Source organism: Bubalus kerabau, chromosome 3, assembly GCF_029407905.1.
Source record: "Bubalus kerabau isolate K-KA32 ecotype Philippines breed swamp buffalo chromosome 3, PCC_UOA_SB_1v2, whole genome shotgun sequence".
NCBI classification, from domain to species: Eukaryota; Metazoa; Chordata; class Mammalia; order Artiodactyla; family Bovidae; genus Bubalus; species Bubalus kerabau.
Genome location: NC_073626.1, coordinates 86,964,309 through 87,965,741, shown reverse-complemented (window position 1 = coordinate 87,965,741; position 1,001,433 = coordinate 86,964,309). Strand labels below are relative to the sequence as shown.

The 1,001,433-nt window shown below is 37.4% G+C and overlaps 6 protein-coding genes, 1 long non-coding RNA gene and 1 other non-coding gene across 10 annotated transcripts; 3 read left to right on the top strand and 5 right to left on the bottom strand.

Annotated features, from left to right (window-relative positions):
- Window positions 1-24,289: 24,289 nt before the first annotated feature.
- On the bottom strand, window positions 24,290-34,640 carry GCG (glucagon). Of its 2 annotated transcripts, XM_055574738.1 has the most exons (6): window positions 34,570-34,640; window positions 31,375-31,475; window positions 29,750-29,911; window positions 27,284-27,421; window positions 25,401-25,544; window positions 24,290-24,752 (listed from the first exon to the last, which is right to left on the bottom strand). In XM_055574738.1, exons 2-6 carry the CDS (start codon window positions 31,464-31,466, stop codon window positions 24,746-24,748), a joined length of 543 nt encoding a protein of 180 aa, XP_055430713.1. In that variant the 5' UTR covers window positions 31,467-31,475; window positions 34,570-34,640; the 3' UTR covers window positions 24,290-24,745. The 2 variants fall into 2 exon arrangements, with proteins under 2 accessions (XP_055430713.1, XP_055430714.1); XM_055574739.1 differs by lacking the exon at window positions 24,290-24,752 and having other exon boundaries at window positions 25,397-25,544.
- A 21,222-nt stretch (window positions 34,641-55,862) lies between these two features.
- Window positions 55,863-132,782, bottom strand: FAP (fibroblast activation protein alpha). The gene is made up of 27 exons (XM_055572415.1): window positions 132,720-132,782; window positions 131,309-131,490; window positions 130,893-130,977; window positions 114,392-114,490; window positions 113,123-113,217; window positions 112,128-112,202; window positions 109,679-109,731; window positions 105,904-105,976; window positions 105,087-105,207; window positions 104,006-104,160; window positions 101,817-101,920; window positions 99,870-100,005; window positions 95,515-95,559; window positions 89,228-89,332; window positions 89,059-89,129; window positions 86,288-86,341; window positions 85,416-85,540; window positions 80,580-80,627; window positions 74,664-74,762; window positions 74,136-74,205; window positions 73,200-73,394; window positions 67,517-67,571; window positions 59,829-59,928; window positions 58,588-58,652; window positions 58,045-58,117; window positions 57,711-57,784; window positions 55,863-56,263 (listed from the first exon to the last, which is right to left on the bottom strand). Exons 2-27 carry the CDS (start codon window positions 131,312-131,314, stop codon window positions 56,162-56,164), a joined length of 2,283 nt encoding a protein of 760 aa, XP_055428390.1. The 5' UTR covers window positions 131,315-131,490; window positions 132,720-132,782; the 3' UTR covers window positions 55,863-56,161.
- Window positions 132,783-163,029: 30,247 nt separating this feature from the next.
- Window positions 163,030-219,536, bottom strand: IFIH1 (interferon induced with helicase C domain 1). 2 transcript variants are annotated; one of them, XM_055572413.1, is made up of 16 exons: window positions 218,435-219,536; window positions 211,849-212,017; window positions 205,587-205,727; window positions 191,758-191,862; window positions 186,370-186,587; window positions 179,190-179,400; window positions 177,926-178,143; window positions 176,663-176,779; window positions 174,543-174,666; window positions 173,731-174,000; window positions 172,216-172,475; window positions 169,678-169,827; window positions 168,014-168,175; window positions 164,205-164,395; window positions 163,637-163,730; window positions 163,030-163,536 (listed from the first exon to the last, which is right to left on the bottom strand). In XM_055572413.1, the coding sequence occupies exons 1-16, from the start codon at window positions 218,888-218,890 to the stop codon at window positions 163,357-163,359; spliced, it is 3,066 nt and encodes a 1,021-aa protein (XP_055428388.1). In that variant the 5' UTR covers window positions 218,891-219,536; the 3' UTR covers window positions 163,030-163,356. The 2 variants fall into 2 exon arrangements, with proteins under 2 accessions (XP_055428388.1, XP_055428389.1); XM_055572414.1 differs by lacking the exon at window positions 191,758-191,862.
- Window positions 219,189-219,990, top strand: LOC129646374 (uncharacterized). Its single transcript, XR_008711895.1, has 3 exons — window positions 219,189-219,311; window positions 219,427-219,733; window positions 219,838-219,990. It is a non-coding gene; the product is annotated as an uncharacterized LOC129646374 (long non-coding RNA).
- Window positions 219,991-243,593: 23,603 nt separating this feature from the next.
- GCA (grancalcin) lies at window positions 243,594-261,906 on the top strand. The gene is made up of 8 exons (XM_055572412.1): window positions 243,594-243,772; window positions 247,913-248,029; window positions 250,542-250,611; window positions 255,727-255,770; window positions 256,053-256,200; window positions 259,234-259,347; window positions 259,690-259,748; window positions 260,402-261,906. Exons 1-8 carry the CDS (start codon window positions 243,746-243,748, stop codon window positions 260,426-260,428), a joined length of 606 nt encoding a protein of 201 aa, XP_055428387.1. The 5' UTR covers window positions 243,594-243,745; the 3' UTR covers window positions 260,429-261,906.
- LOC129648056 (U6 spliceosomal RNA) lies at window positions 251,932-252,043 on the bottom strand. The gene has a single exon (XR_008712658.1). It is a non-coding gene; the product is annotated as a U6 spliceosomal RNA (small nuclear RNA).
- A 10,229-nt stretch (window positions 261,907-272,135) lies between the features above and the next one.
- On the bottom strand, window positions 272,136-798,525 carry KCNH7 (potassium voltage-gated channel subfamily H member 7). Its single transcript, XM_055572409.1, has 16 exons — window positions 798,450-798,525; window positions 796,570-796,800; window positions 429,875-430,030; window positions 412,805-413,233; window positions 407,582-407,602; window positions 397,708-397,922; window positions 349,377-349,802; window positions 331,981-332,380; window positions 324,600-324,799; window positions 305,305-305,557; window positions 302,180-302,385; window positions 299,862-299,958; window positions 289,568-289,819; window positions 283,554-283,722; window positions 275,823-276,015; window positions 272,136-272,957 (listed from the first exon to the last, which is right to left on the bottom strand). The coding sequence occupies exons 1-16, from the start codon at window positions 798,523-798,525 to the stop codon at window positions 272,688-272,690; spliced, it is 3,594 nt and encodes a 1,197-aa protein (XP_055428384.1). The 3' UTR covers window positions 272,136-272,687.
- On the top strand, window positions 518,065-518,655 carry LOC129646371 (dynein light chain 1, cytoplasmic-like). Its single transcript, XM_055572410.1, has one exon. The coding sequence runs from the start codon at window positions 518,128-518,130 to the stop codon at window positions 518,389-518,391; it is 264 nt and encodes an 87-aa protein (XP_055428385.1). The 5' UTR covers window positions 518,065-518,127; the 3' UTR covers window positions 518,392-518,655.
- Window positions 798,526-1,001,433: the final 202,908 nt, after the last annotated feature.

Genomic DNA, 1,001,433 nt, shown 5'->3' with positions numbered 1-1,001,433 from the left:
AAACAGTAGCTATTGGCCAGAAACTAGGTTATTTAAAGTTGAGACTGTGGAGAGTTTGCAGTTATTCAAGGGTATATTCATTGGAATGAGTAGCCAGGGTGAAGGGGAGGGCAACATCAATGAAAGAAGGGAAAGCTAGGAACTGAGAGGGCAGGCATGGAAAACATCACTTTTATGATAATGAACTCATCAAGAAGTATAAGAGGAGTAGAATTAAAAACAGTGAATCTTAAACTATCTCCCAAGAGGAATAAGGAGTAACCACATAGTGGTGAGAGCAGTGGTGGATTTAGGGGTAGGAGATGACGTCAACAAACCCAGTCACCTCTGGAGTGACACACAGGTCTAGCTTAAAAATAGTCCCATTGTCGTTCCATGTAATCACGTGGACAATGAGGGACCAGATTTTCTGTTAGTGTTTTTACTCTCATCATCATTATTTTTCAGTTTCAGCTGAGTACCTGAGTATTATAACAGAGAGAGGAAAGAATTTGATGATTGTTTTAATCCAACTATGTAATGAATTTCAAAGTATAGACTGGGGTGGGGAGGGGGGCCCTGGAATTCCTCCAGAACTTTATCAAGTCATAACTTTATGCTTAAGGATACTAAGAAATCACTAGCCATTTTTCCTTTTTGTCTTGTGACTCTACAGTGGAGTTTTCCAGAGGCTGTGTGATATATGAGAGCACAACAGATTGAGTTCAGAAGCAGACATGAGAATCCAGCTGGTTTATATTAAGCTAGAAATGAAATAAATTTCAAAACATGGAAAATGACAACATTTTGGTAACTATATTTTTGTTGTTTTGGAAAATAAAGGATTTTTCCCCCTATAAAAATTTGTTATTTATGTTAACTTGCAATGAGTTTAGTTCAAAAATTTTATTTATTTATTTAAAAGTTCACCCTTTTGTTAAGTAAATTTGCTGATTGTCTATTGTATAATACATGTTGAAGATTCTGAGATAATTAGTTTTCTGTTGTTGTTATTGCTTAAAAATATTTATTTATTTGTTAGGCTGCTTTGGGTCTTAGTTGCAGCAAGATCTCTTGCATCATGTGAAATCTTTTGTTGGGGCATGTGGACTTCTATCTAGCTGGGGCATGTAGGCTTCTTTTCTCACCGCATGTGGGATCTTAATTTCCCCACCAGGGATCAAACCTGTGTTCCCTGATTGGAAGGTGTTTTCTTAACCACTGGACCACCAGGGATATGCTGATTCTGAGATATCTTGTACAGAGCATTGGATGATAGAGAAAACAGACACAGAAGCAAAACTCAAAGTTATAATGCCATGATAATATGGTCTCTCTGTAGGTATAACTATATTTCCCATTTTCTGTTCCTTTTTTGCAGAATGCTCCTAACCTCCCATCTTCTCATGGCTGGTTCCTTATTATCTGGGGTCTTAGGGAACATATCCTCTCTTCAGGAAGACTTTGCTTCATTCTATCAGGTAAATTATTTGATGTATCCTACAGCCAGGATGCTCCATACACACATCTGAGACACTAACCAACTATGCCAAACATCATAGGGAATCGGTGATTTGTGATTCTCTTACACAAGCTCATTTTGCTGGACGTGCTCCATCTCTCCCGTGAGGAAGTAAGTGGCCATTTGGGGAACCCCAGGTGTCAAGGAACTGTAGATGCCTCAGGAAGCTGAGGACGGTCCCAAACCCACAGCCAGCAAGAAACAGTTCTGCCAACACCCCAGGTGAGATGGGAAACATATCCTTCCCCAGCAGAACTTCAGATGAGGCTAAAGTCTCAGTCACAATCTTTTTTTGTTCAAATTTCTTGTGGTGTAATTAACAAATAAAATTGTAAGTCTACAATGTGGATATCTGATACATGTACACATCGTAAAAGGATTCCCTCATCAAGTTATCATATCCATAAATTCACGTTTACCTTTTTTGGTGAGAATATTTAAATTATGCAATCACAGTGTTATCAACTATATTCACCAAGTTATACATTAGATTCTCAGATCTTATTCATCTTTTATTCATTTTATAACTGAAACTTTGTGCCATTTTACCAGTCTCTCCTTATTCTGGTCACACCCCAGCCCACGCAACCACTTCTCTACTTTCTGTTCCTATGACTTTGTGCTTTTTAAAAATTCCGCATATAAGTGATAACATGAAGTATTTGTCTTTCTGTGTCTGGTTTATTTCACGTAATGTCCTCCAGGTTCATACATGTCACAAACCACAAGATACACACACACACGCACACACACATTTTCTTGATTAATTCATCCCTTGACAGACATTTAAATGTGTCCATATCTTGGCTATTGCAACTAATGCTTCAGTGAACTTGGGAGTACATATATCTTTTTGAGATATGGTTTTGTTTACTTTGGATATATATCCAGAAGTGGAATTTTCTTTTGTCACATGGTATTTCTATTTTTCTTTTTTTTGAGGGAACTTTATAGCATTTTCCATTGTAGTTTGTATTCCTACCAAGAGTGTAAAAATATTTCCTTTTCTTCACAACCTTGACAACATTTGTGATTTCTATTTAATAAAAGTCATCCTAACAGGTGTGAGGTGACAGCTCATTGTGGTTTTGATTTGCATTTCCCTGATGATTAGTGATATTGAACACCTCTCCATGCAGCCTGTTGGCCATTGGTGTGTCTTCTTTGGAAAAATACCTATTAAGGTCCTTTGCCCATTTTTATATTGGATTATTTGGTTTGTTTTGTGATCGAGTTGTATGAGTTCCAATCTACTTTGGATATTAGCCCCTTATTGGATATGTAATTTGCAAGTAATTTCCTTTTGTTGGTGGTTTGCCTTGCTGAGCAAAAACATTGTAGTTTGATGCAGCTTCACTTGTTATTTTTGCTTTTAGTGTCAAACCCAAAAAATTATGATTAGGACCAATGTCAAGAAGCTTGCCTTCTGTATTTTCTTACAGGAATTTCACTGTTTCAGATCTTACATTCAAGTCTTCCGTCCATTTTGAATTGGGATTTGTGCATGGTCCAAGACAGGGATCCAGTTTCACTCTTTCACATGTGACAATTCAGCTTTGTCAACATCATTTATTGCAGAGGCTGTTCTTTATCCACTGTATGCTTTTGGCTCCTTGGTGAAAAATTAATTGAACATATATGTATGTGTTTATTTCTGGGCTCGGTATTCTGTTCCGTATTGATTTATGTGTCTGTTTCTGTTTCAGCACCATACTCTTTTCATTACTATAAATTTGTAATGTAACTTAAAATTAGGAATGTGATGTGTCCAGCTTTATTCTTCTTTCTCAAGATTGCCTTAGCTATTTGAGGTCTTCTGTGACTCCATAGAAATTTTAGAATTGCTTTTTTAATTTCTGTGAAAAATGCCATTGTCATTTTTATAGGGCTTACACTGAATCTGTAGATCACATTGTATCATATAGACATTTTAACTTTATCAATTCTTCCAGTCTATGAACACAGAATTTCTTTCAATTTATTTGTTTTCTTCAACTTTGTTCATGAACATCTTAAAGTTATAGAACTTTTACCTCCTTGTTAAATTATTCTTAAGTATTTTACTCTTTTTCATGCTATAGTAAATGAGATTGTTTATTAATTTTATTTCTGTTGTTTGTTGTTAGTGTATAGAAATGCAGCTGACTTTGTATATTTAGTTTCATGTCATGCAATTTTACTAAACTTGTTTTTCTCATTCTAATATTTTTGGTTAAGTCTTTAGGATTTTCTATATGCAGTATTATGTCATCTGCAAATAGAGATGCTTTTAGTTTTCTTTTCAGTTTGAATGACTTCAATTTTTTTTTCCTGAATAACTGCCTTGATCATTATCTCCAATACTATGTTGAATAAAAGTGGTAAGAGTATGCATCCTCTGGCGACAATCGCCACCAGCCCCTAGATGTATGTTACATTAGAAGCCTAACCTTCAAGCAGCAACTTTCAAAGTCTGCAGATGGACCCCTTTTACAAAAAGACTGGGAAATGGGCGTTTTTTCCTTGCTCCTTATGTGCTGACCCCTGGGGAGGTAGCTGCAGTGAGTGAGTGCCTGTTCCTTAAGAACTCTTTGTTAGCTGTAGTCTCAAGCATCCAAGAACACAAGCCTCATTGGCTTTCAGAGCTAAGTTTTGGGAGGCCCATCTCTCAAGTGAGAGTCTGAAAAGTTGGAGCACTAGGTGTGGGGTCCAAACTCTTCACTCTTCAGAGAGAAGTTGAGAGTTGAGTGTTCCCTCAGGATTGTATGCCCTGTACCAAGGGTGAGGTTTTTTGGCAAGAGTTTGTCTCAGCATTTCCCACCCAATCCAATGTAGGTATTTTCTAATTCACTCAGTGTGTGGGGCTTTTGAATTTCGTTCAGAGATGATTTCTCTGTGTGCAGCTATACATTCTTTGTGTTCATGGGAGGAGGGGCATCCAGGAGCCCCCAGTGTCATCATCTTGGTCAACCTCCTCCTTATTTTTTTATTTAAATAAATTAAAATAAATATATAGAAATTTGTTTCAATTTTGAATATGTTAAATATTGATAAATATAATCTAAAAAAATCTCTTTGGCATAGTCAATAATTTTTAAAAATATAAAGAGGCCTTGAGACCAGAAAGTTTGAGACCCATCGATTTCTACTGCTTACTGGAAGGTGAAGACCTGCTCTCAGAGATTGATTGAAAGGTCGGACCTGTGCAAAAGAAATTGAAGTGGAGGGACTTTCTGGAGACAGTGACCTACAACTTGAGATTATGTCTCTAAGGGGATGGCAGGGAAACATATGGGAAAAAATCAACAGAAAGCAACTTTTTGAGCTATGGGAAACTTCCTGACTTTGAATAACACAAGAGTATTTTTACTAAAAACTGGTCAATAAATCAATCTGTATATAGATAGAAAAGAAAACGATATACCTTTGAAATCTCCATGAAATCTATTTGCTTTAAAGATTTAGAAGGTTTCTTTTTCTGATTATGAAATCAATACATGTTCACTATAGGAAGTACAGAAAAGTCTGGAAAGTGTTAATAAAATATGAATTAGTTGCAATTCTACCTCCTAGATGGGATGAGTTAGCATAGATTCTATTTCCTTCTGTCTCTATTTTTAAATTGTTGTATGTATAATTTCACATCTACTATATTTACTTAACCTTTTATTATGAGCATTTTCTCATTTGACAATCATTTGAAATCACTGTATGTGGTAGAGCAAAGTATTCCATTGAGATTATACAGTAATTTACTTAGCCCATCTGCTACAGTTGGACATGAGGAGTTATTTTTCTCCTTTTAAAAAGAATATTTGAATGTGTCCCTCTCTATTTAATCATTTATTCTGTACATATACACACACACTCACGCATATGCCAAGAATTCTGCGTATGTTCTTATCTGCATCTCTGGTTCAGAAGCATTTATTACATGTAAAGGAATAAATACTGCAAGGATGTAACCTCCTCAAAAATTAGCCTATACAATTATTGTCAAATTATTGTCAATTCCAATAAAAATGCTAGTAAATTTTTTAAGGGAATGAAATCATTCCAAATTTCATGTGGATAAATTAATGGATTAAAAAGATTTTGAAGTTGAAGACACAGTTGAGGAGTAATGATGGTGATAAAAGATGTTAAAATGCATTGTAAAACTAAAGTAATTAAAACAGCATGGTGTTGTAATAAGAATTGACAGAGGAAATAATAAAATTGCCTGGAAACGTGTAGCATATATAGAAATTTAGTATATGATTAAAGATAGTATTACAAATAAATAGTGACATTAATGAACGCTCAATAAATGATGCAATAATTCGATTAACTCTTTGAAAAACAACAGGCAAAAACAAAAGCAAATCCTTTTTCTAAAAAGCTAGTTTGAGATCAAATTAGAAGGAAAGATGTATGATGCCATCTAGTGGTGAAATAGGTAACTGCATATATATTGCTTAATGTAACATCTATTGATAGAAATTGAAAACAAATGGAAACATGAGGGAGGTAAATTAATAAAAAGGCTTATAGTTCATACTTCACAAATTTAAGGAAAGTTTTGTCAGTGCTGATAAGATGATTTTAACTGTTTCAGAGGCTATTATAAATGGTAGCCTATATAGTGATCATAAGCTAATTTGTAAGAAATTACAGTTGCAGACATTCATGAACAAGCATGCCAACCTGTCATACTTTTTTTTAGTAACACGATGAAACAAAAGAACAATTTGAGTAAAAGCATGCTGGTTAGAAATTCACATATGAGAGTAGAACCTGCCAGTAGTTATATCTTTGAATATGAACACATTCCCAGAAACCTGTTCTCTGGGTTGTGGAGCTTGATGGAGGTTCCAAGCTTGCTCTGGGCTTGTGGCTTGTGTGGCTATGTAGTTCCTGGAGCTCTGGGCTTGTGGCTTGTGTGGCTATGTAGTTCCTGGAATTAATGGAGGCTTCAGCTCTCCTCATGGACCCTAGATACAAGCTCCACCTTGTATGCAAGGACATGTATGAAACCAAGTCCACATTGGCTGTGCCTCCAGGCTTTCCATTACTCCATCTAAGTTGTAGCAAAGCAACTCGGATAAATCTGCCATGCAGCACTTACATATCTAGGAGCAAGCCCTCCTTCGACATCCAAGTGGCTGAAGCGCAGCTGCCTCATTGTCATGCAACTCTGCTCCCTGTCACAGTTCTGTGGTCAAGAGGTGAGCTCCTAGATTAAAGATGAGCCTGGCAGTCCCCTCCATTGACAAGTAGGATTTATACTAGAAAGAACTGGCTAAGTTTGAAAGCTTACAATTTAGGAGACTTTGGTGACCATTAACAGAACTGGAGGAACAGAAAGCATTTGGAAGGGACAAAGCTCCAAGAAGCAACAATAGGAGATGAATGAAGTACCACGTTGCTCCCACACCAGGCTCTGTGGCTCCCAGTGCACTCAGCTTGGACGTTCAGTTCCTACCTGGACTCCTTATATTCTCAATATTCTTCTGAGAAACTCTTCCTTTTGCTAAAACAGATGTCAGTGTTTTCCTGTCCTTGGATTCAAAGCTGTACCATAATATATCTTTTGAAAGGACAAATCTGATCTATACCTTTGAATGGCAGCTCATTACTTTTATGTAAAAGTCCCAATTCTTTAGCATGGTTATGAGAGTTCTCATGATCTCTCAAGCTTCATTGCTGACTTTATCTTACTGTCTCCTTCCTCCCATTCACTTTCAACCTTCCCTTTACCCTCCAAGCCCCAGCCATATGCTAAGACACTCAATTCCCATACCATGGCACTGCCAGCCTCCCAGCCAGGCTGTTCCCTTTCCATGAAATATGTTTCCACCACCTTCTTCCCTAGTAACTCCCATTCATCCTTCAGATCCCAGCTTAGGCTTCATTTTCTCTAGAAATCCTCTTGCATGCTAAGTTGATTCACTTGTGTACGACTCTTTGCAATCCCTTGGACTGTAGTATGCCAGGCTTTTCTGTCCATGGGATTCTCCAAGCAAGAATACTGGAGTGGGTTACTGTGCCCTTCTCCAGGGGATCTTCCTGACTCATGGATCAAACCTGTGTCTCCTGCAATACCTGCATTGCAGGCAGATTCTTCACCGCTGAGCCACTGGAGAAGTGCAGAAATCCTCTTCAGTTCAGTTCAGTTCAATCGCTCAGTTGTGTCTAACTCTTTTTGACCCCATGAACTGCAGCACACCAAGCCTCCCTGTCCATCACCAACTCCCAGAGTTTACTCAAACTCATGTCCATTGAGTTGGTGATGCCATCCAACCATCTCATTCTAAGGGACCTAAGGGTCTCTTCAAATTGGGTTGGTTACTCCTTTGAAGTTAGCACCATGTTCCTAACCCCATTATAGCTTTTATCCCTCTTCAGCAAAATGGGCTGTTTATTTGTTTCTCCCAGAAGACTCAAAGCTCCATGAGGGGAGTCTGCCTCACTGTTGCATTCTAATATTTTGTACATAACCTAGAATGCAGTCAGCACTCAGATATTTGTTGAATGAACAAATAAACATACACAGAGAACTGTATCTGTTACTCAAGTGACAAACACTGAGGTCCAAGTGAGTCACAAGTCTTTTCAGAGCAAAGTGTCCAATTGGTCCAACTTCTGCTCAGATGGGGGTCTGTGAATCTTTCCTAACATTTTTAAGAGCTATTGCCTCAGATTTTAAAACCAGACAAATACTTCTAACATATGCAATTTTCTCTTATGCTAAGTGAAAGCTAAATGCACATGAATCAATATAAAGATTATCTGTATTTTGTGGACATGGGTGGTCCAGACACCCATGAGGAGATAAATAAATGTTTGAGGTGGGTCCTTCAATGATTTTTAAAACCGATGCCAATTTGGCAAGCTTGACCGGGCCCTACCAGTACGAGGAACCATGATTTTGGTATGATGTTGGGGAATTCGTGGCTTCCATCTGCTGGTTATCTCACAAAATGTGGAGCTGAGAAAAATCACATACTGATTAAATCATAGAATCCCACACTTGGAAGGGACTTCATGAGATGATCTGGGCCCGCCTCCTGAAGGTCAATGCATAAATCATCTTGTGCAGATGGCTGTTTATACTATTTTTAAAGCTCTTTAAGGATGGAGATTACACAGCTTCCCTTGGTAGTCTGATCTTCATGGTCAAGAACTTCCTTTTTTAAAAGCCTAGCTTCTCATTGCAGTTTGGCCCATTTCCTTTTTCTCAGTTCTCTGTGAGTATGGAGAATACACGATCAACCTTTTCTGTTAATTATCTCTGGCTGACACTCCTACTTTCCCAATTAATTATTAAGATGTATGCTGTACCTCCCCCCTCCCCCTTCAAGCTACAACGGTTGAAATTCACTTATTTTTCAGAAGACATTTTCCCCCCTCTATATATGATGATTTTTGTAATTAAGAATTTTTCTCCTTGGAGTCTATTCTATACTTCGCTATATGAAACTGGTAATGGCATTTCTTCCTAAGTCCAAATCAGCTGTAAATAAACAGCATAGTTTTCTTCTTATCTTACCCCAGTGTCATATTTGCTGTTTAAATTACAGCATTTCCTTTCTGTTTCTGGCACATATTATGTTTCACAATAAATCCCAAGCCTTTTACTGTCAAACTGCTATTTTCTATATGTCATATCTGTGTAATCTGTCTTGGGTCTTGCTGTAGACTGATGAATGGCCCCCTCAAAATGTCACATCCCAATCCCCAGAACCAGTGACTATATTACCTTACACGGAAAAGGGGACTTTGCAGATGATATTGAATTAAAGATCTTGAAAAGCAGAAGTTATCTGGATTATCTAGGTGGACCCAATGTAATCAAGGAGATCCAACCAGTCCATCCTAAAGGAGATCAGTCCTGGGTGTTCATTGGAAGGACTGATGTTGAAGCTGAAACTCCAATACTTTGGCCACCTGATGCGAAGAGCTGACTCATTTGAAAAGACCCTGATGCTGGGAAAGATTGGTGGCAGGAGGAGAAAGGGACGACAGAGGATGAAATGATTAGATGGCATCACCAACTCAATGGACATGAGTTTGGGTAAACTCTAGGAGTTGGTGATGGACAGGGAGGCATGGCGTGCTGCGGTTCATGGGGTCGTAAAGAGTCAGACACGATGGAGCGACTGAACTCAACTGAATGTAGTCACAAGTGTGCTTACAAAAAGGAGATGAGAGATTAAGGTTCAGCAGCAAAAGAGATATGATGACAAGAGTAGAGATTAGAGAGAGGCACTTGGAAGATGGAGAAAGAGGCAGGAATGCAGAGGAATGCAGACAGTCAATTTGCAAGTAATTGGAAGAAGGAGGGAACCAAAATTTCCCCAGGGCCACTGGAAGAAGTGTGGTTCTGCCAATACTTTGGGCTTCTGATCTGTAGAAGTGTAAGATAATAAATTCGTGTTGTAATAAGCCACGAAATTTGTGGCAATTTGTGATAGCAGGAATAAGAAACTAACACAGCTTTATTTACATATCTGTGCTTGTCTTGAAATTCATGATTTTATTTAATAGACCAGTTTTGGACTTATTAAGGTTGTTTAGTATTATGTTCTCACCATCCAAAGCCACAACAATACCAGTGGGTATTTACTAGACTATTGATAACCTTAACTTCTTATCAACTGTTTTGAAATAATTTAAGTAATAGAAGAGTCCATCCTAAAGGAAATCAGTCTTGAATATTCATTGGAAGGACTGATGCTGAAGATGAAACTCCAATACTTTGGCCATCTGATGCTACGAATTGACTCATTGGAAAAGACCCTGATGCTGGGAAAGATTGAAGGCAGGAGGAGAAGGGGACGACAGAGGATGAGATTGTTGAATGGCATCACCAACACGATGGATGTGAGTTTAAGTAAGCTCCAGGAGTTGGTGACTCCAGTACTCTTGCCTGGAGAATCCCAGGGATGGGGGAGCCTGGTGGGCTTCCATCTATGGGGTCGCACAGAGTCGGACACGACTGAAGCGACTTAGCAGCAGCAGCAGCAGGAGTTGATGATGGACAGGGAAGCCTGGTGTGCTGCAGTCCATGGGGTTGCAGAGAGTCGGCCATGACTGAGTGACTGAACTGAACTGAACTGAACTATGTGCAGGGGGCAGCACCATGAGCTTGGAATGTGCTATCTCAGTTAAGTGCCAAGACTTAAGCACGAAGTAGGGGTTATTATACCATTTTATTCACCGGCAGAGCTGTCATGCAAGTCCCAGTCTGCCTGATTTTTAAGCTCATCTCCTTTCAACTTGACCTGCCACTGCTCTCTGTTCTATTTCTCTCACTGGGATATAAAAATGTTAAGAATGTGAAGCACATGAATTTTCCAGGAAGATGTGTTAGTCTAAATGTAACTTTTTTTGGAAAAAAAAAAAAAAAACAAACAACGAAAAGTTAGTTTCCTAGAAATGCCACACATTTGTTCCAGATGTCAGATAGAAATGATTTCAAACAGCAAAATGCAATGATAATTGTTGGAAAAGTGAGAGATCATTCAAAAACATTAGGGGGAAAGTGAGAACTCTGCCTTGGCAAGAATTTGTGATTTCCTAGGGGAAACAGCATTTCTAAACAGCAAAACTTTAGAATTAGTTTCCAGAAAATTTATTGTTTAAACTTATGTTCTGCCCTGTGAAGGTAAGCCTCTGAACTCATGTTGTTTGTTCTTCAGTCATTTTTTGGTTACCTGTAAAAGTTGACCAGTTAGGTTAGGAAGGGTGCTATTTTATCTCTGTGTCTGCTTCCTTCTCCCACTTCTCTCTGTTTAAAAGAGAAGAGAGTGCAACTACCTTTGAATACCAACCTTTCCCAATTCTACTTTCCATGTGGTCTGCACAGGCTGGGAGGGAGGAGATACAAATTTGTTCTAAAGTCATTGCATCTTAACAAGCCAACCAACAAATATTTAGTCAACAAATGACTCAATGGACATGAGTTTGCGCAAACTCTGGGGAATAGTGAAGGACAAGGAATCCTAGCATGCTGTAGTCCATGGGGTCACAAAGAGTCAAACACGACTTAGCAACTGAACAACAGCAACCATTCCTTGGTTCTACTAATTAGTCGTCTCCTTCCTCCTTTTACCATCTGAACAATTAGTAAATTTTCTCTGTTCTCTGGGGCTTCCCAGGTGACTCAGTGGTAAAAGAATCTGCCTGCCCATGCAGGGGACACAAGAGACGCTGGTTCGATCTCTGGTGGAAGTTTCCTTGGAGGAGGAAATGGAAACCAACTCCAGTATTCTTGCCTAAAGTATCTCATGGACAGAAGAGCCCAGGGGGCTACATTCACAGGATTCCAAAGAGTCAAATACAACTGAGTAACTAAGAATGCATGTATGTTCCATTCTGCATAAAACATTATACAAAGATAGCATAATCAAGCATTTCCTCATTATCCCCCTCCCACCCCTTGATGATGAGCCAGTGAACATTTACCAACACATTACTGTTCAACTCAGAAGTGGCAATTTCGGGTGTGGAGGTATTGCTGAAAGTGGGGGGAGGGAATAATGGGGGAGCAAGGTCTCTCATAGATGCCTCAGGAGGGAAGAAAGGCTGTAATCTATTAATAGGACACTGAGCAGGAACACAGTACCCAGAAGTTCCTGACCTTGGGCTCCAAGCAGGTCAAGCTCGAGATGTTTTGAGGAAGTGCCTTATTTCATGATTAACGTGATTTCAAATACATTGTTTGGCTTGACATTGCTAACTTAAAACACACAAAGTGAGAGTTGAAAGTTAAGTTTTATTTGGGGCAAAATGAAGGCTACAGCTTGTTAGACAGCATTTCAGAGAGTTCTAAGAAAACTTCTCCAAAGAGATAGGGAGGAGGTTTAGTCTATGAGTGATTTTGTTGAAGGGGGAACACAAGCAATCAAGCACACATTTTTGCAGAACGTTTCTGCTAGTCATGAGGAGCAGATGTCACCATGAAGGAATTTAGTGTTTTTCTAGATATGAAGAGATGTAAGAATTGGGCTTATAAAATCAGCTCCTGAAAAATCCTGTCTGAAGACCTGTTCTGCCAGCTTTTCGCAGAGCACAGAGTGCCTCATTTCTGCGCTCCACCCTGAGCTCCTTTCAAGGGGGTGTTGAGGGTCAAAAGCTGTAGCAGCACATGATTTAATCCTTGTAGGAGCAGATGGCAAGTGCCAAATCGTGGTTGACAACATTGAGGTGAAAATGTCTAGTGCAGCCAGGCAGTTGGTGGGGAACTTGGGTTTTGCAAATGTTCTGATAGAGGCATGGTTCTTGAGGCAAGCAGATAGATATTTCAGAAAACATCTATGTCTTTTGAGCTGACAGCGCATGTTCAGTCGCTTGAGTCGTGTCTGTCTCTTTGTGATCCTATGGACTATTGTCCGCCAGGCTCCTCTGTCCATGGGATTCTCCAGGCAAGAATGCTGGAGTGTGTTGCTGTACCTTTCTCCGGGGGATTTTCCCCACCCAGGGATCAAACCCGCATCTCCTGACGCTCCTGCATCATAAGCAGATTCTTTACCACTGAGCCACTGGGGAAGCCTATCTGATCTGAGCTGACCAACTGGAGCCGTTTTTGCAACTCATCCTCCAGGCTGATAGTCACCACAGCCATCTCCCACCTGGCAGGGAGGATACAAGAAGGGGGGCATCCAAATGTCTAGTGGAGTTGAGATGTGTTGGCTGAGGTGCTGGCATCTCCAATAGCAAGCTCCTGGGCTGGGGCTATGTCCTCTGAGTCTCTGGGGTCTTGGGGATGGTGGTGGCCAGTTCCAGGGAAGGTGACCTCCCTGGGGAGAGACTCATGGACTGGCTGGCTGGTGTCATGTTCCGAGTGTGTATGCTAGAGGCCTGTCTCAGAGTGAAATCACAAGTGCAGGATCTAATGCTAGTTGAGCACATCTCAGTGAGCTCTGTAGGATCATCACGGGCACCTTGCAAAGGAGAGTGTGATATCTGTGACTCAGCTCTGTGGAGAGTTCCTCCGTAATGCGTAACTTCTGGGCACACTGATGGGTTAATTGTAGGAACGTTTTGTGAATGGCAACTTCACAATCCAGAGAGTGTCCCACTGAGATTATATATATAGTAGGATCATTAGGTGGAGAAGGCAATGGCACCCCACTCCAGTACTCTTGCCTGGAGAATCCCATGGGTGGAGGAGCCTGGTAGGCTGCAGTCCATGGGGTCGCTAAGGGTCGGACAGGACTGAGCGACTTCACTTTCACTTTTCACTTTCATGCATTGGAGAAGGAAATGGCAACCCACTCCAGTGTTTTTGCCTGGAGAATCCCAGGGGCAGGGGAGCCTGGTGGGCTGCCGTCTCTGGGGTCGCACAGAGTCGGACACGACTGAAGTGACTTAGCAGCAGCGGCAGCAGCAGGATCATTAGGACACAAACCTGCCAGCCAGATGGGTCTCGTTTGATTACACTGGGAGGCCATTCTGCCTGGGATGTAATCTGAGGCATGGTATAAGGAGGGAATGGGCTTCCCAGGTGGCTCAGTGGTAAAGAATCTGCCTGCCAATCCAGGAGATATGGGTTCAATCCCTGGGTGGGGAAGATCCCCTGGAGAAGGAAATGGCAACCTGCTCCAGTATTCTTGCCTGAGAAATCCCATAGATAAAAGAGCCTGCTGCTGCTGCTGCTGCTAAGTCGCTTCAGTTGTGTCCGACTCTGTGCGACCCCATAGACGGCAGCCCACCAGGCTTCCAGTCCCTGGGATTCTCCAGGCAAGAACACTGGAGTGGGTTGCCATTTCCTTCTCCAGTGCATGAAAGTGAAAAGTGAAAGTGAAGTCTCTCAGTCGTATCCGACTCTTAGTGGCCCAATGGACTGCAACCCACCAGGCTCCTCCGTCCATGGGATTCTCCAGGCAAGAGTACTGGAGTGGGGTGCCATCGCCTTCTCCGAAAGAGCCTAGTGGACTACAGTCTGTGGGATCACAAAAGAGTTGGACACCACTAAATGACTGAACAGCAACAATAAGGATGGAATAGCTCCTTATGTATCACTTCCATTGGCGCCATTCAATGTAGAGGGAGGTGAGCTCTGGGTCAGAATCGACACCTGGTAGCTCACTGGCTGAAACTCTTCTCACAGGGCTTGATGCTCAGCCACCCTCCCTGCATCTGTTTTCCTGGCTGATTTCCACAGGTCTCAGGGGTCTACTGCAGAAGGCAATGGCACCCCACTCAATACTTTTGCCTAGAAAATCCCATGGACGGAGGAGCCTGGTAGGCTGCAGTCCATTGGGTCGCTAGAGTCGGACACGACTGAGCGACTTCACTTTCACTTTTCACTTTCATGCACTGGAGAAGGAAATGGCAACCCACTCCAGTGTTCTTGCCTGGAGAATCCCAGGGACGGGAAGCCTGGTGGGCTGCCGTCTCTGGGGTCGCACAGAGTCAGACACGACTGAGGCGACTTAGCAGCAGTAGCAGCAGCAGTTTGCTGGTGCCTCCTTCAGGGCAGCAGTCTCAGTTCAGTTCAGTTCAGTCGCTCAGTCATGTCCGACTCTTTTCGACCCCATGAATCGCAGCACGCCAGGCCCCCCATCCATCACCAACTCCCGGAGTTTACCCAAACTCATGTCCATCAAGTCAGTGATGCCATCCAGCCATCTCATCCTCTGTCGTCCCCTTCTCCTCCTGCCCCCAATCCCTCCCAGCATCAGAGTCTTTTCCAATGAGTCAACTCTTCGCATGAGGTGGCCAAAGTATTGGAGTTTCAGCTTTAGCATCATTCCTTTCAAAGAAATCCCAGGGCTGATCTCCTTCAGAATGGACTGGTTGGATCTCCTTGCAGTCCAAGGGACTCTCAAGAGTCTTCTCCAACACCACAGTTCAAAAGCATCAATTCTTAGGCTCTCAGCCTTTCTCACAGTCCAACTCTCACATCCATACATGACCACAGGAAAAACCATAGCCTTGACTAGACGGACCTTTGTTGGCCAAGTAATGTCTCTGCTTTTGAATATGCTATCTAGGTTGGTCATAACTTTCCTTCCAAGAAGTAAGTGTCTTTTAATTTCATGGCTGCAGTCACCATCTGCAGTGATTTTGGAGCCCAGAAAAATAAAGTCTGACACTGTTTCCACTGTTTCCCCATCTATTTCCCATGAAGTGATGGGACTGGATGCCATGATCTTCGTTTTCTGAATGTTGAGCTTTAAGCCAACTTTTTCACTCTCCACTTTCACTTTCATCAAGAGGCTTTTGAGTTCCTCCTCACTTTCTGCCATAAGGGTGGTGTCATCTACATATCTGAGGTTATTGATACTTCTCCCAGCAATCTTGATTCCAGCTTGTGCTTCTTCCAGTCCAGCGTTTCTCATGATGTATTCTGCATATAAATTAAATAAGCAGGGTGACAATATACAGCCTTGATGTACTCCTCTTCCTATTTGGAACCAGTCTCTTGTTCCATGTCCAGTTCTAACTGTTGCTTCCTGACCTGCATACGGGTTTCTCAAGAGGCAGGTCGGATGATCTGGTATTCCCATCTCTTTCAGAATTTTCCACAGTTTATTGTGATCCACACAGTCAAAGGCTTTGGCATAGTCAATGAAGCAGAAATAGATGTTTCCTGGAACTCTCTTGCTTTTTCCATGATCCAGCAGATGTTGGCAATTTGATCTCTGGTTCCTCTGCCTTTTCTAAAACCAGCTTGAACATCAGGAAGTTCACGGTTCACATATTGCTGAAGCCTGGCTTGGAGAATTTTGAGCATTACTTTACTAGTGTGTGAGATGAGTGCAATTGTGTGGTAGTTTGAGTGTTCTTTGGCATTGCCTTTCTTTGGGATTGGAATGAAAACTGACCTTTTCCAGGCCTGTGGCCACTGCTGAGTTTTCCAAATTTGCTGGCATATTGAGTGCAGCACTTTCACAGCATCTAGATACCATCAAAGATGGAGTTGCTTTGGCCTAGCAGGTTGTTTCCTCAACCCCCAAGATGCCTTAGTAACCTGGATTCCTGGGTTCCAATGTGGATTTCACTTCCTAATGTGACTGGCATCTGGCCCCATTGCTTCATGGGAAAAAATGGGGAAACAGTGGAAACAGTGTCAGACTTTATTTTTCTGGGCTCCAAAATCACTGCAGATGGTGACTGCAGCCATGAAATTAAAAGACACTTACTTCTTGGAAGGAAAGTTATGACCAACCTAGATAGCATATTCAAAAGCAGAGACATTACTTTGCCAACAAAGGTCTGTCTAGTCAAGGCTATGGTTTTTCCAGCGGTCATGTATGGTTGTGAGAGCTGGACTGTGAAGAAAGCTGAGTGCTGAAGATGTGATGCTTTTGAACTGTGGTGTTGGAGAAGACTCTTGAGAGTCCCTTGGACTGCAAGGAGATCCAACCAGTCCATCCTAAAGGAGATCAGTCGTGGGTGTTCTTTGAAAGGACTGATGCTAAAGCTGAAACTCCAATACTTTGGCCACCTCATGCGAAGAGTTGACTCATTGGAAAAGACCCTGATGCTGGGAGGGATTAGGGCAGGAGAAGAAGGGGACGGCAGAGGATGAGATGGCTGGATGGCATCACTGACTTGATGGACATGAGTTTGGGTAAACTCCGGGAGTTGGTGATGGATGGGGGGCCTGGGGTGCGATTCATGGGGTCACAAAGAGTCAGACACGACTGAGCGACTGAACTGAACTGAACTGAACTGAACTGAATGTGACTGACACTCACAAGGCAGAGGGCCTGTGTCCCTCTCTCTGAGATCCACACAGTTTTCCGCTAGTGGCTTCTGGAGCTATAATTTCCACTTCTTATAAGATTTTTGATGAATTTTGTTTAATTAATCAGCTTTTATAACCTGAATAGTGAGGTAGAGTCAGTGACCTGTGCTTGGTGGCTTGTACTGGGCCATCGTGTGGGCCAATGATAGCTGTATAATCATGATTTCTAAGCAATTTCGTTCCCTTAGTTTTTCTGTAATTACAGAGTCATACTGCACAATCCACCCTCAGTAGGGTTGCCAGTATGTGGAAGATGGCGAGATTATGGCAAAGTCAAAATGTTAAGGGGAACATTTATCTGTGATTGGACATGAGTGACATCCTCTCTAAGATGAAGGAAGTGAATGTTCCCTGGAGATACCATCGGGGAAGTCTTTGGAGAAGACTGTCAGTGATATGAGGGATTTAGAGACCAGGAGTGACTGACTGACTGGCCAGGAATTAAGCAGTATTAGAACTTGGGGTAAAATATTTGTCCTTTAGGGAGATCATTTATTGTTTAAAAGCTTGAGGAACATGTCTCTGGGTAAGCCACCTGTCTATAAGTCTGGCCACTTGAGATCAGTAAGGTGGAAATTCCGTAAGATTCCACATTCTGGATGGATGTTAGCTAGATGTAGGATATGACTGAACAGCTTGGGAAGCAAAATGGTACCTTGATTTGACTCTACAATGTCTGGTAGGCCAAAGAGAATGAGCCCACCCCTGCTGAAGAGGGAGATTACATGACGGGAAGCAGTGTTTCTGGAGGGAGAAGCCAGTGGGAATCTAGTGAAATTACCCACCAGAATGGTTTCGTACCTTCTAGTTCCAGAAGAGGGCAGTGGCCCTGTGATAAAAATCTCTTGCCAAAGCAGTAAGGTCTGTCCCCCCAGGGCATGTGTCCCCACCTGGGAGCCTTCCAGTTTTGTTTGGGAGCAAAGGGGGCACTTATCTGCTACCATTTTGGCTAGAAGCAGGGTGAGGAAGATGCTGTGCCTGTTTGCCCCGAGTCACTCCCCAAAGGCCTGATATGATGTGAGCTAACTCTACTAGTGGGTGTGTTGTCTCTGGAGGAATAGTTGTTTCTGGGGCTGTGTCTGATGCTCTGAGATGTAGTGCATGGGGACTTGGAACAAGTGTGCAATTTGGATAAAGCGTCTGCAATGTTGTTACGATATTATAGTATCTTTTTGGTGTTAGTGTGTATGTGTGTGTGTGCATGTGTGTGTGTGTGTGTGCAGAGGCATGTTAAGTGACCAACATCAACGTATGTGACCTGGTTATCTCTAAATGGAGGCATCCCAGAGAGGCTTTCCCCGAATCATGAAACAACCCTTTTGCCATTGTCCAGTCCAGGCTTGGAGTCTACTGACAATAGCCCAGGAGTCAATAAAGATGCATTCCCTTAAAGAGTCTCTCTCCTAGCAGTCTCAAAATTATTACATAAGGATTCAGAGCAGGACTCCCCAACATGTGCTACTTTAGCATGTGGGTTATTTTGAGCTACAGGCAATAGAGACCCTTAAAGGGAAACTATTGTCCCTTCCTTAACTACCTAGACGAATTTAAATTGGAGATTTTCTCCAGTAAAAGAATTATTACCAAGAATCTCTCACGTATGTGGGAGTCTCCGACCCTCTTATATATGTGGGGTTCCTGAATGTATGGAATGACATTTGATTTTCTGTTAATCCTGTTAATTTAATTGTGGTGTGCTACACTTTGCCACCCCATGCAGCCCACCAGGCTCCTCTGACCATTGGATTTCCCAGGCAAGAATACTGGAGTGGGTTGCCATTTTCTTCTCCAGGGCATCTTCCTGACCTGAAGATCAAACCTGCATCTCTTACATTGGCAGGTGGATCATTTACCACTCAACCATGTGGAAAGCCCCTAGATCTGGGAAGTCAGGAGAACTTAGAAGGGTACAGGATAGCATTTTTCCTCCCCAACAATTACACTAATACTTCTGGAAACAAACCTATGTTTATGAATTGAAAATTTTTTCTTTATTCAGTGGCTGTACAGTTCCATTTTCTGGGTGTATCTTGATTCATTCAAAGGGTATTTTGTGGGTATTCAGGTTGTTTTTAATTTTTTACAATGAATAATTAGTAATAACAAAGAATAACCTTGTATAGGTAGATTTTTATTCTAAGTATGTATCATTAGGATAAATTTCTGGAACTGGGGCTGCTGAAGAAAAGCGTAAATGCCTAAGCATTTTTGCATATATTGTCAAATACTCCTGCAGAAGGGGTAATAATATTTGTATGTTCATATCAGAGAAGGCAATGGCACCTCACTCCAGTACTCTTGCCTGGAAAATCCCATGGACGGAGGAGCCTGGTGGGCTGCAGTCCATGGGGTCGCTAAGAGTTGGACACGACTGAGTGACTTCACTTTCATTCTTCACTTTCATGCATTGGAGAAGGAAATGGCAGCCCACTCCAGTGTTCTTGCCTGGAGAATCCAGGGACAGAGGAGCCTGGTGGCCTGCTGTCTATGGGGTCGCACAGAGTCAGACACGACTGAAGCAACTTAGCAGCAGCATGCAGTGTTTGGAAGGTTCTATGTACCCACATCCTTGTTAACAGAGTGTATTGTTAAGCTTTCAAATTAGAAATAATTTCTCAGTACAGTTTTATTCACATAGATTTTTGCACTTTTAAATTTATTTATCAAGGCATAATTTATGCACACATGCACAGATCTTGAGTGCACATTTTGCTGATATCTGATAAATGTTCACATCCCTGTAACCCCCGTGTTAATCATGAAATAGAGCATTTCCATCATTCTAGGAAGCTCTCCAGTGTCCATTCTACTCAGAACTCCACACTTCCCTCCCCAGAAGCACCTACTGAGCTATTCTACCATCATTGCTTAGTTTGTGCTGTTCTTAAGCTTCATAAAATAGAATCAAGCAGTATGGTCTATTTTGTATCTGGATAATTTTGTATAACATATCATTTGCGAGGTTTATTCATATTGTTGCTAGCATTATAATAATTTATCCTTTTATTGCTGTGTAATATTTTATTGGATGAACATGCCAGTTTCTCTGTCCATTCTTCTGTTTATGGACATTTGGATTTCCAATATTTTGGCTATTATGAAAGTTACTAGAACAACCTTGTTCAAATCATACACACACACACATATTTTTCAGTGGCTGTGCAGTTTGTCCATTTGTTGAAGCAACTTGATTCATTCAACCAGTAACCTATGGATGGATGAGTATTTAGGTTGTTTATAAAAATCTGTTTCTTTAGGTAATATATATAACATGCATATATTAACATTATAACAAATTGCCAATTTTCCCATGTGACCATCTCATTTTTACTATTGCTCAGAATGTATGAGACTTCCAGTGCCACATCTTTGCCACCATTTAGGCAGCTGGCTTTCTCAAATTTGTTATAAACGGGTAATGCAGTAAGTGAAAGTGGTAGTCGCTCAATCGTGTCCAACTCTTTGAAACCCCATGGACTAAAGCCCACCAGGTTCCTCTGTCCATGGAATGAATTCTCCAGGCAAGTATACTGGAGTGGGTTGCCATTTCCTTCTCCAGGGGATCTTCTTGACTCAGGGATTGAACCCAGGTCTCCTGCATTGCAGGCAGATTTTTCATTGTCTGAGCCACCAGGGAAGCCCAACACTTTAATTCTATATTATTATATTTTTATATGCAACCTGTGTGGAGATAAATGATAATTTTTTTCTTTTCAGATCTCTTAATATGGTATATTACATTAATTGGTTTTCTAATATGGAACCACCCTGGATAATTTTGGAATAAACTAAATTCAAGCATCAGATCAGATCAGTCGCTCAGTCGTGTCTGACTCTTTGTGACCCTGTGAATCGCAGCACGCCAGGCCTCCCTGTCCATCACCAACTCCTGGAGTTCACTCAGACTCACGTCCATCGAGTCAGTGATGCCATCCAGCCATCTCATCCTCTGTCTTCCCCTTCTCCTCCTGCCCCCAACCCCTCCCAGCATCAGAGTCTTTTCCAATGAGTCAACTCTTTGCATGAGGCGGCCAAAGTACTGGAGTTTCAGCTTTAGCATCATTCCTTCCAAAGAAATCCCAGGGCTGAACTCCTTTAGAATGGACTGGTTGGATCTCCTTGCAGTCCAAGGGACTCTCAAGAGTCTTCTCCAGCACCACAGTTCAAAAGCATCAATTCTTCAGTGCTCAGCTTTCTTTACAGTCCAACTCTCAGATCCATACATGACCACAGGAAAAACCATAGCCTTGTGTATTATTTTTTAATGTATTTTTAATTGGAGGATAATTCCGTTACAATATTGTATTGGTTGCTGTATAGCAACTTCCAACTAGCTATCTAATATTTTTAATATGCTGTTGAATTCTATTTTCTGGGATTTTTAGGATTTTTAAATCAGCCTCATATGTGAAATTAGCTTATCATTTTCTGTTTTTTTTTCTTCTATCTTTATCAAGTTTAGTTATCAATTTTATGTTCTCTTTATAAAAAAACTTTGAAAATTCTTTTTTCTTCTTTTCTCCCCTTAGCCTCTGGAATAAGTTATGAAGTATTGTGACTACCAGCTTCTTTGGAAGTTTGATAAAAATTCCATGCAAAACCATCTGGACCTGGTGACTTTTTATGAGATGGTTCTTTGATTTCTTTTTCCATTTCTTCTATGAAATTGGTTTATTTAAGCTCTTGTATCTGTACTAGTGTCAATTTTTACAAATTGCACTTTCTTTTCAATTTTATCTATCTTTTCTAGGCTTTCAAATATATTTTATGTTAATATATCATAGACATTCTCAACAGTCTAACATATGTTTCAATTTCATCTGTTTCGATGGTTGTTTCCCAATTCATTTTTATATATTGCTGTTTTCTCTTACTCCTTATTTGTTTGTACTGTAGTATTTCTTTTATATATTGCTAGATTTGATTCATTAATGTTTTGTATAGAATTTTTTTTACCTATGTCCATGAGTCAGATTGATCTGTTGTGTTCCATTTCTATAAAATCTTTGTCAGATTTTTCATCAAGGTTATACTCGTCTTATAAAGTGACCTGGAAATATTTTTTATTTGCTCCTTATTTTGAAGAACTTAGGTAATATTGGTGTTTTTCTTCCTTAAATGTTTAGAAGAATTCACCTGTTAAACCATCTGGGCCTGGGGTTCTTTTCTGGAAAAGTTTTTAAAATAACAGATTCAATTTCCATAACAGAGGACAATTAAGATTTTCTTCCTATTTATGTCTATTTAAGTAAAATTTTTCAAAGGAATTTGTTCTTTTTATCCAGTTTTCAAATTTACCAGGCATATAATTTTTATGTACCATATACTTATTATTCTTTTATTGTTTGAGAGCTCTTTAGAGAGGCCCACTTTCAGATATTTGTAATTTTTCCTCCTTTTTTTTCCTCGCCTAGTCTTGCTGGGGGTTTCTTAATTTTATTAATCTAGTCAAATAACTAAGTTTGGCTTTGCTAATTTTTAGTGCCAAATTTTATCCATTTTATTATTTTCTCCTATATTTTTAAAAATAATTCTTTTACATTTTGAAATTTGCTGTCCTTTTTTCCTTCAACTTTTTGAGGTTAAAAACTGAGGCTATTGAGTTTCAAATTTTATTCTTTCCTAACAAATACATTTAAAGCTATGTTTTATTCCTAAATACTGTTTTAGTTATAGCTATCATTTGTATTTATTGTGTTTTCATTATAATAGAATACAAAAGTATATTTTTTATTTCTTTTACGATGTCTTTGATCCATGGTTTATTTAGAAGTGATTGCCCAGTTTCAAGTAGTTGTAAATTTTTAAGCTCTCTTTTGTTTTTGATTTCTAGCTTAATTTCATTATAGTCTGAATGATTCCAAACTTAGAAATTCATACAATTTTTGTATAACTAAGGTTTTCTTTGTGGCCAACTATGTGGTCAATTTTTGTGACTTTTCCATTGCATTTTGGAGAATGTGTATCCTCTTTCATCAGAATTTATAGTTCAGTTTAGGCCTATGAGATCTATCTTATTGATTATGCTATTTAGGTCTCTGTTGCTTTCCTGACTCTATCCTGTGTTAAGGGAAAAGAGTTTAGATTTCCTTTTATCAGTTTATCTCTATTGCTTTTTGAATCTCATGTAGTTTCTGCTTTATGAAAGTGGTTGGTGTGTTATTGGGTGCATAAATATTAACAGCTGTTATAGGTCTTCATTATGATTCAGAACACTTGGCATTTTAAAGTGTCCTTCTTTTCCTTAGTAATTTTTTGCTTGAGTTTTAACTTTTGGTGTAAAGAGTGCAACCCTATCAGATTGACAAGTTGTTCACCATAAGTATACACAATGTTATCTGATTATTATATCTATGTAATACAAGAGAGAAAGAGAGATGGCAATGTTGTCTGTATACAGCAAAAAAATACCCCTAACATGGCAATGAGCACCAGACTGGCCCAAAATACTGGACATTGCAGGACAGGGAGATGAAGGTACAAGGTATGATAGACAAGCTTAAATGTCTGCAGGCGCCAGGCAAATAAGATACAAAAATAAACTGGGCCGGGGAAAGTGGCTACTTATGCATATTACCTGAATGTAAATGTGTAACATACACAGATGTGTGTGTGGGGTGTGTGTGTGTGTGGTGTGTGTGTGTGTGGTATGTGTGTGTGTGCAGTGTGTGTGTGTGTGATGTGTGTGTGTGTGCGGTGTGTGTGGGTGTGTGGGGTGTGTGTGTGTGGTGTGTGTGTGTGTAGGGGGCACAATAGTGAGTTGAAAATCATGTGACTTTTCAGAAGGAGGCAACTGGTACTCATCTTTAGAAGAGATTTGATTTGTGGGTCTAATATTGCCTGATGATCTAATTTTTCAAGAAACATGAGAAATCAACATTTTGATATAAAATACCTTGGTTTTTTTGATGTTGGCTGAAAGCATTAAAGTACTGTGCAGCAATTTAAAACATGAAGCCATATCTGTGCATCGGATTTGGCTTATGGCTTACCAACTTAGGAAGCAGGAGTATTTGGAAAGAGTGGGACCATAAAGAAGAGAGAATACAGGCATTGATGAAGAAGCTTGAAATTTTTATTTAGTTTATCTTTTATATACTGAAAGTTGAGCATTTTTATGACAAAAGTTTCAAGAAGAAAATTCTCTTTCCCATTTCACAACTGTGGCTACCAGTCCTTCCCCTTATCTTATTATAATGCAAATATGTTGTGATTGGAGTAATTTATATATACAAATTATATCACAGAGAAATAATTTCATTGCTAAGCAGGTTAGCAGAAGAAAAGAAAGAGAATTCTGAATTAACATATTTTAAAGCTGATATTTTAGCAGTATTTTGACAATGGTGTATTCAATTTATAATCGTTTGGTTATACAATATTAAAAGGAAATTTATTTATTTGCATGCAAGCAATATGGCTTTAGAATACAGCTGTTAAATTTACAGAACTTAAAATTTCAAACATCCCACATGGCTGGCAGGTGATATTGTGAAGATGATCTTGAGTAATGAATGACACACTTACTTCCTAGAAATTAAAAAAAAAAGAGAGAGACAATTATTTAACATAGTATAATACATAGATGATACAGTTAACTTAGCCAGAAAATGTTTCAATGATTTATTTTGATAAAGGCTGTTCATCTTCTCATTTTATACATCCGTTTGTGTTTTGAACTCTTCAAATATTTACCTTCACAGATGGCTTATCCTAACTTGTCCCCAGCAAGAAATATAAAGTGTATAGATAATTATAAAAAGTAATTACAACCAACCTATTACATGCCTGTTAATCTTGGCATTTAAATTTTACTGCTATACTTATTGCATTAAGTATTTAAATATCATATATACTGGTATTTTACTTTGTGCTATAATTTCAACATACACAGCAATTTGCGATATTATTAATATATGACCAGCTTAACATCTCCATACCTGTATCCCTAATGACTTGCCCCTTACCAACATTCAGGAAAAGTGTTTGGAATCAGTGAGTGAAATGATAAAATTGTAATGATCAAAAACAAATATAATATACTCTTGAATGATTCATAATTTTCATTGTATACCAACAAAGTAAAGACTCTCTCCTTCATGTAGGAACAACCTATAGCAGTATGATAATATTTATGAAAGTTTTGATGGTTTCAGGGATGAACTAACATACAATCACCTGTCAGTAATTTTCGTCTGAAGCAACCAGTTTATAAAGTCTCGGGTGGCAAGACTATCGAGAACGGTGTTCATCTCATCAGAGAAAGAGCCATCAGCGTGTCTGCGGCGGAGTTCTTCAACGATGTTGACTTCTTCTGGGAAACTGAGAAATGGGGGGGTAAAATCAGCACTTGGTTAAACGTTTCAAAGAAATGCTTATTGGTTGCCTGTCACTGGTAACCTGTGTAAGGGTCACTGAGAAAACCATATGTTTCTATTTACAGAGAGCTTACCACAAAAAGCCTCATAACTTGAATGTCAGAAAGGGAATTAGGTAGACAAGTGCAGAGCCAGGACCTGAAACAAAGCCCTTTTCTGTGTTCCAGCTGCTTCGAAGATTTTAGTGTATTGTCAACATAGAACTTATTATTGAAACTATTGATTTGTCTGTATTCAGAAAATGGAGACGGAAATGGCACCCCACTCCAGTACTCTTGCCTGGAAAATCCCATGGACGGAGGAGCCTGGTGGGCTGCAGTCCATGGTGTTGCAAAGAGTCGGACAGGACTGTGCGACTTCACTTTACCTTTTCACTTTCATGCATTGGAGAAGGAAATGGCAACCCACTCCAGTGTTCTTGCCTGGAGAATCCCAGGGACGGGGGAGCCTGGTGGGCTGCAGTCTCTGGGGTCGCACAGAGTCGGACACGACTGAGGCGACTTAGCAGCAGCAACAGCAGCAGCAGCATATTCAGAAAAATAGAGTATATCCTATAAAACTAATGATGATCAAAACAGCCTTGCCAAGTACAGTCTTAAGGGATTAAACCTTAGTCTATATTAGATATTTTCTCTGACTGGTTTGTTTAACAGAATTTTTGGTATCTCTTTAAAACACTATAAAATAATCTTGTGTGACTATTTTTGCATTGATTTTATAAATTTTATTGCTGCTGTTTTAAAAATCAGTGACAATACTAGTTCCTTTTTGTCTTGAGAGCTCCTTAAAATCTCAATACACTTATTGAAAATCTCACTAAAGACATCCCTGATGGTCCAGTGGTTAATACTCTGTGTTTCCAACTTCAGGGAGCCTGGGTTGATCCATGGCTGGGAAACCCACACGCCATAAGGTACGGCCAAAAAAAAAAAGAAAACAACTAAAGAAAAAATAAAGTGGAACATGAATTTCTTGATTTTCATAATTCAAAGTCAATCAAAATGGTCACAAGAAAATGAGATGGTCTGTTTGGTCTGTGGGTCTGTTTGGCTGTGGTAAGATCCAAGGAAGTACCTAAAGGTCTTAGGTACTTAGGCTCATTTTCAACTGTAATAATTTAATGATTATCTCTATGGTAGTCTCAAAAAAATGGATACATCATTAAATAGACGAATGTTTGCACATATCTTTGTTTTGAATGCCATTTCATTAAACATCTTTAGTTCCTGTCTGCATCACATTTTTACCTGAATACTTACTAACACATAAACTATGTACATATTTAAAATGAAACTAAGTTTTCAGCATTATTTCTTCTCTTCCTTTATCCCTAGTTTTCCTGGACAGTCCTAGTCTAAGCATATTTTCCTGGCGTAATTATCAGAAGCACTCTGTTTATCCTCAAAAGTATCCTGGACTGGCAAATTAATACCTAATTTTAACACAACTAATAATGGGGGATAAATAGTAACCTGTGTGACACTATCATTAACACTTGCTCTCAAAGATAAAATAGATGAGACTTTTGTAAACTCTCTCCCACCAACAGGAGTTATTTCCTTACTTTGTGAGACTATATTAATGGCTTCATAATGCAGATCCATTTATGGATAACTGTAATCTAAGTTTTCAGCATCAAGCAAAAAAAAAAAAAAAAAATTAAATAAGAATGTACAGACTTACTCTCGCCTTCCTCGGCCTTTCACCAGCCAAGCAATGAATTCCTTGGCAGCTTGGCCTTCCAAATAAGAACTTACATCACTGGTAAAGGTCCCTTCAGCATGTCTCTCAAATTCATCATGACGTTTGGCAATGTTATTCCTGAAAGAAATGTGAAAGTTAAATTGAAGATCTGTCTCTTTAGCAATATGGTTCTCACCTATAAGCAATGGCAGCTTCGGGTTCTGGATTCTGTGTGGAGGGGGCTTAGAGGGAGATTGGGGAGATGAGGGTGTGTAGGAGACTCATCAGAAAGCTGCATTAATTATTGGGAGTGAAGGTTGATGGGGGCAATCTAATGACAATTAAGGGAGGCTAAGCTCCCTCACTCCACCCAGTGACCCATTTTCACCTCTTCCGCTTGTCTGTGTCATTAATTCTTAACACTGCCCTTACTTCAGTCCAAAAGTGTGAGGGCTATCTACTGTGCCATGCCACTCGCAAACAAAGCAGCAGCTTGTCATATGTACATATAGGGTCGTGTGTGTGTGTGCTCAGTTGCTCACTTTGTGATCCCATGGACTGTAGCCTGCCGGGCTCCACTGTCCATGGAATTTTCCAGGCGGGAATACTGGAGTGGGTTTCTATTTCCTACTCCAACACATGGGGTCAGAGTTAGTTTACTGAATCAAAGGAAAGCAAAGGAGCGTCACAAAATGTGATTGAAAGGACCACAGGATAATGAATTAAAGGAAATGTATGATGGGCTAGCAGTGAGGAAAGCTAAGAAAATGACCTTACATCACCCTCACATGTGTACAGAATGCCCCATGGAAGGGGTTGACCAGAAAGATGGTCAGTTGCTCCATCATATATAAGCCCTGGAAGGTTTCATCTTAAACACAACAGAAACCACCTAGGAGCTAAGATTATTTTACATTCATTCGCCAAATTGTGGCATTGTCTCTCTAGAAATGAAGACAGTTTGCATTTTTTCAAATTTGTAGTTTCTCCTGTTTCACCAATGCATGCTCAGTAGCTCAGTAATGTCCGACTCTTTGTGACTCCGTGGACTGTAACCCGCCAGGGTCCTCTGTCCATGGAATTTTCCAGGCAAGAATACTAGAGTGGGTCGCCATTTCCTCCTCCAGGGGATCTGCCTGACTCAGGGACCGATCCTGCATCTCTTATGTCTCCTGCATTTATAGGCGGATTCAATACCACTGAGCCACCTGGGAAGCCCCGTCTGTAATCCTTAGCAAGAACTTCTAGTGTCTTCTTTGACCATGATCACTGTCTTTCCTGTATTCTCCACTTTACGAATTTTTGGTCAACAACCCTCTCTAATTCTTCTTTCTGGTTTTTCTCTCTCTACCCTTCTCCATTCTATCCGGACAAATATATTCCCTTTTCCTGATTTTTAGATTCCTTCAGCTACTTTGCATGCATAACTCCCTCCCTTTGTGGGCCACCCTCCAAAGAAATTGTGAAATTCCACCATCCCTGTGAAACCCTTGTGGCTGATTTCCTCCAGTAGCCTCATGCAGCAAAACCCCCAACACTGTCAAAGAAATTCAACATTAAAATGTATGCCTTACGATAGGCTTGTGTTCCTATGTGCCTTCTCTCTTTATGCTGTGCTGCTAGGCTGTAATTTTAATGCGTATCTTGGATTGTATTCTACAAGAAAAAGACTGCATCTGTTTCCATTTCTTACCGTGATGAACTTGGCTAGAGGATGCTTTGAATGTGATCATAGTCATGAGTTTGAACCCTACAAGAGAATGTTGAATTTACTCTTGTCTTTTGGTCAGGAATTAGATTCCTAACCTTGCAGTTTCACAAAAGTCAGCTTTCATTTTAAAGTAAAATGGGAAACAGAGTAAATACTGCTAAGACCAAAGTTGGGAAAATTATTTAAAGTCTATGTCCCATTTGAGGGTAGGTAATGAAGGCAATGGCAACCCACTCCAGCACTCTTGCCTGGAAAATCCCACGGATGGAGGAGCTTGGTGGGCTGCAGTCCATGGGGTCGCTAAGAGTCGGACACGACTGAACAACTTCACTTTCACTTTTCACTTTTATGCATTGGAGAAGGAAATGGCAACCCAGTCCAGTATTCTTGCCTGGAGAATCCCAGGGATGGTGGAGCCTGGTGGGCTGCCGTCTATGGGGTCGCACAGAGTCAGACACAACTGAAGCGACTTAGCAGCAAGAGTTTTGAAGGGGTGATGGGTGGGACATGCAAAGGCATAATACGGAGGTTAACACCACCAAGCTTAAAAAACCTGTGGCGGATTCATTTTGATATTTGGCAAAACTAATACAATTATGTAAAGTTTAAAAATAAAATAAAATTTAAAAAAACAAAAAACAAATGAGTTTATGGGCATTATTTGATATGTATAACTTAAGAAAGTCAGGAAGAATTTTAGACATATTTAAGTAATACATTTGAGTGTACATTTCCGATCAGGTTCAAATTCTTACTTGTTTCTCTTGGTATTCATCAACCACTGCACAAAATCCTGGGCACGCCTGGAGTCCAGGTACTTGCTGTAGTCACTGGTGAATGTGCCCTGCGAGTGGCGCTTGTCTTCATTGATCTGATCTGGATCGCCGAGCGGGTCAGTCTGGGGAGCTGGGAATGAACTGTGAAGAACAGGGATTGGTGCAACTACATCTCTCCTTAACAGTAGATTCACTTGAGAAGCAGCTTCTCTACAAAATATAGAACCACATGAAGCTGGAAGGCAGGTTCCCCCAGCATTTTAGTTGGCAGTTCAGAAAGACCTTAATTTGCCATGGGATTCCCATGGTTTTACCAGAGTTGAATATACTCTGATTTGGAACTCTAGCAACTGATTTTTCAACTGGCTTCTCTTTTTCTGAAATAGGATTAAATAAATCTTTTTTCAACAAATTCATCTACTCATTATGTTAATAATGCCAGAAGAGAGCAACACGCCTTGAATATTTTAAAAGGGTGAAGCGTCCCAAATCATTTTTGTTTGGGCAGCAGATTTATAGTCCAAATTCTGTTTTGCATATATTACTATAAAAAAGGAGCTCCATCACCTGGTTATGTGGCAGCTAATGGAAAGACAATTAAAAGTCCAGAGAAAGAAAAGAAAAAGCGCACTTGCTAATTTGAAACTATGTAGTGGGTAGTCCACATGCCAATAATCAACAGTTGGTTGGCATGGCTATGTGGGGAAATATTCAATATGATTAAGACTCAAAATAGAAATGAGATACTATTTTTACCTGTCAAATTAGCAAGGATTAAATACCGGGGAGGATATTGTGAGAGGAGTATTTCTATAATGCCAGTGGGAATGTGCATGTGTATTAGTTTTCTGGAAAGCAAATTGGCAAGATATTATAAAAAATTTAAACTCATTCAAATCCTTTGACATAATTATTTTACCACTAGAAATAAATCCTCAGAAAATAGTAAGAAATGTAGGAAAAATGTTATTGGCAGGCTTTTTGTAGGAAAATTTGAAGAACTCTTAAGTATTCAAAAGAGGAGGGGTAGCTAAATAAATATTGTACATTTATAGGATGAAATAGTATGTAGTCATTAAATATCATACTTTTAATAGATCTTTGTAATGTTATCAAAATAATCTAACAATACAATGCTAAGATAAAAAATACAATACAAAGCTGTAAATGATCTGGGATGTATTTATATACAGTACATGCATATTGTCTATCATGAATGTGCATGTAAAATTTCTTTACTAATTTTACAATTAGTAGGAAACAATGTTATTTTTTAAAATAAAAAGAAAAAGTTGGTGTGAATAATTAAAATGATCTACCATGAATGGTAGAGTAATGAATGGACAGACAGGATCAGCCAAAGATTTTGAAGAGCTATAATTTCCCATGTATCATATTTTTCAACATTCCTCACTCCTTTGGTTATGAAATAACATACTCTTATCTATACTTCAGAAAAGCCTTTATCACAATGATACTTTAAACGTTTGAAAATGGTTCAGGACATTTATTCCAAATTACTGAGACCTATTTACTAGTCACACTTATCTTGGGCTGTATTATAAGCATAGTGCTATGTTAGTTCAAATCTAAAGATTTAATACCTGGATTTCTCCTCTGTGTTCTGAAGGGGACGTTGCCAGCTGCCTTGGACCAGCATTACAAACAATCCAGCCACAAAGTAAAGGCTTTTCATTTTTGCTGCCTGTTGAAACACAGAGTCAGGGGAGACATAAAGACACTCAACCATATTAAAAGTGTCAGGTGAATTAGTTCAGTTTTGACTAAGTAAATATTGAGAGTAGAAAGAAAAAACTAGTCATCAATTTTATTCTGATTATATTTGTAGTTTAATTTAAAATATTATATTTTTCTTGCAGTTTTTTTTTTTTTGGTGGCTAAAAAGAATACAAAAGATGTGTAGCACTATGAAACTTCTTCATTAGTGTAGGACTCTTCTGTTAATAATTGGAAGGCTCATTTCCAGACTTGAAATTAAAAATGTCCATGATAAACATTGAAAATACCCACTGTAGATGATATGCTACATATGGTTAGTTTGAATGGCACCTTATCCATGATCCCACCCTCTTCACTATCAGTCTGGCTTTCAATTAATAGTCCTTCACTTCCAAGCGTTTACATTATACTGCATTTCAACCATCTTAAAGCAGCCTCAGGCTACAACTTGGCATACCAGCTGTCGGTTCAGATGTATTATTCATTTATATTTTAAATAGTGCAACTTGGTCTAGACTTTGTAATTATAAAGCGGCCAACAGATTTGAGGTATTTTAGGGTGCTTTGACCTGTTCTGAATTAAAGGAAAAAAATCATTTTAAAGACAAGCAATTTGCAACAAGAACTAATGCTTCTGGCAACTTGAACAATCACAACTAAGAAACTAAGAGATTACTGTCATAAAGAAAATTAATGCTTGCTTCTGAAGTCTTGAAAGTCCCCAGGTTGTTTTATAATTGGACTGAGTCCAGGATGTGTCATTCACTGCTAGTGACACCCTAGACCATGTTGCAAGATACCTTGCATCATAAGCAGATGCCCCGTGAGGCCACAGGATGCCAAGGACATGATGATGTACTGTGGATGGTGGGGTGGAACCAGCATAAGTGTGGGGTGGAATGACCCCACAGGACAAGCACCTCTATTTTCTGAATGAAAACCTCAAATCCAGCGTTTCTTGTAAACCTCTCTGCTTCTTTCAAGTCAACCATATTTACTTTGAGAAGTGGGGATTTCAATCCAAGTTTGATTATGCTTATTTGTTAAAAATTTGACTGAGTATTTTTAGCAAATGGCATTTGGTTTGAAATGAGTATTTTACAAATATTATCATTTTAAACTATCAACCTTGTCTTTAACATCTTAGCCATACTTCCTATCTTTCTTTGGCACTAAAACATGAAGACTGGAAATACCTGCAGTGGTATTTTTTTTTTCCCTTTGAAATATTGCCTTTTAGACTAAGTGATCAATTAGATAAAGCAACACAATAGGCATTACATGTTCACCCTTTATTCACCAATATTCAATTACTAATTTGGTGTGTTTTTGTGCTTCAGTTTATACAGTTGGAAAACTTGGGAAACCTTGCCAAATATATAGGCAGGGTCTTTGATTGCAAGTTTCAATTATACATTCATAAAATTCAGAAACATAAAAAATTAAAGCAAACACTCCTCTTTAGGATTACATCATTGTTGGAAAGTCAACTGAAAACTATAATTGCTTTCATGTAATGTCCCTAAAGGTTTTGCAATATCTTCTATTAGGATATGGATATGGCAGATATGGAACATATAGTTTCTGGGAGAGCTGGTATAAGAAACAACCATAGAGAAGTCAGTGTTTGAAGTCCTCCCCAGGCAGTAGAATATTTCTATTTAAATAAATAACTGATTTTTGAAACTTTATTTATTCATTGTGTAAAAGTCAACAGAATTGTGAAATATTTAAGAATAAGGATTTTTGAATACTGCTACTTGAGAAAGCAAACATTTGCATCATTTTGGTATCAATATCTTATTCAGTGAGGAGAGACTTTCCAATTACTCTCCCACCCCCGCTTTAGCCTACAGAGAGAGTCTGCACTTTAATAAAACCTATACATTTCCACTCAAATTTAAAAGGAGATGTGGTACCAATCATATTTCCTAAATATGAAGTCTTTTGCAAAGATTAATCTTTGATCTAGGCAAGGTGACATATATTATATAGTATATCCCTAAGTATACTGGGGCCACAGGCCAAATAAATTCTTTTAAAACTGGCTAGGTAATTTCTTCTCATAGGTATTAATTAGTATGTGTGAAAGAAAACATACCACATGGAACTTCCCTGGTGGTCCAGTGGTTAAGACACCTTGCTCCCAATACAGGGGCCACAGGTTTGATCCCTGGTCGGGAAACTAAGATCCTGAATTTGATGGGGAGGTGTGAAAACCAACAAACGCAAAAAAACACGATGAAATCATTTTCTCCCCTGAAGATCTTTGTAAAATTGTTCCTTGTCCTTAAGAGCTTAAATAGGTACTTTAGACCATCTGATTTTTTTTCTTAAGGTATTTACTAAAATTTCATTTTGTAATGTAGACATTTTAGATAGTTTATTTATTACTATTGGTCCCCAAAACATAGTAATTATTAATCTGTGCTTTTACTCAGCTCCATCCACAGAATTCCCAAAAACTGATGACATTTCTTTTCTGCCCTGAATACGCTATGTCTTATCTACAAAGAGCTGATTTCATGGACTTTGATTTTTTGATAGCCTTATCAGAAATTTGAATATTTGAATGATGATGTTTTTGCTTTTCTGGAAAACCATACATTTTCATTGGTAAGGATCAATTACTATTATAACCTCTCTAATGGGCACATTTCTGCTGTTTAAAAGGCGCCTTCTGTTCAAAATGGTATACACATTTATCGAATCCGAAGAAAAATATTTGTTTTTCAAAATGTCACCACTGGTTTTAAAATGCAATTTTCATTAGTTAAATTTTGTAATAAGTGCCTTGATTTGAATCTTTGTTTTTCTTTCTATCTTATATCTTTTCATTGAATTATTTCTTTGACTCGCTTTGAGGCTTTATTATGTTAAAGTTTATTTAAATGCATTTTACATCACTTTTTCATTTCAATTCTGCCCCGCGTAGTATAATAACAAAGTATAAGTTGAAAAAACCGCACTTTAATTCATAATACTTTGCCCCCTTATGAACACTTAACTGTACCCTAAACAGAATGTACAGTCTTACAATCACTCAATATTAATCTTACCTTCTGACACCAGGAGGAACAGAGCAGGTGAAGAGAGAGTGAGCCCTCGTTTGGGTGTGCAGTGTCCTGAGCTCTGTAGTTGTGCACCAAAGCTCACTGCCTTTATATACTCTCCAGTGGTGTTTAGCCTTGCAGATATTACGCTGACAATATAAATTTTTCATCTGTGAATAATGGGTTTTTGTTACAAACGATTTCACTCGCCCACTCACTTTGCTCATCTGCATAATAAGCTTATATTGGGTGGGAACTCAGAGACCAGGAAACTTTTTATTTACTCTTGCTTTTTTTTTTTTTTTGGCTGAGAATGGAAAGGGAAGTTTGGAAATTCACCTTCACTCTTGATCGGGAATGAAAATCACTTAAGTACTCTGATGTGAATTTTTATGTTGCAGACGAAAGAATGTGAAATTATATAGTCCATGGCCAACCTCTTTGAGCATAGCCTTATTTGAGGGTCTTATAAGCCCTTCTTTGCTATTTAGTGATAATGAATTTATCTTAATAGAAAAACCAATTCATTCTTTCATCTACCCAAATAATAAATCACTCACTCAAAACATTAGGGATCTTCTCATCAACACTATGTGAAATTAATTTGTATTATTTTGGTGAGGAATTTTAAAGAATATCAATTAAGACTTTTCAATTAAGAATTGCAATTAAGACTGTTGTTTAAAATGGGATTCAGGAAGAAAAGATAAAGCAAAGTGAGGATTAAACATCCAAGATGGGTGATGCTAATAAGACAAGGTCTAATATTTCTTTTTTATTCCAATGCATATTTAAAGGCTAACTCTATCGATAAGAGAGCTGGACATTAATTTTCAAAAGAATGAGTTACTATGTATATGTCATATTACTGAGCTTTGTGATCTGCCACTTAAGACTTCAATGATCTATGGGATTTAGCAGATATGAGTCTGATCACCTTAGAGGAATGGGAAAATGGGAAATCATCTGGACAGACAGCATGAGACAGTGTTAGTGTAATTAGATTTTAGTCTGGCTGCTATCAATAAGCTGTGTGGCTTCAGTCAAGTCACATACTCTGTTTATGCCTCAGCTTCCTGTTCAGAAATGAGAGTGTTGATTAAATGAATCTTCTAAACTAAAAATTTGCTTTCATTCAACAAAAGCCTTGCAACCTTTGCTAACTAGATTCCAACACTTTAATATAATCAACTGCATGATGAAACTTGCACAGGAGTAAATTAGAGACAACTATAGAAATATTCCCAATGAACTTAAACAGTTCCCTTTGTGGATTGGACCCACTGTTGGATGTAGAGCTATTTAAACACCGTAAGAGATCAGTTCTCTGTGAAATTAGGTAACCTCAGGAAGCGGTATTCGTGCTGGTAATTGCTGGTGGTATATCATTAATCTTAGCTTTGCTATTAGAAGCGTGGTCCAAGCACCCCAGTATAACCTGGGAGTTTACCAAAAATGCAGACTCTGAGGCCCAAGTCCAGACTTACCGAGTAAGTTGCATTTTACCAAGCTTCGTAGGCGATTCATGTGCATGTTAAAGTTTGAGAAGCACAACTGTATAAAATACCTATCTCATTTTCTTCACCTTCTCCCTGTGCTTGCTGGTGTTTTGACCTGAGGACTCCTTTCACCAGCAGAGGGGGTGAAAGAGCAGAGAACTGTGGCTCACCTCAGGGCCGACTGGATTATCACTAATACAGACTGTAATGACTGGAAAGTGTGGATTAGTTTGACATAGGAGCAAATTGTTCTTCCCTCTGGCCTCAATCCTCATGAGTATATCGGCTATATTTCTCTTGAATTGCTTGACATTCAGTTTTATTTTTTTCCATTTGCCTCTTTGAATGGAGGTTTCTTGCCCTCTTTCTGTCTCTGTCAGTCCGTCTGTCTCTCTTTCCTTTGCAGATGCTATTTGTTTGTGGGAGCAGCCCTAAGAAGGGGGCCCTGTGATGCTGTACGTAAGGGTCTTAACATGGCATCTGGCATCTCAGTAAATTCCCTCTTCCGATAGCTCACCACAAAACTCCTTTTTAGCCCTCCACTCTACTTGCTTTCTATTATTTCAGAAATAACTATCCTCACTTCTTTCAGGAAATTTCCTCTAGTGTCATCTATCTCCAGCCCAACAAGACTAACTCTTGGGGGTCCCAATACCATTAATGGCAAGCATTCTGAGAGTATAGAAGCACTGAGTCCCACTGAATAAAGCACCGTGCTCCTCCCCTGGAAGGGGAGCTCAGGCTCCCTCATGGACATTGTATTGTCAGAAATTAAGACGAACATCAAGTGCCACTTGGACTAGGGGATCTTCTTCCAATGACTGTCCCAATATCAACCTTCACTTGGTATTCAGTTCCTATCATTGCAGTTATTCAGGCAGGAAAATTGCTGACCCTATATTTATGTAACTAGTATTAAACAGCTTGTCTGGGAGCAGGAAAGTCCTGGGAGATGTCATCTAGAGTTCTCCCATCAGGCTGTGTGGGGAGTACCTGGGTATGGCCACAGGATAGCTACAACATGCCTTCCTGAAACATCCTTTAACTTGATGTAAGTCATTTAAAATATGAGTATTATATGGAGCAGTGTGCAAAAACATACATCAAGTTTTCAGGTAAAGTGAATGTCTACTCAAAGATCTCTTATTTTCTTTATGATGTTTAAGGTTCTCAGCCTGGGCCATTGCGTGGAGCCACACACTTGGCTTAATGTTCTACTCATACCAATTTGAAATTCTTAGTAATTTTTGAACAAAGACTCCACATTTTTGTTTTCCAGTTGATGCCACAAATTAAGTAGCAAATTCCTCTTAGGATCTCACGTCACAAAATCACAGGGTTCAGGGGTTTTGCATGTTTAGTTTCATCAGTTGCCCATGAAACTTGGGTTGAAATGTTTGCCAGTGGCAAAGATCCAGGTTCACAGTGCACTCCGGTGGCAAGCGGATGGACCAGGGGAATGCTCATGCATTGCTGATGGGAGTAAAACACGTCACAATATGTTTGAGGCACTATTTGGCAATAGTAAACAAAAGTACAAATACCTATCACCCTTCAGCCCAGTAAAGCTGAAGCACCATTCTGGAAATTTATCCCATCTATATGTAATGACGTAGGTACAAAGCTTTTTTTTTTTTTTTTGCCACATGATAGAAGAATGATTTATTAGAATAAATTCCATGACAAATCATATAAAATAACCAATTTTTGAAAGACATCCATAAGACCACCTGAGGACAAATGCACAGAGGTGCCTCCAAGAATCCAGACAAATAAGTTACCAACCCCCCAAGGTGAAGGCTGAAGGGGAGAGGAACATGAATTTGTGAATAAAAAAGTTGTACAGTGATCACCATGGGGGGCGGGGGACAGGTGGTGGTGAGGTGAATGGACTGGTCACTGCTTGTTTCCAGGGGACAGCTGTGTGGGGCATACGGGAGGGGGCACGAGGACTAGCACCTTCTCCATGTGGACACAGCAGACTCGCGGGTGGGGCAGGGCATAGGCCCCACTGACACACACACAAGCGTTGGGGAGGGGCACAGCGCCTGGGCCTTGGGCTCATCCGTTAGAGGTGGACACAGAGACACGGCACCACCCACCAGTGGCCTCTGGCCCAACCTTGGTGACCCCATGCTCAGCAGTCAGTCCCTTCTCTCAATCAACATTCGTGCAGATGCCCGGTGGGGTGGGGGCACCCCCACCCCAAGATGGTCTAGGTGGGGCATCCTTACCCCCATCTGCCACAGCCAGTGGGCTCTTTGGCTTAGAGGCTCCAGAAATATCAGGCCCCTGAGGAGGGAGGGGGCTATGCTCTGCTCCCTGGCTCTTTCTCAGCTGAGAGAATCCTGAGAAATGAAACTGTTCCTGGGGGGCTGTCCCCACCCCCAACCTCCCCCCCCAAGACTGGGGCACAGAAGCCTGAAGTGCACCCAATTAGTGCCCACAGAGACCAGAGGACTGGGAAGGGTGCGCTGTCCAGGGAGCTTCTGAAAGCCCAGGTTTTGGCCACTTTGGTCAACTGCTCACAGGTGCAGGGCCTGCATCCCTCCCTGGACGTGCCTGGGGTGGAGTTGTGCCTGGGCTCACCGTGAGCACAGACGTGTGCCTGGCACGTGTCTGTGTGCATGGTCGCCTGGCCATACGCTCAATGAGTTTGGCAGTTGTGTTGCCACCAAAGGCTTGGAGAGGTGGCAAACATCTGCCCCAAACATCTCCACGGGTTGCACTCCTGCCCAGGTCACTGGACTCTGCCCAGCCCAGCCCGACCTCTGCCAACCTCAAGTCCTGGGGCATCACGAGGTGTCCCCCAACCCTCGGCTCTGTGTTTCGCACTGAAAGACTGCACCGCCTAGTCCCTCTTCCCCAACTTGGTCTGGGCCAGCACAGAGGCAGCAAGCACGTGTCCCCCCAGCCACGAGGGAGAGCGGGGCCCTTCCAGGCCCAGGGAGCCGCTGCAATGGCACAAAGTACTCTTTCTTTGAAGCTAAATACAAAATTTCAGTGATGGAGGGGCATCGACATGCTGGCTCTTGGCTTCGGCCACAACAGGAGCTGGGCTGGCAGGCCAGCGGGGTGGGGGTGGGGGGCATACAGTGTTCCTTATTGCAGCATATGTATAGTAGAAACAGGTTGGAAGTACTATAAGGGGCCATCAATAGAGCAGTTTCTAGAAAAAGAAAGAGGAAGCCATTTATTATTGATGATTAGTCAATATGGAAAGACTCTAAGATATGTTGTTAGGTAAAAATAGGACAGTTTATGGATATATAGTAGGTTACCTTTTTGTGTGGGTTAGAAGACAGAAAGGGACAAATAGATATTTATTTACTCATCACTGTGATTTTAAAAATTGGAAGGATGCACAAGAAATTAATAAAAGTGCTTACCTGTAGGAGGCAGTGTGGAGCAGTGGGCTAGACAAGACCAGAGTACAAATAATACTTCTAAATACTGATTTTCCCACTTTAGGAAAAGGTTAAGCTTTAGAGCTAAATGTACAGCTATGCTTTGACCTAGTAATCCTACTTCTAAGTGTTTTACCCAAAAGAAATGAAAAAATATATCCACAAAAAGACTTGTACAAAAATATTCACAACAGCTTTATTTAAAACTGTTAGAAGCTGGAAAGAACCAAATTATTTATCAACAAGAGGAAAAATGAGCAAATTGTGGTACAGAATTCATAACATGAAATTCTACTGAACAATAACTGATATTGTTTGCAATATGGATGAATTTCATAGATATGCTGCTAAGTCACTTCAGTCTTGTCCAACTCTGTGCGACCCCAGGGATGGCAGCCCACCAGGCTCCCCCGTCCCTGGGATTCTCCAGGCAAGAACACTGGAGTGCATTGCCATTTCCTTCTCCAGTGCATGAAAGTGAAAAGTCAAAGTGAAGTTGCTCAGTCGTGTCTGACCCTCAGCCACCCCATGGACTGCAGCCTACGAGGCTCCTCTGTCCATGGGAGTTTCCAGGCAAGAGTACTGGAGTGGGGTGCCATTGCCTTCTCCGTCATAGATATGATGCCAAATGAAAGAAGCTAGACTCAAAACACTACATACAGTATGAATCCATTCATAGAAGTTCAGAAGCAAAACTAAAGTTAAATAAAATGCAGAATTATGGTTTTCTCTCAGAAGAGGAGAATCATCTGGGGGTAACTTTCTGGGGAGGTGGAAGTATTCCATGTTGTGAAAGGCCAATGCTTTACCAAGAATGCCCAGTTGTCAAAATAGTACAGCCAAGAGTTGTGATTTCAATTTATGAAAATTCTATCTAAGAAAAAGAATGGTAAAATTAAAAAGGAGCATGATATGTGGGTGGAGAGCATGGCAGAATATCGATAATTTTTGAAATTGATGAGTTATTACTGTGAAGTTTTATTATGTAATTGTATTTATACATGATCGGAATTTCCAAGCTAAAAAGTTAAATCAAAACTACAAAAAAATAAGTGTGGAGGGGTGGGCCATTAGCACCAGTTACTCTGGGCTTCCCAGATGGCTCAGTGGGTAAAGAATTCCTTTGCAATGCAGGAGACACAGGAGATGCCGACTGGATCCCTGGATCAGGAAGATCCCCTAGAGGAGGAAATGGAAACCTACTCCAGTATTCTAGCCTGGAAAATCCTATGGACAGAGAAGCCTGGTGGGCTGCAATCTATGGGATCACAAAGAGTTGGACGTGACTGAGCACAGCACAGCAGCAGCAATCAGTTACTCTGGAAGTAAAAGAGTTTGACCCTTCATGATCAAACATGAGCTGGGTAAAGAAAGTGAAGTTCAGGGACTCATGGCGGCCTCAAACTTGAAGGTAAAAAGGTAGCACAGGCCCAGGTCTTGGTAACAGAAAAACCACTGCAATGAAGGCAGGACGTGAGAACCACCATTCAGAGGTAATGGAATAGTGACCCCAGCTCCTTCTCCACCATTTTTAAGGCCTGTCTTGAGAGTATGCCTCTGCCCTGTCACGAAAGGCTTAATAGTGACTGCTAACACTTTCCCGATGAGAAAAATTTTGGTTTGAGGTCCATTTTGGTTTCTCAGAGGTGATCCTCTCAATATGCATGCAGACTCCATAAGAAGGATCTTCTGAAAATAGTCTGTGAGCCTGCAAAAAAATCACTCCCCCTTACCCCCCAAAATTGTCTATAGCATGTGAAAGGAAACTTTACATTAACTCAGATTTTTTTTTTTAACTTTGAAGAAAAAAATGTAGCCATTTAACAAGCCTTTGAAACTTTTGCAATTAAGTATATAGCACATAATGATCAGATGCCTTTCAAGTCTCCTGAGTGTCTTGATAAGTTCAGGGGTCCAGGGGCAATAAAAGAAGAACACTGCAGTGTGTGTTAGGGGGGTGTTGTTGGCAAAGGATGTGAGACATATTGTTACTGAGAGATATTTAAGAAACAGTCGGTGACCCATTCATCTGGAGTGATTCTGTGGAATCCTGCTGGGTGGGGGAAAATTCTATAATATTATCAGCAGACAGTTCCTCGATATCCGCCCCCAACCATCCCACTACAACCCCAAGGTTCTGAGACCTACAGCCTAGCTGTTCCTGTTCCAACAGCCTAGCTCACAAGTTGGAGAGGACCAAGCAACATCATGGTTTTGCATACGTTGATTTTATCTTTCGTTAGATCCTGGGTATAATGAGATGTTTAAAATTGTTCTAAGTTTCAGTTGTTATTTTTATTCATAAAGGGAACAAGAAAGAGAAAAACAAAATCACACTGATACAAAATAATCATATCTCATAATTTATATCAGAATATATATTTATATGTATAAATACATATATATCATTGAATACATGTGTTATGCTTCTATTTTTTGCATATTGTAGCTATAAAAAACAAACCATATGTCATTACATTTATCCAACCTCTTGCTCATCTGGAAAGACTTTTTTCCCTCAAGCTTCTAAGAGTGTTTAATGTGAACCAATTAAAACATTGCAATTTTTCAAAGGCTTCTGTAAAAGGAAGTAACTTCAGTCATTAAAATATTTAAAATTTGAAATCTCTATACTAAAAAATGCATAAAATGCAAAATGGAGTTATAAACACTTTTTCTTATTCATGATGTCTTGTAATCATTCTTGCCCCCTGCCTGAAATTTGCTCAGTGCTGGTGCTGCCGACTCATATTTTATCAGATATATTGTAAAGATATGCCCAGTTTTGTTTTTTTTTTTGGTGATATTGAAATGATATAATCATAGACTGAAGGCTAATTTATAAAGTCCTCTAAGCTATTTTCTTATTTTTAAGTAGAATTTTTATCTAATTTAGAAGAATTCATTGTTTCACTATTTTACTCTTCAAACATACAGAATTAATTTCTACAATTTCATTTTGTAATAAATCACCCCCCAGATTTATCTTTGCTCTCATAAACAATTCTATGGCCTCAGTACTGTGTTCTCATCCTAACTCTTTCTGGCTGAAAAGTAAATTGTTTCTTTGTTGCCATATTGTCAGAGGAAAGGAAGTAAACACTGATTTCTCACTTTCATTTTAATTAAAGATTTTTTAATCTTTATAGAGCACATCAGAGCATTAACTGTGAACCCCTTCCTAATGTTTTATAAAGATAGATTCTCCCTTGCTGCTGCTGCTGCTAAGTCACTTCAGTCGTGTCCGACTCTGTGTGACCCCATAGACGGCAGCCCACCAGGCTCCCCCGTCCCTGGGATTCTCCAGGCAAGAACACTGGAGTGGGTTGCCATTTCCTTCTCCAATGCATGAAAGTGAAAAGTGAAAGTGAAGTCACTCAGTTGTGTCCGACCCTCAGTGACCCCATGGACTGCAGTCTGCCAGGCTTCTCCGTCCATGGGATTTTCCAGGCAGGAGTACTGGAGTGGGGTGCCATTGATTCTCCATTACTTTCTCATAAATCTAGTCCATGGTCACCAGCATCCTCTTTCATAAACATTGATCAGCTAACTCTAGGAGTCAAAGTCTGGATCTTATACCTTTTTCTCCACCTCTTTCTCTCAACACTAGGCAAAATACATTGAAAAAAGGTGACTCGCTGAGTATCTTAACTTTTGCTTTGATTTATTAAGCACCAATTTGATTTAATGTCTTTCTGGGCAATTATCCTGCATAAATGTATCCTTTAGGATAGTTGACATTAATGAAAACAATCATGTATAAATTATGATTTCAGGGCAATGTTTGATTTCATACCTGGATGAAAGTGTAATAGGCATTCATTTCGTTGGGTACCAGCCACCTGATTAGGTGATTGCTTTTTTTTTTTTTTCATTTTCACTCGAAATTCATATATAGGCTTAATTTTAGACAACAAATTTAGAAAATAATGATAATTTGAAAATATTTCTATTGTTTAAGGACAGATTGTTTTTAATATTTTAGAGATGAGGAGCAAGTCCTCTAAGATAATAGAGATAGCTACCATGTATGAATGTCTACTAAAAGCAAAAATCTCTGAATATATCACTGTCTAATCCTCATAATACACAATAAGTTCAATATTTTTGCCTCTATATTACAAATACTGATTCAGGGGCTTAGAATAGGCAACCAAGTTGGTTAAAGCCACTTGCTATGAATCCAGATCATACGGCCTTTCTAGAGGAAGACTCTGCAAAGCAGTGGTGGGAGTCCAGGCGGGATCTCCTAACCCCCTCAGAATCTGCCTTGGCTTCTGTCTGAATCCGTTTACAACCACCAGATGGCCAAGACAGCAAGAGGTCTAAAAAATAAACAATTGGCAATTCCAGATATTTTATAGTTTAGCTTTTATTTTAAAACTGTATGATTCACTGCTGCTGCTGCTGCTAAGTCGCTTTAGTCGTGTCCGACCCTGTGTGACCCCATAGACGGCAGCCCACCAGGCTCCCTGATTCACTAGTTTTGGTTTATTCACTGTGTTGTATAACCATTGCCACTGTCTGCTTCCAGAACATTTTCACTACTCTCAAAATAATCCCTGTACCCTTAGCAGTTGTTCCCCATTGCCCCTTTCCAAGCCCTTGACAACCACTCATCTACTTTCTCTCTGTATATTTGCCTATTCTGTGAACATCTCATATAAATAGAATCACTCAGGACGTGGACTTTTGCATCTGATTTCTTTTACTTAGCATAGTATTTTCAAAGTTCATCCATGCTGCAGCATGTATCAGTATATCATTGCTTTTTATGGTTGCATAATATTCCATTATGTGTTTATAACACTTTTTGTTTAACTATTCATCAATTGATGAACACTTGGGTTGTTTCCACTTTTGAGCTATTATGAATAATGCTGCTATAAATATTTGAGTGCAAGTTTTTGTTTGGTTCTGTTTTTAATTCTCTCAGGCAAAGTAGAATTCTAGAATTCTAAAGAAGAAGTCTAGAAGTAGAATTGATGGGTTATGTTTAACTTACTGAGAGACTGCCAAATTGCTTTCCAAAGTGACTGTGGAGGTTCATTTTTTAAGAATCAGTTCCATGAGTTTTGGAGATGTCACCCAACTGACTTTTCACCCTTTTCAACAGCTACAGATTTCACGTTCTGCTGAAGAAGCTGGAACACTGAAAGAGCATAGGATTGAGAGCAGAGTATGGAAATGGGACAGGTCTTGGCAAACAGAGCTTGTTCTTATAGTTTTCTGTAGATTGATGTGAAAACAGAATGGGAGGAGCAAAGTAGGAGGCAGCTTGAGGTTGGCTATTTGAAAAAGTCATTTTGGAAGAACTGCTATGCTCAGTGCAGTTGAGCAGGAAGTTGGAAGAACAGAATTTAAGATGCAGAGAAGCGAATATCTGGTATTTGGAAAGCCTAAGTGTTTTGAATGCTCATAAGGTGTAAGGTATGACTGAAGGGAGTGAATTCTATGGGTTCCTCTCTTCTGTGTCCAGAGGTATGGAAGTGTGAATGACAACCAGTTAAATAAGTATAATAAATTTTAAGTTTTTAAATTGAGATTAGGAATATTCCTTTTATCAGCAAAGAGGATGAATCAAAAGAAATACTTATAAAGTATCCAAGAGCCTAATTTCCTGAAATATACTCTTCTCTTAGATGAAAAACTTGAGTCTATTGATTCTAGAAAGGATGTCATAATTATTACGTTACTTCTGCTGAAAATCTTTATAAATGGAGTTTCTTAAACTAGATTTTTAAATCATTTATTGAAATTAAATTGTATGACAAAATCAAACTGTTTAAAGTGAACGATTCAGTGGCATTTAGTACATTCACAATGTTGTGCAACCACCAACTCCACCTAGTACCAAAACATTTCAATCACTCCAAGAGAAAATACGCCTTATTCATTAAGCAGTTTCTTCTCATCCTCAGGCAACTATTAATTTGCATTCTGTCTTGTGGACTTACCTATTCTGAATACTTCATAAAAATGGAATCATACAGTAGCCTTTTGTGTCTGGGCTTCTTTCACGTAGCTTGTTTTCGAGGTTCATTCACATTATAGCATGTATCAGTGCTTCATTTCTTTCTATTGCTGAATAATATTCATTATGTGTATATAGAACAATTCATTTGTCTGTTCATCTATTGATGGATGTTTGGGCTGTTTCCATCCTTTGACTATCGTGAATCAGTGCTGCTAAGAATATGCCTATATAAGTATTTGTTTGAGAACCTGTTTTCAATTCTTTTGACTATACATCTAGAAGTGGAATTGCTGGGTTGTACAGTAATTCTATGTTTAACTTTTAGGAGAGCTACTAAACTGTTTTTCACAGCAGCTGAACCATTTTACATTCCTGCCAGCGATATATTAGGGTATTCATATCTTTGCTGACACTTCTCTTCTTTAATAGCCAACTTGGTAAGTATTAAGTGGTATCTCATTGTGGTTTTGATCTACATTTCCCTAAAGACTAAGGATATGGAACTTTTTTTTCATGTGCTTGTTGATCATTTGCATAACTTCTTTGGAAAAATGTCTATTCATTTTTCAAAATTTCAAAAAATTTCATATTTGATATTTGAATATGAATATTTTTCATATTCAAAAAAGTCCTTTGCTCATTTTTAAATTGTGTTGTTGAACTGAAAGTGTTCCTTATATATTCTAGATACTGAACCTTAAAAATACAGATATGTGTGTATATACATATACATATGTGCATATGTATATTTAAATATGTACATTATACTTATAAACATATAAACAAACTATGTATATGATATATGAAGTTCTTTTTTAAAAATGAATAAAATTTCAATGAAAAGATTATGCATTTCAATAAATTATACATATTAACAGTTGCAGACATAGTTTCCATGACTTTACTTATTTTCTGGGAGCTATGACACAGGAATATGTGAATATTGAATATCTAAGATATAAGGTTTACCACACATCTTTAACACTTTGATGATAAATTACTAATACTTGTTAAGAGGAAACACTATGCAAAAGATTCTATGTCAAGGAAATGATACTAGGGTAGCAGGTTTCACTAGGCACAGCTTTTTCACCAAAGATTAAGTAAACAATGTTTTATGGCTCCTGATACTGTAACTTGAGAAAGTAAATAACAAAAGTACTCCGGATATGTTGAAGGTGCTTTGGCAACCTGGAGACCCATGTGATATATATTTTTTTAAAACACACTGAGAGCCACTAACTAAAAACAAAAGAGAGAGAGAAAATGCTTATTTTCATGGAACTTTGAAGTTTCCACATTTTTTTTTTCTAAAAACCTAATCTGAAGGAATAAAACCTCAGGTTTAGACTTCCATTGTTTATTTTTGGAGCCTCTGCTTTGGCAGCCTGAGTACTGTTGGCAAGATACACCCGATTCCAATTTGGGGCCCATTCTTGTGTGGTCTCTTAGGAGCTTCCCCCTTGTTCTGTCCCCTTCTGCGGCTCCATGGCCATAGCGTGGGAGCTGGTAGGAGGACAGGTGTGGGAAGATACAAAGCAGGGGTAATGGCAGAGAGAAGACATCCAGAAGAAATACTGATGAGTGGAGGGGAGGTGATGGGGAGATTGGAATGCTAACGACATTTTGAGTCCAGTCACGAATTGGATTTACATATTGGATGGCTTTCCTCTACATACACAAAATTTTGCTGGGGACAGAAACAAGATGGAAACACTGTAGAAATCATCGAATTATAGACAGGGGCACCATACTCCATTTTCCAAGCCACCCTACCAATGTTTATTTAAGCAGTCACTTAATGGCTACTCCATTAACTGTACTTAAATTCTAACAGTGACTGAGGGCCTGCCACTAGGGTTGTCTTTATTGATAATCTATATCGAACATTGATTGATGGCAGTAATATTTAACAAAGCTACCTGAAAAGGCATTCCGCTTGCTCCTCTGGAATACCTGATAAATGGCACTGTCCTTGTTCCATGGAGTTGTAGGAAGACCATGGTCCAGCAGATTTGAATTTAGGAATATTCAGTGGACTCTGTAATTTGATTTAATTTTCCTAATAAGAAATACACATATTTTAATTTTTTAAATTTAAAATTATAACTTTACAGTTCAGAGAATTAAGTGGAATAATGTATATGGAGTACTTGATATGTAATTGACATTCAAAAATAGGCAATTAAATTATTACTTTAAATAGAAATTAATACCCATAGACCAAATCTGGCACACAGATGAATTTTCTTTACTCATAAATTAGTTATCAAGGGTTCAAAATTGAGAGAGAGTTTACACTTAACAGTTCAGTTTTCTGGCTTCTCTTGACAAAAATCAAGTTGGGAAATAATAGGCCCATATTGTCACTAGCAACAGTTTGAGTCAGTATTGGTTATCCTTTTAGAAGCACATACCAGCTTGTTTGAGTCCCATCCTTAGGTTACTGAGACCCTGCTGACCCCCTCTTTGGTTTGCTTCATTTATTCTGATTGCCTAGCTGACCTCAGCAGTTGGTTGAGATGCAGAACTGTACTCCAAGGCATCTGTTGCACTTGTCCAATACAAGATTCTCAACTATCAATTTAATTCATATAAAATCAATCTCACTAAGGAAGATGGTGAGTGGTGATGGCAATTCCTTTGTGAATATTACCATATTGTTGTTGCTGTTGCTCAGTTGCTAAGTCATGTCTGACTATTTGTGACCCCATGGACTGTAGCATGCTGGCTCCTCTATCCTTCACTATCTCCCAAAGTTTGCTCAAATTCCTGTCCCCTGAGTCAGTGATGCTACCTTACCATCCTCTGCTGCCCCCTTCTCCTGCCTTCAATCTTTCCCAGCATCAGGGTCTTTTCCAGTGGGTCAGCTCTTCGCATCAGGTGGCCAAACTCTTGGAGCTTCAGCTTCAGCATGAGTCCTTCCAATGAATATTCAGAGTGATTTCCTTTAGGATTAACTGGTTTCATCTCCTTGTAGTCCAAGGGACTCTCAAGAGTGTTCTCCAGCACCACAATTTGAAAGCATCAATTCTTCAGTGCTCAGACTTCTTTATGGTCCAACTCTCACATCCATACATGACTACTGGAAAAACTTTGACTCTACAGACCTTTGTCCATGAAATGGTGTCTCTGCTTTTTTAACACACTCTCTAGGTTTGTCATAGCTTTCCTTCCAAGGAGTAAGTGTCCTTTAATTTCATGACTTCAGTCACTGTCCACAGAGATTTTGGAACCCAAGAAAATAAAATCTGTCACTGATTCCACTTTTCCATTTGCATGAAGTGATGAGACTAGATGCCATGATCTTAGTTTTTGAATGTTGAGTTTTAAGTCAACTTTCACTCTTCTTTTTCACCCTCATCAAGAGGCTCTTTAGTTCTGCCATTATACTGTATTAGCACCAATCAAAGTGCCATGTTGGGTCATTGACTTCACTTTCATCATCCAAGTCAGGCAGAACACTTCAATCTCAGTGTTTCTAGGGGATATGAGATTTTTCATCAAAAAAAAAAAAAAAAAAAAGAAAAAAAAAAAAAGGACATCCCTAGCAGTCAAGTGGTTAAGATTCTATTCTTCCAGTGCTGGGGACATGTGTTCAATCCCTGTTTGGGGAACTGAGATCCCATGTGCCATGTGGCCAAAAATAATAAAGCATCATTATCTCACCCCATCTCTACAAATACAGCCTGAAAAGAGATCATGAGAGATCTATATTGAGAGGAAACAAAAATCCTAAATGTAACTACTTTAATCCCAGAAGGTGATAGGATCCAGGGGAGGGAAGAGTGAATTAAAACACAAGATTGACCCCAGTTGTCCAATTTATGGGTCTCAGTTTTAGGAATATGATTTAGCACTTAGCAATTACCTTGTACCATCACCTAATGGAATACAGACTAATTCTTAGGACTTACAAACCATGGCTTTAGCCCAGTAACTGTGGTACACAGAGAGAAATGAAACTCAGGAAAAGAAGGAGCTTGTCCAAATCATAAGAATTAGAATTCAGTTGTCTTGATTCTGTTTGGTAGCTTTGCAGATATACAAGGCCATACTCTGCTGTATCGAAAGGACCCTAGAAAGTTCAATTCACCCATGTTGAATGATCAACTAGAAAAATATGATCTTTAATTTACAGCTTTTGAAAGACATATTTGTTTGGCTTATTTTTGATAACTCCATGTTTATAATTTGAATTTAAAAGAACCAACCAGTCAAACGTTCTGGGCTTGAACTTATGATTTATCTGATCAGGAGAAAGAAACAGTGTAAAACATGCTTGTTTTATAATGTGAAAGAAACCACTAGTATTTAAAATATATTTATTAAGTAAAATATATTCTTAAAAATACTTTAATAAAAGTGAAAGATGCTAAAATAATCGATAGCATTCCAGAGACTTCTATGACTTTTTTCAGTCTGAGCATTTTGTGCTAAACTTGGTCTGTGGTGTCATCTAGGGGCAGTGAGAGTTGGAGGTAGGACAGTGCACTGGGCTGGTTTCTATTTCCTAAGCCAATTAATGTTTGTTCCAAAGGCCAGCTCTTTAGATCTCTGGCTAAGATTCATGTCCTCCCTAACTGCATTCTCCTGACTGTGAATCACCTGCAACTCAGGGATTTTTTTTTTTTTTTCCTTCACTTTGAAGGGGAAAAGACAAGTTTCTATTACACGCTTATTTCCAGAAAGGGTGAGATCTGTTTCCACTGTGAGATCACACATAAGGATTCTAGTTTCATAGGCCTTTCTATCTGCAAAATGTGGAAATACGTTCAGCAATGGTTTATCAAGATCCTTCCACCTTATTCCAAAGGCTATCAAGTTCCCGGGTGCAGAGAGGTGAAAAGACAGATCAGGTCACTGCTAACAGAGAGCTTATATTTGAGTAGGAGAACCAGGTTCCAAACATATATCTATATAAATTTCTGATGGTTATGTGCGTGATCAAGCCAACAAAGTTAGATATTGTGATTGGAAGTCTGGCTGTGGAAGAAGAAACTTTAAATCCAGTGACTGTTGAATCCAGAGAAGTTCTCTCTAAGGTTGTGATACTTGGCCTGAGACTTAGATGGCAAGGACACAGCCAAATGAAAAATGCAAGAAATCCACATTCGAGGCCCTGAAACAGGAATGAGTTTGGACTGCATAAAAGAAAGGAGACTTAGTGTGTGGCGTTTGGAGGGCAGCAGGTGAGGACAGAACCAGAATGGAAGGAATGGTGTGGTGCTTTGTGGCTGTGTGTGAAGCTGGCTGAGGGAACTGTCCGCATCCTTCAAGCACACTTTTCCTTGGTGGTCTGCTTTCCCCAAAGGTGTTTTCATTACTACTGTCAAATATTGACAATATTACTATTGTCAAATGATTCATTAGGGTCGATGAGTTTCCCCATCATACTGGTTTTTTTTAAAGGGCCGTATCGATTCAGAAAAAGACAGAAATTCATTTTTAACTGATGAATGATTCTGATATTTATACTAAACTCACTACTACTGGGAAGAAATTATTGGTTTCTGATTAAACTATTAATTTATTGAGAATTAATTTACTGAAGAAGCCAACTAAAAAGTGGTTTACTTTACGTATCTAGGCAGACTCCTACCAAATACTCACTATATGCCAGACACTATGAACTGTATCAATAGCAACTAAATTAAATCTCCAAAATGCCGTGGGGTAGGAAGTATTATTATCCCCCATTTCACGTGTAAGGAAGAGGAAGCAGAAAGAATGTGTGAAAGCTGACCACAGTTAGGCAGCTAGTATGTGGCTGAACTGGGATTCAAATCAGGTAATCTAACTTTAGTATTTGTGCCCTAATCTGTTACAGTCAATTACCTCTAAAATAAGTTACAATGAACATATTATCTTTAGAAGAATTGGCATGTGAGCCAATTCATTTGAAAGGAAGGCAATATTGCAAAGTGAGCAGCATTGTCTCCTGTTGGTATAAAAAGCACTTGCATATAGTAAAACATTGTCCCTTAAAGCTGGAAATTCAGCAAAATGTCAGTGTGATAAAAGCAAATTTTTTGACCTATATAAATTTTCTATTATGTTTTTTATCAGAAAGGATGTTTCCATAACAAATTGAATCATGAGTGAATAGATAGTAGCTTTTTAGCAAAGAAGTAACTTTTATATCTTTTTACATATTTCATTAAGACATTTCTTTCAACAATTTGCTTTCTATAACATAAAAAAAAAATGCCTAACCTTATTAATTCATGGTTAGCAAAGATGCTCCTGTCTTTGCTGGTCTATAAACAGTAATTATGAAAGAAGGACGATGAACTGTCAAGCGATGGTGGCATTATCTTGGTTTGATTACCCCTCCCTCTTATGCACATAATATGGACTCTATAACCACAGAGCAAAAGATGTAATGCCGCACCAAAGAATATTTGTAAATCATGGTATCTCAGCTGGTAAAGAATCTACCTGCAAAGCAGGAGATCCCGATTCGATTCCTGGGTTCGGAAGATCTCCTGGAGAAGGGATAATTTACCCACTCCAGAAATTGGGCTTCCCTGGTGGCTCAGACGGTAAAGAATCCACCTGCAGTGAGGAAGATCTGGGTTCGATCCCTGGGTTGGAAAGATCCCCTGGAGGAGGGCATGGCAACCCACTCCACTATTCTTGCCTGGAGAATCCCCAAGGACAGAGGAGCCTGGCAGGCCTCCAGTCCATGGGGTTGCAAAGAGTCAAACACGAGTGAGTAACTTTCACTTCACTCACATATTGTCAGGCCATTTTTCAAGTGGGTGGAGAAAGTAATGGAGTATTAATTAGAGGCCAATAGAATGAAATCATACTGCTCTAGCTTGCCAACGATATTACCTGTGTGTCAAAAAGAAGTGTCTGTGACCAGCATGCTAGTATTGCATGCCAATAATCTGAGCAGGTGGTCAGTAGAGACTTCCACTAGGAGCCAGATCTATTCCCCTGTGAATAGCTTGGTAAGGTCCAGGCACTAATTCCTCCCTGAATTAAAAATTATTTCACTTCAGATTGCCAGGATACCTGTTCCTAAAACCAAGGAAGTGTTTTAGCAGTTCTTTCACAAGGTGGGAATGACTGCCTGTGTTCAGAATTTTTTAATCTGTCTTATTAGATAAACTCAAAGTATCTACTTTGCGGAATACATTTAAAATATCTGTTAGGTGCCATCTTTCTTCTTTACAAACAGGATAATTGAAAGCATTGTTTTCGTAGAATCTTCTCAGAAGACCACATAATCACCATTTAAATTAGCCTTACTTCATTTCACATTTGCTTATTTTACTGTTAAGTTTCCCAGAACTGTATTTTTTTTTTTTTACAATTAGAACATCTGAATTTTAATTACATTACCATCAAGAAGCTCATTAAAGTCACTTAATTGGCAACATTTCAAAGAAAACCTTAGCTGGGTTTAATGTATTTTAAAGAGTTACTGTCAAAGTATAATTTCACCATTACAAACAGCTTGGCAACAACATTTGCATAAAGATCTGTCAGTTTCTGAAAAATGCTCAAATGTTGGGAAAATCAGATTCGTTAAGTTGCCTTCACTGAAAAAGTCTAGAAATTGAGAACTTGTCACAAAAACTCATCTTTGTAACCCCTGCAGGACACAGAATACTGTCGTGCATAACATAGGTACTCAAAAAATGTTTATTGAAGGAAATAAATCATACATGTCATACTTTGAAGAAGATCTGAAAAAAAAATTAAGCCTCAATAAAGGTTCCCTCATTTGTATCAAATTTAGTAAGATACCCATTTTCTTATTGCTTCTTTCTCATTCATGCTAACAACTATACGATGGTCACTCAGAATTTTGAAACCTTTTGAAAGACCTCTAAGGCCAGCATGGCAGGATTAAAATTTGAGATTATTTTGAAATGGCATCTTTTTTTTTTATGGTTTTCCTCTAACACATACAAGAATCCCACCCCCAGAGTCCTGATCTCATTTAAACTTGCAATGTAGTTACATTCATTTCTTATCTTTACAGACTTTAAGCTCTGCCTAAAGATATGCATTGGAGAAGGAAATGGCAACCCACTCCAGTGTTCTTGCCTGGAGAATCTCAGGGACAGGGGAGCCTGGTGGGCTGCCGTCTATGGGGTCGCACAGAGTTGGACACGACTGAAGTGACTTAGTATAGCATAGCATAAAGATAGGCATACTGTTTAACATACCTATCTTTTTTTGGGAGAAGGTCACCTATAGTACCTAAATCAGGGACTTGCAATTGCATTTGTTGAATGAATGCAGGAAAATCTCGAGTTTGCAATGTATGAAAGATTATTATACCCTGTAGGGTGAATTAATATGGTGGGACATCCTCCTTCCCAAATCCCATATGCAAGAATAAAGTGTGGCAAAGGATTGTTGTTATTCTGATTCACTTCCTGCAAATAGAAATGATAAGATGTTTAATTATCCCTTTTAGTTTGGTATTTTCTACTAAAATCTTTGTACTTTATGTACCTCTTATTTTCCAAGCCAAAAGAAAAATCTGGTAAATCTGTACAAAATGTGAAGGTTAAAAAAAAAAAATTACAAAATAACCTTGTCACTCTCACTGCTTCCTTGTTCTGCTCTACGTCCTCAAAGCCTTGCATAGTGTCAGGTATATAGACAAACTGGACAGATGTTTTTTGAATGGATAGATAAGTACATAAACACACACAGTCCCAAGGAGCTGCTGCATAATTCTGCCTGAGGAGTTAGGGAAGGTTGCATTAACAGTGATGTGGAAAGCCTGAGTCTCCCATGAACAGAGTTGAGTTGGTCAATCATTCACCAGTTGGCGAGCCTATGCAATATGCTATGTTCCAAGATATGGTCTGTGAAGATTCCTCTAGGACAGTACCACTGAATAGCACTTTCTGTGATGATGACAATGTTCTACATCGAATATCCACAATATTATTTCACAGACCATGGAGAATCCTTAGAGATTTCTACTTGGAGAAAATGGCAATCTGTCTTATAGAAGTTACCTCTACAGTAGTGGGAGCCAAGGCTTGAGACTGGATATGACTTTTTGCACATTGATATTAAATGTCAGCTTCACACATTTCACAAAGACAGAAAATAAGTGAAGGTAACAAGACTTCCTTATTATTTGTAATTGCCCTGGTATCTCCTTTGATAGAGTGTCAGGCAATGACTGTTGGCTAGTCTTCATTTCCTACTTGTAGAGAGCAAATGGGGAGTAAATTATGCAGAAATGTCTTGGGTTTGCCTTGCAGACTGCTCCCTGTGGAAGAAAAGACGTCAGCAATGGCTTCCCTCTGACCCTCAGAGCATCAGCTGTTGCGTAGATGTGCAGAGGGGCTATGGTCAGTCCTGAATCTGTAGGGGTGTTGCCCAGGCCCCCTGACATCCACAACGTGCCCTTCCTGACAGGTGAGGTGGGACTCTGTGACCTGAATGGGAGCATGATTTCAGAAAGTCATAGGAGAAAGAGTTCTGGACTAAGAAAGATCAGAAAACTCTAGAAGATGCTATGGTATATGACCTTTGAGGCCCCTTGGAGCTGTAAGTTTCCACGCCTCTTATGGTTATATAGCCTGACAGAGGTTGAGGGTCTCCTCTCTACCACTGGGCAGGATCAAGCCAAGGGTGGGGAGAAATCATCCAGGGTAATCCAATGCTGGGAACCATGCCAATGAAAAGTCCCCTCAGCGGTGGCTTTGTGGATACTTTTGACATTCATATAAGAGATATCTCATGGTGACCTGGTGTGGACCTTTTTAATTCTATGGTCATCACAGAGATGGCACACTAGCTGTGTTTCTAATTGACAGGGACAGTTACTGGCAGAGCGTTGCCTTTGGGATTGCAGGCGTTATGGTACTTCTGGTATTTTTTTCTTTTTCAAATAAACTTATAGAACAAAAACCCCAGAATAATCTCATAGACGTAACATTTTCCTTCTCTAGCTATTGATGTCCATTTTGTTTAATTTTTTGATTTATTTAGTTTGGTGTGGCGTAGCAATCTGAAAACAGTTACCATTACTCATTCTAAAAAGGAATCTAAAATAGGAACATTTCCAAATTTGAAGCATTTCTTAAAAGGAGCCTGGATTCAACATTCTGACTTTATCTTTATCAAATGCTTTTGACAATAAGAAATCTCCTGGGAGAAATTTAATAAACATTTCTTGGAGGGACAGCACAGAGAGCAAACGTCAGGGTGCCTCTACAAAATGTATTGCCAACCTGGTTTCTGAACAATGCTTTCGCACACTCTGAGCTATTTTTTTCCAGCATTTGGAATTCTGTTTACAAAAATCCCAAACTGCTTCTAGATTCTTCCCCTCCATGACCACCCTATTATTCAAGCATTTGCCTAACACAAGCATTTCTTTCTCTGATAGAAACTGGAACCTGAAAGGAAGGAACACAGAGAAAATAATAGCATTTTAACTTCTGATTTTATTCTTTTCCCCGCAAATGAACAAGGTAACAAAACACTGTTTGTGTCCAAAGCAAAAGGCAGGGCCTCCTTTTCTCTTCTTTCACAGAGTGCCAGAATATGTAAACAATATTTAGGTTGAACTTCTGAGTCCTCTGAATCTTCTGTCAGCCTTCAGAACGACATTCGTGTGTTTGTTTATATCAACATTTAACAGCATAAAGAGTGAAACAAGTAAACGGTCTGAGGCATTTATAGGAAGTGTTCAGATTGTGATACAGTCTTGTATCTGTATTGTTTTAGTCTGACAAAGAAAAACACTGCTTTAGGAAGTGGGTCATGTGGGTGTATAAGTGCTTCGTAGATAGGCCAGATAGGCCATGGTTCTGGTCCGAGTACCACTGAAACACAAAGGGAAGAAACTTATTTTATTCCTGCAACCCCACAGTGCATCTGGCTTTGACTTTTTGTGCTCTCAGAACCTGGTAATTTTTCTAATATTACCATTGAAATACCTAAGAATACTTGCATAAATAAAATAATTTACATGTATACATGAAGAACAAGAAGATTTAAAGCCCTTTTACTAACTTTCACCATTGTTTCATATTTTTTAAACCTATATGTGAGATCGCATTGGGGTGGTTGAGGTCTCACAGCAGCCAGCACCCTGGGATTCCGAGCCTGGGTTCCAGAACTGGGGTGCTGGGTTGGTTACTTTGAATTTCCAGAGCTTGGTTTCCTCATGTGAAAAATGAGGGGGTTGGATTTCACTTCCTCTAAGGCGCCTTCTAGCTAAAAAATTCCATGAGGCTTTTAGCCTCTGAATCTAATTCCTCTCTATTGTAGAAAATCCGTAATATGTATAACCATAAACATCCTTCATAGGAGTTAAAAATAGTATTATTAAAAAAAAAAAACCAGGGCGATGGTATTATGGATTTAAATTTTATTGCTGGAGAGATGCCAGTAAGGTGATTTTCACTGAATAAAGTTGGCTAGTGGTTATTGATGTAATACTATATTCTTATGAGTTGAATGCACTTTAGGAGTCACAGTTTAAAAAATGGTAAAGGGGATAAAAAAAGACCAGAAAAGTCTCACCTCACCCTCTGTAAATTATTTTAAGGAGCCAAATTTCTGAAAGAAGGAGGGTTTCCTTTTCTAGGTTCTTGTGCAACATAAGCAAGTGAGGGAAAAGTGGAGAAGGGGGATGGAACCATCAAGGATTGTCTCTCTCGACTTGGGTTTTGCCTTATTTTCCTCTCTGTCTCCATTTCCCACTCCTCAAGCAACTGGATTTCACAGCTAGCTCATTCATTCATTCAGTCAGTGAAAATATGAGCTTCTGTGGTGGGCCAAGCACATGTCAGACATAGAAAACACAGAGATAGAAGGATTCTCTAGCTCTGAGTGGAACCGCATGATTTCTGGGAGCCTCTGAGGTCTCTGACAGCCTTCTGTGATGGCTTCTTACTGAATACACAGAATCTTCTGGCTGCTTTGAGGTTTTACAGGGATTTGAAGCACGAAGCTGCAGTCAGTATGTAGGACCATAGAACTGTTGGATGTTTGAGCTAGAGGAGCCTCTAATCTTGTGGATGCCTTTATTTAATATATGACTCAACTGGGGTCAGCAAAGGTGGCGTGGTTTGCCTAGTGTCCCTCAGGGAGTTCATGGAAGATCCAAGAGTCATTTCCTAATGTTCTGCCTACTCTATTGAATAGCCTTCTTGTCAGGTTTTAGCAAAAAAAAAAAAAAAAAAAAAAAAGGAGAAGAAGAAGAAGAGTCCTCCTTTTAGCTTAGGGGTCTAAGGCCATCAACCTGAATAAAATGAAATTATGTACCATTGCCTGGAAATCCACTTGTGCATTAACCAGAGCTTTAGCAATCTGCGCTGAGTTTTGAAAGTGCACATTATCTGCAACAAAGAGAGAGAGTTAAAGTGCTGTTAAATACCAGAAAGCAGAGTGACAATGTACTGCCTGGAAATGAACACCAACAATTATCTAGTCATGCAGTTGACATTGTCAGCAGTGAGTAATCACACTCACTTATGGAAATGTCCCTGACTCTTAGGTACTGACCCTGAGCACAGGCATAGGAGGATGCTTAATGTTTCTTAAACAAAGTGATGCTGGCTCAGTATTTTTATGTGTAAGAGTCTTGCTTAAACCTCACCATCTGCTGTTCCGTGGATGAGAAGATAGTCTACATTTCTGAAATATTCTGCTCTTGCCATCACAGTTGAATTCTGGAAAAGGGGAAAAATTAACATTTTAGTTGCTGCAAGTTCTAATAGAAAACTAGCTAAATCATTGTGCAATGGACTTAGCACCAATACTGAAATTATGTATTGCTTTGGTTGATAAATATTTAAGAGTCAGAGCAACACATTTTCATCATCATTTGCATTACTTCCATCTGATTCTTAGTTTGAAAAACTGAAAGTTTATGTGTCATATGTTACATATGAGTGAGACCTTAGGCATAAACGATGCCCGCTCAAGCTGTGTAGGGGTTGGGGGTGGGGAGGAGGATGAGGAAAGAAAAAGTAGAATCCAAAGGGAGTTAATTCCTTCTAGTAAGGTGTTTTACAGCTGACAAAAGATCATCATATTTGCTTGTGGACCCAGCAGCAGTGTAAACTCTGAATGACTGCTTTCCAATTATTTAGCACATATGAAATAAATTAATGAGCTAAATAAAACAGAAAATGCTTACTTTATAGTGCTTGAGATTATCATCCTTTGTTGGGAGGCCCATGAATCGCTCTGTGTAGATAGATGCTGTAAAATATGTAAGAGCATGAGGTTTGCATGTGATAACTCAGGCTGGATAGTGAATGTATTAGTCTCTCAGTCATGTCTGATTTCTTGCATCCCTGCTAGGTTCCTGTCAATGGAATTCTCCTGGCAAGAATACTGGAGTGGGTAGCCATTCCCTACTCCAGGGGATCCTCCCAATATAGGGATTGAAACTCTGATCTCCTCCATTGCAGGTAGATTCTTTACTGTCTGAGCCAGCTCCTCAGTCTCCCAGGGGGAGCTGCTGAGGAAAGGTCTTGCTTTCCTTTCTGTAATGCTCCACCCTAGTCATTTGCTCTGCTAGTTGTCTCAACAAGCCTGGAGAAGAGATGCCCGAGAAGACTGTGGAAACAGGAGCACCTAACAATAGAAAGGACAGCTCTTCAGTTTTTTCACTTCTGCCCAAAGTTCTTTGATGGGGGAAATGTTGAGCTAGGAATGACCTCATTACATTTTAAAAGAAATCACAAATGCAGCCACCTCTAGTACTCTCACTGGTCTCTTAATTCGGGATAGAAATATGTCCCCCAACTCCTCACCCCCCAACACACTTTTTTCCTCTGAATAAAGATTCCCAAGTCACAATTGCCTCATTTTCACCTCAACACAGGGAAGAGGCTCTAATGAAAGCTAATTTTTGTATGTTTATTATAATTAATTCCAAATAGTCATCCTGCGTTGATGTTAATCATAAAAATAGGCACACATGAAAGGTATACGTCTCGAACAAATGTTTTGTTTCTGTGACTTCTGGAGTAATGTATCAGGCAGCTGCAAACTATTGTGTGGTGGTGAATTACTTGGCTTGGCTTGATTTTCCCTAAGAACTGCTTAAAAGCCAGTTTGGCTGCACCTGTGTGTCTGCAAAAAACAGAGTTAGCTCTGATTTTTAAAGATTTGGTTTATCAGGGGGCACAAGGTTTCTAGGAGAGAATAACATTCATTGGGTTTTGGAAGAGTCCTTTTTCGTCTTAAGATTTCTTTGATTGTTGCAACATGATTATAATGAATCATATAAACAACCTCATTTATAGATTATATTTTTCCCAGTGATGCTGGGGTGAATTTTACTGCATAATTTGTTTTCCTAGCAACCTTAAATATAGAGTAATTATGTGTTAAATGTTTTTGCAGCAACATTTATGAATGTTTCCATACCGTAATATTCCCAGCTGGAGACCGGAGCCACAGCTATCCCACATTTGAAAAGACCAGTTCCTGAAGCAAGGGCCAGCGATGAAACATAACCTCCATAGGACTGTAGAGACATTGTTAGGAGTCAGTCCCAGATTCACTCTCCTAAACTCTCCAACATATTTGTATAATGATTCTACTCACAATAGTGCTGATGGGAGCTGGGGAATATGGATTGGATAGATTAAATGTCTATCTTGCACTCTTGGCAGCAAGTTCCAACAATTTCATCCTAGTCAATTACAAATACTTGGTGTGCTGATCAGATTATGGAGGGGACAGTTTAAGAGATAGATACAACTGCAATTTTTCTGCAAAAATTTCTTTGCCCATGCCTCTATGTTTTTCCACCAGGACCTTGCTGTGGCAAAAGCAGAATTTTACTCTTAAAAAGTGCACACAAAAAATGATCATTTCCAAATGTAAAAGCAAGATACATTCCACAATGTACAACAGTAATGTGAGGCAAAACTTATATCTGTTATTTACTTAATTTGTTTTCAAAAGAGAACATCAAGGGAACGACACAAGAACCTTTTGTGTAGTTTAAGAGAAGGAGATCCAACCAGTCCATTCTGAAGGAGATCAGCCCTGGGGTTTCTTTGGAAGGAATGATGCTAAAGCTGAAACTCCAGTACTTTGGCCACCTCATGCGAAGAGTTGACTCATTGGAAAAGACTCTGATGCTGGGAGGGATTGAGGGCAGGAGGAGAAGGGGACGACAGAGGATGAGATGGCTGGATGGCATCACTGACTCGATGGATGTGAGTCTGAGTGAACTCTGGGAGTTGGTGATGGACAGGGAGGCCTGGTGTGCTGGGATTCATGGGGTCGCAAAGAGTCAGACATGACTGAGCAACTGAACTGAACTGAACTGAACTGAAGAGATGGCCAGAGTTTGTATACACATATTCTGTTTTGAGGATTTCTGGCATAGCAGCTCAAAGGAGGAAAAGCCATTGGTGCCTTAACAAATCTTACTTGCCGCTACTACCTCAACTTAATGAGAACACAAACACAAAAGGAGATACAAATTGCAGAGTCTGAAGCAGGTTTAGCACTCATCACTTTTCTTTACCAAGAAATCAGTAGGTGATTCAGAAATGTGACTCTGATAACAGAAGGAGATGTGTGTCTGTGTCACTTGGAAATTTGAACCTTTTCCTGAAAATGAAGAAATGAACAGAGAACTTCATAATAAAGCTGCATCTTCCCCCAGAAGGCAAATTTTGTCTACCTGTTGGGAGAGAGATGCTTCCTCTGGGCACATGGATTAAGCAGTGTCCTGGTCAAAACCCACCCTACCCCCCACCAATGTCTGTGCTAGATTAGGATGTGATTATTCTTGCCCCAACACAGGACATCCCTACAAATCAAAAGAGGACAATATGGCTCTCTAACTAAGGGTGTGCCCTGTTATTACCACAAGCTTCTGGGAATGATCTGCCCTCAGGTCAGGAGAGATCATATCATCTTTTGTCACAGAAAAGTCAGTCTTAAGAGAGGGTGGGAGTGAGAGCCCTACAGAGCGAGGGAGAGACAGCAGACAGGGGTGAAATCAGTCAGCAGGTCAGTGGCCGGGGTCTAGTCTTGATCCATGAAATACATGGTCCGCAGGGATCAGCTAAACCCTCTTGCTGAATTCAATTGTTAGAAAAAGAATGCTCTAACTAGTTTACAGTTTTATGTTTCCATCTCCAGGGAATCTTACTGAGGACCCTTGGCTACAAAACACAGACTAAAAGAGGCAGCTCCAATTATACCATGGCCTCCTTTCATTATACTTGGAGGAGAACTAAAACGTATTTTAATAGAGGAAAAATATATTTTAAAAACAGAAGGAAAATGTGGGTTTTAAAATCATTTTGATAAGTGAAAATTCTCATCAGGATCAAACTTTTACTTATAAAAATAATCTGTTTGGTTTAGTAGGTTAGCAACAACTATTACTGAAATGAAAGATTTCTTCTTTGTTCTTAATTTTAGATTTAAATGCATGTAGAGTAAGCCTGAGTCCTTTAGAAATTTGATTGTTTACAGTTTTATTGGAAAAGTATGTTCACTGCAAATTATAATACTGGGTTCTGCTTTTCCTCTTATATGCCCCATAACACAAAATAGCACAGAATGATATTTGAAATTAGAGCATTTGCATATAGTAAAAAGGGTTTTAAACATCTCTGTCCCAAATCCTAGAAATTATAAAAATATTAATCTGTATTTGTTCACTGATTAGATAAGAGTGTGATATCTGAACAAAATTGTCACCTTTTCGATATGAACACATTGTCTCCAGAAATTTGTAAAAGCAAAAGTGGTATAGCAGCAGCACAACAAAAGAAGGTGTACTTTAAATTCTCAGGCAGCTTAGAAAAGCTGTTTCTATTGTAGAAATAAAGAGAGGGAAAAAAAAAAAACACCCGAGTTGACTTTTTTCTGTTCTCCCATGGGTGGGGCTCCAAGGCAGAGTGGGTGGATGCAGTAAGAAAAGAACCCACGGAGCAGATTGGCCATGAGAATTCTAGAATTTTGTCCTTTGCACTTAGATGCCTTGCCATTTTGTTTAAATGGAGGATATCTTTAAAAACTTTCTTAGAAGGGCACAGAATTTTGAGGGATTTATGGAATAGTATTCTGATGGGAGCTATAAATCGGACTGGACTATTTTGCCTACAGGCAATAATAATAACTGGTTAACATTTGTAGGGCTAAGGTCATTGCAAAAGTCTTTGTGGTCCTACAGGCTCTGTCTCCTTTCTCCCCCATCCTACTTCCCTTTGCTCACTGGTTCTCTTAATGTTCTTTGAACTCTCCAAGCATGATCTAGCCCCAGGACTTCTGCAAATGCCACCACCCCCTGCTTGGAATTTTCTTGTCTCCAAAATTGGCATGGCTTACTTCTTTCCTTTTTCAAGTCTTAACTCAAATAAATAAATAAATAAATGTCTCACCTGTCCTTCTAATCTAAAACTGCATCAACCTGGTATGATGCTCCTTACTCCTTTCTTGTTTTGCCTTTCTCCATTGCATCAATCATTATTTAACATTCTATCTGTGCTATTTATTTTTCTTGCTTATTGCCTTGCTCCCCAACCATTCCCAACTTGATAAAGGTAGAGATTTTTGTCCATCTTGTTAATGAATGTCCCCCCTAGCACTGATGATGCAATCTGAAACACATTGGGAATAGAATCAATATTTGTTTAATATATGACTTTCCTATTAACTCATCTAACTCTCACAGTGATTTGGTGGGGAAATTATTATTGCATTTCATGATGAGGAAACTGAGGCTCAGAATAAATTTAGAGTAAGCGGTGGAGCTGAGACTCAACCGCAGGACATCTGACAACAAGCCACTTCCTCTATATCCCTACATTAGAGCAACCTTGTTGGGAAGTTTTAAGTTCAGAGTCTAATATAGTCTCATTAGAGGTGCATTTGCCCTACTTTTACATCGTTGATCACACATAGCAATTCAAATTGCTTATAATTAGTCACTGGAAGAGAAAGGAACTAAGATTAAATCACGAACTAATGCTTATTCAACACCACCTGGCTAGGTCTATATTAACAAAGCAAAGCCCATAAATGAGGTTGTTATTCTAATAATTTAGCAAAACCCCTGCTGCTCTTCAATTGTCAGAATAATTGCTTTAATTTTTCTTCATATAAATCAAGGTTTTTCAACCTTGGAACCATTGACATTGGGGGCTGGATAGTTCTTTTCTGTTGGAGGCTGTCCTGGGCACTGTGGGATATTTGACAGCATCTCTGGCCTCTTCTCATTAGATGCTAGCAGTGCTCCCCCAGCTCTGACAACCCAGTGTCTCCAGACGTTGCCAATGTCCCCTGAGTGGCAAAATTGCCAGGTCAGAACCACTGTCGTAACAGACACTTTCTAAGCATAGGGCTGAGTACATAGCACATACCTATTAAGTAGCTAAAATCCAGGCTACTAGAATTTTGTTTGTGCGCCAGAAAAATGAAAAGGTACAATGAAAATGTCTTCTCTCCCCTTCTTAATCTGGATAATGGAGGGAAATGTATGATTTGTAACTTACTGACCAACTGGCCAAAGAAAAAATTGTATAGTTAGCTTTAGTGTATTTCTCAGTTTAGAAAGGTATCTAATACTTTGTGGAAACAGATGTTTACAGAACACAGTAATAGATAAACAAACCCAAATGGTCATTCTCAACATCTTTGTCTTTCCCTTCTCCAATTTCCCATAGATGTCTGCTTATTATATTATAAAAGAGCACACAAAACTATGACCTATTTTTGCCCCTTTCTTCACTGCATAAATTCAGGCCCTTGGTATTTGTTGCCAATATTACATCCCTCCTAGTCTTTTGAACCACTCCCTCTCCCAACATCAGGCCATTCTTCATTCTGCAGCCAAGAGTATCTTTCTAAGACTCCAGTTTCACTCCCTATTGACTTCAAGACCACATCTCAAAGAGGTATCCATGGAATCAAATACTTTTTGGTAATACTATATTAACAAAAATTAACAGATTTCTTTACTGTTCTTCGTGGAACCTATATGCACTATTATATAGACTTCATAATTTACCAAATTATTAGACCAGAGAACGTTTGCCCCCAAATTTCATGGTACGACACATTGGAGGAATGTTAACTCACAGGATTAAATTCAGCTTAAACAGCCTCATAGATATGTGAGATGGCCAATACTGTGCTAAGCATTTGAGAAACAAAGTTGAAAAACAAAATCCGTTCCATTGATGAGCTTACATTCTCATGAGAGAAAACAATGCACAAATCAGATAAAATGGTAATTCCTATAAGAGCAGTAATAAGGAGCTATTGGAGCATACAAAGGTCATATCTGAGTTGGGTCTTAAAAGAATAAGTAGAAATTTTGCATTTTGGAGAGAGGAAGACATGGGGCATGGAAGAAGAGGATGGCCACTGAGGTGCATGGAACAGGCGTGATTGACTCATGGGAGCAAGGAGGCACAGACAAATCAAATTATTCATAAAGTCTGGGGAAAAGTAGAGGGAGATGAGACTGAGAAAGTAGGTTGCAATCAGATTGCCAAGGGCCTTGCATGCAAGTAAATGTGTTTGGGCCCTAGGCTGAAGTAAGCAGGTAGCCCTAGAATATGTATGAGCAATATAAACGAAAAAGCAACATGGAAGAGTTGTGTTTTAGAACAAAAATTTCATCAGCAACATTGGAGCTTACAAAATTAAGCAAGGAGGCTAGTTAAGGTACAACTGCAAGATTTAAACCTGTACCTCCCAGCCTATGGTCCATGCAAGTGGACTTTCATACCCCACTCTGGAGTACAGAATCAGATGCCCTGGTGTGAGGACCCTGGGAACTGCTTTAACACGTTCTCCAGGTGATGCTTATATAAGCTAAGGTTTGAGAAGCTCTGGTTTAAATTACATATAAAGAAACTTGAACTAAAATAATGTCAGTGAGGATGATGAGAATAGACTCAGATATTTGGAGGCAGAATTGACAGAATTCACTGATCAATAGAATATTGGAGTCAGGGATCTGGAGAAGTTGAAATCATCTCTAGAGTTATGAATTTGGGTGACTTGGTATACACTGTGCATGCTCAGTGGCTTCAGTCGTATCTGATTCTTTGCAACCCTACGGACTGTAACCCACCAGGCCACTCTGCCCATGGGATTCCCCAGGCTAGAATACTGTAGTGGGCCGCCATGTCCCCTTCCAGGGGATCTTCTCAAACCTGTGTTTCCTGCACAGGTATATAGGCAGTATATAGGCAGATTCTTTACCACTGAGCCATCTGGGAAGCTCAGGTATGTGGTAAGGTCCTTATTAAAGATGAAGATTTGTTTTAAAGTAGACTATTATCTGTTTAGGGCTTCCCTGGTGGCTCAGCAATAAAGAATACACTTACCAATGCGGGAGATGCGGGTTCAACCCTGGGGTTGGGAATATCCCCTGGAGAAGGAAATAGCAACCACTCCAATATTCTTGCTTGGAAAATCCCATGGAGAGAGGAGCCTGGCAGGTTATGGTCCAAGGGGCAGCAAAAGAGTCGGACATGACTTAGAGACTGAACAACACCAACGTAGTATGTTTAACTTCAGCAAGTTAAGCTTGAGACCTCGGTAAGACATTTGGGAAACATGATCAGCGGGCATTTGAAATGTGGCGCTCAGAAGAGAGAGGTGGGGGCTAGTGGCAGGCATCTGGCAACTGGCCTCGTCTTTGAAACCATGTGGATTTCCCCAAGAAAGTGAAGAACAATGAGAATCAAGACCAGATCCAGAAAAACACCAACATTTAAAGGATGAATAGAGTATAATGATCACAGAAACAGGAAACTAAGAAGAGAAACATGTTACAGAGTCATGGATAAAGCCCACTCTCCTTCATGTGATGAATGAGTTTCTTAAATCATCTACATATGTGGTTCTCTACCAAAGTACTTCAACCTAGAATGTTCTAGAAATGAAATTAAAAGTTCACTTTATGGTTATTTCAAAGCCTGAAGTAAAAGCAAAGCGAAACTCTGAAAGAAATGTTCATGATTATATGTAAGTGTTCAGTTCAAAATGTGAATCTTTCAAGAATTTACTTTAGGAAATTTTATAAAAATGGATGGTAAGAAAAGTCGTATCTGAAATGTTTCACTATAAAATATTTCATTTATTTCCACCCATTTGAATTCCATTCTGTTTTGATACTTAACACTTGATAGTTTTAAGAAGGACCAAATGGCTCGAAGTAAAAACTTTTTATAAATTCATAACAGCTCTTCATCTGGTCACTGAGCTGAGAGGAATCCTGCAGATTCCCTTCAATATTGGGTTTCATTCCCTCCATCTTGTGCAGGCCGCTCTCAGAAAACAGCCAAGAAAAACAACCCAAGCACAAATGGCTGCAAATTGACTTGCAAATGTACAAATTCAGACCAAAACGTGAAACAGGAAATCTTTGAAGGGTGATTACCATAATTTATAATAGGCGATTCTAAACTCTTTCTCATAGTTCTCTGAACTTTCCAGTGACTTTATTGCCCAAGCCTGGTAAATGTCGCCACTTTTCTCAGTATGTATTTAGAAAACCAGTATAGTTTCTCAAACTTGAGAAATGATCTCCACGACTTATAACTAGTAATAATTATTTCTTTCCAGTTAGCAGAAATTAACATTAGTTCAGGGAAAAATTTTGATTACAAAAATAAGAATCAAATAGCCAAGATACGACTAAGATAGACTGGGTCCTAAGGTATTTATACTTTGAAATTTCCTGTAATTTTCAACTTTATCTTAGCTTTTCATTAAAATGAAATGATGAGGTATAAAAGAAATATGTTAACTCTAAAAAAACAAAGGGAATAAACTTCTGATAAATATGATTCAGTTTTACATACTCTAATAGCAGAAATTAAGTGAAAGAGTATCAACTATGAGTTAATTTTCTGTACAAGGGAGAAACAAAATGATTTTTAAAAAAGGAACAAACACTTAAAGCCACCACTTTGAAGCCCAGATTATCCAAATTGACTGTTTCCATTGACAGATCAAATTATGTTGCAACATTAACATTTCATGAGAAATCTTATAAGCGAACACTTTAGAAAATGATGATTGCTGAACCAAATAACAGGCATAAAACATATAAAACAACTCACCCAGCCCCATATGGCTATTCTTTTTTCATCAATGAAACCCATTTCTATGAATTTTCTAAAGTAAAAGAAACAAATTTTTAGAATTTTAAGTGTGTACACATGACATTTACTTCATTACACAAGCATATTTAATCCAAAGATTTAATAGAAACGCTACATTTTCTTTGTTTAAACACATGCATAATAAGGTTGCATTTACAAATAATTAAAATAATATTATCGTGTTTTCTGCAAAGGATAAAAGGAGCTGTTAAACTCTCTGGTACATCTATTGAGTAGTACTCTCATGGCTGTAAGGCCTCCTACCCTAATTGTCCTGGTGTTACTTGGGGCTCAGATGAAGAAGCTCATAGTCAGCAAATGAATATTGATCGAAAGGGGAACTAATTTTTTAATGCACTGAAGAAGTAAATGGTTAGTTCAGGTTCTCAGACTACAGCTACCTGTTTTTGAGTTTGATATTAAACATAGTTAAATTATTTATAAGTAAAAAAGACAGACAGACAGGCTCATAGTAACATCGGAAGAAATAGTATTTTGAGTGGAACCAAATTTCCAAATCTTCAAGTTTTGGGAAAAAAAAAAAAAAGGTTTTGTTGTTCCTGTTTTAAATTTTATTAATTTCTTATGATTTTGTTTGCTTACGTGTTAATGTGAAATAATATCAATCTAAAATGGGACTGAAAAATAAAAATGAAAAATCACACACAAGTGCCCTCAGGACTGCAAGAGACTGATTTCCATATATGCCTGATGTACAGAAAACTGATATTACTGAAATTTTCTTAAATGATAGGGAGTTGGCCTCATATCAACCTTGGAAAGTTTTGCTTATGGTTTCCAGAGACCAGAACAAGAAATGACCCAAGTCAGGTTAGTTCCTCAAAATACATTGAATTGAGCTTTGTATGATGGGACTAGTTTTATCTGCCCAGGTAGTAGTCAAAGTTGGTCTCTGTTTGTTTTTGATTTTAACAGACTCTCACTGAACTCTTCCCTCCTTATATTCCCTGCCTATAATACAGCCTATCCCAAACCCTCAATGAACTGGCCTATAGCTTGCTAAAATAGTTTGTGAGTCTAGAACTGCAATTCCTCTGCTATACCTGAATAAACTCATTTTTAAACAATTTTGAGTTTGCCTCATTTTAACCTTTTATTTAAGTTGACATGCATTATAATTGGAGAAGGGCAGGGCAACCCACTCTAATATTCTTGCCTGGAGCATCCTATGGACAGAGGAGCCTGGCAGGCTACAGTCCACAGGGTAGCAAAGAGTTGGACACGACTGAAGCCTTAGTACACACACACACATTATAATCTCTGTCTCATTTTTGGTCACATCCATCCTTGGAAAAATGTCTATCCCTCTCTCATATCATATTTAGACACCCTCTGTTTATCATGGTTTGGACAACTATATATATCTTTTAGAATATGAACATGATTCATTCAAGCTCCATCACAAAAGACCCTCCATTTGAAATCAAGTTTGAAGACAAATCTCTCCTTAGGAGCAAAGGGCCATGCTTAATGGTGACCTTCAGAAAGTCCTGGGAAACTCTCAGAAATCTAAGTGAATTGCTGCTACAAAGCAAGAGTGTTTTGGGCTAATTTACTCCATACTTACCTGAAGGCTGGTGTTCGAGAGCCATTGTGATTTATTTAGGGAGTGTTTTGATAGAAGAAACTCTCAAAGAAACAGAAGCAGTGGAAGAAAAAAGCATAGTGAATGAGCCATTACAGAGGCCTGGATGGGACAGTGAAGGAAAAGAAGGGGATGAGACCAAAGTGACACTCATGACCAGAAAAACTCTTTTTTTTTTTTTTTTGGTTGCCTTAAGTGACGTTAATGTCCTTCCTCATTCTTCTCTGGAACTTGAATGGAGTGATTTGCGTTAGTTGAATAATGGAATTTCTTAAAGGGATTTCACAGCAACCATTTTGCTCGTTGCATGGATTCAAAATGCACGTTTCTGCTGCACAGAGGAGTTGGGCAGATGCCCGGGACAAACAGATGGGAAGAAGCCCCGTCAGTCACAGCTTACTCGACACTAATTCTGAAGGACACTGAGGCGTCTTCAGGGGAGAAATGCAGTAGCAAACGGAGAGTTGCTACCTGTGTGGATGCTTGTTCACAGTAGGTAGAGAAAACGGGCTGTCAACTGTGGTATTTTGGCAATTTGCCCACAAACTTCAAAAGCCAAATGGAAGAAAAGAAGGTTCACTTTCTTTGTCAAAAAACACACACACACACACAAAAAACCAAACAAAGCAATCTTGCTGCTAGTGCTTGAAGCCAGTTCGAAGCCATAAAATCAATCATGATTTTATGATCTCCCAGAAGCTAGCAATCATATTGCCTTGCATCTGGGGTAAAAGCAAATAACAGGTGATACATGGGAACAGGAAATTCTTAACAGCTCCCTTCCTAGGTTTATTCCAAAAGGATGACATTTACAGGAAATGATAGTGCAATAGTTAACATGGAAATGAAACATTAACACTTAATGTGGCAAGACTAGGTTAAAGGTTAGCTAGATAATCTGAGCACTTTGAGACCAACCAGGCTTTATAAAATTTACCTCCAAAATTCTGAAGAGCTTTCAGGAGGGTTATCAGAAATACTGCCAATAATGTAGTTAAATCAACAAAATGTTAATAACAGGGGAAAAAGCATGTTTTTCTAATTTTGGAGATTGGTCTGGACTTTACAAATTTTCTCTCTTAAAAATAACCGTAGGCTAAAGATCAGTTTGAAACCCTATTGATTGATTATTATTCTATTTTGGAAATGTTTTTATTGGTATCATGTATAACAGTATATTGTTTCTCATATAATTCTTATCACTATCCCTGAAGTTATATAAAGTTTCAAAATAGTGGGAAAGTCTAAAGTGCCGAACTTACCCCAAATGAGCAGATTTGACCCTATAACTACTGAAGCTTTAAGGGACTCACATGTGTACCACTTGCAAAGGAGACTGAAGAACATAGGTCTCAGTTTTACTTAAGCTTTGACCTCAAATGCATTTCCTTTGGGGCATTCAAAATTTGTGCAGCTTAGGGCTTTTTTTTCCCCCTGCTTTGCTTCGTTGAATTTATTTCTCAACCTTGACTAGTATTTTCAAATATGTACATATGATTTTTTTGCTATGTAAAAAATTTAGCCTGATTGCATTTCCTAAGAGATTCAAGGAAACAAATTTCATTTTCTTTTTTTTTTTTTTGCAGGAAGAGGTAATTTGAGGACCATGGACAGAGAAGCCTGGTGGACTATGGTCCATGGGGTTGCAGAATCAGACACAGTTTAGTGACTGAAAGACAGCAACAAGAGTTGGAGGGCTACCATAGAGGGATTACAATCCCAAGTCTTCAGGTCAGACATTCAGGGTCTGATTCCTAAAATATTTCTCTGGAAAATATGTGATTGAATTCTTTCCAGAATTATCACTATGAATCTATTCTCTAGCTTTTGTCTTCTCAAAACATCAGGCTTCAAGGCCTCCCTTATACTTTTGCAGAATAGTGGCTTCAAGCAAGGTGAAGGCCAGTTGGCATCTCCATTGCTGTAGACGCAGTTTGCATGGGCCACACAGACACCCCTGTTCACTGAGGTAAATACAGAAAGTTCCATGTGGTTTATTCTCTCTTCAGAAACTGTAAGTGCACTGAAAGTTGAGATTGTGAATTGCATGATTTTATACAGAGTATTGTAATTGCATATACTACTTCACCTGCTCTTGAATGGCTGAGTCAATGAGTGAACATATGTCTGATCTACAGTACAAAAACTGTCTTCAGGTTCCATCCAAAAATGGCTCAGAGGAGGTAAAGGTAGACAGTTACAGCCTCTGGTCCAATCTTCATTTCAGTTCTAAGCGTCATTTATGTTATTGTGAAAAATCAATAGAATTTGTGGCTTCCTGTTCTATGTGTTGAACAGAAATAACAATTTATGTTAAGGTCAATGCATGGATATCAGGTTTAAATTTTCAATTCATCCAAAGAAAAACATTAAGAAGTTATCTATTCTAGCTCTTCCGTTTCTTGAGGTATTCCTCTTAAATTTGAATGCCACATTTTTGGAGATAAATAAATGCACAAACATATAATGATGTATGATGGTAATGATTGTTTTCAGTCAACACCAAACAAATCACTTTTTAGCTCTACCAACTTTGGAAAGTTGAATTGTAAACCGCAGTTTACAGCTCTGTCCTTTGATATTGTCCCACGATTACATGTCCCTGGTATTTTATTGCATGGTTTAATACAAACAAGTGTGACATACAGCCAAAAAAGGATGAAGTCTATAGTGCTGATAGCTGAATTAGTATTTGTAAGGCGTACCATAGTCTTATACGAGACGTTGTATCTTGGGATTCTTCTTTGAATTACCTTTCCTATGACTCTCTGTCACCCAGAAGTATCTCTCCAAAAAGTTGAAATAGTGGAAAGGCCAAAAATCTGGGTGAGTAGGAAAGACAGAGCCTCCTAGAAGTTAAGTGTGAATAATGCCTACAGATTGTGTAACATTATTTAATAATTTACTTATTTATTTGTTAGATTTTATCCAAATAGACTTTGCTTTTAATTGAATGTTTTTTTTGTGTGTGTGTAATTAGTGTCCACAGAATGAAAGTTTAAAAGCATATGATTACTTTTCTATTTTGAAAAAATACCACTTGTGAGTCTAAACTCTTCTGCTTCGATTAGAGACAAAAAATACAGAAAAGTGTTGTCTGGGCCTGGCTCCTAGTTGTTAAATACAGTCTGTGTTATGTGTGCTACACTGAAATCAATAACCATTAGTGATATTAAGATGATAAAAGAAACATACTAATTAATTTTCTAAATTGCTCTTTCTGTGAAGCATTGTTTGACCTTTAGCTGTCATGCATGCACGTATATCCATCACTAAGAGTGCAATCAGACTGTTAGTTTTTACATTTACAAGCTACTATTCTCTAATGTCACCTACTCATACCATAATAACAGAAACCTGACAGCTATAAGAAATATCCAGAAGAATCCTGCACAGTGCTTCCAAATTAGGAACAATTTTGGTGACTCTTTTCTTTTTGTTTCCGGAAGAAATGATTGAGCCATAAATTGTGGTTGAGAATGTAATTGGGAAGAAGTCAGATTATAAATCTATATTTCCTCTAAATGTTTTCATAATGTAATTTCCATTACATAAAATAATTTTTTTTGGTCAAGTGAAAGTAGGAAAACACTTTCTTGCTAATATGATAGTTTAATTACAAATGAATGTCTGATATCTGTAAGTACATAGTGCCGATGAAATCTTGAGCCATTTATGAAATTATGAGGTAGAACACAAGGCTTGAGCACCCAGATGTTTGGTTTTCTACAGATCATTCCTAGAGTTATACAAATTTTTCTGTTAATTGTGAGCCATGTTAATGAAAGGCTATTAATGACTAAACCATGGAAAGAGAGTATTTATCATCTTTCACTACGAATTATTTTTCTACTCTTTTCCATGAATAATTTTTTTCTCATATTGGGTAAAAATATCCCTTGATGATTAATGATAGCTTTAGATGATGTTAGGAAAACAGACAAAAAGAATTAAGGCATTAAGGATGGAGAAACTCAGAAGTTATTGCATAACTTTGGCTGACATCAGTTTCTGTTTGAATGAGAAGGCGCTCACCTGACAGCTGTGATCTGGTCCTCAACTTCATAAACACCCAGCTTTCGATACACTGCATACAGGAGTTTGTCACCTTGGAAAGCTGTTCCTCGACCATCCACCAAGGCAATGACTATCCCTTCCTTACTTGCAAGATAAGATATCCAACTAATAGCGAATATAGATCTTACACTCTGACTGCAGGGACCACCATACCTAAAGGGAAAAAAGAAAGAGAATCTCTGATGTTTTTGTGAAACTCAACTTCCCATGGGGGCCAAGAATTGCCTTTAGTATTTCCCGGTACATTCGTATGATAAAATTTCAATAACAGCGGCATTAGAACTGGCTCAGAATCAAGAGAGGACCAGGCTTTTCCCAGAGGTTTGCTACAAGGAAGTTGTTCTGGGACACAGCCCCTCCTATTCCCCAAAACGGATACATCTAGGGTTGGCATTTCAAGGAATATGTGTGGGTTTTTCGTCATTTCTGCCACCTGCCACTTGCTAAAAGCAGGCATAAGATATACTAAAAAAAATGCATGGTGTTTTAAGCAAATTGTGTGTAGGTCAGCACTGATTTGGGGTGTGATTCCACAAAATGTATTCCATTCCCTTATTTCATTTCTAACTCAATTACATAAGATGTGAAGATGATTTACAATATTTTTTTGGCTGCAATTTCTCTATCTCAAAGGTATTCTGACACATTAGGCAATTTGCCACACAAAGGAAATTCAAAACAGCAAATGCAAGCAAGTCCATCTAAAAATCTCAAAACTTTCTCAAGCTATTTTAAATAGCCATATTTTATTTACTCTGATTAGTTGGGGAATATATAAAACAGCATCAATAGGAACTGTTACTGAGGAGAATGGTTCATTCTATCCCACAAATGTGTATTTAATACAGCATGCTTTCAATAAATAGTTTTTAAACCAAAGAAAATATTACATACACTTGAATTAGCAAGGGATACTTCTTTGATTTGTCAAACTGAGGAGGAAGAATCATCTTGTACCACAATGCTTGAAAAACAAAAACAGAGAAAAATCTTCATTCCACTATACTCAGCATTATATATTTTCTTTAATAATAATATATAATATAAAATCAACTTATAATTAGTAAATTGTGAAGAATCAAGACTATGTTTTTCTTGATTTTTATTATGTATTTTGTCTAATTTACAAGTTATTAGAAATATCAAACTATTGTTTTTCTAGAAGCACGCATTCTAAAATTAAAATTAGATAAACTTTTAAAAAATCAGTGTTGAAATGGAGCTATAGAAAAAATATCAACACTATTCACGAACATATGAAAGATATTTCATAAAACCTTATTGCTACAGTAAGATTTTTAAATTAAGATCCTGTAATATTATAGGGTTGTACCATAATATTTACCCTACAATTTTGTTTTTAAAATGCAAGATAAGTGCTCAGCTTCATATTTATTCATGAGAAGTTTTTAAAGATCTTACTAATATCATCCACTTTAAGTTTCTTAATTTCTTCTTTGGGCAGCTGAATATTTTTCAAAGCATTTTCCAATTCCTTGTTTTCTTCCAGGATTTTAATTTCTTAAAAAAAAAAAGTTCATTTTAATTAATAGAAATTCTATAAAAAATTTCTTTCTTAAAATGTCTTTGAATTTACTCTGCATGAAACTGAAATGGTATATGGATTGCTTAAGGATTTTCATATTGACAAGCAGATTTTTAATACAGGCTTTAAAGCAGGATGACCTTGTAAAAGACCTCAATCATTGTCTCCTAAACTGACCCTGATGGCATCAAAACACATTTTGAGCAGAATCACAGAAGTAACAATGCTTATTCAGCCACATTTTCCTGTGTTCAACCTTTTTTTTTAATAAGTACCCTGAGTAGGTAGCATTTTGAAAAAAATATTCACTAAAACAAAAGTGGTAGAAATAAAATCTATATTGCTGATACTTCATATTTAAAGCAATTAAGTATATAACTTTAAAGTTTGTTTTAAAATCTTCAATGCACAAGATCAAATATTAAGTCTGTGATTTTTTTCATATCTGTTTCTTTCTTAAACTCTTCCTGCTGTACTTGCTTAATATAGGATATTCTTTTTTTTTTTTTTGTAATTAAATTACTGTGCATTCAATTCCTTCAAATCCTTTCTTTCAAGGTAGTTATATATCTTAGGAGGACAACCATATATACACACTATGATCTTTGTCTTTCATCATAAAGTGTCTGTCACTCAGTCATGTCTGACTCTTTGTGATCCCATGGATTGTAGCACTCCAGGCTCCTCTGTCCATGGAATTCTCCAGGCAAGAATACTAGAGTGGAGTGACATTTCCTTCTCCAAGGGTTCTTCCCAACCCAGGGAGTGAACCTGGTTCTCCTGCATTGCAGGCAGATTCTTTACCATCTGAACCAACCCGAGACTCCTAAAGAGAACTCTCAAAGGGGGAACCTGGAAAAGATCTCCTAAAAAACTGCTGTTTAACTGAACAAATCCATTGATCTCCTGAGAAAAGTTAGGTTTTTGAATAATAAGTGACGTTTGTAGCTTTATTTTTAAAAAGAGGGTCTGGATGACTTCTGAGATACAGCAGGCCTGTGGACTCCTTGTTTTTGTGCTTTTTTAAAAAAGTGGTCCTTGAAGATGGGGAGCTGGGGGAGTACTTGTAACTACACTAAGTTTGCCAAACCACTTCTCTTTTAACTCTCAGTTTTCATGTACTCATGGCATTTTGCTCCAACGTGTTACATTTAATCTTAGAACAAGGATAGATGTTTTGGTATGAGTTGTATAAGATAAATAATACATTTCATTTTAACTTTGGATAATCCATCAGGAAAGAGATAGTTGTGGCAATTTAAAAGTTAAAACTAAAAAAGGGAATAGCAGGAGATGGGGAGAGATAAATTAGGAGGTTGGGATTTACAAATATGTACTACTGTGTATAAATAGATAAACAACAAGGACCTAGTGTATAGCACAGGGAGCTATCAATACATTCAGTATCTTGTAACACCCTATAATGGAAAGGAATATGAAAGAGAATATATATATATATATATATATATATATATATATATATATATATGGACTTCCCTGGTGACTCAGAAGGTAAAGAATCTGCCTGCAATGCAGGAGACCTAAATTTGATCCCTGGGTCGGGAAGCTCCCTGGAGAAGGGAATGGGCCCCTACTCCTGTATTCTTGCCTGGAAAATTCCATGAACAGAGAACACTGGCGGGCTACAGTCCTTGGGGTCACAAAGACTCAGACAGAACTGAGCGAATTTCACTTTCACTCTAAGGACTTTCCAGGTGGTGCTAGGGGTAAAGAATGCTCCTGCCAATGCAGGAGATGTAAAAAGTGTGGGTTTGATCCTTGGGTTGGGAGGAGAAAATGGCAACCCACTCCAGTACTCTTGCCCAGAGAATCCCATGCACAGAGGAACCTGGCCGGCTACAATCCATGAGGTCGAACAGAGTTGGGCACAACGGAAGTGACTTAGCTTGCATACATAACTGAATCACTTTGCTATATACCTGAAATTAACACAGCATTGTAGATGAACTATATTTCAATTAAAAACTCAAAACTAAAAAAATGAGTTAAATGAATACTCAGTTCTAAGTACAATGGAGCCAGTCCTTCATTCTCTGTGTGCGGGTTCTGATTGTGGAACTGTCAAGGATAAAGGGAATCTATGTGGAGCAAGCACACAGAGTGGCTGTAATATTTACTTAGACCATGTTTATCATTTTGCCAACAGAGGCTGGAAGTCTGAGACAATACACGGATGTTGCCTGATTGGGTTGACCTTGATTCCTTCTCTAGTCTGTTCCCAGTTAAGGACTTACTGAAATGACAAGTTGAATAGAAAAGATTATTAATGCTTCTACAGTCCAGAGTTGCATCTTTATGGATAGTAGATGAGCAATTTTCCTACCTCATGGAGCAAAATAGAATTTCATAGGGCTGTAAAGAGAGGGAGGGGTTGCAATTGGACTTCTCTATGTGGCTTTGCATTGGAAGTATATAATACGGCAAGGATTGCTACAGCCCAGACTACACCTGTTACCTTCTTTTACTCATCATTGTATACTCGATGCCCAGCAGCTCAGTACCAAGTACATGATATGTGGTTGTGTTCTCCGTATGTTTGGAGACTCTTCATTATGATGAAATCAAGGTGTAAGAATGATAAATCACATCTGATTTATTTGTTAAAATCATATTAACTATGATATATTATTCATTGATTAAATTATGTGAAGAATCTTCAGGAAACCTGATAAATAAGGCTATTCAATCAGCTGAGCAATTTTAATGAAAATCTGCTGTGTCTGAAGTTCCTAAGCCTCAAATGGGTCCTCCATGTCAAGTGTCAACTCTTCTATGTTTTTATAGCATCTGGGTCAAGTGCTATCTGTTATTGTCCAATGACTTTACTTCACTTTGCAGAGAAAATATAGCCATTGCACTGTTTTCTACAAACTGTGGCAGGTGGATTCTTTACCAACTCAACTATCAGGAAAGCCCTATTTTCTGCAAACTTTCATAGAATTACATCAAAAATTTCCTCACTGTCTCTCATCACAAGGCCAGAGATTAATTTCCTCACCTGTCTCTGGACTCCACTTTACCCAGAGTGGAGGGACATCCACTCCTTTATGTCTTCAACCATGGTCTCCACATTTCTTCCATCAGCATTCAACCATTCTCAAATGTTTATCAGTTTTCAAAAGCTAATTTAAACCTCTATCAATCTCTTCCAGGATTATTCACCTCTTTCCTCCACTCATCAGTCAGACCTATTGAAAATAGTCTCTTTTTATTTACTTACCTCCTATGCAAACCTAAATTTACTTCAATCTTGCTTCTACCTCCACTGCTCCACTGAAACTGTTCTGACTAAGCTAATGCTCATCCTTACTTTGTTAAGCTCATTGATTTAAGGCAGATCTTGTTTCACTCTGAACTGCTTGACACAGTTGAGCACTCCTTTTTCTTGAGACCCTCTTCTCCCCTCCATGCCATGAGTCCATACTCTCAAGGGTGTCCTTCTCCTTCTCTCCACCCTCAGTCTCCTTTACAGGTTCATTTTCTCCTTGATTTCTCATGTTGGTGTTCTGCACAATTTTCCTCTAGTCTCATTATTTACTACCCTTGCCCACTCTCACTTTCCCCACTCTGTTCTCTCATCCATTTCCACAAAGTAACCATGTATTCCATAAATGAATAACTTCCTGATAATTATCTTCAACTCAAACTAATCCTCCAATATCCAGATCCAAAAGTATGTCACTCCAGAACAGCTCCTCTTGGACACATGTCTTCAGTACCTCAAACTCAATATTCAAAACAAAATTCATCACCTCTCCAAAAACGTTCTCTCCACTGTGGGTCCCATCTTTCAATAAAAAGCATCAGTGTGAATCCATTTGACCAAGTTAGACATCCAAACAGCATCAACCTCTCCCTTATATTTATCAGTCTTAAGATTGACGTAGTCATCATTAGGAAACATTTCTTAACCCCCTATTCCAGAGGAGGAGCCCTGCTAATATGCTCTCATGAATCTCTACTTTCCCTATCTTAATACTTTAATCCCACTGTGTTGAAACTGTCTGTTTACACTTTTGCATTCCCCACTGACCTGTAATCTCCTGAGAACAGGACCATCTCTAATGCAATATCTGTTCACTTTTAGAATGTATTTTCTAGCAAAGTGCTTGGTTTAATGTAATAGGCGCTTAATAAAAATGTATTGAATGAAAATGTTTGGCACCAAATGCAAAGAGAAACTACAAATATATAGAAGACATAGCATCTGCTCTGAAAAGCTACTCCAAAACTTATCTGGTAATTGATTAAAAATACAGATTCCCTAGCCCAATATAAGACTTATTAAACTGGAATTTTGGAGGCCGGCCTGAGAACCTGTATTTATAATAAACCTCTCTGGAGAATTTCATCATGGGGCAAGTTTGCAGAACTGTACTATAAAAGAATTTTCATTGGTTTTGAGAGTTAAAAACATGTAAATACATATAACATATATAGACACATGAACATTGTACCTATTTTGTAAGTACTGAATGAGGTGATAAAGTTTTGTAAGCAGTACAAAAATTGGTATCTAGCAGGACTATGAGAAGAATAGTAAGAAAGTGGAAATTCGTTAAAAAAGAGAAGCTGACCTTTATTTTGCAGTCATGCAATTATTTTCCCCAGATTCAAATGGCTAAAAGTTATCAAGATTATTTTATGCAAATCAGAGATTGTGTTCTCTTTTGAGAACAAATGAGAATTACACATTTATGGTGATTTCCATTAAAACAAAGACTTAGAAATTTGAAACTAGTCTTGCTTTAAAATTTCTCACTGAAGGTTGAAATGAGCCAAACTCAGAAGTACAATCTGTTATTCTTTAAAGTATTTCATTATTAGACACAAGGTTAAAAAAAAAACAACAAAACCCCCCAAAACTTCAAAACGAAACTAAATTCGCAGTTTCATTATTTCAATGCTTGTCCTGTCCTGAGCTCCTGAATGGACTCTGATTTCCCTCATTGCCTTATTTTCACCTGTGCGTAGGCCATTGAGCTGGCAGCCAAACTAATTCCAAAGCAGTCAGTCTCCTGACTTGTCACCAAAGCTGTCCAAGGACAATCACAGGCTTGAGTGCTGAAGTCCCTTTTCGCCCTTAGATTCCATCAACTTCAACCCCACAACGTTTCATAGTAAATCAAAAGGTAACAGAGAACCGCAGGAAGAGTCTCAGGGCAATTATACACTTGTATATCTCCGTCGAGAGTAAAAATGGTCATCTTTGAGCTGTGAACTATTTTTGAACCAATATCACGAATACAGGATGGAGGAGATCTGCCTTGATAGCAGTTGCAAATGGAAAGAGCCTCCAAATTTCAGGGCTCTCATACGTGGCAACAGTGTGATGTAGCTGTTAAAACAAAAAAGCTAGCATGATAGTCACCCTCTGCTTCGAACTGGAGTTATATCCGGAACTCATCTCCAGTTCGGGATGTTAAAAAAAAACAAAAAAACAGGCCTTCTTATTTGGGAGGGAGAGTGTACTAAAAATCTTCAGCTTCCTTTCAATTTTAAGCTTCTGTGTTTTTATAAGGGTGATTGGCGAAGACAGGATTAATTCATTTTATATAACTCATCTGCTTTATGCCAGGTTCTTACTGCAAATAATAATTAACTTTCATCTGATCAGGTTTGACAAAGAATAGGTTGATCAATATAATCATAAGCTATGCAATAAGCTATATGTCACTGTTCTCCTTGCTGGTGTGGGGAAGCTGTCTTGCTTCCTCTAGTGTCGCAAGAGTCCAGGATTTCTTGAGACCACAGCATGTGGGAGACAGTACCTTGGTCGGTGCGGCCATCATGAAGGGTGGAAATGGGGAGGCCTGGGCCTGTGCAGAGGATGAAACAAAAGCATGGCTTAGTTTTCAAATAACATTTAGCTTTCAGTAAGAAATGCTGGTCGTATTTATGATTGCTGTCAAGCTCAATTACCTCTTTTAATTATGCAACTTTTTTTTTTTCTCCCATAAAGAAGTAAACATCCCCTTTTAAGTTACATTCAAACAATACATGAGACCAGAGCCCAGTCAAGAACAGACATAGGAGAATAGTTGCCTGTATATATTTCCAAGAGTGATCCTAAATAGTCAGTATCTAATTACACAAATGGGAAGCAGCAGTGATAAATGGCCTTCTGGGAAGATATGCTGTATGGGCCAGTTTTAGCTATGTCTTTAACTTCACCAACACTCAGATTATATTTTCAATTTTGCTTCCTGGTTCAATGTTCAGTTTATTTTGGTGGGTAGAACTCAGCAACTTTTTTTTCTTTCACTTAATTGTTATAAAAGTTAGTCGCACAGTTGTGTCCGACTCTTCCCAGTACCACGGACTGCAGTCTGTCCAGCTTCTCCATCCATGGAATTCTCCAGGCAAGAGTAGTACTGGAATGGGTTGCCATTCCCTTCTCCAAGGGATCTTCCTGACCTGGGGATTGAACCCGGGTCTCCTGCATTTCAGGCAGATTCTTTACCAGCTGATTCACTAGGAAAGCCCCCTTAATTGCTATAGGCAGAAATTAATTTATATAGAAAATATTTCCTGTTCAAAATGCTGTGACAGGACACATTCCCTACGAGACAGACCTAGAAGGAGGTCTGTTTTGTGCACCAAAAGTTCGTCTGGGGTGCTGTATTAGGATCCCAGCTGTGGGGGGAGAGAAAAAAAGGGGGGCTACTGAGGGAAAGTGGGGCAGGATGCAGTCACAACAGAGACCTCAGCCAACCTCACTGGGAGCTCTGGAGCTGGCTGGCCTTCGGAGTTGTCTTGAATGGAGCCAACTAGTTTATCTCCCAGAATGGAGTGATTCTTGATTTTGGCCTGAGAGACGAGCGATCTCTGGCTTGGGTGCAGCAGGCCCAGCTGTAAGCTTTTAGCCACCAGCTCTTTCAGCAGCTGGAGAAATGACGACTCAGTCCTGAAGGTAGGACGTCTGAGTGGCAAACCAGTGTCCACCATATATTTCAACATGGAATTCAGGTTCTCTGTGCAGAAATTGGCCCTCTTTCTTTTTTTTTTTTTTTTTTTTTTGATCTTAATTCCCCAACCAGGGATCTTATTTTTCTCTCCTGCAGTGCAGTGGAATCATGGAGTCCCAGTCACTGGACTGCCAGGGAAGTCCAAAAATTGGTCATTTTAACAATATCTGTAAATATTTAAAAAAACTATTACTTACTTGAACTATAGAATAAATAATACCTGGAAATATGTTTGTAAAGTTATTAGAAACCCTGGATGTGAGTAGTTCCTTCTTCTGCCTTGTATCTGACATCTTTCGGCCTACAGAGAAGATGCTTTTGACTTGCTTCTCAGTGTGCTATAAGTGTTAAAAGTGGCAGGCCCCACGGGTGAAGCCAGAGGCTGTCAGGTTACACCCATATTTGTATGAGTAATTGTGATTCTGGGGTCTTAGTCCCATTTTCCAATTAACCTTTATAGGCAGTTAACCTTTCCAGTTAACCTTTATATTTTGATTTCCTGCCTGACTCCTCAATCTGACCTGAGAGCGAGGAGAAAGGATATCATTTATTAGGCTCCCTCAAAAATCAGCAATACTTACTGTGTGGAGTCTCAATTTTATAGAATTTAATTTCACAGATTTTCATTTTGATTAGATTTTCTTCAACATTATTAAAATGTACAAATACACATTGTAATTTTTGTTAGCATGTAAGGTCATGTATGGATGTGAGAGTTGGACTGTGAAGAAGGCTGAGCACTGAAGAATTGATGCCTTTGAACTGTGGTGTTGGAGAAGACTCTTGAGAGTCCCTTGGACTGCAAGGAGATCCAACCAGTCCATTCTGAAGGAGATCAGCCCTGGGATTTCTTTGGAAGGAATGATGCTAAAGCTGAAACTGCAATACTTTGGCCACCTCATGCAAAGAGTTGACTCATTGGAAAAGACTCTGGTGCTGGGAGGGATTGGGGGCAGGAGGAGAAGGGGACGACAGAGGATGAGATGGCTGGATGGCATCACTGACTTGATGGACGTGAGTTTGAGTGAACTCCAGGAGATGGCGATGGACAGGGAGGCCTGGAGTGCTGCGATTCATGGGGTCGCAAGGAGTCGGACACGGCTGAACGACTGAACTGAACTAAACTGAAGGCAATGAGACATGAATCTGAATTTCTAAACTTTAGTCAAACAGCACCCACCTTATGGGATGTTCATAGGTGTGCAGTTCCAGTAGGGATAACTAGCATACATCTTTTGTCCAAACTCTGAGACAAACTAATGACTGACTGCCCTTGACACAAGTGGCCTGAGGGTGTGGTCCTAGTGGCAGAAGTATTCTTTGCCCTGCTTTTGTTCCATCAGCATCATCAATATGATTTTACCTACTTCAATCCTATTATCTGGGATTTACTCACCATCTCTCTCAGAGAGTTTGAAGTTACATAATGAAGCTTTACTCTTAGTCCTAAAGGGGAAGATTTCAAGGTTTTTCCTATGATGGTGCAGTGACTCATTTTACTGGAGCTTCAAAAACACCAGACGATGTGATGCTTCCCACACAGTATATTTTTTGCTAAATGGGAAATTACCATACTGCCGAGGAAGAGTGAGTGTGGAAAAGTCAGGCGATTCAAGTTCCAGAAAGGAGTCTTTCACCAACTTTTGATGAGAGATTAGTATTTGATTTCTTACTCTTCAGGGGGTACTTAGGCTCAACCAGATCTTAGGAAGACACTAAGAAGTGGTATAGTGCTTTCAAAAAGCATTAAAGCACTGTACAAATGCAGAATACATAAAATATAAATGGGTTTGTATGAGTAGGGTCATTGATGTCTTTATCAGTAAATATATCAGCATAAAGGGCTTCCCTGGTGGCTCAGAAATAAAGAATCTGTCTGTCAATGCAGGAGATGCAGGTTTGATCCCTGGGTCTGGAAGATCCCCTGGAGAAGGAATTGGCAACCCACTCTAGTATTCTTGTCTGGGAAAACCCATGGACAGAGGAGCCTGGTGTGCTGTAGTCCATGGGTTGCAAGAGATAGACACAACTTAGCCACTGAACAACAGCAACAACAAATATCAGCATAAAAATGAGGCTTGGGGTAGGCTTTGCAAAAGGCAGCAATGTTTTGATCTCCCCTAATTACCTAAGTTCATTCCACAAACATTCTACGTCTACCATGCACTAACCATTCTTTTTTGGCCTTATGAATATAAAGATGAAAAGAAGTTTATTCTGCCTCCAGGAGAGAAAATAGACAACCAGATGATTCAGGACAGTTATTTCAATGATACCCTGTGCCTGGCATGCAAGCTTCAATATATGCTGCACGAATACGTAGTTTGGGATAAAAAAATGTTGCACATAAATTGAGAGGGACATTTAATGTACCTTGAAATGCTGTAACCACAATCAGCACATATGGTCATGAACAACAATCTTTTGACTTTACAGAGATGCCACAGACCAAACCTTTTGTGAAAGTGTTGTATTAAAGTGGTATCTTGTGCCATCTTGAAGGGAGCATTTGAATTAAAATGCTTACTCATTTTCACATAGTCAAAAGAGCTAGGGTGAGGTTCTGGGCCCAGGTGCTTGGACTGAAGAAGTGGCGTGTCAGGGTAACCTTTCTTTTGGCAAGTAAAGGAAACCTCAGGGTCCTCTACACTGAGCAGGGATTGAAATCAGTCAGAGATTCTGTTTATATTCTGAGCTGCCCACCCGAATACCGGCAGTTGACACCAGAAACAAGAATGGCATATGTTTTGTAATAACTCCCTTTTGTTTTCTGTCCAACCTCAACTTGCAGGGAAACTCAGGGATTAATAGTGGTGGGGGAAGGGGTGTCAGAACAGAGAATGGAGGGGTAGATATGTTTCAGATCAGTTTTCCAAAATCCCCATAATGACTAGCAAGGACCTAACATATCTCAATAATTTACTGGTTGCCTAACCCAACTTTGCTATGCGTTCAAGATACAGATGAAAGGTTATGTATAAAATAAAATTATCTGGATAGAAATTATTTGTTAAATGGACATGTAACCTAAACAACCAAGAAACATCTAGTATATTTTATGAGCTTTTTTTTTAATACTTGAATGAATTACTTTTCATGTTTCTCAAATTCAGAAAGGATATACTAGGTGACAAAACCTTATTTTCCATACCCATGGAAGCTATAGTTCAAAGAATTGCTGGCCTCCAAGACAAAGAGCTCAGATTTCTTTCCCTGGCTATAGGAGATTGTCATTTCTCCAAGCAAATGGGGCTGAAGTCCAGGAACCATTTTATCAGAGGATGCTTCTTTTTATGATATTGCTCTCACAATACAACGTCATGGTGCTGTGGTACATGGTGGGTACGAGGTTGGGATTTACAGCCAAGGAACTCTTACTCCCATCTGGCTCTGATGCTTACCAGCAGTGTGGACCTTTTACAAAAGGTCTGTTTCCTCAACTGCAAAAAATGGAGATAATAATACCTTCCTATCCTCCTTACATTTTTTTCCCGTAAGCATTAGATAAGATAAGGCAGATAAGGTCCTCACATATAACAGGTGCTCAATAACCTGTAGCTAAGGATTGATCAGATAATGGTGACAAGAACAAGGAAAGAGGCAGAGGAGGGTAGAGCGTGTGTTAGGTCCGTTACCTACCATAGCAGACGAGTGTGTAGTACTTGGCATAGTCGCTGAAACTTGCTGTGTAATATTGGCACCTTTTTTTCCTTAGATGGCAAGTAATGCACTTCTTGCTTGGAGAATGGCTTCCAATGCTAATTCTGGAGGGAAATGAAAATAAAACTAAAAGCTGAAATTTTGAGATTGTATTTATCAAAATGTACTACTCTGTGCAAAATGACTGATTTACATATTAACATCAAGCTCACTATTTTTCTGTTGCCAATATCATTTAAAGTAAAGGGAGAATCACAGTATTTTGATTCATCTGATCTTCAATCCCTCTTTGCCTGAATAGGCACAGACGTTGAGGGAGAAGCCCTCAGCGGTTTTCTGGCGGTGGGAGAAATATCTAGCACCTCAAATGGGAGCGAGGTAGTCACTTCTCATAGCTATCAATCTCTTACTTTACAAAGTGGTTGAGAATGCACAGTTCTTTCATGTCCCATGTACCATCTCTCTCCCATCTGCTCAAAGCAAGTCATGTTAAAAGAAATCACACATTACAGGAATAAACACAATGCATGGTATACAGTAGTAACTTGATGAATGTGTGTTACATGAATTTTCTCAATTACCTCTAAATTTAGTTGAAATGTTTAATGCCATGTTTATATCAGCATTAAAATTTCTTAATTTTTCTTTTTGAAAACGTTTGGTTAGCTAGTATGTTAGGGCATATATTTTTATAGTGATGTAGTATACACATTCTCTGAATATTTTAATTCATAAATTAATTTTATTACATTTAAGCTTTTTAAAAATATTTTACACATTCTGAGGACTCTGATAGATTTTTATTCAAATTTCAATATATAAGAATATTAGAATGAATTGACATAAATTACCTATAGATATTTCTTCTTCCAGGGTAGCCTTCAAATTCATTGCTAGAATAAAACCTGAAAATACATTCAGAAGTTACCAGATAATTATTGATGGCTAAATGGTGATAGAATTGTTAATATAATACTAATATAGTAAACAATATAGTCTGACTTTAATGGAATGAAGCAATTAATTGGCGCTTATGTACACAAATTGCTGCTGTTCATACTTCTGAATTTTATGTACATACTCTGACTTATACATATATAAAATATATTTACACAAATATATTTATTAATTATAGGAGAAATATTAAATTATGTTGAGTACTCTTTTTTGGTTAAGCTAGGATGTTTGATTAATATCACCTCTTTCCTTTCCATAATTAAGTTTACTGATTTCTTTGTGCTATACTATTTAATTTTGTCTATGATTTTGAATATGTTTAGTACTCTTGCCTGGAAAATCCCATGGACGGAGGAGCCTGGTGGGCTGCAGTCCATGGGGTCGCTAAGAGTCGGACACGACTGAGCGACTTCACTTTCACTTTTCACTTTCATGCATTAGGGAAGGAAATGGCAACCCACTCCAGTGTTCTTGCCTGGAGAATCCCAGGGACAGGGGAGCCTGGTGGGCTGCCGTCTATGGGGTCGCACAGAATCGGACACGACTGAAGCAACATAGCAGCAGCAGCAGAATTTATTTTACAGAAGCACTGACAGCAGATCACTTTTTTATAAATCAGGAAACTCATCTACCCAAGGATACCACACAAAGGGGCATGCTAATTTACCCAGAAGCAAAACAAGTCACAAGAGAGCATGCTTGTTATGTAAGTATCTCGGTCCCAGTTCTAATCTGTCTTAAGAAAGTGGGAAATCCAATTTAATGCGCATGATTTTCTCCTCTGTGAGTTCATCTGAATATAACAAAATAAGTGACATTTAATTTTTGGGAAGAGCACAATAAAGTGTTAAAAGTTTTAGGTTTGGTTTCTTATTTTTAATTCTCAGAACTTTTCATTCACCCAAGTACTTGTATATCCTCACTGAAATAACGACTTTGTTATTCCCAGTAAAAGGCACCAGTGTGCGCGTTCATTGTGTCTGAATCTTTGGGACTCCATGGACTGTAGCCACCAGGCTCTCTGTCCATGGGATTTTCTAGGTGAGAATACGGAAGTGGGTTGCCATTTCCTCTTCCAGGGGATTTTCCAGCCCATGGATAGAACTTGTGTCTTCTGCATTGGCAAGTGGATTCTTTAGCACTGAGTCATCTGGGAAAACCCCCAGTAAGAGGAAAATGCAACAGAATACACCTGATTCCTACTATTAACTTTACCTTCTAAACCAGCATCCTGCTAAATGTCTTACTGACTTCATAGGACTCCAAACATCACTATACTCGCTTTTCCCACATCATCTCAAAGTACCTATGAATAAACTACTCAGATTTTTCCAAACTGCCTCCTACAGTTTTTTTGTTATGTCAAAGGTTTCACAATTGTCTTTGTCTCTAACACTTAGAACAGAGTCCACATTCCCTCTTTCCCTTCCCTTTTCCCTCACAGCCACTGACTTACCTTTTCAGCCTCTGTCTCTCTTCACTGTCTGTCTACCCTTCCTTTCATTCATTTAACTATTTTGTGCCAGGCACTATCCCATGTTCCAAAGATTTTAAAAAAATGGAGACACAGTTTTCTCTCGGAGTCTGCATTTCATTGCCACTATTCTAGTTCAGGCTTCTGTCCCCTCAGGCCTAGATTATGACCATACCAGGGTCTTCCTGCCTTCAGTTTTCCCCTACCTCCTAAATATATTATTCCTGAAATCTCCCATTAGGTTTTATCTTGTCACTCATCTTACACGGGCAGTTTTAATGGCTGCTCCATGTAATGGCTAAACTCCTTTGCTGACAGTTCAAAGAATTCCATGGATTGGCAACAGGTTTCTAAAAAATTTTATCCAGTGAAGCTGGATTAATTATCTTCCTCTTTTGCTCTTAGAATTCAAGCTAACGGCAGGGAAGTTACAAGAGAGTGCCCTAGATTTGGACTTTATTAGAAGTAAAGGGGGAAAAAAAACTACACATTCTTGATTAGAGATGTTTGATCAAAAATGCTTATTTTAAGATGGTCTATTTAGATAGTACACAGGATGGACTGAAAAGAAAAGACCTAGAAGAAATAAGCCCCATGTTGAGGTTAATAATAAGAATCTTAGATTTAATATACTTTAGGTTTAAATCCTAGTTCTACCACTAACTATGTAGCCTTGCCCAAGTTAATTAAATTTCCAAGTATCAGCTTTCTCATCTGTAAAACTGGGATTATCATTTCTACTTTATATTATGTGGTACACAGCAATCACTTAAATAATAGCTATTACAGATAATAATCTCAAACGTATACAACAATGAATCACTGCAAGAATGTTTCTTATCAAGGAGCTGCCCTCTGGACTTCTGAACCTAGCTTATTGCTTCAAGTGCTAGAGGGAAAATTTGTCTTTAGGACCAGTTACTATTTTAAAACTTTTATACTTTTAATGTAATTATATACCAACAATCAGAAGAGAAATAACCACCTACTAAATGTTCTTTCCAAAAAAGGAAATTGTGTTGACTAATTATTAAAGAATGTGTAATTTAATGAAACCACAGCTGTCTGAACTACACTTTAGAATAAGTAACAAAAATGCTCTTAACTGAAAGCAATGGTGCTATAGATTTCATCCATCCATCAGTGCCAATTAAAACCTGAATGGTGCATCAAGCTTCATGCAATACTTACAGTGAATCCTGTGTTACTCTGAATATATTTATGGCCTCCCACTTGCCACTTGTAATTTGAATAGCATTTTCCTATAAAAAGACAAACATTATGTTGTGTGAAGCTGAGCGTTATTTGAGCAACCTCAAGTGAATGATCTTTCAGGAGATAAATCTTGGAAGGAACATACCACAGTGTCTTTGATATAGTGAATATGTTTGTAGCCATCCTTGTCGCTAAATATTTTGTAGTATGAAATGGTATCATGGCTGAACACTGGTGTTGAAACAAAGAACTGAAAGAAATGAACAGAGGTTATGTTCAGGAGACAAACCAAACTAAAATGATTGATTTTTTAAAAGCCATGTGTAGTTACAAGTATCGGGACCACAAAGTCTTGCCTCCCTTTCCTTCCCGCACTCACACCCTAGATTCCTTCCTTTCAAATGGACAGCTTTTCTCGTGCTTCTAACAGGCACTTATACATTCCAACTACTGCTTAATTGCTACTACATATCCTTGGGTTTATATTGCTTAGTTTGAATTTCTGTATTCTGAGATTACGTGGTTTGACATAGTTAAAAAAAATTCACAAATGAATGTTGATGTTTAACCAAGTCAAACTTCAAAATGTTATATTTGACCAAAATGTGACTCTTCTGAATGCTGATAGCCTCTTTTAATTCTTGATTTGTTTGATATCAAGCACCTAATACTGATGATGCAATAAAGACATTTTAAAGATTAAAATATCACAAACTGCTAGTCACAGCTTTTAATGGCAGAAAGGGACTTCTGGACTTGAGAGAAAAATGTAACCAATAACAAGACAATGAAAGGTGTACTCCTTGAGCTTAGGGAACAGACCAAATCTCACTGTTCACCTCTGACCTCTTCCCAGGGCCCATGCTCATCACCTGTAGGGAACTGCTGAAGAACCTAAGGAGTTTCTGCCACAGGTCTAGTGTGTTCTGAACAGAGCAAGCTACAACTCAGCATCCTGAAAGGTACAGATAATTAAAGTCCTGTAAATGTCCTGACATCAGATTTTAGCTAGTAGTTTCTCCCATTAGAAAAAGAGACTCATTGTACATTTGCTGGTTTCCTTTCTTATCCTGGTCATTGGGTGGAGGAAGGATGGTAACGTGGTAAAGGGGCTCCATGAGGAAAGAGCTATTCTACATCATACAGAGTGGATATTCCCGCAAGTTATTCCAAACTAGATTTCTTAGCATGAGTGCTTCCACATGACAGTGTTAAAGCATTCAGATCCTTTACAATTGTCCAAGCAACAACAATCAAAAGACTACCAGTAGTTTCAGCTACCAACACCTAATTTGCTGACGCTCATCTTGCCGGGACACACTTTACAGCAAAATAACAAGGGAAGTAGTTGTAGGTATTTTTAATGATGATCCTATATGTAATCTGACATAATGTTTTTTAATAAAAGTCATGATTATGATTGAATGATATTAAAATGTAACTTTTTGATGTGGTATCTGTGGGGTCTAACTAGTGTCCCCCAAATGCTTTTCCACCTAACCCAGAAGATAACTGTTATGGATTGAATGTTTCTGTTCCCCCAAATTCATATATTGAAACTCAACCCCTATTAAGATGGTATTTGGTATCAAGAGGTGGGGGCCTTGGGAGGTAATTAGGATTCGATGAGGTCATAAGGGTACAGCTCCCACGAATGGGATTAGCCCATTTCCGAGAATTACCGGAGAGTGTCCTCCGCCTGCTCTGCTCTCCACCATGGGGGATACAACAAGAAGTTGACAGAAGAGAGCTCTCACCAGAACCTGACGATGCTGGCATCCTCACCTCAGACTTCTAGCCTCTGAAACTGTGAGAAATGACTTTCTGTTGTTTATAAGCCACTCAGTGTAGGATACATTGTTATAACAGCTCAAACAGAGTAGGATAATGACCTATTTGAAAATAGCATTTTCACAGGTGTAATCAAGGTTAAGAACTGAGATGCGATCATAGTGGATCCAAGTTGGCCCTAGAGCCAGTGATTGGTGTCCTCATCAGAAGAGATGAGGGTGCAAAGAGACCCAGGGGAGTAGGTCATGTGACGATGAAAGCAGGGGTGGGAGCTGGTGGAGCTCCAGCCAAGAAAGGCCAAGGATTGCCAGGAGACCAGAAGCTGGAAGAAGTGAGAAAGGATTCTTCCCTGGAGACATCTAACTATGGCCCCACCAACCCCTTGACTTTGGACTTCTAGCCTCCAGAATGATGAAAGAATGAATTTTTGTTGTTTTAAGCCAAGTTTGTGTAATTTTTTACAGATACCCTAGGAAACTAATATGGTGTCCTTATCTCTTTGGCATAAAATTGATGTTTTTAATAAAATAAAAAATGGAATAATGAGAAACTTCTGTCTCCTTACATGAGACACTAATCATAAGACCAGTTCTGGGAGGATTCTGGGTATTGACTCAGTGAAATTGAAAGCCATGAGGCCCCTGAATAGGAAATTCTGATTTGCAATTTTGTGGAAGGAATTTCATTAGTAGTGGCCTGAAAAATCATTCTTTCATTTTAGAACGAGGCTTCACCCTCTCAGCCAAGTGATTCCTTGTTAGTAAATACTTTACAGTGTCTCCCTCTCCCCATCAAGATGAAAGATGAAAATTGGCTCCACATTTTCTCAACCACTGTAATGGAACTGGGGTCACAAATACGATAAGGTACCTTAGTGAAAAAAATACTCACTTTACATCTGCAGAGAGTTAAGGAACTCTAAAAATGGCTTAGTTCCAGATTAAAATAGAAAATTTCATTTTCATTGAAAACAGAAAGTAAGAGGGCAGAACATTATGTTTCAAGATAGTAGAATCAGGCAAACAGGAAGAATATTTTTGTTAGGCAAAGACTGTTATCTTCTCTCCTTTAATTGCACACATCCAAGACAGATGCTTTAGATGAACAGGTAACTTGGGTGAGGTAAAGAGAGTGTAAAATATTTCCGCATTCACTCTGCCAGAGTGAGATCCATAATGCATCCTGAGTTAAGTGCTCTGGCAGCAAGTCACGCCTGGGCCCTAGATAACCACATGTCACTAGGTGGTCCTCAGTTTAACAAGACATCCTCACAGCTCCCTTTATCATGCTTAGATGTGCTGATAAACTCCTCATCTCTACTTACAAAGTCATTTAAAATATTTTTCTTGGAAGGTAAGATGATTTAACACCAGTTAATTTTTTGCCACAGATGGTAAATAACCTGCTTATGGAAGGCTGATGCCTAAACTGAGTCCATATTTAGTCAAAGGCACAGACTTTCAAGCATCGAGTAGAGCATCCATTTATCTAAGCCATAGGATTTCACCAACCACTTAAATGTGATGTGGTGTATGGCTTAATTATTTTTAAATGATTTAAATGTGGCTTTGCATTCTAAGCATTATGTATTTAGTATCTGTTCTTCACATTTTAATGATTAAATACTATTAATAGAGTCTTTGATTAAATCTTCCTTTTTTGTCTGCTCTCTACAGGACAAAAAAAAAAAAATTTGAAGTGAATTTGTTGTTATTTTTCTGATAAAATAGCAAAGAAGAAATTAGAACATTCCCCCCCAAGACACAATATCTCATGCAGAAGAAAAGGAAGTGACATTAAGAACTTCCTTATAGTTCTCAAGGAAGTACTTGCTAGTTCTCTGCCTGAATTAATAGGTTAACTGTCATTTAGTCTCTTTTCTAGTTCATAGGTGATCTCTGAAGGCCTTTTTCATTTTAAACCTCTTTGACAAATACTAAAGGAAAAACTGGTCTAAAAGTGCTCTTTAAAGTTATATTAATATGACTAGCCTATACACTTTATCTAAAACCCTCATAAATATTATTTGAACAGATGTCTGAAAAACAATATTTCTGGGTTACTTTTAGGTAATTTTATTAAGCCACTGGTTTGATTAGGGGTCAAAGGAAGCTATGCAGCACATTATGATATATGAGTTATGACTATACAAAGTCATGACTCCAAAAAGCTTGTCAGGGCTTATAAAATCTAATGAATGGCCCCCTTGAAAATAGCTGCCTTGGGGAAGTGTGAACTTACTCTTGAAAATTCACTTCAAAAAATTTTCCACAATTCTTCTAATATTCAGAAAGTTAATGACTATTGGATACATTTGGAGAAATTGAGATTAGTACACAGGAAAACTAATTTTTTCCATTAGAATTCTAAAACTATAGACACTATAATGATCTAGTGTAAAATCATATTTTACACTAGATACATATTTCATTTATTCACTAGATTTATTTTGGCATGATTTTTGATTTAATGTAGAGACCTCATTCTCCCTCAAAGGGCATGTATGTGCTTCCACTGAGGGTATTTAAAACAATGTTCTAAAACTTTAGAAGTCAATTCATTCATTCATTCAGCTGTTGTTTGCTGGGATTACAAGACTGATGCTATACAGACTATGAAAATTTACAAGATAAAATTGTCCTCAACCTGCTTATAAACAGATTTCAAAAGATGTGTTTTAAAGCATTTCAGAGTGTTCCGAATGGTGCCAGTATTTTCAGAATAAAGGTGTATGGATTCCTAAGATCATGTCTTTGATAAGATTGCTGGTATCATGGTTTATCTATTTGTAAAATCACATCATTCATATTACTTTATAGAAACTCTAGCTATATCATTATCATGGAGAACACAACTAAAGATATTTGCAAGTATTCTTTCTTCTCTCATTCTTTACAGGAAATCTCTATAATGACAGTGAACTTATAAATTAAAATTTTCCCTTTTCTCAAGTTTTCAAATGCTGATCTAAGAATTATCTTTCTGGAAGGCAAGCTTCTGGTTGACCTAGAATCCAAAAAATTTAGAAAATCCTGTTCTTTCACTGACTTCTTCCTTTTTTCCTGTTACTTATACAATGTTAAAGAGTGAAATAAAATAGGATTTTCTTTTTCTTTTTTTTTTCTGAATTACACACTTATCCTTGTTACCTTGTTACGTGGTGCTAGTGGTAAAGAATCTGCCTGCCAATGCAGAAGACATAAGAGATGCTGATTTTATCCCTGGGTTGGAAGGATCCCCTGGAGGAGGGCAGGGCAACCCACTCCAGTATTCTTGCCTGGAAAATTCCATGGGTAGAGGAGCCTGATGGGCTACAGTCCATAGGGTCAAAAAGAGTTGGACATAACTGAAGTGACTTAGCCTGCACCCATGTACACTTATTTACATAAAAAAATAAAGTAATAACTATTCTCTAGTTAGGGGCTTCCCTGGTGGCATAGACAGTAAGAATCTGCCTGCAATATGGGAGACTGGGGTTCAATCCCTGGGTCAGGAGGATCCCCTGGAGAAGGAAATGACTATCCACTCCAGTATTCTTGCCTGGAGAAGACCATGGACAGAGGAACCTGGTGGGCTACAGTCCATGGGAATGCAAAGAGTTGGATAAGACTGAGCGACTAACACAACAAAATTCTCTTAATGAATAAAACTGAAGTACCTTTAACTGAAGATAGAAAGTAAATATATGTAAGCTAAAATTGCTGGATCTAGGAAAGTATACAAAAAATAATTTTCAATACCTGAAGATGTTTACTTCACTCTCCATCTTAATTTAAATTTTTATAAGACTTAACGTCTCAGAATTTACCTCTGAATTCTTTATTGTCCCTTGTCTTGGGTTAATGTGTTAAACTATATGAGTTTCTTTTTTCTTTGCATGTGTCCAAATCTCAGAAGTAGTCTTTCTTTTTTTTACCCAAATGTTAGTTGAATTCAATGCCATATTTGTGATAAATGGTAGCATCCATATAATATTCATTTATTATTTGTCTTATTTTGTGTTCTTCATATAAGATATAAGATACAATTGATGTTTTCCTAAAACACAATTTAGTTTTACACAAAAATCCTTAAAAATCACTGAATAAATCTATCCAAAATAATCCAGATATATATGATTACAAATTGTAACAAAACACACACTTCCCTAACTGATACCACTTTACTTAAAAACTAGAATAAATATGGGTATGTATGAAATTAATCTACTCACTTATTTATATAAAATATAATGAGAGGTAGGGTTGTCTCTAAACCAAGGATACCAAATGTAATTATTTTCCCTGGATTCAAATGGCTAAAAGTTATCAAGATTATTTTAAGTAAATCAGGGACTGTGTTCCCTTTTGAAAAATGATATTTATTACCTTTTTAAAGAAGCAATATTAATTATAGATATCAGAGAGTTGGTTGAAAAAGTTAAGAAATGAACATGAGGTATATGATTCATTCTCAATAGAATTCTAAATATATAGACATTAAAATTGTCTGGCACAAAATTGCTGAAGGGATCACTACCTTTGTGTCTTTTACCTTGTTATTTTTCTATAAAATCAAGTAGTGCCAGTTTGCATACATTTCAAATAGTCCTTTAATAGCTGAGAATTTAATTAAAAGATAAGGAAAAGATAGCAATCATACTCCACCAGCCCATCCAGTTCTGCTTTCTTCTATATGCTCCTGGGTCTAAGAGGAGAGAAAAAAAAAAAAAAAAAAAAAAAAAAAAAAAGATCAAATGAAACATAGTATTAAGAGGACAGTTTTTTACTCTGGACAGTTGAACAAGTTAAGCTGGCTGGTCAGAGTGTACTACTGTTAGTCAACCAACTACACACTTGAGTTGAAGATGACTAAATTCAAAATCTTATGCAACATCACTATTGCATACATACGGATGATCTGAGGGCTGTATCTTATTGCAAATCATTCATAATTCTGGTTAAATTTTCCACAAGTCAGTGACTGGAATTATAACAATATCCATGGAGACCTACCACAAACCAAACTGTTGTCATTTAGGTAAAAAGGCATTTCCCAGTGGAATTTAGGTTAATTTTTTTTTCTTTCCTCAATCTTATAAAGTATCTATAAATCTTAAAATTTGCATTGAATCTTATTTTTGGTATATACTTGACTGAAGCCATGAAATTAAAAGACGCTTACTCCTTGGAAGGAAAGTTATGACCAACCTAGATAGCATATTCAAAAGCAGAGGCATTACTTTGCCAACAAAGGTCCATCTAGTCAAGGCTATGGTTTTTCCAGTGGTCATGTATAGATGTGAGAGTTGGACTGTGAAGAAGGCTGAGCGCTGAAGAATTGATGCTTTTGAACTGTGGTGTTGGAGAAGGCTCTTAAGAGTTCCTTGGACTGCAAGGAGATCCAACCAGTCCATTCTGAAGGAGATCAGCCCTGGGATTTCTTTGGAAGAAATGATGCTAAAGCTGAAACTCCAGTACTTTGGCCACCTCATGCGAAGAGTTGACTCATTGGAAAAGACTCTGACGCTGGGAGGGGTTGGGGGCAGGAGGAGAAGGGGACAACAGAGGATGAGATGGCTGGATGGCATCACTGACTCGATGGACGTGAGTCTCAGTGAACTCCGGGAGTTGGTGATGGACAGAGAGGTCTGGCGTGCTGTGATTCATGGGATCGCAAAGAGTCAGACATGACTGAGTGACTGAACTGAACTGAAGTGAACTGAGGATAGTACAACAAATTTATTGAACAAATACTTAATAAGCCTAAAAATGAATAGAATTTTATAAACAGTTAAATGAAAAGTATTCTAGATGGAATAAATAGCATAGAGATGAGGCTAGTTTAGAAAACCACAGGTGGCTCAGTATGGCTGAGTGGGGGCTGACTGTGGGAAAGAATTAGAAGATGAGGGAGAATGTAGGGGCATCAGCAAAATCTTGGAGAAAATTTTATGCCACAATTAGGAAATTTGGATTTCTCCAGTGGATAATAAATCCTTTGAAAGTTTTCAAAATCACAATTTGAAAAATATAATTGTGAACATGATAAGAGAAGAGATGAGAAGTGGGTAACATAGTGGGAGGCTTCCCTGGTGGCTCAGCAGTAAAAAATCTGCCTGCAATGCAGGAGATGTAGATTTGATCTCTGGGTTAGTAAGATGCCCTGGAGAAAGAAATGGCAACCCGCTCCAGTATTCTTGCCTGGAGAATTCCATGGACAGATGAGCCTGGCGGGTTACAGTCTTTGGGGGGTCACAAAAAAAGTCAGCCATGACTTAGCGACTAAATAACGACATTATAATGTTTGGAAAAAAGATGCTGAAGACCAAAATCTGGGTAGTGGTAGTGAGGGTGGAGTAGAGCAGATGTAGCCAGAGATACATAAAAGTTCAAATCCTCAGAATGAATTTGTGGGTCAAGTGGTAATTGAAACTTTCTTGTATTAGATAAAAATCACCTAGGAGAGTAACAGAGTGTTGGAATAGAGACTTAAGATAATTAGCAATCATTTACTTCCTAGTTTTCCTAGAACTTCAGGTAGGCTACATTTCCCAGGCCCCCATCCACTTGGATGTGGTCATGTGTAAGTTCTAACCCATAGCTTTTGAGCAAAAGTAACTCGTGCTACTTCTATGTCTAACCTATAAAACCCTTTCATACATATCCTCCATTCTTTTTTCACTCCCTAGCTGGATGTTGATGACCAGCTTTGAATAACCTTGGAATATCCTTAGAAGTTACTGGATGAAGACAGAAATGTTATCAACCTGGATTCCTGAATGACTCTGTGGAGCAGAGCACCCATTTCCTCACCCACTTACCTGGCCTCACTATTAGATGGTTACATGAATGTGCAAACCTTTTGTATTAACCTGCTGAACTTTTGGAGGGGTTAAATGCATTAACTTGGAGAATAATAAGATTTCTAGAAAAGTCAGAAGAGGAAGAGCTAGAAAGAAACAGTAAACTAGAAAGAGAAACATGAGAGAGTGTATTGTCATAAAAAGCAAAGGAATAATAAGTTTTGAAAGCATAGTTTGGATTTTCTCTTATAGGGATAGGACAGTGTTTCAGAAAAAATAAGATAAGACTTAATAGACTGAAGTGTTTTATTCATCATTTATAGCTATTAAGATAAAATTAATTTTAATTCTCTTGCAGAGAATAATACGATGAAGGATGTTCCTCCCTCAAACTACAAATTTATTAATACAGTTATATTGCAAGTAATTATTGCCAGTTTCCTTTGCTTATTTTGGGTATGACTCCCAATATGAATAAAGTGTTGCCAAGTCTCTTAACCTTAAATGTTGTTTGTTTTCAAAACTAAACACACACACACATCAGTCATAAGTATGGTTACTGGAAAATTCAACTCTGTTCTTAAATCTAAAAAATATGTTCCATGTACTTACCAGACTATTTCGAAACTGCAGTTGTTTTGAAATTTTAAGGTTATTCAAACCTGGTATTCTAAACTTAATCACTGATTTTGGCCATAAAACTAAAGTTTATATTCCAGGGAATTCCACATCTCATTGAATGAGCATCTTATATGTTCTGTCAGTTTGGATTAAGTTGTCTCAGATTTGATAAATTAGAAATTCAAATTCCAAAGCAATTATAGTTTTAAATGCTTAGTTTTAAGAGCTAAAAATTTTATCTAAATGACCAATCTTATAAACTAATATAATTAAATCAATAATTCCTAGTATTGAGATTCAATGACGATATTAACAATATATTCACCCAATTGTTTCTATTTACCTAGAAAAATTAAATTTATTCTATCTTTTCTTTTTGCCTATGATACTGCATTAATGCCAAAAATCTTCCTGCTTTGTATATCAAAACATAAATAAGATAAAAATAAGCTTCTAGCATATTCCATCAAAATTAGTCAAGCTTCTTACAGACACAGTAGTGATTTAAAAATATTTTTAGCCTGAGTAATGTTGACTATTATAGTCCTGATATATTTCCAAACAGATTCATATGACTTTTTTCTTGCAAAACATAATGTCCTAATTTCTAGATGGAATTTAGTGTTTTACTTTGATTGCTCTGTGCTTTTTTTCTTACTTTATAAAATAGGTTTATTCTATATTTGGTTTAATGAAACATTTCTTCATAATTAGATGTCTCATGAAATGTACCCATCAAATTTCCTATTTAAAGAAAACATTTTGTGTTTCTTAGTCTCTAATATGAGTACTTAAGAACAGGCCTATTTTGAAGCTTTCCGATTGGAGAAGTAGCTTTCTGACTCATTAATTCAACAGATTATGTTTGGATTTGAGCAATAAAAACAATTAAAACTCAACAATAAATCTGTGCCTAGTTTTTTTTCCCTAAAATTAGCACAGTATTGAGCACTCTGCAAAGATAACAGGCTAGCAGGATAATTAAATCTGTTTCATATCATTCTCAGTTACCTACTTTTGATTTTCAAATAGAAGTGTTTGGCTTTCCTTTGATAATATTTGTTTACTTTGGAATTCTTATCTTTCAATTTTGACATTGAATAGAACATTTGCAAATGCAAACATCACCGTTTGCATTTTTCTCTAATTCTTTTGAATAGAACACTTGCAAATGCAAACATCACCGTTTGCATTTTTCTCTAATTCTTTTGAATAGAACACATCTACTTCTTTAATGGACCCATCTTTTATTTTTATCATCATTATTTTGCTTTTTTGGACTGACAATTTTATAATCTCAAAAGGATGGACTTCCATCCTAATTCAAAACCAGATACCTGATTTTCCCAGTATGGCATTATCATTTAATCTTTTTCTCTATTCAGTTTCAATACAAAGTCATTCAAGAAAACAAAAGGTATCTTACTGGTTTAATAAAAATAACGAACCTTCAAATAGTGTTTTTTGCAAAGCAATCAGGAGTTGAATGCAGTAATTCTGCTTTATAATATAAAATATTAGCTATAGATAAGTCCCCACTCTTGTACTTTTATCTTCAGAAATACACCTCTGTGGTTTTAATGCAACATACCTTTGGACAGTTCCATGTCTGCCAGTCTTCCCTGAAATCACATGTAGACAAGACTGAAACATTTTGGATTCTTTTTAGCCACTGCAAACATATTCGATCATCAGTAACCCATGTGAGCCAACTGAAATAATAATCACTGCAAACAAATCAAAACAGAAAGTCACAACTATAAATCAATATCACATTCAAATAATTTCTTAATTTGTGTTTTCTAAAGGACATATTTTATTATTCTGAAACACTTAAGCCACAGGTAAGGAAGGCAAAATATTCTTTTAAACATTAAAAATTTAAATACACCTGCTAAGTTTTAGAGAACATACAAGAGTTCACTGATCTAATAGAATGATTTTATAATTGAATTTTCTCTCCAGTTGGGATTTTAATATCTTAGGAAAAAAATTAAGACACAAGGCCAAAGTTATTGGCCAACCTACAGGACAAAAAGCATTAAATTGCCTATTTTTCCATAGCTGAACTCAAGTTTTCACTTTTTAACTAATTAAAAGAGAGCTAAGTGGATAAAAGACCACCTTTCTTTCCAGGCAGCTTTGTGTTGGAAGCTAAGTTTTAGCTACAGGTCAGGGGTTGAAATTTGGGTTAGTATAATAATCAGAGATAGTGTATGCAAAGTAACTCAAACAGTGCTTGGCACAAAGTGGATGTTGGTGAAAGGAAGCAATGATTACCTGGCTCTGAGGGTGAACGTGTAGAGAACAACAATGTAAATAAACCACAAAAAGTTGGACCTTGTTGTAAAAGGAATCACAGAGCTACAAGGGATCTCTAGTTCAGAGTCTGGCTTTATCTCCTACTAGTTATACTACCTTGACTAACATATCTGTGCCTCTGTTTCTATATAATATGGGAATAATAACATTACCAGTATGAAAGGTTGCTGTAAAGATTTACTAAGAATGCTTAAATTGCTTACAAACTATACATACAACATAGTGAGTGCTCAAAAAATGTTAGATATTATTACATTGTTAGTATATTACAGATGCACAAATGATGCTTTCTTTCGTCCTGCTTGCCTCTGGAGGAGAATGATGCATAAAAAAATCAGATATATTTAGTCCAGTTTTCATCAACCAGATTAGGGTGGGGAATAATGGATAATTGAAAAAAAAAAAAAAAGAATGTTTGATTATCCGAGAGTGGATTCACCTTGGCAAAGTCCGGCAGAGGCCTCTGATGAGGTGTTTTTTTTCCTATTAATCAATCATCTGGCCCTGGCTGACCTTCCTCCTGAGGCAGGAGAAGAGGAGTCAAGCCTTGTTCTGAGAGAATATGGGAAGGAGTAAGGATGCCAGCCAGACAGGGCTTATGGACCCCTCCCTGTTTTCCATGTCAACCAGAATGACCAGGATCAATCAGACAAGATCTCAATGGGTACCATGCTGGTACCTTTCACAGAAATGAAAATGCTTCTGTCCAGGTCTGCCTGCAGTTCATCCACAAACAGATAATGCTACAACCGGGTCACTTCAAATAGACTGCATCCTAGTGAAAAACACTAATATTTGGAGGGGGTTGGCTTATCTTCTCCTGTTTGCCATGCACATATAATAAGCATGATCCACAAATGCTGGGAAAAAGTAGGCCAGACTTGAAGGAAGCCAGGCAGAGAGCATGCATAAATTTTACTATCTCCTTGTTTGTCCCTAGCTTACACTCACATATCCAAGGGAAGCAGCACTTAGACTGAGTACTCTGGTCATCTTTATATGTATGTAAAGGGTTAGTATGTTCACATCAGTTTAGAAAACTTATTTGTGAATTTTAATTTTGCTATGTGTTTAGTTTGGCATGCTAATTTATTTATTTATTTTTATTGTAGCATAGTCATTGCAAACTTGCTAGAAAAGAAATGTAAACCCTGATGAAGAAATTTCAGTGCTAAAATTCAGTTTAAAAGGTGGGGAGCATCAGAGATGAATTTACCTTGAGGCTATCATTGCTGGTACTGGCACTTCTCTGGGACCTATATGCTCAGGGTAAGTGGCATCAATGATAAAGATCCTAACAACAGGATTCTTAGCTCCAGCCTGTGAAGAAAGTGGAGATAGATAAACTCACAAAATTCTAATTATCACCAACATTTTAAAGACACTTTTGGAATTTAGGCGTATTTTTATAAGCTAGTAATTGTTAGGTATATTACTGTTGAAAACATTCTAACGTTTACAAATTTCATTGCAGTGTAATTACAAATATTGTGCAACCAGAGTGAAAATACATACTCTTAGTGATTAATGGGAGCTTTAATTCATAGGGAAAACTATTAGGGATTTAAAAGTGTAGTTCCATAATCGATATTCTCTTTTCTGACTTTTAAGACAGATAGTTTGCACTATTATTATTGTTATTAGGATAATTGTAATAATTTCTCCATGTGCCAAGGGGAGTGCAGAGGGAGCTTGATTTGGGGAGTGTAAAGAATAAATAATGAAAAATACTTTTTGCTTTTACCCTGTAATTTAATCTAGGACAATTACCAAACAGTCTAGTAGCTGCTTAAATTATTACTGCTTTCAATGCCCCCAAATTAGGAAAATTCCACCCCAAAATAAAATGTCTTGTGGTTTACACTGTTCTTGCTTTGTGCTTTTTGCCTTAGCATATGCCCTAGGTTTACATGGCAGTGTAGTTCATGTTCACGAATCTTCTTAGAGTTCTGTTATTTTACCACAGAAAAAGAGAACCTTAAAATTGTCAAATAATTTAAATCCACAAAAATTAGGCATATAGGCCATATATATAGTTGCCTCACTTCTCAGTCCAGTGTCAGATGTTCAGCAGCTTCAGCTTCAAAGAAACAGGAGAATTGGGGTCCTGACTTCTCTGTCAGTGTGAGTTGCTCCTGACTTCTGGGTTTCTTCATCTCTTCCTGCTCCATACAACCTTCTAAAGATCCAAGTTCTTTTCCATCTTTTGGGTTCCAAGGATCATACCTCTCACTTCCAAATACCCCCAGCTTTCAGACTTAATACACAATCTTTGAAGTATCTTCTACCTAAACAGACACCCTCCCCCATACTCATTTCCTTTTCTCATATGATTTTTAATATAAATTTTAGACTATCTGGAATTTCTATTTCTCTCACTATGGCCACTTTGACTTGCTTCAGAATCCACTTCTGTCTATGCATGTCCTTCCCGTCTTTGTCAATATAGGGACCTCTATAACAGGGTTCCCTTTGGCAAGGAAAAACAATAGTGACTTAAGAACAAAGAATTACCTTCTAAAATCACTTCTACTCCTCATGCCAGAGGAGAATTTGTGATTTGATCTTTCAGATTTCCTTTCTAAATTAACTCAGATTATGACATTTCTCCACTGTGACATGGCCATTCTGGTGGAATTTATTTTCATGAGGCCTCTTATTTTCAGGAGGCCTCTCTTGAGAGGTGGGACTGCATGTGAAGTACATAAGCTAAGAATTTTAGAATGTTTATGTAAGAAACATTGGTTCACAGCATGTCTAATTCCCTCAAAGAAGAACCTAGGCTTATAAACTTAAACTACCATGCTGCTGCTGCTAAGTTGCTTAGTCATGTCCAACTCTATGCGACCCCATAGATGGCAGCCCACCAGGCTCCCCTGTCCCTGGGATCCTCCAGGCAAGAATACTGGACTGGGTTGCCATTTCCTTCTCCAATGCATGAAAGGGAAAAGGGAAAGTGAAGTCGCTATAAATGTCCAGAAAAGACCATAACTCCTACTTGCTTTGACCTGACAGGAACATCACATTCAACGTCTTAATTTCCCATTCTAGTTTGCATTTAGATCAGAATTCAGAAGGAATTGCAAAACAGAACTTTACCCTGAATTTGGAGCATGAAGTAAGAAAAAAATTAAAATTAAGTTAAGCTTGTTTTTCCTCCATGATCTAGACCATATGTTTTTCAAAGACTGCAATGGATTTTGCAAAGACTACTTCATCCAGCACAACCAGATGTCCAAAGCAACAGATGTCCACATAAATAATAGAGCACAGTACAATGTTTGCCTTACAATGCACAAGGATAAGAAGCTCTCCAAACTTGTTGATCCCACCTCTATTCACGGTATTGGTTGCTCATTTTGACAGCAGGGAAATGGAAGCATCTGCTAAAAGTATTCCACATACCTTTGGGTATGGAATATTTATTGTTCTAGGATATTGTTCATCACCATAATAGGAATAGGCAATAACTGGTATCTCTGTGTCATTAAATTCTGCATACGCCAAAAATTTTCCATTAGGAGACCACCAGAGAGCATATTTTGTAGCAAGCATTTCCTCTGAAAAATAAATACTAGCATATTATTATTAGTTACTGAGACAGCTTACTCAAAATAATTGTAAATACTTCAAAATACATTGTATATAGCCATTTATTAACTGAAATAATTTATTTAATGTGGATGTGATATATATCATGCTTTGGTTATCAAAAGATGAATAATCTGGGTATAGAGGAATAGTGTAAACTTATACCCTATATCAAACATCAATTAGTGTACTGGGGAATTGACATTAATCAGGAATGTATTTTTTAAAATAAAATCTCAACAATAATTAATTTTCCCGTTGGGGGGAGCTTCTTTACAGTCATCTAAAGTAGCCAAGACAAGGAAAACCATACTTATACTACAGAGCAACATAAATTTGAAAGTTAACTTTCTGTTCTAGGAATATTTAAAAAAAAACAGTTAATTTAGTTATATATAGATATATATATATATATATATATATATATTTTTTTTTTTTTTAACAAAGGCAAGGACTAGAAGACCTTTTAAAGTCCAATTAAGTCCTGGATCCTACATGAGCTAAGAAAGAGGACAAAATTCACGACAGCATTGAGAACTAAGAAAATTTTCCTGCACAATAATATAGACAGCTCTTTAGTTTTGGATAAAAGGTTTATTTTGCAAGAAAAGATAAACCTGAGAAAATATACTCACACTGCTTCTAAGGACCATATACTTCTTAGAATATAAATTATTACTACTGCTTTATAATGCTCATGAAAATAAATTCCACCAGTCTGATAACAAGATTTCGTTCTTTCAGAATGTGCACGTCCTGTTCATAACCTGATAACAGCTTTCAGAAATGCCACCCTCATCACAGCAACATACCACTCATCTAAATGTTACTAAATGCGTGTGATTATTTTCAATTAAAAGCCTAACCACAGCAGAAGAAAAAGAATACGACGTACCTTCGTAAACCCAGTCTGGGATTCCATTAAATATTTTATTTTCTTTTCCATTATATGTTATTTGAAAAGGTGGGTCTTCTGGTCTTTGTTTCAGATAGATATTGTTTTGATAGACATATGCCTACAAGTGGTGGTAAGTTAGTTAATAAGGAGAAATTTCATAAGAAACACAATAAAGTTTGCATATTTGTGTTAATTATTCACCTAATACTTTTAAAAAGAGTGATAATCCAGATATGAAAAGACTTGCAACTAAGATACCATTTTAACAGGTCAAAAAATACCAACCAACTCACATTAACATTATGATTTTTAACATATAAAAGTTATGATTTTAAAGTCTATATATTAAATAAAGAACAATGTCTGCTATTATATTAGTTGCTTTTATTAAGTAAATAAATAATTGTGTATATTAACAGAAAGTCAAATAAATCTCTGAATATTAATAGCTAGCCAGATCTAATCTTTATTTAGAGTCCTTAAATAAGAGCTTGGACAAAATTTCATGTTGTCTGAAGCTAGTCTGGGAAACTTGTGAAAACCATATTTTTCCTGAGCTTTCTGGCACAACGCATTCTGGCTGAGTATGAGGATAAAGTTTTTGACTGCGATATTTAAAGAAGTCTATCCATGAGCTTGAGATTTTGCGGAATTCTCAGATGGGTTTCAATTTATCTAAACTCTTCCCATTTTTAACCACTTAAAATAGTCATAAATGTATTTTTTTTCAGGCAGGGAAATTTAACAAAGGCCAAAATCAAATGGCTCCTCTTTTATTTAAATGATTAAACACTTCTATAATTTAAACACTTACTAATTTACTCCCAACAGGCGACCAGCATAAATACTGAATTGGACGAGGAAGCTCATTTCTTCTTATAAACTCCCTAGAAGAAAAGAAAGAAAGAAAAAAAAACAAACAAATGAATTTTGCTGTTCAGTGCAAATAATAGGTATAAAAAGAAAAAAAAAATAATGCATCATCATCTATGCTTCTGCAAACGTAATAGAAAGAATGTGATATAACATGAGACAGAAGACATGGGGCGGTAGTTGTAGTTCTTCATTAGTTCACAGGTCATTTAATGTCTCTGGATCTCAGTTTTCTGACCTTTTATACTGAGGTGAATGGATTAAATGTTTATAGACTAAGTGGAAATACCTCTAGAAACTATCTAATTGAATCTCCCTAGTCTTGTGAAAATAAACTTAAGATTAGAGAAATGATAGGACTTTTAAAAAATAATATTGCTAGTTCTTGGCAGACCCATCATTAAACTCAAGTCTCTTAACCCTCAGAACTGTAAAATTTGTACACACAAGGCTGAAATGGTCGCTAAAGAGACTTCCAGCTCTGAAATTCTATAATTGTGCTAAAGTTTAATATGTACTCTTCCACATTTTCATTCACAACCCCCATCCCTGTGAATGCATATGCATTTCAAATTTTTGAAAATAAGATGCCATTTGACAATCTCCCCAGGGATCTGACTTGAAATCAGAAAAGGAAAGGAACATCTGATCTCAAGCTAAACTGAAAAACAGATCATATACTGGGCAGTATGCCTTAAGCTTGAAAGTCCTCCACCCATGGGGAAATTTCAAATATGCATGCTTGTGTGCTAAGTCGCTTTAGTCATGTCCGACTCTTTGTGACCCTATGGACTGTAGCCTGCCAGCCTCCATCTGTCCATGGGATTCTCCAGGCAAGAATACTGGAGTGAGTTTCCATGCTGTCCTTCAGGGGATATTCTCAACCCAAGGATCAAACCCACATCTCTTACGTCTCCTGCATTGGCAGGCGTGTTCTTTCCCACTAGTGCCCCCTGGGAAGCCCAATTTCAAATATACTATTGGCCCAAAATCTCACTTTGATGCTTTAAGTCATCCTGCAAATACTCAATTGACTGACTTGCACCATGGAGACTTTGTAGTTCTTCAGCAAGAATATGTTCAGACTTTTATAAGTGTTAGAGTCATAGGATGTCTTGTTTAAATTTTGACTATTATCTTCTTGAAATGAATAGTTTCATCAAGAATGCTTGTGTGGAGATGCAAAACAAGACCTACCTCCAAGGTATAATGTGGGGCATATGAAGGAAGACTCCTTGTCTGCCCCCTCCAAAAACATCTCTCCAACCTGACATAGGCTTGCTGTTTCTATTTTTCCCATCATTTTAAAGTTTGGACACTTGTGAACACTTCTAACACATGTTACCTTGATTTAACTTATTACATCACAAAGTATGCTGCGGCCTAGCAAACAATGAGGGAACACGGCACTGGACAGATCAACTTTGACTGTAGAAAAAGTGATTGCCACAGAGGAAGAATGTTGGTGTTGCAGTGGGGATCCTGATCGTAGAAGGCATTTTGTAAGCACCAGGCCACTAGAATGTTCGGAACAGATCAACATAGGAGGGCAGAGGAAAAAGAATGTCTCAGGAGAGAAGACATTTGCCCCCATTTACCGCTCTGTCTCAAATCAGTGTCCATGTTACCTTGACATCGTAACATTGCTTTAGGTTTCCATATCCCATGGAATCATCTATGCAATCATGCAGACAAGCTGAAAATCTCAGCCCACCGTCTCTTCACGGCTGGCAAGCCACCACAGCGGCCACTGTCTGTTTTACAGTATGAGAGAAAACGGAGCACGGTTCTTTACAAAGGCTTTCATCTCTTCAGTTACCCTTCCCTTGCTTGAAACCAGAACGATCCTCATCTTCTCTAAGGTAGATTTTTTAAATACAATTTTCAGAGGCACATAGAAGACTTGGAATGAATGATATTCAGTCTTGCCTTGCATTTCAACAAATTTGTCATTCTTCACTCCTTAAATTATGGTGTATTTACCTGACCAAAAAACAATCTGACGTTGTGCAGGAAAACAAAACAGTGGTTTGATTAAGTTCACTGCACAAAAGCTAAATATTTAAAATGCTTCTAGGCCATGAAGTTTATAGAAACCATGATTAAAATACTAGTATTGTCATCTTCTTTTGGAATGTTATTTAATTTGGTGAACCTCCACAGAACTTTAAAATGATTAAAAGAAAAACAAGGAAATGATTAAAGCCTTGAGAAATGCTACTGAAAGAGTAAGGTTTCCATTTCACTAGTCTAAAGATTTTGATAATAGGGTTACCACCTCAAACTCATTTGTGTCTCCCTGTCATATGTCTGTCTGTGCTTGTGCTCACTTGCGTCTGATCCTTTTCCACCCTTTGAACTGTAGCCCACCAGGCTCCTCTGCCCATGGGATTTTCCAGGTAAGAATACTGGAGTGGGTTGCATTTCCTTACCCAGGGGATCTTCCCTACCCAGGGGCTGACTCCTCTGTCTCCTGCATTGCAGGCAGATTCTTCACCCAGTGAGCCATTGGGGAAGCCCACGTAAGGGTTGCTCAATAAACACTTCTTGACTTCGGTAACAATGTGGATACAGAGGAAAAGACTCAAGAGTGTATTGGATGGATTTAGAGTCTACATTATATAGCAGATCCTATTTCTTAATTTGACAGTTCAAGAAGATCAGAATCATTCTTTTCTGAAAGAAGTAGAAAGAATTTAGAAGAAGTAGAAAGTTGTCTTTAAATTTTTGTGCTTTTACTGGACAAAAGGGGAAATAGACTGTAAGATTTTTAATGCCTTTTCAAGCCATATAATTATTTTCCCTTTTATATAACAGCAAATAGGATATCACATTAAGATGAGTAACTAAACCAATTCATTGCCCATATTTAGAGTGATTTTTCGTAAGTGCAAATCTGATCATGTCATTTCCCATTTAAAACCATTCAGTGATTCCCTATCGTCATCAGGATGAGAACTAAACTCTTCTTAATGGTTTCCTTATTATTATTTACTGCATGATTTCTGGCCTCAATTCCTTCCCAACCTTACACCGCCTCCTATTAGTAAGCATGCCCTCCTCCAATTTCAACTCAACTGACCTACTTTGAATTTCCTGAACACTCTGTGCTCTCCCTTTCTTTTTAGGTCTTTCATGTTGTTGCTTCTGTCAGAAATTCTCTCCCTCAGTCCTTTGCCTACCTACTCATTCTTTTAATTTTTTTTAAGCTGTAAATATTTCAAAAAATTAAACACAGAGATATAGAAAATAATATAATAGATGATAATTTACTCATCTAAATTAAAAATATTAACATTTTGCATTTAAAAACAATTAGCATAATATTAATTAAATTTAGATTAAATGCTACATTTCCCTCCCTTCTGCTTCCTTCCATTGAAGGAGCCCCTCTCCCCATGTATCATTCCCATGCATTTTTGGTACTTTTATAGATATGTTTACTTTCATAAACTAGAAATTTATAATTAGGTGTTCAAAAGTAGGAAAAACAAAACTATGTTTTGTATAAAAATGTAAGATATCAGTCAAATAAAAACAGGTGAATATTCCAAGGAAGTATTTCTTTGAATTTCTTAAGTTGCATAGGTATATGTTTATTATAAAGACGTAAGAAACTAAGATTAGAAATAAGATAACACAGTCAATCTCAAATTAGAGTCTGGAGGCTCTATATGAGATTGAAGTTGTGTTAATAAAAAGACATGACATTTTACCCGTTTGTAAGGTCGTAGATGTGATATGTTGCTGTGTAAGAGTATCTCCAAAGCTGTCAGGAAGAAAAGAGGCAAAGACAAATTATGATTCACAAGAGGCTCAGGTCAATAAGGTAGAATCATAGATCACTCAGTTCAAGGTTCAGAATTATAAAAACTGTTTTCACAAAGCACTAGGAAAGAGATGTTTCAATTCCAAATGAGTGTCATTTAAAGAGTTTTACTGTAGACTTCTGTGCTGTTCATCCAAATTCCAGAACTAATTTCAGCAGTGATTCAACCCTTACTCCATAAAAAGTATATCCAAAGACATTTCTTAATATAAAAAGCTTTTCTCTAACACGCTGTATTCTAAATTTGTTCCCTTTCTACTTAACCTTGATTGAAGTAAAATCACTACAATTTCCAAGTCCTGTAAGGATTACCCTGTACCTGAGTAATAATTATAATATCCCATAAAACTGGGTAAAGCTAATTTTATCCATCATATAGTTTCTTATAAAATGCTTGCTTTTTTTGAGCATAGTTTTTTTTTTTTTAAATAATAGATATTGAAAAAATAAATAAGAGATATACAGCTTGTAATTCCTCCAGGAAAAAAAGAAAACTGCTCTTTTTTTCATTGTTTATCTGTACTGTTCAGTTCAGTTTCTCAGTCGTGTCTGACCCCATGGACTGCAGGCCACCAGGCCTCCCTGGCTACCACCAACTCCCAGAGTTTACTCAAACTCATGTCCATTGAGTCAGTGATGCCAGCCAACCAACTTATCCTCTGTCGTCCTCTTCTCCCGCCACCTTCAATCTTTCCCAGCATCAGTGTCCTTTCAAATGAGTCAGTTCTTCATATCATGTGGCCAAAGTATTGGAGTTTCAGCTTCAGCATCAGTACTTCCTATGAATATTCAGGACTGATTTCCTTTAGGAATGACTGGTTGGATCTCCTTGTAGTCCAAGGGTCTCTCAAAAGTCTTCTCCAACACCACAGTTCAAAAGCATCAATTCTTCAGCACTCAGCTTTCTTTACAGTTCAACTCTCACATCCATACATGATGACTGGAAGAACCATAGCTTTGACTAGATGGACCTTTGTTGGCGAAATAATGTCTCTGCTTTTTAATATGCTATCTAGATTGGTCATAACTTTTCTTCCAAGGAGCAAGTATCTTTTAATTTCATAGCTGCAATCACCATCTGCAGTGATTTTGGAGTCCACAAAAATAAAGTCTGTCACTGTTTCCATTGTTTCCCCATCTATTTGCCATGAAGTGATGGGACTAGATGCCATGATCTTAGTTTTCTGAATGTTGAGTTTTAAGCCAACTTTTTCATTCTCATCTTTCACTTTCATCAAGAGGCTTTTTAGTTTTTTGCCTCCTGCCATAAGGGTCATATCATATGCATATCTGAGGTTATTGATATTTCTCCTGGCAATCTTGATTCCAGCTTGTGCTTCTTCCAGCCCAGCATTTCTCATGATGTACTCTGCATGTAAGTTAAATAAGCAGGGTGACAATATACAGCCTGGACGTACTCCTTTTCCTATTTGGAACCAGTCTGTTGTTCCATGTCCAGTTCTAACTGTTGCTTCCTGACATGCATCTGTACTGTAGTTAAGTGAACAAATCAAGTATTATTTTGGGTTTTATTTCTTAAAGGGTTTTCAACCTTTTGGCAAAGAAACTCCAGCATGTTGAGACATGTCTTTCTGAAGATTGCAGGTGACCAAGTCCTGGTCCACTGGAAAATAATCAGCTGTCAGAACAATGGGGGAGGGGCAAGCTTGACTTTTCATTCTCTGCATTGAGGGAGTTTTGCATCTCAACTAAATTTGAAAAATGGCAGTTAAAACAAAAGGTTCTTGATATCAAAGTAATTATTAGAAGTTGAATTTGAAATAAATTCTTTTGCCAGTAAAAGTATGTAGAAAAAAATAAGTTGATTATCTTCCCTCCACAACCTCATCCAGGAAGGGGAAATTAAGTAAGGCTAAACAGTCCAGCTATGGATACTGCTACACTACACAAGGCTTTCAAAGACACAGATTAAACTGTGGTCTAACCACTGACTGTATATTATTGTGCTTGAGCAAGTGAGTTAAATAAGATACACTGTGATAGTTCCATTTTCAATAATAATAAATATTTAAAAGGTTAAAATAAGTGAGAATTGACTAATGATGCCAAATAACATGTTTATGATGAATATCAGTGCCCCCAAAATAAATTTTTCCCTCAGGATGAAAGTAATTTTTAATACTTGATGATAGCCAGACAAGAATGCCAAATTCTGAATTACTTGTATGTTACTGTTATGCTTTGGGGATTCAACTAGAATTGCATTAATTTCTCAAATATTTAGAGGTAAAGAGATTTTTGTTTCCTCTTTTAGAGACCAGTCTGTGGGTTAATAGGAGATGTAATCAGACAAATCCAAATTAAATTGCCAATACCTTTGAATAATCACTTTCTAGGTATGCAAATTGCCGATCAGGTGATAAACCATAATTTGAAGCATTCACACTTTTCTGAAATTATGAAGAAATTGATTAGAATACAGAAAAAATAACAGAGCCATATACATTTATAGTTCTAAGAGAATATTATATCATTGATATACTCCCACATATACATTAAAAGTAATTTTTTAAAAGTTTAGGTAATACCTACCATATACAAAGAAATTTACTACACTTTAAGGGATGACGGTATGATAAATAAGATACACTTTGTGATTTTAAGAGGCTTATAATATTAAACTTGTAAATAAATAACATTATAATTTAGACAGTTTTATAAGAGAGAGGTAAATACAACACTACAAAAATTTTGAGGAAGAAGTGATTAAATGCAAATGAGAGGATCATGTGTTGCCCAGAGAAGGAGAAATATCAGCCAAGCTTGACTAAAAGATTACTAGGCTATTGAGGGTAGAGAAAGTAGGAGGTCCGAGAGCCTAGGACAGAAGAATGTGTGCGTATGTACCATAGGACTAGTCACTGAGCTCTCTTACTGAGCACTGTTCTAAGCACTTTCAAATGTCCCTTTATCTAATTCTTATACTAACCCAAAGTGGTATTATTATTCCTACTCTACAGAAGAAGAATCTGAGGCACAATGAGGATGCTAGAATGTGGAACCCCAAGGACCCATAACTAGTAAATGAGAGTGAGGATCTGAACTCAATTTGCCTGGCCAGAAGAACTGAGTTTGTACCTCTTATTTCATGGGATACTAGTTCTACAGAGGAAGAAAAATGCTAGTAATTGAGGAGGCAAGGATAGTAACCTAGTGTGACTAGCAGAGAGAATTGGAGGATAACTATGGTGGGAGACAGCTGAGAAGGCAAGTTGGGTCCAGATCAGGTGCTCCGAGTTTGAACTCTGTTCCTTGGTCAGTGAAGAGCTGGCAGAGATTTTTGAGGAGGAAGATGATGGTGGATACATACCATGGTGGTATTACTCAAAATGGTATATGATTCTCCTGTTTCAATATTATAAAATACTACATTATTATCTGTAGATTGATGAAGATATTCTTGTCCTTTAAACAAGAAGGAAAACAAAACTTGAAACGATCTCCCTTAGCAAGAAATATATTTATAACAAAGAAACACCTCTCTTATTTTATAGACAGACTATTTTTTTTCCTCTCTGTCCAGTACACATTGCTTTGTCAAATTTAAAATAAGTTAAAAAAAAAAAAACCAATAAGTTGATGGTGGAAGACAGGAAAGGATGCTTTCCTATACTTTATACAAAAATGCTGTATTTGCCAGCGAAGCCTTATTTTACCAGTTCAGGGTGATTAGGAATAAACTTGGATTTTCTCTGCATTAGTTAGTTCAGTCGCTCAGTCGTGTCCAACTCTTTGTGACCCCATGAATTGCAGCACACCAGGCCTCCCTGTCCATCACCAACTCCCGGAGTTCACCCAAACCCATGTCCATCAAGTCAGTGATGCCATCCAGCCATCTCATCCTCTGTCGTCCCCTTCTCCTCCTGCACCCAATCCCTCCCTCCCAGCATCAGAGTCTTTCTCAATGAGTCATTATAAGGAGAATAAACTAGTTAAAATGGCATGTTTCTTTTGCAAATATATATATACACACACACACACACATTCCATTTAGGCTGTTTTTGACTTAGTTTCAAACCTATTTATATGCATGTTATTTTCTAAAGAGAAAACAAAAATATTCAATTTTTAGTGGCATTTTGGATATAAATTATAATATACGCAATTAGTTTCTTTTACCATTTGTTTGATTGGATTCATTTAACAACACGCTATTTTGAAAAACTATATGCAAATATCAATTTTATGGCCCTTAAAGGATTTGTCTTCAGGGTAGGATTTGTTCATTTCTTAGATTATCTAGATTAACAGTGGAATTTCTCTTTGTAAAATTCTCATGACCTCTTTTAAATAGGTGCTTATTTCCCATTCTGAAAAGCTATAGCCTATGCTCAGCTTATTCTAACAATGCATTCTCAGATTTTACTGTTCTGCTAAAGCTACTATTGGCATCATTATTATTGAGCAAATCCTGTCTAAGTAGTTCTGTCAAAAATGCTTTGGTGGCCACTTGACTTATCTAAATAATTGCTCTTTTAATCCATTTCAACTAAGGTGGCTTATGTTACAATAGAGATGTGCTGGCACTAAAAACACTAAAACCACACATTTAAAAAAATGTAAAACATAATTCACTTACCTGAAATCCAATTTGGAAAAAATGTTTTATAAGAAAATGTCCCATTTAAAATATCCTTCAGAGTGAGTGCTCGTGTTGTACTCTCTTCAGAGTTGTGAACTTTGGGGAAGGAGGAAACATATCATTACTTAAAAGAAGATTAATAACTCAGATATCTCTCAGATATCATATAAAGAAAAGATCTGCCATTGCTAAACCCTTGTTTTTTGTGTGTTTGCTCAGATGCTCCATCGTGTCCTACTCTTTGTGACCCTATGGATTGTAGCCCACTAGGCTGCTCTGTCCATGGGATTCTCCTGACAAGAATACTGTAGTAGGTTGCCATTTCTTCCTTCAGGGGATCTTCCTGACCCAGGGATTGAACCCACATCTCATGTCTCCTGCACTGGCAGGCAGATTCTTTACCACCAGAACCATTAACTCTTGTCCTAATGACTACGAGTATTATTTCCTTTTTTTTATAGAGAGGCTAATGAGGCTTAGAGAAGTAGTTTGATTGCCTGAAATGAACACGTTGTGGGAAAAACTTGAGAAGTGTGAAGGAGACCACGCTGAGCATCAGAGATATTATTCTTCAGGCAGTGAAGAACTTTCAGAGGTTTTTAAGAAGGAAGATGAGATGAGGCTCCAACAACTCTAGGTCTTTCAAAACTGAGATTGCAGACCACGCATGCTTAGTTGCTTCAGTCATGTCCGACTCTGGAGACGCCATGAACTGTAGCCCACCAGGCTTCTCTGTCATGGGGTTCTCAAAGCAAGAATACTGGGTACAGTTGCATTTCCTCCTCCATGGGATCTTCCCAACCCAGGGATCGGCTCCACATCTCCTGCAGCTCCTGCACTGCAGGTGGATTTTTTACCACTGAGCCACAGGGGAAGCCCATGCACATTTGACTAAAAACTCAGTCTTTTAAGCAGTTCTTTGTAGTTCCTCACACATGCTTGACTTAGATTTCTATTGACATAAATGATGTATTTTAGCATCCCAATTGGTCAGGTGACATCAGCCAGAATCCTTACCTTCAGACATCTCAAGAGAGACATTAATGAATGCAGATAATTTCTTATCCTGGCTAGGGATTTTTATAAAGACAAAGTGGACCAGAAGAAAAGAAAACCACATCATCTATACAATTGACCTTGGAAATTCCAAGAGTAGAGGTTTTCCATGTAAAAACTAACCTAAAGTAGTTCGCAAACCACAAGCAAAACTCAGGTGTATTTGAACCCTCCAAGACAATGATATGTTTCAAATGTGATTTCCATTCTCAGACCAAATTCATTGTAGAGCCTGGCAACGGTCTGCTACTCCAGAAACTATGGTGACCAACTTCCAATCCTTCTTCACATCCATATTCCTGTCCTCCATTTCTCCTACCTTACCCCTTCTCCAGACGATCACTTATAGAACCAAAACATAGGAAAGTGTCCTACACCCTGGATAGGATATACAAATCTGGTATTTGCTCATGTAAAAATAAAACTGTCAAAGATGAGCTTTAACTTTATCTTCCTGCTAAAATCTTCCACAACTTTCCAAGACTCTCAAGATAAAGAACAAAACCATTAGTCTGGACGATAGGCCCTAGCTGATCTGGGATGATCTATCTCTCCAGCCCTTTCTTGCCCTTCTCTCACTTCTTCTCGATTCCAAACATGCTGTACTTTCTGTTCCTCAAATATTTACTTCTTTCTCTAGAGCCATTGCACCTCTTTTCACCCTCTCCCTTCTCTCCTTATAACTTATTTTCAGCCCTTTGTGCTTAATAAGAGCCACTTCCTCTAGCAAGCCCTTCCTGACCCCCTGGTTTAGGTCTGGTTCCCTTGTTATACAGTACCATACCTCAGGTTCCCCTTTCAAAGGACATTTGTCTTGGTTTGTTATCTTGTATGCATTTGAGTGATTATTTTATTCACATTTCATTACCTCCCACTGTATTCTCAAAAGAGTCATGTAAGGCCGGGGACCATGTCTAGTTTTGATCACCACCATATCCCTAGGGTCTAGAACATAATAGGCATTTAATAAATACTTGATGAATGAATGAATACATGAAATGAAGGATTGATGGGTGGATGGATGAGATTTGTGCCCTCTTCTTTACAGAATGTTTCTACTACCAATTTCCTATACTGAGTAAGACAATCTCTGGCATCACAGCTTGCTCACCTATAATGTAAAGGACTGGACTAGAAAATGTTGATAATACCTTCCAGGTCTACCACTTTAAATTTTGGAATTTGAGAAAAAATATGCTCTATTAACTATACAATAACATAAGTAAACTGCCATATGATAAGGTCCAAGGGACCACCTGGATAATAGCATTTTCGGAGGTTTTAACTGATTCACACTGAAGTAAGTATGCTCCAACTTTTTATTAGGACCATGAGTTATCTTAATTTACTAAACAGTATCCTGGTAGCTAGAAGAACATGAGTGACTGATGAACCCCTTTGCAACCAGACACTAAATACTTAATAAATGAAATTAGATTATTCTAATAATCACATTTGTACAGGTACTTTGCATCCTAAGTAAAGTTCTACATGCTATACAATTATTTGTAATGAAAGTGCTTCTAATTAATTAAATGATCTTGTACAAAATTCATACCACTGATTTGGTAATTCCCATTCAATGAATAAAATACCATTTTACTACAATGGCATAAGTATAATTGCTAAGTATTTTAATTTGATTTTATTTAACTTTCAAGAGTAAATTGCAATCTGTTTCTAAATAGTCAAGGGAAAATTCTAGTACTATTTAAAGTGGAAATTATTTTCTTTTGAGATATATTTAATTTGTGTCTTTACAATACTGAACTTACAGATGAACAAAATTTACCTTAGTGAATCCCTGTACTATGAATACCAAGAAAACTTAGGTAACTGCTTTTTAAAAACTTTTTTAGTTATTAATTCAATAAATCAATATAATCTTGGTGACATATTTTTTGTCTAGCATGAATAATGCTTTGATTATGGCTAATGACTTATATAATAGATTTTCCTGTTTAAGTATCCTTGAATATAATTTTCCTTACTTGCAATTATGTTTAATTGAGAAGTTCTTAGCTATAATTAGTCTTCATTTTTATATAAGGTTAAATTAAGTGAGCTAATTCAAGTGAAACATTTAACTCTATGCTTGGCAGTCAACAAATGTTAGCTTTTGTTATTGTCATAGCTCATCATATTCTTGAAATAAATATTTTTGATCTGTGTTTTCCAAACTAATTTGGCCACTGAGATTTTAAAAAATATCTACTAAAATCACAGTGAGGAGGGCATGACAATTCACTCCAGTATTCTTGCCTGGAGAATTCCCATGGACAGAGGAGCCCAGTGGGCTACATACAGTCCATGGGGTTGCAAAGAATTGAATGCAACTGAGTAAGCACAAACACACGAAATCACAATATAGTGTTGCGGTCCTTTAATGGACCGGAACCTGGTGGTCTGGAGTCGCTGATAAGAAAGCAAAAGAGAGAAAGAGGCTAATATTCCCTGGGTTACGCAGAGAACCAATAAAGCCCTAGGACAGGGCTTGTACCGCTCATGGAGGCACAGGGCGTCCTCTCGAAGAGGTCTTGAAAGCCCGGGCAGGAAAGTGAGCTCAGCAGGTTTCTGCACTCCAGAGAATTAGCCAGAGGGAGAGAGAGAAAGAACGACATGGGGTCTCTAGTGGAACAAGGGTATTTTATTAGCAGAAATGCAGGCTTATATATCTTTAGTAAAATGATTACTCAGCCATTACAAAGGATGAAAATGGATAGTCTAATACACACAAGGTTGCTGACACTGAAAAGAGTCATTGAAGGGAGCCACTGAGAGGAATCCAGGCAGGTGCCCTTTCCCATGATCTCAGTCCTGAGAACTGCATCCAGCTCTACTTGTTCCTGGAATAGGAACTGATAAGGAACAGAGAATCCTTGAGAAATGGCACACAAAGGAAAAAAAGTGCAACATATTGGATTCTTTAAAGTTGAACATCCCCTGACAATATAGGAAATGTAGTTTCAGATTAAGCTATTAGTATATAAAGGTTAATTTTTATTCTAATGTAATGGAATTCATCAGTTATACTTGGAACATCTTGGTCATCCTAGGGCTCCATAACTGAAATAGTCCAATCATGATCATAAGTACAGTTAGTACTGATATCACACATATGGATAAATAAAATTTATTAAAAAACAAGAATTTCAAATTATTTTAAAATTCCTACTCATTTTCCTTTAACATTAACAATCATGCTGATTCTTATCAGATTTCTCAAGAAAATTTCAAGGATTAGTTATTTACTCTTTGTAACCTCTAATTTAGATTATCCAGTAAAGTTATGTGAGAGTAAGGGTATATGTCATATTACTTCTCAGCCAGCCATTTATTTTAAATGGGTGCATAGTAGCTATGCAACTGTGGTGTTGGAGAAGACTCTTCAGAGTCCCAAGGAGATCCAATCAGTCATTCCTAAAGGAAATCAGTCCTGAATATTCACTGGAAGGACTGATGCTGAAGCTGAAACTCCAATACTTTGGCCATCTGATGTGAAGAACTGACTTATTGGAAAAGAGCCTGATGCTGGGAAAGATTGAAGGTGGGAGGAGAAGGGGATGACAGAGGATGAGATGGTTGGATGGCATCACTGACTCGATGGACATGAGTTTGAGTAAGCTCCGGGAGTTGGTGATGGACAGGGAAGCCTGGCATGCTGCAGTCCATGGGGTCACAAAGAGTCAGACACGACTGAGGCGACTGAACTGAACTGATAGTAGCTATAAATGCTAATGATCTAGAGAACTTAACATATGTCACATTGACTCAATATCTGTGAAACAATTTAAATATGCATTAATTATACTGCTAATTATCATAATGATAATAAGCTTCACCAGCACCCAGGAAGAGATAAGGTGTTATACTGAACACATCAAGAGGAGCCAGCTGGATTTATCTGGAAATAGGGTTTGTGGAAATAGGGGAAATAGAGCTTTGGGATAGGTGATTACTCCTAACATTGCATGGGGTGTAACCAGGGGTCAAAAGGTGTCAGCCTGTCCTGGAGTCGGGCTGATTCTACTGAATCAGATGGGGGAAGATTTACATTAGGCATTCTTTTCTTTCTGCTTAAAATGACCACATGTTCATAATAGAATAGAGTAATGTACCTGCTCTAAGATGATGGATTAGATCACATATTAAGAGTTATAAAACATGTACTTAGAATTTCCAATCTAATCTCTGGTTCTTTGTACCAGCTAGGACCATGTTTGGCATATAGTCGAAGAATAATAAATATTTGTTGAATGAAAAAATAAATCAAATGTACAGATTTTATTTTAGGTGTTGTTTTTTTTTTTTTAACTAATCCTCCCCCAAAGATACACCTGCCCTTACTTTTTACCATCCTGTCCATGTTGTAAATTTCATATATAAACTCTTCTACCTGGACATCATTTTAAAATATATCAAATTTTGTCCTTGGAGTTAGCTGGAACACTTGTTTGAAAAACAGATTCCTAGTTCTTATCTCAAATCTACTGATTCAGAATTGGGGATAAAGCCCTGATTCTCATTTTTGTTCAAGCCCCACTGGTGAGTCTTCTTCAAAGAATCCAAATTTAGTGATTTCACTGAATCTACTTAGTTCAGTGTTCTCCTGTACCTATCAGTTGAATTTCTCACAGCCTATGAACTCCTGGTAGGTGGACAGGTCTGGCCTGCATAGCAATTTACATCTCACGGACAGACTCCCCACAGCTAATGTTGATTATGGCTTTCAAGGAATGTTCAAAGTCTCTTGTAATGTTTATGTCTCTATTCAGTCCTCTTGCTCATCGCCAGATGGATTCTTCTTTAGGTACATTCCCTCTGCTGACTTCTATGGAATAGAGAAAGGGCAAGGGGACTGATCCTGCTGCCATAGCTTATGTTTAAACAAGATAACAGGGAAAGCAATGATAGGGGAAGGAGCCATTGTTTTCTAGTGTTTTGAATATGTGTGTGTGTGTGTGTTTGTACATGTAAATCAGTATAAAATGCATCACTATGGCATCAATCACACCAAACAAGTTCTAGCCACCTAAAAAATTGAATGTGTGGATTTTCATTACTTTTTCTAAATAATGTTTTAATATTGAATTATAATCTCTTGATTATTTTGAAAGTTTAGTTTTGCCATCTGAAATTTTTAAACTCAAAGTAGTTGAGCAGAATATAAATGAATTCTGAGAGCGTATCATTCTTCCACTGGTAACTGACACTCACTTAACACTTACTTCCTGATAGTGCCCTTAGAGTCAATTTGGCTCATCTTTACAATTACTCATACACTGCTTAAACACTCTAATTAACAATAATTATTTGCATTTTCAACTTAGTAAAACAAAGATAGAAATTATTTCAATTACGAATCCAAAAAATTACAATTCACAGAAATAATTCACAAGTAATGATTCACTATTCTCCTAATTCTTTCTTAAAATTTTGTATTTATTCTTTATTAGGATTCTGTTTTTGTCATTTAATTTTCTAGTCTTGAAAAACTGACAATAACTGTCAGAGCAGAGACATCAGATGTCAGTTCTAATATTCATCATAAACTAAATGAGAAAACATGGTTTATTATAGTGGGCTCATAAATGGCTGGTAGATCTTTTTGTTCTCACTTTCATACTGATTTTGAAACTGATGTTTATGAGGCCATCTCAGCGGAGTGACATGGACTTCCAAGCACACCGCATCTGTCTCTCTGCTTGCTCTACAATGATGCTGTCCTCAGTAGGCAGTATGTCCAGCCATCGCATCAGGTCATGTTTATTTCTGGAGTGAGCACCACAGGAGTAAATGCTGGAAATAAAAGGGTGGGGAACAAACTATTTAAAATCAATATTATATTTGGGCAAAGGCTGACTATTTTGAAGAAATGGGACTGTGGTAGCTTTAGACCAGTAACAAAAAGTGTTATACTAAGTTCTATGTAGGGGGCACTCTACATGTATAGTCCCATGAAATGCTCACAGAAACTCTCTGATATATAAGTACTATTATCAACACCATTTTGAAGATTAGGAAATGGAAACCAGAGAGTTAAAATAACTTGCTAATATATAACAGAGCTGGGGTTTAAATCCAGCTCCATCTGATTTTAGAGACTGGGTGCTTTACCACTGCCTTTTGATTTAAAGTGAATGCACACTGTAATAGAACAACAACAAAACAAACACAAAAATCAAACAACACACAAGGGGAGGTAGGATAATTATACCTCAAAATGAACATTAAGAGAAAATGAGACAATTTGATCTCCATCAAATATTAGCAAAGAGATTGCTATAAAGCTTTTAATGTCTCACTGAAGAATGTACTAGCTCTTGGTTTTGAAAAAATATTGCAAGGTTCTCTCTGTAGATAACACTAAACAATATAAGTTATTCAAAGGAATTGTCAGGTTTTTAAAAGTTCATTCTGTGTATTATGTTATTGTTGTGCTATGTTAAATGGGGCTTCCTACTCCCCCATCTCTAGAGCAGTAAGGGGCTTCCCAAGTGGCTCAGTGGTAAAGAATCCACCTACCAATGCAGGAGATATAAGAGAGCGGGTCCAATCCCTGGGTCAGGAACATCCCCTGGAGAAGGGCATGGCAACCCACTCTAATATCCTTGCGTAGAAAATCCCATGGTCAGAGGAACCTGGCAGGCCACAGTGTATGGGGTCACAGAGTTGGACACAACTGAAGTGACTGAGAACATATGCATGCACCATGTTCTTATGCTTTATGTTGACCATACCCTGTGATCTTTACTACTTTGCGTGCGTGCTAAGTCACCTCAGTTGTGGGAGACTCTGCAATGCTATGGACTGTAGCTCACCAGGCTCTTCTCTCTGCGGGATTCTCTGGGCATAAGTACTGAAGTGGGTTGCCATGCCATCCTAAAGGGGCTCTTCCCAACCCAGGAATTGAACCTTCATCTCTTAAGTCTCCTCCATTGGCAGGTGAGTTCTTTATCACTAGCACCACATGGTATTAAATGACAAATGTTTTGGTGACCCTGAAGATGAAAGTAAACCCGGTCTATATTTGAAGGCCCACTTGGTCTCCTTTGCCATCTCATCTTCCTCTAATCTCTGTTTTAAATTGTGATGTAACTTTTATTGAATTTACTTGGATTTCTTCTTTGAATCCTAGATGATATTTCCACTTGTGTATTTCACAAGCACTTCAAAATCAGTATGTCTAAAGCTCAGAAACACAGGAATTCCATCCTGCTGCTCCAGATTTCTCCAAGTCAATGGCACTATCATCCACTTCGTTGTTCAATTCAAATACCCGTGATTTATCTTTGCCTTCCGTCTTTGCTTACTGCCGTTGTGTAGCACCCAGGTCTGACAATTCTATGTCCAAAATCTCTCTCTACCCTCTCTATTTCTCCTACAACCTCCAAGGCCAAGCTATGTCTCACTAGGTAGGCTGTAATGGATATCTGTTTGCTACACCTGCAATTTCATTTCTAGGATTTCACTGTGGGTTTTTTTGTTTTTTGTTTTTTTGGCCACATCTCTTGGCACCCAAGATCTTAATTCCCTGGGATCAAACCCAGGCCCCTTGCAGTGAAAGCCCACATTCTTAACCACTGGATCACTAGGGAAATCCCTTCATTGTGAATTTGAATTACATTTTTCTAATGACTAATGATGTTGAGTCTCTTCATAAGCTTATTGCTTACTTTCCAGTAGTTGTGTATGGACCTGAGAGTAGGACCATAAGGGAGGTTGAGCACTGAAGAATTGATGATTTTGAACTGTGATGCTAGAGAAGACTCTGGAGAGTCCCTTGGACAGCAAGGAGATCAAACCAGTCAATTGTAAAGGAAATCAATGGGAAGGACTGATGCTGAAGCTGAAGCTCCAATACTTTGGCCACCCGATGGGAAGAGCCAACTCATTGGAAGAGACCCTGATGCTGGAAAAGAAAGAGGGCAGGGGAAGAAGAGGGTGACAGGGAATGAGATAGTTGGATGGCTCACTGACTCAATGAACATGAGTTTGAACAAACTCTAGGAGATAGGGAAGCCTGGCATGCTGAGTCCATAGGGTCACAAAGAGACACGGCTTAGTGACTCAGCAACAAGCACAATATCTTCTTTAGGGGATATGTCTGTCCTTTGGCTTCCCGGAAGCTGTGGGCTTCCCTAATGACTCAGTGAGTAAAGAATCTGCCTGTAGTGCAGGCAGATTCAGTCTTCCATTTCAAGATAGCTATTCTCGATCCCTTGTATTTCCATGTGAATTTTGGAATCACCTTATAAATTTCTGCAGAAAGTATGATCTGGGATTTGGATAGGGGTCATATTTAGTTTGCAGACATATTTAGAGACTATTGCCTTCTTTAAAATGCTGTTTTGTGATCTATAAATATAGGATTTATTTTCATTTATTTATATCTTTTTGTATTGTTTATTGCTAATGTATAGGAAAACAATTGATTTATATATATTAATCTTGTGTTTTGCAAATTTACTCAACTTGCTTGTTAGTTCCATTATTTTTTAGTGAATTCCTTAGGATTTTCCATAAACAAGATCATGTCATCTCTAAATATAGTTTTGCTTCTTCCTTCCTAATCTGGATACTTTTTCTTTCTTTCTTTATCTAATTGCCCTGGATACAACTGCCAAAAAGTGAAAGAGAAAGTCTCTCAGTCACGTCCAACTCTTTGCGACCTCGTGGACTATACAGCCCATGGAATTCTCCAGGCCAAAGTACTGGAATGGGTAGCCTTTTCCTTCTCCAGGGGATCTTCCCAACCCAGGGATCAAAACCAGGTCTCCCACATCGCAAGTGGATTCTTTACCAGCTGAGCCACAAGGGAAGCCCATACAACTGTCAATAAGACATTTAATAGAAATAAGGACTAACATGCTATCTTATTCTTGATCTTAGGGAAAGAGCACTGACTTTCACCAGTGTGATATTAACCCTGATTTGTGTGTGTGTGTGTGTGGATGCCCTTTATCAGATAGAGGAAATTCCTCCTATTTCCAGTCTGCTGAGTGTTTTTATAATGAAAGGGGGCTGTATTTTGTTAAATCCTTTTTCTGTATCTATTGAAATCACCATATTTTTTTTGGTCTCTTTTTCTATTAATCTAACTCATTATAGTAATTGATTTTTGGATGTTAAACCTTATATTCTTGGGATAAATCTCACTTGATCTTGGTGAATAATCCTTTTTATACATTACTGGATTTGGCTTGCTAGTAGTATGATGAGGGTCTTTCCATTTATATTCATAATAGATATTGGTCTGTAACTACTATTGGTCTGTAACTTCTTTACTTGTAACATAAAGGAGTATGGTTTTGGTATCATAGCATCTGGCCTTAAAGATGAATTGATAAGTGTTCTATTTTATAGTTTGAAAGAGTTTGTGAAGGGTTGGTAATAATTCTTAAAATGTTCTCTAGAGTTTACCAGTGAAGTCAACTGGGCTTGGGGTTTTCTTTGTGGGAAGTTTTAAAATCATTAAAACAATTTTCTCAGTTGTTATAGTTCTATTCAGGTTTTCTGTTTACTCTTGAGTGAATTGTGGTAGTTTTTATCTTTACAGGAATTTGTTCTTTTCATCTAAGTTGTCTGATTTTTTTTTGATATACAGTCTTTCTAACCTGTTCCTTTAAGGAATACTATCTCATCAGTTTTTCTACCAAGTATAAAAACCATAATCTGTTGGAGAAAATTTTAATTTAGATATAAAGCAACTGTATTTGTTTATTATTCACAGGGATAAAGGTTAATAAGGATTGTAAGCTATTCAATTTTTACTACATAATTTTTGTTAATTCACAAGGATACTGAAATAAAAAGTAAGTTCTTTGCTTTACATAAAATAAGCAATAAGTAAATAAAAGACTCATTAATATTGATTATCCTATGGAAATATTATTTTAATTTACCCTAGCATGTTCCTAGATTTTAAGGCTCAGTTTGACTGCCTCTTGTTAAAAAAAACCTTTAGCCTTGATTTCATATTCCCAGTTAGAGCTTTAGAACCTGATTTTTCAAGGTGTATGTATGACTGTAAATTCTTGTGTAGTTGTAACACAATTCACTTTGGAAATCAGAGACAGGTAAACTCCTCTGCAATATGGGAATCATCCGAAAACTTGGATTGTTTTCAGATTATTTAGAATTTGACAAAACTCAAAAAGAATTTGCCAAGATTCATCCTCTGTGACTTTAAAATCCAAGAGCAAAGTAGAGAAATATAATCTGCAAGGCTGATATTTATACTCAACTAAAAACTCTTTTAGGTCCATGAACTTTCTGAATCTTTTCTTCAGCCCTTTAGACGTCCCCATATTTCCTCCTAAAGAACAGTGAATATTCTGTTTCACAGTTCTGAATGTTGATACTGGGAACATTTTAAGCCTTAAAAACAAATTCACATCTCCTTTGATGATAATTTGGTCTCACATATATCTTACTTTACAAAAATAGGTTGTTGAGATTATAGTACTAGTAATAGTTACAATAATAGTAATAAGAACAATGGATTTCTGCTGAAAATATAGGCATTCTAAGTGATACTTGTCTTTATAAAATATTGATCCACATTCTGTCTAAATCATCTGTGAATTCAGATTACCCTCTGAAATAATTATATAAGGTTATTACTTACCTAAGTAAGCAATCACTATAAATTTTATAAATGTGTATGTATACTCATAAGTCTATATGCATATATATATTTTTTTTCCTGTGTTCATCGGTTACATAATTTTGGCCGCACAGGTTGAACTTCCCAGATACTTGCCTATGTCAGAGACTTTGTGTCTGCATTTCCCTCTGCAGTGAGGATCTAGCCTGCAGTTTGCATCCTTCCTGTCCTTTAGGTCTTGGCTCAAATATCATCTCAGAGAGGCCTTCCCTAGCCACTTTTGTTATGAACTGAATTTTGTCCTCTCAAAATACATAAATTGAAACTCCAATCCTCAATGGAACTGTATTTGGAAATAGGTGCTTTAACAAAGTAATTATGATTATTCAAGAACACACAGCGGAGCCCTAATCTGATGAAGCTAGTGGTGTCCTTACTGAAAGAGGAAGAGATACCAGGAATGCACATGCACAGAGAAAAAGTCATGTGAGGACAAAGCTTAAGGCATCCATCTACAAGCCAAGGAGAGAAGCCCCCAGAAAAACTAAACTCAGTTACACCTTGATCTGAGACTTCAGTCTCCAGAACTGTGAGAATAGCAATTTCTGTTATTTAAGCCACCCAGGCTTTATTTTGTTTTTTATTATTATCACCCAGGTGATATTTTGTTATGGCAACCCTGGATGTCTAACACAGCCCCACTCCAGATGTCTTCTGTAGCACTTTTACAAATTTTAAATATTCTATTAATTCACTATTTACTTGTTTATTGTCAGACTGTCCTTTTGTAAGGCCAGAGAATTTTCATTCATGCCTTATACCTGTGCCTGGTATCTGGAAGTTACTCAATAAATAACTGTTGAACAAATAACCAAAGTATCCAAAAGCCACAGTGGACTAGGCATTGTGGATAATGGATAACTATGGGATGCTAATCTCTGTTTTTTTTATTCAGTAGATGGTTATTTTTAATCACAAGAGGAACACTATAACTTCTTCGGCTCACGAGTTAAAAATCCAACTGTTTATAGAAGTCAAGTAGATGTTGTAAGTGAATATGTTACTTTATGCAAATAAAACTGAAGGTTTTTCTCCATTTTCTATTTTATATTGGGGTACATAGCAAACTGGAGAATGCATTGCCACCCTAAGGACAACACCTGCTTCTGAGTCAACTATTCCCATGGGCCCAATGTTGTCAGATCTAATATTTAAAAAGAAGTAAAAAAAAAAATCTACATTTTTATGTGAAATCTTATGATTTAAAAAAATTGACAACTAATGCAAATTTGTATAAAATACTGCAGGCCAAAATGAACAATAAAAAAATAATAAAAGGAAAAGTATGCAGAAGTCGACGAGAGGCCTTCAAGGAGATCTGAAGCTATGCTAGCTAAAGGTGGTGCTCCTTTCACTGCAGGCACTGGAGGCCCTGCCCAGAAGAACCCGACTTCTCCACACTATATAATCTCTCTTTTCTTTATCCCTCACTGAGCCTTATTCTCTACTCCCACCCACCTCAGCTTCCTTTTCCTTTCTTCTTCATTTCTTCTCTCCTGCTTTTGCCTTACAGCTGCTAATATCCTTGCTTTGCAACCAAAGTTCCTGAAAAAATTCGTTTCTGATCCAAAGAGGTGGAGGATAGGAACACGGGTGCTACTCAGGGATAACTACTCCCTACTCTCAGCCTTAAGAAGAGCATCATTGAGGGGAAAAAAAAATACATCACACAGAGGGAGCTGTCATCTTTGTGTACTAGGATGGAGAACACAATGAAATGCTTGCTACCATTTATTAAGCTGCCACAAAATGTTAGCAATTTTAGAAAAAAAAATAGTTAATGTTTATTGAATGTTTGCTCATGTAGTGAACTCTATACTCAAATGAAATCAAGAAAAGTGCAGATAGCTCCCCTAAGTCCTTTCACAAATGTTCAGGAATTCAGAAACTGTAAATCATGAAGCAAGGCCATATAGAATTTAGTTGCAAAATTCTGGAGCCTCTGTTACTTTCCAATTCTAGTTTTTGCTTGTCTGGCTTTTATTTGGTCACTTCTGCATATCTCTTAAACCAAAAAGTCTTGTGTTTGTCCTCAAGGTTGGCAAAAATGAGGGAAAGATGAGAAGCTTAGTTTCTACTCTTGGTGTGGTTGTATCGTCACATAGGATGAGGAATGATGCTTGGGAAGAAGAACCTCAAGAGAAAAAATAGAGAAGGAGAAAAGAAAGGGAATTGGTTGGAGGGGAGTAGGCTGAGGCCAATGAGGACAGCTTGGGTCTAAGGTATGGGAACTCACACCTGTTTCCCACTGGGTAAAAATAAAAAATGGGAAAATTAGGAAGTCCCAAAATAGTTATCTGTTATTTTTATTATTATGTGAGTGAGCTAAATGGATCTTTCTCATTTTACCACCCCATTGTCCTATTTGTTCCTAAAATCCTGCCTAATTCTCCCAAAGCTCTTTTAATTTTCAGACTGATGTTCCTGGGACCTACCCTCTCCTTGGAAAAACCCTTCCTCTTCTTATTCCCCTGGTGGCTCAGACGGTAAAGCATCTGCCTGCAATGCGGGAGACCCAGATTCGATTCCTGGGTCGGGAAGATTCCCTGGAGAAGGAAATGGCAATTCTACTCCAGCACTCTTGCCTGGAAAATCCCATGGACGCAGGAGCCTGAAAGGCTACAGTCCATGGGGTCACAAAGAGTCGGACACGACTGAGTGACTTCACTTTCACTTTCACTTCTTATTTCACTTAGACCTAGTGATTTAAGTGACCCAGTGGTCTAAGTGAATGCCTGATCCCATATTGGTGGTAATGACTGAGCATCCATACTGCATTCTTATTCATGCTTTCAGACGAAAGTTTAAATGCAGTACCCTTATTTCCCCAACTAGCACAATGATGGGCAGAGGTGAAACTCAATTAACTGATTGGGACTAACTAGTGGGACTTCATCTGTTAATATATAACAATGATGAAGCTGAAGCTCCAACACTTTGGCCACCTGATGCAAAGAGCTGACTCATTGGAAAAGACCCTGATGTTGGGAAAGATTGAAGGCAGGAAAAGGGGATGACATTGGATGACATAGTTGGATGGCATCACTGGCTCAATGGACATGAGTTTGAGCAAGCTCCAGAAGATGGTGAAGAATAGGGAAACCTGGCATGCTGCAGTCCATGGGGTCGCAAGGAGCTGGACATGACTGAGCAACTAAACAACAACAAACGAACGAGTGTTTTGTAAGTGGGTCTTTAAGTTTCTCAAAATGTTCTCACTTTCATATACTATAACTGTCATATATTTCTTACTGGAAATAATGACTCAAATTCCAAAATGCAAATGCAACTCACCCTTGCCTCTAGACATGGAGGCAGGTTCACCATAAAATCCACATACTTTTCCTTGACTTTTTTTTAGGCCACCCTGAGCAGCATGCGGGATCTTAGTCCCCCTAAAATCCACATACTTGTGTTCCCCACACATTTGTTTCTGATGAAGCAAATTGTCCATTTCAAGTATTGGGGAGTTTCCTTTCAAAATTAGGTGTTATTTTTGCATGTATTAGCATTCAAGGAATCAATAGGATAGAACCTAATCCACTGCGTGACCACTGCTGCTTTGAGGAAAATATGGCCCCAAAATGAGGTGAGACACTGGTCTGAAAACAATTTTAACTTGACAAAGTACAAAAAATACAGACTCACACAATCTATTTCAATTAACAGCCTCAGAATAATCTTGTGCTCACAGAGAGGAATGAGTATTGAAGATCTACACTGAAGACATATTGCCTTTATCTTATTGGTTAACCTCCTCATTTTGTAATTCTGTGAAAATCTCATGAGCATTCTTAATTTTTCAAAGTATTTTCCTATATTTCAATTTTAAAGCAATAAATAATTCAGAACTCATACTTTCTTCAGCTAAAGGCTTGCCACTGTTCTTCCATTATTGTCAGTTAGCTTTGAACCAGAGGTATTTCCCACTTCAGCTATCATAAGCTATCACAAGCTATCATAAGCTTTTAATGTTGGTGCAAACATTTTTCCTTTCCCTAGACTCCAAAGCTAGACATGTTATTATTGTACATTTTTCCTGTTTTAGATCGTAAGCTTCTTTACATAGTTTCATAAAAACCTATGTCCCTGATATCACAGAAAGGTTTATAAACAAAGTCTTAATTTAAATCCAAACTAGCCCCAGTCTCCTGAATTTCATCAAAGTGAGATCAATGTTATCTAAGCCTGTTTAAAAAGGATCCATTTAAAAACTAAACATAATGCTTGCTTAATAATATTTAGTCTTCTAATTTGATTTTCTTGGCTTTTGCATCTAGAAAAACAATTTCACTTTTTCTATGCAGCTATTCCTGAGATCTCTATTCTTGACTGCCTCCCTAAATTTTTGGAAAGACTCATAATAAAAATTTCCATAGATTCTGTTTTAACTTTTCCATTCTTACTCATCTTTACTTTCCATGAGGCAATCCAATAATGAAAAGCAATGTTAGTTAAAAATACTGTCTCTAAAGGCCTGTCAAAGCTTGGAATTTAGCATGTATTTTGGAGAGACGTCGGGGTGTTACAGAAGAGTGCTCGGGTTTTTCTATTGCAGAAGTAATACTGGAAATCTCTTGCTACTTATGCCTTCAATTCCTCAGTGATTCTGGTTGCTCAACAACATACCTGGGAGCTTATATGTCTTCTTAGAAATAACAGAGTTACTTTGGAAAATAAGCACTTAGGAAATGTTCAATCTCTTGTCACCATGCACTACTGCTTTTTCCAAACTGTTCTAGGCAGACTGAGCAAAATAGAGAAAATTCTTACCTCTTGAAGGACGTAAGACAATACACATCACCAATAAAGCAAGCACAGCAGAGGTGGCAACTCCAAATACAATTTTTAACCATGTCTACATAAAATAAAGAAAATTAGACATATGAATGGTTTCTGCTAAGTAGTAGAAATGGCAAGATTTTGTTTACACCTAAATCCACTTTCTCCCTCCCCATAAAGCTTTTGATTGTCTTCCACTGATCTGGCTATAATTGCTGGAATTCTTCCAGCTCTGCAAGGAGAAATGTTTCCACAGTATATTTAGAACGATTCCCCTATCCTAACCCACTCCAGGAAGTACATACTTATGTATAAATCCTCACCTTCTAAACAATAGAAAACTCTTGATTGTGCTCAACTCAGCCAGCCCCCATCATTTAGCAGTATCTGAGGCTACATATACTAACCTTCATTTTTCCAGATGTTTTTGAAAGTTAGCTAATTCTGACTTCAGAGCGTGGGTCACCAGATCTGTGAAAACCGTTGAAAGAAGCAGGTCTGTCTTCGTAGTTGGAAGTCGAAGCTAGGGCAAGTTTTTTTTTTTTCTTTCCACGGACTTTCGAAAACCGTGCCAAATTTCAAAAGATTTCTGTAAAATTAGAAACAGATTTTGGGGGCGTTCTTGGCCTTGAAATGAACTGTGAGTGGCTCAAGGGAGGTTTTATAGCCTTCTTATCCTTGTAAATTCTACACCAACATCTGCTTACGTTGACATACAGAGGTTTTTTAAAATATTTTTTTTAACAAGTTTAGGTTTATGTTTCATTTTCTTCTAGAAATCACTTATGAATCATATTGGAAAGTCATGGGGTTTTGGATAACCTTTCTATTTGCAACCAAAGGAAGAATTTAAAATATAACTTTAAGGTGTGTATAATACACATATATCTAACTTTTAGCAGAGGAAGAAGATTAAAGCCACATAAGATTTTGTAAGACAGACTCCATGTTACTGCAATTTTTCTTTCTCTGGGAGATTATGAGGTACTGCAGACAGAAATGTTTTTCTTTCAGCACAATTTCTTTGTCCATATAGCACCATATGCACTTTCAGTAAATACAGAAGTTTAAAAATTCAACTGTCTAAACCCACGACTGCTTTACTTTAAAGAATTAAAATGCCATCTGGTGAAATTTAGTATGGGTTAGGTGTATATGCACAGGCCAGAAAGATGGAAAGATCAGTAAGAATAATTTACCAGCAGACCTTTGAAAGAATGAACATGGCTTTGCAAAAGTGATATTTTTGCTTCCCTCTCAGAATATATTCTGAGAGAGAACAGTTAGTAATTATAAAGCCTTTAAAATAAATAAAAAGCATTTGAAAAAAGAAGTAAGTCATATGTACAATTTCATTTTGGCTAAATTTGCATAAATCCCAAGCAATCGGTCAACCTGACATCATCTGACATCAGTCTGAATTAACACACACACACGTCCACATGCACACACACATACCAGTTTAATAGCGTATGTTGGCTGGTTCAGTATAACTCCTTTGGATAGATTCTGTTGTTCCTCATAAATACAGTTGTTAACCTACTGTGTGTTTTTTCCCCCAGTCATGGGTCTCAACCTGACTAAAACAAACTTCATGGTGAACTTTCATGGATTTTTCATGAACAGTAATGAGGAAATGTTTCTGAAATCTTTTGCTGTTTGCTTTAGTCAACCGGTCTGACTACCATGGAAGGTTTTCTCCAGCAAAGCGCAGGACAGTGGCTTGTGAACTTCCTTTCAGACATTCTCCAGACATCCCTCCCTGAATTCCAGCCTTATGAAAATTCTGTTGAGGAAAATGAGTCATGAAGCACTTACTGGCAGCGAGATGTAGCCACCCCAGGTTGGAGAGGCGGCCCTCCCTCCTTTGCAGTTGATGGGGCCAGCTCTTTGCAAACTGGAGCAATCATTGAGATAAACATCCAAGTTGTGCTATATACATGTAGGCATCTCCGTGTGCTTGTGAAATCCTCAAATCCAAAATAAAAGCCACCAGCCAGGTTCCAAATGAACTGCTGCTACCATGTGGGTCCTCTCACATGTATTGCCTTCTTTGGAAAGTTCACACAGCGCATTCTCAGAAGTTCTGTTCCAGCTGCCAAGGCTCCAAAGTCTCCAAGTGCTTTTTAGTGAGTTATTTCCACGACTTTACATCCTGAAGAAGAACTGACTGTAGTAAATGATTAGGGCATAATTAAAATGGTTACTCTTGGCTTTAGCAATTAAAAATGCACTGACATGTGACTTGCCTGGGTACCACTTAGGATTGCAGTTAAGTGTGGGTGTCTATAAGAAACTCATTTGACAGAATCTAAGAAGAAATCTGGGTGCTTTAAGAAGAAAAAGTTTTGATTGAAACTTTTAGTGAGAAGGGAAAATATGAGGCTAAAACATGTTTCTTTAATTTTGTTTGTTTTTTCCTTGGATGGTTGGGTAATTCAAACTGCAAATTTTGGACGATTCTGACTGGTTTGAAAGGTTTCAAGAAAAATGAGACTGACTACAGAAATAAAGGGGAGTTAGGGATACATTGCTTATAACAAAACTACACATATCCATCCCTTTGAGATAATGTGTAAGTGTTCTAATTTTCTAACAAGTACTCCCACAAAAATAACTTACATTCTTTTAATATTATAGCCTCTTTACTGACTTTTTCTCCTTTTAGAGTCAAAATGCAAATGCTTATGCTAACATTTTTTAAACATTAAAGAAACTCAATATAGCCTTATTTTATGTAGTTAGTTAACATCCAGTTAACATTTTTTGGGGAAAATAATTATGAATAGGCCAGGGGGTGGAAATAATTATGAATAAGCTATGATCTGTGTCTTCAGGAAACTTACATTCTTCTACAAGCCTGGCAACTGTGTGTGTGTGTGTGTGTGTGTGTGTGTGTGTGAACGCTTAGTCATGTCTGACTCTTTATTACCCCCTGGACTATATAGCCCATCAGGCTCCTTTGTCTATAGAGTTTTCCAGGCAATAAGACTGGAGTGGGTTGCCATTTCCTCCTCCAAGGGAATCTTCTGAACCCAGAGATTGAACCTGTGTTTCTTGCCTCTCCTGCATTGGTAAGTGTATTCTTTACCACTCCACCACCTGGCAAGAGAGTCCTTACATATTTGTTTCTTTTCCTTTCCTGGAGCCCTTGCTGAAGCTGGCTTTGTGTTTAGTAGAAGAAAGTGCCCAAGAGCTCCCTGGTGGGTTTGTTGATTGCTACATGGACCCAGGAGGAGAGACAGAAAGTCAACATGGCACATGTTTGTGATCCTTAATTCAAGTCTAAGTCTTATTTTTATTGAGACGGAGACTTTCCTCATTTAGCAATTCTGGACCTATTCATTGCTGATAAAATGGAAAGTATGACTTTGGCCTATAAACAATTAAGTGTAAGTATTAGGATACTAGAGACTAAAGTGAGCTTTTTCCAGAGATGGAACTTACACGTTTTAATTTAAAATATGACTGCATTTTAGTAAGCCCACTGAATAAGTTAACTATAACATAAATCCTTAGCTTGCTATTTAGTAGCAATAGAACTATTTAGTAATAGCTACTGTGTCTGCCAAAAATGATTTTGATTTAGATGTTTTCCCAGAAAACACATTCAGCTGTATATTCCTTGAGTACGAAGGTTAAGACAATGTTGAAAGCATAAATAAGGATTTTGTCTTTCTAATTTGGGGTAGGGAGATAAAGAAAGATGCTTTCATTAATCAAAAGCTAAAACATATTATTAAGGTTGGGCAATAACTCTAAAATAAAAGCTTGCTCCCAAGAAGGCCATGCCTGTCCATTTGTCTTCTCACATTCAGTAAAAATTTCCTGCCAACTGTTTTGTACAAAGTGCATTAATACATTTCCTTTAACTCATACAAAACCCATTTTAATGATTAGGAAATGGAGTCCTGAAAAATTAGGTAACTTGCCCAAGATTCCAGCAGGAAACATTGTTACTATGGTATACTGAGTCTTTGTGATAAGTCTTGAAGTTGATTCCAAAGCTTATTTATTTTTTTTAATTTTTAAAAATATATTGATTCCAAAGTAATAAACATTTTTAAAAATTAAAAAAATAATAAGTTAAAATTTTAATTAATATCTTACTGAGTTTTCTGTTGAAAGGCATCCAAGTGTGATGGTAGAATAATTAGAGGTAAAATACGTGTAGTCCTCACATCTTCAGAGAACACTGTTACACATGACTCCAAAGATCTCCGTCTTACTCTATAGGGTCTGCGTCCAAAATATCAGCTTGGTTAGAGTTTTATTAGAATTGAGGTCTAGTAATCAGAGCAATAGTTACAGAATGCCTAGGATCAGAAGGTATCCCTCCAGGGACCTGTTTAAATTAAGGGATTCATCAGAATATCCATCATCAAAGATATGAGATCTAAGCTAAGAAGAGCTAATATCGTCAAAGCTTGGGGCAACTGTCACATAAGTATAGATGTGGAAGATGTGATGTAACAGCATCAATGACAAATGATACAGCTTAAATTACTTTTGAATCTGATCTATTTTCTAAAACTCCAGTTGTTACATGAGGGAGAATATGAAGCAACATGCCTCCTGGTTTGTAATTGATACCTACTTTCTTAATAAATATTATAATTAGATGCCAGTGTTTATTATCCTCTAATAATTAGGGCAAGGTCTCCTTGGTGGCCCAGAAAGTTCACAATAAAGTCGGATTAGGAAATAAACAGTAGAGAAACAACCTATTTCTTTGGGTGTTTAGATGCAGGTTAAAAATGCAAATATTACATTTTTCTAGAAGTAATAAATCAGTAGGCTTGATTATATTAAATAGTTTAAATTGAGTGTGTGTTTTATACACTTTGATAAAACTTACTAGACTGCAATTTCACTAGTATTTTTACAGTAGAGAATATTACTATTAATAGGTAATGCTTACTGAATACATATTAATCCTGACATTTTTCTAAGCACTTTATTTGTACTTTCTCATTCCACCTTCAGAACATTGGTACCATTATGTTCTTCATTTGAAACACAAGGGCATGGATGCAAAGAAAATTTAAGTAACTCCCTCAAAGTTACATAGCTTATGATTATGTGTTCATGAGCTATGTGGGTGGTAGAGACACCACATGAATCCAAACAGTCTTAAGTCTTATCCTATAACACAATTTGATTGGTCCATGTTTAAGTTTCTGCTAGGAGGGTGTGTATATATATATATATATATATATATATATATATATATAGTGATTGGGGTGTGTAATCAAGACTGGATCTAGGAAAAGGTGAAACAGAAGGAAGAAATTAGATGGTCTAATAAGCTGGATATCTTGATGAGACCAGTGATAGAATAGGACATAAAGAAGTTGTTATCAAAAATGAGCAGGTTTCAGTTTAAGATTTCAGTGCAAGGTGCTGACAAAGGTGTGGGTGTGGATACAGAAGTAGGTGGCTACGGTAGAGGAAAGAGGTGAAGGTATCTATACCATAGTTACCAAAACAATGAGAAGTGAGGGAATCATTTGGGATATATATGGGAGCTTAATTGATTCCATATTATGGCAATAATTGAGGAGGGGGAAGAAATACATTGAGTAACATTCTAAACTATTTATAAAAGAACTACAGAGATTCTCAGGTCACTTCATTTCAGGTCAGGTCAAAATGGTAGAATGAACATATACATCAATTTCTTTGCTTTCTAAAACACCCTTAAACTGATTGGAAAAGGAAGAAAAGGATAAGACATGTAACAGTGAAGAGATGGAGAGAGCATGGGATAGCAGAGCAGAAATAGCAACTGCCTGGGACACACCTAGAATGGGACTTACATGGATGGTTCCAGAATTGAAATGACATTTACCACTGAGGGTAGGAGGGAGAACTGGCACTGGGAAAAAAGGAAGGCTGGAAAAGGAAATGGTAGCCCACTCCAGTATTCTTGCCTGGAGAATCCCAGGGATGGGGGAGCCTGGTGGGCTGCCGTCTGTGGGGTCGCATGGAGTTGGACACGACTGAAGCGACTTAGCAGCAGCAGCAGCAGCAGCAGTTAGATATGCATGTATGGATTCTTCACCTCTGGATGCAAAACAATCTGCAGCTGAGCATTTATTTCAGGCAGGAAGTGAAGAGGAACTAAAAAGCCTCTTGATGAAAGTTAAAGTGGAGCGTGAAAAAGTTGGCTTAAAGCTCAACATTCAGAAAACGAAGATCATGGCATCTGGTCCCATCACTTCATGGGAAATAGATGGGGAAACAGTGGAAACAGTGTCAGACTTTATTTTTTTGTGCTCCAAAATCACTGCAGATGGTGACTGCAGCCATGAAATTAAAAGACGCTTACTCCTTGGGAAAAAGTTATGACCAACCTAGATAGCATATTGAAAAGCAGAGATATTACTTTGCCAACAAAGGTCCGTCTAGTCAAGGCTATGGTTTTTCCAGTGGTCATGTATGGATGTGAGAGTTGGACTGTGAAGAAAGCTGAGCGCCAAAGAATTGATGCTTTTGAACTGTGGTGTTGGAGAAGACTCTTGAGAGTCCCTTGGACTGCAAGGAGATCCAACCAGTCCATTCTGAAGGAGATCAGCCCTGGGATTTCTTTGGAAGGAATGATGCTAAAGCTGAAACTCCAGTACTTTGGCCACCTCATGCGAAGAGTTGACTCATTGGAAAAGACTCTGTGTGACTTCACTTTCACTTTTCACTTTCATGCATTGGAGAAGGAAATGGTAACCCACTCCAGTGTTCTTGCCTGGAGAATCCCAGGGACAGGGGAGCCTGGTGGGCTGCTGTCTATGGGGTCGCACAGAGTTGGACACGACTGAAGCGACTTAGCAGCAGCAGCAGCAGCAGTAGCTGGGAGGGAATGGGGGCAGGAGGAGAAGGGGACGACGGAGGATGAGATGTCTGGATGGCATCACTGACTTGATGGACGTGAGTCTGAGTGAACTCCGGGAGTTGGTGATGGACAGGAAGGCCTGGCGTGCTGTGATTCATGGGGTCGCAAAGAGTTGGACACAACTGAGCGACTGAAGTGAACTGAACTGAAAAAAATAAAAGATTTAAGAGATATTAAACTATTTGTGGGGACTGTGAGAGGAACTTGCTGGGAGTCAGTGCAACAGAGTAAATTCAGTTCTTCAATTCAATGGATTCCTGACCACTTATCCTTAAACAAAACCCACCAGCCAATAAGCCCCACCTGCATACCAAGGTCTCTCTGATCTTCCCTCATTCTTATATCTATTATGAAAACCAAGAATAAGTAGAGAAGAATAATATTTTTTTTTTTAAAAAGAAGACTCAAAATCTTAAAATGTTAAAGAAAATGTAAAGGACACTAAGAAAAAGAAGTAAGGAAAAAAAAAAAAACTCAAGAAAAATCTGGAAAAATGACCACAAAGATAATTATGAGATCAGAAGACAACAATTTAAGCTTGAATTCAGTAATCCCTCTTCTGGTTCATGTCCAAAGAAGTGAAGACAGGATATCAAACAGGTATCTTCATTCCCATGTGCATTGCAACACTATTCACAATAGCCAAGATATAGAAACAACCTAAGTGTCACATCAACAGATGAATGGATAAGGAATTATGGGTATACATATACAATGGGCTTCCCTGGCAGCTCCGAGGGTAAAGAATCTGCCTGCAATGCAGGAGAACTGGGTTCAGTTCCTGGGTTTCAAAGATCCCCTGGAGGAGGGCGTGGCAACTCACTCAAGTATTCTTGGCTGGAGAATCCCCATGGACAGAGGAGCCTGGCAGGCTACTATCCATGGGGGACTGAAAAGAGTTGGATATGACTGAGTGCCTGCTGCTGCTGCTGCTAAGTCGCTTCAGTCGTGTCCAACTCTGTGCGACCCCATAGACGGCAGCCCACCAGGCTCCCCCGTCCCTGGGATTCTCCAGGCAAGAACACTGGACTGGGTTGCCATTTCCTTCTCCAATGCGTGAAAGTGAAAAGTGAAAGTGACATCGCTCAGTCGTGTCCGACTCCTCGAGACCCCATGGACTGCAGCCCACCAGGCTCCTCCGTTCATGGGATTTTCCAGGCAAGAGTACTGGAGTGGGGTGCCATTGCCTTACTAAGCACACAACATATACAGTGGAATATTATTCATCCATGAGAAATCAGGGATCCTGACACTTACTGTTAACAACGTGGATGGATCTGAGGGGCGTTATGCAAAGTGAAATAACCCAATAAAGAAAGACATATATGTTGTGTTTTCATTTATATATGAAATCTTTTTTTAAAAAAAAGTCAGACTCAGAAATAGAGTAGAAAAGTGGTTGCTGGGGGAAACAGGGAGAGCTTGGTAAAGGAAACAAACTTTCAGCTATAAGCTGAATAAGATTGAAGTGACATTTGTGCTTCCCATCTTTTGTTCCTCTTTCAGAACATTTATTCTGCAGCACAATAGGGAAAAGTGGATAAATGGTAAAACAAAACAAAGCAGTTTACTCAGGCAAATTCACAAGTGATAAAAATATGAACATGATGCTAAATTTGCTAGAAATCAAAGAAATGCCAAATAACATAACCAAATGGATATTTTTTATTTATTGTATTTGAGTCTGACTCTTTGCAACCCCATGGACTGTAGCCTGCCCGGCTCTTCTATCCATGGGATTCTCCAGGCAAGAAAACTGGAGTGGGTTGCCATTTCCTTCTCCAGGACATTGAATTCAATCCAGGGATTGAACCTGAGTCTCCTACATTGACAGGCGGATTCTTTTCCACTAGTGTCACCTGGGAACCATTTATTGGATTCAGTTCAGTTCAGTCACTCAGTCGTGTCTACCTTTTGCAACCCCATGAATCACAGCATGCCAGGCCTCCCTGTCTATCACCAACTCCCGGAGTTCACTCAAACTCACATCCATCGAGTCGGTGATGCTATCCAGCCATCTCATCCTCTGTCGTCCCCTTCTCCTCCTGCCCCCAATCCCTCCCAGCATCAGAGTCTTTTCCAATGAGTCAGCTCTTCGCATGAGGTGGCCAAAGTATTGGAGTTTCAGCTTCAGCATCACTTGTTCCAATGAACACCCAGGACTGATCTCCTTTAGGATGGACTGGTTGGATCTCCTTATAGTCCAAGAGACCCTCAGGAGTCTTCTCCAACACCACTGTTCAAAAACATCAATTCTTTGGCGCTCAGCTTTCTTCACAGTCCAACTCTCACATCCATACATGACTACTGGAAAAACCATAGCCTTGACTAGACAGACCTTTGTTGGCAAAGTAATATCTTTTCCATATGTTATCTAGGTTGATCATAACTTTCTTTCCAAGCAGTAAGTGTCTTTTAATTTCATGGCTGCAATCACCTTCTGCAGTGATTTTGGAGCCCCAAAAAATAAAGTCTGACACTGTTTCCGCTGTTTCCTCATCTATTTCCCATGAAGTGATGGGACCAGATGCCATGATCTTTGTTTTCTGAATGTTGAGCTTTAAGCCAACATTTTCAGTCTCCTCTTTCACTTTCTTCAACAGGCTTTTTAGTTCCTCTTCACTTTCTGCCATAAGGGTGGTGTAATCTGCATATCTGAGGTTATTGATATTTCTCCCGGCAATCTTGATTCCAGCTTGTGCTTCTTCCAGCCCAGAGTTTCTCATGATGTACTCTGCATAGAAATTAAATAAGCAGGGTGACAATATACAGCCTTCATGCACTCCTTTTCCTATTTGGACCAGTCTGTTGTTCCATGTCCAGTTCTAACTGTTGCTTCCCAACCTGCATATAGGTTTCTCAAGATGCAGGTCAGGTGGTCTGGTATTCCCATCTCTTTCAGAAGTTTCCACAGTTTATTGTGATCCACACAGTCAAAGGCTTTGGCATAGTCAATAAAGCAGAAATAGCAGAGATTAAAAAATGGTAGCAAGGTCACTGAGAAATGCACTCTCACGATCAGCTGCTGGCAGAGAAAAATACCACTACAGACTTTCTGGAGGGCAGTCTAGGAACAAACACCAAAATTATACATTTCCTCTGGGATAGCAATTCTACCCCTGGGAGTATATTTTAAGAATGACGTCAGATAAAATGCAAATACAGGAGTATTGCTGAATCTCACTTTACAATATCTAGAAACTGAAAAGCATCTAAAAGCCCATCTAGAGGGAATTGGACATATCCATTATGGAACATATAAAAGTGAATGTTGTAGGTCTAAATATGTTGACATGAAAAATATCCACAATCAATTGCTCAGTTTCTATGGTATGGTTTTTTTGTGTGTGTGTGAAAAGGAGAGAGAAAATGTTCATGTAGGGATATATGTAGTAGAAACTCTGGAAATACATGTGTCAGAGCACTGGTTACGAAGTGGGAGCATGGAAGACATACTTTTCCTTAGAAGCAGAAAAAAGGGAATGCATATCTATAACATATTTACAAACAACAAAACCTACTAAATCAATCTGCTTTTTCTTATCACCATACCCAGCAGTTCTAAACAATTTTAGTAATAAAATTCTTCTTTCTCCTAAAGCAGATCATCTCACTCTCATCATATCCCACTCTTGTTGTGCCATTCCATCAAAAGTTAAAAAGTGGGGACTTCCTTGGTGGTCCAGTGGTTACGATTCAGAGCTTCCACTGCAGAGGGCACAGGTTCAATCCTGGGTTGGGCAACTAAGATTGCTCAGGCTGCACAGTGCAGCCAAAAAAAAAAAAATTTTTTTTTCAAAAAGTCGTATCCCAGTGAGAAAATAAAGTTACATCAGAGGGCCAACTGGTCAAGAAAATTGTGTGAAAGTGTATGTCTTTGCAAGAACAAAAAATATATCCTGTGTGTTTACTATGCAAAGTCTATGACGTCAAGTTTAAGACCCTATCATCCTTGTTCTGGTCTATATCTATACTCTCTCTACTTTTCTACCCTACCTCATCACTGACAATTCAGCCCCTGGTCTATTTGGGAGACCTTCTGTCTACACACCTGCCAGTCCATGCCACAGACACAGACTTTCCCTTTCATGAATATAGGTTTTTTCTTGAGTCTTATTCCCATGACAAATTTGAATTTCAAAAGAGAAGAGATAATTATGCTGTGCTTTAATATAATGAATATCTTAATGGCAGTGAACACAGGCAGCTTGGCTGACAGGGAAATCACATAATTTCTTTAGGAAGTATATTTTAAAACAGGAGAGGAACTGGGAGACAAAACAGGACTTTGGGGAGCACATCTTATGCCACATCATCTATGAACCTACCAACTGCTACTATGAGTAAGGCCAGGTCTCATAGGTTTTCAAGAGATAAATCATATGCTATTATTAAAAAAAAAAACAACAAAAAACACAAACTGGCCTAGACCTGAAGTTTATGTAGTCTTAAACCTTTATTTTTTTTTCTCATTTCTAATAGATAGCATCAGGAAAGATTTATAATAGAAAGTAAAATTTCTGGATGAGAAAATAGGAAAGACATTGCCAACATGAGCTCAAGTTTTTGCTCATGTCACCTTGTCAATGAGGCCGAATCACTCATTTAAAATTGATTTCTCCTAGCCTCCAGTTTTTCTTAGTTACTCTTCTTTTTTTTTCCACAGATTTTACCACTTCCCAATATCATGAAATATGTGGTATGTATGTATATATTATTTTTATTGCTATTCCCCTTGATCTTATATTTTATCCCTAATTTTGGCTTGTTTCACTCATGTAGCCAAAGGACATAGAAACAGTGTTCGGTGGATAGTAAGTGCTGAATAAATATTTCTATATGAATGAATGAATGAAGAATATAGAAGATCAGGAGCTCACCAGCTCTCACTGTGGGCCCGAGATAGATACCTTTCAAGGGGAAAACCTCTGCATGTGATCAGTAAAGAGCCAACTGGAACCTTTCTTCTTCCAGCTAGACTCTGCAATCTTCACAGCCCATAAGTGTTCTCCCTGTGGTCACCTAATTTTACTTAAATGAGGTCTGTTTATTAATCCTGTTTATTAATTTTTTTACACCAGGAACTTTTAGTTTAAAATACATACATATAACACACTAATTGTAAAGAACCTATTTGTCAATTCAGGAAACATAGATATGTGGGTTTGATCCCTGGGTGGGGAAGATTCCCTGGAAGAGGGCATGGCAACCCACTCCAGGTTTCTTGTTTGGGGAATCCCACAGACAGAGCCTGGTGGGCTATAGTCCATAGGATCACAAAGAGTCAGACACAGTGAGGCAATTTAGCACCCACACACAATTTCATGGGTGTCAAAAATTATCCTCAGTTATAAGAGCCATCATTAGATTAACATCTAGAGATCTAGAAAAAAATCTTTGTGGGGTTCATGGGCCAGATTTATGAGACTTTTTTGATGTATTATTGATTTACAATATTATACATTTCAGGTGATTCACTGTCTAAAATTAAAGTATCCCCTACAGTGACAACTAGCCACGTGTATCGATCGAGTCCTTGAATGGTCAAGTTCAAATTGAGATGTACTAGAAATGTAAAATACAGACAACGTTTTGGAAACTTAATAGGAAAAAAAGTATTGTGAAGTATCTTATTATAATTTTATCTTGGTAACATCAATATAGTATTTTTGCTACATTGAATTTAAAAAGTTATTATGCGGTCTGCAGTCCATGGGGTCGCAGAGTCGGACACAAATGAGGGACTGAACTGAACTGAAAATTAATCTCATCTGCTTATTGGCAACACTAGTTCAGTTCAGTTATGTTCAGCTGCTCAGTCGTGTCCGACTCTTTGCTACCCCATGAATCGCAGCACACCAGGCCTCCCTGTCCATCACCAACTCCCGGAGTTCACCCAAACCCATGTCCATTGAGTTGGTGATGCCATCCAGCCATCTCATTCTCTGTCGTTCCCTTCTCCTCCTGCCCCCAATCCCTCCCAGCATCAGAGTCTTTTCCAATGAGTCAACTCTTCGCATGAGGTGGCCAAAGTATTGGAGTTTCAGCTTCAGCATCACTTGTTCCAATGAACACCCAGGACTGATCTCCTTTAGGATGGACTGGTTGGATCTCCTTGCAGTCCAAGGGACTCTCAAGAGTCTTCTCCAACACCACAGTTCAAAGGCATCAATTCTTTGGCACTCAGTATTGACAAATTTTACATTGATTGTGTGCTTTATGGGTATTGGACAGAGCTGGTCTAGAAAAATCTTAAAGTCTAACAAAGATGTCGTGATCTCAAGCCATATCCTCAGAGAGAGCAGCACTTGAAAGGGCTGCAGAATAAAGAGTATAGAACAATTTCCTCCACATTATCAGAAATTCATTTCCCTGGCCTCAGCAAAATGGGAGGTTCCCCAAAGCACCTTATTTAGCTTTTAAGAGACCAAGATAGCACATGGGTCATATAGCCAGTGTACCCCCATTGGTAGAGTGGGAATGGACGGAGGAAGTAACCAAGATGCATTGTGCTATCCTCCATGGTAACCAGAGCCTTAGGGAAACAAAAAGTTTGCTTTATTCACAAATCAAGAGATTCTGACTCATTTCAAACCTTTTCCTCAGGACAAAGGAATTGTATCCACCACAGCTCCATGATCCGTGTGGGTGGACCAGGGAACAGCTGGAGCCCAGTGAGCAAGTTCCTGGATGCAATGAAACAATTACTCCATATGCCAGGAACATGACCACACGTGGCACTAGATGATAACCAAACAGAATTATGAGTCACACTGAGAACAAAAATAAGGTAATGTAAAGAAATGACTTGTATTTCTTTCTGTTGGTCCTTTTGTATTTCTTTGCTGGTTGCCATCAGTTCGATGCCAGCCATGTTTTCCTCAGCTCGTGATGCTATTTCAGCATCATCTAGGACCAGTCATTTCTCTCACTCTCACTTCCAAAGATCAAGTCCAGATTTTCATCACCTCCGCCCAAATGACTGCAACCAGCTCCTTCCTTAATCTTTTTCCTTCCGGTTTTTATTTCTTCAGTATGATTTAGCTTAACTCCCTGTAGATCATCTTGTCTAAAACATGTTACTCCACTGCTCAAAAAACTAGAATGACTTCATTTGTACTGGTTACCCAGTCAAGCCCAGACTCAGTCTAACTTCACAATAGATGTGCAAAACACATTCATTTTTCTTCCCCCTTCTTCCTCATTACCTCCATTTAGAATGTATGTCCTTCTCCTTCCCTTTTAAAATTATTTTAAAGAACTATGAACATCTATTCTACACAAGGCATTATTCAAATTCCTTATTACTCTAATTCAGAAGCTTTTCTCAATCCCTGACTTTTCAGAAGTCTAGAATACCTATAGATTGTATACCACCCAGTTGTATACCTATATCTTTTCTGACAATTTTGTACCTATAGTCACTGAACTCTCAACCAATTCGTTAACTCCCTAAGGTCAGAGATTACACCTTATATTAATACGTCAAGTCAGGAAAAGAAATTAATATTTATTGAATGCCTGCTTAGTGTCAGTCACTGTAAAATATGTTCACCGTTTGTTATCCAGAATTTCTCTGTCTCCACTTTTCTTTGTGTATGTGCTCTCCCTTCATTGTTTCCATATTTCCCTGCCAGACCACCCTGATGTCTGATGCCAAATAACACCAACTCAAGTATGTAATAAGCAGATTTACTGGTGTTTTGGGACAATGATAGTTGAATTTCCATTGGTAATTTCAACTCAGGCTGCAGCCTCATGCCTTGCCTCTGGGATTCCCTCTCTCTTCAATTTTTTTCCCCCTTCCTCTCCAGCTCCTACTAAACTGATTCTGTTTAATGCAAAACATTTAAACTATTTCTTTGACTCATTACCAGTGCCCTAAGAAAGTCTCATCTTCAAAAATAAGCAAATATATTAGCAAGGGTTCTACAAAAGTAGTTTTCTCTTGCTCTCTCTCTCTGAGAGTTATTCTGGTGAGTTTCAAGTATTTAAAAATATGTTATACACACATTTTCTCATTATATCCTCTCCACAACTCATTTCATGGTCTTTCATGTAAGATAGAGATTTGCAGTTCAGTTATTGGTATTATAAAGTGGATAGTTTAGATTCAGAAAATGAAATTATCTAGTTATAAAATGCATTCTGTCCTGTTTCTAAATTTTTGGTTAGAGACTTTTTGGTTTCTAAATTTTTGGTTAGATGCATTTGAGTAATTCCAATGTGAAATCCAATGCTTAAACTTAAGAGAACATAACCGGATGTTTGAAAATGATAACTTCTTATGAACTATTTCCAATATTCCTTTACATATTGTTGTGTGAATCTGAGTTCAGTCTGCTGGGAGAAAAACCACAGAGTAATTTGAACTTACAAATTTTAATATAGATAATGACTTACTACAATGGGTTTGAAGTAACAGAGAATTAGCTAAGAAGAAGTATAAAGAATCTTAAAGAATGTAGAAATAGTAGACCAAACCAGTCAGTCTGAAAGGAAATCAACCCTGAAGATTTATTGGAAAGACTGATGCTGGAGCTAAAATTCCAATATTTTGGCCTCCTGATGTGAAGAACTAACTCATTGGAAAAGACCCTGATGCTGGGAAAGATTGAAGGCAGGAGGAGAAGGGGGTGACAGAGGATGAGATGGTTGGATGGCATCACTGACTCAATGGACATGAGTTTGAGCAAACTCTGGGAGGTAATGAAGCATAGGGAAGCCTGGCATGTTGCAGTCCATGGGGTCGCAGAGTCAGACATGACTTAGCAACTGAACAACAGAGACATACGAAACAGATGCTTCTCTTGTGGTTGAGATAGAGCACCCAAGGTTGATTCAGACTTTATTGGAGAGGGCAACTGTAGGTTTTGGAAAGCAAGGAAGTTGCCATGGTGCCATCAGAACTTACCAGTAGTCTACCTGTTGGAGCTTGCTGGAATTGTGCTCTCTGGGGACCAGGGAAAGCTGTTCAAGGGGGCGTGTCTTTGGAGGTCCTCTAAACAAAACTGCCTGGGAATATGCAGTTGCTGGCCATGGAGTACTGCTGGCTGCCATGCAACACACTGATACTGGAGAAAGTCACAGGTTCTGCAGGAACTGGACACTGGAGAAACTACTCAGATTGCAGAAGCCTGTCGTATAAGCACACCAGAACCAGGAAATAAACCCTTTCTTCCTGTACTGCCTCTCCAGCATTCTCTCCAGGCAAACTTTAATGTCACGGCAGCACGCAAATCAAAAATATTCAAAGGACCCAGACCTATCTTTAGGGTGCAGATATAAAGATTGAATTTGGAGATAAAAGGCAATAAATTGATAATTGTCACTGTTACTTTCAGATATCCCAGGGACTAAAAATACTAATATGAATATTCACAAAAATTTCCAACCTCCCAATTCATACTTCCAAGGTGGAATAACCAATTGTGGTTCAGGCATCCATCAAGCCTAGGATAATAAAGAGAGGAAAAGAAATTAAGAGGAAAAAAAAATCCATGTTGATTTACATTAAAAGGAAGAGACTGGGAGAAGGAATAGGTGAGATAAAAAGTAATACAGGATGATTTAGGGAGATAATTTTGAGGAGTTTTGGAAAGAGGAAAAGAGGTTGTGAAGCAGTTCTGATATATAATGTATAATTCTTAGGGAAACACCAAGTTTAAAAGGTTTGAAGGTATTTTTATAATATTCAGTTTCCATTTGGATTTTTTGGGGGTGCCAGAAAAATATTAAATTAATTTTTAATTAGTCTGGATATTGATGTTAGGTTTCTGGTAATATAACTTCATGCTAAGGGAAGCTACAAACAGAACCAGCTTTGTGTTACACTGACCATAACATTTTAAAGTTTTCAAATTCATCAAATTTTTACACATCCAGATTTTTTCCTCTTACATACCAGAAAATAAATAAAAGGGAACTTAGTCTAATATCCTGCACATAATTATTTATTAAATTATTATTTCTACATTAATTATTTTCAATTCAGTTAACTGAATGACCATCTTCTTCTTGGTTTCTAATTATTTATTTTGCCTTCATCAAAGCATGTTTGAAAATCCCTTCTATTTAATGTCTCTATGTCCCTCCTTAAATTCTAAACCCAGCTCAGCAGATAGCCTGGTGATTGATGTCAGAGAATATTTCCATCAACCTCCTCCTTCTGTGCTAAGCTGTATCTTTCATGCTCCTTTACTCTAAGCTGTATCTTTTATTCATATTTACTTTTTCCTGATTCAGAAGCAGCTGCATCTCTCCTGCTGCCAACCTTTGTCTTTCCTGGGCTCTTGGTTTCATCCTCTTCCTTCTTCCTAGGCTTTTGTTTCAACAATTACACTCTCATTTATCCCTCTTGAGTCTTGAATCTCTCCTTGTTTTTTGACTCTTACTCCTTGTCCTGTAAACAGGCTTGAAACTTTAGATTCCCTTTCAAAATGTTCTTCCCATCTCTTTCCCTCTTTTTGCATTTTTTTTTAACAATTCCTATTCAGAGATCATCTATTCTCATTACATCCATTTTTTCACCTCTGCAAATTCTCTCTCTGTTGAAGAGCATTTATTAGGTTCACTTGTTATAGGTTAGTTTTCCTTCAGCCAAACACATAATTAAGTCAAATTGAGCACTCATCACAAAGCATTTTAAAGAACATTTTTACTGCATCCCAATCACTGGATATTGTAAACAAAGATGTATGTGGCATTAACTATCCATCCCTTCATCCACCATCATAGTCCCAGAGCACGTTATGATTGGGCATTCTTTTCCTCAGAATGATTATGAGGTTATGATTATGACCTTACCTGGGCCAGAAGATGACTCTGCTGGTCCACTTGCTAAGACCTTTGTCTAGAAGAATGCTGGAAAAGTAGGACTGCGTCTCTAGGCATCTTTTGAACAGGATGGATATGATCAGAACACGGGCATCTTACAATTCTTCTCTTGTATATAACTCCATTCAGAGAAGTCCTGACCTCTCCCCATAACCGCTATACCAACAGTTGGCATCCTCTTAAATCAATTCAGTTCCATTTCACACTTTTACAGAGGCACTCAATCTTTTGAAACAATTCAGCTATTTTACAATTACTTCGATAAAGTGTAACATTTTAAAATTAAATACTATGTTATCTGTAAAAACTCTCTCAAACTTATTATACATTTTAAGGCAAAAATATATATATTTTTTCTGAACAGAACAACTTTTTCTTTGCTAATGAGAGGTTATCTAACCATACTTGATGGTAAAATTCTCTTTCCTAAATTGTTACGTGTTCTCCTTTTTTCTTATGTCTGCCCTGCACACCCTCCCTGGGGTAGGATAATCCGCAAAAAGACTTTGAAAAACCTCCTGGACACTCCACAGTTCAGTGAAACCTGTTGGAAGTAATCTCTCGTTTATGGCATTGATCACTGTGTTTCATATATTATTGATATTTATGATATGGCTAATTTATGAATTTGTGAATGTGGCAAGTAAATCTTAAAAGCAAAATTCTTAAGTTACTCATTATGGAGTAAAAAATTCTCTCTACTGGGTAAAAGATCCTTATTTTACTCACTGTTTTCTGTGCGTAAAATATAATACCTTACAAACAGTAGGCTCTTTAGTTGCTTTTTTCTTTCTGCCATTAGAATGGTATCATCAGCATATCTGAAGTTTTAGATTCCAGCTTCTGATTCATCCAGCCAGGCATTTGCATAATGAACTTTCAGTTTGGTTAGTTCAGTCTCAATTGTGTCTGACTCTTTGCGACCCGCTGGACTGCAGCATGCCAGGCTTCCCTCTCCATCACCAACTCCTGGAGCTTATTCAAACTCACGTCCATCTAGTCAGTGATGCCATCCAACCATCTCATCTTCTGTTGTCCCCTTCTCCTTCCACCTTTAATCAGTCCCAGCATCAGGGACTTCTCCAATGAGTCAGTTCATCACATCAGGTGGCCAAAGTATTGGAGTTTCAGCTTCAGCATCAGTCCTTCCAATGAATATTCAGGACTGATTTCCTTTAGGATGGACTGGTTGGATCTCCTTGCAGTCCAAGGGACTCTCAAGAGTCTTCTCCAACACCACAGTTCAAAAGCATCAATTCTTCAGCACTCAAATTTCTTTATAGTCCAACTCTCACATTCATTCATGACTACTGGAAAAAAACGTAGCTTTAACTAGATGGACCTTTGTTGGAAAAGTAATGCCTCTGCTTTTTAATATATGTCTAGCTTGGTCATAGTTTTTCTTCCAAGGAGCAAGCATCTTTTAATTTCATGGCTGCTGTCACCATCTGCAGTGATTTTGGAGTCCCCCAAAATAAAGTCTTTCACTGTTTCCATTGTTTCCCCACCTGTGTGCCATGAAGTGATGGGACTGGATGCCATGATCTTAGTTTGCTGATTGTTGAGTTTTAAGCCAACTTTTTCACTCTCCTCTTTCACTTTCAAGAGGCTCTTTAGTTCTTCTTCCCTTTCAGTCATAAAGGTGGTATCATCAGCATATCTGAGGTTATTGATATTTCTCCCAGCAATCTTGATTCCAGCCTATGCTTTATCCAGCCTGGCATTTCACATGATGTACTCTGTAATATAAGTTTAATAAGCAGGGTGACAATATACAGCCTTGACGTACTCCTTTCCTGATTTGGAACCAGTCTGTTGTTCCATGTCCAGTTCTAACTGTTGCTTCTTGATCTACATACAAATTTCTCAGGAGGCAGGTCAGGTGGTCTAGTATTCCCATGTCTTTAAGAATTTCCCACAGTTTGTTGTGATCCACACAGTCAAAGGCTTTGGTGTAGTCAGTAAAGCAGAAGTAGATGTTTTTCTGGAACTCTCTTGCTTTTTTGATGATCCAGCAGATGTTGGCAATTTGATCTCTTTTTCTCCTGCCTCTTCTAAATCCACCTAACATCTGGAAATTCACAATTCATGTACTGTTAAAGCCCGGCTTGGAGAATTTTGAGAATTACTTTACTAGCGTGTGAGATGAGTGCAATTGTGTGGTAGTTTGAGCATTCTTTGGCATTGCCTTTCTTTGGGATTGGAATGAAAACTGACTTTTTCCAGTCCTGTGGCCACTGCTGAGTTTTCCAAATTTGCTGGCATATTGAGTGCAGCACTTTTACAGCATCATCTTTCAGGATTTGAAATAGCTCAACTGGAATTCCATCACCTCCACTAGTTTTGTTCTTAGTGATGCTTCGTAAGGTCCACTTGACTTCACATGCCAGGATGTCTGGCTCTAGGTGGGTGATCACACCATCACAGTTATCTGGGTCATGTAGATCTTTTTTGTATAGCTCTTCTGTGTATTCTTGCCACTTCTTCTTAATATCTTCTTGCTTCTGTTAGGTCCATACCATTTCTGTCATTTATTGTGCTCATCTTTGCATGAAATGTTCCCTTGGTATCTCTAATTTTCTTGAAGAGATCTGTAGTCATTCCCATTCTATTTCTTTGCATTGATCACTGAGGAAGGCTTTCTAATCTCTCCTTGCTCTTCTTTGGAACTTTGCATTTAAATGGGTATGTCTTTCCTTTTAGGGCTTCCCTGGTGGCTCAGATGGTAAAGCATCTGCCTGCAATGCGGGAGACCCAGGGTCAATTCCTGGGTTGGGAAGATCCCCTGGAGAAGGAAATGGCAATCCACTCCAGCACTCTTGCCTGGAAAATCCCATGACAGAGGAGCCTGATTGGCTACAGTCCATGGGGTCGCAAAGAGTCAGACATGACTGAGTGACTTCATTTCACTTCACTTAGCTTCTCTTCTTAGCTATATGTAAGGCCTCCTCAGACAACCATTTTGCCTTTTTGCATTCCTTTTTTGGGGGATGGGCTTGATCACTGCCTCTTATACAATGTCACAAACTTCTGTCCATAGTTCATCAGGGACTCTGTCTATCAGATCTAATCCCTTTAATCTATTTGTTACTTCCATTGTAAAATCATAAGGGATTTGATTTCAAACATACCTGAAAGGTATAATGGTTTTCCCTACTTTCTTCAATTTCAGTCTGAATTTGGCAATAAGGAGTTCATGATCTGAGGCACAGTCGGCTCTCAGTCTTGTTTTTGCTGACTGTATAGAGCTTCTCCATCTTTGGCTGCAAAGAATATAATCAATCTGATTTTGGTATTGACCATCTGGTGATGTCCATGTGTAGAGTCTTCTCCTGTGTTGTTGGAAGAGGGTGTTTCCTATGACCAGTGTATTCTCTTGGCAAAACTCTGTTAACCTTTGCCCTGCTTTGTTTTATACTCCAAGGCCAAACTTGCCTATTACTCCAGGTATCTCTTGACTTCCTACTTTTGCATTCCAGTCCCTTCCAATGAAAAGGGCATCTTTTGAGGGTGTTCTATAAGGTCTTACAGGTCTTCATAGAACCGTTCAACTTCAGCTTCTTCTGCATTACTGGTCAGGGCACAGACTTGGATTACTGTGGTATTGAATGGTTTGCCTTGGAAATGAACAGAGATCATTCTGTCGTCTTTGAGAATGCATCCAAATACTGCATTTCAGACTCTTTTGTTGACTATGAGGGCTACTCCATTTCTTCTAAGGGATTCTTGCTCACAGTAGTAGATATGATGGTCATCTGAGTTAAATTCATCCATCCCAGTCCATTTTAGTTCACTGATTCCTAAAATGTTGATGTTCACTCTTACCATCTCCTGTTTGACCACTTCCAATTTGCCTTGATTCATGGACCTAACATTCCAGTTTCCTATGCAATATTGCTCTTTACAGCATGGGACTTTACTTCCATCACCAGTCACATCCACAGCTGGTTGTTGTTTTTGCTTTGGCTTCCTTTCTGTTCTTTGTGGAGTTATTTCTCCACTGATCTGCTGTAGCATATTGGGTACCTACCAACCTGGGGAGTTCATCTTTCAGTGTCCTATCTTTTTGCCTTTTCATGGGGTTCTCAAGGCAAGAATACTGAGGTAGTTTGCCATTTCCTTCTCCAGTGGACCACATTTTGTCTGAACTCTCTACCATGACCCGTCCATTTTGGATGGCCCAAATGGCATGCCCTACATGGCATGGCTCATGATGTACTTTGCATATAAGTTAAATAAGCAAGGTGACAACATATAGCCTTGATATACTCTTTTCCCTATTTGGAACCAGTCAGCTGTTTCATGTCTGGTTCTAACTGTTGCTTCTTGACCCACATAGAGGTTTCTCAGGAGACAGGTAAGGTGGTCTGGTACTATAATCTTGTTAAGAATTTCCCACATTATTGTTTGTGGCCCATACAATCAAAGGCTTTACTGTAGTCAATGAAAGAAAAGTAAGTGTTTTTCTGGAATTCCTTTGCTTTATCCACGATCCAATGAGTGTTGGCAATTTGATCTCTAGTTCCTCTGCCTCTTCTAAACCCAGTTTGTACATCTGGAAGTTCTTGGTTCACATACTGCTTATGCCTAACTTGAAGGATTTTGAGCCTAACCTTGCTAGCATGTGAAATAAATGCAATTGTACAGTAGTTTGAACATCCATTAGCATTGCCTTTCTTTGGAGCTGGAATGAAAACTTATTTTTTCCAGTCCTGTGGCTACTGCTGAGTTTTCTAAACTTGCTGTGTATTGAGTGCAGCACTTTCACAGCATCATCTTTTAGAATTTTAAATAATTCAACTGGAATTCCATCAGGTCCATTAGCTTTGTTCATAATGTTTCTTCCTAAGGCCCACTTGACTTGATACTCCAAGATGTCCAGTTCTAGGTGAGTGCTTACACCATAAGGGTTATCTGGTCATTTAGACCTTTCTTGTGTCATTCTTCTGTATTATCACCAACTTTTCTTCATCTCTTCTGCTTCTGTTAAGTCCTTACCATCTCTGTCCTTTATCATGTCCATTCTTGCATGAAATGTTCCCTTGATATCTCCAATTTTCTTGAAGATATCTCTAGTCTTTTTCATTCTATTGTTTTCCTCTATTTCTTTGCCATGCTCATTTGCAAAGGCCTTAATCTCATCTTGCTATTCTCTGGAACTCTGCAATCAATTGGATATATCTTTCCCTTGCTCCCTTGCCTTTCATTTCTCTTCTTCCCTTAGCTATTTGTAAAGGCTCCTCAGACAACCACTTTGCTTTCTTGCATTTCTTTTTCTTTGGGATGTTTTTGGTCACTGCTTCCTGTACAAAGTTACAAAGCTCCATCCATAGTTCTTCAGTCACTCTGTCTACCAGATCTAAAACCCTGAATCTATTCATCACCTCCACTGTATAATCATATGGGATTTGATTTAGGTCATAACTGAATGGCCTACTGGTTTTCCCTACTTTTTCAGGGAACTAGAGAGCCTGTTAATGAGGGTGAAAGAGGAGAGTGAAAAAGCTGGCTTGAAGCTAAAAAACAAAACAAAACAAAACAAAAAAACAGAGATCATGGCATCTATTTCTACCACTTAATGGCAAACAGAAGGGGGAAAGTGGAAGCAGTGACAGATTTCACTTTCTTGGGCTCCAAAATTACTGTGGACGGTGACTGCACCCATGAAATTCAAAGACACTTGCTCCTGGAAAGGAAAACTATGACAAACCTAAACAACATATTAAAAAGCAGAGACATCACTTTGTTAACAAAGGTCTGTATAGTCAAAGCTGCGGTTTTTCTAGTGGTCATGCACAGATGTGAGAGTTGGGCCATATAGAAGGCTGAGGGCCAAAGAACTGATATTTTTGAACTGTGGTGCTGGAGAAGACTCTTGAGAGTCCCTTGGACTGCAGGGAGATCAAATCAGTCCTAAAGGAAATTAACCCAGAAAATTCATTGGAAGGACTGATGCTGAAGCTGAAACTTTAATACTTTGGCTACCTGATGCAAAGAACTGACTCATTGATGCTGGAAAAGACTGAAGGCAAAAAGAGAAGAGAGCAACAAAGGATGAGATAGTTAGATAGCATCACTGACTCAATGGACATAAATTTGAGCAAAATCTGGGAGATACTGGAGGATAGATGAGCCTGGAGTGCTGCATTCCATGGGGTCACAAAGAGTAGGACATAACTTAGCAACTAAACAACAAAACAAATAGTAGGACTTAAAAGTATTTGATTAGTAGATAAAAACAATAATTGGCCATTTATTAAAACTACACATATCTCTTGGTAAATTCATTTTTCCTTTTTCATTTCTTTGTCTATGTGTTTTAGTGTGGGTGTCTTTTTATCTTCTTTGCTTCTGTCTCTGTTGTTTCATTCATTTAGTTTCTACTCCATTTTTACCTTCATTTTCTCTTCTTTTTACTCTCCTGCTTGTAACACACCATTTTCCTTGGAATGAAACATTATTTTTGTTTTTTGCAGTTATTTGAGTTCTATGTTTTATCTCTAAACAAGTGATAGAATAAAATACTAAACTAAGTTGTTTATTACAAAATTTGGAGAATCTTAAAAGAGCTTTCCCCAAGATGTTAGTGGTTTTCAAAACAAGAAAAACCATTTAGTCTAATTAAATACAAGAAACATCAGTGTTTTAGAGAAAGATTTGGGATTCATTTGTCAAATGTAATAAATGTTTTGAAAGTCACATGAAGTTGCAGTTTTGAACTTGACAGGTTATTTAGGCATGAATTGTACAAAGTCAAGTCATGATATTATAAATCTGGATCAAATGCTAAGGAAAAAAGTAAATTTAGTAGCAGAAACCTCAGTATGGTACTGAATTGATATGAATCTCAGGTGGGCAACACTAATTCAGATGTTCAGGTCATTTTAGTGTTACACAAATCCTTATAGCTTATTGAATTAAAATCATTTTCATGCTCATTAAGAGATTCAGAATAAAAGAACTAACCATCCAACAGTCCATTGATCCTGTGTATGTAAAATAAAATACAAGTGCTCATTAAAAACAGCAAAAGGCAGAGTTTGAAGGATATATTTAAGTTGAAAAAAGGCTCATATTTGGTTCATTATTAGTTTATATATATAACTGAGTCAAACATTTAAATTTCTTTAATATGTGTCTTAATGTCCAGTTTTGAAATTAGGTGCAAAACCTAATATATTTCATTAAGTATATTCAAGTTAAATAGTAGTTTAAATATATTCTAACAACTGCATAATTAAATATTACTTCCTATGAACAGTCTGTTCCTCTTCTCACCTAGAATGTAGCCTTTAATTTGGATTTTAAATTATAAACTAATAGAGTTCAGCACTATCTGATGTCATCCTCAAGATGCTTATGGAATGACTAATTTCCTATATAGAGAGACTTGGTAATACTCTGTGTAGAAAATATCTAAAAATTATAAAGAATATCTGAAATGCTTTCCATATATATTTTATATTTTATAATTTATGACCTGAAAAAAATGTTTAGAGAACCACTCCCTCAAAAAAAAAAAAATTACAATTTGTGCTACACAAAAATTACTGTTCATATGCTACAACAAAAATCCTTCTCTCACTTGCTCTCATTTTTTCATACAATTGCTGGCCTGCTCAGTATCAAATTATATTATTATTTTTAAATGTATGTTCAGTTTTAAAGGTCATTTTCCATTTACTGTTATTACAAAATATTGGCTAATATTCCTGTGCTGTGCAATATATCCTTGAGCTTATCTTAACCAAAAGTTGGTACCTTCCACTCCCCAACCTGTATATACTGCTCCCCTGTCCCCACTGCTGATAAACCCTAGTTTGTTCTCTACAGCATGAGTCTGATTCTTTTTTGTTATACGCATTTGTTTGTTGTATTTTTTATATTCCACATAAAAGCGATATTATACGGTATATGGCATCCTCTGGTCTGACTTATTTTACTTAGTATAACGTCCTCTAAGTCCATCCATGTTGCTGCAAATGACAATATTTCATTCTTTTTTATGGTTGAATAGTATTCTATTATGTGTGAGTATACATACATACACATATATATATGTATGTATATATGTATAGTGTGTTTATATATTAGGTTGCTTCCATTATTATAGTCTTCTTGAAGACGAAGACAGGCTCTAATTGTAGTTGTTATCTATATGCTGCTGCTGCTAAGTCGCTTCAGTCGTGTCTGACTCTGTGCGACCCCATAGACGGCAGCCCACCAGGCTCCCCCATCCCTGGGATTCTCCAGGCAAGAACACTGGAGTGGGTTGCCATTTCCTTCTCCAATGCATGAAAGTGAAAAGTGAAAGTGAAGTCACTCAGTTGTGTCCGACCCTCAGCGACCCCATGGACTGCAGCCTTCCAGGCTCCTCTGTCCATGGATTTTCCAGGCAAGAGTACTGGAGTGGGGTGGCATTGCCTTCTCCTATCTATATGCTAGACCTACTTAACTCATATAGTCACTTAAAAAAGTGTTGATTTTTATATTTTTCTATCTTTGTGATTGATACCTATCTTTGTGTTCCATCTATAGAAGATTTGGCCATTAAATCCTTCCTCAAACTACACTGAAGAGCATATTCATAGCAATCATGTTTCATTACAACTAATACTTGTTGTTTAGTTACTACGTCCTGTCCAACTCTTTTGTGATCCCATAGACTGTGTCCTGCCAGTCTCCTCTGTCCGTGGGATTTTCCAGGGAGGAATACTGGATTGAGTTGCCATTTCCTTATCCAGGGGATCGTCCCAACCCAGGGATCAAACCAGCATCTCCTGCATTAGCAGGTGGATTCTTTACCACTGAGCCCCTTACTTCTTGAGAAAAGCCCTCTAGATAAATATTGAATGTTTATAATAATCATAATCAAACATAGGTCTCAAATTTACTCATTATGCTATATCCACAGCTGTGCTTCTACCACTGCTTCTGCTTTTCCGAAAACTCTTAGTAATATATTCTATACATATATTATTTGGAAATATATACATATATATTTGGAAATTATAGAAGAAACTGTTAGGTAGGTAGAATAGGAAAAAGGAGTCCAAAATGGCGGTGGCTAAAAGACAAGCAAGGGAAAAGCCTGCTAAAACAGAACAAAAGAAGGTCCGAGGACCAGAGTGAGGACCTCAGGTAAAACAAAAAACACTCCTGGCTGGCCCAATTTACATAGGACAGGCCCAGGGAGAGATAAACATATAAAAAGAGGAGCCAAAGCTAGCACTTGCTCTCGCTCTCGCTCTCTCTCGCTCTCTCTCTCTCTCCCCCCTCCAGCCCGTGCGCTGGGGCACTCTTCTCCTCGTGTCTTTGGATTGACGTGCCCTCACGCTTCGAAGATGGATTTTCCTGCTATCTTCTAAATAAAATAGAGCTGTAAGACTGAGCTGTAACACTGATTTGTCTAAGAGCTATAACACGGTCCATTCGAGACCTAAGAGCTATAACACGGTCTATCCAAGACCCGAGAGCTGTGACACGCCAAGGGGGCTTTAATGTCCGTCACTCCAAATCTTTGTTGTGACGAGACAAAGAGCCGAGGAACATACACTCGTGTGACAAAACCAAATGCATTTAGCATTTAATAGGAATGTTTTATGCAATATCCAAATTCTCCTGACAGTTCCTCAGGATTGGTATTAATTTCCTATAGTCTCAGATATTAAGTGACTTGCTCAAGTCCCAAAGCTAGTGAGGATCCACACCCAAGTTTGTCTCACTCCGTTCTCCCCTAATAAAAACAAAGATGTAAAATTGTATGTCTAGTAGAACTAATTAAGGATAAATTCATAAACAGCAAACTACAAACTTACCGTCACTTCAAATTAACTTCCTAACTCTTAGAAGAAAACAAAATAATTTTCTTGTTTTTTCTTTGTTGCTATGACTCATGTAATTGTTTACCAGATTTTGGAAGTGAGCACTTTGTTATGCTCAGGGTGCATGAACGTTACTTTCCCTGGGTGTGCTCTCCATTCTAATTTTGAAAACGTGAATTGTGCTAAATACTGGGAAGTGACACACAGATTTTGTCTTCAAAAAATGTGAAGGATGTCTGCTGAAGAGATGGCAAGGAAGGGATTCTGCCTGCCTGCCTGCTAAGTCGCTTCAGTTGTGTCTGACTCTTTGGGATCCCATAGACTATAGCTTGCCAGGCTCCTCTGTCCATGGGATTTTCCAGGCAAAGACACTGGAGCTTGTTGCCATTTCCACCTCCAGAAGGGCTTCTACTTTTGTGCAAAGGCATCAGGGTGAAAAAGGATCAGGGTGACTAGAAAATTCTGTAGCAAGAACATTTTGTAGAATATATCATTAATACCCAATAAACAATTTACTTTTGGGCTGAACATTGCTAATTTTCTCACTTCCTCTTGTCCTTTTCTATTAGCACATAAACATGTTCAGGACTCTTACATCTTAAAAACAACAACAACAATGAAAAACACTGAATCCTCTTTGCCTTTAGGTTCAAACATTTGAAAACAATGTCAGAAGCCTTCCTTTCCCTAAGGCACAACACTCTGATATAGAGACTATTAAATTACAGAGAGGAAAATATTCACCTCTCTTATACCATTTTTTCATTTTCAACAATTGCTTGTGACATGCACTAATCATCCTGTGGAAAACCATTTCTCACCCCTTTATGTGTTCTCTCAATGCCTTACACTCAATGCCATACAAAAAATACCTGTATAAACCATAAGTTACTCTATCTTAATTTCATGGGATTTCACTGAAATGATCTCAAACCTTTGGTAGTAAGCCTTTACATTTCTTATCCCCAAGGTTGGCCAATGATCTATTGGCTTGGAAATGCTGGTTGTTCTAAAATTTCCAGACCCTTTCAGACCTTTCAACCCTGCCTTGAGACGCATGACTCCAGCCTGTGAACCTGTTTAGTGAGACCTCTGAAATGCCCTTCAGCAAACAGGAGCTACCTTCAAAAGTGTAATGTATGCAGTAGATAATTAGCCCACAGTTGTTAAAGTGTTAATCACTCAGTTGTATTTCACTCTTTGCGATCCTATGGACTATATAGCCCACCAGGCTCCTCTGTCCATGGAATTCTCCAGGCAAGAATACTGGAGTGGGTTGTCATTTCTTTCTCCATGGTATCTTCCCAACTCAGGGGTCTAAATCTGGGTCTTCTACATTGCAGGCAGATTCTTCATCATCTGAGCTACCAAGGAAGCCCTAGTCCATGGTTGGTAATAGCACAAATCACTAAACAAGGTCTCCATATGAGAGCAGCCAGGGAGCCAGAAGCATGAACAATGAGAATGCTAGAGTTCTAAGGAAACTTTGATACCACTTAATCCAACCTCTGATTTTTCAATAAAGCAAATATAAGCTCTGTGAAATGAGGTTGCTCAGTTACCCAAGTAATTAAAGACTATATGGGGACTGAAACTCAGGCATCTGACATGATATCTACCTGTCATGAGGATATTCTGCAAATGACCTTAAAATATTAAACTGTTCATTAACAATCAAAGTGTTACAATGATTACAATGGTTTTTGAATGCATCAGAATTTGAGCTCAGATAGAGTGCATATTAAGTTTTATGTTACTTGAAACATGTATTTTAAAACTTTGCAGTAAAAATAATATATCTTTATTGAAAACATACTGGAAAACATTGATGAAAAAACCTAGTATTTGCTGATACTTCATAAACATTCTACATATGTTGTGGTAGTATGTTTAGCTATTCTATGCATTTGATTTCTTGTATAATTTCCAAAATATTCTAAAAGGCAGCAATACTTGAAATAGAGTCAGATGGAGTTTTAAAAATATCTTGAGAAAGTCATAGCCTTCTTTTGTCCTCTTGTATTCTGAAGAGCTCTGATTGGTTAATATTCATATTTGCTCAGGTCTTAATCAAAAGATTCAAAGATATTGTTAGATTGAATTTAATTAATCAAAAAACCACAGAATTTACTTTTTACTCCCTCCAACATTTTGTTTGTCCTTAGTCATAGGAGGTAACTTTCTGTGAAGCAGACCATCTGTGAGACTGGGTAAGTGTGGGTTAAAATGGTCTGTTGTGGTTCTGTCTCGATCATGTGGTTCTTCCATGACAAAAGAGGCTACTTTTCTACTGGGAGAATGTTCTGTTGTGCTGAGCCCTGTGTCTCTCTGCAAACTACCACATTTAGTTCTGGAACACTGAAAATGTCCCGGACACAGAGAGGTTACTCTTCTATTAGGACTAGGGAGTGGTGCAGGTAAACACTTTCTATTTATTTTCTAATGACATCCAGCACCTGTAGCCTGTTGGACACTATGTGAACCCTGGACATCTCCACTGACACAGGTAATCTCGTATGTATTAATAACTAGTCTGGATTTAACCTCTGTTCTTTCAAGGTAATTACTGAGCATAGTGTTATGTTCATGAAGGGAAAGCTGTGGAACTAAGCCTTAACCTACTTGATGTCTTCTTCTTAATAATACTGTTAGGTAGTTAGAAAAGGAAAAAGGAGTCCAGGATGGAGGAGGCTAAAAGACAAGGAAGAGAAAAGTCTGCTAAAATAGAACAAAGGAAGGTCCAAGGACTGGAGTGAGGACCTCAGGTGGAACAAACAGCATTCCTGGCTAGCCCAATTTACATAGAGCAGACCCAGGGGGAGGAAAAAACATATAAAAAGAGGAGCCGAAGGGCGGGGGGTCTCTCTGTCTCCCATGCATGCTCCTTCTTTCTCTCTCTCTTCTCTTTACATCTTTTGGGTCGGCATGCCCTCACACCTCAAGGATGTATTTTCCTTTGTTTTCTAAATAAAACTGATCTGTCCAAGAACTATAACACGGACTGTCTGAGAGCTGTGACGTGCTGAGGGCCTTAACGTCCGTCGCTTCAAATCTTTGTTGTGATGAGACAGAACTGAGGAGATTACACTCCCCTGACAATACCTTGCCTTTCTTTTTTTTTTTTTTTTTTTTTACTTTTCAACATTTTTATTATTGATTTTAATCCATGCAAAGCGGCAATAAAAACAAAGCCATCTAGATTTGAAAAATAGCATTGAAATATCTCTACTCTAAGGTAACATGAACATCTATTTTAAAAATCCAATGGAATATACAAAAATCCACTAGAATATATAATTTTAGAATACTTGCAGGATACAAGATTATATGCAAAATTAATTGCATATACTAGCAATGTTCAATTAGGAATTTAAAACAATATTATTTATAATGCATCAAATATGTGAAATACTTGAGCATAAAATATGACAAAAAATGTTACAATGGCCAGATTTTAAAAATTACAAAACATTGAGATTGGGATTGTATTTGAGGAGACTTAACAGATCAATTTGAATAAAAAGGACATTTTAACAATAGCATGTCTTCTAAACCATGAATGCAGTATATATCTCCATTTACTACTTTGGTTTTGTCAATGTTTTGTAATACCTTGCCTTTCATGGTACTTCATATTTTTCAAAATACTTTCATACATACATATATATTGCTGTTGTTGTTCAGCTGCTCAGTTGTGTCTGACTCTTTGCTGCCCCATGGACTGCAGCACACCAGGCTTCCCTGTCCTTCACTATCTCCCAGAGTTTGTTTAAACTCATGCCAAACACATATATTACTTAGTCATAAACACTGGGGAAGGGATGTGGGAAGCAGAATTCTAAGACGGCTTCCAAAATCTCTGCCAGTGGTATATATTCCCTGAAAATTTCCCCTACCTTGAATATGGGTAGGGTTTGTGAATATGATGGGATTACAGTTAAAATTCCCATGACTATAGTTAGACTGTCTTAGCACACTTGAGAGAGTCTCCTGCTGGCCATGAAGAAGCAAGTAGCTGTGAAAGGCCCCATGAGCAGGCCACATGATAAGGGTGACTCTTGGGGCTTAGAGTGACTCCCAGTAGACAGCTAACAAGAAAATAGCAATCCCATTCTTCAGTTGCAAGGAAATGACACCCAACAACCTGAAAAGATTGGAAGTGATTCTTCTTCCAGGGTATCCAGGTGAAAACATCACCTGACACCTTGACTTTCAGACTTCTGAGATGCTGAGCAGCCTCTGGGCTACAGAACATGTGCAATAATAAATGGGTGTTGTTTTAAGCCACTTGTTGTTTAGTTGCTGTCATGTCCTACAGTTTTGTGACCCATGGACTGAAGCCTGTCAGGCTCCTCTATTCATGGAATTTTCCAAGCAAGAACACTGGAGTGGGTTACCATTTCCTTTTGCAGGGGATCTTCCTAACCCAGGGATCAAACCCCCGTCTCCTGCATTGGCAGGCAGATTCTTTACCCCTGAGCCACCAGGGAAGCCCTATGAAGCAATAGAAAGCTAATAAAAGCAAAAGCAGATAGTACTATTACCATTTCACCAAAAAGGAGACTGGTTCAGAAAGATGAACTGATTTGCTTAATTTTATTCTGAAATTTAGTGACAGGACTGAGATTAGTACCTTAGATCCTTATTTATACTCAAACATCCTTCCCACGGCAATATACTGCTCCACACTAAAGGGTTTTGCTGGAAGGTTTTTATTTTTGACCTCTGCCCACCAACAAGGTAGAAATTGAAAGCATAATATACTGTCTTCTTTCATATAGCTCAATACAGAGTAAAGCATTGACTTTTATTAATGTTCACGTAAGTTCTGTAGTATGATGAAAACAATAAAAATCATGTAAATGTCAAGTTGATAATATTTTTAAAAGAAATCTTGAATCAAATGTCAGTCCTCATCACTAAACAAACAATATTCCGAATAGTTAAGATCAGGAAATGTGATTGGTAATTCTACCCACTTTTTGTATTGTTTCTTTGGTAAATTATTTTGGAAAACCACTACAAAATTCTTTATTTTGAGACAAGGCAAATCTAAGCCTTTGTGCACCATCATCGTTCCCCAAGCCTGGAAAACAAAAGAGAGAGGGAGAGGAAAGATTAAATGCACATTCAATTAAGAATTCCTTTTGGCCAAAGTAAAATTAAGCCCATAGCAATTTACTTACTTGGCCACATTTATTGCAGATTATCTCGCCATTTGTTTGATAATCAACACACATTGTTTGCAGTGCTTTGTTTCCTCTCACCAAGTACAGTTTCCTAAAATTATCAAGGAGTCAGAATCATCCCTGAGAATTCATATAGGACCAGGACACAGCCCATGGCACACACTCCTGGGCTTGCCAGTCATCCACATGCACGCACCGTTCTGTCTTCGTCCCTTCGGCCAAATCACTGGGCACACACCTCTCACGGTATGTTGCTTTTTATGGCTTCCTTCATGTCTGTTGATTATTTTAACTAGACTTAAGATGCTCAAGAATTTGAAAATAAATATGAGCATTCACAAACTGATCTGGTTTGGATGAAATGGCTTTGGGTCTTACACTTCTCCTTTCCTGCCCGTATATATTTGAAAAATGGACACTTGAAATAAGGTTCATAATTTGGGGACTAAGAAGGGGAAGTTCTGGAAAAATAATGAATCTCATGTGCACTATTTTGTTAGACGATACAAACTGCTTTATCCCTTATAAAGAAACTTAAAGACTTTAAGTCTTCTCTTGGACTTACTTGAACTCTGGTGTCATATTGACGTGGTGCATCTTCTCAATTACATGGATATCTTCTCCAGAGCAGGCTGGCACACCACAGTTTTTACACAGAAAATTTATTAATGATGGCTTGTCCTTGAACTGCTTTGCAATACTTCTCTTGGTTTTCATTTTCTTTTCCATTATACTTTGCATCTGTAATTCCAAAATCTGCAAAAGAATGTTCAATGTGATTTTTTTTTCATAGTTTCAATGAAGTAAGTTGCCTGGAATTCAGAGATCTTAGATAGTTATGAAAATATACAGTTGACTTATAGTCTAAAAATAAAAGTGATGAGGTGATGGCCCCCAAAGAGTTTAGTATAGAATCTTCTCCTACAATCATGGAAATGTGGAATCCTTAAGTGTGCAAAACATACTCCATTCCATTTTTTAAAATGCTCTGCTGCTGCTGCTGCTGCTAAGTCGCTTCAGTCATGTCTGACTCTGGGCAACCCCATAGACGGCTCCTCTGTCCCTGGGATTCTCCAGGCAGGAATACTGGAGTGGGTTGCCATTTCCCTCTCCAATGCATGGAAGTGAAAAGTGAAAGTGAAGTCACTCAGTCGTGCCCGACTCTTAGCGACCCCGTGGACTGCAGCCTACCAGGCTCCTCCGTCCATGGGACTCTCCAGGCAAGAGCTCTACTGTGAGAAAATGTTTGGCAATATTTAATAAAGACAAAGGAAACAAAGACAAAAACAAAGAAACTCCTTCTAATCCGCATCTCCATAGGTTTTAACTTTATCTCATAAAATAAGTCTACTCTTTCTTCCACATGAAGTCTCTTTAAAGAACTAAACATTCTTACTTCATCACCCTTAGTCATTTCTTATCCATGAGAAGCCTCCAGTTTCTTTCATTTCTCTTCATATACTGTAACTTCCAGACTTGTCACTATTTTATCTCCTCTATACATTTGTGACAGAAAATACTAGTTTCCCACCTAGGTTCCATTCTTTGTAGTAACAGAACTATAATTTTATTCTGAGTGGAAATACACCACTAAATAACTACATTTACGAGTCAGTGGCCTTTAAGACATAAGTCTATAAGATGTTGAACGAAATTTCCAGAAAGGATCTTTAAGTATCAGGTAGCTGGCACGGGCACTGTTGCCTTTTCCATCTTTCTCCTCCTTCCTTCTTAGAGTGAACATGCAGCAGTTGAAATTCTAAAAGCTTTGACCTTGAGAATGGAAGTCATATAGTAAAAAGGCAGAGAAGAGAAAGGAATTTTGGCATCCTGATGACATCATGGAGCTATTGTGTATGTCTAGATTACCCACAGTCTTTATATGAGAGAATAAAATCTTTAAATTTTTATATTCCCAATTCTGCAGCTAATGGAGAAACTTATTCATAACAGAAATAATGTAGTTTATGAGAGATATAAAACTTGAGATAGAGACTGGCCAGTTCTCATACCTATACAACTTCACAGTAGACAATTCTAGTTTTTAAATAATTTACCTCCAAACTAAACCTCTCAAAGATGACAAATTGATATTAAGTTGTGGAGGAAGCCATTGTTTTCCTTAAAATCAAAGGGAAGTTTTCAGGAAAAGTAAACTATCGGTGCTAATGAACAAAACTGAATATCCCAGTTCTCTGGCTCTCACCTCTGTTTTAGACCCTGACTCAAGGCAGCCAGAGTTAGCACAGAAAAGAGAACAAAACTTGCAAGTGAACCTGTGGGCTATAATACGAGTTAATCAGATAAGCATGAAGACAAATTTCCTATGTAAATTATAACAATATAATGAATTGAAGTATTCTGTTCTTTAAAAGTTTAATTAGGCTGTTCTTGCAGGATATTTACAGTTCAGCGAGCTGGTGAAAAGATGATTTGGCATAGGAACAGATACATATGGGCAATTAAGAAATAACTATGAATGCAACAGAAAGAAAAAGCAAACAAAACCAAGGTCAGTGTTTGGATATGTAACCAGGACACCAGAAACCAAAAGAATAACTCTAAGCTAGTAAAGGATATGAAACAATTAGAAGGGCCAGAAAAGAAAAGAAATCATGACAAATATATGGGAGGCACAGCTATAATCAGTCTGCGTGCGTGCTCAGTCGTGCCCAACTCTGCAACATCATGGACTGCAGTGTAGCATGCTAGTCTCCTCCATGGAATTTTTCAGGCAAGAATACTAGAGTGGGGTGCCATTTCCTTTTCCAATAATAATCAGTCTAATTACAACTAAAATGTAATGTGGCAAAGGTTGTTGGGTCAAGGCCAGGGACAATGTTTAGTATCTTCAACTTACTCCTAGAAGTCTGATTTGATTGAAGAAGCTTGGGGTTATGTATAAACTCAGTATATAACATGGAAAATAGACCTCCCCTTATATGTCAACTCAAACTGTCCATTAGTGGTTGCCCCAGTGTTATGTTGAGAAGGATTCTTAAATCAGTAGAAAGAAGTGTTTTGACCTGGTGGCCATGTGTGATGGGGTTTTGAACAGAGTAGCGGTGACATGTACCTCATGTCATTGCCATCCCTACTCTGGGTTTGTCTACCTGGAGCAGTTTTAAGAGAGTAGGTCTCTTAGCCAAAGGAGACCTAAAAAAGATAGTCCATGGGGCCCCCAAAGAAACTGTGTCTTTTCTAGAGATTATCTGGAAAAGTGTGACTCATAAACTCCAGAGATGGTTCTAGAGTTTATACAAAACACTGGTCTTGAAACATCAATCTTTGAAAAACATCCCACGTGATTTATTCATTTAGTACTTTAAATGTAAAGTGCTAACTTTCCAGTGGTATTATATGGCTATAAATGTTTGATTTGACACCACAAAATGTTTGGTTTGCCTTATATTTAAAGGGGTTTTAAAATATAAATTCGTGTAGAAACCTGGCCAGGAAACCTTGGAGTTGGTTATAGCAATGCACACCAATTTGAAAGCATCCCTTCCGTGAAACTCTATTTAGGGTAGAGCCAATTCCAATGTTAAGAAACTAACATTCACACCCATATGCAAGGGTGTGAATTTTCTTCTAAATGGATTGTTTGCTATTATAGTAGTTACAGTCTTTAATTCAGTGGTATGGGGGATTTCCTGAAATATTGTAGAAATACATTCTTCCTTTGCTGCATTCCTCTCACAACTCAAATGATTCTATGTTAGTAAACTGAGATGCAGCAAGATGGTATATGATCTATTTTCTTAACACTCAGGGCTAGCCTCAATGTCTTTCCCTCTTAGAGAGGCCTTTCCCAAACACCTAACCTAAAGTGCCCAATTAGATGTTTGTTTCACATTGTCTTGATCTAATGCTTCAGCTCTCCTCTCCATACATGTATTACTTGCTTTATTTCTCTTTATTTCTCCTCCTCAAATCTCACCATGTACTTGCTCAAATACAAGTTTCATGCAGGAGGGATCTACCTGCGGCTACTTTCACTGTTTTTACAACGTTGCCTAACACGCAGTAGGCACTTCACAAATATTTCTAAAATGAAAAAATTGTGCCTGTACAGATTAGATGGGACCAAAATGACCAGGTTGAATTGAATAACTGAGTTGCACTAGACTTTCTGGATCAAGGAAAATCTAAATTTATATTATCAAACTTTATAGAACCGTTTTCTGATGATTTCTGCCCACCACAGATCTTGAGTCTTTGTATGTGAATCTGGTCTCCGAACAGTGCTTCAAACTGGAACTTATAATTCAGCACAATTTCTGTCTAGAGGCTTAACCACAAAGAGATATCATGGCAACCACAGGCAGCCATTTAAACGTGAAAACTAAATTCAGAGTTGGCCCAAAACAATACCTTATGAGCATACTCCTCTGGTTTCATATTTTGAACACGGTCTATAGCTTTATACATCATTTTCTCTCGGAAATCATTAACTGTCTCACGTTCAACAACCCCTGAGCCGCTTTGGGCAACGAGGACATAGGTGCTCTCATCAGCTCTGGCTCGACCACGGGCCTGAGAACAGAAAGAAATCAAGTCAATAAAGGGCTGTGCTTTGCTGCAAATGCTCCTGCTTTTGTTCTGGAATGATATTCACTGCTCAGTATCCCATCATCAAAAGATTCTTCTATTCTCAGTAAAGTCAGTTATTATCCATTTTCTTAATAAGTTGGCTATTTGGAACTCAAAATGCACTTCAGTGAAAAACAATGTTGTAGAATGATGATGGTTAGGTTCCCACATGCATGGGTGCATGCATACTATGTCACTGCAGTCGTGTCCAAGTTTTTGGGACCCCATGAACTGTAGCCTGCCAGGCTCCTCTGTCCACGGGATCCTCCAGGCAAGAATACTAGAGAGGGTTGCCATACCCTTCTCCAAGGAATCTTCCCAATCTAGGAATCGAAACTGTGTCTCTTATTATCTCCTGCATTGGCAGGTGAGTTCTTTACCACTGAGCCACCACGGAAGCCCACACCAGCCCTCAAAAGCCTCAACAACACAAGGCCATCCTGTGCTGCCCTTCTTTTCTCCAAGTACCCTTCTCAAACCCTGCAAACCATCATCAGTGATTTGGGCTGGGGGAGCCCAATTGCCCCCCTTCCCGGTAGGGAGGACAAATGGGGAGAAGGGCCTCTCTGACTTTGACACCAGAGCTGAGGTGAGTGCTGTTACATTTCTAGCATCTACCTTCAATGTTCCAAGAAAACACACTCAATGTGGTGGTACATTTCTATGCTGTGCTGTGCTTAGTCATTCAGTCGTGTCTGACTCTTTGTGATCCCATGGACTGTAGCCTTCCAGTGTCCTCTGTCCATGGGGATTCTCCAGGCAAGAATACTGGAGTGGGTTTCCATGCCCTTCTCCAGTGGTCTTCCTAACCAAGGGGTCGAACCCAGGTCTCCTGCATTGCAGGTGGATTTTTTACCCAGCTGAGCTACCAGGGAAGCCCAATACAGTCCTTCACTTTTGTATAAAGAGTTAATACTAAGGCACATTTTGAGTAACAAAAAATGTTATGGCCTTGGCCAGGAACCTCACCATAAACGCTATCACCCTCGTGAAAAATTCATTCTGAGTAGCGAGGCATTGAATAACACATCAACTCCTGAAATCCAAGTATTTCTTAATTTGGTGGCTTTCTGATTATCTGGTTGATTTCTCTTTTTGTAGGAAAAACAGATAAATTTTTTAAACTGTGTGTGCTGTTCTACTAAAAGAAATCAAAACACACAAAAACGGGCTTCCCTTGTGGCTCAGCTGGTAAAAAATCTACCTGCAATGCGGGAGACCTGGGTTGGATCCCTGAATTGGAAGATCCTTGGAGATGGGAAAGGCTACCCACTCCAGTATTCTGGCCTGGATAATTCCATGGACTGTAGAGTCCATGGGGTCGCAAAGAGACGGACACAAGTGAGCAACTTTCACTTTCTATTTCGTGTGTGCTGTTTTACTAAAAGAAAACAAAACAAGAGCACAAAATAAGAAATTAACATATTTGAGGTATCTGAATGTACCTGGACCATGGCTATTTCATTTGTGACGAGACCATAACGGATAACGATATTACATTCTTTAATATCCAGACCTTCTTCTGCCACTGTGGTAGCGATAAGCAGATTTATTTTTCCCGTGCGAAATTTACTAATGACTTCTTTTTGTTCATTCTGTAGAAACATTTTAGTAAATTAAATGTTGTAATGCTAAACACATTAAAATCTTCTAATTAGGAAAAGAAATACTAAATTGCAACTGGTCAGTGTAAATGAAAGGATTAGATCATACACGGATTTGCTGCCATCTGTTTTTGGCATTGAACAAAGACATGATGGTGAGGCAACATTTGATTTCCAATCTGGGATTACCGCACAATAACAAAAATATTTCCATCCTTCAGTCTGGAGGTGGGAAGGCCATCATTTGTGCCAAGGAAACAAACTGATGGGTGACTTAGGCGGAAGAAAGGAGGAGATGCTCTCAGCTGAGAAGAGGATACAGCAATGAGAAACTAAAATAGGCTTTGCTTTTTACTACATTAACTTCAGAATCTTCAACAGTCAGAGAATAAGATGCAGTGACACTTTTAAAGACAGTCAAATTTTGAGTCAGAGAAAAAATACACACTGTATTTTGCATTTGGTCACTTTAAGAGTCATTCAAGCAAAGAAACATGAAGTATTCCTGGCAGAACCTGAAAGCATTGGTTGCCTCCAGGGAGAGGAGCTGGGAGACTGAAGGACACTGGTGTGCCCTGTACCTTATTAATTGTTAAAGAGGTAAATATATTATCTGTTCAAAAGGATGATATCAATAAAAATGAAAGAATAGGTTATTAAAAACATAATTAAAACATTATGTTTAAATTTTTAAAAATCTGAATTTTGAAAGTTAACATAGGTAAAGGAATCAAATATTCCCTTTGCTCTTGCATAGGAGGAACTGGTGAGCATAATCCTAGCTTGATGTAGCCAGTGGAGTTTTATTTTCATAACTATTCTTATCAAAGCTGTTGATCCAGTAGCCTTTGGTGTATGTTTACCTATCTTTTGCCTCCATACATTAAACAAAAATACACCTGTTAGACAGACTGTATGTTCTCCTATTCCCATCCAATTCTTTTCAGAGGCAAGAAGACATATGTCTTTCTTTTTGACTTCTAACTGCTGGAGAATCCTGCAGAAAGATCCCTCTCGAGTCTTCTCTGATAATTTTTCCTTCTTCCACTCATGCCCACTATTGATACAAACTTGACAGATCCTTGGATTTTAGATGTTTTTGCCTTCATTCAAAGGAGTAACTTTAATATTGAGAATTTCAGACTCAGTGTCAGACCCCCACATCATATTACATAGATGCCTAACTCCTCTTCCAATGAGTAAGTCCAAGTCAGTCTACAGGTGAGGATGTGGGGAGTGAGGAAGGGGGTGTGTTCTGTATTTTGGCATTCAGCTACCTAGTCAAAACTGGATAAGCAAAAAGTAGCTTGAATGCATACTTGCCATTTGTAACCCATCTCTTTCCAAAGACGAGCCAAGGCCGCATAAAATCAAAGTCTTAACACTAAAGCTAATAGAATAAAAACTAAAAAATGGGATCAAAAGTGAAAAAGTATAGGTGTATCACTTGTAGGGATTAAAACAGAAGCTGAGAGAATGAACTTCAGTTTTGCTATAAGTTTCCTGGCAGCTAGGGCAAAGAGGAAAACATATCAAGTAAAGCAGCTCTCATCATAAAGAAGGATGTAAACTCCTTACCTAAAGAAAACAGTGCTTTCTTTGGCATAAACTTTAGAGGCAACTCCAGTATAAGTAGAGAGTATACCAAGAGTTTTGGTGCACAATTTGAAGAACAACTTCTTTTCAATAAATGTTAAAACAAATTCAGTTTGTTCCAATGGACCAAATGATGATGACCATAATAATTAAAGTGTCCCTTTGTCCAGAAAAACTCAGGACCAATAGGACTTCAGAAGACATTTTATACTAACAAGCCATTTCTGTTTCACCCGTATTTATAATCTCTATAAGTGTCTTTTTTTCCTTCTTCCAAGTGTTTTTTATTGTTCACATAAGTAGTATAATAAATTAAAAGCAAAACAAAACAAAACTCGAAAAGAAAATCTCTCATGGTCCCAAATCTCTATCACATCAAATGTCTTAATTTTCCCAAGTTCCCTTAAAGATCTCATCCTATGCAAACATATTTTACAAGTTCTAATTATAATGCACACATTTTTGTGGAAATTTGATTTTTCCATTTGATATTATATTGTGACTGTTTTCCCATTTTGTTACTAAGTTTAAGTGTTAAGCATTTTTGCAAAAGAAACCCAATATAGAAAGTTCCTCCAAGAACATAGAGAAAGTGATTCCTAGAACAAAGTTTAGCCTCTCAAATGCCACAGACTGATGGCTATTAAACTCATATTTTCTTTCAAGAACAATTGTTTCATTCTATTAAAGTATTTGTGGGTTGATGAGAAGATTGATGAAAAAAGACTACAGGTGGAAAGAAATGACAGCATAAGAACAAAAAATCTGAAAGGATGTTTTCACCTGTGTCATGGGCTTAAACTCGCTGCTGTGTCCAGCGCCAATAAGATGGTGGGCTTTGACTCCTACTTCTGAAAATTTTTCATTTTCAATAATCCACTGGGAAAGGGCATATGCACTCTGTCGTGTTTTTGTGAAAATTATTCCTCGTGCTGATCCTTCAGTCCTTGAATATTGTTCCATTATGGTGTTTCTCAATTTGATGAGCTTTTCATTTTCATGTTCTGGGTTTTGGGCTAGTTTTTTCAACTTTTTCTTATTTCCTTTAAGAAAGAATTCATTTATTTCCTTTTTTAACTCAAGTATACTCAATTTACAATGTTCTGTCAGTTTCAGATATACAGAAAAGTATACAGAAATATATATACATTTTTTAATATTCTTTTCCATTACGGCTTATTCAAAAATATTGAACACAGTTCCCTGGGCTATACAGTAGGACCTTGCTGTTTATCTGTTTTATATATATTGATTATAGTTTGTATCTGCTAATCCCAAACTCTTAATTTATCCCTCTCCCTCTGCCTTTCCCCTTTGGTAACCATAAGTTTCCTATCTATGTCTGTGAGTCTGTTTATGTTTTATAAGTAAGTTTGTATCATATTTGACTTTCCACATATAAGTGATATCAGATAATTATTTGTCTTTCTCTGAATGGCTTACTTCATTTAGTATGATAATCTCCAGGTTCACCCATGTAGCTACAAATGGCATTATTTCATTCTTCTTTTATAGCTGAGTAGTAACTTCCATTGTCTGTGTACATGTATAGCTACGGATAGAGATGATATAAATATAGATATAGATGTATAGCATCTTTATTATCCATTCATCTATTGATGTACATTTGGGTTGCATCCATGTCTTGGCTATTGTGAATAATGCTGCTATAAGCATTTGGATGCGTGCATCTTTCCAAATTAGAGTGCTCTCTGGATATATGCCCAGGAATAGGATTGCTGGATCATACAGTAACTCTGTTTTTAGTTTTTTAAGGAGCCTCCATACTGTTCTCAACAGTGGCTCCACAAATTTACATTTCCATCAGCAGTGCAGGAGGGCTCATTTTTCTCCACACTCTCTCTAGCACTTGCTATTTGTAGATGACCATTCTGACTGTGTGAGGTGACATCTTATTACTGTTTTGATTTGCAAGAAATAATTATCTTAAATTCATAAAATATGTGAATAACTAACTGGAAGACTTCATATAAAGAAGTACTAAGAAGTTCAACTATAGTTAATCTTGTGCCGTATCTAATAATCAGGCTAGTTTTTAAAATAAATTTATTGTGCTCAACTTAATAATAAAACCAGATGACCAAATGATAAATTAAGATAATACAGCTCATCGCTAGTTAACCCCATCAATTAGAAATAGCTCCAATATGAATGGAGTTTCTTATTTCAAAATGAGAGATTTTAAGAGAACTTTTTGGAGAGTTCTTAAGAAGCAGTGGGTTCATGCCAAAGAGATAAATGCATGAGACCATGCAAAAATGTTACACTGATTCTTACCCAAAAATAGAGATATGAGAAAGTCATCTGTCTCGTGCAGCTTCAAAGGTGCTTTTCTATCACCCGCATCATCATCACCATTGTCACCGCTCTCATCACTGTCATCTCCTAGGAGGACCGCAAACTTCTTCTCTTTCTCGTCATTGTAGAAAGTTTCAAGGTGATTATATGCATCAATCATACGGATTGTATCATTAATTTGTAGGGCCTCATTGTACTTCCTCAGATGTTCTGCACAAACACGATCTTTGCGATTTCCTTCTTTTGCAGCTATGAAAAATATGTTATGTACAATGAAATAATAATAGAACACTCCCCCAAGTGTGCTGTGGACTTGAATATGTTAATATGTTTATGATACTGACTTGAAAATAGGCTTCACTTTGGTTTCGAAATGAGCAAATTAAGGCTCAAAATGTGCCATGAGCACAAAAAGGGGGCAAGTTTTCTGACTCCTAGACTGGCTACTTCTATTCTGCATCAGCAAAAAAAAAACCACTTGATTCATGCTGACTCTGAGGAATAGCATGAAAAACACATTAGTTAAGTTTGCATGTGGAAACAGAGATGCTAATATTTATCTTAATACTTTAAATATATAATAAGTGAAAGACTCTGGAGATTAAGAGAAAATGGATGAATTGGTGCCTCTTTCCTTAGATAAGGAGTCAGGACTTTTTATCCTTGTCCTACTTAGAACACAGAAATTCCATTTGCTAATATATTTGCTTTCAGTTTGCTTGGGAACATGTGACCTGGAATCTTGGTATAAACATTGGATAAAGCAAATGTTATGTTAAAACCCAAATTACCTTTTTTTTCCATTTGAATGAGCCATTGTTCATAGGGTTGAGTTCCAAAATCTGACATTGGATTAATTTGGCAAAATGTTTGAATCTTTGTCATTATTTCTAGCAGCTTATCTTTAAATGGATCCTAAAAATAAATGATACACTTATTCTTACATGTTTATATTATTGAATTAATAACATTATATTTATTAAAATAATTTATATGTTATAATAAATTTGATTCAGACTCATTGTCTAGACAAAGTAACAAGTTACTCTGATCACCTCTTTATACATTCATTTTTTTTTTTTCAGTTTCTATTTTACCTCCACCCTCAAGCCACACCACACCAACACCAGGTATCTGTGCTGGAATTTCCCATTTAAAAGTTAAAAAATAAAATTAATGAATGTTATACATCTTAAATGCTAATAACTATTTTAAAAATACATATTAATATCCTAATTATTTAAAAAGCCTGAACTTAGTTTAAAAAAAAACATTCCTTGGTGAAGAACTGGTTTCAATATTATTTGTACCAAAATAAAATTTTAAAAGGCAGAGTTTTGAGAAAAGCCAGATATAGAAGAATACATACTATGGGGATTTCATTTTTTATTTTTGGCCACACTGCTTAGCATGTGGGACCTCAGTTCCCTCACTAGGGATCAAACCCACGCTTCCTGCACTAGAAGGATGGAGTCTTAACCACTGGACTGCAAGGGAAGTCCCTTGATCTGGATTTTGGTTATACAAGTGTTTTCAGTTTATGAAGATTCAGAAATCTGCACATTTATGAACTTGAACCTTTCTGTATGTGTATTATATAAATACTTCAATTAAAAAGTATGTGAAGTGAAAGTCACTCAGTCATGTCTATCTCTTTTTGACCCCATGGACTATACAGTCCATGGAATTCTCCAGGCCAAAACACTGGGGTGGGTAGCCGATCCCTTCTCCAGGGAATTCTCCCAACCCAGAGAGTAAACCCAGGTCTCCAGCACTGCAGGTGGATTCTTTACCAGTTAAGCCACCAGGGAAACCCAGTAAAAAGTATACCCAAAGTTAATTAAGTTGGAGGAACCTGAAGGAGGGCATGGCAACCCATGCCAGTATTCTTGCCTGGAGAATTCCATGGACAGAGGAGCCTGGTAGGCTATAGTCCATGGGGTCGCAAAGAGTCGGACACAACTGAACGACTAAGCACAGCATAAGTTAATTAAGTTAAAAGATAAGGTAGCAAATTCTTTGAGGATGCTGAGGATTAGTTTTAATGATTATGATTAGAAACATGCATTTAAAATTATTGAATAAAACTGAATGGAAAAAGTGAAGAAAAATCAAGTTCAGTCAAATATGCTAGTTTAGCTGGAACAGACAGTTCTATTTTTCAAAATTTCCAGAAAAGAATGACCTATGGAGATCAGTTGCTAACATTAGTTTGGTGCCTATATCTCAAACACAATATTATCTATTATGCATATTTCATAACTCAACATCCTTATGAGGTAGATTTGCAAAGATTACACTTACTATCAAGGACACACAGCTAAAATTTATGGTGCTTTTTATAGTTTACAAAACAAAGTACTGACATAATGTTCTAGTCACAATGTTCAAACTGACTCAGGTTGATTTTTATAATAAGATATTCATAACAAAAACACTTTAATATTTAAAGTAAATGTTTCACTTCTTTACTGTAAGTATTTTCCTAAGAAACCAAATATGTCAATTAGGTGGGATACCTGTTATCATTGCCAACTGAAATCTGGTAGTCAAAAATGGCTCTGTTCAATGTTGGGAAAATCAATTCAGAAAAGTAAAACGAATAAAAGAAACTATGGTAATCTCTCTAGTTTAGCTTTACAACCTTCCCCACGCTTACCCTTTCTCTCCCACCACAACTGATACTTAGTAAACAAAGTACTAAGCTACTCTTTATACAAACTAGAAAACTAAAAGATTAAGAATTCACAGCAGTGTTTTGCTGCCTAATATCAATAAAAAAGAATAAAACAAACTTTTCTGCAAAAATTTAAAATAATATTATTCAGAGTGTCAGTGTAAGATAATCTTTGCATCTTTCAGTTGAATATAGTATCATCAATCAAATAAATATAAAAATTTAAGCACATACTTTTTTGGTATCATCCGCAATTACAAACTTTTTGCATGGCTCCTTTATTTGCTCTTTAAGTAGATTAATATTTTGTTTCACGGTTTTAATGGTAACTGCATCAAGATTGGCACATATCTGAAAAAGAGACACTTCAATATTCAAATACTATTCCTTTTCAATTGATTCAATGTAGAGTTTTTTCTTGTGTGAGAAATATGTAGCATGATTTGCTAAATGCAGTATTTTAGTATTGCTTCACTGTGGGTCCAACCAGTAACATTCATCCTGATAGAGTAAAAACAGAACAATAAAGTTGGTAGAAAATTCCAGAAAAAGTATTTATTTTCATTTCTTAAATTCCATTTTTCCAGATGGAAAAAGTAACATGGAGAGAGTACAGAAAATTGCAGAGATGCAAAGAGAATGTTTATAAGCTAACCGTATTACACAAGGCATTTATGGGTCACCTTGACATCCATGGATCATATTACCACTTTAGTCTACACATAAAAGAGGACAGTACAAAGATAGGAGCAGACAAAGCCCATGTACTTGGATTTCGATTGGAGATAGTCCTTAATTCTAGTAATAAATAATATGTTGGAAAAATAATTGTGCTTTTATCTACTCTATATGCTTTTTACCAACTTCAACTTAAAAATAAGGGACTTAAAATGCAAATACAATGCCTTTGTGTCAACATCTTATGTGAATTACTCTGAATTCTTTCAGTGCTTGAGATCAACAATAGAACTATCTGTGTTGTTACCATTTTGGGGCAGCGGACAAGAAATATGTTTTTAATTAAGATTCTCATATCTCCATTTCCCATTTAATTTGAATTACCTGGAACCTGAGTATCACACAGAAAAACAACAACAAAAAGGCACAGAACAAAACATGCAATTTTGAAATGCATACAGTATGTATGAAAATTAGGAACTTTCACAGTTTATGCATACTTCTATGAATAGATCATTAAGTTTGACAATTAGGGATAGATATTTAAAGGCAGGTATTTAATTTGTCCCAATTTTTCACTAAGTTTGCTCTCCATAATTTTTTTGATATTGTTCTCTGTCACAGTAATTACTAAGGCACTTACTGCTTTGAACAAGACTGAGTCTATTCACTTCAAAGCGTATAGATTTCTTTTAACTCATGAGCATGGAATACCATCCTTCATGCATTCCACAGCACTTGGACTTAATCTTAACCGAGAAGCACTGGCATTTGCTCTAACTTTGGTTTTTTGACTCATGCATAAAGTTAATGACTTACTTTTAAAATGTGTTCTTCTGCTTTGGCTTGCTTTTTGGCTCCTCCAACACCTGGTGAGGCTGTTAGTCCCACTATCTGAGGTAAGGGAATCACTGGTTTGTTTTCTTTCTTAAGTTTATTGTTTTTCAACTTCTGTTTCAAATAACGCCTCATGATGTTGTTATAGACCGCTTCTTTGTTGGTGTGATGGCATTCATCAATAATGATGAGAGAAAAGTCTTAAAAGGAAATTAAAATGGTTTATTTGTCCATATTGGCAAAATATAGTGAAAAAGTACCTTTAAGTTAGTAAACTTAGCAGCCAAGTATCTCTCACTTTTAAAGGGAAATGTACGTATCCTAGCCACCTGTATATACAGATGTTTGTGCATATTAATCATGAAACTATCCCTGTTATTATCCCCATTTAATAGGTGAGTCTCAGAAAATTTATAGATCTAAAAAGTGTTATGGGATGGATCAAATCCTGACTTACTCCCCAAAACTCTTAGAATTACATTTTTGTTCTTTAATAAAATATTTAAAGTTGGTGAATTTTATCTTCATTCTATCAAATGAAAAACATTATTTAAAAAGGAATAATTTTACCTTATTTCAACACTGCATTTAATTATTATGATTTTATATAGTTCCTTCCCCACCTTGCTCCTACCTTTTCTTCCCATCCCCCACAAAATAGAAAGGACTGTATTTATTCTACAGAGAAGAGGGCATATCTAACAGGATCCACTAAAACTTAAAAAGAACTTGTTGGTACTTAGAAATACTGAGTAAATTGGAAGTCCAGTAACTGTTTGATTTAATAATGATATACTGATGCAGAATAAAGTGATCTAATTAAAAACTTATCCCACTTTTTGTTTGCTTCCCCAAGGAAGAATGTTTTTAATGAAAAGCAATGGAAGACAATCTAAATCAAAATTATGGAGTGGGAGAGTGGGGTTAGCAGATGTAAGCTTTTATATGTAGAATGGATAAACAACAAGGTTATAGAAGAGAGTTATATTCAATATCCTATGATAAACAATAATGGAGATGAATATTAAAAAATAATGTATATATGTATAAATGAATCATTTTGCGATACAGGAGAAATCAATACAACATTGTAAATCAACTACACTTCAATTAAAAATTGATAAAACATAAAAATAATAAACATTTAAATATTTAATCAATCTTTAAAAACTTATTTAACTAATATAGTCCCTGTTACTACTATCAATATTAGTACTATTTTACAAAAATAAACATTTCAACCAACCTGACAACTCTATACCATCATCTTCACCTTCTTCTGAGTTTAAAAGGGAGTTTTCAAGGATTTGAGCTGTACTGATAATAACATCATGAGACTTGACAACTTCTGGAAATGTTATTTTCAATTGGGTATCACCACTTAATCTAGTAACATGATACCATTTCTTCAAAAATGGTTTGAACTCTTTGCGGAAGAGCTGTTCAACTAACGGTACCTTTAAAAATGCCAAAGTTAAAAAGAAAGAGAAAACATTGTCAAACAAAAAGAGTATTAATCAAAGGCTTACTATGTGCCAAGCATTAACAGAAATGTTTGCATTATACGTTAATTAGATGTAACAGCCTATCCATCATTTCATTCATCCACACGTCAATAAGCATTTACTCAATGTCTTTTCATTAGGTGTAGACATTGTGTCTGGAACACAAAGATGTTTAAGGTATAGCTGACAACTCTCAGGAACTCTTTCTAGCCGAGCACATGGATCAAGACTCAAGAAAAGAAAACAAATGATCACAACACAATGTGATAATTCTTCCATGGAAACAAAGAAAGTGACAGCAAAATGGTAGAAGCAACTTCCATTTTGGAAGGGTTTAGAAAAAATTTTTATCTTGTAAACCGTGGGTTAGTGAAGAGATAAACTGAAATTAAGCCTGAATAAGAAACAAAATTTGAATTTTTAAAACAAAGTCAAGCTATAAAGGGCTATGAACACCAAGAGTATTTTAAATTCAATATAACAGTTCACAGGACCCTTATGGGCTGTAGAGTTGTTGGGGGATCAAGCCAGAGGCAACCTGCCTAAGGAATTGGAGGATGCAGAAAACCAAAGGTAAAAGGTAAGATATTGTCTAGGAGAACAGGTGGAGTTGAAGGGATGGACTGCTAGACCAGCTTTGGTGGCTGAAAAAGAACAAAATAGCAAGTTCCTTAAAAAAATAAAAATTGAGTTACTAATGATTCAACAATCCTACTCCTGGGCATATGTCCAGAAAAGATGAAAACCCTAATTTGAAAAGATACATGAATCTCAGTGTTCATAGCAGCACAATTTACAATAGACAAGACACTGAAGCAACCTAAATGTCCATCAACATATGAATGCATAAAAAAGATGTTTTATATATATATATATATGTATATACATATAATAGAATATTACTCAGCCACAAAAAGAATGCAATAATGCCACATGAGACAACATGGATGGACATAGAGTTTATCTTACTAAGTGAACTAAGTCAAAAAGAAAAAGAAAAATATCATATAACTTATACATGTAATCTCTCCTTGGAAGAAAAACTATGACAAAACTTGACAGCATATTAAAAAGCAGAAACATCACTTTCCTGAGAGAGGTCCATTTAGTCAAAGCTATGCTTTTTCCAGTAGTCATGTACAGTTGTGAGAGTAGGACCATAAATAAGGTTGAGCGCTGAAGAACTGATGCTTTCAAATTGTGATGCTGGAGAAGATTCTTGAGAGTCTGTTAGATTGCAAGGAGACCAAATCAGTCAATCCTAAAGGAAACCAACCCTGGATATTCATTGGAAGGACTGATGATGAAGCTGAAGTTCCAATACTTTGGCCACCTGATATAAAGACTCATTGAAAAAGACCTTGATGCTGGGAAAGACTGAGGGCAGGAGGAGAAGGGGGCAACAGAGGATGAGATGATTAGACAGCATCACTGACTCAATGGACATGAGTTTGAACAAACTCCAGAATATAGTGGAGGACAGAGGAGCATGGCATTGAGGTTGGACATGACTTAGTGACTGAACAACAATATATGTGTAAACTAAAAAAAATATAAATGAACTAAATGTAATCTAAAATACAAATGAACTTACAAAGTAGAAACAGACTCACAGACACAGAAAACAAACTTATGGGAGTTCCCAGGTGACCTAACGATTAGGATTCTGGCTTTTACTGCCCTGGCCCGGGTTCAATCCCTTGTCTGAGAAGTGAGACCTGCAAGTCTGGTACTGTTTTCCCCTGTACCTAGTGCTGAATTGGAGGAGTGCTGTCAGTTCTTCAGTCCTGCATTCACAATGCCCAAGGAGGTCATTACTCTGCATTCTACCTTACTTTACATTTAGAAATGTCCAGCCTCGGTAACAGCTGAACCTGGTCAAAGTGTTAAGGTTTTGTTGCTCAGTAGAGAAAGCAATGGCAACCCACTCCAGTACTCATGCCTGGAATATCCCATGGACTGAGGTGCCTGGTAGGCTACAGTCCCTGGAGTCCCGAAGAGTCGGATGCGACTGGGCAACTTCACTTTCACTTTTCACTTTCATGCACTGGAGAAGGAAATTGCAACCCACTCCAGTATTCTGGCCTGGAGAATCCCAGGGATGGAGGAGCCTGGTGGGCTGCCATCTATGGGGTCGCACAGAGTCGGACACGACTGATGCGACTTAGCAGCAGCAGCAGCAGAGAACAAAGGAGTTGAGCCTTTGTATGTTGTAGTGACCCCTGAAGGTGACTGAGTTGACACCTCAAGGCTCTCACATCACCAGTCATTTAGAATAGCTCCCTTACCAGGGAAAGGAATAACCGCGCCCCTGTTGTTGTTTAGTTGCTAAGTTGTATCCATCTCTTAGCAAACTCACGGACTGTGGCTCTCCAGGCCCCTCTGTCCATGGGGTTTCCCAGGCAAGAATACTGGAGTGAATTGCCATTTCCTTCTCCAAGAGATCTTTCTGAATCAGGCCATCTTGAAGGTTATATCCTAGGAGAAGCTGTATAGTGGAAGCTCAGGAATGTACAGTGTGGCAAATAAAGTTGGCAGAAAGAGTTTCAAGGGCAAACATCAATGAATGAACATTACACTTCTGCTCATGCAATTATCTGATAATGTGATCAGTGGTTATCTTATAGTGGTCTGTAAAGTATGTGCTATTCATTTTTAAAATTTTGACATGAACTCTGTTTATGTGAAAAATAAGGGCTGGCTGACCCTCTTAGCTGGAAAGAACCAAGGAAGAACACTTCTTTGTTTTATTATTTAGTAGAAATGATGAGGGCTTCTAAGAGTGAATGTAGCAGGGGAAAGGGGGCTAAATGGAGCCCATGAATTCCAAGGAAACAAAGTGAATAACTAACAAAGTTTGGTAAGTGAAAGAATATAACACAGGGTTGAAAGAGAAAATTTCACTTAGTTGTTTTTCTCCCTCCAAAGTGAGATCTCCTGTCTGTCTTTCACAAAATCAACTGAGAGATTGGGAGAACACAGACTCCCAAGCCCCACTCAAGAACTACTGAATCTAGACACTGACCATATTTAGGATACAGTCTTGAAGCCTGCACTTTATGAAGCTTCCAATATGACATTTACGTTTTTTCAAAAATTTTTTAAAAGAGAACCACAGCTCTTCTTTTTCTTCCATAAAGTCATTTCTGATTCAGTTTTATAGGACTATTCTTTTCATTCTACTTATACAAGACAGAGGAAATAATCTAAGAAGGAAGTCAGCAAAAGAGATTCTGAGGAAGTAAAAGAAGATTAAATGCAGTGGAGACTGCATGCTCCAGAGGAGAGAAAGTGAGCTCTGAAAACAAATACTCCAGTTACTTGCTTATTGTATGACCTTGGACAAGTCACTTAATCATCTCTATCTCCAATTAACAAAGTCAGGAAAAACCAACCTGTGATGGAAGTGTTATGAAAAATAAATGAAATAGAGGCTGACATAGTGCCAGTACTCAGAAAACTTCCCTGGTATTTCACCATCTTTTTATTCTAGTAGTAGAGAATGGTAGAAGAGAGGACCAGTTCCCTTCAGAAGAAAAGGGTTCAAGTCTCAGCTCTGCTGCAGATGACTCCTGACAGGCCAATTAAAGCCCAAAGCCTCGGTTTCCTGATTGCTAAAATGGTGATATTTATGGTTACTAAAAAGAAGAGCTGTGTGATTTCAATGAGAGGATGCGAAGTGCAACACAATAGTCATTATTATATTAATACACAGCTCTCATTTCCTAGACCATAGATTCCTTGAGGGCAGGCTCTGCATTTGATTTGTCTTTAAATACTTTCATGCTGCTGAATCATTTAAGAATCTCCATACGATGGAATAGAGAAGGAAATGGCAACCCACTCCAGTATTCTTGCCGGGGAAATCCCATGGACAGAGAGCCTGGTAGGCTACAGTCCAAGGGGTTGCAAGAGTCAGGCATGACGTAGAGACTAAGCCACCACCACCATGGTCTGGAGTGGCATAGAAACCTGAGGTTCTGCCCATAAAGGATGGGCTGAGATATTCCAAAGAAGCAGGATATTTTGGTCTACAGAATAAAAAGACGTTGTCACAGGAGATGGCAGGTGTTGGAAATCCTGAGACTCACTTTGGGTGGCATTGACTTCCTCCTGAAGGACACAAAGAGAGCCAGATGCAAGCCTGACATGGCTAATTGGGAGGTGTGTGGTCCTCTTGGAGCCTTTTCCTGAGATGTGACAGAGTGCCTGCCAAGACTAATCAAACCCAAATGCTACCCACTTCTGCTGAATCATATGGGGCTGTATTATAGCATCTAGGAACCTGGGATTTCTCTCTCATGATGTTGAAGTCCTAGATAGGAAATAGAAAGTCTGGGAACACAGGTGGTGTTTTCATTTCTCCCTGCATCTGAAGGCGATAACTTTGGAAAGGATAGAGAAAGGGAGACAAAAGTAAATGGTATTAGGAAACAGGATTTCTCCTTTCTAGATCAAGAGTTATAATATTAATGCCTTGCCATTGGGCCAAATACAGAAAGCAGGTTATGTTGACTTACTGGGTCAGAGATTATCTGATTCAATTAAAAGAATTAAATTACTTTAGAATTCAAAGCAATGGGATAATAAATTAACGATTATTAGGGAAGATCTTGTGGAGAGATGTCCAGTAATTCCTAGGGAAAAACAAGAGGGAAGCAGATCAGAAATTGGACCCATGGCCTTACATGTCTACAGAGCAATGGATATGAATAATTAATGAGGATAATTTCACATTTAAACATGGATGCACATGTGAATTCATAAGTATCACCTTGATCCAACGGGATGAAAGATTCACAGCCAGAATACAGCATTGAGAGGATGAGGAGTTATACAAAAAGGAAGGTGCATGAGATACACACAAAAATATGAGACTTGAAAAGATCAATCAAGATTAATAATATGAAAAACATAAATGTAAACCTAAGTATTTGCACATAGGCTCAAAATTAACCTCCAAAAATAACTTGAGAGGTCTAGTTTAACAGATCTTCAAATGAAAATAAGCTGAGACGTCTCAGGTTATGGAAAACTTCAGATGAGTCTGTGGGTGCCAGCGTTGGTGACAAAAGGCAAACCCGGGCATGGATCACACGTTACATCTCATCTTTCCTGTATTCTGTACTGACTGTATCTACAGTATTTTGTCCAACCCTAAACACTGTGTTTTAACAGGGTCTTATTAAGAACATATAAGAGAACTGGAAGGATTTATCACAGGAAACTAAAAGAAAAATCCCTCTGGAGTCATATGATGCTTGATGTCTTTTCTTTGTGAAGGGCTATCATAAGGCAGAAAAATTAGGATCTAGCTCACTCTGTATATTACAGAGGAAAGAATGCTAAGCAATGAGTGTGGATTACAAAGAAACAGATTTTGATGAATACAGGTATGTCTTTCTAACAGTGTCAGTTGCTCAAAGAATGGATTGAGCTTTTTTGTTAGAAGCAGGACCTTCTTGATATTAGAAGTTACTCAGCAGAGGTGAGAGAACCACTTGGCAATAAATGAAAACCAGATCTTACAGGCTTCTTTCAACTCTAGTAGTCTGTGATGCTGGATAAAGGAAGTAAAGGAAGCTGATGAATCAAAAGTAACTTCTAGGTTTTGAGGTTACATGCTTTGGAGGAGGTAATATAATCAACAGAGAGACAGACAAGGGAAAGAGAGATCTTTGGGAGAATAAATGAAGGGAATGAGCTTGAGGAAATGGAAGAATGTTCAGATGGTATCAACAGCATCAGTTTAAGTCATTTCAAATCCAATTAATTTTGTTCTTTTCTCTGGACCTGGCACTTAAGACCTTATTCATTGGTTAAGGAATTGCAATTTATTAGTTGTTAAGGTGAGGAGGAAGGAAGGGAAGAAGGAACTAATATTCACTGAGTCACTCTTAGACTTTAAATAGATTATCTCAGTTAAACTTCCAACCTTGTATAGGATAGTATTATTTTACTCACTTTACAGATGAGGAAATTAAAGTGAGAGAAGTTCACGACTGAAGCGACTTAGCACACACACACTCATGCATGGTGGCTAAAGAGACTCTAGAACACAGTGTTTAAGCCTAGAGTCCAGTCATATTTTGAGGTCATTTATGTCCATATGCAATGATAAGTTAGTACTAGTTCACCACAAAGAAAATCTGGGTAAACACATTCTTTATACATCAGTATAAATTAGAGACATTATTAAAAACAGAGACATTACTCTGCCTACAAAGGTCTGTATAGTCAAAGCTACGGTTTTTCCAGTAGTCATGTACAGATGTGAGAGCTGGACAATAAAAACGGCTGAATGCCAAGGAACTGATACATTTGAATTGTGGTGTTAGAGAAGACTCTTGAGAGTCCCTTGGACAGCAAGGAGATCAAACCAGTCAATCCTAAAGGAAATCAACACCGAATATTCATTGGAAGGACTACTGTTGAAGCTGAAGCTCCAATACTTTGGCCACTTGATGCAAAGAGCTGCCTCATTGGAAAAGATCTTGATGCTGGGAAAGATAGAAAGCAGGAGGAGGAGGGGATGATAGAGGACGAGATGGCATCATCGACTCAATGGACATGAGTTTGAGCCAGCTCCAGAAGTTGGTGATGAACAGGGAAGCCTGGTGTCCTGCAGTCCATGGGGTCGCAAAGAATCAGACATGACTGAGCAACTGAACAACAATACATTGGTTACAGCTTTTTGATTTAATGTTCTGGTTTCATAGGAAAAAAAAAATCTACTTTAATGGCTAATAATTTAGATATTAGAGAGAACTGAAAAAGCAAAGATTTAAAATAAATTACTCATTTTGACATTTTTCCTAATTAAATCTGTGTGATCCATTGTTACGAACATCACTATACAAATGCTTCAGAAAAAAATAATATGAAAATAGAGCATGTTCTATTTATGTGCTGTATGAATACCTTATTGACGAGAACCATAACTTTTCCAGGTTCAGATGCTTTTTTCTTGTCCAAGTGATCCTTGGCAATGTAAACGGCCACTCTGGTTTTCCCACTCCCTGTAGGGAGGCATATAATGATGTTCTTCCCCTCCAGGGCAGGCTGGGCCACTTCCAGCTGGTAAGGCCTGAGATTCAGCTCTGGCTCGGGGGATGCTCTTTGAGCCACATTCTCATCATCTGAAGGAGGTTACAAGGAAGAAAATTAAGGAAACAGACAACAAAATAACTAAGGCTGGAAAAGACTCTGATGCTGGGAGGGATTGGGGGCAGGAGGAAAAGGGGACGACAGAGGATTACATGGCTGGAAGGCATCTCCGACTCGATGGATTTGAGTTTGAGTGAACTCCGGGAGTTGGTGATGGACAGGGAGGCCTGGTGTGCTGCGATTCATGGGGTCACAAAGAGTCAGACATGACTGAGCGACTGAACTGAACTGAACTGAACTGAGGAAGCCTGAAATGGAACATGGGCCCCTTGCAGCTTAAATCTCCTTTCATATGGGGTCCAAACCAATCCATTTTATGTACCAAATGGGTGTCAGCTCACTGTGTTTGCAGGACACAGCCCAAGCACTCTGGAAGTGGCCTAGGGCATGGGAATGGAGAGGGAAGGGATTAATAGGATGGAGGATTAGGAGGTGGCAACACAGAGAAGTCTTTTCAGAGAGTGGGCAAAGCCAAGTGGAAATGACTGTGGTGCAGGCTTGGCAGTTGATGATTCTTAATGCCTCAGACTTGCCATTTCTTTGTGGAACCATTCTACCCCACCCAGTTCTCTTTCACCAACAAATCAAGAGGGACAGGGAAAGTAGGACTCCTTTTTCTATATTCCCCCTCACTTTTTATTGCGAAGAAATATTAAAGTTGATGCTGCTTTCCTTCATGTGAAAAACTTTACCTGACAAACCAAACACCAAAAAGCATATCTATCTGTCTATCTTCTGTCTGTAGATCATCTGTCTCAAATACCTAAAAATGGTTCCCCCAATCCAATTGTTGCCATTTAAGCAACCAGATTAAACAGAAGCTGTATTTAGGGAAAAGGTGCTAGCCTTTTTCATGCTAGCCTTCAATCTCTAAGTGTGCAGTGAAAGATGAAAGACAATTTTGTTGGTTCATAACTGGATTGTGACTAATTTTGCTATTTAGCTTTGAATGTGATTTTTATCACTTTCTTATAGGCATGTCTCCACATATTCATGTTTTCCTGAAACTCAAAGCACAATACATTAAAAATATTTTCAGCTAGAGTAGATCTCTACATTTAAAATACTGATAAAATACATGCTAACATACATTAATTTTATAAACATTAGAATAAAATCATTATAATATGTCTTGGTTTAAATATACATTTTTTAGAAGTGACCGAGTTTATCTATATTCAGTTCAGTTCAGTCGCTCAGTCGTGTCCGACTCTTTAGTCAGGGGGAAAGATCTAAAAATGTATAACTTATCATGTGGAATGCAGTAAAATAAATATTGTATCAATTTAAAAGCCCATCTTTTGCTTTATGTAATCACAAGAAAAAAAAATGAAATGACAGCACTTATCAGTATTTCATTACACATGAAGTAAGCATTCTGTCTCTTATCAATGAATGCAATAAAATTAAACTAACAGAATCCCATTAACTTCAAAAAAAGTTGCTGATTGTTCCATTTCAGCAACTGGATGATACTGTTTAACCGGGTTTTAACTTGCTGTGATAGCACTATCTGAATAGGTAGGAAAATTCACACCAAATACCACTTAGTCCAAGTCATCTACTAACCTGGCAGGAAATTTGCCTTCTGTATGGATGAGTAAACATATATGCAATACATTTACGTTATCATTGGCTCATCTGCTGATTCATTTATTAGGATTGTCAGGAAGAACTCATTCAAGATCACCAGCTTTTAAAAACACACATTGACAAGTTTTCTTTCCATTGTCTTTGAACTCTGTAGCAATTATAATAACCCATCCTCTATTATATTTACATAAGATTCAAGTTGACTTCAGAATATCATTGTGCTGTGCTCAGTTGTGTCTCACTCTGCGACCCCATGGACTATAGACTGCCAGGCTCCTCTGTCCATGGAATTTTCTAGGCAGAAATACTGTAGTGGGTTGTCACTTCCTACTCCAGATGATCTTCCTGACCAAGGGATTTAAACCATGTCTCTTGTGTCTTCTGCGCTGGCAGAGGGGGTTCTTTACCACTAGCTCCACCTGGGAAGCCCAGATAGCTCAATATCATCCATATTTTTTTGAGTCAATTCTAGGAAACTTGATTGGTAGCCTCAAGTTTAAAAGAGAGGCACAGAGTGAATATGGAAAAAATCAGAGTTGGATTCATTGTGAGGATAGCATCCAAAGAAAAAGAGCTGGGTGAGTGCTAAATATTCAGCCTGATTCTTGCCTTATCACATCCTCTGACACAGGAATGAAAGAATATATCCACATACGCAATGAAAAGAGAATTTTCTCTTCTCTGTCACCAGAAGGAGAGAATTGGGCTGGTGTCAGGGAGCCAGGAGCCAATTTCCTTTATAAAAAAAAAAATGTTTGGGTTTTGTTTGTTTGTTGTTTGCTTCTTTTTGGCTCTCTTTGAAAAAGCAAAATTAATTAAATGCAATAATAAAAATGGTATTTAAAATATGCACAGGCTTTGAATAATATTGTGCCCATCCTCTACAACAAGTATTTATCAAAGACCTTAAAATTATACTATACCATACAAATGGTCAAAAAATGAAATCAAATAAGGCTTAAATAATAACATTCTATTGAAACTGCACCATGTGGCAAATTTCATTCTCACATTGATTTTTGACAGCTGAGTTATTCTTGGAGAGAAAAGGTCTGTCACTGCATGTGTTTGAAAATGACAAAGTATTCCTTTACCTATAGTACGTAACCTCAGAAAAATATACCATTCCAGCTGGACAAATATTAATAGATATTACCTCAAAATAGGAAGGAAACACTTTCTACATATCAGGCCAATGTACATTGCCAAAAACATTGCCACTTTGCAAGAAGCAGTATATCCCTCTGAGACTGAGGAACAGAAAAACAAAAAAGCCTCTCACGGTATAATTAAAATATTTAAACGTCAAAAGTACCACTAATTATGCTTTACTATGGCATAATAATACTATGAAGGAATATAATGTCACATCCATGATTCTTATGCCTCATAATGTAACCTCTAAACGTGGACAAAGGGCGTGTGGAATAGGGTCCCTTTGATGTCAACTTCAGAAATTAAACATAATCCCAAACACTGCAATGCTTTCAGTGAGTCAGTGCATGTTTAACAATTTGCAGTTTACATAAATCTATATTAAACTGATTTGTATGTCAACTTATAGCACGCACATGAAAGAAAGGAATTTCATAACTTTATGATTTCAGAATTTTGCTATCCACTATGCAATCTTATACCCTCTAGTCTTTATTCCTAAGCACTAACCATCCAGAACTTCACTGAGTTGCCCTTTAAAAATGTGTGTCTTCAAATGTATTTGCCTTTGGAAATGTATTTGCTTTTTAAAAGTAGGTTGCATTCAGATTTATCACGCCTTTCATGCCATATTGAAGACTGAAAATCAGTAAATAGTTGCATTTGCTAACAGTGCTAAACAGACAAAATGCCCTGCACACAGAGGATATCTATTAGATAGTAATTAAATGAATGAATATTGTTGAAAAGCCCTTACTCAGGCAAACAAAAATTAGGAGAAGGTCCAGAAGCTTAAAGCAATCATAAAGATGTTAAATATTAGCTAGAGTGTATTTTGAGTTCTAGTATCAATACCATTTAATAAAAATGTTAATTATTAAATTTAACAGTTGTATAACAAGCACAGAAAAAACAAATAAAAGCCACAGAAATATGCACATGCCAAGAACTTAATATTAACACTGACTAAATTGAACAGAAAATTAATTAACCCTTTTTAATTAACATTAAAGTTATGACTGACATTTGGTGAATTGAGTTTCCTCAAATCAACTTGTTCTAAGTTATTTGGGGGTTATTAAGAGACAAGAGCATTTAAATAAAAGAGGTGGTAGTTTCCCTTGGGAAAGCTTTAGGGCAGATGGCCATCTTTATGTAAACTGTTTTGCCCTTTTAGGCCTATTGTAGATGTAAATTTCTATAATCCTTCAGACAATGCAGGGTAATCTGAAGTACACAATATTTCCTAAGTGTTTTCTGTAACTCAGTCACAGAACAAATGAAGAATAGTTTCTTAATTTGCCATTTTGCTGCTGCTTCTTTGCTGACCATATTGCAAAACACTGATTTTTGTTTGCACTAATTTGTTCATTTTACTTATAAAATATTTCAAACACACAAATATTAGAAAGACATGCAAGGGCCCATCACCCATTCTTAATGTGAACATTTCACCTCAGTAGTAATAATGGAAATGCACATTCAAAGGACAGAAAGAAGAGATAAGAAATGGATCAGACTGACCAAAGTCAGGGAGTCTGACAACAGGAAGTCTTGCTAAAGTGTGGAGATTGGGAAGAGGCCCTCCTATTTACTGTATGTGTGTGTGCTCAGTTGCTAAATTGTGTCCGACTCTTTGTGACTCTATGGACTGTAAGCCTTACGGGCTCCTCTGTCCATGGGATTTTCCAGGCAAGGATACAGGAATAGGTTTCCATTTCCTTCTCCAGGAGATATTCCTGACCCAGGGATTGAACCTACATCTCTTGGTTGGCAGGCGGACTCTTTACCTCTGCACTACCTGGGAAGCGGGTGGGATATTAAACTGATACAAAGAACAATTTGGGAAATATCTAGTAAATTTCTCATTTAGTGATGAAAATATTTTGCAAACTCAACTAAAGGGATGTTTATAAATATTTAAATTCTTTTAACTATATGTGTATATTATAAAGCTTAAGAGGGACTCATTAAATGCCATTAACTATAGTCATACTCACCTCATATATATTACTTTTATTTATAATGTATTTTAATTTTTTAAAATGTAGGGGTTGGAAATAAATGTATAAAATTGAGTATATAATTTAAAAGCAGTCAAATTAATTGAAACAGATCACATAAATAAAACAGATTACATGGTTCTATGGAATGTGGCATATGCCAGACCAAAAAGCTATGTACTGGATCAAAATTAGAGACCTTGAGTCTAAGACTTGTAAGTTGTACTTTTCAAGAAAGTGAATGGCAAAGTTCCAAAACTATTTCAACTGTAGAAAAGAATTGCTTTAATTGCATAAATACATTAGGGAGGGTATGAACAGCCCCCATGCGTTCCACTATATGGTGTCTTATTTCACACTTTTTAAGGTTTACACAACAGTTAGGCAGTACCTGAATCACTTCCCATGGTGCCTGAATCACTGCCCATGTTGCTGTTATGTCCAAGACTTTCATCTAAGCAGCTGACACTTCCTTCTGCCAAACTTGTGTCTGATTCTGCAAAGGAAAACATTTTAAAATATTTTAAAAATATTTCTGAGAATAAACGTATTTTAACTGCACACCTCTACAGCACACAGTACATACAGTTCAATGCAAGTGGAGAAGGTGCATCCAGACAATCACGAATAAAAGGTAAGAGTTTCTGGCAAGCGATGTTTAAAAACTCCACTATGAATGAGCAGCTGTCGGGGACTGAATCAAATACATGTATTTACCTACTTAAAGTACCGTACATCCAATATGAGGGCTCATGCAAATTTTTAAGGAGTTACAACTTTTGTTGTCCCCCTTTGTGTGAATTTTGTCCAGAAAAATATCTGAGCCTGATATTATCACTTAAACATAAGTACTATGTAGAAACCATTGAGTCATCTGCATGTAAAATGGTAGAGAATTAATGTTATAGAACAATTAATGAATTAGTGAAGAACATGGTTCTACTGATAAGTTATGAAAACAGCAACTCAGTGATACACATAACTAAAATCTCACAAAGAATTTATTCAGACTATCAGGCAAGCCTGACATTGCAGGGGCACTAGAAGCTTACATGAGGTTGGAAATTATTTTTTTCTTTCTTATAATTAAACTAAGCTTCCATCAAGAATGACAGTTAATAGAAGTGGCAAGGGCACATTTCATTTATTAATCCTGATTTTTTTCTTTTGTTCTTTTCAATACTCAGCATCAATTCCTTTTGAAAAACCTTCCTTCCCACAACGGAAGGCTTCCCTTCTTACAGTTCATTTCCAAGGATTTATGCAATCCCATCCGCAAGGATCAGAACTATTGCTAAACTGGTAAAAATAAATGAAAGATGGTTACAGATGTTGGTTTTGGAATTAAAAGACTTGTGAAATTTGCTGTTGGCAATGCTATGAGCCTAACTTCCTTCCCCTTGTTTAAAATTGGGCTAGTAGAGGTACAAGATATTATATATAAAATAAGCTACAAGAATATATTGTAGAACACAAGAAATATAGTCAATATTTTATAATAGCTATAAATGGACTAAAACCTTTAAAAATTGTGCACACCTGTAACCTATATAAGGTTGGTGGCCATAGTGGTAAAGAAACTGCATACCAATGCAGGAGATGCAGGTTCTATCCTTGGGTCAGGAAGATCCCCTGGAGGAGGGCATGACAACCCACTCCAGTTTTCTTGCCTGGAGAATCCCCATGAGCAGAGGAGCCTGGTGGGCTACAGACCAAGGGTTGCAAAGAGGCGGACACGACTGAAGCGACTTAGCACACGTGCACACATGTAACCTACATAAATACTGCACATCAACTATACTTCAATAAAATAAAAAATAAAATGGAGCCAGCACAATTTACTTCACAGTATTTGACAACCATGTAGTAATGTTACGTACAACAAGTTCTTTGCATATACTTGTTGGTGATTGAAAAATGAAATCAAATTCAAGTAGTTGGTGGACTACTAAGGCAAGAGTGTCATTTAAAAATATTTGGGGAATTCCCTGGTGGTCCAGTGGGTAGGACTCAGCACTTTCACTGCCAGGGCCTGGGATTCAATCCCTAGTCAGGGAACTATCAAGCCAGGCAGTGTGGCCTAAAATGAATAAATAAGTAATAAAAAATAAACCATCTTTAAAATTAATATTTCATAATATGTATACTTGTGAGATTATTATTTTATGCTAGAGTTCTCACAGGCACTAAATAAATTATATTAAAATAAGATTATGCTAAGTAAGGGCTTCCCAGGTGGTGCTTGTGGTAAAGAACCTGCCTGCAAATGCAGGAGACACAAGAGATACGGGTTTGATCCCCTCATGCAGGTCAGGAAGATCCCCTGGTGGAAGGCATGGCAACCCACTCCAGTATTCTTGCCCGGAGAATCCAATGGACAGAGGAGCCTGGTGGGCTACAGTTCATAGCATCGCAAAGAGTCAGACAAGACTGAACATGAACGCACCATGAAGCTAAGTAAAACCAGTCTGAATGTCAACATACTTAAACTGGAATTAGAAACGGGTGATAAAGAGACACAGTATGTTATCAATAAAACATGTCTAAACATGGACAATATATAACTCCTTAAAACTACAGTATCTGCTTTTTCTTCAACTGGTTATTTTTTTAAGTCTGGTGTGTTGAAGTATCATTTCCATACTGTAAAAATCACTCTTTTCAGGTGGATAAGTTGGATGAGTTTAACCTCAAAATTTGTCCTCAAACCCCTTCATTGTCACTTCCCTCCTGCTGTCCCCTAGCAATCACTGATTCAGTTTCTGTCTCTAGAGTTTTGTCTTTTTCAGAATGTCATATTGACGAATTGAGGTAATATGTAGCCTTTATGCTTGGCTTCATTAATTTAGAATAAGACCTTCAAGATGCATTCACGTTGTTATTTATATCAGTAATTTGTTCCTTTTTATTGCCGACTACTATTCCATTGAACATCTGTGAAATGTGGCTGTGGCATCTCCCTTCCAACTTGGATAAGCCTACTTAGCTGGGGAAACGTAATGGAATTACAGCCAATATAAATTAAATACATGAGATAGCTTTCTTAAAAGTTAAAAGAAAGCAGATAAGAAATTTATAAAAAAAAATTCTCAATGGACTTGCATACTGTTTAAGTATATTAGCACAACACAAATATACTCATGTGAAAATACTGTGCTTATCAGTTGTCATAGATTAGCTCTGAAACTCAGATTTGAGGAATCCCTTATGATCACACGGGAAAACCTGTATATCTCACTGAGAGATTTTAAATATGGCACTTTGCAATTCCCAGAGGTATGCCTTGTTAGGAGCTCAGAGGCGAGTGTGGGATAGAACTGTCAAGTAGAAGAGCGTTTTGGGCAGATGTACTGATGAAAGAGAATATGAGTTGTAAGGAAAAGGCAAGGTGTAAAATGAGGTGGGGAAAATGTCATTGCAAGGATAATTCTAGATCTAGAAAGATAAATCAAGATTTTTAAGGCAAAAAAAGTGAATTTTGACATGCATTTTACTTGTTTTAAATGTGGTATAGAGAACTGAAGACAATGCCAAAAACACTGAAAAATACTAACAAATAACTGAACTGACTGATTATCTAAAATGAAACACTGTATCTTTAAGTTTTTCACTGAATATAACCCAGATGAAAATTATACTTGATTTTCATTTCATTTTCTAATCACTAGCAGTTAAACCATTATCTTAAACATACTCCATATATATGTATAGTCAGGATTTTCCCCAAGCTTTCTTCTAGCATATATAAGGTTTGAGAGAGCTGCTTAATGCAGCGTGCATGAATAATATATGACTATTAAAGAAAAATACTACCAAAATAGGATATTATTAATTAAGTTTATTATCTGGATTATTTTGGTTTCGTAAACAAATCCACAATGTGTCAGAGGACACTGAGCTCAGTGCTTACACAGATGTAAATGATATTTTAAGCTCTCAGCATCCTTTGTGGTAGATACCTATTAACACCTCAGTTTCATAGGTGAGAAACCAAGTCTCAGAGAGGGTAAATGATATATCCATATCACACAGCTAGAATGGAACAGAGCTGGGAATCCCATTTTCTGAATCCAAGTCTAATATTTCAGCGTTTTTTTGCCCAATGCTAAGCATGCCGATGATCTGTTAAAAGCTTTGTAAACAAGTGAACAATACTATATCCACAGAGTTAACTGGAATGATTTTTTTTTTAAGCATATAAACATTTGCATTATAATGTCAGTTTTTCTAACAATCTTGAAGTAGCTTATCTTGCCAGGGAAAAAAGTTAGAGATTATTTTATTTTGCTAACTAACATTTCTGATTTCATCCACAAATTTTCATTTACTTTACTTTTAAACATCCACACTTTTTTCTTAAATTTTATATAGGAGTACAGTTGATTAAACATCTATACTAAGTTCTAAATATTCTCTGCACACAAATAAAAGAGGAACATTTCTATCCTTCTTGGATAAAATTAATTGTGGTAATTCTGCTAGACATCATTATTAAAATGAAAGTGAACACAGAGAGGTCTATATCTTTGTCATTTTAAGGCTATATAAATCTCCAGTTTTCCAACACAAAAATAATTTTGTTTCCTCAGCAGCAATTTCTTATGCAATTGATATATTTTTTCTTTCATAGAAACAAAAGTACTAAAGGAAATAACCCTAATAATTAAAGAAAATATTTTGTTTCTTGATAACATTGAGAATGCTTTCTCCAGAGATTTTCTTCATGCATTTACCTAAAAAAATCATGTAACACACACACACGCACACCAAAAAGTCAGATCAAAAAAGTGTTATATGATGAAAAAATCAAACCAACCTATTGAATTTATAAACCAAGAGTTCCTGTAGTTGATTATATAGGATTATCATGAGTCATTCTTTGTACTTTTCACAGTATCAATCTGGATTTATGTCCTAATGACTAAAGTCATGTGTCTATGATTTTAAAATAGCTCAGATAAATAGTCAGTTGGAGACTGGGCGTTCCCATGAAAATGTGCTGTGGAGTCAAACAAATCAGTCTCCAGATCTGAGCTCGGCCACTGCTAACAAGTGACTTATCCTTTTTACCTTTTTAAAATATAGACAGCAATTTCTACTTTCTCTTTTATTATGAGAATGATTCTGTTAGATCAAATAAATAAATCTTTAAGAGAAAGAAATCTTAAATTCTCATGGAGTGGCTGTTTACATGAGCTTTGAATATTAGAGGTAGACTATATAACAAGTTTAATTAACTTATAGATAGGTGTCATTTCCTTTAGGAAAAATATCAAAGGTAGGTATGAAATGGATTAGAATATGCTGGTAATTTCTGTTTAAAGAAAAGCAGTTATTCCTGTGAAACTGCTGAAATGAAGAAAAACAATATTTATTCTGTTAAAAGACAGGATTTTCGATAATAATTTTGTAAACAACACGATAAAGAACAGCTTTTCCTATAATAATAGTGTCTAAGACCAGTCTATAAAACATGGGAGGAAAAAAAAAAAAAAAACTGCCTCATTTTACAATCACATCTTGAATAGTTTACTAATAAGGCAGAAATACTAACCTGAATCTGAGAAATTATATATTTAATATCCTATGGAACTTTAAATACTTTAAAATATTTTTAAACCATTTGGAAGCCAAAAAAAAATTTTTTTTTTTTTAATTTCAAATGAAGAAAACCCTCCTCCTTGAAGGCCTTTTCAGATCTATTTCAATGTAAAGTTTGCCCTCTGCTGGAAAAATGCTATATTAACAATGAGTTGATAAATATATTGTTATTCAGCCTAAGAACTGAGCTTCATTAGGTAAAACACCAATTGGTGCTTACTTCCATCCCTACCAGGTGGTGTTCCTCCTAATTTGAGCTTAAGATGCATTTATAACTTCATAGAAGATTCTTTCTTTCTTACCCCTTGCCTCAGCCTTTCCTTCTCTTTGCTGGAAAGTGGTTTTTGCATCACATTAGGAAGGGGGCCAGAGCCTCAGCGCTACTGAGAAAGGGCACCAGCAAAACCAATGGTTCTCCTGGGAGGCAGTGTTTATAAAGTATGCAAATAGTCTGATTTCACTTGCCAGGTAATGGTATATCTATTCTAGTTCTGACCTCTTGATGCACATTAGCTTTACTTCTTCAACTATCCCCTCCTTCCCTCTAGTTGCATAATCCCCAAAGTCTGGAACAGCAAAGATCATCCCAAGCTTCAAACACATGTGTATGTATGTGCGCTCACACAGGACTCAGGCTCGCTACAAGTGTGCTTACTGTCATACTACTAATAATACCAATCTCCTTTTCTTTTGAAATAACTATCTTTTCTGAAAGGAGATAGATGACTTTTATTTTCAGCTCTATGTATATGGATTTGTGCGTGCGTGTGCGCGCACACACACACACGCTTACATTTTGGTCTGTCAGATTCTGCTCTCTGTGCCAGGGAACATGTGTTCCCGCAGAATGGAGAGAAGCCACCTCCACCCACCTTGCATATTCTCTCCTGGATCCAAGCTTCTAGGAAATGAGTTCCCCAAAGGAAAAAAAAAAATAAAATCTCCTAGAGCCACAGGCCCACATGGCTATCCACCGAGCGCCTCTGCTCCTGTTTATAGAATTCACTCTGCTGAAGTGTTTCAGCCAGAATTAAATTAGAATTGTGTATATTGATGTTGGCTTAAATTGTGTCATCTATGCCCTTTAGCCTTTGGACTTGAGTCTTAAAGAGAAAGACAGTGATTCAAGTACAGGGTTGTAGGGATAGTCATACCCACTAGAGTGACCCATTCATTCACTGCTTGTCAGTAACAGGTAAAAAGTCTGAGAGCAGAGTCCGTTATGAGTGATAAGCATGATGACCACATGGGAAGTAAGTCTTGGCAATGCAGAGTGTAGGAATGCATGCAAGATAGATGGGAAGTGGAAATCTCTTTGGTTGGTAGGTACCCTTCAGGAAAAGCTATTCAAGTTATGTGGATCTGAGGAAAGTATGCAGAGAGGTGCATTTAAAGGTATCCTGGTAGGGACTTTCCTGGAGGTCCAGTGGTTAAGATGTTGCCTTCTAATGCAGAGGGTGAGGGTTTGATCCCTGGTTGGGGAGCTAAGATTCCACCTGCCTCGTGGTCAAAAAAACCAAAAACATAAAACATAAGCAATACTGTAAAAAATTCAATAAAGACTTTAAAGATGGTCCACATCAAAAAATAAATTCTTTAAAATGATAAATAAAGGCAAATCCTGGTAAATATTCAGTAGTAGCTTTTGGGGAGGAAAAAAAAAGTGACAATTTAATAGTGTTTGCCACATTGATTTGACGACTTGATTTGTAAGTTCTATTTGATCTAATTTAATAAGACAAAGATCTACTTCAAAAATAAAATAAAAGTGCTTGCCAACATTGATGGTGTTCATATTCCCCACCATGACTGATTTCAAGCTACCAGCATGATGTCACCCAGTGGAGCTGGGAAGAGATTTACACGCTGGGCTCCTGCAAGCCAGAAGGAACCTGTTCCAGCACCCTGATGGATAAATCTCTGTAATGAAACACTCTCCTACAAACACCATCTGAAATCATCACACATGGTTTGGGCTAATATTCCATAATTGTCCGAATGATAAACATTTAAGAGGGTTTTTGTGTTTTTTTTGCCTCAGGACAAGTCTTTGTAAAAATCATAGTTAAAGAAACCTGCTAACTTTCATTGATCCTAGAAATCTTACCTCCCACCCGCTCCTTCATAAATGCTCCTCTGGAATCCAACTGTTTCCCTACCCACATTTTTCACAGTATTTTGCTATGTTTATTATTAATACAACTGAATTTTCCTATGTTTAATGTGTGGGAGCATGCTCAGCCACTCGGTCGTGGCCAACTCTCTGCAACCCCATGGACTGTATTACCCACTGGACTCCTCTGCCCATGTGTTAATTATACCTGGATAAATTTTTATAAACTTTATTTTTTAGCAGCCTTAGGTTTCTAGCAAAATTGAGTAGAAGGTAGAGAGATTATGTATAACCTCCTCCATTATGAATACCCCCTAAAGCACATTTTGAACCTTCTTTATACCTGCACTTTCGCTTATGCTATCCATACAACGGAAAGTGTCAGCTGCCACTTCTGTTTACAAATCCAACACAGGACCTTCAAAGTGCCGATGAACTGCCTTCCAATCCTCCTCTGTGGTAAGTCTTCCCAGGCCTCTCCTCTAATGTATTCTCTTTTCCTAGAAACAAATTTCTGTCTGTGTTTAGGGGCACAAAACTTGTTTTCTTGAACTGGATTATAAACTCTCTGAGGGTGAGGACAGTACCCTAGCACTTGGCCAGAACTTATTCTCAGCTTCTAGTCCTATTCAAATAGAGAAGATAATGTCTAATGATCAAATTAAAATCACATTTGTTGAAACTCTGCTGAAAAAACTTTAAGCTTGTAGCCATATAAAAATCATGAAAATAAATCCAACTCATATTAGCTGCACAGCAGAGAGGTTTTTTCCCCATCAAAATACTGATATTCTCACTCCTGAGATATGAACAGTAATCCTCCTAGAACTATTATGCAATTGGGGGTCGTATAACTAAACCTAGATGTCTCTCAGTGGGTTTCAAACAAAATACAATCCTAGATTTTCTTTTAACAAACACAAAACAGCAGTTGTAACAAACTCTCTCTCTCTTTCTCAAGTCAAAATAATATTTGCCTCTTGGATTTCTGTACTAGTATTTCTAGTTCCCAATAATTAATATAACTAAATTTAGAAGAGATAGAGATGTAAAGGAGAGCTATCTAAATTCAGAGCAATCCTATAATAGTATGGGTGATCTCTCACAGTATTATCGAAGACTGCTGTATCAATTATCTTTCCCACTAAGCTCTCAAGTGCTATGTGGTATGTATTTCTAGAGATTCTAAAAATCTCGAAATTTCTAGAGGTTAGTACTAAAGAACATTATTCTGGTCCGCAAGTGCAAGGATAAATTTTGTGGCATTTTTACAGAGATTACTATAGACCAAGTCTAAGATTGGACTTTGGTCTATAAAAAGGCAAAACAAAACAACAACAAAAAGAATGCTCTAACAGATTGGGCCAGAAAGAAGGAGGCTGTTTTATAAAGGTCAATTTTTAAACCCCTCCTACAGAACATGATCTATGCAAAATATATCCACAATATATTCCAAAGCATAATGTCACCGGATAAACCTAAGGAGTGGAACATATGGGGGAATATGAAAAAGAAGGTATTAAAGTCTGAAAACAAGCAGGTTGGTAAGCTCATTAGCTGGGGTGGAATTTTAAAATCTTCACGTGAACGAATATATAAATCAAAATATACACATGCACTCACAGTCATGCGCACTGTGTATTCACACATGGCACACTCATCCTGTTACATTATAATCGTCCACCCGGGAACAGTGACATTCTACTCTCTTTATAAATGTCAAAGCGCCCTCTGCTGTCCAATCTGTGGAATTTGCATTTTCTAGTTTCGTAACAGGGAAATCCAGCGAAGAATGGAAAAGAAGTTTGGGGGATTATCTGCGGAACTCTGCGTAAATTTAAGTTCATCCCAAACACAATAAATTTTATTATTTAGTTTTAAATCTCATTTGCTTTGTTTTTATCTAATTATAGGGCACTAATTTGTAAAATAGTGTATTAAAAAAGTCAACTTTTAAATAAGTAAAATAACCACTTATTTGTTTTAACAAAGTTAACAGAAGAAATTGAAAATGATTGCATAAGCAATTTTACCATAAGCCTATAAATTTAACATATACCAGATAACTGTATATTTTCTATAGTTCAATTATTTTTAATAGAAGAAAATGAATGTGGGCTTTGTGTCCCTCTGATATTTTCTAGGGACATGTGGTCCAGAGAAACATCAAAGTTTTCCAATAGTTTCTTGTTAGAAAATGACCAGTGACTACAGAAAGCAGAACTATTACATCCAGCATGAAAATTCTATGAATAGTCTGAGAACTATTCAAATATCCTTTAGAAATTATTATATTAGTGTGGGAAAAAACAGATTATTGCATTAGTGTGGGTCTATCTTAATTATTAACCACTTTTTAAATGGAAGCAGTTGAAAGGAGAAAGGAAGAAGAAATGCCAACCCCCAAGGCAGAGGCATGACGAAAATGACTGTCCAGGACTGCCCACTAGGGAATTCTGATCTATCACCCCCAGGTTGAAGGAGAGCTGTGATTAAAATTAGTTTCACGGTGGGCCACTGTTACTAACGCTAGTGTGTCTTACCTGACAGGAGTGTTAAGGAGTAAAAAAGGTTAAAAACAATATATAAAGAATCTTTGCCTTAAAACTATAAATATTTATCATTTGTATCCACAAAGACTATTGGTCACTGAAAAAAAAATACTTTAAAATTGATTTGGAAATAAAACTTAGAGAAGTCTACTTTAAAATTAGAAATAATTCAAGCCACATTTTTTCTTTTTGCTTATGAAATTTCATATTTATAGAATGTGTGTAGCTTAAGTAATAAGTTCTTTCAATGCTACCTTGGTAACTGTACTTGGACTCTTAACCTGCTGTACTGAAATTCAAGCTAAAGATTATACATTATCAATATCAGTAAGATGCACAAAATTATGTAAATTAGTATTATTGAATATTTTCAATATTGAATACTTTCATATTTATCCTGATTGTTAAGCTTGCCAAAAATAACAATGTAGGCAAAATCCTTCTACAGTTAATTTTGCAACAAAAACTTCCATCAAAAGAATTCCAATAACTTCTTTGGGGGTAATGGTTCTTTAAAAGCCATATACATCAGTAATTCTTAGTTCTGAAGAACAACAACAAAAGAAACAAATAACTGGGAGGATCTACATCTATCAGGAGCAGTGTCAAGGCCTGAAGCAAAAGGCATTACACTTTTGTAGATCGGTTGCCAGAATGGATTGGATGAACCTGTTCCCAAGTCCACACGAGAAGTTCAGACAGCACAAGAACCTCACAGCCTAGTAGCTGTTGAAGTCTTGAACAGGATGGAGTCCTCAGATTATGGTACAGTTTGTTGACATGTCCTCAGACTAGTACACATCTTAGCAGCCTGTACTTTTCTTCCACAGCACTTGGTGCAGTGACAGACTACTGCTTGGCTGACATGCCCATCATGGAAAGCTCCACTGGGGCAGAAGCCACTTCTATTTTGTCCCATCACAATATTTACAGTGCTGAACTGAACAGTGCGTGCCTGGCACACAAGAGGAGTTTAATAAAGATTTATTAAAAGGAAGAAGTGAAAGAAAGGGAGGGAGGGGACCCCAAGAAGGAAAACAAACCCTTTCCTGTCTCTCAAGACCATTATTGTAAAATCCAGATTTTTTCACATGATGCAAATTTATGTTTTATATTAAATAGTAAGAAACAGATTTTTTTTTTAAGGCTACACCATGCATGGCTGTGGAATCCTTGTTCCCTGACTAGGGATTGAACTCACGCCCCACTGAAGTGGACTCTTGGAGTCCTAACCACTGGATCATCAGGGAAGTCCCAGAAAACAGATTAAAAAAAAAAGTTTTGCATTTAATTTTGTCCTTGCTGAGACTCTGAATGTTCCACAGATACTGCAGGCTGACAAGATGCATTAGGCTGGCAAGTTGATGAAAACCCTTCATTTGAGATGAAGCTCGACTACCAGGCTCAGTCCTGGGTTTAATTCTTTCTAGTGTGAATTTAGAAAATAGCCAGTAACCCACAGAGATGTCGGGTAGCCTAACAAGGAAGTTTATTAAAACGTGAAAAATCCACATTCAGGTAGTAATTTTGGCATTCCTATACAACCATGATTTCTGAAAGAAAGCACAGCTGCTGAAATGGAAAAAAAAAAAAAAAAAAAAAAGATCCTCTAGAATTCAGGTTTGCTATTCTGTACATTAAATTGTGGTCCAAGACCAGCTGTAGCAGCATCACCTGGGAACAAGTGAATAGGACAGAATCTCAGGCTCCACACAGAACCTATGAATCAAAGTCTGCATTTCAATAAGACCCCCTCCTCCAGGTGACTCATAAGCACATTAATGCTTCAGAAGTATCCCACTAAAAAAACCCAACACCTTAAATAAACAAGGCTAAATTGCAGGCAAGCTATAAAAGACCTTGGTACTATTTATGACAAAGGATTGCTACCCTATATATTTAGCTAATTCACCTAAACCAGCAAGAAGAATATAAATGCCCTAAAAGAAAAATAGGCAACAACAACAAAAAGAATGAACTTGTAAATATGTTTTTCATTGGAAATTAAAAACTCAAATTCAGGTAGTAACAGAGCAAATTGGTTAAGTTTAAAAACAGCATTGCCCACTCATGTACAAGAGCCTTCAAGACAGTAAGTATTCCCCTATATTGTTTGGTACAATTTCCTGGAGTAAAATATGGCATTAAATATCAAGTGCCTTGAAACTGTAGAAATCATTTGATCCAGAAATTTCAATTATGTAATATGTCTTTAAGAATTAAACTGGGTGGGGAGACAGATGAATTGAGAGCTTGGGGTTAGCAGACACAAATTATTACATAGAGAATGGATGAACAAGGCCCCACTGTACAGCACAAAGAAATATAGTCAATACCCTATAATAAACAAACCATAAGGGAAAGAATATGAAAAAGAATATATATAACTGAATTACTTTGCTGTAAGCAGATATTGAGACAACACTGTAAATCAATTATACTTCAATACAGTAAATTTTAAAAAATAAAACAAATTTAAAAAGAATTAAACTGAGATATAAATACAAAAAGACTTATTGCAGCATTAACTCATGATGTAGAAATTTGGAAACATCCTAAATATTCAAAAGGTGGTTAATTAACTAAAAAGCATCCAACAGATGGAATTGTTATTCAATTGTTAAAAACCGTGCTGTAGAAGAATATTTAATAAATACAGGAGAAATGCCATTGTATATAGACATCCAGGTATGTAAAAAAATGAGAAGAACAAATACCCAAATATGAAGAGTAATGTATTTTATTGGGAAAGGGGGAGTGTTTTTTTCCTTTGTTTTCTGTTTTCCAAATTTCCTACAACGCAGCCATATTACTTTTTCTGAGGTGAAAACAGCGTATTTTGCAGTAGTGTGATAGCGTCAGCTTATACGGGCCCACAGGAACAACTGTTAAATTTTCTGGAATTTTGTGGAATTTTATTAATGTTAAGCACAAGCATCTTTACAAATTAAATGATATGGACTTACTAAATAAATTATATTAAAACAAAGGTAATGAATACTTAAAACTCATCATTTTCTAATCATTTTTGTAGATTTTACAATCATCAGCGAAGCTGAGGCTATATAAGTCTATCGTCTCCATGTAATAAATGGCAAATAATGTACTGCACATCTATTCCCAACTCAGTGTTCAGTGACATCATGTGGACGCTTGAAAATAGCCATGGTAAAAGTATTTCCACCATGAAGATGGCATATCCTAACCATCAAGGCTTTTTCTTTTCCCTACAGGGCCACTTGGTAAGCATTTACTAGTATACCACAGACTTCCAGCAACTATTTCTAGTGAAAAATGAATGTGGCCATTTGGGGTGGCAGAGGGGAAGGAGAGAAGGCTTCTCCTATTATGAGAAAATTAGGGAGGGGAAATGGTTAAATTTATTTCATTTTTCCAAGCCTGTTTCATATCAAAAGAGGTGGATATGGTGGTATCTAGTACCCACACCAATTAGTTACTGAAATTCAAGCAAACTCCTGTTTAGCACCCATTCATCTTCCTTTCTACAACCTTGGTTTTGGTTTCTACAATCCGGCCTAACCTTTCTGTGACACCCTAATCTGTAAAAAAGGGAAAAGGTAATACCTTCATTTAATTCTCGGAACTTTGGGTGAGTCAAACTGATTCATGTATTTGAAAGTACTTTGAAAATCATGGGATGTACTTATGATACTTATGATAAGAACCATGAACATGTTTATAAAATAAAATTAGAACTGAGTATGTTCATATTTATAACATATTAATATTGCATTAGCTTTAAAAGATTTTTAGCCACAAAGAGCAATAATTTTCATTTAATATCCTCCAGAAATATTATCTGAATACAAATACAAAACCCCAAAGCCCAAATTTCCTCCCTCTGTTTAATAGATCCTAATGTTATCAATGCAACAATTGATTTTTCCGGAAGTAGTTAATTAGTGCAGTAAAGTATGTGTGTGCGCCAAGTACCTGAAACTATAGAAGAATCTGCAAAAGACGATTCCAGTGAACTATTCTCTATGTCCAAGACCTCCAGATTTGGTTGATCTGTGGCCAAAAGGAGTGGCTCTTTGACTTCGAGACCATCTTCTTGTGATAAATTCTCAGACTCTGTGAACAAAAGTATCAGAAAGTAAACAATAGTGCCATACAAGCTTTTATACAGTATACGTAACTGTCATTGGTGTTTTGAAAACAAATAGGGGTTCCTAATAGAGATTAACCTGAATATACTTACATACTTTGAAATTCTAAACAGAATGCAGATTGCAATGAAATGCAAGGTTTTATACAATATAAAGAGCTGCTATTTTTATTTTGAAAACCAAGTGGGGTCTCTAGTAGAGATATGCCTACATACACTTCAATGGTTTGACATTTTGAAAGGTTTGAAACATGTTTTTACATTCTGACACAGTATTTTTATTTTTAATATGAACACAGTGAGTAATTCTTTTGTGATGATTAAATTTTATCTAAAAAGCCAATATAATATTAAGTATTATGCTAATCGTAAGTGCGATGATTTCCTATCTGACCATCACCTTTAGGAAGTAAGCCACTTATTTCAGTGATACAAAGTCACACATAAGACTGCATTAGTGAAAATGCAAATTTGGTGGTAGTTTTTCTTTAACTTGTGATCTTGCCATTTTTTTCTCTCACTGTGCATTCTACATGAGATGTACATATGCTTTAATGTCAGCCTACATTCATGTATTTTGAATTTCTGGAGATTTTTTAGAAATTTAATAAAATATTCTGATCATTCTTTTCTCTTTCCCTCTATTTCTTTCATCTGGCCTTTTTTCCCTTCAACCAACAAGCACTGAGTGTTTTCTTAAATCCTTTTGTGGGTTATGAAGAAAAACAAGAGTTTTGCCCTTCTGAAGTACAATCTGTCAGAGACTGATGCCATAAAGAACATTTCCTAAAGTATCATTTTTGATTAACCTATCTTAAAGAATAAGGAGAAAATACGTGCTGTGTATGGAGAATTTCCTGAAGACAACTGTTCTGACTTTGGAGTTTGTCTTTAGACAAGATGATTTGATAATATTCATAGGTATATATTATACATATTTGGGGTTTATTGCCGGGAGCCAGCGAGAGACATTCCACTCGTGACAAAGGTCATGAGGAAGGAGGCTCGGCATACGCAAAGGCGGGATGGAGCCTCAGGAGTCCCCCTGGATATTCTCGAGCATCTACCCCCCAAAAACCAGAGTCTGCCTACTTTATTGCTTTGTGCTCTCACCTCTGACTTTACTGGGGGCTGTCCCCCACCACCATCTCGCTCTCTCTGTCAAAGAGTTAACTTACAGCTCCAATTAATAAAGTTCCTGGGCAATTAGTAGTGTTTAAATCCAAAGGCCTCAGATGGCTCTCTAACTTGCCTGACAAGTTTACCCAGACTCCTACAGCTATGCATACGATTGTTTACAGTCTCCCAGCCTCGAGAGGCACAGGAAGCTTAAGATATTCAAATAGCTTAGAGCCTCTCAGAGAGTTAGAAACTGTCAGGATAAAACTAGTAAAAGATTTCATTGATAGCCAATGCTTGCTGCCAAGTTTCCACATCCCCTGAATTGTATCCTTGAATGTGTATTAATTAATATAGTTGGTATGTAGAAAAAATAAGTAGTGGCCTTGGTGCTAGCAACTTTAGACCCTTAAGGTAATAAATTCTTTCCTTTGTTGTAAACCCATTACACATCCGCCCTATAGGAATGCAATTTTATCTTCGGAAGATGGTGCAAACCTTAAAATAATTACCCTTAGAGAAAATAAGTCTTTGTTGATAAGTCTTTGTCAAGAGTCATAAAATGTTAATAGGCCTTCTGGCCAGAAGATGATGTAAATCACCTAAACCATTTGTATATGATAAATTTGCAGGAAAGAAACCCTGGTTTTTGATAAGGATCAAAGACTGCTGACTTTGCATCCCCTATTATCCTCTATGTGTAACTTAGGGTATAAAAGCCCCTGTTGAAAATAAAGCTACGGGCCTTGCTCACCAAAGCTTGGTCTCCCCATGTCATTCTTCCCCTCAATTTTCAGCTGAGTCTCCATCTGGAGCGTGGATATCCTCTGCAACCATTTATTTGCCTGGGCTTCTAAGACCCACTGGAGAAGGTGTCTAAGGTGGGGCACCTTCTGCTATTCGAGAGGGCGCCTGCGGCCTCCATGGTCAGAGCTAACCTGGTGTCACAGGTTATATTGATCTTCCGCGTAAACCAAGCTACTCAGCCTCTTTTCTCCACTGAATTTTCCTACTGAGCTATCCTCATTCTATTACTCTTTATATCTTTGATAAATATGTAAATAGTCGCCAACGCTGTCTCCCCTTCGAATACCCTGGATCAGCCGGGGCTGGACCTTGGCAGTTTATAATAATAATAGGCAATTTATTTTGTGCTTTACTAATGTTAAATCATTTAATCCTAAAAATAATCCCGATGGTAAGTAATATTATTATCCCCATTTCACAGAGGAGTAATTTGAGGCATAGAATGGGCAGGTACCTAGTGAAAGTCACACATCCAGAGACATGAAGGAGCCAGGATTCAGTAAGTGTCAGGCTCCAGAGCCCAGTCTCCTGTATTAATTGGTGCAGGCCAGCTTGACAAAGCACCGTAGACCAAGTGGCTAAAGTAAAAAAAAGTATTTTATCATATTTCTAGAAATTCGAAGTCTATGGTCAATATGCCAGATTTGGTCTCTGATGAGAGTTTATTTCTGAGATTGCTGAGTGTGACCTCTTCACGGTGTCCTCACATGGACAGAGACTTCATTTTTCTTCTTCTTCTAAGGCCTTGGGCCCACCAGACTGGGGCCTGCTCTGATGATCTCATTTAACCTTGGTTACCTCCTAAAGACATACCTCTAGGTACAGTCACAGAGGTGGTTGGGGCTTCAACCTCTGAATTCATGGGTTGAGGAGGGCACGATTCTGCCCACAGCAGCTCCTACCAAGTGAATAATCACAGCTAACTTTGTTCTGGGCATCAAGACTGGCTAAAAAATGATTAGACTCTCCTAATAAGATGTACAGATCAGCAAACAATATTTAAATTCCTGAACCCCTGATTGGATTTTCTGAGGACATGAGAAGTGAGCCCTACTTGTTTGTAATGAGTTTTTCAGGAGTACCCTGACTGCTGGTAGGGGTAGTGAGAATGTAAGAATACTGAATCCCAGATGGAGATTGTAACCTCTATCCAACTTTTGAAAGAAGCATAGAGGACTTCCCTGGTTAAGTGGTTAAGAACCCGCCTGCTAATGCAGGGGACATGGATTTGATCTCTGGGTCAGAAAGATCCCCTGGAGAAGGAACTGGCAGCTCACTCCAGTATTCTTGCCTGGAAAACCCAATGGAAAGAGGAGCCTGGCAAGCTACAGTCCATGAGGTCAAAAAGAGTCAGACACATAGCGACTGAGCAAGAGCCAGGAAGATTCCATGTGCTTCTGGGCCATCAAGCCTGCACAGTGCAACTACTGAGCCCAGGAGCCCTGGAGCCCGTGCTCTGCAAAAAAAGAAGCCACTGCAATGAGAAGCCCGCACTATACGCAACTAGAGAAAGTCCAGGCACAGCAACAAAGACCCAGTGCAGCCAAAAATAAATTCATTAATTTAAAAACTTAAAAAAAAAAAAACTCAGAAACCCTAACCCTGCTCCCTGCCTTTTAAGAGCTCACATATCTAGGGCAACATCTATCATCATCCACTTTGGTTGAAAGAAGGAAAGCCCCAAATTTAAGAGGATCCTGTCAGGACACCGGGGAGGGTGAAAAGAATGAAAGACAATTAATTACTGCCATGTTTTTTTTTCTTTTCAGAAGGACCTTTATTCTTTTTATAAAGTGCTTGACCTTCGCCAGCCAATGTAAGTCCACAGGTAGGAGGAATTTAGATAAACTAGTGCCTAAGCCATTCTGAAATAGACACTTAAAGACAGTCACAGTCATGGCATATAATAAGGAAAGTAAAGAGGAAGTTTTGTGAATATTAGATAGATGTATGTGATAGGTGCGTTATTACACAGCTATTACACATGTATTCTTCACCTAGGATTGCTATGTTCAAAGAATTAGAATTTGAAAAATCGAATTCGACTTCTAAAAAGGCACCAAAATATCTTAGAAAGAAATATGTTGTATATAACTTGTTGCTCTGCCCCAACAACCACCCCCAGAAAAAAAGAAAGCAATGTGGCCAGACATACTGTCTGTGTCACAAGAGTTGGAAGATACTTTTGAGCCAATCTTCTAGCCTTTTTCCTAAACTAGTACACAGCTGTAAGATGGGTAGTTACCCTCTACTTTAGAGGATGGATGTAACAAGGTCTTTTGTGATCTGCAAGGCTGCTCTTTCAAATATCCCTTGATACATGGAGACCAAAATTTCCCAGGAAACAAAAAAATCAAGACTGTAGCCATTTCAGAGTTCAAGTCTAGAATGTCGTCATGGATGGAAATGGTCCCATGTGGTTTTGAAAGGGAACTCATAATAAGGTGTGATCTGTACTGGAGTCTGGCTCATCCTTGAGGGATAAGGGAGACACTTGGCCCCATCATTGTTTGTAAATTTGACCTGAAGTTTCTTTAGAAGTAGCAGATTGGCATTAGAGTTATGCTATAGAAATAATAGCTGGGCCATAATAAATAAATGCAAAAAAACCAAACAACTCTAATCTTGATATTGCAAGCAAGTAGTATCATTCAGCTCCCTCCAGAGTACTAAAGCAAAGTCAAGATGCTTCCTATTGGGAGGGAATTTTCCTTATACAATTAAACTTTGCTGTGGAAATAGAAAAAAATGATAGTAGGAACCGAGGAAACTGCTAGTGGACAAATCATGGAATTACTCCTGGCTTTTGAAAGCTGGATTGACCATCTTTGGCTGAATGAATCCCCTCAAATCCCTAAATGATTTCAGAGAGAAGGGGGAGCCTCTTGAGCTTTTCACTTTGTGGCCATTTCAAACTTATGACACCACACAGCATTTGTTTTGGGGTGAAACAAAAAGACCTTCCACAAACATGGAAGGCACTTTACTTCCCATGGTTCACTTACACACAAGTTTATTAACATCAATTTTGTAATTCTTTAGGGCTTTTTAATATCACATAGTAAAAATATTTGTCTATATATACACATAAATATGCAAACACTATTATATATATAGACACACACTATACATATATATATATATACACACAGATATATATGTTCATATATATAGTGTGTATTTCTAACTACTGAGCAAAATTAAGCTATTTCATAAATAATACAACATAAAATCATAATATACTCTTTGGTCTAATGATTTGGTAATTATCTGTTTTTTCTTTTGTATAAGTAACTTAGAAAACTGTTTCTTATTCCATTAGAAAGTATGGTTTATGGAAACAGGGACTGCGTATGTCTCATTTAAGTCCATATCCCCAGCACCTGGAACAGTATCTGGTATATTGTTGGTACTCGTTACACATTGATTGAATGCCTGACTGAATAAAAGAAGTAAAGTAAGCTTGAAATGATTACAATCCATTTAAATTATATCTAATTGTGTATAAATTATAACAACTATATATTGGTAACCATTCATTGCCAATTAAATTTTAATTTGTCTTTCATTTGATACTTCTTTAAAACATAGGATACATACTCTGTAAAGAAAAATAAGGTGGCTATTAATACTATATTTACAAATAACATATGTGAAAGAGCTATGCTATTTGTATTATTATAATTGAACACTTTCAAAAACTCAAAGAAAATAATATTGTGATACATTAGCAATTACAGACTTTGTATCAAATGTTTAATAAATTCCTCAAAGTATTATATAAATGTCCTGAAGACTTTGCAGCATTATTGTAATAACCACTAAAATATTTTCTTCCAATTTATTTGTCTAAGCAATGTTAAAATGATCTTGATAAAAATCTCAGACAATCCCTTTGTTTCCAAAATAAGATGGAAAATGGAAAACATGTTGGATCAGGAGTCAGTGGCCAATATTCTAGCCCAGCTTGTTTAGTGTTATGGTCTTTGGGAGGTTCATCTTTTCCCAGGCAGAAATTTCTTCATTTGTAAGGAGAAGAAAACAGATCTGAAATTCAGATTCTAAATATCCTTTTCTTTGGGCACCGTATCTATAGGTTTCATTAAACTCTCAATCACGAGGTAAAACACACGAAGCTGTCCTTTGCAGAATTAGCAATACCTGTATTGCCTTCACAGCAATCGGTGCCTGTTAACTCCCGGGCAAGCTCATCATTTCCCGTCTGCCTCAGAATAGTCAGAAATGTAGAAAACCAGTTTTCTTTCTGCACAATCCTTTTCAGTAGCTCTCTTACCCCTGCTTCATTTCCATTATTTTCTGCAGCAGAAACCTGTTTTAAGAGAAAAGTAGAATTAAAGAAGTCAAACATTTTAATGAATAAATTTAAACAGAAACTAGCCTTTAGAAAAATTGAACCATATGTATAAAGGTTCATATTAAAAGAAAACACCATTAAAGAAAAAATCAATGCCACTTGCAGAAATTCTGGATTCTAGAGGGAGGAGATTCGCTGGGCCAATCCCCTTTTAAATGTCCACCCTTTTTTAAAGCTTTTGAGATATTCAAACCTGACACAGGAAACAAATGTTTTACCTCTATCATTCTGAATAAGGGGTGCAAAAGAAGGTGTCTTTAATCTCTACCTACATTATGTATGTCTATTTGCATCAATTTCCTTTTGTGTATATAGGGTTTGCTATTTCTTTTTAACTCATGGAGTCTATAAATAGGAAATCAAACATTTGTTATCCAACCTCTCTTTCTTGACTCTTACCATTATGGAGTAAGTAAGTACTATCACAGCTTTATATTCTTTAATATTTGTGCTATTTATCATTACTATATATATTTTTTTAATTTGTGTTTACTTAATACTATAAGAAATGTATTTCTATATATCTTTTTTATAAATAGGGAAGAATTATTTGTATATTCATTCATTCCTATCTTAAGCCTTCATTTAATTTCTTTTACAGATTAATCTAGCAAATCTTTTAAAATGTGAATCATTTGTGTAATCATTATTACAATGAACCCCCCAACTCTTAATATAGAGCCAAACATTTGGAGAAACGACCACATTTAGACCAGAACGAAATTAAGCAGAACACAATCAGCTTGCTATGCCATTAGGCAAACCACTTCACCTCTCCAGACTTCAGTTTCTATATGTGTAAAATTAAGCAATGGAAATGAAATTTCAGGGTTTGTCTGTCCTAGCTGCAGATTAGAATCACCTGAGAACTTTAGAAAATACTGATGTCTGAGATCTGCCCCCAGAGATGCTCATTTGTCCATGTTGGGAAACCAGAAATTTTTTTCAAAAGCATCTCTTTCAAAAGCTCATTCTAGCCAGCAGCTTAGGTAAGAAATACTGACTTACATACTCTCAAAGGTCCTTCTCAACATTTGTCCATCTTCTAGTATAATATCAACCTTTCAACTAGATTGTTTCCTACAAATTTGCATATCTTCTAGTCCTATAAACATTCCCATAATCATCTAATATCAGGAATTTGCATTTTTGGAACAATGCTTGGTATAAATTCAGTGTTAATTATTATTATGGATAACCGGGAAAATCATCTATCTTTATAAATGTTTCACCAGCAGGCACTACTTAGAACAAGATTATACTGCATATTTCTACCCAATGGATATGTTCATTTCATTAGTTAATAGTTAATTATAAAGGTTTTGCATATATCAACCCAATAACTCTGAAGAAGATACTGACATTAACCCATTTTACAGATCAGAAATCCAGGGCTCAGAGAAGTCCAATTACCTCCCTAACACCATAATGCTAGTAAATGGCAGAGGTAGAATCTGATCCCAGGCAATTGGCTTCAGAAGTTGAATGCTGCCTTCCTGAACTCTATAGCTGGTAATTGCCTCTAATTTTAAGTTCATTTTTTGACAAGAAGTGGTTAAAATGACAATAAAGTTTAAGCAATTTCTCCCTCACAGCATTTCTAAGCAGATTCTCGCTCATTTCCTATTTTTCTCTAATTTCATTAACTTTCTAATGGAAATTCTTTGCCTTCTCTGGTGTTTGTAACATTTTTATTATTATCTACTAATTTAAGCAGTAGTCACTAAAGATCCTAAATAAGACTGGTTTGAGCACCTTCTTTTAACTCAACTATTTCCATTTTTAATTATTTCAGCCTTTAATCAGCTTTGAACTCATTCCACAGAAGTAATCAGGAAGCATTTTTCTAAAAGGAACAAGGGAAGCACTGTAATAAATACTTATATTTTAAAAAGCTAATATATTATATCCACTAAATTTTCTTTGACTATTAATTAGTTATTTCTTTGAGTATACAATGATTTGCATTTGTCAAGCTTGCTTTGTCCTTACTCAGTTCAGGAATTTGAGAAATATTTTGCCACTATTTCCTACAAGTATTTTTATTATTTGAATGTGGAACTACATATAATACCTGTGCAAGTTTAGCAGCATCATCAAGGTTCTGAATTTTTAAGAAATCTTCCTAGTTTGGATGCTAGAAAGTATATCAATTTCCTTTAAAGCAACCATAAATTTTTTTAAATTAATCTGTTCTCTTAAAACATAGGAAAAATATAAGATCCCAGTACATACACTTGATTATTAAAATTCTTGGGAAGTGAATATTTAGACTTGAGACGGAAACAGGACAATGATTCCCACTCACATTTCTTCCCCATTTAATGTATTCTCGTGATTATGAAGTTAAAAATGTCTATGGATACATTATTAACTAATATATGGAGTGTAAAATAAATATGAATTTGTGGGTAATACAGTTCAGTGATTTCATATTCTGAATTCTTTGATCTAGTTATTTCTACCATACATTAATAGAGAAACCAAAGATATTTCTTTTAAACAGTGGATAGCCAACACAGTTGTAAAGTTCAATAAAAATGGTTTTTCTCCCTCAGAATAACCTCAGATATCTATTTAAAAGTAATGGTGACTTTTTAACATAGCAGAACTAACCCTCAGTACCAGTAAATCAGGAAGCAAACTCACGTTAAAAACAAAGAATTTTAAAGAACAAGTTCTCTCCAAAAGTTAATGTCTTCCTGAATGAATAAGCATTGTCGCACAGACATAACTAATTTCTTATTAGTACTTTTTATTGCTAAAAAAAATCTTATCCATCCTAATTTAGGTGGCAATACAATGAGCTGGAAGGAGACTGACCCCAATACTCAACTTAATGTAAATAGAACTGGGGGGTTTCTAGCTGGACTGGTGATGCTATCTCTGATTCTTTGTATAAATGAAAGGTGTATAAAGTCTTCCAGGACTATAGATGTTTAATGCTTTGAACTGGACGGTGCTGAAATATGCAGCTTACCTAAGCTGTTAAGACACTATGGAAATGTTTATATGAGTTCATGGATGTCTAAGTCATGGATGTACTAAGATGTCACTTAGCAGCCTAAATAGAAGCAGGTCAGTACAGGGGCACCCCTTTACTGTTAAGGATCATTCTATCATAATGTTCTGTAAAGTCATTCTTGTATTTATTAATGAGTCTCCAGCATTTACAATAGTGCCTTACATATACTAGACATTTTTTTACCTATTTGTTAGAAGAATGAACACAGATCAACACTGCATCATAAACTCCATGAAAGCACAGGCAGTATCTGTATTATTCTCCATTCTTTTCAGCACTATCTTGGTGTCTGGTGCAACATGCCACTCCATATTTTCAAATGCAATGAATGAATAATTAATCAATTAAATCAATTTCTTTGGGTATCTGCTGGTCACAAAACTAAATCTAGGATCACTTTTAGAAGCACTTGTGTAAGAGGGACAGGGATTAGGTGGTAGAGGTGGAAATCCTAAACTAAAATACAGACCAAGTAGAAAATGTCAACTGGAAAACAGGAAAGAACAAAAATAAAATATTTTGGGAATTCCCTGGTGGTCCAGTGGTTAGGACTCAGACTCTCACTTCTGGGGTTCTGGGTTCAATCCTTGGTTAGCAAACTAAGATTCCACAAGTCATGTGGTAAAGCAAAAAAATTAATTAATTAATTATTTTTAGAAGTCCTAATTTCTTAGTTAAATGCTATTTTAAGATGTCAGAAAAGCAAACTTGTAGATCTTATATTCATTATTCAACCATTCCTCCTCCCCTCCCCTCTGATGCCTGGCAAAGCAATTCATTACACCAAGCATTTTAATTTTTTATTCTGGACAACTTCTTGGAAATTAATCCAATCAATCAATACTTATTAAGCACCAATATCATACTTAATTCTAACTAGGTCCTGGTTTCATTCTTAGATGAAAAACAGTTTCTTCCTCAACTCACAGTTTAATCCATGGAATTTAGGAGGCAGATCTCAATTTCAACATAAGGCATTTACCTTAGTTCTTGAAACTTTAAATTCACAAGGAAATCAAACAAATAATAGAAGTCATCATCATATCAAAACAGCTCTTTCTTATTAATAAAGCTTTTTCATAAACAATGTTTCTCACTCATGTTCACTAAAACACTGTGAATGAGAGAGGAAATTATTATTATATCCATTTTCATAGTACATTTAGGATCAGGAAACTTAAATAATTTGGCCCAAAGGAATAGAGATGGTAAGAAACAGAGATGTCAAAATCCAGGTCTTGCCATTCCAAATTCCCATGCTTTCCTCACCACACTTTTCTGTAATAAGATAAACATTCCTCAAGGAACCCATATCAACATGCTATGGATTCTTCTAAACCTAGTGTTTCCTTCCCATCGTCCGCCATTGCTTCCTTTTGAGACAGATGGTATCTTTAAGAATGATGTGCCAGGATCTCACACAGACACTACTGCTCCTTAGAAAGCCTCCATATATTGCTCCTCCATTCTCCCTTATGAGAGAGAAATGGGCTTGCTTTGGCCTTAACTGCTACCAGTACACAAATGTCCTTTTACTGTATATCTTCTTTGTGTCAAATCCCTTGCATTCCTGCTAGCTGCCTCCAAGCTTGCCAGAATCAAGAACTTGGATAAAATCTAGCTGGCGGAAATTCAATCCAGGCAAGACAAAAGTGATGCTGATAGGCAGACGTATTTAGAGTAAATAAGGAGAAGTGCTGTTTCACTGGCAATCGGGACATCATACCCACCAAACATAAACAGCTTTGTGGTGTTACTGGACTCTGTTGCTTCTGGACTTCCTAACAGCTACTGTGGCTGGAAATGCCATCTTCCATCTCCAGCTGGCTTGAAGGCTGCATACTGTCTTCCAAATTAAGATTCTGCCACAGTGATGTACACATTTGTCATATCCAGCTGGACTACTATAATGCGTTCTAGCTGGTTCTCAATACACAAAACTACATAAACCTTACTGACAACAGTGTAAAGTTATTTACTTGTTGGGAAAACCAGTCATCAAAATTAGATACACACTTAGGTCTTTGGACAGGCCCTATGGCTGTCAAGTTGACAAAGGAGCATTAGCTTTAGTCACTAAAGATCAAGTCACATCATAGGCTGATAGGAGTCCCGTGCCCAGAACTTTGTAATGAGGATACAATTGATAAACTAAAAAGAAAGAAAGAAAGAAAATGTCAAAAATCACAGCATGTTAGACTTTGACCCCCCAAAATGGGTTTATTTGCCTACATGCCTTTCAAAATAAAACTTTCACTGTACACTCTAAGTCAGATTCGAATAGGACAGAGTTTCTATATGCCACAGTACTTCCTTATTCACTGAAAAATAATGAACAATAAAACGCTAAGTGTAATCCCCTATAAAATTCTTCCTGTCAAAATGGCACCTAAAAAATCCATTATTTTTCTATTACAATGGAAAATTACTACCGGCTACATATTTTTTCAATTAATTATCTCCAATTTTTGATTCCCAAAGAATGCTGAAACTTTGATTAAAGAAAAAAAGAGAGAGAGAGAGAGTGTGTGTGTGTGTGTGTGTGTGTGTGTATGTACTATGTAATTTCCCCATTTGGACCAAAATTAAATGACATAGTGCATAATATAGGCCAGAGATTGGAAAACTTTTTGTTTAAAGCCCAGATAATGAATATTTTAGGATTTGTGGGCTATATGACTCTATGTTCAAATGCTCTTAATGCGCAGAAGCAATCACAGCATGTAAATGAATGAGCATAGTTGTTTCCAATAAAACTTTCTTTATGAACTGAAAATTTTAAAATTTAAACATCATTCTTGGCTTTCGGGTTGGTTTAGCATGGGTCATGGTTTGCTGATCCCCGTTCTATGCAACTACATATAATATGACATAAAATTTAACACCATCAGAAACTAAATCCCTAGCTCTACCACTGTCTTCCTGGTAGACCTTGGGCAGGTTATTTAAACTGCCTCAGTCTACTCATCTGTAAAATGGCACAGTTAATAACACTAGATTACTAACTAATAACTCAATAGATTATTGTGAGCATGAACTCCGATAACAGGTTTTGCAAATGAATCTAATTGCACAGTAAGTGTTTAATAAATGCTGTCTATTAGCATACATTATTTTTCTAGAGTTCTTTCTTCTGTAGCTCATTTCCATTAAAGAATTAGAAGAAATAGCTGTTTTGTGTTTAAATTTGCAAAATTATATTTTTAAAAGCCTAGACAGTCTCAAAGAAGGAGGGAACCAAATTTACCCAAAGATGTCAAAAAACATTTGGAATGGGGCAAATGGAGGAACAACCCCAAGTAGCAATATCTGCCTTTAAGTCCAACTCCATTTGAACTGACACCTACCCGATTTCTGTCTTCAATTGTCAACAGTTTCTCCTCCACACATTTATCCAAGACATCTGCAACCAGAAGCTTGTCCACCAGTGTGGGCTGAAGAAGGTTCAGCAGTTGGAGACATTCATCGTGAGCGTTCTCAAACGATGGAGAAGGCAAGTCCGTAAGCTCTGGGTTCACGTAGCGGGCGGCTAAGGGGTTGCCTGCTTGCCGGAGGGCCTCTACGAACATCCTAGCCCAGCCGAGCGGCCAGTTCCCCCTCTCCAAGGTGTCCAGAAGCAGATCAGCTGCCTGAATGTCCCCAGTGGTGGCGGCCGTCCTCTGAATATGCTCTTTCACTTCTGGAGATAGAAAAGTCAGGTAGTCCAATACTGGTTCCACCTGGATGTACCTTTTCACTCTGGCCCTGAAACACGAGATGAGATAGCAGAAATTCTTGTCTGCGAAACTCCCGTCCGACGACATCTTTCTTCCTCAGAGGTGGGAAAAGACTCTCCCAGGTAGATGGAAAAGTTGTTCTCAACTCAGCGGATAATAGGTATCTTCGCTGCTGCTTCGGAGCCGCGGGGCCTGTAGCAACGCGCTGACGACGGGGTTTGCCTGCAGGACCCCTAGACGGGCGCGCGGGGGCGCGGTGGCACCCGGGCAGGTGGGCAGGTGCGCAGGACACGGCGGCGGCGGCGGGCGCTCGCGTGAGCCGGGGGCCAGGGCGCCGGCTCTGCTCACTCGGGTGGGAGTTTCGAGTCCAGCCTTCCGCCAGGCAGTTATATAGTTTGCCTGACTTCGGTTTCTGTTTCGATTCTCTTCTTCAGGACTTTCCACACGTAATCCGCTGGGCCGGGAGTGTCTGTTTGGTTGGGGAGGAGCCACCTTTTGGTCGGTTCTGGTAAGGACAGTCCTTCGGCCCTGTGGGAAACAGAAACGGAAAGCGAATTCTCTCTTCCACGGAGTAAGACAGCAGCGCTTCAGCAATGCCAGCGGGTATTTTGTCTACTTTGCAGGGCTCGGAAAGAAAATTCAGACTTCCCTCCCCGCGGCTGTCTCGCACCACCCCTTGTCTGCTAAGACCTGGAGGGCGTGCAAGCGTGACTGGGGACTTCCCAGCCCAGAGGTGAAGAGAGACTGCCACAGACCCTGATGTCAACAGGAAGTTATTAGGCTTGACTGGCGAAAGCAGGCAGCTCCCAGCCCCGCCCGAGTGTGAGATTACAGGGGCAGGCAGAGAGATGACACTAAGAAGACGTCTTTTCGGAGATATGTAGCCCCCCAGGGTGAAGTGAGCTCTTTCCAGGATAAACCTGCCCTCCTGTGGGTCCCCAAGAAGTAACTCTTTCCTCTGGGAATTTGTGGGTGGGTATGAAAAAGAGCAAGTAATGATAAACAGTTAATCAACTTGATTACTTCACGCCTAGATTGTACTGTTTATTTGGCTTTGACCAAGGCCTGGTGACAGACGCGGAAGGACTTGAACTACCAACTCAGCTTAGGAGGAAGCTAAGACTGAAGGTTTTCTATCTCCCAGTATGTAAGTTCCCCATATTCTTTAATATACAACGTTCCTTTAATAAAACAAACAAAATCCCCAACAACTTATTTTTGATGTAGCTGCCATTCTTTTCTTGGATTCAATACAGCAAGTTTTGGCTGAAGCAGCCAGGAACTTAATTAGCAACTAATGTACCAACTTGTAGTAAACATCAACATTTGTCTATGTCATGAGGGAAAAAAAAAAGACACCCACACTGAAAAATGGCAGCTTTGGTTCAGTACAGAAGCCACATAAATGTGAGTCCTTCGGGTTGCTACTCACTCTGGCGTTCTGCAGCCCTGGGTGACTATGGGTGGTAGTTTATCTGCTTCATAATGAGAACCTCATGGTCCAGAATTATATGGAGGTGGAAGGGGTCATTTAGGCTACTGAAAAAATATACTTAGGCAAAGCAATCAGTTGGTGGGCTTCCCAGGTGGTGCAGTGGTAAAGAATCCACCTGCCAATGCAGGAGATGCAAGAGACTGGGTGGGGAAGATCCCTGGGTCGGGAAGATCCCCTGTAGAAGGAAATGGCAACCCACTCTGGGATTCTTACCTGGAGAATCCTGTGGACATGGGTTAACAATGCACATTCAGTGAAGTTTGGATAGGTCAGAGAAGTTTGGTGGTGTTTTGTTCTGGGTAGGAGAAATACAGAATCTTTGTTTACCTGAGGCATAGAAAATACCCAATTCAAAACGTTATAGCTGTTTTCTTACTTTATTTACTAACTACATTATGTACCTAGTAATAGATTTTTCCTCCCCAGGAATTGTAATATGCTTAAAGAAAAGACATATTTACACAGGACCACTACAGTACTCTGCACATATGTAGGCCATTGCTGATTTTCCACCTGAATGGGAATTTTATTTGCCTTGACTCTGCTGCTGCTAAGTCACTTCAGTCGTGTCCGACCCTGTGTGACCCCATAGACGGCAGCCACCAGGCTCCCCCATCCCCGGGATTCTCCAGGCAAGAACACTGGAGTGGGTTGCCATTTCCTTCTCCAATGCATGAAAGTGAAAAGCGAAAGTGAAGTCGCTCAGTCGTGTCGGACCCCCAGCGACCCCATGGACTGCAGCCCACCAGGCTCCTCCATCCATGGGATTTTCCAGTCAAGAACACCAGAGTGGTGACTCTAGCAACTGGCTTAATGTCAAAATACATAGTGAAAGTTGCTGAAGTGAAGTAGAATGTTGAGCTTGCAAGTGAGCCTGGTTTATGCTTTTCTTTACTGTCTCTTCATAAAATAATTCCATATCTTTAGTTACTTTGGGAAGTTTATCTTGTAGGTAGAAGATAAACACATTATATGCTTAGTTATGTGTATACAAAATTATCTGTTAGGACTGTTAAGGCCCGCCTCCTCCTCCCCCTTTCGTTGCTTGCAGGTAGTATTCAGTATTTCAAAGCAAAAACAAACAAACAAACCAAAAAACATTGTGTCCCATTGTACTCATCTTTAGTCCTTTAGTTTCAAACATTGGGGAATAAAAAGAGATTATTGATTAAATATAGAGAAATAATGTCATTTTCTTAATACCACGAAATTGCTGTCCTGGTGAAAGATGATCAAAAGTGGAGGTGTTTGGTATTTAGATTATGGCATTCATTCATTCAATCACTTAAAAAAAATAATTATTCAGAACCTACTCTGTGACCAGTGCTGCCCTAGAGTCAGTTTATAAAACTTAATAATGTTCCTATTTTTATGGATGTCGCATTCTAATGGGAGGAGGAAGATGGGAAATAAATAATAACCAGAAAATATACAGTGTGCATGAGGACTTTAGTAACATCTAAATAATAATGCACATGGCAGTTTCACGGGTGCTTTTCCATATAGATGCCCTCTCCTGACCCTCACCGTTAGCATCACATAATACCCATCAATAACAATACATATTTACTCTCAGGGAAGAGTTGCCTTGCTGAATGAAGATTGAGTGATGAGAACTGATTTTGAGGGAAAATAGAAAGAAACCACTATTTTTAGGATTGGGCCATTGCTGAAGGAAAGAAGTTGGGGTACAAGGAATCTAATCTCTCAAAGTGTATCCTTTTTCTTCTGTATTTTTACTGCATAGTTTGATTTATTTTCTCCCTTTTGTTTTAATAGAGATTTTCTATGTCAAGTTTCTTCAAATAATTTTGTTTATCATCCTCCTCATTGCTTCTAAATGTAAGTTTCTGTTTCCTTTCTCCTTTGAGGTAGGAAATCATACTGACCTATATCTTTTCCTTTTTTCTTGAGCTGCCCTTTCTTTTTAAACGCAAAAGAAATATTTCCATCTCTATCAGTTTTAAAAGTCATCTTTTAGCATTCTGTTTTTTAAATAGTCACTGAGGAAGATACTAGATAACAGGTTCTTGCTGTTAACCACCTTACCATTTGAGTTTTCTTCTATTAAGAAGTAAGAAAAGTCAAAACTGCCATGTCTTCAACAAACTAGAACTACAATTTAATGGCCATACATGGCAGTCATGCCTTTTCCAGAGAAAATGACAATAATTTAATTTGATGAGGAAATAGTTCTAGAATTGTCATTCTGTTTTTTTCACTTGTTTACTAAATTGTATCAGGAAAGATCCTACTCTGTATAATTTAAAGTTAGATGCCCTTCCACTGGCAGAATAGGGTTGTGATTATGCTTAGAGATTGTGAGCTCAGGAGATCAGGATTTACATCTCAGCACTGCCTCTTACGGAGAAGGCAATGGCACCCCACTCTAGTACTCTTTCCTGGAGAGTCCCGTGGACGGAGGAGCCTGGTGGGCTGCAGTCCATGGGGTCGCTAAGGGTCGGACACGACTGAGTGACTTCACTTTCACTTTTCACTTTCATGCATTGGAGAAGGAAATGGCAACCCACTCCAGTGTTCTTGCCTGGAGAATCCCAGGGATGGGGGAGCCTGGTGGGCTGCTGTCTATGGGGTCGCACAGAGTCGGACACGACTGAAGCGACTTAGCAGCAGCAGCAGCAACTGCCTCTTAATTGCTGTGTCATCTCAGGAAAATAACCTCAAATTTCTCAGCTGTAAAATGAGAATAATGATGATATCTGTACTATGTTAAAAGGTTGTTGTAAGCACTTAGCCCTAATCCTGGCATGTTACACATACCCTATACTTGACTGCCAGCAATTTTTTTGGACAAATAATAAGTAAGAGATAGTGCTAGCACTCAAATAATACACAAGTTATAGAGGAAATAACTTAGTTATACGTATAAACATTATATAATAACTGGCCATCTAACTGAGTTTTTACACAGTATCCCTTTCTGCAAGAAGCAGAAGCTGATAGGTTGATACAGCAGAAAAGTTTGAAAGGATACTGTTTGTATTTCAAAAATATAAATAAGTCGAAAATAGAAAAAAAAAAAACTAAGTTTACCAGGTCATGATAACCATTTCCCAATTATTCTCAAAAATTCAGTTTTAAAGTTATAGTTTTAAGTGTGCACTTTAGAAAGCTTTTCAACACAAATATTTGGGCAAAAGTATCAGGTGTCAGAGATACATTTTCCAAACATCCATTTTTTCTAAATCCTTCCTCCATAGCTTAAGTCCTTTTAAAATTTTACTTGCATATTTACACATCTTTAAAACAACACCTTTGCCTCAAAGGCATAGATTGACTGGGCTTCTTTTATTTTACAATAAATGTTCAAGAGCAAGCTACAGTCAAATGTTGGTAGAGTGCCTTGTCTTTTCCTTGAAATCCTGGTTGGCATGTAGCTGATGGGCATTGTGGGGTTAGCAGTCTCAGCCTGGGTCCATTCTGATTGAAGAGTGGCTGTTTTAATTGCTTACTACCCATGCCATACAGCTAGTTAAATATTTTTATTTCTCTTCTGCTCTTATACAGCTGACAAAGTCTTCAAGTAGGGACAGAGACATGAGTTAGTGCTTAAAATGAATTATTGAAATCACATATTGAGATAAATCCAACCAGACTTCTGAATTGCTAAATAAGAGAGTTACACTAAGATTTAAAAAATAAAGCATTGTCAATTACAAATTATTTTTATTATTAATGCACTAGATTATATCAATTACTTTTAAAAATCTTGTTTCATCTTTATCTCATCCCTTATTTTTAAGTTTTTGTTTGTATTTTATGGTATGTCATAATTGTACATGTAAAGAAAATGTATATTTATGTATATATTAGGGGGTTCATGTTCAAAGATTTTAGCTGATAGAAATCAAGAATAAAGTACTTGACCTCAGCTCTAGAGAGCCTTCTAAGGGCTAGTTCAGTTCAGTTACTCAGTTGTGTCCGATTCTTTGCAACCTCATGGACTACAGCACACCAGGCTTCCCTGTCCATCACCAACTCCTGGAGCTTACTCAAACTCATGTCCATCGAGTCGGTGATGACATGTCCATCGAGTCAGTGATGCCATCCAACCATCTCATCCTCTGTCGTCCCCTTCTCCTCCTGCCTTCAATCTTTCCCAGTATCGGGGTTTTTTCTAGTGAGTCAGTTCTTCACATCAGGTGGCCAAAGTATTGAAGTCTCAGCTTCAGCATCAGTCCTTCCAATGAACACTCAGGACTGATTTCTTTTAGGATGGACTGGTTGGATCTCTTTGCAGTCCAAGGGACTCTCAAGAGTCTTCTCCAACACCACAGGTCAAAAGCATCAATTCTTCTGCACTCAGCTTTCTTTATAGTCAAACTCTCACATCCATACATGACTACTGGAAAAACCATAGCTTTGATTATATGGACCTTTGTTGGCAAAGTAATGTCTCTGCTTTTTAATATTCTGCCTAGATTAGTCATAATTTTTCTTCCAAGGAGCAAGCATTTTTTTAATTTTATGGCTGCAATCACCATCTGCAATGATTTTGGAGCCCCCCAAAATAATGTTCCCATTGTTTCCCCATCTGTTTGCCATGAAATGATGGGACCGGACTCCATGATCTTAGTTTTCTGAATGTTGAGTTTTAAGCCAACTTCTTCACTCTTCTCTTTCCCCTTCATCAAGAGACTCTTTAGTTCTTCTCTGCTTTCTGCCATAAGGGTGGTGTTATCTGCCTATCTCAGGTTCTTGATATTTCTCCTGGCAGTCTTGATTCCAGCTTGTGCTTCATCCAGCCCAGCATTTCTCATGATGTACTCTGCATATAAGTTAAATAAGCAGGGTGACAATATCCAACCTTGACGTACTCCTTTCCCGATTTGGAAGCAGTCTGTTGTTCCATGTCCAGTTCTAACTCTTGCTTCTTGACCTGCATTCTCAGGAGTCAGGTAAGGTGGCATTCCCATTTCTTTAAGAATTTTCCACTGTTTGTTGTGATCCACACAGTCAAAGGCTTTGGCATAGTCAATAAAGGGCTAGAGACTGTGATACATTTGAAGAGGAGTATTAACAAGAATGAAGGTGTGGAGGTGAAATGGGAGAGGGCTCCAGGAGGAAAGTGGAATGCGGCTTTTAGATTTTGGAAGTCGAACTTTCAAATTACTTGTGCTATTATTGCTTTGTGACAAATGTCAGTATATTAACACATGGAACCTGAATATATTTCAGAGCCTATTGCCAGACATGTGCTGTCCAGATGATTTGTTCCTGAATTGAATATTTTAACAACATTAATTTTTATTTAAAAATAGTTTATATTCGCTGTAGAAATTTCAGGGGGAAAATCACATCATATTGAAGACTATTATATGAATTACTTATCATTCCATCACCAAGAGATAGGCATTATTAATATATTTCCTACCATTTTTTATTGCATAAATGTATGTGTAAATGCATATGTGTGCACATGTATATACACACTCAACATCTGTTCATTAGAGGGTGAACTGAGATGGTCTTGCCTAGAAGGAAGAGATCTTCAAGAAAGAGATCACCATAGGTAGATCGTATTGACATTCCAAAGGGAGAATCTGTGAGAGATTCCTGATGGCAGAAATGGCCAGAATATGACAAGTTCATTCCTGTGTTTCATTTGCTGTACTGACCTTAAGTAGTCCCAGGTCTGGGCTTCTCTTGTGGCTCAGATGGTAAAGAATCCAGCTGCAATGCGGGAGACCTGGATTTGATCCCGGGGTTAGGAAGATACCCTGGAGGAGGGCATGGCAACCCACTCTAGTATTCTTGCCTGGAGAATCCCCATGGACAGGGGAGCCTGGAGGGCTACAGACCCAGATCTTCCATGAAAGTCTGCCTATACAGGTCTTCCACATGTAATAGGTTTATATTGTGTTGCTGTGGTTAATTAAGGAGAGGTAGTGGCTCCGTCGAAAAAGGCAATGGCACCCCACTCCAGTACTCTTGCCTGGAAAATCCCATGGACGGAGGAGCCTGGAAGACTGCAGTCCACGGGGTTGCTACAAGTCGGACACGACTGAGCGACTTCACTTTCACTTTATAGTTTCATGCATTGGAGGAGGAAATGGCAACCCACTCCAGTTTCTTGCCTGGAGAACCCCAGGGACGGGGGAGCCTGGTGGGCTGCCGTCTATGGGGTCGCACAGAGTCGGACATGACTGAAGCGACTTAGCAGCAGCAGCAGCAGTGGCCCCATGTGGTGGAGCAGAGCTACATAAAGTGTACCTGCAGAAAGTGAGAGACGGAGATAGATTGAGAATTCTATGCAGAGGAGATGATGAGAGCATAAGCCCTATAGAATTTATCAAATATTTTATGAACTGTGCCAGACTTCACCATGCTCTGCTGGATAGGAGGGCCATTTCAGTAGGCATGCTTCCAGCTGCGAGGTAAAGATGATGCTGAGTAAATGTGACCCAGCAACAGGGAATTGACTTTTCACACTTAACAGGAAGAGCCAATAATTCATTGAGGTTAGAAGTCTGGGGTGTGCCCTATAATTTTCTTTTCTTCTCTTTCATGGTTGCAAAATGACTGCTACAGGTCCCCACATCATTTCTTCCTACAACTCCAGTTCAAAGCAGGTTGTAACAAGATGAAACATAGAGTTTCTCCCACTTGCGTTTTCTCAATAGTGAAGAGAAAAATGCCCCACGAGTTTCATGCAGAATTTTTTTTATATATCTCATTGGCTAAAACTTGGCTGTGTCCACCTCCCCTAAAATAAAGTGATACCTGCTCAAAACACTTAAAAATTCTGATTTTTAAGGCATTGTTTTTTTATAGGAGCTCAAGCCATTTTATTTCAAAAATAACCCAAGGCTGGCTAGAAAAATTTGTCTTTTAGATGCTTTCCTTATCCAAGCACACACATTGCCCTCCCAGAGAATCCCCAATAGGAAGTACCAGAGCAGCCACTCAGTTCCTTGTTGTGTGGCAAAGTGAGCTAGAAAGTTGCTCTCAAGCCTCCCTGTCTCACAGGCAGACATATATACAATTATCTATTGCATCAGAATCTCCACGATTGGAGCTTTATTGTCAGTTATTTCTCCTTTCAATTCCACTTGTGATACTAGTCTCCGCCAGACTTGAGAACTAAGGATTAGGGCCTCTACTAGCATAGCACCAATGGAAAGTAGAATGAGGTCTCATCGTCCGCTATAAAGTCACATTTAATTCACGAATACTGAACCACTGCCCCTGGGGAAGTATAGAATTAGGTTCCTGAGGTCATAATATTTCTAAAATCAATTAATGCATAACCTTGTTTTCTGTGTGTTTCTCTTTAAAGACCCCTTATTTAATATATGTTGTTAATTCAGTAACAGTATACTCAGGGTCAACAATACTGTAACTCATACCTGAATAAAGCATATCTAACACATATTTCTCTTTGAGGCACATCACAGCCTTCCAGTGCTTGGGTATGCCAGATAACACTTCAGGACTATGCTTGGGGTCATTTCAAACAGTGAAATCACCAACAAAAAGTGCAAAACGATGAAACATTAATGCTGAACATGTATTGAAAAGGACGCTGGTTTGTAAGGTGAAAACTGAAACAAGAAGCAGAGTATCCCTTTTTTAAGCCTCAGCTGGGAAAATTAAATTTTATAATATTTTAAATAGAATAGTTCCTGAATACACCTACAAGAATTTAGTTTTTCTCCTCTGAATTCCTAATGAGAACAGATGTGTCCGAGTCCTGCATTTGTGTGTCTATTTGCACATTTGTGTTGAGGATATAAAGATCCAACAGTTCCAGGCGGCTTGCATGGTCTTTCCCACCCTTCAGAACTGGTACACAATCCTAGAACTTAATCAGAGGGTTCCATTTCATTGATTCTTTCTCCCTCAAATGCAGTAAAAATCACAAGACAGATATATTGTACTATGTGAGAGATTTTTAAAATTTTAATGAAAGAGTAGTCCAAATTATTTTGTTACTACAAATGATCTATTTAAAATACTTAAAGAATTTATGATTTTAATAGAGTAATGTTAATAAGGATGCAAACATGGACTATGAGTGTTAACTAATTTTCTACATCTCAGAAATGTTTTGTTTTTCAGGAATAGACTGTTTACATGCACAGTAATGTGCTGTGTGTCATTAATTAGGAATTAAAAATAGCATTTTCATTTAGTATTTGTAAAACACCACAGTGAACTGTAGAAAAAACCTAAACTTCCTCACAGAATGAAATTCTGAAAGCTGACCCAGGGTCTTAGGTGGGGCCAAACGCTGCCTTTGGCCTATTAAGTTCCCTGGAACCTCAATGACCCAGCTTCTCCTATGTGGAGCCAACAGACTCAAAGCAGCACCAAATCCTAGACATTCAGCTGTAGTCATACCATTCACTTCCCTTGCTTCCTTCCTTAGGCTCTTCTGTACAGCGACTGGCTGCTATGGTGATGCCTCTGCCGCCACCTTGTGGGAACTTTACAATCAAATCTTAATTGCATCACAACTGATTTGGCTGGTATCAAGTAAAAAAAACTATCCTTTGCCATTCATTTTTGTGATACTGTATAGGAAGAAAAATAAAATTTCAGAAAGAATAACATACTGCACCATACCCAAAAAGCAGACTCATCTAGTAACAAAATGTTTAGTCTTATTTATGTCATATTCATTGATTTTTATGTAATGCAACTATATCTGGAATACAAAGTCATAAGTGGTAGAGAACATCACCAGATAATTTTTATTATATTCCATTATACGAAATATGAAATATGTCATCCCAGGAAACTTTCCTGTTAAGTAAATCAAAGGTAGAAACTTATTAGCACATGATACTATTTGACTTTTTTAACAACATGAGTTTGAAGTGGTATCACCTTATGCTTTTAATTTGCATGCTTCCAAATTTGAAATAAAATTTTGTATCAAATATTTTTTAAAGACATTGTTTCTATACTATTCCTTTTCCTTGAAAATGCCATTTTTATGGAAGAAATGTGAGCTTTTTGTCCAATACTTAATTACGTGAGTTAAAATATGTAAACAGCATTTTTTCTTCCATTAGAATGGAGAAAGCAATGGCAGCCCACTCCAGTACTCTCGCCTGGAAAATCCCATGGACAGAGGAGCCTGGTAGGCTGCAGTCCACGGGGTCACTAAGAGTCAGACACGACTGGGTGACTTTACTTTCACTTTTCACCTTCATGCATTGGAGAAGGAAATGGCAACCCACTCCAGTGTTCTTGCCTGGAGAATCCCAGGGACGGGGGAGCCTGGTGGGCTGCCGTCTATGGGGTCACACAGAGTCGGACATGACTGAAGTGACTTAGTAGCAGCAGCTACAATTATAGATTTTTTGCCAGATAAAAGAAAAGGGAAATTATCTATATTTCCCAATGGGAAGATAATTTAGTATAAAGTATTATATTTTATAAAAACAGAAAACAGTAAAAGGACTAATTTTTCTAGTAGAGAATTTCACTATTCTGCAAAAGTAGACTGAGATTCATAGAAGTTGTATTATTCTGCCGTGTCACACAGCCAGTAAATGAACTTGGAGTCATTGATCCGTCTGAAATATTTACTGCACAGTTCCTTCAAGAGTTAAAACAGATGATAATGAGTAGAACCTATTGTTTTTAAATGTAGGTTTTATTGTTATTCCAATAGGATGAGGACAGCAGATCAGGAGGTGATGGCCAAGTTGGTTACAGTTTCTAATAGGAGGGGCACACCAGACCATGCATAGGGAAGCACCAGGGTCAGTCAGGAGGTATAAAGAGCCAAGGAAAAGGATGATTGGAGCCTGCATTTTGGTTTCCATGGGAAAGGCCAGGCAAGGCAGGGTAAGCAGGGTTAGAATTGGCTAGTTTGAATAATTTCAGCAGGCTCTGGGTCATTGAGGCTATTTCTTCCAGTCGCCTCGTATCTGGCCCCAGGGAGATTAGTGCAGAGGATTCTGCCTCTTGACAAGACAGATCCAGAGAGAGGTGGTAGTTCAGAGTTTAGGCCCTAGATTACCTAGTTTGCCTACAAAAGACCATGTTGAGTCTTTTGCTGTCTTTAATAATTGGTTAGCCCCTGGGAAGGGCTTCCCTGGCATCTCAGTGGTGAAGAATCTGCCTGCAATGCAGGAGTGCAAGTTCAGTCCCTGGGTTGGGGAGATCCCCTGGAGAAGGAGGTGGCACCCCACTCAAGTATTCTTGCCTAGAGAATCCCATGGACAGAGGAGCCTGGCAGGATCCAGTCTGTCCATATGACCACAAAGAGTCAGATATGACTGAGTGATTAAACACATATACACAATTCCCTTTGGTAGGTTCTGGGCTTCCTTAATAGCTCAGTGGTAATGAATCCACCTGCGATGCAGGAGACACAGGGTCGATCCCTGGGTCAGGGAGATCCCCTGGAGAAGGAAATGGCAACCCTGTCCAGTATTCTTGCCTGGGAAATCTCATGGACAGAGGAGCCTGGTTGGCTACAGCTCGTGGGGTCACAAAAGAGTCAGATCGACTTAGTGACTAAACAAATCCTGGGAGGGGCAGTTAGTCTGGCCCCAGATCCCAGAACTTCAAATATTTAGAAAATAAGAAAATGTAGTTAGTGTATCAATTAACATACTCTCTTGAAATCAGAATGTGTATGTGAATGAATGAAATCAGTGGAGTTAATAAAGGGAAATTGTCCTAATTCTGTTATAGGTATTAATTTGTTATCTGCATGATGTGGTTAGCGAATAGTGTTCTACATGAACATTTCTCAACTATCAATCAGAAGGAAATAGCAATATTGATGTAAATATCAACTATCTGGGGGGGCTTCCGTGGTGGTCCAGTGGTTTAGAATCTGCCTTGCAATGAAGGGATGTGGGTTTGATCCCTGGTCAGGGGACTAAGCTCCCAGATGCCTTGGAGCAACTAAGTCTGCACGCCACAACTAGAAAGTTCATGCACCACAGAAGATCCTGAGTCCGGCAACTAAGACCTGATGCAGCCAAATGAATAGACACATTAAAAAATTAAAAAAAAATATGAACTACTTTTTTCATCCTTGAATAACTATGATAAAGTCATAATAAGCTTGAAGATACATGTTTGCTTAGTTAATACTTGAGGTTGAGATTATAACCATTTAATTTTCAAATTTATACTGAAAAAGCTCTATCTTAGGCACATGCTTTTCTAATAGAAATCAGTTTTTTATTTCCTTTTAAACAGTTTTTATGTGTATATTTATTTAAAATAATATATGAAAAACATTTTATACAGGAATGTTAACTTAAATATTCATGTTGATGTATGGCAAAACCAATACAATATTGTAAAGTAATTAGCCTCCAATTAAAATAAATAAATTTAAATTAAAAAAATAAATATTTGATCTTTCTTGCCTACATACCTAAATATATGCTATATCCCCACTCACCCCTTTTTGGTATACTTTCTCTTGATTTAATTATGTTTGCTGATATCACTAACTACCATTTTAACAATTATGAGCCAACTGTGGCCTAAAGATTCTGTTGCTAGGTTACATCCTCCTCTCTCCTCCCCCTTCCTCTTTCTTCTGAGCTGGTTGCCATAGTGCCTCTTGTAATGGGTGGATCAAGTCTGTAATGGAATCATGGTGGCTGAATAAAAACCTAGGTTTTCTTTCATTCTCCGTCTCATCTCCATAGCCTAATTGCTCAGTCAAGCATTTGGTTTTAACGAAAGAGAAATTCTCTATTCAATGTAATCTTTCTATAAATACTAACTTTAAGCAATTTATCTGGATTTTTGCATTACAGAAAAATTACATAAATTGAGTCTCTAATTGAAGAGCTGTTAAATTTTGGCAGGATTATAAATGTACATTATGGAATTTGTTTCTCTTCACCATTTTTTATCTTTTCCACTTGCCTCTGAAGATTCATGCTCCACCCTCCCCTATACCCCTATACCCCTATACCCTGGGAGGCTGTTGTGTCTCTAAACTCCCTTTTTCTTTGGCTTTTGATGGAGATCGGTCATTGGAATTTCTGAAAGGAGATTGGAGACAGGGAAGAGAGATAGGGAACTCCCTTCTATCCAGCGTATCTTACATACCTCCACTGAAGGTCATGTCAGGTGGCCCTCTCCACACAGTGGCTCTTTCCAGGTTTCAGGAGCTGTCTCCTTGCCTTGCACCCACAGCCTAAATGTGGTAATTGATTCTCACTGTTGCTTGCACTGAGAAGCTGTATCATCCCTTATTGGTGTCTCTTAACTATGCCAACACCTTTGTAAATAGTGACTTTATTATAATCCCTCAATTACTGTTTGAGTATGCCATCTGCATTTTTAATAAATAAATGTACCAACAACTAGAGGGCTTCCCTAGTTGGCTCAGCTGGTAAAGAATCCTCCTGCCAATGCAAGAGAGGCAAAAGACATGGGTTTGATCCTTGGATAGGGAAGATCCCCTGGAGAAGGAAATGACAACCAGCTCTAGTATTCTTGCCTGGAAAACTCCATGGACAGAGGAGCCTGACATTCTACAGTCCATGGGGTCGCAAAGAGTCAGACACAACTGAGCACTCATGCACGGCAACAAATGAGTTTTATGGGTAGAGGCCAGAAAACAAAGCAACAGTTTGAGATAGACTAAGTTGAGCAGATCTTGGATGGTGCATTAATTGAGTTTCTTATACCCACTCTGGTGATGGTTTTTGCACCATCACTGATCATGGATCCTCATCTGTGTTAGTATATGTCATAATTCCTATCCTCTGGGATCTTACAAGGGGTGTACTAAACTTTTTCTTTTACTTAATTTCTAATTTGGGAGAACTCATTAAAGTGCTTTATAGCTTAATTCTTAGCTTTTAAACAACTTAGAAAGCTTAAGCCGGGAACTTCATTCATTTATTCAAAACTACAGGAGCACTTTGGGTTATCATTTTCCAAATATGAAAATCAATTAGGTAATGTTTTGTTTTAAAAATATTTTGCAACTGTTTTTTGATCTGTGCCTACATTCACCATGCGCCTTATTACTATCTTAGTTTCCTCTTAAAATATATTGAATAACTGGTGCTATTTATTTCACAAGGTTGTTGTGAATGTCAAATATAATATTCTTCAAAATAGCTGTGAAAAGTATCATGTGCTATATAAATACATAGATCGTAGAGGAATTCCCTGGTGGCCAGTACTTAGGACTCTGCACTTTCACTGTTGAGGGCCCAGTTCAATTGGTTCAATCTCTGATCTGGGAACTATGATCTCAGAAGCTGCACAGTGTGACCAGATTCATAAATATATAAACAACAAACATTTATGGAAAACAAGATTCTAATTTTTTCATGCATTCTTATTACCAGGTCTTATTTCTACCAGCAATCTTATCTTCACACATGCATGTGTGGAAATGAGATGATCTCAGCTTTTAGGCAGTCCGTGATCTATTTAAGAATTGGATCACTTTTATGGTTTTGATCAAATTATTTTAGGTTTTGGTAACTCAAACTCACACACTATATGTTACTGACTGAAGGGATAAGCACCAACCAAAAGTATCAATCAATGATATTTCATTTCTATCTTTCTAGAAAGTCAGTGTTGTGAGTGTATGATCTCATGTCAATATGGGGTCTGATATTCACAAGCATGAAACCCGTATTTAAAATTTAAGACAGGATTTCCCTGGTGGTCGGTTATTAAGAATCTGCCTTTCAGTAAAGGGGATTGGGGGTGGGGTTCCACCCCTTGTCGGGGAACCAAGATCCCCCTTGTGGTGGAGCAACTAAGCCCATGAGCCACAACTAAGTTTGCATGCCACAACCAGAGAGTCTGTGTCACAATGACAGATCCCGCGTGACACAGTGAAGATTCTGTGTGCCGCAACTAAGACCCAATGCAACCAAATAAACAAACAAACAAACATGTAAAAATAAAATGTAAGACAGGTGTTTTTCCAATATTACCTGAATCACAGGTAACTTCACCAAGGCTATTCATTATAGTGTTGGTGCTTTTATTGAGCATTAGTGGTAGACACACATTGTGATTAACATTACACATAGCATTTCTAAAGAAGCTTGTGTTGAATCCAGATTGCTTAATAGAGCTTTAGCAATCCAAGTATATTTATTGCTATATATATATATATATATATATATATATTCAGAAGCTACCATTCTTCACCTTTCTGAAAAGCCCTGATGACACTTTTCATATATGTATTACTGTTTATTAAATTGCTTTAGAGTTTGTGCTTCTGCCAATAGAGTACTTAACATAACCAGAATCAGAAACAGACAACTGTGTTCTTGAAAGCCTAGCTGAACAAGGTCAATTTGTCAAGTGGCTGGTTTCAATAATAAATGGTAAATAATATTCAGGTTTTTCTTACTTAGGAAGCTTATAGCTCTCTGTCCTCCCTAGTGGGAAGAACCCTTAGGTACTTGCTGAAAGAAACTGAACCTTTGGACTTTTAATGAAATTATTACCAGATGACTTCACTTTGTACTGTCATATTTTTATACCTTGTGAAATTAACACATATAGAGCCTTCATTATTTCATGTTGAAAACACAATGAATAATTTCTGGACAAAGTATGATAATTATTGCATGTCTATCAATTAAAGCAATGGCATGAAATCTATGTGAATATATTTTAGCATATAATAAATAAATTCTAGGGTGGAACCAAGGTGACAACACAGCAGACACTTATGACTGTGTCTCCTCTTCCTCACCTTTTAGATTGATATATGTTATAGATAACTATGGTCCCTTAAAATTCATTTATTGAAGCCTAACAATGTGACGGTATTTGGAGATACGTCACTGAATGGTAATAAGGTTTAGATGAGTTTATGAAGGTGTGCCCCTCAGAGTGGATTTGTAGTACCCTTATAAGAAACACCAGAGAATTCACTTCTCTGTCTCCCTCTGGCTAAAGGCCATGTGTGGAAACAGTGAGAAGGCAGCAATATGCAGCTCAAGGTGTCTCACCAATCCTCTGGCACCTTGATCTTGAGCTTTCAGTCTGTAGAACTGGGAGAAATAAATTCCCATTGTTTAAGCAGTCCTGTCTATGATATTTTTGTTAAGGCAGCACGAGCTGTCCAAGACATTGGGTGTGCATAATTTCTCAAATTATGTGGATTTAAAGGTTGCCAGAAGGCAACGGCGGAGAAGGCAATGGCACCCCACTCCAGTACTCTTGCTTGTAAAATCCCATGGACGGAGGAGCCTGTTAGGCTGCAATCCATGGGGTTGCTAAGAGTCGGACACGACTGAACGACTTCACTTTCACTTTTCACTTTCATGCATTGGAGAAGGAAATGGCAACCCACTCCAGTGTTCTTGCATGGAGAATCCCAGGGATGGGGCAGCCTGGTGGGCTGTCGTCTATGGGGTCACACAGAGTTGGACACGACCGAAGTGACTTAGCATAGCATAGCATAGCATAGAATCACTTTGCATTTATAATAAGCCTTACCTTTAATTCACTAGGTCTTAATCTGTTTCTATCATTCATTAATTCTATGGAAAACAATGTCAAAGAAGCATTAATTTCTTGGACCCTCTCACTTTCATTGCCAATAGGAATGATTTCCATTTTAAGGCCATTTTTGGAGGAATATCTCTTACAGAATTCTTCACTACTTCTTAACAGTTGCAATGTATCAGGTGTGAAATAGAAAGGTTCAGTAAGGAGCAAATGCTGGGTAGTTGGTAGGCACTGTTCCCTCCAACCAGCCTCTTAGATCAACAACCTACTTAACATTGTTACTTAGTCTCCTAGGGGTCTCAGATCTAACATATTCAATATTGATTTTTGATTTGGCCATCCCAAACACTTCTTCCTCCAGTTGCCACCATTGGCAATGATACACAAAACTGGACACTAGTTAAAGTAGTAGCGGTTGGTCATAGACTATTAATAATAGGGAAATTATAGGGAAAAGAATCTGATGTGAATTGAACTCAACTTTGATTTGTAGATAGGTGACTGTGTGTTTTAAAGGGAGGATGAGGGAATAAGGGGTGGGGGTAAGTGAGGGCCTTCTAGAATCTGGAAAGCAAGAAAAAATTACAAAGAGCAGGAAGAGGGGTCTAGCCCAAGAGAAATCCTTCAGGGTTTGCCAAGTGGCACTTCTCAGAGTAGGCTCCTCCCCTCTCTCAGAGACTGGGAGATGGGACCCTATCTTCAGGTGCTGGCTGGAACAAGCCAGCCAGCAAAAATGAATTCTTTTGGAAGCTTTGAGTCTTCTCATACGGGCACTTTAAGGGGACTAGGGTCATTCTAGGGATACAGCCTTGAGCTGTTAGAAACCAAGTTAGTTTTTGTTCAAGTTTGTGTGGGCCAGGGTTAAGAAGATTGCTCAGAAGTACCTGGCTAGAGTTTGGCCAAGGAGAGAAACTTTGTCACCAAGCCAATAATGGTCAAATCCAAAGCATCAGTAAATCAAGAAGGCTATACCTTAAAAATTGAAAATTATCTGACCACTTCTTACCATCTCAACTGCTGCTCCATGGTAAGTCACCATTATCTCTAAATTACCAACAGATTGCTGATAGATCTCCTTGCTTCTCTACTAATCCACTTCAGTCTATTGTCAGCATAGCTGAAAGAGTGATGCTTTAAAATATGTTACATCATGTCCAGCTAAGGCTCCAAACCCTTAAGTGGCAGTTATCTCACCCAGAGGATGAAAGAATGTGCTTGCAAAGGTATGTAAAGTCCTGCTGTGATCTTCCCCAATGTTCCTGCTCTGTAACCATTCTATGACTCACCTCTGGTTCAATCCACACCAGACTGACTGGGCTCCTTACTTTGCTTTAAGCAGGTAATCAGATTTCTGGATTATAGCTCTAGTTCTGCTTGGAATATACTGCCTACAGAGAATTTCATGTCTAACTTGCTCATGTCCTTTAATCCTTTGCACAAACATCCTTTGCTTTACAAGGCTACTTTGGGCACCCCATTCTATACTGCCACCTACTTAGTCACTTCCCTACCCCACCTCTGTTTTCATGTTCCTTTTGTTCCACAGCATTTATCATCTCTAACATATCTAGTCAAGGCTATGGTTTCTCCTGTGGTCATGCATGGATGTGAGAGTTGGACTGTGAAGAAAGCTGAGTGCCAAAGAATTGATGCTTTTGAACTGTGGTGTTGAAGAAGACTCTTGAGAGTCCCTTGGACTGCAAGGAGATCCAACCAGTCCATCCTAAAGGAGATCAGTCCTGGGTGTTCATTGGAAGGACTGATGCTGAAGCTGAAACTCCAATATTTTAGCCACCTCATGCAAAGAGTTGACTCATTGGAAAAAACCCTGATGCTGGGAGGGATTGGGGACAGGAGGAGAAGGGGGCGACAGAGAATGAGATGTCTGGATGGCATCACTGACTCGATGGACATGAGTTTGGGTGAACTCCGGGAGTTGGTGATGGACAGAGAGGCCTGGCGTGCTGCGATTCATGGGGTCACAAAGAGTCAGACATGACTGAGCGACTGAACTGAACTGACCACACTATATATTAATTTACTTATTCATTATCATTAGTTATTATTTCTTATTCTTCCTGCTAGAATAGAAGCTCCACAAGGGCAAAGACATCCTCCCCACTTCCACTGATGTATATTTTTTCCATCTAAACTTGTACTACAATATAGATGTTAAATAAGCATTTATTGACTAAAATGAATTAGGCTATCTATGTGAAATTTCTTAGTGCTATAAAATAAGCTCCATTCATGCTGTTTTTCATTAGCTGGTATATCTTAGTATTTGGTGTATAAATGATTCCTGAGAGGGACAGATTCTGGCTCTGAAGTTTGCTGAGGAACAGTAAATATTTACTGTCTCTACTTTCCTATGTTTTCCATCTGTGAAGAGGGGGATAAAGAAAAAAATCACTTAGAGGGAAAAAGAAAGTGAGATGGGCACAGATAGGAAAGGGAACCATCGTTATTTCACTGTTTATATTGTAGTAAAGGTACTGGTTAATTGAATATCTAAACTCACCCTGAGGCCAAAGACCACCAAGATTTGGAAGAAATACTACAAGTAGACATGGTCATGAAAACTTTACACTTGTCAGAAGGCATGTACTTCCTGTGTAAGAGAACAAATTTTAGGCTCATCTTAGTCAAAACCATGAATTTTCTTGTTTATTTCTCTAGTTACTGGTGTGCCATTTTTTTCTGCTCTTTAAGACCTCTTCACTTATGGTGTACATAATTTTTGTTCTATTTTAAAATATTATGTGGGTAGAGAGAGAGTAAATGGGCTCTCTCCTCTAAAGCAAGACCAGAGAGTCTGGTGTGGATTGAGCCAAAGGTGAGTCATAGAGTGGTTACAGAGCAGCGGCACTGGGGAAGATCACATCAGGACTTTACAGGCCATAGCAAGCATATTCTTTCATCCTCTGGGTGAGATAAGGGCCACTTATGGGATTGGAGCCTTAGCTGGACATGATGTAACTTATTTTTCTAAAGCGTTGCTCTTTCAGCTGTGATGTCAATAGACTGAAGTGGGTTAGTGGAGAAGCAAGAAGATCTATCAGCGAAATACAAAATTCTGTATTTTAAAATACAAAACAAACAAATGTATTGTTTAAGAAACCATATTCTGCAGCTAAACTTCCTGGGTTCTAACCTCAGCTTTGCTATGCTAACACTGCGTTATAGATAAGTGATATTCAACTCTCCACCTTACTTTTTACATTTATAAAATAATAATTATCTATACCTGATGGAGTTCTTTAGAGGAATAACACTTCACAAAACAGTGCCCGTTACATACTATTTATCATTGTTGTTCTTTAGTCGCTAAGTCGTGTCTGGCTCTTTGTGATCCTATGGACTGTAGCCCGCCAGGCTTCTCTGTCCACGGCAAGGAAACTGGTGTGGGTAGCCATCCCCTCCCCCAGGGGATCTTTTGGATCCAACCATTGTCTCCTGCATTGGCAGGGATATTCTTTGCCACTGAGCCACCAGAAGAGTCCATTTACTCTAGAAGCTATTTTTTATGAAATAATGGAGTAATTTATGAAAAAACATGTACAATTTAAAATGGTTTTTATACATTCTATTTTCACAAAATGATATTGTTCATACCATATTCAGTGAATCATGGAGCAAATTGTCATTACTGTTACTATTGAGCTGCAGTATGAAGGCCTGCAAGCCTGTGCTTAACCAGACTTAAGTCCAAAGAAATGTCTTTGATGTCTGCAACAGAGACATCAAAGGTTTAAGGGATGGGAGAACTTGCACGTCTGACACGATATCCTTGAGAAATACCCTACCATGCTTCGGGGACTGCGGGCAGGACACTGGGCAGTCTTTGCTCCAGGGGCCGGGAGTTACCAATTATAGGGGGAATTGACATCAAGTTGATTTACTGGTGGTTACCAGGGGAACCAGCAGAAGGCATGCCCCTCACTGCCCCTTTTGATAAGCTATCATTGTGGTTAAAGTAACAGTTATTAGCCAAGGCCTGGGGCAAGTATGTGGGAAGGTCAGCCAGGTGAGCAGGGTGTAGGTGAAGCAGGCACTCACTGGTCAAGCAGGGGTTATACAGAGAGGAAGAAAACAGCCATCTTGGGTTGCTGTATCACACAATTACTTTTAAAAAATTCTCCTATTGATTCATTTGAAATTTCAGTTCCTACACTGGAAAATTTATTTTATGAAATAATGGGTTTAGAGAGAGATACAGTAGACTATAGTGTTGAGAATCTTCTCTGCATCTCAAATGATAGTGTAAGGGTGGTAAAATAATTTTCCGTTTACCCTTCTGAGTTTTAGGCAGAGACCCCCATAATAAAAAACAGATGAGCAAGTGAAGAAAATCCCAGAGGTTTACTAACACATATACTCATGTGTATGTTGTTATGTGTGTGTGTGTGCTCAGTTGTTTCCAACTTGTTGCTGAGAGTCATTTCCAACTCTCAGATCCCACAGACTGTAGCCCACCAGGCTCCTCTGTCCAGGGGATTTCCCAGGCAAGAATACTGAACTGGGTTCTCATGTCCTTCTCCAGGGAATCTTCTTGACCCAGGGATCAAACCTGCATCTCCTGCAGGTCTCCTACACTGCAGGCAGATTCTTTACTGCTGAGCCACCAGGGAAGATGGCATGGGAGATAATCAGAGAAAATGAGTAATTCTCAGAGGTGGCTTAGAATTTTGGCTTAAATGCCATCTTCAGCTAAAGAGAAAAGGAAGGTATGAGTAAACTACCTGTGGGGTAGTTACCAGGAAAAGAAGGATAAACAAGCATAAGATTTGTTATATAGATTTAAGTCCCTGCCTTCGTTATGGCAAGGGTCCACACTTGTCTCAGAGTACTCATCTCTGTCCTTCCCCGTAGACAGTGGAGGAGTGTCACTTTGGTCCTGCTTTTAGACAAATGGAGAATAGAGAACTTTTCTTGTATCTGCTTCTTCTCGATTGCCTTCCGAATAATCCTTATGCCAAAGTGGCATATTTTGGGGTGGGATATTCTGCTACCCTTCAGTACGAGTTTCCCTGGGTAGTTCTTTCTCTAAGAAAGAAACACACTACCTAGAACTTCAAAGGGTCTGATATCTTTTCCTATTTACCAGCTAAGAAGTAGCCTGCCACAAATTGACAGAAGTTGACAGAAGAACAGAAGAGGTTTCTCTGTCAGAGACAAAGGACTCTTATTCACAGCACAATAGGCTGTGGATTCCTCAGCCTGGAGGAATTCTCATGAATTCCTTTTGTTCCCAAGTTCCACTGAGTGAAATGAAGCTGCTAGATGGGTAATATAGAAGCAATGGGTTTGAATCACCATGGAGGAACTCTAAGTTTAGGAAAATCCTGTGAGCATACACAAGCAAACTTTTCCCTGGAAGGAGAGTTTCTCTTCGCTATCCTGCAGCCAAGCTTCTCTCTGCCCTTGAAGAAAATAGTATCTCTATCTTGAAATTATGGGTTTCCTAGGTGGCAATAGTGGTAAAGAGTTTGCCTGCCAATGCAGGAGACATAAGAAATGTGGGTCGAGAAGATCCCCTGGAGAAGGGCATGGCAACCCACTCCAGTATTCTTGCCTGGAGAATCCCATGGACAGAGGAGCCTGGAGGGCTATAGTCAGACATGACTGAAGTGACTTAGCACATCTTGAAATTATATATGTAGAAATGCAAGGGGCCCATGGAGTGTTGACACAAATGCAATGCATTGATAAGGCTAGTACAATGAAAAGAAGATGCACAAAAATTCTGACCAGAGATTTAGACTAAAATTGTAAATGTAAAACACGTGGTCCTTTCTGAGCATTTCTTTGAATATGTACTTAATCAATTAGAATAAAACTTTGCAATGATTTTGATAGGGACAGAATGGACAAAGTAAGTGTTTACATAGTGAATCATACTAGGGGACTGTAAATAGAAAAATACCGGAGACCCCTGTAAATTAAGAGGGTTGCTTAACCACAAAACCAAGCAGGCTTGCTTAACAACAAAACCATGCAACAGGATGGAATGGGACATGCCCCCAAACAATAAAGCAAATGGTGGTATGAGATGCACATCCTGCCCTGTGAGCTCAGTAAATTTGTGATCCCTAGGACATGCTCTCTGCATACATAAAAAACAATTTGTGGACCTAGTTTGATCACACAGGGACAAGATAGCGACCCTGTTCAACCTGGAAGAGGAACTAATGATGGAAGCATGACATCTCCTCAAGAAAGACAAAGAAGGTCTTTTCCCCCTCTCCACTCTTCCTTTGATTATGAAACTGTAGCCCATGAAATTCTTGGGGCACGACATTTCTCACCCACCCTCTTGTAAGTCTCACAGGTGTCCTATTCTAATAAATCACTTCTTATTTATCTCTTTGCTTTGGCTGAATTCTTCTCTGCACTGAGCCATAAAAGACAATGATACCAGAGCTCTTTGCAGCCCCCTTGAAATGATATCAATTGGTTTCAATTTGTTTTGCTTTGTAATGTTTTATCACTTGATGCTTTAATGAGTCAAATGTTGTTTCCTCTTATCAAAAGGTTTTTACCATCCCCCTTTATCTATTTATGCCAATTTAACCTCATTGGCCAAAGTATTTCTTATTGTCTTAGCGGAACCAAGGCACACTTTCTCAAGGGTGCTTTGTACCTTAGCAATCTTCCTTTCTGTCTCTTTCTGGGAAAATTAGGTTTTACAATGTTGAACAAGTTCCTCCTCTGTACGATAGCTGAACAAGTTCCTCCTCTGTAGTTACTCAGCTTTGCAAGGTTAATTTCCCCTGCCAATAGGTAACACTTTTTTCCCACATCTTTACTTATTTATTTTTTTACGTCCTTATTTTTAAGAAACATTTTAGCAGTTGTCTTATTCTTCAGAGGTAACTCAAAATAATATCATGGTCTTTTTTTTTTGTTTCTAAACTAAATTTACAGCCATCCTTCCCATGTGCGCTTCCCTTTTACAAGCTGGAGCTGCAAAATCCACTTGAGCTCCAGAGAAAAGCAGAACTGTTCAATGACTATTACTTAATAAATCAAAGTAATTAAGCATTTAACTTTTCACTGAGTGATTAAAAAACAAGCTACTCCTTTCAATGGATATTATGAGGAGGCACAACTCAAAGTGAAGAGTTTGCCCAAATGTTGAGTCATCTATTGGGTTACTAGATAATATATAGAATGCCTTGTATATTATCAGCGAATAAACAGCAAATCATTTTTTAGTACAAGTGTATGCCTCATTCGACGTTTGGGACATACTCATATTTTTTTAAAATTCATTGTTTATTTTAAAATAAAATTTAACTGAACATCCTGTATTTTTATTTGCTAAATCTGGCAACTCTTGTCACCATTTATCTACCAAACAAGCTATAATAACCTTTTTGTAAAATCTGGTGTCAAGAGCGTTTTAGCTTAGACGCACTACCTTTGGAGTAGAAGTCAGTTTCATAATTTTGGTGCTACGGAAAAAGAGATGTAAGTAACTCTGCAAGTTTTGAAATTCATAGATATATATTTCGTAGTCCATCTTTTAAAAAGTGGACGAACAGGTAAAAAGAAGCCATGGGCGGGCTGGTCTGGGATTTCTAAGGTGAAAAGAAACCAGCCTTGAGAGCCTTTCCAAACAGCGTGGAAGTTAACTGCAGCAAAGGTATCTTTGCAGTTTAGGAAGCCTAGAGCGCGAGACCTAAGCTAGTCAATAGGGGCGGAGTAGGAAAAGGCTGGGCGCGTGAAGCCAATCAGAGACGAGATGGGTGGGACTAGACATGGGGAAGGGGCGGGCCTAGGCCGGATAGGCTGCGAAGGGCAGGTCTCAGCCAATCCGAACCGAGTAGGGTGGGTTTGGACTCAGAAAAGGTTGGTCTCGAGGACTTGAAAGGCGCTGCAAGTGCGCCTCTCACCCTCACCTGCCCCTGCACCTGCACCTAGAGCTCCGCTCCTCTCACAGCCGGGCGGTCGCCGACTCTACGGCTGACGCTCGCAGGATTGTTATGGCCTACCCGGGATACGGAGGAGGGGTGAGTCCTGGCCGGTTCGGCGCGGCCTCCACCCCGGGATGTGAGGCCCCTGCGGGCGGTGGCCGTGTTCACCCTCTTTCGGTCCTTGCTTACTTCTGCTTCTGGTACTCGGCTGCGCCAGGACTTTGCGCAGTGTAGGAAGCCGGGGCTGGGGCCAAGCGGAAAGCCGCAGGGGTTCTGGTGCCTGATGGCCCCTTAGGCGAATCCTTATGGAACCATGGGTATGGAGTGTTTTTAGAAATTTCTTTCTTAAGATAGAGGAACAAAACATCCTTCTTGTTCCCAGTATCTTTTTTGGTCCACCCTCCCTTCAGCTCTCCTCCCCCGCCCCGCTTCCTCAGTTTTGCTAGACATCCCTTCCCTGAATTGTTTTGACCATTTCTTTTCAGTTCTTTATGTTGCTTATGAGTAAATTAAGATATGCTAAATGCCTTCTAATGTTTATTACTCTACCAAGGGCAGTCTTTTCTAAACTTTGGGGGGCTGGGTTGTGGGGGATAAGATTATGCTTTCTTACCTAATTGTCCTGCATCACCTTTGGGAGTTGGGAGTTGTAGTATCGACATGGTAACAGCATATACAACAAAATGTATACGTATTTTTGAGGTAGTATTACAGTGTGGTCAGAATTTTCAAGCATAAGGATATATGTTAAGCATAGAAAACTTGTACGGATGAGCTATTCATGGAAGAAATAGAATGAAGAATAAGTTCCAAGAGTAAAAGAAAAAGGGTAAACTTTCTAAGGGCTTCTCTGTTAGCTCAGTTGGTAAAGAATCCACCTGCAATGCAGGCAACCCCGGTTTGATTCCTGGGTTGGGAAGATCCTCTGGAGAAGGGCTAGGGTACCTATTCCAGTATTCTTGGGCTTCCCAGGTGGCTCAGCTGGTAAAGAATCCGCCTGTTAATGCAGGAGGCTTGGGTTCTATCCTTGGGTTGGGAAGATCCCCTGGAGAAGGGAAAGGCTACCCACTGTAGTATTCTGGCTTAGAGAATTCCATGGACTATGTAGTCCATGGGGTCGCAAAGAGTCGGATATGACTGAGGGACTTTCATTTTCACTTTCAATCATTTATAAATAAATGTTCCAGAAAAGCCTTTTCATCTCTCTTAAAAAAAAAAAAAAAAAAAAAAAGGGTAGGAGCAAGTATCAGATCATTATACTATTTAGATAGCAAAGGATACTTACCAAAGAGTGATGTAAAACTTTATTTAAGATGCTACAGTAGAGGGTCTAGGTTCACTAAGGCTCAGCAGTAAAGAATCCACTTGCCAGTGCAGGAGACATAGGTTCAATCCCTGGTATGGGAAGATCCCCTGGAACAGGAAATGGCAACCCACTCCAGTATTCTTGTGGGGACATCCCAAGGATAGGGGAGCCTGGCTGGCTACCATTTATGGGGTCTCAAAAGTCGGACACAACTTAGCGACTAAACAACAACAATATGCTTATACTTGGTTTGGCCTCTCAGAAAAAAATTTTTTTTTCTGTTTTTCTTCCTTCTGTGAACCTTAAGGAGGTGAGGGTCTCCAGTAAGCCTTAAATTCTTGGATATGCCCCAGGCCCTGATTGCCCTCCATGTCCTTGGAGGCCTTAGAACCAAAAGTCTAGGTGTTTGTTATTGCCTCAGAACAAAAAAGTTGCTTTGGGAATTTTGCTAATCCTTTTACTTCTGGATCAAGACTTGTCCCCCAGTACTGGCCTGAAACTTTCCCCCGATCAGTGAGGTAACTCAAAAAATAGTATTTTATGCAGTTTTTAAATTTAAGGTTGATCTTTATATCATAGTTACCCGTATTAGAAATAGGATTTTTTTCCTTCAGTATATTTTTGTAATTTGTAGAACTTAAATACTTTTTAGAGGGTCCATTTTATTTACCTTTTCAAATGTGTTGGTAAAAAGGTGTTCATAAGCATTTGTTTATATATATATATATCGGAGAAGGCGATGGCACCCCACTCCAGTACTCTTGCCTGGAAAATCCCATGGACGGAGGAGCCTGGTAGGCTGCAGTCCATGGGGTCACGAAGAGTTGGACACGACTGAGCGACTTCACTTTCACTTTTCACTTTCATGCATTGGAGAAGGAAATGGCAACCCACTCCAGTGTTCTTGCCTGGAGAATCTCAGGGATGAGGGAGCCTGGTGGGCTGCCGTCTATGGGGTCGCACAGAGTCGGACACGGCTGAAGCGACTTAGCAGCAGTATATATATATATATATATATATATATTTTTTTTTTTTTTTTTTTTTTAAATTCTCTTTGTGGTTATATTCTCTCTCTTTTTTTTTTTTTTTTTCTGGAAACTGGCCTGTCCATCTTTTCAAAGAAGTAACTTTTATTTTTATTTATTTATTTTAAAAGATTTTATTTATTTATTTGACTGTGCTGGATCTTCATTACCGCCTGTGGGCTTTCTCTAGTTGCAGCAATCAGGGGCTTCTCTCTAGTTGCACTATGTGGGCTTCTCATTGTAGTGGCCTCTCTTGCTGTGAGCATGGGCTCAGGAGCTTCGGCTCAGTAGTTTTGGCTTGGTCTTAGTAGCCCTGTGGCGTGTCAGGTCTTCCCAGACCAGGGATTGAACCCATGTCCCCTGCTTTAACAGGTAGATTCTTAACCACTGGCAGGCTGCCGTCTATGGGGTCACACAGAGTCGGACACAACTGAAGCGACTTAGCATAGCAGCAGCAGCAGCAGGGGAGTCCCAAAGAAGTAATTCTTAAACAGTCACTTTTTAAAAAATTCATTATATTATTTTAACATTTTTTGTTTTCTTTCTTGTACTTTATTGCTTTCTAATCTAGTTTTTGGTTGCATCCCTGAGCACATCTCCTGGTGTTCCCATAGGTCATTCCTTTTTGCCTTTACCGTATCCCAAGCTGCAGATTTTCAAACTGCTACAAAAGGCTCCTTTTTTCCCCCTCCCCCCAACCAGTACTTAGAATTCTTTTCTCTTTTTGCTTTCCATCAATCTCTGCTCATTCTTCAAAGATAGTCAAGATATTTCTTCATTCTCCAGACTCATTAAAAACACTGAAAAAAATGCCTCTCTGGACTTTCCCGGTGGCTCAGTGGTAAAGAATTCACCTGCAATGCAGGAGATGTGAGTTCAATCCCTGGGTCAGGAAGATCCCCTGAAGGAGCAAATAGTAACCCACTCCAGTGTTCTTGCTGAGAAAATTCCATGGACAGACGAGCCTGGCAGGCTACAGTCCATGGGGTCGCAGTGAGTCACACATGACAGAGCAACAAGCACGCAAAATGCCTCTCAAAGATATAAAAGAATGCATACAAAGTTCCAGAGTAAAAAGAAAACAATTACCAGAGCCAAAGCAGGAAACAAACAGTATGTAGTCTCTGAGGTCAGACTACCTATATTTGAATCACGGTTTACCTGGTACTGGCCATTTAACTTTAACTAATCCAGGAAACTGCTTGAAGTTTTATGTCCTCAACTGAAAAAAGGACATAGTACTTTCATACCTCACTGACTTGTTGGGAAATCACATGGTAGTGAGAAAGTAGTTAGAACAGTACTTAAGATATAACAAGCTCTCAATAAATATTAGCTAGTATTATTGTTGGTATTGTTGTTGTTCTTATTTTGAAGAGGACCATGGTTTGAATTACCACCTATTATTGTCTTCATTGGTGTCTTGCTTTTTAAAACAATACATGTTTTTTGGTGGCTGTTTCAGGATGTTTCAGCCCTATGCACTTTCCCATGATTTGGTCATGGACACAGTTTCATTGTATTTACTATGTATTCTTCTATGTATGTATCTTTAGGTTTACTACTTTTTCATTTTACTATAGGTGAAATTTTCTTATATTTTTTAACTTTTTGCTTCCGTGATGATGATCAACACTTTTTTAAAGTACGCCTCATTCTTAGAGGCTAGAGACTTCTTTTTTAAGACTTTAAAGAACATTGGATAATATTTGTTAATGAGATGAATTAAGTAACGCAGGGCAACTAACAGTTTGTAGCTAACAGCTTTTGTGATAATTTGGGAAGTTTCAGTAACTCAATTTTTACTTTTCAACGGACTTCTCATAAATATGTTCTTTTAAACCAAATTTGGTGTATAATGGGTAATATTTATATTAATAACCTCCTCCCTTTTCACTCTTTTAGTTTGGAAATTTTGGCAATCCATTGGGACAGCCAGGATACCCTGGACACCCAGCTTATCCAGGCAGTATTTCAACAGGAGACCCCATGTGGAAATGCTTCCTTGCTATTGCTGGCCAGGTAAAATGCTAAATATATAGCACAAATATCAGTTTAAAAAAATTATTGCAATCTAAAACAAATGTCAAGCTCTTTTATTTACTGTATCATTTAAAATATATATGAAATTTGTATTTTAAGCTTATCTAGTTTTTTTCCTGAGATCAGAAATTAGGGTGGTCATAATTATCTTATTAAAAAGTCTGTTAGTTTGGTGTCTAACATGTTAGGAGAAACCAGGGTGATGCATGGAGACTAAGCCAGATACGATCTGGGAAGAAGTGATATATATGTAAATCTTCTTGAGGAAGCTGGGGCAGAGTATCGCAGAGACTTGTACATTGTGGATGTTTCTGGGAGAGCCTTGATGGTAAAGCAGATCAGGAAAAGGTAAAGGAAATGGGGTGGAATGAAGGTGCAAATACCAAACTAATGAGCAGAGACAGAGATTCACTCTTGAGTCTTAGACACAGACCATGTCTCTTTCCTTTTACAGGAGTCAAGATTTATTGAGTGGTTAGAATTTCAGAGAAGTTTGATAACATTTTCCATTCATTGTTCATTCATTTAAATGTTCACTAGATCCCATATGTCTTTCTAGAAATATATATACACAGAGTTATTATATGTTGCAAACACTTTGTTTTGGCTACCCAAATTTGATTCAAAACGTCCTTTTCCTTTTTCATATGTATTAGAGGCTGGAAAACCCTAATCCTGTCTCAAACACCTTTGTGTAAAGGTAGCCATGTGCCATAATACTGGCCATTGAGATGTAGGTGCAGTTTCTTTAGGATGCTTTCCTTTTCCAAATGAGGAAAGCTTAACTGAAACTAGTGTTAGTCCTTTTTCCTCCTTCTGGAAAGGCGACTACTTGCCTGGAAAGGGGACTTGAAGTATGGAGGTGCTGTAGCCATCTTGTGATTTGAAGGCCAGAAGCTTGAGATAAAGGCCTGTGGATGAGGGATTTGGAAATATGAAAGGAGATTGATGGCCTCGTTAAGTCGCCAGAGTCTAGATCTGCCTAGCTCCAATAAGCATTTATTTCTTTAAGCCCCTTTGATAATATTTTCTATTATTTGCAGCTAAATGCAATCCTGTTACCTTATACCACTTTTATCTGCAAGGAGCTCTTAAGTAGTATAATACTGGAAAAAAGTATGTAATCTATAGCTGACTATATAATAAACTCATTTTATAAAACTACAACTTAAAATATAAGAACCAGACATGTATATTTAGAGACCTTTATTTGACTTACAGACTATTTCATTGTAACAGTTGTCAACAATGATCTGCTATGATTATACTATTTGACACTTTCATTAAATTTTTGTTCTACCAAATACTTGGGTTTATTTCCCCAAAATAAGCAGATTAAAATGCAATAAATAAACTGGTATATACTTAAATATCTTAAAAATTTAAGACCATCAGGTAAATCTAACAGGCTTCATAGACCAAAACAGGGTCAATATCAAGAGAGACAAATGAGGTGAATGGTGCAAACACAGGTTCAGAGCCTTTATTTAAAAACTGGATATTTTTTCACAGATTTTTTTGCATTAATTTTGTTTTTTTTAAATATTGCATTAAAACATAATTTAATGTAACTACTGAGTTTTTTTAAACTTTTTCAAATTTAAAAGTTAGTCTCTCACTTGCCTGATAATATTTATAATACTCCTTAGAAGTGTTTATAATGCTCCTTAGACGTGTTTATAATACTTCTTAGCATTAGTTTGTAAAAGTTTTGTTTGTTTTTTGGATTCTTATAAATTACATGCTTTAAATTTGCTTCCTTCATCCTTTCCCAGAGCTGTTGTTTTGAATTCAAGACCATGTATGAGATGCTTCCAAGTAAATTATTATACTCTTTAATTTTTTAGAAAAGAGGATGCAGTACTGAAACATAATGAAAGTATTCAACCTGTTTCACTTTGATTGTGATTTCTTATTTGTGATAAAAGGTTTTTTCCCCATAAGAATGGCAAAGAATATTTGGACAAAACTCAGAAGAATAGCACCAAAATGTAGGGGGACTCTCGAGCTGAGAGTAAAGATGTGAAGGAAAATGATATTTTCTCTTCCCAGTTAAAGATTCAGTATCCTTTAGAAATAAGCTCCCCTCAAAAGAAGCATGAAAGAAAAATTTTGAGACTTCTCTGAACACATTTTAGGCATTTTTCTAAATTTTTATAGTAGAAGTATAATGATTCTCACAAGATTTTACATTGCATTATTATAGGACAGAGTGATTATGCTGTTTTTCAGAAGTAGAGAATATAAATCATATGTGAAGTGCCTGCATAATTTAATATAATAAAATTTGATTGTGAAAAAGTATTCATGTTGTGTGATGTTCTCAATGTGTCTTTGTCATCAGTAATTATCTCTATAATTTTATAGTTGATAATAGAGTAATATTTTGAAGACTGCATATTTATTCATTGGCCTCGAACAGCTAGTTAGCACTTTAGTATGCTTTTATATAACTTCTTTTATTAATCAGGTTATAATTATTTTTTAACAGGATGGTGAAGTGGATGCTGAAGAACTTCAGAAGTGTTTAACACAGTCTGGAATTAGTGGAACTTATTCTCGTGAGATCTTTTTTTTTTTTTCCTTCCGTTGAAATTGCAGTAGGAAATTCACTTTCTAACTAACTTTTTGTTTCCATACTTGAAATATTTTTTAAAACTTTTTTATCACATACATTCACACACATAACGCAGAGTCAAATAATGCTACAAATCTTGTTAAGTAAATACTGTTTAGTGTGCATTCCCCCTCCCCGACGTTAACCACTCTTAGGAAAAATCTCTTTCAACTTCTTTCAGCTAATTCTTTTGAAATGTGCCTCCATATCTCAAATAGCATGCTTTTATTGCTGCTGATTTTCAGTTTTGATGATGATCAGTGATTGTGTCCTGCTGTGGACAATGAGGCTGTAACCCTTTCAGGCGTGTCCCTGCCCTGTGCACGGGAGCCCTTCCCTTCCCCTCCATCCCCTATAGCTGTTAAGTACTTTGCATTAGGTCAGTAATCAGCATTTGCTTTATTGTTACTGTCTAAATGCTCTTCCTGAGTCTTAGAATAATGTATGCTTTTTTCCTATAACTGCTTTTTCTGAAATTAATCCCCATCCTGGAGCTTTCTGTTGGCCTCGTTTTCTGTGTGTAGCTGTCATAATGCGCTCATCTGGAGCTCTTTCCTCTCTCTCTCGAGTTGCATCTCCCCTTCATCCCATCGCTTGTTCTCATCTTAAATTTGATCAAATGCATTGTTAATTAGCTTCCTAATAAAAGTACATGGGAAACAAATCTTTTGAGACTTTCTGTGAAAATGCTTTCATTGTGTCCTCAGAATGAAGTGACTAGCCAGGTATAGAACTCCAGATTACAAAACATTTTGACTTAAGAGTTTTAAGGTCCATCGTTTCCAGCTTCCATTATTGTTTGATCTTTTTGTTTTCTGCCTGTATGTCATTTGGTTTTAGTGTGTAGAGGCTTGTGAGACCTTCTCTTTGCCCTTGGTCTGAAATGTCACAGTTGCTGTTCCTTGGTATGTGGGGGATACAGAGGGAGTTTCCAGTTGAGACTCATTTGCTTTCATTCAGAGCAGTTTTCTTCAGTGACCTTTTCTCCATTTTATCTTTGTGGAATGCCTGCCATTTGGATTGGGTAATTTTTCTTTTTCTCCCCTGCCGCTTGGTTTCTTCTACTTCTGGGGAAATCCTGGGTGGCTTAGTGATAAAGAATCTTCCAGCAATGCAGGAGACACAGGTTTGATCCCTGGGTCAGGAAGATCTCCTGGAGAAGGAAATGACAACCCACTCTAGTATTCTTGCCTGGAAAATCCCATGAACAGAGGAACCTGGTGGGCTACAGAGTGTACACAACAACCTCAACTTTCCTTTTTTTTTTTTTTTTTAACACTTCAGGAACTTGAGTGTCATCCTTGTGTAAAGGCCGTGCTAATTGTCTCTGTATTGTTCCAGTTTTAGTATATGTTCTCCCGAAGTTATATTGAGGCTCTCATTTCTCCTATCATGTTTTTAAAATCCAAAAGCAGTTGTTCTTTTTTTCATGAATGTGACGTCTTTCCTTATCTCTCTGATTTTTAATTTTTTTCCAGTTTTTTTTCCTCCTACATAACCTACTTCTTCAATGTTTTTTCCCCAGTTTGTTCATTTGACTGTCTTTCATGTTAGCTGCCTTTCTCAGATGTCTGATGATGCTTGGTTGCTCATATTTAACTAAAATACTGGTTAGAAGCCCTGAGAGTTGGGCTGGGTGTTGACTCCAGACTTCAGAGCCTGGTGGTTCAGCTGGGCAGTTTGTTCTGCAACACTGGGCGTCAGGATCTTTAGGGATTTCTTTTGGGGCTGATTGTCCAGTTGATCTGCTCTCTGGAGCCAAGGAGGGAGGACTCAGCAGGGTTTCAGTCTTTCGTAAATTGTCACTTTATTGCCTTGTTTTAATAGACAGTTCTGTCTTCAACAGTGCCTGGTTTCCTGCAGTGCATAGAACCCTCCGGAAAATAAAATCCCAGATGTCTGCTGGCTTGGGAGTAGACAGGGCAGCCATCCATGCGGCTGAAGCAAGAAGATTTGGGCTTCAAAGGCGCCTTAAATAGGCATTCAACCAGTCCTTCTGTTTTTGTCTCTACATTCACATCCACTTTCAGAAGTACTGCCAATTTGCAAAAGTTTGGGGTCTCCTCCAGGATAATGAGGCTGCTTCTCAGCTTTTCTTACTGCAGGATCAGGAAGCCACTTTCCCAGATGGAGTTTGGCAACTTATGTCCACCTTCTTTTCAACTTGCAAAGTTTTGTTCCTTGGTTTCCTCTCTTATTCTCTAAAGGATTACAAATTGTAAAAATTCAGTTTAATTCTGTCCATTCTAATGTGGTGTGGGGAGAGAGTGAAAATCTGTCAACTCTCCTAAAACTTCTCTTCTTCTATTCTTTGTCAAGGTTATTTACTTTTACATTTACTTGGCTCTATTTTGAAACTGATTGAAGAGCTGGTTATTTGATGACTGAATTTTTGTCATCTATTATCATCTATTCAAATTCTTCCACTTAAAGAATGTGTGCTATGTTAACTTTAAGGCAAAATAGATCTAATTTACTGGACAAAATGATGGAATGCCATTCCAGAGATTTCTCCCTGTCCCTGCCTGAGAAGTTTTTGTATGAAAGAGCATTGGTCTCCAATCCTCTGTCTTCCACCTGTTAGCTCTGTGAACTTGGGAAACTTTATCTTTCTGGGCCACAGTTGCTTTATTTGTAAAACTGAGACTATTATAGGTTAGGCATGTTTATGTTACATCACAAAACATACACTACTGGTTCATAGTAACTGCTTATTCAGTGTCAATTGAATTACCAGTCTGAAAATACCGTAACCATCTATTCTACAATTGATACCATGTGAAACATTAAAGAAAGTTTTTTTTTTTAATGTGTGGATTATTTTATAATTTTCTTTAATGGGTCTAAAATTTAGCTGAAATAGTTTTTTTCTTTATAAAAATTTCAAAATATTTTATCAAATAGCATAAATAATTTTAAGCATTTTTGCTTATTCATTTGTTTATCTTAAGGAGCTACTAGTAAGAACTTTGTAAACTTCACTGAACTGTACTGACATAATATCTCCTTCATCAGGACTATGTATAATAAGTCTTGAGATAAATCAGCATGCTAATGGAATGTAATGATAAGGAGTAGAAAAAATTAAATTTTGCCTCAGTTCAGTTCAGTTCAGTTGCTCAGTCGTGTCCGACTCTTTGCGACCCCATGAATTGCAGCACGCCAGGCCTCCCTGTCCATCAATAACTCCCAGAGTTCACTCAGACTCACATCCATCGAGTCAGTGATGCCATCCAGCCATCTCATCCTCTGTTGTCCCCTTCTCCTTCCGCCCCCAATCCCTCCCAGCATCAGAGTCTTTTCCAATGAGTCAACTCTTCGCATGAGGTGGCCAAAGTACTGGAGTTTCAGCTTTAGCATCATTCCTTCCAAAGAAATCCCAGGGCTGATCTCCTTCAGAATGGACTGGTTGGATCTCCTTGCAGTCCAAGGGACTCTCAAGAGTCTTCTCCAACACCACAGTTCAAAAGCATCAATTCTTTGGCGCTCAGCCTTCTTCACAGTCCAACTCTCACATCCATACATGACCACAGGAAAAACCATAGCCTTGACTAGACAGAACTTTGTTGCAAAGTAATGTCTCTGCTTTTCAATATGCCATCTAGGTTGGTCATAACTTTCCTTCCAAGGAGTAAGCGTCTTTTAATTTCATGGCTGCAGTCACCATCTGCAGTAATTTTGGAGCCCAGAAAAATAAAGTCTGACACTGTGTCCACTGTTTCCCCATCTATTTTCCATGAAGTGATGGGACTGGATGCCATGATCTTCGTTTTCTGAATGTTGAGCTTCAAGCCAACTTTTTCACTCTCCTCTTTCACTTTCATCAAGAGGCTTTTTAGTTCCTCTTCACTTTCTGCCATAAGGGTGGTGTCATCTGCATATCTGAGGTTATTGATATTTCTTGATTTCTTGATGGCAATCTTGATTCCAGCTTGTGCTTCTTCCAGCCCAGCGTTTCTCATGATGTACTCTGCATATAAGTTAAATAAGCAGGGTGACAATATACAGCCTTGATGTACTCCTTTTCCTATTTGGAACCAGTCTGTTGTTCCATGTCCAGTTCTAACTGTTGCTTCCTGACCTGCATACAGATTTCTCAAGAGGCAGGTCAGGTGGCCTGGTATTCCCTTTCTGAAAATCTCTTTCAGAATTTTCCAGTTATTGTGATCCAAATTTTGCCTAGTATGTCCTCATTTATAGTTCTTTAAATATGGAAGTGTTAATATTTCTGATTTAAAATAGCCAACTATCTTATTATCTATATTTCTTCTTCCTTTATTTCCCCCTTCCCCAAGAAAAAGCAGTTCCTTTCAGTTCTGAAGCTCATCCCTTTCTTACTTGGTTGAGTGCAGTAAACTTCCAAATGATTTACCTACATCCAGATTCATCATACTTTACTCTCTATGTAGTCTTTCTTTGTCAACTACTGTTTTTGAAATGGAAATTTTAGAATTGCCCCTATGTTCCTTAAAATCCTTTGTTGTTGATTAGTTACTAAGTCGTGTCCAAATCTTTGCGACCCCATGTGCTGTAGCCCGCCAGGCTCCTCTGTTCATGGGATTCCCCAGGCAAGAATACTGGAGTGGATTGCCATTTCCTTCTCCAATCCTCTAGTAACCTCCTTTGGTCTAAACCTTTAGGGTGGCGTTCAAAATGCATGATCTGGTCCTCATCTGAAGTCATTATATGCCTCTCATTCCCATATGCCCTAAACTTTAACCAAATCTCTAACACTTTCAAGTTTTGTGATCTCAATATGTGAGAACTACTTAAGCCGACTTGGCATTTGTGTTAGGAAGACTAAAGCCCTCTTTTCCCCTTGTTTAGTTTTCAGTATTTTATAATTGCTTATTTAATTACTCAAATCCCTTTAGTAGATATATGAAGGTAGTAATTTTTGTTTTTTTTTTCTTTCACTATGCATGCCTAACAGTTTGTTCATTGAGTGATGGATAGTTTTGGCAGTCAGTTGGTAAATGTTTTGTTTTAAAAACAGAAATTGTTGTAATTTTACATAAATAGGGCAGAATTTAATTCAGATAATAAATATGTTTTACAGCCTTCAGTTTGGAAACCTGCAGAATTATGATTGCCATGTTGGATGTATCCTTGACTAAAAACAAAAAATACTAGAATATAGAAAAATTACCCTTAAGGCAGTTGTTAGGTATAAATGATCATAGTAAACTAGAGTGTTTAAAAATACTTTGTAACATCCTATTTGAATTCCATTCTTTTCCATTTTTACACAAATCTATTTATATGTGAAATTGGCTAACTCTTGCAGAAGTGAGCTTAAAATTTTTTAATCACTTATTTGGAATTTTGAGTCCAGGTTAAATTCTCTTTGGTATCAGAATTTATTTTCGTTAATAAAACTATCAGAGAGATTACTCAGGAAAAATGGGATTTAATGAATTCAAAGAACTTTGGGCAGCTCTTAACTCCTGGAAGCAAAACTTCATAACTGTTGATAAAGACGGAAGTGGCTCAGTAGAGCATCATGAACTGAATCAAGCCATTGCTGCTATGGGTAAGCATATTAAAATTCTTTAAATAAATCCAGGTCGTCTTTGTTCTTTGATCAGATGAATCTTAGTTGTTTAAACTTGCTAAGTAATAAAAGGGTATATTATTTCAGCAGCTATTGTCCAGTTTGATTTCAAGGTTATAGATACATTCTGATTAAATATCTTTAACAAAACCATTTTATTTGTGAGCTTTTCAAAGAATAATCTTTCATGCCTTCTGGTTGATAAAACAGTTTCTGAATTTCCTATGTTCAGTTCAGTCACTCAGTCATGTCCGACTCTTTGCGACCCCATGAATTGCAGCACGCCAGGCTTCCCTGTCCATCACCAACTCCCGGAGTTCACTCAAACTCATGTCCATTGAGTCGGTGATGCCATCCAGCCATCTCATCCTCTGTTGTCCCCTTCTCCTCCTGCCCCCAATCCCTCCCAGCATCAGAGTCTTTTCCAATGAGTCAACTCTTCACATGAGGTGGCCAAAGTATTGGAGTTTCAGCTTTAGCATCAGTCCTTCCAAAGAACACCCAGGACTGATCTTTAGAATGGACTGGTTGGATCTCCTTACAGTCCAAGAGACTCTCAAGAATCTTCTCCAACACCACAGTTCAAAAGCATCAATTCTTCGGTGCTCAGCTTTCTTCATAGTCCAAGTCTCACATCCATACATGACCACAGTAAAACAATAGCCTTGACTAGACGGACGTTTGTTGGCAAAGTAATGTCTCTGCTTTTCAATATGCTATCTAGGTTGGTCAAAACTTTCCTTCCAAGGAGTAAGCGTCTTTTAATTTCATGTTGAATATACTTAAATTTAATTGTTCATACTCATCATTTATATTGTAAAATTTTGTAACTTGGTAAGATCTCTAATTTGATGGCAAAAGCTTATCTCAGTAACAGGTCTCCATACATAGTCTAGTTTTTCATCTTCTTTATGTAGTATAGAACACACAGTAGACACCAAAAAAAAAAAAAACAAAAACCCTCAAAATGAGAAATCTACATTTTAGAGTATCTCAAAAGACTGTAACTTTATTTTTATCATATCTCTGATAAGCTAAAGTTCTCAGTGTGTTTTCTTTAAAAAAATGATAATATGAATTGTGTGTAACTTGCTTGGGGCTTCCCTCATAGCTCAGTTGGTAAAGAATCTGCCTGCAATGCAGGAGACCCCAGCGCAATACCAGGAAGATCCTCTGGAGAACGGATAGGCTACCCACTCCAGTATTCTTGGGCTTTCCTTGTGGCTCAACTGGTAAATAATCCGCCTGCAATGTGGGAGACCTGGGTTTGATCCATGAGTTAGGAAGATTCCCCTGGAGAAGGGAAGGGCTACCCACTCTAGTATTCTGGCCTGGAGAATTCCATGGACTACATACAGTCCATTTAACTTGCTTATAGTAACATAGTTTTAAGTAGTTTTCTTAATTGTATTTATGCTTGTGATTTTATTTATATTCATTTCTAAATAAAATGCTTTTGTAACAAAACTAACTTTTGAAAGATTGTACTTTTCAGAAATCTGAACAAGTGTAAATTATTTCAAATTTCAGTTTAAAGTCAAAACCATGATTTTGTTTTATAAATAGACATTTTAATTGTCATTTTAGGGATAGTCCTGTCCATATAAACTTGTATAGTTTAATTATAGAGTCTTAATTCCTAATGAATTAAACTTGGTTCTTAATTCTGCACAATGTTGGAAAATTAATATAACCATTTGAAAAAAGAAAACCGCCAAAGAATTCACATAGGCAGTTGAATATAAGTAACAAAGAGGCATTCTGTATTATTCAAATTTTAGGTCTTCAGATATATTTTAAAATATTCTTTCTTTTTTTTGCTGAGAATGCTATGGAAAATCTTGTGAATTTTATCAGTCCCATATCCACCCGGATCATAACTCTCTAAAGCTTAGAGTTTATTTTTATATAATAACATTTGCTTGCATGTTTGACTTCTATTAATTTATACCTTTCCTTTCAGTTACTTTTAGCAAGTTTCCTGGATTGTGTTTCATTATAGCTATTTGTAGAATTATCTTCTGTTGCATTTATTTTCATTATTTTTCCCTTTGCCTGGATGAATGTCTTTTGTCTACATCTAATCCAGTAATATACAAAGACAACATTTCTAGGCCAGCATTCTTCACAGTAAAATATACACACCTCATTAAATACATAGGACCATCACTAGTGGGGGGCAACAAGTGAAATAATTTATATTTCTAATTACTTTTATTCCATTCTTTTAAATTTTATTTTTTATATATTTTAAAATGTAAATCATCAAATAGTAATACTTGTATAGAATTTAAGACTAAATAATATACATGTAATGGGAGTAAATGATCCAAAACTTTTTACTCAAAGTATACATTCAAAAACTTTTGGAGTCCACTGGGCTAGACAGCAAAGAACCAAAGAAAGAGTAAAAAGACTGGTTAAGATGAAAAGTCGATGAAGAAACAGAATAAGGGTTATAGGCCAAAATGGAATAACATTTCCCTATTTCTTCCCCCTGTAAGTAACCATGTTGATTCTCAAATTTTCTTTGACTGTAAGACAATGCAGTCAATGGGAAATACAGGTTTGAATGATATCAAAGATCACTAATAATCTTTGCTTTGATGTTTTTGAAGAACTGTAAAATTACAGGGTTTAAAAATCGATGAATTAAAAAACCTGTGACTACATTAGACATTATTTCAAAATGAAAATATATTTTACAAGCACAAAAAGATAATTGTTTTCTTTTTCCTAGCTTTGACTTTTTATAGAGCTGGAATTGTGAAATCTATGTACCACTTTTGCTATTAGTAATGAAACCTTTCCTGATCAATTTCTTCTTCTTCTTTTTTTTTTTCCTGATCTATTTCAATAGGAATGTGTTTTGTTTCTGAAATATATTTTTATGTAATGAATTCTGAAAGTTAATTTGTTTTATAACTTTATTTACATGAATACATTGTTGGTTAATGGTGTTCTTATGATGTGTAGTTTTAGAAGTTTTAATCTAGCCATCCCTTTTTCTAGGTTATAGGTTGAGTCCTCAAACAGTAACTACCATTGTCAAACGTTACAGCAAGAATGGCCGAATCTTCTTTGATGATTATGTTGCTTGCTGTGTGAAGCTTCGAGCATTGACAGGTATGGACCATTTATGGGCACAGTATTATGGGACTTTTTTCCCCAAATGATGTCCCTCATTTCCTTCAGCAAAGTGATAGTATTATGTGTCTTCCCCTCTTTATTCACTGTTAAATCTTATCAGAGTTCTAATGCTTTAAAACTTTAGGAATATAAATAGTGAAAAAATGTTATAGCTCAGTTTTGGAAAATTTTCTTCATATCTCAGTGGCCTGGGACATTAAAAAAAAAATCACAAGATTTACTAGAGTATAAAATTATTCCTTTTGTAATACCTGGGGGCACCAGTTATTTAAAAGTAGATTTTAAACTGTAACACAGAAAATAACTTCTTGTTTAAAGATTTCTTTAGGAGAAGAGACCACTTGCAACAAGGGGTTGTGAGTTTCGTATATGACGATGTGAGTATCCTGTATCACACTTTTGATGTTTATACTGTGTTCTATGTGTGTTCATAGTGATCAGAAAATGTAAATGATCTCTGATTTCAGTAGTGGAGATAATATATTTTAAAAACCATATTCTTTTTCTATATTTTTCAGCATAACTCAAATATAAAATTCAGTAGTGGTACAAGTAACCAATTTGACTTGATATTAAACATAAAAATACTTTAAAATTTTATGACAGTGATTTTGGCAGTTTATGTTCCAAATCATTTTTAAGGGCAAATTTATAAAGAAGTATTTCACTTGTGGTGATCTTTCTTCTGAAAGAGATAGGAAATGTTCATCTATGATAGGTAATGGAACTATTCCTTTCTCATTTCAATTGTTGCTATTAGGCTGAGTCCATTTTTTTTTTTTTTTAATTGAAGCTACAGGAAAGGTTATATTTCGCATGTTCTTAAGTGTTTCAGGGTTTTGTTTTATTTGTGTTATGTGGAAATTATGAGGTCAACTTTATCCTACTAGTATAATACTGGTTTGAGTTATAAGCCTTAGTAAAAATTTCTCCTCTTGAGAAAATGCTTCTGTGGAATATAATTAGAGACAAAACATTAAAGACAAAAACCATGTTGTTGTTACCAAATGATGATTTTGCCTGTTATTAGTTTTTGCAGGGCACAATGGCAGTTTGAATGTCTAGAATTTGAAAGCTGAAGAAATACTGTGAGTTTCTCTGCTTAGAAGAAATGAACTGGACTCCTTAGAATTAAAGCTTCTAAGGCTTTTCCATATTCCATATATTGAATCTCTTCTCTGAGTTTTTACTTTAGCTCACAGTGTAAAGCAATAAAAGAGATGTTTTTGTATTTGGAATATTATTGCTTTTAGTAAAGTTATAACTTTAGAGATATCTGCATAATCAACATAGGTGTATAATTAAGTGATATAAATACCTCTTAGCTTTAATTTTGATTCTTAATTACAAGATAGATTATATATTTTAAAAAGATAGATTATATAAGAAGCTAAATGATGCAAGCCTAGATAAAACTAATTTATACTTACCTGAAGATTACAAATTATATTTTGAAAATTTGTTTGTAGTTGTTGGTATTTGAAGGTGAGCCAGAAAGGGAAGCCTAGATTTTGTGCAGTCTTTATAGTAGGGGTTTTTTTATTTGCTCACATAATCAGAAAACAGAAACTTGCGACTCTTTGCCTGTGAAGAAGAAAATTGTAGTTCCTAAAATTTTATCCTGAATCACATTAGGTGGACCATAAATTAATCTATGGTGAAATAAAACTACAGGAGGCATTGTTTTTCCTTTTTAAAGTTTTTTGCAGTATATGTTTTTCTTCAGTGTGTTTTATTGTCTTCTGTGGAACAAAATTCTTAATGAACATAACTTCTTTCTCTGTATAGATAACCTAAAATGGCATCTTTGTTTAAATTTAGGTTTTCTGCAAATGACATGTTTTTAATGAAATCTCAATATTTAAGTTTGTTATTTTAAACTACATTGTTTATACATATTGCCATTAGCTGTTTATAAAATTTTTAAAAAATCAAGTAATCTACCTCTTTGTTTAAATGTTTAGAAATTATACGTTTGACTTTCTTGACAGCATTAGTCTGTGATTTTGACATTAGTAAACCCATAAGTCTTTCTCAGTAAGTGTGATGTGGGTCCTGAGCATGGTAGACAGCATTTCATTTTTTACTATGAAAATTGAAAGTGCAGTCACCAGGTTCTTAGCATTTTAAGATTACTGATATAAGTTGCTGTAGTTAATCAGTCCCTTGGCAAACACGCCTCAGTCTTTCTAAATGAAGAGTTAGTAAACCACATACTTTTATTACATTTTAACTGAATATCTTCTAGCTTAAAGGTGAATACAAATTAACATAATTTTAATATGGCTTGTGATTGAATTAATAATATAGTTTTTCATATAAGTTTCATAAAAATGGAGGATGAATGGTAGTATCTTAAAAAAAACTTTTATGAAGATACAGAATTGTAAATCAACTTTCATTTTAAAAAAACTTGGAAAGGAAGTAATGTATACTCTTGTTGATATTGGTAATTTTATATAATTAGCTGTCAAATTCATTTGGTTAGATTTATAAAAATGTGTGAATGAATAAATCATGTAATTTTGTCCTCTGGCTGTTAGTTTTTTTCATGAACATATATTTGATAATGTGAGAGCATGTTAACTGAAGCATAAAAGATACAGAATTCTAATTAACACTGTTGTAGGAAAGAGATCATATAAACACACTGTGTATCATTCATGTTGAATTAGGGTGATACCGTGACTCAGCAGCATGGAATCTTAACACACACTTTGTACTGCTGCTGCTGCTAAGTCACTTCAGTCGTGTCCGACTCTGTGCGACCCCATAGACAGCAACGCACCAGGCTCCCCCATCCCTGGGATTCTCCAGGCAAGAACACTAGAGTGGGTTGCTATTTCCTTCTCCAGTGTGTAAAAGTGAAAGTGAAGTCGCTCAGTCGTGTCCAACTCTTCATGACCCCATGGACTGCAGCCCACCAGGCTCCTCCGTCCATGGGATTTTCCAGGCAAGAGTGCTGGAGTGGGGTGCCATCGCCTTCTCCAACACTGTGTACAGTTGGTTGAGTTATTGTACTGTTCTGAGGTCAGTTATAATTTTCCTTATTTGGACGCTCATAGTGGAAGTAAAACTTTTAAAATGGTATGACATGAGTCATATAAGTTTTGTCAAATGACACTTTGCCTTAGAACTTTTACACGCTTATCTTAACTCATCCTTTACCAAAGGTGTTCCTATGACTTTTGGTCATAGAAGGTCTGAAGAAGTTCCCAGGACCAAGCGTATTTGGGAAAGCCTCATCTTCCTCAGGAAGCTTAATAAAACGTAAGGTACAGAAAATCTCAATTTTATTTGACTCAGTTTTTTCTGAATTTTTTTAACCTCAGAACCCTTCCTCTTAGCAAAACTGATGTTCTATGCCAGTCCAGCCTGGTTGTCAGACAGTTGTTTTGCACTTCACATTAGATAATCTTTTTTTTTAATCCATAGAATTTTATTTAGCCTCTTTTCAAATTTTCTTATACTAATGAGGAGAACATAAATCTAGAAATAAGATTTGCAAAATCATCACTTTCCTGTAAAATTCCCAGATTAACATTATTTCAAACACTGGTGTCATTTTGGTCTTCAGGACAATTACATATTTTTCTAGTGCTTGGTTTTCTAATCTGTACACATTAGGAAATCTTATATAAACATTAGCCATAGAGAACACATTACCAGGATTTTTCTGCTAAAATGCAATTCATATTTTTAATGCTTTTAAAATAATGTAAACAGAATCTATTACTAAGGTAAAAATTAAATCATTTTATAATGAACATGAATGTGAATGTGGTGTGGTAGTTTGTACTAATTAACTCATGCCCCAGTTTTCTTATGATGATGAAAATTATTAAATCATGTACACTCTTAATGTCTAAGTGCTTTTATTTATACAATAAACATGTTTCCATGTCATTTTTAGAATTTTTTTAATAAACATTCAAATAGCTTGCTGTAAAGTTTTGCATCATACAAAATCTGTAACATATATATTAAGAGATACTTCAGTTCAAGTAACAGTGCAGTAATTCACCTATGCTTAAAAGACTGCCAAATGATTAAGTGTCAGGTATTGCACTTCTATTTTGAGTGGCAGTTTACACATTTTAAATTACATCAGGGGGTAATCAATACTATTGGAATCTTAATTTGGTCCACTTTCAAGTGTAATTTCAAGGACTGTGCTCATTTGATCTATCAAGCATGCATTCAGAAGCAAAATATAATAGAAAAATGTCAAGAGATATGTTTATTTCCAGAGAAGGCATTTACCCTGGAAGAGAGTAAAATTTATTAATGTAGATAAAATCTGCATAATTGAAAATATAAATTGTGATGATTTAAGTAAAATATATAAATCAAGGTCACTGTTATGGCATTACAAAACTGAACAAACAAATACTATATGTCAGAAGTGTGCTTTTCTTTGTCCTTTTATGTTTGACAGACATAAATGATATGTTTTTTTTTATAGCAGTTTTCTGGGAAATTAATAGGAGTAAATTTGTTAGAATCTGGTAAATTAAATCTAGTGAGTAAAATTCAATACATTTTTCAGGTTAGTATATTCTTCTTTTCTCTTAAACTTTAAAATGCAACCATGGGTGTTTTATTACTTTGAAACATATTACAATATCACATTTTTGTTGGTCACAAATCATTTTCAAAGCAAATTGAGCATTTTAAAATAAATGCATAATGCTAAGGTATCATCTAAGAGTGTCTTGATTTCATAATACTAGATGATACAAAGAAAAATATTTAGATTTGTGTTATAGTGATGAATACAGGCAGGGCTTTTAAATGAATACTGTTTAAATAATTTATAGTCTAGAATAAGGTCATAAAATTACATATGTCTTTATTGAATTCAAATTGCCCTGTAACGTGGAGTTCTGAGCACAAAAGTACTTTGCATAAAACTGGGAAAGTTAAGAAAAATTTCTCTGTCTCATTATCAGATTATTATTTGAATCCTGGGAAACTTGCGCTTTTGTTTTTTTGCCACGTCTACTTATTTTTAAAAGCATAGTAAAGAAAAGAACCTTATATTACTTAACATTCCTTTTACCCATGTAGCTTGGTGATAAGTAGCTTTGTGTATTACTTTTTGAGCATTCAAATTTCAGATGTGCTATATCTGAATACATAGTAAGTAGACATTGGCGGCAATTCTACATTGCTGTGATGTGCTCTGCTGTGAGGGGAGCAGTAGGCTCCTTGCCTGTGTGCTACTTAGGTCTTTAGGTGTGCCCCTTCTGCAATGTCAGAGATGGTGGCAGTTTGGAAATCTTACAGGGAGTGAGAAGAATTGGTCTAGCTCATATTTAATAGCTATATTCAGAGACAAGTATGCCAGGAATCAGTACCCCTTCTTCTGATACAGTGTATGTGTACGTGTCTATGTGTGTGCCCTTGCATGAAGGGGGAGACAGAACCTTTTCCCATAAGCATGAAGACACAAATATGTACTTTAGAGATACAGGTATTTGCATTTTAGTTGACTGTATTTAATCACATTTTATATTGTTATGATTACTGAAATTGCAAAGGATAACCTGAACATTGCTAGTATGGATAGTGTAGAAACATACTAATTAAAGATCCATATTCTTTTGAAAATTATAGGCCACTTTTAAAAGACTTTAGGGTTAACTGAACTTGAGAATATGTATTTAATTTCCCAAAGCTATCTAAATGCATTGCTACTGCTAAGTCACTTCAGTCGTGTCCGACTCTGTGCGACCCCATAGACGGCAGCCCACTGGGCTCCCCCGTCCCTGGGATTCTCCAGGCAATCTAAATGCATTACCCCTACATTTATCTTAAGGCAAGAGAATCTTTTAAAAAATATTTTGTTTTTTCATACTTTGATTCTTATTTTTTAATCAGCTTCACTTCTAGATAGTACAGTGCTTTCTGCTACTCTGTATTTGGTTTGGCTTTTTATTTATCAAATAGGGCAATGTTCTCTTGGTTTTTTAAACCTTAAAAGTGAATAGTGGGTAATTTCAACCCTAAACAGACCAAATAGCCCTTAGCTAAGAACATGCCATGTTATGATCAATCAGTTTTATTTAAAAGTTTTCTTTAAAGAGAGTTTGATTTTTAAAAAAATAATAGATAAATGATTCCAGGGGAAGAATTAAAAATGTATGAAGCATAGGCAAATGAAAATCATATCCCAGTATTTTCATTCTAGATGAAAAATATGTATCAAGCATACATTATAAAAAAATTTATCTCATGTAAATGAAAGCCTATTTAGTCATCGGAAATTTTAAATAAACAGTGTTTTAGTAAATTACTGTTGTGTTCTTGAGAGGCAAAAAGTGAAGGGTTGTCATTTGTTTATTTTGAAATTTAATGCTTTTTACCACTCAGTCTAGCTTACTAGTGCCCCAGTGGAGCTCAGTAAAACTGTAGCACTGTTAACAATTATGTGATTTTGTGAAATATATCAGCACCACCATGCCTGTATCTATCTCTGTATCTAGTAAAATGTTGGAAAGAGTTGGCTTCCCTAATAAAAGTATCCTAAGTAGCTAATGAGATTTACTTTCTTTTTCCCCAAAATAATATCTTTTACAAATTCTTGAATTTTCATGTATAAATAGATCAGAAATTATATGCTTCATTCTTAAATTATGTATATATACTATATTTTCAATACAACTTGTACACTTTTAGCTACCAAAATTTTGCAATCATTTTTACATGAAATTTACAGTTTTCCTATTTACAGTTATTTGTGGATGGTTATTGCAAAACTAGTTGTGCAAGTAGATTACATTGTCAATATCACATACCAATCTGAAGAAAATATTTGCTAAAAAATAAATATTTCTGCACAGAGTATTTCAAAAGCATCATGATTTCATGCTACATTATGTGCATAAAGACTAGGAAATATACGTGTTTTGGTAGATTGTTTCATTATGTTTAAAGCATTCCAAGGTACTTACTACTTAACTGATGTGAGCAAGATTCTTTGTATCAGATGACTGACATTTTCCAGTAATTACACACATTACTTTTGAAATGTATTATTTAACCAGCAAACACTCTTGTATACATATTCCTATCAAAATCATAGAACATAAATTTCAGCTAAAAATAGGTAATTTGCCTTTAAAGTTGGCAGGTTCCCAGATTAAAAACTAGGGATTCCCCAATATTTTTATCTATTTCCTTAGTATTTGTTAGGAGAGTACCATATTATTTCAATGCTATTGTAATTATAGGGCCATTTTGATGAAACTATGTAAAGCAGTTAATTATAAGATTACAGATCTTTGAATTGTACTCCTGAATAACACAAAAATGATGGAATTATGTGGGATTTTCTCAAATACTCAAACAATATATTGTCAGTATTTAAAAATACAGGTTAAATGCTAGCAGTTGTAATTATTTGATTATTTTCAACTCAAAAACAGCATTAAAATACAGACAATGGAAGTACAAAGAATACAGATTAAGCATATAGTGCTTTAAAACCACAGTTGTGCTAAATTATTTTTTGTCTCTTAAAACATAAATTAAGTCACAGATATTATGACTGCAATTCAGGAATTCATCTGGGTTTTCATATTAAAATTAGCTTTTCATGAGTAACCATATTACTATTGCCACTTCTCAAAATAAAAATATTTTGTTGGAAGCATTTCTGTAGTAATTCTTGGTATTCTCATTTGAAAGTTGAGTGATGATTAGTAGAACAATGAAATTGGTTAATTGTTCTTAACATTGCATTTCTATAGACGTGTTATTCTAGTCATAGTAATAATATGTTACTTTTAAATAACTTGTCATCTCTCTCAACCCCCAGTTAGTAGTTTATATAAATAAGTCATAATAATTTATTTTTCATGCTGTCAATTATTAAGAATTTATATGGGCCAGAAGCTTAGGGTTGTGACCAGTTTTAAAAAAAGGAATAAAGGATCTTGACATAAAAAAAAAAGAATTCATGTCTTCCTGTGGATTTTCTTTTCTATATTGCATATTCTTACAGTGTATCATTTGTATCACAAAAGCATGTAATGAATTGTTCTAAGCTTGGGCATTGATCAGTCACAATACCTAATACTTTATAAAGCATTTAAAACGGCTACCCTTTTAGTTTTTAAAAGGTTGAAATCATTTCATAATAAGTTAATGAGAACCACAAGAAAACAACTTTAAAGGAGAACACGCAAGTAAGAGGGACAAGGGGAAGCTATCGCATATCTAGAAAACAATTGCAATGTAGATATATTAATAATTTTATGGATCTTGGACAAAAGTGATATTGGACAAGTATTGGGGTACGCATGCACGCACTGAGGTGTTATGGCAGAGGAAGCTTCCTAATGCTGGCTTTCTCCTTTTCTGAGCAGATGGATCTTTGCGAGTTGCATGAGAATCACCCTAGAACTGGAAGGTTTTTAGAAGACATAAGCAGTGCTGCGGCACTGGTACCCTAATACCACCATCTTTGTGATGATGCATTAAGTCTTATAGTTTTATTGTACCTTGCGTTTTACAAAGCACTTCCACAAATATATTTCAGAGACTCCTTAACACCCCTTTGAGATACCTAAGATGTTATCTCATTTTTATAGTTTTGGATTCTGGAGCTCACTGAGAGTTTGCCTTGACAGTGAGTAGAGGAGGTAGGACTTGAGTTGAGATTTACCACACTGAGTCTCTAGCCATCACTACTATTCCACACTAGAGTTTAGCAGGCTCGTTCTGTACAATGTATCTGTGCCATGAGGGAGTGGGCCTTGATGTCTGAAAAGAACCGTTAAGACCGTGAACTTCTATTTTCTGAAAAAACATACATTTTTTCAAAATTGTATTTTGAAAATTATTTTAAAATAACCATTAGGGAATTATATGATGGATCAAAAGAGGGTTCATTAGGGAGCCAGTCTTCATGAAATATATAAGAGTTGTACTGAATTCAACAGACCATTTTTGCACACTTGGCATTTAACATCCATTTAAAGTAGATATGTTTGTAACCATGAGATTCATACTCTCACAATTATTACTGTAAATAGTATCATTTTAAAGCTATAAACCTAACAGTGCAAACTACAATTAGGAGAGAGAAAACAATAGCTACACTTGGCATTTTTCTGAAACAAAAGCTTTAGTCTTGGTTCCAGCCATTTAGTTGGAGACGTTGCACATTGTGCAAAAGCTAAATTGTGGAAAATTGCTTATTTTCCTGATTGCTTTTAATGTTATGTTCCTGGATGAGAGCCAAAGAATCTAGCATTTCTGAGCACCTACTATGTGCCAGGCACTCTCCTACCTGTTATCTTATTTCCTCCTCAGGTGTTTTCAGGGCAGGTACCATTATCTCTGGAGAAAGACTCAGAAGGGTTAATTAATTTGCTTAGGGTCACACAGCTATTAATGAAAGAACCTGTGCTGAGACCCAAGTTGGTCTAACTGCAGAGCACTACATGAGTGAGTCTCAAAGTTTTCATGTGCATCAGGATCATATGGAGGAGGGCTTGTTATAACAGGGCTACTGGCCTCACTTCCCACCAAAGTTTCTGATTTAATAGAATGGGTGGGGTCCAAGAATAGGCATTCCTAACAGGTTCCCAGGTGGTTGGAGCTAGTCCTGCTAATTCAAGGGCCACCCCCGATGACATCATCTTGTCTTCTAGGTGCCTCTTTGAACTCAATAGACACATTGGTTGTACAGCAAAAAATATTATTTGAAATCTAGTAACATTTAAAATTTTTGTAATTTATAAGAATTTTGATTTACAATTAGAAATCTACTTAAACAACTGCTCTACTTTGAGTTTTTAACCACGGATAAGCATTTGACAAACTCCAATTCACTTTTAGTAACTAGTTCTACCAGATTTCTTTTTTGACCATAAAAAGCATTCAGAAAAAATATACTATTGTTAATAATTCCTATTTTAGATAGGCATTTTGGGTGATCAATTTTATCCTTAGATAACATATGATAGGATTTTACAATAACATTTGGATAAGGACCTTGTTCTTTTAGGCATTTAGAACCATTGTTAATGATCAACCTCCAGAAGGACCCTGAGAGCAGCAGTCATATACACATTAAGAAAGAAAGAAAAGAAAGTGAAGTCGTTCAGTTGTGTCTGACTCTTTGTGACCCTGTGGACTGTAGCCTCCCAGGCTCCTCAGTCCATGGAAATTTTCCAGGCAAGAGTACTAGAGTGGGTTGCCATTTCCTTCTCCAGGGGATCTTCCCGACCCAGGGATTGAACCCAGATCTCCCGCATTGCAGGCAGATGCTTTACCATCTGAGCCACCAGGGAAGCCCTATACACGTTTAACCTGACAGCAAATGCTATTCTGCCCTAACTTAGTTTCCTTATCTTCTTACTGGAAGAGTCAGTAAGGTCATCAGAGTTAGCTCTGATGACCAACCTATTATAATGGACTTAAGAAGCTATGCTGTCCCAAATGTAACCCTTCCTTCCAGATATGTTGAATGAGTGGTTATTTTAAAACCCTGCAAGAACATGCCTTCTGCATTTTTCATTCCTGGTTTTCTTCTCAACTAATTAAGAATGTGGGACTCCCCTACAGGGTAAACTGGTAAGTCTTTCAAATTGATGCTCAGCAATTAATAACATCTAACCCAGATAAATTTTAGATTAAGATGCTATTTTATGTAGACCTGGAGACCAGGTAATATTATTTTTAGGTGGAAGCCAAAAGGTGTTATGTTAATGCTTCTAATCACCTAGGAGGAGAGCAGTTGCTATACTGCCATTATTGGCTACAGTAGTTAACCTGGCTCTCAGCAGGATCCCACGATGGAGGGATCAGACTGTGACTGGGGAAAGGGACAGTGACTTTAGGGATTAGATATTTGGCTAGGACAAGAGGATGAGTTTTGTAAATTAAGACAACTGCTTTGGTTTAATTCAGTGTTAAGTCTTCTGATAGTTAAGTCTATACTTGACTCACCATATCTTTATATTGCTTGGGCTAAAAAGCTAATATCCTGTAGGAACGGACCTTCCTAATCCTGTCCCACCCTCTGAGACTTGGATTTTAATATCAAGAAATTCTTTTATGTTGAGGAGTTACAGAGAAAAAAATGTTCATGTTATACTAGAATTTAAACAAGCTGGATGCTTGCACACCACTTCCCATCTTCCTATTCCTTCATGATGAGTTTTTATAAAGAAGTATAGAAGCTTTATGTGGGAGGCTGAATTTTATGTATGTCATACCAAATGTTGAAGCTGAAGCATTCACTAATCAATCAGATCTGAATTCCTCACCTGCCAGGTATTCTCTACAAATGAACATTCTCTGTTGAATTCTTTCTGAACTTCCCTGGAGCTTGGACTGACAATCCTTCTGAAATATGTTGCAGCTGCAAAAATCTGCCTACATACAGAAACAAAATCCCTAAGTTGTCCACTGAATCAGTTAGCCATTTCTCTTTCTCCTCTGCTAGACACCCATAAAAGTTTGTTGAGTGAGGAAAGGAAATCATCAGTTAGCCCCTAAATTTCTATCTGCATAACACCCAACAATTTGGAAAGCTGGCTAAAATTATTATACTTTTATTGAATTGACTGATCTGTGTACACTGTCATGTGTATTTGATGGCTTATGTTTTTATTTTCAAAAATTAAGCAGGGATAAAACATGCCTATGCCTACAGATTGCCTTCCACACAGATTATCAATTTATGTGACCATTAAACAATATATAGGGAACAATTTAAGGTCACTTTAATTATATTTTAAATAGTGCGAAGTTTTTGTAAATTTAAATAAGTTGCTTGTATTTGAAACTAATATACTAGCCAAAGGTAAAAGTAAGTCAATAGATTATATTTCTATCATAGAGGGACATAAATAAATCCATTTAATAATATACACAGATACAGTATTTCTTTAAAAATATATATGTGTAAAACAGTAAAAGATGAAGAAACTTTCAAAAGTTTTGAAATTTTGTTCAGAAGAAAAGTGTACAATGAACCAGTCCATAATAAATTTAAAGTTGCATTCAAATCAATTGAAAAATAAAACGTCTTAACTAGAATTTGGCTAATCAGAATCTTAAATTAACTTGCGACTTATCTGTATGCTGATTTTACGAGAGACGTATGTCACCACTCTCCCAAAATAATCTAACAGTTGAATATATTAAAATATATTCCATCATATATTCTGATATTTTGAATCAATATATATTCAGCCCAATTCACATATAATAGATTTTCAGTTACTCTTTGATTAGTAGATGTGTCTGAACAACCAAATAAAATTGAACATTTTTTTCTGCTGGTTTGTCCATTTTCTTTATAGATAGGTAAATGCATACTGTTTTTCTATAGCTGGAATTAGAAAGTCACAGAACAACATACCCTTAATGGAAGCTACTTTTGCCACATAAATCCACTAAAATTGCAGTTTTTGGAAAGAAAACAATGTGTGCTAATTTGATCAAAAGTCTTACTGATCAAATTCAGTATTGCCCTAAAATGTGAGTCAGAAGAAAGCTGTGGATATTAGTTTGTGTCTGTAGCACTTCAGCAGTTCTTAAGATGACTCCCTTCCAACACCACCCACCAATAAAAAAGAAAATAAAAATTAGAGAAACTTGTTTCTAAGCACTTAAGGAAATGTGCCAATGGAAAATATTTTAGGGAGTTTGTGAATACAGTTGGAGAAAGAATTTTAAATAGAAAGGCCTTTTTGTCCTCATTAAAGCTGGCTTATATTCATGTATTTGGAAATGGTTTCTTATACTGTCAGAAATTTATAACTCTAAAACTGTATTTTTTTTCAGTGTGCTAGAATGAATGTAATTATCTATAAACACCTCAATCCAGAAGGATATCTGTTCTCAAAAGTGACCAGGTTCCCTTTCGCCCCCTTGAACTTCCATGAGTTGAGGATCATCTGAGTTGCATCCATGAACAATTTTATCCTCTGCTTTCCTGCTTGGAAGGCATTTTCATAGCAAAGTACTGGTTTAGTAAAAGCAATAAATAGGAGTCTCCATGCAAGAGAAATTGGAGTTTCCTAACATGCACATGATTCAAAAAATAAAAATAAAAGTAAGGTGCCTTGAGATGCTGGCAGTTTTAACATTTGGAACAGAAGAGTTCAAACATATATTTACATCCTAACTGCTCAATTTTACCTTACAAGCGTCAATTTAGGAAAATATACAGTACTTTTGCATATAATGGTACCTTGTGAGCCCCTGAGTCAAGTAGAGAGGATTTAAATACAAAAAGGAAAACAGCCATTAAAAGCACTTACATTGTATGTGGAATAAACAGTACAAAATGATTATTTCCCCGGAAGACCAGGATCAGAAACATGCCTATGAAGACCCAAGACTCCTACAGTGCTTAGGGATGAATCTGTCAAAGAGGGATGCCTAATTGGATGAAGGCAAGTTTTCCTTTGCCTTGGGGGGTGAAGCTCTAAAGAGACATCACTGTCTTGTTTTAAAAGTGAAGTCAAGTTGTCTTCCGAAGCGGTGTTCAGATGCACTCCACTTGAGAGGGATTCTTTGGATTTAAGTTTAGACTTTTCAAGGTCTAGAAATTCAGGACACTGATGAAAGAAAAGAGAAGAAAACATATTTTTATAATTCATTTGGACATATTTCTAAATGACACCATGAAATCTAAACATGCTTACTTCTCCCATAAATCTGTATTTGATTAGTGGTCTTAACCAATCTTTCCCTCTCAAAGGTGGGTCAAGACATTGGAGGTCAGACGTCAGTTTAGATAATCTTACCCAGCCATTCCAAGATCTTTAATTTTACTCTGAAGCCACATCAGATTATTATTATTATTTTAAACAATATTTCACACTGAGTTTTCCAGATGAGTTTTAACTCAAAATTCCCAATGTAACTAGGATCAGAAAGGTGGGTCATTTGGTGAGTACATTTGGAAAACACAGAGAAAGAAAAAGGAAGGAAAATCAACCATCCCTTGGCAGAAAATGTCATGTAAACCCACTGAAAACAAAAAACAAGGTGCATGATTTCACATGTTTCCCAGTCATTCAAAACCAGTTAGAGACAAATCAATGTCTACCTTCATACTTTAGAGAGATTGCATTATTTTCCTTCAGGCACATTACTCTGTGCTATTAAAATAGTTTCATTCCCCAGAGCATTTTCCACTCAATCCCCAAACTTCTAAAAAAGTTTTTGCAAGATTGTTCTGTAAATTCTTATTTAAATCGCTGTTCTTAAGTCCAGTTTGGCCACAGTATTTAAGTGATTAAGAAAGATTCCCAAAATGGAATTCCAAAGGAATTACACTTTTCACATTAACAAAATCAGAGGGCTTCCTCACAGGTCTTCAGAGGGAAAATAAAGGACACTAACATTTCTCCTACCATCATCAAGGTGAGAAAGTTTTAGAGCGCCTTAGTGATGGGTGGGCACAGATGTGATTATTATCTGATTACTCTTGGTCTCAGGTCTTGTCTGGCCAGCTGCTAGTTCTTGCCCCTTCCTTCCCCAGATCCTGTTCAAGAGTGTCTCTAGAGCAAATTACAAACCTTTATCTAAATGTTTTTTGGACCCAGGGGTAGTCTTTAGTTTTCAATGATCTACCATTTATAAACTTAAGTAGATTATTAACTCTTGAAAGAAGCTTTTTCTTAAAAACAAACAAACAAACAAAAAAACTAGTGTTTTAAGATCACTCTTCTAGGTCCATCGTTCTCAAGCTGTAAATGAGCAAAAGAATTGGGGAGAAGGGGTGGGATTGAGGGAAGCTTGTTTTTTTTTTTTTTAATTTTATTTTATGTTTTAACTTTACAATATTGTATTGGTTTTGCCATATATCAAAATGAATCCGCCACAGGTATACATGTGTTCCCCATCCTGAACCCTCCTCCCTCCTCCCTCCCCATACCAAAGACAGAAATATAGATCAATGGAACAAAATAGAAAGCCCAGAGATAAATCCACACACATATGGACACCTTACCTTTGACAAAGGAGGCAAGAATATACAATGGATTAAAGACAATCTCTTTAACAAGTGGTGCTGGGAAAACTGATCAACCACTTGTAAAAGAATGAAACTAGAACACTTTCTAACACTATACACAAAAATAAACTCAAAATGGATTAAAGATCTAATCGTAAGACCAGAAACTTTAAAACTCCTAGAGGAGAACATAGGTAAAACACTCTCCGACATATATCACAGCAGGATCCTCTATGACCCACCTCCCAGAATATTAGAAATAAAAGCAAAAATAAACAAATGGGACCTAATTAAACTTAAAAGCTTCTGCACAACAAAGGAAACTATAAGCAAGGTGAAAAGACAGCCTTCAGAATGGGAGAAAATAATAGCAAATGAAGCAACTGACAAACAACTAATCTCAAAAATATACAAGCAACTCCTACAGCTCAATTCCAGAAAAATAAATGACCTAATCAAAAAATGGGCCAAAGAACTAAATAGACATTTCTCCAAAGACATACAGATGGCTAACAAACACATGAAAAGATGCTCAATATCACTCATTATCAGAAAAATGCAAATCAAAACCTCAATGAGGTACCATTTCACGCCAGTCAGAATGGCTGCAATCCAAAAGTATACAAGCAGTAAATGCTGGAGAGGTGTGGAGAAAAGGGAACCCTCTTACACTGTTGGTGGGAATGCAAACTAGTACAGCCACTATGGAGAACAGCGTGGAGATTCCTTAAAAAACTGTAAATAGAACTGCCTTATGATCCAGCAATCCCACTGCTGGGCATACACACTGAGGAAACCAGAAGGGAAAGAGACACGTGTACCCCAATGTTCATCGCAGCACTGTTTATAATAGCCAGGACATGGAAGCAACCTAGATGTCCATCAGCAGATGAATGGATAAGAAAGCTGTGGTACATATACACAATGGAGTATTACTCAGCCATTAAAAAGAATACATTTGAATCAGTTCTAATGAGGTGGATGAAACTGGAGCCTATTATACAGAGTGAAGTAAGCCAGAAGGAAAAACACCAATATAGTATACTAACGCATATATATGGAATTTAGAAAGATGGTAACAATAACCCTGTATACGAGACAGCAAAAGAGACACTGATGTATAGAACAGTCTTTTGGACTCTGTGGGAGAGGGAGAGGGTGGGAAGATTTGGGAGAATGGCATTGAAACATGTATAATACCATATATGAAACGAGTCTCCAGTCCAGGTTCGATGCACGATACTGGATGCTTGGGGCTGGTGCACTGGGACGACCCAGAGGGATAGTATGGGGAAGCTTGTTTAAAACAGAGATTACAGGGCTCGTTGCAAGATGTTCTAATTGAGTAGAGACAGAGATGGAAATGAGAGCGTGCATTTTTCTACAGCAGCCCAGGTTATTAGATTCTGATTTAGGTGGTCCCTGGAAACACCCCTCGAGAGAGGCTCTTGTCTATACTCACCTGTGAGGAAGGACTGAAAGTTCGATCCGTCTTGATGGATGCGACCGGATGCCTGGTCCTCATCAGGCGGATGGTGGGTCTCTGATACTCTCCTCCTGCAGTGACCATACTATAGGCTGGTGGCACCACAGTGGTTTGTTTCTGCAGCAGCTGTAAGATGGTCTGGATGTCTGCAGTCATTTGGGATTCAAGTCTGCAGGACAGACAGAAATGGGGGAAGACCGTCCTAAAATAGTTCAGGATTGCAAAACATTTGAAAAAAAAAACTGCAGCAGCACCACCACACAGAATTGTGGCCTTGCTTTAAACAAGAAGGACAGGAGAGGGAGCACGGAGACGCTTGCTTGCTATATCTCACTAATGGCTCTGATAATGATCACTGCTCCTGTTCCTTTAATAAGATCTTAACAGAAAAACAGAATGCAAAGACTACATTTTCACAGTGTACATTGTATTACATTACAGTTAAGCTTTATTGATTTCAAAATGGAAAAAAACACATTGAGAATCTATTTTTAATCAGTCATTCTCTTTACTTTTAAGTCAGGTTTTGGTCAGTTTCTCATGAATATTTTATTTACTCTTTAAAAAAGAGATATTATACCACATTTCTTTCATAATGGCAACAATTGGATAATTTATTATGTGTTTCAAATTTATATTATCAATATGTTATGTTACCACTCTCCTATTCACATCAAGTATTGTATATTATTCATTACATTCTTTCCTTAATGTTAAGTACTGTCAAATGCTAAATTCCTTTCCCATCTATAGTTCAAGGGCCTTTGGTATTTAGAAACAGACCAAATATAAAAGTTCACTTGCTTCTATAGCCCATCTGGCTTGCAAAATACCAGCCTGATCATTTTTTCCCCAAAGTTCACAAGTAGCCAAATGGCCTGTTAATTTCATTCTCATTTTAAATTAAAATTCAAGAGAAAAAACAACAGAATACAATGGATCTGATTCCTCTCCTTTGCATGTGTTAACAGTATTAAAAAAGAATTTTGTGGATATAAAACAGAAAATTTAGACCATATGCCTCTTGAGATAACTTTTAAGTCTTTACTTGTTTGTGCTTACTATTCTGTTTCAATGGAAAATGCAAGAAAAAGGTAAATTTTACCAAAAATGTTAAAAGCATAGACTAATTTTGCCCAGTTATATACATGCTATATTTGTGAAGTTCAAAATGGAGAGAACTTAACCTTTGATTTGCGAGAGAACAGAATAAACCGGGACAACATGAAAAAAGATCATTCTTCTTCTAGTTTTTAATATTGACACTAGAAATTTTCCTTCTGAGAATCATGGTAACCTGTAAATTATTTGTACAGGTTTTCTATATTTGGTATATTTGGTATGTATAGCCATGTAGCTTAATGTTTTCTAAACAAATAGCTATAAATTATACGTGACTGTGCCTTACGGGTGTCAAAACCACACACCAAAAATTTGAATTATCAACTAGTTTATTATCTACTTGTTACCCATTGTTCTGATCTAATATTTTTATGGTGCTAACTAAACAGGGAAGACTCATTATTTTATTAAGCATCAATACTTTCTTTCATGCTTCAAAGTATGGCACAAATTTATCTGCACACCCAAATCTTACCTTATTCAGAATTAATTTCTCTCTCCTCTGAGTCCCCAGAGAGAATTCCATATTCATTGTAAATATTTCTGTATGAATTTATCCTATCAGGAACAGCATTTAACATTTAGGGAGTAGCTTACCCATTACATGTAGAAGGATTTGGGGGTGGACAGTGGAATAATAAAAACTTCATCAACAAATGAGATTAAAGACCCAACAGAGAGTCACACATTATGATAATGATTTTGATTCCTTACAAAACCTTTGTCAAACAGCAATCATCTTCAAGAAACAGAATCTCTATATCACAGATTCTGTCTGAGAAGGGAAAACTGATTGGAAGTTTGTCTTCAGTAAGAGCAGCATGCGGCCAGTTAGTGGGACTCCTGAACAGAAGACCATCACCTGCAGGTGGGGCAGCTTTTGCAGGGTGAGAACGAGACTGTCTGTGCCAACATGACTTAGCTGAGACTGTAGACCACCTTTATCAACATAACTTAGTTGCTTGTTTCAGGAAAACTTTGCCTGAGAAAAATAAGTCTAAGGGAATAAATAACTTTACTCCCTCAGGAAAATTCTACAGATTAACTCACTGGAGACAGCAAACTGATCTTGAGAGCAAATAACTTGCTTAATCAAACTTTATGTATCGATACTTGCTTTAAGATCCTCATGTCACTGTGTCCATCAATCCTGGACTATCATCTTATGAATTTAGCCCAAATCCCTCAGTTTTTCAACCTGAAAGGCCCAAACTCCAAAGTCATATAAATACTCCACTTTTTACTTTCCTTTCTGAGATAATACTTAAGACTCTTTCTAGGTCAAGGTCTTCCTGCAGTGATTATGAATACTTAGTTTAGTTGTATTAACGATAGTCTGATATTTTGCAATGGATTGAATAAACATTCAATGTTTATTATGTTTATGTTGAAATGCTAATGGTGAAATCCTAACCACAATGTGATGGTAGTAAGAGGTATGGCCTTTGGGATGTAATTAAGTCATAAAGGTAGATCCTTCATGAATGGTATTAGTGCCTCATAAGCCAGAGCCCCAAAGAGCTCCCTTCCTCCTATCATGTGAGGACACAGTGAGAAGAGAGCCATCTATGAACCAGGAAACGGGCTCTCATTAGATACGGAATCTCCCAGCACTTCCATCTTGGACTCGCCAGTCTCCAGAACTGAGAAATATCTGTTGTTTATAAACCACCCAGCCTATTGTATTTTTGTTTCAGCAGCCCCCAAAGACTAAAACATTCAAGAAGAAGAATTTTAGTAAAGAATTTTTCCATTATGCATAGGTTGTATTTTCATGTTTATGATTAGGATCTATCAGTTTAATTGGAATGGACTCTTCTGATGACACTCAATAATCTGTTCTACTCTGGAAGAATTAGAGAGAATTTTGAAAAATTCTAGCTTGGTCTTTAAAACAGAAAAACTCAATTTTATAACTTTTTCTTTTGCCAGTGAAGGGTAGCAGCAGATGCCACCCCAAAATAAGCCACTTTGGCATATTGATTCTTTTGAGCTGTAGGCACTTGGAGAGCAGCAAGTGTGGGGAGAGGCTTTCTCTGAACTTTTCTTATCTGCCTAAAGGCAGATATTCCAGAATGAACTCAATTGTCATAAATCCCTTCCCTGGGAGTTTCAACAACCAGGGAAGATTGAACTTTGTTACAGAAGAGGCATCACACCAAGACAAACTTTTCCACAAACTATCATACCTCCCACGTATTCTTTCAAGGGATCATTCATCTATCTTAAAAATCATTTACTCTCCTCTAAGGGACCTACATCCTCCAGCCCCTTTCCCTATAAAGATGGTATTTAATCCTGAATTCTAAGGCACCTCAGGGAGTAACTCATTTTCCTCTGAGGATCTCCCATGTGTACATGAGGTATACATGTTAATGCATTTACGTTCTTTTTTTTTTCTTGTTAATCTTTTATTATAGGGGGTCTCAGCCAGAAACTCAGAAAGGTAGAGGGAAATTTATTTTTCTTCCTCTACATCAGCATAGCTAAACAGCTGGGTAAAATGAATGTTTTCATTCACATATTATCAAAGGCTCACAGTGTACCAGGATCAGTGTTCTGCAAGGGATGGTCAGCACTGAAACTTTTATATCCTCTTGGGCGTCCCTATACAAAGTGTGGTCAGATTTGGGAGCTTGTTAGAATGTGGATTCTAGACCTAGACTTAGAATCTACATTTTAACAAGATCCCCAGGTGATTCGAAAGCACATTAAAGTTTGAGAAGCATGGCTTTGGGATCAAGCGTTAGTGATTTTCCCTAAATATGTATATCTGTAGGCATAATATATAAGTATGTAAGAACATTTCTTATGTAAACCTTTAACCCCATATAGAGTTTAATTGGCCATTAAAGCAAAAAGCAGCCACAGCCAGGATGACTCAAGATAGACTATTTATATTTGTTTTTATTGCACTGTGTACTTAATATGTGTATTTGGATGAAACAAATGGGGTAGAAATTTACAGTTCTACTACATTTGAACAGAATGCTGAAGCTAAACAGAGCAGATCCAACTTAAAAAAGTATACCAGGATTCTCATCCTGCAAAGCTGAAGTTTAAATCAAGCTGCCTTCTTCGAACTTATGCCTTCTACCGTGGAGGAAACAGGTTCTTGGAGATGTCTGTGCAGTAAAAATGTAATTTATTGGATTTTAAATCCAAAGAGGTTGAATCAGACAATAAAATGTTTTTGAGAGCTAGCTAGAATTTAGTACAAGAAAGTAAATATGTTCAAAAACATACAGGTGCTGCTGCTGCTGCTGCTGCTAAGTCGCTTCAGTCGTGTCCAACTCTGTGTAACCCCCATAGACGGTAGCCCACCAGGCTCCCTGTCCCTGGGATTCTCCAGGCAAGAACACTGGAGTGGGTTGCCATTTCCCTCTCCAATGCATGAAAGGGAAAAGTGAAAGTGAAGTCGCTCAGTCGTGTCCGACTCCTAGCGACCCCATGGACTGCAGCCCACCAGGCTCCTCTGTCCATGGGATTTTCCAGGCAAGAGTACTGGAGTGGGGTGCCATCACCTTCTCCGATACAGGTGCTAGGACATGTCAAAAAGATTTAGTTGCAGTTTGGCTGTGAAAAAAAGTATTGTATAAAAGTAATTTTAAAACTAACATAATAAAATAATAACAGCTATCAGTATTAACAGTGTGTTGGTTGTTCAGTCATGCCTGACTTTTTGAGACCCCGTGGACTGCAGCACACCAGGCTCCTTTGTCCATGGGATTTTCCAGGCAAGGATACTGGAATGGTTTGCCATTTTCTTCTCCAGGGGATCTTCCTGACCCAGGGATTGAACCTGGGTCCTGCAGGCAGTTCTTAGCCAACTGAAATACCAGGGAAGCCCATTAGTATTAGTATTAATAGTAATACTATTAATCGTGGTTGCAAACCAAATGGGAACTAGGTGTACATGCCCTTAAAATTTATACTGTCAGTTCCAGCACACATTAAAGGCAAGTTTTTTCAGTGATCTTTGATTTACACCAGCAGCAATGATTGGCATCCATGACAAAGCAACAAGGGAAAATTAAAATCTCAGATTTCACCTTCAATAAAGATCCAAATTAGGTAACATAGAAATATATGAAGAGTAGAAGAATATACTCAAACAAGTATCAATAACAGAAATGAAGTTAAGTTCATTGTTAATTATGTTTGGCCTAACCAAAAACTCTTTCTGTTTTGTAGCATATATATTCTCCACATATATTACATTAGTCTTCACAATAATATTGCAGGTCAGAAGAGGCTGAAAAAGGAAACTGAGGCTGGAGAAATTTAAATGACCTAGTAATCCTTTTAGTAGTTAAAGTAAGCGAGCTATAACTTTAGGCTGAACAATTGTTAAGTGCTGTGCAAGTACTGTGCTGAAGAAATCACTGTCCCTGTCATTCACCCATTCATTCAGTCATTTTTTTTTTTTCATTTACTCCAGGAATTGAATGCGTACTGCATGGTGGCGCAGTGGTAAAGAATCTGCCCGCAATGCAGAAGATGAAAGAGATGTGGGTTCTATCTCTGGATTAGGAAGATCCCTTGAAATAGAAAATGGCAATCAGCTCCAGTATTCTTGCCTGGAAAATTCCATGGAAAGAGGAGCCTGGTGGGCTACAATCCATAGGGTTGCAAAGAGCTGGACACGATTGAGCTACTGAGCCACATACACACACACACACACACACACACATCCCCAAACACACAAAGAAATATGCAGGAATAGAGGAAGGTCAAGTTCAGAAATCACACTTTCATCTATCAGTTCTGTGTGTACAGTATGTATTTTGATATATATTATGGATAAAAGATCAATGTAGCTTGGTATAAATAGAAGAGAGAGATAGGAAATGTAGTAATTAACTAAATATGCTTCTCTGAGCAATAAAAAGTATAATCATGTCAAGTTCTTATACCTTAAATAGGAATTACTGAATCTAAGTAAGTGATCATCTGTTTTAATTTTCTCATATATGTTTCAATTTTACAAGACTGATATTTGACACTTGAGAATGGGATATAGATCTCAGTTTTTAACTTTCAAAGTTTGGTTAAATTGCATGAAAAAATACAAAAAATATAATTAGTTCATTCAGTATTGTCATACTTTTCTTTGAAATTAAGGCATACAAGTTTATTTAAATTTACAAATTAGTTGGTTTTCTAATTCCTTTTGTCTATTTTAATTGCTAATTCATCTTTCATGGTAATGTATATTTGTGTAGACACACATTTTTATGTTTACTGTATTATTTGACACTGCTTAATTCTGGCATAAAGATTTAAAAAAAAAAACAATAAAACAATAAGCAACATCAACAAAACACAAGAAAAAGTAAGCATAGTAGCTAGTTCATGCGTATAAACAAAACACACAGAATGTGGTAAGTATAGATAATGAGTAAGCAAGTAGTTTGTTAGACATGGGCAGACTTCATAAGATGCATTAAATAAAAACAGCATGCTAGTAACCTGCAAAACGTTCCAAAGATAGAATAGAAATATGATGTAACAAACCAGAGTATGGCTTATACTGTGGCCACGTGTACTTGACCTTACATCTCAGTGATGGAGTAAGTGTGTGTCATTGGTGTTGGGCAGTTTTTAATCTGTGGACCTTTTTTGTGGAAATCTCGATTCTCATCCTCAGAACCACACCATCAGCAGGGAAGGCTGATGAGATATATATATAAATGTCATGTAAATCAGGATTCAGGTTGTGCAATTCTTTTACCAGGATTGTACGTATTGGAAATGTGTTAATTACCCCATCTGGCTCTCCTCATCACTCACTGCATGTTTTAAGTTGATTTAGTAAATCCTGTGATTTGAGCATCTTAGTTTAATCCATGCAGTTTTTCGTGTGTGACTATTGGAACACCTTGCCCAGTGGTGTCCTGGAAAATACCTTGAATCAAGGTCACTTTCCACATGTAACACAACTAAGACAGTATCATACATCTATTTTTCTTAAATATGATTGATCAGTTTAATTTTAAGGAACTCACGTAGATTTGGGTTAAGGGGTTCTCTCCTTTCTAAAACCAAAATTTATTCTTTAACTTAAAAGGTCATAGATCAAAGATGGAAAGAAAATGGAGAGGATCTGGACTTCAACTCAATCACATTTTTGACAAGTTGGCTGAAAAAATAAATGTTTAAATGATTTTGTCAATATTAAAACAAATGCCATAACACATAACTAAGTTACCAGGAACCACCACAAAGTGTAAAAGGAGGATTGAAAGAAGAAGGGTGTTAGTCAACAAACTAAATATGAATTATTTGGGGGGATTAAAAAAAGGAAGTTTCTTAGGCAAGCAATGCTGATGAGATACTGATTTTATGACAAGTAAAGAAAAAAATAGGATTCATGCTGCCAAAAGTGTGAAGTGTTCTAAATAAATGCTCCTTGCAAGACATTAATAATTCTGTCAACTTCTAGTCTTATTTTAAATGAGAAAGTGTATAAGGAAAGTATATATGAGATCTATGGCAGGATGAATTTGCTATTTACAAACTGTAAAGCCAGACCCCACTAAGGGCTTGGATTATGTTATTCCTTTGCCTGGCGATTGCTTATACCTGTTAAGCTGTTCCTGAAGCAAATCTAATCTTTGCTCCACTTCTCCATAGGTGAGGTCGCTTTCAGTTTCAGAGACTCCCCAGGCAGCTCGCTGAAGTGCTGAGGGACTAGACTCATCAGCCTGAGTTCCAGCATTTTCTCTTTCCCAGCTTCTTGTGTCAGTGATATCTGTGAGAAACAGCAAAATGGATGTCAGCTTCTTTGGGTGCCCATTTATAGCTACAGAGACATCCACAATACAAGCAGGAAGGGATCTTGAAATTTAACTGGAAGACAGAACCACAGTGGCTCAGGGACCCGTCGAGCAACTACAACCAGTAGGTAGCTGACTCCCATCCACGATGATCCTGACTGCCGCCTCCCCCACCTATTTCCACACAGCTGGTTATGAGTCTTCAGTACAATTTCCCCTTCTATTTTGTGCTAAGGGGAAACATGGGTGGCCAACCCTAAACTCTAGTAAGAGAACAAAGGCTTTGAGCTTTTACATTTGGGGAGAAACAGCACCATATGCATGTACTGGTTCACCTCAGATTGAAGATTTTAGGGCTCTTTCCCACAGAATAATTTGCACACTTCATGATTCAGAGTGGGTTCGAGAAGAGAGAGCCATGGGGAAGTGATGATCTTCAGAAGGATTCCCTTAGACCAACTAAACTCAAAGTAGACCCAAAGAACGATGAGCCATTAAAGATGGGAAGAGGCCTAAAGTCTCTGTCCTAATGTCCCATGACATTCTTTCATGTTTTTATGTTTTCCTGTAGCTCCTTCTGCACTGTCCTTTAATTTATGCACATTAAATTTCAATATTTTTTCTTGGGGCTCTTTTATTTAAAATATTTTTATGTTACTATACTTTAAAACATATCACTTATCTGTTCAAGCCCACTTTTCAGATGGTCTGCGTGTCTGTTATGTGCCAGACACTTTGCTAATTGTAGAGGAGTTAGAGATGAAGAAGACATAGGCCCTGCCCTTGAGGAATTCAGTCTAAAAAGGTTTTAATCATTTTTCTTACAGAGGTTCATTTTCTGAACCTCATTTAATTTACTGTTTCTCTAACAATCTGTATTTGCAAGTTGTCAATATCTGAGGGCAAATATTATATCTTATTTTCCCTCTCATTTCTGTAATATACTTTTGATGACTTCTGCTATGCTTTCTTACCCTCTGCATTTCATGTATCTAAGAAGTACTTAAAACAATTGAAAGTTTGGGAAATAAAACCCATGAAAAAATACTAGTTGGGGCTTCCCTGGTGGCTCAGCAGGTAAAGAACACACATGCAATGCAGGAGACACATGAGAAGCTGATCCAATCTCTGGGTCAGGAAGAGCATTAGGAGAAGGAAATGGCAACCCACTCCAGTATGCTTGCCTAGAAAATCTCATGGACAGAGGAGGCTGGAAGCCTATAGTCCATAGGGTCTCAAAGAGTTGGACATGACTGAGCACATCGCGCACCAATCCAGTACTGGTGAAGTTGGGAGTTTATTTCAGAGAGAAAGAAGGAGTATATTTTCCTCACTCAGAGGACTGGTAGCAGAAAAAGACTGACTTCATTTTCACATGGAAATAGACTTAAATAACAAAAAGTGATTTTGCTTTGATAGAATTACTTTTGTTTTTTCTTTTGGACAAGTATTTATCTGACAAAAGTTATGTAAAGTTATGGAATTTATATCTCTGGCTATTTTAAAAATTGGATAGAAAGTAACCCATTTGGGGAGAATTAGCTATGATTCTAGAAACAAGGAACAGGATTTGTAGGGTTTCTTGAAATCCCTTCCTTTCCTACAGTTTCTTCAAAAGTAGCCCCTATCCACAGGTAGCAGACACAATTTCTCTACCTTTTCTTCATGGTTTTTCTATCACTATACTTTTATCTTTGAATGCATAGAAATCTCTAATGAGGTGCCAACAATTTCTGCTTCACTTGGGTAAGGCTCTAACAAAGGGATTAGCACATCCAAAGATGGTATTAGGGTTCCCTGTACTATTGAAATGGTTAACAGACCTCAGAGGAAATTAAAGCCTTCTTTATTCTATGGAAGGGGCTTCCTTAGTAGCTCAGTTGATAAAGAATCTGCCTGCAATGCAGGAGACCTGGGCTCGATCCCTGGGTCAGGAAGATCCCCTGGAGGAGGAAATGGCAACCCACTCCATTACTCTTGCCTGGAGAATTCCATGGAGAGAGGAGCCTGGTGGGCTCCCAGAGTTGGATACAACTGGTGTTTTGTTTTCTAAAGTGACAATATGTAATTTCCTATGAAATTGAACATCAAAAATGTTATGGCTGAACTTTTAAGTAATACTTCAGCAGATTTTCACTGAAAAGTATGACTTCTTATTCACATACATGTGACTTTAAAATGCAAAACAATACTATAATGTTTTAGTACACTAGGTCTTCACTTTTGGAGAAGTAATGCCAAACAAATAGAACACTCATATAAATGGCTGGATGATGCCAGTGTTTCCCCTGTCTAGCCTTTTGCTAGACAATAAAACAAAAACAATAAAACTGACAGGATGGAAGTTACATATTATACTCAGAAGTTTTGTTCTGAGAAAGCTTACAGTATTTCCACTTATGCCTAATAGCTCTCTCATTCTCAAATCATATATAAGATATTGATTTTTAAATAACAGTGGTGAATTACGTGCAATAAATTATGTAGGATTTTATTTTTTCTTCAGTGCTCAAGCAAAAAACTGATAATCTCTTAGCAAAAAAGAATACTCGTAAACTATTGGGTAAAGTCTTCCTTGATTATAATTTACTCTTTTATTAAAATCTGGATATGTGTGATTAGCTTGTTTAACAGCAATATGAAAAAAAAAAAAAAGAGTTCAAAGGGGAGATCCTGCTTAGTGGTCTTAATCAAAATGAACATCCTTTTAGATACTTTCTAAATATAGCTCAGAAAGAATCTGCACTCGGTTGCCTTGGAAAATGTTGCTATAGTTGCAAGACACATTTCTGGAAATGGATGAATAGAAAGTAAACTTTCATTTGGTTCTGGGTACACAATTTTCCTAGAGTCAACTTTTGACCTCAATCTAAGCAGGATCAGAGTGCATTTAGTTTGATTTTTTTCTTTTCGGTTCTGTCTAAAGGTGCTTCTCTGTTGGATTCAGCATGACAAATGCTAGAAATGTAAGTGGCATTTCCTATTGACGATAAAATTAAAATCTCTGGGGGTTTAGTAGTTTGAATCACAACAGTTACAGTTACACCCTACACATTATTCAAATTCTTGAAAATCGCACAGTATTTCACCTTAAAAAATTATTAGGGAAAGAAATTTGCATTGAATAAAGTTTTAGAATTCTCCACTGGCTAGTCATGTTAATTATCTAGGTTAACCATGTGTCACACTGATTGACTCTGCTGCTGCTACTGCTGCTAAGTCACTTCAGTCGTGTCCGACTCTGTGTGACCCCATAGACGGCAGCCCACCAGGCTCCCCCGTCCTTGGATTCTCCAGGCAAGAACACTGGAGTGGGTTGCCATTTCCTTCTCCAATGCATGAAAGTGAAAAGTGAAAGTGAAGTTGCTCAGTCATGTCCGACTCCTCGCGACCCCATGGACTGCAGCCTACCAGGCTCCTCCACCCATGGGATTCTCCAGGCAAGAGTACTGGAGTGGGGTGCCATCGCCTTCTCCGGATTGACTCTATGCAGCATCAATTATGCCTATTCAATTGACATGAATATTTAACTATGAGTTTTAAAGGCAACTGTTTATTTGAACAGAGATTTCATTATACGTTTTTGAAAATTAAAATTTGTAGATGTTAACTTAGATTTTATAGAATACTATCTTTTATTGTGCATGTAAAATAGCTAATTAAAAATAATTGGAAGAAGTGGCAAGGAAAAACATAAGATGAAGGGCATGAGAATTCATTGTCAGTGAGAGTCATCATCAAGTTGAATAAAATCCCCCAAATATATCTTTAATAACTTGTCACTTGAGAGTTTAAAACTCAAGAGGAAAACAACAAAAAGTATTTTGAAAAAAATCAGGCCCACTCAATTATACTCTTTTGAAGACAGTAGGATGCTTCAGCAAGTTCTTCAGAACTCCTGACTTCCATGATGCAACCTTGTATTATTTTTAGCACTTCCCAGAATCCGTTTTCATAAATAACTAAAATGGGACATTTAGTAATCACATCTAATATTCCATTCTTCCATTGTGATAAATGAGGTACTATTTTCATTCACTTCATCAAGATTTTAGATTGTCCAGAGAACATTTGCATATATTCTGAGCCTACTTCCACTTGGGGTCATGGCAAAAGCTGATTTGGTAAAATAGGGAAAGTAACTCTGGACAAATGTAAAGCCTAAACATCCTAGGTTCAATAAAACTTTTGTTATCAGATACAGTCACTTTGAAAAATGGTGACAATGATAAGTAATATTTACTTACCCTGTACCATAATTTTGTATCCTGCCAGTTCAAGAACACCCTATTTTGCCCTCATTTTTGTTATAGTTTCTTTATTTTTTTTTTGTTATACTCTCTTCATCTCTACATTTTTATCTGTCTAGGAATATATTCAAAGATTAAAGTGTTAGAAAGTAAAAACTGTGAGAAAATACTGAACAGAGTTGGGGATTTTATTTCAGGGGAAGGAATGGTGCTAAAACTGAAACTCCAGTACTTTGGCCACCTCATGCGAAGAGTTGACTCATTGGAAAAGACTCTGATGCTGGGAGGGATTGGGGGCAGGAGGAGAAGGGGACGACAGAGGATGAGATGGCTGGATGGCATCACGGACTTGATGGACGTGAGTCTGAGTGAACTCCGGGAGTTGGTGATGGACAGGGAGGCCTGGCGTGCTGCGATTCATGGGGTCGCAAAGAGTCGGACACGACTGAACGACTAAACTGAACTGAACTGAATTTATGCAATTATCTTGTTTGATAATCACAACAGACTAGTTGGTTAGAACATATTATTCCTATTTTGAAGATGTTCAAACTGAGTCTTAGTAGGGTCTGTCAAGACATGTAGAGAGCATATCATAGACTTGGACCTGGAACCCAGGCAATCTGCCCATGGCTGTTCTTACATATTCTTAGTGAGATAATAAGATCTGTAGATCTAGCTCCTGTTATGCTAAGCTAATTGTTCTTTCATGTAGTAGTCCTCAAGTTTTCCTGAGTTTTCCATCCTTTAGCATCAAATCTGGATATATTTATTAAATGCAGTTACACAGTTCATGCATATTGTCTAAAACATAGCCCATATATTTGGGTATCCTTAATAAACAAATGTGTTCCAATGAGTTGAATCAAAAGCATATTTTATTTAGGGTCATTTATCCCCATTTTCTCATAATTCACAGTAAACTGAAGTTCTTTTTTAGTATTTATTGTATTTTGATTGAATTGGCCTTTCATGCTATAAAAACAGGTTTGGGGGTGGGAATGGATACAGAGGGATTTCCTAGTGGCTCAGATGGTAAAGAATCTGCCTACAGTGCAGGAGACCCAGGTTCAATCTCTGGGTCAGGAAGATGCCTTGGAGAAGGGAATGGCTACCCAATCCAGTATTCTTGCCTGGAGAATTCCATGGACAGGGGAGCCTGACAGGCTACAATCCACGGGGTCACAGAGTTGGACATGACTGGGCGACTAACGCTTTCATTTTCATGGACACAGAAAATACATATAAGAATCAATGGGTTAGAATTCTTCAAATACTCATTGGTCCCTCTCCCATGGAATCACTACAAAAGACATTCCTAGAATGTTCTATGTGGCACTGTGTTAGGCCTGACTGACCACACAGAACCTCTTATGCTATAATTGGGAATAATGACCACTATCCCAGAATCTTGCAGACACTTGGTAGATGATCTAAGATTTGATCTTTGCAAATACATCATGAAATTGAAGATTCGATTAACATGTGCATGGCTTTTCATTTGTACAAAGTCAGCATTTTGTGATTAGTACTGACATGAGACAAACTGATTCCTGAGAAACTTAGTTACCTTTGCAAGAGTGACTTCTTTTATCTATGTGAATTCTTCCTGAGGTGGGCACTGTTTCTTCAAGATCAAGTCCAGTTGCTTTCCCTATTCCTGGAGGAGAATCAGCAAGTCCTGAGAAGAGAGGCTTTTGTTCATCATCAATGGAGGAGATGAAAGATGAAGATCTGCTTTTTTTCTCTTCAAAGTGCTTTTTGGAACTCTGGTAATGTCTTATTGTATCTACAGAGTCTTCAGGGTCATTTGTAGTGCTTCCTTTGCCAAAATCTATCAAAGAAAAGTTATTTTATAGAAGATAATCAAATACGAGACTCGACACATTCTACACTGTCTAACTACATAAACTAGCTTTTTCATAGTGTGTTTTTGAATAACTTTAACATAGAATTTTTTTTAATTTCCAGAAATGTTGTTCTTTATTTTTTTATCCTACTGAAAATGTAGCTATTTAAGAAGATTTTTTAAATCTTAACTCACAGGACATTAGATTAATTTCATGAAATACATTATTCATTTCAAAATAAAAGAATACCTGTGACAGTAATCACATTTATATCTCATAAAAAAAACTATAGGGTAATTTAAACCTTATTTATATACACTCAACAGTCATTTGTATTCTTAAAATCTGGTGTACTATCTCTTAAGGAAATGAAACAGTGAAGAAAAACGTGTCCCAATTCTAAAATATCACCACCATGCAGCTTATGGCTCGTTTATTTTAACCTTCATGCCCTCTCATGTGGTGGTCATCTACTCATTGTGAAGGTCAAATCCAGAAGCCCTCTTATGGTAAAGGCTGGCAGGCTGACTTTCAGCCTTAGTTCAATCTGTATAATGGCCTTGACATACCATGCGGTTTGGTTGTGCAGCATATTGAAAATAATATAAAACTAGAGTCGGACACGACTGAGCGACTTCACTCATTAATTAAGGTAGGTTTACCTAATTACATTAAAGCCAGTAGTGCACATTGACTGTTTTATACTAAAATGTCAGGATAATTTCAGCCCTGAACATTGTGTTAGAACATATTTCAGCAGGAAAAACTCTAAGACAAACCTCGGAACTTGTTTCCATTAGTGTCCTGGGGAGACAGTATAATTCTCCATCTGGTTACCACTAATAACTAACCAACATACTCCAGAAGGTATATCATTTTCTAGAGAAATGTTTAAGACAGTGTCTCCATCTACTCTCTGCCTGATTATACTTACTTTGTTATTTATAGAAGGCCAAATGAAATGATTTAAGGCCACTCCAGAGAAACTTCCAACTGTTTTTTAAAATTCCCATATGGCACAAAATTAAACAGAGATCTTTTTCTTTTCTTTTTAAAAAATCATAATTTAAAATTTGAGAAGCCAGAAAGCAGCCCAAGGTACAAATGGATGAAGTGCAAAAACCAGCTTCATGTGACACGGTTATTAAGGAGTTAGTTGTTTACATCCTGCCAATTTACAGTTAAATGCAATGAAAGCAGATTGCTTAATTTATTTTCTTTACGATTTCTCACTTGCACAGTGATTTCATCATTACTGAGAAGACTACAGACTTTTCTAATCTCAAGCTCTGTAGACGTCTTGATTATTCAGTGTCCCTTATATTTGTCTTCGGAGCTCAACCACTAATCTAGTTGGTTGTAAATTCGTCTTCTTACACAAGCCGTCTATCCCCAGTGTCACTGACACAGCCCTCCTTCATTCTTGTCATCTCCTCCTGTTTTCTTTGATTTTAACTTCTTCCCACCTGAAAATTTGATCATTTCTCCCACTTTATGAACATACCATTTCATTCTTCAAAACATAATAGTTTCCAACTTTATGCAAGTAAATGTTAAAAACAGAAAATGCTTCATTTCTCTAAATTATCCTCATACCTGCTTAGTGGATTGGGTCAATTTGTTGCTTCTAGGTAATCTTTGTGCAGTTTGGGCACCAGGAGGATTGAATCAGCAAAGCCTTCTCATTTTCCCTGAAATGCTCTTCTTTTAAACACTTTCATGGAATCTTTTCCAGCAGAATCAAATGCAAACTAAATTATCATTTAATTCATAATTCTAATCTAAGTAAGGATAATAGCATTACAAGGTGGACACTTGTAATCAATGCACATCACAAGTTATTAAATCACATGGTGTTTTCAGCTTGGGCAGTCTTAGGAGTCCTCTGTTGATTTGTAAATCCTCATACATAGTAAAATGTTCTGTCCTGCCAACCACATGGGCCTTGGTCTTAGTTTACTAACTTATGGTTTGATTTTGGATGTTTAGGTAAAAATTCATCAGTTAACATATACTGCTGATTTCAACTTGGGATGTGTTTACAATGTGGTGAATGGGGAATTATTATTTAATTCTCGTGAAATGGAGCAAATTGTTCTATATACACGATATCTAAATCCTTTACCAAAAATCTCCAGTAAAAGCAGGAACATGAAAGAAGAAGAAAAAGTTTTATATTCTTGATTTTTTTCAAGTATATAGGGGAAATTACTCCATATTTATTTCTGTGTTCTTTGCAACTGAATCATTAGCCAGATGCTTTTTGGAACTCAGGCCGCATGAACAATTTCTCTGACACAGACCAACTGCAACAACATTTTTCTATTCCATACTAGATAAAACAAAGCTTCAAGTTTGATCATTTAAAATGACAGCTGAAATGACAATCTATTTGTGGATTAACAATGGAAACCGCTCAGTCTTAGGCTGGAGGTTGGCTAATGGAATACATGAAACTGGACTGAAAGGCATTATAATTAGCCTCCAGTTACCTCTAGATTTTTATGGCATATTCCATTTCTGCCTTTTTCTAGTTAAACTGGCTTTTTTTTTTTTTTTTTTGGCATGGGGGCAGGGCACTCCTGGTAGCATGTGGAAATCTCAGTTCCCCAACTAGGGATATGCCCTCCAGCAGTGGAAGCATGGAGTGTTAACCACTGGATATCCATAGAAGTCCCTAAACTGGATTACTTAATAGACATTAAATAGCATTAGGTGCTATTTTTTCTTAATATTATTCTTAGTGCTATTTTATTATTATTATTTCTTAAAAGTTGCTTTCTTGAATGCTATGTAGAAATAGTATTCTGAATAGCAATCAGAAGAAGTTTTTTTACATTTTCCCCTTTGCTAGAAATGAGATTGTATAATCATTCCTGTTCCAATCATTGTACAAAGGAAAAAGCTGGCCTGTTTAATTAAGCTTGGAATTTTTCTAACTTAGATGACCGAAAACTCTAAAAAAACCCCCTAAAAACCTTGTTTCTATATGTTGACAGTCTATCTCCCCTGCTCCCCTCTTTCTGACAGGATACAATTCTAAAACATTTATGAATTGTCTTGTGGGTGTCTCTCTGAGTCTGGATGGGTTGAAGAGCGTAGAGTGAATGTCTTGATGGAGAGGTTGACCCATCCATCTTAAGAATGATTATAGAAAATTTTTACATTTCAAACAATCTGGGAACAAATGTCTGTGTGCTCTCCATCATTTATGGAGTTTTTCTCTCAACTTATTTATCATTTTTATTTGTCAGACCTAACAGCTGGGCCCAACTTTATGTAAAAGAGAGGCATTTAATGTGCTCTCTCATCATTTAAGATTTCCAACTGGTAACAATTTTGAGATAAGTTGAGCATTTTCCAGTCAAGTGCATTAAGAATTTTATTGCATTGGAACACTGGAATCTAAAATAAATGTCTTCATTTGATTTCAAGTACTTTAGTTCCTCACTAGCATTAAAGAAAGTTGAAAACAAATTAGCATCACTTTTCTACATAAACACAGATAAAAATCTATCTTAAAAATATAAATAAAGATATATTTATATATTACTGAAATGGATAACAAAAACTAATCATTCTTTATTATTGAAGAAGATGTTCCTAAGAGGTGCCAGATTATAACAGCAATATTGTTAAAGGATTAACTTCATAAAATTAGAATTTGACCCATTCCTATTTTGTAAAAATAAGTTTAACAATGTATATATTTATTCTTAACTTCAATAACTTTCATAGAAGTTATTTTGGAGAAGCACTTGCTAGACTTTACTGAGTTTTGTATGACAATGTGAAATCACTAAAATAATATTAGAAAAAGATAATGTTTATTGCTATTCTTTGAAACATAGGTATATGAGTTAAAGACCTATTTCCATTCTTATTTTCTGGAACATTAGATTTTTTCAGTTGAATATATATAGAATTGAATAAAAAACACATGAATGGGAAAGTAAGAAAATTGCTCTTAGAATATATATATCTCGTAAAATGGGTTCTTTTTTAATGATGTGTGACAACCATCTAAATTTAATGCAAAGAGGATGTTGAACATTTAACACAGTTCAATTTTCTTTTTGTGGGGTGGGCTATTAATTGATGCTCTCATTGAATTAGTGTCTCTCAAAGGGTAACTGATTCCTTAAATTAGTGTTTAATAGCTACTTTGATATTGCATTTTCTGTTCATAGAAAAAGCTAAGCAGAATATTCCAAATATTCAGTCACAAAAGAGCTATCAGTAAAAATATATATATGTTTGTGTGTATGTATCTCATGGGCCATTATACATGCTATTGTTGTAAAATTTATGAGTATTATAAAATATACACAATATAACATTTTATTTTGTTATTATTTTTTGGCCACACCATGCAGCAACATAAAATTCCTGAAAATTTCACAACATAAAATTTTAAAAGAAATATTCTCATATTCAATAGACTATATTGGCACACTCTGAAGTAAGTACAATCCGACTCTGAAGAGTACTTGGACTATTTTCAACATGTTCTAAATGGTTATAGCTCATTTATTTCTGTTCTGTCCATCTTTTCAACGTTTGTGATCACTAAGGAAGTCATTGAAGATACACTTTTATTCTTCACAGTCTGTAACAGTAACGTTCTGCTTTCAGCTCAGAAACTGTAACACCTCCCCCTACAATAACCACAGTCAAGTTGGGAAGGTCCTGGGTACCTCTACGTCAGAACTTTGCGAAGGAAAGAGAATTTCTTGAAAATATCCTCAAAAAACAAACAAACAAACAAACCAAAAAAACAAAGTGTCCTCAAATTTGGACTTGAACTGGCAATTCTTTCTATTCAAGAACCGAGTTTATTTCCTCAGAAGTGCACGGCCTATGAGGACAAACCACTTTCACCCACAAATGTATTTTAGGAGAGAAGAGGTCCAGTATGTTAAGCTTCTATTTAGTTCAAATCAACCTTCAAAGTTTCTATATACATCTTTTCATTTTTGATATTTCTTTTTGAATGTAAACCCCTTAGCACCACACGGTAGACACGGTGGAAGGGAGGTCTAAGTGGGAACTGAAACCTGAAGAGTCCCGGTGTTTTTCTGGGTAGGTTGTGAGCAGTAATTGTAAGATTCAATGTGTCTGTCGCCAATGGGCAGCCCCCTGCTCTTCCCTCTGGTTCTTGATGCCTCTGCTGATTAATGCACAGTCATCAGCACTCTTGGATATATCCACTCAAGGTGTGGTTTCAACTGAGCAGTAAACTAACTCTAAAGTGATCAGTACATTTCATGGGCAGCTTTTAATTTATGTAACCTTCATATCATTTGGGATCAATTATCTTCTGAATGTTCTTTATTCTTTATACTTGCTTATATGCATTTTTCCCCCTCCCAGATATTGATTCTATATCAAGAAGTACAGAACGGATGGCCCCTTTAGATCTTTAGATTGGGGTGATTGGGACTAAATTGGTTTCAGCAAATTTTAAACTTCCCTATAGCACCATGAAGTCCTGAAGACTGGAATAGGCTCTCAGGCTCTGGATGGTGGTTGGGTCGCTAAGTCCTGTATGACTCTTGCTACCCCGTGTACTGCAAGGCTCCCCCATGTAGCCTGCAAGGCTCCTCTGTTCATTGGATTTTCCAGGCAAGAATACTGGAGTGGGTTGCCATTTCCTTCTCCAGGGGATCTTCCTGACCCAGGCATTGAACCTGGGTCTTCTGCATTGCAGGCAGATGCTTTACGAACTGAGCTGCAGTTTAGACTGGAGTTAATTGTGTTTTTATATTGACTTACTGTTATACCAGTAAACTTCAAAAAGTTATAGGCAGGCAAATGCCTTATCATCAACATTTTATATAAAACGGGTCTTAGAGACTAAGCCTGAGATTAAAGGAAAAGTCTTCAGAATCAATAGAAATGTCTAGTAGCATTAGCACAATATAAATTGTGACGTGCTTTTAGGGCCTTATCTGGAGATAAAAACGTTAGATTATTTAGCTTGAGAATGAGGAAACTAAACAAGATTGAAAGGAGATTTAATAAATCTTCAACTGTATGGGTGACATTATTATATAGACAGTATTGTTAAGCAGTATTTTATTTTTAGTGAGATCAAAACATGAGATTAACTTCAGGATAAGGGATTTAGATTAAGTCGATAGAACAGCTTGGCTGTTGTGGTTCTAGTTTTAGAAAAAGTCACCAGGAGAATAATTAAGGACATTGCAGAAATAAATTATCACCTAGCTATGAGTGGTTTATTGTTCTGCAATCAGCCAGAGGATTCAACAATTAGCCCAATTCAACAGATATTTATTCACCATGCTTTGCTAAAGGAGTCTACTATTTGATAGAGAAAACACAAATATACCAATAACCACTGCACAGGGCATATTTTAAAAATAAAGATCTTCCTTGAGTTACTATGGGGTTACAGTACAATAAACCCACTGTAAGTTGAAAATCATAAGTTGAAAAAAACATTTAATCTACTGAACATGATAGCTTAGCCTAGTCTAAACATGCTCAGAACATTTACATTATGCTATGTTAGGCAAACTTATTTAACAAAAGCCTATTCTACAATAAATTGTTGAGTATCTCATGTAATTTATTGAATACTGCATTGAAAGTAAAAAACAAATGGTTGTAAGTATATGGGCTGTTTCCCTTGTGATCATGTGGTTGACTGAGAGCTGCCACTGTCCAGCATCACAAGAAATTACATTATGGGATATCACTAGCTGGGAAAAGATCAAAATTCAAAATTTGAAATATAGTTTCTACTAAATGTGTATTGTTTTGCACTACTATAAAGTCACAAAATCACAAGTTAAACCATCATAAGTCAAGAACCATCTGTATAACAAGATAACAAGAGGGAAGTGTCTTAGGAATTCATAAAAAAAGAAAACCTGTTATTTTTGAGAAAATCAAGAAGAGTTCACATTGATTATCACTGAAGTTTAACCTTGAAAAAAAGTAATTTAATTGATTAAAAAGTGGTGTGGTATAGTTTTGTTTGTATGTGTGCACATATGTGTGTTTGAGGCCAGGGAGGCAAATTCTGACTAAGGAAAGGATATAATAAAAAACACAAAAGTGATGTACATGGAAGAAAGGGCAGCTGAGTTCACTTGGAATATAGAGTAAGTTAAAGCTCAGAGATGAGCTCCCCTTGGGAGAGAATTCAGAGGAAAGAGGACAAAGAAAACAACTTTCATTAAAAAGGCAAAATGAGGAAAAGAATCACATGGAAGATGCTCAAATGCTAGTTCATTAATTCATTCATTCTTTCAACAAATATTTGTTGAACACCTGCTGAGGCAAGCACTGAAGCTTCAGGTGACCAAATATTTCCCATGATGTTTATGCTCTACAGGCAGACATCACTGATTAAATAATATGGAAGTGCAATTGGAATAAATGTTGCAAAAGAGAGGAGCTGGTAAAGGAAGGATGGTATGAGATAAGACTGAAAAGGTTGGCATAGACTCACCCTGTGAAGAATTTAGGGAACGAGATGTCCTTAGAGGACTTTAAATATATAGCTGGCATAAACCAAACTGGATTTAGAAAAAGAAATTACCAGTGGTCCAGTGTGAACAATAGATGAAACAGGAGCAAGTTGGCAAGGTGAGTTGAAATATGTTTCACTGACCCAGAGTTGTGGTTATGAAGATGGAGAAGAGTGAACCAAAAAAGACAGTCTGAAGAGTAAATGGCTGTGTTGGAGGTACTAATAACAAGACTTGTTGCCAAGGCTGATGGAGAGGTTGAGAGAAAATTGGTTCCTAGAGAGAATATCCAGTCTGTGCAATGAGTTGAATGGTGGTGCCATTTAGAGACATGGCAACTGATGGAGACAGAGGTTTCCATGGAAACTAATGATTTCAATTTAAGAAGTATCAAGTTGGAGTTGCTGTTGCAATTTCATGTAGATGGTTTAATAGGCATTTGGATATAGGAGGCTGAAGTTCAGATGTCCTGGTATGTGCGTGCTAAGTCGTTTCAGTCGTGTCCGACTCTGTGCGACCCCATAGATGGCAGCCCACCAGGCTCCCCCATCCCTGGGATTCTCCAGGCAAGAACACTGAAGTGGGTTGCTATTTCCTTCTCCAGTGCATGAAAGTGAAAAGTGAAAGGGAAGTCATCAGTTGTGTCTGACTCCTAGCGACCCCATGGACTGCAGCCCACCAGGCTCCTCCGTCCATCGGATTCTCCAGGCAAGAGTACTGGAGTGGGGTGCCATTGCTCAGTTGTGTCTGACTCTATGCAACCCTATGCACTGCAGCCTGCCAGGCTCCTCTGTCCATAGGATTCTCCAGACAAGAATACTGGAATGGGTTGTCATGTCCTCTTCCAGGGTATCTTCCCGACCCAGGGATTGAACATGCATCTTTTATGTCTACCTGCATTGGCAAGTGGATTCTTTACCACTAGTGCCACCAGGGAAGTCCCTAGATATTCTGGTATTAAGATGACACACCCTTATGGCAGAAAATGAAGAGGAACTAAAAAGCTTCTTGATGAAGGTGAAAGAGGAGAGTGAAAAAGTTGGCTTAAAACTCAACATTCAGAAAACGAAGATCATGGCATCTGGTCCTATCACTTCATGGGAAATAGATGGGGAAACAGTGGAAACAGTGTCAGACTTTATTTTTTGGGGCTCCAAAATCACTGCAGATGGTGACTGCAGCCATGAAATTAAAAGACGCTTACTCCTTGGAAGAAAATTTATGACCAACCTAGATAGCGTATTCAAAAGCAGAGACATTACTTTGCCAAAAAAGGTCCGTCTAGTCAAAGCTATGGTTTTTCCAGTGGTCATGTATGGATGTGAGAGTTGGACTATAAAGAAAGTTGAGCACAGAAGAATTGATGCTTTTGAACTGTGGTGTTGGAGAAGACTCTTGAGAGTCCCTTGGACTGCAAGGAGATCCAACCAGTCCATTCTGAAGGAGATCAGCCCTGGGATTTCTTTGGAAGGAATGATGCTGAAGCTGAAACTCCAGTACTTTGGCTACCTCATGGGAAGAGTTGACTCATTGGAAAGGACTGATGCTGGGAGGGATTTGGGGCAGGAGGAGAAGGGGAGGACAGAGGATGAGACGGCTGGATGGCATCACTGACTCGATGGACATGAGTCTGAGTGAACTCCAAGAGTTGTGATGGACAGGGAGGCCTGGCGTGCTGCGATTCATGGGGTCGCAAAGAGTTGGACAGGACTGAGTGACTGAACTGAACTGATGTACTTCTCCGGAGCTTCTGCGGTAGCTCAGACGGTAAAGAATCTGCCTGCGATGCAGGAGGCCCGGGTTTGATCCCTGGGTCAGGAAGATCTCCTGAAGAAGGGAATAGCTTCCCACTCCAATATTCTTGTCTGGTGAATCCCATGGATAGAGGAGCCTGGTGGGCTACAGTCCATGAAGTCATGAAGAGTCGGACATAACTGAATGACCTAACACTTTTGCACTTTCACTTTCATGCACATCTCCTACGTGAAAATAGAATAGGGCTTCCTAGGTGGCACTAGTGGTAAAGAACCTGCCTGCCAATGCAGGAGACAGTGCAAGAGATGTGGGTTCGATCCCTGGGTTGGGAAGGAGGAGGGTTTGACCCCTGGAGGAGGGCATGGCAATCCATTCCAGTATTTTTGTCTGGAGAATCCCAAGGACAGAGCAACCTACAGTCCATAGGATCGCAAAGAGGTAGACACAACTGAATCGACCTAGCACACACATGTATGCAAAAAATATAATTAAACTATGGGTATAAATGAAATTACTTAGGGGAAGAATATGATATAAAATAAGAAGAGAAGAAAAGGGCCTAGGATCGGGTCTTGAGAAACACTGTTGAGAGTTATCAATCAGAAACCACATCATTAACTACTGAAAAAAGCAAAGGATTTGCCTTCTTAAAATCTGAATTAATTAATTACCCTTGACAGAAGAAGTACAATGAGCATGTAAATAAGCAGGACTAATATTCACATGCTCCACATTTGAACTTTAGAAAAGAATGAATTACCTTTGTCTTCTTCACTATCAAATGACAATCTCCTTCGCAGTTTACAGTGGTCTGCTTCAGAATCATTCACGGACTGTGATCGTAGTAAGAGATCAGCCTTTGTTAATGGAACGTGAAGATAAAGTGGAAGATTATTCAGTTTGAACACAGTGTATCATCAGTAAGCTCTACTATTTCATATCATTTCAACCACTAAGACTTAATTAATAGATTGCAGGCAAATAACTACAACACTTTGCTTAATGATTGTCTCTAAATTATAAAATAGACTGAGAATAATTCTAGTAGTTTAACCAGGGAAATCATAGTTGTAGAAGTTATTTATCAGAAATGTTTGGGGATGATGTCAATACTTACAGACAACATATATTCCTTCCTGTGTAATATATTTTATGTAACTTGGAAAAGTTAAAATAAAAATAGCAATAATTTTAAAAATTGAAAAATCTGTATCATTGCAGAAAAAATTGTGTAGACTAATTATAATTAGCTATGATGTTTAAATTACATGGTAAAGATTGCAAGGTTAAATTTCACAATAAATACAAGGTTGAATTCAATAAACACTATGCTCTGAACCCTATTTTGTTCTCCATTCTTCCTTCCTCTCTTGTAAACAAAACTGGAGGTTTCCAAATAAATAAAACAAATGGAAACTTCTGTTTTGTTTATTTGGTTGCTGCCTAAAATTTTTACAAAGAAGTTATCTGAGGTAGATGCTTGTTTTTTGAAGCAAAATAAAAATGAGGTCAGTGATATTAAACTGCAACTTGATAAAATTCTGAATTAAAATCATTATAAAAAGCATATGCTCTTGGTAACTTGAACCTCTTACCACCTGATTTTTCAACTTTCAGCATTTTGTAAAGTAATTATCTGAGCTGGTGCTTTGGGTTATCAAATAGTACTCTGGTGACCTTAAATTTTTTAAGTCTCTTCTCTCACAGTATCCTGGGAATGACTATAACTCCAGGGAAAATGAAATCTACTGTGTTTTACCTAACTATTGACTTGAGAATCTTACTTTCCAGAGACTTTATTAGTTAACATTAAAATATACTTGCAAGTGTCAAAACATTTGGTTTCTGGCAAAAAATGTATTTAGAGTTGGAGTTAGGATTATGAATTTGGTGGGGATGGGGAAGAGATAGAGAATAACCTAGTAATAAATCGTGGGCTGCAACATAAAATCTATTCTTAGAATACTTGTGGGTGATAAGGACACACTTTCCTCATGGAGGAGGGTGAGTGAGGGCCTTAAAGGCTAAGCCCTCAAAATTGATCCTATGTTAAATCACTTGTAACATTATTTAAGATACTATTTCTACTAGAGTATATGTTATTCATTCTGCATCAATAATTTTGACTTAGGTATGCTGCTGCTACTGCTAAGTCGCTTCAGTCATGTCTGACTCTGTGCGACCCCACAGACGGCAGCCCACGAGGCTCCCCCGTCCCTGGGATTCTCCAGGCAAGAACACTGGAGTGGGTTGCCATTTCCTTCTCCAATGCATGAAAGTGAAAAGTGAAAGTGAAGTCGCTCAGTCGTGTCCGACTCTTAGCAACCCCATGGACTACAGCCCACCAGGCCCTCGGTCCATGGGATTTTCCAGGCAAGAGTACTAGAGTGGGGTGCCATTGCCTTCTCCGTGACTTAGGTATAGGCCTGATTAATTTATACTTCTACAATTTAGAAATTGTGTTAAATATGTACTTAAACTTTAAGAATTTAACTTCTTCATGATTATTGAAAAGATACTGCTAACCAATATACAGTGTAAATAGTATCTGAGAACACATGTATACCTGTGGTGGATTCATTTTGATATTTGGCAAAACTAATACAATTATGTAAAGTTTAAAAATAAAATAAAATTAAAAAACAACAACAACAAAAAAATAAATAAAATAAAATAAAAGGAAAAAAAAACAAAAAACAAAATAGTATCTGAGAGAATATTTTAACCTCTGTATAAGATAAACTCTTTTTAGGTGATTTTCAATAGCCTAGAATCACCCATTTATAACAAATAACTGTCACATTCAATATAAAAAAAGGCTATTATAGATCAAGTATAGCTCCTTAAAGTTCCTAAAAGGTCAAATTGAACTACTAAAGTTATTCAACATACTTGAGGGCAATTAGACCTAATTCCTTCTTTATAATTGAGAAATTCTAATATTAAGTTGGCTTTTCCTTTCAAATATTCACAATTGTTTAACTGTTTACACTATTTCACTTGATCTTTCAGAGGTCCTTGGGCAATCAAAGGATACAATAAAACGTCAGAGTCCGAAAATGATCAGATAACATATACCTTCGCACTCTCATGCCTCAGGTTGAAAGTCAACTCTAGATTTGTGAGAAAGTGATCGGAAAACTCAGGATACATGTCCAAAACCTCTAGCAAATCTTCTCTCTGAATCTTATGCAAGTCACAGTATGTGAGTGCTCTTACATCTGCGTTAGACTTTCCAGGTTTGGCATAAAGATGGACCATTTCTCCAAATATATCATTTTTTCCTAAAAGATCAAAAAGGAGAAAAAAAAAAAAGAAATAAATCTGAACTTAATGTTTTACTTCTAAAATTTGAAGGGGACCACTGACCTATCCCCGAACCAAACATCTCACATGTGAGAGCTGACAGCCAACACACACTTGGGCAGCACAATCCTAGAGCCACGTACTGAGCCGCAGTCGTATTCGTTTGCTGATCAGAATTTTACCTTTGAGAGCCCTGGTCCTGGTATAATCCCCATTATTTCCAGTTTTGATTCTTTGGCTAAGCTTCTGGAATGCAGCAAACATGGCTTTGGTCTGCTATGTTTTTGGCAAGAGTCTAGTGTGGTCTAATTCTGTCCCTCTAGGAATAAGGGAAAGGCTGCGGTGATTCACAAACTTTCTATCTCAGAATGGTCTCGGGAGGTGATGCCAAGCATGGGTTTATGGTAGATCTCTTTTAACTTAGAGGACTAGGGGTACAATTTGAATATACCCGGTTTCCTTCGGTAACTACTTTTGGAACTGCCCTTAATAATACATCTAGTTATATTTTCTCAACAAATACAGTCATGTTTTTAAACTGTATGACCTTTATTCCAAAGGTGTGTCCTTCCTGCTTTTTTGCCAAGCCTGGGGTTATTTCAGTGTCTGGTTTCTGATGGGCCCTTCCCATCCCGTCTGCCTAGCCACGTGTCACTTCTTTCCTAGGTCTCCTTCAACTATGAGGATGATAAAGACAGTAACAACAAATGCTTATTGAAGACTAAGTAGGCGTCAGGCTCTGCATCAAATGCTTAGGTGCATTATCTCACTTGATCCCCAAAATAACCTAATGAAAAAATTACTAATTATTATCCAAATGTTATGAAAATGAAAGAGGATTAAAGAGTGTAAACAGATTAAGTCAAGGTCACCTTCTTAGTTGGGTGAAATAAAGGTAGAGAGAGAGCAGCCATAACTACATCCCATTAATTCTGACTCCAGTTAAAATCTTTGCACACTTGATATATCTCATCTCTTCCCATTATTTTCCCTGAATGTCACGGCCACTTAGATCTTTCTTCAGAAAGCCAAGATACTTAAAAATTGTACCTATGAAATACATGCGCATTAACTACTGATGGAGTATTGATTATGTAACTTTTACAGGGAGTAGATGGCAGTGTAAAATGTACCTTCTTACATATATACATATATCCTAAAGCTACTTTTCAGATTTAGAAAAATCTTAGTGGATCTGTTACTTATCTTTCTGCTAAACAAGTTCATATATACTCAACTATGGAAACTACCAAAGACTTTTAAACAATAAAATTCGAGGTAAAAGAAAAACTCTGTGATGTTCTTATTTTAAATGTGAATGTAATGGGGAGAAATCAGATGCAATATCTTTATAAGAAAAATTGATGTTGGAGAGAATATTTTAACTTTCATTTAAATAAATACTTAGCTTTTAAAAAAATTGAATGAGGAATCATAATTTCTGAGACTTTTAAGTGAAGATTTACATGGAAATGGAGACAGGAAAGGAGAATCTCTTGAAATTCTTTATAGTTTTGATACGTTAGTACAGATATTATCAGAGAAAAGCCCTGAACTAAATTCAGCATGAGCTTTGTATTTGTATTTTACATGATTGTAAGTGAGCAAAGAGTAAGCCAGTCACCATGTACAGCTTAACTACATTCTAAAATTACTATTTTATAAAGCAAGACAGCTTGTTACCTTCCTGTAGAAGTTAAGGCTGGCTGATTTGAAGATCAGGAATGCAGCGATGCATGCTTCTTCCCTGGCAACAGACTAGAACTGTCAAGGCCAAATCAAGTGAAAATCTCACTTTACTCTGTAGCTGCTAAGTAATTTAAAATATATTTTTATTCTTGGTCTGCTTATTGGATTATAAACCAAATTGTACCTCTGATCAAGTTTGAAAAAATGTTTTTAAAATATCTCATCATAATATAATTATCAAGATACATAAATCTCTCAAACATCTTCATTCATGTATTGGGTTCTGTGTTATGCCCACGGGTTCTATACAATAGTGAAGAAAACAGCCCATATCCTCATCCTTTGGATGTTAATATCAAGAGTCAAGTAAAAGGAAATCATTGAATTATGTACTTTTTATTTAAATAGAACCAGGTTTAATCCATGGGGAAAAAATGAGTGCACATGTTCCCAAACATTGGGAGTGGGTGTTCCCAGGGAGACAGAGCCTTAAACTTACTGGCTAGGGGATAGGAGAGAACAAAAACTGATCTCATTTCTCTCTGCTCCCTCATGCTTTCCCATTGTTCTAATATTCCAAAGAAATCCTACCAGTTCACGCTGGCTAAATTTATTTTTGAAGAGGCAGATTGGAGAGATGGACTTTCTTTTGCACCCAAACCAGTTTAACTTATGAATTTTTATCTCCTCAACACCTTGATCCCTGTGTGTTGTTTATAGCGCTATATTACTGATAACCTAGGTAAGGACTCATATAATTCTGTCTGATGGGACACAGTAGTGAAGTGTACAGCAAATAGATGGATTCATCAACATACAAACCCAGTTCATGACAGGCATTGGCACATGCTAGCAAGTATGCTTACTACATATACATTTTATTTAAGGTGATAAGGACTCAGCATGAATCCACGATCCTATAACACGGAAAGGAAAATGCCATTTTCATATATTTGGCCTCAAAGGCTTAAGTGGCTGCCAAGAATGGAAGCATTTACACACCAGAGAACAAGTGAGAGAGTCAAGAAAATGTATTTTCTGCAAGGTTAATTTGATTTGAATTGAATTTTAAGTAAAGCTTTAAAATTATTCATCAATCTTAAATAGTACTCATAAATAAATGGAAAGTCCTGTTTTCTGTCATTTTAAACCATGCACAACTCTGGCTAAAAGCTGAATTTGTGACTATCCAGTTTTAAAACACTCACCCAGAATAGCTACCACAATGTCATCTTTGAGGATTTCAATGGAGCCTCTGGATAAGAAATAAAGCGCAGTGAGGACATCCCCACAGTGAACCAGAGTGTCTCCTGGAGGTGCATGGGTGGTCTTGAACTTCATTGCCAAAGCTCTAAGGCAACCTTTACTTGCCCCCCGAAAGGCTTTGCAGTTTTGCAGCAAAGTCTGGTTGAGATGTAGACAAATGTCAGCTTGTAAACATTCTGGGAAACCCTTTAGGACCTGAAGAAAAAAAGAGAAAGAGTTTCATACTACCAGCACACAGAGGATCTCCACCTGAAATAAAGCACACTTCTTGTTCACAGCACTTCAGGTGTAGTAATTGCCACACAGGAGTTCTTACAATGCTTCTACTTCACCTGACTTGATGCACATTTGGTTTGCTAAACATGTCAGAATTTGAACTCAAATACGTGTTCTCTGAATTAACTGCAGGCATTCAGACTCAACACAAATGCTGTCTCATTAAAATATAGTGCCTACAACATTTCACGCTGCTTCTCATTGCCTGCATTATGTTATGTAGCACCATAGTGTGCACAGGGATAATGCAATGTGACAATTAATAAGACATAGTTAATGAAAGGTGGTACAACTAGAAAGACAACCTTCTGAAGGAATCTCAAGCCAATTTGGACTGCTATCTCTGGTATACATCTCAGTTATAATTAATATAAATAATGATCCTGAAATAGCCATGGTATTCGTAAATGTCATATACCAGAGAGGGCTCTTAGCCAACAATACTTTGAGTATTTACATTTCATAAGCACATTATTTTATACTAAATATTTTGATAAGTACTGAAAATAGAGACAGGAAAGGAGAACAGCAGAAGTACTTTAAAAGTGTAGTTCAGTTTTCAGAAATGGAAATTGTGCCAGAATTTATGATGCATATATAAAGCTTCTAACAGCTCTACTGTCTTGACAACCTATTCAGTGACTAAATAAAAATTTGTAAAAAAGATTAAACAATAACTTGTGACAAGTGCTACTCACTTTAAACTGAATAAAATTTTATGTTATTCAAAAAAAAAAAAATGTCCCATATACAATGAGTCAAAGGTACTCAACTCTTGTGTCTCTGTATGTTTCTTAGCTATTTTGGGTGGCATATAGAGATTTTAATTCTCAGGTTGACTTTCCTCTGTCAGTAAAAATAAATTCATTTAAATTTTCTTTGGAGTAGGGGGAGGAGGCATTATAAGTGCTTGATAATGTAATTTTAGGATTTCTGACCTTTTTGGGTCAATCTTGTTATTGCTGTCCACTATAGCTAAATGTAATAATAAATTATTTGTGTATGTAATTCTAATACATGTGCCCATAGAAGAACTTCAAATTAAATCATATTTTAGTGAACTTATATATACGAAAGCAGCCACAAGGATCCTGCATCTGCAGGACTCCTGTGTGATGCGATTGGTCAGACTGGCTGTGACATGATTCAAAGGAATCATTGAAAGACCTGAAACACTACAGCCACTGTTTCCCATCTTGCTTCCTTCATCGTAGAGTCACTCACAGAAATAGCTCAGGAGTGTTTTAGAAGAAAAGCCACATACTATGTTTCTGGTCATGAATTTGCCACAGGTTGATGCTTGTGCAAGTCACTTTATCCATCTGTGTTTCTTTGACAGAGAATAAGAGCCTTTGCAATACTCAAATTTGTTGTAAGTTACCAATATATTGTGTGCCAATTGCAAGACACTGCTTACCCAGCTCCACACAGCTGCATAAACACAGACTTTTATCCTGAAGTTTCTGTAGGACCTAGCTCAGGCCCAAAGAATGAGCTCTCTCTCTCCCCTTAACTGTAACCTTCAGGCTTCACCTCCATGACTGGACTCCTGTCTTATTTCCTACTTAGACCAGAGGTCTCTCCAGAATGACAACTCTGTCCATTTCTGCCTTTGGGGTTGGAGATCTTTTTCCTACTCGTTATTGGGATTATAAGCACCACAGCTCCTCTCATGGAAGTAGTCCTCTAGTTTGCTGATCCTTCTGCCAGTCTAAACTAATCACATTGGCTTTGGCAAGTGATGTTAGACTAAAGATAAGCAGGTTTGGATACTGTCTTCTGCTCTGGAGTTCCTACAGACTCCAGTTCACTGGTGTCTTTGCACATGATTTACGTTTCCTGGCTGAAGCCCACTGTTGTGATCCCAGCATAACTCTCAGGTATCCTTATACAAATAAAAACATAAGGAACATTATTCCAAGAAACAAATTGGATATGTCTATTTTTCTCTTATGATTTATCTATAATATGGTACAAAAAGGCATTTTATATTTCACAAAAATTGTGGAGATACTGGGCTTCCCCTGTGGCTTAGTGGTGAAGAATCTGCCTGCAATGCAGGAGACTCTGGAGATGTGGGTTTAATCCCTGGGTCAGGGAGATTCCCTGGAGAAGGAAATGGCAACCGACTCCAGTATTCTTGCCTGGGGAATCCCATAGACAGAGGTGTCTGGGAGGCTACAGTCCATGGGTTGCAGAGTCGGACACAACTGAAGCCACTGACCGCCACCAGCGGAGATACTGCTAACATCATAGTAGTCAGAACGAGGACGTTGAACTTACAGCTGCTAGCTTTGTATTTTTCCTGAGGTTTCTAAGGTATGTTTTCTGAGTATAACCTGGTTATAGAATAAGAAATTGTGCATGCACGCATGTGTCTGTATTTATGTGTTCGTGTGTGTGTGTGTGTGTGTGTGTATGTGTATGCATGCTTTGAGCTAGAGATGCAGATGAGAACGAGATAGGGGTTATACACTTACTGGGTGTGATATGAGCTATGGAGTCAGATAGGCATAAGTTGAAGTTTTAGTTCCATCCCTTAGTAGCTGTGACTTTTATCAAGTCAATTAACTTTTCTTGAGATTCATTTTCCTTTACTGTAAAAATAATATCTACCTCACAGGGTTGTGCCCACAATTAAATGTGATAATGAGTGTAAATCATCCCGTGCATTGTAGACATTCAATAGAAAGTTTACTTCTGGCTTTTCCTGTGGGTTTTTTTCACACATATTTATTGTTCCTAAAGAGAAATTGTTACATTCTCTTTGCTAGAAATTGAGAGATACAGTGCCCAATGTATTTTTGTTGGTCTCACTTGGTGACTAAGAAATTCACCACTAAATTTTGTGTTCCATTGCCTCAAGAGAGTTTTGATTATTTTTCCTTTCATCTCTCTAACTTTTCTTTCCTCTTTATGACTTGTGTTAAATATTTTGGCTTGTAATTTTGCACTCAGGTTTTCACTGTGAGTTGTCTTAAATCCTTTTTGAAAGTAGTCAGTTACTAAATCAATTTAGAAAGATGTTTTTGGAATTCCAGTGTTCTTGGAGTCACCCATGAAGCCTTAAGGGCACTTGGGAAAGTTTTTCAGTATCTTTCTCTTATCAAGTGTCTTTCTCACGTGTTGTTAGCTCCTAACACTAATCCTACTAGAAGTGACAATCACTGGAGAAAATAACTCTAGTAGGAGGTACCATGGGGCTTCCCTGGCGGCTCAGCGGCCTAAAGAATCCACCTGCCAATGCAGGAGATGCAGGAGACAGAGATTTGTTTGATACCTGGATTGGGAAGGTTGCCTGAAGGAGGAAATGGCAACCCACTCAGGTATTGTTGCCTGGAAAATCCTGGGGCCAAAGGAACCTGGTGGGCTACAGTTCATGGCTACAGTCCATCACAAAAAAATTGGCCATGACTTAGTGACTAAACAACAACAAAAGAGCTACTATAGAATTCTGTGGAGAGGCCTTTGTTTGTATGTAGTGGGGGTAAGATTTGCAGATCTTGGCATGAAGGGCTTGTTTAGATTAAGGAATTCTCCTATGATGTTAGCCCTTAACTGACTTTCTTAATTTTCTTAAGTCAATTACATAGAATTCAGTAGAAGTTAAGATTTATTCATTGAATCTCTTCCTAGCCCAGAGATTTGGAAGTCCTAAGTAAGTTGGCAGCATTGGAATCTGGGTTATACCTAAGTAAAGGGATTTTACAATGAGAGTTATAACAGAGGGAGCTGTATTGAAACAGAGATAGAGGCACATTGAAAGGGTGGGAAGAAAGGGTAGGGTTTAAGTGGATATTTATCCAAGGCACCCCTTTCATTGGTCCCAGCCATGTTGCCTTTCTTGCTTCCAACTGATTTCCTTTTCTGGTCAGGTGGTTCCTCGGCTAAACTACCTGACTTGGAACTTCCTCATTTAGCATTCGAATAGTGGCATTTTATTGAGCTTGAGCAGATAAAAGCCTTAGCATTTTATTTAGTCTTTAGCCTGGCTAAAAGAGAATCTGTTTCAAATACATAAGTACAAACCGGGACACAGGTTGGTTTAATGATTATTGCAGTCATGCTGCTACACTGTACACGAGCTTCTTGTTTGTCAGGCTCTGGAGCTGCTATGAGGGTACACAGCATCTTTTGCTGTGCAGATGGAGCCATTGTTTTACTGAGTTGGCCTGATGTCAGACTAAGGCCATTGCTCGGTTTCATGGCCTGCAGCTTGGAAAAGCAGTCTTCATTCTTTTAACAAATATTTATTAAGTATCTACTGTATACCAGGCACTATACTAGGCATGAGAGCATAACAATGAATAAAACATTCTTAAAATATCCCTGGTCCTCAAGCCTCTAATTCTCTGATTAGAAAAAAAAAATATATATATATATATATATATATAAGGTTACTTAGAATTTCCCACATTTTCATGCCAAATTAGACTTTTATAATGCAAGTTTACAATACTAATGGCTGTTCAAAGGAACTATCAAGGTAATAGCTAATTTAAGGTGAGTAAAAAGTTCCAGAACATTTTTTTTCAAGGCTGATAAAAATTCCATATCTTAATTATGATATAAAGTCACTTGAATATTTTATAAATGCAAAATTAACTTCCTTTTACTTGAATGTAGGTAGATAAAATTCTATGAAACTCTCAAATTATATAAGACAAATGAGACATTTGTTCTTTAAAGTGAGTAAGAAGTGCTTTCTGTGACTGTTAAATCAATCCCATAACTTAGTACTAGAGAAATCAAATTTTAGGGACATTCAAACAAAACCATCCAACAACCACAAAACAAGATAGAAGTATTAAATCAAAGTCAGACTGAGGAAATGACAAATGGAGACAGCAAAAATGGAAATAACTATTCCATATTAACCATCTATCAAACTCTATTATTCCTTCCTCAGATTTAAGGTACAAGATTCAGTGTTTGCTGTTTCTTAGCTTGCATTACAAAACACTCTTTTTTTGTGGTGTGTATACTGTCTTAAGTTCTGTTGGAAGAATGTCAACAATTGAGTTTTTACCAAAAAATAAACAAAACCAAAACTCTCCTTCCATAGTGTTTTGAACTCTTGTATTTTATTAAAAAAAAAATTATCTAATAGAGGTCCCCTATTTAGATAGCATTGAAAAGCTGACCTATGCTGTAATAAATGGCTTTTGGTTTGTTTCACTTAGCAGGGCTTCAGAGAGGGCCATTCCTAAAGGCAGCCTGCAGAGGGCACATGGAGAAAGACAGTCTGAATGTGGCAAATGGTTCCCCTAAACAGCAAATTAATCATGGAAACAACTTTGGTAACTGTGATAACTAACAGTAGGAAATTTCCTTGGGTCCTTAAATATACTTAAATCTTGACAAACTAGTATTAATCAAAACATAAATTAACACTCACTAATTAAACATTAAAACTCAAGTATGATTATCAAATAAATTATGCACGAAATAAAACAAATCTTAAATCTCTGCCCTAAATCACAGCCTTAATATTTTATAGCTTTTTAAAAATTCTAATATAATTATTACATACTATGTGGACATTCTAGATTTGATAACATCTTTAAAAGATACTAAACCTCACTTTTCACTGTTTCTAGAAGATAATGTTGTTCCTTAATGGATTTCGTAATTTTGAGGTCATCCCAGATTATATTATTTCTATGATTATGGTTTATCATTAAGGAATAGGGAGAATACATCTTTCATCTTTCCTTGGTGATTACATGTTTATCCACTGATCAAGTCAGGTACATTCTTTTAGTAGTTTTAAACATACAAATATATACAGTCTTAGTCTGAAATCTCAAACTGCTTTTTCATCTACCTGCTTATTTTACTTTCATGTGGCTAATGAGAAGAAATAATTGTTTTAATGCATAGCACTATCACATGTGGCAAGATTGCTGGCAAAGCAGGGTATTGTAGAATCCATGACTAAGGGCTTTTATAAGTCTTGCGAAAATTAACTGATTTTCTGCATGCAACTTTTCAACATATATCATATGGTTACATCATTTAGGCAAAAAACATGAGCAGATCAAAATGCTGCTGCACATAGACATGGAAAACAGTGTCATAAATCCTGAACCAATTGTGCTACAAGTAAATTTTCTCTGAAAAATGAAAACAGAGTCTTCCCTCCTGCATCTTTCCCTTGTCCCTTCCTTGTCCTGCAGTTCCCGTCCCCGGTTAACAGCTTAATTATGATATGTTCCTTTGCTTTCAGAAGGACACTAAAACTTTAACCTGATCCCAGTTAAGTCAGGGCCTAGGATGAGCTGCAGTGTGAGGGATGATGTGTAGGCAGAGGGGATTTACTGCTTTTACATACATATTCTTGCTACTCCGACTCTGGAGCCCTTCTGCTAAATCAGCAAAGGCCTGACTTAAGAGGGTACACTAGGATTTTTGAAATAAGGTCTCGGGGGAAACCCTGGAACTCACTAAAGTTTCTAAAAGGCAACAGAAGGGATCTGCATCCTGAAAAGCAATCTCAGGACCTTCCCCTCAACCTCCCAATTATTTGAGAGAGGGAGTGAAGGAAGGGATGAAGGAATACCTCATAAATACTTTTTTACAAATGGACTGATTTTATATGAGCTGAGCTTGCCTAAAAATTAAGGAAAAGGGAGGTGCAGTATGCCATGTAATGAAAAAGTGATTTAAGTACCACTTCACATTTGATATACCATTTTGAACTTGAATCTAGTTTTATGTTTCAGAAAATTTTCTCATGTGTAATATGTTACAATCATGTTTTGATTTATCAGCTTTATATAAGGAATATAGAAGGGTGATTTCCCCATTTTTTCACACGAAAACTAAAGAATAAGTGTATTAAGGGTTTCCCTGGTGGTTTCGTGGTAAAGAATTCACCTGCCAATGCAGGAGATGCAGGTTCAGTCCCTGGATTGGGAAGATCCCGTGGAGAGGAAATGGCAACCCACCCCAGTATTCTTGTCTAGGAAATCCCAGTGACCGAGGAGCCTGGCCGGCTACAGTCCATGGGGTCAAAAAGAGTCGAACATAACTAAGTGCGTAAACAACAACAAAAAAGTGCATTAAGGGATTTTCTTTGTGGAAGAATTAAGACTCTAAACTTAGTCCAGGATTCCTTCAACCCTTGTGACTTGCCATAGCTGTTCATCAGAGTGGATTTCTAAAGTTGCTACTAGTATGGTGAAGTACAAATGTTTTCCATTCATTCATCAGTTTTATCGATAAGCAACAAAGAATAGCAATGTGGCATAAATGCTATTTTCTTTTTGTACTCGTTAGGGTATTTGTTTCCCAGAAAGATTAAAACTAGACAACAATTCAGTTGTTTTCTAGGGAAAGTGATGGCTCTATTGGCAATTTTATAACTTTTTTCAAAATAGCAGAAGCTCTCAAAATAGCAGAAGTTCTCTTCCTCCATCTAGTAGATTCCCCTTCTGTAAAATGCGTTTAGTCTTGTTACCCAGCACTCCAAATGTTCCATATTGTTGTGTCCTCGTACATTCCTACTTCTACAAATTGAGTTTCAAACCAGCTGTGTAAGTTCCGAAACATATGTACGTCAGCTGCGCTTGTTCGTGAAATCACATAATTCAATTGTATTGCACATAAAAGAATGAAGTAAGTATGACTAAAGAAAGAGAGCAGGGTTCCCCCATCTTCATGAAAATAAAACGACATGTTTTGGAAAAACTTTATGAAAGTGAGTCATTGCAAACAAATGCAGTCATAGATTGGTTTTGTATTAGGTGTGGGTACTTAAACATTTATAAAAGTGGAAATGTTATATAGTCCATTAACTCTAGAAAAAGTAATTAAAAAGTGACTAAAAATCAGAAGCACATGAAAATTAAGAACCATGCTCTATGATAACCTTTGGATCAAAAAATACATAATTTAGAATGCAGTAGAAAAATTCATATCAAAATCCGTGGAACCACAGAAAAATTTACATTGAAAGGAAAATATTTGTCTTAATGTCTTAGTTATTTCAGAAAGAAAGACTCAAAAAAACTTAAAACAAATGGTAAAAATAATAGAACAAAACAAAGAAATAAAAAAGAAGGTAATGAAGGCAAATGCTGAAAATGAAAAAATAGTAGCAATAATAAATTAATCCAAAGGCTAGTTCCTTGAAAAAAAATACAGTGAAATAAGTGAATCTTTCAAAGGCCTGCTAAAGGAAGAAAAAAAGAACAAAAATATGCAGATTTACCAATGATAAGGCAGAGGTAGCTACAGATATGGAAAAGACTAAATAAATGAGTTAAAAGAGAATCTTTGAAGCAGTTTTGCAACAACTTGGAAAGCCTAGATGTAATGGATGAATTTTTCCCAAAATATGAATTATCAATATTGACCAAGAAAGAAATAGAATAAATAATTACCATAGTAGAGACTGAATGGTGGTTAAAGAACTACTATTAAAACCACCACGACCACATAGTTTAACAGATGTTTTCTTTCTAACATTTAAAACGCTTGTAACTATAGAACAATACCATTATAAAATAGATGCATAGTTATGAATAATTTAGTGGCTAATACAATCAACAAAATATCAAAAATATCTGTGACCAAGTAGGATTTATTTCAGAAATGCAAGGATTTTTTTTAACTATTAGTTTTAATGGTAAAGTTATTTTCAAAAAGTCAGCTACTGCTATTCAAAACTGTTTTGGAGAATATAGTGAATTCATATGGAAAATAAATAGTAGTTTTTAAAAAGAGAATGGATGTATCTCTTTTTGTTGCTGATATGATACTTAGAACATCCAAGAGTAAATCCTCAAGGACCTCTCCTCCCGCCCAAAGAAAGCCAACCCAAATCAGACTAAAATAAACTAAAGGAAAAGTCCAATAAGAGTGAGGCAGATAGGGAATTCCCTGACAGTCCAGTGGTTGGGACTCTGCACCTTCACTTCCCTGGGGGTGGGGGTTCAATCTCTGGTCAGGGAACTAAGATCCTGCAAATCGTGTGGTAAGGCAAAAAGAACAAATGAAAAAACAATGAGATAATATGTTAATGTGGCTAGAAGGAAGATAAATACCAGGTAAAAATGGAAATGTATAATGTATTTCATTTGGTTGACTAAGATATATAAATTTAAGAATGACTTTAATAACAAAGGTAAGAATTTCTAAGAGCATTAGAAAAATCTTACTGAAAGAGACATACTTTTTTTAGGCTCTACATCAGTGGCTCGAAATCCTGGATACATGTTAGAATGGACATAAAAATACTGATGCTCTGACATAGCTATAAGCAATTCTGGTTTAACTGTTGCACGGTAGGTCTGAAGCACTAACATTTATATATTCAGATGATTTTAATGTGCAGCAAGGAACTTAATATTGAAATTTAAAAGTCATGTAAAAATTAATATAAAATTCATAGAATGGAAAGGGTTAGCAACAGGTATTTGATTCATTCTCTCTCCTTCCTGAGTAATACCTGGAAAGAAAAGTGACTAGATAATGACAAAGATTAATGACCTGCTCTTCACAAGCACACTAAAAGTGTGGGGCAGCTCTTATCTATGGAGTGGCATTTACCTGTGGCAGGGTGTGTCTAGTTTAAATTGCTTACAGTAAACAAATATTTCATTGATTTATAGGACATTACTTTTTAGAAAATGTCTTGTAAGCTATGTAACTTCCAGACTCTAAAATGTGTATGTCTGATGACCAAAAGAGCTTCTGTCTGCTTAAGTGTTATGTTATCACACACATGGTTTAGGGTCCTCCTATGTTAAAACTGATTTAACTTTTATGCAGGATATTTCAAGCGAAATGCTTGGCTGGATGAATCATAAGCTGGAATCAAGATGGCTGGGAGAAATAGCAACAACCTCAGGTATGCAGATGATACCACTCTAATGGCAGAAAGTGAAAAGGAACTAAAGAGCCTCTTCATGAGGATGAAAGAAAAGAGTGAAAAAGCTGGCTTGAAACTCAACATTCAAAAAACTAAGATCATGGCATCTGGTCCCATCACTTCGTGGCAAATAGAAGGGGAAAAAGTGGAAACAATGACAGATTTTATTTTCTTGGATTCCAAAATCACTGAGGGCTGTGACTTCAGCCATGAACTTAGGATGCCTGCTTCTTGGAAGAAAAGTTATGACAAACCTAGATTAAAAAGCAGAGACACCACTTTGATCAGTAGAGATCAAAGATCAGTAGAGTCAAAGCTATGATTTTTCTAGTAGTCATGTATGGATGTGAGAGTTGGATGAGCGAGGCTGAGCACCAAAGAATTGATGCTTTCAAATTGTGGTGCTGGAGAAGACTCTTGAGTGTCCCTTGGATAGCAAGGAGATCAAACCAATCAACCCTGAAGGAAATCAACCCTGAATATTCATTGGAAGGATTGTTGCTGAAGCTGAAGCTCCAATAGTTTGGCCACCTGATGCTATGAGCTGACTCATTGGAAGAGACCCTGATGCTGGGAAAGGTAGAGGGCAAAACAAGAAGGGGGTAGCAGAGGATGAGATGGTTAACTAACATCATTGACTCAATGGACATGAATTTGAGCAAACTGTGTGAGATAGTGGAAGGCAGAAGAACCTAGCGTGCTATAGTCCATGTGGTTGCAAAGAATCGGACATGACTTAGTGACTGAACAACAATGTTAAAACTTAGAACACATACTAGAAGAAGGATCTACATGACTTGATTTGCCTTATGATTACATATATTCTTGAGTAAACTTTGATATTGGTTACAAGTTCTGATTTTTGTGTGCCAGAAATAACAATCGGATCTCTGGGTTATCTCAAAAGCCCAAATGGAATTTGTCATAATTGAATTAAGATAGTCATATATTTTGTATGGAATAATAAATACTCTCAGATGTCCCCCAAAATAAGAAAAGCAAGATTAGTAAAAGTTGACTTGCCTTGTCAGATACCAAAGTATGATATAAAGCTATTAAGGATAAATCAGAATTTATATTGCCATGTGTGTCGTCGCTCAGTCGTGTCCGACTCTTTGTGACCCCGTGGACTGTAGCCTATGAGGCTACTCCGTCCATGGGATTTTCCAGGCAAAAGTACTGGAGTGGGGTGCCATTTCCTTCTGCAGGGGATCTTCCTGACCCAGGGATGGAACCCAGGTCTCCTGCATTGCAGGCAGACGGTTTACCCTCTAAGCCACCAGGGAATAGAGCCAATATGGGAGTAAAGGTATATGTGCTGAGTTGCATCTGACTCTTTGAGACCCCATGAACTATAGCCTGCCAGGCTCCTCTGTCCATGGGATTCTCTGTGCAAGAAAGCTGGAGTGGGTAGCTATTTCCTTCTCCAGGGAATCTTCCCCACCCAGGGATTGAACCTGGGTTGCCTGCACTGCAGGAGGATTCTTTACCATCAGAGTCATCAGGGAATATATATTCCAATTATACCTAATAATTTAATGTATAAATCAAGTGGTATTTAAAACCAAAAGAAAAAGTCCTATCTCCCATCCATGTGAAGAAAATTTATAAAACTACATTTCAAACAGATTCAGAATTTTCTTCCTGAATCATATAACAAAGCTCAAAGCCTAGGAAACTACTTGTGTAATCCACAGGTTTAGTGGGACCTTTGTGAAACAGGACAGGATCTCTGAAGTATACAGGAAAAGTTGACTAATTGGATGATACTAAAAAACAAAAAAATTAAAATCCAGACAATATCCTAAACAAACTCAGCATATTGGAAAGAGACTAGGAATAAATTGCAATCTAGATGAAAGATAGAGCATCGATGTCTATAAATTACAAAGAATTCTTTAAAAATGACAAGGAAAGGGTAACCAAGATCTATACAAAAATGTTGTGAGTAAGTAATTCATAGGAGTGACATCTCAATTAACCATTCCTGCTTTATTAAATAAAGCATTCTGAATTCGGTTCTGGTGTTGCCTACTCCAGCACAGCTCATACATAAGGCAGATAAAATTAGAATTAGAATCTGGGCCAATGTTCCCATCTTAGAAAACACGACTAAGGCCCTGTTTTCTTAGTGTCCACACTGACTCCCAGATAAAACTAGGTAATGGCTAGATGTGAACCTCTATGATTCAAGTACAATAATTACACTTGTGTGGACTGAGTCTTTGGTTTTCCCTCCCACTACGGTGGGTGTTTCTAACTACTGACATGTTTCAGTTCTGTGTGAATTGTAGAGCATTCTGAGTTAAGAAGATGGCCAGGAGAGTGAGGAAAATGATTTAGCATGGCTCCAGAAGTGTTAAAATGCACTATACAAGGTACTGGACCCAAAGTGAGGGAGATTCTTACCAGAGGGTTGCTAAACTGAGTGTAGAGTTCTTGGGGTAGCACACCGGACTAACAGCAGCCCAAGATGCAAACTAAAAGATTCTTTTGGAGTATCTGGCCTGAAAGAGGCATGATTATATATGTTTTTTTCCATTCACACTCATCTCCATGGATAGTAATATGTCTAAACCATGAAGAATAATTAAATGTAATTTTCCTGAATCTGCTGCCTTAAGGCTATATGGTCAATTGGCTAAGATGAACTACTTGTGCTAATTTTTGCCTTTAAAAAATGATTTTAAAATATTTGGTTTAGTGGGTAGAAATTTACATATCCATTTTCAATATAAATTCTCAAGCTATTGGTAATGTCTCGGGAAATTCTTTAACTAAATACTAGACTCTTATATTGGGATAAATTGTGGATGGTTTGATTCCATTAAGTTTGATAAGTGCCAAGTTCCTTTAATATTTGAATTTAATGGACCTAAATTCATGTTTCCAAAGAATATTTTAAAAGTGAACATTGATGTCTTTATTTTCCATTATTGGCTCACCTGTACTGATTATAATTGATCCTAAACTGAATTGAGCTTGAATTATTCCTGTGTTCCAAAGAAAGCATCTAGGCACATAGATCACTCTTCAGCATAAGAGACTGCACTTGAATCCTGTTTGAATAGTACCATAAATTTTCAAAGTTGAAAAACAACTTGAAACATCATTTCCACCTTCCTACTACCATAGGAAGAACGTTAACAAACAGAGAAACTGAAGCATAGAAGTGTGTTTATTGCCTCAGTGTGGTATTTCTGCAATGACTATTTTTCATGTGTAATGCCACAGACCAAGCTGTCATTATTTCTCTTGACTCAGGAATGGCTCAGGATCAGATCCCACTATTGAACTTGATTTGTTTAAAGCAGTTTGGTGCTCGATGTAAACAAGTCTTTCTTAATAATGGTTGGAGACCAGCCTGAAGTGACCGCCATCATTTGTGAACCATGATTTAACATATACCATTTGTAATCTGAAAATACCAGATGCTTGTCTTAAGCTTGATATTGTTCATGTCGGGGGCTCCAGATGGTATAATTATTGTGCTCTGTGGCCTTTTGAGACTTTAGGATAAAGAGCCTGGAGGAAAAATAGGAAGGACATGTGACTTGCCCTCTCTTAAACACCTGAGGTTCAGGTGCTAAATACAGTTGTCAAGTATGTGTGTTAATAGTAGATTTCTTGCAAGTAGAAAATTTCACACATCCAGTTTCTGCTGATCCAGGCAATTCCTGTCAACTAATCAGCATGATGATGAAAATATCTTTTCAGGTTCATTGTAAACAGCCATTACTTTAATTCCACTCTTAAACAGCAACTATTTCTTTACAGAAAACTAAAAGATGTCACCAATCCTCAGGGTCATTATCATTTAAATGCAGTTTTGTTTTTTTTTTTTGCCAATCCCCATGCTCCCTTTTTAAATATGTGGATTTACACTTTTCTATCTAAGTGTAGAGAAGGAGCATATGTCTTTCATATTAGGAGACATTTGTAATGCTTTCTGTACCTTGATTGCTAATTTTGAACTGATGCTTTTTTGTTAAACTATTACTGATCAAATAAAAAATCAACCTAAATTGTAGGCTCAACTGTGCAAGAATTGTATAATGCTGCTTATGTCTTTAAACATGAGTGTTTTTATTTTCTGAAGACTTCTTGGTAACTGGGTCCCTGCCCATTGGATGGTTAGTCAGGCTTGAAAGGCATCATATTTGTAGTCATTTTACTGTAGCCTTATAATGAACTAGTCCAAGGTTTTTCACTGACTATATCAACTTTGGTATATAAAGTATCATTAGAAAAAAGTAAAGGGTAATAAAAATATTACGGTAGAGACAAGATATGCTATTTTATAAACTTTGCTTTATATCCTATGTGGCTTAATGTCACAAGGATTATTTTATCTGAGTTGCTGAATTAGACATCAAAAGAGCTCAAAATTACGTTTCACTACGGCTATTAAAATAGGACATTACTGGAGTATATTTGAAAGTGACAGTCTGGCACAGATGAAGTTATTTAAATAAACATAGGGAATGGGTGCAACAGCAGTTTTGATGGAATGCAGTTAGATTGTAGATGCAGGTTAGTGTTAGTAGTTGCTAGTTAAATAGATGGTAGTTAGTAGTAGCAGCAGGCAGTTAGTAGTAGTAGTCTATAGTCAGAGTTATCAGATAACAGGAGCAGGAAAAGAGTCATGGAAAGAAATGAAATTAGATTTTCATTAAAATGTCCTTAGAAATCACATCAGCCCCAAGAAGTAGGAATTTCTATTAAACAGTATGTCATTCTTCATTATTTTCTTTTCTATTTTCATCGGCTTTGCTCATTTGGTCCATTAGAAGTGTATGTTTTGTCACTCCAGAGTCCCATTCTGGGGCTTCCCAGGTGGCTTAGTGGTAAAGAATCTGCCTGGCAAGAGTCCCACTGTGATTCTAAGCAATTTCAGCCCACTAGGTTGATTCTTGATTGAAATCTCTAAATACTCTCCCTTATTCAACTCTTCTCTGACCCTATACCTTCTTCTTTCTGAGGAATTAGTCTCTGCTTGACCAAAGGGGCTGGACCATGTGGTACGTATGAGCGCCACTGAGTCACCTTCTTTATTCCTCAAAACCAAAGCCTCCATCATTTTTCTTTCTTCTCCTACCTCTCTTTAAGGAAACTTTGTCTATCTGGCTGCTAAAGAATTTATTCTTCTTTTTTAGGTTCTTATTTCAACTCCTTTCTATATCTGTTTCTCAAATTTTTCTGCATCAACACCCCAGACTAAAATACTCAACTGTTCTCCCTTCTTCTTAAAATAAATTAAATGAAGTTGTTTTTAGATTATCTGCCTTAATTCTGCCTTGGATGTCTCAAAACAGGGCCTCTATTCCTGTCCTTGTCTTTACCTGAAATGGTCTCCTTGGTTTCTCTGCCATCCACACTTCTACCATTCACTTACTTCAGTGGTTTTTGAATAATACTCAACACAGAAACAACTGTTCTACAAAGGAGACTCAGAGGGAGCAAAAGAGTGTGCGACAGATAGGTTAGACTCTACATCCTCAAGCAGAAAAACTCCTATAATAATTGCTTCACAGATTTAGCAAGGGCAGTTCTGGTGCTTTAGAACTATTTGAAAATGACATGTTTAATGAAATTACAGACAGGTTAAGTGACTTGTCCAAGATTAGTGGCATATTGATAGCTAGTACTTGGGTCTTCTGAATTTTTATTCTATATATATATTTTCTATTATTCAGGCATTATTAGAGGGCCATTTTTAAAAAGGCTTTTCTTCCATGCAAATATATTTTTAAATTATGGAGTGGTTTCTGTCATTAGTGATTTATTTCTCTCCATCCAGAATGATGGACAGATCATAGTTATTGGTGTCCTTATTCATTCAAGCCATGTTCCTCCATGTGCATGGCTTGATTCTACAATGACATGGAAGGTGATTTTCAGTTTCTGGCAGTGTTGTAACTAAAATCAATGTTAGATAATGTCTGAAAGTTTCAGATGGGTTATAAGACAGCTTTGATGTTTTTGGGGAAATCCATTGAGGAACCTTCAGTCCTAATCTGAAAAAGTATTGCAGAAAGAAAAGTATTTTCCAAGCTTGACCTATGGACATTTCTGAGCTAATTTTTACTAATTCTAAACCTGACATAATTTGCAAAAGGACATCTTCCTTTCACTCGCTTCATTATTCTGACTGCTTTCCTTTTGCAATCTGAATCATTTGGCTCAACTGAGAGGAAGCCCATAAATATTCCCAGAATGCTTTGGGTTCTGGAACATTCTGGCAATAGATGTTCCACTAAAAGCAAAAATACAGGGAATACGGAATATGGCTCCATGTTTTAGGTAAATTCTTTGTGACATTTTGTGATCTATCAAGCAATCAAATGTTTGGGGCTATGAAAAAGAATTTTCAGTCAATTAATAGAGTATGAATAAACATCTTGTACTTCATCTGGACATGGTTAAACAGCAAAAATGGCCTGAAATGTTTCATGATAAATTATATTTAAGGTTATACTTAAATGAAATAACATGGAATGCTGATGTAAAATACAACAGTTTGATGTATTTTTATGTATCACAGTACATAAAGTTAAGTCGCATTAAATTGTTATTAAATCACAATTAGTTAACAATAAAACTAATAAGACAGGGATTTAACAATGTGGTGTTAGAGGTAAAAAAAAAAAAAAGATTTTTTTTTTTAACCTCTCAGTAGTCTACGAGTAGGGTTGCTTTTTTCTAATCAACTTTCTTTAGCACATTGTGCTTAATTAGCAAGCATCTTCCATTTGCTGAGTTTTCAGAGTTATGTTGCACTTAGATCTTTTACTCACATTGCAGTCACAAGATGAGAAATGTAGACACTGTGTACAAACAAGAAGTTCGTGCAAAGTCAAGCTCTCAAAACCACATGCAAGACTCAGTGGCACATGGTTTAGAGCTCACACAACTCCTGGATCATGTAATACAGGCATGCAGATGAGAGGAAAGAAAAGCACCTACATCATGAAAATAGAGGATGATGAAAGAGAATGACATTTTCTTTATGACAATTATCTAATGCAAACCGTATACCCATAACCTTTACCAGAGTGGAGGAAGGGGCAGATAAATGACTTTTTGTGGGTGGGTTTGGGGGGAAACTCTATATAAATATTATTAGAGGTCAAGTTGTTGTTCAAGTTAAGAATTTCTATTCTGTACTTGGCCTCTTCCAGGTTATCTTCCCCAGTTTCTTGCTTTGTATTTCCTCTGCTACACCATGCAAAAAAGATCAGAACTAACATTGGAAATCATTTAACAAGCTCTAAACCTGACAGATCACAAGGGTGTTCTCCACAATTTACACGAGAATTAAATTGGATATAAATACCTCCTGTTCTTACCGGTGGGTGTTGTGATTCCATGTATTAAGGTGTGAAGCAGACAGGAAAGAGATAAATCTTTCATAAGTACATTGTAAATAGGCAAGTGGTATATAAACCAAATTCATAGGTAATAGAGTCAAACAATGAAAGGTAAATAGTTTTTACAAAATAGACTTTATCACAAAAAAAAAATGGTCACAAAACTAGAGTAATATGGAGAGGGGAAGTAAAATAAATAAATGTTTAACTATTGTTATTGAAATAATCTGGCAGAATGGAACAACAAAATTGAGTGACATGTGTTTTGATTAAAGATTCTTGACACTGCTTCAGCCAACCCAGCATTAGAGAATCCCCTGTAGTATCTGAATGTTGATATCTTCATTAAACAATAATATGAATGGAAATAAACAAAAGTGACCAATTTGTAGGTACTTTCTTAAGAGATTAAAGTGTTATCCTGGTGAGATCAACTTTGCAAATGAATTTTCACAAGTAAATACGGGATAATTAGAAATAACTCATGGAATTCAGTTATGGTTTTGTATGAAATGTGCTGATTGATTAGTTCCTCAAATTAAAAATTTTATAATGGCATGCCATTACTTCTCAATCAAATAAATCATGCACAGCTATGGTAAACTTATCATATGTAAATATATATTTCAAACTGGGCAGTATTTGCAATGCTTTCTGTACCTTCACTGCTAATTTTGAACCTTTATTTTTTTGTTAGGCTATTGCTAATGAAATAAAAAAACGTCAATCTCAATTGAATAAGTTGTATGAAAAAGTTGTATCATACTGTTGCTGTCACTAACTTTGAAAGATTTCATTTTCTAAAGAACTCGTAGAAACAAGATCCTTGCCCAGTGGACGAATAGCTAGATGGGAGGGTATCATAATTCGAATCATTTTTTAATAGATCTTTGACACGCTATTGAATTTGTATTTATCATATAATTTATCTTTAGTAATCAATCTCTATAGCCAAATAGCTAGGTCAAAAAGATATATGTAATTTTCCTAATAATTAAAGTAGCTCTTTAGGTCAATTAATTTTATTAGTTGTATTGATTTTTAAGCATTAATAGAGGAGGGAAGGTTATGAAAAGTTGATGTTGAATTTGTTTAAGAGTTATGAAGGAATACATATTTCCCCCTTGAAAGGAAAGATGCATTAAACCAGATACAGTAAAAGGGCACATATGTAATTGATTAAAATATAGAAAAATTGTCCTTAACAGAAACATGAAACTTCCTATTATAAAATGGTTATGGTATACCTAAGTTCCTTAACCTCTCCCACAGATCCTTAAAATGTCATCTTTTTTAAAAAAATTTCTGTTTGGAGGCATTATAGTTATTACTGTTTACTGGTAATATCTTATTGTTTACTGGTAATATCTCAATGCACATGGATCCATTTATTTTGCGGGCTCTGGCAGCTAGGCCATGTGGGAAAGCCCAAGTCCTAACTTAGCAATGCTCTCTCTGACCAGAAGTGGGCGCTCTACTACACACAGTTATATCAGTTTGCATCATGTTATGCCTTTGCCACACAGTATAACTAGATATAGCACCATGCAATGCCATGAGTTGAGAATGAAAGACTATCTCCAGGGGAGAAAATAAACATCCGAGAAAGGAAAACAAAAGCAAGGGGTTCAAAGCTGGTGAGACTGTTTTTTTTCATTTTGGCTGTAGCTATAATGCCTGAGGGGCTCCAGTTTTGGAAAACAGTAATACATACCATGTTCATGTCAATGCCGTTGGTGTAAGTCCATGCGTGCTGGAAATATTCTTCAAGCCGTTGCCTCAGAGGGTTGGGGATTTGGTGAAAGCGAATGAACTCTTTTACTCGCAGCATCTGCATGTGGTACCTGGCAGTTCCCGAGTATAGTCTTTGGATAATTGCAGATACATTCCCAAAAATGCTTGCATACATTAATGCTGGATTGGATAAAAAACAAAGTTATGGGGGAAAGACTGCATTTGGGGATATTATATCTTGTCAGAATCTCAAAATGCAGATTTTTTTTTCTTTTAATCTCAATCCAATTTGTGAGGGTTTATCACTGGCCCGTGGGGAATAAAGTAGTTAAGTCAATACTGTTGTAAAGTTTATAATTTTCATGGTAAATCTGGAGAGTAAAAATACCCGAATTCATCATGGATTCGATATTAAAGTAAATACTCAGACTGTTTACAATATCAACCTGTAACCAATGTAGACTATTGACTAGAGATAAAACATGTTTAGACTCAACATTTTATTTGTAATGTAATAAGAAGGTATGTCATGGGGTTACCACAGATCTGTATTCTGGAAGTGGAGTAAAAGTTTTTAAATTGTGACAACTCTACCTTGTAATATTAAAAATTTACTGTAAAATTTAAGGATTTGCTAAGGAATAATATTTTTTGAATTATTTACTCATTTATTTGGCTGTGCCAGGTCTTCGTTGTGGTATGTGAGATCTTTGTGGCCTGTGGGATCTAGTTCTCTGAACAGTGATCAAACCCAGGTCCCCTGCATTGGGAATCTGGAGTCTTAGCCACTGGACCATCAGGGGAGTCCCCATAAATTGTTTCAAGGAAATCACAGTTTCCTTAGAGTGCTTCTTCATATGTAATTTTTAATCTATTAAAATTTGTTTTTCTACTTTCTATATGAGAAATATATCTTTGGCTTAGACTATGAGAAAACAGTTTTATTTTTGCAGAGAAAAATAGAATGACGTCTTTGTTCTTTCACCTATGGGAAGAAAAAAACCTAACATTCATTATTTAGAATGCCATTTCTAAAGCTTCCTGGGCAAAATATTTATAATTTAACATAAGCTCTTTAAATATCTTGTCTTTCTTTTTATATCTGTGTTTAGTTTCTAATAATCCTAAAAAAAATTCTATATTCTATACAGAAAGTCACATGATGACAATGGCCTACATCTTGCTTTGGGCATATGTCAGACACTTAGAGCGGAGGTAATGGAACTGTAATGTATCAAGCAGGTGGGGGGAAAGGAAAAAAAAAGCAAAACCAACAATCAACAATTCCTCGAAGTATGTGTTCAACAATATTCACCCAACATATTTTTTTTCCACAACACATTTTACAAACCATTGCCTATATAAACCACTTGATCATATTTAAGGTAAATTTTGGCCAGATTCAGTGTGTGTTTTAAAATGATTTATCTTCTTGGTCATTTGCTTTCTTTTCCATCTTATTTCTGTCTCTTGGTTAGCATGGTCCTTGTTTGCCATAGATGTCCCAAGTAAGAGAATGTCCCAGACAAATGGGTGGTGCTTTCTCTATGTAAAGGGAAAACTATTGGGGAAATCTATAGGAAGGCTGCATTGGGGTTTGTGAAAACAGTAAGTCTCATTAACATAGAAAACCTGTTTAGGCTGTATCTTCCATAGGCGTGAAAAAGAAAAAAAAAGAAAAAAACTTGGGCATAATTTGAGTAAATGAACAGTTAAGAAGGGAGCTAGCAATACGTGCCTGAAATGGATTACCACGATTCAAAGAGATTTATGTGAAAAATATATTTTACTCTGCCTAACTTTAGTGTTGGAAATATTTATGCTTGCTGATAAGTGTCCAAAGTATCTATCATGTTCTCAGGAAATGGTTTGGTACAGATTTTCATTTGATTTAATTAGAGGGCCCATAATCAATGCTAGTTATTTTACTTAAACCACATAATTATGCAAAGAAGAGTCAGGGAAAACATTCTTATTTTGTTTTTAATGAATACTGTGTTTTTATCTCCATACTGCCATAAAAATGAACCAAACATTAGTTTGATCATAAACAGGTATTTCTACTCATTGATAGGACAGCAAAATCTAGATCATAAGTACACAGTTGAATACATGAATAGCATATATTTCTCTAAGGAAATTCTATGCTAATGACTTTCTAAATTATAATAAAGGCATACATTTTTTCCCCATATTTTTAGGAAGCAAATGGAGCTAAAGGTGGTAAGCAAGAGAAAATCATAAAATGATTCTAATTTGTATACATTATTTAGCTGCTGCTGCTGCTGCTAAGTCGCTTCAGTCGTGTCCGACTCTGTGCAACCCCATAGACAGCAGCCCACCAGGCTCCCCGGTCCCTGGGATTCTCCAGGCAAGAACACTGAAGTGGGTTGCCATTTCCTTCTCCAATTATTTAGCTAATGCCCATCAACTGGCATAAAATATGAATCAAAAGCAAGCTGGCAGACCATACAATCATTTCTCTCAACTCACTATTTTGTTTACCCTTCCTTAACAGAAAATTCTTCTTTCACCAAAATGATTTGCTTCACCTCGAGGTACTATACAAATAAAACAGGTATAATTTAAAACTTCAGCACGCCACACTCAAAATCTGAGACGCTCACCAAACTAATGATTTTAGAAAGTGAAAGTGATGTTGCTCAGTCATGTCTGACTCTTTGGGCTCCCATGAACTGTAACCTGCCAGGCTCCTCCGTCCATGGGATTTTCCAGGCAAGAATACAGGAGTGGGTTGCCATTTCCTTCTCCAGAGGATCTTGCCAACCCAGGGATCGAACCTGGGTCTCCCACATTGCAGGCAGACTCTTCACCATCTGAGCCTACCAGGGAATCCCAATGAATGTAGTGTCATTGGGTAATAGCTGAAACATACTGATAAAAGAAATAAAAATGCTTTTCTACCTAGTACGCAAATTTAAAAAGATAAATTTTGATGATGTATAATTTAGGTACAACAAAATGAATCTGTTTTAAATGTACAGCTCAGTTAGTTGACAAGCATACACACCCCTGTTAACACAATCAAGATTATAGACCATTTTCATCATCCCAGAAGATTCCACTGTGTCCCTTGGCTGCTTGCCCACTGTTTTCTAGGCTAACTCTAGACAATCACTGAGCTCCTTTATGTCATTACAGATTAGTTTGCATTTCCTAGAGTTTCATATAAATAGAATCATAATGAACATATTCATCTATGTCTGACTTCTTTTTCAGTCATACGAATTTTGAAATTCTGTTTTGTATGTGTCAACAATTTGTTCTTTTTTTTTATCATGAGTAGATTTGCATCACATGGTTCTACCAAGTTCATTTATCTCTTGTTGATAAAATCTCACCGTTTCTAGTTTTTGGCTATTATGAATAAAACTGTTAGGAACATTTGTGTACAAGTCTTTGTGTGGGTATACATTTTCATTTCCCTTTGAAAGAATTAGAAATAGAATTGCTGATCTGTGCAGTATGTTTGGACCTCCCTGGTGGCTTAGTGGTAAAGAATCTGCCTGCCAATGCAGTAGACCAGGGTTTGATCCCTGGGTGGGGAAGATCCCCAGGAGAAGGTAATGGCAACCCACTCCAGTATTCTTGCCTGGGAAATCCCATGGACAGAGAAGCCTGGGGAGATACAGTCACTGGGTTGCAAGGAGCTGGACATGGCTTAGCCACTGAGCGCACATGCTGCTGGTTATGTTTAAGGAACTGCCAAGCTAGTTCCCAATTTGGGGTGACTTTACATTCTCACCAGCAATATTTGAGAATACCAGCTGTTCTACAACTTTCCGAACATTTGGTGTTGTCTTATTTTAACCATCTTAGAGCATTAATTGCATTTCCGTGACAACTAATAATATCTCTCCATGTATTTACTGGCCACTGACATATCTTCTTTTGTGAAATGTCTGTTTAAAACTTTTTCTCATTTTTTTAAAATTGACTTGTCTTCTTATTATGGAGTTGTAAGAATTCTTGATATATTCTAAATAAAAGTCTTTTTCTAGATCTAAGTATTGAGAGTATTTTTTTCTAGTCTATCATTTGCTTGTTCCTCTTAACAGTGTCCTTTGGAAAGCTGAAGTTACTGATTTTGATGAAATCCAAATGCTTATATACTTTGTTTAGTTTTCTGATATTTAAAAAAAGAAGTTATAGGAGTAGTGTAAGGTTTCAGTTTCTCCATCATGGTTAGAAGCAGAAATCTAGTTACTTTGTTTTACACATTATAAAAACAAGAAATGCTCCTAAGATGTTTGTCAAGCAGGTCAGAGATGAAATACATTTGCCTTTATATACTGGTTTATAGGTTTTTAAAAATCAAATGTGTATATTATGTTTATAATATTTGAATAAAGATTATACTTATGTTATATATTAATATCAGAAAAATAGATATAAATATGTGATCTTAACTTATATTCTCACTTATTTAATTCCACTTATACTTTTATTTTTCATCTTGAATTGTGTATATTTTTAAAAAGAATTCTATGGTTACTGTTCTCTGTACATATTCAGATGCAATGTTGGTGACTGTCTTTGCAAATAGAAGTTTTAAAAAATGTATCTACATGTATCTGAGTTATTTGAATTTAATTAGATGATAGCCTTTAATGTTTAATTTTTAGTTTCCTTAAATTGTGTTGCTGCAAAAGGGATTGCAGATTACTTTGGTTTAAAATTTTTATTTTAGAATGAAGATTGGTTTTAAAGAAGCTTTGGGAAAAAGAGTTCAACTTGATAACTGACTAACAACTTTAACTTGCAGTAGTATATATACAATACTTTACATTTATATTTTGGATATTATATTTTATTTTTAGGTTTAAATCAAACTACTCATACAATTGAGGGATATGTACTTAGTATAAAAATAGAACTAAATACAGAAAATTAAATCATTTCTTAATATAGTTGGGTCTAAATGAAAATATCATGTGTAGATATACACAAATACATTAAATGGCTATGAAAATTTCAAGGCATGCTTATTATTGCTAAGTTTCCAATCTTATTTTACCTTTTATGGCATAATAGCTCATGATCCAATTCTCTAGGAATATGTAAAAATTCTTTTTCCTGTGTGATGCTAAGCTTTACATAATCCCATTTTGATTAAGTTTTGTAGAAGCAACTCTGTTATTCAAATAAAAGATATTATGTGGGATATGGATATATCTTAGTCAACCCAATTAACTAGAGTGTTTTTTCTTAAAAGATAGAATTCCTGTGTAGGAAACAAATATTCTTCCTAAACAATCAATGGAAATAGCATAATGTCATATTCAAAAAGGCAAAAATATAGGAAGGAAGGAAGGGAAGTAGAAAGCAAGGGAGGAAGAAAAAAGGAAGGAAAAAGACACAAAGAAAGGAAGAAGAAAAACTGGCAGTAATTCCCTGATTTAAGGATTAGATGTTGGGACAGATGAGCCTGGCTGGCTACAGTCCATGTTGTCACAAGCGACTAAACCACCACCACCACAGAGCAGGTAAAGAACTGAGTTCTCTAATTTAAAATAATTTACATGTTATGGCAAAACCAATACAATATTGTAAAGTTAAAAAAGAAAAGAAAAGAAAAAAATTATTGGAGGTATCATATTAACTAATAAAAGAATTTATAAAAGGCATGAGCAAACAAGACAAGCAAAATCAAAGAACTCATTAAAGTAATATTAAAACAATTGTAAGACAAAAAAAAAATAATTTACACGATAAATAGTACCATGCATTTCACTTAATCCTCACAAGAGGTAAGGATTCCTATGGGGTGAACAGGATAAACTTCAGTGCTCTTAAAAAGGGCTTCCCAGGTGGGGCTAGTGGCATAGAACCCGCAGGCCAGTGCAGGCTAGACATGTAAGACAGCTCGATCTCTGGGTGGGGAAGATCCCCTGCAGAAGCGACTAGCAACCCACTCCCGTATTCTTGCCTGGAGAATCCCATGGACGGAGGAGCCTGGCGGGCTACAGTTCATAGTGTCACACAGAGCCGGACATGGACTGAAGCAACTTAGCATGGCACAGCTCTTAAAAAATTCTTCCTTGCAAATTCTGTTTCAAGATTCAAGTACTGTTTTCTTTTGAAAAGTGCCTATATATATTTCTATAATTAAAAACATACTTTTTTTCTTTGTTACTAATGCCACTAAAACTGATAGCCACTACAAAGTATTTACTAGCAGTTGCAATCACAGAATGGTTGGGGCTGTGTTTGTTCTGTAAGATTCAGTCTCTCTGGAATGAATTTTTCTATTTTTTTTTCAGCGGGCTCCACTTTCATTTCCTTTTGAGTGTAATTCTGCTTTTTGGTTTGTAACAAGACTTAGCCTGAATTTTCAGAATATTTTAAGCATTATTTAAATATATTATTTGCCTATACAATCTTACTAAAATAAAAGCACAAGACATACATATGAAAAGTAAATTTTAAACACAGTGAACACTAAACTATTTGAATCAATAAATAATATACTAATATGAATCTATTTAAGTTTCATAAATAAAGCTTACCAAGAACATTTTATTACTCAATATATTAACATTCAAAAATTAACTCTCTGGATCTATTTTCAAATTGGTATGCAATCTAAGGATGATGCTCTTTTTCAAACTTTAAAAATCCATCATGCTTTTGTCAGTTGCTGCCTGGTATAAACAAGGTTATTTTTAGTGGTTCCAAAGTGTGATTTCTTAAAATTAATACTAAAATAGTTTTACACAGTTTTTTTTTCTTATTCTAAAGAATATAACTTATAAATGGTGCTCATAGCATTACTCATTGTAGGTAAAGGGCAATCACTTAGGTCCTTGGCATAATGTCACAAAGGAATTTTTAGTCAAATGACAAGGAAAAATACATACATATATATATGTATATATGTGCATATGTGTATCTATGAAAGATTGGCTTACATTATAATTAGTAGGGTGATATTTACATATCTATATCAATCTACCAATGTCTGTATATCTAGTTCTGTAATGTAAAAGAGTCTTTCCTATTCTAATCTGGTCTCAGCTTGAAATATTACAGAACATAACCATTAGTAGTAAATTACAGACACATTTTTGCATCAGTAAAAGTGGACTTCAAGTCTCAATTCCTGAATCCCAAGGACCATGTCACTCTAGTTTTATGCTCATAGTTTCCTGAAGTCATGCAACATCTTTGGTGTCTCCCCTCACAGAGAGAATCAGATTTGATAAAATAGCCATATATTTAATCCCATTATCTCTACAACTTTCTGTAATTTTGTCTTTGCTTTCTTCTGAATGCTTTTGAGACATTGATTTTGTACTATTATTTTATCCTAATAGATAACAAAAGAGAAATCTACTTACAGCCAATCAACATAACGCAAATCGAAAAGATTTTCTCCGAATTGGTGTTAGGAGACACATTCCCAAATCCCACACTCGTTAAACTGCTGAAGGTAAAATAAAGAGCTGTGACGTATTTATCTTTAATGGACGGTCCAGAGCTTGAGTCACTGTCATTGTAACGCTTCCCAATTTGTTGTCCTAAGGAATCCAACCAGCCGATTTTGTCAGTCAGGTAGGGCCTTTCTACATTCCCAATGGCATACCAAATGCAAGCCAGCCAGTGAGCAATCAGGGCGAATATGCACATTAAGAGCATTAGAACTGCAGCCCCATATTCTGAGTATCGATCGAGTTTTCGGGCCACTCTCACAAGACGCAGGAGTCGAGCTGTCTTCAAAAGACCAATTAATGTTGTTGTCTGTGGAAATAAATGTGCATGATCAGAAACAGTTGGTAAACAATTCAGTGTGTGTTCCTGTGTAGCAAAGTAAGTAGAAATAGGTTACAGAAATATGGCAGCACTGAAGATAACTGCATATTTGAATTAAACATCAAGGTTAGTTGTTTTCTTTTTTTTAACATTTGTTTGGAAAGTACTTTGAAAGTGTATGGTACATTAATTCAGTATCTTGGCATGTAATACTTTTGGGACAGGGACCATGCTTTGTTTTGCACTTGAACCATTTGCCTGGCACATAATGGGTACTCAGTAAATCATTCATTCACTAACAAACAACCCAGTGTGTTACTGGTGGGCCTAGCAAGTGGGATTATAGTGTAGAGCAAATGGACATGGTCATTTTTATAGTAGAAAAAGATATTTATTTATTAGACAAAGTGTCACTTTTTATAAAGAGAAACAAGGCCCACTGTCTATTGGGGGGAAATAAATATTTTTAAAACAAATAATAAGATCATTTCAGAGAGTGAAAAGTGTGCAATGATAATAAAAACAGAGCGATATGATAGAGAGTGTTCAGGAGCTTGGGTTGGGATGAGAACCGTTTTAGAAAGGAAGGCCAAAGAGAATCTTGCTGACAAGCTGACATTAGAGTTTAGATGTGTTTCAATGAGGAGCCAGTCAAGCAGATAACTGGGAAACTTATTGGATGATTGCGTGCATGCATTAAGTACTATATTCAGATTCAGTTTTTCCTTTTTATATGTGTTGAATCAATAAATTGTTTCTTGATATCCTAATGATAGTATGTATTTTGCTTTGGGATGTGATATGTGTAAATAATTGCATGACTGTTATTGACCAGGTATCTAAAGATAGGACACTTCTAAATAATAACAGGATATTTAACTGGTTGTTTGGATTTGAAATCTGTAAACAAATTTGGATTTGAAATTTGTAAACAAATTGCAAGTTCATTTGTTAGGTTTCCTAAATAATGTCAACTATAAGTACTATATAATTCACAGGGTATATAATTATTCCATGTTACATGGTATTTACCAATCAATTATTGAGTCATTTTATGTGTTCATTGTTGGTGTTTATTTCTCAAAGTACATCCATCTTTGTTAAGAACACATATTTTAATTAAAGAAATGGCACGTGGCAGAACTATCACCCTATATCTTCATATTGATTTGGTGAGAAAAGAGCTCTAAATATCAAGAAAATACTTTCATTAACATTCTAAAATCAGGGTTACAGCTTTTTTTTCTCCTTATGCCAGAGTGGTCACAAGGGAAGGAAAGATTTCTGTCTCCCCTGAATTCTTTTCAGTTAGTATTCGAATCTTCTAGAAAGGAATTTGTGTAGTTGTGATGGTCTTATTACAATGTGGATTCTGGTCATTGCTCACTTAGGAATGGGAGGAGAGGTGAGTCTTCTCTCTTCCCAAAACTGAGTTATTATTTTTTAGGGTGTAGTAAGGGAAACTGTTTTTTATTACAATTTTAAAATTATGTCTCTTCAATGAATGAATGGAGAATAAATGAGTATGAAGTGGGTTCCTGGGAGAAAAGACAACTTGCTACTATTTATATTATCAAAGTTTCAGTGTAGCAGTTATGAGTTAGAACTTCGGAACAAACTTAGGTTTGAAATTCTGCTTCAGTAACAATGTCACCACAGACAATTTACTTATTTAATCTTTAAGCATCAATTTCTTCTTTTGTAAATGGGCATAATAATGCCTCCTTCTAGCATTGTAGGTAATACCCAGTACATTTTAGTTTTATTTTGATATCTCATATGCTTTTGTTTCCATCACTAAGCAGTAACTTTATATTGTAAAATGAATTTTAGAGCTACATATTTCCCAAACTTGTTACTCTGATATCAGGAATTTCTAGCGGAAGCTTTTGAACACTGGTCTTCCAGCTCCCCTGGGAAACTGCAGGGATTTTTAAAAGACAAGACTATCAGCTAGTGGCACTGACTGCTCAGACTCTTTAACAGAAATCAACCTGTTTCAGCGTAACTCCATTTCTACACGTCAGAGCTTAAGTTTGCACATTTATTTTTCCTCCAGTTTTGATTCCCATAAGTATGTGCAGAAATCAGAAATATTTGAAGGTTATTATTCAAAACTGCCTTTTTTTGGGAGCAATTTCTGAAACTCAAGATAAATGAAATATAATGAAATTTGTATAGGTATTTTGTTAATGAAGCGAAATGCTTCAGAATAAATGAGCTGTTTTAACAACATAGTGTGATAAAAAGTACTAGCAACTCTTTTGGCTACAAAGATGGTAGAGCAAAATGATGCAATGAAAAGGAAAGGAATCAAATCTGCTGTATATGCCGCTTCCTTTTTGCCCTCCTCTCAAAAGAAACCTCTGGTGTTTCTTCTACAATGATGTCAAAATGAGGTGAAATCTAGATGACAGTAAGTTTCCTGAGAAGGTGAATAAATATAATAACACACAAGTGACATATTTTCTGTACCAAAAAAGCTGAAAAAGTAAGGTGCATGATAAAGTCCCAAAGGAGCTGACACAAAGGAACTGCAGAAGGAGAGGAGGACAGAGAGGAAGAGGGAGGAGAAGAGTGAAAGTGTTGGGGGTAGACAGAACCTTCAGGTGCATCTTAAGGATGAATGAATATTGACTTCAACAGTCAAAGCCATTCTCTTGATTCTATAACTTGTAACAAGTAACAAATGCTTTTTCTATGGTTATCAGGATGCTGCTAATATGCCTGGGCATTCTTCCTTAGTTACAGCTGTGTACAGCACAGCTTGTAGATGACATTTAGGCTAGCAATAACTCTGTTTTCTTTCTTTAAATATCTCTTTAAAGATTTAAGGTGTTTTGCCCCAGATAATACAATAAAGAGAAGTGACTGCACCACAATCTCAGAAAAAATGGGCCAAAAAAAAAAAATCAATCTCTTCTTTCTGATTTGTCAGGCTATTAGTTTCCATTGTTTAGTTCAATGAACTATCTTTGTATTATCGGCAAGTCAAAAATGGGACCAACAACTACCTTATAATTGGTAGTTTTTGGCTGATTAGAATATTTTCAGAATGCATAGTTATCTCACAGTATATCTAAGTTCATGTAATACCGAGACATACTATGAAAATCTACCTTAGTGGGTGTTTTTTCAATTTTTGAAAATAGAAATAAAACTATCTTGAAACTAATGACAAGAACTTTTAAAATAGTAGAGGTAAAGAAGTTTCTCTTAGGTGGTATATCTTGAATTTTTCACTGGTTTTAGAAAAGTATTCTTTGTTTATTATTACTTTTGGTAGAGAGTGAAAAGCATATAAAAGTTCACTAGATGTAAGAGTAATCATTATGATGTAATATAAAGACAGAAAAACAATAAATAAGATCTAGAAAGAGGTGAACTGTTTTGCAGTAGGTCAAAGCAAGGTCCACTGTTTTCCAGTACTGTCTATTAATATATAACAAAAGAGATATAATAAACTTTAACAAGTCAATTTTCCACCTCAACAGTACCTATGCCAGTTCAGAATTCAACTCCTTTACCCTGATTGAACAACATCTCAAACTATTTTTGTCTGAATACCACAGTAAAGAAAGACGATCTTAAAACTTTCATTTTGCCACAATTTTAAAAAAATGTAAAATGATTCTTCCCCTGGAAATTTAATTTTTCAAATTTCTGAGTAGCTGATGAATATCATCCAATTTCAGTTTTTTTTAAAAAATGTACCCACATCCATAGTTTATTAAAGCCCCAGATACTTTTTTTTTATTTTATATATATTGAGGTAAAAGCTACTTTCCCTTATTAAGTACAACTTTGTTAACTGATTTTTATATTAAGAATATATACTTTAAACAACTGCAATTTTGTCAATATGTTAGATAACAGGCCCAGACTAAAAAAAAACTATGAGATTTTTTTCTGCTATTTTACAGTAGTTCAGGCATTCTCTCTTAATGTAAATAGAATCATTTTTGAAGAAAAACAATGTTATTTTGAAATTAAAATAGGTGAAGTATTTAACAATACTCTTTAACAACTCTCTGCTTATGAATAAGTCTGGCTACAGTTAAACTGAGAAAGCATCATCAATAGGAGGAAATCTCATGTTTAACCATTTTTCAAAACAATTTTGAAAAATAATTCTCTTTAGTAAGCATTTTAAAAAATCTTACATTTAAAATACTTTATTTCAGGGTTTAATCTCTACAATCCTTGCCTATTGTAAGTAGATAGAATTATTCTTTTATGAATGAGGAAATGTAAATATGCGATCTTTAGTTCTGGCTGCTGGCTGTTACATGAATGTCACTGAAGCTTGCTACTTAATCCATCATTCTGTCCTGTTTATCAAGTGATGTATATTTTTAGTTGCTCAGTTGTATCCAATTCTTTACAACCCCTGGGCTGTAGCCCACCAGGCTCCTTTGTCCATGGGATTCTACAGGCAAGAACACTGGACTGGGTTGCCATTTCCTCCTCCAGGGGATCTTCCTGACGCAGGGACTGAATCTGTGTCTCATGCATTATAGGCAGATCCTTTACCTACATAATCTGGGAAGCATAATATTTGGGTTCAAATGGGAAAAGAGGGTTCCTGGGTGGCTCAGATGGTAAAGAATCTGCCTGCAATGCAGGAGACCTGTGTACGATACCTGGGTTGGGAAAATCCCCTGAGAAGGAACTGGCAACTCACTCCAGGACTCTTGCCTGTAGAATTCCATGGACAGAGAAGCCTGGTGGGCTACAGTCCATGGGATCCCAAAGAGCTGGACATGACAAAGCGACCAACACACACAAGGTGGAAAAGGCAACACTTAATGAGTAACAAATTTCATAATTCCACACTCATGTTTTTTTTTAGATTTCATTTCTATTCCCATTAAGTTCTAGTACTTGCAAACATCATTCAATAAATTGCCCAATAAAACACAATAATACTGAAACTAGTTTTTATTTTTTTGTTCAGCTTGAGTCATATTATTTTAATATCTCTAAAACACACTCACTAATACAATCAAAGAGCTGTATTTTGAGTGTGTAAAAAACCATAGCGGGGGGGCACCTAGCTTAGCCTTTCCTTATTTGTACCAAATCATAAATTTCTCAACAAACAGGCTTTTAAAAAGAAGATTTTACAATCTCCAATATTTAACATCCTTTACTCTCGAGATACGTTTATTTTTATTTTGTTTTAAAATTAACATTCTATTTTGCTGCATTTTGATCTTACTTTCTCTTTAGTTATAGTAACACAGAAAACTGATCATCAAATGATTCTAAATAGTAGTAGGCAAATGCTGCAGTAAATAAACAATTATGAATAATATGTTATATTTTTATATTTGGAATTTGGCTTGTTCAAAAATAACCAAAACTTATTTTGTCTTCAGCAAATTTTAGTCAGTGGATCACATATAAGTAATGGGTAAGTGAAGAACTTAATGCAACATTTACTGATGGAATACTCTTATTACTCTTATTATTCCTTAGTTCAAGAATTATTCCATTGTAGATTCTTTGTCTCTTAATTGTCATGCCACAGACTTTTAGAAACATGACCTGTAACCTCAAATACAATTAGTTGAAACTTCTGCTATAATTCCTAAAAACTACCTAATGAGAGACATAGTTACTTTATGTGTAGACACATATAAACATGCAGGGCTGCAAAATGTTCATTGTTATTTCAATTTGAACATGAGTATGTCTAATGTTTTAGAAATTTATTTCAAACAAACTAATGACAACTACTGTGGAGATCAGCTTCAGAAGGAATACTGACAAAATGATCAAAGTTTCTGTAACAGAGGCCTGCTTTGCATTCCCTTGTAACCATTCCACGACTTATCTATCACACTAATGAAGCAAACATATCAATGTGAGCAGAAACTCCTCCTCTCTGCTAAAACTTCCTGTCAAAAGGCCTTGCCTGCATTCAGAATTCATGAAAAATAACAGTGAAGTGTGAAAGGTCAATCAGTTAATCAAAATACTACTACAAATTTTCAGGGGAGTAAGAGTTTAATGAAGCATGTAACTAAACAGAGAGCTCTAGAGTCTAACTATTAAGATATCTAAAGTAACATTTAACAAAGAGAAGCAAACTGTGGAAACATTTGAAGCAGATAATGAAAAGTTGACTTTTTGGAGACAACCAATAATATTGTTGTTGAAATAACTCCAGAAAATTGAAGAGACAGAGACAGAGCGAAAACAATGCTCAGTTGAGGATGTGACTGGTGATGGAAATAAAGTCCAATGCTATAAAAATAATATTGCATAGAAACATGGAATGTTAGGTCCATGAATCAAGGTAAATTGGAAGTGGTCAAATAGGAGATGACAAGAGTGAATACTGACATTTTAGGAATCAGTGATCAAAAATGGATTTGAATGGGTGAATTAAATTCTACTACTGTGGGAAAGAATCCCTTAGAAGAAATGGAGTAGCCATCACAGTCAACAAAAGAGTCCAGAATGCAGTACCTGGGTGCAATCTCAAAAATGACAGAATGATCTCTGTTCCTTTCCAAGGCAAACCTTTCATATCACAGTAATCCATGTCTATGCCCCAAGAAGTAATGCTGAAGAAGCTGAAGTTGAATGGTTCTATGAAGACCTACAAGACCTTCTAGAACTAACACCCAAAAAAGATGTCCTTTTCATCACAGAGGACTGGAATGCAAAAGTAGGAAGTCAAGAGATACCTGGAATAGCAGGGAAATTTGGCCTTGGAGTACAAAACAAAGCAGGTCAAAGGCTAACAGAGTTTTATCAAGAGAACATAATGGTCACAGCAAACACCCTCTTCCAACAACACAAGAGAAGACTACATATGGACATCACCAGATGGTCAATACCGAAATCAGATTGATTATATTCTTTGCAGCCAAAAATGGAGACACTCTATAGAGTCAGCAAAAACAAGAGTGGGAGTTGACTGTGGCTCAGATCATAAACTGCTTATTGCAAAATTCAGACTTAAATTGAAGAAAGTAGGGAAACCACTGGACCGTTTGGGTATGACATAAATAAAATCCCTTATGATTATACAGTGGAAGTGACAAATAGATTCAAGGGATTAAATCTGATAGAGTGCCTGAAGAACTATGGGCAGAGGTTTGTGACATTGTACAGGAGGCAGTAATCAAGACCATCCCCTCAAAAAAGAAATGCAAAAAGGCAAAATGGTTGTCTGAGGAGGCCTTACAAACAGCTGAAAAAGAAGAGAAGCTAAAGGCAAAGGAGAAAAGGAAAGATATACTCATATGAATGCAGAGTTCCAAAGAACAGCAAAGAGAGATAAGAAAACCTTCCTAAGTGATCAATGTAGAGAAACAGAGGGAAACAATAGAATGGGAAAGACTAGAGATCTCTTCAAGAAAATTAGAGATACCAAGGCAACATTTCATGCAAAGATAAGTACAATAAAGGACAGAAACTGTATGGACCTAATAGAAGCAGAAGATATTAAGAAGAGGTGGCAGGAATACACAGAAGAACTGTACAAAAAAGATCTTCACGACCCAGATAACCAGGATGGTGTAATCACTCCTCTAGAGCCAGATATCCTGGAATGTAAAGTCAAGTGGGCCTTAGGAAGCATCACTACGAACAAAGCTAGTGGAGGTGATGGAACTTCAGTTGAACTATTTCAAATCCTAAAAGATGATGCTATGAAAGTGCTGCACTCAATATACCAGCAAATTTGGAAAACTCAGCAGTGGCCACAGGACTGGAAAAGGTCGGTTTTTATCCCAATTCCAAAGAAAGGCAATGCCAAAAAAAATGTGGAAACTAACACACAATTGCACTCATCTCACACGGTAGCAAAGTAATGCTCAAAGCTCTCCAAGGAAGGCTTCAACATTATGTGAACTGAGAATGTCCAGATATTCAAGCTGGATTTAGAAAAGGCAGAGAACAAGAGATCAAATTGCCAACATCTGTTGGATCAACAAAAATTCAAAAGAGTTCAAGAAAAACATATACTTTGGCTTTATTGACTATGTGGATCACAACAAACTGAAAAATTCTTCAAGAGATGGGAACACCGTACCACCTTACCTGCTACCTGAGAAATCTGTATTCAGGTCAAGAAGGAAGAGTTAGAACTAGGCATGGAACAATGGACTGGTTCCAAATTGGGAAAGGAGTACATCAAGGCTGTATATCGTCACCCTGCTTATTTAACTTATATACAGAGTACATCATGTGAAATGCTGGGCTGGATGAAGCACTAGTTGAAATCAAGATAGCAGGGAGAAATATCAATAACCTCAGATATGCAGATGACACAACCTTTATGGCAGAAAGCAAAGAGAAACGAAAGCGCCTCTTGATGAAAGTGAAGGAGGACCGTGAAAAAGCTATCTTAAAACTCAACATTCAAAAAACTAAGACCATGCATCTGGTCCCATCACTTCATGGCAAATACATGAGAAAGCAATGGAAACAGTGAGAGACTTTATTTTCTTGGGCTCCAAAATCACTGCAGATGGTGACTACAGCCATGAAATTAAAAGCCACTTGCTTCTTGGAAGAAAAGCTATGGCCAACCTAGACAGCATATTAAAAATGAGAGACATTACTTTCCAACAAAGGTCCATCTAGTCAAAGCGTTGCTTTTTCCAGTTGTCATGTATGGATGTGAGTTGGACTATAAAGAAAGCTGAGCGCCAAAGAATTGATGCTTTTGAACTGTAGTGTTGGAGAAGACTCTTGAGAGTCCCTTGGACTTCGAGGAGATCCAACCAGTCCATCCTAAAGGAAATCAGTCCTGAATATTCATTGGAAGGACTGATGCTGAAGCTGAAACTCCAATCCTTTGGCCACCTGATTTGAAGAACTGACTCATTTGAAAAGACCCTGATGCTGGGAAAGACTGAAGGCAAGAGGAGAAGGGAACAACAGAAGATGAGATGGTTGGATGGCATCACCAACTGGATGGACATGTGTTTGAACAATCTCCAGGAATTGGTGATGGACAGGGAAGCCTGGAGTGCTGCAGTCCATGGGGTTGCAAAGAGTCATACATGACTGTGTGACTGAACTGGACTGAGTAATATTGTTCCTTTGCATCAATGATATTGAGGTAATTTTCTATGGATGGCATGATGTTTGATAATACAAAAATTAAGAAATAGAGAATCTTTTCCTTGATATCTGGATGGCATTAGCATTAGGAAGATATTAATGACACTGGCAAACCCCGTTACTGCCACTATTCATTTTCATGACAATAGATCTTGTGTTATTTGTATACAACATACATGGCATACAGCACAGCTATATCAGTCAACATTTGTAGTTATCAGTGTTCTTAGGTATATAAATATTAATATATGCAGATAAACTTTTCTATTATCTATATAAATGCATGTATATATGTGTATGCAATATACATACATAGCTATGAAAACCTTTATTAAAATGCAAATTTAAAGAAAACTAACATTATCTTGTTTAATATTTAATTTATTGTTTAATTATGGGCTTCCTCATTATCACTAGGTACAAACATGAAATTAGAAGACCACTGCTTCCTGGTAGGAAAGCTATGACAAATCTGAACATGTGTTAAAAAGTAAAGACATTACTTTGCTTACAAAGGTTCATATTGTCAAGGCTATGGTCTTTCTCGTAGTCATGTACGGACATGTGAGAGCTGGACAATACAGAAGGCAGAACACCTAAGGACTGATGCTTTCTAACTGTGGTGCTGGAGAAGACTGTCGAGAGTCCCTTGGAAAGCAAGGAGATCAAACCAATCAATCTTAAAGGAAATCAATCCTGAATACTCTTTGGAAGGACTGTTGCTGAAGCTCCAATAGTTTGGGCACCTGATGCAAACAACTGACTCATTGGAAAAGACACTGATGCTGGGAAAGATTGAAGGCAGAAGGTGAAGATGGTGAAAGAGAATGAGATGGGTGGAAGGCGTCACGGATTCAATGGACATGAACTTGGGCAAACTCTGGGAGATGGAGAGGGACAGAGAAGGCTGGCATGCTGCAGTCCATGGGGTCATGAAGAGTGGGACATGGCCTGGCAACTGAACAACAAGAAGCATCTGATAACTTTGCTGTATCTTTTTATGCAGACATGCCTGAAGCATTTACATAATCAACTAGGTATTTTTTAATGAACATTTCTTTTGTTTTTCCTTTATATTAAAGATGGGTATTATATATTTATGAAATTATGTGTGTAAGAAGGCTATATTATCTATGACTTTTATTTAACAAAAGTAGAAATGGTCATTAAAAATATCTGTTATGTTGGTTCTGATAGGGCTGGGAACCAACACCTTGTACCTCTATGCCTCTAATGGGCTTCCCTTCTAACTAGCCTGACCCTTCTACCTGGAAAACTCCCTCTGGTAATCAAAAACCTCCCCTTCATGCTCACATGTCCTCCTATACATAGTAATATTAAAGCTGCCATCAGATAACACTCTAGGGGTCTTTTCTCACTCTTTCTTATAAACTCAGAAATGGCAACCCACTCCAGTATTCGTGCCTGGGAAATCCCATGGACAGAGGAGCTGCATGGGCTATAGTCCATGGGGTCGTAGAGTTACACACAACTTATCGACTAAACAACTACAACAGAAAGCAGGGTTCCCAGTAAATGCTAATAGAATGAATGAATCTACTTGAGAAGGGAGTTACCGTACCCTCTCCTGGAAATAAAAAAATTAATGAAGTCAATTCTTATTAAAATGTACTTGAAACTGTAATTGGTAAAGCAAAAGCAGATAAAATTGGGTTACTCTTTGTATGGTGGAGGTGGATGGTTCTGAGTCTTATCAGCCTGTCTTGCTGTCAATCCTTGAGGGCCTCTCGGACTCTCAGGCACCTCCATGAACCCTCAGTTTGAAAAACACTGAACTAGATTACCCCTCATCAGAATGACCTCAAGCTTAGTGATTTTAGATCTTGTCATTCAATTTGGGGACCAAAATCCAAAGAAGTTTTTTCCTTCATATTCATATGATGAAACTTCCCAAATTAACCCATATAAATGTAAGATCTTTTACTTTGAAAGTATTTCTTTTTCCCTGGTGGCTCAGATGGTAAAGAATCTGCCAATAATGCAGGAGATGTGGGTTTGATCCCTGGGTCAGGAAGGTCGCCTAGAGAAGGGAATGGCAGCCCACTCCAGTATTCTTATCTAAGACCCATGGACAGAGGAGCCTGGAGGGCTACAGTCCATGGGATCTCAAAGAGTTGGACATGACTGAACAGCAACAACATGATATATTATACCCTTTGGGGAAAATTTCATTCCGAAATATCACTACATCTTGAAAGGCCTGATTATAGTTATAAAATACAGTTTGCATAGAAAGGAATATCTTCATTGTCACTCTTGAGAAATGTATCATGCAGTCCAATCCATCACTGGTCTTGTTATCTATGAGTTGATTCTTTTTGCTCTTTTCAGACCACCCCTCCCACTTGCTAGTTTTGATGCCCACATACTTCTCCCTACCACATATCCCGAGCTCCTGGGCTTTGCAAGACAATTTGAGTTGCTTGTGTGTGTGTGCAGTTGTGTTGGACTCTTTGCAAGCTTATGGACTGTAGCCTGCTGGAAAACTGTCCTCAAAAGATTTCCTTTCTGTCTCCTATTTTTCCAGGAATCCTAACTGCAACTAGCTAATCTAATAACTACTATATGATAGTAGACACTTGATAAATCTTTGTCAAATAAGTGGATAATTAAGATATTTATGGATTAATGTGGTAACATTTAAGTTTTAAAAGGAATACTTATTAAAATAACAGGGATTTAATCCAAAGGGATGGGAAGGATAAAAACGTAATCTTTGGCAAGCGATTACTATGTACCTGGTGCTGGTCTAGTCTTTTCACATACACTGCTTTATGTTTAGATATCACAAGAATCTATCTCTCATCATATAACAGAAGAGAAATGAAGTCTTAAATGAGGTAAATATCTTGCTTAAATATAGCAAGTAAGTGGCACAGAGGTGAATCAAACTCAGGTCTGTCTGATTCCAAAGCCAGAATCCTTGCCATATCACATCACATTTTAAGAGTGAGGAGCAGGTTTGGAGACATGGGGGAACCCAGGAAATAATATGTAACAGAGTAAGAAACTGGCATTGCTTTTCTTGATGCAAACTTCACTTTCTCTCTGATATTATATGAGAAAGGTTATTCAAACACCATTTTTTCCCCAAGATTATTTCATCCTATACTAATGTGAACCATATAAATTTACTCTTGTTTCAGCTCACTTGAAGTTCTATCTGAAACAGTGATAACCTGAATTACTTATGTTAGGAAATCTTTATTTTCAAGTAATATAGTAACTGAAGCTAAACTGATCATGTTGCAATCTAGAAATTATCCTATAATAATCAGCATATTCTAATATTCACTGGTTTGATTGCTACTGATGAAATATCATTAGTAAATTAACTTCCCATAACAATCTTGTTTGTCTATTTATTTGTTACCCATTCTTTCATTTCACTAAGCTGAAATTTATTTACTGTTGGTGTACATATTTTAAAATTTGAAAGAGTGAGATTTTACTCTTTATCAATAGGAACTTATTTGGTGTAATTACATGGACTTACCCATAATAAGAGGTTCATAAAGATAAATACTGATAAAGAAGTATTTTGCTTTCTTGCCCTTTAGTTAAAAAACAAAGTTAGGAGTATCTAACATTAAAATTTCAACTAGTTTAACAACAGCTGATTTTGAGCAGTTTGCTGAGTTTTACATATATTATTTCATTAGAGTCTCAAATTAAAAAAAAAAAAAAAACCTTAAGAAAGGAAGTAATATTATCATCCTTATAGATGAGGAGAGTCAAGTTTGAGACTTTGTCTAAGTTTTGTAGAATCCAGGAAGAATATATTGTTTAACTAATCTGCTCTTTGAGCATTCTTTGGCATTGCCTTTCTTTGGGATTGGAATGAAAACTGACCTTTTCCAGTCCTGTGGCCACTGATGAGTTTTCCAAATTTGCTGGCATATTGAGTGCAGCACTTTCACAGCATCATCTTTCAGGATTTGAAATAGCTCAACTGGAATTCCATCACCTCCACTAGTTTTGTTCATAGTGATGCTTCCTAAGGCCCACTTGACTTCACATTCCAGGATGTCTGGCTCTAGGTGAGTGATCATACCATCGTGATTATCTTGGTCGTGAAGATCTCTTTTGTACATTTCTTCTGTGTATTCCCAAAGAAAGGCAATGCCAAAGAATGCTCAAACTACCACACAATTGCACTCATCTCACACGCTAGGAAAGAAACGCTCAAAATTCTCCAAGCCAGACTTCAGCAATACATGAACCGTGAACTTCCAGATGTTCAAGCTGGTTTTAGAAAAGGCAGAGGAACCAGAGTTCAAATTGCCAAAATCCGCTGGATCACTGAAAAAGCAAGAGAGTTCCAGAAAAACATCTATTTCTGCTTTATTGACTATGCCAAAGCCTTTGACTGTGTGGATCACAAGAAACTGTGGAAAATTCTGAAAGACATGGGAATACCAGACCACCTGACCTGCCTCTCGAGAAACCTGTATGCAGGTCAGGAAGCAACAGTTAGAACTGGACATGGAATAACAGACTGGTTCCAAATAGGAAAAGGAGTACGTCAAGGCTGTATGTTGTCACCCTGTTTATTTAACTTCTATGCAGAGTACATCATGAGAAACGCTGGGCTGGAAGAAGCACAAGCTGGAATCAAGATCGCCGGGAGAAAAATCAATAACCTCAGATATGTAGATGACACCACCCTTATGGCAGAAAGTGAAGAGGAACTAAAAAGCCTCTGGATGAAAGTGAAAGTGGAGAGTAAAAAAGTTGGCTTAAAGCTCAACACTCAGAAAACGAAGATCATGGCAACTGGTCCCATCACTTAATGGGAAATAGATGGGAAACAGTGGAAACAGTGTCAGACTTTATTTGGGGGGGGGCTCCAAAATCACTGCAGATGGTGACTGCAGCCATGAAATTAAAAGACGCTTACTCCTTGGAAGGAAAGTTATGACCAACCTAGACAGCATATTGAAAAGCAGAGACATTACTTTGCCAACAAAGGTCCATCTAGTCAAGGCTATGGTTTTTCCAGTGGTCATGTATGGATGTGAGAGTTGGACTATAAAGAAAGCTGAGCACCAAAAAATTGATGTTTTTGAACTGTGGTGTTGGAGAACTCTTGAGAGTCCCTTGGACTGCAAGGAGATCCAACCAGTCCATTCTGAAGGAGATCAGTCCTGGGTGTTCTTTGGAAGGAATGATGCTAAAGCTGAAACTCCAGTACTTTGGCCACCTCATGCGAAGAGTTGACTTATTGGAAAAGACTCTGATGCTGGGAGGGATTGGGGGCAGGAGGAAAAGGGGACGACAGGGATAAGATGGCTGGATGGCATCACTGACTTGATGGACATGAGTTTGAGTGAACTCCGAGAGATGGTGATGGACAGGGAGGCCTGGCGTGCTGAGATTCATGGGGTTGCAAAGAGTCGGACACGACCGAGGGACTGAACTGAACTGAACCTGCTCTTTATTCATCCAGTTTGATGGGCATGTTCTATGGGAGACAATTTACCTCTAAACCTATTGTCCTCCTAGCTAAGGAGGATTCTCTTGCCCTCAAGCCCTAATTGGTCAGGAGCAACCATCTACAGACGGTGTTTGTTTATGATATCTGATCTCCTCTTGGGAAAAAAAAGATAGTGAGGTCCTGATGGACTTGGAACATGCTCAGTTGCTGAGTCATATTTGACTCTTGGTGACCCTTCGAATTGTAACCCACCAAGCTCCTCTGTCCATGGGATTTCAGGAGTCAAACCCTTATCTCCTATGTTTCTGCATTGCAGGCAGATTCTATACTTGCTGAGCAATTGGGAAAACCCTCTTAAGTGGAAAAGGACCCTGAATTTTAGTTTCTTTTGTATCTTTTCTTTTTGGCCATGTTGTGTGGTTTGTGGAATCGTAGTTCCCTGATTGAGAATTGGAATATTTCCTCCCATATCAATAAACCAGAGTGCCACGGTAATCAGTAGCCATGAGGCTGCAGCCCATCCCTACGGAAAGCCCTGAGGGATTCAGGATGTGAAACACACAGAATACTGGCCCCAGACAGCTTTGATGAATATGAAAGGAATGATTTCAGTGAGCCCAGACTCTTACATCTTCCCATACATAGAAAAGTGCTAAATTCCTTAACTGAAACTCCAATACTTTGGCCACTTGATGCAAAGAGCTGACTCATTTGAAAAGACCCTGATCCTGGGAAAGATTGAGGGCAGGAAGAGAAGAAGGCAACAGGACAGGAAGAGGATGCAATGGTTGGATAGCATCACTGACTCAATAGACATGAATTTGTGTAAACTCCAGGAAATAGTGAACAACAAGGAAGCCTGGAGTGCTGCAGATCATGAAGATGCAAAGAGTTGAACATGACTGAGTGACAACAACAACAAACTCCTTAATTTGGAATATCTAGTTTTCTTTAATTAACAATAATCTTTTGATGTTCAGGCTACCTGCCCTTTTTGCAAAACTATATAACCTGGCTTCTCCACTCACCTCCTCAGAGCAGTTCTCTCAGGGTTACTTGACATGCTGTCTCTTGGGCATGATGTGAAGTCCTGACAATTCCCACTGCATAAAACATAACTCTCAGCTTCTAGGTTGTGCATGGTTTTTAAGTTGACCATGACCAAGGATTGATCGTGGGACCACAGCAGTTAGACATCAGGCTGCAGTGAAAGCATGCAGTCCTAACCACTGGACCACCAGGGAATTCCCAAAACTGAATCTTAAAAATTCCAAACACCAAGCTTATCTTTCTCAATCTAATCCCCTAGTCCTACTTTCACATCTTCTGTAAAACTTTCCATTAGAGAATCCAGGAAATTTATTTACAAAAACATAGCAACTAAGCACAGTAAAGAATCTGCCTGCAATGTGGGAGACCTGGGTTCGATCCTTGGGTTGGGAAGATCCCCTTGAGAAGGAAATGGCAACCCACTCCAGTATTCTGGCCTGGAGAATTCCATGGATTGTATAGTCCACAGAATCACAAAGAGTCAGACACGACTGAGCAACTTTCACTCACTCACTTACTCACTCAGCAACTAAGCACAGCACAACACACACACAGTGGCAATAAAATAGAGGAGATTTTAGGAGAACATGATTTGTTTTGGTTCAAAGAACCATTTGAGAAGAATCTGATTAAATTATGGCCTTTCTATCCAGAAAATGCACATCCACTGTCAAATTTCCTTAAAATTTCCAACTTTATAGGATATTGGTGACACAAAAAGTATTTTCAAACCTAGATATTATTTAAGAGAAAGGGTTTTGGATAAAACGTCTCAGAAGATTCCTCTTACACATAATTTGAACATAAACAACTCCCTCTTCTCACAAACCACAATTATGAGTTAAGAAAGATGCATCTTCATCTTAGATAGTTTTATATCTATAAAGTTAATATGTAGAAATTATACATCCTGGGAATATGCCATGATCTTCCCTAGTGGCTCAGATGGTAAAGAACCTGCCTGCAATTCGGGAGACCTGGGTTCAATCCCTGGGTTGGGGAGATACCCTGAAGGAGGAAATGGCAACCCATTTCAGTATTCTTGCCTGGAGAATCCCCATGGACAGAGGAGTCTGGTGGGCTATAGTCCATGGGGTCTCAAAGAGTTGGACATGAATAAGTGACTAAGCACAATGAAACACTTGTCTCAAAGTTTAATTTGTTTTTTAAAGGATAGTCTTTACTGTTTCTTAGCAAAAATAGGAAAAAAATTGCTAATCATTTGCAGTGGCAAAAAGGTTTCATTTCATTTTATAGCATTTCCAGTTGAAAATGAATTTTATCTGTGAGATATAGAAATTTGTAAAGCAATAACTTATTTTGTAGTTAAAATTGCTTCACTTTATATTTTCAACCTTTTAGAAAATAAGATTCTTAAGCAGCTCTTACCTCATCAGAACCCGATCCAAAAATCAGCAAGTCAAAAGGAATTGCTGCAACCATGTCAATCAGGAACCAGCCTTTGAAGTAGTGTATTGCTATTTTGGCTGGATCACTTACCACTTCTTCATTCTGATTTACATATGTTGTTCTGAAGTTGATTAGAATATCTATGATAAACATAATATCCACAATCAAGTCTACCACATTCAAAGGGCTGCAGGAATAGCCACATTCTCGTCTTTTCTGTTCTTCTCTGTCATTGAGGAGAAAGGCTGCAGAATAGGGAGTGAATATAGCAGTGTATATGACCAACAGAAGGATAAGCCAATCCCAGACGGCCTTGAAAGGGCTGTAGTGCAATATTGTAAACTTGTTGATGCGTGGTGTCTGCAGTTTATATTCTGGTAGAACATCTGCTCCTAAAGAGAGAACCTGAATAAAGAAAAGAGAACCATACACTACATAAAAATGTGATTACTTAATCTACAAACCTATACAAATATTAAGCTAATTCAAAATCTTTTAGAAAAAACTCATGTAATTATGAAGTATGTACATTTAAAGGAACCCCACAATTTAATATATTTGACCCCAGAAAACTTCATTGGCATTCCTTGATAAATATAATTTTCACTAAAAAAAAATAATGAATATTGTCCCTGAGGTACTAAGAAATGGTTATTAGTTCCTTGGGAAATAAAAGACATTGCTATTTTTAGAAAATCATAAAAGCAGTTTGATACATGGACATTTCAGTTTTCAAACTTAAGAAAGGATTGACTGCAATGATTAGAAACAACCAATTTGGATCCATGGTCTTATTTAATTTAAATATATTTAATTTGTAATTAAGCCTTGATAAATTAAACCTAATTCATTCAAATCTTCAAATAAAATTTTCTCACCTGCAAATCTTTTTTAATATTAGAAAAAGTGACATGAGATTAAAACAAACAAAATGAGTCTTTTCCCTAAAAGGCTGAAGGAGTATTTTATATTCTGAGACAATTATACTTTCACTTGAACTCCTTCATCACATTTAGGGAATTGTGTAGAAAGAATTGTGCAAGGAGACATTCAGAATATTGATCTGGAAAGGCTGCAACATTCTCAGCCACCAAGGCTACTTAAACTCTAAGATTTATTTTATTTAATAAAGCATTGCAAAGACTAAAATCGTTCACCTTTAGAGTCTCAGTTTATATGAAAAAATGAGAGCTAAACTTGAATTGTGACTCTACTCAGTAGAAAATTTCCATGTAGATTTTAACTTCATTATAATAATTTCAATTTTAAATCTCATTTTCATATACCATATGAAATTGTCATATACTATATTTTTCACACATAATGAACCATTTAAAGAATTTGAGAAGTTAAATAACCCCAACTGAGATACAACAAGACTTTTAAATATAACCATAGTTCAGTTAAAATGGACAAAACTGTTTTTAGATTAACAGCTATACTGATTCAATTCACTTTGGAAAAAAATAATAAAGACATGAGAGCAAAGCCCAGAGTAAATCTGAACTATATGGTAGAAAAGGAATTTTTATTATGACAAATGATAGGAATTAATTATTAGTAGAAAAGAACTCTGAAAAATGTGATTTCACTGTTTATGAAATACTAAATATCTTCAGAAACCAAGATTTTTATCAATATCTATATGTAATTCCCAATATCAAAATAAGAATAATGTTTAGAGAATCTGTCAATTCATAAGTGCAGGCAACTCTATCCTGTTATGCTTTGTATAAAAACCAGTGTATGATATTTTGGTCTGGAAGGAATGGATCACCTTATAAGGTATCATTATGTTATGTTCCTTTTTCAAAAACTATGAACTACTCAGTATTTAGAAAGTAAAATCCAAAACCTTATTTTGACTCTCAAAGTCATCTAAAATATAGACCTGTTCTACCTCCTCAGTTCCTTTTCCCATTAGATTCCTCTGTGCACTCAGTGTACTCTGGCAAGCCATAACTAAAATTTCTGAGATCTTCCCAACTCCCTGAAGTCACGAATTTCTCTCATTAAAAAAAAAGGTAGATAATCATCCAAAGGGAAAAGAAAGTTATTTTTAAATATATGGATATATCCTGAGCTTGCTTCCTGATTGTTTCATGCTCTTGATACCAATTTTCCACATTGGACAATTTGAATACTTGTTTTAGCAGAAGTGTATGTTAGAGTACATCCAGCATCTTAGAGTTGTCCTTGTGATGCAAAAACTGTGGGTAGAACTCTTTGCATGCCAAGTATGCAAACTTTCATATAACAGTTGGATGACTACTGTGCTAAGAGGGGAGTCTGAAAAATTAGGAAGACATTGTTCCTGACATCATAGAATCAATTGTTTAATGGGAGAAATATGAACAAGAAAATGGGAGCCCTACTGAGGTCCACCCAGCTCCTGAGATTGATGGTAGTGCCGATGGGGTGGGGGAGCAGCCTTCATAGAGAAATTTCAGGAAAAGATAGCACTTGAACTGAGCCTTCCAGTAGGAAGTGATTGGGGATGATGAAGTTGGAATGGGAAGGCACTTACAGGCAGAGGAAACAGAACGAGCAAAGGAAGGGATGCATAAAATGCTATGTTGTGTGTTCAGGAACTATAAGCTGCCTTATCTTGCTGATGGATAAAATGCAAGGGAGTAGTGGTGAAGGATGGCAGCAGAAGACCTAATGTGACATGATTGGAACCTCAGGCTTTCTTCTTTAAGTTAGGGTTACTCACATTTGAATCAAACAGACTCCTTTCAAAAGGAAATACTTAATACAGAACTCCAATGATTATTATATTATTCTTATTTATAATGTTAGGTAAATATGTACAAGGGGCTTCCCTGGTGGCTCAGTGGTAAAGAATCTGCCTGTGATGCAGGAAACTCACAGGAGACGTGGGTTCAATTCCTGATCTGGGAAGATACCCTGGAGTAGGAAATGCAACCCACTCCAGTATTCTTGCCTGGGAAACCCCATAGACAGAGGAGTCTGGCGGGCTACAGTCCACGGGGTCATCAAGATTCAGACACGACTGAGTGACTAACACTTTCACTTTTTTTTTTTTTTTCACTTTCAAGATGTCTTATATGGATGTTTAGCACTCCCAAGAGAGAAGTAGAACTATCTCGTCCTCTTAAAGTCAAGGACTAGAAGTGGTAGAGCATTACTCCTGTTATATACTATTGGTTAAAGCAATCACAGCCTAGCATAGATTCTAAAACAGTGGTGAGTTAGGCTTTATCTTTTGATAGGGGAATGGTAGGAGTGTGGAAAGAAGGGATCGACTGGAGCCATCTTGGAGATTAGCAGTCACAGAAACTGTTGACAAGTATTGTTTTTAGATGTGATAATGATATTGTGCTATGTTTTAAATAATGGTCTGAAATTTTAGGGATACATAATAACATATTTGTGGATGAAATACTATATGAGGTGGGTTCCAATAAATCCAGAATGAGGGAAGGGAAAGGTGAATGGAAAAGTCTGGTTATATGCAACGACAATAGATGTATATTGACTTTTATTGAAACTGGGTGAAGGTATATACAATTCTCTATTTTTACAATATGCTTAAACTGTTTACAGTAATAATAATAATAATAATGAAAAGAAATACAAAATCTCACTCAGAAAAGGCCAAGATATTGAGGATCAATCAGTTCAGTTGCTCAGTCGTGTCTGACTCTTTGCGACCCCTTGGACGGCAGAATGCCAGGCCTCCCTCTCCATCACCAACTCCTGGAACCTGCTCAAACTCATATTGAGGATGGGCCTACACATATCACAGGGTCTCACTCCTATCAGAATTCAGTTGGTTCCTTGTTAGGCAATTTGGAATTCCTTTTTCTACAACAGAATGTTTACTTTGTTCTCCATACATCTAATTCATGTTATGTTTATTTCTATTGAGTCCACGGATCCTACACATAATCTCAGTGATGCCCAGATTGAACTGTTTCTCCTTAAATTTTGTCAAATTGGTGGCTGGGACAAATTATGTTTTAAGAAGATAGTTGGACATGCTAAGTCTGCAGATGCCCATTTCTCTGAGTATACTTAGCTACACTGCTCACCAACTTAGATTAAAATACAGCCACTTTTCAAGACTCACCAGGGTAGGCCTCTTGTTAAAATACTTTATCAGTATTTCGTATTCAAACTTTTTTCTGGATTGATATAAGAAGCATGTTTCTGCATTCTTTCCTCTTAAAACAAAATGAAATGTTTATGTTGTTTAATGTCATTTTTGTAAATCTATGCATTATGTATATTTATAATTCATTTCTAGTAAAAAGTTGATCTCTCTTGAGATATCAAAAGGTTTCATATCTTTTTATTTTAAAAATGACAATGAGCTATTTCATTACTTATGTTACTTTTTTTTTATCTTGAGAAAACCTATATGAGTTTAGAATTTCAGTACTATTATTTCAAAGGCTTCCCTGGTGGCTCAATGGTAAAGAATCTACCTGAAAATGCAGGAGATGCAGGTTTCTGGGCTAGGAAGAGCCCCTTGAAAAGGCAATGGCAACCCACTCCAGTGTTCTTGCCTGGAAAATTCCATGGACAGAGGAACCTGACAGGCTACAGTCCATGGGGTTGCAAGAGACGGACAACCCTTAGTGAGCAGACCACCACCATTATTTCTATTTCCCTTTATATTATTTTAATTGCCCTAATGATTTAAAGACATGTATCTTTGATAATGACACCTCATACTTACTTTGGAATTGGATAAATGTGTGAATTGTAAGTTCCCAAGAAAATAAAATTAAATATGACAGTGCCTGGGAGTCATTCTGTTGGAAATAAAATATTAGATAGTATTTAAGATACTATTTAAAAAGTAGTTGTTCTAAAAAAAAGGTAAGTAGGATTCTAAGGGGTCAATGGTTGAAGAGAAAAAGTCTGCTCCACAGGCTGTCTATTACATTTCTTTAAGAGCCAACTCCTCCCACACATTTGAGAAATAGCACATTTTAGAAAAATAAAACATGATTAATTGAACTATTGTAAGGATTTTCTTTTAAGAGAGAAAGCAAAGGAGGGAAGAAACCTCACTGTATAAAAAAGAGGAACTCCATGGTCTCCAAAAAGACACATTTTCTTTCCTCAAACCACCAATTAATTGCACAGTATAATACAGCCTAAAATATGGTTTTCTTTACTAAGTACAGTTTTTCTCTTTGCTAGCACATTACTATTTGTTTAACCTCGAATGGTTAAAGTGTTATATAAAACCAAAATCTTTATAGGAAATAGCACTATTTATTCAATGAAGATCCCTGTGAAACTTTTGTGCAAACACCAGGATTAATAACCACTCTTCCTTTTTGAAAAGTGCAATAGGGAACGATTAAGCCTTCCAAAAGATTACACAGTACTTCTGGCAGCTGTTAAACACCATGCTGAGGTGTTGGTAGAGACTGCTCATCTGTTATTTATCCTTTACTCGGGACTTGCAGTTAACTAATAGGCTAGCTATATTTTTATCTATCAAGAATAGTCAGTAACAAAATGAATCAGATAGATTATATAGCATCAGAAAAGAAACTCCCATGGCTTTGAAGCATTTGATTTGAGAAATAAAGCAAAACCTGAGTATTTTCATGGAGTCGAGTAGTTCCACGAATGATTATCAGGATATTTAAATAAAAAGATGAAAACAGTAATACAATAAACCAAATTTGTAGCATAGGACATTTTTAAAAATAAATAAAATTCTAAAATTAGGTAGTAGGATCACTGTAGCATTCTGTATTCAAATAATTTTCTACAGCTTAGACATTTAATCATGTGTGTGTGTATGTGTGCACACACATGTGTATCTGTGTGTATGGATTGGATTCTGAAGATTGTATGAATTTGTGAAAATAAGAGTCATCTAACTAAATTTCAGGTTAAGTGCTTTGTTTTTGTATGTTCTGTGTATGTTAATATGAAAAATATCTTCTTCTCAAATACATGTGACTCTCAGAATATGAAAGAAATAGGTTAGATAATATCTTAAACACTTAAAGTACTCTGATGTTACTTCAATATATGCATATTAAAAAATGACAGGTTCTTCCAGAACCATAAACTCCTTTTAACTTCCACACCACAGCTAGCTGGGCAGTGGCCGTTGGTTCTGGCTCCATATTCAATTAATTTTGAATCAGCCCCTCCCCTGTTGCAGCTCATCTGAGGAGCTTGGGGTATCACCTTGCTGCTGATACCAGATGCTTTCTGGCCTAATGTTTGCTTCCTTATCAGCCTCTTCTCTATTTTTTTTTCTCTTGGAAACTGTACACATGCACTCTTCTCTCCTTTTTTTTTATCTTTGTTTTTAAATGGACATAATATAAGAAAAAATGGAAATCTGGAAAAGAAGCATTAGGCACACCAGTTCAAAATCACAGAAGAATGAAGAATAGCCTTAAAGATGGGAGAGAGATACAGGGTTTAGATAGGACAGTTTGAGATAAATGTGCCAGATACCAGTTCAAGGAGGTGCCTGGTAGATGGTCTAGGACTGGGCACCCGAGGAGGTTGGAGTCTGACACTTATTCCTGTAGAGACAGAGGCTGAAGTTCTGGAAAGTGGACTCATTTGCCAGGAAGGTGTAAAGACAGAGAGAATCCACTAGAAATAACTAAAATGTGGGATGGAGAATAAAGGCAAGGGAATATTCCTGGGGCTTAGCAGTTTACCTGAATATACATAGTAAACACTCAAAATAGTTGAGCGGACATGTTTGTAGCTTAAGAAAAAGAGACAATGAAAGTGGCAAGACAGAAAGTTCATGAGAGAAAGGATTTTGATAGAAACAGCTGCTGTTGCCAGAATTTGCTGTTCTACCCTCCACAGAGTTGTTGCTAGAACGTGTCTGTCCAGCCAACAGTATGTTACTCAGCTCCATCTGCATCTAACTATAGCCATCTGTCATGAATAGCATTTCTTGGCCAAACCCAAGCAGGTGTGTCCTTCCTTATTCATTCTTTTTTTCCTTCCATGGCATAAAGCCAGATGCTTCCAAGTCTTCAGGTCCTTAAATCCTATGGGATAGGGGAGTCATCAAGGGTAGGAAACCTGGGTCACCCAATCATCAAGCGGGGGAAATTATTCATTGCACAGAAACACCAGCTTCTGCTATTGCTTGAGGATGAAATATAATACTGTGGTAAGCCTCAGTGATATGGGCTTCGCAGGTGGTGCAGTGGTAAAAAATCCACCTGCCAATGCAGGAGACACAGGTTCGATCCCCGGGTCAGGAAGATCCCCTGGAGTAGGAAACAGCAACCCAATCCAGGATTCCCATCTGGAAAATTCCATGGACAGAAGAGTCTGGAGGGCTACAGTCCATAAGGTCACAAAGAGTAGGCCACGACTGAGCACACATGCACCTCAATAATATGAGGGTTTATTAGTTCCAGGTGCTAGTATTACTCTAATACTTAGATCTTTAATAAGACAAAGATCTCAAACAGGCAAGAGAAAAATACCAAGTCCACAGTGTATCTCATCTCTTCCCTCTGCTCTCCCTTGAGGTTTAGTTTAATAAAGTCACTTCACTGGTGTTAACAATGATAGTGTGTAAACTTGCAAAAGATCAACAGAGCCACATCTAAATCTAGCTAAATCACATGAACCAGCACACTCATTAGTTTGGGGACTTTTTCAAGGGTGGAGTGAATAAGGTGTACAGAAACCACAAAGGAAGATAGGCTCAAGCTCACTTTGCTCAGTCAGAGTCTTTCTGCACAGGAATCCCCAGAATGATTATCACTGATAAGAAGACAATGGGGAGTGAGGTGCTTTTTCTAACACCTCCCTCCTGGTGCAGGGGAAGACGCTCCCAGCCTCAGCTGCCACCACCGCAACTGGGAAGGAGCAGAGCTGCCCTCCTCAGTGTCCTCATCAGCCTATTTTGGCCCCTGCTTTTTTTCCCTTGAAATATGATGTACCTGATGACACTGGACTCTGAGAGAGTACCTGTGCAGCTCATCAATGCTGTCTCTTGGAGAAAGAGGAGCGTGAACATTGAATTAGTTACCGGGGCGGGTATTGAATTATGACATTCAATTCTCTCAACAGCTCTTTGAAATAAACACTGTTATCTCCATTTTTATAGACATGGAAACTGACTTAGAGAGGCTGAATAATTTATTTGAGGCCTCAGAGTCAACTATAGGATTATCAATCATAATAACTCTTAACTTTACTGAATGCCTATTCTTTACTGAAGGCTTAGTAGGCACAATCACTTTTAAATATGACAGTTTTTACATCGGAGGTGCTTGTTACGAGTTCAATTATGTCCCCAGCAAAAAATATGTCGTTGTCCTAATGCCCAGTATCTGTGAGTATGACCTTATTTGGAAATAAGGTCTTTGCAGATGTAACCAAGGTAAGATGAGGTCATACGGGATTGAGCGGAGCTCCAACTAAGGACTGGTGTCCTTAGAAGAAGAGGGGAAGAGAACACAGAGACAGACACACAGGAAATGCCATGTGATGATGGAGGCAGAGGTTGGAGCAGTGCGTCTATAAGCCAAGGAACACCAAGACTGCCAGAAACACAGGTGCTGAGAGAAAGGCATGGAATAAATGTTCCCCGGAGCCTTGAAATAGAGAAGTGCCCCAGTTAACACTTAGATTTGAGACTTTCAGTTTTCAGGACTGTAAAAGAGTAAACATAGGTTGTTTTAAACCACCTAGTTTGTGGTCATTTGTATGACAACAAAGGAAATCAAGACAATGCTATCGTTTCTTCCACTCTGCAGATTGAGAAAACAAGGTTAGCTAACTTGCTAAGGTTGTCTGGTTCCGTAAGGCCTGTGTTCTCATCTGCAGCAGCACGTGTGCCTCTGTTCCCAGTTGTGTCCCACTCTTGGTGACCCCCCTCAACTATCGGCTGTCAGGCTTCTCCGTCCACGGGATTCTTCTAGCAGCAATACTGGAGTGGGCTGCCACTTCCTATTCCCCAGGACCTTCTTGCTCCAGGGATGGAACCCACACCTCCTGTATCTCTTGCATTACAGGCAGATTCTGTATCACCAGCGCCACCTGCCATGTAGTATTAGCTGCTCGGTCATGTCCAACTCTTTGCGACCCCATGGACTGTAGCCTGCCAGGCTCCTCTGTTTATGGAATTCCAGGCAAGGATACTGGAGTGGGTTGCCAATTCCTCCTTTGGGAAATCTTCCCAACCCAGGGATCAAACTCACATCTCCTGCATTGGCAGGCAGACTCTTTACCACTGAGGCACCAGAGAAACCCCTGATGGCCATGATGGGTACAAAAAATTAATATAAAGACCATTTTAATTTAGAAATCCACAATCTGTCAAATATTGCAGAATAAACAAGACTCCAAACTAAGATAACCCAGTTACATACCCCAGCTCTACCATGGCCATTTCAAAAATCTCCTGAGTATCAGATTTCTTAACAGCAAAATGAGGACAGCAATCTCCACCTCACAGGCATCTGTAAACTAAGTAAGGCAAAAAACATAAAGTTCTATATACAACTCCTGTTTCACTATGAACATCCAGTAAGTGAGTATTACTATTATGTTTTAGGCATATTTAACTTGAACAGCTCTCAATTTAATTATAAATAACATTCAATGTCAATTTAATTATTGACTGAACCCAGTTCTCTGATGTGACTCTTAGAGCAAGTCAACTATGTAGACAGAGACAGCAGAAGACAGATTGTTAGGCCTCTTGATTATGTGTGTTTGCTGGTTAGATAATATTTTTTTCTTTATGAATATCTGTTATGATACGTTGGCCTGTGGGTCAATACACAGAGTGATAATTTAGAGAATCAACTATTTTTTAAAAGTCCTCAACACTTTGAAAAGACCCAGTTTAAGCAAGCAATAGGATATTTCCTCATCAAGTAGTACATGCCGTGGAACCAGGGAACATTTAGTTGGCCTTGCTGGAATGCCTGTCATAAAGGAAACTGAACATCTGATGGGTTGTTGGAGAAAATTATTCGAGATCTTCAGCGATACTCTATTTTGTTCTATTTTACTCTATTCTCTATTTTGCTATAGGTAATGAAATGGTCCTTTCTAAAAACAAATCAGTAAGTATCTATGGAGTCCCTATTTGTTTTAAATTTTGAGTATACTTTCTAAGGATCCTGTAGAAATTATACATGCAACAAAATTGGTGCAGCCAATCTCTGAGATTCTGTAATTCTATTTTGCTTATCTCACACTGGTTGTTTATTCAGTTACACTCAGTTAGATAAACATTAGTATGGTTTTGTTGTATTTATATCATCTACAGGACAGGCTTAATGTATTTTAAGGAAAAAAATCAGGAAGAATCTTCATAAAATTCCAGGATAAAATTCTCATCACAAGGAGATTTCTTTTTATTGTATCTATATGAGATGATGGATGTTGGCTGAACCTTTTGTGATAATCATTTTGCAATATATGTAAATTAAACATCATGCTGTATGTCTTAAACTAGTGATGTATGTCAATTATTTTTCAATAAAATGAAAAAAATTCCAAGATGATGGATAAATGCAAATGTGTGTATTTGTATATGAGCAAGCACATAATTGCTTATAAACAAATACACACATTTGCATTTATCCATCATCTTGCACATGATTGTTCATATACATCATGCACATGATTGCTCATATACAAATCCACACCTTTGCATTTTTCCATCATCTTGGAATTTTTTTCATTTTATTGAAAAATAATTGACATACATCACAAGTTTAAGACATACAGCATGATGTTTAATTTACATATATTGTGAAATGATTATCACAAAAGGTTCAGCCAACATCCATCATCTCATATAGATACAATAAAAAGAAATCTCCTTGTGATGAGAATTTTATCCTGGAATTTTATGAGCAAGCACATGATTCGGAGAAGGCAATGGCACCCCACTCCAGTACTCTTGCCTGGAAAATCCCATGGATGGAGGAGCCTGGTGGGCTGTAGTCCATGGGGTCGCTAGAAGTCGGACATGACTGAGCGACTTCACTTTCACTTTTCACTTTCATGCATTGGAGAAGGAAATGGCAACCCACTCCAGTGTTCTTGCCTGGAGAATCCCAGGGACGGGGGAGCCTGGTGGGCTGCCGTCTATGGGGTCGTACAGAGTCGGACACGACTGAAGCGACTTAGCAGTAGCAGCAGTAGCAAGCACATGATTATCTGATGCAAAGTATTAGCTTGGGATATACGAGTGGGTTTGAAATTATTTTTAAAAAATTAAGGTGTATGGTGTTGTTTACTTCTCAGGGACTATGTATTTATGTTCTTTTTTGGGATTCTTAAAGTCATCTAGGACTTATAATAGTTAAAAATCCTGACCTTGGACATAAACTTCTATGTGTCTCTGAATTCCAAGAACCACAAGCACATTTATAATATCAAGTGAGTGGAAATAAGACAGAAAGAAAGACAAAAGATAATAAAAATTATTTGGACAGGAAAGGAAGTATAAATTAATGGGGGGGTGGCACTAGCAGGAAATGTGCTTAAAGTTAAAGTCAAAGAAGGCATCTTGACCAAAGCACAGGTGAGCTGTTTCTTCATTATTGACAGAGATTTTCTGAGTACAGTTGACACCTAACAACACAGAGGTTAGAGGCACCAACCCTACTCCCAGTTGAATATCCAAGTATAACTTTGATTCTCTATATTCATTGTTCCTCTGTATCCAAGGTCCCATCCAATGGCAGCTTGTGCAGGACTGTAGTATTTCTTTTTTTTTTAATTAATTTTTTTTGGACTGTAGTATTTCTATTGAAAAAAATTCTGTGAGGTATTTACTACTAAAAAAAAAATTCTGTGAATAAGTGGACCTAGACATTTCAAGTCTGTATTGTTTAAAGGTCCAAATGTATTTACAGAATGAATAGCCTACTGAAAATCTAAGTCTTGTGCTTTGCCTTTAAATAACGTGGCTTCAAAGATGGTTTCTCATTCCTGCAAATTTTCCAAATGAGAAATGCTGTTCTGTTGAGGTTGAGAACATCCAGTTTTCAAGTAGCCTTAGCAACTGTGACCTTCCTACCAAATTTGTAGTTGACAGGTTTTCTTTGGTTGGGGCATGTCTGATGACTACAAGTCAGTAAAACTTGACTCTAATGGCAGGAATCCAGTCCAGTTGTTTACTTTAGTAACAAGTTCTTGGAAGGCCATGATTTGCCTCCTGGATTTGTTCTTTTTGGAGGTCTGACAAGCTTCATTAGGGACCCAGAAGGGCAATGAATAGAAAAAGACAGAATATCTATAGATCAACTCAACATGACCATAAGAAGTAAAACAAGATAGCTTCTACAAAAACAGGTATTAAATTATCAATTTTTCTTTTACGTTTTTCCTCCTTCCCCCATATTTTTTCTCCTTTTTTATCTCCCTCTCTTCCTTCCTTCCAAAATGACAAGGTTTAACAGAAGTCAAACTTTTGCAAAGAGGACTTACAAATTACTTCATAAATTCTTTACTATATTCTAAACGTCCAGTCAAGGCTATGGTTTTTCCAGTGGTCATGTATGGATGCGAGAGTTGGACTGTGAAAAAAGCTGAGTGCCGAAGAACTGATGGTTTTGAACTGAGGTGTTGGAGAAGACTCTTGAGAGTCCTTGGACTGCAAGGAGATCCAACCAGTCCATTCTAAAGGAGATCAGCCCTGGGATTTCTTTGGAAGGAATGATGCTAAAGCTGAAACTCCAGTTCTTTGGCCACCTCATTCGAAGAGTTGACTCATTGGAAAAGACTCTGATGCTGGGAGGGGTTGGGGGCAGGAGGAGAAGGGGACGACAGAGGATGAGATGGCTGGATGGCATCACCGACTCGATGGACATGAGTTTGAGTGAACTCCGGGAGTTGGTGATGGACAGGGAGGCCTGGCGTGCTGCGATTCATGGGGTCTCAAAGAGTTGGACACGACTGAGCAACTGAACTGAATTGAACTGAAACTTCCTTATGGGTTTAACTGTGTTTTATATATATATATATATATATATATATATATATATATATATATATATCTTTTTTTTTTTTTTGCACTTCAAACCACACCATATCCATTGCTGCTTATATAGTAAATACCCAATATGTATTTTTCCTTGGATGATTATCCTGTGACATAAGTGGTCAAAACTACATAAGAGGAAAGTTAGTTATATGACAAATTATTTTCCTGTTGTATTAAATTCAAAAGACTTAAGAAAAAAGTCTTTTTAGGACTCAGAAATAGGTCCTAAATATGGTACGGTCAGCCCAATTACTAAAATTGGGGGTGTTTTCTCCATGTTTAAACAATGACAACACAAGCAAACAAAAATGAAAAACTCCTCACAAACAACAACAAAAAAGGTTGAAAAAAGCATTCTGTATACTAAAAATTCCTGAGTAAACCTGCACAATAAGAGGAAATCTGAAAATGATACGAAATTTTAATTATGATATATTCTCTCTTCTTCTAAGAGAGAAAACAGGCCAAATGTTTCACCAAAAACCATGACGGGTCTTGAAATTTAATCTGAGACTGATTCTATCATAGCTAAAAATAATTATATTTAAATGCTGGCTAGAAGTGGCAATGAAATATCTTTTTTTTGAGAGCTAAGTATTAATCAAAGTCTCTCTTTCAAAGTCATGCAGAGGCATCTTGGGTAGTTCATTCAAGAAAATCACGTTTGATTTTTTAAGTACATCACTTTAAGGCAATGGGCATATGAATTATCTGAAATAAGTAAAAAGAAATACATACACCACTGTTGATTACTTAGGTGACTTGATGTGGAAGCATAATTTTGTAGCAGAAATTCATTAGTTTCTTATTTTTGTGTATAACCTGACAGGGATAACTTCCTAGGAGGTAATTTATCTTGATTTTAAATGGTTTTGAATTCCATTTTGAAATACTATACTTTATATCTCGTTAGGAATTTTTCACCTTGACATTCTTTGAAAAAACCTACTAAGATATTTGACTCCTATTTATGTCTCCTGGGGTGAGGCGTGCATTTGAGGATGTCAATCTGAAACAAAAAGGACTATGCAGGTGACACAGAACAAATGAAAACTAAGTCAGTTTATGCCTTCTGATGGCAAGTATGACTTTCTCCATAAGCTTTATCCTAATAAATATGTAATAATATGATTATACTCATGCTTTAATCTCCCTTATTTCTTTGTTCTTACAACTTTTATGTCTTATTGATAGATAAAATATGCCGGCTTTTTAAAACTTACATTTTCTCTTTTGTCAGAGACACATATGAATAGCAAAAGACTATTTCATTTGAGACTTTTTGTCACATTTTATATGGTAAAAAGAAGCAATGTCCTATTTATGGCTCATTTCATATATAACCCTTCTTACTAAACTTGCCTTTTGATAAATTTGTGTGTCTCATATATAAAGTGAAAGTTGCTCAGTCATGTCTGATTTTTTTTTTTGGTCCCATGGACAGTAGCCTGCCAGGCTCCTCTATCCATGGAACTCTCCAGGCAAGAATACTGGAGTGGGTTGCCATGTCCTTCTCCAGGGGATCTTTCCCAACCCAGGGATTGAATCTGGGTCTCCTGCATTGTGGGCAGATTCTTTACTCTCTGAGCCACCAGGGAAGAGACAATGGAAGAAATTCTACACTGGCATCTAAATCAGTGGTTCCCCAAGCCATGTATTTCAGTTTGTAAATGTTTTTTAAAAAATGGGGTGTATTATAGGGTTGCCAGGATTTTATTTAATCAATTACAAAGCTAGGGAAAGCAAGTGTCTTTTTCTAACTTTCATCATCACTTCATAAGAAATATTAATATATAAATTAAGGAAGGACAAAGTCTTAGAATAAAAGGTAATAATATTACATAAGTAAATTTAATTTTATGGAACACTCACTATACTGCTTCATCTTGCTTGTTTTTTTATGGACAGTGCAAACAGTGTCATCATCAAGAACTGCTCTGCAGACCAGGGTTTTGAAAAATTGTCATATAAATTATCTCAATTATAAAATACATGGGTTCACTTAAGTGATCTCTAAACTCTCTTCCAGCCCTAACATACTCTAAGTTTCTAATTATTACTGCATTTTGGTTCCGAAATTTACTAGTCAAGAGTGGTTATTGTGTTGCTGATATTGAATTCAAGCTCTATTGCGAGAGTAAAGATTTCCAAAATATAAATGTAAGTTTTTTTTAAAGCTTAAGGATATATCTCTACACTTATTGCCTAGGCATTTGCTTGGTAGAGAAGGACTTGGTAGCAGCAAGTCATTAAGTACAAAGATTTCTGCCCAAATATATTTCCTGTTTAATCCTGCTGCCCTAAAGTAAAACATGCCTCAGATCAATAATTTTGGTCACAAAGATTATTCTGCATAGGGTTAATTCAGTGAGGTATGCTGAGTAATGTTGTGCTTATATTTCTGTTGAGGGTATAAGCAGGACATGACTATAGTTTACTGTATATTAATCTTATGCATTTACTCCCAATCCACTTACTATCACATAGATATACATACTGCCACATAGTCATGCATCTCTTCATTCCATTTTCATCTTTTCCTTTATGAATTTTTAAGTAGCAATGGATCCAGGAAGAGGCACTTATTTTCTTAGATAATAGGCTGGTTGCAATTAATTATTTCACAAATCTATCTCCAGTACTTTTCTTTATAGAGTGTTCCTTTGAGTTAAACTCAATCTCTGAAGTCAATCAGAATTTACTCAGCACTGCACAAAGTCAAACATCTCACTAGTGTGATGTCTTATTTCTCTTTGCTTAACTGGATTCATCTACTTTGCCACTATAAGTACAGAGGATAGGGGTTAAACTTATAAAAGTGGATTTGAATGAATATATAAATATAATGTGCGTTGTGTGTATTAATGTTAATATGTTGGCTATTATCTGAAAATAGCAAGAGAGACAGTACATGTTAAATGTGTTAGGGAACTCTTGCTTGGCAATGGTGTATCACGAAAGAAAACTTAGAAGATATCAAAAACACATTTCTGTAATTCACTGTACATGTTGTATATTTGGAATGATTAATTCTTGTGTAAAGTGGCAGCTCAGGCTGCCATCTTGACTCGCATACTTCTCTGGTAACTAGTTTTGGTTTCTTACTCAATTTGAGGACCGGTAATGGGCTTCCCAGGTGGAGCTAGTAGTAAAGAGCCTGGCTGCCAATGCAGGAGACATAAGAGAGGTGGGTTTGATCCATGGGTCAGGAAGATCCCCTGGATGAAAGCATGGCAGCCCACTCCAGTATTCTTACCTGGAGAATCCCATAGACAGAGAAGCCTGGAGAATCCCATGGACAGAGAAGCCTGCTGGGCTACAGTCCATGGGATTGCAAATAGCTGGATACTACCGAAGCAATTTAGCACACACACATGCAAATGGACTTTACTTGATTGCCACTCAGCAAAAATACTCAAAATTATCTAATTGTAAGTCAATTTTAGAATAATTTAACTGGACACTAAGATTATAAATAAGCTGTGAATAAGGACAAGTAATTCTAAAATATTAAATATCAAATAGAGTAATAATGAATAATAATAAAGGGAAGAATCACTCACAAATGAAGGGAGATGTTGTTTTATCAATCTGCTCTTTAGGGAAAGAAGTGGATTACCCCATAACCAGCATGTCATTTCCAAATAATTCTTTTTGACTTCAGGGTGGATTTTAATTCCTTCCTATGACAGTGAAAGGTTTTGTTCTGGGAATTCACAAGATATTAAAAGAGAAACCATACAGCCTAAAGGATCCCACACTGACTGAGGGCTTGGAAGGCTATGTAAATTGTCTGTCTTTCGGGGAGAGTTTAGTCAGAAGAAGTCATCATGTCACGGAGAAGCCGAAGTGATTCTTTCACTAAAGCTGTGAAATCAATGTCAACTGAAGTCTAAGTGTAATGAAACAAGCTCGATCAGCTGGTGGCCTTGCACATTTCAGCTGCTCAAGTGTTTTGATGCTACATTTCTTGCTCTTTTGCACCTTAAGAATAGCCACCTTGACAGTGGTGGGCTCAGCAGTTACTCCATTTAAAATGTGTTTGGTTATGCATCTTGACATTTGTTTATCTTAACTCTGAGAAATCTGATTACTGATTACTTAATATACTCCAAGTTCTAGTTACAGAAGAAAACTTAAGCAGCAATCTTAAAGCATTAAAATATTTGAGACACCAAAATATAAATAAAAATACCAACACATTTTGACCTTATGCCTTTGTATTAAGAAATATAAAGCTATTAAATCAACACAACTGAAAGTTGTAATCTGAAGTTAATTATTCCAAATTATGCAAGATTATTGACAAAATGTCATGGCAGAATTTAATTAGTTTAAAAGCTTTAAAAAAGCTATTCTTTTTTATAATGTATTGAAAAGTTAAGGTGGCATGTAGTGGCTAAATACTGTTATAAGATTTTTATTTTGTATAGAAAATGTTAAGACAAACTTTTTAAGACTCTTTTCTTAGAAAGTATTTTTAAGACTTTTTTGAGGGCAAAAGTATATTTTAATAGCTAAAATTTCAGGAAACATAAACTGAGCAATGACGACTTTTGACCTTGTGCTAGAAATGCTGTCAGAGATGTCCCTGCACTCAAGTTGTTCTTGAACTGAGCCGGGGAATGATTGTGCAAACTAATAATTTTCATAAAATGTGCCAAGGGCCAGCCAAGCAAGACCCATCAATTGCTGTGGGGCCATCTAGGGATGCTTGACAAGGGTGCTATTTGAGTAAATTTTGAAGGGTAAATGGGATTTTCTTTTTTTTTAAGTTGGAAATGACATGATTTTCAGGAAGAGGTCATGACAGTAGTAAAGTTTGGAGACATGCTTGTCAAGATCATTCAGCAGGACAAGGGCTGTGGTCTTTGAAGCTTTCTGTGAATAGGAACTACCTAGAAAGCTTGTCAAAGGCTGTTTTCCTCTCCTTTTCCCTCTGAATCTAGGTGAGACTCAGGAATATGAACTTTAACAAGCATCTAGAGTGAATCCAAAGCAGTGTCTCCTGGTATTTAGTTATGTGTTTGAAGATATGTGTATTTGTATGTGTATCTATGTTGTATGTGTGTTTAGTCTGTGTGTGTATGTATTTGAGAATGGACAAGGGGATCTGGAGATGGTATGGATGAAGAGATCTGTGGGGATACATCATGCAAAATGCCAGGCTGGCATCAAGCACAATTCAGGGCTGGATGAAAAGAGAGCACATCATGCAAAATGCCAGGTTGGATGAATAATAAGCTGGAATCAAGATTTCAAGAGAAATATCAACAACCTCAGATATGGAGATGATACCATTCTAATGGCAGAAAATGAAGAGAAACTCAAGAGCCCCTTGATGAAGGTGAAAGAAGAGAATGAAACGGCTGACTTGAAACTCAACATTCAAAAAACTAAGGTCATGGCATCCGGTCCCATGATTTCATGGCAAATAGAATGGGGGAAACAATGGAAACAATGACAGACTTTATTTTCTTGGGCTCCAAAAAATTAAAAGACGTTTGCTTCTTGGGGGAAAAAATATGACAAACCTATACAGTTTATTAAAAAGCAGAGACATCACTTTGCCAACAAAAGTCCATATAGTCAAAGCTATGGTTTTTCCAGTAGTCATTATGCATGTGAGAATAGAACTACAAAGAATGCTGACTGCCAAAGAATTGATGCTTTTGAACTATGATGCTGGATAAGACTCTTGAGAGTCCCTTGGATAGCAAGGAGATCAAACTGGTCAATCCTAAAGGAAATCAACCCTGAATATTTATTGGAAGGACAGATGCTGAAGCTGAAGTGTCAGTTCTTTGGCCACCTGATATGAAGAGCCAACTCATTGGAAAAGACTCTGATGCTGGAAAAGATTGAGGACAGGAGGAGAAGGAGGTGACAGAGGATGAGATGGTTGGATGGCATCACTGATTCAATGGACATGAGTTTGGGCAAAATCTAGGGGATAGTGAAAGACGGGGAAGCCTTGTGTGTTGCAGTCTGTGGGGTCGCAAAGAGTCGGACAGGACTGAGCCACTCAACAACAACAAGAGACTATGCTCTGTGTATAAAGAATCTTGTATGTCCCATTAAAATGCTTAGACTTGCTCCTGAGGACAATTATCACCTTTTAGATGACATAAGATTTGCTGTTTTTAATGACCACTTTGCTATAACAAGGATAGTTTGGTTGGAAGGGGTCAAAATTAGGATCTAAGACTAATTAGAGGTTCAGTTCAGTTCAGTTCAGTTGCTCAGTCGTGTCCGACTCTTTGCAACCCCATGAATTGCAGCACGCCAGGCCTCCCCATCCATCACCAACTCCCGGAGTTTACCCCAACTCATGTCCATCGAGTTGGTGATGCCATCCAGCCATCTCATCCTCTGTTGTCCCCTTCTCCTCCTGCCCCCAATCCCTCCCAGCATCAGGGTCTAAAATTAGAGGTAGTAGTTATAATTCCAGAGAAATGCTAAAGCCCCGAATTAAGTCCCTCAGTGTGGTAGACAGCCTCTGTGATGGCCCCCAATGATTTCTATCTCCTGGGAATTAAGGTCTTCATGTGATCCCTTCCCCTCTATCTGCCTGAGAAGGGGATGCTACCCATTCAAGTATTCTTGCCTTGAGAATTCCATGGGCAGAGGTGCCTGGTGGGCTACAGTCCATGGAGTTGCAAAGAGTCGGACACAGCTGAGCAATTAACACTTTCACTTCCCCCCAGGTGTAGGCTGGACAAATCAGTTTGCTTCTAATGGATAGAATATGGCAGATGTGAAGGGCTGCCTCTTTCAGTATTGGGTTACTGAAAGCTTGTGGCTTCAGTCTTGTGTGTGCTCTCTCATTCTCCTTTGGACTGCTGCTCTGGAGGAAGTCAGCTACCACGTGTGAGGTAGCAGTGTGGGAGGGACACATGGTGACCTCAGCAGAGAATCTCCTGAGGTCAGGCATCAGTCTTGTGAGTCTGAAGCAGGGCCCTCTCTAATCTAGTTTTGAGATGACTGCAGCTGAGACTGTCACTTCACTAAAGCCTTGTGAAAGACTGAGCAAAACCACCTCCTTGATTTCTGGCCCACAGAAGCAGTGAATAATACATGCTTGTTGTTTTCAGTTACTAAAATTTTGTAATTCTTTTTTTTCTCAGCAAAAGATAACTAACACATTGAGAATTTGCATCCTAGTCATCATATATCCCACAGGCCCCTGGAGACACTTGGTATATATGTGTGGGGTTGACGCTGTTTAATGATGCCATTTGTGTACAGCATACTCTGTAGGAGGATTTTTCCAGAAGGATATTACTGCCTCTAATTGACAGCAAAGCTCTTTCAAATTGCCTTATAATAATCTAGTTTTGTCTATTATTCTAACAAAATATATTTTTGTAATTTCCAGTACAATTCTGGAAGACCTTTTAATGAACTTATGCTAGCTAGCATGGCAAGAGGCCAGAGTATGGGGCCTGCATTCCCAGACTCCGCCTAGATTGTCCCTCTCCCTGGATATCAAGCCAGTTCTTTATTTATGTAACAGGTGTTACAGGATAGCTGTTATTGTAACATATACAGTACAGCCCAGGGACTGTTGAGACATACTGCACATTCTTTATGATAAAGATGATATTATTGTGTACTCCTATAGCTGAATTTCACAACTATATAGGATATTTATAACTCTTAAATAATTGCCCTTCATTATGCATTTTCCCCCAAACAGTTGACAAAGAAGAGGGCGAATTTAAGATGGAGTCCTTGAAGGCCCCCACCCACCCTCGATGTGTACCGTCTCAGTCTCATGAGTCATGGACTGTGTGCATACAGTTGGCTTAGATGAGCTGGCACCCTTGAAACTGTAGCAGCTGCGCTAAACAATTACCAGGCTCTGACTGAGAATATTTCCCATGGGGGATAAACAGCCAGCTGGGCGTTGCTGGCGCTGTCTGGTGGACGTTTGTTAGTTTGTATGAACACTGAAATTCCTAAGGCAGCAATCGATGGGTGAGATAATTCAGCCTAGAATACATTAACCCAGAAAACTGCAACTGGAGAAGACCCTTTTGTGGAGAGGGGGGAACTCTGCTTTCAGCAAAGCAAATTTCCAAGGCTTGTCCTGAACATTTAGAACCTGGACGAAACCTCTGAAACTTGGCATCTCATTAAAGGAGTCTGGCGCCCATTAATGAAATTCAATCTATCAATCCTCAGCTTTCTCATTGTAACCTGCTGAAAAAACGTCCTTAAACTTTCTGGTCAAAATTGCACTGGAATTTTATACACAGAGCAAACTTCTAGTGCTAATTTTCCAAGACATATTCATTATACCAAAGGCTGTATCACAATATTAATATTTGCCTGATTACTGTCAGGTAAGAATACCTCGGAGCACCTTTAATGCATTCAGTAATTCAGAAAAACTCATTATCTTGAAACTATCATTTACTTTGTTATGAAGACAGATGCTGAAATTAGGCGATTTTTATAGCAGATTTTATATCTTTAATGTAATATATATTTAAAATAAAAGTTATAACTCTTCAGGTAATAAAGGATTTCTTACCAGTTCATTTTAAATTATTTCTATTTTGCTAAGCTATATATCACTTGCTCTGTATCTTTAAAAGTACAATGCCTCTTATTAGCACATTTAAAAACATCTTTAAATACAACTAATCTCAAGATAATCAGTGAAACAGCAGTTAATGCTATACTCTCTGCAGAAAACATTATGTATCATTTCCTATGAGTTGAAGAAAAAATACTTTTCTAGAGAATATTTGCAAACTTGAAGCTTCAAAAAATAAGATCTAGTTGTTACCTCTAGTAGCAACATAGCTTCTCAGATTTTAAAAGTGGTTATGCATATGACTGCATCTCACATACAAGCTTTTATTAGAGGAATAAAAATGTGCATTGGTCAGGAGCAGGAGAGGCACCCCTGAATCTCATTTAAGTTTCATTTACCTCAGGAGTTAGGGAACAGGACAAGAAAGGCTTAGGCTAGCCACAGAAACCCTGTCACTCACTAGCATCTATTAAAACTATATGTAAAGGTAGATTTTTCTAACTTCAAGGAGAAGAAAAATAAGAGTGGAAGAAAGGTATAAAATTCCTGCCCGGGTTGTTGTTCAGTCACTCAGTCGTGTCTGACTCTGCAACCCCATGGACTGCAGTACCTCAGGTCTCTCTGTTAAAGGCAGTATCTTGAAAGCTTAGGAGTTTATGTTCATTTCTGCCATGATATCTCTTAGGGCTGGGAGTTCACTTCCTCTCTTGGACTCATTCAGCAGGAGACTAGGGCCCAATATGCATCACAAGCTTTCAGAGCTTAATGAATCTTCGGGGAGTAGAGGAGCAGAGGGCTCAAGAGGCAAAGCCAAGACCTAGGGTTTGTGGAGAACAAAGGTGCCTGGGCATGGCACCAGTCACATTCTTATTCTTTTGGCTCTTTCTCCAGTTCCAGTTCTATCTTTCCCAATAAGCAGACTTGAGGAAAAAAAAAAAAAAACTCAACAGGGTCTTCCCTGTAGGCTTCAGAGATAGGGTAGAGAAGGGAAGGTTTTAAATGGGAGTTTTGCTTTTTATATTTTCTTATTTTTTTGCAGTTGGCAAGCCCTAAAAAAATCAGCCTGCTGTTTCTGTCTTCACAAGGAATAATGTACATATATGAAGTAAAAATAAACTCTACAATGATATATTGCTCTAATGCTTCCTTATTTTCAGTCTCTTTATATTACTGGATAAAATATTGTTCAGCAATTAGAAGACAAATGCCATAAGAGATTTAAGAGGGAGCTTGGTTGAAATCTGGTTCTACCTTGCCTCCTCATATACCATCTAATAACTCTTCCTATTAACCATCTAGCCACCCACCCATCCGCCCATCCATCCATGCACCTGACATTTATTGAGCACCCAGAATGTATCAGATATTGAGAAAACCATGGAAAACAGAAAAGACCTCATCTCTGTCTTCACCTAGTTTGCATATTAGTGGGGGAAGGCATAACAGAAATAACTATACACTGATGTATAGAACAGTCTTATGGACTCTGTGGGAGAGGGAGAGGGTGGGAAGATCTGGGAGAATGGCATTGAAACATGTAAAATATCATGTATGAAACGAGTTGCCAGTCCAGGTTCGATGCACGATACTGGATGCTTGGGGCTAGTGCACTGGGACGACCCAGAGGGATGGTATGGGGAGGGAGGAGGGAGGAGGGTTCAGGATGGGGAACACATGTATACCTGTGGCGGATTCATTTTGATATTTGGCAAAACTAATACAATTTTGTAAAGTTTAAAAAAAAATAAAAAAAAAGAATAAAAAAAAAGAAATAACTATACAAAGATTTGATTACAAATTGTGATACATGTAATAAGGGATAAAAGGAAGAGAGTGTAAAACTGGATGAATTTAGCTTAGTCTGGTGGCAGTTGAGGAAATGGCATTTAAGCTGAAATGGGTTAGGTATATGGAGGCACACAGAGTGAGCCTATAGAGACAGGTCAGAATCACATACCTGGAATAACTGCCTTGAGGCTCCCAATCATTTCCTGGACCAAAGATCTACACTTCTTCTGAAAGAAGCTACCTCCATCTCCCATTAATACTTCACCTCTTCCCACTTAGTTGCTCTGGACAGCTTTGGGAACTTCAGTGGTTTTCCCATGTGGATTATAGTATTATAGATTTTTAGAGATGGAAGTGGGCTAACAGTTTGTTCTATGAACGTCATGTTTTGCTTTTGTGGGGAGCATCCTGTAGATTTCATCTACTTGCTTGGCATAAATTTTTTAAATTTAATATGAATTATTTGTAATTAGCACACTCATTCTGTGGCTTTTCTAAAGTAATCCTTGAATGTCTATTTTGGCCTCCACTCTAATAAGCTAAACATTTCCTTAACTCCTTTTGCAAATTCTCCCCCGCACCTCACCTCAATCCACTTTAGAGAATGCAGAAAACTATTTTGAATCAGGTTGATCATCGGAATGAATTCAAATTCTAAATTGCATATGCATAAGTCTGAGTGAATTTGGTTTTTAAGGCTTTATTACACATAATTTCCCATCTTCCAGTCCAGGATGAAGCCACTGAATCATGAGTCACTGCAATTTATGGTGCTAATTTAATTTCAAACCTGCTTACCTTTGGTCTAAGGTACGCCCTCGGGCAGGTTAAGCTCCTGACCTACTTCAGAGTTTCTTTTATGCTTTGAAATTCAGCACATTTTATAGAGCAGGTAAATTCCAGAACAGGTCATTAATCATTGTAGCTCCCTGGGCTTCCCTGGTGTTTTTAAGAAGGAAGCAGAAGTGATACAAATATTACAGGTGGGGAATTTTTATTTTGAAAGCTTCAGATCTATTCACAGAAAGCACTAAGGAGGGCAGAGAGGTAGCGTACTCTAAATTTAGGTGAGTGGAGATGACTCAATTACTGGAAAACATTAACTTCCTCTAACAGTAATGGAAACGAGGATGCAAAAGTGTTCTTTTAAATTATATAAAAAGTCATTCAGTATCTTGGATTTACATCTAATATTTGCTAAATTGAATAGAAATTATTTATCTTTTAAAACGAGTGCTATGTGTTAGCTAAAGGATACCCTTACACATCAATCAAGATTTTATATTATAGTAACAATCAGAACTTGAATTTTTCATGAAATGGAAGGCTTTATGCACTTTATATGGGCTTCCCTGGTGGCTCAGTTAGTTGGGAAAGAGTCCACCTGCAATGTGGGAGAGCTGGGTTCGATCCCTGTGTTGGGAAGATCCCCTGGAGGAGGGCATGGCAACCCACCACAGTATTCTTGCCTGGAAAGTCCCATGGACAGAGGAGCTGGCAGGCTACTGTCCATGGGATCACAAAGAAATGGACACGACTGAGTGACTAACACTCTATGCACTTCATATAGTCTTGTGGATTCCAAGGAGGCATATTTATTATTAAGAACAAATGATTTGTACCCAAAGAAAACTCAAAATTCAGTTTGAATGAGCAATTCGCTTTCAAAATTTAAGCATAAATCAAGTAATCATACATATTTTGACCCTTCTTCAATTTTTATAGATTAAGTAAAATTTGTATGTATAGTCATAGGACAAATAAGCACTCCAGGGACATTCCTCTGAGGAAACTCTGAAGGACCTAAGATAATTTGGCACAGAAAATAAAAAGTAGAAGGTCATAATGACAATTATTATGAGAAAAGAGCTTTGTTCTGGATGCTCCCTTCTCAGTTCCACTGCTTGGCCTTAGCCCAGCCTCATCCTCACGTCCATAGCACCCTCTCCACTATTCCAAACACTGCTCATCATTCACGGTCCAGAACAAGTTCTCTCTTTTCTGTGAAGTTTCTCCTGACCATGTGGATAAAACCTTTATCTGAATGCTAATTTCAAATATGGTCTGGCCCATACATGTTACTCTTTAATTATAAATAACTCTGTAATGTATTTTCTAATTATGTCACATGTTATAGTCTCCCTACCTAGACTTATCTGAGGAAGTCCCTGTGGGAGACTGCTCATGCATAGCAGGTAGGTAGGGTCTTGTGTCATGTACACAATAACTGGTGTCTCCTAAGGACAGAGGCAGTGGAATTAAACTCAGAATATAATATTAGGAATCATGTGTTTGCACGTGCACGTGTGACGCATGTGCGTCTTGTGAAGATTGTTCCAGCTTGTATGATGACTGGAGTATAGACTGAAATCAGAACTTCAGAGCTGTATTAAATATTTTAACTACCTGGGGATGCTTTTGGAGAGATCTTGATATAATCCCTACTAATGCCTTTTTAAAGTTCTATTAATTCCTGACTTTTTGTCATTTTTAGAATGGAAAAAAGTGCAGGCTGATCCTCCAGATAGAGGGACAGAATTCATTTTAATTTCTACTTCATGACAATGTCATTTTAGATTTTATTTGAAGGTATTGCAAATGAAACTTGATATTCTGTGAAGAATGCTTTTGCCAAGGAGACCATGATTTCTCAAGGGTTTAATGAAGCTATTTCAAGGCTTTAGGAGAGGAAAGAAAATCTCTAGTTGAAGGCAGGTTTTAGATTAAGCTACAAAAAATGGAGTTCTGATTCATTAATATAAAATTTTTTTAAAATCTAGGTTTATTGAAATGCTACTATTTTAAATAGCCACCTGTGGTGTATGTACTTTTCTTAGTTTTCCTGATGAGTCACTATTTTGCAAATGGTCCAGTCTATGGTGAACACAGGAAGTCCACCACATTTCTAATTTGAGTCACTAATGCCCATTCTTCAGGAGAAGCCTGTGGTACTGAACCCCTAACTCCTTCTGAGAGTACAGAAAGGGGAATAATTATGCCAAAGGGGATTGGGTGGTGGAGTGGTAGGAGGTTGGGGAGGATACAGATAGAACCAGAAGGCTTGCTTTTTAAAAGTATCTTTTCTTTCACCACTCATCCCTTTAGCTCCATCCCCCATGTTTCCATCAATTAAATATTCATTTGAGTTAATGAGTTGCTTTTAAGGTGCAAATATATCCCAGTGAGAATAAAATAAAATTCCATTTTCCAGGCATCTTTTATTTATTTATTTATTTGGTGGTGCAGCACGGCTTGTGGGATCATAGTTCCCTGACCAGGGGTCGAACTTACCCCACCCCCACCCCAGTGAAAGTGCTGGACCATAAGGGAATTCCCTCATGCACCTTTTTATATGAAATACTCTAATCAAATTAGCGACATCCAGAAATGTGTTTTTTTTAATCACCATAAGATGAACTGAGGGAATTTATTTGTAAACAAACTCTGTTAATAATACATTTATTCATTTATACATAAGTTTAGAACATGTGGGTAGTCTATCCATGATAGGGAAGGAGGGGAATGGAGTGGAATATAGACCAGGTAGAAGGGTCTACCTTAGAGAGCCAGAAGTACTAGGTTTAAAAGTCTCTGCACTGTTATCTGTGTACACCTTGTGACCTTGCTGCCCGTGTCTCGAGCTGGTTCCCATCCTATACCTTCTTTCGTGTTGCAGTGTGGGCATTCCCTCCTCTGTCTCCTCCAGACTAGATATGATGTCCCTTCTCTGCTCACTGTTAACTCCTTTCTCCACAGTGGAGTCTTAATCACAAGTCATTAGGGATTCTGCTAATCATTCTATCTTTGCCCAGTTGATCTGATGGCAAAGATACGTCAGCATTGTAACCAGACTTCCTAACACCATGGCCTGTTAGAGCAGACAGTCCACATGTATCTGGAGAATGCCTGGGACCTGACATGAAATGTTAAAGAGTGCCTACATGAAGAAAAATATTATTCTGACTTAGAGGCTAGTTAGGGATCCAAGACAAAGAAGGATCAAATAATGTAGCCAAGAACATTGGCAGTATTGAGTAATAAGGGCTAGAACTCGAGTCCAGGTAACATTCTCTTATCTTCACTCAGAAGCTAATGGTATCAGAGTCTCCGTCTCTCACAGCTCAGTCCAGACTTTCCAACTCAAGTTTTGTTGTCTGGCATAGTATCTCCCCTTTGTTTCCTGCCTTTTTCCTTATTTGTGAAAAATAAGAAAATATATAAAAGGAGAAATACAGTTAATTTTCAAGTGTCTTATTTGAGCTGCTTAGCACTTATTAGAAACTCAGAAATATTAAATGAATGGCCAAATGAGGTCCTTATTCCTTCTTACCATAAAAACATCATCAGAAGTTAGAATTTTCTCTTGTGAGTGCCAAGAATGTACCATGTAAAATGATATTTTATTTAGCCTAATTATCAATTGATCGGTATGCTAGGTTCTTTGGGGGCATATTTTTAAAAGATGTGATACATTCTATTTCTCAAGGTATAGGGAGATGAAAGAAACTCATGCCCTTATACATACACACAAATTATTTATCAACTCTTTCCAACCCCATAGGGTGTAGCCCGCCAGATGTTTCTGTCCATGGGATTTTCCAGGCAAGAATACTGGAATGGATTGCCATATCCTCCTCTAGGGTATCTTCCTGACCCAGGGATTGAACTCACATCTCCTGCATCTCCTGCATTGGCAGACAGACTTTTTTTTTTTTAGCACTGATCCACCTGGGAAGCCCATCTATGTACCTACCTATCAGTTATCCATCCACTAAGAGATACAAAGCATTGTGGAAATAAATTATTTAGTTGTGTGAAAATAAACCAAGTATTCTTAGAGTTTAAAGATGGGAGAGATTGGTACTTCCCTGGTGTGGTAACCTGGTGGTTAAGACTCTGAACTTTCACTACAGGGGACATGGGTTCGATCCCTGGTCAGGGAACTAAGATCCCACAGACTGTTTGGTGTGGCCAAAAAATAAGAAGAAAAATGATGGGAGAGGTCAATGAAAGCTGTGAAGCCTGAAAATTTTACCTGCAGATAATACAAATTTCAGAAATGGGTAGGATTTGATATATAAAGAAAAGGATGATAATCCTGCAAGTCTAGGAATCACCTGGAACAAATCTCTGGGCCTTGTCATAAGTGGGGCAAGTGGACCTGAAAGGGGATAGTTGCCTAGTATGCGTCTGTGAGCAGTGAGCCTACAAGAGGCAGGGAAGGGGGAAAAGCACGCATAGGGTTAAGAGAGCTTTGAGGAGAGGAAATATTCAAATGTCTTCTGCTGTGTGTGTGTCTTTGCTTTCCAGAAAGATCAGAAGAGTTGGTTCCAAAGATATATGTTAAAGTTACTTCATGTGGGTTCTAGTACGAAAAAGGAATTAACCATTAAAATAAAGTTTTCTAAGACAGTATTAGAAATAACTGTTTAAGACAATTCCAGTACTTTTAAACAGATACATTAAGCTCACAGGTTGAATCAGAATCAAGGTGTGCAGCAGGTCACTCAGGTTAAGCATTAAGCCAAAACAAGAGAAGAGAATGGTATTATTGATGTCTGCTGCTTTCTACAGTTACAGAACCTTGGGAAATTGAAAATGTTGCAGAAGCAGGTTCTCCTAGGCCTTATAGATTAATCAGGAAACTTTCCTTTCCTCTACTGGGTACCTACACTAAACTAAATATTTCCTTGAAAATATCAAAGTCTATTCTCAATGCTTTCTGGAACACAAACTGAATATCAAGTGCCAACTGAACATAATTATTGCAACATATTTCAACTATTATCAGGTTAACTTTTACATGTTGTAACTTAAAATTCCTAAAACTGTTATGCACTAGTGATTGTGCTCTGACTTTATTCTCAAGAGTTGATGATGAGAAAGGGATAATAAGGAATTAACTCTCCATAAGCTATGGAAATAAAAATAGAAGGCAGAACAAATAATGAAGCATATTTCTGATCTTAAAATGTTCTCAAATTTCATTTGTGAATTTCATAAATTTTAAAATAGTTAATTTATATTCCATATGGGTGAGAAGCAGAGATATGTGTGTTAACCATGTCAAACATATTTTAATAAAAGTCTTACATTAAAACCAATAATTTAAAAATGTTACATTGTAACCTCTTCAAATACTGTGGACAAGGGGCCATGCTGGCTAAATCAAGTTTCAGGTTATTTCTTCCATGCATGAGGCATGTATTTCTGTATTTTGTTATTTGGTCTTCTTTTTCATTTTTATTAAACTTTTTATTATGTATTAGCTCATAGCTGATTAATAATGTTGTGAAAGTTTCAGGTGGACAACAAATGCTATGTACTCTTTTGATATGAATTGTAATTTTACATACAATGAAAATGATCAATGCAAAGAAATAGAGGAAAACAATAGAATGGGAAAGACTAGAGATCTTTTCAAGAAAATGAGAGATACCAAGGAAAATTTCATATGAAGATGGACACAATAAAGGACAGAAATGGAATGGACCTAACAGAAGCAGAAGAAATTAAGAAGAGGTGGCAAGAATACACAGAAAAGCTATACAAGAAACATCTTCATGACGCAGATAACCATGATGGTGTGATCACTTACCCAGAGCCAGACATCCTGGAATGCAAAGTCAAGTGAGCCTTAGGAAGCATCACTATGAATAAAGCTAGTGGAAGTGATGGAATTCCTGATGAGTTATTACAAACTCAAGATGATGCTATGAAAGTGCTGCACTCAGTATGCCAGCAAATTTGGAAAACTCAACAGTGGCCACAGGACTGGAAAGTTCAGTTTTTATACCAATCCCAAAGAAAGGCAATGCCAAAGAATATTCAAACTACCACACAATTGCACTCATCACACATGCTAGCAAAGTAATGCTCAACATTCTACAAGCTAGGCTTCAATGTACGTGAACTGAGAATTTCCAGATTTTTGAGCTGCATTTAGAAAAGGCAGAGGAACCAGAGATCAAATTGCCAATGTCCACTGGATCATAGAAAAGGCAAGAGAATTCCAGAAAAACATCTACTTTTGCTTTATTGAGTATGCCAAAGCCTTTGACTGTGTGGATCACAACGAACTGTGGAAAATTCTTCAAGAGATGGGAACAGCAGACCACCTTGCCTGCCTCCTGAATAATCTGTATGCAGGTCAAGAAGCAACAGTTAGAACCAGACATGGAACAAAAGACTGGTTCCAAATTGGGAAAGGAGTACGTCAAGGCTGTATATTGTTACCCTGCTAATTTAACTTATATGCAGAGTACATCATGCGAAATGCTGGGCTGTATGAGGCAAGCTGGAATCAAGACTGCCAGAAGAAATATCAATAACCTCAGATACGTAGATGACACCACCCTTATGGCAAAAAGTGAAGAAGAACTAAAGAGCCTCTTGATGAAAGTGAAAGTGGAGAGTGAAAAAGCTGGCTTAAACTCAACGTTCAAAAAAAGAAGATCATGGCATCTGGTCCCATCACTTCATGGCAAATAGATGGGGAAACAATGGAAACAATGAGAGACTTATTTTGGGGGGCTCCATAATCACTGCAGAAGGTGACTGCAGCCATGAAATTAAAAGATGATTGATCCTTGGAAGAAAAGTCATAGCAAATCTTGACAGCATATTAAAAAACAGAGATATTACTTGGTCGACAAAGGTCCATCTAGTCAAAGCTATGGTTTTTCCAGTAGTCATGTATGGGTGTGAGAGTTGGACCATAAAGAAAGCTGAGTGCCGAGAAACTGATGTTTTTGTTCTGTGGTATTGGAGAAGACTCTTGAGAGTCCCTTGGACAACAAGGAGATCCAACCAGTCAATCCTAAAGGAAATCCTGAATATTCATTGGAAGGACTGATGCTGAATCTCTAATACTTTGGCCACCTGATACAAAGACGTGACTCTTTAGAAAAGACCCTGATGCTGAGAAAGATTGAAGGCATGAGGAGAAGGGGACGACAGAGGATGGGAAGGTTGGAGGGCATCACCAACTTGATGGGCATGAGTCTGAGCAAGCTCTAGAAGTTGGTGATGGAGAGGAAGCCTGGTATGCTGCAGTCCATGGGGTCCCAAAGAGTAGGACACAACCGAGTGACTTAACTGAACTGATATAAATAAAGAGAGACTCTGCAACATGAATTACTGTTCTTGACAATATTTAGTAATTCTTTTTTCAATGATAAAAATAATATCTTAAGAAACAGAAACTCATTGCTTTTTCTGTTGCTTTTTTATATTCTTGTATATTGTGTCTCTCCTTGACATTTAATATCAAGTTTACATTTGAACCTGCTGGCATAAAAGTAGTGTTAGAGTCTTTTTTTCTGAGAATATTCTTGGAACAAATGAGTAATAACAGTCTAAATTTTAGTGACTGTGTTGAAAAAAAAGTTGATGCTTCCCCACAAAGTTAATTTTATGTCCTATCAGTTCAGTTTAGTTCAGTTCAGTCACTCAGTCATGTCCAACTCTTTGTAATCCCATGAATTGCAGTATGCCAGGCCTCCCTGTCCATCACCAACTCCCGGAGTTCACTCAAACTCACGTCCATCGAGTCGGTGATGCCATCCAGCCATCTCATCCTCTGTCGTACCCTTTTTTCCTCCTGCCCCCAGTCCCTCCCAGCATCAGGGTGTTTTCCAATGAGTCAACTCTTCACATGAGATGGCCAAAGTATTGGAGTTTCAGCCTCAGCATCGTTCCTTCCAAAGAACACCCAGGACTGGTCTCCTTTAGGATGGACTGGTTCTAGAGGCAAATAATAGACTGTTCATATTCATAAGAGTAGCCTAATGTTTGATTGCTTGGTTTTAAGTAGTTATGAAGACTCTGATTTCTTCTGGTAGTATCTCTGTTTATACTTCTTGAGACATTGATCTTATGGAGAAGAGGGTTGAGGTTTGAAGGAGTTGTATCAGAAGACTGGGAATTCTGGGACTCTGACAGTTTTAATGGAAAGGAGAAGATGCAGGAATTAAAATGGTCCTGCTCCTGAGTGGGAGTGTCAAGTGAGAAAAACCCTGGAATCCAAGCAGAAATAAAGGTTCTAGTCTGGAGTGTGTAGTTAACAACTTGTGAGGCTCTGAATAATTCACTTAACTGCAAGTTTTCTATAAAAATGGGAACTTGATGACCAGAATCAATGAAAAACTCTAAGCAGTTTTGGTAAAGGAAAGCAAAAAATAAATAGCAGAGCTGCTACGTCGCTTCTGTCGGTGTCCGTCTCTGTGTGACCCCATAGACGGCAGCCCACCAGGCTCCCCCGTCCCTGGGATTCTCCAGGCAAGAATACTGGTGTGGATTGCCATTTCCTTCTCCAATGCAGGAAAGTGAAAAGTGAAAGTGAAGTTGCTCAGTCGTGTCTGACTCTTAGCGACCCCATCGACTGCAGCCCACCAGGCTCCTCCATCCATGGGATTTTCCACGCAAGAATACTGGGGAGGGTTGCCATTGCCTTCTCCAAATAGCAGAGCTAGACCGAAGTTTGTTTAGAGTGCCTGGTCCTTTCAAGTTCTTTAAAGTACACACACATGCCCTTAAAAGAAGGTTAATACATAAAAAGCTACTGAGAATGAAGCTGGTTTGACTGAATTTGGGGGTGGTGTGGAAGTCCCAATACCCCATCCTGCTTATTGGCACTTAGCACTCTAAAGAGCACTAGTTTCAAAACTACTGAAACAATTGCATTAAGGCAAGTTTTATATTATGTAAAGGAGGTTTCCTTAAAAATAGCATTAGGATATCTCAATTACATTCTATTTTTTTCTTTATTGCTAAGTCAAAAACATGGCAAAGAAACCAGAGAGACCACTGTCAGGGTGGACCTAATTGATCTAATGTGGGAGAATTCTTTCCTTGGCAGTTTAATATGCCAGACAAAAACACTGCATGGAAATGAAATAGGGACTATGGCATCTGTGTCTCTGTTGTTTTCCTGGACCTTAAAAAAAGGGAGTTTGCCGATTCAGGATGGAACAAAACTGTCTCCAAAGTGACAGTCTTTCAACCTCCCTGCACAGTGATTGTTTACCTCTCTTCCTCAGTGATTCTAAAGGAGCACCTTGGATACAAAAGAAAGACAAATTTGGGATGATGTGTTTAAGAAACATATTCAAAATCTTAAAATGGCTAATCAGAAGAACAAGCCACATGGTTATTCTAATTTATTATATAAATAATATTAAACAATTCTAAAATGCAAAAATATGGTAATGAAGACTCTCTATTTAAATATCTAGCAGGTTTATTCATGCCTTAGCTTTTACTCACTTTTAAGTAATAGATAGCATAGAGTGGAAAGGAATACTTATTCTTTGGAAAATATTTTTTTTTAAGTTAGCTTTACACTGAAATTCCATGCTTGCAGTTGTCCGTTTACTAGACTTAAAGTGACGTATTCATCAGAGTTTATTCATTCATTTCTAAGAAAGAAGACCTAGGAAAGAGAAAGAAGAAGTCTTTCTTCACAGGAAACAAGGAGTAGGCTGGTAGGATCTGACAATGGTAGAAAAAAAAAAATGAGAGGGCATGAGAGGTAATTGAGTAGTCAGTTTTGGAGGTAATTCAGGTGCCTGCAGGTCGGAAAACATAGGCGCCTGAAATCACTCTTTCCCAGTACTAACCCATGAATAATGGATATAGCTATGGGCATAATTTACAAATGACAGCTTATCACCAGAAACAGGATTGTACAGCTCAACTGACAGCTGCCAGTTAACCATGAAACTAGATTATTTCTCACTCCTACATTCTTTTCCCCTTTTGACCTACATTGCTCAATCTCACCTAGTGTTGTTCCCATGACCTGAAAATTAAGCCTATGTTCCTCATGATGGTATAGGGATTTCTCAGTTTGACTCTTCACTTCAAATGAAAGAAGGATCAACAGGCGCCAGAAACTAAATCTGGCTGCAGACTATTTTTTAGTATTTTCTGCAACATCTGAAATGGAGAACTGAGACACCCACAGGAAATTGAGGAGCCAAGGAAATGTGGAAAATAGCATGGTTGTGTCCTCTGGTTCTCACACTGCAGGGTCTCTCACTCTGGTTCTCTCACCTTGTCTCTATTCCCACAATTCTGGAAGCATCCTTACTGCCACTGACCTTAGGACACTGGGCCAAGGGTGGAAAAAGAGGGTTCTCCATTCTCAGCTCTATGGCCAGCTTTAGCTAGGTTAATCTCAGAATAAAGACTTAGACACTTTGTATGTGTGACTTTGCATCCCATATTTTTCCATTTCTACATTGAGTAGGCTTCAAAATACAGGTGCTTTTGTAGCCAATACATTTAAAACAGAAAAAGAGATTAAACATGGTGTTTAAAACAGAGAAGGAACTATGTATGGTGCTTTTTTCTAGTTATTTTAAACTGAGTTGTGTATTTGGTACATGGTTAGGAAAAAGCCTGAGTGGACTTCGTTAAAGCAAGGATGAAAAATGTACTTCCTATTACGTGCTGTCTCCTTCACGTCACCATTACCTCATGCTAATCCTAACCTTCTTTCTTTTGAAAGTTTTAAAGTTTCTAATATTATACATGCTTGTGTGGAATATAGTCCTCACAGTTACCTGCGAAGAAAACATTTTGTCTAGGCTAGTATTTCCTAAAAAAATCTTCCCTCAAATATGAGTTCAGGATATTGATAGATGTTATATACAGAAAAAGACAAAATGGATTCTGTTATCAAAAATGTTCAAGAAGTGTTGGGTAATTTTTTCAGACTTCTTTAATTTAGGACTTCACAGAACTTTTATTGTGTTAATTTTCCTAGTTTGGCTTAGGCAAATTCTCTTAAATGGACATTGTTTCTTAGAGGGTCTACCTGAGAAATCAATATGGCAGTACCATTTCCTGGACTCAGTAGCTCCCCCATGGAAGTAAGCCTACTTCTCCAACATGAATTGTATAAATATGAATTAGTATGTTTTATTTAAAAGACAAGTATATTGTAATTTAAACATCACATGTATATTGTAACTTAAACATGGTGTGGGTAGAAATATGCTTGCCAATGCAGGAAACATGGGTTCCATCCATTGATCCTGGAAGATTCTACATGCCTTGGAGCAAATAGGCCTGCAAGTTTCAACTACTGAGCCCATGTGCTGTAATTTGAGCCAGTTACCTCATTGAGAAATATATGGAAAGAGTAATAATGCACAATAATAATGAGGAAATACAAAAACTAGGTCTCTACTGGGTTCTCTTTTCAGCTCTAACTTTATAGGCAGAATAAAAACATTTGGCCATATCCCTGTTTCCCAAATTTGCCTGATCTTAATAATGTGGAATGGGAATTGTTAAAAATTCACAGTCCTCAGGCTCCACTGAAACTGAATTTCCAGAGGGTGGCAGGACAGGGAGAGAGGAAGGGAGAGAGAACCAGATGATTCCGTTGATCAAGAAGTTTCAAAAAATAAACCATAAACCTAGGGAAGGTGATATTTAAGTTTCCTTTAAATTTTACAATTCTATGAAGATTAACTGCTTTTTAAAGAACTCTTTTGGAGCAATTGAGTTTTAGAGGGTTTATTATCTAACTACATATTTTCCATTGTAAATGTGATTAGCATAATACAGAGAAGTAGAACTAAGAAGGGGAAAATATATTATTTTTACCACAATTTGCCACCAACATAACCAATGGGATCTTTTATTATTATTATTTTTTATCTTACTTTCTTATTTGGGATTTTCTTCAAATTAGATGCCATGGTTGAATTTACTTCCTTATTCAAGGAACAGCCCACAACCACTTGATAGTACAAGACCTTGGGTTGCTTGGGTTTGTGACAATTCCACGTCTGCTCTGGATTTCCATACCTGATAAAAATCCTTTAGTTAATTCTTATCCTATGAAACATGAAAAATTTACTGCTTCTGCCCACTCTCATTTGGCAACTCACTTTGAACTATGTTTGTCCCAAACTCTAGGCCATCAGGCAAAATTACATACGAACTCCCAGTTCAGTGCTTCCTTTCTGTCCCAGAGTTCAACTTTAACCCAAGGCTTATACTAATGGAGGGGGATAAAAACTGAACTATCTTGGCAACAGATAACTGCAATCTCTGTCTTGGTTGCCATAGGAACCAGGCTATTGCTCTGTATGCTAAGCTAAATTATTTTTACCTGTCTCTTCTGACCATTGGTATTTTACTTCTTTATTTCAATCATCTATTTTCAATCTGATTTCTTTGGCTAACAGAACTTTTTAAGTGGGTATTTTTCCTCTTTCCATTAAAAAATGTCTAATGAATGTAGAAAACCAAACAGGTGCTTTTAGAAAGCAATTATACATAAATGCTTGCTTTACAAGGTAGGGTGAAGTGCCATCAGTGATGTTATTCCTGCATCATTTAGAATATAGAGAAGTATAACCTTTGAGGTAATTTAGATGTTTAAAACTGAAATGAAATTTTATTTTAATTTTGAATATGTCAGCAAGTGATCAATTTTGATGTGCATATAGAAATTAGTAAAAATAGAAAATTAGGACTTCCCTGGTGGTGGTGTGGGTAGAAATATGCTTGCCAATGCAGGAAACACGGGTTCCATCCATTGATCCTGGAAGATTCTACATGCCTTGGAGCAAACAGGCCTGCAAGTTGCAACTACTGAGCCCATGTGCTGCAACTAGTGAAGCCTGTGGACCTTACGACCTGTGTTTTGCAACAAGAGAAGCCACCACAATGAGAAGCTTGTGCACTACAGCTAGAGAGTAGCCCCTGCTCTCTGCAGCTAGAGAAAGCCCACACACATACAGCAATGCAGACCCAGTGGAGCCAAAAAAAAAAAGAAAGAAAATTAATGTTACTTTTAAAAATTATACACTTTTTTCAAAGTAATGTACATCATTTTAATATTTAATATGTATATAACATACAACATGTTTGCACGAGTCAGTTGCTACCTAAATGGCTGGCTACATTATGTCTTCTCATCATTGACTAGGTTATATAATATATTTATTTGCCCAGGGAGAACTAGAAAACATAATTGAGGATCGCAAAGATCCAGGCTTTGTATTCAATCAAAGGCCCCTAAAGGCAAAGACATTGACGTATACATTTCTGTAGCACCGTTGCACATACACTTTGACTTATATTTAGTAAGCACTCATGAATATTGAGTCAATAATTACCCTGATGAGTGTGCTTTACTCCTACTTACAGTATTCACATATATTGTTTTCCATTTCAGTTTAGACATAGAGCAAATCCAGAATATGGGGAAAATACTAGATGGTGATTTCTGTTTTGCTGAACCAAGTGTGATGGTGTTCTATAAACAACAATAAGACAATAGATGCAAAACTAATGTCATGTTAAATTGGAAGTGTTCAGAGGCAATTTGGGACTCCTGCATTACATTTCAAATTTTACTTGCTCTTTTGTGATTGTTAACTATTTATGGAGAAGGAAATGGCAAACCATTCCAGTATTCTTTCCTGGAAAATCCCATGGTCAGAAGAGCCTGATAGGTTACAGTCCCTGGGGTCACAAAGAGTCGGACAAGACTAAGCAATTTCACTTTCACTTTCTTTTCATGGTAGCTCAAGATGATTGGTATGGTTTTTATTGAGGTTTGCATGCTCCATGAGTTTAGGCAAAAAATGAGGTTTACGAAAACATTTAAATCATGCTGTAGAAGTTGTATGTTGTTTTTTGTAATTTCAAGACTACAGCATCAATGAGGATTTATAAAAACACTGTTGAAACATCGACTTTTCAATTAAGTTGTTATTTTTAATTCATGACTGTGATAACTGCGATTTATAAGATATACATTTAGTCATAGGCCCCATTCCTGGAACAAAACTCTTAAACCTTTGGAATTTCTTATGTCAATGAAATGATTTTGAAAAGACTCTAATCACCTAAGGACAGAGTGGGGGTCAACGGAGGAAACAATCACTTGATCAAAGGGTTGGAACTTTCAGGCCCCCTCCTGTGCTCCTCACCTCCAGGGAGGAAAGGGCTGGAAGTTGAATCCATAGACAATAGTCAATGAAATAATCATTCATGCCTACGTAATGAAGCTTTAAAAAGAACCCTAAAAAGGAGGGGGTTCAGAGAGCTTCCAAGCTGGTGAAACAGAACTCTTCCTTATGCCATCAGGCTGAGTCCAAACATTGCAGGGACATAAGTGCCTTCATTCAAGGTCTCACCCTATGTATCTCTTCATCTGGTTGTTGATTTGTAACATATTTTGTAATAATTGGTAATCAAGTGAATAAAAAGATTTCCTAAATTCTGTGTCTCTAGCAAGTTAATGTAAGTAAAGGAGGGGCTGTAATCCAATTTACATCCAGTTGGTCAGAATCACAGGTAACACCTGGAATTGTAATTGGCATCTGAAGTGGGGGGCAGTCTTGAGAAACTGAGCCCTTAATCTATGGCATCTGACATGATTTCTGGGTAGACAGTGGCAGAACTGAGTTGAATTGTAGAGCACCCAGTTGGTGTCAGAATCTGAACTGCAGTCAGAATTAAAATGATATTATTATTGAAAAGTATTTTTAACTTACAGTTGCGTCTGGAAGATATTTTTATTACTATCAAAGAAGAAAGTTTAGGGCTAAGTTTATCAATTTGAGCGAAACTACACAAAGCATTAACAAATTTTGTACTATTAAGCTTGAGACAATATATAATTTTTTAGATTTATGGAGGTATAATTGATATACACAAATTACACAGATTTATATTTTTAAACATTAGATAATAATATGAAATTAATGCTGTCTCTCCATTATAAATCAATCTCCACTGATAAGTACTGAGTTACAAATACTGTTTTAGAGTTCTGTCAAAAGTATAAATTGAGAGCACTGAATGACATAAAGAGATAATGAGCATATTTACAATGGATAAAGTTCAGTGGAAAGTGAAATGTTATATACTTTGAGCTCTTTTTATCAGTTTTATCAGTGTAATTTTGCTTTTCCTGCCACTAAGTGGCATGCCACCAACAAAACACAAAACCTTTATCCTAACAAAAAATTAGCTTAAAAAATGGGATATGAACTTAAACAAGAGATAATGAATCTATTAAGGATCATTTTATTTGGCTTTTTGAAGAGTTTGAGGAATTTTAGAGAAAATGTACTACATTCTCTTATTTCTATAGACTCACTTCTCTAATTAGTTACTAGCAGACTTTTAGATTATGATATTTTTCCATACAGCCAAATGTTACAGGTATTTTTTACAGTAGATTTAGGGGACAGTTAGGAAAACAAAACAATTAAAGAGGATATACTTTAGAGATTAAGAACTTCATTTTGGAGTCAGATGATCTCAGTCTGAAAGCTACTTTTGCCATTTACTGCATGACCTAGGCAAGGTGCTTTCTTCTCTCTAAGCTTGATTCCTCTTCTATGAAATAGAGATGATAATAATTGTATCAACTTATAGGACTTTCATGTGGATTAAAATTGATAATCTGTTAAACCACTTGGCATAGAGTCTGACACAGTAAATGCTCAACCAATGTCACCTATTATTAAATCTATCTTAATTCTATTTTCATGCCAACAATATACTTTAATAAATCCCAAATAATGAGAATTTATTTTAGGTTTAAAGTTGTATGTATATTTCAAAATTATATGACCTTCTAAACATTCAGAAATTTCTTTCTTGTGGTCTAAGTTTCTGTGTGATTACTCTCAAAACTAATTATTTTTAGTATTCTCCTTAATAAAGCTCTAGGAAAACTATACTTGTGAACTAGTATTCTCTTCCTCATTATAGGTTTTTTCTTTCTGATGATCACAATATGGGTTTCTATTAACTTTACCAGATATTCTTTTTAAGTAATAAAGTAGTAAGTTACAGAATAACTTGCTCATAATTTGGCCAGTACTGTATACAAAGGAAAGTCAATCTACCTTTAGTTTCATAATATGGTCTTGTAGCATTTATTATACTGTTGCTACTAAGTCACGTCAGTCGTGTCTGACTCTGTGCAACCCCATAGACAGCAGCCCGCTAGGCTCCCATCCCTGGGATTTTCCAGGCAAGAATATTGGAGTGGGTTGCCATTTCCTTCTCCAGTGCATGAAAGTGAAAAGTGAAAGTGAAGTCACTCAGTCATGTCTGAATCTTCACGACCCCATGGACTGTAGCCTACCAGGCTCCTCCGTCCATGGGATTTCCCAGGCAAGAGTACTGGAGTGGGTTGCCATTGCCTTCTGTGATTAGCACTTGCAAATACTATTATTATATATTCTTATATAATTTTTCTCCAGGTAGTACTTGACTACTGGTGCTAGGTTTTATGGGCTTCCCAGGTGACACTTGTGGGAAAGAACTCTACTACCAATACAGGAAATATAAGAGATGCAGTTTTGATCCCTGGGTCGGGAAGATCCCATGGAGAAGGGCATGGCAACCCACTCAAGTATTCTTGCCTGGAGAATCTCATGGACAGAGGAGCCTGGTGGGCTACGGTCCATTGGGTTGCAAAAAGCTGGACACAACTGAAGCGACTTAACATGCACACACTAGGTTTTATACTTCTGTGTCTCTAGAGCTTATCCAACATATTTGTTTATCCAGTATATGTGTGTGTTTGTGTATATGAGATACTGTTTGTCTGAATTCTTATCTTCAACAATGTAGTGGGCCACTGTTGTTTTGTTTTCCTTCCATGGAGCCCTTCATTCCCCACTGTATTTTTCTGGAGTGGTCCTCAGTCAAGGAGCTACACGTCTTCCACCGCAAGGATGAGCACAAGACTCAAGCTGGCCAATCAGAGGTCACTTTCTCAGAAACTGATGTGGACATTGTGGAGAGAAAGCCCTTTATATCAGATCACAAACTGTGAGCATTATGTAAGACAAGAGAGTCTAAAGACATGCTTCCATCAGATGGAGAGTGAAGTTATTAATGAGGAAAGCAAGGCAGAGAAGACAGAATTCATCAGCTATTCAAAAAATGAATGTAGCCATGGCCCAAAGCATCTACCCCTGCACTTTTTGGTTATGTGACCCTGTAAGCTGACCCTCCTCCTTTCATTTTTTGCTTAAAATGGTTTCAGTCAGGCTTCTATAACGTGCATTGTTACAGCATTGACTGATAGGCCGTATGAGACTGGTCAATAAAGTTTTGGAATCCACAGTGCCATCTTCTTAAACCTGACGTTACAAAATTTGTAACGGCTAAATCTGACAACAAAATAGTACATTTTACCTAAAATTTAGCCTAACATCTGAACTATAACTAGCCTCAGCAATAAGAGAATCATAGAAGGTTACAAAAGTTCAGTTTACTTTTGTGGAAAAGAGGGCAGATATAGTCAAGAATTTGATCTTTTACTGAGAACCACAGTGGGCATAAGAAATAGATTTAAGGGACTGGATCTGATAGACAGAGTGCCTGATGAACCATGGATGGATATTCATGACATTGTATAGGAGACAGGGATCAAGACCATCCCCATGGAAAAGAAATGCAAAAAAGCAAAATGGCTGTCTGGGGAGGCCTTACAAAGAGCTGTGAAAAGAAGAGAAGTGAAAAGCAAAGGAGAAAAGGAAAGATATAAGCATCTGAATGCAGAGTTCCAAAGAATAGCAAGGAGAGATAAGAAAGCCTTCCTCAGTGAACAGTGCAAAGAAATAGAGGAAAACAATAGAATGGGAAAAACTAGAGATGTCTTCAAGAAAATTAGAGATACCAAGGGAAGATTTCATGCAAAGATGGGCTCAATAAAGGACAGAAATGGTATGGACCTAACAGAAGCAGAAGATATTAAGAAGAGGTGGCAAGAATACACAGAAAAACTATACAAAAAATATCTTCACGACCCAGATAATCATGATAGTGTGATCACTGACCTAGAGCCAGACATCCTGGAATGTGAAGTCAAGTGGGCCTTAGGAAGCATCACTACAAACAAAGCTAGTGGAGGTGATGGAATTCCAATTGAGCTATTTCAAATCCTGAAAGATGATGCTGTGAAAGTGTTGCACTCAATGTCAGCAAATTGGAAAACTCAGCAGTGGCCACGGGACTGGAAAAGGTCAGTTTTCTTTCCAATCTCAAATAAAGGCAATACCAAAGAATGCTCAAACTACCGCACAATTGCACTCATCTCACATGCTAGGAAAGTAATGCTCAAAATTCTCCAAGCCAGGCTTCAGCAATACGTGAACCATGAACTTCCAGATGTTCAAGCTGGTTTTAGAAAAGGCAGAGGAACCAGAGATCAAATAGCCAACATTTGCTGGATCATCAAAAATATAAGAGAGTTCCAGAAAAACATCTACTTCTGTTTTACTGACTATGCCAAAGCCTTTGACTGTGTAGAACACAATAAACTATGGAAAATTCTGAGAGAGATGGGAACGCCAGACCACCTGACCTGCCTCCTGAGAAACCTATATGCAGGTCAGGAAGCAACAGTTAGAATAGGACATGGAACAACAGACTGGTTCCAAATAGGAAAAGGAGTACGTCAAAGCTGTATACTGTCACCCTGCTTATTTAACTTCTATGCAGAATACATCATGAGAAATGCTGGGCTGGAGGAAGGACAAGCTGGAATCAAGATTGCTGGGAGAAATATCAATAACCTCAGATATGCAGATGACACCACCTTTATGGCGGACAGTGAAGAGGAACTAAAGAGCCCCTTGATGAAAGTGAAAGAGGAGAGTGAAAAAGTTGGCTTAAAGCTCAACATTCAGAAAACAAAGATCATGGCATCTGGTCCCATCACTTCATGGTAAATAGATGGGGAAACAGTGGAAACAGTGTCAGACTTTATTTTTTGGGGCTCCCAAATCACTGCAGATGGTGATTGCAGCCGTGAAATTAAAAGTCGCTTACTCCTTGGAAGGAAAGTTATGACCAACCTAGACAGCATATTAAAAAGCAGAGACGTTACTTTTTCAACAATGGTCCATCTAGTCAAGGCTATGGTTTTTCCAGTGGTCATGTATGGATGTGAGAGTTGGACTATAAAGAAAGCTGAGCTCCGAAGAATTGATGCTTTTGAACTGTGGTGTTAGAGAAGACTCTTGAGAGTCCCTTGGACTGCAAGGACATCCAACCAGTCCATCCTAAAGGAGATCAGTCCTAAAAGAGACCCGAGTGTTCATTGGAAGGGCTGATGTTGAAGCTGAAACTCGAATACTTCAGCCACCGAATGCAAAGAGCTGACTCATTTGAAAAGACCCTGATGCTGGGAAAGATTGAGGGCAGGAGGAGAAGGGGACGACCGAGGATGAGACTGTTGGATGGCATCACCGACTCAATGACATGAGTTTGGGTAATCTCTGGGAGTTGGTGAAGGACAGGGTGGCCTGGCTTGCTGCAGTTCATGGGGTCTCAGAGTCAGACACAACTGAGCGACTGAACTGAACTGAACTGAGAACCACATAGTGAAAGCGGACCTTTGCTCTTTACCCACCCAACTTTTCTTCCAAATCATTGTTTTCTCTTCATCATTCCATTGGAATTTGGTAGGAATTAGCCAACTAAGAGGCTTCCCATGTGACTCAATGGTAAAGAATTTGCCTGAAATGCAGGGGGCTGCCTGCCAAGTAGGAGACACAGGTTTGATCCTGGGTCGGGAAGATCCCCCGGAGAAGGAAATGGCAACTTATTCCAGTATTCTTGCCTGAATAATCCATATACAGAAGAGCCTGGCGGGCTATAGTTTTTGGGGTTGCAAGTGTTGAACATGACTTAGTGACTAAACCACCACCATCAACACTGTACATGTTAATACTGCTGCTGCTGCTGCTAAGTCGCTTCAGTCGTGTCCGACTCTGTGCGACCCCATAGATGGCAGCTCACCAGGCTCCTCTGTCCCTGGGATTCTCCAGGCAAGAACACTGGAGTGGGTTGCCATTTCCTTCTCCAATGCATGCGTGCATGCTAAGTCGCTACAGTCGTGTCCGACTCTGTGCGATCCTATGGACAGCAGCCTACCAGGCTCCTCTGTCCACGGGATTCTCTAGGCAAGAATACTGGAGTGGGTTGCCATTTCTTTCTCTACATGCTAATACTAGCTCTCGATAAATGTTTGCTGAGTGAATAAAAAATACATAGATGTATGAATGAATGAATAGATGAATGGATAGCAGCATGGTCCCTCTCAATGAGCTCACTCTATCTGGGGAGGCAAGTAATTAATTGGCTAACTAGTAATCAGCCAATGTATGATAGAGATAAGATGCGAATGGTGAGAGAGCATAACATGAGCAGAGATGAATTGTTCCTTTCACTTACGCCTTTTAAAATATCTACCCTATTGTTTATGCTCAGGGGAGTGTTTAAAACTCACTACTGAATGACTGATGAGCAAAACTCTGATATCTTTTGAAAAAAGGATTGCCATACAAATTTTAAAAGAATAAAACAAATAAGAACTTTAGATAAAGGAAACACTGCTGGCTGCCTACAGCAAATAGGTTGACAATATCTTGACATTGTACATTCCAAAGTGTCGCAAAGAGTCGGACATGGCTGAGACACTTGTCACGCAGGCAGGTATGTTGACAAAGAGGACTTCTCCACAGTCATAACAAAGAGAATAGCAAAGTCTTTGAGTTGCTATCAAGTCATTTCCAGATACGTGGGGACAAGTGATACTACATTTGTGAATATGGGCATTCCAGTGATAACTACGATCAGGAAACTTCACAAACACCCAGTGAGGAAACAATTTTAGGGTGTCTCTGCTTCAAGTGGTTTATTTTTCCCCCTCAGGGGCTATGTTTACAGGAGGAATATCTCAATATTTGATCTCCACCTTGTTAGTATTCTTGCCTGGAAAATCCCAAGGACAGAGGACCCTGGTGGGCTATGGTCAACAGGGTCGCAAAGAATTGGAAGCGGCTGAGCATGCACACACATTTGTCTGGTCTGACATGTGCACAACAGGAAGGTTTGCTGCTGAGAGCAAACGGGGCTACTAGTTTCCAGTCTCAACTGTTGTCCAGTTTCTCATCATTTCTGGCTAGATTCACAGCTACCTAAGTCTTCTGTCTCCAGAATGTCCTTCCTATCACTGTATTTACATTGGTAAAAATAAAGTGATCCTTTATAAAACAATATCCAATTCTAACCTCCCAGCATCTTAAAAGGATTTTTGCTTGCTTCTCCAACTGGGATATTTTGGAAACTGTGGGGATGGGCATGCCATAATGATTTGGATGAGAAGTATGAGAAGCTGTTGGAAAACTATGGGGCCTTGTGAGCCTGAGTCCTTCAGTGGTAAGTAGTTTAAAACATTTTTTTTAATGTTAAAACAAATAGTATAATGTTATGGACATAAATATAAGAGTCTTGGGAATTTTAAAGAGAAACATGAGACCTTAAAAGAATGCCAACCTTTTGATAGCAGCTATTGCATTTTACTCAATCCCAGACGCAATTTTTGTGAGAAAGGTAATGAAGAACCAACTAGAGGGGAAAGTTCCAGCAGCTCCTGACTTGTAATAAGCCCCTGCTCAGACATGCATCTTTTGGCCTAACATATTCTGAGAAGACACTCAGACTTTTCTACCTCTGCATCTTTGTTCTTGTTTTTTCTCCACCTGGGTATCTCATCTCTTGCCTCATTTGCTTGGCCAGCTTCTCTTGCCTTCCTTCCTTCCTTCAACATTTCATAAACTCTATTCTTCCAGCTGTTTGACTAGGTCCTGGCAAGCCGTGGATTATCCTACAATGATGCTGATGAGGGCAGGGAGAAGTCATACAAGAACACAGATAAACAGAATAATGGCTGATGTTGCTTGTCATGTACATAGCACCTTGATGAATACTTTTGACATATCATTCTACTTAATTCTTATATCAACACTGAGAAATAAGTTGTGTCATAACTAAAACTTTCCTCAATGTCACAGAACAAATGGCTCTTGTCACAAAATAAATGACTCAGAATTAAAGCACAAGTGAATGGGACTCTGTTATGCTTTTAAACATCATTTACCACCCAGTTTGATAAGTAATCTTCTAGACTCATCTTAAGTATCTCATCTGTTTTTCTTCTCTGAAAGATCTCCCATTAAAGTATAATGATTTCCCCCCTGCTCTGCTCCTATGTTCTTTATCACCATGATTTCACTGGGGCCATTTGTATATGTTTCCTCTGTCACCAGGCTCAGAAAGCGCCCAGTATGGGTGCCACCTCTGAGTCGTGGGTATATCATCTCCTCCTGGCACAGTGGACCTGCTGAGCATGGCAGGACAGGGTGGGGCCTGTAGTGAACCAAGCTCATGAACACTTTGCAAAGACCAAGCTTGTCTGCCCACAGGCCTTAAGGTGTGTTTCGTTTGGTCTGCAGAAGCATTTTGAACTAGCTTGCCAACTTTTAGTAATAAAGAGTTTATTTTCAAATCTGGATTTCCAGATTCTTTTTAAAACTGAAAGATTTGAAAACATGGGTTAATCCTTCCTTCATGACCACAGTTGGCTGGAGCTGAGTGGCAGCCATCTGCTCTGATGTTGCTGTACTGCCCCCCATGCCTGCTCTGGTATCACGACTACTTCATTCATTTATGCTACTGATGGTCTTAAGAACAGCAACCAGACTGCTGTGCAATCTCTGAAATCTCTTACTTCCTATATACCCATATAATGACTATAGTCTACAAATAGGATAATTTTTAAGGTAGAAACAATTGCAAGCAAAATTCAAAGCTATTAAAATGGTGCCAATGCAACATGAATAACAGTAGGCTATTCACATACTGGTCTTCCCTGGTGGCTCAGATGGTAAAGAATCCACCTGCAATGTAGGAGAACTGGGTTCAATCCCTGGGTCAGGAAGATACCCTGGAGAAGGAAATGGCTACCCACTCTGGTATTCTTGCCTAGATAATCCCATGGACAGAGGAGCCTGGCGGGCTACAGTCCATGGGGTTGCTAAGAGTCGGACATGACTGAGCAACTAAGCGCACACACATACATTTATCTACCACTGTTAAGTCCAATTTACTATGAATAAGTTAAAAACAAAATACCAAGTGTAGAAAGCCTCATTACTACATAAATATCAAAATATGTATCTGAGTATGGCATGTATAAGCTCTCATCTCAAATAAACAGAGACTCTCAGGCCTATTTACAACCAACTCAGGGCCTTTACATGGCTGTTTCAGCTCACACATAAGACGGTATGTACAAACTACTATAGTGTTGTTTTAGTAATTACAATTACAAAACCTTTCTTAATAAAGGATCTTCAATGATTGAGATAGATATTAGGGTCAAGTTTATCTTTATATTGTGACAGTTTATAAAATGACTTGCTAAGCAAATATACTAGGTTAAATTGTTTATTAAAAAAAAATTGTTTACTTGACACAAATTTTAGAGTCATGAATTCCCAACAATGTAAGTGCGTTGTAAGCAAAAGCTGGGTACTGCTTAGGTTGGTATTTTGATATAATAAATGCAAATCATTTTTCTCTATTCTTTACCACATGAATCTTGCTAGATAGTATTTTATTTTACCCTAGTTAGATGTGCAATATTTATTTAAAAACAAAATATTTTTCCTGAGAAACATACTGTTTTACTCTGACTTTTCTTCGACTCAGACAGTTCTTCCCCCAAGTCCAGTGACTTATACCTCACTCTACTTAATAGCGTTAAGTACAAAAAAGAGGGCCACAGTTAAGAGTAAATCCCAATTAGTCACCTAAACCTTCAATAGACATCCATTATATTAAAATACCATGCTTTACTAACGCAAGGATTCGTAGCAAAACAATAAATGCCTAAATGTGATGAATAGCTGCTTAATCACCTCTGCAACAAAGGGAACAAATAAACCAAGCCAGCCCATTTTTGCTTAGTCCTGTAATAGACAAAATTCGAGCCTACAGTTTTATTTATTTCTTACATTAGAGGGTCACCCAACATCCGAAGATAAATTGGAGTGCAAATAAATGGCTTATCTCAGAAAATAACCTTAAAAACAGTGAACATTGATAGCAAAATAATGTCCTACCTGGGTGACTTTCTCTGTCACATTGTGTGTTCGCTCTTTAACTTTGGGCGCAATAATGGTTTTATCTGAAGAAGGAGGGGATGCATTCTTTTTTTCAGCTTTGACATCTGAAAAATTCAGAGTGAGCTGTGGAATCTTGTTAATGGTGCTGTATTTGTTGAGGTTTGAATCCGACGTGGATCCCAGGAGGCTTGACTTGATATGATTAAAAGGCCCTAAAAAATTGGAAAGTATTTGTAAAAGCAGTATCAGGAAAAATTAAGAAAGAGATGGTCTCGAATGACCTGTTAGTTCATGACCATTGTGACCCTGATTCAGATGGGACTAAACGCAGCTGGTTGATACCTGCTCACCATCCACCATATGGAGCGGCATGTGAATATCCAAGGATAAGGTCGTGCCCTAGGTGTGCACTCAAGGAGCAGATGGCAGCTTTAGCTGTTAACTGGCTCCTTTCATTAGAGGCTGGAATGGAAGAAAGAACTCTACTCCCTATTATTGTCTAAACTCTATATTCAAAGTTTCTCAAAAACTTTTTTATAACCTAACAATTATTCAAGGAAGGACTTTTATAATTTATGAATTAATCAAGGAAGGTTAAAATCATATTGGCCATGAAATTTCTGAATAGTGTCTAACCTGCTTTTATTTGTATTACTCCCCACTCTGCCATAACAAGTGACAAGCCAGTTGCATTCTTCAGATGCTTCTATTACCTGTATAAGATACTTCACAGAGATTCTAGAAATGTTAAGTCCAGACAGAGGAATTTCAGGTAACATTGAGAAGGACAAATGTCATCTGTGTGCATGTAAGGGGTCACAAGAGAAGGAAATGGTAACCCACTCCAGTATTCTTCCTGAAAAATTCCATGGACAGAGGAATCTGGTGAGCCCCAGTCCGTGGGGTCACAAAGAGTTGGACATGACTTAGCAACTGAGCATAAGCATGATGTGTTGCATGGACTGAATTGAATAATCTGGATCCTATGGGGGATTTTTAAATCTTTCCTTTCTTCTCATTTTTTCTCTTTTATTTAGAATTAATGTTGGCCACTTTTTGAGGAAAAAAGGCACAGTAGAAGAGTGCTTTGGCAAACATAACTTACAACTGAAATGACTGACAGTGGGTTGGTTTGGGGTTGGTAGTGCTTAGTTATTTAAAAAAAAAAAAACATGCTGTGCATTAGATACCCAGAACTTACTCTTGGACGTTTGGACTCTTTGACCAACTCTGGTCACTTCTCACATTCCTTTCTTACAAAGACAGTTTGGCACAGTGTCAAGATCCTGGACCCCTTCACTGAGGATGAGTATACTGACCAGCTACATCTTTCTTTGAGATGAACCTATTGTCTGTTAGCTTCCCTAGTGGCTCAGACAGTAAAGAATCTGCCTGCAATACAGGAGACCTGGGTTTGATTCCTGGGTTGGGAAGATCTGGAGAAGGGAATAGCAACCCATTCCAGTATATTTGCCTGGAAAATTCCACGGACAGAGGAACCTGGTGGGCTACAGTCCATGGGATCGCAGAGTTGGACGTGACTGAGCTACAAACACACTGCTACTATCGTCTGTTGGTTACGGAGAGCCAAAACAAACAAAAAACTCCAAAAAGTTTCTTATACAATTGATGATATTACTTATAAAATTATGTAGCTCTTGAAGATTAGCATTAGGAAGAATGCTATACAGACATTAACTTTCTGCCTCGAGAGTGCTTGAAACATACAAACTGCATAAATAAACTTGTTAACACATTTTGCCTTATGCTGTTGTTTGCCTCGTTCAGTATGAAACTAGTACATTTTGGAGATCAAAATGTGCTCTATGCACCAAGTGAGGTATAAAGCCTTGAAAATTAAATTTATGGCTTGTGTATTTTGGACCACAACAATTAATCAACTCAGGTCAAAAATAATCCAAGAAAAAAACCCCCTATCATTTAGTTCATATTCATCTTAGAGAAAAAAAAAATCACACTGCATTCATTTATAAAAGTTTATATTTGGTTACTATAGAATATTGAAATGATTTTAAGAGATTTTATTTATGTAGGAAAGAAAGTATGTATTCGTTGAGGTGCATGTCTATTCATTCCATGAGTTTTACCCATGATGATGACCAAGTCTATCCAAGTTAAAAATGTCACTATGCTCTCTGGGCATATATTTCCAAGTATTTCTCATTTGAATATAGATCTCATTCTCTTTTGTATTTCTGTGACAGAAGAGATATAAGAGCCCAAAGTGAGATTAATCTTTCCTTCAGCTAGGTCTCTGGGAAACCCCATTGTTTGTAAACCCCCCTATACACACCACTAATTTGTTATTGTAACACATGCTAGATAGTGTTTCCTTTTTTTGCATCATTCTATGGCTACATTCCAGACCTATAGTTTCATATTTACATTCTGAAAAATATTCTAGGGCTTCAGATTTCTTAGATATTACCTTTTTCCCAACTCTGATGTCATATTTTCCCTGTTTAGGTAACTTTGTGGAGAAGGAAATGGCAACCCACTCCAGTATTCTTGCCTGGAGAATCCCACGGACGGAGAAGCCTGGTGGGGTACAGTCCACCGGGTCGCAAAGAATCGGACACAACTGAACGACTTCACTTTCACTTTTAGGTAACTTTACTGCACACATGAGATTGTAGAACATTGAGCTCAAGCAAATAGTTAAACTGTATTTCAAAACCTTAACCCTGCCTTTCAATCCTCTTTCTCTATTATTCTTCTATATGTTGGATTTTGTAGGAGATGGCTTAGAAATATGAATCATCTGTAACATTGTTAACACAGAAAGGTACTGTTACATGTACTTTGCTTGTGTTTGAGGCCACTTCAAATGAACGCCAGTGCATTTGCTGCACAGATAAGCGAATATTATCAACTGTGACAGTACTTCACCATCGAAGCATCTGTGGGGGTGTTTTTGTTACAGAGATGGGGGGTGGTGTCTATTCTCTCACCTTGAAAAGTTGACCCGGATGACTCAATGGGCATTCACGTAGGTGAAAAGTCTATTTATAATGACCTGAGCCTTGAACCTGTTTTACGTATTTTAACATATTAATACAATGAACCTTTCAGAGCTACAACTGCCATGTAGAATGAATATTTGTACAGTTTTTTTTTCCTTTTATTCAGAACTTTACCAAAAGTTGTTCACCATTTCGGTAAACCTAATCACTGGGAGCTACACTACTTATGTTATTTAAGTCACCAATACAAAATTTCAGACTTCAGGTTACAGTCTGTGTTTGTAGCTATGACATGCAGACATGTAAATAAAGATATCTGAGTATTTTTTTGAAACACTGTTGGAATCCAATATTATTACATTTACAGATAATTATAGGAATCACACTTAAAATTATTGATTAAATTTCATCTAAAATATTTTATATTATTGATCTCCTATATATGTAAAATGATGTATAACAAAATAATTATATATTAGTTTTTAGGTAAAAAATAAACCCTTGGAATGACTTAATAACTCCCTAGAGATTTGCCACAATGCCTCCATAATGTCTTTTCTTTATGGTAGTATTGTTGATTCACAATATTAGATTAGCTTCAGGTATACAACATAGTGATTCAATATTTTTATAAATTATATTCCATACTGCAAAATAATCACTTTATTCCCCTTTGCTGTACAATATATTCTTGCTCATTTATTTCATACAGAGTAGTTTGTATCTCTTGGTTTCATACCCCTATGTCAGCCCCCATCCTTCCTTCTCCCTACTGGTAACCACTAGTTTGTTTTTAATGTCTGTGTTCTACAAATGTTTTGATTGCCATTTCTTCTTCGAATCCATCTTCTGGCTCTTATTGCTTATGAAGGTGAATAGTCTGCAAGGTCTTTCTTCAGTATTGGAGGATATACATATGTCCTTATGAGGAGTAGGATGTCTTTCTCCTGTGCAATGCATTATTACTGCACATTATCCCACAGGGAATCATTTTGACACTATGCTGAAAAGCAAGGGCCAATTCATTTGTGAGGATATTGCACTTTCTCAATTTCTCCCCAGTTGATTTTGGCATTATTTATAATTTAATTTTGATTATTCACTATTTAAAAATTTACATATAAATAAGTCTAATCTGTCACTATTTATTCCAATAGTGGTTTTAACTTTGTTATCCCTTCGCACTCCTGCTGTATCATTTTAGGCAGTACTTTTATGGAATGTTTTATCATGCCTTCAGTGTTATTAAAACCAAATATTTTTTCATATTTCATATTATATCTTCTAGGGTAGCTATATTTAAACATTAACATATTGATAGAAATATTTTATTATAAGCTGCTTTCCTTTTATTCCTGCTGTATAATTAAGAAAATTTTTTTTTTTAAATTTTATTTTATTTTTAAACTTTACATAACTGTATTAGTGTCTCTCCGGCCGTATCGGCCTGAAGGCGCCCGATCTCATCTGATCTCGGAAGCTAAGCAGGGTCGGGCCTGTTTAGTATAATTAAGAAATTATGTTGGCCTTTTAGAAATAGGTTAGTCACCTCTGGATATCATTTTAGGATAGTCAAGTGAGCACAACAGGAAGTTTAAACCAGAGGGCCTTAGTCTGATAGGGCTAAGAAACCACTGGCCAATACACCTCACACTAAGATTTGGCCTCAGAATATTACAAGTTCTTTGCAATCTGTATTTCATCTTCTCTTACTTTCTAACAGAAAACATTTCTAAACTGTTAATCTATTCTGTTTTTAATGCTAGGTTTCCTTTAACATTTATACATTTAAAGACTTTGGCAGAACTTAAAATATATTACTTAAAATAATTCACGCATATTTAGATTCAAAATCTATTTCATCTTGTATAACAAAGATCATCATGCTCTTCTCCACTGCTTTTGAAGCAGGTGTTTATATGTAGCAGTCTGTTAGTGTCTGCAATGATCATCAGTGTCATTTAGGTTTCTCTGAAATCTGTCTAAATTCTAATGAAAATAACTTCCTACATTTTAATTAAGGAAGGTATTAGTAATATCCTCATTTTTGCCAATTGTAAGCCTAAGCATACACAATAGGAGGCCAAAAGGGAATAAGAATCAAGCACCAGAAATTAGAATGCAGGACTTCCTACCTCCTAGGTCTATATTAAGAGAGGCCATGGTTGAGGATTTAAAGGTGAAATGAAGCCTCCCTGAGAGTGATCATAAACAGATGGCATTTAAAATGCTAATGAAACAAAGGAGAATAACCTGTAAAACAAAGTAAATGAATTTAAAGAAAATAGGTGGGCAGAAATAAAGGGAAATAGTAGATGCAATAGGGATTCCAGGGTGGCTGGCTCATGGTAAAGAATCTGCCTGCCAATGAGGGAGACCCAGGAGATACCAGTTGGATCCCTGGGTCAGGAAGATTCCCTGGAGAAGGAAATGGCAACCCATTCCAGTATTCTTGCCTGGGAAATCTCATGGACAGAGGAGCCTGGAGGGGTATAGTCCATGGGGCTGCAAAGAGTCAGACACCACTGAGTGACTGAATATGTACACACTAGATTCAATAGAAAATAATAAAGCTCGAAAGTATTTAGGAGGACTTGACAATTTTTAGAGAAACATTTGCAAACTGGATGAACAGACAATTTTCTAATATTCTAGTAGGATATGGAAAACAGGAGACCATGAAGACTAAACTCACCTAGAGTCAGACATCCTGGAGTGTGAAGTCAAGTGGGCCTTAGGAAGCATCACTACAAACAAAGCTAGCGGAGGTGATGGAATTCCAGCTCAGCTATTTCAAATCCTAAAAGATGATGCTGTTAAAATGCTTCACTCAATATGCCAGAAAATTTGGAAAAATCGGCAGTGGCCACAGGACTGGAAAATGTCAGTTTTCATTCCAATCCCAAAGAAGGGCAATGCTAAAGAATGTTCAAACTACGGCACAATTGCCCTCATCTCACAAGCTAGCAAGGTAATGCTCAAAATCCTTCAAGCCAGGCTTCAAGAGTACGTGAACCAAGAACTCCAAATGTATGAGCTGGACTTAGAAAAGGCAGAGGACCCTGAGATAAAATTGCCAACATCCAATGGATCATAGAAAAAGACTAACAGTTGGATCAAGCTCAAATATATCACAAATGGCTGATTACATATAAAATAAGCCAGGTTCCAGCTACAAAGAAGTATCCTGCTTTTAAAGATCAAGCTACAGGCTAAAGCAACATCTGGGAAGAATTTTAGATTAAAGGTATTTAAAATTTTTATGAGGTTATTTGAATTTATCATGAGTTACAAGATGCTAATGGAGAAGGAAATGACAACTCACTCCAGTGTTCTTGCCTGGAGAATTCCAAAGACAGAGGAGCCTGGTGGGCTCCAGTCCATGGGGCTGACTGGATTAAACAACCCCATTAAGCAACTAGCACACATATGCACACAAGATGCTAAAGGAGAATATATTGGCCTCAAGATGCTGCTGGGTTTCTCATAAACTTTTTAAAAAATAATGTTATTAAAAAAAAAAAAGATTATTGCTCTTGAGAGCCAAAGGGAACAGAAAAGGAAACCAAAAAGATTGAGTGTTTTCAAATCATCTTTATATAGTATTTCTTACAGCATGAGTTTATTTGGCTAAAGTTTAATAAAACCTAAATTGCTGAAGTGGCTTAACATTAAAGAAAATGCGGATGCAGTGTTTAGTAATTGGATTTTGTAAAAGACCACTGTCAATAAGCATAAGATAACCAGTTTGAAACTAAAAATATATCAGAATTATTCACCAAATTATTTGTAATCAATATCCATATTGTTTGTTTCTGTGCATGACATATACTTTACAGAAGAAAACTGTCATGATTGAAAATCAATTTGCAAATTCTTGTAAGATCACAAACACTTGGGAACAGCCAATGTAGCATATAAGATAAAAGTTATATTAGATCAGTTGATTTCCTTTGTGTATGTGATAGCTTTTATGAGGGGAGGTGAAAGGACTCATATGCCAGATTCATAGATGACTTGGAAATTGAACATACCATTGTCAGTGGCGTATAGAGTTACTTGGGATAACGAAGAGGCTTCCCTGGTGGCTCAGACGGTAAAGCGTCTGCCTGCAATGTGGGAGACCTGGGTTCGATTCCTGGGTTGGGAAGATCCCCTGGAGAAGGAAATGGCAATCCACTCCAGCACTCTTGCCTGGAAAATCCCATGGATGAGGGAGCCTGATAGGCTACACCCCATGGGGTCGCATAGAGTCGGACACAACTGAGTGACTTCACTTTCACTTTTCACTTTCACTTTGGGATAATGAAGAGTGGAAGCTATAGAGAGGTAAACTTTTTGAATGACTTACTAAGTGGTATAAGTGGGGTAAATTTTTATGGTGACTTGGGAAGTAGAATAAACAGAATAACCACTAGAATTGAGTTCATATTTCATATATTAGAAAAATTGTTTAAATATATGATGTACACATTCACACATACATATAAGCAGCACGTGCAATTTATTTGAATTAACTTTTTCACTCTTTGATAATGGGTTATACTTTGTACACTCTGAAGTCTTATTTCAGAGTCAGAGTGTTAAGGGAATTTATTAAAGGAAAACAAAATTCATCCTAAGAAAAAAGGTAAAATGGAAATTATTCCATTTTAGCAGAAAAGATTTGAGTACCAATTAGCTGTTTTTACACTGTGATGTTACATAAGGAATAGAAGTAACCTGCTAGTATCTCAGTCCACTCAGGACAGATGAAGGGAAAACAATTACATTTCAGCAAGAAGGATTTAAATTAGCTTTTGTATAGGCGGGAAAAATAGATTTTCCAAGAAAGTTAAAGAATGGGATCCTCTAAAGATTCTTCTACCACCTGTGCAAGAGATTTCACCAATATTCTTGCCTAAGGGGAATAAACTAGATGATCTTGAAGGCCTTCCAAGCACATTTCTAAATCATTTATTTTAGTTTGTTAAAGAAATTATTTTTGGTTAAGTCAACATTGAAAAAAAAACTATAATTATGTATTTGCATACAAAGATGTATAGAAATTTTTTTTATTTTAAAAAATTTTCATTTAAATATGGTTTAGTAACAAGGCCCCCAAAATTTTAAAAAGCACACTTCTAATGCGTTGTCCTGTGGCTAATTAGCATACTAATTACTCTGAAAATCTCAAAGAGCCAGGCACTTAAATATTTTTAAATAGTTCTCAAAATCAGAGCCTGAACAAATAATAAAGACACTGGAGGGCAGATTTACATTAAATTATTATTAAATCGCTCATGTTTTATCTTTTAACTTTATAAATATTAATATGTGAAAACTTTCTAGAGTGGGTTAGAGTTTCCTAATCCCAAATTCTGACTTTTATGATTTGTCTTTATTCAGAGTATTGCTATTAAAAAATGGAGGACTGAGGAATGGGTTGGAGATTAAATGGCTTAATCTATAAGGAAAAAAATGAATTAATGTAGTTTGAATGACATGAAAACTATGTGAACTACTAGTCTGAAGATTAGTAAGCTCTATTTTCTGTTTACTGAGGAAAATTATATTTGTTTCTCATGCATTTAAAGATCACTGGAAAATTAATGTCTAATAATTTATTGCTAATTGCTAAATGCTAAAGCCAGTCATGTTTCACACAGGCCAGTTGTCATGAGCTGTCTGTACTCTGTTTTTTGAGGTTATGTTCTGAATTATATCAACTCAAATCACTACCCACAGCTGACACTAATTTGTTCCCTTTTAGAAATCTCAGTGGAAAGGCCAAGGATAAAACAATCATGTATATGAAATTCCATCCTGTGATTGGAGGTCACCTGCACAGACCCTTTTTGAAATACTTAGAAAATGAAGTTAGGATGGAGAGAAGCTGCCATGATTTCTCTTATTTTCAAATTACCTGGGATGCTGATGAGAAAACATCTTTAGTTTCTAGTGCTCTCAATTCATAATCATCACCAGCTCTGAATTAATTAGGGAAGCATTTGAGAAATCAATATACAAAACTTCACAGTGATCAGAGTAAAGTGACATATGAAAGAGGCCAGAACAGCGAACTCTAAGTAACGATGGTCACTGACGGAGACGTGTCCATGCAACACACATGCACAGATGAGTAGCTGCAGCATATGGACACCCACGGAAGCATGCACAGCGTATGTTACGGGACTAAGTTCCAAAAGTTTCCAGTTGGAGGAGAATAATATGAGTTTTATATTTTGTGGGTTTTGCATCTAGTACAACAGAGTAGAAACACTGAAGTGAATTTTCTATTTTTAGTCAGATCCAGGTTTATTCACAGGTATTGCCCAGTTAAACCTACATTAGCTTTAGGTCATGCTAGTGATTTCAGACTTATATAGGACACAATTAAAAATGATTGAAATGTTATATAGAAAAATAGGAAATGACTATCATGCATATACAGTTTACTACTACAGTAAGCTTAAAACCATACCCCCTGCCATCCAGGAACGTGACACTAGTTTTAAGGAAACAAAAGAGGAACAAGTGAAGTGATGCTGTCATGTAGCACTTTATTTTATTTAATCTGGTACTCAAAAAAGATTTTTTTTTTGGCTGAAATATATTTAGCTTAATATTTGCTTCTTTCCAAATTATTCAAATATTTAGGAAGTCTTCATTGTCAACCTAGGCTTATACTCCTTGAAGGGAAAAGGAGTTCTTAATCATTTTGGTGACACAGTTGAGAAAGTAACAACATCTCCACCAAAATCAAGCCATGATGTCTCCACCAGGCACCTGGACTCACTAAGGGCAGCATGATGTTGCATTGAACAGGGCATACAGCAGGCAAGTTAACATGCCGAGTAAGGGGGCAATTTAAGCATCAGATGATGAAACTTGAGTTCATACATTACCTTTAACATTGCGACCATTGTCTGTTTTGAGCACGTAAGGAAAAAAAGAGAGAAATATGAAGACTAAAATTATGTTATATGCACTGAATAACCTCTGTAACAACAATCAGAGAAAATAGGATGCAATGGTTGAAAATGTATCTTTGAAATTAACATTCTGTATTCTTCAACCAAGGAAGATGCATATGCTAAAAATAATATCTGCCATCATAAGCATCTGTGTTCAAATATGTGAAACATTAATCTCACTTAATTTCAAAGGATTTCAAGATCCAGATATTATAATTGTGACTATTTGGAGAAAGCCGTATCTATATGCCTAGAGTTGGGATAAAAACTTTCAACATTGTCAGAATCAATTTTAGTGTAGCTTCAGCCACCACTTACAAAGAACTACACAGCATTTTGTATGTTAAGTAATGTTTTTCATTATAAACTAGTGTGTTAATAAAAAATGGTTCTAAAACAATGGTTTAATAAACCAACTTGAATTATTAATCACAATTTTATGAACAATCCATCTCACAAATGCTCTTCAGTGTATATTTTGAAAATATGAAACAGCACTCTAAGAGCCATGCTTAGGCAAAAATAATTATAAGAAATCAGTGAAAGATTAGACTGTTTAAAGGTAATGTGAGATTTAAAAATTACATTCAGTGTAATACCTAGAAATTTTAGGAAATTTGTTTATATTATAACGGGTTTGTTTTCAAATTTCAAAATGGAGTGTTTTCAGATTTATTTTGAGAATAGCAATCTGACACTGTTATATATTGCTACTAACAAAATATTCGTTACTAGTTTTGAAACAAAGAAGCTTAATATTAATGACATCATGTTAGGAACTTTCAAATATAACCAAGATTTGAAAAATATATTGTCAACACACATGCTAATGCTATTCATATTTAAAATCTTGGGATATACCATAATTGTTTCACATTCAACAACTGAAGCAGTTTCAATAGTGTGGTATACTGAACTGTCACAGACATTATCTCACACAGAGATGCACAAATAAAATAATGACCTTATATGTCAGTGCTCTGCCCTCTTTGAGGGACTATAAGAAGCAAATAGGGCTAATGGAAGAGACTTTGATTACAAGGAATTAATTATCTCCATCAGAAGTTGGGCTCAACAATCATTAGGAAAGTAATAACTGCTTGCGAGCAAGTAGTTAAACAGTATAACTCTATTCATCAACCTGGAAATTACATGTAAAGAACTGTAAGTTCCAAAGACAACTGCCCCAAAGTGCTATTATACAGTTAGTGCTGCACCGACATTCTGAAGCAAAGCATGTGGTCTTGGCGCTGGTGCTTGTTATTCCTCCATGACAGTGTAAGTGCAGAGATTAGAGTAAGCATTTAGAGTCTTGTAGCAGTTTGACAGAATAATTTTACATCTGTTCAATTTAATAATACAAGAACTGGAGCTTATATTTTTATGTTTATTTTTTAAAATTTCATTTTCCATATAGTGCATTATTACTGTATTTACAAATATACTGGTTGGTATGTGGTAGATAGAAAAACAAACCCAAAAAATTTTGGTCCTTCACCACAAATGGTTTGAGTTGGTTCTAAGGTATTTGGTAATTTAGATTAGGTGAAAAGATAATGTTAAATAATATGCACTGATATATTTGCAAATTATTTCAAGTTCTATAAAATAACCTATGTAGGAGGGACTTTTCCTCTTAAGTGAAGAGACAACAATTGAAACCATTAAATAATTATAGAGTCATAAAATTAAAATCAGTTTTAAAAGCTTTCCATCTCCCATCAGTGCCTCAGTTTCTAAAGCATATTAAATTATAAAGCTTTAGGAGCTGTAGTTTCTTCTATACTAATTAGAGATTTTGTATCTAAAATTGCTCTAATGGTGTAGTACAAAATACCTTCTGAATTATCAATTGGTAGTCAGAAGCTGACTTTAGCATCTGTAAAAAAATGATACCGTTTTTGAAAATAACATAGCTTGGGTGGGAGAATAAAAATTGAGGATGATCTCAATTGTCCATCCTGTCCATAAATAGAACCTGAACTGAGAAACCCAAAATACTAACACATCCTCTTCCCATAATTGCATCAGTAACTGTGTGCTAAATGGAGACTACATAAAATTGAAAACAATAAAGTTAAATCATGAAATCTGATCTAACTTAGTACCGCTGTCAAAACACAGGTTAAGTCTGTACCATGCACCAAATATGCATCATTTAATATTGTTTCTGAATGTTATTGCACTGTAACTCAGGTTCTAGGCAATAAGGCCAGTCTCCGAAAAGTCAGTATGTTTGCTAAAGAAGACTACACTAAGTGGACTGACTAATTAAAATATATGCTGGACATTTGAATTATTATATTGGATTTACTGTTGTTCAGCTATAGGATCCATTGCTTAAAGACTAAATTTCAGAAGTTTCTTTTAGTCAGGAGATAATGAGCATAATGTGACTAGATGGTACAAAGTTTTAGACGATCCAGTTTGAAAATTGTTCTTGACTTTATTTTCCTTTTTCCTTTTGACTTTCTTTGGACTAGAGAATAAAAGAGATGCGCTAATTGCTCTTGTACCATATCAAATCCATCTTATAGAAAACTGTTCTTTTTATTTCTGTGATACTGATTTATCTCTCTTTGAATTTTTTCTTGTTAATTCATTTTCTTTCACCTCTTCTGTCTTCTCTACTTCACTGCACTCTTTAAATAGAGATCCCTCACATGATTCAATCCTATGATTTTTGTTTAAATTGCAGAGTACTAATGAACACATAACTCATTATTGCCTGATGTGTATGGTTCTGTAACAAAATTCATGAGCATGATGCTCTTAAAGTCACCTCAATGCTTATTGAGTTCTTACCACGAAATAGGTGACTGTGCTTGAAACCAAAGCCATGGAGCCAAGCATGCTAGAATTCCAGCACTAGAGAAGTTCTCAACAATATCATTATTTGTGTGTATATCTAATAGCATTGAAAGACATAAAATGTGGAATAAATGTAGAACAATAAGAAATAATAATAAGAAATGCTATCATATATGTAAACACTGTTTTACACACTTAGGTATGAAACCATTTAATTCTGGTTTGGAAAGGAGAAACGGATCCTTATGGCTATGAGTAGTAGTGTAAGGAGGGACAAAGTACGCATGAGTATTCCCAGCATAACAAAGCAATGAAGGAAGAAAATGCATGAGATATTTTTGGGAAAAGGTGATTATTTTTGTTCAGGTTTAGAATTGAGTATATAGAAGGGGAGGAAATCTTGCAGGGGCTAGAAATGAAGTTTGAAAAAACGATGGACAGCTGGGTAAGTGTCCAGTATCCTACACTAAGGAGACCCATGATCTTTTATGTTTAAAAGAGAAAACCAGCAGCAGCATGGATGATGATGGGTGCTCACAGGAATAAATACCACAGAGAGGACAGTGGGCCTCTCCAGAACCCAAATCTGTAGAAAGTGAGACTAATGCATCCGTGCAATGGGTACTGTGGAGCCCTATACCAAGGTCATAGGTCTGGAGCCCTGTACCAAAGTCAGAGGTTAAAAATCTCTGGAACTGACCAAGCATCTGTTGCCATGAGTCTCTGGATCAAAACCAGCCAGTTCCATGACTCCAAATTAGGTAAAGTACCCATCCTATTATCCACCTTGTATCATCCTGGCCAATCACCTAATGCCACCATTCCAGTAGAAACTTTCTCTGTCTTGAGACTACAAAAATTGACTGCCCAGCTGTGAAAGGGCTTGGCTTTCCCTTGAGCCAGCCACTGTTCTAATAGTGTCTTCCACTCTAATAAACTTTATTCTCTTCTCATTTTGCCTTATGTCTCGAAATTTTTTCCAACACATACACAGACCATGACAGGTACCCTGAACCTTGGACCTCCCTGGAGAAGTTTCAGTGATTCAACATTTCCTTGCAGTAAGGTTTTGTGAAGCATGCATCAAAGAAGAACAACATTGAATGAATGGATTGTGGATTCCGGCAACCAGTCCTGGGTTTAAAAGGGCTTCCCTGGTGGCTAAGATGGTGAAGAATGCGCCTGCAATGCAGGAGAACTGGGTTCAATCCTTGGGTCGGGAAGATCTCCTAGAGAAGGGAATGGCTACCCGCTCCAGTATTCTTGCTTGAAGAATTCCATGGACAGAAGAGCCTGAGAGGCTACAGTCCATGGGGCTGCAAAGAGTCAGGCATGACTGAGCGACTAACACTTTCTGGCACTTCATAACCTAGGACCAGATATTTATGTAACATATCTAAGCCTTGTGTACTAAGTCACTTCAGTTGTGTTCAACTCTTTGCAACTCCTTGGACTGTAGCCCACCAGGCTCCTCTGTCCATGAGATTCTCCAAGTAAGAATACTGGAGTGAATTGCCATGCCCTCCTCCAGGGAAGCTTCCTGACATCCTGATGCGGGGATTGAACCCTAGTCTGTTTTGTCTCCCGCATTGGCTGGCAGATTCTTGAGCTACCAGGAATGCCTCTAAGTCATAGTTTCCTCATCTATTAAATCCTGGACTTAATAACAGATTTTAATTCATAAGGTTATTATAAGAATTAAATGAGTTAATGTTAATGTGTGCGCCTCACACATGTAAATACTCAACAAATATTATCATTATCATGTTAATGATGAGTTGTTTTTGTTGTCCTGAAGAGGGCAGAGAGAAATAATGAATTTTGACTTTGCATTTCATGTTGCTTTTGGTTGAGCCCCTTCCCCCTTCCTATCTCCTCCCTGCTCCCAATTAGTGTATAGCTTTCTTATCACTCAGTATATCATATTTCATACACCTTTTCCTTTTGGAAAGAAATGGTCAGTAAAATAGTCCTATGATCACGCACCACTCTTTTTGACCAGTTCTTGACTATTTACTAAATGCAGCACAATGCATTATGTTTGAGATAATAGTGTTATCACCTAAACAGATCTTATGTTAAGCATTAATTATTTAACACTCCATAAAGTAAGCAGATAATAGTGATCATTCTGCCTCAGATAAAGACGCCAGAAAAAAAAAAAGTCACTAGGATTCAAGGAGGAAATCAGTAACAATTCTGTAGAACTGATATTTTTAATAGATCTACTCACATTTCTTTTTCACAAGTATAAGAATTAATGTTGAAATTAAACACAATACAGAAATTATCTTTCCTTACCCCTTAATATAAGTTTCCATATTAAAAAAATTACTAACATACCTTCACTGGCGTGTCGATCTCTAAATATGTTCTTGGGATGGACACTGAATCCTTCTATATCATGAACTGAGGAAGCCCTCCGTATACTACAAATGCTTTCCTTTGATCTGGAATGAGTCAGCTGGGAACTTGACTGCAGCATGTCAGGGTAGAGTCGGTCCCATTGCCTTTTGGGAGAGGAATGGTCAAGAGGTCCAGAGATATTCACCAAGGGGGAACATTTGCTGGGCTGTATCAAGGCTTTTGTGTCATCTGCTTCCGAGGGGCTGCAGCTTTCTTTTGTTGGAGACTTTAAGTGCTTCATGGCTACGGAGTCATCACTGTGTTTAGATGACTCAATCACTACCACATCAGGATCTTCTTGTGGTAAAGACTGCTTTCTGTAAGTGAGAACTCTCAGACCAGGGAATTTGAACCCAAAAAGTTTCCCTACAAATGGAGATAGGAAAAGAGCATTATTACATGACAAAGGATATATATCCCTTCAAACAAACAAATAAACATTGCTGACACATATTTAACTACCATGTAAAAAGTTATTAACAAATACTTGAGTCATTTACAGTTGGAATGTGGTTTATGGTAGAAAACGTCTCTGGGACCGATATGAATTATCATATAAGCTGTAAGAAAATAGTGAAATGATTTTACCATGTTTCTGATGGTTAGATATACTCCACTGATACAAAAGCATTATTTGAATGATTTTTTTGTTTTAATAAATTACAAGATATATTCACTATACATCCATTTTCTTAAAGGGAAGCCGAGAATTGGAGTACAGTTTGGAAAGAAAACGAAGGGATGGGATACTATGTGTAAAAGGGCCAGACACAGGAAAGTGCCTATGTGTGGGAGGTCTATGGAGTGGAGGATGCTGCAGTATTGAAAGTGGAGGAGAGGGAATGAGGTTGGAGTAAGGAGTTGGCCTGACATATTCTAAAAGATTTGTATTGGATGATATTGTTAGTCTAGTGTTGATGTGAAAAAGTGGGGTCAACTGTGTATGAAACAGTCCTCATTCTGCTTGGAATTCCTGAAAAACATTTGGTTTCAGAGTGGGTTGTAAACATGAGAACTTCTTTGCCTTGATTAGTTTTTGTTCCAATATCTAAGAATATGGCATGGAATGTTATATGCATCTCAGAATGGTTGATGCTTAGAAGGGCAACTAAATATAAACATGAAAATATTAAAAAATAAAATATTAGCTAATAAACACATAAACTTACTGGTAGTAAAATATGCAAATTAAAACAAGATAGTATTTTCCATGCTTCAACTTGTAGTAAATGAAAACAAGAAACATAACATCTAGTGCTGGCAAAGAATGCTGACAAGCATTCTGATGCTTTGCTAGTGGAACAGCAAACTGGTACACATTCTTTGGAAAATCATCTTACAATGTCTATGAAAGTGAAAAAAATACAGTTTTAATATACACTTAATTTGACTCAGAAATCCCTTTTATAGGATATTACAAATGCACCAAAAAAAGATACAATCATATTATCCATTAGAAGGAGAATAGTGGAATAAATTATGGCATTTTTATACTTTGGAATCTTGTAATGTTCTTGAAAAACAAGAATATGTATCTGCTTTGGTTAGACGGTTACTCAAATATAGTTTTACGTGAAAAGGGAAGTTTCAATTTAATGTGTTTATGGTGATATTATTTCATTAAGAATAATAAAACCTGGTATTTGCCCATAGAAGTCATATGGCAGTAGAAAAAGATATGGAAAAACACAATCCACAGTTTTAATGTTGATTGGGTCAATGGGTTTGGAAGTGTGGGAAATGTATTGCATTCTTCTTTATATATTTCTAATGTTTGTTTCATTGAGCATGCATTCTTTTATAAGTTAAAATAGTAAAAAGGTAAAGCTTATATTTCTAGGAAAACTAAAAGGATAAAGAAAGCATCCAAACAATACTGTGTAATTAAAAGATTTTCTAAATATTGTCTACAAGAAAATGCAGATTCTGCTTTATGTTGTCAGTCCAGTGGCCTAAGTCCACACCATTCCATGGCTTTACAATCACATGCTGGGTTTCCAGTCAGTCAATTGGATTATCTGGGCTATGGTATTTTCTACCTCCTTATATTCTTTTTTTTTTTCCTTTCTATCTTTTGGCCATGCCACGTGGCATGTGGATTCTTAGTTCCCCAGCTAGGAATCAAACTCATGCCCACTGCAGTGGAAGCTCAGAGTCTTAAACACTCGATACCACAGAAATCCCTCCTTAAGTTCTTTAAGTGTCATACGCGCCATTGTCTTTAATATATTTACCATGAACTTCTCCTCAATGTATTGAGAATCATTTTAAAACATGGAAGAACACTCAAAACTTATGAACTTTTGTGCATTATATTTAAGTATACTTTTCCAGTGGATGGTCTTATCTATCCATATATTTTCAATTCCTTCTTTAGTTCAAATACTCATAAATCTATAACTCAAGCCTAGACTTATTCTTTTACCTCCAAAGATATGTTTTTAATAGCCTCATCAGCATCTTCACTTAGAAGTCTTCTAGACGCCTCAAAATCCTGTAACAAATCTGATCTCATGATCTATCCTCCAAGTCCAACTCTTTATTTTTTCAGTGAATGGCATCACAGTCCATCTAGTTGTCTAAGCCTGAGATGAGTGCTAATCTAGTAGTTACTATTCTGTCTTACTCCGTCCTTCATATCCAATTAATCTGCTGTGTTCATTTTACCTCTTGAATATCTTTTTAATGTTTTTACTTCTCTTTATCTCCATTGCTCTCACTCTGTGGAGATAATCACGGTTCACTGGATTTCTTGCAATAAGATACATATCATTTTCCATATGTGCATCATATTGTCCATCCTTTAAAAATTATATATTAAAAAAAAACCACTTTTGACCACATAGACTATTGCTTAATCTTTTACTGCTCCCAGTAAGTTCTTGCTTTGGGCATGAAGATAATACTAACTCTACTATCTGAAGCTTAATTTTTCCTCTTTCCTTTCTAGGACCCAGCCATATGAACTTTATAATTCTTCCAGAGGTCTATGCTTCTTTTAGATTCAGGGCTTCCTTGTGCTTGATAATTTTCACTCTTCCTACTCAGTACATCCTTTAGGATTTTCTTTTTATGGAAATCTGTTGCACTTCTTTCTTCTTAAAAAATATTTTATACTGGAGCATGCATGTGTGTGTGCTAAGTCAATTCAGTTGTGTCTGGACTCTGTGTAACCCTGTGGACTGTAGCCTGCCAGGCTCCTCTGTCCATGGGATTCTCCAGGCAAGAATACTGGAGTGGTTGCCATGCCCTCCTCTGGGGGATCTTCCCAACCCAGGGATCAAATACTTGTCTCTTACCTCTCCTTTATTGGCAGGCATGTTCTTTGATTAATGAAAGTGAAGTCGCTCAGTCGTGTCTGACTCTGCGACCCCATAGACTGTAGCCTACCAGGCTCCTCTTTCCATGGGATTTTCCAGGCAAAAGTACTGGAGTGGAGTGCCATTTCCTTCTCCAGGGGATCTTCCCAACCCAGGGCTCGAACCCAGGTCTCCCGCATTGTAGACAGACGCTTTACCATCTGAGCCACCAGGGAAGTCTTTGATTAATAATGTTGTGTTAGTCTCAGGTGTGGAAAAGGGAATGGCAACCCACTCCAGTGCTGTTGCCTGGAAAATCCCATGGGCGGAGGAGCCTGGTAGGCTACAGTCCATGGGGTCGCACAGAGTCGGAGGCGACTGAGCGACTTCACTTTCACTTTTCACTTTCATGCATTGGAGGGAAATGGCAACCCATTCCAGTGTTCTTGCCTGGAGAATCCCAGGGACGGGGGAGCCTGGTGGGCTACCGTCTATGGGGTCGCACAGAGTTGGACACGACTGAAGCGACTTAGCAGCAGCAGCAGCGGTTTCAGGTCCAGCTGAGTGATTCAGTTATACATAATCTATAATAACAGCCTTCAGATTTTAGCTCCAAAGTCATTTCCTATGGGAAGCTCTTCTTTCCTTCAGAACTATTAGTATCACCTTTGTAATTTTCACAACAGCTCGTAGTTGTACACTTACTGATTTTTTGATTAACATTTCTCTTCCCTAGTGGACTGTAGGCAGGGCCTCTGTCTACTTCGCTCACAAAATCCCAGTTCTAACAGAATGCTTGAGCATGGTAAATGAATTTTCACTAGCAGATCCTAAATTGATAATGTGCTTCAGTTTTGACTGTGGCAAAACTAAGATATTCAATTGCTCTGACCAACTTATTTAGATCATCTTTGCCTCCTAGTAGACTTCCCAGGTGGTGCTCGTGGTGAAGAACCTGCCTGCCAATGCAGGAGACATGAGAAGGAGGTTCAGTCTCTGAGTTGGGAAGATCCCCTGGAGGAGGCCATGGCAACCAACCCCAGTATTCTTGGCTGGAGAATCCCATGGACAGAAGAGCCTGGTGGGCTATGGTCCATAGCATTGAAAAGAGTAGGGCACAACTCAAGCAACTTAGCATATACACACAGCCTCCTGGAATTGTATTTACTCATATTCACCAAAATAACTGAGTAGAATCCAACAGCTGATGAAAATGGTGAAGTTTATATCATGCCCTATATGCCTAACACAACACATGCTCTTAATTGTCACCTTTTCCCCAGAGGTTATTAATTGCTATCTTTCTGATTCTAGAGCATACGCAGACATGTTTTCAAATGCCTCATCATCTAGTGAATTTTATATAAAATACCAATTACAGAAAATTTTAGAATTAGGCAGGCTAAATTCTTACTGTTAGGTTTTGTGTGCTAGTAGTTAACAGTGGCAAATATAATTGAAATAGAATTTATCTTTCTGATCAAAGGACACAGTGCACAAATTCCAGGTACATTCAACATTAAGCTCTGGATTAATTAGTAGGTGACAGTAATCACTCTGTGCATATGATTAAATAACAGTACATCACAGTATCTATTTTGCAAGCATTCTTGTATAATTCTACTAACAACTTTTATATGCTCAAGTAAATTGCCAAGTTAAAAATCAGTGAACTGCATCAAAGTCATTTGATTAGTCTTTAATGCACTTGGAATTGACTTATAAAGCAGTTTACAAATCAATTCTGCAAGCTTATTACAATGCACTGAGGTCAGTGCCTACTTTTATTCATTTTTAATCCATTACATTACCCTCCACGTTTAAAAACAATTCCCTGCCTTTCTTAAATTAATGACTGCACAAGGCATTTAGATTGCTCCTACGGTTTCGTCATATCCAAGGTGGTACAGATGGTCTTTTCTGCATCACTAGGTTAATATGACCATGTTATATTGCATTACAGATTTAGTTGTCTAACCTCAGTTCATCCGGAAAGAATAAACATTGAGAATTTTGGTCAATGCTAGTACTCTCAGGCATCAAATATAAAACATAGATAAGTATAATCCTATGATTCTTAACACTAAAAAACAGCCTTGTAAGTTGCTTCCATATTTTAATATATTTGCTTTCTAATTTGAATAACTAAAAGAGATACTATTTAGCTTACTATCTACTAAAACGTTCAATAAGTCTGAAATAATAACAATAGAATCGGGGCGGGGGAGTTATACATCTTTTAACACATTCCCTAAAACAATGATATGTATTGATAAACTACTGACATGAACATAATTTTGTTTAAAGGCATTATTTTTCACTTGAGAGAGATATTTCTACTATACATGAACTTATAATTTACTATCATGACAATGTCTTTCTCAGGACATGTACCTTCTATGAAACTGCTGAATATAAATTTGTAAGCTTCATCTTCATACACCTTGTGCTAACACTTAAATAAGAGCTGTTTCTATCTCACCCAAGAAGATACAGATATTCCCAGTGTCCTTCTGTTTTGAAACCTATAATTATGACTTTAAACTATATATGAAAAAATGTTAAATACTTGGCCCAGGGTCAAATAGGGAATCAGGGTGGTAAAATCAAAATAAAACAGCAGCTTCCTTGATTTAATTTCAGTTTTACCCCAGATTTCATGTTTTTTTGTTCCATAAATATTCATACAACCATCTATTGAGAATCATAAATCTCTCCTCTAAATAAATGTAGATAAATGCATACACACATTTTTTATAATCTCAAAGGCTGAATAACAAAATCTCCTCCATCTGAAATTCCTCCACTAACCTCCCTTAGAATCCTCTAAGACTAGCTGACTCTTAATATTCCTTCCAGTTTTGAGTTTCTTTACATATACTTTTAGCTAATCACAGTTCTCACAGAATTACAATGATCACAACTACATTTCTATCCCTATCTCCTGCAGTAATGGGACTTTAGGAAATGGTTTTATCAAATTTTCCAAACTGAGAAATTTTCACCAATCTGAATTATTTCTCTGTCTCTCTCTCTCTTCACCTCCCTCACTCAACCAGAGCTGATTCTAATCTAAAATTTGGAAGAAAACTATTGTGCTAATTTTGACATGAAACAAGACACTAATTTAAGACTATACCTAGGAATATTAGAAACAGCACTTCTCTTGCAGAAAACCCAAATATTTCTAAAAAGTTACCAATATATTGCTAAATCACTGAATTTCCTCACAATTACAAATTCCCCATTCCCTTGGTTTAATTTCTCATCATTTCCACAAACTCTTAGAACTTTTGACTACTTAATCATTTTACTACTAAATTCAAGGTAAATATCAATTAAAAGATATTACCCTTGCTTGGTTCTGCTGAGCTGGATTATAAACTGAAAAGTGGGAAAAATTTTACATTCAAGAAGTCACACAAACCAGAGACTACAGTGGGGTAAGTAGAGGACATGTGTGTGTGCATATGGGGCTGGGGGGCAGGGTGTTGTGAAGGTCACAACCAGAGATATTTCCCCTCACAAAGCATTTGGAGTGCCGGGAAGTATCTTGATTGGATCTCTGAAAACAGACTGTGCAAAAGAGTTTTGGGGATGCGGCCTCAGGGGATACGCCTATAAGAAAAAAAAAAAAGACAGGATTGGTCAGAGGAAGTTATTTAAACTGATACAAAAATGCAGCTAAAACTTCAGCCTGTCCTCTTGGGAGCTGTGGAGCTGGACTTGCCCTTCGGAGTTATGCCAAAATGAAGTCAGGTATCTCCCTGTTGCAGCTAGTCACCGGTTACAGGTATCCCATGGGAAGGGCCATGACCTTGGGTAAGACAGGTGCCTGTCTTTGACTACAACTCCCAGTGAGGGATGGAGCTGTGTACCTGAAGGGGCCAATATTTTCTGCATCTGTCCCTGCCTTGAGGAAGGTGTCAGGCACAGTGCCTATGGTACAGATGGGGAAGGACAGTCAGTCTAGGGTCTGAAAAAAATGATCTGAGTAAGCTTCCCTGGTGGCTCAGATGGTAAAGCATCCACCTGCAATGCAGGAGACCCGGGTTCGATCCCTGGTTTGGGAACATCCCCTGGAGAAGGAAATGGCAACCCACTCCAGTATTCTTGCCTGGAGAAGCCCATGGACAGAGGACCCTGATAGGCTACAGTCCATGGGGTCGCAAAGAGTCGGACACAACTGAGCAACTTCACTTTCACTGTCACTATCACACAAAAGAATTCATGAATTAATATCAATGTACCTTTCTATAACCAGGGTATTCACACATCTGGCATTTAAATCGGAAGCCTTAAAATCACTGTGGGACTTTTCTCCAGCCAACTAGCTCTGGATGTGCAGAGAAATATAATTTTAATCTCTGAGTCAGAGAGAGAAACATATCAAATGTGATGGGAGAAACAGGGAAAATAATTGACATATTTGACTTTCCTTTTCAGGAAGAAATTTCCACAGAGGCACCCTGAGAGGAGATGTCTATCTTACTAATGTGTTAGGAGTCTATGATGATGCCCATGGGCTGCTGGAACAACCCACAGTATTGTCAAAGAAGGCAGTAGCTAGCAGTTTGACTGCGGGAAAAAAAAAGAAAAAAACATTATTCTGAGTGAACTCAGTACTGACCTGGCTAACCTGATTAGTGGGTGACAAATGGGGCAGTAAAGCCAGTGCAGTCCTGGTGTTTGTGAAACAAAAGGTCGCCAGGGTGTCCATCAACCTGGTAAACCTGCAGCTAAATTTGGGACCCTTTAAAGGAGCAGATGTGATCTGTAATGCCTTGAAAGACTTAGACTTCTGGGACATTTCCTGGGGTAAGAGATACTGGAGAAAAAGAAACATTTCACAATAAGGCATTAAGTATAGGACAAGATAGGAATCTTGAAGGAATGTGTCAAGATCATGTGTGTGGAGATCAGGGGAAGTTATTGATGTAGTGGGAGTGAGAATAACCACAGGGGCCATAGCAGCAGCGGAGAACTTTTGGAACAAGTTCACAAATGCTGATGATGTCTGAGAAGCACTGCTTCCAACATCTTGAGGGCAAAGAAGCAGAAAACACAGGTTTAGAATAAGGGAGATAAGGCAGAAAACGGGACAGGCTGGTGGACTTCCCTTAGCCACCTAAAGTCAAAAATCCCTCCACAAGGAGGCATTGGAAATGAAATCAAACACATTAGAATTATAAATACCTAACTGGGTTTCCAGTATTAACTGCTTAATAAATCAATGTATGATTTACAATACTGCTATTTTGTTTCTCTTTTATAGAATTCTTTCTTTTCAAAATGCCAAGTTAAAGAGTCCATTCATGTTATGCGAAAGTAATAACATTTGTACCTAGATTGACCCAAGATGACCATGTATTAATAGTTGTTACAATCGACAGGAACTCTTTGATGGAGTGTTCCGAACACAAATGGTACAGACACCTGTTACCCTCATGCTGTGTAAATAGGGACTGTCCCTAATTTGGGTGTTGCTAAGTAACAAATTCTTCCAAACGGTAGGCACACAGGGACTCTGATGTGGACATGCTCATTTAGGCTGTCATTAACATTCATTGCTAACAAAAGGATAATGCATAATTTTTAATGATTAGTAATTTTCTTGATCCTAGAAACATGTATTTTGCCCAAATCCTGGGGGGTGGGGTGGCGTGATATAAAGTTGATTGCAACTTATGACTGAACTTTTCCCAGATTTCTTTTACCAACAATGTCATGGTTCCTTTTTCTATGTCAAATTTAATCTTTAAAAAGAGGAAACTTCCACACACATGATAATAGTAAACATTAGTTATGTTGTAAAACCTTTAATTAAATTCATCTGAATAATGGATTGTTTCTATAGTAATGCTTGCTGAGTGGGAAACTGTTACTACCACAGCTCTTCATCTTTGAATTAAAGAATGACTTTCAGCTCCAATGGAGAATAGTAAAAACATTGTGAGTGCCCTTTATAAACCAGCTATACAGAAAATGTCTTTGTTCCTTAGCTTGGGGTCTGAACCCTGAAATACAAATATGAGGGAGTAACGTAGCTATTCAGGAAGATATATGCTTTATGTGTCAATTATTAAGAATATTGAGTCCAAAGCATACGAATACATTTTACTGGCTTAAATTAGCTAGATAATTGCCTAAATTACCAACTGTATTTTGTGTGTATAGACTTTGCTTCAGGCAAAGCTTTCAGAGTAATTCAAATTTTTATTTTAGTAAGCATAAAAGTAAAAATTCTCTTTTGATTTGGAGAGGATATTTTTAATCATTTCAAAGATAATGGAGTCTCTTTTATAATACCTTAATGAAATTAAATGAAAAAGTTCACTTTTGAAAATAACTGTGAAAATAAGATACTGTAAAATTTTAACTTTATTTTTATGTTTAGCTTCATTTAAAATGTATTTTTATCTAACCATTAATAACCTAGAACAGTTGTTCTCAAACTTCAATGTGTCAGAATGACCTGAAGAGTTTTTCAAAATACAGATTGCTGTATCTCTGTGTTAATGAATCAGGTGTTCTAGTGTAAGGTCCAGCAAATTACATTTCAAACATGTTATAAGATGATGTTGCTGGTCTCAGTATCAGGATATCACTGACTAATGCTCATTCAGTAGGAAAAATGACTTTATTACTCAATGCAAATAATAACTTATTCTTAAAATTTATATATTCTACAAATATGCATTGTTATTGTTGTCAGTTGCTAAGTCGTGTCTGACTCTTTTGCGACCCCATGGACTGTAGCCCTCCAGGCTCCTCTGTCAATGGGATTTCCCAGGCAAGAATAGTGGAATGTATTGCCATTTCCTTCTCCAGGGGATCTTCCTGACTCAGGGATCGAATCCATGTCTCTTGCATTGGCTGGTGAATTCTTTATAACTGAGCCAATAGGTACTCACTCTTTGCAAAATGGGGGATATGGAAGAAAATACAACATTCCTCCTGTGAAGTGGAGCTTAAGTGTTCCTGGATACTTAAAATAAGGTGAGCTTCTTTAGTTTTCCACAGCTCTCACCTCTCTTGCTCTTTATTTGTCACCAGGAATGAGATACATTTGTTGAAGCTGGGCTGATGAAAGGACTTCCTTCAGCCCTCCCCAAGCCCTCTGAGATGTGGAAGGTGAGGTGATCTGTCTGACAAAGGAGGTGGATTTGACAAGAGAGCCATGATAACCTTGGTGAAGTTTTGAAATACTTATTAATGGAAAGAGATGAAAATTATCTAAAAAAATTAGTATTTTATGTGCAATTTTTACATGTAGTGTAGTCACTAAATGATAAAATTCATTATTTTTCTCTGACTGAAAAGACTTAAACATGGGCCTGTTTTCTTGTTGAGATACGTTTAAAGTTTAGTAAAATGAGAAAACTTCATGGATTTTTGACTGTGATGGAAGCAGTAGATTAAGTAGACAAACAAAAAGCTATTTTAAATTGATAAGAGGAGTGAATGTTATTAGTTAAAATTTATTTGGGGATATGAACTTAAGGTCAGCATTTATAGTGGCTCAAACTGACTTTTTGGTTTTAAGACATAAAAAGAAGATGGAATGTATTTATTTTCTGTTGGGTTGTATATTGTTTTTGTTTAATTTAGGTTTCCCAAACACCTTAAAGAGATTTTTAACAAATGAGAACGTGTATGTGTGTCTGTGTGAACCAGACTGGTGAGCCTAGATTTTTGTTGTCAAATAAAAGAAACACTAGATTTAAATATACATGTAAAATAAAATTTCAAAATATTTTATTTAAAATAACAAAAACAGAAACCTCTTAAACTTGATAACAATTAACTTTGAAATAAATAGTGTAAGCATGAACACATAGTTTGGCTATCTTCCATGTTGTACAAATATTTGATAGCAACAGATATTAGAGCAGAAAAAGAAGAGACCACATTATCCCATTGCTGCATTGCTGTTATTTCCTTTCGATGTGATCCCCTTTTATTTGGTAGGAAAAGTAGATTTTTATCCTCCACTCAGTATCATTTCCACTATTCAGATTACAGAGTTTAAACCATCAGTGAGAAAAGGTTTATTATGTATTATAATTGGTATTTATATTCATTATGGAGTAATTAATAAACACAATTGTGCAGTATTTATTAATTTGATAGTTAGACCTACTAGAATAATACTCCTCCTGTACTTTCTTCTTTCCAGGAAAAATAAGTCATCTATTTATGGCTGGTTCTATATCTTCAACAGAGATTAAGTTTGTGAAAAATCAGTTCTTCCCAGAGAAATCTGCTTACTTTTGTTGTGTTGTGTTCTTGACTCAGAAACTAGATATTTGTGCTGAGAACTGATTCACCTTTTTATTCAATACAAGTCTCTAAGTTTCCACAATTTACTCCACCCAGTTTATCACAGTGTCTTTTCATGATGTATCTTTTCTATTGTGTATTTACTAATAGCTTCTTTTCTATTACTTAATATTCTCAATTTAATACTTCATTTCCTTTTCATCTGTATTTCTTGTCACTTCACATTTTTAAAAAAATTTTGTCTACATTTCAGGAGAGGCAGTTAAATTTATAGACACCTGTATCTTCTCAAACAAACAGTAGCCTTTTCCTATTATTTTCATTTAAATACCAATACTAAGGGCATGCATACACCCCCAGACACCCACTTAACACACAAACTTTTATATTCCTTATTTAGATAAGAAATGGAGCTTTTTGAAAGTTGAAATTTTTCTGCAGAATGGGGTTTATCAAAATTTGGTTTTATTTTATTTTTCATTGGTTTATTTGTTTTGTGGCCACCACTGAGCAACAGGGAGAAGGCAATGGCACTCCACTCCAGTGCTCTTGCCTGGAAAATCCCATGGACGGAGGAGCCTGGTAGGCTGCAGTCCATGGGGTCATGAAGAGTCGGACACGATTGAGCGACTTCACTTTCACTTTTCACTTTCATGCATTGGAGAAGGAAATGGCAACCCACTCCAGTGTTCTTGCCTGGAGAATCTCAGGGACAGAAGAGCCTGATGGGCTGCCGTCTCTGGCATCGCACAGAGTCGGACACGACTGAAGTGACTTAGCAGCAGCAGCAGCAGCAGCAACTGAGCAACAATGTTTGATATAGTCAATATATTATTTTATAAAGGTAGCAAAATTATACTTTAAGGAAAAACAGGGGAATTTTCCAAAGATCAGAAATGATGCAAAGTAGAACTTGGATAGTATCAGAAGCTACCAAATATAATTTGTCTGTCTTTAACTTTTCTGCTTGATTTAATAATCAACTCTTCAAAAATTGACACCAAGTAAAAAGAAATTTAGAGCATATAGTGACAGAAGTTATAATCAAAACCAATATAATGGTTATAAATAATAGGCCTTTGTAATGCTCTGGAAACAATTTTATCTGCGTATTTGTACTCTCTCTAACGATTCCCTATTTGAGCGACAGCTGCAGTGTAGGGAAACCACTCATGTTCACATAATAAGGAACAATCGCTGCTGAATTTGCTGTGACTTGCACAAGAGATGCTATTTTAATCATAGTATAAAGTTGCATATATTATGTATGACACTCTGGGAGGCTACTGTAGAGATTATCTTCCATTCAAGAAATCAAAGCTTCAATTATCCGTTTGTATTTCAGTGTGAAATGAAACCTTTTTTTTTTTAATCTTTTTTTTTTTTTTTGCCATACAACTAATTCACTACTCCCTTTTTTCACTCTCATCCAATTTGATGGCCATGAAAGACAACTATTCTGGGGGAGAAATGAAGACTTTCTGAAGACAAAAAAGAAACAAAACTAGGCTTCCCCCAAAACAGATTATCTTATTGACATTCATGATCAAAATACAACCTGAGATTGCCTAAAGTATATTCTTGAGAACCATTCAATAGTGATGAAGTTTGTTAGCAGAAAATATAAAGAAAGCAAAAATAGTAATCAACTTAAAGGAACAAATCTTGGTATTATACTAATTTTTTATAGTACTTCAGTTTTGTTATAAACATGTCACCTGGGAGACTGACAAATCGGCCATTTTGATAGTTTTTCCCAAGGGTGATATTGTTCAGGGTAAAATATTCAGAATATTGGAATTGTATTACACTAATATATTATGTCCCAGTATTGCCTTAACAGGATACTATAATGTCATTTCGATGCAGCTAAGAAAGCAACTGACACTATGAAAATGTTTTAGCTGGTGTACATTTGATTTAGTATTAGTTCATTTTGCAACATAGGCTTTGGGACTGGGTTTTTTATTTGACATATATTTAGCCTTCTGATTTACATATAGTATAACAATTTATTTTTTCAATATTAAAGTTTTGGGATAAGTCTTCCAGTTTCCCACAGACAATGACAGTAACTTAAATTTTCATTTGCTCATAGATCCTCCTAAAAACTACAAAGATCAATAAGGGAGGCAAATAAAAATACCTATAAACTATGCCTAAAGAGTAATTAGAGCAAGACATTACAAACGTTAATTTACATGTAGCCAGGGAATAACTGTCCAAGACCAAAAGAATTGCTTAAGAACACAATACAATACTAAGCAGAAAATAAGTGGAAAAAATGGGAGCACAAAAGTCTCCTTAGAGTAATGGAACACATATCAAATAGAGTTTACTCTCAGAAGAAGACAGTTTCACACTGAGTAAGAAATACTGAGAGAAATTCTGTGACCTTAATGGAGAAAGCTTTGGTTAAAAGGGGGATAATAAAAGTGGCTAGAAAAGTGTACAAGACCCAGATGTAAGCTTTGGAAAAGCACTACTTCTTGGAGAGGGGGAAGTATCTTCAAAGGTGGAATTGTCCCTTGGAAGCTAGGAAATACGGAAGCAGATAAATATAAGTTCTCCGTATTCACATATGAAGGAATAGAATAATCAGAGGACAAAAACAAGCAAACAACAAAATCAATTAGTGTCATATATTTTAAAGAACAGGAAACTTCCTCCACAAAACCCGCACATTTACAAACTCCTTGCTATACATGAATTAAACTTTGAACTGAAAAATTTAAGAAGCCACTCAAACAAGACCTATTCTCTTCCCCACCCCCACCAGATATTTCTCATTAGTGATCGTCCAGGAAAGTCCTTAATGAATGGATTATCTGTACAAAGATATCTCTAATACCTATACAAAGAAAACTAATATATGTACAAAGATATCATAAGAGAAAAACAGGAAACAGGAATAAAAACGTGCAGAAGAAAGTGTGTTATGTATCTGGCCATAAGACAGAATAGGTATATAGCACCCCAAAATAAATTTCAAATTTTATACCAGTAATTAGAGATATGAAATAAGATTATAAATTAGGAATTCAAGAACATAGAATAAAATCTGGACAAAGAAGAAAATGCAAAGCAAGACTGAAAGAATACAGGCAATACATTCAAGATAGAAAAAAGACACAATTATCTAAAAAATTAATATCACATTACAAGCAAACCATAAGAATATAGGCCATAAATGAGAGAAGTTAAGAAAATAAAATAGAACAAAGACAGAAAAAAGGACTAGAAAGGAAGTGGTGGATATGAAAGATAGGCAAAGAAGGTGCAATGTTACTTGAGTTTATTATTTGAGTCTCTGAAAAAGACAAATAAACCAAAAGAAAATAGCTATTAACATTATAATTCAATAAAATTTCCTGAAGTATAACATGAATTGAATGTACATATTGAAAGGGCCCACCATACATCTGGAAAAATTGACATAGAATGTCAAACCTAGACATATAAAAGCAATAGTTTTAGACTTTAAAAGTCTGTTTTCATTTGAAAGAAAAGTATTAAAATCTACCATTATTAGTTTATTTTTGAAATTTTCTGGGAATCAGAAAAATAACAAAATCACTTACAAAGTGCAGACAAGGGTTGGCATCAGATTTTTCATTAGGAAAATGTCATGCAAGAAACGTGGAACACCATCTTCTAGGTTCACAGGGCAACAAAGTGTGGACCAAATAGCTTATATCTACCCAGTCTGTCCTGAAACTGTCAGAAAGGCCATGTTGATTTACTTATGAACATCTCCTAAAGAGGATGAACTTTATCCAAGAAGTTTGTTTGGCGAAACTTTGACAAAAAGACAAGTGGTGAGCATTGAATACATTTCACTAGAAATTTAAGGCAAAACAAAAGTGAGAAGTATGTAAATTACATCCTCTGAGAAGCCAGAAGTACTGCAACCAAGGGAATGGAAAGAGAAGGAAATATAATATAAGCTCATCAAATGCCTTGTTGGTAAAAATGGGGGAATGAAATAATATAATTTAAACTGACAAACTGAATGGTAAAAGACTAAGCATGCAGAGGAGTACAAAGGTACTGATAATAGCTGAGCAGAATAATTTGATTAGTCTAATCTCTGGAGGAACAGTGACAGTGAAAGTCGCCCAGTCGAGTCCGACTCTTTGGGACCCCATGGACTATACAGTGCATGGGATTCTCCAGGCCAGAATACTGGAATCAATAGCCTTTCCCTTCTCCAGGGGATCTTCCCAACCCATGGATTGACCCCAAGTCTCCACATTGCAGGCGGATTCTTTACCAACTGAGCTGTCAAGGAAGCCCCTCTGGAGGAAAAGAAATGTCAAAAAGCTACTCCACGAACAAGTACCAGGTTTCGATGATTTCACAGGGGAGCTATACTTAAGTTTTAAAGCCCATACAATCTTGGCATCACAGACTCAATGGACATGAGTTTGAGTAAATTCTGGGAGTTGGCGATGGACAGAGATGCCTGGTGTGCTGCAGTCCACGGGATCACAAAGAGTTAGACAGGACTGAGTGACTAAACTGAACTGACTGATAATCCCCAAACTATTTATTATTATTGCATATCATAGAAAACAGAGAAGACATTACAAATAATTTTCCAAAGTAATTATAATGTTGATAATAATATCTAATGAAATTGCACATATGCAGTCAAAAATTACAGAGCAATTTTCCTGATGAGTATGGATGCAAAATCCTAAATTAATTTTAGATGAAATGAATTCAATATTACAGGATAAAATACATCATGCCCAAATGTGGCTTCTTTCACAGACAAAAGAACAGTTCCATGTTAGTAACTTTATGAATAAGATTTACCATAAAAATAAGGAAACAGAATAGCAAATTTGTTTCCAAAGATGCTGAAAAGGTAATTTACAAATTTCAACACCCATTAATTAATAGAAGCAAATGGAAACTTCCATAAAATTACAAAACACGTTCCACTCAACCATTTGAATTAATGCGGATCACTGGTGGCATTCACACAAAAATCAGGAATAAGTGATGTTCACTATCAATTTCTTTTTAATAATATGTTGGAAGGTAATAGCCAGATCAATTAGACAAGAGAAAACTATTAGATGTATAAAAATTGGAAAAAAAAATGCAGTCTCTATTTTATTAAACAGTTGAAAAACTGAAATGGTTATTTATGTAGCATAGAAAATAGAGAATAAATTCTAAACTATTTTCCAAAGTAATTATAATGTTGATAATAATACCTAGGGAAATTGCATATACACTCTCAAAAATTACAGTGATTTTCCTGATGAGTATTGATGCAAAATCGTAAATTAATTTCAGATGAAAAGAATTCGGTATCACAAGATGAAATGTAAAAATAGTTCCATGTTAGCAACTCTATTAATAAGATTTACCATAAAAATAAAGAAACACGTACATGTTGTCATTTACTTACGGTTTACAGTTTTGACTGGTAATATTGGATTTACCCTCTCTGGTGAAGCAGCATTTTCTTCATCTCTCACATACTCAAAATTAATGATGAACATCATAGCCACGCCCTCTTGGTTTTTAACTGGAATTATATGAGTATTACAAATGAAAGTGGACCCTAAGGAGATAAAAAATAAGTATAAGGTCAAAATTATGTCTTCATTTTGAAGTGTCAGTAATATTAATATTCTAATAAAGCCCTGTAGAATTTTCCATCCTAAAAGATCAGTGAAATTCAATTAAAAATTTAATTTCTCATTTCATATTTTATTGCATATATATTTACATAAAAATACACAAATTTGCCAGAAATATTTTACAGGAAAATTCAACTACTACATTATGGAAAGACAGAATATCAAATCTCATTTGTTCTTATACTCATCACTTTAATTTAAAAAAAAAGACAATTACTTTACATTTCTAGAAATAACTCTTAGCCTTTATATATTTTGATTAATTCTGAATCTATATAAAGTATAGTTGTATAAACAATAAAGATAACTCAGTTTTCTCATCTTGAAGAAAATCTGAAATTATTTCCTTTTTCTTCTTTAATTTCTTGAACATCAAACAGTAAATTATTGGTTCTGTCTTAAAGATGTCCTAATATTTCTTTTTTTTTTTAGGACATATTTGAGACAGAATCAATAATTTACTGTTTGATGTTCAAGAAATTAAAGAAGAAAAAGCAAATAATTTCAGATTTTTTTTTCAAGATGAGAAAAACTGAAATACGTGAACCATGAACTTCCAGATGTTCAAGCTGGTTTTAGAAAAAGCAGAAGAACCAGAGATCAAACTGCCAACATCCGTTGGATCATCAAAAAAGCAAGAGAGTTCCAGAAAAACATCTATTTCTGCTTTATTGACTATGCCAAAGCCTTTGACTGTGTGGATCACAATAAGCTGTTGAAACTTCTGCAAGAGATGGGAATACCAGACCACCTGACCTGCCTCTTGAGAAACCTATATGCAGGTCAGGAAGCAACAGTTAAAACTGGACATGGAACAACAGACTGGTTCCAAATAGGAAAAGGAGTACATCAAGGCTGTATATTGTCCCCTGCTTATTTAACTTGTATGCAGAGTACATCATGAGAAATGCTGGGCTGGAAGAAGCACAAGCTGGAATCAAGATTGCCGGGAGGAATATCAATAACCTCAGATATGCAGATGACACCACCCTTACGGCAGAAAGTAAAGAGGAACTAAAGAGCCTCTTGATGAAAGTGAAAGAGGAGAGTGAAAAGTTGGCTTAAAGCTCAACATTCAGAAAACTAAGATCATGGCATCTGGTCCCATCACTTCATGGGAAATAGATGGGGAAACAGTGGAAACAGTGTCAGACTTTATTTGGGGGGGCTCCAAAATCACTGCAGATGGTGATTGCAGCCATGAACTTAAGAGACGCTTACTCCTTGGAAGGAAAGTTATGACCAACCTAGATAGCATATTCAAAAGCAGAGACATCACTTTGCCAACAAAGGCCCATCTAGTCAAGGCTATGGTTTTTCCAGTGGTCATGTATGGATGTGAGAGTTGGACTGTGAAGAAAGCTGAGAGCCAAAGAATTGATGCTTTTGAACTGTGGTGTTGGAGAAGACCCTTGAGAGTCCCTTGGACTGCAAGGAGATCCAACCAGTCCATTCTAAAGGAGATCAGTCCTGGGTGTTCTTTGGAAGGACTGATGCTAAAGTTGAAACTCCAATACTTTGGCCACCTCATGCAAAGCAATGACTCATTGGAAAAGATTCTGATGCTGGGAGGGATTAGGGGCAGAAGGAGAAGGGGACAACAGAGGATGAGATGGCTGGATGGCATCACTGACTCAATGGACATGAGTTTGAGTGAACTCCGGGAGTTGGTGATGGATAGGGAGGACTGGCATGCTGCAATTCATGGGGTTGCAAAGAGTGGGACACGACTGAGTGACTGAACTGAACTGAACTGAATAATTCTTTCCTTTTTTGTGTAAAATTCACAATGATCAAATCACAATGATTTTGTTTGGTTTGTATTCTGTTAGAAAATAAGAACAAAATGTTTGTCTATATTATTGTGTTAATTTGATCTCTTTAGCCAAGAAGATGACATTCTTTTAAAAGCACAATTATAGGGCTAAAAGATACATTTTATTAAAATCTCCTGGAAATTAAATGAACAAAAAGATGACTCAATTTACAACTAACCACTGCTATCCATCCTTGAGCAGAAAACCCAAGATCCAAGAATTAGGGAAGACAGTAAAGAAGCTGACTTTTCATTTCAACTGACTTCTGCCTGATTTCTTGGCCTGATTTCTAAATCTGAGTATATCCTGAGAGCAGTTTCCTCACACATTTACCCTCTGAATATTTTCTTTAGTTGTGGTTATGGAAATCTTATGTGTTAGGGATTTGTTTTGGGTAAAAAAATATTGAATGTTTTAAAATGCAAAAACTTCAGGAAGAGTTCAGTCATTCAGACAATAGAGTATTTTGATTGCTTTCCCTCTTTTTAAAACAATTATTTGGGAACATCTTGACTCTTGGGGAGAATGATGGTTCAATGTAGAAGCAGGATCGAAGTGTGAAACTTGAAGTGAACTTACTCAGTCGTGTCCAACTCTTTGCACCCCCATGGACTGTAGCCTACCAGGCTCCTCCATTCATGGGATTTTCCAGGCCAGTATACTGGAGTGGGTTGCCATTTCCTTCTCCAGATCTTCCTGACTCAGGGATTGAACCCTGATCTCCTACGTTGTAGGCAGATGCTTTACCGTCTGAGCCACCAGAGAAGCCCTTTTCACCAAGTGAAACTTGAAGGGAAGTTAAACTCTGAAGAAAGATGTGCTAAAGTGAGAGTGTCTTGGCAAAGCCCACAGGGTCCACAGGAAAAATTAGATGGAATCTAGGTGTTTAGATAAAGTCTAAGCTCTTTCATGCTTAATTTAGATTCACTTGCTAGTAGGATGCCTCAGGCAGAGGCCTTGCACTCAGCACTTCAGACCGGAGCTGCTAGTGCAAAATGGCTGCGCCTAACACCGCAACTCCCTAGGCCTGTGCGAGTCACTGTATCCCTAGCACTACGATCTGCAGCGGGGAGTAGCATAGCCCCGCCCCACTCACCAGAACTCCACCCTTCTCCCTATAAAGAGGTCCCAGCCACAATGTTTGAAGCGAGTAGAGCTTGGACTCTAGAGCAGGTGATTGCACCTCTCCATTCTTAGATCAAAGAATAAGTTTTCCTTTGCTTCTGAACTGAACCTCAGTCTTCTTTTATTGACTTGAAGGATACTGGGCAGGAGGACCCTGTTGAGGATCAACCCAGGAGAGTTGGTAATAAGAGGACCCCAAGAGGCTGGAGACAGGGGCACCGGGGTATGAGAAAACTCTTCCCTTTCTTCACATTTCTGAAACTTGTCTCCTGCTGCCAGAACTGAGAACAAAGGCTATTGCTAATATTGCTATCGATTGAGACATTACAGGTCAAAGGGCTTTTGAGGGTGGCCCTGGAGACCTAATTATTATTTATGAAATTATTTCATAAATGGGTTAATGTGCTCCAATTTCCAAGGAATAGATTTACAGATACACTTTTAAAAGACATACCCTTTGTAGGTTGGGGAAGACTATGTGCTAGTTATATTCAGATTTTTCAAATGTGGATAAGCCTCCCTAATTTGAAATGTAGAAGATCTTATTCATAATTAATTTCATTTTTTCTACAGATTGGCCATAGTTTTGCAGTTGTTGGAAAACACGTTTTAAGAATGAGATGCTGCACCTTCACAGTCTTCAGCTACATCTTCAATTCATTTAATAAAATAGCTAGTTGGAGCGGTTGTCATAGTTTCCATGGTAACAAACAGGATGACTTTAGTAAACAGAAAATAAGCAATTTAAGATTGTTCCATTAGAACTAAAAATAGAATTGCTTCAGGCCAGGCATCACAATACAAAATGGTTAAACAGAAAATCTGAGGAGACGCTAGAAATAGTCATTATGTATTTCGATAATGAACCAAAATACATATTGATTTTACCACTTAAAATGACATTTCCTGAATCATTTAGAATATCATTGTGAATTCACAGATTTGTTACTTAGCAGTTTCAAATCTTTCAAAATATGAGGTTTACTGTTGACTGCACAATAAAATATGAAGGACAGATTTTTGAGAAATCAATTAATAAAAGATGTAGGGGTACTTTTGCCTGGAAAATCCCATGGACGGAGGAGCCTGGTGGGCTGCAGTCCATGGGGTCGCTGAGAGTCGGACACGACTGAGCGACTTCACTTTCACTTTTCACTTTCATGCATTGGAGAAGGAAATGGCAACCCACTCCAGTGTTCTTGCCTGGAGAATCCCAGGGACGGGGGGGCCCGGTGGGCTGCCATCTATGGGGTCGCACAGAGTCGGACACAACTGAAGCGACTTAGCAGCAGCAGCAGGGATAGACATCTACTAGGTTTGCAATAGAGCAGAGTAATTTTGCTTTCAGTAATAAGGGGCAAAATCCTGTCTTTTAACAGTAATGCTTGTATATTTACAGTCCAGTGTAAAAAATCATGAAATGATAGTGCTTTGTAAAAAAGTTTGGCTATATGAATTAGCTCTATAGCACATTGAGTAAATGTAATTAATCTAGGATTTACTGCCCACTATCATTGTTCCCTGAATGTTTCTATTAAGCAATATATCTCCTTTAAAGTCAACTGAAGACTCACATTACATTTTTTTCTCTTTTAGTTTTTGAATTTAATGTCTCCATCAATCTTGCATAGACTCCTGGAAAGCAGATATTGAAAGGAGATACATGGAATTTATAAGAGGAGAAGAATCAAATGCATTTTACAGTGCAAGAACAATTTAGCTTGCATAATGCTACAAACTCCAAGTTCTATTAAGACACCACATTTGTAAAGCAACATTACCCTAAGAAGTCATTACTGTGTGATCCTAAATATTTTTGTTAAATGCAACAGTGGAAGCAGAGAAACAGAAGCATAACCCAGCAAACACTAATCTAGCCATGAAGACAAAAATAGATACTTTCTATAATGTTTAAATAGGAGAATTAAAAAAAATCTAGAATTAAAGAGTTCAGACCTTGTTGAAAGAAAGTTATATTGGTTATATTAAAATGAAATTAATAATTTTTCTAAGAAAAAGCTTATTTATAACATTATCAAATAATTATAAAATTATACATGCAATTATACTAATTTAGTAAGACTCGGGTTCATTTCCATGTTTTGCCTCCCAAGTGAAAACATTGTCAAAGCAGGAAAGGCTGCTTAGAAGGAACACTGCTCATTTTAATAAAATGTTTAGAATATTAATTTTTAATGGTAGCCATAGAGTAAGCAAACTTGGAGTAATCTGAATAATTACTCTTTTATTAATAAACTCCTAGCTACATTTTGTAGAAGGCAATGGCACCCCACTCCAGTACTCTTGCCTGGAAAATCCCATGGATGGAGGAGCCTGGAAGGCTGCAGTCCATGGGGTCGCTGAGAGTCGGACACGACTGAGCGACTTCACTTTCACTCTTCACTTTCATGCATTGGAGAAGGAAATGGCAACCCACTCCAGTGTTCTTGCCTGGAGAATCCCAGGGATGGGGGAGCCTGGTGGGCTGCCGTCTATGGGGTCGCACAGAGTCGGACATGAATGAAGCGACTTAGCAGCAGCCACATTTTAAAATAAAATATCAAGACTCCTCCCTTTGAGCTGCTTTAGAGATGCTTTATTCTACAGTTTATACTCATGGGGTAGTCTTACCCTGAAATTAAAAAAATGTGTGGGTGTGTATGTGTATGCTGTCACTTCAGTTGTGTCTCACTCTTTGCAGCCTGATGGACTGTATGTATCTTGCCAGGCTCCTCTATCCATGAGATTTCCCAGGCAAGAAAATTGGAGTGGGTTGCCATGCCCTTCTCCAAGGGATCTTCCTGAGCCAGAGATAGAACCCACATCTCCTGCATTGCAGGCAGATTTTTACCCACTGAGTCACCTGTGAAGCCCCCCAAAATGTACACTGAGCACCTAATATTGGGTCAGGTACTGTTCAGAGTTCTCAGATGGTAATGAGAAGAACAGCTGTGAGAAAACAGATCAAGGTCCTGAACCTGTGTAACATATCCAACTAAGGGAAACATGTTAATAAACATGTAAGTATTCGGTCTATCAAGTAAAAAAGTACAATGAAGAAAAAGACTGGAGAATAAGATGGTAAATAATAATAGTGTTAAGGGAATGTTTCTCGTTCAGAATGACATGTAAGCAAAGACATTTAGGAAATGGTAAAATGGGCTATATGACTTTGCCAGTGCAAAATCCTTTAGGTGGAAGCATGATTGTAAGCTCAAGGAACAGTGTGGAAGCCAGTGTTGCTTAGGCAGTGTGGTGTTTGGGGCATAGAACAGGCTTGGACAGCGAACAAAGTAGGGAGCCACGCCTTGTAGATCATGGGGAAGGATAAAGGGTACGAAGTTCAAGCCGTTTTCCCATTGCCTTCCGACCTGAAGTTGGTTGGGAATTGTAATTTTAGAATTGAGACCGTTTTCATAACAAAAGCTGACCTTTTATCGACCTATTATCTGAGAGTGACCTCATGAAGGAAGGCTCTGCCAAACACCATCCAAAGTCACTGTTGAATTACTCGGTGAATAAAGTTTAACCAGAAGATGAAAAATAAAAGTAAGCTGCATTTTACTCACGTTCCAAGCGTCACACTTCTCAGTAGAACTCTTAGAACAGTACCTGTCATAGAGCGAAACTGACTAATGAGAGCTATTTCTTTTGCTCCTTGATGGAGGGTCTCCAGAGGGGCAAGCTAACTCTCAAGTCTCTCCATGTAATTTCCTCCAGTCTTTTACTTTTCTAGGAACCACAAGCTACATTGTTTGCATTTCTCAGCACCAAGGGGAGATTTTTCTTTTCTGAGTTGATAGGTTTGGTGAATGTCACAAAGTTTTAAATTCTTTTCAGTAGACTGGTGGGGAAGGGTGGTCTTTGAAGATTAAAAAAAAATACCATTTGAGACCTGTCCTAGAAGAAAAACTAAACATAGCGATCTTGGGAAACAAAGGCCTTATCAAATGGGCAGGCTTGTTTTTTAATTGAAAAGCCTATTAGAAAAGCAAAAAGGACTGTTACACTTCTTAGATGGAGAAAGCCCCAGTCATGAATGATTTAAGATATTGAGTGGAGGCACAAGTGAGAAACAAGCAAAATTTGTACTTGACTTTTCAGTACGTAATGCTTCCTATGGGGGCTTTCCCAGTGGGTCAGCAGTCAAGAATCTGCCTGCAATGCAGGAGACATGGAGACCCAGCTTCGATCCCTGGGTTGGGAAGATCTCTTGGAGAAGGGAATGGCTACATACTCCAGTATTCTTGCCTGGAAAATCCCGTGGACAGAGGAGCCTGACAGGCTACAGTCCATGGGGTTGCAAAGAGTCGGACACAAAGGAGCAAGTAAACATTTCCTTTTATTTCTGCTTTTTAAGAACCTCTTCCATTTTCCTCTGCTCTCTCCAAGCCTCCAAGATGAAAATTATGAACCTCTTTCTATCAGTGAGGGGCATCATTAGAAATATTAATCTCTTATAGAACTACTGATAACATTATGGATTACCACCTCAGGATAATTTTTTTAAGGGGAATAGTGAAAAACAACAATTATCCCAAGATGAGATCTAATGCTGCCTCTATATAGAAGAAATATTTTGGTTGTATGGATAAGACCTTTCATATATCCCTCAATTCACATTTTACAAGTCATTGTTTGCTAATATCAATGTTGCTTTTGAACAATTTATGACCTAAAGAATGAGAGAAAACTATTATGGAGTCTTGAAATAAGACTCATCACCAATGTGTCTATATTTGGACATAGGGACTTATAAGGAGGTAATCTTATAAGGAGGTAATTAAAGGAGGACAGGAGAAGGAAATGGCAACCCACTCCAGTGTTCTTGCCTAGAGAATCCTAGGGACGGTGGAGCCTGGTGGGCTGCCGTCTATGGCGTTGCACAGAGTCGGACACATCTGAGTGACTTTGCTTTCGCTTTAAAGGAGGACATAAGGGTGGGGTCCTAATCCAATAGGACTAACCTTTTTTTTTTTAATTGGAGGATAATTGCTTTACAATATTATGTTGGTTTCTGAGTACAACATTGTGAATCACTTCTTATAAGAAGAAGGAAAGATATCAGGAGTCTGCATACCCAGAAGACAGGTCATGTGAGGACCCAATGAGAAGACAGCCATCTGCAAGTTAAGAAGAGAGCTCTTACCAGAAACCAATGCTGCTAGAACCTTGATTTTGGATTTTGATTCTCCAGAACTTTGAGAAAATAATTTCCTGTTATTTAACCCACTCAGTCTGCAATACTTTGTTATGGTAGCCTGAGCTGACTAGGATGCCCTGAGGTGGAACATGTCAGGGCAGGAAGCCAGTGTTGCTAAGACAGATTAAGCTGAGAGGAAAGTGGTAAGATCCAGGTCAGACAGTTACCAGAGCCGGGGAGCGGGTGAGTGGAGGGTGTGGCTAAGGAAGCATCACTTTGTGGGGACTGCAAGGACTTGGGCTGATGAGGTGAAGCCACTGGATGGATTGAGACAGGGAAGTGGCAGGCTCTGGCTGATGTGAAGACATGGACACATGAAATATTTTATGTTTGTTTGTCAAGTAACTTGGTCTAAATCGAGTAATAGTATACTAGAGCATAGAGTGTCAACTCTGTTCCATGATGGACAAGGCTTGAGCAGTAGGAGGTCATGGCCTGATGGCCTTCTATGTTCTTGAAATGTAGTTTTTGGTGTTGAGGATGCAGTGATTGTGTTAAGCATGAGAGTATCTTCAGAGAAATATTTTAGTGTACACATAAACACATGGCTATTATAGGTCCTAGTGATGTGTTAGAGAAGTAATTTCAAAAGGAGCTATTTGAAGAGACAGAAGGCACATTTAGACAGAAGGCACACTTGGGAAGCTGAAAGACTATTTAATAACTCTTACAGCTTCCCAAGTGGCTCAGTGATAAAGAATCCGCCTGCTGATTCAGGAGATGAGGGTTCGATCCCTGGGTTGGACAGATCCCCTGGAAAAGGAAATGGCAACCCACACCAGTATTCTTGCCTGGGAAATCCCATGGACAGATGAGCCTCTGTTTGCCAGGCTACTGTCTATGGGGTCACAAAGAGTTGGCCACGACTTAGTGACTAAACAGTAGCAGCCACAGAGGAGTTCTTTGAAGAGACAGAAGGCACATTTAGAAAGACTACTTAATAACTCTTATACAATATCATATTAACAAGAATAGGTAGGTCCCATGAACTCATATAGTCTGGCTATGTGAGCTAACAGAAACACTTTATACAGAAGCATTATTAACAAAAGGACTGAGCTGTGTCTCTGCTAATGCATTAGCTTAAAGAAATGACCTTAACATAGTAGGCACCAACAAACACAGGCAACATGATTCAATTGTGCCAACTGTGAACATATTTAAGCAGTCGAAGTACTTGACGGAATAACATGGGACCTGAAGTATCCTTTCCGAATTTCTAGGAGAGATTACCCATATGCCTTTTATTTGCAAAATGAAGAACTAACCTAATTTACACAAGCCTGGTTGCCACACTCATGCTCTCTGTGGCAGTGTTAGCTCTGTCTGAGATGTCAACAGCATGAATGATTTATTTTAAATTACCTCTTATTTAAAACAATTTAAAAAATTCAGAAAATGTCGAAGCAATCCCAGTGAGTAGTAAATTCCTTGGACATGTAGTTCTGTGTAGTCCCTGAAATTAGACAGACTTGAGTCTGGTTTTCTTTGCTGAGTGACCTTGGACAGATTAATCTCTCCAAGATTCAGATTCCTCATCTGTAAAGTGATGAAAGGAAGAGAGAGTACCACACTTTACAGCATTGTTGGGAAGCTGAATTTAGACAATGCCTGTAAAGTATTTAGCAGCCTAGCATGTAGAAAGAGAGCAATAAACAAGTTTTATTGTTATTAAATGGGGGAGGAAAAGCACTTTCTCAACTTGAACTGGTGGTTAAACTTCCTTCAAAGGTTTGATGATGAAATCGTCATTCATCTCTTAAAGAACTTCAGAGATAAATCCATCAACTTAATCCCCTTGACTTCAGAGGAGAAATTACATCAAACAGCAATTTGAACAGAATGAGAGCTTAGTAGATGGAAGATTCTTTTATCTTCTAGTGTCTTAAAATATGTCTCCTAACTTTGTAGTGATGAGGCTCTTAGTTTGTTTCTCATATAGTTCCTGTCCCTGGTGGACTGTCCTATTGCCTTTAAAAAGTTACTATATACTAGGTAACTTTTGTGATTATAACAGAAATCTGCCTTTTTTGGCAAGCCCCATAGTGAGTGGAATCTGGTATACAGTAGAAATTTGTGAAGTAATCTTTATTTCTGGATTTGCTCGAGAAGTACTATGATCAGTATTTGAAAGCACATTTTAGAAAGAAAGGTAATAATAATAGCTAACATCTATTGATATTTGCATCCCAGCCACTGTTCTAATGGTTCTCCATGCCTTAATACATTGGCATCTTAAAAAAACTTGACTATGGCACCATTATTATTATTGTGAAGATGAAAAGTAAAACATATATAGACTCATATCGCCCTTGATTTTGGCATTTCTTCTCCTTTCTGCTGGGTTGGATGAAGCACGAGCTGGAATCAAGATTGCCAGGAGAACTATCAATAACCCCAGATATGCAGATAACACCACCCTTATGGCAGAAAGTGAAGAAGAACTAAAGAGCCTCTTGATGAAAGTGAATGAGGAGAGTGAAAATGTTGGCTTAAAGCTCAACATTCAGAAAACTAAGATCATGGCATCTGGTCCCATCACTTCATGGCAAATAGATGGGGAAACAGTGGAAACAGTGACAGACTGTTTTTCTGGGCTCCGAAATCACTGCAGATGGTGACTGCAGCCATGAAATTTAAAGATGCTTACTCCTTGGAAGGAAAGTTATGACCAATCTAGACAGCATATTAAGAAGCAGAGACATTACTTCGCCAATAAAGGTCTGTCTAGTCAAGGCTATGGTTTTTCCAGTGGTCATGTATGGATGTGAGAGTTGGACTATAAAGAAAGCTGAGCACCAAATAATTGATGCTTTTGAACTGTGGTGTTGGAGAAGGCTCTTGAGAGTCCCCTGGACTGCAAGGAGATCCAACCAGTCCATTCTGAAGGAGATTAGTCCTGAGTGTTCACTGGAAGGACTGATACTGAAGCTGAAACTCCAATACTTTGGTCTTTGATGCAAAGACCTGAGTCATTTGAAAAGTCCCTGATGCTGGAAAAGAGTGAAAGCAGAAGGAGAAGGGGATGACAGAGGATGAGATGGTTGGATGGCATCACTGACTCAATGGACATGAGTTTGGGTAAATTCATGAGAGTTTATGAGTTGGTGATGGACAGAGAAGCCTGGTGTGCTGCGGTTCATGGAGTCGCAAAGAGTCAGACACGACTGAGCAACTGAAATGAACTGAACTCCTTTCCATGACTGGTGGAATACATAAAGAAGATTCCAATTCTTTCTTTATGCCAAGACCCTGAATTCCATGATTTTTAAATCAGTTAAGTTCTAAGAGATTTTTATATTTTATAAGCAATGGCCTGAGAACTAAAACCACTTCCTTCACTCAGTCTTATACTTTTCTGCAGCCCTTCTGGATTAGGCAGAGTCCCCTTCTGCCACCTGGGAGGCAGGAAGGCATCATCTACTTGTCCAGCCATGCCCAGCCCCACATTCCATTTGTGTCCATCCAGTCATTACTGCCTCATGAGCATCTTCTAGGTCTTCTTTTGATCAGCTCTGGGCTTTCTAAGAGTAAAGGAACCCTACTCTGTTCCCTCAATCCCTGTATACTATACTTGCTACTACAGTCAAAGCTATAGTTTTTCTAGTAGTCATGTACAGATGTGAGAGTTGGACCATAAACAAGGTTGAAAACTGAAGAATTGATGCTTTCAAACTATGGTGCTGGAGAAAACTCTTGAGAGTCTCCCTTGAATGCAAGGAGATCCAACCAGTCAATCCTAAAGGAAATCAGTCCTGAATATTCATTGGAAGGACTGATGCTGAAGTTGAAACTCCAGTACTTTGATGCAAAGAATTGACTCATCGGAAAAGACCCTGATGCTGGGAAAGATTGAATGCGGGAGGAGAAGGGGACGACAGAGGATGAGAAGTTTGCATGGCATCACCGACTCAATAGACATGAGTTTAAGCACACTCTGGGAGATAGTGAAAAACAAGGAAGCCTGGTGTGCTGCAGTCCGTGGGGTCTCAAAGAGTGGGACATGACTGAGGGACATGTACTGAAATGAACTGATTAGCAACTATATAATTAAATCATGGCTATTATTTTCTGAATGTCTTCTATGCACCATGTGTTTCTCATAAGAAAACTTGATCTCAAAGAAGTTTCTCAAATATGCAGTAGGACCAGGCTTTGAACTCAGACCTTTCTCAGATCTTTCTCCTACATCAGTGTTTTCCAAACAGTCAGATGAGAACTGACTTTCCTGGAAAGGACTTTCTGGAATGGTCATTTGGGAAATGTTCTCCTATAAAAAAGATGCTCAATGCACATTATTGTATTAGAAGTTTTAAGAAGTTCTGTAAAAGCAAGTCCATATTTACTTTGTTTAACACAGCACTTCCCAAATTAATTTGATTCTGAAATGCTATTTTAGAGAAATTTGCAATAACATCCAGCTCCTTAGAAAGCCATTGGAAAACACTAAATTGGGTTATCTCCCTCCCTGTTTTAAAGACATCCTTCTGAGAGGGAGGAAAGTAAATATCAGTAAATATCATAGGTCGCCTAGACACTTATTGGAGAGGAAGGAACTATAGGCAACACGGGGCTGAAGCAGGAGGGGAAAGACAATGGCAAAGATGATATCACCTACTCAGTATACTCTGCTTGGTGTTGGTCCTTATTTGAGTTCTCAGAAATCCAACTAAAATAGCATCAGCATATTTTATAATACTTATTGTAGCAATTATTCTTCCCACAAACTAAAATATTATATAGTATTTCACAAACAGGGTCCAGTTCATACTATATGAGAGAGATCACGTTTTAAAGCACAAAAGCCCTCATCTGATAATCCATTACTTTTCTGCACCAGATATTGCATGACTGACATGTACAAGGAAATATTTTCACACTGTTTTCTCACAGTCTTTATTCTTCATTTTCAAAATTTGAACATATGTGAACGTATAATAATTTGTTGACTTTGTTGACTTGCTCCTTGCCACTGACACATCTTCTTTTAACATAAATGCTCAAGCATTAGGTTCTCATCATACTTGTAAACTTGACTATTGGGGGAAAAAAGCAAGTTCAACTGTCTTTCTAGACTTGATAAACCACTAAGAAATCATTTTGGAATTGAAATAAGAAAGAAAAACTTTTACACCATGTCTGACTCATAAATTACATAGTCTCTTTAGATGTACCAATAGGCTTCCCTTGTGGCTCAGCTGGTAAAGAATCTGCCTGCAATGCGGAAGACCTGGGTTTGATCCCTGGGTTGGAAAGATCACCTGGAGAAGGAAACGCTACCCATTCCAGTATTCTGGCCTGGAGAATTCCATGGACTGTATAGTCTTTGGGGTTGCAAAGAGTCAGACACGACTGAATGACTTTCACTTTAGATGTACTATTAAGATTATCCACTCCCCAGCCCTGGCTCTCATTTAACTTTTGAGCATTTTGAATTGAATTACTGTACTGGGACAGATGAGTATTAGAACAGCTGAGGCTGATTTACAGGCTAACCAAGTCTACATTTGTAATCAGGAATTTTGAGCCATGTTTGTGATAACTTTTTAGTACTTTGTGGCTTTTACACCCAGGTAAATGTTTATTTGGTTCAAATTTTTTTTTTTTAATAAGACATACTCATGTTACCGAACCTCTGATCTACTTAAAGCAAATCCACCCACCAAACTGCCTTTTATTCAATAAAACTGCATGAACACTGAAGCATTTTGACTCAGAATTTGAGAAAATCTGTACATCACCCTTGGTATGTATACACTACTGTCAAGGTCAGACACAATTAGAATCCTGAGGCCAGTCACCACCTTGAGGATGTCGTTGCTAATGAAGCCTGTACACAGCCATATGCCTAGAGTGCTCTGTTCATGGTGTATTCGTGGTTGTTGAAAGAAAATATTATTTGCTCTCACTGTGTTTGCACAGATCATGAGAGGGGTTAAAATTAGGCTTTGTAGGTCTGTCTTGGATAAAAGGTGATAGAAGCAGAGAAGGTGAAATTGAAGGTATTGCTCTAGATAATTTAATCCTCCTCTCTTTTCATAAAAATTCCTATCCTATTTGACCATTATAACTTGGGATTTTCATTTTTATCTGTAAAAAGCATGGGATATTTTTTACAGAATAGCAGAGGGAGAAGAAAAGATGTCCTGTCCTGGCAACCAGTGAAAACTGGGCTTTTCCTTCCCATTGGCAGTGTTAGTGGGGAACACCGTCTCCTGGGCTTTGACACCAGGCTTTGGGGCATGTGGCTACTACAGATGTTCTCTATTCCTGAAGGCTGCTGGAGGCATGGACCTGCAGCAGTCCCTTATGGAGGGACTGCTTTGCAATGGTTCATCTTGCCCAGCAACAGAGAGAGAGGTTCTATTTAAAATTCACCCAGACCACACTTCTTGTTGCTTGTGTGTTATACGCATACCAGGATTCATGACCAAGAGTAGTGCCCTTTCAAGGTAACAGAGTGGTGACTCCCTTGGTCCAGCTACAGACTGAGACCATAGAGAAAGATGCAGGGTTGAATGATCTGATTGATACAGACAGCAAAATGCTAATCTGAGGATTAAGATATATTTTCTGTAGTCATCAGCGAGTGTATAGTATAATGGTTAGGCATAAAGCTCATCAGATTGTCAGGGGTTAATTCCTGGATCTGACTTTGGCAGGGTTTGATGTTAGAATAAGTTACTCAATTGCTCTGAGACTCATTTTTTTCCTATCTGTAAAATCAAGATGATGATATTATACATTTCACAGTTATTGGGAGGATGAAATAAACCAACATCTGCAAAATTTAAAAATCTTGCCTTGCATATTGAAAAAAGTGTCATCTGTTGTTATCATAAAGAAATGATCAAAGCACACTTTTGAGTTCTGTAGCCAATTAGATAGAACGAAAGACAGAACAATCAAATTTTTAAGTTGGGGAGAGGGGACAAAATGTGCTTCTAACATATCCATTTCCTTTGTGAATATCTGCCTACCCACACTCTGCATTTCCAGTTCTATTCTCCTCTAATTTTACAATTCTCTTCCCAGAACTTGCCTCTAACTTGCCTTTATCCCTGAACTTCTCCTGTCTTATCTTTTATGAAAATTTACTAGTCCAGGTATTAATAATGGTTTGATCAAAAAATTCATTTAGGTTTTTCAATAAGATGTGCTGGGAAAACCCAAATGAACTTTTTGGTCAACCTGATATATAACCAAAGGTCTTGCCTAAGCACTTGCTGACAGAGAAAGATGGGACTTAATTTTCAGATAAATCTCATCCCTGGTGTTTGAAATTTTTTGGCAGATAAACCCTCTGTTCTTTAGTTTTACCCATGAATAGAAATATGTTGGACATAAAAGCTGGGGTTAATTCCATTAGCCTAAGGTTAAGTCTTTAGCTTCTCTAAATAGGAACTACCATCTAAATGTCAATGCCTCTTTCTTTTTGCCTGATGACTTTGAAGCTGATCAGTGATTCTGTATGTCAATATATTACCTCTCTTAGTTAAGCTAAACCCACTTAATGGGAATTTCCAGGAGATAAGGTCTTATATCAGAGAAACTTCTCTAAAGATGGAAATTTCAGGCACTGACCTAAATCAAATCTCTTATGATTATACAGTGGAAGTGAGAAATACATTTAAGGGCCTAGATCTGATAGATAGAGTGCCTGATGAACTATGGAATGAGGTTCGTGACATCGTACAGGAAACAGGGATCAAGACCATTCCCATGGAAAAGAAATGCAAACAAGCAAAATGGCTGTCTGGGGAGGCCTTACAAATAGCTGTGAAAAGAAGAGAAGTGAAAAGCAAAGGAGAAAAGGAAAGATATAAACATCTGAATGCAGAGTTCCAAAGAATAGCAAGAAGAGATAAGAAAGCCTTCAGCAATCAATGCAAAGAAATAGAGGAAAACAACAGAATGGGAAAGACTAGGGATTTCTTCAAGAAAATCAGAGATACCAAAGGAACATTTCATGCAAAGATGAGCTCGATAAAGGACAGAAATGGTAGGGACCTAACAGAAGCAAAAGATATTAAGAAGAGGTGGCAAGAATACACAGAAGAACTATACAAAAAAGATCTTCACGACCCAGATAATTACGATGGTGTGATCACTGACCTAGAGCCAGACATCCTGGAATGTGAAGTCAAGTGGGCCTTAGAAAGCATCACTACGAACAAAGCTGGTGGGGGTGATGGAATTCCAGTTGAGCTATTCCAAATCCTGAAAGATGATGCTGTGAAAGTGCTGCACTCAATATGCCCGCAAATTTGGAAAACTCAGCCGTGGCCACAGGACTGGAAAAGGTCAGTTTTCATTCCAATCCCAAAGAAAGGCAATGCCAAAGAATGCTCAAACTACCACACAATTGCACTCATCTCACACCCTAGTAAAGTAATGCTCAAAATTCTCCAAGCCAGGCTTCAGCAATATGTGAACCATGAACTTCCTGATGTTCAAGCTGGTTTTAGAAAAGGCAGAGGAACCAGAGATCAAATTGCCAACATCCACTGGATCATGGAAAAAGCAAGAGAGTTCCAGAAAAACATCTATTTCTGCTTTATTGATTATGCCAAAGCCTTTGACTGTGTGGATCACAATAAACTGTGGAAAATTCTTCAAGAGATGGGAATACCAGACCACCTGATCTGCCTCTTGAGAAATTTGTATGCAGGTCAGGAAGCAACAGTTAGAACTGGACATGGAACAACAGACTGGTTCCAAATAGGAAAAGGAGTACGTCAAGGCTGTATATTGTCATCCTGTTTATTTAACTTATATGCAGAGTACATCATGAGAAATGCTGGACTGGAAGAAACACAAGCTGGAATCAAGATTGTTGGGAGAAATATCAATAACCTCAGATATGCAGATGACACCGCCCTTATGGCAGAAAGTGAAGAGGAACTCAAAAGCCTCTTGATGAAGGTGAAAGTGGAGAGTGAAAAAGTGGGCTTAAAGCTCAACATTCAGAAAACGAAGATCATGGCATCTGGTCCTATCACTTCATGGGAAATAGATGGGGAAACAGTGGAAACAGTGTCAGACTTTATCTTTTTGGGCTCCAAAATCACTGCAGATGGTGACTGCAGCCATGAAATTAAAAGACACTTACTCCTTGGAAGGAAAGTTATGACCAACCTAGATAGCATATTCAAAAGCAGAGACATTACTTTGCCAACAAAGGTCCGTCTAGTCAAGGCTATGGTTTTTCCAGTGGTCATGTATGGTTGTGAGAGTTGGACTGTGAAGAAGGCTGAGCGCCGAAGAATTGATGCTTTTGAACTGTGGTGTTGGAGAAGACTCTTGAGAGTCCCTTGGACTGCAAGGAGATCCAACCAGTCCATTCTGAAGGAGATCAGCCCTGGGATTTCTTTGGAAGTAATGATGCTAAAGCTGAAACTCCAGTACTTTGGCCACCTCATGTGAAGAGCTGACTCATTGGAAAAGACTCTGATGCTGGGAGGGATTGGGGGCAGGAGGAGAAGGGGACGACAGAGGATGAGATGGCTGGATGGCATCACTGACTCGATGGATGTGAGTCTGAGTGAACTCCGGGAGTTGGTGATGGACAGGGAGGCCTGGCGTGCTGCGATTCATGGGGTCGCAAAGAGTTGGACACGACTGAGCGACTGATCTGATCTGATCTGATGGTGAGCCAAAGGTAGAGACCTTTGGATGGCAATGGAGACTTTTATCTCTCCTCAAATGGTAAAGAAGAACTGAAATAAAATATTAGATTGAACACACTGGTGAGATTTCAACAGACATTATAAAACCATTAGCAAGGTTGATCTATCATGTATTACATTTAAGAAGAAAGATTAAAACTTTTAAGATTAAAAAAAAAAGATTTTCTAAATTCCTTTCTTTTACTGTCATTGTAAATTTCTAAGGACAAAGAAAACAGACAATATTATAGGTGGCCACCTCATGCGAAGAGTTGACTCATTGGAAAAGACTCTGATGCTGGGAGGGATTGGGGGCAGGAGGGGAAGGGGACGACAGAGGATGAGATGGCTGGATAGCATCACTGACTAGATGGACGTGAGTCTCAGTGAACTCCGGGAGTTGGTGATGGACAGGGAGGTCTGGCGTGCTGGGATTCATGGGGTCGCAAAGAGTCGGACACGACTGAGCAACTGATCTGATCTGAATGCTAATAAGAACAAGGAGGGAACCAGCACTGAGTCATCTAGTAACATCACTGAAAAGCACAGTAAGAAGGCCAAAAGCACAGTAAGAATTTCCAAAATTTTGATTGACAGGAAGATATTGGATTGATGCCACTGATAAATTCCTTAAAATGCTCTTCCTTCTAAGAACTTCCCCTGAGAAGCAATCATGTATTTCAAAGTGTCTTCTTGTGGCTGTTATGGAAAGCTTCCCAGAGAGATGACATCAAGTCACATCTTAATGGAGAATGCATACGTATTTCCAAACTCATCTCAGACGCCATGGTGATAGGGAATGCTTGGCAAGTATACAGACAGTGAATGGTATTTTCCAGCCCAGCTGGAAGGAGAGTAATTGAAAAATGACACATGCTGCTCCTAAGTCACAATGTCTCTAATAAGGCATTGAGATGCAGGTGCGAATAGCGGTGGTGTTTCTGCTGGATTTCTTCAGTTTTCTCTTCCAGGCCCAATCTTCATCCTTCTCCTGTTCAAGTGAGGAGAATATGCTGAAAGGACTCCCTTATCCTCTGGATTCCAGCTAAGTTTAGCTGGTGGAGATTTCCGGCAGGTAATCAGAGGAAAGGAGGTGTGACAGAGTATTTATACCCTAGACTCCAATCCTCCTGGTCTGCAGATGGTTGGATGCATCCCTCACTGAACTTGACTTTCTGGCAGCCCTCAGCTCTGTCTCAGGGTTCCAGTAATTACTACTCCCTCGGCTTGTCCTCCCAGTGGCTCTCCACTGTGACTAAGCCTGGGACACGGCATTGTTCCTTACTGCACATTTATAAAGTTACCTTTTCATTGTGTTCTGCTCAGTCATGTCCAACTGTTTGTGAGCCCGCTAGGCCTCTCTGTCCATGGGATTCTCCAGGCAAGAATACTGGAGTGAGTTGCCATGCTCTCCTGCAGGGGATCTTCACAACCCAGGGACTGAACCCACGTCTCTTGCATTTCCTGCATTGACAGGCAGATTCTTTATCACTCAGCTACCTGGGAAGCCCCTATTTAACTCTCTTCAAATTACTCAGTTTGAGTGTTCAGAAACATTTTGAATACTGATTCATACATGGTAAAAATACTACTGGACAAGGGAAGTAAGTGGAAACTTGATAAGCAGGCATTCCATATTTAAGGAACAAAAATGTAGCAGAACACTGGGATAATAAGAATAAGTAAGAGATGTTAAATAAGGCAAAGGGAACCTAAAAAATTAGGCCAGATAATAGTAATAAGGCACCACATTTGTCCCCACACAGGTTGGCAGAAATCGTAATCTTGACAAAATATGAGTGTCAGGGATCTGGATATGATAAATGACTTTTCAAGATTAAATTCCTTTAGAACTTCAAAGGGGAATGAAATATAATAGATTTAGTTCTGAGCCGTGGTCAGAAAAGTGGCAATTACTAGGTTGTAATAGCATGATTAAATTCAACATTTTTAAAAAGTGAGGGGAACTGAAAATATCTATCGGAAGGAGGGTATCTAATGAGGGGTGGGAAAACAAACACCAAAACTGACAGAACATTTAAAACATTAAGAAAAAAACTACTTGTTAATATCCCAAGGTAAACTTTTTAAGTTATTTCAAAGCACCATAATGTATTTCAAAGAAAGTAACTTGATCACAAGTCCTGCATGACTATGTGGTAAAACCACAGCCTTGAAAGAAGAAAACCACAAATTAAGACATTTCCACAGTGAAGAAATTGTGAAAAAGAACCAGGGAACTGAGTAAGAGTTAAATGTCAAGTACAAAAAATTAAGCTAAAGGGCACTTCCCTGGTTGTCCAGTGGTTAAGAATCTGCCTGCCAATGCAGGAGACACAGGTTCGAACTCTGGTCTGGGAACTAACTACTGAGCCCATGTGCCCTGGAGCCCTCTCACCACAACTATTGAAGCTGGCAAGCCCTAGAGCCCACGCTCCACAAGAGAAGCTAGCACAATGAGAAGCCCATGCACAGCAACTGGAGAGTAGTCCCTGCACACTGCAACTAGAGAAAGCTTGTGTGTAGCAACGAAGGCCCAACAGAAACAAACAAACAAACAAAAAACCTAAAAGTAATTCAAGGGACACTTGCAAAGAATTTCTAAGCAATTGGGTTAAATAAGTTACTGGGCAATTAAAAAATACAAAGAAGACGAACTGGGGAACAAATTTTATCCCTGATGTTCTATTCCCTGTAGAAAAGGAAACTCAGCTAAAAATTCTACTAGATATGGAGGAGTCTGGAACCACATTATATAAGTAGAGTGCATTAAATGTGTTAATTATAAAAACAATATAAATAAATCACCTTCCAGGATCAATATTTAAAGTGCTCAAGGTGTGCTGCTGGTACGTGAAGTATGCAATTTATTGTTTAGATGATCCATGCTTTGGTCAGTGTGACTCCCATGATAAGAATTTTAAGAGAGGTCAATAGATTAGAGCTCTTCCCTATCAGGCAAGGTATTAGCAATGGTAATAAACTGTAGGATACTATAATCTTGTTGAGAATAATGTGTTGGTGGGAAAGTAACATTTTTCTGTAAGGCAAAATCTGATCCATTTGAGCTATTGGAGACTTTTGTGTTTAAATGAAAACCAAGCAGAACCAAAATGAAAAGATAAATAAAGCAAAGGAAAAGGAGAGAAATTGTTAGCTGGCTACTCTGGGCCTAGCATTGTGGTAAGAATTTTAACACACTTATTAAATACTGACAGTGTTTCAGGGGTGGAAATCACGGTCTCCATTCTACAGAGGAAAACAGGCTGAAAAGTTTCCATAATATCGCTAACTGGCTAGAGTAGAATCACCATGCAGAAGGAGAATCCAGACTTTTGTCCAGGTTTGGCTGGTTCTAAGTAGCCTGTCTATTTAAGAAATTCATTTAGACTTTCTTTAAAATTTTAACAGATACTTACCAGAGATTTTAGAAAGTTTTAAAAATTGAATGATGGTCTAATTTGGACAGTATTTGACAAAGATAAGGAGTTGACTGGAAAATAAAAAAGAAAAAAAGGAGAGAAACAATCAGGCATTTCAATGCCTAGGACTTTTTAACAGTGTTTGGTGGGTAGAATTCTAAGATGGTCCCCAAGATTTTCTGCCTCTGGTGTACACATCCTTCATAATTCTAGCTACAGTGAATATCATGTTTCTATCACATGGCATAGAAGACTTTAAGAAAGGGATATAATTTAGGTGAGTCTAATGTACCACAGCCTTGTCTAACTCAATGAAACTAAGCCATGTCCGTGGGGCAACCCAAGATGGGCGGGTCATGGTGGAGAGATCTGACAGAATGTGGTCCACTGGAGAAGGGAATGGCAAACCACTTCAGTATTCTTGCCTTGAGAACCCTATGAACAGTACGAAAAGGCAAAATGATAGGATACTGAAAGAGGAACTCCCCAGGTCAGTAGGTGCCCAATATGCTACTGGAGATCAGTGGAGAAATAACTCCAGAAAGAATGAAGGGATGGAGCCAAAGCAAAAAGAATACCCAGCTGTGGATGTGACTGGTGATAGAAGCAAGGTCCGATGCTGGGAGGGATTGGGGGCAGGAGGAGAAGGGGACGACAGAGGATGAGATGGCTGGATGGCATCACTGACTCGATGGACGTGAGTCTCAGTGAACTCCAGGAGTTGGTGATGGACAGGGAGGCCTGGCGTGCTGTGATTCATGGGGTCGCAGAGTCAGACACGACTAAGCGACTGAACTGAACTGAACTAAATGTAATCATATGGGACATTTAAAGGCAGACAATTTTCTCTGGCTGGTGACAGGAAGGGAAGTCTTTGCTGGCCTGGAAGAAAGCAAACACCCATATTTGAACCGCTGAGTCCAGAAGCCCCTAGAAACTGAATGTGGCACCAACTGATAATTAACAGGCATGGAGGGACACCGTCCTACAACTGCAGGAAGTGAATTCTGCCATAAACCAGTACATTTGAAGAAAACCTGAGCCCAGGTGAGAACCACAGCCTGGGATAATATTAATGGCTTAAATTCAGCCTGGTAAGACCGTGAGCAGAGAACCCAGCCACGATGTGCCCAGACTCCTGACCTCCAGAACCAGAGGCTAATATGCGGGTCATTATTTTTAGCTGCTAATTTGTAGTATTTTATCAGGCAGCTGTAGGAAACTAATAACAGAGCAAAAACTAGTTCTGGAATTTGACTTATCTGATGTTCTTTACAAAATTCAGTAAAATTAGAAGAAACTTCTGCATACAGAACAATTTTGACCTGTGGGGAGTATAGTAAATAGAGATTTAGTGATGTTGACTGTGTGAAATGGTAGAAAAAGTTTCAATGTGTGTTGGAAGGCAAGGTATTTTAGGAAGAATGAATCTAGATGATATGTGCAGTATGGTAGATTCGTCTCAACCAGCAATTATGAAGACATAGGCTTAGCATGCTCCTATTGAGAAGACCAGCAACATTTCTGAGCATCCTTGGGAAAGGTATTGGAAACTGACTGGAAACAAAAGGGCTGTAAAAATTATAGGGTTAATCCTTTCCCAGGATACTGTAAACAGTTACCCTTCTTGACGAGACAGCAGGAAGTACATAAGTGATAGACAAGGTTCCCACATGTACAGCTAAAATGAGCAACAGGTCAAAATTTCTTAGGAAGTACATCTTACAAATATAGCACTTTTCTGGAGAATTAAAGACTGAGGAAGTATTCTTAAGGTTCATAAAAACAAATAAAAGGACTGCATATTAAGTGTACTGGCAGGAATCTGAGAGTCCAGTTAGTGGGGAAACACTGCTTCTTTCCTTTCCAGATGTTTCATATCCAGGAAGTGAGATTCACATAACACTTCTGAGTCCTCTTCATCCCTTTGGTCATCTTTGCTTGGGAAGGTAGTGTGATTTAGCTCCTTGGCAGAATTGGGATAATAGGTTGGGTATGCTTGACTCACCTCTTCATTTTACCTTTCAAGAATAAACCTGATTTTAAAAAAAGCACATTTTCTTCTCTGCATGTCTCTAACTAGGTAGATGGATGCGTGCATGCATGCTAAGTCCTTCAGTTGTGTCTGACTCTGCGACGCTATGGATCATAGCCCACTAGGCTCCGCTGTCCTTGGGATTCTCCAGGTATGAATATTGGAGTGTGTTACCATGCCCTCATCCAGGGGCTCTTCCTGGCCCAGGGATCAAACCTGCATGTATTGTCTCCTGCCTTGGCAGGAAGCTTCTTTACCACTAGTGCCACCTGAGAAGCCCAAGCAGATAGATACGGCTGTTTTATTCCGGGGTTTTCAATCTCTCAAAAATATAACCAGTAAATGCCATTCTAGAACTTTTTGAGTAGTAAAGATGAAATTTTGTTCCACGAATCATATTCTTTCATCTTATTTTTCTGCTAGATTGAAGTTTGTTATGTGGTAGTGAAAGAGGTGCTATTTATTGGGTCTCTCCAAAGGTCTTAACAATTAGAACAAAATCGTTCCTCTTAATGTTACAAAACAGAATTCTTAAAATTGAAACTAAAATAAGGCATAACTTTTTTCATAAGTATTAGCATATTTAAGAAATATGTTACTTCAAGATGTGTAGGATGAAATTACAAAGGACATCAAGAAGTGTTTAATGAATTCAATTATTATACATTTAAAAAGGATTGATTCCCACATTTCTGAGGTCATTTAACTGGGTTATTATATAATTATGTAGTATCTCTGGTATATTTTAATTCATTTGCTCATTATTCAGGCAGCAGCCTAAACCCAAGTGGCATTTTTCAACATTTGAAAAAATTTCCAGCATTAGAAAGATTTTTTATATTAATATATAAAAAGTCACCCTTAAGCCTCAACATGGAAGATTTGCAATCCTAGTTCTCTTCTGTATTTTTCCTTATTCTCTACCATTTTACAACTTTGATTTTTAAGTTATTAAATACTTGACACAGAAGGTGAATTTTACATTTCATAATTCTAGAAGTTGTGTGCACTATGGAACCAATGGAGAAGTATTACAAAGAGCAATTAACCTTTTAAACACAAATCTCCCTAACAAGACAGTGGCAAAAGGAGGTCTAAAAGGAAGATCCTGACTAATTGGCCATGTTAGACATCTCATTCTCATCGTTTCCTGGATCCAGCAATGAGAAAGATACATATTGCTTTCACCTAGAAAACACAATTTAAGAATTGTTTCTTTTCTTTTCTCCTTGCAGAAATCTAAGGAGCCAAGGGCAATATATCAGACAATCCCAAAGGGCTCTAATTACCTTTTCTTATCTGAATCTCCTCAGCACTTTTAAAAAGATTCTGCACTTTATTATTCCATTTTATACAGATAGTCTATTTCACAGGATTCTCTTGCATTATTCCTGCATACATTAATTTCCCATCTTGAGTATAAGATGAAATGAAGCCACTCTTGGCTTCTTTATGTTTGTTAAAGCCACATAACCCTTCCACACAAAGGTTTGGATTCAAGTTTAACAAATAAATAAACTTCCAATAGTAGAAATACCAGAAGCCACATGGCTATGACTCACACTGGGTCGGCTCTGATCTGAAATAACTATGCTTGTGTTTGTTTTCACGACACAGGTGTACTTCTTTATAAGACGTAGGGAATATTGGATTATCAGTGACTTGGGGGTTCTAGCTCCAAGAAACAAGTCATTTCATCCTTGGCATAGCTACAGAGATAGCTTCAAACCATTATTACAAAAAGCAATAAAAGTAAGATGTCATCTACTCTGTACCCTTTGTGACATTTTGGAAGGATATAACTGGAATGAAACTTACACATGAATACGGAGGAAAATAAGTGAGGATTACAAAGAGAGGGATACAAAGGTGGGAAGATTTGGGAGAATGGCATTGAAACATGTAAAATATCATGTATGAAATGAGTTGCCAGTCCAGGTTCGATGCACGATACTGGATGCTTGGGGCTGGTGCACTGGGACGACCCAGAGGGATGGTATGGGGAGGGAGGAGGGAGGAGGGTTCAGGATGGGGAACACATGTATACCTGTGGCGGATTCATTTTGATATTTGGCAAAACTAATACAGTTATGTAAAGTTTAAAAATAAAATAAAATTTAAAAAAAAAAACAAAAAACAAAGAGAGGGATAAAGTATTTGTGTTCTCATTAGAATTTAGCATATTGTGAATACTTCTATGACAAGTATCTCTAGCTAGTCACACTCTTCTTAAACGTTACATATTTGCTTACTTTACTCTGAAGAAATCAGCAATAGAATTCATCATAACATACTCACCGAAGTGTATTAGTTTCTTATTGCTGCTACAACAAATTACCACAAGCTTAGTAAGATAAAGGGCTTCCCTGGTGGCTCAGAGGGTAAAGAATCCACTTACAAGGCAGAAGACCCAGGTTCAGTCCTTGGGTTGGGAAGATTCCCTGGAGAAGAAAATGGCAACCCACTCCAGTATTCTTGCCCGGAAAATCCCATGAACTCAGGAGTCTGGCAGGCTACAGTCCACAGTATCTCAAGGAGTCAGACATGATTGAGCGACTAAGCAGCAGCAGTAGTAAGACAAAACAAAAATAATTAATTATTGAATAGATCTGGAGGTCAGAACTCTAAAATGGATTGGCAAGGATGCATTCTGGAGGCTCCAGGATGAATCTGCTTCTTTGTCTGTTACAGCTTCTAGAGGTTACCTCCTGGCCCCTTCTTCCATTTTCAAGCAAGCAATGCAATATCTTCTAATCATCTTCATTTCTGCTTCCTTCCCTATGCTTCTGGGGTCACATAAACTTCACTGACTGTGACATTCCTGCCCCAATTTTATAAAGACATTTGTGATTACACTGGGCCCAAATGGAAATTCCAGAAGAATCTCCTCATTGCAAGATCCTTAACCTAATCATATCTGCAGAGTCCCTTTTGCGATGCAAAGTAATATACTTACAGGTTCTGGGGTTTACGGCATAGACCTCTTAGCAGGGCCATTATTTAGCTGACTATAGGGGATGTACTTTATTTATGTGTCTTTGTTTATAAGACTCCTAGAAAGCCAAGACTTCATATGACACTGAAAATCCAAAAGCTTCTGGTAAAATATTTCATGTATGTGTCCACATGATTCTATGTAAAAGACTTATTGTGTGAAAGTTGTCAAACAGCTAGCAGTCAGGGGGAAACCAGAATTGCCAAATGAGAGGCGCTTAGGTGATGAAGAACACCAACAAGGAAAAGAAATGCAAAAGGCAAAATGGTTGTCTGAGGAGGCCTTACAAATAGCTGAGGAAAAAAAAGAAATAAGAAAACTTTCCTCAGTGATCAATGCAAATAAATAGAGGAAAGCATTAGAATGGGAAAGACTAGAGATCTCTTCAAGAAAATTAGAGATACCAAGGGATCATTTCATGCAAAGGTTGGCACATTAACACACAGAAATGGTATGGACTTAACAGAAGCAGAAGATATTAAGAAGAGGTGGCAAGATTAAATGGAAGAATTATACAAAAAAGATCTTCATGACCCACATAACCATGATGATGTGATCACTCACCTAGAGCCAGACATCCTGGAATGTGAAGTCAAGTGGGCCTAAGGAAGCATCACTATGAACAAAGCTAGTGGAGGTGATGGAATCCCACTTGAGCTATTTCAAATCCTAAAAGATGATGCTATGAAAGTGCTGCACTTAATATGCCAGCAAATTTGGAAAACTCAGCAGTGGCCACAGGACTGGAAAAGGTCAGTTTTCATTCCAATCCCAAAGAAAAGCAATGCCAAAGATGTTCAAACCGCAAAATTGCACTCATCTCACACACTAGCAAAGTAATTCTCCAAATTCTCCAAGCAGGGGTTCAACAGTACATGAACTGTGAACTTCCAGATGTTCAAGCTGGTTTTAGAAAAGGCAGAGAAACCAGAGATCAAATTGCCAACATCCACTGGATCATCGAAAAGGCAAGAGAATTCCAGAAAAACATCTATTTCTGCTTTATTAACTATGCCAAAGCCTTTGATTGTGTGGATCACAACAAAATGTGGAAAATTCTGAAAGTGATGGGAATAACAGACCAGCTGACCTGCCTCCTGAGAAATCTGTATGCAGGCCAAGAAGCAACTGTTAGAACTGGACATGGAACAACAGACTGGTTCCAAATTGGGGAAGGAGTACATCAAGGTTATATATTGTCACCCTGCTTATTTAACTGATGAAGCACAAGCTGGAATCAAGATTGCTGGGAAAAATATCAATAACCTCAGATATGCAGATGACACCACCCTTATGATAGAAAGCAAAGAAGAACTAAAGAGCCTCTTGATGAAAGTGAAAGAGGAGAGTGAAAAAGTTGGCTTAAAACTCAACATTCAGAAAACTAAGATCATGGCATCCGGTCCCATCACTACATGGCAAATAGATGGGGAAACAATGGAAACAATGACAGACTTCATTTTCTTGGGCTCTGAAATCACTGCAGATGGTGACTGCAGCCATGAAATTAAAAGACGCTTACTTCTTGGAAGGAAAGCTATGACTAACCTAGACAGCATATTAAAAAGCGGAGACATTACTTTGCTGACAAAGCTCCATCTAGTCAAAGCTACGGTTTTTTTCCAGTAGTCATGTATGGATGTGAGAGTTGGACTATGAAGAAAGCTGAGAGCTGATGAATTGATGCTTTTGAACTGTGGTGTTGGAGAAGACTCTTGAGAGTCCCTTGGACTGAAAGCAGATCCAACCAGTCAATCCTAAAGGAAATCAGTTCCGACTATTCATTGGAAGGACTGATGCTGAAGCTGAAACTCCAATACTTTGGCCACCTGATGCAAAGAAGTGACTCATTTGAAAAGACCCTGATGCTGGGAAAGATTGAAGGCAGGAGGAGAAGGGGAAGACAGATGATAAGATGGTTGGATGGCATCACCAACCCAAAGGACATGAGTTTGAGCAAGCTCCGGGGGTTGGTGATGGACAGGGAAGCCTGGCGTGCTGCAGTTCATGGGGTTGCAAAGAGTCAGACACGACTGTGCGACTGAACTGAACTGAACTGAACTGAGGAGCTTAGAGGATGCAACTTGGTCAGAAGATGAGGGCTAGGAAACTTACTTTGGAGCTCTGTTTTCATTAGCAAGCTTGATATTTTACAGGAATCTTATGGGTATTTGACGAAGCTGGAAATCAGAGACTAAAGAAACTATTGGAGTCAAATTCCAGTAGTCAAATTCTTCTCTACCTCTCCTCCATCAAGCCAAACCTCTTGGCTCTACCACTGTGAATGTTTGAATATCCTGCTTAAAGGAGCAGAGAAGAGATAAGACAGGCAGGTTGGTCCTGCTGTGTGAAATTTACTTGAACTTAACACCAATTAAATAACTCGCTCTGTTTGACATTTTATTTTAATCTTCTTGTCAAATCAATGTTAGCATGCTAATATCTCAGTTTCACTCAATTTCTCAGTATCTATGATTTAATATTCTTAACCCAAATTCTGTCTTCAGATATTCGGAACTTACTTAGTCTTTAATTAAAATTTTACATGATATAATGAAATAAAGGTTCTCTTTATGATGTGCTGAATATAATGGAGGTGCCCAGAGTCTTTAACTAAACTTGATTATTTAGGGGTCCTGGTAAAATTAGGGGGATTGTATGGTTTTGGCTTTTCTAGTTTTTGTGGTCCTTAAAATATATTGATTTTATTAGAATATTATCTGCATATAGATGAGCAGATTCATGGTTTCTCTAAGAATTTAGAGCTAATAAAGCACATACCATATGATCAGAAACTATTCTGGTTTATCTGTGTGAAATGTTCCATACATTTTAAGATAATTATTTTTTTTTCTGGTTTTCTTGTTCATAAAATCATTGTTTTATATACTAGTTCAAACTGTAAAAAAAAAATTCAAATAGACTAGGGTTATATTTTACATATATTATGTTTTTATAAATTAGAATACAATGTGGTTGTGAGAAGGAATGAGACTTTTCTATATACTGTTATAAAACCATATTCAAGTGATAGAGTGAAGAGTTAAAAAACTAGCTTGAAAGCTGAGCATTTATGATTTCATAAATTTTTGCTAAAAATGTACACATGTAATTATGCATGCTTAAAATAAAAATCTAGAAGGAAACACACTTATATATCAAACTGTTACTAATTAAAACTAACATATTGAAGACATTTTATTCTAGGCTCTGTTATAAATGTTTTGTATGTATCATTTAAAATAGTCCCACAGCAAGCCTATGAATTATTATTATCTTGATTTTGTAGATGAAACTGAATCAGAGAGATGACGTAACTTGCCAAAAACACTTTGTTATTTAACACTATATTTGGGATGTGAATATTCAAATGACTCTTACCTCTACTTGGTTTATAGTCTATGCTGGAATTCTCAATGATGAGTGTGTATTACTTTTACAATTATAAAAAGTAAGAAACATATTTTTCATTTGGGGAAAAAAGATTCCCACCAAAGAGGAAATCAGTCAGAAATACCTGGTTTCAGTTTACCAGCTATGAAACATTATTTAGAATGTAAGAAAAGATACTTGAAAACCTATCTTACTGAGTCTTTGAAAAATCCACTGTTTTTTAAATAAATTCAGTTTAGATCACCAAATCTCCACACAAATAATTGAATGAAAACTCAATATATTTTAAGTCTCCGCATGCTAGTTCTATCTTTTCCTAAAAACTTTTAAAATGAGCTTCACAACCTAGATGTCCATCAGCAGATGAATGGATAAGAAAGCTGTGGTACATATACACAATGGAGTATTACTCAGCCATTAAAAAGAATACATTTGAATCAGTTCTAATGAGGTGGATGAAACTGGAGCCTATTATACAGAGTGAAGTAAGTTGGAAAGAAAAACACCAATACAGTATACTAACGCATATATATGGAATTTAGAAAGATGGTAACAATAACCCTGTGTATGAGACAGCAAAAGAGACACTGATGTATAGAACAGTCTTATGGACTCTGTGGGAGAGGGAGAGGGTGGGAAGATTTGGGAGAATGGCATTGAAACATGTAAAATATCATGTATGAAACGAGTTGCCGGTCCAGGTTCGATGAACGATACTGGATGCTTGGGGCTGGTGCACTGGGACGACCCAGAGGGATGGAATGGGGAGGGAGGAGGGAGGAGGGTTCAGGATGGGGAACACATGTATACCTGTGGTGGATTCATTTTCATATTTGGCAAAACTAATACAATTATGTAAAGTTTAAAAATAAAATAAAATTTAAAAAAAATATAAAAAAAATAAAATGAGCTTCAAAGTATGTGAAGTAATGTCTTCATTTTAAAATTTGTTATACAATTTTTATAACACACAGCATCAAAATGATGAAATCACTAGACAATTACAAAGATCATGTTGGTTTTAGTTAATTTGTGTTAATGGATTCATATGAAACAAAGGACAATTACGTTTGGGAAACTATGCAGTGGATAGTGTTCTGGGTATCTATTGCTATGTGGCAAACCACCCCCCAAAAATGAATCATTGATTATTGTTTTGCATGGTTCTGTAGGTTAAATTCTAACATGACTTGTTCAAGCTTATGTTCCTTCATGTTTCAGTTGGATTTCAGTTATGATTGCAGCCACCTAAATGCTGAACTAGATTGACTATCCAAAATGGTGCACTTTACATGGCTGGGAGTTGAAGCTGGCTGATGGTTGGGAGCTTAAGTGGAGCTATTGACTGGAATGCTTACATGGATCTTCAAGTGGCTTGGACTTCTCAGAGAATGGTGCCTTAGTTTCTAGAGGAAGCATCCCAAGAATGAGTGTTTGTGTGTGAGCTCTACAAGAGGCAAAAAGTGGAAGCTGCCAGGCTAATGACAGGCTAAGTCTGGAACTAGGATAGCAGTATTTCTTTCAAAAAGGTCACAGGGTTCACCTATATTCAAGAGAGTAGAGAAATAGGCTCCCTCTTTGATAGGGTAGTGGCAAGAGATGGAAGATAGGAGAGATATTGGGGCAGCTTTCTGGAAAATGCAACCAGCTGCAGTTGCTTAAAAAGCAAACTTCACCTAGTATTTGCAAAATATATTTGATGCAAAAAAAGTTATTCTGTTATTGACAAGGAAAAGTTAATAAACTCTGGGATATATGATCTTGGTTACCACAGGTTATCTCTTTCCAACTGATAGTGCTTATTAAAAAATAAAGCTGACTATACCTCTTTCCATTCCTGACTATCTGTTTTTCTGCCTTGGTTTTTTTTTTTTCTTTTCCTTTGTTTTGATTGCCGGTGATTGGGAAATGGAGTATGCAGATTGGGAAAAAAAAGAGTTGGCAATAAAGAATGAATCCACAGACAGAAATTTCTGGTCAAACCATGAGAAGTTAACAGATACTTGCTGTGGACCTACAAAGTTAATAATCAAGAGGAAAGATCATTTTTTGTATATAACTGTGTCAATAGATTACATCATTGTACCTTATACTTTCTAAAGACCTTTCATGTATATTTCTTGTTTTGAACCTGAATCACACTTATTTTATGGATCAGAAACCTGAGAGGTTTAGGAAAGGCAGAGGAACCAGCGATCAGATTGCCAACAAGCTGGATCATCAAAAAAGATAGAGAGTTCCAGACAAACATCTACTTCTGCTTTATTGACTATTCCAAAACCTTTGACTGTGAAGATCACAACAAACTGTGAAAATCTCTTAAAGAGATGGGAATACCAGACCACCTGAACTGCCTCCTGAGAAATCTGTATGCAGGTCAAGAAGCAACAGTTAGAACCGAACATGGAAAAATGATCTGGTTCCAAATCTGGAGAGGAGTACGTCAAGGCTAGATGTTGTCACCCTGCTTATTTAAGTTATATGCAGAGTACATTATGCTAAATGCTGGACTGGATGAATCACAAGCTGGAATCAAGATTGCTGGGAGAAATGTCAATAACCACAGATATGTGGATGACACCACCCTTATGGTAGAAAGTGAGGAACTAAAGAGCCTCTTGATGAAAGTGGAAGAAGAGAGTGAAAAAGTTGACTTAAAACTCAACATTCAGAAAACGAAGATCATGGCATCTGGTCCCATCACTTCATGGGAAATAGATGGGGAAACAATGGAAACAGTGACAGACTTCAATTTCTTGGGCTCCGAAATCACTGCAGAAGGTGATTGCAGCCATGAAATTAAAAGATGCTTACTCCTTGGAAGGAAAGCTATGACCAACCTAGATAGCATATAAAAAAGTGGAGATATTATTTTGCCAACAAAGCTCCATCTAGTCAAAACTATGGTTTTTTACAGTAGTCATGTATGGATGTGAGAGTTGGACTATAGAGAAAGCTGAGCGCCAAAGAATCGATGCTTTTGAACTGTGGTGTTGGAGAAGACTCTTGAGAATCCCTTGGACTGCAAGGAGATCCAATCAGTCCATCCTAAAGGAAATCAGTCCTGAATATTCATTGGAAGGACTGATGCAGAAGCTGAAACTCCAATACTTTGGCCACCTGATGCAAAGAACTGACATCTTGGAAAAGACCCTGATACTGGGAAAGATTGCAGGCAGGAGGAAAAGGAGATGACAGAGGATGAGATGGTTGGATGGCATCACCGATCTGATGGATATGAGTTTGAGCAAGCTCCCGGAGTTGGCGATGGACAGGGAAGCCTGGTGTGCTGCAGTCCATGGGGTCGCAAAGAGTCATACACAACTGAGTGACTGATCTGAACTGAACTGAATTGAACCTGAGAGGTAAAGGAAGTTAACTGATGCCCTTAAAGTCACTTAGCTAGTAATGGAGAGTGAAACACAGGTCCTCTGTCTTTAAGTCCCTCCCCTTTGCATCACAGTACATTTATGGGCTTTTATTGCCAAAATTGTGAAGAGCAGGTAAGAAGCGAAATGAAGAGTGGGCAAGGATGAAGACAGACACGTGATTTGGGGTAAATAACTTGATCTTTTTAACCTAGAAGACAAAAATGCCTTCCAAGTATAATTGTTGGGTAGATTAAATATAAAGTGTAATAAAATAAAAAAGAGATGTTATTTCCTACTCCTATTACAACAATTACCATTATGATTACTTAAAGTGACAATTTGGTACAGTAGATAAAGCACAGAGTCAGACAGATCAGTGGAATCAGTACAAATTTCTACATTGTTTAAGGCAGAAAGCCACTGCATGAGAATAGTCTCCTATTAATATTATCTGGGAAACTATAGCTGAGCTCTGACCATATATTAGTCATATTTGGGCTTCCCTGGTGGCTCAAAGGAGAAGGCGATGGCACCCTACTCCAGTATTCTTGCCTGGAAAATCCCATGGATGGAGGAGCCTGGTGGGCTGCAGTTCATGGGGTCTCGAAAAGTCGGACACGACTGAGCGACTTCACTTTCACTTTTCCCTTTCATGCATTGGAGAAGGAAATGGCAACCCACTCCAGTGTTCTTGCCTGGAGAATCCCAAGGATGGGGGAGCCTGGTGGGCTGCCATCTATGGGGTCGCACAGAGTTGGACATGACTGAAGCGACTTAGCAGCAGCAGGTGGCTCAAAGGTAAAGAATCCACCTGCAATGCAGGAGATGCAAGAGATGTTGGTTCAATCCATGGGTCTGGAAGATCCCCTGGAGAAGAAAATGGCAATCCCCTCCAGTATTCTTGCTGGGAAAATACCATGGACGGAAGAGCCTGTCAGGCTATAGACCACAGGATCCCAAAGAGTCGGACATGACTGAGTGATTAAATATGCAAACACAAAAAACAGTTTCTTCAACCTCAGAAGACTACACTAAGGATAAAGCAACTTCCCAAGTCTCAGCAGCCTACTCCAAAAAATGGCTTACTTTTCACTCCTATTAAATGTAGACTAACTTTGGCCACCTCATGTGAAGAGTTGACTCATTGGAAAAGACTTTGATGCTGGGAGGGATTGGGGGCAGGAGGAGAAGGGGACGACAGAGGATGAGATGGCTGGATGGCATCACTGACTCGATGGACGTGAGTCTGAGTAAACTCCGGGAGTTGGTGATGGACAGGGAGGCCTGGCGTGCTGCGATTCATGGGGTCACAAAGAGTCGGACACGGCTGAGCGACTGATCTGATCTGAAAGCAGCTATGGGTTTTCATTTGCTCTACTTCTATATCCTTCCTTATTCCAGGATCCAGGCTAAAAGGGACTTTCACTATTAGAGGCACATTGTTTTCATGGTATGGGAAAATTCAACAAGTAAACCACATAATAGCTTTTAAAACTTTTGTCCAAATGTGATATATATCAATTACACTCATATTTCATTAGCCTAAGACATATTGTACAGTTAAGTTCAACATCAAAGTGACAAGCATGCTTAATTCTTCTGCAGGAAGATGATTAAATAATTAGAAACAATCAAACAGTATATTATAATGCAGGACAGGAATCTTGTGAGTGCTAAACTGAAAATGTCTGGGGGCAAAAAAGTCTGAAATATTTTTAAGTATTCGTTTCTCACTGCCTAGCACACAGCTTCACACTCTGTAGGTCCTCATTAAATATTAATAGGTGAATTCATAACACTCGCAACTATTAACATGCAGCAAAACCTTGCACTGTGACCCTTTATCTCTCCAAGATCCAAATTGAAGAAATGATTAAAATTTAAACTTGTGTTGTTAACCTAGATATGTATTAAAATACACTCAGAAAATGGTTAAGACACCCTTTCTATGACTGCAATCATAATGGAGAGCAAGTTATTAGATGCAATTAAGTGAAATTAGAGTGGTTAGTTCATTTATTCAGTTCATTTCAGTTCAGTTGCTCAGTTGTGTCCAACTCTTTGTGACCCCATGGACTGCAGCATGCCGGGCTTCCCTGCCCATCACCAGCTCCCAGAGATTACTCAAACTCATGTCCATTGAGTCAGTGATGCCGTCCAACCATCTCATCCTCTGTTGTCCCCTTCTCCTTCCGCTTTCAATCTTTTCTAGCATCAGGGTCATTCATTCAACAAACAGGTTATTAGAGCTTTCTACCTGCCAGGTGTTGACAAAAAATTATATTTAAAGATGAATAAGACTGAGATACAGCCCTTGCCCTTTATGAGTTGTAGTGACACTTTAGCAGGTTCACAGCAAGATTGACAGCGAAAAGTTTTGCAGATTAATTTGTTGATTTGATTTTGAATTTTCAAACTAGAGTGAGGGAGGTATGTTTGTGTAGGGGTATATAATTATTTTAATTAATCTGCTTTGATGTTTTATTTGATATTTATTTTAATAAATCTATTTATTTTAGGTTCGGTGCACCTAACCTAAAGAAAATGTTTATTTTTTCTAATGTCCTTAAAAATAGGAGGTAATATTGTATAGAGCGATATCTCAAGGATGCCTCTTAAATCATGAGCAAAATTATCTTTATATTACAGGAAGCAACTATTTATAAGCATATGTGTTGTAAACAAAGAGATTTCAACCTTAAAAATCTGCATCATTTTGTGAAGAGAATTTTAAACTATTTTGATAAGACATATGTATGTTCAGAAAGAATAACATGGAGTGCTTTAATTGGCACTTTCTTCTGCAAAGAGATCATATTCAAGAATTTTCCATTTCCTTTTCTTTTCTTCACATAACAAGACATATCTCAGCTATATACCCAAGGGATATCTAGAGACTAATGAGGGTGTAGACTGAATACTGGTGGAAACAAAAGGAATGTTTCCAAACCTAACTTAAGCATTAAGAGCCAGAGAATTTAAGGAACTAGATTCCAGAATAATAGACATTTTTAAAAGAACTCAATTATAAGACCACAGTTAAAGAGCTCTGTATTAAACAACCTTAATGAATCATTTGAAGAAAAATCAAAGTGAAGAGTTAGCTGTGAATTGAATATAAGTTGATGAATAAAACTAGAGTTTCCAAAACCTCTTCCTAATTAACAACCTGTTACAGAAAACAGGTGGGTTTTTTGATATTCAAATTGTTTAACAAGCTATTAAAAATTACAAAAGACATATTAGTTCCCTGACCAAACAGTTTTACATTTAAAAAGTATTCTTAAATGTGGCTTATTGCTTTAATTGTGGGATCTGTTTCTGTGGTTAATTGACATGATATTTGATTTTTACTCATAAAAAATAACACACAATGCTTTTAAAATTACTGTAACGAGGTTATTTACTTAGATATAGATATCATTCAGGGAAGTTTATAAGCAGTGCCTTTAAAATAAATGTGTTTCCCCCTCATATACTACAGAATAATTTTGGACATAAAAAAGGTCCAAAATTAGGTTATTCATCTTGCATGCCCACAACCAAGTGAAGACTGTGCTGGGGCTGGTGATCGCAGGGACACTTGGAGTGTGTGTGCCACACAGGGACCCTGCACCCCAGCAGCTGTGCTGGGGCTGTTTTTCTTACTCACAAGGGCTTGAGCTGGGTTTTACTCTTTCCAGTTGGTTCTCCCATCTGTCTACCATAAGATGACAGCGCTCTTGATTTGAGTCACCTGTCTATATTCTGGGTCATTTTTGCAAAGGCTTTAACTCTCTCCTTCCTTCTATCTCTCTGTCACCTCTGCCAGAACTGGAGTGAACCCAGTTTAGGTGAGAATCAGAAGAATCCCACTCTCTCCCTCAAGCTGCAATTATCCCTTGCAGAACATAATGTATTGGGTATTCCACATACCATGGGCTACATGGTATGAATGTATGCTTTGAGTACAAAATTGAAATCTGAAAAGAAAACCTATATCAAGCTATATTAATTAGTGAGTAAACTGTGGAAGATATGATTACAAATGCCTATGAGCTAAGTCACTTCAGTCGTGCCCAATGCTTTGTGACTCCATGGGATGGAAAGGGTGAATTTAAATCAAATGAACTCTATATCCACTACTGTGGGCAAGAATCCCTTAGAAGAAATGGAGTCACCATCACAGTCAATAAGAGTCCAAAATGCAGGACTTGGACCCAATCTCAAAATCAACAGAATGATCTCTGTTCATTTCAAAGGCAAACCATTCAGTATCACAGTAATCCAGGTCTACGCCCTAACCAGTAATGCTGAAGAAGCTGAAGTTGAATGGTTCTATGAAGACCTACAAGACTTTCTAGAACTAACACCCAAAAAAGATGTCCTCTTCATTAGAGGGGACTGGAATGCAAAAGTAGGAAGTCAAGAAACACCTGGAGTAACAGGCAAATTTGGCCTTGGAGTAGAGAATGAAGCAGGGATAAGGCTAACAGAGTTTTGCCAACAGAATGCACTGGTCATAGCAAACAAACTCTTCCAACAACACAAGAGAAGACTCTACACATGGACATCACCAGACAGTCAACACCGAAATCAGACTGATTATATTCTTTGTAGCCAAAGATGGAGAAGCTCTGTACAGTCAGCAAAAATAAGACCGGGAGCTGACTGTGGCTATTTCACATCCTAAAAGATGATGCTATGAAAGTGCTGCACTCAATATGTCAGCAAATTTGGAAAACTCAGCAGTGGCTACAGGACTGGAATCAAGATTGCTGGAAGAAATGACAATAACCTCAGATATGCAGATGAGACCACCCTTATGGCAATTCCCTTATTGCCAAATTCAGCCTTAAATTGGAGAAAGTAGGGAAAACCACTACACCATTCAGGTATGACCTAAATCATATCCCTTATGATTATACAGTGGAAATGACAAATAGATTCAAGGGATTAGATCTGATTGACAGAGTACCTGAAGAACTATGGACAGAGGTTCATGACATTGTACAGGAGGAAGTGATCAAGACCATTCCCAAGAAAAAGAAATGCAAAAAGGCAAAATGGTTGTCTGACAAGGCCTTATAAAAAGCCAAGAAAAGAAGGGAAGCTAAAGGCAAAGGAGAAAAGGAAAGATATACCTATTTGAATGCAGTTCCAAAGAATAGCAAGGAGAGATAAGAAAGCCTTCCTCACTGATCAATGTAAAGAAATAGTGGAAAACAATAGAATGGGAAAGACTAGAGATCTCTTCAAAAAAAATTAGAGATACCAAGGAAACATTTCATGCAAAGATGAGCACAATAAAGGACAGAAATGGTATGGATCTAACAGAAGCAGAAGATATTAAGACGAGGTGGCAAGAATACACAGAAGAACTATACAAAAAAGATATTCATGACCAAGATAACTGTGATGGTGTGATCACTCACCTAGACCCAGACATCCTGGAATGTGAAGTCAAGTGGGCCTTAGAAAGCATCACTATGAACAAAACTAGTGGAGGTGATGGAATTCCAGTGGAGCTATTTCATATGCTAAACGATGCTGTTATGAAAGTGCTGCACTCAATATGTCAGCAAATTTGGAAAACTCAGCAGTGACCACAGGACTGGAAAAGGTCAGTTTTCATTCCAATCCCAAAGAAAGGCAATGCCAAAGAATGCTCAAAGTGAAAGTGAAAGTGAAGTCGCTCAGTCATGTCCGACTCTTTGTGACCCCATAGACTGTAGCCTAGCAGGCTCCTCTGTCCATGGGATTGTCCAGGCAAGAGTACTGGAGTGGATTGCCATTTCCCTACCACACAATTGCACTCATCTCACACGCTAGTAAAGTAATGCTCAAAATTCTCCAAGCCAGGCTTCAGCAATATGTGAACCATGAACTTCCAGATGTTCAAGCTGGTTTTAGAAAAAGCAGAGGAACCAGAGATCAAATTACCAACATCCTCTGGATCATCAAAAGAGCAAGAAAGTTCCAGAAAAAGATCTACTTCTGCTTTATTGACTATGCCAAAGCCTTTGACTGTGTGGATCACAATAAACTGTGGAAAATTCTGAAAGAGATGGGAATACCAGACCACCTGACCTGCCTCTTGAGAAACCTATATGCAGGTCAGGAAGCAACAGTTAGAACTGGACATGGAACAACAGACTGGTTCCAAATAGGAAAAGGAGTACGTCAATGCTGTATATTGTCACCCTGCTTATTTAACTTATATGCAGAGTATATCATGAGAAAGGCTGGGCTGGAAGAAGCACAAGCTGGAATCAAGATTGTTGGGAGAAATATCAATAACCTCAGACACGAAGATGACACTACCCTTACGGCAGAAAGCAAAGAACTTAAGAGCGTCTTGATGAAGGTGAAAGAGGAGAGCGGAAAAAGTTGGCTTAAAACTCAACATTCAGAAAACTAAGATCATGGCATCCGGTCCCATCACTTCATGGCAAAATATGGGGAAACGGTTCAAACTGTGACAGACTTTATTTTCTTGGGCTCTGAAATCACTGCAGATGGTGACTGCAGCTATGAAATTAAAAGCCACTTGCTTCTTGGAAGAAAAGATGTGACTAACCTAGATAGCATATTAAAAAGCAGAGACATCACTATACCAACAAAGGTCCGTCTAGTCAAAGCTATGGTTTTCCAGTAGTCATGTATGGATGTTGAGAGTTGGACTATAAAGTTGAGTGCTGAAGAATTGATGCTTTTAAACTGTGGTGTTGGAGAAGACTCTTGAGAGTCCCTTGGACTGCAAGCAGGTCCAACCAGTCCATCTAAGGCAATCCGTCCTGAATATTCATTGTAAGGACTCACCCTGAAGTTGAAACTCGAATACTTTGGCTACCTGATGCAAAGAACTGACTCATTGGAAAAGACCTTGATGCTGGGAAAGATTGAAGGTGGGAGGTTAAGGGGACAAAAGAGGATGAGATGGTTGGATGGCATCACCAATGCAATGGACATGAGTCTGAGTAGGCTCCAGGAGTTTGTGATGGACAGGGGAGGCCTGGTGTGCTGCAGTCCATGGGGTCTCAAATAGTCAGACACAACTGAGTGACTGAAGTGAACTGGACTGTAGCTCACCAGGCTCCTCTGTCCACGGGATTCTCTAGGCGAGAATACTGGAGTTGGTTGCCATGCCCTCCTCCAGGGGGTCTTTCTTACCCAGAGATCGAACCTCCGTCTCTTATGCTTCCTTCATTGGCTGGCAGGTTCTTTACCACTAGCTCCAACTGGGAAGCCCCTATGATTACAAATAATATATGCCTTTTAAAATTTTAGTCAAACTTGAGTATCATTTTATGTACCCCACTTTTTATGTGTCTTACTCAAATTTCGAGTTTATAAAAAATAAAGTTTGCTTTGAAATTCTTATAACCAAAGCTCTGTTAAACAAACCATTTTATAGATATCGTGAGGTCTTTGAGTTATTTTAGATAAAGTTTAGTCTGTATACAGGCTAAAATATATAAGCAAAAGAAGTCCGTAGTGTTGGGGTAGGAAATTCACAAATAAGAATTAAAAAATAGCTATACAGAGATGCATTTTGGGGAGTTCATACCCAACCCTAAACTTTTTATTTTTCGCTTTGATCCACTAAAGGCAGGTGCAAGGGAATAAGAATAAAGTGCATGAAGTTCTGATACAAACCTAAAATACAAAACAAAGTGTTTTTGTAAAAGAGCTGTAGCAGTCTAAAAGAATAAATAGATGGTCTACAGGTAGGAAAGGTACAAAAGCCTTTTGAAGTCAAATGGCTCAGATGTCATGGAACCAGAGCATTTTAGAACTCATCAAATTTAGGCTCTTTAACTCACAGATGAAGAATCTGAACCACTGAATTAAGGAAGTAAACTCCAGAGTAATGAACGGTTTTTAAAGAACTCAATTATAAGACCAAATTTAAAGAATTCCATATTGAAGAATTCTAACAAACTGCAGAAAAAAATCAATGTGAGTCAGCTGTGATTAGCAATGGCAGAATTAGTAATAAAGGTGCTGAATTATGCCAGAAGCTGCCTAAAATATTTCTAATATTTACCATTACTCCGAGAACCAATATTGTTATTTGCCAACATTTTAGGATGTTTAAAAGCAAAGAATTAGAAAACAAAAGCTACCCTCTTTATTAGTTTATCATTTCTATGACTTCACACTTCACTACATAGATACTCATAAGCATTTTATAACATTTCCAAATTGCCCAACTGTTTCCTTTGTGTCATCACCATTGTCAGTCTTTGTTGTAACTGCTTTTAAATTGAAGCTTCATTGAATGCAACATGAAAACATATGGGACCAATGAAATGATGATGATATTTACATTGATGGGGTAAGGAAGCCATCCAAAATGTGATAGCATAGGCTGTATAGGTGAATTACAGTTGTGTCTATTTGGACAATGGTAGGTAAATGGTGTGTGTGTATAACTCAAATACATTTGTCTCAATGATATTTAATATATGGAATTTTGAATTGTGTGAACATAACTTACAGTGCAGAATTGTTTCACAGAAATGTATTGGTTACCAAAACAGGATAGAACTTGTCCTGATCTTTAAAAATGACACCCACTGTGGGCATTAGTTATAGCTTTCTAAAATAATTTCTGGCATATAAACTTTGTCTGTAATGATTCTCTTTGGGGGTAAACTCCAAAAAATGGTGAGGATGCCTAATGTAAGCATAATCCTTGTGTGGCTACTAGCCAGAACATCATGTTTCCCAAATTCAATAAAGTCAATGCCAAATTTCATTGCCACAAAATTTATGAATCAAAGAACCAAGTTTTCCTCTGTGTTTGGAAAAGTTAACATTCCTGAAGCATGTCTCTGCTATTTCAATATTTCTTGTGACTGAAAGGCTCTGGTCTTAGAGATGTCTGAGCTGAAAAGATTTTTCACCTCCCTGCAAGTGGGTAACTTGTAACTACAACATCAGAGCAGGAACAAAAGTAGCATACCACTCTGGCCTCAAGGAGAATTCATGAGAGAGTAGAAGCTGTAGGTCGAAAGGGAAGGCTGGGACCATTTGGGAATCAGCACATAGCTGGGTGACTAGCAACCAAGATTACAAAGAGGAGAGAGGGACAAAAGACATTACAAGATGCTCCAGCTCCGTTTCACCTTTGTGTATAAAAAGATACCATCAATATTCAAGGTTAGGAATATCATGCCTTTGAATTACTGAAGCCAGTCAAGTGTGAAAAAGAAGTAGTTTTTTGAACACATAGTTTTAATGTCTATATCATACTTTCAATACTGAAACTGAAGGATAAAACAGATAAAACTAACTTGATTTCCTGAGCTGCTTGTTCTAAATAGAAATGCTATTTTACAAGTAATTGTGACTTAGATATTGCAGAGTTACAGAAAATTAAAAGGGTTGTAATCAGACTTCTTAGCAGGTCACTCTTAAGGCAATGGCTCCTTCTCTGATTCACCGTTCTTGAATAACTAAGTGTGAGGACATTTTTTCCAGTATGTGTTTCTGTAAGGTTGTCTGCTCTTAAATGGAATGATTCTTATAGAAAAACCAAGGTAATCAGGCAACTTCATACTTAAAATATAGAATTGGAATAATATTTTTTATAACTTGGAAATGATGACTATTAATTTTTACAGCATCAAATGTTTTGCTCAGTAGGCAATTTCTCTCAGATTCTGTAATTTTTATTTACATTCTAGCAAGACCATCCTTGGGCTTCCCTGGTGGCTCAGACAGTAAAGAATCTGTCTGCCATTCATGAGACCCAAGTTTGATCCCTGGGTCAGGAAGATCCCCTGGAGGAGGGACTGGCTACCTACTCCAGTATTCTTGCCTGGAGAATTCCATGGACAGAGGAGCCTGGCAGGCTATAATCCATAGGGTCTCAAAGAGTCGGACACGACTGAGTGGCTAACACACACACAAGATTACCTTATGCATCTAATTTATATTAAAACCCATGATGGATTATATAATAGCTATGCCCTCCCTTCGGAGAAGGCAATGGCATCCCACTCCAGTACTTTTGCCTAGAAAATCACATGGATGGAGGAGCCTGGTAGGCTGCAGTTCATGGGGTCGCTAGAGTCGGACACGACTGAGCGACTTCACTTTCACTTATCACTTTCATGCATTGGAGAAGGAAATGGCAACCCACTCCAGTGTTCTTGTCTGGAGAGTCCCAGGGAGGGGAAGCCTGGTTGGCTGCCGTCTATGGGGTCGCGCAGAGTCGGACACGACTGAAGCAACGCAGCAGCAGCAGCAGCAGCATGCCCTCCCTTCTCTTTTCCCTTTAAACACTTCTCTTTCCTTTTATTTATTTATATTTTTGCTGTAGCTGTTGCTTTTGCTATGAAGTAGTAGTTGTCATTGTTGCTGAAAAAACAGAATCTCATTTGCTTTAAAACAATTCTAAAATTTTTATGTGAAAAATAAAAATTTGCCCTTGCATTGCCAGTAATTAAAATGTATTATTGATTCATAATGTGTGTAATTGTATTAAAATATTGCTTATATACAATTAAAGAGTTAGGTAACTGAGGCAGGCTTTAGTTGTAAGGATATGGGTTTCATAGTGTACAGACAGCTCCTTCAATATATGTTGCTGCATGAACATTGAACCTGTCTCTTACATGGAGCTTGGTTGTCCTGGGTAGTATTCTGAACTGGCTCAGCAGTGGCTTGAGGGTAATTCTGAGCTGCTGTGCAAAGGCAAAATATAAAGGAGTGAATATTTTTGGTGTTAACTACCGAGAGAAAAGATGTCCATTCTTAGCTCAGATGTCACAATGTGGGAGGCAGACTAGTCTCTTTGTGGGCTTGGCCCTGGGCTTTGAGAAAGCTTAAAATATTGCCCAGTGGTCAGAGAAGGGTGGCCTCTGCCAAGGAGAAGCAGCTTCCCGGGAAATTTCAAATGGAAGGGGATCTTCAATGTCTATGTCATTTTCTTTGTCTTGCCCATGTTGCTGTTCCTGAGTCCGCAGTAAAGTCTAATTTAATTATTCTTAGTATTCAGGACTTCTCTGATGGTCCAGTGGTTAAGAATCTGCCTTCCAAAGTAGAGGATGTGGGTTTGATCCTTGGTTGGGGAAGTAAGATCTCACACGCTATCAGGCAACCAAGCTCACATGCTACAACTACTGAGCCCGAGGGCTACAGCTAGAGAAACCCATGTGCCACAGCTAGATAGAAGCCCTCGCATTGCAATGAAGACCCAATGCAGTCAAAATATATAAATATAAAACATATATAAATATAGAATATTTTATAAATATAAAAATATGTTAAATATAATATAAATAAATAAATATCCTGCACAAACTCAGCCCTTTTAGAATCCATGTTTCAGTCTGGTGTCCACACCTGTGACACATAGCCCAGTGGGACCATGGAGATAGAGAAGCATGCTTGTCCTTGTGGAGATCCTACTGCTATTGCTAACATTTGAGGATAAGGGTAGAGCTTTGGTCTTTCTTCAAACTGTCACTTATCTGACTCAGAAACACAAGGTCACTTTTCATAGAGTAACTCTTTTCAACGCTTGTAATTTAAGTGACTGCCACTAAATGAAAGATGGCATATTCACTGAGCTTAAATGTGCAGTGGTAAGCACCTCCCAGGCAAGGACAACTGACAAGGATTTGAGTTTGGTCTCTGCCACATACTATCTGAGGAAACTTGCTTACTTCATCTAAGAACTCAGTTAATACTCCCTGGTGGGTGGTTTTCAGCATGAAATCATAGCATGACTTACAGGAAAGTGCTAAACACATAAATACTATTTAGTAAGAAACCACTGATAAAAGTTCTAAGGCGTGCAGGCATTTACATTTTAATTACACCATCTCATATTATATTATTTATTGATTAACACAATATGGACATTTATACACACACTTTTCAGTGATGGTTTTATTTGCATGGCTTAGCACATAAGGTGATTATGCTTTTTCTAGCTAGTAGTAAAGCTAAGATGAAATGGCATAAAACTATTAGATAAAAAAAGTCTTCACAGATTCAACAACTTCCTGTGCTGTGTCCTTGAATTTCCCAGATATGGCTGCTTACCTACTATTGTTTAAAAAAAGAAGTAAAAACTCAGTTAAAAGTTCATAAAGTGCAAACTAGAAAAACTAACCCACATGCTGTTAGATGAATACATATAATTAGAGTTCAGCAAATGAGATTCTTTTAGATATTAAGACTTCATGGCATTGTCTCCTTATGGTTATAGACATCAGTGTCTGTATCTAAAATCTCTCAAGTTAAGAAAGAATTAATTCCTAGTTCTTTCTTTTCCCCTTAACATTCTCTTGTGCCGAGTATTTACAACAATGATTTATTGTGGAATTATTTAATAAATATATTTTCCAAAAAAATTAACAGCTATTGTTATCAGAGGTTTAACAATTTATCTAGAATAAAGTTTTCATTTGTTAATAGCAATAAAGAATTAAAGTTCAAAATTACTTTCTTTCATAGCTTAAAATGTATAAATTGCATTTTCTTTTACATCCTCATCTCCATGTACAATCTATTTTAAAACAATTATTACTAACATATGATACTTCTTTGATCCTGTTTTTACACCTCCATTTTTATCTTTTCTTTTTTTTAAAACTTCTTTTCCAGAATCTCTATGTACCATGGCTAGAACTTGCATTTTTTTATACCTGATTTATAGATATGACCCAGAGAGTTTAAATGGCATGACCAGGCTAAGGAAAAGGGCAAAAATTTCACAGAGGCTGAGTCCCAGTTAAAAGCATTAGTGCTGATCTTGAAAGAGAATTGTTATATTTGCAAATTCTCAGTGAATTTTTTTTAGTTCTGCCAATGTGAAACAGGCCATGCACACTTGAGATCTTAAACTGAGGTCCAGAGAGGTGAAAGGGAATTCACCAATCCTTAAAACTGCTTATACAATTGATCTGTTCTGCTTTTCTTTCTTGAAAAACCTTGGGAAGACCCTTTGTGGTAAATTTAAAGAAACACTTATACAGGTTATTTTCCCTTATTAGATAAAACAATATTTTATAAGTGACCTTGATCACTAATTCTTTGTAACATTAAGGATGAGAAGGATTATTGGTTTAGGATTAAGGAAGTACAACATAATATTTTAGCATCTGTAAAATTACTACATGATTTTACTTCTGAGGGTCATTAAGGGCTAGGTCCCCACTCTATTTTTAGCATCCTTGGATCAATACATTGTCTTCTGTACTGAATTTCTTATTCCATACTTGATGAGCTCAGAAAATTTATAATAGCTTTCGACAGTCTCCCCAAAGCCCCACCTGGTTAAAATAAGTTGAGCCTTAGGTTAAACATGTTACTGGGAGCAATTTTTATTTCTGAAGGCTAATTCAGCTCAGCGACAGATTAACTATAGCATATCCCCTGAACCTCCAAAGTAATTTGTTTTTATGTACTCAGCTTGGAACCATGCCCTCACTATTAATATTTCATACCAAAAAGTAGGGGCCTCAATATGTCCTTCTGTTAGACTGGCATAACGCCTGCCACCCGTATCAGAATACTGCCTGTAGGAATGAGCAATAATTTTCAGCATCCTTCAGTTGTTTCTGGTGTGGATTTTTTTTTTTTTTTTTTGCATTTGGTCTTTTTTACATGATGCTCAGACCAGAGTAACATAGGATATATGTTTTTCCTGATCATCACTCATTAAAGTAACATGTACAAACAAATCACTTCACTTGGAAAAAAAATAAATAACTAGCCCTAGGAACATCTCCATTACATGAGCTGGACAACATAAGCAATTTAAATAGATTTTAATTATTTAGTATATTCCTCCACTGGGATAGAATATGTTTTACATATATTAGTAGCATACAAAATATCTTGATAAGAAATACCAAAGGATGACAATATTTACTGAATGGTAAAGTAAGAAGGGAAGGAAAAATGGCAGAATTATGCTGCCGTATGAAGGATCTTAACATGTCCCTTTAAGCAGTCACCTGCTGAATGGTGGTTCAGTTACCCTGATGTGGTAGAGTGGAGACTTCTTCCCATGACTCTAAGCCATACTATGACACTGCAAATCTAAAGTCAGTCCTTGGTCTTCCAAGATCACTACAAGGAATGTGAAATTATATTTTAAAAATTTCATCATCTGAAGAGTTTTATTCATATTTTTAAGTTTGGAAGCAGAAGAGTGGGTAAGAATGTGCTGACACCTAAGATTTAACTCCTTTCTTTGTTCTGAGGTGTTTGACCTTGCATAAATTACTGGATCTTTTCTGTTTCCTCATCTATAAAATACAAGGAAAATAAAGGGTTTTGTGGGGATTAAAAACAATAATGGCTATAAAGTGCTTAGTACACTAAATAATTAATAAATATTAGCTTATTATTTATTGCTTTAAGATATTACAAGTCACTTTCATCTATCTGGGAACCATGCCCTGCCCTATTAATGCTCACAGTGGAGAACAGAATGTCTTTGAAAGACATTAACCTAAGAGGTCACTGCCTTCTGTGGAGTCCACCAGCATCAGCCCTTTCCTCCTGAAAAGAGGCATCTGCTGTCTGTAACTCTGCACTTTCCCTTTCCACCATATTTCAAGTTGTTCACCAGCCTCACAGTCAGAACACCTATCTGGATTTATTATATTTTCTAAATCTATTTTTGTATAAAACATGGTCACTTTGTCCTAATCCAATTTTATTTAGGGATAGTATAATATTTTGAAACTTTTCAGGCGCTCTATAAAAGCTTCGTAGGTATTGTCAGCTCATTTATTTATAATAAGATGAGAATGAGGCTTCCTCAGACAGTCCCCCTATGGCCTAGCCTGTGGGCAAAAACGACCTGCCTAAATTGAACGGGTTGTCTTGGAAAATATAATCGTTAAGTACAGGAAGGAAAAATAAGAGACTGCCATTTTGCCACCTTATGTAAACATTTATTCATTAGCTTATTATACATTTAAGCAGGAAACATGTATTAAGTACTTAATAAAGACCAGGCACTTTTTGCTTGAAGCTGCAAAGACAAGACAGTAATTGCCATTGAAGGGTTTTCATTCTGGTGAGCAAAGTTGAGGGTCAGGAAGAGATCAATCTGTAAGCACCAAAGAGTAACATTTTCATTTCAGCAGCTCTGAGTGAATTAGAGCCATACCCAAAGGAAAAGTGGAACAATTCTACCTGGGTGGTTAAGTGTTGGGAAGTGCCTTTATTGTTCAAATAACTTTTGGGAGGCCTAGACTTAAAAGATGAGCAGAATTTTCTCAGTTGAAGGGAGATAGGGTAATCCAGGCATTCTTTTAAAAGATACAGTCCACCCAGGACATGTCATTAGTGTAATTTTGCACTGAACAAAGACAGAACTATTACTGTATCTGTTTATCGCATGAACTCAACACATACCACAAGAAAACAAGATAACTGAAAAATATGACCATTCTTTAGGAAGAAGATGATCATTATAAAATTATCAGTTTAGCTATGTTCGATACTCCAAAATAACTCTTTACACTCTGAAGTCCAATCCTTTTCTAATAAAATTGGAGTTTACAATGGGTTCTGGACAGATAAGACAACTCCTTTTAACCCTCCTTCCTTTCTTTCTTTCTGAATAATGCAGCCCAAAAGCCATTAAGTGAGGTTAAGTGCAAAGTAAAAGTGAAGTGAAAGTGTTAGTTGCACAATTGTGTCTGACTCTTTGTGACCCCATGGACTATAGTCCACCAGGCTCCTCTGTTCACAAAATTCTCCCTGCAAGAATACTGGAGTGAGTAGCCATTCCCTTCTCTAGGAGATCCTCGCGACTCAGGGATTGAACCCGGGTCTCCTGCATAGTAGGCAGATTCTTTACCATCTGAGCCACCAGGGAAGCTCAAGGTAGGCACCACCTAGTACATATAATATTGGAAGCTGGAATTGAGTAAATTGGAGAATAATAGGTGTTGTCACTATCATACATGTTAACTGTCTGTACCCTCCATGAGAGCAAATTTTTTTCAGACTTCTTCCCTCATCTGCCCACCCCCTCACCTCTAGCTGAAAACAAACATGGTTCACAGGAAGCATCTGAATGATTATGGTAAAAAATGCTGGAAGTTACACACACTCAAATTTTATTTATGTTTATTGTTAACCTCTCTTCTCTAGAATGTAAGCTTTATAGTGTAAGAATTTTTACTGTTCTTTTCACTGGCTAGAACAGAACCTGACAGGCAGTAAGATCTTCATAAATAATTTTCAAATTTTAAGAGTGAAAAGAATGATTTGTACAATACAGATGCATATGAAACATTGTCATTTCTTTTAAGGTCTTTAAGATATTAAGTTAAATACTTTGTATAATTTTCTATTTCTGGTTGATTAAATAATTGCAGCATTATAATGAAACAAAAATAAATAAATAAAAATTTTTTTCTTTGTTCAGAATTTATTGTTGAGCTGCATTGGTGAGCAGACTCAGAGTTGTAGGTATCTATATTTTGAAGAATGAAGTGAAAGCTATTAGATAGTATAAAAAGAAAAAAAAATCTAAATGTATATAAGAAATAGGTAAAGGAAAGAAGTCTAGCCAGAGGCAATGAGAAGAATGTAAGATTTTTAGGCATTTTATGAAAGTTAAATAAAATCAAATGTAAATAGACCTCAAACATCATGTCATACTTATCTTTAAAAAAAAAAAAACATTTTGGCTTCTTATAGCATCTTTACAGCTTTTCACAGATATTGCACATATGGCATAAATACAACTGCAGTTTTAAAAGAAACCATAATGTTAGGTTCTGAAAATAATTGTCATGATACACAAAGATAGCCTAAAAGCTTTCAGATGATTTCTGAAACTAATATCTTCAAAAATATTATAAATATTGTGAAAAACTATATAAATTAAATATCTTAAATGGTATAGAAAAGTCAAAAGGGACATTTTTTAATATGAGAAGGAAGAATTCTGAAATCAATCCATGATTGGGTGAGAGACCTTAAGGGTAAAGTTAATAGCTCATTCCTGTCATTGTGGCCTTATCTAGCTCCCAATGTCTGAAAAAGAGATAAATATTTCCTGAAGAAATAAATTAAAAATAATGAAAGTTTCCATTTAACAAGGGTACTATAAATAACAATTAAAATATAAGTAAAAATCAGGTGTAGAGATTCAAGGTGAAAAACCTTAGTAAACAGAAAGCTAATAAATTACTTTGCTTGGGAATTTAGACAAATTTTATGTATTAATTACATGTTCACAGAGTTGTTATAAAATGTTTATTAATTTAACATATCTCTAGAGAATATTATTTTGTTCCCCCAACTGGATAGGTACACGTATGTTTATTACCTTTCATTTTGTGCCAACATTGTATAAATCTAAGTTAAAAAAGAAAAATTATTCCAGACTTTGGTTTGGAAGAATTACTCAACATGTTATCATGTTTAATAAAGGTCACTTAACTATTTTACAGATATTTTACTGTATAGTTAATTACCAAGAAGTTCTTGTTTCAACTTTTAAGGAAAAGTTGAAGAGATATTTGGTTTCCCAGGCAGTGCAGTGGTGAAGGATCTGCCTGCCAATGCAAGAGATGCAGAGACCCAGGTTCAATCCCAGGATCGGGAAGATCTGCTGGAGAAGGGAACAGCTATTCACTCCAGTAGCCTTGCCTAGAAAATTTCATGGGCAGAGGAGCCTTATGGACTACAGCCCAAGGGGTCACAAAGAGCTGGACACAACTGAGTGATTGAGCACACACACACACACACACACACACAGATATTTGTATCATAGTTTAATATGTATGCAAGTACATTCCTGCATATGTTCACCAGGAAAAATATGACTGGGAGAATGAGTTGCTATATAAAGTATGAATATGTTATAAAAAGGGCAGAATAAGCATATTTGTGAATAACAATTTGTCATTTGTTTAAATTATCATCAAACCTCTTATTCTAAATTGGGTAACTTTTTATGAATTTGAAATTTGTCTTAAATGTTGGTATTTAAGTGTCTTCAATCACATAATTCACTGACTATTGAGTGAAGGAGTCTACAAAGCATAGGTGTATTTTGCATCCCTTTGGCATGGATATTTAAATCTTTTATTGGGTACTACAAACTATATACACTATAGGATAACTTTGAATGTTTTATACAGTGCAAATAGTACAGATTGAGAGAGCTTGGGCAGTATGTTCTGAGTTTTCATTAGCCATTCTTCAATTTGACAGAAGAGCTTGTCTCAGCTCATTATTGCAGGGTTTTAATGGTCTCTTTTTAACTTTAGCACAGTTTTTTTTAGCCTTAATTTCTTCTCTTTAAAGAAAAAGGAACAAAAACTCAATCATATACCTGTTAGAGAGTTGGCTCAATAGAAATGTAATATTCCTTTCTTATGGTCTCTTAATACAGTTATATAAATGCACTTGAAATCTAGGCTATTTACTTAATAAATTGTAATGACTTTCTGAAGCAACTGAGGACAAAGTCCTCTTTGTGTTTTTCATTTGAGCATTCAATGTTACAAATGCCATATGAACTGTCTAGATGAGAAAGCCCCAGATCCTTTAGTAGTGTTTAACCTTTTGAGTTTTGGAATGAAAATATAGAAAGCTGGAGCTGAAAGGAACCTGTGAGCTCACCCTGTTTTTGTCGCCCTGACAAAAGCAAAGCTGGCTGGTGGCTCTGACACCACAGACAGCTCCAGCAGCTCCAGAAAACCTGCTCCTTACAGACTCAGGTCCATGTTTTTCCCTCTGTATAGTATTATTAGGCTGGTTTTAAAAAAGTACACCTTTAACTGTTGTTTCTTGTCATGATGGAATCGTTCTCAGCTAGAATACTAAAGGCTTGGGTAGATGGCAAGAGTAAATGTCACATGAGCAAAACTTGGTGTAGAATATCAGATGCCAGTGAAGCACTGAGCATGTGAGAATTCCACTCCCCCGATTTTATACTTATTGTGATAAAGTTGTAGTGCTCCTTCCAGGTGTGGCCTCAGGACAGCCTCAGTGCCTTCATCTCTAGCTAAGTCAGGAGGCAGGCAGGTTTAGCCCAGGATCCAGAGCTGGGAATCTGACCCGGGCATGGGAGGTTTAGAGCTGTAAAGCCTTCTATTCAGGGACACAGGATCAAATCACATCTGCTGCTGGTTTGCTCCTGACCTTGGAGATCAAGTAGAGTACCTGGCCTTCTGCCGTATTCTCCAACCCTGTGTCCCTTTCCACACTTAGCCTACTCATGCTTTCATGTCTGAATCCCAGCCTTTGTAACTTGCTTTGGTCTCTACTCTTCTAGGATAGTCCCCCGCTGGGGACTTCTGCTTCTATCTACTTTCTGGGGCTCTGCTGCTTGTAGACAGATTTGCCCAAGACTAACTACTCACCTGCCTGCCTGGAGTTCTTGACACTGTGCTTTACTGCCTGTCCAGTCACCGTCTTAACTTTGGTTAGATCCCCTCATGCCAAATGACATCCAAGATAACCAGCCTCCTTCCAGCCATATTTCCTGCATGTTTACATCTATTATGGTGCTTCTCCCAGAACCAGACCCGGCATCTGATACAGTAGAGGGTGACACTCCCAGGGAATATATACAGCTTCAGGTCTGGCCACTATTGTCTGCCCCATTCTTTTATATGTGACTACACTGGCTGGCTACATCCCAGTGGCCTCTCCAAATATTTTTTTATGCCTTTTTTTAAAACAATAGCATTTATTTGGGAGAAGGCAATGGGGACCCACTCCAGTACTCTTGCCTGGAAAATCTCATGGGCAGAGGAGCCTGGTAGGCTGCAGTCCATGGGGTCGCACAGAGTCAGACACGACTGAAGCAACTTAGCAGCAGCAGCAGCATTTATTTGTGAATTTACCAGGAGTAGGTGTAGTGGTAAAGAATCTGTGTGCCAATGCAGGAGACGCAAGATATGTGGGTTTGAGCCTTGGGTTGGGAAGATCCCCTGCAGGAGGAAGATCCCCTGAATTCTTGCCTGGAAAACCTCATGGACAGAGGAGCCTGGTGGGCTACAGTCTATGGGGTTGCAAAGACTCAGATATAATGGAGTGACAGTGCTGCACTAGGAGTATAATATTTACTTTGAAACTAAGAAGATTATGTTTAGGTGATTTGAAATGGGAGAAATAACTAAAAAAAAGCAATCTTTCACCAAATCACTACTTTAGTTAAAAAAAAAAAATCCAAAACTAGCTCACGAAGATATTTTACTTTCTCAGTTAGCCATAGAACTGTAAAATTAATTTAAATCAAACAATTATTTTTGCAGTGCTTGAAGCATTATGAATGATGTTACAGACAGCTGACTCACTTGCAGGAAATGGGGTTTTGCTATGCATAAACAATTTTGAGAACCACATAATTTGGGTTGGATTTAAAATTGAACCCATCAGTTTTGAAAGAGCTGTGAATTTGGCAAAAGTGCATTTTTCTAATAGCAACATTCATTCTTTGCATAAAGAGAGATCATGGCTGCACACCAAGTAACTGTTTTTTTGTTTTTTTTTTCTTCTTCTTCTTCTTCGCAAGTGATGTGAAGAATTCAAATTTTTCTCATGGAATTTTCCCTGTGGTTTTACTAACCATTGGTTTGTGAACTTTTTTCCTCTAACACTATTTGAGGGTAAGAATGAGTTCTTGAGGCAAAGGACAAGAAAAATTGCACTCCTTTAACTTCTCTGCATCTTTGCTTCAGTTAGGTAACCTCTCTGGCTTTCTGTTTTTCATTCTTTAAAATTAGGAGCTTGAGGATAGAGGGAAGAAGATGAAATGTCTTTCAACTCTAACATATGAAGATTTTGGAAGCTAGGGAACTTGAAATGGAACCCATTCCTTATTGAACTCTTCCATAAAAGCAGAAAACAAGAAAACCTGGGACAATTATTAAAATCAGCCACTCTTTTGTATATGGTCTTAACTTTTCCCCATCTCTTTCTTAAGTTTGTTTTTTTCCTCAACAATGTACCTTATTTCATTTCCCCTCAAAAGTCCATCATAGCCACAAAATATTTGTATTTTTCTCCCATTTTGGCAAGAGGGGATCCCAGGTGGCTCAGATAATAAATAATCTGCCTGCATTGCGGGAGAACCCAGTTCGATCCTTGGGTCAGGAAGATTTGCTGGAGGAGGAAATGGCAACCCACTCCAGTATTCTTGCCTGGAAAATCCCACAGACAGAGGAATCTGGTTGACTACAGTCTGTGGCATTGCAAAGAGTCTGACATGACTGAGTGACTAAGACTTCACTTTCCCTTTTGGTAAAAGGGTATAAAGAAAAAAAGCAGTGTATCATAGATTTTTAGAGCTAGCAGAGACTATGAGAATGACCAAAGAAGTATTGTAAACTATAGATGAGAGGTGAAAAAATTAGAACTGGAAAGAACAGTCTCTTTCTACCCGAACAGTATACTGTAATCTCTTCCTGCAATTTCTGCCCTCCCTCTCCCTCACTTAATGCCACATCAAATTATATTAATATCTTTAAAATCACAGACAAGGAGGAAAGCAGGATCGGTCATATATTGAGAAACCGAAAGAGATTTCAAAGTTTGCTGTTCTGGAAACTTCTCTGGAAGGTGGCCTATTATGGGGAAAAAACAAAACTGGTGGGCCTTAGCTCAAAAGCCTTGAACTTTGACCTTGGACTCTTGACCTAGCTTGGCCATTTGTATGACTTTTCCTGAATTCTCCAGGCAAAATTACTGGGGTGGGTTGCTATTTCCTCCTCCAAGGGATCTCCCCAACCGAGGGATTAAACCTTGCATCTTGGGTCTTGCATCTCATGTAATGCAGGAAGATTCTTTACCCACTGAGCCACCTGGGAAGCCAAGAAGGCAATAAATAAGCAATTACAAATAAAAGGTAATGAATGTCATGATGGAATATCATGAGAAAATACTGACCTTGCAAATCTGGTGTGTATGTGTGTGTGTGTGTGTGTGTGTACACTTGTGTCTGTCTGATTTCTGGAAAATAGCAGGTCTTTCAACACTATCTTCAGTTCAGTTCAGTTCAGGTCAGTCACTCAGTCGTGTCCGACTCTCTGCAACCCCATGAATTGCGCAGCACGCCAGGCCTCCCTGTCCATCACCAACTCCCGGAGTTCACTCAAACTCACGTCCATCGAGTCGGTGATGCCATCCAGCCATCTCATCCTCTGTCGTCCCCTTTTCCTCCTGCCCCCAATCCCTCCCAGCATCAAAGTCTTTTCCAATAAGTCAACTCTTCGCATGAGGTGGCCAAAGTACTGGAGTTTCAGCTTTAGCATCATTCCTTCCAAAGAACACCCAGGGCTGATCTCCTTTAGAATGGACTGGTTGGATCTCCTTGCAGTCCAAGGGACTCTCAAGAGTCTTCTCCAACACCACAGTTCAAAAGCATTAATTCTTTGGTGCTCCGCTTTCTTCACAGTCCAACTCTCACATCCATACATGACCACTGGAAAAACCATACTTAGACAACAGCAAAGGGGGAGAGATGAAAGCAACATTTTACGAACAATAACTTTAGTTGGCAAACCAGTATCTATTGAGTCAGGCATTCAATATAAATTATTACAAGGTATTTAAATATTCATACTTATTTTGTTCTTTATGTTTTCAAGAGTGTTCCACACATGTATTGTCATTCTTCATTATAGCCCTGTAAAGTAGGTATTATCATTCCCAATTCACAGAGGTTAATGACATGCCTAATAAATGACAAACCAGTTAGGGACTCAACCAGGACTTCTGATCCCCACATTTGGAGTCTTGCCAGTGTCTGAAGGTCCATTCAGTGTCCACATATGCCAGACAAGGTAGGGCACTGCACCTGGAGCCTCCGGAAGAAAAGGCTGAAGCTTAGATGACTCTGAAAGAAGAAACTGTAGTATTTTCCTCACATCAGGGATTTTCTGTGGACTGCCTCTGAAGGTTGCACCCAGAGAGATCATGCCATCTCACTTATGATATAGGAACTGAGGACTGGAATATATCTATTCACATATAGAAAAAAGAAAAGTAATTCCTGGATATGGAGGTGAGACCTATTTCTTTTAATAAGCATTCTTTGCTATCATTTGAAAAAACAAATAGAGTTCCTATGAAGACAGTCCTACCAAATTATATTTTAGGTTTTATTAAAAACAAAAATTAAGTTTGCATTCAGGTTTATGAGATTCGTTTTGCTAGCAAGGTATCAATTTTATATTATATATGTCTACTGAAATACCTACACTTGGATTGATTAGATAATAAAATAATTCTATGTTTGGTGAAATTCCAGCCACAGCACTGAGAAAAACATATGTCAGACTTACTTTTTTCTGGGTCATTTATGAGGCTTATGGGGGCTGTGTGAATCCCTAAGAGTGACATAAACTATTTGAGCAGAGAGCAAAAGCATTTCTCATCTGTACTGACTGAGGGGGAATGGGACAAAAGGAGGATGTCACTGCTTCTGAGTAAGAAGCTCATTACCCGCCAAGAACCAGGATTATATACAACTGGTCATGTGGGCCTCTGTGGGTTTGAGCTCCTCTTTGCCCCTTCCTGGGCAACGGAAAGAGCATCAGCTCAAGTGTGGCTTTATTCAACTTAACTTCCTGTAGAGGGAGATGCAGTATTTTTTGGCTAATGGAAATTTATGGAAAGAACAAGTGCAATCACATTTCCAAGGAGAGAATATTCTCCTGTTCCTCTGCTATGTCAATGTGAAGATGTGGTTTCAGTGAGCATCTTGAGACACTTTAAGCTCCCTCATGTTTGACTTATCAATACCTGCAGACAGTCTGTCAGGTTTCTCATCCTTGGTGAAATGAAACAGCTGGGGAGCAAGTTCGGGGATGTTAACAGATAAACTGCTCCTGCTGAGCTCACTCCTCATACGATGTGTGTATCTGAATAGTGCACAGCCTTCCTGAATGTCTATATGACACTAGAGGTGGTCGTTTCACGAGGAACCTTACCCACAGCAGATGCATAGGGGATAAAATATTTAATCATTGATAGAAAACACTTTTTATCCAGAAAGGTTAGCAACTGAAACTGGGAAAAAGTGTACAAAGAGACAATGATTTCTTACATGTGAAATATTATGAAAATGATTTTTAAATGAGTATTTATGGAAAAGTAAACTTTGCTTTTTCTGGATGAAGAAAAAGAGATCATACCCTCATGAGTAGCTGCTGCCACTTCATGTGGTAGTTCTCCTTCATTCAAAGTGGACTTGACCTCAATACATGAACTCTAGACTGTTCTCTAGAAAGTATTCAGATAACGCAACTCTGAGAACTTTCCTGGCTTGTTATAGACACTACAGCTCAAAGCCAGGAAGGTCTTTCTGGGCTGCAATTGAACTCCTGTTCTCTGGCAGTGCTAATGTGTTTACATTATTTATGGTACTCTGCCCATATCCATCACTTAGAAATGGTATAAGTTGTATTTTCAAACAAACAGTTACCAAATGGCTATAAGGAATGAATAAGACCTGGTTTACATCCTTCAGGAAGATATAATATTTCATAATAGTGATTTTTTAAAAGTTAAAATAAGGAACTATGAACCCAAGAAGTGAATCGTAGCATCATAAGATGGAAGGCTGCAAAGAGGCAGAGTTTAGCACCAAGTTATCCCATTCCAGTCCCTTCCATTGTAATCCAATCCATTCCATTACACTCATGTCAATTTAACTCATTTCAATTTTATTTGATCTTTAATTCCAAGAGCTTTCAAGTGTTGCTGTATAAAGGAGGTCCCCAAAATACCCGGTATCTTGGAAGATCAGTGCATGACTTGGGTGAGAAAATGAGTACCTGCCAGGAAAAATGATCCAACCATCCCACCATCAGCAATGAATCTCTTTTAGCAGAAAAGCACCAGGGACACCAGGGAGAAGGAGAAGAGACCTTGATTTGGGGCAGAAAGCAAAGACTATAGCCTGAAGCAGAGTATCCTGTGGATATTGAGAAGGATGTAGGAGAAGACTTTAAGATTCCTGTATAGAAATGGTCTCAGAATGGCAAGAGGTCTGTGTGATATTCTTACAGAGAAAGGGCAGAGTAAAACTAACAGAGATTTTTCAAAAGGATGTAATTTCTGATATTAGCTACACACAGTGAGAATCATGAAGTGGTCATTGTTACTGTTTACTATAACTAAAGCTCAGAGATAAAAAAGATATACAGCAACATGGTTTTCCCGAGTTTTGAAGAATGTGGAGTGATTAGGATGGGTAATGAAAGAAGGCTTTAGTTAAGTGAATTTGGTAAATACCTGAATTTTAAAAGCAGAAGAACTTCCAGTTTGATTTTAAATAATAAAGTTGTATCCTTATGTATGATAGATTCAAGTCAATAGACCAAATAAACTCAAACTATAAAGCCTGTTCTTTTTTCAAATTTCAATCAAGTATGGTAGGCTACAGAGCTTACTTTTCTAGTTGCACTTTTGTATCCATAAGCAATAGAAGAGACTTTAATACATTAAAGAACAATGGGTAGATATTTTAAGAACTGCATGGAATATATAAATGGCTAATACAACAATCACTTCTATAACAGCTTAACAAAAAAAGACTCATTGTTTTTTTTACATCCGTTACCAAGGTATTTGGTTCACATTCTTTCGGAGGTGACACTCTCTCTACTTTGTTATAAGAAGAGTCATTGCAGGTCATATCTCCTGTTTGTCCTTCAGGACATGGAAAATAACCATTTGTTTTGCTGATTATTTTAGTTCTTTTTTTAAATATATTTAAATTCAGACTTTTTCCCCAAGATGCAAACTTTGTTCTACATAATGGTATTATTGGATCACTAGACTGATGGAAAATTAATATTGATTTTGTTGAGTAACATTTACAATTATTGGGAAAAAATATGATATTGAATGCCTGGAGTAAAACCACAATGTAATGTCATATATTTTAACCCATTGGAATTTGGTTTAATTTATAATTAAGAAAACTGCAATAACCCCGAAAGATGCTCAAACTATTTTTACGGCAAAGGAACCCACCTGACTTGAGAAATAAAAAAGCAGTGATGAGGTGAGACACTCATTGTTTAAGAATAGACTGCAGTGTTGGAATCGTATTCATTCCCCACAGGCTTCTCATTTGAAGATGATAAGTGCAGCATCTGATTAAAGGACCAGAGAGATATCCATGTCCAAGCCAGCTTGCAAAGCAAAACGGCTGGATAAACTGAAGGACCTTTCAGATAGGGCTGGATGAGCATGACTGCACAATACTGCCCTTTGCAATGCAATCTGAGATTTATGAGAAAGGTGGTTCTAAAAGGTTAGGAAGATCTCAGCCGGGATAGGACATGAGACACCATTTGGCCTCGCACATGGCTGGCTGCCTAAATGACTGGTTTGGGAGGATGTTAGGCTGAGATTTGCTGCCCTAAACAATTTGCCATTCTTTCTTAGGACTGCAGAAGGTCTTCTGGAAACCTTTATAAAAATTTAAAATGATAAACCTGAGAACTGTTACCCTAAACCCTCTTACATGGTGTGATGATACTTTAGCACAATCCTTACTTACCCTTTAGTGAGAATTAGCAGGGATAAAATGTTAGGATTGGTGAAAGCCTGCTCAGAAAAACTCCTCTATTTAGTGGTTTGGTTGTCCTTTCGCTTGTAGCATAAGGCCAGGAACGCACAGTCCCTTTTTCCTGCAATCTAATTTTCAGTGACTCAGCTTCGAAGCCAGCCCTGCTGAAAGGGGGTCTGGCTGAGTCAGGCTCTTTGTTCCTGGGCTCAGCTACTGCTTTGTCATTTGGGGACAATTGATCTTAAGCTTTGGGGCAGATAAGTTCACTTCCTTCTTAGATTTAGAGCACAGCGTTTCAAATGATAACAAAACTTCAAACATTTGGACTCTAAAGTGAGGGGACTTGACTCTGACACTAATTAGCTGTGTGATCATGAACAATCTAAGAAGCCTCTCAAAATCCCATTTTCTTTCTCAGATCAAAGGGACCAAATGAAATTGCTCTACCATCATTGCCTTGGATATTAGGTAACACCTGTATCTAGAAAGTAAAACTGGCAACAACTCAACGTGAGGTTGCTATAATTGCTTGCTTATAAATCTTCCCACAGGGAGGAGCATTTTAAATGTTACACTTTAGTTGCTTAGTAAGAGTGAGATATTTTTCATCTATTTTTGGCATAGACAATGAAGATAAATTCTGCGGTAAGTACTAAATTTCAAAATTGCATCCCTGGTTGTATTTTTAAATTTTATTTATTTTTAATTGGAGGATAATTGCTTTACAATGTTCTGTTGTTTTCTGCCATACATCAACATGAATCAGCCATAGGCATACATATGTCCCCTTTCTCTTGAACCGCCCTCCCATCCCATCCCAACTCTCTGGGTAATCACAGAACAACTGGCTTTATCTTTGAAGTTTTAAAGCATCCCAACTATTTAAACAAGACTGATTGACTAATAGCTGTACATTGTTTGTAATTAGTTACTATATATTTAGAGAACTTTTCATTTCCCAGAATCTAAAGATGCTTCAGATAGGTGACCAGATGTTTAGCAGCACAGGTAGGCTGGATATTTGTTTGCTGCAAAGAGAAGATATAGATATCCTATAGTACAGAGACTGATATTTTTCAACAGTAAATCAGATTGTATATAAAGTGTAGATATACTTTCATGATCATGTTACAAGCAGTAAAAATTGTTTTCCCTGATACATAGCAAAATATTACAGTTACACTTTAGGCCATAGCTACACTTCCCCCAGAGTAATTCTGTCAGAATATAAAGGTTTAAAATGTTGAAAATCACTCCAAACTACTACCTGTTATTCTTGTGCTAGTTAATAAGCATATTGTTAAACAAAGTTTCTCAACTATGATTAATATGCTTATTTTTAAACAAGCAAAGAAAAAATCTAGTGAACCTTTCAGTATTGACCTAAAACACTTTTATTAAAACATTACAGAAATATATAAAGATATAAAATTCAGGACAAATTTCAAATGTCCACAATTCTTACCACATTTGCAACCAAAATGCATTTTTAAGTTTAACACAAACAAGTCAAAGAAACATCAAAGGGACTTCCAGGTGGTTAAGAATCTGCCTTGCAATGCAGGGGACACAAGTCTGATCTCTGGTCCAAGAACTAAGATCTCACATGCTGTGTGGCAACGAAGCCCTCAGTAACTGCTGAGCCTGAACACCTCGACTAGAGAGAAGCCTGCACCCACAGCAAAGGGCCCTCATGCCACAACTAAGACCTGATGCAGTCAAGCAAATAAATATTAAAAAAAAAAAAAACAACACAATGAAAAGTAGCACCAGTAATTAAATACGATCGTTGGTGTTGCTTTGCTGAAAAACACCAGCAATGAGAATAGGACACTAAGGTCTCAATAAAGCTGTCACTGAAAATAGAGAATAGCATACTGTTAAGCTGATGCACATTCCTTTGCAGTATCATACCCATATGAGTGCATAACCCATCCTTTGAGACCACTTGGCAAGATCTATTTTAGAATAGTCTTTCAGATTTTAGAAAGAGACAGTACTCAATAATGAGGCATATTAATCTCTGCATAATAATAATACATGACTACATATATATTCACAGTAAAAGATATAAACGAATCAAAATTACAAGTGGCCTTGTTTGTACAGGTTAAGTTTGGTAACAAATCAATCAAAAGAATTTATATTACCTTTTTTTTTTTTTGCCTTTTAGAACTTATTGCATCTAGAATTGTGGAAACATGTCTATTGTCCTCTACTAAGCTTTGTGATAATCTACTTTATATTCTGGAAAACTTTCCTTCACACAGCACAATGTGAAATTGTTTGGTTTTTATAGGATGGGACCATCATATATGTATTAAGTCAATTTCCATTGTTTTTCAATTAGCAATGTCAATATGGTCAAAATAATCCTTGTAGAGTATCTGCTTACCCTCAAGAATATGTCCTTAAACTTCCAAGAGACTTAGATCCTAGAGTGAGAAATGAACCAATGTCTAATAAATTTCAGAGACAGGAGAATCTCAGATACACCAGAATTGGTTCAGCTTTTGAAATAACCAAAAGGAGCTTGTTATAAAATGGTGATAGTTTGTCTTGTGGCCTAATTCTAAAGGTAAGGAAGGCTTAAAACTCAACATTCAAAAAATTAAGATCAGGGCATCCACTCCCATTACTTCATGCAAATAGACAGAGAGACAATGGAAAAAGTGACAGTTATCCTGGGATCCAAAATCACTGTGGATGGTGACTGCAGCCACAAAATTAAAAGACACTTTCTCCTTGGAAGAAAAGCAATGACAAACCTAGACAGCATATTACAAAGCAGAGACATCACGTTGGTCAAAGCTATGGATATTCCAGTAGTCATGTATAGATGTGAGAGTTGGACCATAAAGAAGGCCAAGCGCCAAAGAATTGATGTTTTTAAACTATGGTGCTACAGAAGACTCTTGAGAGTCCCTTAGACTGCAAGGAGATAAAACCAGTTAATCCTAAAGGAAATGAATCCTAAAAGAAATTAACCCTGAATATTCATTGGAAGGACTGATGCTGAAGCTGAAGCTCCAATACTTTGGCCACCTGATGCAAAGAGCTAACTCATTTAAAAGAGTCTGATGCTGGGAAAGATGGAGAGCAGGAGGAGAAGTGGGCAACAGAGGATGAGATGGTTGGAAGGCATCACCAACTCCATGGACATGAGTTTGAGCAAGCTCCAGGAGTTGGTGATGGACAGGGAAGCCTGGTGTGCTGCAGTCCATGGGGTCGCAGAGAGTCAGACACAACTGAGTGACTGAAAGACAATCAGAAGGGATGGAGATGTTCGAGAAACTACAATTCCTTCTGTTTAAAGACATCTAGATAAGATTTGCCAACATGATCAACTCCAACACAATTCTAACCTGCTTAATATTAATCTAACAGTGTTCCTGAAAATCCTTGCTCTAAGTTTGGATCAATAACATTTGGCACTGAAAACTGTGCATTATTTAATCTTTTATCCAGTCCTTTTTTTATGTAAAGGTTTATCCAGTTGTGTCCATTTACACTAGAACTTATCCTTTTGTCTTTACACACATTACCTCATGGGGAAACTATTACAGCTGAGGAATCCAGATTTTATGGTCACATAGTGTGTTATTTCAGAGCCATTGCATTTTTCAGTGCTTGTGAACTAATAGATGTTGTTGAAAAATTAAGCTTTTACCCACTGATCATGCTGCTAATTTGCTCCATATAGAAAAATGAAAGCAATGGAATGAGTACATGGCCTACGTTTTGCCGTAATTCTGTCTTGTTTTAATTTTTCATTTAGCTCTGGGCAAGTTACTTTCCCTAATTCATCTCCAGTTGCTTCATCTGTTAAACAAGGGTTCTACCTGTATCACTGAATGCTGTAGGATTTACTGAGATTATGGATGCCAACAAAAGTCCTTTGTGTAAAAAGACACGTGAGAATCTGAGAGAATATTTATCAACCACCACACTTCTAGGCACCAGCAAAGACTAGGTTAGCCCGTGCTATAGTGCTCCAGACACTGATTTCACTGCTGGGAGTGGGCTTTTTCCTTGTCCTTTAAACTCATTCTTCTCAACTGGGGGATATAAAAGTGACCAGTTTGGAAACATAAATAAATAACTTTCAGTTCAGTTCAGTTCCATCGCTCGGTCATGTCTGACTCTTTGTGATCCCACGGACTGTAGCACACCAGGCTTCCCTGTCCATTGCCAGCTCCTGTAGATTGCTCAAACTCATGTCCATCAAGTTGGTGATGCCATCCAACCATCTCATCCTCTATAGTTCTCTCCTCCTCCTGCCTTCAATCTTTCCTAGCATCAGGGTCTTTTCCAATGAGTCAGTTCTTTGCATCAGGTGGCCAAAGTATTGGAGCTTCAGCTTCAGCATCAGTTTTTTCCAATGAAAATTCAGGACTGACTTCTTTAGGATTGACTGGTTGGATCTCCTTGCAGTCCAAGGGACTCTCAAGAGTCTTCTCCAACACCACAGTTCAAAAGCATCAATTCTTTGGTGCTCAGCTTTCTTTATAGTCCAACTTTCACATCCATACATGACTACTGGGAAAACCTTAGCTTTGACTAGACGGCCTTTTGTTGGCAAAGTAATGTCTCTGCTTTTTAATATGCTGTCTAGGTTGGTCATAGATTTTTTCCCAAAGAACAAGCATCTTTTAATTTCATGGCTGCAGTCACCATCTGCAGTAATTTTGGAGTTCAAAAAAATAAAGTCTGTCATTGTTTCCATTGTTTCCCCATCTAACTTTAAAGCCTGTATAATTTTAAAGACTTTATATTTCTTGATTTCTATTTTTGAACATATTTGTACTATTTTTGTGCTCATATTTTCTCATCAGTAGATTGAAAACTCTTTTGATCAGGATTGGTTTAATATTTACTACATTTCTTACAGTCTCACTCCTGATCCATGAATAGCAAATTTCTTCTCATACAGCAACAGCTGAGTAATTATCTCTGTTTAATAACATATAACAAAATGAAGCATATAAAACCTTTAAAAACATCTGAAAATCCACTTTCCCCAACTTTGGAAAAATCTAATCATAATGAGATTTTTATTCTAATAATTCAGATTTGGGGAGATCATCAAATTTAAATTAATTTTTGATGATGAATAATTTCTAAATAACTTCTAAAATGTCTTCTACTATATGACTGAATAATAGTCTTTATCTAGTGTAAATGGACACAACTGGATAAACCTTTACATAAAAAAGAACTGGATAAAAGATTAAATAATGTACAATTTTTGGTGCCGAATGTTATTGATCCAAACTTAGAGCAAGGATTTCAGGAACACTGTTAGATTAATATTAAGCAGGTTAGAATTGTGTTGGAGTTGATCATGTTGGCAAATCTTATCTAGATGTCTTTAAACAGAAGGAATTGTATGTATTGCGTAATGTAACAGGTGTTGGAGTTCATAACGCCATAGAAAGGTTTTTCCAGAAATCAGAATATTTATAACAGTTTATCAGAACATGAAATAAACTTTTACACAATAAAATTATTTTATTTAAGCAAAAATTCAAACTTGCAGGATTTTCTTCCTATGTATTCATGTTTGGGTTACTATTAATATACCCAAGTACTATTCCTTTTTTAAATTTGATGATTGTGATAGAGTATAAAATATGACCCTAAATTCCTCCTGTCCTTATTTCAAAGTGATACTCTGCTCACTGAAGGGTGGAGTCTCTTTCCTATCTCACCCCCTCCCCCATCCCTTGAATCTGGGCTGGCCCTGCAACTTGCTTTGATCAACAAGAGTACGCTGCAGGTGACTCTGTGCAATTTGAGATGAGATGTCAAAAGGCCCTATATCTTCTGTTTTATCCTTTTGGAACTCTGAGAGTACCATGCTCTGCAGAAGTGTGGAAGAGGAACCAGATGGAAAGAAAGACCCTGCCCCCTCAGCCATTCTAGCCATCTGAGCAGAGGCCTCAGACCTAAAGCCACGTTAGGCATGCCACCACCAGTTGATCTACCTGATGACTGCAGCCCTGTGAGGAATGCCAGACAAGTCCAGCTAAAAAACTGCCCATGTGAGCTGAGCTCAAATTGAAGAATTATGAGCAAATAAATGATTTTTCCTTTAAGTTACTACATTAGATATGGTTTGAAATGCTTAAATAATTGATGAAGCAAATAACAGATATATTCATAATGATATCTTCTGTTTTCATTTCCCTCCTAAAGACAGAAAGTTGGGCTTTGAAATCAATATGAGTTGCAAGTTAATTTGAAATTAGAAATAGAATGATATGGATTTCTTAGTACAAATAATTTTTACCATGTCATAAAATCACATTAAAATTTTAAGATGAAAATAATAAATATTTGTATCAACTTTATTTGCCAAGTCATCTATACTATACCTATTTGAATCTATTCCCTTCATTACAATGAGGAAATTTAGTCAAGACTGCATGTCCAATTTAAAACTTGATTTATACATTAAACATACATTTTTCTTCCTCATGAAAAGAATAACTTTATGTCCTTTCATCTCAAATTTTACTGCTTAAATGTTACATGTAAGCAAAGCTTTTGGTTGGTGTTAAATGAATTCATATACATGAATCCTGTCATGGAGTGGTTGTAATTTTTTTGCTTATAATTTATGTATTTAATTTTCTGCTTCTTTATTATGCTATTTACTTCATATTTATGAGTGATCTGCCAGTACCATTAGGAAAACTTGTATAAGCTTCATCAAACATTTTGACTACATTTGTTTTTCAGTTGGAAGATATTTTAAAGTAGACTCTTTTCTGGGAAACTGTCATTGAGACTTTAGACCCAAGAAAAACATTTAGAATACATTGTAATAAGTTTTTGTTTAAAATGTGCGTTAACCTCCTACATTCTGTATGACATGCACTCACAATAACTTGTCTCATCTATCACAAGCTTGTGGTGACAGAATAAATACAGAATTTTATTGTGGAGGCTTTGTCTTTATAGCATTTAGATATTTTTAAAAATATAAAGTAGCAGAGGCAGCAGAAACTTTTATTTTTAGTTATACACATATTTGCTGTGTCATCTATATAGTGTCTGTGTTCTTATGATTCTATTTTGGTTTATACAGTTTCCTTTTTCTAGCTTTGTTCAGAGAAGACATTAGCATGTGTGCTGATAAATAGCAAAAAAAGTATCTCTCTTTTTGCACTGTAGTGACTGGTAATAATTTTGGACTGTTCAAACACTTGCTTCTTTTCACAGTATATATTACCTTTCATTTGCCTTGCCTTGTATCCATAAGATGCCAAATTTATTTAGCTATGTCTTTGTTTTTTTTTTTTTTTTTTTGAGAAGGAAATGGCAACCCACTCCAGTACCCTTGCCTGGAAAATCCCAGGGACAGAGGAGCCTGGTAGGCTACAGTCTATGAGGTCACAAAGAGTCGGACATGACTGAGCAACTTCACTTCACTGTCTTTGTGTTTTTTTATACCCTAAGAACACACGAGGAGTCAGTGTACGTAACAATACAGGGCAGCACAGCAAAGATGCACAAAAGTTCTGCTGACTAAACCGAAAGAACATTTTCCAGGAAGCATCTTAACATCTGTACTTGCTGCCAAGACAAGGAAACCAGTCATACTATCGAACAGCAACACAGATGCCATTGGCCAACCATCCATTCTTCCTCCTACTGCTCTTGCTCGGAATGAGCTAGTAAAAGACCACGGACTGTAGACAAGGAAAGCACTGTCACATAGGTATCACATGAAAAGAAGCATTGGTTAATGGCAACTCAATTCCTCACCTTCTCACTTCTGAATATTACCCAATTACGATACTTGGAGGAAAAGTTTGGAAATAATTGAGAAACAGCACAAATCTAAACGTAGTCATCTTCCTGAAACCAAAGATAATATATTTTCTTGATAACTTAACCCAGTAAGTTATTTGTTTGATATAGATCCTGGTGGTTTCATTATCATATATAATGTAAAGGAGATCTAAATATTTATGAATTTGTTACATTAACTGAATAATTAATATGCTACTATGATTAGTATGTTACTATCTCTATGGCCTTTTCCATACACCTCTCCAAATACAAAAGTTAGGTGTCTGTCAAATTGAGATTGTGTAATAAAATTATGAACTTCTTGTTGAAGTCAAAGTTGATTGTCTTAATTCATGATTTATTTGGAACATTCTAGATTCAGTTGTCCAAGAATGATGATGAATGATGATGATGAATAACCTGTTTATCCTCTTGCCTCTCCCTCCATGTGATCAGTGGCAGGTATAATCCCAAACCTGCATTGATAAAGTCAAGAAGTAAAGCTTGCCTAACCAGATCATACGTCATGTGGTTTTTTTGACACCCTGCCTCACCCCAGTCACATTTTCATGAGTAGATAATATGGAGAGTTGATCTTTCTCCATAAATGTGATCAAAGTTCTTCACATTTGACCCTGTACTAAAGATTTCATTCCTGTTTACCTCACCAGGCTGATGTAGACATAACTACTAGAAGCATTCTAGGTGGAGAGTGGCAAAGTTGCCATAGTGCCTTAGAACTTTCTAGGCTAAACAACCCTCAATGGAGACCCTACACTACATGAATCAGGAGAACCTGGGGATGGTTCAGAAGGATGGCCTCATTATTTATAGAACAAAACTCCACTTCTGAAGAAGGTGGGTCTTTTAGATGTTTACTGAGAGAATGTAATCTTCTTCTTAGTATTAACAGCATGATCTTAGGATTCAGAGGGGAGTGTGTGTGTGTGTGTGTGCTTGTGTGATATGCATCGTCAGGATTACTGAATTTTACTCACACAAATATAACATGTAGGGAAGTTTCCAAATTTGACATTTTACAGAGGAATTCTTTTTTTTTTTTTTTTAAATTTTATTTTATTTTTAAACTTTACATAACTGTATTAGATTTGCCAAATTTAAAGAAATAGATCTAGAGTAATTTTTTTTTAGCACTGAGGTATCCAACTGCATTTTGTTGAGTGTGAATTTTCCTGTGTATAAATGTCTCAAGCATAATCACAGGGCAAATAGAGGAGACTGAAAGCATGGCTCATCTTCCTCTTCCATCAGAGCAGCTCTCCTCTTGTTTACTTCTCATATTGGGAGTTGGGGCCCCACATAGGATCCTGTCTGAGAAACAATTCTAATGATAAAGTACGTTTCAAAACCATGGATTTGATAGTTCTATTCCTAGTTTTTTAAAGGAATCTTCATATATTTTCTCCATAGTGGCTGTACCAATTTACATTCCCACCAACAGTGCAAGAGAGTTACCTTTTCTCCACATCCTCTCCAGCATTTATTGTTTGTAGGTTTTTTTTAATGATGGCCATTCTGGCCAGTAAAGCAATTATCCTTCAATTAAAAAAAAATCAAACAAACATGGATTTAACATGAGAAGAAACTATTTTCAGATTTCATACTTGAATGGATTTTGATAGAAAAGATAACTATAAAGATGATTTATAAATTGCCATTCCTGCTATTAACTCTATTATTTACTGTGGCATATTCATGGACACTCATAATCCGTTAAACACATGCAGTATGTTGTTGTTAAAGTATTTGTATGTGCAGATAAGAACTGATGCATTGAGGAATGAATAAAGGAAAAATGCAAAATAAAAAAGAAAAACACACATGTAATATGGAAAGCTAGACTAGCTATTCAATGCAAAAGATGTTAGTTAAATGATAAAATCCGAGATGGGCACTAAATATGTAGCTTTGGATGGAATAGGAGAGTATAGGAGGGAAAGGAGACATTCCAGTATAGAACACCAATGCAACCGGAGAAAATGGACTTTTAGAGTATTTTATAGGTGTAGAAGTACACCTGAAGATAGTCTGTCCCAGGAAAATCAAAGCAACTTTGAAAGTTCCCAACCAGAGCCTGGCAGGAAAGAAGACATCCTGGGCTAGGCATTTATTCTGGTGCATCTGTGCGGGAGGAGAGCTGCATCTCCTGAAATTCTGGTAAATGCAACAGCTGGGGTGAGGAAAGAGTGCAAATATTGTGAAAACTGCAATGGGAAACAAAGTCAGAAGAAGACTCTGAGATTTACGTTAGCTCTAACATAGGAAAGAGACTAGGGTTATGTGGATCTAAATGAATCAATGCCTAATTGGAAGTGGATTGGAAGATGACAAAGAAGGAGACTTAGGTCCAGGAAAATAGCAAAGGGACAGAAGTGCAAGGCTATGTTCTCTAGCCTTCCTCATGCTCACGGCAAACACTGGAGTCCATTCTTTTCCTGTCATCCAAATTACCAGCACAAAGGTCTCTGTTCAATTTATCAGCTGCAAGTCTTTAGGTTATATTTCCAAAATACATGCTAAATCCACTTATCAATCTCCATTTCAACTATCATCACTCTAGTGACTATGTAGCCTAGATGACTGTATAGCCTCATTTCTACTCTTCCTTCACCTGACCTACTTTTTTCGAACATTTGCCAGAATAATTTTTAAAATATTTAAGTCAAAGTATGTCTTTAAAGCACTCCAATGGTTTCCCAATAAACCAAGAATAAAATTCAAACTCCTAATCCCAGCCCCAAAGGACCAGGATCTGGCCCTTGTCTACCATCTGTCCTCATCTTAATTATGTTCATCCCTACTCACTATTTCAACCACAATCAATTTTCTGTTCCTGGAACATGTCCAACCTCAATTTCCACCCATGGATATTTGCTGGTCCCTCTCCTTCAAATACATTTCCTCAGCTCTTCAATAGCTAGTTCCATCTCTACCTTCAACGCTCTGTTAAGACTTTCACCTTCTCAGGACAATCTTCTTGAACAAGCAAAGCACCTCCCACAATGGTTATTTTCTTTGTATATCATTCAATTTATTATCCATGTCACATTATCTGAAATTATGCCTTTCTTTGAGTATTATTTATGGTCTGTATCTCACACTAGAATGTAATTACCCCAGGGCAAGGATCCTCTTTCAAATATGTCTCTGCAGTCTATATATCTGTGTCCAGCCATATTATAAGTATACACCAAGAGCTCAATAATTATTTATTTTAAAACATATATAACCTCTAGTCATTCTGCTTATTTCAGAATCCCACCTTTACAAAAGTGATTTTTCTCCAGAATTAAACAACTACAGATATTTTGTGGAAGATATAAAAAGCAAGATAGAAACCACATATGGTATGAAAAGAAATAGCCAGTCTTCACAGTCGTGAAGAGCTAACCAATTAAATAAGTCATAGGTTAGTTCTCAAAATTAGCTGGACAACTAACTCTCAATATGTCATCAAAGGACTTAGATCTCATAGTTTGTCTATGTCAAAAATGGGTAGCTGTAGGTATTATTTGTTACATAAAGTCTGTAGACTATTTTTCTTTTTTTTTTAATTTTATTTTATTTTTAAACTTTACATAATTGTATTAGTTTTGCCAAATATCAAAATGAATCCGCCACAGGTATACATGTGGAACACATGTAGACTATTTTTCCATCTTTAAAACTTAAATTATGGTTGGGACTTTTTTTTTTCTTATCAGAAGTAGAGGATTTTTATTTTCATTTTTGAAATCTAAACCCTCACTGTTAACAATTTCTTTTTCCTCAAATAAGAATCAACACACCTGTTATTCCTGTTAGCACTCTTTTCTCTTCCTTTCACAGATTACACTCCTCGTTTCAGTGTTCTAAGGCAGCTGGTTACATACAACAGTTAATACACTTTCTGAGAAACTGGATGAAGATTTGTGAATGTTGAGGTAATAGGGAACATCTGATACAGAATCTATGGACTTTATAGTCCATGTTCAATTTTTCTTTCTACTAGATTGACAGAGAGACAGAGACAGAGAAAGGGAGGAGGCATCCTAATCTTTTCCCCTTTAACAAAAATACTGACAAAGAAACAGTTAAGAATAGTGTGCGAAGTTGGCGGGGTGATTCAAGTCTCTCGCAGCTGAAAGGTTACTTAATTCAGAGTTGTGCCGAGTGTCCTGATCTATTCCTAGTCTCCTGATAGACAGAGGTTTCACCCACAATCTGCAATCAGCACCAGAGTTATATTGAGGCAAGGAGGCTGATGCGTTTGTAAGTACATTGGCAAGGAAAGAGGTGAAAGCCATCAGAGGCAGGGAGGACATCATTAAGTATTGGAGAGTCCAGCCTAGTAAATATAGTCCCCTGGCAAGTGTCAGGGAAAATGGAAAAACAGTGAGCATTCTCATTTTATCAGGTTTTCTCTGCGACTGGTCTTTCCGCAAAAGTCTAATGTGTTTTGGAAAAACTGGATTCTTAGCTAGGGACAAGGGGTAAGCTTAGATATTTAACAGCAAGAAAAGTATCAAGATCTGGCTCAACATATGAATTTTTACAGATGAAGGCTGCAAAAATTGACTGCAGCTAATGCTGACAATCTTTCCCTGCAGTGACCTTTATTTATTTATTGGACAATTTAATACTACTTTATTTGTATATCTGTAATTGTGATGATGTTCACATATATTTACACACATACATGTATTTTATTTTGTGGCTTCTATTTCTTGACTTTACTGGCAAAGGTTTGCCTTATAAATTTTTTTCTTTTGTTGAGCCAGACAAGTTTACAAACAGAAATGCTTATTTCTTCTGGATATCAAAATACTGATGTGTTTTGGCATTACACTAATGAATTCTACATCAGAAGCATATTATATAGCATTTTGTACATTAAATGAGTATCTGTATTCCATTTCTATTTTCTAGGTTTAAACATTCTATTTTTATTCAAATCATTGAATTTACTAATAATCAACCACTTAAGTTAATTTTAAAAGCACTATATTATTAATAGCCCTGTAAAAGGCTGCAGAGCAAATATTTTAGTTTTTGTGGGTAACATAAAATCTGTCACTGCATAATGTTTTAAAAAAATAATCCCTTGAAAATGTAAAAATCATTCATATTTCTAGGGCCATATAAAACAATAGGCTACAGACTGAATTTGGCCCAAGGATCTTGATTTTCTGACCCTTGGCATAAGTAATGGGAATTATATTTAAAAATTTGTTTTTCTATAACCAAATAGCTCTGCTTTTCTTCTTAGTATAATAGAGATAATAATGTAGGCAGACAGAATTGACAGGTATTCTGTATGGTGGAGAGAGTAGGGATATTGCTGCTGCTGTTGCTACTAAGTTGCTGCAGTCGTGTCCGACTCTGTGCGACCCCATAGACAGAAGCCCACCAGGCTCCCCCGTCCCTGGGATTCACCAGGCAAGAACACTGGAGTGGGTTGCCATTTCCTTCTCCAATGCATTAAACATTTCTAAACGCCTACAGTAATGTAGTCAACCTTAGTCTAGCCTAGTAAAACCTGAAAATTTAGAAAAAATGTGGCCCAATTTAACACTGGTAGCAATTTTTTGTTTCCAGAAAAGGCATCCTGTGTAATTCTGAAATATCATCTTTAATACTGTTCTTTGTTTGAGTTGGTTGGGCAGGTATAAGAATTGTCACTTCTCATCTGTGATAATATGATTTTCCACCTCTTTTTTCCTGATTTCTGGGCAAATCTTCAGTCTTGATAACTAATCACAACAATAGGGCCACATTCCTATTTGATGTTTTTCAGTTTGCAGAGTTCTCATTCCTAAATGAAAATAAACCTGCTTTTGTTTGTTTGTTTGTTTGTCAAAGATTCAATCTCATAACTAAGGAGAGATAGTTGAATCAAATTATCTTCAATACATACCAATGTATATGTTTATTGACTCAATATACCTCAATATACCCAAGGACAAACTCAGATATTGTGCACGTTCATTCAATTATTATGTAACTGTCTAGTGTTAAGTTTCCTGTCTTGCACTTGATTGGCTAACCCTACTTATGAAGAATGAGGAAAGGACTATGGCCTTAGTAGAGTCACACTGAGCAGGAATTTCTGTCTTCCATGACCTTTTGGAACCTGATTTTCTCTCAATCTGCTGCAGTTTTCTCTGGTTGTATAGCATTCATCTACTTCATTGTATTCCAAATTGGACTTGTAATCTGTGAAGGCCTTGAGAATTGGAGGCAGGAGTGGGCACAACCCTATCACTGTCTTTCAGAAGAAGATTGTAGTTTAACTCACAGAGATTTTATCTAATAACCAGTGAATAGTCCTCTTGGAACTACCGGCTTTGTGCAGTTGCCTCAGACATGTTCAATCTTTGTCAATGTCTCTCTCTCATATTCTATTCCTTCTCAGCCCGAGCAAGGTTTCTTACTGAGGGTGAACACTGAGATGAGGGCAAGGGAAAGGGAATGTAGCCCAACCAAACTAACATTTTAGGAAATCTACTTTTTCTTATTATTGGAAATAGGATACTGTCAAATATTCCTTGAATCGGAAATGTAAACTGTGATGAAATCTAAGTTAGAATTCTTTTCGGGTACTATTTCCCAGAGATCATTTTGACCCCTAAATCCTAGTATTTCCAAGCAATCCCCTGCCTCTTTGTCCACCCTGTACCCGTATTCATTGTTCTCTTACTCCTTCTTTCTTCTTACTCTCATGTCAAGGAAACAGCCGGTGCTGCAGATATCAATATTTCTCCCATGGTAAGGAAGCTACTGAAACCAACATTGTACACACAAGTTAAATCATTCAGAATCCAGTTGTGTGCTAAATAGGAATTTAGGTAATTCCTTTAGAACACCTATGAAGTTAATGTGGAGGTTACCATAGAGCTTTTCTTTGTTTATAAGCTAAGGATGCAACAAAAGAGATGAAATCTTGCAAAAAAGTGACATTTTACAGCAAGTTAAGGACACAGTGAGGAAAATCCCTATAATTATATAAAGAATCATCTGAAGGATATTAAATGCAAATACAATCTACAGGTATTCAAATACATAAATAGTCTTTTGAACTGCTAGAATCCAGTGTATATGTAGCTAAAAAAAAAAAAAATCCCTATAGGTATTTTAGAAGGCTTCCCAGGTGGCTCAGTAGTAAAGAATCCTCCTGCCAAGCAGGAGACTCAGGTTCCATCCCTGGGTTCGGAGGATTCCCTGAAAAACGAAACAGCAATCCACTTCAGTATTCTTGCCTGGGAAACTGCACGCAGGACCTGGCAAGCTACAGTCCATGGGGTTGCAAAGTGTCAGACAAGACTTAGCAACTAAACAGCAGGAGCAGATATTTAAGAAATGCAGTGTTTAAAAATCATGATATTAAAAAAAATACAGCTATATATTTTATTTACATTTAAACAAACTTAAACATTCCTTTACTGAGTTATTTGGCCAATTAAAAAATGTCACTGCACACAGAAGAGAATTGTATGGGTATCACTTCATGTATTTAAAATTATTAAAAGTGTCGCAATACTATATTTGCCAAGTGAAGTGATTGATGGGGTTAGGTTAACAGTCTTTTCTAGGTTTAAAGTTTTGCAGATAATATAGAAGATTCTACACCAGTTTTTCTTACAGTACATACCAGAGATATGATGGGGTATCAGCATTGCTAAGGAATGTCTCATATTCTTTGTGATGTTCTACATCAAATAAGAGTAAAGACTTTATGAAAGTTGTGAAAGAATTTTACAATTTTTCAATAGCTGGAGTAATAATTCTGTAATCACTAATTATGAAAGTTATGCAACTCAAACTATTCTTACAAATTAGCATTTCTTCAGAGAGAGAAAGTAAAAATCCACATAAATATTACACCCTTTCGAGATCACAGAATCCTAGCTTTTTTTGCACTGTTGAATTCAGGCAAAGCTGTAAATTAATAGTCTGGATTGATATCATCTCTAGGAAAGAACATTTCAAAATCAAGTCAGAGTTTATAGCATGCAAGACTGTTTTATTTATGGCCTAAATCCTTTATAATCTTATTTAACGTATTTTCTCACATCTCTTTGGACAGCTTGCACTCACAATATTTCCAAATTCTTTTTGTTAACATTTCCTTACTTTTTCTATGTTCCTTGCAATTATTTTCATCCTAGGCCTCTGATTCTTTTCCAGGGTTTCTGGGGTTTATATACCTCATAAATTACATTGGGAATGTTGTTGTTCAGTTGCTAAGTCATGTTTGACTATTTGCACTCCATGGACTACAGTGCCCCAGGCTTCTCTTTCACTATCCTGGAGTTTGCTCAAACTCATGTCCATTGAGTCGCTGATGTCATCCAACCATCTCATCCTCTGTCACCCGCTTCTCCTTTCCTCAATCTTACCCAGCAGCATGGTCTTTCCCAATGAGTTGACTCTTTGCATCAAGTGGCCAAAGTTTCAGAGCTTTAGCATCAGTCCTTCCAATGAATATTCAGGGTTAATTTCCTTTAGGGTTGACTGATTTTATCTCCTTGCAGTCAAGGGACTCTCAAGAGTTTTCTCTAGCACCGCAATTCGAAAACATCAGTTCTTTGGCACTCAGTCTTCTTTATGCTCCAACCCTCACATCCATACATGACTACTGGAAAAACCTACTGATGTTCAGTTCAGTTCAGTTGCTCAGTTGTGTCTGACTCTTTGCAACCCCATGGACTGCAGCACGCCAGGCTTCCCTGTCCCTCACCAACTCCCAGATGTTTCTCAAACTCATGTCCATTGAGTTGGTGATGCCATCCAACCATCTCATTCTTTGTCATCCCCTTCTCCTCCTTCTTCAATCTTTCCCAGCATCAGGGCCTTTTCCAGTGAGTCAGCTCTTTGCATCAGGAGGCCAAAGTATTGAAATTTCAGCTTCAGCGTCAATCCTTCCAATGAATATTCAGGACTGATTTGCTTTAGGATTGACTGATTTGATCTTGCAGTCCAAGGGACTCTCAAGAGTCTTCTCCAACACCACAGTTCAAAAGCATCAGTTCTTCAGTGCTCAGCTCTCTTTATGGTCCAATTCTCACATCCATACATGACTACTGGAAAAATGTCACATGACTTTGACTATACAGACCTTTGTTGACAAAGTGATATTTCTGCTTTTTAATATGCTGTCTAGGTTTGTCATAGCTTTCCTTCCAAGGAGCAAGCATCTTTTAATTTCATGGCTACAGTCACTGTCCACAGTGATTTTTGAGCCCAAGAAGATAAAATCTGTCACTGTTTCCACTTTTTTCCCTATTTATTTGCCGTGAAGTGATGGGACCAGATGCCATGATCTTCATTTTTTGAATATTGAGTTTTAAGTCAGCTTTTTCACTCTCCTGTTTCACTTTCATCAAGAGGTTCCTTAGTTCTACTTCACTCTCTGCTTAATGATTAATCTGCATTAGTTCATGAATAAAACTATATACTAGACTTCATCGAATATTTGATTGTACATGTGCTTTTTGGTCAGCAGAACAAAGTCAACCAAAGTACAGTTTACAACTCACTAGGTAACAACCATCATCTGCTCAACTATCCACTTCAAACTTGATTTGTGCAGTCTGGGGTGTTGTAAGTATGTTGCTGCACCGTTGATTTTAGGGAACTCAATTTTATTTGCTTGTAATCATTTTTCAAACTGTCAAGGTCATTTTTAATTCTAATCCTGTCTTTCAAGGTGCTCACCCATCCTGATGATGTGATGTACTTGGCAGATTTAATGACTACTCTCTCCAGCTCATAATCAATCACATGTAGAGATGTTAAATGCATCCAGGACTGCTCTCTGCAGAATATCACTTGTTAAGGGCTTAGGGGCGATGGTTCTACGCTGTGTTATTCTTAAATTCCCATGATTGCTTTATTTTCCATCATAAGCCTCAGAGGAAGAAAACTACAAGTCTCTCTAAGTTAAATGAGACCAAAATGATATAGGAATGTGATTACCCTTGGTTGGGGGGGGGGGGTGCATTTTCCTTCAGAGCACTTTATAAACCATTGTACCCTACTTGGATATTATTTCATGGACAAACCAGGTAATTTGAGGGTGGAACATTTTTGCCTCTGCCAAATTTACTGTTCTCTTGATTTGCAAGACAAGCAGCATGTTGCCCAGTATTTAGGAAAACTTTATTTTGGCCATGAGAAGAATCGGTTTCAGTCACAGTCTCCTAAATGCTCTATTATGTACAGTAAAATGATAAAAGGAGTCTTTCAAATTGCTAACTCTGTATCAAACAATTCTACTTATATGGTTTCACTCAGGAATTTGAGCAAAGGTGATTGAAGTTTTACTTCCCGTTTAGAGCAATTTGCTTTCAAAATTATAGATTGACTCTCCAACCCAGTTGTAAATGAGTTTTGGATCTCTGTTTCTTTCACTGTAAAATGGAAATTTGGACTAGATCAGGTACAGCAGGTGGTTTTTACCTGGAGTAGCAATTGATAGGAAGTGGCTGCCCTTAAGTGCTCTGCTGCAAATTGTGAATTGGATTCTGTTTCATGGGAAAGAATGTTACAGGAAGCAGTGACCTCTCCCGTGAGAGGACAAAAAGAAGGAAATGATACTATGTATGCTATTTATTGTCTCTGAACTAGATGGTTTTGAAAGTTCCTTTTTGCTCTAAGACTGAATGAGAATATATCCAAAAGAAAAAAAAAAAGAAAGAAAATGTAACTCATATTATTCATATCAAAAGGCTTGAGAGAATATTACTTAGTTGGAGTTCTGCTCCACCAGCTGGTTGAAGAAGAGTATGTGTTTTCAGTAAGATCAAGTGAAAATTTGTGACCTGGTGGCCAGTGGTGTACAGATATAAGGACAAACGGTATCAGCTGACCAGAGAGCCTTTCATTTAAGATGAGCCTGTGTGTCCACCCTCCTGGGTTCTTGGCATTCAACTCTAATTTGTTTCATCAGCACTCATTTGAGTACATTTCCTCTTTCTGAACTTCCCAATTAAAAATACTTTTTTTTTTTTTTTGGTGTTTTTAACATTTTTCAGGCTAAACATCTAAGTAAGGGCACAAGTGACCTTTAATGATCTTGCCATTCATTTTTCAATTTATACTTAAATGTCACATTCTCTAACAAACCATACAATTAATCTCTTTTAACTTTTTATTTGGCCCATCAATGACAAAGTTTATTCTAACTTGTCTTCTTTGAAGGTTAGTCATTCATGTAATTATCTGTACAATGATGGATGCACTCAGTCATAGCTAATCAATGTAAAGCTTTGAACTTTATTTTATCAAGTTAAATGAAATATTGCAAACGTTTGGGCATATGTATTCTCCCTTACATGTGTTAAACAATAGATTGCATTTTATTTTCCATAATAACCTTGACATGATCTCTTTAACTTTTATCAAGAATGAACAGTTTGAATTTTATGAATTTATGTTCACCGACAAGAAGATTAATGCAGAATTTAGGGGGAAAAAGTGAGAAAACTTTTGTTGTAAATTTAAAGAAATCTATATTCCAAATACTATAAGCCAGACATGGAAAAATTAAATGCTCCTGGATCCGAATAGGAAAGGAACTAGAACTGAAAGTGTCCACCAGGATGTGAAGGTCGTTGCAGGCGAGGGGACTGACATGACAGTGCAGCAGGAAACCCATGGAAGAATCTATCACAATATTTTGGGGAAAAAACGCAATTTCATTTGCTTTTATTCTCTACTTCCAAATGGGTGAACAAGTTTCAATAATTTGATTAGAAATTTTATGGCTCAGAAAGAAATGTGCAACAAGAGTCTCTCAAGTGAGAGCTAAAACCCTACAGGTAGAAAGAGTTTAAATAGATTTCAAAAAGATAAAATATGACAATAAAATAGAACATGGTTATCTTACTCTTTATTGTTTTCAAAAAAAATCTATACTCTATGGAAGCACTGACAATGCACCTAAATTTTCATTTTGTTCTCAGATTTGTTGTATTTCTGGAAGACTGACTTTTGTTTCCATGTAAGTATCATACTTTTATTATTCATCTGGCCAAGAATGTCTTTTTATTATATATTTTTAAATATTTAATGAAAGGTGTCAGAAGGGGTTGTGGAATATTATTTTTACTCTCCTCAAGAAAAATAACAGAATTTATAGAGGTTCTAGATATTTTCCACACACTTCCATTTAAGAAACAAACTATGAGCTTTCAGAAAATATCTCTATTCCAGATTACTTTTTTTCCTATTCTTTATGTGTTGTATGGTTAAACCATGCCTTTAGTCTAGTCTTCAGCTAGAATTTAAAAATTTAGTGCCAGGATTGATTAAATTATCATTTCTTAATAATTTTAGTATTGTTTAAAAATATATATAAAACAAACATGCAGTGCTGCTTATATTTCTCATAGATAGTAGGATAATACCAACAGTTAAATATATATACCTTAAAATAAAATCTCAATGAGTTTTTGATTCTTCTTTCATTGACATGAAAATGGAGGAATGGCAAACACATTCATACATGAGAATTTACACACTTAGGCAGAGAGAGTTGTGTTTTACACTAGGCATTTTTTTTCAAATTTGATTCAGGAAGAAGGCACATATTTTCCCACATTATGCCTGTTGGCCTCCTTCTCTCTTTAAGAATTTAATAAATTTATGTTGTTCATGATTGATGAACAAGAAAGACAGTGAGAAGAAGAGATGGACATTCTATAAAACCCACTTTTGGGCTCAAAAATGGATTGTTCATTGGCCTCAACATTTTTTAAAAATATATTTTTCATTGAGATAATAAGCACTGATTTATAAACCATGGCCATTCTGCTGTACTGTTCCCACTCAATCCTATGGATTCACGACCTTTTAGGTCGTGAGCTTTCCCAGATCTATTTTGTCCCCCAGACCTCTCTCAGACACCCACATGAATAACAGACTGCCTCTTCCACACACGCTTTCTAAACAATATATCCAAAGCTGAACTATTTGTTCTCTTGTCTAATTTCTTCCTCTTACTGTACTTCCTATTCTTACAATAGGTGCCTTTATTTGTCCAGTGTCTAAAACAGAAGCAGGGCAGTTACTCTGGGAGCATTCCTCTTCTTCACCTTCACCTCACCTCAAATCTTAATGAATTTTTTATTTTACTTTCTCTAAATTCTTCATAGCATCCTTTCTTTTTTTCAAGCTATTACTTGAGATATTGTTGCTTCAGCAAAAGGGAAAATCACATCAACTTGACCTGTCAAGCAGGAAAGGAGTCCCTCTCCTTATTTTTTTATACTAAGAGCTGGGTTTCAAGATCAGTATAACATAACTGAGTGTTGATGAACAGCTAAAAATATTGTTTTTACCTATCTATCTTAAAAAATAGTAGTACATAAGGGAAAACAACCTCAAATATGTAGTATTTTTTTTCACGTTAGTCCTAAAATATCATCAATTTATTATCAATGTTTTTATAAGCTGCCATAGAGGTTCCTGATTAATTCTTTTTTTCCTATCAGGAAATAGAAAAGTATCTAATTTTACATGAAACTGAAATGAGAATTGCAAAGAGGAAATGCCTACCAAAAGCTTCATTTTCTTGGGAGAAGTTGAAAGTGTGTAAATATGCCAATCTCTCCTCATCCTGTGTGGTTGAAATGAATGAAACTCAACACATTCACATACCTAAATTATTACTAGTTTCTTGGGCTGAGCTCAGAAAGAAAGCTAAAGCAGCATTAATTACTGTCATGGACTACATGATAGGCTAGAGTTCACCTTTATAGAAGCAGATTAATTTTGCTTTTCAATTTAGTCTGCTCTATAGCTATGACAAGATAAATCATTTCAGAGAGGGTTTGTTAAATCTGATTAGGATTCTTGTTTTAGCAGCTATCAAACTTATAATTGGAGAAGGCAATGGCACCCCACTCCAGTACTCATGCCTGGAAAATCCCACGGATGGAGGAGCCTGGAAGGCTACAGTCCATGGGGTCGCTAAGAGTTAGACACAACTGAGCGACTTCCCTTTCACTTTTCACTTTCATGCACTGGAGAAGGAAATGGCAACCCACTCCAGGGTTCTTGCCTGGAGAATCCCAGGGATGGGGGAGCCTGGTGGGCTGCCATCTCTGGGGTCACACAGAGTCAGACACGACTGAAGTGACTTAGCAGCAGCAGCAGTAAACAGATGCCAAAAAAGTAACAACTAAAAATCTATGGCAAAGGAATACAGAATGCATTTTTATTCTTCAGATCCCCAGAAAAATGCAAAACCCTCACTCTTTTGAAAGAATTTCCTTGTTGTGATTTCTAGGTGCCTAGAAGGTGACAGATATGAGTACTAAAATCCTGCTTTCATTTGAATTCCACATCATTTCTCTAATGGATAATATTCTAAATGTCTAAAGACATTCTGGTTGTTTCAAATCTCAGTTTTCAGCTTTGACCTTTTTCCCTTGTAAGCTTGCACCATTCCTCTTACCTGGATAATTTACTTTCCTCATTATTAAAAGAGACCCTTAACAAAGTCAGTGAGAAAAATTCCACAGAAATCTAGGGTTCCACTTACAGCTTACACACACCTAGCATTTAGGATAATGACTCAAGATTTACTCCAACTTACCAAAACTTTTTGTATTGCTCTGTTAATATATTAGGTGGGCACAGTAAACACCTTTTTAGCAAATTGCTTGCATGGTAGTTTTTCTTTATTTCAGTTATGCTAAAAAGATTAATATTCTGTTCTGGAAAGATTTTATTAGCAATGGCTGACTACACAGTAGAGGGTCCCTTTCCGTATAAATAAATCCCTCACTACCTTTAAAACCTATTGTTAAAGATTTTTTTTCCCTCTGACTCATGAATATTTTTTTTTTCAGATCTTTTTTGGCTGCTCCGAGGTAATAGGCTTGAGTGTATGGCATGGGTGAGGTGAAGTGAAAGAAAGCTGTAACAATGTACAAATCTTCAGTGAGAAATGCAGTTTAGGATTTCAAAAGTAAAAGCCAAGCTTAAAAAAAAAAAAGACCAAACTGAGTTAAAAACTGTTGTGTTAATTAAAATCCTCATTGAATTAACTGAGAGCAAATTAAAACTTGATTAATTTTTAAGTATTCACTTAATTACAAGGTGGCATTTACTGTTATCATTTTTTAAATTATTTTTTCAGCTCAGTGTTTTAAATTCTAAATTCCATTCAGTTCATCCAAGAGACAGATGTACTAGATGATATGAACAGTTAATAGAAGCAATACAAATGACTTTTAAGTATGAAAAATGTTCCACCTCACTATTATCATATCAATGTAAGTTTGAGCAGATGATCATTTTCTGACCATCATTATAACCAAAATAAATACACAGTGCTATTGAGGATTGCAGGCTCATACACCCGAGAATAAATTGTTAAAAAAAATCTTCCTGAGAAGCAGATAAGATAACCTTTAATGTTCATATATTTTGATTCAGTAATTCACCTAGATATCTATCTTATTAAAATAATCAGAACCTTAAACAATAGATGTGACTAAATATATCTAGTAAATATTAATTTTAATAGAAAAAACTGATAGCCTGATACTACTAAAATTGATAGTTTTCAATTTTGTTCAAACAAATAATGTTCAAACACTAATACAAAAAGTTGTTAAAACATGAATATATAATGACCTCAAATTTTAAATACAAACATATACGTATTAGATATAAGACTAAAAGTGAAACTAACAAACAATAATTACTATAAACAGTAATTATTTGTGGGTGATGAGATTACAAATTATGTTTCCTTCATGTTTTTATTTGCCTACAACACATTTATTTTACAACTGGGAAAATAAACATTTTTTAAAAATTAATAGAAAAATAGTATACATGATCTTATTTGCAAAGCAGAAATGGAGATGAAGAGAACAAATATACAGATACCAAGTGGGGAAGAGGAGTGGGAGGAATTGGGAGACTGGGACTGACAGAGATACACTATTGATATTATGTATAAAATAAATAACTAACAAGAACATGCTGTTTAACACAGTGAACTCTACTTAGTGTACTGTGGTTACTTGAATGGGAAGGGAGTCTAAAAGGGAGGAGACACATGTATATGTATGGCTGATTCATTTTCCTATACAGTAGAAACTAATAACATTGTAAAACAACTATACTCCAATAAAAATTAATTTTAAAAAATGGTTTGTATATTATCAGGAAGGAAGTTGACTGCATAGCTGCTAAATTTTGAGTGAAAATGAGTTTGGAATAAGAGAAAAAGCCTTGAATTATACCTAGTTTTTAATTTGCATCAAATAGACATTAATGAAAAATAATATATGGTGTGTGATATTGTCGTTATTAACAATATTTCAACACCCTTAATTATATACTGAAGTTGAATGAAAATTCTAAATACACTGTAGTTTATTCAAATAATTTCCCAAACTTATAATGGTTAATATTTTATATTTCACATATCTTGGATTAAAAAAAAAATAACGTTTTAAAATACTAGACTTCACACACACACACACAAACACTGATCTCCTTCCAGTCTAACAAATTCAGCCAGCTTGATAATATGAATATAATTACAAAAGTTCTGAAAATATAGACTGTGCTGCCTTACGAGGTTTCTTAATTTATAAAAATCTGACTCCTTTAGCTGTTTCTAAACCTAACAAATATTCCATACTTATATTTCTTAGGTTCATTCTGCTATGTTAGATCCCAAATCGAGTTAGTATAGGGGGTTGGCTTGACTTGGGTGTTTACAAAAAGAACCATATTACAAAGACAGAATGTGACTTCTGTTTATTGACCACATCTATACACAGGGAACAAAAAGGAATAGCCCAGCCCTGGGGACTCCACTTCTGCACTGAAGAGGTAGAGATTCTGTGTGAAGGGTTGATGGTGTGATTAGCTGTGGAGAAATAAGCAGCTGGCTGAATTCGGTACTCTCAAGTCCAAAGGAAACTTGTTTTAATAGTGTTAAAGTTTGTACTACAGGCTATAACCAGGGCACTACTAGTGTGAGCTGCAGCTGGGCATAAGGTGGCCACAGTTCTGTGCTGAGTCGAATTCAGTTCACTCTCATTTTCTAAGTTAGTGCAATTTCCCATTCTTCCCCGCACACAAGTGGGGGACTTTTTGGAGCTACTGAAATTCTTCTTTTTTTATTCAGCAATAAGAGGAAGGTATATTTTGAGATGTCAAATTTTGACCAGTGAATTCCTATTCATACCCTGACTTTAGTCAAAGAGGCCTGCCTACAGTTCACTGAAAAATTCATGCATTCTCTGATTGCCTTTGATCACACCATTAAATCTACTAGAAATTCCTTATCATTGGACCCTCCCCACATGTGTTGATGCAGCTCTTTCCGAGTAACACATGTTAATCAACCTCTGAAGTTATAAACATTTTATTTACCTCACACCACTGGCCATTTCACTTGGTATTTTCCATGATAGCTTCTGACTTGTAAGTGACTATAAGGTTTTATACTGCTATTCCAATGTTCCCCAGCCAGACAGACTGAACTATTATTAGTTTTCTGAAAAGAAGGTGTTCTTACTCTAACTTCTGGACCTTTACAAGTATGATTCTCCTTGCTCATATCATTGTTCTGCTCTGATTCAGTTTAATCATGGCTCAACCGCATGCTAGTGCATACATGTACACACACACACACACACACACACACAGAGTTATGCACAGAGTCTTCAAATTTCAGCAAGGACACTTTTTCCAAGAAGACAATTCCTTTTTCCCACCTGGGAGTTGGTTGGGTACTCTTCCTACATGAACCGAAGTATCCTTTGCACTCCCTATTGTGGATCCTTGCAATTGTGAACTTCATTATCTTAAGTAAAGTCCCAGAAAACATGAATAAATGAATGACTAAATGAATGGACTCCTCAAATAGTATATAACTTTTCTTGCATGTAGGTCATCTATATTGAATATTGAAGTTGTGGAGACTAGGGAATGTATCCTTTATTTATTTATTTGAGTTCTCTCACTCATCACTTCACAAATAACAGATTCTCAAAACTTACAGAATTTTTTTGAGAACTAGATAGGATTTTTCTGTATGTTGTTGACCTCATATGAAGTCATAGAACTCTTCTCTAGAAGTGTCCTTAGAGATCACTTAGCCCAACCTTTTCATTGATATTTCTTTTGGATTTCGCTGTGAGGGTATTTTAGGTATTTTGGCCCAGAGGCAAGATGAGTTAGTTAAGGGAGAAAGTGCTAGGAGTGCATAAATGAAGTTAAGGCAAACTTTTTATTGCTTCTTCCTCCTTTTGAAGGGACATTAGGCAGAAAGGAAAGGAAAGGGAGAGGAGAATTGAGGAGTGAAATAGCCAAAACTGAAAGAGATGTGAATCCAAGGACGAGTCTGGAAGAATCAAGGGTTCAAGTGAGTGGAGGTTGAGAAAGAGGTGATATAGCTTCCTTCATAAGACAATGGAGGCTTCCCTGGGCTGGGGACAAATCAGATAGAAAGTTAGAGTTTGGAAGAGTCTGAATGCAAACCTAATTCCGTCTAGTTCAGGCTTAAAGCAGACCATCCCCAGGAGCATGGAGATTCTACACTCTCCTTAAGAGAATGGACAGGTGGGGGGGGATTGGGGGTACTGGGGAAAAGAGGGAGAGGGTTGGGGATTATTACACTCACTGTGTGTCTCTTTCTCTCACCAGAATTTTGTAGAAGAAAGACAGGTTAAACTGAACATCCAAATGAACTTGGAAAGGAAAACAGGAACATATCATCCGAAAGTTGAAAACAGGGTCAAGAGAGTGCATGGGGCTTCCCTGGTGGCTCAAATGGTAAAGAGTCTGACTGCAATGTAAGAGAGCTGGTTTCGATCCTTGGTTCGGGAAGATCCCCTAGAGAAGGAAATGGCAAGCCACTCCAGTATCTTTGCCAGGAGAATTCCATGGACAGAGGGGCCTGGAAGGCTACAATCCACGGGGTTGCAAAAAGTGTAATATCATAGAGAAGCATTGTTCTTAACTACTGGAAAAGTACACGGTAACAATATAACTTGAGTGGTTACAGTGTCCAGGCAAGGAGCCTCAGTTGATTGCTTAGGAGGACATTTATGTTTTTATTGTATGAATCAATAAATACATACAGGTCCTTTAGGGACAGCTAAATGAGTTCTTTTTCCCACTTAGATCTGTCTATCCACATCGTCTTCAAGAAACACTACCTCTGTGGAGTTCTGTTCTCCCAAAGCCTCGGATGCTGGGAGATCAGCTGAAGTCACTAAAATTGCCCTTGAGCCAAAAATAAAAGTAGTTACAGAATTGTTTTTATATGTGTATTTCTGGAAACAACAGATTCCTAATTTTATTAACTTACATGTGACCCACAATTTATTAAAATATCTTTCAATTTCCTAGTCCCAGTTTGCTGATAATATCATGCAAACAAAGACCAGTGATTTGGCAATTTTTATTTTCATTTATCTTGTCATTGACAAGGTATTGGTATAATAATTGGGCTAATATTCTGAAAATTATTGATGTGCTTTCTCTTTTGCTTTTCTGAGTATGAGACCTCCACTTTGCTTGCCAAAAGGTAAGGAGTGAGAAATGTGGTAAGAATTAGGATTTGCTGGGGCTTCTCCGGTGGTTCAGTGGTAAAGAATCCACCTGCTAATGCAGGAGACATGGGTTTGATTCTTGGTCTGGGAAGATCCTACATTCTGTGAGACAAGTTCATGTGCCACAACTATTGAGCCTGTACTCTAGACCCTGGAAGCCATAACTGCTGAGCCCATGTGTCATAACCCCTGAATCCTGTGCATTCTAAAGCCTGTGCTCCGCAACAAGAGAAGTTGCCACAATGAGAAGCTGGTGCACCACAACTAGGGAGTAGCCCCCAGTTCGCCACAACTAGAGAAGAGCCCACACAACAACGAAGACCCAGCACAGCCAAAAATTAATAAATTTTTAAAAAAGAATTAGGATTTGTCATAGAAGGCATTAAAAGACATGCAAAAAATAAGACTGTTATGTGAGACAACAGATTTGAAATCCAGGTTCACTAAAAGCATAGAAATGGCCAAAATGGGAAGGTGTGTCAGACAACTGAAGCATAGGAGGACTTCAGAGCCTACTCAGATCCTACATGATCCTGTAGGAATCATGAAAAGAAACCACACTAGTTTTTATCAGTGAGGAGTACAGAATAAGATAGTAAAATTAATGACCCTGAGGTTTTAACTTTTCAAGTCATCTTCAGTCCCATTTGGCAGGGATGCAAATTTGAGAACCAAGGAGCCTACCACAAGGCTCACTGTGATGGCACTGGAGAGATAAGATCTTGAGCTCCACAGGCCTGACCCATTATCTAAGAGTTCCAGCAGGGTAATCTGTAATCAAGTGAACAAGAGACCTAGCCTGCGACATGAGATGGCATCACACCTCTAGACTTTGACTGTTGCTCTCTGATACAAGGTTCTGTAAGATATACTCTGCTCTCTGATACTTTGACACCATTCTCGGGTGGAAGTGAGCTAATAATAATGAGCTAAGAGACAGGAGATATTAAGAATGTTTTCCTTGACAATAAGATGCGCCAAGGCTTCGGTTGCGACGCCCTCTCTACTCAGGTGTGAGCCTCGCCAGCCCCTCCCCCAGGAGACCGTTGCAGTCGGCCAGCCCCTGCTCCTTGGTAACCATGTGTGACCGAAAGGCTGAGATCAAGAACGCCGATATGTCGAAGGAGATGCAACAGGACTCGGTGGAGTGTGCTACTCAGGCATTGGAGAGATATAATATAGAGAAGGACATTGCGGCCCATGTCAAGAAGGATTTCGACAAGAAGTACAACCCCACCTGGCACTGCATCTTGGGGAGGAACTTCGGTAGTTATGTGACACGTGAAACCAAACACTTCATCTACTTGGCCCAAGTGGCCATTCTCCTGTTCAAATCTGGTTGAAAGCGTGCACTGTGCCACACACCCAGTGATCCATCCAAAAACAAGGACTGCAGCCTAAATTCCAAATACCAGGGACTGAAGCCTTCAGCCTTGCCTAAGGGAACACCTCCACCTTTGAACCTTTATTGTGTTTTGTAGAGGGCATTCTCTGTACTAGTTTGTGGTTATAAAGCAATTAGCAAAACAGCTTACATTTGTATTTATTTTCTATTCCATACCTCCCTGCCTCATGTTTTTTATCTTCAAAATCCATTCCTTTAAAGAAATAAATCTGTTGGAGAAATGTGTGCTAATAACCATTTGTTCAAATAATATAAAGTTGAAGATGGCCTATTATTTGATCTTGGGTAGGTTGGTGGGGGTGATGCCTTGAAGTTTCTGTGGGATGTAACAGACTAGCCTGTTCAACACATTTGAGTTTCATTCTTGCCCATCCTGTTCCTGTTGTGCATGGAAGAATACTACTCAGAAGTGTGTCTGGAGAAATGCATGGCAGAGAAACTACTGGATTAACTCTTACTCCTACTCTGATAAACACATTACTTAAGTGCTTCTTTGGGATAACTGCTATAGAGTGTTCTGGGCCTTAGGCCTCAAAGATGATGAATGTGAAGTAGAACTCCTTTAAGCTTTCTATGGCTGCAAAATGTAAATAAGCTGGAGAGAAAGTTGGGCTATTGAGACATTTGTTGGGCTTTAGACATTTGCCCTCCCCTGCCTTGGCCAAAACATACTCTAAAGATTAAAGGTGGTCTTAAAGGGAAAAAGCTCTTGAACAGCGGCCCTCCATGTGATTTTAGTAAAGTTTTCAGGAATTTTTTTTTTTTTTTTAAAGAATGTTTTCCTTGACAATAAACTATTTAAGGGCTTCCCTGGTGGCTCAGTGGTAAAGAATCCGCCTGCAATGCAGGAGACGAGGGTTTGATCCCTGGGTCGGGAGGATTCCCTGGAGAAGGAAATGGCAGCCTACTCTTGTCTTCTTGCTGGGAAATCCCATGGACAGAGGAGCTTGGAGGGCGACATTCCATGGGGTCGCAAAAGAGTTGGAAATGACTTAGTAACTAAACAACAACAGCAACAAAAACAAACATTATTTAAAGGGACTAATTGAAACTGCAGAGTTGAAAAAGAAAAGAATTGAATGGATCAGGCATCAAATTAATATTCTAAAGCTGTGGTATGCCTGAGGTTAAGGGAAAAGATAGTGTTAGTAATGGGAGAAAAAAAGAGTTGTATTGTCTTTGCCCATTTAAGCATAGTGTAAGTTAAACCTTTTTTACACAGTTCATGGGGTTCTCATGGCTAGTATACTGGAGTGGTTTGCCATTCCCTCTTCCAGTGGACCATTTTCTGTCAGAACTTTCCACTATGACCCGTTCTCCTTGGGTAGCTCTACATGGCATGGCTCATAGCTTCATTGAGTTACATATACCAATTCAATGGACATGAATTTGGGCAAACTCCTGGAAAGGACAGAATTTCACTTTCATTTTTGGCATTATGGCATATTAGATAATTCAAAAAATTCTGGGTACAAAGTATCTAGGAATGTTGGATAAAATGTAGCAAACCTTCATTTTAGACTCAGAACTAAGCTTCCAAGAGAGGAAGGGGAATAACCAGGAATCAAGAGTGAAAAGTTAAGCTAAAATCCAGAATGAAAGCTGATGTAGACATCCTGGATGCTTTGGAAAGGTTTCACAATCTTAATGACTAAGTATTAATGGTTCTATAAGCTTAGGGCAGAAAGCACCATGCAAAGAAGGATCCATGAAAGACTAGACTCCTGGTGAAAGATGAACTCAAGAACAAGTGAATTCATCTATCTTGAGCTGAGCTTGAGTGGAAAAATGTGTCCTCCTGACAATCCATTATTATTAGCTTATATTCACATGGGTTTAAAGTTCAAATCCATACTCTGTAGATGGTTTTAGAGGCCCTAAATTAAAAATTATACTCAGTGATTGGTATTCATTGATTCATATTGTAACAGGACGCTGGCAGAAGGAAATAGAATGTCTCAAGGATCCCAGAGATAAGCCCTGCCAAACATGAACCCAAAGTACACAATTACAAAATACATGAGGAAGAATCAGCAACATGTTCAATTAAAATAAGACCTGCAAATACAACAAATAATTTAGTTATTGAATGTAACAGCAAATTTGGAAAATGTAACAGTGGCCACAGGACTGGAAAAGGTCAGTTTTCATTCCAATCCCAAAGAAAAACAATGGCAAAGAATGCTCAAACTACCACACATATATTTAAAATGCTTAGAGAAAAATAGGGTGAAACATGGGACAGAACAATGTCTTCTTCAAAGACAGTCATAAATTTAAAAAGAAGTTATACGATAAATACATATTAGGGATGTAATGTACAACAAGGTTAATATAATTGATGCTGCTCTATACTGTGTATGAAAGTTGTTAAGAGAGTAAATTCTAAGAGTTCTCATCATAAGGAAATTTTTTTTCATTTTCTTTTATTTTGTATCTGAATGACATGATGGATGTTTACTAAACTTATTATGGTACTCATTGCATGATGTATGTAAGTCAAATTATTATGCTGAACATCTTAAACTTAAACAGTGTTTTATGTAAATTATCTCATGAAAACTGGAAGAAAATAATAACAAAGAAATAAAGAATATTAATAAATTAAAATTTAAAATTCAATTGAAGGCTTAAATAACAGGTTTACCAGATACCAGCTAAAGGGATAGCTAATAAATAAATATTACGTTTTTAAAGAAGTATGCAGAATTTATCACAGAGGCACAAGATGAAAAATATGACAGAGTGCTTAAGGGATCTGAAAGAGTGAATGAGAATCTAATTGGGCTTCTGATAAAAAATTCTATATAATGAAAAAAGGTAAAAGAGGAAAAAAAAACATGTTTTGTAGAATAAAAAAGCACGGATCTTCAGATTGAGGGAAGCTACTAAATCTTAATCAAGCAAATAAAGAGGACTACATAGTTAGATATAAAACATCATGGTGAAACTACAGAACACTAAATAGAACAAGTATTTCAAAAGCAGCCTGAATGAAAGGCAGACTTTTCTCCAAAGGACAATAATTAGAGTGACTGTAAACATCTCAAGAGCATCATTAATAATTAGCAGACATTGGACTAGTTCTATGTACTAAGAGAAAATGCTGTCAAGTAGAATTTTACTCAAGGGAAAAATATACTTAAGTCAAAACAGCACTAATAATTTGCTATCGAATTTTCATTTTTTTCAGTGAATGAAAAAAGTGCTAAAGCACTAAAATTTTTCAGTTACTTAAAATTATTTCAGAGAAAAGACATGAAGCTCAAAAGGTATTGGGGGGAAAATGGTTAAAATTTAAGGTGATCCAAACAATCACTGATGGTATAAAACAGTAACAACTATTGATTTTAATGGTAAAAAAATTGAGATGGAAAAATATACTAGATAAAAATAACATAGAGGAGAGGATAGAATCATTGTAGATAAGTACACATATTAAACATTTGAAAGTCCACCACTGAAAAACAGAAATATAGCATTTAAATTTTATGATCGAGAGGAAGAGAAGTAGGAACTGAATAATCGCTACACCAAAAGAAAGTTTTCCAAAAAAGGCATTAAAAAAAAGCAGAATATATAGAGTGCAGGGGAACAGAAAGTCTTCCATGTTTCTAGTGTGAATCTAAATCAGCACAAAAATTCTGAAGCACAACCAGCAATATTTTAAAGATTAAGTATTAATCACTTCCTGGAAGCACAATTCTACCCCAAGGTATGTAGACTAGAATAATACCTCTTAAGCTATCTATGATTTAAAACAACTTTTACAATGTGTAATCCACTGCAGAACAATAATTTTGCAAGAATGCAAAATCATATGATGTGGCAGCAATGTCAAATTGCTGTAAAGTTTTCACTTGCTTGCTCTCAGTGCTTGTACTACCTCACCAGAGATAATTCATTGATACTGACCCACACTATATTTTGAAGAGCATTGCTCTATACAAAGTCTTAAACACATCCGTAGGGAGAAATATATCACAGTAATCAATGTAGCACTGCTTGTAATAGCAAAACAAAACAATATAGCTAAATGTTCCCCAAAGAATGGATAAATTGCAGAATATTCATACATCTAATAATATTTAGTGATGTGAATGAATGATCTAGAAGTAAAGGTATCAGAGTAGATAAATATTAAAGATAACACAATGCTGAGTATAAAAAAGCAATTTGAAGAATTCATCTCATATGATATAGTGTTTTGTAATATAAAATGATGTCATGGTTTCTTGAGGAATATATATTTTTAGGGAGGTATAAAGACATGCATAGGAGTGATAAGCACCAAATTCAGGATAGTTACTACTTCTGGATGGTGGGAAAGAAAGAAAACACTACTGGAGAGTGTTCATGAACTCTATTTGTACTTTTGTACTTTAGCTGAGCAGAAGTTTCAAGTGTGTTCATTATACCACTCACATATTTTTGTATGTTTGAAGCATTTCATAATTTAAAATGGAAGAAGATACATTGATAAAAATATTTCTTACATTGAGAGTAAAAATTACCATCATGTAGCTTAAATGTTAGCAATCATTCAGATCTGCCATTCTTTAACATACCTGAAGAGTTTTGTTTTCAGTTTGCATGCTAAGTCACTTCAGTTGTGTTTGACTCTTTGCAACCCTATGGACCATAGCCCTCCAGGCTTCTCTGTCCATGGAATTTTACAGGCAAGAATATTGGAGTGGGTTGCCATTTCCTACTCCAGGGATCTTCCCAACCCAGGGATTTTTCACATTTAAAAAGAAACTCAAATTGTATTCAGTTAATATCTCAAGCTAGTATAATTGTAATACCTATAGTTTCTGGGCACTTATACTCTGTGTTGAGTCCTACCTTTACACACAGCAAGTTTTTCTAGGTACTAGTGTGCAAGAAGACTGGAGTACATCAGAGGAGATTTTTATAGGAAGATTCTAATAACAAAGTAAAGTGCTATGCCTCCCACACTGGGATTCAAGCTTAATTAATATACACTTTTCATTTTCTTATTCAGCACTTATAAACATTGCCTACAAACATGGTAATTGTAAATAAATAGGCAATTGTTTTACTCTGTTGACTGTTTATATAAAAGACATTAAAAATATATCACTCAAGGGACTCAGTTAATAACTTAACACTAGTTAGGATTTGCCTTATTGGTCAGGATGACTTGTGAATTCTTTGTTCAATTCTCCTGAGACTTAAAATGTATAGGAAGATTCCCAAATGTTAGGTGATGAGGCAAAGTCACAATCTTATCCTTAAGAATCATATTATCTCTGTACACACAGGAAGTATTATGTATCAACTGTTACTCTTAATTATATTTACTAATATTTATGCAGGACTCTTAATCCAGAGCAATTGAGTCATTTTATTTATTGATAAGGTAATAAAACAATGAGGTTATTAAACTTTCCCATTGCTATCCAGTATTCTCATTCTTTTTAAAAGACTGTGATCAGCAAAAAGTCCTAGCTCTGAGAGAATGTTTAGGAATGTAATTATAATTATAAAAGGACATGCAAAAATGTACAAATGATCCACACTTTAAATACACTGGCAAAAATGTACAACTTTTTTCTTAGATTGCTTGTAAGTTAATTTTCAACTAATTAACAAAATGATTTCCTATTTCACACTAAATTAGAAGTTGCTGAATTAGAGATAGGAAAGTTGCTGAGAAGAGTTTCTAATACTATGGTTTTCTAAACTGTCTTCAAATCCAAAGTATTCCTAGAGTGGAAATCAGGTATACTTCAAAAAATAAATAGCCAAAGATTTCATTTGTATACTGGTTATGACAGGCATGATTTAACACTTTGAATTTTTCCACATTAGTCTGATTTGCATTTTTAACGTTTGGTTTATACCTCAGTGGAACAAAAGAGTGAAATTTAACTCCATCTAACTTATGTATATTAAATAAACCTTGTGTTCTTTACATGCTAACCTATGTGTGCCTGTTCAGTTGTGTCCTACTCTTTGCAACCCCATGGACTACAGCTTGCCAGGCTCCTCTGTCCATGGAATTTTCCAGGCAAGAATACTGGAGTGGGTTGCCATTTCCTGCCCCAGGGAATCTTCCCAACCCAAGTATCAAACACACATCTCCTGTGTCTCCATAATTGGCAGGCAGATTATTTACCACTGAGCCCAAAGCCTTTGACTGTGTGGATCACAACAAACTGTGAAAAAACTTCAAGAGACAGGAATACCAGACCACCTGACCTGCCTCCTGAGAAATCTGTATGCAGGTCAAGAAGCAACAGTTACAAATGAACGTGGAACAAGCAACTGGTTCCAAATCGGAAAAGGAGTACGTCAAGGCTGTATATTGTCACCCTAGTTATTTAACTTATATGCATCATGCAAAATGCCAGGTTGGATGAAGTACAAGCTGTAATCAAGAGTGCCGGGAAAAATATCAATAACCTCAGATATGCAGATGACACCACCCTTATGGCAGAAAGTGAAGAAGAACTAAAGAGCCTCTTGATGAAAGTGAAAGAGGAGAGTGAAAAAGTTGGCTTAAAACTCAACATTCAGAAAACTAACTAAGATCATGGTATCCAGTCCCATCACTTCATGGCAAAAAGATGGGGAAATAATGGAAACAGTGATAGACTTTATTTTGGGGGGGCTCCAAAATCACTGCAGATGGTGACTGCAGCCATGAAATTAAGAGACGCCTGCTCCTTGGAAGAAAAGCTATGACCAACCTAGACAGCATATTAAAAAGAAGAGACATTAATTTGCCAACAAAAGTCCATCTAGTCAAAGCTATGGTTTTTCCAGTAGTTATGTATGGATGTGAGAGTTGGACTAAAAACAAAGCTGAGTACCGAAGAACTGATGCTTTTGAATTGTGGTATTGGAGAAGACTCTTGAGAGTCCCTTGGACTGCAAGGAGATCCAACCAGTTGATCCTAAGGGAAATCAGTCCTGAATATTCATAGGAAGGACTGATGCTGAGGCTGAAACTCGAATACTTTGGCCACCTGCTGCAAAGAACTGACTCATCTGAAAAGACCCTGATGCAGCCTGGTGTGCTGCAGTCCATGGGGTCGCAAAGAGTCGGAAATGCCTGAGCGACTGAAATGAACTGAGCTGAGCCATTTGTGTCACTGACTTGTTTTATAATTTCAGTCAAATGCCATGTTTGCCTCCCTGGGTCTCGGATTCCTCATCTGTAAAATGAATAGATCAGATTATTTGTGTACCCATTCCCTCTCAGTCTTCCTACACCATCAATTGTGCTGGCCTGTTTGTCCTGACAGGGTTTGTCACTGGCTGCAGTTTCACCCTCTTTACATCAGGTTGGTCTGTGTGGCAGAATGAAAGAAAGAAAGAAAGAAAGGGAAAAAAAGCAAGCAGTAAAGAAATGAAAATTCTGTAAACATCTATAAAGATGATCCTTGTCCTTGGGGTTTCTCTTTAGCACAAGGAAAACATAAAATGGTAGAAAATATTTGTACAATTTATATTACAAAGAAAATGTAGTTCTACTGAGAAAAGTATTCTATTTATTCCCAAAAATGCCTCTTGCTTTTCAGCTTAAAAGAATTATAGTTATTCTAGGATTTTCATTCTAAAGGGAAAAATTCAATTATCCTATCTATACTGTAGCGTGGACTTTCAGTTTCTGTATGGTTCTGTTCTTTTTGGTTTTATAAGTGTGTTTCTCAGGTTTATATTAAGTGAGAGTCCAATAAAGGTGAAGTTAAAGGTTGGGGAACACTGTGATTGATAACCAGGGGAATAAAAGAAGCCGAGTGAGAGAGAAGCAGAGACCCATGTCTTGGCTTTAAGAAGTTAGACAAACTGAAGCCACAAGTCTCCAGCAGAGATTTCTCTGGCGTAGATAATAGAGGAATGAAGGGCAAGACAGCAAAACACAAAACAAAGTCATAAATATAAAGCTGAGCTGAGTGAGGATTTCAGAGCATTAACTCTGTTCTCAAATCAGATGTACAAACTGTGTTTGGACAACACTTGCCTCATGACCAATATGAGTGTAATCTTTCTAATGGATTAAGTGTGTTATTCATGTACAACACAATAATGGCCTTTTGAAATTCAATGTGAATTAGTTCTATATGCAGTAACTGTTAAAATTCAGTTTATCAGTTCAGTTCAGTCAGTCGTGTCCGACTCTTTGTAACCCCATGGACTGCAGCACACCAGGCTTCCCTGTCCATAACCAACTCCCAGAGCTCACTCAAACTCATGTCCATCCTGTCAGTGATGCCATCCAACCATCTCATCCTCTGTCATCCCCTTCTCCTCCCACCTTCAATCTTTCCCAGCATCAGGATCTTTTCAAATGATTCTTTGCATCAGGTGGCCTGAGTATTGGAATTTCAGCTTCAACATCCGTCCTTCCAATGAATATTCAGGACGGACTTCCTTTAGGATAGACTGGTTGGATCTCCTTGCAGTCCAAGGGACTCTCAAGAGTCTTTTCCAATACCACAATTCAAAAGCATCAATTTGTTGGTGCTCAGCATTCTTTATAGCCCACCACTCACATCCATACATCCATACATTAGTTTATGAATAAGGCAAAAAACCTTTTGCATTCATTAAAGGGATATGTAACTTAGAATTTTTTTCTAATTTCCTTTTTTCTCTTTAAAGCTCTTATACATGCACCCCAATGTTCATTGCAGCACTATTTACAATAGCCAGAACATGGAAGTAACCTAGATGTCCATTGACAGATAAATAGATAAAGAAGCTGCAGTACACATATACAATGGAATATTCGGTTCAGTTGTTCAGTCATGTCCGAATCTTTGCGACCCCGTGAACCGCAGCACTGTTTACCCATCTATTTGCCATGAAGTGATGGGACTGGATGCCCTGATCTTAGTTTGCTGAATGTTGAGCTTTAAGCCAACTTTTTCACTCTCCTCTTTCACTTTCATCAAGAGGCTCTTTAGTTCTTCTTCACTTTCTGCCATAAGGGTGGTGTCATAAGCATATCTGAGGTTATTGAATATTAGTCAGCCATAAAAAAGGAACACATGTGAGTCAGCTGAACTGAGGTGGATGAATCTCTAGCTTGTAATACAGAGTGAAGTATACCAGAAAGATAAAAACAAATATCATATATTAACACATATATATGAAATCTAGAAAAATGGTACTGATGAACCTATTTGTAGGGCAGGAATAGAGAGGCAGACACAGAGAACAGTCATGTGGACTCATCAGGGGAAGGAGAGCATGGGACAAATTGACAGAGTAATGTTGACATATATACACTATCATATGTACAGCAACATTGACATATACTACTACTATATATAAAATATAAGTTAGATAGTGAGTGAGAAGCTGCTATATAACAGAGAGGCCAAGCTCATGCTCTGTGATGATCTAGAGAGGTGGATGAGGAGGTGGAGTGAGAGGGAGGACCAAGAGAGAGGAGATAGATTAATATATATACTTATGACTGATTCATGCTGTTGTATGGCAGAAACAAATAAAACATTGCAAAGCAATTATCCTCCAATTTAAGATAATTAAATCATAGAAATACATATAATGTTAGCCTTCTTAATTCTGATAATCATAAGCCTGAAAATTTATGGAGCATTTTAATGCTTATCTATGTTTATTTTTACAATAAAAATGAAAGAATATATTAATGTTAATATTTCCAGTTTAATCTCCTTTTAGTAAAGCAATATTAATCTATCTTATTCAACTATCCTGGACTGGAGGAGGTGAGGCCCTGGAGCAGTGGCTGCGAGGCGCTGGAGCGGTTTTGAGGAGATACCCCCACGGCCAAGGTCAGGAGCTGCGGCCGCGCTTTGCTGGAGCAGCTGTGAAGAGATAGCCCACGTTCAAGGTCAGAGAACCCCCAGCAACATGGTAGGTGTTGGAGCCGTGGCTGTGTGGCACTAGAGGAGCTGTGAGGAGATACCCCACAACCAAGGGAAAAGGAGAAGCCCCAGCAAGATGGTAGGAGGGGCGAATTCGCATTTAGAATCAAACTCCATTCCTGCCAGAGATGCTCAGAGGGCTCAAACAAATCTTGTGTACACCAGGACCCATGGACCACACAGAGACTGAGACAGAAATGTGTTGGAGCATCTCCTGTGGAGGAATGGGTCAGCAGTGGACTGCCACTGGGGCAGGGGCTCTCAGTGCAGCAGACTTGGGTATGACACAAGCCCTCTTGGAGGAGGTCGCCATTAACCCTACCAAAGAGCTGCCAGAACTTACACAGTACTGGGAAATAGGCTCTTGGAGGGCACAAACAGAACCTTGTGCACCAGGACCCAGGAGAAATAAGCAGTGAGCCCAAAAGAGACTGACCCAGACTTGCCCGGGAGTGTCCAGGAGTCTCCAGCAGAGGCATGGATCAGTGGTGGCCTGCTGCAGTATTGGGGGCAGTGAGTACAGCAGTACATGCATGGGATCTTTTGAAGGAGATTTCCATTATCTTCATTACCTCCACCATAGTTTGGCCCCAGGTAAACAGCAGGGAGGAAACACAGCTCCACCCTTCAATAGAAAATTGAATTAAAGATTTACTGAGCATGGCCCCGCCCATCAGAATAGGACCCAGTTTCCCCCTCAGTAAGTCTCTCCCATCAGGAAGCTTCCATAAGCCTCTTATCCTTCTCCATCAGACAGACTGAAACCATGATCACAGAAAACTAACCAATCTGATCACATGGACTACAGCCTTGTCTAACTCAATGAAACTATGAGCCATGCTGTGTAGGTCTACCCAAGACGGACAGGTCATGGTGGAGAGTTCTGACAAAATGTGGTCCACTGGAGAAGGATAATGGCAAATCACTTCAGTATTCTTGCCTTGAGAACCCCATGAACAATTTAAAAAGGCAAAAAGATAGGACACTGAAAGATGAACTCCCCAGGTCAATAGGTGCCCAATATTCTACTGGAGATCAGTGGAGGAATAACTCCAGAAAGAATGAAAGGAGAGAGCCAAAGTAAAAACAGCACACAGTTGTGGATGTGACTGGTGATGGAAGCAAAGTCCAATGCTGTAAGAAGCAATATTGCATAGTAACCTGGAATGTTAGTTAGGTCCATGAATTAAGGCAAATTGCAAGTGGTCAAACAGGTGACGGCAAGAGTGAACGTCAACATTATAGGAATCAGTGAACTACAATGGACTGGAATGGGTGAATTTAACTCAGATGACCATTATATCTAGTACTGTGGGCAGGAATCCCTTAGAAGAAATGGAGTAGCCATCATGGTCAACAAAAGAGTCTAAAATGCAGCTCTTGGATGCAATCTCAAAAACGACAGAATGATCTCTGTTCATTTCCAAGGCAAACCATTCAATATCACAGTAATCCAAGTCTATCCCCTGACCAGTAATGCTGAAGAAACTCATGTTGAAGGGTTCTATGAAGACCTACAAGACCTTCTAGAACTAACACCCAAAAAAGATGTCCTTTTCATTATAGGGGACAGGAATGCAAAAGTAGGAAGTCAAGAAATACCTGGATTAACAGGCAAATTTTGCCTTGGAGTACAGAATGAAACAGGGCAAAAGCTAACAGAGTTTTGCCAAGAGAACACACTGGTCATAGAAAACACCCTCTTCCAACAACACAAGAGAAGATGATACACATGGACATCACCAGACGGTCAATAACAAAATCAGATTGATTATATTCTTTGCAGCCAAAGAAGGAGAAGCTCTATACAGTCGGGAAAAACAAGACAGGGAGCTGACTGTGGCTCAGATCATGAAAACTTGTTATTGCCAACTTCAGCTTTCCATTGAAGAAAATAGGAAATACCATTTAGGTATGACCTAAATCAAATCCCTTATGATTATACAGTGGAAATTAGAAATAGATTCAAGGGATTAGATCTGATAGACAGAGTGCCTCATGAACTATGGATGGAGGTCCATGACATTGTACAGGAGGCAGGAATCAAGACCATCCCCAAGAAGAAGAAATGCAAAAAGCAAAATGGCTGTCTGGGGAGGCCTTACAAAGATGTGTGAAAAGCAAAGAAAAGGAAAGATATACCCATTTGAATGCAGGTTCCAAAGAATAGCAAGGAGAGATAAGAAAGCCTTCCTCAGTGATCAGTGCAAAGAAACAGAGGAAAACAACAGAATGGGAAACACTAGAGATCTCTTCCAGAAAATGAGAGATATCAAGGGAACATTTATGGAAAGATGGTCACAATAACACACAGAAATGGTATGGACCTAACATAAGCAGAAGATACTAAGAAGAGGTGGCAAAAATGGACAGAAGAATTATACAAAAAAAGATCTTCATTACCCAGATAATCATGATGGTGTGATCACTCACTTAAATAAAGCCAGACATCCTCGAATGTGAAGTCAAGTGGGCCTTAGAAAGCATCACTATGAACAAAGCTAGTGGATGTGATGGAATTCCAGTTGAGCTATTTCAAATCCTGAAAGATGATGCTGTGAAAGTGCTGCACTCAATATGCCAGCATATTTGGAAATCTCAGCAGTGGCCACAGGATTGGAAAAAGGTCAGTTTTCATTCTAATCCTCAAGAAAGGCAATGCCAAAGAATGCTCAAACTACTGCACAATTGCATTCATCTCACACACTAGCAAAGTAATGCTCAAAATTCTCCAAGCCAGGCTTCAACAGTATATGAACCATGAACTTCCAGATGCTCAAGCTGCTTTTAGTAAAAGGCAGAGGAACCAGAGATGAAATTGCCAACATCCATTGGATCATTGAAAAATCAAGAGTGCCCGAAAAACATCTACTTCTGCTTTATTGACTATGCCAAAGCCTTTGACTGTGTGGATCACAATAAACTGGAAAATTCTGAAAGAGATGGGAATACCAGACCACCTGACCTGCCTCTTGAGAAATCTGTATGTATACATGCATACAGAAAACTGTATGCAGTTAGAACTGGACGTGGAACAGCAGAATAGTTCCCAATAGGAAAAGAAATACGTCAAGGGTGTATATAGTCACCCTGTTTATTTAACTTATATGCAGAATGCATCATGAGAAACGCTGGGCTGGATGAAGCACAACCTGGAATCAAGATTGTGGGGAGAAATATCAATAAACTCAGATATGCAGATGACACCATTCTTATGGAAGATAGTCAAGAAGAACTAAAGAGCCTTTTGATGAAATTGAAAGAAGAGAGTGAAAAAGTTGGCTTAAAACTTAACATTCAGAAAACTAAGATCATGGCATCTGGTCCCACCACTTTATGGCAAATAGATGGGGAAACAGTGGAAACAATGAGAAACTTTATTTTCTTGGGCTCCAAAATAACTGCAGATGGTGACTGCAGCAATGAAATTAAAAGATGCTTACTCCTTGGAAGAAAAGTTATAACCAACCTAGACAGCATATTAAAAAGCAGAGACATTACTTTGCCAACAAAAGTCCGTCTAGTCAAAGCTATGGTTTTTCCAGTAGTCATGTATGGATGTGAGAGTTGAACTATAAAGAAAGCTGAGCACTAAAGAATTGATGCTTTTGTACTGTGGTTTTACAGAAGACTCTTGAGAGTCCCTTGGACATCAAGGAGTTCCAAGCAGTCAATCCTAAAGGAAATCAATCCTGAATATTCATTGGAAGTACTGTTATTGAAGCTGAAACTACAATACTTTGGCCACCTGATGAGACGAACTGAGTCATTTGAAAAGACCCTGATGCTGGGAAAGATTGAGGGTAGGAGGAAAAGGGGATGACAGAGGATGAGATGGTTGGATGGTATCACCGACTCAATGGACATGAGTTTGAGTAAGCTCCGGGAGTTAGTTGGTGATGGATTGGGAGGCTGGCATGTTGCAGTCCATGGGGTTGAAAAGAGTCTGACATGACTGAGGGACTGAAATGAACTGAACTGATGAAGCAGGATAATGAAAGAAAAAAGATCGATTATATTTTTATAAGTAAATGCTGCCTAATAATAGTAAAGTAATCAAAAAGTCATCTAATCACAGATCATGGCAGCCACAAGAACTTCATCTATCTCTTTCTCCCATTATTTAGGCTCAGGCTACTTTCTTTTGTAGATGAGAAATATCCAGTTTCTCTTGCAGGTGGTAGAGCTAAGAAAGATAAAACCAGAATATAGTCTTAGTTCTTGATGAGACTCAGGATTGAGGGCCCCAAATATGGCAACCTGCCATCAGTTCAATTCAGTTCAGTCGCTCAGTTGTGTCCAACTCTTTGCGACCCCATGAACTGCAGCACGCCAGGCCTCCCTGTCTATCACCAACTCCCAGAGTTCACTCAAACTCATGTCCATAGAATCAGTGATGCCATGCAGCCATCTCATCCTCTGTCTTCCCCTTCTCCTCTTGCCCCCAATCCCTCCCAGCATCAGGGTCTTTTCCAATGAGTCAACTCTTCACACGAGGTGGCCCAAGTATTGGAGTTTCAGTTTTAGCATCAGTCCTTCCAGTGAACACTCTGGACTGATCTCCTTTAGGATGGACGAGTTGGACCTCCTTGCAGTCCAAGGGACTCTCAAGAGTCTACTCCAACACCACAGTTCAAAAGCATCAATTCTTAAGCACTCAGCTTTCTTCACAGTCCAACTCTCACATCCATACATGACCACGGGAAAAACCATAGCCCTGACTAGGCAGACCTTTGTTGGCAAAGTAATGTCTCTGCTTTTTAATATGCTGTCTAGGTTAGTCATAACTTTTCTTCCAAGGAGTAAGCATCTTTTGATTTCATGGCTGCAATAACCATCTGCAGTGATTTTGCAGCCCCCAAAAATAAAGTCTGAGACTGTTTTCACTGTTTCCCCATCTATTTCCCACGAAGTGATGGGACTGGATGCCATGATCTTAGTTTTCTGCATGTTGAGCTTTAAGCCAACTTTTTCACTCTCCTCTTTCACTTTCATCAAGAGGATTTTTAGTTCCTCTTCACTTTCTGCCATAGGGGTGGTGTCATCTGTACTCTAAATATAAGTTAAATAAGCAAGGTGACAATATACAGTCTTGATGTACTCCTCTCCCTATTTGGAACTGTTCTGTTGTTCCATGTCCAGTTCTAACTGTTGCTTCCTGACCTGCATATAGGTTTCTCAAGAGGCAGGTCAGGTGGTCTGGTATTCCTACCTCTTGAATAAATTTCCACAGTTTATTGTGATCCACACAGTCAAAGGCTTTGGCATAGTCAATAAAGCAGAAATAGATGTTTTTCTGGAACTCTCTTGCTTTTTCCATGATCCAGTGGATGTTGGCAATTTGATCTCTGGTTCCTCTGCCTTTTCTAAAACCAGCTTGAACATCTGGAAGTTTACGGTCCACATATTGCTGAAGCCTGGCTTGGAGAATTTTGAGCGTTACTTTTCTAGTGTGTGAGATGAGTGCAATTGTGCAGTAGTTTGAGCATTCTTTGGCATTGCCTTTCTTGAGGACTGGAATGAAAACTGACCTTTTCCAGTGCTGTGGCCACTGCTGAGTTTTCCAACTTTGCTGGCATATTGAGTGCAGCACTTTCACGGCATCATCTTTCAGGATTTGGAATAGCTCAACTGGAATTCCATCACCCCCACTAGCTTTGTTCATAGTGATGCTTTCTAAGGCCCACTTGACTTCACATTCCAGGATGTCTGACTCTATGTGAGTCAGACCATCATGATTATCTGGGTCTTGAAGATCTTTTTAGTACAGTTCCTCTGTGTATTCTTGCCACCTCTTCTTAATATATTCTGCTTCCGTTAGGTCCATACCATTTCTGTCCTTTATCGAGCCCATCTTTCCATGAAATGTTCCCTTGGTATCTCTCATTATCTTGAAGACATCTCTAGTCTTTCCCATTCTGTTGTTTTCCTCTATTTCTTTGCATTGATCACTGAGGAAGGCTTTCTTATCTCTCCTTGCTATTCTTTGGAACTCTGCATTCAGATGCTTATATCTTTCCTTTTCTCCTTTGCTTTTTGCTTCTCTTCTTTTCACAGCTATTTGTAAGGCCTCCCCAGACAGCCATTTTGCTTTTTTGCATTTCTTTTCCATGGGGATGGTCTTGATCCCTGTCTCCTGTACAATGTCATGAACCTCCATCCATAGTTCATCAGGCACTCTGTCTATCAGATCTAATCCCTTGAATCTATTTCTAATTTCCACTGTATAATCATAAGGGATTTGATTTAAGTCATACCTGAATGGTCTAGTGGTTTTCCCTACTTTCTTCAATTTAAGTCTGAATTTGGCAATAAGGAGTTCATGATCTGATCCACAGTCAGCTCCTGGTCTTGTTTTTGCTGACTGCATAGAGCCTCTCCACATTTGGCTGCAAAGAATATAATCAATCTGATTTCGGTGTCGACCATCTGGTGATGTCCATTGTAGAATCTTCTCTTGTGTTGTTGGAAGGGGGTGCTTGCTATGACCAGTGTGTTCTCTTGGCAAAACTCTATTAGCCTTTGCCCTTCATTCTGTATTCCAAAGCCAAATTTGCCTGTTATGCCAGGTGTTTCTTGGTTTCCTTCCAGTCGCCTATAATGAAAAGGACATCTTTTTTGGGTGTTAGTTCTAAAAGTTCTTGTAGGCAAACTACTTCAGTAGTCTTGCCTTGTGAACCCCATGAACAGTATGAAAAGGCAAAATGATAGTATACTGAAAGAGGAACTCCACAGGTGGGTAGGTGCCCAATATGCTACTGGAGATCAGTGCAGAAATAATTCCAGAAAGAATGAAAGGATAGAGCCAAAGCAAAAACAATACCCAGTTGTGGATGTGACTGGTGATAGAAGCAAGGTCCGATGCAGTAAACAGCAATATTGTATAGGAACGTGGAATGTTAGGTTCATGAATCAAGGCAAATTGGAAGTGGTCAAACAAGAGATGGCAAGAGTGAATGTCGACATTCTAGGAATCAGCGAACTAAAATGGACTGGAATGGGTGAATTTAACTCAGATGACCATTATATCTACTACTGCGGGCAGGAATCCCTTAGAAGAAATGGAGTAGCCATCATGGTCAACAAAAGATTCTGAAATGCAGTACTTGGATGCAATCTCAAAAACAACAGAATAATCCCTGTTTTTTTCCAAGGCAAACCATTCAGTATCACGGTAATCCAAACGTATGCCCCAACCAGTAACACTGAAGAAGGTGAAGTTGAACGATTCTATGAAGACCTACAAGACCTTTTAGAACTAACACCCAACTTGGCATACTGAGTATGAAAAGCTGAAGGAATTTGGGAAGTGGCCTGTACAGGAGGACTTTCTGACCAATCTCTCAAGCAGGTCATAAAAGCCTCATGTGAGAGGTGCCTTCCCTAATTCCAGAGGAAAGAAGCATCCATATCTCTGAAGACAAATTGATGCAGAGGGGAATCTGAGTGGTAAGCCTTGCTGAGTTCCCTCCATGCGTGCATGCTAGTCACTCAGTCACGTTGGACTCTGCAACCCCATGGACTGTGGCCCACCAGGGTCTTCTGTCCATGGGATTTTTCAGTTAAGAACACCCAGGTGGGTTACCATTTCCTGCTCCAGGGGATCTTCCTAACCCAGGGATTGAACCTGCACCTCTTTTATCTCCTGCATTGGCAGGCAGATTCTTTACCTGTTGAGTCACTGGGGAAGCTCAAGTTCTCTCCAGTTTCCTACAAAGTGTTCTTTGGCCTATCGCATCTTTGGACTGTTCATCAAAAATCTAGCATAAAAACACATTGATTTAACCATTTCTCCTAGTCTTCATTTCCTTATGAAGGCTCATGCAAAACTTCTATTAAATACATTTGTGTGCTTTGCTGCTTTTAATCTGTCTTTGTCTAATTGCCAGACCCAATCAGAGGCAAAGAGCCAAGGAAAACTTTTTCCTCCCCTACATCCCTAATACTGACTTTTATCATGTAGACCCTATAACATTATTTAATTGGACAATTATTATAAAATCTGCACCTTAAAGAGCATTTTAGAGGACAAACACACAGGCACACACATATAGAATTTTAGCTTAAATGTATACAAAGAAATCATAAGCTAAAAAATTCAGTACTAACAGAAATAAAACTATATCCAATTTTCTTTTGGGAAGACAAAGTAATCTTATTTTTCAAACTCCAATATTATAAACTGCCACATTTGTTTTAAACATTCTTTTGTATTTCATTACTTGTGATCTGTGAATATATGTTAATTTATGGTTGTAAAAGTTAATGGGTTGATGAATCAATAGAATATTCTCTCAAACTGATTTAGCTTATTAAGTGTCTCTGATTCTCTTCCACATGCACTATAGAAGGTGTGGAAAACTGCCTAACACAGCAAACTGATTTTAAGTTACATTACTATATAAACTAATTAAGTGAGAATGCAAGAGTGGATCAGCTACTTAGGAGACATTAGACCAGGCAGTGCTGCAATAGCTCATTAACATATTCAGATCTAGCCACTGTTAAGGATACAGAGACTAAAGAAAAACCTTCCTGTCCTTTAGGATACTATCATCTTAGTCAGCTTTTGTTGAACATTCAGCTCATCTCTCTGCCCATTCATTCATTTATTTATTCATTCAATTACTCTTCATCAGTTATTATATGTCAAGAGCTGTGGTATTCAGTCACTAAGCATGAAAAGTACAAATTTACTAGTTAAAAAAATTATCCACCTTAATAAACACGACATGCTCCACTTTATTAAGATCAATCTCAAACAAATAGCAAAGCTTGAGAAGATAGTGCTAAGAGAATGAGGACAAAATAAGAAAACATCAAAGCTCATTAACTAGCTATATCCTATGGGCAGTCAGGACAAAAGACCAAGGGTGATATTGAAAAGTTCTTTAAGGAAAATTAATTAAATCATTTATAATTCTCCCTAAAATGGAAAGACAATCAGAGCTAGCCTTTTGGTCCAGGATACTTGATTCTTTTCAAAAAACAAATCCCTTTCCCTAATCTCCCTCTAGAAAACACTGCAAAATCAATGCCAGATGACAGTTGATCTATTAATGTTTTCCTCGGTGACAACTCAAACTGAAAACAAACTAGAAGGCAATTATGTCCTTCCACCAAAGGGATTCTTTTAATAGATAAGCCAATGTATATCCCTATCATTGATGAAATAATTCTTTTAGCTCAAGAATTTGCTGACAACTAAAGACTTTGTTGACAATTGCAAATCAATCTCAAATCCTAAAAGATGCTTCAAAGAAATTAAGCCCATCTTTTCCCAGAGCTGATTCCAAATCAAATAGTTTTACAGTCTAATTTATTATTATTTGTTATTCAACTTTATACCTCACTTTTAAAAAGATATAAGGAGTTTGCATAACTATATAAATTTAAGTATAATACTCCTGAACCTTTTAGTTTTTGGAATTTCACCAAAACTTGTCTTATGGAAACAAATTATAATGGAGTGCTGGGTCCAAAATCCTGGGAGATTTATGGTCAGTCCTCAGATTCACTGTTTTGTAGCTAGCTGATCCTACATTGAATCATTACATATTCCTTAGAAGGATGGATAGATAGATAGATAGACAGGGATTTCTAGGTAGAGATATATAGACAGAGACATTGGACTCCAAGTAGATACTATCAGTAAAGATGCTTGACTCCAAGATCTCTACAGCCTCTTCTAGAAATTTAAATGTTAACTTGGTCCAGAAACTTAAAGTTGTGTGTAAAATCACCTATGTGCTAATGGTTTCAAAAGTGTATTTCCTGTTTCTTTACACTCTTACTTGTTGATAATCATACCATGTTACAACTTCCTTGGCTTGCCTCTTTAGAACCCAGAAAATGATATTTTCGATAGTGAGCTCCTTATTTTCTCTTTAAATATTTTTTCCAACATTTCAACCCTCTTATATTTACTAAGTTCCCTAGAATCACAACTAATATGTACTTTTGAGATCTTTTGCCCATCGTAATTTATTTTAAATCATTTTAAAATTCTGTAAGTTACCCCTTTATGAGGCCTTCTGGATCCTCCTCATTATTTGTGTCTTAATCACTAATAACAGTCAACTTATGTATAAAAAATGGAAAAAACTCTCAGTTTGTCCTGTCTCCCTTTGTTCCAGGCATCAAGAAATCACAGAATAATCTTCCTGTCCCAGACACTCTGTCACATAATTTATTTGCTCAGTAACATGCAGGATACCTCTAATACCTAGCATTAGTATGATGCATTATTCAAAATGGGTATTATTCTGGAACAAAAGGCATGAATTGGGAATGTTCCAGTCAACTGGTGATATATGGTCACTTCAAAAAGAAAGGATCCAAATTCTCTTTCTCTGACTTTCAAATGTCCTCACCAATTAACTTATCTCATACTGTCTTTAATTTCACACATTTTTTAATGTGTGTTGTTCTAGTTAAACAATCTTTTTAGTTACCCTCATTGGTGGTGGTGGTAGTTAAGTCATTAATTCATATCCGACTCTTGTGATTCTATGGACTGTAGCCTGCCAGGCTCCTCTCTCTACTGGATTCTCCAAGCAAGAATATTGAAGTGAGCTGCCATTTCCTTCTTCAGGAGATCTTCCCAACTAAGGGATAGATGTGTCTCCTGCATTGGCAGGTGGATTCTTCACCACTTAGTCACCAGGGAAACCCAGTTACCCCCATTAAAATATTGCTAATTTTTCATTTTATAGCTTGTATAGAAGCAATTCTGTAATTTTATTTTTTGATTTCTGATTTTTCCTATGCTTCAAATTCTGGGTAAAATCATTGCTAAAGTCAGATAATATGTAAGGGTTATCTATGGCATGGAGGACACTAAAGGTGGTCCTTGCTGGCAAAAATCTTCTAGCTAAAAAAGAACCAGAAGACATAGACACTGCTCTCAATTGCAGATGCTACTCTGCTCTGTCACACTTAGGCACTTATGGACTTCTCTCCTGTGCTCTAGAGCAGAGTAGGGGCTAGAACCTTTTTCCAGGTTGTGTACCATATACATGCCTCTCTGGGATTTTGAAAATAATTTGTGCTTAATATATTTGCCTTGATAACAGACTATACACCTTTAAACATGTAGCTGGTTAAAATCACACAGAACATTACATATATAACGCATGATATATATGTATAAAATATGTGAGATATGTCACAGATTTCAAATAAATTCCACAAGTACACATTCTGTATCTACATGTGCTGGGGGGATATGTATAGAAAAAGCAAAAGAGTAAATATGAATTGCTGGTTAAATTTCACTAGATCTGAAATTTTATGTAAAACCTTGTTTTACAGAAGAGGTTGTTCAATATACAAAGTATGCTCTTCTCACAAAATTAAAGAGGCTTCTTTAGTTCTATATATTAAATAATTGGTTTGCATTATTCTCTGCATCATTATTTGTTACATGCATAGCACAAATATTTCTTTTATGAGAAATGCTATCAACATACCAAAAGATATAGTTGCTATTAAAGGGTAGTTTCCTCTTGCCACTTCTCATGTGAGCCTTTTTAAAGAATATTCAGTCTATTTTTTCATGATATATAGTTTGCTATTCTATTTCTGCAAAATGAGAACACTCTGTACTATTCATTCTCCTGCTACTTTTAGAAACTGCAGAAAGGCTTAAATTAAACACCTAAAGAAATTAACTGCCATTCTTATGCATAGTTATCAAATATACAGCACTCCTGTGTTGGCTGCTCATAGGAGTTGTTCCAAGCTGTGAGAGTGGTCAACCCTGAATTTATATAAAGCATCATGAGAAGCAGTACTGAAAGTGGGTCAGTACCATGTCATCAAGTGCTGATATTCAGGCTACATTTGTGGCAGCGAATACGGTTAAAGAAAGAGAGTACTGACTTAGTATGCGCACATGCATGCACTGACCACCCACTTACAATAGGAAGGACAGACAGAATGTTTCTCTGGCTTTAACATAACTATATTGGTCATTGTGCTGTGCTGTGCTAAGTCGCTTCAGTCCTTTCTGACTCTGTGACCCTATGGATTGTAGCCTGCCAGTCTCCTCTGTCCATGAGATTCTCCAGGCAAGAATACTGGAGTGGGTTGCTTCAGAGGATCTTCCCGATCCAAGGATTGAACCCGCGTCTCTTAGGTCTCTTGTATTGGCAGGTGGATTCTTTACTACTAGCGTCACTTACTGCAAATCAATAACAAGTGTTATCAAACCAATCTATCTTGGTTTATTGTTAAATGAAGTTAAATTAGTTTATTCTTAACACAGATGGTTAGAGTTAAATACCTATGTGCCAAAGGAAGCTTTAGTGTCTCCTTTGGTTTCAGTCTTATACTTTATTGGAGATGGGGTGAAGGATGGAATTGATCTTTCAGTTTTATTCTAGGTCTAAAATTTTGTTTTTCAATGCTTAGACTTCTGGAATGCAATAGTAAATTCTTCAATTTGTATTTATGTATATGCCCCTAAAGCCCTGTTGTAACTGGTCATAAAATCTGATCATAGATGTCCTAAGAATAAAAAGCTCTGATGCCCAGAAAAGCAAAAGCTATCAGGGGATGTAATTAGGAAACAAATATAGAAGGCTGGCATGGAATTTGTCCTTTGAGTCTTGGCTTTGCATCTCATATATTTTGTCTCACAGAGTTTTGGTTGTTGATGATGATCCATAGATTTCTATTCCGTAAAACAAAGGAACATTGGGAGAGTATTGCACATTTTTATTCTATGATATTCATCATTAGAGAAAAGCATTATTAGTCTAAACATGGAAAAGGGCAAGCAAACTTCTGCTTCAGAGAAATTCCTGCATTATTTATGGCCAAGATGTGCTGACTACATAATAGAGTTATTAACAGATAGAGGTTTGGGGCTCAAAACTTCCTTACATTGTAAATTGTAAGGCAATTTATAAAACATCATGGGTTATCTATCTTTGTAGAGGTGATTTGTACTAGGGAATGATGATTTTCCATAATTTAACCTGTAGATGGTTTTTCCAGTAGTCATGTATGGATGTGAGAGTTGAACTATAAAGAAAGCTGAAGACTGAAGAATTGGCAATTTTGAACTGTGGTGTTGGAGAAGACTCTTGAGAGTCCCTTGGACAGAAAGGAGATCCAACCAGTCCATCCTAAAGGAAATCAGTCCTGACTATTCACTGGAACAACTGATGCTGGAGCTGAAACTCTAATACTTTGGACACCTGATGCAAAGAACTAAGTCATTGGAAAAGACCCTGATGCTGGGAAAGATTGAAGGTAGGAGGAGAAGGGGACGACAGAGGATGAGATGGTTGGATGACATCACCGCCTCAATGGACATGAGTTTGAGTAAACTCAGGGAATTGGTGATGGACAGGGAGGCCTGGCATGCTGCAGTCCATGGGGTTGCAAAGAGTTGGACACGACTGAGAGACTAAGCTGAACTGAACCTGTAGAAGTTGAAGGGTCTTCCCATGTCTCTAGTTTCTATTAAAAGAAAGCATCATCAATCACTTACAGCTTGCTATTAAAAGATTAGACTATTCTAAAATGCTTGTATTTCACTAAACTGTTTGCTTAGAAATACTGTATATCATAAGCGTGTTATGTCTCTTATTGCCAATTTTATCTCTAAAATCATTGACTATTAGCTATTTCAAATAATTTAATGATATAATTTAAATGTAAAATATATATGATACGTACTCTTATTAAAGGATCTGATATGTTGAAAAAAATAAACTGGTTTGACCACAGAATTTTTTTTTTATATGTGGTCCATTAATACTAGAGAGACACACTGAAAAACAGGACTTAATTAGAATTTCTCTTTCCATGGTTTAGTATGGGAATTAATTCTGTGGATTGAGGAGCTAGACTACTTGGATTCAAAACCCAGCTCTGTGAACCTGTCATATCACCTTGAGAAAATTACATAAACTCCTTGTACCTCCGTTTCTTATAAAATGAGATAATACTACTACTATTGGGACTCTAATTTTCTTTAATTTTCTTGGAAGAAAAGTTAGGACAAACTTAGACATCATATTAAGAAGCAGAGACATCACATTGCCGACAAAGGTCTGTCTAGTCAAAGCTATAGTTTTTCCAGTAATCATGAATGGATGTGAGAGTTGGACTGTAAAGAAGGCTGAGCACTGAAGAACTGATGTTTTTGAACTGTGGTGTTGGAGAAGACTGTTGAGAGTCCCTTGGACAGCAAGGAGATCAAATCAATTAATCCTAAAAGAAATCAACCCTACATATTCATTGATGTTGATGCTAAAGCTGAAGCTCCAATATTCTGGTACAAAGAGCCAACTGATACAAAGAGCCAACACATTGGAAAAGACCCTAATGCTGGGAAAGATTGAGGGCAAGAGGAGAAGGGGGTGACAGAAAATAAGTTGGTTGGATGGCATCATCAACTCAATGGACATGAGTTTGAGCAAACTTCAGGCAATAATGAAGCCTGGAGTGCTGCAGTCCATGGGGTCACAAAGAGCCGGATGGGACTGTGGTAAACATTAAATGAGCTAAGATTTACAAAATTTTTAAAATAGTTAATGTATCTAGATTATGCTGTTTAATGTGTTAGTTAATATCATTATCTTTTGACCCAATAATTTGAGGAGTTTTTGAAAGGCAGAATATACAGGTTACTAGTAAGGGCTATAGGATCAGAGAAATGAAAACTTGAGTCTTTAATCCTTTAAATCGGTTTTTCCATTTGAAAAATGGGAAGTGATAGTGCTTATAAATGAATAGTGTAAAGCTAAATCTGATTTCATTCAATGAAAGTGTTATCAAAACTAAGGAAAATGGCAACTCACTCCAGCATTCTTGCCTGGGAAATCCCATGGACAGAAGAGCCTGGCAGGCTGCAGTCCATGGAGCTGCAAAGAGTCGGATACGACTGAGAATCTGAGCACACAAAAAACTAATTAGAGAAATCCATATTTATTTTAATAATATTGTGATTAATAAGCTTGTGATTTTACAGACTGCTATGAAACAGATTTTCCAAGTATAAGGAATTTTAATTATTTTTTGTAATTCCCTATTTGATAACCTTGCCACCTCCTTTATTTCTAAAACTTTTCTTCTCATCTTCTCTAATTCCACTGTCAGTTGCATAATGATTCATTTCATTGTACCAAGGCAAGTTTCAGATAGTATTAAGTAGCACGGTGGTTAAATGTTTAACTCCCTGGGTTCCATGCCTGGCTCTGTTACTTACTAGTCTAATGCCTTGGGCAATTTACTTAACCCTTGGGGCCTTTGTTTTCTCACCTGTAAAAGAAGGGGGAAAAGAGGCCCTGCCTCTTAGCAGTGTTGTGAAGATTAAATGAGTAAATGCAAGTAGAACACTTAGAACTTTACCTGGCCTGTGGTAAGTATTCAACAAATGTTGCCTAAGTCTTCTCATTTTATGAGGTAGGAACTAGATGGTGGCTCAGACAGTAAAGAGCTGAGAGGTCTATCTGAAACCCAGGAGACCCAGGTTCAATCCCCAGGCTGGGAGGATCTCCTGGGCAAGGGAATGATCCCATGGACAGAGGATCCTGGCCAGCTACAGTCTGTAGGGTTGCAAAGAGTCGGACATGACTGAATGACTAACAGGAGGGAGTATGGGGGCCAGTGGGAGATGAATTTTATTAATAGAGACAAAGCTGCTTTAGGCAGAATCAAGGTCCAGGCAGCAAAACCCCTTTTGAAGAAAAAGATATTCTATAGTTATTACATGATTAAAAAATACAATTGCATAACCAAAAAAAAAAAAAATAGTGAAAGAATCTTCACAACTTGATCCCATCCCAAGGGGTTTGTTATTCAGCTTTCTAGTTGTCTGTAGAAGAGCTGCAGAATTAGGGATTATATTATTTAGTGTACACTGAAGACAGGAAAATCCATAAAAACAACAGAGTTTGTCAAAAAAGGTAGGGGTAGGAGCTGGAACAAAAAGGCAGTGACTGAGCTGTAGATGAGGAGATTCTTGGTCACCTTGGGGGAAAGAAAAAGGCTTCTTAAAAGTCTTGCTGTGGTAATCTTAATATACATCTTAAATTAAAAAAAAATCTTTTTGATCAAGTAAAATTCATTTGAATGTGATTCTGTCACAGACCTGGGACTCTAAGGCAGTCTAGTTATACTCTGTTAAAACTTTTGGTAGTGGTATGCTATGGATATGGAGAGATTTTATTTCTATTAACATGTGATGGTTTAGCTCAATTTTCAATAAAAATACACTGTCCATATGGTATGCAGTTTCAGTTACATTTCCAAATACAAAATTTTAATTGTGGGGAAAATGACAGCAAAAATGTAAGCAAACACAAGCCATTTGTTAAGATAATAAATATTTAGAGACAGAGTACCCACTGAAAGCTTTGACATATTTGTATTAAGGCCTTATATAAACACTTGGGACTTAAGTTTTATACTCTTTAAAATACATTCTCAATGTCTCATAAAGTAACTATAGTACTAATATTATTCATAAGATAAATTAGAAAAATAGGAGATGCTGCTATTTGGCAGAAAAGATGAGTAGTTAATGAGAAAACTGGAATTTTGAATATCAAGAAGTAGACTGATACATTCTCTGTGATTAAAAATTTAAAGTTTCTTCTATCTATAAAAATAAGTGATGAAATCTTGTCACTTGTGACAATATAGATGCACCTAGAGGGTATTATGCTGGTTGAAATAAGTCAGACAAAGAAAGATAAATGCTTTATGATTTCACTTATATGTGGAGTCTATAAAACAAAACAAATGAGCGAACACAACAAAGCAGAAAAAGTTATATATACAGAGAACAAATGGGTGGTTGCCAGATGAGAGGGGGTCTGGAGAGGAGAGAAATAGGTTAGGGAGATTAAGAGGAATAAACTTTCAGTTACAAAAGAAATAGTGATAGGTGTGAAATGTACAGACGTACAGCGTGGGGAACACAGTCAACAATTATGCAATATCTTTGTATGGTGGACAGATGGTGACTAGACTTATTATGATGATTGTGTTGGAATAATATACAGAAATATCAAATCACTACATTGTGTACCAGGAACTAACATAGTGCTGTAGGTCAGTTATACTTCAAAAATAAACATAAAAAAGGCTATCAGATTTGTGGTTATCAGAGGTAGGGTATGAGAGGAGAAGGAATTGGATGAAGGTGATCAAAGGTACAGACCTCCAGTTATAAGATAAATAAGAACTATGGATATATTGTACCACATGATGGATATAATTAACACTGTAGGCTGCATGCTAAGTCACTCCAGTCATATCTGACTCTCAACGGAGATTATAATGATTATAACATGCCTCATGATTATAACACGCCAGAGTCCTCTGTCCACGGGATTCTCCAGGCAAGAATAGTGGAGTGGTAGCCATGCCCTCCTCCTCCTCCAGGGGATCTTCCTGACCCAGGGATCGAAACCACATCTCTTAAGTCTCCTGCATTGGTAAGCAGATTCTTTACCACTAGCACCACCCAAAAAGCCTCATAATTAGCACTACTGTACATTGTACATTAAACTTGTTAAGAGAGTAAATCCTAAGAGTCCTTGCTGCAAGAAAAATATCTTTTATTCTGTATCTATATGAGACGATGGATGTTCGCTAAACTTACTATGGTAATCATTTCATGATGTATGTAAGTCAAATCATTATTCTGTACCAAAAAAAGTGACTGGCATATGTGAAGAGGGTAATCTAAATACAGTCTGAGGGGTAATGGATCCTGTGACATAACAAATTCAGTCATAATACCTGAACTGAGATTAATATACTGACTTTTCTGAATTGTAGGCTGGACGGCAACCCAGTCCAGTACTCTTGCCTGGAGAATTCCACAGACAGAGGAGCCAGACAGGTTACAGTCCATGGGGTCACAAGAGTCGAAAATGACTTAGCCCCTACACCACCACCAGCACCATCACTGGGCTTCCCTGGTGGCTCAGTGGTAAAGAATCTTCCTGCAATGGAGAAGACTCAGATTCCATCCCTGGTTCTGGGAGATCCCCTGGAGGAGGGCATGGCAACCCACTCCAGTATTCTTGCCAAAACTCCAGTATTGGTTGCCATGGCAACTCACTCCAGTTGCTAGTATTCAACCCACTTCCAGTATTCTTATCCACTCCAGAATTACATGGATAGAGGAGCCTTGTGGGCTACAGTCCATGGGGTTGCAGAGTCAGACATGACTGAGGCGACTGAATGGCAGCACCATCATTAAGATTAGAGGCTTCCCTGGTGGCTCAGACAGTAAAGAATCTGCCTGCAATGCGGGAGACCTGGGTTCGATCCCTGGGTTGAGAAGATCCCCTGGAGGAGGGCATGGCTACCCGCTCCAGTATTTTGAACTGGAGAATCCCATGGACAGAAGAGCCTGGCAGGGTACAGTCCCTGAGGTCACAGAGAGTCGAACATGACTGAGCAATTAACACACATACACATTATTGCATAGACAAATTCAATCTAAACTGATTACAGATCAACATTAAAGATTTATGTAACTACAGAATGTTTTAAAAATGAGAATTAAGAGCTTAATTTTCAATAAAACCAACTGTAGACATAAAGGCAATTAGTTGAAAAGTCAATTTTCGATAGAGGAAATACAGTGGAAATAAACTTGTAGAAATTCAATGTTGTGCTGCTTTATTTCTCTCCAAAACCTTAAGAGTGTGCTGTTTTTCACTCCATGCTCTAACAATAAGAAAAGAATTTTTTAAAAATATATTGCCTTAGAGTCCCTACACTGTGGCAACTTAAAGATCATGCTCATAGAGAAGTGAAGTGAAGTTGCTCAGTTGTGTCTGACTCTTTGGGATCCCATGGACTGTAGCCTACCAGGATCCTCTGTCCATGGAATTTTCCAGGCAACAGTACTGCAGTGGGTTGCCATTTCCTTCTCCAGGGGATCTTCCTGACCCAGGGATCAAACCCAGGTCTCCTGCATTGCAGGCAGATGCTTTACTGTCTGAGCTACCAGGAAAGCCCCATGCTCATAGAAGGCACTGGAAAATATTTGTTGAATTAGTGAGTGAATTCCTTCATAGTCCTGAGAGAGACTTCTCAACCATATGCATTCTTTTACATCTCTGAGGAAATTAAAGTCTATTGTCTCATGTCATCCAGAAGCATTTAGCCTGGGGATTTGATTTCTCCTAAATCTGAGACTTTTGAGAGTGCACTGCAATTGACACTTACTCAGGGCTCTTAGATTCAGACAACTGCAATTATTGCAAAGGCCCACGGTTGGCAGCTGATTTCCCTCTGTCTGCACTGTAACCGGTGTCACAAAGAGGGTGAGATGGTAAATAAAATATTAATTTTGCCATACTTGAATATATGAAAAATATAAAATCCATGTACACTGAAGCTAAACTAACACACATTTCCTTGAATAAACTGTATTCCTAAATATGCAGTGAAGCAAAAAATTTGAGACAACTGAACATTTTAATTTGTTTATGAGTAATAAGTACTTATTGGAGAAGGAAATGGCAACCCACGCCAGTATTCTTACCTGGAAAATACCATGGACAGAGAAGTACGATGAATTACAGTCTTTGGAGTTGAAAGAGTCAGACACAACTTAGCAACTGAGCATGCACACAAAAAGTACTTGGACAATACAATAGACAATAGTCTACAGAGATGATTTAAATTCATGGCTAAATATTTTTTAATGAAGTAAAAACTGAAAGATATGAGACTATCAGTGATTTTCATATCTCATCATGTGTATAATGAAATTTTAATGCCTTTGACATGAAGCTACTAAAGAACTTGTGGTAATTTAGTGATTGGCCTGGACTGTGGAGTAATCTGGCCATGACATCTGTCACTTTATTGACTGCCAGGGTAGATTTGGCTAATTGAATGATTGACATAGGCAATATTTAAATTTTTCTAGTGATTAAGTCCTTGAGAGCAGAAATCATATCTTTTCTTTTTTTTCCTCTTTAGTTTCAGAATGTGGTAGTGACTTGTACATATGGATATTTGGAAATTGCTAGTCAACAGAATGACTGATTAATTGACTATATGATTTAAGGAAGTCACATATGTATACTGTCTTTGTAGTTTCTATTAAAAATATCAAATTGTATAAAAATTTTAAAACAACAAATTATAGAGTTGTTAAAAAGAACGACACATTTGTGTACACATATATTCCTCTGTGATTCCAAATTTTCGATGATAGCTAGCTAGCCAATCTTTTAATGAGTGTATGACATTAAGAGGAAAATACATTTATTTTCTTTCTTGTGGTACTAGCGAAAGTAAACTTCCCTCCCTTTTTGAAACATACCCTACCGACCAGTATCATATGGAACAAAGAAATTAGGTTACTGATGCCATAGAAGAACAGGTTTTTCATCCTTCCCTTGCTCCAGGCAGAGATGCACTATTAACCAGAAACAGGGAAAGGGTTTTCAGGCCAAAGAATTTTTATGATTCTGTAGTTTCTGGTGCTTTATCCATTCTTTCCACACACCATGCTCCTTCTGTGTGGGGTGGGGAACATTCATTCTCTTTCCTCACAGGAATCTTTATTCCCAGAGAGACTCCTCACAACAGTGTGTAGGTGTTTCTGAACATGGGAACCGGTATACACTGCAGATGTTACTATGTTCCTAGGTCTGTGTATTTACATTACATTTTTGTTTCTATACATTGGGGAACTTGCATTTTTTCATGTGTCTCTGGGTATCTATGAAACCATAGGATAATTGTGTGTGACAGAGTAGTTAAGATATGGTATCTTTTCAGAAGCTGGTCTAACAAAGTGAAAACAATGAAATAAAAATATGTCTTCATAAAATTTTGGAGAAAAATCTCATCAGAATGTTTCTTATGAATGGATATGTATAATACCTAACTCGTAAGTGTGCAGTTCAAATAAACTTATAACATATTACTTTAAATTTTAATTTATAATATTTTGTTTAAATATTAAATACAGAAAAATGTGAAAAGGAAAAAAAAGGCTTATTTTTAAGTTACAGAATAACATGACCACTTCAACTTCATATAAATTGGTAAAGATAGCTAAAATACCCCCAAAGTATCTGAAACATTGTGAAAAAAAGAACCATAAGAAAAAACACTAGATGACAGTGAATTACAGAAAGAATAAAATTGAGAACGAATTTGAAGTCAGAAAGAGTGAAAAAATTAACAATATTAAAATAAGTATAAATGTAGTTTGGAAAGAGAAATATAGATTTAATCACTGCAAGGAATTCTGTTTCAAAATATCATCAATTGATTAAAATAATTAAAACAATAAAGTGCTCCTTTAAGTTTATTTTTCCTTTTATCTCCTTAAAAACACTGAACAGAGGTTTTCTCTCTGTTTTACATGATCCTGCTCCACCAATTTTCAGGCCCCTATCTCGACGAAAATTGTAATGTGCCTTTCTCCTACTGAATGGTCCCAAGGGTGGGGAGTAGTTTGAGAAGGGGGGAGATTAACCCTGATGGAGATTACCACCTTGGAAAAAAAAAATAATGCTTGTGGTTAAATATTAGAAACATACCTATTAATAAATATTAAGGAAAATACTATTCTCTAACATCATACTTAGATCCTCTTCAGGCTTCCCAGATGACTCAGTGGTAAAGAATCCACCTGCCAATCCAGGAGACTGGGTTTGATCCTCCAGCTGGGAAAATCTCCTGGAGGAGGTAAATGGCAACTCACTCCAGTATTCCTGCCTGGGAAATCCCATGGACAGAAGAGCCTGGGGTTTGCAGTACATGGAGTCACAAAGAGTTGGATACGACTGAGAGACTGAGCATGCGTGCATAGGTTCACTTCATTTAAAGAAAAACAAACACAAGAAAAAGAAGATATAAATATTGGGAAGGAAAATGCAAAAAATTTAATACATGAAGATGATAAGATTATCTAGCAGTAATAAAATAGATTTTCTATAAAGCATAAATATCCAATCAGAAAATTTAGTGGGAAAAGTGTATCATTTGTAATAGCAATTACAATAACCAAGAAACATAAAATATTTGAGAATAAGAAGTGCATTATGATTATATGAAGAAAATAACAAGTTTATTGAGTGTGTGATGCTAAAAATATCTCAATTACTAGAGAAATATATCAAAGATTTTAGGATTTAAAATCTTAATTTTTTGGAACGTCAAGTTTTCTTAAATTATTCTATAAATTTAAAGCAATTCAATAAAAACCTCAAAATTATAAAACCTGATGACTTATTTCAAAATTCATATATAAATCCAAAAATAGAAACTTTCAATAAAGCTCAATGTCCTAAAATAGATTCAAACACAAGGACATAGTAATTAAAATAAGGAAGACGTCTGAGGCACAGATAAATAGATTAGTGGGAAAAAATAAGGGTCCAGAAAAAATTACCTATGAAAACATTTTAACAGCTTGAATAAATGGCATTTAAAGTTTTGGAAGGGATAGACTATTCAAGAAATAGTGTTGTGACAATCAGTTAATCATTTAAAATTAATAAAAGCAGATCATCTACAGTGTTCTATGCTAACAAATATTGTATGTATATGAATTTTAAATCACATTATTAGATAAAAATAGAGGAGAATATTTTTATAATCATGCTGAGGAAGCTGAAAAGAAGGGAAAGCCTCTAAATAAAATGGGAAATCCAGAGACATGAAGAAAAAATCTGATAGATTTGAGTAAATAAAAATAAAAACATTGTTTTACAAAAGACAGTAAAAATAAAAGTGAAAGCAAGTAATCATCTTGGAAAAATGAAATATTCATGAGATAAAGAGTAATACTAATATTCATAATCTATAAAATCACATATTATGTATATTAACCCTTAGTTATTTTTAAATCACCAGTTATTGAATATTTTAACAATGTGTTATATAATTCATTGATATTTTTCAGTTATATGTATTTATTTTTAACTTTTTATTTTACATTGAAGTATAATTGATTTACATTATGTTAGCTTCAGGCATATAGCAAAGTGATTCAGTTATATATATGTATCTATTCTTTTTCAGATTCTTATCCCATATAGGCCATTACAGCATATTGAGTAGAGTTTCCTGTTTTATACAGTGGGTCCTTCTTAGCTATCTATTTTATATACAGTAGTTGTTGTTGTTTAGTTGCTAAATCGTTTCCAACTCTTTGTGACCCTGTGGACTGTATGTAGCCTGCCAGGCTCCTCTGTCCATAGGATTTCCCAGGCAAGAATACTGAGTGGGTTGTCATTTCCTTCTACAGGAGATCTTCCTGATCCAGGGGCTGAAACCATGTCTTCCACAGGCAGGCTCACCACTGAGCCACCTGGGAAGCTCATACATAGTACTGTGTGTATGTCAATCCCAATTTATCGCTCTCCCCTTACCCTCTAAGTAACCACAAATTTGTTTTCTACATCTTCAGCTCTATTTCTGCTTTGTAGACAATTTCACTTGTACCTTTTTTTTGGATTCCTTTTGAGGATGGCCATTCTGACCAGTGTGAGGTCATACCTCCTTGTAGTTTTGTTTTGCATTTCTGATAATCAGTGACACTGAACATCTTTCTGTGTGCTTTTGGCCATTTGTATGAGTTCTTTTGAGAAATGTCTGTATAGATTTACCCAGTTTTTTTGACTGGGTTTTTGTTTTGACACAGAGCTGCATTTGCTGTTTGTATATTTTGGTGATTAATCCTTTGTCAGTCACCTCATTTGCAAATATTTTCTCCCATTCTGTTGATTGTCTTTTCACTTTGTTGATGGTTTCTTTGGCTGTGCATAAGTTCTTAAGTTTAATGAAAAAGGAGAGGTTACAACAGACACCACAGACACATAAAGGATCATAAGAGACTACCACAAACAAGGATATGCCAATAAAATGGACAACCTAGAAGAAATGGACACATTCTTGAAAAGGTACAACCCTCTCATATTGAACTAGGATGAAACAAACATATAAACAGACCAATCACAAGTCCTGAAACTGAAACAGTGATTTAAAAACTTTCAATAAAGAAAAGTCCAGGGCCAGAAAGGTTATAGGTGAATTTTATCAAGCATTTAGAGAACAGTTAATATTTATTCTTCTGAAGCTCTTTCAAAAATTGCAAAGGATGAAGCACTCCACACAGCTCGTTCTATGAGGCCATTATCACCCTGATAACAAAACCAGACAAGGATACCACAAAAAATATAAGTATAGGCCAATATCACTGATTAACATAGACACAAAAAATATTCAACAAAATAGTAGCAAACTGAATCCCACTATACACTGAAGTTTTCTGTGATTGTGGTTTTCATTCCTTCTGCCCTCTGACAGATAAGGAAAAGAGGCTTATGGAACCTTCCTAATGGGAGAGACTGACTGTGGGGAAAACTGGGTCTTGTTCTGATGAATGGGGCCTTGCTCAGTAAATGTTTAATCCAATATTCTGTTGGAGGGCTGTGTTCCCTCCCTGTTGTTTGACCCGAGACCAAAGTATGGTGGAGGTAGTCAAGATAATGGTGACCTCCTTCAAAAGGCCCTGTGTATGCACCTCCCCTCGCAGTGCCCCTGACCCTGCAACAGACCAGTGCCAACACATACCTCCTCCAAGAGACTCCTGGACACTCACAGTCAAGTCTGGGTCAGTCTCTTTTGGGGTCACTGCTCCTTTTTCCTGGGTCCTGGTGTACACGAGGTTTTGTATGTGGCCTCCAAGAGTCAGTTCTCCCAGTCCTGTGTAAGTTCTGGTGGCTCTATGGTGCAGTTAACAGCTTAAATTGAAGGAAGTAGGGAAAACTATAGACCATTCAGGTATGACCTAAATCAAATCCCTTATGATTATACAGTTTAGTTCAGTTGCCCAGTCATGTCTGAGTCTTTGCGATCCCATGGTTTCCTGTCCCTCACCAACCCCTGGAGCTTGCTCAAACTCATGTCCATTGAGTCGGTGATGCCATCCAACCATGTCATCCTCTGTCATCCCCTTCTTCTCCTGCTTTCAATCTTTCCCAGCATCAGGGTCTTTTACAGTGAGTCAGCTGTTTGCATCAGGCGGCCAAAATATTGGAGCTTCAGCTTTAGCATCTCTCCATCCAATGAATATTCAGGACTGATTTCTTTAGGATTGACTGGTTTGATCTCCTTGCAGTCCAAGGGACTCTCAAGAGTCTTCTCCAACACCACAGTTCTAAAGCATCAATTCTTTGGTGCTCAGCTTTCTTTATAGTCCAACTCTTACATCCATACATGACTACAAGAAAAACCATAGCTTTGACTAGATGGACGTTTGTTGGCAAAGATCATACAGTGGAAGTGACAAATAGATTCAAGGGATTGGATCTGATAGACAGAGTGCCTGAGGAGCTATGGACAGAGGTTTGTGACATTGTTCAGGAAGCAGTGATCAAGATCATCCCCAAGAAAAATAAATGCAAAAGGCAAAATGATTTTCTGAGGAGGCCTTACAAATAGCTGAGAAAGAAGAGAAGCTAAAGGCAAAGGACAAAAGGAAAGATATACCCATTTGAATGCAGAGTTCCAAAGAATAGCAAGAAGAGATAAGAAAGCCTTCCTCAGTGATCAGTTCAAAGAAACAGAGGAAAACAATAGGATGGGGAAGACTAGAGTTCTCTTCAAGAAAATTAGAGGTACTAAGGGAACATTACATGCAAAGATGGGCTCAATAAAGGACAGAAATGGCATGGACCTAACAGAAGCAGGAGATAGTAAGAAGAGGTGGCAAGGATTACACAGAAGAACTTACACAAAAAAGATCTTCATGACTCAGATAACCATGATAATGTGATCACTCATCTAGAGACAGACATCCTGGAATGTGAAACCAAGTAGGCCTTAGAAAGTATTACTACAAACAAAGGTAGTGAAGGGGATGGGATTCCAGTTGAGCTATTTCAAATCCTAAAGGATGATGCTGTGAAAGTGCAGCACTCAATATGCCAGCAAATTTGGAAACTCAGCAGTGGCCACAGGATTGGAAAAAGGTCAGTTTTCATTCCAATCCCAAAGAAAGGCAATGCCAAATAACGTTCAAACTACCAAACAATGCTCTCATCTCACACACTAACAAACTAATGCTGAAAATACTCCAAGCCAGGCTTCAACAGTACATGAACCATGAACTTCCAGATGCCCAAGCTGGACTTTAGAAAAGGCAGAGGAACAGAGATCAAATTGTCAACATCTATTGGATCTAGAAAAAGCACAAAAGTTCCAGAGAAGCATCTACTTCTGCTTTATTCACTACACCAAAGCCTTTGACTGTGTGGATCACAACAAACTGTGGAAAATTCTGAAAGAGATGGGAATGCCAGACCACCTGATCTGCCTCATGAGAAACCTGTATGCAGGTCAGGAAGCAACAGTTAGAACTGGACATGGAACAACAGACTGGTCCAAATTAGGAAAGGAGTACATCAAGGCTGTATATTGTCACCCTGCTTATTTACTTATATGAAGAGTACATCACATGAAATGCCGGGCTGGATGAAGCACAAGCTGAAATCAAGATTGTCAGGAGAAATATCAATAACCTCAGATATGCAGATGACACCACCCTTATGGCACAGAAAGTGAAGAAGATCTAAACAGCCTCTTGATAAAAGTGAAAGAGGAGAATTAAAAAGTTGGCTTAAAACTCAACATTCAGAAAACTAAGATTGTGGCATCTGGTCCCATTATTTCATGGCAAATAGATGGGGAAACAATGGAAACAGTGAGAGACTTTATTTTCTTGGGCTCTAAAATCACTGCAGATGGTGACTATAGCCATGAAATTAAAAGACGTTTGCTCCTTGGAAGAAAAGCTATGACCAACCTAGACAGTATATTAAAAAGCAGAGACATTACTTTGCCAACAAAGGTCCATCTAGTCAAAGCTATGGTTTTTCCACTAGTCATGTATGGATGTGTGTGTTGGACTATAAAGAAAGTGGAGTGCTGAAGAATTGATGCTTTTGAACTGTGGTGTTGGAGAAGACTCTTGAGAGTCACTTGGACAGAAAGGAGATCAAATCAGTCAATCCTAAAGGAAATTAGTCCTGAATATTCATTGGAAGGACTGATGCTGAAGTTGAAGCTCCAATAACTTTGGCCACTTGATGTGAAGTACTGACTCATTGGAAAAAACCTGATCCTGGGAAAGATTGAAGGCAGGAGGAAAACGGGATGACAGAGGATGAGTTGGTTGGATTGTATCACAGACTCGATGGACATGAGTTTGAATAAGCTCCAGGAGTTGGTGATGGACAGGGAAGCCTGGTATGCTGCAGTCCATAGGACTGCAAAGATTCGGACATGACTCTGTGACTGAACTGAACTGAACTGATACATTAAAAGGAACCATACACTGCAATTGAGTGGGATTTACCCCAAGGATGCAAGGTTTCTTAAATATTTACAAATCCTTCAGTGTGATATATACATTAAGAAACCAAAAAATAAAACCCATATGATCATCTTAATAGACACAGAAAAATTTTTGACAAAATTGAACACCCATTTATGATAAAAGCTATCCAGAAATTAGGAATACAGAGAATTTACCTCAACATTATCAAGGCCATACAGGATAAACCCACAGCTAAGATCACTCTGAACAGTGAAAAGCTGAAAACATTCATTTAAAGATCAGAAACAAGGCAAGGATGTCCACAGTCACTTTTAACTAACCTGAAATACGGGACTATATTTTCTTTTTTGGATTTCTTACTTGATGAAAGATGATAAATTGGGAAGTGAGTGTGGATACTAGTAAAATAGTATTAAACTAGCGGGATACAAAACAAATACTTTCTATAGCCTTTATTCTTTTGCAAAATTTGCACCACGTTATCCCACTGTGGTTACATAATTTTATGTTTAAATTATTTAAAATTAAATAAAATTAAGAATGCAGTTCCTCAGCTACATTAGCCACATTCAAGTGCTTAAAGTTACGCGTGGCTGCAGCTGCCAAATTGGGCAGTACTGAAATTTACCATCATTACAGAAATCTCTATTGAGCAGCGTTAATTTAGCATATCTCACCCAAACTTTATATTTTGGAGTTGCTTTATCATTTCATTTCCTCTTGGATATTTAACATGCACTCTGTGCTAGGGCACATAGTTTTTGTGGGAGATACAAAAACTGGTAAGATACAGTCTCTTTCCAGAGGTTTCTCAGTATCCATTGGGAAATAAATGCAATGCAATTGCCATTTGGGGAATCATAATAAGTAATATTAATAACAATAGTTTCCTCAAAAATTATTGTCCTTTGTCTGGTCTCTTCCCCTGTGGAATTTTTGACTATTTCTGATTGATTGGGGTGCTCTGAATTACGATATCCATTGCCCTAAGATTTTATGAGTTTAGTTTTGATTTTCTGGCCTTAAAGTTTTGCAAATCTTAGTGTTGCTTTTTACACACACCCACACAGTCCCAGAACTGCTGCCTTTGCAGCATACATCTGAATCACAATTTCTGCTAATTCTTTTTAGATAATAATCTGTGTCAAGAGTGATCTATTCACATCTTCTTTGTTTTTGTTACCTAATGAAAAATAGAAAATCTTGACCTAGAATACCACCACTTCATCCTGAACAAAATAACCACTGATGAAATTACCAACAAAACAGTTTGATTCTTTACGATGAATCATTTGAAATTTCTCACTTTGGAGAAGCTGCTGGAAAACCCTGTTGTTCTCTCACTGTGTGAGAGAAAGCTTGTCCTCCCTATGAGTTTCCATGCACAAGCCAGAGGGGTTTTTGGAAACATCTTGCGGCCAGAGAAAGCTATCAAATATGACCCCTACGTGGGCTTTCTCTTCACTCACTGTTAGTAATTCTGTTGTTCACTTTTAAAAAATACAACAAAAACTCATTTCACCTTTGCTGGAAGAGTCATCAGGGCCTCATTTTTGCACTTACATTCATTTTGGGTATTTTAGAATCTATGCACAAAATGTCTCCTTTCCAATTTGATGCTTGGTTGTATTTATTTCTGGAGAAGGGAATGGCAACCCACTCCAGTATTCTTGCCTGGAGAATTCCATGGACAGAGAAGCCTGGCAGGGTACATGCCGTAGGGTCACAAGAGTTGGACACGACTGAGTGAAATACGCTTTTTTTTTTATTTGGCAGGAGAACATTTTATGGGGCATTATTTATTGAAAATAGCCTAAAATTAGCATTATTAAAAAAGAGGGTAAATCAGAATCTTGGCAAGTGTCAGAAATGGAGATAATTAAACGTATCTAAACATTCCTTTTCATCTGAGGAAAGATTTGTCACTGAATGTTGTTCAGCTTTTACCTGAATCACTCTCCCTGTTTGTAAGACATTCATTATAGCTGTTGCCAGGTGCTGTAAACCAAAGAGCCAATATCATGTTGAAATTGCCGCTTTCTGCTACTTGTTGGACCCTCATTGTGTTTCTTAATCCATGCAAAATCAGACTTGACAGTTTTGTTACATTTTCTTTCTCTTACTGTCTAGATAAGAGTGTTCTCTTTTGTTTCCAGCCCTGCAATATTGAGGGCCCCAGTGTTTTAATGCCAAGCAAATGACTGATTAAATGAAAGTTCAATGACATGACATATCATCACATACTATACACCACACAGTGTGTTTGAAAATAAGCTGACCATGATGACCTGCTTTTTATGTATTGTTTTCTTTCATATGAATGGAAGCAATATACCCCACTGACATGAATCAGTTCAGTTCAGTCACTCAGTCACGTCTGACTCTGCGACTCCATGAATCGCAGCACGCCAGGCCCCCTGTCCATCACCAACTCCCAGAGTTCACTCAGACTCACGTCCATTGAGTCAGTGATGCCATCCAGCCATCTTATCCTCTGTTGTCCCCTCCTCCTGCCCCCAATCCCTCCCAGCATCAGAGTCTTTTCCAATGAGTCAACTCTTCACATGAGGTGGCCAAGTACTGGAGTTTCAGCTTTAGCATCATTCCTTCCAAAGAAATCCCAGGGCTGATCTCCTTCAGAATGGACTGGTTGGATCTCCTTGCAGTCCAAGGGACTCTCAAGAGTCTTCTCCAACACCACAGTTCAAAAGCATCAATTCTTCGGCGCTCAGCCTTCTTCACAGTCCAACTCTCACATCCATACATGACCACTGGAAAAACTATAGCCTTGACTAGATGGACCTTTGTTGGCAAAGTAATGTCTCTGCTTTTCAATATGCTATCTAGGATTGGTCATAACTTTCCTTCCAAGGAGTAAGCGTCTTTTAATTTCATGGCTGCAGTCACCATCTGCAGTGATTTTGGAGCCCCCCAAAATAAAGTCTGACACTGTTTCCACTGTTTCAAGCAAATAATCCCACAGGGTGAACCAATAAGTTCCTTGAGAGCAGAAAGCAAAGACTTATGGATACTAAGTGGGGTAAGGAATGTGGGACAAACTGGGAGGCTGCTATTGCTGACATACATACACTGCTACGTATAAAATAAACAATGAGAACCTGCTGTGCAGCACAGGGGACTCTCGTCAATGTTCTGTGGTGACTTAAATGGGAAGGAAATCTAAAAAAGAGGTGATACATGTATATGTATAACTGATTCACTTTGCTGTACAGCAGAAACTTATACAACATTTGTAAAGCAACACTGCTCCAACAAAAAATTTATTTTAAAAAACGAACAACAAAAAGAGACAAAGCTGCTATTTTCCTCCAATGATCCAACTCTTGCAGTGTGCTTTGCAAGGCCAGCCTGATACACACTGAGTAACAGAGCTTGTGTTCGTCATTTGCAATTTAACTGCCTCATTTAACCTTGCCCCAGTCTATTCCTCACTGACTTCACAGGTGGCCCAGTGGTAAAGAATCTGCCTGTCATTGCAGGAGGCATAAGAGATGTGGGTTCGATCCCTGGATTGGAAAGTTCTCCTGAAGCAGGAAATAGCAACCCATTCCACTATTCTTGCCTGGAAAATTCCATGGACAGAGGAGCCTGGCAAATACAGTCCATGGGGTGACAAAGAGTTAGACACAACTGAGCGATTGAGCATGCATGCAATCTAGGGCTACCAGGCTGTTGTTCTCTTCCTCCTCTTAACTTCATTCTTCTTAATAATAAAATTTTACATGAAGGGTCCATTTTTAGGAAATTCATTAGGGTCCAATCAAGAGGACTCAACTTTGGGACTGTCTTCTTTATCCTTTACAATCCTTCAAAGCGGTATCTGGGCTTACTAGGTTGCGCAAGTGGTAAAGAACCAAAGAACATGCCTGCCAATGCAGGAGACAGAAAAGATGTGGGTTTGATCCGTGGGTCAGGAAGATCCCCTGGAGGAGGGCATGGCAATCCACTCCAATATTCTTGCCTGGAGAATCCATGGACAGAGGAGCCTGGCAGGCTACAGTCTATAGGGCTGTAAGAAGTCAGACACGCCTGAAGCGACTAGCATGCATGCACAATCAACACTTGATTGACACAAAAATGTACCTCCTTCCTGCCTTTTGTTCTGGTCTCTGACTATTGATCATGCTACTTTCCATGTTATTGGTTAGGGTAACCCTAATCTTTGTGTTTATATTTATAGCTTTTATATACATCATTTAATCTCTCATTTGTGTTACCTGGTCTTCTTGTCTCCTTGGGCAGGACCTGTATGCTGAGGCAAAGATTTCCTCTTGCAGCTTGCGAAGTAAGTACCTACTCTTGTAGACTAAGCCTTAGATCATTTTGCTTTAGTAAAAGAAACACATCAGATAGATCTAAGTGACCAAACATCTAAAAATTTATCTCTAATCCATGTAACTAGTTAGAATATGATGGGTAAATCCCCATCTGATTTGCATAGGAAAAACTGTAATTGATTGGCCTGTTTAGATTCAAACATGAATATGATAGTTTGTATGCAAGCTGGATTTAGAAAAGACAGAGGAACCAGAGGTCAAATTGCTAACATCCACTGGATCTTAGAAAAAGCAAGAGGATACCATAAAAACATCTACTTCTGCTTTATTGATTATACCAAAGACTTTGAGTGTGTAGATCACAACGAACTGTGGAAAATTCTTCAAGAGATGGGACTACCAGACCACCTGACTTGCCTCCTGAGAAATCTTCATGCAAGTGAAGAAGCAACAGTTAGAACAGGACATGAAATAACAGACTGGTTCAAATCAGGAAAGGAATATGTCAAGACTGTATATTGTCACCCTGCTTATTTAACTTATATGCAGAGTAAATCATGAGAAACACTGGGCTGGAAGAAGCACAAGCTGGAATCAAGATTGCCAGGAGAAATATCAATAACCTCAGAAACTCAGATGACACCACCCTATGGCAGAAAGTGAAGAAGAACTAAAGAGCCACTTCATGAAAGAGAAAGAGGCAAGTGAAAAAAGGTGGCTTAAAACTCAACATTCAGAAAACTAAGATAATGGCATCTGGTCCCATCACTTCATGGCAAATAGATGGGGAAACAATGGGAACAGTGAGAGTTTATTTTCGGGGGCTCCAAAATCACTGCAGATGGTGACTATAGCCATGAAATTAAAAGATGTTTGCTCCTTGGAAGAAAAGTTATGACCAACTTAGCATATTAAAAAGCAGAGACATTACTTTGCCGACAAAGATCCATCTAGTCAAAGCTATAGTTTTTCCAGTAGTCATGTATGGATGTGAAAATTGGACTATAAAGAAAGCTGAGCGCTGAAGAATTCATGCTTTTGAACTGTGGTGTTGGAGAAAACTCTTGACAGTCCCTTGGGCAACAAGAAGATCAAATCAGTCAAACCTAAAGGAAATCAGTCCTAAATATTCATTGGAAGGACTCATCCTGAAGCTGCAACTCCAATACTTTAGTCACCTTATGTGCAGAAGTGACTCCCTGGAAAAGACCCTGATGCTGAGGCAGACTGAAGGCGGGAGGAGAAGGGGATGACAGAAGATAAGATGGTTGGATGGCATCACTGACTTGATGGACATGAGTTTGAGCCAGCTCGGTGTTGGTGATGGACAGGGAGCCTGGTGTTCTGGATCCATGGGGTTGCAAAGTAGGACATTACTGAGCAACTGAAAGTAAACTAATGATTGAGAATAAAGTTCTTAACTAGCTTATTTTTGATACTGAGGTGGTAGTTTCAACATGATCTAGAGGTAATCCTTAATTGTTTCAACCTTCAAAGATCAGGGATTATGCTGTATAAGTGCTTGTGGTCAGTAAAAAAATCTCACAGCAGGCGAAAACAATTACTAAAGGTACATGAATTCAGATTCTGCTTCAGATTGGCTTCCTTAGGAAAGAATTTGTACGTAATCAACATGAATTTTTCTACTTATTTTGAATGAATTTTTCAAATGTTGATTTGAATATTGATATAAATTCATATGGGTCTCCCCATATGTGGGAAACTGGGTCTCCCGCACTGCAGGCAGATTCATATGATATACATTGCTGTTTAGGGTGCTTCTAACAGAAATTGTTTTTTTTTTTTTCTTTGAACTTTTTATTTTGTATTGGGGTATAGCTGATTAACAATGTTGTGATAGTTTTAGGTGAGTAGCAAAAGGATTCAACCGTACATATACGTGTATCCATTTCCCCCCAAACTCCCCTCCCATCCAGGCTGCCACATAACATTGAGCAGAGTTCTATGTGCTATACAGTAGGTCCTTGTTGATTATCCATTTTAAATATATCAGTATGTACATGTCCATCCCCAACTCCCTAACTATCCCTTTCCCCTCAAGTTTCCCATGGCAATCGTAAGTTCACTTTCTAAGTCTGTGAGTCTCTTTCTCTAACAGAAATTATTAATGAATTGAGTATATACTAAAAGCATTTTGAAATCAGAAGAGTAATTTTCTAGCACCACTACTGAATTTTACTGGTAGACAAGGTGTCACATTATTAATTCTGAGGAGTTGCTAAAATAGGCATAAAGAAAAACATAAATTTTTAAAGAAACCAGTGTTAAAAACCAAAAAAGGAAAGTCAAAGGAAGAGTTATTAAACATTATTGATGACTATGAGCAATGTGTAGTAGCAAAGAGGAATTACTACCAAGAAATACACAGTTCCTGCATGCACACATTCACTCTCTGGCTCATGAAGCAATTCAGATGCAGGAGTATAAATAAATATATTATTGAAAGAATGATGGACTAAGGGCAATTCTGAACTTTAGGTGGCCAATCAAAGAAGGGATTCTGGAGAATGAGTTTAGGTCAAGGGTTTAAGGGGAACACAGGGATTAAATAAGTAAGTAAGTAAGTGAGTAAGTGTTAGTTTCTCAATCGTGCCTGACTCTTTGTGACCCCATGGACTGCAGCCCACCAGGCTCTTCTCTCCATGAGATTTTCCAGGTAAGCATACTGGAATGGGTTGCCATTTCCTTCTCCAGGGATTTTCCCAACCTAGGGATCAAACCTGGGTCTACCGCACTGCAGGCAGATTCTTTACTAACTGAGCTACAGGTAAACTATAAATAATTTCTGTCATCTATCTAAATCAGGTTTTCTTAATGTTAGTTCCGTTGGTATTTTGGGCTCCCTTCATTAGGGAGGGCTCTCCTATGCAATACCCTCGGCTTCTATCAACCAGACACTACTAGCACCTCCGTTCCCTGGTTGTAGCAGCCAAAAATGTCTCTAGACGTTTCTAATGTCCCTTGCATTGGGGATAAGATCTATCCTCTTGCCCCAATGAGAACCACTGATTACATTGTTATAGGTAAATATTTCATTTGACACTCATGATATAATAATAATAGTGACAATCAGTTCAGTTCAGTCAGTCATGTCCAACTCTTTGAGACCCCATGAACTGCAGCATGCCAGGCCTCCCTGTCCATCACCAACTGCCAGAGTTTACCCAAACTCATGTTCATTGAGTCAGTGATGCCATCGAACCATCTCATCCTCTGTTGTCCCTTTCTCCTCCCGCCCTCATTCTTCCCAGCATCAAGGTTTTTTCAAATGAGTCAGCTTTTTGCATCAGGTGGCCAATGTACTGGAGCTTTAGCTTCAACATCAGTCCTTCCAATGAACACCCAGGACCGATCTCCTTTAGGGTGGACAGGTTGGACCTCCTTGCAGTCCAAGGGGTCTCAAGAGTCTTCTCCAACACCACAGTTCAAACGCATCAATTCTTCTGTGCTAAGCTTTCTTTATAGTCCAACTCTTACGTTGATACATGACTACTGGAAAAACCATAGCCTTGACTAGACGGACCTTTGTTGATAAAGTAATGTCTCTGCTTTTTAATATGCTGTCTAGGTTGCTCATAACTTTCCTTCCAAGGAGTAAGCATCTTTTAATTTCATGGCTGCAATCACCATCTGCAGTGATTCTGGAGCCCAAAAAAATAGTCAGCCACTGTTTCCACTGTTTCCCCATTGATTTGCCATAAAGTGATGGGACCAGATGCCATGATCTTAGTTTTCTGAATGTTGAGCTTTAATTCAACTTTTCACTCTCCTCTTTCACTTTCATCATGAGGCTGTTTAGTACTTCACTTTCTGCCATAAGGGTGGTATCATCTGCATATTGGAGAAGGCAATGGCACCCCACTCCAGTACTGTTGCCTGGAGACTCCCATGGACGGAGAAGCCTGGTAGGTTGCAGTCCTTGGGGTAGCACAGAGTCGGACACGATTGAAGCAACATAGCAGCAGCAGCAGCAGCAGCATCTGCATGTCTGAGGTTATTGATATTTCTCCCGGCAATCTTGATTCCAGCTTGTGCTTCTTCCAGCCCAGCATTTCTCATGATGTACTCTGCATATCAGTTAAATAAGTGGGGTGACATTATACAGCCTTGACGTACTCCTTTTCCTATTTGGAACCAGTCTGTTGTTCCATGTCCAGTTCTAACTATTGCTTCCTGACCTGCATATAGGTTTCTCAAGAGGCAGGTCAGGTAGTCTGGTGCTGAAAATGAAAAGTGAAAGTGATGTCGTTCAGTCGTGTCTGACTCTTTGCGATTCCATGGACTATAGTCTACCAGGCTTCTCTGTCCATGGGATTTCCCAGGCAAGTGTACTGGAGTGGGTTGCCATTTCCTTCTCCAGGGGATCTTCCTGACCCAGGGATCAAACCCAGGTCTCCTGCATTGCAGGCAGACGTTACCCTCTGAGCCACCAGGGAAGCCCTAACCAGAGGTAATACTGCTAGGAAGAGATAGAGCATGGAATTACATCTGCCTCTGACTAAATCCAAAGCAAGCGCATGTAAGCAGTACATAACAAAATCTTTCAGTACAGTCTTTACTTGACCTGTTATGAAAGCAAACAAACAAACAAAAAACATGAAAAACTGACAAAATATGTAATCATAATGCTAAGATTTAAATAGCAGATGATCTGAAAGACTGAGTGCCTTCCCTCCAACATCAGAAACAAGGCAAAGATGCTCACTCACACAACTGTTTCAACACAATGCTAGAAATTCTAGCCAATGAAATAAGGCAAGAAAAGAAAATCAAGGAAACCACACTGGAATGGAAGAAATAAAACTGCCTGTATTTGTAGGTGACATGATTATCCACTTAGAAAATTTCAAGGAATCTGCCAAAAAACTGACAAACTAATAAGAGAGTACAGAAGATTACAGGACATGAGATAAGCATACAAAAATCAATTTTATTTGTATATGTTAGCAATGAATCAGAATTAGACATAGAATGCCTTTCCCAAATGTCCACAAAACAAAATATCTATGGGTAAATCTAATGAACACATACAGAACTTCTGTACCAGAAACTATATTAATGCTGATGAAAAAAATCAATGATTTATAAATATACATATACATTTGTAAATATTTATAAAAATTATAAAAATAAAAATATTTATACACAAATTGAGTGATCTATTTGTTCATGGATTGAAACACTCAATAGTAAATATTTCAATTTCCCCAAACTGGTATAAAGATTTAACAGTACTCCTAACAAAATACCAGCAAAAAATTTTTAAGTAAATATAAACATGATTTTTCAATATGTGAAAGGACAAAAGAAGTAGAACAGTAAAAACAATTTTGAAAAAGGAAAATGAAGTGGAAAGGAGAACTTTATATGATTTCAAAGCTTATTGCATAGCTATACTTTTGAAGACTGTTATATTAGTGGAAGCACAAATTTAAACATCAAAGGAACAGAACAGGGAACCCAAAAAATACCCACACAAATATGCTCTCTTAATTTTTTACAAAGATGAAAAGTAATTCAATGAAGAAAGATAACATTTTAAATAAATGGAGATGGATAATTAGACACTCCATCCATAGGCAAAGATGAAAATGAACCTCAGCCTAAGTATCACACCTTATACAAAAAGCTATCTTATAGTATTACAGACTCAAATGCAAAATGTACAAAAATTTTAGAAAAAGGGTAGGAGAAAATCTTTAGGCTCTGGATAAGGCAAAAAGTTCTTAGAATTGACATCAAATGCATGATTCAAAAAAGGAAAAATTGATAATTTGGACTTCATTGAAACTAAAAAACAGACAAAGCAGACAAAGCACAGAACAAGAACAAATATGTATAAACTACATATTCAACAAAAGACTAGTATCTACTATATATAAAGAACTCAAAAAGCTCAATAGTAAAAAAAACAAACAACCTAATTAGAAAGTGAACAAAACACACGAAGAGATGATTCACTGAGAGGTTATACACAACAGCAAATAACGGTATGAAAAGATGTTCAGTCTTACTGGATATTAGGTAAAGGCAAATTAAAACCACAATGAGATATCACTACACATACATCAAAATAACTAAAATGAAAAAAAAAAAATTAACAGCACCAAAAACTAGTGAGGATTTAGAAAAACTGGATCACTTACACATTGCTAGTGAGAATGTAAAATGGTACAGCCACTCTGTAAAACAGTTTGCAATTTCTTAGAAACTAAGCATGTAACTACCACGTGGTCAAGCAATTGTGTTCTTGGAAATTCACCCTGAGAAGTATAGACTATGTTCACACAAAACCTTTACATGAGTTTGTTGTTGCTTAGTCACTAAGTTGTGTCTGACTCTTTGCTACCCCATGGACTATAGCCCACCAGGCTCCTCTGTCCATAGGATTTCCCAGGCAAGAATGTTGGAGTGGGTTACCATTTCCTTCTCCAGAGGATCTTCCAGACTCAGGGACCGAACCTGCATCTTCTGCATTGGCAGGTAGATTCTTTACCACTGAGCTACTGGGAACCCCACATGAAAGTTTTTAGCAGCTTAATTCCTAAGAACCAAAACCCAGAGATAACATAGGTGTCTTTCAAAAAATGAATGGCCAAACACACTGTGGCACATACAAACTAGGGGATACTATTTAGCGATCAAATGAATTATCTTTTTTTTATTGGAGATGAGGGGTAAGGATTGGGAGTTTGGGATTAACAGATGCAAACTATGATATATAGAATGGATAAGCAATAAAGTCCTACTGTATAGCAGAGGAACCTATATTCAAAATCATGAGATAAGACATAATAGAAAAGAATATGAAAAGTATATAAAGATGCATAATTGCATTTTTATGCTGTACAGCAGAAACAAACACAATATCATAAATCAACTATACATCAATAAAACTTAAAAAAACAAAAAAGAACTATTGATACATGCAAAAACCTGGATAAATATTCAGGAAGCTATGCTGTGTAAAAAAGCTAAAAGTTACATACTATATTATTCTTCTATTTATAGAACATTCTTAAAGTGACAGAATTATAGGCATATCTCAGACACATTGCAGGTATGGTTCCAGACTACTACAATAAAGCAAATATTGCAATAAAGTGAGTCATATGAATTTTTGGTTTCTAAGTACATATAAAACTTATGTTTACACTGTACTGTAGTCTATTACCTGCATTATTTCTAAAGATCAATGTATATAATTCAATTTAAAAATACTGCATTATTAAAAACATGCTAACCATCCTTGAGCCTTCAGCAAGTCATCATCTTTTTGCAATAATAACATCAAAGATCTATGATCACAAAAATCCTAATAAATATAATAGTGACAAAGTTTGAAATATTATGAGAAATACCAAAATGTGACAAGCATGTTCAAAGTCCAACTCTTTGCAAACCCATGGACTGTATTCTGCCAGACCCCTCTGTCTATGGAATTCTCCAGGCAAGAATATTGGAGTGGTTTGTCATTTCCTCCTCCAGGAGAGCTTACCAACCCAGGGATCAAACCCATGTCTCCTATGTCTCCTGCATTGGCAGGAGGACTTTTTTCTTTTTTTAACCACTGTGCCACCTGCCATGCCTTTATTTCTTACAATTATCTCAGGGTAAAAAAGCATAACTAAAAGGTATTACATAGAAAAAAATTGAGGGTCTGAGACATTTAGATAAGTTTAACAATTGGAACAGCCTAAACATATATTTTTTTAATTCATTCGTTTCAATGGCGCCCAAGTCAATTTCTTTTTTGTGTTCATAAAGAAGAAGGATACCAGGCTATCTTACCACTCCTGAGAAACCTGTGTGCAGGTCAAGAAGCAACACTTAGAACTGAACATGGAACAACAGACAGGTTCAAAATTGAGAAAGGAGTATGTCAAAGCTATATACCCTCACCCTGATTTTTTAACTTATATGCAGAATACATCATAAGAAATGTCAGGCTGGATGATGCACAAGCTGAAATCAAGACTGCCAAGAGAAATATCAACTACTTTAGATATGCAGATGATACCACCCTTAGGGCCAAAAGCTAAGAGGAACTACAGAGCCTCTTGATAAATGTGAAAGAGGAGAGTGAAAAAGCTGGCTTAAAACACAACATTCAAAAAACTAAGACCATGGCATCCAGTCCCATCACTTTATGGCAAATAGATGGGGGAACAATGGAAACAGTGACAGACTTTATTTTCTTGGGCTCCAAAATCACTGTGGATGGTGACTACAGCCATGAAATTAAAAGACACTTGCTCCTTAGAAGAAAAGCTATGACAAACCTGGACAGCATATAAAAAAGCAGAGACATCACTTTGCCAACAAAGGTCCATCTAGTCAAAGCTATGGTTTTTCAGTAGTCATGTATGGATGTGAGAGGTGGACCATAAAGAAGGCTGGGTGCCAAAGAACTGATGCTTTCAAATTGTGGTGTTTGAGAAGACTCTTGAGAGTCCTTTGGATAACAAGGAGATCAAACCAGTCAATCCTAAAGGAAATCAACCCTAATATTCATTTGAAGGACTGATGCTGAAGCTGAAGCTCGAACACTTTGGCCACCTGATGTGAAGAGCTGATTCATTAGAAAAGACCCTGATACTGGGAAATATTGAAGGTAGGAGAAGGGGATGACAGAGGATGAGATGGTTGAATGGCATCACCAACTCAATGGACATGAATTTGAGCTAACTCTGGGATGTGATGGACAGGGAAGCCTAGCATTCTGCAGTCCTTGGGGTCGCAAAGAGTTGGGCACAACTTAGCAACTGAACAACAACAAGAAAAGAAGGACAATGATGTAGCTATGCAGAGTACCTCTTTCAAGTGGAACTAAAGACTCCTTAACCAATAATTTCCAGTAGGTACGTTTAAGGTATGGGAGGTTTTGCCCTGATTAAATTCACTGTCTCAAGCCCTACTCATCCTTAACACAACAATCCAGTTCTAGTTTCCTGAAGTTTACAGAGTGATGGCTCATGTCTGGACTCATTTGCCATTCCCTTCTCCACGGCATCTTTCCACCCCAGGGATCGAACCTGGGTCTCGCACACTGCAGGCAGATTCTTTACTGACTGAACTACCAGGGAAGCCCATAAAACCCTCAGGTGTACATTAATCATGGCAATATATACTGTCTATCTCCTATACTGTAAGGCCTTGAGCTAGAACACACTAAGTACCTTTTGGATTATTATCTTGTCACTTGATCTTTGTGCTATTTAATTTTCATTTGCACATCATTTTTTTTTTTAAATAAACTTGTAAGGTTAATCTTGTCTGTGTATCTGTCATGACTCTGCTGTGATGTCTTACATGCAGTAGGCATACAGCAAATATTTTTTGAATTATGTGATTAACTGAAAGAGTTCCAACTATCTCTGTATAGTACTTTCACTCTTGAAAGGGTGTATTGTTAATATTTGAATCATTCAGGCAGGCTCATTTCTGCTGCTAGATTTTTTTTTTTTTCTTTTTCATTTACATCACTCTGTTGACTCCTCAGAACAAGAGAGCACCTGGCAACAGAAATACCTGCACATGTCTGTGGGAAGCCACAGATGTGCTTCAGGGATGCAGAGACATTTGCTTAACTTAAAATCCTTATCAGCATGCAGTTGTTTTCTTGCTGTTCTTGTGGCAGGGAGAGTAGATAACCAGGAAGCTGGAGTCGCACTAAATAACCAGAAAAGCACCGTGTAAAATGCAACAGATTTTAATGTTTGCTCTTATGCTGAAACAATTTAACAAGGCAAAGCATAGTGGTCATATTATGGGCATTTAGGGAAGTGTAAGAGGAAAGAACGCTTATGGTTTGAGAATTTTAAAAATACTTTGTGGAGTGCAATGAAGAGAAAACAGAAATATTTGTGCAATTAAAATTTGAAACTGTACACAACTCAAGCTGTTACTGGGAGACACCCCTGAGTTAATAGAATTTCTTCCATTGAAATATTTTAATGACTCCAAGAACTGCCCTCCTAGTGTTTTTAATGGTGATTTTTATCAAATAATGATAAGCCAGTTTAACTTCAAAATTTATTGTATCAGTGTGGACAGCTGGCTGGCTCCAAGCATCTCTAATTGATAATCATTCAGACTATTGATTTTACTTTAGACACCACGTTCAACAATTTATCAGAACCTATTTGCAAAAAATATCAACAGAATATATTCTTTCATCCAAATTATACAGTAAATGTAGGTATAAATTTTAGGAAAAGTACAAGTGAAATTTTATAGTCAAAATAAAATTGCACTTATAACATGGAAAACAATGACATGGATTTAATTATTTAAAGAAGAATGCTTAACAGAGTAGATTGATATACTATTTGATAATAAAGGTTTATATAAAGGTTTGTCTTGACCTTTAAAAACAGTAGCTCTGATTCTCAGAGGATTAGGGAGACAAAATGGAAAGCTGTAACCAGTGGGCAGGTAGTGTGGTTCCACAGTTTGTGACCCTTGAAGTTATCACTATACTGCTTTTTTTCTACTTACTACATATTTTTTTACTATATGCTTTTTTTTCCTTGTCTGTATCTCTCAATCCCACATCATCTGTTCAGTATTTAATAAAATCCTTGTGGGTAACTTCAGGAAAAATAGGTTTGAGAAAATTCAGTTCAGTTTGTTCAGTTGAACATTTAGTTCAGTTAGTTCAGTCACTCAGTCGTGTCTGACTGCTTGTGACCCCATGAACCGCAGCACGCCAGCTCCCCCGTCCATCACCAACTCCTGGAGTCCACCCAAACCCATGTCCGTTGAGTTGCTGATGCCATCCAACCATCTCATCCTCTGTCATCCCCTTCTGCTCCTGCCCTCAATCTTTCCCAGCATCAAGGTCTTTTCAAATGACTCAGCTCTTCACATCAGGTGGCCAAAGTATTGGAGTTTCAGCTTCAACATCAGTCCTACAAAGGAACACCAAGGACTGATCTCCTTAAGGATGGACTGGTTGGGTCTCCTTGCAGTCCAAGGGACTCTCAAGAGTCTTTTCCAACACCACAGTTCAAAAGCATCAATTCTTTGGTGCTCAGCTTTCTTTATAGTCCAACTGTCAAATCCATACATGACCACTGGAAAAACCATAGCCTTGACTAGATGGACCTTGTTGACAAAGTAACGTCTCTGCTTTTCAACATGCTGTCTAGGTTGGTCATAACTTTCCTTCCAAGGAGTAAGTGTCTTTTAATTTCATGGCTGCAATCACCATGTGCAGTGATTTTGGAGTGCAGAAAAATAAAGTCAGCTACTGTTTCCACTGTTTCCCCACCTATTTGCTATGAAGTGATGGGACTGGATGCCATGATCTTGGTTTTCTGAATGTTGAGCTTTAAGCCAACTTTTTCACCTTCCTCTTTCACTTTCATCAAGAGGCTCTTTAGTTCTTCTTCACTTTCTGCCATAGGAGTGGTATCATCTGCATATCTGAGGTTATTGATATTTCTCCTGGCAATCTTGATTCCAGCTTGTGCTTCCTCCAGCCCAGCCTTTCTCATGATGTACTCTGCATAGAAGTTAAATAATCAAGGTGACAAAATACAGCCTTGATGTACTCCTTTCCCAATTTGGAACCAATCTGTTGTTCCATGTCCAGTTCTAACTATTGCTTCCTGACCTGCATATAGGTTTTTCAAGAGGCAGGTCAGGTGGTCTGGTATTCCCATGTCTTTCAGAATTTTCCACAGTTTCTTGTGATCCACACAGTCAAAGGCTTTGGCATAGTCAATAAAGCAGAAATAGATGTTTTTCTGGAATTCTCTTGCTTTTTCCATGATCCAGCGGATGTTGGCAATTTGATCTCTGGTTCCTCTGCCTTTTCTAAAACCAGCTTGAACATCTGGGAAGTTCATGGTGCACATATTGCTGAAGCCTGGCTTGGAGAATTTTGAGCATTACTTTACTAGCGTGTGAGATGAGTGCAATTGTGCAGTAGTTTGAGCATTCTTTGGCATTGCCTTTCTTTGGGATTGGAATGAAATCTGAGCTTTTCCAGTCCTGTGGCCACTGCTGAGTTTTCCAAATTTGCTGGCATATTGAGTGCAGCACTTTCACAGCATCATCTTTCAGGATTTGAAATAGCTCAACTGGAATTCCATCACCTCCACTAGCTTTATTCATAGTGATGTTTCCTAAGGTCCACTTGACTTCACATTCCAGGATGTCTGGCTCTAGGTGAGTGATCACACCTTCACGGTTATCTGGGTCATGAAAATCTTGTTTGTACAGTTCTTCTGTGTATTCCTGCCACTTCTTAATATTTTCTGCTTTTTTTAGGTCCATACAATTTCTATCCTTTATTGAGCCCATCTTTGTATGAAATGCTCCCTGGTATCTCTGATTATCTTGAGGAGATCTCTAGTCTTTCCCATTCTATTGTTTTCCTCTATTTCTTAGCACTGATCACTGTGGAAGGCTTTCTTATCTCTCCTTGCTATTCTTTGCAACTCTGCATTCAAATGGGTATATCTTTCCTTCTCTTTTTGGTTTTCGCTTCACTTCTTTTCACAGCTATTTGTAAGGCTCCCTCAGATAGTAATAAATGTACGTTATCTTTGCTATTTACAATGACCCTATAGATGGCAGCCCACCAGGCTCCCCCATCCCTGGGATTCTCCAGGCAAGAACACTGGAGTGGGTTGCCATTTCCTTCTCCAATGCATGAAAGTGAAAAGTGAAAGTGAAGTCGCTCAGTCGTGTCCGACTCTTAGCGACCTCATGGACTGCAGCCTACCAGGCTCCTCCGTCCATGGGATTTTCCAGGCAGGAGTACTGGAGTGGGGTGCCATTGCCTTCTCCGTACAATGACTAACTCAGTATCAATGATCTTTTGCCCCAAAAGGAACCCTTAGCAAGTAAAAGTCATTTATATGAGAGGAAATTGGTGGTGGTATATCTTTTAGTGTCCTAAAACATTATTAAAAAAAAAATTATTGGAGTATGGTTGCTTTACCATGTTCTGTTTGTTTCTGCTGTACAGCAAAGTGGATCAGCTATATGTATACATGTATTCCCTCCCTTTTTTTGGATTTCCTTCCCATTCAGGTCACCAGAGAGCACCGAGTAGAGCTCCCTGTGCTATATAGTAGGTTCTGATTAGTTATCTGTTTTTTATGCATAGCAGTTTATATATCAAAGATTAGTAGTGTATATGTCAAAGATTAACAGTGACTAATGATTCTAGAATGATATCCAGTAGTCTTATATATTGGATCTATCTGTTTTAATCAGCCAGAAAGTTCCCTTTATTTCTATGAAAATATATCTAAAATTCTTTTTCAACAAAACAGTGAGCTAAGCCATCCTGCCCTGAGTATGAGCAAAAAGGCAGTTCAACGTTTTGAAGTCAGAACAATATTAACGCTGTTAATGAACAACATCTGAACAACATCAAAAACTCTGAAACATTCAGAGTTTTTCCAAATCAGAAATATAGGATATTATTTATCAGTATTTCTATAATGAAAAATAATAGACATTCATTTTTACTATTACTTATAGTTAGGCAAAGTGACTATTCAGAATAACTTGTGGGTTTTATAGGGGTATCTGATGCTGGGAGGGATTGGGGGCAGGAGGAGAAGGGGACGACAGAGGATGTGATGGCTGGATGGCATCACTGACTCGATGGACATGAGTTTGGGTAAACTCCGGGAGTCGGTGATGGACAGGGAGGCCTGGTGTGCTGTGATTCATGGGGTCTCAAAGAGTCGGACACGACTGAGCAACTGAACTGAACTGAATGTGTCATGTATCTAAGAAGAAGGGACTTCTTTGTTTTTGCTGTTTTAAATAAACGGTCACCAACTTCTTTCTTCAACTATCCTATTTCTTCCTTAATTATTTTAATTATCTTTTCTTCTCTGAAAAAATTTAAACACCCTTATGACAAATACTACACTCAATGCATTGCTTTATTAAAGCTCAGATATTGCTAAATATGGTAAAGAGTCTGCCTGCAATGCAGGAGACCTGGGTTCAATCCCTGGGTTGGGAAGATCCCCTGGAGGAGGCCATGGCAACCTACTTCAGTATTCCTGCCTGGAGAATCCCATGGACAGAGAAGCCTGGTGGGTTACTGTCCATGGGGTCACATAGAGTAGGACAGGACTGGGTGATTAACACACACACACACACACACACACACTACTAAATATAGAGAATGTCTATTTGATGGGGGTTTCTTGATGTAGAAATTAATAATCATATAAATTCAACTTAACTGGTATATGTATATTTAATTTTTATAAAATACCACTTTGTTTATCCCTGTTGTATATAACCTGTTGCCTCTACAATTAGTAAAACTTTTCTGTTCAGTTTTAGTAAGACCAGTCTGCTTCAAAAGATTAAAAAAAAAAGTATGGCATTGGTATGTATTGTGTTTGATTGAGTTTGTATTTACTGAAGCATTTTTATAATCCGTATTTATTTTGTCATTTCACATATAACAGGGAAACAAGCCTCTAGCTGAGGTCATCTACAATTTTCATAAGCATATGCTGCACTCTACCACCTCTGTAACTGTGAAACTTAAAGAGGAGATTGCTCTTTATGGGTATCTGAAATCTTAGAAAAACTGTATCTAGATTTTCTGAGGCTATAGCCATGCACAGTTTTCATCTACTTTCCTGGGGACTTCCCTTGAAAAAGAGGCTAAGTCAATTTGTAAGTTTTCCTTATACATTGAGTATGAGTGGAATGGATAACAGTGTCTCATTGCTTCAAGTTTTCTGTTTTCTCTCTCAAATGAGGTCACACTGAGAGTTCTGGTAACACGTACAGAATGTATATCTTCCTGAGAAAGCTTTTTACATTGATATATTGAGAATTTGAATTCCTGTATGACACATCTTTCAACTCATATGAATCATCTCTTTTTCTGAGGTTGATAAGCCAATGACAGTTATTTCCCCATATAATTCTAGAAAGACATAAATGATGGCTTCTAAACACCAGGAAATCTCTAGAGGTTTGATAAAATGGTATGTCATACAGCTGAACACAACATTTGTAAATGAACTATGTGTGTGTGTGTTCAGTTGCATCCAACTCTGCTGCCTCATGGACTGTAGCCCACCAGCTCCTCTCTCCACGGAATTTTACAGTCAAGAGTACTGGAAGGACTGGTTTTGTTGACCCAATGCATGTAGCAAAACATGCCACGTTGTGATGTTCAAGCCATTAAACACAAGAGTCCCATAAGCTCTGTTTGCAAATCTACATATCTATGTTTTAGCCTCACAGAAAGTGAATGAGAATTTCTGTGGGAGTGTAAAAGGTTTTTTCTAAAATTCAACATGATCACATCTGCTTCTTTTAGATCTGTCATGAATCCATGACACTATAACAAAGGACAGTTACCTGATATAGTATTTACTTCATGGAGCCTCAGTGTATAAACTATACTACTCGCTCTTCCTCCTTTTTGAGTATTCTTTCACTGCTTTGTTTCTGCTAGTCTCTATTTGTCCCCACTCTATAGCACAGTAGGTGGAATTTCCAAAACGGTCCCTTCCCACAAAAGAGTCATGTTGTCCTCAAAACCTGGAATTTGATGATATATCACTGCAGTGATCATGTTACATTAAACAGTTCAATTAATCTTAAGATAAGGAGTTTATCCAAGCGGCAGGTTGGTCCAATCATAGGAGCCCTTAAAAATGGAGTGCTTCCTCTAACTGTTGGCAGAAGGGCAAAGCCAAGAGATGCAAAGTGTGAGGACTTGGTGGTTTGGTGATGCAGGAGGTTCTGAAAGAAGGAACAGGAATGACCTCTAGGAGCAAAGAGAAGCCCTCAACTGACAATCCCAGGGAAAGAGGAACCTAAGACTATCAACCACAGGGGGCTCAATTTTACCAACAACATGATGAGCTTGGAAGAAGATTTTCCCTCACATCCTCCAGAAAAAAGCCCAGCCTGAGTTACACCTTGATTTTTGCTTTGTGAGACCTTCAGGAGAGAACCCAACAGAGTTCATGCAGATTTGTAACCAACAGAACTATGAAATAATAAATGAATTGCTGCAACCTGCTAAGTTAGTGGTAATTTGTTACTTAGCAACAGAAACCGAATACATATGGCCTTCATCTGAAGCCTGTCAGTAGCATTATAAATACAGTAGGTCTTCAACAGTGGCTTCTCAGAATCAGGAGGCTGGCGTTCTAAGCAAAAAAGAGATGTAGAGCCTCAGAGTATGTGTCTACTTCATAGCATCTGGGGCCATACATGGATTAGTTAAGTTGTTCCAGGTTCAAGGTGCTGAGAGAGTTACTGCTCCTTGACTGCTAAACTCCTCTCTCAATCAGGTCTCTGATAAATGTGTGTGCATGTGTGTGTTTGCACATGTGTGTATCTGGGTGTGACTTGGAGGAATAGTTACAGGTGATGCATACAGTAGCTATTCTTATTACAGATAAGGCTTTTGCAGAATGTTTGATGATTTTTAAAGCCTGTAAGGGTTCATTCCTGTTTGTGTGGCTGCAATTTACAAATTCTTCATATTGATATCCTTTATCATTGTTTATGATACCTAAGACTGTAAATCCATAAGGAATAAGAACTATGTGTTTTCATATTTTTAGTAAGCCTGTAGTGAGCACTGAACAAACGGTTCCTGAATCAATGAGGGTCACAAGAAGCAATAAATCATAGAAGCTGGAATGCAAGATTTTCAGTCGAACTCCAGACAGCATATTATCGGCCCATACTGAGTGTTTGATTGCTATTCTTGTTGTTTAGTCGCTAAGTCTTGTCTGACTCTTTGCAACCCCATAGACTGTAGCCTGCCAGATCCCTCTGTCTATGGGATTTCCCTGGCAAGAATACTGGAGCTGGTTCTCATTTCGTTCTCTGGGGGATCTTTCTGACCAGGGGATCGAACCTGCCATCTCCTGCATTGGCAGGTGGATTCTTTACCACTGAGCCACCAGGGAAGCCTTTAAGCATTCAATAAATGGCACTAATAAATGACCTATTATAAACCTGCAGTGCTTCTCATTAATTGAAGTTTAACACAGCACATTAAACTCTCCATGATCTGGCTTCTAATATATTTTCAGCTTCATCTCTCTCTACTTCCTCCCATGCCTTTTCACATTCAAAGAACACAGAATTCTGTGCTTTTGCTTTCTCTCAGCCCAGAGAATCTTAGTCATTCTTTAAGTCAAAGGTTAACAAACAATGTCCTGCAGCCAAATGCTGCCCTTCACCTGTTTTTTGTCTAGTCCACATTTTCTACATTTTCAAAAAGTTGCATTTTCAATGGTCATATACGTATTAATACCTACATAACATCCTCACTATCGCTTCTTGGCCGCAGAACCTTAACTTTTTACTATCTGGCCTTTGGTCTTTTAAAGAAGTTTGCTCAGCTCTTTCTTTCTTTCTTTCTTTCTTTTTTTTTTAAGCCACACTCCCTGATTTTATTTTATTTTTTTCTTTTTTTAATATAAATTTATTTATTTTAATTGGAGGCTAATTACTTTACAATATTGCTTTAAATGCCACCTTCTTCATGAAGCTTATCTAAATTCTTCCAAGTGGGAAAAAAGCCTTTTAAGTCTTTTAGTAGACTGTTTTTAACTTTATTAAGCAGTTATATCACATTGCTTTACTTTTTACTACATAATGAAATACTCAAGCATGTTTTTCTAGGTTTTGACTGTTATATATCATTCTTGTCAGTGAATGAACAATTAAGACATACAGAAACTACTTGAACAGCATAATGTCTAATTGAATATTTATAAAATCTCTATTCATATCTGACATTTATTCAGATTGCTAAAAATAGGCCTGGAATTTCAATACATACTATTAATGTGTTTTGCATATTTTGCATGTAGTATTGTATAAAATTGTAAAAAATACATGAGTGCCTATTCAATGATTTTTGTACTTTTTATAATACATACATTTTAATTTAAAACTTTTAAAAGAACAAAAATAGCTGATCCATGTACAACAATTTTCAGAAATCACATAAGAAATGCTAACAATGTGTTAGAAGGAATCAAAACCCAAGTCTCAAAGACTTGAGGTCCCATGATATGATGGCGAAGATGGATGAGAACACTGAAAAAAATAAGCTAGTTGCATATGAGCAATAACAGTGAAACTCTTTAATATTGGCCAAATCAAAGCATCAGATATCAATAATCAACAAGTTGTGGTCAGCATGAAAGGCTGTAATATGGAAACAATGCTAGAACTAAGAGATGTTTGGGCTTAGAGCTGAACACATCAAATCAATATATGAAATGCTATAATAACACTTTTGATTTGGCTTCCTGTCTTAGAAATCTACTCTCCTATATAAAGATCCTTACAGGAGATACATTCATGGCAAAACCTCAAAAAGAACCTAAATTAGAAAGCAATTGAGAAGTGCCATCTACATTTGCAGCATCAATAGTCCTTCACTGCCTGCAAATGGCCCATGTGAGCTTAAAATACAAAGTTAGATAAACAGATTTTTAGTATCTTATTAATACCTATTAAGATTAACCCAATAACTTCTATTAGTAGAGGGCTAGTAAGTATTAGAATTATTTGCTAGGCTGTCTCTCAGGTAGATTTTGAGTTTATCTTGGACAGACAGTATGTATTATTTATATCCATATCCTATCTGTATCATCTTTGCATAAAATAATTCTCAAACTGAGAGTTCCATGGCACTTCTTTCCAAAGCTTCAATTTAAAAAAAAAATATTTGGATAAAATCACATGGATATAGAATAACTATGTATTACTCCATACAGTATAAAATTTACATTAATTTTTAAGCTAAAAAACAAAAATTTGATGGAATGTATAGCTTGTAAAAGGGATTTTTTTTTTCCCCAGTTGCATTCAATGACACATTTTTATTAAGTTCTGCTACTAGGGACATTTTGGTGAGAAAGTTTGAAGTGCCTTAACTTAAATTATAAGGGAGAAGAGAAATAGAGACAAAGCAAACAATATTTTGTTTCTCTGAATTCCAAAATATGAAGCCCAAATGGAAGCTAAGTGTGATATGTATATTAGAACTCTTGGCTATTGGTGTTGAGACCAGAAGTTCAGTCCCCGAAGGTTAGTTAAGATCCAGCATTTACTAGTTAATGTTTCTGAGACTTATCAACACTGTGTGTTAGTCACTCAGTCGTGGCTGACTCTTTGTGACCCCATGGACTGCAGCTCAACAGGCTCTTCTGCCCATGGAGTTCCCCAGGCAAGAATACTGGAGTGGATTGGCATTCCCTTCTCTAGGGGATCTTTCTCCCACATTGCAGGCAAATTATTTACCATCTGAGCCACCAAGGAAACCCCTTATCAATACTAGAGACAAGTTTATTTTATTAATAAGTAAGTAAGTAAGTAAAGTAGTGGGTGGATGATTCAAACTAGTTAAGACTTTGGGTGTCAGACACAGTTGATCAAGTCCTGTTTTTTTTTACTAACTAGAATTATGATCTTTGGCAATTTAGTCTCTAGAAATCCTATTTTTACTCATCTGTAAAATGGGCTCAATAATATATAGGTCAAAATAATGTAATACATAGAAGAAATAATACATATAGAGGACTTTTCATGGTACCTGGCATAAATTAATCATTCAATTATTTTTATTCACTAGCATTAAAAAATTCCCTGAGGAGGACAGAGTAGTGATTCCTAAATAATCTGCTAATAAATATTGGCATCTTCTTTAGAAATGTATAGTTTCCTTATAGCAGCAATAATGTTAAATAATGCTTAACAGCCTTCAAGATGCCTCCAGCTAATGTCTGACCTATTTATTAGGAAGGAAGCTCCAATAATCTGGCCTTTACAAAGGCTCTGTTTTCCTGGATGGAGGAAATTGCATAATTGCTACTTTATACATTGCTATAGAATGATTTCAATTATATCAAAGTACTACAATCCTCAAAGTAGTTAACTGGTTACAGTTCCTAAATTTATCCCTGTTAGCTCATTATAAATGTCTCAAATCCCCAGAAGAAAATATAGTAAATGAAAGTTTTATAAAACATGCTCATACTGTGGATATTATCATTAAAATGATACTCTAGAGTAATTAAGATTAGCTTTAAAGAAATGTTACAAACACCATACAACTAAAATAATATAATGTTAATTATATAATATACTTGTAATAATATAAATTTTAATAGCCACAGCAGAAATAGCCTCTCTGAACTTTAAAGTGTCCAATGAGATCAAAATCAAATTATTATAGTCTTCTACACTTGAGATCACATTTTAGAGGGATAATTGATAGAATAAAATCCTAAGGGAAAGAGGCAACAAAAGATTTTGATTTGGAAAGAAAGACCATATGAGGAATGGGTGAAAGTGTTAAGAAGGGACAAGAGAAAAGCTCCCCAAAGGGCCATGAGAGCTGCAATCAGAGATGAAAGACAACTGTGGAAGGGAACAAATGAATTACTGTAATTCCAGATGGACGAACTGGGACCATAAATAAAAGTTACAAACACCATAGCTCAAAAATGAAATGCATAATTTAGGAGCAGTTTGGGGCTCCCTGTCCTCGGGAATTCCAGTAGATACCAGATCACTAGTCTGTCGTATTAAGTTGTTACTTCCTTGGGATTAGATACTAACGACACTCCTTTATTGTGTCTGATTTGGTGATCCTAGAATATTAGGTAACTGAAATTCATTTCTTTCTGGGCTTGAGGAGCTTCAGAATTGTAAAATAAAAACTGTCAGAGTAGGAGTGAGCCTAATATTTGAGGATTCTTTCTAAATGTTATGATTCTATTAATGATTATTTTGTAACTTTATTTAATGAAAGTGTAAATTAATCCACTTTCAAAGTGGCAGTTTTGAATTTAAATGACTCCTCAGAACACCTGCAAAACTAAACTGTTTTAATGAAATATTACCGCTAATAATGTCCAGTCTTTGAAAAACAAATACTCATTTAATTTAAAATGTGTCAAGCAAGAACACACAATTCTATCATGAGAATGGTCTCTTCAGCACTGCTTGACTGGTATTAATATTATTTGAGATTAATGGAGAGAGATTAGTGTTTGAAAAAAATTCCAATGCAGATACTTTATATTGCTAATAAGAGTTGCAGCTCACCTATGCCAGGGAACTGCACACATCAGTATTAGATGATAATAAAAAGTAATAAATACAGAACTCATGTTTCAGGAAGATGGAAATTTCCTTAAGATTCTATTTCCACTATTAATTATTAAATAAATTCACCTGAGTGTTTTCTTCTCCTAATGTATTCATGACAAAACCTTCTCAGAGAAAGAGCATGTTCATTGTTATGCATGAGCATATTTTGAAATAAAAGGCACCAAAGCCTTTTTTTGAATGCTAAAGATTTCTTAGAGGTTATATCTGAATAATTATGTCACAGGCTTTTTGTTTAAAGAAAAGCTCAAATCTACACAAATGGTAAATTATTGGAGAATAAAAAGTATGCCAAAAAAATCTGAAAGTGATTTTTACTTTTAGCTTTATAACAACCGTATGGTACTATTTCACATTCAATGAATTGTTAAATATTCACTTATTATTTTGAAGTCAGTTGAATATCCTATCTCTTGAGAAGTCACATTGACTGTGCAGAGTAGTACGGCATGTGTTTTCTTGTTCTGGGCACTGGTACAAGAGGAGATGCCTTATGAGAATTCATTGAGACAATGGTAGAGCCTGAGAACAAACCCTGGGTCTTAATTTTCTCTTTCTGCATTGAAAGACTTCTTTGATGATGTATTGGTGTGGAACACTCGTACCAAAAAAAAAAAAGAAAGGAAGAAAACCCAAACAACAACAACAAGAACAACAACAAAAACCCAGATGGTGGGATTTTCAGAGGTTATTTGCAACTCAGAATATTTCATGCTTAGAAGCTCAGTCATGAACAACTTTGTGACCCCATGGACTATAGCCCACTAGGCTCCTCTGTCCATGGGATTTTCCACACAAGAATACTGGAGTGGGTTGCCATTTCCTTCTCCAGGGGATTTTCCTGACACAAGAATCGAACAGGGGTGTCCTGCATTGGAAGCACACATTCTTTACCAGCTGAGCCAGCAGGGTAGCCCTAGGAATATTTACTGCAAGTTAAAAAGGGATTCTGTTATCTCTCTTTGTTGGGTCAGTAACAGAGCATAATTAAACATCACTGCATTTACATTCATCTATACAGAAATGATAATAAATACTTATGTTAATTACAGAATTATTTAATGACATATCTACTCATATAAGACAATTAATGCATTTCTAATATACTGAGCCCTTAGGTAAAGCCAAATAATGCACTAAGAGTACTCTTTACAGAGGAGTAAAGGAAAAAAGTAATGCTCTCACCTTTATGTTTTCATAGCACTTAAATAAGCTGAAGAGTTTGACCCCTGGCATAATTAGTATTTCACTCATTGCTCATCTTTAGTTGGATTTTATAGTCTCTCAGAGCACAGGAACTTTATCTTACATTTCTTTGAATCTCTAACATTTGGCAGAATTCTTGGCACACTGTTGCAACAATTTGGGAGGTCTTTGATGAATTCACACAGATAAAGATTGTTTATATTTCTATAGGACATATATTAAAAGTATAGTTACCTCACATGTCAATAGAGATGCTTCATAAGTGTTCCTAGGATAGGATAATAAAAAATCCTTTTGTATATGTAAAGATATATATGAAATGAAGACTTTTTTTGTAACTTAAACAGTTCATTTACAAGTCTTTAGTGGGTCTTTTTCATAATTTAGAACTCACACGTTCAGTTATACTCTTTGACGACTATGTTTTAAATATATGATATCAATGAAGGAAGAAGACAAACATAGAAAAATGCTAACAAGAAGCCTTGGCATACACTGCTACTGTGAGGGGAACTTTTTCTTCTCTCTTCACTTGTTCAATGCCTATTCATTCCTGAGATGCAGGTTTAAACATTACCTCTTCACCAAAGTCTCCAAACCTTCTGGTTAAATTTTCTTGTCAAGTACTTTCACACACAGTACCATTTCTGTCTTCCTTGTGGAACTTGTCTCTGCTGCCAGTTTTAATCTTTATAGTGTGATTATTTATATCATTCGTGTGTCCCCCACTAGGCTTTCAGCCACACCAAACTAGGGGACTTGTATGCTTTTGTATCATTCTCTTTGCAAATACCTGGTATGTAGGAGGGCTTTCATCAACATTCACTGAATGAGTGAATCAATAGAAGAGCCTATGAAGATTCAGCCAAGACTCTTCCTTAGCAGTAGTGGTGGTGCTGGTTGGTAGTTTGGCGGCTAAGTCGTGTCCGACTCTTGCAACCCCATGGGCTATAGCCTCCAGGCTCCTTTGTCCATGGCATTTCCAAGCAAGAATACTGGAGTGTGTTGCCATTTTCTTCTCCAAGGGATCTTTTCAACCCAGAAACTGAACCCAGGTCTCCTGCATTGCAGGCAGATTCTTTACCACTGAGCCACCAGGGAAGACTTAAGAGTAGGCATGTGTAACTAAAGCCATACCCTCCCCAAAAACATTCTGAAAAGAACCACACCATAAGTAGTATTCAAAGATAGCATATTAAAAATATAAATAATTGTTTATTATGTTGAAAAAATGTGCAAATTCATATCGAAGAAAGACTGCTAAGTTTTGGAAACTTCTGGAGGAATAACATTGCCCAAATACATACTGACTATATTTTATTTATTGAAAAATAAACTGAGGCATTCTTTTCCCTGTATGTTCAAGATAAACTCTGAAATATGAATACACACGATGTGGGAGACAGCTTAGAGCATGATTTTGTTTACAGAATATTAAGCAAAAGAAAATGTTTTGTTCCTAAGCATTTCATAGTTATCTCCAGTTTTAATCAAGAAAATTCAAAGGCAGTACACTTGAAGTTTGAAAGTGGTGAAAAGAGCATAGACTTTACAGTCTATCTGGATGGATTGAAAACCATACACTTGCTGTGTATTCATGAGAAAATCTAAGTTTTTAAACCTTTACCTTTTCATTTTTTTTATTTTTTAACTTTACAATATTGCATTGGTTTTGCCATACATCAACATGAATCCACCACAGGTATACACGTGTTCCCCATTCTGAACCCTCCTCCCTCCTCCCTCCCCGTACCATCCCTCTGGGTCGTCCCAGTGCACCAGCCCCAAGCATCCAGTATCGTGCATCGAACCTGGACTGGCAACTCGTTTCATATATGATATTATACATGTTTCAATGCCATTCTCCCAAATCATCCCACCCTTGCCCTCTCCCACAGAGTCCAAAAGACTGTTCTATATATCAGTGTCTCTTTTGCTGTCTTGTATACAGGGTTATTGTTACCATCTTTCTAAATTCCATATATATGCGTTAGTATACTGTATTGGTGCTTTTCTTTCTGGCTAACTTCACTCTGTATAATAGGCTCCAGATTCATCCACCTCATTAGAGCTGATTCAAATGTATTCTCTTTAATGGCTGAGTAATACTCCATTGTGTATATGTACCACAGCTTTCTTATCCATTCATCTGCTGATGGACATCTAGGTTGCTTCCATGTCCTGGCTATTATAAACAGTGCTGCAATGAACATCGGGGTACACGTGTCTCTTTCCCTTCTGGTTTCCTCAGTGTGTATGCCCAGCAGTGGGACTATAAAACTCCTAGAGGAGAACATAGGCAAAACACTGTCCGACATACATCACAGCAGGATCCTCTATGACCCACCTCCCAGAATATTGGAAATAAAAGTAAAAATAAACAAATGGGACCTAATTAAACTTAAAAGCTTCTGCACAACAAAGGAAACTCTAAGCAAGGTGAAAAGACAGCCTTCAGAATGGGAGAAGATAATAGCAAATGAAGCAACTGACAAACAACTAATCTCGAGAATATACAAGCAATTCCTACAGCTCAACTCCAGAAAAATAAATGACCCAATCAAAAAATGGGCCAAAGAACTAAATAGACATTTCTCCAAAGAAGACATACAGATGGCTAACAAATACATGAAAAGATGCTCAACATCACTCATTATCAGAGAAATGCAAATCAAAACCACTATGAGGTACCATTTCACGCCAGTCAGAATGGCTGTGATCCAAAAGTCTACAAGCAATAAATGCTGGAGAGGGTGTGGAGAAAAGGGAACCCTCTCACACTGTTTGTGGGAGTGCAAACTATAGAGAACAGTGTGGAGATTCCTTAAAAAACTGGAAATAGAACTTTTCATTTTTAGGATGGAAATAGTAATACCAAATTAGCAGGAGTGTTAATGAGAATTAATAAGATATTCTGACTAAAATACTTCATTCTGTGGGCTTCCCAGATAGCACTAGTGGTAAAGAACCCACTTACCAATGACAGAGACATAAAGAGATGCAGGATAGAGCCTTAGGTGGGAAAGAGCCCCTGGAGGACAGTATGGCAATCCATTCCAGTATTCTTGCCAGGAAGACCCCATGGACAGAGGAACTTGGCAGGCCACAGTGCATGGAGTTGCAAAGAATCAGACATGACTGAAGCAACTTAGCATACACTCACCTTGTTCTGCACATAGTTTATAAAAACTAGTTCCAATTTCAATACTTTTATAACATTTATCAACAGTTGTTTTTCTCTATACAGCAAATACTTTAAGACCCTGAAAATACATAGACTATCTGAAGAATGGTAGGTGTCAAGGAGGGCTTCCCTGGTGGCTCAGATGGTAAAGAATCTGCCTGCAATGCAGGAGACCTGGGTTCAATCCCTGGGTTGGGAAGATGGCCTGCAGAAGGGAATGCCTACCCACTCCAGTATTCTTGCCTGGGGAATCCCATGGACAGAGGAGGGGTTGTAGAGTCCTTAGTGTCACAAAGAGTCAGACACAAGATACAACTTAGTGACTGACACTTTTAACTTTCAGACATCCAGGAATTAGATCCAGGTAGCACCTTTCATTTTATCTTTGGAATTAACATAGCTACAGATACTGCAGAATGATTCCTGCATGCAGGGCTTTACTTTGTCATTTAATACCCACAAAACTCCAGAGTTGTAATTCTGTTTCACTTGGAAGAAACTAAGGTTCTTAAAGGACAAGTCTGACTTGAACATCACAGACTTTAACCTTGTTATAGTAGGTTTTAGACAATGCCTAAAGCTCTGCCTTTAGGATGCAGCATGATGGCATTATTAAAGATATGAAACAAGCAAGTGCTTGTTTTTTGTACACAGGTACTCTGTTTAACCTAACAGAAGTTACTGATGGGATTTTAATATTTTTAAAGCACCAGGATTCGAAGTCTTAAGGGACCAGTATATTCGGGTATATTCCCAACTCTGCCATCAATTTGCTATGAAATCTGGATTATCTTCATCTTTAAAATGGAATAAATTCATGTAATTCTTATTTTTATGAATATGAAAAACAGGGTTATTTTATTTATAGAGACAGAGGCCATAAATTCTCACACAGTGCCTGACATATGGTGGTTCTCAATACATGTTTTTAATAATGATAATAATAATAGCAACTGTAGCATACATCTTAACATGAATAATTTCCTGGTCAAGCAGTTGGCATAAATACCAATAATACAATGCATGGAAAAGGATATGACCATACGTATCTATAATCACTTTAAAATGTATTGTAAATCTTCCTTCTTGGAATCTGAAAAAATTGTGTAGATGAATTCAGTTCAGTTCAGTCACTCAGTGGCATCTGACTCTTTGCCATCCCATGGACTGCAGCACACCAGGCCTCCCAGTCCATCACCAACTCCCAGAGTTTACTTATGTCCATTGAGTAAGGACATCCAACCAATGCCATCCAACCATTCCATCCTTTGTGGTCCCCTTCTTCTCTCACCTTCAATCTCATGCTGGGAACAGCATGAGAGTCTTTTCAAATGAGTCAGTTCTTCACATCAGGTGGCCAAAGTATTGGAGTTTCAGTTTCAACATCAGTCTTTCCAATGACTATTCAGGACTAATTTCCTTTAGGCCCCACTGGTTGGATCTCCTTGCTGACCAAAGGACTCTCAAGAATCTTCTCCAACACCACAGTTCAAAAGCATCAATTCTTCAGTGCTCAGATGTCTTTTAGTCTCACATGCATACATGACTACTGGAAAAACCACAGCCTTGACTAGATGGACTTTTGTTGACAAAGAAATGTCTCTGCTTTTTAACATGCTATCTAGGTTGGTCATAACTTTTATTCCAAGGAGTAAGCCTCTTTTAATTTCATGGCTGCAATCACCATCTGCAGTGATTTTGGAGCCCCCAAAAATAAAGTCTGACACTGTTTCCACTGTTTTTCCATCTATTTGCCATGAAGTGATGGGACCAGATGCCATGATCTTAGTTCTCTGAATGTTAAGTTTTAAGCCAACTTTTTCACTCTCCTCTTTCACTTTCATCAAGAGGCTCTTTAGTTCTTCACTTTCTGTCACAAGTGTGGTGTCATCTGCATATCTGAATTATTGATATTCCTCCCAGCAATTTTGATTCCAGCTTGTGCTTCATCCAGTCCAGCATTTCTCATGATGTACTCTGCATATAATTTAAATAAGCGGAGGTAAAATATACAGCCTTGACGTACTCCTGCCCAGATTTGGAACCAGTCTGTTGTTCCATATCCGGTTCTAACTGTTGCTTCTTTACCTGCATACAGATTTCTTAGGAAGCAGGTTAGGTGGTCTGGCATTCCCATCTCTAAGAATTTTCCAGTTTCTTGTGATCTACACACTCAAAGGCTTTGGCATAGTCAATAAAGCGAAGTATATGTTTATCTGGAACTCTCTTGCTTTTTTCGGAGAAGGCAATGACAACCCACATCAGTAATCTTGCCTGGCAAATCCCATGGATGGAGGAGCCTGGTAGGTTGCAGTCAATGGGGTCACTGCAATTCAGACACAATTGAGCGGCTTTGCTTTCACTTTTCACTTGCATGCATTGGAGAAGGAAATGGCAATCCACTCCAGTGTTCTTGCCTGGAGAATCCCAGGGATGGGGGAGCCTGGTGGGAGGCCATCTATGGGGTTGCACAGTGTCAGACATGACTGAAGCGTCTTAGCAGCAGCAGCAGCAGATCTTGCTTTTTTGATGATGCAATGGATGTTGGTAATTTGATTTCTGGTTCCTCTACCTTTTCTAAATCCAGCTTGAACATCTGGAAGTTCATGGTTCATATACTGTTGAAGCCTGGGGTGAAGAGTTTTGAGCATTATCTTGCAAGTGTGTGAGATGAGGGCAATGGTGAGGTAGCTTGAACATTCTTTGGCATTGCCTTTCTTTGGGATTGGAATGAAAATTTACATTTTCCAGTCCTGTGGCTACTGCTGAGTTTTCTAAATTTGCTGGCATATTGAGTGCAGCACTTTCATAGGATCATCTTTTAGGATTTGAAATAGCTCAACTAGAATTCCATCACCTCCACTAGCTTTGTTCATAGTGATGTTTCCTAAGGGCCACTTGACTCTGCATTCCAGGATGTCTGGGTCTAGGTGATCACATCATCATGATTATCTGGGTCGTGCAGATCTTTTTGTACAGTTCTTCTGTGTATTCTTGTCACTCTCGTTAATACCTTCTGCTTCTGTTAGGTCCATACAATGTCCTTTATTGTGACCATCTTTGCATGAAATATTCCCTTGGTGTATCTCATTTTCTTGAAGAGATCTCTAGTTCTTCCCATTCTATCGTTTTCCTCTATTTCTTTGCACTGATCACTGAGGAGGGCTTTCTTATCTCTCCTTGCTATTTTTTTGGAACCTGCATTCAAATGGGTATATCTTTCCTTTTCTCCTTTGCCTTTTGCGTCTCTTTTCTCAGCTATTTGTAAGGCCTCCTCAGACAATCATTTTGCCTTTTTGCATTTCTTTTCCTAGGTGATGGTCTTGATCCTTGCCTCCTGTACAATGCCACAAACCTCTGTCCATAGTTCTTCAGGCACTCTGTCTATCAGATCTAATCCCTTGAATCTATTTCTCACTTCCACTGTATAATCGTAGGGATTTGCCTTCGGTCCTACCTAAATGGTCTAGTGGTTTTCCCTGCTGTTGCTGTTGCTAAGTCGCTTCAGTCGTGTCCGACACTGTGTGACCCCATAGACGGCAGCCTGTGAGGCTCCCTCATCCCTGGGATTCTCCAGGCAAGAACACTAGAGTGGGTTGCCATTTCCTTCTCCAATGCATGAAAGTGAAAAGTGAAAGTGAAGTCGCTGAGTCTTGTCTGACTCTTAGTGACCCCGTGGACTGTGGCCCACCAGGCTCCTCCGTCCATGGGATTTTCCAGGCAAGAGTGCTGGAATGGGGTGCCATTGCCTTCTCCCATTTTCCCTAATTTCTTCCATTTAAGTCTGAATTTGGCAATAAGGAGTTCATGATCTGAGCCACAGCTCCTGGACTTGTTTTTTCTGACTCTATAGAGCTTCTCCATCTTTGGCTGCAAAGAATATAATCAATCTGATCTTGATACTGACCATCTGGTGATGTCCATGTGTAGAGTCTTCTTTTGTGTTGTTGGAAGAGGGTATTTGCTATGACCAGTGTATTCTCTTGGCAAAACTTTGTTAGCCTTTGCCTTGCTTCATTCTGTACTATAAGGCCAAATTGCCTGTTATGCCAGGTTTTTCTTGGCTTCCTGTTTTTGCATTCCAGTCCCCTATAATGAAAAGGACATCTTTTTTGGGTGTTAGTTCTAGAAGGTCTTGTTGGTCTTCATAGAACCCTTCAACTTCAGCTTCTTCACTTACTTCATTACTGGTGAGGGCATAGACTTGGATTACTGTGATATTGAATGGTTTCTTGGAAAGAGATCATTCTGTCGTTTTTGAGATTGCATCCAAGTACTGCATTTCAGACTCTTTTGTTGACTATGATAGCTACTCCTTTTTTTTCTAAGGGAGTCTTGCCCACAGCAGAAACAAGAAACAAGCTAGAAGGGGCTATAGCAATTTGAAGAGTATGTGTCCTCTCTAGCTCTAACAGATGGCTACTAGAAAAAAGGATACTTGTGTAAAACTTCCAGTTTAAAAAAAAATACCTATATTTTTGAAGCAGTTTTAGGTTTGCAGTAAAATTGATCAGAAAGTGCAGAGCTCCCATATATCCTCTGCCCTCATATACATACAGCCTCTCTCATTATTAACACTTTACACAAGAGCAGTACATTTGTTACCATCTATGAACTTACACTGACATTATTATTTGTTGGAAAGGCTGTCTTTGTTCCATGTATTGCTTTTGCTCTTTTTTCAAGAATCACCTGGCTGTATTTGTGTAAGTTTACTTCTGGGCTCTCATTCCTGTTCCATTGGTGGACTTGTTTAATCTCTTAATAGTACTACACTTTCTTGACTGCTGCTGCTGCTGCTAAGTCACTTCAGTCATGTCCGACTCTGTGTGACCCCATAGATGGCAGCCCATGAGGCTCCCCCGTCTCTGGGATTCTCCAGGCAAGAACACTGGAGTGGGTTGCCATTTCCTTCTCCAATGCATGAAAGTGAAAAGTGAAAGTGAAGTCGCTCAGTCGTGTCCAACCCTCAGCGACCCCATGGATTGCAGCCTACCAGGCTCCTCCATCCATGGGATTTTCCAGGCAGGAGTACTGGAGTGGGGTGACATTGCCTTCTCCGTTTTGACTACAGTAGCTTTATAGTAAGTCTTGATGTTGTCAGTTCTGAAACTCAGTTCTTTCCTTCAATATTGTGTTGGCTAGCCTGGGTCTTTTGCCTCTCCATATAGACTTTAGGGTCAACTTGTTGATATCCACAAAATAACTTGGCAAATTCCATTGGGATTGTGTTGAATCTATTGATTGAAGTTAAAAAGCCTTCCTAACTATAACAAAGGAACTAAAAAGCTTCTTGATGAAAGTGAAAGAGGAGAGTGAAAAAGTTGACTTAAAGCTCAACATTCAGATAACTAAGATCATGGCATCTGGTCCGATCACTTTATGGGAAATAGATGGGGAAACAGTGGAAACAGTGTCAGACTTTATTTTTCGGGGCTCCAAAAATCACTGCAGATGGTGACTGCAGCCATGAAATTAAAAGACACTTACTCCTTGGAAGGAAAGCTATGACCAACCTACATAGCATATTGAAAAACAGAGATATTACTTTGCCAACAAAGGCCCATCTAGTCAAGGCTATGGTTTTTCCAGTGGTCATGTATGGATGTGAGAGTCGGACTGTGAAGAAAGCTGAGCGCTGAAGAATTGATGTTTTTGAACTGTGGTGTTGGAGAAGACTCTTGAGAGTCCCTTGGACTGCAAGGAGATCCAACCAGTCCATCCTAAAGGAGATCAGTCCTGGGTGTTTATTGGAAGGACTGATGCTGCAGCTGAAACTCCAATACTTTGGCCACTTCATGCGAAGAGTTGACTCATTGGAAAAGACCCTGATGCTGGGAGGGATTGGGGGCAGGAGGAGAAGGGGACGACAGAGGATGAGATGGCTGGATGGCATCACTGACTCGATGGACGTGAGTCTGAGTGAACTCTGGGAGTTGGTGATGGACAGGTGCTTTGATTCATGGGGTCGCAAAGAGTCAGACACGACTGAGTGACTGAACTGAACTGAACTGAACTATAACATTGGAGTCACTCTCTATTTAGTTAGCTGTTCTTTGATTTCTTTCATCAGAGTTATAACACTATGACGTTTTCCTCATATAGATCTTGTATATATTTTGCTAGATTTATTAAGTATTTTTGAGAGGTACCAATATGAAAAACGTTGTGACATCATGACATCTATTTATCATGAAGAGTGTTGGATTTTGTTAAATACTTTTCCATGTTTATTAATACAGCTGTGTGATTTTCCCCTTTAGTTTGTTAATGTGAATTGATTCCAGTAACTTATTTTTGACTTTTGAACTAGCCTTGCACTTCTGAAATAACTTCCAGTTGGGTGGTGTAAATTCTCTATAATTGTCAGGATCAATTTTCTAGTATTTTGATATTTGACAAAACCCAAGACTCTTCATAAAAACTCTGATTTAACTAGGAATTAGAGAATAACTTGCTCAAATTGATAAAGTGTATCTACAAAAAAATCTACAACTAACATTGGACTTGGTGAAAAACTTGAAGCTTTTCTGCTAATATTAGAATGGGAAGGAATTCCCCTGGCAATACGTCTTTTAACATCTTATGGGAAGTCTTAGCTAATGCATTAAAACAAGAATAAGAAGCAAAAATCTGGGATTGGGAAGGAAAAAAAAAAACTTCTCTTTGTTTCCAGATAACATGACTGCGTATGTAAAGAAATTCAGAAGAGTCAGCAAAAACAACAACAACAACAAAAAAAAAACAACAACCTTCCTGTAACTAATTAGTTATAATAACAACGTTATGAGATACAAGATTAATCTACAAAAGTAAACCATTTTCTTGCATACCAAAAATGAACAATAGGAATTTGAAATTAAAGACAATGTCTTTTATATTGGTACCCCTCAAAAAGTACTTAGGTATAAATCTAGCAAAATATATTCAAGATACCTATGAGGAAAACTTTATAGTGTTATAACTCTGATGAAAGAAATCAAAGAACAACTAACTAAATGGAGAATTCCTCCAATGTTATAGATAGGAAGGCTTTTTAACCTTAATCTATAGATTCAACTAAATCCTAATAAAATTTGCCAAGTTATTTTGTGGATATCAAAAAATACATATAGTATTATGTTGAGGATTTTTGAATCTATGTTCATGAGAAATATTGGTCTAAAGTTTGCTTTTCCTGCAATGTCTTTGTCTGGTTTGATATTAGGGTAATGCTGATCTCATAGAATGTTAGGAAGTATTTCCTTTCTTATATCTTCTGGGAGAGATTACAGATAATTGGTAAAATTTTTCCATTAAATGTTTGGTAGAATTCAATAGAACCCAATACAATCTAGGTCTACTGCTTTCTGTTTTTGAATTATTATTATTATTTTTTAATTGGCTGCACTGCGTGGCATATGAGATCTTAGTTCCTGTACCAGGGATCAAACCCATGTTGCCTGCATTGGAAGGTGGAGTCTTAACCACTGGGACACCAGGGAAGTCCCAATTAATTATTGATTCAATTTCTTTAATAGTTATAGGCCTAGGGTACATTTCTTCTTATGTGAGTTTTGGTAGATTGTGTCTTTTAAAGAATAGGTACATTTTACCTAAGGTTATCACATTTATAAGCATAGGGTTGTTAATTACAGATCTTATGGACATTAAAAGGATAATAAAGGGATGTTATTACCCTTTTAATGTCCATAAGATCTGTAGTGATGTCTCCTCTTTCATTTCTGATATTAGTAATATGTTTTGTCCTTCTTTTTCTCCATTAACTTAAGTCTTACCACTTTTATTACTTTTCAAAGAACTAGGTTCTGGTTTTGTTACTATTCTCTATTGATTTCCTTTAACAAAATTCATTGATATCTGTGCAAATTTTTACTATTATGTTTCTTCTGCTTACTTTGGAATTTGATTTTCTCTTCCTTTTCTACTTTCCTAAGATAGAAGTTTAGATTATTAATTTTAGATTTTTCTCTCTATTTAATATATACATTCAATGTTATAAATTTTTCCCTACATAGTTTTCCTAAATTCTCCAAATTTTTAGAAGTTATATTTTCATTTAGTTTAGTCTTTCCATTTTTTTCTTTTTTGGGTTGTGTTTCTTGAGATATCTTCTTTGACCTATGAGTTATTTAATCTTCAAGTATTTGGGGATTTTCTTGATATTTTTCTGCTATTAATTTCTCATTTTAATTCCATGGTGATCTAAGAACAGACATTACATAATTCCTACTTAAAACTTTTAAAGGTGTGATCTATGGCCTAGAAGGTGGTTTAACTTGGTGAATATTCCATTCAAGCTTTAGAAGAATGTTTTTTCTGCTGTTTGGGGATGAAATATTCTATAGGTATCTATTATATTCTATTGTTTGATGGTGCTGTTGAATTGAACTATGACTTCTGATTTTCTGACTTCTAGATCTATCCAAAAACATCAAAGTTTTAACATTAGAAATTAATTTACTTATTTTTATGTGATGGCAAGCAAAAAACACATGTTGTGAAATGTTGCAGTTCAAATTTAAATCTAACAAAACTTTTCAAATTATGTACATAGATATTAAGACCAAGAAAAGAGAAAAATATGTATTTCCTATACCTATTCAAACCAGTCAAACCAGTCAATCCTAAAGGAAATCAACCTTGAATATTCATTAGAAGGACTGATGCTGAAGCTGAAACTACAATACTTTGGCCACCTGATGTGAAGAACTGACTCATTTGAAAAGACCCTAATGCTGGGAAAGATTGAAGGCAGGAGGAGAAGGGGATGACAGAGGACGAGATGGTTGGATGGCATCACCGACTCAACTGACATGAGTTTGAGCAGGCTCTGGCAGAAGGTGAAGGACAGGGAAAACTGGCGTGCTCAGTCACAAAGAGTCAGATATGATTAAGCAACAGAACAACAATAATTCAATGATGAGACTGAGACAAGTACTTAGTCCATAAGATCCCAGGAGACTCAAGTCCTATGTTCAATATAAATGACTGCTGATGAATCTCAATAAAAAAGTTCTGTTTAATAATATAGTACTTTCCTTTGGCAAAGAGATCTATTTTAGGGGAATTTTAAAATAATTTGATTTTTTAACTTTTGAAGAACCATGACAAATTAAAATTATTCTCAATACACTCTGAGAAAAAAAAAGAGAGTTTCCACAAGCAAGATTGAATGTGATAATACTATGATCCCAATGTCCCAAGAATTCAGTGCCTGTACCAGTTCACATGAAGAAGTGCTCCATTAATGGAAACACCCTGGATCTTTATCTATTAGCAAAAACAAAATCAATTGCTAACCCCACTTTTGCAGAAGCTTACCAAAATGCTAAAAGTTGCTCTATGAGACAGGAAAATGGAAAGGTAGAGAATTTCAAGTTGAAGGAAAGACACTGAAGAAAATGAAACTTCATAAGAGATCAACTAAATATTAAACTGAAACTTTGAATATGGCATCTTTAACAAAATTCAAAATGGAAATGAATATGGTTGGGAATATTTAATTTTTTTGTATGTTTTCTGTATTCAAGATTATAAAAGTTTATTATATATAATAGAATAATTTTTATTTGAGAATTTAAACAAGTCATCCAAATCATGAATTTTTCTGTAAGCTATGTGTTCCAATTGTCGATATCACAGAGGCCTGTTTACTGTGGTAAGTAAAGGGAACTGTGAATTATAATAGATGGAGAAAAATGACACTGTAATAAGATATTTTAGGTAATAAAAATTTCATAAATTTTATGGAATAAAGGATACATGCCACTGAGGAGACAGTCCTGATTTAGAAGAGATATAGGAGGCAAGAATTATACAGTAACACTTAAAGATGTTTCCAATGAGTTATTTCATGAGCTTTCCTTTGATGTCTGCATATATCATTAAAACAGGTCTGAATGCTAATTGGTTTGGTTCTAGGTACGTAACAATTAAAAAAAAGATAATATAGTTGCATGCTTTCTTTTATAATTTTTAACAAAATTTAATGTGCATTAAAATTCTCTTTTTTCATATATAAACTTTATAACTAGGCAAAATATACTTATTGTAACCCTCACACCTACACACTATGGAATGTAAATATATATCTATCTAGTCAAGGCTATGGTTTTTCCAGTAGTCATGTATGGATGCGAGAGTTGGACGGTGAAGAAAGCTGAGCACCAAAGAATTGATGCTTTTGAAATATGGTATTGGAGAAGACTCTTGAGAGTCCCTTGGACTGCAAGGAGAACCAACCAGTCCATCCTAAAGAAGATCAGCCCTGGGATTTCTTTGGAAGGAATGATGCTAAAGCTGAAACTCCAATACTTTGGCCACTTGATGCAAAGAGTTGACTCATTGGAAAAGACCCTAATGCTTGGAAGGATTGGGGGCAGGAAGAGAAGGGGACAACAGAGAATGAGATGGCTGGATGGCATCACCAACTTAATGGACGTGGGTTTGGGTAGACTCTGGGAGTTAGTGATGGACAGGGAGGCCTGGTGTGCTGCGACTCATGGGGTCGCAAAGAGTCAGACACGACTGAGTGCCTGAACTGAACTAAACTGAACTGATACACATATATTTTTTTCTAGGAAACATTTTCAAGTAAAGTAAATTGGTGACTGATACTCAATATACTAGCCTACCAATTTGTGTGATCTCTTTATTTGATAGGCACATTTCATCATTTGTGTAAAAAAAGTCTTTGATCATTGTGTTCATTTGGAGTTAATAATTCTAGCCTCTTTCATATCTCAGAGCCTTTGCACATGCTCTTCCATCTGGCTGAAACATACTTTCCCTTTTTATAGCTGATTCCCACAAAGGTCCTCTCTGATCACATCCTTTCTTTACTTTCAATAAGTAGCTTTTTTTTTCTTCATAGTTTGTTGCTTGCTGGCTTACTTAAAATCTGTTTCCCATAATAATTTATAAACTCTGTTAGAATAAGGGTCATGACTGTTTTGTTCACCATGATTTAGGTACAGTGTTTAACACATCTGGAAAATATTAGGTACAGAATAAATATTCTTTTTGAAAATAAATGAATAAATATGACATATAAACAGCATTGAATTTAAGGTAAAGAGACATGGGTTCTTACTTCTATGAAATCTTTCTATATATCTATCTATATATCTCATATATATATATATATATAGAGGCAAGTTATTTAACTTGTCTTGGCCTTAGTTGTCATTTGTAAATATGAATATTAGCAATAAGACTTCTCTTAGATTGTGGTTACAAGGATTTAAGAGAAAAGATAAAAATTAATAACATCTGTTAGGCACTTGGCAAATAGAAGTTGCAACTGTGTAGTCATAACCTTCAAAGCTGCCATTTACTATTTATAAAATCAGGAAATGAGTTACTGTGAAATTAAGATTCCTATAAGCTTTGTGCTTGGCACAGAGTAGACATGAAGTAGATGTTTGCTGAATATGCCTTTTCAGAAGTTATGTTGTCTAATACTCATCCTATAATTTCTCATACAGCTTCATTTTATATTTTTAAGAAAAAAATTAACATTTGAAGAAATTTTGCTTATTAAGGTTTAATCAATGTTTCTGCTTTTTTCCCCATATTTATTCTAATCCTAAGATATGGTTTGATGACAATGTTTGATAACTTATTAACATAAATGAACTCAAGCAGAATTTCTCTTATTTACTTTTCTCTAAGAGTAACACATACTTTTGAATATCGCTAAATTCTTTTTAATAGAGGGCTGATTAGTTTGCTCTTTCAGATAACTTTTTTTGCCCACTCTTAAAAAAATGTTCAAGAGAATCAAATGACCAACTGCCAGAGAGAATAGAAACTGATATGCAAGTTTAAACATTTAACCTGTGTATGAAAGTCCTCTCTGAATAAGCTTCATCAAATTCTAATATCAGTTTTTGAGAATAAGTAACATCAGACAAATGATAATGTAATGGTGATGAGACAGCTTAAATGTCTCAAAATGAGGTAGGAATATCAATATAAAATGCTTAGTACAGTAAGGTGAACTATGTAAATAGTTCTGTGTAACAAGGAAAGATAAAACAGAAGCAATTTGAAATATAAAAGCTTCCCAGGAATCCATTAAGAGTAGCTGCCCTTTCTGAAGACCCCATTACAAAGCTTTGATGTTTTTTACTTGGTGGTATTAATTCTATCTGACCTTATCTACTCATTCCTGCCAACACTACCTCCTTCTTCTTCAATATCATATCAATGTATCATCTCTTTTCTCTGTGAATTCTCCACATTAGTTCCCCCATTTAAAGTCATGAGTCTCTGCTTAGTTGCTGTCCTTATTCCCTGGTTCTTCATCTGTTTCTATTTCCATGCCATTCCTTCTCTTTTTTGCCAACTTTTCTTCAATCACATTTTCTTAGCTATTTTAAATTCAAAACACTTTTTAAGAATCTTACAAACGCTGTGAAACCCTTTCTGAAGAGGAGTGTGTATACAGATTTAACCAGTTTTACTGAGTGACTTCACTTTCACTTTTCACTTTCGTGCATTGGAGAAGGAAATGGCAACCCACTCCAGTGTTCTTGCCTGGAGAATCCCAGGGACGGGGGAGCCTCGTGGGCTGCCATCTATGGGGTCCCACAGAGTTGGACACGACTGAAGTGACGCAGCAGCAGCAGCAGCACTTGAACTTTTAGGGAATTATCAGACATTCTATGGATCAACCATGGATGGATTCCAGGTGAAGAACTTAGCAATCCCCTTCCAATTCTCAAAACAGTAGCAGTAGTTACCACTTATTGAGTAACTGTCATACACTCGATGCTATTTTCTGTTCTTTGTCTCTAAACCTAATGAGCCTCATTTCACAGAAGATGAAGTTGAATGGTAAAGGTTTTTATCCAAAATTACTATCAGTTTATAGTGGAATTGGGTTGTGAATCCAAACTAATTTTAAATACATAATTTTCCCTGTACCTCATGAAGTGGTGAGAAGAATGAGATATAGAAGAAAAACAATTGAAATACCACAGATTTACAGGTAATAATTGGAGCCTGTGCCCTTGTCCTATATATAGTATATAGCATCCATATACTTATCCTTATATGATATCCATATAACTATGGAATGTGGATAGTTATTCCATATACAGAGGATAGAACCATAGGGGTGTTAGGAGGTGATGGCATACTGTTTTGTAGCTACTAAGCAAGTAGAACATGCATACTGGTTGTTAAATAATAAAAAACAATATCTACTGGTAAGAAAATATTCAGCTCTAAGTTCCCTAAATGCTCTTCTGGATGATCCAGTTCCCAGCCCCTCTCAAAGAACACCCAGCAATTCAGGAATTAAGGTTTATCATTGCAGTGCCAAGCTATGACCAATTCAGATTTGTAGATGTAAAATATTTTGAACATCCCTTACAAATAGAACATAAATAAATTGCTCAGTTCTTCCACCTGAAATTACTCCACTTCTTTTATTTCAGGTCACATTCAACTCATACTTTTCATCAGCTATGATAAACTTTGAAAGTGTGCTTCTATTTCTAGAAAAACATTATTAATATGGAAAAATGTTTTTGGATTTTACTCCCAATTTTGATATCTATTCCAATTTCCTAAATCTCTCATTTCTTTCCTTAAATTCTGTAAGAACATAATTGATTTTAAATAGTATAGAAAAAATCTTGCCAATGTCATGACAAATTATAATTGTGTTCATTTTCTTATCTCTATTGAATGTTAAAATTAAAAAAAAAATTCTCATTTTTATTACAGGTACAATGAAAAAGTCCAAAGCTACTTTTAAGTGTTTAGTTTTTTATACAAACTAGAAAGAGTGTATGTACAACCAAGAATTTTAAAACTCTCTTAGACTTTAAATAAGAACAAAAAATTTTTAAAAACAGCTCATTATTTTTATTATTCATGTAGTTTGATTTAAAAAGTGATGTTTAACTGGCTCTAAATACAGTGAAATTATGAGAAACCCTGAATTTGCTCTTTTTAAAAAAAGAATCTTATTCCTAAAATCATCCTTAAAAAATGAAGAAAGAAAAATATTCAAAATGCTCATTGAAACCACTGCAAACTAAAAAATGGAGCTGTTTCTACCTCCCTAAAAATCCTCTGTTTTTGCCTGTGCTCTGGCAGACAACCAGGCTGAAGCCAAGTAGCATGCTCCAACTTCCAGGACTAATTCTATCATAGCTCACACTTCCTTTCATCTCCAACAGAGTCAGAAGCCCAATCTTCTCAGAGTCTCTCATTCTTCTTGATGATCATCTTCCAAATGATCTGCACAATCATAATAAATCCTGTCCTTCACCTCTCCCCACCACTACCTTCTTGAATCATTCCACAATGCCTTTCAGAATTCTTATTGTGTCTTTCTCTGAGCATTGCAAATCTTTTATTCTGTGATCCTACTTCCTACAAGAACTTTCTTATTTTTACTAGATTTCTTGATCCAGTACTATAATCACTTTTTTTTCTTTTGCAAGCATCATAACTACCTAATCCCTTTCTACTGCTATGAAAATTGTCTAATCAAATCCCAGCCCAGATTAATCTAACTATACACTTACTTTACACCACTGCAGCTAAAAGTTGTCAGTGATATTACGTAACTGGATTGACTGGACTCACTTTAATTTTATGGACACTTATCTGAAATGTACGCTCTCTACTTGGTTTTCTTCTTCGTTTTCATTTGCTGGTATGTTCTTCTCTACTACATCTATAATTGCTGAATTACTCCTGTTCTTTGCCATTAGTTCTTTCCTTTCCAGGACTCATTCTCTAAGGGCTTAAAATAATACAAAATTTTGAGGATGCTCAAATTTTATCTCTACTTTAGACTTTTCTCTAGTTTTGGACTATCCAATTGTCTTATTAATATATGTAATTGGATATATAATAGACATCTCAAACTTAAAACATTAATGAAATAACTACTGTGTATGAAAAATATATTTTCTATCAAATTTCCATATTTCAGTACATACCATTCTGGGAGTCAGCCTGTATTCCTCGCACCTTTAATTTATTAGTTATACTTCAAAAATATATTTTCTATCAAATTTCCATATTTCAGTACATACCATTCTGGGAGTCAGCTTGTATTCCTTACACCTTTAATTTATTAGCTATACTTCAAAAATATATTTTCTATCAAATTTCCGTATTTCAGTACATACCATCCTGGGAGTCAGCCTGTATTCCTTACAGCTTTAATTTATTAGTTATACTTCCATGTATCTCAAGCCAAGCTTTCTTACCACCACCATCTCTCCTCCAACCCTAATGCAAGTTCTTCTATGACCTTGTGTGGATGACAAAACCCTTCTTACTAGTCTTTGTTCTTGCATCCTCCAGTACCATCTTTACAGAGCAATTCAGGCTTTCTTTCAGAAGTGTAAATCAAACTCTCACTCTCATGCAAAAAGCTTTCCAATGGTTCCATCTTACACTTTACTGAAATCTCCAAATCCCTCATCATGGCCTACATATTTTATTATGTTCCATGTGGCTTTATCTCTCTCTACTTATCTTTTCATCTTCTGGACTTAGCTAGAACAGCTACGTTTCTTTCCTCAAACTCCAGGATAATTTGCATATCAGGACCTTTGCAATTATTTCCGTTTGGAACACTCTGTGAGTATTTAGTTCTCATCATTCAGGGCTCAACTAATATTTCACTTCCTCAGAGTAACTGGTTTTAACTCCTTGATAAATCAGGTTCCTTGTCCCAGGTAACTCTATCACATCATCCTGTTTTATTTTCCTTATGGCACCCATTGGTATCCAAAGCTCTCCTTTTTATGTATTTTGTTTTGGGTTTATCTTTTCCTCCCAATAGAATGTAATAATTTATTATCTTCTAATGACCTTTAATTTACATAAAGAAGGCATAGATTCTGCCTTTTAAGGTTTTGAAAACAACGGTGGGACCTATCAACTCATCCAGTCAAGAAATCTCATTGAAGGTCCCTCCAAACTTGTTTGACCTAAATAGAAAGCAATCTTTATAAGTAAATGGGTTTATTTCACATTATTATTCATTTATGAAATAAATATAAATTTCTGATCCTCTCGGATATAGGACTTAGGAAACCAACCAGGAGAAGAGCCAAATGTTCCAGTTCCTCTGTTCCTATTGACATAGTTGCATAAGACAGTAACTAACAAAAAAGAGATAAAACAGAAAGAACAAAATTAAATTTTCACTAGAAGCAAGTCAGTTCCAGTTTCTATTTCTATGTCTAAGAGATGTGCAACTGCCACAGCTGACATTCCCTGGAGCTTTTGAAGTAATTTTAAATGAAATCCAGAGCTAAATGGTGCAAACAGAAGTACCTTGGAGAGTTCCAGTAGTTACTACTATCATGGGTTTTAAATTTGAAATAAAAATGAAGTCTTCCAAAGTAACTTCACAGAAAACTCTTCTTGTTCTGTACTACCACACAAGCTTCATTTTCTGATAGTATACTCACTCTCTAATTTCATATGTCTTATGTTTCCCTGAGAAACATCATCCATGCTTAGAGAATTTGCAAGGTTATCATTTATGAAAAAACAAAAGCAAAAAATAAAAAAAAATTATTTAACACCATTGGTTAATGATAGAAAATATTTTTTATCTAAATGTAAAAGAAAATTCTAAAACATTACTCTATAGCACAAATTCATTATTCTAATCTTGTAACTTTTATAGTTGTGCCAAAAACTTAGTTAACTGAACATAAAGATATTTGCATATTTATATATAATGAATGTGAAGAGATACCCCACGGCCAAGGTAAGAGAAACCCATGTAAAACGGTAGGTGTGGCGAGAGGGCATCAGAGGGCAGACACACTGAAACCATAATCACAGAAAACTAGTCAATCCAATTACATAGACCACAGCCTTGTCTAACTCAATGAAACTAAGCCATGCCGTGTGGGGCCACCCAAGATGGGCAGGACATGGTGGAGAGGTCTGACAGAATGTGGTCCACTGGAGAAAGGAATGGCAAACCACTAGAGTATTCTTGCCTTGAGAACCCCATGAACAGTATGAAAAGGCAGAATGATAGGATAATGAAAGAGGAACTCCACAGGTCAGTAGGTGCCCAATATGCTACTGGAGATCAGTGGAGGAATAACTCCAGAAAGAATGAAGGGCTGGAGCCAAAGAAAAAAAACAATATCCAGTTGTGGATGTGACTGGTGATAGAAGCAAGGTCCTATGCAATATTGTAAAGAGCCATGAATCAAGGCAAATTGGAAGTGGTCAACAGGAGATGGCAAGAGTGAACATCAACATTCTAGGAATCAGCGAACTAAAATGGACTGGAATGGGTAAATTTAACTCAGATGACCATTATATCTACTATTGTGGACAGGAATCCGTTAGAAGAAATAGAGTAGCCATCATGGTCAACAAGAGTCTGAAATGCAGTACTTGGATGCAATCTCAAAAACAACAGAATGATCTCTGTTCATTTTCAAGGCAAATCATTCAATACCACAGTAATCCAAGTCTCTGTCCCAACCAGTAACGCTGAAGAAGCTGAAGTTGAATGGTTCTATGAAGACCTGCAAGACCTTTTAGAACTAACACCCAAAAAAGATGTCCTTTTCATTATAGGGGACTGGAATGCAAAAGTAGGAAGTCAAGAAACACCTGGAGTAACAGGCAAATTTGGCCTTGGAATATGGAATGAAACACAGCAAAAGCTAACAGAGTTTTGCCAAGAGAATGCACTGGTCATAGCAAACATCCTCTTCCAACAACACAAGAGAAGACTCTACTTATGGACATTGCCAGATGGTTAGCACCTAAATCAGATTGATTATATTCTTTGCAGCCAAAGATGGAGAAACTCTATACAGTCAGGAAAAACAAGACCGGGAGCTGACTGTGGCTCAGATCATGAACTCCTTATTGCCAAATTCAGACTTAAATTGAAGAAAGTAGGGAAAACCACTAGATCATCAGGTATGACCTAAATCAAATCCTTTATGATTATACAGAGGAAGTGAGAAATAGATTTAAGGGCCTAGATCTGATAGATAGAGTGCCTGATGAACTATGGACGGAGGTTTGAGACATTGTACAGGAGACAGGGATCAAGACCATCCCCATGGAAAAGAAATGCAAAAAAACAAAATGGCTGTCTGGGGAGGCCTTACAAATAGCTGGGAAAAGAAGAGAAGCGAAAAGCAAAAGAGAAAAGAAAAGATACAAGCATCTGAATGCAGAGTTGCAAAGAATAGCAAGGAGAGATAAGAAAGCCTTCCTCAGTGATCAATGCAAAGAAATAGAGGAAAACAACAGAATGGGAAAGACTAGAGATCTCTTAAAGAAAATTAGAGATACCAAGGGAACATTTCATGCAAAGATGGGCTCAATAAAGGGCAAATGGTATGGACCTAACAGAAGCAGAAGAAATTAAGAGAAGTGGCAGGAATACACAGAAGAACTGTACAAAAAAGATCTTCACGACCAAGATAATCACAATGGTGTGATCACTGACCTAGAGCCAGACATCCAAATGTGAAGTCAAGAGGGCCTTAGAAAGCATCACTATGAACCAAGCTAGTGGAGGTGATGGAATTCCAGTTGAGCTATTTCAAATCCTGAAAGATGATGCTGTGAAAGTACTGCACTCAATATGCCAGCAAATTTGGAAAACTCAGCAGTGGCCACAGTTTTAATTTAATAGCATTAAATTAAAAGCTATGAAGACCTGCAAGAAAAGCTCAGTTTTCATTCCAATCCCAAAGAAAGGCAATGCCAAAGAATGCTCAAACTACGGCGCAATTGCACTCATCTCACACGCTAGTAAAGTCATGCTCAAAATTCTCCAAGCCAGGCTTCAGTAATACGTGAACCATGAACTTCCAGAAGTTCAAGCTGGTTTTAGAAAAGGCGGAAGAAGCAGAGATCAAATTGCCAACATCCGCTGGATCATGGAAAAAGCAAGAGTTCCAGAAAACATCTATTTCTGCTTTATTGATTATGCCAAAGCCTCTGACTGTGTGGATCACAATAAACTGTAGAAAATTCAGAAAGAGGTGGGAATACCAGACCACCTGATCTGCCTCTTGAGAAACCTATATACAGTTCAGGAAGCAACAGTTAGAATTGGACATGGACCAACAGACTGGTTCCAAATAGAAAAAGGAGGACGTCAAGGCTGTATATTGTCACCCTGCTTATTTAACTTCTATGCAGAGTACATCATGAGAAAGGCTGGGCTGGAAGAAGCACAAGCTGTAATCAAGATTGCCGGGAGAAATATCAATAACCTCAGATATACAGATGACACCACCATTATGACAGAAAGTGAAGAAGAACTAAAGAGTCCCTTGATGAAAGTGAAAGAGGAGAGTGAAAAAGTTGGCTTAAAGCTCAACACTCAGAAAACGAAGATCATGGCATCTGGTCCCATCACTTCATGGGAAATAGATGGGGAAACAGTGGAAACAGTGTCAGACTTTATTTTTGGGGGGGCTCCAAAATCACTTCAGATGGTGACTGCAGCCATGAAATTAAAAGATGCTATTCCTTGGAATAAAAGTTATGACCAACCTAGATAGCATATTCAAAAGCAGAGACATTACTTTGCCAACAAAGGTCCATATAGTGAAGGCTATGGTTTTTCCTGTGGTCATGTATGGATGTGAGAGTTGGACTGTGAAGAAGGCTGAGTGCTGAAGAATTGATGCTTTTGAACTGTGGTGTTGGAGAAGACTCTTGAGAGTCCCTTGGACTGCAAGGAGATCCAACGAGTCCATTCTGAAAGAGATCAGCCCTGGGATTTCTTTGGAAGGAATGATGCTAAAGCTGAAACTCCAGTACTTTGGCCACCTCATGCGAAGAGTTGACTCACTGGAAAAGACTCTGATGCTGGGAGGGATTAGGGGCAGGAGGAGAAGAGTATGACAGAGGATGAGATGGCTGGATGGTATCACTGACTCGATGGACGTGAGTCTGAGTGAACTCCAGGAGTTGGTGATGGACAGGGAGGCCTGGCGTGCTGAGATCATGGGGTTGCAAAGAGTCGGACACGACTGAGTGACTGAACTGAACTGAACTGAAAACTTCTCAAGTGCACATGGAACATTCTCCAGGATAGACCACATTTGGGTCACAAATCAAACCTCATTAAATTTAATAAAATTTAAATTGCATCAAGCATTTCTCTGACCTCCATGCTATGAAGCTAGATATAAATTACAATTAAAAAAACTGTAAGAAACACAAACAAATGGAAATTAAACCACATATTTCTAAGTAACCAGGTTACTGAAGAAATCAAAAGTGAAATCAAAAAATTCTAGAAACAAATGACAATGAAAACACAACAATTTGGAAGGAGGCTTTACCAATAGCTCTCCTCCACACCCACATTGCCCCTAAGGAACAGGTTTGTCTTAGTCCTTATGAGATGCTATATGGGAGACCTTTTTTTTACATCAGTGACCTCTTTCTAGATCCAGAGGTTCAGACCCTCCAGTCTTATACCATGGCCATTGGGCAATTCCAACAGGATATACGCTTGTGGGGTATGAACCAGGACCCAAAAGATTCTAAAGAGTCACCACTATATGCTCTAGGAACTCAAGTCCTAATTAAAGTCTGGAATGATGGGTCCCCAAAGGCTCAACTCCAGCCCACATGGAAGGGCCCCTACCCTGTAATACTTTCTACCCCCACAGCAGTCAAGGTACCAGGACATGACTCCTGGATTCGCTACTCACGAGTCAAGCCATGGAAGAAAACAGAAGAGGACACTCAATACACCTGTGAGTCCCTGGGAGATCTCAGATACCTATTCAGAACTACCAATGAGTGTCATTCTAATGAATACCCCCAAAATCTGGTTTCTGGGGGTAAGATTTCTCAGGATAGCTCTAAGGAGCCAACACAGCATGACAGAGACTGTACTCCAAAACAGACAGGAGATAGATCTTCTGATCCCTGAACAAGGAGGGACTTGAGCCATCCTGGCCATGTGAATTTAAAATTGACCAATGTCCCTACTAGTCTTTGTTATGCTATATTTATGATGCTTATGATTATTCTATGTACTGTCAATTGTCTAACCTGTTTTGTCTCTGCCCAGGTCAACCAGCTACAACATGCAGTGCCAGTTCAACAAAGATATAAAACTACAGCTGACCACGGAAAATATCACACACCCTTGGACACTTCTATAAGGACTCTGAAGATTGAGACTAGCAAGAGGAGGAGGCCCAATACCCCTCGCCGACCCAGTTCAGCAGGAAGTAACCAGAAAGACCTCGACGCCCCTATTCCCAAAGAATTGGGCCTCCCATCTCTTGAGGGGGGGAATGTTAGGTAGGTAGAATAGGGAAAAGGAGTCCAAAATGGCAGTGGCTAAAAGACAAGGAAGGTCCAAGGACCAGAGTGAAGACTTCAGGCAGAACAAACAGAACAAACAGCACTCCTGGCTAAGCCCAATTTGCATAGGGCAGGCCCAGGGGAGGAAAAAACATATAAAAGGAGGAGCCAAAGCGCTTTCTCTAGGACTCTCTCTCCCGCGTGCATGCACGCGCTCTCTCTCTCTCTCTTTCTCTCTCTCTTTCTCCCTCCCCACGCACTTCTCCACTCCCTTCTCTTCGAGTCTTGGATTCTCCTGCTATCTTCTAAATGGAGCTGTAACACTGAAAGAAAAAACAAAAAAACAAAAAAACCTATGGGATGCAGAAAAACAGTTCTAAGAGGGAAGTTTATAGCAATACAATCCTACCTCATAAACAAGAAAAACAAAGAATAGACAACCTAAATTTACACCTAAAACAACTGGAAAAAGAACAAAAAAATACCCAAATTAATAGAAAGAAAGAAAAGATCTGAAGAGAAACAAATGAAAAGGAAATGAAAGAAACAATAGTAAAGATTAATAAAACTATAAGCTGGTTCTTTGAGAATATAAACAAAATTGACAAACCTTTAGCCAGACTCATCAGAAAAAAAAGAGAGAACAATCAAATCAACAAAATCAGAAATGAAAAAGGAGAGGTTACAACAGACAATGCAGAAATACAAAGGATTATAAGAGACTATTATGAACAACTTGGAGCAGGAAATGGCTACCCACTCCAGTATTCTTGCCTGGAGAATCTCATGGACAGAGGAGCCTGGTGGGCTATGAACAACTATATGGCAATATAATGGATAACCTGGAAGAAATGGACAGATTCCTAGAAAAGTTCAATTTTCCAAGACTGAACCAGGAAGACATAGAAATTATGAACAACCCAATTACAAGCACTGAAATTGAAACTGTGATAAAAAAAAAAAAAAAAAAAAAAAAAAAAAAACCTCCCCAAAAACAAAAGCCCAGGACCAGACGGTCTCACAGGATAAATCTATCAAACATTTAGAGAAGAGCTAATGGTTACCCTTTTCAAAAAACTGCAGAGGAAGGAACACTTCCAAACTCATTCTACAAGGCCACAATAACCCTGATACCAAAACCAGACAAAAACAACACACAAAAAGAAAACTACAGGCCAAAATCACTGATGAACATAGATGCAAAAATCCTTAACAAAATTTTAGCAAATAGAATTCAGCAACACATCAAAAAGCTCATACACCATGATCAAGTTGGGTTTATTCCAGCAATGCAAGGATTCTTCAATATATACAAATCAATCAATGTGATATGCCATATTAACAAATTGAAAGATAAAGACCATTTGATATTCTCAATAGATGCAGAAAAAGTTTTTGACAAAATTCAGCACCCATTTATGACGAAACTCTTCAGAAAATGGGCACAGAAGGAACCTACCTCAAAATAGGAAAGGCCATATATGATAAGCCTACAGCAAACATTATTCTCAATGGTGAAAAACTGAAAGCATCCCGTTAAGATCAGGAATAAGACAAAGGTGTCCACTTTCCCCACTATTATTCAACATAGTTCTGGAAGTCCTAGCACCAGCAATCAGAGAAGAAAAAGAAATAAAAGGAATCCAGATCGGAAAAGAAGTAAAGCTCTCACTCTTTGCAGATGACATGATACTGTACATGGAAAACACTAGAGATAGTATCAGAAAATTACTAGAGCTAATTAGTGAATTTAGGAAAGTCACAGGATACAAAATCAATACACAGAAATCATTTGCATCTCTATACACTAACAATGAAAAATCAGAAAGAGAAATTAAGGAATCAAGCAAATTCACCATTGCAACAAAAAGAATAAAATATCTAGGAATAAACTTACCTAAGGAGACAAAATAATTGTACACAGAAAATTATAAGACACTGATGAAAGAAATCAAAGATGACATAAACAGATGGAGAGATATTCCATGTTCCTGGGTAAGAAGAATAAATGCTGTGAAAAAGACTATACCACCCAAATGCAATCTACAGATTTAATGCAATCCCTATAAAATTACCAATGGCATTTTTCACAGAACTAGAACAAAATATTTCACAATTCATATGGAAACACAAAAGACCCTGAACAGTCAAAGCAATCTTGAGACAGAAGAATGGAGCTGCAGGAATTAACCTTCCTGATTTCAGATTATACTACAAAATTACAGTCATCAAGACAGTATGGTACTGGCACAAAAACAGAAATATAGACCAATGAAACAAGATGGAAAGCACAGAAATAAACCCATGCACCTATGGGTACCTTATTTTTGACAAAGGAGGCAATATACAATGGGGCAAAGACAGGCTCTTCAATAAATGGTGCTGGGAAAACTGGACAGCTACATGTAAAAGAATGAAATTAGAACACTTTCTAACACCTTACACAAAGATAAACTAAAAATGTATTAAAGACCTAAATGTAAGACCAGACACTATAAAACTCTTAGAGGAAAACAGGGAGAACATTTGATGACATAAATCAAAGCAAGATCCTCTATGACCCACCTCCAAGAGTAACAGAAATAAAAAGAAAAGTAAACAAGTGGGACCTGGTTAAACTTAAAAGCTTTTGCACAGCAAAGGAAACTATAAGAAAGGTGAAAAGACAACCCTCAGAATGGGAGAAAATAATAGCAAATGAAAAAACTGACAAAGAATTAATTTCCAAAATATACAAGCGGCTCATACAACTCAATGCCAGAAAAACAAACAACCCAATCAAAAGTGGGAAAAAAACCTAAACAAACATTTCTCCAAAGAAGACATCCAGATGGCTAACATACACCTGAAAAGATGCTCAACATCACTCATTATTAGAGAAATGAAAATCAAAACTATGATGAGGTATCACCTCACACGGATCAGAATGGCCATCATCAAAAAGTCTACAAACAATAAATGCTGGAGAGGGTGTGGAGAAAAGGGAACACCATTGCACTGTTGGTGGGAATGTAAATTGATACAGCCATTATGGAAGACAGTATGGAGATTCCTTAAAAAACTAGAAATAAAACCACCATATGACCCAGCAATCCCACTCCTAGGCATATACCCTGAGGAAACAAAAATTGAAAGAGACATATGTATCCCATTGTTCACTGAAGCACTATTTACAATAGCTAGAACATGGAAGCAATGTAGATGTACATAGACAGATGAATGGATAAAGAAGTTGTGGTACATATACACGATGGAATATTCAGTTCAGTTCAGTTGCTCAGTCATGTCCGACTCTTTGCAACCCCATGAGTCATAGCATGCCAGGCCTCCCTGTCTATCACCAACACCCAAAGTTTACTCAAACTCATGTCCATCAAGTCGGTGATGCCATCCAGCCATCTCATTCTCTGTTATCCCCTTCTCCTCCTGCCCTCAATCTCTCCCAGCATCAGGGCTTTTTCTATGAGCAAACTCTTTGCATGAGGTGGCCAAAGTATTGGAGTTTCAGCTTTTGCATCAGTCCTTCCAATGAATACCCAGGACTGATCTCCTTTAGGATGGACTGGTTGGATCTCCTTACAGTCCAAGGGACTCTCAAGAGTCTTCTCCAATACCACAGTTCAAAAGCATTAATTCTTTGGTGCTCAGCTTTCTTCACAGTCCAACTCTCACATCCATACAAGACCACTGGTAAAACCATAGCCTTGACTAGATAGACCTTTGTTGGCAAAGTAATGTCTCTGCTTTTTAATATGCTATCTAGGTTGGTCATAACTTTCCTTCCAAGGAGTAAGCCTCTTTTAATTTCATGGCTGCAATCACCATATGCAGTGATTTTGAAGCCCCCAAAAACAAAGTCTGACACTGTTTCCACTGTTTCCCCATCTATTTCCCATGAAGTGATGGGACCAGATGCCATGATCTTCGTTTTCTGAATGTTGATCTTTAAGCCAACTTTTTCAGTCTCCTCTTTCACTTTCATCAAGAGGCATTTTAGTTCCTCTTCACTTTCCACAAAAAGGAATGTATTTGAGTCAGTTCTAGAGGTGGATGAACCTAGAGCCTATTATACAGAGTGAAGTAAGTCAGAAAGCAATGGAGAAACAGACATGGGGACGGAAAACAACAAAATTCTGTAAAGCAATTATCCTTCAATAAAAAAAGTAAATTAGAAAAAATAGTCATTTGTAACAAATGCTGCAGACGGTGTGCAGAAAAGGACATCCTCATACATTATTGGTGGAAATTTAAGGTGGTGCAGTAATTACGGAAAACAGTATGGAGCTTCCTTAAAAACCTAAAAATAGAGTTGCATAAATGAACTTATCTAAGGAATAGAAATGGACTCACCAACATAGAGAACAGTCTTGTGGTTGCCAAGGAGGGAGAAGGGGAGGGATGGAGTGGGAGTTTGGGGTTAGAGGCAAACTCTTAACAAATAGAATGGATAACAACAAGGTCCTACTGTATAGCACAAAGAACTATATTCAATATCCTGTGATAAATCATAATGGAAAGATATATATATATATATATCTGCCATATGTTAATGTTAGTAGCTCAGTCTTGTCCAACTCTTTGCAACCCCGTGGACTGTAGCCTGCCAGACTCATCTGTCCATGGAAGTGACTCACTCAGTTGTGTCCGACTCTTTGCAATCCCAGGGAATGCAGCCTGCCAGGCTTCTCTGTCCACAAGGATTCTCTAGGCCAGAATACTGGAGTGGGTTGCCATGCCCTCCTCCAAGGGATCTTCCCAACCCAGGGATCAAACCCAGGTCTCCTATATTGCAGGCAGATTATTTACTGTCTGAACCACCAGAGAAGCCCAACAATACTGTAGTGGGTAGCATATCCCTCTCTAGGGGATCTTCCTGACCCAGGAAACAAATCAGGGTCTCCTGCATTGCAGGCAGATTCTTTGCCAGCTGAGCTACCAAGGAAGCCTACATATATAAAGAATGTTATATATGTTATATCAGTTAGCTGTACAGCAGAAATTAATACAACATTGTAAATCAACTATACTTCAATACATTTTCTAAATGATAGTTGTTTTCATTTTAATTACATTATCTACCTTGAGTTTGAAGCATTTAGAACTTTGTTAAGGAATGATGATACCCCTGAATAAAACTGACCTCAATATTCAAACAAACCAAGGAAAAACTTGTTGGTAAAGATTTTCATCAACAATGAAGACTTGTTTCTAATAAGAATATCTTCAAGTAATTCTACACACACTGGGAAAAAGAACAATTTGTGAAGTTTACCAATAACTTTAGAATACTTTAGGAAGGACTGAGGATTATACCTTCATCAGCTGCATTACACAGTATGTCAAATTCTGGAGGCTTTGTCTATGTGGATTTTGCTTTAAAGCCTCGAAGAGTAATAAATCTCCTTAACCCTTAATATTGACAGACTTTGGAGACATATGTTTAGGTTGTGTAACCTAACAACCTACTGATCACGGTCAAGGAACTCTTTCAAAGTTCTAGAATATTGGACATATTTATTTAGGGGATGGGTATAACATTAGACATGTAGAATATTAATCCAAATACAGAGTAAGAAAAATCTAGAATCTTGAGACTGATTGAAAAGGTGATTACACATAAACACTGAAAAATTAACCTAAGGGTCTTAAGTAAATATAATAGGTAGTAGATGTCTTTGCGGGAGTTTTACAATCCAATGTGGACTTTAGGAAGTATAACTATATGCTGGGGTTAAATCTAAAATAACAGATCACAGATATGAAACTGGAAAAACAGCACCACATAGATCATCCTGGAGAGCAAGTATTCTGAAACAAGAGTGGCTATTTTTAGCCAAATTGATAATAAGCCCTTGAGATACAAAGGGAAGGGAAGAGCCCCATACAACAGGATTAGTAAATAGCAATTTCCCAGAACAGTCATCTTGCTTGTGTAGTTCTCAGAATAGAAAGAACCGCTATCATGTACCCATATCTTTAAGTCATCTTAAACCATACCTTCAAGTCAACATTAAGAAATATTCAACAAGTAATATTGCAATATTTTCAGGTTTGCATGTATAAGCTAATGTGTGTATATTTAATATATTGGAGTGTATTGGTAGATGATTGAGATATATTATTTTCATTTAAATTATTTGTATGTTATGCTTTGGGGAAGGCAGATTACTAAAGCTTAAAAAACTCCCAAAGTTAAGACTATCATTCTGTATTAATGCATCCCTGATGTGCTAATTACTGAAACACTCTGAGCAGTTGTTTAAAATGTAGGAGCAATTTAGAGTGTTAAATACAGAACAACAGCATCAAACTATGCATTTTCTTGCTATTATGTTAGAAGTCTCACATTCAACTTTCCTTTTATGTCATTATCTTCATTCCTCATCCATTCACTAACCCAGGAGTCTTATGAAAAATACCTCACAGTGTTGTTTTTAATTATCTTTCTTTCAGGGTGAAAACCAAGGCAGGGTTCAGCTTTGTGTTAATTAATGTATTGTGCCTTATTTATGTCTGCACCTCATATTTCTCAATTTTAATGACCTTCTGAAATACTTTTCTGAATTTCATTTAATTTGCTTTGGAAAACTCATTTTAAAAACTTCTTTGGTAACATTTAAAGTATGTGGTATCTTTGGAATTTACACAATTTCAGAACACTGAAAATTAAAATTTTCTGTACAGAAGGAGAAAATATACCATATTTAAACCTACTGCAGAAAGAAAATCATAAAGAATATGGTATCTTTCTAGATAAATAATACCCATATGTAGCTAACTGACATCATGCAACTTTAATGGCTTTTTGGTATTCAACAGTACAGTCTCAGTATTTTGTGCTGATTCACTTTTAAGGGTCAAAACTGAGAAAGAAGCATTTTTTCCTAAAACTTTACCAAAATTATTCCCAGAGAAGAGGGGAAGGCAGGGTGGTGATCACATGGTCACCTCCGTCTAGTAATATTTCATTCAAGTAAAACCAGTCTGGCAGTCTTGAGGAAGAAGAGAAGGCAGAGAGGACATGATTAAAAAAGCAACCTACAGTCAAAGAAATGTGATGATACTGAAACAAAAGACAGTTGCTGTATAGGTGTCTTACTGATAGAATCAGTAGGACTTGGGAAGGAATGCAAGGAGTTAGTTTTATACAGGGTCTATGTACACCACATTGGAGAAGGAAATGGCAACCCACTCCGGTGTTCTTGCCTGGAGAATCCCAGGGACAGCGGAGTCTATGGGGTCACACAGAGTCGGACACGACTGAAGTGACTTAGCGTATACACCACATAGAAGAAACAAGTCTTTTCTATTTTTTCCATGGCATCAGCTGGATGTCTATGAAACTGGTAAATATAAATAAATATTCAGCCTCCAGCCCATCCACCCATCTATCTAGTAGATATATACAGTCACACCTGGGAGGTATTAAGGCTCGGTTCCAGACCACCACAATATAGTGGATGTCACAGTAAAGTGAGTCACACAATTTTTTTGGTTTCCAGTGCATATGTTATGTCTACACTCTACTGTAGCTTATTAAGTGTCCAACAGCATTATGTCCAAAAAATGTATGCATGTGTGCTAAGTCGCTTCAGTCACGTTCGACGCTTTGCAACCCTACTCACCAGGCTCCTCTGTTCATGGGATTCTCTAGTCCAGAATACTGGAGTGGGCTGTTATGCCCACCTCTTAATTTAAAACAAAACAAAACAAAACAAAAAAACGTATTGCTAAAATGTGCTACCCATCATCTGAGCCTTCAGTGAGTTACAATCTTTTTTGCTGGGGGAGGGTCTTGTGGCCACATTAATGGCTCCTGACTGACTGACGTGATGATTGCTGAAGGCTAGGGTGGCTGTAGCAATTTCTCAAAATAAGACAAGGAAGTGGCTTATTTTATTCATTTTGTGAAGATCCTTTCACAAAGGATTTCTCTGTACCATGGATTACTGTTTGATAGCATTTTACCCACGGTGGAACTTTCAAAATTGCAGTCAGTTCTCTCAAAACCCGCCACTGCTTTATCAACTAAGTTTATGTAATATTCTGAATCTTTTGTTGTCATTTCGACAATTTTCATAGCATCATCACCCACAGTATTCATTTTAAGAAACTACTTTCTTTACTCATCCATAAGAAACAACTCCCCAACCATTAAAGTTTTATCATGAGATTGCAGCCATGCAGTCACATCTTCACTTATTCTTCTGGTTTTCTTGTTTCCACCATATCTGCAGTTACTTCCTCCACTTAAGTCTTGAACTCCTCCAAGTCATCCTTAAGAGTTGGAATTAATTTCTTCCCAACACTTTTCTTAATGGCATTGAGAATGATAAACCTTTTCCAGAAGGTTTTCAATTTACTTTGCTGAGACCCATCAGAGGAATCACCATCTATGGTAGCTAGAGTCTTACGAAATACATTTCCTAAATAATGAGACTTGCAAGTCAAAACTATCCCTTGATCCACGGGCTGCAATGGATGTTGTGTTAGCTTGCATGAAAACAAACTGAATCTTAAACATTTCCATCAGTGGTCTTGGGTGACCAGGTGCATTGTCAATGAACTGGAAGATTTTGAAAGAATCTTTTATTCGGAGCAGTAGGTGTCAAACTATAGGCTTCAAATAATCAGTAAACCATGTTATAAAAAGATGTGCTGTCATTCAGGCTTTTTTGTTCCATTCATAGGTCACAGGCAGAATAGTTTTGGCATAAAAACTATTCCAGGGCCCTGGAATTTTCAGAATGGTAAATGAGCACTGGCTTCAATTTCAAGTTATCAACAGCATTAGTCCCTAATAAGAGAGTCAGTCTGTCTTTTGAACCCTTGAAGCCAGACACTGATCTCTCCTCTCTATCTGTAAAAGTCATAGATGGAATTTTCTTTCAATAGAAGGACGTTTCATCTACCTTGAAAGTCTGTTGTTCAGTATATTCACCTTCATTCTTTTTTTTATCTACATCTGAATAATTTGCCATAGCTTCTATATCAGCACTTGCTGTTTCACTTTGTGCTTTTATGTTTTGAGGTGGCTTTTTCCCTTCAACCTCGTGAACCAACCTTTGCTGGCTTCAAACTTGACTTTTGTGGCATCCTCATGTCTTTCAGGCTTCACAGAAGCGAAGAGAGCTAGCCTTGCTCTGGATAAGGTTTTGGCTGAGAGAATGTTGTGGCTGGTTTAATCTTCTATCCAGACCACTAAAACTCTCTCCATATCAGCAATAAGGCTCTTTTGCTTTCTTATCGTTTGTGTGTTCACTGAAGTAGCACCTCTAGCTTCCGTCAGTAACTTTTCCTTTGGAAACACAACTTGGCTACTCATTTGGTGCACGAGGCCTAGCTTTTAGGCTATCTCAGCTGTCAGCATGCCTTCCTCACTGTTTGATTATGTTTATCCAAGTTGTTCCCTTTTATTAAACTAGATTTTATAATTTTATTTTTATTGACACTGAGAGATGTGTGAATTTTCCTTTCAATGAACACTTAGGGACCATCATAGGGTTACTAACTGGCCTAATCTCAATACTACCATATCACAGGGATAGGGAGGCCCAAGGAGAGGGAGAGAGATGAGGAATGTAGTTGGTGAAGCAGTCAGAGCACACACAATATCTATTAAGTTCTCTGACTTATATAGGCATGGTTCACGGCACCCCCAAAACAATTACAAGTCTGACATCAAAGTTGACTGATCATGGATCACAATAGCAAATATAATAATAATGAAAAACTTTAAAATATTGGTAGAATTACCAAAAGGTGACATGGAGACATGAAGTGAGCAAATGCTCTTGAAAAAAAACAAAACAAACAAACAAAAAAAAAACAGTGCTTACAGCTGTATAGGGTTGCAAGAAACCTTCAATTTGTAAAAAAAAATGCAGTATCTGTAAAGTGAAGAAAGCAGAGCACAATAAAATGAGGTATGCCTATAATGAGCTTCAGTAACAGAGTAAGGTATAAGATACATATGTGTTCTGCCTTCATGGACGTTACAAGATAGTGGGAGATATGCAAATAGGCTACAAATAATTATGCAACTATTATCATGCTTCTTCCATAAAAGTGAAGTTCTAGATGCCATGACAACTTTAACAGATCTCAAATTGGGTATGGGAGTCTAGGAAAAATAGTCTGGAATAGTGGGTAAGAGCCTGAGCTCTGGAATTCAAGTCCTGAGTTTGGTTAACTTATAGCCATGTGAGGCTTCCCTGGTGGCTCAGGCGGTAAAGAATCTGCCTGAAATGCTGAAGACCCAGGTTTGGTCCCTGGGTTGGGAATATCCCCTGGAGAAGGAAATGGCTACTCACTCCAGTATTCTTTCCTGGAGAATTCCATGGACAGAGGAACCTGGTGGGCTACAGTCCTTGCGATCTCAAAGAGTTGAACATGACTGAGTGACCAACACTATTTTTCACTGGCCATGTGACTCTTAGATTTTAAATATTCTAAGCCTTAATGTACTCACTTTAAAACGACTATTACACTAGTTGCTACTTAACAAAGTTTCTGTAAAACTGAAAGCGACAACACTCTGAGGAAGTGGAGATGGAAGATGCAATTAGTAGACAGCCCATGGAACTTTGGGTTGGTAATGCTATGCTCCCTAGGTTGCTAGTGAATCATAACTAATGACTATCATGCTGACATATCACATATATTCTTTTGTGTTTATAAAATTTCTTATGCATAATCTTTAAAAACAATTTCTACAAAATTTAAAGACAGTAAAACATCCGAAGTATTTTACATGTTATCTCTGTGGTGTAGATTACAGGAAACTTTTATTGTATTACTCATATCTGAATAGCTTTAGTTTCTGAAAATAAAGTACAATATCCATTTAAAAATGATTCAGAGATGAAAGAAAGATAAGTAAAGAGGATACTAAATGTAAAATCTCTGAAGATTCAAGTAAAGATTCTAAGCAAGGGGGCTCAGACAATGCAGGAAACTTGAAGAGAGAGGGAAGGTCATGAGAGTTGTCTTGGCCAAATTAAGGTTAGAGAAGGTAGTGTTTCAAGAAGAGCACAGACGGTTGTAAATAACTGTTAAATCGATTAGAATGTACTGACTGATAAGTGCTATCCAAAGAAGAGGTTCAGGTTTATAAAAATTTGTATAACCTCAATGGTTCTTTAAGTTTTTTGTTTTTTTTTTTTTTTTCCTATGAAAGAACACACTGGACATTACTTTTTTTAAAATTTTTAAACATAATGAGTTTTGAGTAAACTATGATATCTTCATGTATTTAAAATTAACAAACTCTAGGAATAACTTTCAGAGAAGGCAAAGGCAACCCACTCCAGTACTCTTGCCTGGAAAATCCCATGGACGGAGGAGCCTGGTAGGCTGCAGTCCATGGGGTCGCTAAGAGTCAGGCACGACTGAGCGACTTCACTTTCACTTTTCACTTTCATGCATTGGAGAAGGCAATGGCAACCCACTCCAGTACTCCTGCCTGGAGAATCCCAGGGACAGAGGAGCCTGGTGGGCTGCCATCTATGGAGTCGCACAGAGTCGGACACGACTGAAGTGACTTAGCAGCAGCAGTAGCAGCAGGAATAAGTTTACCAAAGGCAGGGAAAAAAAGAAAAACAAAACAAAACATACTTTAAACCAATATAAAGGTAAAAACAAAGAGGAAGTTTGAGTGCTATATTATGGGATGCCTAACACGGTCACATCAGCTTAGGGTGCTACCCAGACATCCATCATTTCACCTCTAAAGGCATGCCTGATAATCACTTTTGGCTAAAAGATAGAACTCAAATGATTCAGGGAGATGGGGCTGTGAGTGCCCAACTGCAGATAGCAATATGGACAGAGGCAGACACTGGATAAGTCAGTAATTTTCATTAAAAAGAAGAGCAGATCGTGCTTCTCAAGATACCCTATTAGGGTCTACTTTCGTATGTCTCTATACGTGATTTTCTAAGTCACTCGTGAAACTTTGCTCACTTGTAATATATTATGGCAGCAATCTTTGTAAAGTATAGATCATGTTTGACAAAAGAATATCCAATAATACTTGAAATTCATTTTTGTGTCCAGTAGGTACAAGATGTCTAATATACCTTAACAATTAAAAATAATATTGAAAGATAACAGTCAGTATCTGTCTTTAGTTACTCATTCTTTTACTGATAGTTGGTGAATCCTTCTGTAACGAGCAAGGTATAGATGATCATTCTGTGTGATTATGCTCTGGTCAACTGGCTTTTGTAAGAAATGATTTCTCATTACTTAAACTCAGTTTCTCTCAGACAGGGGTCACACATATCTTTGTTTATATATAAGGGAGGGAGAGCTTCAGATTTTCTGTGTGAGAAATTCTAAAACTGACTGAATTTCAGTGATAATCTAAAAAATTAAAATAGCTATCTATCTGATTATGTGAATTACTACTTTATAATTGGTATTACCAGAGGGTGCCTGTGCTATAAACAGTTTGAGTTTTACATGAAGTTGGTGCCACACAGTACTTTTGAGAATATTTAAATTTTAAAGGGCTTCCCTGGTGGCTCAGAGGTTAAAGTGTCTGCCTGCAAGGCAGGAGACCTGGGTTTGATCCCTGAAAATTTTAAGATGGCATAGCAGGGTACATAATTAAAGGCATAGACACTTGGAGCCAAGCCATTTGGGTTTGAATCTTGGAACCCCAATTTACATGCTACATGATATTGGGCAGGTTATTTACCCTCTCTGTGCCTCAGTTTCCTTGTCTGTAAAATAAGAATAATAATTGCCAGGGTCCAGCCCCGGCTGATCCAGGGTATTCGAAGGGGAGACGGCGTTGGTGAATTAATTTAAATATTCATCAAAGATATAAAGAGTAATAGAATGAGGATAGCTCAGCAGGAAAATTCAGTGGAGAAAAGAGGCTGAGTAGCTTGGTTTACACGGGAAACCAATAAAACTTCAAGACAAGAAGCTTGCACCACTTACGTAGGCTGCAGGCGTCCTTCTGTTCTCCCGAAGGAGAGGAGACACTGAGGCCTCCCTGGTTGGATCTTAGAAGCCCAGGCATAATTAGTAAGCATGGCGAGTTCCGCGCTCCAGATGGAGACTCAGCCAGAATTTGAGAGGGAGCGCGACATGGGGAGACCAGTCTTTTGAGGAAGTGATTCCAATTCTTTATTTTCCAGAGTCTGTTTTTATACACTGAGATGTTATACAAAAGTCACGCGGGGTCAGCAGTCCTGACTTTTATTAAAGTCAGGTGCTTCATACAAATGTATACAGAGGTCTTAGGGGTGTTACATCATCTTCTGGCCAAGGGGGCCTGCTGACAATTTATGACCCTCTCCTTGTGACAGCGGTCAGTCAACACTTATTTCTTCAGGGGTGATTATTCTTAAAACAGACGCCACCTTCCGAAGGTACCAGATAAAGTTACATTCCTATAGGGTGAGGGTATAGTGGGTTTTAATTAAGGAAAGAATTTACTTAGCCTAAGGTCTAACGTGATTAATATCAAAGGTTAATACTTATTTCTTCTATATATTCATTAACGTGTATAAGGGCAGGGGATGTGGAGACTTAGCAGTAAACATTGGCTCAACAAATTAAAAACTCTTCACCAATACAGTTTCTAATCAGCCCACTATACTTATACTAATAGTTTTCTAACTTCTCTAAAGAACCTGTTTTTAGAAGGTTTAAAGCATCTCGTGCCTCTCATGATTGGGAGGCTGTGAGCAATCACATGTGGCCAGACAAGCCTGTCAGGCAGGCTAGAGAACCTTCAGAGGAGTTTGTAGGTTGAAACACTCCTATCATGCCCAGGAATTATTATTAACTGGAGCTCTAAGTTAACTTCTTCTCCAAAAGAGGTGGTGGGGGACAGCTCCCCGTAAAGTCAGAGGTGTAGGTGAGAGCACAAAGTAGTAAAGTAGGCAGGCTCTGGTTATGGGGGTAGATGCTCGAGGATTTCCAGGGGGACTCCTGAGGCTCGATCCCGCCTTTGCGTATGTCGAGCCTCCTTCCTCATGACCTTTGCCATGGGTGGAGTGCCTCATGCCGGCCCCCAACAAATAATAACTGCTTTGTAGTCTTATTTGAAGATTAAATGAGTTAATTCTATGTTAAGCACTTAGAACAGTATCCAGCATGCAGTAAGCACATGATAAATGCTAGCTACCATTATTAGTGGGAACAACGTGGACTTAAAAAAACAATAAATCTGTATCAAAATAAAATGGCAAATTATATCAGTGTTGTAAAAACAAAAGTTTCATCATAGTTCAGGAAGAGAAGAGAGTAGAAACTGGTTTGAAAAGTACAGGAGTGGAAACATTTCACACACACAAACTGGTGCAGGGTAGTCTTTAGGAGGAAGGGGGACCTAAAGACTGGAATGAGAGGGAGGGGACATGGGTGTACCTACAGCTGATTCTTGTTGATGTATGACAGAAAACCACAAAATTCTGTAAATCAATTATCCTTCAATTAAAAAACAAATAGAGTGGCTAAAAAAATGAAAAAAAAAAAAAAAAGACTGGGGTGAGGCACAAGGGAGGTGTCTGAGTTGATGGTAATGTTCTACTTCTTGATCTGGACTATTGTGTGGGTATGTTCATTTTGTAATAATTCATAAAATTCAACATTTATGAGTTGTGCACTTTTATTTATGTCTATTTCAATAAATAATTAAAGTGAAAATACAGAAGGGGTAGACTTCTGCCTTTGTTCCCACCCCACTCCCTACTCCCCCTACCACCCCCCAGCCAAAAGTGATGGCTTGTTGGTCAGCCTTACATTGATGCCCTTCATGTTATGAAAGTGGTTTAGTTTAGAAAAAAAAAAGTCACCCTATTAGTGTTGCTGATTGAAAAGTTCTTAGTTTTGTAATTTTGCTTGGAGTTAATATACATTTAGATTTAATAATTATAGGTGAGCTAAAAGTGTAACAGGAATTTGCAAATAGCTTTAAGCCTATACACCTTTAAATAACATAAATTCTACTCAAGAGTGTGATTTATTTTTACTTTAAAAGGAGTGCTTATTTATTTATTTGCTTTTGTGTATTTGGAGAAAAATGGGTTTAAAAACAATAACAACAACAACAAAAAAAACACAAGAGGCAAAGAAAGTTCTGGAAATCTTAACTTTTTAGCATTTATCATTTGCTTCCTGTTACTGAACATTGTTTTTATTCTCTTTTTTTTTCTTTTTTTTTTGAAAACTAATTTTCTTCTTATAGGGACTGATTGGAATGAACTTATCCTCATGATTCTTTCAGAAAGAAAAAGTCAGAAAACTATACTTTTGACCATGCTAAGTGATGTGTCAGATTTTAGAGTTCAGTCCCAAAGTCAGGATTCCATGAAGCTTCAGTGGAATAGCCAGACTTTCCATTGTTTCAATTCAATATGTATCCATTCATAGAATAAATATATACTTGATGCCAAATAGACGCCAGGTACTAGTCTAAGCAATGGAAAATCAGGAGTGGTAATACATTCATATATTATACAGCACAGTGGAAACCTGTCAAGAACCATTTTCAGAAACATAAAGATGGAGAAGCTCTATACAGTCAGCAAAAACAAGACCAGGAGCTGACTGTGGCTCAGATATGAACTCCTTATTGCCAAATTCAGACTGAAATTGAAGAAAGTAGGGAAAATCACTAGATTATCAGGTATGACCTAAATCAAATCCCTTACGATTATACAGAGGAAGTGAGAAATACATTTAAGGGCCTAGATCTGATAGATAGAGTGCCTGATGAACTATGGAATGAGGTTCGTGACATTGTACAGGAGACAGGGATCAAGACCATCCCCATGGAAAAGAAATGCAAAAAAGCAAAATGGCTGTCTGGGAGGCCTTACAAATAGCTGTAAAAAGAAGAGAAGTGAAAAGCAAAGGAGAAAAGGAAAGATATAAGCATCTGAATGCAGAGTTCCAAAGAATAGCAAGGAGAGATAAGAAAGCCTTCCTCAGTGATCACTGCAAAGAAATAGAGGAAAACAATAGAATGGGAACAACTAGAGATCTCTCAAAGAAAATTAAAGATACCAAGGGAACATTTCATGCAAAGATGGGCTTGATAAAGGACAGAAATGGTATGGACCTAAAAGAAGCAAAAGATATTAAGAAGAGGTGGCAAGAATACACAGAACTGTACAAAAAAGATCTTCACGACCAAGATAATTACAATGGTGTGATCACTGACCTAGAGTCAGACATCCTGGAATGTGAAGTCATGTGGGCCTTAGAAAGCATCACTATGAATAAAGCTAGTGGAGGTGATGGAATTCCAGTTGAGCTGTATCAAGTCCTGAAAGATGATGCTGCAAAAGTGCTGCACTCAATATGCCAGCAAATTTGGAAAACTCAGCAGTGGCCACAGGACTGGAAAAGGTCAGTTTTCATTCCAATCCCAAAGAAAGGCAAGGCCAAAGAATGCTCAAACTACCGCACATTGGCACTCATCTCACACCTGGTAAAGTAATGCTCAAAATTCTCCAAGCCAGGCTTCAGCAATACATGAACCATGAACTTCCAGATGTTCAAGCTGGTTTTAGAAAAAGGAGAGGAATCAGAGATCAAATTGCCAGCATCCACTGGATCATCAAAAAAGCAAGAGAGTTCCAGAAAAACATCTATTTCTGCCTTATTGACTATGCCAAAGACTTTGACTGTGTGGATCACAATAAACTGTGGAAAATTCTGAAAGAGATGGGAATACCAGACCACCTGACCTGCCTCTTGAGAAACCTATATGCAGGTCAGGAAGCAACAGTTAGAACTGGACATGGAACAACAGACTGGTTCCAAATAGGAAAAGGAGTACGTCAAGGCTGTATATTGTCACCCTGCTTATTTAACTTCTATGCAGAGTACATCATGAGAAAGGCTGGGCTGGAAGAAGCAAAAGCTGAAATCAAGATTGCCCGGAGAAATATCAATAACTTCAGATACACAGATGACACCACCTTTATGGCAGAAAGTGAAGAGGAACTAAAGAGCCTCTTGATGAAAGTGAAAGAGGAGACTGAAAAAGTTGGCTTAAAGCTCAACATTCAGAAAACTAAGATCATGGCATCTGGTCATATCACTTCATGGGAAATAGATGGGGAAACAGTGGCAACAGTGTCAGACTTTATTTTGGGGGGCTCCAAAATCACTGCAGATGGTGACTGCAGCCATGAAATTAAAAGGCGCTTACGCCTTGGAAGAAAAGTGATGACCAATCCTAGATAGCATATTCAAAAGCAGAGACATCACTTTGCCAACAAAGGTCTGTCTAGTCAAGGCTATGGTTTTTCCTGTGGTCATGTATGAATATGAGAGTTGGACTGTGAAGAAGGCTGAGTGCAGAAGAATTGATGCTTTTGAACTGTGATGTTGGAGAAGACTCTTGAGAGTCCCTTGGACTGCAAGGAGATCCAACCAGTCCATTCTGAAGGAGATCAGCCCTGGGATTTCTTTGGAGGGAATGATGCTGAAGCTGAAACTCCAGTACTTTGGCCACCTCATGCGAAGAGTTGACTCATTGGAAAAGACTCTAATGCTGGGAGGGATTGGGGGCAGGAGGAAAAGGGGCGACAGAGGATGAGATGGCTGGATGGCATCACTGACTCCATGGACGTGAGTCTGGGTGAACTCCGGGAGTTGGTGATGGACACGGAGGCCTGGCGTGCTGAGATGCATGGGGTCGCAAAGAGTTGGACACGACTGAGCGACTGAACTAAACTGGCAGTAAAGAATCTATCTGCAATGCAAGAGATGCAGGATACATGGGCTCAATCCCTGGGTCAGGAAGATACCCTGGAGGAGGAAATGGCAACCCACTCTAGTATTCTGGCCAAGAAAATCCCATGGTCATAGCCTCTCCATGAATCACAAAGAGTTGGACATAACTGAGCTACTGAACACATACACACACTAGCTGTTCTGAGACAGAGAGAGAAGGGCTAAAAATCTGGGTATATTTATAACAAAATATTAGGTCTAACATAACATGGTCCCAGTTTAGTCAGTCTGTATTTCAGAGTTTGTACAAACAGGTATGGGTTGATAAAGTGACATTTTTTTTCCCCAAAAGACACAGGTATTACAAAATACTGAATGAATATTCAGCAAAATGTTATCCATGGTTATTTATGTGTGATGGGTCATATATGATTTTACTTTGTTCTTTCTGTAATTTGCAATCTTAATAAAGAGACATTAATTGTTTTTGTAATTAGAGGGAAGCAGTAAATGATAAATTGCAGACCTTGAAGCAACCTAGATGTCCATTGGCAGATGAATGGATAAGAAAGCTGTGGTACATATACACAATGGAATATTACTCAGCCATTAAAAAGAATGCATTTGAATCAGTTCTAATGAGGTGGATGAAACCGTCTATGGGGTCGCACAGTGTCGGACACCACTGAAGTGACTTAGCAGCAGCAGCAGCAACACATAAATACGGAATTTAGAAAGATGGTAACAATGACCCTATATGCGAGACAGCAAAAGAGACACAGATGTAAAGAACAGTCTTTTGGACACTGGTGAGAAGGTGAGGATGGGATGATTTTAGAGAATAGCATTGAAACATTTATATTATCATATGTGAAACAGATCGCCAGTCCAGGTTTGATGCATGAGACTGGGTGCTCAGGGCTGGTGCACTGGGATAACCCTGAGGGATGGGATGAGGAGGGAGGTGGGTTCAGGATGGGGAACACATGTACACCCATGGCTGATTCATGTCAATGTATGGCAAAAACCATGATAATATTGTAAAGTAATTAGCCTCCAATTAAAATAAATAAATTAAAAAAATTGTAGATCTTGAAGCTAAGTTTTAAAATGTACTAATAGACCTGCTTGAATTTACAGTGATCAATCTCACAGTATTTAAATAAAACCACAGAGAACCATCATTTCCTGATGGATCATTAAGGATAAACATAAATAATAAATAATTTGTTAATCAACACATTTCAGATTCAGAAAAACTTTCTTATATGGTATCTTGCACTGAAATTGGCTTACTCAAAAATGAAAGTATAGATTATTTTTCATTCCTCTTCTCAAGGACATGGATCAAAGTACAGGCTCAGAAGACCGATGATATTGAAACAGGAAGTGCTGAAGCACACAATTAAAACTTTAAGTATTGTGGATAGGAGAACGTGTAATACAGAAATGGTTTTCCTGCTGAATGACCCAGAACTTTCTATAGCAGGGCACGAAGAAGTGATGGTGTTTTTGTTTATTGAGAGAGATATTATTTTAGTCTGTAGACATCCACAGTCCTCTATGAAGTAAATCAGAATGTCAAGTTTCTTAAACGTACATTTATCACTCAATATACAAATAAAGCATACAATTTCTTATTCAGATAAATGCAGATATTGAGAGAATTCATTTAAAATCTTTGGACCTCCAATTCAAAAATTCCTCATTTATAAAAACTTCTCACTTCTAAATTACATTGTATTAGAGCTGAAAATAGTCTTTGGATTCATTAATTAAAATTTCCTCATTTTTGAGATAAAGACAATGATGATAAAGAAATTAATTGATTCAATCAAAGTCATCTTAATGGTCAAAGACAGAGTCCACTTCTGAATCTTATGCTAGTCTTCTCCTGGTAGCTTTCTGTTAATCTTGTCTAAAATGATTCTTATTCATTCAAACAACCTCTTAAAATATACCATTTCAACAGCTTATTTTTTACAAGTATTTTTTACCCTTTGATTTTCTTTTTGTTTATTTATAATCTAAAGTCATCCTTATCATGACCTCATTTAGCTCTCCTGAAAGCAATTCAAGGTTTCAAGTAAGCTATCAAGTAAGTATGTCAGAATTCACAGATGGGAGACACAATGAAGTCATTTCTAAGAGGAGACATGAGGTCACCTGAGGAAATGGCCTAATGCTCTAGCAGAAAAGGACTTTCCTGAATGTCTAAATTTATTTAGACATAATATTTCTCTAATTCAATAAGAGTAGTTTCTGGTAACAAGTAATTTTTTTTTTAGGCATTAGCCAGGTACCTCAAAACTAATTAGTAAAATCAATAAAAAAAATTTTTTGGACCATACCTTCAGGATAGCTAGTATGTTACTTAAGAAAGAAAATCTCCAATTAGAAAATGAGTAGTATACAAGATAAGGTACAACAAAAGGCTACATGAATATACTCTAGTGACACAGTGTCTACTAAGAAGATGTGTTGTTATGGATGGTCCGAAGGAAATAAAGGAATTATTGGGAATGCTTTTATGATAAAACTGGAACTGAGTGGTGCAGGGGGACTGGAAGATTTTCAATGTGGAAATATTACTTTAGCAAGAAAATAGAAGCAAAGGTAGATGGGCAGTGATAGAAGTGCCTGGAGGGAGTGGCTACTTCAGATGTATCAGGGCAAGTAAAATGACATCAGAGTGGAAACTTAAGCGACGTATGAGAGAAGCCAAATGAGGTCATTTGGGGAGGATTGTACCAGGACCTGACTCACAGAGCAGAAAGAAAGGGACATCACTAAAAATCAGGAGAAAGGGCAATTAGATAGGAAATAAAAATAGATGGATTTACTCAAACCTTAATAATGATTTATTGTCACTCATCCAGTCAGGGAAGATAAAGCAGAACAGAACAATAAAACAGATGTCCCATGCTAAAACAAGAATCATTCAGCTCACTGAATCTTAGCCTTTTCTTTTTTTCTAATCAGTTGAGATTGATAATCTAACACAGTGGAACAAAAACCGTTTAGCTATTGTTCTCTGACATTACTGTCCACATTATAAACTAGTTTTAATAGAAGAAACCAGCCAGGTCAAGGAAACTGAGACAGAAAACAGGAAAGTGCATTCATCTGGACAGCAAGAAAAGTTTAGCATATAGCAGGGCAATGGCTTTGCCTTCTGATGGGCATAAAAACCATCTTAGAGGATTTGCTGTCATTCCATATACTCCTCTTTTATAGCAGAGGAGTTAAGCACTAAAATAGTAAAAGCAATTTTCCAATTTCAAAACCCAAATTTAAATACATGTTGGCTTTCTTCTTTAGCTTGGGTTAAAAACTCAAATAATCCAAAGAGGTTAACTTCTCTGCCAACCAGGGGAGTGAATATACCAGTAAATTTTTAATCCTGAGTTTCTGCTAATATTACCAAAATAATAATTTTCATTAACCAGAATTAGTGATTTTCATTAACCAGAATTAGTGAATGCAAACTGTCCCCTATTTCAGTGCCAGAGGCAATATTACCAGCCTTTGCTAGTCATGTTACAAATGAGTGTCATGGTTTGGTCTTAGGAAGTAATCAAGAGAGAGAGAGAGATACTATGGATGACATTCAGCAAATCTCACTCTATAAGAGATGCAAATCAGTTTACACCTTAGTGTAGTCTTAGGTTAGTGAAGTGAGTGTTAGTCGCTCTGTTGTGTTCAACTCTTTGCGACCTCATGGACTGCAGCATGCCAGGCTCCTCTGTCCACGGAATTCTCCAGGCAAGAATACTGGAGTGGGTTGCTAATTCCTTCTCCATAGGAGAGGTTGGGAAGGGATTTATTTAAAAGTCAGAGCAAAGCATCACATCTTAAACGAATGATCTCTACTCTTCTCCCTTGAAATACCTCCTTAAGTTCCTTCTGCAATTTTTTATTTTCTTCCACATTTCACCTCTTCTTAAATGCGCTAGTCCCTTACAGATCCAAACCACTTTCACAGATTGCCTAGCTAGTGTTTTAGTGTTAGTGTTAGTCACTCAGTTGTGTCCGACTCTTTGCGACCCCACAAACTGTAGCCTGCAAAGCTCCTCTTCCATGGGATTCTCCAGGCAAGTACTCCCCTAGGTAGGCCCAGTACAAATTCTTGAGGATCATTAACCTGCCTGTTATACAAGCTATCTCAGATGAAGTTTCAAACTCTGCTTCATTAGAGATGAAAAGTTTCCAGTAAAGCCCATTTTCAGCATGGGGAAGGTTGTTTGTTTTTTGAGAAGAAAGCATTTTTATCAGAGTAGTTTAGCCATTTGCTGTCCCCAAGATTCCATGACTAGATTATCAAGGTTAATATGAGCACAGAGAATCCAAAAATGTAATGTCCAGTCATCTTCCCCCAACAATCAAATGCCCACGAAGAAGAACATGGCTGATAACAACTTCAGCCTTGAAATTCACCCTGACTGATTAACTTTGGCCCATTTTCAGACAGTACTGTCTTCATTTTCTACTTCCTCATTTTCAAATCCTTGATGCTTTGCATTGCTATGCAGTTATAGAGAAAAAGATGTGCTTAGTATCAGTGGGGGTACCACTGCTTAATACCAGCTGGGGCTGCTTATACTGCCTCATTCTAGGTCACAATGGCTCTCAAGAAGTGATTGCTAAACTTTCAAGATGACCATGAGACAGACAATAGTTAAACACAGCTATTGTTGTCTAGTCACTAAGTCGTGCCTGACTCTTTGTGACCCCATGGACTGTAGCCCACCAGGCTCCTCTGTCCATGGGATTCTCCAGGCAAGAATACTGGGGTGGGTTGCCATTTCCTGCTCCAGGGGATCTTCCTGACCCAAGGATTGAACCCGAGTCTCATGCTTGGCAAGCGGATTCTTTACCACTAAGTCATCACAGAAGCCCAAGCACAGGTTACTGAAAATTAAATTACATAAATTTAGAATTTAATAAACTATAGGAAAAACAAAGGGCACAAATATCAGAACACTCAATTCCTAATTATTTTATAACATTTTATCATTTATACTCTTAAGGTTATTTATCTGTATTTAGCTGTATAGCAGAAATACTCCATAAGGTATATTACTGTGTATTTCTTCACAACTCCGAGTAGTGATATCACATTGGTGATGCAGTATCAGCCACATTGGATGTATTTACCACAAAAATTGGCAAACACTACAAGTTAGAGCGCCCTTCCTCACCAGAAAACCACTTGTGAAACATTTAGTAGCATGCCACTAGTTAAGAACCCACTATTTTGAGGGCTGAACCATTGGACAGAATAAAGACTATGTTAATTTAAAATTCAGCTTTTTTTGTGCATGATAATCACCAGACTGATTTTCCTTAGAAGTATACATTCAGAAGATGGGTTTCTAAGTAAAATGGCCCAAGAGCCTTTCAAGTAAATAAAAACCACTTGTGTGCAATCGGAATTATTTTAATCAAGGGTTTCCTCAAGAAATTTTTAATTACAGCACATTTCATTTCACAGGGGAACAATTAAATAGCAAATTTACTAGTGATGGTTTACCTTATATAGGACTAATATTAAAATGTTGAAAATAAAACAAAAACTCATTAAGCAATTAAGTTTATAGTTCCTACCAAGCAATTTCATTGCATTAGGTAGGAGTACAGGACTATCTCTCTTTAGGACACTCAAAGTGAATTCACATTTTTTCCAGTGGAGCTATGCTTATCAAGCAATCAAAGGCAATATACCCTTTTACTGTTATGAATGTTGAACATGGTACAAGTATTTTTCAGGTGAGATAGCCTGGAGAAGGCGATGGCACCCCACTCCAGTATTCTTACCTGGAAAATCCCATGGATGGAGGAGCCTGGTAGGCTGCAGTCCATGGGGTTGCTAAGAATCAGACACGACTGAGCGACTTCACTTTCACTTTTCACTTTCATGCATTGGAGAAGGAAATGGCAACCCACTCCCAGTGTTCTTGCCTGGAGAACCCAGGGATGGAGGAGCCTGATGTGCTGCCGTCTATGGGGTCGCACAGAGTCAGACACGACTGGAGCGACTTAGCAGCAACTTAATAACATGCTGCATTTCCCTGTTATTCACCAGGTGTGTAAAAGTGCCTTATCTCCCAGAGTTTTATAAACTGCTATAGTGCAAAGCGTTCAGAGAGAGTCAGAAAGATTTGAAATGAATCCCTTCTCTGCCACTTAATAGCGGTGCAACTTTTGAGTCTTCATTTTCTTATCTATAAAACGGGCATATCACCCGCTACCTTGACAGAGTCATAAACCCTAATAATAATGCAATAATACTCAACAACTTCCCAAGTCAATATCTGGCACAGTCATTTCACATAAATAGTATCTATTATTCTAGTTCTATGATACTAAATACTGAAGACAATACTTAGTTACTGTATTATATTTAATTATTACAGTTATTCAGGCTTATCTATTATTCAGTAGCAGAGAAATCTTAAAAGAAAATTTGCCTCTGAAAGACAAAGATGATGTCTAGTATAAGTAAATCCAATTCAAGAACTACAGTATGCAAGGATCAGTTAAATCTGCCTGTATTGTTTCCAATTAAAATGTATTTAGTGTTTTTAGAGCCTTATTAACTCAAGTAAACAGTGGTACTTATCTATTATGCATTTCTCCAGGATTGTGACATGAATAATTTAATCTAAAACTAAATGTGTTCCTCTATATAATAGAGGAAATATATGAACATTTCAACATGCCTTTCAGATAAAAATATCTGAAGAGGATGGAGAGGATAAGCATAGCTATCTCATGTATAAGCAGGTGCTCTAAGAATAATCGCCATCTATATGGACTTCCCTGGTGGCTCAGGAGGTAAAGAATCTGCCTGCAATGCAGGAGACCCAGGTTCAATCCCTGGGTTGGGAGGATCTCCTGGAGGAGTGTGTGGAAATCCACTCCAGTATTCTTTCCTGGAGAATTCCACCAACAGAGGAGCCTGGAGTGACTTAGCACACACATCTCTCTAGGCCAGTAGTTAACCTTTTCTAATCTGTGGAGACCTTAGTTTGAATAAACTTTTATCTCTAAGCCTAATTTGAAAACAGGCTAAAACGCATTATTCATCAGGTGAGGTCAGAGTTCTGTCCCCACTTTGTTGAGATTTTATATACATGGCTCTCACTAATACAATTCTTCTCCCATGAAAGTTTTTACAGTAGCAAACTATGAAATACTATGTTCCTCAAAAAATAATAAATATTTTATATATAACTCTATATAACTCAACTAAGTCCACTATAGCAAGTTCTGCCTGGTTAGGTCATAGCTACACAAAAACAAACCAACAAAGGTTATACTTGGCACCTATGTTTGAGGTCCATCCTAAATTCCACTGCAGTAAGGCTAAAAACTGGATCTTGGTTATACATTTTCTTCACACACCTTCGATTAAATAACAAACCAAGATTACTGATAAAATTTGAAAACTGCCTTCAAAAAATACCTTTTAACAGATAACCTCACATTTTTTCAAGTCAAATATCACTACTCTATGACTTACAACCAATTAATTTTTAAAAATGCCAGTTATTTGAAGGCATGTGCAACAATCTGGTCTTTGAGGAAGACATCAAATACCAACATTCCTGAGATTGTTAGGACAGGATCATAATCTCAATAGCTTCAAAGAAAAACCGTACTGTTTTTTCTCCAGTGATTTTTATGACTGCTGGTCTATTGGAATCATGGAATAACCCATTGTGTTTGGTTTTGAAAATATGATAGCTTGCAGCTACTCATTATTAACACCATGACACTGGTGTTGTCTAAGGAGGATTAATCTCGACATGAACATTAGATTTTTGTAATCAAAGCTACATCATGACTACAATGAAACGTGGATCTCAGAGTTCATGTAGGACTTCTATAAACAAAATCTCCTAGTGAACATAAACACACATACTCACTTATATACCCAAGACACACATACTTTTGTATCTGAAATGTCAGATAAAGTAACTGCTTTAATAAAAATACAGTATACCAAATTTGGAAAAAGACTATGTGACATCAGGGAACAGACTGTTTGCTTCTTCACTGTTTTCCTGAAAAACCCAATAGGTACACGGGAGTCTCCAGATAATTTGATTTTTTTTCCCCTTTATCGATATTTTAGACTATATGCTGGTACAGCACTCTTAAGGACAAAAGCAGTACTTGAAGTGAGATGGCAAAGGCTGAAAAAAGTTCATATTTGTGTTTTATTGTCAATCATTGGAAAAGAAAACAAATACTGGTGTTCCAGAATTAGGGGCCACATGGGAGAATTTGGAAGCCACTTCAAAAATAAATGTAATCCAATAAAAGTGAACACTATAAAGTCGTCAGCACACTGCAAATAATCCAGCAAAAGAAAATGTGTGTGACAGAGAGATACTGATAAGGAAGAAAATGCCAAAGTTTCAAACCAAAACTTTTAAATAATCCAGAGAAATGAACTAAATAAGTAAATGAAATAAAAATGCATGCTCATTTATTTTGTTTAATGTATAAAAAAGTTAAGTGATCAGATTTAAATTATATCTAGGTAAGCCTGGAAGGAAATGGCAACTCACTCCAGTATTCATCCCCAGACAATCCCATGGACAGAGGAGCCTGGGGGGTTATAGTCCATGGGGTCGCAGAGAGAGGGCACGACTAAGCAGGAGCACATGCAACTGAGGTAAGAATGCCAAATAGTTTACAAGTAGGCCGAGAAAGTGGGGAAAAGATATTTTTGAAGGAAGGACCTCTAAATAGTTTACCTACATAGATCATTTGATAATGGTCTTTTACTTGTTTAAAATTGCCCATTGAAACACATCGTAAAAATCCCTTAGCTTGATCTGATTCTTCATCTCAAAGGAGCGCTTGGGTGAATTGACTACTGGAAAATGGCCACATTCAGCACATATGCATCTGGATATGGATATATCTCTTGCCTGGAAAATCCCATGGACAGAGAAGCCTGGTAGGCTGCAGTCCATGGGGTCACAAACAGTCAGACACGACTGAGTGACTTCACTTTCACTTTTCACTTTCCTGCATTGGAGAAGGACATGGCAACCCACTCCACTGTTCTTGCCTGGAGAATCCCAGGGACGGGGGAACCTGGTGGGCTGCCGTCTGTGGGGTCACACAGAGTTGGACATGACTGAAGCGACTTAGCAGCAGCATGGATATATCTTGATATAATACCTTGATATAGCTTAAAGATAAAAAGTTATAAAGGAAAAGAAGTCACTGTATTTTCAAGGGGGATATGGTGAGTAAGGTTAAATCAGTGGTTTTCAACTCTAGCATGAGATTGTTTTTCCTCCAGATGAGCTCTCATCACACATCAGAATGCCACATATTCAGGAAGTATTACAAATCAGTCAGGAAACACTAAAGAATTATTCCATGTTTAAACAACATCAGATCAGTGGAAGGTCATTTTCAGTGTGTAATGTGTTATGACATGGGTGCATACAACCAACTGCAAATCAGAAGAGTTAAGGAAGAGAAAAACACTGAAGGCAAGAGGTAGGAGGTTGAGTAGGTATTGGCAATATGATGTCTCTTACGAACAATGTCGACAGAGTGGCAGGAGACTGTTGATCATGTGGGTCATACCACATAACATAACACAAAGACCTTATTAAAAAAAGATGACATTTCTGAGTTAATGAGTGAAAAGAATAAGGACAATTTCCAAATTTATGAAACATATGTGGCAATAAATGCTGAACATGAATATTAAACCTTGCTCATGTTAACAAATATGGAAAGTAGAAAGACTGGCTGTTATCTCAGAGGAGATTACAGATAATAAGGAGTCAGTTAAGACATTATGGATAGAAGGAACTGTATTGTATTGCTGCCAATTTTGAATGGTGCAGTGATTTCATAATAAAGCCTATGAGGATTAATGTGAGAGCATTTTCAAAGTCCCTTAGAGAAAAGTGTTATACAAGCATAACGTCTGGCTATTAACAAGTGTCTACATATTTTAATAATATAAACTCTCATTCTGAAAACATTTGAGGAACTATGTTAACAATCTCCACTTTAATTCACATACTTGTCAGTAATTTACATAGTATATTATTAGGAACTCTCATCAGCACATCAGAACTTGAGAAATAGTGAACAGACTCCCCTATAGTTTGGAGGCTGGGCTTCTACAACTAATATAAAAAAGGCATCTGATATGATTGAGAAAGCTATCTAGAACAGGTAATTGTTACGATAACACAGAACTCAAATTTCTTTCTCCACCCTAGCAATTCAACATTTAATAGGGTTATTTCACTCTGGCAGAGAGGCAGGGAACTTCCACAGATCTTGCAGTATTGAACACAACCATTGGAGAGCGTGTGTATGTGCATGTGTGTGTGTACTTGATACTCACATAAGTCTGAGCTCTCATGATGCTTTAAGCTTCTTACTTAGGAATCTGGTGCATAGTCTTTGGGAATGAGTATGTATCATCAGAGGCTATATGGTGGGTTCTTGCTCTTTCAAGGAATTTGCTTCCCAGGAATGGAGGACAGGTTATGACAAAATTTCTAAGAGGAGGTGGGGAAGTAGAAGCAGTCTTCATAGCCAAGAGACTGCCCCAGCGCAACTCCCATCTGACTTAGAATTAACACACACACACACAAAACTGCAGTTCTTAAAGTATTATTTCTCAATTAGTGGAAATTTTTACTAAATCTAGATATCCATACTTTGCAGTGTTTTTGGATATTAATGATAATAAGGGAATAAAATTCCTTTTTTTTCCCAAAGGAAGAAAATTGTGACCCCATTACTTGTGTAATTTATGTAAGTCTATTTTTCTGCTATCGGGTAGAGTATTTTATGTCTGTATTCAATAATAAACAGTTATTGGATTTTGGAAGGGTGGAAGTTTCATCATTACATAATAGTTTTCAAATTTCAAATTGAAATTCACTGTTCATCACAATACTATAAAAATCAAATTGGCTTTTGGAAAATGATAGGAAGCCAATTCACTTTATCTTGCAAACTGATACCCCTTTTCCATTGCCTTCCACTTCCCTTTAATTCTGAAGGGGTACCTAAGTCAGAGGGAAATGAAAGAAACAAACAACATTACCTAGGACACCAAGAAAAGGTAAATATCTATTTCCACTAAAGTGATACCTTATAGTTATGATCAGTCTTTGCGGTTGGCATCTCCCTCTGCAGTATGATACTAAGGATAGTAGGAAAAAGCCCAGACTGATAAATCTTCATGTATTTCCTTTCTTTTTTAAATAATAGCATATTAATAAGACTTGTAAAGATTAATTTACATGCAATGAAAATAAAAAAGAGGCAGGTTATCATTATCCAATAAGACGAAATCTTATCTTCAATGATCCAAAGAATCAGAAGCAGGAGGAGTAATTAAAAACGAGATTTAGTGTTTACAAGTTGCATGGCTTTTTATCCATAATCTTAAGCGTTAGAGTACATATCATTTTCAGAAAAAGGAATTAATTTTACAGGATAAAACTCTCTTTATTTCATTGATATCTGTAGTATTCCATTCATATGTGTGAAAAACTGTCTTCTTTAGGAATTAAATGTTTTATGCATCTGAAATAAAAATAGAAGAGTAACAGGCTTAACAATAAGGAGAGGGAATTAGAGAAAAAATGAGCCAGAGGCTGTGATTTTTTAGTTTACTTACCCCAAGTGTCTGAGCTTTGAATCTAATTTGTAAGTGATACTGACTACTAGGAAAGTAATAGCGTGGCCTTGTATATAGTTAAAGGAGCCTCTTGAAGAGAGTGAAGGGGAAGAATGAAAAAAAAAAAACCAACTAAGATCATGGCATCCGGCCCCACTACTGCATGAAAAATAGAAAGGGAAAAGGTGGAAGTAGTGACAGATTTCCTCTTCTTAGTCTCCAAAATCACTGTGGACGGTGACTGGAGTCATGAAATTAGAAGACAATTGTTTCTTGGCAGGGAAGCGATGACAAACCTAGACAGTGTGTTGAAAAGCAGAGACATTACTCTCCTGACAAAGGTCCATATAGTCAAGGCTATGGTCTTCCCGGTGGTCACATACAGTTGTGAGACCTGGACCATAAAGAAGGAAGAACGCCAAAGAATTGATGCCTTCAAACTGTGGTGCTGGAGAAGACAACTTAAAGTCCCTTGGACAGTAAAGAGATCAAACCAGTCAATCTTAAGGGAGAACAACCCTGAATAGTCACTGGAAGGACTGATGCTGAAGCTGTTGGTCATCTGATGCGAACAGATAACTCATTGGAAAAGTCCCTGATGTTGGGAAAGATTGAGGACAGGAGGAGAAGAGGGGATCAGAGGATGAGCTGGCTGGATTATATCACTGATGCAATGAACATGAACTTGGGCAAACTCCAGGAGATGGTGAGGGACAGGGAGGCCTGGCATGCTGCAGTCCATAGGCTCACAAAAAATCGACATGACTGGGTGACTGAACAGCAACAATAGGGTGGCATTCATTTTAAGAAACCTATAAACTTGCACTCAAACTGTTAATAATCTACCACAGGAAAATTAACATTCTTAGTTTTCATGTTCAGAAATTGACTCAAATAAGATGAAGCTGTTTTTCTTAGATAGAAAATCAGAGATTAGAGAAAAGTAGAAACATAGGAATATAAGGTGAGGCAGTTGAGGTAAACCAATACCTCTTCCTATTCTCATTCTCAAATAAAATTTTTGGTTAAAAAGATATAGTAGAACTGCATCAGGTATGCATTCAGTAATCCATAACTGACTGATGAAATCTATTCTTAGTTCAGATTGTATCTCTTCAAACATTCATATTTTAAATTTACGACACTTGAGATCTACTTGAAATTTGATAGTCTGTTTCACTTGCTTTTAATTTAGTAAGGGTTAACTCACACCCAGTAATCACCTCTAACAACCAGAAAAAATATCCTTTTCTCCTGTTTCTGGTGAATGGTTTTCTCTCTCACAAAATTTCAAAATAAAGTAAAAGGTTTTCCTTTGCACAAAACAGAAACAGCCATTCAATTCTACAGCTCTAAGACTGTGTATCTCTTCCCACTGCCTTCTTCTTAAGGAGAATGAAAGTGATAGGTAAAGGAAAGAAAAAAAAACAATGTGACCTTAGGAAAGCAAGAGAAGTGTTAGTCACTCAATCGGTTCGACTCTCTGCGACCCCATGGACGGCAGCCCGCCAGACTCCTCTGTCCATGGAATTCTCCAGTCAAGAATACTGGAGTGGGTTGCCATTTCCTTCTCCAACCAAGACAAGATATATACATATATATTTCCATTAAAGGTAAGAGTGATACCTTGTAGCTATGACCAGTCTTTTAAGCTGGCATCCACCTCTATGGTATGATACTAAGGATGGTAGAAAACAAACTAAACTTGATAAATCTTCATGTATTTACTTTCTCTTTCAAAAAAAAAAAAAAAAAAACCTTGAGAATTCCCAATGAATATGTAAATATATCCCTAGCTGGAGTGAGTGCTGTGATGGTGGAGTGGGAACTGGTGAGTTTTGGGGAGGTACAACATCTCCTAGGGCCTCAGCCAAGAGGATGAGAAAAGACATCTTAAATATCACTCTAGGAAAACACCAAAAGTAAACACATCATCCATTTACAGTTTTGCTGTGGAGTCATGAGATGCTACTCAGAATCCTTGCTCATGCCACAAACTGACCAACCTTGTAAGTAGAAAGTTGAAGAGCAAGCTCCACAGGTTAGCTTCTCTGCTTTCTTTTCAGGGAGAAAATTTCTACTCTTTAAGGATCACAATGTGAAATATACACTTTTGGTGTGCATGGGAAAGGGAAAGAGGCTGAATAAAATGTGGAACTGCCATCCTCTGCTCTACCAGACAACCACTCCAGAAATCTACATGTAAAAATGTAAATGCTTGCAAGAAGCCTCTTTTTTAAAAAAAAATCCATTACTTTCTGACTGTCAGCATATTTGAAAAATAAAGATCCTTTCCAATTTCTTTGAAGCTAACAGAATCTGTTTCTTAGTGATTGTGTCAGAGGTTTCAAAACTGTTGCTCTCAGTTTTTTCCTTAACATTTAAGAATCTGTTTCATTTTTGAGTCTGTCAAAGACTTTTTAACAAATTGGAATATTGTTGCTCATTCAGTTAGATTTTTTTTTTCCTGGATGAACACGATACAACAAATCTGTTTTGGTGTCTTTAAAATCAGAGTTTTGGCTTATTAAATAGTTAAATATCTGTTGCTCTTTTTAAGGTTTTGGGGTTTCTTTAGAAACTGAATTATTTTCGTGTTTGCCCTCTGTGTCAGGGCATTGGTTTTATAACTAAGTGGACCAACAATTTTCTCCATAATCAGATGCTCAGTTAATAAGAAATGACAAGCATATTACACTCCTGGCTCTTTCAGAATTACCACAGTATAGTCAATGAATTGTTACTAAGGACACTGTCAAAATATAATGGTTTTAAGGACTCACTGGGGAACAGCAAAAAAAAAGAAAGACATTTTGAATATTATCAGATATAAATGACTAGGACACATTCATTCTTGTGGTTTAGATCTTATTTATGTTTTATCTAGTGTAAAGTCTGAAAAAATTTTTTTCTATGAAACATGCACAATGAAAATGCTGCTAGTGAGATTATCACTGATGAGTTACCTGGAGAATTATTATTTTTATATTTTTTTATTTATTTATTTATTTAGCAAATTATTTTTTTTATTTATTATATTTAGCAAATGTATAAATATATCTATTTTTTGTAATGATATACTTTATATGCTAGAAATGCTTAATAAATGCTTATATACTATTTCTAAAAATTTACCCTGATTAAAATCAATTTACATAATATTTTAATCTCTTTTAAGTAACTTTACTATTTTCAGCACCAAAATGTCCAGAAAAAGATGATATCGATGGAAGAAGCCAGATATGACAGCCAAAAATTCTGTCAGAAATGGCTATTTTGGGCACACATAACCTTTTCTTTAAAATTATAATCTCATAACCCCTCAGAATACCTCTAAAAGTCAGTACCTAGACAATTTTAAAAGAAATTTAAGGGTTAGAGTTTAATCTCTTAAACATTTAAGATCAAATTGAAGATTCTATCTAGATGCTCATCAGCATTGTATAATTCAAACAATTTCAGTTACTAAAAGACATTAAAAGGAGATAAAATATTATTTTAAATTGTTAAGTCTTTTAAAGACAAACAGGAAGAGAGAAACATCAGCCAGGATGAATCACAGACAACATTTAATATATTATCATCATTGTTATTACTGATTTTGATAAGCATAATATTCACAATAGTCAGACAAAGTAAGACTTCCATCATTATCTCCCTTCTTCCTGCTGGAGTACTGAATTCCAAGGCCATTACACTATATTATGCATAGATTAGCCACAGTAGTAAAATAAGTTATATGATACCAATTTGTTCTGTCAAATAAATGACCCACCATCAGGTAGAGACATCTGGTTCCTACCTTGAATATAATGTGTTATCACTTTAGTGCAATCAATGAAATACTGTGCCTCAAATGATATTACTCATCATTTACTGGAATTGCTTAAAAATAGTCTAAAAATAATTGTAACAATTACCCCATGATAATCCGTCAAACAGTTAATGCTATGTAGATGTGATACGAAAGAACGCAAGACATGTGTTCCAATATCTGAAGGAAAAGAAGTCATATTCCAAGTTAAATTATTATTCATACATCTAAAGCACTGCATTTCTGATTCTGTTTTCTGTTAGCACTCTGTCCCTTACAACATGTGGATACCTTTGTCTGGAATACTCTCTCTTAACTGTTAGTTTAACCAGGTTAGTTGACATTTTTTAATTCTCTTTAGTCATATTAATTGTAAATCTCTGCAAAATTTTTTTTTCCCAATTAACCTTCATATTTCTTGAGGAAGTGTGTTTGATTCATTTTTGGAAATCTAGGTTCCTAAAATACTAGATCTTTATCAGAACTCAATAAATGCTCCTGAACTACTGCAATATACATGCTGTGCTGTGCTCAGTCGCTTCAGTTGTGTCTGACTCTGTGACCTTATGGACTATAAAGTCCATATTTAACTATAAGTTAAATTATAGCTGGTCAGGCTCCTCTCTCCATGGGATTTTCCAAGCAAGAACACTGGAATGGGTTGCCATGACCTACTCAGGGGATCTTGCTGACCAAGGGATCAAAACTGCATCTCCTGCATTGCAGGCGGATTCTTTACTGCTGAGCCACTGAGGAAGCCCACCATATATATTGGGTTGGCCAAAAATTTGTTCATTTTTTTCCATGTCAACTTACAGAAAATATACAAACAAACTTTTTAGCTAATCCTACACACACGCGCACACACACACATATTGCAGTAGTTCAGGAGGGCATCAAGGACCCAGATTAATATTAAAACTTTTAATATGGTATTAAAAACTTTAAAAATGCTGGATATGATATATATTAAAAAGGATCATTTTATATCTAATTATGTGTAGTGCTGTTGCTGCTGCTAAGTTGCTTTAGTCGTATCCAACTCTGTGCGACCCCATGGGCTGCAGCCTACCAGGCTTATCCGTCCATGGGATTCTCCAGGCAAGAACACTGGAGTGGGTTGCCATTTCCTTCTCCAATGCATGAAAGTGGAAAGTGAAAGTGAAGTCGCTCAGTCGTGTCTGACTCTTAGTGACCCCACAGACTGCAGCCTACCAGGCTCCTCCATCCATGGGATTTTCCGGACAACAGTACTGGAGTGGGGTGCCATTGCCTTCTCCCAATTATGTATAGTAGTTGGAGGTAAATAACTATAACAGACAATAATATTCAGTAGTGGATATGACTGTTCACCATGCAATATGCAATATCTCATTTGATCCTCACACTAATCCATGAAGTAGCTAACATTTTCTTCACCTTATATATGAGACACCTCATTATAGAAAGTGTAAGCATCAGTGCTTGACAGAATACGTTAGGAGAAATATGAAATATCAGAGAAGGAAATAGTTTGGATGCATACATAATGTCTTTATCATCATATTTTACAGCGAAATTTCAAAAGACACATCCATACTTAAATAGAGATAATGTTAAACCTTATATATAATGCCTATATGATAGCAACCTCTTTTTAAGGAGCAGATATTTTTTAGATGATGAAACAAATATAGAAGCATAAAACTTAACTACTTTAGAATTTGGCCAAAGTCTAACACTGACTTATAGACAGGGGTTACCTGTCTCCACAGTCATGATGGTACTAAAAGGGTAACAGAAGTCATTTGAAATGGTGACTCAATTATCTTGTAGCTAGAACTTTTAGCACTTCTGAGGCATCATATATGCTCTTATGAAAATGTCAGAAATAGTAGAAGGTGACTTAATCTAGTAATCAACCTGCCAACTGTTCAAAAATCATATGTGAGTTTCTCAGAAAAGGGCAGAGAAAAAGATAATAGAATGCTTTTTATTCACATGGAAAATATAAATGTACAAGGTATAAGTTCATAGTAATACTATTACTTCTGCTACTCAAATATAGCTTAAAGGATTATCATTAAAACTATATTAGCAAATAACTATGCAAATGAGACTTTTGAAAAATATTGTTATAATATTTTCCAGAGTAAAAATATAGATTCAGATGTCCTGTTATACCTCCCTAGCCACTAAAATTATGTTTGACCTTGACTAAATCATATAATATTTCCTGTACTTTAGTTTTCCTGAGAAATGTGCCAGTTTGCAGGGTAGGCAGGTGTTGATAGATTTTAAAATTAAAAAGGTGCAAAATAATGGCAAAGCATTATTCTTACTTTACTGTGACCAATAAAAAAAATAAAATCACTTATGGAAGCAATCAAATTGTTGAAATCTCAGGGAAAGATGGGATGGACATTGTTGTTTTTTTTTTTTTCTCCCATGAGTTTAAACTGATTAAAACAAACAAAAAAATGCAACATTTGGCTGTATAGAAATTATAGCCTGTATTTTATAAGTTGGTTTCTCTTGGTTTAGGGTGAAAGTAGGGGTCAAATTTTCAGAAGCTTCTGTCGCTTTGCAAGAGTTATTATTTTTAAATACATGATTCAAAAAAAAGAATCCACAGCTTCATCCAGCCAGAGTTTCTCTTTCCAGCTTCGTAAAATAGGAAAAGAACCCTACTGGGCAATGAAAGAGACAATTTCTTCCAATCCCTCTTCCAAATTCCCTGTTGTTTTGAGCCTGGGTATTAGCCAGCTGTCTCAGAAATCCCAACTCCCACTTGGCATCTCTAGGTGATTAAAGGCAAAATGACTTTATGGCCAGGTGGAATACAAAGATACCAGAAACCTAGAGTATTTGCCTTTGGAGGAAAAAAAAAATGTTTTTTTTTTCTTCCTGTATTATTTGTATTTATTTTTTTCAATATTCATTGCAGTATATATAGTTCTTTTACAATGTTGTATTAGTTTCTACTGTAAGCAAACTGAATCATCTATACCTATACATATATCCCTTCTTTTTTTGGAATTTCCCTTCCCAACACCACAGTGCATTGAGTAGAGATCTCTGAGCTAGGTTCTCATTACTTATCTATTTCATACATAGTATCAATAGTGTATGTATGAATGGGGGAAGCGGGTGATGGTGAAATAAATCAGGAGACTGGCATTGACACATATACAGTAACTGCTACTGCTGCTGCTGCTGCTGCTAAGTCGCTTCAGTCGTGTCCGACTCTGTGCGACCCCATAGATGGCAGCCCACCAGGCTCCCCCGTCCCTGGGATTCTCCAGGCAAGAACACTGGAGTGGGTTGCCATTTCCTTCTCTAATGCATGAAAGTGAAAAGTGAAAGTGAAGTCGCTCAGTAAAGAATATTTTTTATCTATCCTCTTAATTAAAGCTTAATTTGAAGTAGAATCGAAAGAAGAAATTCAGGGGGGAAAAGGTTTATAGCAAAAATGATTCTCATATTTTTGAAAATTTGTGTTTTGGCAAAATTAAGATGAGTAAGACTTAGAATAAATTAGTTAATTTTTCTAACACTTCTGAATAGTTTCTCATTATGTTGTTTTCTTTTGAAAATTATATTTGTAAATCATAATTCATTTATATTACTATGCATTCTATTCACAAACTGAAAGCTATACAGAAATCACTAAATTATACTAGAATCAAGAGAAAAGCTGATAAAAAATCCTTTCATAATAATTAGGAGATTTATTCCAAAATAATCTAAAAAATAAAACATGTATATATTACAGAATTTATATGCAGATAACATAACATATTCAGTAACAGGGTTGTATTGGAACCATAAGCACATGCTCTATGCTTCTTTTTTAATGTAGAACTAGAAATAATATCTATTTTTGTGGAACAAGGTATGGGGTGATATTTTTTTAAGTATTTAAAGAACAGAAACTTTGAGTAGCTGGAGTGTAGTGGCAGTTTTATTATTGCTAGGGTCTTGATCAAACAGATAAGATTCATAAATCTTGAACTATCCTCCTCATTTGTGGGAAGACTGTAACATTTGCCTTTTCAGAACACTGAAACAGCCTCAAAGGGAAAAACAATGTCAGGACATAATTCTTTTTTGCCTCGCCTTGTGTAAATTATTTATAGTGTAAATTGTAAAATGTTCTACATTGATGTTTAGAGATTTTTTCTTATTAAAGATATCCATTGTTATTCTTGGGCTGATAAAATGGATTATGTTGTATTACAGGGGACCAGGAAGACCCACCTCAAGTAATTTAAGATTTTAAATTAGCCTTTGCCCATTTAAACTTTACTGTGAGCATCCAGCAAAAAGTTGTATTTAATAATAACATCATTGAATCTTTCCTTATCAATGAATTTTGGGGAATGAGTTGGAAAAATCCTTCAAATGCATTAAAAATTAAACTAAAAGACTCTAAACCAACTGTCAGAGAGTGCTTCCAGCTGGAGCATTCATAATGCAATAAAATTAGAATGTTGGGAAGAAAAACACACTCTACACAAATGTACTTGATTTAAAAGTCAGACTTCACATTTCAAAGTTCCTGATATTTCTGCTAAGCTTCTGCTGTGCATGCCCACAGAGGTACAATTTCAAGTCACAGAAGAGTGTCCTGCTAAATGTAAAATCTTTTGCGCTCCATTACCCAAAGACAGGAGGGCTCAGGAAGCTTTGTTGAAGATCATGGTGCTCTGCTGCCATTAAGATGACTTAACCAAACCAGTAACCCCGGCAAATATTTAAAGTTTACCTTTTAATCTACAGAAACAAGAAACCAAGAACCTTTCCAAGAAAATTAAAAGGCAGAGGGGTAACGGTAATCTAAAAATATTTTTAGCCATTTTGTAGATGACCTTGATAATGATATGAATGATGGTGATGACAAGAACAGTTCTCATATCCTGAACGTCTGCTACATACTACATGTCCACACTTCGATCCTTATAAAAACTCTAGGGTAGGTATCCCTGTTACCTCCATTTTATAGAACGGAAGGCTGAAGAGCAGAAATGTTCGGTTATCTGACAAGTCACAGCAAGCACGTGGCTGAGCCCACTCAGGAGCTCAGACAGGCCTTTCAACAAAGTTGTTACCTTTGACCATCATACCATTTCACATAATTAAAGGTATTCAAATTGCTTCCCAGAAAATATATTATCTGGTAGCTCTGTAACATATTTTTATTTCAGAAGTTTGCAGAGCTCCTAATAAACTATTTGCCTCTAACTGCCTCTACCCATAGGGAAGTCACCTCTGAAATGCAGCTGACTGCAGGAGGAAAGAGGCTTGGAACATGCTTATCCACATAGGAAATAAAAACAACTTTAAATTGCTTCTCATACCTAAAAATGTAACAACCGCAGTTAGAGGTTGGTCTGGTCATTTAAAACAACACTATTTTTTTACAGTGTGTGTTACGGAGGTTTTTAATGAGCACAGTTGGAGTGGGAAAGCTTTCTATTTCTGAAAGCCTCAGAATAACTCGTTTCTTGGTGTTCCCTCACAGCGCATTAGAATATGCATCCACTTAAGCCCAAGGACACAACTTACTGACACATCTTTTGACAGTCCATATTTTGTCACCTAAGAGGTTTCACATTTAGGGAATGTTATTTCTTCTCCTTGCGTTAGAAAATCAAAGGAAGAGAATCCAAATCTATGTGATTAAAAAATATCTAATTGATTCCATTTCTGTTGAGCTTTTTTTTTTTATCTTGGCGATAAATTTGAAGTTACATTTGGAAACTCATTTAATACTCCCTTTGATTTAAATGATTAAGCACAGAATTCATAAATTCAAAAAGGTAAAAAGCACTAGGATAATTATCCTTTAAGGAAAAGGCTTTGGCATCAGTAGATAATGACCAAGTTTAGATATCATTCTGCTTAAGACTATGGAGTATATGAATTATGCTGATTTTATCATAAACTGTGTAGCTAGAATCCAATATCATCTAGAAAAAAATTAGCTGAAATAATTTTATATATGTTTAAAAAGAAATGCTTCATTTTTAAAATTTATTTGTGTATTGTCTTTGGCTATACTGGGTCTTCACTGCTGCACAGGCTTTTTCTCTACTCATGGCGATCAGGGACTGCTTCTAGTTGTGGTGTGTGGGCTTCTCATTGCAGTGGCCTCTCTTGTTGCAAAGCACAGGATCAAGGGCACGTGGGTTTCAGCAGTTGCAGCTCCCAGGCTCTAGAGCACAGACTCAATAGTCGAGGTACATGGCTTAGTTGCTTCACAGCATGTGGGATCTTCCCATATCAGAGATCAAACCCATGTCTCCTGCACCGGCAGGTGGATTCTTTATGCCTGAGCTGTCACAGAAACACAAAATACTTTATTTCTAAAGTCATATTTAATTCAATTTAATTCCATTAATGGATCAAGCACATCCACTGTATCAAAAAAAAAAAAAAAAAGGGTCTGTGAGGGATGTAATGATGAACTAGATTACACCGTATTGTAAAGAAAATTATGTTCACACAAAGGAGATGGGACATGAGTATAAATAGCTTTGATATAGAGCATAAGAAGTAACCCAAACAGGTAAAAGATAGGGCGGGACAGACCAGAAGCTAACTGCCATCTTCTGACACATCTGACATCATCTCTTCCTGCCACTGTCCCCCTCAGTCAGCTTCAGGCAGATTAACCTCCTTATCGTTTTGTTGAATAACCAGGTACTCTTCAATACTCCCTGGTGGCTCAGATGGTAAAGAATCTGCCTGCAATGCAGGAAATCTGGGTTTGATCCCTGGATTGGGAAGATCCCCTGAAGAAGAGAATGGCAACCTACTTCAGTATTCTTGCCTGAGAAATCCCATGGACAGAAGAGCCTGATGGGCTACAGTCCATAGTGTTGCAAAGAGTCAGACACGACTGAGTGATTGACATGTTGATTTTGACTTCAATCTTGAGGTCAGGATCTAATGTTTGCTTTCTTCCTTGTCAAGGTATCACTTTCATTTAAATGTTCCACCAATGATGTTTCTCAGTGACTCCTTCCCTCGCTGTCCCATTTTAAATGATAGCCTCCCTATCACCCTTGCCTACTTATTTTACTACTGAGCTCTTATTAATGTTAAAACACAGCATAATACTTTCTTAAAAGATATATTGCTGTTTCCCAACTACTCTCAACTAAAAATTGTCACTTGTCATGGGCACCTGCCATCTACCTCTGTAAGGATTAAATCATGAGCTGCTGCAGCTGCTGGCCTTCAACAACCCCTGAAAAGAGTTCAGGATGGAGATTAGAAATGAGGAATTCTGTGCTCTGGAAAAAAAAATTGGCAGAACTGGTCTCCAGTCAGTTAGATATTTTCAAGAGATGAATTCATGATCCCAATTCTTTCATCTCCTCATGCCTATAGAAAAGCACTAAAGTCATTCATGGTGACAATTGGTTCTTGTGACTAGCAGAAACCTGCAAAAAATATGTGCTTGATTGCATGTACTACCCCTTCACTGAAATCACCTATATACTGACCATCCCCCCTACCTCTTTGGAGCAGTTTCTTAGAACTATCTGATATGTTGCTCTCAGGCTATAGTCCTCATTTTGCTCTAAATAAAAACTAGCTCACAATACTCACTTTGTGCTTTTTTTGTTTTTTTTTTAGTTAGCACTACCATTTAAGTGACACAGGGATCAAAAAAATTTATTTTGTTTGCTGCTCACTTATCAATGATAAACAGACCTTTGAATCATTTTTAGCATATAGTTGGCACTGAACTTCCCTGGTGGCTCAGATGGTAAAGAATCTGCAATATGAGAGACCCTGATTTGATCCCTGTGTCTGTAAGATCTCCTGGAGAAGCAAGTGGCAACCCACTCCAGTATTCTTCCTGGAGAATTCCTTGGATAGAGGAGCCTGGCGGGCTACAGTCCATGGGGTCGCAAAGAGTTGTATATGACGGAGTGACTAACACTTTCACTTTCATGCACCGATCAGTTATTTGTTGATTGCATAAATGCAGTATTGACTAGTTTTAGAGGGATTATTTGGACAAAAAAATAAAAGGCTTAGGATAGTAGCTTGAATATTATAAGAGTATAGAGAAAGTCTGGGTTTACTAAAACTAAGATAAGGTTAAACTCATATGCCAAAGAATATGAGATACGGACTGATGAAAGAAAAAAAAATTAAGAAAAATGAAAACATTGAGAATCAAAGTCATAAAAAAACAAAGGACATAGATTTAGAGGCATAAGCAGAGCAATTAGCTTCCTCTCTAGGGGAAGACCTCATCCCTTAAGACAGGATCAGAGGATGTGAGACAGATAGGTGAGGATAAAGAGAACTTATAAATGTTAGAAAAGCAAAGCTAAGGAAGCCCATTTTCTCCTAGGCCATTTACTAAAAATGAGAAGTGTAAACCAGAACAAGGAACTGCTGGATGGTAAAAGACTGGAATAGCTGTTCAACAGAGTGCAAAAGAGAACTACTTAGGGATAAGTAGAACAACTTTTAAGAGTAGTGGGTATGATATGCCTAAGAAGAGTCAATCAGCCACCTTTTATATGTTCCCTATTATCCTGAATAAAGACCAGAGAAAGAATACTGTGGGTGTTATCCAGGTATGGAGACAGGGAAGATCAGATTGACAGAATGCCAGATGGGACAACTATGAAATAGAACACGGGAGTATATTTTTAGAATCACCTAATTTTGGTTTGAGTACATATTATGGAAACACAGGGTAGGTACCTAATAAATGATCTTATGTTGTTGTTGCTACTATTTAAAGAATCACACAGACAAAAGAATCAAGGTTAAATGTAGTGAGAGCAGGGGACAGTAATATGCTAAAGCTTGTCGGTAGTATAGCCCCGACAATCCATAAGGTTCAAATATGGCTCAATTTACCATCTATCAAATTGATGCTATATAACCTATACGATTTATGTGATAGGTTTATTGTGATGATTAAATGGAATTCAATCTAATCCTGGAGAAAACAAATAAATGAAAATTATTAAAAATGAATATAAGTTTAAGATACAGTGTCTAAAACAGTGTCTAGCTTAAAATAAGCACTATAAAAGTGTTGACTTAAAAAAAAAAAAAGAAAGAACACACAATGGTGAACTGTTGAGAATGCTTGGACCCAGGTGCTGGTTCCTTGGTGGTGGTGATTGAGCAAAATTCTAAAAACCAAACCTCTCCATCCAGTGGTTATTGGTGTTTTCTTTATTCCCTAAAACAACTGAATGATAAGACAGGCAACAACTTGTAATGGTGGTTCATTAGAGAAAAGGTTCTTAACTCGCATGTAGAAAGTGCAGTTAGGGATGTCAGAACACTTCAATATGGCTGAAGACAAGACAGCATGGATGGTGTTATGTGTGTGTATGTTTGATGTAGTGCTATTATAAGTTTTGTATCTTTATTAATACCCCAACTAGTCTTCCTGTGGTTTGCTTATTTCTCCTGTGATTAATTCTACATTTTGATCTCTTCATTCATGCTTTTATTTTATCACCTAGAGAACAATGTTTGTGGTATATAACATACTTAATGAACAAACTGGAATGAATTTCTCCACTAGCTGCATAGAAGCTATGTCATGATCCTTTGATCTGAGACTTCTGTGGCTATTTCTTATCTATATAGTATAAACGTTGAGCTCTTAAGCTTGGAATTAAAGGCCCCTTCAATTCCAAACCTTTACTGCAGCCAACAGATCTGTTCATACTTTTCCCAACATCTCAAGCTCCCTATCTCTAAGAGTTTGGTTTTCTCACTGTATGTGTTTGGAATACATTTGCCTGGCGTACTAGTCATTATTCCCTCTGCTAATGTTCTACTCAAGCCATTCCTAAGCACTTCTGTGTCTTCAACCGTTAGAAATACCCCTCTCTGCTGAATGTTTGTGTAACTTAAAATCCATATTCTTGGAGAAGGCCCAGGACATTACAGTTACTCAAAAACATATACTGCCACAAATTCATAAAGTTTGGTCATTAAACAGTGGATGTCAAAGGAACTAAACGTGTTCATTTAAGAGTGGGTTTTGAAGGGAACTCATCCTTCTGTGCATGCATGATTATTTAACTGGATAGATAACGAGAAAAAAAAAGAGAGAGAGAGGGAGAACAATGAGTAGGAATACACTAGTTTCAGAGTAACCACCAAGGATTTCCCCATCATGGAGCAGAGGTGGTAAAATGTTAAATAGCTCAGGTTCATAGTTATATAAAATAAATGCAACATCCAAAATTACATCCAAGATTCAAAAGGAACTTTGAAATCCAGTTGTTCAGAATTAGCCCAATAAATTCCTTGTGGACTCTAAAGCACTAAAATGTCTATGGGGACCACCATTGTAATTTGAAACAATGCTAACCCATAAAATATAAAGTATGCATGTATGATAAAATTAGATTAGTTTATTTCTAGATGCTTTTGACCAAAAGCATTCTAATCCGGAATCTTGTTTAGACCTTTCTGTTTTTGTTTCCTTCTGATTTGCTGACCGAGGCCTACTGTTAGTATTTTGGTACTGACACTATGGAAAGTTGAATGCAACCAGCAACAAAATCACACAAGTTAATACCATAAACCAGTGTGTTCACCTATACACACTCATAAACTACAAACTAGTTAGCTCTATTGTTCACTAACATTTGGGAGAAGACACACTCCAATAGTAATGCTTTTCTGGAACACGGATCACACATTTTAAATTCCTCAGAGCAGGTGACATGCATGAGTCTGGTGGGAGGCGGGCAGGTTCATAACACATGACCTGTCTAAGGACCTGGATTGGTATCAGGGATTCTGGCCAACACTGGCCAGACTTGCTCTTTAGTCACTTTAATTGCTTCAGTTGTGCCCAACTTTTTGTGACCCTATGAACTCTAGCCCACCAGGCTCCTCTGTCCAAGGGTTTCTCCAGGCAAGGATACTGGAGTGGGTTGCCATGCTCTTCTGCAGGCGATTGCCCGACCCAGAGATTGAACTCGTGTTGCTTTTGACTGTTGCATTGGTAGTTGGATTCTTTACCACTAGTGCCAGCTGGGAAACCTTGCTGTTACTCGAAAGTGAAAGTCGCTCAGTCATGTCCGACTCTTTGCAACCCCATGGAGTGTAGTCCATGGAATTCTCCAGGCCAGAATACTGGAGTGGGTAGGCTTTCCCTTCTCCAGGGGATCTTCCCAACCCAGGGATCGAAACCAGGTCTCCCACATTGAAGGTGGATTCTTTACCAACTGAGCTATCAGGGAAGCCTTGCTGTTACTTAGCTCAAACCAATTTCGTCGTTTGAGAATACAACCCTAGTGTCTTCTAAGAGGTCATCCAAGTTTTCAGGAAAAGCTGCAAACCTCAACTTTTAAAAATGAAATTTAAAGAATATAAAAGTTTGCTCAAATATTTCTAAAATATTACAGATCCAGCTGAACACATCTGTGGTCCAGATACGGCCTGCAAACCACCATTTTAAAGCTTTGGATTCCTACGATGATCTTCTTCAGTGTCACTTCAATATTAAAAAACTCACCTATCAGGTGTTTAAAACAACCATTGCACTTTTTATAATACAATTTCACACAGCTGAAAATATCCTTATCTAAAAATAATAGGAAAGGCTTTGAAATGATATGTGGAAACCAAGTGGCAAGGGGCAGAAGTTTTTAAGGGGAAATGTAGATTACATGATATTCTTGCCCCATTTCATTCAACGCATGCCCTCTAGGCTGAATATTTTCCTAAAGCAATATCCAGATATCATTTCTGAGCTTTCTGTATCAGCAGAGATTTTGAGAGGTACTGTATTTTTAGAACTCTTTCACTGAGGTTGCTATTGCCCCCATTTATCTCTTAGTCTCTGCCTTTGCCAGGGGGGTACTATGAAAACAGTCTCTGGGGAGCAATACCTTGATAAAGAATAAATGGGTGAAACAAGGAAGAAGGTTATACCTGTAAAAGGATTTTGCAACTTGCATTGCTCAGCAAAAGTCACAAAACATTGCCCCTCTCCCACCTACATCCTTCATTTTCATTGAGAGATTTCAATGGGAATTTTGCTCATATTCTTTTCATTAAAAGAACAACTCTGGAGCTATTGTGTGCCCATACATTCTAGCAGAACACTTTCCTAGTGACCAAAAGTCATGTTTTTCTTCAGCAGTTAATATAACTCAAAAATTGCAAAGGGTAAAATATGCTCTCAACTTAGAAGCCAGACAGCCAGAGTAAGTTCTGAATGCTTCACACAGTAACCGTGCTTTTGTTTCCATAAAAGAAGCACACAGCAGGCACCTGGGTTCCTGCTGTGAAGCAGCTTTACAATAGCTATTACTTTCAAGAGGAGAGGGGGAAAAGGACCAAACAAACAGCCAAACAAACACATACTATAGGCAGTACATCTGAAAAGGGAAAGAGTGAGAAGACAAAAGGAGCGCAGGTTTCTCATCCTCTCTTCCTATCTGTCTTTGTCCCCTTTTCATTGTTTTCTTTTAGGATGCTGCATTTTCTCTTCAAAGCTTCCCAACAGGACCTGAGTACTTTGATTAAAGGGTGCTTTGCCCTCTTGTACAAGACTTCACTTGGCACTTTAATTGGCTACACTACACTTTTTTTTTTACTCTATTAAGGCTTTCCCCCTCATATTTTTAGCCATCTTTAGAATTTTGGCATCTTTAGAATTTAAAAAACAAAGTGAACAATTTTAACGTCAGGGGAACAAAAGCAGATTTTGAGAATCACAGAAAAATGCTTCATGCTGAACGCTCTTCCCTCCGTGGTTCTCAGCACACGTCGATGTTCTTTGTGAGAATGTTTCCTGCTTTGCTTGATTATCATCTTCAGTCCACCTCCACCCCACTCAGTAAGGCAGCTCTCCAGCACTAGAAGAGGGTCTGCAAGAGTCCTTCTCCACAGCCCTCCACTACTCTCTCCTCATGCTTTCCATAAACAAGCAACTGGCTCTGCTGCTTAAGGGAAAAGTGATTGAGATAAAACGACTCATCTACACTCAGAGTGGTGTAAAATCATAAGAATTTGAAATAGACAACTATCAGAATGATTTTCAAACACAGGAGAATGAACGATAAAGTGAACAAACCATTCTCCAAACATTCTGGAAATAGGTTAATTAATCCTTTTTAAGATATCTATGTCGATATTTTATGGTACATGAATGCCTCAGTACTATTCTTCTACCTATTCATTCATTGTGAGTTATTCCTCTGAGAGACATGTGAGATCTTAGTTCCCTTAACAAGGATAAAACCTGGGCCCCAGCAGAGAAAGCACCGAATCCCAACCACTGGGATACCAGGAATTCCCTCAACACACATGGTTTATTAGTCTTTAAAAAGTATTTGAAGCTTTTACATTTTAAACATCACTTATATGAGCAAAATTCCCTGAACTTTACTAGGAAGAAGAAAGACAGTTCCTACTTTATTTAAAGTAAAAGGGAATCTATCTATTCATACATATTTTATTCTGAAATGCCAGTTGAATGCTGTTGTTGCAAGGTGTAGCTACCTGGAACTACAGTATGTAGAAGGTGTATAGATTTCAGATAACTGGTTTGGGGTGTTGGAATGACAATTCTTTATGACTGGAAAAAGTATTCACAGATAAATCATTCACTGTCAAGAGAAGATATAAGATGGAGATTTCTTATTTTATCAGTTGAGAGAGAGTGATGTGACTGGGAAGGCAATTCTGAGACAAAGAAATGATAATAAAAATTCTGTCTGAGCCAGAAAATCTGATTGGCAGAGGATATGCCTTGTGGCTAGTAGCTATGGGCCAAATTGATGGTATTCTGATTTCCAAATGCAGTGAACACCTAGAACCTTATGTTATTATTGAGGGCAAGCCAATTCAAAGTAAGAAATGAAAGCAAGTTATAAAGGAACTTTATAATCAAGGCCGTGGATAAAAACAGTATTATATAATATTACTCATGCTAGTTTAGTGGCTGTTCATTACATCAAATATGTAGTAAAAGAAAGCACTCCAAATTGAAAGTCAGTATATATAAGCATAATATCCTTAAATGTAAGGTTTTAACTCTCATGTGTAATTATCTAACAAAACATTATATATTTAATTTCTTTTTTAATTTAAATTTATTTATTTTAATTGGAGGCTAATTACTTTACAATATTGTATTGGTTTTGCCATACATAATGGAAAGTACAAACGTAACCTAAACATCTAATGAACTATGCCTGTAAGGATGATATAGTACTCTTCTCATATTTACAGTCAAAATATCTGAGTTCTGCATGAGGCTATTTCTTTTACTAACTATCCACTTATTTCTGAGGTGCTCTCTACTTGGAGCCTGAAGTGTTAGGGCAGAGCCAGCAGGCTCCAGCTCGGGGGTTAGAGTTCTTGCTGTTTCTGACAGATGGGAGTATTGGCAGGGTGCTTCCAGAACTGGACTTCTCCTTGAGATGAACTTTGCAGGGAACAACTGGTCACTGAAACTCACATCAGTTAATTGTCCAAACCTGAGCTGCAAGGACACTGCAGAGAGGTAGCCAGCTAGTGTGAAGCTGAAAGACTAAATAAGTCGAAAAGAGCAGTGAGGGAAAAGGATACTGTAGGAGTTTAGCTGACAAAGCAGGTACATTATCAGTACTGTTAGTCAAAAGTCATATAAGTCCTGACTCTTTCAAATAGGCACTGAAGGATTTGAAAGGAAGGACGCATATAACTGTACTAGACTTCTTTAGGAATGTCTGTTTAAACACCTAAGATCCATATAAGTATTCAACAACAGAGGGCCAGCAAACTTTTTCTGTAAAAAAACAGATGGTGAATGTTTTATCTGCTGTGGTCTACATGGTTTCTGTTGCAACTACTCAATTTGGCCACTCTAACATAAAAGAAGCTATACTCAAATGTAAACCACTAAGCATGGCTGTATTCCAAGAAAACTTTATACATACTGGCATCTGAATCATTATATAATTTTAAAATGACACAAAATATTATTATTAAAGTTCTTTTTACAACCATTGAAAACATAACCCCATTATTAGCCTGAGGGCTATATAAATAGAGGCAATAGGGAAAACGGGGCCCAGAAGCCAAAGTTTGTTGATTCTTGTTCAAAAATTATGTCGGTCAAGACAGCTTTATTATAAATGCCATTTTAATAATGAGAATGTCTATAAAAACACAGTGGGCAAAATATACTATAATTTACAAAGGGCTTTCAAGTATATTATTACATCTTCACAACAACCCTATGTAAGGGGCTCCTATCTTTCAATTTTCGTTATATCCATTCTCATTCCCATGACTTTGCTGCTTTTCATAGCAAAAATTTGGAGTATATTCCAGTGCCCCTTATTCTGACCTCAGCCATGATATCCGCTTTGACCAATACTCTCTTACCTATTGTAGCACAAGCAGAAACTTGAAAAGTGTTTGAATGTTTCCACTTAGTGCATATCCCTCAGTGTTAGAGAACATGCTGGAGGTAGCCTGCTGATGGATTAGGAAGATTTGGGAGAATGGCATTGAAACATGTAAAATATCATGTATGAAACGAAAAAAAAAATACAGAGTTGATGAATAATATTAAAGAATAATTAAATAAATGGATAGCTATCCTATGTTCATGGATAGATTCAATATTTTTAAGACATCAGTGCTTTCAAACTTAATCTAGGTTAAATGTAATTTCGATCAAAATCCCAGTAAGTTATTTTGTGGATACTGACAAACTGATTGTAAGCTTTACATGAAGAAACAAAAAACCCAGCATAGCCAACAGAGTATTGAAGGGAAAGAACAAAGCTGGAAGACTGACACTACTTACTTCAAGGTTTGCTATAAAGCTATCATTATTCAAGACAGGTGTGGTATTGGTGAAAGAATAGACAAACGGATCAGCAGAACAGAATAGAGAGCCCAGAAGTAGACTGCATACACATAGTCAACTATCTTTGACAAAAAAACAAAGACAATATGTGGAACAAAAACAGTCTTTTCAGTAACTGTTGCTGAAATAACTGGACATCCACATGCACAAAAAATAGCACAAATTTGATACCAGACCTAAATGCAAAATGCAAGACTATAATACTCCTAGAGGATGACATAGGAGAAAACCTAGACGACTTTGGATACAGTGATGACCTTTTAGATATGTGTACTACCCATGAAGTATTGACAAGCTAGATTTCATTAACATGAAAAATTTCTGATTTGAAAGGCAATATTAAGAGAATGAAAAAGACAAGCCATCAACTGGGAGAAAGCATTTGCAAAAGCTATATAAAATAAAGGACTGTTATCCAAAATACATAAAAAAAAACTCTTAAAAGTGAACAATAAGAAAGCAAACAAGTTGATTAAAAATGAGCTGAAGACCTTAACAAACACCTCACCGAAGAAGACATATGATGGAAACAAACTTATAGAAAGCTGTTGCACATCATATGTCATCAGGGAAATGAAAGTTAAAATAATAAGATTATTAATACCACTACATATCTATTAGAATGGCCAAAATCTGGAATACTGACAACAGCAAATGCAGGTGATGATATGGAGCAACAGGAATGCTCATTCATTACTGATAGGAATACAAAATAATTTAGTCACTTTGGAAGATGCTTTAGCAGTTTCTTATAAAACTAAACACACTCATACATGATCCAGTGATTGTGTTCCTTGGTATTTACCCCGAGGAGCTGAAAACTCATTTCCCTCAAAAAGCTGCAGACAGATAGCCGACGCATAAATTGCCAAAACTTAGAATCAAAGTGTCCTTCAATATATGAATGTATAAACAAATACAGGTACACCTAGACTATGAAATACTATTCAGTGCTAAAAATAAATGAACTACGAAGCTATGAAAAAATGTGGGAGGAAACTTAAATGCATATTACTAAGTGAAAAAAGCCTATCCAAGAGGTTACATACTATATGATTCTAAATGTACGGCATTCTAGAAAGGCAAAACTACAGAGACAATACAAATATCAGTGGTTCCCAGGGAAGAGGGAGGGGGAAAAGATGACCATGTAGAATACAGAGGAATTCTATGACAATAATAACACTGTATAATATAAAGATGGAAATATGTCATTACACATTTGTTCAAATTCAGAGAACGTACAACACCAAGAGTGAGTCTGGGTGACTGTGATGTGTCAGTGTAGGTCCATCCTTGGTAAAATACGTGAGTGAGGTTGATAATTGGGAGGCAGGACGGTGAGCACTAGTGAGTATATGGGGAAATCCTGTACCTTCCTCTTAATTTCGCTGTGAACCTAAAACTGCTCTAAAAATATAAATTCTTCACACACATACAATCAGAACTTTAAAGAGAAGATTTATTTCTGACACTAGATAAGATAATACAGAAAAAAGACTTAACTTGCGGAAATCAAGCTTTTTTAGACCTGTTTTATCTAGGTCAATATACTACTTGGAAACTTTTAAAGTAAGAAGCACAGAAGTAGAGGGAAAATGTTAAGGAATAAGAAAATCGCTCTGAAAACTGCTGAGAAAGGCACACACAGACTGAGAAAGACATGTCCCTACATGAAAAAAGTTATACTGTAAAAATGTCAGATCACTTCAAATTTTATTAATTTAACACAATTTCAACCAAAACTCATGCCAATAATACATTTTAAAATTTCATGTGTATTTACTCTTATTTTTAAATAATTTCTTGAGATAATCATAGTTTCAAAAGCAGTTGTATAACCTACTGGGAGATCTTGTGTAGCCTTTACCTAATTTTCCCTAGCTACAGTATATTATCACAACCAGAATATTGTCAGTGGTCAGGACACAGAACACTTCCATCATCACAGACTCTCTCATGCTGCCCTTTTTAGCCACATTTACTTACCTCAACCCATAGTGTTAGTTGCTCAGTCGTGGCTGACACTTTGCGACCCCATGGACTGTAGCCTACCAGGCTCCTTGGTCCATGGGATTTTCCAGGCAAGCCTACTTGAGTGGGTTGCCATTTACTTTTCCAGGGGATCTTCCCGACCCAGGGATCGAACCCAGGTCTCCACATTGTAGGCAGACGCTTTACCGTCTGACCCAACAGGGAAGCCCATATCACATCCTTAAGTTCAATTCAGCCGCTCAGTCGTGTCTGACTCTTTGCAACCCCATGTATTGCAGCACGCCAGGCCTCCTTGTCCATCACCAACTCCCGGAGTTCACTCAGACTCAGGTCCATCGAGTCGGTGATGCAATCCAGCCATCTCATCCTCAGTTATCCCCTTCTCCTCCTGCCACCAACCCCTCACAGAATCAGAGTCTTTTCCAATGAGTCAAATCTTCACATGAGGTGGCCAAAGTACTGGAGTTTCAGCTTTAGCATCAGTCCTTCCAAAGAAATCCCAGGGCTGATCTCCTTCAGAATGGACTGGTTGGATCTCCTTGCAGTCCAAGGGACTCTCAAGAGTCTTCTCCAACACCACAGTTCAAAAGCATCAATTCTTCCGTGCTCAGCTTTCTTCACAGTCCAACTCTCATATCCATACATGACTACTGGAAAAACCATAGCCTTGACTAGACAGACCTTTGTTGGCAAAGTAATGTCTCTGCTTTTCAACATGCTATCTAGGTTGGTCATAACTTTCCTTCCAAGGAGTAAGCGTCTTAATTTCATGGCTGCAGTCACCATCTGCAGTGATTTTTGGAGCCCCGAAAAATAAAGTCTGACACTGTTTCCACTGTTTCCCCATCTATTTGCCATGAAGTGATGGGACCAGATGCCATGATCTTAGTTTTCTGAATGTTGGGCTTTAAACCAACTTTTTCACTTTCCTCTTTCACTTTCATCAAGAGGCTCTTTAGTTCGTCTTCACTTTCTGCCATAAGGGTGGTGTCATCTGCATATCTGAGGTTATTGATATTTCTCCCGGCAATCTTGATTCCAGCTTGTGCTTTTTCCAGTCCAGCGTTCCTCATGATGTACTCTGCATATAAGTTAAATAAGCAGGGTGACAATATACAGCCTTGACGTCCTCCTTTTCCTATTTGGAACCAGTCTGTTGTTCCATGTCCAGTTCTAACTCTTGCTTCCTGACCTGCATATAGGTTTCTCAAGAGGCAGGTCAGGTGGTCTGATATTCCCATCTCTTTCAGAATTTTCTGCAATTTATATCACATCCTTAATCCCCAGCAAAAGCTAATCTGTTCTCTATTACTATATTTTTGTCTTTTCAAGAATATTATATAAATGGATTCACGAGACATGTAAACTTTTGGGATTGAGTTTTTTCACTCAACATAATTCTCTGAAGTTTCATCCAAGTGGATGCATGTATCAGTAAATGGTTCATTCTCTTCTCTGCATAGTAATGTTGCATGTTATAGGTGAACCTCAATGTGTTTAATCATTCACCTGCTGATGAACAAATGAGGTATTTCCAATTTTCAGCTATAATAAATAAAACTTCTATGAAATTCCTGTACAGGTTTTTGTGTAAACACAAGTTTTCATTTGTTTTCTCTGGGAAAAAAGACCAGGAATGCAATTACCAGGTCATAGGGTAGTTTCACGGAGAAGGCAATGGCACCCCACTCCAGCACTCTTGCCTGGAAAATCCCATGGACGGAGAAGCCTGGTGGTCTCCAGTCCATGGGGTCACTAAGAGTCAGACATGACTGAATGACTTCACTTTCACTTTTCACTTTCATGCATTGGAGAAGGAAATGGCAACCCACTTCAGTGTTCTTGCCTGGAGAATCCCCGGGACAGGGGAGCCTGGTGGGCTGCTGTCTATGGGGTCGCACAGAGTCGGACATGACTGAAGGGACAGCAGCAGCAGCAGGAGCAGGGTAGTTTCATGTTAGTTTTTAAAATAAACTAGAAAACATCTTTCCAGAGTGGCTGTATGATTTTGCATTCACACCAGCAATTTATGAGTGATCCAGTTTCTCAGCACCCTTACCAACATTTCATACAGTTACTTTTTGGTTTTTTAATTACATTTTTTGATATTAGTATAGTAACAAATCTTTGTGTTTTAATTACATTTTCCCATAACAGCTAATGATGGTGTAGTGGAGGAAAAAATGTGAGGAATAAATACTTTCTTTTGAGTTTTGGTAAAATATATACACACACACACACACTTACAGAGAAAGACATGAAATTCCCAGATAAAAAGATTTATCATGTAAAAATGCCACATTTTCCAAATTCACATAGAAATTTAACACAATTCCATAAAAAGCTCTCAAAATACTTTAGGTTTAACTGTCCCTTTTTCAGGAGATCTTCCCAACCCAGGGACTGAACCCAGATCTCCCATACTGCAGGCAGATTCTTTACCAGCTGAGCCACAGATCAGATCAGATCAGTCGCTCAGTTGTGTCCGACTCTTTGCAACCCCATGAATCGCAGCAGGCCAGGCCTCCCTGTCCATCACCAACTCCCGGAGTTCACTCAGACTCACATCCATCGAGTCAGTGATGCCATCCAGCCATCTCATCCTCTGTCGTCCCCTTCTCCTCCTGCCCCCAATCCCTCTCAGCATCAGAGTCTTTTCCAATGAGTCAACTCTTCGCATGGGGTGGCCAAAGTACTGGAGTTTCAGCTTTAGCATCATTCCTTCCAAAGAAATCCCAGGGCTGATCTCCTTCAGAATGGACTGGTTGGATCTCCTTGCAGTCCAAGGGACTCTCAAGAGTCTTCTCCAACACCACAGTTCAAAAGCATCAATTCTTCGGCGCTCAGCCTTCTTCAAAGTCCAACTCTCACATCCATACATGACCACAGGAAAAACCATAGCCTTGACTAGACGGACCTTTTTGGCAAAGTAATGTCTCTGCTTTTGAATATGCTATCTAGGATTGGTCATAACTTTCCTTCCAAGGATAAGCGTCTTTTAATTTCATGGCTGCAGTCACCATCTGCAGTGAATTTGGAGCCCAGAAAAATAGTCTGACACTGTTTCCACTGTTTCCCCATCTATTTCCCATGAAGTGGTGGGACCGGATGCCATAATCTTGGCTTTCTGAATGTTGAACTTTAAGCCAACTTTTTCACTCTCCGCTTTCTCTTTCATCAAGAGGCTTTTGAGTTGCTCTTCACTTTCTGCCGTAAGGGTGGTGTCATCTGCATATCTGAGGTTATTGATACTTCTCCCGGCAATCTTGATTCCAGTTTGTGTTTCTTCCAGTCCAGCGTTTCTCATGATGTACTCTGCATATAAGTTAAATAAACAGGGTGACAATATACAGCCTTGACGAACTCCTTTTCCTATCTGGAACCAGTCTGTTGTTCCATGTCCAGTTCTAACTGTTGCTTCCTCACCTGCATACAAATTTCTCAAGAGGCAGATCAGGTGGTCTGGTATTCCCATCTCTTTCAGAATTTTCCACAGTTTATTGTGATCCACACTGTCAAAGGCTTTGGCATAGTCAATAAGGCAGAAATAGATGTTTTTCTGGAACTCTCTTGCTTTTTCTATGATCCAGCGGATGTTGGCAATTTGATCTCTGGAGTGGGTAGCCTATCCCTTCTCCAGCAGATCTTCCTGACCTAGGAATTGAACTTGGGTCTCCTGCATTGCAGGCAGATTCTTTACTAACTGAGCTATCAGGGAAGCCCTTCAAAATACTTTTTTTAGGTTGATAAAATAATATAAACTTCATCTGGAAATACAACAGGCAACAATTAAACAAGAAAATTATGTTAAGAAGCAATAATCTATAATTTAATTAAATAAATAAATTAATTAAAATTTCCTACAATATATTAAACCTTATAACATTATATATCACATATGTTTATATTTAATATCAAATCATTAAATAATGTCATACTGGCTCAGGAAATGACAGTTGAAAGAAACAGAATCAAAGTCCAAAAGCATATATAACCGATTTTTATACATTTAGTGTTTGAAAGAGACTGAACTTCAACTTAGGAATGAGCTATATTGTGTCTTTGAAAGAAAAATTGAGGTTAGATCCACTTTGAACCATACAGTCACATAAAATTGAGATAAACTAAGAAGTCCAATGTAAAAAAAAGTCATGAAATATGATCAAATCTTTACTACAATATTAAATCACTGGAAGTGGCTAAATTTACTAATATTTACATGATTTACTCATCATATGGAAAGGTATTTTCTGATTACAACTATGATAATTATTTTTTTTATTATATTTATGTTTCTGTGCTTTAGAAAGTTTTCTTTTAACAAACAAAATACTTAATGTGTTTCTGAAAAAAAGGCATAAAAATCATTTAAATTTGTTTTTATAAACATCTTGCACTAAAGGTTGTTCAGTCACTAAGTCATGTCTGACTCTTTGCGAGAGCCCTATGGACTGCGGAACTGCGGCTCCTCTGTTCTCCACTATCTCCCAGAGTTTGCTCAAATTCATGTCCATTGAGTCGGTGATGCATGCTATCTAACCATCTCATCCTCTTTTGTTCCCTTCTGCTTTTGCCTTCAGTCTTTCGCATCATCAGAGCCTTTTCCAATGAGCCAACTCTTCACATCAGATGGCCAAAGTCTTAGAGCTTCAGCTTCAGCAACAGCCCTTCCAATGAATATTCAGGATTGATTTCCTTTAGGATTGACTGGTTTGATCTCCTGCAATCCAAGGGACTCTGAAGAGTCTTCTCCAGCACCACGGTTCGAAAGCAACAATTCTTTGGTGCTCAGCTTTCTTTATGATCCAACTCTTACATCCATACGTAACGACTGGAAAAACCATAGCTTTGACTATATGGACTTGGTCAGCAAAGTGATGTCTCTGCTTTTTAATATGCTGTCTAGTTTTGTCACAGCTTTTCTTCCAAGGAGTAAGTATCTTTTAATTTCATGGGTGCAGTCATTGTTCACAGTGATTTTGGAGCCCAAGAAAATAAAATCTGTCTCTGCTTCCACTTTTTACCCATCTATTTGCCATCAAGTGATGGGACTGGAAGTCATCATCATCATCATATATATATATATATATTTTTTTTTTTCATGTTGAGTTTCAAAACAGCTTTTTCACTCTCCTCTTTCCCCTTCATCAAGAGGCTCTTTAGTTCCTCTTCATTTTCTTCCATTAAAGTGGTATCATCTGCATTTCTGAGGTTGCTGATATGCACCTTGGAAGGTGCACTAAAGAAGCTAACTCTAACAGCAAGTAAATGATAGCTATTTACAAGAGGTGTTGAAAGAAATAGCTATGGAAACCCCTAGTCATTAGCTCAAGCTGGAAAGTTAATTTTTTTTATGGATTCCCTTTTCAATAGGTGAACAGATATTTAACTCTTTTTGCTTTTAGAAAGACCCAACCTCATGTCTCTACTCTCTCTTCCTTCATTAGATACATCATCAGTGATCTATGTTGTCCAATGCTGTGTTCTCTTCTTTACTTGCCACATCCATTAGGTGGTGTTGTGCTTATTTTTATTTGGGGCAGCTAGGGATTCAAGACCTGCAGAGGTGAAGCAAATTGCACACAGATAATAACTGATGGAGCTAATACATAGGTTTAGGGCATTAATTGTTTTCCTATACAGAATTCTGAAAGGAGCTCTTACTACCAGCCCCTGCTCTCTCCTCATCAGCCTCACTGGCACCTGCTTGTTCTCAAGGTCTTCAGGACCTTTGTTTGCAATTGTTACCTCCAGTAGGAAAGCTGTGGGAAAAAAATTACCTCCAGTAATTCCAACTGTGCACATTCAGATAGGTGATCATTTGTCAACCACTCAAAGCAGACTTTCTGATCACATTGTCTAAAATGGTGTCCTCCAGTAGACTCTTATCTTAATTTTTTCTCATAGACATTCTTGCTACCTGACCTTGTATTTTATACTTGGGTGTTTATTGCCAGCTTCTTCCACTAGGAGGTAAGTGCCTGTTTTAGCTATATTCCTAGCATCTAAATGAATAGATGAGTGAGATAATAGCTGTTCATGGAGAATGAATTCAGTAGTACCTGAAAAGGACAACAGTTTTAAAGATGATCTTTAAAGAATGAAATTCTTTAACTGACATATAAAAGAAGCTCTATAACCTCTTGACACTGATACTTGACCTTAAAACTCTGTGCCACATTTAACAAAATCTGCTCTGCTCCTGAGAAGTAATTGTGACTTGTTAAATGAAACATAACAGGTAGTATACTTCTAAGTAATGTTTCCACCTCAAAATCAACTACTTGGCAAGCAGAGCACTGACTCAGTGACTCGACCATTGTTCAAACATGTTTCTTACAACTCTTAGCCATTACCTTCAGAACTTGTGAAAATTTAACTTTAATATACTCAGTAATGGATATTTTTATCTATTGAGAGTAGGCATGGTCTCGGAAACAGCCAGAAGTCATTTAAAGCCCACTGTGGGGAACATGATATGAACAAGCTGATCTTATGAATTTTTCATCAAAGAAGTGATGTGACTAGAACATAATGAGACTCCCTTTTTCACTGATTGCTCATAAAGTGTCTCTGGAAGAACTTTCAAAAAAGCATTGTGAGACTCCTTTTGAATGTTGTAGTATAACAGGAACTATGGTACTGACTTTATTTGGAACAACACTCATTTAGATGTTTAAATTACGTATGTTTGATTTATGTTAAGAAATGTCAGTCTATTTTTACTTAATATATAGAGAGTTTAGAATAAAACACGTGTTTCTCCAATTTATATGTATCCTTTAATTTCAAATGCCTGTGATTCTGCTTATGGATATATTTTTGGTTACTCTCTATAAAATCATATTAACTAGGTAGGTGGATAACTTCATTTTGCCCAGTGGATATGTTTCTGGCATACCATATAGAAACCCAATTTCAATAGTCAGAATGTCATAAAATTTTAAATACAGAAAAGAAATTGGCTCTGGGAAAGAAAAACTATAGAGACACAAAAGATTAATAGTTGCCAGAAGTTGGTGGGGGATGGGGGGGTTGGGGAAATTATGAACAGCTGGAGCGTGGAGGATTTTTAGAGCAGTGGACTACATCTGATGATACTATAATGGTAGATATATGGCATTACACATTTGTACAAACTCATAGAATATAACACCAAGGGTGAACTCTAATGTAAACTATGGTCTTTGGGTGAGTATGACATGTCAGTGTAGATTCTACAATTGTAACAAATTACCACTCTGGTAGAGGATGTTGATAATGGGGAAGGCTATGCATGTGTAGGAGCAGGAGGTATAGGAAAAAATCTATGTACTATCACCACAATTTTGCTGTGAACCTAAAACTACTCTAAAAATATATTGCTTGTTTTAAAAATTTATCTAGAAGGACACCTAAGAAAATATAGTTACTTCTAAAGAGTAGGGATTAAAGAACTGAGATTGTTTGAAGGTCGAATTTCATATTTTAGTGTATTCCTTTCCATACTGTTCAAATAGTATGTTCATGGCTTTCTCTTATATAAGACTTGTAGGGAATGTCACACACTTGCTAAGGTTCAATCTAATTATCTGCTAGCTTTATATAGGGTAAATTTCAATATTTAAAAATTATATTTATAATGATGTTTTAAAAGGATTACAATTACCTAAGTCTTTTCTAAATCATTTTAAAAGATAAAATAAAATAAAATATAATTTTACATCAAGAGTATTTTATGTTCTAATTGTTTGCAAATTTATTATATATAATAAACATATAATATATATAATAGCTGGTAACACTCAATTAACCTGAACATTCCCTTCCCCAAATATTCAGAATAAATAAAAATATTCAAAATTCTTAAAAAATGATTAAAAAAAAAGGTCTATTATCTCCCACCTGTCTTCAAATTCAGTGATAACATCACTCTCACTGAAAAGAAGGTACATCAGGAGACACAAGTTCTTCTGCCAAATTGGAAACAGACTTGCTATAGATCTCAGAGAAGATACCTAACTGTTCTGTGCCTCAGTTTCTACATTGTCAATGTGAATGCAGGACTAATCATCATAATCTCTCCCAGTCCTAGACATTCTTTTATCCAGTGCATTAGTGTGAGCTTGCTATTTCAAAAAACCTTATAGTAAAAACCCTTGTAATGTTAATATCTATCCTCACTTAACTTTAAGAAAATGTAGTAAGTCTGCATGAAACATGGTAAAGTTACATAGTTTATTTTCAGTGCCTACAATTAAATGTGTAAGTGACAGAGATTTTTATCTTTTCTTGATGAATGAGATATTTAAACCCAAGAGTGCATTCTAAAAGGTTGATATATCAAAATGCTAAATAACCAAGGATACTTACAAGAAGATTATTTTTAAGTGAACTGAGTTGTAGTCTATTATTTTCTAATATACCACAAAATATCTCTATTTTCTGAGGAATAAAGATTTCATCATGTTTTAGCAAGAAGCATTTTATGATATTAAAAGGAACACCCTGACTACGCAAGTACCAGTTTAAAACAGATGGAGTGAAAACCCTAATTTTTGTAACTGTGCTTTTTAAATAGGAATATGTGGGTTAGATACTAAATACTAAACCACGACTTCAACCTACTCACTAACCCAAATTGTTTGCTATTTTCAATCAACATCCTCAAGTTCAAGAAAAAACAAACAAATAAATAGACAAAAAATGGTCTACCTGAATTTGTCATCCTGACTTACCACACTCCTCCCCTTGTATTAACAACCTTTGTTTGAATGGTTCCTTTCAAGTTTATAAAAACATATATGTATATATGTCAGGTGTACAGCATTATAGTTCAACACCTATAAACTATACAAAGTGATCACCACCACAATTCTAGTTGCCATCCATCACCATTCAGTTGATCTTCACCCATTTGCTCGTCCCTCCCGACCCCTTTTCCCTCTGGTAATCACTTATCTGTATCTGAGTTTGTTTTACTTTTGTTTTATTTTGTCAGTTGTTTTTTGTTTGTTTTTTAGATTTGTCTTTTTATACCATTGCTAGAGGAAACAAACAAAAGTCTTGTTTATTACATATTCAGAAATGGTCTCTGTATGGATTTTAAAACCCAAATGTAAGAGGTAAAAGTATAATTAGAAAGAGATAATGTCCTTGGCCCAGGAATGGAGAAGGATTTCTTAAAAGAAATACAGAGTACATAAAAGAACATTAACATCTTAATTCTAATGTTATAATTAAGGGCCAATTCACACAGTTTCAAATACAAGTCCTTATTAAGTTTTACTGGAAAGATGCTGTATTTGATAATGATTCAGTTGAAACAGAATTAAAATTTTTCTAATAACTCTAGTTTAAGTTTGAAAATCAACAACTTTGGAGTAATAGGTAACACTGAAACATGGTAAATTCTCCCTGTCTAAAATCTTGCTAGCTGAGAAAAATAGGTGATTTGCTAGATCAATTAACATATGTATGTTTACACTGTGTATGTTTGTGTAACACACAGCATTAAAAATGAATATATAGAAATAGATATAGTGGCACCTGACTGAATTGAAGGGAAGGGTTAAATCCCATGGAACATCCCTGGAAGATACTTTTTTTTTTTTTCCATGACTCACTGAAAGTGTGTTTTATTTTTGGAATGTCTTCTGAAAAGCTAAGGTCACATTAGCCAACAGCTTGCTGATGAACATTTCTGCAATTTGAAAAAGAAAGCTTAAACCCCAAATTTAGCCATAAGTGTGGTGTTCTCAGTTTAATTGTATTTTGATTAGAAGATTATTTCAAAGGTTTCTGATTACACGGTAAGATTTAGACAAGTTTTCATAATCCAAATACAGATTGCTATTGGCAATATTTTATTTAGAAATGAACATATAGATATGCTATTTCACATGGATTATTGCTTCCTACTTCAATATTTAACATATTCCATATTCACATATTTCCATGCTTATTTCTAAAATATTTTCTTTAAAAACTACAACTACAACATTATTATGATGCTTACACAAATTATCAGTATTTCTTAGATATCCCGTCAAGATACAAGCTTTCCAGATTTTTAAGTCCTTTGAATTGAGATACAATAAAGTCCAGTCATTGCATTTAGTATGTTTATATCTTATCTCTTTTGATCTACAGATTTTAAACTATAAATTTTAATTTATACACCTAGAACACTCTTTTTATTGCTTTATATATACATATTTTTTTTTTTAACTGGGTCATTTTTTCTTAGAATTTTCCATAGTTGGGCATGATGATGTTTTTTTATGTTTCTTTGTCACCTATATTTTCTGAAAATAGATGATTAGATCATGAGATTCAGAGACTGGTGTGAGTTTCCAGTTTTTTGTACTACTACTTCTTAGGCACTGTTGTATGCTTTAATCAGGAGATATGAGATATTCGGTCATCTCTTTTTGTTATATAAAAAGTTTATAATCAATGATGAGATCCTTCATTTCATAGAGATTTCAAAGGTGTGATTTTATTTCTATCATTCATTTTTAATTTATTATCTGGAATTTTTTTTTTAATACCCTCATCAATCACTTGGTCACGGAAGGTAACCAAAGGTATAATTAATACGGAAAAATGGGATAAGTGTTTGAGTGTTATCTCTGTCTTCCAGTTTCCAAAGCAATTGGGTTGCTTATCTTAAATGCTAGTGAATGAGATTTTATTTAAGTATTATTATAAACTCATATTTAAACATGCTTGAATTTGTGGAGATTATGATTCTTTTTTCTTGTTTAGACTGTTCTATCTTTGGCTAGTGGGAGCCAAAGACACATCAATTGGGTCCAGTGTCTTTCTGTTATGTTCTTAGTGGCTTTAAGTTTCCTTACTTTCTGACATGACTCTCACATTCCCCACTCTAGATCTGAGTGAAATCAGCATTCTCCAAGGAATGTTGGTTTGTTTTAGTAGGAAATTATCCTTAGAGATGATAAATATCAGGCAAGAAGCTTATCATTGCTGGATTAGTCCTGATTTTTAGAGTTTACTTTTTAGTGGATGAAGTCTAATATTTTTAAAAAAGATAAAAACACCATGAGTTCATATAGACACTTACAATTTAAACTTAGTACTACCATTTTTTACTTAAATCTATCTTGTTTATTTCTCCAAGAATCCTGGTTTCCAAAACAACAAAATTATTTCTACATTATATGCTAGTTTATCTATAAAACTCTAAGAATAATAATAGTAACACTACAAACAAAAATATGACATGAATGAAATTTATGAAACAGAAATGGACTTACAGACATAGAAAACAATGTTATCAAGGCAGAAACAGGGTGGGGCAGGAAAATGAGGAGTTTGGGATTAGCAGACACGTTACTATATATAAAATAGATAGACAACCAGGTCCCACTGTATAGCACATGGAACTATATTCAATATCCTGTAATAAGCTATAATGGAAAAGAATATGAGAAAGAATACACACACATACCTAAATCACTTCGCTGTATACCATAAACTAATACAACATTCTAAATCAATTATACTTCAATAAAAATTTTTTTAAGATGCCTAAAGTTTGAGAAAAGTTTACTCTAATGGTAGTTGATTTATATTCTGGGTGGGTGTTGAAATATTTTTTGAAATGTTTTTCTGCATCGATTGAGATGATCATATGGTTTTATTTTTTAGCAATAAAATCAAGCCTATAAAATAAGTAGATTTAAATGTACTATAAATAGAATACAGAACTGAAAATATAGAAAAAATCAAGACAATATGAACATGGAAAGGCTGATTTAAAAAATATATTTTGTGGAAATTATATTACAGTTCCTGAAATAAGAAAGTTAAGGTGTGATGTGAACATCTTACTAGATACAGCTGAATTAGGAAACTGGAAGATTTTAAATAAAACGAGATAGAAAATATGAAAAAAAATTAAAAATCATGGATCCAAATGATTCTAATATTTCTTGAAAGAACAGAGGTTGAAGCATGAGTTGACATTGAAAATTATTATAGAGGTGGTGTAGGCATGATAGCCTGAAGTAATCAGATTCTACAGCCATTGAGAGGGACTGTGTGTGAGGAAGATGTAGACATTCGTTTTCTATTTCAGTATGAAGTTGTTCTCCTGAACTGATATTAGAAGTTAAAAGGACATTTGACTGACTATGCCTCTGATGCAAGTAGCTAGAATGCCAAAAATGATCCAAGACTTCTGAAATCAATAGGATCTATATAGAAAAAAAAAAGAAAACCTGATACATACAAATACTCTATTTTCTCATATCCTTCTTGGAAGGATATATCCCCTTGAAGTTTATATGCTCATGAGGATAAGCAATGCTTCACATTTATTTAGTTACTGGTTAAAGAGTGTGTATTTATAAAAATCATATATTAGGGATTCAGCAGGTAGAACTAAGGCTTCCCTGGTGGCTCAGTGGTAAAGAATCCACCTGCCAAGAAGGAGATGTGGGTTCGATCCCTGGCTTGAGAAGATCCCCTGGAGAAGGAAATGGCAACCTACTCCAATACTCTTGTCTGGGAAATCCCATGGACAGAAGACCCTGGTGGGTAACAGTCCACGGGGTCACAAAGAGTCAGATATGACTTGGTGACAAAACAGCTGAAGCAGCAAGTAGAGCTAAACTGAATGCAACGTATAATGGAAATAGAATTAAGGATTTCTTGACTTGTGTTTTCAGTTATAAGATATGTTCATCTCAGCAAGTGGCTTTGTTCCTTTGAACTTTCATATCCTTATATGTAACTATAAAATTATAATTGTTAGCATCCATTTCAAAGAATTACAGTAAGATTTGGAAAAGATGATGGGATATGGGAAAAAAACTTTGTACAGGCATCTGGTACTTTTATTATGCCTATTACACATAAGGATACAGATAGGAAGACAGGCAGACAAATAAAATGATAGATTACAGATAGACTGAGCTAAAATTCTTCTCTAAAGGATGTAGCTAAAATCTTTAAGTAACCCAGTCATTCATTCAGGCCAGGAGATCCAAATACAATAATAGTAAAATAAATTAAACTTGCACTCTTGTTCTCCAGGATCTATGTTGCTAAATATTTAGCATATTAAATGGGGGAGGCAGTTGTTTTGATAAAAAAAAATCTATATTATCCTGAATACGAATTCATCTAATAAGATATTGAGCATCTATTTTGTGTCATACACTTTGCCGGGTGATGAAGATACAAGGATAGATAGAATGCAGTGTCTCCCCTTTACCAAATGTTCATACATCAAATGTGGCCTTTGTGGTCCTAATTTTAGACCACAGCAAGGACTAGGATATCTAAGAGACAGATACGGAGGATGGAAGGTCTTTATCTCCATATGCTCAAAACACAAAATGCAAGATCGTTTGAGATATAAAAGGAAAAATGAAATTCAATTAGCTGATTTTAATTTACTGTGAGTGATTTCTTATTACGGCTACTAGCCTTTGTTTAACTTCAATTGTTTGATAGCCCAAGCTTTACATCCAGTTAACACACTTTTTTTGCCATGGTTTCTCCGGTACGTTAAATATAAAACTGCATTAATAATGATGTCAGCCATCTTTATAATTTCGAACTTTTACATTTCCATTGCATTATGACTTTCTGAACATTTACAAATTCAAATTTAGAAAGAATGTAAAATACCAGTTGATCACTGTTCACTTTTATTCATTCTATCATTGTAAATGTTTTGTGTGGTGGAAAAAATCCTTTACGTTCTATCTAAACATTCTAGACTTGTCTGTCACACAAAAATGAGGTCCTTAGAAGTTGGCATTCCCAGACAATAGAACAAGAAAACAGCCTACTCATCCATCATGTAGCAATCAGATGGTGTGTATGACTACCCCCTTTCAGAAGCTGCCAGTTCAGGACAGTGGAGAGATTCCAAACTACAGCATCGTCACATTCAGACACTGTGGCCAGTGAGTCAGATTTTGCCCATATCATATTTTATAAGTCTGGCATGGTGTTTTTAAAATACTTGAATATATTGATGATATCAGGAGATACAAAATCTTTTACATAAAAGACCAGATCCCAACCTGTCTTACAAATGTGATGTTTAGCAACAGTGAGTGTATATTCTTTCCAGTCCTGGCATATTCTTATGTTACACCTGGTATTAGTGTTCCAGAGGGCCAGGATCCATCCAGAAGCTGGGTTTGACTCAGAGAATTATGAAGAGACACAGTCCCCAGTCCTCAGCTTCTTCTGAAAACCTCTATCTGGCACCACTGGGTCTATAATCATGCATGGCAGCAAATAATTGGAGCTGAGTAGACAGCTGCCAATACTGCCCACCATTTTCTATAGTTTATATTAATACCTTACCCTCTTTACACTCATCTACTTTTGCCCACTTTGTCAGATTGTGTTACCGTTCACCGTATTTGTTACCTCTCTCCACTGCAGGATTTTTTTTCTTCTCAACCCAGTGGCATCAGGCTTGGCTACTAACTTGCTGTGGCCAATGAATTGGGACATAAGCCACTTCCAAGCAGAAGCCTTAGGAACCATCATGTGGCTCTGCCTTCTGCATTTCCCCGTCAGCCAAGAGATCAGGATTCCCCAGATGGTGGATGCTTCTTTGGTCCCAGAAAGAAGATGGATAAGGAACAGAGCTGAAGCAAACTTATGATGTGTATGTATGTAGCATGAGCAAAAATAAGAGATTGTGGTGTCATATTCTATTACAGCAGAACTTAGCCTAAGAAAATCATACATCTTTCTAGTTCCTCTAGCCATTTTATTCTATTCAACATCATCAACTATCTCTTGCCTGCCTAAAAAAGAAGACATATTTGATCCAGTGATATAAATCTGAATGTTTTGAGAAACAGGAGTGTATAGAGCATGGTAAAAATACCCAGTTGTTACATCGGGTTGGCCAAGAAGTTTGTTCAAGTTTTTCCATAAGATGTTATGAAAAATCTGAACAAACTTCTTGACCAACCCAATATAAAATGGCATATATGTTTCCTCCATAGTTTTATAATTTAGAGTGAAATGTATATAAATTAATATTAACTGAATACTACCATGTGGTGGGTGTTTTTCATACTTTACCTTATTTTTAAAGATAAATATCAATCACATGTATAGTTAGTATTCTTTTCAATTCTCAAAGAAGTAAACAGACTCAGAAATTTAGATAAATGTTTGTATTTGAATATGTGTGTATTTCATAGCCCTAAGCTTATGTTCTTTTTTACTGTGTGTGTGTGTTAGTTGCTCAGTCATATTCAACTCTTTGTGACCCCATGGGCTACCAGGTTCCTCTGTCCATGGAATTCTCCAGGCAAGATACTACAATGGGTTGCCATTCCCTTCTCTAGGGGATCTTCCTGACCCAGGGATCGAACTAGGGTTTTCTTCATTGCAGGCAGATTCTTTACCATCTGACCCACCATGAAACCCACTCAATTCTTGACAGCATAAATTCTAGGAAGTCTCGTTCAAAAAAACTCTACTCAGTAATACGACAGCATTTAAGTTTCACTTGACTTGAGTAGAAGCAGTGATTCCTTCATGGATCTGTGTCATCCCATGACAAAGTTGTATTCTATCCCTCTGGATATGAATAAATGATATAAACAGGAAAATATGGCATCTTTTTCCTCCCAAAATGTTCTATAAAGAAAGAACTGTCCTTTATTTTTAGTTATGACCTTTTCGTGGTTTTATAACAAAAGGTGTTTTTCTGTGAGAAATGACAATGGCCATAGATGTTGATTTTGTGCAATGTCTTTTTCTGGAAACATTAAGTCACTATTATGTAGTCCTCATTTTCTGTTATTACTGCAATTGCCCTGCCATTGTGTTGTGGGGTGTGTTTTGAAACAAGAAAAACTATGCTGTTTTTCTCCCCTCTGTGATCCTTTATTAATGTGAAACCCCTCCTTGCCATGAAAACTAGCCATCAGGCACTTTTTCCCTCAGGGGAAGATTATGTAAACAGAAATGAAGTGTTTTGAGTTTTGAAATGGACTTTTAAAACTCACAGCATGGATAATTTAACAGTAATCTTTTTAAACCTCAAAATCATGGCTTTAAATATCAAAAGCCTCTACTTAGTAGAACTCAAAACGTAAAGCTTATATCATAAGCCATAGTCATAGAAAAATCTTTGATTGGTTAGAATCAAATTTTCTTACAATCTTTTTAAAATTAACAAATATGAATAGTGACAGGAGACAGGTATGAAAGAAAAGACACTGTGGTTGCCAGTGGGAAAGAGGGTGGGAAAGGGATGGATTGGGAGTTTGGCTTTAGCAGATGTTAACCACCATATATAGAACAGATAAACAAGTCCTACTGTATAGCACAAGGACCTATATTCAATATCCTGTACCCATAATGGAATGGAATTTTTAAAGAATATATATATATGTTTCAGCGGGTGTGTGAGTAACTGAATCACTTTGCTGTGCAGTAGAAATTAACACATTGTATATCAACTATATTTCAATAAAAGTAAATAAATAAATATAAAGAGTTACAAACAGGATTAAGAAATTTAGATACTGATGTGAGCCTTTGAAAAGGAGCTTTGTCTTTCTGTTCCTCAAGCTAGTTTGTGGGGATCTTTAAGCCAACAGAACTAGAGCCTCCCTCTCTGGGAGATGGCAAGACTTACAATCAATCTCACATGGTATGAAATAGCAGGAAACGGCTGTGATGTGTCTAGACAAGCAACCTTGACAGAGCACCCTATCAATCATTTCACTGCCTGTAGAACTTTCCTTGAGCAGAGCTTAGAGTTAGTGAGCAAAAGCCAGTAGATCTGAAGGGCCTGTGGTCAGGAAAAGGAGGATGCTGAGTGACTAGTGTGAGCCAGTGACTTAGGTATGTAAAGAATGGACATTTGGATGGATGTCTGTTGTGATTGATGTTGGTGACAAAACAAACAAAAAGAAAAACAGTGCAACTCTGTTAACTGATACCAGCCTGGGCTGAGGATGAAGACTCTTGACAAGTCTCCTGACATGGCTTCAGGAGAAAGGAGGGAATCACACACTTAAATCCGAACTGGACCAAGGAAACTCTGAACACAATGAGCTGCTAATTGAATAGAATGGAGGCGCATGATCAACATTAATTTCAGCTGTCAAAAAAAACCAAGGTTAATTTTTGCATGTATCATTATAAGAAATCCATTTCTGCCCGTAACACATAAACCCCTAACATCTACCGTCTTATAGCTTTTGATGTCTGTTTCATTGTGGTCCCTATCAGATACGATTTACATCAAAATAGAGGATTTTGTGGAGTCCTGTATAATAAATGACACAAGGTGACTGCTCTTATAAAGCAAAAGTGAGAGGTTATAGAATGAAAAGAGAGTTGCCAATTGGAAGTTACTCAGAAGATAAATGATTCATTTATGGTTAGTGAAAAAGTGAAAGTGTTAGTTGCTCAGTTGTGTCCAACTCTTTGTGACCCCATGGACTGTAGCCTGCCAGGCTCTTCTGTCCATGGAATTCTCCAGGCAAGAATATTGGAGTGGGAAGCCATCCTCTTTTCCAGCAATCTTTCCAACCTAGGGATCAAACCCAAGTGTCCCTCATTGCAGGCGTATTTTTATCTGAGCCACCAGAGAAACCCCATTTACGGTTAAGCTCACCCATCATAGGTGATGCACTGTTTTCCAAAAACAGGAAATAAAATCCCAGGAGAAATGGGTGTGTTGGACAGTGGTGGTTAATAAGAAGAAGGTAGGAAGCATCAGGAAATACCTTCAGAATTTAAAGAATGACAGCAAGAGGTGTTGGGGCTTCCTGAAGCAAAGGGTCATAGGATAAGGACCACTGCTAAAAGATTTAGTAGGAGGTCTGTTATTTTCTCATATGCCATTATTTTTATTGTGTTTTCTCATACTGACTGACAATTAAACATTTTCTTTAGAGCCTCATATTCTCATTTTGAGGATTCAGCAACTAAAGCAGCTTTTTTTGGGAAAGTATACTTTTTATGACCCAGTTATATCCATAGGTTCAGACATCTACAAAAACAAAACTAAATAGAAACCCAAGTATTATAGTTCTGGGAAGAAGATGCTCCAAACTCTGTAGCTTGGAAAGAAAGAATCTCGCTGAAACCAGTTGTAGACCTAGAATTTGGTCTTCTACTCAACAGTAAGATGACAATGTATACAAATTCCCAGCAAAGCATATTTTCACCTTCCTATGGATTTATCCTTGACATAGTGTGCCCAAGATAAAATTTTGAAGTCCTTTCAGAGGAAAACTGAAAGCCTTTACAGTTTCTAGTGAAAAAGTATAGCGTTTTGGAGAATGTGGTTTTTGTTTGGGACCACCCAAATCTGAACAGCAAGTCGTTGCAAGTATGCCCACATTATGTGTGGCATGATTGGCGTTTGGTCAAGTGAGTTAAAGACTCGTATTTCAGTATGGACTCAAGTCTTTTTTGAGCCCATCAAAAGCACCTGTGAAGGAAAAGGTACTCAATCCCAACCATGGCTGAGCTAGAGACTGTTCTTCTGGTCTGCAGCAGGTGGCTTTTTCTGCCTGAGCTACATGGGAGCTCAGAGTGGTAGGTGAGGGTTTGTGAGTCCCAAAAGGAGCAGCTGCTAAGAGATTTGCAGGAGACCCTATTCACGGTCCAGGATCAGAACAGTAACAGACCAGTGCCTTGTGACCAGTGCAAGGCAAAAAGTGTGATCGTCAGGAACAGGAAGGAGGCAATGAGACATGGCCACAGGGCATTGCGAAGGCTGAGTACCCAGGGATTCTCAGAAATAACACACAGAGGTGTCAAGGTCCTGCTGTCATTCAGGTGAGAAAGAAAATATAGACATTTGAGCTATGTATATTAAATTAACTAAGATTCCACATGGGGAAAATATGTACAAAGACTAAATAGAGTGACACTTGAAAATAATGCTTTGATGATCACACACTGTATTTAAAGCAAATGATATTAATGACTGATTTAAACAACAACATCAGAGATGAGAATAATAATACTCAAAGTGAATCACAAACACACTCTGCGACTTCACTGCCTGGATCTAAAACCTTTTGCTTGCCTACCCATTACTGCACTTTTACTGTAAGGTCAAGAGAGGCCAACTCAGGATTACATTGCGTAGCTTTTGAAAAGAGTTGTAAAAATGGAATAACTCTACTTAGTCCCTGCTTCCACGAAGTAGAATATTTCTATAATAAATCCCTTTTGTAAAATTCTAAGCATAAAAGCTAGTAGCCAAGCCACCATCAATTCTGGCGATAAGTGTTTGTGTGTGTACATGTGTGTATGTGTACCTACCTACATGTACACCTGTTAATAAAACTGTGCTGTTGCTGTTGGTTCACTTTTACAAAGTCCCTCCTCCCTCTGCGTGTGACTCTTTGCTGAGTGAGGTCTTGGTGGACCTCCTTAGTTGACTACCAAGCAATCCATCCCCACAGTGCTCTTTAGCACAGAGAAGCACCCCTTTTATATGTTAAGATGATCAGTGCCCTGTAACTTTTGACATTTCTCAAAGGATGAGCTTGCCTTGGTAGTTTTCATTTAGTCAGGGTTCTGTAGAACTTGCTGACAAAGGCTTTCTGACTCAGTCAGGAGGCCTCGACACTCCATTAGCTTCGTGCAGAATGCTGCCTAATCTGACCCAGTTGTTCCGAGCGAAAAAGAACCCTAAAGGAAACGCTCGAACCGAGTCAGTGCCAACACAGCACAGTGGACAAATATTAAAGATGAAGCTTAGAGCCCCGTCTGCCCTGTTTTCTATTATTTGTCTGGCTGTTAAGTAATTTAGTCTTACTGAGACTAATCCAGAAAATGAGGGAATCATTTACCTCCTGTGGGCTCCAAAGAGGCTAAAAGAAATGATGAATATAAAATAACATCTAATGCATCTTAATTTCCACCCCTCTCTTATTCAGACCCAGATAATCAAGTTGTCTACCTGCCTTCAACCCATCTATGCTGAATTCGGTAAAAGAACACTGATTTCCTCAGGTCTAAATCAGATCCAGCCCAGTTCCTGCTCCCAAATCCCTCTCCATCAGATTCCTGCCCTGAGAGACATAGTTCTGCCTCTGCTTCTGCACGTGAGCTCAACTTCCCCTGATCTATCCATGCCTGCTGGCATTTAGGTCCTTCTGAAATACAGACGCCCATCTTATTTAGGAGTCTCGGGCTTCCTCTGCCCTGTATGTTCCAGTTCTTAGAAATGCACTTTTGCCCTGATGACTTTCTTTGATTCCTCTTCCAAACCTCCTCTGTAGGCAGGCCTGTCCTTGGCTCCAACTTTCTTTGTTACTACATTCACCTCATTTCCTGTCTCAAAGGCTGTGAGACATTCTGCTAAATGGCTAAGACCCACCTTCCAGCTGATTCATCCCAACCCAACTGTCTACTGCCTTTTCTAAGTGCTGTCAACACAGATCCTCAGATACTTCCTCACCATCACACTTTTACTTTGTCTCGAACATCTGGACTGCCAACCACATGCACCTAGATGCTATTTTTGCCCTACTACCTGGGGCACCATGTCTCTTTTTTTTCTAGCTGTTAGTTTAAATTTTTTAAACATTTATGCCATCGCACCAGTGGGGACCATCTTGCGCTATTAAAGGTGACTGAGATTTTGTGTGTTAGATCCTGCATAAAGTTTTTCTAAGTCTTTTCTTTGGAGACAATGAAAGCACTCCAGGTCCAGTCATAGTCCTATGCAAGGGCTGGTCACTGGGAGCACCTCCTCAACATTTTTCTGTGTAACTCTAGTGCCTCATTGGGAATTTCCTTTTCTCTTTCTGTTACCTTCCCAAGACCTGCCAAGAAATGCTATAGCTCTTGTGTTCACTGTGTATCCATGAAGCACTGTTCTGGGCTTTGAACTGTTAGTTTGCTCTGTATGATGGTTTGAAATCCTCTCAACGACATGAATTTTTTGGAATTCTTTCTGAATCTTGTATATTATAGACTTCAAATATACTTTTTGATTAAAAAATCTATAAATAATAAATGCTGGAGAGGGAACCTTCTTTCACTGTTGGTGGAATGTAAATTGATACAACCATTACGGGGAACAGTATGGAGATTCCTTAAAAAATTAGGAATAAAACTACCATATGACCCAACAATCCCACTATTCAGCATGTACGCTGAGAAAAACCATAATTGAAAAGGACACATCTATCCCATGCTCACTGCAGCACTATTTACAATAGCTCGGACATGGACTCAACCTAGATGTCCATTGACAAATGAATGGATAAAGAAGATCTGGTACATATATACAATGGAATATTACTCAGCCATAGTAGGAATTCGTCTGAGTCAGTTCAGATGAGGTAGATGAACCTAGAACCTAGGTTTATACAGAGTAAAGTAAGTCAAAAAGTGAAAAACAAATAGTTTATTTTAATGCATATATATGGAATCTAGAAAGATGGCACTGGTGAACCTATTTCCAGGGCAGCATTGGTGATGCAGATACAGACAACAGACTTGTGCACACACTGGAGGAAAGCGGGTGGGACAAACTGAGAGAGTAGCATTGAAACATACACATTACCATACGTAAAATATTAGGCTGTTACAAAAGTAACTGTGGTTTTGGACCGTGAATTTTAAATCATTAGAACTAAGCTCAAAAACACCTTTATTAATCAAAAGAGGAATCAGTAGAAGCAACACATTTTTGCCAAAGATAAAGAAGTTTGTTTATTCCTGTAGCATAAAAATCCATGCTTTGGGATTTGATGAACTCTTGGAAAGCATTTTCTGCCTCCAAGCATTTTCTTGGAGAAAATGTGGAAGCATTTTCTCTGCAAAAAGCTCTTGAGATGCTTGAAGAAGTGGTAGTCTGTTGGTGAGAGGTCAGGAGAATATGGTGAATGAGACAGAACTTTGTAGTCCAATTCATTCAGCTTCTGAAGCATTGGTTGTGTGACATGTGGTTGGCTGTGTCGTGGAGAACTGGGCCCTTTCTGTTGATCAATGTCGGCTGCAGGCATTGCAGTTTTCAGTGCATTTCAACGATTTGCTGAGCATAGTTCTCAGATATAATGGTTCCATTGGGATTCAGAGAGTTGTAGGTCAGACCTGGCAGCAGACCACCAGTGACCATGAACTTTTTTTGATGCAAGTTTGGCTCTGGGAAGGGCTCTGGAGCTTATTCATAGCCTAACCACTAAGGTGTCAGTTGTCATATAAAATCTGCTTTTCATCACATGTTACCATCCGTTTGAGAAATGGTTTGCTGTTGTTGCATAGAATAAGAGAAGACGACACTACAAAACGATGATATATTTGGTTTGCGTTCAGCTCATGAGGCACCCGGGCTTCCCTGGTGGCTCAGCATTAAAGAATCTGCCTGCAATGTAGGAGACCCAGCTCCGATCCCTGGGTCAGGAAGATCCCCTGGAGGTGGGCATGGCAACCCACTCTAGTATTCGTGCCTGGAGAATTCCATGGATAGAGGAGCCTGGCAGGCTGCAGTCCATAGGGTCGCACAAAGTTGAAAGTGACTAAGCAGCAGCAGCAGCAGCATGAATCATCCACTTATCAATCTTTTTCAGCTTTTCCATTTTCTTCAAATGCCAAGTGACCATATAATGATTGATATTGAGCTCTTTGACAACTTCTTCTGTAGTTGTAAGAGGATCAACTTCGATGATTGCTCTCAATTGGTCACTGTCAGCTTTCCATGGACAGTCACTGTGCTCCTCATCTTCAAGGCTCTCATCTCATCAAAACTTCTTGAACCACCACTGCACTGAATGTTCGTTAGCAGTTCTTGGGCCAAATGCATTGTTGATGTTATGAGTTGCCTCCGTTGCTTTACTGCTCATTTTGAACTTGAATAAAAAAAAACTGCTTAACTTTGCTTTTTATCTAATATCATTCCCCTAGTCTAAAATAAATATAAAATAAACAGCAACTAATAAATCATTGGCAAAGAATGCAAGAAATATACATTAAAATGGTGCATAGCATAGCTACATTTATTTAAGAATGCATTCCAATATCAAACAGCAAAGTTCAACAATGAAAAACCACAATTACTTTTGCACCAACCTAATAGCTAGCCAGTGGGAATTTGCTATATGATGCAAGGAGCTCAAACCGGTGCTCTGGGACAACCTAGTGGGATGGGATGGAGTGGAAGGTGGGAAGAAGGTTCAAGAGGAAGAGGACATATGTATACCTATGGCTGATTCGTGCTGATGTATGGCAGAAACCAACACAATACTGTAAAGCAATTATCCGCCAATTAAAATAAATTATTAATAAAATAAAAAAATTTGATAATGAATTGGTCATGCATACCAGACGTAAGTTAACTGAATATTCTCAAGGTAAAATTCAAGCAATGCTTCAGAGGAAGGGTGTTGGTATTACACAACAGCATACTGGTATGGTTACACTATACATATGGTATGTTAATGGTAAGTTAAAAAACAAAGCAAAATAATTTTTAATTTGTTATGTATTTTTATTATATATTAAATAGGGTCATTATATATTTTTATTAATATATAATGTTACATTCCACATGCTCTGTTATATCTATATATATTGGTGCTGCATGTTATTTATTTTGTACCTCTATCACTACTGTTTTACAAACATGTAAAGGACTAATTCCATGTTAGTCAATAGTTTTAATTGATTTCAGCTTACAAATTTTCAGAATGAAAATCTGAACTTTCATAATCTCTATGGTGACCTTCTGAAGAAACAGGGATAGCTATCAACACATACCATAAAAACAATGGTGTTTACATTTATATAAACTTTACAGAACACTTCACATTTTTCAAGGTACTTTCATACGTTAGCTCCACTTATAAAATATCCTCAGATTTCCTTGAAGCAAAGTAGGATATGTATAAGATTCTAAAACCTAGTTTAAAGATTAAAAATCCTTGTTTTCTTACAGCTAAAATAATTTATTTTCTTTGAAGCAATCTTACTGCCTGTGAAAAAGATTTATGGATGCAGAGGATGGTTGGATTTAACTTTGTTTTGGAAACATATTTACTTTATCACTTTTGATGGGATAACCGAAGTTCAAAGTGATTGAATGGAGAATTCCAAATGCTGCCTTCAAGATCAGGAGGTAACTTCAAAGGTCCAAATTATGACAGATGCTCTGAGCCTGAAAGCCACATCTCTGGGTGATTGTGTCACTGAGACACAGATTCGAAGAATGAAAGGACCCGGAACCAGGAGTGGTCTGAACAGTTAAGATCAAGATGACCTAAAAATGGTCCAGAGCAATGCGTATAACAGTGACAGAGAGAAGGAATTGTTTTAATTTTTCTTTTAATTTTGATCCTGTATTTGTTAATAGAATAATAGTAAAACGGGCTTTCTCTCACTTCCTTTCTGTATTTTAAAGATTATATAAATTTATCTCTAGTTTCTTTATTGAGTATAAATTTTTTAAAAAACTATTTTTCTTATTTTTAGAAGTTAATTGTTAACTAGAATCTGTTTATTAATTGCATCAATATATTTTGCATATTTTATGCTTTTTGTTAACTACACTATTTTGCATATTATACCTTTCATATTTCATTCCTTGGTAAAAACAAAATGCTTTCTTTCTTTTTTTCTTCTTTCTTCTTTCCTTTTTCCTCTTGAGAACAAAATTTAAAAAAAATAATTTTTTTCAGAGAGGACAGAATAACATTTTAGACAAATTATCTGCAATTCAACTAACTGTATGATTACACAGTACAGATGTTTTCATTTTAGGCTTCCATCCTTTCACCACACTGCCCCGTGGTATTAACTTGCTACTAGAAAAGAGGAGAACAGAGACAGAGAGAACTCTCTATGGTTGACAGTACATTTGAAACTTAGCGAAGACACATCTCTTGTTTGTGACATATGATTTCATTGATTGATCTGTCAATTTCTGTAATTTCCTTTCCTCTCCCTCCTTCCTTCTTTCTAGATGATAGAGTCTATCATCAAGTGGAACTTGATGGCTGGAGAACAGATGTGAGAGCATCTTTTATATTGCTTTCAGCATTTTGTGTTTTATGCCTTGAGTGTTTATTCACCCAAATTAATAATTTAAATTAAGCTCTAGAAAGAGTAGTTCCTAAATAATAACATAATGAAAAGGAAAAGGAAAGGAAGGAAAAGAGAAAAAAGAACAAAAAGAACAACAACAACAAAAAAACCTGAATGCATCCCAGGTGGCACTAGTTGCAAAGAACCCTCCGGCCAATACAGGCGACATAAGAGATGCAGGATTGATCCTCGGGCTTGGAAGATCCTCTGGAAGAGGGCATGGCAACCCACTCCAGTATTCTTGTCTGGAAGATTCCATGGAGAGAGGAGCCTGGCGCTATAGTCCAAGGGGTTGCAAAGAGTCAGACAAGACTGAAGCAACTTAGCATGCACTCGAGATTAAATAAGGAAGACAAATCTGAAGCTATTTTTGAAATCAAAATTATATCAGATAATATAGAATGCTAGCAAATGGGAAAAGGGAAAATGACAGAACACTAACTTACTAATATAAATGAAACTTGGTTGAGAACTGCAATCTAAATGTAAGCTCAATGACTAGAATAACAGAGTCATCATATCTCTGGTATTAAAAATTACAAGTACACAACGTTTTCATGCAGTGACCTGGTACATCAACAGACACTATAAGGGGCCAAAATTTTAGTAGTTTGGAGCAAATTGACAACAATGACAACAAACATAAAAATAAGAATGACTCACTATAAAGAAGTTCTTAGAATTTACATTGTGCCCCTCCAGAATGTCATTCATAAAAACCTTAATCACAGAACAAACAGTAAGACACATTATCAAGAAGTATGTCTAAAGAGAATGTATTTTATAATATTTCTTCACATATATTAGTACTAATGTGACAAAATTAGTTGTAATTTGTCACATTGGAAGAACTGATGTTGAAGCTGAAACTCCCTCTGCTACAAAATTACACAGTACATTTCACATTTACCTAAATTCTGGTGAAATGGATTACTACAAGAAGAGCCATTTTCTCTTTTTCTACTTCAAATTCCACATAATTGTTGGATTCACCATATCTCCCAAATGTTGATACCCAGAAGTCATTGGTTTTCAGTAAAAGTTACTCAGTTGTGCCTGACTCTTTGCAACTCCATGAACTGTATAGTCCATGGAATTCTCCAGGCCAGAATACTGGACTGGGTAGCTGTTCCCTTCTCTAGGGGATCTTTCCAACCCAGGAATCAAACCAGGGTCTCCTACATTGCAGGAGGATTCTTTACTAACTGAGCTGGTACACTAATCAATGAAGAAATAGGAAAAACATCATCCTCACAAAAACACCCCTTTGTCATGTTTTTCATACTGTTCATGCGGTTCTCAAGGCAAGAATACTGAAGTGGTTTGCCATTCCCTTCTCCAGTGAACCACATTCTGTCAGACCTCTCCACCAGGACCTGTCCATCTTGGGTGGCCCTACACTGCATGGCTTAGTTTCACTGAGTTAGACAAGGCTGGTTCCAAATAAGAAAAGGAGTACGTCAAGGCTGTATATTATCACCCTGCTTATTTAATTTATATGCAGAGTATATCATGAGAAACGCTGGGCTGGAAGAAGCACAAGCTGGAATCAAGATTGTGGGGAGAAATATCACTAACCTCAGATATGCAGATGACACCACCCTTATGACAGAAAGTGAAGAAGAACTAAAAACCCTTTTGATGAAAATGAAAGAGGAGAGTGGAAATGTTGGCTTAAAGCTCAACATTCAGAAAACTAAAATCATGGCATCCGGTCCCACCACTTTATGGCAAATAGATGGGGAAACAGTGACTGACTTCATTTTCTTGGGCTCCAAAATCAATGCAGATGGTGATTGCAGCCATGAAATTAAAACACGCTTACTCCTTGGAAGGATAGTTATGAACAACCTAGACAGCATATTAAAAAGCAGAGATATTACTTTGTCCACAAAGGTCTGTCTAGCCAAGCCTGTGGTTTTTCCAGTAGTCATGTATGGATGTGAGATTTGGACTATAAAGAAAGCTGAGCACAGAAGAATTGATGCTTTTGAACTGTGGTGTTGGAGAAGACTCTTGAGAGTCCCTTGGACTGCAAGGAGATCCAACCAGTCCATCCTAAAGGAGATCAGTCCTGGGTGTTCATTGGAAGGACTGATGTTGAAGCTGAAACTCCAGTACTTTGGCCACCTGTTGAGAAGAGCTGACTCATTTGAAAAGACCCTGATGCTGGAAAAGATTGAAGGCGAGAGGAGAAGAGGATGACAGAGGATGAGATGGTTGGATGGCATCACCAACTCAATGAACATGAGTTTGGGTAAACTCTGGGAGTTGGTGATGGACAGGGAGGCCTGACGTGTTGTGGTTCATGGGGTCACAAAGAGTTGGACACGACTAAGCGACTGAACTGAACTGTCATGTTTTGAAAAACTGACAAAAACATCTGACTACTTATATCCCAAATCACAGAAGATTTAAAACACCATATTGGTTTACCTCAGTCAATGTTCTATAAATCAGTCCCAAGTTACAAATTGCTAAGGAAAATGATATCATTCTTACTGGATTAAACAAATGCTAATTTTTAATAGTTTCTTAAAGATATGTAACTGCTGCCCATACAAACTTTTAAGATTAAACACCAACTTTTTCACCTCCATGGTTCTGGTATTTTCCCTTTTTATTCACTGTATTTAAGTTCTTTCCAGACAAACAAGATTCCCTACCATGGCAGGTGTTCCCAGTCCTTCCTAGCTCTAATCATCACATTCTCACCAGGTGTGTTCTGACAATTTTAGTTTCACCCATACAGTTTTATTTTTAATTTACAGTACTTTTAGTTACCACAATGACCTGTGATTCCAGAAAAAAAGCCTGACAGGGCAGTTCTGCTAAGATGCGGATCCCAACACCCTGCAAGAGTAGTAAGTGCTACTGATCATTGATTTTTACCCATCTCGTTTCTGACATTCAAGGAACAAAAATGCTCAAAGATGCTTTGTCCTTGGAAGGCATTAAAACATTGAAATTTGAGGATATCCTTGTACAACTCCTTGACTTTATATGATCTTGACTAGTAGAGCTTTTAGTCATTTTACAGACAGAGATGACATATAGAGGTCTTGTCAACAATCATGAAATATGAAGCATTTTGATTTAGTAATTTGTCAGTTCAATCTCAACTCTGTTCGTAGGGTTATTTTACGTTGACAAGGTCCACTTACATCTATTCAACCAATGTATTTGACCTACATTTTATAACTTGACAAAGTGAGTGTCACTATCTCAGTCAGTTCAGTTCAGTCACTCAGTCATGTTCGACTCTTTGTGACCCCATGGACTGCAGCATGCCAGGCTTCCCTGTCCATCATCAACTCCTGGAGTTTACTCAAACTCATGTCCATTGAGTCAGTGATGCCATCCAACCATCTCATCCTTTGTCGTCCCTGTCTCCTCCTGCCTTCAATCTTTCCTAGCATCAGCCTCTTTTCCAATGAGTCAGTTCTTCACATCAGATTGCCAAAGTATTCAGCTTCAGCATCAGTCCTTCCAATGAACACCCAGGACTGACCTCCTTTAGGATGGACTGGTTGGATCCCCTTGCAGTCCAAGGGACTCTCAAGAGTCTTCTCCAACACCACAGTTTAAAAGCATCAATTCTTTGGTGTGCAGCTTTCTTTTTTTTAAAAGGTTTTTTTCTTTTTTTTAAAGGCTGTTCAAACCCATGAACAGTATGTCACTACCTAAAGCCTTAAAAAAAAAAAAAAAAACCTAGAGTCTAGTATGAATGATCAAGAATATTAAATGAGATATTTGACTGAGGTTAAACTTCCTAATCGGAGAAGGCAATGGCACCCCACTCCAGTACTCTTGCCTGGAAAATCCCATGGACGGAGAAGCCTGGTAGGCTGCAGTCCATGGGGTCGCGAAGAGTCGGACATGACTAAGCGACTTCACTTTCACTTTTCACTTTCATGCACTGGAGTAGGAAATGGCAACCCACTCCAGTGTTCTTGCCTGGAGAATCTCAGGGACGGGGGAGCCTAGTGGGCTGCCGTCTATGGGGTCGCACAGAGTCGGACACAACTGAAGCAACTTAGCAGCAGCAGCAAACTTCCTAATTGAGATTTTTCCTTTAGTTTGAAAATAAGAGTCTTACCAAGTAATTTCAATAAAAATTCACCTTAAGAAATAGTAAGTATACTACTCCCGTAAAAGTATATTCCCTGAAAAAGTTACATTTCTCACAGAAGATATTTCCTAAAGGAACATTAAACATGGAATAAAATCATACATAACAGTGTGTTATTTCCTACTTCTAAAGAATGTTTAATCACAATTCAAATAGACCAAAGCAAACAGAAAATGATAATAAATATTTTTATTCTAAGCATGCACTAGATAAAACTTCTTTTCAATTGCTTTTTTCTGAGTTTTTTCCCAAAAGCTTTCTGATTTTATCTCAGTTCCTTTATTTATTAAAAAGGTATTAAGAAACATTTAAGTGTATTATATCAATAATTTTTTTCTTCAGAAGTCAAATTCTACTGCCTCCCAGCTCAGTTAACACACTGATGCTTGGAGCTGATGAAACTTTATAAAAACCATTGTTTTTAATGTATGTATAATTTTCAAAACAAAACTCATGAGCTTGATATATTCTAAATTAAAGGGCTATTATTGTTCTAATTCTTATAACTGGGTATCTTTTAAAACAGGTACATAGCAATGATTTCTCTTCAACTTCCCTTTCCTAGGATATTTTAGTTTTCAGATTTTTCAAGCTAGAAGTGCAATATAAATATGGGAATTAATAATGCTGGAAAAATGGGATTAATAACTGAAAAACTCTCACTAATTTTGCATTTCAGCCAAATCATTCTTAATAATGCTACAGTCAATTTATGGTCTTCAAGTAGTAATTTGTCACCATAGCCTGTAAAAAGATGACTGCTTTGGACAGTAACGTTGTAAGTGTTAATATATAAAAAAGAATTTGAGTTAGAGGTCAGAAAATATTTTTGTCTTGAAAATATTTATAGTGAATGTGGCTTCAGTTCCTGTGGGTTCTTATCCCTGGAGGATTTCTTTGAGATCCAGGTTTAAATGAACCAGAAAACTTAAACTCAAAACTCATCTCACACTGCCAAACTTTACATGGTTTCTGCCTGAAGTAATACATCAAACTTGAAATTCAGCCCAGATTTGTTCAAAACTCCAATTCCATGAAATCACCAAGGTCTTAAAACTTAAATAAAACTTGCTATAAGCCTAAAGCTAGTATGTAAATCAGAAATCAGGTAAAATACTAATAAATCCACACAGTCAATATGGATCAATTTTTTAGTAAATAATCTTCACTCATCAATATTTCTACAGATTATATATGGGGACAGCATAGATAATTAACATAGGAAATTCAAAAGACAACATTTTAAACATTAAACACTTGAAGTTACCTATAAAGCTTCTCAAAATAGCACAGAAAAATAAATGAAGGAAAAAAAAAAAAAACCCCAAAGACTCTCTTCTTCATCTTTCTTGGATTATCATAAAGTTCCAGATGATCCTGTCATCAACCATTAATAATAATTCTGCCCATATGGAAGCAATCATAAAAGCAAAGTAGCAAAAAGGAAAAGAAATATGAAAATTCTTAATCTTTTTATTGAATAAAGATATAAAACTGCCTACAAAAATCTTCTTAATACATTTATTTTCTGAGTTTTAAACTTTAACTTCAGAGTATCACTGACTGAGTGAGTATTCCATTGCATGGAGGAGGAGAGAGATGAAGTGATAAGAAAAAAGTTTTAAACATAAGGTAGCAAAAAAGCCATCTGGTGGGAATAGCAATTGAATGAGTAACAAAACTGTGAATCTTAAAAAGAGCTTTATCTAAATGGGGGTTAGATTCAGAGGGTTTAACAGTGATGAAAGTCAAAAAGAATTTTAATTACAATAAAACATTAAGAATTTTTTATATATTAGCACTGACAAAGACAGAAGTCAGTATCAGCTCCTGGGAATTATTCCCAATAGTCTTCAAAAGCAAGTACATATTCTCTACTGTTCATAGCTGAGAACAAAGTGCTTGTATTTTTATTGCTTTTTTGTTGACTATTTTAGAAGTTTTATTTGCATATTCTAATTGGCTGTGGGTGTAGAGCTGGGATTTTGTGGAGTGACAACAAATATGTGGGCAGAACCGAACTCAATATCCCATCCAATAGGCTACTTCAAGATGGCAGAGTGGCTTCTTATTTGAAGTCACTCTACCAGCTGCACTGACTTCTCAGTAAAGAGAGCACACTATGATGACAGAAGGCTATCAAACCTAACCAGGTTTAATGATTGTAACTTCCAGTGTAGAACTGGATTCTTGAAATTTAAATGTACCCACTATTCATATAATTCATTTTTTGAAAAGGGCAATGTGTTATTACCTAATGGCTCTTAAGAACTACTTATAGTGCATCCTACATTGGCTCACTAAAATGATGCAGTGATTTATATCCCGTGTCTCTCTTTCCTATGAACAAACACGCATTCTGACTTTTCATTCGTACTTTTCCTGATAGCTCTTTGGAAGTGTAGAAAGTGCAGTTGGTGTGGTTGTCTGAAAGTCAAAGCAAATAGTAGATGCTGAATTGATAACCTCTGGACATCAATAAAATCATTTTACTCTGAAAAGTCTTCAAAAGACACTAAACACAGTATGTATAGATTTGCACAAAGGAAATGCAAATGCCCTTGTGGCCTTAGTATTTCAAGGCCATCCGGGAAATCACCAGGACAACAACACTCAGAACACATTATAAGATTCCTCATGCCAGAGTACTGTTATGGCTTCTGTGAAATGTGTCGTGAGTGCCATCAGCGTAGGTTTTAAATTCTATATGCTACCCAGTGACGAGACAGTGATTCCATTTGTTTGTCAAGATCAAATTTGAGAAGGAAAACAAAATTATAAGAGGGAGAGAAAGAAGATGCCTGTCTAACCAGCCATACCACCTAAATCACTGGGACTATGTAATACATTTAGACAACCCTCGTGCATAAAGAATGCATTGAATCCCAGATTGGATTTTCCAGAACAACAGTCCTTTTGTTGAGATGAGCTATACTAGATTTTTATGCTCTTCACCAGATTCATTTAACTTCTCATTTTCCAGCCTTGTCAACCTGTTTAATGAACCATCCTATCATGTATATGTAAAATATTGAATACCTATGCCAACACATTGAAGATAAAAGGAAAACAGCACATTCTTTATGCATGAGGGTTGTCTAAATGTTACCTAGTCCCAGTGATTTAGGTGATATGGCTAGTTAGGTATCTTCTTTCTCTCCCTCTCATAGTTTTGCTTTCCTTCTCAAATTTGATCTTGACAAACAAAATGGAATCACTGTCTAGTAGTAGTATAGAAGCAACTAAATGCTTTTTGCAACAACTTTCAAAAAACTATTGGAATTATGAACCTGTGACTGTGAACCAGGGAGATATGACACTAACAAAGCAAGATTTAAAGTTAAAAGGCATCAATTTTCTTTTCTTTTCCTTTATTTCTCCCTGTTTTTCATCCCCTTTCCTCTGTTCTTCTCATCCTCCTCCTTCTTCTCTGACTGTATATCTATCCAACTTAAATTTTACTACCTTTTTGGAAACACACTGCACTATATCCTTAGCAGCACGACAACAGGACATGCTGTAGAAGACTGACATTATTCATCCATTCTACAACTATTTCTGGATTACATATTATATTCACTACTCTTCTAACTTCATGGGATATATTAGTGAACAAAATAAAATTCTCTGTCCTTGGGGTATTTATCTTCTAATGATAAAGGCAGACATTAGGCAACATCATAATAAAAATATAAGCAAACTTTACAATGTGTTGTGGAATGTGACAAGTCAAACATAAAACATTCAGCAGGCTAAGGGGGTCAGGAATGTGGGCACCCTGGGTGAGAAGACAGGTGAGTAGCAAATAGCATTTGAAATATTAAGCCTTTTTAAAAAGCTGACATTTGAGCAAAACTATGAAGGAATTAGCCAACCCTCAAGTCAGACAAGCTCCAAGACTCTAGAAGCTATGGGCAAGAAGTACATATCTAGATTAAACATGACAGAAAAATATCAAAAAGCAATATATCTCATAGAACAAATTGGTAGAATATAGTGGGTTTCTGTGGGTGCTGAAGAACTGCATGGCACAGAAATGATTTGTGTATAAGATAATAAGGATTGAATGAAGGGAAGAGAACATTCTTGCTGAGAGCTGAGTAGAGTTTAAAGGTAAAAAGAAAGAAATGCTGTGATAGGAATGAGCAGATCTTTTTAGTGAGTCAACTTAATTTTATCCTACTGATGACCTGAAAAGACCTTCAAATTGGGGCTTCTCTACTTTCAAACAAGAAACTTACACTGGGGATTTATGTGAGCCTAGGAAGGTTAATCAGATTAATTAAAAGGAATGATAAATCTGGATTCAACCTATTAACATAGAGGAGATAAGGATGAAAACTCTAAAATTATTAATAAATCAGGTTTTGCAAAGCCAGGGAGTCAACAAAATACCCTGGGGTGTCAGCTTCAAGGCAGTGGTGCCACAGGAAGAAGGTGGCAGTGGAATGGGATAGAGAAAGAATTGCAACCTTGCTGTGTTTTGGATGGCAATACACAGATGGCACAGAGGGTGTCTTGGAACTGAATTTTTAAACTCACAGAAGAAAAGAAAACGTGAGCAAACAAATAATGGATACACTTCAGCTTATGTAGTAAAAGAAATGATAAGATAGCAAATCCAGATAGGCTCAAAAATGAATAAAATGCTACTAATATTAGATACACTTTATGCTAAAATGAATAAAATAAGTTATAGAGTTCAGAGAACTAATATAACTCAAAGTGTATCCAAGAGAATTAGCATAGTTTATACAATATTTTCCAAGTTAAGGTCATATTTAATGAATGAATTTATATGAATATCTATAACAGATAATTTAGAGGTACAAGAAGTACATTAAGTCATTTATAAAAGTTAAAAGGCAAGTTAATAGATACATTCAACACTGTAGAACAGTCTGCTTTATATAATTTTCATCAGCACTTACATTTTGTTTGACTTAGGTTTTGCTGGTATATGGAAGAATGTGTCACCTTGGAATTACTTTTGCTCAAGTTCTCATGCATGGGATCAAGAAGGGAAAAAAAACCTTATGCCTCCCAATATTTTTATAGAAAATGTGCCAACTCGGAAAGAATCTCATGAAAATCTATACCTCCTTCTATTATACTTAATGAATACATATTTTAAAATTAAAAAAATTTAGCTGGCTTAGTGTTTTCCTTTCCTTTGAAGAACCTAATTCACTTATATTCAACTTCAAGGCCAGTTAAAACAAATTCAAAATCAAGACAACAACAACATCAACAACCGGTTATTTCCTGATCACATGACTCTTCCCCCAAGATTCTTTTACTAACAGAATAATAAGGTCTCAGAACAGTATCCATTGGTGTGACACTCTGGCCCTTCTGATTCTGAAAGTCTTGGATTTCTTATCCGTGCAACATTATATTTAACCTCACTTTTAAGAGGGACGCTTTCATAGTTTCCAAAGAATGAATTAAAATGGAAATGGAAATTTATGATACTCTTTATACAGATAAACTATTTTTCACCAAAGTATTATATTTTCATCTAATGCTCTACAAGAAGAATGATGTATAAAAGAGATAAGCAAAATAAATTAGAAAACAATTTAAGTTTTCCTGTTTATATTAAATTCCATATTAGCTTTTCTTGTTTCTTTCCTGCCCATTTTCTACAGTGCACGCATGTATGTGTGTTCAGTTGTGTCCGGCTCATTAAAACTCCATGGCTGCAGCCTGCCAGACTCCTCTGTCCATGGGATTTCCCTGGCAAGAACACTGGAGTGGGTTGCCGTATCCTCCTCCAGGGGATTTTCCCGACCCTGGGATCAAACCTGCGTCCCTTGTCTCCTGCATTGGCAGGTTTCCCACTGAGCCATCTGGGAAGCCCTTTCTACAGTTGTTCAGTTGCTCAGTTGTGTCCAACTCTTTGTGATTCCATGGACAGCAGCACACCAGGCTTCCCTGTCCTTCACCATCTCCTAGAATTGCTCAAACTCATGCTCATTGAGTCGGTGATGCTTTTCTACAGTGTAAGTCAATAAAAATTTGTTCTAGGTAACTGATTTACCCAAGATGGAGACCAGTCATAAAATAATCCATTACAAAAAATATTTTCTCAAAATTATTAAAAAGAAAGTACTTATATAACCAACTGCATTTCCAGCAGTAACTAATAATATTTTAATGCTAAAACAAAACCAAAAACCTCTCTAAGGACACCAAACAATGTAACTATCCAGGACCATGGAGAACACAGAGAGATTTTTCAAGAAGAAAATAAGACTTGTTCCTATATGTTTGCCTTCTATCTTTTAAAAAACAAGTCATCTAAAGTCCTCCTTATGTTTGTTTAATGGTTTCCTTGTCAACTTTTTAACAAGTCACTTTTCAGCTGAAAACATCAGGTTAGAATAATTAAGCAGAAATTACCTACCTAATTTCTCTGTGTTTAAGCAGGATCGTACTTTGAAGTCCTGAGATAAAGGATTTTTACCTGTGATTCAGGTAGTCCATGGAAGGGAAAATTTGATCACAACACCATTAAAAATTCTTCAACTTTGTTACCAATAGAAAGTAAACATAGTTTCATATCAACTATAATGTTGTAAATAGCTCAGATGACTATTTATACTCATCACCTTTGATCTTCTAACTTAATAAAATATTAAGAAACATATATTTATATATTATAATTTCATATTCTAAAACCATTTAAAAAGTTTCATAAGAAGGGGTAAGGAAGGTATGGAAAGTATTAAAGAATTAAGATTACTAGCAAAGGTGAAAGAGTTGGACTGTGAAGAAGGCTGAGCGCCAAAGAATTGATGCTTTTGAACTGTAGTGTTGGAGAAGACTCTTGAGAGTCCCTTGGACTGCAAGGAGATCCAACCAGTCCATTCTGAAGGAGATCAGCCCTGGGATTTCTTTGGAAGGAATGATGCTAAAGCTGAAACTCCAGTACTTTGGCCACCCCATGCGAAGAGTTGACTCATTGGAAAAGACTCTGATGCTGAGAGGGATTGGGGGCAGGAGGAGAAGGGGACGACAGAGGATGAGATGGCTGGATGGCATCACTGACTCGATGGATGTGAGTCTGAGTGAACTCCGGGAGTTGGTGATGGACAGGGAGGCCTGGCGTGCTTCGATTCATGGGGTCACAAAGAGTCAGACACGACTGAGGGACTGAACTGAACTAAACTGAACTAAAGAAACATGATGAGGAGAAAATGATAAAAGATAAAGCAGTGCATTGAGAGGTTGAGGTGTGGATAAGCTTTCCATTTAGAGATGTCCAATATAAATTACATAACAGATGTAATTACTGAAATAATGAGACCAGAAGAATTAAGTCTAGGGGCAGAATCTTGGGAAATTTATATTTATTTTTAAGATTAGAGGGAGACTTAAGAGATAGGTAGAGGAAGAGTAGCTGGAAAAGAAGATACTGAGAAGAGTCAAACCCCAAAGAATGCAATCCCTTCCAACACAAATGAATAAAATATGAAGAAAAAAAAAAAGAAGCTATGAAGAAGCCATTGGATTCAACATAGAGCAAACTTTTGGAAACTTGTGAGCACAGCTTTGGTAAAGTACAAAGAATAGGAATCACTCTGCAAGGACCTCATATTGACCCAAATTAAACATATGAATTACCTGGCCACCAAGGTCCCCATTGAGTGAGAAATCTACACCACTCTTCATCTAATGACTGCCACATAGCTGTCTGAACAGAAAGAAGTTTCATACTTTACAACATTCTTCCTGTTTATCTCTGTCTAGCATTCTGTCATTTTTTTCTATAGAAAAATAGCAACAAAAATTGTACTCAACAAAAAAATCAATTTTCTTTTGATCAAAGGATATTTCCTATATAGTTGATGGATATTACCTATACTGTTGATGCTTAAATACATATTTATTACATAATAAATTTCCCCAATTTTATCAATCTGCTTTATTTAATGTAATTTAATACAGTTTTTCTCAGGAGTGTTTGGTTAGAATCCTTACGTGATACTGTGTGAGTAGAGATTTGAATCTTAAGATGATCAGAGTGAACAGTTTCCAGCCAAACACATGTTGAAAGAGATACAGTATATCAACCTTAAGATGTAATGACAAAAATTTCAATCTGCTTGCAGACACATCCAAATATATTATCATTTCATTATTGACTTAAGAAAATCTTTACCACACTATTTATGTTATGACATGAAACACTAATTATGAGGCAAATCTAAATGACAATTTTAAAGAAATCTGGAAGTAGAGTGTATGTACGACAACCAGAATTATCATATTTATAACTGCCTTATTGTTGTGAAGTAAACTGCAACCTTAATAGTAACCTATTTATATTAACCTTAATATTAATCCAAAGTTAAGGGAAGTAGTCAAGAGAAGCAAGTGATATTTTTAAATTTAATGTTTCACACTTTATCTTAAGGTGCATGTTCTATTCTAATATACTAACTGAAATAATTCTGAATTTTCATAAATTCATCATCATAAATGAGTTCTAAAATACACATTAAAAGAAATACCAGTTTGATTATTCAACAGACTTCAAAAGACAGATAGAATTTTGTATATCTTCATTTCAAAATAAATCAAAATTTAAAGAATATAAACTTAATAGGACACTAGTTTTATTTACAAAAACAGCCACAAGTGGTAGAATGACTTACGAAAGACCCAACTGGAGTAAAAGTCATAGGTTTGAATGTAAACGATGTGAGAGCAAAGACCTAGCCCATTTGTTCATTGCTGTACCCAAAGTCTGGGACAAATGCTGGTGTATATTAGACTCTCAATAAGTGCTTATTGTTGAAGCACTTGTCCCACTTCAGGCTCCTTTCTATCACATCTGAGGGAAAAAATCTCATCTCTTGCTTTCAGTTGGAACTCTTAAATAAACTAAATCAAAATATTTAGAGGACTTCTTTTAAAGAAGAATTTGTATATAGCGGGTTTCTAAAATGGGATTTGATCATAGAAATGCAAATTTAAAAAAATACCAGCTAATCCTTTAGCTAAATAATCCTAAATTTTAAATTAATAAGGTTTGAATCTATACTATTTTTAAGAAAAGTCCAAGTTAGTCATCAAAATAAAACCACTGGTAAAATTAGGTCCTGTTTACATTTCACTGTGGAATTTATTTTTCACCATTTGGGAGCATATGAGGGGGAAAAAAACCTCTTAGTTTAAGAATATTTTCTATGTTTCATTTTAGTTCTGTATTTTTCATTTTTAGATTATTATTTTTTATTTGAATCCGTAAAGCTGTTAGAAAATGTGGAATAAATTACCGAGGTAATCATCTGCTGTTTTACCATTTCCTTCTGGTGCCAGCTAAAATTAAAATGGGAATATCAGTGTTTAGAGATTTAAATGTTAGGCATGATTGAAATAGTATCATTTGAAAGAAAGGCTCCCAGAAAAATCTCTCAACATGTATTGAAAAGGCAGCTGATTTTAATGAATACCCTTCAGGTTCCCCAATTAGTCTATTTAATGCATTTTTGCCTTTCCAAAAATGCAGTCTTGATCAGACTACTGATGAAACGGTATAGCTTTATTGCTAGAATTTAAATCTGGTGAGAAATACAAAATAAAATCTTCCTAAAATGTCTAGAGAGTTAGCTGCCTTTCTCCCCCAAAATGTGTATTTCTAGCAGGTTTTAACCACAGTTATCGAAGTTACCAGAATTTCCAGATAAAGGAACTGCAGTGCAGAGACTACTTCTTCTGAGCTAACAAACATGCTATGAAGGTAGCTCAGCTGGTAAAGATTCTGACTGCAATGCAGGAGATCCCAACACTATTCCTGAGTTGGGAAGATCCCCTGGATAAGGGAACAGCTACCCAGTCCAGTATTCTGGCCTGGAGAATTCCATGGACTGTATAGTCCATGGGGTCACAAAGAGTTGGACATGACTGGGCAACTTTCACTTTCAATTTTAACAAAGACTGAGGTGAAAGGATTACACAGCCTCCCCTGCATCCCCCACCACCCCATGTTCTGGAATCAGACCTTAGATTTCTGAAAGATGGTAAGAGGGAATCTATCTCTAGTGTAAATAGCAGCTGAAGACTGTTTCTTGGGACTATTGTCAAGTTATACAATTTCTCCAATTATTTTGCACATATCTCAGACATACTGCCATTGAGTGCTACATTTTCAAGGACTCAGCCATTCAGCCCATATGAGTTTGTACTACACACTATCAAGATGTCTTAATTCTCAAGGAGTTCACCATACTTGGTCAGAACCAAAGCTTGAGTCACTACAATGAGAAAGACTACAAGGAGAAAGGATATATGTAAGTTTCTTGTCTGTTAACACCGAGAGAAAAGAGACAAAAATCTATCCATTGTCTCTTATTTCCGTGAGACCATTGTCCCTGAAACATAGTAAGTGAACTGAACATAGTAAGACCTGAGCAAATATTTGTGAATAAACAAATGGATGTTTCAAGGTCTGTTCTAGGAAATGTGGGACATATACCTTGAGATAAGAGAAAGTCAGGAAAATCAGGCAATTTTGTGCTAGATTTGAATTTTAACAATAAAGCCATATCATTTTATCAGTAATCTGATCAAAACCACTTTTCTTTCCCTGTGTGAACTCATGGATAGACATTAAAGATCGAACAGGATCCAGTATGAGCGTCAAGGTTATATTGGTATTGGAGGATATATTGTTCATGCATGATAAGTCGCTTTAGTCGTGTCTGACTCTTTGTGTCCCTATGGACTGTAGCCCACCAGGCTCCTCTGTCCATGGGATTCTCCAGGCAAGAATACTGGAGTAGGTTGCCATGCCCTCCTCCAGGGGATCTTCTCGACCCAGGGATTGAACCCACATCTCCTGTGTCTCCTGCATTGCAGGTGGATTCTTTACCACTGGCGCCACCTGGGAAGCCCTTAGCCAAACTGAAAAAAAAAATTATTTTTGATGTAACCAGCAAGCCAAAAGCTATTAGAAAACTTCTTAGCTTTAGGTACTAACAATTTTAGTTGCTTTTAAAATAATATTTCTATAGCTGTGTTAATCCTTTAGACAACAAAATATATGCAAGTGGCTGATAAAGCATTAAATTTAGAAGGAATGTTTTCTACACTAAAGGCTTCACCATTGAAGCCCCCTTTAGACTCATCCTATATAATTAAACATGAGTCAATTTACAGGATTTTCAACAAAAACTGAACGCAAGCAATCAACAATAACTCTATTGTCTTTCAGCTAAACTTTGAACTCTCATGATTGGGTATGCACAGAAGGAAATACAGGGGTACTGTATGAATCCATTTTGAGGCCAAAAAAGTATAAAGGAAAAATAGGTAATTATTTAAGGAAGCAAAGGATGACATGACAAATATCCAAATATAGTGTAGCAGACTGATCCAAAAAAAGTCCTTGTTGAATGAATTATTGTCTCTTCAAGAGAGGACAGGCATTTTCCCACTTTCCCAGATATGTACATAAGGATCAGATCTGAGCTTCTTTTACCTCCAGGAACAACAGTTTTTTGTTTTTGAAAATGTATCTCTCTGAAGGCATTATTCAACTGTTTTTGCCTATATAAAGAAGTGACTGACTAGAGCCTTGGGAACAGAAAGGGAAGTTGCCCAAGACAGAGAAGTGAAATAGTATCTTTTCTGTAATGGTGAAGACCAGCAACTGAGCCTCACACGCACATCTTAGGAAGTAGGGCATCCCTGTGTTGCATCTGCCTGGTGTGGCACTGAGAGTGTAAACTCAACAGCAGAAATATCGCCTTTTAAGTAGATCCCCAGGCTAAGTCAAGGTACATCTTCAGTGGTGACCATAATATATCAACCAGTGACAGCTTCTCAACCCATTCTCTCAGGCTATGTAAACCCTAGGATCTCTACAACAAAGAAGAGGAGCGTGAATTAAAATGATTGCTCTTTCACATGCATGGGCTGGAAAGAAATTGCAAGCCAGGTTTGATTAGATTAATGACCAAACATAAGAAAGAAAGGAAGAAAAGGAGAGAGAGAGAAGGGGCAAAGGAAGAAGGGAAGAGGGAAAAAGGGGCATAAGAAAAGAAAAAAAGCAGAGAAAACAATTTAGAATTCTTAAAACCAGAGACTCGAAATAATTTAAGCCTGTTACAAACATATCAATATGTACTTTCCAGATGATAATGAGTATTTGTTTCCATTACCTGTTCTCATCTTCGCTACTAAGATTGCCGAATTAGGCATCAACATGCTCCCCTAGTAAACCATTCAAAACATACAAAAGACTTGAAGAATCAATGTGTTACTTTGTGTGCAGCCTGTTTACTGAAAATAGGAAAAATATCAAACAGCTTAAGTGGAAAGAGTTCTCCTATTTTCACAATATTAACATTGGCAGGCAGCAGATAATTTCTTAATGCTATAAATTAATATCACTTATTCTGTTAGACAAAATATTTATTTATCTTCAACAGTTTAGAAATATGACACATTTCAGTGAGATTCTAAAGCAGGAGTTTCAAACCTTATTCCAATTTAAGAATAAGTTTCCATAATTTTCAAAATGTCTCAGGCTCACATACAATACTTTGTTTATATATATATATATATACATACATATACATACTAGAGAGATAATACTACAAAATACTTATTCAGTAATTAATTTATATTTTTTCAATCAACAATTTCTCCTTATTTTATAAAGAATACACATGTATGCAAGACATTTTTATTCAATCTTCAGATAATACTCATTTCTCAAATGAATTTGTGATAATTCTGCATCCCCTTAAAGCCAGTGACACACAGGTTAGAAAAGTACGATCACTTTGTTACCTTTAAAATTGAAAAAGAGTATACATTTTGCTTTGGGACTAAGTGATATTAATTTAAGAAACCTCCTTTGGTTCCTTAAATGGTTTCTTCTGATCATACATATACTAGCATTCTTAATGGGATCAAAAGTAGTGAACCACTTGTCTTTAAAAGCTAATTATACCAGAAATGTTAAGTGTCTGGTATGCATACAAATAAGCTTAGCTTCAACATTTTATTTCATTGCATTTGTTTAACTGCAGCATTTGCTTAACAAGAATTTCCTTTTTAAGTGTACACTTTATTGAATGCATAAATATGGTTTGTTTGTTTTTTTTGTTTTTTTTTTTTTGTACAGCACACTTAAAATGTCTTTGGAACTGCATGCAAAAACACTTCCTTAGAAAGATCAGTACAGAGTATTATTCTTTCAATTATGAACAATACATTATTTACATGTAGAACATCAGCTGAGTATTATTTAGATGATTTAGATGTCATTCTAGTTGCTTGGCAGTGATTTCTAAGTTTCTATTTAGTGATTTCTGAAACTCCAGTACTTTGGCCACCTCATGTGAAGAGTTGACTCACTGGAAAAGACTCTGATGCTGGGAGGGATTGGGGGCAAGAGGAGAAGGGGACGACAGAGGATGAGATGGCTGGATGGCATCACTGACTCGATGGACGTGAGTCTCAGTGAACTCCAGGAGTTGGTGATGGACAGGGAGGCCTGGCCTGCTGCGATTCATGGGGTCACAAAGAGTCGGACACGACTGAGCGACTGATCTGACCTGATCTGATCTGACTGCATTCTAAAAGTTCTCTAACAAGAATCAGATTGATACATTACAACAAAAATAGTTATTTTTTATGAAGAGAAAACAATCTTTTGATATGTAATATTTATCTAATTTATGTCTCTGTCTTCATTTACTTTTATACCTATATTTACATCAATATCTATACCAGAGATTCATTTAGAGACCTACTCAAGTTTAATTGAAGGGAAATTTTGTATAGATTTAGGATAGATATTGTTAATATCGATCTGAGGTGAGCATTCATTTCTTGATCAGCTCAGCATCGCTCCCATGTCTTTTCTAGACATATCCCTCCTCTCCTGACTTCAAACTTGTTTAGTCCCAAAGTCCCTGTATCCTTACAGCCTGAACATATGACTAACTGGTGACTTTCTTAAGATGTTTTCAATCCAGAACCTAGAAAAGAGACTGTCTTTCTCAGGAAACAACACAGTGAGAATTGAGTTCCCAAAGAAAAAATATCAGTTTCAATAACAAAAACAGTTGATACTTGGGTTTAAATACTCTACTAAACATTTAAAACGTTTACAACAACCCTTTTCATACTGGTCATACTATTCATGGGGTGAGAGAATTTATTTTATTTTTTGGAGGGGGGAGGGGCTCCAAAATCACTGCAGATGGTGACTGCAGCCATGAAATTAAAGGATGCTTGCTCCTTGGAAGAAAAGCTATGACCAACCTAGACAGCATATTAAAAAGCAGAGACATTACTTTGCCAACAAAAGTTCATCTAGTCAAGCTATGTTTTTTCCAGTAGTCACATATGGATATGAGAGTTGAACTACAAAGAAAGCTGAGTGCCCAACAATTGCTGCTTTTGAACTGTGGTGTTAGAGAAGACTCTTGAGAGTCCCTTGGACTGCAAGGAGATCCAACCAGTTCATCCTAAAGGAAATCAGTCCTGAATATTCATTGGAAGGACTGATGCTGAAGCTGAAACTCCAATACTTTGGCCAACTGATGTGAAGAACTGACTCATTGGAAAAGACCCTGATGCTGGGAAAGACTGAAGGTGGGAGGAGAAGGGGTTGACAGAGGATTTGATGGTTGGATGGCATCACCTACTTGATGGATGTGAGTTTGAGTAAACTCCAGAAGTTGTTGACACACAGGGAGGGCTGGTGCGCTGCAGACCATGGGGTCTCAATGAGTCAGACTGAGCAACTGAACAACCCTACGACTGAACAACTGAACAACCCTACGTTAGTCACCACATTTTATAGGTGAGGAAACTATAGATTAGAGTTATTACCCAAGTCTTAGTACAAATGAGTGTCTGGTGTTTGAGGTCAGGCAGTCGGATCTCAATCTGGCCACTTTCAAAAGTACATTCCTTTCCGAGCAGCCGGATGAATGAAACCCAGTGAGAACGTGACACACATCACAGAGGAATCACACAAGGCTGTCTGGTGGCATTTATGTCTGTGATTCCAATGGATTCTAAGCGATGGCTATATCAGCTGTCCAGCCTCTGCCCCACCTCCTGTTTAGACATTCCTTTCATTTTGACAGAATCTCAAATTCTTTCAATAAATTTCATTTTTTTCCCCTGTAAGCTAGTTTGAGTAGGGTTACTGATACTCCAAGGAAAGGGAGCATAAAAGTTCATCCCTTAGTGATGGACAGGGGTTTTGGGAGGCCAGATCCAGTGGTTCTCTGCCTCCCTCCAAGGGCAGCAAGGCCCCTTCCTTTCTGCATCCTTCTGTCTTCTTTAGATCTTACTCTCTCCCCCACTGGTTTCCCAGTGTAGGCATTTACTTTCCAGGGATAAGACTTTCCTCATTTCCTAGGGTCTTTGTTGTATTTCCCTACACAGTATATGAGTTCTTTTAAAGATATCATGAATTAATATAAATAAGTCTTCATTGTAATACCTGGGCAGCGAATTATTTGAGTTAATGAAGATCTTGTGGAAGGAGAAGGAAGCTGAGGATGGGGGGGTGGGTAAGTTGGGAGGTGTATGGGGGGAAGTGCTATACCTTTTGGAGGAGTAAGGTGAAAGGGCTAGGTTTGTAGATTCACTCTGATCTAATTAGCAGAGGAATCAACAAAGCCCATTCCATGGTACAAACTGAAAGACTTCCTTTCAATACTAAACGTATCGTACATATAGTTCATTCAGAATTTATTCTGATGTCCCAAGTGTGTGTGTGTAAAGTTTGGGCTCCTTTCTTTGAGTTTGAAGAAAGCTCACCAGAGCTGCCAGAGTTGGATTTTGGCCATAATATCTCTGCGCCTCCCACTCATCGTTTCCACAATAAGCATACTAACTCCTGGACCAACCACTTCATAAAATTGTGAGATTAAAATTATGTAATTAATGTGAACATTCTAGGAAAACTGTAAAGAATTAAACATGGGCGATATGATTCTTAATCTGTGTTTTATCCAGAATAAGTAGTCAATATATTCTATGCATTTAAGAAACTATTATTTCAGCAGTTTTTTCAACTTGACTGAGAGGAAAGAAGGACATTCAGCTATTAAAATAACAGATTTATAATGACACCTTGAAAGAATTTTATTATATGATGGATAGAATAAAGATGATAAGATCTATCACTGCTACTATAATTCTTTCTTCTGTCTAATTTTTTATCTGCCTTTCTAAATGTAGTTCAGGAACCATATCCCCAAATCCTTTTCAATTTACACATTTCCTTAAACTTCTATAACTTTCTCTAAATTATACAAATTGGTTTTTATAAGATAATACATACACCTCTAAGTCAATGACCATAGTTCACTGAGCAGTACTCTGAGTACTCAATAAACACTAAAAATTTTATTTCTGAGTCACTTTTTAAACACTCATTTGGTCACTACTTTGAAGTCTTGTATCTGTATTTAGCCAAGTAGATATAGTTTGTTCATTGTAGACAACATCTAAAATCAACTCTATTGATTTTATTATTTAAAACTGCAAGTTACTCACTACAAGTTATACAGTACTCTTCTTTCTAGTCTCTATCACTATCTTGATATTTAATCAGAAAAATTCCAAAATTGGTAGGAAATAGAGTAGTCAGAGCTTTATGTCTCAACAGAGAATAAATGTTCAACTTAATGAGGCAGGAGAAATAAAGGAGATATTAAGAAGTAGTTAGAATAAATGACAAAGGACATCAGGGGGCTGGTGATTTTGCCCGAGATAGGTCGATCATTCGGTGGGAAAAATACCTTGAAGTAAAGCATTTGCAGCAGGAGTGTTTATACTACTTGTGCTTGCTGGTTCCTTCATTTACTACAGGGTTATTTGGTATCTACTGTGTGTCAACTGGGCTTCCCTTGTGGCTCAGCTGGTCAAGAATACGCCTGCAATGCGGGAGACCTGGTTTGATCCCTGGGTTGGGAAGATCCCCTGGGGAAGGGAAAGGCTAACCCACTCCAGTACTCTGGCCTGGAGAATTCCATGGACAGTACAGTCCAGGGTCACAGAGTCAGACACAACCGAGTTGACTTTCACTTCACTGTGTGTCAACTACTCTAATAGTCTCTGGAGGTAATTTAGCTTCTTTGCCTTTATCAGAGAGATGTGCAGAAAATGTGTCAAGTACTATAGTGAATCAAGCAGATGATAATAAAGGTGCCTTAGGTGCCTTAGGGGTGTGTGTGTGTGTGTGTGTGTGTGTTGGGGGATAAGGGAGTATCTCTGCCTTAAGGAGATTTTATACCAGTGTTTGTAACCTTAAGGAGATTTTATACCGACAGTGTTTGTAACCTTCTTTCTTTCTAGTGCCTTCCCTCTCAGATACTTATCTTTTCATTTGCTATATTTTCCATATCAGAAGTGGGTGAATATTATTCAATAATATATTACATGACAATAAAATTCCTGAAGGCTTCATGTAAAACAGAAGGCAGAGAATTGTAAGCCAGGAACTGGAAAAATCTACATGGTATATCAGAAAGTTTCATTTTATAAAACAAAAGCATCAACAACTATAAGAACCAGTGATGCTTTGATTTTACGGCTGGTGTGACTATAAAAATTTAAGCCACAAAACAGTAATATTTTATATCATAAACTAAGTAGAAAATATCAGATATTAAGAAGAAAATCCTTTCCAAGGGAATATTCTTCACCATGTGCCTTCCTTTCTAATCTTTTACAATTAAACAGCACATTATATGTTTTTCCCCAAATATCTAAACATCAATAAAGTCAATAAACTCTAGTGTAAACTATCAAAAGTATTCTAAGTTATCATTAGGAACTGCTAAAAATGTAAACTAATACATAAATGCTTTTTAAAAAATGTTCAAATAGACTGATTATTCCACTAGAATTATACCTGGGTATAAATAATCACTCCCTCTACAAATTACTATGAGCACAACAGCTAGAACCAAACTGACAGGGGACAAACAATGTAGGCTTGGATATAGATATCTAAGAAACAATTTATGAATTATTTTTCAAAAACTAAATGATATTTACCCAATGTAAACATAAATATCTCTAAGGAGATGCAGTTTCAATTTTAAATTTATTTTCCCCAATCCAGGACATTTTAGCATGTTATGAAGCATCATGAACCTAGCCAACATACTTTGACTAGCTAAAATAATTTTTAAAAGCTGTTATATTTTAAAATTTTTACTTTTTTAAAATTTTATTTTATTTAACTTTACAATACTGTATTGGTTTTGCCATATATCAAAATGAATATGCCACAGGTATACATGTGTTCCCCATCCTGAACCCTCCACCCTCCTCCCTCCCCATACCATCCCTCTGGGTTGTCCCAGTGCACCAGCCCCAAGCATCCAGTATCGTGCATCAAACCTAGACTGGCGACTCATTTCATATATGATATTATACATATTTCAGTGCCATTCTCCCAAATCATCCCACCCTCTCCCTCTCCCACAGAGTCCAAAAGACTGTTCTATACATCAGTGTCTCTTTTGCTGTCTCGTATACAGGGTTATTGTTACCATCCTTCTAAATTCCACATATACACGTTAGTATTGGTGTATTTCTTTCTGGCTTACTTCACCCTGTATAATAGGCTCCAGTTTCATCCACCTCATTAGAACTAATTCAAATGTATTCTTTTTAATGGCTGAGTAATACTCCATTGTGTATATGTACCACAGCTTTCTTATCCATTCATCTGCTGATGGACATCTAGGTTGCTTCCATGTCCTGGCTATTATAAACAATGCTGCGATGAACATTGGGGTACACGTGTCTCTTTCCCTTCTGGTTTCCTCAGTGTGTATGCCCAGCAGTGGGATTGCTGGATCATAAGGCAGTTCTATTTCCAGTTTTTTAAGGAATCTCCACACTGTTCTCCATAGTGGCTGTGCTAGTTTGCATTCCCACCAACAGTGTAAAAGGGTTCCCTTTTCTCCACACCCTCTCCAGCATTTATTGCTTGTAGACTTTTGGATCGCAGCCATTCTGACTGGCGTGAAATGGTACCTCATTGTGGTTTTGATTTGCATTTCTCTGATAATGAGTGATGTTGAGCATCTTTTCATGTGTTTGTTAGCCATCTGTATGTCTTCTTTGGAGAAATGTCTGTTTAGTTCTTTGGCCCATTTTTTGACTGGGTCGTTTATTTTTCCGGAATTGAGCTGCAGGAGTTGCTTGTATATTTTTGAGATTAGTTGTTTGTCTGTTGCTTCATTTGCTATTATTTTCTCCCATTCCGAAGGCTGTCTTTTCACCTTGCTTATAGTTTCCTTTGTTGTGCAGAAGCTTTTAAGTTTAATTAGGTCCCATTTGTTTATTTTTGCTTTTATTTCCAATATTCTGGGAGGTGGGTCATAGAGGATCCTGCTGTGATGTATGTCGGAGAGTGTTTTGCCTATGTTCTCCTCTAGGAGTTTTATAGTTTCTGGTCTTACATTTAGATCTTTAATCCATTTTGAGTTTATTTTTGTGTATGGTGTTAGAAAGTGTTCTAGTTTCATTCTTTTACAAGTGGTTGACCAGTTTTCCCAGCACCACTCGTTAAAGTAAGCATCAAACAGAACCATAAATAGAAATTCAAAAATAATACAAATGCCACGATGCTGACAAGAATGTTTACACTGACTTTATCTAGTTTGATGTTACCAGGGAAAAATACAAAGGGAGGAAAAGAATACAGGCTAGCAAAAAATAGACTAGCCTGGTACTAACATCAACATTCAGCAATAAATTTACTCTTCAGGGTCAGGTGGAAGAAGAGGAAAAAAGCCTAAACATATCTTAATTGAAGGTGTAGGAAGTGGAAAATTAATAGAAGATATAAATGTCAAAATTCCTTTAACAGGGTACAAATGAACTTATATACAAAACAGAAGTAGAGTCACAGATGTATAAAACAAACTTATGGTTACCAGAACATAAGGGAGCCGGGGGCAGCAAGGGATAAAATTGTAGCACCATTGGTTTAAAAAAAAAAAAAAAAAAAAACCACCTGCCAATGCAGGTAGATGCAAGAGATGCAGGTTCGATCTCTGGGTTGGGAAGATGCCCTGAACATGGAAATGGCAACCCACTCAAGTATTCTTGCCTGGAAAATCCTATAGACAGAGGAGCCAGGTGAGCTACAGTCTATGGAGTCTCAAAGAGTCGGATATGGCTGAGCACACACACATGAAGGGATTGACATAAACACAGTGCTATATATAAAATAGGTAACTAGGAAGGGCATGCTATACAGCACTGGCAGTCTACTCAATACTCTGTAATGGCCTTCATGGGAAAAGAATCTAAAACAAGACAAAATAAAACTTTAATATGTGATACCTGAAACCTGCTATCTGTCTACAAGTCCAAAAACTACATACACATGTATCTTGTTATCTATCTAAATATTTAAATACCAATCAGTTTACTTCTGACACTGTGTTGAAGAATGAATCCTAAGATTCTCGAGGCTGAGTATGTACAACTTAATTCTTCTGAATAAGTTTCAATGTTTTTAATTCTTTAGGGCTTCTTATATATGGCAGGTGCTTTACTGTGTATTCAAGTGTCCTCTTGATAGAGGCTGGAGGTGAGAGGTCTTACTTTGTTGACAACTCGCTGTTTTCCTAACAACTGGTGTTTGTAAGCATAAGAAAAATGTTTATTGAGTGTAGTGGAGGATGTGGTTACTACAACTGAAGAGTGATCATAGTATTGTTTTTCATAGAGCTGGTCCAATAGATAATGAAGATGAATATATAATAAATGAATAAATTTCACATAAGTGAAATCCATGATGGTGACAAAATTCTCCATATTTTTTTTATAACAAATTCTCTGCTTTTCATATGATTTTCCTCCCTTCTTCCACTTTGACTATTTAAAAAAATCTTTATATTTTGTTTACTTTCCTTTATCCCACTTTTTCCTTAAAAAGAAAGAATATGTGTGTGTGTGCATGTGACACAAAAGGGCATAAGGCTTGAAATTACTGATGCCCCTTATCAACTGGAAAGTTCACTGTTAGCACCAGCCAAAGTCACTCACATTTTGTGCATGTACCTTGAAATGAAACAGAAGTTTATGTACAATTAAAATCCAAAACAAAAATCCAAATAGAAAAACAGTATTTTGTATATGTGAAAGTACTGATTATTAGTAAAAGAAAAGTCTCGCACAGGGAAATGAAATCCCTTTTACTAAGTTTCCAAATCTGTCTAACACCTCTTTGTTGTCAAAATATTTTTGAATAAGTCCACATTTCAGAATTGATTAAAAAATCAACAGGTTTTTCAACAATGAAACAAAAATGTATGGTCAATACAGACCTGATTTTAAGCTTGGCTCTTATAAATTTTAGTTGGCCTTGTTATTCTTCAAATTTATGATAATATAGAATTATTTTTGTTTTGAAGAATATTACTTGTTTAATTCAACTCATGAATTTCATCTAAAGAAAATAGTTCCCAAAGATAGGTTTATATCTAGAAAGCATCAAAAATATGTCATGACATAATGATATACGAAGGTTGATCTTGTATCTAGTAATTCTATTTTTTTAAGAACTATTTCTTCATTTATTTATTTAATTTAAAAATTAATTCAGGGAAACATTAAATTTAGGATGCAATTTTATTAAAAAACAGCCCTTCTACCCTCATAGAAATTTATTTATTAAGCAGAAAATTCAGTATAAAAAGAATATGAAATAATGAATCGAAGCTTATATAATGCTTTCAAATAACAATAAACCTTTTTTGGTCTATATAAACTGGAATCTAAACATTTTTTAAAAACCATAAATATTACTAAGTAACTGACAACACTAGAATAAAGATTGCCAAAACAGATTGAGGTAAACCATCTCTAAAAACCATAAATAATTCTGAAAACGCCATTTCATTAAATCAAGACAACTTATTTAACTCTACAAAATATTCAATTACTTTTAAAATTTAATATGCTTGAAATCTGTATAAAACATGAGGGAAGAAATCACTACAATTAAAAAAAAAGAAAAACCTCAGATGACTGAGATACATTTATGGACTCTAGAAATTCCTAATCCAAACACGTTTCAGCAACTCTTGCCAAAGAGACTTTAGAACACAGCATTTTGTACAGGCTCCCATCAAAAAGGTTAATGTCAAACTTATAAAACAAATGATCAGAGAATTCTACCTTGTGATTTCAATTCTACAGTACTTTAAAAAAAGTTTATGACTGTACATCTTTTATTTATGCAAATTTCCCCCATTTTATTGAGATATAATTGACATGCAACACTATAGTTTGTAAAGTGTATAGTATAATGATTTGACTTACATATATTGCTAATCTGTTTTGCCTTTTTTACAGATATTTTATTGGAGTGTAGTTGATTTACAATGTTTTATTAGTTCCAGCTGTAGAGCAAACTGAATCAGTTATACACATAACCAACCACTCTTTATAGATTCATTTCCCATATAAGTATTGAGTAGAGTTCCTTGGGCTCTACAGTAGGTCCTTATTAGTTATCTGTTTTATATGTAGTAGTAGTGTGTACATGTCAATATTTTATCACTGAGACTTTGCATTTATGACCAACCTAGACAGCATGTTCAAAAGCAGAGACATAACTTTGCCAACAAAGGTCCCGTCTAGTCAAGGCTATGGTTTTCCAGTGATCATGTATGGATGTGAGAGTTGGACTGTGAAGAAGGCTGAGCGCCGAAGAATTGATGCTTTTGAACTGTGATGTTGGAGAAGACTCTTGAGAGTCCCTGGGACTGCAAGGAGATCCAACCAGCCCATTCTGAAGGAGATCAGCCCTGGCATTTCTTTGCAAGGAATGATGCTAAAGCTGAAACTCCAGTACTTTGGCCACCTCATGCAAAGAGTTGACTCATTGGAAAAGACTCTGATGCTGGGAGGGATTGGGGGCAGGAGGAGAAGGAGACGACAGAGGATGAGATGGCTGGATGGCATCACTGACTCGATGGACGTGAGTGTGGGTGAACTCCGGGAGTTGGTGATGGACAGGGAGGCCTGGCCTGCTGCGATTCATGGTGTCGCAAAGAGTCGGACACGACTGAGCGACTGAACTGAACTGATACCAAGGAAAATAGAAAGTTAACTATTCTGAAATTGTAAAAAAAAAAAAAAAAAAAAATGGAGCATTTTGTAGTAACTCTTTAAACTTTTTAAAGTTTAAACAGATACTTGACATTAGTCTGCCTGATATAAATCAACCAAGTTGGCTGTATATGGGTTTATTTCTGATCCTTGGTGTCAATGAACATTTGTTGAGTTACTACTAAACACATAGCTGTATTAAATTATACTTGGTTGACACCAGATATGCCTCAAAATTGAGGGGCAAGTTTCAGGTGAGCACATCAAAGTTCTTTATTTTGCTTTGTAAAATTTTAACAATTGATCTTTGAGATTGTTTCCTATTAGTTTATAAAGAGTTTATGAAAAGCTTCTCTCTCCCCTCATCTCTCTCTCTCTCAGTCTTTTTCACTAATAGCTTCCTCTTATTCTATCACATAACTGTAAAATAATTTTTATCCCGTATCATATTCAAAAGTATAAACAAAATTCTCAATCTTTTCATGCAATGAATAACCATGTATTCTATAATTCTTGGTGTCTATCTATCTTCATGATGCACTTTTAGAAGGTGAATTACTGAGTTAAAGGATATGTATATTTTAAATTTCAAAAGCTATACCTGAATTTACCAATTTATATTCCTTCCAGCAACAGAGAATATGTGGCCTCCAAACCTTTATCACTAATATGAACAAAAATATAAGCTTTCTTTTCAGTTTGATAGATGAAGTGATTTTCCAACGTTCTGAAAATATTTTTCTCATGGTCTTCACTATGATAATAGTTTCAGTTTACATTTAACAACTGTCCATTTTGGAATTTATTATGATGTAGGATTTAAGATGTGCATTCATTTTTTCCTCAGATAATTACTAAAATGGTGTACATTATTTGTTAATGAATTCATCTTTTTTCCCCACAGACATGGAAAGATCCTTTCATCATGTACTAAAACCTCACAAATAACTGGATTGTCTGAGTTTTTATCCTGTTTCATTGACCTGTCTTCATAGTTTTACATATAAAGCTTTTAAATATGATTTAATTAGTGATAAGACTATTTCTTCTTCATTACTTGTTAAATTCAAGATTTTAACTTTTCACGTAAACAAATTTTAAGAATTAAGTCCCAAGTTAGAAAGCGTACTTCAAGATGTTGTTGGGTTAAGGTAGGTCTTTCTATAAACAATCATGCTATACTTTAAAGAAGACTAATATCCTATATTTCCTTGCCAAGATAAAATATTTAAGTGATATGAGGGAAAATAGATTGGTCTTAGCAAGATAGCCATGATTTAAGTTAGCAGGAGAGTTAGCAGATAATATCGATATCAAAATATGTTCGAAGTTTTAAATTACTAACTTAAAAACCAATTTTAAGTAGCTAAATTATTGATCTCAAAACTAATTTGGGAGTATAAACAATTGGTGAAATGAAAGCTGACTACAAAAAGAGATATCAAGTTAAAGATATTTTGATATATCAATCAAAACAAAACTTTGTGGAACATTAAAACATGAAATGACTTAAATTTTATTTGAGACGGTTTTACTGAAGCTAGGTTAATCTTAATATGTCTGCATTTTCAACCATGTGGAGAAACACAATGATAACCTTGAGTATCTAGCACCACTCCTTTACCTCTGAAAACAAACTTGTCCTTATCTTTCATACATTTCAGTAGCAACTGTGGAATTAGCAGTCTACATATGGTATCCAGCCATGCTGTGGGCTCCAGGCACATGGACATGGGAGAAAAGCTGATATAAAAAGCAGAAGTGAAAGAGACAACATTGTTTCATCAATGTAGAAAGTGAGAGACCAGCAGTATTTTTAAGGAGGATAGAGAAGAATCAGGGAATCAAGCAAGCAGGTGGTCCAGTATCAATTCTGCAGCCCTTTCCTAAGCTTTGGCCAGGAGCAAGTCTTCCAGCTCTTGCAAAGTGTAAATGCAAAGTGAAGTGTTCACCCTGCTCCACCTGCTCAGGTGCAGTCAAATCACCAATCATCTTTTTTGTCCAAGGGCAGTCTACACTGGTACAGGAAAGGAGAAGAGGGAGGGTGAAGAGAGGAGGGATTGGCTAGTGTTAAAGGAGAGCTTTTCCACAGAGTTCTATGGTTGCTATAGTAACAGCTTCTTTTGTTTGTACATATTCAGAACAGCTGCCTCTTTGGGCTTCCGGTGGCCAGGGTATACGGAGGTAACCCAGAGGGAAAGCAGCAGCACACTGGCCACGGAAAGTAGTCTCCATGTCAGATCATTCTTGTTTAAATGAGCTGAACTCTATACTGGGGTTAAATGTGGGTTTTGAATGTTGGGGACAAGATCTTTTAAAAGATAAATTACACCAAGCAAAGGCCTAGGTGTGCTGTGATCTTCAAGATGCCTTGAGCTAACCTGAACAACACACCTCCACTCTTCTGTGTCCTGGGGACTTGAAACCCTGCATTATCTTTCTACCTGGTGTACAGGCAACCTGTAGCTCAAGCTCTCTGGGAGGTATTTTTCTCAACAGGAAACAGCATTCCTTCCAAATGCTACAAATCCCTGTTCACCTTTCCAAGTCCTAATTAATTCCTCTAATTAGAGCTTTTTCTGGCAGCAACCATTTACAAAGTTGCATTGCTGCTCAAAACAAATTAATGAATATTCATAAATGTTGACTGTTGCGAACACCTACTGCCCTTAAAACCAGCCTACTAAGGCCTTCTATAGGCCTAGTAAAGATGGGTCATCTCCAAGGGAAAGGTAGAGAAAAATGTGGTTTCATTCTAAGGAACAAATGGCCTATTTACCTATCTATGTAAAAATGTAGTTTTAAGAAACAAGTGCCTTACAACATATATAAACACACACACATATATATTACATACACAAATATACATGCATATATACATATCTAGTTATATATACACACATATGTATACACTCATATATACATGTGTGTGTACTCAGTCACTCAGTGATGTCCAACTCTGTAACCCCATTGATTGTAGTCTGCCAGGCTCCTCTGTCCATGGGATTTCCCAGGTAAGAATACTGGAGTGGGTAGCCATTTCCTACTCTAGGGGATCTTCCTGACCCAAGGATCGAACCCATGTATCCTGCACTGGCAGGTGAATTCTTTACCACTGAACCACTCGTAAAACTATATATATATATATATATAGAGAGAGAGAGAGAGAGAGATAGATAGATAGATAGATAGATATAGATAGATATAGATATATATATACACATACATACATATATCCTGGGTGTTCATTGGAAGGACTGATGCTAAAGCTGAAACTCCAATACTTTGGCCACCTCATGCGAAGAGCTGACTCATTGGAAAAGACTCTGATGCTGGGAGGGATTAGGGGCAGGAGGAGAAGGGGACAACAGAGGATGAGATGGCTGGATGGCATCACCAACTCAATGGACATGAGTTTGAGTGAACTCTGGGAGTTGGTGATGGACAGGGAGGCCTGGCGTGCTGCGATTCACAGGGTCGCAAAGAGTCGGACACAACTGAGCGACTGAACTGAAATGAACTGATACATATATCTGTAAATTCATGGTATAAAGTAGAAACCCAATGGGTTAAAAATAAAGCATTAAAAAAGGCGTCTGCTGGTTGAGTAGTCAAATTTTGTAAATACAAAAACTTAAGATGCAAATAAGCAAAGCAGAAGACACAGATGTCCTTATAAGCAAATTGATACTGAACATAGGTTTACTACTTGTTTCTAACCCTTTGGGATTTTGGAAAAGTGTAATAAAACAAAGTGATGCTCTTGTTTCTAAGTTAAAATTTACTCATAATCTAATGAAGTGCTTTTAAACTTTGAATTTTAGTAAAATCCATGAAATATTTAGTTGGTTTAATTTGCGAACAGCAGGTATCCCACATGCTATATCTCAGGCCTCAGTTCATGTCAATTTGACTGTGTATTTGCTTGTGAATTTTCACAGCAAACAACTCATTTTATCCTGAATTGAATTTCAATGCATTTTATACTGCATTGAATCGGAATGAATAAACTTTGATTGATTCAAATTGGAAGGAAACAGCAAAGATGTTTAGATTATTTCATTAAATATAGAAGTCCTGGATTATTATTAAATCTCATGAATATACACATTTATTTCACTTATTCAAAAATATTTTTGAACCCAAAGATTTTGTATTAGCTTCAGTTAATTCAATTTAGAATTAACTAAAGGTGATAGTCTGAGTCCTAAAATAAGCACAAGTATTACAATTTCTGTGCCTTTGGACTGTTCATTTTGGGGCGAATTTTCTAATCTCTTTGAGCATAAGTCTCACAAACTGTAAAACAATGATGTTAACACCTTTATGACACATTTCTAAGAGAATCAATTAAAACAAGACGTAAAAATTCATGCAGAAACTGCAAATATCATATGATGCTGTTACAATAACAGAGAAAGGAACTAGCATTTATTATTTTTCATCTTTAATTGATTTCACGTTTATCCTCTTATATTCTTTTTTATTATCAATATGGTGATAACATTAAAATCTCTAAAGTTAGTAAAATTTTCTCCCAGACTCCAGACTTGGATTTTCCAAATTTGTCACTGAAGTTCCTTTTAATATCTCAAACGTGTTGGACCCAAATCTGAATAACTCATTTCATTTTCAAAATTTTTCCTCCTTCTAGCATATTTCTAGTAAAGCCATTACCTTTCCTCTAGTTACCAAGGCTTAAGAGTTATTGCCTTTTCTTTATATCCAGACTATTAAGTTTTATACCTTTACAACCTGGAGCTGTCTCATGGGTTTGAGCTCTCATTTTCATTCCTATTCAACTCTAGTTGAAATAACATGAATTTGCTCAAACTACTGCAGAGAGTCTCCAGAGCTCCAAGTTCCCCAACATACTGCAGATCAACTCTTTTTCCCAAACACATTACTGTCTTCTTCAAGTAACTTGATAGTTTCTGGCTTCCAAATATACAAACTTCTTAACCTGACCCGTAGGATATTCCAGGATCAAAATCCAAGCTAACTATTATTGTTATTTTCATTGCAAAATAAAATTTCTGATGATCTCCTAACATAATTCATAGATTTAAAACTCTGCTTTTTGCAAGTCTTTGCTCACTCTGTCTCCCCTTCATGTGCAACTTATCCTCTGCCCTAACTTCTTGAGATCAAATACCAATTTATAAAGTTTTTCTTAATTCTCACCCTTGTATTAAGGTAGACCTCCTTGGCCCATCCTCTGGCACTTACATTTGACTTTATGTCACTCTTATTTTTGTGTATTTCTGACTGCCTTGTGATATTTTTAGATATATTCTTTATTCAATTGAGAGTTCCGTATAGCAACTATTACAATCAACTTTAATATGAAAGGTATTTTTTTTTTAATTTTATTTTATTTTTAAACTTTACATAACTGTATTAGATTTGCCAAATATCAAAATGAATCCACCACAGGTATACATGTGTTCCCCATCCTGAACCCTCCTCCCTCCTCCCTCCCCATTCCATCCCTCTGGGTCGTCCCAGCGCACCAGCCCCAAGCATGCAGTATCGTGCATCGAACCTGGACTGGCAACTCATTTCATACATGATATTTTACATGTTTCAATGCCATTCTCCCAAATCTTCCCACCCTCTCCCTCTCCCACAGAGTCCATAAGACTGTTCTATACATCAGTAAAGGTATTTTAAATGTATAAAATTTCTACAAATCTATAAAGAGTTTATAAATGATTGTATAAATTCTTATCTATCAATGAAGTAAGTCTCAGTGAAATTCAGATTTTTTTGCAACCTTTTATCTGATTTTACACTTTTTAAAAAATTTCATACATTTAATCTTCAGCATATTTCTATCAGAATACATCAATAGAATATATTCAAAACTATTTATACATTATTATATAGTTTATACCTTCTCTGGTGGCACAGACGGTGAAGAATCTGCCTGCAATGCAGGACACCTGAGTTCTATCCCTGGATCAGGAAGATCTTATGGAGAAGGGAATGGCAACCCACTCCAGTATTCTTGCATAGAGAATTCCATGGACAGAGGAGCCTGTGGGCTACACTCCATGGAGTCACAAAGAGTCAGATACAACTGAGTGATTAACACACATATAGTTTACAAACAAAATTATTGCTGAGAATACCTAGAGTGGTCATTGCTCTTAAAAAGAAATGTGTAAGAAAGACAACCCTTTTTCTTTTTGTAGACAGCTGATGCTTAAGACTGAGGTATCTACCTAGGGATCCTGGAAGTGACCAGCTTAAGAGGATAAGCCTATAAGCTGAGATAGACACGCATAAAGATAACAGCCTGGGTCCACGGCGGCACAGCAAAGCTGTTGAGTTACCACCTCTGAATCTGTTCTCCCTTAAAACTTTTTGCTATATAAGTTAATGAACTTCTTGTCATAATCAGATTTTATATTACTCCTGGCTAAAAAAAAAAAAAAAAAAAAAGAATGCCACAAGAATTCAGAGAAATGACTTGATGACAGACACAAGATCAGAGGGAGAGAAAGAGGCAGATAAGAAGAATAGTCACAGTGACTTTTAAATTTTATGAGAAAGGCTATACTTCTTTTGATTAGCCTTTAATTTCCTTATTTCTTTTAAAAATATATTCTCATTTTATTTGAATTAGTAAATGGATTTCAGGTTCTTGAATCCAAATATATCTTAAAAAAGAAAACACACATTATCACATTTAATTAATCATGATGATAAGTAAGTAAAATATTAGTATCTCCTCTATTTTAAAGATTAAAAAAACTGACGGTTGCAAAAATCATAGCCAATATCCTAGGAAAATTTGAACTTGAACCCAGATTTTCTGACTAAAAAGCTGTTCTTTTCCATCATGTTATGTCCTTCCCATCACATTCATTTTTAGATCATTACAGTCTTATTTCCAACTTTTCCTGTAATGTCAATTATATCACCCTTTGACTTCATGACAATGAAATTCTTTTCTAGCTCAGTATATATATTTCATGCCTCAATTCATTCAAAATAGTATAGTTTTTCCTCTTGGAGTATTTATTAAAGCTGCCTTCCTTTCCCCCACTGGTCACTGGCCACAGGTATTGTTAAAATCAAGCAAGTACCAGAGCAGCCAGCTAAGATACAGCTGCAAACACATCAGTCTATTTCACACTTAAGATCCTCAAAGACCACAGGATCAAGAAAAGAGTAGTCGCTCAGTCGTGTCCAACTCTGTGAGCCATTGTCTGTGCAGCCTACCAGGCTCCTCTGTTCATGGGATTCTCCAGGCAAGAATACTGGATTGGGTTGCCATTTTCTTCTCCAGCAGATCCTCCCCACCCAGGGATTGAACCTGGGTCTCCTGCATTTCAGGCAGATTCTTTATGGTCTGAGCCACCAGGGAAGCCCTTCTTTTTCCTTCTTCAACAAATCAATATTAGAGCTCAATTAGGACTATAATTAAACTAAATATGATTCTAACTTTGACATCTCCAGCTTTTTGTCTCTCTATTCTTTCTCCTGCATGCATGTGTGCTAAGTCACTTCAGTTGTGTCCAACTCTTTGTGACCCTATGGAATCTAGCCTGCCAGGCTCCTCTGTCCATGGAGATTCTCCAAGCAAGAATACTGGAGTGAGTTGCCATGCCCTACTCCAGGGTATCTTCCTGATCCAGCAATCCAACCATGTCTCCTGTTGATCTTGTACTGCAGGTGATTCTTTATTGCTGAGCCCTGGGGATAAGCTCTTCTTTCTTCTACTTCAACAAATTCAGTGCATTTATTTGTTTACTGTGTGCCAAAGTGAAAGATTCCATTCTTGTCTTTGAGAAGTTTATACAGTGGAGGAAATAAACACAGACAACTCAGAGAAGAAAAACAAAGGGGACTATTTTCCACTCTTTCTGAAAACAGGAAACATTGGTCCCTACCCAGGACTAGCCTTATCACTCTCCCTGAAGCTCTGAACTATCTTTTTCCAAGTGACTGTTATCAAGTCTCAACTGGATCAGTTCACCTCAGTCACTACAGTGACCTTTCATATACATTTATATACAACTGTACTTGGTTAATTTTCCTCCTGGGTCCGAGTTCTTCCTATAGTCTTTTTCTCTTAATTTCCTCTTTTTTAAAGCAGTATTTAAAATATTTTATTTTATATTCAATTTTCATCTTAAACTTGAATAAACTCTTGTTTTCTTTTTATTCTCTTATATTGCACTGATTTTATCACTTGCTCTTATAATGATCAGCAAAACAATCTTTTGTACTCAACAGAGAGCGGGCAGAGTGAAGGACTTGGATGAAAACATTTGACTCTATGTGGCCGTGAGATAATAGAAAATGAAATAAATATTGGTCTTGGTCCCCGGTCCCTGACACAGGGCTCCTAAACCCTTATAAATTCCTAAATGATGAAACACTGGGTGGGCTTGCAGGTGACTCCTGGGTGGGGCTGGTCACCAGAAAGACCAAGCCAACACCCCTCATTCTCCAGAGACAGGGGAGGGGCTAGAAATGGCATTAATAATTGAACACTCTTACATGAGGAAGCCTGCATAAATTCCTGATTGTAGGGGTTCCAAGAGCTTCCAGTTTGGTGGACACTTGTGCATGAAGCTGTAGGAAAACAACTGATACCTTCCTAAGGAACATACTTATATAGTTTCAAGTATGCTGAGTTTCATACCTAGGAAGGCCAATCCATTGGGCTAATACAAATGACCCTGGGTAAAACCTGCTCCTCTCTGGGAATTGTACTTACAATAGTGAATACTAAGCCAATTACATTTTTGGATAATGGGCTAAAAAGATATATTGATTTAAAGACTGCATGTTGAACAAACTACAAGTGAAAAATACTGGGTTTGTGGGGGGGAAAGAGAGACAGAGAGAGAGAGAGAGAAGGAGAAAGAAAAAAGGCAGAGGTGAGAAAAAGAGAAAAGGGAGAGAGAATGAGGGAAAAGAAAGAAAAAGAGAGAGGGGAGTTTCAGAGGATGGTCTGGGAAACAGAAGAGAAAGAAGAAAGGACAGAAGATGGAAACCATGTAGCCTCTGAGAGAGAGTAGTTCAGGCTAGGACTTTGCGATTCCTGATTTCCTTTTCTATGGGGTATGACTGTATTTTATTATCTTGGATGTCAGTGGGATTTACTTTCATGTTCTTACAATATCTGCTACTGTTTCACTCTTTTACTTGAGATATCAATGTGTAATTTTGTCTCTCATTCTTTAACTTTAATTAAGGCCATACACTGACTCAACGGACATGAGTTTGAGCAAACTCTGGGAGACAGTGAAGGGCAGGGAAGCCTGGGCATGCTGCAGTCCATGTGGTGACAAAGAGTCAGACACGACTGAGTAAATGAACAACAACAACACAGCAGAGGAATATGAAGTAACTTACTGGCTCAGGCAAGGTGTAGGCAGGGGGCCAGCTAGTCCACGAAAGCTTCCTGTATAAATCCTTAGAAACTACTGTCTCTCCCTCGATCCTTGTTTTCAGTCCTCTGTTGTTGGAGTTGTACTTGAAGCCCAGTGTCCACTCACCATCTCAGGCACCATATATATAAGCTGAGTGATTTATCTTACAATGGGATTCTGGAATCTTTATTATTATTCTGCTGTTCACTAAACAAGTAACATCAGTACAGTATTCTCTTTTAGTAGCATTAAAAGTAGGAGGGTAAATATTAAAGGTGAGGAGACTAGTATGTCTTATATATGTTAAGCATTATTGTAAGTACTTAATATATACTAATTATATTACCATATTTTACTGTCTAGCAACTTTGTGAGGTTTGTACCATCCTCATAAAGAAGAAAACTGCCAGTCTCAGTAAAAGGAAGCAACTTATCAAAGGCCTAAAGGACAGTAGCAGAGCCATGGATTTTAACTCTGGTTAAAATTTTAACCAGAGTTAAAATCCATGGCTCTGAGTAAATTTACAACAGAGTCCAATACAGAAGACCTACCAGGAACTTTATTTGGTTCCTTGTGTGAAACAAGGTAAACTTGTGACATAAGTTAACTTTCATGAATTATCATACTGAATATAACATTAAATTGAAATAGATTTTAAAACAGACATCTTTTTTCTAAGACTAGTTCTTGTTATTTGTTAAAAAATATAACTTTGGCCTAGGTAATGATCCTTGTTGGCATTCAAGTAAAAGGATCATTAAATACAAACCCAATGTGTGCACCAAGAAAGATTTGAAATTAACAAAGAGTAAGCAGTAAGTTTAAACCCACTGCCAACTGCTTAAAAAGATAAATCAAAATGCCCTCAAGACAGCAATGTATATATGAAACAAGAGGATGAGTGCTCAGTGAGCCAGCAGAGAACCCATCAAGGTGAAATCATACAGTAAGTGAAACCGTGCCTGCATGAGGGATAAAACATTAGCAATAAAATAAATACCAATGTCAGTGGTGTGATACATCAGAATTCAGGACAACTGAAAATACTTTACACATAAAGAAATACAATAGAGGAGACCCGATAAAAAAAAAGAGACACAGTATCAAAATGGACTGACATGAACACCACATTTCTTTGCTTCAGAATAACCTGGGGGCATTAAGCTTGCTAGTTTTCTACTCACATAGGTCTAAAGGTCAGAAAGAGTTCTGAGAACAAACTGATGTTCTGGGTGCGCACTTACTCCCTTACACTTAATGTTTCCATGTGGAGCAACTTTCTTTAGATGAACACTTTTGACCTTTCAGGCCTCTACTGAGTGGCAAAGTCTAAGGTTCAAATTAACAAGAAGTATCATTAGGTCTATTTGCTTGCATCCAAGAGAAATTTTATTTGAATATTCATCGGAAGGACTCATGCTGAAGCTGAAGCTTCAATACTTCGGGCACCTGATGTGAAAAGCCAACTCAGTGGAAAAGACCTGATGCTGAGAAAGATAGAAGGCAGAAGAAGAAGGGGGCAATTGAGGACAAGATGGTTGGATGGCATCACCAACTCAATGGACATGAATTTAAGCAACCTCTGGGAGACAGTGAAGGACAGGGAAGGCTGGCATGCTGCAGTCCACGGGGCTGTGAAGAGTCAGAATGACTGTGCAACTGAACAACCACAGAAAAAGCCAAATCTAGTTTTCATCAGTAATAAAATTGACCCAGTCATTTGACCACTCCAACTAATTCTCAATTCATTTCTACATCAGGTAGGAAAGAAAAAGTATTCTTTTTACTTCCTAAATGTCTAATGCACTTCCTAAATGTCTAATTGTATGGGCGTGAATGTGTATATGTGTTTAGTGCCTTAAAAGCCTTTAAACTGTACATATGATCATTCATGTAAATATAAGACCTCTTCACTGACATTTACATTAACCCTAATCCTTTATATTAACCCTAACCCTGTATACTACATTACATTATCTATGTTTAACCTTAATTTTGCTATTTGATTCATGGGTAATACGTAACAAACATACAGAATGACCAGTAAGGTTTAGAACCTCAAAAAGACAAAAATTTGTCTAGAAGAATTCTTGGTTGACTAGGCAGGTAGCTATGCCAATATAATTATGTCCTAGGATAGATGTAAAAGAAAAATTATGAGGTTAAAGCATTTATTAAAAATAAAAATAAATGTGAAGTTGGAATACTAAATTTTCAGTAGAAAATAATTCATTTAATTCTTTTAAAATTATACCAATTACAACAAATAATTCTGTAATGTTAATAAATTATTTTAATTTATTCTTCAATGCCAAAGAAATTGATATTATGCCAGAAAGTTTCCAACTTGGGCATTTACATGACAAATTGTCTATCTGTCTATTAAGAAAGGAAGTATAAAAGGAGATGATTGAATAATAAGAAATAGGCCAAAGTGAAACTAGAGGTTCACTTTTGACACACATGAAAATGAAATCTCCTTTTAGTGTAATGTAATACTTATAAAGATGGCCTAATTTCCATAGTACTTTGAAATATAACAACTTTATGGGCAATTATAAGAATAACTTATTATCACTACAATTACCTAACACGTCCCAATTACAATGCTAAGTGTATGTCATCTCATTTGACCTCCTCAAAACCCTCCAATGCGGACACCATTACCCTCATGTTACAGAAAAAGAAACAGTCTGGAAAAGGTTATTTTTCCCTAGTCTCATGTGTACAAGTAGAAGAGCTAGAACTCGAACCCAGATAGCAGATCTGAAGTCTGTGCTTTTCCCACTGTGCCATATTTAATACATTATTTATTTCTAAAATAAATCTCCATCTTCCTCTATAGTGTTTCCTTTCTTGACTTTCTTATGTCTTTACTCATTCATCAAGGTCCTTTGGATCAGCCTTGGGTGTTCTTCCACAACTGCGTTCTGTCATTTCCTAAGTTCACTCCTATCCCTTCCTGCCTAGTCCTACCTTGGCAAGGTTCCCACCACTTCTTTCTTGCAATAGCAGCATGAAAGTGAATGAATGTGAAAGTCATTCAGTTGTGTCCAACTCTTTGCAACCCCATGGACTATACAGTCCATGGAATTCTCCAGGCCAGAATACTGGAGCGGGTAGCCTTTCCCTTCCCCAGGGGATCTTCCCAACCCAGGGATCAAACCCAGGTCTCCTGCATTGCAGGTGGATTCTTTACCAGCTGAGCTACAAGGGAAGCCCAAGAGTACTGGAATGGGTAGCCTATCCCTTCTCCAGGGGATATTCCTGACCCAGGAATCAAACCGTGGTCTCCTTTATTGCAGGCAGATTCTTTACCAACTGAGCTATTAGGGAAGCTCAATAATTCCCTATAAATTCATCCTGCATGAACAATGTTAACTGGCTCATATACATCTATGTCTATATAGATATAGTTATTCAGTTACATTTGACTCTTTGTGACCCCATAAACTGCAGCACACCAAGCTTCCCTGTTCTTCACTACCTCCCAAATTTGCTCAGATTCATGTCCATTGAGTTGGTGATGCCTTGCAACCATCTCATACTCTCATACTCTCATCCTCTGCCACCCTCTTCTCAATCTTTCCCAGCATCAGGGTCTTTTCCAGTGAGTCAGCTCTTCGCATCAAGTGCCCGAAGTATTGGAGCTATGGCTTCAGCAACAGTCCTTCCAATAATATTTAGGGTTGATTTCTTTTAGAACACATACACACACCATTTTATATGTTCCACGTAATCCACTTCATTTGCTAACAGCTTTCAACATCTCTGTATTTTCCCTATAAGATAGAAGTAGACAAAATTTTTTTCTGGAAAGAACCAGATAGAAAATATTTTAGGCTGTGTGGGCTACATAGTCTCTCCATCAATTGTGCAAAAGTAACCACAGACAATATTATAAATATGAGGCACAGACTCACATAAGTGAGTGTGCCATAGTTCAATAAAACTACTTAAAACAAGAGGGCAGGCTGGATTTGACCCACAGGCTATGGTTTAACAAACTCTGGTATAGGATAAATGAAAAATAGGAACTTCAACTTGTTCATCAACATCCTTTATAAATTAATAAATAAAATAAAATAAATATTATTAATGAAATATTTATTTCAGCAAGTCAGGTAACTCACTGCCCCTATTCCTAGCTTTGCTTTTTTCTTCTTCTTTTTAAATTAATGTTATTGGAATATATTTGCTTTACAATGCATTAATTTCTACTGTATACCAAAATGAATGAGCCATACATATACATGTATCACCTCCCTTTTGACTTTCCCATTCAGTTCAACACATTGCTTTAAGTAGAGTTCCCTGTGCTATATCATATGTTTTTATTACTTATCTATTTATACATAGTGCTGGGTGCCTGTTAGTTGCTTCAGTTGTGTCGATTCTCGGTGACCAGATGGACTGTAGCCTCAGTCCATGGGACTCTCCAGGCAAGAATACTGGAGTGGGTTGCTGTGCCCTCCTCCAGGGGATCTTCCAGGCCCAGGGATTGAACCTGAATCTCTTATGTCTCTTGCATTGGCAGACGGATTCTTTACTACTCTCACTACCTGGGAAGCCCATTTATAGTATTATTAGTGTACCTGACCTCCCTCTTGAGAAAACTGTATGCAGGTCAGGAAGCAACAGTTAGAACTGGACATGGAACAACAGACTGCCAAATAGGTAAAGGAGAACGTCAAGGCTGTATATTGTCACCCTGCTTAATTAACTTCTATGCAGAGTACATCATGAGAAATGCTGGGCTGGAGGAAGCACAAGCTGGAATCAAGATTGCTGGCAGAAATATCAATAACCTCAGATATGCAGATGACACCATCCTTATGGCAGAAAGTGAAGAAGAACTAAAGAGCTTCTTGATGAAAGTGAAAGAGGAGAGTGAAAAAGTTGGCTTAAAGTTCAACATTCAGAAAACTAAGATCATGGCATCCAGTCTCATCACTTCATGGCAAACAGATGGGGAAACAGTGGAAACGGTGACTGACTTTTTCTGGGCTCCAAAATCACTGCAGATGGTGACTGCAGCAATGAAATTAAAAGATGTTTACTCCTTGGAAGGAAAGTTGTGACCAACTTAGCAGCATATTAAAAAGCAGAGAGATTACTTTGCCAACAAAGGTCCATCTAGTCAAGGTTATGGTTTTTCCAGTGGTCATGTATGGATGTGAGAGTTGAACTACAAAGAAAACTGAGTGCCCAAGAACTGATGCCTTTGAACTGTGGTGTTGGAGAAGACTCTTGAGAGTCCCTTGGACTGCAAGGAGATCCAACCAGTCCATCCTAAAGGAGATCAGTCCTGGGTGTTCATTGGAAGGACTGATGAAGCTGAAACTCCAATACTTTGGCCACCTGATGCGAAGAGCTGACTCATTTGTGAAGACCCTGATGCTGGGAAAGATAGAGGGCAGGAGGAGAAGGGGGCTTGGATGGCATCATCGACTCTATGGACATGAGTTTGAGTAAGATCTGGGAGTTGGTGATGGACTGGGAAGCCTGGCATGCTACAGTCCATGGGGTTCCAAAGAGTCGGACATAACTGAGTGTCTGAACTGACTGGCAATGTCTCTTCTGCTCTCTCAAAGAAATTCTGCACAATTTAGTGTCACTGTTTTCCTCTTTAATTCCTTTCCATATCTTAATTAATTGCATTATAAGTAATTTCTCAATGAACTCATATGTCCTTTTAAACCCTCTTCCTGTTCCACTCCCAATTGCCTCCATTTCTTCTAGGTGTATGTCTGTTTTCTCCTTCCATCTATTTCAATTGTGAGTTAAAAAGAAATCTTCCTAGTGTGTGATTGATTAGTATATCAAGAGTATTATCCATATAAATGTATTCAAGGAGACAGTAGAAACAAATTTAAGCTGTCTTATTAATTCATTTTAATGATGAACTTCAAAAATAAGTCTCTCTCCACTTTCCTTGTTTCCAGAAAAGCAATTATCTTTCTTAAAGGTTGTGTTACACAGACATAATCATAGAAATATTTTCCTCAACAGAAGTTATAGCTTATAAATCAGATTTTGCTGGGCTTTCATTTCTACAATAAGGTATTTTCTTTTTCTCTGTTTTCAATTGAATGATAAATGCTTCACAGTATTGTGTTGCTTTCTACCAAACATCAACGTGAATCAGCCATAGGTTTACCCATGTCCCCTCCCACTTGAACACCCCTCCCACCTCCCTCCCATTTTCACAATAACATATTTTAGTGATATTTTCATTTAAGTACACAAAGAGCTGCCTGATCCTTTTTAAGGGCTGCATACTATTTCACTGTATAGTTGTGCCTTGTTTATGTAACAAATTCTTCACTAAAGGATTTTTAAAGTTTCTAATATTTTGCTACTATAAAAAAAGATGTGCCAATTCTAGGGTAGTTGTGGACCAAACACATAAAAGCAGTAACTGAGTCCTATGGGTAAGGGGAGAAATATTCACTTTTTTGACATGTGATTCTTGAGATGAAATAAAAATAAAACACTAGTACCCTCAGTTTTGTGACAATATCCAAACACAACTTTCAGACTCTACAAAACCATTTTTATCACATCTTTTTAATAAAAAAGTTAACTGAACTAATTTTTTCCCAAGCATGGAAAAAATGACCTCTTCTCTGATCTTATATCCTTGTAAAAGGGTTTTAGAGTTCCAAACTCAACAAATTTGAGGACAGGATCTATTTCTAAAGATGGTATTTCCTTCAGAAGACACTATTTCAATTACTTATTAAACCAAAAAATCTTACAAATATAAAATTTGAAAAGGGTACTACCTTAAATTAATATGATTTGCTTCTTTCTTAAAGGAAATAACTGTTAAAAATAGCTAATAGCTATGTATAATGGCTGTAATAAATTGGTGTGATGATTTAAATATTCCATTACTGTCATTGTCCAATTAAATTAAAAGATTCAATACAGATTACATTTTGTTTATATATCAAACTTCTACCTTTATACATATAATCTATAATTCTGAAATACTGATTTTCAGTATCAATAATTTGAACATTGATTGTAACACAGATTAAATGTGTCCTGTGTCTTCAGCATTGTGCTAAATATCTTATGTATATTTACTCATCTAATCCTCATTAAGACAGAATCTATTATTATCTATTATTACTTAAACAGATAAGACTAAAGGAAATAAAAATTTTCAGGATGTTAGACTGCAGTAAATGGTAAAGCAAAGAGAGTGAATTCGGGTTGTTAATTTTAGTTCACATTTTTATTAAGCAAAATGTGACTAATTTAGGGCTTTGAGAGGAGACCAAAATTTTTACCAGGACTTATGTTTACTAACTGACCCCAAATGCAAATCTCTTAATATTATTTGTGCAGATGCTCATGACTAGGAAAATGGAAGCAACTAAATGTGGCAGAAAAGAATGAGGAAGATAAAAATTGAATTGAAATTGGAAAAAAATGAAAAGAATAACAGAAGAGATGAGAAGAGTGGTATAATAAGTAAGTAAAGGTGTTTCTGGATTTAGTTATATAATTTTTACAAAAGTTTATTTTGGTCATGGGTTCCCTAAAAACTGGGGCTTCTCTGGGGCTCAGATGGTAAAGAATATATCTGTAGTGCAGGAGACCCAGGTTCAATCCACTCACACTTCCACTTTATTTTACTAACAATTAATTAGTGGCTGCACAGTCAATGTAAGAAATCAACCAGTAAATCTAGACAACTGGTTTTGAATTGTCCTCCCCATAAGTCACCAAGGCCAATCTTTAAGATTTAAGAGGGATCACCTAGAAAAGTGACTAATTTAGGGCTTTCAGAGGAGACCAAAATTTTTACCAGGACTGAGAAAATCCTCTTGTGATTGGCTGTCACAAAGGTAGAGATTTAGATAGCTAGGTAAATTCAACAAACATTCCTTCATGTTTCAAGTCTCATCATTAGTGAAATAATAAGTCAGAATGAAAAACTAATAGGAATCTAGATATTTCAAGTGTAATTAATTTTGAAATATGGCATTTAAAATTATTCCTTGCATTCAAAATACAAAACCCCTCACTGTTGGGGGCCAGTGTGAGGCACTCCACCCGTGGCAAAGGTCATGAGGAAGGAGGCTCGACATATGCAAAGGCGGGATTGAGCCTCAGGAGTTCCCCTGGAAATCCTTGAGCATCTACCCCCATGACCAGAGCCTGCCTACTTTACTACTTTGTGCTCTCACCTACACCTCTGACTTTACGGGGAGCTGTCCCCCACCACCTCTTTCGGAGGAGTTAACTTAGAGCTCCAGTTAATAAAAACTCCTGGGCGTGACAAGAGTGTTTTAACCTACAAACTCCTCTGAAGGTTCTCTAGCCTGCCTGACAGGCTTGTCCGGCCACATGTGATTGCTCACAGCCTCCCAACCGTGAGAGGCACGAGATGCTTTAAACCTTCTAAAAACAGGTTCTTTAGAGAAGTTAGAAAACTATTAGTATAAGTATAGTGGGCTGATTAGAAATTGTATTGATGAAGGGTTTTTCATTTGTTGAGCCAATGTTTGTTGCTAAATCTCCACATCCCCTGCCCTTACACACATTAATGAATATATAGAAGAAATAAGTATTAACCTTTGATATTAATCACGTTAGACCTTAGGCTAAGTAAATTCTTTCCTTAATTAAAACCCACTACATCCTCACCCTATAGGAATGTAACTTTATCTGGTACCTTCATAAGGTGGCATCTGTTTTAAGAATAATCACCCCTGGAGAAATAAGTGTCCTGGTTGAATAACCGCTGTCACAAGGAAAGGGTCATAAATTGTCAACAGGCCCCCCTGGCCAGAAGATGATGTAACACCCCTAAGACCTCTGTATACATTTGTATGAAGCACCTGGCTTTGATAAAAGTCAGGACTGCTGACCCGGTGTGACTTTTGCATAACATCTCAGTGTATAAAAGTAGACCATGGAAAATAAAGAGTTGGGATCAGTTCCTCGAAAGACTGGTCTCCCCATGTCACTCTCTCTCTCAAACTCTGGCTGAGTCTCCATCTGGAGCGCGGAGCCCGCCATGCTTACTAATTATGCCTGGGCTTCTAAGATCCGACAGGGGAGGTCTCAGTGTCTCCTCTCCTTCTAGAGAACGGAAGGACGCCTGCAGCCTACGTAAGTGGTGCAAACTTCTTGTCTTGAAGTTTTATTGGTCTCCCGCATAAACCAAGCTACTCAGCCTCTTTTCTTCACTGAATTTTCCTACTGAGCTATCCTCATTCTATTACTCTTTATATCTCTAATTAATATCTAATTGAAGCTATTGTATCCTGATCCTCGCCGAAGCCGTCCCCACTTCGAACTCCCTGGATCAGCCGGGGCTGAACCCCGGCACCTCACGATCTTTATGAACAGAACATACGATTCTGTGACTCTAATTATTTCATTTAATATATTCACCAAATACTTGTGCAGTTCCTACTGACTTACCTGTTCATCAAGCATCAGGCACAAATTTGTGCCATCATGGAGCTTACATTCTAGACTGGGAGAAAAGATAGCACACAAAATACATACGGAGTATATTATATTGTCTGTTAAATAATGAATAGGACAATGAGAAAAATAGATCAGGAAAGATATACAGGGAGTCAAGAGTATAATTTTAAATATAATAGTCATGAAAAGCTTTTCTGAGAAGTTGATATTTGAAGAAAGACCAGAAAGAAATGATGGAATGAGTCATGTGGCTATTTTGGAGAGAAGCATTCCAGGAAAGGCAAATGAACAGGCACTAATGCAGGAGAATGTCTGGCATTTTTCAAGAAAACCTTGAGGGGGCCAGGGTGATGGGGATGAAGGAGGAGAGAGAGCAGCCTGGGGGATAAGGTCAGAGAAGACATCAGGAGTCCAAGCTTCAAAACCTGTTAGGTCATTGTAAGCTCTTTGGCTTAACCACTGAGAAAGAAATAGAAAAACCACTGGAGAGGTTTAATGAAGAAAACACCCAAGAAATAAGAAAATCAATGGCTCCAAGTGTTTCTGTTGAATTATTCTGACAACAGAATAAAGTCAAATAGCTTCAAAAAGAGATTAAACATCCTTCACCAAAGACAGCAATGAAACGGGCATCTGTAATGTGGATTATGGAGCATACTGTTATTTGTACTGTGTATCTGGTTAAGTTAGAAACTGTGTTTCCCAAACCCCTTTCTCTAGTGTGACTGCCCAATATACCTGACCACAAGGGGAGTAGGTGTGAGACTGGAAGGTGGAAGTAGGGCAGTCCAGTGGTCATTACTCTGTGAGGGTCTCATCGTCAGATGCTGTGGTAGACGGGTGCAGAGGTCCCGGGCAGACTTCAGCCGGTTCTAACTCTCCTCCATTCCCCATCTAGCATCTTCCTGGTCACTAGTCCTGTTATCCATCAGTGGCTGGAGCCACCACCTAGCACTTCACTGTGAGGCCACAGATGTGGTGAGGTAATAAGTGCCTACAGACTCCCACCCCAGCTTGCCCTTGGCAGTCCAACCTGGTAGCTGAAATGCATGTTATCTCAGATTGATTCTCTGCTCTGATGATCCAACTATCCTTCCTTCACTTCCACAGCTCCTTCTGCAATAGCGGAAGGCCTAATTTTTATGATGAATCCTTTATCTCATAACAGTCATTAGTGACTCTGCTCCTGTGCCTGAACTTGCCCAATCTCGCCCATCTACAGAAAACTGTCCATTTATTTTGACATTTGATAGGTTTGGGTGAACTCCGGGAGTTGGTGATGGACAGGGAGGCCTGGCGTGCTGCGATTCATGGGGATGCAAAGAGTTGGACATGACTGAGCGACTGAACTGAACTGAACTGAACTAATATTTAGCTAAAATCGGCAAGTTTGGGAAAATTTGTAAAGTAAACTTAAGTCCTTTGCAGGACGTGTTTGGTTCAGGCCAATAATGTTTTAAGATTTTTTTTCAAAAAGGCTTTTCTGAAGCAGACGGAATGTGGTTTTATAGGCTGATCCAAGGTTTAAGAATAACATCTAATCCCAAATTCTGCTTCCGAATGCTGTCAATTTGGAAAATGAGAGCAGATGTTGACAGAGATGTATTTGCCAATCTGATGCCTCAGCAAACACTTTGAAGGAAAGACAGTGTGAGACTACATTGAATAAATATCCTCTTTTAAATTTATTTTAAAAACTCTTTTGGCTGTACACCCTAAAGGTGACATCTCTCAGATGACGACTACAAAAGGGTGTTGTCAGTAAAACACAGCAAAGTTTTTGTACTTTAGTATCACAGCTACAACCTAAGAAACCCACATTAAAGAGAATCTTTCTGCATGTTTCCGTTTGAAATGTAAATGAATATCTGATTTATTCATCAGTGATTCCAGACTTCAGAGTTTCTTCTTTCTAAACGTATCAAGTGCATTCAAGTTGCAGCTCAAAGAGTTTATAGCTGGTATGTCTGAGTAAGAGATGTGTAGATACACTTTGAAAAAAAATACAAGTTGTGTGGAACCATCTTGATTTTTATTCAAGCAAAACTCCCATTTAATCTGAATTTGCACTGTTTCTACAACTCAGTGTTTGGACTTTGTGAAATGCAGAATGTCTGCAGAAGAGCAAGAGTCTTCAACAAATTAAAGATTAAAAAGAAAAGTCTTATGTTACTTGTTAAGTATTGATCCAAAGTCAACAACAATTTTTTGAGTTAATATACCTCAGAAATTCTCTATTACAATGCTTTATTAATCTTCCTGGCCATCCCATGCACTGGCTTTACAGCATATGGCCATTCTGAGAAAGTAAATAACGTGCATATTCTTAACACCAGTAAGGGGCAGAGCTACTGCGTGCATGCTCAGTCACTTCATGTGACTCAGTCATGTCCAACTCTTTGTGACCCTATGGACTGTAGCCTGCCATGCTCTTCTGTCCATGGGATTCTCTAGATTAGAATACTGGAGTGGGTTGCCATTTCCTCCTCCAGGGGATCTTCCTGACCCAGAGATGGAATCTGCAACTCCTGTGTCTCTTGCACTGAAGGCAGATTCTTACCCTGGCATACTGACTACCAATGAGAATTCCTTCCTTCAATCTCTGTCATGGTAGGTGTGTAAATAACACTACTGACCCCAATATTTATTTCTCATTTAATCCTTACCAGAAATGTGATAATTCTCCTATCCTCAACTATATAGACATGAATACTGAATAATTAACTTCTACTTGAGTGGTTTCATATTTAATTTTATTTAAATTTCTTTTCTAATTCCATTAAGGAGTAGAAAGAACTTAAGCCAGAGGATTCCACATGCACCCTTTGGAAACTTGGCAACATTGGGTGAGTGACTGTCTAAGCTTCATTGTTCTCATCCACAAAAATAGCAGCCAGATCACCTTACCCCAGGATTGCAGTGAGGGTCAAATGCAGTCAGATATTCAATAAGCATTAGATTCACTTCCTTTCCTAAAGGTTTCAGAAAATAGCACTAGTTGGGATACATTATTTGGTTTGGATAGTTTCAGCAAATATTTAAAAGAAAAAAGAATCTTTGATAAAATTACCCCATGTAAGCCACAGTATATTTTACAAGCTTCTAATATAGAATAAAGTCTGGACCAGTATGGTACAATGCTTTTTAACTGCTGGTTAATCTCCACAGTGTTACAACCAGTTCTCCAGGGGAGGAATGGGGAAGGGGGAGAGGAGGTGAGAGGGTTTTGGAATCATTGTATCCTAGATATCTTCCAACTTGGGCTCACATTTGTAAAGAGCTTACATGGGCCCAATAAGAATGACTCTGTTATGCCAAGTCTGTACTATTTTCTAATTTTTTAAATCAACCTCAAATGTTGTCATTTATGTATATATTTCACTTTTAAAAGAAGATTTTAGCTTGTCATGAAATAGCATAAACCAAAATACTACCAGTCTTTTTTAACAGCTGTGAATCACATTTAGCTGGAGATAAATATACCAGTTGTGAATCCCATACTTAAGATTAATGGTCTTAAATATAACACTTTATTAAAAACCTTACTTTTATACTAACTTTTTATTCTATTATTATAGCTCTTGCTTAATATAGTTTTAGGATGTCACTACCACTTAGTAATGTATATCAAGTTTTCCAACATTTCACCAATTTATTGACCTATGACCACAGTATGCTATTAGTTAGATATCTAGACTTCCTTCTTCAAAGTTTTTTTTTTCTTTCTTGCAATTACTTATATTTAACTTGCTTTAAAAAGAAATCATCAACGAAACAAAAGTCTATGGAATGGGAGAAAATATTTGCAAATGATGTAACTGACAAGTAGTTAATTTCCAAAATATACAAACAGTTTATACAATTCAATATCACAGAAACAAATGACTCAATCAAAAATGGTCAGAGACCTAAACAGACACTTCTCCAAGGAGGACACACAGGTACACGAAAAGATGTTCAATGTCACTAGTTACCAGAGAAGCAGAAATCAAACCCACCCCACAATATAGTATCACCTCACATCAGTCAGAATGGATCTCATCAAAAGTCTACAAATAATAAAGGCTGGAAAGAGTGTGAAGAAAAGGAACCTCTCCTAGGCTGTTGGAATGCCAACTGGTGCAGTCACTACAGAAAGCAGTATGGAGGCTCCTCAAAACAGTATAGAGATTTATGGAGGCTTCTAAGAATAGCATTTAGAGTTCCTAAAAATAGAGCAATCCCACTCCAGGATTTTTCCAGAAAAGGACATACATCTTGAAAAAATGAAAACTCTAATTTGAAAAGATACATTACTCCAGTGTTAGCAGCAGCAATATTTACAATAGCCAAGACATGGAAACTTAAGTGCCCATCAACAGATGATTGGTTTAAATAGATGTGGTATATATATTAATACAATGGAACATTAATCAGACATAAAAAGAATGAAATATTGTCATTTGCAATAATATGGATGTACATAGAGAAAATTATACTAAATGGAAATATTATATATCATTTAAATATGGAATATAAAAAATAATACAAATGAATCTATATATGAAACAGAAATGGACTCACAGACACAGAAAACAAACTTATGGTTATCAAAGAGGAAAGGTAAGAGGAGAGCAATAAATTAGGAATATGTAATTAACAGATACAAACTACAATAACAGATAAGCAACAAGGATTGGTATAGAGCACAGGGAATAATATTCAGTAACTTGTAATAACCTATAATGGAAAATAATCTGAAAAGAATATATATGTAATACTGAAGTACTTCGTTATACACCTGAAAATAACACAATATTGTAAGTCAATTATACTTCAATTAAAAAAATAAAATACTTAATTTGCTTTAGACATTCAAGTAAGTGAGATAAAAAGGAAATCTTTTCTGCATTTTGGATTTTCTTCTGACTTCAATTACCATTCTTTACTCAGGGTGCATGTGGAGTTTTTTGTTTTTGTTTTGCAAAGGTTAGGAAGTATGTGGAACTCTGTTTTCATTGTTTTTATTTGTGGGTAGTTTGGGTTTTGGGGGACAACTTTCTCAGGAAAGAATTTGAAACCAGTGCTGCTTAGAAGCCCCTGAGAATGGATACCGAGCTATGACTGCATCAAATCTATTGGGGAATTAATTTTTCAATTATTTAATGAATTTCCCATTTTATTGGCTAAGAAAACCCCTGTTGGGCTTAAAGCTCAACATTCAGAAAAGTAAGATCATGGCATCTGGTCCCATCACTTTATAGTAAATAGACGGGGAAACAGGGGAAACAGTGTCAGACTTTATTTTGGGGGGCGCCAAAATCATTGCAGATGGTGACTGAAGCCATGAAATTAAAAGAAGCTTACTCCTTGGGAGAAAAGTTATGACCAACCTGCTGCTGCCACTGCTAAGTTGCTTCAGTCGTGTCCGACTCTGTACGACCCCATAGACGGCAGCCCACCAGGCTCTGCCGTCCCTGGGATTCTCCAGGCAAGAACACTGGAGTGGGGTGCCATTCCCTTCTCCAATGCATGAAAGTGAAAAGTGAAAGTGAAGTCACTCAGTCGTGTCCGACTCTTCTCAACCCCATGGACTGCAGCCTACCAGGCTCCTCCGTCCATGGGATTTTCCAGGCAAGAGCACTGGAGTGGATTGCCATAGCCTTCTCTGAATGACTAACCTAGACAGCATATTAAAAAGCAGAGACATTACTTTGCCAACAAAGGTCCATCTAATCAAGGGTATGGTTTTTCCAGTGGTCATGTGTGGATGTGAAAGTTGGACCATAAAGAAAGCTGAGCACAGAAGAATTGATGCTTTTGAACTGTGGTGTTGGAGAAGACTCTTGAGGGTCCCTTGGAGTGCAAGGAGATCAACCAGTCAATCCTAAAGGAAATCAGTCCTGAATATTCATTGGAAGGACTGATGTTGAAGTTGAAACTCCAATACTTTGGCCACCTGATGCAAAGAGCTGACTCATTTGAAAAGATTGAAGGCTGGAGAAGAAGGGGACGACAGAGGATGAGATGGTTGGAGGGCATCACTGACTCAATGGTCATGAGTTTGAATAAGCTCCAGGAGTTAGTGATGGCCAGGGAGGCCTGGCATGCTGCAGTCCATGGAGTCACAAAGAGTCAGACATGACTGAGTGACTGAACTGAACTGAACTAAAAACTCCTATCAAAACAAGTAACAAGAGCCTATACTCACAGAGTATCTATTACTCAACAGGCACTGCTTTCTTTGTCTTGACGTATATCAACTCCTCCTTACCACAATGCCAGTAATAGGTATGTATTGCTGCTGCTGCTGCTGCTGCTGCTAAGTCACTTCAGTCATGTCCAACTCTGTGCGACCCTATAGACGGCAGCCCACCAGGCTCCCCCGTCCCTGGGATTCTCCAGGCAAGAACACTGGAGTGGGTTACCATTTTCTTCTCCAATGCATGAAAGTGAAAAGGGAAAGTGAAGTCACTCAGTCATGTCTGACTCTTCGCAACCCCATGGACTGCAGCCTACCAGGCTCCTCCGCCCATGGGATTTTCCAGGCAAGAGTACTATTACCCACTTATTCTATACACAAAGAAACAGGCACAAACCTAAGTCACTTGCCAGAGGATACACACGGAAGTCACAGAGCCAGGATTCAAACCTGGGAGTGCAGCTTCAGAGCCTTGTGCTTCTATGAAAAACAAAACAAGTTTAAAAATCCTTGATTTTATACTGAGTTGGCCAAAAAGTTTGTTTGTTGGGTCTCTCTGCAAGATATTTTACTTGACTACAAAAAAAAAAAAAAAAAAAAGTTGTATAATGTCTTTGAAAATGCTTTCAAAAATTTAAGTGTATTCTAAATAAAGCATTTTTGAACTGTTTTCACTTTAACCAAACATTCTGAATATAAGCTACTGTCCAACAGAAGTGCACTTTAATTTACCATGCATAAAGTGTGTTAAATTTGAGGATTATCTAGATGTTCAACTTTTAGGCTGAATGACTAAAACAAAACTTGCTGTTTCTTACTTATTTCTCATCTCAGAATTTTGCAGGCATAATTTCAGATATGTTAAAAAAAAACTTAGCCTTCATACTGAATGAAAATTCTATGGTAAAATAAAGAAGTAAAAACTGATGAATGCAAATCTGAAAAAAAATGGTACAGATGATCTTATTTACAAAGCATAAATAGAGACACAGAGATAGAGAACAAACATACGGATACCAGTGGGTAAAGTTGGGGCTGGGATAAATTGGGAGACTGGAATTGGCATATATACACTATTGACACTGTGTATAAAATGGATAACGGCTGAGACCCTACTGTATAACACAGGGAACTCTACTGATGCTCGATGGTGACCTAAATGGGAATGAAATTTAAAAAGTGGGGATACCTGTATGCGTATGGTAGATTCACTTTCCTATGCAGTAGAAACTAACATAACATTGTAATACAACTATACTCCAATAAATTTAAAAAAAAAAAGATTCATGAATGCATAACTATCTAGCTAGTTAGTAGAAAGAAAGGAAGAAAGAGAAAGGAAGGAAAGAAGGAAGAATCCAATCATTTGTGTACCAGAGACTAACTCAGGTGTATCATATACCTGCTGTTTGTGCAGGCAAAATCACTCCATGTTCTTTCCCATAAAGAATAGTCACACTGCAGATAGCATCACCTTTTCCCTCCTCAAACACAGTTCCACTCAGTGCGGGACTAGAAAAAGATCTGAGAGACCCTGGAGAAAAGATTAGAGCTGGGGCATCTATATATTCACTCTAATACTCATTCCTTAACTGCCAGAATAATCTCCACAAGCATTTAACAACCACTGTCCAGAAATGGCAACCCACTCCAGTGTTCTTGCCTGGAGAATCCCAGGGATGGGGGAACCTGGTGGGCTGCCGTCTAAGGGGTCGCACAGTGTCAGACACGACTGAAGCAACTTAGCAGCAGCAGTCCTTGAAATTTTACTCTTCCTCTTTTTCTTTCATGTATATATTCTTCAATACACATATACTCTTAATCTTTCAATACACATATACTTCTATTGCACATATGAAAAAAGTCTCAGAGAAGTTTTACTACAGTGAATTTGCCCAAGGTTGCCCTACTAATTAGGCTTAGCAAACCAACCTTTATTGTACCACTTATGTATTCTGATTATTAATACATAACAATGCCTTCAAAAAAAGTCTAACTTCAAACTATAATATGGTTTATGTCCTAGAAAAATCTGACATGGAAAAATGACCTTATTAATATGTATAGAAACACATTCATTTTATTTCTTGATATCCTGCAGTTTTAAAAGTTCTAATTCATGACCTTGAGTAAAATACATATCAAAGTTAGTGAAATTATACCGCTTTTTTTTTCCTTTTTAAGCTATTCATTGCACTCTTAACTATTTTGCCCAGTCGGTGATTAAGAACATGCTTTAGTTTTTAACATCATAAAAGTGAATAAGTAACCACAAAATCTATAAATCTCTTCTCAGACAGTTAACTCATTTCATAGATATAAAGGGATTCTTTAATTAGTTGTAGATTAAGGTTTGCCTTGCATATTATCAATGATTTAATGTTCTATGATTTGGTAATTAGATAATATAATTACAATCTATTAAAATCTTTTTTATCATTACAGAATTTAGTGGATAAATTGGAAGGAAATTGTTTAAAACTTTATACTTTCATGATAATTTGATGGTGAAGGGGAAGAGAGAAGATAGACAAGGAGAAGCCGCAACAATTACGAGGAATCTAGACTATACCAGTGTGGCTCAAAAAAAGAGAAAAATTTTTTTAGCTCCAGAGACACTAGCGTTTTCAAAAGACATCCCCCTCAAATGGAGTCCCTCTGGTGAAAGCAGAGTGAAGTCTGTTCTGAGGACAGCCCCTCAACTACTGACTTCTTACAGCCCTTGTGTCCTATCTTCAGGATCCACACTTTGACATTCACTATTAGCTCTGAAAATCTCTGATTTCAAATCTAGTGAACAAGAAGAATGTCCAGGAAGCTGTGAAGGAGGTCCTCATCTGCATTCAGATTCTGACACTGAGGACCCATGAAGTCATACTGAGAAGCATCACGAAACCGCCACTGCACAACAGGGACCGTTTCTTTGAATCTTACCTTGAGACATGCCCAGAATGGACATGTATGTCTGCAGGATACATAAACAATTTAAGACAATAATTGTGGACATCTTGCTCTGATCACTTCCATTTCTACAATGAGAAAGGAACGAATCCTGGGTCCTTCTTATGAGCAATTTAAAGAGCAAGGGTCATGCATGCACTCTGTGCACAAATTCACAGGCAGATATTGGCTATTTTACTTCCATGAAGTAAAAGGAAGAGTGAATAAAAAGAAGAAACAAAGAAGAGCACAGGGTGAGAATGGTGCCTCAGAAAATCAATTCCAAGACAAGCATGATCAGGCCCAAGGAACAAACAAACAGGAAACTTGAAATTCTAGAATAAGTTTGCTCATACCAATAGCATCCATGTTTTGTTTAAATGAAAAGTTGTTTATGTACACCACAAATGACAAGAAAGAAAGAACATGGGCACTGAAATCAGAGGCTGGGGTTTGAATCTCATATCTATCACTGATCAGCTTCATGACATTGGGAAAATCATCTGTCTAAACTTTAGTTTTCATATATGTAAAATGGGTGTAACAATATGAACCTAAAAGTTTTCTTGAGAGAATAGAACATGATAATGTACATGAGGTGCCAAGGAGCCAAGCACATAATAGGTTTATAAGCCAACAAACACTGCTTGACCAAGAGAATTTCCCAGTGACGTTGAGTAACCCAGAACCCCCTGGTATGCTCAAACATCTGCCTCTGGTGAGCTTAGTGGGCTCAAGACTTCCCAATGATAGCCAGTTTAGAGGCTTTCTCCTCATGGAATCCAGGTAATACAACTGGTCTACAGTCATACACTGCCCAAGCGACTGAACAGCTTGTCTTAGATAACGTAAAATGGATGACAGTATTTCACATCTCTTATTATCAGAAAATGTTTCTGAGGACAGGCGCTGCCTGCAGTACCTAAGCAGTAGCAGCTATCTATAACATATTCTGTGTTGCACTTAGCATAATGCATATGTAAACATTTCATCTAAAGAGCCACAGTTTCTATGCACTAGCAACTGCAGGATATCTGAAAGAGAGCTGTAGCTTCAATAAAATAAATTGTGTTCATGTTTGTTTGACAGTAATCACTCAGGATTTCTTTAAAAATTGGCTTCTGCTTAATAATATTTTATTTTTAAATTTGGAATCCCTTTATAGGTTAAAAAGTTGTAGCAGGAGATACAGAGTCAAAAAACTTGGCTTAATTTCATTCCAATTACCTAGGCAGCTTTCCATACATAAAGCTCTGAGATAGGTGCCACAAGTTATTTAGATAATTTGAATGCATACCCACCATGTTGGGTTACAATCTAGTTGAAGAACGGGGTGGGGGGTAATATGGCAAGCACATAATTATAAAGCATAATATGGTAAATTCTTACCTATTGGAACTATAGAAGTTAGACAAATGCTAAGCACTCATAGTCCATGGCCACCATTAATTACAGTCTCTCCCCATACTTGGATTTGCTCTCAGAAGTCTTGCCAACACGATTCACTGTCAAGCCAGCCACCTTGATCAGAGTCAATAATCTATTTAGTATCCCTAAATCATGATATTGCTGATTCTTGAGGGAAATACACAAATGGCCTAAGAGAACTGACTCATTCATTAGTAGCTGTTGGGATATTAACATTCCTTCTTTGAACAGAGAAGTCCAACTCAGGGGAAAATAAGAGCTTTCATACAGATGAAGAACTAACATATCTTCATTATTACCAAGGTGGGTAATGATCAGAAATGAAAACAAAAATTGGTGGACTAAGGTTACTGCAAAATAGACACAAAGGCATTCAAACAGAACACTGTCAAGAATAGAATGAAAGCAAACTGAAGTATTCTTTCGGCTACTTCTAAAGCATGGGCCATTGTTTGTAAATCCCTGACCTGTGACCCAAATATTAAAGATATGGGAACAAAATTATCAATGTAAATCTTTAAACGTGATAGCACAGTTGACAACTCTAACCCACAGGAAGTCCTTAGTAGAGTTCCAGGGACCAGAAGTAAATTCATCACTTTGCCAGAGGCAGTGCCTAACTATTAAAGCTGGTAAATAGACTTTCGGGCCAAGTTACAGCTCTGGAAATCCAGCAAAAGTTGTGTGTGCTGTGCTAAATTGCTTCAGTGGTGTCTGACTCCTTGTAATCCTATGGACTGAAGCCCACCAGGCTCCTCTCTCCATGGGATTCACCAGGCAAGAATACTGGATGTGGGTTGCCATGCTCTCCTCCAGGGGATCTTCCTGATCCAGGGATTGAACATACATCTCCTGCGTCCTCTGCATTGACAGGAAGGTTCTTCGCCACTAACACTACCTGGGAAGCCCGGGAATCTACCAAAGGTTCAGTTCAGTTCAGTTCAGTCGCTCAGTCGTGTCCAACTCTTTGCAACCCCATGAATCGCAGCACGCCAGGCCTCCCTGTCCATCACCAACTCCCAGAGTTCACTTAGACTCACATCCATCGAGTCAGTGATGCCATCCAGCCATCTCATCCTCTGCCGTCCCCTTCTCCTCCTGCCCCCAATCCCTCCCAGCATCAGAGTCTTTTCCAATGAGTCAACTCTTCACATAAGGTGGCCAAAATATTGGAGTTTCAGCTTTAGCATCATTCCTTCCAAAGAAATCCCAGGGCTGATCTCCTTCAGAATGGACTGGTTGGATCTCCTTGCAGTCCAAGGGACTCTCAAGTGTCTTCTCCAACACCACAGTTCAAAAGCATCAATTCTTCGGCGCTCAGCTTTCTTCACAGTCCAACTTTCACATCCATACATGACCACAGGAAAAACCATAGCCTTGACTAGATGGACATTTGTTGGCAAAGTGATATCTCTGCTTTTGAATATGCTATCTAGGTTGGTCATAATTTTCCTTCCAAGGAGTAAACGTCTTTTAATTTCATGGCTGCAGTCACCATCTGCAGTGATTTTGGAGCCCCCAAAAATAATGTCTGACACTGTTTCCACTGTTTCCCCATCTATTTCTCATGAAGCAAAGGTTAGAGGGAGATAATAAGAACTTAGCAAATTAATGAAGTGTATAACATTATGGAGCTAGAAGTTTCAATTGCCTCAGTAGTTGTCTATAGTGACCCATTTCAGAATTAAATAGGAAAGTAATTTTTGATCTTTTTTCCTACTTGATAGAATGAAGAATATTGTGAATAATGGTTGCTGTTGTTCAGTTGCTCAGTCATGTTTGACTCTTAGTGACTTCACAGACTGCAGCATGCGAGGCTGCCCAGTCCTTCACTATCTCCGGGAGTTTGCTCAGCTCATGTTCGTTGAGTCCATGATGCCATCCAACCATCTTATCCTCTGTCATTCCTTTCTCCTCCTGCCTTCAATCTTTCCCAGGATCAGGGTCTTTTCCAATGAGTTGGCTCTTCGCATCAAGTGGCCAAAGTATTGGAGCTTCTGCTTCAGATTCAGTCCTTCCAACGAATATTCAGGATTCAGGGTTGATTTCCTTTAGAATTGACTGGTTTGATCTCCTTGCTATCTAAGGGACTCTCAAGAGTCTTCTCTAGCACCATAGTTTGAAAGCATCAATTCTTCGGTGCTCAGCCTTCTTTATGGTCCAACTCTCACATTCATGCATGACTACCAGAAAAGCCATAGCCTTGACAATGTGAATAATGGTAATAATAATAATACTTTTTATAATGTGCATTCAAGCAATCTTTAAAAATACATAATTTTTCTGCCTTCAGTAAATGAAAAGCAAAAAGTATTGTTGCCTTGTGCCTCTATATACACTATATACAGATATAGATATAGTTTATAGCACTTTTACATTTTCCTTACTAGAAACTTCCTTTCTAGAGCCAGGAGTATTTTATCCAGAAAATGAAGGTGGTTGGCCCTATGGCTTTTTAAAATTTACTTTTTATTTCCCTATGAATTTTATATCCCAGAAAATTGCTTAAGTATTATAGAAAAAAATTTAAAACAAGCTAATTTTTGCCAAAGTTTTTATTTGCATTTTAGTTGGTCTTATTATGGTAAGATTCCCAAAGAGATGCATGAATTTTAGAAAATTTTATGTGGATATTTCCAAGGAGTCATTGAACAGTCTACATTTTATATGACAGAATCTTGAATAAACTTCTAGAATTTATTTCTATAAATTTTTTGCTTCTCTAGTATAGAAACATAATTACAGATCTCCTCCAAACACATAAAAATAGTTGGAATTTTAGCTCAAATCAATATAATGCACAATATACATTGAATCCTTCTTGTTTGTATTTAGTTTTGTTACTTTCTTTAAAAAAAAGGCACTATGAATAAATCCTTATTTCAAGATTTTTAAAAAATATTATCTTCAAACTATTTTTAAGTTTCAAAATAGAAAAATGTCCCATAGAAAGTGCTGCTGGAAAATCTATAACAATATGTGCATTATTTTTATTCTTATCCCATACTTAGTATGTGCACACATACAACTACAATGCAAATAAAAACTTTGGCAAAAATTAGCTTGTTTGAAATTTTTTTCTATAATACTTAAGCAATTTTCTAGGATATAAAATTCATAGGGGAATAAAAAGTAAATTTTAAAAAGCCATTCATAGTGCTCTACACTATGAATGAAAAGTGGTTTGCACCCATAAAGAGCGTCAGATTCTTCAATGGAGATAGAAATATAAGTATAAAGTCGCTGTGGGAAACCAGATATCATGCTTCGTTTGTCAGGCCTTGTGTCTTGGATCTGCTACTTAACAGTTCAAAATTTGTAGGCTAGAAAAATGATACAGATGATCTTACTTACAAAACAGAAGTAGAGATACAGACATAGAGAACAAACATATGGACATCAAGAGAGGAAGGAGAGGTGGGATGAATTGGGAGATTGGGACTGATACATACACACTACTATGTATTAAACAGGTAACTAATGAGAACCTAATGTATTTGCAGGGAATACTCCTCGGTTCTCAGTGGTGACCTAAATGGGAAGGAAATCAAGAAAGAAGGGATACATGTATACATACAGCCAATTCACTTTACTATATAGTAGAAACTAACACAACATTGTGAAACAACTATACTCTAATAAAAAGTAACTTCATAAAAGTCACTAGAAAACTTAAAAAAAAACTTTGATCACTTAAGATTAAAACTGAAATATTCTTTAATTTTTTATGTAGTAAAAAGCATTTAATATGGGATCTATCCTCTTAAAATGTTAAGTGCATAATATAGTATTGGTAGCTACAGGCATGATGCTATACAATTCATCTCCAGAACTTACTCCACTTGAATAACTGAAATGTTACACTCCTCAAATAGCAACTCTCTATTTCCCTCTCCCTGCCTAGCCCTTGGAAACCACCATCCTACTCTCTGTTTCTATGAGTTTAACTCGTTAAGACAACTAGGTGGAATCATACAATATCTGTCTTTCTCTGATTGGTTTATTTTACTGAGCATCATTTTCTCAAGCTTAGCTCATGTTGTTACATAATGCAGGATTTCCTTTTTAAAGGCTGAATAACAGTTCACTGTATGTCTATACTGCATTTGTCTTTGCCCATTCATCTGTTGATGGATATTTGGGATTTTCCACATCTAGGCTATTTGTGGATGATGCTGCATTGAACATGGGAATGTGAATATCTTTTCAAGTTCTTGATTTCAGTTGTTTTAGATGAATAGCTAGAAGTGGAATTGCTGGATCCTATGTAGTTATATTTGTAGCTTTTTGAGGAACCTCCTATGGTTTAGGAGTTGCACCATTTTATATTCCCATCAACAGTGCACAAGACTTCCAATTTCTCCACATCGTTGCCAACACTTGCTATTTTTTGGGTTTTTGGTAATGGCCAATATTTGTTTGTTTCTGTTATCTAAAAAAAAAAACAAAAAAAAAAAAACCTGCTTCCCAATCAGCGACAGACAATTCCTGTATCTCAAATTCTGGCAGATAAAAGAATTTTAAATTGGCTCTAATTCAGCAAAATACAACTGAAAGAAATGGGAATAACAAACGATTTTGAAAGATATTCTTGACAGAAATTCTTAGTTTGTTCATGATTTTCATCCATGGACCCTAAAAGAAAGAGCCCTGTCACCAGGTTTGCTGTTGGGTAGTATTGGAGCAGGAGAAGGCAGTGGCACCCCACTCCAGTACTCTTGCCTGGAAAATCCCATGGACGGAGGAGCCTGGTGGGCTGCAGTCCATGGGGTCGCTAAGAGTCAGACACGACTGAGCGACTTCCCTTTCACTTTTCACTTTCATGCATTGGAGAAGGAAATGGCAACCCACTTCAGTGTTCTTGCCTGGAGAATCCCAGGGACAGGGAAGCCTGGTGGGCTGCTGTCTATGGAGTCGCATGGAGTCGGACACGACTGAAGTGACTTAGCAGCAGTAGCAGCAGCAGCAGCAGCAGTATTGGAGCAAATTCAGTTATATTTGTATTACCAAAGATCCTTTGGGTAGAAACCCACTGGAGAAATATCTTTTATTCTTTAAGTACTAGGGAGAGCTTTGCTTCCCTGAGAAACAGATGTTTTCTCCTTTTTTAACAGGCCCTTTCTAGATTTCCCTTAAGCTGTCAAGAAATTCAGTGCCAAATTCTGTGTTCAAATATAGCGATTGAGAGGTCTGAGTGGTCTTTATGTTATTTTTTCTCCATAAATTTTTCATTTAAGTTTTGGAGAAAAGTAAGCTTCTGTTTAAAATTTGGGAAAAAATTTTATTATTAAATTGCATATATTTTTGCTAAAGTGATTATATATTTCTTGCAGAATAACATGAAACATAAGCCATAGTCAATTTTTTCTAAAATTAGGTAAACATCAATATCATCCATCATTATAACCCAGATATTAAATATTTAGAAGACTGTTTTGTGTGTCACTATAAATATTTATAAGTAATCTTTATTATTTTATGAAATAGTCCTATTCAAAAAAGTATCTTATATTCATAAAATTAAAATTTATCTCAAATCAGATGTAAGAGTATATAAACAGGCAGTTCCTTTTCACCCCTAGAATACTCAAACATTTTGAAGCTAAAAGTATGCCAAGGGCCAAATTTCAACCAATTTGTGAATCACAGCAAAGCACAGGTGCAGCTGGAACAAACTGTTGTTATACAAGAAGACATTTTCATTTTTGGTAAAACAATTTGCGTGTCTGGATTTTACTTCAAAGCTTTAGAAAGTCTAGGGCATCATCAATTATACATTTGCCTTTTCTGTAGTTCTGTATTACGAGTGCCTACCTAAGAGAAGAGTCTTTGTAATATAAACATAAAACACTTTGTTTCACACATATGGATACACACACACATCTATATGTGTCGGGGTCCAGCCCCGGTGGATCCAGGGAAATTTGAAGGAGAGATGGCGTCAGTGAATACACTGGTTTTAATTAGATATTAATTAGAGATATAAAGAGTAATAGAATGAGGATAGCTCATCAGGAAAATTCAGTGGAGAAAAGAGGCTAAGTAGCTTGGTTTACGCGGGAGACCAATAAAACTTCAAGACAAGAAGTTTGTACCACTTACGTAGGCCGCAGGTGTCCTTCCGTTTTCCTGAAGGAGAGGACACTGAGGCCTCCCCGGTCCGATCTTAGAAGCCCAGGCAAAATTAATAAGCATGGTGGGCTCTGCGCTCCAGATGGAGACTAAGCCAGAGTTTGAGAGAGAGAGACATGGGGAGACCAGTCTTTTGAGGAACTGATCCCAATTTTTTATTTTCCAGAGTCTGTTTTTATACACTGAGGTGTTATACAAAAGTCATGTGGGGTCAGCAGTCCTGACTTTTATTAAAGTCAGGTGCTTCATACAAATGTATACTGAGGTCTTAGGGGTGTTACATCATCTTCTGGCCAGGGAGGCCTGTTGACAATTTATGACCCTCTCCTTGTGACTGCGGTCAGTCAACCAGAACACTTATTTCTCCAGGGGTGATTATTTTTGAAACAGACACCACCTTCCAAAGGTACCAGATAAAGTTACATTTCTATAGGGTGAGGGTGTAGTGGGTTTTAATTAAAGAAAGAATTTGTTTAGCCTAAGGTCTAATGTGATTAACATCAAAGGTTAATACTTATTTCTTCTATATATTCATTAATGTGTATAAGGGCAGGAGATGTGGAGACTTAGCAGCAAACATTGGCTCAACAAATAAAAAACCCTTCACCAATACAATTTCTAATCAGTCCACTATACTATACTAATAGTTGTCTAACTTCTCTAAAGAATCTGTTTTTAAAAGGTTTAAAACATCTCGTGCCTCTCATGGTTGAGAGGCTGTGAGCAATCACTTGTGGCCGGACAAGCCTGTCAGGCAGGCTAGAAAACCTTCAAAAGAGTTTGTAAGTTTAGAACACTCTTGTCACTCCCAAGAATTATTATTAACTGGAGCTCTAAGTTAACTACTTCTCTGAAAGAGGTGGTGGGGGACAGCCCCCCGTAAAGTCAGAGGTGTAGGTGAAAACACAAAGTAGTAAAGGAGGCAGGCTCTGGTTATGGGGTAGATGCTCAAAAATTTCCAGGGAGACTCCTGAGGCTCGATCCCACCTTTGCGTATGTCGAGCCTCCTTCCTCATGACCTTTGCCACGGGTGAAGGTCCTCCAGACGGCTCCCCACATATATGCATATGTACAGATACACTATAAATACTCAGAATGGGCTTCAAATGCAATAAAATATAAATTGTACCTATTTTATCTTTTGTCAGAGAAATTGATCTCTTACTAGCCCATCACCATAACAAACAATGGGGCATTGTGCCTGGGGGGCATACACTAAACCCTCTGAAAAGAGGAAAGAAGCACTGTTGGTGGAAAAACTTAAATCAGTTTTAAAAAATGACCAGGTGAAGCACTGTAGAAAATGAAAGTAAATAGCTTTCCTAGAGCTTTTACCAGATCATTTTAATGAAAGTCACGTACAGTATCAGTGTTTTTTTAATTTTTACTGGGCATGCTATTATCACTTATGTTAGTGAGTTTGTTTCTCTGCACCCATCATCTTCTAAACTCTGATTAAAACAGTTTAACTCCAGGATACCTCAAGCTCTGATTCCAAACACTCCATTAAGTGCCCTTTGAAGCATCTAAGCCCACCTGTCATGGTAAAGAATAGTACTTCTCTTTCACCCACTCAAAATGGACTATAGCATTATTGGGTCAAATACTACATTTCTGAGAAGGCATTAGTTATGCACATGAATAAGCATAGCACTTGTTAACACTAATGAAGAGAAAAGTTTCAACAGCTTTTATTAATCCTATGCTTTAGATGACAAAATACAATAATCAGCCGTGCTGGCATGTATGCTACCTGCCAGAATATGAGGTCTTTGATACCTTCATGATGTTTAAAGTTCTTTGAAGAATTCCTAGCTGTAAAGTGGTAAAAGTAATGTTGTGTCCTTGTACACTTATCCTGTTTATTTAACATTTCTGTCTTGTATGTTGAAGTAGTGCTTGGAAAAGGAGGCTATAGGGTTGACAATAGTTAACAGAGCTGTTTTGCTGGAATTTATCTCTGCATAAGGTGAAAATGTACTCAAGTAGTATATGCATATATTGACTTTTTATTTTACATTTTAATGTAAAATTCATGTTTCATTTCTTTTAAATCCATATTTAGATTTATGTGGAGATTGAGAAAAAGGCTATCCATTTTTAAAAGAAGGAAAAATTCATTTTGATATATTTGGAACTAATTTTAAAAGGGTAGATATGTTTAGAAAACAGGTGCACAATACTCTATAGACTTGATAAAACCATCCAAAAAAGTAAATGAACAATAACAGAGAAAGTGGATTATTGGGAATTTAGAATACAAAAAAGATAAGCTTTTCCTTCTCAACTTAAGTATTTAAGCTTATATATTGAGAATGCTAAATATAACAGCAGGTATATCAAAAAAGTAATTTTCTTTTTAATTTTAACTTACACAAGCAAAAATGGAATAAAAAATTAGTCAGATTTTGAAGTGATTTCTTAAAACACCCTTTTTTCCTTACCAAGAATGTCACATCCAAAATAATTTAGCACCATAAAAGTTACATAATCATTCTGACATTCTCAAAAAGTAACACAAGAGTGCCTTAAAACTAACATATCCCATTCAGCAATTCTTCTATGTACACTATGCAGAGCAAAAGCCTTGTGGTCTTTTAGACTCATGTCACAATAAACCAGGAGTTGCTTTAGGATGCTAAGTAGTATACTCCATTAAAGCAAAGAATACTCATTAAGGCAATTGATAACTAAATACTAAACCAGGAAAATCCTTATCTAGAGGTCTTCATGAAGACTAATGATTTAATACAAGAAGCTGCTCGAAGTGGGAGTCATGATTATGACTGTACTTCAATGAGCTCCTTACAGCTTCAGTGCTTAATTATGGCTTTATAGTTATAAATATCTGTTGACTTACTGATATCTCAATCTATCAGTTAGTAGGACAGTTAGCAAGAATATTATATTCCAGTACAAGAATGTTATATCCCAGTGGTTCACAGATTTCACTGTATCAAAATTATCTGAGGAGCTGAAATTGGAGATTCCTGATCCCCACTCCCAGAGTTTCTGATTCGGTACATTTGGAGTGGGGCTGGAGAATTAGCATTTGTAATAAGATTACCAGATGATGCTGATGATGTTGGTTCTAGCACTACTTTGAGAATCATTCTTGTGGTTTAATAACTTTCTAGTTTCTTTTACAAAGAATGAGAGATACAATATGATCAAAAGTTTCCCAATAATCAAGTGAATCAGGAAAACCTAAGCTATTACAGGTTAGGTAAAGCTGTCAGTAGCTTTCTAGCTAAAAGACAGTTTTATTATATACTACTTGCTAAGACTAAACTCAGGAGAAACTTCTGAATCAGAATCTGTAAGAGCCGGCAACTTTTGTTTTCTCTGCCACAAACTACCTTTGCTCTCCCAGGTCACATTCGAAGCTTCATTTGACTTATCTGGGACTTGATCTTCCCAGTGTGGGATTTTTTTATTTTGCCATCTCTCTATATCATCAGTGTCCAACAGAAATAGAATAAAGGCCATAAGTTTAATTTTATATTATCTAGTAGCTACAGAAAAAAGGAAAGAAAACAGGTGAAATAAATTTTAACATATTTTAATCTAACCCAATAAATCAAAAATATTATCATTGCAACCTGTTATACAAAAATTGTTAATGTGACATTTTACTGTTTGGCACTAAATCTGTGAAATTTTGGTATCCATTTTATACTTACAGTACATTTCAATTTAGATGCTAAATTTTCAGTGGTTTAAATTAAAATGTAATTTGACAGAAACAATAGTTTTGCTTAACAAAAAAGTATTTAGACTGCTTCAAGTTTACTTAAACCTAACTGAATAAAGATTGAGGGCAGGAGGAGAAGGGGATGACAGAGGATGAGATGGTTGGATGGCATCACCAACTCAATGGACATGGGTTTGGGTAGGCTCCAGGAGTTGGTGATGGACAGGGAGGCCTGGTGTGCTGCAACAACTGAACTGCATTAAAAAAAAAAAAAAAAAAACAACGGAAAATAACAAAATTCAGTTTCTCAGTCATGCTAATCTGATATTCAAGTTCCTACTCACTACATATAGCTAAATGTGCCATAAAGGGCATCACAATTCTATATGTTTAACCACCACATAGATCCATTTCTTTTGGTAGGAAACTTGGGAGAGCCTTGAAACAGGTGACTATATTAGGGAAATTCTTGAACTTCCCAAATAACCCACAAGCTCTACTGAAATTAGCAGAGGAAGAACTGGACAGCTTGAAAAGGAGTAAACCTCTGAGATGTGACATCACCAGTCAGAAGAGGAAGGGCTCTGTCCACACTGAAAATGTCTTTTGTTTAAATAATAAAGCACAACTGAGAGTATAAAATCCAATGATCCCACACAATTTATTATTCTACTGTGTTTATTTTGTTGTATTCTAATTAGGTTCCCCCAAATTTCTATTGTGAAAACTAAATACTATTCTAACCTAAACAAGAATAATTTTACAATTCAAATATCACTGGTGAGATAGCCTGGAGAAGGTGATGGCACCCCACTCCAGTACTCTTGCCTGGAAAATCCCATGGATGGAGGAGCCTGGAAGGCTGCAGTCCATGGGGCTGCGAAGAGTTGGACACAACTGAAGCGACTTAGCAGCAGTAGCAGTGAGATAGCCAACTTATTTACAAATAAAACTCTAAAATTCTCTATAGACTTCTTCAGAAGGGATAGTTTAACTATTTAAAATGTATTTCAATTTTAGATCAATTTCCTTGAGAAATTTACTTCAATTAATATAATTTTAGAAATAGACAAAAGGAAAGAGGGAGAATTTTAGAATGCTTCTGGAATAGTTGCCACTGACAATATGTTTACAACAAACATAAGGCATTTTTATTGACATACTTCCATGAGATACTTTAATTATAACACTGGATTTACCTCTCCAGTCATAGAGCCTTGCCTGTTTTAATATGAGGAAACTGACATTTATGAGCATGTGATTTTCTTAAGGACACATAGCTAGTAAATCTTTTCTGCCTGTGGAGAAGCCTACATTCTTTCTACTTTAAGACTCTGGTGCCACAAGCTAACAAAGAATTTCATTTCTGAAGAATATCATTCACAGGCTGATAATCTGAGAACTAAAATTATTGACAAATATTTCATTGTAATCAGAGAACTACTTCTGGAATCTTAGTGTTTGAAGAGAACAGTTTTTACTCTGGTATATAATTCACAGAGTAGTGTTTAGGGCAATAAAAGAACAAAATAATTTACTGGAATTTGGACCTAAGCGGATGCTGCACTTAATACAAGTGTTCTCTCCTCATGTTCCCTTGTCTTCATGCCTTAGTTACAGGACACGTGGGCAATGACATATTCAGTAGACATATTGAGGTGTCTCCAATTTTCTCCAAAGAAAAAACCAAGGAATGTTCCTCCAAAAATGTTTTAAAATCTAAGTAACTTCATTTCATTTTCATCTCCCTCACAGGCAATTATACTATTTCTGAGACTACCTAAATTCACAGACATGAACTTCTCTAATATCACTACATCAAAGAATTATGCAGATTTATAAAACCACTCTAAACTAACTCTAAGTTTAGGTAACTCCATTTTAGGAATAACAGCTTGTCTCTTCATAGTTGATCTTGAATAAAAGAGCTTTTGGATGAAGATAATAAAATGCTCCAACTCACAACTTACTGAGTTCTTACTATGTGCTCTGTTCTGTGATACCAGAAAACAGCAAATGCCTTTGAATTGTATCTGACACAAATTGTTAGTGCACTTTATAGATTTCCTTGTTTCAATATTTCATGGGTAGAGAGCAGGTAATTAAAAATAGCTGTCATTACTGTCAATAGAAAAGGAAAATATTTGGCTTTCTAGTCCTCAAATTTAGCTCTTCAGCAAATTTACATTGTACTTTAGGGCATTCTTATAAAGTCATCAATGAAGAAATATTAGTAGTCTGAGATAATATTATATAAGTTGTACTAATAAGTACTTTGTATTCCATTAGGAATTCATACCACTGGCAATATTGTATGTTTGAATAAAATTTTTGGTTTCAGTAAAATTGAAGTTGTGGGAGTAAGGAGTATTATTTTCTTAATGAGGTCAAGACAGGGAAGGAATAAATAATTACTAGTAATTAGATAAATCTTAAACTGGAAGCACTAGTTAAACTAGCTGATATTGATTATATCATCATATGTTTAAAAATACTATATAGAAAATCACTAAAATAAAAAACTATAGTATTAGAAATAGAAATTGTAGCATAGAAATAAAAATATAGTAATATTAATAGAACTGTATAGAAATAGAACATAAGTAACTGCAGTAATAGAAACACAGTAGATGAATAATAAATCCTTTCATGTAAAAAATGTTAAAAAAAAAACAACAAAATAAAACAAAAAACTTGCAAAATATTTACCTCAAAGTGTTAACTTTAATAGTAACTGAAAATTCAGAAAACAATCTCAGGGTTTATTTGCATTTATAAAACCTAAAGTCTAACATCCCTCTGCATCCATTTACAAGTTGAAAATAAGGAAGACATGATGTAGAAAAGTGATTTTCTTTCTTTTTTTCATGGTTTAATAACTCACTTCTTTTTAACACTGAATAATATTCCTTTGTATGGATATACCACAGTATATTTATAATTCATCCACTGAAAGACATTTTAATTGCTTCCCATTTTTGGTAATTATGAGTAATTATGAGTAACCATGTACAGATTTTTCTCTGGACCTAAGTTTTCAATTCCTTTGGAAAAATACCAAAGAACATGGTTTTTGGATTGCATATAAGAGTACATTTAGATTTGCAAGAAATTGTCAAACTATCTTCCAAAGTGACTGTACCATTTTGATTTCTTATTGGCAATGAACGAGAGTTCCTGTTGTTCCACATCTTCACCAGCATTGAATATTGTCTGTGTTCCAGATTTTGGCCATTCTAAAAGGTATATAGTGCTATAACATTTTAATTTACATCTCCCTTATTTGCCATCTGTATATCTTCTTTGGTAAGATGTCTTTTAAGGCCTTTGACCATTTTTTTCATAGTTTCATTGATGATATTGTTGAGTTTTGAGAGTTCTTTATATATCTTGGAAAAGAGTTTCTTATGCTTTTTGAAAATATTTTCTCCCATCCTGTGGTTTGTTTTTTCATTCTCTTTATTGTGTCTTTTACAAGACAGATTTTTAAAATTTTTATTTTAATGAAGTCTAACATAACTTCTGTTTTTCTTGGGTCATACTTTTGGTGACACATGTAAAGAGTCAATGCCTAATCTAACATAATCTAGATTTTCTCCTATATATCTTCTAGAAGTTCTATAGTTTTTTATGTTATACATTTAGGTCTGTGATTTGATTTGCAATAGTTTTTGTGAAGAGTATAAGTTCTGTGTCAAGATTATTTTTTTTTTAATGTAGATGTCCAGTTGTTTTAGCACAACTTGCTGGAAAGACTATCTTGGTCTTTGCTCTTTGTCAAAGATCCATTAACTATATTTATATGAATCTATTTCTGGGCTTTCTATTCTGTCCCATTGATCTATTTGTTTATTCTTTTGCCAATACCACACAGCCCTGATTACTGTAGCTTTAAATAAGTCATAATGTCATGTAGTGTCAATCCTCCAGGTTGTTCTTCTCCTTCAAAATTGCATTAGCTAATTTGGATCTTTTTACTCTTCATATAAACTTTAAATCAGTTTTTTGATACTGAAGATTAATTTGTTGGAATTTGATTGGGATTACATTAAATCAATTAGATCAAGTTTGAAAGAACTGACATCTTGGTAATATTGAGTTTTCTTATCCATGAACATGACATATCTCTCCATTTATTTATTTCTTCTTTGACATCCATTCTATTTTTTCAATAAATATTCAGTAAATGCCAGTATATACCAGACACTATGTGAGGCTCTGGATCCATGGTGATAGTCTTTATCCCACAAAGCTTTTAGTATAGAAGCATTCAGAAGGGCTAGCTAAAAGGAGTTACTCTTGAAGGTGTAGAGCTGTATTGCAAAGGAAGATAAGTAAGACTCTGACTTTTTACTTTATTCTACTCAGCCTGGGCTTCTCTTATAACTAAATGTTTATTATTACTAAATAAATGTTTAGTATTTATTTTTTAACTTAGAAATTGTCAATATCCATGTAAAGATCAGGCCAAGAAGGAATATAACAAAGGAGTTCAAATGTTAACAGATTTGAAAATGTGAGCCACTATCTTATGCCTGACTTCTCCAATTTACTTCCATTTTAAAGTGTACCATATATTTGCATGCAGGTCAGGAAGTAACAGTTAGAACCGGACATGAAACAACAGACTGGTTCCAAATAGGAAAAGGAGTACATCAAGGCTGTACATTGTCACCCTGCTTATTTAACTTAAATGCAGAGTACATCATGAAAAACGCTGGGCTGGAGGAAGCACAAGCTGGAATCAAGATTGCCGGGAGAAATATCAATAACCTCAGATATGCAGATGACACCACCCTTATGGCAGAAAGTGAAGAAGAACTAAAGAGCCTCTTGATGAAAGTGAAAGAGGAGAATGAAGAAGTTGGCTTAAAGCTCAACATTCTAAAAAATAAGATCATGGCATCTGGTCCCATCACTTCATGGTATATAGATGGGGAAACAGTGGGAACAGTGACTGACTTTATTTTGGGGGGCTCCAAAATCACTGCAGATGGCGATTGCAGCCGTGAAATTAAAAGATGCTTACTCCTTGGAAGAAAAGGTGTGACTAACCTAGACAGCATATTAAAAAGCAGAGACGTTACTTTACCAACAAAGGTCCATCTCAACAAGGCTATGGTTTTTCCAGTAGTCATGCATGGATGTGAGAGTTGGACTATAAAGAAAGCTGAGCACAGAAGAATTGAAGCTTTTGAACTGTGGTGTTGGAGAAGACTCTTGAGAATCCCTTGCACTGCAAGGAGATCCAACCAGTCCATCCTAAAGGAAATCCTGAATATTCATTGGAAGGATTGATGTTGAAGCTGAAACCTCAATACTTTGGCCATGTGATGCGAAGAGGTGACTCATTTGAAAAGACCCTGATACTGGGAAAGATTGAAGGCAGGAGGAGAAGGAGACAACAGAGGATGAGATGGTTGGATGGCATCACTGACTCAATGGACATGAGTTTGAGTAGTCTCCGGTAGTTGGTGATGGACAGGGAGGCCTGGCAGGCTGTGGTCCATGGGGTCACAAAGAGTCAGACACAACTGAGTGACTGAAGTGAACTGAACTGATATATGCATGCACACACTTGTACATGTATACTTGTGCATATTTATACGTGTGTGTATAAACATATGAGAAAATATAATTCTATTTTCAATAAAGTAATTTGGGGATCAGTTTCCATTTTATAAATACATGCAGCTGTACAACATAAAACAGCAGGAAGAAGGGTGCTGGGTGGTGAGGTAACAGCACTTGGTAGTTGAATTTTGCTCAAGATAAGCCATCGTGCTAGTCCTATTTTAGATAGTCTAGTGTTTGCTCTGCAAGGCTCAGTGCTTGGAGAGTGAGCATTGTCTGTACACTACTGATCAGCCAGAATCTCCTAACAGATTTTTCTAATCCATTAATAATTCAATTCGGCAGACAAATCTGAGTCATGACTGAGATGGAGTCATTTTTGAGATCCATCATCCAACAGTTAGTTTAACTAAAGAATGATTATTATCTCTGACTACACAGTGATATGAAGCTATATTATTTTATGAAGCTTTTTGTTATAAAAGAAAATTCAAAGAAAAAAAATATTATCTGGCTACTCTTTCCACCCATTTCTTGAGGCAATCTGAATAAGAAATTCTAAAACTTGTATTTTCTACTCACCATTTATGTCATATGTCTGTTGACATTCTTTACTTATTCTTTACTTATAAATTTATTAAGAACTAGATTTTTTTCAGAAGATGCTATTCCTTTAACTTAGACACTAAGAAATGTTAGAATGACATTTTAGAAATTCTTCTTATTCCTCTTCCTAAAATAAAGTCAATACTTTATTGATATGTAACTCAATCTCACTGATGGCAAAACTTTATCCAATACTTATAACTCCTATAATAACAATGCTCATTTTACTAAAAAACAAATGTCAGATTATATATCAGAAGCAAATTTTGCTGCAAATATTTTAGGAAGCATAATAAAACCATTAGATCTTACAAAAAATAAAGCTTTATAAAAGTATCTTTCTTTGAGGATACTCAAGATAATCCAGGTTTAACTATTCCATGTCATATAAAGATTTCTAGAGATTTTTAGGTTAACAAATATATAAGAGAAAGATAATTTGCAAATTTTCACATTACTAATTGACAGAATCAGAGGTAATCTGGAATTTGAATAACACTAACTGGTGCATTTGATCTATAAAATTTTTTGTAATTTTTGATTGCTAAACATTCAAAGATTTCAGAATTCTTTTGTAAATCATTCTCACCTATTCTTGATGAGAATTCTCACCTATTGTTGATGTATATATACATTTATAATAACATTTATAATAAATCTATGCTATAATATTCATATTATAGTTGAATAAACCAAATGCAATTGAGGCTATGCTTTTTTAAGAGGATGATACAAAATAAGTTTAGAATGTTAAGAACATATCTCAGACATTCAGAGAAAAGAAAATAAGATACAAAGTGGGTGTCGGCAGAAAGTCTGTCAGAAATATATCATCATACTAAATGTTACATGTTTACCACATATAATAAAAAGAAATGAAACGGAAAAGAAAAAATAGTTTATACTGAATTTAATTTGAAGGTAGATAACTAGTAAGGAATGTCATATTTATATTCATGCAGCTTATCTCACCCTTCTTTAGCCTTTGTATCTGCTATAAGTCCCTGCTGCTTATGCCATCTAACTGATCCTAGATAATTTATGCCAGCAAGTTCCATTCTTGGGAGACTTGGTGAGTAAAAAACTATTTTTTAAATTCAAAATGCTTAACAGACATGATTTTATGTGTGTCACTTTCCTTTTAATCTGCATATATCATTGCAAGAAAGTTGAAAATGAATTTAAATTTAGTTCTAAAATCTGATGCAATATGTGCCTCTAAAACTTCGTGTCCTAGTTTATCTTAAAATACAAAACCTTCCTTTCACAAATTTAAAATAAAATAGCATCTCATAATTCATCAAATAAACTAGTTATGCTAAAGGCCAAACTACCACCTTTCCAAAGATAATGAGGAATTAGCTCAAAACATTCCTTTTTTTATTGCAGAAACTTTTTATTTTTATTTTTAAGTGAAACATACTTAAATCAATTTGATTTGCTATAATTAACCTTCAGAGATTGTGGCCACAAATCTTTTGAACAAACATTCTTCTCCAAAGGAAACCTGATAAAGAAGTTAGTTGTATCTACTTGCTCTAGAACATTACAAAGTCTGGCATTGAGTACTTCATGGGGAGACAAGAACCTGAAGACATCCATAATATTCCCATTTATTGTTCATTTGATGTTGACTCAAGCATAAAATTCAGAAAAATATGTCTAGTGGGTAATTGACATAATCAGAAAAGAATAACAGGAAAACTAGAGAAAGCATTACATTTGAAACTATTATAAACAAACAGAAGGAAAACTAAGCAATAGATGTAATAAAATGTTTATGCACCAGGGCAGGATTTTAACAACAAATATTCACTGGGCCTCTAGTGTACATCAGAGGTTTTCAATGAGTCTTCTCATTTTATCTTTTGGGCGATTTTCTAGTTAAGGATTTAATCCAAGATCACATTTTGCAACTAGAAGAGATAAGATTTGTATTTAGACTTCTGAAACTAAGTTTTTTTCACTTCATCACATACATCCAGCAGTTTGAAAAATGAATTTAATATTCTCTTATTAATATGTCGATATTAAAAGTACTTGGAGAAGGAAATGGCAATCCACTCCAGTACTATGCCTGGAAAATCCCATGGACAGAGAAGCCTGGTAGGCTACAGTCCATGGGGTCGCAATGAGTTGGACACAACTGAGCGACATGGGTATTAAAAGTACTTCATATCATTATTTTGACCACTTAGCCAAAATCACTGCAGATTGTGAATGCAGCCATGAAATTAAAAGACGCTTACTCCCTGGAAGAAAAGTGATGACCAACCTAGATAGCATATTGAAAAGCAGAGACATTACTTTGCCAACAAAGGTCCATCTAGTCAAGGCTATGGTTTTACCAGTGGTCATGTATGGATGTGAGAGTTGGACTGTGAAGAAAGCTGAGTGCCGAAGAATTGATGCTTTTGAACTGTGGTGTTGGAGAAGACTCTTGAGAGTCCCTTGGACTGCAAGGAGCTCCAACCAGTCCATTCTGAAGGAGATCAGCCCTGGGATTTCTTTGGAAGGAATGATGCTAAAGCTGAAACTCCAGTACTTTGGCCACCTCATGCGAAGAGTTGACTCATTGGGAAAGACTCTGATGCTGGGAGGGATTGGGGGCAGGAGGAGAAGGGGACGACAGAGGATGAGATGGCTGGATGGCATCACTGACTCGATGGACGTGAGTCTGGGTGAACTCTGGGAGTTGGTGATGGACAGGGAGGCCTGGTGTGCTGTGATTCATGGGGTCGCAAAGAGTCGGACACGACTGAGCGACTGAACTGAACTGAGACTGCTGTAGGGAACATAGTGCTATTCTTAATCAGTTTACAATCTAGATAGCCAGAAAATATAAGATTTACTGTTATAGTTCAGTTCAGTCACTCAAACATGTCCCATCCTTTGCAACCCCATGGACTGCAGCACGCCAGGCTTCCCCGTCCATCACCAACTCCGGGAACTTGCTCAAACTCATGTTCATAGAGTCAGTGATGCCATCCAACCATCTCATCCTCTGTTATTCCCTTCTCCTCCCACCTTAAGTCTTTCCCAGAATCAGGGTCTTTTCCAAGGAGTCAGTTCTTCGCATCAGGTGGCCAAAGTATTGGAGCTTCAGCATCAGTCCTTCCAATAAATATTCAGGACTGGTTTCCTTTAGGATTAACTGGGTTATCTCCTTGCAGTCCAAGGGACTCCCAAGAATCTTCTCCAATACCACAGTTTAAAAGCATCAATTCTTTGGCACTCAGCTTTCTTTATGGTGTCATATCCATACATGACCACTGGAAAAACTGTAGCTTTAACTATACAGACTTCTGTTGGCTATATAATGTCTCTGCTTTTTAATATACTGTTTAGGTTTGTCATAGCTTTTCTTCCAAGGAGCGAGTGTCTTTTAATTTCATGGCTGCAAGTCACTATCTGCAATGATTTGGGAGCCCCCCCAAAATAAGTCTGTCACGTCTCCATTGTTTCCACATCTATTTGCCATGAAGTGATGGGACCAGATGCCATGATCTTCATTTTTTGAATGTTGAGTTTTAAGCCAGCTTTTTCACTCTCTTCTTTCACTTTTATCAAGAGGCTCTTTAGTTCTTTGCTTTCTGCCATAAGGATGGTGTCATCGGAATATCTGAAGTTATTGATATTTCTCCCAGCAATCTTGATTCCAGCTTGTGTTTGCTTCATCCAGTTCAGCATTTCTCACAATGTACTCTGCATATAAAAACTAAGCATGGTGACATTATACAGCCTTGACGTACTCCTTTCACAATTTGGAACCAGTCCTTTGTTTCATGTCCAGTTCTAACTGTTGCTTCTTGACCTGCATACAGATTTCTCAGGAGGCAGGTAAGATGGTCTGCTATTCTCATCTCTTGAAGAATTTTCCACAGTTTGTTGTGATCCACTCAGTCAAAGTCTTTGGCATAGTCAATAAAGCAGAAGTATATGTTTTTCTGAAATTTGCTTGCTTTTTCTTTGATCCAAAGGATGTTGGCAATTTGATCTCTGGTTCCTCTGCATTCTCTAAATCCATCTTGAACATCTTCAAGTTCTGTTTCATGGATTGTTGAAGCCTGACGTGGAGAATGTGGAGCATTTCTTTGCTAGTGTGTGAGATGAGTGCAATTGGCAGTAGTTTGAACATTCTTGAACATTTTTGGCATTGCTTTTCTTTGGGATTGGAATGAAAACTGACCTTTTCCAGTCCTGTGGCCATGGATGAGTTTTCCAAATTTGCTGGCATATTGACTTGCAGCACTTTAAAAGCATCATCTTTTAGGATTTGAAATAGTTCAGCAGGAATTCCATCACCTACACTAGCATTGTTCATAGTGATGCTCCCTAAGGCCCACTTGACTTCACACTCCAGGATGTCTGGCTCTAGGTGAGTGATCACAGCATTGTGGTTATCTGGGTCGTGAAGATCTTTTTTGTACAGTTCTTTTGTGTATTCTTGCCACCTCTTAATATCTTCTGCTTCTGTTAGGTCCACACCATTTCTGTCCTTTATTGTGCCCATCTTTGCATGATATGTTCCCTTGGTATCTCTGATTTTCTTGAAGAGATCTCTAGTCTTTCCCATTCTACTGTTTTCCTCTATTTCTTTGCATTGATCACTGAGGAAGGCTTTCTTATCTCTCCTTGCTATTCTTTGGAACTCTGCATTCACACGGGTATATCTTTCCTTTTCTCCTTTACCTTTTACTTCTCTTCTTTTCTCAGATCTTTGTGAGGCCTTCTCAGACAACCATTTTGCCTTTTTTGCATTTCTTTTTCTTAGGGATGGTTTTGATCACTGCCTCCTGTACAATGTTATGAACCTCTGTCCATAGTTCTTCAGGCACTCTATCAGATCTAATCCCTTGAATCTCTTTGTCACTTCCACTGTATAATCGTAGGGATTTAATTTAGGTCATACCTGAATGGTCTTCTGGTTTTCCCTACTTTCATCAATTTAAGCCTAAATTTGGCAATAAGGAGTTAATGATCTGAGCCACAGTCAGCTTCTGGTCTTGTTTTTGCTGACTGTATAGAGCTTCTCCATCTTTGACTGCAAAGAATGAATCAATCTGATTTCGGTGTTGAGAATCTGGTTGATGTCCATGTGTAGAGTCTTCTCTTGTGTTGTTGGAAGAGGGTGTTTACCATGCATTCTCTTGGCAGTGTGTTCTCTTGGGAAAACCCTGTTAGCCTTTGAGCTGCTTCATTTTGTACTCCAAGGCCAAACTTTCCTATTACTCCAGGTATTCTTGACTTTCTACACTTGCATTCCAGTTACCTCTGACGAAGAGAACATCTTTTTTGGTGTTAGTTCTAGAAGGGTTTGTAGGTCTTCATAGAACTGTTCAACTTAAGCTTCTTTGGCATTAGTAGTTGGGTCATAGACTTGGATTACTGTGATATTGGATGGTTTGCCTTGGAAATGAACAGAGATCATTCTGCATTTTTGAGATGGCATCCAAGTACTGCATTTCAGGCTCTTTTATTGCCTATGAGGGCTACTCCATTTCTTCTAAGGCATTCTTGCCCGCATTAGTAAATACAAAGGTCATCTGAATTAATTTCGGCCATTCCAGTCCATTTTAGCTCACTGATACCTAAAATGTCAATTTTCACTCTTGCCATCTCCTATGTGACCACTTCCACTTTACCTTGATCATGGATCTAACATTCTAGCTCCCTATGTAATATTGTTCTTTACAGCATTGGACTTTACTTTCATCACCAGTCACATCCACAACAGGGTGTCATTTTCATTTTGGCTCAGCCTCTTCATCCTTTCTGGAACTATTTCTCCACTCTTCTCGGTATCATACTGGGCACCTACCAAATAGGGAATTCATCTTTCACTGTCCTATCTTTTTGCCTTTTCATACTGTTCATGGGGTTCTCATGGCCAGAATACTGAAGTGGTTTGCCATTACCTTCTCCAGTGGACCATGTTCTGTCAGAACTCTCCACCATGACCTGTCTGTCTTGGGGGGCCCTACATGGCGTGGCTCATAGTTTCATTGAGTCAGACAAGGCTGTGATCCATGTGATCAGTTTGGTTCATTTTCTGTGATTGTGGTTTCCATTCTGCCTGCCCTCTGATGGAGAAGGATAAAAGGCTTGTGGAAGCTTACTGATGAGAGGGACTGGTTGTGGGAAAATCTGGGTCTTGCTCTGATGGGTGGGGCCATGCTCAGTAAACTTTAATCCAATTTTCTGTCAATAGGTGCTGTGTTCCCTCCCTGTAGTGTGGCCTGAGGCCAAACTATGGGGTAATGGCAGTAATGGCCATCTCCTTCAAAAGGACTTAGGCCAGCACTCTTGTAGTCAGTGCTCTGGACCCAGGCAAGCCTCTGTTGACCCACGCCTCCGCTGGAGACTCCCAGACACTCACTGGCAAGTCGGGCTCAGTCTCAGTTTTTTACTGTTATAAAACCACTACAAAATCAGGAGAGGATTATGGGTCATCTTGGGCAGATCTGCTTGGGTTATATATGTTGTCCTTCAGGAACTAGAGATTTTTAAGAGCCTGAGCTGGCAGAGATATCTTTATGATTAGAAGATACTTGAATTGAAAAAAACAGGAATAAAAACTCAGAAATGAGAGTTCTTGTGCTTATAGAGTAGAGATGAACTCTCCTGGAGAGAGTCAAGGAAGTAGAATGTGAAGAGGTGAGAAATCTGAGAAGCTGAACCACTTCAAACTGTCAGATCATGACAGGAAGTCAGGTTAGGGGCTCAGAAACTTCACATTTTAAAGGAAACAAAAAAGAAAATAAGAGTAAATCATATGTAGCTTATGTAAATATTATTTCAAGAAAGATATTTCAATTACGTGAGTGTAAAAGAGTATGTGTATATGTATGCATGTGCACAAATTCTCAGTTGCAATATAAAAATTTTTCTCTGGTTATAGTTTAAAAAGTTTGACAAACATCAGGCTGGAGAGTGGAGTTAGTTCATGGGAGACCTTGAAACTTAACCTGTATCAAGATAGTTCATGGGAGACCTTGAAACTTAACCTGTGTCAAGAAAGACTTTATACAGAAAGATGAAAGAAATGGGAAGCCCTTGAATATTTTGATAAAAAGGGACACAGTGAAAACAGGGCCAAAGTGAGGTCAGACTGGCAGTGAAATACAGGATTGAATTCCAATGAAGTTTAAATAACCAATAGGTATTAAGGAATGATACTTTTTTTTTTTTTTGGAGCATAGTTGGTTTTCAATGTTGTGTTCATTTCTACTGTACAGTGAAGCAAATCAGCTATATGTATACCTACTACTACTAAGTCGCTTCAGTCGTGTCCGACTCTGTTAGACCCCACAGACGGCAGCCCACCAGGCTCCGCCATCCCTGGGATTCTCCAGGCAAGAACACTGGAGTGGGGTGCCATTTCCTTCTCCAATGCATGAAAGTGAAAAGTGAAAGTGAAGTTGCTCAGTCGTGTCTGACTCTTCGCTCCGTGGACTGCAGCCTACCAGGCTCCTTTGTCTATGGGATTTTCCAGGCAAGAGTACTGGAGTGGGGTGCCATCACCTTCTCCGATATGTATACCTAAATCCCCCTAAATCCCCTCCTTCTTGAGGCTTCTCTCTCATACCCATTCCACCCCTCTGGATCATCACAGAGCATGGAGCTGAGCTCCTATGCTATACAGCAGCTTCCCACTAGCTATCTCTTTTGCACAAGGTAATGTATATATATATGCATACATATATGTATATCAACCCTACTCTCCCAATCATCTCACCCTCCTCTTACCCCTCCATGCCCACATGTCCACTCTCTAAGCCTGCATCTCTATTTCTGTCTTGAAAATAAGTTCAATTTGACTAGACATGGAGACAGTTCTATAGGTAGGAACGAAATTAAATTACAGATAAAAAAAATTATAATAAAGAATTAAGGTTCAAAGATAGCACAAGATGAGAATCAAAGAAACAATCAGAGGGGAAGGACACTGCAATATCAGGAAAGGTGAGAAAGGAGAGTTGTGTGGGGTATATTCTGAAGAAGATGAGGTTGACCCTGCTGTGAAGAGATCCTTGGTGACCTGTGTGAGTATAGTGTCTTGAGACTGGCTGGGATTCAAAGATTTCTGAGACTCAAAAATGGAAAAGGGAGTGAGGAAATGCAGAGATGGTAAGAAGAAGAAATCTGATAATTCTTAGGTGGAAAGAAAGGGCCAAAATCAGAGAGGAACCAACAAGAATAGATCTCCTCTCTACCCTCCTTCTAAAATTTAAGAAATGTCTTAAATGTGCAGAGTCAGACAAGACAAAACTTTCGAAACAGAGGATTGGAAATGTTAAAGTTGAGATATAAATCAGAAAATGCAGTGGCCTGTATAGTTAACATAGATATCTTTCCTCCCAGAACCCAAGCTGGCCCAGGTCATTTTCAATTCACAGAAAGATAAAATAATCATTCCCAGGTGGCTCAGTAGTAAAAAAAAATCTCCCTGCCAGAGCAGGAGACACAAGAAATGCAGGTTCAATTCCTGGGTTGGAAAGATCCCCTGAAGGATGAAATGTCAACCACTTCAGTACTCTTGCTTGGAGAATCCCATGGACAGAGGAGACTGACAGGCTACCATCCAGGGGTTTACAAAGAGTCAAACATGAGTTAGCGAGTTAGCACACAGCACACAAAATAACCGTAGATGAAATTTCAGGCCAGATTTGCATTCTCTCCTCTTCCAGAACAGTCTTGTCATCAGGTGCATTTATTGCATTTACAATAGTGTCACTGAGCAGTAGTGAGATGTTAGACTTCCACTGAGGTTGATTGGTGAGGCTCATCAAAACTTGAGGAGACTTCTAACACCTTTAGATGACACTTTATGTCTACTATTCACTCTCAGTATTTCATGGGGAAAGCTATTCGGGCACTGAGAGACTGAATTATTTCCCACCCAGTATAAGCCACTGCTCACCAAGTTTTACAAATACAACAATTCACCTGAATTTATCTTAAGTCTATCCTTGGGAAAATTAGATTTTAATATTTTTACCACACTAAACATGACAGGAACATCTAATAAACCATGCCCTAGCATTGTTTAGAACTCTGGAAAAAATCAGACTTACAATGAATTATCTTATCAGTAATATCATCTATCTCTTTCAAGATAGTTCTAGTAACTGCTATACTTCATTTTCTAAGAAATCTCTAAGTAGACATATAAAAGGAATTCACAAAAAATTCTTAAACTTTTTATTTGAATAGCTATTACTGAGACAAATTCAGGTATGGTGTAACAATTCAGCTATAGTAAACGAAATTGTGAATCATTCCATCAATACATTCTTGATAAAAAAGAATTTTAGATACAAAAACCTATGATCTCATGCATGAATGGTACAATCTTCTACATTCCCTCACCTAATAAGTAACTCCCCTCCCCAGTTAGACTCTAGTGAATTTTCTGCAGGAGCAGAGAAAGAAATTTACCATATCAAGGTTTCCTAATGGAGATTTGCATTCAAGAATGAAAATCACTTAACACTGTGTAGCTACTGCTGCTACTGCTGAGTTGCTTCAGTCGTGTCCGGCTCTGTGCAACCCCATAGACGGCAGCCCACCAGGCTACCCCGTCCCTGGGATTCTCCAGGCAAGAACACTGGAGTGGGGTGCCATTTCCTTCTCCAGTGCAGGAAAGTGAAAAGTGAAAGTGAAGTCGCTCAGTCGTGTCCGACTCTTAGCGACCCCACGGACTACAGCCCACCAGGCTCCTCCATCCATGGGATTTTCCAGGCAAGAGTACTGGAGTGGGGTGCCATCGCCTTCTAGCTACACATTTCAAGGAATTTTGAAACCCTAGTATAATTAGAATTCTAGTGAATATTAGGAGACAATGCTGGACTTAGCTAATAAATAATAGTTTCCTCTCATTATAGACTTAAATCAAGCAAGACAGCTAGTTACACTGTTTATACTGAGAAAAAAATCCGCATGTGTAATTAATAGACATAATACAGAAGGGGGAGGGGAAACAGAGGGGTAGTGGATCCATAGGTACAAATTATTATGTGTAAAATATATAAGCTATAAGGATATATTGTAGCACACAGGGGAATTGAGCCAGATAGTTATAGATGGAGTATAACCTTTAAAAATTGTGAATCACTATGTTGTACACATATAACATAATATAATAATCAACTATATCCCAATAAAAATAAGGCATAGTGTGATATATGTATAAAATCAACACATACAGTATATGGTAATTTGGTAATTACATTCAGTATTGCCATTCCTATTAATAAAATTCTGAAGTACTTCTGCATACTTTGGCAAACAGCCACAATCACAGCCCACTGAATGTTGCCCACACTACTCTGGCTGCACTGGACCCCATGAATTACCACATTATCCAATTACTACAGGTTTCTTCCTGGCACAGCAGGGGCCCCCAGGAATCTGATCCTGTCTACTTTGGATGGCTCTCTCTCTTTCTGGGAAGCAGTCTTTGCAGACTGATGGTCTAAGCCCATGTCGTGTGTGTGTGTGTGTGTGTGTGTGTGTGTGTGTCTGTGCAGTCACTCAGTCATGTCCAACTCTTTTGCGACCCCATGGACTGTAGCGCACCAGGCTTCTCTGTCCAGTGGATTTCCGAGGCAAGAATACTGGAGTGGGGTGCCATTTCCCACCCCAGGGGATCTTCCTGATCCAGGGATCGAACCCACATTGTTTATGTCTCCTATAAATCAATTAATATTTCATCCTTCTCATGTAAATAAAAAATTTTAAAAACAGCCATATTATTATTATGATTCCCAACTCTGGAATCTCTTATCTTCTTAAATACTATACTGCATTATAGTGGCAGTTACACAGGTTTACAATTCCTTTCTAACAAAAGTTAGTAATAAGATTTATGTTGAAAGCTACTTCGATAATGATCCCCTCCCATGTTTAAATGTCTCAAAGCCTTTCTGCATGAGTACATGCTCAGTCACTAAGTTGTGTCCAACTCTTTGCAACCCCATGGGCTTTAGCCTGCCAGGCTCCTCTGTCCATGGGATTCTCAAGGCAAGAATACTGGAGTGGGTTGCCATTTCCTTCTCCTGGGGATCTTCCCAGTCTAGGAAACAAACCCACATCTTCTGCATTGGCAGGTGGATTCTTTACCACACTATCACCTGGGAAGCCCCCAAATGTCTTGTAATACAACATAAAAGTAAATGAGAAAAATACTATATTACCGAAATACTATATTATAAAAGTTTCTTCACCATTTAGGAATTAAATTTAAAAAATGATTTGAAAAAAAAAATGAGCCACAGACACATACACTTTTGAATAAAAAAGATAATAATATGATTCTCACAGAACACTATTATTCTTTTTTTTAAAGATCTGAGGCAAAAATACCTTAACAATGTACATATACAATAAAATATCAGGGTAACAAAGACCTCATCTACCAAAGGAGGGTAGTGGCAAATGGAATTGTGTATTTTCAAAATTCTAACCAAACACCCTATCAAGAGATAGAGTATTTAAAAACTGAATGTTTCATTGTTTATTAAAAGTACAATCAGCAGGGCAGATCATACAGAAACTAGAATATCACTAACTGGGGTTTCTGTAATTGTGCTACCACCAGGTTCCTCTGAGGCACAACTGAGAGCCAAGAGGGCAATGGGTAAAAATAATCTATAGCATGGAGGTGCTTCAGCTAGGGCATAATTTCTAAGAATTGTATTCAATTTCTGAAACTGTACTGAGAAAAATACAAAAAATACACAAACTCAAAAAATCGAGCTATAACTAGAATGTACTACCCTCATTTGATTTTCCTTTCTCTACAGTGAACTTGAATTGTCTTCATGGCATGGATAAGCCTGGATGATATTCGCATTTCTTATGGACACAAATACTAGCATTCTCTAAAATTCTCTGCAACAGCTCATTAACCAAAACTACCAGCAGGAGCTCATAAAACAGAATAAATCAGATTCACCAACTCAGATCAGCATTTTGTTTCATTTGTAATGCCCCTATAGATGCACTGTAAGAGGTGAGTTCCCCTCTTAAGATATTGCAATATCATTTTATGGCAAATACTGGTGCCCTATTATTTTAATATACAGTACAAATAGCACCATTCCTTCTCGAGTGGCTTAAATCAATTTATAGATTCATACACTACACATATTATATTGGGGAAAAACAGTGTCATGAAAGGTTGTATAAAAAACACCAGAAGAGCAAATGAAATGCTCAGAGTAGAAATAGAAAGCTATGGGATTACTCAAATTCAGTGAGAAACACTGTTTTGAAATTCAGGCAGAGTGTTCCTCATCATGAAGAAAAGATACTATTCTTTATTTATCCTTATAAGAATATTGTTTGTGAACATGACAAGAAGACAAGGCTTTCACCATTAAATGGTAAATCCAGTTCCATTTTAGAAACTGTTAAGATGTGAGTCCTGATGCCAAGTGAGCTTGGACTAGTTGCTTGGCCTTGGTTTCCTCGTTCGTAAAATAAAGGCTGTTGAAGGAAAGAAGAAAGGGAGGAAAAGAGGTAGGAAGGCAGGCAAGCAGGAAGCTGGTTAGTGAGCATTTTGGGGGCACTCACTCTGTGCCACTTCCTAAAAAGCATTACAGATGATCCCAGTTTCTTACCATCTTAAAATTCTGTGATTCTGCAGCATTTCATCTCTAGACCTTATTGTTTTAAACCGACTCAAGAGAAAAATGTCACTATCATTAGTATCTTGTTTTCCACAAAGCTCAAGCTAGTTGCTTCACCAATGAGGTGTGGACAGCAAAATATGCCCCCAAGTATCAGCTTCTACTTCTAGAAAAGTAATCTTTTGTTTGTAACAGAGACCTGTTATCTCTCGAGGGAAAGTTCTTTCATCTGTGTAACTGTCAATATATGGTTCTCACACAATAAGATAAAATGAATTCCAGTGCTGCTGCCTTTGTTACAGAAACAATTAGGGTGTCCTGTTATCCATTATTCATCGCTCTTGCCTCAGCTCCAAACAGAACAGTAAATAGACCTAAGGAATAAATATTCTTCACACTGAAGAATTCATCCTTCTAGGATCATGGTGTCAGTCTCAGATAACCCACTTGAACTTGTGCTTGTCTGAGATTTCACTGGCATGTTTTCTTTTGAGGGAAGGAAGTAGCAGTCTATTTTTTTTTTTTTTTTTTAGTTCTTTCTATTATTCCCTCATTATCTTGAAGCAGTTTTCCTATCTTATTTCTTATTTACTCTCCACTACAGGCTTTTTTTTTTTTTTTTCCCACTTCACAGTTTTCCTACATTTGAATCTTCTCTTATTTCTTTCCTTCCTCCCTTCTTTCTTTCTTGGTTTACCACTTCTGTTTTTGCCCCTTCCAATAACTGAGTAGCACACACAAATTTTGTGTTTATACTCTGAAAAATCTCATTTTTTTTTTTTGCATAGAAAGTAATATCCCCAAATATTTTAAGTTTAAAGACCACAGATCTAAATTTAATGTTTACTACAATTAATAGGAAAAGGAGTACATCAAGGCTGTATTTTGTCACCCTGCTTATTTAACTTCTATGCAGAGTACATCATGAGAAATGCTGGGCTGGAAGAAGCACAAGCTGTTATCAAGATTGCCCGGAGAAAGGTCAATAACCTCAGATATGCAGATGACACCACCCTTATGGCAGAAGGTGAAGAGGAACTAAAAAGCCTTTTGTTGAAAGTGAAAGAGGAGAGTGAAAAAGTTGGCTTAAAGATCAACATTCAGAAAACTAAGATCATGGCATCTGGTCCCATCACTTCATGGGAAATAGATGGGGAAACAGTGCAAACAGTGCCACACTTTATTTTGGGGGGCTCCAAAATCACTGCAGATGGTGATTGCAGCCATGAAATTAAAAGACACTTACTCCTTGGAAGGAAAGTTATGACCAACCTAGATCGTATATTGAAAGGCAGAGATATTACTTTGCCAACAAAGGTCCGTCTAGTCAAGGCTATGGTTTTACCAGTGGTCATGTATGGATGTGAGAGTTGGACTGTGAAGAAAGCTAAGCACCGAAGAATTGATGCTTTTGAAGTGTGGTGTTGGAGAAGACTCTTGAGAGTCCCTTGGACTGCAAGGAGATCCAACCAATCCATCCTAAAGGAGATCAGTCCTGGGTGTTCATTGGAAGGACGATGCTGAAGCTGAAACTCCAATACTTTGGCCACCTCATGCGAAAGTTGACTCATTGGAAAGACCTTGATGCTGGGAGGGATTGGGGGCAGGAGGAGAAGGGGACAGCAGAGGATGAGATGGCTGGATGGCATCACCGACTCGATGGACATGAGTTTGAGTGAACTCCAGGAGTTGTGATGGACAGGGAGGCCTGGCGTGCTGTGATTCATGGGGTCGCAAAGAGTCGGGCATGACTGAGCGACTGAACCGAACTGAACAATTAAAGGAGAAGCCATGTCTTATCCTCTTACGTAATCTAAACAGGCTAGTTCAGTTTATAATTAGAGGAATAGTATGAAAATAAAGCCTCTGTTTAAACAAATAAAATTCTAAATATTACAAACTGAAAAAAATAATCAGAATGAAAAAGTAAAAAATGAGACATGATTTTTCCCAATAAAAATATAAATATGTATTCAATTATGTTTAGTGGCCTACCATGTGACAAAAATTAGAATATAGTTCAATTCTTATTATATTAAATGTGAGAAAACATTCTCTAGAAACATCATATGAAGTAATATGATTGTATGTGCACTGGGTGTAAGGTGTGGTTTTGAGTTGATTTTTAGCTATTATACATAAATAAGCATAAAGAGAAAGACAAAACTTGGGTCAGAATGCCCGGATGAATAATGCATATTAGAAAGCAAAGTGGGCACCAAAGGATGTCCAGATGAAACCTGATTGCCTTTCATGTCAATGTCAAAGTCAATAAAATGTTAAGTTTGCATCTCTAACTGGTCTGTGGTGGTGGAGAAGACTGTTGAGAGTCCCTTGGATGGCAAGGAGATCAAACCAGTTAATCCTAAAGGAAATCAGACCTGAATATTCATTTGAAAAACTGATGCTGAAGCTGAAGCTCCAATATTTTGGCCACCTGATGCGAAGAACTGACTCACTGGAAAAGTCCCTGATGCTGGGAAAGACTGAAGGTAGGAGGAGAAGACAGCAGAGGATGAGATGGTTGGATGGCACCATCGACTCGATGGACATAAGCCTGAGCAGGCTCCAGGAGTTGGTGATGGACAGGGAAGCCTGGCGTGCTGCAGTCTATGAGGTCATAAAGAGTCAAATACAACAGAGCAACTGAACTGAACGAACTGAACTGGCCTAGCTCAGCTCTGACAGCGTAAATAAACTTTTCATTTAACATATATTTATAAACTCAGCCAATATCATCTCTTGGGGAAAGTCTTATTGATTCCATATAGCTATATAGCTATATATTTAAACATGATTTCTTTCAATCTTCAAAGAAAGTTCTATAATTCTGGGCTTCTTCTGGTGAAGAAGCATCTGGCTACATGAGTAGCATGTATGTATCTCTTCGATTACATAATTAATTTTCTCATAACTTTTATCCTCCACATCAAAAAAAGCTGACTTAGAAATCCACCTTTAACAAAGAAACCCTTTGTCCTATTCTTGTTTCCTTTCTTTACTGACCCATGATTTCTTTTAGTAGAACTCTTTGGCTCAGCATCTAAGAAAAAATGACTTTCATTAAAATGATCATTTCTGCCCTTCCCCATAAAATTGCCTTGAAAACTACAAGCAGAAATCAATAGCAAGCACTCTACCCTGAAGGGTTCACAGATTACTGAAGATCCACTTTCCACTTAAAAATAAAAATACCCTTAAACAAAACTGAAATACCATTGATTAAGGAGGAAAGACTTAAATGCCATTGGTTTAGATGTAGTTTTAAGATGAAATGTTGAATTCAAAGTTATAAAATATCACTTTTACAAGGGATGAAAGTGAATAGAAATAGATCAACATATAATAAAAAAACAGATTTAGTTCCTTTGAGGCATTTCTAAAATCTGAGAGGCCACTGGGGAAAACAGACAAAACTAGTTGCTAAGCAAGCATGCAACCTTTTTTCCCTAAATCCTGGCTGGTAATCATGATGTTACTAACATCTTTAAATTTAGGGAAAAAGGTGGAAAATGAGCTATGGACTGTGGTTTTATTGCTATGACAAAAATCCAATCAGTGCAATATTAAATATAACGCTAATCTCCCTATATGATACAGTAAACACCCAGAATTTAAAGAATGCATTTCCCTTGATGAATTTATTTAAGTCTTACTGAAGTCTGTGTAAAGACTATTTGGTTACAGAAAAAAAAGTATGACTCTGAAAATAAATACTGACTTTATTTAATTAAGGGAAAATTTATGTTCAGTGAAATGCAAATTGAGGTACATAGTTTGTTGAATGTGGACCAGTACAGGGACTCATATAATCAATACCCCATTGAAAATAGGCAATATGTCCACCACTCTCCAAAGTTCCCATGTGCCCTGTCCCAGTCAGTTCCTACTCCCCTTGATCCAAAGGCAATCTGTTTTGACTTCCATCACCATATATTAGTTTGTTTTTCCTTATCTTGAAGTCTATATAAATGAAATTGTGCAGTATTTATTTATTTATAAGAATAAAGCTTTTCCCCAAGTTTTGAGAGCCACTCATTAGCTTTTTATATCAATATTTTATTTATTGCTGACTGGTGTACTGCTGCTGACTATTTGTTGTTGTTCACTCACTCAGTCGTGTCTGACTCTTTGTGACCCTATGGACTGCAGCACACCAGGTCTTGCTGTCCCTCACCATCTCCCAAAGTTTGCCCCAGTTTATGTCCATGCATCAGTGATACCATCCAGCCATCTCATCCTCTGATGCCATCTTCTCCTTCACCATTGATTTAGCTATTTTCCTGTTGGTGAATATTCACATTGTTTCCTGACTTGTTGCTGTTCAGTCACTAAGTCATGTCTGACTGTTCCAAGTCCATGGACTGTAACCTGCCAGATTCTTCTGTCCATGGGTTTTCTCAGGAAAGAATGCAGGAGTAGGTTGCCATTTCTTTCTCCAGGGGATCTTCCCAAACCAGGGATCAAACCCACGTCTCCTGCATTGCAGGCAGATTCTTTACCACTGAGCCACCAAGGAAGCCCATTTCCTGACTTGGGCTATTACAAATAAAGCTACTGAAAACAATTTATACAAATCATTTTATGGATATGAATTTTCATTTCTGTAGAAGAAAGACTTAGGAGAGGAGTTGCCAGACCACAAAGCAGGTAGGTTTTCATTTTCTAGTGAAACCTAAACAATTCTTCAGTATTAACTTTATTTTGTAATCCTACTAGCAATGGATGAGAGCCTCAGTAGCTCCACATCCTTACCAACATTTGATATTGTCAATATTTTAATTTTACCTATTCTGGTGGGTGTTAAATAGTGTCTTCCTTTGATTTTCATTTACATTTCCATTTTCAGGTGCTTATTGGCCACTTGTGGATCTTTCTTTAGTGAAATATCTATATAAGTCTTTTGACCATCATTTTCCTTTATATTTTACTATTGATTTGTAGACACATACATGTATTTGTTCTATCTACACACACATATAATTACTTAGTCAAATAAATGCATTGATGATATTTTCTCCCAGGCTATGTCAATTTTCATACCTTTAATGAAATTTTTTAAGTACTACATTTAAGCTTTTAATTTTGATGATGTACAATTCATTTTTATTTTTAAGGGTAGGGTACTGTATATACTTTCTAATAAATCTTTGCCCAGTGAAAGTTAAAAGACTTTTTGGGTGGTTATTTCTAAAAAATTTATAACTTTAACTTTTATGTTTATGTCTATAATGTTAGTTAGCATGCGTGCTCAGTCATGCAAACTCCTTGCAATTCCATGGACTGTAACCTACCAGGCTCTTCTGTCCATGGAATTTTACAGGTAAGAATACTGGAGTGGGTTGGTTTCCTACTCCAGGGGATTTTCCTGACCCAGGGAACGAACCTACCTTCTTGGTGGCTCCTGCACTGGCAGGTGGATTTTACCACTGTGCCACAGGGGAAGTATATTGAGGTCTATAAACCACATCAAATTAACTTTGTGCAAAGTATAATGTAAGGATCTACTTCCTCCCATGTATTTTTTCAGTTAATTTAGCTCATTTATTGAAAAGCCTCATCTTTCCCCAATTAAATTATCTTGGTGCCTTTATCAAAAATCAGTTAACTATATATGTGAGGACCTATTTATAAACTATTCTGTTCCATAGATCTCTTTATCTGTATGTACGCCAACAGTTAGAACTGGACATAGAACAGACTGGTTCCAAATAGGAAAAGGAGTACGTCAAGGCTGTATATTGTCACCCTGCTTATTTAACTTATATGCAGAGTACTTCATGAGAAATGCTGAGTTGGAGGAAGCACAAGCTGGAATCAAGATTTCCGGGAGAAATATCAATAACCTCAGATATGCAGATGACATCACCCTTACAGCAGAAAGCAAAGAGGAACTAAAGAGCTTCTTGATGAAGGTGAAAGAGGAGAGTGAAAAAGCTGGCTTAAAACTCAACATTCAGAATATGAAGCTCATGGCATCCGGTCCCATCACTTCATGGCAAATAGATGGGAAAACAGTGGAAACAGTGGCTGACTTTATTTTGGGGGGCTCCAAAATCACTGCAGATGGTGATTGCAGCCATGAAATTAAAAGACATTTACTCCTTGGAAGGAAAGTTATGACCAACCTAGACAGCATATTGAAAAGCAGAGACATTACTTTGTCCATAAAGGTCTGTCTGGTCAAGGCTATGGTATTTCCAGTAGTCATGTACAGATGTAAGAGTTGGACCATAAAGAAAGCTCAGCACAAAATTGATGCTTTTGAACTGTGGTGTTGGAGAAAACTCTTGAGAGTCCCTTGAACTTCAAGGAGATCCAACCAGTCCATCCTAAGGGAGATAAGTCCTGGGTGTTCATTAGAAGGACTGATGTTGAAGCTGAAATTCCAGTACTTTGGCCACCTGATGCGAAGAGCTGACTCATTGGAAAAGACCCTCATGCTGGGAAAAAATGAAGGCAGGAGGAGAAGGGGACAACAGAGGATGAGCTGGTTGGATGGCATCACTGACGCAATGGATATGAATTTGGGTAAACTCCAGGAGTTGGTGATGGACAGGGAAGCCTGGTGTGCTGTAGTCCATGGGGTCACAAAGAGTCCAACACGACTGAGTGACTGAACTAAACTGAACTGACTGATGTAGGCCAATACTCATTTTCATGATTGGTTTAATGTATAGTAATTGTTAAAATCATGTGGTTAGAATTCTCCAACTTTGTTCTTCTTTTCTGAGATCTTTTTGGCTATATCTTTTGCATTTTCATATAAATTTCTGAATCAGCTTGATACTTTATATCAAAAATACGCTATAATTTTGTTAGGATTACAGGTCAATTGTGAAGACTGGACATCTTTACAACATTGAAACTTGCAGTTCAGTTACAAGGAACATCTCTCTATTTACTTATTTGCTGTATAATGTCTCTTAATAATATTTATTATTATTTTCCTGTAGATATTTTGCATGTTTTTGTTAAATTTATCAACAATAATTGGACAAACTGACATTACATGATTCTGGCAATTCTGAAAATGATACAACATATAAACATTTTCAACTTGAATCAAGTTATGAGGACTCATCAAACAAATCCAGATTGAGCATTCTATAAAACAATGAGTTTGTACTCTTAAAGAATATCAATGTCATAAAGACAGGAAAGGCTGAGGAACTGATTCAAATTAAGAGATGAAGTGGGAGGTTGGCATGAGCAGATGTAAATTATTATATACAAAATGTATAAATAACAAAGTCCTATGGTACAATACAGAGAACCATATTCAATATCCTAGGATAAACCACAATGGGAAGGAATATTAAAAATATTAATACATGTATAACTGAATCACTCTGCTGTATAGCAGAAGTTTACACAATAAGTCAACTATAATTCAAAAAATAATTTTCAAAAAAGGAGACTGCAACATATGATAATGGTTTACATTCTGAACTGTTAAAAACAAATTAGCTAATAACCTGGGTGAGTTACAAGCTGGAATCAAGATTGCCAGGAAAATATCAACAACATCAGATATGCATATGATATACCACTCTAATGGCAAAAAGGAAAGAGGAACTAAAGACCCTCTTGAAGGAGGAGAATAACACAGCTGCCTTAAAACTCAGTATTAAAAAAGAAACTAAGATTATGACATCCAGTCCCATCACTGCATGGCTAATAGAAGGAGAAAAGGTGGAAGCAGTGACAGATTTCCTCTTCTTGGGCTCTAAAATCACTGTGGATGGTGACTGCAGCCATGAAGTTAGAAGATGATTGCTTCTTGGCAGGAAAGCTATGACAAACCTAGACAGTGAGTTAAAAAGCAAAGATATCACTTTGCTGACAAAGGTTTGTATAGCAAGGCTATGGTCTTTCCAGTAGACATGTATACTTGTGAGAGTTGGGCCATAAAGATGGCTGAGCACTGAAGAATTGATGCTTTCAAACTGTGGTGTTGGAGAAGACTCTTGAGAGTCCCTTGGACAGCAAGGAGATCAAACCAGTCAATCTTAAGGGAAATCAATCCTGAATACTCACTGGAAGGACTGATGCTGAAGCTGAAGCTCCAATACTTTGGCCATCTGATGCAAAGAACTGACTCATTGGAAAAGACCCTGATTCTGGAAAAGATTGAAGGCAGAAGAAGAGAGCGACAGCGGATGAGATGGTTGGATGGCATCACCGATTCAATGGACATGAACTTAGGCAAACTCTGGGAGATGGTAAAGGACAGGGAAGCCTGGCATGGTGCAGTCCATGACGTTGCGAAGAGTTGGACACGACTTGGTGACTGAACAACAACAATTAGCTAAAAGACAATATTGGGACAACTGACAAAATTTGATCATAGGGTGTGTTAGATAAGGGTACTGCATCAACATAAAGTTCCCTGAATTTGATAAGTAAGCTGTAGCTACCTAAATGTGTTTCCTTTTTATTAATTTATAAAGCATTGAAGTACTGAAGGATGAAGGGTCATGATCTATGCAGAATTTTCAAATGGCTTAGCAAAATAAGTAAATAGACATAAGACAGCAATGTGTATATATGTTATACGGAAAATACAAAGATAAAGCAAAGGTGGCAACTTGTAAAACAGGTTCATCTATATCAAGGTAGTGTGAGAGTTCATTGTAATATTTGGCAACTCTTCTGTATGTCTGAATATTTTTCAAAATAAAACTTTTAATTAAAGTGATAATAGTAGATTAAAGTATCACTTTAAAGTGATAATCTTTTCTGTAAATTTTCAAGAATAATGCAAATTTGGTTGTACTTGAAAGAAACCAGTAAATTTTGCCCTTTTCAACTGTCAAAGATTTCTACCTTGTCTAGTTCACTTTTCTTTGTTTGGAGATAGGACAATATTTTTCTAGAAAAGGAGCTGAGGAAGAATGCAGGGTAAGGGACTAGAAGAAATTACTCCTTAACTAAGGATGCTCTTTTCTATAACTTTTCATTAAGGATAAATTGACAATAATGTTGACTGAAGATCTGTGTATTTCTTCTATCTTAGTTCATTAAAAAGGGGATGGACACATTTTCATTGAAAAATATGTGACCACCCACAATAATGCAACTTCTATTTCCACATATCATATAAGTTCTTCAATATATTTATTCAGGTATTTCTTTATTCTGTGAAATTTTATTTAGCAATTATAAAGTGAATGGGGCACCATAAGTCAAAAGGAAAAGAAACAGACAAATGTTAAGGGTATAATTTCTCATGCCTTAATATTTTCCCCACATCCTCCTGGTAATGTTTTATCATGGGCAATGATCTTGAAAAGCAGGGGTAATTTAAAACGAATAATTAGTTGGATCTGGAAGGGAAAAAGGATTTTTGTGATTACTGTTATTCATAAGCTTTTGTCCCCTTTTTGAATTGTAGCACTGCAAAAGCTAAATTTACTTACAAACTCAATTTTCACAGACAAAGATGATTTCCTTTATGTTTGTGCTGGATCTGGGAAAATACAAACAATATGAGAATACCAGCTGTACCACTTTCATCTAACTTTCTTCTGGAAAAATAATTCTTATTCCTTAATTTTGATTTTCTGATTCTTGCACTTTCTTTTCAAATTTGGAGATCAATTTTCATTTAAATTCATGAGAACTGATAAGTTCACTTCTGAACTTATAGTCAAAATCTGAATAAATTAACTAACTGCTTTTTAAATTGTTTTCATTAGAATGTTGATAACTTTATGCTTAATGCTATCTGTCCCAACTGTTCTGGAGTTGTCCTTCCTTCTTAATCTTTTAGACAATTAATTTTACACACAAAGCAAGGCTAACTGCATCACAGGATTACAAACAGATAAATACATATGACTAAAGCCTAACAGAGAAGATAGCAAAGAGATGGCTGTGCACTCACCCTGTGCACACCCAAGGTTTAAAAAACAGATTCAGAGGTAAGTATCCTTTGTAAGATCTTTGAAAGTCAAAGATATCCTTTAAAGAACTGGTGGCATTCAACAAGGAACTCAGTCTCTTTGCCTTTTGTCCATTCTGCTCCCATGACTCACCATGGTCCACAAAGTGGTTAAGGTTAATTCCTTTGCTGAGAGCCTTTAACATGGTATTTATAGAAAGATTCATTTGTAGTCTTGTTTCAGAGGTCAGCAGGTGCAATATATTCTTTAGAGGAATTCTGACTCATTTCTCCAGATTGCAAGATACTGCCTTTGTCTACACAGTAAGCATTTTAGGCATCACAAGAATGAGTGGCTACATTTTTAAGCTCATCATTCTCAGGAATCTAAAAACTGTTCATGAAAAATATGTACTATAGAATGGATTACGCTTTGAAAACCCTGATACACAGTGACAGATATAGGTTGTATTCAGAGTACTCATTCATTTAATTTGTCTGGACAGTCCTGGATTTCTCCTGTGCTCCTGTTATAATTATTAATAACTTGCCCTTTCACATTAAAAATAATCCTGCTTTGGATTATAAATGATACAGTCACCTTAGCTATAGTGTCAATATTTGGATATTTATAGTTACATATTTTCTCCAAATCAGTAGGTTTCAATTAATTCCACATATTTGTTTTAAATAAGATTTATCTTGATTTCCACTAAATCTAGGAAGGAAGAAAGGTGAACTGAGCTTACACTTCACTGTGACTTGAGGAACTATTGCTTTCAGAATGCACTGGTTTCTGGAATACTATTCTGGAACTGGTGCAGTGTAGCTGAAAGATAGCTGTGCAGAGAAAAATTGTAAAAAATTACCCAGACTGCTGACATTTTCAGGGCAACTATACCTAAAACAAAACGAGCTTCAGCATTTCAAAATAGGTATAAAAATAAATTATACAGAATGTGATTGAGGCCATAATCTCCAGAATAAAGTCCCAGGAATTTCACATTTTAAATTTTCAAGAAATACTGTTGATATCTTCTTTTACCTACTGACGTCAAAATTTCATTCACATTTTTTACTCAGTCACACATGCAGCTCCAAATTTCCTTTTGAGCACAACACTGAGTAAGCGTCTCAACTTTACAAGTATTTTTAACCCAATCTCTTTTTCACATTTTTTTCAAATGTTTATGTAATTTTATTTGTTAACACTTACATTGCACTTACTGGTACCAGGAGCTTCTGTAAGTGCTGTTAGAAATACAGACAAATTTAGTCCTCATAAATCCCTGCAGGATAGGTCCTTATATTATTATCATGGTTCCCATTTCACTGATGATGAAGCTGAGGACAGGGCAACTATGTACCTTGCAGATCACACGATGAATATTTCAGGATTTAGACCCAGTCACCTGACTACGGAGTCCATGATCTTAGCCACTATGCTAGGCTTCTTTTTTTCTGTGTTTTTGTTTTACCATTTTAATCATTTTTAAGTGTACATAGTGTTCATTATGTGCACCCTGTTGTACAACAATCTTTGGAACTTTTTTTATCTTGAACAACAGAAAGTTGATATCTCAAACAACTTCACTTTGCCTCCTCCTACCATACTCTGGCAATCAGGATTCTACTTTCTATCGTTTACAGTGTAACTATAGTCGACACCACATAACTGAAGTATTTCACTAAGCATACTGTCCTTAAGGTTCATCCATGTTGTAGCACGTGTCAGAATTTCATTCTTTTTCTCAGGCCAAACAGTATTCGCTTGTAGGTATGCATCACGCCTTTTCATTCATCTCTTGATGGACACTAAGGTTGAGTCTACCTGTTGGCTACCGTAAATACCGTTACAATGAACATGTAGGTGTGAAAACATCTGTTCAAGATGCCAGTGTTTCTCCCGAAGGAATATCTGAGTGGTATGCTTCTTCTTTATCATCCCTTTCAAACAGGCAAAAGACAACTTAGACCTTATTGAAGAAGTAACAGACAGATCAAATGGTTAAGAGAGTTTGCCTCAGGTTTAATTCATTTATATATTTATTTAAAGAAATTATTTGTTGAGCAACTACTTCAGGCATGGGGGAAACAAAGGTGAATTTGAAGTATTTCTGAAACACCAGAAATACATGTTTACTTAAATGCATTTGAGAGAAAATTAGGAGCCTCAAAATTTAAAACATTTAAGTGTCTAAAATCCAGAAACAATTTACATTTTTCTATTAAGATGGAACTTAACTCTAATGTCAAATTTGTGTGCAATGTGTGCACTGCGTGTTTTAGAGGCCTTCCATGGGCAGGAGGGGGCCTGAGGTGGTACAGTAGAGCTCTGAGGGCAGAGGCTCTGAAAGAAGCAGGCTACACTTAAATCACAGCTTTGTTATATTTCACCTGGGTAGCCTTGGGAAAACTTACTGACTTCATCTTTTCAATCTATAAAATGGGAATAATCAAATACCTACTTCATAAGATGTCCTGAGGATTGGGGTGAAAAATGAGATTTCACAAGATTAGTGGCACATTGTAAGTACCCAATAAATGAAAGTTATTAATATCAATTAAAGTGCTCATACCACAGTCTACTACTTAATTCATCCCAGTTACAGAATAATATGTACGCTGCTATAGATAATTTAGGAAGTCTAGTCTTTGAACTCATTAGCAAGATACCAGAGTATACAAATACAAATAAACTAAAATCAACAAAAAGAAAAAATTTCAAGATCTGATTTTTACTTGAGTTATGATTAAAATGGGTGTGTGGATAGAAGAGGGTGGTTATTCTAATTCTGGAACAATGGAGTTGGTAGCAAGAAGGCCCCCTGCCTGGTTATAAGTTCATTATTTTAGAATAAGTTTTCTGGGGTTTTTTAGTGCATGTTTGTTGAACTCTTTAACAGAGTTAGCATGATTACCTCAGTTCAGTTCAGTTCAGTTCAGTCGCTCAGTCGTGTCCGACTCTTTGCGACCCCATGAATTGCAGCACGCCAGGCCTCCCTGTCCATCACCAGCTCCCAGAGTTCCTCAAACCCATGTCCATCGAGGCAGTGATGCCATCCAGCCATCTCATCCTCTGTCGTCTCCTTTTCCTCTTGCCCCCAATCCCTCCCAGCCCCCAGACCCTGATGATTACTTCTGCTAAAATGAAAAGATAATGTCTGGAATTTCTTGTTTGTTTTTTCTCAGGATTCCAACATGCAGCTAAAATAATTAAAAGGTCAGTTTCATTTTCATTATTTATATTTTAATATTTTAATTCTATAACCTCAGATATTGTAGCTAAAATCTCTAAGCACTCTCTTCTGAAAAAAATTTAAAATGTTACTCATTATGTTTCAAATGTCATATATGAAGTATTTATGAAGCTTCTCTTGCCTATTTGTTTACAGTTGAGGTTAATTTTCATTTCTGTAACTGAGCTGTAGTTCAAACATTTAGCTTTATTTTGTATTAGTGAAGAAAACTCAAGAGTAGTGTAAAATTCTTACTTGGTAAAGATTTAGAAAACATATTCACCATTCCTCACATTTTCAAAAAAATTTAGATTAACAACAAAAAGTACTAACGGAATTCTTTTAAATGAGTTATGCTCCAGAGGGAAGTTCATCATTTAAGTTATTGGCATCCTCAAAGGAGCCAACATTTAAAACAAATGCTGTGTAACTCGCACTGTACTCACATTGTTCTGACCTTATTTAAAATAATGAACATTGAGGGGTATGAAATTTTAGTAGGACGCCTTCTGCTCAACTCTAGAAACATGAACTGTGCAAAGAAACAAGTCCTGCAATTTTAGAGTGAGAACTAAATAGACGCCAATGAATAAGACAGTTGAAACTATGCATCATTAGTGGAATTTTTGTGTAGTCCTTCCTTCATTCAGGGAGCAAATTCTGAGAATAGCAATTTGGGAATCCATAAATCCTACTGAGTCTTGGTTAAATGACATTCATTATAAAGAACACCTGGAGGGAAAACCTGAGAATTGAGTCACAGCTAGAAAGATCAGATTACCTGAGCTCTGCATGTCCTGATTAAGTAAGGCAGCCTAGGAAGAGAATGATCTTTCTCTGCAGTCATTTCGATAGTATTATATTGGGATAAAGTTAGTAGTCTATTTAATACTAGGTTGAGTTTCTGTTGCTTGTATATTTCCTCACATATTTTTGTGTAATTTTGAGTAATTGATATCATTTATAATTATAAGTACAATTTGGTTGAATGGCATCATTGACTCAATGGACATGAGCTTGAGCAAACTCTGGGAAATAGTAAAGGACAGGAAAGCCTGGCTTGTTGTAACCCATAGGGTCACAAAGAGTTGGACATGATTGAGTGACTGAACAACAACATTTCTCTTACATGGAATCCTTGCTGGAAGTTTATTTATTATGAATTTATTACTTGTCATGCCTATCACTTGAATCTAAACAAAGCTATAAAATGTGAGATATATTTATATATATGACTATATATTCATATGCAAATTACTGAATAAAAACTTTTCACTAATCAAGATTTTCATCAGAGTTTACACAGACAATAAGCAATACAAAAATAACTTAAAATCAAACCCGTAAACAGAAAGGAAAAAAAAAAAAACTTCAAGGAATGCTGCTAAACACTCAATAATTGGTATGAGTTTCTGAATCTGAGGCTTGGAAAACTGCCAGAAAATCACTGAAATGAGAATGTGAATGTGAAAAGGAGTTTTTGGAAGCGAGAACCTGGTGTAGGAAGGGGTATCTACACTGGACAGTCCTACAGCTCCTTCGGTTCAGTTCAGGGCACTCAGTCATGCCCAACTCTTTGCAACCCCACGGACTGCAGCAGAGCAGGCCAGGCTTCCCTGTCCATCACCAACTCTGGAGCTTGCTCAAACTCATGTCCATAGAGTCAGTGATGCCACCCAACCATTTCATCCTCTATTGTTCCCTTCTCCTCCTGCCTTCAATCTTTCCCAGCATCAGGGTCTTTTCAAATGAGTCAGTTCTTCACATCAGGTGGCCAAAGTATTGGCATTTCAGCTTCAGCATCAGTCCTTCCAATGAATATTCAGAACTGGTCTCCTTTAGGATGGACTGGTTGGATCTCCTTACTGTCCAAGGGACTCTCAAGAGTCTTCTCCCACACCACAGTTCAAAAGCATCAATTCTTTGGCACTCAGCATTCTTTATAGTCCAACTCTCACATCCAGACATGACTACTGGAAAAACCACAGCTTTGACTAGACAGACCTTTGTTGGCAAAGTCAAGTCTCTTCTTTTTAATATGCTATCTAGGTTGGTCATAGCTTTTCTTCCAAGGAGCCGCTCAATTTCATGGCTGCAGTCACCATCTACAGTGATTTTGGAGCCCCCCAAAATAAAGTCTCTCACTGTTTCCCTTGTTTCCCCATCTATTTGCCATGAAATGATGGAACCAGATGCCATGATCTTAGTTTTCTGAATGTTGAGTTTTAAGCCAACTTTTTAACTCTCCTCTTTCACTTTCATTAAGAGGCTCTTTAGCTCTTCTTTGCTTTCTGCCATAAGTGTGGTGTCATATCTGCATATCTTAGGTTATTAATATTTTTCCTGGCAATCTTGATTACAGTTCCTGCTTCATCCAGGCCATATAGCTCCATAGGCTCGGCAATATTGAGCACTGTTAGCTCTAAATATTTTCTATACATTATCTGACAGAAATTTTGGAATAAATTCAGTGATCAGACAGTAACATACTATTTAATGAGCCAACAAAAATTAAAATGAATACCAAGTTTTATTATACACAGGAAATATGTAATTAAGTGGAATATAATTTGACATGAGGAACCAAAGTTTTGGAAAATTCCATGAACAGGAAGCCTAGTGGGCTATATAGTCCATGGGGTCACAAAGAGTCTGACATGACTGAAGTGACTGAGCATGCACGCACACATGCACCAAAGCTTTTTAAGGTACAAACTTACCATTTTACTCAGCAATTATATTTCTAGATGTACACAGTAAGGAAAAATTAGTATGTTTTTATAATTGTAAAGACTTAGAAGTGTTAGTGATCAATAATAAGATATTGTTGGTCATATGTTACTTCCTTCAATGTAACACTTTGTAAACATTAAAATAATTTATAGACTTGCCATGTAATACATATTATAGAATCATTAAAACACATACCTGTTCAGGATAAATTTTTCAGTGAGGGAAACAGGATAGAGCTTGGTATAGATAATGCTATTCTGATCATGTAAAAAATGGGTGTGCACATATGTAAGTGTATGTGTGAGTGTGCATTATTTGTATAGAAAAATTATGGACCGTATGCATGCCATCATTTCAACAATGGCTATCTCTGAGGTTCAAGATTATGTCTTTTATTCTATTTGTTCTCTTCTTTTCTTTTTTTTTTTTTTTGACAGTGGATTAATCTGAGAGAGAGTTAGAGACATGAAATCCTTGCTGACTGAAATCCTGTGTCAGGATATGACTGAAGAAGTGTCTGCTGATACCATACAGACCTTACAATCTCAATCCATGACTCAGAATTGGGACAAAAGAATTAAATGTGTTTGGAGACACATGTAAGTACAAGGCTGTTTTCAGTGTGTGAAGAAAGATAGCAGAAAAAGACATCAGAATAACTGCAAGATTGCTGAGAGAAATATCAATAACCTCAGATACGCAGATGCCATGACCCTTATGGCAGAAAGCGAAGAACTAAAGAGCCTCTTGATGAAAGTGAAAGAGGAGAGTGAAAAAGTTGGCTTAAAACTCAACATTCAGAAAACTAAGATGGCATCTGGTTCCATCACTTCATGGCAAATAGATAGGGAAACAATGGAAACAGTGAGAGACTTTATTTTGGGGGGCTCCAAAATCACTGCAGATGGTGACTGCAGCCATGAAATTAAGATGCTTGCTCCTTAGAAGAAAAGCTATGACCAAACTAGACAACTTATTCAAAACCAGAGACAGTATTTTGTTAACAAAGGTCCATCTAGTCAAAGCTATGGTTTTTCCAGTAGTCATGTATGGATGTGAGAGTTAATTATAAAGAAAGCTGAGCACTGAAGAATTGATGCTTTTGAACTGTGGTGCCGGAGAAGACTCTTGAGTGTTCCTTGGACTGCAAGCAGATATTATTCAGGACTGATTTGAAGGACTGATGCTGAAGCTGAAACTCCAATACTTTGGCCACCTGATGCGAAGAACCAACTCCTTGGAAAAAATTCTGATGCTGGGAAAGATTGAAGGCGGGAGGAGAAAGGGACAACAGAGGAAAAGATGATTGGATGGCATCACGGACTAAATGGATATGAGTTTGAGTAGGCTTCGGGAGTTGGTGATGGACAGGGAATCCTGGTGTGCTGCAGTCCATGTGGTTGCAGAGTCAAACATGATTGAGTGACTGAACTGAGCTGAACTGAAGCTTTTATAAATATTTTATCATGTATATTCAACTAAGATGCATGGAGAGCTAGGAGGGCTTACAAACTTGCATTTATTATTATAAGCATATGTAGACATATTCTCCCTTTTACTGACCTGTGTTTGCCCCCACCAGAATCAACTGACTGTGCAGGCATTAAGGATTTATCTGGACTGTCCTGACCACCTCTCTCCTTCTAGGTGAACCAAAGAAGCCTGAGTAGTTGTCTTATCTTTTAGAAAAAGCTACAGGTTATTAAGTATTAAAAGAAATTGTATCATAAAATATAAGCTATATGGCAGCAGATTAAGCTACTCAACTAATAAACAACATATGTTGGTAATTTTTACATTTCTCATATCTAGATAAAGGTTGTTGAATGAGAGAGACTTCTCTAGAATGTGCTATCTGACATTTTCATCACTAAACAAGTATATTTTTTTGGTTCTTTAAATTTATTTTTTTGCTCTCCTTCCATTTCTTTCCCTTTTTAAAATAAGTGCATTGATAAGTCCTTTCAGACAGTTTGACTCTGAGTGGAAAAGACAGACATAGAAATAAATTATTACTAGGTAATTTCATAGGTGTTCTTGTAGAGACAATGGGAAAAAAATGTTAAGACAAGTTGGCTGAGAAATTTAGAGATCATATAAAGGAGAGGATGGCAGCCTTTGGGAGGAGCTGGGAGGCATAAGACAGTAGGGTGTGTAGCAGAACTGAGTCTGACGTTTGGCCCAAGATGAAAAAAACTGGAGATGTTTTAAATAAAACAAGGATTCTTCATGCCAGTAAATTTATGATTCCCTTGTTAAATATTTTGGTAAATTTCATTAAATCGCATAGTTTTGCCAAGAAATAAAACCTTCCTTGCAGGAAGGAGAGAGGATAAGAACATAATAGGGCTTCTGCTCCTGAATCACACTACCACACACATTTCCTTCTGGACCTTCTGGATAAATACTGGACACATAGTAGTTGAGGGGTGTCCTTCAGTACAAATGTCCCCCAAACCTAAGTTGACAGTCCAAAACAGAGACACTTTTAAGAGCAAAAAAAGAGCACCATTAATAACAATGCAAAGATTATAAGAACACAATAACTATCCTCACCCTACCGAAATCGAATTATATGCCAGATAAAGATTCATGCTGAATGATGGTCCTATTTAAAATACAAATTGCCCAGGATGAAGTTTGCTTCATTCATTCACCCTTTGGTGAAAATTAATCAGATACACATCTCATACCACCAGTAAGAATCTATAATTAATAACTAGAATTAGGACACATAGGATGTGGTAAAGTTTAAAAGTATAAAATATTTGGAGGCAGCAAAGTTTGCAAGCATAGAAAATTCTAGATTTTAAATCTCAACTCCACTTTGCCCAGTGATCATCAGTTCTCTACTCTGAACTTTATTTTAATCTGTAAAATGGGATATCTACTCCCAGAGCTGTCATGAAAATTAGATAAAGTAATTCATATAGTCAGTCAAAGAAATGGAACTTGATTAATCCTTTGGGAGAAGATCTATACTGGGTGAAAGTTCATATACTACAACCAGGAAAATTAAAACCCAGAGTGCACAACTCTGTGTATAAAAGACCTAAAATAAATGTACAGCTAAACATCAACTGATTAACATGACTAAAGAAAATGGATGGTGTACATAGAAATTTTTAGCAAAAGCAGAAGAAATTTTAAGTAATTTAGCTAAGAGAAATAAGTCGGAACCTGATTAAAATTATTCACACAACATATAATGTTGTTTGGCTCTACTATTGATTTTACTGAATTAATGGTATCTTAATTATACCCTAAGGATATATTCAAAACACTTAGGGCTCTGATTTCAATATGAGATCTTTTCTAACACAAATAGTGTTCCTTTTTTTTTTTTTTTTAACATATAAGCACCTTGTTTAGTTTTTTTCCTAGATTTCATTCTTTATTTGATCCTTGAGAAATTGATTATGAAACCACCATCAATTTTATACTTTAATTTTTTTCATCATGCCCACCAGCTTGAGTCATTAATACAGATTTCATGGATTAGAAATACAAATGGTATTTTGAACACAGAGGTTAGTATGAGAAGAGATTTTTAATGACAGAAAGTCATTTTAAGTTGTCTTGAACCCATGCAGTTATTATGTGTTTCTCAAAAGCAATATTTCAAACAACAAATAAGAATTAATGTCCTATCAAAACAATGAATGACAATAGAAATGCTCCTAATGATTCTCAGGAAAGAAGAAAAAAAGGAGACAATAAAACCAGCAATGGTGAGATTCCACCTGCTGTTTTCTGACTCTTCATCCTGGAGGAAAAAATCAGGTAAACAAAAGCAGGGTGGCCTGGGCAGCCTTGCCAGGCTCACCAGTGTGGTTCAGTTTGAAATTATTTTACAAACTGAGTGCAACTAAGTGCCAAAATGCACCCCAATCCTCTCTCACTTCTTCCAAATTCTTGCTCACCAAGCACCAGTCCAGGCTATTTTACCCTTTTTAGAAGTAAAAAGTAGGACTTCCTTGGTGGTGCAGTGGACAGGAATCTGCCTGACAATGCAAGGGACATGGGGTCTGATCCCCAGTTGGGTAAGGTCCCACATGTCATGGAGAAACTAAGCCCATGTGCCACAACTACTGAGCTTGTGCTCTGGAGCCCACAAGTCACAACTACTGAGCCCACGTGCCACAAGTACTGAAGCCCAGATGCCCTAGAACCAGCAAATCATAACTACTGAGCCCGCGTGCTGCAACCACTGAAACCCGTGCACCTGGAGTCTATGCTCTGTAACAAGAGAAGCCAATGCAATGAGAAGCCCACACACCACAAGTAGAGAGCAGCCCTCACTCCTTGCACCTAGAGAAAGCCCTCATGTAGCAATGGAGATCCACCATAGACAGAAGTAAATCAATAAATAGAAGTAAAAAGTAGTGTGAGACACTCCACCCAACAGTGGAAACCACACACAGGAGAGCTTGTACACACACGTGTCCATTTAACAGACTAAAGGGCACAGGGGCTGCCTCTGTCCTAATTTAAACTGTTCACAGAAAGAGTGCTTTGGTTTTTTCCAATTAGATATTTTACATAAATTATAGAAGCAAGAGGACGATACGAAATAGTCACGGCAATAGAAGGCTGGTACTCGGTTTTCTTGTAACCCATCTGTGACAAGTGGCAATTTGACCTTCCTAATTGTTCAGTAATAGGACAAATTTCTTCACTATGGTGATTAATGCTTACTGCTGCCTGATTCTATTGCTTCTTGGTGGTTCTATAATTTTGCTCAATGTAGACAGCAGAGTCGGAGAAGGCAATGGCACCCCACTCCAGTACTCTTGCCTGGAAAATTCCACGGACAGAGGAGCCTGGTGGGTTGCAGTCCATGGGGTTGCTGAGTTAGACATGACTAAGCGACTTCACTTTCACTTTTCACTTTTATGCATTGGAGAAGGAAATGGCAAGCCACTCCAGTGTTCTTGCCTGGAGAATCCCAGGGACGGGGGAGCCTGGTGGGCTGCCATCTATGGGGTCGTACAGAGTAAAGAGAAAATGCGTTCATTTGACAGTAACAATTAAGAATTATTATTTATATTTTAATAAGCTAATTTTAGATTTAACACTCATTGACTGACCCTGAAATCGAGCTTCACTGTCAATTAAGAATTCTCAAGGAAACAGTGAGGAATGAGATGTTCTACCAGGTTTAAAATGCCAGTACTATCTAACTTGTAAGTTCCTGTGGGAACTATGTGAAACACAGCAATGAATTCAAGTTAGAAGAGAACTTTGGCTGCTATACAGATATAATTGGAGACACTAGTAAGCATCATTTTGATTTACTGGTGAGTGAGTGACATGGGTAACTATTGATTATTACTACTAATTATTGAGAATTCCTGATCAATAGCTTATCATTTTTACTAAATATTTTTCTAGCTATCAGCATAGCTACAGACTATGAAGGTTATTTAATAGCTTATTAAGCAAAGAAACAGGTCCATTAATATAACAATGTTGAAAATTGTTCTTAACACTTTAGAAGTATTCTTAAGAAGATAAGAAAAATCAAAACATCTCACTTTCTCTTTAATTACACTTTTCACAACCTCTCCTGATGTTGATCTGTTTCTTGTTTCCCCAATTCTATGGTTCCATTTCTAATCCTCTCTTCATTCTTGTGTGAATGCTAATTGAGCACATAGTTCATACCAGACAGTTTTCCATACATTCTGAACTTAGAAATTAATAAGACTTGGCATTTTCTTTGAATGAGCTCAAAATTAACAACAACATATAATGACACGTAGCACATTCTGGGTGCTACACTGGAGTTGAGAACCAAGGGTGGGAGAGTTGCAGCGGTTCAGGAATAAACAGAAGGAGGCATCAGAAGACTTGTTTTAATCTGCCTTTGGAAAGATGATAATGGTTTCTTTAGGGTGAGAAGCTGAGGGAAAGACAATCTAATCATTGGGACTTTGTTTATTATAGATAAAGGAAGACTTCTGAAGGGTGAACAAGGCTATGGTGACATAAAAGGGCATGGCTTCTTTGAGAAACTCTTGAGCAGTGAAGTATTATGGGAACATAAGATTTATAAGAAAAACAAAGTTGCCAAGATTCAATTAATTGATACTTATCAAGCACAGTTTATAGGCAAGAAACCATACTAGGAATAATGCCATGTACTTTGTTCTATATAAAACAATCAATCAGCCTAACAAAGTAGATGTTATTTCCAAATATACAACAGAAAAGGATATTGAGGCACCAAGAAGGTAATCTTGATTGAGTTCACCTAGTAACTGTCAGAACTGGGAATCCACCTAGTTCTCTAAACACACTCTACTTAAAAACCCAAGTGAATTCAACTCTGAAGGCACCAAGTATTAAAGAGTCCAGAACTTTATTTGTGAGAGTTTAAAGGAGTTAAGATAGATTTTTAAGCCAAATTATGACCTGAGTATGTTGAGCTGAAAATATGAAAAAGTTTTTAAAGGCTTGGGCATCATCACATAAGTGTGACTTGCTAAGTTCATCTCTGTGGGGTGTAGGGTTCTCCTAAGGATAATAAGAGCATGTATCTTACAGGATTGTTGTATTCATTATTTAGTATATGAAATTCATTTACAGGGATGCCTGACTCTGATAATTATCACTGTTTATTTCAGAAATAGCTCTCTGCTGGTATAGTGGAGAATGAATTGCAAAGGGAGGGAAGCGTCTGTTCTCCTCTAGAAGAAGGATGAAGAGGGCTTCAACAGGGCACTTGGCAGTGATGGGAATGTAGGGTTGTCATTAGGAAATGTTTCAAATGTAAATAGTGAAAGGAATTAGTGAACAATTGGTTTAGGGAGAAGAGAGAGAGGAAACAGCAGAAAATGACCCTGAGGTTTCTAGATTAGATGGCCAAATGAATGTTGATGTCTTAACATCTCATACTCCAAACCGCTACTTCCCTGTGAATCAATTATTCTAGGACTCTCTCTGCCACTGACTGCCAGTAATTGATTTAGCGACTATTTATAGCCAAAAAATAAAAATGAAAACAACATTGGAAGCCAATAGAAGCCAGAGAAATTAGTTCCTTCCACTAAATCTAGCATATGCCTACAGCCCTAAGCTGACCCTGTTCTCAAGCCCCTTGGGTGAGAAAGTAACTGAGCAGTTATTTCTCAGGCTGGCAGATAATTTAGCTTCTTTCCAGCACCAAACCTGCTTAGAGGTAAACATCGCACACCCAAATTTTTAGGATATTTTATTTTCATTTGGAAAATGAAGTAAAGTTTTCAAACTATGAGGAGGAGTATTGAGAAATCTTATTTTATCAACAAATACAATTGATCAAATCTAAATTCTATAAAATAACTACTGCTAAGTCGCTTCAGTCATGTCCAACTCTGTGCGACCCCATAGACGGCAGCCCATCAAGGCTCCACCGTCCCTGGGATTCTCCAAGCAAGAACACTGGAGTGGGTTGCCATTTCCTTCTCCAATGTATGAAAGTGAAAAGTGAAAGTGAAGTCGCTCAGTCGTGTCCGACTCTTAGCGACCCCATGGGCTGGAGCCTACCAGGCTCCTCCGTCCATGGGATTTTCCAGGCAAGAGTACTGGAGTGGGATGCCATTGCCTTCTCCTTCTACTTCTCCTACTCGAGTCTCCTTCTACTAGAGTCTATGAAATATACTCTTTGCAACCCCAAGGACTTTAGCTATCTATAGAATTTCCTAAGCAAGAACACTGGACTGGGTAGCCATTCCCTTCTCCAGGGGATCTTCCCAAGCCAGGGATTAAACCTGGGTCTTCTGCATTGCAGGCAGATTCCTTACCATATGGGCCACTAGGGAAGCACAATGAAATTTAGATATATAAAAGAAAAAAGTAGTTTATGTTACTCTTGTTACTAAATACTATTGGACAGAACAGAAAAATGTACAAACTGAAAATTTAAATGAACACCAAAACAAATTCTAGGCAAGATGCTCCCTGGCAAACTTTCTTGTTGCTTGAATTACACACACACAAAATATGCTTCAATTTTTCTCTCAAAACTACCATCTTTATCTCTACTACACAATTCAGGAATTAAGAGATCTGAATATCAGCATGCAATATAACTTTATAAAGCTATTATAAAATTTATTCTGAGCTATTAAAATTTTAACTAAACTTCACTGCTTCTTTAATAAGTCTGTATTATGCACAAGTAAAAAATAAGAGGAAATATACAAGTTTATTTTAGCTTTGAGGAATAGAGAAAGAATGGTAATTAACCCTAAGTTCTTTTCTTCATTAATATAAAAGCTTCTTCATTTTGTAGTCTATGTAGTTTTTTTTTCTTTAAAAATAATTTAAGAAAACATTTTGGGATTTAGAAGATAGAAATGAACTTTAGTCACCCTATGATAAAAACATCCTGAAAGTAGAGATAAGGTTGGATAATCCTTCGCATCTCCTCCTACTATTTCTCCGGTGCCTGGAGAGTGGTGGCACTCAGTGTGCATCTTCACTTTTACTCCTAACAACATAGCATTTTCCATAAGGTCTTTTCAAATAATTCTTAGACATGGTAGATTCAGTGTTACCAAACCAAAACCTTTCTTGAGTTGATTTGAATCAAATGATACCTCTGGAACTTTATATGACTGGGCTTCCCTGGTGGCTCAGACAGTAAAGAATCTGCCTGCAGCACAGGAGATGGGAGTTTGATCCCTGGGTCAGGAAGATCCCCTGAAGAAGGAAATGGCTACCCACTCCAGTATTCTTGCTTGGAGAACTTCAAGGATAGAGGAGCCTGGCGGGGTACAGTCCATGGGGTCACAAAAAGTCAGACATGACTGAGCGACTTTCACACTTTTCACAACATGACTAGTGCCCTGTCTGTATCTGGTCCCCATGTAGATCAGGAAAAGACTTCCCTCAGCCCTTTCTCATCATTTAGTCCTTTAGAAGCAAAACAAAGAAAGCGGCATTTCTGATTTGCTAACAACAACCAAAAAAAAACTGCCTTTGCACTATGTCTGAAAGTATAGTGGCAAAAATACAGAAATGCTCTAACCTCTAAAAATAATGCATTTTAAGTCCTATTTTTCTACCGAGGTAAAACCTTTACTTCTTTTGGAGAAATTTACTTTGATCTTTCCAAATGTTTAGAGTGGCTTGATAATTTAAGGTAAAAATTACATATGTAGATTTGATGGAAATGGTTTAGCACTTCAACTAGCCAGCTCTGTTCCACGACACACCCCAAACCAGATGAGCAATAACTTAAAGGATGACCAACTAAATTGTTCTTCTGTTACCTTACCACTAACATCATCTCCAAACTATGAGTGGGTTAATAATTGAAGTGTTTGCTATTTCTCAATCACGTTTGCTAAAAAGGTATTTTTAAAATGCACATAGTATGCTATTAAAATACATGCTTGTCCTTATATAAGCTTTAGCATAATTATAGTTTTGTATAATTACAGTTTTATGTCAAAAGATTTACAGCTTTATCACCTCAAGCAATATTTCACAGCTGCCAAGAATGATTTATGCAATAATGACTTAAGCTGTAAAATAGAATCCTCAAAGGAAGGGCTGTCAAATATTCCTCCTGCAAATAACCAGGTTTATAAAAACTGATATTCTGGTAAACAGCAAGCCCAGTTGTACCTGGTTAAAAAAAAAATCACTGGAAGGAGTATGGTAGGAAGCACTGCTTCACAATGGTGACCATGTGGCTCATGTATACCTAATCCACGTGAACTCATCACCCAGATCAAAAGTTTAAACTACTTATGAGCCTCTGGGCCACTTTGGGAAACAATCTTTCAGAAATAAGGCTATGCTCTTATTTTTGCTACTCCAATGTGAGTGAATGGAAAAAGTAGAAAACAGTATATCTCAACTTTTTGTTCGATTTGCTCATTGTGCATACTGCATTACAATTCATACCCCAGTGAAGTGCTAAATAAAGAATAAGTAAAGGAGGCATTTGCCATGTATTCTTAAGAAACCAAGAACCTGTCAAAAGTAAATGACCTCAATAATAAAGATTTAGGGAAACTTTCGGAAATAAACCAATGAAAATGTTAGTGGTTGTCCTTCCCTGCTTTTATAAATGTAGAGCTGGCTGGCACATCTCTAAGAGACGAGACTTTCAAATCATTTGAACTTCACAAGCTCTAACTGATTTTTTTAGTTGCCATGTGAATAAAACCAATACACTCAGAAGATTCTATTCAAGGCAGTTGTATTAGTAGCAAAAACACAAGTTGATTACATTCAGAGAAATTAAGTCTGACTGTGTCTTCTCAATTTACAAAGGTCATTCAAATTAATATTTTTCTTTGGGGGAAAAAAAAAAGCTTGGCCCATCACCTCATGTTCCCCAAATCAAAAAAAGCAAAATAGGCAGCATTTGTCATTGATTCTAAAGAGACTCAAGTCCTTGTAGACTGAGTCACATGTGAAAATGAAGCCAACAGAATCAAAATTATCAACAAAAGTTGATATTTATATGTCTAAACAAGCTTCCAAATAAAGACTCCTTGTCTAAAACAAGATTTTAATTCATTATAACCAAGCAATCACTGATAGAAAGATTTGCATTAGTCAATGTACCAGCATTTCACTGTAGAAATTTTTACATCCATGTTTGTGATTCCACATTAAAATGCTTTTTAAAATTGTTTTGAGACCATTTTACACAGTCACATTGTACAAAATAAACTAGGCGTCAAAACATTACCATTTTACTTACAGGTATTAGTAACACTTTTTCTATCTGAAAATATAATTTGAAAATTATAGTTATCTATATAGTCCAGATTAATTATATACTTAAATTCTGTAAGCTGAAAAAATTCTGAAATGTACCAGAAAATATTACGACCAATACACCGTACAGTAACCACATTACAGACAGTGGGGACATCATGACAGATATTCATAAGGGCAAAATGTCAAGACATTCAAATTATTCCAAAAGTCCAAACTGTTGGCATCACATACACACACAAAGAAGATGAGCTGCATTTGGGTAGTGAGAGCTTCTGTCCAAGAAATGCTTTCAAGACAACAGAGCAATTGGGCTATTTCTAGCATGCCAACCCTCCTGATTAAAAAGTAGCAGGGAAGAGAGAACTTTAAAAAACTCTATTTGATTGATAATGATATAACTGGTTTCATTCCAGATTAATCCAAAGTTATACAGACCTGTTCCAGTCATACTTTGTTACTCATACCCATTCAAATTGATGCTAAGGATAATCTAGTAATTTAATAATTGTATGTTTCTATCATGAAATATTTAATTATAAGAAAATAGGAGGAAGAGCTAAACCTTTTCCCTGTTAGAATGTATCTTACCAAATGATGAGTCATTATAACATATCACTCATTTATAAACTTCAAGAGTTACCTAAATATCTGATTAGATAACCCTCTGCCTCACTGATTTCTAACAATAGAATTTAAAAACGATGATGCAATATCAACAAATCTTATAACATTCATTTTTAATCTATTTGCCTTTAAGCTTCAAATTGTCAGATATCATTAAGTGTATACATGAGAAAGTATATACTTTAAATGGGTATATCTGAATACTTATACACATAAGTTCATATATATATATATAAAATATATTTAAAGAATGCATGCCCACTAAATGTGTATCTCTTTGAGAACTATTAGAGGTCTAATGTACTTATGCTCCCAAAGCAATCCTAAAAGGAGAAGTGCCCTTGAAGTGGAGGTATGACCTTAAGTTTCAGATGCCAGTTTTGCTGCAGCTATAAAAATGAATACCAATAATTCTACATATCATAGTTCCTTTTCTCCATTTCTTATTTTGGAATAAATCTTGAATACATGAATAGACTGTTATTTGAATATACATAGGTTTACTAGACCAGTTTTATAAGTTCCTATGTGTCATCCTTAATCTTGCATAAAAAGCATCAAAAGAAACAAAAGGTGTTGCCTATCAAATAAAGCTGAAGAGCCAAGAAATACCTGTAACTATAACAGTTTTAGTTTCAGATAGGCATTTTTCTGTAAGACTTTACTTTGCCTGTAAGTCCTTACTTGAAATAAAACTCTGTATTTCTCTCCAACCAAATGCATATCAACACAACCAGTAAATTACTAGCCTTTATTCCTTAGGGAACAGTGAGATTGATTTATGGCATTTTTGTCTTCAGTGCCATTAAGTTACTGCACTTTTGAAGAGTACAGAGTACTCATTCAAAAATGAAATTGTACCTACTATCCACTGAGGAGAGTCTCCACATTCCTTGATTCCGGCAACACTATAAACAAATCATGTATCTTCAACTGACTATTTGGGGTTTCTCTGCCTATGAACTTTCAGTAATCAACTGTCAAAATTTCATTTCAATGGAATAAGACACAAGGAATCCTAAATAGATCAACTTTACCATTTTTGTGGTAGTAGGTGACCTCCACTTTCCTCTCCTCTGACCCCAGCAACGCCTGGGCAATTTGAGCAACATCATGCCTCTTGGTCTCGGGCCCATGGAGAAAGTCACAGGTGCACGGCTTTTGCATGACATCTGGCCTGGAGAAACCAGTCATCTCACAGAACCCATCGTTGCAGTAGATGATGGCACAGTTCTGCACTCTGGCATTTGCAATGATAAATTTCTTATCTGTAATAAGAAGAGAGTATGGTATTGTTTACAATGCTTCCTCAAGATTCTTATAAACAGTGAAACAATTTGTTGCATAACAGGAAAACTGAAATGCAGGTACTTCCCAAATCACTAACTGCCTGGACACAGACACCCTAAAACTGAAACGAATGGTCCCCTGAGTAGTTTTAACAAAATGTACTAAGAAGCTTTTCTTCAAATTTGGAGAGTATCATTTCCCAAATAGTTAAGTTCTCAAGCCCTATAACTCTCTTTGGTCCTAATGAGCACTCAAACAAGCAGCTGGCACACTGGTATTTCCAGAATGCCATTTAATTGTAAGGTAAATATTTTCAAAGCCCAAACACTGAAGCATCCTGTAGCTGTCAGGTTCCTCACTTCAACCTTGGCCCTCAGAGTACAACTTTCTTAAAGTAGTTATTATTCCTGGATTTGGCTTTTCTCTAGCTCTCTAAGGCATATGACACACATCATGTTAAAAATAACAAATCCTGAAACTACTGGCCATGAAACTATTTCACATTAATTAGCAATTCAATAATGCAAAAGTTCACCTTTTCATAATATATATTACCCAGAAGATAAAAATATTTACACACACACAGTAAATATCATGTTAACTACCTTTTCACTTTTACTTTGGGTGACCTCACATTTTTGTGTAGTAGTAGGGACTTTAATACAAAGGGCTTCTTAATTTTGATCATAGATTATATTTACTATTCCCAAATAAAATATGAAGCAGGATATACAAGTTTCTTTTGAACACAAGGTACTATATCCTCTCTCCACTAAATGCAGCACCAAAATAACTGCACAATGTACAAAAGTAAATGTGTGTTAATGGAGTTTAAAGGAAACGTCAGATATAAATTAACTACTGTAGGATCTAAAATCAATGTATTTGTATAACAATAATTTATTCCCTATAATTAGTACACATGAGAATATTAAATTTCTCTGCATTCATTCTTTGTGGGATTTACTTATTACAGTTTAATTTTTAAATTTCTAGTGGAAATTTAAGGGGGTAATAAAGGGACACAAATATTCTTCAAATAATGAACTGTTTGCCTCAGGAATCAACATGGATCGGATACTGCTTTCCCCAAATTCTCCTGCTTGGGATTTGCATGGATTCGATGCAAAGTTTAGCTTCTATAAACTAGAAGCAAGCAGGCATCCCTGTCACACCACAGCCTTGCAATATAACCGAAGTAAAATACAGCTTTACTAGACATTTACATCTCTGCTATCATTTACATTCCTTCGTTCCAATAGTGTGTTCTGCCCTGCTCCTGACTTTCAAAAAGTCTACAATAAAATAGCCACGAAATTTAAACCCGTTACACTAGTACGTTCCCTTTAAGATAGTAGAAGAGTAGGACATTAAGTAGCAAAGCAGATAATGGAGCAGTGGGAGAGGAGGATCAAATTGCCTCCTATAATGGAGACCATAATCTAAAATGTAAATCAAAATTAATATCACGGGGAGAACACTTGCGCTGCCATTTGAACCTCCTGGCTCCGTTTCACAGTCTCTGAACTTGACGGAGCCCCGAGTCTCCTCAGCTTGGAAGCGGCAGACGCCAAGTGCACTATCAAAGCGAAAAGCGAGGGAGAGAGAAGAGAACAAATGAACTTACTTTGCCCTTCAAATTTCCGTATGATGGTCCCCAAAAATGTGTTTTGTGGTGCCACGTGCCCCCTGCGAACAGGCATGTTGACCCCGGTCTTCCAAGGAGCGCTCCCCGCGAGCTCCGGAGTTCTCCCGGGATCTCTCCTCGGCTAGAGCCCAGGCCAGCGCGCGAGCCGCTCTTTGTGGCAGAGCATCCTCTTTTGAAACCAGAAATCTCTTCCCATTAGCACCACTTCTAGACACCCGCTTTCCCTACCGGAGTCCAATCCATTCCCCTCACCTTCTGGAGGGGACCTCGCACCGGACTGCCGCGGGTGAGAGGGTTTGGGGGTGGGGAGAGGGAAGGAGGCGGGGTGAGGGGAGGTGGCGGGGGAGGGAAGGAAGGAGGGAGCGGTGGGGTGGGGGTGGGGAGGGGTGCGGGGAGTCACAAGGGCAATCGATCTGTTTCTCTTCTCCCAAACAGCGTCAATTTCCCAGTGCAAATAGGCTTAACCTGGCGGTTGCCCAGAGCTGTAAGGATAGCTGGAGGGGCGGGGGGGAGTGGGAGGTGGGGGAAGAAGGGGGCTGGGATGAGAGACTTGTGCAGCTTTTGCAGGAAGGGGAGAAAGAAAAGGAGGCTGGGGGGGGGGCGGGGGGGATGGTTGACGTTTCTATCCCCGCCCTCTTCCCCTACACACACACACACACACACACACACACGCTCCCTTTATCCAGGCAGCTTGGGCGCCGCCACAGCTCGGATTACTCAAGCGTGCTTTAGCGGAAGCCAGCCAAGAAATCTCCAAAACTCAGTGACAAACAGCTATACTGGGAAGGTGATCTCTGAGGCCACCAGCCACAGGGCCCCATTCCTGAGCTCCTCACGCCGCAGTAGCTAAAACACCCTTAGCTGTAAAGAAAAGACAGGTGGGAAAAAACAGTTCCTGGGTGAAGCTTTGGTGGCTCTAAGCTTTGGTAGCTCAGGAGGTTGAAGACTGAGGATGAGCCACTTAAGGGTGCAGGTTTCGCTTTGGGGAGCAGCTCGGATCCCTGGGCTCGGCGGCGGAGGTGGGCGCTGAAGCCTACGCTGAATTGGCACTCCTGTCCCAACCCGGCGCTGAGCCGCGCCTCCGAAAGACTGGAGGCTGCTGGCTCCGCCGCTGAGCATGCCCAGTTTCACTGCTTGAGCCCCTGAGGAGTTGCAAGACTTGGGGTTGGTTAGGTCTCTCTCGGAGGTTGCGAGAGAGACAGGAAAGCCAAAGACTGTGCAAGCAACTGGTACAAATTAAGGAAAGAGTTTGAAATGGGTGAGGCTGGGCAAGAGGGGGAAAGAACAAAAGGTGGGTGGGGCTAAGAGTTACCAGCCTTGTTGTGACCTCCCGTGCCACTCATCTCCTGAACACACTAGGCACACCATTCTGCTCTCTTATACCATGTCTAAGAAATCATCTCCTATAGGATAGGAAAGGGTTCAGGGGAGAGACTAGCCCTCTGTGTTCTTGATTTTCAGAGCCTGCTAACTCGGGAATCTCGTGGTATACATACACTTCTGTCCAAATAGTCCTGGAGATTTGAGAAATCATGTGACAAGCCATGCCAGGGGATGGTGTTTTCTAAGTTGTTTTTCTGTTTTTTCTTGCTTCCTTCCCTTTCCTTTAACCGAACAGTCAGTCCTCTCCACGCCGCTTTCTCTTAATGGAATTCGCCACCACTACTGAACTAGAACACGGACAAACCTCTTGTTTCTACTGATGATAAAGTCCTATCAAAACACCTAGTTGCATAATAGAGTTTTGGGTGTTCTTGCAGTCCGTTAGCCTGCTCTGCTGTGCCTTGAATAACTCGAGTTCATGTTTTTTTCAGTTCCAACATTAAAGCCTGAAGTGAAAAAAAAAAGAGAGAGAATGGAACTGCATAGGGCTGAGAAGGAGGGTTAAATTAGGAGGGTGATCGTGTGGATTGCAATAAATAAAGAAGAAATAAACAGAACTTTTCATTTCTGCTCCAGGAAACACGAGCCAAGAAAAAAATAACAAACAATTATCAATCTTTCATATCAAAGTAACTAAAATAAATCAGAGACATTTGCCTGGGAATGTTGAATTTTCCAGTTAATTAGCTTTACTTAAAAAAGAAAACAAAAAACATAAAACACTCTGTGACAACCCTTAGGCTCTTATGGTAACTTGAGCTTTCCTGAATCAGTAAAGTTTCCTCGCTCGGCATATAAATAGGCACGCTCCTCCTATGTACGGCTTTATTTTCTCCCGGTTTTCAGTAAAAGCAGATCTTTCTGATCGCTAGCTGCAGCAGAGCTTATGAAACGACGAGTTCCTCTCCCAGGTACTAAACGTGGGGAGCTATCCATGGTTCTGACTCTAACTCTGCCATTAGCAACTGCACTCTGGTCGACACTCAGCCACAGACAACAGAACTGCAAACTCAGGCGAGTGTCCCTGATATATTCAAATACCTTACTGTCTTCACTGAATGTCCACAGAAACACAGAATGCTATTAGCTGCCCATTTCTAAAACACCTTCTTTTTCTAATTAGCTTCTTACTGAAACCCAAGCTCAAATGTATTCCTCCCCAAATGCATCAAGGGCTCCAGAAATAAATGAGTACACCACACATTGTGTGCACTGCAATTAAAGTTTCATGTACACTATAAAGGCATAGTAACATAACATTAAGTTAGAGCAAGGTTGTGTGGTAAATATATTTTTCAAATTACATGTAAATTCAGTGAATGAATATTGCTTTAGAGGGAAATGGGCACTTCCAAATGCAGTTTAAACACATTTTTCTGTCATGTGACAAGATATATTGGCATGAAAAAGATAACAGTGCACAATGTCTCTAGTTATGAGTCTGACACAAACTTTCACAGATTACTAAGTGTGGAAACCCTTGAAATTCCACCTTAAAGGTGTAAAAGTGGCTTCTTCAAGAGAAAACCTCTCTGTTTCCCAGAGCATTCTTTCTTACTCTACAAACTTTAGTGTGGTCTCTGTTCATTCATTCTGGATAATTAAACATATGATGGTTAAAGTTTTATTGTCTGTGTTCATATGAGCAATCACTGTGGGCTTCACATTTTTTTTCCAACTCCATTTAGTTCTAAGATTAGTTCTATTAAGGATTCAGTGTAAGATCATAGGACATTCTATAATCTATGTATTGTAATTGATTGATCTGAGCAGAAGATTAAAGGCATCCTGTTTCAAATTACCCCAGTAATTGTGTTCATGCATTATACATTGGTACAGTGGAGACAAGTACATCAATCTATATTCAGCCAATAATAGAATCAAATAGAAGATGGCAATCATGGCTGCTCACTGGCTGGAAAATCACCCCTCCCTTCATCCCCACCCACTACAAAAATGAACTTTTGTGTTGAAGCCAGGTTTCATAACATTTTAGCAATTTGGGATCTTTTTTGGAAGTCCACATATTGAACAAAGCACATATGTTCCACCATTGAAATCCTATCAAGTGTACAGCTTAACACTGAATGCAGTATACTTATGGGCAAGGATATAGAACAGATTCTGATGTATTCTTAAAATTACTTGTCTCTTTTACTTTAAGTACTTTAGGATTTACAGAATTTTAAAACTTTAACAATGCCTATCACATAGTAAGTACTCCATATATTTCATACATACAAAATTATGCAAGCCCACAGAATTAATGCAGCCCTGCTTAGGAATCCTACTTTAGAAATTATTTAAGTATCATACATTAATGCTTGAATCTTTAAACTAATAAGTCAGTACTAATTATGGGCTACTTAAGGGGCATCCTTAAACTGACAGAGAATGAAATCATTTCGAGATCAAATAAACAGCATAATTTTCTTCATATTTTTCAATAATGTAGAATATAAATCAATGAAAGTAATGTGAAGTTTTCTCAATTTAGCAAAAATAGTTTAATGATCTGATGACCACAATGCAACATTATAAATGCTATTTTAATGTGGCCTTCTATGGGAATCCTGGGTATTATCTTAGTAACTGGGTCACATTAAACCTAAGAAACATCTGACTTTATAGTTACAAGTTGGTCAAATTTTAGCTTGTATTATCATATGTAGCCCTACAATATCTTAATAGGCAGAAATTTTGAGGCCATTAATTAAAACAGCAATATTTCTCTGCAGCATGAATTAGTGAAGAAGGCAGGAAAAAAACTGGGCTCTAACTTGAAACTGTCATTTACAGCAGAAACCAATGAAAATAGTGACGCTCATAGCTTCATTTCTATAATCAGTATAATCCCAACTTTCTGTTTTGTGTAAGGAATAACTAGAAAAATAGATATAAAATGCTTAGTATAAACTCTGACAGGTGATGAACATTTAAATAAGAGCTGTTTGACAATCTAAAATTAGTGAATTAATAATATTTACATTAACATATGGGATTTAACTAATTTATACTAAGGCTGTGCTAGGGGTGTGTGTGTGTGTGTGTGTGGCGTGAAAAGTTAAGAACAGAATAGGTGAATTATACTCATACTCATTAGCCTAAGTGATTGGGATTGACACCAGTGACTGTTCTTAATATACTAACGTAAACATATTTAGTTAGAAAATTGGATATTGTGTCAGAAAATTTAGATGCTTTTCTGATAATGTTTTATAAATTAGTTTTAATTCAAATGTCTACTATTAATTTCACCTGAGATAATTTTGTGATAACATACCCCATATTATAGGTTTTATCCAAATGGCTAATATTTTGGCTCATCTTATTGATTACTTGTAAGCCTTACTATAAGTTTAGATGTCTTCTCTGTGAGGAATAAGGTGTTGGTAGATAGTTCCCTAAAACAGGCCACCTATTTCTGCAAAAAGAATTTTTTCGTATGTGCAGTATTAAGGCTTTCATCAACAACTGATGTAGAAAACAGCTAGTGACTCAACTGAGCCCTTTTAATTTATGAAAAAATAAAATATACTTAGAAATTTGTTGAAAATATATGTATATATATGTGGAGATTTGATGGGGTATTTGGTAAGGTTGTTTCAAAGAATAATTTCTTTACTCAAATTAATAAATAATTTAACACATTGGTTTAAAAATAGGCCAGTTGTTATACATTACAGCTTTTTAAAGACTAAGATAGTATATGAAATTTCTTTTATATCTAGACCTTTAAATCATTTCTTAGTTGACAAATGCACTACTAACATTATCTAGATTATTTATTATATTCACTAAACCTAATTTTAATTGATCTTTGAATATTGTGGAAATATTTTTCCCTAAAGTTACACTAAGTTAGATTGCTTTTTTTTTTTCTGGAAGAAGTTTGCTTTAGTTATTTTTAAAACTTGTCTCTATATCTGTGGACATATTTATTCTACCATGAAAATTCTATAATGTTACAGCAAACTTTGAGAGATGGTGAGGAACAGGGAAGCCTGGAGTGCTGCAGTCCATGGGGTCACAAAGAGTCAAACATGACTGGGCAAATGAACACAAAATAGCAAATCTGTACACTAGGAATTAACTTTTTCCTAAACTTAAATATGTGAAAGCTATCATTTGGGCTTTCCCATCTATTCATGACAAGAGTACTGGAATCAGGTGTAACTTCTCACTTGTAGCAGCTAAATATTTGGGCAAAATGTAGAAAAGAACACTGTTCATACATTGGACAACAAGTGCAGGAGACTGTTCCCTGAAAGAAGAGCCAAAACAAGGTAAGCTCTATTGCCCTGGCTTACCATCTAAGAATTTCCAGATCACAGCGGATGAAGTGGGAACCCTATCAGAGCTCAATGAACTAAATTGAGGAAACAAAGTTTGGAGTTCAGGGAAATCCATGCAACTTGAATTTGCAGGACAGAATTTTGGAAGTTGCAAAGAAATAGAAGTCCAGATATCTACATAGTGTATGTAAGGAAACCATCCAAGAGCAAGGGAAAAAATTAAGAAAAGTATTGTATGGAACAACTACCAAAGTTTATATGGGGTTGGGAATAGTTGCTATGCTACCATTTAAAGTGAAAATTCTACCATTACATGGCACACTTGTTAGAGTCTTCATAAATTTGTGGCAATTATATAAAGGGGTGAAATTAGACCTTAAGAAGAGACTGATCTACTAAGCTCAGAAGCAAGTCTCAAAGGGATTATATTAGTATACTTGCAGGTCAGGAAGCAACAGTTAGTACTGGACATGGAACAACAGACTGGTTCCAAATAGGAAAATGAGTACCTCAAGGTTGTATATTGTCACCCTGTTTATTTAACTTATATCCAAGAGTATATGCAACTTACATGTAAGAGTACATCATGAGAAAGGCTGGGCTGGAAGAAGCACAAGCTGGAGTCAAGATTGCCAGGAGAAATACCAATTACCTCAGATATGCAGATGATACCACTCTTATGGCAGAAAGTGAAGAAGAACTAAAAAGCCTCTTGATGAAAGTGAAAGAGGAGAGTGGAAAAGTTGGCTTAAAGCTCAACATTCAGAAAACTAAGATCATGGCATCTGGTCCCATCACTTCATGGGAAATAGATGGGGAAACAGTGGAAACAGTGTCAGACTTTATTTTTTGGGCTCCAGAATCACTGCAGATGGTGACTGCAGCCATGAAATTCAAAGACACTTACTCCTTGGAAGAAAAGTTATGACCAACCTAGATAGCATATTGAAAAGCAGAGACATTACTTTGCCAACAAAGGTCTGTCTAGTCAAGGCTATGGTTTTTCCAGTGGTCATATGGATGTGAGAGTTGGACTGTGAAGAAAGCCGAGCATCGAGGAATTGATGCTTTTGAACTGTGGTGTTGGAGAAGACTCTTGAGAGTCCCTTGGACTGCAAAGAGATCCAACCAGTCCATTCTAAAGGAGATCAGTCCCCGGTGTTCTTTGGAAGGAATGATGCTAAAGCTGAAACTCTAGTACTTTGGCCACCTCATGCGAAGAGTTGACTCATTGGAAAAGACTCTGATGCTGGGAGGGATTGAGGGCAGGAGGAGAAGGGGACGACAGAGGATGAGATGGCTGGATGGCATCACTGACTTGATGGACATGAGTCTGAGTGAACTCTGGGAGTTGGTGATGGACAGGGAGGCCTGGCGTGCTGTGATTCATGGGGTCGGAAAGAGTCAGACACAACTGAGTGACTGAACTGAACTGAACTGAATTATTTTCTAGACCAAAACCCAGCTATCTTTAAAGGACTACAACAAAATCTAGTACCATAAGACACAAAACTAACAACATCCATCATTCAACCAAATATTATTAGGTATTTAAAAAAGCAGGTGAAAAATCATTCAATAGAAACAGCTAGAAAAGCATAAAAGGTCATCACACAGTTATTGTAAATATACTACCCACATCCAAAAAGGTAGAGGAAAACATGAAGGGATGAAGAAAGAAGTGGAAGATATAAAAAGATCCAAATCAAACTGTAGGTATGTAAATATAGCATCTCAACTGAAATATATATCTCTCTTTCTGTACTAGATGAGACTAGGGTAATTCAAGAGAACAGAGTCAGAGGATGAGATGAGCATTACCAAAAGAAGCAAGAAAAAAATCAGTGAAATTGAGGATATAGCAATGGAAACTCTCCAACAATCAAGTGATCAAATATACATATAACTTCATATAACTAGAGTCAATGGGGGAGAGTCAGGAGAAGAAAATTATTTCAAAAATAATGTCTAAATATTTTCTAAATATTACTTAAATTTTTTGAATCCAGAGATATGCAAACTTCAATGAAGTTCACACTGAAAAAATAAAATAAAACCATACCAAGACACCAATTATAATCAAATTATAGTCAAATTCATCAGAATCTATGCCAGTATATATACAATCTGCCATATTCATCAAGTACTTAAAAAACAGTAGCAACAACAACAAAATAAAATCTAAAAAAAAAGCTGTCAAAGATTCACTATACAGTAAAAGTTTAAAGTGTTCAGGCAAATCAGAGACTTTTTCAGACAAACAGAGCCAAGAGAATTCATTACTGGCAGACTTGTGGTAAGATTAGTGGTAAAAGAATACCTTCTAGAAGGAAAAATTATATCAGAAGAAAAACTGCATTGGTACAAAGCAATAAACATCACAGAAATGGTAAAAGTATCAGTTCAGTTCAGTCACTCAGTCGTGTACGACTGCAGCCCGCCAGGCCTCCCTGTCCATCACCAACTCCTGGAGTTTACTCAAACTCATGTCCATTGAGTCAGTGATGCCATCCACCCATCTCATCCTCTGTCGTTCCTTCTCCTTTCACCTTCAATCTTTCCCAGCATTAGGGACTTCAACTGAGTCAGCTCTTCGCATCAGGTGACTGTGGCATTGGAGTTTCAGCTTCAACATCAGTCCTTCCAATGAATATTCAGGACTGATTTCTTTAGGATGGAATGGGCAGATCTTGCAGTCCAAGGGACTCACAAAAGTCTTCTCTAACACCACAGTTTAAAAGAATCAATTCTTCGGTGCTCAGCTTTCTTTTTTTTTTTTAATTTTATTTTATTTTTTAACTTTACAATATTGTATTGGTTCTGTCATACATCGAAATGAATCCACCAGAGGTATACATGTGTTCCCCATCCTGAACCCTCCTCCCTCCTCCCTCCCCATACCACTCTCACATCCATACATGACAACTGGAAAAACCATAGCGTTAACTACATGGAACTTTGGTGGCAAAGTAATGTCTCTACTTTTTAATATGCTGTCTAGGTTGGTCAACTTTTCTTCCAAGGAGTAAGCGTCAATTTCTAGGCTGCAGTCACCATCTGCAGTGATTTTGGAGCCCAAAAAGATAAAGTCTGAGACTGTTTCCCCATCTATTTGAAGTGAAGGGACCAGATGCCATGATGTTAGTTTTCTGAATGTTGAGCTTTAAGCCAAGTTATTCACTCTCCTCTTTTACTTTCATCAAGAGGCTCTTTAGTTCTTCTTCACTTTCTGCCATAAGGGTGGTATCATCTGCATATCTGAGGTTATTTTCTCCCGGTAATCTTGATTCCAGCTTGTGCTTCATCCAGCCCAGCGTTTCTCATGATGTACTCTGCATATAAGTTAAATAAGCAGGGTGACAATACTTGACATACTCCTTTTCCTATTTGGAACCAGTGTGTTGTTTCATGACCATTTCTAACTGTTGCTTCCTGATCTGCATACAGATGTCTCAGGAGGCAGGTCAGGTGGTCTGGTATTCCCATCTTTTAAAGAATTTTCCACAGTTTATTGTGATCCACACAGTCAAAGGCTTTGGCATAGTCAATAAAGCAGAAATAGATGTTTTTCTGGAACTCTCTCACTTTTTAGATGATCCAATGTATGTTGGCAATTTGAACTCTGGTTCCTCTGCCTTCTCTAAATCCAGCTTGAACATCTGTAAGTTCACTGTTCATGTATTGTTGAAGCCTGGCTTGGAAATTTTGAGCGTTATTTTACTGGCATGTGAGATAAGTGCAATTTGTGGTAGTTTGAGCATTCTTTGGCATTGCCTTTCTTTGGGACTGGAATGAAAAGTGACATTTTTCAGTCCTGTAGCCACTGCTGAGTTTTCCAAATTTGCTGGAGTATTGAATGAAGCTCTTTCACAGCATCATCTTTTAAGATTTGAAATAGCTGAACTGGAATTCTATCACCTCCACTAGCTTTGCTTATAGTGATGCTTCCTGAGGCCCACTTGACTTCACATTCTAGGTGAGTGAGCACATGATCATGATTATCTGGGTTATGAAGATCTTTTTTGTACAGTTCTTCTGTGTATTCTTGACATTTCTTATAATATCTTCTGCTTCTGTTAGGTCCATACCATTTCTGTCCTTTATTCAGCCCATCTTTGCATGAACTGTTACCTTGGTATCTCTAATTTTCTTTAAGAGATCTCTAGTCTTTCCCATTCTATTGTTTTCCTCTAGTTCTTTGCCTTGATCACTGAGGAAGGCTTTCTTATCTCTCCTTGCTATTCTTTGGAACTCTGCATTCAAATGGGTATATCTTTCCTTTTCTCCTTTGCTTTTCACTTGTCTTCTTTTCATAGCTCCTTGTAAGGCCTCCTCAAACAGCCATTTTGCTTTTTTGCATTTCTTTTTCTTGGGGATGGTCTTGATCCCTGTCTCCTGTACAATGTCACAAACCTCCGTCCAGAGTTCATCAGGCATTCTGTCTATCAGATCTAGTCCCTTAAATCTATTTCTCACTTCCACTGTATAATCATAAGGGATTTGATTTAGGTCATACCTGAATGGTCTAGTGGTTTTCCCTACTTTTTTCAATTTAAGTCTGAATTTGGTAATAAGGAGTTCGTGATCTGAACCACAGTCAGCCCCCGGTCTTGTTTTTGCTAAATCTATAGAGTTTCTCCATCTTTGGCTGCAAAGAATATAATTAATCTGATCTCGGTATTGACCATCTGGTGATGTCCATGTGTAGAATCTTCTCTTGTGTTGTTGGAAGAGGGTATTTGCTATGACCACTGTGTTCTCTTGGAAAAACTAGATCAGTCTTTGCCCTGCTTCATTCTGTACTCTAAGGCCAAATTTGCCTGTTATTCCAGGTGATTCTTGACATCCTACTTTTGCATTCCAGTCCCCTATAATGAAAAGGACATCTTTTTTTTGGTGTTAGTTCTAATAAGTCTTGTAGGTTTTCATAGAACTGTTCAACTTCAGCTTCTTCAGCATTATGGGTCAGGGCATAGACTTGGATTGCTGTGATATGGAATGGTTTTCCTTGGAAACGAACAGAGATCATTCTGTCGTTTTTGAGATTGCAGCTAAGTACTGCATTTCAGGATTTTTTGTTGACTATGATGGCTACTCCATTTCTTCTAAGGGATTCCTGCCCACACTAGTAGATATAATGGTCATCTGAGTTAAATTCACCCATCCCAGTCCATTTTAGTTCACTGATTCCTAAAATGTTGATGATCACTCTTGCCATCTCCTGTTTGACCACTTCCAATTTGCCTTGATTCATGGACCTGACATTCCAGGTTCCATTTGTAGACGTGTACCTGGGGGAAACTATAAAAAAAAATTTGAAAAGATACATTCACCCCAATTTTATAGTTCGCAGCACCGTTTACAATAACCTACACATGGAATCAACTGAAATGTCCATCAACAGATGAATAGATAAAGAAGAGCAGTATACACACACATACCCCACTGGAATAATGCTAATCCATAAAAAAGAATGGTATAATGCCATTTGAAGCAACGTGGATGGACCTAGAGTTTACCATCCTAAGTGAAGTAAACCAGAGAAAGGCAAATATCATATGAAATCACTTCTATGTGGAATCTAAAACAGAAAACAAGATGCAAATGAACTTATTTACAAAACCAGAAACAGACTCACTGACATAAAAATCAAACTAGGATTACCAAAGGGAGAAGAATATATTAGGAGTTTGGGATTAATATATACACACTACTATATATAAGGCTTCTCCTGTGGCTCAGCTGGTAAAGAATCTGCCTGCAGTGTGGGAGATCTGGGTTCGATCCCTGGGTTGGGAAGTTCCCCTGGAGAAGGTAAAGGCTACCCACTCCAGTATTCTGGCCTAGAGAATTCCATGGACTTCATAGTCCATGGGTTGGCAAAGAGTCAGACAGGACTGAGCAACTTTCACTTTCATCTATAAGGCAGATAACCAACAAGGACCTATAGCAGTATAGCAGAGGGAACTGTGCTCAATATTCTGTAATAACCTATAAGGGAAAATAATCTGATAAAAAAATAGATGTGTGCATGTATGATGGAATCACGGTGCTGTACACCTGAAAATAATACAACATTGCAAATCAGCTATACGTCAATTAAAAAAATCAATCAGGTAATTATTTTTAAAATAATGACAATCATAAGACTAAGATAAAAAAAAACTCTTTAAAGTAAATAATAATAAAATTTGAGGTTTATAACAATATAGAATTAAATAACACTGCAAATAACAAAACAAAGGACAAGAGGGGAAAATGAAAACTTTTAAAAAATTTCTTGTATATTGTATTATTTGAACTTAGATTGTAACAAGCTAAAAGTGTATACTGTGAACCCTAGAGCAACCACTATAAAAATAATAAAGACATATAGTTAATCATTTAAGAACCAAGATAAAGTAGAATTATAAAAATATATTCCAAACAAATGCAAAAGAAGAGGAGAAAAGAAATCAAGAACAGGAAGACCCCCCCAAAAATAGCTATATAATTGACTTAACCAATCATGCCAATGATTATATTAAATACAACTCATCTAAACATTCCATTAAAAAGGCAGAGTTTGTCAAGCTGAAATCAAGATTAACTATTGTTGGTTGCAACAAATCCACTTCAACTATAAAGATGCAAATAGGTTTAAAAGTTAATCAGCAAAAGATAGAGCATACAAACTATTTTTAAAAGCGAGAATTGCTATATTAATATCAGAAAAAGTGAATATCAGAACAAGAACCGTTATCAGAGATAATGAAGGACATTTCATAATGTTAGACATTAAAACATTGAGAGAATATAATGATCTTATTCACTTACAAGTTTTAAAATACATAAATCAATAGCTAATGGAGAAGGCAATAGCACCCCACTCCAGTACTCTTGCCTGGAAAATCCCATGGACGGAGGAGCCTGGAAGGCTGCAGTCCATGGGGTTGCTAATAGTCCGACACAACTGAGCGACTTCACTTTCACTTTTCACTTTCATGCATTGGAGAAGGAAATGGCAACCCACTACAGTGTTCTTGCCTGGAGAATCCCAGGGACGGGGGAGCCTGGTAGGCTGCCGTCTATGGGGTCGCACAGAGTCGGACATGACTGAAGCGACTTAGCAGCAGCAGCAGCATCAATAGCTAATAGAAGTGATATATTCATACAATGGATACTGTTAGGCCATGAAAAAGAATGAGATACTGATATATTCTACTATATGAATGAACATTGAAACCATTATGGTGACTGCAAGAAGCCAACCACATAAAGCTACATAGGGTATAATTCTATTTATGTCAGATGTCCAGATTAGACAAGTCCCTAGAGTCATGAAATAGATTTGTGGTTGCCAGAGATTAGCAGAGGGATGAATGGAGAGTAATCTCCAGTGAGTATAAGGTTTATTTTTGGAGTGATAAAAATGTTCTAAAATTAGATTAGTGATTGTTGCAGAGCTCTATGAATATGCTAATTAAAAACCCAGTGAATTGTGCATGTTAAAAGGAAAAATCTTATGGTGTGTAAATTATATCTCATTAAAACTGTTTTTACAAAATTTTAAACAAAATATTCACAGAAGGGAAGAAATAGACCAGTCTATCATAGTTGGAAATGTCAACACTCTTCTTATAATAAAAGATAGAAAATGTGTACAAAACTTCAGTAAGGATATTGAAGAATTGAACAACTTTATCAACCAAGTTAAGCTTTTGACATTTACTCAACTTCACCAGAGAATAATAGAAATCACACTGTTTCAAGCACTTAAGGAACAGTCACCCAGATCATCAAGATAAGCTCCATAAATATATTTAAGACATACGAAATATGTCCTCTGACTAAATGGGATTAAATTACATTGCAAAAAGAAATATATATAAACAATCCCCAAATATTTATAAATTTAAAAGTTTACTCCTATACAATTATTGGGTCAGTGTGATGATTAGTTTATGTGTCAACTTGGCTACACTACCATTCCCAATTATTCAATAAAACACTAATTGAGGGTTGCAGGGGAGGTATTTTACAGATGTAATTAAAGTTTATAATCAGTTTACTTTAACCAAGATTATATTATACAAGAGTGGGCCTGATTCAATCAGCTAAAAGGCTCTAAAAGCAGAATTGAGATTTCCCTAAAGAAAACTGAATTCTGCCTGTGAACTGCAACATTAGGGCATACACAAGTTCCAGTTTGCCCTTCTTGATGGCCTGTCCTACAAATAATAGGACTACCTAGACAGTCACACAGTCACTTAAGCCAATTATATTCCTTGACACTAAATATTTTTACATATAATTTATCTATCTATCTACCTATATGTTTTTTCTCCTAGAACCCTAATTGATACAGTCAAGAAGAAATCCAGTGAACTTAGAAGATAATTTGAACTGATTAAGAAAAGAAAAATGACATGTGACATTCAACCAAGGCAGAGATAAAAGGGAAATTTATTGAATTCAATGCACATCAACAATAATTAAATCACAAATCTAAGCTTCTCACCTAAGAAACTAAAAAACAAAACAAAAAAACTTTAGCAAACAAAACCACTAAAAATGTGCATAAGGAGGAAAATAAAAATAACAGTAGAAATAATAGAAGAGAAAAATGGAAAACTATAGAGAAAATCAATGAAAACAATAACTGACATAAAATTGATAAACTTTTAGTCAGATAGATTAGGAAAAAATAAAAGAAGCACAAACTACCAATGTCATGAATTAAGAAGCACAAGCTACCAATGTCATGAATTAAAGAAGGATCAATGATTCAGATCCTATAGACATTTAATTTTAAAAACTATGAAAAAACTTTATTCCAACAAATTAAAAAAATGCACACAATCTTGAATGACAGAATGATATAAATTAAGAAAATGACTCAAAAAGAAGTAGATAACCTGAATAGTTCAATATTATTAAATAAAAATTCAATATGTAAACTTTTCCTAAAAAAATAGTTTCAGATGGTTTCATTGATGAATGCTAACAAATATTTAAGGTAAGAAATAATAGCAATACTTAAGAAACTTTTAAAGAAAGGAGAACAGTAAAAGTCCTCAAATCATGAGAACGGCAATCAGGTACTGCAATCAGATAAAGAAATTCCAAAAATCTTAGAGCTATGTCTCTCAAGAACATAGATGCAAACCTCTCCTCACCCAAATTTTAGAGAACTGAGTATAGAGTTTCTCTTAAGAATTTACATTTGATTTGATATTTTAAAATCTATCAAAGTAATTCACTATATTGACATTAAAAAGAAAAAAAAAGGGAGTTAATAGATATAGAAAAAATAACAACATCAAGTATCAACCTGTCTTAAAAAAAAAAACTCTCATTAAGTTAGAATTACAAGGGAATTCCCTCAACATGACAAAGGGCATCTATGAAAAGCCTCTGTTAAATAGACAAAAACAATGGAATCAAAGAAAATTCAGAAATTGACTCAAACATATATGACTAATTGGTTTTCACTGATTTGGTCTAGATAATCCAATGGAGAAAGGTTCATTTCTCATGCTCTTTTGTGTTCAGTTGTGTCCTATTCTTTTTTACCCCGTGGACTGTAGCTAACCAGATCTATGTATTGCTAGTGAGTACAAATGTTGATCTTATTTTCAAGTATTCATTGCTATATTTGTATCTTCTTTATTAGTATCTGCTCATTAATCAATAACAATTGCCCATTTTTTATTGATGTTTGTCCTGTCATTATTGACTTTTAAGAAGACTTTATATATTCTGGATACAGGAACTTTATTGGATATGTGCCTTATATTTTTCCTTAACCTCTGAATTGCCTTTTCATTTTTTAATAGAAAAAAGTTTAGAATTTTGTTGAATTCCAATTTACCATTTTTTCTTTATACTTTAGGCTTTTTTTTTTTCCCCCTGTGTCCTATTTGAGAAATCTTTGTCTAAGCCAAAATCACTAGGATTTTTTACTATATTTTTTCTACAAACTTTATAGATTTAGCTTTCATTTTTAGGTCTATGACCTGTTTTAAGTTAATTTACATGTAACCTGTGACAGAAGCATTGAAGTATTTTTGTTTGCTTTTTCCATATGACTTTCAATTGTTCTCATACCAATTATTGAAAAGAGTATCCTTTCTCCAGACCTCCCAGTTGGCTCATTTGTAAAGAATCTGCCTGGAAATGCAGAAGATGAAGGAGACATGAGTTTCATACCTGGGTTGGGAAGATTGACTGAAGTAGGAAATGGCAACTCACTCTAGTATTCTTCCCAGGAAAATTCCATGGACAGAGGAGCCAGGTGGAAATTGATCTGATCCACTCTATTCCAGTCTAAACTGGTCTGAATCATTCTGAACCAGTCTGAATCAGTTCAAAACTGTAAACTGGTCTGAACCAGTATAAACCAGTCTGAACTGGTATGATCCTGCCCGATCCAGTCTAATCAGTTGAATCTGGTTTCAGATCAGATCAGATCAGTCGCTCAGTTGTGTCTGACTCTTTGCCACGCTATGAATCACAGCACACCAGGCCTCCCTGTCCATCACCAATTCCCGGAGTTCACTCAAACTCATCCATTGAGTCGATGCCATGCAGCCATCTCATCTTCTGTTGTCCCCTTCTCCTCCTGCCCCCAATCCCTCCCAGCATCAGAGTCTTTTCCAATGAGTCAACTCTTCACATGAGGTGGCCAAAGTACTGGAGTCTCAGCTTTAGCATCATTCCTTCCAAAGAACACCCAGGGCTGATCTCCTTTAGAATCTGGTTTAAGCCTGTCTGAATTAGTTAAATGGGTCTGATCCAGTTTAGACCTGTCTGAACTCGTATGCATCAGTCTAATCTGGTTTAGGCTGGTCTGATCAGTTCTGATCCAACTTGATTGCGATTGATCCAGCATGAACTAGACTGATCCGGTTTAGACCAGTCTGATCCAGTTTAAATCTGTCTGGACTGGTTTAAACCAGTTTAGATGGGTCTGGACCAGACCCAGCATTAGCTGGTATGAAGGAGCCTGGCCCAGGTTTGAGCCAGTTTGAATCGGTCTGACACAGTTTAGACAGGTTTGAACCGGTATTATCCAGTCTGATCCAGTCTGGACTGCCAGTCTGAACCAGATTAAACTGCTCTAAATCGGCCTGAACCAGTATGAACCAGTTCTGATCCGGTCTAGATTGGTCTGGACCAGTTTGATCCAGACCAGTTTAGACCAGTCTTAACTGGTCTGAATCAGTTTAAAATTTCTCTACTGGTCTGATCCTGTCTGAACCAGTCCAAACCAGTCTATCCTGGTCTTCGTTCAAAATCCATAATATTCTGATATGACCAAAATAAAATTTCAGAAAAGACCACTTTTAACAATTAAATTAATATTTCAATCATCCTCAAATTAGTTCCTTGTGCATTTAAAATGTCTTCACTAATAATAAGACAATTTGTAAAATACAAGCTTTCATGATTTAATCTTGTTGATTTTATTATTTAAAAAGTAGAAATAGCACAACCAATATGGCTTATTAATATATTAGCAATGCAAAAAGTAGTAGTTATGGTTATTGCACAATTTCATGTCTTTAAAACATCGTTGGTCTTATTTAGTGTTTCTTGGTGAAACCATTTGTAGTGTTTATTTTTTAATTTGCTTTTCATTACCTATTTTGTAATAGAACATGTGTTTACAATTGTACTTAGCAAAATTCAAGATCTTAACATTGTACAACAAAGTATGCCTTCCCAGCAAAAAGTAGCCAATGTGCAAACATTTTTCTAATGTTTGGGGGTTTCTGTCTCAATTGACAATATTACAAAATATGTATTAGCCAAGCAAAACATTATCTCAAAGCCATGTTGAAAATCACTCCATTCAGTCAAAGCCAACTGAAATTCCCTTCCTAGCAAAGGAAAAAGGCACATGAGGTGAAGTTCAGAAGAACCAAGTGCAGGATTCCAGGTGTCCCTGTCCAGTGGACAACCCATGTAAGGATATGTGAAGTGCTGCCAACAAAACAAGTTCAATCACGGTTTGGCATCCAAGGATTTTATTGAAGATATGTTGCATGCAATGCTTATGCAACTGGCCTCAGTTACTCAATCTCCAGTCCACCACCACAGCAGGTGTCAAACCACAGCATGGCCCAAGGCCTCAAGCATATATATACATTCTTATCAGACAGGATATTTCAAGGACTCAGAGGTCAATTTATAGGAGCCTAGCCAAGGGCCAGTCCTGAAGACAAGACTTTCTTGGGAATGTGCTGGGTTGGAGAAGCCCAGGTGTGTGGTCTTTGTTGCTTGACTAACCCAAAGTCTCTCAGAATGAACTTCCTTATGATAATATAATGGGTTATTGAAAGAACTGAGATCTGCAAAGAGGGCAATTCCTAATTGTGATAATGACTAATATCATAGCAGGGATGGGCTGCTCGCTGGCTGCACTAGATATCACAAATGGTCTCTGAAAGCAGAGATGAATGATAGAAAAGAAGCTTTGTGCACAAGCCTCATTTTTACAACCCATACCTCTTTCTCCATAGTCCTCTATATGATTTTATATACATTTTAAACTTCTTCTTCCACCTTGGACACACATTTTTATCCTTGAAGACCATGTGATATTTATTTAAGGATTCCTAATATTTGGCATGCCATCTGGCACACAATAAGTACCCAATATATGTTTGTTATAAGAGAAAGAAAAGGAAAGCATATGAAGTATAAGTGGATGAATGGATGGATGGAAGAGAGTCAGTATGCATGAAAGGAAGAAAAAGAAGCAAGCAGGATCAATGACTGGAGTAGAGCTAGGACAATAGGAAAGGCAGGAGAAAATGAGGATAGGAAGGAGAAATATTAATGCTAACAAGAAGAAAGGAAGAGAAGGAAGGGATGGAGGAAGCAAGGAGAGAATAAGGAAAGAGATGGAGGAAGAGAAGTGGGATGAAATACAAAGGGAAAAGAAAAAAAGAAAGAAAACAAGGGTAAAAGTAAGGAAGCGGGGTTGGAAGGAAAAGAAAGAAAAGAAGAATGAAGTAGTTAAGTACTCATGAGCCCACCATGCCTTTCTGGAAGATTACTGAATAATTATTGCACAATCCAACAATCATTTAAAATAGCACCTCCAAAAATCTGCACAGTTTCACCACAATGACATGAAAGAACTGTGTTATTTCCTAAGTATCAGTAAGATTCTATTTCTAAATAAATGTAGACATGTTTCATTCAGGTTGATATACAATTGTATCATATGCCTGGTATTATAAAAGTGCCTAGAAATAATTTACTGCAAACTTGACATCTATTTTAATGACATTATAAAGAAGAATAGCATGTGCGTATAATAAAGGAAAATACTTATTGGCAATATAAAACCCATGCCACCTTGAAACTGCTGAATGGAAATATATATTTGCAATTAATAGCTGTACTTGGCTATAATTTACTATAAATCAAAGATAATCATAGTTGCAAATGGTTGTTACTATAGCAGTAAAATCTAGGGCTTATACAACCAACACCATGTGCATTCATGTCTGGTTTGAATTCCTTTTCCTTTTCAACTTTCTCTACACTGACTCTGAAGGGAAGTTCCTGCCCATGGAATGAGGCAGGTGAGGGAACAAGGACTGTCATCTCTCTCAGCTCACTTTTACACCTAGGGAAAATTGAGATCAAGAGATCTGTTTTAGGTCACAAAATGAGTTCAGCTCAGTTCATTTTCCAGCTTTGTAACTAATATGTGAATCTCATACCCTTACTAACTGCTAAAACAGCCTCCCTCTTCCAAATCTGTTAGATTTCTAAATTTGATAACTAATTTGAATGTTTCTTTTTAACCAACCCTGTATATCTAAGCCATGCTGCACATTCATGCACATTTTAGTAATGTTTTACAGAAGTTTGGATCTTGAAATTCTTTGAGCTGCTTTTACCCAGTGTGAACGTATTTAATCTTTTCAAAGACAAATTTTCATTTCTCTTTCTCTAATTTGTCCTAAATGAATATTCTGTCTCTTTTTGAGCAAAATATAATTATGAAACTGTATGACACTAATCTTTTATTTCAAGCCTTCTACATTAAATTCTTTTGCTGAATATTGTTAATGTGTTTTATACAGGGAGTTAATCTAAATAGCAAAACTGGTGTTCCACTGAATTAGTCATTAACATTGTTAGCCCTGGATAAAATTAAGCACTGGAAATAATTCTCATCTACTCCTTATGTTCTTCATACTGTATTTTTAAAGATGTACTCTCTCACCATTTTTTATCTGAATTATTGTTTCATACCCTAATACCCCATGTATGTGCTCAGTTGCTCACTCATGTCTGACTCTGTGACCCCATGGAATGTAGCCCTCCAGGCTCCTCTGCCCATTCAATTTTCCAGGCAAGAATACTGGAGTGGGTTGCTATTTCATCCTCCAGGAGATCTTCTGGACCCAGAGATGGAACCTGGGTCTCCTGTGTCTCCTACAATGGCATACAGTTACTTTACCACTGGACCACTTGAAAAGTCCATACTACCAAGTAGTAGCAAATATACTGAATCAGTTTCTTTGCGAGACCATTTTTCGCTGTCATTTCTCATTATGTTGTCAACCATAATCTAAGGAATACATTCAGGCCAAGAAATTCCTCTTTCAATTCTTCTTTCTTTTGTTTCATGATACTTTGTCATGCACCATTATGGGTAAAACAGAGTTTCTTATACCTTCTCCTGGCAGATATTACATTACAAAACACACTAAAAATAAAAGTGGGAGAAAAAAAGATATTATAGTAGTGGTGATTTTTTTCTCTAAATGATTATTTAAATAGTCCATGAAAGAAACCATCTTGGGCATGATTTGGTTCATGTGTGATATTTTCTGTGTTGAGTATGTTTTCATAATAATTCTTCAGGATAGTCCTAGAATACTTCACCTTTACAAAGACTTTCTAACATTAGTATGGGTATTAAGCAACATGGCCTTGGCACTCTCCTAGGGAGTTTCAGGTGATCTCATCAACTTTGGTATTGCAGCAATATCAGCAAGTGATGGAGAAGACAGTTCTCTGTACGGTGTGATTGAAAGTGTTATCTGTTAGAATTGCACTTGGCTGCAAACAACAGAAAGTTCTAAACGAGTGTGCTTGACTCAGAAGTCTCTGTGTTAAGCCATAAAAAGCCCTTGTTAGGAAGTTCTGGACAGGACAGCTCAGGTGTATACCAGTGAAGGTACAGAATTATCACGTCTTATACTTTATTATTTTTCTTCCATTTGTTTCTTTATGATTGCAAGTGAAAATGAAAGTGTTAGTCTCTTAGTCATAGCCGACTCTTTACAACCCCGTGGACTGTAGCCTGCCAGTCTCCTTTGTCCATGGACTTCTCCAGGCAAGAATACTGGATTTGGTTGCCATTTCCTTCTCCAGTGGATCTTCCCTGCCCAGGGATCTAACCTGGGTTTCCTGAATTGTAGGCAGATTCTTTATCATTTGAGCCACTAGGCAAGCCCCTTATGGTTGCGAAATAGCCTCTAATTAGTATTCCAGGCAAAATGAGTTTGGGGAAAAAGAAGAGAAGAGGCAAAAAAGAGCAGAAAAGGTTATACCACCTGAAACTGCCCTCTCTTAAAAAATGTCTTAGAGATTCTACCTACCACAATATACCTTATGATTCCTTGATCAGCACTATGCATTATGGTCACCCTCAACCAGAAGGTGACTAGAAAGATTCTTAAAAAGTTGTTCTTGATGTCTGAAGTTTTATCACAGTTTAATTTCTCTCCATGAAATGCAAAGACCTCAAGGAAGTATATACACACTCAGGCTACACAACACCCTCATTCTATACTCTTCCTCACATAATTTCCCATGGAAAATATTCTGGCAAACACATTTTTCGATGTTTAGTGACCCAAAACTTTGCAGAAGCCCTTAAAATTTTCATATGTAAATCAAAACTTCATTGCAAATAGTAAAGTTTTAAAAATAAATTGGGAAATTTGGGGGAGAAAATTCTACCTTTCACATGTCCCACAAAACTTGTTACTTTAAAGCTCAAATCACATTAACAAGACACAAACATACACACAGAACTACTCTTACCTAGATTATGATTTTTGAAAGTTTCACTTCCTTTCGTTCTGTCTTTATGTTAGGATAGTCTAATGATTTCTTACTATTTTCACCAAAACTCAGTGTCAAAGTTAATCAGTCTCCAGGATCAAGCACATGGTAACTTACTTGATAGGACCAGTATTTTGCTGCTTTGTCAATCATGCTATGAATGGAACTTGGTTGCATATAGTCCATTATTTGCTAACCAGAAAACAGTAACTATGACTTGAGAAATGCAAAATTTAATATATCTGCCGGTGCAAATGTTTTGATTATCTATAATTTTACATACAGATAATTCTGGTGGCTCAGTGGTAAAGAACCCACCTGCTAATCCAGGAGACCCAGGTTCAATCCTTGAGTCAGGAGACCCTCTGGAGAAAGAAATGGCAACCCACTCCAGTATTTTTACCTGGGAAATCCCATGGACGGAGGACTCTGGTGGGCTACAGTCCATGGGGTCGCAAAGAGTCAGATGTTACTTAATGACTAAACAACAACAAAATTTTACATAAACCTCCTTGCTTATTAAGCTGTGTAGCTTTAAGAGACATTACTTTTGCAGTTAATGAACATTCAGTTAAGGTTATAAAACATGTTTTCAAATCCCTATTGTGAGCTGTTGGGAGAGAATAAATGAGTTAATGTAATTTCTAATTTTTGCAAAACTTTATGTTAAAGTTTTCTCTGCTTCCACCTCTTTGTTTTTATAATTTATTTAGTAGACTGACAACTGGCAACTTCCTCTAACTATATTACTTGAAAAGAGTAGTTCACAAATGTGCAAAAATTATTCATGGGAGTCACTGTTGCACTTAGAACATTTGACATGCACCAGTATATTTCAAGATATAAATAAAATTCTAAGTAATTTATTATTTATATTTTCCAAGTTTTTGAGAAAGATCACATTAAAAATAGAGTAATAGTGTTAAAATATGTGGTACTTGCAAGTACATATCTTAACATCTTTACAGCTTACAAATCAACATTTGAATAAAAGGACAGAAAAATATAGCCAATTATTTAGCTCAATGTAATTCTTATGATTGAGCAAAGTTAGATTTTTGCTCTTAGTCTTTAAAGAGGAAAAAGCAAATGGAATCTGTTATGTAATTTTTATTGATTGATGAATAATTCAATATTTCAAGGTAAACCAAAATTAACTGGGTGTAAATTCTAAAATTAATATACTTTGGAGAAGGTCATTGAGAGGACATGACTGCCCTTGACCTGCGGGAGGGCAGGATGGGGAAATGGGAGTTTCCTTACTCCTTTCCCTGTGTCTGGAATGTAGGGTCTGCCTATTGTCCCTGTACTAGGAGTTGCTTCTAGGATGCATTTTTGAGAGAGCGATATTGTTGAGACCATCTGCATTGTATATATCTCTCAACCCCATTAAGGCCTCTCTATAAATTCTTAAGATTCTAGAGGGCAGATGTAAGGATCTATTTATCCTGTGGCCACCCAAGAGGAGCCTCATCAGTAAGTTCCCTTGTATACTAGACCTGTCACCTACCCATCTTGAGTGGCATGCCTCTTTCTTTGGTTTCTTCTTGCCCTCCCTGTACCAGGATCAGTTACTAGATTCACCCCAGAAACTCTTGAGGTTGCTAACCAATACTATATCATGTGGTTATTTGTCTCAGAAAATCATACAAATGGCTACAGACACACAAAATGAGAGAGAAATTCTGGTCTGAAGATAGGGAAATAAGTCCTAAAGGGAAAGACTTAATTTTTGATAGACAGGGGGAAGGTTTTGGTAATTGATTCAACAGTTAACTGACATTTCATAGATTAGCAGATTATTTTTCAGTTATTCTATTTCAAATCATTGATCGTGTATGTATGATCTACTTTTAAGAAGAAATGACTGAATATAAATATTCTGGCTGCAAATGATGTAAACACCTCCAGTTGCAGTGAGAAGAAAGTGGTCTTGTAAATCTCCCTCATAGCCTCTTCTAAATGGACATAATCAAGTAGATTTATTTGTCCAACCAAAATACTTGGCTGAGAAAAAAAATCCATACTTTCTAATATCTGCTTTTCTGCTGTGTCATTTTCTCTTCCTGAAATGTTATCTTCTCCAATCTTAGACAAACACAAACAAAATAAACAACCAATCACAACCTCATTCTATAGGGGTTAGTGCAAATGTTTGTTTTTTTCCCAGAAGCATTACTTGTTTATGTACAGTTGGTATCACCTCAGATTCCTAAGTCTAGGGACTTAGAATTACAATTTTCTTTTTTACAATTTTGTGTTTCCTTTAGAACTAGGTCAGAAACTTCTTAAGAACTTTGTCTATTCCCAATGTATCATTTTCCCCCCATAGTACCTTTCAGAGTGCTTTTTATGCACTTGGTATACCAGAATAATAATTAGGCTGTCTGAAAATAATTGATGATAAATGTCTATGTCTAAGATTCTGTCCATGAAGATTCATTTTAAGTTCTTAAATTGTTTTGTTCTAAATGTTTGACATTTTGATTAATAAATATCTACTCATGTTGAATATGTTGATAAAGAGGCTTTTGGCAAACTCATAGGGAAATGGAGAGTTAATTGGGTTTCATAAAAGGAGCCAACAGATATTCATAAGTGCACCAAAAATTAATGCTTTGAAATGGTGACTAAATTAGTGCAATTCTCATACTAACATTTGAAAAAGCTTTACAACTCCTCTTAGAGTTATTGATTTATCATGGAACAATATAAAAAGACTATGTTGAGCATTAAAATTAAGAGATTTAATACCTGATTTTCCCAGAAAACTTATCTTAATCAAAGAGGTAATGTGTGGAACTGAACTAAGCAGAAGTTTGGCTGAAGTTTAGCTATTAGGGGCAATGCTCTGCATCTGTGGAAATTATTTATATCAAAGCACACACACATGCACTTGAGTGTTAAGGTTGAGGCTCTGATCTGCATATACAAATCCATACTTCTTTATATAGTATTAAGTAAACACTATAGGGATTTATAGAAAATTAATGATATTTTTAAAACAAATAATATTCCTTAATTTAACACACAATTTTTTTAATTCCACACATAAATTTTATATAAATGTATCTACTGTGTAGTACTTTGTCACATAATTGACCTCTTGTATTAATAAATTAATAAGCTATTTAGATGAAGTTTTTGGTTATGAAATTTAGAATCTAGTAGAATGCATCTTTGGCATATGCCAAAATATTTTATAGTTCTATCATACACTCTCTGTATATGACATATGTAATCTCCAGGAAACAAAGGTGTTTTTGAGTTTGTTATGGTTACTAGAATTAAATATATCCTCAAGACTAGAGTAAATGGGCCTATCAGATGGTAAGTATTTCAAAAATATTAATTTCATTAAATAGCAATCATATAATACACACCATATTAAACACATAATTACATTACAGTAAATACAATTAACAAGTATTTATAAAGTATATATGCGTATAATATTCCTATAGTTCTGCCAGGACTTATGATTGCTTTGGATGATGCTGAAGCCCTTATTCTATCTGCCTCCACTAATCCATTCTCCAATATTTTCCACCCTGTTCTTTGTCCCTAGAGGCAGATCTACATGGATTACATTAATAGGACTCCCTTGCCTTATGATTTTGACTGAATCTATCAATAGCAGCACCAACTAAAGTGAAACCAAGGTATTTATTCCCTTGCACGCTCTCTTGCAAGGTTGACTGCCTCTCTCAAATAACAATCACCGCTCCTCTCAAAACAGCTGATCACAAAATATTCTTTTCTTCTGAGTTCTGGTATCTATTCCTTGCCTTTTATGTATTCTTGCTTAGGGACTGTATTAACTTGCTAACAATATCCCAAGGTTATTCCAATAATCCCTTATGCTTCATCTACACACTCACATCTATGTAAATTATTCTTTTGTAAATAAACTCTACTCAAATTATCTTACTTGTGTGTGCCATCTGTTTCTGGTTGAAACTTATTGCATAGCTTAAAAATTACTTGGGAAGATAAGCTTGTCCCTTGGACTGCAAGGCAATCAAACCAGTAAATCCTAAAGGAAATCAACCATGAATATAGGGAAGAACTGATGCTGAAGCTGAAGCTGCAATACTTTGTCCACCTGATGCAAAGAGCCAACTTATTGGAAAAGATCTGGATGCTGGAAAAGATAGAAGGCAGGAGGAGAAGGGGACAACAGAGGATGAGATGGTTGGATGGCATCACTGACTCAGTGGCCATGAATTTGAGCAAGCTCTAAGGTGATGGGGAAGGACAGGGAAGCCTGGTGTGTTGTAGTTCATGGGATCACAAAGAGTTGGACACAACTTAGCGAATGAACAACAACAATAACATCATGTTAATCAACAGTACATAATGCAAAAACTATGTGAATGTATCAGTGTATTGATAAAGACTAGTAATATTACATTTCATTTGAGAACAGGACATTTGATAAGGACTAAAGTGACCAGGAAAGGCTTTTTTTGAAAGTGGATGTATTTGAATTATGTTTGAAGAAAAAGTAAAATTTGGATGTAGAAAATATCCGACCTCCAGGCAAAAGGATCAGCAGAAACAAAGGTGTAGGAGGGACTTAAGTATACAATTATTTTACACAGTACAGTGAAAAAAATCACTGGGCTAAAATCAAGGTGTTGGAGCACCTTATTATGGATTGCCAATGGGTCCGCCTGATTTTATGACTTGACAGGTCTGGTGGAACTTTGCTTGAGATGAGGTGCATGGTTGCTTGGTGATACTTAGTCAGGCTGTCTCTACCAAGGCCCAGAATCACTCCAGAGGCTGCTTTTCAATTGGCATGTACTTGTTTGCTTTCTCCAGGACCACACGAGTGTGTGTTGTAGTTTTTCTACTGGGACTTGTCACAAACTCTGCTACACAACATCTTTTCTCATCACAGGTAACTCTTCTATCAGAGACTCTGCTGGGTCATATGTCCAAAGTGGCAGAAGTTCATGTGTTGTACAATAATCTCCAATGTATTCGTCACTTCTCATTTGATCTGTTTAATAGCTGGATCAAATATCATGTGAAGTGTTCCACTGTTTCAGGTGCCTTTGGACTATATTATGATAGACATTGAGGGAATTAACATAGCACTTGTGGAAGATAATAAATATATACTTCCTCCACCCATATGAATGTGAACTAATTTGGGTTCCTCCTTCTCCACAGACATGGAAAAGAATGCATTTGCCAGACCATTGGCTATATACCCGAGACCAGGTATATACCTATACCTATTTTAATACCTATTTTCATCTACTCCAGCTAAGATACTACATAAGGTACCTCAGATGTAAATAAAATATTAATTGGTTGTTTGAGGTAATCTACTGTATCATCCTGTATCTGTCTGGCTCCTGTAGGAGTCAGACTGGTAAATCAAATGAGTATATGATGGGGATATTACCCTTGTATACATTAGACATTTAAAAATTACACTAATCTCTATCTTTCTCTCTGGGATGGAAAATGTTTTTACTCATTACTTTAGCAGAAGATGGAGTTGGCAGCTTTTGTAGCTCCCACTTTCAATTCCCCATTGAAGATAGGTCCTACCTCATAAGGCAAGGAAACAATGTTTTGCCAACTACCATGTAATGTACTTTACAATTATATACTCAGAAACAGAAATGATCACCAGTTCAGTCTGTAGACCCAGATAACCACTGTGAACTGAGGCTAGGTCAGGACACAGTTTATTACCGGCTCCTGCATAAACCTCTACCTAACCAGTGGGCAACAGTGATGCTTCAGGTCCCTCAGGATAAATGTCAACTTCAAACTGTGTCCCTAGGTCCTCTAAATGTTTGGGCATTTTGTCCAGTGAATTGTAACCTGAGTAGATTTACATGTCACTTTGAAAAAGGACTCAGAGAATTATTACTTTATACACTTGTCCTGGTGTTACTGTATCCTATCTCATGAGGAAACAGCTATTTCCCAAGTCAATGGATTTGGGGTCTGAAAATTAGCTCAGGTAGAAACTGGGTAAAGAAGGTAAGTTCTCAATGGACAGAGGAGCCTGGCAAGCTACAATCCATTGGGTCACAAAAGAGTTGGCCACGGCTTAGTGACTAAACAACAAAAATGGTAAGTGATACAGTTTTTCTCAACATTGTGGACATTCTTTCTTCTATATATTGAGCAATATTCTTGCTAACTGTCCAATGTTAATCATCTCCACAGTTTCTTGCACATCAGGCTCCTCAATTGTGACACAAATCCCTGTTGGATGCTCTAAAAGATACATACAAGAATGTTCATAGCAGTCTTATTTATCATATCCTCAAAGTGAATACAATCTAATATATATTAAAGGTAAAATGGATAAATAAATGGTGGCTTCTTAACACAATGGGATAATAAGTAGCATTAATATTAACTTTACTCCAACTATAGGAAATCATATGAATGAATCTCACAAACATAATATAGATTGAAAAGATGAACCCAAGAGAACACATATTTTATAGTTTCACTTATATGAAATTTACATATATTTTTATAAATTATATATGATTTTATAAGTCAGGCAGTACTAATACTATTGCTTATGGATACATGCTTAATTAGTAAATCTATAAAGAAAAGTAAAGAAAGATTTGCCATAAAATTCAGAACAGTAGTTACCTTTTGCAGAAGGGAAGGGTAGGTAGTGAGAAATGACAGGAGGGGGCTCTGAGTGCTGACATTGTTCTATTTTCTTGACCTCTGAGGATGCTAACATGGATGTTTCTCTGTTATAAATAACCTCTTTCGATGTACTTTCTATGAGAGTTCCACCCACCAAAAGTAAAAGTGTATTTACAACCAACTTATAGGAATACTACCCTAAACCTTTTCAAATGAAGATGTTTGTGTTCAATTTTCAAATTCCAAACTCATTCCATGAGGCCACCATCACCCTAATACCAAAATCTGACAAAGATGCCATGAAAAAAGAAAACTACAGGCCAATATCACTGATGAACATAGATGAAAAAATCCTTAACAAAATCCTAGCAAACAGAATCCAACAACATATTAAAAAGATCATACATCATGACCAAGTGGGCTTTATCCCACGGATGCAAGGATTCTTTAATATCTGCAAATCAACGAATGTAATACACTGCATTAACAAATTGAAAGATAAAAACAATATGATTATCTCAATAGATGCAGAGAAAGCCTTTGATAAAATTCAACATCCATTTATGACAAAAACCCTCCAGAAAGCAAGAATAGAAGGAGCATACCTGAACATAATAAAAGCTATATATGACAAACCCACAGCAAACATTATCCTCAATGATTAAAAATTGAAAGCATTTCCCCTAATGTCAGGAACAAGACAAGGGTGCCCACTCTCACCACTACTGTTCAACATAATTTTGGAAGTTTTAGCCATAGCAGAGAAGAAAAAGAAATAAAAGGAATCCAGATTGGAAAAGAAGAAACAAAACTCTTACTGTTTGCAGATGACGTGATCCTCTACATAGAAAACCCTAAAGACTCAACCAGAAAATTACTAGAGCTAATCAATGAATATAGTGAAGTTGCAGGATATAAAATTAACACACATAAACCCCTTGAATTCCTATACACTAACAATGAGAAAACAGAAAGAGAAATTAAGGAAACAATCCCATTCACCATTGCAACCAAAAGAATAAAATACTTAGGAATAAATCTACCTAAAAAAACAAAAGACCTATATGTACAAAACTATAAAACACTGATGAAAGAAATCAAAGAGGATAAAAATAGATGGAGAAATATACCATGTTCATGGATTGGAAGAATCAGTATAGTGAAAATGAGTATACTACCCAAAGCAATCTATAGATTCAATGCAATCCCTATCAAGCTACCAATGGTATTTTTCACAGAACTAGAACAAATAATTTCACAATTTGTATGGAAATACAAAAAACCTCGAATATCCAAAGCAATCTTGAGGAAGAAGAATGGACCTGGAGGAATCAACCTGCCTGACTTCAGGCTATACTACAAAGCTACAGTCATCAAGACATTATGATACTGGCACAAAGACAGAAATATAGATCAATGGAACAAAATAGAAAGCCCAAAGATAAATCCACACACCAATGGATACCTTATCTTTGACAAAGGAGGCAAGAATATACAATGGAGAAAAGACAATCTCTTTAACAAGTGGTGCTGGGAAAACTGGTCAACCACTTGTAAAAGAATGAAACTAGAACACTTTCTAACACCATACACAAAAATAAACTCAAAATGGGTTAAAGATCTAAACCTAAGGTCAGAAACTATAAAACTGCTAGAGGAAAACATAGGCAAAACACTCTCTGACATAAATCACAGCAGGATCTTCTATGACCCACCTCCCAGAGTAATGGAAATAAAAGCAAAAATAAACAAATGGGATCTAATTAAACTTAAGAGCTTCTGCACATCAAAGGAAACTATTAGCAAGGTGAAAAGACAGCCTTCAGAATGGGAGAAGATAATAGCAAATGAAGCAACTGACAAAGAATTAATCTCAAAAATATAGAAGCAACACCTGCAGCTCAATTCCAGAAAAATAAATGACCCAATCAAAAAATGGGCCAAAGAACTAAATAGACATTTCTCCAAAGAAGACATACAGATGGCTAACAGACACATGAAAAGATGCTCAACATCACTCCTTATCAAAGAAATGCAAATCAAAACCACAGTGAGGTACCATCTCACCCCGGTCAGAATGGCTGTGATCCAAAAGTCTACAAACAATAAATGCTGGAGAGGGTGTGGAGAAAAGGGAACCCTCTTACACTGTTGGTGGGAATGCAAACTAGTACAGCCACTATGGAGAACAGTGTGGAGATTCCTTAAAAAACTGGAAATAGAACTGTCTTATGATCCAGCAATCCCACTGCTGGGCATGCACACTGAGGAAACCAGAATTGAAAGAGACACGTGTACCCCAATGTTCATCCATTTTCTATTTTTAAAGCTGAACCACTCCAAAATCTATTTGACATCAGCCATTGAGTATGTACAATACTTTCTTTTAAATCCTAGCTCATAATATCCACTTCGAGCAAGTGATAATATGCTGTATGTATATTTTAAAACCAACCTCTAGGCATAAGAATTGGATTTTAATTGCTACAAGCTGTAATTTTTTAGCAAATTCAATTTTGAAGGAGATGAAGCAATGGTTTGATACATGATTTTCTCATATAAAGTGGATATTAAGAAATACTAAGTGGCTTTAAAAAGCAGAATGTCATCCCTTCATTCTGTATGGCTTTATTTCATCTTGTAAGTTGTTAAAGGTAGTTTCCAGGATGCCAAAAAGAGTAATTTCTTTTCTCTTTGTTTCCCTTCTTCCTTCAGTTTGCTGCTGCTGCTGCTGCTAAGTTGCTTCAGTCGTGTCTGACTCTGTGCGACCCCATAGATGGCAGCCCACCAGGCTCCCCTGTCCCTGGGATTCTCCAGGCAAGAACACTGGTGTTGGTTGCCATTTCCTTCTCCAGTTTAGTGTGAAAAAAACCGTGGAAAGAACGTTCACTGCTAGAGGTAAGAAAAGCAACGGTCTGGGAGTCAAGGCAATTTGGGTTAAATAATGGCATCCTTTCTGATGCCAAGCCATTCTAATGATCTCCTCTTTTCAACTGTTACTCTGAGGGTTCATATCCATTTTTTAAAATTAACTAACAAATTCTTCTATTTTAGAATGACAAGTGATCAACACAGATAGAAGAACAGGAGAATAGAAGATTATGATGGAAAACAAAGGAAATCTTGTGATTACTTTGATTAACATTCAGGCAACCAGAACTACATTTGTTCACTCTCACCATGTGCCAGGCTCCTACTTTCTGACAATTAGCAAATCATAGGGAAAGTGCTTATCCTGACTGCTAATTAAAGCAGTGGTTCTCAAACTTTGCTGCGCAATGTAATCAACTGCAATGTTTAGGCTCCACCTCACAATAACAACATCAGAATCTCTAGAAGTAATACCCTGGCATCTACAGGTTTTGATATACAATTGGTGAAGCCAGATTTCAGATATAGTGGTTGAAAGGAATAACTGTATTTGGATTTAAAAGACTAAATTTAAAGGAAATTATTTTTAAATTATTAATTTGTGTGCTTAATACTATACTTCATACAATATACACAAAATATAGCTAATTAAATATATGTTTCACTTAGCCAGGTATTCTAGCCTCTCAAAGAAAAAACTTTAAAAAGTATTGGAATGATTTCATTGAATAATAGGAGTGCTAACTGAAGATACCCTCAGATATAATAATAATAATCACAGTTGTTATAATTGTTCTCATGATTATAGCAACATTTCCATCACACAGGCAATGTGATTTATATGTATTATCTCTGATCTGAAACACAGACTCATGAAATACCTATTATTATTGCCATAATACAAAAAAAACTTTGACAATTTAAAAATGTTAAATAAAGCTAGGTATGAGTCAATATTGTAATAGTGCAAATTATTATAAAATAAACTTTGGGAAAGCTTCTAAGAATTAAAATGGACCATGATTAACAAGAGATGGGCTGTATTTTATGGGGCAGAATACCTGAAATAAGAGTGAAGTCAGTTACATAAGATTTTTTACTTTTCTATCCTGAATTGAAGTTCTCTTGGAGGCAGAGCAGAAATTATGTGACAGCTCCTCTATTTCAGGGACCAAGATCCACAGGAAGGTCCCCAACTCATGATCCTTCAGTTTAGGGTTTTCAACTTTATGTTGGTGTGAGCACAATATGCACTCTGTAGAAACTCTACTTTAAATTTTGAATTTTGATTCTTTTTCTCCAGTTAGCTATATGCAGCATGTCACTCTCTCTTGATGCTGGGCAGTGGCAGTGAGTGGAATTCACAATCAGCACAAGATCAGGAGGCTAACAACCAACACACTCACAAACATTCTGTTTTTCACTTTCAGAACAGTATTCAAAAAATTATGTGAGATGTTCAATACTTTATTATAAAATAGGCTTCATGTTAGATTATTTTGTTCACCTGCAAGCCAATGTAAGTGTCCTGAGTGCATTTAAGGTAGGCCGGCTGAGCTATGATGTTTAGTAGGTTAGGCGCATTGAATGTACTTTTGACTTATATTTTCAACTTAGGATGGGTTTATCAGGATGTTACCCCGTTGTAAGTTAAGGAAGATCCATGATTTGTTTCTTCCTCTATTTTTAGTGAACTGCCTCAGGATGGTTGCCAGAGCTCCAATCATCACAGTCATATTTCTGGTAGCAAGAAAAAAAAAAAAAGGAATGCATAAGAGTAAGGCCTTTCTCTCATGGCACTTTCTGAAAATTTCACATCGATTCCCACTCACATCTTACAGGTCAGTATCTATTCACATATTCTCACTGGCCACACTCTGAATTTTCTTATCTGTATTGCAATGTGCCCAAATAAATATATCAATATGTAATATTAATATATAAATAGCATCAGTGTTTTTCATTAAGGTGGCATAGCCAAAGGGATACTGGGAAGCAATTAACACTCTTTGTCATAGACTAAGAAAAGAGAATTCTTAACAGCAAGACATAAAGTAGGTGATAAGACAGAAGTGTAAATATTTTATGTTGAAACATTTATTATAGTGTGCTACTATGTTTATTTTTATGAGATTGGAGAGGAAAAACAGCCTAGGAAAGCAGTTCTCAGTGAGGGAGATGTTCTCATTCTTCCTCCTCCTGGCCGCTCCCTAGATCCCTGTAATATGTGATAATATCTAGAGTCATTTCTGGTTGTCACAACTACAGGAGGTGCTTCAAGTATCTAGTGAGTAGAGGCCTGAGATGCCAATACATATTTTTCAAAGACAGGTGTGTATGCATGCTCAGTCATGTCTGACTCTGCAACCGTATAGACTGTATATGGTTCTTCTATCCATTCGATTATCCCAGCAAGAATACTGGAGTGGGTTGCCATTTCCTTCTCGAGGGGATCTTTCCCACTCAAAGATTGAACTTGCATCTCCTGTGTCTCCTGCATTGGCAGATAGATTCTTTACCACTGAACCTTCTGGGAAGTTATCAAAGAACAGGACTACCTCTCAAATAAAGAATTATCCATGACAAAATATCAACATCTAAGTGAAGACCTAGATATTTCTCTTTCTTTTTTTTTTTTGACAAGACAAAGTCAATATCCAAATTTCATCAATTATACAGAGAACAGCAGCAGCAACAAAACAATATTGACAAGAATTGTAGTAAAGAATATATACTACTTAATATAAAGTAAAATGTCATAGTGAAAAAGTTGGCTTAAAGCTCAACCTTCAGAAAACTAACATCATGGCAACCGGTCCCATCACTTCATGGCAAATAGACAGGGAAACAGTGGAAACAATTGGCAGACTTTATTTTGGGGGGGCTCCAAAATCACTGCAGATGGTGACTGCAGCCGTGAAATAAAAAGACGCTTACTCCTTGGAAGGAAAGTTATGACCAACCTAGACAGCATATTAAAAAGCAGAGACATTACTTCGCCAACAAAGGTCCATCTAGTCAAGGCTATGGTTTTTCCAGTAGTCATGTATGGATGTGAGAGTTGGACTATAAAGAAAGCTGAGTGCAGAAGAATTGATGCTTTTGAACTGTGGTGTTGGAAAAGACTCTTGAGAGTCCCTTGGACTGCAAGGAGACCCAACCAGTCCTTCCTAAAGGAGATCAGTCCTGAATGTTCATTGGAAGGATTGATGTTGAAGCTGAAACTCCAATACTTTGGCTACCTGATGCGAAGAACTGACTCATTTGAAAAGACCCTGATGCTGGGAAAGATTGAAGGCGAGAGGAGAAAGGGACAACAAAGGACGAGATGGTTGAATGGCATCACCAACTCAATGGACATGAGTTTGAGTAAACTCCAGGAGTTGGTGATGGACAGGGAGGCCTGGCGGGCTGCAGTCAATTGGGTTGCAAAGAGTCGGACAGGACTGAGTGACTGAACTGAACTGAACTGAAGATGTCATCATAAGCTCAAAGTGTTATAGGGACCAAAGATGTAATGTAAGTAAGGGAAAGTAAGATGACAAATGACCACTAACACTTAGCTTTGGTGACCCATTAAAATATAGGGGCGATAGAGTGATCTCCTTCAATTGAAGATCAGAAGCCCCATCTACCTTTATTCATCCTAGCCCACTGCTGCTGTATTAGTATCCTAGGGCGGCATAATGAAGTATCACAAGTTGTTGATTGGCTTAAAACAGTAGGAAGTGGTTGTCTCACCCTTCTGGAGGTTAAGAGGCTTTCCAGGTGGCACGAGTAGTAAAGAATCCACTTGCCAATGCAGGAGACACAAGAGACATAAGTTCAATCCTTGGGTTGGGAAGATCCCCTGGAGTAGGAAGTGGCAACCTCTCCAGTGTTCTTGCCTCAAAAATCACATGGACAGAGGGGCCTGGTGGGCTATAGTCCATGCAGCCTCAAAGAGTCAGATGTGACTGAGCCTTGAGCACTGGATGTTAGAAGTCTAAATAAAGGTATTGGAAAGGCCATGCTTTCTCTGAAGGCTTCAGGGGAAGAAGATCATTTCCTGCACCTTCCTAGCTAGCAATCTTCAGCGGTCCTTGGTTGTAGATGTATCAGTCCTATCTCTGGCACAATGATGCTCTCCCTGTATTTGGGTTTGTTCATATGGCATTCTCCTCTTTGTGTTTCTGTGTCTGTGTCTAAATTTGCCTTTAAAAAAGGACACCAGTCATGGGCCACCTTGATCCAGTATTACCTCATCTTACCTTGATTACACCTGCAAAGTCTGTTTCCAAGTAAGATACATTCATAAGTACCAGGAATTAGTACTTTAATCTATCTTTGGGAGAGATGCAATTTAAACTGCAACAGTTATTGGGAAAGAACTTGGGTTCTAGGTTTGTTGGAAATTATTTTTCATGAGAAGCTCAAAATTTAGCTTTTATGTTAAATTCTTAAATTGTTATAATTTGGCTTCTGAAAAATACATCTGTGGGCTGGATACAGTTTTTGACTTTGTCAACTTGCCACTTCTGTGCTGCTGGGTAAAGAAAATGTGGAGTATAACTTGCTTTTCTCCAGGAGCTAGTACTACTAGAGAATTAAGAAAGGTGATGATAGAAACAAGAACTGTGGAGATGGAGAGGAAATATGGAATTCCTGGGATATCTTAGAGAGAAAATTTTATGACTGATTATAAGAAAAAAAGGGGTCAAAAATAGCTGTTCCGTCGTGAACAAAATAATATCAACATATAAGGTAGGCATAAAGATGTTCCAGGCAAAAGTTCAAGTAAGTTTTATAAACAGCATATAAACTTGCATCCAAGGGTTTATTTGCATGGATAAATGACTTTATATATCACTGAAAGTAATGAGCTCATTCATAGATTAGACTTTTGGGCTATAACACCTGCTGGATATTTAATAGACATTTTAGCTTTGTTGATATATATGCTAATGGAGTATACAATTTCACTTCCAATCGGACGTATTTTTGGAAAACATACACCAAATCTGAAGCATTTTAGATTTCAAAGCTTCCACATTCAGAATTGGCAGACAAAGTTAATTCTTATATTTTCAAAATCCATATGTCCATCCTTGAAGCCAAGGAATAGGAGAGGGTGATTTCTATGGACACTACTAACAGAAGGATAGCTGAATGGGTGAATGAATGTTGGGCTGACATAATAATGCATCTATCTCTCTCTATTCCTCCCTCTCTTTTTCTCTTCCTTTCTTCCTGCCTGCCTTTCTGCCTTCCCTTCTTTTTCTTCCTTTCTTTCCTCCTCTCTTATGTCCTTGCATTCTTATAACTATGGAGTGGCAAGCATCTGGCTCTATTCTAAATACTAAGAATACATCAATTAAAAAATAATAAAACAATAGAAAAAAACAGCCCATTGCTAGAAGGAGATGAGTCGACCAGCAAGATTCAGTCCACTGCAAAGCAGGATAATAAGTAACTACACAGGCATGTATGAGTTGCAAAAGAAACAATGAAGAAGAACATTGGACTGTTTGCATATGGTGTCTGTGTTGATTTCCTGGGGAGATATGATTTGAAATATGTCATAAAATATAGGTTGGACTTAACCAGGTGAAAAAAGGAATACAGAATTTACCAAAAGAATGAATAGAATGTTTAAACTATGATAAGGAAAATGAAGCAGTCAGGTCACTTGCAAACAATTTGATATGGTTTCCTGTTTATAGATGAGTATCTAGTGAAGCTGGAAACTAGTGCAGGATATGATAAGAAGTTTGGGTTTTATCCTAATAACCAGTAAAGGATTTTAATAAGGCAAGGGAGATGAAATGAGTGCTGGTACATGCCAGTAGGAGAGGCAGCAAGCAGAAAGAAGGACTGGAAGTTCAGCCAATGAGTGGAAGGATACTAATTGGAAGAATTTTGAAGTCATATAGATAAAAAATGATAAGGTCCTACTCTAAGGTCACAACAATAGGAATGAAAAAAAGAAGGACTTGATGTAGTGAGAAGAGGAGATCACAGAGGTTGAAGGAAAACCAAGAAAGAATATTAATGAAGTAGTGACTATGGCTAGAATTTAAATAATAAAGGAGAATAAAATGTTAGTGGGGCAGAGTTAGAGCAAGGTGACTAAACTGTGTGCATTGAATGAGCGATGTTTCCATTTAGTGGAATGCTAGGGATAAATGAGAAAAGTTGCAGTGAACTGAGAGGCATGGAGGGAAACTGAGCAAATTGGGATTAAAGCCATCGTGATGAAGGTAAAAGGAGACAACTCATTAGCAAAACAGGGACTTGATGTGACCTATGGACCTTTTTTTTAAAAAAAAAAAAAGAGAAAAGGAATTATAGCATGTAAATATACCTAGGGAAAAGAAGCAATGTACTGAGAGGTTAAGATCAATAAGCCCTATGAATAGGAACAAGGAAGAGATGAATCTTGATTTTAAGCTTTCCCAATTCACATACTTCCCCCACCCTTCTCCTTACTGTACTGCAAGCTGCAGCCTTATAGCTAAAAAAAAAAAGTCTCTGGATATTTTCAGGCACGTGCTATTAACAAAAGCAAATTGCTTCCCAGTTCTATTCTTTATTAATTGCACGAACTTTTTGCCTCAGAAAGGAAATACTTGTCTTAGGACTCTCAACTTGGATGCATTTTCTTTCCTTTCTTTCTTTTCTTTAAAAAAAACTCTTTTGTACTCTAGAATGAGGATAAATGGCTCACTGAACCCATGGCCCCCTGTTTTCCTAAGGATATGCAAAGGTGGCATTGCAGGCGTAAGGTCGTATTTTGGTAGTGGTCATCCAGATATAATTTAGTTGTAGAGCCAGTCACAAATATCCTTCCTCCTAATAGTCATGATGGCTAAGGCAAATGTGAGTAACACTGGGGAGATGGATCTACATATTGTGTGTGATTCGATTTTTCTTTAATTTCTTTATGGCAAATGTAATTTGAAAGCAACTGGTGCTATGAAGGTGCAGATGGTGGGTGTCAGGCAGATCGTATTACCTGCAAGGACAGAGTCCAGCTTGCCTTCGACAGCTGTAATTTGCCTGCTCCGCTTCTTTGAAGTTAGGGTAAAAACATTACCTCTGAGTCTTTAGTGTTTTTGCAGAAAAAGAATGGAATGGTTTATTTTTCATTTATTACTTATGACAGGAAACGAAAAGAGGAAGAGCTGGCCTGAATTCAGGAGAGACAGTAATTCTGGATGAAAGCTTCACCTCCCAGGAGAACAAACAACCATAAAGGTGTGCATAATTCAGAGATCATTTTGTAGTTATGTCAAACATTTGGCAGAAGTCAAATGATAAAATTCTTTTAATCAGTCAGTTAAATATCCACACCAGCTGCTATGATTTCAAATGATTCTATGAATAGAGAGTAACTCCATGAACACACGGTGCCCCCAATGCCAGCTTGCCCCCAAAGCCTTCTTTCCTGGCATGGGGACTTAATTAAAATTGAATGTACCGGCCGGTTCATTGCCTGTTGAGGCTTGTGGCCAGTCCTTGCTATCGGATCTGGGAGTTTTTTCTGACAGCTTTTCACTGATGAGGCTAGAGGCTCAAATAAGATCTGCACGAGTAAGACTGTCTCAGATGAATTTTTTTCCCCTCACTCACACATTCCTAAATAAAACCCTAAAACAGTCATTTCTATGCAAATATAAAAGATGAAGTTTCATTTTGAGGTTTCTCCTTCTACCTGGATTCTAGGGAAGAAAACATGAAAACTATGGGTTTGTGAAGGAGACATGTTTCTTTTTCAGATTTTTGTCTGGTGGGAGAGAATCCCTCACTGATAGCTCTTGACAGAACTCAAAATTCAGCAGTGAAATCCCAAGAGTTAGTGCACATTTCTGTGGGGAAATATCTGTGTTATTCCATCAGAGAATTCGCTACATTTTTCTCTCCCGAAGTTAAGAGCTTTAATTGCCCAAAGTCTTTCCTGTAATTGTACATATAAGCTTTAAAGTATAAAAGCTCAGCGATCAAATGATGACTGCTAATTTTAATTTTCTGGAATCAGCATAATGTTTAATTCCATTAATATCTGCTTAATATTTAATGAGGGACATGGTAGAGTACATGGCACTTTTATAAACCTCTTACCCCTGTGAATACACAAATATGGATCAAATCATGAGAATAAATAGATCTTCACAGAAGACACAAAACAGACTCATTATTTATTTTAATAAGACCTCTCCCAACCTGGTGGCTCAGTCAGTAAAGTATCTGCCTGCAATTCAGGAGACTGCAATACAAGAGAGCGGGGTTTGATCCCTGAGTCAGAAGTTCCTCTAGAGAAGGAAATGGCAACCCACTCCAGTGTTCTTGCCTGGGAAATCCCATGGAAAGGGATGCCTCCTGGCAGGCTGCAGTCCATAGGGTGACAAAGAGTCAGACACGACTGAGTGACTGAACCACCAACATGCCTTCATAGGACCATTAGTAGAAGTTTGGAGTGGAAAGTTTGCATTCTATGAAAAGAGAAAGAAACCTAAAGCTATGAAATCCTCAATAACTCAGGCATCTTGAGGTGTTACTCCAATTTAATGTGGTTTACTTAGACTCAGTCAGTACAGTTCAGTTCAGTCTCTGTCATGTCCAACTCTTTGCAACCCCATGGACAGCGGCACACCAGGCTTCCCTGTCCATCACCAACTCCCGGAGTTTACTCAAACTCATATCCATCAAGTTGGTGATGCCATCCAACCAACTCATCCTCTGTCCTCCCCTTCTCCTCATGCCTTCAATCTTTCCCAGCATCAGAGTCTTTTCAAATGAGTCAGCTCTTCGCATCAGGTGGTCAAAGTATTGGGAGTTTCAGCTTCAACATCAGTCCTCCCAATGAATATTCAGGACTGATTTCCTTAGGATGGACTGGTTGGATCTCCTTGCAGTCCAAGGGACTCTTAAGAGTCTTCTCCAGTACCACAGTTCAAAAGCACCAATTCTTCAGTGTTCAGCTTTCTTTATAGTCCAACTCTCACATCCATACAAAATTATTAGAAGAACAATAGCTTTGACTAGACGTAACTTTATTTAGACTAAAGAAAGGTATCCAATACCTATTATATCCTAGGTAGGAACTGTGCTACAGTGCTGTAGGTCTACATGTTAGCAGTATATGCAACCAAGACAGGTGCCAAATATACCTCTCTGGGGAGGGGGCAGTTTAATTCATTAAAACCCACCTTTGTACTACTTATGAGCCAACAACTACCAAAGCTATAGATAAAAAGTCCAAGTAGAGAATGCTACACATGTACCAACTTAAAATGCCTTTCTACAGCTGCTGTGGAATTACTATTTGAAGAGCTACTCTGGACAGATAGGAAAAATACACATGAGCAGCCTAGGGACAAGAGTAGTCATACTTACCTTCTAGGCATAAAAGCTAGGAAGATTCTAGGAATGAATGTCCCAAGGGTATGGGTCATGTCTTATTTATCCATATTTCCAAGTTATAATACATAATATTAACTTGAAACATGACCATTGAATAAATTAATGAGCAAAGAAAATAATTGCATGAACGTGTAGATTTGGTAATAGTAGATTGTAACCTCTTGAAATCAGTTAATCATTTTTTTCTCCTTTCCAGTACCTATAATTGAACAAGTTACTTAACCTCTCCAAAGCATCAGCTTGCTCATGTAAATGGAATAAAAACCATACCAACCCACCAGTATTGTTGTGAGGATTACTAACGGAATATTAATCAATTATATAACACAGGGCCTGATACATACAGAGTGAATTACTATTATTGTTGATATTAGTCAGTGTTTGTTAGCCAAGGCTGCACCACATTTTCAGCTAAAGAACTGTTTTAAAATGCCCAGGTTCTACCTACAGAGATTTTATTTTGATTATTTTAAAGTGAGACACAAATATGCCTCTTTTTAAAAAGCTTTCCAAGTGATCCAGGTGACATGTGAAGCCAGAGTAGAAAGTCATAGTTGTATGAGAAATCTACACCCACAATCCCTCAACACATATTCATTTTTTTTCTTAAAAAATAAACCATTCAATAATGTCAGACATCCATTTTATGAGTTAAGTTTCCTTTGTACATCCATCATTTTCCATACATTTCTGGGTAGAGTTATAATTTGATGCCCTTTTCTCTTACAGATTTGTTTACTTCTTGTTCAAGTTTTCTGTTCAAATAACTAGACCATACAGATCTCCATTCAATCTTCTGGTGGTTTATTTGTTAAAGATCAATTTTGAGTAAGAACTGAGTACTCCTGTCCCTGTATTATGAAATCAGAGAAGAATCATAGTTCAACAATTCAACATTTGATGACTCAGGTTCCTAAAGACTGAATCTTTTAACTTTTTTTTTTTTTTCATTTTTCTATCAGCCTGAAGATATATGATATTCTCTTTTTAGTAAGGCAATTTCCTTGTCTAACTTGTAGACCATCTATTATAATGCTTGAATTTCTGCAATACTTTAAATCATGATCTGAGTGTGTGGTTTTCTTTTATTATGCTTCTCATGCTTGAAACTATGGTAGATTTTTCAACCATATTTGTTTATAAAACAGTATCTTTTGAAAATTAAACTTACACAAATAGAACTTACTTTGTAAAGAAAATGCTCAGTGTTTGTTGAATTAACTCAATTATATTCAAATATATTTTTATAATTTCTATATTATATAATATATTCACTTAAAGACAGTTTCATCTGTTTATGAGCAGAGTTACAAATAAATGTATTGAATAAAATATGCAGCATTTCAGTACTGCATAGAAATATGAAGTTTTTCATTACACTAACTATTCATATTTCCTGGACTTTCAAAATTGATTTTACTCAGTTTATCAGATTCTCTTGCATCTTTTACATAAACTTTCCCCTTTTATTCTGAATACCTTCTTCTAAAACAGTAGCTTTTAGCATACGTTTCCCCCACACACACACACACAGGTCCCTTTTCTATATTTTTTGCATAAGTCTCTGCTTTTCTGATGGAGAAGGCAATGGCACCCCACTCCAGTACTCTTGCCTGGAAATTCCCATGGATGGAGGAGCCTGGTGGGCTGCAGTCCATGGGGTGGCGAAGAGTCGGACACGACTGAGCAACTTCACTTTCACTTTTCACTTTCATGCATTGGAGAAGGAAATGGCAACCCACTCCAGTGTTCTTGCCTGGAGAATCCCAGGGACAGGGGAGCCTGGTGGGCTGCTGTCTATGGGGTTGCACAGAGTCAGACACGAGTCAAGCGATTTAGCAGCAGCAGCTGCTGCTCTCCTGAGAATGTTTTAGCCTCTGCAAACTACTGTTAAGTGGTTACTAGGTGATACTTTCTATTTTTCTCCCCAGGCCATTTATTGCCCTCTCTATTTTCTTAGATACTGAGTTGGTTAGAATCTCTTGGCACCTGGCAGTGTCTTCTCAGTTCTGCTGCTGCTGCTGCTGCTGCTAAGTCATTTCAGTCGTGTTCGACTCTGTGTGACCCTTTAGACGGCAGCCCCCCAGGCTCCCCAGTCCCTGGGATTCTCCAGGCAAGAACACTGGAGTGGGTTGCCATTTCCTTCTCCAAGGCATGAAAGTGAAGAGTGAAAGTGAAGTCGCTCAGTTTTGTCCTGGCCAAAACCCACTCACTTCTCTTGCCTACAAGCAATAGTGTTACATAGCTTTATTTTGCTTATGTGATCAGACATGAATACTATTTCATTAAAACACATACACATGCATGCATGCATGCACACACATACACACAACATCCAGGAATGATTATCTATTTATAAGGCTGAGTTTTTAATTTGTTGTTTTCTTCAATTCCTTCTCTCCTATAAATCAGTTTGGTATTGCTCTGAGTTTTATTTGTTTACTTGTTTACTTGTTTATTTTATTAAAACTCTCTTGCACAGTGCTAGGAATAAGATAGGTCCTCATGTACAGGTTGAATGAAAAGTAATTGTAACTATACGTAACTTTAGATAAGGGAATTCAATTTGCAAACATTAGTAATACATATTGTTCCCAATTAGTGTTAATGTCACAGCAATAAAGTCATTGCTAGGCACCAAATATAAGATAGGGTAGCTTTGAAACTCAGGAGTAATACCAGGCAGTATAATGCTAGGTAATCCATGGTCAACTCCATTTATCCCAGAGGACCTGCCTGCTGCACAGGTCTGATGATCCACAAGAATTTTGTGAGCTTCATGTTTTCTTCTTAATAATAGCTGTTTTGTAATAACTACTATCTGACCAGCATGGTGCCAGGAGCTTTGCATAAATTAACACTAATCCTCTTATGAAACAGAGGAATGTGTTATAATTCTAATTTTTCAGCAGAGGCCATGCCATACACCTAGCAAAATCCAATACAATGTTCTTTCCCTCTTTCATACCTCCTCTGGGTGTCTTCAGGAGCTTGCTAACTTTCCTTAGCCATGTTAGAGTTCAGTGGACATTTACCAAGCAGGGAAGAATTGCTCCCATTATTTGTTGTGCTGTATTGAAACAAAGTCTGGTGTTGGAGCTAGAATTCTTAGTTTCAATAATTCCCCAATTGTTCAGTTTATGTTTCTATTTTCTTATTTATGAGATAAGGTTAATCAGTTCTATTTCCCCCATCTTTCCCTCCCATGAGTGATTTGAGAACCAGATGCAATAAAATACATAAAGAAAACTGGTAAAAGCAGGAGAGTTACCATAAGGGTAGAGTCTTGAAGTTCTTACTATAATGACAATAACAAAATGGTAATTATGTGAGGTGAAGAATGTGCTAACTAACTTTATTGTTGGAACAATTGAAACAGCGACAGACTTTATTTTCTTGGGCTCCAAAATCACTGCAGATGGTGACTGAAGCCATGAAAATAAAGACGCTTGCTCCTTGTAAGAAAAGCTATGACCAACAGAGACAGCATATTAAAATGCAGAGACATTACTTTGCTGACAAAGGTCTGTCCAGTCAAAGCTATGGTTTTTCCAGTAGTCATGTACATGAGAGTTGGACTATAAAGAAAGCTGAGCACCAAAGAATTGATGATGATGATGATGATGATGATGATGATACTTTTGAGCTGTGGTGTTGGAGAAGATTCTTGAGTGTCCCTTGGACTACAAGGAGATCCAACCAGTCCATCCTAAAGGAAATCAGTTCTGAATATTCATTGGAAGGACTGATGCTGAAGCTGAAACCCCAATACTTTGGCCACCTAATGTGAAGAACTGACTCATTGTAAAAGACCCTGATGCTGGGAAAGAGTGAAGGTGAGGGGAGAAGGGGACGACAGAGGATGAGATGGTTGGATATCATCACCGACTCAATGGATGTGAGTTTGAGCAAGCTCTGGGAGTTGGTGATGGACAGGGAAGCCTGGCATGCTGCAGTCCATGGGGTTGCAAAGAGTCGGACATGACTGAGCGACTGAACTGAACTGAACTGAACCTTATTGTGGTAAACATTTTGCAATGATTTACAGCAAATCATTACTTTATATACCTTAAACTTACACAGTGTTATATGTCAATTATATTTTGATAAATCTATAAAAATGATGCACTAATTTGATAATAAATGTATACAGCATGTGGATTCAATAACTCCAATATAGAAATACATCATATACATATGAATAACTTAAATAGGATATCTATGCTACATGGGGCTTCCTTGGTGGCTCAGATGGTAAAGAATCCACCTGGGTTTGATTCCTGGATTGGGAAGTTCATCTGGAGGAGGGCATGCAACCCACTCCAGTATTCTTGCCTGGAGAATCCCCATGGACAGAGGAGCCTGGCTGGCTACACAGTAGGCACATACAAAATAACTAAGACAAATGTTGAATCCTGAACTGAAAAGCTCCTCAGATGAGTAGACCATAGAAGTCAACCCTGATAATCCATGAAATTCATTAATTAAAAGCAAAACCTATTACAAAACTTTGAGCAGTAAGAGTCAAAGTGATATTCAGTATTATTATTTTTTAAATACATATTCTTTCAAAGGATTTTAATGAAATTTCTAGACATTAAAGAATAAAATTAGAGTAGCTAGTACTGAAGACTAGACACTAAAGCTAAAAATAGTGATTTAAGTTATGAAGATTTTAGTTTAGAAAAGACTTAGGCCACAAAGGGAAGACAGGAGCTATATTTACTTAATTTCAAAAATTTATTTATTATTGTATATTTTAAAATATCAGGATACTTGATTTTCTTTATTTACATAGAATAAAGTCACACAAAATTGAGAATTTTCATCAAAGCTTATCCTTGAAATTTAAAAGTTACTCAAAGAAAGCACTCTGAAGTTATATGTTAATAATTAAAGTAGATCTTTTAATATGTTAGTATTTTCATTTTTTTCCAGTAATTATATACAATTTCATTCCTTATTATTACTTAGGATTATGTATATATTTCATTGAAAGAACCAAACCCCAGATACGGAAAATGCTTCTACTAGGAGTCTGAAAAAAATGTCAAGAACATGACATGTGATTTTTATGCTATGGGAAATGACTTTCCATCTGGTGGGTCATCCATCTTTGTTTTGCTGTCTTTTCTATACTCTTGCCACCAGGTGGCAGTGAGAAAACACATAAGGTTACCATGTAATTTTCCACATTTTAGTATGAATAGGTGAAAAAAAAAAAAAAAAAGATTGAGGATACTACAAATTAATCAATCATCAAAGGCCAGGTGTTCATATAGGGATATTCAGAAGATATAGGCAGTGCCAATTAATAGGTTATACATACAATGACACATGCAGAAATGCATCTATGAACACATACAGAAGCATACAGAATAATTTTACTTATAGTTAAACAGTAGCATCATTGCCAATGAATATTATTGCAATGATTACAGATACAGTGGACCAAAGAAAAAACTAATTTTGAAATTATAAGGAAACAGAAATAGCCAGAAATTCATGGCTATCAAAACTACTACAATAGTGTATGTGTTAGTCACGCAGTCGTGTTTGACACTTCACAACCCCATGGACTGTGGCCCTCCAGGATTCTCTGTCCATGGAATTCAGGCAAGAATACTGGAGTGGATTGCCATTCCCTTCTCCAGAGGATCTTCTCAACCCAAGGATCAAACCCTGGTTCACAGGCAGATTCTTTACCGTTTGAGCTATAGGGAAGTCCATTGCAACAGTACTCATAGCTAAAAAGAGCCTTAAAGATCAAATATTTAGACTTATAGAGGTCCTCAGATACTCAGAAGAGATGTAAATGCCTATTCCATTCATTATCTAAAGATGGACACTTCTAGAATGAAAGGGACGCTATTAGCAACATATCACAACTGTAACCAAGACTACTCTGAGCAACCTACAGACTACTCAATGCCAAACCTACAGACCCAATACTAACACAAGGGTTATTACTTGCCTCTGACACTTCTGTGTATATGTGTGTGTGTGTGTGTGTATGTGTGTTAGTCGCTCAGTCGTGTCCGACTCTTTGTGACCCCACGGACTGTAGCCCGCCAGGCTTCTCTGTCCATGGAATTATCCAGGCAAGAATACTGGAGTGGATTGTCATTCCCTTTTCCAGAAGATCTTCCTGACCCAGGTATCAAACCTGATCTCCTGCATTGCAAGCAGATTCTTTATTGTCTGTATATATAGAAAGGAATAAGCATATTAAGTAAAAAATTTCAATTTCACAATCTTTCAAGCCCTGGAGTATTCATACAAAAACTTGCTTCTACAGAAATGTTCCCCCGCTTCTTTACCTGTGTAACTCACCTTGTCCCTCCCTCTCTTTATTCCATTTGTTGTTTAGTTGCTCAGTCATGTCTGACTCTTTTGAGACCCCATGGACTGTAGCCCACCAGGTTCCTCTGTCCATGGGATTTCCCAGGCAAGAATACTGGAATGGGTTGCCATATCTCAGCTCAATTTACATTTCTTTTTAAAAGAAAGACTTCCCTACCTTCTTAAATTAGGTCAAATCTTGTTTAAGCTCTCCTTTAAGCACCACTGAGTAACTCCTTCAATCCAGTTATTATCTTAATGAGTTTGTATTCATATCTATCTCTCATTACATGTCAAACTCCATGTGACAGAAAATTTTTCTAGTTTTGTTCGGCATTTACCCCAGCACAGCCACTGTGGCATCACCATTGGCATGTAAACACACAGACACATACACACATATGTGGACCACAGCGAAAAACTACAATTTCCTTTTCATTTCTACTTGATGGAATTTTACAAAATTTCTCTGTAATCTCTCAAAATCTTTCTCTGTAAAGATAAAAATGCCATTTTAACAGAAAACCAAATCTGTCTTTAAAAGTAAAAAATTCTGTATCATTTCTACAGGAAAGCATTTGTCTTCAGTTATGAACTTGCATGAAGAGAAATTCAGTCCCTGCACAGCAGCAGTCTCATTTCTATGTGATGTTAACTTCAAGGGAGATTCTTAAGCCAGAGTTCAAAGATGGATTTCAGTGTTTTGCTCCTCAGTCTGAAATTATAAGAGAGTCCCATGTATGTTTATGTGTACATGTTTAAGTATGAATATTTTTTTACTAAAAAAGTACATAACTTTCACTAATTATTAAATAATGTGGCTATAGAAGCATACATTAAAATCATAATTAAAGGAGAAATTGTTACCATGTGTCCATATTTAATTCAACCACCCTAAAGGAAAACTGACATTTTTGTGGGCAGTATATGACTGTACAGTTCATTCTATTGTGAATGGCATCTATCTGGTGAAAGATGGGTGATAACAAAGGAAAAGTAATACATTTTTCAAATATCAATGTAATTGAAATATTTTATGGTATGGCTATCATAATGCTCTTACACGCTGGCAAAGTTCACTTATGAAAGGAAGAAAATTTACCTTAGTTTTAGAAACAAATTCAAAAAACACATTTATAGAAAATTTGATAACTTCGAAACTTTGATAATTTTTAAATAACTCAGATGATATTCAGCAAACTTTTTTCCAAATGTAGTTCTTTCATAATTTATTTCAATTTATCTATGATTTTATATTTCAAACACATCTCTTCAAGATTATAAATAGTTTTATCCTTTCCATCTCCCTAGTCTGATAATCTCTACCTTTTATTTAGAGGGCATGGTTCATTTACATTTAATATAATTATTGAGAATATGTTTTCCACCATGTTGCTCAAGTTAAAAATCCCTCTTCTTTTCCTACTTAACTGCAGGTTTTTTTCTCATATCATGAAGAGCTTTTGAACTTTGTCAAAATGTTTTCTGCCCCTATTGATGTAATCATGTTTTTTGTTCTTTATTCTATTGATACAGTGTATTGCATTAATTGGCTTTCACATATTCAACCAATTTTGCACCACTGGGATGTGACTTAGCCACAGTGCAAGATTCTTTCTTTTTGTATATTGCTACTTTCAATTTGCTAGTATTTTTCTTTTTTTGAGGACTTTTACATTTCTATTCATAGAAGATATTGGCCTATGGGTTTTTTTTTCTTGTAACATCTTCATCTAGTTTTGAAGTCAGAATAATACTGGCTTCAGAATGGTAATACTGTCCCACTGAGAATGTGTTTTCATATTAGGGAACTAGAAGCTTTGCCCCCATTTTCTGTTTCACTCATGTATTATCAAATGAATTTCCTTTCTATATTTTATGGCTCAAACAATTCAATTGCTATATATACAGTTTTACACAATTGCTTTTAAAATTAGTTAAGAGAATACAGAAGAAGAAATATACATTTTTATTTTGCAGTCATCCTGATATGACAGTGTCTACCAGGATGATAGTTGTCTATCTCTGATGATTCTGTTGGCATCATACCAGTCATTAGGCTCCACTAATTTCCAGCTGATTGTCCTATTGTTTTCAGTAATGCCCTGGAACACAAACTGCTCCACAGTCTGGTCGAATTAAACCCCAGGTCCCTTTGCAAGGGTAGTTTTTAAGGCCAGTCAATGAGGCTTTACTTCCCCTCACTCTAGGAGGACTCTTCTTAACTGTCTTTTTTTCCAGATTCTCTCTGATAAACTAGCCAGCTGACAGTTTAGCTCTTATGGAGTTACTAGTCTCTTCTTAATTGCTTACCACCAAAATCTTCATTATTTTTAAGCGTGCCCTTAGGCTTGAACTTTTCCGCACTCTGTTTCAAATAAAGTAGATTTCTTTGGGGAGAACTTTGGATCACTCTGTTCTTATGGCCTGCCTCTCACCTAAGGCAAAATCTCTGCAGTGGCTGTGGGTACAGTAATCTGCTTCTCTTAGTTGATAAGCACTACACTGGGTTAGGGTAATGGTCTCTACTTTTCTTGGCTTGCCTTTTTCAGCGGGAAACCTCCAACCTATGAGAAAGCAAACACGTGACAGTGCTAGTCACTGCTCAGTTGTGTCTGACACTTTGCGACCCCACGGACTGTAGCCCTCCTCTGTCCGTGGGATTTCCCAGGCAAGAATACTGGGGTGGGTTGCCATTTCCTTCTCCAGGGAATCTTGCTGACCCAGGGATCAAACCCGTGTCTCCCGTGTCTCCTGCATCAGAAGAAACGGGTTCTTTACCACTGAGCCACCTATGAGAAAGTGAAAGTTGCTCAGTCCGTGTCCAACTCTTTGCAACCCCATGAACTGTATAGTCCATGGAATTCTCTAGGCCAGAATACTGGAGTGGGTAGCCTTTCCCTTCTCCAGGGGATCTTCCCAACCCAGGGATTGAACCCACTTCTCCCTCACTGCAGGTGGATTCTTTACCAGCTGCGCCACAAGGGAAGCCTAAGAATACTGTAGTGGGTAGCCTATCCCTTCTCCAGCAGATCTTCCCGACCCAGGAATAGAACTGGGGACTCCTGCATTGCAGGCAGATTCTTTAAAAACTAAGCTATGGAGAAAGTGGGGTAAGGGTAATTAGGGCACCAGTATTCCCCATCTGGCATCCATCCTCTGAGAGGAGATAGGTGGTAAAAATAATCACCAACCTTTTGGTTACATATACCAGGAAGTTAGCCTTTGAAACTCAAGGTGCAGTGGGGTGTAAGAAGTGCTGGAGACATGCTTCTCTTCCTGGAAAGATACAATATCCCTTGACTGGGACCTGGGAGGAGACAGAAATGACTTGTTCCCATCACACTGACATGGATAGGGAGCAGGTTGAAGTTCAAGTTCCAAGGACTCTGACAATTATTCACAAAATTTAGTAGATTTCCTTTAAAAAAATGTAGCTTCATTTTCTGTGTACCCTTAGGATAATTTCCAGAGACTTTAAACATTTTAAAAATATATTTTTCACCTATTGTTTAGATAGAGCGTGAGTCCATGGAGTTCCACAGAAGTCGTTCCAGAGGTTGAAATTATCTTTCTCTGTGTTTTCATTTTAAACAATTCCCATGATTTGTCTTCAAGTTCACTGATCATAGTTTTTTGTTTGCAGTACCTGATTTTTTCATTAGTATATTCACTAAATTGTTCTTTCCCAATATTGTAGATTTTTACTATAACATTTTCTTTAAAAAAAAAAAATAATATAGTAGTGGTATCTTCTAATTCCCCAAATCTAATTACCCTCCCTTCCCCTTTGATAACATAACTTTATTTTTTGTGTCTGTGAGTCTATTTCTGTTTGTAAATAAGTTCCTTTGTATCAACTTTTTAGAGGTCACATAGAAGTGACATCATATGATATTTGTATTTTTCTGTCTGACTTATTTCACTTAGTATGATAATCTCTAAGTCCATCCATGTTGCTGCCAATGGCATTATTTTATTCTTTTTATGGCTGAGTGATATTCTGTTGTATACATATACCACATCTACTTTATGCATTCATCTTTCAATGGACATTTAGCTTGTTACCCTGTCTTGGCTATTGTAAATAGTGCTGCTTTGAACAGAGGGGGCACTTATGTTTTTGAATTGGAGCTTTCATCTTTTATGGATATATGCCCAGGATATATGCCTATAACCTTTTAAAAATTATTTATTATATTATTTTGCTTTTTCACAAGTCTAGTAATTTTTAAAAATTTATTACTGGAGATGATGGATGATAATAGGCATTCAATACAGTATTCTTCCTAGAAAAAGCATTTTTGTTGTTGTTGTTGTTCTAACACATAGGTAAGTTATTGGAGATGCTCTTGAAACTGTCCGTTTTCCTTTTTGGGGGGGAAGAGGGTATTTCAGTTTTGTCCTCAGTTGTAAGGTATTATTTTACTCTAGGGTAGGATCCTTAATCCTAAAGTCTATTCTTTCTAGGGTCTTATTTGAATGCCCAATGTACTTTGCGACATTTCTCCACTGTGGATGAGCCAGCGTCTCAGCAACTTTAGTTGTGTGTTATCTCTGATAGTCACATTCATGTTTCAGTTGCACCACATCTGCTCTCTGTTAGGCCTCAGTGAATTTTGTCCTGCTCGTGCACAACCCAGTACACACCTACGGCCGGAGGAAAACCGCAAGTGTGTTCCTGCACTCCTCCCTGCATTGCTTCCTTCTCTCAACTGCCCTGTTGCACAAATTCTAGGCACTTCAGTGAGTCCAAACTCAGATCTCTGACTTCTCAACTTACCAGTACTTCTATTCTCTCCTTGGACTCATGTTCTGTGTCCAGAAAATTCTCCCAGGCAGAAATCTGGAAGAACTTGGTTCTTGTTTTGTGCATTTCTCCTCTCTGAAGGATCACAGAACTGCTCTGCTTGATATTCAATGCCTCAAACAGGTATTGTAGGTTCTTACATACAGGTTCTTACATTTTGGCCAGTTTTGTGCTGATGATGGCAGGAAGGTAAATCAGGTACCTATTCCTCTATCATGATGAGAAGCAGAAGTCTCAGCAATTAGATATTTTTAAAAGACTGTTTAAATTCCTAGAAGAGTACCTGCATATGTTAATATTGAATCATTTTTAATAAATGTCCTCTATTTTCTGCTTTTTATATTGGAGAAATAAGCCTGAGAAACAAAGTGGGATTGAGATTTAGAATTATAACAAATCCCGAAAGCTCCAAATGGGAGTTCTGTGAGCTTAGAAAAAATGTATTAGGCCTTCTAAGCTTCAAGTTCTCCATCGGAAAAAAGAAGGGAATTATAATGCTTTCCTTATAGGATTGCTATGATTCTTAATTGAGGTTGTGTGTATGAGTGTGACTGTGAGTGTAAATAAATAAATATATATTACATAAAACATAATTTTATGAAGAATTGCAAGTTTGTGTTTGCTCACAACTCTACTCTTGCTCATTCTATGACCTCAAGTTCTTTAACTCCCCTGAATATTGGTGTTGCACATAGTAAATGAATAGATAGGATATATCTCAAAAAAACACACACACAAAAAACAGGTGTAAACCACTAAGTTCAGTGCTTGGCACAGAATAGGATCTCAATAAATTATAACTATTATTCTAATCACCCTTTCTAGTTCCCTTTTGAGAGCATAGTTAACAAGTACTTTTAAAAATTGTCTTGCCAGATCACGAAGGAAATCTGCTAGTATATCATATCCCTCAGTAAGATAAATGCCACAGCTGCTAGAGGTAAAGTAAGATAAACCCACAGCATATGGGCTTGGGTTGCCATATTGTTAGTGATGCCTAAAGGGATTGAGTTGAGTTTTATGGAGCCCACACTTGAATAAATGTTCTAAAGTTTCACCAAGATGCTGAAAGTGATAAGTGAGACTGCCACATTCCCTGAGTAATAAATATTAAATCCAAACATCCCCAGACTAGTTTTGGTCAATCTATGAGAGTCCATCTTCCTGATTGATTATCATCACTAGTCAAAAGGGACTATGTTTTCTTCTCCAGTTTCCTTCATGTTAAAACAACAACCAAAAAAAACACCTCTGACATCCAGCCAATTGCTTAAAGCAAAACCATGAGTCATTCTTGATTGCTTTCCCTTCACTGACTTCCTGCACCAAACCAGGAATTCATGCTGCTGACTCCATCTGCAATTAGACCCTAGATCCATCTATGCTTTATTTATTACTATTCCCCATACACCATCATCTTACATAGATGACTCTGATATATATTAGTAGCCCTTGGCACTTCCACTCTTGCTTCCTACAACCTACTTACCACCTGGCAGTTAGACTAATGCTTTAAAAAAAAAATAAATTATGCCATACTCTGATCTAAAGACTTCTGGTGTCTTTGAGGACTTCCCTGGTGGCTCAGATGGTAAAAAAAATCTGCCTGCAGTGCAGGAGATCTGGGTTTGATCCCTAGGTTGGGAAGATACCCTGGAGAAAGGAATGGGTTCCCACTCCAGTATTCTTGCCATATATTGTTCCATGGAGGAATTTGGTGCGCTATAGACCACAGACTATGGTGTGTTTGAACTTCATTTAGAATAAACCTAAGCTCTCTACTAGAGCAAATAAAGCCTTTGGGTTTTATTTTTGCATTTCTTTCTGGAGGCTCCAGGGGAGAATCTGTTTCCTGGTCCTCTGGGTTGTTGACAAAATTTAGTTCCTTACAGTTCTATAACCAAGTTTCCCATTTTCTTGCAGTCTGTGAGCTGAGGGCTACTCTCAACTTCTGGGGCCTGCTGCATTGCTTGTTCCTGACCCTCTTCCTTCATCTGCATCATCAGCAACAGCAAGTTGACTCATTGTCTCATCTCTGACCCACTCATCTGCCTTCATCCTCTGTTTTTTAGGATTCATTGATTAGACTGGGCCCATCTAATAATCTCCCCATTTCAGAGTCCTTCAATTTAGTCACATCTGCAAAGTCTCTTTTACTATGTACGGTAACATAGTCACAGATTTTGAGGACTGGGCCATGAATGTCTTTCAGGGCCATTAATTTCCTTATACACTGATTTATTCCCATTAGCTGGATCTCAGAAAATATTACCTCGATAATGAAACCATCTCACCAACATCACAGGCATTCTCTACTACATCCCTGTAGTATATTTCTTTCAAATCATGTCTTCCTCTGAAAGATCTTGTATCATTTATTTGCTCATTTATTATTCTCTCACCCAACCAGGATGTAATTTTTATGAGGGTAGATATGTTTTTTATCTGTTCCATAGCACCCAAAAGAGGACTAGGCATTTAGAAGATTCCACTAAGTTATTTTGAGTTGAATTAATGAATGGTTTTAATTGTTCAAAACTCCATGATTGCTTTGGTGAAAACAAGTCTGTTTTCTCAGGGGGTATACTATTACATTCAATACCAGTTATTTCCGTCCTTTTTAATTCCTTCTGACTGGTACAACTGAGTCCTATATTAATTGACAGAATTTCTGCATTTCTTCTTTTTGACTCCTACTACCTAAAACAGAACTGGAAAATTTTATGCTTTCAATTTGCTTACTGAGGCAGTAAGATATAATGCCTTTCTTAAAAACCATTTAAAACTTGCTTTCCTGGTCATAACTTTCCATTAAGTTTCTAAAATGATTTCACACTCATGGATATAAAAGTCACTGGTCAATGTAAAAATATTATTTTTAACTTCTTTGCTTAGAAGTAACCCCCAAACTGCTATAACAGCTCATGTAAATGTAAAGGTATATCAAACCTCTCTGGGAATAATCAGTTCATGTTTAGCATAAGAGTTGACATTATTTCCCTTAATACCTTGAATATCTATTCCATCTCAGCATAAGAATAAGTCTGTGTCCTTAACTTTTTTTTTAATTTGAAAGCATGTCTTTTTACAAATGAGAAGAACTAGACCTCATGGAGGTAAGTGATCATACCAAGTCACTGGCAGAGCCAACACCATACTCCAGGAATGCCAGATTGCACTCCAGTGTTCATCCCACTGCCTCAATGAAAGTGGGGAACCACGTAATGAATTGTAAAGTAGTGAAAGTGAAAGTGTTAGCCACTCAAGCACATCTGACTCTTTGTGACCCCGTGACCTGTAACCCATCAGGCTCCTCTGTTGATGGGATTCTCCAGGCAAGAATACTGAAGGGGGTAGCTATTCCTTTCTCCAGGGGATCTTCCCGACCCGTGGATGGAACCCAGGTCTCCTTCATTGCAGGCAGATTCTTTACTCTCTGAGCCACCAGGGAAGCCTGAATTGCAAAGACCTGTTTGTAAATACTTTAAGATGAAAACCAAAAAAAAAAAAAAAAGTCCAAATTTAATTTTTAAAGTGACAAGGTGGTGAGAGGGTTACTAAATGGCTTTTGTTCTTAATGTGTATTAATGTTGGCCTTCTAAATGCCATTCAGTTTAAAAAAAACAGAGAGAGAGACCAGAAATGTCTAGCTTGTAATTGTAATCCTAAGACTAGTTAGCAGTTTCAATTATAGTTGCAGGACCAACTCATTTCATGTGTTCATCACTCTGGGCTTTGTTATTCTGATGTGATTTTGCAAACCTTCTCTGCAACAGGTGAGATGAGAAAACAGATAGAGGAAACAGCCAGTTTCTCTGTGTCCAGGCTTGGCCAAGTTGTTGTTGCGATATCATACAGCAGCCCACACATTCACAAATACACACAAATGCAGCTGGCCTCATTATGTGCATTCTGATTACTGTATATTGGACAATCAAGTGAACAAGTATGGTGATGGTAAGATTAGAAATTTATTTAGTACAATGCTGAATATAGTTATATGAAATGGCATTTCATTTTTTTTTTTCTACCTCCAGCAAGAATCCTGTTAGGTCAGTTTAGCTAGAATCTCTCCTTATCCTTTATGATTCATCTTAGTAATTTTTCATCCACTGACCCCTGCCCTGCTCTTTGGCTATAAATTCCCATTTTTCTTGTTGCATTTAGAGTTGAGCTCAATCTCTCTCCCCAACTGCAAAACTCTCTTATAGTGGTCTTTATACTTATTGTCATAATGCCATCTTCAATGAAGTCTCCCTTACTCTAACATGTGTCATGTAACAGTTTCTTTAACACCTTAAAGAAATAAAGTTGCCTTTATGATCAAATTCGAGATGTTGCTAAATCAGAAGTCTTTATTTTAAAGACTAGCTCAAACCAGTTGTAATGCATGAATCTTCTTTGACATAAAATATATTGATCTACTTATTGATACCAAGACTGAAGATAAAATTGTAAGCAAGACAAATAAATTCCTTGCTTTCCTGGAAACTATATTTTGATGGGGATCTAAGTTAAAAGGCATTGGTCCATTAGAAAGAGGTTGGGTGGAAGAAAGAAAAGAGGATGTTATGAAGGGTTAAACTTAGATTGTTGGCTCATGTGGATCTTCAGGGATTCAGCAAATAGAATGTGGGGATTATGTTTCAAACGATCTTAGGAAAGATGCTAATAAGGAAGAAAATCCTGCATGTAAACTTGACTCCTTCAAAATTCTACCCAAGGCCTGCTTTATACCTTCTTTCTTTTATTAGGATACTTATGAGACTAATGTGAGCAATGAATTAAGTATAAGATATGATCCCTAATCAAAAGACTTTTACCAAAAAAAAACAAAATCCTAAAAATTGATAATGTAAATTTTTCTTAAAAGATAGATTTGGAGAGTTCTACAATTTGAAGAGTTGACCTCCTGTCGGTTTTTTGTTGTCTCCTAAGATTCACTCAAATGAGTTTAATATTTGAATATAGAATTCAAAAAGACCAAGAAATAGATAAGCATGAGACACTGCCTATGAAAAGACATCCCTGCCAGACTACCATCAGCTGGGAGTGTATTTCAACTTGTTTTCCCATCTGTGTTACACAGATGCACCCTTTCCCTGCTTTATAGATTTCTGGAGGTTGGTTGGTATCAGAGGAGTTAGGGGCTAGCCAAGAAGCAGCCAATTTAGTTAATCCTCAGCTTCCTTAAGAGCGGCAATTTTTTGACTATGGTCTTACATGCAACATAATCTGGTTTTTTTCCCATCAGTAAAAGGAGTTGAAACAAATGGATTTTGTATCTACACATAAAATATGTGTTGTCATGCATTCCTCAGCCATTAGAACATAGATCCTAGTTCCAACTCCCTAGATTTGAAAACAATCTGCTAGTCACGCCTCAAGGGTCTATATTATATAGACTGTGCATATTTACACAGTATCTGTTCCCTAAACTGGGAGAACTTTTGAATTAAATGTGGATAAAATTCAACAAAATACATTCAAGAATTGTGCAATTCAGTGTACAGTGAATATACTGAAAAGTAAGGAAAGAAAGAAGTAACCAAAATGTTGTTAATTTGTGGCTGTGAATTTTTCTATTCATCTCACCTGTCAATGGGCTTATTTCTCTAATTAAGTCAATATTAATGAAATAAAACTCAATTCATAGTGCAGTATAAAATGAGGCTCTCAAATTGGAAGAAATTAAGGCTTCAGAAAAAGCAGGTTGATAATTCAGCAATCTTTATCACCTGCTCAGAATGCTATAATTCAAACATGTTCAGGTTATTATCATCATGCATTTATGTCTGACCCAGATTTCCAGCTCTTTCTTTACTGTCACTTTGCCAGTCTTCCACACTTTCTTGGCTTGGATTGAAAAAGAAAAATACAGAATGAAGACAGCTTTCAGCTTCCTACCTTGTCAAATATTCATTTGGGAATAAACATTGCTGAAAAAATAAGCAAGGTCTGAAAATGTGAAATCAGTCTACAAATCCTCTGACATCTTGCAGTATTCTTTTAGGAATTGCTTTTACTAGCTTTGGGGTTAATGGGAATATTTAGTTCTGACACGTGCCTTCCAAATTCAAAACCTGCTCAACAAGTTATTAAAATCCCTCTTGGGGTATTTTTTCTTCTCTTTTTTTTTCCCCAAAAATTGTTTTGGGGCACTGATTCTTCTTAAGTGGGTCTGGAGGGAAGAGCATCTTCAAGTGTTTTTCAAGGTATGAAAAATCTAAGTCCCTCAGCCACAGGGCCCTTATGATACCTTTAAGATACCCCAAGGACAACTGAAGGACTTCTTGTCTAAATCTATTTAAGCCTCCCTATTTCTGGATCTTCTTCTGAGTCCCCTTGCAGTGGCTTTGTGGTCTGTTTGTACTTCTCAACACTAATGCTGTCTCCCAGTCAAGGCCCAGCAGTGACTACCTAACAGACCTCACACCTATCTCCCTCAGCTCCTTCTCTGCCAAATAGTTCTGTTAGTGTGATTACAAAGACAAAGCTGGTGATGAAATTACATATCTCACAGGGTTTTCCATATTTATACTGACTATATCTAAACATTATATTGTTGAGAATAAAACATAAAAAGAACATGTATTCTAAAACTCTTAAAGCTGCTTTGAAAACAAGATAAATGTCATTATATTATGAAAATAATACATACATTTAAAAAGCTTTATGCACATATTTTATTCTGGTTGGGCTTATATCATTTGCCTGGTGCATAATGTCAGGGCTAATCAATTTCTTTGTTAAATTCCAGGTAGCTAATTCAAATATTCAATATTCAACACACAGGACTCACTATATAGGTATATATAAACTCACTAAATGTAAACCTTAGAAACAAATATAAATACATTTTGGGTAATTGAATCTCTTTTTAATATACTTGAGAAATTGGCTATTCAAATTATTCCTAGGGTGAATATTTCCACAATTATTCCTAGGGTGAATATTTCCAAATCTAAACCACAATTTCAATCTATTAATTATGCATCAGGAAGAGTATTTTTTAGTCATAAACAAATCTATTTTAAAATAAGTCCTTGTTGACATAAAAACTTTTCATAGTTATTGAGTGCCATTAAAAAACTTAATTTATTTTAAAGCTGCTGTTTATTTACATATTGCCTACTAATATTAATAAAAAAAGGACTTCCCTAGAAATGCTTACCTAAATGCTAAATTTCAAGGCACACATCCCCCCCACCTCCATTCTTTTTCTTTTCTCCCTAGAGAGATTATATTATGGAAAACAAGTTGCTTTTATTTTAAACCAATGATTTTAAACTGAAGAAAGTAATTTGTTTTCCAAACTTAAAAATACTTGTATCTGTCTTTGCAGTATACAGTTTTCAATAGGGTGAGTCTGGTCCAAATCAGTTTATCATTTTCTTCATGGGTAATGTAAAAGACAGTTCAGAATCATATTTTTTGGTTCTTAAACTCAACATGCAAAGCTGAGTGTCCAACAATTTCTCAGCCTTGCAAGTTCATCTATAAATTCCTTTCTGCTTCTGTGTTTTTTTTTCTTGGAGACAAGATTTCTAAAATGATTTCTACAAGTGTAAGTAAATGAAAGATGCCTAGTTCTAATCTTTGGTCTACCACACTGATTTTCTTTCATGGAGCACTAAAACTTGGTTCTTATGTGATTTTTAAATAAAATTCTTTTCTTCAAAGTCAAATGTTATATTGTATCCTGAAAATAGGACAAATAAAGGAATTTAAAAAAAGAAAACTTTTATGTGAGAAGGAGATTATCTCTGTCTAGAAGAGACTCAAGAAATTGCTAGTTTTCATAATGTATGATACATATTCTTTTATAGGATATCTATTACAAGATCTATTAAGTTATCATTTCTTAAAATCATAGACGTTCAGAACTTTAGAGGACCTTAAAGCTCTCTTGTGTAACTAATTCTCTGCACACCCTAAATGGGTCAGCAAAAGGTGAGACCTTGCCAGCATTTGAGCCCAGCACTTCTGACTCTAGTCAATTATGGTCCTTTCCTGACAGTACAAATTTGTGCCACATATGAATAATAATCAGTATTAGAGCTGGCACTCAGTGAGCATCAGCTCCATGTTAGTGACCAGACAAGGCCCACATTATCACTTATCAAATATCACTCATTTGATAAGTGATATCAAATATTTATCTTATTTAAGTTTATCTGAATCCCTCAGGATAATAAATAACTCTCAGCTTTCATAAAAATAAGAATGAATGAAAACATATGAAGTATTTCTGTAATCTCTCATATCCATCTACCTCTTGTATTTTCACTTGCTAATCTAGGCCATTGACATCATACCTTGTTTATCTCAATGATCTCTTAACTGAGATCCTGTTTAGAGTATTTCTTCAAGCTATCTCATGTACCACACCAGGTTGATATTCTCAAAACTTTGCTTATACCAATACTCTCTTTTTGTATAAATCAAATATTCCTCATGACTTCCAGAATAAAGTTAAAAATTCTTCAAGTCTGGCATTCAGAGTTCTCTACCACCTGGTGCAAACTCTCTGCCCAACTTCATTTCCTACTGTTCTCCAATTTGTATATCATAATTGTCTATTCTGTTCAATCTATCTTAAATATCTCTTGCTCATTTATTTATCTCTAGGATTCAGTTCCCCCTGTCTAAAATATTCTCTCCTCTTTCTTGATCTAAATTCCATCCATTTCATGGTTTGTCTCAAGACTCATAGCTCCTAGATTCTTTATTGCATTCTGACAATTATTTTAACCTCTTATAAGCTGCCATTTTCACAAGTTCCTCTCACACATAACTGTACATCAGTATGACTTGCAATGCTAGTAGAATGCAGGATACATTCTAGAAATTTTGAATCTGAGGTAGCTCCCCAGAATCTATATTTTTAACAAAAAAATGTAGTTGATCTACTCTGGTGAATCTGTGAGTACACTTCTAGAAACAAGGCACAGCAATTATCGTCTAGTTCCTTTGAGTCTTAATCACTCTCATTTGCAGTTTGCAGATTTTCTCTAGACAGTCTTCATTTTACTGTACTTCACTTTACTGAGCTTTGCAGATAAACTGAATATTGTATAACCTGAAGGTCTGTAGCAACCCTGCATTAAGCAAGTCTATCAGTTCTGTTTTTCTAGCAACATTTGCTCACTTCATATCTATGTGTCACATTTTGATAATTCTTGCAAATTTTAAACTTTTTCATTATTATTTTATTGTAGTTATCTATGTTATCTATTTTATTGTAGTTATCTATGTAGTTATTCTAGTTATCTATGATCAGTGATCTTTGATGCTACTATTGTAATTATTTTGAGGCACCAGGAATCTGCCCTATATGGCAGTAAACTTAATAGACAAATATTGTGTATGTTTTGACTGCTACTCCATCTCTCTTCCTCTCTTTGGGGCTCCATGTTCCCTAAGACACAATATTGAAATTAAGCCAGCTAATATTTGCAACAACATGGATAGATCTAGAGGGTATTATGGTTAGTGAAATAAGTCAGGGAAAGACAAATAATGTATATTTTCATTTATATGGGAAATCTAAAAATAAAGCAAACATAAAACAAAATAGAAACAGACTCACAGATGCAGAAAACAAACTAGCAACTAAAAGGGACAGGGTGAGGGGAGGTATAAAAGAGATGAGGAGGATTAAGAGGTACAAAATACTAAGTGTAAACTCATAAGTTACATGGATGTAATGTATAGCATGTGGAATATAGTCAATATTTTATAATAACTTTATATGGAGTATGCTGCTGCTAAGTCGCTTCAGTCGTGTCCGACTCTGTGCGACCCCATAGACGGCAGCCCACCAGGCTCCCCCATCCCTGGGATTCTCCAGGCAAGAACACTGGAGTGGGTTGCCATTTCCTTCTCCAATGCATGAAAGTGAAAAGTGAAAGTGAAGTTGCTCAGTCATGTCCAACTCTTAGCAACCTCAGGACTGCAGCCTACCAGGCTTCTCCGTTCATAGGATTTTCCAGGCAAGAGTACTGGAGTGGTATATGGAGTATAACCTATATAAATATCAAATTACCACTCTATGCACCTGAAACTAATGTAATAAGTCAACTATACAACAAAAAATTAATAATAATCCTACAATGACGACAGAGGATGAGATGGCTGGATGGCATCACTGACTCGATGGACGTGAGTCTCAGTGAACTCAGGGAGTTGGTGATGGACAGGGAGGCCTGGCCGTGCTGCGATTCATGGGGTCGCAAAGAGTTAGACACGACTGAGTGACTGAACTGAACTGAACAATGGCTTCCAAGCATTCAAATGAAAGCAAGAGCAAACTTCACTCTTGTCTTATTTTAAGAAATAGCCATAGCCTCGCTAAACTTCAGCAAGCACACCCTGATCAGCGAGCAGCCATCAACATTGAGGCAAGACGCTCCATTAGCAAAAAGAGTTCAATTCACTGAGGTCTCAGATAATGGTTAGCATGCTTTAGTAATAAAGTATTTGTGTGGGGGTATATTAAAAAATCATTTTTACAGTCACCCCTCAATTTTCCCTAAAAGATTAATCCCACTACAGCACATTTTATATTTAAGTTCACAGGCCCTTAGATGCAACTATCTTTTTTATTTAATTGAAGAAATAAAGCATTTTAAATTAAGGTATGTACATTTTTTAGACCCACTGATATTACACACTTAATAGAATACTATGTGTAAACATAACATTTTTAAACACTAGCAATCCAAAATATTAATGTTCCTTTCTTTCTTGAAATATTCACCTTATTGTGGCAGTCTGGAACTGAGCCCCCAGTATCTCTGAGATATGTCTGTATTTGTCTCTGATTTCTCCAGTAAGATTGAAAATTCAATGAAGTATTCAGGATAAACTGGAGCATATTAAAATTTTTACCAATTTATTTGAGCACAAGTCTATTCAAATAGGATAGAACCAAACAGGATGTGGTTAGGAGCCTCCAGGGACAGGAGACAGATAGGAAATTGTGGAAGTAAAGAGAGGAAATCACTTGATTTGTTATAACTTAAAGTCTGGTTGGTTGGTTGTGACTGATTGTCCTTGGTTTTTTTAAAAGAAGAAGCCATGTTTTATTTATCCTATATCTTTTAAAAAAATCGAAGCATAGTTGATTTACAATATTTCTGATATACAACAAAGTGATTCAGTTACACACACACACACACATACATTCTTTTTCAGATTCTTTTCCATTATAGATTCTTACAAGATAAAGAATATAGTTCCCTGTGCTATACAGTAGGTCCATTTTGTTTATCTATTTTATATATAGTACTGTGTATCCATTAATCCTCAAATCCTAATTTATCCCTCTCTTCAGGCGATAAAGAATCCACCTGCAATGTGGGAGACCTGGGTTTGATCCCTGGATAGGAAAAATCCCCCGGAGGAGGGCATGGGAACCACTCCAGTATTCTTGCCTGGAGAATCCTCATGGACAGAGGAGCCCAGTGGGCTACAGTCCCTGGGGTCACAAAGAGTCAGACACAACTGAGCAACTAAGCACACACCCATAGGTTTGTTTTTTATGTCTGAAAGTCTATTTCTGTATTATAAATAGATTCATTTGTATCATTTTTTGTATTCTACATATAAGTGATATCATATGATATTTGCATTTGACTTACTTCACTTAGAAGGATAATCTCTAAGTCCATCCATATTGCTGCAAATGACATTATGTAATTCTTTTCTATGCATCCCTACCATTTTTTTTAAACATAAACTTATTTATTTTAATTGGAGGTTAATTACTTTACAATATTCTATTGGTTTTGCCATACATCAACATGAATCCACCACGGGTGTACACGTGTTCCCCATCCTGAACCTCCCTCCTACCTCCCTCCCCATACCATCCCTCTGGGTCATCCCAGTGCACCAGCCCCAAGCATCCTGTATCCTGCATCGAACTTGGACTGGCGATTCATTTCATATATAATATTATACATGTTTCAGTGCCATTCTCCCAAATCTTCCCACCCTCTCCCTCTCCCACAGAGTCCAAAACACTGTTCTATACATCTGTGTCTCTTTTGCTGTCCCATATACAGGGTTATTGTTACCATCTTTCTAAATTCCATATATATGCATTAGTATACTGTATTGGTGTTTTTCTTTCTGGCTTACTTCACGCTGTATAATAGGCTCCAGTTTCATCCACCACATTAGAACTGATTCAAATGTATTCATTTTAAAGGCTGAGTAATACTCCATTGTGTATATGTACCACAGCTTTCTTATCCATTCATCTGCTGATGGACATCTAGGTTGCTTCCATGTCCTGGCTATTATAAACAGTGCTGCGATGAACATTGGGGTACATGTGTCTCTTTCAATTCTGGTTTCCTTGGTGTGTATGCCCTGCAGTGGGATTGCTGGGTCATAAGGCAGTTCTATTTCCAGTTTTTTAAAGAATCTCCACACTGTTCTCCATAGTGGCTGTACTAGTTTGCATTCCCACCAGCAGTGTAAGAGGGTTCCCTTTTCTCCACACCCTCTCTAGCATTTATTGCTTGTAGACTTTTGGATCGCAGCCATTCTGACTGGCGTGAAATGGTACCTCATTGTGGTTTTGATTTGCATTTCTCTGATAATGAGTGATGTTGAGCATCTTTTCATGTATTTGTTGGCCATCTGTATGTCTTCTTTGGAGAAATGTCTATTTAGTTCTTTAGCCCATTTTTTGATTGGCTCGTTTATTTTTCTGGAATTGAGCTGCAGGAGTTGCTTGTATATTTTTGAGATTAGTTGTTTGTCAGTTGCTTCATTTGCTATTATTTTCTCCCATTCCGAAGGCTGTCTTTTCACCTTGCTTATAGTTTCCTTTGTTGTGCAGAAGCTTTTAAGTTTAATTAGGTCCCATTTGTTTATTTTTGCTTTTATTTCCAATATTCTGGGAGGTGGGTCTGAGGCATTTACAGGCTTAAATTTCTGTTTATGATCAGGACATCAGAATAACATCAGTCTAATAACCTCTATGTTTAGTTAATTTAGCAGAGGATACAGACAGAATGTATTTTTTTCTGTATTCCACTCAATACAACATATGCATAGAACTGTTCCCAATAAAATATACTAAATTATCTTGATAACATATCATTATTACTAAATTTCTGAAATTATCCCATATATTTATTTACATATGTATTTAATATTTGTACCCGCTCATAAAATATAATCTTGAAAGTAGGACTTATATTTACGTTTGAATTCCAACAGAGTCTAAAATGAGGCATTTTTACTCAATAAGTGATTTTTTAAGTAAGTCAGTAAATAACAGATGAGTGTCTTTCTTATTTAAATAATTTTATTCTAGCCACATCTTGAAAACAACTAGAATAGGAACTATTAACATTATATTGCCATAAATTTTTTTTTCCATCCTCAGTTTGAAAAATGTTCTTTCAGCTGTAATGGATCTATCATGAAATAGATGCTATGATGCATCATCTAGATCACATTTTTGAGTGAAGGATTTTTCCCTAGCTGTTGGAATGTGTCTTCAAATTCAGTTCTCTTTAGAATTACCTTTAGTTAAGGAAAATTGCTTCATTTAACTTCATAGTTTCTTCCAGGAAAAGCTTATATTCAAAGACTTATAAATAAGGAGCAAAAAGCCCCCTTGTCCCAAGTTGGGACAACTCTGATGGACCATTACGTGTCCAGAACTCCCCATTTTGTCAGCTTAGGCTTCTGTTGGAACTTCATCCCAGTCTCTCTTCTCCCTCTGCCTGTGCTGTGCTTAGTTGCTCAGGTATATCTGACTCTTTGCCGCTCCATAGACTGTTGCCTGCCAGGCTCATCTGTCCATTGGGATTCTCCAGGTAAGAATACTGGAGTGTGTTAACATGGATTCCTCCAGGGGATCTTCCCAACCCAGGGATCAAACCCAGGTCTCCTGCATTGCAGGCAGATTCTTTTCCATCTGAGCAACCAGGGAAGCCTGCCCACTGCCTAATCACACTTTATTTCCTGAATTTCCTTCCACAAATGTTGATCCCAAATGTACTCCTTATAAAGCTGCTCCTGCACATTAATCTCGATCTCAGAGCCAGCTTCCCAGGTCAACCAACTTTGCTACAACCAGACACTGACAGGCATTTGGAAACTGGATCACCTGTCCCTGTCTGGTGTAGGGAATGAGGAGTCCATCTTCAGTAGTAATTGAGCATGTATAGCCCTTGAGCACAAGTTAGCAATACAATTATCAAAATTTTCATCAGCAGCAAACTGGGATGTCATACTGTGAAGAGACTGCATTAGCTTGGGTGATGCATTAGACACCTGGGAATATGTGGGAAATGGTAACCCCAGGACATTGGAATTGGGTCATTCTTGCTAAGCTCTGTCAATGTTCTGGAAAAAATATAACAAGTTAAGAGTGATTAATAAGCAATTAAAAGCTAAATATCAAAGCCAGAAAGCTTGCTTGGTATAAAGAGGCTCTCATCTCCTATAACAAAAGGGCAGAGAAAGCTAAGGGCCAGGCCCAGCACTGAACTGGTTAGCATACCAAGCTCCAAAATAAGGCTAAATTCTCAGTCAAAGGAGATGTGCCATGCCAAAATCAGAGTTTTTGTTGGGGAAGAACAAGGCACTGACACCTGGAATGGAGATACCTGAGGTAATAGATCTTTAATCTCCAGATCCCCCTGAACCTTCCAAACTCATAGAAATGGCCCAGCTAACTTTATTAAAGTTAGAAATTCCCTTTGTCTAAACAAAATGCAGAGGCACCTTCCCTAAAAAGCAACACGTCTTCCATATCTACATTCTTTCCACCTTTTGGCCACCAGGAAAATAATTTAGGCAAAAATTTACAAGAATCCAGGCAGGGAAGTGCTAGCCTTGCTAGGAAGAAAAAAGAGATTAAGCCTCAAAGGAACACTTGGATCTGAACAACATATACCAAGATGAGGTGGAAGGACATGCTTGAGACTGGATTCTGAGCATGCCAAACCAAGGGGAGGGTAGAAAATAAATTTGGTTAGTACTCTTCAGGCTTCCCAGATGGCTCAGTGGAAAAGAATGTCTGCAATTCAGGAGATCGAAGAGACACAGGTTTGATCCCTGGGTCAGGAAAATAGTATAGAATTTATCACCATGGTAAGGTCCCTGGGAGATGATGTGAACACACAGCTAAGATGACATTACTAACATGCCAGTTAGATGGCTAATCTAGGTGAGGTGGAAATATCAGAACTGTCATGGCAAATGATGGACTAAGAGGCAAAAGTCTTAGAGATATGGGTATGTTAGAGGGGATATATTATAGAAGGTGAGAAATCCTATTAGACTCTTCTGTTCCACGGGAGGGCCAGTTTTTGAAGCATTTAATGAATATGCCAGTGAGACTGGTCCTAACCTCACTGAGAAGTTCATCTATTGCTTTCTTCTCTAGGCCAGGTGAGTGGAAAATACCATCATAGAACTGAAGGGGCATCATAAGACCCAGCACAGTAGAGTCCAGGTGGCAGCACATAAGCATCAATAGGCAGATGAGTGTGTTTGCTGTAAAGAGCATTAAGATTGGAGTCAAGTTCTCAAAGAAAGAAAAAACAAACTTATGGTTAGCAAGGGGAAAGGGGAGGATAAATTAGGAGCTTGGGATTAGCAGATACATGCTACTATATATAAAATAAATGAACAAGTTCCTACCACTGTATATTAATGAACAGGAACTTACATTCAATATCCTGTAATAAAGCATAATGGAAAAGAATATAAAATATTATGCATATATATAATCTTTTATATGTGTGTATATATATATATATATATATATATATCTGAATCACTTTACTGTACACCAGAAAGTAACAGAACATTTTAAAAATATATATAACTGAATCATTTTGCTATATACAAGAAACTAACACAACATTGTAAATCAACTCCACTTTGATTAAAAAAAAGATTGGAGTCAAATCAAAGGGCCAAGAAAATCAAGTCACAGAGAATTACAGTGATGGTTAATAGAATATGGCATCCCAAGGGAAATAATAGGTAGCCAAAAAGTAAAGTACTATATTACTCAATCTATAAATTCAATAATAAAAAAAAAATCAGGAAACTGAGAGTAAGCCTAAAAATACTGATAAAATTCATAATGTCTTAACCAGTTTTCACCCCAAGCCAGATTTGGAATCTAAAACCTAATGACTGAAAAAGAGACTAGGTCACCAGGAGAAGGAGCCCTGCCAAGCCCCAGCAACTGTACATTACTGTAATTCCAAAGTTTTGTCTCAAAGGGACCCATAAGAATTTACTAAGGGCTTCCCTCATAGCTCAGTTGGTAAGGAATCCACCTGCAATGCAAGAGACCCCAGTTAGATTTGTGTGTCAGGAAGATCCCCTGGAGAAGGGATAGGCTACCCAATCCAGTATTCTGGCCTGGAGAATTCCATGGATGGTCCATGGAGTGGCAAAGAGTTGGACACGGACATGTCTAACATGTCATGTACAGATGTGAGAGTTGGAGTATAAAGAAAGCTGAGCGCTGAAGAATTGATGCTTTTGAACTGTGGTGTTGGAGAAGACTCTTGAGAGTACCTTGGACTGCAAGGAGATCCAACCAGTTCATCCTAAAGGAAATCAGTCCTCAATATTCATTGGAAGGACTGATGCTGAAGCTGAAACTCCAATACTTTGGCTACCTGATGCAAAGAACTGACTCATTGGAAAAGACCCTGATGTGGGGAAAGATTGAAGACAGGAGGAGAAGGGGACAATAGAGGATGAAAAGGTTGGATGGCATCTCTGACTCAATGGGCATGAATTTGAGTAGGCTCTGGGAGTTGCTGATGGACAGGGAGGTCTGGCGTGTTGGTCCATGGGGTTGCAAAGAGTTGGACATGACTGAGCGACTGAACTGAACTGATCTGAACTCTATTATAGTTCCAAGTGGCACTAGTGGTAAAGAACCTACCTGCCAATGCAGGAGACATAAAAGACATGAGTATAATCTCCGGGTTGGGAAGATTCCCGTGGAGGGCATGGCAACCCACTCTAGGATTCTTGCCTGGAGAATCCCCATGGACAGAAGAGTTTGGCAGGCTATAGTCCATAGAGTTGCAAAGAGTCAGACATGACTGAAGCAACTTATCACACACACTCTCTGCTCTAGAGGAATCATATGAGGATAGCTAATAAACAGGGTTCTAGCCCAGTCATAATTCACAGTGGGTTGACTGGATTTGCAGACTCACCCAATGGTAGTTTCTAGAGTCCCTAAATGTATAATGGTTATATTTGCTGTGACTAACACTTTCACTTTCACCAACCCATATAATGGGTTCTTGGCCTATAGTGTAAGTGCTATGAAGGCCAAGAGGGTGTCTCTGAACTGCGCCACCTACACACCTTGCTAGGAGAGCAAATAAATCACATCTCCCATGGCAGGGGAAGAACAGAAATTAGCATCACCCTTAAATACGTAAAAGGTGCAGAAGTAACAGCTATCCTCCTATCTCTGTTTCATACACGTCATGTTCCTACAACAAGGAGCAAAACCAAAGCCAACAAATATTGAAGAGTAAAGTGAATTATTGTAAACTCAAGAAAATAGTAGCTCCAAATATTGCTGTGGAGCCAGATGTGAAATATTTGTTAGAACGAATTAGCATGTCCTCAGGAACTTGGTAAGTGGTCACTAATTTGATCTGGAGAATGTTTTCTTTTGTATCTTTGTCAGAAGAAAGAACCAAATAACAGAATATATTTACAGTTTTGTGCTAGGGCTCTGGTAGCTAGTCTGTCCTTTGTCATAACATAGTTTCCAGGATGTCTGAATATCATTTTGTTTTACTATCATATAAATGACATTATTCTAATTGGACTGCATGAGCAAGAAGTAGCCAGCATGATTAAAGTCTTGTAAGCCATATGTCCTCCAGAAAGCACAAAACAAATCATAGGAAGATTCCAAGGCCCACCAAGTTAATAAAAATGTCTGTGGTCTCTGTGTGTGAGGACATTCTCTCCAAAGTAAAGGACAAACTATTGCATCTTGTGCCTCGCACCATGAAGAAAGAAACACAGTGGCTGACAGACCCAGAGGTAGCATATTTTCCACCCGGGGATATAGCTAGTGTCTGAAAGGCTGGCAGCTATGAGTGGATCTCAGATCATGGAAGGGCTCTGCAGCAATTCCAGGCTTAAGTACAAGTAACTCGGCTGCTTGGATGGTGGACATACGACTCAGTAGACCCTGTGGTGCTAGAGATATTAGTGGTGGGAAGGGATACCCATACTGATTTTATGATAAGCCCTAGCAGGAGAATATCATGCAGCCTTCTAGGGTTTTGGAGCATGGCCATTGCATTTACAGTTGAGATTTATGACTTTTGAGAAATATTTCCTGGTGTGCTGTTGGGACCTGAGGCTAATAGCTGGGGCTGGTTTTTCCCACTAATCTTTCTGCTTTATTTTCCTTTTCACCAAGAGAAGGAAGATACTCCCAGAACCTATAAGAAATGATTCCAAGTGGTAGAAAGGGTAGATTATGGTTGATGTAAGATGCCTTGAGCTTCTCTCAGAAATAAAGAACTTATTATAATATTAAATACTTCCCTGGCTGATGGGTGTGATGTTAGAGGATAGTAGTCAACTATTGGTGTTTTGGGGGCCTATCCACAGGAGAAAAAAACTACTTGTCAAGTCACACCTCTTTTCAGGTGTGCCCATATCCTGTGGATGATCATTCCCAGGATACACAGCCCCCCAATTCAAGACATCTCTGAAAGAGCAGATGAGTTCCAAAGCTATATCTGGGGTGGGCTGAGGTCTGGGGCTTATAAACTAGTTCAACTATGTCCTCCTGTTTCCTTTCCATATGTATTGATCCTAAGAGCACTCTGATAAATATCCTGCTGATCATTGCAGAGTCCGCTTCTCAGGTAACCCAACCAGTGAGACACATACCTTATCCTTCTTTGGCTGACAAATAGTAAGCCAAGGACACCACTGAATGTTTCACATTGGCTGCAATAGGAAAGAATGAGACAGTCAATAATCAAGTCTTTATTGCTTTCTCTTTATTTCTTCTTTCTTAACTACAAGTTTCTAATCCTTTTTCCCTTAAATCAAATTTAGTTATCTTACCTGAAATTTGTAAGTAGAGGAATTTCTCAAGCATAAATATTATCATTTATTTTTTAAAATAATTTTCGTCCTCATGATTCTCTGTCATTTATATACATAAACCTTTACGTAATGTATTTCTATGTTTAAAGGATCAGTATCTGATAAAGATAGTTCCCCCTAAATTTCTCACCCTAAAATAACCTGAGGCAATCGTAGTTTTTCAAAAAGAATTGAAATTTTTATACATAAATGTTGTGAGAAACATGATTATTTTCCCCATTCCATTAGTTTTACGGTGATAATATTTAGGGTATTAATCTAAGTACAGATAATATCTAGAAGAAATAATAAAACTAATACATGGTTTCTGATTCAAGTCATTCATCTAAGAATATTTTTTTCCTGTACTTCCAAAGTCACGTTAAAATACTTAAAATATTTTTTAAGACAAAAAAGAATATCACTGGGAATCCATGAAGATAAGAATTTGGAGACATTTCAGGAGCTAGGCAGAGATGAAATAGCAAACCTCAGTTGTCAAGCTGTGCACTGTGCAATTCTGGGGGTCTCCATTCACACAGATAAGTGCCCAGTTCATCCTACACAAACATCCAGAGAGGCCCTAGAGAGAGAAGCCTACAATACTTGAGTACTAGTTTTCCCAAGTGATACCTAAAGGAGTGTTAAATTAAAGCCAACAAATCCTAAGAACAGAAAGTGGGCCTTGGAGCCATCAGGAAAAGTCATTACATAACTGATAACAAAAACACTGAGTAACTCCTTCCTCTCTTGTACTGAAAAAAAGAAAGAGGAGTGACTTGACACAAAGTACTTTGCCATCTGGATAAAATCCTGACACAAACTAAAGAAAGTTTCTAATCTGTCTGTGGAGGGTTTAAGGTCCTAGGAGAGAGGCACACTGGAGGTTTGAGCACGTCCTGACTGCCATATCAGATAAGGTATGAAAATTTGAAAGTGTTAGTCACTCAGTTGTGCCCAACATTTTGCAATCACATGGACTGTGGCCATCAAGGCTCCTCTGTCCATGGAATTCTCCTGGCAAGTGGGTAGCCATTCCCTTCAGGTGATCTTCCTGACCCGGAGACTGAACCAGGGTCTCCCACATTATGGGCAGAGTCTTTACCGTCAGAGCCACCAGGGAAACCCAGATAATAGGAACAGAAAAATTCAATCTGTTGTTGAGGGACATAACTTATCTTGCTCCATCTCCAGAGTCAAGCCCTCTTTTCAGCAATTGGTTAAGTCTCCAGGCTCCCAGACTATATCAATCAATTTATTCATTCAATTAATTATAAGTGAACAATCAAGATTAAGCAGAGAGCAAAGGACAATCAACATCCTGAGTGACAGCAATAATAAAACTGCCTAGGAAACAAATCATTGAAAGAAAAAAGGTAATTAAAATATACAATGAATAATTTCATAGCTTTTCAAATGGTACTGCACTTTTAAAATAAATCAGGATGACATGATAAAGAAAAGAAAATCAAAGGAAAATGTAAAGTTCTTAGAGGTTCTTATTTTCAAAAATAAAAATAGTGAATTTTCTGGTTAATAAAATAACTGAAGATGAAATATGTGATCCAAATTAAAGAAGTTTCCTAGAATATACAATAAAAGATAAAGTGTAGGAAAGTATCCAAGAAAAGTTAACAATATATGGAGGATAGATTCCAAAGACATAGAGCATAGAAAACAGGCTTAATGGAGGAGAGAAAACATTTAAAACTAACAGCAAAGTTTCTAAACTGAAGGATAGCATAAATATTTACGTTGAAAGGACCCATGGAATTAATGGAAAAAATACAAATAAACCCACACCTAGATAAATCCTGAAAGATTTAAGAGAAAGAGGGAGAGTAAAAAACATATATCAAGAAATAAAAACCACATTTACCTCAGACTTTTCATCAGCGATATGAAATTGAATTATAGAAGATAATTGACTACTTTAAATTCTAAGCCTACAGTTCTATAGCTAGTCAAATCATTAATCAACTGAGAAGAAAATAAACCTTAGGGTATATTAAGGAACTCAGAAAATTTCTGATAGTTCATTTTAATGCTCTCTCACAGATATCCAGCAATTCCCATTGATCTGTGTCTTCCCTGCTGCAACCGGTAATAAACCCAACATGTTCAGCAGTTGGATGTGTTCCTGGTGATCTAAGGAAGTATTAACAGGATTTAAAAAACAGGGGTATTTGAAAAATATCCAGGAGAAATGGATACTCAAAATGAAAATAAAAGAGAAGCCATGAGGCTTGTCTTTTGGACTCTACAGTTACACACCATTTTATTGCTCCTTTTATGGTTCAAATATTTTATTTTGTTGTATAGTAAATAGGTATATTTAGATGTGGGTAAAACACACATTATTTATTGGTTTTCACCTTTGAGAAGAAACCTAGAAATAAAAAGAGCATATTTAACTATAATGATGTAACTCAACATACTAGGCAATATTATTAATCTCAATGTTGGAAAAATGAATTAATCAACAGAAATTGAGATATGATATGGAGAAAAATAAGATCTAGGAAAAGATCAGCAGGTTAATTAATTTTCTCATTTTTCATAAAGTGGAATCAGTAGTATTGTCAAAATTGATAAAGGAAGAAATAAAAGCTTAAGAATATAGTTTAAAGTTAAAATTAATACATGAAAAGCTAAAGCTAAATCAGAAAATGTTGCCTAGTTTGTGGCAGAGGAATGGAAGATGATATAAATGCAGTGAATTCTCATCTTTTATTTTAGGGAGTAAATAAGATAATCTTTAATGTTGACAGATGAAAAAACAGAGGTATAACACAGATTTAAAATTGCAACATTAAATTTGGTGTGACTAATGCAATTAACTTATTAGCAGTGATTGCAATAGCAGAATGGAGATGGAGTCATGGGAAAAGGAATATTTTATTCTATATTTCATAGCTTTCTGCATGCATTCTTGACTATGTGCATCTATTACTTGTATAATTTAAACAAATAATGGTACACCCATAACACATATTTGCAATAGATAAAGAGTGGTTTGTAAGATATTAAGTAAAAAGTAAGTTTCAGAAAAGTATGTATAACATGATATCATACATGCAAATATATATAAAGTATATATTGCCAATTAATATATAATGTACATGTAGCAAAAGCATATATTGCATTATATCTTATGATACACACACTTATTAATAATTCTTGGAGGATTGGTATCTTGAGCTGAAATAGTGGCTGTGGAGAGAAATGAATGGATTTGATATATGTTTTGAAATTTTATGGCTGAGTGATTGAATATAAAGAATAAGAGAATACCAAGGAATAAAAAAGTACTGCTAGCATTCTGACTTGAGCACTGGATTGACAGTTGTTCCAATAGCTAAAGAAAAAAACATTGAGAGAATATTTGGGGTATTTGTCTATTAGTTTGTATTTTCAGAGTATGAGATGAGCAATAATCTGTTCGATATTGAAGAAATGCTAGTTTGTATATAGGACAAAGAATCTGCCTGCAGTGCTGGAGACCCTGGGTCAATTCCTGGTTTGGGAATATCTGCTGGAGAAGGGATAGGCTACCCACTCCAGTATTCTTGGGCTCCCTTGTGGCTCAGCTGGTAAAGAACCTGCCTGCAATGGGGAGACCTGGCTTCAATCCCTGGGTTGGGAAGATCCCCTGGATAAGGGAAAGGCTATCCACTCCAGTATTCTAGCCTGGAGAATTCCATGGACTGTGTAGTCCATGGGGTCACAAAGAGTTAGGCAGGACTGAGAAACTTTCACTTCACTTTGTACATAGTACATCTAATCGGACTTTCTCAGTAGACAACCCAATATACAAGTTTGGAAATGCAGAAGAGAAATTTGGCCTCCCAATACAGAGGGATACTTGTTAGCTCATAGGGCCTTAGAATGGGCACTTGAAATCACAGTGTGACTAATAAACACCAGAAATTTACTTCTCACAGTTCCCGAGGCTGAGAGGTTTAAGATCAGGATGTTGGGAGATTTGGTGTCTGGTGAGAACCTGCTTCCTTTCTCACAGACATGCAATCCCTGAGGCAGCTGAACAGTTGAGTTTCCAAGAGTACCAGATGCAGTCAGGTTATGCAATCTAGAAGTGAGGGAGGAAAATATTTAGACCCCTCCTTTCCTAGTATATTGGTGAGAGGTGAACCAGAGAAGCAGATTTTGATATAGAAATTTGATCTCACACAATGTGAAAGCAGTCTCAGTAAGACTACTTCCTTTGTTTTGGGAACCTGGAGATTGAAACACAAGGTTGCAGATGGTCTGGAAGAGAAGATGACTCTAAGTAAGAAGTGCAAGAGCCAGCTGGCATCTATCAGCACCCACCAATTATAACTCTATGAGGACAGACCTGAGACCCAATTATCATGGAGCTAGGCACAGTTCTGTCCCAGGAGTCAGAAACACTGAAGGAGAATGAAGGGAAGGTGAGGCAGTTGTGGGCCTGGCTACTCACTCCTCCCAAGGTGAGCCATCAACTAAGTGACAATATGCATGAACTACAAAACCACCTGCCTTGACCTGAGCCTGAAGACAAAAATGGTTGCTGCTTCACTCTTGCCTTCCAAATCTCCCATGAAAAGATTTTTTTTTTCCCACCCTAAGCAGAAACACACAGAGAATTATGGGAAATGTAGAACAGTTGACACATTTAAAGGCTATATAATCTAGTGATTATATTAAAGATGTAAAACTAGTCACTAGTACCTTCTCACTTTCCGTTACCTAGCTCTTTTCCAATTCTCAGCCCACAAAGTCCCTGGGGGTCCAAAACAGGAAGTGCCATCAAATGCCTGAGCTAAATAATCAGTTTGTAGCCACCTGACCCACCCCCACATCAAACAATTCCCCAGTGCACCTAATCTCAGGAAGCTTCGGGAAGTAACAGAGTATCCCACACAGCACTCTACAAATGCCTGTTGAATGCTGGATAAATGAATGGATCAAGGTTGAGTTAAATCAAATTAAAATATGAAACACTGCTAACAATGAAGAAGACAATGTAGAATGCAGAAGCAGCAGCAGAGAATACTCTCTAGGGCTTGACACCTGTCTTTGAATTTTGACTCCATTACCCTGGCTTTGGTAAATCACTTAACCTTTTTCTGAGCTTTTGCTTGCCTGCATCTTAAATTTGATTAATAGTATCATAACTCACAGGCTGATTGTAAGAATAAAATGTCTATCAAAATGCTTGTTACTTAGCAGTCTCTCAACAGTGATTGGACACTTTTGGTAATTTTTGAAACCCAACAAGAGGCTTTTGGCTTTTGATCCAATATTATGTTAAGTGGAAAATTCAGCTAGCTCAGGAGGAATTTTTGGCAGTGGATCACCAAGTAGACATATCAGCCCGATCTAGGAGTGTGAAATACTACTTCCCCTAAGATAACTTTTATTTATTTTTTTTGCTTTCGCACCTTTTCACTTCTGCTTCTGAAAATGTCGCTCAGGATTGACTCGGAGAAGGCAATGGCAACCCACTCCAGTACTCTTTGCCTGGAAAATACCATGGATGGAGGAGCCCTGTAGGCTGCAGTCAATGGGGTCGCTAAGAGTCGGACAAGACTGAGCGACTTCACTTTCACTTTTCACTTTCATGCCTTGGAGAAGGAAATGGCAACCCACTCCAGTGTTCTTGCCTGGAGAATCCCAGGGATGGCAGGGCCTGGTGGCCTGCTGTCTATGGGGTCGCACAGAGTTGGACAGGACTGAAGCGACTTAACAGCAGCAGCAGCAGCAGCAGCAGGATTGACTCTTTGTGACCCCATGGACTGTGGTCCACCAGGTTCTTCTGTCTATGGAATTCTCTAGGCAAGAATACTGGAGTGGGTTGTCATTCCCTTCTCCAGAGGAGGGAGAAGGGAATGATTCCTGACCCAGGGATCGAACCCAGGTCTCCCACACTGCAGGCAGATTCTTTACCATCTGAGCCACCAGGAAAACCTCTGAATCCACAGGCTCCCTAATTGGGTAGCAAATTCTTAGCTTTTCCTTAAGAGCTAACACAGTATGGGAGGAGTAGGGAAAGGGCAGGTAACACTGAGAGAAAATCAGTGGTGTTGAGAGGCAGCAGGGAAAATTACAGGCATTTTTATCTATGGATCAGTACTAAGTCATGGGCTGCCAGTAAATATTTAGTATTAGCTCCATAAGGATTATCAGTAGGTTCCAATCTGCAAACATACTGTTACATGACACTGTCAAAATTGCTTCCTGGTAGATTCCCTTTACTAGTATTTCTGTAGGAGTAAAGAAGGAAATGGATTGAGTGCAATGCTGCACTTAGAAAACAGTTGAAAGATTCTTATTCAGATAAAGCCCCCCTTTTCCAGCATCCTACCTTTAGTATTGATCTGTCATTCTGCTTTTGGGTTGTAATTCACAGGGAGTTTGTTATATCATATGGTGGCCATTTGTTCTAACTTTCCCAACATTGCAAAATAGTCACAGTCTCTGATTTACCCCACAGGTTACCCATTCACTTAACTTTTTATTGCTCTATTTTGCTAGTGTTTTGCTTTCTGCTGCATTTCCTACCAGCGTAGAAACCTCCCATGTTCTAAAGTAGTGGGTAGTGGAGACATGGGAAAATGCTAATATTCTCAGACTTTGACCTGATTTGTGAAAGTTTTTCAGTAGTAATTACCAGCTTGTTATTTGTGCTGAAAGCTTACAGACACCTTATGAAATTCTAGATATACCACCACCTTCAAGCATCCAGAGTTACAAAGATGAATCATGAAAATAGAGTAAACAATTATTAGACTATCTCATTCACTGTATTGCTGTCTAACTTGCTACATGGAATTTTTTATTAACACAACATTCATAATTTACTAATTATAAGACACTTAGTTTGAGTTATAATTTTATAGTGTCAAGGGTATAATTTATATCTGGTAGATCATTCAGGTAAAGTAATCAAATATAGAACCAAAGGAATTGTTCCTCAGGCAAATGGATACAAATCTATCACTCAGTTCAGTTCAGTTCAGTCACTCAGTCGTGTCCAACTCTTTGCGACCCCATGAATGGCAGCATGCCAGGCCTCCCTCTCCATCACCAACTCCCGGAGTTCACCCAAACTCATGCGCATCGAGTCGGTGATGCCATCCAGCCATCTCATCCTCTATTGTCCCCTTCTCCTCCTGCCCTCAATCCCTCCCAGTATCAGGGTCTTTTCCTGTGAGTTAACTCTTCGCATGAGGTGGCCAAAGTATTGGAGTTTCAGCCTCAGCATCAGTCCTTCCAATGAACACCCAGGACTGGTCTCCTTTAGGATAGACTGGTTGGATCTCCTTGCAGTCCAAGGGACTCTCAAGAGTCTTCTCCAACACCACACTTCAAAAGCATCAATTTTTCAGGGCTCAGCTTTCTTCACAGTCTGACTCTCATATCCATACATGACCACTGGAAAAACCATAGTCTTGACTAGACAGACCTTTGCTGGCAAAGTAATATCTCTGCTTTTTAATATGCTATCTAGTTTGGTCATAACTTTTCTTCCAAGGAGTAAGCATCTTTTAATTTCAAGGCTGCAATCACCATCTGCAGTGATTTTGGAGCCCAGAAAAATAAAGTCTGACACTGTTTCCCTATCTATTTCCCATGAAGTGATAGGACCAGATGCCATGATCTTAGTTTTCTGAATGTTGAGCTTTAAGCCAACTTTTTCACTCTCCTCTTTCACTTTCATCAAGAGGCTTTTTAGTTCCACTTCACTTTCTGCCATAAGGGTGGTTTCATCTGCATATCTGAGGTTATTGATATTTCTCCCGGCAATCTTGATTCCAGCTTGTGCTTCTTCCAGCCCAGTGTTTCTCATGATGTACTCTGCATAGAAGTTAAATAAGCAGGGTGACAATATACAACCTTGATGTACTCCTTTTCCTATATGGAAACAGTCTGTTGTTCCATGTCCAGTTCTAACTATTGCTTCCTGACCTGCATACAGGTTTCTCAAGAGGCCAATCAGGTGGTCAGGTATTCCCATCTCTTTCAGAATTTTCCACAGTTTATTGTGATCCACACAGTCAAAGGCTTTGGCATAGTCAATAAAGCAGAAAGAGATATTTTTCTGGAACTCTCTTGCTTTTTCCATGATCCAGCTGATGTTGGCAATTTGATCTCTGGTTCCTCTGCCTTTTCTAAAACCAGCTTGAAAATCTGGAAGTTCATCACTAAGTACCAACAAATATCCTCGGTGTAAGGCTCTACTTAAAAAGTAAGAGTTCTATTTTAATATCCTTTTAACAAATTCTTTGTCAAACCTGAGTTTTTCTTTTTAAAAAGCAGCTATGGAGTTGCTGCTTCTCCCATCAGAAACCAGCACTAATAATGGCTAACGCTCAGCACGTTTGCAGCCAGGCTTGAAAAGATCCAAGTGTGACTCATGTTCCTTCCCAGGCACTCACATATAAACCTTGGCTCTCTTAGGACTATTCCCAATAGACTCTGTGCCCATAATTCCAGAGCTTCCATATTTCTCTCAAAGAGATAGAGATTGAAAGACAGAGAGAGAGAGAGAGAGAGAAAGAAAGAAGACAACACCAGATGTTTTGTGTCTTTTAGACTGAAGACTCAAATGTACCTTTGACTGAGTGTGTGTCATATTGACTCAGTGCTGTGAGACTGGCTGTGTTCCAGGCACTATGCTGTGGGACTCCTGTCCTGCCCTGGAATTTTGAAAATGATCCCAGGTAAGGCTGATGAAACAGCTGTGCAAGTGTGGTGTGTTATCTGTAGCAAGTCCAAGTCTGGCATGTGTTTTAAAAACAGCAAGGTCTGCAAGTAGGTTTGTGAAAAAGTAATATTTGAAAGTTAGTGACGTTTGAAAATACTTTAAAAAATGAGAAATGTGTTGTAAACATATGCATCCATTAAAAATGGGGGAGGGGATATTTATAAAAATATCTTTCTGTCAACAAAAAGTTCCTGAATATTTAGAGAATCTCAGCTGAACAGTAGAAAACAGATTTGTTACCTGATAACATCTAAAAAATGTTCCAGATTTGAGGGTAAAAATTTGACTTTGAGATAAATTGCCACAGAGATGAGGGCCTCATTGAATTCCTGACTTTGGAGTTGACTACAAGTGATTGTTGGGCTTCTCTGGTGACTCAGATGGTAAAGAATCTGTCTGCAATTTAGGAGACTCAAGTTTGATCCATGGGTTGGGAAGAGCCCCTGGAGAAGGGAATCCTTGCCTCGGAAATCTCATGAATAGAGGAGCCTGGTGGGATACAGTCAATGGGTTCACAAAAAGTCAGACATGACTGAAGCAACTTAGCACACATACACAAATGATTGTTAAATTTCCCTGACTCAAAAGCAGGTCAGATCCCATTATGCTTTGCCCCATTGCAACTCCAGCCATGTGGATATGAGAAAAACAGAATTGGCATCTTTTTTTGTGTGAAGGTTCATTTATCTGTACACTGTTTAGTCTAGTCATTATTACAAGGCAAAATTTAGTTTATGCAAATTACAGATAATATTTCAGCCATCTCCATCAACCAATCCATGTTACTAATCACCTGCCATGATTAGTGCGTTTAGCACTATCACAATCTTTCTGACATCCTATCATTCTAATGGATTTCAAAGCACTTTGTAGAAACACTAATATAAACAGTTGATATATTCACATGCATGTTTATATATATATATATATATATATATATATATACACTTGTATACATGTATACATACATATGTGCTTCTCAGGTGGCAGTAGTGGTAAAGAATCTGCCTGCCAATGCAAGAGATGCAGGAGATGAGAGGTCACTCCCCGGGTCGGGAAGATCCCCTGGAGGAGGAAATGGCAACCCTCTCCTGTATTCTGGCTTGGAAAATTCTATGGACAGAGGAGTCTGGTGGGCTACAGTCTGTGGGGCTGCAAAGAGTCAGAGATGACTGAAGTGACTTAGCAGGTACATATATACATTTACATACATACCATTATTGCTTTTAAACTTAAATCATATTCAAAACTTCACACTCCATTTTTCCCAAATATGTAGCATATGTGGATCCGTGAAATGGGCCATCCATATCAGTTCATAATATTTCCATTGCTCTGTATTATTCCACAGTCACTACGTGACTTGAGTATTGTGTTAGATGCCTTTTGCTTGATGACCTAGATTCTCTCTCCCCCTTTTTCTATTCTGCATTTTGGGAGGCAGACTTGTATGGCTTCCCTTGCTCTTGGTTGGTTCTGATTGAGGTAACAAATAGGCAGCCTTGGCAAGAGATGAAAGAAAAAAGGCTGAGGGCAGGGTATTTATTCCTGGATCCCTCCATTCCAGTTTGCCTCTGCCTGGCTGTGTCCCTCAGTTGAAGGCCACTTCTCCCAAGGAGGAGAACTTCTCCACTACTGCACTTTCCTTCTGTGCTCTGGTCACAGATTCCTCACTTTGAGCGCAGGAAGGTAATAGATCTGCTGCTGCTGCTGCTGCTGCTAAGTTGCTTCAGTCGTGTCCGACTCTGTGCGACCCCATAGACGGCAGCCCACCAGGCTCCACCATCCCTGGGATTCTCCAGGCAAGAACACTGGAGTGGGTTGCCATTTCCTTCTCCAATGCATAGAAGTGAAAAGTGAAAGTGAAGTCGCTGAGTAGTACCCAACTCTTAGCGACCCCATGGGCTGGAGCCTACCAGGCTCCTCTGTCCATGGGATTTTCCAGGCAAGAGTACTGGAGTGGGGTGCCATTGCCTTCTTCCTATTCAAACTAGGTTATTGAAATAGATTTTCCCTTGTCATTTTTCAGTAGATAAATTGTGTCTGACTCATTGCAACTTCATGGATTGTAACATGCCAGTTCCTCTGTCTTCCACTATCTCCAAGAGTTCACTCAAATTCACATCCATTGAGTTGGGGATGCTATCTAACCACCTCATCTTCTGCCGCCTCCTTCTCCTTTTTCCTTCAGTCTTTCACAGCATCAGGGTCTTTTCCAGTGAGTCGGCATTTTGCATCAGGTGGCCAAGGTATAGTAACTTCAGCTTCAGCAAAAGTCCTTCCAATGAATATTCAGGCAAAGTGATGTCTCTCCTTTTTAATGCACTGTCTAGGTTTGTCATAGATTTCCTGCCAAGTAGCAAGTGTCTTTTAATTTCGTATCTGCAATCATGGTCTGCAGTGATTTTGGAGCCCAAGAAAATAAAATCTATGACTGCTTTCATACTGATTATACTTTTAAAATACCCCTTTTGTGAATAAACTTCCCTCAAATTTCCATGACTTATTTGTTTTCTTGGGACTCTGATAAAATTATTTAATCATTCCCTTGCTGATAAAAAATACTTTATTTTCAGCTTTTTTGCTGAAATAAACATCCTTCTACATATATTTTATTAAATAATGGTGCTCTTATTTCTGTGAGGTATTTGCCAAAAGCAGCAATGGCACCCCACTCCAGTACTCTTGCCTGGAAAATCCCATGGAGGGAGGAGCCTGGTGGGCTGCAGTCCATGGGGTCGCTAAGAGTCGGACACGACTGAGCGACTTCACTTTCACTTTTCACTTTCATGCATTGGAGAAGGAAATGGCAACCCACTCCAGTGTTCTTGCCTGGAGAATCCCAGGGACGGCGGGGCCTGGTGGGCTGCCGTCTATGGAGTCACACAGAGTCCTTCACGACTGAAGTGACTTAGTTGTAGTAGTAGTAGTAGTAGCAATACTCACTCAAAGTTTAAATGAATTTTTAATGATTCTAGATATTTCCAGATAACTTTCCAAAAGATTTGAAACAATTCACACTTGCAATAGCAGTTTATTTTATTTATTGATTTTTTTTTTTAATGCTTGCTTTAAATGCTTGCTATAAGCCAGACACTATGAAGGGCTTGAAAGTTGTGAAAGTGAAAGTCGCTCAGTTGTGTCTGATTCTTCCCAATCCCATGGAATATATAGTCCAGGAATTCTCCAGGAATACTGTATTGCATAGCCTTTCTCTTCTCCAGGGGATCTTCCCAACCCAGGGATCAAACCCGGGTCTCCCACATTGCAGGCAGATTCTTTACCATCTGAGCCACCAGGCTCAACAGTGTATGAGCTGTTACTCAAGTAACACAGTGTATGAGCTTTCTAATTTCTGTATATGCATACCATCATGGTATGTTATTAATATTTTACAATTTTTCCAGTTTAATGTGTGCAAACTGGTGTCGTATTGTTAAATTTTCACTTAGTTGGCTACTAATGAGGCTGAGTACCTATCTATCTATATATGGTCTAATTATTTTCTTCTTTAATGAATTGGCCATTTATATCTTTTGCCTTTCTACTGGATGTTTATATTAATGAGACAAACTAAATCAAGAGAATTTGAGTGAGTGGTTGAAGTCAACAAAATTTAATAGACTGTAAAATAGATTGCAATTCTCAAGTTATATAATTCTATAAACACAATGAGAAACTGGACCCTTCCCCGGTGGCAAAGCAAGAGCCACAGGAGACACAGGTTCCATCCCCAGTCAGGAAGATCCCCTGAAGAAAGGCCTGGCTACCCACTCCAGTATTCTTGCCTGGAGAATCCCATGGACAGAGGAGCCTGGCAGGCTACAGTCCCTAGCATCACAAAGTGTTGGACATGACTTAATACAAACAGTGAGAAATCAGATGATGTACTAAGAAATATGCTCTCTTATACCCAGCTGGTACTTATGCACTGGAGTATGATCAGAAGAAATGCTTTATATCTTAATGACAGAATGTGGGACATCTTATAGGTTGAGCAATTGTGAAAAATTTCCTAATAAACCATTTATGAAGTGATAGGTGTCTAAAATGTGAGAATATGACTAGATAAAACTGAAAAGACCTGGAAAAAATTCACTGAAAATCTTTACATTTACAGATCACAAACTGAGTCTTCTAGAAACACAAATGGATAATGACATTCAAGTGGAAAGAATCTTAGACTAACAGAAAGTAGATGTTAACTGCGTTGAGTCTTTACTTCTCCTTCTGAGAACTGAGAAAACAATATTAGTTCTTCTTGGCTGAAAACAAGGTTGGGAAGATCAAATGAGACCATGGGAGTTTGAGTGTTTTAAAATTCTAACCCACAATAGAAAGGTAAGGCATTGATTGCTCTATGGTAAAACTAGGTCTAGAATTCAGTTGTTCTAGCTCGTTCTCTTTGTCCAGCACTATGCTGCCTGATACAGGGAGTTCTGTTCATAGTCATTTTATAGATCCTGGTGAAGGAGTATGTCAAGGCTGAATATTGTCACCCTGCTTATTTAACTTTTATGCACAGTAAGTGATAAGTGAAGTCACTCAGTCATGTCCGACTCTTTGCAACCCCATGGACTGTAGCCTACCAGGCTCCTCTGTCCATGGGATTTTCCAGGCAATAGTACTGGAGTGGATTGCCATTTCCTTCTCCAGGGGATCTTCCCAACCCAGGGATTGAACCTGGGTCTCCCACATTATAGACAGATGCTTTACTGTCTGAGCCACCAGGGAAGTCTTATATGCACAGTACATAATGTGAAATGCCAGCTTGGATGAAGCATGCATCCAACAAGCTGGACTCAAGATTGTCAGGAGAAATATCAATAATCTCAGCTATGCAGATGACACCACCCTTATGGTAGAAAGCAAAGAAGAACTAAAGAGCCTCTTGATGAAAGTGAAAGAGGAGAGTGAAAAAGTTGGCTTAAAATGCAACATTCAAAAAACTAACATCATGGCATCTGGTCCCATCACTTCATGGCAAACAGAAAGGGAAACAATGGAAACAGTGATAGACTTTATTTTCTTGGGCTCCAAAATCAGTTCAGGTGGCGACTGCAGCCATGAATTTAAAAGACACTTGCTCCGTGGAAGAAAAGCTATGACCAACCTAGATAGCATATTAAAAAGCAGAGACATTACTTTGCTGACAAAGGTCCATCTAGTCAAAGCTATGGTTTTTCCTATAATCATGTATGGATGTGAGAGTTGGACCATAAAGAAAATGGAGCACTGAAGAACTGATGCTTTTGAACTGTGGTGTTGGAGAAGACTCTTGAGAGTTTCTTGGACAGCAAAGAGATCCAGCCAGTCCATCCTAAAGGAAATCAGTCCTGAATATTCATTGGAAGGACTGATGCTGAAGCTGAAACTCTAATACTTTGGCCACCTGACACAAAGCAGGAGGAGAAGGGGATGACAGAGGATGAGAAGGTTGGATGGCCTCACCGACTCAACGGACATGAATTTGAGTAGGCTCTGGGAGTTGGTGATGGACAGGAAAGCCTGGTGTGCTGCAGTCCTAAGGGTTGCAAAGAGTTGGACATCACTGAGCGATGACTGAACTAAACTGAGATCCTGGACAACTTGGACCCAGGCATGCCAAATACTTCTTCAGGTAGCCTGCAGTTCCCATGAACCTAGAAGTCTTCCAATTTATAGATACCTGTCTTTTCTTTTTTCTTTCCTTGGGGCTTAGCAACAGAGGTAATAGTGAAAGCAAGCATCTAATATTTTTAGCTAAAAGGTGCCAGATGGGAAATAACTCCCTTCAAGGGGAAAACTCAAGTCTGAATGTTTGCTCACACTCTACCCCTATTGTTTCTTTCCACCATCACCCTGCTACCTCACAGAAAGCACTTGGATGACGACAGTGCAGAAGCTGCCACCCTGCTAAGAATAAGGCATGCTAAGCCAAAGTGGATAATCACAGCGCAAGCCCACGTAATGAGCTGCATCTGATGATAGCCTCACAAGCTGTTCCCAATAATTAGTGGTTTTTATTAATGAAAATTCAGGGCAAGGCAATTATTTTCTAGCTCCTAAACTAAAAAGAAATCAGATTTTTGTTATATATGTAGTCTGATCTGTGACTCTGATTTGTTATTTTAAATCTATGATATGCATCTTTTTCTGCTGTAATTTCCAAAGACTGAAGTTTGTAAATTAAAAATATGTACAGTTCAACTATACAGAGGAATGACCCTCTTTTGAAGATCAAAATGCACTTTAAAGTAAAATATAAAGAGCCTCTTGATGAGGGTGAAAGAAGAGAGCGAAAAAGCTGGCTTGAAACCCAACATTAAAAAAACTAAGATCAGACATCTGGTCACATCACTTCACGGCAAATAGAAGATGAAAAAGTGCAAGCAGTGACAGACTTTATTTTCTTGGACTCCAAAATCACTGTGGATGGTGATTGCAGCCATGAACTTAAAAGATGCTTGCACCTTGGAAGAACAGCTATGACAAATCTAGACACTGTATTAAAAAGTACAGATATCTCTTTGCTGACAAAGGTCTATATAGTCAAAGTGATGGTTTTTCAGCAGTCATGTACAGATGTTAGAGCTGGATCATAAAGAAAACTGAGCACCAACAAATTGATACTTTCAAGTTGTGGTGCTGGAGAAGACTCTTGAGAGTTCCTTGTACTTCAGGGGGATCAAACCAGTCAATCTTAAAGGATATCAGCCTTGAATATTCATTGGAAGGACTGATGCTGAAGCTTAAGCTCCAATAGTTTGGCCACCTGATGCTTAAAGCTAGCTCATTGGAAAAAGACTGATGCTGGGAAAGATTGAAGGTAAAAGGAGAAGGGAATGGCAGCAGATGAGCATCACCAACTCAATGGACATAAATCTGAGCAAACTGTGGGAGACAGTGGAGGACAGAGGAGCCTGGCTTGCTACAGTCCCTGGGATCACAAAAGTCAGACACAACTTAGTGACTCAACAACAACAACAAATTCTACTCAGAGGTATGAAACGTACTTCATTTATTAAGTAAAAAAAAAAAAGAAAAAAAACCTGTTTAAATGCTGGTTCCAGGTAAGATGGAGTAAGAAATTTTTACTCTCTCTCTCATACTAAATGAAACTGAAATCTCTGAATACAATTCAGGCAGCAGCCCTCTAAAAGCTCTGAAAAATAATTAGTGAGTGGATTGGAAAAAGAAACCATAATTTGAAATACCATTGAACTAGGGGAGTTTCCCATTTAATTTTTCTTCCAGTGATTCCCAGGCAAGACTCAAAGGAAATCTGAGCACTGTAACTACTCACTATGTTGAAGAAGATGCTTGACAGTGTTTCCATCTTCTTAGATTTATTAAGATTGGCTTAGTACATGAACCATACTGGAGAATGTCCCATGCTCACTTGAAAATAATGTTTCCTGAAAAGAATGTATTTTGCTGCTTCTAAATGAAGTGCCCTATATGTAGACAGAAAGTGGGCAAGGGAAGGCCTCATCTCTGATCTGAGGAGTGAGAAAGAAAGCTCTAATGAGTCAGAGAGAGTAAAGGAAAACGCCTATATTTTTGTTCCATCCATTCTCCTTTTTTGTAGCCCCAAGCATTCCTATGGCAGTGGGAGCAGCAATGAAATCAATATTTCATCAGACTCCAGAAACTCTATAATTATAGAGATGTGAACCCTTCTCCCTGTCTAGAAGAACTGTATTCCTCAACTTGTGGAGAGGATGTCTATCACTTTTTATTCGCTGTTTCCATTCTCTCATCAGATCAGATCAGATCAGATCAGTCACTCAGTCGTGTCCGACTCGATGAGACCCCATGAATCCCAGCACGCCAGGCCTCCCTGTCCAACACCAACTCCCGGAGTTCACTCAGGCTCACGTCCATCGAGTCAGTGATGCCATCCAGCCATCTCATCCTCTGTCGTCTCCTTCTCCCCCTGCCCCCAATCCCTCCCAGCATCAGAGTCTTTCCCAATGAGTCAACTCTTCGCATGAGGTGGCCAAGGTACTGGACTTTCAGCTTTAGCATCATTCCTTGCAAAGAAATCTGAGGACTGATCTCCTTCAGAATGGACTGGTTGGATCTCCTTGTAGTCCAAGGGACTCTCAAGAGTCTTCTCCAACACCACAGTTCAAAAGCATCAATTCTTCAGCGCTCAGCTTTCTTCACAGTCCAACTCTCACATCCATATATGACCACAGGAAAAACCATAGCCTCGACTAGACGGACCTTTGTTGGCAAAGTAATGTCTCTGCTTTTCAATATGCTATCTAGGTTGGTCATAACTTTCCTTCTAAGGAGTAAGCGTCTTTTAATTTCATGGCTGTAGTCACCATCTGCAGTGATTTTGCAGCCCAGAAAAATAAAGTCTGACACTGTTTCCACTGTTTCCCCATCTATTTCCCATGAAGTGATGGGACCACATGCCATGATCTTCGTTTTCTGAATGTTGAGCTTTAAGCCAACTTTTTCACTCTCCACTTTCACTTTCATCAAGAGGCTTTTGAGTTCCTCTTCACTTTCTGCCATAAGGGTGGTGTCATCTGCATATCTGAGGTTATTAATATTTCTCCCAGCAATCTTGATTCCAGTTTGTGTTTCTTCCAGTCCAGTGTTTCTCATGATGTACTCTGCATAGAAGTTAAATAAGCAGGGTGACAATATACAGCCTTGACGTACTCCTTTTCCTATTTGGAACCAGTCTGTTTTTCCATGTCCAGTTCTAACTGTTGCTTCCTGACCTGCATACAGATTTCTCAAGAGGCAGGTCAGGTGGTCTGGTATTCCCATCTCTTTCAGAATTTTCCACAGTTTATTGTGATCCACACAGTCAAAGGCTTTGGCATAGTCAATAAAGCAGAAATAAATGTTTTTCTGGAACTCTTTTCCTTTTTCCATGATCCAGCAGATGTTGGCAATTTGATCTCTGGTTCCTCTGCCTTTTCTAAAACCAGCTTGAACATCAGGAAGTTCACGGTTCACATATTGCTGAAGCCTGACTTGGAGAATTTTGAGCATTACTTTACTAGTGTGTGAGATGAGTGCAATCGTGTGGTAGTTTGAGCATTCTTTGGCATTGCCTTTCTTTGGGATTGGAATGAAAACTGACCTTTTCCAGTCCTGTGGCCACTGCTGAGTTTTCCAAATTTGCCAGCATATTGAGTGCAGCACTTTCACAGCATCATCTTTCAGGATTTGGAATAGTTCAACTGGAATTCTATCACCTCCACTAGCTTTGTTCTTGGTGATGCTTTCTAAGGCCCACTTGACTTCACATTCCAGGATGTCTGGCTCTAGGTCAGTGATCACACCATCATGATTATCTGGGTCATGAAGCTCTTTTTTGTACAGTTCTTCTGTTTATTCTTGCCATCTCTTCTTAATATCTTCTGCTTCTGTTAGGTCCATACAATTTCTGTTCTTTATCAAGCCCATCTTTGCATGAAATGTTCCTTTGGTATCTCTGATTTTCTTGAGAGATCTCTAGTCTTTCCCATTCTGTTGTTTTCCTCTATTTCTTTGCATTGATCACTGAAGAAGGCTTTCTTATCTCTTCTTGCTACTCTTTGGAACTCTGCATTCAGATGCTTATATCTTTCCTTTTCTCCTTTGCTTTTTGCTTCTCTTCTTTTCACAGCTATTTGTAAGGCCTCCCCAGACAGCCATTTTGGTTTTTTGCACTTCTTTTCCATGGGGATGGTCTTGATCCCTGTGTCCTGTACAATGTCACGAACCTCATCCCATGGTTCATCAGGCACTCTATCTATCAGATCTAGGCCCTTAAATCTATTTCTCACTTCCACTGTATAATCATAAGGGATTTGATTTAGGTCATACCTGAATGGTCTAGTGGTTTTCCCTACTTTCTTCAATTTAAGTCTGAATTTGGCAATAAGGAGTTCATGGTCTGAGCCACAGTCAGCTCCTGGTCTTGTTTTTGCTGACTGTATAGAGCTTCTCCATCTTTGGCTGCAAAGAATATAATTAATCTGATTTTGGTGTTGACCATCTGGTGATGTCCATGTATAGTGTCTTCTCTTGTGTTGTTGGAAGAGGGTGTTTGTTATGACCAGTGCATTTTCTTGGCAAAACTCTATTAGTCTTTGCCCTGCTTCATTCCGTATTCCAAGGCCAAATTTGCCTGTTACTCCAGGTGTTTCTTGACTTCCTACTTTTGCATTCCAGTTCCCTATAATGAAAAGGACATCTTTTTTGGGTGTTAGTTCTAAAAGGTCTTGTAGGTCTTCATAGAACCGTTCAACTTCAGCTTCTTCAGCATTACTGGTTGGGGCATAGACTTGGATTACTGTGATATTGAATGGTTTGCCTTGGAAACGAACAGAGATCATTCTGTCGTTTTTTGAGATTGCATCCAAGTACTGCATTTCGGACTCTTTTGTTGACCATGATGGCTGCTCCTTTTCATTCTCTCATCACTTACTCTCAAAGTGAAGTGAAGTCGCTCAGTTGTGTCCTACTCTTTGCGACCCCATGGACTATAGCCTAGCAGGCTTCTCAGTCCATGGGATTTTCCAGGCAAGTGTACTTTAGTGGTTTGCCATTCCCTTCTCCAGGGGATCTTCCCTACCCAGGGATGGAACCCAGGTCTCCTGCATTGTAGGCAGACGCTTTACCCTCTGAGCCACCAGGGAAGCAGTCTCAATGGCAGTCACAATTATTAACAGTATGCCACAGACTGGGGGAAACAAAACCCTGGCTTTCTAGCCAGAGGGCAGGGAAGTGAGGATCCTGTGAAGTGAAAACTCAGTGAAGTCGTAGAGAAGACTAATACCCACATCCAGTGGAGTTTTCCTAGGAATGTAATGTTCAGACATTAATTAAGGATTAGAGATTATAAAGCAGATGTAAAAAAGAAGTCTTCCATTTTTCATTATTGCATATGATGTTGCCTGTAGGTTTATCATAGCTGGCTTTAATTATATTGCAGTATGTGCCTTCTATAGCCAGTTTGTTGGGAGTTTATTTAAAATCATAAATGGATGTTGAATTTTACCTAAAATGTTATCTGAATCTATTGAGATGTTGATATAATTTTTATTCTTCAATTTGTTAATGTGATGTATCACCTTGACTGATTTTCAAGTTTTGAGCCATTCTTGCATCCATGAAATAAATCCCACTTGGTCATAGTGAATGATTATTTTAATATATTATTGAATTCAGTTTGCCAATATTTTGTTGAGGATTTTTGCATCTATGGTCATCAGTGACATTGGCCTGTACTTTTCTTTTTTTGGGGGGGATGCCTTTGTCTGGTTTTAGCATCAGGGTGATGTTGGTCTCTTAGAATGAGTTTGGAAGTATTTCTTCCTCTGCAATTTTTGGGAATACTTTAAGAGGATAGCGTTAACTCTTCTTTAAATGTATTGTATAATTTATATGTCAAACTATCTGGTCTTGGATGTTTGTTTATAGGGAGGTTTTCTGATTTTGCTTGTATTGCTGATACAATTTTAGTAAACATACTGTCAAAGTGAGCACCACACAATTTTAAATGGTGAAAATCACAAAACCAAAAGCAAACAATGAAACTTGCATCACTCATTCTAAAATGCTGGAGACAGACCACGGTGTATCTTCCTCAATAACTGAAATCTCCCCTATCTTCCTATACATTAAGATTCCTACAATACTAATTAAGGATTATGCAAACAAGTTCTCTAATTCTCTGTTAATATATCAATGTATAAGAGTTAATGCTGTCCATTATCGACAATTGCACTTGGTATGTGAACAGAATTATCCCTTCTATTTTTTATTTCTAAAAAGAGAAATAGTGGAAATTCATATTCTTTCCTTCATATGGCTTCATGTTATAGGAAATTCTTTATCCAGAAATACCTCCTCTGCACGTTATATTTATTAAAACTGAGACAAAAATTTATAGTAAGAAAGTTCTGAGCTTTCTTTAACTTAACTTGATTTTCAAGAAAGCCAGATAAGAAGGAAAGATCAGAGAATATAATACATACCACATTTGATGGTTTCTTAAAGACAGCAGAGTTTGAATATCAAATAAGAAATCTTCAGTGCTTTTACAGATTTGAGTAAATCAACCAATACTTAAACTCACATGTAGTAATGTAGTAGTCTTTTTGATGTGCCAATTTGGCTAATCTCCAGTTATTTTTTCAAACACTATTTTTGGGGGTTGCTGTGAAGATTTTTGTAGATGTGATTAAAATCTATAATCAGCTGACTTTAAAAATAGAATTTATTTTAGATAGTTTGGGAGGGCCTGATTCAATCAGCTGAAAGGGGTTAAGGCAGAGCTGAGGCTTTCATAAGAAGAAACTATGTTGACAAGGCTTTTATCCTGGGCCTGAGTGTTCCAGCCTGACCTTCCTGACAGTCTGTCATACAAGTTCCAGACGTGCTTAGCCAGTCCCCCAAACGGTGTCAGTCAGTTCCCTATAATAAATCTCTTAATTTACATTTCCTTTATAAAAGGAAAGCATTCTGCTTCTCTTGTTTAATCATGATTTATACAGTTACCTGGATTATAATTCCAAACAACATTAACCAATGACTTATGTTAAGATTACTGAATTGTGTTTCCTAACCTTCAGGAAAATACTGTTATATCTTAAAAATTAATTAAACCTAGAGATTATGTTTCATTGCTAGAAGGTATCCTGTCAGTTTTGTGAATATTTATTGTAGCTACAGTCTGATTTTTCCTGGGTCAATAACTATTTGTAAGCATATGGGATCTTGTTTTCTTACATATGACTTTTGATTCTTATATAGATCTGTGTATACCGTTAATACAGAAGTGTAAAAATATAAAAAAAGAGGACTGAATTTATTGGCATCCCAAGTTCTTAAATATATATGATGGAAATTTTTATTTGAATAAAGCAATATAGAAACTAGATACTCTGCTATCTTTTAAAAGCAAATTGTCACACCCCACCACAATCTCTAGAAACAGTGGCAGATTTTAATTTTGGGGGTTCCAAAATCACTGCAGATGATGACTGCAGCCATGAAATTAAAAGACGCTTACTCCTTGGAAGGAAAGTTATGACCAACCTAGACATAGACATTAAAAAGCAGAGACATAACTTTGCCAACAAAGGTCTGTCTAGTCCAGGCTATGGTTTTCCCAGTAGTCATGTATGAATGTGAGAGTTGGACTATAAAGAAAGCAGAGCGCTGAAGAATTGATTCTTTTGAACTGTGGTGTTGGAGAAGACTCTTGAGAGTCCCTTAGACTGCAAAGAGATCCAACCAATCCATCCTAAAGGAAGTCAGTCCTGAATATTCATTGAAAGGACTGATGTTGAAGCTGAAACTCCAATACTTTGGCCACCTGATGCGAAGAACTGACTGGAAAAGACCCTGATGCTGGGAAAGGTTGAAGGCGGGAGGAGAAGGGGACAACAGAGGATGAGATGGTTGGATGGAATCACCAACTCAATGGACATGAGTTTGAGGTAAAGTCCAGGAGTTGGTAAACTCCAGGACAGGGATGCCTGGTGTGCTGCAGTCCATGGGGTCACAAAGAGTCAGACACAGCTGAGCGACTGAACTGAACTGACCACCATCTCCAGCTCCACCATATAGACAGAGATCTTTTGTTTATAAGGTGTCCTCCAAGAAGAATTTGACCAAAAATACTTCAGTGGTCTCCTTGGAATTTTTTTTTTTTTTTTTTTTTTGGCTTATGAAACAGTCATTTTCATGACTCAGAGCCTATGGTGTTAGAAATGGTAATATTTGGATGACCATTACTCATTCAAACCAGAGCTCTTTTCCAAGTATTTCACAATGATAATGGAGCAATATGGGCTTCCCAAGTGGCACTAGTGGTAAAGATCCCGCCTGCCAATAAAGGAGACTAAGAGACACAAGTACAATCCCTGGGTCAGGAAAAACCTCTGGAGGAGGGTGTGACAACACACTCTAGTATGCTTGCCTGGAGAATTTCATGGACAGTGGAACTGGAGAGTTATAGTTCATAGGGTCCGATATGACTGAAGCAACTTAACAAATACACACAAAATGGAGCAATTTAGTAAAGGTCTCACTACTATTATTCCAAGGTTGTTTCTATTTTTAAATTAGCCTCATTTTAAACGATATTTTTTTTAGTTCCTTAAGTTTGTTTGCTGTTCTTACTTTCCATCATAAATGCATTTCCAAACTCTCATCAAGGTTAAACACACTCTCAACAGCACTTTAAATATATATATCAGATGAGTTCAGATCAGTTGCTCAGTCGTGTCCAACTCTTTGCAACCCCATGAATCGCAGCACTCCAGGCCTCCGTGTCCATAACCAATTCCTGGAGTTCACTCAGACTCACGTCCATCGAGTCAGGGATGCCATCCAGCCATCTCATCCTCTGTGGTCCCCTTCTCCTCCTGCCCCCAATCCCTCCCAGCATCAGAGTCTTTTCCAATGAGTCAACTCTTGGCATGAGGTGGCCAAAGTACTGGAGTTTCAGCTTTAGCATCATTCCTTCCAAAGAAATCCCAGGGCTGATCTCCTTCAGAATGGACTGGTTGGATCTCCTTGCAGTCCAAGGGACTCTCAAGAGTCTTCTCCAACACCGCAGCATGTGGTTCAGAAGGATAAACCCAATCTACCCTGATGAGGGGAAAATTACAGTAAATCTTCTGACCCACTGAGTTATTTTTCCCCCTTTTTCAATATTATCTCTGGGTAAGATTTTATAATTAAAGCCCAAAATAATTTATCTTACCTTAACCCCTATAGGCCCTATTTCTGATTTGGTGTAGTGATGACATTTGATCAGGATTTTGAGCTCTAGAGTTTTCATTACAGAGCTAAAAAAACACAGCCTTGAGATCAATGCTAGAGGACAGTGGGTGAGTGGTATGAATAAATCATGTGGCAATGTATTGATAAATGTACAGTACTGAATATGCAGATGTAATATTAAGATATTGTGGCTGGATTTCCAAATTCTGCTGCTGGAATATTATCAATACTGCTATAAGCTATTTTTCAAAATAAGAGCCATAATTTTATTAACATTAGTAATTGTATACTTCATTTGTGTGCTTTGGGGCACTAGCTGATTGCCTGTAGGCCGAGAGGGATACCCTTACCTAAACTGGGAAGAGAAAATTTATTAACAGGATCATGGGTCTTTCACCTAACTCTGGTTCTTGAGGGATTTTAAGTATAGCCAGAAGCAGAATAGTCAAATGAACAACTTAACAGATCCAGTGGGATAAATTTGATATTTCTATTAGGGACAACTGATTCCTGGGTGCACTTTTTTTTGTTTATTGTCTTCAGTTTGCAGAAACAGGATAGCACTGAGGAGACCTATAATATACATTTTCCAAAGTATTCTAAGACCTGCTTCTCTCAAAAACCTATTTGCTTATCTTCCATGAAATCTATAGCTAGTAAAACCTTATAAAACAAAATTATAAGAGTGAGATGAAATTGGCAAGAGTCAAACTCCATTCTTCCCTGGTCCTCTATTCACATGTAAACTATTTCAGGCAATAGGTATGTTTTTATATTTTAGAACACATGAGCTCTTTGAAAATATTTATTTTTGAGTAGTATGGCAGAGAAGAATAGTGTCAAGGAATTTATTGAAAGTTAGATATCTCTTGCCAGTAAGACAAGGTGTCCCAGAGGAGTTTGGCTTGAAGTGAACCTCAAAAAAAAAAAAAAAAAAAAAGCATACAAACTGTGCAGCAAAGGAGACAAAAAAAAAATGTATAGTGTCTTTTAGTATTGTGGTCACAAACTTCCTCTACAATGTATCAGGCTGTGAATTTTAGACAATAGAGGTTCATCAAATCTTTGGAAAACTAGAGAACAATTGTTCTTCTTTTTAGTATTCAAATTAAAATGAAGATCTATGGATTCTTTCATTTCCAGGTAAGATGAAATAATTTTCAGAAGGCTAACATTCTTAATGTGAGAACCCAAGAAAATCAGATAAATTATACAAATCATATTTTAAAGACATCAGAGAGCTGTGAATGCAAGGAAGATTAGAGGAACCAAATATTTGGAGAAAAATTTGGAAATTATTCAGATATGAGCTCAGAATTTTCAGCTGTCTTTTCAAGTCAGCATGTGATAATTTTGAGTGTCATCTAGAGCTTGAGAATCTGGGCTTCCTTCAGGGAGAAAACCAATGAGAAGGGATACATAAACCAACAGGGTTTTTAGTAGTCATAGAGGGCTGGAGACTTAAATTGTCTCAAACACATGGTCAGTTTCTCGAAAAAGAACATAATTTATAGATGGGTACGGTGAGTATTTAAAGAACTAAGTTGGAAACTGTATTTAATTTTTTACTGACTAATGAAATTTACTTAAGTCCCTCTGCTAGAGGAAAGGTCCATAAAATAATTTTTAAAGGTACTGGAGAAAGCAGTGAACGGACGTTGATATTCTATTAGCTTTTCTCTCTGGGAATGTTTGCTTATTCTGAATACAGCTGGAGAGGACTTTCTTGGCAGTCCAATTGTTAAGACTCCAAACTTCCGTTGCAGGGGCACAGGTTGGGGAACTAAGATCCCATATGCCATGTGGGCAGCCTTAAAACAAAACAAAACAAACACAATAAAAACCATACAAGCATTTTGCCAATCAAGCACATAGCCAGAGTTTCTCATAACTGCTTTTCAAAAGCTGTACAGGACAAGACTAAGTGCAGTGGGATGACCCAGAGGGATGGGATGGGGAGGGGTGGGAGGGGAGTTCAGGATGGGGAACACATGTGTACCCATGGCTGATCCATGTCAATGTATGGCAAAACCAATACAATATTGTAAAGTAATTAGCCTCCAATTAAAACAAATAAATTTATATTAAAAATTTTTTAAAAAGAAAAAGAAAAACTTTGAAAGACAGAGTAAGAATTCCAACAGTCTCCCAGAGGTGAGAAGAAAAATCCTTTCCAGTCTCTCGATTAAAAGGTCTTGGTGGGTGTACTCTAAGAATAAAGACAAAGTAGAAATAAAGTGAATCTTGATAATCAAGTGCACTTTTGACCTGACCCCATTTCTGATTGTATTAAAGTGGTTATTTCATTTCTTAGAACACTGCTGGTGAAAAAAAAATGGCATCTATAATATGAAACTTTACCTTTTTTAATGTAATACGGAAAAAGATAAGACCATATGATCAGTAACCAAGAAGAAAAACAGACAATAGAATCAGACTTTCAGGTGATCCTAATATTGAAATCAGAAGTCAATGACTGTGACTAATCAGGAAATTATGGGCAATATGGAAAATTGGTAACATGGAGAAATTCAATATACTGTAAGAATAAAATGAATATTGTGGAAGGAAAAACACAACATTTGAAAATGAATAAAATAATGAACAGTTTTGACCTGAGTTTAGACAGTAGAAGACAGGTCAATAGGAAATACCAAGTCTGAAGTACAGAATAACAAAAAAAGGGCATAATAGACATAAGGGACTCTATAAAAGTCCAACGTACATGTAAATGGGGCAGAACAGACACTTTCAAAGAAATGTTAGCTGAGAATTTTAGAAAACAGCTGAATATCATCAACACAGATAAAAACTTAGCAAACCACAAGCAAGATTTAAAGATATATTACTATGAATTTTATAGTCAATTTGCAGATTACTAAAGATCAGGAGAAAGTCTGACAAGTGGCAATTAATAAAACAGATATTATTCCCAAAAGAACAGAAACAAAACTGACAGATGACTTCTCATCAGAAATAATGGAGTTTTAAAGTAAGTAGTTGATATTTTTAAAGTGTTGAAATAATTGTTAGTTTAGAAACATATGCTTAGAAAAATATTCTTCAAAGGCAAACGTGAAATTAAGATGTTCTCAGCAAGGAAAAACTAAGAGAATGTCATTAAAAGGCATTAGGAAACATATAAAAGGAGTTCTTAAGCAGAAGTTAAATAATTCCAGGCAAATAAATGGAACACATAAAGGAGTTAAGAGCATTGGGAATGGTAAATATTTGTATAAATATATACTGGTTGTATAAAAGAATAATTTAATGTCATAAGGTTTATAGCATAAATACAAACTTAGAATGCATTACAACAACGATCCAAACACGAAAGGTGAATTCTTAAAAGTGTTCTAAGATGCTAACATTACAGGGAAGTGAAACTATTAAAAACCTGTATTTATTGGCAATAAGTCAATGATGAATCTTTAATCAGTAAGCATTAAAAGAATAATTTTTAAAATGTATAATTCCAAGATATTAGAGACAGAAAATATAATAATAAAAACATTCTGCAAATCAAAAAAAAAATTAAATGGAGAAACAAAAGGATAAATGAGACAGAATGGAGAGAAAATAGTAAAATCGAGGTTTAAATCTATGTGGCGCTAGTGATAAAGAACATAAGGATGATGATAAAGAACATACAGGAGATGTAAGAGATATGGGTTCTATCCCTCAGTTGGGAAAATCTCAACTCCAGTATTCCTGTCTGGGAAATCCCATGGCCAAAAGAGCCTGGCAGGCTACAGTCATGGAGTTGCAAAGAATTGGAAACAATTTAGCAACTAAGCAACAACAACAAATGTCAATAATTGGCTTCCCTGGTGGCTCAGTGGTAAAGAATCCACCTACAAATGCAGGAGACACAGGTTCAATCCCTGGGTCAGGAAGATCCCCTGGAGAAAAATATGGAAACCACTCCAGGATTCTTACCAGGGAGAGCAAATCCCATGGATGAGGAGGCTGGCAGGCTACACACACTTGGGGTTACAAAAGAGTAGGACATGACTTAGTGAGTAAACAACAACAATAAAATTATCAATAATTACATTAAAGGAAAATGGAATTGGTATTTTAATTAAAGTATTACGCTTGTTAGTTTGAAATTAAGAATAACTATTCTGCTAAGAAGAAAAATGTTTTTAATATAAACACATAGACATGGTAAAAATTAAAAGATAGGAATTGATGAATCATAAAATACAATACATAAAATACAATCTTAAACAGTTAAAGTGCTTCACTCTACTTGCCAGCAGATTTGAAAACTCAGCAGTGACCACAGGACAGGAAAAGGCCAGTTTTCATTCCAATCCCAAGAAAGAACAATGCCAAAGAATGTTCAAATTACCACACAATTGTACTCATTTCACGTGCTAGCAAGGTCATGGTTAAAATCCTTCAAGCTAGGCTTCAACAGTAGGTAAACTGAGAACTTCGCGATGTACAAGCTGGATTTAGAAAGGCAGAGGAACCAGACATCAATTTGCCAGCATCCGTTGGATCATAGAAAAAACAAGGGAATTCCAGGAAAAAAAAAAATCTACTTCTGCTTCATTGACTACACCAAAGCCTTTGACTGTGTGGATCACAACAAACTGTGGAAAATTCTTCAAGAGATGGGACTACCAGACCACCTTACCTGCCTCAAGAGAAACCTGTATATAGGTCATGAAGCAAGAGTTATAATTGACATGGGACAATGGACTGGTTTCAAATAGTGAAAGGAATACATTAAGGCTGCATATTGTCACTCTGCTTATTTAACTTATATGCAGAGTACATCATGAGAATGCCAGGCTGGATGAAGCACAAGCTGGAATCAAGATTGCTGGGAGAAATATCAATAACCTGAGATATGCAAAATACACCACACTTATGGCAGAAACAGAAGAGGAACTACAGAGTCTCTTGATTAAGGTGAAAGAGAAGAGTGAAAATTTGGCTTAAAGCTCAACATTCAAAAATCTAAGATCATGGCATCTGATCTCATCACTTCATAACAAATAGATGGAGAAATATGGAAACAGTGACAGACTTTATTTTCTTGGGCTCCAAAATTACTGTGGATAGTGACTGCAGCCATGAAATTAAAAGACACTTGCTCCTTGTAAGAAAAGCTATGACAAACCTATACAGCATATTAAAAAGAAGAGACACTATTTTGCCAACAAAGGTCCGTCTAGTCAAAGTTATGGTTTTTCCAGTAGTCTTATATGACTGTGAGAGTTGGACTATAAAGAAAGCTGAGCACTGAAGAATTGATGCTTTTGAACTGTGGTGTTGGAGAAGACTCTTGAGTCCCTTGGACTGTAAGGAGATCCAACCAGTCAATCCTAAAGGAAATCAGTCCTGAATATTCATTGGAAAGCCTGATGCTGAAGCTGAAACTCCAAATATTGGCCACCTGATGCGAAGAATTGACTCATTGGAAAGACCCTGATGCTGGGGAAGATTGAAGGTGGGAGGAGAAGCGGACCACAGACGATGAGATAGTTGGATGGCGTCACCAACTCGATGAACATGAGTTTGAGTAAGCTTTGGGAGTTGGTGATGGACAGGGAACACTGGTGTGCTGCAGTCCATGGGGTCGCAAAGAGTCGGACACAACTGATCAACTTAACTGAATTAATGGCTCTCTCTCTTCATTTTCAAAGCCAGCAACTCTCCTATCCTTTTTGCTCTGACTGACTATAGCCACTGACTGTTCTCCACTTTTAAGGATTCATACGATTAGATTGCATCTGCCTGAATAATCCATGATATCTCCCCATCTCAAGGTCTATATCCTTAATCATAGCTGCAAATCCCATTTGCCGGTAAGGTGATATATTCACAGGTTCCAAGTTCTAGAGGTTAGAAGGTGGATATCTTTAGGGGACTATTATTTTGCCTAGCAGTTTGTGCATGTATTTATATTTTTAGTAAAATTTCACTTAGGGTTCTTAAGTCCTGATCAAGTCTCTTGACCACCTTTTATAGTGGAAGAATATATATGGATTCCATTCTTGATTCTGGGCATGTGATTGTGCAAATTGTTGTGCAAATTATTTCACTTAACTTCCTCAAATATCATATAGGAAGCTAGACTATCTGGGCTCTAAATTAACTACCCATATCTAGAACTGCTGTAATCATATTAGTGATAGCAATATAAAAACTGATATAATCATATTAGTGATATCAATATAAAAGACTTAGATGTTATCTTTCATCTGAATAATTTAAAAATTCAACTTTTTTAGTTATCCATGAATTATTCCCTGTGGGAACAAACAAAGCAAATATTTTTTATCCTATCCAGTCATTCTCTGCTACCTATCATGTTTCATGTTCTCCATCTCCCAATCAAGACATGACAATTCACAGTAACAATTCCAAAGATACTTATGTTGTCCAAAATATGGGCAAGATATTTAAACTCCAATATGGATGATTTTGGGAGCTGAGTGATCATTCCAGGTCATGAATATCTTCAAGATGGATCCACATCTCCTGCAATTCAGGGAAGAGTCTACAATATTTCCTAAATGTGAATGTTCCTACTATCAACAATTTGCTTCTTATTATGCATCAGTTGTCATACATCTTCAGTTTAGACCCCAGAGGGCTCTAGTTTTGCTATAGCCCTTTTCACAGTGCCAGTTGATCTGTCAGTGTATCAGTTTATTTCAAGTGAATGGACTCCAGAATTACAGTAAGGAATATAGGAAACACAGTAGGTCATTTCCAAACCTTAAATGCTAAAGTAATGGCCTCCTAATGTTTCATTTTATCTAAGTGAGATACTTGATCTCCCTGAGATCATTGGAGACTTCTGATTCTCATTTTAATGCTGGGATATGATGTACTGTTTTCAGAAGCTAACTATTAAAATGCAAAATGACTTTTTTCCTCAGCACTCCACGTAACACAAGGGTTACAAAAATGCACAACCCATTCCGGCATATCCTATTGTGATTTTTCTTACCAAGCCTGTTCAGTTGTTTGGATCATTAACCTTATATTCTGAACTTCCAGTAGTCTAGAGAGTTTTCAATGTAGTCAGGCAAAAAGAGCCAGGGCAAGAACTTCTGGTTACTGTGGCTTACTTTCTAGCTATGAGAACCAAAACCCAAAGGAATTCTACCTCCACATTGGAAATAGAGCAGCACACTGCTTACGTTTCACTCTGGAGGAGACTGGGATAATTAGGAAGGATTTATTCATCCAAGAAAATGTGACCTGAAGTTCAGCTTTAGAAATTTTAAATCTAATAAAGTTGTTAAGAAATAGTCTTGGCTGGTCAGTAAGAAATTTGGGAACATTTTATGTCAACTCAAAATCACTTACTTTTTTCAATTTGTGTCTTAAGAGATGAGTCATAAATTCTGTATTTGTAGAAAAATGTAAAGGAGACACAGTGCTTGCACCTGGATTGCATTGTTTCTAGGTTAAAATACACCAAGCTGCAGAAAGACTTAAATAGTGGAGTTTATAGAGAGGTTGACTCCTTCTTTGGTTAGTGATAATAGGAGTAAGCAACCTACTTTTGGCTGTCTTTAGAAGTTTAAATAGAGTTCTCCTTCAAGTAGCCTTCCTCCCACATTACCCTGTGTTCTGACACTGTTGAGAATGGTGTAATTAACTTGTGTCACTGCTATGTGTGACTTTGGTTTCAGTGTAGTTTGTAAGACACTAAGATGAGGTTTTTGTGTAAACAATCAAACAGTCCCAGGCTGCTATATTGGGCAAACAGCTCTGCCAAGAACACGAAGAAATGGAACAGAAGAGCCAACAATACACCTGTCCTTCCTTGAAGCAGTCAGTCTCGAGTCATAACCTATATTTTTCTTTTGCTCTAAAGCGGTGGCAGTGTATGCACTAAAGATATCAATATTAGGCATAAATGCAATCATGAGGATACATTAGATGATTTCAGGGAAGCTTACGAAATAAGAAATAATAGGTTGTAGAGCATGAGACTAAATACTACTGTATACCTCAGTACAATGTGTGTTAGTGAGTGTGTGTGTGTGTGTGTGTGTGTGTGTGTGTGTGTTCTGAGAACAAGTGGTTGGGGAGGCTGTAGGGAAATTAAATATTTAACAATTTCATTTTTCCCCAGATTATAATTTACTAAGATATTTTCACCTACACAGCAAAAGATAAATGTGCTGGGACACAGCTACATTTCCAGCAGCTCTATTTATGAAGGGAAAAAATAAATGACTTAAAACATTTTAGTTAAAAATATTTTAAAGCTATATTTGAATAGAAAATAAAACAGTATTCTGTTGAAACAGTCTATAAGCACATACAAAAATGTTTAATATTATATATGCATAAATAATATATTTATATGGACTTCCCAGGTAGCTCAATGGTAATGAATCCTCCTGCCAATGCAGGAAGGATTTAATAATTTATTCAATTTCTAGATCAACATATATAAGTATTAACAGTCAGAAGGTAAAGAATCTGCCTGCAATGTAGGAGACCCAGGTTCGATCCGTGGATTGAAGATCCACGGATCCAGGAAGATCCCCTGGAGAGGGAAATAGGAATCCACTTAAGTATTCTTGCCTGCGAAATCCCATGGACAGAGAAGCCTGGTAGGGTACAGTCCATGGGGTCCCAAAAGAATTGGACACAACTTAGTGACTAAACAATAACAACAATGTATTTATGTATCTTTTTCTTTAAATGCCCTTAACAAGCACTACTTTCCTTGTGTAGAATAAGCTCTGTGTTTTACCTACATCATCATAGTTGTCCTCACAGCAATCCTGAATGATAACAATTTTGATCCCATCTCAAAGGTGGGAAAATAGAGAGCTGGGGAGTTAAGCAACTATCCCTAATCCATTAAAATGCTGATTGATGACCTATTCTCTGTGAAGTATTGTATTCTAAATAGGTTCATAAATATCTTTTGTTTTTTCATTCCATTATTTCTTTCAGATTATTTCCTGGAAGTTGAATTTCTGGAGCATAGGGGAAGGGGCAGGGAGTCACTATATTAAGGATTAAGGATTTTGCTCTTTATAACCTTATGTTCATACCAGCAGTATAGGACACCATTATCTCGTACCCTTACTAACACAGAGTAGTATGATGTTTTAAAATGTCATTCTGGGGTGGAAAAGAAGTCACACATGTCCTTATTTGCATTTCATATGATGGAAGTTACAAATGTACCTTACAAATATTCTTTGGCTATTTTTATTTATGTTCTTTTTCTTTGCATTCTGCATTTAAACCTTTGCATAATCTTCTATCAAAAAATTGGTCATTTACTTAGTGATTTGATGTAATAATCCTAAAAATAAGTTAATATAATGCACAAATAAGAATATCCATGAAAACTTGGGAAAAAATAGAATGGGAGATTTTTTCTTTTAGATATTAAAAAAATACCACAATTAATACTTTGGGATTTAATAATTTATTAGGTTTCTAGAACAATATATCATGTATTAACATCTTTACAGCTTTGAAATTTCTAATTCAATAGTCTCCATGTATTCAAATTTTATTTTATATGCCATAATAAAATGTATTTTCTTTATTTGTTTTATTTTACTATAAATCCACAATATTCATATGTTTATTCTTAAATTATATTTTGTTACTGTTGTAAATGAAATATATTTTACTATATTTCCTAAGTACTGATATTTTTAACTATATAAGTCATCATTTGAATCCTATTTCTGTCATTGTTACTTTGTTTTACATATATATGTACATATTTTCATGGACCCAGTTTTTCTTTTTTCTTGCTTTTTGTCATGAACTATAGAGCATAAACTAAATGAACTCTGTAGATCTGGTAGATGTGCATATTGTACTTAGGAAAGAATAAATAAAGCAAAAGAGAGTGGTGGGAAGAAAAATAGAGGATAAACAAGTCCATAAGCAGGCAGGACCATTTTTGTTAATTGTATTGGAAATTGTGGATTTTCTTTGTCTTGTCACACAGAGGTGAATGGATATGGAGAATCTTTCTGGACATTTTCTTAACTCTTACATGCAATCATAGCAAGTATAGAAATCCTTGCCATTTGATCCTACATGCCTGCTTTTGCAATATGACTATCAAGGGATAAACATCCTTATAAAACACAGGACTCTTCTGTTAATACTTAACCATTGGAGCTCCAAGTCTAAACCTCCTGCCTATCTCACCCTCCTCCAGCGCCTGCAGCATGAGACTTCTCATTAAACAGCTCTCTCTTTACTCAAGTAGAGCATTTCATCAGCATCCTATTCTGCACTTGGGAAAAGTGGACTAATAAAGCTGATTCTACTACTGTCTTCTATGCAGTCCAATGGAGAAGGGAATGGCAAACCACTGGAGAAGGGAATGGCAAACCACTTCAGTATTCTTGCCTTGAGAACCCCATGAACAGTATGAAAAGGCAAAAAAGATGACACAGAAAGTTGAATTCCCTGGGTTGATAGGTGCCCAATATACTACTGGAGATCAGTGGAGAAATAATTTCAGAAAGAATGAAGAGATGGAGCCAAAGCGAAAACAACACCCAGTTGTGGATGTGACTGGTGATGGAAGTAAAGTCCAATGCTGTAAAGAGCAATATTGAATAGGAACCTGGAATATTAGGTCCATGAATCAAGGCAAATTGGAAATGGTCAAACAGGAGATGGCAAGAGTGAACATCGACATTTTAGGAATCAGTGAACTGAAATGGGCAAATTTAACTAAGATGAACATTATATCTATTACTGTGGGCAAGAAGCCCTTAGAAGAAATGGAGTAGCCATCACAGTCAACAAAAGAGTCCAAAATGCAGTATTTGGATGCAATCTCAAAAACGACAGAATGATCTCTGTTCATTTCCAAGGCAAACCATTCAATATCACAGTAATCCAAGTCTATACAGTGGCTGGCTTTATTTTGGGGGCTCCAAAATCACTGCAGATGTCACCATCTGCAGCCATGAAATTAAAAGATGCTTACTCCTTGGAAGGAAAGTTATGACTAACCTAGACAGCATATTAAAAAGCAGAGACATTACTTTGTCAACAATGGTCCATCTAGTCAGGGCTATTGTTTTTCCAGTAGTCATGTATGGATTTAAGAGTTGGACTATAAATAAAGTTGAGCACTGAAGAATTGATGCTTTTGAACTGTGGTGTTGGAGAAGACTCTTGAGAGTCCCTTGGACTGCAAGGAGATCCAACCAATCCATCCTAAAGGAAGTCATTCCTGGGTGTTCATTGGAAGGACTGATGTTGAAGCTGAAACTCCAATATTTTGGCTACCTGGTGAAAAGAGCTGAGTCATTTGAAAAGACCCTGATGTTGGGAAAGATTGAAGGCAGGAGAAGGGGACGACAGAGGAGGAGATGGTTTAATGGCATCACTGACTCAATGGACATAAGTTTGAGTAGACTTCTGGAGTAGCTGATGAACAGGGAGGCCTGGTGGGCTGCGGTTCATGGGGTCGCAAAGAGTTGGACATGACTGAGCGACTGAATTGACTGACTGATGCCCCTACCAGTAACACAGAAGAAGCTGAAGTTGAATGATTCTATGAAGACCTACAAGACCTTCTAGAACTAACACCTAAAAAAGATGTCCTTTTCATTATAGGGGACTGGAACGCCAAAGTAGGAAGTCAAGAGATACCTGGAGTAACAGGCAAATTTGGCCTTGGAGTACAAAATAAAGCAGGTCAAAGGCTAACAGAGTTTTGCCAAGAGAACACACCAGTCATAACAAACACCCTCTTCCAACAACACAACAAAAGACTCTACACAAGGAGGACAGGGGATGAGATGGTTGGATGACATCACAACTCAATGAACATGAGTTTGAGTAAGCTCAGGGAGTTAGCAATGGACAGGGAAGCCTGGCACGATGCAGTCCATGAGGTCACAAAGAGTTGGACACGACTGAACAACTGAACTGACCGAAATGACTGACTACTGTGTTATATGTGGTAGATAAGCCTTTCCTCTTATTAAATCCATGGCAATGAGCACCTTGAAATATTTAAGAATTTTCTTCTTGATTAATAACATTAAAGATATTCAGCCAATTAGGTCTAGTTTTCTTTTTCTTTTTTTTTAGGTCTAGTTTTCTGTTTCAACTTTTTCTTCAGTTTATATTTCATAAACTCATTATAAAGTTTTAACCTGAAATTCACATCACTTTCCCTCTTCTACCCAGAATCCAATCTGTATTTTTTAAATATTTATTATAATTAGAAAATTTAAAAAGTATTTTGTCATTAATCATTAAAAATTTTAACTAAATATATTTTCTAGTTTGGAAACTCTCTAATAAGAAGCTGCTGCTGCTGCTGCTGCTAAGTCGCTTCAGTCGTGTCCGACTCTGTGTGACTCCATAGATGGCAGCCCACCAGGCTCCCCTGTCCCTGGGATTCTCCAGGCAAGAATACTGGAGTGGGTTGCCATTTCCTTCTCCAATGCATGAAAGTGAAAAGTGAAAGTGAAGTCGCTCAGTCTTGTCTGACTCTTAGCGACTCCATGGACTGCAGTCTACCAGGCTCCTCCGTTCATGGGATTTTCCAGGCAAGAGTACTGGAGTGGGGTGCCATTGCCTTCTCTGCTAATAAGAAGCAGTGAACTCTAAATCTTAAGTTTAATTAAAACCCAACAATAATTATCTAAATATTAATTAGGTTAATAATAATCTAAATAATAATCTAAACCCAACAATAATCTCTTAGCCACCAGTCAGTCTTCCCAAATTATGAATAAAGAATTATCTCAGTATAGGTTTTGTTTGTTTTGCCCAGAAGTCCTCAAAAGACGCACACTTGTGCCTGTTCATGTGTGTGGTGGTTGTGGTGGTGTGGAAGTTTAGTCATTCAGTTGTGTCTGACTCTTTGAGACCCTAGTACAGTAGCCTGCCAGGTTCCTCTATCCATGGGATTTTTGGGCAGGGGGAGGGTGATACTATACACTAATCCCTTGGAAGTTTTTAAAAAAATCATGCATGCCTCCCACCTACAGAGATCTTGGTAAATATTCTATTCTCCTTCCAACTCTTCCCTACCAGCCTATCAGTGAGAAAAATTGCTGCCAGTTTCTTGTATCCATCAGTATATAAAAAATTGAGAACAGTAATTATAATCCCCACAGTCAGCATTAAATATTGTAGCTAAATTTATGCTGAGATTCCTAAGGCCTTTAAAATATTTCTCACAAATGATAATTATTCACATTCACATCTGTTCTTCACTATGGGGGGAAATCATCTTTATAATTGGATTTTTTTGAGTTCTTTTTTGTACCCTTCCAACTTCCTTGCCAATAGTAATCATTTAAAAATACTTATAAGGTGAATGAATGAAAGAAGTAAAATGTTTAAGTAAGTTGTCATTTTAGAGTGTAGAAATATTTCTTTTTCTGTGAGCACATAAATATTTACTTCATGTCCAGAGCAAATTTGTTGTATTAATATATTCCATCCAGGCTTACTTGCTTATCAAGCTCTGCAGGCTTGCAAAATACAATCAGCTTCAAAGAGTTATAGGTATTCTGGCCCATAATCTCAAGAGGTTTAATTCCCACTTATATACTAGGGATTAGAATTTTCAAAAAAATCACAAAAGTCTGGAGCATGTTGGAGAACAAGATAGTGTTACCCAAAGAATGGATCACAGAATCATGGAAATTCAGGGTTTTAAAGAAAAATCCCAGGTGGAACAGTGGTAAAGAACCTGTCTGCCAGCGCAGGAGATGCAACAGACTGTGGGTTCAATGCCTGGGTTGGGAAGATCCCCCTGGAGATGAAAATGGACAACCCACTCCAGTATTCTTGCCTGGAGAATCCCATGAACAGAGGAGCCTGGAGGGCTACAGTCCCTTGAGTCACAAAGAGTCGGACACAACTGAGCACACCCACACAAATTGCAATTACCATCTATTTTTTAAGTTCAGTTGTCTGCTTATAAGATTCCAGATCAGAGAGCCTTGAGAAGATCTACTTGGTCATCTGTTAGGTTTCTAACTTCCTTGGAAGGCAGTGAAGTTATCTTACATTTCTGTTTCTTAGCATGGCACTTAATACTGGTGCAGTGGCTGAGAACAGGGAACTCCACAAATGTTTAAACTAGACCAACAGAAGGAAATGATGCAAGCCAGAAGCCACATGTAAAGACACATGTATTGGTGAGGGTGCATGACAGAGTCCTGGTGAGTCAGCAGGGAACATGGTGTTCTATTAGAACCAGTAGTGAGAAGGAATTATTTCTCAGTCAGAATCACATTTTTCTAGTCTGGCTTGTCCTTTATATCAGTAAGAACATTCTTTAATATGGGATGGGGCAAAACCTGCTAGTGGCCACTAAGCAATCACTTACAATGGTTTAGCACTCACAACTGTGAGGATCCTGGCACCTCAGTCACCTTTCAAATGCCTTATCATCCATCTTTGATCAAACCCAGAGGAACCAGAGATTGGATCTGCAACTCCAATTTCTACTTTTTAAAAGAAAGTAAAATGTTATCACCCACATCCGCCCTTCTGCAGACTCCTCAAAAGGAGACTATTTCACCCACATCTCAAAGTCTGCTCCTGTCAAGATTTCAAGTACTGACTCCAAGACATTGTTCCTCAATTTCCTTGTAACAGCACATCTTTGGAGGTGAATAATACAAGCCTTAGTCCTCCTCACTGCTGTCATACACAACCCAACTGTATTTACATGTACATAGAAGGAAATGGCAACCCACTCCAGTGTTCTTGCCTGGAGATTCCCAGGGACAGGGGAGCCTGGTGGGCTGCCGTCTATGGGGTTGCACAGAGTCGGACACGACTGAAGCAACTTAGCACCAGCAGCAGCATACATACGTGTGTGTGTGTGTGTGTGTGTGTGTGTGTGTGTATTCCTCATTCACTGGATATTTTAGTGTCTGTCTTCTTTTCCACTCCAATTCTTCAGTCATGCTGAGGGACATCTGCCTCCACGATGACAAATCATTCAGCTACCTCAGTCTCTTAGTATTTTGATCTTAACTCCAATAACTCACCATTATTCTACTTTAGCCAATGTTTCTTAGACATTTTTAATCTAAATGTTTGCTTTTTTCTCACAGCTCACAATCTCTCCAATGACCCTGATGGATAAGTTTCACAAAACTGCAGAAGTTATAACTTTATGGTTATCATCCCTAAATGAAACTTCAGTGCTACTAGATGATACTTTTATGATGTGTCAATGCTTTAATATTCTCAAGATTTCCAATGAATTGGAAAACAAGCCATTCCAACCTCCAGATCTCTTCACTGCAAAGCCTTCTCCACTCTTGTAAACATTGAATTTAAATATATATCTCCATTTAAGTGGTTGAGAAAGTAGAAAGCATCAGATTAGCATTTCCTGATTTCCTATAGCTATGAACAAACTTATAAACTTCCCTGCATGTACAGTCATCTTTTTTTACCTTTCTTCCTTTTAAAATGAAATGTATCTTTTCTTATCTATCACGATTTTACTTGATCTTGATCTTATTCTCTCTTAAATCTTTGTTATATAAGTTATTTTTGTTCCTTTTTCTATACCTAATCCTATTCCTTGTTATAATTCTATACCCAGATTTAAACATTTTCTAACTTTAATATTTCTATGCTTAAAAAAATTCTCCTTTGAAATTTCTTTGTAGCTACTGTATTATCCTAATCCTCTGTTCACAGTAAAGTTATCCATAGGGTCTTCTATACTTATACTCATGTTTCCCCTTGCAGTCTCTTCTCAACCCATAACAATTAGGATTTAGCAAGTCTACCTCCACTAATATTGTTCACACCAGTTACCAAGAGCCTGTGTGTAGCCAGATCCAATAAACCCTTCCCAAACCCTTGCTTAATTTCTTAAAATACATCTGAGGCATAATTGACTCCTGCTTGCAAATGGTCTTCCTTTGACATTCATGCCACCACATTATCCTGGCTTTCCTTCAACCTTTCTCATTGCTATATCTCTGCTGCTGCTGCTGCTAAGTCTCTTCAGCCGTGTCCGACTCTGTGAGACCCCATAGATGGCAGCCCACCAGGCTCCACCATCCCTGGGATTCTCCAGGCAAGAACACTGGAGTGGGTTGCATCTTTTAAATACACACAGTATGTTCCTTGGCTGTTATGTCTCCTCTGTGTACTCTTCTCTTTTGTCTCATTTCTTCTGACAGCCTCCCTACCACCTTCCCCACAATCTAGCCCAACACCCTCTCTCTACATACTCTGACCTTCTCCACTGAACTGAAAATCTATCATTAGGACCTCCAAACATGCTGATTCCTCCACATTGATTATACTTGTCTTTACTTAACTACCACCTATTGATTGTATCTCAGTTGAGATCTAAAATCCTCTAAAACACATTTATTAGCCTCAATAAATGATCCTTCAATGTGCTGTCAAAAGTCGTATTATTCCTTTCTTATCTTTTCTACCAGTGTGTTTAAATTGGTATTTAAATTTTGATTTTGCTTGTAAGCCTGTAAGCTCCTAGAATGTAGAGCATATACTTATCATCACATTACCAGAACCTAGATGAGTAGATGATATAAAGTAGATGCTTAATGATATTTATCTAACTGAATGAATCAATAAATTATAGCCTAAATATGTATCTACAGAATTTAATATGAAGCCTTGAAAAAATTCTAGAATAAATTATTAAATAGATCAGTTGTTTGCACTTGAAAATAAAATGGTATGACTGGAAAACCTCATGGTTTTCTATAGCAAACCAGATGAGAATGCCTTCCAGCAGATGAGAATTCCTTAGATGGAGCACCTGGATTTTTCTGTTTAGAAATGCTTTTACTTCAAAAGTATCTAATTACTTAGGTCTTAAAATCTCTTATGTCATTGTGGGCAAGGTGATGAGATATGGTCAAATACAAAAGAAAAAAAAAAATAATGGAATTGTGATGTTTCTAATAGGTCTCCAGTACTATGCAATCAGCATTTGGCTTTGTTTTTTCAACAGTTTTACCAATGCCTTAGATAGGTATAGAAGAAAGACTTTTTTTTTGAGTGGATTGCTATAGAATGGAATACTTGCAAAGCATTCAGTCTGGGTGATAATTTCTGTCAGGGATATCTTTGTCAGAGAAGGTATTTCCATTTTGAGTGGGAGGTAGCTGTATAATTTCAAAAGGATTTTCCAAATTTAAGATGTCATGTTTCCATGAAGGATTATCATCTCTGAGGATGTTCTGAGTTCAGTTCAGTTCAGTCAATCAGTCGTGTCCGACTCTTTGCGACCCCATGAATCGCAGCATGCCAGGCCTCCCTGTCCATCACCAGCTCCAGAGTTCACTCAGACTTACGTCCATCGAGTCAGTGATGCCATCCAGCCATCTCATCCTCTGTTGTCTCCTTCTCCTCCCACCCCCACTCCCTCCCAGCATCAGGGTCTTCTCCAATGAGTCAACTCTTCGCATGAGGTGGCCAAAGTACTGGAGTTTCAGCTTTAGCATCATTCCTTCCAAAGAATCCCAGGGCTGATCTCCTTTAGAATGGACTGGTTGGATCTCCTTGCAGTCCAAGGGACTCTCAGGAGTCTTCTCCAACACCACAGTTCAAAAGCATCAATTCTTTGGCACTCAGCCTTCTTCACAGTCCAACTCTCACATCCATACATGACCACTGGTAAAACCATAGCCTTGACTAGACGGACCTTTGTTGGCAAAGTAATGTCTCTGCTTTTGAATATGCTATCTAGGTTGGTCATAACTTTCCTTCCAAGGAGTAAGCATCTTTTAATTTCAAGGCTGCAGTCACCATCTGCAGTGATTTTGGAGCCCAGAAAAATAAAGTCTGACACTGTTTCCACTGTTTCCCCATCTATTTTCCATGAAGTGATGGGACCAGATGCCATGATCTTCGTTTTCTGAATGTTGAGCTTTAAGCCAACTTTTTCACTCTCCTCTTTCACCTTCATCAGAGGCTTTTTGAGTTCCTCTTCACTTTCTGCCATAAGGGTGGTGTCATCTGCACATCTGAGGTTACTGATATTTCTCCCAGCAATCTTGATTCCAGGTTGTGCTTCTTCCAGCCCAGCATTTCTCATGATGTACTCTGCATAGAAGTTAAATAAGCAGGGTGACAATATACAGCCTTGACGTACTCCTTTTCCTATTTGGAACCAGTGTGTTGTTCCACGTCCAGTTCTAACTGTTGCTTCCTGACCTGCATACAAATTTCTCAAGAGGTAGGTCAGGTGGTCTGGTATTCCCATCTCTTTCAGAATTTTCCACAGTTTATTGTGATCCACACAGTCCAAGGCTTTGGCATAGTCAATAAAGCAGAAAAGAGGATGTTCTGAAGATGTCTGCATAATCCCAGAATGTTTTACATAGAACAAATTACAGAGTAGATCACTGATGAATGAGAAAGTTACACCTTATGAACCTGGGGACTTTCAGGGAAGGTAAGGCAAATAGAACCAAAATGAAGATTCTACCTACATCATCTAACAATAGATCTTTGGAAAATAATTAGGGGATATATTCTTCTAAAATTCATCTATTTTAGGTAATAAAAATTTTAACTATTCCCTATAAACAGAATTTACCTGGAAGATATTCAATTATTGGAAAAATTCAAAAGTTAAATAGTTTTTATCGTCTTTTAAGGACTTTTACAGTTTTTTTTTTCTTTCTCATTACTGTCATTGCTCTTGCCACCTACAAAACTGACCTCTCTAGACACCACCACCTAAAGCACCCAACCAGCTAAGTAGAGCTTTTAAATTCATAACCTTTGTGTTTTCAAAATCGTTTTAAATGATAATGAATCTGTATTGCCTTAGAATTTAATGCTATTTTCTCTCTTCAGTACGGACAGAGGGTTCTCTCCTTGTCAGCTAGTATTTGGAAAGGACATCAGAGGCCAAGGAACATTATTTACTTGGATGAGATCCATGGGTGAAAAGGCCTGAATAAGAGGGCTGGCTATATTTTGCTAGGCAGCATCTAAGTGAAAATGCTGCTTCCAAATTGTGTTTGAATAATTATATCCAGATAAGAAAGCCTTTCAGGTTTGACTTGTGTGACCTTTTAAGTGGCAAATTGTCACACATTTCAACTGAGCTAATATTTCACCAAATCAACTTATTTGAGACTTCTGATCACAGTTCAATGATAGAAGTACAAAAATTAATAAGAAGCAGTTGCAACATCTCAATTCACTCATTGAATACCTCCTGCATGGGACCTTTCTTTTCTATTTCACTGTCATGATCCAAATTCAGACCCTTAGGTTTAGTCTCTTGTGACAATTTCCCAACTGATTTTCAGTGCTCTGATTTCTCTCCCCTCCCATTAATCCTATATAAATAATTAAGTCAATTTTTTCTAATACTATTTGGATCACAAGTAACTTTCCTCTAAAAGGAGGGTCTATATTCTTGCCTGGAGAATTCCATGGACAGAGGAGCCTGGTGGGCTGCAGCCCATGGAATCACAAAAAGTCAGACACAATTGAGCGACTAACACTTTCATTTTCATGGGTCCCCATTGTTTCTAAAATAAAGCCCAAACTATTCAGCATGTTTTCTAATACCTAAACCTAGCTATCCTTTCCAAATATCCCATTCCTAACAAATAAATCATTTAATATGACTGTTTTAGGACTCTGCCTCTAAGCATTTAATGACAAAATGCTTCTCCCTTGGAATGCTGCCTTCGAGTTATATGAGGTTTTTGCCTTCAGATTTCTGTCCTTTCCAATTGAAGGGATCTGTACCTCTTTGAGACTCAGAGACAATATTATCTGAACAACTCAAATTCTTAAGCAATTAATATTCTGTAATCTCATGACAACTTTTCTGAGATGTTGAACTTTATTGTTCCTTATTATCTCCTTATGAACATGTCTGTTGGAAAAGGATACCTTAATCCCTTTGATATCTTTGATTATATATAGCACAGTGTCTGATGATCTTCTTGGGCCCTATCCAGGAGAACTTTAAATAACTACAACTGAAATTCACATTATCTTCCACTTGCAATATCATCCTTCCCATCCTTTCTGTAAACTCCAATTTGGGGATAATTATATGATTCTTGGTCAAGGAAAAGATAGAAATCATTAGTTCAATATTATCAAATCTTTCAGAAGTCTGTCTTCCTAAGTGGGTAATTATTAATATTTTCTAATGACATTTATTCTTCTTCTATGACAGGAGGCCAAGCTCCCTTCCCACTTAGCATCATTTTTTACTGCTTTTACCATTCTCCTTAGACATTGATATGTTTTTCTGTCTGTGTCTCCAGCTATAGGTTGTCTCTGGTCTCTTTCAAACCTGACTAGTCCTCCTCAACAAGCCTTTTTAATTTTGTCAGGACCTCCATACACTGGCTAGTCCTGCTACCTTTCAGGAAGTCATTTTTCTAACAGTGTCTTTCACATAGCAGATATTCAAAAAGTATTAGTTCATTTCACTAGCAAGTAAGTTTATCAAGCAGGCCAGCATTCTTAAACAACTCAGATTTCTAGTGTTCTTTTTCTGTGGCTTGAAGCTGGCTGTTGAAAATTAAGCAAAGGATATGATCAAACATGCAGAATAATGTGCTAGGTAATGATTATTTTTCCAACTTAATCTCTTGTTCTCCTTTTCCTATTGTTTTGTTTTTGAGACTCTTTTCTTAGTCATCTTCCACTTGATTTCTCCAGTTCTCTCACTGAGAATAAGAAATTGGATTTAAAGTCATATTATCTAGTGTATTTTTTAAATTATGAAGTAAATGTTTCAAATACACTAATTTTGAGATATAAAGCCTTGTATGCTTTAATCAGAGGTGATTTTCGGGTTGTAAATACTACATTTTACAAGTGACCAAGGTGTTTAGTTCATGAGTGTAATGATGTACACTGACCGCTCTGTTGTTTGAAGGTGTTAAAAAAAAAAATAGGTTGCTTGATCTTGGGAACGCATGTTATACAAGAGACCCTAGAACCGATCTGTGACTAAACTACACCACTGTTGACTCTGAAAACACATCAAAATCACCTGAAAATATTTTTTTAAATGCTTGGCATCTCAAGTCCCATCTCACTCCGCCTCCTTCTCTTGTTCTCTCTCATAAATATTCTTCTTCTTGTTTAGTCACTAAGTCATGTCCAACTCATTTTGCAATCCCATGGACTGCAGCCCACCAGGCTCTTCTGTCCATGGGATTCTTCAAGCAAGAATACCGGAGTGTGTAGCCATTCCCTTCTCCAGGGTATCTTCCCAACCCAAGGATCAAACACATATCTCCTGCATTGGCAGACAGACTTTTTTACCACTGAACCGCCAGAGAACCCCTTCTCTCACGCGCGTGCACGTGTGTGTGTGTATGTGTGTGTGTATGTATGACTTGATTGAATTGATTGAAATATGAAGATGGGAATTAGTTAAGATTAAGTACTTAGACCTAAAAGTTCAATTCCAGCCTGAAAATTTCTTATTTTGTCATTTTATAATTAAAACAGTATTCTTAGGTACTAAGCTTTGCATCCTAATATGTCTGTAAATTCTATTACAAGCCTATCATTAGCATGTTGAATTAAGGTGGCTATCAAAACCAATATAGCAGCAATCCCTTTAGAACAGTAGGGACCACTGGATTGAAATGATTTTTTTTTCAATTTGAGTGTACCATAAAGTCATTTTTTTCCCAAAGCAAACTTCTATTGCTACTGAGAGCTTATTAAGAATTTACATTTGTCAGGTATTATTGTTTCCTAACATCAGGGGTACAGTCTCCTCTTTGGTCTTTGAATCCACTTGCTAAAAAAACACTTCACTTGGGTAACCATTCACTGAGTGTCTTCTAGTTGTCCAAGGCTCTGCAAAGTCTGATACATGGACAAAGGAAGTGTCTGACCCATTTACATTCCCAAGAAATTTGTAGGGAAGAGAGGTGAAATTTACATATATAAAACAATTATGGAACAATGTGAAACCATCCGGTGATTAAATAGAACTTACCACCCTGCCTTTAAGTTGTGTGTGTGTGTGTGTACAATGGCTGATCAGGAAGACAAGGGACCAAAGGCATCATGGACAGCCTAAGGTGTGAGGGAATCAGGTGAAAAACAATGGGGTCATGGAAAGTAAGATGGCTAGAAAGAAGCTAGGGAAATGGGAGGAAGGAAAAAGAAGTCAAGGAAAAGGGATGGTTGAATGTTACTTTATTTACTTTTCTGATGTGGACCATTTATAAAGTCTTTATTGAACTTGTTACAGCATTGCTTCTGCTTACATTTGGGGTTTTGGCCAAGAGGCATGTGGGATCTTAGGGACTTGACTAGGTATTGAACCCAGACACCCTACACTGGAAGGCAAAGTTTTAACCATGGGGCTGCCAGGGAAGTCCCTAAATATTATTTAAATGTTTCCTCATTCTGAATAACCATCTGCAAAACATCTGGAAGATAATTAGATATGTCAGTTATTTTGATATATCTGAACCTACCTAAGATACCTGGACCTAACAATTTCAACACTAAGTTCATCAAAAATGAGGTACAAGGCTTTAGACCTCACATTTTTTTAATCCATATATTTATCATGTGGTCCACAGTATTTGTTACTATTCTCGTGGGATAGAAATGATAAATTATGAGTCTCACATTCCAATCTTTGAATCATCCATGGACTAACCTGGGTAAATTATTTCTTTGGGTCTCAGTTTCCTGATTTGCAAAACAGGTACAATACTGCTCTAACTTGAAGGGAAATGGTACATCCAGTTGTTTGTAGATGATAGATGGGTTCTAGGATTCTTTGAGCTGTTTATTGTGTGACTAGCACTCTGTCTAGCACATTGTAAGCACTGACTAGGTAACAGGTCTTATTATTGCTCTTTTAATATTATTTGGTTAATAGATGCATTGTTTCTGAATAAACAGAAGCAGTCATATAAAGTGGGCCTATGGAATTATGAGAATAGAAGGGGAGTTTAAAATCAACATGTATTTAAAAGCAAAGGCCTCATAGCCGTCTTTATGACACTGCTCAAATTTTTAATGTTATGTGACGTTTAGGCCTATGTGACACAGGCCTACCATAAAAATTGTTCTAAGTAGGAAGTCACCTTTATCTTTGAGGCTAAGAGAACTACATTTTGCACTCCAGGTTTTTTCCATTCATTTGCTCAAAGATAAGCGGCAAGCTATTACTCTCTTTTTGGGCTGTCTTCAGAGACTATTTCTAGCTACCACTTGTGGGAATGCTTTATGAAATGTCAGCCTGTGTGAGTAGAGATAGCATGGTTTGTCATGGGCAGATAGCCCATATTCTGCTATGAACTGATGGCTTTGTCTTTTATCACTGTCACAGGCTTATTTAACAAGCTGTGACTCTGTGGTTCATCACAAAGAGAACTGTCATCCCCAGACACGTGGCCTGAACATCCTTTCATCTTCTGAGCCGGTAGGACCTGTTGTTTGACATCAAGCAGACCAGCAACTCCAGATGGACCTTGCAGGCTGCAACTCGGTAACAAGGGAAGGTTTGCATTGGCGTAAATCCAGGGTTTGCACCTTTGATTAGATTACACAAATGAGAAAAACATGTGTAAGCTTTTAAGTTGTGTATGCTGATAATATGTCACAAATATCACTTGAAAGGAAATGGTACAACCAGTCACCTCTAGGTGATAATTATTTATCATGGTGTTATTCTGTGTACCTGATAAATGAATTAAGATGGATTTACTCTACTATCCTTCCATTCTAAAAACTCTTCTCATTGCTAGCTATTAATAACAGTTAAATTTTGAGGCAACTTTATAACTTTAATTATAGATGGTACTTCAAAATTGATTATTAGTTTGTGTGTATAGCAATTGTGTAGTAATTCTGCAAATACTGACTCTCCCACTAGTATCAATGAAGGAATAATAAATCCAGAGATCTAAACAGAAAATTCTTTAACATTTCTAAGAGAACTCCGCAGGTGAGGGCTGAGGAAGATGCTCATTTATACACTTTTCCTCTAAGCCTGTAGGGCATATCCTCTTGTCTATGGAAACTGAGCCCAACCTGCTGAGTTCAGCACATTGCCCAACCCTGGGACATAGTACTCTGCTGTGGCTGTGGCTTGGCAGATGAGATTAAACTATTTCGGGGACATTAAAGTATAAATATTTCATGTGTACCTTCATGGGATTGAATTTAAGCTAAAATATTTAAAAGTTTTCATTGTTTGGTCTCAGTGGTGATTTCTGCTTTTTTATTCTCTTTAAATTTCCACATTTTGCAAAGTTATCTCTTAAAGAGTTTAGCTTTGTCTTTTTGCTGCTGTCCTTTTCTTGATAAATGCAAGCATGTATAAAGCTAGAATCTTGGCTGCAGAGATTTAAAATAAGGGTAAGGAATCCACTGGTTATCTGGTGTTTCTTACAAAAGGACAAGAATTTTTTAAAAATTGAGAATGCAGATAATGATCATATAGCAGAGGGTGAACTCAGGACCCTTGCTGCTACTGCTGCTAAATCACTTCAGTCATGTCCGACTCTGTGCGACCCCATAGACCCTTATGCATACCAAATACAGCAGAAAGGCACCAGCTGGGGCTATGAGTGGGGGCTCAAATTTAGCCAGTGCTCATCTCACCAAGCACTGTGTCCATGGGAGTGCTTCTACCAAAACGAAGGCCTTTTCCTAATTAATTACCCAGAATGGGTACTTTTTCTATCTGCACAGATACCAGATAGGCTAGCAATGGAATGCTAAGTTAAGAAGTTGTTGTTTAATCCCTAAGTTGTGACTGACTCTTTGGCGATCCCATGGATGGTAGCCAGTCAGGCTTTTATGTCCATGGGACTTCCCAGGCAAAAATACTAGATTGGGTTGCCATTTCCTTCTCCAGGGGATCTTCCACACCCAGTGATTAAACCTATGTCTCCTGCTTGGCAGGTGAATTCTTTACCACCTAGCCACCTGGGAAGCCAGGCTAGCAGCGGCCTTGGATAAATTTAAGGCAGCTGTTTAACAAATAAAACATCTGCTTAAATAAAAGAATTACACTAAAGGACTCTAGAACTTTGGGGGAGAGTCTTCAGAATTTGACTGAAAGTTAACTGTAAATATTTCTCTAGAATTTAAATAATATAATTATACTTTGGACTTCCCTATAGCTGAGATGGTAAAGAATCTGCCTGCAGTGCAGGAGACCCAGGTTGGATCCCTGGGTCAGGAAGATGCCCTGGAGAAGGAAATGGCAACCCACTCCAGTATTCTTTCTTGGAGAATTCCCTGGACAGAGGAGCCTGGTGGGCTACAGTCCACGGGGTTGAAAAATTTTCCAGTTTAGTTTTAGAATTTTAAGTTTACTTGGTGAAATTTATCAGAGAAGGCGATGGCACCCCACTCCAGTACTCTTGCCTGGAAAATCCCATGGATGGAGGAGCCCTGTAGGCTGCAGTCCATGGGTCGCTCAGAGTCAGACACGACTGAGTGACTTCACTTTCACTTTTCACTTTCATGCATTGGAGAAGGAAATGGCAACCCACTCCAGTATTCTTGCCTGGTGAATCCCAGGGACAGGGGAGCCTGGTGGGCTGCCATCTATGGGATCGCACAGAGTTTGACATGACTGAAGCGACTTAATTTATACAGTGTCCAAGACTAGATTTGATCCTTTTTGATATTCCACTACTTTGAATAATGGGAAGTAACCATATAAGTAGATAAAAATATTTATTCTAATGAATAAATCTATCTAGTAAACTACAATTTATCTTTATATAAAAGTGATATGATTAGTTTTGATAATGATTATGTTTCAGGATTGGCATTCCCTGCCTTTGTCAAATTTGGCTTTTAGTATTTCAATAAACTAGTTTTTCAAATATGGTGAATATATTCATACTACTTAGCACATAGTATAAATAGAAAAGAGTACTTTGTGAGAATTTTCAGTTATAATCTAGACTAGATTGATGGCTTCTTTTCTATCTTGGGCAAATAATTTAACTCTTCTGTTCCAGATTAGGAACAGCAGATGAAAAAGGTACTGGGACATTTTCTCCAGAGGGTAGAGTGTACTCAACCAGCTAAGTGTATAGTAAACTTACTCTATTTTTTTTCTTTAAATAATATGTCTGTATGTATAGATCAAATATACTATAATTAGATTCAAAATTATGTCCAGATAAAAAGATTTTTACTTGTTGAACACAATATACCATCTAAAATATCAAAAATGTGAGCCAGAAAATCTTATTTATGATTTCACAATTGATTTTACTGTGGTCTTAAAAAAAAGAGTCATACAGAATCAAAGAGAAAGCTGAGGGGTCTATATATCTAAAGTGTTAGTCGCTCAGTCATGTCCAACTACTTGTGACCCCATGGACTGTTTGTAGCCCAGCCAGGCTCCTTTGTCCATGGAATTTTCCAGGGTAGAATTCTAGGGTGGGTAGCCATTTCCTTCTCCAGGGGATCTTCCCAACACAGAGATTGAAACCAGGTCTCCTGCCTTGCAGGCAGATTCTTTATTGTCTGAGTCACCAGAGAAGCCCTGTACATAACTCCTGTATCAAGTGTTCACATGTAATTAATCACATGATGAATTGGAGTCAGTTTGTATTTAAAAAAAAAAAAAAAACTATTTGACAGATTTCTTTCATTTTGTTGACCAAAATAAAATCTTTGGGTGTAAATTGAACAGCAAATGTCAAAAGCTTAAGTATTTGCCATTTAGAACCCATGTTCTTGCATATTCAGGAGCACCCAGAAAAATGTGAGCCAAAGTGAGCCATGAAGATCTATTTCAATCAGAACACAGTTAAAATGCTTTTCACCTGCTGCACATTGATTTCGCCTCAGTTTTCTAGCAGATTATAAACAGTGAAAACAATATATGAGATAAGGATGCAAATGTGCGAGTAAATGTAGCGCCTGCCCCCACCCACCGCCCATAGGAACTAGAGTTCCCTAGTTCTCCCAAGTTCTGTGGTTAGCGTAGCAGATGCAGAATGAGGCTCCTGGGAGATAAGAATTGCTGATAGCTCACCTCTGTTTGCAGTATTAGGTTGGGTGAAGGCCATGTCAATAGTCAAAAGTCTAACTACTACATATAAAGGAATTCCTATGTTCTTTTACTCCTTTTACTGTCATTAGGACAATAGCAGCTCTGACCATGAGCTCCCATACAAGGCCTGACATAAATGAGATGTCCTCTTAATTTTTGTTGAATTGACTCATCAGAGTTTAGGCAATTCACAAGGAGTACCTCTGTGAGATCATGCTAATCTACTAGACTCTCATGGTTAGAACAATCCTTGATGCTACGGTTACTAAGATAGGAAGAAACTTGAAAATAACAAATGAGCTTCTTTATTGCACTACAGTCAAATTTCCTTACTTCTCTTTTGCTTCACACAGTCTATATCTCATGACTGTTGCTAAAAGATCATTACTTTGTTCATACTTGTCAGGCTTAAAAGTACTAAGGTTCAGAAATAGAATTTTTTTTTTTAATATTCTTTGAAATTAGATGATATATTGGTTTTATTTCCAGAGTAAGTTGTGACACCTCTAGTGGCCAGTTTTTCATTTTCCTCCTCGACTCAAGTTATTAAAATATGAATCAGACAAGATCAAAGGAAAAAATGTTAGAAACCTATCTTGGAAAGCTTTCATAAGTACCAACTATTCCCAGTTGGGAGTGTCAAATAGCATTTTTCACAGGGTATTTATATGTGTTTTACTGAGAGATTAGGCAAGATTTATCAGATCACCAGTGTAAATCTATCATATTAATAATAACAAAAATTTGACTATACTTTCTTTTATATAGCCAAATCTTCCCCAGATATTTTATAGGACCTTATTTTTTTTATTAAAATATCAGCTGTATCACTAAAGCTAAATCTACTTATGATTATTGATTTAAACTAAAACCCCTGGCATATTAATATCACAGTGAACACACAGTTCTATGAAATAATACGACTCAGAGAAATCTGGATGACAGCCACAATTCTCTGAACCCTAATGCATGGCTCTATGACCAAAGTCCAACTCGTAGATGGGTCAGCCACAATCTATGGCACCTATGGCGGCCCAGTCACAAAGATGGTGCAGCTCTGTTTTCAAATGTTACTCAACAAGTTAGAGAGGTAAAGTGATATTTTGCACTGAGTTTAAAGTTGTTCAGTAAGTGATAAAAATTGCATAATTTGTTCTTGCCAAGTGAAATAAAAAATTTTATTTTAGCGTTTTCTTTTTTCCCTTTTTTTTAAGATCAAGTGAAGGCTTCTGGCTCTCATTTCAAATTACCCAAGCTTACATCTCATATAAAGGAACAATAGCAGATTAGTACAGGAAACAGCTTTTTTAAAGTTGTTGTGCAGGATCATGTTGGTTCTGTTTTCCCAGCACAATAGCTTTTTTTTTTTTTTACTGTTTAATAGTTATTCTTCAATTGGCTTGATTCGCTGACATCTGTCTCAGAATAGCAAGCATTTTGTATTCACCTTGTCTGTGTTTTCTGAACACACACCTCTTTTATTTTTCCTTGAGGAAGATTAGAAATGCAAGGATGAATAATTAGCCTCTCTGTCTACCTGCTTCATGGCAGGTAGGAAGCTTGAATTTTGCATTCTATTTGTAAAGAGCTTTAATGAGAATGTTAATAACAATTTATAAAGCACTCCAATCAAAAACAGAATCTGGGATGTAGTACATCACAATAAACAAGAAAAAGCACATGCACACACACAGTCCTGAGTGCACACTCGTGCAGATACGCACACACACACACACACACACACTCTAAACTGAGAACACTGCCCAGAAAAAAGCAAGGAATGGCAGGCAGAGGGGCATGCAGTATGGGGAGATGAAGAGAAAAGAGAGGCAAAACATTTAAAATCCAAAAAAGGGCATTCAGAGAATGAAAGGAAATTTGCCTGCCTGTGTTGATTGGAAGGATATACATAAAATGTGATTTAAGTTAATAGTGTTCTTTGTCAAGGTTATACTATCCATTATACATTGATTATATCCAGCTTACCTAATTGGACGCAAGTCAGTTTCCTGAGTTCTGCCCTTATAAGCATTATAACATCCTCAACCAGCAAAAAAACTTGTAGCAGAAATGTCATGAAGCTAGGAAGCAGAAACTTCAAATTTTAGTCTCAGGTTAAGCATGTCTGCTTATGTGACCCTAAATAAACTATTTAACCAAATTATACTTTGTTTCCTTCTTTATCAAGCAAGGAGAAAAATTTTTGAGATTTAAATTATATGAAAAATACTTTCAAATGTATAAAATGTAGCAGCAACTATAATTTGCAAATATATGTGCAAACATATATAATTGCAAATATATAATTATGTATTTATGCATAATCATAATTGCAAATATATAAAATTACATATATAAAATTGTAAATATATGATAGATAACAGAAAATATATAATTATATGCATATATACAAAATGTTTATATATTTTTGTTTAATGCTTAAATACTTTTGTTTATAAATGTTTAGATATATACAGAATGACTGCATATAGTCAGAATAATTTCAAGTATAAATTCTTAAGTCAGAATTTTTATCATGCCTTTGTGTGTGTGTGTGTGTGTGTGTGTGTGCCTGAGAGATATTTGAAGTAGGAAATATTTACAACATTCTAATTAAATGACAGTGAACTAAATATATTTTTAATATATAGCAGCCATGGGAAAGGCCAAGGCCATTCCTATTTATTTTCCTATAAAGTCTATGATATACAATCTGAGCAAGTTTTCTTAGTAATTTCAGAAAAATACAGCTAAAATAGGTAAGTCAAGTGCAAAATACTTCACTTTTGTTTCTCATATGAAAGGTCAAGAAATTCTAGTCCCAGTGCAATATAGAGAAGTAATTATAAAAATGAGTAGTTGGAATCAGAGAGAACATTAACTGCAAATCATTAATTAAACCACAGGACGAGAATTCTTTTTGCATCACAGACAGACCTGTGCTTTCTCTATTGAGTAAAGTTTCCCACTGTAGCAATAAACTAGTCTTAGAAATCATTATATAATAAACCAGAAGAGGGGTGAAGTAGAGGAGTCTATATATTTGTTGGTATGGTTCAGTGTATGTATGTGTGTATGTGTAAGGGCAGGATGACAGTGTCAATTTACCTACCTTTTTTTGGCCACTCTGTGCAACAGGATCCTAGTTCCCCAACCAGGGTTCCAATCTATGTCCCCTGCCAAGTAACAGAGTCTTAACCATTGGACCTCCAGGAAAGTCTCTTTTACCTGTCATTTATGATCAATCATGAGATTATTAATATTTCCTTTTTCTCCTTATAATTCTTTTGAAATCAAGAAAGACAGATGAGGCCTTTCAAATTATTATTTTGAAACAAAATAAAATAGTTTCAAATTATTTTGGTGGCAGTTTATGTTTGAGTTCTATTCTAAAATTAATGAAAACAGCTAGACATCGAGTAACTATAAAATTCATATTTTGTATCTCAGCAATGTGTCTATAGCACATTTAGTATCAAAGACACTATTTTTTTAGTGTTGAAATAACTCACTTTTTATCAACAGTGGTCAAGCTATCTGAAACAGGTTGATATAGTCAGTAAATATTTGTGGAATCTAGATACGCTTGAAGAATAGAAGAAAGGAAAGAAGAAAGGGAGAGAGGGAGGGATGGAGAGAGAAAGGAAAGGGGAAGTTATAGAACACTATATTCATGTACATTTTTACAAGGCTCCCTTAGGAATTTAGGCTAACTGTATTAAGTAGACAAATATTTTAATACCAGCTCAGCAATTTATTATTACAGAAAGAACTCTAATGATCTTAAATTATACTTTCTGATTTAAAAAAAAATCAACCTTACTTTAATAAACTCTAAATTATCTAGATAATTTTGTATTTGGCTTCTATCAAACAGAAATAAATATAAGAAAATCAGTGGGTCTCTGGAACTTAAACACAGTTTTCTGGCTCTTTTGATGGTATGTTTTCTATCTCTTCATTACTCAGTCTTCATGAGACTGCAGATCCTTGAAGCATTTCAAGAACATGCGTTGGCAAGGAAAGTCTCAGGTTGTTTTCTTTCTTACATCAAGAAAATGTACAGATATACTCACAACTTGGAAATTGTTTAAACTTATTCAAGTTTAACAGTATAGTTCAATTCTTCAGCAACTTGGTCTATCAAGTTTTCCATTACATCTAAGAACTACCACATCCTTTGGGAAAGGACCCCATGTCTACATCCTTTGACTTATTTAATTTCAGTCTATATTTCTAAGGCATTTATGATTATTTCAATAATTGTAATATTTTATTTATAGTTTCAGTATTATAAAAAGATAGAATTGGTTTGCTGAATCAAGCAATTTCTTAAGAATAATTTCACTCTACATGGTTAGCAGTTATATTAATCTACTAAGCTATAAAGGGAATATTTAATATTCTACCTTCTATAATGATTAAGTTCTCCATTTAAGGAATATTATTTTCTTCAAGTATAAAAACTAGTATCCCTCAAATTTGGTCTAGATACTTGACACTTTTGAAGCCACTAGAGAAATGTTTTCCCTAAAGACAAAGAATTCACTCTAACTACAAAATTCCACTACTCCTGGCTGCTTCTGTGCTTTGGTTGTTGTATTTTGTTTTTCTCCTTCCACTTCTGACCTGTCTCTCTTTAAGTTTAGACTGCCAGAAGAGACAGGTGGTGCATGAAGTTTACTTAATACTGTGCCAATTTCAGCTCCCACAGCAAAGGTGGGTCAAATCGAGTGGAAAGTGATGCCAACGTGGGAGAGAAGTAAGAGTGTTAGAAATGGGCATGATCTTTTCCCACCCTTCAGGTGTCTTTGTCATTTTCTCTTGTTCTGCCTAAATAGACAATAGAGGCATCTGAAATCAAGATTAACAAATTGTATTATTGATAAACTTCTGTATGAGACACTACAATATAGCATCTCATTTAGTCCTCACAAAACTCCTCTGCAATATATAACTATAAATATACAGTAAGTCCTCATAGGGTTATAAGGAAAAAACATGTTATACACTTTATGTTGCACATATTATAGATGAGGGATCTGATGCTGAGAGTAGTGGAGTGACCTAACTAAGATTTTGAAGAGCTGAAAAATGACAAAGCTCAGATAGAAATAGATCAATGGTAGACCATTTGTTCTCAGTGGGCTGCCGTTTCTGCGGTTGCACAGAGTCGGACACGACTGAAGTGACTTAGCAGCAGCAGCAGCAGCAGGGGCAATTTTTGTCATATAGGGGACTTTGGTAATGTCTAGACACATTTATTGTTTTCACAAGTGAAACAGGGAAACTAGTAGCATCCAGGATATAGAGGCTCTGGATACTGCCAAACATCCTGTGATAGATAGAGGACAAATAATTGTCTTCTGTATAATTAAAGAGTGGCAATACAATTGGCACCTTAAAGCACCAATCGTGCTGAGCTTAAAAAACCCTGGAATAGATGTGTTCAAATTCAAGGCTCAGTGTTCTTATCATATCACTCTTTTCTCCTCTGAAGCTAATAATGAAACTATTAAAGCAACAATATGAACACAATTTTGAGATGTTGTGTTAGATACATTAACAGGGATGGTCTGGCCCAGAACTCAAAATAGAAAACAGCAAATGGAAAACAAGTACATCATCATTTATTCAACCCATTTGTGAAGTCCCCAGATGGCTATCTGGAGATAGATTGAGTTGTGCAATGAAGATTCAACCTTTGCTTTCCAGTGGAAAGAGAATCTGTGTGTGGATGTATGTATGTGACATATATATATTATGTGATATATATATATGATACACATATGTTTGCATATAGATATATAGAAAATAACCATACAGATAGCATAGGCTGAGGGCAAGTATAAAATAGGTAATAAAAAATAAATGCTAATATTTAAAGGTTGCTTATCATGTGCCAAGTATACCTGTGAGGTGGATACTATTATCATCTCTAATTTACAATGAAGAAACTGAAGTTCAGAAAACTTAGCTAACTTTCTCCCAAATTACATGTTAAATTGTAGTGTTGATATAAGCCCATTCACTGGCTCCAGAGTCTATGCTGTAGGAAACCTATATTCTACAGGCTACAGCAGGAATTTATAGGAAAGGCATTTCTAGAAGAAGGCCACACTGACTCAAGAGGGAAGGGAAAACCCCAATAAATTAAGAGGAAAAAGAAGGCTCTTAAGATAAGAGGGAAAGACTACAAGACAGAAAGGTGCTATTGTGCTTAAGAAACACTGGCTAGAGTGCAAATTATGTAGGGACTTAGTGGGAGACAGACCTGCAGAGAGATGAAAGGTAGGCAGAATATGTTCAGCAGATGACCTCCCTCCTTCTTCAATGAAAAATGAACATCTTCTGATGTAATCTACCTTGTCTCATTTCAGCACACCTCAGAATTTCACTGTCTGTTCCCATTTGTCTCTTTCTCCCTAATAAGGCTGATCCATCTGCGTGTGCTCAAGACCGGTGATTCTTACACTTCAGTGTGCATAGGAATCAGGTAAAAAGTATGTTAATACACGAATTCCATGGTCTCATTGGCAGAGGTTTTGATGCAGTGGGCCTGAGAATTTATATTTCTGCCAGGCTCCCAGGTGGTGCTGATGCTGCCATCAGTGGACCATACGCATCACGATGCTTAAATCCCATCTCCTCCTGCTTCCCTTGAAATCTCTTTCTGTCCTCTACAGAATATGGACTCCATGAGGCCAGAGATTATATTGAGTTCATCACTGAATACTCAGAAGCTAGCAGTTTCAGGTAGGAAAAATATAGTGAAAAATATATGTGTCACACTTAGGGAAGTAGAGGGTGGGATGAATTGAGATAATAGCACTGAAACATATACATTACCATATGTAAAAGAGATGGCCAGTGGGAATTTGCTGTGTGACACAGGGAGCTCAAATCCCATGCTCTGTGACAACCTAGAGGGGTGTGAGGTGAGAGGGAAGTTCAAGAGAAAGGGGCCATATGTATACCTATGGCTGATTCACGCTGATAGGGCAGAAACCAATATAAAATATTATAAAGCATTATCCTCCAATTAAAAATAAATTTAAAAGTATATACATGTCAAAATAATGTATTTTCTTTTTCTTCCATGAGGACCTTCTCTGCCACCTGCAAACATGTTTGGGTCCCCTTATCCAGACAAGTTTTTCCTGATAGTACTCCCATCTTAAGCACCTGGACTCTCATGCTAAAGTTAGATTTTTTTTTGCCAGAGGTGAATCTTAAAATGTATAGTTGTTAGAACTTTTGAATTTTGGAGCTGTGACAAGAGTCTATGAACCCACAGAACATAATTTCAATACTTAGTAACTGTGTACATTGGATGCGTTTCTCAACCTCTCTATGCCTTAGTTTCTTCATCAACAAAATGACTATACTAATTACATACTTCATAGGGTTATTATAAGGAAAAAAGGGTGTTATACATGACAGTATTTGACAAAGAATAAGTGTCCAGCATTAAATATATGCTATGTGAGAGTAAGCTACTAAACCATTTTGTCTAGTGTTTACTATTAATAGGCCCCCCAAGAGTTAAGTACCAAATGACATAAATACCTAGCCAGAGAGACTGGGATTGAGGGAAGGAAATGCAGTTTGGAGAATCATCCACATCACTATATAACTGCAGCTATTATGTAAGGATACGGGAAGGTACCAGGGAGGAAAGTTTAGCTAATCAGAAAGTCAAAAGGAGAACAAAAAGCATAAAGTGTTTCCAAATATTGATGGAATAGATACTAATGAAGAGAGTGAAAGTGAGGGGAAATGAAATACTATTACAGAAAAGTAAAACAAAGTACAGAATCAAAGTACCAAAGTTAAAGACAAGAAAATATGTTAATTTTAACAATATCTTAAAAGGCCCTCTCTTTGACAAAGTGTGCCTGCATGCGAAGTTACTCTGGTCATGTTCGACTCTTTGTGACCCCATGGACTGTAGACCACCAGGGGCCTCAGTCCATGGGATTCTCCAGGCAAGAATACTGGAGTGAGTTGCCATGCCCTTCTCCAGACCTTCCCAACCCAGGGACTGAACCTGCATGTGGAGGCAGTTTCTATGCCACTATCACCGCCTGGGAAGCCCTTGACAACATGTACTCTGTTTTTATAGTATTTGAAATTTACCACTTTAAAATCAAATTTTTACAAACCATGTTCTCTATTACAGTCATTTTCTCATTAATTATGTCTTTGACACTTGTGGACATCAGTAAATTTGGTATTATTATCCCCAGTTTAACATATGAAGAAATGAGGTTTAGAGGTTTAGTAAAATAACTGGTAATTGCTCGGGCAAAGATTCAAGCCCAGGGGTTAACTAGTCCATATCTAGATATTTGACTACTTGATGTGACAAAGAAAAAAAAAAACAACAAAGATAGTCCAGAAGTGATATAGGACATATGGAGAAATGATAATTTTATATGCATACTTCTTCCCCTTCCTGAGAAAACTTTTCAGAGAGAAATCTGCACCTGCTGACTTTATTTCTGGCCCTCATTTAATGTGCAGTCTACTCCATTCTGGGGCTTCCCAGGTGGCAATAGTGGTAAGGACCCACCTGCCAGTGCAGGAGACATAAGAGATGCAGGTTCGATCCCTGGGTCTGGAAGAATCCCTGGAGGAGGACATGGCAACCCACTCCAGTGTTCTTGCCTGCAGAATCTCATGAACAGAAGAGCCTGGAGGGCAACAGTCCACAGGGTCGCAAAGAGTCAAACACAACTGAAGCGACTTAGCGCACGCGACCACTCCATTCTAGCTTCCACCCACAGGACTCCTCTGCTATGCTCTTGTTAGCATAAAGTATGTCCATATCCAATGTATACTCTTTCTCACATTGTATTTAACCTTTCAATAGCAGTCATCCAGTTTACTGATTTCTGTTTCAGAAAATGTATCTTCCATTGTGATTTGTTATAGCATAGTGCTCCTCCTAGCTTTCTAACTATGTATTCTCATTTTCTTTTCTTCTTTCATCTTCATTAACTAAACTTTAAAAGTTGGAGCATTTTAGGGCCAAATTCTAAAACATCTTTCATTCTCTCTCTATTCCACAGAGATATTAGTTATTGCCATGGCTACAATTACTATCTATTTAGCTTCTAACAAATTTATTCTTTAGCTTACATTTCCAATGATCTACTAGATATTTTATAATCCCCTTAAAGTCTACATGTTCAAGGTAGAACTCCCCATCTTCCCCCTAAATCTCTTGTTTTGCCAATCTACTCCAAGTCATTATCTCATCTCTACCATTCCAATAATGTTCTAACCGGTCTCTTTGATTTTGTGATGTTTTTACACCATAGGCTAAAGAATGAAATTTTTCTAACAGTAATAGGCTTCTGACACTAAAAAGAAAGAAAAGAAAAGAAAAAATAATCTTCATTATGCTTAATAACCACCTTATCAGCCTCCCCCTTTCAACCACAGCAAAGAAATATCTGGGGCATAAAAATCTAGATATAATGTTTTGATTCTACCTCTTTTCTATAATTTAAAAATTTTTAAAAAGCCCAATAATATTTTTTATTTTATTTACTTAACAAATATTTATTGATTAAATACCATACACAAGAACTTGCATTAGGTGCTGATAAACAGTGAAAAAATAACAAACCTGCTCTTTGCTTTGATGAAGCTTGAATTCTAGAGAAAGATATATCCAAAAACACAAATAAAATAATACACAGCATACTACAAAATTGCAGTACAGAAACAAGACGGTAAGGTGAAAAAGTAAGTGGAACTTGCTGCTTATCCCATAAGGGTCAGAAAAGATACTTCTGAAGAGATGAATCTTGCACAAAACACAGTCACCCAAATACCAGATGGAATGACATCCCAGAGAGTGGGAATATTATGTGCAAAGATTCTGATATAGGGAAAATTTAATCTATTAATAGAATTGATTACCAAAACCTAAGTTAAAATGTGGTATTAAATAAACTGAGTTATTGGCTCCAATTTTTTATCCTTATAGCCACATCTGCTGTCACATAATAATGCATTTCCTTGCACTAAAGGCTGAGTATATCTTCATGTTTCTTGCCTGTGCATTCAATTATGTGACTTTTTTTGGCCAGTGGAATTTGAATGGAATTGGTAATGTTCCAGTTCTGAATCTAATCTTACAAACACTAAATGCTCTCGTTTTCCACCTTATACTCCTGCAGTCTTCATGCTCTGTCCAGTCCACTAGTCTAGAAGGATGGGAAACACAGAAAACAAGGCTACCTGCCTTATTGGCAGAACTTAAATTTGAATCAATGCTGGCAAGCTAATTCTATCTACCTACTCCATCCAAGCCCCAGTCCATGGATGCCTGAAAAAGCCCAGCCAAGATCAACAGAGCCATTCCAGCCAATCCACAGACACATATGAAACAAACTTTAATATTGCATGCCAATGGAATTTGGTACTTGTTTGTTGCACAGCAATAGCTGGCCAACATAATTGCAAGGTATATGAGACCAAATTAGACTTCATAGAATATCACAACACATTTTGATAAGTCAGAAATGGAGATCAAATTATAGAAGCTGGGGAGGTAAGAAAGGAGATAAACAAAGCAAACATTGGAATATGGCACGATGAGAGCCAAGATAGAAATGTGATTCACAAAGAATAGTTCAGCTGTGAAAACCTAAGTACGCTGAGTGAAATAAAACTAATAAATACTCCCTGGATTTGGGAAACATTTGTGACCTTGACAAAGGTAACTAAATTGAATGGTAGAGGAAAACTGAGAATGGGATGAGGTAAAGAATAAATGGGGGATGAAGAAGTAGAGGTTTTATCTATAAACAACTCTTTCTTCAAGAGATGTATTTCTTCTCAGTTTTAAATAAGAAAAATATTTCCTTTTAACACATATAGTAATTAGCTTATAGCCATGTTACTTAAATTTAAATTCCATAATACTTCTAGATTTCCTAAGAAGTCAAAGTACTCTCTTAAGAGAGTGTATCTTGTATTGGCAAACAAAAAATTTTAAAATTTTAAACAGATTTTCAGAGCAAGTCATAGTAAAAACATGTTAAACATATATTTGTAAATAATAAATAAAATAGACATGTTAGTATTTCTAAGTCAATTTGTGTAATAAAAAAGAAAGCTGGAAAAGTATTACCACTCATATATTTTAAATGAAATATCTATTTTGATGAAGTTTACTCTAATAGAAGGAGAAAATTTATCTTGGGGAGATAAAGCAGTAAAAGAAAAACAGGATTTTCACAGATGGATGAAACTATAAATGGAGGAAACAGTAAACAGTGAAGAACCTTGTAGAAGGATGCTGAGATTAGTTTAAAGCCACTAGATGTGAGAGGTAGTTTGAAAATCAGTTCAGTTCAGTCACTCAAGACGTGTCCAACTCTGTGACCCCACGGACTGCAGCACGCTGGCCTTCCTGTCCATCACCAACTCCCAGAGTCTACTCAAACTCATGTCCATTGAGTCGGTGATGCCATCCAACTGTCTCATCCTCAGTCGTTCCCTTCTCCTCCTACCTTCAATCTTTCCCAGCATCAGAGTCTTTTCCAATGAGTCAGTTCTTCCCATCAGGTGGCCGAAGTATTGGAGTTTCAGCTTGAGCATTAATCCTTCTAATGAATATTCAAGGACTGATTTCCTTTAGGATGGAGTGGTTGGATCTCCTTGCAGACCAAGGGACTCTCAAGAGTCTTCTCCAACACCACAGTTCAAAAGCATCAACTCTTCGGCACTCAGCTTTCTTTATAGTCAAACTCTCACATCCATACATGACTACTGAAAAACCATAACTTTGACTAGACGGACCTTTGTTGGCAAAGCAATGTCTCTGCTTTTAAACATACTGTCTAGGTTGAACATAAATTTTCTTCTAAGGAACAAGTTTGAATATAGAGTGGTAAAGAATCCTTAATCAAAAAATTAACTATACAGATTCTGTTTCATCAAAGCAAACAATGGCAAATTTAAGAATTACTTCCTTTCTGTATCTGTTAAGCCATAAGAGTAAGGTGTATTCACATTGAAAAACTAACAGGAAAAAGTATGTCTTATTTTCTATTAGGTAAGACTTCTCATAAAAACTTCAAGAATAAGATTGGATATGTGTCAACATTCAGAAAACTAAGATCATGGCATCCAGTCCCATCATTTCATGGCAAATAGGTGGGGAAACAGTGGCAGACTTTATTTTGGGGGGCTCCAAAATCACAGCAGATGGTGACTGCCACAATGAAATTAAAAGATGCTTACTCCTTGGAAGGGAAGGTATGACCAACCTAGACAGCATATTAAAAAGCAGAGACATTACTTTGTCAACAAAGGTCCGTCTAGCTTAGGCTATGGTTTTTCCAGTAGTCATGTATGGATGTAAGATCTGGACTATAAAGAAAGCTGAGTGCCAAAGAATCGATGCTTTTGAACTGTGGTGTTGGAGAAGACTCTTGAGAGTCCCTTGGACTGCAAGGAGATCCAGCAAGTCAATCCTAAAGGAGTTCAGTCCTGGGTGTTCATTGGAAGGACTGATGTTGAAACTGAAACTCCAATACTTTGGCTACCTGATGCAAAGAGCTGACTCATTGGAAAAGACCCTGATTCTGGGAAAGATTGAGGGCAGGAGGAGAAGGGGACGACAGAGGATTAGACGGTTGGATGGCATCACCGACTCAATGGACATGGGTTTGGGTAGACTCCAGCAGTTGGTGATGGACAGGGAGGCCTGGTGTGCTGCGGTTCATGGGCTTGCAAAGAGTCGGACACAACTGAGTGATTGAACTGAACTGAACACATATTTTTGATGTGGGAAAACATACACATTAAGGTGCCAAAGCAAACCCAGTCAGCTGGTGACATTTCTTGCTTTGAAGCACAAAACCTTTATATTACTGCCAAACCTATGAATCTTTTTAGCATGGCACCTCTCCAGTTTGATAGTTATTTTGCCAGCCTACATGCTAAAAGGGTAGATTAAAAAAACTGGAAATATAATACATGAAGGTTGAATGATATGATAATAATTGAAAAAAAGAAACTGTTAAATTCCAGCATGCAGGTACCTAAAATATCACTAATTCTAACGGTGTATTTGCCAAGGCCAGTCTAGCTACTGCTGCCCCTGAATGTCTAACATGCCAGCAAGAAAGACCAACACTGAGCCAATAAGATGGCACAGTTCCTCTAGGTGATGAAGGGGTCACTTGATACAAAGTTAACTGCACTGGACCTTCTGTCCTGGATGTGCCAGTTGTTTATCCTTATAGAGATGGATACCTCTCTGAAAAATTGATTTTTCCCTTCTTGCCTACAAATCTTTAGCCAAAACCACTATCCACTGGTTTAGGGAATGCCTGATCTTCAGGCATTAAATTGTATATAATACAGTATTCAACCAAAGGACCCATTCTACAAGAATGGGCCTATAAGTTTGTGACCCACTAGTTACATCACATACTGCAACATGCAGAAGCATCTAGTCCCATCTCATATAGGGATGGCTTAAAAGTGCTAGATTGGAAGGAATACTCTGCCAGAATTTGGTGTCATCATTCAGGACTCATAAATACGTGCTACATTAGAGATGTACATGGAACTGTGATCCCAATAAGAATGCACAGATCTGAGAATTGAGGGGTGCTATGAGGATTGGCCCCTCTTACTGTCACTCCCAAATACCTGCTTAAAAATCACGCTCTCTATCCTGGCAACACTGGTTGCTATAGGATTGGAGGATATAGCCTCTTAAAAAAGGTGCAGTCTTGGAACACTGCAAAGGGTCTCTGAACTACAAGCTACAGTTGCAACCATGGCTGTTGGATTCCTTGTGACCAAGGGCCAGCAGGCAAAAAGAGTCATCATCACGTTAGCAGAGGCAGTAGACACTGATTAGAAAGAGATCTTCCAAGGTGGTACAGTGGTAAAGAATTCGCCTACCAATTCAGGATACACAAGAGATGCACATTCAATCCTTGGGTCAGAAAGATCCCCTGGAGTAGAAAATGGCAACCTGATCCAATATTCTTGCCTGGAAAACCCCATGGACAGAGAAGCCTGCTGGTCTACAGTCCATGGGCTCCCAGACAGTCGGACACAACTGAGCACATATGTATGCACAATGGTGCTTTTACAAAATGGTGGTGTCTTAGCTCAGGCTTCCATCAAGATATCGTAGATTGGGAGGGCTGAACAAAAGGATTTCATTTCTCACACTTCTAGAGGCTGGCAGAGTGCCTGCATGGTTGAATTTTCATCAGGGATATTTTCCTGGCTTGCAGATGGCTGCCATCTCAGTGTGTTCACATGGCTCTTCCCTGATACTTGCACATGGACAGAGATCTCTTTCTCTCTCTCTTCCTCTTATTGTTAAGGCCACTAATCCTACCAGATTGAGACTCAATCCTTATGGCCTCATTTAAGCTTAATTGTCTCCTAAAAGCCCCATCTCCAAACATAGTCACATTGGGGATTAGGGTTTCAGAAATGAATTTTGGGGGAGATGCAATGAAACCCAACTGATCCACCCGGGTGCACCTTTGTACCTAATTATAACTGAAAAGAATGCATTCAGCAACCCTGGCTAGAGAAGTTAGGGATGTCTAACATTTCAAGCATACAATTGACTTTTTTTTTTTTTGCTACTTTTTTTTTTTAATTGAAGGCTATTTGCTGTACAGAATTTTGTGGTTTTCTGTCATGCATCAACAATAATCAGCCATACATACACCCATGTCCCCTCCCTCCCAAACCTCTCTTACATCTCCCTCCCTATCACACACTTCTAGATTGTCACAGAGCCCCTGTTTGGGTTCCCTGAGTCATACAGCAAATTCCCATTTGGCTATCTATTTTAAACATGGTAATATAAATTTACATGTTACTCTCTCCATACATCTCACCCTCTCCCTCCTCCCACCCCCCTGTGCCCATAGGTCTGTTCTCTATGTCTGTTTCTCCATTTCTGCCCTAAAAATAAATTCATCAGTGCCATCTTTCTAGATTCTGTATATATGTGTCTGTATATATTTATATTTCTCTTTCTGACTTACTTCACTCTGTATAATAGGCTCTAGGTTCATCTACCTCATTAGAACTGACTCAAGTGTGTTCCTTGTTATGGCTGAGTAGTATTCCATTTTATATATGTACCACAGCTTCTTTATCCATTCATTGTCAATGGACACCTAGGTTTCTTCCATGTTCTACCTATTGTAAATAGTGCTGCAAAGAACATTAGGGTACATGTGTACCCTGGGTCATATGGTGGTTTTATTCCTAGTTTTTAAAGGAATTTCCATACCACCTTCCATAGTGGCTATATCAATTTATATTCCCACCACCAATGCGAGAGGGTTCCCTTTTCTCCACACCCTCTCCAGCATTTATTGTTTCAAGCCAACAATTGACTAAAAACTATAGAAAAAAAAAAATATATATATATATATAAACACCTGCAGAAAAATTTGGGGGAGTTAATGCCTATTGAGACATTACTTTACCAACAAAAGTCCCTATATCCAAAGCTATGATTTTTCCAGTAGTCATGTATGGATGTGAGAGTTGGACCATAAAGTCTGAGTGTCAAAGAATTGATGTTTTTGAACTATGGCACTGGAGAACACTGTTGAGAGTCCCTTGGACTGCAAGGAGATCAAACTAGTCAATCTTAAAGGAAATCAATCTTGAATATTCATTGGAAGGACTGAGGCTAAAGCTAAAGCCCCAGTACTTTGGCTACCTGATGCAAAGAACTGACTCATTGGAAAAGACTCTGATGCTGGGAAAGATAGAAGACATGAACAGAAGGGGATGACAGAGGATGAAAGGGTTGGATGGCATCACTGACTCAATGGACATGAGTTTGAGCAAGCTCTGGGAGATGGTGAAGGACAAGGAAGCCTGGCCTGCTGCAGTCCATGGGGTTGCAAAGAGTCAGACATGACTGAGCAACTGAACAACACAATGACTAATGAATTATAGCTGCACTCCTTTATCTATCCAGTTATAACACATTTAGCATTTTGAATTTAGGATTTCAGGAAATGTATCATTTATTTATTTTCTTTTAATTAAACTGAATTCAGTAGAGGTCAATGGAGGACCCTCATTTGGTCTGTTGTGAAGGAATTAGAAGTCAATTACTTCTGATGTTCCTTCTATTTTTCCAGGATTGGGTAAAATGCATTACTTTTCTATTACCATGATCTAGTGAATAAAAATATATAAATAAAGCAGTTTACAAAACACCTTTAACATTTGTTCTTACAGTCACTTCCTTGTATCTTTAAGCCGATGACCCCAGATATCCCTCACACACTAAACACATACAATGAAACGGGACTCTGATCCTGAAAGCATAAGTTTATGGCAAAGAGTGACACTGGTAATATGATATGTATCATAATCAAGATGCACCACAAAGCCAAAACCAAAATCAACCCAATTATGGGTCTCCCCACAAATCATCAACATTTACCTAAAGCACAAGGACATAGTCTACTCCCTGGAGCTTGGGCAGTATTGATTTTTCTTCGTCTGAAATATTTATTGATTTAGATATTTTGCACAGCATAAAGAATTAATATGTGAGTCGAGTACATCTTGTCTCTAAAAAATTCTTAAAAGCCACAACTGTTAAAAATATAGATACAGCAAATATGTATCATACCATATGATGGTGGGGAAACTCAAGGATATTCTTGTATAATAAATTGCAAAAGTTCAATTTCCTTCAGAGGAATAAATAACTATTAACAGTTTATGCAAAGCATGCAAGGTGTACATCAATTAAAATTGCACTTTGAGAAAGAAGAAATCTATTTTAAATTCCAAGTATAAATGTCTAAATTTATATCATTAGTCTTTATGAACATTAGGAAGATCATTAGAAATTTTGAATTTATAGTGGAGAGGAACGACATTATTTGGCAGAAGTGAGCTGTCCACAAATTAAGCTTTGCAAGAGATGTCTTCGTTCTCTATTTTCTTTTAATTTAATTAAATTCAATGGCGATCAAAAAAGAGCCCTTGTCTGGTTGGCCTTCTGGGAAATTAGAGCTCAATTACTTCTAGTGTTTCCTTTACTCCAGAGAACCATGTTAAATACCAAGAGTCTCATACAGTGCATTTGAGAGTATTCCATATGGTTTTCTCTCCTGCTGCTTATCATGGAGATGCCCATTTGTCCTAGCCAGAAGGGTCTCTTGAGTTTTTATAATCCACTGTCCCAGTTGAAAATGGGATGTTTGGTGGTTTCTGCCTTGAAGGGGATGGTAAAAAAAAAGACATTTCACCCTTTACGACCCCAGTTTATGGTAACTAACTAAGAATAGACATACATGTTGAGAGTGTAGAAAAATCAGACATGTATGTTGTTGCTTTCTGTCTTTCAAGGTGGGACATTAAGGATGTGAAAGTAGAATGGGAGAAACACGCTGACATGGATTGGGGGCTGGAGAGCATTGGCAATGGCCAGCGGCATATCTTTCAAGGAAGGACACAAACCTCTATGTGTAACAAACAACACAGTCACACCGCTCATGATGTGGGAATGTTGTATAGCATGAACAAAAGGAAGTGTCTAGAAAAATCTTTGAAATGCTTGGGTTTCCAAGCCCTGTGTGAAGCACAGGGAGTTCAGGTGTTCTGTATGCTCTGGTTGAAGACCCCAGAGAAATTGCTAAGTTTGGTAAATCTGCAAAGGCCTGGACCAGACAAAGCAGCCACCCCGTGTGAGGTGTGAGGACCTCTGACTAAGGATAAGGGGCTGAGACAAGATGACTTTAATGGCTGGACAGGATCAGCAATTACTGATCCAGAGGGTAGCCTAGATAGGCCTGACCACAGCATCTGCCCAGGAGCATACAGGGTACCATGTGAATCAAAGGTCCAGTCATCATTCCCCACTCCCCTCAGATACAGTGTCACACAAACCATTTTGGTCACTTAGTTTTTGTAACACTCCTATGCAATAGTTACTATTATATACATTTTATAGATGAAGTAAGTACCTAAGAGTTACAGTAGTAGAGTGACCAAACCAAGGTTGTGGTCAGTTGCTCAGTCGAATCTGACTCTTTGCGGCCCCATGGACAAGAGCCCGCCAGGCTTCTCTGTCCATGTATTTTCCAAGCCAGAATACTGGAGTGGGTTGCCATTGCCTTCTCCAGAACCAAGGTTGCAAAGGACTAAACAGTGACAATTCTCAATTATAAATAGATCAATGGTAGACCAGTTACTCTCAACCAGGGCCAATTTTGCCTTCTGGGGAAATCTATCTAGGAAAGGAGCAGGGAGGAGGAGGAAGGTATCTTCAAAATTTGTTTTGACCTGAAAGAGATAGAGACTAAATTATAAGATTGGATCGAGTTTGTCAGGCTGAATTACCTCTAGTTAGTCCCCCCGCCACCCCCAGAATAGATACATGTGGAAAAGATATATCTTTATATATTAAATATATATATATATATAAATTGTGTATATATGTGTGTGTGTGTATATATATATATATATAATTTATTTATTTATACCAGTAGAATGGATATATATGTAATGTGGTGGTGGGATATTTTTAAGGCAAGTTAGATACACTATAGAAAGTAAGCAAAGTATATTTTCTGAAGAGGTTCTGCATTTACTATGAGCATCTCAGATGTAGAAGGCCTTCCAAACAAAGAAATGAAAGTGTAATTTACCAGAAGAATCATGAGTACTTGATTAACAATAATAGCAAAATGTACTATTAATAGGGGCTTCCCTGGTGGCTCAGACAGTAAAGAATCTGCCTGCAGTGTAGGAGCCCTGGGTTCAATTCTGCATCAGGAAGATCCCCTGGGGAAGTAAATGGCAACCCACTCCAGTATTCCTGCTGGAGAATTCCATGGACAGAGGAGCCTAGCAGGCTACAGTCCATGGGGTCACAAAAGTTGTACGTGACTGAGCGACTAACACGCACACACACACACACACAATTAATAGAGCATTCACTATGTGTTAGTCACTGAACTAAAACCTTTGCATGTTTTCTTTGCTAGGTCTGTGAAGGTGTATCAGTAAGGTAGGGATAAGACAATTTGGAGTAGAAGGTCATCCTAGGATACTCAACTCATATCACTTGGTGGTGATGAACTTCAATACCATCTCATCTGCTTTAGGAGCCATACTTGTGTCAAGAGCCTGTGAATCAAACCAGCTAGTTGCTATGTGCTATGTTCTTCAGTCATCTGGGTACCTAAAGATCAAAGAATGGATGGGCTGAAAGCCTTTGCCAGGTGTAAATTCAAGTATCTCCTCCAAGTCATTCAACCTTCTTTGGAAGATAAAAGGCATTGGACAATTAAGGATGTGATTCTAGTAAGGCTTTTTACAATAGTGAGAATGTCCATTAATAAAAAAACAGTTTTTCAGAGGCAGGTAAACAAGTAAATTACCAGTGAGTCTTATGGGAGTTATGAAGAAGGTCAGTGGTTGGTTTAATCTGAATCACTGAGGAGAGATGGAGATGGAGATGAGTCATTTTTTGAAGTATGAGAGAGGACAGGTCCTTTGTTGTTAGGTTAGCCATTTGTTGAAACATAAAATGATGAGGAGATACAAAACAGTGAGAGGAAATCTTAACTGTCTGATGTTTCCTGGAAGTAAATGATGCAGATAAAGATCAACATAGTTAGTTGCTTCATCTTTTTCATATTGGTAAAATAAAGCTATGAAAAAAATAATAATACAGTGTAGTGTAAGTATGAAGCAATTTCCCCAATTTCTTGATATCTTGATTAACATATTCGACCGAGGGCACATTGTATCAGTAACAGGGCTTTGTTTTTCAAGTAGAAAATAAAGAATTTCAAACAACATTTATGGACAGAGAATCCCTATTGTCACAGAAAATTTAACTTGAAGACTAAACATATATTACATTAAAGAAGTTAGTATAATATAAATGAGAATGACATTTTTAAAAAGAATGAAGATAAATTGTCTTAAAAAGTTAAATTTATGAAGATAAACTTATGAAGTTAAATTTGAAAATTATGGAGATAAATTTAAGAAGAGTTTAAAGTAAGAAAAAGAGATGAAGAACAGGGGAGGAGCTGCGGCTAGTGATGGGTTTTAGTTCCATAGTTTTCCATATAAACTAATCCCATTAGTCTACTAACAGCCTCATTCCTAAATGTGCAAAAAAGTAGAAAGTTTTAGATATATATCAGTTCACTCTCATAAAAAGGGTAGAAGAGCTAGAGAAACTGTATCTTAATGTAATTTTATAACAACAACAAAAAAAAATCCATAGCACCTGCTTTATTGTCCAGAACCTGCTCAACTGATAACAGTTCTCACTTCTCAAATTTTAGTGTAGGATTTCTTACAAATGATATTCTGGCTCTCTTCCTAACTACACAAATGCAAACACCTGCCATTATACTGAAGCTAATTAGCAATTAGCAAAACAGTTAAGTCAGTTTGGCTTCCCTACTGTGTCCATAAAATTCTTCAAAATCAGTGCAAATGTTTAATTACTGACAATAAGCTCGATACTGTATATTAGTAAAGGTGATGATCCACAAGAATGAATTCACTGCTAAAAACCATAGGATCCATGTGAGATGACCTCATGTCCCACTGTAGCCTTTCCTGTCTTCTCTGCTTTCCAACATTTTCAAAACAAAGTCCTAAAGATGGCACTCAGTTTTTCCATGTTTGTTCTTTTCTTTAAAATTAGTCACATCCACTCAGTCTATACTAGTTGACTTGTTTTTCCTCTGTTAGCATGGAGTCAATTTGGTTTGAATGAGCTCTGTGAACTTGGGCAAATTATAGATTCAGTTTCCTTGTATATAAAAATTGGATAGACTATCACATATGATTATTGTGACGTGAGTAGGATAAGATGTAAACTGTGCCAAAGAGTGATGACATGGACACTCAGAATGTCATTTCTCTTGATCCCTCCTTTCTTCCCTCTGTTTCTCTCTTTTGAATAAGATACCTTAAGTTTTAGGAGCCAGTCTATAATGAACGTTTGAATTTGTGTCTCTTCTAAATTGGCAAGAAACCTAAGGCTGAGAATATATTTCATTTTTTCTGCACTAAGAGCTGTTAATCAATCAACATCATGCTTGTGACCACCTCCATGACAACTGTCAATGCAATGTTAGAGCCATCGTTATTCCCTGAGAGCCTCTACTGGGGACTTAGGGATTCCCAGGGCCATTTTAGATGCTTTATCTGTGCCACCTGTTGCATTTTTATATCATGCTTGTCAATCTCTTATCCTTCTTGTTGATTCTTTCTTTGAAAATGCATTGTAACATGATTATTATTTTACCCAGTTTGCCTCATTTTCACCCTTCATGGATCAAGTCAGATGTCTCCTTCTCAGAGACCTGCCCTGAATCCTCCCGAAAGTACCTCCCCTATTTTTTTTTTTTATTTCTCTCATCACCCTGGCTTCTTCCTGCATAAAACACCACAATCTGTCTTGATCTTGTTTGCTTGTTGTTTGTTCATTTATTTGCTTGATCATAGTTTCTCTACCAAATTTGAATATATGCTCTCTGAGGGCAGGAATCTGTTTGTCTAAACTTGTTTCCCAGAATTAGAGCCTGAGATAAGCCCTTGGGAGCAAGTTGCTGATGTGAAAAGTGATCCGAGGAAGCACAAGGAAAAGAGTGAGAGAAGTGAGGCAGGGAAAAAAGAAAAGCCATTTAACCTGTCTGTTAGCAAGCAAGTCACTGATTGGCCAATTGGGATTTACTCTTCTGGGAAACGTCTTAGAAACAGTGTAGAAACTACAGTCAGTTCTGACAGAATGTGGCATATGTGTTCCTAAAAAAAAAAAAAAAAAATCGCTCTGCTATACAAAATCATGCAATAAAAATCCCAGGGCTTATGGAGAAAAATGAAGTTAGAAGCACAATTCTCAAAAGCTACAGTCACACATAAGAAGGATAGAATCCTTAAAAATGGTCACATAGTGTCACACATGTTAAATAGTTAAGAAATAAGTAAAATCTACAAGAAATACGGCATTTGACTTCGAAGGCATGATGTTTGCTTGTGGTAGTGCATGCTGGAAGGGTTGCAGTTTGTGAGTTACTACAAAGTGGTACAAGAAGAATTATGTGAAATCTGGTAAAAAGTTGGAAGGCATTGGAGTGCCTGAGTGTGGTTTATAATTTATCCAGTGATGAGGCCACTGGTAGATGTTCCAGGTGTGTGCCCGTGTGCTTTTCTTTTGCTTTGGTCAGTTGCATGTTGTTTCATGCATTCACCTAATCAGAAATTATCATATTTTTTTCTTAAAGGATCAATAGAATAAACACTTTCAGTATTGAGGGTCACATAGACCCTGCCATAGTCACAAAAAGGGTTTCAAAGAAACAAACATGTTTCTGCTGCTCCGATGAAATCTTACTTACAAAAATAAGCAATGGGCTGGATTTTTCCAATCCCTAATATAATGCTTCTTATGGAAGAAATCATGCATAAACAAAACAAAAGATTGAGGTCTGTTCAAATCATTCCTTAACATGTTGATTGTGTTGGAATAAATGCACATTTTCAAAACAAGCATTACAGCCAAACTGATGGTACCTCGGAATTTTCTCATTGAGGAGATTTCTCCTGATAATGTTCCATTCCCAGTCCTCCTGGGCTGTCAGTTCTGTGGGGTGAATACTTTCCTGAGTTCTGGAAAGAGCCTAACATTTAGACTGAGAAGCAAAGTTATTGGAGTGGAAAAGCTGTCAGCCTGCCTAAGAACTGTCCTCTGCAGCCAGAGGTTGAGGAGATACGGGTCATAGTTATTACCTGCATCTAATTCACTACACAAGCCTCAGTGCCTAGAATGCACTGGGCACTCAAAGCAAATGGCTTACCTTGGCAAAGGGGTCTGATAACCAAGGAAACCAGGAATGCAGTCATCATGGTCCTGTCTTAATTTAAACCTTTACCCTACTTAGTCAGACAATATGTCCCAGAATGCTCCATTTTCAGTTACAAGAATGCAGATATCCTCACAGTTTCTTCTCACTCTCTCCTGTGTCTTCCTGTATCTTACTAAGACCTCTTTTACCTCTATTAACTTGGTAAATTGTACTTCTAGCAACTCAACTCACATTTTCCAGTACAATAATCACACGATTATACCTTTCTAACCCTCTCACTAAATACATTTTATATTCATTTTTCTTAATCTGCGTCAGTGTGAAAGATTCCTCATCTCCTCAATAGTACTAGTGGAAGTTCCAGGTGTGTGCACGCGTGCTTTTTCTTTTTTTTGCTTTAGTCAGCTGCATGTTGCTTCCTGCATTCACCTAATCAGAGATCATCATCTTTTCTTCTTAAAGGATCAAGAGAATAAATACTTTTAGTATTGAGGGTCATCTAGACCCTGCCATAGTCATAAAAAGGGTTTCAAAGGAGCAAACATGTTTCTGCTGCTCCAGTGAAATCTTATTTACAAAAATAAGCAATGGGCTGGATCTTGCCAAACCCTATTTTAATGTTTAAATTAAATTCCTCTGACCTAAAGCAATTCCTCAGCAATTCCTCTGACCTAAATGTGGTGAGGTGTCATTCACAGTGGGAGTAATAGATATCCCAAGAGAAACTCACTTATTACTAAAATTCTGCTTTAAAATGAGGTTGTTATGGATAGAACCATCTCTCTCCCAAATTCATGTTGAAGCCTCAGTCCTCAATGTGCCCATATTTGGCGATAGGCCCCTTAAGGAGGTAATTAAAATTAAATGAAGTTAAAAAGGCAGGCCCTCATCCAGTGATTAGTGTCCCTAGAAGAGCAAGGACAAGACACCCATGAGCTGTCTCCCCAACTCCTGCGTATAGAAAAGGTCACATGAAAACACAGGAAGAGGGCAGCCATCTGTATGTCAGACAGACGAGGTCTTATCAGAAACCAACCCTGTTGGCACCTCGATGTTGGATTTCTATCCACCAGGGGTGTGAGAACATAAATTTCTCCTTTTTAAGCTGCTCAACCTGTGATTTTTATATAGCACTCTGATATGCTAATTAATTCAGGCATATTAACATCGGGGAAAATGAGTTAAGAAAAGATTTCTAAAGTAACAAAACATTCTTAATATTAACAGCTGTCAGAAGCAACTATGAACACAAGCAAAATGATTCAATAAACATTTACTAAGCCCTGAGTCTAGCAGATGTTGCTGACCATTGTAATCAATAGTCATTGCCTATTCTCACACCCTCCCCACCACCACTTCTGCTTTATTTTCTAGCATAACAGGTCTCCTACTAGAGAGATATACAAGTAGAAAAAAGATAAAATGAAAATTCAAAATGCTTGGTGAGTTGGGTTCATACTGTGGCTTTCAGCAAGGACAATACAACAGAGAGAAATTTAGCCGAAAGAAAGATTGAACTTAAAGGACAAAGGAAAGAAAACACAACCTTGAGAAAGAACATGCTTTCTGTCTGTTACAGGCTTTTGAAGTAGACTCAATCCCTTCATCTGGTGCTTTTCCAGACTTCTAAAACTAATTTCTCTATCCTTGAGCTGAAGCTCATACCTTCAGAGCATCAGGAAGTAAGCAATTCTGCAGCAAATATGGTCGTTAAGAGTGAGACCCAAGCCTAATCCAGGTTCCTTCACTGGGCATTCTTCACCAGCAGAACAAACAAACTTGATTAAGAAGAAATCCAATTTCTGCTTATTTGTTCCTGGACTCAAGGCAGAAGCCATTAAACTAAACGTTAGCTGTGGGGATAACACGGATTGAAGTCAAGATCTTGGTTGCAGTTACTAGCTCAACAAATCAGTGTTATAGAACAGTTAAGTTTTTGAGGGAATTCTATTGATGAAAGATATTTAAAGACCTGACAGCGTGTAAGTGTTCAATCCTAGGGCCCCTGACTCACCACAACAGGAAGGGGGCTCCTAAAGCAGCACAGACAGAGAAAGAACCTCTCTGTTGTGGTCACAGAGGGCAATGGAAAAGGAGCCTCTTTCCTGAGAGCAGAACCAGTGCAGAATCCTATTCCCCTAGCAGGCAGTGACTCTTAACTATTTCTATTTAGTAGAAAATACTTACTATGGAGAAGAGACTGCTGTATTTCCTATTCTGCTCTTTTTCAAGCAGGTGCCATTCATATAGGTATTGTGTTTTTCTTCCACCATTTTTTATCCTGTGTTGTGCAGCTGAGCTGTCACAGACAGGCTAAAGAACTTGCCTAAGTCATAGATTTGAGAGGTACTGAAGCAAAGATTTAACTTTAATCTCCACATTCCACAGTATAATGTTAATCTATAAATTTTGCAGAAAAGTTTTAAGGAAATCCATTCATGTAATTAAAAGCCATGAGACTAACTTTGAAATAATTCCAGAAGTTAATAAGGAAATAGGATTAAGACTACTTATACAGGAGGGAAAAAATGGGTAGGAAGCACAAAATAAAAGAAATACATGCCAAAAGTAAATGTTATAGCTTCAAAACCCGAATAGTCTCTCCAATTCCTTCAGTCAACAAGTGTGTATGACATACTAGGCAATATTTCTGGCCCTATGTATAGAGTGATCATTATTGCTGCTGTTTGGTTGCTGAGTTGTGTCTGACTCTTGCTGTCCCATGGACTGTAGTCCACAAGGCTTCTCTGTCCATGGGGTTCTCCAGACAAGAATACTGGAGTGGGTTGCCATTTCTTTCTCCAGGGGATCTTCTTCCCAACCCAGGGATCAAATCTGCATCTCCTGCCTTGGCAGGCAGATTCTTTACCACTGAGTCACCAGGAGAGGCCATAAAGTGATTAGTAGACAGAAATCTCTTCCTTCAAAGCATGCTCATTTTGCTAAAGTATGCTGGAAAATGGCACATATTAAAGAGAAAATATGTCAGGGGTATTTGAAGACTGGGAAATAGGCAACTACAGCTATAGCAGTGAGCTTGAGGATATCTGCCCATGAAGTCAGAAGTTCCAGAAGAACCAGGTCATGTAAGGCCTGGCACATCAGGGTTGGAATTCAGATTGCTTAAAAAAAAAAAAGAAAGAACTAACAATTATCAATTCATAAGAATTACTTCAAAAAGAATGAAAGAAAGAAATTACAAAAACAAAAGAATATGTAAGGGTCTAATTTTTTTTTTTTTAAAGCAAAAGCAAAGCTGAGCCTCTACTACTAGCAAAGAGAACTCAGAGCAAATTAATCAAACTAGTCAAAGCAGGTCATTTTATATAAAGAATGGTGTAAGTTGTAACAAAGAGATATATATTGAATTGTTGAAATGCAATGTGACACTGACAAACACAATTGCAGGAGAAATTTTAAAATACTGATATCATTCAACAGCTGAATTAGTTAAAAAAATGACTTAAACAATACAATTAAGAATCAATATATATAATCTTTTTTTTTCTATTATGACTGTAATAGAAAGCCCAACTCAAAAATAGGTGTTGCATTAGGATGGACCTGGCTTCCGAGTTCCCTGAATGAAGGACTTAGGTGATGCCAGAATCTACTGATTCTTGGTTGATTCTCTGCATCATAACTGGTATCTACATGATGATGAAACGCCTGGTTCTCACACTGCAGAAGAGAGTATGTCTCACCATCTTGACAGAGTTGGAGAAGACTCTTGAGAGTCCCTTGAATTGCAAGGAGATCCAACCAGTCAATCCTAAAGGAGATCAGTCCTGGGTGTTCATTGGAAGGACTGATGCTGAAGCTGAAACTCCAATACTTTGGCCACCTGATGTGAAGAACTGACTCACTGGCAAAGACCCTGATGCAGGGAAAGATTGAAGGCAGGAGGAGAAGGGGAATACAGAGGATGAGATGGTTGGATGGCATCACCGACTCAAAGGACATGGGTTTGAGCAAGCTTCGGGAGTAGGTGTTGTACAGGGAAGCCTGGTATGCTGCAGTTCATGGGGTCACAAAGAGTCAGACACGACTGAATGACTGAACTGAACATGACAAACTAATATGAAAGCTTCTTGGCCAGACCCATGTCAAGTATCCACCTCTGGGAAAGCTGGGTGAAGAGACCCAAACTGAGATTCTGCTCAGGACTGAGATCGGGTAAGAAACTATTCCCCTAGAACAAAAATGTGTTTCCTTACCAGGAAAAGTAGAAATGGTACACTAGGTGCCAGACCACAGCAGAGTCCACTCCCTGGATGTATATGACTTGCTTCTTGTCTACTTCTCTAACTACTCTCTGCATTGCACCAGCCAACCTAGTCTCCTTTCCATTTCTGAAAAGGTCATATTTATTCTGGTCTTATGAACTGCACTTCTGATGCTTCTGCTCAGAATGTGCACTCACTATTCCAGTTAGTTGGCTCCCTGTCAATCTTTGATTCTTGGTTTGAATGCCATCTCTTCAGACAGACCTTCTCCATGCCTTACCCTTCTTGCTGTACAATATACAACTCTGTATATTTCCTCTATAGGATGCAACACAAACCAAAAAACTATTTATATTTATGTGTTTATTATCTGTTTTCCTCTGTTACTTACATACATAAATACAGGCCTTATATGACTTGTTCACTACCATTTTCCCAGCACTCATAGTAATGCTTGGTACATGATAAGCTAGATAAATATGTATTGAATAAAGAATTTGATATTACATTTTATATTTTGAAAGAATAAAACTTCAAGTGACTTCGGGATATTTCCAACCATAATGATATTTTGTTGTTGTTTAATCATGTTCAACTCTTTTGTGACCCCTTGGACTGTAGCCCACCTGGCTCCACTGTCCATGGAATTTTCTAGATGAGAATACTGGAGTGAGTTTCCATTTCTTCTTCAGGGGAACTTAGCGCTAATGTAAATAGGAATGTAAATAGGAAACTTCAAAATATTTTGCAATTGCTTTTTGCAATGAAACAATTTTTTTTGCAGTATAAATCTTAAACAATATATGGAAAATTGTATTCGATTTCCAGGCTGCTCTAAAAAAGTACTGCAAACTGAGTGGCTTAAATAATAGAAATGTACTGTCTCATACAATACACTGGGCTTCCTTGGTGGCTCAGAGTGTAAGAAGTCTGGCTGCAGTGTGGGAGACCTGGGTTTGATTCCTGGGTTGGGAAGATACCCTGCAAAAGAGCATGGCAAGCCACTTTAGTACTCTTGCCTGGAGATTCCCATGGACAGAGGAGCCTGGCATGCTACAGTCCACGGGGTCGCAGAATTGGACATGATTGAGTGACTAACACTTTTACTTTCATTGTTCCCTAGTCCTAAAGGCTAGATATCTGAGACCAGGGTGTCAGCAGGATTGGATCCCACTGAGGGCTGTGAGGGAGACTCTATTCCATGCCTCCCTCCTGGTTTCTGGTGATCTGCTTGCAGTCTTTGTGGTTTCCTGATTAGACATGCATTGCCCTGATCTCTGTCATCATGTTCCTGTGGTGTTCCCCGTCTACATGTCTACCCAGGCATACAAGGTTCCTCTTATGAAGGACACCAGTCATACTGGATTAGGGGCTTACCTCACTCCAGCATGACCTCATCTTAACTATATCCACAATACTCCTATTTCCAAATAACATTACACTCCATGGTACTGAGGATTAGGATTTCAACATAAAAATTTGAGGAGAACACAATTCAACCCAAAACAAAACCATCAATACAATTCCAGATAATTCAGAAGAAAACCATATTTTCTGACAAAAATGTGAATGGTACCCAAAGCTGTATCTATCAATTCTTAACTTTTAATTGTATTATTGTGAAAATGAATAATTAAGTGAGATAAATATTCGACTCCTTAAAGTAACAAATGATGAAGAAAATGACAAGGGAACATAGTAAAGACAAAATGTGAAGAAATGCATTATAAAACAGTCAATGGATAGATAAATAAGAGTTTTTACACCCCCCAAAATTACAGTCAACTGGAAAATCGAATTAAGGAGAGAAACAGATAATATAGTCAACAGGTAATGTAACAAGAAGTGTAGGCAAGATATTATAAAAGTATACTTTATATTACATATAATTATACATAGAATATTTTAAAATTTGAGTAAAATTTTTAAAACTTCAATATTATATGTGAAATATATCAAATACATTATATATATTATATACATATATTTGTATTATTTATACAGAGAGAGTGAAAGAAATAATAATAAAATGGCAGAATTTTTTAACATCAAATATCAATTCAAGAATACTCTCCAGAGTTTGACAATTTTATAAATAACATATTCAAACTTTAAAGGCTTAACTAATGCCAACTTGCATAATTTAAGTAAAATAAAGATGTGGAAGGTATTTATCTCATAACTCAAATGTTTGTATCTAATTTAATATCAGATAAAAGTACACTTCAAAAGTAAAGCATCTTAACAAAGGGTTTATTACCTATCCAAGAAAACTAAACAGTTTAAAGTTAATAAAAGAATTCTCTAATTGTCTGGGCACAAAAATATCGGAAAATTATTAACTTTTGTTATTCTAACAATGCCTTTTTAGAATATACAATAGGTATAAAATGAAAAAGTATTTAAATACCTAGAGACAAAATACAAGGAACATATGAAAAATAACTTAGGTTGAAGAATCCTTGAGTTTAGTTTATTGCCTTAGTTTAATCAAAACCAAAATCTTCACCAAATATAGTTTCTGGTTAAAGATGACAGATTGAACCCACCTCCCTCCTTCTGCTCCCTACTAAAATCTCACTAAATTACAAGTAAAGAAAGTTAAATTAAAAATTCAAAGAACAGTAGAGTAGAAAACAGCAACCAAATTTTGGATGCTCAAAAGCAGTTGAAACAGGGGTAATTAATTGGCTACCCTAAGAAAGCTCAAGTCTCAAAACCTAATGTATAGGAAGCTGAGAGCAATGGAATTTGTGCTAACCAGTCCTAGAAAGTCTCCAAATACATTAGCAAAATGAAAAATTAGTTGAACAGTAGTTTGAGAAAATTATATATTCCACCTCTCCTTTCTTATATTACAAATCCAAACAACTATTCTAACCCCAGCATAAGTCCTTTGAACCTCAGTTCCTTATCTAGAAAGTTGGGACGATGATATTACACACTTAAAGAGTTATATCAATTGAGATATACATTTGTAAAATAAATGCATTCTATGTATTCTAAAATATATATATGTTAGTTTATGTTAGTTACTTAACACATTTTATAATCAGGAAGTGGTTGTTTTCTTTCAAAAATCCATTTACCTTAATTTTGAGACCTCATATATGTCTGTGTCTCTTGATTTCAGTTTCTAACTTAAAATATAGCTTTGAATTTTTAAAGTATGTTTTGTAATATGTTTTTATACTGCATATAGAAATAAATATTATAAACTTAGCAAAACAAAGAAAATGTGAGTATACAGTGATGTTTATTAAGAATTTCTCTTGCTCCAAGGAAGTCATATTTAAAAACTTCACTATAAATAGCTAAAAAATTTTTTTTAATTTAAATTTATTATTTTAATTAGAGGCTAATTACTTTACAATTTTGTATTGGTTTTGCCATACATCAACATGATCTGAATACAAAACAATAAAGGAAGTAAGTAACCATTAATAAATGGCTACAAAAGTTTAAGTGTTGGAACACAGTGGCAATGACTGGTGCTTGCTCAGGAGTTTGGGTGCCTGTGACTGCCATTCAGTTCAGTTCAGTTCAGTCGCTCAGTCATGTTCCACTCTTTGCAACTCCATGGACTGCAGGACGCCAGGCTTCCCTGTCCATCACCAACTCCCAGAGCCTACTCAAACTCATGCCCATCAAGTCGGTGATGCCATCCAACCTTCTCATCCTCTGTTGTCCCCTTCTCCTCCCACCTTCAATCTTTCCCAGCATCAGGGTGTTTTCCAAGGTATCAGTTCTTTGCATCAAGTGGCCAAAGTATTGGAGTTTCAGCTTCACCATCAGTCCTTCCAATGAATATTCAGGATTGAATTTCCTTTAGGACTGATTGGTTGGATCTCCTTGCAGTCCAAGAGACTTTCAACAGTCTTCTCCAACACCACAGTTCAAAAGCATCAATTCTTTGGTGCTCAGCTTTCTTTATAGTCCAGATCTCACATCCATATACGACTACTGGAAACACCATAGCTTTTACTAGACAGATCTTTGTATAGTAATGTCTCTGCCATTTAATATGCTGTCTAGGTTGGTCATAGCTTTTCTTTCAAGGAGAAAGCATCTTTTAATTTCATGGCTGTAGTGACCATCTGCAGTGATTTTGAAGCCCAAGAAAATAAAGTCTGTCACTGTTTCTATTGTTTCCCCATCTGTTTGCCATGAAGTGATGGAACCAGATGCCATGATCTTAGTTTTCTGAATGTTGAGTTTTAAGCCAACTTTTTCACTCTCCTCTTTCATTTTCATCAAGAGGCCCTTTAGTTCTTCTTTTCTTTCTGCCATAAGGATGATGTCATGTGCATATCTGAGGTTTTTGATATTTCTCCTGGCAATCTTGATTCCAGCTTGTGCTTCATCCAGCCCAACATTTTGCATGATGTATTAGAAGAATAAAATGTATAAGCTAGAAGAAAATCTAGTCAAAATAGTGTAAAAAAAAATAGTGCCAACAAGTATTTTTAACCCCACCTGATATTCCTTTGGAAGAGAATCATTTTGAAGGTAATTGGTTTTCTGAAGCTTCTGTGACCAGCATGGAAAGACTCACCCATCACTTTCTTCTCCATGAGTGTGTTAAGTGAGAACACTTCCCTCACCACTATTGTTATCTGATGTGAGGAAGAACTGTTCACCTATTTTTGTCAGTAGAAAGGTGAAATGATTTATTTGATGTGTAAATCTGAGCCAATTCACCAGGCACTTAACTCACTCCTCCTCCCTTCCTCTCAGGTAGAAGCTGTCTGCTGCAGAAACAATCCTTCCACTGCTGCCCCAGGGCTGTTATCTTTGGGATGGTGGCTTCTTCCAATTATCCAGTGTTGCCAGCACCTGCAGGGTGATGGGAACATTTATTTTTGAACTGAACAGAATCTACTACCCTAATCTGTTCATTATCTGTTCAATATCACAAAGGTGATATTTTGGCTCTCATGTTATCATTCTTTTTCTATTTCTCAAATTATTCAGAACTCGATAGGAAATAATGATGCTATATAAAAGGATCTTTTGGAAATCGCAACAAGAACGTCTCTGGGATGTTCTAAGGAATACCAGATATTTAGAGACTAATGGACGGAAGCAGGTGATGAGGAAAGAGGGGAAGAGCAGTATAATCCACGCCTGCACACTGCTTGAGTCACCATCACAAAGCCGCTTTATTGAATGTGTGCTAAGTCACTTCAGTCACGTCAGATTCTTTGTGACCCTATGGACTGTTGCTCGCCAGGCTACTCTGTCCATGGGATTGTCCAGGCAAGAATATTGGAGTGGGTTGCCATGCCCTCCTCTAGGGGATCTTCCCGACCCAGGGATTGAACCCAAGTCTCTCAAGTCTCTTGCATTGGTAGGCAGATTTTTACCACTTAGTGCCACTTGGGAAGTCATTTTATTATCAGTTAAATAAGGTAAAGGCTTAGAATAGCCAGGAAAGACTGTTTACTAAGTTAAATTAGCTACACACATCCCAACAAATAAGGCCTCAAGGTACATTTCAAGATTGATAATAGACTTCTTAGGGAACCATTGACCAAAACCACTTGCCTCAGCCAAGCATGATAATAACCATTTGTCTGAGTTGTATCCAAAGGGGAGAACTTCAGAGGGTACAAAAGGAAGAGGGTGGAGAAGGTATGTCCTGCCAACCTCCTAGAAACCCTCATGCTGCAATTCAACTTGACCTGGAGATGTGCATACCACCAGGAAGGACCCTGCATCAGACCAGATATGGAACAAGCAAGACGATTGGTCGGAGACAGCCTGAAAGCTAACCCTATTACCATTAAACCTGAGAAGGCAAGCCATGTGGCAGGGTAGTTCCCTTACCTTGCTGATCTTGGCTTGGACGTCCCTTCTCAATAAAGTCTATTTCTTTGTCAATATGTGTGTCTCCTTGGACAATTCATTCCCAAGTATTAGATAAGAGTCCAATCTTGGGCCCTGGAATGTGTCCAACTTGCTGCAACAGACCTATGATTATATCTTACAACTCATGTAGCAAGAAGATCTGGGCTTCCCTGGTGGCTCAGTTAGTAAAGAATCTGCCTGCAATGCAGGAGACTGCCTGCAATACAGGAATCTGGATTTGCATCCCTGGGTTGGGAAGTTCCTCTGGAGAAGGAAATGGCAACCCACTCTAGTATTCTTGCCTAGAAAATTCCATGGACAGAGGAGCTTGTCAGGCAACAGTCCATAGGGTTGCAAAGAATTGGACACAACTGAGCTACTAAACCACAATCCCTATATTTATTTAGTAAAGGGATGAAAAATTCTTGATCAGTAAGATGGGTCACTTAAATAAGAAGGCAGGAGGAGGAGGAGACGGCAGAGGATAACACGGTTGGATGGCATCACCGACTCCATGGACATGAGTTTAAACAAGCTCTGGGAGTTGGTAATGGACAGGGAGGCCTGGTGTTCTGCAGTCCATGCGGTTGAAAAGAGTCAGACATGACTGAGTGACTGAACTAAACTGAAGATGGGTTACAATAAAAGGACTATACATTACTTCATCTCAAACTTAAACCAAGCACAACCTGGGTGAATCCGAAAAGTCATAGTCTTAGATCACTCATTCCTTTTCCTGTTTGTTTTCATGTTGTTGCTGGCCAAAATTTTGGCTTTCTCTGCCCACTGAAGCTGAATAAAAAATGTGGAGCCAGAGTTTGGAAGCAATAGAAATGTGGCTTTAATTCTCAGCTGGCAGAGAGGGGAACACAGTTGGCTCATGCCTCAAGAACTGCCACCCACCCCAATGAGGAGTCTAGGGGTTTATATAAGCTAAGGGCGCTCAGTCAGGAGTCATAATGAGGAACAAAGGTGTTGCTGCTGCTGCTGCTGCTAAGTCACTTCAGTCGTGTCCAACTCTTGCAACCCCATAGACGGCAGCCCACCAGGCTCCACCATCCCCTGGGATTCTCCAGGCAAGAACACTGGAGTGGGTTGCCATTTCCTTCTCCAAGGCATGAAAGTGAAAAGTGAAAGTGAAGTCGCTCAGTCATGTCCGACTCTTAGCGACCCCATGGACTGCAGCCCACCAGGCTCCTCCATCCATGGGATTTTCCAGGCAAGAGTACTGGAGTGGGTTGCCATTGCCTTCTACAAAGGTGTTAGGATCATGATTTCTTCCTCTTGCATTGTTTCAAAGACAGTCAGTAATGGAGTAATTGAGTCTGGCAGTTTGATGACTCTGTGACCTTCTTTCTGATGTGTAACTTCAAGGGGAAAGGTGTTAAAAGGGTAAACAGATATAGGATGTATTTAGCATAGAGTCAAAGGAAAACACGTGCAAAGTATAGCTCCTGCTGAATTAGGGGACAGAAAAGCAAACTTAGTTACAGACATGCAGAGTTGCAAGCGGTTAAAAGTAAAATAACAAGGAATGTTCAGGCCTGCTCACTGCTCTCTTTATCTTCTTTGTTCTCAAGAAAGGGAAAGAAAAAATAACTCACTCCTCTCTTTCCTTTTCACTGCAACGTCAGTATCCTCATGTAGTTAGAAATAAAGCAGAATTTTACTCTTAAAAAATCAGATAATAAAATATATATTATGGTAAAGAATGATAGTTCTGGCTTGTCATTTCCTTTTAATTCTCATATGTCTAGCAGCATGCAGAAATTCTAGAAAAATAAATGTTGGCTATTTTTTAAATGACAGTTAAATTTGTCTAATCAGAGTGTAGGCTTGCTCATGACGTAGTAAGTTTCTCATCATTCCCAGAGTCCAAGCAGAAGCTGAAAGTGAAAATTGCTCAGTCATGTCTGACTCTTTGGGACCCCATGGATTATACAGTCCACAGAATTCTCCAGGCCAGAATAATGGAGTGGGTAGCCTTTCCTTTCTCCAGGGGATCTTCCCAACCCAGGGGTTGAACCCAGGTCTCCCACACTGCAGGCAGATTCTTTACCAGCTGAGCCACTAGGGAAGCCCAAGAATACTGGAATGGGTAGCCTATCCCTTCTCCAGAAGATCTTCCCAACCCAGGGATCGAACTGGGGTCTCCTGCATTGCAGGTGGATTCTTTACCAACTGAATTATGAGGGAAGCTAAACGAAGCTGAGTGACTGATAAATTGGTAGGCACGCTGATGATATATGGGCTTCCCTGGTGGCTCAGGCAGTAAAGAATCTGCCTGCAATCCAAGAGACCTGGGTTTGATCCCTGGGTCAGGAAGCTCCCCTGGAGAAGAGAATGGCAACCCACGCCAGTATTCTTGCCTGGAGAATTCCATGGACAGAGGAGCCAGGTGGGCTATAGTCCTTGGGATTGCAGAGTTGGACATGACTGAGCAACTAATACACATACAAAGAAGATGTACAACTCAATGTTCAACACTAACCTCTTTATATCTCTCTTACTTTTAAAATTTGAATTTATGGATATTTCATCATTTATCCATTCCTCTTTGTTTAGGAATACTAAATAATATTTCACATATGTCAAGGGAGTTTTTTTAGAACTTTTTTCCTTTGATAACTTGAACTATGGAAAACCCTTTCTTAGTATATATGTTAGTCTTACTAACACATATATACACTATGTTAATGTATACACTAAGAACTTTATTTAGCACTATTTAATAGTTTCTACCTTGCTATTTTAAACTCTCCTTAGTAAGCTGTTTATAATATCTGTGAATAATTTAAGGTGTAACTACAGTCATGAGCTCCTCTCATACTGTTAGGAAAGTGAACAAATTGTATAAATCAATAGAGCTTTGGTACACACTAATGTTTGAAAGTGAACAGCAAAAGGGCTGCCTTCTTCAAGGGCTGCCCTTGACTATTAACCCATTACTATTCCTTTTCAAGAAAGAGCAGGCCCTTGACATCCTACTCAACACGGGACAGTACAGAAGCAACGCTGGTGGAATTAATTTATCCCATAATCAAGAGACAAAACCTAATCACAACCTAGATTGTACACTGTGCCAAACATCTCTTGGTGTAATTTTTTAATTAAATCATTGTTGACATTGCCTCTTAAATATTTCAACAAATGTAGAGGATTTAAACACGATGAATGTGACTCTAGTTTTGGCAGGCAAGCACAGTGGTAAATAAATTACAATAAATGGCAAGTCCCTTTGGATGTCTGATAATTATGAATTAAATAAACGACCCTCTTAAATCTGAGGAAGCTACAAGTAACAAAATGCCATGTTGCATGTGGCATTTGAATGAAAACTATTCAGTTACATTATATAAATGCAATGCTAAGCTGGGCAAATATTATGGGATGGACAGGTGACAAGACATATTCAAAGTCTGCTGTTGCTTAAGTTTATTAGTGCGATTGTTATTATATAAATACCACAATTCTTTTAGGTATCTTAGATAAAATATGTGTTAAAATATTCCAAAATATAAAACAGAACAGTTGCTAATATGTATAGGAGCAGATAGTAGGATTTAAGAGTCAAAATACAACTACCATCCTTTGTGTCATATACACTGCAATAAAGGTTCAACAAGGTATAAATTCCTGAAAACTGTAGATGTACTTTAGCAGAAACAGCGACAAGCACAATAAATGTTAAGAAAGATAAGGACCTGACATAACAATTTTCGCAAAAGAACCCAGTTGTACATTTTTCTTCACCCATGCATACTTTCTTTCTTTGTTGAACCAGTAGATGTAAAAGAAATACCGTGAAGTCCAATATTGCTCTACTTGATTGATAACTGGGGTGGCAGTGGGAAGGGGGGTAAGGGTAGGGGTGTCTGTGTGTGAAAATGTTTGACAGTAAATAGGATTTAAAAGAAGACTGCATTTAGTGAAGGGATGAGTGTCTACCCAGAGAGTGTGATGAATCAGAAAGAAGGTCACTAGCAAAATCAACACTTATGAAATTGAAATGACAGACTGAGGTAGAAGGGGGAATTGGAAAGAGAAGGAGGGCAAGAGGCATATGATTAGGATAAGAGAAAGAGACACACACATGTATATATACTATGTGTAAGATAAATATCAAAATACTCATTCCAATCTTCATGGAGAGAAATGCTATAATGGAGCCACATGGAGAGACAGTGCTGAAATATCTGATCTACTTGACCAATACTGAAAAGTTCTTAGCCGGCACCATGTTGAGTCAGAGTTGCTATTTGAACTCTATTTTGCATAGAAATCCTCCCAAAATGAAACTGTTAGGAATAAAATATGTATACAAATTAAAAAAAAAAACAGTATTGTATGAAGAGCCAACTTAATAATATTGATTTTTTTCTTATAGATAACATACATTTGAAACTTAAATTGCATAATATTTCTGGTCTATTTTATAAAAAATAATGCATTGAAAAAATAAAGTATGAATACAGATTTATCCAATAGGGTATAGTAGCTTAGCTTAAAGGACTATAATTATGCACATAATTCTCCTTATTTATCTTTAAAAGAAGCACTTAATTGTGTAAAAGTATTTTCCCAGAAAATTACTTTTTAATCCTCCTAGAGGGAGCCTTCCTGTATATTTGCAAGCCAAATAAGAAGAGAGCTTAAGAAAAAAGGACCAAGCTTAAATAACAGAAAAGATTTTCTTTTTTTTTTACAACATTGGCATAGTTAGGAAATTTAGTTTAGGCTGAGAGAATTATTTTACTTTTTGAACATAATTGTTTTTCTATGTAATTCTATTTACTAAAATGGATTTTATAGGAATAGTTATAAGGAGGAATTAGTTTTGATTCCTGAAATTATGTATGGAAGCAAAAGAAAATTGCCCTGAAATCACGAGTAGAAATTTGGCTTTATGAAACTGAGCCTCCTTTCCCAATCAAGGTTAACTAGCTGATTACTCTACTCTCTGGCAGTGAAAGCTGTTTGCAAGTAATTTGAAGAATACAAGGATTTTGAAAAAGAACATAAAATTTCATCTGTAGACACCAGTTGTTCCTTATGAATATCCCCTAAAGATGTAGTTTTTATGTTTAGCAAATGCAGTTGCACACACTGATCACTGCCTGACATTTTATTATTGACAGTATAATTCTGTAGACATAAGAGAAATCTTGATTTTCAGAGAATCTGATAAAAAAGTTAGATGTCCATCTTTTTTTTTTTTCTTTGAAGTTTCAGATATAGTAACTGAAATTGTTCTATGTAGCCTTAGAAGTAGAAAAGTTGGTGTGAGACTCAATCTAAAAATCCAATTTCAGCGTATAGCATTAAAGTAAAATTCCATATTTCTCTGACTTTTTTTCTGTTTTTGTTGACTTTTTTCATAGTCTGATTGAACTACTTGAAATTCTTAATATTTATTCAAATAAAAACAAAACCAAATAGCTAAAACTAAAAAATCAACTAGGGAGGCACTTTAAATATTGTGTTGTGTTAGTCACTCAGTCATGTCTGACTCTGCAACCCCATGGACTGCAGCCTGTCAGGATCCACTGTCCATGGGATTTTCCAGACAAGAATACCGGAGTGGGTTGCCATTCCCTTCTCCAACTTTAAATATACCATTCTAATAATCAGTAAATTGTTATAATTTATGCTTCCTTCTATCTTCATTTTTTTAATTGGTTATTTTCTTTTAATTACAAATATAAACTAAGACAAGTTTTGGTTTTGGTGTGTGGGAATAGCTTTTATTGATATAACTTCATGATCTCCCAGATAACAATTATTAGTTCAGTTCAGTTCAGTCGCTCAGTCGTGTCCGACTCTTTGCGACCCCATGAATTGCAGCACGCCAGGCCTCCCCATCCATCACCAGCTCCTGGAGTTTACTCAGACTCATGTCCATCCAGCCATTTCATCCTCTGTCATCCCCTTCTCCTCCTGCCCCCAATCCCTCCCAGCATCAGAGTCTTTTCCAATGAGTCAACTCTTCGCATGAGGTGGCCAAAGTATTGGAGTTTCAACTTTAGCATCATTCCTTCCAAAGAAATCCCAGGGCTGACCTCCTTCAGAATGGACTGGTCGGATCTTCTTGTAGTCCAAGGGACTCTCAAGAGTCTTCTCCAACACCACAGTTCAAAAGCATCAATTCTTAATTATAAACTCTACCAAAATACCTTTTAAATAACTAATTGAAGGAATGGGCAATCAAATCAAGACTTGAAATTTAAGAGGGGTTATATTTTAACAGTGAATTCTACCTTTAACTATAACATGCTTTAGTCCATATGGCATGAAGTGACTAGAACTCAAGCAGAAAACTGCTGTCTCAGTGGTTTAAGGTCACAGAAGCCAGAGTTGCTGGAAATTGAGCATAAAAATCCTGGATAAAAAGAGGGCTCTGCTAGAATAGGCCCCAGATCTGCATATAACCTTCCTCATAACATTGACTGTTCCCTAAACTGTGCATATATGAAGAAGGCTTCAACGATAACAGTGGAAGTCATCAAGTGTAAGGCTGAAATAACTGAACACATATCTCAGTTTCTTCCCACAGAAGAAAAATAAAATTTTGAATTTGGGTTCTTTTCAGCAAAATACAATAAGATCATGCCTTAAGGCTATAGATAATGTAGCAGACTAAAATATCTATCTTGAACAAAGATAAAACAAAAACCGATCTCTTTTAATAAAGCATAAAACCAAGCCTCCATAATTCAAGATTCAGTTCAGTTCAGTCGCTCAGTCATGTCTGACTCTTTGCGACCCCATGAATCGCAACACGCCAGGCCTCCCTGTCCATCACCAACTCCCAGAGTTCACTCAGACTCACGTCCATCGAGTCAGTGATGCCATCCAGCCATCTCATCCTCTGTCATCCCCTTCTCCTCCTGCCCCCAATCCCTCCCAGCATCAGAGTCTTTTCCAGTGAGTCAACTTAACAGCCAATAATTTACCATCTGAAAAATAAAAATCAACGTTCTTTGGAGGAAGTTAATGGAATCCAAAATTTTATCAAGTATTATCTACAATATCGAGATGTACTTTAAAAAGCAGGGACATGTGGCCCATATTTTTTTTAAGTCAATAAAAACAGATTTCAAGCTAACCCAGAAGCTGGAATTTCTAGAACTTTATAGCAGTTATGTAAAACCTACTCAAAAATCAAATGGGAACTCTTATCAAAATGAGTGCATATAAGGAAGATCTTGGTCTCGGGAAGGCTTGGCCTGCAACAGCTTGAAGCAGGGGTTGGGTTCCCAGCCAGTGACTGGGCTGGGTTGCGGTGGTAAAAGCACCAGATCCAAGCTGCTAGACCAGTGGTCAGTGACAAGGGCTCTGGCCCTTCAACTATGCAGAAAAGAACTCCCACAGTGATGGAAAGTAGTAAAACAAGTATTTAGTAAGAGGAGAAACAGCACAGTATATGTGGAAAGACACATGGGCAGACTCAGAGGGAGAGTCCCTGAGTCCCACATTTGTGGCAGCTTGAATTAGTTTTATGGGGTATTTCTTCTGGGTTTCCTTTGGCCAATCATTTTGATTTTCCTGGATCACAGTCCATATTTGGTATATCTCAGGATCCTCCAGGCCTCCAGTGTGTGTGCAAGAATCTCTTAGCCAAACTGGATTCTGCCAAAGAGGCCTGTGGCTAGCCTGGTATTAGCATCACTCCCTTTTGAACTCCAAGAAGCTTTTCTGTGCAAGTGTAGCTTAGGAGGTATGACTTTGAGAACAAGAAATATGTGGTCTGGGGTGGGCCCAGCCTCCTCCCTTAATCGTCCTGCTATTCTTGTCTTGGGCTTCCCAGGTAGTGATAGTGGTAAAGAACCTGCCTGACAATGCAAAAGACATAAGACACATAGGTTTGATTCCTAGGTTGGAAAGATCCCCTGGGGGAGGGCATAGCCACCCGTTCCGGTATTCTTACCTGGAGAATCCCACGGACAGAGGAACCTGTTGGGCTCCAGTCCATAGGGTTGCAAAGAGTCAGAGTCAGACACAACTGAAGCAATTTAGCACACACTCATGTCTTAAGAGTTTCAATCCACAGGGAATGAATCTCCAATCGCTTTACCCTGGAGGGAGGGTTCATCTAACTCCTGCCTCAATCTCAGTAGAGAAATGGGAAATGTATTTTAAAAAATAGAAATTTTAGAATTTTGAGGCATACATTCTGAAAATAAAAAGTTCACTGACACTGATCCACAGATGGTTGGAGATGGCCAAAGAAAGGGATCAATATATGTAGAAAATGTTCAACAGAAATTATCTGACAATTCAGACAGGAAAATGACAAGCAAACAGAAGTGCCTCAGTGATCTGTGACACAAAATCAAGTAACCTGTTGTGTGTAATTGGAGTTCCAAAAGGACTGGAGAGAGAAAATGGGACAGAAAAAAATGCATGAACTTTTAAGAACTTTTAACTTTTTTTTCAAAATTTGGTAAAGAACATGAAGTACACGAGCTTAGCAAATACAAAATAGTATAACACAAATTAGACCATATCTAGACATACAAACTGCTGAAAACTAGAAGAAAAAAATATATATATATTATATTATAATACAAAGAGAGATACAACTTTACAAATGTTGAATGACATTTCACTAAATACAATAGAGACCAGAATATAATGACATCTTTAATGTAATGACATTAAGACAACAATAAAGACTTCCATTTCTGGGAAGATAGAATGTATATACTTTTCCTTATTTCCTCATCTAACTACAACTAAATTCCTGGATAAATGTGTGTGTCTACATACACACACACACACAACCACCTATTAGCCAAGAAGAGAAGCCTGAGAAGCCAAATCTGCTAACACCCTGATCATGGACTTCTACCCTATAGAACTGTGAAAGAATATATTTGTTGTTTAAGCCAGCCAGTATATGGTATTGGTTAAGACAGTTCTAGAAAACTAAGATAGGCAGTAGATAAAAAGATAGATAGGTAAGATAGGTAGATTAGATAGATTGTGTGTATGTGAGAGAGAGATTGAGAAACTCTAAGAAGACTCTGAAAGGTAGCAAGAAGGGAGAGCAGCCGGGACTTTAGGACCAGAGGGATAACAGGATGGTAAGTTCTCCAGGGTTTCTTTTGGCTCATATCTTAGACTTGGAGATGAAGAAGCTGGTAGCCTAAAAAATTAAACAGTGCAGACAAAAAAAAAAAAAATGCCCTAAGAGCTTCTTTTCTCTAGCCAAGGTGCCAGGAAAGGGCAATCTAGAAGAAGAAAATTGTTAGATAGTAAGTAATCTACTCCAATCAAAAATGAAGGAGAAAAAAAAACAACAACAACTATAGCCATACCCCATCCACACCAGAAAAGGCTGAGTGGGAAAACTAGGCTTACATTCTTGAGAGGCTACAATGAAATGCTCTAACAATTTCTCTGAGGTGGTGTCAGAGATGGTCAAGTAAGGAGGTAGGATCTTCATCTCCATTATCTGGTAGTGAGCCCCCCAGAGTTAACGGAGACCACAGCTTGGACTTTCATACCCACACAGCAGTAACGAGGCACCCTTCCCCATGAGTGTCGTAACAGACCCTGCATAGACTCAGGACTCTTACACAGCAGTGATGAGGCCACCCCACCACAAGACCAGTGAACTCCACATGGGGAGCCCAGACTTGCATGTCCAAATTGTAACAAGGAACTTTGTTCTTCGGTTGCCAATAAAGGCCAAGTGCCGAACCTGCACTTCTATCTCTATCTGGAAGTAATGTGGCAACATTCCCCTTCTTTCTCTGATGAAACAGAAAACACACTTTAAATAAGATCCAAAGTCTGAGACCATAACAAAAAATGTCCAGATTTCAACTGAACACAATCATGCCTCACTCCAAGAACAAGGAAGATTCCAGATTGAATTTTCAAAAATCAAATATTAGATGTCAAGACCAAAATGATAGAAATGTTAGAATTACCTGACATAGGAAACCTGAATAAAATCCCAGAGATTATGCGAGTGGAAAAAAAAAATCTGTAAAAGTACAATGTACCATCTCATTCATATAACATTCTTGAAAAGATATAGAAATAGAGAACATGTTTGTGGTTGACACTGGTTAAGCAGAGACCAGGGACAGAAGAGAAGTGGGTATGGCTATAGTGGCAACATGAGGAATTCTTGTGATGATAAGCACGATCTATATCAGTTGATGGTCTTCAGACAAAAATCAAGGTTTCCTGGAGAAGATGGAATCCTGCCTCAAAACTGTAACAAAAATCCAACTTGAATTTCCAACTTCTTGGCCTATTCTACAGATTTCAGATTCAAGACAACATCAACTCCTGTGGGAGCATCCAGATTTACCACTAGTCAACCCTCACAATCACACAAATCACACACTCAAAACCAGTCTCTGAATATAGCCTGTTGGTTTTGCTTTCCCAGAGAATTGTCACACATACAGAGACAGATCTAATAAGATAAGCGAGGATGACATTATAGAATCAAAAGCAGTATTAACTAACCAAAAGAAGTCAGGGCATGAAGGAAAAAAAAAAAAAAAGAGAGAGAACAAAGAACCCATGACAAGGGGACCATGCCTCCTAGGCTCATTTGGGACTTTCGGGTGTGAGGCAGGCAAAGCTGCCTGACTCCTAGGGCTGGTCCAGCATCTTGGTGCCCATGTCACAGGGGAACTGGTGGCCATCAGGCTCGGGAGCCACTACCCTGTAGCACTGGAGGTCGTGGATCTGGTGTCCCACACCCTAAAGCCCTACATGCTCCTTGTGTGGGTGACCAAGTCCATTGGAACCTGACAGATGTGTCTGCAGTGTGCCTGGAGCATTGGTTTGGCCTTTGAACAAGGTTGTTTTCCAGATTCATACACAGTATAACTCCGTGACACTGGAGCTCTTCTGATACATGGAGCAGGTCGGACTGTTAATGACATATGGGACCAGGATTGCAATAAAATGCATAGCTCTGGGAGAAGCTTTCTTACTTCTTGTCATTATCCACCTGCTTATAAAGAATTACATACTGGCCTTAATTAGCTCAGGGTTGACATTTAATTGAGGAATATTACTCGGATGGTGTGCTTTCAAGGGCTCCTGTGATCCATCTGTTTATTTGTATTTTTATTTTTTCTAGATTTATATGGACACATATTTGATACAATCCATCCCCATGTCCAATACTTTAGCCACCTGCTGTGAGGAACAAACTTACTGGGAAAAAACTCTGATGCTGGGAAAGACTGAAGGCAGGAGACAACTGAGAATGAGATGGTTGGATGGCATCATTGACTCAATGGACATGAGTTTGAGCAAACTCCGGAAGATGGTGAAGGACAGGGAAGCCTGGCGTGCTATAGTCCATGGGGTCGCAGAGTCAGACACAACTTAGTGACTGAACAACAATGTCCTTGGGAAAGAAAGATGTTGTTCTGGTTGTCTTAAGTTCCCTGCACTGTGGCTCAGTGAAAATGCCAAGCAGCGGTTCAGTGGCTTCAGTGTCATGATGCTGGAAGTGCTGAGCCTGGTGGGAGTGAGCAGTGACCAGACCACTCCACATAGCACTGCTCTGACCACTGGAGACCATTTGGCTGATCAAATTTACACTCTAGACAGCCACAGACCTTATGATTATGGGAGTAAGCTTACCTCCCCCTAAACAATAGGACAAATAGGCTTTTTTTTTTTTTTTTAAAGAATTGTCCTTGGGAATTGGTGGAAAGGAAAAAAGACATACAAAACAAAGAAAAATATATATAGTAGAATAAAATTTTGGCAAAGTTTAAGTAGGAATTTTTAAAACAAATCTTTACAAAACACTCTCGGGTCTTTTTACCACATAATTAGATATGAAAGCAATCTGTTACCATATTTTAAAAAAATTAAGAATCAGGAGATGTAGATTTAGTACATATTGCTTGAATTTTAGCCCAACTATTTTCTATCAAAATAATTTCCTATCACAGCATCCAGGCACTCCTAAGGATTTAAGATGACTTTGAGTATTTAAGCTGATGCATTCTTTGACTTATGATTCTCCTCTGAAATAATGGAAATTGAGTTTTGGCACTTTAGGAAAAAATCTCATGTGTATTAGAATATACTTCTAAGTGAATATCTCTGTAGGAAAATGAACTTTCTTTTTAGAGATAAATAAAAGCTGCCTTGGAAACTTGGGGTTTAATTTTTTTTATTGTAACCTTTACTCACTGCCAAAAACTGTATTTCAGGAAACCATTCTGTTTTTTATATTTTATGAAAATTTAAATAACCAAATGTTTTGCCAACTATAGGGAAAAAAACACATGACAAAAAAACAGAAAACAGAGAGGAAGATTATAGATGTAAATCAGGTATATTGATAGCTACATCAAATGTGTATGATCCAAGTGCTACAATTGTAAAACAGAGAAGAATAAGACTCAACTACACGTAGTCTACAAGAAATCTACTCTAAAGACAAAGATATGTTAAAAGTAAAAGGATAAAAAGTGATATACCATGTAAGCACAAGTTAAACAAAGTTGGAATGGCTATAAAAATAATTAGATAAAGTTTCATTTTAGACCAAGGAATATTATGAAGGATAAATCGTATGTCTTATAACGTTATAGGGTCAATTCATAACTGAGTTAAGATGGTCAAAAGACCATCTTAAAACTTCTAGTTATAAGATAATAAGTAAACACACTGGGGATGTGAAGTACAACACGATGAATAGAGTTCAGACTGCTGTATGATATATTTGCAAGTTGCTAAGAGAACAGATCCTAAAAGTTCCTATCACAAGAAAAATAAAACTTTTTTTGTATCTATATGAAATGATAAATGTTAGCTAAATGTATTGTGGTAATCATTTCACGAGTCAACTCACTTTGCTGATCTTAAACTTATTTAGTGCTGTATATCAATTCTTTCAATAAAACTGGAAAAATGGCACAATTCATCAAAAGACACAAAATCCTGAATATATACATGCCTAATCTTCAAAATATATAAAGTCAAACTGGCTTCAGTAAGATCAAGTGCCCTTTTACCTGGTGGATAGTCTGTAAGCCTACATTTTTCTTTTCCTTGCTCAAATGAATGGCAATAATTTAAGAGGGAGGCATATATTTCTTTCAGTAACATGCACTCAGGAGCCGAAACTAAGTGCATACTTTGGGAGAAAAAGTTTGGATTATAGTAAATTGAAAGAACTAAAATAATCACTGAGGGTAAAAGAATTAACAAAGGAATTATTCATAAATGAATAAACATTATTTTGTTATCTTGAGAAAGACAAAGCCAAAAAATTATTTTCTTTCTTAGCTTTGACTCAGATGTTTGTAAGGATATCTCAGATGCTCCATCCTTACTAGAGCAATATGCCATGACCTGGAGATAGCATTAAACAACATCGTTATTGGAATGGCAATGTCATATGCTTCAAAAAAATAACAGAAATTTTCCTGATGTCTAAACAGAAAAATCCTAACATGGTATGTCGTTGGCTCTCATTTTATAGATATTTACTATTAGGACCCCAAATGAGATAATTTCTATGGGAATTTCTTTCCCTTGGTCAAACATCATTTATTCTGTTTTATGTTCGAACTGAAGATCATCATGTACCCATAAATTTTAATGAAATGTTAAGATTATGAGTATATCATATTACGAAATGTTAAGATTATAATGAAAGGCATTATTTGCCTAGTATGTCATAGTGTTATACATCAATACCTTTAAGGAAAAACTAAAAGAAAAAAGAACATTAGTGTTATTGAGGTTGACCAATCCATACTGCTAACCTAGCGGTTTGTATACCAGAGATACAGTATCTGCAGTTTAGACAGACTACCTATGACAGACATTCTGGTATCCACAAAGGTATATATAGGAGTACTCACTTTCCATATGACTTTATCCTGGGAAATAGGGCATATTTGGTTGCGAGATACGCTTCCCAATTACACATGGGCAGTTAGCACACAGTAGGAACAACAAACACGATGCATAAAACATTTACCACCAGACCAGAGAGTACTTTAGGGGGAATAATAAGAACATGCCTAAGCTTAGGCATGTTCAGATGAACAAAATTTGCTTTTTTTTTTTTTTGTGTGTGTGTTTCTTTTTTTTTTTTTTTAATTTTATTTTATTTTTAAACTTTACATAACTGTATTAGATTTGCCAAATATCAAAATGAATCCGCCACAGGTTTACATGTGTTCCCCATCCTGAACCCTCCTCCCTCCTCCCTCCCCATTCCATCCCTCTGGGTCGTCCCAGTGCACCAGCCCCAAGCATCCAGTATCGTGCATCGAACCTGGACTGGCAACTCATTTCATACATGATATTTTACATGTTTCAATGCCATTCTCCCAAATCTTCCCACCCTCTCCCTCTCCCACAGAGTCCAAAAGACTGTTCTATACATCAGTGTCTCTTTTGCTGTCTCGTACACAGGGTTATTGTTACCATCTTTCTAAATTCCATATATATGCGTTAGTATACTGTATTGGTGTTTTTCTTTCTGGCTTACTTCACTCTGTATAATAGGCTCCAGTTTCATCCACCTCATTAGAACTGATTCAAATGTATTCTTTTTAATGGCTGAATAATACTCCATTGTGTATATGTACCACAGCTTTCTTATCCATTCATCTGCTGATGGACATCTAGGTTGCTTCCATGTCCTGGCTATTATAAACAGTGCTGCGATGAACATTGGGGTACTCGTGTCTCTTTCCCTTCTGGTTTTCTCAGTGTGTATGCCCAGCAGTGGGATTGCTGGATCATAAGGCATGTCTATTTCCAGTTTTTTAAGGAATCTCCACACTGTTCTCCATAGTGGCTGTACTAGTTTGCATTCCCACCAACAGTGTAAGAGGGTTCCCTTTTCTCCACACCCTCTCCAGCATTTATTACTTGTAGACTTTTGGATCGCAGCCATTCTGACTGGTGTGAAATGGTACCTCATAGTGGTTTTGATTTGCATTTCTCTGATAATGAGTGATGCTGAGCATCTTTTCATGTGTTTGTTAGCCATCTGTATGTCTTCTTTGGAGAAATGTCTTTTAGTTCTTTGGCCCATTTTTTGATTGGGTCATTTATTTTTCTGGAGTTGAGCTGTAGGAGTTGCTTGTATATTCTGGAGATTAGTTGTTTGTCAGTTGCTTCATTTGCTATTATCTTCTCCCATTCTGAAGGCTGTCTTTTCACCTTGCTAATAGTTTCCTTTGATGTGCAGAAGCTTTTAAGGTTAATTAGGTCCCATTTGTTTATTTTTGCTTTTATTTCCAATATTCTGGGAGGTGGGTCATAGAGGATCCTGCTGTGATGTATGTCAGAGAGTGTTTTGCCTATGTTCTCCTCTAGGAGTTTTATAGTTTCTGGTCTTACGTTTAGATCTTTAATCCATTTTGAGTTTATTTTTGTGTATGGTGTTAGAAAGTGTTCTAGTTTCATTCTTTTACAAGTGGTTGACCAGAGTTCCCAGCACCACTTGTTAAAGAGATTGTCTTTAATCCATTGTATATTCTTGCCTCCTTTGTCGAAGATAAGGTGTCCATATGTGCGTGGATTTATCTCTGGGCTTTCTATTTTGTTCCATTGATCTATATTTCTGTCTTTGTGCCAGTACCATACTGTCTTGATAACTGTGGCTTTGTAGTAGAGCCTGAAGTCAGGTAGGTTGATTCCTCCCGTTCCATTCTTCTTTCTCAAGATCGCTTTGGCTATTCGAGGTTTTTTGTTTTTCCATACAAATTGTGAAATTATTTGTTCTAGCTCTGTGAAGAATGCTGTTGGTAGCTTGATAGGGATTGCATTGAATCTATAGATTGCTTTGGGTAGTATACTCATTTTCACTACATTGATTCTTCCAATCCATGAACATGGTATATTTCTCCATCTGTTAGTGTCCTCTTTGATTTCTTTCACCAGTGTTTTATAGTTTTCTATATATAGGTCTTTAGTTTCTTTAGGTAGATATATTCCTAAGTATTTTATTCTTTCCGTTGCAATGGTGAATGGAATTGTTTCCTTAATTTCTCTTTCTGTTTTCTCATTATTAGTGTATAGGAATGCAAGGGATTTCTGTGTGTTGATTTTATATCCTGCAACTTTACTATAGTCATTGATTAGTTCTAGTAATTTTCTGGTGGAGTCTTTAGGGTTTTCTATGTAGAGGATCATGTCATCTGCAAACAGTGAGAGCTTTACTTCTTCTTTTCCAATTTGGATTCCTTTTATTTCTTTTTCTGCTCTGATTGCTGTGGCCAAAACTTCCAAAACTATGTTGAATAGTAATGGTGAAAGTGGGCACCCTTGTCTTGTTCCTGACTTTAGAGGAAATGCTTTCAATTTTTCACCATTGAGGATAATGTTTGCTGTGGGTTTGTCATATATAGCTTTGATTATGTTGAGGTATGTTCCTTCTATTCCTGCTTTCTGGAGAGTTTTTATCATAAATGGATGTTGAATTTTGTCAAAGGCTTTCTCTGCATCTATTGAGATAATCATATGGTTTTTATTTTTCAATTTGTTAATGTGGTGTATTACATTGATTGATTTGCGGATATTGAAGGATCCTTGCATCCCTGGGATAAAGCCCACTTGGTCATGGTGTATGATCTTTTTAATGTGTTGTTGGATTCTGATTGCTAGAATTTTGTTAAGGATTTTTGCATCTATGTTCATCAGTGATATTGGCCTGTAGTTTTCTTTTTTTGTGGGATCTTTGTCAGGTTTTGGTATTAGGGTGATGGTGGCCTCATAGAATGAGTTTGGAAGTTTACCATCCTCTGCAATTTTCTGGAAGAGTTTGAGCAGGATAGGTGTTAGCTCTTCTCTAAATTTTTGGTAGAATTCAGCTGTGAAGCCGTCTGGACCTGGGCTTTTGTTTGCTGGAAGATTTTTTATTACAGTTTCAATTTCCGTGCTTGTGATGGGTCTGTTAAGATTTTCTATTTCTTCCTGATCGAGTTTTGGAAAGTTGTACTTTTCTAAGAATTTGTCCATTTCTTCCTCTTTGTCCATTTTATTGGCATATAATTGTTGATAGTAGTCTCTTATGATCCTTTGTATTTCTGTGTTGTCTGTTGTGATCTCTCCATTTTCATTTCTAATTTTATTGATTTGATTTTTCTCCCTTTGTTTCTTGATGAGTCTGGCTAATGGTTTGTCAATTTTATTTATCCTTTCAAAGAACCAGCTTTTGGTTTTGTTGATTTTTGCTATGGTCTCTTTTGTTTCTTTTGCATTTATTTCTGCTCTAATTTTTAAGATTTCTTTCCTTCTACTAACCCTGGGGTTCTTCATTTCTTCCTTTTCTAGTTGCTTTAGGTGTAGAGTTAGGTTATTTATTTGACTTTTTTCTTGTTTCTTGAGGTGTGCCTGTATTGCTATGAACTTTCCCCTTAGGACTGCTTTTACCGTGTCCCACAAGTTTTGGGTTGTTGTGTTTTCATTTTCATTCGTTTCTATGCAAATTTTGATTTCTTTTTTGATTTCTTCTGTGATTTGTTGGTTATTCAGCAGCGTGTTGTTCAGCCTCCATATGTTGGATTTTTTAATAGTTTTTCTCCTGTAATTGAGATCTAATCTTACTGCATTGTGGTCAGAAAAGATGCTTGGAATGATTTCTATTTTTTTGAATTTACCAAGGCTAGCTTTATGGCCCAGGATGTGATCTATCCTGGAGAAGGTTCCATGTGCGCTTGAGAAGAAGGTGAAATTCATTGTTTTGGGATGAAATGTCCTATAGATATCAATTAGGTCTAACTGGTCTATTGTATCGTTTAAAGTTTGTGTTTCCTTGTTAATTTTCTGTTTAGTTGATCTATCCATAGGTGTGAGTGGGGTATTAAAGTCTCCCACTATTATTGTGTTATTGTTAATTTCTCCTTTCATACTTGTTAGCATTTGTCTTACATACTGCGGTGCTCCCGTGTTGGGTGCATATATATTTATAATTGTTATATCTTCTTCTTGGATTGATCCTTTGATCATTATGTAGTGACCATCTTTGTCTCTTTTCACAGTCTTTGTTTTAAAGTCTATTTCAAAATTTGCTTTAATGAAGAGAGTTTTCAAAGAAGAAAAGAAAAATCTTGCAAAAAAAGAAGGTGGCTTGGGGAGTTTTCAAATTTTATGAAGTAGACATCAAGCTGTTTAGTTTAATCATGCAGTTTCAACTAAATAGTTTTTACAAATGGAACAAGGTTAAGACAACAGGCTCGACCAACAGTGAAAAAAGCTTTGCACTATGACACAAGCAAGAGTTTTAGATATATTATGTCAAATAGAGGCAAAAAAGGCAATCCCATTGGCCTGGCATACAACTGACAAAATACAGGTAGTTCATTCATGGAACTATATGGATCCCCTCATTAACACAGTTTGCAAAAGGGGAATATATTTTACATCAGTCTTTTTAACAGCTCCAGCAACATCAATAGACTAGAATAAGATACTCCAATTATACAACTTGTGAGCATAGAAAAAATTTCAACTTACATGAATACTACAAAGAGACAGTTAAGGGGCTTTCTTAAAAGATTCTTTTCATTTGAAACCCATTTTGATCTGATCCTTTGTGATGGACGGAAGGTATCTTCATTCAGAACACTTGAGAACTCCACATTTTACAAAAACATCGTCTTTGATAATATGTGTGTACATAATAATATTTGGCACATAGGAAATAGTTATTTCAGTTGGGAAGTAACAAACACTAGTCATAAAATTTCTGATTTTTTTAAACTATATTTTTAATATCTGTAGTGATACTGCCATTTAGTACAATACTGAGATCATTGGTCAACTGGTTAATCAACTATTACCTATCAATTTGAAAGGTGAAAATAAGACGTGGTAATACAGACATAGTTGATCAAATGCACAAGGACACTGAGTTAAAATCTGCTTAGGATGCAGTCTCAATGGAAGATGTGGATGTGAAGAGAACTTCTATTCATTATTAATAACATAGAAGTCCTCTTCAGGTCCACATCCGGAGAAAGCAATGGCACCCAAATCCAGTACTCTTGCCTGGAGAATCCCATGGATGGAGGAGCCTGGTGGGCTGCAATCCATGGGGTTGCAAGGAGTCGGACATAGCTGAGCGATTTCCCTTTCACTTTTCACTTTCATGCCTTGGAGAAGGAAATAGCAACCCACTCCAGTGTTCTTGCATGGAGAATCCCAGGGACAGGGGAGCCTAGTGGGCTTCCGTCTATGGGGTCGCACAGAGTCGGACACGACTGAAGCGACTTAGCAGCAGCAGCATTCATTATAATCTATAAGCGTAAGCTTATAACAAAGTTCAAATTACAGTAGGCAAAGACTGTAAGAATAGTTAAGTTGGTGCAAAAATATGGTAAAAGTTTTCACAGAAGTTGTATTAGTTTGTCTTCTTAAATTGATACTTGCACTTAATCGGCACGACTGAAGCAACTTAGCAGCAGCAGCAGCACATTTAACCAGTACTGTGTGGATTTATTTCAGCTGGGCTGAATTAATATCATGCCTATCTCCAGAGTTACTGACCCTTGGGCAATGTTATGAAATCTATTGTAAAGATAATATTCTGCAACTATGGGTCTGTGAATTGTTTCAGAACAGGATTTAACAGCTTGACAATGTTGTTTAGAAATACTAATTAGATTTATAATTTGTACCTGGTTTCAGGAAATGGTGGTAATAGGGGCTGGTCACATAACTAGTATATGCCTACAAAATCAGCCTACTTCAAAAAACCTTCACCATGATAGACCTTGGGCTTCCCGGTACAAAGGTGCTTTGCTTATAGGCAAGCTTAGGATGGTTTGAGGTCTTCAATAAAAAGTTGTTTTGTGAGTAAAAATGGTTTGAGACCTGTGAGTCCTGTTGACAACTAAACAGTTAAGTTGATCAATGTGAAATCAGCTAAATTGTATATTCCAATGCCAATATCTCAAAAATTGATAGAACACATATAAACATACATATGAATTGAATATCATCCTCAACTTTGTGGCATTTATAGAACTGGCATTTATAGAACATTCTGTTCCATGTTAGGTGAATAAGCATTCTTTTAAAGTGTATACAGAACATTCATCAAATCAGTTCATATTCTGGACCATAAAAGATCAAAAGAAATTTAAGAGGACTGAATGCTTACAAAGTGTGTTCTCTAAACAAAACAAAATTAAAAAGATATCTGGATACTTTTCAAATATTTGAAAACTAAATAACACATTTTGAAAAAACTCATAGTCAAAATGATATCACAAGGCAAGACATAAAATAACTGGAATTGAATGAAAAGAAAAATATCACATACAAAAATATGAGGCACAGAGTTAAAGCATTACTTTCAGGGAATTTTATAGCATTAAATTAAGTGATCATTTTAGGAAAGAAGAAAAGTTTCAAAGCAGTGATTTAAGTTTCAACATAAGATACTACTGGTTACCCCCATATGCCCTATATGCAGTGTAACAGCAGAACGCAAGTCCCACTGCAGAGCTTCAGACCCTTACAGCCCTACAGGTAGGGCTTATCATACAGGGGGCCATGTCTGGATGTTGCATATTTAGGCCATCATGATGCAAAGTCTCGAGTAGATACAAGGTAGGTCTCTGTCTCTCCTCTCTGCCTTCTGAATACTAGGAATGTGTTTATTTCACTGAAATTCTGACCACTAGTGAGCAGTCAGTGAGGAGAAATAGAGACCAGGGAAACACCTTGCTCCCAACACACTTCCTCTCCTCAGTTCAGTTCAGTCACTCAGTTGTGTCCGACTCTTTGAGAGCCCATGAACCGCAGCACGCCAGGCCTCCCTGTCCATCACCAACTCCAGGAGTGTACCCAAACCCATGTCCATTGAGTCGGTGATGCCATCCAACCATCCCATCCTGTCGTCTGCTTCTCCTCCCGCCCTCAATCTTTCCCAGCATCAGGGTCTTTTCAAATGAGTCAGCTCTTCGCATCAGGGGGCCAAAATATTGGAGTTTCAGCTTCAGCATCAGTCTTTCCAATGAATATCCAGGACTGATCTCCTTTAGGATGGACTGGTTGGATCTCCTTGCAGTCAAGGGGCTCTCAAGAGTCTTCTCCAACACCACAGTTCAAAAGCATCAATTCTTCGGTACTCGGCTTTCTTCACAGTCCAACCCTCACATCCACACATGACCACTGGAAAAACCATAGCCTTGACTAGACGGACGTTTGTTGACAAAGTAATGCCTCTCTAGTTTTTTACTAGGGCTTCTTGCTCAAGCCCATCTATATGATGGTTACAAACTTGCCAACTCCTCTTTTCCTCCCATTGTGTTACTTATACCTTCAGTGGACGGAGGAAAACCACAGACTTAGGATAACAGGAGTGTGGGAAATTGCCAGTGAAACACAGGACAAGTAGGAAAATATCAGATCTCTTCCAAGGCACAGCTTTATAAATTTAGTAAGTACAAAAATTTAAAATCAGGCAAACTCGTCACATCGGTTACACTAAATATGTGCAAGCTTTCTGTGCCAATCATAACGCAAAGTAGTTTTTTTAATTGAGACATAATTGACATGTAACAGATATAACAGTATTGGGGTACATCACAATTTGATACTGTGATCATTTCTCAACATACAAGTAAGTCTAGTAACATTATCATACATAGTTGCAAATTTTTTTCTTATGATGAGAACTTTTAAGATTTACTCTTAGCAACTTATAAGTACATATTACATTATTAATTACAGTCACCATGCTATATATTACATCCCCGGGACTTATTTTATAGCTGTACGTTTGTTATTTTTAACCCCTTTCACTCATTTTGCTCCCCTCTCTCCAGCCCCTACCTCTGGCAACCACCAATCTGTTCTCTATATCTGTGAGATTTTGTTTTTTAGATTTTAAATATAAGAAAGATCATACAGTAAAAAAAAAAATAGTATAAAAGGGACAATAATACATCATGACTTAGTGAGTTCATCTTAGGAATGCAAGCTGAAAATCAAAATTTGGGGGTTTAAAGATGAAAACCAGACCCTGTATTTTACCTCAAGAGACAAAAAAGCAATATCCTATTAATAGATGCAAAAAAAGGTATATTAAAAATTCAACATAAATTCATAATTTAAAACTCTCAGTAAATAAAAAATACCAAGGAACATCTTGAATCAAGAGAGTAACCTGCATGACTTCATTTGCATCATACTTTATAATGAAATCCTCTAAGACTGGGAACAAAGAAAGGATGTCCAACTCTCACAATTTTGATTTGGCATAACACTGGAACTTCTAGATAGAGCGATAAATCAAGGAAAAGAGTAATAAGCATTCAGATTGAAAAGACTACATTGATGAATGTAATGACAATCTAATTGTCATTATTCAAGATAATTTGATTATAAATATAGAAAATTGTAAAGAATATACAAAACCTACTCAATAAATGGATTTATATCAAAATTACAAGATATAAAATAAAGGTAGAAAATTCAATTGTATTTCTATATGCTTGCCACAAACAATGTGAAATTAAATGTAAAAACAAATACTGTTTTAACATCATAAACATATGACGTACATAGAAATAAACTTAACAAAATATGGTTAGATCTATTTGTGTATGCTCAGTTGCTCAGTTGTGTCTGACTCTTTTCAACACCATTGGACTGTGTCCCAGCAGGCTTCTCTGTCCATGGAATTTCCCAGGGAAGAATACTGGAGTGGGGTGCCATTTCCTCCTCCAGGGTATTTTCCTGCCCCAGGGATTGAACCCACATCTCGTACATTGCAGACAGATTCTTTACCACTGAACCACTGGAAAGGCCCCTAGATCTAATATTGAAATCTATAGTCTGAAGTCTATAAAATACCTGATCAGGGAACTATAGAAGACTTACACAATATGTTCACTGATCAGAAAATCTAATATTACTAAGCTGTTAATGCTCCTCCAAATGTTATATAGGCTTTAATGTAGACATTAAAAAGCCACTTCAAAAATTCATTTATAAACATAGGAGATCTAGAAAAGCAAAACATGCATCAAAGTAGAATAGAGTTGGAGGGGTCACAGTACAGGAATTCATTAATCACTTTCAGGCTGCAGTAATTAAGACTGTGTGGCATTGATATTAGGGTAGATATATAGATCATTGGATGAGAACAGAGTCCAGATACAGACTCATACAAATATGGTCAATTGATTTACAACAGAAGTAATTCAATGAATGAACTGATAGATATGGTAGGCTGAATAATGTCTCCTCCCAAAGATGAACGTGTCTTAATCCTCTAAACCTATGAAATATAACCTTATATGGCAAAAAGGACTTTGCTAATGTTGTTAAACCCACTCCAGTACTCTTGCCTGGAAACTCCCACGGATGGAGGAGCCTGGTAGGCTGCAGTCCATGGGGTCGCTAAGAGTCGGATGCAACTGAGCGACTTCATTTTCACTTTTCACTTTCATGCATTGGAGAAGGAAATGGCAACCCACTCCAGTGTTCTTGCCTGGAGAATCCCAGGGACGGGGGAGCCTGGTGGGCTTCCATCTATGGGATCGCACAGAGTTTGACATGACTGAAGGCAATGGCAACCCACTCCAGTACTCTTGACTGGAAAATCCCACGGGCAGAGGAGCCCGGTAGGCTGCAGTCCATGGGATCGCGAAGAGTCCGACACGACTGTATGACTTCACTTTCACTTTTCGCCTTCATGCATTGGAGAAGGAAATGGCAACCCATTCCATTGTTCTTGCCTGGAGAATCCCGGACGGGGGAGCCTGGTGGGCTGCAGTCTATGGGGTCGCATAGAGTCGGACACGATTGAAGTGACTTAGCAGTAGCAGCAGTGGTGGATAAGAATCTGCCCGCCAATGCAGGGGACACTGGTTTGATCCCTGGTCCAGGAGGATTTCACATGCCAAGAAACAACTAGCCCATGCAGCAGAACTACTGAAGCCTGTGTGCCTAGGGCCGGTCTGCTCCACAACAAGATGCCACCACAGTGAGAAGCCTGCATACTTCGACAAAGAGTAGTCCCCATTTGGCACGTCTAGAGAAAGCCTATGCAAAACAACAAAGACCCCACTCAGCCAAAAATCTAAAAATGAATAAAACTTCCATTTAAAAAGATCTTAATTTTCTGGGTTGTTCTGAGTGGGCACAATTTTTTTTTTTTTTTTTTTTGCTTCCCAGGTGACGCAATGGTAAAGAATTTGCCTGCCAATGCAGAAGATTAAGGAGGCAAAGTTTCAATCCCTGGGTCAGGAAGATACCCTGGAGTAGGAAATGGCAACCCACTCCCATATCCTTGATCGGAAAATTCCATGGACAAGAGGAGTCTGCAGGCTATAGTCCATGGAATTGCAAAGAGTCAAGACACGACTGAGCAACTGAACATGCACAGTGATTTTATTCTGGGGGGTATAATGTAATTACAAGGGTCCTTATAAGAGGGAGACAGAAGATTCAGAGTGAAAGAAGGCAACATGATGACAGAAGCTGACTCAGTACAGTAGATTTGACAGTGCTTCACTGCTGGTCTGAAGATGCAGGAAGTAGCTAGAGGGGCCTTGGCAACCTCTGCTGCTGCTGCTGCTAAGTCGCTTCAGTCGTGTCCAACTCTGTGCGACCCCATGGACTACAGCCTAACAGGATCCTCCATCCATGGGATTTTCCAGGCAAGAGTACTGGAGTGGGGTGCCAATGCCTTCTCCGAGGCAACCTCTAGAATCTGACAAAGATAAGGAAAGGATTCTCCCGTAGTAGAAGTTCCAGAAGAAACCGACATTGCCAAAACCTTTAGCTCAGTAACACTGATTTTGGACTTCTTACCTCCAAAACTATAAGATAATAAATTTGTGCTATTTTAAGCTAGTAAAATTCTTGTAATTTGTTACAGCACTAATAGAAAGCAAATACGATAGCATTTTGAACAAATGGTGCTGAAACAAAATTGGATAACCATATGCAAAAATGAACCTCATGCCTTACCTACACCACTATGAATTTAGAATAAGAATGAACAATAAACTGAAATTTAATAGCTAAAGATATACTCTGGAAAAAAATGCCGTAGGAGAAAACTGGATTAGGCAAATATTTCTTAGGATACAAATCATGAACTAAATAAATAGATAGGACTTCATCAAAATTAAAATGTTTTGCTCATTAAAATATACTATTTAAAAAAAGAAACAGCATGATATTTGCAAAACAAATCATAAATAACTTGGATTTACGTGAACACTTTCCCTGGGGTTTCCCTGGTAGCTCAGACAGTAAAGAATCTGCCTACAATGCAGCACAGCCGGGTTCAATCCCTGGGTCAGGAAGATCCCCTGGAGAAGGGAATGTCAACCCACTCCAGTATTCTTGCCTGGAGAACCCCTTGGAGAGAGGAGCCTGGTGGGCTGACTGTGAGTCAGTCAGGACTGAGCGATTAACACACATAAGCATTTTAAAAACACAAACAACTTAAAAATATATAAATAGGCAAAATCTCTTATCAGATACTTTATCAAAGTATTATACATAGCAAATAATCAAACGGAAAAATGTTCAACATCATGTTATTGAAGAAATACGGATTAAAAACAGTGGCTCAGACGGTAAAGCCTGTGTCTACAATGCGGGAGACCCAGGTTCGATCCCTGGGTTGGGAAGATCCCCTGGAGAAGGAAATGGCAATCCACTCCAGTACTATTGCCTGGAAAATCCCGTGGACAGAGGAGCCTGGTGGGCTACAGCCCACAGGGTCGCAAAGAGTCGGACATGACTGAGCAACTTCACTTTCACTTTCAGATAGCTATGCCATAGTTCTTATAATGGCTAAAATGAAGCAAACATTCACACACAGGCACACATCAAACTGACAGAACCAAGTATTATTAGTGACCAGGTAGAGAAACTGGAATTCTTACACGTGGCTAGTGAGAATTGTTGGTCAGCAAACTCGGCCCCATAGTCCACAGAGGGCAGGGATCTGAGGCCAAAGAAAGCCAGGCCACTCCAGATCGTTAGGTGGCACGTTTAATAAGCAAGGGAATTTACATAGGAGGCTTGCTGTTAGCAACCCAAAGCAGAGATCTCTGCACCAGACCACCAACCCTGAAAGTTTATACAGAGGCTTTACTGGGGTTCAGTCAGCAGATTCAGTCCAGATGGTCTCAACAACACCTTGCTTTCTCAAGGCTGCACTCTTGGGACAGTGTCTAGTGTGGGAAATGGTGGGTGGGATGTATTGATACATTCCAAGGACAGGGGAGGGGGTGAGAAGCCTCAAATTGCTGGAGTCCAGCTTGCAGGGCAATCAGCTGCCATGTCCCTTCCGTGACCTCCTCCAACAGGAATACAAAGTCGTAGAGCTAAACTGGAAAATGACCTGTTTATTTCTTATAAAGTTAAATATAAATTTACCGTACATTATACAACTAGTCAGTTGTATAAATAGAAAAAAAAATGAAACTAATTATCTGTAAAATATTTGCACTTTAATGTTCATAGAAGCTTTATTCTTAATAGTTTCAAACTAGAAGAAGCCTAAAATATCGGACAACTGGCCCATAGTCAAAAAAAATCATGGTATATAGTCATATAATAAGATACAATAATATAATATCTAGCAGCATAAAAGAGCAAATTACTACATTTCAAAATGAGTGAATTGTAAAAGCATTATTTTAAGCTAAAGAAATCAGACACAAAACATTACACAATCTGTAGATCTATTTTTATAAAATTCTAAAAAAGGCAAAGCTATAGTGACAGAAAGAGACCAGTGTTTGGCAGGAATTCAGGGTAGGGGAAGGTGTTGACAATAAAAATGTATGTGGGAAATGTTTGTGGTGATGGACATAATCTATATCACTGTTTGTGTGCTGGTTACACGACCATGTAAGTTTGTTAAAACTCACTGAATTATACATTAAAATCTGAAATGTTATTTTAGGTAAGTCATAACCCAATAAACTTGATTTTAAAATGAACTTCTAATATACTCAAACTACCAGTAAATTTCTAAAACATTATGTTAAGCAATAAAATAAGACACAAAAGAGTAAATACTCTTATTATTCCATGTATATGGTGTTCAAGAAAAGGCAAATATTCTACAGAGATTTAAAAACTAAAGATAAAAATTTTTTAAATTGAATAAAGAAAAAATGAAAAATCAGACAGTGACTGTTGTTTAAAGGGATGTTGTTTGACTAGAACCCTTTATCAGAGTATGTTCTGCTGTGACTGAAAATTTTTGGTATCTTTACTGGTGTGATGGTTATGATGATGTATTTAGTATATACATTTATCACAGCGCTCAACCTATACACTATGAAGGGTTTTTTGTTGTTGTATGCAAATTTTACCTCAATAAGAAAGAATGGTTTTCCCTACTAGAACCTAAACTAAAAGTGCACAGTTTGGGACCCTCTTATGGTTTCTGAGCATTTATTTTAGGAGTTATCAAAACACTCAGCTGTTTCATGGTTTGCACTTTCCAAACGTCACAAACAGAAAGTCACTTAGATGAACATGCTAGACCAAAAATCTACAGCTTTCAAATTCCCTGTTTAACCTCTTTAAGGTAAAATCATGAGAATGTATTTAATTTTGGCTGTGCCAGGTCTTCCTTGCTACACAAGCTTGACTCTAGTTGTGGTAAGCGGAGGCTACTTTCTGGTTGCCGTGCCCCGTGTTCTCACTGCGCTGGCTTCTCATTGCTGAGCACAGGCTCTGGGCACACGGGCTCAGTGGTTGTGGCTCCTGGGCTCTAGAGCACCAGCTCAGGGGTTGTGGCACTTGGGCTCAGTCACTCCAAAGCATGTAGGATCATCCAGGATCAGGGATCAAACCTGTGTCTCCTGCATTGGCAGACAGAGTCTTTACTACTGAGCCACCAGGGAAGCACTAAGGTAAAAGCAAATGCCTGAGGTCATCTCTATAAAATTTCCTGACCCTGGACTAGCATCCTATGTGAAATAGACACATTTTATTGAAAAACAACAGAAGTATACAGAGGTGTTGTTTCTGCATTAGTCTTTCCATAAAGGGGATGAAATCTCAGACTCCTTTTGATATAGGAGGGATGTATATTTTCTACTGGGAAATTCTGTAGTTAAACTGAGTTTACCTCTTAGAAAATTTCAATCACTTATAGAAACTGTTTCTATTTTGTTTAACACAATGTCCACTATAATTTGCTGCATTCTCTTTATATCATATGTAGTTTCTTTCAGTGATTTGTTTAACAAGCAAGGGTTTATACTTAGAAACATGGAAACTATGTTAATCTATTATTTAATTGTGTAAGGAACCCAATCAACCTAGTTTAAACAGAAGAAAAAATGTACAGGCTTGCCCAACTGAAAAGTATATAGTAACATTTCAGACACTGGTAACAGCCACTCAAATGTTATCATCAGGACTAGATCTTCATTTGCATCTCTCAGCTCTTCTCTTTTCCATGTTGCTTACTTCTCAGCCAGTTCACTTCCCAGTGGTGGGCCCCAGAAGCTTGATGCCTGTATCTCAGTGTATGTGTGTGTGCATTTTGTCACTGTCGTGTCTGACTCTTCTGCAAACCCATGGACTGTAACCCACCAGGCTCCTCTGTCCATGGGATTTCCCAGGCAAGAATACTGGAGTGGGTTGCCATTTCCTTCTCTGGGGGATCTTCTCGACCCAGGAAAAATGTGTCTCCTGCATTGCAGGCAGATTCTTTACCACTGAGCCATCAGAGAAGCCCCTGTATCTTAGTAGCTTATGTAAAAAGTAATACCAGTTTCCCTTTCTTAATAGCTTCAGCAAAATGTCCTGAAATGATTGCTGTTGATCTGGTGTGGGTAAATCTCTGAACCAGTAAGTGTGCACAGGGAAACAGAAATTCTGTTCTTGGCCAGGTGAGTTGGTCATGGCTCATTGCTAGTACTGAGGTATGGTTAATACATGGCAACCACTTGAACTGAGAGTTAAGAAGATATGATTTTCAAAAAGCAAATCAATATCCTCCTAAAGCAAGTTTGGGATTAGAGGCTACTCAATCCATAAATATATTAAACATAAAAGAAAAGCAACAGACTCTATCTTCTGCAGTAATTTAACAGGATGCTTAAATAAATCCTTTGCACAGAGTCATTGCTTAGGAAATATTTGTTCATTGAACACTTTAATGCTTACTTTTTCTGTGTAAACTCCTGTTGCTCCTGGAATTGGAATGATTTCTCTCAAGATAACCAAATCTTCCTAACTTCAGAGTTCTTCTTTTGGCATAGGAGAATTCTAAAGGAGATCCACAAAAATTATTCTCCTCATTTGTCTTTTGCTTCCATATTTTTATTCCACTGATACATTCTTTTTGTGTATCTAGTAATTAGTGCCAAGGCTACTTCAAAGAAACTAACTTTCCTCATCCTAGTAAGTCTCTGGAGAGCAGAACTGGAATAAAGCCAAAGAAATGGCCCACCAAGTCCTTAAGAGATCAGTGGTACAGAATATACCCTATTTTATTATTATATATTTTATATATCCATATCATCTTACATGTTAATAGAAAAGAAAGATTATTATGCATCATGCACAATCTCCATCCCGGTTCATTTTATTATCAAAAGTAAAGCTTTGTCAGAATGCTAGCCAAAATTATGAGAATCATGGAATTTTTCCTCAATGAAACTAGTCTAATCAGTTTGTTACTCAGTCTCTTGCCTTCATTATCACAAGCCTCCAGCTCACCAGGCAAATATTTTAAGACTCAACAGTAAAATATATTGGGACTTTGAAAACAGAATACTGATAAGCAAAATTCTTTTGATATCCACAATATCCTTTTCTGTTAACAATGGGCTTATGAGAACTAACTTCCAGTGTAAACTATGCTTGACTCAAACCATCATACCATCTATTCTGCCCTTAAAACTGGATAGATGACCCAAATCAGACCAGCGAAATTTTAATCCTGCCATGGGCCCCCCAAAAAAGCAAAATGCTTTTTCTTTCCTACTGGATAAGAAAAGTTTTGAATTGGGTGTTCCTGGCCATTGTTTTATGGCCACAAAGAAAGATGGTGCTGCAAGACATCAACATTGAGTTGACAGTGGTAAGCTGGGTGAGGAAATAGAGGATAATATTAATACTAAGTTCTTATTTGAGTTCCAGGATCAAGCTTCTTTGAAGCAATAGTAGTTATACTATCATTTGCTTTGAAGACTCAATAAATCGCCTTTATTGTTTAGGCCAGATTGAGACTTTCTATAACTTGCAACTTAAAATATTCTAATAGACTCATATTAATACATATCAATATTTTAAAATTATTTTTTAAAGAAAAAATAAATCAAGCACAAATCTATAACACTAAACAATATGTCAGGGAACCCGGGTTTTAGTCCTTGATTTCCAGGTAGCCAGGCTGTTAGCTTTTTTGGAGGGGACTTTCAATCTTTTAAGCATGAACACAGAACAGAAATCTTGTACTGAACTTAATATTAAGGCTTAAATGATACAACTTCCATGAAAAGTCTCCACAATATCTAAAATTCAATTTAATAATAGAATTCAACTTTGTTGCTAATGAAAGACTAACGTAAATGTTTTAAAACCTCTCTGGACCAATGGATTTATCTGACTATTTATTATGTTTGGTGTGCATGAGCAATGAGGACAAATTTAGAGCAACACTCCACTAACAAGAAAAAAAAATCAGGTCAATTCCCTAGATAATTCAAACAGCAAATTTACCTGCTCAGGAAATGATCTAATTCCTTTCACTTCCCTGGTCAGTTTGCTTAAGTATGGATAGCTTATCACCATCTCCTGTCCGAAGAGAAAAGGGAGGAACCTTTTTCTCTTCTCTTGAACTTCACTCACTCTCAGCTGCCAGACTTGTGATGGTCTATTGATAATCCCACAATACCTTCTTATGTGAATAGAAAGTGAAAGAAACTAAGATTTTAAAAAAGCTGGCATTGAATCCCAGAAAGTTTTAAGACTTTGCATGGACATAGTTTGTGTCCCGGACTACTGACATAAAATTCACCAAAGGCAGTTATGCAATTTCCTGGTCCAGCCTCCATACCCATGGATTCCTATCCAGTAAGCATGAGATACAGCGCATCAAACTACAATTTTACTCAGCCTCCAAAGTGACTTTTAGGCCCATGAAAGTTTGAGAAACATTAACACATATCAAGTCAATGCTTTTCCTCCCCTTTCTAGCCAATTATTTGATCTTTATGTGAGTGCATGTTAAGTCGCTTCAGTCATGTCTGACTCTTTGCAACCCCATGAACTGTAGCCCACCAGGCTCCTCTGTCTTTAGGATTCTCCAGGCAAGAATATTGGAGTGGGTGGCGATTTCCTTCTCCACGGGATCTTCCTGACCCAGGTATAGAACCCATGTTTCTTACATCTCCTCCAATGGCAGGTGGGTTCTTTACCACTAGCACCACCTGGGAAGCCCTTTGATCTTTATGAAAATGAAAGTCGCTCAGTTGTGTCCAACTCTCTGCAACCCCACAGACTGTAGCCTGCCAGGCTCCTCTGTGGAATTTTCCAGGCAAGAATACTAGAGTGGGTAGCCTTTCCCTTCTCCAGTGGATCTTCCCAATCTAGGGATCGAAGCCAGATCTCCCACATTGCAGGCGGATTCATCACCAGCTGAGCTACTAGGGAAGCCCATTGATCTTTATAGTTGATTCTAAAGCTGATTATATCAGAGTTTTCTGAGGTGACCAAAAAGAGTCTTAGGAGGTAGTCTAAGTAGTTTTCCACTACAAATGAACATTTAAATAGGCAATGGGGGCTTTACTGTCATGACTATGGAGAAAAAATAAATAAGCACCTATATGTTAACTTGACATTTTTAAGGTAGACCACGCATAACACATATTTATGGGGCGTATATTAAGCAAAGGAGCATATATGATGATAACATACCTTGTGTGATTTGAAAACAAAAAAACACAATTGCATTAGTTCTGTTTTTAAAATAGCAGATCCCAGTTACTTTGTGAGGTTACTCATCCAAAATTCTTGTGGAAATTTTTAGCACAGACATATTGTACATGCATGGTGCCAGGTTATTTTGGCACAATCACATCGGATTAAAGATCTGCTGAGACATCCTGCAAACCTATATCAAACAGCTCCCAATATCTGCAACTGTCAATGACAAAGCTCCAAATGCTCACGGTCTTCAGAGCAACAGTAACTTATATAACAAAATACAGATACCAAGAATGTACCCAAACACTGTAAACTAGCTGTGTAAAGGCAAGAGAGAAACATGAAACAAAATAGGAATATAATCACCCAAATGAAAGCATCCAGCTTATATGTATATCTGTGCTGTGCTGTGCTTAGTCACTCAGTGGTGTCTGACTCTGTGACACTCTGCACTGTAGCCGACCAGGCTACTATGTCCATGGGGATTCTCCAGGCAAGAATACTGAAGTGGGTTGCCATACCCTCCTCATATGTATATCCATCCTAAGATAAAGATGGTTGTTCCTGTGGATATACTTAAATTACTTTCACATATTTGCCTGTATATTGAAAAATAGTATTATTTTAAAACCATAATGAATGGATGGGTGAATGGATGAACGAATGGGAGGGAGGGAGGAAAGGAAACAAAGACGAATTGTGGTTTTAAAGTAATACTATTTTTCAATATACAGGCAAACATGTGAAAGTAATTTAAGTATATCCACAGAAACAAACTTTTGAGCCAACAGACAGCTCTAAAATATGTATTTTGTCAATATCAAATAGTTTTAACATCTGATTCAAACCCTTGAATCATATGAAAAATTTCAAGAGCCACATAACACATCTGGTCTCTAGATGAGTGAGAATTATTTTCATAATGAAGAGCAGTGGTTTCATCTGATTTCCTCAGAGCTCCCAGGAATACAGCATAATTAAGCCCCTTCTGTGGCTCGTGCTAACATCCTCTCTGCCCATTTCAATCATTTTTCCTTTAAGTGTGGGCCCAGCTCCTGAGATCTCTATGTTGCCAAGCTGGCAGAGGGGAAAGAGAGAAAGGACTAGACTGATAAGTACAGATTAATATAGGTTTTCATCTTGGCATACAGTTATACAGTTTTGATAGAGTTGATTCAGCAAAAGCACCCAATATGAGCACCTGGTTTATGTCAGAACCCACATGTATTTCAGTGAGATACTGTCCATGTTATCGAGAAATTACAATATGGTGGTGAGATTGTCCTTTCTATACTCCATTTAGAATGACTTGACCCCAATGCCTTATGTGCTGACATTTGAGAACTTTCTTCTTTTGATAATCTTCTGTCTCCCAAGCTTCATTTTTATTATCTTAAGAAATGTCTTCCTCTTACTTTTCCTTTATATACAACCATTTTGAAAAGAAGTCATCCTTCAGTGTTTGTATTACTCAGGCAAGCCTGAGAGTTTGACCTCTGCTCCCACCATTTCATTAAAATCACTTTTGCCAATGTCCTCAATCACCTCATCGGTGGGGTTTTTTTTAGTGGTTATTTGAATAAACCTCTATAGTGCACATTATACTGCTGGTTGGCTCACTCCTTTAACATTTCTTGAGTGTCCATTTAGGTTAAGACATTGGTCCTGGTGCTGGGGATGCAGCAGAGAGAAGTCAGGCAAGTGTCTTGCTCCAAAGGAGCTGATATTTTAAGTGAACACTCAATGTGGTTTATTCACGAAACCACTTTGCTTCATTGAATCCATATTGTTGGTTCTTATTCTACCTTTCCAATCTTTCTATTCTTTTCCTTTCTAGTACCATTTATTCTATCCATGTCTTGAACATCAATACTGTTTACAAGGTTTTGCCATCAAACTATTTTTATTCTTCCTCTCCATTCCCTCCAGAAGTGATTTCATCTGCTCTACTACCATTTACTGATCCTGACTAAATGTCTATATCTATCCCTGAGATTTCTTTGAGCCCTGGAATTTCACCTCAGGTGGAAAGCCCTACCTGCCTGTCTTGAAGAACCTTCAAATTAAAATGCCCCAAAGATCAACTCATTATATTCCTTTGCCTCCAAGCAATACCTTCTGTATTGTGTCTAGTGATATCATTAACAATTCCAACCTATGCAAAAAAATCTTAGAAACATCCTCAACTCTTTTCATTCCCTCAGTTGTCTCTGTATACAATTAATCATCAGAAGGGGCCAATTTACATCTTTAGTATTTCTTGAATTTTTCTCTGATTCTTCATCATCTTTCTCACAGCCTGAGTAAAGTTTGGACGTTTCTAACCTGGACCATAGCATCATCTTCCTGATGAGGTGATTGCTTCAAATCCACAAATCACACAGCATCCAGACTAATTTCTCTGCCTGAGTCTCTTGAATACTACATATCAACAAAAATTCAAGTAAACATTTCTTGATTCACAGTTGGTATATAGCAAATCTTTGTCAAACTAGATTTCTTTAGGCCATGGTAAATTATCCCCCGCAGTATCCTATATATTTTTGATAAATAGAGCACATACTCATACAGAATAAAACAATAAAAAGCCAAAAGGTGGTACATGATTACTAAATAGCCATTTTAGTTCTGCTTACAAGCTTGGAGGATTGAATTTTAGGAGGAATAAAGAGACACATAACACAATTTTGTTGAGTCAAAGTCCCAAAGCATGCAAATTTGCCTCAGGACATAATTTATTTATTGGGAAAACTAGCCAAATTCATGATGCCCTGCTCTCAGACCAGAAGTAGACATAACTTAAAAAAAATAAAGTTGGGATTTTCTTAAGCTTATTTTAAAGGATCCATGCTTCTATAGGCAGTATATTTTATCAATTAAGAAAATTTGGAATTACTTCTGCACATAAAATGTTCTCAAATAAAATATTCACTCATTAATATTCCAGAATATAAATGGTGATTTTAAAATATTACTAGGATGTGGGCTGCCCAACTAGTTAATACCACAAGGCCTATAAAAACATTAGCAATAATGAAATTATAGAATTCATTAAATAATTTAAATCAAAGCTTATTTGGTGTTTTTCCTTTCTGACCTACTCAGCTGCTCCCTTCATTCTTTTATACTAAAAATTAAGTCAGATGTTTACAGAAATGACTCCTCCACTTGACTCTAGGTTCACCTTACTATTATTCTTCGTACTTGAATGAAGACATGTTTATTCTAGTGATAATTTTGGAATAAGTAGGTTGGGTATCTTTTTTATGTGGCACCTCTATGGTAATACTGTATTGGTGTATTGTCATTTTGATGATGTCAATAATTGATGTGGGCCCAATGTGTGTGTTCATTTTGGAAGTTTAAAAGATGTGTCATTCGAAAAGTCAATAATGCTGCCAAGTATATTAGTCAGCAAAAGTGTCAGAGCTAAAGGTTGCCGTGTTGAATTTCAGCTGTCATTCAACAAACCATGTCCTTACATCTGATATGTTACTATTATCTTCAGGATCAACAACTTAGTCTACCCTTTATGTGAGGCTGGCTCACTACTATCATAAGGTAGAAATAGTCATCTAGGGTTGTCTATTCAGTGAGGCATCCTCGATAACTTGCTTTTCTGTATGTAAACACCATGCACAATTCTGGATTCTTAATGGGGTCAGTACTAGATAGCACATTCAAAAGCAGAGACATTACTTTGCCAACAAACGTCCATCTAGTCAAGGCTATGGTTTTTCCAGTGGTCATGTATGGATGTGACAGTTGGACTGTGAAGAAAGCTGACACATAAGAATTGATGCTTTTGAAGTGTGGTGTTGGGGAAGACTCTTGAGAGTCCCTTGGACTGCAAGGAGATCCAACCAGTCCATTCTGAAGGAGATCAGCCCTGGGATTTCTTTGGAAGGAAGGATGCTAAAGCTGAAACTCCAGTACTTTGGTCACCTCATGCGAAGAGTTGACTCATTGGAAAAGACTCTGATGCTGGGAGGGATTGGGGGCAGGAGGAGAAGGGGACAACAGAGGATGAGATGGCTGGATGGCATCACTGACTCAATGGACATGAGTTTGGGTGAACTCCGGGAGTTGGTGATGGACCGGGAGGCCTGGCATGCTGCAACTCATGGGGTCCCAAAGAGTCAGACACGACTGAGCGACTGAACTGAACTGAACATATGAGAATGAACATCCTCTTGAGGAATCCTACAAACATTTGCATTATTGTTTTAAACACATGTGCATACATGTGTATATATGTTTTGAGCATATATTTTTTAAACATATGCATACATAAATTTCAAGCACATGAGTTTTTAATATATAGAGAAACATAAACAAGAGTCTCTGTGATAAATTTAGAACATCTGAACTTGGCTCCATACTTTTTTCTGTTATCTAATTTTCCTGAAGGAAAAAAATAAACACATCGTGGCTGTAACTACCTTCTAGTAACTTGATATTCATAAGAGGTTTGCATGGCTAATATAGTCATATTTTTACCTTAAGTCCAAAAACATAGCACTCATTTAATATTTCTTTGTTAATAGCATCAACTTCGGAGAAGGCAATGGCACCCCACTCCAGTACTCTTGCCTGGAAAATCCCATGGACGGAGGAGCCTGGTAGGCTGCAATCCATGGGGTCGCTAAGAGTCGGGCACAACTGAGCGACTTCACTTTCACTTTTCACTTTCATGCATTGGAGAAGGAAATGGCAACCCACTCCAATGTTCTTGCCTGGAGAATCCCAGGGACAGGGGAGCCTGGTGGGCTGCTGTCTATGGGGTCGCACAGAGTCGGACATGACTGAAGCGACTTAGCAGCAGCAGCAGCGGCAGCATCAACTTTGCTACCTAAAGCAAGGTTTTGAAATTTTTATTATAATGATTTTTGTTTCAACTTGGTTTGAAGTCACAGCCCTGGAAGGAGCATGGCCTTAATATTTTAAAATCTCCCCCAGAGCATAGGAGGGGTCAATGCTAGAGCCGGGATTGGATCCTGTTGGCCTTATGTTATGGTGCTCATTACCAAAGGCTGTGGTGTTAGTCTTCTCTGGTTATAAATGCTGTCATTGTCTTAATATTCCCTTTAGAAAAAAGCTGGAGACCATAGTGTGAAAAGGCTGCATCTGTTCAATACTCTCAGCACCTCCCCTGTTGTTAGGTTCATGTGACAGTCTCAGTTGAATATTTATCCATGACTAATAAAGACCTCTTCTGTAGACTCCAATTGACTCACTGCATTTTGAAAAGGCCATGATATTGACATTCCAGTTACCACCTCTGGAAGTGCTTCTCAAGCTGAAAATAAAAGTGTCTGCTGCTCTGTTCATGTTAGATGCACCTGCGTGGAAAAAAAACATCAAATAAGCCAAGGCTTTCATTTCTATATTTTTCAGACTCGAAATGTTTCTATCATATTTCTCACTACTACACTGATAAATCAAAACAGGCACTCTATCACTCATACACTCCATGTGGGTTTCAATGCTTCTAAAACTTGCTCAAGATTTCCTCTGGCAGAGATGTTGTTGTCCATATGTTCATAGGTTACTGATCTTTCAAGGCCCAAATCAAATGTTGTTCCATCTGCAATGCCTTCTCTGTTTTTTGTTCCATAGCAGAAAACCCTGGGCTTCCCTGGTGGCTCAGACAGTAAAGAATCTGCCTGCAATACAAAAGACCCAGGTTCAGTCCCTTTCACTTTTCCTAGAAGCAGTACTTAGTACTGAATAAAATGAAAGTATTAGTCACTCAGTTGAGTCCAACTCTTTGTGACCCCATGAATTATATATAGCCTGCCATGCTCCTCTATCCATGAGATTCTCCAGGCAAGAATACTGGAGTGGGTTGCCATTTCTTTCTCCAGAGGATCTTCCTGACCAAGGGATTGAACCTAGGTCTCCCACATTTCAGGCAGGTTCTTTACCATCTGAGCCATCTGGGAAGCCCAGATACTAAGCACTTTATATAACTGATTTTATCCTTACAGCAGTCTGAAAGTGTTTTATTATTCCCATTCTTTAAAAAGGAGGAAATAAAGATGCAAAATATTTAAGCACCTTTCCACAAAATTCCCTGTAATTCAAGGCACAGGAAGAAGCCAGAGCATAGTCTCTGAACTATTAATACCATGTGCCTCTATCTGAAAAAAATGGGAATTAAATAAAGTTCCTCCATTATTTGATGAATTCCATAGAAGCTGAAGTTCTTAATCATTTTTATTTATTTGGGTAAATTTTTAGAATTTTGCCATGTAATTAGCAGAAAATTTCCCTTGTAGTCAATAACTCTATGGGCTTCCCTGGTGGCTCAGTGGTAAAGAATCTGCCTGCAATACAGAAGACCCAGTTTCAGTCCCTGGGTCGGGAAGATCCCCTGGAGAAGGGCATGGCAACCCACTCCAGTATTCTTGTCTGGAGAATCCCATGGACAGAGGAGTCTGACGTGCTATAGTCCAGGGGGTAACAAAGAGTTGGACACAACTGAACAACTAACACTAGATAGATGAGAATACACTATTTCTCTTCTGGACTCCACAGAACTGTATCTTTACTTGTGTCATGGAATTGACTGTTTTATACCTTGTGTAATCCATTGCTCTTGTCTAATAGAGATATTTAGAATTATTTTACCCTTACCCAATCCCATTTGTATTATAGTCATTACTGTCCAAATATTATCTACTCTTTGAAACTGTACATTATAACAGCATCAGAACTGATAACTTTCACTTTTCCTAGAACCAGTACTTAGTGCTAAAGAAAGTGAAAGTGTTAGTCACTCAGTCGAGTCCAACTCTTTGTGACCCCATGAATTATAGCCTGCCATGCTCCTCTATCCATGAGATTCTCCAGGCAAGAATACTGGAGTGGGTTGCCATTTCTTTCTCCAGAGGATCTTCCTGACCAAGGGATTGAACCTAGGTCTCCCACATTTCAGGCAGGTTCTTTACCACCTGAGCCATCTGGGAAGCCCAAATACTAAGCACTTCATATGAACTGATTTTATCCTTACAGCAGTCTGAAAGTGTTTTTATTATTCCCATTCTTTAAAAAGGAGGAAATAAAGATGCAAAATATTTAAGCACCTTTCCACAAAATTCCCTGTAATTCAAGGCACAGGAAGAAGCCAGAGCATAGTCTCTGAACTACCTCTACTACCTCTACTAACTACTGCCTCTATCTGGAAAAGAATGGGAATGAAATAAAAATTCCTCCATTAAATAAAATTCCTCCATTATTTGATGAAGTCCATAGAAGCTGAAGTTTTTAATCATTTTTATTTATTTGGGTAAATTTTTAGAATTGTGACATGTAATTAGCAGATATTTTTCCCTTGTAATCAATACTCTATGGGCTTCCCTGGTGGCTCAATGGTAAAGAATTTGCCTGCAATGCAGGAGACACAAGTTCGATCCCTGGGTCAGGAAGATCCCCTGGAGAAAGAAATGGCACCCCACTCCAGTATTCTTGTCTGGGAAATCCCATGGGTAGAGGAGCCTGGCAGTCTATAGTCCATGGGATTGCAAAGAGTCGGACACGACTTAGCGACTAAACAACAATGCTTTATAGCATTAATTTTCAAAAGGCTAACTGCATTAGAATTACCAGGCACTGGCAGATTCTTGGGCAGTTTCCTACACCTCCAGAATCAATTACTTATAGGAATGTGGGCTTACAAGCTCCTTCCATGCTTTAAACTTGCGGAAGCTCTGGTTAAAACAAAGTGCAGTGTGTTTTATTCTGTCTGTTGTGATGGGAGTTGATTTTTCCCTGGTTTGAGGCCAGTTTTTATGCTTTCAGGCTGTCTGGTTCCAGGCTATGAAGGTGGTACTCTGATACAAGAGGTTGCAACTTACAGCCCATGCCATTCAGTTCTGCAACATAAAGTATCACTCCAAACAGTCGGCCTCCAGATTCTGTGCTCAGATTCAGAAAGTGATAGATCCAACCAAAGCAGCAGCTTCTCACAGGCCACCACGGCTATGCTCGTTGCCTCTCCCGTATCCTTGGAAGTGAGAATAGGTAAGAAGAAAGCAACAGAGGCCTCACATATTTACCTTCTAGACAATTCTGGAGAAAGAAGACAGTTTTATTTTTTCACCAGCGACTTGTTTTTGTTAACCTACAACTCTTTAGTCAAGAAGTTTCTGAGTTTTGTGGGTTTGTTTTTTTTTTCCATTTAACTATTCATTCATTCAGCAAACATCAAGTACCAGTATAGGCAAGGCATGGTAATAAAAATGGTGAGTTAAAGATGGGTCAAATATGATGTCTGCCTGGGAGGAAATGTAGCAGTCAAGCACAGGAACAATTAAATTAAACTCTATTGAAGTCAAGAGACTTCCCTGGTGGCTCAGACTGCAAGTGTCTGCCTACAATGCAGGAGACCCGGGTTTGATCCCTGGGTTGGGAAGATCCCGTGGAGAAAGAAATGGCAACCCACTCCAGTATTCTTGCCTGGAAAATCCCATGGGCAGAGGAGTCTGGTAGGCTACAGTCCATGGGGTTGCAAAGAGTTGGACATGACTGAGAAACTTCACTTCACTTTTCACTTTCAGATGTCAAGAGTAGGAAAACTGCATGGTAGGTGAAGTCAAGAAAGTCAAGAGCAGGAGAAGAGAATTCCAAGTCAAAGAAATAGAATGTGCAAAGAGACTGGGGCATGACAGTGTGCTTAGATCACTGAACCTGCAGGTAGAGGTTAGGGCCAACTCTTTCTGAAGCAATTGAAAGCACATTCTTCACTTTTGTTCTCCAGTTAGTTGCACAGTCATGTACCACTCTTTGCGATCGCATGGACTGTAGCTTGACCAGTTCCAACCTGGGGATCGAGCCTGCGTCTCCTGCATTGCAAGCAGATTCTTTACTAAATGAGCCTCTAGGGGAGCCCGAAGGCAATATAATCACCTCTATTAATCTATGATAACCAAAAACATGGAAAGTATAGACAACAACATCCTGAGACAATTCTTAATATTGACTTTAATCTATTTCTCACTCAATCTTTACCAAAATCCTTGAAAAGAAAAATTGGAAAATTTTTGTCTTACCTTTCTTTCTCTTCTCTTACTGCTATAGGATAGACATATTAATGTGAAGTGAAATCCCGAGAAAATGACAAAGAAGTATAGTTGCACCAAAAGAAAAGGTCCTCTATATACTAGATACAGATAATGAGCAATCATAGTAAATTCTCTTTATGCACCATATTAGAGGGCCTACTATGTGCTCAGACAGTGATTCATGATATTGATGTGCATCAAAATTACCTGGGGAGCTAGTTAAGAAGAGAAAAGACCAATGCCCAGGAGATTTCATATGGTAATTTGGGTGGGGGTGGGGGGGCATTTATTAGTTTAACAAGTTCTCCAGGTGGCTATGATACAAATCAAAACTTAGCTGCTTTGTTGGGTAAGTATAATGATCAGTAATAGCAAATTTCGTAAATTTTAGCTTATCAACTCATGTGCAGGATTAGGTAAAGATAGAATTTCAATCTGATTTTACTGACTCTATTACCAGACTGAATTACTGAGCTGTTTTGACTTTGGTTTTTATTTAGTTAATTTTCACCAGATTGTTTAGTTCTATCATAATATTTAGCTTCCTAAATTTATTAAGTAGATCTATAATGACTTTGGTAATTTTTATAATAGAAGGAACCTATTCCTTTCTTTTCTTTCTATCTCTCTAGGTTTGTAATTCATATTTTCTAAATAGACCATCCTCAGTCAAGAAATCAAAGGGAGTAGTTGCAGGCTTTTCAGAAGTTTCCTGTGTTATAAAAAGAACACCAACACTATGCCTTCCTTGGGGATCAAAATAGATTTTCAAATCTATTTGAATAGATCAAATAGATTTTCAAATAGATTTTGAAATCTATTTAAACCATTCATTGGTCAGCCGTCTCAAAAATTGCACCAGGACCAGAAGCCTGAAAGAAAAGAACCATCAGTATCGATAAGTCCCTAATGTTCAATAAAAAACAAATTGTGAATTTCAGTTTATATATTCCCAAGATGTGCACTGAACATTTGAGCAATTAAGTAAAGCAAATTGTACACACTCAGCACACTTTCCATCAGGCATGTGTAATGCTTTAGAGTATACAGTGGTGGAAAGTTTAAAATGGAATCCCAGAGCAACAAAAATCAACAACTAATTGATTCTTTTCCAATTTCCTTAAGAATGGCAAACGTGTATCCTATGATGATACACTTGAGTCTGGTTTCCAAGGTAATTTTCTAGTTGTCAGCTTACCTTTGCAGAGATATTTATTGACATGTTTTTACTAAAATGGAAGTCTGGAATTAAGATTAAAAACAATTTTTTTAAAAGGAAACATGGTAACTGATGTAGAAAGAATATTACATTAAATAGGATTGCATGTCTTTTGCCTTTCCGTGTAAACCTGAATCAGTTTATCAACACTAACAAAGCAGATCCCTGCTATTTAGATTGGGATTGTATTGAACTTGGGACTTCCCTGGTGGCTCAGACAATAAAAGCATCTGCCTGCAATGCGGGAGACCTGGGTTCGATCCCTGGGTTGTGAAGATCCCCTGGAGAAGGAAATGGCAACCCATTCCAGTGTTCTTGCCTGGAAAATCCTATGGACAGAGGAGCCTGTCAGGCTACAGTCCAAGGGGTCACAAAGAGTCCGACACGACTGAGCGACTTCACTTCTTTTTTGTATTGAACTTATAGATCAAGATGATTGAACCTATAGATCAAGATGTACATCTTGACTATACTGAGTCTTCCAGTCCATGAACATAAATATCTATCCATTCATTTACTTCATCTTTAATTTCTTTCAGCAATGTTTTACAGTTTTTCACGTATAGATTCTGTATACATATTGTTAAATTTGTGCCTAAGTTTTTGACTTTTTTATACTTTTGTAAATAGTATTTTTTTAATTTCAGTTTTTCATTACTGGTACTTAGGAAAGCAACTGACTTTTATATATTGACTTTGTATCCTGCAGCTCACTAACATTGCTCTTTAGCTTGAGGTTATTTTAAAGATTCTTTGGCATTTTCTACTTAGACCATTACTGTATCTGCAAATATAAACAAAAGACGCTTACTCCTTGGAAGGAAAGTTATGACCAACCTAGATAGCATATTCAAAAGCAGAGACATTACTTTGCCAACAAAGGTTGGTCTAGTCAAGGCTATGGTTTTTCCTGTGGTCATGTATGGATGTGAGAGTTGGACTGTGAAGAAGGCTGAGCGTCAAAGAATGGATGCTTTTGAACTGTGGTGTTGGAGAAGACTCTTGAGAGTCCCTTGGACTGCAAGGAGATCCAACCAGTCCATTCTGAAGGAGATCAGCCCTGGGATTTCTTTGGAAGGAAGGATGCTAAAGCTGAAACTCCAGTACTTTGGCCACCTCATGCGAAAAGTTGACTCACTGGAAAAGACTCTGATGCTGGGAGGGATTGGGGGCAGAAGGAGAAGGGGACGACAGAGGATGAGATGGCTGGATGGCCTCACTGACTCAATGGACGTGAGTCTGAGTGAACTCCGGGAGTTGGTGATGGACAGGGAGGCCTGGCGTGCTGCAATTCATGGGGTCGCAAAGAGTTGGACATGACTGAGCGACTGATCTGATCTGATCCATTTTGTAAATCTTTTGTTTCTTTTTCTTATCTTGTTGCCTTAGTTGGGACTTCCAATTTAATGTCAAAAAAATTGTTGAATGAAGACATTCTTGCCAGGTGCTTTTAATGTTATAAGTACATTTTACTTCAATTTAACATTATTTTATGCTATAACTGACATGTTTTATTTACAATAAATAGAGCAAAATTTTCTTTTATTATTTAATTTGGTTTTTCAGAAAGATTCTGTTTTGTTCTAGTAATTTTTATATGTGTACCAGTTGCAGACCCCTTCATTTTGTCTTAAAAAAATTTTTTTTAACTATCTAGTCTGTCAGCTTTAAATGGAACTCATTGACACTCATATATACAATAGTTACCTTTGTCAAATTTCACCACTTTCCCTCTCCTTCCAGTTTTAATGGAATAACCACCAGCAATTTAATTACCAAGGTTTCCTCAGTATGTGCTATTTACATGAACTCATTCTATAGTACATTCCTCATGAATGACTCGCCTATAAAATAGTCTCTGCTTTATTGCCAGGCAAAACTATTCACCTATAGACTTGATACATTAAAGACAATTTGGCTGAATATAACCTGGTTAACTTTTCTTCTATGGACTATTTTGAAAATGTTGCTCCACTGTTACTTTGCATTATATTGTACTCTTGAGAGGCTGCTGCTGCTGCTGCTGCTCAGTCGCTTCAGTCGTGTCCGACTCTGTGCGACCCCATAGACAGCAGCCCACCAGGCTCCCCCGTCCCTGGGATTCTCCAGGCAAGAACACTGGAGTGGGTTGCCATTTCCTTCTCCAATACATGAAAGTGAAAAGTCAAAGTGAAGTCGCTCAGTTGTGTCCGACTCTTTGCGACCCCATGAACTGCAGCCTACCAGGCTCCTCCGTTCATGGGATTTTCCAAGCAAGAGTACTGGAGTGGGTTGCCATTGCCTTGTCCGTCTTGAGAGGCTAGTGCTGGACTAATATTCTTCTCATTATAATTTTATTGTTTGTTTGGAGGACCTGATGGTTTTTTTCCCACTTAAAATCAAATCATCTTAGTAGCATATTTCTCAAAGTCATTTGTTTTGAATAATGCTCCCAGGTACAAGGTAGGCCATCTCCACATGTAAATTTAAGCTAATTTTTATTTCCAAATAGTTTTCTTGTCTTATAGATTTAAATATTTATTTCTGTTGTGTTTCTTTTTTCTTTCCAAGTAATTCTAATTATAAAAAGAGCAAAAAAATTTTTCTTGCCTGCCTGGCATTTCCTCCATTTTCTCCTTAAACTTTTTCATTCAGCTCTTAAAATTGCAAATGTACTCTCTTGCTTGTTTTCCTGCCTTTCCTCAAAGTTCCTTATTAAAATTTTATTCCAATCTGTACTCCCTTGGGCACAGTCTAATTTGCTTTTCATTTTCTGGTTAACTTTTTCTTCAATTCCTTCTCTGAGCTCGATGACTTTCATTGCATTTTTATTTGTGTTTTCTCTTTTTTTGGTCATTAGTTTTTAAAATTTGTTTCAGTGCATTTTTAAAATTGTTGTTTTAAAACTAATGGCTTGTTTAAGAATATTTAATTCAATTTAGAAGTTTGTTACATGTTCTTCTGCTCCCTTATTGATTTTTGAAAAGAATATCCATCACAGGAAATATTTTAATTGGAGTTTTCTATTTACTTTTTGTAGTCCTTTATACTGCATTAACTTTTCTTTTTTTAATTCTAGGCTTTCTGTTAATAACTTTCTTGGCTCAAGAGTGTCCTCTTCTATTAATACCAATATTTTAAAACGTATTTTAAAAATGTGATTATGTTGGTGATGAAACAGATGGTGACAGGAAGAGCAGAGAGAGGTTTTGTCATATTTGTCTTTGGTTTCTGTGGGATCCTTACCGTTCTCTTCTTCCCTTTTTTTCTTTGTCACTTGTTTCTTTTCACTGATACCCTTTCTCTATCGGGCAAATTCTTCCCCCAAAGGTAATGTTTCCCAAGGACTAATACCTAATTCCTCTTACCTGCAAGTCCGATTCTTATAACTGATGCTGGGAACTGCCGTTCTTCAAATTTTGTTTAGCATTTTAGTGCTTACTGAATTTCACTTCCTGGAAGGGATTTGTTTGGCTGCATCTCCTGTTCCCCTCTTCTTTTCCACAGAATCACTTAGGATTGCCTTCCCTCACTCTTCATACTTATAGACTTTCGCCAGTCATGAAACCTTGTTGGAATTTGTTTTACATTTGTCTTCTTATAAGTAATTAAAAGTTTGTGGTATTCACTGTCCCCTAGCATATCTAAAGAATGGCCAGTAGTAATTTTCTGTTCTCAGGAGGCAGGTCAGGTGATCTGGTATTCCCATCCCTTTAAGAAGTTTCCACAGTTTGTTGTGATCCACACAGTCAAAGGCTTTCACATAGTCAATAAAGCAGAAGTAGATGATTTTCTGGAACTCTCTTGCTTTTTCAATGATCCAATGGATGTTGGCAATTTGATCTCTGGTTTCTCTGCCTTTTCTAAACCCAGCTTGAATATCTGGAAGTTCAAAGTTCAAGTACTGTTGAAGCCTGGCTTGGAGAATTTTGAGCATTACTTTGATAGCGTGTGAGATGAGTGCAATTTTGTGGTAGCTAGAACATTCTTTGGCATTGCCTTTCTTTGGGATTGGAATGAAAACAGATCTTTTCTAGCCCTGTGGCCATGGCTGAGTTTTCCAAATTTGCTGGCATATTGGATGCGGCACTTTAAAAGCATCATCTTTTAGGATTTGAAATAGCTCAACTGGAATTCCATCACCTCCACTAGCTTTGTTCATAGTTACACTTCCTAAGGCCCACTTGACTTTGCATTCCAGGATGTCTGGTTATAGGTGAGTGATCTCACCATAGTGGTTATCTGGGTCATGAAGATCTTTTTGGTATAGTTCTTCTGTGTATTCTTGCCACCTCTTCTTAATATCTTCTGCTTCTGTTAGATCCATACCATTTCTGTCCTTTATTGTGCCCACCTTCGCATGAAATGTTCCCTTGGTATCTCTAATTTTCTTGCGGAGATCTCTAGTCTTTGCCATTCTCTGTTTCTTTGCATTGATCACTGGGGAAAGCTTTCTTATCTCTCCTTGTTATTCTTTGGAACTCTGCATTCAAATGGGTATATCTTTCCTTTTCTCCGTTGCATTTAGCTTCTCCTGTTGCCTTATGCATGTCAAGAAGCAACAGTTAGAACTGGACAAGGAACAAAAGACTGGTTCCAAATTGGGAAAGGAATATATCAAGTCTGTATATTGTCACCCTGCTTATTTAACTTATATGCAGAGTACATCATACAAAATGCTGGGCTGGATGAAGCACAAGCTGGAATCAAGATTGCTGGGAGAAATCTCAATAACCTCAGATATGCAGATGATATACCACTGTAATGGCAGAAAGCAAAGAAGAACTAAAGTACCTCTTGATGAAAGTGAAAGAGGAAAGCAAAATGTTGGCTTACAACTCAACATTCAGAAAACTAAGATCATGGCGTCCAGTCCCATCACTTCATGGCAAACAGATGGGGAAACAATGGAAACAGTGAGAGACTTTATTTTCTTGGGCTCCAAAATCACTGCAGATGGTTACTCAGCCAAGAAATTAAAAGACACTTTCTTCTTGGATGAAAAGCTATTACCAAACTAGACAGCATATTAAAAAGCAGAGACAAAGGTCAACAAAGGTCTATCTGGTCAAAGCTATGGTTTTTCCATGGGTCATGTATGGATGTGAGTGTTGGACTATAAAGAAAGCTGATTGCCAATGAATTGATGCTTTTGAACTGTGGTGTTGGAGAAGACTCTTGAGAGTCCCTTGGACTGCAAGGAGATCCAACCAATCCATCCTAAAGGAAATCAGTCCTGAATATTCATTGGAAGGACTGATGTTGAAGCTGGAACTCCAATACTTTGGCCACCTGATGTGAAGAACCAACTCATTGGAAAAATACCCTGATGCTGGGAATGATTGAAGGCGGGATGAGAAGGGGACGACAGATAATGAGATGGTTGGATGGCATCATCGAAGTGATGGACATGGGTTTGAGTAATCTCCTGGAGTTGATGATGGACAGGGAAGCCTGGCATGCTGGAGTCCATGGGGTCTCAAAGACTCGGACATGACTGAGTAAAATAAACTGAACTAAATTTTCTGTTCTTTATTTGTGTTGTTTTCCTTGTCATTTTTGATCTTGTGGTTTTTGGAAGGTGTATGAAAAGATTCAGATTTATGTGGTTACCATTACATTCTAGCTGGAAACTTACCTAGGCATGGATGTAAGCAAGAAAATGGCAGTTATAGAAGCTGAGTGGAGGTACTATTGTAGAATTGAAAGAATGGAACTGGGGATCAGCAATAATTGTTCTGGTTGGTGAACTGACTCAGTAAGAAAGTGGCAGTTGAGTTTAGAAGTGAGGATGGATTCAAACTGCAATCAAAACAATAAAGACTAATGCTCAATTTCTTAAATAAACTTTCTCTTTTTAAAATATAGTTATCTGTGGACTAAATTTTCTCTTCATCAATAGCAAAATAATCAATTCATGAGTTAAGATCACTTCCTACCAATGCAATCCACTGGTCATTGACCTTCAGGAAAACTCTAAAGGAAGAGCTATTAAAAATGATCATAATAACATCATCATCTCTTGATTCATCATGCCCAATTTTCACTTGATATTTTCATTTTTAACAAATTATTTTTGGTTTTGAGTTAATTAATTTGATTTAATTTAGTTGAATTATTTTATTGTTTATTTATAATTTAATTATTATAGCACTTAAAGACAAGACATGATGGAGTTTTTCTACTGAAAAAGTAAGGTGATTTGGAATAAACTGTAATTAATATAAACTGCCCCCTGTATGACTATTTGGAGAATTAAAATAACCTCCTTGAGTCACTGTGAAGACTAAAAAATTGGTAAGTATAAAATGCTTGGAAGTGTCTGTTAACAGTTAAATGCCTTTTAACAGTTATT

Coding starts and splice junctions, on each gene's coding strand:
- GCG (XM_055574738.1), bottom strand. CDS start 31,466: ATGAAAAGCCTTTACTTTGTGGCTGGATTGTTTGTAATGCTGGTCCAA. Junction 29,912..31,374: donor AACACAGAGGAGAAATCCAG/GTATTAAATCTT, acceptor TGTTCTTCACAG/TTCATTCCCAGCTCCCCAGA. Junction 27,422..29,749: donor ATGAATACCAAGAGAAACAA/GTAAGAATTTGA, acceptor CATTTCTTTCAG/GAATAACATTGCCAAACGTC.
- FAP (XM_055572415.1), bottom strand. Junction 109,732..112,127: donor TAGAAAGTGATTATTCAAAG/GTATTGGCAATT, acceptor TCTTCCTGACAG/CTTTGGAGATACTCTTACAC. Junction 74,206..74,663: donor ACTTAAAGTGGATGATATTA/GTAAGATCTTTA, acceptor TTGTTTTTCAAG/CATTGTGGTACAAGATGATT.
- IFIH1 (XM_055572413.1), bottom strand. CDS start 218,890: ATGTCGTCGGACGGGAGTTTCGCAGACAAGAATTTCTGCTATCTCATC. Junction 174,001..174,542: donor CATTCAAATGGAAAAAAAAG/GTAATTTGGGTT, acceptor TATTTTTCATAG/CTGCAAAAGAAGGAAATCGC. Junction 163,537..163,636: donor TCTGCAATAAATGTGGCCAA/GTAAGTAAATTG, acceptor TTTGTTTTCCAG/GCTTGGGGAACGATGATGGT.
- GCA (XM_055572412.1), top strand. CDS start 243,746: ATGGCCTACCCGGGATACGGAGGAGGG. Junction 248,030..250,541: donor TCCTTGCTATTGCTGGCCAG/GTAAAATGCTAA, acceptor ATTTTTTAACAG/GATGGTGAAGTGGATGCTGA. Junction 259,749..260,401: donor TGAGTTTCGTATATGACGAT/GTGAGTATCCTG, acceptor GCCTGTTATTAG/TTTTTGCAGGGCACAATGGC.
- LOC129646371 (XM_055572410.1), top strand. CDS start 518,128: ATGTGTGACCGAAAGGCTGAGATCAAGAACGCCGATATGTCGAAGGAG.
- KCNH7 (XM_055572409.1), bottom strand. CDS start 798,525: ATGCCTGTTCGCAGGGGGCACGTGGCACCACAAAACACATTTTTGGGG. Junction 413,234..429,874: donor ACCAGTCAAAACTGTAAACC/GTAAGTAAATGA, acceptor CTCCATTTGTAG/GGAAACTTTTTGGGTTCAAA. Junction 349,803..397,707: donor TGACAGAGAAAGTCACCCAG/GTAGGACATTAT, acceptor TTCTTTATTCAG/GTTCTCTCTTTAGGAGCAGA.